Source organism: Pleurodeles waltl, chromosome 10 (genome assembly GCF_031143425.1).
Source record: "Pleurodeles waltl isolate 20211129_DDA chromosome 10, aPleWal1.hap1.20221129, whole genome shotgun sequence".
In the NCBI taxonomy this organism is placed as follows: Eukaryota; Metazoa; Chordata; class Amphibia; order Caudata; family Salamandridae; genus Pleurodeles; species Pleurodeles waltl.
In genome coordinates, this window is record NC_090449.1 from 717,063,825 (window position 1) to 718,217,257 (window position 1,153,433).

Here is a 1,153,433-nt window from a genome sequence, read left to right on the forward strand (position 1 = left end):
TCTTCTTAAGAAGCTTGAGCTGTATATTAGTAGGTGAACCTTTGCCTTCATCGGGAGCAAGTGGCACTTCCATTTCAATTGGGATTCAGGGTGGACTCCTAGGTATTTGTATGACTGCACCACCTCGATTTTTTTCCCTCCCAGGAACCAATTGAAAGAGTTATAACTTGCTCCAAGGAGGAACATCGGTTTTGTTTTGAGCAAGTTTATTTCCATGCCTTGCTGGTCCATAAAGGTTTTAAGTGCTGTGAGACTCTGTTGTAGGCCCCTTGGAGTATGACTCAATAACAGGATGTCATTGGCGTATTGGAGGCACTCAACTTTCTCTTAGGCTAAGGTTGGAGTAAGGCTGCTTGTGCTAGTGCACTGTCAAGATCTGCCAGTTATAAATTAAATAGTAATGGAGCCAAAACACAGCCTTGCTTTAGGCCGATCTCTGTAGCTATTTTCTTTGTTAGTCGAGTGCTGTCTCTGATTTTAACCTGAACCCATGTGTTGGTGTAAATATCGATAATGGTGCTTAGCGTTCATTTGGCCAGCTTGGACCAGAGCCTTCCCCTTTGGACACGATCAAAGGCTGTTTAAGATAAATGAAGCAAGCATAAAGGCTCAGCTTCCTATGTCTGGCCTTTTCCACAGTATATAATAGAGCGATTAGATTTGTTGATGTGCATATGCCCGCGCTGAAGCCGGTTTGAAATCTCTGGAGTAGCTTATTTTCATATGCCCAGATGAGACCTGAGAGAGCTCTCTTATTTCCCCAATCAGTTTCAAGATGTTTCCTCTGTTGAGAATATCAAAGCTTCCTTCTGACTTGAAATATGGACTAAAGAGTAACTTATTTGCCTCTGGGGTCATTACTGCTGGCAACACAGCTGTTTTCAGTTCCTTGTATTTGTTCAATGCTGCCCCCTTAAAACCAGGTTCTTGTCGGCATTAAGGCTAATAGCTTAACGATGGGCAGTTAGTGGATTTGCTCATCTCTTACCCTCTTTGGGCCATGTCTACCTCTCCGGGCTCCTTGCTGTTGTAGGCTGGATGTTTTAGTGGGGAGTGTGGCTCTGGTCTTTTGTAGGGACACGCCTGTGTGTTTTCAGTGTAAGCTGACTTTCTGCTGCCCAGCCTAGTGGTCTAATTTACCTCTTTACCCTTTTTATCTTTTCCCTTTATGGGTGCGCCCAAAATGTTGCTTTGTTCCTTGTTTCACTGGCTCCTATCTACAACAATGGGGATTGGTCTTTGAGAGCTTAAGCTTGTGTTGGGCCAATTCTCAGCAGTTGGAATCTGATTAAGATCTGGTGATAAAAGAAGGTCTATAACTCCTTTACTGGAGTTTGGCAAAGATGGTTGTTTCCGTTGTGCAAAGTATTGCTGTAGGTTTTTCTGCTGGGCAGTTCTTTCTTTTTTTCTTGCTTTTCTTTACTTCTTCGTTTCCCTTTTTGATGTTGGCGACATTGGGATTCCTGAGGCACTGTGGGGGGTGTACTTCTCTATGGTTGTAGTTATGCTCTTATAATTTTCCCCAGAGTTGTGGACCCCTTCGTGTGAATAGCTTAGAGACCCTCTAGGGTCTATGTGCCTTGATTGCGGTGAGGGTGTTGTCATGGATTTCTCCTTTGATGAGGTTTCCTTAATCGTAGCCTTTTCTTCCCACTATTCTAATTCTTTCCCTTGTGCTTAAGGCCTGAGCCCTAATTTCCATGAGTATTTAATTGAGAATGGAAGCAATGACCTGGAGATTGTTCCCTGAGGCAGTGCAATTACATGCAGCTTGCTGTACGTAATTATTTTTGGGGGCTCTATGAATCAGGTCATTAAGAGCTTAAAACTTTGAGTCAATTCCCACAATGTCATTGGCCATGATGTTAAGTAAATCAACTTGGATCTCTTGTTTATCAGCCTGGTGCTTTATTGCAGCTGACATGACATCAAGCGTCGATAAAGCGAGCCCCACGTGCTGGCAGGTACTTCTGATTGTAACTGAGAATTTTGCGTACATTCCTGAAAGGGGCTTAGGGTGATTGCGATGGTCGTTGGTTCTCCTTCATTCTTTTGATTAGTTGCAAGAGGGGGGAGCCGGAGCCTTCTTTTCCTATGCAGTACTTGTCTCACTCCCAAATGAGTCCATGTCAAAGAGTTCTATTAGGGGTTGGTAATGGGTGTCAGCAGGATCCAGCTGTGCTGGATCGTTCCTTATTTGTGGACTTGGAGATTGGTCTTCCCAGCTGCTGCAGTCCAAAGATAAGATGGACTCCAGGGATTCGGCTCTGATGAGTTTGGCCTTCTTGCTCCCAGATGTGGTGGAGGATTGAGTATTTTGATTGTAACACGAATCTAACCTTTTGAGATTTTGCTGTTTGGAAGTTTGAGGATTGGGAGGAGGAATCCCAAGGAGGGCTTTCTTGAGCTTCTCCTCAGTTGATGCGTCTGTTACTGCCTGTGGTCCTTGATGCCTGTTATTTTGTATCCCCCTTTTTTTTTATGGTGGCACTGATAGTCCTTCAGAAGTGACTTCCTGTGCTCTCATGAGACGTTTTTCATTAGTTGGTAAATGTTTGGAGCCTGAGGTCAATTTTGTCACCCTGCAGCTTTGCCTTGTTCTTTTTGGGAGCCTTTCCTCCCCCCATTCGGAAGCCCCAGGGATTTGCCAGATTGCATTGCACTTATCTGATTAATTTGATGTTTTAAGAGATGTTTAAGAAAATAGTAGGGAGGATGATACTCTGTTCTGCTCCAAAAATGACTGAAACTGTTACTTGTTACTACTGGACATGAAGGCTGCCTGCCCTTCGGTCTGTGCTGCCCTGGAAAGTTGTGGGTGGTGATGAAGTTGATTAATTAATAAATTGCTGAATGATGGCTAGTGGATTCTCCCCAAGGCAAGTCATGAAGACTTAGAGGAGGGAGATCTTGGACGGCCCTGAGGTGGGGTGTGAGCGGGTCTTACAGGGTGATTCACAAGCCCTACCCAGACCTAGCTGGGCCGCTTCTGGGAGCCCCTACAGTCGCTGGTGTCGCTGGTGTACCTCAGCTGATGTCAAACTGCCTCATCTGCCACTTCTGTCTCTCTTACCACTTCTGCTGGGTCTGGGTCCCGAGGCCCAGATCCTGAGTCCTGGGTCCTGGGTCCTGAGTCCTGAGTCCTGGTCCTGGTCCTAGTCCTGGTCCTTGGGCCTGCAGCATTGGGGCTGCTCCTGTGCCCCAGTACTTCTGGCAGTCTATAGTGAGTTGTCCTGATCGACTCAATCAACCGGATCAGACCGGATCGTGCTGGAGGCTGGGCTCACTGGGATCATGCCCATCTCCTGTGGTTACCTCTGGTAGGTGAGGGACCCCCTTTCTTGTTCTTTTTCGGGGTGGGCCAATGGGTGGATGGGCCCGCACGAGGCCAAATGGGACCAAACTGAGCCAAGCAAGGCCGGTCCGAGGTGCTTTTGGGCTCCCTTCAACCTTTCCTGCCCCTCCAGTCCTTCTGGCCAGGGGCCAGCAAGGGCCTTGCAAGGCTCAGCAGGGCCAAGTGAGGTGGCTGTGACAGATTGGGCCCCCTGCTGGTGCTGGTGTTGCTTCTGGGCCGCTCAGAACGTCTGCTTCTGGGCCACCTCGCCGCAGCTCAAACGAGGGTCAAACAAGACCCGGCAGGCCCGAACGAAAATTGCCCGAGGCGGATTGGGCCCCCGCTGCACTCAGCACGTCTGAGTCTGCAGCATCTGACACTCCGTGACGTGAAATCGGAGGAACAGGAAGAAGTATTGTTGCAACAAAGAGGGCTCTCTAAGACTGAGTTTGGTTTACATACTTAGATGAAAGAGTTGAAAAGGAACTCAAGGCCTGTCGCATGTGCAATGCCTGTCAAACAAAGTTACTTAACATACTCTGAACATGGCAGAACTCCCTAAACTTGCCTGGGAGAAAATAGCCATCAATTTCTTTGGTCCACTTGATATTAGACATCATTTAAGGGTTATTGTAGATGAATACTCACATTTTCCTTTAGTTGAAGATCTCTCATCCATGATTGATGAACGAGTGATTGACAAACTTGATGTCATCTTTGCGACATGGGGCATACCAGCCATTGCCAAGTCTGACAATGGTCCACCCTTCAACAGCAAAGAATTTAAAGAAATTATAGTACATCTGAACATAAAGCTTCAAACAATCACACCTTTATGGCCACAGGCCAATGGACTAATTGAGCTTTTTATGAGCACACTAAAGAAAGCAGTGCAGCATGAAACTCTTGAAAAGCTTAATTCGAAAACAGTATTGATTTCCACTCTATGAGCGTATAGTTCGACACCCCACTCAACCATACGTGAAAGTCCTGTGACTTTGATGTTCGGGAGAGCGATGACAACAAGGTTACCTCAATGGACCACACAAAGAGATAAAATTGAAAACGTGAATTGTACCAGGGACCTGGTTAACAAACTTAAAATTAAAGTCTATGCAGAGAAGTGTCAACATGCAAAAGACATCTCACTCAGAATAGACAATTTGGTGATTGCTCTACAGATGGTCAAAAGAAAATCTCATGCTCCTTATGCTGCTGTACCTCTCCAAGTCGTGTCTACCAAAGGACACAAGGTGACTGCCCATCGCCTTGGGAAGTCGATTACTGAGATTCTTCTCACTTTAGGCCTGTGTTTCAATGGTCTTCAACTAAAACTGTGAAAGAAAGACTGACTCTGAAAACTCAGTGACTGTTGCTGATTCCTTACCATCGTTAGCAATCTTTGAAATTGAAGATGAAGATGAAGATGGTTACAGCTTCCAGTAACCAGATCGGGTTCGATGTTCAAAGCACCAAGAGGATTGGGTGAAAATATATATGTGAACATGTTTTATATATATGTATGTTGAACGAATTTATAAAACAAATTGGAATTTTTCATTTAACAGAGGGGGAAATGTAATGTTTTGCATGATTAAAACAGTACTTTCTGGCTCCTAGCAGACTCCATGTCAGTGTGATGTAATCACTAGAATAAAATGTACTGAAAGCTTTGTTCAGAATGTGGATGTACACAAGTACATGCAGAGGAATGAAGACATGTGATTTACAGCTCAGTGTGGTGCATAGTCATTGGCGGGTAGTCCGGGTGGGGAGATGCTGCACACTTCACCTACAATCCCTCTTTGCTTTCTCTCCAAATGGACAGCCTTCAACCCACTCTCACAGGCCAAACTAGCCAACCTCATCAAGGTACTGAAAGCCACTTCGTGCAAAGATGACATTGTACCATCATTCATCATGACATCTCTGCACTGCACGGAAATATCCTAACACTTCGCCTCAACATTATCAGTATCTCCCTCCACAAGATGTCTTCCCAACTGACCTAAAAACAAGACGGATCCTTCCACTTCTGAAACTATTCATCTCAGGCCCAGTCGACCCCACCAATTACTGACCCATAATTTACATTCCTTTCATTAGTATTTGCAATCCAGTCCAAGATGAGATTAACAGTCTTCAAGAGGTGTAGCAATCAGGCTTTAGACCACATGTAAAACAGAGACATCTAAATGCCATATTCTCAACAGCAGTCTCCTCTGTCTGCTGGTCCTGCTTGACTTCTCAGCTGCCTTCATCACTATAGACCATCAAGCACTGATCAACACCCTGGAATCAACCTCTTAGTTCACCAACAGCCACTAGCTGATCTAAATATCCATGATCCCAAATGTTCCCTAGCCCCTGTGGAGTTCTCTATAGGTCCATCTTTTAATATCTTCAACCTTGACATGCCATCGGTAGCCAGACTACTCTCTAATGGCAACCACTTGTTTCACCAATATACCAATGACATAAAACTTTAACCGAAAAGCTCCTCTAAATGGTCTTCAGTGGCTTACAATATTTCTGAGGCTAAACATGAATTAAATGGCAAGCCCCTACGTAAAACTAAAGCCAACAAACACAGATTCCTCCTTGTCTCCAAAAGGACTTCAACCACTGATTCAAGACTAGCTATCAGGCATCAACATTTATGAATTTCCCCCTGAAGTGATAGCAAATACAAAATCACTTGGACTTACAGTTGACATTGAGCTCACTTTCATCCAGGTACATGTCATCTTCAAGGCTAGTTGTGACATATGCAATGTTGTCATAAACAAATGCCTTGTATGCATGGCCCGGTAACTAGTTATCTAATGTATATAATACCCGACTTGAGAACACAATATTGACCTCTGGATACAAGGTACTGGAGGAATAAAAGACTAGTCTATGCACCCAATATCTGGAATAATGCCCCCATTGACATCTCAACTGATCTCATCCTCCTGAAATTCAGAAAAGGAACTGAAGTCGCACCTCTCAGTACACTGTCACCTCACTAAGTTCCCACTCTTTCTCAGCATCCTGCACATTAGGCTCTCACCTCTCTATCTAATGTCTTATTGCTTCCCAGCTAGGTTTGACCAAGACCACTGTGACTATGTTTTCAAACAGAGTTCTACAAGCCACATGAGGAAAAAGTCCTGCACCACTGACCATGCGGAAGATACTAACAGCAAAGGCAAGACAGATGCTGGAGACTTTCAACTCACTAGACGAGGTTCCTCATCACCCTAAATCTAGCTATTTATAGACAGACATTTGTCTAAAATCGCCTCACATTCCATGGGCTCACCTCTTTCAGTAACATTGCCGAGCCCAAGGGGAAACACTATTAGAGCTGACAGAGAATGCAGGAATCAATCGGACAAAACAATACAGCTAAAGAGTGAAAAAGCAAAGGCCAATGTCTACAACTGAATAGAGTGAACTTTTCATAACTAAGCCATGAGCAGGTCGATGGAGAAAATAGGGAGCCGGATTAAAAATGGACTTTCCTGTATGATGCAGTTAGCTAAGGGGTGCCCTTATCATACCCATGCAAAATTAAAACTCATTTGACGAAAATAAATACACAAGAATATTTTAAGTCTCTTTCTAGATTCAGGATGTTGCACAATATATTTTGAAACATTGTCTGAATTTCCTCATTCTCAAGTAAGAGCTTGTCACAGGTAAGATATGAAGAGAGTCCAACATTGCTGGAGCTGGGTGAAGCAGTTAAAAAGTTTTTGACCCACACATAGATGTATGGCAGAGGAGCAGAGAGAGTCTGACATGCGGGCCACAGAGACAAAGATTGGAGACAGATGAAGGCACATGCAAAAATTAGATACACACGGAGAACAGAAAGAAAGATGCAGGTAACGTACTTTGACAGAAAAGATCGTTGCAAGATCATGGATGCAGCAAAGCAACACAAATGATGGGCATAGATGAGTACAGCAAGGGATCAGAGACAGTTGGAGATATGATCCCTAGACACAGATAATATCACTGGGACAGATGGAATATCTGTAGACAATACACTGCTAAAGACATAGGACATCAACTCTGCAGCATATTCTTTTTTGAAGTATGTCTGCATACAGCCTCTTTGTGTTTTTCCGTATGTGACTTCTATACTTTTAAGATTCTTCTTATTATTATTATTATTAGCATTAGCATTATTTGCATTTTGTAAAGTGTGTTATCACTCTTGCTGCAGACCCCAGGATTTACAGACCGCCCATTATTTGTTTGCAGGTAAAAAAGCATGAATACGTAATGTAGTATACAATAAGATATTCATTAGTAAAGAACATATTCACCCCTTAAAGCATTTCAGCACCGAAAAGACGTGCATAATTATACCCACTTCAATGGTACTTATTTTATTGCCCTTGGAAGGATAAAAAGTTGAATGGCTCCTCAAGGATTTAAAAATGTCATCATGTGGTCAACACAGATTGCAGGAGTGGAAGCACTACTCTAGTGAGAAGCCACCAGACCCAGATCATAAATTACATATATGTTCCTATTTTTTACTAAACCATGCTCAATAAAGTCTGAACGTCATTTATCTCATGGCCTGTTTGAGCCCACATAGGTGGTAGATCTTTAATGGAAAAAAAGTGTTGAGCCTGACTCCAATCCAGCCTAGGGCAGAGTGACAACTACACTTTATGCATCTTTTCCAGACAGTCAAAACACAGGTGGTGCTCGGTGTGACAAGAGAAGCATTTGCATCCTTCTGCATATTGATAGTCTTCCTGGGCTGGGAGAGAGGGAGACGGGCCCACTTACATTTGTATAGACTGTGTCCCTGTCTCACACAATGGTCTGATTTACCCCCTACTGAAGTCTGGAGACAGGGCTGAGTTGAAAGGAGGGGTTGTGTTACACTTGAAAGGGTTCCTTTGAAGTCACCTCTAAATAAAGACATTTTGGAGTAAAAATACAGGGGCTCTGACCCCATGATCTTAAAACACTTTTGGGAACGGGGACCAAACCTCTGTTAGAAGAACTACTGAGCTGCACAATGGACTTATCTGGACTGCTCTTCTACTGTTGCCCTGCTGCCTGCTATTTTCTTGGTGGCCTAAAGTACGCGCTGGATTGCTTTTCTGCTTATTGCTCTGCTGCCAGATGACCCCCCCCGACTCTGTTTGCACTAGGCTCTGTGGAACTGAGAGAGATCGCCTTTGTAATCATTGGTCTTATTGTGCTGGTCTTTCAGGCCACTGATGTCGGCATGTGTCCCCCCACGTTTCCTCCCAGGAGCCCAGTGTGTGGTGGGCACTGGTTGATGTTCCTGGTACTTGAATTCCTAAGCACTTGGGGAACTCTTCATTGTCCAGTGGCTGACAGCTAGTGCCTGGTGAGCACTTCATTTGGTTTTTCCTACGTCTCCCCCAAACTCTTCATCCAGTGCATGTGAAGCACTGTAAAGTCGTTTTTGAAGCGACCATGATCAGTGCATGCAGGGCCTGTACAGGTTGCACGCCACTCCCCCAGAGAGACTCCCTAGGGAAACGAGCGCGACCTCTTAGCCGGTGGACTCACTTTCACAGCACCCACTTGCCACCTGGTGAGCCCAGTGTGTGTCTACCATGCTTCAGAATCCCCCGTCCATGTGGCCATCCGACAAGGGAGAAGCGAGGGGGATGTTCCCCTCCCTCCTTACCTCAGGTAGGACCTGGGGCATTGATCACTGAGATAGGAGTCCTGTGGGGGGCACATATAGAGGTGAGGGGGTCACCCCCATCAAGCTACCATACAGAAGGTAGTAGGTGGCAGGGTTTCGTGTAGCCTACAGCCATTACCAAAATACTTCTAATAGGAGTGCATGTGTTCAGGTGCCCAGTACATGTTTGTCATGATCAGTGTGATGCTTTACGTATTCCAATGTGGTAATTGATATACCTTTTTGTTTATAAACTGATGCTGTTCTGATCAGATGATTAGCAGAGTCCAAACCCAGTATTGAGTATTAGGCGCACTACTTATGATTGGTGGTATTTATTGGACCATGTGATGATTCAGGTATTGTGCTGATGTATGCCAGGACCCCAGTAGTTCTAGGTCACAGCATACAGATTCTGTTAGTACTGGCATTGTCCTCATTCTGAGCCTCATTGTAATAAGTGGTAATTATGCACAACTCTAATGATCTAGATTACTTTATGGTGGTTTATGTACCTGATCTCTATACCCTAATGCCTTCTATGACCAAGCTACTTACTGATCACACGCTACTGTTTTGTTACACATTATGAGTATACTGAGTCTTACTACTGTGATAGTGTAATATACATAATACTTATGACCTGGGACATATTTGGTCTATATTATATACATTACACATATAATTTTATATAACGCTGTGTGAAGCCTCTTTTGTGGTGTACTTATTGTGTCACTGGTGTGAGTGGGTTGCACAGAGGCTTTACACGTTACCTCTGGGGATAAGTCTGTCTGCCCTGTGCCAAGCTGCCAGGGGTGAGCACAGGTTATCTTTGGTGTGTAACTACTTTCCCTGACTAGAACTGTCGGTTTTTCCTGGCTTAGGTGCATACCCTAACCAACCAGAAACCCAATTTCTAACATCGTCCTTGGAGATTTGCCAAAGACAACCATAATTGATGAATGAAGACACTCCGAAAAGGGAGATCATTTTTGATTTCTCTCAATTAATGCAAAAGATGGAGTACATCCCATATATTCTAAATAAATACAGTAGTCTGGGTCAGCCACGTAAATGCATGTGGTCAGCATATGGAAATATCTTCTCATCTCACATTGAGCTCTATAACTATAACCAGTGAGTTCCTCCTGATACTGGTGGCTCAATACCAGAGCAATAGAAATAAGCACAGAGCCCAATGGAAGGAATGGGGACTTTGGAAGTTGTGCCAAAAAATAGCAAAGTCTGTAACAATCAAAAAACAGAAGATTGGAGTGAACAGTTTTTAGTGACAAGGTAACCCCGTACTCTAAGAACCCCAAGAAGACATGTCAGATTACATTTAGCTTTCTGCCAGACCTGCAACGTGTGATAATTGGGAATATCCATGGGGTATCCCTGTCTTGTAGCCTTCGCCACAGCAAAGGGTAAGAACAAAGTGCAATTAGTTCCCACTCAAACCTTCAAGGAATTATAAAGACACTGATCTTATTCCAGTCAAATGTTTTTCCAGCATCTAGGAACAATTTCACTATTTGCTCCAAGTGTTTTCTAAAGAGCAATGAAGATACCTGAAATAATGACTTGCTGAACTGGCAGATATGAATTCAGAATATTCTGGAAACACAAGGGGCATATTTAAGAAAAGTGCCACTGTACACAGTGCAGAGCCACTTTTCTTGCACCCCTTTGCGACCCCCACAATGCCAACATGTGTGCACCATATTTAAAATATGGCGTTCCATGGCAGTAATTTGGGGATTAGCATCAGAATTTTTTACTCTAGTCCAGCGCTTTGCAGCCTTAGCGTCACAAATGTTGACGCTAATCCTGCAAAGCAACCAAGGACCCTTTGTAAGCAATGGAAGCCTCCTTTTAACGCCTGCTCTGAGCTCCGAGCAAGTGTTAAAAGTGTCCCCAAAAAACATGATGCAAATAAATATCTTAAATATCTTTGCGCCATTTATTTTGGGCCCCCCAATGGGGGAACACCCCCTTTGCATTCATTATGCCTGGTGCAGGCATAATGTAGCGCAAAGGGTTACAAAGTGGCACAATCCATGCATTGCACCACTTTGTAAATATGGCACAGAATTTTAGGCCTCCTAATGCCACAGTAGCATCAAAAGAATTATGTGAATGTGGCTTTAGAATGGCGCTTGGGGTTCTTAAATATGCCCCACAAGTTTCTTTACAATCGTTTGTTTGGGGTTCTTAAACATGCTCCTCAAGTTTCTTTACATTCGTTTTTTGTTCCACCTTGGCAAGTACGTTAATTTTTTAGATTCAGCATCGAGATGGTCCTATAGGAGGAACATTCCCCAAGCATCTTTTCAGTGCTGAGGATAAGGATCAGAGACGAGAGGACATGCACAAATCCGGGGGCAGGCGACTTTCTCTCAATCTAGTCATTTAAGTCAATGTTTGTGATTCCTTATAAACTCACAGCAGATTGTCTCTCTACAGATCTAATAAGTACACTATAAAAGTGTACAAACTCAGATTGTTACATGTATATGTTACCATCACCCTGACTTTCCCAGTAACTATCACCCTTTCTGCAATAAATGCACACCTGTTTATTAACTGAGCTTGTCTCCATTGAGCAAACACATCACTGGTAAGAAATAATGCTCAGAAGGACTAATTTAGTAATTGTTCTGGTGAAAACATATGAAAGGTTCATAAAATATCACAGATCACTATTGTACTGGACCTCTGCTGTATTCAACCACAAAACGCTGCATCAATTCCTTGATATCTTAGAATAACCTTGTCTCAGTGTGCACTTATCTCTGAAATTACTTGAAGGGAATCATTTTAACTCGAGTCTCCTTACCTCTAACCTCTGCACAACAACTATGGTTACTGTTCCCATCAGAATTGAGAGGAAAACTGAAATGAGGGCTAAAGTTTGTAATGCACTAACCCTGTGTAGTGATCTACATCTCTAACAGTAATCTTTTCTTTTGCAGGTGAAAATCTCAACAAGGTGAGTGGAAGATTCAGAGGAAGATGCTGTGCCAAACACAACAGTGCAGGAAAACCACGAGGCAGGAAAGACTTGGGAGCAACATACTGTTCCCAAAATTGAAGTGAAGTGCCGAAAAACTAGAGATGGGTGAAACTTGCTGAGTTTCACTGTACGGAATTCTGTGGAGTTACCTAAAATCTCCATCAGATTCTTCTGCAAGCAGCAGAATTCAGTATGTTGCATTGCTAATGCTGATTTTTAATGCTGAGTGCTTGTCCTACACTGTATAATCAGCATGAACGACACCATGTGGTGTGCAACAGGGCACTATTTCTTTCTGCCGCTCAAGTAGATTTTCTACTCGAGTGGCAGCTTTCTCAATGCTAGTGGCAGCTTTTTCAGCGTGAGTGGTAACAACCTGACACGACCACCCACATTGAGAAATCTCACCGGGAACTCGATTTTTTCACTTGTGCTCACCGATTTAAGGTTGGCAAGACGTTTGAAGAAAAAACTCCGCCAGGTGGCAGTTGGTGGGGTTTTTCCAGAACTCCACACTCTAAGCTGAGCTGTAGAGTTGGCAAAACTCGCCAAACTCTGCTGGAAGAGCAGAATTTACTGCCCACCCCTACCAAAACCCACAATGCACATAAAGTAAGAACTTTCTGAGTAAAGTGCAAGGTTTCTCCTTGGTGCAGTTTAAGTAATGAGCCTTGCTCATAATGGCTGCAAAGAGTTGGATTCTCATGAGATTTTCACTTCACAGAACCTCACAAGAACACAAGAGCCTTGCAAAGAATGATGGCTCGTTGGGGAGTTTGGGGTCTGCACTAAGTAAATATCTTTAAGACCTATAAGTTCTAGAATAGAATTTGTGGTCTGTTGACATCCTTGGTAAGAGTTAGGACCTCCTGTTTTTGTGTGTGTATCTCAGTAACTGATTTGCCTTATACTTTCGTCAATAAACGACCTATATGTTTGACCATTATTGCACTGACTGCACAATGTCTTTGGATAAGTATTATTCCTTTGTGTTTCATTTCAAGCACTCATGACTTTCTGTTTAAGCCTTCACTTCTCAACCACTCAAATAAGAATGCTTAAGATCCAGAGGACAGTATGATAGTACTTCTAAGCCCTACAACACCAACGGGTAACTCACTGTTACTCGCAGAAGCTGGCTTTTATCCAGTGATTGGTGAAAAGGCCTGAGAAATATGCATTCACCTGCATACAGACAGTGACTTGAGGAAAGAGAAAAAATAATTTAGATGAAAAAAAACATACAAGACATGATTTTTTTCTGCTAGTAAAATATTTTGTGGTGAAGAAATCCATTCCATTCAACCATATCAAATATGGGTGTGCTTGGGAAACATTTGAACACCATACACATCCTTATTCCAACCATTCTTGGGAGTAAATATTATGGGGCATATTTATAAGTGAACTGGTGTATTGGCTCTGATGCGCCAGTTCACTTGTGTCGCCGTGTGACCCCCTAACAACACCATGGTAGCGCTGTATTTACAATACAGTGCACAATGGCACATGTTAGCACAATAGCGGCAACATTTTTGATGCTATGTTGACACTAGTCCAGCAAAGGGCAGGGAGGCCTATAAGAAAAAGCCTAGCATCACTTTAATGCCTGCCTTGAGCAGCTTTGTAAATATGGGGCAGGGTGACGGCCTGTTTAGCACTGCCGTATCATAAAACAATTATGCTATGGCGGCGCTAAGGGCAGCAAGGGGCTTGTAAATATGCCCCTATATGTGAAGTTTTGTACAGCCGTGTATGTTTGAAATTCATAGCATTGTCCACTGTACCACTCATATATTGTTCTTTGCTATCTTTCCCACAGAATCGATTACTAAGATTCAGTAGCCTATATTTTTTATATGTACTAGATAGAGGCAACAAATGTGGGAGAGGCAGCTCCTTCTTAGGGATGGCTACTGTGCTCTGGAATGCCCTCCAAGCTCTTCATGCAGAAAGTCTGGAATTCAGAAAAATTCTAAAAGGTCAAAAAGTTGTAGATTAATCTGATATCATCAGCTCATTCAGGCAAGAGTGCTGAGAAATCTAAGGGTGTAAGAGGACACTATAAGAGAACCATACCATCCCATACCATACCAGACTAGACCAGACAAGACACCAGACCTAATTGGTGCATTCCCTTCCCCTTCCTTGTGAACAACCTTGTTCCTAATCTGAACTCTTGGAGTACTACTTTGGGAAGTCCAGCATACTGCCAGATTTTCTCTTTTAGGACACATTGTGAGCCTATGAATGTCACTGTTTCTTTTCCGACGACAGAGGGATGTTTGTGCCTATAAATTCAAATTAGATGAGGATAAAAAGCTTTGCTTTGATTGAATATGTTCTAATTCAATAGGAACCTGTTTTCCTATCAATCTCACACATCTCTATGTATCATATAGCATTTATAAATATGACTATAAACATGCATGCTATTTGCTTTCTTTCTAATTTCTACTTACAATTTCCAATATTCTTTTCCGCGCCTTTTCAATAAACTGTCTCAATTACTTTCTTATAGCCGAAAAACATACCATCGACTGCATCTACTGCAAATTACAACTCGTAATTGTGAATAGGTAATAATATGTCAAACAGCCTAATGCTAACCTTGGAAACTGATGACATGCAGAATAAAAGGGAAGCTTGCAGCCATAAAAATGACAACCTGACATCATAAACAATAAAACTAGACATGAAGGTGACTCTCATGCAGGAAAAATGCATTTTATTTCTTAAGCGCATAGGAAATAATTTTGGCCTAAATTAACCCTGTCTAATTGATAATTCTCTGCTTGCGGATGATACAGTGCCAAGCCAAAGTCCCCAAAATAATGCATTACAAAAGAAGGAAATTGTGCTCGTAAAACCTCATCATCTGTCAGCAGCACTTCAAAAGAAGGTGAGAAATCTTGGCAGGTATGAAGCTGCTGAGCTGAACGAAAAACCACTCTGCACTCTTTGAAACTATAAATTGTACAGAACCCTCTAGAATTGGATGGCCTTCTGTCAGATATTCACATAACAAACAACTCTTTCCTGTGGCAACTGTTGTCTTGGCAGGCAGCGGGCATTCACTGAGATACAGACGATAATAAGAGAACCCACTGTATTATTTTCAAGTTTAAAAAGTTTATTGGTATTTTTGATATTATAATTATTAACATGATACTGATGAATAATTCACATATACAAATGAACACGGTAAAAGCTTCTGAATAAATACATAATACATCACAATGAAATTATATAATAGATCGGTGTGTACCAAACTGTGGGTTGTGACCCACTAGTGGGTCGCAGGCTTATTTTTGATGGGTGTCAAATTCCAAGCATCAAATTAAGATACCTTCAAGTTCTGTATTTATCGTGTCACATTTGCTGAGCTTCAAAGACACAGGTCAAATGTCAAGCTATGTCTTCTGCTTCTTATTTTTTAACCTCTACAGTGCGGGGCATGGGCCACACTACCTCCCTGGTGCGGATCATGACCAGTGGCCGACACCAGGGAGGGGATTAAAAAATCCACTGGTGCAAAGTGATGCAAAGAGCCAGTCTCTCTTTATCTATCTATCTATCTATCTATCTATCTATCTATCTATCTATCTATCTATCTATCTATCTATCTATCTATCTATCTATCTATATATATATATATATATATATATGTATATATACATATATACATATATATATACATACATATAAATATATATATATACATATATATAAATATATATGTATATATATATATATATATATATGTTTATTTATTTATAAAATGAGAGACCAATCTCTCTCTCTCTCTCTCTCTCTCTCTCTCTCTCTATATATATATATATATATATATATAAATATGTTTATATTTTATTTTTACATGTGTTGTTTTCCGGGAGCCACAATCGCACCCCCCCAGGAAACCACACATAGATAAAGTGGCCATAAAGTAGCGCAGATGGTTATTTTCTTGCTGCAAAGGATATACATTTATTTGTATTTAGCTGAGTGGATTAGTAAAACCAAGCATCACCTGCTCTTTAAAAGAAATGACATGTATGTGCGAGGGGGGCTATGGCGATATGAGGGGCTCTTTTGCTGGGTGGTACTGCGGGAATTAGAAGAGGAGGCCATGGGAGGCAGAGCACCAAAAATGCCTGTCACACTGGGTGCCACCAGCTCTAAAGGCTGTGATGATGGGTATGTGGTAAGATGAAGTAATACTGTGTCTTTTATTGCTTTTGTCAGTGTCTTCAGAGAATCTGCCAAATCGGGTGAAGAAGTGAAGGTAGTGATGACATTTACTATTGGACACATCACACACACCAACGAGCAATTTTGTGGCTCTGTCTGCCTTCTACATAGGTTAGTACTTTAGAGGGACAGTTTAGCCAGTAGCAGAGATGGCGTCTCGTTGGATGACTGCTGCTCAAGCCCTAACTCATGTTATAGAGGACAGCTCTGATGTAGGATCAGAGACTGAGACAGCAGATACTGAGACAGCATCTAAGGGAGACTTCAATGGGTCAACATCTGGGAGTGATTTTCAGTCGGCGGAGTCCAATCCGACGACACCTCTTCCAGTGATTCTGAAGGAGACGATGATGACAGCTGTGCTGTCCCTTCCCAACCACAGTCTGTGCAGCGGGACAACATCGGGTTAGCCGAACCCAGAGAGCAGGTGCATGCGGCTACAAGCACAGAGCAAGTGCTCTCTTGGCAGCCCCCCCTGTTCAGTTCAGCCCCAAATTTCACATTTTACTGGTGACACTGGATATAAAGTCAATATGGCCAACCTTTCGCCAGCCGACTACGTCCATCTATTTTTGGATGTTGACTTCCTTCAGGAAATTGTGCAGCAAACAAATTTGCGTGCAGACCAATTTCTGAGGGAGCGTGGAGGCACTCTAGGGCTCCGTTCTAGGGTACACCAGTGGACTTCCCACTTTGCTGGTGGAGTTGAAGATATTTTTGGGCCTTACGCTCAAAATGGGGTTATTACGGAAACCCACCTTGCAGTCCTATTGGACGACTCGCACGGTTTGGGTAACCCCCATCTTCGCACCATACATGAGCAGAGATCGTTTTTTGCTACAGCAGCACATGCTGCATTTTAATGACATTTCTGCTGCATTGCCCCGGGACCATCCAGACAATGACAGGTTGTTCAAAATTCGGCCTGTCATGGAACATTTGTCTGCCAGGTTTCCAGAGATCTATACTCCTCCAAAGAATATAGCAGTTCATGAGTCCATGATCCTTTACAAGGGACGGCTGCTGTTCAGTCAGTATATTGCGAGCAAAAGAGATTGCTATGGTATAAAGCTGTACATGCTGTGTGAGAGCTCTTCTGGCTATGTGTACAGCTTGAGAGTGTATACAGGGAAGGACTCTACCCTAAACCCTGTAGGTTGCCCTCCCACGTTAGGGATCACAGGTAATATTGTATGGGAACTTGTCCAGCCACTTCTTCACAAAGGTTATATATTACCTTTATGTGGGCAATTTCTATACAGGAGTAGAGCCGTTCAGTGAGCTCTATAAAACTGGCACTGTGACATGCGGTACAATTCATTGTAACCCCAAAGGATTCCCTCAGGAGCTTGTTTGCAAGAAGCTCCAGAAAACCCAGAGTACTGCATTGCGTTCCAACGAACTGCTCGCAGTCAAGTTCTTGGATAGGTGTAATGTAGATGTGCTCACTACAATTCATGATGAGAGCACTTTCCCCATCATGGTTTGGGGTCAGATGGCCGAATTCCACTAGCCCATCTGTATTCTTGATTAAAATAAGTACATGGGCGGAGTGGGCAAGAACGACCAAGTGCTTCAACCATACAATGCGTGTCGTAAAACTCGCACTTGGTACAAGAAACTGTTTACCAACCTGATCCCGATGGCAACATACACTGCATATGTTGTTTACCGTCAGACAACCACAAGAAGAATCATGACTTTCCTTGATTTCTAGTTGTCTGTAATTGAAAGCCTCACTGCTGTTACAGAAGCAGCCTCCATCTCATATGTTCTGGAGGATGTGGCAAGGCTGCAGGAGGGACACTTTGCTGATCGCATTCCTAAACGCCCCAAAACGATCGTCCATGTCGTTGCTGTAAAGTGTGGTCGAAGCATGGAAAGCGGCAGGAGAGTCGGTATTACTGTCCCCAGTGCCCATCTCAACCAGGCCTCTGTGTCCCTATTTGCTTTACGTTGCATCATACTAAAGCAAAGTTTTGGGGAACCGACTAAGGTGGAGCTGGCGTTGAGTAATCCTTTCAGTGGCAGTGCATGGATACTGAATGTCCATGGGCCACTGTTTCCTTAGGCAAGGAGCCACAGAATTTTACTTTATCTACTTCAGGAAGTCATGGACTTCCTTATGGCCTGCTTAAGACCTACATCCACCGTCAGAACCTGGTAGGTGTACTGTTCAATTAACAAGCATTATAGTCCCCATACTGCACATACTAGTGGACAGAACATATGCCACATTGTCACGGAGTACCCTGTGTGGCAGAATGTTAAAAGCATGACTGAATTTTGAAGTGCTTGTTAGGGAACTTATGCATACTACACAAGGACCACCATGATTGCCAACGAGAACCAGAGTAAGCATAATAAGTCAAACTAATGTCCTGTAGGACATATTCACCAACATTTCTACTTGTTTGAGATTTGTGCAAACTCAATTTGTAGCTTCGCTTTCAAAGCAAAAGTAGAAGTGTTGGTGAATGAGCACCACAGAATATTTGTTTTACTTTTTACTTTAGAGACCTTAGGATTTCTTCACCAGCATGTCTGCCTTAATTTCAACAGTAGATATGCTCACTCATTTTGAGGAATAGGCCTCCCAGGGCATACTTGGACACCCCCAACTTGCATCCACAAACTAGTAGATGTTCACTTGGCAATTATACAGGATTAGCCAGGACTCTGATGAGAATAGATTCATGAATGGGTAAGGAACGCTTCTGGTAGGTGTGCCTTCACACGGATATTGCACAGGTAGAAGGCAGATAGTAAAGGTATTACAGATGCACATCATTTACACCTATGGATTCAAACCCATTGATGTCATCTCAGCACTGAAGGACAATGACATGTATGGGTCAGCGTTTGACCTGCTTTTCATGTTCATCCTCCATCAGAACTTAGTAGATGTTCAGTTTGCTGTATGATAAGTGCATTACAGTCACAGCACAGCCATAATGTTGGCTGGGATATATGCCACGTTCTCCCCTGTGTGCCAAACACTACCCTTTTTCATAGCCTAAGACCTTCTCTTTAGGAAACATCTTGAGAATTCCCCAGCATGTCTCCCTTAGTTTCAAAGGTAGATAGGCTCACTCAGTTTGAGGAATCACTTTGTACGGCATCCCCAACTTGCATCCACAAAATGGGAGGAGTTGGATTTAGCACAGAGAATGCATTAAAAGCGCATGAAAAACATGTTTTCCTGAGCCTCGGTGGCTGTCATGGGAGTCATTAGTAAAGGTTTGTTACGCATGCATTTGGTAATGTTCAGGAAGGAGGCGGTTCCTTGACAGATGGTAAAATGTAGTCAAATTTATTTCGTTCTGTGGCGCATGAATGTGATGGGCCCTTGTCTGGCAGCAGTAAGTTAATGTGAGAGCAGTGATTGGTTGGATTGGGCCCGTGGCTGGCGGTATGAAAGGGTTGTTTGTTGTGCGTGAATGCCGTGTGAATGGATCATAAAGTGGTTGGTGCCTGGACATGGCTTTATGGCCCACCTTCAGAAGGCTTGGTTTCAATATTCAGATACTTTGATAAGTATTTATGCTTTCAAGCCATAATTTCTAAAACCAACTAGTGTGAGTGGTGGGTTAACTTTAACATACTAGTACCAAGGGAGTCCAAGGGTGCAGGACTCTCACCAGTTTTCATTCACCCAGAATACCCTTGAAATCACAACATTTGCTTAAAAAACACCTTTGCCTTGCATGTCAGTGAGTGGAAGTCCTGGGATCTTTAGGCAGCCACAGATGTTCTACCATTCAGTGTTCCACTAAGTCTCCAGTGAAAAACTGCCTCACTTTAGTGAGTGGGCAAGTGACCACAACAGGGAAGTACCCAAAACGGACTGTGGAGACATCAAAATTACCTACCACAAAACAGCCTTGTTTTGTAAGTCACCTGAGTATTTAGTCATGGACTCGGTGCCCATATAGGGAAACCTACCAAACCCAAACATTTCTGAAAACTAGACACCCGAGGCAGTCCACAGAAGTGTGGCGTGTTTGGATTTCACAAAAAGGTTTCTTACCCAGATTACCCTGCAAAAGTGAAACGTTGATTAAAAACACTATGGCCCATATTTATACTTTTTTAGCCCCACATTTGCGTCATTTTTTTACGCTAAAGCAGCGCAAATGAACAAAATACAATTGTATTTTGTAAGTTTGCGCCACTTTTGCGTCAAAAAGCGGTGCAAATGTGGTGCTAAAAAAGTATAAATATGGGCCTATTTTTCCTTGCTTTTTCATCATAGAAACTACAGGAATATACAGGGATCCTGAAAATTCCTACCACCCAGTGTTTCTCCACTTGTCCTGATAAAAAAACAGCCCCACTTGTATGCCTGCGCCTAGTGCCCACGTCAGGAATGGATCACCACAGGGTTAACAGTAGCTCTCATGCAAGGACTACCATTGACCCTTGTGTGATCCATTCCTGTTGCGAGCACTAGCCTACCCACACAAGTGAGGTACCATTTTTATCTGGAGTCTTGGGGGAATGCTGGGTAGAAGGAAGTTTGTGGCTCCAGATTCCAGAACTTTCCATCACCGAAATGTGAGGAAAAAGTTTTTTGTTTTGCCAAATTGTGAGTTTTGCAAAGAATTCTGGATAACAGAACCTGGTGAGAGCTCCACAAGTCACCCCATCCTGGATTCCCCTTGTTGTCTAGTTTTAAAAAATGCACAGGTTTGGTAGGTTTCCCTAGGTGCCGGCTGAGCAAGAGGCCAAAATCCACAGCTAGGTACTTTGCAAAAAACAGGTCAGTTTTCTTTTGGAAAATGTGATGTGCCCATGTTGCGTTTTGAGGCATTTCCTGTCGCCGGCAGTAGCCCTACCAACACAACTGAGGAACCATTCTTTTCGGGAGTCTTGTGGGAATGTTGGGTGGAGGGAAATTAGTGACTCCTCTTAGATTCCAGAAATTGCAATCACCGAAATGTGAGGAAAAGGTGTTTTTTGTCAAATTTTGAGGTTTGCAAAGGATTCTGGGTAATAGATCCTAACGAGAGCCCCACAAGTCACCCCATTCTGAATTCCCCTGAGTGTCAAGTTTGTAGATTTGTCCAGGTTTGCTAGGTTTTCTTATGTGCCGGCTGAGTTGGAGATCAAAATCCACAGCTAGGCACTTTGCAAAAAACAGGTCAGTTTTCATTCGGAAAATGTGATGTGTTCATTTTATGTTTTGGGGCATTTTCTGCTGCGGGCAGTAGGCCTGCCCACACAAGTGAGGTACCAATTTTATGGGGAGGCCTGGGAGTACGCTGGGTAAAAGGAAATTTGTGGCTCCCCTCAGATTCCAGAACTTTCCATCACCGAAATGTGAGGAAAAAGTATTTTTTGGGGGCAAAATTTGAGTTTTGCAAAGGATTCTGGGTAACAGAACCTGGTGGGAGCCCAACAAGTCACCCCATTCAGAATTCCCCTAGGTGTCTAGTTTTCAAAAATGTATAGATTTGCCAGGTTTCCATAGGTGCCGGCTGAGCTAGAGGCCAAAATCCACAGCTAGGCACTTTACAAAAAACACGTCAGATTTCAATCTAAAAATGTGATTTGTCCATGTTGCTTTTTGGGGCATTTTCTGTCGCGGGCACCAGGCTTACCCACAAAAGTGAGGTCCCACTTTTATCGGGAGACTTGCGAGAGTGCTGGGTGGAAGGAAATTTGTGGCTCCTCTCAGATTCCAGAACTTTCTATCACCGAAATGTGAGGAAAAAGTGTTATTTTTTCCAAATTGTGAGGTTTGCAAAGGATTCTGGGTAACAGAACCTTTTGAGAGCCCCACAAGCCACCACATCCTGGATTCCCCTTGTTGTATAGTTTTTAAAAATGCACAGGTTTGGTAGGTTTCCCTAGGTGCTGGCCGAGCTAGAGGCCAAAACCTACAGCTAGGCACTGCAAAAAACAGGTCAGTTTTCTTTCTGAAAATGTGATGTTTCTATGTTACGTTTTGGGGCATTTCCTGTTGCGGGCACTAGGCCATCCCACACAAGTGAGGTACCATTTTCCTCAGGAGACTTGAGAGAGTGCTGGGTGGAAGGAAATTTGTGGCTCCTCTCAGATTCCAGAACTTTCTATCACCGAAATGTGAGGAAAAAGTGTTATTTTTTCCAAATTTTTAGGTTTGCAAAGGATTCTGGGTAACAGAACCTTTTGAGAGCCCCACAAGTCACCACATCCTGGATTCCCCTTGTTGTATAGTTTTAAAAAATGCACAGGTTTGGTAGGTTTTCCTAGGTGCTGGCCGAGCTAGAGGCCAAAATCTACAGCTAGGCACTGCAAAAAGCAGGTCAGTTTTCTTTGGGAAAATAGGATGTGCTCATGTTGCGTTTTGGGGCATTTCCTGTTGCGGGCACTAGGCCTACCCACACAAGTGAGGTACCATTTTTATCGGGAGACTTGGGGGAATGCTGGGTGCAAGGAAGTTTGTAGCTCCCCTCAGATTCCAGAACTTCTTATCACCGAAATGTGAGGAAAAAGTTTTTTGTTTTGCCAAATTGTGAGTTTTGCAAAGAATTCTGGATAACAGAACCTGGTGAGAGCTCCACAAGTCACCCCATCCTGGATTCCCCTTGTTGTCTAGTTTTAAAAAATGCACAGGTTTGGTAGGTTTCCCTAGGTGCCGGCTGAGCAAGAGGCCAAAATCCACAGCTAGGTACTTTGCAAAAAACAGGTCAGTTTTCTTTTGGAAAATGTGATGTGCCCATGTTGCGTTTTGAGGCATTTCCTGTCGCCGGCAGTAGCCCTACCAATACAACTGAGGAACCATTCTTTTCGGGAGTCTTGTGGGAATGTTGGGTGGAGGGAAATTTGTGACTCCTCTTAGATTCCAGAAATTGTAATCACCGAAATGTGAGGAAAAGATGTTTTTTGTCAAATTTTGAGGTTTGCAAAGGATTGTGGGTAATAGAACCTGGTGAGAGCCGCACAAGTCACACCATTCTAGATTTCCCTAGGTATCTACTTTCTTTAAATGTATAGGTTTGCCATGTTTCTCTAGGTGCTGGCTGAGCTAGAGGCCAAAATTCACGGCTAGGCACTTTGCAAAAAACACGTCAGATTTCAATGTAAAAATGTGATGTGTCCATGTTGCTTTTTGGGGCGTTTCCTGTCGCGGGCACTAAGCTTACCCACACAAGTGAGGTACCATTTGGGTTGGGAGACACGGGGGAACACAGAATAGAAGAACAAGTGTTACTGCCCATTGTCTTTCTCTACATTTTCTCCTTCCAAATGTAAGACAGTGTGTAATAAAGAAGTGTATTTGAGAAATGCCCTGTAATTTATATGCTAGTATGGGGACCCCCGAATTCAGAGATGTGCACATACCCACTGCTTTTCAACACCTTATCATGTGCCCATTTTGGAAATTCAAAAGTTTCCTTGATACCTATTTTTCACTCTTTATATTTCACCAAATGAATTGCTGTATACCTGGCAAAAAATGAAAACCCTTTGCAAGGTACAGCTCATTTATTGGCTCTGGGTACCTAGGATTCTTGATGAACCTATAAGACCTATATATCCCCACAACCAGAAGATTCCAGCAGACGTAACAGGGTATTGCTTTTGAAAATTTGACATGGCAGAAAAAAGTTACAGAGTAAAACGTGGAGATAAATGGATGTTTTTTTCTCCTCAATTTCAATTGTTTTTATTTCAGCTATTTTCTGTAGGAAAACCTTGTAGGGTCTGCACAAATGACCCCTTGCTAAATTCAGATTTTTGTTTACTTTTCAGAAATGTTTAGGTGTCCGAGATCCAGCATTGGTTTCAGCCATTTCTGTCACTAACTAGAAGGAGGCTAAAAGCACAAAAATAGTGAAAATGGGGTATGTCCCAGTACAATGCCAAAATTGTGTTGAAAAATGTGGTTTTCTCATTCAAGTCTGCTTGTTCCTGAAAGCTGGGAAGTTGGGGGTTTTAGCACTGCAAAGCCTTTGTTGATGCCATTTTCAGGGAAAACACCACATGCTTTCTGCTGCAGCTCTTTTTCCAATTTGTTTGAAAAAATGAACTTTTCGCTGAATTTTGGCTAATTTCCTGGTGTCCTCCAGGGGAACCCACAAACTGTGGGACCTTTACAATCCCTAGGTTGTTGGGAAAAAAGGACACAAATTTGGCATGCATAGCTTCTGTGGACAAAACGTTATGAAAGCCTAAGCGCAAACTACTCCAAATAGCCAAAAAAGGGCTCAGCACCTAAGGCCCAGCAGCTAAGGGGTTAACATGGGGACAGGTGTTTACAAACTCCTCTTATTTTGCAGTCAGTTAAAGAATAGTAAAGTGAATTACATGACAGTCATCTTGGGGTACATGAAGTGGAAAAGCAAAGGTGTAGTGTGCCATTTTTTTCTAATGCGCACATTCAGCAGTTAAAGCAAAAATGAAGCACTTTTTTGTAATTCTGAAATGTGATGAGTAAGATTTTAATAGGGTCATAACAAATCAAGACACTTTTTTGTGATGCACATATAATAAATATTCACCCAAACCTGTTTTCCACACATTTTCATTTGTGTGCAATCTAATTTTATCAAAATAACTGTCTGTGCACATTTATTGACCATTTCAATTGACAATGTGCTGTCTGCAAATAATGCACTGCCACGGAATTCTTTAGTTATATTGAAAATTTGCATGCTGCATGTCCATTAAATATAACAGTCACAAGAGTTTGTTGTACTAAAAAGTGAGTCGTGGTTTGGGAAGCAATGTCATAGAGGAATATGTCAATAGTAAATTGGTTCTAGTTGTTACGATTATTTTTATAAAAGGATAGAAAGGGGGAAAGAGAAGAAAACAAAGCTACTCTTGTCGAACAAAAAATAAAAAATGTATTCTGAACCCTATCCTTGACCAAAACTACAAATAGCAGAACACTGACATTTTTTAATGCTTAGAAAAGATATAATAATATGTAGGTACGATTCTAAATGCCTGTTGTATACTGCAATTCAGAAAATTACAAGGCTGTTTAAGCAGGACCTGAAAAGGAAAAAAATGCACTTATGAGACTGATCTTGCCTTATGATGATGTCTATAGACTCAGTACAGTAGACAGAGGCATCCCGCCCATGCACTGACAAAGGGGATGGTGAATTACTATGAAGCAAAAGATAATTAGATACGCCAAACTGATGTGAAACTAAGAATGTAGTTAAATGAAAGCATTACTTTTTAATGAGAGTTCATCTTCGATATGGTGATTGTTGGCAATAAAGAATGCAAGTTAACGATGGTAGCAGTTTATAGCATCAATAGTGCCTGTGGTTAAAGCTGTTAAATACAAACAAAGAACCATTAAGTCTATGTAAATGAATTTTGAATTCTGGCGATATACTTTTAAACAGACATACAGTGTTTGGCCATGTGATGGGGTGTTAGCTTTTTGTAATAGAAGTATTTCAAATGCAAAGCATGTTATGTGAAGACTATTAAAAATAAAACACATAGGGGGTCATTCCGACCCTGGCGGTCCATGGCAGCCAGGGCCGGGGACCACGGAAGCACCGCCAACAGGCTGGCGGTGCTTCCTGGGCTATTCTGACCGCGGCGGTAAAGCCGCGGTCAGAAAAGGGGAACCAGCGTTTTCCCGCCGGTTTTCCCCTGGCCCAGGGAATCCTCAAGCAGCGCCGCCATGGGGATTCCGACCCCCCTTCCCGCCAGCCTGTTTCTGGCGGTTTTCACCGCCAGAACCAGGATGGCGGGAACGGGTGTCGTGGGGCCCCCTCACAGGGCCCCATACAGATTTTCACTGTCTGCTTTGCAGACAGTGAAAATCGCGACGGGTGCCACTGCACCCTTCGCACCCCTGCAACTCCGCCGGCACCATTCGGAGCCGGCTTCCTCGTTGCAGGGGCTTTCCCGCTGGGCCGGCGGGCGGCCTTTTGGCGGTCGCCCGCCAGCCCAGTGGGAAAGTTGGAATGGCCGCCGCGGTCTTTTGACCGCGGGGCGGTCATTCGGCGGTAACCGCATGGCGGGCGGCGACCGCCGCCCGCCGCGGTCACAATGACCGCCATAATTTAGTTGGGGGCGCAGACTATACATTGTTTTCCTTTCTTTGCTTGCATTATGTTATGGACCTGATTTTGCAGTAATATGGAAAGGATGGGGTGTCTCACGAGAGGATCTCCAGTACACGAAATGTGAAGAATGAGTGAAAATCCGACCCAGTAGGGGGCACAGTCATTTTGGCTCCACTCAGAATATTTTGTTGTCTTAGTGAAACTTCCAAAGCAGGTATTTGTGTCAATAAAATAAAAATCAAAGGCCCAGAAGTGGTGCTACCTGTGTGTGCAGGTGTCAGGACCAGAGAAAGTACCATGTACTAAGAAGACTGAAGGTAATCACCGCCAGGGAACAGGGATGTCGATTGTGCAGGGAAAACACATAATTGTAGGGGGAAACACCTGTTCTGGCAGAGTCATCAAATCCACCAGAGTACTGTCCCCCAATAAAGCATACACACATGGGGTACCATGGACAGAGCATGTACCTAGTGACCTGTATCTTCTTCCTCTTAATTTCTGCACATGACTGGATTGAAGACATGTGAAAGGAAGTCAACCCATCAGTGAATGCTTCACAACTGTTTGTCGCCCGACCGCTTCAAGCTCTGTATGTCTTCTCAGTGCCTTTTTCACCTTCCAGTTTTGCCTTTTTCCTATGTTCAATTTCAACCTGTCTCCAGAATGTTGGCCATTCCTGAAAGTTCTATTCTACATGTCCATTGTGGATTCGTTAGCCTACTTATATTTGCTGAATTACACAGGTAACTTCCAGAGGCCTCTATGAAACTACCCAACTGACCAGCTCCAACTGGACCTGCCTGAGCCCTGCTGGTTTCTGCTAGAGTGAGTGCTGGTCTGTAAGAAGTGCCACCCAGGCCCTGGGCTCTTAGCTAGCTTCAAAGTGTACTCCTCTTGAACTTAAGGTGAAGATAAAGAAGTTTTGGGCTCCTCATGACCACAAAGTGACCTTTTCACGTTGAGAAAAGATTGTCCACAATGATCACCAATGGAAAGCTCAAGTGATGAGTGTCTGTTTTCGCACTACAACAGTGACTATCCATCACCCAAGCTACTCCTTGCCCTGACAATAACTTCCTTGCATCCCCAGCCAAGCTCCTCGTGCACACTCGAGAAGGTAACTCTTCAGCAAGACAGGCGTGTGAAGTGATGCCGCACTCAAGGATCAGGATGCAGGATAGGAGAAAGGCGCTTTATTGAAGTACAGGATGCTCAGGCTCAACTGACACAAGGAGACTACATGTCATGGATCGTGGAATCTCCTTAAGTCATCAGCTGAGAGCATTCTAACCAGGAATAAGAACACACTACAGCGTGGTCCCTGTTTCCGACCTGCTCATCATCATGGTAGGCCTGAACTTGTGACTTTCCCCCAGTCCAGCGCAGCCAGATAACGGCAATTGGTGCTTTGTGCTTTTTAGTGGGGTGAGATAACTGGTGTAACTCTCTCTAGCATAACTACTCATGATTACCACAAAATAACTTGTAATTGTGTGTAATGGTGTGAGGAGCGTAATCCAGCTTTGAGTGCTATTTTCTTAATGCAAATTGCTCCCTTTCATCAAAAATGGTTCAGAGAATGCATTCTGTGCTACGAAAATATCACTAATTGATACAGGACATGAACAGCCTTAGCCGGCAGCTGCTTGCTCTCTCTTAGGGGCAGATTTATGGAAAGTGGCGCTGCACCGAGTGCAGCGCCACTTTCCCTTCACCCCTTAGCGCTGCCCTACTGCCACCATGTGTGTGCCATATTTATAATACGGTGCACCATGGTGCAGGGTAGGGGGCAATAGTGTCATTTTACATGATGGTATTAATGTACTGTGCAGGAGTAGCACCAAAATATTGGCGCTACTCCAGCAGAGTACATAGGGGCCCATTCTAAACAATGGAAGCCCCCTTTTAACGCCTGCTCTTGAGCAGGCATTAAAAGTGCCATAAAAAATGGTGCAAGGAAATCTCAGAGGTTTCCTTGTGCCATTTGTTCAGCCCCTCCTAACAGGGGAACACCTCCTTTTCATGCATTATGCCCGGTGCAGGCATAATGTACTGCAAAGGGTTACAGAGTGATACAATGCATGCATTGTGCCACTCTGTAACTAAGACGCTAGGATTTTGGCCTCGTTGGGCCACATTAACGCCAAAAATGATGACGTTAATGTGGCACAAGGTGGCGCTAGGGGACTATAAATATGCCCCTTAGTTTATTGTTCCTGTGGTCCTGCAGTAGAATGTTTGCCCCAAACTACTCTTAATTACTCAAGCTGGAGTAATCCCATAGTTTCAGTAAATTTTGTCCAAGCCTACATTTGAACCTCTTTTCCCCTTAAAACTTTAAAAATTCATAAATCCGGTTTTAATGAGAGAACTTTTGTAGTCTTGAGGTCTGTTTATTATAATTTACTAAATTTTTCTGAATTGGTTTGGGATTTTCCATGTGTTGCGTTCTGACTTTATTACTGTTGTCTAGTGGTTGCCGTAAGTATTGTGTGTCTGTCTTGTGACTGTCTGTTTATCTTTCACCACTTTTTGTCTCCTTTTTCTGCCTTTCTCTCCTTTTTTCTTAAAGCCTTTTTAGCTGTTTTTCCTCTTCTTTTAGCAGTCCCCAGCCTTCGCGCTCTGTTGCCCTCTCCCCCGTCGCTAATCCCGCCGCTGTGTCCCCTGCGGCCCAGCCCCCCTCGCGCCCCCATTCGCCCACCGCTCCCGCCTCCCAGCTGCTCCTCCCTCCCACCTCCCCTTCTTAATGATGGCTGCTGTGCAGACGTGCCTCTGGTGTGCCAGAGGCAAGCCTGAGGCAATCCCGTCTGCACCTGTCTGCGCCTGGACCGTGCCTAGTGCCAGACCCCCAAGCCCTGCGATCCCCATGCCGCCCGACGCTGCTACAGAGCCAACACCCTCCACACCCTCAACACTGGCTGTTCAACCACTTGCTTCCAAGCCACCCCGAAGCTCACTCACGGACCCTTCTCCTGCCGGAACTCCAGCTTCACCACCCCCGAGCCGCCGAGCATCCCGCCAGAACTAAACACAACCACCTCAGTTTCATCCTCCTCAAAACCCGCTCCGACCACAAGCACGCCGTCAAACTTTGGGACCTACTTATGTCGTCATCCCCAGACGTTGCCTTCCTAACCGAAACCTGGATGAAACCCTCCTCGGAACCCAACATCGCCATAGCCATCCTGGATGGCTATAAGATCACCCGCAGAGACCACACCAACAGACCGGGAGGAGGGATCGCCATAGTCCACAAGAACACCATCAGAATCTCGACCAACACGAAGATGCCCTCGACGCCGCTGAACACATACATTTCCAGATTCCCATCAACCCCAACACCACCCTCAGAGGAGCTCTCATCTACAGACCCCCGGCTCCCGGCCGCAGTTCAGTGACTCCATCGCCGACGTAATCAGCGCTCACGCCCTTGCTTCTACAGACTACATCCTCCTCGGCGACCTGAACTTTCACCTCGACAACGCCAACGACAGCAACTCCACTGCCCTGCTTGACAACTTTGCCAACCTTGGTCTCAAACAACTCGTCACGACACCCACTCCGACAACCACACACTAGACCCCATCTTCACCGCCAGCAGCCACGTCACCTTCAGCCACACCACTAAACTCCAGTGGAACTACCACCATTGCGTCCACTTCACCTTCAAGAAACCCACCACGCACCACCACCCACAACAGATCCCCTGCTACAGCTGGAACAAGATCACTGAAGACCAACTGATCTCCACTCTCACCCAAGCCCCGCCACCCATCACCACCAACCCCAACACAGCCGCCCTCAACCTCAGACAATGGATAGACGACTGCGCCAACACCCTTGCCCCGATCAAGAAACCCTCCAACAACCGCACCAGCACTAAGGCTATCTGGTTCACCGCCGATCTTCAGGCCTTCAAGCGGGAGTGCTGAAAACTCAAGAAGAAGTGATGCCACGAACAAACAGAAAGCAACCACACTGCCCTCAAGAACGCCATCCGCAAGCACCACCAGCTTGTCCGGACCACCAAGAGATCCTTCTACAGGGAACGCAACAATGATCACGACAGCAAAGAGCTCTTCAACATCGTTAAGGAACTCGCCAACCCCAGGTCCTGCTCCAACGACACCCCACCTTCGCAAGACCTCTGCGACTCCCTCTCCACCTTTTTTCACTGCAAGATCATGGACATCCACAACAGCTTCAACACCTCGACCCCCATGACAGCCATTGTCACCACAAACCCCGACTCTCACGACCCCAGCCACACCAACCTCCTGCTCTCCTGGACCCACATCAACAACGAGGATACCATCAAAACCATGAGCACCATCCAGTCTGGCTCACCCTCCGACCCCTGGCCCCACCATGTCTTCAACAAAGCAAGCTCCATCATCGCCCCCCAACTCTGAATGATCGTCAACAGCTCCTAGAGACCGCCACCTTCCCGGAAAGCTGGAAGCACGCCAAAGGCAATGCCCTGCCAAAGAAACCCAAAGCCGACCCAAAAGATCTCAAGAACTGCCGGCCCATCTCCCTCCTCCCCCTCCCAGCGAAGGTCATCGAGAAGATCGTCAACGGCCAACTGACCCGCTTCCTTGAAGACAACAACACGCTGGTCACTTCTCAATCCGGTTTCCACAGCACCAAGACTGCCCTCATCGCCGCGACCACAAAATCAGGACCATGCTCGACAAAGGTGAAACTGCGGCCCTTATCCTCCTAGACCTTTCTGCTGACTTTGACACCGTCTGCCACCACACCCTTTGCACACGCCTCCATGACACAGGGATCCGCTACAAAGCCCTGGACTGGATCACATCCTTCCTCTCCGCCAGAGCCCAAAGAGTCTGCCTCCCTCCCTTGCTTTCTGGAGCCACCAAGACCATCTATGGCGTTTCCCAAGGATCCTCACTCAGCCCGACCCTTTTCAACATCTACATGGCACAGCTTGCCATCATCGCCCGATCACACAACCTCAACATCATCTCCTACAGCGATGACACCCAGCTGATCCTCTTACTCACCAAGGACCCCGCCACCGCCAAAATCAACCTCCACGACGGAATAAAGGCTATCGCCAACTGGATGGAGAGCAGCCGCCTGAAACTGAACTTAGACAAAGTGGAGATCCTCATCCTCGGCTCCAACCCCTCTGCCTGGGTCGACTCTGGTGACCAGCCACCCTAAGAACCGCACGACGTCCACCAACCACGCACGTAACCTAGGATTCAACCTGGACTCATCACTCACCATGACCCAGCAAGTCAACGCCGTTTCATCTTCCTGCTTCAACACCCTCCGCATGCTCCACAAGATCTTCAGGTGGATCCCCACCGAAACCAGAAGGACGGTCACCCAGGCCCTAGTCAGCAGCAGACTGGACTACGGCAACGCTCTCTATGCGGGAACCACGGCCAATCTCCAGAAAAGACTGCAACACATACAGAACGCCATCGCACGCCTCATCCTCGACATCCCATGCCGCAACCACATCTCAGCCCACCTGAGACATCTACACTGGCTCCCCGTTAACAAGAGGATCACCTTCAAGCTCCTCACCCACGCTCACAAAGCACTCCACAACGCCGGCCCTGCTTACCTCAACGAGCGACTCACCTTCTACACTCCCAACCATCAACTCCGCTCTGCCAACCTCGCCCTCACCACCATTCCTCACATCAACCGAACTACAGCGGGAGGCAGATCGTTCTCCCACCTCGCCGCCAAGACCTGGAACTCCCTCCCTCCCCGTCCACCTACAACAGACCCAGGACATGCTTACCTTCAGGAAACGGCTCAAGACCTGGCTGTTCAAGCAGTAGCACCTCCCCCGCCCCCCCCTCAGCGCCTCGAGACCCTAGCGGTGAGTAGTCCACTCTACAAATGACTGATTGATTGATTGATTGACTGTTTGAGTGCCGCATAAATACTTTACTCGTTGCCTCTAAGTTAAGGCTGACTGCACTTCTGCAAATCTCCAGAGGAATAAGCTCAGGTTTATTTAGTGACTTTTGTGGTTCATAATTCTACAAGGCTTACCCCTTTCAACTAATAACCCAGTTTATTACACTATTTTTGTGCATTATGGTTTTGGCACCTTCCTCCATGACACTCCTCAAATAACTCAGAAGTCATACCATAAGATTTGTCAGTTGCACCCCAACAGGCATTCAAGGAGGACCCTTGAGGCACCACAGACCTCATGGTAATCTTTAGATTGGGGGCCTGGGCCTCATGCTTCATGCACTCCTCCTAGTCTCACCAAAGCCATTGAGGAGGCTGCTCCCTAATTGCAGGTGCTTGAGGATCTCATTGGGGTTAATGCATGAATCACTCATCACCATTCACCCAAAGTGTGCTCTCATATGATTTAGGTGTGACCCACAAGATGCTCAGAAGAGTTAGAGATCTTACCTAAACTCAAAGACACCCCCGAGACTGGATCTCCAACTAATGGGCAACAATCAATTCCTTCCAGCTTCTTCTCATCCATGGCTCTCAGAGGTGACACATTCAACAGTATTTCTGCTAGAGTCTGTCCAGTAGTGAAATCTTGATAAATATCTTAGTCAGCGCATGCAGTAAGAGTAATTCCTCTGGGATATCTGACTAGGAGGTACCTTCCCTTCTGTGGATACTCCCCCTGTTTTTCAGCAATTGTATTTTGCAAGTTTGAGCCGCTTTTGCATCAAAAAGCGGTGCAAATGCGGCACTAAAAAAGTATAAATATGGGCCTTGGTTTTCACAAGAGTTTGAATGATCACTCCACAGGAACACCACTTCTGTGACACAAATTTAAAAAAATGTTCACAAAGTAGATGCATTTATCTACATGAGACGTGTCATTTAGGAATTTAATTTAGGATTCTACACTTAAGTGGGAAAAAGGTTTTGTGAATCTGTGTAAAACATCAGCATACGTTGTGCACATGGCAAAAAAGTTAGGAAAAGAACAACACAAGTATATTCATACAGCAAGCTTCTATTTTATGATTTCCTAGTAGCTAGCCCAGATTTTACTAGAAAACCCTAAATGAAGAACACCAGCCTGACTACCCCAGGATAGTAAAAACAGTAAGACATTCAATTTCAATAAAATATACTCACCAAGAAAAGGAGCAGGGGAGGAGAATGTGGTGCAGGACTAAAAAAACTGTGAATATGAATAGAATGCAATATTGGTGTATAGATAGGTGTCAAAGCACTGGTGTAAATGAAGGGGGTAGACTTCCTATGGTATAGGTAACAGTAGAGGTACTAGGGGATAGACAGAGATATGACTGCAAGGGATTTGGTGGTGAAAGAGGTATGAGTTGTAAGTAGCAATAGGGACAGCCATGCAAGAATATTGTAAAAGGTAACAGGGTATTGGTAGGGATAGAAATATTGAGGGTTAGATGTACTATAGTAGAGGCTGGGGATCGAGGTGTTAAGGTATAGGAAGGTGTAAAGGCACAGGTATGGGTAGAGATACCAGGATGTAGACAGATGTAGAATACAGTATTGATAGGCGTAGAGATAGCATTGTACAGGCATTGGCAGAGGTTTTGAGTATATATGTGGGTGGAGGCAAAAGAGTGTAGGTATGGGCACATGTAAAAGTTGTAGGTGTTGTAGAGGTATGATGGTAGAGGCAGAGCTAGAGAAACTAGGGTAGAGGTTGGGGTGCCCCTACTAGGGTATAGACAGATGTAGGTGTTTAAGTGTATAATAGAAGGCTAACTAGGTTACCAACAGGATTAAAAGTCCTATGATACTGGTCCGGGCAGTGGTACTACAGAAGAGATAAAGTTATAATTACAAAAAATGAAGGCAGGGTTGGAAGTGCTAGGTAGGAGTAAAAGTGTATGGGCGGTGATTGAGAAACTAGGATATAGAGATGCTTACAGGTTCTAAAGAACAGGCAGAGGTAAACAGTGAACGGTATGGGTTGAGACACTATGGAAAAGCCCATTGTAGAAAAACATAGGTATATAGAGTTGTGGAGGCACATGTATATCGGTTGTAGTAAAGGCAGTAGAGTATAGGTAGTGGTACGGTCACTAGGGTATTCATAGGCAAGCAAGCTAGGGTATGGGTAGAGGTAGAATACTAGGGGATTGATGGAGATAGATGTATAAGTAAACTCAGGTGTAAAGATACAAGATTGGAGGAAGGGTTAGAGGACAGGAGTAAAGAAAAAAAGTAACAGTGATAAAACAATGAAAATTAGTAGACCATCAGGAGTGGGAGTGTGACGCTACGAGAAAAGGAGAAATATGTAACTTGAATAATCCAGGAAACATTTAGACAGCATGACATTTTTAAACAGGAAGGCCATTTGTCAAAATGGATTCAACACCCTGGGAATGCCAATCATTAAAAAAAATCAAGGAAACAGGTTTGTGGAGGAATGTTTCAGGAACAGGCTTCCTTTAGGCTTTCTTCAGTCTCATATACAAACTCTCTAGCAATGATGAAGAGGGCTTAAATTTCCCTAAGTAAATGTGACAAAAAGAGACTGAGGAAGGGCAGACATCCATGAAGGAACAATGAGTTATGAGTCACATTCTTCAAATTTTCTTACGAGCTTTACTACTAAAAGGGTAAAAATAGACTTCTGCAGACCCTGCAGGACACAAGGGCTGCCTTGTTAACAGGACACCCCATCAAACCCAAGATTTTTGCATATCTGTTAGGCAGCCCGTCTATTTGAACATTAGGAGGCCTCTCACTATATCTAGCTTTAAGGCCCCATAATTTCGCACTATTCTGTTGGTTCAAACTGTTGGTTAATCAATTCAAGCCATGTTTTCCATGCAATCATTAAATGAATGGATAACTCCTTTGCTGCTGAGAATGTCCTCCAGTTTTGCAATTATTAATGAAAATGATTGGCAAAGCTAGAATGGATGCAGTGATACGTATCATTTTTAATTTTTACTTTTTGATTTTCTACTTCTAAAGTCCTTTCAATATGATTTAATTTGCAATTAAACTAAATAGTTTCGTCTGGACAACAATCTTCATGTGTTCTATTATGTAAATTTATAAATTATAAAGAAACTACTTTATTTACAAGAATGTCTTACAATGTAAACTAAACTATTACAGCGAAAACTATGGAAAACAGAATCCTACAATAAACAATTCGTTAGTAACAAAAAGAAAACAGATTTTCCATCGTTGCCAAGTGCATGCAGTAAGAATGACACAAGGAGTCTTTTTTCTGGTAGTTATATTGAGTTTTTTTATTTTTAAATAAATACCATTTGAAGTGGTATCTAAGTAACAGGAGTAATAATAATTTCAACAAACCATCTTTAAAGTAATACTACTCATATTAGTTTATTACTGTTGTATCACGTTGAAAATGTGAAAGTAATAGTTCCTCTGAGGCTCTAAAGCAGAGTCTTTGTGGAAAAAAAGAAATGCAGTCAGCTAAAATATGATCCTCACTAGTTCCACTATATAAAAAAATACAAATAGCTTTGAGTGATTCTCCCATCTGAGGAAATCATACAAAAAGGTCCTATGCAAATAATGACACTAACATTAAGTTTCATAACAAAAACAGTAGCACATTGAGAACGATAGACCTTATTTCATCCTGAACAGAAAATTAATGAATCAAAATGGCACGTGGTTGCATAGCTTCCACCATTTTAGAATGATGGCATGTTGTTGACAATCTACCCTAAAATACAACACTACTGTTATTCACCATCCAGTAGTGGGAAGGACTTCATTTCTTTGGGTTATAACTGCACCCACTAGAAAAGCACCCTCCATGTTAAAAAGACAACCTATATGTAACAAAGATTTATTGTGAAGCCTAATTTAAACTCACTGTGTTTTAAAGGAGAGAACTGATTTTCATTTCCTAATGTTGAATAATAGGGGGCTGGGGAATAAACAACCAACATTAGGTACAAATATCATTACGAAAAGAAGTCAATAAATTACATTTTGCTATTCCTACTTTAAAGTTTTAAACGTTTATGAAACATAGGAAGGAATAAAGATAAAGGTAAAAGATTAATATTGTTTACTGAAACTGGTAATGTAAAATTAGCTGGAACTGAAACTTTTAGTTTCTAAAGCTCCTATCAACAGTGATGATGAGCCATCTACGAAGCCTTAAACTAAAAGCGGTTTATGGAATATATCAGAACACATAACGAAGTCTAGGTTAGAAAAAAGTTTCTAAAAATACATTTACGATCCTTATTTACATTAACAAATGTGACTCAGGAATAAACCGTTTGAATGATGGTTTGAGATATTCAACGTTATGTTTAAGAGGGCACTTTAAGTGCATGGCATAGCTTCTTTCAAGCTTTGTAAAATTAAAACATTTCCAACTAAATTGTCTGATTTTCATAATGAAGTTGTGAAATTAGTTAACTTATAGACTTAAGTAGAATTGTCAGTGTTGCAGATAAAACAGCAGATACTTAAAGAGAAGAAGCTGTATTATTTGGTGCTTTACTTAATGGCTGCAAGAATACAATCTCTTGGTCGAAGTCACGTACGAAAAAGGGAAAAAACACAGGAAGTCGTGATGGAATTGCAATATGGCAATGGACCCTACTGCATGCAAAGAAATGGTTTCCCAGGCTCTAGTTTAGTAATAAAAACAGTTATAATTGGCGTGCCTTGGGCCCATCAGACCAGTGGTCCCAGTGCTAATGAACCTACTACACTATTAATAGCTACTCCCTTGGAAATTTACCAACAAGTAGGGTGCGTGGATGTTTACAAATTAGTCAAACATATGCTGTGAATGGGGCTACCGAAATAATGGGCATGAGCAGACTTCTTCAGTACACAGTAATATAGTGTGTGGGATATACGTAATACAATGCTCTGCTTAGCAGCTTGCCTGTGATTCTGGTTTTGAAGAATGAATGGAAAATCATAAATTGAAGACAAACCTGGAAAGATGTTGTCTGGAGTCCTAAAGAAGGATAAAGACTGGCAGGAAAGTAGGCAGGAGTGAACATAGGAATTAACAATCCGAAAGAGAATCAGAGTGGGTTGAGCAATAGAAGCGTATTTGTGGAGGCCAGGTGTATAATGTGACAACATTGAACACACTGAAAGAACATGATGATGATGTAAACTGATGCAAACTGTAAACTGAATGGCAAATCAGGCAATCAAAAAAAGTCAAATCAGGCCTTGTCAGTGCCCACACTCTGGCTTTCCTCTTTATGTGTTAAAGACCTGTCCACCAATAATACCTGTCAATAGAATTGGCTGATGTTGTGTGTTACGGTTGGTCTGTAAGTTGTATTTTCTGTTCATTAAAATGTTCACAGAGACCTTACTCCCATATAATTTAACTTTCCTGCAAAAAGGTTCTACAGAACATTTTCCCTACAACTAAATATTCTGCACATAGTAGCTTTCCAATTTATTTTTAAGAAAACCTACTTTTTGTCAACATTTTTAAAATTATTTTTTCTAAACTTTACTACCTTCATCACCTTCGTGAAGTCTAGAAAATTAGCAATTAAAAAAAATAAAAAATTGGTGGAAAGAATTTTTGCCAGCTTTGCATGCACATGGTTGCAAATGTCTGATCTCAGAAAAATAAGACGTTTACCCTATTTATTTGTCACTGTTGCACCTCCAACCTGTTAAATTGAAAGAGGTCTGGAAGAAGACAAATTCCTCTTCACATCTTGTGATTTCAAACTCTATTCACTAATCCAATTCCTATGTTGAGATCATTATGTGAAGGTTCATAAAGAGCCTTTAGTCCTGTTGAACCAGATATCATCCAGATATTGTTTTCCTGCTAACCCATAATGTCTTAGTCATCTTTTAATTGCTAGCAACGTATGTTTGCATTGGTTCTTCTGTAGAGCAAGAGTGAGAAGCTTGTGATTGCAATAAGGTGACATAAGAAGAATGTTGAGAGAGAAAAAAATTATTGGATATTGCAAAAAAGTAGCGGAGGAGAAATAGGGAGCAGAGTACTGAATAAACATTGTTCACCAACCACCAAGACCAGTGAAAGTACCATCACACACTCTCTGATCCAATATGATATCATAGTGTTGAACCCTAACCCCACTCGTCCCTTAACACTCTCTTACTTGCTGCTCAGAAGCTTGTTATATGGCAAGGAGGAGAACTTGCATAAAGTAAACCAGGCTCAGGAGCTATTTTTCCTTTCCTTTCCTGATACTGCCCTTACGAATTCTGGTACCAGGGTTTGCAAGAGCAGTGCCAGGGTTAACAAAGGGCAAGCTTGGGATAACGGCTGCTACCCTGGTCTAGCCCTAATTGATGTTCATGAAGATACTTATCTCTGAATACAAGCATGTTAAAGCCAATGGCTTTTGCCTATGCAAAGTATTGGCTTTGTCAATGTTTTTGTAGCCATGTTGTACAGCTGCATGGCTGCTAAACAGGAAGTCTCAAAGTTAAAAACAAAAGTGCTATGACGCTGCCAACACAGAGAATGCTTGGAAGGTTGGCTGCAAACCAACACAGGCAATGAGAGTGAGGGTAGGGGCAAGCCAATATGGACATCGGAAGGAGAGAGAATGGGTGGGAGCACGTCAACCTGCACAGGGAGGATTATGGAGGGGGTAGAAATTTCCTGATTGAGACTACTGAAAAAGACACTACAAGAGTGCTTAAAAAAAAAGAAAATGTAGCACCTAAAAAATAAGTAATGACTTTGTGCTTCAGAGGAGGGCAAACACATGAGGAGGAATGAAACCTACAGCAGCTGACCAACAAGAAACAAGCAAATGAGTGTGACAATGAAGCCAACCAATGGTAAGCAATGGGTGGTCTCTGATTCCACTGTTAGAAAACAAAAGGTCTTGAAGAGACAGTTCATGCACTGTTAAGGCGAGGCCTAGAAATTTAACAATATAACTCCATAGCCTAGAGTCCTTCATTGAAGGTCACCACTTTGGGTCAAGATTGGATAATCTGAGGGTGTACATGATTGCTTTGGACCCCTTAGTTTTCCAAACACCTATTGTTGTTAAAGAGGCAAATCCCCCATGTACACACAGATCCACCTTTTTAGGGTCCAAGCGCGGAAGCGCTCTGGCCTGTTGTAACCTCTCTGTGAGCATTTAACCACACCCACTCTTGATATTCATTCTTTGGTGTGCTTGTTTTAAATGCTTCATATTGTTTGGTGCATTTTGTGAAATGTCCCTCCTTTGTGTGCTGAGTTCCCTCCCAGGCAATTTCACTAAGTGTTGGCCATCACACTACATAACACTTACTCCTGCTACATTGTGTGATGGTCCCTCCTCCGGTTTCGGTTTGCCTTTCACCCTAGCCTGATCCTTTCCAGACTTTCGGTCAGGGAGCCAATAACTTGCGCTCACGGCGGCCGTAGTGCTTTGATTTGACTTGCTTATGTCAACTGTTTTACTGACCATTTTCAATTTCAGTGGCAAGAAAAGTCCAGTTAGGAATTTACAAAGCAAATAGTCGAGCAAACGCGAGACCCATTGCATTGCAAATGCTTATTTGTGTATGTAATTCTGGTGAAATTCTTGTTTCCCTTCTGGCACAGCATTCATTCTTCATTTCCCCTTCAACCCATGTAGATTGCAAATCCAAATTACTGTATTGCGTTGGAAACAAGCAAGTATTTGTATTTTCAGATTGACACCCTGCTTCCCAGGGAAAAAAACATGGATTTGGATTTGTGATTACAAAATGCACGTGCTACGTGTTTTAGAATGACACTGAGGGTGAAATTTGGTTGAGAGCAAGCCCATGATGCTAATTTCTCCTACATGTTATGAAAGTCTGCGTGTCTGGCAAGAAAACACTCCTGGAAGAAGTTAACCCGACCTGAATTTATTTTCATGGAAAGGATCAATATAACAAGAAGGAAAATTGTGTTCAAGGCATGAAACGAGAGAAATAAAGTTCGAAGTGCATTCAGCTAAAAAATATGCCGTGCTCATATTACTCAGCGGACAGGCTTAAAGGATGGAAGATTCAGCGCCTTTGTTCATTTAAAGATAAGGCGCATGAACCCACCGGCAGAATTCAATAGGGATTTCTCTATGCTCTGCTCACATCTGCAAACAGAGCTCGGTAGCATAAGAGTATTATTCTAAGCCACCCTTCACGCACCACCAGTCTTGCGCACACACCATCAATGATGCACTAGAGCTCCTGCTTCTTCCTTTTAAACATGGCACCTTATTCCACCTTGTGAAGTATAAACAACCCCTAAATATCTCCTCTAGGGGTGGAAATTCCCATTGCCCAGTTACAAGTGGTTCCTACTGAATCCACTTGCTATTATGTGGGTACTTCGGGTGGGACGGCAAAACGCCCTATGGATTCCAGTTGTATCTTGAACTAGCTATTGGTGTTTGTTGGTGTCAATGGGTATTTTTATTTAAACCAGTCGGCATTCCCTGACTTTTTTCTAATGGGTATGTAAAGTTGATTATTCAAAAGCCCATACACCGCAAATGGTTCCAGTTGGGCCCATGTGTAACTGAGCTAATGGTATTTGCACTAAAGGTACATCCGCCCAATGTACTACATTGGCAGTCCCTGTCAAGATCTTTTCTTTTTCGCTTTCACTGATTTCACCAACACCTCCTTGAACAGGGTTACAATGGAGATTAAATAACACAAAGCACATTATGATTTTTCTGCACCCCAATGTCTTTTTATTAAGGAATAGTTTCTGGTCTTTACAGTCCACCACACACATTTTATAACAGATTGACTGAGAGCTATGCAATTTCCTAGAGTTGAGTGACAGATGACCTTATCTGCCTGTGTGCATTCTCCCTTCGAAGGATTTGCATTCAAATACATTTTCTGACTAGACTTGCCGAAAATAAACATCCCAATATTGATACTTCTTCCTATTGTAATGATATTGGTTGTGGGGAGGGTACGGGATCAGTGCCTGGAATATGGGCAGGCACAACAAAGTACATTTCCATCTCTTGTCTTTAGCTTTGAAGGCTTGGAAACTCCTATTATCCCATGAATTAAATTGGCTTAGTCTAATGCATACAGATGGCAGTGCCTTGTGTTAGGTGCAGCTGTCACTTTTATTCTCTGAGGAAATGAAAGAGAAAATGTTATCTTTCCACCTGTAAGCATGGCAAGTTTTCACAATAAAAAGGTGAATTTAAGGGCCTATTTTACATAATCCGATTTGCATGAAATTAGAGTTCTCTTTCAAAAGAAAACCTCAAATGTTATGCATTCTCATGTAAATGAACATTTTCAGTGGTATTATCAGCGCACAGTATGCAGTAACATGCTGAACAGTATGATCTGACTGCTTTTGTCTTTGTTCCAAGCCAGAGGTCAGTACACAGTAATGCATTTTTCTTTTATTTTATTTTTAGGAAGCTATTTTTTTGACAAATGAAATAATTGTATACATGATCCTCATTTTTAATCCATGTGAACATGATGGGCATTATATTGCTAGTTGTCAGACAGATATCTTTGTGAGGCAGGCCGCCATTCATTTTTTCTCTAAGTTTCTCATGACAGAAAATAATGTGCAGAAAAATTAAGTGTTTGTAAACAAAGAAAGGAAGATTTTGTACCATGAATGTCTAAGCAAAGAAAGGGAAGGATAATGTGTAGTGGTTGCAGATTAGAAAGTTTCTTGGGCAAATATGCATCTTGGCTTCTTTTCCATTTGTCTTGCATTCCAAAATGTCACTGGTCTGCAGAAGGCACAGTGGCACAAGGGGCCCCTTGTGCCACAGTGGCATCACTTTTTTTGATGCAACAGTGGCGCATTCCCTGCAACTATATCTGTGATGCCACGCAAAGCCACTTTGAGTGGGTTTGAATGGCCTCATAGATATGGAGTATGGTAAGACTGTGCAAATTGCTGCGTTGCCTTACTATGCACAAGGGAGGCGCAGACCTGGGTGTTCCCTGTGTCTCCACACACCACCCATGGATTTTGCATCCCCAGATTTACCAACCCTAGTAGACCTGAGGATGTACCAAAACCTTACGCCTTCCCAGGTAAGGTGCAACGTGGAGAAATATCTCTAATTCTCCTTGTTTCTTTCCTCTTTCTATGTGTGCTGCATTCTGCAGAATACATAGAAAGTGGATAAAGCCTCACCTCTCTTTCAGACACCTCCTTATGGGGACAGGCATGTGCAGTAAAATGCCATATACACCAGCTAACAGCTGTGCTAAGTATGTGAGGATGCATTTGCATCTGTGCCAGAACTTCTCTCTTGTATAAAAATATTTCTACTATGGTGGGAAGAAGCACTAATCTTCCTGTAGTACCTTATACATACATATGCATCAAGCAGCACTGTTACAGTTCTTGAAGATGGAACTGCCACTTTAAGTCAACATTGTTAGACTATAATAATATTACAATCTTTAAAGTCTATTAAGGAAGGAAATCAGTAGTAACTTTAAACATTTTATTTAAAAACAATTTAACACCATTGCAAACTACAACTACATTAACCAACTACAAAACACCTGTAAAAACAAACAAAACAACAAACTTTATCAATTCTTAAAATATTTTGTTCCATTTGTTCACCAGTCACCAACACCTCCTCCCCTTTTTCTTCATATGTTTGCATATTGGTGTTGGATGTACATAGATTTTGTTTCCTTAGTTTCAGCCACCTTAGCCTGCCAAACAATATCTGCTTTATTAGTCATTTTCTGGAATGCTAGCTGGCAAGAGGGTCACTACAAGTAAAATAAAATTTGCAAAAAGGTGTTCAGCCAGGAAGTTAGAAACAACCAGCGGTTTATACCATTACAGGACCCAGGGCTCAAGCAGTTAACAACCCTCCTTTTCTAAGCAAAGCACTTTTTTTCTGTTTAAGTAAGAATATAATTTTGTCTTAAAAAAAAAGCTTAGCTATACAGAACAAGCTTCTCCGAGGGTACACATGTAGCCATAGACAGTAACAACAACATAAGTTGTGTAATTCATTGCTTTCCTGATTTTCCGCACAGTTACTGTTCCCTTTTTCTTCCAAAGTGATACATTTTTGTTTTCCTCCTCCATGTTTTGACATGATATTTCTGTTTTTCAAAACTTCTGTTTTCCATTTTTCACTTAAAAAAAGACAAGAAACCAAAAAAATTTAATGTTACATACTGATCAATAATTCATAACAGTGACACATCTATATATACTTTGAAGTTGTTTTTACATTTTTCACCCATAATTATATAGTTATATGTAGTGTACCACTAATTTCATATTCCGTTCTCTTGAAGAATTCAACACCCTCAACCAATACATTTTGTTCACATTTAAATTATAACATGCCATTAAACTTGGTTTGTAAAAAAATAACATATCCTTTATACACACCTTTTCTAACAGTGAACACAGTGCTTTACTCTAGAAATATCAATATCTACATTGAAACATCTCATTGGATTGAAATATGTTTGTTGTAAGTTTTATAATTTCAGAAACGTTGCCTCTTTCACTGACAACTACATATAAATTGAACATTTCATTTTTTTTATTTTGTGTAATACAATGTCCATTACTTGGTGCTATTGCTCTACATTCTAAACTCTACCTCTCAAAACCTATATTAAAAAACATGCACCTCTACAAACAGCTTTTGACTCAATAAACCTTCTATAGAATAAATTTACCAACAGTAGTGCACTTAACGAGACTTCTCAACAAAGTTCATAAAGTATATCTTTAATTATCTAAACTTAGAGCAGTTTCTTATATGCAGCTGAATACCCTAGTCTGCCTCAGTTCCAAACTCAGTCACTTCTCCTGAGTACAACTCCAACAGGCCTCCCTCTCCTCCAAATCATCAAGAACTATGTGAACCATATCTGGGTCTGCACTCAAACACATCACAGCATTTCTTCAACCATATCATAAAAATGGTAACTATTGATTGAGCCTTTGCCCTATTTTTATTTCTTTCCATGCAATCTCGTGAGACTCTTGCAGGATCGTAAAATACCTCATGGCAGGCCCAGTATTTTTCCATGGAAGTCTCACAAGAGGCTCGGGGATCATGAACTACTTCATGGCAGGCTCAGTAATTTGCTCTCAGCTATTGCTAGTCTCTTGTGAGATCACACATGTCCATAAAGCAAGCTTTACTCTCTGAAGTATGTGAGTGACTCTCGTGAGAGTATTGCGGAATCACAGCTAAATTGTAGAGAAATAGTAGTATGTGGGATGGAGTTTCTGCTCCACTGAGACCTATCTCTTACGTGACAGGTGTGTGTATTAGAGTGTGGGGGAGAGACTGGCCTCAGATGACAGGTGTACGTTGTAGTTTTTGTGGAGGGGCTGGCTTCTCCACTGGGACCCCTCTCTTGGATGATGGGTGTGCATAGCAGGATGTGAGGAGAGACTAGTCTCTTCCCTCAGACCTCTCTCTCACATGAACGGTGTGCATAGTAGGGTGTCTGCATAGATTGCCCTCTCTTTCCACAGCATTTTCTCAGGTAACAGGAGTATATAGTAAGGTATGTACATGGACTGTCCTATCCTTTCAGACTTCCTCTCCCTCAAATGATGGGTTTGCGTAGTAGGGTGTATGAAGAGAGACTGCCCATCCACTAAGTCCTGTCTATCTCTCAGATAATGGGTGTACATATTAGGGTGTGTACATGGACTGGCATCTTCTGTCAGACCTCTGTCTCATGTGATGGCTGTGTGCAGTAGGGTGTACATGGACTACCTTCTCAGATGATGGATGTGTGTAGTAGGCTGTTTGAAGAAAGACTGCCCTCTCCAATGAGATTTCTGTGAGCATGATAGGGTACATACATGGACTAGCTTCTCCTGTCAGACCTCTTGCTCAGATAACAGGTGTGCTTATTGGGTTGTGTACATGGACATTCCTTTTCTGTCACAACTCTGTCTCAGAAGATGGGTGTGCATAGTAGGGTGAGTGGAGAGAGACTGACCTCTCCACTGAGACCTCTCTCTTGGATGACGGGTTTGCATAGTATGCTCTGTCCAAGGACTGTCTTCCCTGCTAACACCCCTCTCTCTGATAATGGATGTGCATAGTAGGGTATGGGAAGAGACTATACCCTTCTCACAACTCTTAGAAAACAGATGGGCGTAAAAAGTACACACTGACAAACACCATTTCCAGTAATAGTCCTTCATACAGTAGCAAGTGTGCATGCTACTGTCTATTCAAGGATCACCTACTCCTTTCTACTGTTCACAATCCTGAAAGAGTCTTGCAAGATCATAATTTATTTGGAAAGTAGAAATTAACCATCTACTCATCGCAGTCCTTATCTCTTACACACTCTGAAAAACAAGGACTACAGTATGTATTCCTACTAATGGAGTAAATTCAGAACTCATCTACTCCTTTTTACTATTCACGATCCCGCAAGAGTTTCTCAAGACCGTAAAAATTAGTTGAAAACAATTTACATTTATTTTTATCATAGTAGGTATCCCTTAGACTCCTCCTCTCTAAATCTAGAGGGACAGCATGCCTTTCTGCTGCCCCCTTATATAGCTTTTTCACTTCATTCCCACAGCACTTCGAATTATTTACAGTAAACAGTAATAGCCGCCATTTCATTTCTAACATTCCAACAGTCATCCAATCAGAGCACATAGATTGGAGTATTGTAGATGGGAATAGAGTGGAGTAGAGTTAGAGTGTAGTAGCATATGGTACAGTGTAGTTAAGTGTTCCATAGTGCAGTGGCAGGGTGTCTCACGTAGCAGAGTTAAGTATCATAGACTGGAGCTGCATATTGTACAGTGGACTGGCATGTCAAACAGTGAGTAGGGTGCTGTAGATTGTCATAGAGTGGAGTAGAGTGTTTTAGAGTGGAGTAGGGTGAGGTAAAGTGTCATAAAAAGGATTATTATCAAGTGGAGTGTCATAGAGTACAGTGGACAGGAGTGTTGTAGAGTGGAGTTCCATGTCATATAGTGGAGTAGCATATTGTAGTAAGAAATTAGGTGGTGTGTTATTGAGTGTCATACAGTATGGTACAGTGGTGTAGAGTGGATGGGCATAGAGGGGAGTGCAGTTGCATAGAGTGTAGTACAGTGTTGTAGAGTGGAGTTGCATACAGTGAAGTAGGGTGTTGGACAGTGAAGAGGTGTAGAGGTGAGTATAGTACAGTGGCATAGAGTAGGATAAACTGTAGCTCAGTGGAGTATAGTGGTGTGGAGTACACTGGAATGAGGTAGTGGAGATTGGAGTAATGTGTCATAGAGTGGAGTGGCGTGTTGAGACTTTAGTGGCGTGGAGTGCAATAGAGTGGAGTGGCATAGCATACAATCAAGTAAGGTATCATGCATTGGAGTACCTTGTTGTACAGTAGAGTGTAGTAGGGTGTCATACAATATTGGAAAATGGTGTAGACAACAGTAAAGTAGAATGTGGCATAAGGTATAGTTGAGTTTTGTGGAGTGCAGTACAGTATAGTGTGGTAGAAAGTGGATTGGCATACAGTGTAATAGAGTACCATGCCACTGAGTGACATAGAGTGGATTGGTGCACAGTGGAATAGTGGAGTAGAGTAGAGTACTGTGTCAGAGTAGAGTGGAGTAAAGTGGGGTGCAGTGGCATACAAATAGTTGCACACGTTGCTGTATAGTGGACTATAGTAATATAGAGTAAATTGGGGTGGGGCTGTACGATGGCATATAGCATAGTATAGGGTTGTACAGTGGACTGAAGCGATATAGACAGCATGAAAGTGTTAGAGAGTGGCATACAGTGTAGTAGAGTATTGTAGTGTAGAGTTTCATAGAGTACAGTAGTGTGTGAAACAGTGGAGCTGTGTAAAGTGGATTGTTGCATAGTAGCGTAGAGTGAGGTAAAGTCTCGTACAGTGGAGTACAGATGAGTGGAATGGTGTAATGTGGTGTGGAGTAAAGTACAATAGAGTGTATTAGTGTGTCGTAGAGTGACATGGAGTGGAGTGTATTCATGTAGCCTAGGTTGTAAACTGTTATGAATTTGAGTGAGGTCTCGTACAGTAGAGTGGAGTACTGTTGTCATATAGAAAAGTGTTGTATAGAGTATACGGGCATAGAGTGGAGTATACAGTTAGACAGTGGAGTGTATGGGGACACAGTGGAGTAGAATGTTGAGAGTGTAATGACTTGTGCTGGACTTTTACAGAGTGGAGTTATACAGAGCGGAGGAGAGAATCATACAATGAAGCGGCGTAGAGTGGAGTGGAATACACTGTAGTGATGTTGAGTGGATTACCATTAAGTGGAGCAGCATACAGTGGAATAGCATACAGTAGCATACAGTAGAATACTGTACAGTTGAGTGTAGACGCATAAAGTGGCTTAGAGTGGAATAGCATAGTGTGGAGTGGTGTACAGTGGAATGACGTACAATGCAGTGGGGCACAATGGATGACATAGAGTGGGGTGGCATACATTGAAGTGAAATAGCATAGAGTTGAGGAAACTGTTATAAATTGTAGTGGCATTTCATACAGTAGAGTGGAGTGCTGTGTCGTACATGTTGGAAACTGTTGTAGAGTGGAGTAGAGCATTTTATAATAGGTGTACAGGCATGGAGTCAAGTGCAAAATTGGACAGCAAAGTGTACAGAACTAGAGTTTTTAGTATAGTGGCACAGATTGTAGTAGAGTTTTGTAGAGTGGAGTTATATATGATGGAGGAGAGTATACTTGAGTGGCATAGAGTGCAGTAGCGTACAGTGGAGTGGCATAAAGTGGACTAGTGTACATTAGAGTAGCACAGACTGAAGTTGCATACAGTGGAGTGGTATAGAGTGTAACACCATTTAGTGTAGTAGCATACATTGGAGTGGTATAAAGTATAATAGGATGTAGTGCAGTAGTGTACAGTGGAGTGGCGTATAGTGACGTGTTACAGACTTGAGTGGTGTATTGTGTGTGGGGTAGAGCAGAATAGAATACAGTGGAGGGGGTATAGTGGAGTGTGGTAGAGTGGAATACCATACAGTAGAGGGGCAAAGATTGAAATTGGGTACAGTGTAATAATGTAGAATGAAGTCACGTAGAGTGGAATAGCCTAGAGTGGAATACAGAGGAGTGGCGTAGAGTGAAATATCATAAAGTGGAATAGATTAGAGTTGAATTGTGTAGAGTGGAGTGGTGTACAGTGAGGTGGTGTGGACTGGAGTAGTGTAATGTGGAGTAGGGTAGAGTGAAGTACCATATAGTGGAGTGGCATAGAGTGGAGTGATGTAGAGTGGAGTAGTGTCCGATGAATTAGCATTGAATGGAGTGGCATAGAGTGGAGTTGTGGACACTGAAGTGATGTAAAGTGGAGTAGCGTATTGTGGGGTGGCATACAGTGGAGTAGTGTAGAGTTATATAGAGTGGGGTTGTGTACACTGGAGTGATATAGAGTGGAGTAGCATACAGTGGAGTGGCATAAAGTGGACTAGCGTAGGGTAGAGTAATAAAGCCTGGAGTGGCATACAGGGGAGTAGGGTAGAGTGTAATACTGTATAGTGTAATAACGTACAGTAGAGTGGTGTAAAGTATAATAGCATATAGTGTAGTAGCTCACAGTGGAGTGGCATACAGTGAAGTGGTTTGAACTGGAGTAGTGTTTTGTGAGTGGTGTACAGTGGAGTGGGATAAAGTGGAATACCATACAGTAGAGGGGCAAAGATTTAAGTTGCATATAGTGTAATAGTGTAGAATGGAGTGGGGTAGAGTGGAATTATGTAGAGTGGAGTACAGAGGAGTGGTATAGAGTAGAATAGCATAGAGTGGATTGGCGTACAGCGGGTGGTGTAGACTGGTGCTGAGTACTGTGGCGTGGGGTAGAGGGAAGGACCATATAGTGGAGTGGCGTAAAGTGGAGTAATGTAGAGTGGGGTTGCCGCCAACAGACTTGCATGGAATGCAGTGGGGTAGAGTGGAGTCCTGTACACTGGAGTGGCATAGAGTGGAGTAGCATAGAGTGGAGTGGTGTACAGTTGAGCAGTGTAGACTGGAATAGGATATAGTGGTGCAGCATGCAGTCCAGTCGTGTACAGTGAAGACATGTAGAGTGCAGTGGTGTACAGTAGTGTAGGGAGAGTGTATTAGCATGTAGGGGAGTGGCATACATTGGAGTGGGGTTCAATCGAATAGCACCAAATGTAGTGGTGTAGTGTAATACCATACACTGGAGTGGAGTAGCATGCAATGGAATAGCGTAGAGTTGAGTGGCATACAGTGGAATTGTGTAGAGTGGAATGGCATATATTGGAGTAGTGTATAGCAGAGTGGCATATAGTGCAGTGATGTACTCTGAAAAGGTGTAGAGTGGAGTTGCATTTAGTGTAATCATAGAGTAGAGTTACATACAGGGGGTGATTCTAACCTTGGCGGGCGGCTACCGCCGCCCGCCAGGCGGGAACAATAACGCGGCCCCCATTCCAACATTCCTGCTGGGCCGGCGGGCGCTAACCATGTTAGCGGCCGCTGGCCCAGCGGGAATGAGGCCGCAACACAGGAGCCGGCTCCTAATGGAGCCGGCGGTGTTGCGGCCGTGCGACGGGTGCAGTTGCACCCGTCGTGCTTTTCACTGTCTGCCATGCAGACAGTCAAAAGCAGGCCGGGGCCCTGTTAGGGGCCCCTGCACTGCCCATGCCAGTGGCATGGGCAGTGCAGGGGCCCCCAGGGGCCCCAGGACACCCCTTACCGCCAGCCTCTTCCTGGCGGTGTAAACCACCAGAAACAGGCTGGCGGTAAGGGGGTCATAATCCCCAGGGCAGCGCTGCCCTGGCGGATTATCACCGCCGGGGGAAAATCGGCGGGACACCGCCGGCCCCGGCAGTGCGACCGCGGCTTTACCGCCGCGGTCAGAATGGGAAATGAAGCACCGCCAGCCTGTTGGCGGTGCTTCCGTCATTCTTGCCCTGGCGGTCCAAGACCGCCAGGGTCAGAATTACCCCCACAGTGTAATAGGGTAGAGTTGAGTGGTATAGAGTGGAGGGTTGTACAGTAGAGTGGTGTAGACTATAATGGTGTATAGTGGATTAGAGTACAGTGGAGTGGCGTATTATGGAGTGGTGTAAACTGGAGTAGTGTAGAGTGGTGTGGAGTATTATAGCATACAATGTAATAGTGCACATTGGAGTGGGGTACGATCACAAAGCATAGAATGAAGTGGTGTAGATTGGAGTGCCATACATTGGAGTGGTGTAGAGTGGAGTGGCGTACAATGGGGTGGATTCTGTGGAATAGCATACAGTGGAGGGACATGCAGTGGAATACAGTAGAGGGAGTGACAAATAGTAGAATGGTGTAGAGTGGAATAGCGTATAGTGGAATAGCATCTAATGGAGTGTCGTACATTTCAGTGACGTAGACTGGAGTGGCATACAGTGGCATTAAGTACAGTGTAATAGCATAGAGTAGAGTGGTGTAGAGTGGTGTCTTATAGACTGGAGAGACAAAGAGTGGTGTAGAGTGGACTAGGTATAATGGAGTGTCTACAGTGGCATGGCATACAGATGAATGTGAAATTTAGCAGCAATGTAGATTATGCGTGCAGAGTAAAGCAAAACAGTAAATTGCACTGCCTTGCATCTCTCCAAATTTAATTCAATGCAGGGCCATGCATGGTGGCCTTGCTTTCCTTTGTATATCTGACACAAGTATTGCATTGCCGACACAAGACCATGAGGGCCACAAGGGTATCACAATCCAGTAATACAGCTAGGCCTTAGTTATATTTTTGCCCATTGTACCCCATGAAAACCTTGCAGTATTTCATGGTACATGGCAATGAAAAGCCAGTATATAATTGGGCAATGGCTGCTTTCAGAGAATGAAAAGGCAGCCATATTGTTTTTCCTACACTTTTGTTGTGTTCCTTGTTAGGGCCTTAGATATAAGTAAGTAGCAGGTCCCTACCTATTACCCCTTTACTTAGATGGTGATAGGTAGGAAAATGTATTTATATTTTGTCATATATTTTTGAAAAGTTTAAAGCCATGTACAATGGTAGTTTTTGTGAAATTCTGCAAAAGTACCTTGGCGACTGATATCACTAAGGCCCATATTTATACTTTTTTAGCGCTGCATTTGTGTCATTTTTTGATGCAAAATGTAATTGTATTTTGTAAGTTTGCGTCACTTTTGCGTAAAAAAAATGATGCAAATTAGAGGCTAAAAAAGTATAAATATGGGCCTAAGTTTAAAACTGCAGTACACAAAAATGAATGTTTTTGCACTACATGAAAAACAGCAATCCATAGAAAATGCATTGGTGGAAAAACATATTTTGAGACCCCCTTTTATCTTTGCACTCACTTAAATAATCACCACTAAAGTTTACATCATCTCAAAATGTATAAAATGCTGTAGGTAATATTTTGTGGACCTTCATCAAATGGGAAGAAAGGTAATAGTGAGTATATATGTGAGGAATGCCTATCTTTAAAGAATAGTGACTATAACTTCAGAGTGGCAATCGGATTTAATGTGATTTCTTTATTTTTATATTTTGTATTTGTTATGTGTTTGCTTACTGGTTTACATAATCATGTGGCCATAAATGTGTATTTTAGTTGTCCATGTGGCAATTCTGAAACTTTCCATATGCAGTCTAATTTATTTTTTGGGCTTCCTTGATAGTTTTATTAGGATTGTGCTTCGTATAAATCACAAAGTGATTGAAAGCCAATCATTGTTATAAAAGTTAAGATTATTTTTTTTTTCCTAGTGGATAATTGTCATGTCCTCCATATAGTAGCTTGTGTGGCTCACTGCGAAGTAAATTTTTTATTTTGTTAAACAGTGATGCACAAGAAAGATGGCTTTTGGTTGGCATTGTGGGACAGTTGTATTTTGTGCGCCAGACAGCATGCAAAGAAAACCTAGGAAAAATGAGGTATTCTCTTTATCATATAGTTGTTTTTAGGTTTTCACCAGCATGCAGCTATAAATGGGTGTTTAAGTTTGTTCATGTAGCAAATCTGAAACTATAGATATGCAGTCTTGTTTATTTTTTGTGTTTCCTTGCTACTTTAATAGTATTTTGCAACAAGATATCACTAAGTTGAAAAGCTCTAAAACTTAAGAAGTACTTACTTACCTGTAGAGCCCAAAAGGATCATCTGCGCACAATGATATCTAATGCTGCCAAATTTCAGCAAAATCTGAATGGGTTTTTCTTTCTACACGAAATACAATGTTTGTATAAAATACATTGGATTCATAGCCCGTTCTGGGGACCCCCTTTTTTCTTTGCACCTTACAGAACAAAGGCTGCAAAACTTTCAGTACTGTCACAATGAAATCATGGCACCAGGTCGGTAAATAAGCAGAGCTGTAAAGTTTTTCGAAACATTCGTCAAACGGGTGCAAAGTTATTGGGGGACGTCTACATAGTGGAGATATATATATATATATATATTTATCTTCACTATGAAGTTATATATGTGCATATATATATATATCCAAAACAAACAATTGCCAAGCAATTGACTCGTTGCACTCCAGGAGAGTTTATTGCTTTATCCAAAAGTGTACTACAAACAACACCACCAACACGTTACAACCTCTCGGTCTTGTTCACAGTTTAAACTGTGAACAAGACCGAGAGGTCGAAACCCATTGGTGGACAGGAGGACACCATTACACATACAATGCAGACTGTCACACATATGGCCTACAAATACCATTTCCAGCTCCAATGGCACACACATCACCCAGCGTCCACCATATACACTACCACCAGACATATCACTTCACCAAATGACACGATGCTTGCACACACATCTCCATGAAACCTTGTCACATGTATCATGCCCAAGATGTACTCACCTGTTGGTCTGGAGGCCCATACAGCTGTCCATACTGGGGTAGGACCCCATCCACCAAGTGCTCCAACTCCTTCGAAGTGAAGGCAGGGGCCACAGCAGGATCCAGACACAGGTCACAGCAGCACACGCAGGTGTTGTCCTGTGTAAAGTCAGGAATCAAGTGAGGATTTAGATAGAAAATGGCGGTCATGTCTGTGGCGGTGTACACAGTCACCACCGCTGCTGATCTCCATTGGCCACTCTACTCCATAGAGCCCTTATTAGCCAATAAGGATTTGCACGGCGGTGCAAGACCGCCTTCCGCCATGACGCCCAACGTATCGGGGTTACCTCACTTCCACCTGTCCCTAGATATAGGACAGGCGGTCGCCATTTCATGATAGTGGATTACATTCAGATATTCCATAATTGCGTCATTGCTACAATTTGCACATACATTGCAATTCCCATTGTTTCATTACATCAATGCTCAATGTGCACTGAAGAGGTGGTTCCATTGTTCAAATTGTGACAGCCTACTCACTCTTGTGTCCCTACCACTGCAGATGAATAGGAGGAGGAGACAAGACCCAGTGTACAGACCCCTTGTGGACTTGGATACAGTGGAGGACAGGCACATAATCTGATCTACAGATTGGACAGGGCCATAATCACAAAGCTGTGTACTCAATTGGAGCCTGATCTGATATCAGCTATTCGTCATCCCACTGGGATCCCCCCTCTTGTGCAGGTTCTATCAGTGCTCCATTTCCTGGCAACTGGTTCTTTTCAAGTGACAGTGGGCTTGGCAGCAGGAATGTCACAGCCAATGTTCTCAATCATGCTGGCAAGGGTTTTGTCTGCCCTGGTGAAACACGTGTGCAGCTACATTGCTTTCCCACAGGTGGAAGATTTGGCCACTGTATAGGCAGGATTCTATGCAATGGGACATATACCCAATATTATTGGGCCAATTGACGGTCTACATATTGTGTTTGTCCCCCCACCAGAATGAACAGGTGTTCAGGAATTGGAAGAGTTTTCACTCACCCAGTGTGCAAATGGTGTGCCTGGCTGACCAGTACATCTCCCACGTCACTGCCAAGTATCCTGGGTCGGTGCATGGCACCTTCATCCTGAGGAATAGCAGCATCCCAAATGTGATGGCACAACTACAGAGGCACAGGGTGTGGCTAATGGTGAGCCTGACTCACCACCAATGTATGTCAGTGTATGCCTTCTGGTGTAAACCCCATACCATTGTGTAAGGCTAATGTTTGTCCCTCAATACTTGCAGGTGACTCTGGCTACCCAAAGCAATCATGGTTCCTGACCCCTGTGAGGAATGCCAGGACAGGGGCTGAGAATCATTATAATGATGCACATGGGCGAACCAGGAGAATTATTGAAAGGACCTTCGGCCTCCTGAAGGCCAGGTTCAGATGCCTCCAGCTAACAGGTAGATCCCTGTGCTACTCACCCGAGAAGGTCTGCCAGATAGTAGTGACATGCTAAATGTTGCACAACCTGGTCCTCAGATGAGATGTGCCTTATCTGCAGGAGGAGGAGGAGACTGGAAATGCCCCTGTGGCAGCAGTGGACCCTGAGGACAGTGAGGATGAGGAGGCAGAGGATGAGGATGTGGACAACAGAACAACAGTTATACGTCAATACTTCCAATGACACACAGGTGGGACAGTGAAACTAACCATTCCTCTTATTATTGATGTTTTCTGTGTGGCTGTAGCAGGATGGCATTCACTTCCTTTGCATCTCTACTTACTGTCACATATGGCTTCTCATTTTGCAGATGTTGTTGATATAACAACTGTGTACTAATGTTATGACTACAGACAGCTACAGGTCATTAAATGTATGCTATCACAGTGTTCAGATCATTTGCACATTTTGTGACTGTTTCCATACATGCACATTTTCATCACATAAAACACTTTCACTCAAACTGTGTTCAAGGGTGTTTATTGTAGTGCAAATAATTGACGAAAAAGTACAATGGGATGGCGTGATGATTGAGGAAAGCCCAGGGTATTATTCCAGTCTGTTTGTAGCACAGGTCCAGTGTCTAAGGGGCCATAGGAAGGGGAGCAAAGGCAGTTCAAAGTGCACAAGGTGACAGGGTGGGACACAAGGGGGACATTCAGTAGGGTCTCTTTTCCTGGTGGTGGTCTTGGTCTTGGCAAGTGTCTCTGGTCTCTGTCTGGTTCGCAGGGAACAGTTGCGGGTGGTTCACCTTCTGCAGGGGGAGGGGTGCTGGTAGCCTGTGGGTCCTGTGCCAGGGACTCCTGCCCACTAGCTGCAGCAGAAGTGGTGGGCTGTTCAGTAGACTGGCTAGTGGTAGGGGCCCACTGGTGTGCTGTCTATTCCCTCATGATGTTGGCCATATCTGCCAGCACCCCTGCTATGGAGACCATGGTGGTGTTGAGGGCCTGCAAATCCTCCCTGATCTCCTGATGGTGAACCTCCTGCAGCCACTTGTTCTCCTGCATGTTGGTAAGGATCTGGCTCATCTTGTCCTAGGATTGTTGGTAAGCACCCTGGACATTAGTGAGTGCCTCCTGGAGAGTTGGTTCCCTGGGACTGTCCTCCCCCTGGCACACAGCGGTCCTCCCAGTGTCCCTGTTCCCCTGTGCCTCTGTCCCCTGAACGGTGTGCCCACTGCCACTGACCCCAGGTCCCTGATTGTCATAGGGGTGAGGTGTGTACTGGAGACACCTGTACAGGTGGGCACACTGCTGATTTACGTGTCCTGGGGACAGAGGTGTAGGGACGTTAGGTGGGTGCTGTTGTGTTGGATACTGATGGGGGAGGCTCTGTGGTCGACTGTGAGTGGGCTGGGGTGGACGACTGACCAGTGGTCCCTGATGGGCCAGGTAGTTCATCCAGATCCTGAAGTCCAGAGTTACTGTCATTACTGGGGGAATCTTCTGTTGGGGGACTGGATAGTCGTGGCACCTCCTTGCTGCGACTCCCAGCCAATCCTTGAGATTGGCTGGGGCACCTGTGGGGATGTAAGTGATGTATTATACTTTATGTCTGTGACATATTGTACATCCCTAGCTTCCCCTTGAGACCCTACCGGGTGAGTATTGCGCTCTATAAATCCCTGATTGATTGATTGATCCCTTGTTCTTGGATGCTGTCCCACGGCGTTCACTCTGTCCATGATTCTCCGCCATAGCTCCATCTTCCTGGCAATGGATATTTGCTGTACCTGTGCTCCAAACAGCTGTGGCTCTGCCCTGACTATTTCCTCCACCATGACCTGCAACTCCTCATCAGTGAAACTGGGGTGCCTTAGTGGGGACATGGGTGTTGTGAGGTGTGTGTTGTGAAGAGGGTGTTAAGTGATGTGGTGGGGTGTGGGATGTGGGGTGCGTGATGGATGAGTGTTTGTGGTGTGTGTAGTTGTCTCAGTGGTTTTCGTGTTAGTCTTGTGGCGATTATTGGTATTCGTAAAGGGTTATGTGTAATGTGGGTGTGTGTTTTATAGTGCTGTGGATGGGTGTGTTGTGTGTATCAGCCTCAGGAGGGTGATTTTCATTTAGGCCAATGTTATGTTGTATTTGGGTGGCCATTCTGAACACACCGGTGTATACCGCCAATGGTTTACTGTCACTGAATGTCTGCCATGGTGATTTGTGGGTCATAATGCGGTGGTCGTTGTTCTGTTGGCGTAACGGTATGGGTGTTCGTACTGACACTTTACCACTGACCTTTGGGCTGGCAGATTTGTGCATGTAGCAGTATTCTGTCAGTTTTGTGTATGTGTGTCATAGTATGGCGAATGGATATTCGCCACTGCAGCGGTATATTGGCGGCCGTCACCGCGGCGCTAAGTGGCTTTTACTGCCAATGTCATAATGAGGGACTAAGTGATTTGCCCAGAATCACAGGCTATCGAACTGAAGCTGAAATCTAACCTGGTTCCCAAGTTGCAAAGTCTGCAGCTCTGTCTGCAATGGCACATCCTCTCCCCGAAGTGTAACAAATAATTAAGTAATCAACTGGATGAAAAAACATAAAGATAGCAAATAGTTTAAAAGTACTTTGCCGCTATTTGAGAACTCAGAAAATATGTCCTCATTTTAGCTTTTTAGAGCACTAATCATAACTTCTATGGGACTAATGCCCTCTAATATTTATAATTTCTAAAGGAAATGCTTTGATTACATCAAGATGACATTAGGCATGCTACACTCTTGTAATAAATATAACATTTTATCAATCTAGTTGTTCATTAGAATAATGTGGGGAGGCAGATGTTGGAGGTACAGACTCACATAATTGCGGGCAGGGAGGAGGGTGCAGAGGCCACAAGTTGACCACGCTGACCAGGCGAGGGGGGGTATGCCAGTACAATAGACCTTCGAAGGCAGGGGCAACTATTCAACCATGCAGGATAAGCAAGAGAGGCTATGGCAATATAACAGATCATTGAGGGCAGAAGGATGAGGGGAAAGAGGCAAGGTCAGTAAGCTAGTCATATGGGACAGACAGAATTGACAGTTGTAGTATAATAGACCATGAAGGGCAGGAAGGAGGGGGCAGTGGCAGCACATCGGACCATGCAGGAGGTAGGGGACTGGTGAATAGATGCAGACAATAGAGGGTAGGGAGGAGGTGAACTGTTCAGGGCAGGCGGGAAGGACAGTGGCAGAACAACGGCCACACAGGACTGTAACAAGGGAGTAGCGGCATGGACTTGGTGGACAATTGATGGCAAGGAGGAGGGGGCAATATCAGCAAGCTTGGGTCAGGAAGCACAATGCCAGACCAGGACCTGGGTCCAACTCCCCCGACAGTGCATTGTGATAGGCATCTTACTTAACATTAAAAAAAGAACTAGAAATGCACTGAAAAAAAAACAAGGTTACAGGGACGTTATAGTTAGGAAATGGAATAATAAAATCCTTAGAAATTCACTAAAATAAAAACAATTTTTATTCAATTTTGAGGAGATTCGTCAAACTACGCCAAAGTTATTAACAACACATAGATATTGGAATCTAGTCAGGAAAGATCTAGACATCGGTCATCGATTGGGATCAAGACTTGATGTCACATATAGGAAAGCACCCTCATTAAAAGATTATCTGGTGTACAGCCGTTTTGAGTTAATTAAGAAATCTAATTTGCTCCAAGAACTGTCTAGAGGATTTCTTTGCTTTGATAAATGCAAGGCATGTTGGATAGGGTCTAACACAATGGAATTTAAGGACTTCAATGGCAATATGATTCCCCATCAAGGAAAGAATAACATGTGAGACTCCCTATGTGCTATACACCATTGAATGTCTCTACCTGATGAGATACGTAGTGAGCACAATTTGCCCACTGAAAAACCAAATATTGGAACATATTATGGTAATGGAAAATAGAGATATGAACTACGCTATGACTAAACATTTTCAGACCCATTCTGGGCCTGATTGGCAACATATGAGATACAATGAAATAGACACTTTAAGGAAAATCAAGACAGGTGGTGATACACTGTTGAAATTTAGATGTTTAGAGACAAGATGTATAATACAGCTCCAAACTAAAATACCTCATGGGCTTAATGGGGATGAAGAATTGTATAGTAATCTGCAGAATATGTTTTGGATTTAATAGATTGAGTTGACAATGTTGTGATACATGCATCTAGTTTTAAGAGGCTTTCTATAGCTGGCCTTTAATGGTGATAACATGAAGAGTGATATATAACTTTGGAATCATGTTTAGGTGCTAGTGAGACGACGGAGTAGGTACAGTGAATCAGACAGTGGGCAAAGACAAGCAATTACCTTATAGCACTACCCCCTCTGCCACACGGAATATAGAAATATAAATCTATGTGATACAGGGAGCGTATATCCTTGTGCTTTACAACTATGGTATAAATGTAACAATTGGAGGGACATTTAACAAGAAAGGACATGGGTACTTTACCCTCCATTGTTTACATAGATCTTAAGGTCCCAGGAATATCATACTTCGACAAGGAAATAGAAGGAGGATAGGTTTTTACAACCTGCCAGGATAAACCTAAATAAAAAGTTGTATAGGTACGGCATTGTGGAGGTAAGAGATACAGGGGGTCATTCTGACCCCCGCCGGCGGCGGAAGCCGCCGGCCTGGCGGGAACCGCCAGAATACAGTACCGCGTTCAAAAGACCGCGGCGGTCATTCTGACTTTCTCGCTGGGCGGGCGGGCGACAGCCAAAAGGCCGCCCGCCCGCCCAGCGGGAAAGCACCAGCAACGAGGAAGCCGGCTCCGAATGGAGCCGGCGGAGTTGCTGGTGTGCGACGGGTCCAGTTGCACCCGTCGCGATTTTCAGTGTCTGCCAAGCAGACACTGAAAATCAATGTGGGGCCCTGTTAGGGGGCTCCTGCAGTGCCCATGCCAGTGGCATGGGCACTGCAGGGGCCCCCAGGGGCCCCACGACACCCGTTCCCGCCAGCCTGGTTCTGGCGGTGAAAACCGCCAGAACCAGGCTGGCGTGAAGGGGTTCGGAATCCCCATGGCGGCGCTGCTTGCAGCGCCGCCGTGGAGGATTCACAGGGGCAGCGGGAAGCCGGCGGGGAACCTGCCGGCTTCCCTTTTCTGACCGCGGCTTTACCGCCGCGGTCAGAATAGCCCCAGAAGCACCGCCAGCCTGTTGGCGGTGCTTCCTCCGTCCCCTACCCTGGCGGTCTCGGACCGCCAGGGTAGGAATGACCCCCACAGTCTAGGTATGAATGAGCAGCTAGACCAATAAGTATTCATTTACCAGTGAAAACCACAAAACAATATGCAAATATGGCTTGCAGTCTGCATGAGGCCTCTAATAAGTGCATTGCATTTGCCCACTTACCAATGTTATATAAGAAAATGATAAGCTCATCACTTATAGCCACACCAACAGAAAATATCAGATGAACTATGTTAGACTTTTCATCCTTGGCGTGGTCTCCCTTAACTTTTTGCCTCTGTTCCCCAGGTTGTTGATGTGTGCTGGACTCTGATTTTACTGTTTTTGTTACTCTGGGTACTTTACCACTGCTAACCAGTGCTAAAGTGCAAGTGCTCCTTTACAAAATGTGTATGTAATTGGTTTATCCATGATTGGCATATTTGGTTTACTAGTAAGTCCCTAGTAAAGTGCACTAGAGGTGCCAGGGCCTGTAAATCAAATGCAATGAGTGGGCCTGCAGCACTTGTTGTGCCACTCACATAAGTAGCTCTGTAATCGTATCTCAGACCTGCCATTGCAGTGTCTGTGTGTGCAGTTTTAACTGTAAATTCGATTTGGCAAGTGTACCCACTTGCCGAGCCTAAACCTTCCCTTTTCTTACATGTCAGACACCCCTAAGGTAGGCCCTAGGTAGCAGGGTGCAGTTTATGGTTAAGGTAGGACATATAGGTGGTCATTACAACCCTGGCGGTTGGTGTTAAAGCGGCGGTAAAACTGCCAACAAGCCGGCGGAAACAAAAATGGAATCACGACCATGGTGGAAACTGCCAACAAAGACAGCCACTTTAACACTCCGACCGCCATGGCGGTACAAACAAACACCGTGGCGGTAACAGCCAACAGACAGGCGGAAGACAATGTACCGCCCACAGTATTACAACAGGCCAATCCGCCACCTTTTCCGGGGCAGTTTCACCGCGAACAAAAACACGGCAGAAACAGGACTTGGAAGGGAAAACGCTCACCTCTACACACCCCACGAGGAATCAGGACGCCATGGAACTGGAACTCCATATTCTCCCTGCCTTTGTCTTCCTGCTCCTCTACCAGGAGCACGAACGCCGGCAGCGAAGACCACGGTGGGTACTGCACCTACGACACAGGGGAGGGGGAAGTGAAAAGAGAGTGACACACACACACACGCAACACCCCCACCCCAACCCCCACCCTCACCCACTACAACACACACACTAATAAATGTTGATACAATATAGTTACACCCTCCAACCCCCCCAGAAGAATGCAAAGACAAAAGGAAATGATTTGAACGATTATAATCTATTAAAATCCAGTACTCAAAAATATATATAAACTATAAACATATATATACACCAATAATACAAGTCCAGGTATTGCACCATTAAAGTCCGTGGACCACTGGGCCCAAAATGCATGGGTGAGGCCCACACAAGATACCCGATCAAAACGGAGAGAACACTGCAGGGGCATCAGATCGAAATCCAACAGGCACCTCAGGGGGAAGGGAAGGAGGGGCACCTCAGCCAGATGAGTGCACGACGCCAGATCCACGAGCGGGCTCCATGCCCACTGCAGTATCCTGGGGAGTGCAAAGCCACAGTCTCTCAAATCTCTCCAGTGGGTGGGTTGCCCACTGCTGTATCCTGGGGAGTGCAAAGCCACAGTCTCTCTAGTCTCTCCAGTGGGTGGTTTGCCCACTGCTTTATCCTGGGGAGTGCAAAGCCACTGTCTCTCAAGTCTCTCCAGTGGGTGGGTTGCCCACTGCTTTATCCTGGGGAGTGCAAAGCCACAGTCTTTCAAGTCTCTCCAGTGGGTGGGTTGCCCACTGCTTTATCCTGGGGAGTGCAAAGTCACAGTCTCTCAAGTGGATAACAATCTCCACTGGTTCTGGAGGGGGCTTTGTGCCCAGAGTGCTTCATCCTGCCAAGGACTGAGGTAGTGGATGCGACACTCCACTGGTTCTGGAGGGGGCTTTGTGCCCAGAGTGCTTCATCCTGCTCGTGGCGGCCTCAGTAGCGGCAGTGCTTGCGGTGCTCATTGGCCTGCGGTGCTAGTGGGTGGCTCAGTGAGCGTGCTGCTGGTGGCGGTGTCCTGGGCAGCGGTGCTGCTGGCGGTGGTGTCCTGGGCAGCGGTGCTGCTGGCGTCTGTGTCCTTGGCAGCGGTGCTGGTGGCGGCGGTGTCCTGGGCAGCGGTGCTGGTGGCGGCGGTGTCCTGGGCAGCGGTGCTGGTGTTGGCTGTGTCCTTGGCAGCGGTGCTGCTGGCGGCGGTGTCCTGGGCAGCGGTGCTGGTGGCGGCGGTGTCCTGGGCAGCGGTGCTGGTGTTGGCTGTGTCCTTGGCAGTGGTGCTGCTGGTGGCGGTGTCCTGGGCAACGGTGCTGCTGGTGGTGTTGTCCTGGGCAGCGGTGCTGCTGGCGGCTGCGGTGCTGGTGGCAGCAGTGTCCTTGGCAGCGGTGCTGCTGGCGGCGGAGTCCTTGGCAGCGGTGCTGGTGGCGGCAGTGTCATTGGCAGCGGTGCTGGTGGCGGCGGTGTCATGGGCAGCGGTGCTGCTGGCGGCGGTGTCCTGGGCAGCGGTGCTGGTGGTGGCTGTGTCCTTGGCAGCGGTGCTGGTGGCGGCCGTGTCCTGGGCAGCGGTGCCAGTAGCGGTCTTGTCCACCGTGCAGGTTGGTGGCGACTTCCCTTTCTTTCTGTGCCCCTTCCCCACCTTGGTTGGTGGCGCAGCTTTCTTCCCACTCCCAACTGTATTTCTAGGAGGGCCCTTGGTGACAGGTGTTTTACCCTTCTCCCTCTGGGCAGTGGCCAATTTCTTATGCTTTTGAGGTGGGGGACTGTCCGTGGTCTGGCTCCTTGGTAACTGGCTGCTCTGCTGCTTGGCGCACTCCAGAAGCCAGTTACTGCTGGCACCACTATTCCCGCTGGGTTGGGACCTGGAAAGGCGTGCCCGAGGGGACTGAAAGGGTAGGAGAGGTGAGGGGAAGAGGTCAAGGTTGGACAGGAAAAGTTTTTTAGACACACTGGGATGGGTAGATGGAGGGGGTTTGGGAGTGGAGGAAGAGGTAGTGGTTGTAGGAGGTGTACGTTTGCTGACTTGGGTGAAGGTGCATGGGCTGGAGGCTGTCGTGAGATGGATGGCTGTTGGGTGGGTGTGTGACTGCGTTTGTGTAGTTTGGGAGGTGGGCTCACAGACACACTGGGAGAGGACACAGGGGATGTGTGAATGGTAGTGGGGGTGGTGAGTGCATGTGAGCGGTGTGTGGTGATGGGTGTGCTGGTGATGGACGTAGTGGATGAAGATGTAGTGCATGCAGGTGTGAGTGGAGACGTGACAGGGAGGGAGGAGGGAGACGAGGAGGAGGGGGACACAGTGGAGGCAGTGGATGTTGGTATGTCTGCATGGGTATGATGCTTGTGTGAGTGCCAGTGGGATGTGCTGTGCTTATGTCTGCCAGAGCTTCCCTTGTGTGTTGAGGTGTGTGCATGCTGGTCTGATGGTGTGCTTGGGATAGGCTGAGGTACAGGGGTTTGGTTCTGGGTAGAGGAAGTTGGAGGGGGGATGCTGGACACAGGGACAATGGCTGCTATCAGTGCTGAAGCCAGAGTCTGAAAAGCTCACTGTTGGGCTGCCTGACCAGAATGAATGCCCTCCAGGTATGCATTTGTCTGTTGCAACTGCCTCTCTACACCCTGGATGGCATTCAGAATGGTAGAATGCCCAACAGTGAGGGATTTGAGGAGGTCAATGGCCTCCTCACTGAGGGCAGCAGGGCTGGCAGGGGCTGAGGTGCCTGGGGCAAAGGAGATGCCCACCCTCCTGGGTGAGCGGGCACAGGGCACACGCTGAGGGGCTGCTGGGAGGGCGGTGCTGGTAGGGGGGGTGGCCTGCTGTACCTGTAGATGCGGCAGCACAGAGGGGCCCACCACGAGAAGGGAGCTCCCATCAGAGGAGGAATCCGTGTCGCTGGTCTCAGCTCCTGTCCCCACCGTGGAGCTTCCCTCACTCTCCGCCCCACTGGTGGCTTCAGACTCCATTGTGTCGCCCTCCAGAGCCATGTGGGATGCAGCTCCCTCCTGCTCCAGTGCCACTGCTCCTCCGCCTGCTGATGCTATTGCACACAAGAACAGGGAGACCAAAAAAAGAGGGGGGGGAGACAGAAAAAAGACATGTTGAGTGCATGCAATACCGCTACTGTTGGTGTACACTACAGACACAGAAGACCTCTGCACTACGCCGTGCACTTAGAATTCCCTAATTCATCACAGGGACATGGGGTACAAGGCCTATGCCCGATTGATGCACACATGGAAGTCACACGAGCCTGACTAGGTGTAGTTGCCTCTGAACACTGGTGGGGTGGGGTGCCACATGGCCTGCCTTACGAAGGGACCTTGCCAACTAAACTCGCCCTGGCCTAGGGGAACCCACAACCCACCCCCTCCACCCAGACACCTCGTAATGCGTGCTGAATCAGCAGAATGAGAGTGTACTCACCCCCTTGTGGCTGCTGTGATGCTCTCAAGTGCCAATCCTACTCCGGATACGCCACTGCCAGGATCCGGAACATCAGGGGGGTCATGGGGCGACGGGCACCCCCTCCCACGTTGGGAGGCCATCCCCAGCTGGGCCTCCGCCGTCTTCTTGCTCCAGCGGCGAATGTCCTCCCATCTTTTCCGGCAGTGGGTGCTCCGTCTGTGGTGGACCCCCAGGGTCCGGACTTCCTTGGCGATGGCACCCCAAATATCCTTCTTCTGGTGGGTGCTGACCTACAGGCATAGTACAGGGGAAAAGGAGAAGATAGAACATGTCGGACAGTCACAGTCATTGGCCCACGTACCTACCCTTGCCATGACGCACTCACTGTCGTTTCATGCACGCCTCATTCTCCCCCCTATCTTCCATCCACACCACTCCACACACGCATTGCCCATACAGCATGCTTACAGTGTACTTACCTGTTTGTCTGGAGGACCGTAGAGTAGCGTGTACTGGGGAGGACCCCATCCACTAGTTCCTCCAACTCCTCAGTGGTGAAGGCAGGGGCCCTTTCCCCAGACACATGTGCCATTGTCTCTTCCAGACTGAGGTCACAGCAGCACTTGCAGTGTAGGTCCTCTCCTGTCGAAGATCAGGTATCAAGTGAGTGAACAAATAGAAAATGGCGGTCATGTCCGCGGCGGTGCGTACCGTCACCGCCGGTGTACATCGTCATTGGCTCCTGGGACCCATAGGGTCCAATATTAACTAATGCAGGATTGCGCCGCGGTCTTCGACCGCCTACCGCAATGGTGTACAACGCCAGTGAAGTTTACCTCATATCCCCTTGTCCCACATTACAGGTCAGGCAGCCACCATTTCAGGGGGCAACATGGCATTAATTTTAAATGCATCACACATATCTAGGCCTTGCATACATATTATGACAAGGACATAGTGGATTGAAAATGTGTGCAATAAAGTAGTGTTTTCGTACCTCAGTGTTGGTTGACCCTCTGCTCGCTGTTCTCCTCCATAGAGGACGGACGCTGGGTCAGGTGAGGAGATGGCGGCATCCTCTGGTGTAGAGACCGCTGGTGGACCTGTCGACAATGGAAGAGCGACATGTAATTGTCACCTACAGACTGGACCGTGCCACAATCCTGGAACTGTGTGCCCAGTTGGAGCAGGAACTGATGTCAGCTATCCGCCAACCCACAGGGATACCCCCTCTAGTGCAGGTGCTGTCAGTACTCCATTTCCTGGCAAGTGGGTCTTTTCACACGACAGTGGCCATAGCATCAGGGATGTCCCGGCCTATGTTTTCCAACGTGTTGTCCAGAGTGTTGTCTGCCCTGCTGAAACACATGCGCAGCTACATCGTTTTCCCTCAGGTGGAGGATTTGCCAACAGTGAAAGGTGACTTCTATGCCCTGGGACATATCCCCAACATAATAGGTGCCATTGATAGGACACATGTGGCCTTGGTCCCCCCGCAGGAGTGAACAGGTGTACAGAAACTGGAAGAGTTACCATTCTATGAATGTGCAGATGGTGTGTTTGTCTGACCAGTACATCTCTCATGTGAACGCAAGTTTCCTGGCTCAGTGCATGACGCTTACATTCTGAGGAATAGCAGCATCCCTTATGTGATGGGGCAAATCCAGAGGCACCGTGTGTGGCTATTAGGTGAGGACATGGACCCTATACAGTGTGAATAGTTGTCTGGGTCTGGGGTTGTCCCTAAGGGTTAGTGTGTGTCTAACAGTTGTCCCTCGACATTTGCAGGTGACTCTGGCTACCCCAACCTGTCATGGCTACTGACCCCATTGAGAAATCCCAGGACAAGGGCAGAGGAATGCTACAATGAGGCACATGGGCGAACTAGGATGGTTATAGAGAGGACCTTCGGCCTCCTGAAGGCCAGGTTCAGGTGCCTCCATATGACAGGTGGTTCCCTATTCTAGTCACCAAAGAAGGTGTGCCAGATCATCGTGGTCTGCTGTATGCTTCACAACTTGGCTTTGTGACGATAGGTGCCTTTTCTGCAGGAGGATGGTCCAGATGGAGGTCTTGTGGCAGCTGTGGAGCCTGTGGACAGTGAAGACGAGGAAACAGAAGAAGAGGATATCGACAACAGAAACACAGTGATTCATCAATACTTCCAGTGAGACAAAGTAAGAAGACATCACTGCCTGCTACATCTTATGCACTTGTTCTACCTCTCATCTGTCTGTCACTTTCACCCAGTGTATGGAGTCTGAGTTGTCACTTTCCCTTTTGATTTCACAGATGTGGGTCCCACTGTGTGACATCTGCTTTGTTTCCTCATGGACTAGAGCTGTGTGACATAGGTATGTTGACTATACAATGGATTATCATGTTTTCTCAATTATTGCTAATACACATTTTCGAAAGCACAGACTGACTCCAGATAGTTTTGTGATTTAAGGGGGTTTATTTAAGTGCCATATAGTGGAGGGAGTTGTAAAATGGTCAGGGGTGATGTTGGAGGGATGTCTATGGCAGAGTCCAGTCTATTAGTCTAACAGGTGCATTGTCCAAAGGGGCATAGGAAGTGGAGCTGGCACAGTTGATGGATGGTCAGGGGGACGAAGTGGGACAGATGGATGACAATCAGGGTGGTCTCATTTCTTGGCGGGGTTCTTGGCATTGTTCTCTGTCTTTGTCCTGGATCTCAGGGACCCCTTGCAGGGTGGTACTCCATCTGCAGGGGGTGGGGTGCTGGTGTCTTGGTCCTGTGGCGGTGCCTCCTATCCACTAGCGCTGGCAGAGGTGGTGGGCAATTCATCGTCCAGGCTAGTGTCAGGGGCCCCTTCTTGTGCCACATTGTCCCTCCTGGTGTTCACTGGTTCCTTCAGCACCCCTACAATGGTGCCCAGGGTGGAATTGATGGCTTTGAGTTCCTCCCTGAACCCCAAATACTGTTCCTCCTGCAGCCACTGGGTCTCCTGAAACTTGGCCAGTACTGTTGCCATTGTCTCCTGGGAATGGTGGTAGGCTCCCATGATGTTGGAGAGGGCCTCGTGGAGAGTGGGTTCCCTGGGCCTGTCCTCCCCCTGTCGCACAGTAGTCCTCCACCTTCCCCTGTGTTCCTGGGGCTCTGTTCCCTGAACCGTGTGCCCACTGCCCCCAGGTCCCTGCTGTTGTTGGGGTGGTGGGTTAGCCTGGGTTCCCTGTAGTGGTGGCCACACTGCTGCTTGACGTGTCCTGGGGACAGAGGTATGGGCCTGCTGGGTGGGTGCTGTGCTGGTGTTTCCTGAGAGTGGAGGCTCTGTGTTGGCCTGTGACTGTGTGAGGGGAACTGACTGTCCCGAGGTCCCAGATGGGCCGGGCTGGTCATCTAGATCCAGTTGGACAGAGCTGCTGTCGTCACCGTGGGCCTCTTCTGTGGGTGGAGTGGACATGTCTGGAACCTCCTGTCCGGTGACGTTGGGTACAGGTCCTCCAGGGGTGTAAAGGCATGATTATTGCATCTGTGTGTGCCATGGTGTGCAATGGGTGGGTGACCCTGTACCCCAGTTGTTGCATTCTTGTGTAGGACCTTGTGTCATAATTGTTTAGGGGTGTGTGTGGGTATGTGAGGTGGCCATGCATTGGTGATGGGTGTCCATGCTTTGTTGTTGTATGCAGTGCTTGGTGTTGGGATGGGTGGGTTGTAATAGAGGGACATATGTGAGGAGTTGGAGTGATGGAGTGACGGTGAGGGTTGGGGTATGTGATAGCATGCAGGTAGGGTGGGGGATGAAGTAGTGAAGATTTGACTTACCAGAGTCCATTCCTCCAGCTACTCCTGCGAGGCCCTGAGGATGCAGTATAGCCAAGACCTGCTCCTCCCATGTTGTTAGTTGTGGGGGAGGAGGTGGGGGTCCGCCACCAGTCCTCTGAACCACGATGTGGTGTCTTGAGACCACGCAATGTACCTTCCCCCGTAGGTTGTTCCACCACTTCCTTATGTCATCCCGTGTTCTTGGGTGCTGTCCCACTGCATTGACCCTGTCCACGATCTTCCTAGCTATGGTGGTGTGCTGCAGCTGTGATCCGAACAGCTGTGGCTCTACCCGGATGATTTCTTCCACCATGACCCTGAGCTCCTCCTCAGAAAACCTGGAGTGTCTTTGCGGTGCCATGGGGTGGTGTGGGTGATGTGTGAGGTGGTGTGTGTTGTGATGTGTGGGGTGATGTTTAGGGGTGTGTGGTGTTTTGAGCGTGGATGTGTATGTGTGATGGTGTTGTGTGTTTCTGTATGGTGGGGTTGTATTTGCTGTACTGTCTCTCTGGCCTTCGTCTAAATTTCTGGTCATAAGGGTTTGTGGGTGATGTGGGTGTGTGTTTTATATTGTATTGAGTGTGTGGGAGTGGTGTGTGTATGTGTATCAGGTGTGTGTATTTAGAATTGTCCAATGTGGTAGTGTTTTGTAAATGTGTGTGTATTTTGAGCTCGGCGGTGTGTAACCGCCAATGGAATACCGTGGATTCATGGGTCGTGATAGTGTGGGCGTATTCCTGTTGGGGTGACGGTGTCGGTTTTGTTATCGCCAGTTTATCACTGACCTTTGGTGTGACAGACTTGTGTGGGTGTCTGGATTTTGGCAGATTCCGAGCTGTGGGTCGTAATAGCTGTGGTGGAATTCTGCTGCCGCGGCGGTGTGTTGGCGGTCTTCTGCACGGCGGTAAGTAGCATTTATCGCCAATGTTGTAATGACCCCCATAGTAATGTGTTTTATATGTCCTGACAGTGAAGTATTGCTAAATTCGTTTTTCACTGTTGCAATGCCTGTCCCTCTCATAGGTTAACATGGGGGCTACCTTTAAATCTGATTAAAGTGTAGATTCCCTTTGGGAGCAGATGGGCATGTGGAGTTTGGGGTCTCTGAGCTCACAATTTAAAAATATATATTTTAGTAAAGTAGATTTTTAGATTGTGTGTTTGAAAATGCCATTTTTAGAAAGTGAGCATTTTCTTGCTTATACCATTTATGTGACTCTGCCTGTTTTTGGATTCCCTGTCTGGGTCAGTTTGACAGTTGGGCTGGTTGCACCTCACACTAGAAAGTGGCACAAAGGGAGCTGGGGTGTAGCCTGCATATCCTGATGAGCCATCTGTGCTAGGAGGGAGGGGAGGAGTGGTCACTTACACCTGAAAGGGCTGTGCCTGTCCTCACACAATGCAGTCTCTGATCCCCTTGTGAGTGTCTGGGGCCTGGCCTGGGCAAGGCAGGATTTCACATTCAAAAGAGACTTTACTTTGAAGTAGGCCTACTTCAAAGGAGAAATTGGGTATAAGAAGGGCGCCCAAAACCACAGGCTTTAGAACACTTCTGGAAACAAGAGTAACCTCTGCCTGGAGAAGAGCTGAAGAACTGAGGAAGAAGAGCTGCCCTGCCTGTGACTGCTTTGTGGAGCTATCCTGCAGTTGCTGCTTCTGCCAGAGTAAGAGGGCAAAGAGTGGACTTTGTGTGCCTTCCATCTTGAGAAGAAATCTCCAAGGGCTTGCCTCCTGTTGTTTAAAGTCTCAGGGACAGCAAAGGCTTCTCTCTGCCAGCACCAGGAGTCTCTGGAGAGACTCCTGCTCTGACAAGTGGTGCCCTATCCAGTCCCTGGGCCCTTGGAAGGAAAGCTGGTGGAAATTCAAGGAAAACGACTTCGGACCGATGCCGCTGTTGAATACGGTGACGCCGTCTGCACCCAACTCCGTGATCTTCGCTGGAACGCAATGACCTTCACAGGCCCGACATCGCTGCAGCCCCGCTGAAGTCCGCGACTCAATGGAAGTCGCCGCACCACGTCGTGGCCGACGCCGCTCGAAGTGCGTGGATTCAACATTTCGCACAGACACCGCGATCTCCGACTTCGTACATCGGCTTGTTTTCATTTCTTCACCAAGGTACTGTACCTGGGGGTCTACGCAACTCCGTGTCCGGCGTCGCTGGTGTCGGATAGTTGGGATCGACTCCGTAACAACGCTGTGTTAACACCTCATTGAAGCATTTTGTGTTTCTAAGCGCTATTTTTGAGTTTGATTTTTAAAAATTCATAACTCGACTTGTGTATGTTGGATTTTAGTTGTTGTGGTCTTGTTTTGTTTAGATAAATATGTCCTATTGTTCTAAACCTGTGTTGTGTCATTTGTAGTGCTTTCATTGAGTTACTGTGTGTGTTGGTACAAATACTTTACACCTAGCACTCTGAAGTTAAGCCTACTGCTCTGCCAAGCTACCAAGGCGGTAAGCAGGGGTTAGCTGAGGGTGATTCTCTTTTACCCTGACTAAAGTGAGGGTCCTTGCTTGAACAGGGGGGAACCTGACTGTCAACCAAAGACCTAATTTCTAACAAATTACAATTCCCATTTCTCCACAGTTCACAAATAATTGGGTGGGAATGTTTGGATATGTTTAAGGTGATACATATGACAGCATTCGTGATTGCACGATATGTTTAGAATTCCCGAAGTTATGTGGGCGAGTGTGAAACAATGTATAGTATTGAATGCAGGACATCTTGGTCTCATAAATATCCATTGAGTCGACAAACATCAGAATAATTACTGAAATAATGGTTGCATACACAAGCAGCTTGAAACTCCTTCCGATGTAAGAAATGTTGCATTATAGTTCAGTAATTATGTTTTGTTTTTAATAGATAAGGTTTGGTGAGTACGGATCCCAGAATGCTCCTTACAAGCTCTCTACAAGACAGTTTAAAGTAACAACACAGAAGATGCACTCACTTACCGTGATCAGGAGTTTGGGGGTCATTATGAACACAGTGGTGTTTACCGCCGTGTTCATACTGGCGGTCATTTCACTGACCGCCAGCCCCCTCGAGACCCTGACGGCTTCATAAAGAACATTCTGCTGGGCCGGCGGGTGGAAACATTGTTTCTGCCCGCTGGCCAAGCAGAATGCAGGGCCGGGACATTGACGGCGGCTCCACATGGAGCAGCACCCGTCACGCAGATCACTGCCCGATTTCGGGCAGTGACCTGCGCAACGGGGCACTGCACGGGGCCCCTGCATTGCCCATGCCAAGTGCATGGGCAGTGCAGGGGCCCCCAGGGGGGGCCCCGGAGCACCCCTTCTGCCAGCCTTTTATCTGGCAGGGGAACCCGCCAGGGAAAAACTGGAGGAAAAGGGATCATTATCTGGAGGGCAGCGATGTCGGATAATGATTTCCGCCATCATCAGGCTGCCTGTCAGCGGTAGCCTGGCAGTGGTGGAAGGCCGCCTGTGGTGGTCCCCACAGCCTTCATTATTTGTGGGCTGAGACTGTCATGCCGGTGGTGGTACTGCCACCACCGGCATGACGGTGTCAGCCGCCAATGTTCATAATGAGGTCCTTTGTGTTTGAAGCACGCTGTCGGTGGTCTGTGATGTTTGTTTGACCATAAATCGATATTGTGACATACACATATATTTATGTATAGTTATAGATAGGACCTAGTTTCTATATACAAATATTTTTTTTTACTTGCTTATATATTTGGCGCCGCTTCATGAATATTCATAAAACTTTCCAAAAAAATGTGCCACATCAGCTGCTCTCTGGAAGGTTTCGGGGTGATCCGTCTAGGCTGGGCTGTGAAAATGGGGAAGTCTCAAAACACGTTTTCCCCATTCCTTTTTCCATGGGGATTTTTAACAGCAATAGCACAGAAACTACTGAGCGGAATTACACAAAATTTGGCTGAAAGGTAGGTCCTAGTTGAGAAGAAAATCTTTTTTTGCTTTGGTGTAAATCCGTTCAGTAGTTTTTGAGAAATTAAGGAGAAAACAAATTTGTATATATAGGGATGCAAACGATTCATAACCCCTGCCGATCTCGTGCGGGTATCTGATTGGCTGTCAGCACTTCAAACAGGAAGTGTTGACAGCTATCTTGGGACTCGTTAGCTGAGTACCAGAAAAATATTTTTTTTAAAGAAAAGGGGCCAGGGTATAGACACCCTGACCCCTTATCTCTGGTGGTTGGGTCCCAGAAGGACCACCCCAGGGCTAAATGCATCATTTTTTAATTTTTGTCCAGATTCATGTCGGATCCGCTGATCGAATGAAAATGTTTTTCAAAACCGAAGCACGGGCTGCTGTGCTTTGTGTTTATTAAGCCCCCCGGTTGGCCAAGTCCCAGGGGCATCCTGCTCCCCCTGCAGCCCAAGGGATCACCACCTCCCTGAGGCTTCAATTACTTAGGAAGCGTGGAGCCATCTGGCACCCCCAGCTGTCCCAGGGATCGCTACCTCAGGGTTATATAAAATAAATAGGGGGTGCCCAGCCCCTCCCCTGGGGCTGAATCAGTATTTTGTGCAGGGGGCTGCATGGCCACCCACTGGCCCGGGGATCACCACCTCCCAGGGACATAGATACAAATAATGAAGGGGATCTGTTTCGGACTCCCTTTAACCCAGGGGATCACCTCCTCCCTGAGGCTATATCTTGTTGGAGGGGGCTGCACGCCCCCCCTCATGGAGCCACTGATGGCCCTGGGGACCGCCACCCCCCAGGGATGGCTCCTGCTATGTCCCAGGATGCTCACCCCCTGGACATAGCTGTTTGCTGTGGCAGCAAACAGTTCATTTTTTGACGGCAGGACCTGCCAAACATGTCCCGTTGTCACAAATCAAAACTTTCATTTCTGTCCCCTGCACACATGCAGGGAACAGAGATGAAAAGCTTCAGTGAGTGGGGAACTTCTGATAAAGCAGCTTCATGCTTGCTGAAGCAATGGCACAGTGGAGGAGGCCTTGAGTCTTTCCCTGCAATAACAGATAGCCCTTATAGGGCATTTTGCAAAAATAAAAAAAATTAATAAAATAAATAAAAAAGTAGGGACCGCGTGGGAGCCCTTGAGGCACAGCTTCACTCGCTTCCCTGTTTTTTGTTTTTTTAAAGTACAAATTGTTTTAAAATATAAACAAGGCAGATATTTTTTTTATTTTAAATTGTACAGAAATATTTCATTCTAAGTATATCATACATCAAAGCCTAAAAACTCTCTCTCTCCCTCTCACTTCCTTTCTCTCTCTCTCTCTCTCTGTCTCTCTTTCAATCTATTTCTCCCACTCACCCACCCACTCAGACACTTAGGCACCAACTCACAGACCCACTCAGACACTTGCGCACCCACTCACAGATCCACTCACAGCCTCGGGCACCCACTCACAGCCCCACTCAGACCCTTAAGCATCCACTCAGAGACCGACTCAGACAGTTAGGCACCCACTCACAGACCTACTCAGAGTCTCACTCACCCACTCACAGACCCACTGACACCCTCACGCACCCACTCACAGGCCTGCACACAGACTGAGGCCCTCACTAAAACACTGATGTACGCACTCTCACACCCAGACACACACTATCAATCACACGAACTGTGAACAAGACCGAGAGGTTGAAATGCATTGGTGGTGTCGTTTCATATTCCTTGGATAAAGTAATAAACTCTCCTGGAGTGCAACAAATCAATTGTTTGACAATTGCTTGGGTAGGAATGGTCCTTTCCTCACGTATGCACCCGTAAATTTGCACGCCACAAGGTGGACCGGTTGATGGAGGATATATACCTATATATCTACATATATATATATATATATATATATATATATATATATATATATATATATATATATATATATATATATATATATACACACATATATATATATATATGTATATATATATATATATATATATATATATTGATATATATATTGATATATATATATATGTGTATATATAGTTACAAGGACAATATAGTAAGGCTCACATTTCATACATACAAATCCATGGAATTATATATATATATATATATATATATATATATATATATATATATATATATATATATATTATATATATAGTTACAAGGACATTATAGTTAGCCTCACATTTCATGCATACAAAACCATGGAAGTTCAGCAGTTTGAGTTATTTCAAGTAACTATAACTTGTGCTCTAAGGTAACTATAACTCGTGTCCCTGCCATGATGCACATAATAATTTCACTGCAAATCTTGCAATGATATTATCAATTATGCCATAGATGATGTTATGAGTGATGCAATATATGGGGTAGATAGCAGTGCATGTATATTTATATATATCCTAGTGGTAGTTGTCTCTAGGTAGGTATAGTGAGGTCTGCTTCTCCATAGAAAGTGTTTTTTGGTTTGCTAATGACTTTGCCCCCATTTGACGACTCTTCACAGAACTTTCCAAAAAAACGTTCATCCACTTCAACTCCTTCCTGGAATTTCAGGGGGTAATCCTTCTAGTGAAGGCTAAGACAAACAGAGTGTCTCTAACCCCAAAATCCCCATGCATTTTCATAGACTCCTTTAAGACAGGCTGCAGCCAAAACTGGTGAACAGAATTATACTAAATTACACTAAATATGGAAGGAAGCTATTTCTTGGTCTGCAGATTGTGCTTTTGGTGTATCTCTGTTCAGTAGTTTTTGAGAAAGTAAGGGTCAACAATAATTGAATATTTTGGCAGTTGGGCTCGTGAGAATCTTGTGGGTACCCCACAAGAGCATGAATTAAAAATTGAAGCCCTGCTATTGGTCAAGAAGCCTGTGTTTCTTGGTGAACATTCATGCTCTTGTGGGACTGAGAGGCTCCCATGAGTCCCGCAAGTGCTGTAATTGGCTGACTGTTGGAATTTTAGAAATTAAATGGCCACCATGACTGTTTATTGTGATGAATAGGACGTGTTATGGAAATGAAGTAAAAATGATATAAAAGAGAGAAGCAGAAAGGCATCTGGGGTAATTAGTAGTACATGGCAAGGGCGTGAGTTTTAGTTACCTCATGGCGTGAGTTATAGTTACATGAAATAACTTTATATGGACCAGGAGCTACCTTCCTGCCAAATTTGGTGTCATTCTGTACAGAAGTTCGGGCTGTAGTCGTGGGCTGTACAGCAGTTTGGGATGTAGTCGTGTCTAAAATCCCCATGGAAACTAAAATGGGAAACACACTTTTCTACTCTCCCTTTTCTTAGCTCCTGCTTAACTGATCACCCCAAAACTTTCCATGCACAACAAGATTCTAGCGAACACTTTTTTGGAAACTTTCATGAAGATTTGTCAAATGGTAGCAAAGGTTTAGGGAAGTAAAAAAAACAATTTCAGAGGAAACTAGGGACCTGAATATGAGTTTGATGGATTTGGTGCCACCATGGCGGCGTTGTCAGAATCACACATGTGGTTACATAGATGAAAGATTGCTGCGATCCTGCCACCACCACCAGCCTCTCGCTACTGCCATCAACTGTGGTCTCAGAGTACAGCAGCTGACAGCTGGAATCCAGACCCTGTTCCCTCTGGCGGTAATACGATGTGGCTCACCGCCAAGCCAACTGTGGAGAGAAGACCTCCATCCTCAACCTTGTGGAAACAAGAGAAATAAGGTAAGTATTCACCTCATGTCCAGTTTCTACTCCTCCTCCCGTTAAGTAACCTCTCGTCAAGGTACTTTCTTTGCTGCAGACGCTTGTCCATGAAGGAAATCCACACCATCAGGGTCAACTCTTAAGGTAAGCCAATCGTACATTTCATCATTGTTAAAATGGCTATGGACCCGCTCTCTTGGACTAGGTATGTTTTCCATAGGTGAGATACATATGTGTGTATTTTTAGACTGGCTTTGTGTACATACACACAAATGTATTTGCACTGTGGAACAATACCTACAAAAAGTGAGGTTCTAGCACAACGGTCGTCCTCCATGGGAAGACTCCTGCTGGAAGACTGCAGGCACTACAGAAGCATCATAATATGGCAGTTGGAAGACCACTGGCTCTGTGGTCTTCTTGGGACCACCGCTGCAGTGGTACAGCGGTACGAACACCAAACTCATAATCAGACCCTAGGTCCTAACTATAACTAGCTACTGCCTACATTTATAGAGTCACTGAAATAATTTGCTCCCTCAGCATAAACAGCCTTTACCTTCATATATTACATCACTCGTGACATGTTCAATGACAGCATTGATTACATCACTGATATCTGTAGTTACATAATTGATGACAACATTGTGTGCATCGTAATTGCTTCATTCAATAAATATCTTCTGTATGAATAATCTAACGTAATATGCCACAACACAGAGTGTAGAAACCAAACATACATTTTTATCTCAAATTTTTATACCTACATAAATATAGTATTCTGCCAGAGAAGCATTTTCAGATGCAGAAAATCAAATAACATAAACAAAAAGTGCAAAAGATGCAGCTATCCTGTTTTCCGTATTCCGATCTCATTATAGCCTATGACCATTGTAATGCACCAGACCTGATATCCATCACGTTTGTGATGGAGTACCCCCTCTGCCAAACTCTAAATCAGGCCCTTAGTGTTTTCGTATTCCTTTCCTGGTCTTAATGTCAGCTCCCAGCAGCAGTACCTTACTATTAAAGCGAATGTGACCTCTTTCCCCAAATGTCATCTTTAATTCCACACCACTGACCAAAATCTTGCCAGATTGAGACATTAAAAGCATATATACCTTACTTTTTACCAGAGACATTTGGCATCTGAAGCATCTATCAGTAGGCTGCGGGGTAGGCCATGGATCCAGTTTAGCTGGTATTTTAAAAGAAAATACTGGCGTTGTTCCAAGTTGGACATGATTACTGCCTTGTGTATTAATTGTTAAAGGTTTTTATTCTTCTAACCCTGTCTCTATGCCTTCTCTCTCCTCCAATTTTCAACTGTACCTATCATAACATTACTGGGGCATGTGAAGGCCAATAAACAAGATATACATACTTGAAATGCATTCACTAGATCCTCTCTCACGGCATAGCTCTGTAAGTATCATCATTTCAGTCCACTCCTTTGCATTTTTCACCCAACACCATTGCAACTGTAATAGAAAAAAAGTCACTCTTACAAGAGTCCAAATTCAATTAACAGATTAAGAAATTATTTATACTCTATTCCCTATGTAATTTGTCCCACGTTTACTATGCTATTCTCGATCAACTGCTGAAATGCCTCATTTATGATTTTCTCTAAAGTTCAGGCTTGCACTATTATGGTGTATGCCTATGTCACATAGGTATTTTGCATATTTCCTAAATGCCTGCCATATTTGTATTAATAACTATTTTCTTAAATCAGATTTTTTTAAAGAATATCCAGACTCCTAAATTTGAATAAGAATCTTTGCAATTCATACTATCCTGTCACTCACTTGTGCCAGCTTTAATCAGACGCTCTAGCCATGCTGGGGTCTAACAGTCACTGTATATGTAGTGCTGCATCACGTTTGGTGCACGTAGCTAGAATGAGAACATCCTTAGCAATGAGGAGAATGCATACTGTTGTGTACAATTTATCTGTAATTCCTGCCCCAGTGTGGGATGGTGAAACTCTGCGTAGCTCTGTACTTTTGTTCCTGCCTCCAAGAATGTCTGTTGATTAAATGAAAATCTAATAAAAACATCTTCAAAAATAGATTTAGTGCTGCAGCGTCATAATAATATTTTTCAAAGTCAAACAGAGCCACTTTCCTTTTCCAATGGGCCTGACATCTTTAATCTATTTATTTTGGGGTCTTCCCACCCAAAATAAAATTTACAATCAATATGTTTATTATAGGAAAAATCTTTTTATCAAGTATACAAGTGTAGCATGAAAAAGGAAGCACTGTAGGAGTGACATTGTAAGAAGGTTTGTGCGTCCCAAAATTGATAGGGTTAGCCCATGCAAGACTTTAGCAGTTTTGTAAGTAAGGGGTTTGTAATTTAAGTTATAAAACTCCACTTGGTCCTCTTGAATAGGTGTGACCTATTGCCTTTGCCAATGCTTGTTTTATTTCCTCATGTTAGTTAAGCTGTTTATCTGTCACTGTTCTTTCTTACCCCCCTCCCCCACTTTAGCAGTATGAATGCCTGTGTGGATCACACATGCAGTATTTGATGACAAAACAAGTGCTTGATGTATTTCTAGGTAAGTACTAGAAAAAAATATATTGCAAAGGTGAGTAAATAGTAAATATAAAACAGTTCCAGACCTCCCTATGAAAAACAAAAAATATACATGTTTAATCCAGAACTAGTTACCTTTTAAAAGTTTACTACAGACACATGGTCAGACCACCATTTGGTAGCTTTCCAACATAAAACACCACAAATCAACACTCCCAAGACTACCTTACATGCAACCACCTATCGACCTTAGAACAAAACTCAATTTTTAATACCTAGAAACACAACTAACGGCCAGAAACAGATCAAGATACAATAAAGTCTGTTAAAAAACTTCATGAGTGGCTACAGGAATCTTCCGATATCCTAATTCCACTAAGCACAACAAAACAAGACAAAAGAAAACATGCACATTGCAGTTATACATCTCAAAAAGATCAAAGAACAACTCGGAAAGCTGCAATGACCTGCCCCAAAACAAACAGCAATCAAGACAAAATTAACTTCCTCATACTTAACAGAATATACAAATCAACAATCAGAAAAGATCAAAAGGTACTATTCAGATAGAATTCAAAATGCTAAATGTTCAAATAAAGAATTTTATAAAATTCTCACAGAATTTCATAAACCAAAATGCATGGAAGGAACTCATCCCATTACTCAAGAATTCACAGACAGGCTGGCAGATCATTACACAACTAAAGCAGACACATTGGACACCTGTTTAAAACAAAAGAAAATCACAAGCACAAACCCATTTCCAAATAACCTGTCCCACAGTAGACCAACTCAGCCTCTGCATTCCTTCGTCAAATATCACAAAGTGAATGTATGTATCTGTTTAAAGCAAGCAGGCCTCTGGCTGCCCTTCTGACCTTTGTCCACCACACATTTTCAAGAACAATCTTTTATCTACCTTTGCTGCCACATCAGTCAGAAGAATTGTCAATAATTCTTTAACCACAGGAATCCTTCCAGAAAACCTACAAAAATCATACATACACCCATTATTAAAAAATCCAAACCCAGGCCCTCATGACCCCAACAACTACAGACCAATTGCAAATGGACCTTTCCTGTGCAAACTGATAGAAAGAGCAGAATTCGCCCAGATGTCACAGCTCATTGAAGATAACTCCATACTTTCTGACTAGCAGACTGGATTCTACCCAAGAAGAGGCACAGAGGGGGTCATTACGACCCTGGCGGTCAGAGACCGCCAGGGGTAATGTGGCGTCCGTACCGCCAACAGGCTGGCGGTACGGGGACCCGTATTACGACCGCGGCGGGTAGCGCCGCGGTCGCACCGCCGGGGCCAGCGGTTTCCCGCCGTTTTAGCCCCGGCGGTGATAATCCGCCAGGGCAGCGCTGCAAGCAGCGCTGCCCTGGGGATTATGACCCCCCTACCGCCAGCCTGTTTTTGGCAGTTTGCACCGCCAGGAAGAGGCTGGCGGTAAGGGGTGTCCTGGGGCCCCTGGGGGCCCCTGCACTGCCCATGCCGCTGGCATGGGCAGTGCAGGGGCTCCCTAACAGGGCCGCGGCCAGCTTTTCACTGTCTGCATAGCAGACAGTGAAAAGCGCGACGGGTGCTACTGCACCCGTCGCACGGCCGCAACACCGCCGGCTCCATTAGGAGCCGGCACCTATGTTGCGGCCTCATCCCCGCTGGGCCGGCGGGCGTAAACTTGGTTTGCGCCCGCCGGCCCAGCGGGGATGTCGTAATGGGGTCCGCGGGAGTGCGGCCGCATTGGCGGCCGCACAAGCTTGTAATGACCCACAGAATCTGTTCCCATTCCCATTGAGGGTGACCTTAAAAACAAAGTAGAATGCAATGGAGTTGCTGCACTACTTCTCTTGGACCTCTCAACTGCCTTTGGCACAGTTGACCATGACACCCTTGATAAGGCCCCATAGAAAATTAGAAAATTAACAATCATAATCACTAGCATGAGAAAGTATCACTATGCCTAAAATTTGTTGTTATCTATACATTTAAAAGCATGCTCTGAACTCTGTCTGACCCATGCGGCAAGACTTGTGAAACTTGCTAGGCTTAATGTTTATTCTATAACTTCTTTCTGACTTGTGAAATGACAACTTTCTTTAAAACAATAGAACCAGTATTACTTACACTCTTACCCACTGACTAGACTGAGTTGGAATGCTCTGACACATATTTAGAAATAACATTGTGCTAAGAGTGGAAACATTAACATGATATGAATGATGTGAGTTATGTAGGCATTATACTTAGGTATGCAAAATTGTTCTTATGGAACTTGAAGCATTTGTGAAAGGAACTGAATCTATCCGATCCTCACCATCTATCAAAACAAAGCATTGTTCACTGTTAACGACATCTCAAGAAATTAGACCAATTGTAACAATCAATTAAGTATAGAATGTGTCTGAGGGAAAGGTGGGGGAGATCGTAGACAGTAGAACACATGCCAGCATAGCAGACCAGATGAGAGAGCTGAGAGATGAGACAACCACTGTGGCTGACCACTAATTCTTGACAATGCTGATGTTGGAACTGAGATTAAAGGTAACTGGAGAGCATTATCTGAATGATATAGAGGGTGTGAAGTGATGTTTTGGAGAAACTCTATTGGGCCTATTACTTAAGGGAGTTGGATTGAGCTTAGAAAAGTTCATGAGAATTGTCTAGTTGCCGAGCAGTTAGATTAAACAGAGTATTCATTCCTCTGTAGAGATTTATTGAGTCATAGAGAGAGATGATAGATTGTTTGAGAATAGTATCATAGCTGTAAACACACAAGACGGATAACTGTGAGGATCTTCGTTAATGTAACAGCCTGAACGTTCCTTCCAAGCCTTTCCAGACTGGGAAGACAGAATTATTCAGATGTATTGCTGTTGTGGGATGAAGACGAATAGAGTATGGACAGATTCAGGACACTTTTCATGTGTGATTCTGTTAGTTGAGAATTTTTGATCAATAAAAACTGTATTATTTCTACAATAAATGATTTGAAACTATTAAGTACTCTCTTTGTTGACTCAAGAAAAACTCAACTGTAAATTAAGTAATTATCATTCCATCTTAAGGATTCTCCAGCCACTCTTAGATAAACATCCGTCAGTTATAGTAAGTAATGGGTTTGTGCACCCAGCAGTCATTTCTGGCAGAGGGAAGGTTGAGTGCTAGGGAGAAAAATTAAGCTGCACAAGATTAAAAAGGTGTTAAGGGGTAGATGAAAGATAGAATAGAAGAATTCTTGAAGCCTGATTTCGGTGAGCAGATGGAGAAGTGGTCAATGATGCTCACAAGTGGCAGTTGCTGAATCTGAGAAGACTTTCAACGGATGTAAGTATCAATTGTAGTGCTGCGTCATTGAGTATAGAAATCTTTGAGTGATTGTTTAAATAAGAAAAGAGGTTATCTGACTAAGAAGTAGTCTAGGATCCCTGGATACATAATATAGAAAATAGAGGTATTTCTCTGTAAAGGTAAAGTGTAGATCATGAGATGTTGTTGATTACACACAAATAGGAAATGAATGTATTTTGTGTTGAAATACTAACAGGAATTTGCGATTGGGGAACCTGATGCGCAAAGGTAACTCGTCACTAATTGGGCGATTTCTCACTGATCGAGAACTCATTTGAATGAATTATAGATTAACTTGAAGAAGAGTCTTGCTCAGGTAGATTGAGAGACTATCCCCTAATTTCTTTAGAAGAAGCAGACAAAGATTTGGTGAACTTCACATATTTAGTGTTTTGTTTCTGTTAAGAATGAAGAGAAATTGTAAAGGAGGGGTAGGTGCTGCAGAGAGTAAGTTGTGACATAGTAGGGTGCCGTGCTGTTATTGGTTGGTTGGTGAAGGTTAGCACTGGGATTGGTAGAAGTTCCACTGAGACATATTACATTTGTGGGATGAAGACGAATAGAGGAGGGAAAGATTAAGGACACTCTTCATGTGTGATTCTGTGAGTTGAGAATTTTTGATCAATAAAAACTATATTAATTCTACAATAAATGATTTGAAACTATAAAGAACTCTCCTTATTGACTATAAAGAACTCAGTTATAAATTAAGTAATTATTATTCCAGCTAAAGGATTCTTCAGCCACTCTTAGAAACAGATCCATGTTGGGGGCTCAGTTAAGGTAAGTAATGGGTACGTGCAACCAGCACTCTAATAGAAAGACTCTACGAAGACAGCATAGAGACTGCTCTCGACTGGATCACATCCCACCTTCAAAACAGAACAAATGTCATCCATCCTCCCACTTTCTCATGCAAACCATACTTCACAAAAACAGGGGTCCCTCAAGGCTCAATCATCTCACCCATATGTTTCAACATATACATGAAGTAATTACTGGAAACGATTAATGAATTTCAGCTCACATGCTACAACTATGTAGATGACACACAAATACTCCTTAAACTGGAATGCCCCAAAGACATTGGAAACTCACAAATCTTCAGTTGCCTCAGAGCCATTGATTAGTGTATGACATGGAGCCATCTCAAACTGAATGCTTCCAAAACGGAAATATTCACATGTGGAGATTGGAAAAATTATGATCCACTCTGTTCCGGGCCTGATGATCTGGGACCACCTAATAAAGTATCAAAGGAAGTAAGAAACCTTTGAAGTACCATGCATTCCAAGTAAACAATGAATGCCCAGGTGGACAAATTAACAAGATCAAGCTTCATCACCATGAAAACCCTGTGACGTATCTTCCCCCACCTGGGATTTACACACAAGGTTCAGGCTACTATCTCTCTTGTACTGTCTAAACTGGATTACACCAATGGCCTCTACCATGGATCATCGCTATCTACAAAAAAGACTACAACGGATTCAGAACTCTGCTGCCAGACCACTCCTCTATGTAAAGCCACAAGCCCACGTCTCCCCTATCTTGAGGGCCCTACATTGGTTACCAGTCGCCAGAAAATCCACCTTCGAGCTGCTTTGTATCATCCACAAAGCAATACGTGGAACAAAACCACTTTTTATTAGCAATAAAATCAACAAATACATTCAGCAAAGGAAACTCCGCTCAAGATTGGCACCTGACCTCAAAATCCCACCATACAAGAAAAAGACAATAAGTGGTACATCTTTCTCTGTACAAGCAGCCAAACTATGGAATTCTTTACCCCAAAATATTAGGTCCATGGATAACTATACTATCCTCAGAAGACTACTCAAGAGTTGGCTCTTTCCAACATAGCCACCATACCCAAAAAGCAATGTACTTCATATCTCTGTGTACGTAAACATTAGAATTTGATTATATGTATATATTTAGACATGCATTTCTTTGAATGAATATGTATAATAGCTATGTTTTTTTCTCTTAAAATATATACATAGGGGGCATGGCCAAGATGGCGGCGTGCTAGGACGCGTTGGTCCGAGCTCCGCCACCCTGGCCCTTTGAAATGCTGCATGGTCTGCCATGGTCTGCCAGGGGGGTCATTTTGAGGCCCCCCCAGGGTCTCCGAGTGCCGCCGTGGACCGTGCGCTGCCACCTGAGCGTCGGGTGGCCGCTGTCCGGAGGGTGCTGGCGGTGAGCCGAGGTGCGGCCTTGAACGCGGTGCGGCCGCAGCGGCCGCCTTTGCCAGGGGCGGATTCTTTCTCCCCGGCGCTCGTCTGCCCTCGCGCTTGAGGGTGAATGACTGAGGAGGCCCGGCTCCCCTTCTACTTTTGCCTTTTTGGGCATTCTGGCGCCCTCGACTTGCCGGGGGGCGCGGAGGACCCGGGCCCAAGGCGTTATTGGGCTGGGAGTGCGGAGGGCTTCTCCTCTGTGTCGGAGCTGCATGGGGCTGGAGGCTGACTCCTCCATGTAGAAGAGCCTTGTGGTGGGAAGTGGAGAGGCCTGAGATTCTGAAGGAGGACGGGGGAGGCCATTGCACTGCCGCAGAGGCACCCTGCACCCCCCTATAACAGCAAGTAAGTGTCAGCCTGGGGGGGCACCGTGGCCTGGAAGATAAAGGGCGGCTGCACACGAATAGAGGCCCCGATCAAGGTGACGTCCCTGAGTTCTCCAGGGAGAGCGGGCTTGGCGTACGAGGGCAGAGGATTTGAGAGACACGTGTGGTAGGAAGCGCTTTCTGGGCGCGAGCCCCAAACATAGGGGTTACTGTGCATCCCTGAGCCCGTTAATACCGGTGGAGGTGGTGTGGTCACGTGGAAGGCTGATCCGGCAAGCTGCCTGGGCATGCGAAACATGGCGGCGGCTAAGACAAAGCGAGAGCGGTCAGTGAAAGACATGCTGGCAGGTGCTCGTTTGCCTACGAGTGGCATGGCTGAAGACCCACCGGCGACAAGACCTCCTGAGGGTCACCTGGAAGTGGACTCTGATGGTAGCTCGCCGGTCACGAAGGGTTTCTTGACATCCCTTTTTGATTCACTTCGTAGCGACATACAGGATTTGCGACGGGACATATCCCAGGAGGTGAAGGAGTTGAGGGGAGAGGTGACCTCCTTGGGAGAGCGTGTCTCACAGTTGGAGGAAGGAGAGATTCCTCGTGGTGAAGAACTAGCGGGCCTACAGCAGGAGGTTGTCCGCCTTCGGGAGCAGCAAGACCATCTCCAGCTAACAGTCGAGGACCTGGAAAATCGCTCGAGGAGACAAAACATCCGCATCAGGGGGGTTCTGGTGGGGGCGGAGAAGGAGGACATCGGGGACTATGTGAAGGGCCTATTTCGTTCTCTGCTGGGCTCGGATGAGACGCAGGAGATAGCCCTGGATAGGGTGCATCGAGTCAGCTGTGCTGGTGGCACCGGGGACCGCCCCCCAGACATTCTGGCCTGCCTACATGACTTTGTCCTCAAGGAACGGATTTTGCAGCGAGCCCGCACTCTTCAGAAGGTCCTCTTTAGAGGACATGAACTTCAACTATTCCATGACCTCTCTGTGCGCACGTTGCAGAGGAGAAGAGAATTCAGACCGATCACAGAACACCTGCGGGCGCACAACGTTTCTTATTTTTGGGGTCACCCATTCCGTCTGGTCTTTCGCTGGGAGGAGCAGCTCCGGCAGGTGACGTCCATTGTGGAGGCGGCCCGGATCCTGGGCTTGGAGGATGAATCCCAGGGGTCGAGTGAGAGGTCGGCCTTGTCGGGAGGTGGCCAGTCTCGGTGGCGACGAAAGGAGAAGAGGCGGAGGCCGCGGCGCCCGTCTCCCTCGGAGCTGAGATCGGAGAGGGAATCGGCTCTGAGTAGTGTGGCAGCTGGAACTTCGGCGTAGAGAAGAGTTCCCGGAGGTGTCCTGATTGGTGGCTGGCCTTGATGCGAACGGCATGTCGGCCGTTGGAGGGGTCGGGGCGGCGGGGGTGATGGACGTGGATTATCATATATGACTGGTTCTACTGCCCTTTGGAGACCTTTCCTCGTGAGGAAGGAAGTGCGAGGACTTATATATTTTGTGCACCTGTTGTGCGTGATGGTTAATTTTTGTTCGGTTTCCCGGTGGGTTTGGATGTATAAGGAGTTTCTCCCAGGGCTTGTAGATACAGCTGGGGTAGATCTGGTACCGGGGCTTTCTTCTTGCACTTTATCCTCCTCGTTGCTTGTAATTTTCAATTTAGCCCATGCTTCTTAAATGTATGAGCTTGAATGTCCGTGGGCTTAAAAATCCTACCAAGAGGTTGGGCGTTCTGTCCACCCTAGAGAGGTCAGGCTGTCACACATGCTTGCTTCAGGAGACACATCTTGTCCCGAAAGATGTCTATCGCATGCGCTCCAGGTGGTTCCCTAGGCAGTTCTGGTCCTCGGTAACAACAAAGCATGCGGGGGTGGCCATCCTTCTAGCACGCTCATTCCCGGGCGAAGTGGTGTCCAAGATTCACGAGATAGCAGGGAGGCTTCTGGCCATACGACTGAGATTGGGGGGCTTTTCCTTCACCATTGCCTCTTTGTATGCGCCTAACTCCCAGCAGGAACCTTTCCTAAAACGAGCCTTGACCCCCATGTTGCAGTCCCCAGATGACGCTGTTCTGGTTGGGGGCGATTTCAACCTGGTGATGGATGGGGGCTGGATCGTTCAGGCCACAGGTGGGGGCAGACAGGGTCTATAACTGAGGCTGACAGTCATTGGCTGAATGAATGTGGCTTGGTGGATGTGTGGCGGAGGGCTCATCCCACATTGAGAGACTCTTCTTTTTACTCGGCGGCGACTAAGACGTACGCTCGCCTACACCTCTTCTTGGCATCACAGGAATTTCTGCCCCGGATTGGGGACTCCTCAATCGAGCCTCGGTCTCTTTCAGATCACGCCCCGGTCACCGTGGTTGTTCATACGAGCACGCAGCGAGTGAGCGCGGCGGGCTGGCGATTTAGGGACTCAATGCTCCAGAATGATGCAACAGTGCAAGAGATCCGCAAGGTTATAATAGACTACCTCGACCGGAATGACGATGGGTCTACAGGGGAGACGACGCTGTGGGAAGCACTGAAGGCTGTTGTTAGGGGGGAGGTGATGTCGCTCTCGGCTAGAGATAATAGGACAAGGAGAATCCTTAGAGCGGACCTGGAGCGGCGGGTGGGCGAGCTGGAGCGCTCACATAAACGCACTGGGGCCCCGAGGGTTAGGCGTGAACTGGAGAAAGAAAGGAAACAGCTGAGAGCGCTGGACTGGGACAGGGCAGAATATGCAGTGGCGCGCCTCAAACATAAGTACTATGTGGGTAGTAATAAATGTGGGAAGTTGCTGGCGCATAGGCTGAGAGCACAGCGAACGGCGTCAATGATACAAATGGTTTGCTCCTCCTCGGGGGCTAAGGCACAAACCAGTGACCAAATAGCAGACGCTTTCGCAGAGTTCTATGAGGCTTTATACCAGGCGGAGGAGTCCGACTCCTCATCTCCAGAGAGTTTTCTGGAGGGTGTAGCAATTACCCCTATGCCGGAGGGGGATTCGGCCTCTCTGGAGCAACCTATAAGGGCGGAAGAGGTTATATCAGCAATCTCGCGCTTGCAGTCCGGGAAGTCGCCTGGGCCGGACGGCTTCTCCGCACTCTTCTATAAGACCTTTGGCGTGGAACTCGTTCCAGTCTTGGTGCGACTTTTTAATTCCTTCCGACGCACGGGGTACCTCACGCCTAGCATGCTTGATGCCACCATTGTAGTAATTCCGAAGCCGGGAAAGGACCCCGGGGACTGTGCTTCGTACAGGCTGATCTCGCTCCTAAACATTGACGCTAAGCTGTTTACAGGGGTGTTGGCGCACCGTCTAAACTACTATATGCCTGGCTTGGTGGATCCTGATCAGGCGGGATTCATACCGCGTAGACAGTGTGGCGATAATACTAAATTACTGCTCCATCTATTGGACAAAACGGAACGATCTAGAAGGGAGGCACTCTTCCTCTCTGTTGACGCTGAAAAGGTGTTTGACAGGGTCCATTGGCCATATTTGTTTAAGACACTAGAGCGTTTTGGGTTGGGCCCTGGGTTCATGGCTTGGATCCAATGCATTTATCAAGCGCCTCGTGCGGCGGTACGGGCTAACGGGATGCTTTCTTTGCCTTTTCCGGTTCAAAGAGGAACACAGCAGGGGTGCCCCCTCTCGCCCCTCTTGTTTGCTTTATATATGGAACCTTTGGCTCAGCGACTCCGTGATGACCCTCGGATTGTGGGCCTTAAATTCGGGGGAGATAGGCATCTTATCTCATTGTACGCGGATGATGTGATCCTTACCATGGCCGACCCTATGACCTTGCTGCCTGCGCTAATGCAGGTACTTGAGGATTTTGGACAGGTCTCAGGTTTCCGAATCAATATGCTAAAGTCGCAGGCTATGAGTAGGTTTATTAGCGCTGAACACGAAAAAGATCTGAGGGACCGTTTCCCCTTTATTTGGTCTTCCTCAAAGCTTCCATATCTGGGAGTGGAGCTGGGCCCAACAGTTGCCCGTATGGCATTGTTGAACTATGAGAAGCTGACGCAGGAGGTACAGCGTGACTTGGAGAGCTGGGGGAGGCTTAAATTGTCCTGGTTGGGCCGGGTAGCGGCCGTCAAGATGACCATCTTGCCGAGAGTGTTGTATGTATTTCAGGCACTCCCAGTGGAACCCCCGCCGCGAACAATCGCCGTCCTTCAGACGGCGGTTTTAAGATTCCTATGGGAGCGGAGGGCAGCGAGGTTACCGCAAAGACTGATTTACCGCCCTAAGCGGGAGGGGGGACTGGCTGTTCCTTGTCTCCTTTGATACTTTCAGGCCGCACAACTGCGTTTCCTACTAGAGTGGAGCCGCCCGTCCTCCGAGAAGCTCTGGTGCTTCATGGACCAGGCGGTGGTGGGCTCACATATTTGGAAAGAGCCCTGGTTAAGGCGCCGTCATAGAGCTTGTGGGTTGTATGCGTCCCCGGTCACGGAAGTTTCGATGCGAGTATGGGACCATTTGGCCAGTCGCGTGGGCCTGACGACCTTCCCGTCCCCAATGACCCCTTTGGGGGCGAATCCTGATTTCGGTCTGGGTCTCCAGGTTGAGGCACTTCGTCGTTGGTACGCGGGGGCTGTAAAAGGGCTGGCTGCTTCTTTGATGAACAGGGTGTGATCCCCTTTGACCAGATGAGGGAGACATATGGCCTGTCGGAGGCAGACAGGATGATGTATTATCAGATACGACACTGGGTCCTGTCGCCTGCCAATAGACCGCCTATAGATAGGCCCTTAACACCATTCAAAAAATGGATTATGACAAAAAAGGATGACAAGCGATTGATCTCTGAGCTTTATGCTCTCCTGCGAGGAGGGGCTCGACCACCCAAAACTAAGGGTCAGCTGAGATGGGAGAGGGAGCTGGAAAGAGAACTCTCAGAGAAGGAGTGGGAGAGCATCTTTTACAGAATACATCACACTGCTTATAATGCGGCAGGAACAGAGTCAGCTTATAAGGTTGCGTCCTACTGGTACTATACCCCGGCAAGGATACATGTCAGGGATCCGGTTAAGTCAGACTTGTTTTGGAGAGGGTGTGGATTGTCCGGTTCGCTTGCCCATCTTCTGTGGCATTGCCCTAAGCTCCATCGGTATTGGGAAAGTATTTTAGACACTCTTGACTCAGCCTTCGACACTCATATACCTAGATTTCCTGCGTACATCTTACTGGGTCTTCCCAATGAACTTACCTTCCCTTTGAGGTCAATGAAAGGTAGACAGATGGCCTTAGCGTTAAATGCAGCCACACAGTTGTTGTTGAGTATGTGGGGGTCTGACCAGATTCTGTCGCTAACACTATGGCTCCATAAGCTATGGTTTATTCTCGCCATGGAAAAGCTTACTCTGTCCTCTTTGCAGAATGGTGAAGATCTTAAGGAATTGTGGCAACCATTCTTGCGAATACTGTCAACGGAGTTTACGGCATTGACATGTCCAACCTATTTGAGGGTTCTGAAGCTGATCTAGGGTGGGGAAGGGGTGGGCTGGGCTTGCTCGTGCCCGGGTCCGTGAATATGCAGATACAAGTCCTGGGGATGTAAGATATCGATGCGCTCTTGTAAGCCAAAGGAAGGGAAACTATGTTTGAGGTTTTTCTTTTTTACTTATGGTATTATTGAGTTTTTCCTTGCCTTACCGATTTCCACAGAACACATTGTATGTTATGGCATCGGTTTCATCATGTAATGTTACACATGCATTGTTTACATTGAAAATATTAATAAACAGATTTGATCCATAAAATATATACATACTCTTTAGGCCTGCTTAACAAATGTATATATTACTTACGGTTAAATATATACATACATATGTGTATATTATCCGATGCTTAACATGTTCACAGGTCATTGCATAGTTTCTATATAAGTTGCTTTTTCATTAGATTCTTATAAGTCTCTGTTTTATTTATCTATCACAATAAAAATATTGAAATATTGAGGAGAAGATGAAAATAATATTATGAAAAGTACACAAATAAATTACCTCAGATCATTACAACTTTAAATCTCAATATATTATCTTCCTTACACAAATATTTTCTTTCTATGTAATCATGTATCTATATATGTATTACTTTAGCTCTACTGTCCAAGAAAAAAATGCACTACTCTGTCTCACCCTAAACCTTTCTCAATGTATCCTCTATCTCCACTCTCTGACTCATCCCAAACCTTATTCTACTACTATGATCTTCAAAATAACCCTTCCAAGACTCTTCCCTCCTCTATTCCTCTTTCCTCACCCCAAACCTGTTTACTACTATGATCTCCCAAACAACTCTACCAAATGTTCCCTCATGTTTATCTCCTTTGACTCATCATAAACCTAATTACTTACTAACTTACTAAACTACTACTATAATTATATTTCCCTAAGCTAATCAACCACTAATTCTTTTGGGTTCCGGAGTAGCGTGCTACTCGCTAAAAAGCACTTCAAAGCCTCATCAGAGGTAGTAAACTCTATGTAATTGCAATTAAAGTTGAGATGGTCCCGCCAAGATATTTGACTCCTCTTGATAGATTCCCTCTCTGGAGCATCTTTGGAAGTGCATTACCTGTATTATCAACACTTCCATTTTAGAAATATTAACTTTGAGGCCAGAGAGAGCACTAAAATTGGTTATATTATTCTCAAGGTTGGTCTGTGTTGGGTTCAAGTTCAACACAACATCTTCTGTATAAAGATAAATCTTGGCTACACCTGGGCTCTGTATCAGAATTAGAATGTCTGTTTTCCCCTACATTAAAAGTGACAAGAGTTCTTTAACAATGGCAAGTAAAAGAGGCGAGAGAGGACAGACCTGTTGAGTGCCTTACTTGAAATCAATCTCCAAAGAGATTTTCAAATTCATTTAGAGAGCAGCAGATGACTCTTCACTGAGCTATTGATTCAGTGAAGTGAGCGGTATACCAACAAATCCCAGTTGCTTCTCAGCACCCAAACAAAGTGAAGCTTTAGGCCTGTTTTTAGTTGTTGTCACCTCTAATGCTTCTACCAAATAGTGAGTATTAGCCAATGATTTACATCCTGGGATGAAACACTCATGATATTCCCGAATCATATCTCCTATCAGCCTTCACAAATGACCAGCATATGCATTTGTAAATCATTTGCAATCTCTTTTGCAAAATTCCCCTCCTAACTGAGGAAAGTATTGGTCGTCCCCTCAAAAAAAAGAATTAACTAACATAGCAAGAACTGGGTTCATTTCTGTTGTGATTATCTAATACCATTCCACCCATGTCCATCGTCTCCTGGCATTTTACCAGAAGGTGTTTTATGTATTGCTGTAACAATCTGTTGCAGGATACCTTTTGCAATAAGGCCTCTCCAGCTGTGGTGAATACTTTAGCGTGATTCAGCCACTTTAAAAACACTATTTTTCTATCTGACCCAGTCTTCAAAAGATGTTAAAGAGGATGTAATAAAAAATCCTAAGAACCCAACCAGTCGTCTTATTATTCTCTCATATAACCTGGTTTGTTGGATCTCAAATCCCACCAATCTTTCTAGGTCTCTTCCCGGCTGTGCCAGACATGGAGCTTATTAGTGTTCTCAGAGGTTCTCTGCTTGAGTGATCTATAATTAACAATTTGTTGTTTGTCAAGGACACTTCAACCTGCTGTCTCACAGTAACACATCATAATTTACCACAAATTGTGTAATCTCTTTGGAGTTCATCATTGGTCCAATTTAGTTTAGATTATAATGCCCCCATTTTTACCCTCACCGCTCACTTACATCTGACTTGTTCCAAACCTATAAGCTGTGTAGGGACAGCTTTAAATGCCTCCCAAATCAACAAAATCTCTGCAGTTTTGAAATTCACTCAAAATACTCTCTAGCTTCGATGACTAATTGGTTTTTAAACTGAGAAGATGGTGACCTATTTCTTCAGTTGACATAGATCTCTGCTGCAGATGTTTCAGAGATGTCTAATGAGACGATACTGAGATCAGAGAGTACTATCAGCTTAATGTAAGCATGAGCCTTTTGCAAATCTTTAGAAATTAGAGTGTGGGGTCTACTGTCTTAGCAAGCACTGTAATATGTGTATCCTAGTTTCTGAGGATTTCTCCATATGTTGATTGAAGTCTATTGTTTCATAAACTTCACAAAGCGTTAAAAAAACAGGTTTACATTTTTTACTTTTTTTGCAGGGAATTCATGAAGGATCCATAAATCCACAGAAAAATTAAAAGAAATACAAGTGCAGTCTCCTGTGCTTGTTAATACTGCAGTCCCCTGGAGGGCCAGGTCCCAGGGCAGATATTAATATATATATTGGAGAGAGTGGTGCAAATGGCCCCCTCCCCAGGCCAATTTCAGCCCCCTGGGACTGCCACCTCCCTTGTGTTAGGCCAACGTCAATCAAGGGGGATGGTGGGAGCGCGGCCCCACCCCTGGGTGGTCTTCGGCCGCTGGGACAGTGACCTCCTGGGGGCAAAGCTGATTTTAACAACAGGGAGGGGGGCCACACTGCCCCCCTCCCGGGCCATGTTCAGCCCCAGTAACCACCACCTCCCTGGAGCAGGCCAATTTTAACAACAGGGAGAAAGCCCACATGTCTGGGTCAATTTTGGCCCCAGACCTTCCTGGCGCTAGCCTAAAAGGAGTGTGGACACCCCCCTACCTGGAGCCATTAATGGCCCTGGGGACCACCAGCCATTAGGGCTGGCTCCCTATGTCCCGGGGTACCCACCTTTGGGACATAGCTGTTTGCTCTCACTTGGCAAGAGCCATTTGACAGCTCCCGCCAAGTGAGCGCAAACAGTAAGTCCACTTCCAGTGTGCAGAAGAATGTACAATGCTCCCACCAGCTGGGAGCAGACAGTTCATCTGCTTCCCTGGCCCCAGGAGGTGGGGAGCCGTCTGGGACCGTGAGGCCATCAGCCTCCCCTCACATTCCTCAAAATTGCACCAGGGCACCCAAGTCACATGGTCGGGCCTCGGGGGCTGGGGTCCCCAGGGCCGGAATTGGCCCTTGGGATTGGACCACATGGCCGCCTCCCCATAAAAAAATAATTAGGCAGACCTCAGGGGAGGCAGTCCCTGGGGCCAAGATCAGCCTAGGGAGGTGGCCTCCTCCCCCCAAAAATAATTTTTAGGCCAGGCCTCAGAGGATTGACTTCCTGGGGCCCAGATCGGCCTGTGGAGGGGGTCACGCGGCCCTCTTCCCCCCAAGAAAAAATAAATAATTAGGCTGCTCCCCAGGGGTTGTGGTCCCAGGGGCTAAGATCAGCCTGGGGAGGGGGACTTCACAGCCCCCCTCCCCTAAAAAAAACAATTTAGCTCAAGCCTCGGGGGATGGGGTCACCAGGTCTGAGGTCAGCCTGGCGAGGTGGGACCACACTCTCCCCTCCCCCCAAAAAAAAAAAAATTTAGACTGGGCTCTGGGAGAATGGGTCCCTGGGGCTGAGATCAGCCTGTGGAGAGGGGGACATGCTGGGTTGGGTTGGTATAGGTGTTGGCCGCAGGAATTGACCACAGGCCAGGCTCTGTGGCTAACCGTTGTGGCGCAGGCATCGGTGGTTATAGGCTTTGGCCGCAGACCAGGCCCTGCGGCCAACCTCTACTGACAGTGGCTGAAGGCCGTTCGTAACATGGGGTTGGGTTGTTACAGCCGGTGGTGGTTGGATTAATGTAAAGTAATGACATTTTTTTATGTTTAAAAAAACCCATAGAATTTCACTGAAAAAACAAAGGTTACAGGGATGTTACAGTTAGGCAACAGAATTTAAAAAAAAAAGGTTACTGGGCCGTTATAGTAAGGTTCTGAATTTACTTGTACAGAACATAGAAATTCAGCAGTTATAGTTAGAGTTCTTTTAAGTAACTATAGTTTATGACCTAAGGTAACGTTGACTTGCACCCTTGCCATGCACTGCTAATTACCCCAGATATTACAGCAGTGATGAGATCTTCTATAACATCCTTAAAAGTATAAATGAAACATTAGCAGTCAAATTTTTTAACAAAAAGCTGTACATGGCTGGGGGTGCAATGCAAGTTATAGTTACCCTAGGGCATGAGCTAGAAGATGAGAGATATCATGAGATGCTGTTTGAATGGAAAGACAGAGACCTAATTGAGTGGGAAGAGTATCTGTTCTTGAAGTATGATCATCCAAAAAGTCCTGTGTAATGCCTTTTGCTGAACTGCACAAGGATAAAACCAATCCACCTGGCAGACCGATTGAGTCTGATATAGGCTCATTGTTTGAAAACACATTCAAATACATTGATCACTTCCTCCTGTCTATTGTAGTCACATTACCATTGTACACTAAAGAGACCACTCATTTCCTGAAGATTATTTAGGGTATAAAGTGGGAGCAGGAATATCTGTTGCTGACACTTGATGTTATAAATCTGAGGGGGTCATTCTGACCCTGGCGGTCTTTGACCGCCAGGGCGGAGGACCGCGGGAGCACCGCCGACAGGCCGGCGGTGCTCCAATGGGGATTCCGACCGCGGCGGTAAAGCCGCGGTCGGACCGGCACCACTGGCGGGGTCCCGCCAGTGTACCGCGGCCCCATTGAATCCTCCGCGGCGGCGCAGCTTGCTGCACCGCCGCGGGGATTCCGACCCCCCCTACCGCCATCCAGATCCCGGCGGTCGGACCGCCGAGATCCGGATGGCGGTAGGGGGGGTCGCGGGGCCCCTGGGGGCCCCTGCAGTGCCCATGCCACTGGCATGGGCATTGCAGGGGCCCCCGTAAGAGGGCCCCTACATGTATTTCACTGTCTGCTGCGCAGACAGTGAAATACGCGACGGGTGCAACTGCACCCGTCGCACAGCTTCCACTCCGCCGGCTCGATTCCGAGCCGGCTTCATCGTGGAAGCCTCTTTCCCGCCTGGCTGGCGGGCGGTCTGAAGGCGACCGCCCGCCAGCCCAGCGGGAAAGTCAGAATTACCGCCGCGGTCTTTCGACCGCGGAACGGTAATCTGACGGCGGGACTTTGGCGGGCGGCCTCCGCCGCCCGCCAAGGTCAGAATGAGGGCCTATATGCCTGTATCTAACATGAATTAGGCCTAAAATCAGTTAGGCATTACATGTGAGCAAGATCTATCTCACTATTTTTTCCTACTGAGATGTTGAATGACATGATTGGGTACTGTCTCAGGAATAATTTATTTTTCTTTGATAATCAAATCTGTAGGCAGCTTCAGGGGACAGTGATGGGCACCTGTTTTGCCCTCAGTTATGCAAATGTATTCATGGGCTTGTGGGAGGAGCAGGATCCCTTGAGGTCACTAACTTTGAGGAGAGAGTTATTGTTTGTGGTGTCACTACATTGACAACATCTTGTGTTCTGGAGGGTGATGAGATATCAGCAAAGAAGTTTGTGTCCACTTTGAATCAGCACAACTTTAATTTGCAATTTATTTAACATTACAGTAGGACATGCATTGAATCCATTGATGTAGAGGTTGTGGTAAAAAATTATTCCCTTATCACTAGATTGTATAGGAAACAGACGGCTTAAAACAGTCTACTTAATGCTCGAGTGCACACCCTTCCAGCCTAATCAGAAGCATCCCTTATGGGGACCTGTTACGTGCTACAATAATCTGTCGCACTATGCAGGAATACCAACATAAGAGAGTGATTATGTGTGAGATATTCAAGTGGAGGGGTTATAGTAATAATGTCATAATTAAGTAGAGCAGAAGGTTGACAGAATTCCTAGAGACAGTCTGCTTCATCAGGGCCACATGAGCAAGGAGGAACCTGAGACAGTAAGATTTATTACAACTTACTCTAATCAATCCTACAATGTAAGGAAAATTCTTAATGAGAGTTGGCAACTTTTGCAGACTAACCTGGTGTTAATGAGGTATGTTCATGACACACCACAGATCACATTCAGGAAAGGAAAATCCCTACAGGATGATCTCAGTTACAACATGGTAACAAACACTGATGACTTTGCTAGAACCAACACTGGACCTCTGGGTTTGTATCGTTGTATGCAATGTAGAGCTCCTATTAATAGCAGAAACTGCAATAAATTGAAAATGAGCAATGGGAGATGTGAATATCCTATCAGAAGCCATTTTAATTCTAATGCGGAATTCTGCGTGTACTGTCTGATATGCTCATGTGAAAACATCTATGTGGGCAGTACGGTTCATTGTGCCAAAAAGAGGGTGTTGAAGTGTAAAAGGGCTATTCGACACCATTGCCATGATTATCCTGTCGTCAGACATTGTCATGAGTTTCATTTTGAAAATGAGAATCCATTATGGTTTGTGATGGTTGATCACGTTAAACCTAACATACAAGGGGGTGACAAAGAACACATTTTGAGAACATTAGAGTCCAAATATTTAATGGACTTTCAGACACTTGCCCCCTTTGGTTTAAATTCAAGTGAAGAAATGAGTGTTTATCTGGGGTAGCTTTGCCGCAGAGGTTTAATGAGAAGCCTTTGTGTATAATTCTTTTTAATGTATTTCTGTATTGATTTTATTGACACATTTGAAGGTTGAGTTTTTTTTATTTTTGTTTTTGTTTTGTAATTTGTACACAGGTGATGACACTATGTGAACCAGGGTCAGAGTGCCGAGTTGAACTAACCTGCTAACAATAAATTTGCAGATTAGCATTAATGTGAGGTGTTAGTTTTCCAAGCCCTCTGGGGCTTGTTCCTGGAACAGTTGATTTACATTTTCAAAAAGTCATGCCCACTTGGGCTGGATTGTGTAGTCCTTAATATTAATGAGCCCACTGGTGCAGGACATGGCAACTCATGTTATTTTTTATTTGGACTGTACACATTTATAGGTGCACCTAGCATGTTTTATGTTGTGTTCAGTTATTTATCCATGTGCCATATATTTTAATCTGATCATAGACAGTTATTTCAGGTACCTGCTGTGAAGTGTATTATTGAGGTGCGATTCACATGAATTTAAAAATAGTGTGTTTTTTCACAGGGGCGGTGGTACAATCACATGCTACTATATTAAGTCTCATTTTAAATATATGTACTATCAAATGTTTACTCAGAATTATTTTCCTGAGCATGTATCAGTTCACTGTAAATCGAAACATTACATTGCAATATTGCATCCAGATTAGGGCTCTTTTGATTCACTTTTTGTTTCACTTGACCTTTTTTATATTTGCCAGTATATGAGAAGGTGTTTGTTGTGCCCACTTCATCCGTGAACAAGGCTACGGCCAAAACGCGATGGAGCAGAAACCTTTTTTCCATTAATAAACTATAATTTCCAGCAACTAAATGGAGTCTGGGTCTTCCCTTGCACACAGGATTATTGGCTTATATTTAGGCTACAGGGTCCCTACCTCAACTGCCACGTTACAGCCTCTGCACTCTGGGTTGTTTTATTCTACATATATAAACACATATATACATAGATATTTATCTAGAGAAAAGGTTGCTTTTTGAGGTGGGTAGTGGTATAGAGTGGTAGGGTTAGAGTTTATAGTCTAGGGTTGTAAAGGTAATTTTAGGGTTTAAGGGTTGGTAACGGTATAGAGTGGTGGGTATTTTTAGGGTTCAGGGGTGGATGGGGGTATAGGGTAGTAAGGGTAATTTTGGAGTTTAGAAATGGTAAGAATAAAGGTTGGTAAGGGTATTTTAATAGTTTTGGGGTGTGGGTGTGTAGGTGGTAAAGGGTGTGCAGTGGATCCCACCAGTAAGATTTAAGAGCTGAGAATGGTGAGAGCTTAGCTGGTGTCAACATACTCCTTACATCCTTAAATTTAACTTACTTCAACAAATGTATTTAAACCTTGTCAGACCTGACAGCCTTAGGGTGGTCATCCCTAACTTTTTGCCTGCCTCCCTCCACTTTTTGGACACTGTTTTTGCTGGCTTTTAGACTCTGCACACTTTATCACTGCTAACCAGTGCTAAAGTGCATATGCTCTCTCCCTTTAAACATGGTAACCTTGGATCATACCTGATGGGACTATTTAATTTACTTATAAGTCCCTAGTAATGTGCACTATATGTGCCTAGGGCCTGTAGATTAAATGCTACTAGTGGGCCTGTAGCACTGGTTGTGCCACCCACTTAAGTAGCCCCTTTACCTTGTCTCAGGCCTGCCATTGCAAGGCCTGTGGGTGCAGTTTCACTGTCACCTCGACTTGGCATTTAAAAGTACTTGCCAAGCCTAAACCTCCCCTTTCTCCACATATAAGTCACCTCTAATGTGTGCCCTAGGTAACCCATAGAGCAGGGTGCTGTGTGGGTGAAAGGCAGGACATGTACCTGTGTAGTTTACATGTCCTGGTAGTGTAAAACTCCTACATTCGTTTTTGCACTACTGTGAGGCCTGCTCCCTTCATAGGCTAACATTGGGGCTGCCCTCATACAGTATTGGAGTGGTAGCTGCTGATCTGAAAGGAGTAGGAGGGTCATATTTAGTATGGCCAGAATGGTAATACCAAATCCTGCTGACTGGTGAAGTTGGATTTAATATTACTATTCTAGAAATGCCACTTTTAGAAAGTGAGCATTTCTTTGCCCTTAAATCTTTCTGTGCCATGCAATCCACGTCTGGCTGGGCTTAGTTGACAGCTCCTTGTGCATTCACTCAGACACACCCCAAACACAGGGCACTCAGCCTCACTTGCATACATCTGCATTTTGAATGGGTCTTCCTGGGCTTGGAGGGCCTGCTCTCACACAAAGGACTGCCACACCCCCCACCTGGGACCCTGGCAGACAGGATTGAACTGAAAGGGGACCTGGTGCACTTCTTAGCCACTCTTTGAAGTCTCCTCCACTTCAAAGGCACATTTGGGTATGTAACAGGGCCTCTGCCCTACCTCATCAGACACTTGCTGGAGAAGAAACCTGAACCAGAACCTGCATCCTGCCAAGAAGAACTGCCTGGCTGCCTAAAGGACTCACCTGACTGGTTTCTACAAAGGACTGCTGCCTTGCTGTTGCCCTGCTGCCTTGCTGAACTCTTGTCTGGCTGTAAAAGTGCTCTCCAAGGGCTTGGATAGAGCTTGCCTCCTGTTCCCTGAAGTCTCAGGACCAAAAAGACTTCTCTTTTTCATTTGGACTCTTTGTGCGCCTAAAATTTCGACGCACAGCTTGTTCCGCGGCGAGAAAAACGCCGCACACCGACGCTGATCGACGCAACGCCTTTGGGGCGACCGGAACTTCGACGCACGGCCTCGCAAGGACAAAGCCGCCCGACTTCCAGAGGAGAAATCGACGCAACACCTGCCGTGAGAGCAAAACTTCGACGCACAGCCCCGCCACGCAGCCGGAAAACCAGCAGGAGAATCCACGCACAGACCCGGGACATCTGGTAATCCCTGCGATCCACAGAAAGAGAGAGACTGCGCGCCGGAAAACAACGCACGACTTCCCCGCATGAAAAATAACGACGCAAGTCTGGGTGTGCTGGGGAGAAATCGACGCACACACCATTTTTCCACGTATCTCTTCTTCTGCGGCCCTTTGCGGAGATTTTCCACTCCAAACCTGGTACTTTGTGCTTGAAAGAGACTTTGTTTGCTTTTTAAAGACTTAAGACACTTTGGGCCTGATTCTGACCCCGGCGGTTCCTTACCGCCGGGGCCAGGGTCGGCGGGAGCACCGCCAACAGGCTGGCGGTGCCCCGCAGGGCATTCTGACCACGGCGGTTTTGCCGCGGTCAGAAGTGGAAAACCGGCGGTCTCCCGCCGGTTTTCCGCTGCCCTGGGAATCCCCCATGGCGGCGCAGCTTGCTGCGCCGCCATGGGGGATTCTGACAGCCCATACAGCCATCCTGTTCCTGGCGGTTCTCCCGCCAGGAACAGGATGGCGGTATGGGTTGTCGTGGGGCCCCTGGGTGCCAATGGCATGGGCACTGCAGGGGCCCCCGTAAGAGGGCCCCACATTGTATTTCAGTGTCTGCAGTGCAGACACTGAAATACGCGACGGGTGCCACTGCACCCGTCGCACCTTCCCACTCCGCCGGCTCAATTCTGAGCCGGCGTCCTCGTGGGAAGGCTCTTTTGCACTGGGCTGGCGGGCGGCCTTTTGGCGGTCGCCCGCCAGCCCAGTGCAAAAGCCAAAATGCCCTCAGCGGTCTTTCGACCGCGGAGCGGTATTTTGGAGGGGGGAAGCCAGACTCAGAATGACCCCCTTTATATCACTTTTCAGTGATATCTCTACAATTTCACATTGCATCTTTATTCGTTTTGACCTACAATTATCCTGATAAATATTATATATTTTTCCAAACACTGTGTGGTGTATTTTTTTGGTGCTATATGGTGTTATTGTATGATTTATTGCACAAATACTTTACACATTGCCTTCTAAGTAAAGCCTGACTGCTCGTGCCAAGCTACCAGAGGGTGAGCACAGGATAATCTTGGATTGTGTGTGACTTACCCTGACTAAAGTGAGGGTTCTTGCTTGGACAGAGGGTAACCTGACTGCCAAACAAAAACCCCATTTCTAACATTGGTGATCAGCGGTGAGGATAGGACTTGTATTTGTGCAGTGACATACAGTAGCTAAGTATTTGACTACCTACCCACAGTTGAAGGTCAACTTGATTTTTATCTCTTTTGGCAAATTCGTTTTTCCTGACAATTTTCAAAAACTAAATCCTCACTCAACATGTCTCTGACGGTGTCTCAAATAGGAGATTTTGACCTAGTCCTGTTGGATACATATACGGTCAAACAGCTAAGAGGGTTCTGCAGGGCAATGAGGGTACCCACTCAAGGGGCCTCCAAAAAGGAGGACTTTCAAGTGCCGCTGAGGGCCTGGGCAGAAGCCCATTTAGAGGAGGATGATGAGGAAGAGGAGCCAGAAAATGGCCCCTCAGAGGATTTGTTGCTATCAGTGGATGATGTTACCACTGCAATTGTGTCCCCTTCCAGACCAGGGAGCAGTGTCTCCATGCAAAGCCTGACCGCAGAGGAAAGGAGAGAAGAAAGTGAGTTCCAATTGCAAATGGCAAAACTGAAAATTGAAGCCAAAAAAGCTGAGGCTGAAAGAGAAGCAAAACAAGCTGAAGCTGAAAGAGCAGCCAAACAAGCTGAAGCTGAAAGAGCAGCCAAACAAGTGGAAGCTGAAAGAGCTTTGGCTGAAAATAAACTATTGTTGGCTCATGAACTGAGTCTCAAGGAGCTGGAGATCAAGGCGAGACAGTCTGAATCCAGCAATAATGGTGGCAGCATACTGACAGGACCTGCTGGAGAAAAGAAGGTTTGCATACCCAAAAATGTGGTGCCCAGTTTTGTGGTGGGAGATGACATAGATAAATGATTAGCTGCTTATGAAGTTGCACTAAGGGCTCATGAGGTTCCTGAAGGGCAATGGGGGGTAGCTATGTGGGGTTATGTGCCGCCATTGGGGAGGGACACACTTCTCACATTGGATCAACCTGATCAAAACACATACTCACTTCAGAAAGCCACTTTACTTGCCAAATTTGGGCTGACCCTTGAGGGATACCGTCAGAGGTTCAGGGACAGCACCAAACTAACCACACAAACATGGGTAGATTTCTTTGACTTTTCCAGTAAGGCACTGAATGGATGGGTGCGGGGCAACAAAGTGGATAATTATAAAGGGCTATATGACTTGATTCTGAGAGAGCATATACTCAATGTTACCTATACAGAGTTGCGCCAGCACTTGGTAGATAGTAAGCTGACTGATCCCAAGAAACTTGCTGAGGAGGCGGACCTCTGGGTTAGCACCAGAGTGTCCAAAAAGGTACCTGGGGAGACACCCACAAAGGTGGTCAGGGTTCCCAACAGAAGAAAGAGGGGGGAGATAAACTTACAGATAAGGAACTCTCAAAAGGCCCCCAAAAGAATTCCCAGGGAGGGGGTGGCAACCATTCCTTTTCCAGATTTGGGAAAAAGCCAGGGACATATGATAGGTCAGGGAAATCCAACCCCAAATGCATGGAGTGTTACCAGTATGGTCACTATAAAGGCGACCCCCAGTGCTCCAAGAAGGCACCGTCCACTACCGGAAAGACACCTGGGTTGACTAGTGTAGCGCTTGGAGGGGAGATGGACCCAGATAGCTTTGGGGAGCAGGTAGAGATTTCCCTAGTGTCCCTGGGAGAAGGAGAAATGGTGCCCAAAGCCCACATGCCCCAAAATACTTCCAAGTACAGGCAGTGGGTCACCATTGATGGGCAGAAGGTGGAGGCTCTGCGTGACACAGGAGCCAGTATGACTACTATCAAGAGTCAGCGGGTGTCAACAGAGCAGATAGTCCCTAATACATTCCACCAGGTCATAGTCGCTGACAATCGTGAGAGTCACCTACCGGTGTCTCTGATTCCCTTTGAGTGGGGGGGGGTCTCTGGTACTCTGAAAGTAGCTGTGAGTCCTGCCATGTCTGTAGATTGTCTGTTGGGCAATGATCTTGAGCATACTGCTTGGAAAGAAGTAGAGCTCAGATCTCACCTGGAGATGTTAGGGTTACCTGAGTGGGTCTGCATGACCACACGGTCCATGGCTGACCGAGAGGGAAGTCAAGTGCGTCTGGAACAATGGCCCAGAGAACTGCCAAGAGGAGGGGCACGGGGCGCGGGAAACCGGTCCCAGAAGTTCGCGCAGTGGTTGACAGGGCTCCTGAGGAGGAGGCTCCCGAGCCAACCGGGGAAGACATTGCCACCCTAGGTGACCTACCTGAGCTTGCTGGCTGGCAAGTTGAGGGTGGACCCACCAGGGAGGAATTCTGCAAGGCGCAGAAAGAATGTCCCACTCTAGAGGGTCCGAGGAAGCAAGCCTCAGACCAGGCAGCAGGTGAAGCCTCTGGCGATCACCACCTATATTGGGAGAATGATCTCTACAGTGAGCCTAAGCTTCCGGCCATTGGGTCAGCGCGTCCGCTGGTGGTCCCCCAGTGTTACCGAACCTTCCTACTGGGTCTGGCTCACGACATTCCCCTGGCAGGACATTTGGGGCAAGGCAAGACCTTTGACAGGCTTGTCACCCATTTTTATTGGCCCAGAATGAGGACAAACTCAGATAAGTTCTGTAGATCTTGTCCTACCTGCCAGGTCAGTGGTAAAGCAGGGAAAAGGGTTAAAACCCCCCTGATTCCACTTCCTGTCGTTGGCACCCCCTTTGAAAGGGTGGGCATCGACATTGTTGGTCCATTGGACCCCAAAACTGCCCTAGGCAACAGGTTCATCCTGGTTTTGGTGGACCATGCCACCCGTTACCCAGAGACAATCCCTCTGAGGACCGTAACTGCACAGGTGGTGGCCAGAACTCTGATGGGAATATTTACCCGTGTGGGATTCCCAAAGGAGATAGTGTCTGACAGAGGCACTAACTTCATGTCTGCATACATGAAGTCTCGGTGGGATGCGTGTGGTGTAACCTACAAGTTCACCACACCCTATCACCCCCAATCTAATGGTCTTGTGGAGAGATTCAACAAGACCTTGAAAGGCATGATTGGTGGCCTCCCTGAGGCCATGAGGTGTAAGTGGGACGTCCTCTTACCATGCCTTCTCTTTGCTTACAGAGAGGTCCCCCAGAGGGGAGTGGGGTTCGGTCCCTTTGAGCTTCTCTATGGGTACCCTGTTAGGGGACCCTTAAGCATTGTCAAGGAGGGGTTGGAGAGAGCTCCAAAGGCACCCCCTCAGGATGTGGTCAGCTACATGTTGACCGTCCGCAACCAGATGACCCGCTTCTGGAAAGAGGGCCAAAGTAACCTGGAGGCCAGTCAAGAGGTAATGAAACGCTGGTATGACCAGAAGGCCACCCTGGTAGAGTTTCAACCTGGAGACAAAGTGTGGGTAATGGAGCCAGTAGAGCCTAGAGCTCTCCAGGACCGCTGGACTGGCCCATTTGAAGTAAAGGAGCGGAAAGGGGAGGCCACTTACCTGGTGAACCTCCAAACCCCTAGGAACCCCTAAGGGTGCTCCATGTCAACCGACTAAAGGCTCATTTTGAGAGGTCTGAGGTCAACATGCTTCTGGTCACAGATGAAGGAACGGAAGAGGAGAGTGCACCTCTCCCCGACCTCCTCTCTGCCCAAGAAGGTGATGGGTCAGTGAAAGGGGTCATTCTCTCTGGCTCCCTGACTCTAAACCAGAAAGGGGACTGCTGTGAGCTGTTGGAGCAGTTCTCCCCCCTGTTCTCCCTTACTCCTGGACTGACCCACCTCTGTGTTCATGACATTGACACAGGTGACAGTCTCCCTGTGAAGAACAAAATTTACAGGTTATCGGATAAGGTGAAGGCCAGCATCAAGGAGGAGGTCTCCAAGATGTTAGCTTTAAGGGTTATTGAGAAATCCAATAGTCCCTGGGCCAGCCCGGTGGTGTTGGTCCCTAAGGCTACTGCCCCAGGTGCGAAGCCAGAACTCCGGTTCTGTGTGGACTACCGGGGTCTCAACTCAGTCACACGGACTGATGGTCACCCCATCCCCCGAGCTGATGAGCTCGTTGACAGACTGGGCGCTGCCAAGTTCCTGAGTTTGTTTGATCTTACTTCAGGGTACTGGTAGATCGCCCTGACTGAGGGGGCTAAAGAGAGATCTGCATTTTCAACCCCTGATGTCCATTACCAGTTCCGGGTGATGCCATTTGGATTGAAAAATGCCCCCGCTACCTTCCTACGGTTGGTTAACGGGGTCCTAGCTGGCAAGGATGTCTTCTGTGCAGCCTACCTGGATGACATAGCTGTCTACAGTTCCAGCTGGGAGGAACACCTGCTCCACCTCAAGGAGGTGCTTCAGGCCCTGCAACAGGCAGGCCTGACCATCAAGGCTAGTAAGTGCCAGATTGGGCAGGGTTCCGTGGTGTACTTGGGACACCTAGTGGGTACTGGCAAGGTGCAGCCATTCCAGGCCAAGATTGAAACTATCAAGGCCTGGCAACCACCTAGAACACAGACTGAGGTGAGAGCCTTTCTAGGCTTCACAGGATACTACCGCAGATTTGTCAAGGGCTATGGTACCATTGTGTCACCCTTGACAGAACTCACTTCCAAGAAACAACCTAGGTTGGTGAATTAGACAGAGGCTTGTCAGAAAGCCTTTGACTCTCTGAAGGAAGCCATGTGCACGGCCCCCGTGCTCAAGGCCCCTGACTACTCCCAGGAATTTATCGTGCAGACAGACGCTTCAGAGCATGGCATATGGGCAGTCCTAGCACAGCTAAATGAGGATGGCCTAGACCAACCAGTAGTCTTTATTAGCAGAAGGCTATTACCACGGGAACAGAGGTGGAGTGCTATTGAGAGAGAAGCTTTTGCTGTGGTCTGGGCACTGAAGAAGCTAAGACCCTACCTGTTTGGGACTCACTTCCGGGTTCAGACAGACCACAGGCCCCTCAGATGGCTCATGCAGATGAGGGGTGAGAATCCAAAACTCTTGAGGTGGTCCATTTCCCTACAGGGGATGGACTTTACGGTGGAGCATCGCCCAGGGGTTGACCACGCCAATGCTGATGGTCTCTCCAGATACTTCCGCCTTAGCGATGAGAGCTCCCAGGAGGTTGGGTAGCTCTCCCCACTTTCAGCTGGGGGGGACACATGTTAGACCTGACAGCCTTAGGGTGGTCACCCCTAACTTTTTGCCTGCCTCCCTCCACTTTTTGGACACTGTTCTTGCCGGCTTTTAGACTCTGCGCCCTTTATCACTGCTAACCAGTGCTAAAGTGCATATGCTCTCTCCCTTTAAACATGGTAACCTTGGATCATACCTGATTGGACTATTTAATTTACTTATAAGTCCCTAGAAATGTGCACTATATGTGCCTAGGGCCTGTAGATTAAATGCTACTAGTGGGCCTGCAGCACTGGATGTGCCACCCACTTAAGTAGCCCCTTTACCTTGTCTCAGGTATGCCATTGCAAGGCCTGTGGGTGCAGTTTCACTGTCACCTCGACTTGGCATTTAAAAGTACTTGCCAAGCCTACACCTCCCCTTTCTCCACATATAAGTCACCTCTAATGTGTGCCCTGAGTAACCCATAGAGCAGGGTGCTGTGTGGGTGAAAGGCAGGACATGTACCTGTGTAGTTTACATGTCCTGGTAGTGTAAAACTCCTACATTCGTTTTTGCACTACTGTGAGGCCTGCTCCCTTCATAGGCTAACATTGGGGCTGCCCTCATACAGTATTGGAGTGGTAGCTGCTGATCTGAAAGGAGTAGGAGGGTCATATTTAGTATGGCCAGAATGGTAATACCAAATCCTGCTGACTGGTGAAGTTGGATTTAATATTACTATTCTAGAAATGCCACTTTTAGAAAGTGAGCATTTCTTTGCACTTAAATCTTTCTGTGCCTTACAATCCACGTCTGGCTGGGCTTATTTGACAGCTCCTTGTGCATTCACTCAGACACACCCCAAACACAGGTTACTCAGCCTCACTTGCATACATCTGCATTTTAAATGGGTCTTCCTGAGCTGGGAGGGTGGAGGGCCTTCTCTCACACAAAGGACTGCCACACCCCCTACTGGGACCCTGGAAGACAGGATTGAACTGAAAGGGGGCCTGGTGCACTTCTTAGCCACTCTTTGAAGTCTCCCCCACTTCAAAGGCACATTTGGGTATAAAACAGGGCCTCTGCCCTACCTCATCAGACACTTGCTGGAGAAGAAACCTGAACCAGAACCTGCATCCTGCCAAGAAGAACTGCCTTGCTGCCTAAAGGACTCACCTGACTGCTTTCTACAAAGGACTGTTGCCTTGCTGTTGCCTTTCTGAACTCTTGTCTGGCTGTAAAAGTGCTCTCCAAGGGCTTGGATAGAGCTTGCCTCCTGTTCCCTGAAGTCTCAGGACCAAAAAGACTTCTCTTTTTCATTTGGACTCTTCGTGCGCCGAAAATTTTGACGCACAGCTTGTTCCGCGGTGAGAAAAATGCCGCACACCGACACTGATCGACGCGACGCCTTCGGGGCGACCGGAACTTCGACGCACGGCCTCGCAAGGACAACGCCGCCCGACTTCCAGAGGAGAAATCGACGCGACGCCTGCCGTGAGAGCGAAACTTCAACGCACAGCCCCGCGGAACGACGCGCAACTGGAAAACCAGCAGGAGAATCCACGCACAGACCCGGGACATCTGGTAATCCCCGCGATCCACAGAAAGAGACTGTCTGCGTGCCGGAAAACGACGCACGACTTCCCCGTAACGACGCAAGTCTGTGTGTGCTGGGGAGAAATCGACGCACACACCATTTTTCCACGTATCTCTTCTTTTGCGGCCCTTTGTGGAGATTTTCCACTCCAATCCAGGTACTTTGTGCTTGAAAGAGACTTTGTTTGCTTTTTAAAGACTTAAGACACTTTGGGGGTGATTCTAACCCTGGCGGTCGGTGATAAAGCGGTGGCCAACCCGCCAACAGGCCGGCGGTCCAAAAAATGGAATTCTGACCCTGGCGGGAACCGCCAACAGAGCCCGCCACATTAACACTCCGACCGCCACGGCGGTACAAACAAACAGCGCGGCGGTCACCGCCAATAGACAGGCGGCAGACAATGTACCGCCCACACTATCACAACTCACCAATCCGCCACCTTTTCCGGGGCGGGATCACCGCCGATAAAAACACGGCGGAAACAGACTACGAACGGGAAAACGCTCACCTCTACGCACTCCACGAGGAAGGAGGACAGCATGGAACCCGAATTAAACATACTACCTGCTCCCGTCTACCTGCTCATCTACCACGAGTACGAACGGCGGCGCAGACGACAACGGTGAGTACTCCACCTACGACACAGGGGAGGGGGGAGGAGGAAAGGTTACGGCACACACATATGCGACCCCCACCCCCGCCAAACTATGTACACACCAATGCAGAGCAACAAGTCACAGTGACACCACCCAAACCCCCGTGAAAAATGCAAAGACATAATTAAATTGTGAATCAAAATTTATGTAAAAAATAGCCTCTGATAACTCATGGTCAAATAGCAATAAAAAATTTAAAAAATCAAGTCAATATTTAGTGCAATCGATAAACCGAGGCAATTAGTCCTGCACATTTAACGAAATTCCAAGTGTCCGTGGGCCAAAGTGTATCAACACAAGGGCAAAGCCCACACAGGAGACCTGAGTCCTTTGGAGAGAACACTGCAGGGGCATCTGATGACAAAACTACAGGCACCTCAGGGGGAAGGGAAGGGGGGGCACCACAGCCACATGAGTCCACGACGCCAGATCCACGAAGGGGCCACCATGCCCACTGTGCCATCCTGGGGAGTGCAAAGCCACAGTCTCTCAAGTCTCTACAGTGGGTGGCTTGCCCACTGGACCATCCTGGGGAGTGCAAAGCCACAGTCCATCAGGTGGATAACAGTCTCCACTGGTCAAGGAGGAGGCATGGTGGGCACAGTGAACCGTGAACAGTAGCTCGACACAGATCCGGCACTGTCATTGTGCCAGTGGTGCTTGAGACGGGGGGCCCAGCGGAGCGGTGCTTGAGACGGCGGGGCCCAGCGGAGCGGTGCTTGACAGGAAGGGCCCAGCGGAGCGGTGCTTGAGACGGCGGGGCCCAGCGGAGCGGTGCTTGACAGGAAGGGCCCAGCGGAGCGGTGCTTGAGACGGCGGGGCCCAGCGGAGCGGTGCTTGAGACGGCGGGGCCCAGCGGAGCGGTGCTTGACAGGAAGGGCCCAGCGGAGCGGTGCTTGAGACGGCGGGGCCCAGCTGAGCGGTGCTTGAGACGGCGGGGCCCAGCGGAGCGGTGCTTGAGACGGCGGGGCCCAGCGGAGCGGTGCTTGACAGGAAGGGCCCAGCGGAGCGGTGCTTGAGACGGCGGGGCCCAGCGGAGCGGTGCTTGAGACGGCGGGGCCCAGCGGAGCGGTGCTTGACAGGAAGGGCCTAGCGGAGCGGTGCTTGAGACGGCGGGGCCCAGCGGAGCGGTGCTTGAGTCGGCGGGGCCCAGCGGAGCGGTGCTTGACAGAAAGGGCCCAGCGGAGCGGTGCTTGAGACGGCGGGGCCCAGCGGAGCGGTGCTTGAGACGGCGGGGCCCAGCGGAGCGGTGCTTGAGACGGCAGGGCCCAGCGGAGCGGTGCTTGAGACGGTGGGGCCCAGCGGAGCGGTGCTTGAGACGGCGGGCCCAGCGGAGCGGTGCTTGACAGGAAGGGCCCAGCGGAGCGGTGCTTGACAGGAAGGGCCCAGCGGAGCGGTGCTTGAGACGGGGGGCCCAGCAGAGCGGTGCTTGAGACGGCGGGGCACAGCGGAGCGGTGCTTGACAGGAAGGGCCCAGTGGAGCGGTGCTTGAGACGGCGGGGCCCAGCGGAGCGGTGCTTGAGACGGCGGGGCCCAGCGGAGCGGTGCTTGACAGGAAGGGCCCAGCGAAGCGGTGCTTGACAGGAAGGGCCCAGCGGAGCGGTGCTCTTCTGCACGGCGGGCCCTGTTCAGCGGTGCTCTTCTGCACGGCGGGACCCTGTTTAGCGGTGCTCTTCTGCACGGCGGGGCCCTGTTCAGCGGTGCTCTTCTGCACGGCGGGGCCCTGTTCAGCGGTGCTCTTCTGCACGGCGGGGCCCTGTTCAGCGGTGCTTGTCCAGTAATTCACGGGAACCAGACCTGGCCTGGACTCCCTGGTCAGTCGCCCTCCGACTGTGCAGTTGCAGGACCCTTCGGTGACGGAGTCCTGGGCCCTTTGGTGTCCTCCCTTACAGCCGGGATGGGGCTTGTGGGTCCCTCCTGCTCCGCGCTCCTGCTGGCTGACTTCTCCGCCCTGCTGCCCTTTCGCTCCTTAGAAGAGGCTCTCTGGCCCTTGCCTCCCCTGGATGTTGTGGCAGGTGAAGTGGCCGAACTTTGGTCCTTGGGGGCAGCCGTGTCAGTCCTCGCACGGCGGCCCTTGAGTTTCCGGGTCCTCTTGCCTGGGGGGGGGGGGCTGGCTGTCCCCTTGCTGCTGATAGAAGTGTCACTGCTGCCAAAGGGTGGACTCCAGAACCCATGCACCACAGTGACACTCGAAGCTGGGCTGGTGGTGGCTGAGGTGCTCTTGGGACTCTTAGCAGATGGAGGGGGTGGGTCAGGGGAGGGAAAGAGGTCAAGATTGGAGAGGTAAACTTTTTTAGGACCAAGGTAAAGGGTGAGAGTAGTGGTGATGGGAGTGGAGGAAGAGGATGTGGTTGTAGGAGAGTCAGGTGTGCTGTCTTTGGGTGCAGGTGATTGTGACGTAGGCTGTCGTGAGGTGGATGGCTGTTGGGTGGGTGGCTGCCTGCGTTTGTGTGTCTTGGAAGAGGGGGTGACAGACACAGTGGGAGAGGACACAGGGGACGTGTAAATGGCAGTGGGGGTGGTGACTGCACGTGTGCGGACTGTACTGGAGGGTGTGCTGGTGATGGAAGCACTGGCTGATGGTGGTGTGCATGCAGGTGTGAGTGTAGACGTCACAGGGAGGGAGAAGGGAGACGAGGAGGAGGGGGACACAGAGGTGGTAGTGACTGTTGGCATGTCTGCATCTGGGTGTTGCTTGGGTGAGTGTTTGTGGGATCTGTGGTGCTTGTGTCTGGATGAGCTGACCTTGGGTGTTGAGGTGTGTGCAGGCTGGTCTGATGGTGTGGATGGGATAGGCAGAGGAACAGGAGACAGAGACAGGGTGGAGGCAGTTAGAAGAGGTAGGCTGGAAACAGGGACAATGGCTGCCGTCATTGCTGAGGCCAGAGCATTGAACGATCGTTGATGGGCAGCCTGACCCGAATGAATGACCTCCAGGTAGGCATTGCTACGATGCACCTCCCTTTCTACCCCCTGGATGGCATTCAAAAGGGTAGTCTGCCCAACAATGATGGTCTGAAGGAGGTCAATGACCTCCTCACTGAGGGCAGCAGGGGTGACAGGGGCAGGGGCTGAGGTGCCTGGGGCGAAGGAGATGCCCGCCTTCTTGGGCGAGCGGGCACGGAGCGTAGGCTGAGGGGCTGCTGGGAGGGCGGGGCTGGTGCGCTGGGTGGCGGCTGTACCTGTAGAGGTGGGGGGCCCGGATGTTGCCGCCACCGCTAGGGAGCTCCCATCCGAGGATGTGTCGGTGTCGCTGGTGTCACCACCGGTCCCCGTTGTGGTGCTCCCCTCGCCCTCTGGATCACTGGTGCCCTCGGTGTCTGTACCACGGCCCACCGGGGCCTTGTGACTTGCAGCTCCCTCGTGCTCTGATGCCAAATCTCCTCCGCCTGATGATGCTAATGCACACATGCACAAGAAGATTAAGAAAAAGGGTGGGGGGAGAAATAATAAAACAGGTTGAGTGCATGCAATGTCAACACCGTTGGCGGAGAGGACAGACACAGGAGCCTCATGCACTATGCTGCGCAATCGGGGTATACTACTCAGTACTTGTGACCAGGCCTACAGGTCTATGCACAACAAATACACACCTGGATGATGCAGGACCATGGATAGCTGTACTTGGCACCCTACAGAGGTGGGGGGCAGGGGCACAGGGCCATGCCTAAAGGAGAGGACTACACTACAGAAAACGCCCTGGCCTACTGTCACCCACAACCCTCCTCCCCCACCCAGACGCCTCCACTGCGCATAAAGATAGCAGAATGTGCTGATACCCACCCCCTTGTGTCTGCTGTGATGTCCTCAAGCGCCCATCCAAATCAGGGTAGGCCACCGCCAGGATCCAGGACATCAGGGGGGTCAGGGTATGACTGGCACCCCTCCTAGGTTGGGAGGCCATCCCCAGCAGTGACTCAGCGGTCTTCCTGGTCCCGCGGCGGATGTCCTCCCACCTCTTGCGGCAGTGGGTGCCCCGTCTGATGTGGACCCCCAGGGCCCGGACTTCCTTGGCGATGGCACGCCAAATGTCGACTTTCTGATGGGCGCTGACCTATTTGACATGTACAGGGTGGGAAAGGAAAATTCATAATTTATCTGCATGTTAGATGTGATTGCCCCCCCCTCCCCAACTTTGCCATGTGGCACATGCTCTCATCTGTCGTGCGTTGCACTCCTCATTCGCTCCCCACCCCACCATCTTACATTCACCCCACTCAACACAGGCATAGCCCATTCAATGTGCACCCAGTGTACTTACCTGTTGGTCTGGAGGACCGTAGAGTAACGCATACTGGGGGACGACCCCATCCACAAGTTTCTCCAACTCTTCAGACGTGAAGGCAGGGGCCCTTTCCCCAGTCGCAGCAGCCATTGTCTCTTCCAGACCGAGGTCACAGCAGCACTTGCAGTATAGGTCCTCTCCTGTGGAAGATCAGATCTCGAGTGATTAAGCAGATAGAAAATGGCGGTCACGCCCGCGGCGGTGCGTACCGTGGCGGTGCGTACCGCGACCGCCGGCGCACCTCGTCATTGGCTCCTGAAACCCATAGGCTTCAATGTTAACCAATGCGGCTTCGTATAGCGGTCTTCGACCGCCTACCGCCACGGTGTGCCACGCCAGCGCATTGACTTCACATCCCATTGTCCCACTTCACAGGTCAGGCATCCGCCATTTCAAGGGCCCACATGGCATAATTTGTACTGCGTCACACAGGCCTAGGCCTTGCATTGACACACATACACGCCTTTCAAAACATAGATAATCGTGTGCTAGGCAAGCTGTGGTGAACGTACCTGTGATTTGCTTGACTCTGTGCTCCATGTTGTCCTTCCTAGGCACCGTCCGCTGGGACTTGCGAGGAGAAGGATGAATCCTCGCGTGTATAGACCGCTGGTGGACCTGTCGACAATGGAAGAACGCCATATCATACTACGATACCGACTTGACCGAGCCACTATACATGAACTGTGTGCCCAGCTGGAGCCAGCCCTGATGTCCCCCATCCGCCAACCCACAGGAATTCCCCCTCTTGTGCAGGTTCTGTCAGTCCTCCATTTTTTGGCAAGTGGCTCATTCCAGACAACAGTGGCCATGTCATCTGGAATGTCTCAGCCTATGTTTTCAAAGATTTTGTCCAGAGTGTTGTCTGCCCTGATGAAACACATGCAGAGCTACATTGTTTTCCCTGAGGAGGTTGATTTGGCCACTGTGAAGGGTGATTTCTATGCCCTTGGACAAATCCCCAACATCATTGGTGCCATTGATGGGACCCATGTGGCTTTAGTACCCCCAAAAGACGATGAGCAGGTGTACAGAAACAGGATAAGTTACCATTCTATGAATATCCAGGTGGTCTGTTTGGCTGACCAGTACATCTCCCATGTAAATGCCAAGTTCCCTGGGTCAGTGCATGACGCGTATGTTATGCGTAATAGCAGCATCCCTTATGTGATGGAACAGCTACAGAGACAACGTGTGTGGCTAATAGGTGACTCTGGTTACCCCAACCTGCCTTTGCTATTGACCCCAGTGAGGAATCCCCGGACCAGGGCAGAGGAACGGTACAATGAGGCCCATGGGCGAACTAGGAGGATCATAGAAAGAACCTTTGGCCTCCTGAAGGCCAGGTTTAGGTGCCTGCATATGACAGGTGGATCCCTGATGTACTCACCAAAGAAGGTGTGCCAGATCATCGTGGCCTGCTGTATGCTTTACAATCTGGCATTGCGACGTCAGGTGCCTTTCCTGCAGGAGGATGGTCCAGATGGTGGTGTTGTAGCAGCTGTGGAGCCTGTGGAGAGTGAAGAGGAGGAAGATGACGGGGACGACACAGACAACAGGGACACAGTTATCCAACAGTATTTTCAGTAGCACACAGGTAAGAATCACCCACGCCATTTAACATTTGCTGAAAGCCTCCTGCATCTTTACTTTGTGTATTTCCCCCCAGTTCTTTTAAACTGATGTTTGATTTTCCCTTCCCTTTTCAGTGCTGTATGACCCACTGCGTGACTTCAGCTTGGTTAGCCCATGGACTAATGCTTATTGACATCGGTATGTTGTCATCACAAAATTAACTGAACATTATTGATCAGTAATGTGTTATACATTTGTAAATAATACAGGCTGACTCCTGAATGATTTCAGTGCAACGAGTGATTTATTTTAGTGCTAGATATTGGTACATGATATTAAAACGGTGATGGGTGAGGGTGGAGTTATGTCCATGGCAGAGTCCAGTTCTCAGTTTCACAGGTGCATTGTCCATATGCCTGTGGAAGGATGGAGCAGGGGCAGTTCAAGGTTGGACAGGGTGACAATGTGGGACAGTGGGATGACATCAGGGGGTATCTTATGCTGGCGGGGTCTTGGCATCCTACTCTGTCTTCCTGTGAGATCTCAGGTTCCTCTTGCGGGGTGGTTGTTCTTCAGCAGGAGGTGGGGTTCTGGTGGCCTGTCGTTGTGTTGGGGCCTCCTGTCCACTAGCGCCGGCGGAGGTGGTAGGCTGTTCCTGGTCCTGGCTAGTGACAGGGGCCCTTTGTGGTGCCACATGGTCCCGCAATGTGGTTTCTATCCGGTTGAGGGCCTGGACTATGGTCCCCATAGCGGTACCGATGTTCCTGAGTTCATTGCTGAACCCCATGTACCGTTCCTCCTGCTGTGCCAGGATCTCGGTGAACCTGGCCAGTACCGTCGCCATCGTCTCCTGGGAGTGATGGTATGCTCCCATGATGGTGGTGAGGGCCTCTTGGAGAGTCGGTTCCCTGGGCCTGTCCTCCCCCCCCTGTCGCACAGCAGCCCTCCCAGTTGCCCTGTTTCCCCGGGCCTCTGTCCCCTGGACGGTGTGCCCACTACCACTGCCCCCAGGTCCCTGTTGTTGTTGGGGTGTTGGGTCAGCCTGGGTGCCCTGTAGTGGCGGACACACCGCTGATTGACGCGTCCTGGAGACAGAGGCATGGGCCCGCTGGGTGGGAGCTGTGCTGGTGTTCCCAGAGGGGGTTGGGTCTGCTGTGGCCTGTCTGTGTGTGGGGAACCGACTGTCCAGAGGTCCCCGATGGTCCGGGCTGGTCATCAGGTTCTAGGTCGACAGAGCTGCTGTCCTCACTGGGGGCCTGTTCTGGGGGTGGGATGGACAAATCTGGACCCTCCGTGGCGGTGTGTTGGCGTTCGGGCCCTGCAGGGGTAAAAGAGTATGGTTATTGTTTTTGTGTGTGCCATGGCGTGCATTTTGAGTGCCCTTGTCCCCAAGTGCTGGCATTCCCTTGTGGGAGGTGTTGTGAGGGTGGTGGGGGGGGGGTGTATGGGTATGTGCAATGGTCATGCTTTGGTGATGGCTGTCTATGGTTTGTGTTGGCATTCAGGGGTTGGTGTTGTTTAGGGTGGGTTGTGCTGGTGAGACATTGGCAGGGAGGATGTGTGCTGGGGGGTTGAGATTTGGGGTGAGGGTGGGGGTGGGGGTTGGCATGCTGGTGGTTGGGGGGGGTGAAGTAGTTGAGATTCAACTTACCAGAGTCCATTCCTCCGTGTACTCCAGCGAGGCCATCAGGATGCAGGATGTTTACTACCTCTTGCTCCCATGCTGTGAATTGGGGTGGAGTGGGTGCGGGTCTGCCGCCAGTCTTCTGCACAGCGATGTTGTGTCACGACACCATCGAGCGCACCTTACCCCGTAGGTCGTTCCATCGCTTTCGGATATCTTCCCGATTTCTGGGATGCTGTCCCACAGCGTTGACCCTGTCTACGATCCTTTGCCATAGCTCAGCCTTCCTTGCTATAGTGGTGTGCTGCACCTGTGTGCCGAAGAGCTGGGGCTCTACCCTTATAATTTCCTCCACCATGACCCTAAGTTCTTGGTCCGAGAACCTGGGGTGTCTTTGGGGTGCCATGGGGTGGTGTGGATGAGGTGTGGGGTGGTGTTTGTGGTGATGTGCGTGGTGATGTGTGGTGATGTGTGCGTAGATGTGGTGTGGGTGATGATGTTGTGTTCCTGTGTGTGTTGTGCTTTGCATTTCCTGTGCTCTCTCTCAGTGTATTGCGCCTTCTCTCAGATATTTGTGGTTGTAGGGGTTTGTGGGTGAAGTGGGTGTGTGTTTTATAGTTAATTGGGTGTGTGGGAGTGGTGTGTGTATGTGTATCAGGTGTGTGTATTTCAAATTGTCCAATGTGGCTGTGTTTTGGAGCTGTGTGTGTATTTTGAGCGCGGCGGTGTGTACCGCCAATGGAATACCGCGGTTGAAAGACCGCCGCGTGGATTCGTGGGTCAGAATGGCATGGGCGTGTTTGTGTTGGCGTGGCGGTGGAGGTTTGGTCATCTCCAGTTTATCGCTGCCCGCTGATGAGGCGGCCTTCCATGGATGTCGGGTTTTTGGCGGTTTCACAGTTGGTGGTCAGAATGACCTTGGCGGTTTACCGCGGCCGCGGCGGTAGAATGGCGGACTTCTGACCGGCGGTAAGGGCCTTTTACCGCCGAGGTCAGAATGACCCCCTTTATATCACTTTTCAGTGATATCTCTACAATTTCACAATGCATCTTTATTCGTTTTGACCTACAATTATCCTGATAAATATTATATATTTTTCTAAACACTGTGAGGTGTATTTATTTGGTGCTATATGGTGTTATTGTATGATTTATTGCACAAATACTTTACACATTGCCTTCTAAGTTAAGCCTGACTGCTGGTGCCAAGCTACCAGAGGGTGGGCACAGGATAATCTTGGATTGTGTGTGACTTACCCTGACTGGAGTGAGGGTTCTTGCTTGGACAGAGGGTAACCTGACTGCCAACCAAAAACCCCATTTCTAACAAACCTACAGCAATGTGTGACTGCTCTTACATCTTTAAAGGTCATCTGGCATTAAATTCTGTAATCACATCCTCCAAGTAGCAGCAGTTACTAAGTGTGTCTCAATATTTTACATGCTAGAGGTGCTGAGTGACTTAGTATCTTCATTGTAAAGTGACATATTAGAAACTAAGCAATCCACATCACTGCTACCATGTAACGTGAACTAGTGCCACACACAGTTTGCATGCAGGTCCTATATTTGATCTAACTGCAATTTGAAATATGGGAAATGGGAAAAAGAGAACCATATTTATGGGAAAGTGGAGCAGCACAGCAAGTCACCTTGCTGAGTGTAGTACTGTGATGATGTAATACATTCTGATGTTGGGTTGTGAGTAGGAACATTCTTACAATATTGATATTGGAAGTGTTGGACAGTTATTGTAAGAACTGAAGGTGCTCTGGATGTTCGCTGGCTGTGCTGCTCCACAACTGTGTAGCCTCTACTAATAAACCAGTACTAATCTTCATCCCGTGGTCAGAGTACTTATTACAGGATTTTTGGTGATGAGTTGGCTACATGCATGGACATATGCATGGTTTGTTTGTGGAATTATTTCTTATTTTGTACAGGAAGATTTATGTGGTACATACGGGGAGTTAAGCACAGAACAGTACCGTCCTGGATTTACTTACTTTTCTGATTTGTCCGCTTGTGGAGACTACTGTAATCGGATTACTCTGCAGCGTATGCAATAGTAATAATTGAGCCTGCAGTGGATGCAGAGTAGTGAAGGAGGAACGTGAAGCGGGGAAGGAGCTCATATCTTACCATAATTTGCTTATTTTTGGCAATATTACATTTTGTGAAAAAACGGTGAGGATTTGCGGTGAGGAAGTCCCCCACGTCACATCATCACGTTCGACGTCAGACATATAGACATTTTACTGTTCTGCCTGATCCTGCCTGTTTGTGACCTTATCTTCATCCGTCATCTGAGGAGTGAGGCGTTCCTGGTTCGTAGCGCCACGTCATTGCGTTTTTATGTGCAAACATTTTTCTATTCTGTCTGACTCTGCCTCTTTGTGACGCCTTTCTGTACACAGTCCTAAGAGTGAGTCATTCCTGTTTGACGCTGCTTGACTTGTTTGCATCACAGTGCGTCAGTCTCCATGCTTAGCTCTGTCAGTCACAGTGCGGATCGTGGAGATTTGCACACCTGATCAAGAATACCCAGTTTTTTTTTATAACAATGTGTTCTGTTTCTATATGGCTGACTGCGCTTAAGTTTGCTTTGACAGAGCGGATCGCGATGATTCACACACCATACTATTTTTACTTAAATAGTGTGTTTTTGTTGCGGATTGTGGTGATTCACACATCATACTATTTTTACTTAAATACTGTGTTTCTGTTGTTTCACATCGCAGATCACCTTGATTCACACACCGTACCATATTATCTAATAGAAAAAGAACTAAAACAGTACTTGTATATTATTAATAGTTGTTTTGACATTATGCATATCTAATATTCCAGGGGTTTCACCACCACCAGCATTTTTAGATACACTAGGTGAATCTCCTGTTAAGTGGGATGTATGGCTTGATGCATTTGAAATGTATGTAGGCACTATAGGAGCCTTAAGATTTAGGCCCTCAATATGACTTTGGCGGTCTTTTAAAAAGACTGCTGAAGCCGCTGCAGCCAGCATACTGCCAGTGCTGGCAGTATGCTGCCCTTCCAGTGGGTGAAAACAGCATTTCCATTCACTGGCCCAGTCGAAAAGTCACTACAACATTGATGCCGGCTTGTAATCGAGCTAATGACAAAGTTGTGGTGTGTCGCGTGCGACAGCACCCGTCGCGCATTTCACTGCCTGTAATTTGGGCAGTGAAATGCATGACGGGCTGTACATGGGGGCTCCTGCACTGCCCATGCCAGGTGCATGGGCAGTGCAGGGTCCCTGTTTCCCCAGCCTTTGCATGGCAGTAAAACAGCCATGCAAAGGCTGGCGGATTGCGACCACCAAGACCGCCAGGCTGTCGGCAGGTGACAACCTGGCAGCGTCAACAGTCGAACGTGGCCCATCTGCCACAGTCATAATAGGGCGGTCAGACCACCCTGTCTGTGGCGGTATGACCACCATCACGAGTGTGATAGTCTTGAGCCGGCCACTCTCATAATAAGGGCCTTAGAGCAGAAAGGAAAAAATGCATTATTTTTCATTCTTTAGGTTTTGAAGGTAGAACTGTCTACAAACACCTACCAGATGTGCCTCCACAAGAGATTGATAATGCTTTAGATGAATATGAAACACCTGTTTTGAAATTGAAACAGGTTTGATAAGAAACCCAGTCTTATAGTTTTGGGACATACAGTTTTTCAAAAGAAAACAAAATGGAGGAGAGGATGTGGAGTCATACATTTCAATACTAAGTACACTTGCTTCTGTTTGTATATTTGAAAATTTCACAGACCAACTTATTAGAGATCAGTTTGTGTGTCAATGTAAAGACAAACAAATTAGGCGAAAATTAGACTATCAAGGTAGCAAAAAGCATTGAGATTTCATAAGTTGCCTTAAAGGAGCTTGATGATAACCCAATCGAAATGCTGAAGTACCTGCAATCACCAAACCTGTGCAAGACCAAACAAGAGGTTTAACTTGGGGTTCAACAATACAAATTTGTGCTTTCTGTGTGGTAACACTCCACATGCAAAAGGGGGGAAGTGTCCAGCAATTACTGTTTCTTGTAACTATTGTAAAAAAATTGGGCATTTTGCTAAAGTGTGTTTAAAAAAAAGGTTACAAAAGAAACCAACATTTTGTGTTGTGGAATCCGAGCACAAATCAGAGCCTGAAATTGTTTCTGTGGTTGATGATGCTAAACAAGACAATTCTTGTAAGGATTGTGTTTACCCTATCGTAGAAATAAAAGTAGGGGGACAATGGGTCAGATGTATGAAACATCTGGCATCCATTTTGGTATTTAACAAGTCCAATTTGCGATTCAGTAACTTGTTACCGAATCGCAAATTGGATTTGCAACTACATACCGATTCGGTAATAGGAAGTGGAGTGTCAATGGCGTCCCTTCCTAATACCGGATTGCAGAGGGATGTGTGACTGTTTTATGACCATGAAAGCAGTCGCAAAACAATCACAGTTACCACCAATTTCAAATTGGTGGTTACCCTTTCGCAAAGAGGAAGGGGTCCACAAGGGACCCCCTCCCCTATGTGAATGCATACATTAATGTTTTTTAAGAGCAGGCAGTGGTCCCACGGACCACTGCCTACTCTTAACAAATGTAAAAAAAACTTTTAATTTTTCATTTTTAAACGCATCCCGTTTTCCTTTAAGGAAAGCAGGCTGCATTTAAAACAAAACAAAAAGATTGCTTTATTGAAAAGCAATCACAGACATGGTGGTCTGGTGGGCCTAGCAGGCCACCATCCCTGCGATTATAGCCATTCGCAATGGCTCGCAAATTGCGACCTACCTCATGAATATTAATGAGGTAGGTCCATTTGCGAGCCCTTGAGAATCGCAGTATAAAACTCCTGGAGGTTCATACATTCCAATAGTGATTACTTAATTGCAATTCACTAAAAATCACAATTAGCTAATCGCTATTGTGAAGAATGATGCATCTGGACCAATGTTCTTAAATTACTAGTTGATTCTGGTTTTAGAATTACCATGATCACACAATCTTTATTCAATGAAACATGGGGTTTTAGACATTTGATGTCACCTGATCCTTCTCCTGTTTCATATAAAGTCTGTAGAATTGAACTTTTGGGTTACATTGAGGATGGTCTAAAATTTAAAGGTAGAAGGATCAGAGGTAAAATATGTTGCAGTCAAAGGACTTGAAAACCTGGGGTGGTTTCACCAGGGTTTATTTGGCATGGTATTAAAACCTAGAGCAAAGGAACAGGTTATAGTAGTGGATCGTGAGGGGGAAAGTAGAAAATGGAGGGACAGGTTTCCTTCTGTGTTCATGAACCATTTAAGTAAAATTTGTGGGTTCAAACATAGCATTAAAATTAAAGAAGGTGCTGTTCCCACCAAGCTTAAACTCAGAACTAAGAAGACTTAGAAAAGGAACTTATTAGGTTGTGCAATAATGACATCATTGACCCCATTGAGTCCTTGTTATGGCTGTCACCTTTGGTTGTAGCTTGCAAGAGGGATGGACAATTAACGGTGTGTGTTGATCTTAGGTCCTTGAACAAGGAAATTTGGGTAGACTCACACCCACTACCAAAGGTCAGTGATCTTTTTGCATGTCTAGGGGGTGACAAAATATTTTCTAAACACAATCTGGCCAGTGCTTATCATCAGGTCAAACTTCATCCTGATTCACGTCATTTCACTAAATTCATTTCTCATATCGGAACTTTTCAAAATCAACGCATGCCTTTTGGATTAGCCTCCGTGGCTTCAGTCTTTAAAAGAGTCATGTATAATTTGCTGAAGAGATTGAGGGTGCACTTGTGTTTCAGAATGATGCTCTGGTCTTTGCTGACAATGAAAAAGCTCATGAAGTAATTCTCAAAAAAGCATTAAGCTTTTTAAAAAAAACAAGAAGTGGGACTGGAGACACAAAAGTGTAAGTCTGGGTGCACAGAAGTTGAGTACCTAGGACACGTGATTTCAGCGGAAGGAATCAAACCAAGACCAGGTTTAGTTGATGCAGTCACCATGGCTCCTCTTCCTACAGAAAAGACAGGTGTTAAATCTTTACTTGGTTAATGTTGGTTTTACTCCAGATATATTCCAGACTTTGTTACCAATGTGCATCCTATTAGCAATTTGTTATAGAAAGGAGTAAAGTTTGTGTAGGGGAACGAGTGTATGAAAGCATTTTAAGAAATTAAAGTGATGCTAGGTCTGAGAGGAGCTGTCAAACCTTTTGACCCCAAACAGTCATGCTGTATTACTGTTGATAGGTATAGGAGATATATTAACACAAGAAACTGATGGCTTTGCAAATACAGTGGCTTTTGCATCCAGGGTGCTCAGAGAAGCGGATCTTCAATATTCTGTTATTGAGAAGGAACTATTAGCGTGTGTAAGGGCCATTGAAAAGTTTAGATCATATATTTGGGAAAGGCGTTTCACGTTGTTAACTGATCATAAACCTTTAGTCAGTGTATTGGGCAGTGGAGTGAATAAGTTCTATACCCCCCGAATTCTAAGATTAATCTCAAAACCTTTACAGTATCAGTTTGATATTGACTATATTACAGGAGGAAAGAATGGAAGAGCTGACTATTTGTCACATTTTCTGTAAAAGAAAGAAGATGAAGAAGTAGAATTTTCTGATCTGGTGGAGGAAGATTGTGAAGATTGCTTGGTAGCAGCTTTGGATGTAAGTGATATGAGGACAGAGAATGAATGGATGCTTTCTATGATAATGATGATATTGCAGTTAGAAATGGGTGGCCCCCTGAGAAAATGTTCTCTCCTTTGTTGCAACCTTACTGTACAGTACGTAGTGAGATTTCTATTGAAGATGGAATTTTTTTACATACGGATAAGATTATTCTACCACATTCAGTGGATGTTATCAAGAAGGCACATGAGGGCCATTGGGTATGTTGTACTCGTGAACCATTTTGGTGGCCAAGAATGGATGTGGAGGTGGAGGAGGTTATTGGCAATTGTTGTGTTTGTGGATCGGCTGATAAAAGTTTGAAAGTGGTCACACCTTCTCTTATGCCCATCGAATGTCCAGACAGGCCATGGGAAAAGTTAGGCATTGACGTTATGGGACCTTATGATGCATTATCTTGTGGTAATAAGTACAATATTGTGTTGATGGCTTATGCGTCCAAATGGTCTGAGATTAAAATGGTTAAGAATCCTACCACTAGAGTAGTATTTGATTTCCTTATGGAAACATTTGTGAGAGGTTTCCCAGAGACTCTCATTTCAGATAATGGTACGCAATTTGTTAGCCATTGTAAAGAAATGGCTCCCTGTTGCAGTTACCCCCCACTTTTTGCCTGATACTGATGCTGACTTGACTGAGAAGAGTGCTGGGACCCTGCTAACCAGGCCCCAGCACCAGTGTTCCTTCACCTAAAATGTACCATTGTATCCACAATTGGCACACCCTGGCATTCAGATAAGTCCCTTGTAACTGGTACTTCTAGTACCAAGGGCCCTGATGCCAAGGAAGGTCTCTAAGGGCTGCAGCATGTCTTATGCCACCCTAGAGACCCCTCACTCAGCACAGACACACTGCTTACAAGCCTGTGTGTGCTAGTGAGAACAAAATGAGTAAGTCGACATGGCACTCCCCTCAGGGTGCCATGCCAGCCTCTCACTGCCTATGCAGTATAGGTAAGACACCCCTCTAGCAGGCCTTACAGCCCTAAGGCAGGGTGCACTATACCATAGGTGAGGGTACCAGTGCATGAGCACTGTGCCCCTACAGTGTCTAAACAAAACCTTAGACATTGTAAGTGCAGGGTAGCCATAAGAGTATATGGTCTGGGAGTCTGTTTTACACGAACTCCACAGCACCATAATGGCTACACTGAAAACTGGGAAGTTTGGTATCAAACTTCTCAGCACAATAAATGCACACTGATGCCAGTGTACATTTTATTGCAAAACACACCCCAGAGGGCACCTTAGAGGTGCCCCCTGAAACTTAACCGACTGTCTGTGTAGGCTGACTAGTTCCAGCAGCCTGCCACACCAGAGACATGTTGCTGGCCCCATGGGGAGAGTGCCTTTGTCACTCTGAGGCCAGTAACAAAGCCTGCACTGGGTGGAGATGCTAACACCTCCCCCAGGCAGGAGCTGTGACACCTGGCGGTGAGCCTCAAAGGCTCACCCCTTTGTCACAGCCCAGCAGGGCACTCCAGCTTAGTGGAGTTGCCCGCCCCCTCCGGCCACGGCCCCCACTTTTGGCGGCAAGGCTGGAGGGAACAAAGAAAGCAACAAGGAAGAGTCACTGGCCAGTCAGGACACCCCTAAGGTGTCCTGAGCTGAGGTGACTCTAACTTTTAGAAATCCTCCATCTTGCAGATGGAGGATTCCCCCAATAGGGTTAGGATTGTGACCCCCTCCCCTTGGGAGGAGGCACAAAGAGGGTGTACCCACCCTCAGGGCTAGTAGCCATTGGCTACTAACCCCCCAGACCTAAACACGCCCTTAAATTTAGTATTTAAGGGCTACCCTGAACCCTAGAAAATTAGATTCCTGCAACTACAAGAAGACGGACTGCCTAGCTGAAAACCCCTGCAGAGGAAGACCAGAAGACGACAACTGCCTTGGCTCCAGAAACTCACCGGCCTGTCTCCTGCCTTCCAAAGATCCTGCTCCAGCGACGCCTTCCAAAGGGACCAGTGACCTCGACATCCTCTGAGGACTGCCCCTGCTTCGAAAAGACAAGAAACTCCCGAGGACAGCGGACCTGCTCCAAGAAAGGCTGCAACTTTGTTTCCAGCAGCCTTGAAAGAACCCTGCAAGCTCCCCGCAAGAAGCGTGAGACTTGCAACACTGCACCCGGCGACCCCGACTCGGCTGGTGGAGATCCAACACCTCAGGAGGGACCCCAGGACTACTCTGATACTGTGAGTACCAAAACCTGTCCCCCCTGAGCCCCCACAGCGCCGCCTGCAGAGGGAATCCCGAGGCTTCCCCTGACCGCGACTCTTTGAATCCAAAGTCCCGACGCCTGGGAGAGACCCTGCACCCGCAGCCCCCAGGACCTGAAGGACCGGACTTTCACTGGAGAAGTGACCCCCAGGAGTCCCTCTCCCTTGCCCAAGTGGAGGTTTCCCCGAGGAACCCCCCCCTTGCCTGCCTGCAGCGCTGAAGAGATCCCGAGATCTCTCATAGACTAACATTGCGAACCCGACGCCTGTTTCTACACTGCACCCGGCCGCCCCCGCGCTGCTGAGGGTGAAATTTCTGTGTGGGCTTGTGTCCCCCCCGGTGCCCTACAAAACCCCCCTGGTCTGCCCTCCGAAGACGCGGGTACTTACCTGCAAGCAGACCGGAACCGGGGCACCCCCTTCTCTCCATTCTAGCCTATGTGTTTTGGGCACCACTTTGAACTCTGCACCTGACCGGCCCTGAGCTGCTGGTGTGGTGACTTTGGGGTTGCTCTGAACCCCCAACGGTGGGCTACCTTGGACCAAGAACTGAACCCTGTAAGTGTCTTACTTACCTGGTAAAACTAACAAATACTTACCTCCCCTAGGAACTGTGAAAATTGCAGTGTCCACTTTTAAAACAGCTATTTGTCAATAACTTGAAAAGTATACATGCAATTTTTATGATTTAAAGTTCCTAATGTACTTACCTGCAATACCTTTCAAACAAGTTATTACATGTTAAATTTGAACCTGTGGTTCTTAAAATAAACTAAGAAAATATATTTTTCTATACAAAAACCTATTGGCTGGATTTGTCTCTGAGTGTGTGTACCTCATTTATTGTCTATGTGTATGTACAACAAATGCTTAACACTACTCCTTGGATAAGCCTACTGCTCGACCACACTACCACAAAATAGAGCATTAGTATTATCTATTTTTACCACTATTTTACCTCTAAGGGGAACCCTTGGACTCTGTGCATGCTATTCCTTACTTTGAAATAGCACATACAGAGCCAACTTCCTACATTGGTGGATCAGCGGTGGGGTACAAGACTTTGCATTTGCTGGACTACTCAGCCAATACCTGATCACACGACAAATTCCAAAATTGTCATTAGAAATTGATTTTTGCAATTTGAAAAGTTTTCTAAATTCTTAAAAGACCTGCTAGGGCCTTGTGTTAGATCCTGTTTAGCATTTCTTTTAGAGTTTAAAAGTTTGTAAAAGTTTGAATTAGAACCTAGAACTAGTTGTAGATTCTTAAAAAGTATTCCAACTTTTAGAAGCAAAATGTCTAGCACAGATGTGACTGTGGTGGAACTCGACACCACACCTTACCTCCATCTTAAGATGAGGGAGCTAAGGTCACTCTGTAAAATAAAGAAAATAACAATGGGCCCCAAACCTACCAAAATACAGCTCCAGGAGCTTTTGGCAGAGTTTGAAAAGGCCAACCCCTCTGAGGGTGGCAACTCAGAGGAAGAGGATAGTGACTTGGAGGAAAATTCCCCCCTACCAGTCCTATCTAGGGAGAACAGGGTCCCTCAAACCCTGACTCCAAAAATAATAGTCAGAGATGCTGGTTCCCTCACAGGAGAGACCAACACCTCTGAAATCACTGAGGATAACTCCAGTGAAGATGACCCCCTGTTAGCCAGGATGGTCAAAAGATTGGCTTTGGAAAAGCAGCTCCTAGCCATAGAAAGGGAAAGAAAAGAGATGGGCCTAGGTCCCATCGATGGTGGCAGCAACTTAAATAGGGTCAGAGATTCTCCTGACATCCTAAAAATCCCCAAAGGGATTGTAACAAAATATGAAGATGGTGATGACATCACCAAATGGTTCACAGCTTTTGAGAGGGCTTGTGTAACCAGAAAAGTAAACAGATCTCACTGGGGTGCTCTCCTTTGGGAAATGCTCACTGGAAAGTGTAGGGATAGACTCCTCACACTCTCTGGAAAAGATGCAGAATCTTATGACCTCATGAAGGGTACCCTGATTGAGGGCTTTGGATTCTCCACTGAGGAGTATAGAATTAGATTCAGGGGGGCTCAAAAATCCTCGAGCCAGACCTGGGTTGATTTTGTAGACTACTCAGTAAAAACACTAGATGGTTGGTTAACTGGAAATGAAGTGTGTGACTATGTTGGGCTTTATAATTTGTTTATGAAAGAACACATTTTAAGTAACTGCTTCAATGAAAAGTTGCATCAGTATCTGGTAGACCTAGGTCCAATTTCTCCCCAAGAATTGGGAAAGAAGGCAGACCACTGGGTCAAGACTAGGGTAACCAAAACTTCCACTGGGGGTGACCAAAAGAAAGGGGTTACAAAAACTCCCCAGGAGAAAGTGGGTGACACTAGAAACAAAGAAAAAGAGTCCTCTGTAGGCCCCCAAAAACCAGAACAGGTGGGTGGGCCCCAAGACACAACCCAAAACAAAGGTGGGTACCAGGGTAAGAACTGGGATGCCACTAAGGCATGGTGCCACAACTGTAAACAGTCTGGGCACCACACCAAGGACACTTCTTGTCCCAAAAACAAACCCCAGAACAAAATTCCAGGGGTAACCAGTGTAGCCATGGGAACTGACTCCTCAGATGAGGAGGTCTTCATAGCCTTCAACTGGAAACAGGGCCCAACAGGTGAGTTGGAGATTCCAGAGGGAAGTAGACACTTCCACCACCTACTGGTGAATGGAATCCCAACCACTGCCCTGAGAGACACTTGTGCCAGTCACACTATTGTGCATGACAGGCTGGTGCTCTCAAACCAGTACATCCCAGGTGAGACTGCCAGGGTAAGAGTTAGCCTAGACAGGGTCACTAAGAGGCCTGTGGCTTTAGTGCCCATAGAAGTGGGTGGCACTCTTAGCTGGAGAAGGGTAGTAGTCAGTACAGACCTCCCCCTTGATTGTCTCCTTGGAAATGACTACCCAGAGGTTAGTCAGAGCCCAAGAGAGGAACTGGTCCAGTGCCAGTCCTCTCCCAAGGATTCTGGAAGTCCTGCCTCTGCAGTAAATGCAAGCAGGCCCCAGAAGAAGAAGAAAAGAAAACAGAGTAGGAAGGGTGGACAACCTTTAGCCAAGGTTACAGCAAGCCAAGGAGATTCTGCTCCAGTAGGGGAGAACTCCAAAAATGGCCCTGATAAAGTCCAACCTGACCCACAAGAAGTCCTGGCTAGTCAGGCAACTGTTAAACCTGAGTGGGTGGCTCCTCAGCTAACAGAAGAAAGAGTGGAAGAAGGGTGTTTACTACAAGATGTGGTAACCCCCCACTCTAATACAGCAGACAGGCAACCTGAACCCAAAGAGGCCTATAACTTAGCCCCTTCCCTTTTAGGTGAAGAGCTAAAGGTGTGGTTCTGGGCACTGACAGCTGTCAGTGGCCTCTGCTGGGTGTTAGCCTTTATGGCTGCGCTATCCTTAGCATGGTGGTCTGACCCCATGCCCAATAGCAAGTTAGGCCCCCTGACCCTATTAGTCATGGTGGGGTTACTCCAGCTCTGGGTAACCTCTCTGGGTAAGCTAGGGGTAACCCTGGCCAAGATAAGGTTAGCAGAGGTGGATACCTCTAAGACCAAAATAGAAAGAATGGGTGGAGACATTGAAGAGGCAGACAAGAGGCAATTCAGACTAGGTCCTATCACTGTGGAAGTAGGTCAGTTCCCCAAAGGGAATGACCTGAACAGAAGGATGTAAGGCAGAGTAGGCCCTGCAACTAACCAGCCTATTTCTCCTACTCTTCCTCGCCTGACAGACTAGGAAGACTCTCCCAGCTTGGGCTGAGTCTCCTGGCCTGTGGGCTGGGGGGGGCTTGTGTAAAGAAATGGCTCCCTGTTGCAGTTACCCCCCACTTTTTGCCTGATACTGATGCTGACTTGACTGAGAAGTGTGCTGGGACCCTGCTAACCAGGCCCCAGCACCAGTGTTCCTTCACCTAAAATGTACCATTGTATCCACAATTGGCACACCCTGGCATTCAGATAAGTCCCTTGTAACTGGTACTTCTAGTACCAAGGGCCCTGATGCCAAGGAAGGTCTCTAAGGGCTGCAGCATGTCTTATGCCACCCTAGAGACCCCTCACTCAGCACAGACACACTGCTTACAAGCCTGTGTGTGCTAGTGAGAACAAAATGAGTAAGTCGACATGGCACTCCCCTCAGGGTGCCATGCCAGCCTCTCACTGCCTATGCAGTATAGGTAAGACACCCCTCTAGCAGGCCTTACAGCCCTAAGGCAGGGTGCACTATACCATAGGTGAGGGTACCAGTGCATGAGCACTGTGCCCCTACAGTGTCTAAACAAAACCTTAGACATTGTAAGTGCAGGGTAGCCATAAGAGTATATGGTCTGGGAGTCTGTTTTACACGAACTCCACAGCACCATAATGGCTACACTGAAAACTGGGAAGTTTGGTATCAAACTTCTCAGCACAATAAATGCACACTGATGCCAGTGTACATTTTATTGCAAAACACACCCCAGAGGGCACCTTAGAGGTGCCCCCTGAAACTTAACCGACTGTCTGTGTAGGCTGACTAGTTCCAGCAGCCTGCCACACCAGAGACATGTTGCTGGCCCCATGGGGAGAGTGCCTTTGTCACTCTGAGGCCAGTAACAAAGCCTGCACTGGGTGGAGATGCTAACACCTCCCCCAGGCAGGAGCTGTGACACCTGGCGGTGAGCCTCAAAGGCTCACCCCTTTGTCACAGCCCAGCAGGGCACTCCAGCTTAGTGGAGTTGCCCGCCCCCTCCGGCCACGGCCCCCACTTTTGGCGGCAAGGCTGGAGGGAACAAAGAAAGCAACAAGGAAGAGTCACTGGCCAGTCAGGACAGCCCCTAAGGTGTCCTGAGCTGAGGTGACTCTAACTTTTAGAAATCCTCCATCTTGCAGATGGAGGATTCCCCCAATAGGGTTAGGATTGTGACCCCCTCCCCTTGGGAGGAGGCACAAAGAGGGTGTACCCTCCCTCAGGGCTAGTAGCCATTGGCTACTAACCCCCCAGACCTAAACACGCCCTTAAATTTAGTATTTAAGGGCTACCCTGAACCCTAGAAAATTAGATTCCTGCAACTACAAGAAGACGGACTGCCTAGCTGAAAACCCCTGCAGAGGAAGACCAGAAGACGACAACTGCCTTGGCTCCAGAAACTCACCGGCCTGTCTCCTGCCTTCCAAAGATCCTGCTCCAGCGACGCCTTCCAAAGGGACCAGCGACCTCGACATCCTCTGAGGACTGCCCCTGCTTCGAAAAGACAAGAAACTCCCGAGGACAGCGGACCTGCTCCAAGAAAGGCTGCAACTTTGTTTCCAGCAGCCTTGAAAGAACCCTGCAAGCTCCCCGCAAGAAGCGTGAGACTTGCAACACTGCACCCGGCGACCCCGACTCGGCTGGTGGAGATCCAACACCTCAGGAGGGACCCCAGGACTACTCTGATACTGTGAGTACCAAAACCTGTCCCCCCTGAGCCCCCACAGCGCCGCCTGCAGAGGGAATCCCGAGGCTTCCCCTGACCGCGACTCTTTGAATCCAAAGTCCCGACGCCTGGGAGAGACCCTGCACCCGCAGCCCCCAGGACCTGAAGGACCGGACTTTCACTGGAGAAGTGACCCCCAGGAGTCCCTCTCCCTTGCCCAAGTGGAGGTTTCCCCGAGGAACCCCCCCCTTGCCTGCCTGCAGCGCTGAAGAGATCCCGAGATCTCTCATAGACTAACATTGCGAACCCGACGCCTGTTTCTACACTGCACCCGGCCGCCCCCGCGCTGCTGAGGGTGAAATTTCTGTGTGGGCTTGTGTCCCCCCCGGTGCCCTACAAAACCCCCCTGGTCTGCCCTCCGAAGACGCGGGTACTTACCTGCAAGCAGACCGGAACCGGGGCACCCCCTTCTCTCCATTCTAGCCTATGTGTTTTGGGCACCACTTTGAACTCTGCACCTGACCGGCCCTGAGCTGCTGGTGTGGTGACTTTGGGGTTGCTCTGAACCCCCAACGGTGGGCTACCTTGGACCAAGAACTGAACCCTGTAAGTGTCTTACTTACCTGGTAAAACTAACAAATACTTACCTCCCCTAGGAACTGTGAAAATTGCACTGTGTCCACTTTTAAAACAGCTATTTGTCAATAACTTGAAAAGTATACATGCAATTTTTATGATTTAAAGTTCCTAATGTACTTACCTGCAATACCTTTCAAACAAGATATTACATGTTAAATTTGAACCTGTGGTTCTTAAAATAAACTAAGAAAATATATTTTTCTATACAAAAACCTATTGGCTGGATTTGTCTCTGAGTGTGTGTACCTCATTTATTGTCTATGTGTATGTACAACAAATGCTTAACACTACTCCTTGGATAAGCCTACTGCTCGACCACACTACCACAAAATAGAGCATTAGTATTATCTATTTTTACCACTATTTTACCTCTAAGGGGAACCCTTGGACTCTGTGCATGCTATTCCTTACTTTGAAATAGCACATACAGAGCCAACTTCCTACAGCCATGATTTTGAAAAGTTTGTGCAATCTGGTTGCAGTAAACATGTGAAGAGTTCTCTTTATCATCCACAAACCAATGGTTTGGTGGAGAGGATGAATCAGGTTGTGGGTGAGTGTATTAAGTGGGCCAGAAATGGACACCATGATAGAGAGAAGTCAGAAACCCCATAGACCCCAGGGATAATTTGTTTTTTGCTTATGTTTATTTTTTATATGTGGGGAGCGACCCCTTAGGCAAGGGTCACTCCCCGGGGGGCAAAATAAATTTTAGACCATTTCTTTCCCACTTGGGGGCAGATCGGCCTAATATAGTTAGGTCTAGACACCAGGGATTTTTTGTTGTTGTTATTGACATGACGGGAGCGGTCCCTCGGGCACGTGCCGCTCCCCTTGAGCAAGGGCCTCTCCACAAGGGGCCAAATTATTAAACCCCCTAGACACCAAGGATAAAAAAAAATGATGTTTATTTTTTATATGTGGGGAGTGACTCCTTAGGCAAGGGTCGCTCCCTGGGGGTTCAAATTAATTTTTAGGCCACTTAACCCCCTTGACACCAGGGATAATTTTTTTATGTTTATGTTTATTTTTCATATGTAGGGAGTGACCCCTTAGGCAAGGGTCGCTCCCCGGGGGTCAAAATAAATTTTAGGCCATTTCTGCCCCCCTTGGGGGCAGAAACCACTAGACACTAGGGATTTTTTTTCTTTTTTTATTGACATGAGGGGAGTGGCCCCTCCCTTCGGCAAGGGCCGCTCCCCAGGGGACCAAATTATTTTAAGCCCATTTCTGCCCCCCCCCCGGGGAAGATCGGCCTAATATAATTAGGCCGATCTGCCCCAGGTGAGGGGCAGAAACCCCGTAGACACCAGGGATATTTTTTTTTTGTTAATTTATTTTTTTTATATGTGGGGAGCGATCCCTTAGGCAAGGGTCGCTTCCCTCGGGGGCAAATTGTATTTAGGTCTATTTTTGTTAGGCCCAACTGCCCCCAAGGGGGGCAGAAACCACGAGACACCAGGGATTTTTATTTTTTTGCGTCAATTTCATGCAAGGGGAGCGACCCCTTAGGCAAAGGTCGTTCCCTTGGGGGGCAAATTTATTTAAGACCAGATCAGCCTATTTTTATTAGGCAGATCTGCCCCCAAGGGGGGCAGAAACCACTAGGCACCAGGGATTTTTTTTTTTGCGCTAATTTCACGCAAGGGGAGTGACCCCTTAGGCAAGAGTCGCTCCCCTAACGGGGCAAATTTATTTTAGGCCATTTCTGCTCCCCTTGGGGGCAGATCGGCCTATTACTATTAGGCCGATCTGTCCCCAGGGGGCAGAAAACACTTAGGCACCAGGGATTGGTGTGTGTGTATGTGTGTGTTTTGTTTGGAGGGGCAGCTCCTTGGACAAGGGTCGCTCCCCATGGGGACACATTACTGTTGGCGATATATGCCCCCTTAGGGGGCAGATCTGCCTATTTTTTGAAGGCCCATATGCCCCCAAGCGGGGCAGAAAGACCACCAGAGACTAGGGAAGATTTTATTTTCAAAATAAGAGGGAGGGGGTATGGCCATTCCCCCACCCCAAAGAAATGGGGCAAAGTTGTTCTGCCCACCAGTGGGCAGATGGGGCAATTACCCCTGATCCACACCCCAGGTGGGACAGAAAGTCTACTAGATGCCAGGGAATTAAAAAAGAAAATAATAATAGTGGGGTGGTGGACACCAACCAGTATGGGCCTGGTTAAGCCCCCACCCCAACTGAAGAGGGTAACAGTCTTTCAGCTCTCCCCCGCACACTAAAACATCCTATCCCATGGCAAGCAAGAGGACATTTGATTATTTTGGGTTTCGGTTTTACATTTGGGCCATGAGAGCTTGGCTAACTCTCAAAATCATCCCACTTGGAATGGTGAGGGTTGCACTTTTTGGACTTTGGGACGCTACCATGTGGAAAAATCCACAAGACCTAGACACATCTGAAAACTAAACAACTGGGTGATTCCAGGGTGATGTGCTTCAAATGCATCCCGTAGCATTTTCTGACCCACAACCCTCTGCAAACCTCCAACTATGCTGGAAATCACACATTTTTCCCAGATTTTTGTGATGGAACCTTCTGGAATCTGCAGGAATCCACAAAATTCCTACCACCCAGTATTGTCTCATCTATACCGATACAAATTCTGCAGTGCTTGTCAGCCTAAAAATGTTTTTTTTAAACTGCCCTTTTGGACCTGCTTTGGTTCCCCGCTCAATTTCGACATGTTTTTGGCTCTTCCCTGTCACAGGCAGTTGGCCCACCCACACAAGTGAGGTATCATTTTTACCGGGAGACTGAGGGAACGTTGGGTGGTAGGGAATTTGTCCCGGTGCAGTGATCCCACACAGAAATGTGGGCAACATTTTTTTTTTAGCTAAATTTGAGGTCTGCTGAGTATTCTGGGTAAGAAAACCATGCAAGTCACACCTCCCTGGACTCCCTCGGGTGTCTAGTTTTCAGAAATGTCTGGGTCCGGTAGGTTTCCCAAGATATCTGCTGATCCCAGGACCAAAGACACAGGTGCCCCCCCAGCAAAAAACAAGTAGGTTTGTATTTGATCATTTGTATGTGTCCAGATAGTGTTTTGGGGCATTTCCTTTCATGGGCACTAGGCCTACCCACACAAGTGAGGTACCATTTTTATCGAGAGACTTGGGGGAACGCTGGGTTGAAGGTAATTTGTGGCTCCTCTCAGATTCTGGAACTTTCTGTCACTGAAATGTGAGGAAAAGGTGTTTTTTTGACCAAATTTTGAGGTTTGCAAAGGATTCTGGGTAACAGAACCTGGTGAGAGCCCCACAAGTCACCCCATCTTAGATTCCCCTATGTGTTTAGTTTTCACAAATGTGCAGCTTAGGTAGGTTTCCCTAGGTGCCGGCTGAGCTAGAGGCCAAAATCCACAGCTAGGAACTTTGCAAAAAACAGCTCTGTTTTCTTTGGGAAAGTGTGATATGTCCACGTTGTGTTTTGGGCCTTTCCTGTTGCGGGCGCTAGGCCTACCCACACAAGTGAGGTACCATTTTTATCAGGAGACCTGGGGGAATGCTGGGTGAAAAGAAATTTGTGGCTCCTCTCAGATTATAGAATTTCTGTCACCGAAATGTGAGAAAAAAGTGTTTTTGGGACAAATTTTGAGGTTTGCAAATGATTCTGGGTAACAGAACCCGGTGAAAGCCCCACAAGTCACCACATCCTGGATTCCCCTAGGTGTCTAGTTTTTAAAAATGCGCCGGTTTGGTAGGTTTCCCTAGGTGCCGGCTGAGCTAGAGGCCAAAATCCACAGCTAGGGACTTTGCAAAAAACACATCAGATTTCAATGTAAAAATGTGATGTGTCCATGTTGCGTTTCCTGACGCGAGCATTAGGTCTACCCATGCAAGTGATGAACCATTTTTATCGGAAGACTTGGGGGAACACAGAATGGCAAAACAAGTGTTATTGCCCCTTGTCTTTCTCTACATTTTTTCCTTCCAAATGTAAGACAGTGTGTAAAAAAGACGTCTATTTGAGAAATGCCCAGTAATTCACATGCTAGTATGGGCACCCCGGATTTCAGAGATGTGCAAATAACCACTGCTTCTCAACACTTTCTCTTGTGCCCACATTGGAAATATAAAAGTTTTCTTGATACCTATTTTTCACTCTTTATATTTAGCAAATGAATTGCTGTATACCCGGTATAGAATGAAAACCCATTGCAAGGTGCAGCTCATTTATTGGTTCTTGATGAACCTACAAGCTCTATATATCCCCGCAATCAGAAGAGTCCAGCAGACGTAACGGTATATTGCTTTCAAAAATCTGAGAATGCAGGAAAATGTTACAGAGTGAGTGGAGAAAAATGGCTGTTTTGTTTACGTCAATTTCAATATTTTTTTATTGTATGATCTACACAAATCACCCCTTGCTAAATTCAGAACTGTGTCTACTTTTCAGAAAAGTGGGATCCAGCATTGTTTTCACACCCATTTCTGTCACTAACTGGAAGGAGGCTGAAAGCACAAAAAATAGTGACAATGGGGTAGATCCCAGTAAAATGCCAATATTGTGTTGAGAAATGTGGTTTTTTGATTCAATTCTGCCTGTTCCTGAAAGCTGGGAAGATGGTGATTTTAGCACCATTTCAGGGGGAAAAACACAAGCCTTCTTCTGCAGCCCTTTTTTCCCATCTTTTTTTAAAAAAAACGAAATTTTCATTGTATTTTGGCTAATTTCTTGGTCTACTTCAGGGGAACCCCCAAAGTCTGGGTACCTTTAGAATCCCTAGGATTTTGGAAAAAAAGGACGCAAATTTGGCATGGGTAGCTTATGTGGACAAATGTTATGAGGGCCCAAGCGCAAACTGCCCCAAACAGCCAAAAAAAGGCTTGGTACCTGAGGGGGAAAAGACCTGGCAGCGATGGGGTTAAGAAAATTCCACATCCCTACCGGGTCTACAAAGCAGAGAATACAGCTGGAGCGTTCTACTGTGCAAGTCAAAAGCACGTCCCTGTGAAAAGACTTTCTGAAACAGATTTATTCTCTCAGCAGCCACCAGCTCTCATTATTCACCATCTTTCTAAACTCCCACCTCGTCTTCCACTAAGCCGATGCCTGATTAGAGAGGTTTGGCAAGGTGAAGCGACACCTGCGTGTGAAGAGCGCGAGCCCTTTGGCTTGCTTGCACCGCACTCCCACACGCAGTTACTGAACGCTTTACACCACATTCCAGTTGGCTGATTGTATCGATGGCATGCCTCTTCTTCCCTCCCTTTCACATCTGTACCGCATCCCGCCAGCGTGATAACCCTCATTTGTTCTCTGCTACTGTACCATGCAAACCTGAAAGCCCTGTTTTCGAGCCAATTTCTTCTTCCCTGTAGTGAAGGAACCTTTTAAAAAGAAGTCATACCAACAATATTTTAATTATTAACTGAAATCGTTAACAGTTGTGCTCCGCGGTCACTCGAAACTTATTACAGATTCAGGAGTGAAAGCTTACAGCACACTGACATTAAAAACTTTCTTATGTGTGAGCTGGTTGGGAACCTGGAATCAGGATGAGATATTGGCAAGTCGCAACTCGGAAACAGTGAGCCTTGTTCACCAAAACAGTAGTGAACCTGTACCCATAGACTTCCTTTTGTATGTGTTTTTTTTAAGTCACCAATTCCTAAAGGACTCAACAAGGAAAGTTGTGACTGGCAGGTTTCCATGTGGATTCTACTACCCGGGTAGACATTCCCTATCACCAATTATCTGTTTAAGTGAACTGATAGTTGCATGGCCTCTCAGACTTGAGTATGGTTAATTAGGACAAACGTCTACTTGCTTTGTCATAACAGTCATGCAAACTATTGAACGCGAGTCATGCCCAATCACCTTTGTCTAGGAAGGATTTAAATGACACGTGAACTGTCATGCTACCTTTGCAGAAATAGGAAAAGGCCTCGTGGTTCAAGACTAACGAGAACATTTGAGCTGGAGTGTTACGCTTTACAAAGACAGTTGACAAGGCTTTATGTGTAACTTTGTGTCAGATGGAGCTCATCGCTGACAGGCACCATCTCTTGGAGCCATAAGTGAGTTAGCTTTAGGTATGTGAATTGTGTATAACTTCATGCTCAATTAAAACTAAGGCTGTGCTTCCTTGTTTGGGAAATGTGCTGTCTGTGGAAGTGAGTTACTCAGAAAGTGTTTCATTGATTTACGCAATCACTCATTACAAGAACTAGATCGAGTAATCAGTTTTGTGTCTGTCTCATTTTTCATTGGTACTGATCGGGTCACATAGACAGATTTGCGTAGCAGTATCAGATTTATTGGAGGTGTTTTATATATTGGTGGTTACCTTATGGTGTTATAGAAGTGAGTATCCTGCTGGGTTATAATTATATCGGAAGTCAGAATTACTGAAAGAAAAAAGTTATGCCCCACTAATCCAAAGACCAACAACAGCTTTTGCCACTGACAATTTTGAATACTGCTGGCACTAAACTGTGTACATTATCCAGCCGATTCCATGAAATTTACCTAAATTTGTGGTCCAGATCCATAGCTTCATAGTTCACACTGAAACTCTGTCACCAGAAGCATATACCCTATCAGCAATTCTGAGAGGGATATTTCATACCCCCACTTTGCCCAAGGTGGGGACACATGTAGCAGATCTTCCTTCACTGGAAAAGAGTAATTGTCTTTGGTAGCTCCAGGCCTGCCAAGTCACATGGTGCCACCGTGTGTCACACAAAATCAGCTCCATTCACACGGTCACCCAGTAAGGAGCTGATAACACACAGTGACAGGAAAAACGAGCTGGAAACCACTGCAAAGAGTAGGTTTCCAGCTAGTTTTTTAAAGTCAAGCCTAGGTAGCGTGCAGTGCTGTCTGCAAGACATGTTTTATTTAATCTCTGGGCTTTAACAACGCACACTCTTGCCATTCGTTCTTTGTTGTACTGGTCTTAAATGGTCCATTTCTATTGGTGCATTTTGTCTTACTGTCCCTCCTTTGTGTGCGTAGTTCCCTCCCATGGGATTTTACTAAGAATATTTTTGTTGCCCATCACATTTTATTCACGCTTCCTCCCATTACAGTGCTAACGCGTCTCTTTATGATAATTTATTACACATCAGGACTCGTTTTAGGCCAATGAATCTTTTGACCCAGTTGAGAGACTCCTTAGGACGAGATAGCTAATCAATATGTTAATCAATACATCAATAATGTCATTAATATTTACCACAACAATACATTTCAAAGTCATTAATCAATTCAAGATTCTACCATGACCTTGCAGCCATGAATAACCACTCCAGTTTAGTAGAATTTTATGAGTTTTATTCCCTATTAATTACAAACTAAGAGCAGATGCGGTAATCTCAAAACCAAGAAACATAATAGCATAGTCACGATATGCCAACTTTGATAAGATTTCGTTAAAGCGAGAATCACAAACATCAGAACATAACACGGCGTGAACATAGATCAATTTAGCAGTGTCAATAATGCGTCAGTTCAACAAAGCATAATTCGGTCATTTGTCTATTTGCGTCAATTTAGTGAACGCCTGTCCTAACCACTGATTAGCATTAGCATGTTGGGCTTCATGCAAAACAATTTAGAAAACATCTAACTAAGGTCTCTGTCAAAAGTAAGCAGTTGGTACCTAGAAAGGAAAAGCAAACAGACAAATTACAATTGCAGTGTCATAATTACCCTCCAAAGTTTAGATCAGCACACAGGTTCAGTCTTCGTCTTCAGGACATCAGTCAAATCGCCATCAGTCAGAACTCAGCTCCGGGGCAAAAAGGGCACTTCCCTCATAGGGAGGTAAAGAGTAACATGGAAAATTCTAAGGGCGAGGATGGTTTTAAGTAAACCAACAAGTCACCAAACAGAGTGACAGAGTTTCTGGATAAAATTAATAGCATTCCCTAACCCACCTAAATGACTCCCCATGACATGGGTTTTTATCCCTTATTCGTTGTACATTCCCCCAAAATTCTATTGGACATTTGTTATACCCCACTATCTTTAACCTATCAGAAAACACATTATGGGCCTGATTCCAACCCTGGCGGGCGGCGGTAGCCGTCCGCCAGGCGGGAACTGGCATTTGGCCGCCATGCGGCCAAAATACCGCTTCCCCCATTCTCACATTCCCGCTGGGCCGGCGGGCGCTAACCAAGTTAGCGCCGGCCGGCCCAGCGGGAATGGGGGCCGCAACACAGGAGCCGGCTCCGAATGGCAGCCGGCAGTAGGCAGACAGTGAAAAGCTTCATGGGGCCCTGTTAGGGGGCCCCTGCACTGCCCATGCCAGTGGCATGGGCAGTGCAGGGGCCCCCAGGGGCCCCAGGACACCCCTTACTGCCAGCCTCTTCCTGGCGGTGAAAACCGTCAGAAACAGGCTGGCGGTACGGGGGTCAGAATCCCCAGGGCAGCGCTGCCTTGGCGGATTCTCCCAGCCGGGGCAAAAACGGAGGATGACCGCCGGCCCCGGCAATCCGACCACGGCTTTACCGCCGCGGTCGGAATGGGGATTGAAGCACCGCCAGCCTGTTGGCGGTGCTTCCGTCATTCGTGGCCCTGGCGGTCTTGGACCGCCAGGGTCAGAATGACCCCCTATGTCACCTAACTCTTCACCCCATATTATTTTACAAGTCTTTGATTGGTCTCCATAATTGATGTCTTCAGAGGTGGCACGTCCGGTATGATTTCATCTTTCTGTAATTCTTTGCACATCTTTTGGTCAGTAACTTCATTGTCTTCACCGGTTTGAATGACCTTGTACATTACATTAATCTACACTGTTTCATTTTGTTTTAACATTCATTCTGCAAGCAAGGAAAAGTTATGGGAACGGATCTAGCATGGTTACATTTGTCTTCTAATTTGAAGAAAGAAACATATGGGGTCATGTCCTTCCGTGAGTCAGCACACTGCAAGATAGAAAAATACATTTAATATGAGAGCCAAGCAGCTAAGCTCCGGCTCATGCTAACTTAAGGCCTATGAGGATTTCAGCACAGATTCAATAACGCAATCATTAGTATAAACTTATTTAAACATAATATAAACTTTTAGTCATCATTATTAGTCTACGTATGCATTGGCGACCACTCCCCGTGGTCACATTTTGGATCCACGTTTAAGCAAAATTACTATTACAGTTTCTATGCGGCATTATCACACATTAATTCATAAACATTTCATGTTAATATAGATTATATGAGCTACGCTCTCTCAGTCCCTCCCCTGATGACGTTCGTCATCACACAAACCTTTCCCTTTCGACCTTTCACTTAATTTTTCACTTTACGCATAATGCGCATTTCAACATCTTGTCCTTTATGTGAGCTTTCCCAAATTTCATTAAACATTTTCTCCCTTTCACTTTCCTCATTCCTTTTATTTCTCTTTGTCCAATTTCTTTTTATTTTATCATTAATTTTGCATGCTCCCCATAAACCTAATAATCAGGCCAGAACAATTAATAGACCCCCTAATATTTTTGCAAGGACCCCATTCCAAATATTGCTAAACCAGCTCCCTACTCTGGCAATTCCTTTTCCCACTTTCTCCCACACTCCAGGTTCCTTCAAATCTTTCAAATCTGCACTATCTTTAGTTAGGTTAGTAAGCATACCTGTAACCTTTTTACTATTGTCAGGTATATATGAGCAACAATGATGCTCATTGAGCATCCTGTAGACTCCGCCGCTCTTTGCTAAAAGAAAGTCTAGAGCAAGCCGATTTTGAAGAGTCATAGCTCTTTCAGCAGCAAGTTCAGTATCCATCAGGAGTATAGCCCCTGTAAAATTTGTCAGCATGTTATCCACAAAAGTAGAAAACTTTCGAATCTTTATGGAGTTTAAGATAACCCCTACAGAAGGAATTATGGCTCCAAATATGTCACCAACGACAGCAGCCGCTGTCTCTCGTTTTTGTCTAGCATGTTGTAATTCAGACGTTTTAGGTATTTGCTTTAAGTCATCAACCTGGTAAATCTTTGGGAAAACTATTCCCAAATAACATGTTCCATCCCATCCCTTAGGGAGACGGTAATAAGCATTAAGTCCACAAATATAATAGATCCCGGGGATCGCTGGATCCTGTCCATTTAACATGATTGTCCACTTACTCTGAAACAAAAACACATGCCTGCATTCACTCGTTCCCATTAATAAAGTTTCATGTTCAGATTTCGGCCTATATATACAAAGCCTTCCTACACGTAATGCATCTGTAGCTAGTTTGCCTTGCGTCTTTATTGCAGTGTAAGCATAATCATTTGCATATGTGCGTTTCTCTAGCCCTTTTTCTAATATCTCTTTCAATGCTTTGCGTCTATCATCAGTGTGATTTAAAAGCTTTTCTTTACAGATGTCAATAAGCAAGTCAGATTATTGCGGTGTGCATAAGCTGTCCCAAATGTAAGCGTTGGTTCAAAGAAACCTCTAACTAATTTTATACTATGTTCCTTAGCTAATGTTCAGGAACTCATTCACTGGCACAAAAGAAAACACTACATCCAAATTTGAATAAAAGTATTGCACATGCTCTTGATTATAGAATCTTGTTAGTAGCAAACTACAACTTATCCTGTAGGTTAGAGGAAGACTACGATAGGTGACTCCTGCTTGTACTGATGAAGGAATCTTTGTGCACACATAACAGTTTTTCGCATCCATGGTCTCAACATACTCATTCAACAAGCAATAGAAGACATTACTGGAAAGATCCCCCTTTGAGTTAGTTCCCTCATGCAAGTGTTTTGTATCCTGCTCAAACTTTCCCACGGTGTTAGTTTTGTAGTCTCAGGTGATGAAGCATTGTTAGTTGCTTTCTTATCCAACCACGGCATTCCCACAATCACTCCCACAACTATTATCGCACACACAATACCTAATATAAGACTTAACCAACCACACACTTTACTCTTTTTGTTACTACCTCTATTATAAGCCATGTCTGTAAAGAATCAGACAGCAGAACAACAATCAACCTGAGGACGATATAAAAACTCTTTTTTTTTCTTTTTTTTCTTGATGCAAAGGTCTCTTTCTCTCTGCGCGTATTTACAGCGTTTCACTCACTCCAGGACCCTTTTGTCAAATCAGGTTAGCAGCTTGTCATAATCGGGTTTTCAAAGTCAAATTAGGTTATCAGTGTTGCATACGGTAGTTTATAAGTCTCTTTCTCAGCTTCTCAGTTTTCAATTTCAAATTTTCTTCAATTGATTTCAGGTACCGTAATATTGGTCTGGTACTTCTCAATCAAAACAGAACGCTGAGAATTCTTGTTGCCATTCAGATGTTGTTGCATATGCCCATTCAGGACCTGCGTACCTTCTATTTGCGGTTCTCTTTCTTTTCAATCTGCGTTCGCCTTGCAGTTCTCCTTCACTTAGATCCTCTATTCGGGATGTATCAGTTTCTTCTGTTATTGTTTCACCTGGTACGATCCTTTCTTTTGCAGCCTGTTTCTCTGGCCAGCATCTCCCTTATGCGTCTTTTTCCTGCTTGTCCTTTCAGGACGCTGAACAGCACCCTCCTCCTGTGCTATGGTGTTTTCTCTTGATGGACCTGCAACTGGCTCGGGGGATGCTGGTGTGCTTTGATCTCTCTCTACTATTTCCCCTTCTTCTTCTTCTTCTGGGTCTGTGACAGGTTCAAGCCCTAGCCCGTATCGGTCTACTTCTGGGAGAACCTCTCCGTGATTTAGTTCTCCTGCTGCCTCTACTGAGATAGGCACACTGTCACCTCTCTCGAACTCGGTTACTGTTTGAGGGACTAGGCTGTTCTCAGTGGGCTCTCCTGCAGTCTCAGTTCCCTCTTGGCTTTTTCCAGGCCCTGATACTTCCCTCTCTGGAACTGTTGAGTCAGAAACTTCAAGTTCCTCATCAGTTGGACACGTTACCTTCTTTGTGTGACTGGCATGTATCCAATTTGGAATGCCTGCACATTTCACAGCAGTGGTTGTTGTCAGTATTACTTGATATGGCCCCTTCCAGCGCGGCTCCAAACACAACTTTCTCATGTGCTTCTTGACAACCACCCAGTCACCGGCTTGCAGGGTGTGACCTGGATCACTGATCGGTGGCAATGTGTTGGCTTCCACCTGGTGAGAAAAAGAGCGAACCACATCAGCCAAACATTTGCAGTAGTCCAACACCATGTCATCCGTGATATTCACAAGAGCATTTGTAGGCACTGCGGGTAGCCTCATAGCTCTACCTATAAGGATCTTGTGGGGTGATAGTCCTGTCTTCTTATCAGGGGTGTTCCTCATCGACATCAGCACTAAGGGTAATGCATCTGGCCATTTCATATTGGTAGCTGCGCACATCTTCGCCATGCTCGACTTCAAGGTACCATTCATTTGTTCTACTAGTCCTGATGCTTCAGGGCAGTAGCTACAATGCAGTTTCTGTTCAATATCTAATGCAGCACACAAGAGCTTAATCACCTCATTGTCGAAGTGTCTGCCCCTATCTGATTCTATAGAGACCGGAAATCTGAACCTGGGTATTAGTTCCCTAAGCAGCAGCTTTGCAACTGTGAGACTGTCGTTTCTACATGTGGGGTAAGCTTCAATCCAGTGGCTGAAAACACACACAATGACCAACACGTATTTCAATCCTCCACAAACAGGCATTTCAATGAAATCCATTTGCATCTTGCTAAATGGAACGCCAGCTCTCCCTATGTGGCTCAGAGTTACCACAGTCCCTTTTCCGGCATTCATCTGTTGACAGATGATGCACCTGTGACAAGTAACCTCTGCGGCATGTCTGAATTTTGGGTTAAACCAGTCAATCTTCAATGACCTGATCATTGCGTCTCTCCCAAGATGTGCCTGCCCATGATAAAGCCTCGCAAATTGTGACAGAAGACTGTTAGGCAAAACCAGTTTCTCTTCCTCTGAGACCCACAAGTCATCAGCTCTTTGTACGCATTGCATTCTCTGCCAGGAGCATTTTTCCTCTTTGCTAGCACGACCCTGTAGTGTTTTTAGCTCATCTAGTGTATCAACCACCCTTAATGCAAAATTCAAGCATGTGTCATTTTCAGTTTGCGGTAACAATTCCCACTGATCCTTGAACGATATACAGTTCAATGCGCAAAACCTTGCGACTTGATCTGCATAACCGTTTCCCATGGATACAAAGTCTTGTGACCTAACATGAGCATTGCATTTCACCACGGCAATTTCAAGAGGTAACTGAATAGCATGTAGCAAATCCTTAATTTGTTCACCATTTTTCACTGGATAACCAGAAGAGGTCATGAAACCTCTCTGTGACCACAATTGACCAAAATCATGTACAATTCCAAATCCGTATCTGCTGTCAGTATAGATAGTGACTTTCAGATTTTCAGCTGCGTGGCATGCCTTAGTAAGGGCAATTAGCTCTGCCACTTGTGCGGAGTACACTCTCTCGAGCCAGAAAGCTTCAATGATACCAGCTATGGTACATACAGCGTAACCGACTCTCAGCATTCCGACTGAGTCTCTCAAACAGGATCCATCAACAAACATAATGCAGTCATTCTCCTTTAACTGCGTATCTTGAATATCAGGTCGGGCCATGGTACATAGTCTGTTACCTCAAGACAATCATGCTCCACTTCCTCTTCATTCTTAATCTCGGTACTTTCAACAGGAAGTAGAGTTGCCGGGTTTAATACAGTACATCGCTTCAGTGAGACATTAGGCGACCCCAAAATGATTGTCTCATATTGGGTAAGTCGGGCATTTGTCATGTGCTGAGTTTTAGTTCGAGTTAACAGAATTTCAACTGAATGTGGAACCATTACTGTCAAGGGATGTCCCATCACTATGCCTTCACACTGCGTGAGGCTTTGACCAACTGCTGCAAATGCGCTCAAACAACCCGGTAAGGCTGCTGCGACGGGGTCCAAGGTAGCTGAAAAATATGCTACAGGGCGGTTTGCACCTCCATGGACCTGTGTCAAGACAGACAAAGAACAAGCATCACGTTCATGACAAAACAGTAGAAAAGGTTTCGTGTAATCAGGCATACCCAAAGCTGGTGCCCTGCACATGCACTCTCTCAATTCCAGGAATGACTCAAGCTCTTCTTTGGATAAGGCTATGGTATACAGCTCATCCTTAATCTCTTTACCTGTTAGCTTTATCAATGGTTTTGAGATAATTGAGAAGTTGGGTATCCATTGGCGACAGTAGCCCACCATTCCCAAAAAACATCCTGACATCTCTCTTTGTTGTCGGGGGTTCATTTGCAGAATAGCTGTTACCCTTTCCTTTGATATTCTCCTGGACCCTCTCTCAATCAAGTGTCCTAAGTACTTCACCTCTTTCTGACAGCACTGCAGCTTCTTTGGCGACACTTTATGTCCATTCTTTCCCAAATGATTCAGTAAGGCAATTGTGTCATACTTACAGTCATCTTTTGTCCTGGACGCTATCAGTAAGTCGTCAATGTACTGTACTAGAGTCGAATTGAAAGGCAGTACTAGGGATTCTAAGTCCTTTTTCAATATCTGATTGAAGACGGACGGTGACTCAGAAAACCCTTGAGGAATTCTGCACCAACTGTACACCTTGTCCAAGAATTTGAAACTGAATAAAAACTGGCTGTCCTCATGAGGAGGCACCGAAAAGAAAGCTTGTGACAAGTCTACAACAGTGAACCATTCAGCATCACACGGAACCTGAAACATGATCACTGATGGATTTGGCACTATGGGGCAGCACTTCACCACAATCTCATTTATTTTTCTCAAGTTCTGCACAATTCGAACCTTCCCACAAGGCTTTTTCAGACCCATTGTCTGTGAATTACATGGGCTGCTCAATAATTCTTTCAGGACTCCTTGTTTTACAAAGTCTGCGATTATTTGCGACACCTGGATAAGAACATCTTGTGCCATATGGTACTGTGGCACCTGGGGAAACACTGCATTTGGTTTTACTTGTACTTTAACTGGTTCCACTCCTTTTATCAGTCCTACTTCCTTTCCTGTCAAGTCCCACACTTTCTCGGTCACTGTCCCCTGTAATTCAGCTAGTAAGTCAGTTACTGTAAGCATCGGGAAAAAGGTTATCAAAGGGTAATCTTCATTTGCGGTTTCTGTCTCTGACTCTAAGAACTGTCTATCATTCCCTTCATCATCACTGTTTGTCTGCACCTCAATTCCATCATTGGAACAGGTAATCGAACATTTTGTCTTGCACAGTAAGTCTCTTCCCAGTAGGGATACCGGACTTGAATCGCAGACTACAAACTTATGCAGTCCCTGGAAGTTACCGATCTCAACCTGCACTGGATCTGTAATAGGATTTGTTAAGTACTGGTTCGCTACTCCGACCACTCTTATGGTACGCCCTGAAAGTGGTAATTTTGGAACTTCTGCACTTCTGACTGTAAAGCGTGTAGCTCCGGTATCAACCAAGAATGAAACCTTGTGACCCATCACCTTTCCCTCTCCATAGGGTCCCCTTTGATCTACTTCTAGGGACGCTGCAAGCCTGCACTCTTCACTGTCTGAACTGTCATCCGACCATTCCTCATTCATTCCATCTTCCCCACGCAATGGGAATTGCTGTACTGTATTATTTTGGCTCATCACTTGACCTGTGACCTGCTGAGGAAGCATCACCTGCTGCTGTCCCATTGGAGCTAATGGTAATTGCAATTGCTGTCTAGGTACCATGGGAACCTGCTGTTGTACTTGCTGCATTTGTGCTGGCTGAACATGCGGCATTTGCATTTGCTGCATAGGCTGGAGCCCTTGCATCTGAACCGTGTTATTTTGGAAGTTCGGGTTTTGATTTCTCAATTTTGGACCTCTCATATTTTGCAATGTACCGACATTAGTGCTTTGTTGAATGACACCATCCTGCACCACATTTGGGCATTCCCGCTTCCAATGCCCCACCCCCCGCATGCGTGACATGGTGACATCCTTTTCATCCCTTGTGCGTCATTTTGAACCACAACAGTATTCAAGTCTGGACCGCGATTCACAAAACCTCGACCTCGACCTCTCGGTTGTGCCTGAAACGCACCATTCCCTTGCGGTTGCTGTTGTATCAGCTGCTGAATTCCATTTCCCTGCATTACTGCCTGCGCAGCCCTTATCTGCATCACCATCACCTTTTCTTTCAGTTTTCTCTGCTTTAACTCAATCTCGTCACTACAGTACTTTGCGTACTGCAACACTTCATCAATCGGCTTCGCTTGCCAACAGATCAAATGATTTTTAATCATCTGGCTAACCTCTGGCCTCAGCCCTTCAACAAATCTGAACACAAGATGGTTCATGTCTTTCGGCTCAATAGTTTCAGTACTACTGTAATGTTTGAATGCCTTCAACAATTTCTCATAGTAAGTATGGATCGATTCTTTAACCTCCTGTGAGGTCCGGTCGATTTTCTGCCAATCAGTCACTTTCGGCGACACTTTCTGCTTCAAAAACTCAATCACTTTATGATAGTACTTAATCACCTCCTCAGATGGTGCTCCAGTCACCTTATCCCATGCCGGCTCCTGTGTCGGCCAGTCTACACCTCTCTTTCACTCAAGCCATAAATCGGGCGGAACAATGATCTCAAACAAGGTATTCAAGTCTTCCCAGAGACACTTCGCAAGCTTCACAAACCTATCTGTTTGCTGAGACCACTCTATCGGCTTCTCCCTCAACCTGGGATAATCATTCGTAAAAGATAGGATGTCTCCCCTGTACCACCGTACATGAATTAGAACCCCACCAGCTGTTTCTCTCATTGGTAGCATCTTTACTGATTCCGTATCCGGTGAAGTTTTTGCTTTACTCAATCCCGGACTGTCACCTTTCTCCTTGTCTCTTTTCTTTGCCCATCTGTCTTCCCACTTTCCTAAAGCTCCCCAGATTTGCGCACTTTGCAATATTTCTTTTAGATGCGCTTTCATTCCAGCAGACCTCATATGCTCGAAGTCGTTTGAATCAAAGTCTAACCTGTAGCTTCTTTTTAAATGTTTAGTATTCTCAATATCAATATTGTATTTGTCTGCCAGGTTCGCTAATTTCTGATGTACCTTACCTACTTCTTTAGTGATTTTAGGGCACAGATATCTCAATTCTGCTTCTGTTTGTGACTCTAATCTGTTCACTCCCATTGTTCCGTCCTCTAATTCAGCAGCTTCCACACCCAGTCTCACAAAGTTCAGGTACTCATCTCTTTGCAACCTTTCCGGTTCCACTGCAGTTAATGTAGTCTTCTGTGAAGCATAGGTCTTCTCTAGCCAGTCATTTAACTGTTGTACCGAAAAACCTTGCAGTGAAATATTCCCTGCATGCATCATTGGCGACTGTGAAGATTCGTACTTATTGGATGTGGGGTTAGCTCTCCTAGCCCTGCCTGTCTCATTGCCTCCAACGGTGCTTCAGCTGGGTTAAGGTCTAGCAAAGACCTCGGTCTCTCGACCTCTTGCTCTCCTGGGGCCATTAACTGGGGAGTTCCTATGGACCCTCCTCTTATTGCATCTCGGGTCACTATTCCCTGATCACATACATCAGGCTTACCTTGTGCATACAATGGCACCGGTGGACCAACAGTAATTGGCAATGATATGGCAGCTGGTGTCTGACCTGGTCCCAAACCTCGTGGAGCAGCGACTCCAAAGGTCTGATCCAGTGAAGCTGGGGCAGGTATTAATGGAGGTCCCACTGCTGGGTTATATCCCGGTATCAGTTGTGGCTGCGGCTGGGGCAGCAATTGTGGAGTTGCCTCAATCTGTACTAACCTCGATTTTGTATATATCGGGTCTGGCGGCACTATCAGATTTGTAGTAGTCTCTAGTACTGGGACGTCTGGATAGATTCTCTGTATCTGCGGTGGAGGTTGCAACTGTATCTGCATGTCTGGTGCAGTGGGTACACTGACACCATTTTGTGTCAAAAAAGTATCACTAGTCTGCACTGTATCAGTAACTCCTTTCTCATGCGTCTGGTTCCCAGGACCCGCACTAGTGCTCGGGACATTGTTGCTTACCGCATAAGGTGGCGGGCGATCATGTAATAACTGATTTAAAAATTCTTTGTTGTCTGAATCATCTTCTTCTTCCCAAGATCTCTTAGTTTCTTTAGGTTTACTAGAGTCCTTGTCTGTTTTACATGTGGCTTTCTTCCCCTGCGTCTCATCTCCCTGTGTAATTGCTGGGAACAATTCTAATCCATCAACTATTCCCCGTCTCCACATTTTGCTCTCATTATCCCACCTAGCTTCCGCTAGAGTCTTTTCCGCCCTTTTCAGTCTTCTTTGGAACTTCTCTTGTCTCTGTTTAAGAGCCATTAAATCCCAAATTGCTAGAGCCTCATACTGAGCTGGCCTCAGAGGTGGTTTCTGTACACTTAACATCCACCTTAAATTCTCTAGAACTCTCGTATTGAACATCCCATGCTCCGGGAACGCCAAACATCCCTCTTTTTCTGTCAATTTGCGCCACTGTTTCATCCATAAACAAGGCGCGACACCTTTTTCCTCCATAACTACATAAGCTGGAGTACCCTCAGACGGTGTAGGCTCCCCTTCACTCGCCATAATGTATACGTCTCCTTTCAGAGCACTCTTAAAAGCTTTGACAAAGTTCATTTTTACGTCTTTTCTTTTATTTGTATATAAACAAGAAGTAACTTTAATTCCCAGGACACTCTTCGCCCACCTTTCTCAATCTATTGTCTCTCACGGACGGCAGCCAATCCGTGTGCGACCCCTCTCGACAACTGACCTATCTCAGCACGGCACCACTGACGTCACACTCACACACTGCAGCTGACAAAGTCCTGCGGCTCGTCCGCCCCTCACTGGATTCACACCAAACTAATGCAAAAATTACTGCGAGCACTATAACATCAACAACACAAATTTGCCGGTTTACTACAGGAAGGGTAACACATTCGCTGCAGAACTTTACAGAGATTTCACTTGAAGCCTTGGCCGCTACTCTTTCCTTCTCAGTTCCCGCACCCGCAAGCAGAATTCGACCCGCAAATCCTACTCTCGACTTGTCAATGGTTTGCTCTAGTGCACTTTAGAACTTGCCAAATCTCCATTGAAGGTTTCACTCATACAATTCGACTCAAACTTGACTTGTCAACCATGCCCGATTGACCTAATTAAACCACACAAATTACAACATAAACCCAAGTGTCTCCTACACTTGTCAATATACTCTGGAGTCTTAGACCACGACGGGTCCATACATGAACAACCAACCACGTGGATAATTTTGAGCATGAAGTGGCACACTCATGTGAAGTACGCCGACTTCCCTACTCTCATACTGCGGAGTACGCCCACTCCTACCAAAACATCATTACCTGGCCTAAATACACACTATCTTCACAGATCACCTGCAAACTGCATAAGCTGAGCAAGCGCAAATCCTACACCACACATGCTATGATGCCGAGAACATCCCCAACTCACTTAGGCAGGCTCCGAGATCCCGGGAAAGTCATGGTGAATTTAGAAACACATCATACCTCCAGTTTGCATTATCTCAGAAAAACAATTTAAACAATAATTCTCCGTCCTAGGGCCCCAAAGGGCCAAACCGTCACTCTGCTGCCAGAACTGCTAATGCGTCCCTTTATGATAATTCATTACACATCAGGACTCGTTTTAGGCCAATGAATCTTTTGACCCAGTTGAGAGACACCTTAGGACGATATAGCTAATCAATATGTTAATTAATACATCAATAATGTCATTAATATTTACAACAACGAAGCATGTCAAAGTCATTAATCAATTCAAGATTCCACCATGACCTTGCAGCCATGAATAACCACACCAGTTTAGTAGAATTTTATGAGTTTTATTCCCTATTAATTACAATCTAAGAGCAGATGCGTTAATCTCAAAACCAAGAAACATAATAGCATAGTCACGATATGGCAACTTTGTTAGGATTTCATTAAAGCGAGAATCACAAACATCAGAACATAACACAGCGTGAACATAGATCAATTTAGCAGAGTGTCAATAACGCTTCAGTTCAACAAAGCATAATTCGGTCGTTTGTCTATTTGCGTCAGTTTAGTGAACGCCTGTCCTAACCACTGATTAGCATTAGCATGTTGGGCTTCGTGCAAAACAATTTAGAACACCAATTTGGAAAACATCTAACTAAGGTCTCTGTCAAAAGTAAGCAGTTGGTACCTAGAAAGGAAAAGCAAACAGACAAATTACAATTGCATTGTCATAATTACCCTCCAAAGTTTAGATCAGCACACAGGTTCAGTCTTCGTCTTCAGGACATCAGTCAAATCGCCATCAGTCAGAACTCAGCTCCGGGGCAAAAAGGGCACGTCCCTCATAGGGAGGTAAAGTGTAAAATGGATAATTCTAAGGGCGAGGATGGTTTTAAGTAAACGAACAAGTCACCAAACAGAGTGACAGAGTTTCTGGATAAAATCAATAGCATTCCCTAACCCACCTAAATGACTCCCCGTGACATGGGTTTTCATCCCTTATTTGTTGTACATTCCCCCAAAATTCTATTGGACATTTGTTATACCCCACTATCTTTAACCTATCAGAAAACACATTATGTCACCTAACTCTTCACCCAATATTATTTTACAAGTCTTTGATTGGTCTCCATAATTGACGTCTTCAGAGGTGGCACGTCCGGTATGATTTCATCTTTCTGTAATTCTTTGCACATCTTTTGGTCAGTAACTTCATTGTCTTCACCGGTTTGAACGACCTTGTACATTACATTAATCTACACTGTTTCATTTTGTTTTAACATTTATTCTGCAAGCAAGGAAACGTTATGGAACGGATCTAGCATGGTTACATTCGTCTTCTAATTTGAAGAAAAAAAACATATGGGGTCATGTCCTTCTGTGAGTCAGCACACTGCAAGATAGAAAAATACATTTAATATGAGAGCCAAGCAGCTAAGCTCCGGCTCATGCTAACTTAAGGCCTATGAGGATTTCAGCACAGATTCAATAACGCAATCATTAGTATAGACTTATTTAAACATAATATAAACTTTTAGTCATCATTATTATTCTACGTATACATTGGCGGCCACTCCCCGTGGTCACATTTTGGATGCACGTTTAAGCAAAATTACTATTACAGTTTCTATGCGGCATTATCACACATTAATTCATAAACATTTCATGTTAATATAGATTATATAAGCTACGCTCTCTCAACAGCATGTGATGGCCCCTCCTATGTCCCCTCAGCGGACTTCACTGATTGATCTTTTTTTGGCCATCTCTGGCCATCTGTTGCCTCCTCGCTCGCACCCCCTCCTTCCCATCATTGCTGCCGTCCTTCCTGCTCTGCTGCTTGTTTTTTTTTTTTTTACAGTGACTCAGACCTCACCCAGTGCTGCTCTTTAAATATATGCTGTTATTTGAAATGGTTGTCTGGTGTGGTTTCTATCCTCCGTGGGAGTCTGTGCGCCAGCCCGCTGGTGTTAAACCTGCCTCACTGCATTTTAAGTCCAGTTATGAATTTATAGTCCAGTTAGCAAAATCAAGCGATTGTACTCAAACTTTAAAATATGTTCCTGGCACTGTGTGATCTCAGCAAAATTGTCTGTATTTGGTCCAATACTTCTGTGGGATGGTGCACAGCGATTCTATTTAAGTCACAAGTGAGCATGAAAGCTTGGCTCACATGACTAGATTATACTCAGAAAGTATGGCAGTTGGAGTTTGCCAAAAGTGCCCCTTGTAACTGGTTCAACACGTGAAAGTTTGGAGGGAATTAATCAGGTCTATGGGAGTACTGTACCTCTAACATTTTAAAGCTCAATAGCATGGTCAGGAGTGGGGTGGACTGGAGCCAATGTTAAACTCAATTTCATGAGACAATGTGTCCCAGAGACAAGGTACAAAAAGGCATTTGAAAACACAGTCAAATAAGAAACAACTGACTCAAAAATGAATTCTAGACTGCAATTTTGCAAAAACAACTAAGGTTTATTATAAAATTCAGCATGATAAAATTCAGAAATAGTAAAGTACAGATGCAGCAAAATTCATTTAATTGCATAAAATAATCTCCATGTAGGCTCTCAGTAATAGGAACAATGAAGAACAATAGGAAAATCAATGTTAGATCAAGTCACAAATGTGCAGCAAATCAGTAAGAAATTGTGCAGCATCCATAGTATCATAGGAAAGGTCTTTAAAGAGTTCTGGCTCACCCCCAAATGCCAGGGCCTAAATAGCTATTTCCTCTACAGAGGAACATTAGAACTACAAAGTCACAGTGAAGTAACCAAAGAATTACATTTTCAACAAATCAGGTCACAGAAATATAAAACACCACACGTACCTACAACCTTAGCACCTACCCACTACATGAATATTGATTTAGCTGTGTGACCTAATGACACTTATAAGTGTCAGAACTAACTACATAAACAACATTGAACCTTTGAGAACGAATGAAATACTGCTTGCAAATGGAAGGTACTTGGAAACGTAACAAAGCTAGAGGTCCGTCTTTAAGAATAGCGTCATTCAGAAAAAAACAAATCCACATTTTACTTAACCCCTTCGCTGCCAGGCCTTTTCCCCCTCCTGTGCCGAGCCTTTTTTTGGCTATTTGGGGCAGTTCGCACTTAGGCCCTCATAACATTTTGTTCACATAAGCTTCCCACGCCAAATTTGCGTCCTTTTTTTCCACCATCCTATGGATTCTGGAGGTACCCAGACTTTGTGGGGTCCCCTGAAGGAGACCAAGAAATTAGCCAAAATACAGGGAATATTTTGTTTTTTTCAAAAAAATGGGAAAAAGGGCTGCAGAAGGCAGCTCGTGTTTTTTTCCCTGAAAATGGCATCAACAAAGGGTTTTTGGTGGCAAGATCACCATCTTCCCAGCTTTCAGGAACAGGCAGACTTGAATTGGAAAACCCAATTTTTCAATACAATTTTGACATTTTACTGGGACATACCCCATTTTTACTATTTTTTGTGCTTTCAACCTCCTTCCAGTTAGTGACCAAAATAGGTGAGAAACCAATGCTGGATCCCAGAAAGCTAAACATTTCTGAAAAGTAGGCACAATTCTGAATTTATCAAGGGGTCATTTGTGGACATCCACCAAGTGTTTCCTACAGAAAATAACAGCTGAAATAAAAAAATATTGAAATTGAGGTGAAAAAAACAGCCATTTTTCTCCACGTTTTACTCTGTAACTTTTTCCTGCGATGTCAGATTTATGAAAGCGATATACCGTTACGTCAGCTGGACTCTTCTGGTTGCGGGGATCTATAGGGCTTGTAGGTTCATCAAGATCTCTAGGTACCCAGAGCCAATAAATGAGCTGCACCTTGCAATGGGTTTTTATTCTATACCGGGTATACAGCAATTCATTTGCTGAAATATAAAAAGTAAAAAATAGGTATCAAGAAAACCTTTGTATTTCCAAAATGGCCACAAGATAAGGTGTTGAGAAGCAGTGGTTATTTGCACATCTCTGAATTCCAGGGTGCCCATACTAGCATGTGAATTACAGGGCATTTCTCAAATAGACGTCTTTTTTACACACTGCCTTACATTTGGAAGGAAAAAATGTAGAGAAAGACAAGGGGCAATAACAGTTGTTTTGCTATTCTGTGTTCCCCCTAGTCTCCCGATAAAAATGGTACCTCACTTGTGTGGGTAGGCCTAGCGCCAACAAAAGGAAATGGCTCAAAACACAACTTGGACACATCAAATTTTTTGACAGAAAAAAAAGGTGTTTTTTCCAAAGTGCCTACCTGTAGATTTTGGCATCTAGCTCAGCCGGCACCTAGGGAAACCTACCAAACCAGTGCATTTTTAAAAACTAGACACCTAGGGGAATCCAATTTGGGTTGACTTGTGGGGCTCTGACCAGGTTCTGTTAACCAGAATCCTTTGCAAACCTCAAAATTTGGCTAAAAAACACATTTTCCTCACATTTCGGTGACAGGAAGTTCTGGAATCTGAGAGGAGCCACAAATTTCCTTCCACCCAGCGTTCCCTCAAGTCTCCCGATAAAAATGATACCTCCCTTGTGTGGGTAGGCCTAGTGCCCGCGACAGCAAATGCCCCAAAACACAACGTGGACACATCCCATTTTTTGACAGAAAACAGAGGTGTTTATTGCAAAGTGCCTACCTGTGGATTTTGGCCTCTAGCTCAGCCGGCACCTAGGGAAACGTAGCAAACCAGTGCATGTTTGAAAACTAGACACCTAGGGGAATCCAAGATGGGGTGACTTGTGGGGCTCTGACCAGGTTCTGTTACCCAGAATCCTTTGCAAACCTCAAAATGTGACCAAAACAACAAGTTTTCCTCACATTTTGGTGACAGAAAGTTCTGGAATCTGAGGGGAGCCACAAATTTCCTTACACCCAGCATTACCCCAAGTCTCCTGATAAAAATGATACCTCACTTGTGTGGGTAGGCCTAGCGCCCGCAACAGGAAATGCCCCAAAACACAACGTGGACACATCCCATTTTTTGACAGAAAACAGAGGTGTTTTTTGCAAAGTGCCTACCTGTAGATTTTGGCATCTAGCTCAGCCGGCACCTAGGGAAACCTACCAAACCAGTGCATTTTTTCAAACTAAACACCTAGGGGAATCCAATTTGGGGTGACTTGTGGGGCTCTGACCACGTTCTGTTACCCAGAATCCTTTGCAAACCTCAAAATTTGGCTAAAAAAACACATTTTCCTCACATTTCAGTGACAGAAAGTTCTGGAATCTGAGAGGAGCCACAAATGTCCTTCCACCCAGCATTCCCCCAAGTCTCCCGATAAAAATGATACCTCATTTGTGTGGGTAGGCCTAGTGCCCGCGACAGGAAATACCCCAAAACACAACGTGGACACATCCCATTTTTTGACAGAAAACAGAGGTGTTTTTTGCAAAGTGCCTACCTGTAGATTTTGGCCTCTAGCTCAGCCGGCACCTAGGGAAACCTACCAAACCTGTGCATTTTTTAAAGCTAAAGACCTAGCGGAATCCAAGATGGGGTGACTTCTGGGGCTCTGATCAGGTTCTGTTACCCAGAATCCTTTGCAAACCTCAACATTTGGCTAAAAAAACACATTTTCCTCACATTTCAGTGACAGAAAGCTCTGGAATCTGAGAGGAGCCACAAATTTCCTTCCACCCAGCATTCCCCCAAGTCTCCCGATAAAAATGATAGCTCATTTGTGTGGGTAGGCCTAGTGCCCGCGACAGGAAATGCCCCAAAACACAACGTGGACACATCCCATTTTTTGACAGAAAACAAAGGTGTTTTTTCCAAAGTGCCTCCCTGTAGATTTTGGCATCTAGCTCAGCCGGCACCTAGGGAAACCTACCAAACCAGTGCATTTTTTAAAACTAGACACCTAGGGGAATCCAATTTGGGTTGACTTGTGGGGCTCTGACCAGGTTCTGTTAACCAGAATCCTTTGCAAACCTCAAAATTTGGCTAAAAAAACACATTTTCCTCACATTTCGGTGACAGAAAGTTCTGGAATCTGAGAGGAGCCACAAATTTCCTTCCACCCAGCGTTCCCCCAAGTCTTCCGATAAAAATTATACCTCCCTTGTGTGGGTAGGCCTAGTGCCCACGACAGCAAATGCCCCAAAACACAACGTGGACACATCCCATTTTTTGACAGAAAACAGAGGTGTTTATTGCAAAGTGCCTACCTCTGGATTTTGGCCTCTAGCTCAGCCGGCACCTAGGGAAACCTAGCAAACCAGTGCATGTTTGAAAACTAGACACCTAGGGGAATCCAAGATGGGGTGACTTGTGGGACTCTGACCAGGTTCTGTTACCCAGAATCCTTTGCAAACCTCAAAATGTGACCAAAAAAACAAGTTTTCCTCACATTTTGGTGACAGAAAGTTCTGGAATCTGAGAGGAGCCACAAATTTCCTTCCACCCAGCATTCCCCCAAGTCTCCTGATAAAAATGATACCTCACTTGTGTGGGTAGGCCTAGCGCCCGCAACAGGAAATGCCCCAAAACACAACGTGGACACATCCCATTTTTTGACAGAAAACAGAGGTGTTTTTTGCAAAGTGCCTACCTGTAGATTTTGGCATCTAGCTCAGCCGGCACCTAGGGAAACCTACCAAACCAGTGCATTTTTTCAAACTAAACACCTAGGGGAATCCAATTTGGGGTGACTTGTGGGGCTCTGACCACGTTCTGTTACCCAGAATCCTTTGCAAACCTCAAAATTTGGCTAAAAAAACACATTTTCCTCACATTTCAGTGACAGAAAGTTCTGGAATCTGAGAGGAGCCACAAATTTCCTTCCACCCAGCATTCCCCCAAGTCTCCCGATAAAAATGATACCTCATTTGTGTGGGTAGGCCTAGTGCCCGCGACAGGAAATGCCCCAAAACACAACGTGGACACATCCCATTTTTTGACAGAAAACAGAGGTGTTTTTTCCAAAGTGCCTACCTGTACATTTTGGCATCTAGCTCAGCCGGCACCTAGGGAAACCTACCAAACCTGTGAATTTTTTAAAACTAGAGAACAAGGGGAATACAATATGGGGTGACTTGTGGTGCTCTGACCAGGTTCTGTTACCCAGAATCCTTTGCAAACCTCAAAATTTGGCTAAAAAAACTCATTTTCCTCACATTTCGGTGACAGAAAGTTCTGGAATCTGAGAGGAGCCACAAATTTCCTTCCACCCAGCGTTCCCCCGAGTCTCCTGATAAAAATTGTACCTCACTTGTGTGGGTAGGCCTAGCGCCCATGAAAGGAAATGGCCCAAAACGCAACGTGGACACATCACATCTTTTCACAGAAAACAGAGGTGTTTTTTGCAAAGTGCCTACCTGTGGATTTTGGCCTCTAGCTCAGCCGGCCCCAGGGGGGGCAGAAGAGGCCTAAAATAAATTTGCCCCCCCATCCCCCCCCGGGGAGCGACCCTTGACTAAGGGGTCGCTCCCTCTGCGTGACATTGGCGCAAAAAATAAAGATCCCTGGTGCCTACTTGTTTCTGCCCCCCTTGGGGGCAGGTTGACCTGAAATCGGCTGATTTGCCCCCAAGGGGGGCAGAAATGGTCTAAATAAAATTTGCCCCCTGGGGGAGCGACCCTTGCCTAATGGGTCGCTCCCCATCTCTAAAAAACAAAAAAAAAAAAAAAACATTTGCCCTGGCGCCTAGAGGTTTCTGCCCCCCCGGGGGCAGATCGACCTAATAACAATAGGGGGGGCAGAAATGGCCTAAAATATATTTGCCCCCCCCAATCCCCCCTGGGGAGCGACCCTTGCCTACGGGGTCGCTCCCCTTGCGTGACATTGGCGCAAAAAATAAATCCCAGGTGCCTAGTGGTTTCTGCCCCCTTGGGGACAGATTGACCTAAAATCAGCCAATCTCAATACAATTTACCCCTCCAGGGGAGCGACCCTTGCCTAAGGGGTCGCTCCCCATCTGTAAAACGACGAGAAAAAAAAAATCCCCAGTGCCTTGCGGTTTCTACCCCCCTTGGGGCAGATCAGCCTGATTAAAATAGGCTGATCTGCCCCCCAGGGGGGCAGAAATGGCCTAAAATAAATTCCCCCCCCCGGGGAACGACCCTTGCCTAAGGGGTCGCTCCCCTTGCATGACATTCGCGGAAAAAAACAAAAAACTCCCAGGTGTCTAGTGGTTTCTGTCCCCCTTGGGGGCAGATTGGCCTCATAAAAATAGGCCAATCTGCCCCTAAGGGGGGCAGAAATGGCCTAAATATAATTTGACCCCTAGGGGAGCGACCCTTGCCTAAGGGGTCGCTCCCCACCTCAAAAATACAAAAGAAAACAATAAAAAAAAAAAACAACAAAAATGCTCCCTGGTGCCTAGAGGTTTCTGTCCCCCCTGGGGGCAGATCGGCCTCATTATAGGCTGATCTGTCCCCGGGGGGGACAGAGAAGGCCTTTAAAAAAAATGCCCCCACTGGGAGCGACCCTTGCCCAAGGGGTCGCTCCCCTTGCATGAAAATCGCGGGAAAAAAAAACTCCCTGGTGTCTAGTGGTTTCTGTCCCCCTTGGGGGCAGATTGGCCTCATAAAAATAGGCCAATCTGCCCCCAAGGGGGGCAGAAATGGCCTAAATATAATTTGCCCCCTAGGGGAGCGACCCTTGCCTAAGGGGTCGCTCCCCACCTCAAAAATACAAAAGAAAACAAAAACAAAAAATCCTCCTGGTCCCTAGAGGTTTCTGCCCCACATGGGGGCAGAAAAGGCCTTTACAAAAAAATGCCCCCTCTGGGAGCGACCCTTGCCCAAGGGGTTGCTCCCTTATGCCAATTTCAACAACAACAAAAAAATCCCTGGTGTCTAGTGAGCGTTTTAACAGCCGGATTGCTTTCAATCCGGCTGCTAAAACGCTGAGAGAGACTTCAAAGGGAAGGAAATACATTTCCTTCCCTTTGAAGCCTCTCCGGGCCTCCTCCACGTGATCGGAAGAGAAATGCAATGCATTTCTCTTCTGATCGCGCTGGAAGCTGAGCTTCCAGCGCAATGGGAGGAGGCCTTGTGACAATCAGCGCGTGATCGCGCGCTGATGTCACGGGTGTTGGGGGGGGGGTCGGGGTGGAAGGGGAAGGGCTTCCACTTCCCTCCCTGCCTTGGAGGGGTGCCCCACAGAGGGATCGCTAGCGCTCCCTCTGGGCTCTGTGCCGAGGACGTAATGGTTATGTCCTGGGCACACGAGCACTGTGCCTCAGGACGTAACCATTACGTCCTGGGCACAGAAAGGGTTAACTATGTACAGCATGAAGTAAGCACAGAATAAATATGATGCAATGACATCCATTTTACACAAGATGGTACAGAGGCCTAATTGAGGACTAGTTAGCATAAACATTTAAAAACACCATTTAAGAGGTCACAGCAAAATTGTTTCAACTGCATCGGCTCTATGTCAGTATAACCATTTGAATTCAGGTGGAGATAAATTGGTCTGCATTTTTAATCATTCACATTTTGAATAAAATGCATAAACATGTCACGAACTTCAAGGACATTTTTCTAAAAGGACAATGCAGTATCTGGGTAACTAATATCCCAAAATGTTTTCAGTGTCTTTGATTTACTGGTGATAGCTGACGATCCAATACATCACAAGACACTATGGAGATTATTATGAATGATGATGGAAAAGCTCACCCTTCGAAGTCCGACGGGTAGGTTACTGCCAGTGTGGTGGCCTTCCCATCAGGCCCATTACGAGTTTCCTGTCTCGACTAGCCTTTTCATGGTGGAGTTACTGCCATGAATCCGCTGGTGGAGAAGTGGGTCGTAATCCCTAGGGCGGCACTGCTTGCAGCGCTCCCCTGGCGGATTAGCACTGCCAGCACCGCCAGACTGTCATTTCGATGAAAAAGTGGTGGTGCTGATGGTCCGACCACAGAATTTCCACTGCGGTTGTAATGTGGTGGTCAGTGGACTGCCAGGGTCGTAACGAGGCCCTATATATTTCTCTCACCTTCAGCCAATCTGGGTCATTCGCTAGCCTTCAGTTCTCTTCTGCCGGGGGGGGGACGGCACATGGGCTAAAGATTAGTAGTCCACAAATGTATTTTATAAAACGGTGGAGCAGTAGCCATGTTATTGGGAACAATCTTTGTGAATATATTGGCTCTGTTTGTCAACCACCAAACTGTTCATATCCATTGAGCTGAGCAAGGAGTGCTTTCCTGTTCTGTTGAAAACCTAGTTGATCAAAAGCAGGCACACTTTTACAAGTGTTCAGTGACCAATGCATGGACTAAAGAGAGGCATGAGCAGTACAGAAACGTGCAAGGGACAACAACTACTTCAGTGACTATATTATCTAACATGGTAACTCCATCTGGACCATCCTCCTGCAGAAAAGGCACCTGTCGTCGCAAAGCCAAGTTGTGAAGCATACAGCAGGCCACGATGATCTGGCACACCTTCTTTGGTGAGTAGAATAGGGAACCACCTGTCATATGGAGGCACCGGAACATGACCTTCAGGAGGCCGAAGGTCCTCTCTATAATCCTCCTTATCCGGCCATGGGCCTCATTGAAGCGTTCCTCTTCTCTTGTCCTGGGATTCCTCACTGGCGTCAGTAGCCATGACAGGTTGGGGTAACCAGAGTCACCTGCAAATGTCGAGGCACAACTGTTAGACACACACTAACTCATAGGGACATCCCCAGACCCCGAAACCTAGTCACACTGTATTGGGTCCATGTCCTCACCTAATGGCCACACACGGTGCCTCTGGAGTTGCCCCATCACATAAGGGATGCTGCTATTCCGCAGAATGTAAGCGTCATGCACTGAGCCAGGAAATTTGGCATTCACATGGGAGATGTCCTGGTTTGCCAAACACACCATCTGCACATTCATAAAATGGTAACTCTTCTGGTTTCGGTACACCTGTTCACTCCTGTGGGGGGGGTACTAAGGCCACATGTGTCCCATCAAAGGCACCTATGATGTTGGGGATATGTCCCAGGGTATAGAAGTCACCTTTCACTGTAGGCAGATCCTCCACCTGAGGGAAAACGATGTAGCTGCGCATGTGTTTCAGCAGGGCAGACAACACTCTGGACAACACGTTGGATAACATAGGCTGGGACATCCCTGATGCTATGGCCACTGTTGTCTGAAAAGACCCACTTGCCAGGAAATGGAGTACTGACAGCACCTGCACTAGAGGGGGGATTCCTGTGGGATGGCGGATAGCTGACATCAGGTCTGACTCCAACTGGGCTCTCAGTTCCAGGATTGTGGTACGATCAAGTCTGTAGGTGATAATTACATGTCGCTCCTCCATTGTCGACAGGCCCACCAGCGGTCTATACACCGGAGAATGCCGTCATCTCCTCACCTGCCCCAGCGGACGTGCTCTATGGAGGAGAACAGCGAGCAGAGAGTCAACCAACACTGAGGTACGTAAACACAACTTAATCGGAAAATGTTTTAAACACGACATATGGCTGTATTAGTGTTTAAGCCAGGCCTAGATATGTGTGACACAGTCATAAATAATGCCATGTGGCCCCCTGAAATGGCGGCTGCCTGACCTGTAATGTGTGACAAGGGGATATGAGGTAACTGCGCTGGCGTTGAACACCGTGACGGTAGGCGGTCGAAGACTGCGGCACAATCCTGCATTGGTTAACATTGGACCCTATTGGTCCCAGGAGCCAATGACGATGTACGCCGGCGGTGATGGTATGCACTACCGTGGACGTCGCCGCCATTTTCTGTCTGTTCAATCACTTCATACCTGATCTTTGACAGGAGAGGACCTACGCTATAAGTGCTGTTGTGACCTCAGTCTGGAAGAGACCATGGCTCGTGTGTCTGGGGAAAGGGTCCCTGCCTTCAGCACGGAGGAGTTGGAGAAACTAGTGGATAGGGTCCTCCCCCAGTACACGCTACTCCACGGTCCTCCAGACAAACAGGTGAGTACACTGTGAGCATGCTGTATGGGCAATGCCTGTTTGGAGTGGTGTGGATGAAAGATGGGGGGGAGAATGAGGCGTGCATGAAACGACGGTGAGTTCATGTGCGTCATGGCAAGGGTAGGGATGCGGGACAATGACTGTGACGGTGCGGACCATTATATCTTCTCCTTTTCCCCGTACTATTCCTGTAGGTCAGCGCCCACCAGAAGAAGGATATTTGGCGTGCCATCGCCAAGGAAGTCTGGACCCTGGGGGTCTACCACAGACAGAGCACTCACTGCTGGAAAATACCTGAGGACATTCTCCGCTGGAGCAAGAAGACAGCGGAGGCCAAGCTGGGGATGGCCTCCCAACGTGGGAGGGGTGTCCGTCGCACCATGACCCCCCTGATGTTCCGGATCCTGGCGGTGGCATACCCGGAGTTGGATGGGCGCTTGAGGGCATCACAGCAGCCACAAGGGGGTGAGTACACTCTCACTCAGCTGATTCAGCGCCCATTTTAGGTGTCTGGGTGGGGGAGGTGGGCTGTGGGTTCCCCTAGGCCAGGGCGAGTTTATTAGGCAAGGTCCCTTCTTAAGGCAGGCCCTGTGGCACCCTACCCCACCTGTGTACAGAGCCAACTACACCTAGTCAGGCTCCTGTGACTTCCATGTGTGCAGCAATCGGGCATAACCTTGTAACCCATGTCCCTGTGATTGATTAGGGAACTCCAAGTGCACAGCGTAGTGCAGGGGGCTTCTGTGTCTGTAGTGTCTGCCAACGGTAGCGGTATTGGATGCACTCAACATGTCTTCTTTCTGTCTTCCCCCCCCTTTTTGTGGTCTCCCTGTGCTTGTGTGCATTAGCATCATCAGGCGGAGGAGCAGTGGCACCGGAGCAGGAGAGAGCTGCATCCCACATGGCCCTGGAGGGCGACACAACGGAGTCAGAAAGCACCCGTGGGACGGAGGGCAAGAGGAGCTCCATGGCGGGGGCAGGAGCTGAGACCAGCGACACAGACTCCTCCTCTGATGGGAGCTCCCTTGCGGTGGCGGGCCCCTCTGTGCCCCCTGCATCTACAGGTACAGCCGCCACCCCCCCTACCAGCACCACCCTCCCAGAGCCCCGCAGCGTTTGCCCCGTGTCTGCTCACCCAGGAGGGTGGGCATCTCCTTCGCCCCAGGTACCTCAGGCCCTGCCCCAGTCAGCCCTGCTGCCCTCAGTGAGGAGGCCATTGAACTCCTCAGGTCCCTCACTGTTGGGCAGTCTACCATTTTGAATGCCATCCAGGGTGTAGAGAGGCAGTTGCAACAGACCAATGCATACCTGGAGGGCATTCATTCTGGTCAGGCAGCCCAACAGTGAGCTTTTCAGACTCTGGCTTCAGCACTGATAGCAGCAATTGTCCCTGTCTCTAGCCTCCCCCCTCCAACTTCCTCCACCCAGACCCAAACCCCTGTACCTCAGCCTATCCCAAGCACACCATCAGACCAGCATGCACACACGTCAACACACAAGGGAAGCTCAGGCAAACATAAGCACCACACATCCCACAGGCACTCACGCAAGCATCATACACATGCAGACATACCAACAGCCACTACCTCCACTGTGTACCCCTCCTCCTCGTCTCCCTCCTCCCTCCCAGTCTCATCTCCACTCACACCTGCATGCACTACATCGTCAGCCACTACCTCCATCACCAGCACACCCACCACCACACCCCGCTCACGTGCAGTCACCACCCCACTACCATTCACACATCCCATGTGTCCTCTCCCAGTGTGTCTGTGAGCCTCTCAAGGTACACAAACGCAGCCACACACCCACCCAACAGCCATCCACCTCACGACAGTCTCCAGCCCATGCACCTTCACCCAAAGTCACCAAACGTACACCTCCTTCAACCACTACCTCTTCCTCCACTCCCAAACCCCCTCCATCTACCCATCCCAGTGTGTCCCAAAAACTTTTCCTGTCCAACCTTGGCCTCTTCCCCTCACCTCCCCCACCCCTTCAGTCTCCTAGGGTCCACCTCTCCAGGTCCCAACCCAGCGCCTCAGCCACAACATCTGCGGGAACAGTGGTGCCAGTAGTAACTGGCTTCTGGAGTGCACCAGGCAGCAGGGCAGCCAGTGTGCCAAGGAGCCAGAGCACGGACAGTCCCCCACCTCAATTGCACAAAAAGTTGCCCAGTGCCCGGAGGAAGAGAGGAAACAAATCTTCCACCAAAGCCTCTCTCAGGGGTACAGTTGGGAGTGGAGTGGAGACAGCTGCGCCACCATCCAAGGTGGGGAAGGGGCACAGTAATACAGGCAAGTCTGGGAAAACCTGCACGGCGGACAAGACCGCCACAAGCACCGCTGCCAAGGACACCGCCGCCACAAGCACCGCTGCCAAGGACACCACCGCCACAAGCACTGCTGCCAAGGACACCGCCGCCACCAGCACCGCTGAAAAGGACACCGCCGCCATCAGCACCGCTGAACAGTACACCGCCGCAACAAGCACTGCAGGCCAGAGAGTGCCAAAGATTCTGACGCTACTGAGGCTGCCACGAGCAGGATGAAGCACTCTGGGCACAAAGCCCCTCCAGAACCAGTCGAGATTGGCATTCACTACCTCAGTCCTTGGCAGGATGAAGCACTATGGGCACAAAGCCCCCTCCAGAACCAGTGGAGAAAGGCATCCACTACCTCAGTCATTGGCAGGATGAAGCACTCTGGGCACAAAGCCCCCTCCAGAACCAGTGGAGATTCATGTCCACTACCTCAGTCCTTGGCAGGATGAAGCACTCTGGGCACAAAGCCCCCTCCAGAACCAGTGGAGATTCACATCCACTACCTCAGTCCTTGGCAGGATGAAGCACTTTGGGCACAAAGCCCCCTCCAGAACCAGTGGAGAAAGACATCCACTTGAGAGACTGTGGCATTGCACTCCCCAGGATGCAGCAGTGGGCAAACTACCCACTGGAGAGACTTGAGAGACTGTGGCTTTGCACTCCCCAGGATAAAGCAGTGGGCAACCCACCCACTGGAGAGACTTGAGAGACTGTGGCTTTGCACTCCCCAGGATAAAGCAGTGGGCAACAAACCCACTGGAGAGACTTGAGAGACTGTGGCTTTGCACTCCCCAGGATAAAGCAGTGGGCAAACCACTCACTGAAAAGACTTGAGAGACTGTGGCTTTGCACTCCCCAGGATGCAGCAGTGGGCAAACCATCCACTTGACAGACTTGAGAGACTGTGGCTTTGCACTCCCCAGGATGCAGCAGTGGGCAAACCACCCACTGTAGAGACTTGAGAGACTGTGGCTTTGCACTCCCCAGGATACATCAATGGGCATGGAGCTCCCTCGTGGATCTGGCGTCGTGCACTCATCCAGCTGAGGTGCCCGCCCTTCCCTTCCCCCTGAGGTGCCTGTTGTATTTCTATCTGATGCCCCAGCAGTGTTCGCTCCATTTTGATCGGGTATTGAGTGTGGGCCTCGCCCATGCATTTTGGGTCCAGTGGTCGATGGACTATGATGGTGGAATACCTTGGACTTGTATTCTTGGTGTATATATTTGTTTCTAGTGTAAATATATGTATATGAATGTATTTATTTTTGATTACTGTTTTTGAATACATTACAAATGTTCGACTCATTTCCTTTTGTCCTTGCATTCTTCCAGGGGGAGATGGGGGTTGTTAATGTAATGTATCAACATGTACTTGTGTGTGTGTTGTAGTGAGTGAGGGTGAGAGTGTTCCGTGTTGCGTGTGTGTGTCACTCTTTTTTACCTCCCCCCTTCCCTGTGTCGTAGGTGCTGTACTCACTGTGTTCTTCGCCACCGTATTTGTTGTTTCTGGTAGAGAAGCAGGAAGATAAAGGCTGGCAGTATCTGGAGCTCGGGTTCCATGGCGGCCTGATTCCTAGTGGGGTGTGTAGAGGTGAGCGTTTTCCCTTCCAAGTCCTGCTTCCGCCGTGTTTTTGTTCACGGTGAATCCGCCACCGGAAAAGGTGGCGAATTGGACTGTTGTAATACAGTGGGCGGAACCTTGTCTTCCGCCTATATGTTGGCGGTGACCGCTGCAGTGTTTGTTTGCACCACCGTGGCGGTCGGAGTGTTAAAGTGGCTATCTATGTTGGCGGCTTCCGCCACGGTCGTGATTGCATTTTTTTTACCGCCGGCCTGTTGGCGGTTTTACCGCCGCATTAACACCGACTGCCAGGGTTGTAATGACCCCCTTTGTCTCCTTTACTGAGAAGAGAAGTCAGTTTAAAATCAGTGACTACTTTCCTCTTCAAATATTCAGAACTGTTCTTCATTTCAGTCCTCCTTTTTCTTCACTGATCAAAGACCACTTCTTTCTTCCCTCTTCTCTTTATCCTACCCTTTATCTTCTTATTTATCTCTGTCGTAGTGAATCAAGACAGTTACGTAGCCCCATCACTAGCTAGTAGACCTCTAACAGTGTCTCAAAAAATTTACAAAGAAAGGATTGGTTGAGACATAGGGGGTCATTTTGACCCTGGCGGTACGGGACCGCCAGGGCTAAAACGACAGAAGCACCGCCAACAGGCTGGCGGTGCTTCCAGGAGTATTACGACCGCCGCGGAAGCACCGCAGTCGCACCGCCGGGGCCGGCGGTATTCCGCCACTTTTGCCCCGGCAGTGATAATCCGCCTGGGCAGCGCTGCTTGCAGCGCTGCCCAGGGGATTACGAGTCCCCGACCGCCAGCCTTTTTCTGGCGGTTTGCACCGCCAGGAAAAGGCTGGCGGAATGGGGAGTCGTAATCACTGGCATGGGCAGTGCAGGGGCCCCCTGACAGGGCCCTATGCAGCTTTTCACTGTCTGCCGTGCAGACAGTGAAAAGCGCGACGGGTGCAACTGCACCCGTCGCACATCCGCAACAATGCCGGCTCCATTTGGAGCCGGCTCCTATGTTGCGGCCCTGATCCCCGCTGGGCCGGCGGGCGGAAACCAGGTTTCCGCCCGCCGGCCTAGCGGGGATCTCCAAATGGCCGTGGCGGGGGTGCGGCCGCATTGGCGGCCGCATGGCGGTCAGATCTTGGCGGGCGGCTGATGCCATCCGCCAAGGTCGTAATGACCCCCTTAGTGCTTTAAGTTAAAGAGGCATAACTGGATAGATGGACTGTGCTGAGTAAGCCCAGTTGTGCATAAAGGGGCAGACTGTGGGTTGAATGTGGTAGGGCAAGTAAAATAAAGGAAAATATTCTCTAATGAGGTCAGGCTGCTTGGATTACCCAAAACTCAGAGTCTGGTCTGGTAAAGAACACCGGCTAGTCATGTACAACAGGGATGACGATTGAGTGCAATCACCGAAATTCTAATTACAATATTTCATCCATGTATTAGAATGTTCCAAAGCGTTCCTAAACTTCTCAGATACAGCAAAACGTATGCAGAATATGTCAAATCCATGGGGGCTAGTAAAAAAAAATAGGTTTACTTTTGAAATGGAAATATAATAAATTGACTAATAGAAACAATATACTGCTATTCCAAATATATGCTACAGTAGACATGCACACTTTAGTCCAAGGGACTTCCAGTACACTTCACACACTTTAGTTAGTTGTTTACGTTTGTCTTTTTATTGTTCTTTCTCATTTGTGTAAACACCTGTGTGTGCTCCAGGTCTGTTTTTCTGTCCTCCGTCCTCGCTCTCTTAATTTTTTGATATTTTTTTTTTTCTACTTCTGTCTTGCGTCTCCTATCACATTTTTAAGGAAGGAATGCTGTTGGCAAAATCCCAGCCCAGGATCCAGCTGCGTGCACATCTGCACTATGCAGAGTGCTTTCCAAATCAGTAGCTAGAAAGGCGTGTGACTGGTGAGACCACGAAGACCGGTGTGTCAGTCCCCAGGGCTATTATCATTCTCATCACACATTCTTAGCATTTAGAACTTCCTGCACCAAGCGAGCGGGACGTCAATCACACCACAGAAATACAGCGAACCTGAACCACAGAGACAATGCCAGACTGTCTGATAATAGCATTCTCCTGTATGGCCTGGTTATTCTACTATATCCTGAAAGCGATTGTAAACTTCTTCCGGGTCACATTACCAACATCTGCATCATGGGTTAATCTAACACTAAATGCTACCCAGTAAAAGAAATGTTCATTACAATGTTCAAATAAATATCTAACGTGTTTTTTTAAATTAAAATCACCACAGGACATATAACATAGAGTGGATAATTGTTTATTTCGTAAGGTTGTATTATTGAACAATTGTAGAGGAGGTGAACGAATCATTCTGCTTATACTATACAGACATATTTCATAATTGGGTTGAACTGGGCATATGGAAGTGCAGGTACTCTTTCTCTCAGAGTACCTGTTTGCTGCTAAAAACGTAATGGTAGTCACCTATTAAAAGCTTTCAAGCGATGCTGAGAAGTGCAGGGGCTAGTACCCCTGCTAAATTAAAAATTAGCTGGTACTGAGTGCCTGATAGCACCTGCCCATTTAAAGCACTGACTTAAACGGGCCATGCCAGCCACAGGAAAGCTTTCTAGGTGACTGGAAAACATTAAGAGGTGCGAGGGGGCCTCACTGGTACAGACTTACACATACCAAGATTCCTGCACTGAGAAAGATGCGTGGCCCTGGCAGAGCGTTTCAATCGGTCGTCTCCCGGGCCCTACTTTTGGTTCTAGCACACACTACGGCAACACGTTTGGATTTAAAGTGACAAAGAGAACACAAGTTACTAATCCCAAAATCAAAGTATACTTTATAGATAACACACAGCTGCCTCTGAGGTAGAACCTATGAACACAGATCATAACATACGAGCATATAACGGTCCAGTTGAAAGCATATGAAAGAGCCCTTACAATACTTGAGCACTGGATCAGTTAGTGCATTAAAACAGTGTAATCAGAGCCTTATCGTTCTGCTTTGGACTAAAAGTTGATTAACTGCAGCAGTCTGGAGAGCATAGATTAGCCCAAAACACATATGAATGAAAGTCCCTCTTGCGATTTTCTGGATCCTCCCCCGACCATAAATTTCAAACCTGTACAGATCACTTAATGCCACTGAGAATATCCCCTACTTTGGATCTGATTTCAGTACTCTAGGCTACATGAGCAATTACAACATCAAGCTACAAAATCACATCATATGCATTGCTTAAACAACTTCCCTGTGACGCAGCAAGGGTACCATGTGACCTAATGTTGACAAGATAAATACCCTTTCACCCTTAACCCTGGTTAGGTATTAAAATACTGTCATAATTGGGGTATAATGGGCCCCTCAAACCCCTGCATCCCACCACCACTGCACCTGCTACACCTTTGATACCTATGTCAGTACAACCTCCTACCAGCTACATCTCCTAAGAAAAATCAACCTAAAGAACGACCAGGAAACTGCTAACAGCTGTGCAGGAATTGGTGATGTCTGTCTAGGACTAGGGAAAGCAAACCCGAATGGACTCCAAAATCACCTTTAGTTCTGCTTCAGTCCACAGTACAGACAGCATCTCGAATTTTTACAGGCACTAAGTAGAATGACCGTATCTCCTCTTCTAATCAACCTAAATTGGTTCCCCATTAGCAGAGAAATTACTTTCAAACCGTGCTACATCACAACTAAAAATATCGTTCTCGATCTACCTTTCTACCTCCATTTTAAGTAGATGATTAAATGTAGCTCACTTAACAGAAAATGCCAATTGAGATTCATGATTCAAATTTCAAAAGCAATGAAAAACAAGAAACCAGGCTTTCATACCTCTGCCCCAAAACATTGGAACCAATTGTGTCAATGAATCTGAGTCTTCTGCCCATCATTCTTTTAAATGTTCAACTCAGATTTCTTTAAGTCTTTACTCATACATGAATATCTGTCATCCTTCCTTCACCTCATTTACCACTTGTTGTTGGTAATAGCGGTATTTAGATCATCCTTTAACTTGGCCTGTTATTATTTGAAAGAAAAATAAGAGTCACCCTTTATAGCTGCCATGGTAATAATAACTTGGTTGTTATATAAGATGACTCCTCGTCTCAGCTAATTTGAATATGCTAGCTTACAGCAAACTCATTCATTTGAATCTGTTACAATGTAGTGAGTTACCAACTCCTATGTCTCGGTTTGTTGTGAACTTCTTACATTCTAAAAAAGGTCTTGGAACATCTCACATACTGTGGTTTACAGTGAAGGTTCAGGTATGACTCTGTGGGAAGCCAAAACATCACTTAGCATGGAAAAATGAGTTTATGTGGAAAACACTATCAAAGGTCAATTCGATGTGTTACAAGTCTACACCTCCCTCCACCAACATCTCTAACATATCAAATTGTGTAGTTTGTTCACTCAGGAGTTGAATTTTAAATAAATAATCACATATACAAATCTAACACAAGCCTCCGTAGGGGGCTTTTTTTGATTGTCACTTTGGGAATATTTTTTTGATGTTGTGACAATCCAAATAATTATTAAAATGTGTCCTTTCTGGTGGGCTGAAAGTTAGGACAAAACACGTTTTTGATTACCAAGTTGAATTTCTCTGTTCTCTCTTTACATTGTTTTCATAAGTCAGATGCTTCATAGGGTACCTTGACAGATGTGTTTTGATCCTCATGTAGGACAACCTTTTTGGGAAAGTCTCTTTAACGCCTTATTGCGTTCCCCTAAAAACACAATATTAACTAACAGGTAATGGGTAGTTGTTATGGGTGACAAATCCCTTACCTCTTTGGGCTCCTACCTTTAAGTCTGTTAAGTTAAATGTATCTATAATAATACATGAGTCCAAGAAAGTGATGAATGATTAATATTACAATGAGTCAAAATCACCATCTTTCACGGTTGGATGGTTTATATTCTTCAGACGTTCACTATCCAATTGCTAGCAAAACATCACATAAAAATAATGACTCATTTTATTATAATACCTAATATCAATGATATGACATTTCACAGTGTAATAAAGGCAATATGGCAAATTATATTGGGGATTTATTGTGAAAATGTATGCTGTGTGCAAGGAATGGTTGTCTGTACACAGTGACCGCTGCTTCTAATCGCCCATTATCCGTCTCTTTTATGCCTACCTGGTAATCCTGATGATAATACACATTGGCAGAAGATTCTGTGTCAGCTTTCAATCTGTCTTTATGCACTACAGTTCCCTGGCATCTTGGAGGAGGACAAAAGGTCACTCATTGGTGGTGAAGACCCTCTCTTAGTACTTGAAGGAGGAAAGTTTGTCCTCACACTTTAAGAGGTCATAAAGTATTGAAATTCCATGGGAGATAGCTCTGAGAAAGGTTCAAAGAGCATACTTCCTGCCATACTATCTTTCTCGTGACTAGTTCCCTGTAGCCTGTCTTTGAGAAAAATCCAGTCCTAAAGGAGCCCTATATATACACACACATAGGTTGGCCTCCTGCCAAGGATGCAAAGGTAATAATTCAATTTGCACATGCCAGTGGATTCTTTTGGAAAACATTTGACCACATAGCACATTTCTTTGAAATCTCGGGACTACAAGAAGAAATGTATCTGTATATCTGAGTAAACGAATTAGATTATGCCAAGTACAATGGCAGTGAAGAAGAAAAGAGATGAGAGAGAAAATCATCTATGCACCAATCAAGGAGACTTGAACATGATTAGTTCAGGTATCATTAGTCAATGTAGCGAGGCTCTGGAGATATCACCCCTTCAATTTAGACACAATGCCAGCCTGGCAGCATAATTCTGGGTAACTTCTAAATTAAATACCTCGGAATATCAAGATAGAGTTGCAGTAATCCAAGTGAGAATAATATAAATACATTCAGAATTAACACCTTAAGTGAAAAGTAAAACAAATGCAAAATATGTTTCAACTTATGCTGGTAAAAGCAAGCAATTGCCACAGCTGAAAACTAACTTGCCATAGTCAGCATTGAACCAAATGTAAAGCCTGAATTCCTAACACTAGTCAGTGGGACAGACTTGTGAAAAAGTGATGGAAACCAAAACGAAAGATTCCAAAACGGTAAAGGTTAAATCAGGCTTAGCGTACAAAGGCCTGACTTAAAGTTGGGTGGACAGAGTATTCCATAGACTTTGAGAGAGAGTACCCTGTTTGTCAAACCCTGGTTACTTATTAGTAGACAGGTGTCCCTTACGGTTTCCGTCAACTTCCTCCTATGACCTGATGGAATAGGGCCTATCAGAGGAAGGATATTACACTGCCCATACCGTTTAGTGTGAATGGTATTGTTTTTTTTTTTCTTTTGATCACCTCCAGGAAAAATCTGGCAGTGAGGTAAAAAATAATGATCTCCACAGCCTGGGAGAAAACCCACATGGTTATGGGGTCATTAGTGGTTTGTTATTCAGAAACAAACTCCCCCTTTGAGAGTTTGTTTCTGAAAAACAAAAGCTTTAAAAACATGGCCATCAAAATTGATGATGGTGATCTACCAAACTTTTTGTACAATAAAGGAATCGCCGATATGGTGGTTCTTTTCAATGCACAGAGAAGACTGCTGAGGCAGAAGTCATCTCTAAATATGATTGGTGATAGACCATCAGGAGGGTGGAGTTAAAGTCTTCCCCCACCCTGACAGATGGAGAATCACCCATCAAGCTCACAACTAGACCTTAAATCTAATCCCCATTGAGATTAAGATGGTTACAATTCATTGAACCTTAAACCTGGGAGAGACACTCAAACAACCAAGAGGCTACTCTGCAGGAGCCCCTGAGATTGTTGAGTGTCACCTACATAGAAGAAGAGGCTAAAATCGAGGACCGGATCAAATGCGCCGAAGAGATGATATAATGATTAAACAATAGAGGGGAACGATAAATATCTGAGAAGTGCCTTATCATGATATTCTGACTGACAAGTAAAAGGTCGCAGCCGTACCTGACAGGTTCTGCGTGGCAAAAAATCTGAGAACCAAGGTCTAAACTAACCAGCAGAATTTGGTCATTCATTGTATCAATTCAATTTATAAAGCTTTATTCGATTTCATATAGTAAAATCATAACAGCCATTCATCACAAAGTCATATATACAAATATACATTAATCGAATACTAAAACATATACAGCAGTATAAAGAAAATAAAAAATATATTACAGGTTAAGAAATCATCAATAAGTTCCTACATTTAAGCACTTCCCATAAAGCCTTTGCCATACAATGACAAATATGTATGTCCAATAGAAAACGTAGGAATAAATAGGTGGGCGACCTTGTTTAAAACCAAAGGACTTTAAAATTGGTAAAATCCAGAACTTCCTCAAGTCCTTATAAAATTTACAAAATGAAACACAGTGCATCATATTCTGTTCAGAGATGTGGTCACAGGGGCATTTACTTAAATAAATTCCTAGACCAGTCATTGGTTAATGGGAAACTGATTAAACAATGAAATATATCTAGCCTGAAAAGTGCCTAAATAAATTTATGCTGATTGTTGAATACAGATGATAAGTATGGTTGCAAATCAGATGTAATCAAGGTAGTTACATGATTACGAACAGTGGGCTTCATCAGTTCATAAGTTAAACTTTGATCATCACACAAAACCAGGCAGTCTGCTCTAAGTTGCTTTCTATTTATGGACGTTAAATGTTCCAGCCGGTCAAAATATTCCACGTGTTTCAAGTCTATCATAACATTTTTGACATATCTTAGCCAGGTAAACTGAGAGGCAGCTTCTAGCTTTAGGCAATCCTTGACGATATCCCTATTTAAAACAGCTTGCTCAATAGTCCAAATATTATGTCATAGTACAATAGGTTGGATTTTCACCATATCCCTAAGGAATGGGAGCCCCAATTCAGCATGACACACATAGGTCGAGCAACTGTCAGGAACTGCGAGAACGAGCCGTAGAAACAAATTTTCTTCCACTTACAGCTGTTGACAATCTGAATAACCCCATACACCAGCACCGTACGTAGCTGTGGACATATATTTTGAGTTATAAATGGCTAAAAGCTCCTTCATATGTTTCCTCCCGAGCTTTCTAGAAAAATCACAAAGTGCCGTGGTAGATTTACTGTAATGGACATCCTTGGTACGTACAGGCATCTTCCAGCCACCCCTCTGATCAATCATTATGCCTAAGTAGGCAAAGGTTTTGGTAAACTCAATATGGGTGCCTTCAATAGATGGATTACTACATTTTTACAGGTCTTTTGCCACACTTCATGACAAATGTTTTCCCAGTGTTAATAGAAAGGCCCATGTTACGCATGTACTTTGCAAATGCATTCAGCAAGCGCTGTGGACCAATGGGGGTGTGGGCCATTAGTACAGCTTTGTCCGCGTAGAGAAGGGCCAGAATAGGGCGACGCCCGACAAAAGGGATATCAATACACTGCTTGGTCAGAGCCTGCCTAAGTTATTCATACATAGGGTAAATCAAAAGGGTGCTAAGACACAACCTTGCCTGACACCTTCTCTATGTGAGAGCACAAGCACTCTCCCTTAATCCCATATTTTACCATGGCTGTGTTGTCCACATACAAATACCTCAGGAAATCAACCAAAGGGGTGTCCACTCCAATTTCTGTCAATATACGCCATAATTCACTGTGAACCACACAGTCAAAAGCAGATGATAAGTCTACAAAGGCGAAAGAAAGATTGCTGTTTTCAATCTGCATATATTTCCCTACGATAAGGGCCAGATGCAAACCCTGTTCAACCATACCATAACTGTGTCGGAACCCATACTGGAGCTCAGATAAAATCCCCTGTGACTCAGCCCAGTCCTCCAGTTTGTTGAATAACACACGCCCCACAACTTTCACTGGAGAATTCAATAGGGATATTGGGCGATAACAGGTGGGATTAAGACTGTCTCCCTTCTTATAAACTGGGACTATGAGGGATTCAGACCAGGTAGTTAATAACCCAGAGTTGGGCATGCTAGCAGCACTAAGGTAACAATGAAGCCTATAACGGGATAGTGGCCCTGTAAATATTTACTTGGATAGAATCAGGACCGGGGGCCTTTGTGCTTTTACTAGATTCTAGAGCAATGTGATCTCCTCCACTGTGAATAGAATTTCACTTAAACTTGAGGGTGGTTTACGAAGGAAAGACTTGTCAATAGCCAAATGGGGTGATGTCCCCCCAGGGTACTTATAAATACCTGAAAAGTAGTCAACCCATTTGGATTTCTTAATGGCAATCTCCAACCAAGAGGAATCATCAGCTTTCCAAAAAGGATATTTACCGCTCACTAGAATGCCCTAGTGTCTCCTGTCAGGCTAGCTTCAAAGAGTGACTCCCAGGCCTCATCCTGCAAGTTTTTCTTTCTCCAAACCAAAGCTTTCTTACGGTCTCTTCTGAGGATCTGCGCCTCGGCTCTGCACCTGGGCACCTTTTGACAGGCTAATTTTAATCTCTTGTGAGCACAACAAGTCAAACCAGATTCTTCTTTTTACAGAATATGTTTTAGTATGCCCAGATAAGTCACTTTTAATGTGTCTCTGTGGGAAGCCACCAGGTGTTTTAAGAATTTATCTGAGTCAATCTGGGTCCACTGAAGGTTACAGCTCCTAGTACAGGTGGTTTCAATATTATCCACGATGTGCAGTTTACAACTATGTGGCAAAATTTAATCATCACCCCACACTACAAGGAAACTCTGGGGATAATGGTCACTCATGGCAATCCCATGATTGACAAACTCCTGTATCATCCTGGAATAGCGCAACAGAAATAGTGTGTAGTATATAACTGTGTTGGCCCCCCTACCATTAAGGGTGCTAGTAAAAGTAACGAGTGGACAACAAAGTTCATTACAGAAACCCAGATTGTACTGAGTTAAAAAATCATTAAGGAGGTCACCGTATCCAGAGTGAATAAAATGTGATAACGCCCCATCATTATAATTAGGAAACCCACATATTTTAGCCGATTAAGATTGACACAAATTAATGTTGAAATCACCACTCCACAGAATTATCAGGTCCACATTAGGGCCCTCATTCCAACCCTGGCGGTCTCTGACCGCCAGGGCGGAGGGCAGCGGAAGCACCGCCAACAGGCTGGCGGTGCTTCCAGGGCTATTCTGACCGCGGCGGTAAAGCCGCGGTCAGAAAAGGGGAACCGGCCCAGGGAATCCAGCGCCGCCATGGGGATTCCGACCCCCTTCCCGCCAGCCTGTTTCTGGCGGTTTTCACCGCCAGAACCAGGATGGCGGGAACGAGTGTCATGGGGCCCCTGGGGGCCCCTGCACTGCCCATGCCACTGGCATGGGCAGTGCAGGGGCCCCCTAACAGGGCCCCATACAGATTTTCACTGTCTGCTTTACAGACAGTGAAAATCGCGACGGGTGCCACTGCACCCGTTGCACCCCTGCAACTCCGCTGGCTCCATTCGGAGCTGGCTTCCTCGTTGCAGGGGCTTTCCCGCTGGGCCGGCGGGCGATCTTCTGGCGATCGCCCGCCGGCCCAGCGGGAAAGTCAAAATGACCCCCGCGGTCTTATGACCGCGATGCGGTCTTTCGGCGGTTTCCGACCGGCGGGCGGCGGAAGTCGGAATGAGGGCCTAGGTCTCTTGAGCAATGTCATAGGTTCACAATCTAATTGCTTAATGTGCTGCATACTTCCATCATACCTAACTTCTTATAAAACTTTACCACGGCCAGAAGAAGCGCGGCCACGTAGGTACAATGGTCCCCTTTTGCTCTTCCAAAAGTGGATGGGGTGGCCAGGGTATAAAATGTTTTACAACCATTTAAATGTATATGGTACACTTGCCAGGTCTCTTGGAAGCACAATAGTTTAAATCATATGATAAACTCAAGACATTCAGTAATCTTTAGTTTGCTTTTTAAGCCAGCTATGTTTCAAAAAGAGATCTTGAACCTCCCGGAACTTTTACGAATATTGAGGGCATTCCAGATTACTGAAAGATTAGATGTTCCATTGTTGAAAAATGGGATCGATTCTGGACTACATAATTGACAATTTGTGTGCAAATTGCAGACAGCCTCCGTAATAGGATTCAAGACAGTTCTGTCAGACTCATCGGAGCCCGAGACCAAGTTAAAATACAATCAGTCAACTCCGTCAGTGGGAGCCAAACAGCTGAATCGATTCATTTTGGGGACTGTAAACATAGGACCCTGTGTAAAACTAGAATTTGAAATATTATTTACCCCTGTGAATTTCTGCGGCAAAAAGGGTTGGTAAACGAAAGCTGGGAGAAGTGCCATAGTGTGGTTATCCAATACCCTAGAGACATTTAAACAAGATAAATCCGTCTAAACCAAATGTGGGGATTAAAAAAAGAAAACAGCACTGTCCCCATGCTTTTCCTCCCGTGTCCCACCCATTATATAACTCTTCTGACCATCTTAAAATCTGAAGACAACACTTCAGTTAAACACGTATGTTTCCCTACTCAATGCAGAGACTTATTTCTAAGTGTGTCCCAGGATTCTTGACCACTTGATTGCAGGGTGGGGACGTTAGCTAAAACTACTACGTAGTGGGTTGCATCTGGAGGAAACTCAAGATAGTCCATAGAAGACAATGCAATTTTACTTGTAGGGTGACCATTTACTGAAGCAGGAGGAGCTGTGGGGCAAGAAATCCTATTGCCTGTATACTTGTTTTCCCAATGGAGAATCATATCACTCTCTAGAGTTCTAATATCACTTTGTGTTGCACTGATGGCAGATATTGGAATGGATCCAGAATTATTGACCTCCCTGGGGCGTATGTTGTCTCTTGAATGGGGTAAAGCAGATCCTCCTGCTGTAATATCTACATTACGAGCTACAGAGGGCTGGGTTATGTCAGGCCTCCCCCCTAATATATTCCAGACACCCAGAAACTGATCTTTCGACCTGATCCATTTTCCTAAGTAGGGCTCTCATTTGAAGTCTTACAGCAGAGTCCAAAAATTGTATCGCCAAAATCACAGAGTTAATATTGTCAGGAGAAACGCTGCTAAGGGATTTTGTAGGTGCCTTCTTACGTCTTGGATTTACTGTAGCTGGGCTCAAAACAGCCTGTGACCATGTGGCTAACTCAGACTCATGGTTAATTTAAGGGAGACAAGCCACAGGATTCTTTGGATGCTTAGGGGGAGGTTGCGTATCAGAATCATATGTAGTTATATAGGGGGTTATTCTAACTTTGGAGGAGGTGTTAATCCGTCCCAAAAGTGACGGAAAAGTGACGGATTTACCACCAGCCGTATTACGAGTCCATTATATCCTATGGAACTCGTAATACGGCTGGTGGTATATCCGTCACTTTACCGTCACTTTTGGGACGGATTAACACTCCTCCAAAGTTAGAATAACCCCCATAGTCTGATAGATCTTGTACACAGCTGTTCAAAGACATGTGAGAAGTGTTTGTTAAACAACCAGGCGAATTAGGGTACTGGGAGTCACCTGGGCCTGGGGGGTTGTCCGTCACCCTTCCCTGACACCCGAAAGAGATTCGTCTATATTAGAAATGAGCTTTTCCAGTGCTCCCATTGCACCAGGGTTATAATTAAGAGGCTTGAGCAAGATTTAACAGGTGACTTTCTTTTATTCCCCCAATTTAATGGTGCCTTTCTCTTAACCATGGCCAAACTTCAACAGAAAAGTATCTAAATGGCCACGGCCAGATCAGAACAATAACAGATAGAAAAAGATGAAGGTAAACAGCAAAACATACCACAAGGGAAGCTACAGTTAAGATCAAGGTAAACCAGTAGACTCACTGCTTCCGGGACCATAAAACCAGCCGAGAGGTTTCGAGTCTCTACTGCAAGGCAAAACCAAAAGGGAGGGCCCAGCCTTGTCTGCCGCGGACGGACAGAGACGGGCTCGCTCTTGGCGCAGTCTTGGCCCGGTCACGCGCCTGGGCACGTACCGCAACGCGGGGAAAGAGCATCTCAAATATAGTGCCTCCGGGTGTTCAGCCGGTTCGAGTGGCCTCCTCTGCCACATGGAACGGTGGGGGTTGGAGTTCCACTCCACCCTAAGTACAATGCAGCGGGTCCCGCACCGTGGGGCAAAAGCTTCCCAAATATAGCACCTCGGGTGCTCAGCTGGTTCGAGCACCCTCCCCCGCCGCTAGGAATGATGGGGGTTGGAGTCCCACTCCACCCCACCCCAGGTACAAGGCAGCGCATCCCATGCCGCAGGGCAAGAGCATCCCAAATATAGCGCCTCTGGGTACTCATCTGGTTCAAGCGCCCTATTCTGCCACTAGTAGTAATGGGAGTTGGAGTCCCACTCCATTGTATCAAATGTCATAGAAAGATCTATGAAAGTGAAATATCAATGGGACGTGTATGTAGGACGTATAAGGCTGTTTGTGGCAAATAATGCACAGTTCAACATTTTCTTGACATTTTTCCTACCTCAATTTCATTTTCTAAGCAAATACATGCATTCCTATCCCTTGTGTGTGCTCATATACTGAGGTGCAGTGACTCAGTAAAAGGATGCATGGTGGAAGTAGTGTACAGATAATTATGGTACGTGTTGATTTTATACTGCAACTTAAATTCCTGAAGACCTGTTATTTCCAACATAATAAAAATCATAGGCCTCTCATTATATTTTACATTGGCACCATTGTGCTTTACAAGTAAAGAAATATAGCATGCAGTTATATGTCTTAGTGTAAACATTTTTAGACTAGAAGCAAATGTTGAGAGGTAGGTGGAATAACAAATTAAGAAATGAATTACACCATACCTGAGTGGGTGAGGAAAGGAGAAGTTTGGGAGAGAAGAAAAGGAGGGTAAGTAGACAAGCAGAGAAGGGATAGAAGAGTAATAGAAAATAAGTATTTGAATTTAGAAGGTAGGTGATTTATCAGGCAGGTTGGAAAATAATAATGAAAAGATGTATAGTAGAATGAAAAGGAGGGTGAAGAAGCGAGGGAGGTGGACAGAAGAAAATGAGTAAAGTGTTAAATATAGGAGGAGCAGTGATAAAGTAGGAGACGCTGGAAGTGCAAGCAGCAACTGATAATGAAAAAAAGTATTTTCAATATCTTAAGGGAGAAAGTTCCAGAGTATTGGGTCTGTGCCAGAGAAAGAGCATGAGAGTTTTTAGGTCTCAGCTAGACAGCGCATGTGCTGGCTTTTCGAGGATACTGTAATCTTTCAGTGGGCTTAGAGCACGGCTGTTGCTTACCATTTGTTGGCTTGCGCGGTCCTCGTCTTTACAGCCTCGCAATTGGTCACTGCAGGCCAAGCATCATTTCTGATCCTATCTGTTAAGAAGAGACCAAGCACTGATTGATTCAACTTAATCAGTGACCTTCTGCTGCTCCTGACATGATTGACGATCTTCTTTTTAAATTCTAGGGCCCTGCAAATAGAAGGTGTGTTACTGGCAAAAATGTGCCAAGCAGGAAAAACAGAGCTGCAAAGTTTTATTTTCTATAGTTAACTTGTTTCTTTTATTTTGCTGATGATGCTGACGATGACGATTATCTTGTTCTAAATATTGTTTCCTTCTTATGTGCATTTTCTGAAATTATGTTTTAACGCGTAATCATGCAGCACACCCCAATCTGCCTCAGTCAAGTCCAATCTGCCCCACTCCAATCCATGTCAAAGCACACTACATTGTCCAGACCAATCCACCCCACCCATTCTAATCCAACCCACTCAATCCAATCCAACCCAGACCAATCCAACTCACTCCTGGCCAATCCATTCACCCCACCCCACACCACTCCAGTCCAAACCACTCACTTCAATCCACTCCAAACCACACTTCAATCCTCCCAACCCACCCCACTCAAATCTGCCTCACTCCAATCCAAATCCAAAACAATCTGTCCACTCCAATCTGCCCCAAACCAATCCAAAACAATGTGCCTCACTCCAATCCAAAACAAAATGCCTCACTCCAATATGCCCCACTCCAATCTGCCCCACTTCAACCTTCCCCACTCTAATCTGCCCACTCCAGTTTGCCCCACTCTAGTACAAAGCCAATCTGCCCCAATCCAATCTAAACCAATCTGCCCCACTCCAATCTGCCCAATTCCAATCCAAAACGACTGCCCCACTCCAATCAAAAACAATCTGTCCCACTGCAATAAAAACAATCTGCACCATTCCATTCTAACTCAATCTTCCCCACACCTATCCATAATAATTTAACCCACTCTAATCTAAAACAATCTACCCCACTCCAATCTGCCCCACCTCTATCTGCCCAACTCCAATCCAAAACAATCTGCCCCACTCCAATCCAAGACAACCAACCCCACTCTAATCTAAAACATCCTTTCCCTATCCCATCCAAAACAATCTGCCCCACTCTAATAAAAACAATCTAAATAAATTTTTCCCATGCCAATTGAAAACAATGTGCCCCACTCTAATCTAAAACTATCTACCCGAATCCAATTAAAAACAATCTGCCCACTCCAACCCAAAAAAATCTGCCCCAGCCCACTCCAGTCTGTCCCACTCCAATCCAAAACAATCTTCCTCACTCTGATCTAAAACAACCTGATCCACTCCAACCTAGAACAGTCTACCCCAATCCAATCTGCCATACTCCAATCTTCCACGCCAATCTGCCTCACTCCAATCTGCCCTACTCCAATCTGCCCCACTCCAATCCCAAACAATCTGCCCCACTCCAATCCAAAACAATCTGCTTCACTCCAATAAAAATAATCCAGTCCACTCCAATCCAATCAAATTAACCCCACTTGAATACACCCCACTCCGATCCAATCCACACAATCCACCCCCTCAACTAAGCCCTCTCAAATCCAGTCCACCCCATCCCACTCTAATTCAATCCACAGACTCCATTCCACCCCACTCCAGTCTGATCCACCCCACACAATCCAATCCACCCCACTCAATCCAATCTACCTGCACCAAGCCTCCCCACTCTAACCCAATCTACCCCAAACCAATCTAACCCAATCCACTCCACCCCAATCCAACCCACACCAACTGAAGCCAATCTACCTCCCCTACCCCACTCCAATTCAATCCACCCAACCCCACTCCAATCCACCCCAACCCATTTCACTCCACCCCACTCCAATCCAATTCAGCCCATCCAATCCAGCCCACTCCAATCCACTCCACTCCAATCCACCCCACTCCACTCCACCCCATTCCACACCACTCCAATCCACCCACCCCTCCAGTCCAACTCACCCCACTCCAATCCAATAAATCCATTCCACCCAATCCAGTTCAGTCTAATCCACCCCACTCCAAACCACCCCACCCCACCCACCCCAATCTAATTTAGCTCACCCCAGGCCCATCACTCCAGTTCAATCCACCCACCCCAAACTATTCTAATCCACCCCAATCCAATCCACCCCAATCCAATCCATCTAATCCTATTTCGATCCACCCCACTCCATTCCAGCCCAGTCCCCTCACTCTAGTCCACTCTAACCCAATCCAATCCATGCCACTCCACTCCAATCCAATCTAGCCCACTACCTTAGTCCACTCCAACCCACTCCACCCTATTCCACCCCACTCCACTTCACTCTAAGCCACTTGACTCAACGACACTGCACTCTATGACATTCTGCCACTGAACCACTGAACCCTACTCCCCTCTAACCAGTCTATGACACTCTACTCCCCCTCATCCCATCCTACGACCCTGTACTCCTACAAATCCACTCTACAACACTACTGCACTCCACACAACTAACTTTTAGCCATGCTGAACAGCAGCCACACTGGTGTACAGCATGGCAAAAACGTATTGCCAAGCCAATATCTCTTGTATAGATGAGACCTATTGGCTTTGTCAATGCTTGTTTTCGTTTTTTAACTCAAAAAGTGATATATTTCTACTCCTTAACTACTTCGAAGGTTTTCAAGACTGATCATATACTGTTTTTCGAAGTTAATGGTTTAGATTATTATGCATAGCAGTTAAATGGGATTCTTATTTCTAGTGGGGAGCCAGTTTACTTCACAAAAAACTGCTGTGATGTGCAGGGGCTGCTCCTCCGCTATGGCGGAGGAGCGTCTCCTTCCTCTCCCTGCACCAGCAGCAGCAGCCTCAAAACTTGCACTATAAAACAATAATAAACTACGTTTCTTATCGTTTACAGTAAAAGGGGCGGGCCATAGGGCTGTGACGCTCGCGAGTGGAGTGCACAGCACTCCCCCTCAGTTCCATTGTATGTTTGGCCAGCGATCTTGGGCCGGCCAAACACCCATGCACACTGGGCTCTCTCCAACCCAGCAACGCAGGCATTGCATTGCCAGGTTGCTGCCAGCAGCATGAAAGCAGCTTTAGGATTGCCTGCAGGGCAGGCTGGGAGCCTGCACCTGCCAAAGAAGAGAGGCGCGGAGCGGAGAAGACCACCGGCTCGGTGGATAAGTAAGTTATTTCATTATTATTGTTGTTTTCTTTTGTTGTTCCCAACCCCACCACCACCACTCACCCTGCCACCATGCCCGTTTTCGCTCCCATGAGCCGCCACTGGTGATGTGTTGAAATCTCCTGGTTCGTGATACTAATCTTGCTGCTGTATGTAGACCCGCAGTAAGAGGGTACAAAGTGGACTTTGGGAACGTCATTTCTGTAAACAATATGGGTGATTACAAGAGATTGGACCACTTAGAGAAAGGAGTTCGACAAACAAAATATATTTTTTTTTCAATAGAGTTGTTCTTTCAGACTCTTTTTACTTTGCTGTCGGTCTACAGTGACATTGATATCGTTAGGTCAATCCAGAAACTTGGGGTCTTTATTTCATTAGAATTAGAGGGATTGAAAACTTCTGGTTGCAATTCCGATAATCATTTCTTGTTTAATTTGTATTCGTAGTGTCTGGCATTATTTGAAAGCAGCCTGTGGCAATTTTGCTATATCCCCAGACTTCTAGACTTTTCACTTTTTTGTGATCCTAAAGTAGGAGCTTAATAAGTAACACTTGCCACTGATAGAAAATTACAATACTCTTAAGGTTAATACTCTGCCAGGATTACCAACCCTGTGGTATTTAATTTTTGTACTACCATCAGTGGCACGTGTTATTGCCTGGTGTAAACAACTACTGACTGTTTGGTGCCTGTTGTCATAGAATACAGTTGACAAGATAAGTATGCCTGTGCTTTTAGCAGCTAAACTAGTATTGAAGGAAAGGGAAACTAAACTACCAGGAAGTAAAAAATACAAACAGGTGATTACACAGTTGGACCAGAATATATTTTAACTACAGGGGCTGAGATCAGCCCCCTACAGGGCAAAACACTAGTGCATCATTATCCACTATGCAGTCACCACACTTAATTACCCTTTCATTATGTGAATACTGTTAATGAGTTTTGTCCATTCTTAGACCATCTCAGTACTTCAGCCTGAAGTGTGGGGGTCATGGTGGTGATTCAATTATTGTTACTGGTTATTGTATTACTACTGGTAACCAGATGATCGAGGAAATCCTATTATGAGGAAATTGATTCGCCAATGGTTGTTAGTATCCATTGATCAGCAACATTCCTATCTTCTATTCCATAAAGCTTTGGCATATGTTACCATTTGGAATGACCAGTGTCACATGCCACCTTAGCTGGATTGAAAAACATCTGCCAGAAGCGCATAAAAAACTATGGGCCTAATTACAACTTTGGCAGACAGAAAAGGCCATCCGCCAAAGTCTCGCGTTCATGTTACCCCCAGTGTGGTCCCCTTCCCATGGGACCTATTACAAGTGTCCTGCTGGGTCAGCGGGAATCAGTCCACAACATTGCCGCCGGCTCATCATAAAGCCAGCGGCAATGCTGCGGTGCGTAGAGTGCACCAGCACCTGTCGCACTTTTCACTGTCTGCAGAGCAGACAGTGAAAAGCATGATGGGCTGGCCATGGGGCCCCCTGCATCCATCTCCGCCAGCCTTTACCTGGCGGTGTTACCGCCATGTAACCTCTGGCAGAGAAGAGACTCGTAATCCCCAGGGCAGCGCTGCTTACAGCGCCACCTTGGTGGATTAGGACCACCAGCACCGCCAGCACCACCAGCACCACCAGTGGAGGACCACCACCATCTTAAGACCTCCAGGGTCGTACTGAGGCCCTATATGTTGGCATACGTTTTTGAATCAAAAATTTTTTTTTCTATCTAAACTAAACAAAAAACTTGATGACAGTGAAACTGTTTGCCTGGAGCTCTAAAATGATCAAGCAGAATAAGGAAGAAATGTCTTGAGGGGGGGGACATTTAGAATGAATTCTTTCAATACGTTCTGACTCCCGCCTATTTTTGCTAATGCATTTCTTGGACATTTCTTAGCAGTTACTTTATTAATCTTTCAGAAATTTGGATTGCATAAAAATTTCCAACTGTAGATCGTGAACTTTAAATCCTCCTGAAGTTTGTGGATCCTTTTTCCAACAAGAGCAGAAAAGATATTCCTGTCTTGTACGAGCGAACCTGCACCTTGTGAAAGTTATCGTAAGGGCCAGTAGCACTGGGACCAGATAACCATGTTTCCAGAATTGAGAGTACACATATATTGTCTTGCCAGGGTGTGACACACATTTCATCACTGGCACCAGTATCATTCCCATTAGGCTCATAGAGCAGGAAGAAGGGCAACAAAATACATTGGAAAGTAATATACAAAAATAAAGAGAAAAAACTGCCAAAGATAAAAGTCAGGGCTGCTCCCTTGCTGTACTGCAGTTTCTGGTTAGGGAAATCCACAGCCCTTAAAGGCTCTAGTAGCCTCCCCCACTCAGTTAAGGGTTTCCTTATCCTACCCCACTGACATCAACATTTTGTATGACAAAGAGTATGGCTATATGAACAGATATCTCAACCTCTTTAAATAATTCCAATGTCCTCCTCATCGACTTGTTTCGCAATGTATGTCATACAGCCATACAAAATGTTAAAAGAACATTAAAAAACACACAAGGGCATCACAATCTTTGTGCTCAGTGATGCAAGTATACCTAATATCACCTCTTAACCTAACAACTGGCATTGTATCATTTCAAAAGGAAAACATGCCATTTCCAATAGATTATGAGTTGACCATTACAAAGATACTTGTTTGTAGGTCCTATGGCATGCAGTGCAATAAGCTTGGTCACGTTCAAGAGAGTAATCAGAGAGAGTAATCAGGTGATTGTAAGAAGAGTTATGCTTTGGAGTCATGGGAGTGGCCACACCGATCATAACTGAGCACTCTAGTATTTAGGGCTGGACGAGACTGTTACATTTTTTTAAATATGTGTATGATTTTGGGAGGTGTACAAAGGGACTAATCTTCAGTGTTATGGGCTCCTTGTAAAGTGACAGTTTCTGTTTCCGAGCTTGTTACCACTGGGTCAATGAGACTGCTTCCTTCTAAATCATTGCAGGAATTTTTAAATGCCCATTGCATCCTCTTTAATAACAAACATTTCCTCCACCACTTTAAGAGTCAGTGGCAGCTTGAATGTCAATCTCAGTACTCTCTTTGGGCCAGTAGCTGGCAACCAGCACAATGGAGCCACAGATGAAGGAATAGAATAAAACAGAAAATAACCAGATGTGGGGCCAGATGATGTGTAGTCTTGAATGCTGGCATGCATCACCTCCCCATCCTCTTTTACATGATCAACAAATCTGCAATATGCTTGTAGTGTGTTGGACTTAGATGTACAATCTCTTGAGATAACAAGTTTAGATGGCTGGTTAGACAGGGGCCTTGCTGTAGACTGTGCTGGGCTCCATGCTGGAATGGTGGTAAGAGTTTAAAGATGATACCACCACTGGCTTTAACTATCTCTGATAAATGTATCAGTAACAGAGCTTAAACAATTTGTGTAATCGGAGAAGGAATAACTCCATTGCCAAACTGGTGACCCTGAAAAAGAAAAGAAGTGAAACGCTATTCTTGTGGTGCTGAAATGGGTTTAGGCCACAGTGTCCTCACAAGAATCAAACTAGCCATTCTCCCCTAGTGTAACATTAGCACACTTAAATCACTCAAATCAGCCTTACTACTCCTTATAAGCTTTGAAAGTCTAGAGATGTGGGAAGGTTTTTCTGGAGTTGCCATTGCATGGGTCTAATCATGTATGTCCAACTTTCCTGTTCTTTGATGTTGATGTTTATGCTTTGGTGCAGCTCCTTGATCAAAACCAGGTCAATTTCTAAATGTATACTTATGACGCACAACTCCACTTCTAACCGGAAAATAGACAAGACAATTGTTTCACTTGATGCAGGATAGCAGTTTTTGCATTCATGGAACTAGAATTTAAATCATAGAGTTGAGAGGGACTGAAACAAACAGATTAACTTTCCCTTGGACCTTATATCTTGGAACATCACATCATCCTCATCAATAGTAAGATACTAATCGATCATTCTCAGTACCATACGCTTGCTTGCTCCCAAAGGAAAGGTAGTCCAGAGGTCAAAATGAAGCTCTCTACCCTCTCAAAAACTCTGCCTCTTCTTCAGACTGATCACTATATACAGAGTTCATGACCCTTGATTATGACATGTCAAAACTACTTACCCTCATCTAAACATGTTGATAGATTCCAAAGCCAGCAAAACCAGACAGAAGAAATGTACTTGAACTTTTGCAGAGATGGCCACATCAAACCAGCACTAATATACTTTACTCGCTGTCTGTGGATGTTAGGATCAATGTCATGGTCCTCTACTGTGGCAAGAAGAGGAACTAAAGGAAACACTCAAAATAATTACATTTTTGGGCACCCACTATTCCCCTATCAGGAATTTTTGCTCCCTCTGTGCATACCTCATCACCCAATGAACTTTTAAACGACTGACACAGGACAGTTGTTTGCGAGTCACTGGCTTTAGGTCATGAATGCCCTGCACCTAAACATGAGAACAAAAATAATTACATATGGTTAAGAAATTAATTGCAACTGAACTTTTCAACCTGCCTTTAATAGATTTTTGTGGCATTCTGAGGCAATGTACTGCTCTACAAAAGTCCCTAATAATAATAATAATACAAATAATAATGCAAATAATAATAAGTTTCATAGAACGCATAGCTACTTCTTGTGAAGTGTCCCAGCACTAGGATCCTGGCTGCTGAAAAGAGATTGCCCATCCTACTGAACCAGTTCTTAACCAGACATAAAAAGCCATGTTTTCAATTTTTTCCTGAAGAGAGTTTCAGATAGAGCCCGCTGGATAGTGAGGAGGAGAGAATTCCAGACTTGAGGTGCAAGGTAACCAAAGTAGCTGCCTCAGTTCTGATTTTTTTTTAATTTTGAAATGACGGCCAGTTTCACTTCAACAGATATCAAGCTTCTGGATGGCACATATGGTTTGACCATTGTCCGGAGATAGACTTGCCCCTGGGAGGATAGAGCCTTAAAGCAATAGCAGAGAGCTTTAAAGGTGGTTCTCTGCCTCACTGGAAGCCAGTGGGATTTCCTTAGTGCCGTTCCAATAGAGGCATGCTTGAGCAGGTTGAGCAGTACCTGTGCATCAGCACTCTGAACCGGTTGGAGCCTGCTCAGACGAGAATGAGACACTCCTAAACACAGAACATTGCAGTAGTCCAGCCTGGATATAACCAGGGTTGAATTACAGTGTTTTGAGCAGACTCTGGCGGCAGAAGATGGTGAATTTTCTTCAGATATCTCAGCTTCTCTAAGCATTTCCCTGCTAATGCAGTGATCTGGTTATCGAAAGAGAGTTTATCATCAAACCAGATGCCCAGATTTCTGACCTTGGTCTTAGGGAGGGTAGAGGACCAGATGTTGCGTGCTTACCCAGAACCAGCACTTCAGTCTTCCCTGCATTCAGCTTTAGGCAGTTTTAGTTCATCCAGGCAGCAACCTCTGCCAAACATAAAAGAGGGAAGAAGCCATGTGTTTACTGTTCTGAGACAGAGTGATGACAAGTTGTGTGTCATGCGCATATGAGATGATAGTAAACACATAGGTGGTCATTACAACCCTGGCGGTCGGTGTTAAAGCGGCAGTAAGACCACCAACAGGCCGGCGGTAAAAAACAAATTAATTACGACCGTGGCAGAAACTGCCAACATAGACAGCCACTTTAACACTCCGACCGCCACGGCGGTACAAACAAACAGCTTGGCGGAGGACAATGTACCGCCCACAGAATTACAACCCACCAATCCACCACCTTTTCCTGGGCGGATTCACAGCGAACAAAAACACGGCGGAAACAGGACTTCGAAGGGAAAATGCTCACCTCTACACACCCCACGAGGAACCAGGACGTCATGGAACCAGAGCTCCAGATTTTTTCAGCCTTTATCTTCCTGCTCCTCTACCAGGAGCATGAACGCTGGCGGCGAAGACCACGGTGAGTACTGCACCTACGACACAGGGGAGGGGGAGGAAAAAAACAGTGACACACACACGCAACACGCAACACCCCCACCCTCACCCACTACAACACACACGCTAATACATCATGACACATCACAGCTACACCCCCAAACCCCCCTGGAAGAATGCAAGGACAAAAGGAAATGAGTCGAATTATTGTGATATATTCAAAAACATGATTCAAAAATATTTACAAATATATACATTTATGCTATATACAATTAAATACACCAAGAACACAAGTCCAAGGTATTCCACCATCATAGTCCGTGGATCACTGGACCCAAAAGGCATGGGCGAGGCCCACACAAGATACCCGAACAAGACGGAGAGAACACTGCAGGGGCATCAGATAGAAACAAAACAGGCACCTCAGGGGGAAGGGAAGGGGGGGCACCTCAGCCGGTTGAGTGCACGATGCCAAATCCACGACGGGGCCCCATGCCCACTGTTCAATCCTGGGGAATGCAAAGCCACAGTCTCTTAAGTCTCTACAGTGGGTGGTTTGCCCACTGCTATATCCTGGAGAGTGCAAAGCCACAGTCTCTTAAGTCTCTACAGTGGGTGGTTTGCCCACGTGTTCAATCCTGGAGAGTGCAAAGCCACAGTCTCTCAAGTGGATAACAGTCTCCACTGGTTCTGGAGGGGGCTTTGTGCCCAGAGTGCTTCATACTGCCAAGCACTGAGGTAGTGGATGTGATACTCCACTGGTTCTGGAGGGGGCTTTGTGCCCAGACTGCATCATCCTGCCAAGGACTGAGGTAGAGGATGTGATACTCCACTGGTTCTGGAGGGTGCTTGTGCCCAAAGTGCTTCATCCTGCTCGTGCCGGCCTCAGTAGCGTCAGAGCTTTTGGCGCTCATGGGCCTGCGGGGCTTGTGGCGGCGGTGTCCTTGGCAGCAGTGCTTGTGGCGGCGGTGTCCTTGGCAGCAGTGCTTGTGGCGGCGGTGTCCTTGGCAGCGATGCTTGTGGCGGTGGTGTCCTCAGCAGCGGTGCTTTTGGCGGCGGAGTCTTTGGCAGCGGTGCTTGTGGCGGCGGTGTCTTTGGCAGCGGTTCAGCTGCTGGCGGTCCTGTCTGGGGCAGTTGGGCTGCTGCTGGCAGTCCTGTCTGGGGCAGTGGGGCTGCTGGCGGTCGCCTCCTGAGCAGCGGGGCTGCTGCTGGCGATCCTGTCTGGGGCAATGTGGCTGCTGGCGGTCGCCTCCTGGGCAGCGGGGCTGCTGCTGGCGGTCCTGTCTGTGGCAGTGGGGCTGCTGGCGGTCACCTCCTCGGCAGCGGGGCTGCTACTGGTGGTCCTGTCTGTGGCAGTGGGGCTGCTAGCGGTCGCCTCCTGGGCAGCAGGCTGCTGCTGGCGGTCCTGTCTGTGTCAGTGGGGCTGCTGGCGGGCGCCTCCTGGGCAGCGGGGATGCTGCTGGCGGGCCTGACCAGAATGAATGCCCTCCAGGAATGCATTGGTTTGTTGCAACTGCCTCTCTACACCCTGGATGGCATTCAAAATGGTAGACTGCCCAACAGTGAGGGACCTGAGGAGGTCAATGGCCTCCTCACTGAGGGCAGAAGGGGTGACAGGGGCAGGGCCTGAGGTGCCTGGGGCGAAGGTGATGCCCACCCTCCTGGGTGAGCGGGCACGGGACAAAGGCTGAGGGGAGGCTGGGGGGCGTTGCTGGAGGGGGGGTGGCAGCTGTACCTGTAGATGCGGGGGGCACAGATGGGCCCGCCACCGCAAGGGAGCTCCCATCAGAGGAGGAGTCCGTATCGCTGGTATCTGCTCCTGTCCCCGCCGTGGAGCTCCCCTCGCCCTCTATCCCACTGGTGAATTCGGAGTCCGTAGTCTGGCCCTCCAGGGCCATGTGGGATGCAGCTCCCTCCTGCTCCGGTGCCACTGCTCCTCCGCCTGATGATGCTAATGCACACAAGTACAGGGAGACCACAAAAAGGGGGTGGGGAAGACAGAAGAAAGATATGTTGACTGCATGCAATACCACTACCGTTGGCGGACACAACAGACACAGAAGCCCCCTGCACTACGCCGCGCACTTGGGGTCCACTATTTAATCCCTGGGACATGGCTTACAAGGCTATGGCCGATTTCTGCACACATGATGTCACAGGAGCCTGACTAGGTGTAGTTGCCACTGTACCCAGGTGGGGTGGGGTGACACAGGGTCTGCCTGAAAAAGGGGACTTCACTAGCAAACTCGCCCTGGCCTAGGGGAATCCACAGCCCACCTACCCCACCCAGACACCTACAATGCGCGCTGAATCAGCTGAAGGAGAGTGTACTCACCCCCTTGTTGCTGCTGTGCTGCCCTCAAGCGCCCATCCAACTCCGGGTACACCACCGCCAGGATCCTGAACATCAGGGGGGTCATGGTGCGACAGGCACCCCTCCCACGTTGGGATGCCATCCCCAGCTGGGCCTCCGCCGTCTTCTTGCTCCAGCGGCGAATGTCCTCCCATCTTTTCCGGCAGTGGGTGCTCTGTCTGTGGTAGACCCCCAGGGTCCGGATGTCCTTGGCGATGGCATGCCAAATATCCTTCTTCTGGTGGGCGCTGACCTACAGGAATTGTACAGGGGAAAAAGAGAAGTAATTACCAAATGCACCGTCACAGTCATTGGCCCGTATCCCTACCCTTGCCATGTGGCACATGCACTAACCGTCGTTTCATGCACGCCTCATTCTCCCCCCACCTATCTTTCATCCACCCCACTCCACACTGGCATTGCCCATACAGCATGCTCCCAGTGTACTTACCTGCTTGTCTGGAGGACCGTAGAATAGCGTGTACTGGGGGAGGACCCCATCCACGAGTTTCTCCAACTCCTCTGTGCTGAAGGCAGGGGTCCTTTCTCCAGACGCACGATCCATTGTCTCTTCCAGACTGAGGTCACAGCAGCACTTGCAGTGTAGGTCCTCTCCTGTCGAAGATCAGGTATCGAGTGATTGAGCAGATTGAAAATGGCGGTCACGTTCGCGGTGGTGCGTACCGTCACCGCCGATGCACATCGTCATTGGCTCCTGGGACCCATAGGGTCCAATGTTAACCAATGCAGAATTGCGCAGCGGTCTTCGACCGCCTACCGCGACGGTGTACAACGCCAGCACAGTTACCTCATATCCCATTGTCCCACTTTACAGGTCAGGCAGCCGCAATTTCAGGGGCCCACATGGCTTTATTTTTTACTGCGTCACACATACCTAGGCCTCGGCTCAACACTCTTACAGGCACATTTCGGTTTATGAATAGTTTTCTGAGTAAGCTGTGTGTACGTACCTCAGAGTTGGTTGACTCTCTGCTCGCTGTTCTCCTCCATAGGCACCGTCTTCTGGGGCATGTGAGGAGATGGCGGCATCCTCCTGTGTACAGACCTCTGGTGGACCTGTCGACAATGGAGGAAAGACATGTGATCATGACCTACAGGCTTGATCGTGCCACAATCCTGCAACTGTGTGCCCAGTTGGAGCCAGACCCGATGTCAGCCATCCGCCATCCCACAGGAATCCCCCCTCAAGTGCAGGTGCTGTCAGTACTCCATTTCCTTGCAAGTGGGTCATTTCAAACAACAGTGGCCATAGCATCAGGGATGTCCCAGCCTATGTTTTCCAACGTGTTGTCCAGAGTGTTGTCTGCCCTGCTGAAACACATGTGGAGCTACATCGTTTTCCCTCATGGAGGATTTGCGTAGTGTGAAAGGTGACTTCTATGCCCTGGGACATATCCCCAACATCATAGGTGCCATTCATGGGACCCATGTGGCCTTGGTCCCCTCCCGCAGGAGAGAACAGGTGTACAGAAACCGGAAGAGTTATCATTCGATGAATGTGCAGATGGTGTGTTTGGCAGACCAGTACATCTCCCATGTTAATGCCAAATTCCCTGGCTCAGTGCATGACGCTTACATCCTGCGGAATAGCAGCATCCCTTATGTGGTGGGGCAACTCCAGAGGCACCGTGTGTGGCTATTAGGTGAGCACCTGGAACCAAATCAGTGGGAATAGTTGTCTGGATCTGGGGATATCCCTAAGAGTTAGTGTGTGTCCAACAGTTGTCCCTCGCCATTTGCATTCCTGTGTGGAACCTTGTGTGATGATGGTTTAGGGGAGTGTATGGGTATGTACAGTGGCCATGCTTTGGTGATGGGTGTCCATGCTTTGTTGTTGCATGCAGGGCTTGGTGTTGGGATGGGTGGTTTGTGATATTGGGACATTTGTGAGGAGTTGGAGTGATGGGGTGAGGGTAAGGGTGGGGGTATGTGATGGGATGCAGGTAGGGTGGGGGATATAGTAGTAAAGATTTGACTTACCAGAGTCCATTCCTCCAGCTACTCCTGCGAGGCCCTCAGGGTGCAGAATAGCCAAGACTTGCTCCTCCCATGTTGTTAGTTGTGGGGGAGGAGGTGGGGGTCCGCCGCCAGTCCTCTGAACCGCAAGGTGGTGTCTTGAGACCACGGAACGCACCTTCCCCCGTAGGTCGTTCCACCTCTTCCTGATGTCATCCCTATTTCTTGGGTGTTGTCCCACTGCGTTGACCCTGTCCACTATTCTTCGCCATAGCTCCATCTTCCTAACTATGGAGGTGTGCTGCACCTGTGATCCGAATAGCTGTGGCTCTACCCGGATGATTTCCTCCACCATGACCCTGAGCTCCTCCTCAGAGATCCCGGGGTGTCTTTGCCGTGCCATGGGGTGGTGTGGGTGAGGTGTGGGTTGGTGTGTGTTGTGATGTGTGGGGTGATATTTAGTAGTGTGTTGTGTGAGGTGCGTGGATGTTGTGTTAGTGATGGCGTTGAGTGCCTGTGGATGCTCGTTTGTAGATGGTGGTGTCTCTCTGTGGCCTTCAGTCGCAGTTGTTGTCATAGGGGTTTGTGGGTGATGTGGGTGTGTGTTTTATATTGTATTGGGTGTGTGGGAGTGGTGTGTGTATGTGAATCAGGTGTGTGTATTTCGATTTGTCCAATGTGGATGTGTTTTGTAAATGTGTGTGTATTTTGAGCGCAGCGGTGTGTACCGCCAATGGAATACCGCGGTTGAAAGACCGCCGCGTGGATTCGTGGGTTGTGATAGTGTGGGCGTATTCCTGTTGGCGTGACGGTGGAGGTTTTGTTTTCACCAGTTTATCACTGACCTTTGGTGTGGCGGACTTGTGTGGGTCTCTAAATTTTGGCGGATTCCGAGCTGTGGGTCAATATGACCGTGGCAGAATTCCGCAGCCGCGGCGGTGTGTTGGCGGTCTTCTGCACGGCGGTAAGCGGCTTTACCGCCAATGTTGTAATGACCCCCATAGTGCTCAATGTCCTCAGCCAGAGGGAGAACGTAGATATTAAATAAATAGGGTTGGACTAAGTGACGAAACCTGAGACACTCCTTTCTGCAAGGGGCGCACCTTTGAGTGGAAAGGATTTTGGGAGACCTCAAATGACTAACCCTGCAGAAATGAGGCAAGCCAAAGCAGTGCTTCACTGTCCACACCACAGTTCCAGACTCTCTTTAACAAGATGTTATGTGAAACCATGTCAAAAGCGGCACTGAGGTCTAATATTAAAATTGCTGGGGTATCGCCATCGTCCAGAATCTGTTGAATTGACTCAGAGGCCAGTAGCAGGGCAGACTAAGTGCTGTATGAAGGGCGAAAGCCTGATTACATCCTATGGAGAAGATCATTGTCCTCCAAGAAATTAGAGAGCTGCCCATTCGCATGCTTCTCTATCATCTTAGAGAAGAGCAGTAGCAGCAAGATGGCTCAATAGTTTTCAGGCATAGAGGGCTTCAGTAAAGTTTTTTTTTTTTAAAGTGGAACTGCCATAGCGTGTTTCCAATGCTGGGGAACACAACCGGAGGACAGAGAGCATTCCAGTTGTTCACAAAGGACCGGTTGGATTGTCTCACATCTCAGCTCTAAGGTGTTAGGAGATACTCGATTCAAGTGAAGAGCCAGATTTGATGACCTGGCGTAGGGACGTCAGCTCCTCAGATTGAATGGGATTAAAGTATGATAACTTGGACCTGTCAGCTGAAGAGTCAAAACAGATATTTAGGCATGGATAGCTTCCAGCTTCAGCAAGAAAGGAGGCATAGATGTTCTCAAGGTTTTCAAAGAAAAAGGAAACCAGAGTGTTACACCTCTTTTCTGATGGAAGAGATAAAGGTGAGACTGAGGACTACGAAATAAGTGATTTAACAATCCAAAATATTTCACGTGAGGTGTTATTGGTGGATTTAATTTTCTTGGCATAATAATTACGGCAAGCATAAATAGTAAGCCAATGTTTCTAATGCTGCCATATAGAACACTTCACAAAACTGATCATAGTCTCTACACCAAAGAGGCTCAAGGCGCTTACACTTCTTGTTATGATTAAGCACTTGTTTATTGAACCAGCCTGCTGAAGGCTTTTGTCTGAGTAGAACTTGCTTTACAATGGGTGCAATTTGGTCAAGTTCTTCTCTAATCCAGTCATCCGGTTGTACAATGGCCTTATCTACACAGTTATTCAAAGTGGTACAGCAGTTCTCGAGGGCTTGCATACCTCTCCGGAGTCACTTTAGCCCACTGCCGCACCCATGTTGAGGCAAGAACATGACTCACTGGTGCCTTATTATAAAATATATGGATAACAATCGCAAAATGATCTGACTAGGCCATTGGGAAAAGGTGGCCTGGTTTCAAGAAAGGTAAGATTGGAGAAAATGGGGTCAAGGATATGCCCTAGTTGGTGGGTAGGTGCAATAACTAATTGCGTGAGTTGCAGACTCTCCATATCTCCTACTAGTGCTTTAACAGTTAGACAAGTAGTATTTTTTGTTGTTGTCATTCACTTAACTCCAAAGTCTGAAGCATCTGTTGGGTACACCTCTGAAAAGTGGATTCCCTCCAATTCAGTACCCGTGTGAGGCTATCAGACCAGGGAGCGATCTATGTCTCTGGGCTAAGTTAGCCCTCTGGAACGCTACTACATCGCGTTCCTTTGAACTCGCAGTTGTGTAAACATAGGACAGACACTATTTTGTTGCAAGCCAGTTTATTAGTGGCCCCCAGAACTCACATCTCTTCTCAGTTATTTCCTTTCCCCTTGTATTGCATGCTAAATTATACATTAACAAGTCTTTCCATTCCACACGAGTTGGGGGGGTCGGACTAGTCCATCTTCTACGTGTCTCTCTCCTGGCCAACAATGTCATATAAAACAGCAACTTGGCGCTATCCTTTTTTTATCCCACTATCTCCCTGTGTACAACCAAAAATAATCAGAGAAAGGCTTACCTTACACTTCATAGGTAAAACTTTTTAATACAGCCACCAACCTTGCTCCAAAATCGGCTGAGTCAAGGACACTCCCAGAACATATGCATATCACCTGCAGATTCCGAACGACATTTCCCGCACCTAACCTTATTACTGAGCTTCAATCTTGTTTACTTCTTGGGGGTCGAGCAGGCCCTGTAGATTGAAAACAACGGAATCCTTCTTAAACAGGCCGGTTTAACTGTAGAATACAGCAAAGCTATAGATACTTGCCATAGCTCTCTTATCTCTGCTCCTGGGAAATGTTCTTTCCAAATTTCTTCTGGCACAAGGAATTCGCCATCTATCGTGTCCAGGAGTGTCCAGTACCATCTCGATGGTTCTTTTTTTATCCATATCAACCTTCTGAAGCAGCCTTTCCAATTTGTTCCAGCCACCCACTCCCCCTTTGATCTGACCCAACTCCTTATTTGCAAGTATTTAAATTTAGAGAAATTTCCTGCTGATTCCCTGAGAAGATCTTCATAGGAAATCAAGCCCTCTGCTGTACACAATGGTCCCCATTGCCAAAAACCGGCCTCCTTCAAAGGTACAGCTAGAACATCTTTAGTACATTCTGGCGAACCCAGTGAGTTTCATATGGGGGCATATTTACTATAATAAGGAAAGTTAGTGGCCCTTCTCACCTCATACCAAGGGCCATATTTATACTTTTTGACGCAAAACTGCGCTAACGCAGTATTGCGTCAAAAAAATTAGCGCCGGCTAACGCCATTCTGAAGCACCATGTGGGCGCCGTATTTATTCAATGACGTTAGCCAGCGTTAGCCGGCAGCGCTGTCTGGTGTGCGTTAAAAAAAATGACGTACACCAGGCAGCGCCGGCGTAGGGGAAAATGGAGCTTGGGCGCCAAAAAATGGGGCAAATCAGGCTGAGGAAAAATTTGCGCCGCAACCCGATTTGCGCCATTTTTTTTGACTCCCAACCCCCTTTGACATGACTCCTGTCTTAGCAAAGACAGGAGTCATGCCCCCTTGCCCAATGGCCATGCCCAGGGGACTTCTGTCCCCTGGGCATGGTCATTGGGCATAGTGGCATGTAGGGGGGCACTAATCAGGCCCCCTATGCCACAAAAACAAACAAAAAAAATACTTACTGGAACTTACCTTAATGTCACTGGAATGTGTCCCTCCAGCCTTGGGTGTTCTCCTGGGGTGGGCAAGGGTGACAGGGGGTGTCCCTGGGGGCATGGGAGGGCACCTCTGGGCTCCTTCCGAGCCCACAGGTCCCTTAACGCCTGCCTTTTCCAGGCACTAAAAAACGGCGCAAAAGCGGCCGTACGTAATTTTTTTTGACCCGCCCACTCCCGGGTGTGAATTTTGCCTGGGAGTGTAAATACGGCGCACATGCCTCGGAGTCACTTTTTTAGACGGGAACGCCTACCTTGCATCTCATTAACGCAAAGTAGGTGTCCACGCTAAAAAATGACGCAAACTCCATGGACTTTGGCGCTAGACGCGTCTAACGCCAAAGTATAAATATGGAGTTCGTTTTGCGTCGGAATTGCGTAAAAAAAAGACGCAATTCCGGCGCAAACAGAGTATAAATATGCCCCCAAATGTTTGCCAAATCATACAATAATCTTAATCTCACCTTCTTAAAAAAATTGGGATCTCCAAATGTATTCAAGAAAACCACCTCTGCAACCTTCTCAAATATCATCATTACTTTTAAAATCTGCCCCAATTCAGAGATAGTAGACCCACCCAGAGCCCCTCTCATATTTTCTATAAAGGATGCCCATGCATAAAGTTGTAGATCTGATAGCGCTAACCTACCCTTCTCTTTCCTCCGCCTCAACTTCTTCCATGCTATACTTTCTCCTTTTTTGCCCAATATAAAACTACTAATCTTGCCTTGAAATCTACTCATTCTTCCCTTATCAAACCTCAAAGGTAGTGCATTAAAAATGAATAACATTTTGGGTAGAATCATCATTTTAAACAAATTAACCCTTCCTAACATCGTAAGGGATCGATCAGCCCAGCTCTTCATCCGCTTACAAGCCTCAATCATAACTCTGTCTAAATTTCTTTCTGCAATTTCCCCCATATCATGTGTTATTGTGATGCCCAAATATTTCAACTCTCTGTTGTTCGTAACACTACCCTCTGGCATATTCCAAGTCATGGCTTCCGTTTTACCTTTATTAACCACATACCCTGCAATCTCCCAGAATTCCAGCATCAAATCTTCCAAAACAGGCAAAGATTGTTTCAAATTGCTTGTAGAAACCATCAGATCATCTGCGTATAGGGCTACTTTCCTATACCAATTCCCACACTGGAAAGGGAATATCGTTGACTCACTTTTAATTTTACAGGCCAGGGGTTCCATGTATAAGTTAAATAACAGAGGGGATAGTGGACATCCCTGCCTGATCCTCCTCCCAATTTTAAAGGGGCGAGTTAAAGAGCCATTAACTAAAGTTCTTGCCACTGGGCTGTGATATATTGACCGTAATACCCTTATAAACCTCCTTCGTAAGTTAAGTGACTCACAGAGAGTGGTCAGATATGACCAATTAACCATATCGAAAGCCTTGGCGTCGTCAATCATCACCACTGCTAAAGGTGCCTTACACATGCTTGCCAAATCTATTTCACCTATCAAGCCTTCAGTTAACTCATGCAGGTATCTATCCTTTATAAACCCCTTATGATCTACATGGGTCAGTTTACCCTGCACCTTACCCAACCTTCTCGCCAGAATTTTTACAAACATTTTATAGTCGCTATTCAATAGAGAAATTGGCCTATATGAGTTGCAACATGTGGGTTATTTTCCTGGCTTTAATATTAGAGTAATTGTTGCCTCCTTCCAAAAGGGGGTAAGCATAGCCCCTGTAATAAAGATGAATCTTGATGGTACAAAATGTAGGTTCTTTAATAGGAGTATCTTAGCCACATACAGATCTGGTCAAGCCAACAGTCAGCTCCAAAAGCTTCCTCTGAATCCTTTCTCTCTTACACTCTACTCTGATGTCAGATATGACATCAGTGCCACATCAGTGCCAGAGAGAGATGAGATCCCTCTCATTCTAATGCTGCATTCTATCATTACACTCTACCACACACCTTACCATTTTTTTAGAACAATTACAAAACCCATGAGAACAAAAGAAACTATATACAGGAAGAAAATATAATACCAAAACAACAAACTGTAAACTGGAAGAAAATTGGGTTACATTTTCTTTGAAACAACCACACGGTTGAGATTCCAGACTCTACCATCTTTAATTCTCACCGCATTCCTGAAGAGTTTGACCACTTCAAAAGGACCCATAAACTTACTTCCAGACTTGCTAAATCTAGGGTTTCTAATCAAAATCTTATCACCCACTTTCACCTCAACATTGCATGTGCTTTTCCTCCTATCATAGTTTTCCTTTCTTTTCACTAAGCACTTTTCCTCTTCCGCCCTTTCCTCTCTATTTCCGTCACACCATGTAACACACTCATTCTTACCCCAACGCACCCAACCTGGTGCCAAACGTGTGTTAGCTTTCCGTCCCCTGAAAAGTTCAAACGGTACCTTCCCTGCAGTGACGTGAGGAGAAAATCTATATGCATGGAGAAAATTCTTAAGACCATCTTTCCAATTCCTGCCAGCTGCAACTTCCAACTGTATGTCACCACCAGAACAGTACGCGCTCTATTGGCGTCAAAAAATGCAAAAAAACATCACTTTAAAAATAACATGATTCATGCATTGTGCTGATATGTTGTATTTTACCCTTTTGCATTGCAGAGTTCAATCCTAAACACTTATTCTTAATATGTTTACAAATACTGTTTCTTTGCAAGGTATTGCTACAGGTTTTCAGAGTGGGTTAGGGTGTGGCCTCTTTCCAGGGCCTTCCAGAGACTTTCCCTGCAACATACCTGGGCGTGGTTCTGGGCTGGGCCAAAACTCTATATAAGGAGAGTCAGCCCAACTCCCAGTGCTCACTATTCAGAGGTTCCAGTGCAGAAGAGCAGCTATGTCCAGACCTTCAATTCCAGTGGCCTTTTTGATCTCCCAGTTCTGCTTTGAAATCTTCATTGGTGCATCTTGTTCCTGGGTGGTAAGACGGTAGTTGGGTTTATTCCCAATACCGTTTATTTTATCTAGAATGATCTCATTCTAAGATCTGATCGTTTATTTATGTTAACAATTTGTTTTAAGGTCATAGTCATAAAAAGTGCACTCAAGTATTTTTGTTAAAGTGTGTACATGGATGTTTATGAATCGGCAAGAAGCACGATTCGTTTATAGTTTTGAAACTCATGTTACATTGCGCGCCAGTGTTTATTGACATACACGTGGATATTTATGAATCAGCAGGAGGCGCGATTCGTTTGAAAAGCTTTGAAATCTTGAGTTGCATTGCGCGCTGGCATTTATTGACACATACATGATTGATCACGAATCGGCAAGAGGCGCGGTTCGTTTATGAAGCTTTAAAAGCTTGTGGAACATTGTGTGTTACTATTTATTGACATTTAAAAGAAGGTTTTGAAGTGGCACGATGTATAATTCAATTTAAGATAATTTCAAAACCTGTCTCTATTTATTGTGCAACCATTTCTTGACTTTGCATGGTGGCATTCGAGTCAGCAGGACATGCAATTTTTTACTAGAGTTTATTTATGTTGTGAACTGCATATTACCATTCCAGGATAATTGCTTGGTACAATTTGAGTTGACAAGTATGGGAAATATTTCTTGAACTATTGAACCCATTGAAAAATATTTCTTCTCTAGTGTTTTAAGAGTGTAATCTGTGTTGAAAACATTTCAAGGAAAATATATATAGGATCAGAAGTTCTAGATGCAACATTATATGCTCCTATTATGCATATTCTTGTTATTCTAATTCATGCTTGAATAAGAAAAGTTTTATTTCAATTAATCTTGATTCCATTACAGGTATCTGATCATCACAAAATCTGTTCATTTTTAAAACTGCAATTCAAGATTGCTCATATTTTCAGAAAGACTATGTTTATTAATATTTACTTCAGGTTATATTGTGTGTTCTAACCTTTTTTCCCATTAAAGGTCTCCTTCCCAGCAGTACCCTTCCTAATCCCCTCTTCCCCTCTTGAACTCTCACAGTCTCTGTGAATTGTCTATCAGAGTCTTGGAGTTGTTCATTAGAGGACGTGTTGGGAACGTGCGCAAACCCCGAGGATCTGGTGACTCTGACAGAATAGTGAGCCCACAAATTATTATCCTCCTGGTTTGTGTATGTTCTCAGCATGGCCACGCTAGACGAGTTAGTTAAGGCTATCACCCAGCTCCAAGCAGAGGTGGTATCATCCAAAGAATTGACAACCAGCTTAGCAGAGAGAGTGAGTCAGTTGCAAGATAAAGTAGAGAAGAAGGAGCAAAGTCCCACAGAGGTGTTTTGGCCAGGTACTTCTTCTCAGGCTTCTGGAAGTAGTCCAATTTCCCTAAATGTTCCTGCTGCTATTCCTTTAGCTCCCCCAGAACGTTTATCAGGTGACCCATTGCAAGCGCAATCTTTCCTGGTTCAAGTGGAACTACATTTCACCTGCAGACCAAATACCTTTCCCGATGCCCAGTCCAAAGTAGCTTTCTTGTTATCATATCTGACTGGAGATGCAGCTACTTGGTCAATTCCTCTTGTGCGTAAAAATAATCCCTTGTTGTATAATTGGAGAAATTATGTTCGTGAATTTGAGAGAGTTTTTGATCGTAGAGCTGTAACACAGTCAGCAGATCATGAATTATTAAACTTACGCCAAGGAAATCAAGACCTAGTGTCGTATTTAGCCAACTTTAACCGGCTGGTTGCCGAGACTTCCTGGCCTGAAGAAAAACAAGCGGTCTTGTTTTACAAGGGACTCAAAGAGGAATTAAAAGATATCTTAGCGCAAATCGATCCACAACCTACAGACTGTCAAGAGTTAATAAATCTTGCCTTGAGACTTGACCATCATTTAGCAGAATGTAAAGGAACGCACAAAAAGATTGAAAAATATTCATGGCGCGTTCATGATAACAGAGATTCAAGAACTCCGAAAGAAAGAACGTCGGAACCGATGGAAATTGGAACCATCAGAAGACCTTTGACTAAAGATGAAAAGGACTTACGCAGAAAAAATGGGCAATGTCTTTATTGTGGGTGAAAAGGTCATTTTGCCAAACATTGTCCCATCAAACCAAAGAACAAGCAAGGTCCAGTTCAGAAGGTCGCAGCCAATGCACCAGTCGAGTTGGAAAACTAAAACTCCCGAGATGCAGAGAAGGGTTGCTCTTGGGTGTCACCGTGGACCCTTCACAATCTAGACATCTTAAACTGGAAATAAGAGTTCAGGTCAAGAAAGAGATCTATTTCAAAAAAGCTCTAGTCGATTCTGGAGCTACTGGGAATTTTGTTGATGTCCAATTGGTTCGTGCATGGGGGATCCCATGTATTGAAAAGAAAAACCCAGAAATCATCCAGGCAGTCGATGGAAAACTCTTGACTGGTGGTCCGGTAACTCTTCAGACTATCCCCTTGTCAATGATTTGTGAAGGTAAGATTCTAAGAAAGAAACATGAAGAGAAAATCATTCTAGATGTGATCCATGCTCCCCAATATGGGATTATCCTCGGCTTGCCATGGTTAACTCATCACAATCCAGAAATCAATTGGGCAGAACGACAAATCGTGTTCTCATCTGCGCTATGTAATGAACAATGTCTCCAAAAAAATCAAGTACCAACAGTTTGTAACTCTAACATAGCTACTGCTGCGGAGAAAGAAACTCAGTTGCCCAAACAGTATTCATCGTACAAAGATGTATTTGATGAGAAAGGAGCAGAGACTCTACCTCCTCATAGATCTTATGACTGTCAAATTGACCTAACCCCAGGTGCGACACTTCCCAACTGTCGTGTATATGCTCTGTCAGAACATGAAAACCAACATTTACGAAAATACCTAGATCAATTTTTGGAGAATGGCTTCATTCGCCCCTCTAAGTCTCCTGCAGCTTCGCCTTTATTTTTTGTTCCAAAAGCTAATGGAGAACTTCGAACTTGCATTGATTATAGAGGTTTAAACAAAGTCACCATCAAGAATAAATATCCTTTACCCCTAATTCCGGTTTTATTGGAACAAGTAAAGAGAGCAAAGATCTACACGAAGCTTGATCTTCAAGGTGCTTATCATTTGGTCAGAATGAGAGAGGGTGACGAATGGAAAACAGCGTTCAAGACAAGATATGGCCTTTTTGAATATACCGTCATGCCTTTTGGTCTGTGTAACGCTCCAGCAGCTTTTCAATTTTTCTTGAATGACGTTCTTAGAGAGTACCTCAACATATTTGCCATAGTCTACATCGATGACATTTTGATCTACTCAGACAATGAAAACAAACATGTACAACATGTCAAGAAAATTCTTGCAGCCCTTCGAAAACACCATTTATATTGTAAACTAACCAAGTGTGAGTTTCATGTTACCACGGTGGAGTTTTTGGGGGTTATTCTTACCCCTCAGGGTATGGTGGTGGCAGAAAAGAAAGTTAAAGCTGTATCTGAGTGGCCCATTCCAAAAACTGTTCGTGATGTACAGTGCTTCCTGGGGTTTGCAAATTTTTACCGGAGGTTCATAAGTCATTTCTCCCAGACAGTGGCTCCAATCACTAAGCTACTAAGAAAGAAAGAAAAGTTTGTATGGTCCCCAGAAGCTGATCAAGCCTTCTCGACTTTAAAGAAATCTTTCTCCACTGCCCCAGTTTTAACTCATCCTGATGCAAATCAACCTTTTATAGTGGAAGCTGATGCTTCAGATGTAGCAATAGGAGCCGTCTTATCACAACGAAATAAAGACACTGGTCAACTTCATCCTGTAGCTTATATGTCTCGGAAGTTGAACGAAGCCGAACAAAACTATGTCATTGCTGAAAAAGAACTTCTGGCAATTCGGGACGCCTTTAAAGAATGGAGACATCATTAATTGGGTGCCAAATACACTGTTACAGTATATACTGATCATCGTAATCTTCAATTCATGAGTTCCGCCAGACTTTTGACCCCTAGGCAATTACGCTGGATGCTTTTTTTTGCCAAATTAGATTTTGTAGTAACCTTCCGGCCTGGTAAAGATAATCGCAAGGCTGACGCCTAGTCCCGTCAAGAGTCTACCACGTTGCCTGCATTTCAAGCCTCCAGAGCTATCATTGCTCCAGACAAGGTTCTAAGTATCATAAAAACTGAAGATTTCTTTGAAGAAATTCGCAATTCCTTCACTGTTGAAAAATGGCAAACATGGGCCCAAGCTGATCCCAAAAGATCAATCAAACAAGGTTTACCCTTTAATGACGCTCGTTTATTCACACCCACTATCAAACTTCGCAAGATAGTGTTCCATTGGTTACATGTTATACCTACGTGCCTACGCTGAAAAGGCGCTTCATTCTTGGACATCTATGCTCTGGTTAGCTGAGTTAGCTTACAATAACTCATTCCACACTTCCATTGGCGTTACACCCTTTTTTGGTTTATTTGGTTATCATCCTGACACCTTGCCCATCACAATTCCTCAAGAAAGTTCTCTTACTCCAGCTGTGTCAGAAACCATTCAGCATTTACATCAAACCCAGAAGCTGATTCAACAGTATCTAGAAAAAGCCAAACAAAAATATAAAAGACATTATGATAAGAAACATTGTGAGGGACCACAATATCAACCAGGTGACAAAGTGTGGCTTTCCACAAAACATATAGACTTTAAGAAGAAGCACATGTTTAACCCCAAATTCATAGGTCCTTACACTGTCCTTCAGCAAATCAATCCAGTGACTTATAAACTACAATTGCTCGGATCCTTACGGATTCATGCAGTGTTCCACACTTCCCTCTTGAAAAAGGCATTCCAAAAGGCCCATCCTCATCCAGCTCCTGTTTTAGTACAAGGGGAAGAAGAATATGAAGTCAAGAAAGTGTTGGATTCTAAACTGAGAGGACGTAATCTTTGGTATTTAATCTCATGGAAAGGTTATGGTCCTGAAAGTAACTCATGGGTTTCCGCATCTGATGTTCATGCTCCAGTACTTGTGAGACACTTCCATCGTCTTAATCCAAGCAAACCAGGCCCTAGAGCGCGTCTGGGAGAGGGGAGTACTGTCAACACCAGAACAGTACGCGCTCTATTGGCGTCAAAAAATGCAAAAAAACATCACTTTAAAAATAACATGATTCATGCATTGTGCTGATATGTTGTATTTTACCCTTTTGCATTGCAGAGTTCAATCCTAAACACTTATTCTTAATATGTTTACAAATACTGTTTCTTTGCAAGGTATTGCTACAGGTTTTCAGAGTGGGTTAGGGTGTGGCCTCTTTCCAGGGCCTTCCAGAGACTTTCCCTGCAACATGCCTGGGCGTGGTTCTGGGCTGGGCCAAGACTCTATATAAGGAGAGTCAGCCCAACTCCCAGTGCTCACTATTCAGAGGTTCCAGTGCAGAAGAGCAGCTATTTCCAGAACTTCAATTCCAGTGGCCTTTTTGATCTCCCAGTTCTGCTTTGAAATCTTCATTGGTGCATCTTGTTCCTGGGTGGTAAGAAGGTAGTTGGGTTTATTCCCAATACCGTTTATTTTATCTAGAATGATCTCATTCTAAGATCTGATCGTTTATTTATGTTAACAATTTGTTTTAAGGTCATAGTAAAAAAAAGTGCACTCGAGTATTTTTGTTAAAGTGTGTACATGGATGTTTATGAATCGGCAAGAAGCACGATTCGTTTATAGTTTTGAAACTCATGTTACATTGCGCGCCAGTGTTTATTGACATACACGTGGATATTTATGAATCAGCAGGAGGCGCGATTCGTTTGAAAAGCTTTGAAATCTTGAATTGCATTGCGCGCTGGCATTTATTGACACATACATGATTGATCACGAATCGGCAAGAGGCACGGTTCGTTTATGAAGCTTTAAAAGCTTGTGGAACATTGTGTGTTACTATTTATTGACATTTAAAAGAAGGTTTTGAAGTGGCACGATGTATAATTCAATTTAAGATAATTTCAAAACCTGTCGCTATTTATTGTGCAACCATTTCTTGACTTTGCATGGTGGCATTCGAGTCAGCAGGACATGCAATTTTATTTATGTTGTGAACTACATATTACCATTCCAGGATAATTGCTTGGTACAATTTGAGTTGACAAGTATGGGAAATATTTCTTGAACTATTGAACCCATTGAAAAATATTTCTTCTCTAGTGTTTTAAGAGTGTAATCTGTGTTGAAAACATTTCAAGGAAAATATATATAGGATCAGAAGTTCTAGATGCAACATTATATGCTCCTATTATGCATATTCTTGTTATTCTAATTCATGCTTGAATAAGAAAAGTTTTATTTCAATTAATCTTGATTCCATTACAGGTATCTGATCATCACAAAATCTGTTCATTTTTAAAACTGCAATTCAAGATTGCTCATATTTTCAGAAAGACTATGTTTATTAATATTTACTTCAGGTTATATTGTGTGTTCTAACCTTTTTTCCCATTAAAGGTCTCCTTCCCAGCAGTACCCTTCGTATTCCCCTCTTCCCCTCTTGAACTCTCACAGTCTCTGTGAATTGTCTATCAGAGTCTTGGAGTTGTTCATTAGAGGACGTGTTGGGAACGTGCGGAAACCCAGAGGATCTGGTGACTCTGACACTGTATACATTCCTTTATGCACTTATTGAATCTTTCTACTGTCCCATTACCCTCAGGATGATACAAGGAACATCTTTTATGCACAATACCCCTGGATTTACAGTACTCTTCCACCTCATTTGAAACAAATTGGGGCCCATTGTCCGTGAGAATGGTGTTCGGCAAACCTTCACGGCAGAAAATTTCATTAAAGAAATGAATCACTTTAGTAGTCTCCATGCTACTACCAATCGCTATTTCTGCCCACCTTGAAAATTGGTCCACTAAGACTAGAATATAGTTGCAACCACCTTTACCAAATATAGGTCCTACTACATCCACTGCCACAACATCCCACGGCTTAGAGGAACATTCACGAGTACACATCGGCGGAACTCTGGTTTTATAAACCTTATCACTGTTACAGCAATCATAACATTCCCTTACTCTCCTTTTGATCATAAGATCCATTCCTGGCCACCAATAATTAAGGCAAATTCTTGCTTTAGTTTTACTCATCCCTTGATGACCCTCATGTGCTAGTTCGATAATTTTTTCTCTCAACAATACCGGGACAACCAATTTTGTTCCCCGCAGCAAAATTCCATTCTCCATAGATAAATTCCTCTCTCACCTTCCAAAATCCGCCTAACTCTTTATCCCCCTTGACAGATGAACTCCATCCCTCAATATGTTCCTTACACATGCGTTGTAGCACAGCATCTTCCATAACCGCTCTCAACCACTCATTTTGTTCAACAATACCTCTTGTCACATTACACACACTAATGATATCATCTTGACTTTCTTCTGAACTGCTCTCAACTTCAGTAATCAATCTTGATAGGCAATCAGCAATCCTATTGCTTGGACCTGGTACATAAAACACCTTAAAAGCAAAGTCTTGTAGGCCAACAATCCACTTACTGATTCTTCCAGAGATCATATCCAGACCTCTCTTCATGAACACTTCTACCAGGGGTTTGTGATCAGTAAAAATCTGAAACTCTTTTCCCCACAGGAAATTTTTAAATTGATTAATTGCCCAGAACACTCTCAAAGTTTCCTTCTCTATTGTCGAATAATTCACTTCTGCTCCTCGCAGAGTTCTAGAGCAGTACACCACAGGTCTTAAATCTTGCTCCCCCAGGTCTTGTAAAAGTACCGCTCCTAACCCTTTCATACTCGCATCGGTCATGATCACACACATTTTCTTAGGATCAAATGAGCTTCAACTTCCAACTAATGTCAATTCTTTCTTTATACTCTCAAACTCCACTCTGCACTCATCATCCCACACAAACTCCTTCCCTTTTTTCAACAATTTCCTCATGTTTGTGGTTTTGGATGCTAGATTTGGCAAGAACTTTGCCTGAAATTCAACCATTCCCAAAAATGTTAACAGTTCCTCCTTTTTCTATGACCTAAATATTCTACCTCCGGTCTAACAAATGAACGCTTCTTAATTTTAAGAGTCAAACCATGTTCTCTTAAAATTCCCAAAACTTTCCTGATTATTCTTTCATGTTCCTCTTCAGTCTGAGCATGTATCAAGATATCATCCTGAAAACATTTAACGCCTGGTTCTGAGCCAAACATATTATACATCAAACGCTGGAAAACAGCAGCAGCTGAAACCAGACCAAAAGGCATCCTTTTGCACCTAAAGGTCCCAAAAGGTGTGACAAAAGTGGTATAGTCCCTTGAGTCTTCATGTAACATGACCTGATGGTAGGCCGACCTGAGATCCAGCTTACTGAAATACTTGGACCCATGTAGCAAAGTCACCATTTCTGTTATATTAGGCAAAAGAAATTGGTCACTCACTACACATTTATTAAGATTCCTCAAATCGACACACAGTCTAATATCACCTGATTGTTTCCGTGTGACTACAATTGGTGATACCCATTCTGATGACTCCACAGGCTCAATGATTCCATCTTTGCACAATCTTTGTATTTCTCTTTCGACATCATCTTTCATGGCAATTGGTACAGGACGCACTTTGGAAACTACAGGAACTGATCCTTCCTTTATTCTAATGCGGTGGACATATTTCTTAAGACATCCCAATTTGTCACTGAATAAATCCTCATAGTCCTTAACAAACTTTGGCCAGACATTTCCTTTGATTTCCTGCACAGGAAATTCACCACCATCCTGCAGTTTTTTGATGAATTCATCCCTCAACATTATCGGAGAAGTTGAGTTAGGATCTAAAATGACATTCAAGTCTCGTTGGTGCGGCCAACTTAACACACTGTCCCCTTTAACTGGAACATAAATCTTCCCAAAAATAGTATTTCCTCTGAATGAAATTTCTGATTCAAATTAGCCCCTCAGTTGAATGGTTTGGCCACCATATCCTCCTGGGATAACATCCGGATCTTTTAAATGGATCTTGTGAGTCAAATTTTCTTCAAAAAACTTATTTGAAATTAGAGTCAACCACGCTCCAGAATCAAACAATATTTCCACATCTTCATTTATGATCGAAATTGTGTCCCTCGGATGATTTTTCCTTTGAGCATTTGCTGAAATCGACAAAATGCAATCTTCCACCACTTTCACCGATGTTGCACTTTTGCTTGACTTACAGCATTTAGCAAAATGTCCCTTTTTATAACACAACTTACATATGCTGTTGATCGCTGGACATTTCTTATATGAAGCAAAGTCTAATTCTTCTACACATGCCAAAGTGTGCTCGACACCCTTTGCTAATACAATGACCTCTTGCAAAGAAGGATCGTCCTTGCTCCACAATTCCTGATGAACTTTATCACTCGAGCATCTCAGCATAAATTGATCCCTTATACGTTCCTCTATGGTTACTCCAAACTTACAAGTAGATGCAAGTTTCCGCAAAACTGTAATATAATCCTAAACACTTTCTCCTGGTTGTTGCTCTCTCATGCCAAAGTGATATCTTTCCAAAATGGTACTGACTTTTGGTAAATAGTGCAAATCTAATTTTTTTAAACAAATTTCAAATTCGTTCAGATCTGTTCCCTCATCACCAGTGTCAGGTAAGTTCTCAAACATTTCTTGTCCTTCGCATCCTAGACAATGCATCAGGAGAGCTGTTTTTCTTTCATTAGAAAGATTAGTTCCACACACCCTGGAATAGTGTAGGAAAGTTTTTTTTCCATTTAGACCATTTTATAGGAGGTTCCCCTGGTGTAGTGAGGAAAAATGGTGGGGGCGAGATGTTTTGCATACTTCCTTGTGATTTATTTCCAAAACGATTTTAAAGTTGAAAAATATGTGTTAAATATGCTTTTACTATAAAGCTTGAAAACGACCAAAAATGGGATTATATTCCTATTCACTTCGTTGTATGAATTTATAATACAACAGATTGTTTTCTAGAGGAGGTTGGAGTTAAGCACCTTCCTATTCACTTCATTGTATGAATTTATAAACCAACAGATTGTTTTCTAGAGGAGGTTGGAATTAAGCACCTTCCACAACAAAACAAGTTAGAGACGAAGAAGATTTGGCTGAAAATCAGATTCTGCACGCTTCACTGTAAGGTAGGAAATCTTGTGTCTCACCGTCTTGAATTAAATATCCAGCTCCCTCGATGTAGAAATCCTAACGGTCTAATTGTCTGGAAATGAAGGCTGGATTAGAAGTGCTGGATAAAGTAAAGTCCCAAAAATATAGTGTTAAGATACTCCTGCACCTCCTCGTCGCCAAGTGTAATAAAGATGAATCTTGATGGTACAAAATGTAGGTTCTTTAATAGGAGTATCTTAGCCACATACAGATCTGGTCAAGCCAACAGTCAGCTTCAACAGCTTCCTCGGAATCCTTTCTCTCTCACACTCTACTCTGATGTCAGATATGACATCAGTGCCACATCAGTGCCAGAGAGAGATGAGATCCCTCTCATTCTAATGCTGCATTCTATCATTACACTCTACCACAGCCCCCTCCATCAAAATATTGTCACATAACCCTGCAAAGACATTTGTTATACTGCACCTTATATTTTATGGACTTCAAGGGGTTGCCCATCAGGACCTGGCGCCTTCCCTGGTTTCCCCGAACGAATCACATCCACCACCTCACCCGCTAAATTACTTCATTAAAAAAAAAATTATCTTCGTCCTCCAGGCTGATAAGATCTACATCTTCCAGCCATTTCTGGACCGTCACTGGAGACACCTCTACCCTCTCTGTATAGAGATCCCGAAAAAAATCTCAAAACAACTCTCCTATCTCCTCATTCCCGCTCAGGTAGCCCCTGGATTTTTGCTCTGAATCTCCACCACCTTATTTCTCCCCATGTTTTGACTGTATTTGCCAAGCTAATAGTTGCCCACAGTTTTCCACATATAAAAAAAAAATCATCTGATTTGGCTTCACATCTTTCCTTAACTCTTTTATCTAATTCAGCTGCAAACTCATTTTGTAATTCTTGCAGGACCCTGGCAAATCTTTCAGTTTCTTCTTCCTCGCCACTTTTGTCTATCAGCTCCTTTTCCACTGAGTGTATGCGCTCTTCCAAGGCGCTAATCTTGTTTTTGCATATTTTCCTCTTAAAGGAGGCCACTCTAATCAATCCACCTCTCATAAAAGCTTTAAAGGCATCCCACACCATCTCTGGTGGCGATGAACTGGTGTTCAGCTTGAAGAATTCTTCCGTATCTAGTTTTCAAACCTGCCACAATGGCTTCATCTAGAAGGAGGGTTATGTGTAGCATCTCCCCTACTCTGTGCAATGTTCCCCCTAACCCTAAAACTCACACTCACTGCTGAATGATCTGTTAAGTGCACTTCAACATGAGAAATTTCTTCAACACTCTCTTTAAGCCTCCCATCTACTAACACATAATCAATCCTAGATTGATGTCTATACTTTTTATTATTATACGTATACCCCCTCCTTATTCCCATCATCTCCCTCCAGATATCATGGAACCCAAAATGAGACATCATATTAATTACTTGAGATCACATCTTCTCATTCGGTTTTGATCTACTTCCTGCCGACCTATCTAGGTCATAGTTTAATACTATATTAAAATCTCCTGCCCATATTATGGGATCCAGAAATTGTAACAAGTGCTGGTACAATTCTCGCAGGAGTTGAACATCATCCCTGTTCGGGCCATAATAACCCACTAAAGTTAACGCCTGATTGAAAGCCACCAAATTCCCTATTACCCACCTGCCTGCTTTAGCCACTGGTCCTCCCTGAAAATAAATTTCAGGGTGATTTTTAACCAATATAGCCACCCCCTTTCTACCCCCTGCCTGTATGGAACTTAAAGTATGCTGAATCCATTGATGTGACTTGAACAACTTAATACACTCCTCATTAGATAGATGCGTTTCTTGCAAGATTATCACCATAGCTTGGGCATCCCTACAATACTGCAATAACCTATTTTGCCTGCTCTTAACCCTTAAACCATTAACATTCCATGATTGTAGCCTCAGCTCATTATCCTTTATCTTTTGCCCTTTGCACACAATGTGCCCGCAATGACCCTAGAGATTGGCAAAAAACAATTTGTATGAAGAACATGTGAATAAGGACATGTTTTTTGGGGGTTTTCCCCCTGCTCCCTACCCTGTGCACCCCTCAACCTCCCAACCCCCCAACCCCCCCCATACACTCCTGTGACCCAACCTCCATATCCCTGAGAGAACCCACCCTATATTCCTCACTAGGTGAGATCGCCTTGGGAAGTCTCCTCCAGATCCTTGAATATTAACGGTAATGAGTCAGCGCTCCTTAACCAAACGGCTGATTGCCCTTGTCTAACAGCTTAATCAAACCATCTACATCTCTACTATCGCTAAAGGTATACATTTTATTGTTAGCCATAACTCTCAAGGAAGCCGGGAATTTCAATTGGGGGCTTAGCCCCTAACCGCTTCAAAACTTCGATTCTTTTTCCAAGTTCCCATTGTTTATTTAATGTCATACTAGATAGTTCAGATCTAATCTAAAAATTGATACCCTCAGCCATTAAAGTATTTTTTTCAATGCAGCAGCTAAGATACACTCTTTAATGGCATAAGTGTGAAAGCAGACCAGAACCTTTCTAGGTTTGTCTCCATTTGGGGGGGTGGGGTTCCAAATGAACCCTATGTACCCTGTGGATATCTTTTACTTCTTCTTCTTCTTCATCGTTGACCTGGACCCCTTGTTTAATCAGATGGACCACCAAACGCTTCAGATCCTTACCTTCCAGTCCTTTGGGGACTTTTAAAAACCTCAAGTTATTTCTCCTCAGTTTATTCTCCATTAACTCGAGCTTTAGTTAAATCTTTTCCTACCCTAATTTCAGATGTTGGATTGCCTCCCTGTTATCTTCTGTGACTCTCCTCAAATCACTGACTTCTACTTCTACTTCCAGGGCAGCGTCCTTTCTGCAATATCATCAAATTTTTGCCCAAGGGCTTCACATAAACCTCTTATCGCTTTCTGGTTACTGCTTGAAATCTCAAACTGCCTCTAACCTCCACCGCCAGGTCTCGTATCATTCCAGCAATGGACTGACTAAGAGGTTCCTCCATCATCCCTTATGCGTCTTTTTCCTGCTTGTTCTTTCAGGACGCTGAACAGCACCCTCCTCTTGTGCTATGGTGTTTTCTCTTGATGGGCCTGCAACTGGCTCGGGGGATGCCGGGGTGCTTTGGTCTCTCTCTACTATTTCCCCTTCTTCTTCTTCTTCTGGGTCTGTAACAGGTTCAAGCTCTAACCCGTATCAAGTTCCTCATCAGTTGGACACGTTACCTTCTTTGTGTGACTGGCGTGTATCCAGTTTGGAACACCTGCACATTCCAGCGTGGCTCCAAACACGACTTTCTCACGTGCTTCTTGACAACCACCCAGTCACCGGCTTGCAGAGTGTGACCTGATCACTGATCGGTGGCAATGTGTTAGCTTCCACCTGGTGAGAAAAAGAGCGAACCACATCAGCCAAGCCTTTGCAGTAGTCCAAAACCATATCATCCGTGATATTCACAAGAGCATTTGCAGGGACTGCGGGCAGCCTAATAGCTCTACCCATAAGGATCTCGTGGGGTGATAGTCCTGTCTTCTTATCAGGGGTGTTCCTCATCGACATCAGCACTAAGAGCAATGCATCTGGCCATTTCATATTGGTAGCTGCGCACATCTTCGCCATTCTCGATTTCAAGGTACCATTCATTTGTTCTACTAGTCCTGTTGCTTCAGGGCGGTAGCTACAATGCAGCTTCTGTTCAATGTCTAATACGGCACACAAGAGCTTAATCACCTCATTATCAAAGTGTCTGCCCCTATCTGATTCTATAGAGACCGGAAACCCGAACCTGGGTATTAGTTCCCTAAGCAGCAGTTTTGCAACTGTGAGACTGTCGTTTCTACGTGTGGGGTAAGCTTCAATCCAGTGGCTGAAAACACACACAACCACCAACACATACTTCAATCCGCCACAAACAGGCATCTCAATGAAATCCATTTGCATCTTGCTAAATGGACCACCAGCTCTCCCTATGTGGCTCAAAGTTACCACAGTCCCTTTTCCGGCATTCATCTGTTGACAGATGATGTACCTGTGACAAGTAACCTCTGCGGCATGTCTGAATTTTGGGTTAAACCAGTCAATCTTGAATGACCTGATCATTGCATCTCTCCCAAGATGTGCCTGTCCATGGTAAAGCCTTGCAAATTGTGACAGAAGACTGTTTGGCAAAATCAGTTTCCCCTCCTCTGAGACCCACAAGTCATCAGCTCTTTGTACGCATTGCATTCTCTGCCAGGAGCGTTTTTCCTCCTTGCTAGCACGACTCTGTAGTGTTTTTAGCTCATCTAGTGTATCAACCACCCTTATTGCAAGGTTCAAACATGTGTCATTTTCGGTTTGCGGTAACAATTCCCACTGATCCTTGAACGATATACAGTTCAATGCGCAAAATCTTGCGACTTGATCTGCATAGCCGTTTCCCATGGACACAAAGGGGGTGATTCTCACCCTGGCGGGCGGCGGAGGCCGCCCGCCAGAGTTCCCCCCTCCAAAATACCGCTCCGCAGTCGAAAGACCGCTGAGGGTATTTTGGGATTTGCACTGGGCTGGCGGGCGACCGCCAAAAGGCCGCCCGCCAGCCCAGTGCAAATCATCCTTCCCACGTGGACGCCGGCTCAGAATTGAGCCGGCGGAGTGGGAAGGTGCGACGGGTGCAGTGGCACCTGTCGCGTATTTCAGTGTCTGCAAGGCAGACACTGAAATACAAAGTGGGGCCCTCTTACGGGGGCCCCTGCAGTGCCCATGCCATTGCCATGGGCACTGCAGGGGCCCCCAGGGGCCCCACGACACCCCATACCGCCATCCTGTTCCTGGCGGGCGAACCGCCAGGATCAGGATGGCGGTATGGGGTGTCAGCAGCGGAAAACCGGCAGGAGACCGCCGGTTTTCCCTTTCTGGCCGCGGCTGAACCGCCGCGGTCAGAATACCCTGTGGAGCACCGCCAGCCTGTTGGCGGTGCTCCCTCCAACCCTGGCCCCGGCGGTCCATGACCGCCGGGGTCAGAATGACCCCCAAAGTCTTGTGACTTAACATGAGCATTGCATTTCACCACAGCAATTTCAAGAGGTAACTGAATCGCATGTAACAAATCCTTAATTTGTTCACCATTTTTCACAGGAGAACCAGAAGAGGTCATAAAACCTCTCTGTGACCACAGTTGGCCAAAGTCATGTACAATTCCAAATCCGTATCTGCTGTTGGTATAGATAGTGACTCTCAGATTCTCAGCTGCGTGGCATGCCTTAGAAAGGGCAATTAGCTCTGCCACTTGTGCGGAATACACTCTTTCGAGCCAGGAAGCTTCGATGATACCAGCTATAGTACACACAGCGTAACCAGCTCTCAGCATTCCGAGTGAATCTCTCAAACAGGATCCATCAACAAACATAATGCAGTCATTTTCTTTTAACTGCGTATCTTGAATATCAGGTCGGGGCTTGATACATAGTTCTGTTACCTCAAGACAGTCATGCTCCACTTCCTCTTCATTATTAATGTCGGTACTTTCAACAGGAAGTAGAGTTGCAGGGTTTAATACAGTACATCGCTTCAGTGAGACATTAGGCGACCCCAAAATGATTGTCTCATATCTGGTAAGTCGGGCATTTGTCATGTGCTGGGTTTTGGTTCGAGTTAACAGAATTTCAACTGAATGTGGAACCATTACTGTCAAGGGATGTCCCATCACTATGCCTTCACACTGCGTGAGGCTTTGACCAACTGCTGCAACTGCGCGCAAAAAACCCGGTAAGGCTGCTGCGATAGGGTCCAAGGTAGCTAAAAAATATGCTTCAGGGCGATTTGCACGTCCATGGACCTGTGTTAAGACAGATAAAGAACAAGCATCACGTTCATGACAAAACAGTGGAAAAGGTTTTGTGTAATCAGGCATATCCAAAGCTGGTGCCTTGCACATGCACTCTCTCAATTCCATGAATGACTCAAGCTCTTCTTTGGATAGGGTTATGATGTACGGTTCATCCTTAATCTCTTTGCCTGTTAGCTTTATCAATGGTTTTGAGATAATTGAGAAGTTGGGTATCCACTGGCGACAGTAGCCCACCATTCCCAAAAAAATCCTGACATCTCTCTTTGTTGTCGGGGGGGTTCATTTGCAAAATGGCTGTCACCCTTTCCTTCGATATTCTCCTGGACCCTCTCTCAATCAAGTGTCCTAAGTATTTCACCTCTTTCAGACAGTATTGCAGCTTCTTTGGCGACACTGTATGTCCATTCTTTCCTAAATGATTCAGTAAGGCAATTGTGTCATACCTACAGTCATCTTTTGTCCTGGACGCAATCAGCAAGTCATCAATGTACTGCACTAGATTCGAATTGAAAGGCAGTACTAAGGATTCTATGTCCTTCTTCAATATCTGATTAAAGATGGACGGTGACTCAGAGAACCCTTGAGGAATTCTGCACCAACTGTACACCTTGTCCAGGAATTTGAAACTGAATAAAAACTGTCTGTCCTCATGAACAGGCACTGAAAAGAAAGCTTGTGACAAATCTACAACGGTGAACCATTCAGCATCGCACAGAACCTGAAACATGATTACTGCCGGGTTTGGCACTATGGGGCAACACTTCACCACAATCTCATTTATTTTTCTCAAATCCTGCACAATTCGAACCTTCCCACAAGGCTTTTTCAGACCCATTATTGGTGAATTACATGGACTGCTCAATACCTCCTTCAGGACTCCCTGTTTCACAAAGTCCGCAATTATTTGCGACACCTGAATAAGGACATCTTGTGCCATATGGTGCTGCGGCACCTGGGGGAATACTGCATTTGGTTTCACTTGAACTTTAACTGGTTCTACACCTTTTATCAGTCCCACTTCCTTTCCTGTCAAGTCCCACACTTTCTCTGTCACCATTCCCTGTAACTCGGCTGGTAAGTCAGTCACTGTGAGCATTGGGAATAATGTTATCAAAGGGTAATCTTCATTCGCAGTTTCTGTCTCTAACTCTGAGATCTGACCATCATCCCCTTCATCATCACTGTTTGTCTGCACCTCAATTCCATCATTGGAACAGGTAATCGAGCATTTTGTTTTGCACAGTAAGTCTCTTCCCAATAGGGATACCGGACTTGAATCACAGACTACAAACTTATGCAGTCCCTGGAAGTTGCCAATCTCAACTTGCACTGGATCTGTAATTGGATTTGTCAAGTACTGGTTTGCTACTCCGACCACTCTTATGGTATGCCCCAAAGTGGCAATTTCGGAACCCCTGCACTTCTGACCGTGGAGCGTGTAGCTCCAGTATCAACCAAGAATGAAACCTTGTGACCCATTACCTTTCCTCTACATAGGGTCCCCTCTGATCTACTTCTAGGGATGCTGCAAGCCTGCACTCTTCACTGTCTGAACTGTCATCCGACCATTCCTCATTCATTCCATCTTCACCACGCAATGGGAATTGCTGTACTGTATTATTATGGCTCATCACTTGACCTGTGACCTGCGGAGGAAGCATCACCTGTTGCTGTCCCATTGGAGCCATTGGTAGTTGCATTTACTGTCCAGGTACCATGGGAACCTGCTGTTGTACTTGCTGCATTTGCGCTGGTTGAACACGCGGCATTTGAATTTGCTGCATGGGTTGTAACCCTTGCATCTGGACCATGTTATTTTGAAAGTTCGGGTTTTGATTTCTCAATTTTGGACCTCTCATATTTTGCAATGTACTGACATTAGTGCTTTGTTGAACGACACCATCCTGCACCACATTTGGGCATTCCCACTTTCAATGCCCCACGCCCCGCACGCGTGGCATGGTGACATCTTTTTAATCTTTTGTACATCATTTTGAACTACAACAGTATTCAAGTATGGACCGCGATTCACAAAACCTCGACCTCGACCTCTTGGTTGTGTCTGAAACACACCATTCCCTTACGGTTGCTGCTGTATTATCTGCTGAATCTCAATTCCCTGCATTCCTGCCTGTGCAGCCCTTATCTGCATCACCATCACTTTCTCCTTCAACTTTTTCTGCTTCAGCTCAATCACATCACTACAGTATTTCACATACTGCAACACCTCATCAATCGGCTTCGCTTGCCAACAGATCAAATGATTCTTAATCATCTGGCTAACCTCTGGTCTCAGCCCTTCAACAAATCTGAACACAAGATGGTTCATGTCTTTCGGCTCAATGGTCTCAGTACCACTATAATGTTTGAATGACTTCAACAACCTCTCATAGTAAGCATGTATTGATTCCTTAACCTCCTGTGAGGTCCGGTCGATTTTCTGCCAATCAGTCACTTTCGGCGACACCTTCTGCTTCAAAAACTCAATCACTTTATGATAGTACTTCATCACCTCCTCAGAGGGTGCTCCGGTCACCTTATCCCTTGCCGGCTCCTGCGTCGGCCAGTCTACCCCTCGCTTACACTCAAGCCATAAGTCAGGAGGGACAATGATCTCAAACAAGGTATTCAGGTCTTCCCAGAGACACTTCGCAAGCTTCACAAACCTATCTGTTTGTTGGTACCACTCGATCGGTTTCTCCCTCAATCTGGGATCATCATTAGTGAAGGATAAGATATCTCCCCTGGACCCCGGTACATGAATTAGAACCCCACCAGCTATTTCCCTCATTGGTAGCATCTTTACTGATTCCATATCTGGTGTAGTTTTAGCTTTACTCGATCCTGGGCTGTCACCTTTCTCCTTGTCTCTTTTCTTAGCCCATCTGCCTTCCCACTTTTCTAACGCTCCCCAGATTTGCGCACATTGCAATATTTCCTTTAAATGCGCTTTCATTCCGGCAGACCTCATATGCTCGAAGTCTTTTGAATCAAAGTCTAACCTGTAACTTCTTTTCAAATGTTTAGTATTCTCAATATCAGTATTGTATTTGTCTGCCAGGTTTGCTAATTTCTGATGTATCTTGTCTATTTCTTTAGTAATCTTAGGGCACAGATATCTCAATTCTGCTTCTGTGTATGACTCTAATCTGTTTACCCCCATTGTTCCATCCACTAGTTCAGCCGCTTCCACGCCCAGTCTCACAAAGTTCAGGTAATCATCTTTCTCCGACCTTTCCGGTTCCACTGCAGTTACTGTAGTCTTTTGCGTAGTATAGGTCTTTTCTAACCACTCATTTAACTGTTGTACCGTAAAACTTTGCAATGAAATCTTCCCTGCATGCATCATTGGCGACTGTGAAGCATTCGTACTTATTGTCTGTGGGGTTAGCTCTCCTAGCTCTGCCTGTCTCATTGCCTCCAATGGTGTTTCAACTGGGCTAAGGTCTAACAAAGACCACGGTTTTTCAACCGCTTGCTCTCCCGGGGCCATTAGCTGGGGAGTTCCTATTGACCCTCCTCTTATTACATCCTGGGTCATTACTCCCTGATCACACATACCAGGCTTACCTTGCGCATACAATGGCACCGGTGGACCAACAGTAATCATCAATGATATGGCAGCTGGTGTCTGACCTGGTCCCAAACCTCGTGGAGTAGCAACTCCAAAGGTCTGATTTTCTGAAGCCGGTGTAGGTATTCATAGAGGACCTGCGGCTTGATTATACCTTTGTATCAGTTGTGGCTGCGGCTGGTGCAGCAATTGCAGAGTTGGCTCGATCTGCACTAACCTCAATTTTGTATATATCGGGTCTGGCGGCACTATCAGATTTGTGGTAGTCTCTAGTACTGGGACGTCTGGATAGATTCTCTGTATCTGCGGTGGAGGTGCAACTGTATCTGCATGTCTGGCGCAGTGGGTACACTGACACCATTCTGTATCAAACCCGTATTATTAGTCTGTACTGTATCAGTAATTCCCTTCTCCTGCGTCTGGTTCCCAGGACCCGCGCTAGTACTCGGGACATTGTCGTTTACTGCATAAGGTGGTGGGCGATCATGTAATATCTGATTTAAAAATTCTTCGTTATCTGAATCATCTTCTTCTTCCCAATATCTTTTAGTTTCTTTAGGCTTACTAGAGTCTTTGTCTGTTTTGCATGTGGCTTTCTTCCCCTGTGCCTCATCTCCCTGTGTTATTGCTGGGAACAATTTTAATCCATCAACTATTCCCCGTCTCCACATTTTGCTCTCATTATCCCACCTAGCTTCTGCTAAAGTCTTTTCTGCCCTTTTTATTCTTCTTAGGAATTTTTCTTGTCTCTGTTTAATAGCCATTAGATCCCAAATTGCTAAAGCCTCATATTGAGCTGGCCTCTGTACACTTAACATCCACCTTAAATTCTCTAGAACTCTCGTATTGAACGTCCCGTGTTCTGGGAACGCCAAACATCCCTCTTTTTCTGTCAATTTGCACCACTGTTTCATCCATAAACAAGGCGCAACACCTTTTTCCTCCATGACTATGTAAGCTGGAGTTCCCTCAGGCGGTGTAGGCTCCCCTTCACTCGCCATAATGTATGTGTCTCCTTTCAGAGCACTCTTAAAAGCTTTGACAAAGTTCATTTTTACGACTTTTCTTTTTGTTTGTATATAATCAAGAAGTGACTTTTAATTCCCAGGACACTCTTCACCCACCTTTCTCAACCTATTGCCTCTCACGGACGGCAGCCAATCCGTGCGCGACCCCTCTCGACAACCAACCTATCTCAGCACGGCACCACTGACGTCACACTTACACACTGCAGCTGACAAAGTCTTGCGGCTCGTGCCCCTCACTGGATTCACACCAAACGAATGCAAAAATTACTGCGAGCACCTTAACAACAACAACAACACAAATTTGCCGGTTTACTACAGGAAGGGTAACACATTCGCTTCAGAACTTTACAGAGATTTCACTTGAAGCCTCAGCCGCTACTCTCTCCTTCTCAGTTCCCACACCCGCAAGCAGAATTCGACCCGCAAATCCTACTCTCGACTTGTCAATGGTTTGTCCTAGTGCACTTTAGAATTTGTCAAATCTCCATCGAAGGTTTCACACATACATTTTGACTCAATCTCGATTTGTCAACCACGCCCGATTGACCTAATTAAACTGCACAAATTACAACATAAACCCAAGTGTCTTCCTCACTTATCAATATACTCCGGAGTCTTAGACCACGACGGGTCCGTACATGAACAACCAACCACGTGGATAATTTTGAGCACAAAGCGCCATACTCATATGAAGTACGCCGACTTCCCTACTCTCATTCTGTGGAGTATGCCCACTCCTACTAAGACAACATTTACCTGGCCTAGATACACACAAACTTCATAATTCACCTGCAAAATGCATAAGCTGAGCAAACCCTACACCATACATGCTATGACGTCGAGAACATTCCCAACTCACTTAGGCAGGCTCCGAGATCCCAGGAAAGTCATGGTGAATTTAGAAACACATCATACCTCCAAACAATAATTCTCCGTCCTAGGGCCCCAAAGGGCCTAACCGTAGCTCTGCTACCAGAACTGATAACGCTTCCCTTTATGATAATTTATTACACATCAGGACTCGTTTTAGGCCAATGAATCTTTTGACCCAGTTGAGAGACACCTTAGGACGAGATAGCTATATCAATCAATACGTCAATAATGTCATCAATATTTATCACATCAATACATTTCACCTTAGTCAAAGTCATTAATTAATTCAAGACACTGCCATGACCTTTCAGCCATGAATAACCACATCGGTTTAGTAGAATTTTATGAGTTTTATTCCCTATTGGTTACAATTCTAATAGCAGGTACGTCAATCTCAAAACCAAGAAACATAATAGCATGGTCACAATATGGCAACTTTGGTAAGATTTCATTAAAGTGAGAATCACAAACATCAGAACATAACACGGCGTGAACATAGATCAATTTAGCAGGGTGTCAATAATGCGTCAATTCAACAAAGCATAGATTCGGTCATTTGTCTATTTGCGTCAGTTTTGGTGAACACCTGTCCTAACCACTGATTAGCATGTTGGGCTTCATGCAAAACAATTTAGAACACTAATTTGGAAAACATCTATCTAAGGTCTCTGTCAAAAGTAAGCAGTTGGTACCTAGAAAGGAAAGCAAACAGACAAATCACAAATGCATTGTCATAATTACCCTCCAAGGTTTAGGTCAGCGCACAGGTTCAGTCTTCGTCTTCAGGACATCAGTCAATTCGCTATCAGTCAAAACTCAGCTCCGGGGCAAAAGGGCACTTCCCTCATAAGGAGGTAAAGTGTAACATGAACAAATCTAAGGGCGAGGATGGTTTTAAGTAAAGCAACAAGTCACCAACAGAGTGACAGAGTTTCTGGATAAAATCAATAGCATTCCCTAACCCACCTAAATGACTCCCCGTGACATGGGTTTTTATCCCTTTTCCATTGTACATTCCCCCAAAACTCTATTGGACATTTGTTATACCCCACTATCTTTAACCTATCAGAAAATACATTAGGTAACCTAACTCTTCACCCCATATTTTTACAAGTCTTTGATTGGTCTCCATAATTGACGTCTTCAGAGGTATGATTTCACCTTTCTGTAATTCTTTGCACATGTTTTGGTCAGCAGCTCCATTGTCTTCACCGGTTTGAATGACCTTGTACATTACATTAATCTACACTGTTTCAGTTTGTTTTTAACATTTATTCTGCAAACAAGAAAAAGGCTATGAGAATGGATCTAACATGGTTACATTCGTCTTCTAGTTTGAAGGAAAAAGAACATGCAGGGTCGTGTCCTTTTATGAGTCAGCACACTGCAAAATAGAACAATACATTTAATATGAGAGCCAAGCAACTAAGCTTCGGCTCATGCTAACTTAAGGCCTATGAGGATTTCAGCACAGATTCAATAACGCAATCATTAGTATAAACTTATTTTAACACAATATAAACATTTCAGTCATCATTATTAGTCTACGTATACATTGGCGGCCACTCCCCGTGGTCACATTTCAAGTGCACGTTTTAAGAAAAATTATTATTATTATAGTTTCTATGCAGCATTATCACACATTAATTCATAAACATTTCATGTTAATATAGATTATATGAGCTACGCTCGGTCAATATAATAACTTGGACCTGCCAACTGAAGAGTCAAAACAAGTATTCACGCATGGATATCTTCCAGCTTCAGCAAGAAAGGAGGCATAGATGTTCTCTAGTTTTTCAAAGAAAAAGGAAACCAGAGAGTTACACCTCTCTTCTGAAGGAAGAGATAAAGGTGAGACTGAGGACAACAAAATAAGCAATTTTGCGATCCAAAAAATTTCACGTGAGGTGTTATTGGTGGATTTAATTTTCTTGGCATAATAATCACAGCAAGCATAAATAGTAAGCTGATGTTTTCAATGCTGCCATATAGAACACTTTACAACATGGATCATAGTCTCTGCACCAAAGGGGCTCAAGGCGCTTACACTTCTTGTTCTGATTAGCACTTGATTATTGAACCAGTCTGCTGAAGGCTTTTGTCCGAGTGGAACTTGCTTTACAAGGGGGGCAATTTGGTCGAGTGCTTCTCTAATCCAGTCGCCAGTTGTACGCTGGCCTTATCTACACAGTTTTCCAATGTGGTACAGCAGTTCTCAAGGGCTTGCATATCTCTCCTGAGTCACTTTAGCCCACTGCCTCACCTATGATGAGGCAAGAACATGACTCACTGGTGCCTTATTATAAAACATATGGATAACAATCGCAAAATGATCTGACCAGGCCATTCGGAAAAGGTGGCCTGGTTTCAAGAAAGGTAAGATTGGAGAACATGGGGTCAAGGATATGCCCCAGTTGGTGGGTAGGTGCAAGAACTAATTGAGTGAGTTGCAGACTCTCCAAATCTCCTACTAGTGCTTTAACAGTTAGACAACTAGTATTGTCAAAATGGATGTTGAAATCACCTACCAACAGCAGATTGGAATAGCGTAAGGCTAAGGGGGACAGAGTGTCTGCCACTGAGGTGGAAAAATTGGACAGTGGACCTCGGGCAGTAGATCAAGGCTCTTGACACAATAAAGTTATGTGTGATGGACAGAGAAAAGAAGGATGCTTCGCATCCTTTGAAAGAGAGTTTGGAGAGGGTGCCTTGAAAGTCTTGTTTGAAAATTATGGCAATTTCACCCCCTCTCTGAGACTGCCTGTTCTGCCTAACAGTAGCAAAGCCTTGCGGAATGGCTTGCAATATATCTGGAGAAGAGTCCTCAATATGCCATGACTTAGTCAAAAAAGCTGTTTCCAGCAAGTGTTTCTCAAGCAAGTCATACATCTCCTGTTTGTGCTTGACCAGCAAACTACAAATCAGAGAGAAAAGTTTGGAAAGGCATTGAGGTCATAACATCATACTTGCTTCACCTAGCAGAAGCATGGGGACTGCACCAGAAACCACATTGTTTGCAACTTGAATTCACATATCCAGGGTTCAAGAAGTGGTGGCAGGCATCAGGCAAGGCTGGAGAGAGATGTAAGAACTCCTGCCTGGTATAGGAGTTAGGGGCTAGCCCCTGGCCCCATCCAGGCATGGACAGGTGCAGACGGGATTGCCCCTGGTGTTCCAGTGGCATGTCCACTGTGCGGACAGGCACCCTTCCTCTAAAAATAGGCCACATCCAAAAAGGGGTTGTGGCTATGGCATGACAACACACAGAAAGCTGGGGAGGGCAAATAAATCCAACTGGAGCCGAGCACCTCCCCGCCTTCCTTGAAGGCTTCCCCTCCAGACGGGAGTACTGGAAAATACACAACAATAAACAAATGATAGGATAAAGGTAAGGAAGCATCAAACTATTAAAACACTTTGGGCAGTCTCTTCCAAGATGGCTCCCAAGATGTTGGAGTCAGGCACCTCCAGCGCAGTCTTGCCATGTACAAAGAAATCAAAGGAACGATGTAGCTCCTTCTTGTTACAGAGTAGCTACATGGAAGCACTCCTTAAGGGAGCCGAGTCCAGTGCGGATGCGCACCCTTTACCTAAAAATAGCCCGCCTCCTAATAAGTAAATAAACAAATAAATATTCCCCACTGTAGATACGGGCTAGATGTTTATGTCCCCATCGAAGTACAATTAAAAGTTTAAAATTATTTTAATATTGGAAGGAGGCCACCCTACCTGGAGGAGAACAACACTCTTGACATGTTTTTTCAAGTACCCTCTCATATCACATTATTTTCAATAAATTGAGCACGCAAAGAGATTAATTCTAAGGATACTGGATGACTCCATGATGCGCCATTCCTGGATTGCTATTTTTTTTACAAATTAATGCATTCTGAGTGTTATAACCTTGGTTCATCCCAGTTGATCCAAAAGAAAACCAAAAAACTCAGGACTGGACCACAACATTCTTAGATACTGGGACTCATATGATAAACTCACTAAATATATTCAGTAAGAAGTCAACATTGTCAAAAGTGCTGTAAGAAATGTGTAGATGCAGTCAGAAAATAGAAACAGCATACACTCAGGGCACTAAGGAAAGCAGTAAAATGCAGGACAGTGGCTATCAACACTACTATGGTGAAACTGTTAAAGAAATAGAGACTAGCACTGAATGAATTGTGAAGAAAGTAATATCAATCAAACACAAGAAATATGAAAGTGTTGCAGACAGTGAATGATGGCAGTGTCAAATATCAGCAGGAGTAACCACAGAACCATAAAATATCAAAAAAAGCAATTATCAACAAATTACCAGGATAAGGCTCAATAACTTGAACAGGGAATGAGTGCTATCAATCAGTAATGGAGTATGGTAGTGAATGTATTGACTCCTTTCAGAAGGGACTGTCAAGAAATATAGGGGCTGTTCACTCAGTGACAGCATTTCTTATATTGATCCCAACAACTAGAATGATCTCAAATGACACTATAATTTCTTCAATAAAATGTAATAATTTAAATTTCACTTTGGATACCAGAGTATCCAAGAAAAACCTCCAGAGCTATGCATACGATTTGTAAGTTCATGTGAAGGAATCCAGATAAATAAAAATTTCATGACTAGAATGCAGGAGCTGACAGAGACTATCAACATCCTCCAGTAAGCCCATATGTGCTGGCAACATAAAGTATTTCAGACTACGACCCTGGAATTGGAGTTCACACAACATGATACAATTGTTGTCTGCTCTGTTTCTTCACATGATGTACAAATTAAAATGTGAGAGGTTTTAGCACAGTTCTTTCCAAAATAGATTCATGAAATCCCCTCTTCTCATTGATCCATCTGTGTTCGGCATGAAGCTCCATCACTTCCTGGGTCAGGGTTTGCTGCGCACACACTTACATTATTAACTTAATTATTGTACATGTTTACTGTTGTTCCTCCAGTTTGTGTTTTGTGGTCCATTATGAAGGCCAACTGTTGATAATGTGGAGTCGTAAGGTGATCTACCTAGATGGCACCATTCCCAACCTGCTAAAACCTCTACTCTTTCTCATCAAGTTGAGCATTCACGTTGAAAAACGTGTCCAGAAATGTCTCTTTTTACACAGGTTCCACGTAGGTACTGATGAAAGTGGTAAAAACATAGCTGAATAAACTCACATTGCATAATATGTAATTTATTTCCCAACTGTTTAATAACCGGGTAAATCACAACAGTTTTAACCTCACTTTATTATGGCTGATTGGGCGTACTATAGATTTTAGTTGTCTTTAGGAATTTTAGTTGCACAACATAAACGGTTTGATTGTAGGACAATGGATTTGAACCTATTATCTGAATTCCTTCAGTGCTGAAAGACATATGTCTGTTTCTTTCTTTTTTTATTTAACTGGGTGTGTTTTAAAGTGTTGATTGTCATGTCACAATAGCTTCAACAGTCTTATAAAATTCATATCAATCTTCCAAGGGTGAAAGGCCACTGTTTATGTTGTAACTAGAGACCACAACATAATGAACATGTCCTTAATTCCGTGATTGTAAAGGATCTACAAGTTGTGTGTCAATCACAGTTATAGAGTTGTGTGTAGCAAGGATAGGTTTTCCTACGATGTGTATGCAATGGGGAAGAGGATATGTAAAGCTTACAATTTCACTAATAGGTTTTCTTAACCAAGCTTTTCTTTAAAGACAGGGACGTAGTCATGGTACAGGTTCATCATACTCACTGAGATCTCTTTTAAATATGAAAGTGTTAAGATGTTTCTTGAGAGAGCCGAGAGATCATGCTAGGCACAGCAGAGGAATTAGAGCATTCCAAAGTCTTGGCAAACACTCTGAAATTGATTGTTGTCAACAATATATATTCCTGGAGCATAAAATTCCTGAGCAGAGATCATCTTTATATCATAGCACATGCAGGTCCCCAGAATTGCTGAGTTTTCCATCATGTAACTCACATCGGTAGATCGGTTGTTTTGGTCATGAGTCAGACTACCTTAAGGAGAACTCTGGCCCAGATTTACAAGAATCACGCACCAATCCCCCACCGCCACCTACCAACACTATGGGTTCACCGTAGTTGCAATATGGTATACCACGGCGCACGTTAGGCCAATAGAGTCAAAATCTTTCAACGATTCTGGTGTTTTGCTCCACTAACTTCAAAAATGTTAGTGGACCAAAGTGGAAAGAGTGCAAAGAGGCCCATTGATTTCAATGGGTGCATCCTTTAAATGCCTGCTTTGATAAGGAGTTAAAAATGATGCCAAAAATGGTGCAATGAAATCTTGTAAATTAACTGCGCCATTGTTGCAGGCCTCCTAGCACCGAAATCCCCCCTTTTTTTATACATTATGCCTGGTGCGGGCATAATATGGGGCAAGGGGGCACAAAGTGGGGCAATGCATGCATTGCCCCACTTTGTAAAGATGGTGGGTGATTTTTGCCACGTTGAGCCACGTTAGCGTAAATCAAAATGACGCTAGTGTGGCACAAGGAGACGGGCTTTGTAAATCTGGCCCTTAGTTTTCTCTGTGTTTTGTAGTTTTATGTGGAGGGTCCTGAGCTCAGCTCTGTATCTGCAAGCTGTATTGCTTCCAATTGGGCAAACTGGAATTTGTGGAGTATTATCTGAAGGGCATTGCAATAGCATAATCTGGCGCTGTCAAAAAACTTACACCACTACCAATAGGTTGTTGTAACATTTAGATTTACATACTGCTAAAGAAATATAGCTGGACTTGTGCTTGTGTTACTACGTTTTGTACTTGTTGTCGAGTTCTAGGTTGATATCCTGAAGGTCACAGAGGAATTTTTCACTTCTTTCTGCAGGTGTGGAAGAGATATCATTGGCAGTCATGACCGACATCCAATTGTGTATAAGAAGTTTTGAAGGGGATAACTAAATCAACAGAAACTGTGTTTTCGGGGGGGGGGGGGTTGATTTTATATGGTTGTGTGATTCAAATAGCATCAACACACTTGGAGGGCTGGGAGATGTATCACTTTGGGTGTTCTTTTGAGGTAGTACTGACAAACGGGTACATTGTGATGTTCAGCTTTTTTTAATATGAGCTCTAAGAAATTTGATTATTTCCTGATTTGACATGATGCCAATGTAATAAAAAAAAGCTTCCCTCTGAATACAAAGAGAGAGGATTCTACTGTGGCGAAAGCCGATATGAATCAAAAAATAAAGCTATTGAAGAAAAGGCCAGGTTTAGCTTCTGGGTAACAAGCCCAGCTCGAGGCACACAAACATGAATGAATCAGAGAAAAAACATAGTGATGAGATGTGGAGTGCAAGCAAAATGAATGCGTGCAGCCCACATATGCAACAGAGATAAAATACAGCAAAGGTATTGAGTTTATGGAAGGGCTGTCACCGGGCTGAAAGAACGTTTACATATAACCAGCCCCATGCCAGTATGCGGCCTGTAATTCTGCTTCAGAAAGCTATTTCCATGAATATGTGTGCCTTATTCAGGTGTATTCAGGAGTAAGCCATACATTTGTCTATTGAGGTACACACAAATGTTGAAAATACGTTGCACTGACTCGATTTCTAGTTGACTGGGTGAAGGGCAGCGATTCGTAGTGTGTAGGTCGACCTGCCCTGAATTCAGTATTAGGGATCTCTGAAGTTGATCTGGGCCTGCAAAAGGGTCAGACAGTAGGAAGCACCTGGCAGAGGGCTACAGAAGACACCTTGAGATGTCTTCAGTGCAGAGCAAGGCAGGGAACCAAATACAGCCTCGGCAAAAATGTTTAAACAGGCCCCACCACCCCAAATCCTTCCTCATTCTCTCTCTTTCCATTAATCCATTTTGTAGCTCACTTTCTCTTCGCCCTCCCGCTCTGGCCTCTCCCCGTCCTCGCCCTTTCCCTCCTCTCTCTCTTTCCATATGCGTCTCACTCTGCCTGTTGCAGTAAAGTGACAGAAAACCAGCAGCTGCGCTGGGACTTTAAAAACCTGCTTCCAAAGGCCATGGCCCACCGAGGGAAGGCCTGATGAGGTAACAGGTCAGTCGGGCCTGCCTCTCAGACCTTGGTGGTTGGTACTGGGCTACCCGCAAAGGCTTGTCTACTCAAGCTATGACAGACAAATCTCGGGAGCTGCCTCATTTAATTGTAATAGCTGCACTCTGAGAAACTGTGGAGATTACAGTAGACAACATACAAACTCCAAGATGGGTCCAGAGGGATATGATACGGTGCACAACACCAAGGAATCATAGTACTATTTTAAGAAAATGCAGCAAATATGCCATACATGCTGCAGCAAGTAGGGTGACAGAGACCCCCTAGCTGATGTCAGAATTCATCCTAACCAGCGTGTAAAAGGCACCAGTGGGACACAAATAACATGGAAAATAAACTTATGAGTTAAGAAGGGAGAACATGGAAAAAAACAGGGAACAGTTTGGCAGCTAGCTGCCTGGTGCCCTCATAAAATCATGGGATTTTAAATTAAGCCGAATCAGAGTATCACGTTTTCTGCCAATCTGCTCAGCTTTATCATGCACTTCAAGTTCTTTTCCCGCCTGTGCCAGCCAGTATATATGCCACATAGATAAGGCAACAATATCTGCTGTAGTTGAATAATATTTATTTGTGAATTTGAAACTAGATGGAAGCATAACTGCGGTTCTCATATGGCTGCCAGTCTATGATGTGTGATACAATATTTATAATTTAATGCTTGGAATATGATCATAACTTTCAGGAGATGTGTGAACCACAGAACCAGTCGGGAATTTTAGAAAGTGAAAAGTGCAACGCATTTCTTTCATTAGAGGGAACAGAGATAGGAAAAAAGGTCCCTTGAGAGTGGCATTATGCCTGAAAAGTAGATTTCAGTCAAAACAGGGAACAGTCAAAGCTTAATAAATAAAGTGAATGCTCGCATGTTAATCGTGTCGTCCTTGTTTCTGCAGTCTTTGCTTTACATGCTTCTGGAATGCAAATTTGAATTTTCAATGCCAACTTTATTCGCCAGCTTCCTTTATGGACTATGGTACCAGACTATTCTAACCAAGATACATTCGAAATATTGTTTACAAAAGTGTCACCCTAGTGAAGTTAATAATACAAATTCTGCTGTCAATGAGATGCTATTTTTGTAATAACTCCAGACGAATGATACTTTAGAAAGCAACATTTAAAACATGATACTTCTATCTGACAGGGTTTTTGCAAACAATATTCTGACATACATGGCATGCAGATTCTATTTTTGGAGCCTGGCTACAAGTGACATACTGTCTAATTTCTAAATTGGTACATTTGCTGCCCTACAATTATTCTATTCTAGGTATATCAATTTAACTCCTTGCACCGAAAATGTAAATGCATCTAGAGCTGGCATAGTAACGGCACATTGCGCCATCATTGAAGTGCACTGGGCCCCTCACATTGCTGGGGCCTAGTGGCAATACTACTGCCAGGCTCGTCCTTTAGCGTGGGTGAGCTGGACCCAAACCCAGGATGCCGACCTTCAGTGGGGCACAGGAGCTTCCTGCACCAGTCTCCCTCTGACCTGGCTGCAAAGAAAAGTGTCCACATTTTGTCTGTTTTTCTTCTCATAGCCCTCCTTTCAGTCATACTTATCACCTACCCTCACTCTTCCCATTTTGTCAACACACCAACGACGGGTGTAGGAATGGACTCAAAATGTGGTTTCGCCCAGTTTGCTGTCTGTCCAAAGGCCACCTCTGCCTTCTGCCCTGATAGCTACGCCCTCAGTATTTATGGATAAAACAAGGTACAGTCTGCTGTCCCAGTCACACATTAACAGCCAGTACCCCACCCCACTCCATAACATTCTGGTTTCTGTAATGAAGCCTTTAGCAAATCACAAACATCATATACTGTCCTATGTACAGCATTTCGTCGTCAATGCGATCTTCCTGCAATACAAATGGTCTACCTATATCAATAGACTGCTCCATCATGCTTGAATTCCGCTGTTTCTGAAAGTAAATTATGTATGTATTAATTGGACGTTATCAGACTTTTAATATTGCACTTACATGTTGCCTTCTAGCCACTATAAAGCTCAAGGTTTGGGAAGGCACCTCCCCATCTTTCATAAATAAGTAGGTTCGTACAAGTCGTAAATAGTATGTTAAAATTTTAAAGTTGCTCTTGTCCTTCAGGCCCTGGTGTCAATACCCAAGCGTTGGTCAAAGAAGTGGTACAGAAATTGATAAAAAGTGTATCTTCCTTTTAATGTAGATATTGGATATGCATGTTAACATTCGTGATTTCCCTTACTTGCAAATAATTTGGAAAAGTCACTGTTTGATAGATATTAAGGATAGGTGTAACTTACGCAATTTTCTGTAGTGTAATTATGCGGAATCACCCCAAAATGACATAAGAATCTGCATAATTATGTAAGAAGAGTATTCAGCACTATTGTGTTACTAAAAGATGCCCCCTTGCATTCAAAATGGACTTGCAGTATGCATTTTACACTAAGAAATATTGCTAAAAGCAACAGAATATGAATAGCAGCATGATTTTCCCCCCAATTCACTTCTGGCATTTAGCGCTATTTGCACTTCCAATATGGAAACGAGGATGCATTTTGTGCTAAGGAAATAGCACTAAATGCAAAACAACATGAACAGCAGCATTAGCAGCAGCTCACACTCACTAAATTAGTTGTTTCTGTGCTGATCTTCTCCCAAAATTACTTTTAATTACACAAGCAGGTGTAATTGCATAATTATTGTAAATTACCAAACTACTCAAATGGTAATGGGGAATTACCAAAACTACTGAAATGACTCCAGCGTAATATATATATATATATATATATATATATATTATTATATATAAATATATATTCACCGAAAAAAAACATAGTTTATAGAGACATTATAGTTAGGCTCACATTTCACTTGTACAAAATCAGTGAAATTCAGCAGTTATAGTTAGTGTCTGTGTAAAAGGATGTATGGGTGTGTGAGTGGATGTCTGAGTACTTGTGTGGATGTGTGAATGGGTATGTAAGTTGTTGTGTGGGTGTGTGAGTGAGTGTGTGAGTGAGTGTGTGAGTGCTTGTATGGGTGGGTGAGTGGCTGTGTTGAGAGGCTGTTTGGGTGATTGAGTTGGTGGGTGAGTGGTTGTATATGTGAATAAGTGGGTGTGTAAGTAGCTGTACTGTTCAGTGTGTGGCTCTGTGAGTGGCTGTATGGGTAAGTGACTGGTTGTCTGAGTAGTTGTATGGGTGAGTGAGTGGTGTGTGAGTGCCCGTATGAGTGAGTTATTGGGTGTGTGAGTGGCTCTTTGGATAAGTGAGTGGTTGTGTGAGTACTTGCATGGGTCTGTCAATGGGTTTGTGTGTGGTTTTGTGGGTGTGTGAGTGTGTGAGTACTTGCATGGGTCTGTCGATGGGTTTGTGTGTGGTTGTATAGGCGTGTGAGTGCTCCTGTGGATGATGTCAACAATGAGGTCATCAGTGATGTCATTTGAGATGTCATCAGTGATGTCACTGACCATATCATGAGTGATGTAATATGTGAGGTCATAAGCACTGCATTGTGGGGGCGTATGTTATAATTAGCTCAGGTATCTATGACTGCTGAATTTTACTGTTTTTTGCAAAAGTGAAACGTGAGCCTAACTATAACATCCCTGCAACCTTTGTTTATTTCAGTGACTTTGCCTACCCACCCGGGGGCAAAAAAAGAAAAAATGCTCAGGAGACCGCCCTATTTACAAACAAAATGGCTGGAAAATCTGCAGATCCAGATCTGCTGATTTTTCTGAGATTTCTAAAAAAATAAAATGCTTTTTAGTCCTGGAGGAGTCTGTAAGAGGGCCCCTAAACCAAGGCTAGAAGCTCAGGGTGATCCTACCCAGGACCCTTTTCTTTTTTCACTTTTTTTCTGGGACTTGGCTAAAGCCGAGTCCCAAGATGTCTGCTAAAACTTCCTTGATGAAGTGTTGGCAGCAAATCAGATATCAGCACGGGACAATTGGATTGGCTTTCCTAGGTATCGATATTTTTGATCTTTCATATCTCCAAAACTACTTAACAGATTTACACCAAATAATAAAAAAAAATATTTCCTGACCAAGAGCTAGCTGTCTGCCACATTTGGTGTAATTCCATCCAGCGGTTCGGGCTGTATCCATGGTCAAAATCCCTAGTGGCAAATGCATGGGTAAAACACATTTTGAGACCACCATTTTTCTCAGCTCCTACTTGATGCATCACTCCAAAACTTTTAAGACAGCAGCTGAACTGACCAAAGTGCAAAGCCCTCATTAAGAGTTTGGCGTGCGGCGGAGGTCACCGGCAAAACTTGTACAGCCACCTGACTGCCAGTGTGGCCAGAACACAGCCGGCCCTATTACAAGTTCACCGCAGGTTTCCGCCCACTGGCCCTGTGGTGAACAGGGCCTTAATATTGATGCAGGCTCGTAATCGAGCTGGCAGCAATGTGGCGGTGCAGCGGGTGCAGCAGCACCCATCGTGCTTTCCAATGCCTGTAATTCGGGCAGTGGAAAGAGCAATGGGTCTGTCCATTGGGGCCCCTGCACTGTCCATTCCAAATGCATGGGCAGTGCAGGGGCCCCAATGGGACCCAAGGTACCCCATTCCGCTAGCCTTTCCATAGTGGTCCAACCGCCATGAAAAGGCTGGCGGACTGGGGAGTTGTAATTCCCCAGGGTGGTGTTGCATGCAGCGCCACCCAGGCGGATTACAACTGCCAAGACGGCCAGGCTGTCCACTGACGGCAACCTGGCGGTGTCGGCAGTCAGACCGCGGTGGCTCTGTCACGGTCATAATGTGGCAGTCTTAAGACCTCCAGACTCATAATGAGGGCTTAAGTTTTGAAATATCATGAAGATTCATCAAGTGGTGCCAAAGTTATCGGCAAAACAAAAAATGCTCTTCCTATGGAAACTAGGTCCTAACTGTAACCACCTACAATTTCATAATGTGGGAGGGGGTGGGGTTTCAGGAGTTAAAAAATAAGCACCATAAGTCTCTGATTAGTGAAACCTCTGCATCTAAAAACACCTTTGGTGAAGGAGTGGGAGATTGAAGGAGGAATATCCAATCCAGTACACCCGTAGATATCTTCAAGCACAATAGTAATGTACTAAACTACACATTTGCAAATTGTTTCCTTCTTAATGTACCAAACTTTAGGAATCACCTTAGGAGGGAGCTGAACAACACCTGCAAGCTGTTTATCTGTCTTTGCTGAAAGGACTAGTTGATAACTATAGAGAAATGGGCAATTTGGGTCAGATTCGTGGTTAATAGAGTCATATGTTGCCTAGGGTTAAATACTAAAACATTTTAATGGACGTTGAAACCCTGTAGAGATGTTGATGTAAAAGCCACCTGCAATTAAACCCAGCTGAAACTCTTGCAAATTTCTTTCGAAAATTATGTGAAATATCTGGAAGATGACAAAACAGTGCACCCTATTATGTGAAAGGCTGTTTCTGGCACCTGGCATCCAAAATATATGAGAGAATTCATTTTGTGCTAACAAAATACAGTGAAATCACATGAGATATGATACCATTGGTGAAGCAGGATCTTAAAATAAATATTTGGTTTACAGTGTAAGTCTTACCAACTCATCAAATCACTAGTCCTCACCTTCCCATCTGGGCCCGGGCAACAGACCTTGGTTGTAGATAAGAGCCACCAAAAGCTATAACTAGTCACCACAGTTTAAACTTCAGTCTTTGGGAATAAATGATGAGAGTTGGTGTGAGTTTCAAAGCTTTGTTAAAGTCTCAAAATCTTTAAATCTTTATTAGCAGAATCAATGTTAAATCTCATCAGTTCAATTAGGCCAATTAAAGTAATCATAAATGATCCATAAAAAATCAATAGCAGTTAAGTGCAATCCATAAAGGAAAAATACCTATTCTAGCTGTGGAGAATGAGAGAAAAGTATCAGTTAAAACTCAGAAAGAGCTCTAAATTTGAGAGGCGAAAGCACGAAGCTTTTAGCATATAAACTCAAATTATAAAGCAGAACTTCCCATAAAGAGAGGTTCAAGCAGTGCTTAAGTTGTGCTTGTTGCTTCCGGTGCGGTGCACCGTCACTTATTTTTTAGGGCCGGCGCTTATTTTTCTGCCTCAAGCATTTACTGTGAGCAAAAGACACTAATGGGAAAGACGGAGGAAGAGAAAAATGAAAAAGCGTCACAAAGGGAGAAAGTAGAAAGCTGCCAGAGTAAGCTGAAGGGGCAGGGAGTGGCTTTATATGGATTGAAGAGGCCTGAGATGGCTTCAGGATTATCCTGCCTCTGTATTCCGTGTTTGCACATTTAATTGCAGCAGCCGCGTGTTTAATAGGAGGGCTTTGGGCACCAGCACCTTTTTATTTACAAATTAAACGCTGCTCCTAGCACCATCAAGGCTTTTCTACCTGAGCTGCAGTGCAGTTAAGTATTGTTTTTTATTGACTGTTTGGTGTGTGTGTCTATATGAATGTATGTGTATTTGTGAGTGCTGCGAATGAGTGTGTGTGTGCTTCTTCGCAAGTGAATGCATGGGTGTATGTCAGTGTGCATGTATATGTGTACCTCCCCACTCCCTTCTCATTTAGACATACTGGCTGCCACTGTCAGTAGAGTCTCAAAGCAGCATAGATTCAGGCTAGAGAAATTAAGGGTTTCTCAGAATGAATCTGAAAAGCGTTAGCAAACAGTTTGGGTCAGGACCGATCTGAAGTTTACTACCATTAGTTGTAATACTCAGTAGCTCCTCCAAACAGGCAATGGTGTCATCATGGGAACAGGAAAACTCCCATCCTCTAAGGAGTCTGAAACAATGACAAAATTTAGTTTTTAGAAAGAACGATTTTATGTACAATTTGCAAGTTGAAGTAAGATTCCCAGCGTTCACTTAATGAGAGAAAAACAGTTTATAGTTAGGCCTCTACATTACAATATGATATCATATGTTTCCTATCCATTCTAAACTAAATACTTTTTTGAACATATGAAACATTCTATGGAAATTAAACTAAACATTTTAATACATTGTTATATTTTAGGAAATCTATGCATATGGGAAAGGTTTCATTATTGTAAACGCTCCTGCACATGTGAGTAGCCATTTGAATAGAGTGCAGCACTCCTGCTCAGCCTACTTCAGCCTTCCGAACTTGTTTATGTTTACTTTACATATACTGTAGTTGTTTGTGATCTAGCTAAATAAGTGCCTTTTGTTTGTTTCTAGAATCTGCCCAGGCTGAATCAGAGGAGGAGGATCCGAAGGTACAGAGTTAGGAGGGACAGTAGAAGCATTAAGCTGCTGGGCAAGAGATAAGCGCAGTTCCATTCTCAATAACAACTCCTGCATTTGCTAAAGTATCCCTTCTTTACCCATGGAAGTAATGTAGGGAAAGAGCAGGGCTACTGAAATTATTGTTGTTGGTGCAATTTGTTGTCCAAATCTCATGTGGCCACATTATGTCAATTAACCATCTTTCATGAAAACAAATCTAATTGTGCTACATACATTTAATGCACCACACATTTCTGTGGAAATACAGTTTTTATTATTTTCTTGACATGTCTTGTGTCTGCAGAAAATGTCACATAAGGAATAAATTTTTTTAAATGTTTCATTCATTTGTGCAAAAATCATTTTAAAACTATTTACGTGGTCATGGATTATTCTAGTGCAAATAGTGTGAATACTAAATTATAGTCAATTGTGACAGTCTTAGATCAGCTGTAGGGTTAGGAGCAGCAAGTGTAGTGGTAATGACAGCTTCCTCAGTAATTCATCGGTGGGAGTCAAGGCAGGCGGAGGAGCTCCCCACACTTCGGCCGTCAGCTCCCCTTCTCTCACAACCACAGATGTTCTACTCCAGTTAGTCTTAGATGACACTGCATCAAAACACTGTCCCTTCTCAGACCTTCCCTGGTTAGGGAGCATCTTGGAGAATTGTTTTTTATTACAACTTATTTGTAAGATATCCATTTAATCCTCAACTATGCGGTCTCCTGGCTTTTCACTGTGCTTAACCTCACAACAGCCTTTGACCCGATTGATCACAAGTAAGTTCTAAAGTAGTCTGGCATCCTGAAATTGTAAAAGATTAACTGCAACATCTACAAGCAAGCTCCTGTTTTTGTGTGGTCCATTCAGGCTCAATGTTGCCTCCCCCCATTCTTTAACTCTCATATAGAAACCTTATTTGAAAGCTGTGTGGGAACACAGACAACACCCTCATCTAATTTAAAGCCCCAAAACATCATCATGCTCTGCAATATTATTATAAAAAATCATACTTGGATGTCTAACAACTTCCTCACTCTTACCGCCCCCCAAAAATGAGTTCCTTCAGCTCTTTCCCAAACACAAAAATATTTTTAAACCTGAGCTCCTGAATTAGTTGAATATTCCTGAAGTCTACTTGTCAGTCTCACCTACTGTTTCACACTGGATATCTACTCATCAATGATGCTCTGAATAAACAGAATTTATCTCAAAAGCAAAAAATGTATACCTCCATGCCTTAAAGAAAATTAAGGCCCTCATTACAACCCTGGCTGTCAGTGTTAAAGCGGCGGTAAAACTGCCAACAGGCCGGCGGTAAAAAATCACGACCATGGCGGAAACTGCCAACATAGACAGCCACTTTAACACTCCGACCGCCACGGCGGTACAAACAAACAGCATGGCGGTCACTGCCAACAGACAGGCGGAAGACAATGTACCACCCACACTATTATGAGAGGCCAATCCGCCACCTTTTCCAGGACGCATTCAACGCGAACAAAAACACAGCGGAAACAGGACTTGGAAGGGGAAACACTCACCTCTACACAACCCACGAGGAACCAGGCCGCCATGGAGCCAGAACTCCAAATCCTCCCTGCAATAGTTTTCCTGCTCCTCTACCAGGAGCATGAATGACGGCGGCGCCGACCACGGTGAGTACTGCACCTACAACACAGGGGAGGGGGGAGTGAAAAGAGAGTGACACACACACGCAACACGCAATACCCCCACCTCCACCCTCACCCACAACAACACACACACCAATACATGCTGCAACAATAGATTTACACCCCCAACCCCCCCGGAAGAAAGCAATGACAAAAGGAAATGAGTTGAACAATTGTAATCAATAAAAATCCATTAGTCAAAACTTTAAATACGGTATAAACAATTATGTACACCAACTAGACAAGTCCGGATAGTGCACCATTCAAAGTCCGTAGACCACTGGGCCCAAAATGCATGGGCGAGGCCCACACTCGATACCAGACTGCAAACGGAGAGAACACTGCTGGGGCAACAGATCGAAATGAAACAGGCACCTCAGGGGGAAAGGAAGGGGGGGCGCCTCAGCCGGATGAGTGCACAACACCAGCTCCACGTGGGGGCTCCATGCCCATTGATTTATCCTGGGGAGTGCAAAGCCACAGTCTCTCAAGTCTATTCAGTGGGTGGGTTGCCCACTGCTTTATCCTGGGGAGTGCAAAGCCACAGTCTCTCAATTTTATTCAGTGGGTGGTTTGCCCACTGCTTTATCCTGGGGAGTGCAAAGCCACAGTCTCTCAAGTCTATTCAGTGGGTTGTTTGCCCACTGCTTTATCCTGGGGAGTGCAAAGCCACAGTCTCTCAAGTCTATTCAGTGGGTGGTTTGCCCACGACTTTATCCTGTGGAGTGCAAAGCCACAGTCTCTCAAGTATTTTCACTGGCTGGGTTGCCCACTGCTTTATCCTGGGGAGTGCAAAGCCACAGTCTCTCAAGTCATTTCAGTCAGTGGGTTGCCCACTGCATGATCCTGGGGAGTGCAAAGCCACAGTCTCTCAAGTGGATGCCTTTCTCCACTGGTTCTGGAGGGGGCTTTGTGCCCAGAGTGCTTCATCCTGCCAAGGACTGAGGTAGTGGATGTGATACTCCACTGGTTCTGGAGGGGGCTTTGTGCCCAGAGTGCTTCATCCTGCCAAGGACTGAGGTAGTGGATGCCTTTCTCCACTGGTTCTGGAGGGGGCTTGGTGCCCAGAGTGCTTCATCCTGCCAAGGACCGAGGTAGTGGATGTGATACTCCACTGGTTCTGGAGGGGGCTTTGTGCCCAGAGTGCTTCATCCTGCCAAGGACTGAGGTAGTGGATGTGATACTCCACTGGTTCTGGAAGGGGCTTTGTGCCCAGAGTGCTTCATCCTGCCAAGGACTGAGGTAGTGGATGCCTTTCTCCACTGGTTCTGGAGGGGGCTTGGTGCCCAGAGTGCTTCATCCTGCCAAGGACCGAGGTAGTGGATGTGATACTCCACTGGTTCTGGAGGGGGCTTTGTGCCCAGAGTGCTTCATCCTGCCAAGGACTGAGGTAGTGGATGTGATACTCCACGGTTGTGGAGGGGACTTTGTGCCCAGAGTGCTTCATCCTGCCAGGGACTGAGGTAGTGGATGCCTTTCTCCACTGGTTCTGGAGGGGGCTTTGTGCCCAGAGTGCTTCATCCTGCCAAGGACTGAGGTAGTGGATGTTATACTCCACTGGTTCTGGAGGGGGCTTTGTGCCCAGAGTGCTTCATCCTGCCAAGGACTGAGGTAGTGGATGTGATATTCCACTGGTTCTGGAGGGGGCTTTGTGCCCAGAGTGCTTCATCCTGCCAAGGACTGAGGTAGTGGATGCCTTTCTCCACTGGTTCTGGAGGGGGCTTTGTGCCCAGAGTGCTTCCTCCTGCCAAGGACTGAGGTAGTGGATGCGACACTCCACTGACGGTGGTGCAAAATGCAAGCCGGCCAGGCTCCTGGAACTGACCACCAGCCCCGTACGACTGACCACGGGGGATGGCAGCCATGTTTGTGGTGGTGCCACTGGCTCAGGATGTGGCGGGCCGCTGGCGGTGCTTGCGGCGGACTCTGGGGCATTGGTGCTGGTGGCGGTCGTTGTTGCGGCGGTGCTGGTGGCGGGCTCACTGACGGGGGTGCTGGTGGAGGGCTCACTGACAGCGGTGCTGGTGGTGGGCTCAGTGTCTGCGGTGCTAGCGGTGGTGCTGGTGGCGGTGCTGGTGGCGGGCTCAGTGTCTGTGGTGCTGGCGGCGGTGCTGGTGGCGTGCTCACTGACTGCGGTGCTGGTGGTGGACTCACTGACTGCAGTGCTGGAGGCGGCGCTGGTGGCAGTGGTGCAGGTGGCGGTGCTGATGGCGGTCTTGTCCGCCGTGCAGGTTGGTGTCGACGTGGACCTGCCATTGATTTTTTGGCCCTTCCCCACTTTGGATGGTGGCGCAGCTGTCTCCCACTTTCCACTTTTGTTTTGCCTGAGCCCTTGGTGGCAGGTGTTTTCGCCTTCTCCCTCCGGGATGTGGGCAACTTTTTCTGTTTTGGAGGTGAGGGAATGTCCTTGCCCTCACTCCTTGGGACACTGGCAGCCCTGTTGCTTGGCGCACTCAAGAATACCACTATTGCTGGCACCACTGTGCCCGGTGATGTGGTGGCTGAGGTGCTGGGTTGGGACCTGGAAAGGCGGGCCCTAGGGGACAGACGGGGGGGAGGTGTAGGGAAGAGGTCAACCTTTGATAGGAAAAGCTTTTTAGACACACTGGGATGGGTAGATGGAGGGGGTTTGGGAGTGGAGGAAGAGGTAGTGGATGTAGGAGGTGTACGTTTGCTGACTTTGGGTGAAGGTGCATGGGCTGGAGGCTGTTGTGAGGTGGACGGCTGTTGGGTGGGTGTGTGAAGGCGTTTGTGTAGTTTGGGAGGAGGGTTCACAGACACACTGGGAGAGGACACAGGGGATGTGTGAATGGTGGTGGGGGTGGTGAGTGGACATGAGCAGTGTGTGGTGATGGGCGTGCTGGTGATGGAGGTAGTGGCTGAAGATGTAGTGCATGAAGGTGTGAGTGGAGACGAGACAGGGAGGGAGGAGGGAGACGTGGAGGAGGTGGACACAGTGGAGGTAGTGGATCTTGGTATGTCTGCATGGGTATGGTGCTTGTGTGAGTGCCTGTGGGATGTGTGGTGCTTATGTTTGCCTGAGCCACCCTTGTGTGTTGAGGTGTGTGCATGCTGGTCTGATGGTGTGCTTGGGATAGGCTGAGGTACAGGGGATTGGGTCTGGGTGGCGGAGGTTGGAGGGGGGAGGCTGGACACAGGGACAATGGCTGCCATCAGTGCTGAGGCCAGAGCCTGAAATGCTCGCTGTTGGGCTGCCTGGCCATAATGAATGCCCTCCAGGTATGCATTTGTTTCTTGCAAATGCCTCTCTACACCCTGGATGGCATTCAGAATAGTAGACTGCCCAACAGTGAGGGATCTCATGAGGTCAATAGCCTCCTCACTGAGGGCAGCAGGGCTGACTGGGGAAGGGGCTGAGGTGCCTGGGGCTAAGGAGATGCCCACCCTCCTGTGTGAGCGGCCACGGGACACACGCTGAGGGGGTGCTGGGAGGGCGGTGCTGGGAGGGGGGGTGGCGGCTATACCTGTAGATGCGGTGGGCCAGAGGGGCCCGCCACCGCTAGGGAGCTCCCATCAGAGGAGGAGTCGGTGTCACTGGTCTCTGCTCCTGTCCCCGCCGTGGAGCTCCCCTCGCTCTCCGCCCCACTGGTGACTTGAGTCTCTGTTGTCTCGCCTTCCAGGGCCATGTGGGATACAGCTCCCTCCTGCTCCGGTGGCACTGCTCCTCCGCCTGATGATGCTAATGCACACAAGAACAGGGAGACCACAAAAGGGGGGGGGAGAAAGAAGAAAGACATGTTCAGTGCATGCAATACCTCTACCGTTGGCAGACACTACAGACACAGCAGCCCTATGCACTACGCCATGCACTTAGAGTTCCCCAATTAATCACAGGGACATGGGGTACAAGGCCTATGCCCGATTGCTGCACACATGGAAGTCACAGCAGCCTGACTAGGTGTAGATGGCTCTTCCACTGGTAGGGTTGGAGTGCTACATAGCCTGCCTCACAAAGGGTCCTTGCCTACAAAGCTCGCCCTGGCCTAGGGTAACCCACTGCCCACCTCCCCCACCCAGACACCTCCTAATGCGTACAGAGTCAGATGGATGTGACAGTACTCATCCCCTTGTGGCTGCTGTGATGCCCTCAAGCGCCCTTCCAACTCTGGATATGCCACCACTATGATCCAGAACATTAGGGGGGTCATGTTGAGACGGGCACCCCTCCCACATTGGAAGGCCATCGCCAGCTGGGCTTCCGCCGTCTTCTTGCTCCAGCATGAATGCCCTCCCATCTTTTCCGGCAGTGGGTGCTCCGTCTGTGTTGGCCCCCCAGAGTCCGGATGTCCTTGGCGATGGAACGCCAAATATCCTTCTTCTGGTGGGTGCTGACCTAGAGGAATAGTACAGGGGAAAAGGAAAAACTTTAACCGTCCGGACCACCACAGTCATTGGCCCACGTTCCCACCCTTGCCCTGACACACATACACTCACCGTCCGCTCATGCAGGCCTCACCTCCCCCCCTGTATCTTCCATCCACACCACTCCAAACAGGCATTGCCCATACAGCATGCTCACAGTGTACTCACCTGTTTGTCTGGAGGACCGTAGAGTAGCGTGTACTGGGGAGGACCCCATCCACTAACTTCTCCAACTCCTCCGAAGTGAAGGCAGGGGCCCTTTCCCAAGATACCTGAGCCATCGTCGCTTCCAGACACAGGTCACAGCAGCACTTGCCGTGTAGGTCCTCTCCTGTTGAAGGTCAGATATCAACCTCACCCTAAATAAATGGGGACTAAAGTCTTTCTGTCTCCCCTGGGGGCAGATGGGGGCAAGACTAGGCACCATGGACTGCTTATTTTTAATGCGTAGGGGCTGCCCAAAATGGGCATGCCAAAGACCCCACCCTCACAAATTCAAATGAGCACATTCTTTCTGCCCCCCATGGTGGGGCAGATGTCGGTGATGGGCAGAAAGCCCACTAGACATGAGGTTTTTGTCTATATAAAAGAGGGTGGGACCTGCCCACAATGGGCATGGCCATGCCCCCACACCACACAAATAGAGACCAAAGACCCCCCCTCCCCCTAGGGAGCAGGTGAGGTAATAGCCCCTGATCTGCCCCCCAAAAATGGGCACCTTCTCCCCCCCTGCGTGGAAGATGGGATAATTAATTCTGATCTGCCCCCGGGGGTGGGGGGGACAGAAAGCCCACTAGACATCAAGGAATATTTACAACAAAAGAGGGGTGGGGGCTGCCCACCATGAGCTATGCCCTCACCCAATATAAATGGGGATAAAGCTTTTCTGCCCCCTGGTGGCTTATGAGAGTTGTTACCCCCTTCTGCCCCCTGAGGGGAAGAAAGCCCACGTGATGCCATTTAATAATATGTAAAAAGAAAAAGAGGGATGGGGGCTACCCAACAGAGGCATGGCTATGCCCCATCCCCAGGGAAGCACATGGAGGTAATTACCACTGATTAACTCCCTGGGGGCAGACAGCCCATTAGACACCAGGGACTTAAAAAAAAACTGAGGGGTTGGGCTGCTCAGCACCCTAGGCATTGTCATGCCCCCACCCCAGATGAAGGGGGCAAAAGTCCTTCTGCTCCCCCTGCAGACTAAAGCATCTCATCCCAATGCCAAGCAAGAGGACATTTGACTCTTTTGGGTGTTCATTTTTCATGTGGGCCAGGAAAGGTGGCTAACTGCTAATATCGGTGCACTTGCAATGGTGAATGGCTGTATTTTGGATCTTGGGTAGGCTGTAGCCTGGAAAAACCTAGCAGACCCAGACATTACTTAATAATATACATCAGGGTGGTGTGCTTCACATGCACCACACTTGCAATTTTCTTACCTACTTTGCCTTGCAAACCTCCAACTGTGCCTGTGATTCTGAGTAAAAAACATGGCGAGAGTCATGTTAGTCAGTCCACTCTGGATACTCCTAAGTGTCTAGTTTAAAAAAATGTACAGGTTGGCTAGGTGTCCCTAGGTGCGAGCTGAGCTAGGGTCCAAAATCTAGAGGTACCCATATTGCAAAAAGAGGGTCAGTTTTCGGTGGAAACATGCGCTGCATCCATGATGCGTTTTGGGTTGTTTCCTGTTGCGGGCACTGGGCCTACCCTCATAAGTGAGGTACCATTTTTATCGGGAGACTTGTAGGAGCATAGAGTAATGGAACATTTGTTATTACCCATTGGATTTCACTGCACTTGTGCAGGGACGGCTCCTCCGTAATAGCTGAGGAGCGTTGCCACCTATTCAGAATCAGGCTGTGACAAATAAAATGATAATAAAACAATTTTATTATCATTTTATTTGTCACTGTCTCGCTGATCGCCATGGAATTAAGGGCAGGCCCATAGGGAGGAGGAGTTGGGGCTACTGCAAAGTGTGCATGTTGGTTTGGCTGGCCGTCTTAGGACAGCCAAACCTACATGCACACATACATTTCTCCAACCCAGCTATGTTGCACAGTGGGGTGGAGAATTGTCACACGCTCCCTCTGCCTGAGCGAGCATCAGACCAGTCCACTCAGGCCAATCCCAACGCTGTTCTCATGCTTGCTATAGCATGGGAGCAGAGCCTGAATTGGGAGCCTGTGCTTTGTGCCCCAGTGCCTGCCGGAAGTACGAGGAGCACCATGGTGGCCGGTGCTGGGCCTGGAGCAGCAGGTACTTTAAAAAATTTTTTACCGCCCCACAACCTCCTACCCCACCACGTTTGATTGGTGGCACCCACTGCATTTGTGCCTTTCTAATTTAAGCCAGTGTATAAGAAAAATGATCTTGTATGGTACGTACAAATTCAGAGATGGAGCAATAACCACTGCTCCTACACTCTATGGGGGATATTATGAACCTGGCGGTCTCCTGACCACCAGGGCAAAGGCGGCGGTTTCACCGCCAACAGGCTTGCGGTGAAGACCGCCACATTATGAATGTTCAGGGTTGGCCTCTGCAAACACGCCACATCTCCACTCATACCACCATGGCGGTCAGAGCCACTGGGCCGGAGATCTCCGACCCGGCGGTTCACCGAAGACTGCCAGCAGTATTAGGAGCCACCTTTTCCACCAGGGTTTCTGCGGCAGTCACCGGTGACAGGGAATTTCTTCCCTGTCACCGGTAGACGACTCCCTGACCCCCTCAGCAAGCACTACACCCACTCACCCCCATCCAGACACGGCCCCCCCCTCCCTGAATACATGCACAGGCACACAGACACCCACGTGCACCATGCATACACTCATTCACCTACACTTACATACACGCATTCACTCACCCACATCCATTTCTCGCAATCACCTCAGCACTCATACACACATTCAACCATGCATACTCACACCCATCCAAACACGCATACTCACACCCATCCAAACATGCAGACTCACACCCCTCCAGACATGCATACTCACATGCAGACAAACATGCATACTCATACGCATACAAATCCAGCAGTACCCGTAGTATGGTGGGTGGAAGATGGCGGTCTTCTGGCGCCTGTGGCTTTGGTGGTCTTCAAGGAAGACCACCAAAGTCATAATGACCACCTATATCTTGTGCCCATTTAAAAAAAATACATAAGTTTCCTTGATACCCATTTTCACTCGCCCATTTTGCTGTAAGAATTAGTCTACACTCGGTACTCAATAAAAAACATTTGTTTGGTGCAGCTCAGTTGTTTGCTCTGGATACCTTTGGTTCTGGCAAAATCTGCAAACCCTATATATCCCTAAAAGTAATTTGAGGTTTTTGCCCAATAACATCCACCAAATGCTCCTCCTTTCTTAATATGCCCAACATACCACAAACAAACTGTCAACAAATCCAGTTATCACAACAAACATAGCCTTTTATAATCAAAAAACATTTGAATTGTAATACGGAATTTTGCATTTATGCTTTGAGTTGTCTATGTGACAAATGTTATATCGGCAGCACAATCCATAAAGCAAAAAAACGCGTGCTTGAACATATGAGAGTTATTGTTAAGGAGGATAAAGCATACCCTATTGCAAGGCATTTCGCCTTATATCATCAAAAGAATACATCCCTATCTGTGTGAGAGGAGGGAACAGAGAACAGGAATTTAGGAGATTGGAGTCAAAGGCCCATATTTATACTTTTTGACGCAAAACTGCGCTAACGCAGTTTTGCGCCCAAAAAATTAGCGCCGGCTAATGCCATTCTGAAGCGCCATGCGGGCGCCGTATTTATTGAATGGCGTTAGCCGGCGTTAGCCGACCGGCGCTGCCAGGTGTGCGTGAAAAAAAACGACGTACACCAGGCAGCGCCGGCGTAGGGAAAAATGGCGTTTGGGCGTCCCAAAATGGGGCAAGTCAGGCTGAGGCAAAAAATCGTCTTAACCCGATTTGCGCCATTTTTTTGGGGCGCCCAGACGCCATTAACATGACTCCTGTCTTAGCAATGACAGGAGTCATGCCCCCTTGCCCAATGGCCATGCCCAGGTGACTTCTGTCCCCTGGGCATGGTCATTGGGCATAGTGGCATGTAGGGGGGCACAAATCAGGCCCCCCTATGCCACAAAAAAAAAACAAAAAAAATACTTACCACAACTTACCTTTTCTTCCCTGGGATGGGTCACTCCATCCTTGGGTGTCCTCCTGGGGTGGGCAAGGGTGGCAGGGGGTGTCCCTGGGGGCAGGGGAGGGCACCTCTGGGCTCATTCTGAGCCCACAGGTCCCTTAACGCCTGCCCTGACCCAGGCGTTAAAAAGAGGCGCAAATGCGGGGTTTTTTGCCCCGCCCACTCCCAGGCGTGATTTTTGCCCGGGAGTATAAATACCACGCACATGCCTGGGAGTAATTTTTTAAGACGGGAACGCCTACCTTGCATCTCATTAACGCAAGGAAGGTGTTCACGCAAAAAAATGACGCTAACTCCATGAACTTTGGCGCTAGACGCGTCTAACGGCAAAGTATAAATATGGAGTTAGTTTTGCGTCGAATTTGCGTCGAAAAAAACGACGCAAATTCGGTGCAAACAGAGTATAAATATGCCCCAAAATGTATTATTAAGTATAGAACAACTTATCCGGGAGGATTAAATCTGGATGAAGAGTTATCAGTACATTTGGGATAAAATACGAATGTACCTTGAATAATTTAAATATTTTTATCAGCTAAGCTTTCTTACAGACTTTTTGAATTTTGAAAAAAAACTTTTAGAAAAAAACTTTTTTAGATTTTATAAGTGATGGTAGTCATGGTAGATAGTTGATTGGGATAATTGTGCACATTAGCTCATAGGTGTAAGTTCAAAATTTTATTATTTTTGTTCTTTTTATTTATCAGGATGACATCGTGACAATGGAGCCATTTTGATAGAGGCAAAAGAGTTATTAGATCGAAGAACTGGTCAAGTGCTGCACGAGATCGATTTTGAAATAGAATGATTAAGGTAAAAAAAATCTATATTTTGTATCTACTTATTTATAGTCGGTATATTTAGAAGCTTTTACTTCACTTAGGTTATATTGTATAAAGGGGAACCCATGCTAGCTGTGTGATCCTTAGCATTTTGATAAAGAATGATATGATTTATGAGGACATTATTATACTAATTTTGGTTCAAATTTGTGTAGTTTTACGAAAAGTAATTAATTAGTAGATTTTCTGAATTAATAATGATAAAGAAGCGCAAAGAAGATGTTTATGCCGCTTCTGTATATAATGCTGAGGTAGAAATAATGGGATCTTAGTACTTTCAAAGGTGGCCGAAATGTTTACATGCAATAGAAGAAAAGTTTGTTAGTCCGTTGTTGATGTCTCTATTGAAAATGCAATAGTTTGTTTTATATAGTCACTGAATCATAATGGCACATTTGTAACCTGTGAGCAAGGAGCGGAGGCTCCGAAACGCATAAGGATTTTTCTTTGCTGCATGTAGAATAAACACGCTGGTGAGAAAAGAGTCGCAGTACGTTGCTTTGTTAATGTCAAGGTGGTTTGTGTGTTTTTGGCAACGCGTTGTTTGTATATATACATATATATATATGTACATATATATTCTTCCAAATGTTTTAATTTGTGGTACTGGATAAAATTATGTTGAATATACGAGGAGGAAATAGAACATTAGAGTTAAGGAAGTTAGAATCACGGTTAATTATTCACTGTAACACTATGGAACCGGAAAGATTAAATAAGGATGAGAAATTAGCCGTACATTTGATGTATTGAAAATTAAATGAATTAATATTGTCAGGAGATTATGCACAATGTAGTATAACATTGGATATGTAGATGAATTTTAAAGGAGAGCTTTTTTTCATAATCTGATTTTAAAAAGAGATGTTTATCTTGTTTTTTTAGAAAAAAGAAGAAAAATGTGAACGGTCATTGGAAATGCAGAGGAGATACTATATTGCATAAATAACATCTGGTGATATTGTATTCTCATGATTTTCTGCAGGATCTGAGTTGGATTATTCTGGAATATGTAATTAATTAGGAGAAAAAGTAATTTTAGGATTTCCTGTTGGAATGGAGAAATAATGTTTTTCATGGTTTTGCTTGAACTGCAATTGCCCACTGGGACTAGTTTACCAGTATTTATTAGGTGGTAAGGAATAGATGGTAATGCTAAAATGATCAGAGTTGAATTAAGAGTTTGAAACTGATAGTAAGTGGGAGGTGAATAAATTCCACAAAAATAGTAATGTTTATAGCATACCATTGTGACAATAGGTAGCATTTGAGAATATGTAGACAGGATGTATAGAAGTGGAAATCAAATGGGGACATAAAGATTATAATGACTGACAATATATATATTATATGTATTATAAAATATAGGATAGCAGATTACATGAGATAATTGCGGTTCTGTAAAAGTAATAGTAAGGGAAAAGATAAGGGAAGTATAAATATGTATGCTCAACTGCATGAAAAACACGTTTAAAGATGGCAGCCATATTTTGAATACGAACTGTGAACCGTTTTTTATGTTTATTTAGTTGGTGGAGGGTATTTAGAGAAAGTATGGACTAAATTGCTCGTGATCAAGGGAGCTTTGACTCCCGAAACGCGTTGGTTGTTTGTTTTTTCCAAAATAAACTGGATTTGTTAGAGGACATCGAGTGACAGCGGCATTTTTTCTGAGAGGAGGAAACATTTGGAAGAATATTTATGGGGTTCGCAACCCTGTCTCTGTCTGCCGTGAGGGCGCTGATCTATGCGACCGAGTGAGGAATATATATATATATATATATATATATATATATATATATATACACATATATATACACACACATATATATATATATTTCTTCCAAAAACTTACTGTGATCAAGACTGCGACAGTTGAAACGCGTTGTTGGTGATGCTGGGCTGTTTTGGAATACATTAAAGAATTAAACAAAGTCTTTTGGAGTGCTGTGCTTTGTTTTGGAAGAAAATTAAATGCAGGGAAATTGTCCATCCCTGACGAAAGCACCAGCTGTGGAACGCGCCGTGAGAGGACTTTTTTGTTTGAATATATATATATATATATATATATATATATATATATATATATATATATATATATATATATATATATATATATATATATATACATATATATAACAAACTGCAAATGCTCCAAATGAACTCATGTGGCCAGAGAGGGGTGGTGCTGAGACCGGCACGAGCAAGCCGGTAAATATATATCCAATGAAAACGAAAAATAGAAATAGCACGCTCAGGATTCAGGAAAAGTGAAAAACATGTTTAATCAAAGCACAACGCGTTTCGGCTGACACTGCAGCCTTGGTCACGTGATATTCACCACCAATCCACCATCATTAAATACTATTTGTTCATAGACATAGAAGTAAGACAAACAGCAGATACCAGATACAAGAAAGAAAACCTAAAATTACATCCACATAAATATTATTATGTCTGGGTTATAACAGTTGATAAGATCTGAACCAGCTCACACAATTGTCAAATATATCAATAAATAAATAAATGAATATATATAAATATATAAATATATAAATATATAAATATATAAATATACATGTACATAACTATACAGTTTTATATTTATACAATCATGTGACCATATATATAGGGACATGTAGTGGGGGGAGCCAACAGGCAGAGGCGGAAGGAAAAATTATACCATATAATGGCAGTCCACCAGACTAAATTATCATAATAAAATATTGTTACTTATAAGCCAAACGGTGAACAAAATCACATGATGTAAAGAATAATTCAAATAATTAAACCTTAGCCACACTGACTGCGATAGTAACACCCCTATTTCGCCTCTTGCACAATTAATATTAATGGGACAAACCAACATATAAAAGGAATTCTATTAAACATTTTCTTATCTCATAATCTGCACTGACAACACCCAATGATGTGCAATGTGAAAGAGAGCGGTGGCAAGTGGAAATCAGTATTAAATCCATCCGACCCATTAAATCTGAAAGATATATAAATAAATAAATACATTTAATAAATGACCATATCTCCCCAATCTAATCAACTACTAAAAAACGTTATAATAAAAATCATACTAATTACAAAATTGAAAGGACTGAGAAAAACAACTCCTATGTACACAGTCTATTGGCATTCAAAGAAAGGGTTTACATTATTTAGAATACTTTTATTTTCTTATGAATTCATTGATGGTAATCACTACAACCAACTGTACCCTGTTGTGATTGTTTTTCAATTATCATATAAATGGGTATTCAATTCTTCCCCAATATTCAATCCTTTGGGTATCTTAGTCTCCAAGTCTAAAATGTATTTAGACTCTTTTTTCCTTAATGTAAGTTCCCTATTGCCCCCTCTATGGAATGGAGGGACATGTTCAATGCCAAAGTAAGACAACTGGGTCCAATCAGAGTTATGTTTTTCTTTAAAGTGCCTAGCTACTGGATAATGATCATCGACTGAAGTTATTGCCCGCATGTGTTCCAAAATCCGTTTTTTAACACTATGTTTAGTACTCCCAACATACCATCTTTGGCAAGGGCACTCCAATATGTAGATCACAAATGGGGTACTGCATGTTATAAACTGATTAATTAACCTGTTTTTACCGGGTTTGCATAGTGCATATTGTTTACACATAACACTGTTACGACATGCTTTACAGTGCCCACAGGGAAAGAAACCCTGTAAGCCATGTTGTCTGAGTTGTAACCTAGTGGTAATATCATTAGATCTTAACATATCCCGAAAGCTACGACCTCTTCTGTACGTAATCTGAGGTCTATTTAGTATTGAATCCCCAATAACGGGGTCACTTTTCAGTATCTTCCAATTTTTTGTAATGATATTCTTAATTTGTTTTGTATCATCACTGAAAGTCATAATAAGTCTAGTGTCATCATTGTCATCCATTTTTTGTTTGGGAGTATTATCAAATAAAATATCAGTTCTTTTTGTTCCCTTGATTTTATCCATTGCTTTTTTGATAACCCAATCAGGGTATCCCCGCTATTTAAATCTCGTGATCATCTCTGTCTGCTCAATTTCAAAAGGCTTCATTGGTGCTGCTAACTCTTTTAGCCCTTAGCAGCTCTCCATAGGGGATACTCCACTTTAAATTTTCTGGGTGTCCACTTGAAGCATGTAATAAACTGTTGCCTGCTGTACACTTGCGGAAGAGTTCGGTATTAACCTTGTGTTCATCAATCTTTATGAGAGTATCCAAAAACTCAATTGAAGACCTACTCATTTTATACATCAAACCTATATTCAAATCATTATTGTTTAATTTATAAACAAAATGAGAAGCTTCTTCCCTAGAGCCTTTCCAAATAAGGAAAAGATCGTCAATATATCTTAACCATAAGATTGCCTGACTGGTTTCTGGATATTTTTCTTCATCTTTAAAGATATTCTCTTCCCACCAGCCTAAAAAGAGGCAGGCGAAACTCGGAGCAAAGCACGTGCCCATCACAGTCCCAGGAATCTGCTGGTAAAGGACCCCATTGAACAAAAAGAAATTATTCATCAAGCAATATCTTATCATATCTATTATCATTCCAGTATGTGCCAGATATTTAAGTGATCTAGCATCTAAAAAGTGTCTGCAAGCTGCAATACCTTTTTCATGGTCGATAATAGTATACAGGGAATTGACATCCAAAGTTAATAATAGGAAATCATCTTCCCATACAATTCCTTCAAGCTTACCAAGAAAATCCTTAGTGTCACGAACATACGATGGGAGATTGACAACAAATTCCCTCAAAAAGTAATCCACATATTTGGAGACATTTTCCAATACACTACCAAATGAGGATACTATAGGTCTTCCTGGTGGATTGGTCCTATTTTTGTGAATTTTAGGAAGAATATACAATACCGGTAGTTTGGGAAAGTCTCTTTTTAAAAAACAATACTCTTCCCAAAATAATAAGCCCTTGTCTTTCCATTCCATGAGTAGCTGCCAAATCCCCACAATGCTATTGGTGTAAGTTTCTTTGGTGGTAACCTTATAAAAATGTGTGTTATTAAGTTGACACATAACTTACTTAATGTACTTTTGTTTCTCCATAAGTACTATATTGCCGCCCTTATCCGCAGGGCAGACAATTGTGTCTGTATCACTTGCCAAAGTTGTAATGAATTTTTTTTGTGATTGTGTTAAATTATAGTTACATTGGGATTTAAACCATGTTTTATGGTGAAATTGAGTCAAATCTTTTACCACCAAATCATAGAATGTATCAATATTATCGTGGTTCACGATAGGAAAGAATGTAGATCTCGGTTTAAAACCAGTGGGAACAGATAAATCATACGTAATATTTAAATCATCAAGGGTTTGATAGACATTCCTAGTTATGGTAGAATCTACAACATTGTTCTCCAATTCATACAATGCAATCAAAGAGTCCACATCACTAATATTAAGCACATCATGGGAAACATCCCTATGGGAACCTCCAACCCCCACATCAGGGGAATTCTTTTGTTTAAACCACTTTCTCAACTTCAGTTTTCTAATAAATTTGAAAAAGTCAATCCTAGTCTCAGCATAGTTAAAACGTTCTGTAGGGCAGAAAGAGAGGCCTAAGCATAATGTGGATTTATCACTATCAGATAACACAAAGTTGGATCAATTCACAATAGTTTTATTCACCATATTTTCATCCATTATGTTTGTTGGTTGGAGCTTCTTGTTGTTTTTCCCACTTGCCCCATATCGAAATTTGTTCTTGTTACGATTTCTGATTCTCTCTCGCCTCTTCTGATTCCGCCCCGTCTTCCTCTTCGGCCTGCTGCCCTGCCTTTGTAATTGGAACTCTGTCCTTGTTGGTTCTTGGATACCTGCCTGCCGCGTCGCAGCAGGCGATATTCGTCTAAAAAAGTTGCTGTTTTTTTGGTGACTTCTTCAATAGATTTCTCACTCTCAGTGGAACTGGGGGTATCGGATTGCTTTGTACTTTCCACATCGGTTTCCAAGGAAGATTGTCTCTCCTCCATGGGAAGACAAACAAGGGATGATTTGTATAAGTGATCATATTTCCTGTTGAAAGTCAAAATTCTTCCGCTTTCATAGTCCCCTATGTCTCTATGAAGTTTTTGTTGTTTTTTAATTTTGATTTCCTCCTCATATTTTTTCAATCTAGTATTCATTGTCTCCATAAATTTTAATATTACTTCCTTTTCAAGTCGTGAATCCAAATCATCTTTTGTTCTCTTGATATCCCCTAATAAGATTTTATAAGTATCTGAAGCATATGTCTGGAGCTCAAAGCTGAATTTTCTGCCCATTCCTTTAACATCTCAGGATTGGGTGTCTCATATGATGGTGTAATAAAAATACGTAGGCCCCTTGGAACCATCTGTTGATCAACATAATTTTGCAAAGATGTAGCATCCCACCATTTAGATATTTCAGCTTTGCTCAATTTCTCCAATTTCTGTAGCGTAGCATTTAAATCATTGTTACTTTCCTGACAATATAAGTAAGGACTCTTCCTAATTATATCCTTGGAAAATAATGTTTGTGCTGCCAACCGCCTCTCATTCTCTATGTCATCATCCATGATACAGAATTACTGCAATGAATAAGATCAAAAATGAAAAACACAAATACTGTGAATCCCCTAGGAAAGTTCCTAGTTCCCCTTGCCAAAGTGAGCCAAAAAAATACTAATATAGCTGTATTGAAAGTCCACATTGAGCAATGCTGAAATATCTAAATGGTGGGATGCTACATCTTTGCAAAATTATGTTGATCAAAGATGGTTCCAAGGGGCCTACGTATTTTTATTACACCATCATATGAGACACCCAATTCTGAGATGTTAAAGGAATGGGCAGAAAATTCAGCTTTGAGCTCCAGACATATGCTTCAGATACTTATAAAATATGCGTCCTGAAAAGGAAGTAATATTAAAATTTGTGGAGACAATGAATACTAGATTGAAAAAATATGAGGAGGAAATCAAAATTAAAAAACAACAAAAACTTCATAGAGACATAGGAGACTATGAAAGCGGAAGAATTTTGACTTTCAACAGGAAATATGATCACTTATACAAATCATCCCTTGTTTGTCTTCCCATGGAGGAGAGACAATCTTCCTTGGAAACCGATGTGGAAAGTGCAAAGGAATCCAATACCCCCAGTTCCACAGAGAGTGAGAAATCTATTGAAGAAGTCACCAACAAACCAGCAACTTTTTTAGATGAATATCGCCTGCTGCGACGCAGCAGGCAGGCATCCAAGAACCAACAAGGACAGAGTTCCAATTACAAAGGCATGGCAGCAGGCCGAAGAGGAAGACGGGCGGAATCAGAAGAGGCGAGAGAGAATCAGAAATCGTAACAAGAACAAATTTCGATATGGGGCAAGTGGGAAAAACAACAAGAAGCTCCAACCAACAAACATAATGGATGAAAATATGGTGAATAAAACTATTGTGAATTTATCCAACTTTGTGTTATCTGATAGTGATAAATCCACATTATGCTTAGGCCTCTCTTCCTGCCCTACAGAACGTTTTAACTATGCTGAGACTAGGATTAACTTTTTCAAATTTATTAGAAAACTGAAGTTGAGAAAGTGGTTTAAACAAAAGAATTCCCCTGATGTGGGGGTTGGAGGTTCCCATAGGGATGTTTCCCATGATGTGCTTAATATTAGTGATGTGGACTCTTTGATTGCATTGCATGAATTGGAGAACAATGTTGTAGATTCTACCACAACTAGGAATGTCTATCAAATTCTTGATGATTTAAATATTACTTATGATTTATCTGTTCCCACTGGTTTTAAACCGAGATCTACATTCTTTCCTATCATGAACCACAATAATATCGATACATTCTATGATTTGGTGGTAAAAGATTTGACTCAATTTCGCCATAAAACATGGTTTAAATCCCAATGTAACTATAATTTAACACAATCGCAAAAAAAATTAATTACAACTTTGGCAAGTGATACAGACACAATTGTCTGCCCTGCGGATAAGGGCGGCAATATAGTACTTATGGAGAAACTAAAGTACATTAAGGAAGTTATGTGTCAACTTAATAACACACATTTGTATAAGGTTACCTCCAAAGAAACTTACACCAATAGCATTGTGGGGATTTGGCAGCTACTCATGGAATGGAAAGACAAGGGCTTATTATTATGGGAAGAGTATTGTTTTTTAAATAGAGACTTTCCCAAACTACCGGTATTGTATATTCTTCCTAAAATTCACAAAAATAGGACCAATCCACCAGGAAGACCTATAGTATCCTCATGTGGTAGTGTATTGGAAAATGTCTCCAAATATGTGGATTACTTTTTGAGGGAATTTGTTGTCAATCTCCCATCGTATGTTCGTGACACTAAGGATTTTCTTGGTAAGCTTGAAGGAATTGTATGGGAAGATGATTTCCTATTATTAACTTTGGATGTCAATTCCCTGTATACTATTATCGACCATAAAAAAGGTATTGCAGCTTGCAGACACTTTTTAGATGCTAGATCACTTAAATATCTGGCACATACTGGAATGATAATAGATATGATAAGATATTGCTTGATGAATAATTTCCTTTTGTTCAATGAGGTCCTTTACCAGCAGATTCTTGGGACTGCGATGTGCACGTGCTTTGCTCCAAGTTTCGCCTGCCTCTTTTTAGGCTGGTGGGAAGAGAATATCTTTAAAGATGAAGAAAAATATCCAGAAACCAGTCAGGCAATCTTATGGTTAAGATATATTGACAATCTTTTCATTATTTGGAAAGGCTCTAGGGAAGAAGCTTCTCATTTTGTTTATAAATTAAACAATAATGATTTGAATATAGGTTTGATGTATAAAATGAGTAGGTCTTCAATTGAGTTTTTGGATACTCTCATAAAGATTGATGAACACAAGGTTAATACCGAACTCTTCTGCAAGTGTACAGCAGGCAACAGTTTATTACGTGCTTCAAGTGGACACCCAGAAAATTTAAAGTGGAGTATCCCCTATGGAGAGCTGCTAAGGGCTAAAAGAGTTCGCAGCACCAACGAAGCCTTTGAAATTGAGCAGAAAGAGATGATCACGAGATTTAAATAGCGGGGATACCCTGATTGGGTTATCAAAAAAGCAATGGATAAAATCAAGGGAACAAAAAGAACTGATATTTTATTTGATAATACTCCCAAACAAAAAATGGATGACAATGATGACACTAGACTTATTATGACTTTCAGTGATGATACAAAACAAATTAAGAATATCATTACAAAAAATTGGAAGATACTGAAAAGTGACCCCGTTATTGGGGATTCAATACTAAATAGACCTCAGATTACGTACAGAAGAGGTCGTAGCTTACGGGATATGTTAAGATCTAATGATATTACCACTAGGTTACAACTCAGACAACATGGCTTACAGGGTTTCTTTCCCTATGGGCACTGTAAAGCATGTTGTAACATTGTTATGCGTAAACAATATGCACTATGCAAACCCGGTAAAAACAGGTTAATTAATTAGTTTATAACATGCAGTACCCCATTTGTGATCTACATATTGGAGTGCCCTTGCCAAAGATGATATGTTGGGAGTACTAAACATAGTGTTAAAAAACGGATTTTGGAACACATGCGGGCAATAACTTCAGTCAATGATCATTATCCAGTAGCTAGGCACTTTAAAGAAAAACATAACTCTGATTGGACCCAGTTGTCTTACTTTGGCATTGAACATGTCCCTCCATTCCATAGAGGGGGCAATAGGGAACTTACATTAAGGAAAAAAGAGTCTAAATACATTTTAGACTTGGAGACTAAGATACCCAAAGGGTTGAATATTGGGGAAGAATTGAATACCCATTTATATGATAATTGAAAAACAATCACAACAGGGTACAGTTGGTTGTAGTGATTACCATCAATGAATTCATAAGAAAATAAAAGTATTCTAAAGAACGTAAACCCTTTCTTTGAATGCCAATAGACTGTGTACATAGGAGTTGTTTTTCTCAGTCCTTTCAATTTTGTAATTAGTATGATTTTTATTATAACGTTTTTTAGTAGTTGATTAGATTGGGGAGATATGGTCATTTATTAAATGTATTTATTTATTTATATGTCTTTCAGATTTAATGGGTCGGATGGAATTAATACTGATTTCCACTTGCCACCGCTCTCTTTCGCATTGCACGTCATTGGGTGTTGTCAGTGCAGATTATGAGATAAGAAAATGTTTAATAGAATTCCTTTTATATGTTGGTTTGTCCCATTAATATTAATTGTGCAAGAGGTGAAATAGGGGTGTTACTATCGCAGTCAGTGTGGCTAAGGTTTAATTATTTGAATTATTCTTTACATCATGTGATTTTGTTCACCCTTTGGCTTATAAGTAACAATATTTTATTATGATAATTTAGTCTGGTGGACTGCCATTATATGGTATAATTTTTCCTTCCCCCTCTGCCTGTTGGCTCACCCCATTACATGTCCCTATATATATGGTCACATGATTGTATAAATATAAAACTGTATAGTTATGTATATGTATATTTATATATTTATATATATTCATTTATTTATTTATTGATATATTTGACAATTGTGTGAGCTGGTTCAGATCTTATCAACTGTTATAACCCAGACGTAATAATATTTATGTGGATGTAATTTTAGGTTTTCTTTCTTGTATCTGGTATCTGCTGTTTGTCTTAATTCTATGTCTATGAACAAATAGTATTTAATGATGGTGGATTGGTGGTGAATGTCACGTGACCAAGGCTGCAGTGTCAGCCGAAACGCGTTGTGCTTTGATTAAACATGTTTTTCACTTTTCCTGAATCCTGAGCGTGCTATTTCTATTTTTCGTTTTCATTGGATATATATATATATACATATATATATATATATATATATATATATATATATATATCTCTTAGAGGAAAAAGCTCTTCTCCTGTAACTTACACACCTGTATTGTCATGAATGATGTAATATGTGAGAGTTTAAGCATTGAATGGTTGTACATTTTAGTTCCTTTAGTTAACTATAACTGATGAATTCCAGTGGATCACAGCACCAACATTTGAAAGCCAAGCCTATTTATCAGTAGGTTACCATATCAATGTATGTAAAACAGACCAAATGGGATTGTTTTCTTCCTTTTTAACACTCTTCAGGCAACAAAATACAACTGTAGAACCATACTACATGGAGTCTCTGCACTTCTGAGCTGTAAAGCAAAAGCTTCAGCTCTGGAATGCTTTGAGGATATTGAAAAACTCCCCTGAGATCATAAATTCAATGGACCAGGAGACTTATGGATAGTTCTTTTTTCCTATGAAGCTGTTGTGCCTTCTGCTGCCCTCCACAACAGTAACTTTGTGGTGCTCCTCCCATTACTAAGGGGATCACAAGGAGTGAGAAATGGCTCAGGAAGCCCTTCCAGTTAATTATTATCGGAAGCTCTCTCACTGGAGCAGTGAATGTTGTAGGAGCAGGTTTCTTCTGCTGCTCTGTGTTAATGTGGCTTTCTGCTGCACGTTTTGTTTTTGCCTGACACATCTAATGTGGGGGTGTGCAGCAGTACCTCCCCACATATGAGTGCCTTGGGATTCCAGGAGATGTGGCCCCCCGGTGGCAGGATAAAGTTCAGGATAGCCCCACACATGCACCTGCATCTATGGCTCGCATGAGGGGATTATATTTAAAATAGTCTCGGGCCCACTTTTTTTTTAACCGCAGTACTGCACACCAAAAAAAAACAAATTATTTTGACCCCAGTGAAAATCACTCTAGGATCCTTCCCAAGGTCTAGGGGGTCACGTTATCCCCACCTTGCCAACCTATATCTCTATTTCTGCTTAAAGATATGGACATTCAGTCTTGGAACTTAAAATGGCTGCCAAACATTTTTGTTAATTTGAGGCAATCAATCAGATCTTATCTTTGATCAGCCTCTCCTGCAGTACTACCATGTCTCTATAGTTACATAAATTATGCACCTTAGTTTCCCCCCAAAAAGTGAACAGATCTACATCAAATCACAAAAAAGAACACTCTCTGGTTTAACATCTATTTTTTTGCCAAATTTGGTGTAATTCCATTTAGTAATTGTTGCTTTTTTGCTGTTAAATTTTCTTAGAAACAATTGCATAGTGAAAATGTGTTTTGAACCCCCCCCCTCAATTATGCCCCTGCTTGATAGATCACCCAGAAAGTTTTGAAGAAGAAGCTGAGTTGGCTGAACTTTTGTTGTGAAAAGTTTCATCAAGATTCATCAAACAGTGTCAAAGTTATTAGCAAACCTAAAAATAAATATTTTTTTATTCAGTTGGCTTTCTTTTTCTTCACAAGCCTCGTGCTGGTGCATGCCAAAAAGGGAGTTTCCAAATGAACGTCATAGAATATTTCCACATAAAAAATAACTGAACAAAATGACACCAAACTTGGCATGAAAGTAGACGTTTACTCAAGGAAGTGCCTTAGCTTAGTTTATTTTAACCCCATTCAGTATTTGTGGAGACATCAGTGCTTAAATAGTGTTCTGATTTGGACATGGAAAGGTTACATTTTAGAAATATCTTGAGTATTAATTTTCTAGTTTACTGGACCTCTGCAGACACAAAAATAAAAAATATACAAATCTGATTGGAAGAGGGATCTTTTTCTGGTCGTCTATTTGAGGTCCACAAATTCATACCCAGGCCCTCAACCATTGAATGATCTGATTGGCTGGCTGCAACATGGAAATTATGTTGGAGCCAGGACATGGGGTCTTGATCTGCACATTCCGAAAAACAAAATGAAAGGACTCATAAGGGGCATGGTGAATACACACTAATCCTATGCCCCAAGTGGGAGAACTCGAAAGGGTTCCACAAGAATAAAAAAATAAAAAAATTTATTTTGACATAAAATTCATAGGCCCTCAGGCAGGTGTGCAACCAAAAGAGTGGCCCCCTGACGGCCATGAATCTGGGCTGCATGCCATGAACCTGGTGGTAGCCTAATGGGTAATGAACGACAAACCCACAGCAACCTTTATAGTTCGCTGTTGACCCATTTGCAGGCACTGCAAACAGGAAATCAGGTTAGCAGACTCCATAAAAGGTCCAACATATGTTCAAATCCAGTGACGGTTTGCAAATCCAATAAAAGGATCCACAAAAGCCCCCCCCAAAAAAAAAATATTGAAGCCCGAGGGGTTGGTCACTGTGAAAGCTCAGAGTCAATTGAGTGCTGATGACAGTGCCTATCATCCTCCACTCTGAACAGCCAAAGGCAGTGACTAGTGGGATCTGGTCCTTCATGGTGGGTTAAGAGCAGGCTTGGACATAGCGCCCATCGCAAGATAAGCCCAGCAGTCCACCTCTGCTATGTGCAGATGAACATAGTCATATGCAATGGGTATTATGCACTCAAGATGAGTTGGGTGCAGAGATTGGCAGAATGCTAGGAACTGCAGCCAAATCCCACTACACAAACCTTCAGTCCAAGTGCAGCAGAGGAAGGCTGCCTGCAACAGGTTGGGTGCAAGAGGTGTGGAAAACCTGCGCTGCTGATAAAGTTCATAGTTTGCATGGGCTAGGAGTGCCACAATGGTTTGGGAGCAGGGCCTTACTGTAGGCCAGGGCTGAATGTCCTCAGCAGGTTGAGTTCAGGTCTTAGACAAAGGTCAGGCCCTGTAGCCAGCCCCTGCTCTGCACAGCCGAAGGTCATCCACAGTGGGCGTTGTCTGTAAAAAGAAAGTCAGACACAAAGAACAGTTGGAAGTGGTGAATTGTAAGAAAGTAGGTTAATAGTTGTGAAGAACATCAGTCCTTCACAAATAATAGGTCTACAACATTCCATCTACTGAGAACCAAGTTCCCAATTGTAGAACTTGGCTCTCTTAGGGTTGTGAAAGAGAGCAGCAAAAGGCCTACTCAGGGGAGGAGGTGAGTACTAGTACCCCAGTCTACAGGCGAGCAACAAATAATACCCAATGACTAATCATTGTGCATCCAGAGCTTTTAGTTTAACATCCATTGTGACATTTAGTGGCTCACTATTAACTTTGTGTTGTCCAGAAAGCATTTCAATGACCTGTATTAAAACATGAACTAATTCACTGATAACCTTTAAAGCCTTTTCATGGCCTTCATTAATATCTTTAATGATTGACTGCACATGGAACTTTTTGTTCCTAATGGAGCACTTGTGCCACCAGGAGTTGATTCTTCAGGCCTCCTGACTCTAAATTTTGCAATTCTTTGCAGCCTGATACTTATTGCTGTCCTTCCTCACAAATGACCTATCCCTTGTCTGGCACCTGCAACTTCTCCATTTTTCCTAGGCCCAGAGCCTTCATCAGTAGAGCCACTGGACTCTGAGACAGAACTGAGATCACAGAAATTAGAGACCCTTGTTTTAGTTTAAGCAATACAACACGCAGGAGCAGAGATATTTACCCTCCAATACAGATTTTGATTAACTGCTTTACACCTACTCAGTGGTCCTAAATGGATTCACCAGGGTTCAATGAGGTACTCCAAAAAAGCAGACACCTTTTTCTGGACAAGTTCAACCTGTTAATACCTAAGAACTCTTGAAAAAGCCTCAGACCTACACGCAGCAGAGATGAAACACGTCGGCTGTCTGTAATTGTTTTCTTTGCTGTGCATTCAATAAACTGGAATATTCTTGATTATCCACACCATTTTTTCAAGTTTTTTTGTTGACTTGCTCAAACCCAAAAAATGTAACTCTAGAGTGGCTAAGATTTATGATCTAAATGCAGAGGAGTAGTAGGCCTGTACTCTTTTTGAACGTGTCCTTTCCACCACTACAACATATAGTAAATAATTGACTTGAGGCAGAATGCAGACTGTGGAGATTCCTTTATTAAATACTCCAAGACAGAATGCCCTCCTTGCCTGCACACCCTTCAAGTCCTCTGGCTTTGTTTGGCATGTGCAGAGCACTTGGGTCAGATGAAGTCGGGCCCTTCCTTTTGTAGGTCGCACACGTGTAGGACCAGTACACAGAAGATCCAGGGGAACATTCCAAAGTGTCCCCAAGGTCTATCCCTCTACTGTGTCCTGGAGGATCAAGTCCTTGTCCCTTGATGTAAATGAAAATCAGAAGTCTGAGAGAACATCTTTGCAGTTAGGTCAAGTGTCTTCCCTTATCCAGCTCTGCACTCCTCTGGCGTCGCTTTCCCCAGCTCCCAACTGTTCTTGAAAATCTCTTCCTGGAGCAGGGTTTTTTAAGTAGGGTGGAAAGTTGTAAAAGGTAGGCAGTTTGCCCAGCTCTGTGGTGACACATTATCTCTCCACCCAACATGGCAAGTTGAAGTGGTCTGCTGTAGTCTTTCCTAGGAGCCTGGGACCATGCCTAACTGGCACATCTGCTTGGTCCCTTCACTTCAAAACAACATTTCAATGGGGTGCCCCCCACATGTTTGGTTTTCTGAGATTTAGCTCTGTTTCAATGGAAGTGAGGCTACCTAGGTCAAGTGCAGCACAAGCAGATTCCGTCCCCACCTAACCTCCCCTACGATCAGGTCTAACTACTGGCTAGAGTTCCTATTGTGTGGGGAGACCTTTGATCCTTCAGCTGTCCCGCAGAGTAATAAACTTAGCCTAGCATAAGAAAAATGGCCTGGAAAGTCATTAGAAGCTGAGCCCAAGAAATATGACAAAACCTCAAACACTAGAATAAGTTTGGATATGACAAAAGTGACATTGGCTCTACACTTGGAGTTCTTTTTGCCATATGATCAATGTGTCACGCTAGACTCTAGAGCTCACAATGGTAAAACTGTAGTTTGGTGCAGATTTGAGCCTTAGTGTATACTATAGTGAAGTATGCATGTTTTTGAGTAATCACTACAGATGTACCTTGTTGCTCTAGTGAGGATTTACCTTTAAAAACAAGAAACAACAGGCTAAATGGTTTGTTTAATTAAACATTGCGGCCGGGTGAGCAATTATAGCACAGGGTTCTGAGGACAGTCTCGCACAGTACATTGAAATGAAGCATGTTTTAATTAATTTTCTCGGAGCAGTACCTGCATAATGCATTATTTTCCTGGTGAAATATGCAAATAGTTGACAAGGAGTTGTGGATGCAATTTCCAGATAAGGAATGCAGGTTGGTCTCGACCTGACATGGACACTATGGCCCTCATTATGACCCTGACGGACGGCGGTATTTTGGAGAAGAGTACTGCCAAAAGGCTGGCAGTACTCTTCCCCAAAATATGACATTGGCAGTTTGGCTCAAGCCAAACCGCCAATGTACCAGTCCGTCCGCCAGGGTGGTAACAGCCGCCGGGCTGGAGACTTCAGCCGTCACTGTCCCACCTGCAGGATTATGACCCTGTCTACCACCATTGTTTTCATGGCTGTCACTGATAGGGGTCTCCCCGCTCCCCTCCCCTTCCTCAGAGCTCTCCACGAGCCCTCCCCCACCATCCCCCTCCCATTTCAGACCCCCCACGACATACACGCACATTCACGCACCATCATACACATGCATACACACACATACAACATTCACCCACCCATGCATACATCCATACATCCATTCACACACACATCCACACACACTTACATACATACACGCACCCACGCATTCACACAACACAACATACACACACACTCACAACCATGCATGCACACACACATTCCACACGCCACACACCAGCATGCATGCACACACACACATACACCACACCCCCCACACACACACAACACCCCCCACCCCCTCCCCTGTCGGAGCACCCGACTTCTCTTTTGTGAGGAGAAGGGACGGGGCACTGCTGCCAGCAGCAGCGTCCGCCAGCAGAACACCACCAGGCAGTATTATGGGTCATGATACGGTCTGCAGCGGTCTACTGGCATGGCGCTGCTGCTAGCAGCAGAGCCACCTTACCGCCGTCCGCCTCCGTCTACCGCCATGACCGCAGCCGGAATTCCACCATCCTTCTGGCGGGATTCCAGCTACGGTCATAATATGGCAGACGCTAGGTAGCCAAGGCGACAGTGTTTTGGCTGCCGTCGCCACGGTGGTAGGCGGTCAATACCGCCAAGGTTATAATTAGGGCCTATGTATGCCAGTGAGTCCATGTCTAGATGTTAGGCCTGAGGGGCGATTGGTCACTGCGTGTGCTGTGTGTGTTGTGTCCTGATTGCCTAAGTGTACCTAACTACATGTGGCATCTTACTTTATGGTGTTTTGGGATTGCATGCATCCCTTTGGCCATTTGTACTTTATTGGGGTCAATCTCCGGGGACCGTCGTAGTGTTAATGCCTATCTGTGGGATTTGATCTAAGCTTGTGTGTTTGGCTGTTGCTTAAGTGTTACCCCACCTGTGACCTGTCAGTTATTAACCTTCAGGCCTGGGTTGCAGATCCTGTCTGACCACGTACCTACGTGCTGAGGTTGACGGAGAGTTCTTGCAGGGGAAATCCAACAGGGCTGACGCGACTTCGTTTGTGTATGAAAATGTATTGTTTGTGTAAATAGATATCTTGTTGTTGTACACATTGATTAATCCGATGTCAACACTCCCCCTGTAGTTGAACTACACTATTAAACCCATAAGTCATGACAGTCACATTGTTGGCACTTTGTTGTTCCACCTCCCTCACTACTTGTACCCTACACAATTTGGGGACTGTATTTTTGCAGCAGGAAAGCCCCAATTGCAGGAGAGAACACAAAAACAGTAACACAATGAAAACAGGTAATAATGACATGCACAAACTATTCAGCTACCGTGGAAGCCAAGAGAACCAGTTTGTGTACCACTCATGCTTAGGGGCACCTTCATCTTCACACATGCCCTTCTGTAGTTGGTACAGCTCTTGAACGGCAAGTGTCAAAGTTCCATTGTCCATGTAATTGCCAGGTATGAACATGCAGCAGGATGCACCTATTTGGGTACACACTCAACCCTTCATTGCAATAATCAAGTCCAAGACATACAGATGTTGCATCACCATGAGGCGGATGGCACTCAGTTCTTCCCTGATTGCACTAAGGCCGAGCTCTGTACTGTTCATCATTTTTAGCATTTCCCACTGTGTTATTTGCAACGAGTGGGCATTTGCTTTTGTCTACAGGGTGAAGAAAGGTATGTGAGTTTCCGTACAATTAGGGGTTGTCCCATACCTTCTATCCATGTGTATCTTCCTATCTCAGTGTCCCAGATCTCCTGACTCGGAGTATATATGCTGTTATTTAACCCTCCCCTACAAAACCCATTTCCCCTCATGTCATCGAGGTGGATGGCCCTGCATTGAAACTCCCTGACTGGGGTCTATTTGTTGTTAACAAAGACAGCCCCAGACACACTAAGGGCCACCCTGGGAGCGCAGATGGGAGTGGGAGCAGAAGTGTTTGTGTACTTGTTAGGTGGTTTAGCTGCCTCCAAGAATCTCTTCTAATGAAAATCTCAGGGCCAAACAGTGTCTTCACCCATGACTCCCTTACTGCGCATCCTGTCCAGCTCAATTTTGATGTCGCTAGGGTCAGTCAGAAGGTACAGTGGTGTAGGATTGGTCTCATAGCAGGTCAGATTTACTACTACCTATGGGGCTCCACTTTGCTAGGTTGTAACTTGGCCCATTTCTTCACAGGTACAGATGGAGGAGGCATTTTGCTTTCTAAGGGGCTACCTCTTGGGATAAGTACAATCTGACTGTGCCTACTGCATGTGATATCAGTGAACAGACATAACATGACCCGATTGATGTCTTAGAGCTCACAGTGTTCATGTGCTGATACCACGTGTTGTGTAAAAGAAAACTGTGTAGTGCTTGTGGGATGCTGGTGTTGTGGGTTCCCTTTGTAATTTTGGTGACATTTTTCGGATAGACTCTATTAGATCAGACTGTTTTTTGGAAAAACATGGATGGTGTAGCATCCTTAGCAGCCACAGAATGCATAAAGTTATGAAAACTCATAACTTAGGGATCATTGTAGATCTTGAGGTGATTCCGGCTGAGGTGTAAACCATTTTCTCAGTGATGGGAGTTTCTGGGTCAAGAAAAACAGGTTGGATAGTCTTTGGGGCAAGAAGTGGTATGGGATCCCGTTGAGGGTATGGATGTTAAAAAGTCCTTGGAGTGTTTTGTGGCTCTTGATCCTGTTGGGTGCAAGAGCTCCTAGGGCTATTGTGTGGCTCTAGATCCTGCTGGGGATTCTGGTGCAGCCACAGAGAAGGTGGTGGTTCACTGTAGAGGTGGTGCACTTAGGAGCTCGAGTAGAGACCTGTTGGACAGGAGCTAGGTTTGGTTGTTGGAAAGAAAAACATTGCATATATGTATATAGCCAATTAATCCTTAAGGATTTCTGTGTTCTGTATGTATTTTGATGTGGCACCAGAGGGTGGCCCCCAATCGCGATCCTGGTTCTGGATGAAATAGGTCATTTTTATCAATATTTTATACCTACACATCATTGGGTCTCCCCCTTCTCCATGCTTAATCAAATATTTGTGTGAGTGGTTTGCTATATAGGGTGATTCTTGTGCATACAGGTAGTTTCTAACTTTTTAATTGGTACTATGTTGCCAGTCCTTTGGTGCCCTTGTGTGTGCACGGGGCAGTGCCATCGGCATAGGTCAGTTTTTCTAGCCTACATGTGTGGGGGATGCAGAAGAGGAGGCATCTCACACTGAAAATTGGTTTGTAAACATGACGTGCCCTGAGGTCACATGTGCACCCATCTGGTCTTAGAACGAGGTGTGCCCCATAACCCTCTCAAATGGCACCAGGTGTTCTAACTATGCACTTTTTCTTGGGGTTTCCCTTGGGCTAGCTTCGGACTTTGTTGTTTGGCTCTTGGGCATTTCCCCAGCCCTCTGACTTTTCTGGAGCTCGATATGGGAATTGATGCCAGATTGTGGGGGTGAGCTACTCAGTGTTTCAGGATCACTTCCCTGCCCCCCAGACCATATCTTCTTGGGCCTACTGTTCCTGGATACAGTTGGGAAACCTTGAGGGTAAGAGTTTCACCTGCATTATGGTAAAGGACTGGGATAATTTGAAGTCCAAGTGAATCCCCTTTCTAATGACTCAATGCCGTGTGGTGCCTCGTTGGACCTCATGTGTGCACTGTGAGTGTTATGGTCTCCATTTCCCTGAGCCCAGAGAGAAGCCTGACTCTTGACACTGGAGGATTGCTCTGTTTTGGAAGAGAAACTGGGGGCCCCCATTTGCCTAGGGGGCTGCTGGGGGCACTTATTGCTGCTGGGGCTATGTGACAAAGACATTTGGACCCCAGCTAGGGCCTGAGAATGGGGACCTTTTAATTTGGTAACTGGAACCCATCTCATTTGGTCACGGGTTCTGGGACCTGGAGTGCCTGCCTCTTAAGCGGTGGTTGGAGAGCCACCCTGTCCCGCTCAGTGTGACTGTCCCCCCCCTGCAGTGTGGCTAGCTAGCCCCACTCTTGGGGACCAATAGCAGAGTGGGGCTCTGACTCTGGCAGGCACCTTAAATGACTAACTCAGGTGAAGAATCCCAAACACCAGCCACACAGCAGCCCAGGATGGCAAACTCTAGCGAGGACACCCGATTGGCAACAACCCTGAATGTCCTCAAATATAAGTAAATGTTGAAATCCCTAATATTATTCTCATTTGTCTTTATTGAGAATTCCACTGCAGTGTATTTTAAGATGTGCTCAAAATTTATACTTTTTAATCAGCGGTTCTAATCTCTTTCTGTCCATTTGGGTTCTGGGTCTGTGTGAAAGTATTGCTTCCCCAAATAGCTACCCCTCCTTGCTGCAGCTGTGACCTCGTCCAAGCTGGGACTTGTTCTCTGGCTGCAGCTGCTGATGCTATTCGCTTGTCCAATCACCTGACCTTGCTGCGATGGTGTAGCAGTGGACTCACTTCTATGCGGATGTGTATAAGGTGCAACTAGGTTTTCTTGGGCCTGATTATGTATATGGGAGTTCTATGGGGCCTGTCTTTGGATTACGGACTTATGTACATGGTGTGCCTTTAGTCGGCACTTGTGAGTCATATGGCCTATTTTATGGCAAAAGTAGCATTGTATGGGGTTTGGCTGCTGCTATCCTTCCTGGTTTACATCACTGAAGCCATTTTTGAGGTCCTGTGGTGGTGTTCCCTTCATAACTGATGCCATTTGCACACTTTCAGCCAATGTGGCCCCCTTGAGTGGGGTCTTCCTTAGCTTCTGTTGGATCAACTTAGCGCTGTCCCTCCGGGCCTGTCCTTATCCTTTTCTTGTTTCCTCTTATGGAAATGCAATATATGTGCTTGTATTTCTCGCCAGAGTTTGGTGTCCAGTCTTACCACACTGTCCAGACCGTTTTGTATTTTAGTGGGCAGACCGTTATTGAGGATGTTTGGGACATATTTAGCGATTTTCCTTCTACATAGCGTTCCCCCCTCCTTGCCGGATGCAGTCTTCGGAACTCGCTATGTCCTCTGGTTTAAAGGATCCCTCCTCTGGCCAAAACCTATCGCACAGATCACTTCTCTTGGTTCAGCAGGCTAGCAGGTGGTAAAAGGTTCAGGAGAAGATTTTACCTCCCTCCTGAGCTACTATGGCCCTCATTACGAGCCTGGCGGTCTGTGACCGCCAGGCTCGCGGTTGGCGGGAGCACCGCCGACAGCCCGGCGGTGCCCCGCAGGGCATTCTGACCGCGGCGCTTTGGCCGCGGTCAGTGCAGGAAAACCGGCGGTCTCCCGGCGGTTTTCTGCTGCCCGTTGGAATCCTCCAACGCGGCGCAGCTTGCTGCGCCGCCTTGGGGATTCTGACACCCCCTACCGCCATCCTGTTCCTGGCGGTTCGCCCGCCAGGAACAGGATGGCGGTAGGGGGTGTCGCGTGGCCCCTGGGGGCCCCTGCAGTGCCCATGCCAATGGCATGGGCACTGCAGGGGCCCCCGTAAGAGGGCCCCGCTTGTATTTCACTGTCTGCATAGCAGACAGTGAAATACGCGACGGGTGCAGTAGCACCCGTCGCACCTTCCCACTCCGCCGGCTCGATTCCGAGCCGGCGTCCTCGTGGGAAGGTTGTTTCCCGCTGGGCTGGCGGGCGGCCTTAAGGCGGCCGCCCGCCCTCCCAGCGGGAAACTCAGAATGCCGGCCGCGGTCTTCAGACCGCGGTGCGGTATTCCTGCGGCGCAACTTTGGCGGGCGGCCTCCGCCGCCCGTCAAAGTTGTAATGAGGGCCTATGTCTCTTGGGGTCAGTTTACTGCCCTGTGAGTTCAGGGGGAGTAGCGGACATCCTCGTTAATGCTCTCCTTGTGTGCACGCAGTGGTGTCATTTTGGTCCTCCTATGACTAAGCTGGGTCCGCACCAGGCTGCCTTGGTTCCTAATTTCCTGGTCTGCTCCTCTTCTTAGCTGGTGCTTGGGCGAGGCACGGACCCCAGTCAAAAGCTTCCCTTCTGATTCTATCTTGGATTCTGCAGTGACAGTGGCTCTCTACCGACTCCCGCTTTCCTCAAGTGGAGGGCGCGCTACACTGGTCTCTTGTTGGGCTTCCAGGGTGCAAGCTCTCTCTCGCTTTCTTCTCAGTTTGTGCCTTTCCTCTGACTCCCATCTAATTGTCTTCTTTGCTTGGAATTATGCACTGTCCTAGGTTGGAAACTGCTCTCATGCTCGTTCTCTGTGATTTCCTCTGCTACCGGAGCATACCCTGTGGCTCCTCACTGCCAGATCTCAGAGGACTGGGACCTCTTCCCTCACTCTTGCTAGATGTCTCGCTGTCAAGGACCACTAGAAATCTCCCTTTAACTCACATTTGCTCCCTGCAACCAGCAAAGGTGCGAATTTGCTGTGCTGCGGAGGCTTGGTCCATCGGCTGTGACAGATGGAAGGTTGAACATCAGGGTGATCTAGTGCTGGACTGGAGTGGTGCAGCTGTTGTCGGGCTTGTTGGCCTGTCAGTCCTCCATGCCTGGACCTAAAGGCCTGCTGTTCTGTAGGTGGGTTAGTGTACCCTAACAGAGGTATAGCAGGCATTAGGAGAATATCTCAATACTTACATATGGCAGGCGCAGTGCGGGCGTCTTGCTTGCTGGTGATGGGTCAAGGTTACCAGTCTGGGCTTCCTCAAAAATGGTCCAGAACTCTAGCAATGCTTCCTTTTTGTCCTTCTTTTGACCTGTTTATTTTGTTTGTATATATGTCCTTGTGTGTGCAACTATATTAGTGTTGAAGTTTCCCTCTTTCGGTCAGGGGAACGTCTGAGTCTTGGTACGTGCATGTAACTTGTGGAAGAGCTTGCTAAGCTTTTTAGCCTGAATAGGGACCCACTCTGCATGTCCTCTAAAGGTGATCCCATGGTGGTGTTTGGGTATCCTTTTCAGGGCATAGTTACTCTACTAGGTTTGTTCTTTAGGGGATTTTTATGTTGCATGTGTACCAACTTTCTATTTTCATAGGGTTTTCTTTTTCTAGTTGCTACGATTCCATTTTTATAGATTTCTAAATTTTTATCCTGGTAACAAGAAGTATGAACAAGGGAGCTACTTGATCAATCCAGTAGTGTGAAATATGTAAACATACAGGGGGTTTGCCGAATCTAATCTGGTGGGAAAGGATATACACGGGGAAATGAGCTCAATGTTATTCACAGATGCATCAAAATAGACATTCAACAAACAAATGCAGGAAGATTCCCGATCCTAGGAAAACTGCAATTGTTAGTTCACAGCTGCCTGCAATCTGGCAATAAAATATCAAGCCATACTTTGGCTTCAGACAACAATTTGTGCAAATCAACAATATCTTTATTTATACGTTAAACATTGACAATGAACACAAAAATAAACATTTAAGACAGACACATTCACATTGGTCTACCAGCATCATAATATCAAAATGACACAATTTCAACTGGCAGGGAGGATGCTGACTAGGCCCCAAAGAAACAGGGAAATGGCTCACCAGCAATATCTTAGCCCTGCCCACTTCTAGTTCACGTTATCCTATGACCAAGGGAAGCTTTGCGCTGTGTGAAACTAGGGGACCCTGATAATCCTGTTGATCCAACTGAGGAAAAAGATTTCAACAATTTATGTGGAGAAAGAAAGACTTACATCAATCATCATAGGCCCTTATTGGCAAAACAGCTATGCCTAATCTCTGGGATCCCAATCCTTGTAGTACCCTAGCGTCTGAATTCCCCCTATGTCATACCTGGGGGTCCTGCGTACCATCTGTCATGCTCAGAGGTCCAAGCAAAGCACACCTCTCACTTATTTCAAATGCCACCAATGTTAAGAGAACGGTGGCACTGAGAAAACTAGGATAGCCTAATAAGATTGAGATGTGGGCCCTTTATAACACCTAGGGCCTATGCTTACCGAGTGCATCACGCCCAGCGGTCCAAGCGAAAGCACCTCTTAAAACAGAGAGTTGGCCCTATGTCACACTCAGAGCCTTATGGGGACCATCTGTGTATCACCAGCAGTCCAAGAGGCCAGCAACCCAAACAACCCTGTATTAAACCCAGGGGTCAAGCGTACTGTCTGTGTTATGCCCAGAGGTCAAAGTGATCACCCTTCCCGATGCTGACAATCAAGAAAGTGACTTCAGTGGATTATGATTTTTTCTAGTTTACCACATGCCAAATACTAGGGTTCTGCTGTAGTCTTTTACCCTTGTAAAGGTGCTTCAGGGCGGACATCCGCCCTGAGGATTCTGCAAAACTTTCAGTCAATTGTGCCATCTGCTCACCTTCCTTGTTTGCGCAAATGTGAATCAGTCTGGACGGGGTCCTCTTCCTTTGGTTACAGTGGAGTTTGAAGAACCAATCAGCTCCTGGCTGACTCACCAAAATGTTGCTCAAATAAGAATTTACCTTAAAAGACAAGAGGCATCTGGCAAAATAGGAAACGGTTAAACTAAACATTACAGCTGGGAGAACAGTTACAGCACCAGGGTCTGAGGACTGTCTCTTGTAGTACATTGAAATTAAGCATGTTTTATACATTTCTCTAGGAGCAATAAACCCATAAAGCATTCTTTCACTGGTGAAATATGCAAACACTTGGCAAGGAGTCATAGATGCCATTTTCAGATAGGGAATACAGGTGGGCCTGGATCTGGCTTGGACACTATGTGGGCCAGTGGATCCGTGTCCAGATGTCTGGCCTGAGTGGCGTGTGGTCACTGCATGTACTCTGCATGCTGTGTCCTGATTACCAAAGTGTACCTAATTACATGTGGAATCTAACTCTATGGTGTTTTGGGAATGCGTCTGTCTGGCCATTTGTGCTTTATTGGGGCAATCTCCAGGGACCATTGTAGTGTTGCTGCTAATCTGTGGGATCTGATCTAAGTTTGTGTGTTTGGCTGTCAGCTAATTGTTACCCAACCTGTGACTTGTCAGTCATTAGCCTTCAGGCCTGGGTCGCAGAGCCTGCTTGACCACATACCTACTGGTTGACGGAGAGTTCATGACGGGGGGAATCCAACAGGGGTGATTCAAATTTATCTGTGTATGAAAATGTACTGGTCGTGTAAAAAGGTGTCAATTTGTCATGTGCATTGATTAATACATGTCAACAACATTCTCACACTATTAATGCAGCTCACATTCTAAGGCCTTCACCCTGTCAGCAGCCATCCCTGAAGTGTTCCTTCTGCAATAGGCTACCTGTGCGCATGTTCTGGGCTGAGCTAGATATTTCTCTCTCACACACTCAGCCCACACATTTATGCACACATGTGCATTTGTGTTCACTTGCAACCAACCCAGACCTGCGTACCCTTGATTCGCAACGTCAGGGCTTATCTTAGAAGGTGGTTAGTACTCCCAATCCATTATAACAGAGCTTACAGTGAGTGAGATTTGGGTAGTGAGACTCAGTCACAGCAGAGGTCCATAAACCAGGAGGTTTGAAAAGCAAAAAATCCAGGAGAATTTAATCGGGGACCCATTTCTCAGGCATATGATTAATAAAAAGGAAATTCACTGAAATAAGCAATGGTTGCAGTTTAGTAATGTTTAGCTCTGTTTATAAGATCTTAACGTTCTTAAAGAAATTTTACTGGTAGCATTTTAGAAGATGGATTGAATGCACTGAATAATATAAAGACATTAGCTGTTTTCAAAGCGTGGTATTTTTGTTTGTAAAAGCATAACACTCAACACTCAAATCTAGAATTCATCAGACATTAGTAAGAAGTCTCAATGCGCCTTGTGTACATATAAAGTTGAATCAACATATTTTGTTTAATAGGTTGTTCCAATATTTTTTGTAAGTTTAGAATTTCCATCAAGACTGAGCAGGTTGTTATCATTTCCTCAAAGGATAATACTTCCCTAATACCTGTGCACATTCATTTAGGCAAGCCCGAACTGCATTCTAATGACTTCATGAGATCCTGCTCTGGGGAATTTCCGAGTGTCTCACCTTCTTGACCCCAATATCCTGGTTTACCTTTGTGCCTCATGCTTTTTATTAAACTTCTCAAGTTCATCAATTCTGTTCCCTCTTCAATCTACTTTGCTAAGGCAATTGAATGAAAAGGTGTTTCTGCGCTTCTCTCCAGCAAAGAATCTGCTGGTTGTTAGGTTTGTGGAATTACGTTCCAATAGCCTTACAGCAAGTGTCAGCAGAATCGCAGGCGTGACTTCACCCATTGCTGCATAGCTGTAAGGTTTCATTTGTGCTCAATGTTGATTACTTTATTACGTTAAGTATGCTATAAAAGGACCATATGTAACACAGGGAAATCCACGAGTGTGCTGCGTGGTAGATGCTCTGCTTTTAGCGCTGAAGGAAGCAGCAGATAATGTTCATGCTAGTATAGACTGGATCTGTCGGGAGAGTTAATGCTCCTGGCTACTGTACCTGACCCTACAGTATTGGCCTGTGTTGTAAGTCTGATAACTTCAGCTAAAAATATTTGGAAAATTGCACTATCAAATACACCATTTAGCTGAATTTGCACCAAGAATTTTAGGGAGAAAACCTTCCAAACCCGCCGAGAAAGCTAGAGCTCGCTGACCACTCTCATGGTGAAAACTGATTTAAATGCATTTTAATTTTTAGTCCAGTTTGAGCCTTAATGATTATCTGCCTTTCTTGAGGCGAAGAGTCACATCCGAGGAAATTAGTGAACGAAGACAGTTCCTGATAGAATCTTCTGAATGTGAGGGTACTGCTAATTGACATCTTTTCCTCTTAACCTTCGCCTTCTCACAGACCTTTCATTCTTTTTTGTGACATGTTTGAGTTGCCAGGGTAATGCAAACAAGGCCAAAAAATAAATTTCAGGCTCATGAATATCAAAAGCAAGTAGCTATAAATGTTTTTAGAGCGACAACCAATACTGGCTAGGAAGATTAGGTGTGTCCCAGACGCTACTCAGTTCCCGCAAACTGTCACTGTATCTCGAGTTGGGACCTATATAGCAGGTACGGGAGTCAATTGGGCCCAATTCACAAAACAATTAATAAATCTGCACGTGTCAGTTTACTGATCAATTTGGCTGTCACTCTACAGTTTTCCGTACTTCTCAAAGCATTTTAGTAATGCATCTGGTAGGCCACATCAGAAACAACTTTCCAGCAGTATTCACAAACACAAACAATTACACATGACTTCTTGTATTGGTGTACAAATACACGTGCACATTTCTACCAATAGTACATGTGCATGTGCCAACATATTTTTTCACAGAAAAATGTTTTCTGCTTGGAGAAACCCCTTCAATCAAAACTCCTTCAATATTGTACTGTTTGCTCCTTATTTCCTCCCTGGACAGGGATTTTCTCCCAACCTTTACAGGTGCTAATCTTTGACAGTATGTGCCTTGTGAAATTCTGTGATCACTTAGTAATCCATAGGTTTGTGATTTTTCCATGTAATATTACCAGGGCCAGACTGGAAACCCAAAGCAACCCTGGAAAAATCTGTCAGACCAGCCACCATAGGGTGCATAGAGAGCAAGACTGCCCACTACAATGTGGGTTGGGGGGTCCTCCACCCAAGATAATTTGGGGAAAAATGGCAATAACGATGCACTCTACAACACATTTTTCATTTTATATCCAATTGTACTCGTTTTTAAAGCATAGTAAATGATGACCTGACAGTGCACCAGGGTACAGCAATCTTTATTAGGGCTCTTTAATGATTCCCTCGCCATCACCCTCTAACACTGCGTCTCATCTTTCCATAGCCCCTCTCTCACATGTATTTAATTTGTTTTAGAGCATTTTCTTTTCGAGCGTAGGGTTTTGGAGCACTTTACATCACGCACACGCAGAGACAATGAATGTGTAAATCAGTGTATAGAAAATGTTACAGAAGTCAAAGGGGAGTACAAGGTGTAATTTCACATGTGCTCTGTACTTGCAGGCATTTTTTTAAGAGTGTTTGGTCTGGGGAAACATAAACTGAGGATTCAGAATGTAACACAATGGTTAGGGTTGACTTTACTAATGATAATTTATTTCTACCCAAACACACCTTTTTTAGCAAAATCAGGATACTCAAAGAGTGGGAAAAACATAACTTTCTAATCTGCACAATTCAGTTTGCATGCAGCTCTTTAATGGCAGTTCATAGCTCTAAGTGATAGATTAAGACTGTAACTCATGAACTGCACCGTAACAAGAGGATATCTGTGACAAAAGCAGCATCCCATTGAGCACTGCACATAAAATACTGTTCTGTGATCTGAATAGTACACATGCTTTGCAGCAGGCACATTAACTGTCTGTGCTCTTTTGGATGAGTCAAAACTGCCACAAGACAAAACTCCATCTCTCTCCAGTAGATACATAAATCACCAGACTTATCTTTATTTTTATTTTTGCTTGAAAACTGTTGGATATACAAGGAAATCAGCAGTGCTTTTAAAACTGTTGCACTACTTCAAACCAACTCCCCGGTAACAAAAGCAGTCCCCTATCCTTCCAACCTCCCAGGGAAATGCCTGATGCCCGCTACAACCCATCCTGCCTTGAATATTACGTTACTAGAGTAATAGCAAGTAGCTGTAAATTTATCTACAGGTGTAAACTAGAGTGTTGTGAATCACAAAAGTGAATTTGCACTTCAGTTCATTTGTAGATCTAAGTGAAGATTAGACATTGCAAACCTGGCCTAATCTTCAGCTGACAGTGTTGCGTTATTTTGTTTGAATTCACAGCCACCAAAGCATCTGTTATTGACTCAATTTTATTTGGCAACATTTCTCACATTTGCATATTTGGGTTACTCATTCTTTGCCACTCTTTATACCCCATTATTTGTCACCATCTTCTGTGGTTCCTGTACCTCCCTGCAATTACCTTTCATCTTCCACCTAACTAAAAGCATCCATTATTCCTTTCTAGTCTAAAACAATTATAGGTGTTGTGAGTGCAATTGCTTTCTTCTAGTATAACATGTTGATGCAGCACACTTGTTAGGAAGGTCTCCATGCTGTACAATCATGCTCTTCTACCCTGATTGGTCAACTACGAGTACCTGGTATCCTGGTTTTTCATTTTGGCTGTAGCCTCACATTGATCAAATTAGTACACAGAGGCCTGGGTCTGTCCCATGAATAAGATCCTGTACCTAACTGTGACCTGGGAGGGTGTAAAAGTGTGCCCTCATTTGTCTGACAGTGGACTACTAGCATGTGGAGCAGTGGTGACAGCATCCTGTGTTTGTGAATCTACAGCTGTGACCAGATTTCTTTATCTGTGTGACTGATTTGGATGTCTACTGGCCGACTCCTGTGCGGTTCCACTTTTCTGTGCGAACCCAGATCCGTAGAGCGACCATTCTGAATGTATTTTAGCATGTGTATGTATGTGGCCTGTGTTATAAATGTATTGTGTGTGAGCCAATGTAACAGAGGACTACAGATTCCATTTTGGAAGCCTCCGGCCTGTTCCTGTGCATGACATGAGGTTATTTTCCCAGACAGTGGAAGTAGATTGCTGACATTCTTAAGCTTGAGGGAGGAGATCTAGAAACTAAAGTGAGGAGAGAGGAGACAGGGCTCCTTTAGAAGTCTGATTAGTTTTTTTGTTGAAAGAGACTGCTGATTAGTCTTCCTGAGCATTACCATACAGTAGATGGTGGATCTAAAGAGTGGATCTCCAGCCTCAGTTGTTCAGAGTGAGAAGGGTCAGCATGGTTGTTGCGAATGAGGTGCAAAAAGCTCACATCTCTTTGTGCCTCTGATGTAGGTAGTCCATGCTGTAGACTACTATGTTGTGACAAGTATCTCTCTATAAAAAAGGCTGTGTGTGGAGAACAGCCTAGAGGGGACAAATGAAAAGAGAACAAGTCCAACCCAGTTCATAAACTGCACATCCTCTGTTTGCTTTGAATGGATAAATGTGGGAGCCAATAATCCACGTATAGGGCCAGATGTAGGTAGGTTTCCTTTGGCGAGTTGCAAATTGCGAGTCCCAGCGACACGCAATTTGCAACTCGCAAAAGGAAATGCAGAAAGGTGTCTCAGACACCATCTGAGACTCGCTATGGGGTCGCAAAGTCCCACCTCATGAATATTTATGAGGTGGGTCGCATAGCGAGTCTAGGCACTCACGGGGATGGTGGCCTGCTGGGGACAGCAGACCACCATGTCCGTGACTGCTTTCTTAATAAAGCAGTTTTTTTTTCTTTTTGCAGCCCGTTTTCCTTAAAGGAAAACAAGCTGCAAACAGAAAAAAAAACGAAACTATTTGTTTCGGTTTTTTCAGAGTAGGCAGTGGTCCATAGGACCACTGCCTGCTCTGAAAAAATATTTTTGTTTACATTCACAAACCGTTTGCGAATGAGTTACCATCCACTTCAAGTGGATGGTAATTGCGAGTTGATTTGCGACGCTTTCGCGGTCACAAATCAACTCTACATCGCGATGCGGTCGCAAATAGGAAGGGAACACCCCTTCCTATTTGTGAGTCGGAATCACATTTTGCGAGTCGGTACCGACTCGCAAAATGTGATTCTGGATCGCGTAAGGGCTTTTGCACCTCACAAACGGCGTTTTTCGCCGTTTTCGAGGCGCAAAAGCGTTCCTACATCTGGCCCATAGTTCCTATACCAAATTCCAAAGAATGGAGTCCTTCACAGAGTACTCAGAGAACTGATGTACAACCAGAGCATGTGTCTGCATGACATCTAGCTACCAAGAGATGCAGTGACATCACCTGGAACCTTGCCATACCTTACTAGAAGGAGCTGATTCTCTGACCTCAGTTATTTTATTCTAACCTGCTACTGAGAGAAGGAAAGAGGCTGCCAACCCTGTACAGGTAAAACTGATCTGAAGTACCAAAGCAGCCTAACCCACGGTTGTGTGCTTTCAGTTCAAGGAGAATGATCTTCAGCTCCATAGAAGACTAGAGGGCAGTCTCCCCACCCGCACATCTGAGTGGGCTGTGCCACCATTCCAAAGAATTCTGCCTAAGAAGACTGAGCTGATAAACCAGAGAAGTGTGCCAGAGCGGACCCAACTACTGCACCAGAGAACTGTGCCAGAGCGTTCTTAACTGCTACAGCAGAGAAGTGAGCCCAAATGGATTGTACCAATACATTCTGAAGACTGTCTCAAAGGCAGGGGTATGGCACTGCAAGGGCTGTGCAGAGGTTGAACATGACCTTTGAACTCTGCAGCCCATCCCGTTTCAATGAAGCCCTGGAGTGGGGTTTTGTTTCGCATAGAAGAACTACATCATTGCTGGAGCCCTGAATGCCCTGAATGCCTATCAGACTCTAAATGGTGACCTCCACTGTGCCTGCCATGGCAATATCATTTTCTGGAGAAACCTCAAGCTGGTGTGCCTTCTCCCACAAGAAGGAGTGAGATGGATGCTATTAGACCTGACAGCCTTAGGGAGGTCATCCCCCAACTTTTTGCCTGCCTCCCGCAATTTCTCTGACTGTTTTTGCTGGGTTTATGACTTTGCACACTTTACCACTGCTGACCAGTGCTAAAGTGCATGTGCTCTCTCCCCTAAACATGGTAACATTGGTACCTAACCAATTGGCATATTTAATTTACCTGTACATCCCTAGTAAAGTGCACTACGTGTGCCAAGGGCCTGTGAATTAAATGCTACTAGTGGGCCTGCAGCACTGATTGTGCCACCCACATAAGTAGCCCCTTAACCATGTCTCAGGCCTGCCATTGCAAGGCCTGTGTATGCAGTTTCACTGCCAATTCGACTTGGTATTTAAAACTACTTACCAAGCCTTAAACTCCCCTTTTTCTACATGTAAGTCACCCCTAAGGTAGGCCCTAGGTAACCCTTAGATCAGGGTGCTATGTATGTATATGGAAGGACATGTACGCATGCGTTTTACATGTCCTGGTAGTGAAAAACTCACAAATTTGTTTTCCACGCCTGCAAGGCCTGCTCCTCACACAGACTAGCATTAGAACTGCCCTCATATACTTTTAAGTGGTAGATTCTGATCTGGAAGGAGTAGCCCTCTCATGTTTAGTATGGCCAGAATGGTAACAGAAAATCCTGTTTCTGGTGAAGTTGGATTTAATATTACTATTTTAGAAATGCCACTTTTTGAAAGTGGGCATTTCTCTGCACTTACTGCCATCTGTGCCTTACAGCCTGTCTCCAATCCATGTCTGGTTTGTGCAGGTTTGCAGCTCCCCTTGTACATTCCACTGAGACAGCCATAAACACAGGACACTCAGTCACATTGGCATTCACCTGCACACTGAATTGGCCTCTCTGGTCAGCGAAGGGTGGAGGGGCTCTCTCTTACACTTCAAAGGACAGTGGCCTACTCTCACACAAAGGACTGATAACCCCCGCACAGGCATCCTGGCAGACAGGACTGCGCTGAAAGGGGAACTTCTGCACTTCAAAACCACTCTTCAAAGTTTCCCCCACTTCAAAGGCATTTTGAGGTATATATACTGGGCCTCTGACCCCACCAAATCAGTCACTTCTGGATCTACACCTGGACTCTGTCAGAGGGACTTCCTGGCTGCCCAAATGACTCATCTGGACTGCTTGCTTTGCTGAGAAGGATTGCTTCCCTGTTTGTTTCCCTACTGCCTGCTAGCCTCTGCTGGAAGGACTCTGCCTTCCCCACAAGTGTTCTCCATGGGCTTGGATTGAGCTTGTCTCCTTTTCTGAAGTCCTAGGGCCACAAAGACTTCACCCCAGAGTAGAAAATCCCTGTGTGTTGGAAAATCAATGCAATGCCTGCAGAAATCAACGCAGCACCTGGCTCACAGATGAAAATTGCCTGCATCGCCTACCAGATCAAAGCAGGGCCTGCTCCTTCTTACCAGCACGTCAAGGATTTTCAACGCATCATCCCTGGACGTCAAAATATCCCTGCTTCGCAGTGAGAAATCAAGGCTGCACACCTTGAAATAGACGCATCACCTTGCAGCTGGGAAAGAAACTACGCATTGTCTGTATCATGCAGGAAAATCCAACACAGCGCCTTATTTTTCAGTATCTCCTCCCCTGCGCCTCCCATGTGTTGCAATTTTTATATATCCCAGGTACTGTGTGTTACAAGGATAAAACCACTGATCCTTAAGGATTGAGACTCTTTTAAACTTTTAAAAAGTGATATTGCGACTTGTACAAATTGGATCTTTGTCATTTTGATCTTGTGGTGTTTTCACTGTGTTATTGCACAAATACTTTACACATTGCCTTCTATGTTAAGCCTGCCTGCCTGCTCTGTGTCAAGTTACCAGAGAGTGAGCACAGGAAAATTTGGATTGTGTTGTGACTTATCTTGATTAGTTCTACCTAGATGCTCAAAAAAGACTGACGTATCACTGCTATGATGAGAGCTAAGAAACTGGGACTGATTTGAAAGAAATGAGCACACAAACTATAGCAAGGATAATCTGCACCTGAACCTAGCCCTACAAATCAAACCCAAAGAGAGGGACTCCTTAGTACCAAGAAGGATGGACACCCTGGAGAAGGGGGAGTAGGGATCCAGGATGTGGCTCAGTAGCCCAAGCACTAGTAAACTGATTGTTGGCATACTATTGTTTGTAGTATTGTTTTATTGTGTACTTAGGTACTGTTACTTACCAAAGTAAAGCAGTGGGTGGGACAATCATTCCACTGCTGGGTGATTGTTGAGTTCTGAGTTTGCGCACTTCCTTTTTGAGAAGCCTGTGACTGATGAACATTGCTACCACTGACAGTCTAGTGCTGAAAACGTTGTCTACAGTTTTGCAGAGATGTAGTAGGACGGACTCTGGGACACTGGAATTAAATTACCCCAGTCCCAGGGCTAAGACCCAGTCAGCCCTGCTTGCCCCATGGCCCCAGAATGAGCTGACAGTGTCTAATAGTTGTTGTCAGGGAGACCAGATCCTCGGGGTCTGCGCACGTTCCCAACATGTCCACCACTAGACAGCTCCAAAGCTCCGTTAGAAATACCACAGAGCCTGAGAGAGTCCAAGTGGGGGAAAAGGGGATTAGGTAGGGAACAACTGGGAAGAAGACCTGTAGAAAGCAAGAGGTTAAACAACACAATATCAAGATATAATCACATTGACTTTCAATAGACTATGGTTCTAAGAGTTCTTATACTGTAATCATGGATAACCTAAGAAATGACTATAACTAGACCTCAAGAAATCTAGGTATCTGGAAAAATCAAGAATGGGTTAATACAATGTTTCTTATGAGCTTTTCATGAAATACCACATAATGTCTAGAATACAAGAACCTCCTTGAATAATGTTTCAGAATAAACATTGCATTTTTACATGAGGACAAAGGCCATCTGAACATTCCCTGGAAACAACAGGAACTGTACTAGGAACTTAATATGCACGAAGAATGTCACACTTTGAATTAAGCATTTTCAAAGAAATCCAAAAGCTCAGGATAAATGTGTGCGCCTCAACAAACACGGCACACCAAAGTTTTCAATGTCATGAAATGATCGCGCACACTGCAGATCTGAAAGCTAAGAATTTTATGCCAGGGTTGAATCACGCACACTGTTGCCGATTCGAACAAGAATATGTAAATGCCATGAAATGATCGCGCACACTGTTACCGATCTGAATGCCAAGGGTTACATGTTAGAAATGAATCATGCACTCTGCCGATTCCAACAAGAATATGCAAATGCCATGAAGTGATCGCGCACACTTTTGCTGATCTGAATGCCAAGGTTTACATTAGACAAATGAATTGCGCACTCTGCCGATTCCAACAAGAATATTCAAATGCCATGAAGTGATCACGCACACTGTTGCCGATCTGAATGCCAAGGTTTACATGAGAGAAATGAATCGCGCACTCTGCTGATTCGAACAAGAATATGCAAATGCCATGAAATGATCGCGCACACTGTTGCCGATCGGAATGTCAAGGTTTACATGCTAGGAATGAATCGTTCACACTGCCGATTCGAACAAGAATATGCAAATGCCATGAAATGATCGCGCACACTGTTGCCGATCTGAATGTCACGGTTTACATGCCAGGAATGAATCCCACACACTGCTGATTCGAACAAGAATGTGTAAATGTCATGAAACGATCGCACACACTGAAAGTTTCACAACTAGGCCCAAAACTCGAAAGTCTTTGAGAACGGGGTCGGGGGCCCAGCCCGACATCTACCTTACCGCCCTGCTCAAGGATCACCAATATAATGAGGGCAGGCCTGGAACATCAAGGTAGACCTCCGGAACAGGAGCTCAGGAAGTTGCTGCTGCTCTGCACCGGGACCTCTGAATAGTGAGCACGTGGAGCTGGGATGGCTCCCTTATATAGAGTCTGGCCCAGCCCACAAACCACACCCAGTGATGCGCAGGGAAAGCTTCTAGAAGGTCCTAGAAAGGGACCACACCCAACACACTCAGTAAGCCTGCAGCAATACCTTGCAAATGAACAGTTATTGCAAATATCATTAATAGTGTTTTTCAAGGTTAAACTCTGCAATGCAAAAGGTTAACATACTGCATATAAACACAATGCATGAATTATGCTCTTGCATAAAGACTGGGTTTTTGCATTTTTGTCGCCCGTAGAGGGCACACTGTCCTTATGTTGACAGTTGTGCCTGTAATAATCACCACTATGTTTACTATGCTTACTATGCTTAAGAATGGTCCATTTTACTCCTTGCATGATATTGGTCTTTTACATAAAACCATTCTTCAGTAAAACATTAAATCAGTGTCCACCCTCAATTGGCACTATCTAGACAATTGTCAGCCAACTTTATGTTAATCTAATTTAACAGAATCAGATCTCTACAGTACTCTCTAATTTTGTGGGGATTTTCATCCAAGCCTTGTTGCCTCACCTTCTTTCCAGGCATCACGTTCCTCAGGAGGAGAAATAATAATATGCTTGCTCCATTTACCATTCCAGTACAAACGAGGAGATTCAAAGGATAGCTTGAAAGTGTAACCACGCACTGAATTCCTGTGGGAATATTCTTGAAAGTGAATCCAAGCACTGAATTCTTGTGGAAATATTCTTTACAGTCTTTTGTTTAAAGTCAGGCTACTATTGGGAAGTATGCAGATTACATGTATTACTTCAAAGTAAGATTAAAAACACACACTAAGATTGAAGAAAGAAAATAACTAATAGGCAAATGTTTGAGTGGTGAAGTTTGTATTGCGTTCAACATAACAGAAAAATATCATTTTTTTTGCATGTTGGAGTAGCAGAATGTTACCACCACACAAACCAAAATCGCTTTGTGTTTCAGGATGACTAGGGGGATAATTTAGGTATTGGTGGTAACAGCTGCACCATCGACTTTTCGACTGAAGACCCATCCGCTTCCCTGATGGTCCCCCCGCCAAATTTAGATGTTGGCAGTCCCACAGCCAAAAGCCTGCATTTGAGGCATCGTCGCCACCAAGAAACACCACCCTCGTCAACAGCGAGAAAGGGAAAAGTTGATACTGGCAAAAGCCCACTAACCCTTCCCACCGTGCAGATTTGGATATACCTTACTGCCAAGAAAAAAGTGGCAGTCCGACCTTTACTTCTGAGTTGGTGGATTGGGGGAGGAGTGCAAACTCACCTTTTTTCCCATTCCACCTCTTTCTTCAACTGGACAACACCTGCCTTCACTGCAGCCACTGACCCACAGAGAAAACACAATCCCCCCATCGCTAGACTCGAATGTAGGGATGCCACATTGCCAGGTTACGTTGGGTAGGCACTGCATGGATGATCGGGATCACTGCAGGCATACATGTCACCGTATTTTTTATAAATCACTGTGACATGCTTCTTCTATTGTGACACACATGGCTGGAGAGACACTGGCACAGCACTCGTATCACAGGCATACACAACTGTCATTGTGGTGTTATCATTCTTTGAAAAATGAATGCTGGCACCACAATAACGGTACACTCTCAATGCACAATGGTGTCCATGTTTGCGCATTGCAAGGGGCCCTGTGCAGGTAGGTTTCTGCTATCTGTTCTGTATGTGAGTGAGTATATGTTTGTGTGTGTGGATTGGCTGTTTGAGATGCAGGGAGCTGGAGTGGGCCCATGACAAAGATAAGTTCTACTTATTGTATTAATGTTGAAACCGGAAGATTACTCACAAATGTTGTTTTCTTGCAGGTGTTTCACCTGCTGAGTTAAATTTAGAGTGGGATATGAATATCTGAACTTGAAAGTTCCAGCCATGCAGGTTATCTCATCGAGAATCCCTTTTCAATTATTTCTATCTCATAGGCTGAACTTTCTTGACACCTAGTACAGAGTTTTGGGACTTCCTATATAATGGGAGCACTGAAATGTGGTCATTGAAAGTGATTATTTAAGGCAGGTCTTGCAACAATTTTGGGATAAGTGGAAAATCATTTTACCACCTTGGACAATTGTAAATAGTGGCTTGAAAAAGAAAATTTCAAGGCATGTGTTGCTTTTGGCCAAAAATGTAGCCTAAATGACATATCTAAACAGAACAACATAATCTAACACAATATCACGCATGCAGGGTAAAACTACAAAACATGCCAGGAATATCACGTCAAAACAGAATGCAACACAAGATCTTCAGTACAACACAACAAAATCACATTCCTATAGTGCACCACAAAACACAGTAGCACAAGAAACAACAGAAGACGTCACCACCACAACAAAATGCCACAGAACAAACATGCACAAACATTCTTGCCAAAGATTACCAACACCAGAATACTGTGCTCTTAGTACATTGATGAACAAGTGTTGGGGTAAAGCATCGCCTTAACTTACCACCAACTACATGAAATATTGCCAGTCAATTATTTTTGTTATCCTGCCTCTGGTGTCTTAAATAGCTGAATATTTGTAACAGTGTTATTTACCAACGTATACAGGGGTTAATCGAACTCTGAAGGAATTTGCTGCTTTTGGCTGTTTGTGGTGTAAAGCCAGCAGCATATCTTGACATACGTGACGTTTCTACAGAGCACAACAAAACAACATATCACAAACAAAAATAACAGCACAACAAAACGTAACAGGACACAATACAACAAAACAGTCCAAAAAATAATTGCAAAAATACTTACCTTATTTTACTCATGACATGAACTAGCTCTAGTAAAAAATGTTTGTGATCCTGCCCTTGGCTTCTACCACATTTTCGTCTGACTGGTGTCTTAAATAGAGGAAGCGCTGGAGCAGTGGTATTTTACCACGTTAAACAATTATAAGTGGGTGCTTATCAACTGAAGCTGAAAAGAGTATTGTGTTTTGGCTGCAAGTATAACAGCATTTTTGACATAATTAAAGTAATAGGAACATAACACAAGACAATAACATAACACAAGGCAAAATGACAACCAAACAAATAACAGCGCACAAAACAACAAATCAGTCAAAACAAAACTCGTCCTAGCAACAACAGTACAATAATATCAGAAAGCAATAACGCCCCACAAAAATAACATGACAAAACAACAGAATACACCACCAAAGCAAAATCTAACGCTACAAATATAAGCACGTATTCTTACCCCAAGTAACTATCTCCACATATTTATTTTCATAATACGGTTTTGCAGTAAGCACTACTTTCCTCACCACCAAGGTCATGTAATTAAGTCAGGAGAAATGTTTTGTTATCCCCGAAATATGCCTTAAAATGGCGCTGCCAGCATAAGTAGGGCACATATTCGGATTGAGCAAAAAGACACATTAACAAAGAAAGATGTACAGAAAACGTCCTTGCAAAGGAAAACTGTTATTCACGTCACACTATGTTCGCGAATATGAAAGTCATATTGCGATATAAATCACTGGTTCGCGGTAGGAAGTCGAGCTCCTAATATGATTCTGCCACATAATGTCACGGAAAGAGTGGAAAGGAAAAACTGCAGAGGTTAAAAACACCCGAAGGTTTTTTGCATCTGTTGGAGATGAGAAGGTTACACACGCATCTGATCATCCACATTGTAGTATTCAGTGATGGGAAGCACATGGGCAGCCCTCAGCTGTCAATCTACATTTGGACATGTCACTGGTAATTTGTACTGTGGAAGTCTTCAGCAGTCGTCCCCCCTGGCACTAATTGGATCTACTGGTCTCAGTTGAGTCTTAGTTTGTCATCAGCTCTGCAGTAGGTAGCGTACCGAAGCTCCAGTGAACTCGAGTCATAGCTCTGAATTTCAACACACAAGTGCTGCTATTCCTGCTAAAAATTGCGTTGCAAAATTATTGGAAATTCAGATTTTTTTCTTCCGGAGCTCAAGTGTTAAAGAGCCACATCCTGAAAGCAATGTAGGTTTTTAAAACGGTAAATAATTTTAGGTTGCACTTCAGCCATTCCAAAATAGGAAAAAAGATGCATGGGTGAAAAACACCGCGGGTTATGGCCAGATTACTTTAGGAATCCCACTTGTTGTAAATGCCTTCCTGGGGGGCAGTATCGCACGTACGGAACATTTTCCTTGTTTGCACCGGGTGCACCTTTTAAAAGGTGAGCCTGTGACAAACAAGGTAAGTTTGCAGTATTAGCATGAATGCTCTGGCAGGGCAGCAGTGAACTCGTGCTGCCCTGGGGGCAGTGTATTCATATGAAAAACGAGCGCCTGGTTTAAAGCTGCTCCTTGTTTCACAGCGCCAGCGGCAACCCGCCTGCACTTTGAAGGGTGATTAGAGGTCCCCTAGCAGGCGGGTGCTGTGAGTGACTATCCGCCTGCAAGGGAATGTCTGGCAGGGTCTATGGGACCCCTTTAGCCCCCATCAGAGGGCTGCCTTCAATGGGCGCTCTGACACTACAGCACCTTTTAGTAGGCGCCTCCTGACGTCTTCTTTGCCTCTGGGCCAATGTCTGTAATAAGGCATGGGTGCAGACGCAAAGGGATTCCCTCATTTGCATAGGGCCACACCCCCATGAGAATGAGGGAATACCCTCTAGTGATAGCACTGGTGCTATATGTGCACCAGCAGAGAGCCCCGGGGGCACTTCCATATAACAGCCCAAGGTGGCGGTCCCTTTAGAAGAGACATAAGTGTCTAAAAATAACAATATTTATCACCAAAAATTAACTCAGAGTTGATTTTGTCAATGACTTTCTTCGAAGTCTGCTCTAAACTTTGTACTGTTGAACCTTTATACAAATTTTCTCTTTCGTTATGCTATACTTGTGGCTGGATCGTCAAGGAGTAACAGCTTCAGCTCCATCAATCCAATCTGCAAATTTCAGATTTTCTTCTTTCAAAAAATTATCTGTACTCTTAGGTCCAAATTTACTAAGCCCTTGGTTGCCATTGCATTACACAAGGTGACACAAGGCCACACAAGTGCTTAAGGGATGTTACTCCATATGAAGAAGACATAGAAATAGAAAAATGCCTCTTAGGATTGTTTTTGTGAAGGAAGGTGTCCCTTACTGTACAAAAACAATGCTGTCCATAATTCAGGAACCTTTGCACTTTGGCCCAAGGGTACCTGTGTTGGTGCCAGGCAACATACTGTGCACTAGCACAGGGAGAGAGCAAAAATGCATTATTTCTTAGTACATATGGTGCATTTCTGCTCCCTCTTTGTCACACAATGTAGCAGAGCAAGTTGTCTTGCTGTGTTATGTATCTTCTTTGTTAATCTGCAGTGGTGATTATCACTGGCAATACTTACCACTGGTGGTAATGCCATACTTCCATCAGTAATATAGAGTATCACTGTCAGTGACATATCCATGTAGCAGAGTGCTAATCCTGGGGCATGCCCCCTGGAGTCAGGTCAAATATATTATGTGGATTGGTTCTACAATTTAATTTCAGATGAGTTTTCTGCAGTAAAAATGTTTCTACTTATGTGACACTGATTCCACTAGTGATTTCAACCAGGGACCATCACTAATCTTCTTCTGTTTAAGGCCAGCTTACAACCAACAAAAAGGTACTGCCAAGAGGCGGTGGTTGAGGTGAGCACTTCGTTGCTCATCTTGACGCCCAGGAGTCTTGGGACTGTTGTTATAGGCACCCTTGAAACTACTGTCCTAAATACTTACCCACGGAGCACATTTCAGCTGAATTTCCATGGTACTCCCAATAATTTACATATCAAGTGAATTATGGCACTTTTCAAAAGATATTGACTTCGTTGATGGGGAGTAGTGATGGCCAAATTGACTTATCTTTTTCCATGTGTGAAACATTAAATTAAAGGTATGCCTACTATGAAAATTATGCTCAGGCAGTGGGCTGCCTGAAAATACTATGCAAAAGCTGCCCTTTTGGACAAATGAAATATATATTTTTTATGTACTGGATGGTCATCTGTGTATTACATTTTCTACTAGCATCTGCCCCTGTGAGAGCTGAGATTTTCTTGATTAACTGTTGAGTCCTTACATAATTATACTTCCAGATTAATGTGTGAATTGAATTAATGCTAATATTGTGTTTACGAAAATTGTGGCTAACTGAATGGCTATCATATTATGCAAGGCCTATATTTTGTCCATGCTAACTTAAGCTGATGAAATTATTTTGTCTTTACAAGAGAGAGAGTTTCTTAACTAAAATAAATGGTAGAATTAAATGTGTATTTAGTGGCCCCTGCTTTACTAAGGTAGAAGAAGTGTGCAAGGTCACTGTGCAATGCAAGCTGTATAAAATGTTTCTAGTGTGTTCCGTAGTTTGACTGACTTCATTGTTTGTAGATATGTTTTTAACTTGTATGTCTTTCCTTGAGGGAAAATACATGGTGTGGTAACATATTTTGTAATTGTTTTTCCCGTATTCCAGTGGAGTGGAAACAATGGATCCACAGATGAAGCTGAAGAAGAGGAAGTATAGGATACAAAAGTATTAGTTTAGATTTTGTCAATGGAATAACAGCAAATAGAAGAGCTTGGAATAAACTAATTGTATAATTTTGATATCTGTTAAAGGTCATAACTTTCTCACCTCACACTTTATCTAATCATTTTCATTTAGCAAGTTTAATTTAATGTTCAGTCGCCAATGTTGGTGGGTCATTCTTTTTTGGGATTTTCATGTATCCTGAGTCCTGGAGATTCTATAACCTTATGATCTGTCACTTTGACATTTCATGTTTTCCAGATAATCTATTGACATTTCTGGTATTTTTTTTTAATGTCTGTTCAATACTGAATATATGCTTGGATGGTTTAGTATATCTAAGAGTCCAAATTCTAAACCATTACCCCTACCCTTATTTCTGTTCCTGTCCTGATGTTGGTGCCTGATGTTGCTGTCCCACTGACAAAGTAGACGTTGGTGCTGATTTTCGTAGTGATTTGGTAAAGGTATAGATGTGAATTATTATTTGTCTTTTGTTTTCCAGGTACCAGCTGCAAAAGTTTATTTACTCCTGTTTATTTTTGTGGCGCCATAGCTAGATGTTTTCTAAATTTGTGTTACTAAAACGTTTACATGAAGCTCAACATGTTGATGGTTAGTGAGGTGTGACTCATATGCTCATGAATTGTTGTTGATAGTTTTGTCTTATCGCTATCAGATGTATCCAATTTATCTTGCTCAGTTTCTTTTGCTTTGGTTCTGTGTAATAACCATTGAGATAATTTCTCTGTTTGCATTGATTAAACTTAGATATATTCCGTTTTTCGAATCAGCCTTTGTTGTTTCTCTATATGTATCATTTGTGTTTGAGAATTATTTTTGTGACCTTAGTGTTGTTAATATAGGGAAAATAAATTATTAACTTCTTAATAAACTGGTGTGGTTTTTGAGGATGAATTGATTATCATATGTTATATGTGGTGTTTATGACATATTTTGAATGACATTTTTCCAAACAGATTTGGTTTAATTCATCGCCCTAGCGTGTGAAATCCACTATCCAGTCCTTGGTGACCAATAATACAGCTAAGGTTTCTCTGCATTAACACCCACCATGTGCAGAAATTACATGTAAAGCAAAAGTAGAAGAAAAAAATAAAAATGATGTGACATATGAAAAAACAATAGTTGGAGTTTATGTAAGCTTACTCTCTTTAAAAAACACTGTCTGAGTTTCATGAGTCATAACGTTGTGCAAATGTATTTCCTTGGCATAGGTATGCTATTTGAACATCCAATTCAAGGAGGGAGTGGTATTTGCATAGGGTAGGCTTTCTTACAACGTTGTTGGTTACAATAATGTGGAAAATGGCAAACTAGTGGTTGCTCTGCATTGATATGGTTTAAGACATAGGTCTATTTCACTACACATGGACTGTACAGATTTTTAATGTTTCACATACTTTCCATTCACAAGTTATATATCTATATACACATCAAGTTACAGGTATGCCTCAGTGGAATTTTACACCATCTTTTTAAAGCCTTCTGATGGTACATTTTTCATAATCTTAAGATTAATAAAATGTATCTCCTTAATAATAGCACAATCGTTTAACATATGCATATTACTTATTCTACTGACAAAATTAGCTAGTGAGATTTCAATGTGAATAAGAATCCCGTAATATCCAACTCACTGCAATGCTATATTAATGGCTGATTGTGCGCGATGTAAGGGCCAAATAACAGAAAATGTTAGCAAAAATTATCCAGGCAACAGCAAGAACGATCAGCACAGTTCAAAACATTTAGGTCATTATAGCTCACCCATGAAAATCCTAGTGAAAAAGGCTCTATGACTAAATTACTAGTCAACCAGAATAGTCCCATGGGCAGGGGCTTAGCTTCATGGTTTGTTAGACGTCCACCTCCAAAATAAATGTATTTTCTGCTAGAAAGTTGGGTACAGGTACTTTCAGTGGGGTATGGTCAATTGTCTGTCGGTTTTCAACAGTAATGTTTACATACATACAGACAAGAATGCACATACATTTGCTTTCCCTCTCTGATTTGAAAGCCTTCCACAAGGTTGGTTATTTTACAAAATAATGTGTTTTCTCTTTCTGACCCATACCAATCTTCATTTTTCTGCCCCTTAAGCCCCTCTTGCGCCCTGCTTGTTATATAATGTATTCTAACATTCTATGCCAGCTCCATTGTTGGGAAATTTCAAGCTCACACCGCCCCACCCCCCACAATCTTACTGAACAAGCCACGCCCCTGGCCATATGGATGGATACCTCTATGCCCAATCAAAAGTGGCCCATCATGTCCATTTTCACCCGCCAGAAACTCCAGCCAGTGGAACTGCAGGAGGACAGAGCCAGGCCCGTGGACACAAATACAGCCTAACCCACACCAGACCCTCAGCATGGGGTAGCACATATGGCTCCCTCCTGCCTGGCTCCTACTTTTGCTGCTCACTAACCCCCTCGTCACCTCACACTCTCCTTAACTATCTGCTCCGAGTAGGTACTAAATCGGAGCGTGGCTGGCCATTGAAGTAGGAAATCCATGCATAATTTTAACTGGAGAAACGTGACTCCGTGGTTATTCCTCTTTGGGTGGTGAGTAACTCCTAATTTCATTGTATTTCTGGGGTATTTCCATGATGTACAGGTATTTGCACCCCACCAGTCCTATGCAAACAATAATGACTGCCTCCCTTGGTTAATTTTATTCGTGCCATTCGTAACACACTGACAGATCTTGTTTAATATTTAATGGCATCTGTTTCATTTATAATTGCAAGTTTATATTTATATCAAAGGCTGCATATGCTGGTCAAACACAGCTGGTGCTAAAGTTATGCGTACACTGGCTCGTTACCATGTAATGTGATTATACATCACCATTGAGACAGGCTGTCCCACCCCAGCAGGGTTAATTCAAAAGACACAGACCTCAAGGCGACATGAAGTCCTTGTGCCAGAGAGCATGCAAGGGAAATAAGCCATGTTCAGACTCACTGTCTCCTCTGAAGGCTGCAGACAAGAAAATGACATTTTTTAACTCCATACTCGAGAATGTCGCCAGTGTGACTCTCATTTCCCTGATAATTCCTAAAACCCAACAAAGTGCATCTGTTTGTCTTCGTGCTGATTAGACACAGGTTTTTCTAAGTGGCGAGCTGTGAATAGATTGCAATGGTTTGCATTGACACAATTTTTTTTCTTATTATTTTCAACCGGATGATATGCCCAGTTTGTAGACAATTACTCATGTTTTTGCAAAAGATCACACTGTGATTTGAGGACAAACATCAGTCAGCAACTTTCTGAAGAAAATCTAACTCCACTAGTGTCCCGGGATACTCAAACAAAATTTTTAATTTCCTCGCCTAGTTACCATTTGAAACTGACAGAACTCATTAAATCACTTCTGGATAAAAAAAGCACAGGGGCCATCACTGCCAGAGCTATAGTTGGTACTAAAGTAGAATATTCAACGCTTTAAATGTGCGACGTTCAATTCAAATACTACAAAAAAGAATATTCCAATTTTCACCCAGGGCCATTTATTTATTAAGAAATTGTGCGTGCGCTCACGTGATGCTAAGCAGCACTTTACGCTGCAATGCTTCCCAAACAGCAGTGTCATTCGACATGCGCACTGAAAAGGCATTTTGTGCAGAAATAAATCGTTTCAAAATCGCTTTGTGTTGCAGGTGCCATCTTCAATAAACTGGCGTAAACTTGAGGACCCCACCCCCTGCAAAGTACAAGGAGCTCCCTTCCCCTCCTGTGCATAGTGCCGCCCAGTGCGCGATGTATGACTGCTGTGAGGGGGGTGCTGTAACTCAGGGCCCCAACACCACAGGGGCTGCGGAGGGGGGTGGGGGGAGGTAATGTTACGCCACTGTATCGGAGCAAAGCATGCATAAGGTGGTCGAAATAGTGCAAACACCCGTGGACTTCCTTATCAAGCCATAACTGTTGAGGTAGTGTAATTTAGGGCCATATTTACAAGAAAGTGGTGCATCACTAGTGATGCACCACTTTCCTTGTGGCCCCCTGCGGCTCCTAACGCCACCATGGTAGCGCCGTATTTAGAATACAGCACACCATGGCGCATGTTAGGGACAATTGCGTATTTTTTTATGCTATTGCAACGCTATACTGGATTAGCATTAAAGAAATGACGCTAATCCAGTATAGTGTTAAGAGGCCCATTGAAATCAATGAGAGCCTCATTTTAATGCCTGCTTTGAGCAGGTGTTACAAATGATGCTAGAAATGGCGCAATGGAATCTTGTAGGTTCCATTGTACGATTTTTAGTGACCCTCTAACAAGGCAACACCCCCTTTGAATACATCATGCATATATTATGCATTATGTGGCAGAAAGGGTTTACAAGGTGGCGCAAGCCTAGTTTGCGGCACCTTGTTAATATGACGCTATGGTAGTGGCCCATTAGAGTCACATTTGCGGCAAAAAGTTTGCTGCAGATGTGATGCTAAAGGGCACAAGGGCCTTGTAAATCTGGCTCTTCATTTTACATGATGTCCTAGTCAAATTCAATAATGCGCAAACACTAGGGAACCAGGACATCCCATGATTTCCACAGAAGTGCACAAAGAAGTTAAAGACTCAGCTCCTGAATACTTGAAATCAGCTGCTGATATACCATTTTGAAATAGCCTCAAGATCTAAAGGGATTTATTTTCCTCAAACATACCAGAACAGATTTAACCAGGGCTATGGCAAGAGCATCCCTTGTCTAGTTACATCAGTGTGGTACAACGTCCTAATTTCTGCCCAATTCTCTCTGCCAGGATAATGCTAAAACATCAGTTGTATCCTCATAGCTCCTTATACCTTTGTGTAGTAAGTTATCTGATAAATATAATGATGATGATTAAGGCCTTGCACATTTGCTAAAATGGCATTTCAACTGCTTTTATTATGAAATATCAGGCATGAAAAATGATGGTTGTATTATAGAATAAACAATTCAGACGACAGTTTTCTGAGCAGTATTTATCTTTTTCAGTTTCAGTAAATATGGATTTATGTAGTTTTAATGATTACTTGGTTCCAACATGTATACAAGTGAAATGGGAAGGGCACCTATCTAGTGCCCAAGGCTTATGGTGGCTTTATTTCGGCAAAACACCACCACAAATAAAGAAAAAAACACAATAAGTTCAGATGTGTAACACCTGCCCCCACACACACGTCTCTAAAAATTAAGCAAGATTGGGAGATGCCTTAAAACAATTTAGTGCCTCAGATTTGTAAATTAAAATATTCAGATTTTAGATGAAAGAGTAAAGATTCACTCTTCTCCCTAGTTAATTCACATTAATTGACTATTTCACAGTAGTAGCCCAGTTTAATTCCGAGCCATGTATGTTATAATGTCTGAACTCAGCATAGAGCCATCTGTCATAGAGTGGCAGTTGACCTGGTTGGAGAAAGAGGGTAATAAGAGTCTACAGTATTCTCTTAGGCAGTAGAGGTTGGTCGTTTATCTGCAGCTGAAACCTTGCTCTTAATAGACAGCATTGAGGATTAAATCTGGGCCATGAATTATATAAAAAAACAAAGGTCTTTTAAAAAAGAGTCCTGTAATATAACTTGTTTCTTATCTCACTTCCACTATTAGACAAACAGGATATGTAAACAAGGATCATTTTAAGTGAGAGGGCACACAAGTTCCTTGAGGAAAGCAGCAGTGATCTATGTTGGCCTGTTAAGCCCTCCTAAACTCTACACAATCACAGTTGATGTTATGTATGGGGCTGAGATGCGTATAGAGAGGGAAGTCAGTGCAGCAAAGTCATTATCTCATGTGCTATGACACAACATGGCCATAAAGGAGAGTATCCATGTTCAGTTTTAAGAAGAAGACCATCATGATTAGGCTATCTCGTCCAATGGACATTGACAAGGTAATTGTTAAGCAAATGGTGGGAGAGCAAGAGGAACACTAGTGTCACCAACTACTTTTCAGGTGGGAAGCATATGCAGTCCATAAGAAGCATGTTGTGTTGATTTGATGAAAACAAAAGCCCGTTAAATCACAGGTAGAAGGGCTCACAATTGAAAATGAGCCATATGTTGCAAACTATAATGAATGTACTCACAGTCTATGTCTTTGTCCATGTACAATGGCGATATCAGTTTTATCATGCAATGGTTGCTGATCTTTGATAACAATCTCCTTGTAAAAGGGGTAGGTGTTTGTTGACAACCAGTGAGAAATCATCACAGATCTGCCAAGGCACCATTATCTTTGAGATTATTCAAAGCTAATGGTGGTGGTACTCATTGATGATTTGAAAGAGTTGTCTTTGGACAGATGGATCTTTCAGAATTTTCATATAATAATGTTCCTTTTTTATTTTCTTTACCAACATGTTGAAGTGATGCAAGCATTGAGTGTAACAAGGCTGTGCTTTCTCTGATTAGCGCTTATGCTAACTTTGTTCTAAATCCTGTTTCATAGATTTGTCTTCTTTGAAATTGTGCAAAAATCAAAGAGAGGTTTTAGAGTATAGTCTCTTTGCCATGGATTTTCAAGTTATAAACATGTTGAAAGAAAGTTAGATCACATTGATTAGTTCCGGAGGCTGTCTTAGCACTCAAAAAACTACCAGAGGTGACCAAAAATATTTTGCAAACCCACCAATAGAATATCAAACTACACATTTGTCAGCAAATATATACTTGTTTATGTATATACGTTTCAAGGGCTTTCACAAAGAGCATAACATGGATTAAGCTATGGTGGAATGCCTCTGTCTTTTAAGAAGGGTGTCTTCGTAGCTAAACAACATGCTTATGAAAGCGGATAATGAATAGAATTGTACCATGAGTGACAACTATGTGGGTTTTTCTAGGAGGTCAAAGAGTAGCCCACATACGGTACTGCACATGTGCACCTCTGGTCACTTCCCATTGAATGCACCCCAACATTCTGTCTCACCGTTATGTTTTGGGTGTACTCTGATCATTAGTGTATGCCTAAAGCTAATAATTACTGACGGTGTGTGTTTGCTTCCATACCTCATCAATGTGTCTCCAAGAGTCAAGCTGAAATCACTCATTGACATTAAGGCCCTCATCACTACTTTGGAGATATCTCCCAAATTCCACCGTGCCGGTGGACGGCACTATACGGCAGGGACGACGGTAATCCGCCCTCCCTAATACGGCTCACAAAAACAAAACACCAGAGTACAGCCACAAATCCCACACCGCCAGGCTTCACGATGGCTGGAGAGAAGCTGTAACACCAGTCACATGGCCACGCCAAAAACAGCTGCCCACCATTAACGACCCACAAATCAGCACAGCGGTAGAATCACGGCGGTAAGTCAATGGCGGTGCGGACTGCAGAGGTAGAAAAGGAACTTCCACAACAACACTATACCACATTGGCCAATTCAAATACCCCACACCTGAGACACATACAAACATCACCCCCCCAGACACCACCAAAAAACACACACCCACACAACCCACAACCCTTTGCTACAACGCAAACGTGGACACAGACCCAGACATCCTGCAGGGATTGGAGCCAAGACCAACCCCACTGCCAGAAAATGAGCCTCACCGAACCGTCTCCCTTGTGTGACACAGAGATACCTTGGATTCTGACTACTGCCATATCCCTATTGCCTATCACTCCTGGAAACTAGACCTGTGCTACCAAATGCTTGGACTCACAACCTGATGAGTACGAACAACATTGCCCGACTCATTAGCACCAACCCATCCTGTTCTAATCACATTATACATACATTAACACAATTGTTTTTGTGTGTTCAGTAAGTGACAATGAACAAACAATGATGTTGTGTTGTGTTCAAGTGTTGTTTGAAAACCATATAGCTCTTTGTCAGATGCAGAGTGTGAATGTCAACACATCACTTGGTCAAAAGGTAGCAGAGAGGGAAGGGAACTCAGCATCCAACGAGAGTACACCTGTGTAAAGGTGCCAACAAACTAATTATTATGATAGATCAGAAGATCAAAGCAATACCACATGTACCTGCTGTAGGAAGCTGGCTCTGTATATACTATATCAATATGAGATATAGGTGGTCATTACAACCCTGGCGGTCGGTGTTAAAGCAGCGGTAAGACCGCCAACAGGCCGGCGGTAAAAAATGTGGAATTACGACCGTGGCGGAAACGGCCAACAAAGACAGCCACTTTAACACTCCGACCGCCACGGCGGTACAGACAAACAGCTTGGCGGTCACCGCCAACAGACAGGCGGAAGACAAAGTACCGCCCACAGTAGCACAACAGGCCAATCCACCACCTTTTCCGGGGCGGATTCACCGCGGATAAAAACACGGCAGTAACAGGAATTTCAAAGGGAAAACACTCACTTCTACACACCCCACGAGGAACGACGACACCATGGACCCGGAACTGCAAATCCTACCCGCAATACTCTTCCTGCTCCTGTATCAGGAGCACCAACGCCGGCGGTGAAGACCACGGTGAGTACTGCACCTACGACACAGGGGAGGGGGGAGGCAAAAAACAGGGACAAACACACGCAACACCCCCACCCTCACCCACTACAACACACACACTAATACATATCTATACATTATAGTAACATCCCAAAACCCCCCCGGAAGAATGCAAAGACAAAAGGAAATGAGTGTAACCATTGGAATATATTAAAATGCAGTAGGCAAAAATATACATATAAACACTCTTTACAAAATATACACCAAGAATAGTAGTCCAGGTATTGCACCATTTACAGTCCGTGGACCACTGGGCCCAAAATGCATGGGCGAGGCCCACACACGATACCAGATCAAAACAGAGAGAACACTGCAGGGGCATCATATAGAAATACAACAGGCACCTCAGGGGGAAGAGAAAGGGGGGCACCTCAGCCGGATGAGTGCACGACGCCAGATCCACGAGGGGGCTCCATGCCCAATGATGTATCCTGGGGAGTGCAAAGCCACAGTCTCTCAAGTCCATACAGTGGGTGGTTTGCCCACTGTTCAATCCTGGTGAGTGCAAAGCCACAGTCTCTCAAGTCTCTACAGTGGGTGGTTTGCCCACTGCTCAATCCTGGGGAGTGCAAAGCCACAGTCTCTCAAGTGTCTCCAGTGGGTGGTTTGCCCACTGTTCAATCCTGGGGAGTGCAAAGCCACAGTCTCTCAAGTCCATACAGTGGGTGGTTTGCCCACTGTTCTATCCTGGGGAGTGCAAAGCCACAGTCTCTCAAGTCCATACAGTGGGTGGTTTGCCCACTGCTCAATCCTGGGGAGTGCAAAGCCACAGTCTCTCAAGTGTCTCCAGTGGGTGGTTTGCCCACTGTTCAATCCTGGGGAGTGCAAAGCCACAGTCTCTCAAGTCCATACAGTGGGTGGTTTGCAACTGTTCTATCCTGGGGAGTGCAAAGCCACAGTCTCTCAAGTCTCTACAGTGGGTGGTTTGCCCACTGTTCAATCCTGGGGAGTGCAAAGCCACAGTCTCTCAAGTCTCTACAGTGGGTGGTTTGCCCACTGTTCAATCCTGGGGAGTGCAAAGCCACAGTCTCTCAAGTGTCTCCAGTGGGTGGTTTGCCCACTGTTCAATCCTGGGGAGTGCAAAGCCACAGTCTCTCAAGTCTCTACAGTGGGTGGTTTGCCCACTGCTTCATCCTGGGGAGTGCAAAGCCACAGTCTCTCAAGTGGATAACATTCTCCACTGGTTCAGGAGGGGGACTGGTGACCGGAGTGCTTCATCCTGTGAAGGACCGAGATAGTGGATGCAAGTCTCCACTGGTTCTGGAGGGGGACTGGTGCCCAGAGTGCTTCATCCTGTGAAGGGCAGACAGAGTGGATGCAAGTCTCCAGTGGTTCTGGAGGGGGACTGGTGCCCAGAGTGCTTCATCCCGTGAAGGACAGAGGTAGTGGATGCATGTCTCCACTGGTTCTGGAGGGGGACTGGTGCCCAGAGTGCATCACGCACCCCGTGACGGTCCCAGTTGCGTTGGTGCCCCTGCCGCTCATGGGCTAGCGGTGCTTGTGTTGGCGATGCCCTGTTCAGCGGTGCTTGAGTTGGCGGTGCCCTGTTCAGCGGTGCTTGAGTTGGCGGTGCCCTGTTCAGCGGTGCTTGAGTTGGCGGTGCCCTGTTCAGCGGTGCTTGAGTTGGCAGTGCCCTGTTCAGCGGTGCCTGAGTTGGCGGTCCTTCATTGCCCAGCTGGGCTGGGGCTGGCGGTCCTTCTTTGGGCAGCTGGGCTGTGGCTGGCGGGGCCCTCCTGGGCAGCTGGGCAGCTGGGCAGCTGGGCTGTGGCTGACGTGGCCCTCCTGGGCAGCTGGACTGTGGCTGGTGGGGCCCTCCTGGGCAGCTGGGCTGTGGCTGGAGGGGCCCTCCTGGGGAGCGAGGATGGGGCTGGCGGTGGCCTCCTGTGCAGCGAGGATGGGGCTGGCGGTGGCCTCCTGGGCAGCTGGGCTGTGGCTGGCGGGCCCCCCTGGGCAGTGAGGATTGGGCTGGCGGTGGCCTCCTGGGCAGTGAGGATGGGGCTGGCGGGGCCCCCCTGGGCAGCGGGGATGATGGCGGTCTCCTCCGCCGTGCTGCTACTCCCAGGCTTGCCGGGTTTCTTGTGGTCCTTCCCCACCTTGGGAGGAGTCACAGCTGAGTCCACACTCCCACCGGGACCCCTGGGAACGGCTTGGGTGGCTGGAGTCTCCCCCTCTCCCACCGGGCACTGGCCAACTTCTGGTGCTTCACAGGGGGGGGACTGGCTGTGGCTCCGTGATACACTGGCTGTCCTGGTGGCCGGTGCACTCCACATACCTGTGACCATAGGCACCACTGGTCCCGGAGATGTTGTGGCTGAGGTGCAAGTTCGGAACCTATGAGTTGGACGGGGGTGGGAAATAGGTTAAGGCTGGACAGGAAAAGTTGTTTGGACACACTGGGATGGGTAGCTGGAGGGGGTTTGGGAGTGGAGGAAGAGGTGGTGGTTGTCGGAGGTGTACGTTTTGTGGCTTTGGGTGCAGGTGCATGCGCTGGAGGCTGTCGTGAGGTGGATATCTGTTGGGTGGGTGTGTGCCTGTGTTTGTGTATCTTCGGAGGGGGCGTCACAGATACACTGGGAGAGGACACAGGGGACGTGTGTATGGTAGTGGGGTAGGTGACTGCACGTGAGCGGGGTGTGGTGGTGGGTGTGCGGGACGTAGTGTCTGTAGAGGTAGTGCATGCAGGTGTGAGTGTAGACGAGACTGGGAGGGAGGAGGGAGACGACGAGGAGGAGGACACAGTGGAGGCAGTGGATGTTGGTGTGTCTGTATGTGTGTGATGCTTGCGTGAGTGCCTGTGGGATGTGTGGTGCTCATGTTTGCCTGAGCTTCCCTTGTGTGTTGAGGTGTGTGCAGGCTGGTCTGATGGTGTGCTTGGGATAGGCAGAGGTACAGGGGATTGGGTCTGGGTGGAGGAAGTTGGAGGGGGGAGGCTAGACACAGGGATAATGGCTGCCATCAGTGCTGAGGCCAGAGTTTGAAGGGCTCGGTGAAGGGCCGCCTGACCAGATTGAATGCCCTCCAGGAATGCATTGATTTGTTGCAACTGCTTTTCTACACCCTGGATGGCATTCAAAATGGTAGACTGCCCAACAGTGAGGGACCTGAGGAGGTCAATGGCCTCCTCACTGAGGGCAGCAGGGGTGACAGGGGCTGAGGTGCCTGGAGCGAAGGTGATGCCCACCCTCCTGGGTGAGCGGGCACGGGGCGAAGGCTGAGGGGCTGCTGGGAGGGCGGTGCTGGTTGGGGGGGTGGCGGCTGTACCTGTAGATGCGGGGGGCACAGATGTTGCCGCCACCACAAGGGAGCTCCCATCGGAGGATGAGTCCGTGTCGCTGGTTTCAGCTCCTGTCCCCGCCGTGGTGCTCCCCTCGCCCTCCATCCCACTGGTGTATTCTGAGTCCGTAGTGTGGCCCTCCATGGCCATGTGGGATGCAGCTCCCTCGTGCTCCGGTGCCACTGCTCCTCCGACTGATGATGCTAATGCACACAAGAACAGGGAGACCACAAAAAAGGGGGGGGGGGACAGAAGAAAGACATGTTGAGTGCATGGATTACCGCTACCGTTGGCGGACAAGACAGACACAGAAGCCCCCTGCACTACGTCGCGCTATTGGGCTCTACAGTGCAATTTATGGGAAATGGCCTACAAGGCTATGGATGACATCTGCACACATAGATGATACAGGTGCATGAATAGCTGTACTTGCCACTCTACAGAGCTGGGATGGAGGGCCACAGGGCCATGACTTACGGAGGGGCCTAGCCTACGGAACTCGCCCTGGCCTAGGGAAACCCACAGCCCTCCTCCCCCACCCAGACACCTCCACTGCGCGCAAAGTTAGCTGAATGAGAGTGTACTCACCCCTTTGTGTCTGCTGTGATGCCCTCAAGCGCCCATCCAACTCCGGGTAGGCCACTGCCAGGATCCGGAACATCAAGGGGGTCATGGTTCGACGGGCACCCCTCCCACGTTGGGAGGCCATCCCCAGCTGAGCCTCTGCCGTCTTCTTGCTCCAGCGGCGAATGTCCTCCCATCTTTTCCGGCAGTGGGTGCTCCGTCTGTGGTGGACCCCCAGGGTCCGGACATCCTTGGCAATGGCACGCCAAATATCCTTCTTCTGGTGGGCGCTGACCTACATGAAATGTACAGGGGAAGAAGAGAAGTCATTACCAACTGCGCCGTCAAAGTAAGTGGCCCCCATCCCTACCCTTGCCATGTGGCACATGCACCCACCGTCTTTCATGCACGCAGAACTCTGCCCCCTTCCTTCTTACAACCAGCCCTCTCCACACAGGCATAGCCCACACAACATGTTCCCTGAATCCTTACCTGTTGGTCTGGAGGACCGTCGAGTAGCGTGTACTGGGGGAGGACACCATCAACGAGATTCTCCAACTCCTCCGATGTGAAGGCAGGGGCCCTTTCCCCAGACGCACGAGCCATTGTCTCTTCCAGACTGAGGTCACAACAGCACTTGCAGTGTAGGTCCTCTCCTGTCGAAGATCAGGTATCGAGTGATTCAACAGATAGAAAATGGCGGTCATGTCCGCGGCGGTGCGTACCATCACCGCCGGCGTACATTGTCATTGGCTCCTGGGACCCATAGGGTCCAATGTTAACCAATGCAGCATTGCGCCGCGGTCTTCGACCTCCTACCGCGACGGTGTACAACGCCAGCGCAGTGACCTTACATCCCATTGTCCCACTTTACAGGTCAGGCAGCCGCCATTTCAGGGGCCCACATGGCCTAATAACAAACTGCGTCACACATACCTAGGCCTAGTCTCAACACACATACAGGACACATTTTGTGTATGAATGGTGTTCTGTGTAGACTGTGGGTACATACCTCTGAGTTGTTTGTGTCACGGTTTCGGGCGGGTCTGATCAGGACTTTGGTTGGGACACCCCTTGAGGTCACCGAATATCCTAAAGAGGTAGTACACTGGGGCAGAGGAGCAGCTAAAGGCATACACGGAAAGGACAGCTATGGATAGGCACAGGAAACAGGAAAGTAAAAGCAGAGCAACCCTTGTGTGAACAAACAGGAAACGGATTACCAGTGGACAAACACGCTGGGGTTGTACACAGAGTAAGGCGCAGAACCTCCCACAGTGACAGGGAATCTCAATGCCTCTGTGCAGTTTGCTCTTACAGATAGTCACCCTGCCAGCCCCATAGAAAGGAGGCAGCAGAAGTGATTCTGTCTCTGGACCCTAGAGCACAAACAAGGATAGTACTTACATACACAGGACACGCTCTTGTGGGTCCAGCAGGAAACACAGTGGCGATTCCTGAGAAAACAGCAATAGCACACTGTCACTGTTAGGCACGAAATACAATGTATAACACTGGACAAGGATGGGGGCTGGAATTGCCTCCTGGAAACCAGGAGCCAACCCCAGTACACAGGAGGACACGCATACACTGGTGAAGACTGATAGAACACTTACCAGACACAAAGAACCAAGAAGAAACAGAAACAGAAGGGAACAAACAAAGAGGCAGAGGCAAGAACTAGGAACAGGCTCAGGCTGAAGCAAAGGCGGGTCTAGGACTTGAAAACAGGGCGCAAACTTCTGGCTGGGACAGACAGACAGGACTGAGAAACTGAGAACGGGCTCTGGCTGGAACAGGCAAGGACAGGACTGGAATACAGGGAGTAGGAAATGAGCAGCAAACAGGACTGGGAAACAGAGAGAAGGTTCAGGCTGAAACAAGGCAGGAGCAGGGCAGAGAAACAGGGAGCAGGCTTTGGAAGAAACAAACAGGTACAAGGCTAAGAAGTAGGGAGCAGACTCTGGCTGGAACAACCAGGAACAGGGCAGAGAAACAGGAAACAGGATCAAGCTGGAACAGAACAGGAACAGGAACAGGAACAAAAACTGGAACACCATCCGACAAAGGGTCTGTAACACAAAGGAATCGAAGTCCGATGCACGACGGGGAGCTTGAGGAAATGGCTGCTTATAAGCAGTTCCAAGCTGGGCTGCACAGGAGAGGTTTCAGGTGTGTGTGGTTTCGGACACTTGCAAGTCCTGGAGGAGAGGATCCAGTGAAAAGGAGCAACTGGACTTCTCCCATTGAAAACAATGGGAAACAGAATCCGGGTTTTCCTGACTACCAAGCTGTGCATTATGGGATTTGCAGTCCCAAGAAGCAAATGTAGTCCTACACAAGTGTACCATGGAGAAAAGAGAAACAAACAGGAGTCAGCAAGGGACTCTAGATAGGTGTTCAAGGTGATTCCCAGTCTTCTGACAGCCCCCTTACAGCGCCCCCAGGAAATGGGACGACCGAGTCGTAACAGTTTGACTCTGTGCTCGCTGTTGTCCTTCAAAGGCACCGTCCGCTGGGACATGTGAGGAGATGGCGGAATCCTCCGGTGTACCAACCGCTGGTGGACCTGTCGGCAATGGAGGAAAGAAATTTGATCATCACCTACAGGTTTGACCGTGCCACAATCCAGGAACTGTGTCCACAGTTGGAGCCTGACCTGATGTCAGCAATCCGCCATCCCACAGGAATCCCCCCTCAGGTGCAGGGGCTATCAATGCTCCATTTCCTTGCAAGTGGGTCTTTTCAAACAACTGTGGCCATGGCATCAGGGATGTCCCAGCCTATGTTTTCCAACGTATTGTCTAGAGTGTTATCTGCCCTGCTGAAAAACATGTGGAGCTACATCGTTTTCCCTCAGGTGGAGGATTTGCCTACAGTGAAAGGTGACTTCTATGCCCTTGGACATATCCCCAACATCATAGGTGCCATTGATGGGACCCATGTGGCTTTGGTCCCCCCCCCCCACAGGAGTGAACAGGTGTACAGGACCTGGAAGAGTTATCATTCCATATATGTACAGATGGTGTGTTTGGCAGACAAGTACATCTCCCATGTGAATGCCATGTTCCCTGGCTCAGTGCATCCTACATCCTGCGGAATAGCAGCATCCCTTATGTGATGGGTCAACTCCAGAGGCACCGTGTGTGGCTATTAGGTGACTCTGGTTACCCCAACCTGTCATGGCTACTGACACCAGTGAGGAATCCCAGGAGAAGGGCAGAGAAACGCTACAATGAGGCCCATTGGCGAACTAGGAGGGTGATCGAGCGGACCTTCGGCCTCCTGAAGGCCAGGTTCAGGTGTCTGCATATGACAGGTGGATTCCTATTCTACTCACCAAAGAAGGTGGGCCAGATCATCGTGGCCTGCTGTATGCTTCACAACTTGGCTTTGCGACGACAGGTGCCTTTTCTGCAGGAGGATGGTCCAGATGTCGGCGTTGTGGCAGCTGTGGAGCCTGTGGACAGTGATGAGGAGGAAGAAGAGGAGAGGACATGCAGAACAGGAACTCAGTGATCTAGTAATATTTCCAGTGAAACACAGGTGAGAATACATTCCTGCCTACTACATGTACTTTTACACTTCTACCTCTATCCTGTCTGTCGTTTTCACCCAGTGTATGGTCACTGAGTTGTCACTTTCCCTTACGGTTTCACAGGTGTGGGTCCCAACGTGTCTCATCTGCTTAGATTCCTTATGGACTAGAGCTGTGTCACATAGGTATGTTGACATTACCATTTAAAGAACATTTTGTCACTGTAATTGCAAATACACAATTTCGAAATCACAGACAGACTCCAGATCTTTTGGTGCTTTAGGTGTGTTTATTTAAATATAAAAATATTGGAGGGGGAAGTTAAATGGTGAGGGGTGATGGCGGAGGAGTGTCCATGGCAGAGTCCAGTCTATTAGTATCACAGGTGCATTGCCCTTATGGGCATAGGAAGTGGAGCTGGGGCAGTTTTAATATGGTCAGGGTGACAAAGTGGGACAGTGGGATGACAATCAGGGTGGTCTCATTTCTTGGCGGGGGTCTTGGCATCGTGCTCTGTCTTGTTCCTGGATCTCAGGGACCGTTTGCGGGGTGGTTCTCCCTCTGCAGGGGGTGGGGTGCTGGTGTGGTGGTCCTGTGGTGGTGCCTCCTGTCCACTAGCGCCGGCGGAGGGTGTGGGCAGTTCATCGTCCATGCTAGTGTCAGGGACCCCTTGTAGTGCCACAGTGTCCCTCCTGGTTTTGAGTACTTCCTTCAGCACCCCTACGATGGTGCCCAGGGCGGAGCTGATGGTTCTGAGTTCCTCCCTGAACCCCAAATACTGTTCCTCCTGCATCCGCTGGGTCTCCTGAAACTTGGCCAGTACCGTTGCCATCGTCTCCTGGGCGTGGTGGTAGGCTCCCATGATGGAGGAGAGGGCCTCGTGTAGAGTGGGTTCCCTTGGCCTGTCCGCCCCCTGTCGCACAACAGCCCTCCCAGTTCCCCTGTGTTCCTGGGCCTCCGTCCCCTGGACCGTGTGCCCACTGCCACTTCCCCCAGGTCCCTGTTGTTGTTAGGGTGGTGGGTTATCCTGGGTTCCCTGTAGTGGTGGACACACAGCTGATTGACGTGTCCTGGGGACGGAGGTATGGGCCTGCTGGGTGGGTGCTGTGCTGGTGTTTCCTGAGGGGGGAAGGTCTGTGGTGGCCTGTGCCTGTGGGAGGGGAACCGACTGTCCCGAGGCCCCCGATGGTCCAGGCTGGTCATCTAGATCCAGGTGGACAGAGGTGCTGTCATCACTGTGGGCCTCTTGTGTGGGTGGAGTGGACATGTCTGGACCCTCCTGTCTGGTGACGTTGGGTAGTGGTCCTGCAGGGGTGGAAAGGCATGATTATTGCATCTGTGTGTGTCATGGTGTGCAATGGGTGGGTGACCGTGTACCCCAGTGCTGGCATTCCTATGTGTGAGCTTGTGTGATGATGGTTTAGGTGGGTGTATGGGTATGTGCAGTGGGCATGTTTTAGTGATGGGTGTCCATGCGTTGTTGTTGCATGCAGGGCTTGGTGTTGGGATGTGTGGTTTGTGATATTGGTACATTTGTGAGGAGTTGGAGTGACAGCGGTGGGGGCGAGGGTGGGGGTATGTGATAGCATGCAGGTAGTGTGGGGGATGTAATAGTTAAGATTTGACTTACCAGAGTCCATTCCTCCACCGATTCCTGCGAGGCCCTCAGGATGCAGAATCGCCAAGACCTGCTCCTCCCATGTTGTTAGTTGTGGGTGGGGAGGTGGGGGTCCGCCGCCAGTCTGCTGAAGCGCCTGGTGGTGTCTTGAGACCACGGAACGCACCTTCCCAGTAGTTCGTTCCACCTCTTCCTGATGTCCTCCCGATTTCTTGGGTGTTGTCCCACTGCGTTGACCCTGTTGACTATTCTTCGCCATAGCTCCATCTTCCTTGCAATTGAGGTGTGCTGCACCTGGGATCCAAATAGCTGTGGCTCTACCCGGACGATTTCCTCCACCATGACCCTGAGCTCCTCCTATGAGAACCTGGGCTGTCTTTGCCGTGCCATGGGGTGGTGTAGGTGATGTGTGGGGTGGTGTGTGTGGTGATAAGTGTGGTGATGTGTAGTGGTGTGTGGTGTTTTGTGTGTGGATGTTGTGTGGGTGATGGTGTTGTGTGCCTGTGGATGCTAGTTTGTTGATGGTGGTGTCTCTCTCTGGCCTTCTCTCTGTAATTGTGGTCGTTTGGGTTTGTGGGTGATGTGGGTGTGTGTTTTATATTGTATTGGGTGTGTGGGAGTGGTGTGTGTATGTGTATCAGGTGTGTGTATTTCGAATTGTCCAATGTGGTGGTGTTTTGTAGATGTGTGTGTATTTTGAGCGCGGCGATGTGTACCGCCAATGGAATACCGCGGTTGAAAGACCGCCACGTGGATTCGTGTGTCGTGATAGTGTTGGCATTTTTCTGTTGGCATGACAGTGGAGGTTTTGTTTTCGCCAGTTTATCACTGACCTTTGGTGTGGGTCATAATAGCTGTGGCGGAATTCCATGGCTGCGGCGGTGTGTTGGCGGTCTTCTGCACGGCGGTAAGCGGCTTTTACCGCCAATGTTGTAATGACCCCCATAGTGTGTACAGAGTCCAGGGGCTCCCCAAGAGGCTTGATAGGGGCAATAATAGATAATAGTAATGCTCTATTTGTGGTAATGTGGTTGAACAGTTAGTTTTATCAGAGGGTAGTGTTAAGCATTTGTTGTACACACACAAGCAATAAGTCAAAACACACACTCAATGACAACTCCAGGCCAATAGGTTTCCCATAGAAAAATATTATTTTGTTAATTTATTTTTAGAACCACAAGATTAATTTAACAGGTAAGCACATTAAATGAAAGGTAATGTGCAGAGTTATAGTTGAGACTTTGAATAGATTCAATATTGTACACAGTTTTCATTAAAATGGCTAAAAGCTCTTTTAAAAGTGGACACTGCAATTTTCAACAGTTCCTGGGGGAGGTAAGTACAGTACAGTTTCAGAGGTAAGTACCACACTTATGGGTTCAATCTCCTGGGTATAGGTAGTCCACTGTTGGGGGTTCAAGGAAACCCCACACACCCAGCACCAGCAACACAGGGCGGTCAGTACAGAGGCCAAACAGGAGCCAAAATAATGTGGGCACCTATGGAGATAGGGGGTACTCTGATTCCAGTCTGCTGGCAGGTAAGTACCTGCATTCTCAGAGGGCAGACCAGGGCTTTTTGGAGGAGTACTGGAAGGGCCCCAAGTAGGCACAAAGACCACACCCTCAGCGGCACGGGGCAGATGGGTGCAGTGTGCAAACAGGGCGCCGGATTCTCAATTGGAATAAGCACGTATATTCTTGTCTTTAGTCTGAGTACTCTGCATGATTTTTTACCAATGTACACGTTGGAGGGACCCAGGGGTCACTTAGGTGCTGCACACAGGGTACAGGGGGGCCTCTCGGGCAAGCTACAGAGTGGGCAAGGGGGTGAAGGCCACCTGCTGGTCGTTACTGCACCGGTGGTCGGTTTCTCACGGGCCTGGGGCCTGCGGGTGCAGTGCTTCTCCAGGCATCGGATATCTTCATCCCAGGCAGTCGTGGTCAGGGGGATCCTCCAGATTCCCTCTGCAGGCATCATCGTGGGGGTGCAGAGAGGTCAGCCCAGGGTGGACATGTCGTCTGAGTTGCCTGGGGGTCCTCTCTGGGTAGTTGGTTTCTCTGGACAGAGGCTGGGGGCGTCAGTGTAGAGTGGTGGGACTCACTCTTCTGGAGTGAGGTGAGAGTCCCTTTAAAGTTGGTTTCTTGATCTTCTTTTCAGACAGGTCCTCTGTCCACAGGAGTTTCTGGGTCTTCAGTGAGGCAGCAGTCCCCTGGAGGCTTTTCAGGGGTCGCTGGTCCTGCAGAACACGTTGCTTCTTTTCTTGCAGCTTTTTGAAGTAGGAGACAGGCCGGTAGGGCTGGGGGCGAGTCAGTTGGTGTCTCCTCTTCTCTGTGGGGTTTTTCAGCTCAGCAGTGTGTCTTCTTTCTTGAGGTCATCAGGAATCTGATGATCTGGGTTCAGGGTTACCCCTAAATAATAAATTTACAGGTTTGTTAGAGTCAGGGGGTAGTAGCCAATGGCTACTGTCCCTGAGGGTGGCTACACCCTCCTTGTGCCCACTCCCTGTGGGGAGGGGGGCACATCCCTATCCCTATTGGGCCTAATCCTCCACAGCAAGATGGAGGATTTCTCAAGGAGGAGGTCACTTCAGCTCTGGACACCTTAGGGGTGGTCCTGGCTGAGGGGATGACTCTTCCTTGTTTTTCTCATTATCCCTCTGGACTTGCTGCCAAAAGTGGGACTTTGTCCGGGGGCTGGGCATCTCCACTAGTTGGAGTGCCCTGGGGCATTGCAACACGAAGCTTGATCTTTTGAGGCGCCTGCAGGGGGGAGGTGTGAAGCACCTCTACCCAGTGCAGGCTTTGTTTCTGGTCCCAGAAAGCACAAAGGCTCTCACCCCAGAGGGTCAGAAACTCATCTCTCAGTGATGGGTTGGCACAGACCAGTCAGCCCTGCACTGAACAATTGGGTAAAATACAGGGTGCATCTCTAAGGTGCCTTCTGTATCCATTTTTTTATAAATCCAGCACTGACATCAATGTGGGTTTGTTATTCTGTTCAGTTTAGCCATTATAGAACTGTGGAGTTTGTATTGACAAACTCCCGGATCAAATACCTAATATGGCCACACTGTACTTACAATGTCTAAGAATGGACTTAGACACTGTAGGGGCATATTGCTCATGCAGCTATGCCCTCACCTGTGGTATAGTGCACCCTGCCTTAGGGCTTCAAGGCCGGCTAGAGGGGTGACTTACCTATGCCACAAGCAGTATTTTGTGTGCATGGCATCCTGAGGGGGAACCTATGTCGACTTTTCCTTTTTCTCCCCACCAACACACACAATCTGCAATGGCAGTGTGCATGTGTTAGGTGAAGGGTCCCTTAGGGTGGCACAACACATGCTGCAGCCCTTAGGGACCTTCCCTGGTCACAGGGCCCTCAATACCACTGGTACCTTTTACAAGGGACTCATCTGTGTGCCAGGGGTGTGCCAATCGTGAAAATAATGGTACATTTTTAGTCAAAGAACACTTGTGCTGGGTCCTGGTTAGCTGGATACCGGCACACTCTCAGTCAAGTCAGCATCAATATCAGGCAAAAAGTGGGGTGGGGGGTGACTGCAACAAGGAGCCATTATCCTACACCTGCAATAGTACTTATCAACTAACATACCTATGAACAACTACACAAAGAGGATTTTTTGGGAACAATTTAAACACATCACATGATTTATGTCTTGGAGACATGATACATTAGTGAAAAGCTGTCTATCACAATTATCATTGTGCTAATCTCCACTGATAGTATGACAAAACAGTGAATAAATATTTGGGTAAACTGTACCATTAGGTGATATATGATGACATATGTGAAGAAGGTACATTCCATTGTCACTGCCAACTTACTCATATAACATATAGCACTTAATGGATTAGGATAGTCAGTGACTTCAATTCACACAGAATGACAATAGCAATGGCAGTAGTACTTCAGCCCATTAATATCTACCTACCAGGTACAGTGTACTGCTGTACCTAACTCATACATAACACTGTTCTAATCACAGATAGCTGACAATTAACACTCATTCTGTAGTTCAGCTTGATAAGTGGTAAAGCGAGACACAGACCTACCAGAAGGTCACTGGAAGTATTGCTAGATGAGCAGATTTCTCCTTACAACATCCTCCTCGTCCCCATCTTTGTCACTGTCCATCGTTCCCTCTACTGCTACCGGTATGTCCCCTACACCATCCACCTCCAGCAATGGCACACGCCTCCTTAGTGACAAATTGTACAGCATGCAGCAGGCTTTGACAATCTGGGACACCTTCTGTGGTGAGTAGAGCAGAGAACCTCCAGACACGTGCAAACACCAGAACCTCACCTTCAGAAGACAGAAGGTCCGCTCAATGACCCTTCTCGTCCTTCCATGAGCCTCATTGAATTGATTCTCCACCCGAGTCTTTGGATTCATCGCCGGTGTCAGTAGCCAGGACAGATTAGGATGCCCTGAATCACCTGTGGAGGGTGGGAACATCTATTACAGTCCTGCTATGTTCATAGTGGTAAGTGTAAGGTGGGTGTGGTCACAGTGATGATACACACACTCGTGATACTCACCAAGGAGGTAGCCTCTCTCCCTCTGTATGTGCGTCATCATAGGTGGGACACTGCTGTTGCTAAGGATGTGGGAATCATGAACAGAGCCAGGAAACGTGGTACGAATGCAATGTGGGTACCGTCTATGGCCCCTATCACATGAGGGATATGCATCATTGCGTAGACGGCAGCCTTCACATGGGGGAAATCATCAAGATGGGGAAATTTTATTTAGCTGTCAACATTTTTCAGCATGGCAGACAGGACCTTCCACAACACATAACTGACCATAGGTTGAGACATACCTGCTGCCAATTCCACAGACCCTTGGGAAGAGCCTGTGGAGGATGGATAACACCTGTATAGTGTGAGGAATGGCTGTAGGTTGTTGTATGGCTGGCAGCAGATCTGACTCCAACTGGCAACATAGTTCCATGATAGTTGCACGGTTGAGACGATAGGTGAGTATGATATGTCTTTCTTCCATGGTGGCAAGGTCAACCAGGGACCGGTACACAGATGCATGTCTCAGCCTCCGTAGTGGTCAGTATCTAGATTTAGGAAGCAACATATGAGTGAGCATGTTTACACTTCACATGTCCCATATTGTGACAAGATATCGCCAATATACATCATACATGTAAACAGGTTCCTGACTCAGACCTGGACATTTGATGAGTGGCTGTTCCAACTATGTGACAGCCCACTGTTGTCATCTTGAGAGCATACACCATACATTAGTGGCGTCTGATGTCAGGCAATGATAATGTACAGTTACCCTATCACCTACTACACTATCATAGGCTGTTCATGGGTCAGCAACATATTCCTTATTACTCTGAAGGTACAACTGACTAGATATGACTGACATTGTTCTCCCCCATTTCTGCTTGGCATGTACATTGCCTGTACGAGACGTGACAGACACGTGTGACTGTAAAATGGACAATAGATGAGTAAAATGGCTGCTGCCTGTCCTGTATGCAGAGGAATATTACAGTGAGCTCATTCAGCCGACGTATGTCGCCATGGCTATAGGCGGACAAAACCCCAGTGAAACTCCTCATTGGTTAACCTTGTTGTATATGGCAAACGGGGGCCAATGATGATGACCGACAGCGGTGACGGTGCAGACCACCGCAGCCGGGACTGCCATTTTCTGTAGCCTCTCTCACTTGACTCCGGACTATCTAGCCAACCAGACCTCCACTGCGTGTGCTCCTGTGTCCTGCTACTGGAAGCCAAGATGGCACGTGTAACAGGGGCGAGGGCCCCCACCTTCACACAGGAACAACTGCAGAAACTTGTAGATGGAGCCCTACTCCTGTACACAAAGCTTTACGGGGCTCCAGAACAGCAGGTGGGTTGCATGTTGGTGTATTTGAAGGGTCATGGTTGTGTGTGGCTGATAGTATGTGTATGCTGTATACCCTATGGAGGGTGATGCATCGGACATGCATGCTGGAATGGGAAGTGTACATGTCCTGTCATGGATGGAAGTGTGTGTATACTGTTTGTGGTCCTATCATATTTCTGTATGATGTGTCTACATGACTGTGCCCTTCTTACTACGTCTCGCATCCTGGTCAGCGTCCATCAGAAGATAGCCATGTGGAAAGCCATCATCAAGGAAGTGTGGACCCTGGTGGTCCATAACCCGCAGAGCACCTACTGCAGGAAGCGGTGGGAGGACCTGAGACGCTGGGCCCAGATGACCGCAAAGGCCTCCCAATGAGGAACGTGTGCCCATTGGACCCTGACCCCCCTAATGGGCCGCATACTGGCGGTGACGTACCTGGAGCTAGATGGGCACTTGGGGCAACACAGCAGCCACAAAGGGTTGAGTAACTTAGTGCAGTTCTTGTGTAATTACACTCTGTATGGAAAGGATGAGTGTGATGGACAAAGGTTGATGTCTAGTGTACATTAGATAGGGAATGTAGCTAGGACATTTGTGTACAAGATGTGTAGGTATGTAAGAAAGGTAGTGTATGTACCTAAGGATGGCAGGCAAGTAAAAAGTTGTACTATCTGGGATTGGACGGGGGAAAGTGACTGTCATGTACAGTTATGATCATGATAAGTTGATTCTGTGAGGGCATCCACAGTTTGGCAACATATTGCAAGGATGTTATTCAGGAATTCCCTCAGCATAGCTCTAAGCTGGAGTCATAGAGGCATGCCAGCATGCAGCAGATCCTGAGGTGTGCTGTCGAACTGTGATTGTTGTGCTCACTTACTTCTGGGCAGCTATTTCGGAGTGTTGAAAATGTGATGGTTGTGCTCACTTACTTCTGGGTAGCTATTTGGGAGTGTTGAAAATGTGGTTATGTAGTAGATGTTGCATACCTGTAATTGCAATGCTCATGGCTTAAACTGTGTTAATATGTGCTTGATGTGTAGATATTGACCACATGCTCTCTTCCATGTTCTCCCAACCCCCTTCCTTGTCCTCTTCTTCCCATGTGTGTATTAGCATCCGCAGCCAAAGGCGTAGGGACACTGGCAATTGGAGAGGCTGCAGCCCACGGGACCCAGGAGGCTGAGAGCACAGACGCCAGGGGACCAGTGGGTTGGAGGGCGAGGGGAGCACCACTGGGGAGAGGTACTGCAACATCTGACTCTGATTCCTCCTCTGATGGAAGCTCCCTGGTGGTGGCGGGCCCTTCTGCACCCACCCAGCAACATCCTTGTCCACCACCCCCCTTTACAGCACCGCCCTCCCAGTAGCTCCCTGCCCTGGTGCCAGCTCACCCAGGAGGATGGACATCTCTTTTGCCGCAGGCACCTCAGTCCGTGCCCCAGTCAGCCCTGCTGCCCTCAATGCAGAGGCTATTGACCTCCTGAGATCCATCTCTGTTGGGCAGTCAACCATTGTGAATGCCGTTGAGGGCCTGGCATCCCAGATGCAACAGACCAATGCATAGCTGGAAGGCATTCAAGGTGCTTTGGCTGGCCTACAGAGATCATTCCGGGCCTCGTCGTCCTGGTTGATTGCAGCCAGTGTCCCTTCTTTGTCTGTCTCCCTCAACTACCTGTTCCCAAACCCTGATCCCTCTCCTCTCACCCATACAACCCACGCATTCAGACATTCATTCACCCAAAGCAACAGACAAGGAACACAAACACACACACAGGCACCACAAGACACACCACAAGCATTCACACACTCAACAATCAGAATCAGATACAACAACAGCCAATGCCTCCCCAGTCTCGCCACCACCTCCTGCCTTACAGTTACATCACCACTCACACCTGCCATCACTGCATCCACACTCCCAGATCCTGCCACCACTTCTGTTAAGCCTACGTTCACCACAACAGCAGACACTCAGACATGCAACCTATACACCACATCCACACTCACCACAACCACCATCACAATCACATGCAGCACACCCACCTGCCTTGCAGACACCACCCCAAGATACATTCTCATGACCTGTTTGTCCTCTCTCACCCTCTCTTCCCCCGTCCTCCCAAAACACATAAACGTTCTTATTTAGACACTCAACATTCCTCCACCTCACACATGCACACTATGCATACACCTGCATCCATATCCAGCACACCTACACGTCCTATGAGCACTCCGTCTACCTCCACTCCCAGACCTGTATCCCAGCCCATCCCCCATTGTCTGAAAAAGCTTTTCTGTGCCCGCCTTGACCTGTTACCTGATCCTGTCCCACCCCGTGTTGCCCCTTGCCATCACGGTTCCCTCCCCACAACGAGTCCCTCCATCTCCAAGTCCTCCCATGACCCCCCTTCTGTTTCCAATACCCCTCCCTGCACCAAAAAGCCTTTCCTTGGACCTGTGGCTGAGTCCAAACAGCCTCCTTGTCAGTCTAAAAAGAAATGTGTCCGCTCACCCCCACCCAAAACCAAGGACAAAGACCCCCCAACCAGAAAAAAGGCCAAGGAACCCCCTCGCAATAAGCATCCAAGGAACCCCCTTCCAAACCAAAGCCAAGGGACACACCTCCCAAACCTAAACCTCCACCACCACCCCCACACACTGACCCCCGAGGTGCATGCCTGCCCCATTGATGTCCCTAGCCTGTGGAGGCCATGAGGCTGTCAGGAGTCAAGTTGGGGCAATTGCCTGTCACTGTGTAACTGTGGACAAGTTGGACTGGCCTATTGCCCCCTTCTGTAAATAGTTCGGGCAGTGTCCTTTTGAATTATAGCTGCCCAACTGACCATGTTGGTGTCAATTTAAAACATTTGCCATGCCTTTCTCAGTACATAGTTGATGTACTAATGTATTGGGATACTGTTTACTTAGCATATCTGTGCATTGTGTCTGCATGACTGCATTGGCTGGATACATGACTTGGTATTGTTATGGATATGGATTGGTATTTTTGTGTGTGCTAGGTTGTGGTATTTGAATGGTTGAGTCTTTCTGATGTGTGTGGAAGTATGAGTGTGTGTGTCCATGATGTGCGTATGTTCCCTTTGCATGGATGTCTGTACGTCAATAATTGGTTGTGTTGTATGTTTTCTATTCCATGCAGGTTGCATTGACATTTTGTTTTGCCTGCTGGCTCTGTCTGCTACAAGATTAGGGTGCCTGTGTTATGTTTTGTGGCCTGTTGAGTGGGATTGCTGTGGGTGGGTGTATCTGTGGTCCCGTTGGGATGTTTTTCGCCTGTGTGTGTGTGTGTGTGAGACGTGTGTGTTGTGCTTGGTGTATGTTGGTTGTGCGTGTGTGTGATGTGTGTCTCTGTTAATGTGTGTGTGTGTGTGTATTGGTACCGGTGTTGTATCACGTGTGAGTGTTGCAGTCCATGCCGGGTGTGTGTGTGGCATGTGTGTGTGTGACTTCCCGCTTTCCTCCATTGTGTGCTAGGCGGGTATACTTACCCATTGTGCCTTCATTGGTGTTGCTGGTCCTGTATGAGGATGGCACAGAATAGCGCTGGGAAGACTTGTAGTGCATGTTCCATGCAGTCCGCTGACTTGTCTGTATGCCTGGAGGTGAGTGTTTCCTTCTTTCAGTTCATTTCCGCCAGCTTTTTGTGGCGTTCGTACCGCCCCGGAAATCGTGGCAGTCGGCTGACTCGTTATAGGGTGGGCGCTACTGTGCTTTCCTGTCGGCCTGGTGATGGCTACCACCATCGTCCATGGTCATACCGCACTGGCAGTACTGATCGATACTTGGTGTGTTGCGATGGTATCACCAGCGTGGCCGTACCATGTCTGCCATGATGTGATGTACTTGGCATGGCAGTACCGTGTAAGCCAATGTTGTATGTCCTTAATGGTTTTCCACTTCTCTCTGAAAAACACTCGGCAGTGACATTTTATGGAAGGTATGACTATAGTGTGTATGCGTGTGTGTGTGCATGTGTGTGTGTGCATATGTGTGTGTGTGCATTTATGTGCACGTGTGGGGTGTTTTGTGTAACCATGCAGATAAGTGGTCAGTGTATGTGTGTGTACCTTTGTCTGTGAATTTGGCTCCCTCTTCTTCAATCCCGTTCTTTGGCTATCATTGTGGACAGGACCCAACAGCAGGATTTTCTTAACAGCAACATCATCTTCATGCTATATGAGTCATCTACGACGGTGCAGTAGGGCCAGTGTCCTGTGAATCTATCAGTGATATAGTGCCTGTGATTGTTATCTACAGAATTAACAGCACAGTAGGGACATTTTAATTTGGGCAGAGAAATGACAAATTACAGACATGCCTCTCTCTCTCCCTCTCTTTCTCTACCTCTTTCCCTATCTCTTCTCATTTTTTCTCTCACCCTCTCTTTCATTCACACTCACACATTTTTCCCGTGTCTTAGCTAAGCCAGCTATGCAGGTTCCCAAAATTGATAGAAGTGGTGAGGAATTGGTAAATTAGGGCATGCCAGGCTTAAAGTTCTATAACATGTTCTGTGATTACTGTCCTGACGTGTCTACCACCTACTTCTGGCATGAAATTCTGCCTTACTTATGGTTCAGTTGCTGTCAAAGAGAAACTACTATCTTGGGCCTTGTCCAAAGCCTCTCACTTCAAATAACTTTGAAACCAGTTTCCCCTTTGTTGGTCAGACTATTTCATGCTACTTCTTTTGCTCATCATAGCTAGTCTGCCCCTCCTAGCCCGACTCACTAATGCTAGTGTTCCTCTTTGTATTCATCAGCGGATGCGGGTTCTTAAATCTGAATAATTGCACAAATTGAAAAATGTACATATAAAAGGTGGCAATGCTTTCATTAAGAATCCAATTCTCTTTTTAAACTGTCTTCAGCTGTCTTCTTGTGTACAGGTATATATTATTCCCTGTTTGCTCAAATGTGCAGACTTTGGGCAACGCTTCATCTGGTAAGTAGCTCGGGATCATATATTTACTTGCTCCTTCATTGAATTGTCTTTGCACAGATCCCCAGATATATCACATATCCTTCGATGAAGGCAATCAAACACAAGTTACCATGCCATGCTAATGATGGCAAAGGAGGAAAGGGTAATCATGAAACAGAGACATCTAATCACAATAAATAAAGCAGAACAATTAACCCGTTTATATTTTGCATAACTATGTGGAATTACCCTTAAAACTTTGATGTCTAACTTCATGGCCAAACTTTTCATATCCCTGCTGGGGTATGTGCCGGCTAGTTAGTGAATACTAAACACTAAAAATCAGTAACAGAAAAGACAAAACGTCTAAAATAACAAGGAGCTTATATAGAATATAATGGTAATTGATGTCAGATTCTCTCAGAGAAAATTGTCTTTAAACAAGCCAACAGAACTGCTATGCACAGAATTCGCGTCATGATTTAATTTGAAAACATAACTTTGAAGAAGAAACCATGCTGTGTGTATTACCAAAACAAATCAAAAGATGTTCGCCTCTTTCCATACTACCTTTCTTTCAATTAGTTTAGACTTTGATGTGCTTACTGCATTACAATGTGCTTACTTGGTACTGTAAAATGGCACGCAGACCGACGTGGCTGGTTTTACTTTACAAGCAGTTTTTGCCATATGTGGTCTGTGTCTCTCGGCAAGGAAACTTTGATGGCATAATGAAAGATCAAGAACAGAAACGCCAGTATAAAGCTGTGAGACATTCATTTTCCGAGATTTAGTCAAAGATAAAAGTTGGTTTTTCATTGGTGAACAAGTCTATTTCATTATTTCATACTTACATTTGGCGTACATAAGGGCTACCAAAAGGGTAATTTATTACATTCCTAGGAGGTCGTTTAGTTCTTGGTGCTAATCCAGGTTGTGGTTAAGGAAATGACTTATAATACTACTCTTTTCTCTCAACCACTTGTTGCACACATCTTGGTGCTCTGAACCCAGCTTGTTGCACATTCCTAATGCAAAGCAGCAGTGTGTGGTCAGATCTCTTCAAGTTTGCTTGCTGGGGCTGGGGGGAGGGAGGGGTGGATTCCACTAACCTGAGGGTCCTGAGAAAGCAGTCGACTCAAGCACACTTCTGAAATGTTAGGTGTCTCTAGTTGTACAGCTTGTGTGCAGTCGGAGGTGTTCAGTTCTTCAAACCAGTTTTCACACCACTTCTCCCAAAAACGTGGTCCTGAAGAAATACGTTTATAATCCAAACATTTATTAATTAATCAGATTATCATATTACTGGTGACATTGTTTTTTCGTGTAGCTGCCATGCATTTTGATGTGATGGCCTGGACTCATTTCTCTTGGTTCACGATGGGCCCCTTAAAAATACTAACACACAGACAAAAACACACACTTGTAGGCAAACACACATTGAGTTTGCATGTTTAGAACCTCCATTTCATTACTTAAAATAACTGATACTAAAGGTTTGCACCACAAGTGTAAATATATGTTGAGTTGTCAGGGAAGAACTACTAAACAGGTCTGATAACATGCACATGGAAAATTACCTAAGGTTCATTCTCTGTCACCTCAGCTACAAAGCTTCACCCCCAAGTAAAAGCCCAAGGTCTCTACAGAAAACTGAGTTTGCTGTATCAGATAAACGTATTGAAAGCCTGGTCTCATGACTACTTGAAGGATACCAGTCACACCAAACATCACTGAAACACAGATTAAATTCTTGTGAACCAAGTTTTCAGGTTGAGTACAGAGGTCATGGACATGGAATTAGATTGTCGATATTGTATGAGAAATGTTGCACTATACTCTGACCGTTAGATAAAATTGAAGGAGTGAACCTATTCTAATGGTAGAAGACATATCCATACTCCTACTTTCACAGGCTGGAGTAACAATGCCTTGCTGCATTTCTGGGCAGTTGTTGACCCACATACACTAACTGTGGAATTGAAAAGCTCTAGTTACTCATCCTTTGGAGGGTCATGATTATAACTCTCTCTCTGGGCTCTGAGGCGGCCATTTGGAGTAGTATGAGTCACAGAATGAGCTGGGAACCTCAACATGATTGCGTGTCTATGTGAGCTAAAACTGCATTTTTCCAAATGTGTTCCAAATTAAAGAAATTGTATGCCTTCCAGGGGTCCAGTCTGCATAAAACGATCCATCACAATAACCTAGTTTTGGAGGATATAAAATAATACTTCATAAACATAACAGGAGACTAAATACAGCAAGAGCTTGATTAAACACTGATTTAGAGTCCAGGAAATTGATGGCAAATCCACCATGCAGGCTCCAATAAGAGTATACTCTTTTGGCTATTAATTTCGGAGTAAAGTTAGACTTTTGGTCTAACTTTGGACATTTCGTCTAACACAAGGAAGACAGTGAAGGAATCACTGTTGTGGTAGTTTTACAAACTTCCTGCAGGGGAAAAAAGTGCACAGAAGGTTTTCTTCACTTTGTGCCAGAAGGTGCTGCATACAGGGAAGAGTATACAGTATTCCTTGGAAATCATTGGAATGTGGAAGCACCTGAGGGCTGTGCATCCAAAGAGCATAGCACTTGCAGCATTCAGAAGAAGCATCAAATGGTAGCAAAAGATCCCACTGCCCCAAAGTGCTGCAGTAAGAAGATCAAGAAAATTATGACAACATGCAACTTTTCAGCATATACTGCAGACAATGTCAAAAAGGTATGGCTTGTGATGAAGTTAATAAAAGTATGTATACAAGGACCACGGAACAGCATCTCCAGACAGAGCACAAAGACTTTTGTAAAAGAATAACTTAGTCATAAAATACATTTAAAAAGTTTTAAATTATATCACTGAATGGCAAAAACATTAGATAACGTTAAAAAATTACATAAGCATTATTTTAAGACTGTAAAAAAATGTGAAAGCCAAAACACCAGAAAAACAACAAAAAACACAAGCAAAAATATAATATCCACTGTTTTCTATATATCAGGTTGGGCACATGCCTGAAAGCACTGTGTTGTAGTGGGTTGGCTGCCTGCAGGGCTTTGGGTGCCCTGAATGCCCTAAGGAAGTGCACAGTGGAGAACTAGGAACCCATGAGTGTCTAGGCACCGGACCTACAACCAAACCCATGCAACACAGAACCAAATGGGGGTTAGATGAATATGATTAAACACATTCACTGAAAAATAAAGGTTAAAATGTTGTTACATTTAGGTTTGGTAACAAGCTGTTACCTAATGTTAAATAAATCCCCGAAATTCACAGAAAAAAAACACAATGGGTTTTATGATGTTATACTCAGGAATTGTGATAAGATCTTCTGTTCTTCTAAGGAACCTCAGAAATTCAGTGGTAAAGGGTCAATGTGATGTTATAGATAGTTACGGTAATAATATGTTATATTATGTTAACAAAACCCTTGAACTTCACTAAAAACAAAGGTTAAGGTGATGGTATGGTGAGAACTTTAAATAATACAAAAAGCGAATGTTTAAAAAAGAAACAAATTCACAAAAATTGACGAAATATTTTACTGAGCTAACTATAACTTGTTTCTTCGTCATGCCCTGCTTATGACTTCACATATTAAATCACAGATGACATAGTTGATGACACCAATGATCGCATCAACGATGGCATCATCCTCCATATTACTGTTCAATTTACCTTACAAATCAGTACAGCCTTTGAAAGAGGTGAAATGACTTCTATGCCAGTATTAACCTGTATAATTGGCAATCCTAAACTGATGCACTTTATGCATATTCATGAAATGTACAAAGTTCAATTGTAGGTGTATTTGTAGTGAATCCAGTACACCAAAAACTGTTTCATACCAGTTGTAAATTATGGCTTTTTGAGAAGAAGCAATTATTGAATGCATCAACAAGCATAATTTAACAACAAATGCAGGCATATTTTAAGAGTAACATGCTACATATTTATTAATCAGTTCCATAATCTGTAAACATGTTACACTTATATTGTAGTCAGTGTCCTGGTGTTATACTCTTGATAAATTCTCATTGAAACAAATTGAAACTACTTTTTCGGCTTAAAAACAGTACACATGCGTGTGCCTGTAGAGGCTACAGACACAGCAGTTATATTGCCTCATTAACTCAATGAGAAAGTAACTGTACATTCGCCATGTGCCATTTGTGACGACCTATAACCTGGGGCAGAATGGCATGAATGACCAATTATTGAAGCACATGAAAAAATAAAACACGGCTGGCTGAAGTAATTTTGTAGGCTGTCAATAACCACGCAAGGAGCTGGGAAGGCCATCTACCAGGAAACAAGACTTTCTAGAAAACACTAAGCAAACATATAATACATCATGTATTTCAAGCATGGTTTATTTAAAAAAAAAAAAAACATGAAGGGAGACCAGAGAGAAAGTTAAAAATGACACAATAAATTAAAACATATTCACAACAGGCAACTGAGAGTAAGACCTGGCAAACATAGCCCCAGCGAGGAAGAGAGGCATGAACCATGGAGGTTATGGATTACAGTGTAACAGAATAGTCACATAACTTATCCTTCAAACCATATATCAGATATTACTAAAGACAAATACGCTGAACACTGAATAACTCGAGAAAGTGAATAAAAAGAAAGGATTACTATAGCTAGGCAGCCAAAAGATGGGCCCAAGGGTGAATGTATGAAAGCAGCGATGGGATGGCAAGCCAAATGTTCAACAGCTAAAAGGATAAATTAGGTTAACTATACCTAGAGGGATAATGTGAAACAAGAAAAGCGTGTAAAAGTCAGATATGGAAAAAAAAGAAACAATTACATACGGAATTAGATCAAAAGTGCTAGGGTTTAGAATTTACTGGAAGACTTTTAATATACCCATCTTGGCACCATCGAGATTATGAAATAAAAAAAGAAACTGTAAAGAAACACAAAAGCATACATGCCAAACTTTCTTTCAGTGCATAGCCTGCCATAGAGAATTAAAACCCACAACTGTGCATGTTTATTTCCGCAACCTAAATTTGAGATAATAAAAGCCTGAGATTTTCTCATTAGAATGGATGATTCATTTATATTTGCTGCAACATGGTGAATTTCTCAGTCCTGCAGTTTGTGTTTCAAGTTGTGACATTCAGGGGAAAGGATTGAACTACAGAATATTGGCCTCTTCCTATAAAAGTGAGATTCTACAGCAGATGTTTTTCAGATAATTGTTGAGTGCCTTCATTAGTTGCTTAAATCATCTGCTGCAATTCTAAAAATGTAACTTTCCAGCTAGCTCAAATAGGTAGATGACTAAAAATACTTTTCTTAGAAACAAAATCACCTCCTGATATGTCAAAAGTCTACTGATCATCTTTCATCAGCATTCATGCATTAAGGTGGTGAGAAATTAGCCTACATGCTGTAAGCATCTCTTGGTAAACTCACTGTGAAATGCTTTATGATCCAGATGGAAGTTAAAACCTTGCATATGGAAGAGCGGCAAATCCTAAAATTATAAAATACTCCACACCTCTTAGGACCCCAGGGGAGGATCTTGGGAATGGATAACAGGTACAAACTTCAATTCTCATGAACCAACTTTGAATTTGATTTCAGGAGCCAACAATGAGAATTTTAGTTACAGTTTTAAAGTTTTATTTTATTATGCATTCTGAGTTTCTGTTTATTAGTCAATTAGAAAGTAGAGAACATTGTATAAAGCGTGTCCTGCAATTTGTTCCTATTTTAGTATTCTAAAATCAGTTAAGGTAAAACATTTTATTCAATGAATAACAGAAAGCAGATTTAAAAACGTAGTTTAGTAATCGAAGATATCAATACTCATAAAGAACACTGTAACAAACTTCTGATAGAGAATAGTCTAGGCAGAAATCAAATCTTTCTGTGTCAAGACCTTGATAGTCCAGTTTAGAAAGTGAGTCTCAAGGTCCTAGCAAAAAGCTGTTGCTGAGCTAATCTCAGCTAAACGTAGCTGAACTGATAACTGTTCTTTCCCGGGAACACCTTTAATACATGAAATATGAATAATACATTTTAGCAAATCTGTTTCACCCAAGATATTAGACAGCCAGTCCGGAGCAGTGGTTTCATGAGGATGGAACAACTTCTGTTGAGATAGTAGATTTTAACAAAGAGAGAGCTAAACATGCAACACATTTTATTTTCATTCAACATTAATCCGGAAAACATTGGGATATTTTACCATGTGCTTCACTCTCTGAAAAACAAGACACTTGTATAGGTTTTATGCTTATCCTCATTCTGTCATTTCCACTCTCACACAACTTAACACCATAGGCCTATTCATAAGAAGTAAGTTTTAGATTAGTTTAGCAAGTTTTGGAATTCAAATGCAGGTCAGTCGGACAGAAAGAATAAAAAAATATCACTTTCTTTGTTATAAGGGGACATTTGTGTTACAATAGCAAAGATTACAATGGAAACATTTCTGTCAAATTAAAATATGCTGGAATTTGTTAACTTTAGCAAGTCTAGCGAAATGTGGGCCATGCAAAGTTTAGAAAAGAAGGTGCACATTTAAATTAGGCTTTTGGCTAGACCTCTTCTGTGTTAACACTCTTACGTGTTATTTAAATAGTAGTTTTTGTTTTCTACTAAAATCTTTAACACATATGTGAATAGGTTTCAGAAATGTTAGAACAAATGAGTTGTTCTTGACCTGAGCAACTTTGTTTCAAATACTCATGGCAAATTATTCTATATCACAGTATTCTGAAATCAACAATTCATTCAAAAGGGCACATAGAATTTAGAATAGTCCTAATCATTTTTCATCTCTAATTTTAACTCTACAACCTTGACTCTTAAAGAACTGTTTAACAGGGCCGTTTCATTTTGGAAGGATGTACATTCTTAAGCCAAACATTGTGAACAAAAACTCTGATATGGACCTCCAGGATTCATGTTTGATTTGTGGAGAGTAAAATATGCAAGCCTTTCATTACAAGAACTGTGTCCTGTGTCCAGTCAGTTATACTTCCAGAGTTAGAAGGACATTATTAATAACATGGTCATCCTGTATTGCAATGATTAACTGTTGTGTAAAAATCTTCAATAAAATTTGTGGGATAGGTATAGTTTAAAATTTTAAGAAACCTTTGTATTTTTAGGTCAACACTTTTTATTTAGTATTGTTAACTTTGCGCCAGATAATCTATTTTGCGGGTGCAAATGCTCTGATCACTATGCTCCAAGACCATAGCAAATATTGCACTGCTTTCATAACCATTCACTGAATGTTGAATGATTCTCTTCGTCCCTCACAGCAAAGCCCTTGAAGAATAGAATTCATTTGGTTATTTCGCTAAACCATTCAATCCTCCCACCCACTCTTTACGCCTTCATTAGGAGTACCCTGTAAAAGCCAAAGGGCCTTGTATCAGGGATTTATGGCCCACTGAAATTTCAAGTTTATGTTTTTCACAAAGAGATTCCAGCTGTAGAAAGCAGCCAGAATTTACATGTGACGTTCCGTGGGATGGCATGCAATAATTGATATGTAAACATCAATTGCTGCATGTTGTTCCCTCTAAACATGTAACTTCCTTTATTTCCCATTTCAGTAAGTACTAGGATCCTAGCATGAGGAAATAACAAGTACTTTGACATGCCAGTCATAATGATGAATTAGTGAACTGTTACTGATGCTCATACACAGCAATATGAAATGGATTTTTATTTGTGTAATTTCAGTGAGAACCTAGTCCTTTTAATATATATACCCAGATCCAATATGAAATATTGGGTCACCTTGATGTATTATAAGCTGTTAAAGCTGCCATGACAGGTATTATATTTTTGCCAAAAGTGTTACTACTGTGCTTTTGTGGGTCTTACGGTGAAATATCCACTCAAATATGGAGAAGAAAATGTAAGCATGATAGGTAAGTGAAGGTGAGCATCTCCTCTGCCTGAGCAGATTGCAACTTGTTCTCTCTTTGTTTTAAAGGAACTCCTAATTAAGAAGATAAGACTCTTGATCTTGGCAAACTGCCATCCAATACCTCACCTAACCCTGTTGCTGTGTCCTTCCTCCCAGCAAAGCCCCAGAAAAACTGTTCCAAGTCATGGCCAAAGGGCTTGAACAACTTTAACACCAAATAGGGTGGGAATGATTGTGCAGAGAAGAGGGTTGCAGGGAGAGGTGAGTATCCTGCAAAAATGCCAACTGAGGTTAACATTTTCATTGATGTAAGTGAGGAAGCATTTGCTGATGAAACCACTAATGTCTGAAGTGTTTATTGCACAGAAACAGAAGGCCTCAGAGGGCCAAGGATAATGATTGTCAGGTGCTCTATCTTGAGGGAAAGAGCATGGTATTTAAGATCCTGGAGTTAGCAATATTGGGGACCTCATCAGAGAAGAGAATCTAGATTGAATTGGAGTGATTACTCAAGGTCAATTAGGAATTGATTCATTCTGACCTCTTCCTAATACAGGGTTTTGGGCATGTTGGCAATAGAATGCCTGTAAGTTTCCACTCACCAGTTAAGGAGGCAGTATGTTGCCTGATTGTTCTGGTGAATCTGGGTTTATTACCAGGATGACCATTGTGCACTCTTAACCACTGTAGCAGTAATAATTCACAGTGTAGAGGATGGTGATCACAACATCATATCTGGAGAAGCAACCCTCATTCAAGCCCTCATACCACATATCCATTTGTGGTATGCCCCAAAATAGCTCCTTAGCCCGAGAGGGTGGTGGGAGGGTTAGTATAAGTGTGCTTAATAGATAGACTCTCCAGGTGCAAAATATATATGTGTTACTTACAGTGGAATCACTGTCACTGGCAGACTCCATAACTCCACCTGTCATCTGTGGACCCTGAGGTTTCATGGAAACGTTTGGGCCTTGCTGAAATGCAACCTCCCATGGTTTGGTGAATGTTCAGCAAGAAGGACTCCTCTTTTAATCTGATCAGTAGTGGAGTATCTCTTATAAAAACATCAAGAATAAAAAATTATTTATTTTGGCACCTATAGCCATAAAAGCACAAAAACATTTTAACAGTGTTACAACTTCCATTACATCAAGATTCAATAAAAACATGCACATTAATAAATAGTCACTGGGCAAAAATACAAAAGTTAAAAAAGAAAAACATCCATCCATGATTCCAGAAAAAAACAGTAGAATCCACCATGGTTGCCCCTCTAACTAGTGTGCAATTAAAATATTCACTTGGTAAAAAACATTATAATAAAAAGATTAACTACCATTCATTTGGGCTCTCATCAGGGAATACTTGTTACCACCACATTTATATTTAGTACCATAATTGATTGTACAAACAGATAGTGCTACCCTTACAATCTCATTAGAACACCACCTTGCCTTCATCTCTAGCCTGCCCTACTCTTCAATTAGAATATTCACTAGGGTGCATTCTAAACGAGTAGATAGGAATCCAAATTACTTCACCATGGATAAGGCTAGTGGCGCTACCTTGCCCAACCCTTGATTGGGCAATGGTTAACTACACTGTCTGGGTAGATATCTAGCTCGCTTATGGCAGACACTGAGTAAAAAGTGGCTTACTGAGTAGACTATGGGCTCTTCAGTGCTTGTTGCAAATATGCGTACTGCCACCTGATAATCTCTAATTCTCAGAGCTAGACAGATGGGCCTAAGGCAGCGCCGTCTTGTGGCTTGATACCCTGGGCATACAACAACAAGATGGTTCACTGTCTCAGGCACTTAGGGGAGTATTTATAGGCCTCTATTGCCACAGGAGGGTCACTTTACGTGAAGCTCCTGTGGCACGAAGCACTGCGCCGTATTTACAAGGTGGTGTCACCTTGTAAAATACGTATCCTTCCCACGCAGCAATGTGCGTAGAAAAGGCGTGCAATGGGCGTTACTGTGGGCGTGCCACAGCAACACCTATTGCATTTTGACGCTGCCTCAGATTTATGAAATGTTGTAAACCTGAGGCAGCGCCAAAATCTAACCTGTCTAATCAGGGCACAACAAGGAGGAATACTTTTATTCCTCCTCGTTTTTTTGCTTTTTCTATGCATGCTGCATTCTGCAGCATGCATAGAAAGAGCGAAATGCCAGAAATGATTGTTTATGTGCGGGAAGGTGTCCCTTCCTGCACATAAACAATCATTTGGAAATTACGCTTTGGCACTTCTGTGAGTGTGTAGCAAGCCAAAGCGCCATTAGTGATTGTTTATGTGCAGGAAGGGACACCTTCCCGCACATAAACAATCACGCCCCTCAACGAAGACATCCTTGCACGATCCTGCAAGGATGCCAGCATTGGCAGCTAAGTTAAGCGCCAGTGCAGGGGACAACACAGGGGGTCGCCGTATTCACCTACATATGGTGCATCCCTGTGTTTCTAAAGTGATGCAGTGCGGCACTGCCAATTTTGGCGCAGCACAACACTGTGCCACTTTTCCATAAATCTGTCCCTAAGTTACAAACAGGACCGAAAACATGTGTGCCGTCTTTCTGCCAAGAACTACAAAAAGCGTTCAGTGGTAGGCAACTGTATCTAAAGCGCAGGTAAACGCTTTTCGTCCTGGGAGAGTTGTAGTATCTAGGAAGTCTTCAAACCTCAGCACTTGTTTGTTCCTCAACAACTTTTCAGTTAAATGGCCCTGCTTGGCCCTTGTGTGTTTCTGCTCCATAATGTGGTGCCAAAATGCCTTCTTTACAGACAGTTTATCTGAATTACGGATTTTGCCAGGATCCTACCAAAGTGCTTTGAGCTTCAGCTTCATACACCAGGAGTGAATAAAACTCAGCCAGGGAACTTTCATGGCTGCATCTGATCTTAATAAATGGCCAAACAGGTTCTATGCGGGCCTTTTCGTGGGTAGACCAAATACGAACCCAGTAAAGTGGAGGTTTTAACTGGACAAGGTCTGTAAACTCAATGCAGCCAAGTCATAGGGCAAGGGGGTAAGTGGTGTACTTACTGGAACAGCTAATAGCACCCTAAAGAAGTTATTTTCGGCAACCGCTAATTTGTGAGATTTAGTGTACCCCCAAATTTCAGCTCCATAGATGGAGGTAAACAGGGTCTGAGCGCGATAGACCTCAAGAGCGGGCAAAATCGAACGGGTTATAGTCATTCTGAAAAAGTGCAAAATAGCGTTTGACTTATGCAACAGTGGCAGAGAGCTCTTTAAGATTTGGGGGTTTCATTTAAAATTGTCATAAATCCTACTACTAAGAGTAAACACTAACTTACAGGTGCTTCGAGGAGCTGTCAGAAGTTAGCACATAGAAATTCCAAAACAAAACAGAGCCAACCTGGTAGTGTTGATGTAAAGCTAAGCTACATTTATTATTTGATTTGTAATAAGAAAGCTGGATGTATAGGAAAGTGGTGCTAACATTTTCTTTTCTTTTAGGGTTTTGGCAGCTAGCACACCAACCTCTCCACCACAGAACTAGCAATTACACACCAAATTAGCTAGGGTAAGTGATGCTTCCAAGGGTGTATTTATGGATCATTCATGTTGGTTTTCTAGATGAGATATACAGGCCTACTTTCCCACTGTTCGAGCAGACACAATTAGTATTTTGAACTGTACTTTTGTCTGACCATATTTAGGAACCAGCAATTTTCTCATTCAGTGTACTTAGCTGGGATTTTTCATGAACTTTTTTTGTTTGTTCGTAAAATCCCATAATTGGATAATCGTTTATGCTCTAATAGCATCAGGAGGTGTGATTGTTTTAGTACAATTTCTGCAATCCGGTTGGCTGTGATGCACTTAAGGAAAATATGTTGTTATGGCTTGTCATTGTTTTAAGCTACAAAGGAGAAGGCGTGGTAATAACGTGGATTATGCTTGGCAAGCAGATGTTAGTTAATGCTGCACTCAGGAGACTGCATTTCCCAGCATAAGCTTATGGTCCAAGTAAAGCAACACTATGATTAACAGTAGGCACTGATGTGGCATGCTTAACGTGCTGTCAAGCAGAGCCCTGAACGCTGTTACATACTTTCGTCAAGGGGTCTAAGAAAGACAAACGGAGAAAGGTAATCTGAAGATCATTCCATTAAGTGATTGTGCTCCACACAGTAAAAACGCCACCCTCGTGACCTCATGAACAGTGCTCTTGTGTAATTTTACAAGTGATGCTCTGACAGGGTGACCTTTGAACTCTTTCTCAGCTACGCAGCTGGGGCTAAAACATTACTGAAATGACACAGCCCGCCTCTGGGGAAGTGTGATTTTGAACTGTTCAAAGCCTTCTTTTGGAGAAGGGAATGAGTCGACCATAAATGCTGTTATGAGAAAAGAGAAGTAGGAGGATGCATTGAGCAAGTATGTGATGTTCACAACACAAAAATAAACGTAAAAAGCTTGTTTGTGTATGTATCTTTACACACCCATTTTGACTTATAATAAATAGGGTGGGGTAAGTGTATTCTGGCCCTCGCTGCTTTAAAGCTCTGGACTTAATATTAACAGCCATTGTTGCAAATGATATGGGGTGGTACGTCTGTGAGCCTGCATTAAACCTCGGTAGCACTTCCATCAGGAAGAGTTGCTATGGAAACCATGTGAAAATTTAGGGATGTCAAGGAGAACCGATTGTGAGAAACGTGTGGGAAACAGGAATTAAATCCCTGCTGTAATAATGCTTAAACCTTTTCAAGCTAAAAAGAGAGAAGCAAAGGCCTCCTAATTGTTCTATGGTGTTGAAGGCTTGAAACGTGTTTACCCTGAGACTCATCAGTACAACGTTTTCAGTTTGTTATAGCGGGAAAGTGGGCAAAGGGAATTGGAGTGCTTCATAACAACATGTGGCTATATTAAATATATATTTTTAGACACATGGAGATTAAGGGCCGTATTTATACTTTTTGGCGCACAACTGCGCCAACGCAGTTGTGCGTCAAAAAATTTAACGCCGGCTAACGCCATTCCAAAGCGCCATGCGGGTGCCTTATTTATGGAATTACGTTAGCCGGCGGAGCTGCCTGGTGTGCGTAAAAAAAAATGACTTACACCAGGCAGCGCCGGCGTAGGGGAAAATGGAGCTTGGGCGTCAAAAAATGGGGCAAGTCAGGCTGAGGCAAAATTTTCGCCTCAACCCGATTTGTGCCATTTATTTTGACTCCCAACCCCCATTTAAATGACTCCTGTCTTAGCAAAGACAGGAGTCATGCCCCCTTGCCCAATGGCCATGCCCAGGGGACATATGTCCCCTGGGCATGGTCATTGGGCATAGTGGCATGTAGGGGGGCACAAATCAGGCCCCCCTATGCCACAAAAAAAAAAAAAATACTTACCTGAACTTACCTTTAGTTCCCTGGGATGGGTCCCTCCATCCTTGGGCGTCCTCCTGGGGTGGGCAAGGGTGGCAGGGGGTGTCCCTGTGGGCATGGGAGGGCACCTCTGGGCTCCTTCCGAGCCCACAGGTCCCTTTACGCCTGCCCTGACAGGCGTTAAAAAATTACGCTAAAGCGGCTGGACGTCATTTTTTTTGACCCGCACACTCCCGGGCGTCATTTTTGCCCGGGAGTGTAAATACGGCGCACATGCCTCGGAGTCATTTTTTAGACGGGAACGCCTTCCTTGCATATCATTAACGCAAGGAAGGTGTCCACGCTAAAAAATGACGCAAACTCCAAGATCTTTGGCGCTAGACAGGTCTAACGCCAAAGTATAAATATGGAGTTAGTTTTGCGTCAGATTTGCGTTAAAAAAACCGACGCAAATCCGGCGCAAACAGAGTATAAATATGCCCCTCAGTGAGTCTAGAATCAGAGGATGCAGAGTCGAGGCCAGAATTCGAACGTGGTCCCCCACATTCCAAGATTGTCAGCACTAGCCAGTAAGTCTCATCTCCTCCTTATATGGGTTGTTATGTGCTATGAACAGTCTCACCGTTTGCACAGCGCACTGTGCTCTATTTCTTCAATTCGGTTAGGGCTATGCACAAACAATTAATCAGGCAGCGCCTACTTGAAAAATATTAATGGGTTGTGAATCTGCTGTGGTTTTCCCTGCCGCAGACATACGTCTCTGAATGCTGTGGCTTTGCATTCATTTTTCTTTAAAGGGTCAAGGGTTTAAAATACTATACAAAATGGCACATTTTAGAAGGGGCATCTGATCACAACATTGGACCTCTATCTGTGTGTGTGTGGGTGTCCGTGTGTTACTATATTTGCTGAAGAAAAACAAAGTTAAAGGTGACATTACAATTAGGAATGTAATGTCTTACTTGACATTAAAAAAACTTAGAAATTCGCTGAATGAAAAACACAAAGGTTAGAGGGATGTTATGGTTAAAATATACCTCTTTATACTAACAAACCACAGAATTTAACCAGTTATAGTTATCTAAATTATATATAACTTGTACCCTAAAGTAATCATAACTCACAACGATGCACAGTGTTGTCATCAATGATGTCATTTCTGATGTTGCAGTGATGTTATCAATGATGTTATAGAACATGTCATGAGTGAGGTAATATGTGAGGCCGTTTGCTTGAAAACAATGTTTTTTTCCAAACATGGAAATGTGTTTGGACAACTGTAAGTGAAATATTGGAGTACACTGTCTTCTAGTATGTAGAAAAAAACACAAACATAATTATATTGCTCAAAAGGTAACATTTCAGAGAAAGTAATTTGTGTTTGCATAATTTGCATGGTGGAAATTATATAACTGTCCTCTGCATTGACAAGCCAGCAATGAGCACAAACTGGAATTAGAACATTCAGGCCTTGCTTACATTACACAAACAGTATGTTGATTACACAAAGGATATTCATAAACTGTGCTGAAAGGTTTGGCGCTGTCATTGTGAAGAACAAACAAATATTATGCCATACATCACCAGTTATAGTTTAGAAAACTGACTATAACATGTCCCACCCCGTCATGCATTGTTTATGACCTCACATATTACATCACTCATGAAATGTTAAATGACATCATTGATGACACCCCTGGTGACATATCAAATGACATCTTTGATGACATCAATGATGATCTCTCATATGACCTCATCATTAATACTGTATTCACATTACTCCATAAAACCTTACTTCACTTAAAAAATAAACTTTTTTAGTAAACAGTCTATAATCATACACAGCATAGAGTTCCTGTGTGTACATGTGTGATTGCATAGAATCGAAAAAGTGTAAGCCCAGGAGTCAAGTGTAGTTGTGTGGGTTGAAAGTTATGAAGTACACCATTTACCAACCTTGGGGTTAGTAGTACTCAGTGTTATAAAAGGTAAAGGCTGCAAGCACACCATGGTGTGTAGTCCTTTTAGGAATCCCACTTGGCCCAGTGTTCAGGGCATGCACACCCTGCACCCCTATGTGGCCTTTGGTTTATTTCCGAAACTCAATGACAGCACCTCTGAGTTTGGTAATGGCTGATATAACATATTCCCTATGTTGTGGCCGGCCAATCCGTATCCACCCATCCACCTTGAAGTGGGCAGTCATATCTTATTTGCACACCAATGATCAAAATATCTTTTAACCAGAATTAACCCCTTCCACCCTGAGCACCTTTATAGCTGCTGATTAGTCAAAAATGGACAAATGGGAAAATGGATTTTAACCAACAAACAAGTTCATCCACCTAAAATGTTTAAGGGTGAACCATCAAAAGGGGGCCTATAATAAAGGGAGTCACAAAACACACTTCCTCCTGCAATCCCTTTAGGGATTTTACAGACCAAACCAGCTGAACAGAATTACACCAAACTTAACAGAACGCTAGATCTGTACCCAGAAAGAGAAATGCCATTTTGCCATCAGTGATTTAATTCTAGATGTCATAAGTGATGTTATCCAAATATTCAAAATAATCTTTAATCGATCTCGTAAAAACAGATCATAAAATATACATTATTATACAACACAATACATTAAGCATAAAAACATATAACATTTCTACAGAGAGATTACTCATAATAAGACATGATAAAAACATTAAGGGGGTCATTACAACCCTAGCGGATGGTGTTAAAGCTGCGGTAATACCGCAAACAGGCCGGCAGACGAAAAAAGGGAATTATGACCGTGGCGGAAACCGCCAACATAGACATCCACTTTAACACTCCGACCGCCACAGCGGTACGGACAAGCAGCGCGGCGGTCACCGCCAACAGACAGGCGGAAGACAATGTACCGCCCACAGTATCACAACCCGCCAATCCGCCACCTTTTCCGGGGCGGATTCACCGTGGATAAAAACACAGCGGAAACAGGTTTTGCAATGGGAAAACGCTCACCTTAACACACTCCACGAGGAAAGAGGCCACCATGGAGCCCGAAGTACAAATACTCCCTGCGCTTGACTTCCTGCTCCTCTACGATCACCAGCAACGTAGGCGCCGAAGACAACGGTGAGTACTGCACCTACGACATAGGGAAGGGGGGAGGCAAAAGTCAGGGGGACATACACGCAACACCCCCACCCCCAACCCGACCCTCACCTACTACAACACACACACCAATGCATTTCCAAACAGCACAGTAACAACCCACAACCCCCCCGGAAGAATGCAAAGACAAAAGGAATTCAGTTCAAACATTGTAATGTATCAAAATACAGTAACCAAATATATACAGATATTTATAAACATTTGAAAATCATACATCACGAGTAGTACTGCAGGTATGCACATATCAATGTCCGTGGACCAAAGGGCCCAAAATGCATGGGCGAGGCCCACACTAGATACCTGCCCACAAACGGAGAGAACACTGCAGGGGCATCAGATAGAAATACAACAGGCACCTCAGGGGGAATGGAAGAGGGGGCACCTCAGGCGGATTACAGCACCACGCCAGATCCACGACGGGGCTCCATGCCCATTGATGTATCCTGGGGAGTGCAAAGCCACAGTCTCTCAAGTCTCTCCAGTGGGTGGTTTGCCCACTGTTCAATCCTGGGGAGTGCAAAGCCACAGTCTCTCAAGTCTCTCCAGTGGGTGGTTTGCCCACTGCTGCATCCTGGGGAGTGCAAAGCCACAGTCTCTCAGGTCTCTACAGTGTGTGGGTTGCCCACTGCTGCATCCTGGGGAGTGCAAAGCCACAGTCTCTCAAGTCTCTACAGTGGATGTGTTGCCCACTGCTGCATCCTGGGGAGTGCAAAGCCACAGTCTCTCAAGTGGATGCAGGTCTCCACTGGTTCTGGAGGGGGACTGGTGCCCAGAGTGCATCACGCTCCCCGTGACGGTCCCAGTTCCGTCACTGTCCCAGCTGCACATGGGCTAACGATGCTTGATTTGGCGGTCTTTGCCCTGTTCAGCGGTCTTCACCATGGCGGTCTTTGCCCTGTTCAGCGGTGCTTTGTCCTGTTCAGCGGTCTTCACCATGGCGGTCTTTGCCCTGTTCAGCGGTGCTTGCCTTTGCTGTCTCTGACCTGTTCAGCGGTGCTTTGCCATGGCGGTCTTTGTCCTGTTCAGCGGTGCTTTGCCCTGTTCAGCGGTCTTCACCATGGCGGTCTTTGCCCTGTTCAGCGGTGCTTGCCTTTGCTGTCTCTGACCTGTGCAGCGGTGCTTTGCCATGGCGGTCTTTGTCCTGTTCAGCAGTGCTTTGCCCTGTTCAGCGTTCTTCACAATGGCGGTCTTTGCCCTGTTCAGCGGTGCTTGCCTTTGCTGTCTCTGACCTGTGCAGCGGTGCTTTGCCATGGCGGTCTTTGTCCTGTTCAGCGGTGCTTTGCCCTGTTCAGCGGTCTTCACCATGGCGGTCTTTGCCCTGTTCAGCGGTGCTTTGCCCTGTTCAGCGGTTTTCACCATGGCGGTCTTTGCCCTGTTCAGCGGTGCTTGCCTTGGCTGTCTCTGACCTGTGCAGCGGTGCTTTGCCATGGCGGTCTTTATCCTGTTCAGTGGTGCTTTGCCGTGTTCAGCGGTCTTCACCATGGCGGTCTTTGCCTTGTTCAGCGGTACTTGCCTTTGCTGTCTCTGACCTGTGCATCGGTGTGTGGCATTACGGTCCCTCAGTGCCCAGCGGGGCTGTGGCTGCCGGGGCCCTCCAGGTCACTGACGCTGGCGGTGGTCTCCTGACCAGTGACGATACTGCTGCCCTCCAGGGCACTGACTCTGGCGGTGGTCTCCGGAACAGTGACGATACTGCTGCCCTCCAGGGCACTGACTCTGGCGGTGGTCTCCTGACCAGTAACGATACTGGTGCCCTCCAGGGCACTGACTCTGGCGGTGGTCTCCTGACCAGTGACGACAGTGCTGGCAGTGGCCTCCCGGCCGGCGGGGAGGATGGCGCCCTTCTCCGCCGTGCTGCTCCTACCAGACTTTGGAGACTTCTTCTGCCCCTTCACCACCTTGGGAGGAGTCACAGCTGACTCGGCACTCCCCCTGGGACCATTGTGAGCTGTTTTGCCAGCAGGAGCTTCACCCTCTCCCGTCGGCCACTTTCCAACTTAAGGTGCTTTACAGGGGGTGGACTGGCAGTGCTTTGGCTCCGTGTCACACTGGCTGCCCTGGTGGCCGGTGCACTCCACACACCTTTAACACGCACCACTGGTACCAGACTTTGTTTGGCTGAGGTGCTACTACTGGACCTATGAATTGGAGAGGTGGGGGTGGTGGGAAAGATGTCAACGTTGCTGAGGAAGAGTTTCTGACGAACACTGGGATGGGTAGCTGGAGGGGGTCTGGGAGTGGAGGAAGAGGAGGTGGTTGTAGGAGGTGTAACTTTAGGTGATTTGGGTGCAGGTACTGGAGCCTGTCGTGAGGTGGATGGATGTTGGGTGTGTGGGTGCCCGCGTTTGTGTACTTTGGGAGGGGGTGTCACAGACACACTGGGAGTGAACACAGGGGACGTGTAAATGGTAGTGGGGGTGGTGAGTGCAGGTGAGCGGGGTGTGGTGCTGGGTGTTCTGGTGCGAGTCCTAGTGCCTGTAGATGTAGTGCATGCAGGTGAGAGTGTAGACGACACTGGGAGGGAGGAGGGAGACGACGAGGAGGGGGACACAGTGGAGGCAGTGGATGTTGCTGTGTCTGTATGTGGGTGATGCTTGAGTGAGTGACTGTGGGTTGTGTAGTGCTTATGTTTGCCTGAGCTACTTTTGTGTGTTGAGGTGTGTGCATGCTTGTCTGATGGTGTGCTTGGGATAGGCTGGGGTACAGGGGACTGGGTCTGGGTGGAGGAAGTTGGAGGGGGGGAGGCTAGACACAGGGACAATGGATGCCATCAGTGCTGAGGCCAGAGATTGCAGGGTTCGATGAAGGGCAGCCTGACCAGAATGAATGCCCTCCAGGAATGCATTTGTGTGTTGCAACTCCCTTTCTACACCCTGGATGGCATTCACAATGGTAGACTGCCCAACAGTGAGTGACCTGAGGAGGTCAATGGCCTCCTCACTGAGGGCAGCAGGGGTGACAGGGGCAGGGGCTGAGGTGCCTGGGGCCAAGGTGATGCCCACCCTCCTGGGTGAGCGGTCAGGGAGCGAAGGCTGAGGGGCTGCTGGGAGGGCGGTGCTGGTAGGGTGGGTGGCGGCGGTACCTGTAGAAGTGGGGGGCACAGATGGTGCCGCCACCACAAGGGAGCTCCCATCGGCGGACAAGTCCGTGTCGCTGTTTGATGATCCGGTGACCAACGTGAAGCTCCCCTCGCCCTCCGTCCCATTGGTGTATTCAGAGTCTGTGGTGTGGCCCTCCATGGCCATGTGGGATGCATCTCCCTCGTGCTCCGGTGCCACTGTACCTCCGCCTGATGATGCTGATGCACCGAAGAACAGGGAGAGCACAAAAAGGGGGGGACGACAGATGAAAGACAGGTTGAGTTCATGGCTTACCGCTACCGTTGGCGGACAATACAGACACCGCAGCCCCCTGCACTACGCCGTGCTCTTGGCCTCTACAGATGCAATTCCTGGGATCTGGCCTACATGGCTATGGTGGACATCTGCACACATAGGTGACACAGGGGCATGTCTACCTGTACTTGGCACTCTACAGAGGTGGGGTGGAGTGCCACATGGCCTACATTCCGGAGGGGCCTAGCCTACGTAACTCGCCCTGGCCTAGGGAAACCCACAGCTCTCCTCCCCCACCCAGACCCCTCCACTGCGTGCAAAGTCCACAGAATGAGAGTGTACTCACTCCCTTGTGTCTGCTGTGATGCCCTCAAGTGCCCATCCAACTCCTGGTAGGCCACCGCCAGGATCTGGAACATCAGGGGGGTCATGGTGCGACGGGCACCCCTCCCACGTTGGGAGGCCATCCCCAGCTGAGCCTCTGCCGTCTTCTTGCTCCAGCGGCGAATGTCCTCCCATCTTTTACAGCAGTGTGTGCCCCGTCTGTGGTGGACCCCCAGGGTCCGGACGTCCTTGGCGATGGCACGCCAAATGTCCTTCTTCTGGTGGGCGCTGACCTACATGACATGTACAGGGGAAGAAGAGAAGTCATTACCAACTGCACCGTCGAAGTGAGTGGCCCCCATCCCAACCTCTGCCATGTGGCACATGCATTCACAGTCCTTCATGGTCGCTGAACTCTGCCCCCTTCCTACTGACATCCAGCCCTCTCCACCCAGTATAGCCCATACAATGTGCTCCCTGTGTACTTACCTGTTGGTCTGGAGGACCGCAGAGTAGCGTGTACTGGGGGAGGACCCATCGACTAGCTGAGCAGTGAAGGCAGGGGCCCTTTCCCCAGACGCAGCAGCCATTGTCTCTTCCAGACCGAGGTTACAGCAGCACTTGCAGTGTAGGTCCTCTTCTGGCAAAGATCAGGTATCAAGTGATTGAACAGATAGAAAATGGCGGTCACGTCCGCGTCAGTGACGTCCGCGGCGGTGCGTATCATCACCGCCGGCACACTTCATCATTGGCTCCTGGGACCCATAGGGTCCAATGTTAACCAATGCAGCATTGCGCTGCGGTCTACGACCGCCTACCGCAACGGTGTACAACGCCAGCGCAGATACCTCACATCCCATTGTCCCACTTTAGAGGTCAGGCAGCCGCCATTTCAGGGGCCCACATGGCTTCATTTACTACTCATCACACATACCTAGGCCTACACTCAACACAAATACAGGAAGAGTTTTGTATTTGGTGTCGTGTTCTTTGTAGCTGTGGGTACATACCTGGGAATTTGTTGACTCTGTGGTCGCTGTTGTCCTTCTTAGGCACCGTCAGCTGGGACATTTGAGGAGATGGTGGAATCCTCCGGTGTACCGACCGCTGGTGGACCTGTTAACAATGGAGGAGCGACATTTGATCATCACCTACAGGTTTGACCGTGCCACAATCCAGGAACTGTGTACCCAGTTGGAGCCAGACCTGTTCTCACCAATCCACCATCCCAAAGGAATACCCCCTGAAGTGCAGGTGCTATCAGTGCTCCATTTCCTTGCAAGTGGCTCATTTCAAACAACTGTGGCCATGGCATCAAGGATGTCCCAGCCTATGTTTTCCAACGTGTTGTCCAGAGTGTTGTCTGCCCTGCTGAAACACGTAAGGAGCTACATCGCTTTCCCTCAGGTGGAGGATTTGGCTACAGTGAAAGGTGACTTCTATGCCCTGGGACATATCCCCAACATCATAGGTGCTATTGATGGCACCCATGTAGCTCTGGTCCCCCCACGCAGGAGTGAACAGGTGTACAGGAACCGGAAGAGTTATCATTCCATGAATGTACACATGGTATGTTTTGCAGACCAGTACATATCCCAGGTAAATGCTATGTTCCCTGGCTCAGTGCATGACGCCTACATCCTGCCGAATAGCAGCATCCCGTATGTGATGGGTCAACTCCAGAGGCACCGTGTGTGGCTATTAGGGGACTCTGGTTACCCCAACCTGTCATGGCTATTGACCACAGTGAGGAATCCCAGGACCAGGGCAGAGGAACGCTACAATGAGGCCCATGGGCAGACTAGGAGCGTGATCGAACGCACCTTCGGCCTCCTGAAGGCCAGGTTCAAGTTCCTCCATATGACAGGTGGTTCCCTATTCTACTCACCAAGGAAGGTGTGCCAGATCATCATCGCCTGCTCGATGCTTCACAATCTTGCTTTGAGACGCCAGGTGCCTTTTCTGCAGGAGGATGGTCCAGATGACGGTGTTGTGGCAGCTGTGGAGCCTGTGGACAGTGATGAGGAGGAAGCTGAGGCAGAAGACATAGACAACAGGGAGTCAGTCATACAGCAATATTTCCAGTGACACACAGGTGAGAATAATTTTTTTACTGTTACATTCACTTTCACACTTCTACCTCTATCCTGTCTGTTGATTTCAACCAGTATATGGTAACTGAGCTCTACATTTCCATTACGGTTTCACAGGTGTGGTTACCAACGTGTGTCATCTGCTTGCATCCTTCATGGACTTGTGATGTGTGACATAGGTATGTTGGCATTACATTTGAAAACGCATTTTGTCACTGTCATTGCTAATACACATTTTCAAAATCACAGACTGACTCCAGATTGTTTTGTGGTTCAAGGGTGTTTATTGAAGTGCTAATTATTGGAGGGGGTGGCAAAATGGTGATGGGTGATGGTGGAGGGATGTCCATGGCAGAGTCCAGTCTATTAGTCACACAGGTGCACTGCCCATATGGGCATAGGAATTGGAGCTGGGGCAGTTCCAATCTGGACAGGGTAACAAAGTGAGACAGTGGGAGCACAATCAGGGTGGTCTCATTTCCTGGCGGGGGTCTTGCCATCTTGCTCTGTCCTGTTCCTGGATCTCAAGGACAGCTTGCGGGGTGGTTGTCCGTCTGCGGGGGGTTCTGGTGTGGTGGTCCTGTGGCGGCGCGTCCTGTCCACTAGCGCCGGCGGAGGTGGTGGGCAGTTCATAGATCCATGCTAGTGTCAGGGGCCCCTTAGAGTGCCACTGTGTCCCTCATGCTCTTTTGTATGTCCTTCAGCACCCCTACGATGGTGCCCAGGGCTGAGCTGATGGTTCTGAGCTCCTCCCTGAACCACAAATACTGTTCGTCCTGCAGGCGCTGGGTCTCCTGAAACTTGGCCAGGACCGTAGCCATCGTCTCCTGGGAGTGGTGGTATGCTCCCATGATGGAGGAGAGGGCCTCTTGGAGATTGGGTTCCCTTGGCCTGTCCGCCCCCTGTCGCACAGCAGCCCTCCCAGTTCCCCTGTGTTCCTGTGCCTCTGTCCCCTGGACTGTGTGCCCACTACCCCTGCCCCCAGGTCCCTATTGTTGTTGGGGTGGTGGGTTACCCTGGGTTCCCTGTAGTGGTGGACACACTGCTGATTGACGTGTCCTGGGTACGGAGGTATGGGCCCGCTGGGTGGGTGCTGTGCTGGTGTTACCAGAGGGTGGAAGGTCAGAGTTGAGCTGTGCCTGTGCAAGGGAACCGACTGTCCCAAGGCCCACAATGGTCCGGGCTGGTCATCTGGATCCAGTTGGCCAGAGCTGCTGTCTTCACTGTGGGCCTCTTCTGTGGGTGGAGTGGAAATGTATGGACCCTCCTGTGTGGTGACGTTACGTAGTGGTCCTGCAGGGGTATAAGAGCATGATTATTGCATGTGTGTGTGTCATGGTGTGTAATGGGTGGGTGTGCGTGTACCCCAGTGCAAGCATTCCTGTGTGGGGGCTTGTATGATGATGGTTGGGGGGTTGTTATGGGTATGTGCAGTGAGCATGCTTTAGTGCTGGGTGTCCATGCTTAGTTGTGTCATGCAGGGCTTGGTGTTGGGATGTGTGGTTTGTGTTATCAGTACATTAGTGAGGAGTTGGAGTGATAGGGGAGGGGGAGGGTGGGGGTGTGTGATAGCATGCAGGTAGGGCGGGGGATCTGATAGTTAAGATTTGACTTACCAGTGTCCATTCCTCCACCGACTGCTCCGAGGCCCTCTAGATGCATGATGGTCAAGACCTGCTCCTCCCATGTTGTTAGTTGTGGGGGAGAAGGTGGGGGTCCGCCGCCAGTCCGCTGAATCGCGATGTTGTGCCTGGAGACCACTGAACGCACCTTCCCCCGTAGGTCGTTCCACCTCTTCCTGATGTCCTCCCGATTTCGTGGGTGCTGTCCCACAGCGTTGACCCTGTCGATGATTCTTCGCCATAGCTCCATCTTCCTGGCTATGGAGGTGTGCTGCACCTGTGCTCCAAATAGCTGTGGCTCTACCCGTAGGATTTACTCCACCATGACCCTGAGCTCCTCCTCGGAAAACCTGGGGTATCTTTGGCGTGACATGGGGCGGTGTAGGTGATGTGTGGGGTGGTGTATGTGTTGATGAGTGTGGTGATGTGTGGTGGTGTGGGGTGTTTTGTGCGTGGATGTTGTATGGGTGATGGTGTTGTGTGCCTCTGTGTGGTGGGGTTGTCTATTGCTGTGCTATCTCTCTGTCGCCTTCGTCTCTAATTTTTGGTCGTAGGGGTTTGTGGGTGATGTAGGTGTGTGTTTTATATTGTATTGAGTGTGTGGGAGTGGTGTTTGTATGTGTCTCAGGTGTGTGTATTTGGAATTGTCCAATGTGGTGGTGTTTTGGAGATGTGTGTGTATTTTGAGCGCGGCGGTGTGTACCACCAATGGAATACTGCGGTTGAAAGACCGCCGCGTGGATTCGTGGGTCGTGATAGCATGGGCGTGTTCCTGTTGGCGTGACGGTGGAGGTTTTGTTTTCGCCAGTTTATCAGTGACCTTTGGTGTGGCGGACTTGTGTGGGTGTCTGAATTTCGGCGGATTCCGAAATGTGGGTCATAATAGCTGTGGCGGAATTCCGCGGCCGCGGCGGTGTATTGGCGGTCTTCTGCACAGCGGTAAGCGGCTTTTACCGCCAATGTTGTAATGACCCCCTAAATGTTTGTCACGTCACATATTAAATGTGAATAAAGAGAATGCCGTTACCCGCATTTTTGAAATTAAAATGATAATACTTTTTACCAAATAAAATGCACAATGGGGCAACCAGCAAGCACCACAAAAAAGATTACAAATTCAAAGTTAAAAGTGAGCTGTGAGCATAAATATTAAAACACAATAGATTTGCGCAGGTAAAGTGATTTTTTTAGAAAGGAACCAACTGCATAACACATATGATTACCTTTTAGCTGTTGTAAAAAACAAATCAATGCAACTCTGCACTTGCATGACTTGTGTTTACATAGAAAAGGGAGTAAAAACTGGTCCGAAGAAAAAGTTAATACTTGCAGAAAAAGACAAAGTACTAGAAGGTCTACAGGGACGACTTATCACATGGGCAAATAAGTATATATGAAGGAAAACTGTCCTTGTGAGAAGCACAGAAGCCATTTAATAGAGTCAATGGCATCCGTTCCCACGTGATGTTGTCAATGATGTCACAGAAAATGTTGAGTGATGTAATATGTAAAGTCAAAAGTAGTGCATTGTGAGAGAGTGATTCATATTTACATTAATATAATTATGCTCACAATATTCTGGCTTGGATATTTAGTACCACTGATATTCTGACATTTAGAGTGGGCACCATCCAATGATACATCAGCCTCTATATTTCTATGGAGCAGTTGACAAAATTGCTGTTTAATCTGAAAAAAATATCATAACATTTACAAAATTGACATTGAGTCATAAGAGTTTTTTTATTGGTTTATTTTGGATAAATCAATCCATAAAGCACAGTATATGCACAGATGTGCAGAATAAAAAAAATACAGTGCTATGGAATGATACATATAATGCAAAATACCAACAGTCACATGCAAATTGACAGCACTTTTGGGAAAAAGGACCGTTGTTATAACAGAAGACAAACTAGGCATTAAAACCATCTTTAAATTCATTAAACACACTGATTATGAGAAGTTCCACAAAATACCTGAAAGTCATAAGATAATTGTAAATTCAATGAAGTAGTGACAATGATCAGGTAGAAGAAAAAACAAAGTGCAAGTACAATAAAACTGGTACTAAAAGATCGTGCTGATTAACCAATACTGTGAACCACATATCACATATTCAGCTGGAGGCGATCTGGTTTTGGATGAGGCAAGCAGCATATTTCGACGCCTCGTCAGGGGTAGTAAGCGCTATATAAATACTATTACAATGAAAATGTACCCACTGAAATAGCAATCAATTCTCTTGTATCAGTGTGTAAAATAGATAATACAGGCATAAATTGAGTAATCCCAAGAGCTTGGATACAGGTATGAGACATTGTTTACGAAGTTGAGCATAAGGGGCAGAAAAAGGGAAAGAGATGTAAGATTTCCTCAACTAAAGGGTAGAAAGGGCACTTGATTGTACTGTAATATCTCTCACCCCATTTGGCACAAAAACTGTTCACAGGCAGGACCCCATACCTCCATTTTAAATAATGTTGCAGCAAGATGCAGCCCAGAACAATATCAAGCAACAGTTCAAATGTGGGGATAATCTTAATGTCTAAAAACAGATCAGTCAAGCTTCCTGCCTTCATACCCTTCTGTTCTTGCAACTAAAAGTACTTCTTTAAGCAAAGAGCGTGATCTCTAGATCTGGGATGTCCCAAAGAAATGACAAACCAATTTCATAAAGAATTGATTTGATGTATGCAAACCAAGGGATCCTCTATCAACCCAGGGTCCTTAAGACCACCTTTGTTGTGACTCTAAATGAGTCTAGCCCATCTGTGGACCAGAATCTATGACAATACATATTGGGTCAGAGCATCAGGATGTATACCAATATCCATAAGTTGGGGAAGGTGAGGCACACTCTGCAGGAGATTAAAAAGACTCCCAACAAATCTGTTTTCTACCTAGAGGTGGTCATCGATCCTCACAAGACTGCAGACCTTCCCACCATACATAGCTGAGTTTTTCACATTTAAATGATAGATTTCCACTGTTTGGGCAAATGAGAGAACCCAGGGAATTTTGGGCATTTTAATCACTGCACCCGATTCTTGCAAAAGTTTCAGTGAGCTCTTGCCAATGTTCATAGTCTAACTCATCTTGACCCCAAGATACACAAACCTCTGGACTTGCTTTAAGAGCACTGAGACAACATATTCACCCTCAGTGTTTTATAAGGATTGAACACAATGAATTATGTTTTTTTAAAATGTTATGTTTAAGGCCCCAGGCACTGCAGAAACTTAAAAGCAATTAATTATTGCCTGCAGGCCACACGGGTTTTAGAAATTAAAAGTGTGTCATCTGCAAAAACCAGTATAGAAATGTGATAAGGGCCCCGTTTAGGTGCATCATTGCCAGGGAAGTCAACCTCCTTTAATAGATCGTTAATGTAAAGTTTGAACAGTGTCATTGCCAGTACACACCCCTGGTTGACACCATTTATAATCTTAAAGGGGTCTATGAGCGCTCCACTACTCCCATATCTAACACGGGCACAATTGGAAGCATGCAACCTAACTAAAACAGACATGAAGTTAGCAGGGACACCCATTTTCTTTGAAACTTCCCAAAGCTTAGCTCTCAGAACTGAATCAAAAACTGATCTTAAATCATCAAAGACCACATATTAGTTGTCTTTGCCTAGGGTTACAGCTTTCCAGTATATTCTAAAGAACCATATAATTTTTTCAAGACTACTAACCCTGCTCCTAAATCCCACCTGCATATCTGAGTGGGTAGTATTCCCCTGAATCCACTCTGTCAGTTTCGCTAAAATAAGACAGGATAATATTTTCTGGGATTCATCAGTCAGGCTAATGGGCCTGAAGTTCCCAGGATCATCTTTGCACCTCTTTTTAAATATTGGAACAATCTCGGGAGACTGCCAAGAACAAGGGATTGGGCTGCCATCCAAGTTGGAATGAAAGAGCAGGAAGAAGTAGGCAGCACAAATATGAGGTTCTGCTTGAAACAGGTCCCCAGGGATGGAATTGGGGCCAGGAGCTTTACGGAGGGGAGTCAGCTTTATGATATCCGCAATATCTTTGAATTGGATAATGAACGGAGTGATTACTCTCCCTAAAGGAGTAAGGGGTACTACTGTATCACTGCAAGCAGCATTTGGTTTAGCTGCATAGGCCTTCCGGAAATGGATTACCCAGGTCTCAGGTTGTAAGTTATAATCCACCCAAGCAGTAGCATAACGACTGCCAAGAATTCTATACCTTAGAATGATTTATCATCCCCTGCTCTAGGAGCTTCTACCAGGTCTTCCCAGACCTTGCATTGCCCTGTGGATTTAGCCAGCAACAGAGAGTTTTGATAGGTTTTCCTCGCCCTAAGGATGTCAATTCTATTCCCTACTTTTAGTATCTGTATAACAATGGTCCTTGACTTCCCATAGTGGCTATCAAACCATGGACAGCAAAAATTAGGTTTGGTACCCTTGCTACCCTTCTTGGTAAGAAGACTTTGGAGATGAATGAACAATTTATTTATGGGAGCTAGATACAAGAGCAAAGTCAGGGGCACACAAACCACTGGAAATCAGTAATTCCATGGTGTCAGCAACCTGTCCATAGATCACAGATAGCACCTTTGGGTCACTGCAAACAGACTCCCATTTTAAGGCTTGCTTGTTATTCTAGAGGGCCAATTCACCCTCTAGCTTGGAACTACCACCCGATGGGCTCGAGGCCCAAACCTCCTGAAAGTCAAATTGAGGGTGTTATGGTCGCTGTCATGGTGCTTGATCACCACTATGTCTATAAGTGAAGTTCATATCTGTATGGATACGCATATACCATCAATATGGGTCTTTTGCTGTAGATACTTAAAAGTGTAGGCACCATCATGATCAGAGATGGACCGGCCATTACATGCTGTAAGGCCAAGTTGAAAAGATAGGCCAATCAGCTGGTTACCGGCCACCATCCACCTTTTAACAGGACCCAGGGCTAAGTGTGGAACATCTTCTTCCTCTGCTATATTGAGAGAACTAGAGCCCCAGGGTTCAAATGTTACATTAAAATCGCCAGCAACAATTACCTGGTCATTATGAGGGAGTCAACGGTGTCTCTGGAGCTTGAAGAGTGCAAGATGGCCTATTTGTCAAGTTCAGCCTATTATAGACATTGAAAAGGTAATAGGAAAAAACACCCCTGGCAAGAGACAACCCAAAAACATCAGAAGAATTTAGTTCAAGACCAGTGATTGAACAAGCAAGGAAATTCCTGATTCATGTAATTAAACCACCTGAAGGCCACCCCCTACCCCGTGTGATGGCTGGGCAAAAAATGGTTGTATACTCAGATCTGTGCGCTGGCTCAAATTAATCAATAAAAAAAAACATTCCGGATCATCCACTTTAGAATTAAGGCCAACAATGTTCTATGGCAATATGTTCCAGTTTGCAGGTTGAGGGCTTGGAACAGGGAACAATGAAGATGGCTCCACTGAAGGAATTCACTCTCATACCTCAAGTAAGTCAGTGCTCCTGAGCTGCGATGGAATCAGATTGTACACAACTGTGGCACTGGGTGCATTGAGTTTCAGGCAGATCTTAGACAATACTGGAGTTTGAGTTCACAGCTCTAGGCCAAGGATGTTTTCTACTATGCTACGAGGAACCAGGGTGTCTAATCCACTCAATGAAGATGGTATGCATTTCATTCTAACAATGTCCTGATGAACAACAGACAGGCATTTTCTCACCTTATGAAGCCAGTGAATGGCTTTATTGATTGGTGAGTCTTGATCTTCTCTAGCCCCTTCTGGTAACCTTGGGAATTTGTGCATAAAGATGATATTTAGATTCTCCAAGTTTCACATACCCAGAGGGAGCAGAGGTCTGGCAGCTAAAGGGACAGGGAGTCGAGCTGAAAACTGTTTCATTAACCCTGGTCCATTACTCGGTGTGGAATGGGGAGGGCCAAGCCTTATGCGATCTGGAGCAAATCTCCTGTGATGTTGAAAAGCTGGAGGAAAATAATTATTACAAGGGCTTTCTAACATAGCTGGGCCTTCAGTCCTCTGCTCTGGCCTCTTGGAGGTACTAAGGGAGATAGGAGCCCGGGGTATACAGTGGGTCTGCCCAAAGTGTGGCTGAAATGAGATTTTCATAAGGTTAGTAGTCCACTACAGGCTTAACCAAAGTTTGGAACAGCCTTATCAGGGAGCCAGCTTGGTTTTCCTTGGATCTTGTGTCAGTCACGACAGCCAACTCAGCAGTGTTGGCATTCCCCAGGCTTGCCAGGGGGGGCGTAACAATTTCTGCAAGAAAAGTTGGGAACATCGGGGGGGGCAGAGAAAACTCAGGGGCAGAGACACTGGCTAAAGAATTTGTCGAATGCGGCCATTCCTATTGCTGAAGAGGTCACAAGGCTGCAGCCAGAAAACCTATGCCCTGTTTAAAAAAAAAGATCCCAGCTATGGGTTTCTCGGGCCCTTATTGCCGTGGAATGGAGTCACGCTTGTGGCGTAATTTTATGGAGGTACTCAATTTAAAACATGAGAATATGACAATGCCAAAGCATTTTTCATATTGAGGGAAAACACAGAATAACGTGCAGAATTAACACATAGGCCCTCATTAAGACATTGACGGTAACTGCCGCCTACCGTCACAGTGACAGCATCCAACATACCGTTGCCATGGCTAACAGCTGCCCACCCGCATTCTGACCCTCGACGGAATTCTGCCAGAAGGCTGGCGGAATACCGCTGACAGTCATGGCGGCGGACGGCAGTAAGGTGCCCTTGCTGTTGGCACCAGCGCCACACCAGAAAAACGCTGCCTACCGTATCATGAGCAATGATACAGCCTGGCAGTGTTTAGCTGGCGGATGCTGCTGCTGACAGCAGCACCGCGTCTCTTCCTCAGCCGGAGGACCCCATGTATGCAGGTAAGTTGGGTGCTCTGACAGGAGAGGGGGTGGGGGGGTGTTGTGTGTGTGGGGAGATGTCTGTTCAGGACTCCGTGCATGCGGGTGTGAGTCGCATTGAATGAGTGCGTGAATGTCTTAATGTGACTGTGAGTGTACATATATGTTGGGTGTTGTAAATTCATGTGTGCGGCTGAGTATGTTGGTGTGTGTTGCGGTGTGTGAGTATGCATGTGTGCATGCGTGTGTGTATGTGTGTGCGCGTGTGGGTGTGAAAATGTGCGGGGGCAGGAGAAGGAGGGGGCCTGGGGAGGACTCTGGGAAGGGACAGGGGGCGAGAGAGACCCCTATCAGTGCCAGGGAAGGAATTCCCTGGCACTGATAGTGCCTACCGCCATGGTTTTTGTGGCAGTACGCTTGCCAAAAAAACAATGGCGGTAGGCAGGGTCATAATCCCGAGGGTGGGATTGTGATGGCTGCCTGGCTGGAGACCAAAGTCTCCAGCCCAGCAGCCGTTACCAACCTGGCAGATGGTGTGGTACATTGGCGGTTTGGCTTAAGCCAAACCGCCAATGTCATAATTTGGGAAAGGGTACCTCTAGCCTTTTGGCAGTACCTTACTCCAAATTACCACCGACCGCCAGGGTTGTAACGAGCGCCATAAACTTTAGGGAAAATAAATCCATTTAAATGCAAAAATTGTAGTATGCAGCCATATTTACTCGTATTAGGACTCAACACAAAAGTTTATTTCCTGATCTTCCAGAGGACATGTTTTTCATAATTAATAATAGTTGAGTAAATCTTTTCATTTAACTCTGCAAATGTTTCTACTTGCACAAAAATCACTGTTAACTAAGGAATAGCGATCTGTCATTTACTGAGGTAGTGTAGAAGTTCACATATGAAGATGCAGCATTTCTAAAGGGAATGAAATATTGGACCATGTAAGAGCAATAACATTGTATTTGATAATAAATGTTTCATTAGACACTGCTAAATAAGTTCATTGTGTACCTGGTGAGAAGATGAAGAGCGGGCCTGTACCCAGGAGAGCATCAAAAGATGATTGGCTGGCTAAAGAAAGAAGAAACAGTGAACTGCAACATTGAACATATGTGTTGTTTATAACAGTGCATGTTCCAAGACTAAGTTGCTACACATTTTCTTCATAGCCACTTTCCCCAATCCATGCTGCTTATGCTGAAATTCTACTGAGTGTCTTGAACCTCTCTTTATGGAAAGTTCTGCTTTGACTGATTATTGAATAACTAATATGATTTTTGATACTGAAGCTTTATGCTTATGATATCTCTCTCTAATTTGAACTCTTTACGGGTTCTAAGTGCCACCTTTTCTATTCCATTCGAAGAGTAAGGATTATTTCCTTTATGGAACATGCTTAATGCATTTATTTTGATTTATTGATCACTTATTTTTGATCATTGACAGATCTGATTGATATTGATGATTGTGTATGATGATTTTAATAAAGAAGAATTATTAAAAAGATTTGATTAATAAAACCTTCAAAACACATATTAAATCCTCGTTATTGACTGAAAATAGAATTGAGATCGTAAAGTCAATTTAATTTGAAGTACAATTCCTGGTTAATCTCAGCCAATGTCTGAGATCCATTGGCCATGAGTAACGACTGAGATTTCCCTCTGATGAATGATACATTCTCCCAATAAACCTATAACTGAATTGAGATCCCCACTTAAGCAAAGTTGATAGCAAGAGGATGGTTTACACTATGAGAAAGAGAAGCTGAGTTACAGCGATGCCCATTTCCTGTAGCCCAAAGCCATAACTTTGAAGATTGATGGAGGGAGGTTTCAAAGGCAGTTGCAGAATTGGAGGTGTGAGTATAACTAGGGTTATGCATCGCAATTGTCTTGGTTAGTGAGGTTTTTGTTTGAGTTTTTGTTATTGTGTGTGAGAAAATTCAGAGGGTGTAAAAACCTAAACATTGATTGGTAGAATTTCCTTTGTTTTTCTTTAGTGGAGCAGACAAGGATTGTTTATGGTGTGTTCGCTTACAGTTGCGTAAAAAATTGTGAAGGAGGGTGAACTGCTGCAAGAAGTATAGAGGTGCACCGTTTGTGCTGAATTGGGATTGGTCAGTTAGTGTGAAATGCTGTGCAGTGGTTGGATGGTCTGTGTGCAGAACAATGCTGATTGGAAGATGGGCATACTAAGAAGTAGATATATATGGAATAAAAGGAAAACATTGAAGCTTGGAACTACACTGTTTACCATTTGTTGAATTGTCAGAAAACATTAAGGCGGTCAGAAACGGAATACCGGCGGTGTACCGCCGGTTTTCCGCTGCCATGGGGATTCCGACCCCCATACCGCCATTCTGTTCCTGGCGGTTTTGGCCGCCAGGAACAGGATGGTGGTATGGGGTGTCGTGGGGCCCCTGGGGGCCCCTGCAGTGCCCATGCCAATGGCATGGGCACTGCAGGGGCCCCCGTAACAGGGCCCCACCATGATTTTCAGTGTCTGCCATGCAGACACTGAAAATCGCGATGGGTGCAACTGCACCCGTCGCACCCCTTCCACTCCGCCGGCTCCATTCGGAGCCGGCATCCTTGTGGAAGGGTGTTTCCCGCTGGGCTGGCGGGCGGCCTTCTGGCGGTCGCCCGCCAGCCCAGCGGGAAACACAGAATACCCGCGGCGGTCTTGTGACCACGCAGCGGTATTCTGGCAGCTCCCGCCGGCCCTGCGGATACCGCGGCCGACGGGAGTCAGAATGACCCCCTAAATGTGTTAAAGCTCTTTAAGGTTTTGTGAGAGGTGATGTGACAATTCCAGTCCAGGAAGGTAAAGATGCACCTCCCAAGAGTACACCAGCACACCATATGGCAACGAGTATAGGATTGTATACATGTGTGTTGCTTCATCAATGGTGCAAAAGGACTGAAAATGAGGGTTCTTTGAATTTTCCGAGATATGGTACATTTGAAATTAGGAATTATCAAAAGTCTGAGAGAAAAACTATATGAAATGAAGCCACCACCTAGACCTACACAGTACGAAGCATTAAATGCTTGGGAGAAAACAGCATAACATGAAGAAAAAGAAAAATATCAGCACAAGGCTAAGAGACCAATGCGTAATTATGCGGATTATGCAGATGCTACATGGGATGAGATACAGCAGAGGAGCAGGAGAGGGATAGTCGAAGGAGCTAGAACATACACAGCAATTACCACTAAAAAACTTGAGAAACTGTTACAGATGACACAGTCTGTTGTGACACATCCTGTTGTACAATCTGTTATATCTAATGTTGTGTCTGCTTTAGTTGATAATGCTCCTACTTTGATGCCTCCAGGTGTTACTGCTTCTAGTGTGAATGTGCCAGCACCTGTTGCCAGATTTATGACAGCACACCCATCAGAGGTTTGCACAGTAACTGCTCTGTTAATATTGTCCCAATTGCTATAGTTCAAGGAGCTGTTGGAGGAACACCTGCAGCAGGGTTCATCCCGACATTGCTGAATTCACAAATTGTTGCTTGGACACCATCACAAACTGTTCAGTCATTGAGAAAAGGGAGAATGATTGTCCTTATGACATCAATAGCACAAGGCAAGACCAATTTATTTGAAGATGGGATTTTTCCTCCGTGATTTCCAGAAACTGTAGAAAACAAAAAGACAGGAAAGGCTGAAAATCAGGTGGTCATTACACAGGAGACAGAGAAGAAAAGACCTTTAAATGTAAATGTCATGAGATTAAAATTAGAGCTAAAAGAAAACATTAGAAGATGTTTCAATCTTGAACATGTGAATCAATACCAAGAAAAAGAGCTGATTTACTTGAGCAAAGAGATTACTAGGCCTGCAGTACCTACACATAATACACTAACTGAAGTGGGCAGAAAACATGAAGTCGAGCTTTCAAAAAGTGTCCCATTGGAGAAAAGTTTCAGGGCACGATTAGACGATGAAGCTATTGAGACAACACATTTGTCAGGAATGTGATTACATACTAATGAATTAGTAAAATGCATTCATAAGTGGAGCAAATTTGAGAACTTAGTGGGCAATTGGGCAAAGAACCATGAGACAAAAAGAAACAATTAGAAGTCCTGAAGTAAATCATCAGCAACCACCAGGCCCCGATGAAGGAAAAGCTTCAGATTTTCCGATAAGAGAAATACCAGGTGGAGGGTATGTTCATGTATCTTGGAGTAGAGGTGATCTTGCAGCATTTAGGAATAATTTTTGAAAACTGACATAATCATGTACAATGGTACACACAAGTTGACAGATTTCAAAGGTGCTGTGGACTGATTTGAAACAGTTCTTTCATATTGTACTGCCAAGTGATTTGGGCAATCCAAGTCCCCCCTTGAGCAAGGGTCACTGAAGAGTGGCAAGCTCTATTCATCTACTGCCTGAGCCCCATATTAGTTCCAGCAGGAGGCTGTGTAGTGTAGTTCTTGAAAAAAACACTGGGGTACGTGATTGGAAATGCAGTGAAGAAATATGATAAGAAGGGCAGTATGCGCATCTTGGAGATTGCCACTTGACTCAGTGGGGAAAGAGGAAGCAATAGCCAGAAAGGGAGAAATGTATGGATTGACCCCCATTTCTTTATACATATTGCCCTCGTTTACGTCCCTGTCAGTGTGGTATATCTAGACTCTTAGGTATTGAAACAAATCATAGCGTCTTGGCGTCCTTAGCCAGCTCCATGTTGGGGCTAGAGGGAACAGGCACGGTTTGGGCCAGTTGACTCTGAGTCCTGCTACATCCCCAAATTCCTCCAATAAGAGCATCAAGCCTGGGGGGAGGCACAGAGGTTCCACAGGAAAATGAGGGCATCATCCGCATAAAGCAAGATGATATGGCTTGTTTCCAGCTCCTAAATTCCCATATTGTCATGCACAGGTGGCACACCAGCAGCTCCATCCAGGGTGAAGTCAATAGGGAAGGAGGACAACCTTGCCTGGTTCCTCTCTGTATTGGGAAGCTGTCTGAGATCAACTGGTCAATCTGGACTCATGCTGCTGGGCTTTTGTACAATATGCAGCTCCAACTGATGAATCCCAGACCAAAGCCCATTCTCTCAAGGGTCAACAGTGAGAAGTCCCTCCCAAGGGTGTAGAATGCTTTTTCAATGTCTAGGAAAACTGCTACCCATCTGTGAGCCTCTGCAGGGGTGGCCCGAATAAGATGCAACAGCTGGGGGACATTGAGGAAGGTGCTGCATCCAGGTATAAACCCCTATTGGTTATCATGTACCAAAGTGCTGATGACAAGGAGCAGACAGTTCTCTATCACCCTCCCCAATATTTTATAATCTAAGTTTAGAAGGGATAGCAGGTGATAGAATGGACATCTAAAGTGTCTTGGCCAGTTTGGGAAGGACCATGATCAGTGTCTCGCTGAGTAAGTCCGGGAGCTGGCCCATCTCACTGGCCTCCTTGAACACTTTCAGTAGGTGCTGAGTAACCTGTACAGTGAACGTGGCATAATATTCATTCAGGGGCCTGTCTGTTCCTGGTGTTTTGTTCCAGGTAATTTGGGCAATTGCTGTCTGTATTTCCTGAAGTTGGAGGGGTTTGTCTAATTCAGTCTGTTCGAGCAGGGAAAATTTGGTCAGTGGGATTCCTCTCAAGAAACTGCATAACTGATCTGTCGGCGGTGCAGCTTCAGCCCTGTATAAGTTCCTATAGTAAACTCTGCGTAGTCGCCAATGTGTGGTTATCCAGTCTAACTGCCCATATAGGTGCACACCACTGATTGCTTTTCACCATGCCAGTGATGTATCCGAGCAGTCCCCCTTGGTGGGAAGCAGCACCATACATCGCTTATAGTCATGTCTCCATAAATGCGTTTCTGACTCTATGTTGCTTATACAACAATCAGAGTCACCCAACCAAAGTGGTTTGGTCAGCCACTTCTGTCCTGAGGAGGTACATTTCCCACTTGAGGTCCAATAGCTCCTCTTGCAGGGCACAGCGAACCCCTCAGGTAGAGGTCATGCAATGCCCTTGCATCACTACCCTGTGTGGCTCCCATTCCAGTGCCCTGGTCCAGGTGGTGCCCTTGTTTATGTCAAAGTATTGAGAGATGCAGGTCGACAGATCATGCCTAAATGGGGGATCTAAGAGAGCCTCTGGTCTCCAGTTTGCATAACTGGGATGTGATCTGCCACACTGCATAGTTAATTATAGGGGGCATTCGCTGAGACGGAGTGTGACAGGTGCTCTGACCAGACAATCTGTATGATCAATTGTTTTGTACACAGGAAGAGGTCCAGTCTGATGTGTATGTTGTGAACATGGGAGTACAATGAGAATTCCCGGTTGTGCGGCCATCATGATGAGCAGTATTGCAAAACATGCCCCCTACTGGTGTACCACAGCAACATGAACCTGTTCATAGGCACTGGAAAGTGATCAGATTAAGTCATCCAATGCCCATGGCATGAGCATTGGTCCACAGTTCATGCTTGCCATGGAGGCCCCAAAGCTGCCCGTGTTGGAGCCGGATTCTGAGGTGCTACCAGGCTTTGGAAGCGCAAAGGGGTTCATGCAGTGCTGCAAGGCCTCCACCACAGCCCTTCAGCCGTTTGGTCTGGAGTCCGGTGGTGTTAGGAGTTCCTCCATTTCTTAAGCCTAGATCAGGGGCATCAGCTAGTCACCAGCCCGTTGGATCTAGGTCCATGCATCCTCAGGAGATTATAAAATGTACAGAAGGGCATATTTACAGAGACTCTGTATCTCCACTGTGAAATCAGGGTATGCTGTGATCACAATGTTTTCATAGCACCCGTGGCACTTGGTTTGGAAGAGTTGAAGTATCAGGTCTTGATCACAGTAGCTGAGGAGATGGGCAATGGCTAGGTGTGGCGGTGCTGCTGGGGGTTGTGGTCTGCCAGGTATACGGTGTGCATATTTCACAGAAAATAATTTGAGGACTCTGTTCTCCAACACCATGCTCATCAGTCAGTCTTCAAGGAAGAGCTCCATGCTGGGGCCCTCTGGCTGATCAGGAAATCCCAGAAGATGGATGTTGTTGTGCCTAATATGCCCTTCGGCATCTTTCGCACTGCAGTGGAGCAAAAATACCTCCTCTCTCATGACCCTCTGCTGCTCTTGAAGGTCGTGCATCATGGGTGTCACAGAGACCAAGGCGGACTCGACATCATTCTCGTCCACGCAGTCAGCTAGTTTTACATGATCTTCCCTCAGTAAGTTCACATACAGAGAGACAGTGTCAATTTTGGCTTCCGATGTGTTTTTAATGTCCAGGATTGCCTGTAGCATTTTCTCAGACTGGGCCAAGTGTGTGTTGAGAAGTGCTTTAGGGTGCCAAGGTTGCAGAGGTGGAGTGTGTCATGACTTTAGTGAGGCCCAGGGCTGGGTTCTTGATAGCTCTGGGTTTCACTATCATGGTGCATTCATATGTGCCAGTGTGAACTACCCCATAGCGTTTGCACACATACTCTGTTCTCTCAGCCTCACCTGCACCCAGCAGGTGCTGGGGTGGGGATGTTGTGGTTCCTGATCCCAACCACAGAGCCTCAGGGCAGTGCTTGAAGCCCCCTGCAGTGAGCAACGCTCAACAGGGCATGTTGCAAAGCATGCTGAACAGCTTCTTGTAGATTGAAGTGGGTGCCCGACTCACCTCGGACCTTAAGTGTGCAGTTCTGGGTACCCCTTTAGCTTGGGAGTCCCCCACTTAGTGTGATGTGTTGTAGTGCAGTCAGGGGGAGGCAGTGGTGGCCTACCAGCTAGGAGCCCCATGTGGGTAAACCGCCGGAATGCCCCATGTAGGGGTCAGAGTTGCAGAGACCCCCAGCCAGTCTTGTTCATCTAAGTTGTAGTCAGGTTACCCCTCTTTCAGTATGATATGTGCTGCCAGGTGGACCTCCTCAGGTGGGGACAGGAACAGGCTGAGGACTAGCACGGGTAAGGGGCCTCATGTGGGTCAGTCCCAGTAGACTCCCAACATGCAGACGCAGGGTGTTGGGACTTCTGCCCCATTCTCTGCTCCAGCAAGGATCCTCGTGAGCGAGGTTGACTATGGCAGGCTCCCGCATTCACCAAGCCTGCCGCCAGTGGTCCCACCTCGAGAGAGAGGAAGCGGATGTTGCTCTAAAGTCCCACTTGATGCGCAGATCTGACGTCCGATCCTGCACGCCTTTGAAGAGGCCAAAGGAGGTGTGGCGTCTGCCTGCTATGTGGACTTCAGGTCTGGGCTCCCAGTTGAGCAAGGCCCCCTTTAGGAAGCAGGTAGTTACTGACAGTGAGCCAGGACACATCGAGCAGCTGTCCACCCTGCAGCCTGTTGCTCCATGCTCCGCATGTGCATGCCCTTCAAGCCTGGTGCACCAATCGCTCCCCGGTACCTCTGAGGACAGGGAATCCATGCTAATGCACCACTGCTGGTCCACGCACCCTCTGTGAAATGGGGTTTCAGGTTTTTGCTGGTGTCCCCAAGCCGCTGGACCTAGGAAAATGCAGGATATTGTGCAGGCCCAGGATGGAGGTTGCAACATCGTGTCCGATGTGGACCCCATCTTGGCCACACCCCCACCAAACTCATGATGATTTTGAATTTGAAATGGCTGGACAAGAAGCAGCTGTAGGAAGAATTACCAATTATTTGAGAGAAACCGTGAACCCAGAAGTGTGGGATTTTGCAGAGAAAGACATCAGCGTAATAAAAGGTGTAGAACCAGCCAGAGGTACAGTGAAGTCCAATGCAATCATTCCTAGAACACCGCCATACAATTTGAGCCCAGAGACAGTGGCAGGAATAACACCAATAATCAAAGACATGTTGAGGAAAGGAATTCTAAGAGAAATTCTCGGGAGTCTGTCAGACCTGGCAATCTTAACTTGGTCTCCCCTGTCTTTTTTGCATCTGCTTTCCATGTTTTGACTGTGTGCTGGCCTCTGTTTTTGCTGTTTTTGGTACTCTGGGCACTTTACCACTGCTGACCAATGCTAAAGTGCAGATGCTCCTGTGTAAAATGTATATGTACTTGGCTTTCCATGATTGGCATATTTGATTTAGTATTAAGTCCCTTGTAAAGTGCACTATTGATGTCCAGGGCCTATAAATCAAATACTACTAGTGGGCCTGCAGCACTGGTTGTGCCACCCTCATGAGTAGCCCTGTAAACATGTCTCAGACCTGCCACTGCAGTGTCTGTGTGTGAAGTCTTGCACTGCCAATTTGACCTGGCAAGTGTACTCACTTGCCAGGCCCAAGCCATCCCTTTTCATACATGTAAGGCACCTCTAAGGTAGGCCCTAGGTAGCCCCATGGGCAGGGTGCAGTGAATGTCAAAGGTGGTCATAGGTTAACATGGGGGCTGCCTTCAAATAACTTTAAAGTGTAGATTCCCTTTAGGAGCAGATAGAAAAATGGAGTTTGGTGTCTCTGAACTCACAATTTTAAAATACATCTTTAGTGAAGTTGGTTTTTAGATTGTTAGTTTGAAAATTACACTTTTAGAAAGTGGACATTTCCTTGCTTAAACTATTCTGTGACTCTGCCTGTTTGTGGATTCCCTGTCTGGGTCAGTTTGACAGTTGGGATGTTTGTGAATCCCTTCTAGACAGTGAGACAAAGGGTGCTGAGGTGTAGCCTGCATATCTTGGTGAGCCATCTGTACTAGACTGGAGGGAGGAGTGCTCACTTACACCTGAATGGGCTGTGCTTGCCCTCTCACAATGCAGCCTCTAACTCCCTGGTGTGTGCCTGGGGCCTGGCCTGGGCAAGGCAGGATCTTGTGAACAACAGAGACTTTTCTTTGAAGTTTGCCTACTTCAAAGGCAGAAAGGGGTATAAGTAGTGGACCCAAAACCCCATACTTTAGATTTCTTCAAGATCACTTCTGGAACAAGAGGAACCTCTGCCAAGGAGAAGAGATGAGGAGAAGTTCTACCCCTGCCTGTGACTGTGCTTTTTGGGCTATCCTGAAGTTGCTGCTTCTGCCTGTGAAAGTGGACAAAGACTGGGCTTTGTTGTGCATTCCTGCTTGAGAAGAATCTCCAAGGGCCTGAACTGAGCTTGCCTCTTGTTTTGAAGTCTCAGGGCCATCAAAGACTTCCTCTGATGGCAGCTGGACTCTCTTCTGAGACTCCTGCCCAGCTAAGTGGTGTCTTATCCAGCCCCTGGGCCCTTGAAAGGTGAAGATGGCAAAACAATATCACTCTCTTGCGATGGAGAAAAACAACACTTTGCCAACCCGACCATAGTAGAAAACAATGCACAGCCTCACTGTGAGTGAGGAGTCAACGCATCGCTGACTTTTCCAACACACACCACTCATGTGGCTTTATTTTTTATACAAACAAGGCACTTTGTGTAAAATCAACAGTTCTATTGTTTTCTATAGAGTAAGACTCTTATTTTTTGGAAAATTCATATCTTGACTTGTGTATGTTGGATTTTTGTCATTTTGGTCTTATTTGATTTAGATACAAATTGTCTATTTTTCTAAACTGGTGTGGTGTCCTTTTGTAGTGTTTTCACTGTATTACTGTGTGTGTTGGTACAAATACTTTACACAATGCTTCTGGGTTAAGCCTTCCTGCACGTGCAAAGCTACCAAGGGGGTGAGTGGGGGTTAACCAGGTGTGTTTCTCCTTTGCCCTGATAAGAGTGAGAGTCCTTGCCTGGATAGGGGTTAACCTGACTGCCAACCAAAGACCCAATTTATTACAGAGTCCCTGCAACTCTATGATCATGGGCTTGCAGTAGCCCAAAGGTAAATACTAGATTGTTCAAGACCTCCGAAAGATTAACAATACTGCTGTTCCATCTTGTCTCGTGGTACCGAATCCAGCCACCATCCTTTTCCATATTCTGTCACTGCAAAATGATGTATCATTGAGGGCGTGTGCCAGGCCTTCTTCTCTATCCCATTGCATGAGGAGGGTCAATTTATGTTTTCTTTTGCATTCAAGGAGGGAGTTATGGCATGGTGTAAGGGTATTCTTGAGAGTCCATCCATATTTAATCAGATCATGAAGAAAAATCTTGAGTCTCTGCAGATGCCTTGTGATTCAGTTCTTATGCAATACATGAATGACCTACTTGTGGCATTGAGCACAGAAGAATCCTGCAGAATAAATATTGCTTTGTCAAATCATTTAACTGAGAATGGGTATAAAGTGTCCCAGTGTAAATTAAAATACTATCAAAAAGAAATCCAATACTTGGGACATATCATTGAAAAAGGGATGCGATAGGTAACACAAGAGAATAGAGACCATTCTAAAAGTTAATCCACCCAGAACACAGAGAGAAAACAGAATGTTCCAGGTAATGGTTTGGTACAGTAGACAGTGAATACTAAGCTTTTCCCTAGTGGCTAAGCCTTTACTGAGGCTGACACACAAAGATGTGTCTCTACTTCCAGGGCATAACGAGTCCTTGAATGCTTTCCTAGGGCTGAGGGAAAGTCTCTGTCATGCCCTAGCCCTGGGAAGGCAGTGAAAGGGAGGGCAGTGCTCTCTCAGTGCATGGAGTTTCTCGAAGACCTGTGGCATTATTATTGATTACCCTTGACCCTCTAGCCACAATCCTGCCTGGCTACCTTAAAGAGGTCACTGCAGTGGGTATCAATGTTGAGAGTGTTGAAAACATAGTGATGGGACATCCTTTAACTGTTATGGTCCCTCACTCTGTAGAGATCCTGCTTCCTTGAATGAAAACACAGTATATGATAAACAGTAGACTTACAAAGTATGGATAGTAGATCCTTGCCACTGTAAATATTATCCTAAAAAGATGTCAGACATTGAATCCATCAACTTTGATGCCCATTCCTGAAAATGAAACTAAGGATGGGGAGGTTGAACATGATTGTCTAGATGTCACAACATTATGCATAAGGCAAGGCCAGATATAAAAGATGGACATTTGTTTGAGCCTGATTATATAATGTTTGTGGAAGGCTCATATTTGAGAACCAATGAAGGTCCTTTGAGAGCTGCTCATGTTGTCTATACAGTTCAAGAGGTTGTGTAATCATCATGGCTTCAAGGTGTTACTTCATCACAAGTTGTAGAACTGATTGCTCTTATGAGAGCTAGCGTCTATCAGCCTAGTTGAAAGTGACCATATTTACAGTGCATTAGTATGGCGTTGGTGTAGTCTATGATACTGGATACTTATCGTCACAGTGGGGTTTCATTACCTCATCTGGTATACAAATTCAAAATGGGAACATGTAGGAAAATTGCTTGACCCATTGCAAATGCCTACCAAAGTTGCAGTGGTTAAATTTGCAGCTCACTGGAGTGGCAATGGATATTTGACAGTTGGAAACAGATTTGCTGATGAAGATGTACAGGATGGTGCATGTGTGGCTTGCACAGCTAAAGGGGATTACACAAATGAATCTGGATAAGACACTGTTTTTTCAATGTTATAGTCAATAGTTGACACATGGGAAAAGCTCATGGAATTGCAGGAAGATGCTTCAGAGGCAAAACAACAGGGTTGGATCAGAGCAGGATGTGGAACATTCAAATGACATTTGGATTTCAACAGATGGAAGACCAATGATGCCAGACAGTCCATTGTTTTGTATGCCATGTCATTTCCATGTCCAACACATTTAGGGAGAGATTCAATGGTAAAATCATTCTGGCAGAATTGGTTCAATCCTCAGAATTATGATGCTTGCAGAAGAATTGTACCACTGATGTGTGGCATGTCAGTAGATGAATGTAGGGAAAAAACACCAGTTAGATTGAGACACATAGGAACATTAGGTGGTCCCTTCAACAGGCTACAAATGGACTTCATCAAGATGCTTCCTTGTAATGGGCTGAGATATGCTTTAATTATAGTGTGCATTTTTCCTCGATGGGTGGAATCCTACCCACAAAGGAGAAACAACAGTTTCACTATAGCTAATCTACTGATTGAGAGTTAATACCAAGGTTAGGTTTACCGGTTTCTCTGGAGTCAAACCATTGGACTCATCTTAACAATAAAGTCCTGACAATGCTGTGTGCAGCTGTACAAGAGTAGCAGAGATTCCATTGTAGTTATTGTCTAGAGGCATCTGGGATAGTTGAACAGCTGAATGGAACCATAAAATCCAGATTGGTGAAAGTCTGTGCATCCAGTTCACTGAAATGGCCTGATGATTTGCTTTTGTTATTGATGAGCCATCGAAGTACACCTGACAGTAAGACAGGATTATTGCTGCATGAGATCCTGATGGGGCAAACATGAGATTGCCTGCTGTACCTGCAAAAGTGAACATTACAGATGACATGATACTTAATTACTGCGGAGGATTGGCTGATGTGGTGCATTGTGTTTCTCAACAGATTGAAGCAGTCACTGCAAATCTGCATCTAGAGCAGTGCCACAACCTTAGTCCTGGTGATTGGGCCCTGATAAAGAAGCACATGTGAAAGTTGTGTTTGAAACCAAGATGGAAAGGTAATTCTCGTCACAAATACTGCTGTTAAGAGTGCTGGGATACCAAACTGGGTGCATGCATCGCACACTAAGAAAGGAATAAGTACATTTGAAGAAATAGTGCTCTTTGAGCCAGAACTAAGAGCTCTGGTGACAGTACCACCACAAGCTGTGCAGCCGCAAGGAGCAATATTGAAAGATGCACAATAGCGTGAAAGAGAAAGGGGTGAAGAATCACAGACAGTCGCACCAATCCAAATTCTTGTGATTTCACAAAGTGGCATTGAAGTTCCTGGTGAAGAAGAAGAAGAAACAAGAGCTCAAACTGAGGCAACAGTTGAGGCATTACCATACAAACTATGGCTAAGGGAAATTGATATCAAATGTGTCAGTTGAAGGCATACAGCCAACAATTGCTGAGAAGACAGAATCAAATGGTATAAGTGAAACAGAAGGAGAGTATCAAGAGGCACCAAGGAGGTCAAAAAGAGCTAGGGTACCTTGTCAGACGTATTCTGCACCTGAATGGACTTACAACGTGAATCAAGTGTTAAACTTACCAATATCGTGAGTGATTTGAGTTCAGGAGTGTTCGAACCTCCATGATATCACACTGAACACAGTGTTGGGAAAAAGCTGCTGAAAAAGATAAAAAGATTTCTAAAAGAACTAACAAATTTGAAAAAATTTATTGAATGAAAATATGCAAAAGACTAAAATGAAGGCTAATACTTTGTTAAATAAAAAGAATTAAGAAGATTTCCCTAAGTAGAAGGCTGCAGTAGAAGAGTAGGGATAACATTTTAGAAGACTACAGAGTAGGGTTAGAGATGACTATATGATGTTTACTGTAAAAAAAGCCAAAATAACTAACTGTAAAAGAAAAGAAGAACAATTGAAAAGCTTGTTAGTGCAAAAGTCTGAGAGTGAGGGTTATTGACTTTACTTGCTGCAAACTTTTACATAACGGTTTGACTTTAGACAAGCATGTGTTTCCTAATGAAGGCTAGATGCAAAATATTATGGGTGTCAAATTTAGTGGTAGTATTAGTAGTCAGAGCAATATTAATAAAAAAATCACTTCACACCAGAAATAGAGAGAACTAACATTTACACCGATGACAACTACACACATAATAGATGAGGAAAGACTGAAGACATCTTTTGTGGATTACATGAACGAAGACTCCACAACAAACATTTATTCTAGGTTAGTTCAAGAATGCACACAGGCTTTACATGAAAAGGATTGTTATGTGTGTGCACACTTACCTTTGTCAGCTGCAGAGGAGGTGACATATCATTACATACCTTTTACTTTGTTTAGTGTATAGGCAGGACTTTGAATGTTATTATTTTAATTTTGTCATGATTCTTTCAAACGTTCTTTTACAGAGAAGCATCAATCTACATCCACAAGCAAAAGAAATGGATGCAGCTTGGTATTATTTTATGCCATTCTTATCTATAGATACTGATAAGGCATATGAAAGTAATTTGACCTGTCTAATGAGACCATTAGAGAAGACATTCATCATGATTTTAGAAGAGATGACTGAACACATTTCAAATAGCAAAAACAGAGAGGAAGAAATTTTGATTTTTTTTTAGAAGAAGTAGGAAGACGAATATAGAAAGAAAATAATGCATCCTAAACTAAAATTAGACAGAAGTTAAAATGGAAAAATATGTTTCTACAGGAGGAGAAAACAACTTAGAAAGAGTCCTGTAGGAGTAAGCAGTTGTGAACACATGGATGAGCTATTGGGAGGTTCCTGGCAAATTTTACAAGGAAAAGAGTGACAGTCATACCAGCAGTTTATGTTATTTGTGGACAGGATGCTTATTTCCAGTCACCAGCTGATCGGGAGGGTATTTGCTATTTAGCTTCACTGTTTCCCAAGATATACCATGCAAATATTATGGATGCTTTGACAATGACACTATAACATAGACACAAACGTAGCATAAGTGATGGAACACAATTACTTTGAGACATTTTTTGCAGCAGTCATCCCACCTGTGGGAATTGTTTAAATGACAATAAGATTAGAAAAATTTCAACCACAGTAGGAAAATTGGCAACCAGTACTTCTGGAGCTTTATCAGTTGTTAACACTGAATTAGTGAATGTTAGATTAATGGTTTAACACTATTGCTTAGCCCTAGTAATTGTGCTTACAGAAAAAGGTGGAGTCTAAAAGATGCTGAAAGTTCATTATCGCTGCACCTATATTCCTGGCAAGAGTAACGAATTTTGGAAATCACAAAGAATATTTCTGCACTGAAACCTGAATTACAATAATTTGAAACTACTAGTGTTTTAGAAAATTTGGATACAGGAGTCTCTGATATACCCAATTGGTTCACAACAGCTTGAGGAGGGATTTTAAAGCAGTACTAGTACCTATACTAATTTTGATGTGTGTTTCTTACCCTTGTGAGACTTTTACAAAGGTATCCAATGTTACCTTGAAAAAAGGACTAGCAGAGAGAAAAACAGACAACAAGGGAATTAGAATTAAATGATCACATCAATCGAGAGTATAAGAGTTTAAACGAATTTGAGAGTTTGAAAAGAAAGAGAAAGACTCAACTGAGGAAGACAGTGTACTTTAAAGATTCATTTTTGAAGAAATTATAAGAGTTGATAATCATCAGAGGGGGAGGTTGCCAAAGTGTTTTACTTATTGAGGAAAATAATGCATTAATGTGCACAATGAATGCGTAGGCTTTAATTGAAATCAATGTGCTTAAATGCAAAAACTATAGTAGGCAATCATGCTTACTCATATGAGGCCTGGATAGTTGAAGTTACATTCCTTGACAAGCTGACAGGACTAAAGAAAACTGACTTATTACAAATGTTTATTTCCCGACCTCCCTATGGACGTTTTTCCTGATGAATAATACTTGCATAAATGTTTACATTTAACTCTGCAAATGTTTCTACCTACACAAAGATCACTGTCAACTAATGTATAAATATCTGTAATTTAGTGAGTTGTTGAAGAAATTCACATATGACGATGCAGCATTTCTAAAGGGAATGAATTATGTGAACATGCAAGAGAAATAACATTGTAGTTGATAAAAAATGTTTCATTCAACACTGCTACTTCAGTTCATTGTGTTCCAGGTGAGAAGACGAAAAGCAATCCTGTTCCCATGAGAGCATCGGAAGATGATTGGCTGGTTAAAGAAAGAAGAAACAGTGAACTTCAGGATTGAAAATATGTGTTGTCTATAATAGTGTGTGTTCCTAGAGGAGGTTACCGCACATTTTCCCCATAGCCACTTTACCCACAGCCATGCTGCTTACGCAGAGGCTCTACTGAATGTCTTCAACCTCTCTTTCTTCTTTGATTGATTATTGAATTACTGATCTGATTTTAGAAGCTGAAGCTTTATGCTTATGATCTCTCTTTTTAATTGGAACTCTTTAATGGGTTCTATCTGACACCTTTTCTATTCCATTCCTTGAGTAAGGATTCTTTCCCTGATGGAACATGCTCAATGCATTTATGATGATTTATTGAATACTTATTTTTGATCATTGACAAAGCTAATGATTGATAAAGATGGAATTATATGATGATTTTAATAAAGAAGAATTACTAAAAGATTTGATTAATAAAACCTTTAAACCTCATATTAAAATCACATTGTTGACTGAAAATAGAATTGAGATTATGATGGCAACTTAATTTAATGCCTAGCTCTGGGGAATCTCAGCCAACTTCAAAGATCCATTGGCACTGTGTAACAGCGGCGATTTCCCTCCGATGAATGATAAATTCTTCCTGTAAACCTATAACTTAACTGAGATCCCCGCTCCAGCAAGAATTGAAATCACAATAACTTAAAATTGTGATCAAATGAAATTGTGAAATCATGAATTTGGAGCAAAATCGATTTTACATTAAGGAAATTCACAGGTGGCCAGGACTTGATGCAAGGGTGTCACATTTTCAGTATAACTATGTGACCTTTTTTTAGATGCATAATCTGTAAACAGTTACTGAATGAACACTTGTGTTGCAACGTTCTAACTCAACACCCCTCTCCCTAATGACCTATTAGTCAAAGGTGTAACTGTTGTTTGTGTCACCCTACACAAGTGCTCTCTATTAAACCACGTCATTTGTACCTTTCATTGAAGAATGATCTGCCAAAAATGAAAATTAGTGTTTGGAATGCAGAGCTACTGGAACTTTGGGACACATTCCAGTTCATGCTTTTTTGTCCATTCTGCCTGCCAGTACAGAGAGAAACCATCCTGCACTCTGCTCCAATAGAAACCCTCAAGACCAACTTGCCAGGCCATATACTATCTGTCTTAAGCATGGAAAGGGCCCACATCTGATCTGAGAGGTGCTACAGTTGCCTGTACTTAATGCATGGCCTTTGTAAGTAGTCATCTAAAGTAGTGTTTGCTTTGCTTTTCACCTTCAGCTTAACATTGCTCTGATAGGTGCCAAAGCAGTATATACTTGGAATGTGGACAAACATGTTGTTGTCCAATAGACAATCACCCAATTAGCCCCATAAATCCTTATACCACAGTTGTTAGGACCTGTCATTTCAGTAATCACTCATCTGTTTGATTTCAAGACCCGACTTTAAACTAAACCCACCAAAGAACGAAACCTCCTGAGTGCAAACAGCACCAAGCTATCACAGGTTAAAGTCTGTCATTTCTGGCAACTCAGAAAATTACTGGAGGCACTCTACCCTAGACAGCAATTCCACCGCCATCATTAGCAACCTATCCCTCTTAATATTCTCCCTTACTATAACTGATAAGCACTGCATTGCTCTTTAGTTAGGCTTGTACTCTATAAATCACTGTACGTACATACATATGATAACATCACTCCAGATTATAGGGTTGCCCAAAGCATCTTGTCGCCTTTTGCTTCTAGAATTGTAAAATTGTCTAGACTTGCTGTTCGAGCATTTGTCACCAAACAAAGACAGTCGCTTGAAATAACTCTTAATTGTTCAAAGTGATGATGGTGAAATGAAAGAAATTCCAGAGAAATTCACGAAGCCCATTTCCTAGCCCTATGTTTCTTAAGTAGCCTCTGCTCATTGTTCTGGGCCCTCTGTAGTTTCCTGATCACATGCCTGGTACCTTCAGGTAATATACCACTAATGAAGTATAGTCAGAAGCTGGTCAAGCTATTCTATCCAGATGGTGAAGGGTGCTATGTAATTAATTTTCTCAGTTTTTGATATGTCGAGCTGTAGGTATATTGCTCACATTCAACGGTATACAACTTAGAGGCATGAGTGAGTGGCAAATGACTCTAACTTAGAAGACCTTTTAAGCTTTAATATTTTAAGCAGCTGTGTTTAAAGTGCTCATCTGCTCTGGTAGAAGTTTGATTTATAAATTAAAGAGGAGGTGGACCACTGTAGATCCTTAAATGACTTATGCATCAAAAGGATAAGAATCAGCAGATTGGGAGGAATAGAGCAAGAGTGCTGATTCAATGCTCACAGAATGGTTTTTGAAAGCCAGAGAGATCATTCTCTTCAACGTATGATGATGGCTGTATATTGGTAACTATTTCAATCAACGTGCACAGTAAAGGACCATGCCAGATTGGACAATACATGATATAGTTGGATTGGAGCCTATTTTTGATTGAGGTGATTTTGCATTTTTTTCCTTGAAAATGCCAGTCTACAGTCATTGATTGACATTAACTCTGGCCTGGGTGGCTACTAAGCTGTTGATGAGTATATCCTTGAACACATGTTCTGGGTATGAGGTCACAGGTAACCCCAGTGTGCCACAGTCTTTTGTGAGGTTAGCAAGTGGATAGAGATTCATGAAATATGTTGAACTGCATTTTGTATGCCGTTCAAGGTACTATGGAGGTCCTTGAAGGTGAGCTAGAGCCATTACTGGACTGAGACATGTTGCCATTTGGCAGAAATCATGGTTGCTCAGAACATTCCCCCCAAAAAAGTATGTTAATTCAGTAACAGTTCACAAATATAAGAACCTTTTTTTTAGCAGCTGGTGATATCTTTTTAAACAACACCTACTAACACTCTCTCTGCCTATAGATACAATATGGGTAAATTAACTATGGTACATGTCACAATAAAATGAGCAAGTGACTCCAAAACAAATAAGTATTACTGGACAACGACGGGAATGATATGGTGTGAATTTGTTGTTGGTAGATGCATAAATATAGCCACGTAATTGGAGATTTATGGAAATATAGCTAGTGTCATCTCTAGTTCCATTCTTTCTGCTTTGTTATGGTGCTTACTGCTTCTTAGTAATTAAGAAGATCATTGTACGTATTGTCATTGGAGTAATTTGTGCCATGGCATTCTATGCCGTGTTTCTAATGAACGAGACCATATCTTGAAATTATACTCTATGGCATTATTTATTTGAATTTCTGCCAATGTTAATTTTTATCACTTCGGACTAAGAGGAGCTCTTTAGCCTCTAATCTATTTGCACCTAAGGCCCTCATTAGGAATGGCCCAGATGAGATTGAAGTAATTATGACATCAGGTGGAATGAAATAACTCAGAATTAAGAATTTGTCATGTGCAATAAATACCTCTTATTTCGATTTCCACAGAAAATGGGGAAGGACATAAGGAATACAAACTTTTCTTACCAACTTCTGGATTTCCAGAGATTTAAAAAGCATTTTTCCTCATGTACATTTCCTCTGGTATGACTTGCTGAAATTTACCCAGAGAAGCATTTGTGGGATGTAGTAAATGTGGCAAAACGTATAATTCTGATCCCTGCCCAAACGTGTTTACACAGTGACCATATTTAACTAGACTCTCGTAACGAGGGCCCAAAGGCCACAGAGATAGTCGCACCAGATGTATTCCGACACATTAAGATTTCAATGTATTGGCTGTTATGAACAGCACCTATTGCAAGCATATTTTCTGTATTGAGGAATAACATGCGGATTTTGGTGCTTATAACATCAAAACCTCAGGGTCTGCTAAAGTCCAGGCCTTTTCACCCGTTAACATCCGGCATGATTGGCCCGTCAAAACCTAACATGAAGTGTGAACTTTATCACACAGATAATCACCCAGTGTGATGAGCATCGCACCGGTTATAGTTGCGACTGCTTCAAAAGGATGTGTTTGCGCAGGGATCGCAAATAAATGAGGCACTTGTAATTAGGCCCTTAATGTTTCATATTTACAAAATGAAAGCAAACTAACTAGTTTGCTACTATTTTGTAATTACAGCTCCAGTGTCTGTTTACACCAGTATCTTTTCAGTGTTTAATTGAATAGAATGACAAAAAGGCACTTTTTCATTTACTCCGATATTTTCCTTTCGAATAGGAACGTTTACTGTTAAACACAAATATGCCATGAATCGCATTATAAAGCATTGGTTTACTAAAAACCTTTTTAAGGCCCAAAAATGAACAAATAACGGTATGCAGGCCCTGTACAGTACCATAAACACGTTTTGATTATTAATAAATTACTTCTTTCATTGTAGTGAACACAATAGTAATGTTTTTTACTGCAAATATCTTGATATGTCACCTTCAATAATACTGTCTCGGTCTGTTGAACATATTTGTTTGCCCAATACCACATGTCCCCAAAGATCTGTGCATGAAACAAGCATCCACTCAAAGGCACTTTCTTTCAAAACAGGAAATATATTTTTAAAGTCTATTCAACGATCTTTTTCGTTGGTCTTCCTTGTCAGTCGATTGTTAAACTGTTTTGTTCTGATGATGGTTGCCCCTCTGGATGTTGCTCGGTTTCCAAGGAGGTTTCAAATAACAGTGATGTCAGTTGTGATTGTTTTTTATATTTTTACCATCTTTGCTTCTAAACTGAACCAACTACAAGTCCCAGGAGGTTATCTCACTGTTATTCTTGTCTGCTCTGAGCAATATTTTCAGAAATGTGTATTTAATGATATCCCTGCTCCTCGCTGTTTTAAAAAAAAATTCTCTTTAGGGGCTGACATTTCTGAGGTACTGTGGCTGAAAACATTAAAGGTCGTACCACAGAAATTAAACACTGGTACAAAAGGAAGTGGTTAATCCATTTTAGTGCTTGTTTGATACAGAGTGTGGAAAACAGATTTAGCTGCAGTCTCTATCAGAGGAAGATTTTTTCAACAGGACAAATATTGTTCAACACATTGGGCCAAACTAGTGGAAAGTTTTAGTAAACCCGGGCCCAGGTATTACAGAGCCTTGCAGTCTGTCCACCAACTGAGCAGCCTCGAATTCAATACTGTGCAGCATCTGCAGGACTAAGGCTCCCTGTGGTGTTAGCAGCCTTACTTCCATATCCTCCAATACCACCACCCGACCCTCGATGAACCCTTAGAGCTCATGTGCATTTTGTTATTCCCTGCAGGCCTAAATAGACCTTTGCCTTCCTCACAGGAGCCCCAGATGTTAGAGCCAGCCACCTTTTTAAGGGTGGTTCTCGGGAGAGCTGGCTGGCCTGGGTTGAGCCCCGGCCACTGGTTGAGCCCAGGCCACCGACAGAGCCACAATCCGGTAACACCACTCAATCACAAGAACTCCGGGGAGCCAGTTTGAGAGTCCCCGACATCTGGCTATGAAGAAGGGGTGAGGACAGCTTCACAGCCTTCAGTTTGACTTCGGTCCCCAGACTCATAAAATGAACATCATCATCCATCTCGTCTCCCGTTCTTTCTTTCATTTTGAGCCACTTAGAGAGTGAACAGCTTCATTTCATAGAAGTATGAATGAGATATTCGTTACGTGGCCTCACTCCGTCTATTCTTAATATGTTCTAAAGAGTTTAACAACAAACTTCCATTCCACGACTAAAACGTATAGGAAATGGAAAAAAAAAACTGTTTTGGGACTAAAGCAGAATATTTCACGTTTGAAAAGTACAGAAAATCTGCTACATCTGAAACAGAAATTTGCTCCATATTTTACCTAGGTGCAAAAGCCACTTGTCCCCTTCATGTTGCAAATGGTTGTCTAGTGTATTGTGCTACACCAGTGCAAATCTTCTGTAATATGGCCCTGAAACATTTTACACCTTAGTGCAATAAGCAAACATTTCCTTACAACGGTGTACATTTTACACCACATTTACTATTACGACCCAAGGGCAAGCCGTATAAGATTTGTAATTTTGCGACAATTACAAATTACATGTGAATATCTTTCGATAGTCTGCTTGCCTTAGGTTTGCTTCTCATTTCCCTTGGCATTAGAGTTTTATATAAAGCAAAGCCATGCCGATACTGGTTGATCTGGCTTTCCTTGAAAACCTACAACTGATTGTGTAGTTTCTGCGCCATTTTTCCTTCTTTTCATAAACTACAGTGCCCTTTTATCTACCATTCTCTCATCTAATTCCTGAATTTCTGCCTCACTCTTTCACATTCAAGATGCCTTGTTTTTATAGAGGAAGGGCCTTATTTAGGATTTGGTGCACAGTGAACCTACCAATCTGCTTTGTCAAATCAGCAGTTCCCCTTTCCAATTTAGAAGTGACGTTCTTGCCAGCGAACAGTTGTTGGTGGTTACCCATCAGCCACAGGCCACCAGCTTTGGTGTATTGTATATCCAGATCAGCTAATACAGATTTTCCACACCTGGGTCAGTCATGCATATTTGTTTTTCAGAAATAAACTCCCACTTTGGGGGTATTTTAGCAGGTCATTATAATAAGTCACTCTATCTGAGATGCATTTCTGATCATTGTGTTACTGCCCTGTTGACAGGAGCACTTCATCAACAATTAATTACCAGAATGGATGGTGGTATAAAACAAGTGTTGGTGGCCTGCTGCAGGGCAGTGGTCAGATAAATGTCCTCCCTTACCATGGAGACCTTGGAGGACCATCACAAGGAATTTACATGACCACCATGGTATAAATGTGGAATTCAGTGAGACTTCAAAATGGTCGAATCATGCTTGCAACTGTTAGAAGCTGATATACTTATCAGGCCTCCCATTTGAGGATGGAGCTGTGGAATGGCAAGAGCTAAAGTCCACTTCTAGAGGTGTAGTTTGCCAGAGTGGACTGAAGATGTGCATTCAGCTCTTATCCCAAACAGTCCTATTCCTGTAGATATATTATGCAATTCATGAATGCAAATCTATGGCCAGAGGTAGGGTGCATGCTCCTGAAACCATGAGGTGAGGAGCAGATGAGGCGCTCTGTCTGGCTTAAAGTGAGAAGCCCCTAGGAGTCCTGGCCCTGGATACATTTAAGGCCTGACAAGGCCAGTGGCCATCTGGAAAGGGAAGGGCTAGGTCGGCAGAGACAGCTGGAAGAGATGAGCTACTGCCTCCACAATATTGTCAATGATGACTGTACCTGTGCATGCTGAAAACCCCTTTGGACTCTACCCCTACTGCTCAAAGCTCCCCTCCTTCTTATGACATTGGTTTTAGGTTCAACAACAAAGTGTGACTGAAAGATGCAGGCAAATTTATAGTGCTTACTCAACATCATGATCTGTACTTGGGCTTTCGTCTGTGCAACTGCGGCATCATGAGGTGGAGGCAAGACGCAAAGGTGTGTGTGCAGGGGAGGTGTGGGAGTGAATTAAGTTGAGAACTGGCAGTGTAATCTCCTTGGCCTTCTGAGGCTTAATTGGGATATGAAATGAACTTAGCACTCATTTGGACACCGTATCAGGACTGGACGGGTTTAGTTAGACCTGGCCCGGAACGTTATAAATGAGGACACACTGTCAGTGTTATATGATGGAACCACGCATGCCTTTACAATACTGTCATTACAACGCATGCATCATTACCATGTAGCATTAACAGCAAACATTTTTACCACGCATATGCCTTTACCTCACATTCCTTTACAATGGAAATTTCGTCATAAAGACATGGTTGGTAAAAGCATATGTGTGGTAACAATTTAATTGGTGAGAATATATATATATATATATATATATATATATATATATATATGTATTTATTTTCATACATATGAAGATATATATACACACAGATGCATATATCTATCTATGCATATATGTATGTAAATGTTTGTATTTAAATTAAGCACGGTCTCTCCTCCTGAGCAGCAGCATGGCGGCACAGGCACAAACGGCGACTCAATTTAATTTAATGTTGTGTCACTTTATTTCATTCTAGATGCACCAGAGTCCATTTGTAAAAAGTGCAAAATATATTATAAAACATGAAATACATGAAATATATATATATATATATATATATATATATATATATATATATATATATATATATTGTACTTAATGGCGGTCGCCAGTACGGAATTATAGTTAGGACCATGTTTCTATAGAAAAAGCATCTTTTGACTTGCCTATATCTCTGATCTCGGTTTGGCGAATCGTCACGAAATCTTTCCCAAAACAAAATATGCTGGCGGTTCTTGTTGCACATGGGAAGTTTCTTGGAGATTAGTCAAGCGGGCCCCGAGAAAAGGGGGGGCAAAAAACGTGCATTTCCCATGTTAATTCCAGTAGGGGTTTTGAACACAACTACAGGCCGAACTGTTGAACAGATTTTCACCAAATTTTGCAGAAAGGTAGCTTTTAGAAATCTAGCTGTCATAGTTGTACATAAACTTATCTGAAGAAACTAGAACCCGTGCTGCAAAGTAACTTTGGGCAATGGGTTATAGTTTTGTATCGGTAAAACATCAACCTAACATCAACCCAACTATAACATAGTTTCTTAAAGTGACATATATATATATATATATATTTATATATATATATATATATATATATATATATATATATATATATATATATTTATTTATATATATATATATATATATATATATATATATATATATATATATATATATATATATTTTTTTTTTTTCACTAAAAAGTTACAGGGATGTTATATTTAGGTTCAGATTTTTACACACACAAAACCATAGAAATTCAGCTGTTATAGTTAGAGCTATTTCAAGTCATTATAACTCAAGCCCTAACTGTCATTCACAGTTTTCTCATCAATAATTTTACTGCAAATGTTACAGCAAAATCAGATGATGTCATGAGTGATGTGATATCTCAGGAAATTAGCAGTGCATCTCGAGGGCGCAAGTTATAGTTACCTTAAAGCATGAGTTATAGTTACTTGAAATAACTTTAACTATAACAACTGAAATTCTATAGTTTTGTGTGTGTGAAATCTGAACTTAACTATAACGTCCCTGTAACCTTTGTTTTTTTAGTGAATATCGAAGTTTTTTTTAAGTTCTATTTCCTAGCTATAACATCCCTGTCACCTTTTGTTTTTTCAATGAATTTACACATTTTTTAACATTAACTAAGATGCCCATTGCAGTTTGCATGTCAGAGAGTTTTAATTGAATAGAAGAGAAAGATGTTTGAGAACTTACTTAAAATGTGCTAATTTTTCTTTCTACAGCACTAATCATAATTTCTTTGACAAAATAAACTCCCCCTCATTTTGTTCCTTTCTAAATTAAATGTTTTACATTTTAACAGTCTCGCCAGGTGATTCAATCAAGATAGCTTCAGCCTTGCCACACTTTTTTAATGAGTAAGACTTTTAGTGCTCTAGATGTTCTTTCGAACATTCTATGAGGCTGAGGTAGAACTCAAGGGAATTATCTGATAGATTGCTCCTGTCCAATGTAGAAGAGGAAGATATTTTAGAACTCTTAAAACGTGACCTAATTTTTCGTTCTACAGCACTAACCATAATTTCTATGACAAAATGAACCCCAAATTTTGTCCCTTTCCAAATTAAGGCCCTCATTACAACATTGGTGGTAAATGCCGCCAACCGCCGTGTTGACGGGCGCCAACAAACCATGACCGCAGTGGTATACCACTATGGGTATTATGACCCACACAGAGAAATCCGCCACCATACAGACGCCCACACAAGTCTGCCAGCCCAAAGGTCAGTGATAAACTGGCGGTACCAAAACACATACCGTTACGTCATCAGAAATACGCCCACGGCATCATGACCCACAAATCACTGTGGCGGTCTTTCAACCGTGGTAAACCATTGGCGGTACACACCGCTGCGCTCAAAATACACACACACTAACAAAACTACACCACATTGGACAATTCAAAATACACACACCTCACACACATACACACACCACACCCACACACCCAATCCAATATAAATCACACACCCACATTACCCACAACCCTTTCAATGAAAAAAATGATTTCTAACTGAGAGAGAGACAAGCCAGGAATGCCCACTCAATCTGAGCCACAGAATACCATCACCCATACACCATCCACGCACCTCACAGCACACACCCCAACACATCACCCCACACACCCTCACACATACCACTCACCCCACATCCATGGCACCCCAAAGACACCCCAGGTTTTCAGAGGAGGAGCTAAGGGTCATGGTGGAGGAAATCATCCAGGTAGAGCCACAGCTATTCAGATCACAGGTGCAGCAGATGGCGGAGAGTCGTGGACAGGGTCAACGCCGTGGGACAGCACCTCAGAACAAGGGATGACATCAGAAAGAGGTGGAATGACCTACGGGGCAAGGTGCTTTCCGTGGTTGCAAGACACCAGGTAGCCATAGAGAGGACTGGCAGTGGACCCCCACCTCCTCCCCCACAACTAACAACATGGGAGGAGCAAGTCTTGGCAATAATGCATCCTGAGGGCCTCGAGGAGTAGCAGGAGGACTGGACTCTCGTAAGTCAAATCTTTACTATTATATCCCCCACCCTACCTGTATGCCATCACAAACTCCTACCCCTACCCTCACCCCCATCACTCCACCACCTCACATATACCCCACTATCACAACCCACCCATCCCAAAACCAAGCCCTGAATGCCACACCAATGCATGGACACCCATCACAGACCTGCATGGACACCCATCACTAAAGCATGCACATTAGAGAGAATCACCTAGGCCACAAAATCATCACTCACACAAGGCAAAGCTTACAGGGCAATCACAACCTTACAGGGAAACACACCCATGCACAAGATGGCACATGCAGATACAATAACACTGCATTTACATCCCCACAGGACCCCTAGTCAACGTCACTGGAGAGCCAGCCACATCCAGTCCCCTCACAGAAGAGGCCCACGGTGATGACAGCAGCTCTGCACGCCTGGATCACGATGACCAACCTGGCCCATCAGGGACCCTGGTGAGTTGGTTACCCTGCCACAGACCCAACCCAGCACTGAGCCTCCCCCTCAGGAAACACCAGCGTAGCACCCACCCAGCGCCCCCCATACCACTGTCCCCAGAAGACATCAATCAGCAGTGTATCCACCACTACAGGGACCCCAGGCAACCCCACAAACACAGGATGATCGGGGACCTGACCTGGGGTCAGTGGCAGTGGGCACACGGTTCAGGGCACAGAGGCACAGGACAACAGGGACACTGGGAGGACTGCTGTGCGACAGGGGGAGGACAGGCCCAGGGAACCCACTCTCCACGAGGCACTTGCAGGGATCCTGGGAGCATACCAACATTCCCAGGAGACCTTGTGCCAGAAACTGTACAAGTTACAGGAAACCCAGCGGATGCAGGAGGGACAATACCTGGGGATCAGGGAGGACCTCAAACACATCTACACCATCCTGGTCACCACTGCAGGGGTGCTGGCTGACATGGCCAGCACCATGAGGGATGCAGTGGCACACCAACGGGCCCCTGACACTAGCCACACCGATGAACAGCCCTCCACCTCTGCCGGCGCTAGTGGACAGGAGGCCCCGCCACTGGACCAACAGGCCACCAGCACCCCACCCCCTACAGAAGGAGAATCACTCCGCAAATGGTCCCTGCGATCCAGGCAGAAGCCGGAGAACATTGTCAAGACCCCACCAGGAAATAAGACTCTCCTGATTGTCACCCTTCTGTCCCACTCTGTCACCCTGTCCCCCTTGAACTGCTATTGCTCCCCTTCCTATGCCCCATTGGACAATGCACCTGTAATACCAATAGACTGGACTCTACCCTGGACGTTCCTCCATCATCAACCCAGCCCATTGCAATACCCCCTCCACTTATTAGCACTTTAATAAACACCCTTGGAACACAATCAAATATGGAGTCTGTGGACTATATGACAAATGTATTAGTTTCACAAACTGTAAACATAGCACTTCTAATCAATTGTAATATTAACATAGGTATAACCTGTAGTGGGCAGCAGTAAACACACCAGGAGTCAGAGTGGGGCACAGAGATCTGAAAATAGAAATGCCAAAGGATACAGTAAGGGCCCATAGAAATAGGTAAATCAGGCTGCCATGTTCAATGTCAAACACAAAACTGCAATGGAAAGTGAAGTTACAGTATCTTACCTGTGTATCACTGGAAATACTGGTGTATGAGTGATCTTCTGTTGTCTACATCTTCTTCCTCTGCCCCCTCTTCCTCACTGTCCACAGGCCCTACCGCTGCCACAAGACCATCTCCAGGCTCATCTTCCTGCAGGAAAGGCACATGGCTTCTCAAAGCCAGGTTGCGCAAAATGCAACATGCAACAATGATCTGGTACACCTTCTTGGGTGAGTAGTACAGGGATCTACCTGTCAGATGGAGGCACCGGAACCTGGCCTTCAGGAGGCCAAAGGTTCTTTCAATGATCATCCTTGTTCGCCCATGTGCCTCATTGTAACGTTCCTCTGCCCTTGTCCTGGGATTCCTCACTGGGATCAATAGCCATGAGAGGTTGTGGTAACCAGAGTCACCTGCAAATATTCGAGGGAGACCTGTTAGACATACACTCACCCTTAGGGACAACCCCACACCCATATACCTACATCAACTGGGTGGGGATCATGGGCTCACCTATTAGCCACACCCTAGACCTCAAAGTTGAGACATCACATATGGAATGCTGCTATTCCTCAAGATGAAGGCATCATGCACAGAGCCAGGATACTTGGCATTCACATGGGATATGTTCTCGTCCGCCAAACACACCATCTGCACATTCAGAGAGTGATAGCTTTTCCTATTCCTGAACACTTGTTCATTCCTCCGGGGGGGGGGGAACAAATGCTACATGTGTACCATCAATGGCACCAATGATGTTGGGGATATGTCTCAGGGCATAGAAGTCAGCTTTCACTGTTGTCAAATCCTCCACCTGTGGGAATTCGATGTAGCTGTGCATGAGCTTCAGCAGGGCAGACAACACTCTGGTCAACACGTTGGAGAACATAGGCTGTGACATCCTTGATGCCATGGCCACTGTCGCTTGGAAGGACCCACTTGCCAGGGAATGGAGCACAGACAGGACCTGCACTAGAGGGGGGTACCTGTGGGGTGGCGGATAGCTGAAATTAGGTCTGGCTCCAATTGGGCACACAGTTCTTGGATTGTGGCCCTATCAAGTCTGTAGGTGAGGATATTGTGTCTGTCCTCCATTGTCGCCAGGTCCACCAGGGGTCTGTATACTGGAGGATGTCTCCATCTCATATTCATCCTCAGTGGTTGAAGTCTAGGGAGAATAACGGTGAGCATAGGGTCATATTAACACATCTATTGAACTAATGATGCATCTTTTCCTTAACAGAACCAGTATGTGAATCCGAGAGTCAGTTGTTGAGCCAATGTCTGCTGTGATGCAGTTAGGTGCCATGGCCTGTGCCCCCCTGAAATGGCGGCTGCCTGACCTGTGAGGAGGGACAAGTGGAAATGAGGTAATTCCGCTGGAGTTGTGCGCCATAGCAGTCGGTGGTCGATGACTGCCACGCAACTTCGCATTGGTTAACATTAGGCCCTATGGGTTCCAGGAGCCAATGGCGATGTACGCCGGCGGTGACGGTACGCACCGCTGTGGACGTGACCTCCATTTTCTATCTATTCACTCACTTGCTACCTGACCCTGGTCAGGAGAGGATTTACACTGCAAGTGCTGCTGTGACCTGTGTCTGGAAGTGACAATGGCTCATGTGTCTGGGGAAAGGGCCCCTGCCTTCACTTCGGAGGAGTTGGAGAGACTGGTGGATGGGGTCCTACCCCAGTACACTTTACTCTATGGTCCTCCAGACAAACAGGTAAGTACACTGTGAGCATGACGCATGGGCCATGAATGTATGGAGTGCTGTGTGTGTAAGCCAGATGTAGGGGGGGGCTGAGGTGTCCTGGGAAGAGTGCTGCATTATGGTGGTCAATGTATGCGTAAGGGGATGGGAGGGATATGGTGGGCAGTCCGGACGGTATGACTAATCCTTTTTCTGCTGTATTGTTCCTGCAGGTGAGCACCCATCAGAAAAAGGGTATTTGGCGTGCCATCGCCAAGGAGGTGCGGACCCTGGGGTCTTTGACAGGCGGAGCACCCACTGCCGCAAACGCTGGGAGGACCTGTGCCGCTGGGCAAGGAAGATGGCGGAGGCCCAGCTGGGGCTAACCTCCCAATGAGGAAGGGGTGCCCATCATACGCTTTCCCCCCTGATGTTCTGCATCCTGGCGGTAGCCTATCCGGAGTTGGATGGGCGCTTGAGGGCATCACAGCAGCCACAAGGGGGTGAGTACAGATTCAGAATCATGACTTTGCGCGTGTTAAGGTTTGAAGGCTTAACGCAGGCATTAAAAGGACACACCCATTGAAGTTAATGGGCCTCCGTGCACTTTGCTGCACTAACGTAATGAAATTTGATGCTAGTGCAGCAAAGCACCACAATAGCGTAAACATTTTTTACTGTATTGGCCTAACATGCACCATTTACAATATGGCACACCCATGTTGTCGTTAGGTGGTGATGGGGGGGTGCAAGAAATCTGGCGTATCAGTACTGGCGCTAGAGTCTTGTAAATGTGGGCCCTAGTAGGTACCTATACTTACCTGTAAAACCTTTAGAACCTTTAGCACACAAATGCCTTTACCATTCATCTCTTTCCAGAAATTAAAAGATTAACACTTACCTTTAAAACATTTATCACACATATGCCTTTACCATTTTTCCCTTTAGAAAGAAATTTGTTGCAAAGGCATGTGTGGCAAATGCATGAGTGGTAAAGGCATATGCCTGGTAATGGTGTTGTGGTAATGATCATGGTTGTGACCACATTGTAGTGGCTGTTTCCTACTGTCAGACAATTCAGAATTAAGGGAAAGAGTATTATGCAGCGTCCTCCATCAAACTGTGAGTTGGGTCTACTGAACATTGTGAACTGTAGAGAGCCACTGTATCTACTTCTCACCTCCTCCCTACACGTAGAGGCTGTGAGTTTCCTGATGTAGGAAAAGGGATAATAAAGAAGAATCAAGTAATTGAAAGGTGTTTTGCACTAGTCTCCTACAAATTGTGAACGTGTGTACAAGCATCTGGCCCAACAATGACTTACTTTACAGAAAATACAGATGAGACTGGAGATATTCTTGCAGAGAAAACACCCTGCTTCTCCCTCTTCTATATTCCTTTGCTGATTAGTAATCCATATTGAAGCCTGCAGTGCACCTCAAAATTGTTCAGACCAAGGACACTGGCAATAATGCCAACACCTTCTTGCTTAGCAGTGGGTAAGCCAAGCACAGCCAAGACCTACACTACCAAACGAATAGTGATGTTGACTTGTTCTCAGACATTGTGTTCCAGAGCAAAACCTAATAATATATTGCCTTTCAACAGGGCCAGCTGAGCAGCATATATACAAGGTCCACCAACTTCGGCAGGCCACTAAAGACTCTAGAGTAAATGGAATGGCGTAAATGAAAGGACATTTTTAGTGAAATGCACCTGAAGTAACAATGATGTGCAAATAGGTTGAGGACATGATTGAGCATTTTAGATATCTTGATTATTGGACTGAAAATATTGAAAAATGAGCCAGGCTGTTCCACATTATTGCCAGCCTAATACATACAAATATAACTACTTTACACTGTGAAAGCTGAACGTTTTACTAACGAATTTTATGAGTTATGAATTTGAGTAGAATTTAGTTAATATAAAAAATTATGTGCGACTTGGGAGACAGGCCCACTTGAGTGGCCATCATAAAATACGTAGTGCTTTTTAATTAATACATATTAATGTTTTTTCAAAGAATATGGGTAGAGAATTTTATAGTAGTGTGTTTGAATTGATGTTGTGTTTTTGCTCATTAATTGTAGGCCTTCAGTTAGTGAGGTGTGAGCCTAGTTTTGCACAGACTCATATTAAACTGAAATGTCTGAATAAATAATCGTGAGAATGCATGTTCAGAAAATAGAGATGTATTGTTCACACTGCGTTGACCAAACGTTAACAGAATTCTCTAATTTTCTCATGAGCATTGATTGTTAGAATGTTCTGTATTATTTATTACTTTGTATAGTTTGATAAGTGAGACACCGATGTTCCCAGGAACCAACAATGGACGCACTGACTAGAGTATGGATGGATTCTAGAAAGTTACCTGACGAGCTGAATTATGGGAACAGGAGAAGAGGAGCCAATCATCAACGTTTGAAACACAGTTCAGTTATATCATAGATTTGGGGTTTAATTCTTATTGGATTGATTGTAAAGGTAAGAATTTCTGACTAATGATAATGTGGGAAGTTCTTTAAGTGAATTTGACCTAGCCTGACTGCACAGAGAAGAAGTGAGCCTTTCCTACTTTGCTGTCCTCCGTAGAGATTCTGATTGAGGAACTGAGCAGTTCCTGATGACTTTATTCTCAACTTTAACTTGAAGCTTGTTGGCTAAATAATTTGATGTTGCCCTTTAGAGTTTGCTTCTTAAATGGTTCAGATTGCTTAGAGACCCCTGTGTCTGAGCCATTCCCTTTCATTGCCCTTTTGCTGGAGAAGACCAAACGGATGTCCTACTGATGAAGAGAATCGCAGCTTGCCGATCAATGTTGAGGAGAGGTATAACAAAAACGCTATTGTTGCATTTGTAGATTTTATTAGTTGTTTTATGTACCATCTGCTATTTTGTTACAGCCATAGTTAGATGCTTTCCAGATCAACTTTTTGACTAAAAAAAACTTTTTGCATGAAGCCCAAACATGCTATTCGAATCTGAAGGATAGATAGGGAAACACTGGAGATGCTAGAATTAATAATAAAATAATTTGTATTATTCATTTGCTGAATCTAAATGTATGCTATTTCTAATGCACAGTTGTTCTTGTTGTAGATTTGTCCCATGGTTCTGGAATGTTTAGCAGTCAATGCCTTAGTTAAATTGAGATTTCTTAGAAGATTTGGTCAACCATTGTTGTTTGTCTCTGTTTATCAGTTGATTTTGAGATTTACTTACGTGATATTAGCATTCTTAATCTAGGGAAATAAATCTTCTAACTTTTACTAAATGGTGTGGTCATTCATGACCAAATGGGTCATGGTGCATGACAATTAATGAGTCTAAAGAGATTTGTCAATGTTTATTGATTGTGTAGTTACATTGGCATGGATTAGTGACTTATGGTGGAATCATTCTAAGCGTAGTCAAAAGGTCCATCATCCCAATAACATGTCCCCTTTTAAATTAACATTAAAAGACCAAATAAGGACTAACGAGCTAACAGAAATGGTAGCAGAGGATGGTTTGTCTTCTTAGGAGGCCATCATTAAGTCCTTCACATGGTTAGTCTCCTTGGGAGGCCATCATAAGGACCTTTTCTTTCTTAGAAATAGATAAAAAAGTTGATGTGGATGGGTAGTCTCCTTAAGAGATCTATATAATTAGCAAATTTGGTAAAGAAGTTGGTACAGGTTACATTTTTCAGATTTGATGATACAAAGAGAAAAGAAGATGACTCTCTTAGAACCTACCATGACTTTCCCAAAACCTTGGAGTCTGCCAATGCTTGTTTAAAGATGTTCTCGGCGTTCTACTGACAGAGTGAATGTAATAGTTTTTTGTGCTTACACAGCTTAAACAAATCGCAGATGAATTGTGATGTTTGTGAGGGTCTAGGGAGTCTGCGTACTCCCAATGAAGTTGTTGTAGGAGTTGGTGTACTCTGAAGTGTGAGAGTAGGGAAGTCATCAAACTTCACATGTGTGTGGCGCTTTGTGCTTAAAAAATGTTCACGTAGTTGCTGGTATCTGGACCCTGCGTGTTCTAAGTCTCTTGAGTGTTGAAAAGTATATGAGACACTTGGTTTATGTTGTCATTTGTCTGTTTCACAGGTCAATCGGGCGTGGTTGACAAATTCAAGAGTGAGTATTAAGGTGAGTTATAGGTTTTCAACTGAGATTTGGTGAGTCCTATGTGCACCAGGAGGATCCAATGATCAGTAAAGAGTACAATTTGCTGGCTGAATTTTGCTTGCGAGTCAGGAAAACTGAGATAGAAGCAGTATCTGTCAGAGCGAAATGCCACAGTGAAAAATCAGTAAGGTTTCTGAAGCGAATGTGTTATCTATCTGTAGTAAACAGATAAATGTGTGTATTAGTTTTATTTAGTGCTGGCAATATTTTACATTAGTTTTGTACGGATCTGAGTTTGGGAGGGAAAACCAAAGGGTTTGGCTGTCGCTGTACGTGTAATAAAATAAAAAAAGGGAGCACACTGCCTCACACTCCAGCAAAAAGTTGGCCCCAATGCATCCTGGTAAATGCAGTCAGATTCATTTCACATTATCAAAAGTAATCAAAGTCTTTCACCTTAGTAGGTGCAGCAAGTGCTGTGTATCTCTGGACACGTGTTTCTGGGTTTCGCCCGTCATCAGCAGAGAGCAGCATATTTTGTGGGGTTGCTTGAAATGCCACCAAACGTCTTCTCAGGTTTATGTACCACTCTGGTGCGCAGGTGCCTCACCAAGGCTCGTCAGCCCGTTAGCTCAAGGGAGCCGTCATTCGACACAGTGCAAAAAAAAAAAAGGGAGCACACTGCCTCACACTCCAGCAAAAAATTGGCCCCAATGCATCTTGGTAAATGCAGTCAGATTCATTTCACATTATCAAAAGTAATCAAAGTCTTTCACCTTAGTAGGTGCAGCAAGTGCTGTGTGTCTCTGGACACGTGTTTCTGGGTTTCGCCCGTCATCAGCAGAGAGCAGCATATTTTGTGGGGTTGCTTGAAATGCCACCAAACGTCTTCTCAGGTTTATGTACCACTCTGGTGCGCAGGTGCCTCACCAAGGCTCGTCAGCCCGTTAGCTCAAGGGAGCCGTCATTCGACACAGTGCAAAAAAAAAAAAGGGAGCACACTGCCTCACACTCCAGCAAAAAGTTGGCCCCAATGCATCTTGGTAAATGCAGTCAGATTAATTTCAAATTATCAAAAGTAATCAAAGTCTTTCACCTTAGTAGGTGCAGCAAGTGCTGTGTATCTCTGGACACGTGTTTCTGGGTATCGCCCGTCATCAGCAGAGAGCAGCATATTTTGTGGGGTTGCTTAAAATGCCACCAAACGTCTTCTCAGGTTTATGTACCACTCTGGTGCGCAGGTGCCTCACCAAGGCTCGTCAGCCCGTTAGCTCAAGGGAGCCGTCATTCGACACAGTGCAAAAAAAAAAAAGGGAGCACACTGCCTCACACTCCAGCAAAAAGTTGGCCCCAATGCATCTTGGTAAATGCAGTCAGATTCATTTCACATTATCAAAAGTAATCAAAGTCTTTCACCTTAGTAGGTGCAGCAAGTGCTGTGTATCTCTGGACACGTGTTTCTGGGTTTCGCCCGTCATCAGCAGAGAGCAGCATATTTTGTGGGGTTGCTTGAAATGCCACCAAACGTCTTCTCACGTTTATGTACCACTCTGGTGCGCAGGTGCCTCACCAAGGCTCGTCAGCCTGTTAGCTCAAGGGAGCCGTCATTCGACACAGTGCAAAAAAAAAAAAGGGAGCACACTGCCTCACACTCCAGCAAAAAGTTGGCCCCAATGCATCTTGGTAAATGCAGTCAGATTCATTTCACATTATCAAAAGTAATCAAAGTCTTTCATCTTAGTAGGTGCAGCAAGTGCTGTGTATCTCTGAACACGTGTTTCTGGGTTTCGCCCGTCATCAGCAGAGAGCAGCATATTTTGTGGGGTTGCTTGAAATGCCACCAAACGTCTTCTCAGGTTTATGTACCACTCTGGTGCGCAGGTGCCTCACCAAGGCTCGTCAGCCCGTTAGCTCAAGGGAGCCGTCATTCGACACAGTGCAAACAGTTGCGCTGTATGTGTAATAGTGACGTCATTGGAGCCGTGCTGGGATAGGGTGGTTAGTGAGAAGGATTGCAAACAGATTGGTGGACAACCGTGAAGCATGATTGGTTGAAAAGGTAGGCGAAAAGTATTTTGGGATTGAAAGTCACTTCCTGATTTGATTGAAAGTAGCATAAATTACTGAAAATGAAATTTTTCAATGTGTTAACAAAGTGCCCTAAGTGGTGATATGTTTATACCACCTAGAATGGGAGAAGTTACACCACCAGAAGGTACACCCGCCTATATCACATTTGAAGAACAGGGTGTTGCCACATGTCTTTGGTTAAAACTGTGGTGCAAAGAGACAGAAAGAGACGGGAGCTTAGCATTCCCTTCCCATGGAACATTTAATTTGAGGATTTTAGAGAATTTGAGGCGGGTACTGTACGATTTGAAACCTCCTCCGAGAACAGCACAGTTTGAAACATTAGCTATTTGGGAAATGGTAGCCAGACAGCAACAGCAATTAAAGTTTGAAAGGAGAATGAATAAAGCTGAGAAGACTTTAGCTGAAGCAAGATGGGATAGTTATCAGAAATATTTGAGAACTGGGAGTTTACAGGGAATCAAGTTGTTTCCTGCAATTACCCAAGAGCATGGGAACAAGACTTGAAAAAGTACAAATAAGGGGGATGCACATCTTTCTCATAACAAAGAGTAGAGATCGACAGAATCTAGAAAGTCTTTGACTCTCAATGAAGACTTAGATGATGATGAATTAATTTAGCAGTTACTGAAAAATTGTCCCCCACCATATACAGCACATGAGAAAGGTCTGAGTACCAGTGTAGACCCTATAGCTCTGACACCAGTTGAATCCACCCAGAGCCAGATACAGGTTAACTATAGTGTGCCGAATACTTATGCGATTCATGTGTCTATGCTGCAGATTGACATGCCGAGAATTTATCCAGATGTGCCAATTGTGGATACTAAAACAAACATAGCAGTACTGGCAGGGCAAGTTTACCAGAAGCCGACTTTGATCGAGAGAGAGTCCACACAGAATTTGATGTCCCCAATGCAAGCCCAGACAATTCCAAGATACACCCCTATAACAGGATCACAGACAGAAATGTCTGTGTGTATGAGCCAAAATACAGGAGAAATGTGCCAGAGAGAGTCAAATGCCAGACCCAGTCCAGATGAAGTGTCAGTACGGTCACCATAGGTCCAGTCATACCGTTGTTTGTCCAGGGTAATAACAGAAGCAGTGAGCAGAGAACCCCGAATCCAAGTGTAGAAGGGGAGAAAATCAATGAGAATGCTAAAATGATGACCCCTATGAGACCAACATTTGATGGATCAGTTCCATTAATTGATTTAGATTCTTTTAGAACTCCTCCAAATGGTCAGGGAAGACTCGAGACGTCCTAATCCAAGCATGGTGATACCAGAAACCCCAAGCAAGTACCCAGTGTCAGCAATAATATTTCCTTACAAGGCTTGACAGCTCAGCAGTTAACTGAATGGTTAGAGAAGCTGAGTAGCACACAGGTGATGCCAGCAGAGGAAGTGCCCTGAATTTGACCAGACCTAGACTAGAAGCAGAAGAACTGAGAGAAGGAACGATGGGATTAAACAGAATTGACTAATACAGAGAAGATGAGTTATGTTAATTGTGACAACTGATTGCCAACAAAGCAGGAATAGTACATCAGAGATTAGCAGACTTAGCGGGAAAATATGACATTGAAATTGAGAAAGTTTCAAGTTAGAATTTGGCTCAAAAGACAGCAAGAACATGAGAGTACTGGGAATGAAAATTCACATTAGGGAATTAGTTCAGAGCATTCAAACATGGGGAGCCTTAGACAAGTGATAAGGCAGATGGGTAAAGAAATGAGACAAAAGGAAAAGAGATTCTGAGATCCTTACTATAAATGTGCAGCAGACTGAGGACCCAGTGAAAATATTACCAATGAAGGAAATTACAGGAGGAAATTTTGGCCAAGTCCCTTGGAGCAGAAGTGACAGTTTGTCTTTTACAAATGACTATCCCAGGTTGAGGGAGAAGCCAGTGGAGTGGTACCAACAAACAGATAGGTTTGTGAAACTCGCAAAGTGCCTGTGGGCAGATTTGAATACACTGCTAGAATTAGTGGTTCCAGAAGCCTTATGGGTCGAGTGTAAGAGGAGTGTAGATTGGCCAACAAAAGAACTTCAGAGAGATCCAGCTACATGTGCACCATCTCCTGATGTAATGAAATAATACTATAAGGTGATTGAATTTTTGAAAACGAGAATTTCATCCAAGAATATCGACTGGCAGAGAATAGACAGGACAGCTCAGAAAGGAGAGGAGTCAACACATGCGTACTATGAGAGACTGTTGCAGGCGTTCAAACATTACAGTGGAACAGAGACAATTAAGCCAAAAGACATGATCCATTTCATGTTCAGATTTGTTGAAGATTAAGAACTGAAATCAGCCAGATAATTAAAACCCATTTGATTTGTTTGCAAGCAAAGCCGATTGATGAAGTATTGCAATACACAAAGTACTGTAGTGACGCGATTGAGTTGAAGCAGAGAAAATTGAAAGAGAAGACAATGGTAATGAGGATTAAAGAGGCACAAACAGGGATGCAGGAAAGTTTTCCACAGCAGCAACAGCAGCAATGGAATATGTGGTCTCAGAACCAGGCGAAAGATAGAGGTAGAGGTGGAAGTTAAAAATGTGAATCCTGGTCCTGATTTGAGTTCTGTGTTTGCTCAAAGTAATGTCTAAGGAATGAATAGATTGTTACAGTGTCACATTCGTGGAGGCCTCGGACATTGGAAACAGGAGTGTCCGATGTTGGGTCAAGAAGGTGTTGTTCAGCAAACAATGAAATAAATTATTTCTCAAATATGAGAGGACAAAGGATGAGAGGTCAAAATCATAATTTCAAAATAATGTGAACCCAATGCAAAATTTCCAGCCCCCCAACAAGTGCAAATGCCACGTTTGCAGATGCCCCAGTTGCAGCAAATGCACCCTCAAGTGCAAATGGTACCTAGACAAGAAATCCAAATATCTCACGCCCAGTGGAGCAGCAGCAGGAGATGCTTCTTCAGCTGGTCACGTGTCAAAGGTGTACCCAGAGTAATAACACAGTACAACCATTCCCACTACCCAGTGAGGATGAAGCGAATGATGATTGGGTGAGTGAGAGTTCAGATGAGGAAGAATGCGTGTTAGTAGCTTCATTAGAAGTAGATCAGAAAGGTCCATATGTAAAAGGAAATTGATGGGTCACAAAGTCTCATTTTTGGTTGACACAGGAGCTACACACTCTACAGTGAGATCTGCAGAAGTTCTAAATGTACCACTTTCAGGGAAAACAGTGCAGATTATAGGAGTTGCCAGTCAGTATGTGTCAAATCCAATTACAAAACCAGTTCAGGTTAAAAATTGCAATTTCGAGGGATTGCACAAATTCGTAGTTTGTGATTCAAGTCCAGTATCCTTACTAGTGAGAGACTTGCTTTGCAAAACTAGATGTTTGATTACTTGTTCAAGCAATAGAATGGCCATCCAGACAAATAGCGATGATGAAGAAGACTTGCCTGCAGAAAAATAGTGTGATACAGTGAATAAAAAGTACACTCTGATCATTTTCTTTCCAGTTTTTACAGTAAGAGACCTTTCTTCTGACTTGCAGGGAACAGTTAAAATGAAAGTGTGGGATTTGACAGGAAAAGACATTGGTCTAATTAAAGGAGTTGAGCCATTTAAGTTCCCAGTAGGTCCAAACGTGATTTTTCCTTTAAATACCCCAATACCGCATGACTCAGGACCCCTGATTGCTCCCATAATTGCAGAATTTGTAAACCAAGGCATTTTAAAAGAAGTGATGAGCAGTCCACGTAATTCACCGATAATGGGTTTGTGAAAGCCATGTGGTAAATTTTGGATTGTTCAGGATTTGAGGAAAATGAATGATACTGTCTTTAAATGTTGTCCCAAAGTGCCAAATCCAGCAGTGATTTTGTTTCAGATCCCGTGCAATGCGGAATGGCTCACCGTAGTGGAGCTGTCACAAGCATTTTTTCTGTACCTCTTTATGGGGATAGCCAATTTCTCTTCTTTTTCAAAGTTTTGGATTGAGTGTACTGTTGGTGCAGAATTCAATTTTCTACCAGATCCTAAAAAAGAACCTGTAGTCATTGGAATTGTCTTTCCAATTGACGTTAGTCCAACACATTGACGACCTATTTGTTCTGTCCAAAAACAAAAGAGACATGCAAGTATGAGACTATTGCTTTATTGAACCACTTAGGGAAGAATGGACACAAAGTATCCCCAGTGAAATTACAGTACTGTCAGAAAGAAGTGAAATACTTGTGACACCAAATTGAAAAGGGAGCTAGAAGGATTTCAAGAGAGAGGGTTACAGTCATACTGCAGATGAATCCCCCAACTACTCAGAGAGATGTGAATGTTTTTAGGAATGGTGAACTATTGTGGCCAGTGGATTCCCAACTTTGCAATCATTTCAAAACCATTCCAGAAGTTAACTCACAAAGAAGTTTTTGATCCCTTTGTGTTAGATCAAGTATGCATGAAAGCCTTTACTGAATTGAGCGAGAGTTTGTGCCAAGCCCCAGCCTTGGGAATGCCGGATTACACAAAACCCTTCATGTTGTTTTGTCATGTGTGTGATGCATGTTCTTTGTCTGTTCTGACTCAGGTCCATGGTGGTGTAAACCACCCAGTAGCGTATTTTTCAGCTACTTTGGACCCAGTTGCAGCAGCCTTATCAGGTTGTCTGCGTACAGTCCCTGCGGTTGGACAGAGCCTCGCTCAGAGTGAGAGCATTGTGATGGGACATCCGTTAACTGTAATGGCCCCTCATTCACAGAAGTTTTGCTTACCCAATCTAAGACACAGTACCTGATGAATACCAGGTTGACGAGGTATGAAACTGTCATCCTGGGTTCCCCCAAATGTGGCATTAAAAAGGTGCACAGTGCTATGCTTCCAAAAGAGAATATTGAAGCTGACAAATTGAAAGAGGTTGACCATGACTGTCTGGGGGTAACCAATTTGTGCACCAAACCAGGGCCTGATATTAAAGATACCTGATTGGAAGAAAATGACCAAATTGTTTTTGTTGATGGTTCCTGTTTAAGAGATAGCGTGGGAACATTGAGAGCAGGAGATGCTGTGTGCACGATTTCTGGTATACTTGAAGCATCCTGGCTTCAAGGAAGGTATTCTGCACAAGTGGCTGAATTAGTGACTCTTGCTAGATCATGCCAGGCTTCTGCACAGCTCAAACTTACCATATACACGGATAGTCAGTATGGATTTGAAATAGTCCATGACATTGGCCAGCTGTGGTCACAGAGAGGTTTCCTGACCTCTTCTGGTTCTCAGGTTAGAAATGGAGAGAGAATCCATGACTTGTTGCGAGCCATACAACTGCCTGAAATGATTACTGTGGTGAAAAGCAGTGTATACCTGAAGTCACAAGATTTCGTGCCATGGGAAATGGACACGCAGATCAAGGTGCAGCGTTTTGTGCATTGAACTGTATATCGTTCAAAGACAAATGGGAATTGTTACTTGAGGCTGAAAATTGTACTAGTTATGCTTTGCATGTAATTGACACATTGGATTAATTAAAAGTGCTTCAAGAAAATGTTGATAGGGAGGAAAAAAAAACTGGGTAAAGTTGTATTCAACGTGAGGATGACATATGGGTATCAGGAGTGGGACAAGTGGTTCTGCCTAGCAGTTTGTTGACTCAAATGGCGAGATATTATCATGGTCAAGCACATGTTGGAACGGATGCCATGATTCGCACCTTCAAGCCGTACTGGTTTAATCCAAAATTTAGACAGGTTGCCGAAGCAGTTTGCCATTGCTGCAACATCTGTCAGCAGATGAACGTGGCTAAAGGGTCTGTGGACAACATGAGCCACACTGGAAGAGTGGGAGGTCCATTTAGCAGAATGCAGATAGACTTCATTGCGATTCCTGTGTTTGGAGGATTGAGATACGTGCTGGTGATTGTTTGCATCATTAGTCACTGGATTGAAGCTTACCCTACACGAAGAAATGACAGCCTCACAGTAGCGAAGTTACTGCTTAGAGAACTGTTACCTTGTTTTGGTTTTCCAGTCTCTTTAGAATCGAATAGGGGAAGTCACTTTAGTCATGAAGTAATCAAATTGCTATGTTCAGCATTAAACATTGAGCAGATATTGAATAGTAGCTGCCACCCTGAAGCCTCAGGACTTGTTGAGCAGATGAATGGTACCTTGAAGTCAAGAATGGCGAAAATGTGTGCGTCCATGAATCTGAAATGGCCAGACGCACTGCTGTTAGTTCTGATGTGTATAAGAAACACACCCTACAGGAAAACTGGACTATCCTCATGGGTAGAGCAATGAAATTGCCAGAGGTTCCTGCAACTACTCTTGTGAACATAACAGATGATACTGCAAAGGCCTGGCTGACGTAGTTCGCTCTTTCTCTCATCAGGTGGAAGCCACCACACTGCAACCATTGCAAGATCAAAGCCACAACCTGAGAGTGAGAGACTGGGTTGTGATAAGGAAACATTTGAAGAAGTCGTGCTTGGAGCCTCGGTGGAAAGGCCCCTACCAAGTAGTACTGGTTAGTACTACAGCTGTGAAGTGACCTGGAGTTCTGATCTCAATCCACGCAAGTCATACTCAGAAAGTGCCATGTCCTTTGGACGATGAAGAAGGGTTGTTGAGAGTACCAACAACTTCCAGACCAGCTCCAGATTTGGAGACAGTAGCAGGAGAATCAGAGGCTGACTCTCAGCAAACTGAAAGCAATGCAAATACTCCTGTGAGAGACGAAGTGGATGAAGTACAGGAGAGTGACAGTGGACCAGCCTCAACCGAGGTGACAGGAGAGTCTAGTTGGAAGTGGACTCTCCCAGAAGCAGATGGTCTTGAGAGACAAATGCAAAAACAACAAGTGATGGACGGAATGCTGAACATTGTCAAACATTCACCCCCAGTACAGTGATCTGGGCCTAAATCCATCGTTTTTTTGCTGCCCATGCCATTCCAGTTTGGACCCAGCCATATGCAAATCAGTCTTGACCCTGTTCCCCATGGGAACAGTCCAGCCCGAACTGCTAGGCCAGGTCTTCCCTGGACTGGAAACAAGCATCCTGGGACCGGTTTCGGGGTTTCACCCCTCATCAGCCAGGCTAGTTTGAATCCAGTGGCATGGGAAGCAGGGGACCCACGTCTGGGCATACCCTTCCCACTAGGGCGACAAATGCAAAAACAAGTGATGGACGGAATGCTGAACATTGTCAAATATTCACCCCCAGTACAGTGATCTGGGCCTAAATCCATCGTTTTTTTGCTGCCCATGCCATTCCAGTTTGGACCCAGCCATATGCAAATCAGTCTTGACCCTGTTCCCCATGGGAACAGTCCAGCCCGAACTGCTAGGCCAGGTCTTCCCTGGACTGGAAACAAGCATCCTGGGACCGGTTTCGGGGTTTCACCCCTCATCAGCCAGGCTAGTTTGAATCCAGTGGCATGGGAAGCACGGGACCCACGTCTGGGCATACCCTTCACACTAGGGCGACAAATGCAAAAACAACAAGTGATGGACGGAATGCTGAACATTGTCAAACATTCACCCCCAGTACAGTGATCTGGGCCTAAATCCATTGTTTTTTTGCTGCCCATGCCATTCCAGTTTGGACCCAGCCATGTGCAAATCAGTCTTGACCTTGTTCCCCATGGGAACAGTCCAGCCCGAACTGCTAGGCCAGGTCTTCCCTGGACTGGAAACAAGCATCCTGGGACCGGTTTCGGGGATTCACCCCTCATCAGCCAGGCTAGTTTGAATCCAGTGGCATGGGAAGCACGGGACCCACGTCTGGGCATACCCTTCCCACTAGGGCGACAAATGCAAAAACAACAAGTGATGGACGGAATGCTGAACATTGTCAAACATTCACCCCCAGTACAGTGATCTGGGCCTAAATCCATCGTTTTTTGCTGCCCATGCCATTCCAGTTTGGACACAGCCATATGCAAATCAGTCTTGACCCTGTTCCCCATGGGAACAGTCCAGCCCGAACTGCTAGGCCAGGTCTTCCCTGGACTGGAAACAAGCATCCTGGGGCCGGTTTCGGGGTTTCACCCCTCATCAGCCAGGCTAGTTTGAATCCAGTGGCATGGGAAGCACGGGACCCACGTCTGGGCATACCCTTCCCACTAGGGCGACAAATGCAATAACAACAAGTGATGGACGGAATGCTGAACATTGTCAAACATTCACCCCCAGTACAGTGATCTGGGCCTAAATCCATCGTTTTTTTGCTGCCCATGCCATTCCAGTTTGGACCCAGCCATATGCAAATCAGTCTTGACCCTGTTCCCCATGGGAACAGTCCAGCCTGAACTGCTAGGCCAGGTCTTCCCTGGACTGGAAACAAGCATCCTGGGACCGGTTTTGGGGTTTCACCCCTCATCAGCCAGGCTAGTTTGAATCCAGTGGATTGGGAAGCACGGGACCCACGTCTGGGCATACCCTTCCCACTAGGGCGACAAATGCAAAAACAACAAGTGATAGACGGAATGCTGAACATTGTCAAACATTCACCCCCAGTACAGTGATCTGGGCCTAAATCCATCGTTTTTTTGCTGCCCATGCCATTCCAGTTTGGACCCAGCCATATGCAAATCAGTCTTGACCCCGTTCCCCATGGGAACAGTCCAGCCCGAACTGCTAGGCCAGGTCTTCCCTGGACTGGAAACAAGCATCCTGGGACCGGTTTTGGGGTTTCACCCCTCATCAGCCAGGCTAGTTTGAATCCAGTGGATTGGGAAGCACGGGACCCACGTCTGGGCATACCCTTCCCACTAGGGCGACAAATGCAAAAACAACAAGTGATAGACGGAATGCTGAACATTGTCAAACATTCACCCCCAGTACAGTGATCTGGGCCTAAATCCATCGTTTTTTTGCTGCCCATGCCATTCCAGTTTGGACCCAGCCATATGCAAATCAGTCTTGACCCCGTTCCCCATGGGAACAGTCCAGCCCGAACTGCTAGGCCAGGTCTTCCCTGGACTGGAAACAAGCATCCTGGGACCGGTTTCGGGGTTTCACCCCTCATCAGCCAGGCTAGTTTGAATCCAGTGGCATGGGAAGCACGGGACCCACGTCTGGGCATACCCTTCCCACTGGGGCGACAAATGCAAAAACAACAAGTGATGGATGGAATGCTGAACATTGTCAAACATTCACCCCCAGTACAATGATCTGGGCCTAAATCCATTGTTGTTTTGCTGCCCATGCCATTCCAGTTTGGACCCAGCCATATGCAAATCAGTCTTGACCCTGTTCCACATGGGAACAGTCCAGCCCGAACTGCTAGGCCAGGTCTTCCCTGGACTGGAAACAAGCATCCTGGGACCGGTTTCGGGGTTTCACCCCTCATCAGCCAGGCTAGTTTGAATCCAGTGGCATGGGAAGCACGGGACCCACGCCTGGGCATACCCTTCCCACTAGGGCGACAAATGCAAAAACAACAAGTGATGGACGGAATGCTGAACATTGTCAAACATTCACCCCAGTACAGTGATCTGGGCCTAAATCCATCGTTTTTTTGCTGCCCATGCCATTCCAGTTTGGACCCAGCCATATGCAAATCAGTTTTGACCCTGTTCCCCATGGGAACAGTCCAGCCCGAACTGCTAGGCCAGGTCTTCCCTGGACTAGAAACAAGCATCCTGGGACCAGTTTCGGGGTTTCACCCCTCATCAGCCAGGCTAGTTTGAATCCAGTGGCATGGGAAGCACGGGACCCACGTCTGGGCATACCCTTCCCACTAGGGCGACAAATGCAAAAACAACAAGTGATGGACGGAATGCTGAACATTGTCAAACATTCACCCCCAGTACAGTGATCTGGGCCTAAATCCATCGTTTTTTTGCTGCCCATGCCATTCCAGTTTGGACCCAGCCATATGCAAATCAGTCTTGACCCTGTTCCCCATGGGAACAGTCCAGCCCGAACTGCTAGGCCAGGTCTTCCCTGGACTGGAAACAAGCATCCTGGGACCGGTTTCGGGGTTTCACCCCTCATCAGCCAGGCTAGTTTGAATCCAGTGGCATGGGAAGCACGGGACCCACGTCTGGGCATACCCTTCCCACTAGGGCGACAAATGCAAAAACAACAAGTGATGGACGGAATGCTGAACATTGTCAAACATTCACCCCCAGTACAGTGATCTGTACTGAGAGACAAACAGAGTAAATGACAGACCCCGAGGGGGAAGGAGTTGAACCAGATCAAAGCCAAGACAATCTGACTCCTCCGGAACCAGTAGAAGGTAAATCAAGAGAAAATCCTGCAGCACAGAAAGAAATCACAAGACCAACCCTGAAAAGAGCATTGGCAAGAGGTCCACTGAAAGGTGATAAGTAGCTGAAATCACAACCAAAGAGGAAAGAAGCAATTCCAGTGACAACAATTGAGAAAGAAGTGGACACAACAAGAAAAGAAGATTTGAGTGATGGAGAATTATGTTTAGAATGAAGATTGAAAAGAAAGAGAATTGCAAATCAAAGGTACGCATGTCCTGAATGGGCATATGTAACAACAAGTGAATGGCAGAATTAGTTTTTATCTTTTTGTTTTGTCAAGAAATCCCAGGTCAATATTTTGGCATGTGAAGAAGATCAATGACCTGAACTGTGTAAGGTTGTATACTGAGAAAGAAAAAGACAATTGAAAGTATCTGGAACTTGTTTATGAAATAACCTGATTTGACAAGCTGCTAAACTGATTTTGACAAACTACCTGTTTTTGACAAAGTGTCCTGGAAGATAGACTGAAAGCTGTAAATAACCGCTAAAGAAGATTGAATTTTTTTTGTTTTTGTTTTGTTTTGCTCCAGAACTATACATTTTTCCCTTCTACTTTCTGATTCTTTACAGATCATGAGTAACCAAAGCCAGCAGGTTAGGAACAAAAGGTGCTGTAAATACATAGGTATTGGTTTGGCAATTGCGTGCATGATACGGTGTTTGGTATTGATTGTGAGTGTGGCATTACTTGACAAGATTGTGGGCCAATGTACCACTCCTTTAGGGACAACTACTACACTTACAGCAGTAGAGAAGTTTAGGGTACATGAGAAATATCTGCACGTAGGCAATAATCAAGGAGATCTTTATTCTAATGTTTTCTATCGCCTATTGCGTGAGTATGTGGAGACTAATGTGAGAGAATGTTGTGTGTGTACACAGATTCCTACACCAGATTGGAAGGAATTGCTTATCATAGTTTGCCTCTTACTTATGGGATAAGTTGTAGTCTTTTAGTAACCAGATTCTAAAACCAAGAGTATATTCAATACTTTTATTCAAACCACAACGTTGTGTTTTCATTTGTTCCGATAATTAAATACCGGAGTAGAGTAGCTAAGTAAAATAATATAGAGTTAGTGAGAGGATTTTTTGAACCTACATTGACATGTGCCACAGCTTATGTACACAGGAATAATCTCACATGGTTCCTGGCACCTTTAGAAAAGAGTTTCTTAGATCAGACAGATGACTTGAGAAAGGAACTGCGGTAAGCCGCTAACTGCCCCTCTATGCATTGTATTTTTGTGTCTGAATGGATACACAGATACTTTACACTGAAATGATGTCCACCCGATGCATTTTATTATTGGTATCCAGACATGGCATGAGCGTGGCACAACAAGTATATGGGTTTTCCAATCTATACTGGTTTCATACAGTTCTTGGCTTCTTTTGATGCAGCTTAATCTCTTTTCCTTTAATGTCTTTTACAGGTATCCGGTTGGTCACTTCCCAGCTCCAGTGTTGCCAGAGAGAGAAAGAAACAAGGGAAACAAAAGCAGGTACTCTCCGTCAGGTATGTGTTTTCCTATTTTTGTTTTTCGTTTTGTTTGTATTTTTTTTGTTAGTTCTTTTATCTTATTGTTTTCTCTTTCTTTTCTGTATTGTGCAAATTTGAAAGTGGGAGCGACATTGTTTTAGGAGGGGGTAAGAAAGAAAACCAAATAACACCTAATCACCACATGCCATGCTGTAGTCTTCCTTTTATGGTGTACTTATCCTTGTCATGTGCTATAGTTTGGGTGAACGAGCAAATGGTTAGATCTGTGGTCTAAACGACGCATTTGTGGACCAATAAACCTTATCTCTTCCACCCGCAATCCCGAACCTGTCAACCCATGAACCATATACGCGGTCCCGCACCTGGAAACGCCATGCCCTTCCTGAGATGTGGCGAGGTCTTCTCGTGTCTCCCTCTCTAGTGGTAGACCGAGGTTCATCCCTCTCCATCTGCGGAACCCATTGGTCATCCTCCGAAACTCCTCCTGCTCCTCACTTGCTCCACGTGGCGTCTTCTCTGTGTGGCGTGCTCTCTATCTCCCTTCATTCATGGTCTCCTCCAAACTCCTGACGACCCTCTCCCTGTGTCCTCCTGCTTCTCGTACTTCCGGGTTTCCACCGTCTGTCCCCTCCTCATACGTACACTCCGTCGTACTTGCGTTCATTTCCCTTTCTGGAGTGCCCCGGGGACTCCTCACTCAGCTCATGAGAGCCCATCTTCTGTGCCCTGTCAAACTCGCTCACCCCAGAAAGCGGCTTTTGGAGCCATGAATCAGTAAGATACCGGGATAAATTATCAGCAAAAAACCTGGAGAGTGTTGGACCCGAAATATAATGGCATGGAGGCATAAAAAACATCGAAGAACCCTAGCATTTGTATCTTTATGTCTAGCCAACCAGGTCAAAGGAGCGTGGTCGGTAAGAAGGATAAATGGTGTCCCTAACAAGTAGTGCTGGAGAGCCTCAAAAGCCTATTTGATGGCCAGACATTCTTTCTCCAATGTTGGATAAGTCCTTTCTCTAGGAAGCAATTTCCTGCTAATGTATACAACAGGATGTTGCTGACCTGTAGCATCATTTTGTGAAAGCACTGCCCCTAGACCTTGGTCAGATGAATCTGTTTGAAGACAACACGGTTTCTGGAAGTTGGGACATTGTAAAACTGGTTCAGTAGTGAGGAGGGGTTTAAGGGTCATATACTTGTGAAATTGGTCATCAGATAGTATATTTATTCTGTTCAGATGGACTTTTTCGAACAAAGAAGTTAATGGGGCAGCGATGGAGGAAAAATGAGGAATGAATCGTCTATAATACCCAATCATCCCTAGGAAGGCTCTTACGTCTTTCTTGCATTTCGGTACTGGTAACTGACATATAGCCTCTACCTTATTGATTTGGGGTTTAATACATCCGTTCCCTATGATGTATCTCAGATATTTAAGAGTAGTCTGCCCCAGGTTACACTTTTCTGCATTAGCAGTTAGCCCGGCTTCCTTTAGGGCTTGGAGTACCTTCGATACTTGTTCTTTGTGATGTTCCCATGTGGGACTATAGATAACAATGTCGTCTAACTAGGCTTCTGCATAGTCTTGGTGGGGCCAAAGTACAATGTCCATCACCCTTGGAAAAGTAGCGGGAGACCCTTATAGTCCAAATGGTAACACCGTAAAGAGATATAACCCGGTAGAGGCAGCAAAGGCTGTTTTCTCTTTGTCGGTTGGATTTAGATGGATTTGCCAATACCCTTTAGTCAGATCCAGAGTGGTCAGATTCTTGGCCTGTCCTAGGCGTTCGAGTAATTCATCAACTCGAGGCATGGGATGCGTGTCAAATTGAGACAGGGAATTAAGTTGATGGAAATCAATACAAAATCTAACCGTGTCATTGTGTTTGGGAACTTAAACCACTGGGGAACACCAAGGACTAGAAGATGGTTCTATGATACCAGCCTCTAGCGTTTCCTTTACTTCTTTTTCGACTAGCAATTGTCTAGCTTCGGGGATTTGATAGGGTATTTGTCTAGAAACCCTTCCTTCAGATGGTGTTGAACAAAGGTAGTTTTACCAGGACTTTTGGAAAACACCTCTCTATTGCCATCCAGTACTAACTTTAGCTGAGTTTTCTGTACGTCAGACAACTGTGTCCCGTATGTAGGTTCTGTCACTTGGTCTCCTTTGTTGGGGGGGGGGGTAGTACCCGGATGTCTAAGGGCTGGGTGGTTGAAATGAATAATGTGTTATTATTCACAGACATTATTGGTTTTGCTCTCTTTCCATTCTTTAAGTAAATTTATATGGTAGATCTGGCCTGACTTAGAACCTTCTGGTATCTCCACCCTGTGTGTAAGGGGTGTTACCTTGTCCAGAATTCAGTAGGGACCATGCCATTTGGCTAGAAGTTTGTTTGCGGACGTGGGTAACAGGATTAATACTTTGGGGGTCATTACAACCTTGGTGTTAAATGCTGCTTACCGCCGTGCAGAAGACCGCCAACACACCTCCGTGGCCGCGGAATTCCGCCACAGCTATTACGACCCAAAGCTCGGAATCCGCCAAAATCCAGACACCCACACAAGTCCCCCACATCAAAGGTCAGTGATAAACTGGCGATAACAAAACCTCCACCGTCACGCCAACAGGAATACCCCCACACTATCACGAAACCACGAATCCACGCGGCGGTCTTTCAACCATGTTATTCTATTGGCGGTACACACCGCCGCGCTCAAAATACACACACATTTACAAAACACTAACACATTGGACAATTCAAAATATACACCTGGTACACATACACACCACTCCCACACACTCAATACAATATAAAACACACACCCACATCACCCACAAACCCTTACGACTAGAAATGTAGACGAAGGCCAGAGAGACAGCACAGCAATGACAACCCCACCATACAGAGGCACACAACACCATCACACATACACATTCACGCACAAAACACCACACACCCCTAAACATCACCCCACACATCACAGCACACACCACCTCACACATCACCCACACTACCCCATGGCACCGCAAAGACACCCCAGGTTTTCTGAGGAGGAGCTCAGGGTCATGTGGAGGAAATGATCCGGGTAGAGCCACAGCTATTTGGATCACAGGTGCAGCACAAGACCATAGCTAGGAAGATGGAGCTATGGCGCAGAATCGTGGACAGGGTCAACGCAGAGGGACAGCACCCAAGAACATGGGATGACATCAGGAAGAGGTGGAACGACCTACGGGGGAAGATACATTCCGTGGTCTCAAGACACCACATCGCGGTTCAGAGGACAGGCGGCGGACCCCCACCTCCTCCCCCACAACTAACAACATGGGAGGAGCAGGTCTTGGCTATACTGCATCCTGAGGGCCTCGCAGGAGTAGCTGGAGGAATGGACTCTGGTAAGTCAAATCTTTAACTACTTCATCCCCCACCCTACCTGCATGCTATCACATACCCCCACCCTCGCCCTCACCCCCATCACTCCAACTCCTCACATATGTCCCACTATCATAACCCACCCAGTCCAACACCAAGCCCTGCATGCAATACCAAAGCATGGACACCCATCACCAATGGATGGCCACTGCACATACCCACACACACCCCTAAACAATGATCACACAAGGTCCTACACAAGAATGCAACAACTGGGGTACAGGGTCACCCACCCATTGCACACCATGGCACACACAGCTGCAATAATTATGCCTTTACACCCCTGCAGGACCCCTACCCAATGTCACCGGACAGGAGTTTCCAGACATGTTCACTCCCCCCACCGAAGAGGCCCACAGTGATGACAGCAGCTTTGTCCAACTGGATCTAGATGACCAGCCCGGCCCATCTGGGACCTCGGGACAGTTGGTTACCCTCACACTGGCACAAGCCACAACAGAGCCTCCCCCCTCTGGAAACACCAGCACAGCACCCACCCAGTGGGCCTAGACCTCTGTCCCCAAGACACGTCAAGCAGCCGTGTGTCCACCACTACAGGGAACCCAGGCTAACCCACCACCCCAACAACAGCAGGGACCTGGGGGCAGTGGCAGTGGGCACACGGTTCAGGGGACAGAGGCCCAGGAGCACAGGGGAACTGGGAGGGCTGCTGTGCGACAGGGGGAGGACAGGCCCAGGGAACCTACTCTTGACGAGGCCCTCTCCAACATCATGGGAGCCTGCCACCATTCCCAGGAGACCCTGGCAACGGTACTGGTCAAGTTTCAGGAGACCCAGCAGCTGCAGGAGGAACAGTATTTGGGGTTCAGGGAGGAACTCAAAACCATCAATACCACCCTGGGCACCACTGTAGCGGTGCTGAAGGACCTTGTGAACACCAGGAGGGACACTATGGCACAACAAGGGGCCCCTGATTCTAGCCTGGACGATGAACTGCCCACCACCTCCGCCGGCGCTAGTGGACAGGAGGCAACGCCACAGGACCACGACACCAACACCCCACCCCCTGCAGATGGAGAACCACCCCGCAAGCGGTCCCTGAGATCCAGGACAAAGACAGAGAACAATGCCAAGACCCCCGCCAAGAAATTAGACCACCCTGATTGTCATCCTTCTGTCCCACTTTGTCACCCTGTCCATCCATCAACTGCCCCAGCTCCACTTCCTATGCCCCTTTGGACAATGCACCTGTGAGACTAATAGACTGGACTCTGCCATGGACATTACTCCACCATCACCCCTGACCATTTTACAAACCCCTCCACTATTTAGCGCTTAAATAAATACCCTTAAATCACAAAACTATCTGGAGTCAGTCTGTGCTTTCGAAAATGTGTATTTGCAATAACTGAGGAAAAATGCAATATCCATTGTATTGTCAACATACCTATGTCACACAGCTCTAGTCCATGAGGAAACAAAGCAGATGTCACAAAGTGGGACCCACATCTGTGAAATCGAAAGGGAAAGTGACAACTCAGGGTCCATACACTGGGTGAAAGTGACAGACATATGAGAGGTAGAACAAGTGTATCAGATGTAGCAGGCAGTGATGTCTTCTTACCTGTGTCTCACTGGAAGTATTGATGAATCACCGTGTTTCTGTTGTCGATATCCTCTTCTTCTGCTTCCTCGTCTTCACTGTCCACAGGCCCCACAGCTGCCACAGAAAGGCACCTGTCGTCTCAAAGCCAAGTTGTGAAGCATACAGCAGGCCACGATGATCTGGCACACCTTCTTTGGTGAGTAGAATAGGGAACCACCTGTCATATGGAGGCACCTGAACCTGGCCTTCAGGAGGCCGAAGGTCCTCTCTATAACCCTCCTAGTTCGCCCATGGGCCTCATTGTAGCGTTCCTCTGCCCTTGTCCTTGGATTTCTCACTGGGGTCAGTAGCCATGACAGGTTGGGGTAGCCAGAGTCACCTGCAAATGTCGAGGGACAACGGTTAGACACACACTAACCCTTAGGGACAACCCCAGACACCTAGTCACACTGTACAGGGTCCATGTCCTCACCTAATAGCCACACACCGTGCCTCTAGAGTTGCCCCATCACATAAGGGATGCTGCTATTCCTCAGAATGTAAGCATCATGCACTGAGCCAGGAAACTTGGTAATCACATGGGAGATGTACTGGTCGGCCAAACACACCATCTGCACATTCATAGAATGGTAACTCTTCCGGTTTCTGTACACCTGTTCACTCCTGCGGTGGGGACCAAGGCCACATGTGTCCCATCAATGGCACCAATGATGTTGGGGGTATGTCCCAGGGCATAGAAGTCACCTTTCACTGTAGGCAAATCCTCCACCTGAGGGAAAACGATGTAGCTGCGCATGTGTTTTAGACAGCACTCTGGACAACACGTTGGAGAACATAGGCTGGGACATCCCTGGTGCTATGGCCACTGTCGTCTGAAAAGATCCACTTGCCAGGAAATGGTGTACTGACAGCACCTGCACTAGAGGAGGGATACGTGTGTGATGGCGGATAGCTGACATCAGGTCCGGCTCTAACTGGACACACAGTTCCTGGATTGTGGCACGGTCCAGTCTGTAGGTGACAATTACATGTCACTCTTCCATTGGCGACAGGTCCACCAGCGGTCTGTACACCGGAGGATGCCGCCATCTCCTCACCTGCCCCAGCGGACGTGCTCTATGGAGGAGAACAGCGAGCAGATGGTCAGCTAACACTGAGGTACAAAAACACAACTTTATTGCACACATTTTTCAATCTGCTATGTCCCTGTCTTAATGTGTATGCAAGGCCTAGATATGTGTGACGCATTTAAAAATAATGCTGTGTGGCCCCCTGAAATGGCAGCTGCCTGACCTGTAATGTGGGACAAGGGGATATGAGGTTACTGCGCTGGCGTTGTACACCGTCTCGGTAGGCGGTCGAAGACCGTGGCGCAATCCTGCATTGGTTAACATTGGACCCTATTTTCTATCTGTTCACTCACTTGATACCTGATCTTCGACAGGAGAGGACCTACACTGCAAGAGCTGCTGTGACCTCAGTTTGGATGAGACAATGACTCATGTGTCTGGGGAAAGGGCTCCTGCCTTCACCACGGAGGAGTTGGAGAAACTAGTGGATGGGGTCCTCCCCCAGTACACGCTACTTTACAGTCCTCTGGACAAACAGTTAAGTACACTGTGAGCATGCAGTATGGGCAATACCTGTGTGGAGTGGTGTGGATGGAAGATAGGGGGGGAAAATGAGGCGTGCATGAAAAGACGGTGAGTGCATGTGCATCATGGCAAGGGTAGGAACGCGGGCCAATGACTGTGACGGTCCGGACGGTTATATCTTCTCCTTTTCTCCTGTACTATTCCTGTAGGTCAGTGCCCACTAGAAGAAGGATATTTGGCGTGCCATCGCCAAGGAAGTCCAGACCCTGGGGGTCCACCACAGACGGAGCACCCACTGCCGGAAAAGATGGGAGGACATTCGCCGCTGGAGCAAGAAGACAGCGGAGGCCCAGCTGGGGATGGCCTCTCAACGTCGGACGGGTGCCTGTCGCACCGTGACCCCCCATGATGTTCCAGATCCTGGCGGTGGCGTATCCGGAGTTGGATGGTCGCTTGAGAGCATCACACACAGCAGCCACAAGGGGGTGAGTACACTCTCATTCAGCTGAATCAGCGCGCATTACAAGGTGTGTGGGTGGGGGAGGTGGGTTGTGGGTTCCCCTAGGCCAGGGCGAGTTTAGGAGGCAAGGTCCCTTCGTAAGGCAGGACATGTGGCACCCCACCCCACCAGTGTTCAGAGCCAACTACACCTAGTCAGGCTCTTGTGACTTCCATGTGTACAGCAATCGGGCATAGGCCTTGTACCCCATGTCCCTGTGATTAATTAGGGAACTCTAAGTGCACGGCGTAGTGCAGAGGTCTTCTGTGTCTGTAGTGTCCGCCAACGGTAGCGGTATTGCATGCACTTAACATGTCTTTCTTCTGTCTTTTCCCCTCCTTTTTTTGGTCTCCCTGTTCTTGTGTGCAATAGCGTCATCAGGCGGAGGAGCAGTGGCACCGGAGCAGGAGGGAGCTGCATCCCACATGGCCCTGGAGGGCGAGACAACAAAGTCTGAAGCCACCAGTGGGACGGAGGGCGAGGGGAGCTCCACGGTGGGGATAGGAGCTGAGACCAGCAACACGGACTCCTCCTCTGATGGGAGCTCCCTTGCGGTGGTTGGCCCCTCTGTGCCCCCCGCATCTACAGGTACAGCCGCCACCCCCCCTACCAGCACTGCCCTCCCAGCAGCCCCTCAGCATGTGCCCCGTGGACGCTCACCTAGGAGGGGGGGCATCTCCTTCACCCCAGGCACCTCAGCCCCTGCCCCTGTCAGCCCTGCTGCCCTCAGTGAGGAGGCCATTGACCTCCTCAGATCCCTCACTGTTGGACAGTCTACCATTCTGAATGCCATCCAGGGTGTACAGAGGCAGTTGCAACAGCCAAATGCATTCCTGGAGGGCATTCATTCTGGTCAGGCAGCCCAACAGCAAGCTTTTCAGACTCTGGCCTCAGCACTGATTGCAGCCATTGTCCCTGTGCCCAGCCTCCCCCCTCCAGCTTCCTCCACCCAGACCCAAACACATGTACCTTCGCCTATCCCAAGTACACCATCAGACCAGCATGCACACACCTCAACACACAAGGGAAGCTCTGGCAAACATAAGCACCACACATCCCACAGGCACTCACGCAAGCATCACACACATGCAGACACACCAACATCCACTGTCTCCACTGTGTCACCCTCCTCCTCATCTCCCTCCTCCTTCCCTGTCACGTCTCCACTCACACCTGCATGCACTACATCTTCATCCACTACGTCCATCACCAGCACACCCATCACCACACACCGCTCACGTCCACTCACCACCCCCACTACCCTTCACACATCCCCTGTGTCCTCTCCCAGTTTGTCTGTGAGCCCACCTCCCAAGGTACACAAACGCAGTCACACACCCACCCAACAGCCATCCACCTCACGACAGCCTCCAGCCCATGCACCTTCACCCAAAGTCAGCAAACGTACACCTCCTACAACCACTACCTCTTCCTCCACTCCCAAACCCCCTCCATCTACCCGTCCCATTGTGTCTAAAAAAACTTTCCTGTCCAACCTTGACCTCTTCCCCTCACATCCCTCACCCCTTCAGTCCCCTAGGGCACGCCTTTCCAGGTCCCAACCCAGCACGTCAGCCACAACATCAGCGGTAGCAGTGGTGCCAGCAGTAACCGGCTTCTGGAGTGCGCCAAGCAGCAGGGCAGCCAGTGTGCCAAGGAGCCAGACCACGGACAGTCCCCCACCTCAGAAGCATAAGAAGTTGGCCACTGCCCGGAGGGAGAAGGGCAAAACACCTGCCACCAAGGGCTCTCCCAGGACTACAGATGGGAGTGGGAAGACAGCTGCGCCACCATCCAAGGTGGGGAAGGGGCACAGAAAGAAAGGGAAGTGGCCGCCAACCTGCATGGTGGACAAGACCGCCACCAGCACCGCTGCCAAGGACACCGCTGCCCAGGACACCGCCACCACCAGCACCGCTGCCAAGGACACAGCCGCCAGCAGCACCGCTGCCCAGGACACCGCCACCAGCAGCACCGCTGCCCAGGACACCACCACCACCAGCACCGCTGCCAAGGACACCGACGCCACCAGCACCTGCACTACTGAGGCCGCCACGAGCAGGATGAAGTACTCTGGGCACAAAGCCCCCTCCAGAACCAGTGAAGAATCACATCCACTACCTCTGTCCTTGGCAGGATGAAGCACTCTGGGCACAAAGCCCCCTCCAGAACCAGTGGAGCAAGGCATCCCCTCCCTCTGTCCTTGGCAGGATGAAGCATTCTGTGCACAAAGTCCCCTCCAGGACCAGTGGAGAAAGGCATCCACTACCTCGGTCCTTGGCAGGATGAAGTACTCTGGGCACAAAGCCCCCTCCAGAACCAGTGGAGAAAGGCATCCACTAACTCTGTCCTTGGCAGGATGAAGCACTCTGGGCACAAAGCCCCCTCCAGAACCAGTGGAGGAAGACATCCACTACATCTGTCCTTGGCAGGATGAAGCACTCTGGGCACAAAGCCCCCTCCAGAACCAGTGGAGCAAGGCATCCCCTCCCTCTGCCCTTGGCAGGATGAAGTACTCTGGGCACAAAGTCCCCTCCAGGACCAGTGGAGAAAGGCATCCACTACCTCGGTCCTTGGCAGGATGAAGTACTCTGGGCACAAAGCCCCCTCCAGAACCAGTGGAGAAAGGCATCCACTAACTCTGTCCTTGGCAGGATGAAGCACTCTGGGCACAACGCCCCCTCCAGAACCATTGGAGAAAGACATCCACTACCTCAGTCCTTGGCAGGATGAAGCACTCTGGGCACAAAGCCCCCTCCAGAACCAGTGGAGAAAGGCATCCACTACCTCTGTCCTTGGCAGGATGAAGCACTCTGGGCACAAAGCCCCCTCCAGAACCAGTGGAGAATGTTATCCACTTGTGAGACTGTGGCTTTGCACTCCCCAGGATAAAGCAGTGGGCAAACCACCCACTGGAGAGACTTGAGAGACTGTGGCTTTGCACTCCCCAGGATAAAGCAGTGGGTAAACCACCCACTGGAGAGACTTTAAAGACTGTGGCTTTGCACTCCCCAGGATAAAGCATTGGGCAAACCACCCACTGGAGAGACTTGAGAGACTGTGGCTTTGCACTCCCCAGGATAAAGCAGTGGGCAAACCACCCACTGGAGAGACTTGAGAGACTGTGGCTTTGCACTCCCCAGGATAAAGCAGTGGGCAAACCACCCACTGGAGAGACTTGAGAGGCTGTGGCTTTGCACTCCCCAGGATGAAGCAGTGGGCAAACCACCCACTGGAGAGATTTGTGAGACTGTGACTTTGGACTCCCCAGGATACAGCAGTGGGCATGGAGCCCCCTTGTGGATCTGGTGTTGTGCACTCATCCAGCTGAGGTGCCCCCCGTCCCTTCCCCCTGAGGTGCCTGTTATCTTTCTATCTGATGCCCCTGCAGTGTTCTCTCCGTTTTGATAAGTTTCTTGTGTGGGCTTTGCCCATGCATTTTGAGCCCAGTGGTCGACGGACTATAAATGGTGCAGTACCTGGACTTGTATTCTTGGTGTATATATTTGTTAATAGTGTATATATATTTTTGAGTACTGGATTTTAATTGATTACAATCGATACAATAATTTCCTCTTGTCTTTGCATTCTTCCAGGGGGGTTGGGAGGTGTAACTGTAATGTGTCAACATGTATTAGTGTGTGTGTTGTAGTGGGTGAGGGTGGGGGTGTTGCGTGTGTGTGAGTCACTCTCTTTTCCCTCCCCCCTCCCCTGTGTCGTAGGTGCAGTACTCACCGTGGTCTTCGCCGCCGGCGTTCGTGCTCCTGGTAGAGGAGCAGGAAGACAAAGGCAGGTAGAATATGGAGTTCTGGCTCCATGGCGTCCTGGTTCCTCGTGGAGTGTGTAGAGGTGAGCGTTTTCCCTTCCAAGCCCTATTTCCGCCGTGTTTTTGTTCATGGTGAATCCGCCCCGGAAAAGGTGCCGGATTGGCCTGTTGTAATACTGTGAGCAGTACATTGTCTTCCGCCTGTCTGTTGGCGGTTACCACTGTGGTGTTTGTTTGTACCGCCGTGGCGTTCGGAGTGTTAAAGTGGCTGTCTAAATTGGCGGTTTCCGCCATGGTTGTGATTCCATTTTTTTTCCCGCCGGCCTGTTGGCGGTTTTACCGCCGCTTTAACACCGACCGCCAGGGTTGTAATGAGGGCCTTTGTCACCAATATTTAATTCACAAAGTTTTTTCCCTACATCGTAGTGTTTTTTTTGTCTTCCCCGACTCTCGTCCATATTGTAATGTACCTCATCCCACACGGTGTTTAATTTTTCTTTCAACTCCTGGGTAAAAATGAGAATATCTTTTTAGCTTCTTCATTAGTTTCCTCCCAATGTTCAGCTGTCGTATCTAAGAGGGTTCCGGGTTGTCTTCCAAACAACGGTTCAAAAAGGCTATGTCCTGTAGATGATTGAACATGTGTTCGAATTGCATATAGGACTAGAAGGAGTTTTCTGTCCTGGTCTTTTTCCATTTCATTTATGATTTTTCTTAAACATGTTTGATAGTTTTATTATATCTTTCTATCAGTTTGGGGATGATATACAGATGTTCTAATTTGTCTGACTCCTAGTAATTGGCATACTTCTCGTGTCTCCCTCTTTGCTGGTAGACCAAGGTTCGGCCCTCTCCATCTGCCGAACCCGTTGTTTGTCCTCTGAAACTCCTCTGGTTCCTCGCGGCATCTTCTCTGTGTGGCGTGCTCTCGATCTCCCTTCATTCGTGGTCTCCTACAAACTTCCAAAGACCCTCTGCCTGTGTCCTCCTGCTTCTTGTACTTTCGGGTTTCCGCCGTCCGTCCCCTCCTCATTCACACGCTCCGTCGTACTCGCAGTCGGTTCCCTTTCTGGAGTGCCCCGGGGGACTCCTGGCTCAGCTCGGAAAAAGCCCGTCTTCTGTGCCCTGTCATAGGCACTAAAGGAGAAATTAGAAAAGGGCTTAGAGAAACCAACATTCAGAAATGATAATGCATTTAGCAACATAAAGACACAAGGGAAATTAGCTTTAGATGCACAACACATAGGGATGCTTTGTATATATAGGCCTAAATCTAGAACTAACATGTTTGTGGGAACGAGTGAATGTATACATGCGTTTTTGTTTCAGAGTAAGTGGATGTTTATGTTAAATGGACAAGACCCAGCAATTCTTGGAGTTTATTACATCTGTGGACAATATGCGTATTACTGTCTCCTGAGAAGATGGGATGGCACATGTTATTTGGGGATAGTATTCCCAAAGATTTTTCAACTTGAGAATCTGAACAAATTACCTAAACTGACTGAGTTACATAATGTTAGACAAAAGCGAGAATCTTCCTCAGGCATTGTGGGAGATATTTTTGGAGTGATAATTCCTTCAGTGGGAGTTATTCTAAATTCACTGAGAATTTGAAAAAGTTGTCTACTATTATGGATAACATGCTGACAAGATTTTCAGGAGCCATGATCCTAATGGATAGAGAAATGGCTGCAGTAAGATCCAATACTCTTCAGAACCACCTTGCGTTAGACATAATTTTAGCAAAGGAGGGCCGAGTTTGTAAAATGCTGAACTCACAACATTTTTGCAGTTTATACCTAACAATAGAAGATAAATTAAAAGCTTAATTAACAATCTAACTAATGAGAGCACTGATTTAACTGAGCTGTAAGAACCTGGAGTTTTGGAAAAAGTTGGTAAAGATTTTGCTTCTGGTGGAAATTGGCTTGGGAACTTAGGGAAAGGGATGATTTTGAAAATTATACAAGTAATATTGATTATTATAATTTGTCTATATGGAACATAGGGAATTTGTAAATAATATCATGTGATTAAAACAAGAAAACTGAGGAACGATCAGAGGAGGGAAGATGTTAATATGGAAACATAATTTAGGGAAAATTCGAAAAGGGATAAAAGAAATACAATTTATAAGGAGGGCAAATTTTAGGTGAACAAAAATACGGGTAATGCAAGGTGTGATGACATATTTATTCATCAGAGGAGAGATTGTGAAGGCTGAACTTATTACTAACGAATTTTATATGTTATGAGTTAGGAATTTGCATAGAATTTTGTTATTATAGAAAATAATATGCTACGTGGAAAATGTACCCACTTGAGTGGCTGTCATCCAATATGTAATGCTTTTTAATGAATGCATATTAATGTTTATTCAACGTATATGGGTAGAGAACTTTGTAGTAGCGTGTTACATTAATGATTTGATGTTATGTATTTGCTTATTAATTGTAGGCCTTAAGTTAGTGAGGTTTAGGCCTAGTTTTGCACAGCCTTATATTAAACTGCAATGTCTGAATAAAAATCGTGAGAATGCATGTTCAGAAAATAGAGGTGTATTGTTCACACTGGGTTGACTAAACGTTAGCAGAATTCTTTAACTTTCGCATGAGAATTACTTACTAGAATGTTCTGTATTAGTATTTCTTACTTTGTATAGTTTGATGCGCGAGACAGCTATGTTCCAAGGAACCAACATTGGACGCACTGACTAGAGTATGGATGAATACAAGAAAGTTACCTGACGAGCCGAATGATGGGAACAGGAGAAGAGGAGCCAATCATCGACATGTGAAAGACATTTCAGTTATATCCTAGATTTGGGGTATGATTCTTATGGTATTGATTGGAAATGTATGATTTTCTGACCAATGTTAGCATCAGAAGTTCTTTAGGTGATCCTAACTTAGCCCGACTGCACATAGAAGTGCGCCTTTCCTACTTTGATGTCCTCTGTAGAGGTTCTGATTGAGGACCTGAGCAGTTCCTGATGACTTTATTCTTAACTTTAACCTGAAGCTTGATGGCTAAATAATTTGATGTTGCCCCTTAGAGATTGTTTCTTAAATGGTTCAGATTGCTTAGAGACCCTTGTGTCGGAGCCATTCCCTTTCATTGCCCTTCTGCTGGAGAAGACCAAACGGAAGTCCTCCTGACGAAGAAAATCACAGCTTGCCGATCCATATTGAGGAGAGGTATAACAAAAATGCTATTGTCACGATCATAGATTTTATTAGTTGTTTTATGTACCAACCGCTACTTTGTTAGAGTCATAGATAGATGCTTTCCAAATCAACTTTTTGACTAAAACAGTTTTTGCATGAAACCCAAATATGCTATCCTAATCTGAAGGCTAGATAGGAAAACACTGGAGATGCTAAAATTATTACTTAACCCCTTCACTGCCAGGCCTTTTCCCCCTCAGGTGGCAGGCCATTTTTTGGCTATTTGGGGCTGTTCGACCTTTGGCATCCTTTTTTCCTAGGAATTCTAGAGGTACCTAGAGTTTGTGGGTTCCCCTGAAGGAGACCAAGAAATTAGCCAAAATACAGCACCATTTCTTTTTTTTTTTTAAATGGGAGAAAAGGGCTACAGAAGAAGGCTTGTGTTTTTTCCCCTGAGAATGACATCGACAAAGGGTTTGTGGTGCTAAAATCACCATCTCCCCAGCTTTCAGGGACAGGCAGATGTGAATCAGAAAACCACATTTTTCAATACAATATTGGCATTTTACTGGGACATACCCCATTTTTACAATTTTTTGTGTGCTTCCAGTAGACACAAAGTAGACAAAATATTAAAATTGAGCTGAAAAAACAGCCATTTTTCTCCACGTTTTACTCTGTAACTTTTTCCTGCAATGTCAGATTTTTGAAAGCAATATACCCTTACATCTGCTAGACGTTTGTGGTTGCGGGGATATATGGGGCTTGTAGGTTCATCAAGAACCTAGGTACCCAGAGACAGTAAATGAGCTACACCTTGCAATGGGTTTTCATTGTCGACCGGATATAGAGCAATTCATTTGGTGAAATATAAAGAGTGAAAGATAGGTATCAAGTAAACCTTTGTATTCCATAATGGACACAAGAAAAGGTGTTGAGAAGCAGTGGTTATTTTCCCATCTCTGAATTCCGGGGTCCACATAATAGCATGTGAATTACAGAGCATTTCTCAAATAGACGTCTTTTTTTACACACTGCCTTATATTTAGAAGAAAAAAATGTAGAGAAAGACAAGGGGCAATAACAAATTTTTACATTAAAATCTAACCTGTTTTGTGCAAAGTGCTGTGGATTTTGGCCTCTAGCTCAGCCGGCACCCACAGAGACCTACCAAACCTTTCAATTTTTTTAAATTAGACACCTATGGGAATATAAGATGGGGTGACTTGGAGGGCTCTCACCAGGTTCTGTTACCCAGAATCCTTTGCAAACCTCAAAATGTGGCCCAAAAAATACTTTTTACTCACATTTGGGTGACAGAAAGTTCTGGAATCTGAGAGGATCCACACATTTCCTTCCACCCAGCATTCCCCCAGGTCTCCCGATAAAAATGGTACCTCCCTTGTGTGGATAGGCCTAGTGCCTATGACAGGAAATGCCCCAAAACACAACATGGGCACATCGCATTTTCCCAAAGAAAACAAAGCTGTTTTTTGCAAAGTGCCTAGCTATGGATTTTGGCCTCTAGCTCAGAAGGCACCTAGGGAAACCTACCAAACCTGTGCATTATGAAAACTAGACACCTAGGGAAATCCAAGATGGGGTGACTTGTGGGCCTCTCATCAGGTTCTATTACCCAGAATCCTTTGCAAACCTCAACATTTGGCAAAAAAGCACTTTTTTCTCACATTTCGGTGACAGAAAGTTTTGGAATCTAAGAGGAGCCACAAATTTCCTTCCACCCAGCGTTTCCCCAAGTCTCCCGATAAAAATGGTACCTCACTTGTGTGGGTATGCCTAGTGCCCGTGAAAGGAAATGCCCCAAAACACAACGTGGACACATCACATTTTCCCAAAGAAAACAGAGCTGTTGTTTGCAAAGTGCCTGGCTGTGGATTTTGACCTCTAGCTCAGCTGGCACCTAGGGAAATCTAACAAACCTGTGCATTTTTTAAAACTAGACACATAGGGGAATCCACGATGGGGTGACTTTTAGGGCTCTCACTAGGTTCTGTTACTCAGAATCCTTTGCAAACCTAAAAGTTTGGCAAAAAAAACACTTTTTCCTCACATTTCGGTGATAGAAAATTCTAGAATCTGAGAGGAGCCACAAATTTTCTTTTCACACAGTGTTCCCTTAAGTCTCCCAATAAAAATGGCACCTCACTTGTATAGGTAGGCCTAGTGCCCGCAAAAGGAAATGCCCCAAAACACTATATGGACACATCAAAATTATCAAATACAAAACTACCTGTTTTTGCGGTGAAGGGTTACCTGCGTTTTTGGTCCTGGGCACAGTAGCCATATAGGGAAACCTACCAAACCCAAACATTTCTGAAAACTAGACACCTGAGGGAGTCCAGGGAGGTGAGACTTGCATGGCTCCCCGAGTGTTTTCTTACCCAGAATCCTCAGCAAACCTCAAATTTAGCTAAAAAAATCACATTTTTCCCACATTTCCGTGTGGGATCACCGCACCGGGACATATCTCCTACTACCCACCATTCCCCTTCTTCTCTCGATAAAAATGATCCCTCACTTGTGTAGGTGGGTCAAGTGCCTGTGACAGGTAAGAGTCAAAAATATGTTGAAATTGAGGGGGAACCAAAGTGGGTCCAAAAGGGCAGTTTGAAAAAATATTTTTAGGCTGACAAGTGGGGCAGAATTTTTATCTGTATAGATGCAACATTGCTAAGTGGTGCAAATTTTGTGGATTCCTGCAGATTACTGAAGGTTCCATCACAAAAATGTGGGAAAAATTTGTGATTTCCAGCAAAGTTGGAGGTTTGCAGGGCATAGTGGGTAAGAAATTGGTGTGGGGTGCATGTGAAGCACACCACCCTGGACTCACCCAGATGTTTAGTTTACAGATGTGTCTAGGTCTTGTGGATTTTTCCACATGGCAGTGTCCCAAAGTCCAAAAAGTGGAGCCCTCACCATCACAAGTGGGATGATTTTGAGAGTTAGACAAGCTCTCATGGCCCAAATGTGAAACCAAAACCCCAAATAATCAAATGTCCTCCTGCTTGCCGTGGGATAAGATGTTTTAGTGTGCAGGGGAGAGCTGAAAGGCTGTTACCCCCTGCAGTTGGGGTGGGGCATAACCATGCCCATACAGGTTGGTAGCTACCAGCCCACTATTTTTCTTTTAAAATTCCCTGGCATCTAGTAGGCTTTCTGCCCACCCGGGAAGTGGATCAGGGGTGTGGCCCCATTTATTTGAAGTGGGGGTAGGACCATACTTCCACCCTTTTTGTTTGGAAAAAAAAATCTTCCTTGGTCTTTGGTGGGGTTTCTGCCCCCCTTTGGGGCAGATTGGCCTTCCACAAATAGGCTGATCTGTCCCCCTTTGGGGCAGATATGGCCAACAGTAATGTGTCCCCATGGGGAGCGACCCTTGCCCAAAGGGCTGACCTCCCAAACAAACACACACATACACATACACCAATCCCTGGTACCTAAGTGGTTTCTGTCCCCCCCCCCCCCCAGGGGCAGATCAACCTAAAAGAATTAGGCTGATTTGCCCCCAAGGGGGGCAGAAATGGCCTAAAATAAATTTGCCCTCTAGGGGAGCGACTCCTGCCTAAGGGGTCGCTCCCCTTGCGTGAAATTGACACAAAAATAATCCCTGGTGCCTAGTGGTTTCTGCCCCCCTTGAGGGCAGATAGGCATGATAAAAATAGTTTGTTCTGCCCCAAGGGGGGCAGAAATGGCCTAAAAGGATTTTTCTCCCCAAGGGAACGACTCTTGCATAAGAGGCCACTCGCCTTGCGTGATATTGACGAGTTAAAATAAAAATCCCCGGTGTCTAGTGGTTTCTGCCCCCCTTGGGGGGAGATTGGCCTAATAAAAATAGGCTGATCTGCCTCTCAGGGGGGCAGAAATGGCTTAAAAATAATTTTCACCTCAGTGGAGCGACCCTTTGCTAAGGGGTCGCTCCCTAAGGCTAAAAAAATAAAACAAAAAAATAAATAAAATGAATCTTGGTGCCTAGAGGTTTGGGGGCAGATCGGCCTAATTACAATAGGCTGATGTGCCCCCAAGGGGGGCAGAAATGGCCTAAAACACATTTTCCCTCTCAGGGGAGAGACCCTTGCCTAAGGGGTCGATCCCTTCTGTGAAATTGCCCCCCCCACAAAAATCCCTAATGGCTAGTGGTTTCTGTACCCCTTGGGGGCAGATTGGCCTAATAAAAATAGACCGATCTGCCTGTCAGGGGGGCAGAAATGGCCTAAAAATAACTTGCCCCCCAAGGGACCGACCCTTGCCTAAGGGGTCGCTCCCCTTACAAAGATAACCCCCCAAAAATCCCTGGTATCTAATGGTTTCTGCCCCCCTGGGGGCAGATCGGCCTAATTATAATAGGCCAATCTGCCCCCAGGGGGGCAGAAATGGCCTTAAATTAATTTGCCCCCCTGGGGAACGATACTTGCCCAAGGGGCCGCTACCCTTATTCAATTACCTAAAAAAAGAAAAATTCCCTGGTGTCTAGTGGGCATTTCTGCTGCCCGATCATTCCTCTCCTTTCATGCCTCTCTCGCACCGTCCACGTGATCGGGGGAGAATAGCTTTTGCATTTCTCCTCCGATCCGCGCTGGAAGCTGAGTATCCAATGCGGAGGGGTAGGCCTCTAATGACGTCAGTGCGCGATCGTGTGCTGACATCGTCAGACACCACAAGGGGGAACCGGGGGGTGGAAGGGGAAGCGATACCCCTGCCCTCCCACCCCGAGGGAAGGGGGGTGCTTGGCCTTGGCCATCGGGGGGAGTGCTAGCGCTCGCCCTCGGAGGTCCCTTAGCAGGACGAGCTCGTCTCGTGCTTGGCACTGGGCAACCATGTCCGAGGGCGAGACCAGCTCGTCCTGGGCACCCAGGGGGTTAAAAAATGTCTATAGTTCATTTGCTGACTATAAATGTATGCTATTTCTAATGCACAGTTGTTCTTTTGTTGATTTGTACCGTGATTCTGGAGTGCTTACAGTCAATGCCTTAGTTAAATTGAGATTCTTTAGAAGATTTGGTCGACCAGTGTTGTTTGCCTATGTTAATCAGTTGATTTCAAGATTGATTTACATGATATTGGCATTGTTAATCTAGGGAAATTAACATTCTAACTTTTACTAAATGGTGTGGTTATTCATGACCAAATGGGCCATGGTGCATGACAATTAATGAGTCTGAAGAGATTTGTTAATGTTTATTGATTGTATAGTTACATTGGCATTGAATGTGACTTATGGTGCAATGACTCTAATCAACCCAATAACGTGTCCTCTCATGAATGAACATCAAAAGACCAAATAAGAACTGACGTGCTAACAACATTGAACCAAAAGCCAGAGTCAGGAAAGGGAGGATAGTAACTGAATAATCTCAAGGGCATGAGGTCACCAAACAATGGTGCCTGCTGGCCCCTTCTGTTTATGGGTGTCATGGAACTATTAGCTTGACAAATAGGCTTGGAAGGTAATATGAGGCATGAGGCAGTGTTTGGAACATCACACATTATTTCTCTCCATGAAGGAGATGTCCTATTTTATCTAATTGAACTACTACTTTACCTATTATTGATGACTGATATACTTGAAAATTGTGCTCAGTTGTGGGGCCTAACTGTTAACTGAAGTAAGCCTTGCTTATTCTCCTTGAAACAAAGTGGTCACCTTTACTTACCCACGAATACACAACTGACGGTGACACAGGACACGTTTAAATACCTGGGTATCAATGTATGTCATACAGATGTATGTGACATCAAGGATAACCTTCTGAAATTTACATCATCTCTCTGATGTTAGATTATTTTCAGAATCTGACAATGATTTTCCTGGTGATACTGTTCCAAATTTATATCGAACACTGGTAGGAGGAGAGCAGCATTGCAAAGCCTCATACTGACAGTAGCAGAGAGAATACTTTTTTTTTGGCATTACAACTGCAATGGATGGCATGATGGCTGCACTGAGAAAGATGGAAGAGATAATGTATATAGACAAGGCATGTGTGCCACACATAATTTCAGCCCCTGTGTGGTACAACAACTCTGGCAAACAGATCCTACTTAAGTCAGTGCAGACAGAACTTGCCTCTTGGTGGTGGAGTGACTTGCATTCAGGTGGGGACATTCCATATACCTTAAGGCTACTCTATGATAGCTAACTGGATTTAGATTAGCAGGCCACAACTCAGCAAGGTACTGTGGAGAGTCATAGATGGTTGTGACAATTTTTGATGCTGGCTCCTTACTGTCGTTTTAAGAGGTTAGACAAAATCGTGGTCTTCCCATGGGACAATTCTCAGTGCGTGCCCACCTCACCAACATGATACCTGGAGATGCAAAAATTAAAACCTACCCATAATTGGGATTCTATAATTGATCCTTTCATTGGCTACAAGGGGTAAAGCTGTAATTCAGTTATGCAGAGTTGTCTCAAGTATAGTTTGTTCAGGATTAGTTGTCTTTAAAATTATGGGGGGAAACAAACTTAGGTCAAAACTTTATGGAGCGAGAATCCGGCGGAGGAAGAAACATGTAGCTTGCATGTCTCAAAATGTATGTTTTAAACTCTTACAATGCAACTTTTTCCATCAAGAATACCTGAGTGGATAAACAGTATGTATGAAACTACTACTCTCGATTTCCCAGGTATAGCTGTGATAATGCAAATTTTTACCAATGACAGAAATGGGGTTCCTGGTTGGCTAGGGTATGCACCTCGGCCAGGTTGAACCCACCACTTTTGCCAGGGCAAGTAAGTAAAACACCAACAATAACATGTGCTCAACCCCTGTTAGCTTGGCACAGAGGAGTCAGGCTCATCCCCAACAGCAATGTATAAGGCATCTGTGCAACACACTCACACTAGTAACACAATGAATACACCACAAAAGAGACTCCACACAGTGTACATAAAAGAATCTTAGTATATTATCACCACACTGAGACCAAAACGGCAAACATACACTATAGGGTTCCCAATTTTGTATCTGCAAAGGTGGTGCTCAGTATCCTGATCAAAATAAGACCAAAACAACATAAACTAGCTAGTAACAGGGCAACAGCAGAAGAGCAGTCCAGGTGACTCCTTTCTGCAGTGCAGCAGTCCTTCTGACAGAGGTGCAGTCCCAGTTCAAAAGTGCTCTAAAAGCATGGGGTCAGAGCCCTTGTACTTATACTCAAAAATGCCCCCACCCCCACTCTCAACCCAGCCTTGGCTACAGACATCATTAGTGGGTAAATCAATCCTTTTTGTGAGGGCAGGGCACAGCCTATTGACATATAAGGTGTGAACGCCATCTCACTCTCCCAGCCCCGGAAGACTCTTAGGGCCTGATTTAATGAAAGTGGCACTGCACGCAGTGCAGTGCCACTTTCTTTGCACCCTTTAACACCCCCTATCACTTCCATGTGTGTGCTGTATTTAAAATGCGGTGCACAAGGGCGCAGGTTGGAGGGAAATAGTGTCAGAATTCCTAACTCAACTGATGTACTCTACAGGAGTAGCGCCAACATTTTGGCGCTACCCCTGCAGAGTACATAGGGGCCCACTGTATTCAATGACATGCACCTTTCAATGCCTGCTCAGGTGTTAAAAGTGCCAAAAAAAATGGCACAAGGAAATCTCTCAGATTTCCTTTTGCCATTTTTTCAGCCCCCCCTACTGGTGGAATGCCACCTTTGCATACATTATGCCTGGTGCAGGCATGATGTAGCATAAAGGGTTAGAACGTGGTGCATGCATTGCGCCACTTTGTAAATATGGTGGAGCATTTTTGGCCATCTAATGCCACATTAGCAGAAAAAAATGCCGCTAATGTGTCATTAAGATGGTGCTAGGGGCTCTTACATCAGTCTTACTATGCAGATGGATGAAGATGCCTCCCCTGTCACACCCAGCCCTACTGTGTTGTGGCCTGCCTGGAAAGTATGCACAAAGTGTAGCTAACACCCTGCCCTGGATGTGAATTGTAACCAGGCTGCAAAGCACATAGAGTTACAAGCACAGAGAAATGCCCACTTTCTAAAAGTTTTAATTTCTAACATAGTAATGTAAAATTCACCTACACCGGAAAAAAGGATTACTCACTAGCATTCAAAACATACAAAACATGCCCACACTACTCCTTACAGGTCAGAAATTACTACTTAGACATGTATATGGGAATTCCCAGTACAAACCTATGAGACCAGGGGCACTGACATCAGTGAAAAATGAAACAGGCTGTTTGTCACTATTAGGACCTGTAGCATATAAAAATATATGACCTACCTTTTACATACACAACACCTTGCCCATAGGGCTATCTAGGGTTTACTTTAAGGGTGACTTAGGTGTAGTAAAAAGGTAATTCAGCCCTTTGCAAGTAGTTTGACTTGCCAAGTCAGTGTGCAGTAAACTGCTCGTTCAGTGGCAGGCTTCCAACAGGCTTGAAATGCTACTTCTGTGGGTGGCACAATCAGCTCTGCAGGCCCATTAATAGCATTTAATTTACAGGCCGTGGATATATGGTATACCTATTTTCAAGGCACTTACAGGCATATTAAATATATCTGATAGGTGTAAGCCAATAGTATATTTTTTTATGGGAGAGAGCACATTCATTTTAGCGCTGGTTAGCAGTGGTAAAGTGCCCAGAATCATAAATCCCAAACAAAGTAGGTAAGAAAAATAAAATAGGGGGAGGAAGGCAAAAAGTATGGGGATAACCCTTCAGAAAGGGCCGTTTCTAACAACCATGTAGTGGATATGCCTTGAAATAGCCCATTTCTGGAACAGGATACTATTTATAAAGCATGGGCCAAGTAGCTGCATGTAGAACAGGTTGTAGGGGCACCTGAGGAGATTCAATGTGGAATCAGGAAGGCCTGTCAAGACTGCATTTCCTCTAACCAAATGACTCAGGACTTGACCTCGTACTGTTGATCTTTAGTGTGAGTGAACAATGTATGGTTTTTGTTTCATGAACAGCTGAAGATGAAAAGAAGAGGATATTATGGGTTTAGCAATGTGGTCTGTTAGGTTGAGATGTTGGGCTATGAAACAGGTCAGCGATGTGGTATGAGGGACTAGATTGGGGGATATAGAAGATAAAAAAGATTCTGATGACTGATGTATTTAGGAAGGAGAGTCATCAAAGCAAAGAAGCACAAATTCAGTTTTAGCTGAATTCAGTTTCAGAGAAAGACAGAGTGTGTACACTTGATTAGCTTTTCGAGGAAGATCGTCAGATAGGCTATGATGGATTAAAGACCCTAACGTAAAGTTGTGTGTCATCATCATAATGACGCACGTGGATGTTGCTGCCTTGAGATATTCTGGCAAGAGTATCTACATAAATGTTAAAGAAGTATGGTGATTTCAGAGGTGAGAGGAAAACCATATTTATTTAGGATGATGGATGATCTGAATAAGTTTAATTTTAAAAACTGCGATATAGACCTGGCCATGGTATTAGCCAAGTGATTTAGAAAATTAATTGAAAATCCAGTAAGACACTGGGTTGTGGTGAGCTGGATAGCTAGATATCCTTATGTTATGTTATGTCATGTGGATTTGTAAAGCATGGCTTATTTCCTGGTAGAGTATCCAGGCACTGGAGCAGCTGTGTATGGGTCAGTCTGGGGGTAAGATTAGTTGAAAAGCCAGGTCTTTAGTTTAATGCAGAATTCAAGGAGCAAGGTGGAGGCCTTGATGAGAAGGGAGAGGCTATTCTAAGTTTTTTTGTGTAATGCAGGAAAATGCTAAGCCACTTGTTCTGCATTTGTGAATACGGGGGGGCTAAGTGTGAGTGAGAGTAGGGCTGGATGCAGATGTCTAGTGGGTTGGTGGAAATGGAGTTGTTAAGGTAAGTTGGACCTGTGTTGTGCAGTGCCTTGTATGCTTGCGTGAGGAAGTCGAATTTGCTACATTTGTATATAGGAAGCCAGTGGAGTTCTTTTAGGTGTGGTGTGAAGTGGGAACATCTTGGGAGGTCAAGGAGGAGTCTTGCTGCAGTGTTCTGGTTCATTTGGAGATGGTGGAGGAGGTGGTTAGAGATTTATGCGTAGTCACATTGCTGTCAGCTGCAGCTCCTCTGCTAAGGCAAAGGAGCATTGCCCAAATGCTCTGAGCAATGCAAAAAAATAAAAATAAAATGATAATAACACAATGGTATTATAATTTTATTTTTCAGTACGGAGCCAGGTTAGTGTGGGGTGGGCTGGGCTGTGACACAGGGAGGAGGTGTATGTGCACCATAAGTGTACATGATGGTTTGCTCGGCCGTGTTGGGCTGGCCAAACAGACATATGCACTTAGCATTTCTCCACCCTTCTGTATTGCTCAGTTGGGTGGAGAACATGCGCAGGCTCCCACTTCTTGTCTGACCATCTAACCAGGAAACTCAGACTAATCAACAAGCTGCTGTCATGCTGGTGACAAATGCTTCATGAATGGCTTAGGGGAGCCAGGAAGCCTATGTGCTGCTGGGAGTCAGGAAGAGGACGGAGGAGAGACGGAACCCAACTTAACAGGTATGTGTTTTTTTTTGTTTCATCGCCCGCTCCGCCACCCCCATTCCGTGGCAACCACCACTGATTGCTGTAGACTATTCTGCTTGTGGTGAAGGCTTGTGTGATGGTGTGTCTGGTTTTCTGGGGTATCCATTCAAAGATCTTGCAGAGCATGGAGAGAACGTGGAAGGAGGAGGAACCAACTGCGTTGACCTTTGTCTTTGAGGATAAGGATGATTCCCAGGTTTTTTGTGTGGTTAGTAGGTGTGGGTATGGATCTGAGTTCTAATGGCCACCATGTGGAGTCCCAGAGTGAGTGCTTGTTCCTAAAGACCATAACTTCAATGTTGTTGGATTTTAATTCAGGCTTTTAACCATTCTGTTACATTGATCATACAATGGGAGAAGTTGGTTCTGGTGGTGGTAGATTTGGCAGATAGTGATAAGATGAGTTGGGTGTCATCGGTGTAGGAAATGATTGAAATGCCATGTGTTCTGATGATGTTGGTGAATTCCCAAGAGGGGTTCTCACACCACGTAGGTGAAGTCCTGAAATGCTTTGAGGACTTCTTGGAAAATATCTATCTTCTTGTGATGTTATAGAAGATGATTAAAGGAAAGTAATAGTGTTTTTTACTTTATTTTTTCTATCTTCTATACGAAAGTGGGGATGTCTACCAAGATATAAATTGGTGGTTGTGGGGCTCAGACCATAGCGACAACAATGCCTTGATGACTTAAAAAATAACATATTATAGTTTCTGTTATGTCCGAGCTCTGTCTTGCTTTCACTTGTTGTATTTTTCCCTGCTAGTTTTAAGGAGTTGTCATTTTAGAAAATATCCTACAGCCACATAAAGGGCTTATTTTTTTATTGTGTTTTGCATTTTTATATTCCGTAAACTTTCCCAAAAGGTATTAGAGTGCTTTGTCTAAGTACCCCATTATTTAAGGTCAGACTTTTTTTTAATTTTAGGCACATGGAGTTTAAATGATTTTCCCAAAACCTCAGGTTGCTGGGATTTGCATCTAGTTTCCAGTTTCAAAGTTGGCATTTCTGGACATTAGGCCACATTTCTTCCCTGGCTGCTTGCCGGACCACAGATAAATATGTTTTTAGTTGTTGGAGAAGGCTGTGAAGGTTATCTGATAGGCCTGGGTGAAATGTAAATGACACTGGAGTAATATCTGTAATGTGGGGAATTTTGCACTGCAATTGTAACTGAAATTTCATAACTATATCACTATACCACATTGTCTAATTACACCCCTTAAAAGAAAACACCCATCAGAAAACCAAGAATCTTGGAAGGGCATAAGACTCAGCTCTAAAGGCCCCTAGCTAAATACAGCTTTAGCAATGCTGAACATATGCCATGTGAGTATTTCACCACAATGATTCCTGAACACAAAAGGCGACTTCTCTGGTGCAAGAGTGGGCTTCAAGATTTAGGCCCACATTACAACCTTGGCGGGCGGTGGAGGCTGCCCACCAAGGTTGAACCGCCAAACGGCCGCCTATGCGCCAGCAAACCCGCCGGACGCATTTCAACATCCCGCTGGGCTGGCGGGGATGTCGGCCGTAACATTGCAGCTGGCTCCTAATGGAGCCGGCGGTGTTGCGGCCATGCAACAGGTGCAGCTGCACCTGTTGCGCTTTTACTGTCTGCTGTGCAGACAGTGAAAAGCAAGGTGGGGCTGTGCCTGGGGGCCCCTGCACTGCCCATGCCAAGTGCAGGGGCCCCCAGGGGCCCCGCGACTCCCCTTTCCGCCAGCCTTTCGCCATGGACAGGCTGGCGGGAAGGGGAGTCATAATCCCCAGGGCAGCACTGCAAGCAGTGCTCCCCTGGAGGATTATAACCGCTGGGACAACAATGGCGGAAAACCACCGGTCCCGGCGGTGTAGCGCTGTGGTCAAAATATGGTGAATTGTACCGCCAGCCTGTTGGCATTAGGATCGCCATTACAACCCTGGCGGTCTTTGACCGCCAGGGTTGTAATGAGTGCCTTAGTCTTGCAAGCTCCAGATCCTCAATCATAGTGGCAGAAGAGAAGATTCTGGACAGATAGAGCATCTCTTGGCAGAATGGTGGATAGCAAACCTCGATAGAGAAAGGATTAACAGCTGCCGGAATTTAGGGGACCAACGTCTCCTTAGCCACCAGGGAGGTACTATGAGAACCTCCAGAGTATCCTTCTGACTCCTTGGAAGGACTTGGATCAAAAGGGGGTAGGGTGGAAAAGTGTACAGAAGACCCTTTCAGTCAGGTCAGAGATGGTGCATCAGACTCTCCAAGCTCTGGGAAAGTATTAAAGATCAAAATTGAGGAAGGAAAACATCCTGCTTGGATGCCTATATGACCAGTTAAGGGAAACAGATTCCCTTAATGGGCGAAAGGAATATTTGAGTCTGCTGGATTGCTGATAGCAACCTCCAATTGGAAAATTGGTTGGATTCCATCATAAATCTTAATCACAAGCAGTTGGTTCCACTAAAGTTGACCACACTGTTTGCTGCTAGCATGCTTGGTCAAGACTAGCTGAGTTGGAGGAGACAAAGAGACTCCAGGGTGTTCAGGGAACAACCACAAGAGATGCCACCTATCTCCCTGGACAATCTCTTGCCGAGGTTCCCATCACACTTAGCAATATTGACATACAAAACCAGCTTCAACTTTCTTGACTGTGGAACAAATACCTCGTCCAAGTTTGTCCAGAAAACCCCCTTGATAAACTGGAGGGACTAAGATGGTTTTAAATGAGTCTTGTTGGTTTAGTAGAAAGCCATGAGAAAGCAGGAAAAGTTGAACCTCTTTGCTTCTCTTTTAAACAGAATAAGAAAAGGTGAACCAGCAGATAAGAAAAAACTTGGACCCCATTGAAATGCAGCATAGCCACCTATGGCAGAAGTATCTTCACGAAGACTCTGATGCTGAGGCCAATCCAAGCACAAGGGCCTGGAACTAGTAATGAAACCACAGAAAGAAAATCTTGCGAAGCTCTGGGAGCTTCGATCAACTGGGATGTGGAGGTGTGATTCCAAAAGGACCAGGGAAGCTGAGTAATCCCCAGGATTCACCAAAGCTAAGATAGTCTGCAATGTTAATATTTTGAATGTTTTACATGTAGACAGAACTGATTCACTACTTTAAAATATAAGATGTGTCTGAATCTTCCACAGTGTTTTCTGAAGACAAACAAGGTGTAATAATATCCATGCCCCTGCTACTTGCTGAGAACTGGGACTGTTGCTGTCTTCTCCAATAACACCTTTATACCCTGCAAGAGGACTTAAACAATGAGGAGCAGAGGTTGGCTGAAAGAAAATCCAAGGGTCTCCCCAATACTGTATCCAGTACCTCAGTTACATGACATCCAACACCCATGGTACGGAAGCTTCAAAAACATCTAGGAAGTGCTGCAGTTGTGCTCCCACTGGCAGAGAGTGGCGCTGCAAGTATTTATGCTGAGCTGTCAATAGTTAGGAAAAGACCTCACCTCCGACACCCAATCTGGCATGGATCACATTCAAAGGTACATACTAGTTTGGATAAGGGACTGGTAAATACTGATACTATTGTTACATTATGAAAGAGATTACACCAAGCACAACTGCAGAAGTCTATCTTTATTAATAAATGTTGCCCTTACTCTCACAATTGTTCTTTTATGACTGGTAGACCCAACCTCACCAAGGTTCATCTCTCCTCTCTGTAGCCACCATTGTTCTTTCTCCTCAATACTCCCAGTCTTTCCTCTACTGCCCTCACCACTTTCAGTCCTTTGTTAACTCCTCACAGAAGTGGTGTTCAGTGTCCTGCTGGTCAGTGTTTCTCCCCTGGTTCTAATGTTTGTGATTCTTCTCAACACTGTGGATCATTTACATGATGCAATTACTTCCTAATCTGAACTTTCCTGCAGGAAAAAGAGGGGAATTAAATGCCCATTTGGTCTGTATTCAGTCGCCGCTCCTGGGGGCTAAAAGGGGCAGAGTGGCGTGTGGCGGTTGGAGGGGAGAGGATAATTATAATAAAATTTTAAAAAATAGTAAAAACAATAACTCACCTGCCTTGCTGCTGCCGTGCCGCCACTCCATCTTCCTGGTCATAGGAGGCACAGGCTCCCAGCCTGCCCTGCGACCAATCCTAATGCTGCATGAAAGCAGCATTATGATTGGCCAGAGCCCCCAGCTAGGGACTGGGAGCCTGTGCATGATCTCTCCAGCCCGGAAACACAGTGCCAGGCTCGAGAGAGTACAGTTCCCATGTGTGCTTGGCCGGCACGAGACAGCGGACCAAACACACAAGCACACTGAGGGAGTACACAGTGCACTCGCATAGTCCCCTTTATCCCCCATATCCCCCCTTTTAACAACAAAACGATAATAAGCTTATTTTATCACTGTTTCATTGTTAAAGGTTTGCAGCTGCTGCTGCTGGTGGGGGTGGGGGGAATGCTTCTTCTTCATAGCAAAGGAGCTACCGATGTCTGTATTGTATTGGTTATTACATACATTAGATTATTCCCTGCATATTTTCCCTTGATAAAATGGAATCTGTAAGCAGAAAACAGAAGTGGGGGTAATTAACATATGTAAACGTCCCAGTCCAGGGTAAAATCCCCACGTTTCAATAATCAGTGACCTACATGGATTATAATTTCCATTTATAAAAACTTAGACTTCAAAATCCTTCCTCCTTTCATCATCTTCTAAAACTTCTAATGCACATTTGTCAGATTAAAAACAACTTTTGTTTTCAGTAACAATATACTGGACAAAGGCTAATCCAACCTTAGTGAATAACACTTAATCACTGACAGTCAATATGCCAGAAATGTCATTAAAGATGTTTGCAGCCCCCCCTTGTCCTAGTTTTATCTAAAGAGTTTTTTCCTCCCTCTTTCAAGGTTATCCAGTCATTGATTTCTGCTTTAGTGATATTATTGCTTATTGAACTCTATAATTGCAACCCCAACGATTGACATTATAACTCCTCAATTTGACTTATTGTTGTCCAACTTGTGGATCGTCAGTAAAGGTAGGAGGAGAAAAACGACCTTTGCTTCAGTAGCAAATAACTGCTAGATTTCAACATTTCTTTGCAACGATGCAGCGATAACCACTAATAATTTATCAACATTCAAAGAGAATCTAGTAATTAGTACCTATCGGTGGTCAGATATTTCACCAGCTTCAGAATTATTTACTTTAATGTCCACTGGCAAAACTACTGAATTGTGTTCCGCTTCAATATGGATATTTATATCTACCCTTAGACCCCACGTCCCATCCACTGTTGTCAGCACACACAACTCATTGTGATTGCCTTTCATTTTGGATGTACATTTAGCAAAGGTATTACCATTTTTGTTGCATCTCTCCTGTTGTAAAATGACAGCATGGGAGTGTTCATTAGCAGAATGCACAGGTAAATCACTGTTGTAATGCATTTTATCAACCTTACCAGAGAATCAGTCACAATCAGATGACATATACTCCAGGACAAAGCCGTGATGGAGCTTTTATTCACATCGAAATCCAAGTAAGTTTCTTAATAACAAAATGCATTGCTTACAAAGTGGCTGGAATAAATAATAAGTTCATCAGCTCTTGATTGTTTTGCTTCTCACTGATATTTGCTGCTACCAGGAAATCAGTGGAATAATTGATGTGAATGCCCATTCTCCCTATTGCTCTCTCTCTCTCTCTATATATACATATATATATATATATAGATATATATATATATATATACACATATTTATGTATACATAGATAGATATTTTTTTTCACTGAAAAAAACAAAGGTTACAGGGACATTATAGTTATGTTCTAAATTTACTCAAACAAAAGAATACAAATTCAGCATAACATAACACAATTCATCATTATAGCACTATGAAAAAAACCCACACATAAACGTCTTTCACAGTTACAAACATAAATAATTTAAACCACCTAGACAGTCAAACATTTGATTCTAAAAGCATCTTCAAGCTTCAAAGAATCCCTCAATAGGTTAATGTTTAACACAAGATCAACCTTAGACTAGATCGAAAGTCATCTATGTAAGGGACGAAGTGCGAAAAAATCTGAAAGGTAACCAATTCCTCAAGGGCCATGATAAAGCGTAATTTGTAGTGCTGTCCCTCGTGTCAAAAAAGTCGTCACAATATGGCAAGTTTCAGCGCCTCAATGCTTCCATGTGTGCGCTGTATTTAAGACATGGCACACAATGGTGGTAGGTAGGGAACTAGCATCACAAATTTTGACGCTTATTTGTCACTTTGTAGGATTAGAGTAAAAAATGCTGACGCTAATCCTGCAAATCACATTGAGGGTCATTATAAATAACGGTGTGCCTCCTTTTAATGCCTGGTCTGTGCAGACATTAAAATGCTGCAAAAAATGGCCCAAAGAAATCTTTTAGATTTCTTTGCAACATTTTTTTGTCCCACCTAACACGGGAACGCCCCCCTTGCACACATTATGCCTGGTTATTTTGGCCTTGTGGGGCTACATTAGCGTTAAAAAAAAAATGACGCTAATGTGGCGCAAGAAGCCACTCTTAAATCTGTGCCTTAGTTTCTGAAAGTAAAGAGTGAAAAAACTAACATAGAAAGTTGCACTGACATGCATTTTAAATGTGTAATTGCTTGTATTTCAAATTTCGGCTTAGGTGCCTTTTGAATTAAATCATATGTTAGAAGGTTAAAGTTGATGGTGAAATGACTCTAAGCTAACAGTGCATATAGAAATGATATTGAATTCCTTGTGATTAATGAAAGATTAATGACTTTAAAAATATGTGGAAGTGAGAGAAATGCAGTTCTGTGTTATACTTAATGAAATGAAAGAATAAAGCTTTTCCGTTTAAAATGAAATGTATTAATCATTTAAATGAATTATTATTATTAATAATGAATGTATACGTTTGCATATTAAAGGTGTTTTATTAAAATGTATTAACCAAATGTAATGGTATCATTTGTATGTTAGCATAAGTGTGGCCTACAAAGATTGCATTTTGCATGTTTGTAAAAGTGTTAAATTGTTTAAGGTGGAGAGATGTACCCATTTGTGTTTGGAAACATCATAATGCAGGAATTTGAAATGAGATTGTATACTTTTGTTTCAAACCTGCATGGAGTCACACAGAAAGGAGATGTCCCCATGACGGACGTGGGAAATTGTCGAACTGTTGCAATCTGGTGTCTGGTGAAGACTTATAAATGGATGATGCCCATTCAATGTAACATGAACTGACGCCTTTGACAAATCAGAACATTTCTTGTAAATTGATATATCAATGGACATTTGAACTTTAGTCAGTCTGAGGCATTTCCCTGAGCAGGCGTGAGCTGACCTTTCCTGCTTGCAGAGGTTGTCCTATGCTTGCTGATCCTTATATTTTGCTGATGGAGATTCCCTGAATGTAGTCTTCCTTGGAGAGATATCTTCCTCTCTGCTACTTGTCCTTAGCCTTGAAATGTCCTTTTTAGATTTTGTGACCCTGTATTTTGCCCTTTCAAAAGACTTGTGTCTGAGCTTCTCATATGCTATCTTTTGACAAACTTAGGCCCTCATTATGACATTGGCGGTAAGTACCGCTTACCGCCATGCTAACTGCCGCCAACATACCGCCACCGCAGCGGATTACCGCTACCCATAATATGATACACACAGAGCAATCCGTCACTTATCAGCCACACACACAAGTCCGCCAGCCCAAAGGTCAGTGATAAACTGGCGGTAGCAAAACCCACACCATTACGCCAACAGAACTATGCCCAAGGCATTATGACCCATGAATCTCCGCAGTGGACATTGAATGGCGGTAAACCATTGGCGCTACATACCGCCACGCTCAAAATGCACACACACTAACAAAACAACACTACATTGGACAATTCAAACTACACAAAACTGACACCCATACACACACCACACCACTATAAAACACACACCCATATTACCCACAACCCTTTACGACTAAAAACAATTGCCACAAGGGAGATTGCAAGACCACAGACAAGACCACAGCCACACACCACCATCACCTATACACCATGCACGCACCTTACATCACACACCCCAACACATCACCCCACTTACCCACACCACTCACACTACACCCATGGCACCACACCCCAGGTTCTCAGAGGAGGAGCTAAGGGTCACGGTGGAGGAAATCATCCAGGTAGAGCCACAGCTATTCGGATCACAGGTGCAGCAGACATTCATTGCTAGGAAGATGGCGCTATGACGGAGAATCGTGGACAGGGTCAACGCCGTCGGACAGCACCCCAGAACAAGGGTTGACATCAGGAAGAGGTGGAACGACCTACGGGCAAGGTGTGTTCCATGGCAGCAAGACACCAAATAGCTGTACAGAGGACTGGCAGTGGACCCCCACCTCCTCCCCCACAACTAACAACATGGGAGGAGCAAGTCTTGGCAATCATGCATCCTAGGGGCCTGGCAGGAGTAGGAGGAGGACTGGACTCTGGTAAGTCAATTCTCTATTACTATCACCCCCCCACCTGCATGCCATCACCAACCCTCACCCTCACTCCCATCACTCCACCACCTCACACACACCCCAACATCACAACCCACCCCTCCCAATACCAAGCCCTGCATGTAACACCAATGCACGGACCCCCATCACAGACCTGCATGAACAGCCATCACTAAAGCATGCACACTAGAGAGAATCACCTATCCCACCAAATGACTACTCACACAAGGCAAACCTGCCAGGGCAATAACAACCATAGAGGGCAACACACCCATGCCCAAGATGTCACACGCAGAAACAATAACACTGCATTTACATCCCCACAGGTCCCCCACCCAACGTCACCAGAGAGGAGGTGCCAGCAACATCCAGTCCCCCCACAGAACAGGCCCACAGTGATGACAGCAGCTCTGGACACCTGGATCTGGATGACTAAAGTGGCCCATCAGGAATCTCTGGACAGTCGGTTACACTGGCAAAGTCCCATACCACCTCAGAGCCTCCCCCCTCAGGAAGCACCAGCACAGCACCCAACCAGCGGGCCCATACCTCTGTCCCCAGGACACCACATCAATGAGCAGTGTGTCCACCACTACAGGGACCCCAGGCCACCCCACAAACACAGGACGATCAGGGACCTGGGGTCAGTGGCAGTGGGCACATGGTTCAGGGGACAGAGGCATAGGACAACAGGGACACTGGGAGGACTGCTGTGTGATAGAGGGAGGACAGGCCCAGGGAACCGACTCTCCAGGAGGCACTAACCAAGATCCTGGTAGCATACCACCATTCCCAGGAGACAATGGGCCAGATACTGGACAAGTTGCAGGAGACCCAGTGGCTACAGGAGGGATAGTACCTGGGGATCAGGGAGGACTTGAAGGACATGAACACCACCCTGGTCACCATTGCAGTGGTGCTGGCAGACATGGCCAAGACCATGAGGGACGCAGTGGCACACCAGCAGGCCCCTGACACTAGCCAAACCACTGAACAGCCATCCACCTCTGCTGCCACTAGTGGACAGGAGGCCCTGCCACAGGACAAACAGGCCACCAGCACCCCTCCCCTGCAGAAGGAGAACTACCTCGCAAGTGGTCCCTGCGATCCAGGCAGAAGCCAGAGACTATTGTCAAGACTCCCGCCAGGAAATAAGACTCTCCTGATTGTCACCCTTGTGTCCCACTCTGTCTCCCTGTCCACCTTGAACTGCTATTGCTCCACTTCCAATGCCCCCTTGGACAAGGCACCTGTGATCCACATAGGCTGGACTCTATCCTGGGCATTCCTCCACCATCAGCCCAGCCCATTGCACATCCCCCTCTACTTATTGCACTTAAATAAACACCATTTGAATAAATAGAAGTATGGAGTCTGTCAAATTATTGAACTATGCATTTGTTTAACAAGCATTAAACACTGCAATACAACTGTACAGTAATGTATACATAGGAATGACCTGTAGTTGGCTGCAGTCAACACACCAGGAGAGATAGTGGGGCACAAATATCTGCAAATAGAGATGCCAAAGGGTACAGTAAGTGGCCATGGAAGTGGGAAAATCAGCCTGCCAGTGACACTGTCAAACACAAAACTGTCAATGAAAAGTGAAGTTACAGTGTCTTACCTATGTGTCATTGGAAGTAGTGTTGTATTATTGCACTTATGGTGTCCTCATCCTCATCCTCTGCCTCCTCATCTTCACTGTCCACAGGGTCCAGTGCTGCACACGGCCATCTCCAGCCTCATCCTCCTGCAGAAAAGGCACCTGACAACGTAAGGCAAGGTTGTGCAACATACAACATGCCACGATGATCTGGCAGACTTTCTTGGGTGAGTAGTACAGGGATCCACCTGTTAGATGGAGGCAATGAAACCTGGCCTTCAGGAGGCCGAACGTCCTCTCTATAATTCTTGTTGTTCGCCCATGTGCCTCATTGTAACGTTCCTCTGCCCTTGTCCTGGGATTCCTCACAGGGGATGGGATAACCAGAGTCACCTGTAAATATCAAGGGCAACTGTTAGCTGCACACTAACCTTTAGGGCTCACACCATACCCACACACCAACACCAACTGGGTGGGAACCAGGGCTCACCTATTAGCCACACCCTGTGCCTTTGGAGTTGAGCCATCACATATGGGATGTTGCTATTCCTCAGAATAAAGGATTCATGCACAGACCCAGGATATTTCTGCATTGACATGGGAGATGTACTGGTCCGCCAGGCACACTATCTGCACATTCATGGAGTGAAAGGTCTTTCGATTTCTGAACACCTGTTCATTTCTCAGGGGGGGGAACAAATGCAATATGTGTACCATCAATAGCCCCAATAATGTTGGGGATATGTCCCATTGCATAGAAATCGGCTTTCAATGCGGCCAAATCCTCCACCTGGGGGAAAATGATGTAGCTGCGCATGTGTTTAATCAGGGCAGACAACACTCTGGTCAGCACTATTGAGAACATTGGCTGAGACATTCCTGCTGCCAAGCCCACTGTCACTTGGAAGGAGCTAGTTGCCAGGAAATGGAGCACAGATAGGACTTACACAAGAGGGGGGATCCCAGTGGGCTGAGGGATAGCAGAGATTAGGTCAGGCTCCAATTGGGCACAGAGCTCTGTGATTGTGACCCTGTCCAGTCTATAGGTGAGGATAATGTGCCTGTCCTCCATTGGGCCTGTACACAGGGGATGTCTCCATCTCCTATTCATCCACAGTGGTCGCAATCTAGGGGCAAAACGGTGAGCAGCTGGTCAGTATTCCATATTTACAAACACTACACTGCATTGCATGTTGTGACTGTAACAGTACATTGTTGGATAGGCCCAAATGGTGCCTATGTGTACTGGCACGCAGTTAGGTGCCATGGCCTGCTCCCCCCTGAAACAGCGTCTGCCTGCCCTGTATGGAGGGACATGGGGAAATGAGTTAATTCCGCTGCAGAGAACCGCCGTGCAACTCCTCATTGGATACCATTGGGCCCCATGGGTTACAATGGCCAATAGTGATCTACGACGGTGGTGACGGTACGCACCGCCGCGGACGTGACTGCCATTTTCTATCTGTTCTCTCACTTGCTACCTGACCTTCAACAGGAGAGGACCTACACTGCAAGTGCTGCTGTGACCTGTGTCCCGAACTGACCATGGCTCATGTCACTGGGGAAAGGGCCCCTGCCTTGGCTGCTGCAGAGTTGGAGAGACTGGTGGATGGGTCCCACCCCAGTACCGAATGCTGTATGGGCCTCCAGACCAACAGGTGAGTACACTGTGAGCACGATGCATGGAGCATGAATGCATGGAGTGCTGTGTATGAGGGCCTCATGTGGGGGGGTTGGTGGAAGGGCCCTGGGCAGCGTGCTGCATGTATGTTGGGCAATGTCTGTGCATAAGGGGATGTGAGGGCTATGAGTGTAACAGGCAGGATGGTCTGACTGACACCTTTTCCTGTGTGTATTTCTCTGCAGGTCAGTGCCCATCAAAAAAAGGGTATATGGCATGCCATCACCAAGGATGTGCAGACCCTGGGGGTCTACGGCAGGCGGGGCACCCACTGCCTGAAATGGTGGGAGGACCTGAGACGCTGGGCATGGAAGACGGCGGCGGCCCAGCTGGTGATGGCCTCCCAATGAGGAAGGGGTGCCCGTCGAACACTGACCCCCACTGATTGCCCGCATACTGGCGGTGTCCTATCTCGAGCTGGATGGGCACTTGAGGCATCACAACAGCCACCAGGGGGTGAGTACAACACCCCAATATACTACTTGCGCGTGGTGGGGTGGCATCTGGGTGGGAGATGTGGACCTGTGGGTGCCCCTAGGCCAGGCCGGACATTGCAGGGTAGGTCCAACTTTGGGCAGGGTCTGATGTAAACCAAGGTAGTAGGCATCCACTACTGGGGAGGAACCTGTGGGTCTCAGGTATGCAGCAATTTGTGTTAGGTATCCCTGTCCATGGGCTGGTGACTAGCATTGTGATTGATAGTGCATTGCCTAGTGCGTAGGGCTGTTCCCTGTGTGTGTGTCGTGTACACCAACGGTGATGTTGTTGTTGCTATTGACCAAAGTATCCTTTGTCTCTCCCCCACTTTTTGTTTTGTCACCCTGTCCTTATGTGCATTAGCATCATCTGGCGGAGGAGCAGAGGCACCGGCGACGGAGGGAGCTGCATCCCACTGGGCCCAGGAGGCCGAATCTACCGACGGTGAGGGCACCAGTGGGACGGAGGGCAAGGGGAGCACCACAGCAGAGACTGGAGGGGACAGTTCTGAAAGTGATACCTCCTCCGATGGAAGCTCCCTGGTGGTGGCGGACACCTCTGTGCCCACCCCAACTACAAGAACAGCCGCCACCCCTGTACCAGCACCGCCCTACCAGTAGCCCCTCAGCGAGTTTCCCGTGCCCGCTCACCCAGGAGGGTGAGCATCTACTTCGCCCCAGGCACCCCAGGCCCTGCCCCAGTCAGCCCTGCTGCCCTGTGTGAGTAGGCTATTGACCTCCTGCGATTCATCTCTGTTGGGCAGTCAGCCATTGTGAATGTCATCCAGGGGCTGGCAGCCCATTTGCAAAAATCAAATGCATTCCTGGAGGTCATTCACTCTGGCATGGTGGCCCAACAGAGATCAATCCAGGCTCTGGCCTCCTCCCTGATGGCAGCCATTGTCCCTGTTTCTAGCCTCCCCCTCCAACTTCCTCTACCCAATCCCATTCCCTTCAACCCCAACCTATCCCAAGCACACAGGCAGACCACCATGCACACAAAACAACACACAGGAGCGGTTCAGGCAAACACAAGCACCACACATCATCCCACAGGCACTCACACAAACACCATCCAGATGCAGACATACCAACATCCACTGCCTCCACTGTGTCCCCCTCCTCCTTATCATCCACTCCCTTCCCAGTTGCGTCTACATTCACACCTGCATGCACTACATCCTCATCCACTCCCGCCATCACCATCACACCTATCACTACACGCCCCTCACTGGCAGTCACCACCCCCACATCCATGCACACGTCCCCTGTGTCCTCTCCCACTGTGTCTGTGTCCCCTCCTCCCAAAGTACAGAAATGCAAACACTCAGACACCCAACAGCCATCCACCTACCAACAGCATCCAGCCCATGCACCTGCACCCAAAATCAGCAGACACCTCCTACAAACACTTCCTCTTCCTCCACTCCCAAACCTTCACACTCTTTCCACCCCAATGTCCCTAAGAAGCTTTTCGTCTCCACCGTTGACCTCTTCCCTACCACTCCCCCACCCATCCTTCACGTCGGGCCAGGGTGGTCAGAACCCAGGCAAGCACCTCAGCCACCCAATACACAGCCACAGTAGTGTCGACAGCTACTGAAGGTGGGAGAGGATCCCGGGCACCAGTCAGCAAAACTGAAAGGGTGTCAGCACCAGCAGCATCTAGGAAGAGCATTGAGGCACCACCAGCTGTGACAGGGAAGGGGAAGGAGGCACCACCAGCTGCGACAGGGAAGGGCAAGGAGGCACCACCAGCAGCGTCTAGGAAGTGGAAGGAGGCACTACCAGCTGCGACAGGGAAGGGCAAGGAGGCACCACCAGCAGCGTCTAGGAAGTGCAAGGAGGCACCACTAGCTGTGACAGGGAAGGGCAAGGAGAAATCCCCAGCTGCTGACTGGAATGGCAAGGGGCCTGCACCAGCAGGCAGGAAGGACAGGAGGGCTGCTGCTGTGACTCATTCGGAGACCCCCCCACCAACCATGGTGGTTCAGCCGTCCGAGGCTGCAAGGGAAGGCTGGAGCCTCCCCCACTACTGCTAGCACCACTGCCAGCAGCAGCCCCAAAGGGCAGCCGTCCGAGGTGGCAGAGGAAGGGCTGGAGCCTCCCCCACCACTGCTAGCAACGCCACCAGCACCACTTCCAGCAACAGCAGCCCCAGTGGGCAGCCATCTGAGGCTGCAGGGAATGGGCTGGATCCTCCCCCCACCACTGCCAGCACTGCCACCAGCACCACCGCCAGCACTGCCACCAGCACCACTGCCAGGAGCAGCAGCCCCCGTGGGCAGCCATCCGAGGCTGCAGGGGATGGGCTAGAGCCTCCCCCACCACTGCTAGCATCGCCGCCAGCACCACTGCCAGCAGCAGGAGCCCCAGTGGGCAGCCATCCGAGGCTGCAGGGGATTGGCTGGAGCCTCCCCCCACCACTGCCAGCACCGCCACCAGTACCGCCACTGCCACCACTGAGCAGGTCACAATGCCCCCTCCAGAACCAGTGGAAGAAGCCATGCACTCACCCCATCCTTCTCAGGATGAAGCACACTGGGCACAATGCCCCCTCCAGAACCAGTGGAAGAAGCTATCTACAAGAGAGACTGTGGCCCTGCACTCCCCAGGACCAAGCAGTGGGCAAACCACCCAGTTGAGAGACTGTGGCCTGGCACTCCCCAGGACCAAGCAGTGGGCAAACCACCCACTTGAGAGACTGTGGCCTTGCACTCCCCAGGACCAAGCAGTGGGCAAACCACCCACTTGAGAGACTGTGGCCTTGCACTCCCCAGGACCAAGCAGTGGAGAAACCTCCGACTAGAGAGACTGTGGCCTTGCACTCCCCAGGACATCGCACAGGGCATGTAGCTCCCTCCAGGACCAGTGGTGTTGTACCATCTTCCGGCTGAAGTGGCCCCTCATTCCCCATCCCCCTGAGGTGCCTGTGTATTTTTGACCTGATGCCCCTGCAGTGTTCTCTCCGTGTTGTTGCAGGAGTGAGGTGGGGCCTTGGCCCATGTGTTGTGGCCCTGTGGCCCGCAAACATGAGGACTTGGCAGTGTCCCTCCATTTGTAAATATGTTTATACGTTTGTATTTTGATGCACTTATTCCTAGTATTTTATCGTATTACACTCACTTTCTTCAAATCATTTTGTCCTTGCATTATTCCTGAGGTGTATGGGGTAGGTATGTTATGTTGCTGCTTCTGGTTGTTTGTATGGTGTTGGGGGTGTTGCGTGTGTGTGTCACTCTCTTTTTTCTCCCCCCCTCCCTTGTGTGCTAGGTGGCAGTACTCACTGTGGTCGTCTTCGCTGACGTTGCTGCTCATAATGCAGCAGAAGGTAGACAAGCTACAGAAACATGTGCAGCTCGGGCTCCATGGCGTCGTGGATGTTCCCCGAGTCTCCACAGGTGAGTCCTTTGACTTCTGAGCTCTGTCTCTGCCATGCTTTTGATGTCATTGGTACCCGCCCTGGGAAAGGTGGCAGATTGGAATGTCTTAATACAGTGGGCGGTACGTTATCTTCTGCCTGGCTGTTGGCGGTTACCGCCGTGGTGCTTGTTGATTCCGCCGTGGCGGTCGGTGTGTTAAAGTGTCTGTCTGTCTGAGCGGTTTCCGCCGTGGTCATAATTCCATTTTGGATACCACCGGCCTGTTGGCGGTATTACCCCAGCTTGATCACTGACCGCCTGGGTTGTAATAAGGCCTTTAGTATCCAGCAGTCGTCCAAAATTATTTATTTCTGAATTATTTTTGTCTTTATGCACTTTTTGTATTTAGCCTATAGGTGTTCCTCCCCACACATGTATTTCCCTGATTTGGTTAGCTGTAGAGTAGACCTGTGCCCAGCCAAATATTATAGACTCTGCTAAATTTGAATTGACTAATGATTGTAAATTCTGAGCATCATGTAATATGTGTGTCTCAGATATCCGTATTGACTTTATGTAATATTCTACATGAATACCTAGTTTTATTAATGCTAGTTTGTCATAATTTATTTTGTCGCCTTGGGAAACCCTTGGTGATTATGTATCTTTATAATCTGTTTTTTCTCATTGTCTATATGACTTTGAGTTTGTGTTTGTAATAAATCTTTTAACTTTACTCCTGATTGGAGTTCTCCTTCCGTGGTCATATTGGTCATGGTGTCTAAATTGCTTAGACATTGTTGAATACGGTTAATGGATCATCATACTTCTTTCTGGGTCCAAAGGTCTGTCGACCTCATTGTGCATTTGATTCTTGTGAAGGATGAAAAATGCATCCACAGCCACAACGGTTGGGGTAGTCCAGGGCAAGGACAACAAGTGTGTAGCAAAATTATCTTTAACAGTTTGTAAGGTCGCAGTGTCCATTATCCTCCAGATGTCACTACCATAGGACATTGTTGAGATGCTTTTGGCGTGATATTTCATCAACATATCTTTCATGGCCTACTGGCCATTCTTGAAGCAAAAAAGAAGAGATGACTGAAATGGACCTTAAAATTGTTTTTAAATTCCAAAAGTTGTACCAAGGTCCCACTTTCATCAAAACGCACTATGAATACATCCTTACCTTAGACAATTCCATAACTTGAAAATACATGCCTTGTCTTGGTTGATTTCAGGCTAGTGAGAAATGGGGTTAAAGGTTGAGGGGGTGAAACCCTTCTCAAGCAGCAACCACAGTTCCCTGTTAGAGTGAAGACACAAGCAACCCCAAATTAACCTGTGCTTAACTCTCTTTTAGCTTGGCACAAAATCAGTCAGGGTTAACTTAGAGCCAATGTGTAAAGTATTTATGCAGCACTTCAAACACTAATGAACTGAAAACATTACAGAAGACAATCTCACACCAATTTAGAAAAACAGAGCACACTTTAAAACATAATTTGACACCTAAATGTCAAAAATGCAATCAGTAGGACTAGAGAGATGACATTTTAAAGATTTAAGTGAGAGGCAGAAAGTATAAAGAGCCGTTCAGTGAGACTGGGTTAAAGTCATAAACTCAGGCCAACCGAAATGGGACGTGGGCGGACACAGGGACCAGGTTAGTCCTGTGGAAAGAGTTTCCTTCACAGTCAAGCTCAAAGAGTTCCTTTCACAGAGGAAGGGGCTGCGAGAAGCAGTGAGAGCATTGTGGATGGCTGTCAAAGTAGAGTTAAAAGCTGACCGGGCATCATGGATGGTCATTGATGTAGTGCAAACCTCCTGTTTGTTTTTGCAGATGGTTGCAGCTGGAGCTTTGCATTGGAGGTCCCCATGAGATGTCAATGCTGTAGCGTGACATGGCACTCTTGTGCTGCTGGGTGTTGTTGGTTGTCACTGTGGCATTAAAAGTCTTGTTCAACGGAACTTTGCGTTGGTGGGCAGGGTGTGTGGAAAGATTTTGGTGCAAACTGGACCGTTCATGTTCACTAGGAGCCCATAAAATTCTGGGGAGCTCAACTGAGGCCACATCAAGGATCCAGGACTTGAGGGACATCACTTGGGAGTCAGGAACTCTCTTCAGCAGAGGCCAGCAGGGCTCAGGTAAGTCTAATTTCAGGTCCAGTTGCAAGTCCAGACAGAAGGTCAGTTGGGCAGTTGCAGGGAGCCTCTGCAGCGTGTTATGTCCCTGTAGCTCAGAACAGGACATCAGATGACTGTCCCTTGGAGTCACTTCAACCTAAATATAACATTAGTCAAAAGTAAATAAAAACCATTGTACAACAGTTCATGATGTCTAGAGATGGTCATAGGGAGGTTGAAATACAGTTCAACCCTAGCATAGGAGCACTGAACATTCAGTGCAAGGTTATAGAGACACACAGGAGGGAGATTTCAATTGGATTTTTGCAATTCGCTCTACTGAAGAACACAGAATCATCCTCGTTTTCATTCAAACAAATGTGGAAAAAGGGAAACTTCTCTGAATGGAACAATTGTGTACTATGCATTGTTATATATAAGCCTATGGTTTATACTTCTGACCATTGTGAAAATGAAATGTAGTAATATGTATGGAAACTATACCATGTATTAACAAGGTGATATGGGGAATTTCACTAACAGTGAAAGGGGCCTCATTCATTTGTTCTATTTTTAATAGTTTGTATGAAGACTCATTTTTTGCCATTGTTCTCTGAGCTGATGTCAAATTATAATGTTCAAAGATGGCTGTTTCGTTTAGAAGTTGCCAAGGTAGAAATCCTGATCGGAGTATTTATAATGCCAAGTTAAAATGTATGGCTCTCAATTGAGTTTGCCCATGTTGTAACAAATCTATGTCTCCTCTCATAAGGTCTATGGTTGAGGGCAATATATGTCTCAACAAGTATACTCTTTTGATAAGTGTATGCATCCCATTATTAATAACTTTAAAAACAGCTTGTAAATGTTCTCTGTCTATCTGCCTGCTATATTCTACAGCTCCTTTTCTGAGTATTTGTTTAATTCATTATAGATTGCATTTATTCTTGTTCCCATGAACAGTTTAGTTCTGCTGGGACATGGCCCCAGGAGAAAAACAGAAAGATCCATATTTTCTTTAATTAGAGAAACATGGTCTTTCACCACCAACAGACTGGAAGGTTTCAGCCATCTCTGGCATAATCTGCCTACACGATATGTTATAACATGGCTCAGGATTATTAACTGTGGGTTCAGGAGTATTGCAAAGAAACCAAATTGTGAAAACCATAGGGTCATAGGGCTAACTCTTCATTAGAAAACTGATTCAATTATAGATTCCATTTTGTATCATGCTGTGTATGTCTGATTCAGACATAGTAATTTGAAATTGACAATTACTGACCCTAATCAAAGTGACTTTTGGTATAGAGCATTTCTTCAAAGCCTTTCATTGTTCCAAATCCCAGACCAGAAAGTAGTCTGTTGAATGGTTTTGTTCAAGAAAATAATGTCTGAATTATGCATGAATAAAACAAGTCCTCCTTGCCTTGTATCTGCCAAAATTTGGTGCCCCAAATAGTCTTCTCGTCAATATGGATTTTCCACTACTCATATAACTGGATTGCCAGATTCTGACTGAATTCAGTGGAGTAATTATAAGCCTCCTTAGGATAACTAGTCCTATGTATTTGATAATATGCATAAAAATTATAACAATACATTTCTGGGTAATTAGCTAAATTTAAATAAGGATCATTGTAGGAAGTTGGCTCTGTATGTGCTATTTCAAAGTAAGGAATAGCATGCACAGAGTCCAAGGGTTCCCCTTAGAGGTAAAATAGTGGTAAAAATAGATAATACTAATGCTCTATTTTGTGGTAGTGTGGTCGAGCAGTAGGCTTATCCAAGGAGTAGTGTTAAGCATTTGTTGTACATACACATAGACAATAAATGAGGTACACACACTCAGAGACAAATCCAGCCAATAGGTTTTGTTATAGAAAAATATATTTTCTTAGTTTATTTTAAGAACCACAGGTTCAAATTTAACATGTAGTATCTTGTTTGAAAGGTATTGCAGGTAAGTACATTAGGAACTTTGAATCATTTCAATTGCATGTATACTTTTCAAGTTATTCACAAATAGCTATTTCAAAAGTGGACACAGTGCAATTTTCACAGTTCCTGGGGGAGGTAAGTTTTTGTTAGTTTTACCAGGTAAGTAAGACACTTACAGGGTTCAGTTCTTGGTCCAAGGTAGCCCACCGTTGGGGGTTCAGAGCAACCCCAAAGTTACCACACCAGCAGCTCAGGGCCGGTCAGGTGCAGAGTTCAAAGCGGTGCCCAAAACGCATCGGCTTCAATGGAGAGAAGGGGGTGCCCCGGTTCCAGTCTGCCAGCAGGTAAGTACCCGCGTCTTCGGAGGGCAGACCAGGGGGGTTTTGTAGGGCACCGGGGGGGACACAAGCCCACACAGAAATTTCACCCTCAGCAGCGCGGGGGCGGCCGGGTGCAGTGTAGAAACAAGCGTCGGGTTTGCAATGTTAGTCTATGAGAGATCAATGGATCTCTTCAGCGCTGCAGGCAGGCAAGGGGGGGCTTCCTCGGGGAAACCTCCACTTGGGCAAGGGAGAGGGACTCCTGGGGGTCACTTCTCCAGTGAAAGTCCGGTCCTTCAGGTCCTGGGGGCTGCGGGTGCAGGGTCTTTTCCAGGCGTCGGGACTTAGGTTTCAGAGAGTCGCGGTCAGGGGAAGCCTCGGGATTCCCTCTGCAGGCGGCGCTGTGGGGGCTCAGGGGGGACAGGTTTTGGTACTCACAGTCGTAGAGTAGTCCGGGGGTCCTCCCTGAGGTGTTGGTTCTCCACCAGCCGAGTCGGGGTCGCCGGGTGCAGTGTTGCAAGTCTCACGCTTCTTGCGGGGAGTTGCAGGGTTCTTTAAAGCTGCTTCTGGAAACAAAGTTGCAGTCTTTTTGGAGCAGGTCCGCTGTCCTCGGGAGTTTCTTGTCGTCGTCGAAGCAGGGCAGTCCTCAGAGGATTCAGAGATCGCTGGTCCCTTTGGAAGGCGTCGCTGGAGCAGAGTTCTTTGGAAGGCAGGAGACAGGCCGGTGAGTTTCTGGAGCCAAGGCAGTTGTTGTCTTCTGGTCTTCCTCTGCAGGGGTTTTCAGCTGGGCAGTCCTTCTTCTTGTTGTTGCAGGAATCTAATTTTCTAGGGTTCAGGGTAGCCCTTAAATACTAAATTTAAGGGCGTGTTTAGGTCTGGGGGGTTAGTAGCCAATGGCTACTAGCCCTGAGGGTGGGTACACCCTCTTTGTGCCTCCTCCCAAGGGGAGGGGGTCACAATCCTAACCCTATTGGGGGAATCCTCCATCTGCAAGATGGAGGATTTCTAAAAGTTAGAGTCACCTCAGCTCAGGACACCTTAGGGGCTGTCCTGACTGGCCAGTGACTCCTCCTTGTTATTCTCATTATTTTCTCCGGCCTTGCCGCCAAAAGTGGGGGCCGGGGCCGGAGGGGGCGGGCAACTCCACTAGCTGGAGTGTCCTGCGGTGCTGTGACAAAGGGGCGAGCCTTTGAGGCTCACCGCCAGGTGTTACAGCTCCTGCCTGGGGGGGGTGTTAGCATCTCCACCCAGTGCAGGCTTTGTTACTGGCCTCAGAGTGACAAAGGCACTCTCCCCATGGGGCCAGCAACATGTCTCTAGTGTGGCAGGCTGCTGGAACTAGTCAGCCTACACAGACAGTCGGTTAAGTTTCAGGGGGCACCTCTAAGGTGCCCTCTGGGGTGTATTTTGCAATAAAATGTACACTGGCATCAGTGTGCATTTATTGTGCTGAGAAGTTTGATACCAAACTTCCCAGTTTTCAGTGTAGCCATTATGGTGCTGTGGAGTTCGTGTTTGACAAACTCCCAGACCATATACTCTTATGGCTACCCTGCACTTACAATGTCTAAGGTTTTGTTTAGACACTGTAGGGGTACCATGCTCATGCACTGGTACCCTCACCTATGGTATAGTGCACCCTGCCTTAGGGCTGTAAGGCCTGCTAGAGGGGTGACTGACCTATACTTGCATAGGCAGTGAGAGGCTGGCATGGCACCCTGAGGGGAGTGCCATGTCGACTTACTCGTTTTGTTCTCACTAGCACATACAAGCTGGTAAGCAGTGTGTCTGTGCTGAGTGAGAGGTCTCCAGGGTGGCATAAGACATGCTGCAGCCCTTAGAGACCTTCCTTGGCATCAGGGCCCTTGGTACTAGAAGTACCAGTTACAAGGGACTTATCTGGATGCCAGGGTCTGCCAATTGTGGATACAAAAGTACAGGTTAGGGAAAGAACACTGGTGCTGGGGCCTGGTTAGCAGGCCTCAGCACACTTTCAATTGTAAACATAGCATCAGCAAAGGCAAAAAGTCAGGGGGCAACCATGCCAAGGAGGCATTTCCTTACACAACCCCCCCCCAAACGAAAGAGGATGAGACTAACCTTTCCCAAGAGAGTCTTCATTTTCTAAGTGGAAGAACCTGGAAAGGCCATCTGCATTGGCATGGGCAGTCCCAGGTCTGTGTTCCACTATAAAGTCCATTCCCTGTAGGGAGATGGACCACCTCAACAGTTTAGGATTTTCACCTTTCATTTGCATCAGCCATTTGAGAGGTCTGTGGTCAGTTTGAACTAGGAAGTGAGTCCCAAAGAGGTATGGTCTCAGCTTCTTCAGGGACCAAACCACAGCAAAGGCCTCCCTCTCAATGGCACTCCAACGCTGCTCCCTGGGGAGTAACCTCCTGCTAATGAAAGCAACAGGCTGGTCAAGGCCATCATCATTTGTTTGGGACAAAACTGCCCCTATCCCATGTTCAGAGGCATCTGTCTGCACAATGAACTGCTTAGAATAATCTGGAGCTTTTAGAACTGGTGCTGAGCACATTGCTTGTTTCAGGGTGTCAAAGGCCTGTTGGCATTCCACAGTCCAGTTCACTTTCTTGGGCATTTTCTTGGAGGTGAGTTCAGTGAGGGCTGTCACAATGGATCCATATCCCTTCACAAACCTCCTGTAATACCCAGTCAAGCCAAGGAATGCCCTGACTTGAGTCTGGGTTTTTGGAGCTACCCAGTCCAGAATCGTCTGGATCTTGGGTTGGAGTGGCTGAACTTGGCCTCCACCTACAAGGTGGCACAAGTAAACCACAGTTCCCTGCCCTATCTGGCATTTGGATGCCTTGATAGAGAGGCCTGCAGATTGCAGGGCCTTCAAAACCTTCTTCAGGTGGACCAGGTGATCCTGCCAGGTGGAGCTAAAGACAGCAATATCATCAAGATAAGCTGTGCTAAAGGACTCCAAGCCAGCAAGGACTTGATTCACCAACCTTTGGAAGGTGGCAGGGGCATTCTTTAAACCAAAGGGCATAACAGTAAACTGATAATGCCCATCAGGTGTGGAGAATGCTGTTTTCTCTTTTGCTCCAGGTGCCATTTTTATTTGCCAGTACCCTGCTGTCAAGTCAAAGGTACTTAAGAATTTGGCAGCACCTAATTTATCTATGAGCTCATCAGCTCTCGGAATTGGATGAGCATCTGTCTTGGTGACAGAATTGAGCCCTCTGTAATCCACACAAAACCTCATCTCTTTCTTTCCATCTTTGGTGTGAGGTTTGGGGACTAAGACCACTGGGCTAGCCCAGGGGCTGTCAGAGCGCTCAATTACTCCCAATTCTAGCATCTTGTGGACTTCCACCTTGATGCTTTCCTTAACATGGTCAGACTGTCTAAAGATTTTGTTTTTGACAGGCATGCTGTCTCCTGTGTCCACATCATGGGTACACAGGTGTGTCTGACCAGGGGTTAGGGAGAAGAGTTCAGGAAACTGTTGTAGGACTCTCCTACAATCAGCTTGCTGTTGGCCAGAGAGGGTGTCTGAGTAGATCACTCCATCTACTGAGCCATCTTTTGGGTCTGATGACAGAAGATCAGGGAGAGGTTCACTCTCTGCCTCCTGATCCTCATCTGTTACCATCAACAGATTTACATCAGCCCTGTCATGGAAGAGTTTAATGCGGTTCACATGGATCACCCTCTTGGGGCTCCTGCTTGTGCCCAGGTCCACCAGGTAGGTGACCTGACTCTTCCTTTCTAGCACTGGGTAAGGGCCACTCCATTTGTCCTGGAGTGCCCTGGGAGCCACAGGCTCCAGAACCCAGACTTTCTGCCCTGGTTGGAACTCAACCAGTGCAGCCTTTTGGTCATACCAAAACTTCTGGAGCTGTTGGCTGGCCTCAAGGTTTTTGGTTGCCTTTTCCATGTACTCTGCCATTCTAGAGCGAAGGCCAAGTACATAGTCCACTATGTCTTGTTTAGGCTCATGAAGAGGTCTCTCCCAGCCTTCTTTAACAAGAGCAAGTGGTCCCCTTACAGGGTGGCCAAACAGAAGTTCAAAGGGTGAGAATCCTACTCCCTTCTGTGGCACCTCTCTGTAAGCAAAAAGCAGACATGGCAAGAGGACATCCCATCTCCTTTTGAGTTTTTCTGGGAGCCCCATGATCATGCCTTTTAATGTCTTGTTGAATCTCTCAACTAAGCCATTAGTTTGTGGATGGGATGGTGTAGTGAATTTGTAAGTCACTCCACACTCATTCCACATGTGTTTTAGGTATGCTGACATGAAGTTGGTACCTCTGTCAGACACCACCTCCTTAGGGAAACCCACTCTGGTAAAGATACCAATGAGGGCCTTGGCTACTGCAGGGGCAGTAGTCGACCTAAGGGGAATAGCTTCAGGATACCTAGTAGCATGATCCACTACTACTAGGATGTACATATTTCCTGAGGCTGTGGGAGGTTCCAGTGGACCAACTATGTCCACACCCACTCTTTCAAAGGGGACCCCCACCACTGGAAGTGGAATGAGGGGGGCCTTTGGGTGCCCACCTGTCTTACCACTGGATTGACAGGTGGGGCAGGAGAGGCAAAACTCCTTAACCTTCTGGGACATATTGGGCCAGTAGAAGTGGTTGACTAACCTCTCCCACGTCTTGGTTTGTCCCAAATGCCCAGCAAGGGGAATATCATGGGCTAAGGTCAGAATAAACTCTCTGAACGACTGAGGCACTACCACTCTCCTAGTGGCACCAGGTTTGGGGTCTCTGGCCTCAGTGTACAGGAGTCCATCTTCCCAATAGACCCTTTGTGTTCCATTTTTCTTGCCCTTGGACTCTTCAGCAGCTTGCTGCCTAAGGCCTTCAAGAGAGGGACATGTGTCTTGTCCCTTACACAGCTCCTCCCTTGAGGGTCCCCCTGGGCCTAAGAGCTCAACCTGATAAGGTTCAAGCTCCAAAGGCTCAGTTCCCTCAGAGGGCAGAAATTCTTCCTGAGAAGAGAGGTTCTCTTTTTCTGACTGTGTTGCAGTTGGTTTCCCAACTGACTTTCCTTTTCTCTTGGTAGGCTGGGCCATTTTTCCAGACTCCAGCTCTACTTTTTCACCCTGTGCCTTGCATTGTGCTGTTGTTTTTACACACACCAGTTCAGGGATACCCAGCATGGCTGCATGGGTTTTTAGTTCTACCTCAGCCCATGCTGAGGACTCCAGGTCATTTCCAAGCAGACAGTCTACTGGGATGTTTGAGGAGACCACCACCTGTTTCAGGCCATTGACCCCTCCCCATTCTAAAGTTACCATTGCCATGGGATTTGCTTTAGTTTGATTGTCAGCATTGGTGACTGTATAAGTTTTTCCAGTCAGGTATTGGCCAGGGGAAACCAGTTTCTCTGTCACCATGGTGACACTGGCACCTGTATCCCTCAGGCCCTCTACACTTGTCCCATTAATAAAGAGCTGCTGCCTGTATTTTTGCATGTTAGGAGGCCAGGCAGCTAGTGTGGCTAAATCCACCCCACCCTCAGAGACTAGAGTAGCTTCAGTGTGGACCCTGATTTGCTCTGGGCACACTGTTGATCCCACTTGGAGACTAGCCATTCCAGTGTTACCTGGATTGGAGTTTGGAGTGGAACTTTTCTTGGAACAGGCCTTGTCTCCAGTTTGGTGTCCAGACTGACTACAGTTTCGACACCAGGCCTTTTTGGGATCAAAGTTTTTACCCTTGTACCCAGGATTGTTTTGTGAAGAGGCTCTGGGCCCACCCTCCTGTGCAGGTTTTTGGGGGCCTTAAGAAGACTCTTGACTATTTTTATTTTTGGCTGTCTCACCACCTTTCCCCTGGGGAGGTTTTGTGACCCCTTTCTTTTGGTCACCCCCTGTGGAAGTTTTGGACACCCTAGTCTTGACCCAATGGTCCGCCTTCTTTCCCAATTCTTGGGGAGAAAGTGGTCCTAGGTCTACCAGATGCTGATGCAGTTTATCATTGAAACAATTACTTAACAGGTGTTCTTTCACAAATAAATTGTACAGCCCATCATAATTACTTACACCACTGCCTTGAATCCAACCATCTAGTGTTTTTACTGAGTAGTCTACAAAGTCAACCCAGGTCTGGCTCGAGGATTTTTGAGCCCCCCTGAATCTAATCCTATACTCCTCAGTGGAGAATCCAAAGCCCTCAATCAGGGTACCCTTCATGAGGTCATAAGATTCTGCATCTTTTCCAGAGAGTGTGAGGAGTCTATCCCTACACTTTCCTGTGAACATTTCCCAAAGGAGAGCACCCCAGTGAGATCTGTTCACTTTTCTGGTTACACAAGCCCTCTCAAAAGCTGTGAACCATTTGGTGATGTCATCACCATCTTCATATTTAGTTACAATCCCTTTAGGGATTTTCAACATGTCAGGAGAATCTCTGACCCTATTTATGTTGCTGCCACCATTGATGGGTCCTAGGCCCATCTCTTGTCTTTCCCTCTCTATGGCTAGGATCTGTCTTTCCAAAGCCAATCTTTTGGCCATCCTGGCTAACTGGATGTCCTCTTCACTGGAGTTATCCTCAGTGATTTCAGAGGTGTTGGTCCCTCCTGTGAGGGAGCCAGCATCTCTGACTAGTGTTTTTGGAGTCAGGGCTTGAGAGGCCCTGTCCTCCCTAGATAGGACTGGTAGGGGGGAATCTTCCTCCAATTCACTATCCTCTTCCTCTGAGTTGCCACCCTCAGAGGGGTTGGCCTTTTCAAACTCTGCCAAAAGCTCCTGGAGCTGTATTTTGGTAGGTTTGGGGCCCATTGTTATTTTCTTTAGTTTACAGAGTGACCTTAGCTCTCTCATCTGTAGATGGAGGTAAGGTGTGGTGTCGAGTTCCACCACAGTCACATCTGTGCTAGACATTTTGCTTCTAAAAGTTGGAATACTTTTTAAGAATCTACAACTAGTTCTATGTTCTAATTCAAACTTTTACAAACTTTTAAACTCTAAAAGAAATGCTAAACAGGATCTAACACAAGGCCCTAGCAGGTCTTTTAAGAATTTAGAAAACTTTTCAAATTGCAAAAATCAATTTCTAATGACAATTTTGGAATTTGTCGTGTGATCAGGTATTGGCTGAGTAGTCCAGCAAATGCAAAGTCTTGTACCCCACCGCTGATCCACCAATGTAGGAAGTTGGCTCTGTATGTGCTATTTCAAAGTAAGGAATAGCATGCACAGAGTCCAAGGGTTCCCCTTAGAGGTAAAATAGTGGTAAAAATAGATAATACTAATGCTCTATTTTGTGGTAGTGTGGTCGAGCAGTAGGCTTATCCAAGGAGTAGTGTTAAGCATTTGTTGTACATACACATAGACAATAAATGAGGTACACACACTCAGAGACAAATCCAGCCAATAGGTTTTGTTATAGAAAAATATATTTTCTTAGTTTATTTTAAGAACCACAGGTTCAAATTTAACATGTAGTATCTTGTTTGAAAGGTATTGCAGGTAAGTACATTAGGAACTTTGAATCATTTCAATTGCATGTATACTTTTCAAGTTATTCACAAATAGCTATTTCAAAAGTGGACACAGTGCAATTTTCACAGTTCCTGGGGGAGGTAAGTTTTTGTTAGTTTTACCAGGTAAGTAAGACACTTACAGGGTTCAGTTCTTGGTCCAAGGTAGCCCACCGTTGGGGGTTCAGAGCAACCCCAAAGTTACCACACCAGCAGCTCAGGGCCGGTCAGGTGCAGAGTTCAAAGCGGTGCCCAAAACGCATAGGCTTCAATGGAGAGAAGGGGGTGCCCCGGTTCCAGTCTGCCAGCAGGTAAGTACCCGCGTCTTCGGAGGGCAGACCAGGGGGTTTTGTAGGGCACCGGGGGGGACACAAGCCCACACAGAAATTTCACCCTCAGCAGCGCGGGGGCGGCCGGGTGCAGTGTAGAAACAAGCGTCGGGTTTGCAATGTTAGTCTATGAGAGATCAACGGATCTCTTCAGCGCTGCAGGCAGGCAAGGGGGGGCTTCCTCGGGGAAACCTCCACTTGGGCAAGGGAGAGGGACTCCTGGGGGTCACTTCTCCAGTGAAAGTCCGGTCCTTCAGGTCCTGGGGGCTGCGGGTGCAGGGTCTTTTCCAGGCGTCGGGACTTAGGTTTCAGAGAGTCGCGGTCAGGGGAAGCCTCGGGATTCCCTCTGCAGGCGGCGCTGTGGGGGCTCAGGGGGGACAGGTTTTGGTACTCACAGTCGTAGAGTAGTCCGGGGGTCCTCCCTGAGGTGTTGGTTCTCCACCAGCCGAGTCGGGGTCGCCGGGTGCAGTGTTGCAAGTCTCACGCTTCTTGCGGGGAGTTGCAGGGTTCTTTAAAGCTGCTTCTGGAAACAAAGTTGCAGTCTTTTTGGAGCAGGTCCGCTGTCCTCGGGAGTTTCTTGTCGTCGTCGAAGCAGGGCAGTCCTCAGAGGATTCAGAGATCGCTGGTCCCTTTGGAAGGCGTCGCTGGAGCAGAGTTCTTTGGAAGGCAGGAGACAGGCCGGTGAGTTTCTGGAGCCAAGGCAGTTGTTGTCTTCTGGTCTTCCTCTGCAGGGGTTTTCAGCTGGGCAGTCCTTCTTGTTGTTGTTGCAGGAATCTAATTTTCTAGGGTTCAGGGTAGCCCTTAAATACTAAATTTAAGGGCGTGTTTAGGTCTGGGGGGTTAGTAGCCAATGGCTACTAGCCCTGAGGGTGGGTACACCCTCTTTGTGCCTCCTCCCAAGGGGAGGGGGTCACAATCCTAACCCTATTGGGGGAATCCTCCATCTGCAAGATGGAGGATTTCTAAAAGTTAGAGTCACCTCAGCTCAGGACACCTTAGGGGCTGTCCTGACTGGCCAGTGACTCCTCCTTGTTATTCTCATTATTTTCTCCGGCCTTGCCGCCAAAAGTGGGGGCCGGGGCCGGAGGGGGCGGGCAACTCCACTAGCTGGAGTGTCCTGCGGTGCTGTGACAAAGGGGCGAGCCTTTGAGGCTCACCGCTACGTGTTACAGCTCCTGCCTGGGGGAGGTGTTAGCATCTCCACCCAGTGCAGGCTTTGTTACTGGCCTCAGAGTGACAAAGGCACTCTCCCCATGGGGCCAGCAACATGTCTCTAGTGTGGCAGGCTGCTGGAACTAGTCAGCCTACACAGACAGTCGGTTAAGTTTCAGGGGGCACCTCTAAGGTGCCCTCTGGGGTGTATTTTGCAATAAAATGTACACTGGCATCAGTGTGCATTTATTGTGCTGAGAAGTTTGATACCAAACTTCCCAGTTTTCAGTGTAGCCATTATGGTGCTGTGGAGTTCGTGTTTGACAAACTCCCAGACCATATCCTCTTATGGCTACCCTGCACTTACAATGTCTAAGGTTTTGTTTAGACACTGTAGGGGTACCATGCTCATGCACTGGTACCCTCACCTATGGTATAGTGCACCCTGCCTTAGGGCTGTAAGGCCTGCTAGAGGGGTGACTGACCTATACTTGCATAGGCAGTGAGAGGCTGGCATGGCACCCTGAGGGGAGTGCCATGTCGACTTACTCGTTTTGTTCTCACTAGCACATACAAGCTGATAAGCAGTGTGTCTGTGCTGAGTGAGAGGTCTCCAGGGTGGCATAAGACATGCTGCAGCCCTTAGAGACCTTCCTTGGCATCAGGGCCCTTGGTACTAGAAGTACCAGTTACAAGGGACTTATCTGGATGCCAGGGTCTGCCAATTGTGGATACAAAAGTACAGGTTAGGGAAAGAACACTGGTGCTGGGGCCTGGTTAGCAGGCCTCAGCACACTTTCAATTGTAAACATAGCATCAGCAAAGGCAAAAAGTCAGGGGGCAACCATGCCAAGGAGGCATTTCCTTACAATCATTCTCATTCAAAGTAGAATAAGCCTGCAAAATCAGACATCATTTTTTTAACAATCTCTGTGACTCAGTCATTTGAGACAGAACCAATAACATTCATTGAACCGTAATTAAATAAAGTAACTGCAATGTTTCAGTTGTCCCCATATTGAAATATGGGATCTCTTCCCAAGCTATGCCTTCAGGCACAGGATAAGCTGGATGTTGACAGCACAGAGATCTCTGCATGCTCTGTGGGATAAAGAATGTGGCTGTAGCTCATGAACCACAGGGGATGCAGTTGTTCTTCCAGAGACAAAAGTGCCATTTGGTAGTAGTGGTAGTAGGGTGATGATCATCATTATTAGCCATAGAATAAAAAGAAAAGTTCCTGGGTGATCCAAACATAGGACCATGGTAGAATCAGGTACCTGTAATGGATTCACTGGTAAGCACAAACAAAGCTATAGCGGTGATTGACTGTAGACTGAGTTGTGAAATCATTTAAAGCATATTCAGAATCATCCTTAAAATTAATGGGCTCTTGAATTAGTTGAAAGAGCATTGTCTCAAATGATGTTGCTACAGGTGGAATTTTATAATAGACCATGGAGTCACACTGAATATTAGTAGCAGTGGTGATGGCAGTATCAGGTTCAGTTGAGGGATAATGGTCTGCAATATCAGGTTAGTTTGAGGAACCTAATGTTCTCTGTGTATTGTTGTGCTCAGTAATTCCCCGCTGGGAACTCAAGCTAGAGATGCTGTGTTGTTTGAGTGGTGTTCTATTCAGAGTAGAGAGCAGCTGAGAGTTGTTACTCTGAATCATTTTTGGTGTCTGGGCTAGTTCGCTATAGAGGTTTGGCCACACAGGGGGTGATTTCAACTCTGGCGGAAACCGCCATTTGGCCGCCACACGGGCAAAATTCCGCGGCTCCCATTCTGACATTCCCGCTGGGCCGGTGGGAATGAGGCCGCAACACAGGAGCCGGCTCCGAATGGAGCCGGCGGTGTTGCGGCGGTGCGACGGGTGCAGTTGCACCCGTCGTGCTTTTTACTGTCTGCCATGCAGACAGTGAAAAGCAGGCCGGGGCCCTGTTAGGGGGCCCCAGGACACCCGTTACCGCCAGCCTCTTCCTGGCGGTGAAAACCGCCAGAAACAGGCTGGCGGTACGGGGGTCAGAATCCCCAGGGCAGCGCTGCTTGCAGCGCTGCCCTGGCGGATTCTCCCAGCCGGGGCAAAAACGGCGGATGACCGCCGGCCCCGGCAATCCGACCGCGGCTTTACCGCCTCGGTCGGAATGGGGATTGAAGCACCGCCAGCCCTTTGGCGGTGCTTCCGTCATTTGTGGCCCTGGCGGTCCAAGACCGCCAGGGTCAGAATGCCCCCCACAGTGTTTTTTCATGAAATTAGTGGAACTGCCTGTTTCTCCTTGAGCTAGGCAAAGGAAGCTGAATGACAATTCTATTGCCTTTTACCCCCAGAACGGTCAAGAGTGGTTCTTAGGATGGCTCAAGACTTGTTTGCTGGGGATTTTCTCCCAGACTAGGTCTCCAGCTTTAGGAACCCATCAGTCAGCGGTAGTTATAACCTTCTCTTTACAAGTGGTGGCATCAGAGAGTTTCACGTCGAACAGCTTGTCTCTGACCTCTTGGATATTTTTTAAAACATTCAAACATTTCTCCAAGTCAAATTTTAATTTATCCACCACCTTCCCAGGATTATCTAAGCTGGACACATACATAGGAACTCCAAAGGGAACCTCACGGAGCGCCCTCGCAATACTCAGCTAGGCCATGTAATTCAATGCCTTCTGGACTCCATATAGGTTATGATACCAAGTAAGACCTGAACTTAGCACCCTAGCAGCCAAAGCTTGATCAGTCATATGATTGGCACTTTCAACAACGCTGTTTGATTCAGCTTTGAACTGGTTGCTGAACTGCAGATGCGCTCCCAGACCAGACATGGAATTCCTGTAAGCATTAGAGGCAAATGTAAAATGAATATCTGAAATAAATGAATGGACTTCACCAATCACCACCAGACACTGCAAACCTTTATAATTACTGAAGTGCATGCGTCCCTCTGTGACACACCCATAGGAATCAGGAACATGAATCAATTCCAACTAATATGATATCAGTTGATGAAATAGATAATGTAGGTCAAATAAAACACCCAGAAGGAAATGTTAGAGAATAGGAGAGGGCTGGCAAGGGGCGTTTGACTGGGAAAGGCTTAATTTGTTGACAAATGTCATGCTGCTTAACATAAACCCTCGTCTGTTGGTATAAACTAGGACACTCGTAGTGTTGCATTAGCATTGCCATGGTTGGGTTGACCCGTGCATGAACAGATTCTGGGCCCTTTTGAGCTTGTGCTTAGTTTTATGAGACACTGAATAATAGGAATTATCCTGCCTCTAGGGAAAAACCTGCAGGAGGCTTCCCACCTTGCTTGGCTACGCTTACGGCTGTTATGGTATCTGGGTCGGTCTTCATCTGAGATCTAGTTAAAACTGCTACTCAAACAGTCTGAATTGCAACATTCACAGCTAAGTCTGCTGCACAGTTCCCTTTAGCCTAAATGCCATCATGCTGATGGCCCAAAGTGTGCCTCACATGGACCAATGGCAGCTTATCTTGTAAGACCACTACCATTCCCCGGAGCTGTGTATTCTCATTAGGCTTTCCCTTTGAATTCCTAAAACCATTTAAGCACCAGTGTTTTAGATCCACATTGTACCTTGCACACAGAAGGATGAATCGGACACTATTAGTGTCAGCATTCTGTGATGCCAGTAACGTGGCATGAAGTGCTACATGTTGTGTAGTGCTATTCCCTAATATCTTGGTGTGGTTGTGCTGGGGCTCAAACTCACCATCTTTCACGATACCCGCACTGCCATGCAGGCTGCTAAGTACTTGCATTTCATTTCGACCACATGCTGAGCAGAGCCATATGTGTAACTGCTCTGGAAAGACTCAATGGATAAAATAGCCACAGTAGGAGTGGCATGTTGTTCGTACTGGAGAAACGCTGGCATGCAAAGAGTAGGATCATACTCGAGCTTTACATCCACAGCACTTAAGAATGATGAGCAGAGCACCCACAAAGGTTTAAGTCACAAGCATTCAAAATGCTGGCTTTGGTGGCAGCATTTAGCGCAGGTAGGGGAGAAACAACAATCATGGGTTTTCCCTGCACCAAAGGATGCTCCTTTTAAGATAGGTGTCTGAACAGCCACAAGGATTCTTACAATAGAAGTCCTACAAAGGCTTTATCCGCTCAGCATATGGAGATAAGTAACTACACCCAAATTTAAGATTTCCCAGCAGGGTTACACTTTCTTCATTGTATTGGGAGGCTGCAAGGTAGCAAACTTCTAAAAGAAATCAGGAACTAGACTTTTGCTCTCATTTGATAACTCATATCCTAAGAAGTTCACCATCAGGCAGCAATCTTCGATTTCTTAAAATTAATTTTATAACCCTGTCTACTCGGGTCAGGTGTAAATCTAAATCATCATCTGTGAGATAGGTATCATCAATATATGATGATACCTCAGGATCTGGTTGTGAAATATCCGTAATGTGCGCTGAAAACAAGCTAGGTCTGTTCTTATAGCCCATGGGTAAATGTCAAAATGAAAATGTACGCAGTTGAAACTCAAGGTAGTTAGATGTTCACTTTCAAGCACTATCTTTTGACCAAAAACAATTTGAAATATCCAAGGTCATTTTGTATTTTTGTCACAAGTAATTAAACCCATACTCTGAGCATTCTGTACTGCATTTTTTCGCAAATGCAAATTTAATTTCCCATAGTCTAAGACAATCATAAAAGAGCCGTCAGGTTTAGAGACGGGAAAAAAGGCCGGGTGTTGTTATACCTTGATAATGTAGTTGATCTAATTAATTTAATACCACACTTGTTTTTGGCTTCAAAGAATGTTGAGACTGTGCTTGCGGTTCACTATGTAAGGGAATAATGTGTGGAACTGATTCTTTATCCCAGCGTGCTTGGTTTCTATATAAGGCTGGGGCCTATTTTACACTGGTGTGCATTTCACTGATATCTTCAGCTACTATTGTGTACAAGGCTACCCTGATGAGTTCATTCCCCCAGCGTGTTTCCTTAACAAAGACCGGAGGACAGTTTTCTTTGGCTAGGATAATATCATAATCCTCTGATAGATATGACCAGAAAATTACTTTAATGGTGTGCATGGTATGTCTAAGTCATAAACACTATTAGGAATATTTACATGTTTATCTGAAGTATCAACTCATAGATATTCATCAGTTGGGTTTGCATCTAGACATTTCTGAAACGTCTGATGCACTATTGTGATTTCCGCTGCCTAGATGTGCTGGTGCCCAAGTCCTGGTTTTAGGAGCACTTGTACCTGTATTGGTGTGTTTTCTAGAATGTCCTGCTGCTTTCTTCTTCTTAATTGGAGTTTTGCAGTTTGATTCTTTTTCCTCCCTTTTTCCTCTCACGTCAGTCTTACATCCGGCTTCACCTTTCCTGCTGTAGTCCTCCTTTCTTCAGTAATCAGATCGGCTCCCTCTCTTGGTTCATTTACTGTCAGTGTCCTGAAAAGAAGGTAAAGAGCAGCTATCAGAATATTGATACCGTTTAGGCCTTTCAATCTTTTCTTTGTCATTCCAATTGTAACCACCCATACCAGATTCCTGAGATACAGGTGATCCAGTCCTCCTTTTTATTTTCTCCCTCTGCTTCTTCATCCTTCCAGTGTAGATTTCTCTCTTACAGAACCTTTGGGGTCACTTTTAGGGTGTGGGGAGGGAACCATGATGGCGAGGGGCAACACGGGGCAGGACAGGATCAGGGAACAGACAAAAGCTTCTTAGGAACAGGGGTTATGGGCTTGGATGCAGGTCTGGGAATGGAGGTAGAGGGAATGTTCGTAGGATGTGTAGGTGTGCTGAACACGGATGCAGGTGATACGCATAGTGTACATGTGTGAGGTGTAGGGATGTTGATAGTCTGGGTGGGAGCTTTTATGTGTCTTGGGAGGAGGGGGGAAGGACAAACAGGCCATGTGAATGTATTTTGGGGTGGTGTCTGAAAGGAATGTTGGTGTGCTGCATGTGGTCGTGATGGCGGTTGTGGTGAGTGCAGATGTGGTGTATGGGGTGCATGACTGTGTGTCTGATGTTGTGGTGACTGTGGGCAAAACAAGTGGTGGCATGATATGGGAGTGAGGATGCAGTGCTGGCAGTTGTGAGTGGTGAATTGACTGTAAGGCAGGAGGTGGTGAGGAAGACAGGGCAGGCAGTGGCTGTTGTTGTGTCTGCTTCTGAGTATTGAGTGTGCGAATGCCTGTGGTGTGTCTTGAGGTGCCTGTGTGTGTTTGCATTCCTTGTCTGTTGCTTTGAGTGAATGACTGTTTGAATCTGTGGATTTGATGGGTGAGGGGAGAGGGGTCTGGGATTGGGCACAGGTAGCTGGAGGGAGGACAGAATTAGTAGGGAAACTAGCTGCTGTCAATGAGGAAACCAGAGCCTGAAATGATCTCTGTAGGCTAGCCAAGGCACCATGAATACCTTCCAGGTAGGCACTGGTCTATTGCATCTGGAATGCCAGGCCCTTGATGGCATTCACGATGGTTGACTACCCCACAGAGATGGATCTCAGGAGGTCAATAGCCTCTGCATTAAGGGCAGTAGGGTTGATTGGGGCAGGGGGTGAGGTGCCTGCGGCAAAGGAGACACCCACCCTCTTTGGTGAGCAGGAACGGGCACCTGGGCGAGGAGCTAATGGGAGGGCAGTGCTGGTAAGATTGGTGGCAGATAAGGATGGTGCTGGGATGGTCCCAGAAGGGTCTGACACCACCAGAAAGCTTCCATTGGAGAAGTAATCAGAGTCAGATGTTGCAGTTCCTGTTTCCCCCGTGGTGCTCACCTCACCCTCCAACCTACTGGTCCCCATGGCGTCTGTGCTCTCTACCTCCTGGGTCCCGTGGGATGCAGCCTCCCCCCTTGCTGGTGTCTCCACTCCTTCACCTGCTGATGATAATGCACATGTGGGAAGAAGAGGACAAGGAGGGAGGGTGGGAGAGCATGAAAGGGAACACAGGGTCAATATCTACACATCAAGCATATATAAACACATCATTAGACATAAGCATAGCAATTATAGGTATGCAAAAGCTACTGCACAACTCTGGATCTGCTGCATACTGGCATGCCTCCATGAAACCACATCAGAGCAATGTTAAGGGAATCCCAGAGTAACAACCTTGCAATGTGATGCCAACCTGTGTATGCCCTCACAGAACCAAGTTTCCAGGATCAGAACTGTACCTGACAGTCACTTTCCCCAGTCCAATCCCAGATAGCACAACTTTACACATGCCTGGCAGCCTTAGGTACATACACTACCATTCTAACATACCTACACACCTTTTACACCAATGTCCTAGCTACATTCCATATCACATATACACTGGACATCTACCTTTGACCATCACACTCATCCTTTCCATTCCAAGTGAAATAATACAAGAACTACACTCTGTTACTCATGCCCATGTGGCTGCTGGGTTGCGCCCAAGTGTCCATCCAACTCCGGGTATGCCACCGCCAGAATGCGGGCCATTAGGGGGGTCAGGGTCCGATGGGCACCCCTTCCACTTTGGGAGGCCGTCCCCAAATGGGCCTCTGTGATCTTCTGGGCCCAGCATCTCAGGTCCTCCCACTTCTTCCTGCAGTGGGTGCTCTGCCGGCTATGGACACCCAGGGTCCACACTTCCTTGACAATGGCTTTACACATGGATTTTTTCTGATGGACGCTGACCTGGATGGGAAACACAGGAAGAAGTGCAGTCATGTGGAGACATCAGGCAGACATATGAAAGAACCACAAACAGTATTCGCCCATTTCCATCCGCTAAAAGACACGTACACTTCCTATTCCAACATGGGTGTCTGATGCATCACCCTCCACAGGGTATGCAGCATACACTTACTACCATCCACACACAACCATGTTGCTACTGTTACACCAATAAGTAACCTACCTGCTGTCCTGGAGCCCCATACAGCTTTGTGTACAGGTGTTCCACCCCATCCACAAGTTTCTGGAGTTCCTCCTGTGTGAAGGCAGGGGCCCTCTCCCCTGTACCAAGTTCCATTGTGGCTTCCAGGTGCAGGACACAGAAGCACATGCAGTGTAGGTTTGGTTGGCTGGAGAGTCAGGAGTCAAGTGAGAGATGCTGTAGAAAATAGCGGTCACTGCAGTCTGCACCGTCACAGCCAGCGGTCATCATCATTGACCACCGTTTCCCATAGACAATAATGTTAACCAATGAGGAGTTGCACTGAGGTTTCAACTGTGTACCGCCATGATGGCATACGCCGGTGGAATAAGCTCACTGCCATAATCCTCTGCATACAGGACAGGCAGCAGCCATTTTACACATCTATTGCCCAGTTTACAGTCACACATGTCCGTCACAGCTCGTACAGGCAATGTACATGCCAAGCAGAAATGGTGGTGTACCATGTTAGTCATATCTAGTCAGTTGTACCTTCAGAGTAATGAGGAATATGTTGCAGTCTCATGAACAGCCAATGATTGTGTAGTAGGTGTACTGGTGACTGTACATTAATAATGCCAGGACACCAGATACAACTAATATTTGGTGTATGCACTCCAGATGACATCAGTGGGTTGCCATTTTGTTTGAAAAGTCTCTCATCAGATAGCCAGGTCTGAGTCAGGAACCTATTCTCAGGTGTGATACACATTGGCGTTGTCTTGTCACAATATAGGACAAGTGAAGTGTAATTGTGCTCACACATGTTTTGTTTGCTAAACCTAGATAGTGACTGTAGGAAAGTACCATCTTGCCTGGCATGTTATCCCCATTTTTCACTGTATATATGTTGTTTTAGTTGTATGTGTCACTGGGACCCTGCCAGCCAGGGCCCCAGTGCTCATAAGTGTGCCTGAATGTGTTACCTGTGTTATGACTAACTGTCTCACTGAGGCTCTGCTAATCAGAACCTCAGTGGTTATGCTCTCTCATTTCTTTCAAATTGTCACTAACAGGCTAGTGACCAATTTTACCAATTTACATTGGCTTACTGGAACACCCTTATAATTCCCTAGTATATGGTACTGAGGTACCCAGGGTATTGGGGTTCCAGGAGATCCCTATGGGCTGCAGCATTTCTTTTGCCACCCATAGGGAGCTCTGACAATTCGTACACAGGCCTGCCACTGCAGCCTGAGTGAAATAACGTCCACGTTATTTCACAGCCATTTTACACTGCACTTAAGTAATTTATAAGTCACCTATATGTCTAACCTTTACCTAGTAAAGGTTAGGTGCAAAGTTACTTAGTGTGAGGGCACCCTGGCACTAGCCAAGGTGCCCCCACATTGTTCAGGGCCAATTCCCCGGACTTTGTGAGTGCGGGGACACCATTACACGCGTGCACTACATATAGGTCACTACCTATATGTAGCTTCACAATGGTAACTCCGAATATGGCCATGTAACATGTCTATGATCATGGAATTGCCCCCTCTATACCATCCTGGCATGGTTGGCACAATCCCATGATCCCAGTGGTCTGTAGCACAGACCCTGGTACTGCAAACTGCCTTTCCCGGGGTTTCACTGCAGCTGCTGCCAACCCCTCAGACAGGCTTCTGCCCTCCTGGGGTCCAGCCAGGCCTGGCCCAGGATGGCAGAACAAAGGACTTCCTCTGAGAGAGGGTGTTACACCCTCTCCCTTTGGAAAATGGTGTGAAGGCAGGGGAGGAGTAGCCTCCCCCAATCAATCAATCAATCAATAATTTATAAAGCGCGCTATGTACCCGTTAGGGTTTCGAGGCGCTGGGGGGGGGTGCTGCTATCGTTCGAAGAGCCATGTCTTGAGGAGTCTCCTGAAGGTGAGGAGGTCCTGGGTCTGGCGCAGTGAGTTCCAGGTTTTGGCGGCGAGGTAGAAGAAGGATCTGCCGCCAGAGGTCTTGCGCTGGATTCGGGGGACGATGGCGAAGGCAAGGTTGGCAGAGCGTAGTTGTCGTGAGGGAACGTAGAAGTTGAGTTTGGTGTTCAGGTAGGCGGGTCCGGTGTTGTGTAGAGCCTTGTGTGCGTGGGTGAGGAGTTTAAAGGTGATCCTCTTGTCCACGGGGAGCCGGTTGAGGTCCTTCAGGTGAGGGGAGATGTGACATCGGCGGGGTATGTCGAGGATCAGGCGGGCGGATGCGTTCTGGATGCGTTGGAGTCGTTTGATGTCTTTTGTTGGGATGCCTGTGTAGAGTGCGTTTCCGTAGTCGAGTCTGCTACTGACGAGGGCTTGGGTCACTGTCTTTCTGGTTCCTGTTGGAATCCACTTGAAGATCCTGCGGAGCATTCGGAGGGTGTTAAAACAGGAGGATGAGACTGCGTTGACCTGTTTGGACATGGTGAGGGTGGAATCGAGGATGAAGCCGAGATTTCGTGCGTGGCTGGCTCGGGTGGGTGGGTGGGGGGCCCAGGGCGGTGGGCCACCACGAGTCGTTCCAGGCCGAGGGGGTGCGCCCGAGGATGAGGACTTCCGTCTTGTCGGCGATGGATTTCAGTCCCTCGTGGAGGTTGGCTTTGGCGGTGAGAGGATCTTTGGTCAGGGAGAGGACGAGTTGGGTGTCGTTGGCGTAGGTGAGGATGCTGAGGTTGTGCTGGCGGGCCAGTTGTGCGAGGGGGGCCATGTAGACGTTGAACAGCGTTGGGCTTAGTGAGGAGCCTTGGGGTACGCCGCAGATGAGGTTGGTGGCATTGGAGCGGAAAGGTGAGAGTCGGACCCTCTGGGTTCTGCCGGAGAGAAAGGAGGAGATCCATTTGAGGGCCTTTTCTTGGATTCCGGCTTCGTGTAAGCGGGTTAGTAGGGTGCGGTGGCAGACTGTATCGAAGGCGGCTGATAGGTCTAGGAGGATCAGGGCTGAGGTTTCGCCGTTGTCCATTTGTAGTCTGATGTCATCTGTGGCAGCGAGGAGTGCAGTATCTGTGCTGTGGTTTCGCCTGAAGCCAGATTGGGAGGGGTCAAGGATGGAGTTGTCTTCTAGGTAGTGGGCGAGCTGTGCGTTGACGATCTTCTCGATGACTTTCGCTGGGAAAGGGAGGAGGGAGATCGGTCGGAAGTTTTTGAGATCGTTGAGGTCAGCCTTAGGTTTCTTGAGGAGGGGTTGGATTTCTGTGTGCCTCCAGCTGTCCGGGAAGGTAGCGGTGTTGAAGGAAAGGTTGATGATCTTTCGGAGTGCGGGGGCGATGGTGGCTTCGGCTTTGTTGAACACGTGATGTGGGCAGGGGTCAGAGGGAGATCCTGAGTGGATGGAGTTCATGGTCTTTAGGGTTTCGGCGTCATCTACTTCGGTCCAGGTGGTGATGTGGTCGGCGTGGGAGGAGTTGTTGGGGGTGGGGTCTGGCGGAGGTGAGGTGTTGAAGCTGTCGTGGATGGCTGCAATTTTCTGGTAGAAGAAGTTGGAGAGATCGTTGCAGAGTTTCTGGGATGGAGGGATGTCGTTGACAATGGCGTTGGGGTTGGCGAGTTCTTTCACGATGCCGAAGAGTTCCTTGCAGTCGTGAGCGTTGTTGTTGAGGCGTTCTGTGAAGTGGGAGCGCTTCGCGAGTCGGATCCGTTGGTGGTGTTCACGGTTGGCTTCCTTGAGGGTAGCAAGGTTCTCGGTGTGCGCTCGAGGATCCATTTTTTCTTGAGTTTCTGGCAGGTGCGTTTGGAGGTGGTCAGTTCGTCTGTGAACCAGGCTGGTTTTTTCTTTTCTTGGTTGGCGGTGGGTCTCTTAAGTGGGGCTAGGATGTTGGCACAGTCGAGGATCCATTGTTGGAGGTTGGTGGTGGCGGAGTCCGGGTCGGTGGGGTTGGGTGGTGGGTTTTTGGCGAGGGTGTTGGTAAGTTGATCTTCGGTGACTTTTCCCCAGCGGCGGTGCGGCGGTAGAGGAGTGTGGTGGTGTTCGGTGTTTTTCTGGAAGGAGAAATGGACGCAGTGATGGTCGGTCCAGTGGAGTTCGGAGGTGTGACTGAAAGAGATGTGATTGCTTGAAGTGAAGAGTGGATCAAGGGTGTGGCCGGCGATGTGGGTGGGAGTTTTGACCAGCTGACGGAGTCCGAGGTTGAAGGGTTGGTGGTCAGTGATGCAGTATTGACGTCATTCTTGTTTTCCAGGTGGAAGTTCAGATCTCCCAGGAGGATGTAGTCTGAAGAGGCGAGGGCGTGGGTGCTTGCGAGGTCGGAGACGGCGTCGCTGAAGAGGGCTCTAGGTCCTGGAGGGCGGTAAATGAGGGTTCCTCTGAGGGTAGTGTTTGGGTCTGTGTGAATCTGGAAGTGGAGGTGTTCGGCTGTCTTGAGGGTGTCGTCCGTGTGGGTGTGGATCTTAAGGGTAGATTTGTGGGCGATGGCTATTCCTCCGCCGATTCCGTTGGTGCGATCTCTTCTGGTGATCTTGTAGCCGTCAGGGATGGCGATGGCGATGTCAGGGGCCGAGGAGTCGTTCCACCAGGTTTCGGTCAGGAAGGCTACGTTTGGGGCGGTGGTATCGAGCAGGTCCTAGAGTTCGATGGCGTGCTTTCGTGCGGAGCGTGTGTTGAGGAGGATGCAGTGCAGGTGGTTGGTGTTGGTTGTTGCTGGTTTTGTTGTTTTGTTGCAGGTGAAGTTGCAGGTGCGGCAGGAAAAAGGTCCTTTGGTGTGCTTCAGGGTGGCCAGGAAGCACTCTGAGGAGGGGCCAGGGTTGAGGGCGAGGAGTTCGCTGGCCGAGTAGCAAAGGCATGGGGCGCGGGGGCGTGAGGACCAGGGGGGGTGGTGGTGGGCGCGGTCCAGGCGCGGATGGGCGCAAACGGGCTTGCCTCTGGCGCGCCAGCGGCGCGGACGCGCAGCGCCAGCCATTAAGAAGGGAGGGGGGAGGAGCAGCTGGGAGGCGTGAGGCGGGAGGGAGCGGCGAATGGGGGCGTGAGGGGGGCGGGGCCGCAAGGAGGCAGCGGCAGGGAGAGAACTGCAAGGGGGAGCGCCCAAGGGGCGAAAATACGAAAAACAAGGCACAAAAAAATCGGGCACAATTAGAAAAACAGTCACAAAATACACTAATGGCACAAAATACAATTGGGGTACAGCAATCAGAGGGGCACAACGGGGGCAGAACCGCAAGGAGGCAAGGTGCTGAAAAATCGGAAAAACACTTACAAGACGGCGGAAAGCGGCACACGGGTCAAGTGAGGCTTACCAGGGCCTCGAACACGCTAGCAGCAGCGTGGGAGGGGGTCAGAGGCAGGAGACAGCAGGTTGGTGCTGCGAACGTGGGGGGCGAGCTCTGGACCAAAACAGGTCAGAGGTCGCTCACTCGCGACGCGCAGCGCCAGCCATTAACAAGGGTGGGGGAGGGAGGAGCAGCTGGGAGGCGGGAGGCGGGAGGGAGCGGCGAATGGGGGCACGAGGGGGGCGGGCCGCAGGGAGGCAGCGGCAGGGAGAGAACTGCAAGGGGGAGCGCCCAAGGGGCGAAAACACGAAAAACAAGGCACAAAAAAGTCGGGCACAATTAGAAAAACAGTCACAAAATACACTAATGGCACAAAATACAATCGGGGTACAGCAATCAGAGGGGCACAACGGGGGCAGAAGCGCAAGGAGGCAAGGCGCTGAAAAATCGGAAAAACACTTACAAGACGGCGGAAGCGGCACACGGGTGAAGTGAGGCTTACCAGGGCCTCAATCACGCTAGCAGCAGCGTGGGAGGGGGTCAGAGGCAGGAGACAGCAGGTTGGTGCTGCGGACGTGGGGGGCGAGCTCTGGACCAAAACAGGTCAGAGGTCGCTCACTCGCGACGCGCAGCGCCAGCCATTAAGAAGGGAGGGGGGAGGGAGGAGCAGCTGGGAGGCGGGAGGTGGGAGGGAGTGGCGAATGGGGGCGCGAGGGGGGCGGGGCCGCAGGGAGGCAGCGGCAGGGAGAGAACTGCAAGGGGGAGTGCCCAAGGGGCGAAAACACGAAAAACAAGGCACAAAAAAGTTGGGCACAATTAGAAAAACAGTCACAAAATACACTAATGGCACAAAATACAATCGGGGTACAGCAATCAGAGGGGCACAACGGGGGCAGAAGCGAAAGGAGGCAAGGCGCTGAAAAATCGGAAAAACACTTACAAGACGGCGGAAAGCGGCACACGGGTCAAGTGAGGCTTACCAGGGCCTCGAAAACGCTAGCAGCAGCGTGGGAGGGGGTCAGAGGCAGGAGACAGCAGGTTGGTGCTGCGGACGTGGGGGGCGAGCTCTGGACCAAAACAGGTCAGAGGTCGCTCCAGCCTCTGGAAATGCTTTCATGGGCACACATGGTGCCCATTTCTGCATAAGCCAGTCTACACCGGTTCAGGGAGCCTTAGCCCTGCTCTGGCGCGAAACTGGACAAAGGAAAGGGGAGTGACCACTCCCCTGACCTGTACCTCCCCTGGGAGGTGCCCAGAGCTCCTTCAGTGTGCTCCAGACCTCTGCCATCTTGGAAACAGAGGTGCTGCTGGCACACTGGACTGCTCTGAGTGGCCAGTGCCATCAGGTGACGTCAGAGACTCCTTCTGATAGGCTCCTTCAGGTGTTGCTAGCCTATCCTCTCTCCTAGGTAGCCAAACCCTCTTTTCTGGCTATTTAGGGTCTCTGTCTCTTGGGATTCCTTAGATAACGAATGCAAGAGCTCATCCGAGTTCCTCTGCATCTCTCTCTTCACCTTCTGCCAAGGAATCGACAGCTGACCGCGCTGGAAGCCTGCAAAACTGCAACAAAGTAGCGAAGACGACTACTGCAACTCTGTAACGCTGATCCTGCCGCCTTCTCGACTGTTTTCCTGGTGGTGCATGCTGTGGGGGTAGTCTGCCTCCTCTCTGCACTAGAAGCTCCGAAGAAATCTCCCGTGGCTCGACGGAATCGTCCCCCTGCAACCGCAGGCACCAAAGAACTGCATCACCGGTACCCTGGGTCTCCTCTCAGCACGACGAGCGAGGTCCCTTGAATCCAGCAACTCTGTCCAAGTGACTCCCACAGTCCAGTGACTCTTCAGTCCAAGTTTGGTGGAGGTAAGTCCTTGCCTCCCCACGCCAGACTGCATTGCTGGGAATCGCGACTTTTGCAGCAACTCTGGCCTCCGTGCACTTCCGGCGGAAATCCTTTGTGCACAGCCCAGCCTGGGTCCACGGCACTATGACCTGCATTGCACAACCTCCTAAGTTGTTCTCCGGCGACGTGGGACTCCTTTGTGCGACTTCGGGTGAGCACCATTTCACGCATCCTTGTAGTGCCTGTTTCTGGCACTTCTGCGGGTGCTGCCTGCTGCTGAGAGGGCTTCTTGTCTTGCTCGACGCCCCCTCTGTCCCCAGACACAATTGGCGACATCCTGGTCCCCCCTGGGCCACAGCAGCACCAAAAAACCCTAATCGCACGATTTGCAGCTAGCAAGGCTTGTTGGTGGTCTTTCTTCAGGAAAACACTTCTGCACGACTCTCCATGGCGTGAGGGATTCGTCCTCCAAAGAGAAAGTTCTTAGCCCTTGACGTTCCTACAGAATCTCCAGCTTCTACTGTCCAGTAGCAGCTTCTTTGCACCCACAGCTGGCATTTCCTGGGCATCTGCCCATCTCCGACTTGCTTGTGACTTTTGGACTTGGTCCCCTTGTTCCACAGGTACCCTCGACTGGAAATCCATCGTTGTTGCATTGCTGATTTGTGTCTTTCCTGCAGAATTCCCCTATCACGACTTCTATGTCCTTTGGGGAACTTTAGTGCACTTTGCACTCACTTTTCAGGGTCTTGGGGTGGGCTATTTTTCTAACCCTAACTGTTTTCTTACAGTCCCAGCAACCCTCTACAAGGTCACATAGGTTTGGGGTCCATTCGTGGTTCGCATTCCACTTTTGGAGTATATGGTTTGTGTTGCCTCTATCCCTATGTGTCTCCATTGCATCCTATTGTAACTATACATTGTTTGCACTGTTTTCTAATACTATTACTGCATATTTTGGTATTGTGTACATATATCTTGTGTATATTTGCTATCCTCATACTGAGGGTACACTCTGAGATACTTTGGCATACTGTCATAAAAATAAAGTACCTTTATTTTTAGTATATCTGTGTATTGTGTTTTCTTATGATATTGTGCATATGACACTAGTGGTACTGTAGGAGCTTCACTCGTCTCCTAGTTCAGCCTAAGCTGCTCTGCTAAGCTACCATTATCTATCAGCCTATGCTGCTAGACACCCTATACACTAATAACGGATAACTGGGCCTGGTGCAAGGTGTAAGTACCCCTTGGTACTCACTACAAGCCAGTCCAGCCTCCTACATTGGTGGCAGCGGTGGGATAAGTGCTTTGAGACTACTTACCACTTTTGTCATTGTACTTTTCATAAGCGAAAAATATACAAAACCAGTTCAGTGTATGTACACCTAACCAAAAAGTTTTGCATTTCTTTTCTCACCTCTTTTCTAAAGTGCTGAAAAGTACCTCTAAACTTTCTAAAAAGTTCTTAAAAGTTTTAAAAGTTTTTTTTCTGTCTTTCTAAAAGTTCTGAAAACTTTTTTCTCTTTTTCTATCACTTTAACTCTCTCTAAAAATGTCTGGCACAGGCCAAAATGTTGATCTGTCCAAACTTGCATATGATCACCTTAGCTGGAAAGGAACAAGGAGTCTCTGCATAGAGAGGTTTGAGTGTAGGGAAGAATCCTTCCTTGGAATTATTGCTTAACATGCTTAGAGAACAAGATAAGGCCAAAAGGGCCCCATCTGTTGAAAAAGTAGCTAATGGTTCCCAATCTGATCCAGGGACACCCCTAGGAAAAGATTCAGGAAAGAAACTTCATAGCCTGCCCATTACTAGACAGTCTAGCATAGTTGGTACTGAGGTTGAGTCACACCATACAGATAGTGTTGTCTCACATCATAGCAAGAGCATTCATTCTCACTACAGTAGAAGTGATGTTTCTGTTAACCAAGCTGTTAGGGTGCCTTCTGTAAGGGACAGGACTCCTTCTGTCCATTCTCATCATACTTCTGTTTCAAGGCATGTCCCTCCCACCCACCCTGATGACAGATTGTTAGAAAGGGAGCTCAATAGATTGAGAGTGGAACAAACCAGACTGAAGCTCAAGAAGCAACAGCTGGATTTGGATAGACAGACCTTAGAAGTAGAGAAGGAGAGACAGAAACTGGGTTTAGAAACCCATGGTGGCGGCAGAAGTATTCCCCATAGTCATCCTGCAAAAGAGCATGATTCCAGGAATCTGCATAAGATAGTTCCCCCTTATAAGGAGGGGGATGACATTAACAAGTGGTTTGCTGCACTTGAGAGGGCCTGTGCTGTACAGGATGTCCCTCAAAGGCAGTGGGCTGCTATCCTATGGCTATCATTTAGTGGAAAAGGTAGGGATAGGCTCCTTACTGTGAAAGAAAGTGAAGCCAATGATTACAAAGTTCTTAAGAATGCACTCCTGGATGGTTATGGCTTAACCACTGAACAATACAGGATAAAGTTCAGAGAGACCAAAAAGGAGTCTTCACAAGACTGGGTTGATTTCATTGACCATTCAGTGAAGGCCTTGGAGGGGTGGTTACATGGCAGTAAAGTTACTGATTATGACAGCCTGTATAACTTGATCCTGAGAGAGCATATTCTTAATAATTGTGTGTCTGATTTGTTGCACCAGTACCTGGTGGACTCTGATCTGACCTCTCCCCAAGAATTGGGAAAGAAGGCAGACAAATGGGTCAGAACAAGGGTGAACAGGAAAGTTCATACAGGGGGTGACAAAGATGGCAACAAGAAGAAGGATGGTAAGTCTTCTGACAAGGGTGGGGACAAATCTAAAAATGAGTCTTCATCAGGCCCACAAAAACACTCTGGTGGGGGTGGTGGGCCCAAATCCTCTTCTAATCAAAACAAAGAAAAGAAACCATGGTGCTATTTATGTAAAATAAAAGGCCATTGGACAACAGATCCCAGTTGTCCAAAGAAAAGCACCAAGCCTCCTACCACTACAACCCCTACTGCTACACCTAGTGTCCCTACTAATAGCAGTGGTGGTGGGAGCAAACCTACTAATAGCCAATCCAAGGGAGTAGCTGGGCTCACTTTTGGTAACTTAGTTGGGGTTGGTCTTGTTAGGGAGACCACAGAGGCTGTGTTAGTCTCTGAGGGGGCTATTGATTTAGCCACCTTAGTTGCTTGTCCCCTTAATATGGATAAGTACAAGCAGCTACCCCTAGTAAATGGTGTTGAGGTTCAGGCCTACAGGGACACAGATGCCAGTGTCACAATGGTCATAGAGAAACTGGTCCACCCTGAACAACACCTACTTGGTCACCAGTACCAAGTAACCGATGCTCACAACAACACACTTAGCCACCCCATGGCTGTTGTAAATTTCAACTGGGGGGGGTACTGGTCCAAAGAAAGTTGTGGTAGCCTCAGATTTACCTGTAGACTGTCTACTAGGAAATGATTTGGAGACATCAGCTTGGTCAGATGTGGAGTTGGAGGCCCATGCAGCAATGCTGGGCATCCCAGGGCATATTTTTGCTTTAACCAGGGCTCAGGCCAAAAAGCAAAAAGGACAGGAAAACTTGGATCCTGGAACAATGGACCAAGTGCTCCCTAAAGTTAGGGCTAGTAGAGGTAAAGCACTTCCTACTATTCCTCCCTCTACAGTGGATTCTAATTCTGAGGAAGAAGAATTTCCACCCTGTGCAGAACCTACACCAGAGGAGCTGGAAGCAGACACTGCTGAGCTTTTGGGTGAAGGGGGCCTGCCAGGGAGGAGCTGAGTGTGGCACAGCAAACCTGTCCCACACTAGAGGGTCTAAGACAGCAAGTTGTCAAACAAGCTAATGGGGATGTCAGTGACTCTCACAGAGTTTACTGGGAGGACAACCTCTTGTACACTGAAGCAAGGGATCCTAAACCTGGAACTGCCAGGAGGTTAGTGATTCCTCAGGAGTACAGAAAGTTCCTCCTAACTCTAGCCCACGACATTCCCCTAGCTGGACATCTGGGACAAATGAAAACTTGGGACAGGCTTGTTCCCTTGTTTCATTTGCCTAGAATGTCAGAGGACACAAAGGAATTTTGTAAGTCCTGTGAAACCTGTCAAGCCAGTGGCAAGACAGGTGGCACTCCAAAGGCACCCCTTATCCCACTGCCTGTGGTTGGAGTTCCCTTTGAAAGGGTAGGGGTTGACATAGCTGGCCCCCTTGACCCTCCTACTGCTTCAGGCAATAGGTTTATCTTAGTGGTAGTGGACCATGTCACAAGATATCCTGAAGCAATTCCTTTAAAGACCACTACAGCACCTGCAGTGGCAAAGGCCCTCCTGGGAATATTTTCTAGGGTGGGCTTCCCAAAGGAAGTAGTATCAGACAGAGGAAGCAGTTTCATGTCTGCTTACTTAAAGGCCATGTGGAAGGAGTGTGGTGTGACTTACAAGTTCACTACACCCTATCATCCACAAACAAATGGACTGGTGGAGAGATTTAACAAAACTCTCAAAGGCATGATTATGGGTCTCCCTGAAAAACTCCGCAGGAGATGGGATATCCTGTTACCATGCCTCCTTTTTGCCTACAGGGAGGTACCCCAGAAAGGAGTGGGCTTCAGCCCCTTTGAACTCCTCTTTGGACACCCTATTAGGGGTCCACTAACACTTGTCAAGGAGGGTTGGGAACAACCTTTAAAAGCTCCAAAGCAAGATATTGTGGATTATGTACTTGGCCTCAGATCAAGGATGGCTGAGTACATGAAAAAGGCCAGTAAAAACCTTCAGGCCAGCCAAGAGCTCCAAAAGCAATGGCATGACCAGAAGGCTGTTTTGGTTCAGTACAAACCAGGGCAGAAAGTGTGGGTCTTGGAGCCTGTGGCCCCAAGAGCTCTCCAAGATAAATGGAGTGGACCCCACACAATTGTTGAGAAAAAGGGTGAAGTCACCTACTTAGTTGACTTAGGCACTGCCAGGAGTCCCCTTAGGGTGCTCCAGGTCAATCGCCTTAAACCCTACTATGACAGGGCTGATCTCACCCTGCTCATGGCAACTGATGAGGGACAGGAAGAAGACAGTGATCCTCTACCTGATCTCTTCTTTTCCACAGAACAAGATGCTCTTGTGGAAGGTGTAGTTTTGGCTGATTGTCTTACTGCTGAGCAGAAAGACCATTGCATAAATCTCCTGGGTCAGTTTTCTGAACTCTTCTCTACTGTGCCAGGTACCACTTCTTGGTGTGAGCACACTATAGATACTGGAGACAGCTTGCCTGTCAAAAGTAAAATCTATAGGCAGCCTGACCATGTCAGGGACTGCATAAAGCAAGAGGTGCAGAAAATGTTAGAACTGGGAGTGGTTGAGCACTCTGAAAGTCCATGGGCTTCTCCTGTGGTACTTGTACCAAAACCTCATTCCAAGGATGGAAAGAAGGAAATGCGGTTTTGTGTAGACTACAGAGGTCTCAACCAGGTAACCAAAACTGATGCTCACCCTATACCCAGGGCAGATGAGCTCATAGATACACTGGCATCTGCCAAGTATCTAAGCACTTTTGATTTGACTGCAGGGTATTGGCAGATCAAATTATCAGAAGATGCTAAACCTAAAACTGCATTTTCAACCATTGGAGGTCATTACCAATTCACAGTAATGCCTTTTGGATTAAAAAATGCACCTGCCACTTTTCAGAGGTTGGTGAACACAGTCCTGCAAGGGCTGGAAGCTTTTAGTGCAGCATATCTGGACGATATAGCTGTCTTTAGCTCCAGCTGGGATGATCACCTGGTCCACCTATGGAAAGTTTTGGAGGCCCTGCAAAACGCAGGCCTCACTATCAAGGCTTCAAAGTGCCAGATAGGGCAGGGGAAGGTGGTTTATCTGGGACACCTTGTTGGTGGGGAACAGATTGCACCACTTCAGGGGAAAATCCAAACTATTATAGATTGGGTTCCCCCTACTACTCAGACTCAGGTGAGAGCCTTCCTAGGCCTCACTGGGTATTACAGGAGGTTCATTAAGAACTATGGCTCCATGGCAGCCCCTCTTAATGATCTCACATCCAAGAAAATGCCTAAAAAGGTATTATGGACAGCAAACTGTCTAAAGCTTTTGAGGAGCTGAAGCAGGCCATGTGCTCTGCACCTGTCCTGAAAAGCCCTTGTTACTCTAAAAAATTCTATGTCCAGACTGATGCATCTGAATTAGGAGTAGGGGCAGTCCTATCACAACTTAATTCTGAGGGCCAGGATCAACCTGTTGCTTTTATTAGTAGGAGGTTGACCCCTAGAGAAAAGCGTTGGTCTGCCATAGAGAGGGAGGCCTTTGCTGTGGTCTGGGCACTGAAGAAGTTGAGGCCATACCTGTTTGGCACTCACTTCATTGTTCAGACAAACCACAAACCTCTACTTTGGCTAAAACAAATGAAAGGTGAAAATCCTAAATTGTTGAGGTGGTCCATATCCCTACAGGGATTGGACTATACAGTGGAACATAGACCTGGGAGTAGCCACTCCAATGCAGATGGACTCTCCAGATATTTCCACTTAGACAATGAAGACTCATCAGGTCATGGCTAGTCTTATTGTCCTTCGTTTTGGGGGGGTTGTGTAGGAAAGTACCATCTTGCCTGGCATGTTACCCCCATTTTTCACTGTATATATGTTGTTTTAGTTGTATGTGTCACTGGGACCCTGCCAGCCAGGGCCCCAGTGCTCATAAGTGTGCCTGAATGTGTTACCTGTGTTATGACTAACTGTCTCACTGAGGCTCTGCTAATCAGAAACTCAGTGGTTATGCTCTCTCATTTCTTTCAAATTGTCACTAACAGGCTAGTGACCAATTTTACCAATTTACATTGGCTTACTGGAACACCCTTATAATTCCCTAGTATATGGTACTGAGGTACCCAGGGTATTGGGGTTCCAGGAGATCCCTATGGGCTGCAGCATTTCTTTTGCCACCCATAGGGAGCTCTGACAATTCTTACACAGGCCTGCCACTGCAGCCTGAGTGAAATAACGCCCACGTTATTTCACAGCCATTTTACACTGCACTTAAGTAACTTATAAGTCACCTATATGTCTAACCTTTACCTAGTAAAGGTTAGGTGCAAAGTTACTTAGTGTGAGGGCACCCTGGCACTAGCCAAGGTGCCCCCACATTGTTCAGGGCCAATTCCCCGGACTTTGTGAGTGCGGGGACACCATTACACGCTTGCACTACATATAGGTCACTACCTATATGTAGCTTCACAATGGTAACTCCGAATATGGCCATGTAACATGTCTATGATCATGGAATTACCCCCTCTATACCATCCTGGCATGGGTGGCAAAATCCCATGATCCCAGTGGTCTGTAGCACAGACCCTGGTACTGCCAAACTGCCTTTCCCGGGGTTTCACTGCAGCTGCTGCTGCTGCCAACCCCTCAGACAGGCTTCTGCCCTCCTGGGGTCCAGCCAGGCCTGGTCCAGGATGGCAGAACAAAGGACTTCCTCTGAGAGAGGGTGTTACACCCTCTCCCTTTGGAAAATGGTGTGAAGGGAGGGGATGACTAGCCTCCTCCAGCCTCTGGAAATGCTTTCATGGGCACACATGGTGCCCATTTCTGCATAAGCCAGTCTACACCGGTTCAGGGACCCCTTAGCCCTGCTCTGGCGCGAAACTGGACAAAGGAAAGGGGAGTGACCACTCCCCTGACCTGTACCTCCCCTGGGAGGTGCCCAGAGCTCCTCCAGTGTGCTCCAGACCTCTGCCATCTTGGAAACAGAGGTGCTTCTGGCACACTGGACTGCTCTGAGTGGCCAGTGCCATCAGGTGATGTCAGAGACTCCTTCTGATAGGCTCCTTCAGGTGTTGCTAGCCTATCCTCTCTCCTAGGTAGACAAACCCTCTTTTCTGGCTATTTAGGGTCTCTGTCTCTTGGGATTCCTTAGATAACGAATGCAAGAGCTCATCTGAGTTCCTCTGCATCTCTCTCTTCACCTTCTGCCAAGGAATTGACTGCTGACCGCGCTGGAAGCCTGCAAAACTGCAACAAAGTAGCGAAGACGACTACTGCAACTCTGTAACGCTGATCCTGCCGCCTTCTCGACTGTTTTCCTGGTGGTGCATGCTGTGGGGGTAGTCTGCCTCCTCTCTGCACTAGAAGCTCCGAAGAAATCTCCTGTGGGTCGACAGAATCGTCCCCCTGCAACCGCAGGCACCAAAGAACTGCATCACTGGTACCCTGGGTCTCCTCTCAGCACGACGAGCGAGGTCCCTTGAATCCAGCAACTCTGTCCAAGTGACTCCCACAGTCCAGTGACTCTTCAGTCCAAGTTTGGTGGAGGTAAGTCCTTGCCTCCCCACGCCAGACTGCATTGCTGGGAACCGCGACTTTTGCAGCTACTCCGGCCTCCGTGCACTTCCGGCGGAAATCCTTTGTGCACAGTCCAGCCTGGGTCCACGGCACTGTAAGCTGCATTTCACTACCTCCTAAGTTGTTCTCCGGCGACGTGGGACTCCTTTGTGCAACTTTGGGTGAGCACCGTTTCACGCATCCTCGTAGTGCCTGTTTCTGGCACTTCTGTGGGTGCTGCCTGCTGCTGAGAGAGCTTCTGGTCTTGCTCGATGCCCCCTCTGTCCCCAGACGCAATTGGCGACATCCTGGTCCCCCCTGGGCCACAGCAACACCAAAAAACCCTAAAGGCACGATTTGCAGCTAGCAAGGCTTGTTGGCGGTCTTTCTTCAGGAAAACACTTCTGCACAACTCTCCATGGCGTGTGGGATACTTCCTCCAAAGGGGAAGTTCCTAGCCCTTGTCATTCCTGCAGAATCTCCAGCTTCTACTGTCCAGTAGCAGCTTCTTTGCACCCACAGCTGGCATTTCCTGGGCATCTGCCTATCTCCGACTTGCTTGTGACTTTTGGACTTGGTCCCCTTGTTCCACAGGTACCCTCGACTGGAAATCCATCGTTGTTGCATTGCTGATTTGTGTCTTTCCCCTATCACGACTTCTATGTCCTTTGGGGAACTTTAGTGCACTTTGCACTCACTTTTCAGGGTCTTGGGGTGGGCTATTTTTCTAACCCTAACTGTTTTCTTACAGTCCCAGCTACTCTCTACAAGGTCACATAGGTTTGGGGTCCATTCGTGGTTCGCATTCCACTTTTGGAGTATATGGTTTGTGTTGCCCCTATCCCTATGTGTCTCCATTGCATCCTATTGTAACTATACATTGTTTGCACTGTTTTCTAATACTATTACTGCATATTTTGGTATTGTGTACATATATCTTGTGTATATTTGCTATCCTCATACTGAGGGTACAGTCTGAGATACTTTGGCATATTGTCATAAAAATAAAGTACCTTTATTTTTAGTATATCTGTGTATTGTGTTTTCTTATGATATTGTGCATATGACACTAGTGGTACTGTAGGAGCTTCACTCGTCTCCTAGTTCAGCCTAAGCTGCTCTGCTAAGCTACCATTATCTATCAGCCTATGCTGCTAGACACCCTATACACTAATAAGGGATAACTGGGCCTGGTGCAAGGTGTAAGTACCCCTTGGTACTCACTACAAGCCAGTCCAGCCTCCTACAGTGACCACTGTGGAGGCAGAGACATGCATCTGTGTACCGGCCCCTGGTTGAACTTGCCACCATGGAAGACAGCACATCATACTCACCTATCATCTCAACCATGGAACTATCATGGACTGGTAGCCTGCTGGAGTCAGATCTGCTGCCAGCCTTCCCACAACCTACAGCCATTCCTCACACTGTGCAGGTGCTATCCGTCCTCCACTTTTTGGCCACTGGCTCTTTCCAAGGGACTGTGGGATTGTCAGCAGGTATGTCTCAAGCTATGTTCAATCATGTGTTGTGTAAAGCCTTGCCTGCCCTGCTAAAACATGCTGACATCTACATAAAATCCCCATCCTGAAGATTTCCCCCGTGTGAAGGCTGACTTCTATGCAATAGGGCATTTCCCTCATGTAATAGGGGCCATAGATGGTACACATATTGCATTGGAACCACCCAGGACAACGAGCAAGTGTATAGAAACAGGAAGAGCTATCATTCTATTAATGTGCAAATGGTCTGTTTAGCAGACTAATATATCTCACAGGTGACAGCTCGGTTTCCTGGCTCTGTATGTGATTCCCACATCCTCAGGAACAGTAGTGTCCCACATATGCTGATGCACCTACAGCAACCTTACACCTATGACCACAGCAACCATACACCTTCCACTCTGAACATAGCATGACTGTGATAGATGTTTCCACTATCCACAGGTGATTCAGGGTATCCTAATCTGTCCTGGCTACTAACACCAGTGGGGAATCCAAGGACTGGGGCAGAGAATCGGTACAATGATGCTCATGGGAGGACGAGAAGGGTCATTGAAGGGACATTTGGTCTTCTGAAGGTGAGGTTCCGGTGTTTGCACATGTCTGGAGGTTCCCTGCTCTACTCACCTCAGAAGATGTGTGAGATTATTGTGGCCTGCTGCATGCTGCACAATTTGGTACTAAGGAGGCATGAGCCATTGCTGGAAGTGGAGGGTGTGGAGGATGTACCGGTAACAGTGGAGGGGATAATGGACAGTGACGAGGAAGGGGACGAGGATGATGTTGTCTCAAGGACTCAAATCTTCCAGCAATACTTACAGTAACATTCTGGTAGGTTTCCATCTCACAATACAACTTACCATGTTGAACTATAGTATGGGTATTATTTGTAATCCATCTGTGATGTGAGCAGTGTCATGTCTGAGTTAGGTACAGCAGTACTGTGTACCTGATAGGTAGGTATTTATGAGCTGAAGTACTTCTGCCATTGCTATTATAAGTCTATATGAATTGATATCACTGACTACTCAAATCCCTTATGTGCTACACATCATATGTATAAGTTTGAAGTGACAATGGAATGTACCTTCTTCACAGCTGTCCTCATACATCACCTTATGGTACAGTCTACCAGATTTATATTCCCAGTTTTGTCATACTATCAGTGGAGGATAGCACACAGATAATTGTGATAGACAGCATTTCACTTATGTGTCATGTCTCCAAGACAGGAAAAGTGTGATGTGTTCAGTTTTGATCAAAAATAAATCCTCTGTGTGTTGTTGTTGATAGGTATGTTAGTTGACACTTACTATTACAGGTGCATGTGGTATTGCTTTACTATGGTGACCTATCATAATAGATTGTTTGTTGACACCTTTACACAGGGGTACTGTCTCTGGATGCTAAGTTCCCTTTCCTCTCTGCTACCTGTGGACCCAGGGATATGTTGACATTGACCCTGTGCATCTGACAACATGCTATATGGACAAAGGCTTCACAGTTCTTACTTTTCGCACAAAACTTGAATACTACATGACATAATTGTTTGTTCATTGTCACTTATGGCACACACAAAACCAATTGTTGTGTTGATGTATATTTATTGTGATAACAATCGGATGGATTGGTGCTAAGGTGTGTGGCAGTGTTGTTCGAAATCATCAGGTTGTTAGTCCAAGCATTCGGTACCGCAGCTCCAGTGTCCAGGAGTGACAGGTAATGGGGATGTGGCAGTAGTCAGTCTCCAAGGTGTCTCTGTGTCACACAAGGGGGACTGTTCTGGAGAGCTCATTTTCTGTCAGTGGGGTTGGTCTTGGCTCCTGTCCCTGCAGGATGTCTGGGTCTGGGTCTGTGTCCACATTTGTGTGGAGGTTCCTCATCTACCAGGGGAGGTCTCCTGTGGCTTGTGAGTCCTTAGGCAGGGCCACCATACTAGTAGCTGCAGCAGATGTAGAGGGGTGCTCATCTCTGTGGCTACTGTTAGGGGCCTGTTGGTAGGTGGAAGACTCATGCAGGACGGATATCAACTCTGGCATGAAGCCTTTGATGGAGGCCATGGAGGCATTGTGCTCCTGCCACTGCTGCATGGCCTCCTGGTGGTAATGGGTTTGCAGCCTTTGGTGTTCCCCAACAAGGTGACTATCTGACCCATCTTGTCCTGGGATTGGTAGAATACAGCCAGAATTTAGGCAATGGGTTCCTTGGCAAGTGGCTTCTTGGGTTGACCCTCCCTTTGTCCCACAGATGCCCTCCCACTGGCCCTAGCCCCCTGTGCCTGTGTCCCCTGCACAGTGTGCCTACTTCCACTCACAACAGGACCTTCATCATCTTTAATGGTGGATTATGACTCAGGCCCCTGTACAGGTGGGCACACCATTGATTGGCATGGCCTGTGGACACTGGTTTGGGGGCATTGGGCAACTGCTTTTGTGGCTGCTATGGTAGTGGGGGGCTCTATCGTGGCCCATGTGAGGTTAGTGGAGGGAGACTGCCCAGAGGTGCCAGATGGGTCAGGGAGGTCATCCAGTCATCCAGTCTCAGACATCCTGTGTCGCTGTCATCACTGGGGTCTTCCTCTGGTGGAAGACTGGGTGTTTGTGGCACCTGCTGACGGGTGATATTATCAGTGTAACTGTGGATGGCAGGGATTGTCAGAGACATCTACCTCATCTGTATCACATAGGCTGCTAAGTGAGTGCTATTTGGCATGCTGCAGTCTGCAGGGCTAACTAGGTGGGTGTGTGTGCATTGTTAGGTTGATTAAGTGTGAGGCATTGCGGGATTGGTAATGCTTCATGCTGAACATGCATTAGGTACATTTGTCGGTGCAGACATTAGGACTGGGTTGGTAGGGTTGAGTAGGCACGCAGGGGACTCATGCGATACAGGTATACTAACTACAAGATGACTGTAAGTGACTTACTAGTCTCCAGTCCTCTGGGGATTCTGCTGAGACCCTCAGGATGCAGGTTGCCAAGACCTTCTCCTCCCATGATGTCAGATGGAGGGGAGGAGGTGGAGGCCCACCGCCAGTATTCATGATCGCGAGATATAGCCTGGATGCCATGGATGCCATGGATCTGACCTCCACCCTCAGGTCGTTCCACCTCTTCTGCATCTTGTCCCTTGTGCGCAGATGCCTTCCCACTGAGTTCACCTTGTTGATGATCCGCGGCCACATCTCCATCTTCCTGGCTACGGATGTCTGCTGGCTCTGTGCACCGAATAGCTGTGGCTCTACTCTGATGATTTCGTCCACCATTGTCCTCAACTTGTCTTCTGTGAAACGGGGTGCCTTTGTGGGGACATGGTGATGGTGAGGTGTGTGTTTGTGTGTAACTGTGTAATGTGAAGTGTGATACATGAGGGGTGTGCAGGTGGCTGTGTTGTGTGTATGGGGTACGTACATCTGAGTGGTCATCAAATGTCTCCTAATAGTTGAAGCAGAGGGTTGTGTGGGTGTGTGTTTTATGGTGGTGTTGGGGGGATGATGTTGTGTTTGTATGTGTATCAGGTGTGGAGTATTCGAATTGGCCAATGTGGTGTGGGGTTGTTGTGGAGGTTCCTTTTCGATCACGGCAGTCTGCACCACCATTGGCTTACAGCAGCTCCTGAACCGCTGTGTGATTTGTGGTTTGTAATATGGTGGGTGGTCTGTTTTTGGCATGGCAGTGTGGCGGGTGCTACCGCCTCTCTCCCGCCATCATTTACCCTAGTGGTGTGGGATTTGTGGCTGTACTCTGGCATCCCAGGCAGACATTTCTGTGTGTGTGGTAACTGACTGGAAGAACAGTTCTGGTGTTCCTCGCAAGTCAAAGGGATTTCCCAGTCTTGGTGAGCCCTATAATGTATTGGCAGCTCTACCTCTATATATTCTCAAAACTGCCCTGAAGCAGCATTGATAGGTCCAAACTCTACCTATGAGTAAAATGTCTCAAAGGCATATTCCATATGTGAAACAGCTACAAAAGGAATTGTCCCTCCCACTTTGGGGACACTAGGAGATTTAAGTGATTGCTTCCCTGTAATTGGCTCCTATTACTATAGGTGACACAATTATGAATGAGTTCTATTTAAAAAAGGGAATCAAAGAACTAGAAAACTCACAGAATGGGGAATAACACATTTAAAATTCAAGCTTGACTACCCTATGGAAAGTTGTGGTTCCTTATTACCAGTAGGAAGTAACCATGAGTACTAAGGATGTCTCCGTATAAACGTAATAATGGTTTAAGTGTGTGTGGATTGTGAGAGAATGACTTAAGGCATAACCATAAGATATGAACCCCATGTTCGTGCCAACTGACGTGTAAGCTTTGACTTGGTATAGTTCTACTAGGGTTGCATTCCCTTATGTGGGTTACATAAGTGAATTTAGTTCAACACACCAGTGCTGAATATGAAAGCCAGGTTATTGCAGTCTCACAAAACTCCTCTCAAAATATGGTCAAAGTGAAATGATTGCTTTTGGGTTACTAGCAATCCCCAGAAAGGGGCATTGGGGTAATAGAAAACCTATTTAGCTTTTCACAGTATCACACACACGCAGCACAATGAAGAAGAGACACTTTTAACTAAAAGTATTTATCACAACAGGGTTAACCTATTTCTTAGGACACCTAAAATATTCACGCAAGATATCATAAAAACAGCAGGATGGCATGTTGCTAAAAATAAAGAAATAACATGAACAATTCTAAGATGGTTAAAATGTACTCTAAAGACTAACACCCTACACCTATTTCTATGCTCTACCCTAGAAGAGCATGTGTTAGAGCAACGTGTAGACTAGAGTTTCTTGGGAAGAAACAGTGCGCTGCGTGCCTAGTTGACTGCTCAGGTTATTGTTAACAGACGATCAACGGAGGAAATGTTTCCAGCACAAGGCAAACATGCGCTGTGGCAGCAGCTCTCCCTGGGTACTCAACTATTATCAGCTTCAAGGAGGATGCATCAATTTCTCTAAATCCTGGAAATAACCACACCTGTATTTGGAAGGTATCTTGCAGGATCACCTAGAATTAAGGACCGATCTATGAAAGTGGTCGAGTGGTGGTCCTTAAATACCAAAAATTAACAGGAGGAAGACCTCTGGCATAGTTTTAGGAATGCAGTGTATAGATTACAGGTACCAGAGAAAGGGGCTGAGACATATCTTGAAAATGGGGATGCCATTGAACTACAGCTCATTGATGAATTACCTAGGAATATTTCTTGATGCCCTTGGCTTATTGATAAGAGAATACTTGTTCAGGACTGAGTGGCTCATCAAGTGTTATATCTGGATCATTATTGGAATGCCTTGACACTTTCTGTCCCTTTCCCTTTCTGAGTTCAACAAATGATAAGGGCGAATGACATTCACTGTATTTTTGTTTATGACAGGTATGACTGGATGGAGTGTTATTTCAGATGGATTTGAGGGTCCTGAATGGAATGGAGTCAGACCTTATGAATTTTACATCAAGGCCACACCAACGGTCCAGTAACTGAGGGGCACCACCTGGAGGTCAGGAACTCACTCCAGCACAGGTAAGTAGGGTTCAGGCAGCTCCAATTTCAGGTCCAGTTGCAGGTCCAGTGTGCAAGTCAGCTGGACAGGCACAGGGAACATCTGGAGTTGTTTTGTTTCTGTAGCTCAGAACAGGAGGTCAGCTGAATGGCTCTTGGAGTCACTGCAGCCTGGGATGAAGGGTACAGGCCTCCTTCTCAGTAAGCAGGGCAGCAGGAGGTGAGTAGACGTGCAGCAGGTAGCAGGGTAGAAGGGTAGTAGAGTAGCAGTAGTAGTGGCTCCCATCATGCTCTGTGACTAGTCACTGATGGTGTCCCAGGGGAGTGTTGATGGTGCGCTGCTGCAAGGATGCAGCTCCACCGGCCTCTCGGAGCTTGTGAGCTTGTGCGCACATTAGATGAGCCGTGCTGAAACCACCCAAACCATCTAGCACGCTGCAAGTGGATCGCAGTTTGTAAACTGCCTGCAGGTTTCCAGGTTGTTTTTGCTTACCACTCGCAGTGCGACGGTGACTTACGATTCCCCTTCCTCCTTCCTTTCACTGATTTGGCCTTCCCTGCTTTCTGGCCTAGAGTCATCATGGTGCCTTGGCCCTGGTGAGCCTGTGGAGACGGACTACAAAAACGAACGGCAGACCATGGGGGAGTGGAAATTTTGGAATTAATGAGTAATCACCCGAGGCACAGAAATTCCACTCATCTGGGAAGAGCCTAGGTCACTTGGGGGTGTGAGGGAGGGGAGTGCTCCTAGAATACCCTGGTGAGGGGTCCTTAGTTATAGGATGTCCGGGGGGAGCAAGGAGGGTAGTGAAATGAATTGTTGGAATATACACCTGTATGGAAGGCTGGGAAGAAAGAATATTTTTGTTGGCTGGACTCCAATGATGTGCGATTTCAGGTTGACTGTGTGGGATGCGTGGGATGAGTCGTCAGCAGGGAAGGTACTGGCTACAGGCTGGGGCTGCATTTTAGGAACTATATGCACTTTAACATTTGCTTAGCCATGGGTCGGATTCAGCACCTATGCACTTTATGCACTATGGGGAGATGTGGTCCAAGGTAATGGACAGCTTAGGCGGCACTTTACTTCTGGTTACACTTTAAATATTGGTCAAGTAAGCGCACTTTTTTGCTGTGGTCACTTTATGCACATTAGGCACTTTTAAGCATGTTTTCACTCTCTTTGGAATGTTCTCTGTTGATCCTTTGAGAAAGGAAAGTAGGGGCAATGTCTAATTGCATACTGAAGGTGGTCTACTTGAATGCCAAAAGCCTCAATAATGAGAAGAAGAGGTGTGCAATAGAAGCATGGGTTAGAGCTGAGAATCCTTTAGTAGTTTTATTGCAAGAGACTCATTCCGGCCAAGAAGCTTCTGGAATTTTCCATTTTTAAAAATTGGGCTGACTGTAGTGGGTTTTTGTCAGCCCAAGCAGTGCATCGCAGTACTGCAATTTTTCTGTCCAAAAGGCTAGGAGCTGATGTCTTGGACTTCTCAAGTGATAAAAATGGATGTTGGTTCTCAGTGAACTTCTCAGTGCTTTCGAGAACTTTCATTCCTAAGCTTCTACGCTCCCATATACGATAATTCTGAGACTTTTGAGGAGCTTTTCCAGTCTTTATTACAAGTTCCAGGAAAAATTGTTATGGAAGGGGATTTTAACTTCCTCCAGAACCCAGAATAAACTCCTCAGTAAAGATGAAAAAACAGTTAAGCCTAGACCTGCAAAAGTTTTGCAAAATTACCAATGAACCTTGGCACTTAATGATCCTTGGAGAGCGGCTTTTCTGACCAAAACAGAATATACATGTTTCTCCAGTCGATTCCATAGCTCGTCTTGGATTGAATTTATTTTTTACTCTTAGACCATACAATTCTTGCCCCGGAGGTCTTGGTGGAGAGAGGTGCACCCGAGCTTGGAGATGGATTTTTAACATGCTCTACCTACATGAAGAGGGATGGGTTTGGATATGTGAAGAGGAGATTAGGGAGTTTTTAATTAGGAACCATGGGTTGGCTCCTCCTAGTGTAGTGTAGGATGCCCTGATAGTGTATATAAGGGGGAATACAGTAGCAAAAGATGCTGCTAATATTAGGAGCAAAAAACAACAAAAGCGGACCTTGGAAGAGAATGTTCATGATAGTCTTGATACATCTTTAAGGCATTCTTCAAGAGTGAAAAGGAAAGTGCAAGACCAAGCCAATCAAACATTAAGTGATCTTAATTATACTAGGTGTGATGTGGTGAATCGCACCTATATGCAGAAGGTGTAAGTGGAGAGTAATTTGACAGGGAGATTCCTAGCATGGCAAGCACATGAGCAGGCTGCTAGCAATATGATACATGCTCTGAAATGCCCAGTCTCCGGGGTTAGGTATACAGAACAAAGGAAAGTCGGTGAAATCATGTTAGAGCATTATAGACAGATATATAGTCGGAGTCAAGTGGTAGACACAGATGCATTGGAGAAATTTCTAGCAGAGCTCACTATTCCTACTTTACCCAAGGAGGACATGGAAAGTATTACTTGTCCTTTTACCAAGGAAGAACTGGTAGAGGTGGTTGAAAGCTTCCCAAATGGTAAGTTCTGTGGCATTGACGGCTTCTCTGGGGAATTTTTAAAATCTTTCCTCAATGTTTTGGCAGACTATTTTTTATTGGTAGCCAATACAATGCTGAAGGGTAGCACTATTCTGACGTCTTTTAGTGCGGGGAATATAAGTTTGCTGCTTAAAAAAAGAAAAAGATGGGGAAGATCCTAACTCGTACCACCCAATTATTTTATTGAACTCTGATTATAAAATGATTATGAAGCTTCTGACCAATTGACTTACTCTATTAGCAGCCACATGAATCTTGTGCCAACAATATTCCTGCCATAGTTCTTTAATTGGATGTAGAAAAGACCTTCGATCTCATGGTTTGAGAAACACTATTTGGCATCTTAGCCCAATTTGGGGTGCCTTCCCAGATCACAGGGTTGCTACATAGGGTGTGTCTGAATGCTAAAGCCAATATTATAATAAACACAGCAGAGGTGGGTAAATCACGAGTTTGTCGAGGGACCCAGCAGGGGTGTCCTCTGTTATAGATTTTGTTTGCTTTCTTTATTGAGCCATTGGCGATAGCAATTAGGCAGAATACTGATATTCAGCCTACCATTGCCAGATGACATATAGTGTTAATTTCAGAATGATTTTTTGGGAGTTGATTCTTAAGGAGCATGGTATACGTGACGTGTTAAAATTAACGACAATCACTAAAATAGTTCACTACAAGAGCCTAAGGTGTTTTTTAGGAAGCGGGCAGATCTCTATAGGAGATGCACGATTCCCTATATCAATGTTCCTTCTCCGTTGTCAGAATTGGCGAGGGATTCTAACACCAGGCTGGATCCTGATGGAGTGAGAAAATGGGAGAGAGCTGAATATAGAAAGGTAGCAGTCTTTTTGTCCGGCGATAGGTGGAAGAATTGGTGAAGTGATGCAAGGTGTTTTCCTGCTCCTTGGCTCCTTTAGAGCAGTACTCAATATATTATATAGTAACCTAGATTATGCACAGATTTGGGATAGTCAAGAAGTGACAATAGGTCTGGTGGAAACCCCAGACTATAAGAGAGAAGGAGAATGGAAAAGACTGCTTGCATCTCTATATCTCTAAAGAGCTCGGACCTTTATTTGAAAGCTATTAAAACATGGGGAAAGTATGAAGTGTTCAAATTAACAAAAATATATGGGATGAAATCAATATGCTGAATTTCAATGTTCTGGGAGGAGCCAATTGGAATAGAATGTTATTTTTCAGTAAATGGCTTCTTTATAGAACCCCACGATTCTTAGCCTAGGTCAAATCTAATTGTTCTGGGCACTGCTTTCGATGTAATGTGGGGGTCGTCGCATATTGGACACAGGTCATAGATCTTTTGGGAAGAAATACTCAAGTACTTAGAGAGGGCCTGGCAGATAAAATTAGCTCCTAGTACTTGGTGGATAGTATTGGGATATGATCCTTCTAGTCGATTAGCTCCTAGATTCATAAAACGATTTTATGTTGCAATGGCGGTGACCAGGTTTTTATTACTTCAAAGGTGACAAGCTCAGACAATCCCCACCTTAGGGGAATGGGTGACAAAAATGAAGTATGTAGGAAACAAGCAGTGGCTGCATGCACTACAATGTTGGGGGACTAGGAGATTTGATAAAATCTTGGGGACGTTTATAAAAGACGCCTTGGAGTATTAAAGAGGTTATTGGTGCTGCGGGATTAGGCTCTATTGATGCTTCCTGCTGATATTATGAAGTCTGATATTTTATTGCTTCTTTGTTGAAGTATTTTGAAACATGATCTATTACTGTACTTATATATTATTGTAGGAGTGTGAATGCCATGCTGCAATGTTTTTATTGCACTTTTGGATCCCAATAAAAAAATTAAAAAAATAAATTACACCTACTAAGGGTAATTCGGATTGCACACAAGTACATGCTGTGAAAGGAAATGACAGAGGAAAATAGATTGGCATAGTAATATGTATCACAGCAGTTACAGTTGCGAGAAATTGTTAAATAGACTTTATTTAACCGAGATAATGATGAAAAAACTGTCTTGCTCAAGATTGACAATCCATACAGAGAAATAGGATCGAATCTATTATATTTCTATGCTGAAATCATATGGCTAACCAATGCAGTCATAGAAATAAATGGGAGACCTCTTAAGGTGGTGAAATTACTCAGCAAGAAGGCTTCGGACATCTGTAGTGACTTGCAGGTCATAGGTACACAGCATGGAAGGACCAATTGATCGTTTCATCCTTTGAAAATGAAGCATTATGAAGCAGATAAGAATGAAACCTATTTTTCAAATACAATGACGGGCCAGAACTAGCAGTAAGCACTTCATAAAAAACATAAGGATCACATTTTGTCATCCGAATTTGAAATTGTTGCCAACAAATTGCATACTGCTTGATGTTTTCACTAAATGTCATTCTATTAAGTATTATTTGTTGTTGCTACAGTTATTTATTTATTTCATTTCATACAGCAAGCTCATAAAATACAATCATCACAAGACCTATTTAAAATGCTTTTTTACTGTACAAATAGAATTACCTATAGCATAAAAAAAGGATGTCAGGTCCAATAAGGCCAATTACCACCATGTTTGACTTTTAAAATTAGGAGAGAGGTCCAAGAATTCATTAAAAAAACAAATGAATCAATGAGGTTCCTGTGTTCAAGTACAGTACGAGTAATCAAAATGGCATCATCTGCTTAAAGAAGTGTTGGAATTGCTCTTTGGCCTACTAGTGGGAGATCCATAGCCCCTTGCAGAGTACCTCTTTCAACGTATCAATATATTATATAAATAAAAAAGTGGCTAAGATACCACCGTGTCTTACTCCCCTTCTGTTGCTAAAACTCACTGTGCATTGACCCACATGACCATATCTTTCTGCACAGATTGTATCCTTATGAATATCCCTTAAAAACTTACCTCTATTAACCTTGTCAAATGCAGATGTAATATTCATAAAAGCTAGGTATAGACATCCCTTCGTGACAGCAATGTATTTACTTATAAGAAGATAGAGAGACAAACACTGGCCAAGTGCCTCTCGGCCTGACTGAAACCCATACTGTGAATCAAAGATAACATGGTTGTCCCCTCCCCTCTCTAAAAGCATTGATAAAACCATCCATCCAACTGCTTTAACAATGAAATCTAATAATAAAATTGGTCTTTAGCAGCAAAGGTCACTCTTGTCTCCTTTTATTTAAAAACAGAGATAAAGGTCGACTGGGATCAAATATGAGGAATATCTGTTCTTGCCACTGTGTTAATAACTTGAGTTAAAATAGGGGCCCATAACTGAACAACTGTTTTAAATAAATCTGTAGGGACCCCAATAGATCCAGAGCTTTGTAGACAACCAAGTTAGATCATCTTCTTCTTACTTGAAGATGATAACCAAGTGGTCCTCCGGCTCTCAGTCAATACATAGGGGCCAGTAACTGCATTGACCTATCTGCCAGGTGAAATATGCAAACAAGTCGTACTCACATCAAATTGTATGAAGATAGGGTGATTTACGATGTCTCAAACACTCTGCCATTGGAAAGCATACTAGCTTTAGCTAGCTGATCCCAGGCTTCATCTCTTCTGTGTTTTTTCCTCTTTGATGTGGCATGCCCTAACAGCATCTGTGTCCCATGGAACCTTTGTCAATTCTCTACATAGTGCTTTGTTTGCCCTAGAGCATTCATTATCAAACCAACTGCACTGGGGGGCAAAACTATGGGGTCTTCGGGTAGTAAGAATATCACATATTGAATCACACTAGATGAGAACACGTTAACCTCCTATTTTTTACAAGAAATTAAATGACCTAAAATGCTTGAAAGTAACTTTAGCCCACCTAATCCTCTGCCCTTTATCAACAGGAGTTAATAGCTTCCTTGCAAGATGGTCATGAAGTACAGGCTTAGCAGGCCTTAAACATTCTACTGACCACTCCTCACTATGGCAAGTCATATTTTATCAGGTTGAACTATTTTTAGGACCTAATCTCCCCTTCTTGCTAGTAGACAAAGAACAGATGTTGTGTTCAGTAAGAAAAGTGCAGGAGTAATAAAGATGCCTTTACATCTTGTGATCTTGCTATATTAGCTCTGTGTTCAGAGACAGAGGTCAAAAGTCAGTTTATCTCACAATTAATTTTCCTTCTGACTGCAGAGTTCCAGGATTTTATAAGGTGAGCTCTCTGACCTGCCCTACAAATAGTTATTTAAATTTTGTGTGTGCAAACGTTAAAAAATATATTTCTGCAGTTGTGAAAACCCATTTTTTGTACCCTGTGTGATGAAAACAATATTTTAAAAGGATGAAAACAAATCACAACACTTACCTTGATGATTTGCAAATGATAAATATGTTTTCCAAAACCCAATTTTCACTGTTTATTGTTAATACACTATATAGTTCTATAGGTAAAGCTGCAAGTTAGTGGAATGGTTTTAGGACATCTTTTGGAAATTTACTGTCTGTAAATGACAGTGTGCTGCCACTTCATGTTTTAGTAATATATTTATTAAAAGTGAGTGTTTAAACATAAACTGAGGAACACTTCTTCCCTGATGGCAATGTTATTAGTGAACTAAGAGGCAAGTCATGGATCATATGTCCCCTATATGTGGGCTAGAATCTTATAATACATGGAACAAACATTTAGTCTACTTAATCAAACAAAATAGGTTTTTACAACAGGATTGCTAAACTCACATATTTGAAGGTGCACTTGTATGAAAATTAAGAAAAATCTGACTCCGTAAACTGAAATATTTGCTTAGGATCACACAATTTGAGACCTATTTATGGGTTAACTACATTACAGTTAGGTTGAGTAGATTATTCAAGTTATTCAACCTGCAGGTCTAGTAACATTCTTATAATTTTTCGAGGCCTGCTTAGGTGTAGCCACCTCTGACGTACAACCAACTGTATGGGATAATGGTCACTAAACTCACTCCACATGATTTTAAACTCATGCTGAATTGGAACACGAGGAACTGAAATAAATACATAGCCAATAACTGCAGATGCCACCTTGCAGGTACATTTAGGGCACATTTGGGGTAAGTGAATAGATTTTCAACAGACAATGTGAAAACTAGATTGAACTAGTTAAAAATGCTGATGAGGAATTTCCCCTGAAATAAATGGACGAAATGAGGGGTACAATCATCTAATACGTCCCACCATAGCTCCAAAGGACAATCAATAGATTCACACAAGTGTAAATTACAGTCACCCATAAGGACAAAGGGGAAAAATAGACTATTTGCCGCTCTAAAATCCTCCAAGAAAACCTTTATAGACTGCAGGCAAACACTTGTTGCGTGCCCAGGGGGCGATTCCAAAAGTTTAACACAAGAAGTTTTTTATTTCCACCAGAAGCTCAAAAGAACCACTAATATAGTGTGAGAACCCTATTCTAAAGAAGGCACCAAGCAGTCAGGTTTCAAGGAGACAAACATAATTAAGCCACCTATATAGCTACCAGAAACAGGATGGGTGGCTGGGAAAAAATAAGGTTTAAAACCCTTTATAAAGAAGGTATTGCTCACAACCCAAGGTTCCTGAAAACAGATAAAACTATATCTACCAATGAACTGCAGCCACTCAATAGTTTGCTTAGAACCAAGGCCTGCTATATTCCAGCTTATAAATCCTATGTTAATAGAGTCTTTAGCCAAATTGTTTAGAGTGTTATCTGGACAGCTTCCTCGGGGTCATTTCAGTATTAAAGACAAGAAAAGTATTTTCCAGTCAATCATAACCAGCCAAAGAGTGAAGGGGCCCAAAAAATATTGAAATCAGTAGATTGAAGTTGAAGAGGAAAAAGGCGAAGCCCCACAATGCACCAATTTTCCTGATCAGAGAGATCCTGATGCACTTTGGGGATGGGAGAGGGATAAGATCCCAGATAGCCTTAATGTAGTGACAAATTGGGGATATGGGCAGATGAAGACCACATAAGCAAACTCCTTGCAACCTCTGGTTTATCAAAACCGATCACCACATTATATACTTTGGGACCCTCCCCAGATCTTTAGCTAGCTTTCTAATACACCAATTAAGCACTTTATTCAACAATTGCTGAGTGCTTTCCATCACACCTTTCTGCAATAGTGGCACATTGGTCAAAATGATTGAATAAGGAGTGTCTCCTGGGAACAAATTCAACCTACATGAAAACCTATTGGAATCAATGGGCCTAGAGTTCTTAGAGACCTTTAGAGGAGCTGAGATACCATGCTTAGAAGAGGTATTAACCTTCAACAAATTGTTAGAAAATTAGGGAGCTGCATGATCAACAGAGCCCATAGGCTCAGAGGATCCAGACAGACAATTGGTTTGAGCACAAGGCAAACAATGATTCCTTACCCTCCTTCCTTCTTGGCCCACCTTCACTTTAAAAGTTAACTGTGGGTCAGAATCAAGAGCCAGGGGCTTTGACTGCCTACCAGGCTTCCCAACTATGGGAACCAAATTACCTTTCAATCCTGCAAGAGATTTTTCAATAGTCAATAATCTTTTGTAAATAGGGTCCAGAGAGCTCTTCAGTAATAGCACTACCTTTGCAAACAAACCAGCTAATATCAACACTAAAGACTCAGAAATATAAGGGTGTCTCTGCAGAGCATCATCAGCCCCTTTATCACCATATGTATAATTTTATGTTGCCTCTGTGATCCTCACCATCAACCTAGCTCCTGTAATGATTACTCAGAGTTTTTCCATGCATCTTTTTCCTTTTGCATGCTGGAGCAGGGACTATAGGTTCAGGAAATATAGAAACATTGGAATTATGGACATCTGCCATCATCATAAGACTAACTGGGCCTTCTCCTACAGTGTGGAGTTCATCTCCTAGTGATGGCAGCAGTGCAAAGGGGCATCTCCTAGTGATGGCAGCAATGCAAAGGGTTGTCAAAGCAGCAGCAACAGGAGCTCCATTACCTGCCCAATGCCAAGCTCCTCCTCTACCATGGTGATCTCCCTTGACAGAGCTTCCACAGCAAAGGTCAAGAATGATATGATCAAGAAGGAACTATTCAGTTTAGTCCTCTGGGTCACCTCAGGAGCAGAGTTTGTTGTAATTTTGTCCTTACCCATACTGATCAGCCAACAAGATCACAACAACATGGAATAGTGGAGATCCTCAGGCCAAAGAGATGGGGCACAGCCCAGGCTCGATGAGCTGTGGACAGTTGATGGAAATAGCAAAGCCTTTTGTGTGCTGGTATGTCCCCACCTCCACCTCCTGGCAAGGAATCCTGAGGCCTGTAGTCTTTCCCCCACTGGCTCCCATTGAGCCCCCAGTAACAGTTTTCCCATGCCTTATGAAACAGCAGCCCCTTTTGTGTGCTTGTAAGTCTCTGCTTCCTCCTCATGGCAGGGAATCCTGGGAATGTTACCTTGCCCCACAGGCCTCAGTTGAGGACCACATAACAGTCATCCCATGCCCCGGTAAGAGCGGCACCTTTGTGCGTTGGTAATTCTTCGTTGTCTCCTCCCGGCAAAGAATCCTGGATCATGTAGCCTTTCCCCAGCTGGCCCCCATTGAGGCCTCAGTAACTCCTAGTCAATAGGCAAGGGTTGGACACAGTAAATGTATACATGCAGGCTCAAGGGCCAGTAGACAGGCAGTCACCTACATACTCAGCTGCACACCATCCCTTGCACACAAGATGGGGCATTACTGCAGCTCATTAGAAATATAGTAGAAAAGCACAGCTACCAACTGGTTACTGGACATGCTCATTTGCTGGGGTTGGGGCCTTCAGACCTGGGTTTTCAATGCAGCATTATACCTGTGCAAAATTCATGTTAGTTTGTGTAAATAACATTTCCCCTAGGGCCTTCAGTTGCACATTTGCGTAATTTAAAATAGAAATATATATTGCACTGCCAAATTACACATTAGCAGCAACCCAATGACATCCTTATTTTTTGTATTATGAGCCCAACATTCTCTACTGGCCTATCTAACTTCATATTGGAGGTGCACTTTCTACAATAAAACTGTTTACATAAAGTGCTCTTTTGCTCCTACCAATGAAAAATATTAAAACATTCGTGGGCACAATGAGGTGTCACTTTACTGGAAACAATGCTCAAATAAAATATATGCGGACAGCAAAACAACTGATGTGAAAACATTGCAAAGTATAACTGGATGCAGAAATATTTAGGTATCAATAATTCAATAACGGTGCCCATTCTCTACTTTCTCATTGACTGCTTCTTCTTCCATCTGTACAGAAAGGCCACTACTACAACATTTATACTGTTATCTATATTACCTTTTTGACACCTCAACCTCTCACCATCATACAGACTGCTCTCTTTCCTCCCTAGTCACCTCTTCCTTACATTAAGTTCCCAAAAACACAATGGTGCAAATGAAGCTGTGTGTTTACAACCGAGATTGTCCACAGAAGAGCCACATGCAAAGCTTGATCATTGTGGTCATGTCAGTAGTGTGCCAGGTGTGGAGCCAAACAGATCCCTCATACTCAAAGAAAAGTACCACGTTCTGCACTCAAAGCTACCTTACATTTCCTTACATGGTATAGGAGACATAAATGCAGACCAGAGAAAAATATGATCTAGGTGTCCATCGTGGGCCAGTATACACTAATGTCCAGGTTGTGCAAGGACATTGTGTATGGAATTTATCTTCCATTCCTAACTTGGAGGTAGAATTGAAATCACAAACATTTCGCTGGACTTCCTTTTAGTGGTCATCCAAGGAATGGTGTCCCCTTCATTTAAGTGAACAAATAGCGGGATGCCTGTTGACATGAGCAACACCTGTCCACCGTTCTTCCTTTGCATAGGTACCCCTTAAAAGCATGATACATATGAAAGAGAATTCTATGTGGGAACTTGTGGAAAGCTTACTATAATATGGCGTGGTTGCTCAGTGAGAAAATGTGTATTCACTGCAAAGGCCTGTTTACCACTCATGCAATAAGCCTTCAACACTTCATTGTATGACCATCATTAGTTTAAGTAATTCTAGACATCCATTATTGGTATGCCTGATTCATTAGCAAGTCTGTTTTTTTCCATTAAACAAATTGACCAATTCGTAGAAATGGGTATTTCAGATTTGGTAATTCACCAAGATGGATATTCACTATCCTTGGGTGAGCAAGCTGGTGTTTTTATTTAGTGTTCTTTTTTTTTTTTTTTTTTTTTTTACAAAAGATGTATTAGTTATTAAAAGAAAATACCATGGTTAAGTCAAAATACCCATCATTGGTAGCAGGATTGAAACACATTCCAGGCGTATTGTGTTATATCCAGCTCTTTTCATGTAGACCTCGACTGCAGGTTGCATGGTGCAGGGGTGCTGAAATTACTGAATCCAGATGGCAATTGCACCCCTACAAAGATCAACTACAAGTTACCTTAATGTCCACAGAAAGTTGCATATATATGTGGACCTGGAATTACCAGGTCCAAATTCGCATTGGTATCCCTAATTTTTGGGGAACGTTTTACTTTCTTTTGCTACCAGCTTTCACCAGGTTGTAAATAAAAATGGGGGAATAGCTGGTGCAGGGGAAAGGGAATGCTTGGGCTAGTTGGTGGAAAGTTGCACGCTCCTACCATCCTAGAGCAGGGTGTCAGGCAGAGGCTAGACAGCACTTGTGCCTGCAGCCCTTGTCCAGACTCAAATATTATTTCACTAGCCAGCTTTTTAAGTCTGTCAGGTCTGGAGTTCCTGCACGTTGTAATGTCACTATGGAAGTAAGACTGGGCGATTGGGGATCAGCCAGAGTGGCAGCTCACCTAGGAATACCACTACATCTTATTATTTTATCAATAGCATAGCCTCATGAGTGTTCGGTCCAACCAAATATGTAAATTCTGACTTGCAGTCCCTGCCACGCTAGGAAACAGCACTGTGATGCTACACCAGTTCCACCTTATATCAAAAAGACATGCTTTAACCTGTATATGCCAACAATGGTGGGACAACATGGGGTGAAGTGAAAAGATTGATCAAAGCCAGACTTGTTGCTGCTTACCTCAAGAAACTTTAGCATATCCAGGAATCAAAGACTACATAGCATGACTCAAAGTTATTTATAGTTGCATCCAATCCTCACAACCTTGAGGAGGATCACAGTATCACCTGAATACATGGAAAAGGAGTGCTCAAGGGGTTCCACCAGACATGCAAAAGGGATGAGATAAAGAGCAGTGACACTATGGGATTGTACTTTTTTTTTAGAAATTCATGTGTAAATGCCCACTGTCACTATGTCTATTGATATAGACTTTCCTTCTCAAGAGCACTTTGCTTAAGGGTAATGCTGTATCTCTACTCAAGGGAATCTACTCAAAATGTAGAAGAAAGCATGTAAAGAATATATGTTTGATCTTCAAAATTTGCATGTGGATAATGGCCATTGGAGATCAGCTTACTCATCTTTTCCTAGAAAAAACTAACCTAAGACATAGAAAACAATAGTCTTATCTTACAGACCCTACCATAACTAAAATAAATAATCCTTTTCAATGCCATAGGTAATGCGTAAAGTTCTTTCAAATCATCATAAGGTTTACAGATGTCATTTTTCTGAACTTGAATTCTTGGAGCTGTGAGGAGACAGCACATAGATTACCTGCAACAATTAACAGGGGTGGTGGTAGCTGCAAACAAAAATAAAACCTTCTCATTTGGCTTCAGTAGCCTCAGACTGTCAGGGTGATAATTGTTGCCTCACTGCACGTCTCACAGCACTCAATAAAAATGGAGAAAGTCCATAATATCTGTGAAGAAAAGTCCTCAAGCAATTCATATTTTAGCACCAGTCCACCACAGAAATTGAATTGATCACTTGTTCTCACCTGGTGGCTGCTGCTACAATGGTTTCAGTGCTCATTCATGGAAATGGGTGGCAATAATGAGAGCTCCACACTAGATGATAATGCTATTAGTTCAGGATAAACAGCAACAAAAAGCCCCTGATATCAGAAACTCTTTTCAGGCAGAGGTCATCACATGGGCCACCTTGAGCTACATTCTGAGGATAAGTAAGGCATGATCACAGCACACCAGTCAACTGCCTTCTCTTTCAGGAGGTCTGAACAGAAGTTGGCCATTTCTTTTCCTGGATCTGGGTATATTTTGTTACTAGGCAGGTGGAACAGCCAAAGCGTCTGCCATAGGTTCAGTTTTCTTTATGCTGGTGCTCAGAGCTTTCTAAATTCAAAGGGCAAAACAGTTCCAGCAGTGATCCCATTCTTAGCTGCAGGCCTTTCTTTATGTATTCCTTCAAAAAGGTGGATGTAAATTGAGAACAAGGTACAAACAGGGATTACAATGACCAAGATCACAGAATGAGGAGAAAGCAGCACAGAGGGGCATGGACAATAGAAGAAATAACTTACTTTTTGGCTATTTTTATCAGTATGGTGCACCCTACAAACTTTGGGTCACTCATATACTCAAGGCATGTTGTACTCCATAGTGGAGTACTACTTCCCTCATGTTTCCATGAACTCCTCATACACATATCATTCACCTGGGTGAATTATAGGTCCTAGCCATGACACATTATACACTTTGTCCTGGAAGGGCCAGTAGGCATTTTCCCTAATTTAGGGAGAAGTTAAAAGGCAGGTACCCCATGGCTATCAATAACCTGCTACCAACATTAGCCATGCCATGGCCAGGCTATGGAGATGTTCCTCATTAATATTCAAAAGAGTTCCACTTTGGTTAAGTGCCTACAATCCAGCAGAGCCTAAACCTCTATGTGTGAGTAATACAAAAATCAAATAAAGCCTTTGTGCTTGGTAGCATTTAACACCTGTGACATGGGTTATATGTGCTTCCTCCTTCTCTCTTCCTCCTTCTGGTCTGAATATGGTAGACCATGCTACAGCAAAGTGCCAAACCCCCTTCAATAGTATTTTATTTTTGAAGAAAGTAGCTTTATTATTCCTCTAGTTTTAAGAGTTAGAAGATATTTTTACATATGTTTTCCTGTGGATAAGATATTTAATTTAAGGTCTGCGGGGCACAAGGTGAAGGTGCCACCCTAACTTAGGAATTTCATAACTTTTATCATGGCAAACAAATGAATTAACCTTAACTCCCTCTCAACTTAAGATTTTTACGGAATTTACTTGATGTTTTAATTTTTTATTTTTTATTTAAATAGGTTATTTAAATAGTGTAAAAGTTGATATGTTTTATTATATTTTAAGTGTTTAGAAGTGTTACAGTTTACATAATTTGTGTGTTCTCTCCTTCTGTACAGACAATCTAGTAAGAATCAATCAAGTATTTTATAATTAATCACACAGTCTGCAAAGTAGCACATTGCAATGCAGTCAGTTAGACTGGCTGTAATAAGAGAGGAAGACACAGTACTTTGTTTTAGTTTTTTTTAAATGATATACATAATTTCGCAGTTTGAAAAGAAACATAGACAAATATATTTCTCCATTGTTTCTTAAAGCTTTGTTTTATAAAGAATGAAATATATATATATATATATATATATATATATATATATATATATATATATATTTTTTTTTTTTTTAATTGTGAGCTTTTGATGTTGAAAAGCACATGTATCATGTAAATTAGTTGCAAGGTTTGTCTTTGACTATTTAGATGGAAATATGTTTAAAACAGTTCTTTGTAGCATTTTCTAAAATTATGATAATATTTGTCAATAGTATTCAATCTGAGTCAAAGCATGTTTCAAATATTTTACAAGGTGTTATATAAGGAGTGCCTGTTTTTAAAGCACGCCACACAACACAGACCATTAAAACTAACCAATAAGTATAGGAATCTATCCCTCCACAAAGTTCTTCAGTTGGTTAAAGAGAAACATTTTCATTTTTACTTTTTAAAGTTTTGAAAGTTTATTTGTTTGTTAAAGCATTTTCAATGTGTGTGATCCTTTATTTCTGTTTTGTAAACCCAGTTTAAATAAAACTTTAGTGGTGTAAATTGTTCTCAGCTACTTTTAAACCATTGTCTTGACCACCAGAGAGTACCTTAGATAAGGATGTGGCAAAGAAATGCTCACATTATACAACAGTGCAGAAAAGGGTTAAACGTTAGAGAAAATACAGAAAATGCAAATTTACACCTGTTTATGGATATTCACGTAGATGTTCACCCATAAAGAAACCCTATTCTTCACTACTTTATCCACCACAGTTTGTGTATTTGCCACAATGATCACAATGAAGAGTGTCAGTAAATCTATCTTCAACTCGCACTATGGGTGAAATATCTGTGTTAAAGGATTGCTATAGTAATGGTGCTTTTCATACTGACATCTAGACAATGAAGCTTACTGTTTTCAAAGACATCATCACATTGTCGACAGATTAGCCCTTAAGGATGATTATTGCATCATCCAAAGGTTCAAAAATTGCCACTACAAGACTGTGGTTGATTAGAGTGTCCAACTACTTACAGAGAAAAATGCATCCTTGTTCAAAAATTGAGGGAAGTGTGCAATCCAAGACAATAGTGCTAAATGATGATAATTTGCATTTCACAGTGTTACACATAATTATGATTCCTTTTCCTGAAATGTTGCGTAGTTATGTCAAAGCAAATTGGGTGTTTTTCTAACACTCCCAAAAAAAAGCCTAAATTCAATGCTTAGCTCCGTATTATTTTTTTTGTTGTTGCAATTTTTTATTAGAGAATTGCAATAGTACAAAAATAGTTTAAATTAGAACATATTACAATGCACCGTCATACTTTTTGTAATTGACAAAGGTGGTCAACGGCTGTAATACCTAAGGAGAGAGGAGGGAGATAGGAAAGGAGGAAGAGAGAGGGGGGACCTTCAAAGGGCGTGTTAGAGGCATAGTAACATAGGATTCAGGGAGTTGTGCGTCTCGACTGATGAGTAACAGTCTAGATTCCATAATACCGCAGAGTTCCGGAGAGTCCTGGAGATTTCTCTCCCTCTATTACAACCGTGCAGTACGTCTGTCGGATGATGGTCAGTGTGTGGGCTGAGCTGTCCGTCTGTCAGGCCAAATGCTGTGGGCCGTGGGGGAGAGGACTGTAGGTCGGCATGTTATGGCACACTTGAGGCAGAAAGGAATGTGGGGGAGTAATGACAGTCGTCGGAATGTGCCATCGGGTTGTTGCTTCTGGTATGTAGGGCGGGTGGCCCACATCTGAGTTGGCGGGGGCACAGGGGATGAGGGAAGGAGAAGAAAGAAAGGGGGGGCAATGGGGTTAAAAGAGGTACTGATGATAAATAAGATTACTCATTTGAGGCAGTTGGACTGAAGAAGAATAGTATGCTGTGAGTCCAGATGATGTCAGGTGAGGTGAAGCAGTGACGAACAGTGGGGAAGGCAGGTAGTAAGCGGTCTATGATTCTCCTTTAAGGAAGGGTGTCCATGTCTGATTAAATAGAGCTGCTTGATCCTGCATATTATAGATTACATGTTCATATGTGGCTATCCGGACCATTGCCATTATACACTCTTCCGGGCGGGGGGGGCGGTCGACCTCCAGTGGCAGAGGATGCAAATCTTTACTGTCACCAGCGCCGCATTGAGCATTCTCCGTTGCGGCCGTGACAAATCAGGGAGATGTCCTGTGTCATGCAGGAGTATGAGAGAGGGGGGAAAGCCATGGCTGAAGCGGCAAGGAGGTGCCCATGGTGGAGCCCATCGCTTTCCACAAGGGCTGGACCGATGGGCAATCACAGAGGATTTAAGTCAAATCACACTGGGTCTCCGAGCATCGCCAGCAGTCCGCTTGTGGCAGGAGTCCTGATCTGTGTAATTTCACAGTTGTCCAATACCAGTCATGGATTATTTTAAAGAGACAGAACTGCAGGCGGGCTTCTTCGGTACCCCTATCTAGAACATCTATTACTTCTGACCAGTCTTCCGTGTCGTAGGCATTCTGAAGGCGGTCTGCAATTAAGAGCATAATGTTTCAAGGAGGGGCTGCGAGTATAGGTGCTGTGTAATTACCTCATATAGACCAGCCAGTACACCCTTGTGACAGCCCCATGTCTTAAGATAGGCAACTATGGGTTAGGTCTGGACAACCCAAGGGGTGCTCCTATACTTTGTTGAAGGCAGTGTTTAAGTTGTAGGCAACCCCACTCCTGTCAAGGGTGGAGATCGCATTCCTCACTTAGGTTCTCAAATTGTTTAAGTACTCCTTCTTCAATGATCTGGTTCAGACTGTCAGTGCCAGCTGCACTCCATTGTGGCCAGCTGAGGGTGTCTCCCCCAGCACGTGGACTGTCATTTCCACAAAGAGGGGCCAGAGAGTGTAAAAAGGGATGTATTCCAAAGAGGTGGTGCACCCTACACAAGGCTGCTCGCATCACCTTTAGTATCAGGTTGGCTGGGCAGATTAGATGGGGGCCGGTGCAGTACAGGCCACTTAGTCCGCCTCAATGGGAGAGTAGCAGCCTTTCCGTTACCACCCTTTGTGGTGGATCTGGCAATCCGGGGAGCATGTATGCCAACTGGGACAGATGGAGAGCAAGGGCGTAATGTTACACCGAAGGGAGCCACATGCCGCCACATGAGCGGCGTGCTATAAGTTTTGCTGACGTTAAGCAGGGGCGAGTGGATCCCCCCACGAAGGCTCATATCGCTGCATCTATCAGTCTGAGGATCGAGAGGGGGACCTGGAGGGGTATCATGCACAGCTGACCTCAGTTTCTTGGCCAGTTTCTCCTTGGTCCTTCGCTTAAAATCATACAACCTTTTTTCAGCTCAGACACAGTACATTTTTGTTTGGCCAACACTGTAAATCTTATCCACTATGGACTGCCAAATGGCTTTGTTCTTCCCTAATGGCAATTTTGAGGTGACAAAGAGAGGGTGTTCATTTTTTGTAAGTGCAGTTACTAATATTTGGTTCTCCTCCTCACTGAAATTACTCTTCCCTTGGACTTCTGTCTAGACATCTTGACTGGTGTTGGGATTCTTGACCTTACTGCTTGTGCTTGTAGTTCCTTCTAGGTCTTGCATTTGTTGTTTGCAGATTTTTTTTTAGGCTTTTCTGATGCACAAAGCAGTAAAATGTGACACAAATCTGATTTGCAGCACGTAAACACTGCTTTCTGTGCAGCAAATGAGCTTTGCGTCACTTTTGGAGCGGATGCACTACAACACTGTGCGCCATCGTTTCCAGTGATGCGTCAACATTTTTTACGTACCCCAGGACCTTACGTCATGGTGCGCTGTACACTAAATAAGGAGCATCTAAGTTTTTTTGACCCATTGCTGCAAAGCAGAATTCATATAGATAGATATATATATAGATATATATACCGCAACAAAACCTAAAATAATTATAAAACCTTTCAGGTTCAAATTCAAGAAATGGTTAATAACAAAGGTTAACAAGCAAAACTAAATTAATTAACAATTAAGTGGTATGAAGGCTTCCATACCCATCCCACTGCTACAATTCCCATTAAGTCTTCATCATATACAATAATAATAATAATAATGACAAAAGAATCATAATTTTCAGTACTGTGAATAACATACAAATACTAACGGAGAAACCAATTTGGCTAATGGATGGTTTTTTCAAATTATGCCCCTCCCCTTTTTATTGAAATCTACACAATACATGGACAGTATTACAAACACTTTATTTAAATAGTCTTCCATTTTCCATCGACAAACATGTATTAAAGCATGATAAACAAATAAACCAAAACAAATAAGACAACAGAAGGTGGGCACAACCATTTCCAGGGAACCCTAAAGATACACCACCCAACACTTAAAAATGCATTGACATTCTGAAGGAAGAGCATTGCTATCAAGAGCTAAAGCAAAATAACGACCCCTAGCTGAAAATATCTTACCTCACAAGCAGACTTAATGCAAACACAACAAACTAGGTGACACATTTCTGCCATTCAAAACGATACACGGTCTAGATTAGCTGGAATCAATAACACACACCATAATATAACCAAACCATCTAAAACAATTTAACACCAACTAATGATAAACGAGCCTGACATACCAAAGGAAAACCAAAATTCTTATCCTATGACCAGATCTGTGATTTTGTTAAAACCTTTGATTAACTTAAATCATCAAGTTTTATTTTGTATTTCCATTTAGGGTACTTACACTCTTGTTATTTGTAGCAGAAGTCATAAAAATATTTCCCAGCTTGATCATGAACAACTAAATACCAGATAACCCAGTCACAAATCCACAAATTCATACCTCTACAGCACATGTTCAAAACATTAAAAAAACATATGTTAAAGGGGAGTGAAATTTATCATTTGTACTCCAAAATCAAAAACATAGGAGAAACATTTGTCTATACAAATCGAAAACACCAAAGTATATGATAAAATAATTATGAACCCCAAAACCTGGCACCCACAATATTTACAAGCAATATGAACCCTAAAATATGAAAATGAAATATAATATTAGATAGTCAAAGGAATAAAAATATGTGACCACAAAATATAATGTACCCCAAAATTTACAATTCTCCCACTCCATTAAAATATAAAAATGTCAAATACAATGCAAAACCAATATTTTACACTTGAAAGCTAAAAATAATACCCGAAAATATCCTAACATTAAGACAGTACCCACCCAATCTTGTAATAAACCCTAAAATCTTTAGAAAAAATATGTAAAAAGCTGCCTTAAAATATATGAAAACCCCACGAGCAAAGAACTTGTGCCTTTTAGAATTGGTTTACTGTTAGTAGCTCACTGTACTCTACTTACTTGTTCTCTCAATTTTTTAGCTCTCTCCCCGGAAAACAAGAATTCCCTCTTCTAAGGAAGTCCACTCCTGTTGATTAACAGCAGTGAAGAACAAGCTGAAGAGATGGAGTGAGCCTTGAGAAAACTTCTTCTACAAGGCAAATACATTAGTGGCAGTAATAATCTTTATTCGGCTACAAAAATCCATGAAAGTAATAACAATAAAATACATAAATTTCTCATAAGGAATAATAAAATACAAATTAGTAAAATCATACTCTATTTACATTAAAGGTTCTAATAAATAGAAAAATAAATAATATCCATTAAAACCCCGTAGCTCAAAATTCACATTTCATCATGACCACTTGAAGCAATCTCTATCAATTATTAGTAGAGCTTACAACATCGACCAATCAATTCAGTGCCAGCCTATCACTTTGTGACAACCACTTCAATATACAAATTTAAGTTGTATGGATCATGAGATATTTCCGTCTAAATTCCCAAGCCTTCAGGAGATATCTGGATAGAGCAAACACCAGCCAGTTTGTAGTGTCACTTCTTAAAATCCATATGGTCTGGCCACGGATGAAGATAGCCACCTGATCTTGAGGCTCCACAAGGCAGCAGGTTCTGAACGAGCACAGAGGCGCTCGGAGAGCAGTGCGGACTGACAGCTGAGTCCTGACTCGTTGTTTGAAGCCCCACTGGGGTACTAGAGAGAACGGAAAAGGGAGCGAGGGAGACACCACGGGGCTGGAGCCCCCTCCACTGTCACTCCTGTAGATGCTCCCTGCTCCCCCTACTCAGAATCTCAGTATTGCAGACTGTAACTTGCCTTATTATGTCCTGCCTTGTCCCACCTTTTTGCCTCCAGCACTCACTGTCCTCCCCCTCTTTGCCCCCACCAGGGACATTCGATATCTGCACCTAGCGGGTGGCCACAACAAGGGCCCAGCACGCGGATACCTGGAGGAACCGCCACCAACAGAGTCACTGACCATATTGGTGAGGTCCGGGCATAAACTACCGAAGGTGGCATGGACCCTCGAGTGGGGGCACCCTCAACTGTGAGAGCTCTACGATAATTGTGCCTGCCGGCCCCACCTTCCCCCCTCCCATGCAACGCCATCAGTGGGACGCAGAGAAAAGGTGAGGGCTCTTCGGCGGTTTAGACTGGGCGGAGGTGGAACCCATGAAAGGGGACCCTTCAGGAACTGGAGACTTTGGTCTGCCAACGACCTCTTCCCACCCCTCTCCCCACCCTACTTTTTCAAGGGGATACTGAACGTGTGATGGACAAGGTGGCCCGGTGGACCCTGCAGTGATATATCAATAGTGCAGCCACTCCCAATTGTAGCAGAAGATACTGACCACCTCCCCTGCCCGGGGCGATAACACATCCTCAGACAGGCTCGGACCACCGACCGCGCCCGTATCGCTACTGAGGGAGAATATATAGCTGGACATGAGAGTCAGATCCCAACCCCCTCCCCCTACATCACCCCTTCTTTGATACTGAATCACGAGAACTTGACAGAAGAGTGGATTCTAGGATTCAAGCCTGCGGTCTAAACCCAAGTAACCGGTCCTAGAGATGCCCAACGGCAAAACGGCAGGCAGATCCTCTAGCCAGCAAGACAACTTCTCTTCTCCAAAGCCCTCCAACACTCACAACCCATGACCTCTGCCAAAGGATCGCAATTGGTGTCCCTGTCCCATACCACCACACGCGCAGGACAGGAAACAACTATGGAATTGAGTTGACAACATGTGAGGTAGAGTACAGGTGGTGAGAATGGTCATGTTACCGCACTTTACATATGTGTTAGGAATGATACCCCATGGTAGACAACAACCAACCAGTGCCAGGACATGGGAAGGCCAAGGACTCAGACCCAACACCACTCAAGTTTCACCAGACACAGACCTTGGTTGTGGATGCCTAATACACAAACGTAACTGCACAGCCCCCAATCTAATAACCTTCCCAGCTACTGTGACCCTAAGTGACAACTACAAAGCTATCCCAAGCTACCTCTCAGTACAGCAATGGGGTGGCATAAGATAGCAAAAAAAACCTCATGTCCAACCTCACAAGTGGAACACTTCCAATGTTGCTTAGATAATTGGTTCTGATCTCCCTCCTCAAGCCAGACCGCAAACCCCACCCTACTGTCATCATACTGACCACTAGTGATCTTGGTAACGGACTATAAAATTCTAGATAAAATCCTGGTTTCACTGCTACGTGTGAGTCCTCTCTGGTCTGGTTCATCCTGACCAGAAAGGGTTCATCCCTGGACGAAGCACATCCAATAACTTCAGATACCTTTTGTACATGATGGACCAGGCCCGATGCAATCCCCCTGGGCACTATCCCAAGTATTAGACTTTATCCTGGGATTACCTCTTTGAAGTCCTCAAGGCAATCAGCATAGGCCCCAGACTTATTGCGTACACCAAGCTACTTTACACCAATCCCACCTCCAGAATCCAAATAGGATAATTAGTCTCCCCTGCATTCCCCGTTGAGTGGGAATCCTACAGGGTTGCCTGCTCTCACCCATATTGTTCACCATATCCATGGAGCCCCCAGCCCTTCGACTCCGCTGGAAAGGCCAATCCTGGGGCATTCTCCTGAATGACACCACCCATGCAGTATCATTATACGCAGATGATCGCCTCCTGTACGTCCGAGATACACTGATCAACCTCTCCTCCATTATATTGACTTTCCAAGAATTCGCATCTGCATCTGGGCGACACGTCAATTGGCAAAAATCATACGCTTTCCCACTCCGTAGTGATGTGACCACCCACATCACACATATTGATGGGACCTCTTTGGCCTTGACTGCAACAGCCATTCGGTATCTGGGAATAGGCATCTACCATAGTCAAGAAGACCTATTTGAGGGAAACTTAAGACGTCCCCTAACCAGGGTCAGAGCGTAGATGGGCTTTTGGCAAAAACTGCAGCTGGCCCTTACAGGTAAAATCACACTGCCCAAAATGATGGCCCACCCCTGCCTGCTCTACCATTTCACCAATATACCATTGATCCCAAACCAGAACTTCTTTTGGTACCTAGATCAATTGCTTGGTGATCTTTTTTGAGATGGGAGGTGACGATTATGTAAATTGCAGCTACTAGTGGATTGTGTTGGACTGGGCTCCCCATCCTTCGAATACAACTACCTGGCTGCCCAACTTCAATGGTTTTCTCACTGGCTTGCAGGTAGGAACACATATGAGACCAGTATGGGTGATAAGACACCCCCCTTCCATATCCTATGCCAACTCCTCCACCCTAATACCCATCACTCACTGTCACGGTCACTCTACATGTGGGTGGCACATAAATGCATTGCAAGAGCACCACAATTAACAAGACAGGTCACCCTATACTCCCCCAAAGCCCCCCTCTAGGAACCTACCAGGGCCCCTAGAACCCTCCACTGACCCCAGCTTGTGGAATGGCACACAAAATCCCTATTCACAGTGGGGGATCTCTTCCACAATTCAGAGCCCCTTTCCTTTGACAGACCCCAGCAAGATTATGTCATGTCACTGGGCCAATTTGTAACAAACAGGCACCTATTAACGGCCCTCGATTCTGTCTGGAACATAACTAATAGTGAACCTTCAGCCCACCAAGTGGTACACACTCTATAGAATATGGGGGAAGGATGCCATGTTATTACATTGCTACACGCAGCACTCAGGGACCACACAGGATATTCCTTATCATCCCTTCACCAGCTATGAGAAGAAGACCTTGGTAGGCCCCTTCATGATTCAGAATGGTCGGGAGCAACAGAGTGAACACACAAGGTCTCCATGATTGCCCAATTCAAAAATATACAGTAGACCTTCCTACACAGAGCATACCTAACCTCAGCATGCCTAACTTGCATGTCCCCCACGACCTTATCGACATGCCCCCTTGTGCCAGTCTCCCACAGGAGTCCTTAAACACATGCTATGAACATGTCCAGTCATAACCGCCGTGTAGTGCATCATGCACTCCACCCTAGCAACCGCAACCAACTTCCCAAATCTCAACAGATGGGGATCTACTGCCCTTCATATATACCCACGATAGACATCCCAAAAGGTTAGAGCCCGGTTTGCTGACATTGCACTACTTCTAGCTAAATGTCTCCTCACCATACACTGGTGCTCTCCTCAACCTCCCACCCACTCCCAATGGCAGTCCATGCCTATAAGTTGGGGGCAGGGTGAAAGCTCAGCCCTCCACTGGTAGGAAGCATGTTGAATCCACAAATGCCCAATTGCTCCGGCCTGGGACAACATGTTGTTCTCAATCCAGACAATAGCTCCGGAGATGTCCCCTCCCCACCTCCCACCTGCCCTGCTTTCCAACCCTAATACCATAAAGCACTCCCCGCTCACTAGTCCTCAGGCTCACAACACACTATTACAATCAATAAATGCACATTATTTTTCTTGCTTGCACCTTGCCCTCTGTTCTACTCCTCTTTCCCAGTTTTGTGCTCTCAATCCATCATGGGTCCCCCCTTTTTCCCTTCCCCCTCCGAGACACATCCATACCAAAAGGGAGGGTTACCGACAATGTCACTGCTTGAACCCACCTTGTAACTGGTCATCCTACCATCATAACCTCATCAGACCAACCCACTAATATCCCACCCGGAACCTCAATACTGACAAACTGTGCCCTAACAAGTAGACTGACCTACCATCATTAGAATCCCGGCATGGTACCCCCAAAGCCAAAGACCCAGCACTTCAATGTAAGATGCAATTCTCCCTTCCTTTCATCTGTTCCTCAGCACCCCACTTACACATGCCATATCTTAACACCACACTTGCAATAAGACAGTGATTGTGGACCGCGGTTTGTAGTAATTTATTTTAATAAAAGTACTAATGATGATTTAATTGTATTTATTTGTAAATACCCCAAAAAAGGATTTAAGAAAAAAAAAGGTTCTCCAGGCAGGTGGGGGTCACATTCATGATTTGTAACCAGTTAACAAAAGGTGCTTACGTGCAGAATGCTGCAAGGGTGTGTGTGCCAGTGGAAGGCACCAGTGTGTGTCTTAGCACAGCCCAGATTCTATAATATGTTGCCTCAAAACCTTCCAAATTATACATGGTGCATCTTTTTTCACCCAGTGGTACAGGGGGTGGGTATATGTCTTGGCCTGTCTGTAAAATCACACTAAGACAACCATTTAGAATGAATTAAGATTGTCTAATATAGGGGCTGGTTTAGAGTTTGGCGGAGGGAAAACTCCATCACATATGTGAATTATGTCCCATTCACTGTATTATGATCCTATAATAGCCTATTGAGATTGTAATAGGGCAGACAGGATACCTGTCACATTTGTGATGGAGTAACCTGTCTGCCAAACTCTAAATCAGACCCATAGTCCTTAAGCGACTAATATGTGATGTACTCTACCAATTAACCATAATCCTCTTACAAAATCACATATACATTTAAAGACAAAAGGGCAATAACAGCATCATGTACTAAACCCAACGTAGTCTATGTTAGAAAGTGCAATAATTATGAGGTTGTGAAAGTAAAAAGTTTTACAAAATATATATCAATGTAAAAAAAAAAAAACTACCTAAACTACACTGCCTAACCTAAGCCCTACCTAAGCACTCCCTAAAAAATATCTACGCTTATCCTTATCTAACTACATCTAGGTATCCCAAACTAACTATCTTTAACCCTGCCTAACACTAACTTATCTTATCATACATTTAGGTAACTACTTAGCACAAATAACATGTTAAACTTTAACCCCACTTAACATACATAGAGTGACACAATACAAACATAAGCTTTACCTATACATAAACTAACTACATATTAAAATCTAAACAAATATATATTATTTGGTATTTTTTGTAGTTTTTTTTTTTTTAACACAGCCTAAACTTTATTCCCCCACCCCCTAAAATCTTATAAATACAGAAATAGTTATAAAAACAAGAACACATAAAATATCCTGAAAATATAAACCCTACCTTATCTAAACCTATCCTATCAACTTACTATCATCTTAACTATTAAAATACTACAATATAAAAACAGAATAAAACATGCTAATTAAAAATGTTCAGACAAGTTGGGCGAGCTGCTTCATTGATTCCTCAAGGTTCGTCATTCCCACATGCAAGCAGGTCTGCCCTGCCAAATATCAACCAGTTCCTTAATGATGATGTAGTGGAACACCGATTAACGTCTTCCAGGCCTCGTGGCCTGTGTAAGTCTCTGCAGTGTGGCTGCATGGATAGCCAGTGGTACTGGTGGCTGGGTGTCTGTTGGTGGCTTGGGCCTGATCTGTCCTGGATACTAGCAGATGTAGGCATTGCAGGTGTTGTTGGTTGAGAGATGTCCCGAGACCCCACTGCCTTCGCACATTCATAAAGTTTGTGCATCGGTCTGTGTGCCTTAAAAACATTCATGACATGGTGGAAACAATCACTTTGCATCTCGTAAGTATGTGTTTCCTCAGCTGCAATGTTGTCTAGGGTGAAAATGTAAGAAAAAATAGTTAGCACATGCAGTACATGTACATGACGTGTGTGAGAAATAGTCTGACATTGTAACACAATCATATGTCCCTGACTAGACCCTTTACCAGCAATAGATATGGGTAAATTGACAATATATTATCACTACATCGGGATTCACTACTTGAGCCCGGAACACTGAGTAAGGTGACATAAATACCATATCATACAGGACTAAAAATCACACTCATGTGCATGTCCATATTTAAAAATGGACACATGGGCCTGTTTGACCAAATTACGGATTTAGAGTTGCATGATGCACATGTTCTAATCATTGATCATCAACATAACTGTAAGTGAATAAGGAGATACAGTCCAGGCAGTGTGGCTTGGCTTTGCATACCCCATCTGGATTGTCAAAAGCCTGCACACATTGCTGGCTTCACACACTCTCTGTGAATAAATTGATAGAGGGTTGTCATGCACCTCCTGTAGACCATGATTGGGGAACATTACTAACATTTAGCCTCAGGTATTTGTACAGAAATGTAACAAGTATCTCTGGCTTCAGACTTGTAGGGACAATCATGAGGAGTTATACTTAAACATGCTTATGTACACACATCCTCCCAAGGCTGCATTTGGATGCATACATCATTAAGTCTACATAGCATCTCAGTAAAGAGGGTGGATGCTTATCGGACTACTCATCTGGCCTAAAAGGTTTGCTATGATGCTTGGACCCTTGCACCATAACTCTGAGGGAGGCTCAAGTACCACTGAGGCTGGAGTACAACAGTCAGACCTTGGGGATAGGCTAACAGATTGAAGATCTATATGTCCATACAGTAATGAAGAAGCACATTAACAGACACACATGTAGGTATGTTATTTATTGTCTGTCATAGGCCAAAGACATCTTATGGTCAGTAAAACTGCAACGTCTTATCTGGAGAGCACAAAAGAACGCAGCATATCTGAAGCTATTATGCTGCATGTTTATGGTACATATGTTGTATAATCACACAGCGTGTAAATCTGATTCCATGATACCGATGCTGTCCATATTTGGTATCAGTGCCTCTGTAGAAATATTGCACATCATCTGCCCCGTGGCAGGCACAATTTTAGACATATACAACTGATCCCTGCAAACTTGCCTAGCAAAACAGAAATCACTGTGCTACAACCTACATTGACCCCAGACTATCTGGATTTCTGCCATTTGTTGTACAATATCATGTGTTCACGTGGAACACATGCAGAGTATGTGCCATATGATGATCACTGTCCCCAAAGCAACATAACTATCCAAAAATGTCACTATCCAAAAATGTATAGGTGTTTAGTTCATGTGGGCCTGCTTACATATACCTTACAGTCTCAAAGATTTTAGTCAGTGATCTGTTGCCAGGTTGTGTCCTGATTCAAAGACTGACATCACACATCACAATGTAACATTTCACAAAGATCACACACAGACATCAAAATGGTACATACATATACTGATAACACTTACTGGTGGCACTGGGGTCCTGAAGGTGTCCACCTCTCCCCTGGTGAATGGAAGATACCCACCTAGGAGACATGAATGAGGACATAGCATTATAAATATTGCTTTCCCAAATGTTTACATTTTCAAAAAACAAATTATGTTATTCCAGTATTTCAGAAGTACACAATATGCCCAGATTATGAAACGCATCTAGTCTGCTTCCAGGCCTGACCTGGCTGGATGCAGAAATTTAGATGTATAGTTCATGACATGCCTGAAGCATGACTCAAGGATATGATCTTTTTAGTAAGGCTAGCCAGCATAATGTCAAACTCCAGTATACCATGAAATATGGGTGACATGTTTGACCCTAGGAGTACTAGTCAGGGCTACCTATCATGTAGTTATGATGGAAAAGGACAGGCATACATCATATATAACAACATAGAAAATATATAAGTGTGTACTTGCACTGATGCATAGAGTGCTGAGTAGTAGTAAGCGTTTGTATGTTCAAACTTTGTGTACGGCTGCATGGCTTCTCAGTTTGTATAATGTTGTTTCTTTGGATTGAAAAACACACAGTTCTGAACATGTAGATGTTGAAGAGGTATAGCAATCTGTCTACATGTGCAGCACAAAGCAAAACTGTTAGAAATGGTAGTAGTGTACACCAATCACTGTAGGTCAAGTGCCAATGTGAGTCCTATCCCACTGCTCCCACCAATGTTAGAAATGGGGTCTCTAGTTGGCAGTCGGTTTGTACCCTGTCCAAGTAGGGACCCTCACTCTAGTCAGGATAAGGGAGATACCCACTCAGATAACCCCTGTTCACCCCCTTGGTAGCTTGACACGAGCAGTCAGGCTTATCGCAGAAGCATTGTTTAAAGCATTTGCACATAACACATAGTGACACAGTCAAAACTCTACAAAAGGACACCACACCAGTTTTAGAAAAATAGCCAATATTTATATATGTAAAACAAGACCAGAACCAGAACAATCCAGCATACAGTGCCAAAGATATGACTTTTCTAAGATTTAACTTAAAATTACAGTTCCTTTAAGTCGATAGCTCCACCTGGGGCTATCACGGCATCCTGATCAACAAAACCAACAGTTCATGTCGGCCGCTGTGTAGTGGGCCAGCTACGGTGACAGCAAGACAAGGAAACAGTATCTTTGAATTTGCAGGGCATTATGATCCTCACGGAGAGCTCCAGAGAGTGGCGTCACTGGCATTGTGTTGTTGGTTCCGGAGTAAGTGCAGGGGTCATCAGACCCTTGAAGTCACATGCATTATGGATCGAACTCCTAGCTGATGAAGTCAGGAGCGCTGGCGTGGATGGCGTCAGGGCTTCGGTGTAAAGCAGGATGATGCGCCGTGTGGTGCCCACAGGTCACAGTGCAGGCAGCAGCTTGGTGATGGTGTCCAGTGGCATCGGTGGGACCAGGACTGCGGTGTGAAGCGGGGCGGTGAGACGTGCAGTGTCACCAGGTCATGGTGCAGGCAGCATTGTCGTCATTGCTGAAGTGCTGTCGTCGGTAGGCCCATGTTGGCGGTGCGGCGTGGGACAGCTCTGGGCGGCGTCTATGGGCCGTGGTGCCAACAGGGACATCTGTTGACAACACTGGAGTCGATGGTGCTGGCATCAGTGGACTGGGGTTGCGGTGCGCGATGGGATGGTGCTTCATGTTCCTCACAAGCAGTGTCCACAGGCCACGGTGCAGGCAGCAGTACTGGTGTCAGTAGGAACAGTGTTGTTGGGGATGCCCAGGCTGCGGTGTGAGCAGGTCATGCCGGAGTGCAGGGCCCACAAGTCGTGATGCGAACAGCGGCTCGGTGAAGTCATCCGATGACAGCGTAGGTGAGACTAGGGTCACAGTGCAAAGCAGGGCAGTGCGGCTATGTGCAGCGTCAGCAGGTCACAGTGCAGGCCAGCCGTGTTATTGACAGGGTTGCACTGATTTTTCTCCTTGAACAGCACAAAACACACAGTTCCCAGGGCTGTAGGAAGATTAAACTGAAGTCTTTGAGATCCCTGAGACTTCTAACTCCAAACTGTTAGGGAACTTTCTCAAGCAGGATACTAAGATAGTTCACCCTTTGCTCTCTTTTAAAGCAGAAGCATCAACTGCAGGCTAATCCAGAAAAGCAACATAGCAAAGGGACAGTACTCCTCCTCCAGCTCTTCTCCTTGGCAGAGGTTCCTCTTGATTCAAGAAAGATTCTAAAAGTCTGGGCTTTGGGGTCTTTCTGCCTTTGAAGTTGGCAAACTTCAAAGCAAAGTCTCAAGTGTTTGTAAGATCCTTCTTGTCCAGGGCAGGCCCCACACACACCAGGGGGTTGGAGACTGCATTGTGTGAGGGCAGGCACAGTCCTTTCAGGTGTGAGTGACCACTCCTCCCTCCACTCTAGCTCAGATGGCTCATCAGGATATGCAGGCTACACCCCAGCTCCCTTTGTGTCACTGTCTAGAGGGGAGGTGTAAACACCCCAACTGTCAAACTGACCCAGACAGGGAATTCACAAACAGGCAGAGTTACAGAATGGTCTAAGCAAGAGAAGGCCTACTTTCTAGAAGTAGCATTTTAAAACGAATGATCTAAAAACCGACTTCATTAAAACATGCATTTTTATATCTGTCACCGCCCATCAAATTCAAACTCCTCATACCAAAAAGGCGAAGTGGGGCGACAGAGCGTTTACTATTGCAGCTGCCAAAATCTGGAACTCACTTCCACTGGAACCAGGGCAGGAACATAACTATCTGACATTTAGGAGACTGGTTAAGACCTGGCTCTTCCCGCGATAAGATTTGGAATCTTCCCTCTTGCGGACATAGCCTCATCCAGTTAGTGCTTCGATGCCCTCGGGCCGGAACGCGCTTTATAAATACTTAATACATACATACATTGTGAGCTCAGAGACCCCAAACTCCATATTTCTATCTGCCCTCAAAGGGAATCTGCGCTTTAAAGTTATTTAAAGGCAGACCCCATGTTAACCTATGAGAAATAGACCTTGCAACAGTGAAATACAAATTTGGCAGTACTTCACTGTTAGGACATCTAAAAGACACTAGTACATATCCTACCTTTTAATTACACTGCACCCTGCCCAGGGGGCTACCTAGGGCCTACCTTAGGGGTGCCTTACAGGTATAAAAAGGGAAGGTTTGGGCCTGGCAAGTGGGTACACTGGCCAGGTTGAACTGGTAATTGAAAACTGCATACACAGACACTGCAGTGGCAGGTCTGAGCCATGTTTACAAGGCTACTAATGTGGGTGGCATAACCAGTGCTGCAGGCCCACTATTAGCATTTGATTTACAAGCCCTGGCACCTCCAGTGCACTGTCCTAGGGACTTACTAGTAAATCAAATATGCCAATCATGGATGAACCAATCACAAATAAAATTTACATAGGGAGCACTTGCACTTGCACCTTAGCACTGATCAGCAGTGGTAAAGTGCGCAGAGACAATAAACCAGCAAAAACAGAGTCCAGAATACCACAAAAATAGTAGGTCAGAAGGCAAAAAGACAGGGAAGACATGCCAAAAAGCTGACAGGTCTAACAAGCACACATTGAGGAGCACCCATACAAGCCTTACCAAAACAGATTTGCAGCTTAGCCTTCAGCACTGTGTGTTTTGGGAATTTGTTAGCATTCCCTGGTCAATTCTGCATTTAAACTAAGGAAATGCCCCTAAATCTTGGTATTTCAGTTATACATAGAGCCCACTAAACACTGCATTAGCCCTTGTGGCAGGGTATAAGAACTGTGCAATTTAACCAGTGCTTCTTTAAAGTTTGATTGATGTAGGCACTCCGAGGCCCACTAAGTTCCCTTACTTTACATCATCATAAATTTATCCTAATATAATTCTTGCACGTTGCAATGTGGAAAAAAACACAAATTAGGTACTTTCCATGTTTATGTTTGACATTACTGATAAAGGTACATTACAAAAAGCAGACAGAACATGCATACAGACCTACGGATCCACAGGTTTCTAGTCCAAGGTAGTCAATTTCATCGGCCTCCTGGGCTATTATACCTGCCCATCGGTGCTTCATCTGGATGGTAGTTAATTTGATTTTAAAGATTTTCTGATGGTGCCAACACACATGCTCCCATCTGTCTTTCTTCTCCTTGGCAGGGCAGCCCTGTTCACCCCGAAACCAGCTGCAAGCATCCTTGGCAGATAATGCACAACTAGCCAAATAAGCCCTCCCAACTCGGCCTCACTGAAATTCCTACCCTCCAAGACATTTTCTACACCTTCCCAAATACACTACACCCAGAAACAAAAACCCCAACAAACCCTAACTACCCCAACAAGAAAACCCCAAAAAGACCAACTCCTGACAATACAAAGTCAAATATTACTACAACACACTGACACTGAACAAATATGTAAGACACAGAGACAAAATATGGACAGACACACACTGACAAGACCAAATCACTGGAGACCATCACACAGACTCTCAAAACACCTCCAGCACCAAGCACAGACTAAAAGAGATTAAGTGAAAGTAACTTCACACTTCCTAGTTTGCAGCCGCACACATTGCATCACTTCCTGGAAGGATCCCGTCTATTTTTAACAAATGCTTCATTTTTTATGATGTGTCGATACAGAAATTGCCACTGTGTGATTAACACACAACGCATTATCCTCGATGCAATGTTTCCAAAGCATTGGCATGGATGCAGAGCTTATGAACCGTGCAACAAGGGTAATGCGACGTGCAAATGGATAAGTGAGTGGATTCTGACCCGTGCAACTGGCCTATTTTCTGGGATAAAATGTAGGGAATTGTGCAATGCAGGAAAAACATCCTGGGCTCACTTTACTTCCTTCTCTTTGTCTACCTGACAGGTTTTTTTTCTAATGCGTGCTTTATCAGTGGTTATAGTATGCCTATGTGTGATTTTGTACCTACTTAGTGTTAACATATTGATTGACAAAATATTTATTTGGATAACACATAAATATTTAAATCTGTAGATATAGTTCAAAGTTTTTGTTTATTTGGCGGTTTGTAGTATGTTTGTATGAATATAGGTAGCTGCCGAAGAGGCAGATTTTTTTTCTAATACATAGGCCCTCATTACAACCCTGGTGGTCGGTGTTAAAGCGGCGGATATACTGCCAACAGGCCGGCGGTTAAAAAAATTGGATTTTGACCATGGCGGTTACCGCCATCCAAAACCGCCACTTTAACACACCGACCGCCTGGATGGTAACGACCGCTGGGCTGGAGACTTCGGTCTACAGCCCAGCGGCCGTCACTAGACCGCCGGCAGTATCAGGACCCCGGATACCACCATGGATTTCGTGGGGTTTTGTACCACCACGAAATCCATGGTGGTAGGCAATATCAGTGCCAGGGAATTCGTTCCCCCTACACGCATGCTCACACCACTCATACACATACACGCACACATACATGCACACATACATACATGTCACATTTCCCATACACACATTATATCCCCTACATGCATACACGCACTCACACAACCCCTCTACACACTCACACGCACGCCCCCATGCACGCACACAGCACACAACACCCCCTCACCCCCCCTCCCCTAACGGACGATCACCTTACCTGTTCCGGTGATCCTCCGGGAGGGAATGGGGTCCATGGGGGCTGCTCTGCCACCAGCACCCCGTCACCAGAATACCGCCACGCCGAATACTGGGTCGTATTACGGTGGAAGGTGTTCTGATGACGTGGCGGTGACGGTGGAGCAGCCTCCACTTTACCGCTGACCGCCAGTATGGCTGCTGGTGGCTTTCCGTCTGAAAAAGGGCAGAGGGCTGCCAGCAGTCATGATACGGTTGGCGGAAGACCGCCACCACTGGCGGTCTTCGGCTTGGCAGAACCTCAGAGGTCTTGGAAAAAGACCGTTGAGGGTGAAATGAGGGCCATGCCTATGATCAACACTATCGTATTCCCTATTATGTACAATATCTACATACAGACCATCTGTCTGGCTTCCTGCAATAAGATGTGTTACAGTTTCTATACATACTGAGGGGGCACAGAGACTGCCTGGTTAAGTCAGTCTACAGTGTATGTGGCATTCAGCTTACTGATTAACTGGATGATTACAATAGAAATTGGATAAGACCGTTAAGACACCTCTGACTGTTCGGCAGACATTACTATGCACATTAAACTAGGCAACACCCACCCTGTTGTGGGACAGACCTATCTGCAGTCTGGCCTATAAGTCTGAAACAATACACAATGCTCTTTGCTAAATGTGTTTTGGAAATCTGTTTGCCTATAGTTTGAGCTTAAAAAGTCCTGCTTAAGTAGCCCTGACTAGTATGATTAACCAAGAGTGCCACAATATATAGAAAATCACTGAATTGCCTTAATTGGCACCAGAGAGAGGTTCATTGACCTTTGCATGTGGGTAGCCATTCACATCAGTTGATGATCAATGCATTTGCAAAGAGACAACACTACGCAAATCCACAAATGCTTCAGTAAGTAGTACCTTCCCAGAAGTGGCATTACATGGAGTTAGATCTTGACATTTTCTCCTTACTTTAATTTTTGTAGTGTCTGGTGTACAGCAGCCCACATAGACGAAGCATCATGGCTCACAACATATAGTGGTTAGCAGAAATACACACCATTGTGGTCACATGCATTTCTGCATGTAACATTTGCATCCTTGCCTCATGGTGCAGATGTACCTGCATTTGTCCTAGGCAGCCAATGCATCACCGGCGCACAGCAAAAAGCAAGATTTGAAAGTGTTTTCTACGATACAGGACATTTTGTGCAATTTGCCTGCAGACATAGTGATAGCCATGCTGCACTGTGTGGCCATGTCCATTATATGGGCATCTGTTTACACTTACGGGAGGGAATGTAGACTATACTGTGATCCATATATGTGTGAGAGAAACATCATTTTTTAATATAAATCTTGGCACTTTCAAGATACAATGATTTAAGCTATATTGGTCAATGAAACGTACATCCCTGAGGGAAACAAACATTATAAGGTACAGCACACATACTGTTTGGAACTACACTCCCTTTTGACTGTGGTAGAGGGTCTGAAGCTGAACACACTGTAGCAGCACACAGAATCTCAGCATGATCACACAGTTACACATTGCACACTTTATGTTGTGTATGTCTTGCATAGGCACACGTGTTCTGCACATGGTGTTATCAAGCACACATATTTCAGAAAACATGATGTTGGTCAAGGGTGAGTGTGTCACACAGCATCAGACCTTTGGAATAGGTGATTGACCTCTTATGCATCACTGCAGTGTAACATGGTCAAATAGTCAATTTAACTGGTGATGTTCAAATAACATCATGCCGTCATACACACAAGCTCTGTCTTACTCCTGTCAATGTTGGTAGCAGTACATCTACTCTTAGGCTGAGCCTTTTTGTGTACCTTCTGGTACAAGAATACTGCTTTCCCTGACACCGATGTATGTAATGGCACACATTCTACTTGCATTTCCCCTTTGTTATGATACCTGTGATCTGTGTTATGAGATTTGTGAGCCCCTCAACTATGCACTTGTACACTCAGGTCAAAGGTAAACAACTCTTTTCCGTGCAAAGGTAAATTCATAACTAAATCAGTCACTCTGAGCATGTGCAATCTGTCAGTGTGTATGCACATTCAGTTTTGTCTAACTTTTGAGCCAGGTGAAATCAAACTCAGCATTCTTCAGATGGTCAAATGTTAACAAAAAACATCTCCAATTTCATATAGTTCTGGCTATTTTTTCAATGTACAATGTAATAATCTCATATTGTTTTTAAACGCCTTTGTTCCTAATTGACTATTATGACAATTATCTACTGTAGCATGATGTGGTATATGTGACAATGTAGCCAAGAACTAGTTCCCATATGCTGTTTCTGAGGAAATCCCCACATGCATGGATGTTTTCTTTACAAGTGAAAGTTTTGACATGTTCAGATGACACTAGGCATTTGTCCACATGGCCGTCCTTGGGCATCGACGAGCTGAGCCTGGGGCACAAATATTCCTAGGGCGCAGCAGGGAGTCACCTGACAATGTAATGCTAACAGCAGCTCATCCATCCCACTTGGTCTGAATCCCATTCAAGACTCTGTAATCATCCCTTTATGTACCACAGCCTAATTGTTAGCATACCATTAAACCCCTGCTCTCCTCCCATCTTCCTCTCACCTCCTACCACCACACAGCAAAGGCCCCCACTACCACAACAAACACCACATTTTCCTTCTGCCCAGGATGCTGTCCCAGTCAATATGATTTAGGGTTGGCCCTGTTTGTACAAGACAACTGTCACTCATTATATCTGATAGTGTCTGCAATAATATCAGTTCAGGCAAAATGCAGCCATTCTGCATGTTACCATACTGATGAAATACACTACAATGTGAGGTTTGTCAAAGGTATAGAACTTGTTGGTTTGTGTTCCAAACATCATGAAGTGCCATCTGTAAGACACTTTGTTGATGCAGAACACAGCAAGACTGCTAGCGGAGAATCTTGGCACTGCGTAAGTGCATGTTGAAACTTATGTTAAATTTATGTTTGTTAATGTGGCATGCCTGCCCTGTTGCTTTAATGCACCACACTATATCACATTGTATTTCTGTTCAGGTGGAACTGATTGATGAGAGAAATGGCCCCATGTTACTCCATAGGTCTGATGACAAGATTGTAACCTATTCAGCCCTAGTTGTAGTTGTTCAGATGTCGGTGCCTTGATGTTTACTGTCACTGTGACATAAAAGCATACACAAATATTGGATAACAACCTTTATTTTCATGTTGAACGTTTAACAGTTTAACATTTCTTTGTCCATCAAAGTTCAACTTTGTTAAGCAAAAAATGTTGCACTATGTGGCTGTGTCGCCGACTGCCGGCCACTGTGTGCTTTATCTTGCCTCCATCATCCTCATCCATTGGCTCCTGCTCATCTGGGTAGATGTCCGACATGACATTTGTCCTTACGCAGATGTTGTGGAGGATGCCACAAACTAGTATAGCAATCTGTCTCCTCAAATGTCTAGACATTAAAACCTAGACTTGAGTACACTAAAAGTGCACTCCCCAAAATTGCGTGTCTTTACCAGTCCCTGATTGTAGTGTCTTTCAGGGTCAGTCTGAAGATGTGCTATTGGAGTCATGTACCAAGGCTAAAGGCCAGATCCTTGGTCAGCTGAAAGTGAAAAAGACTTGACCTATTTGCATGATTTTGCCATTTGTTTCAACAACATTCTGCTCCTGTGTGTTATGTGTACTGATGAACATATACATGTTTCTTACAGTATTTGACATCATGTATTACATTTACAGTTTGACATAGTTAACACATGTCTCTTCCAGTTCTCTGTATAATAGTAAATGATGAGCATGACCTGATACTTTGAACACTTCCACATCCAGACATTCATGTTTTCTCCAGTAGCTTACTGTGATGGGTAGTTAGAGAAGTTCTTGCTCAACCCATTTTATGTGTACTCACTACGTGTTAAGTGACAAATTATTGTTCAGATTTTTTAGACATTTGTCCCACCCATACATATGTCCATGTAAAACCACTGAGGTTGTGGCCTACATGACACTGACAAAGCCGTTTAATAGCTCACCTTCTTTCTCATGTGATTTTGGTGGATACACGTGGTGCAGTCTAGACATGTAACATGTATTGTTGTCCAGTTTATTGTCAGGCTTCAACTATTGTTTTTGACTGGGAGTTGTCATGGTACACTTTGATTGACACTTTTGTCTTGCAATGTGGGCCATTTTTGTCTGGGACCCACTGGTGTAGTGACAAGTGCCAGTCTACTAAAAACCCAGAAACAATACTTTAGTTTTTAACATGTGTGTAAATGATTCAAATTTGTAGGGCAATCTTCCCTTCTATGCCTTAACTCTGTCATCATTGCTGTGACCACTGAATGTTGACATTGGCATCCTGAGTACACTGTAATGCCTTTAACAGGTTGCAGCTTAACATATATTAACGACTGATACCTGGCATTTTTCACAGCATTGTGTTGGGCTCTGTGAGTTTCACATTGCGGTACTGATATGTACTTCATTTGGGTGAATCACACCACAAAACTGGTGAATTATAACGTTGCTTACATAGGTCAATGTGGCTTAATCACTGTGTACATGTGTGTATCTACACTGTCAGTATGGGTGAGACATGCATCTGCTTTGTGCTGTTGGTATCATAAAGTTACGCAATATAGAACTTTGAGCCTTTCTGGTGCTTACACTTACACTGCATACCCCACATGATCTTTGCATAGTTGTCTTCCAGTGTTGGTCCTGTAACTTCGGACTACATACATGCATATTCTGATCTGTGACACATTTATTCATTACGACAATATTTGTTATCACACCATTCAAACTGTGGACATTTGACTGATCCCAAGAGTAGGTACACCATTGAGGAGACACTCTTCTTACAATTATCTGTTGTATAGTCTTTGTACTCATGTGGACATTTCTGCCACACACATGGGTTTTGATGTGATTCGTTAACCAGTATAGATGATGTGGTTCCATTCATTCACAAAGAGTAAAGTGACACATTACTGCTCACAGATTTTCTGTAACTACTGACATAGACAGATTAGTGTAGGGACGTCAGTATGTGAATAGCTACATGTTGCTGTATGTTGTTCTCACTATGTGCACATGACACTAGTGGCTAGAAATGTTGGAAGGTGACACAGTGGAGTGCATAAAGTCACCTATCTACACTGCACTGCATCACTGGGAAAAGGCAATGTTGAACGATATTTTGGACACATAGCACTTTCCTGCCCTTTCACCCTGCACTGGCACATAATCAACCGCACAATGGTGCAAGGGTGCAAGTGTTGTATGCAGATTACTCTTTGTGCAGGAAGGAAAATAAACATTTCTGCAATATATAACCCTTAGAATCATAGTCAACTATGTATGTGTGCCATGCAATGAAGCACACATACTAAGCAGTAAGTGACTTTAGAGACGACAGTTATTTATCCTTCTTATACATCAGCAGGGGAGCACTATTTTGAACACACTCCCAGGTTTCCTTTGTTTGGTATAGATGAGATATGTCAACAACCATGACATTTTGATGGAAACACTAACATAACACACTTGGGACATCTCTGTTGCACACAGTGAGGAACACAGCATTTTGCACAGGGTTGCATTTTTCCTACATGCTTTGACATAGAAACCACCTAAAGGTGCTTTGTCTGCCTTGACATATCAGAGGTATGGAATTGCATTACACATGTATCATGATGCATGGTGACATTTGAGGTACACCCCTCATACAGATGACCTTAGCTTCATCAACAGACACAGATATGGCTATTCTGGCAAACATTTTTACATTTTAGTTGGTGTATTGCATTGTTTAGATTAACTTACTAACAAGTAGGCCATTCCTATATCGCCAATTCTGGAAGCTCTCATGCTGTGCCTGAAGATGTATGCATCGCATGAGCTTCCTGGGAATTTTGCTAGCCCATTCAGCTGATGCAAAATGGCCTGGACATTGATGGGGGAAACATCCTGAACAACTAGGTCTAAACCACTACTTGCCTGAACCACTACTGCCAAACAACTAAAAAGTCTCTACAACTAAGTACTGAACAACTACTGTCTAAACAACAATTGTGCCTGAATAACAAGTGCCTGAACAACTAATTTTAAGGTAAGGTTTCCTTTTTGTTTTTTTATGGTTTATTAGTTGTTTAGAATATATATATATATTGTAAGTTGTTCAGGCAATTGTTATTGAGGCACAATTGTTGTTTAGACAGTAGTTGTTCAGTACTTAGTTGTAGAGACTTTTTAGTTGTTAAGCAGTAGTGGTTTAGGCTATAGTTGTTTAGGACATAGTTGTTCTGTCACATATTCCCGCCATGGAACCCGAACTGCAAGGTTTTCCAATGATCTTCTACGTTATGCTCCACCTGGAACACCAACGCTGATGAAGACGACAACGGCTAGTACAGCTGCCTAGCACATAAGGGAGGAAGGAAAATGAGAGTGACACACACACACAACACACACCTGACACACACACCACACACACGTCCAGCTGCACGCAAGAAACAATTTCCACCCGATACAAAGCAGAATAATGCAAGGACAACAGGAATGCACCAAGGTGAATGTATTAATATCAACAGCTAACAAATAATCAAATTGTCATTGAAACAGATATGTACACATGTACACACAGGGACACTGCCCAGTCCAATGTTCAAAGGGCCCACATGGCCACAGGGCACATTCCAAGGCTCAACTCGAATCCTAACTTCATCCAGTTAGAACTCTGTAGGGGCATCAGTTTGCAAGTGGGCAGGCACCTCAGCTGAAGTCAGGAACAAGCTCACTGGTTCTGGATGGGGCTCCATGGCAATTTCTCTGTCCTGGGTAGTGAAAGGCCAGAGTCTCTCAGGTAGGTGACTTTCCCACTGGTTCAGGAGGGGGCCCCTTGTACAGCAGCCCCTGGTGGGTGACCTATATGGCTTCCACTAGTGGTGATGGCTTCAGTGTGGTAGCAGATGGAGGTGCCACCTGAGCAGCCTCTGCAGGTGGTGATGGCTGCAATGTGGTGGCAGATGGAGGTGCCTCCTGGGCAGCCTCTGCAGGTGGTGATGGCTGCACTTCCTCAGCTGGCGTTGGGGGCCCGTGACCCCTGGTAGTAGTGGAGGTGTCACCCTGACAGCCTCCGCTGGAGTAGAGGGCTTCGTCCTCTCCATGACATGGGGTGTGGATTCCTTACCCTTCCTGGCAGGGGTTGATGGCTTCTTCCCCTTTATGGCAGGTTGTACGTGGTCCTTAGCCTTCTGGGCAGGAGTCGAGGGCTTCTTCTCCTTCAAAGCAGGAGGTGCAGGCTCCTTCTCTTTCAAAGCAGAAGGTGCAGGCTCCTTCCCCTTCTTGGCTGGAGGTGCAGGCTCCTTCCCCTTCTTGGCAGGGGGGTGTGGTATCCTTCGCACCACGACTAGGTGGTGCCACCACATCCCCGTGGACAGTTTGGCTGAGGTGGTAGGCTGGGTCGTTGGGACCCTGCTCTTTATGGCAGGACGGGGTGGGAAGAGGTCAAGTTGGGCAAGTAAAAGCTTCTTGGGGATGGTGGGGCAGGAGGAGGGAGGAGTGAATGGAGTGGAGGTTGAGGGAGTGGTTGTAAGAGGTGTATGTCTGCTGGATTAGGGTGCAGGTGCATGAGCAGTATGCTGATGTGAGGTGGATGACTGTTGAGTTTCTGAGTGCTTGCGTTTGTGTCCTTTAGGGGGGGACAGACAGGGTGAGAGAGGACACAGGGGACGCGTACATGGATGTTGTGGAGGTGTCTGCTGTGAGGTGTGTGTGCTGCTTGGTGTGGTGATGCTGTTGGTGGATGTTGATGTAGTGCCTGCAGGTGTGAGTGTGGACATCACTGGGAGGGTGGTGGAGGAAGAGGAGGCGGGGGAGACAGTGGAGGCAGAGGATGTTGTCATGTCTGCAACTGTCTGGTGTTTGTGTGAGTGCTTGTGGGATGAAGTGTAGTGCTTGTGTTTGTTTGTTCCACTCTTGGGTGTTGTCTTGTGTACATGCTCATCAGTATGTGTGCCTTGGATGGGTTGGGGTTTTGGAGAATGGGACTGGGAAGGGGTAGTAGGAGGGGGGATGGTAGAAACAAGGAGAAGGACTGCCATCAAAGAGGAGGCCAGAGCCTGAATCAATCTCTGTTGGGCCGCCAATCCACCAGGAATGCATTGCATTGCTGCTTCTGGGATGCCAACCCTTGGATGGCATTCACAATAGTTGATTGCCCTACAGAGATGGATCTCAGGAGTTCAATAGCCTCCTCACTCAGGGCAGCAGGGTTCACTGCGGTAGGGACTGAAGTGCCTGGGGCGAAGGAGATGCCCACCCTCTTGCACGGGCAACTTGCTGAGGGGCTACTGGGAGGGCAGTGCTGATACAGGGGTGGTGGCTGTACCTGCAGTTGGGGTGGTCACAGAGGTGTCCGCCACGACCCGGGAGCTTCCATTGGAGGAGGTATCTGAGTCTGTGTTGTCACCTCCTGTCTCTACCGTGGTGCTCCCCTCCCCCTCCGTCCCACTGGTTCCCTCGGCATCAGTAGACTCTGCCTCCTGGATCTTGTTGGATGCAGCTTCCTCTGTCACCGGTGCCCCTGCTCCTCTGCCATATGATGCTAATGCACACAAAGACAGGATGACAGAACAAAAAAGGGGGGGAGAGAGACAAAGGAAACACTGGGTCAGTGACTGCACCAACACCACAGTTGGCATACACAGTATCGTCACACAAAGGGAACAGGCTTAAGCACTATGCATTGCACTGCCAGTGATATGGCTGGATGGTAAGGCAAGATGAGGGCCACATACAGCCAAATGCACCCCTCCTGGGACCCACGAAGCCCTGCCTGAAATGGAATGCTAACAAGCTAGGTTACCTGTATTTGATATACAGCAATTAACCTAAAGTTGACACACGCTGTAATGTCTGGCCTGGCCGTAGGGGCACTCACCAACTCACATCCACCACCCGGATCCCACCCAACCTGCCAAATTATGTAATGATACCCACTGTACTTACTGCCTTGTGGCTGCTTTGATTCCCTCAAGCGCCCATCCAGCTCAGGGTAGGCCACCGCCAGTATGAGGGCCATTGGGGGGTCAGGTTCCGATAGGCACCCCTTCCTTGTTGGGAGGCTATCTTCAGCTGGGTCTCCACGGTCTTCCGTGCCCAGTGCCTCTGGTCCTCCCACGGTTTCCGACAGTTGGTGCTTCACGTGCCATAGACCCCCAGGGTCCGCATGTCCTTGGCGGTGGCACTAAATAATCCTTTCTTTTGATGGGCGCTGACCCGCAGAGGCAATACAGACAGAAGAACACCATTAAACAAACAGTCCAGCCTGTCACACAAATGGCCCACCATACCCGTTTCCATCACCATCAGCATACACATCGCCCAGCGCACACCATGTACACCACCACAGGACATTCCCCCTGCCCCCTGATGACACGATGCTTGCACACACGTCCCCATGCGTCCTTCCCACATGCATTGTTCCCAATTTGTATTCACCTGTTGCTCTGGAGGCCCATACAGCAGTCCGTACTGGGGTAAGTCCCCATCCACCAGTCACTCCAACTCCTCTGAAGTGAAGGCAGGGGCCCTTTCCCCAGTCACAGGGGCCATGGTGGGTTCCAGACACAGGTCACAGCAGCACACACAGTGTAGGTGTTCTCCTGTTGAAGGTCAGAAAACAAGTGAGGAATCAGATAGAAAATGGTGGTCACGTCAGCGGTGGTGTACACCATCACCGCCGGCGCAGATCCTCATTGGCCACTGTAATCCATAGAGCCCCATATTATCCAATGAGTGGATGCCCGCCTTCAGCCACGACGCCCAACGTCGGTGGAAACACCTCACTTCCACCTGTACCTACATAAAGGACAGGCGGTCACCATTTCAGGGGGGGGAACAGTCATATCAACATTAACTACGTCACAGATGAGATTGGCACATGCCTTGTCATTAACACTGTCCCATCATATAAGTGCACCAATTATACTGAAGTTGTGGTTCCATTGTTCCAATTGTGACAGCCTACTCACTCTTGGGTTCCTTAGATATCTACTGCTGTGGATGAATAGGAGGTGGAGACATACCCCCGTGTACAGCCCTCTTATGAACTTAGCTACACTGGAGGATAGGCGCATTATCCTCACCTATAGACTGAACTGGGCCACAATCACAGAGCTGTGTGCCCAATTGAAGCCAGACCTGATCTCATCTGTCCGTCATCTGACTGGGATGCCCCCTCTTGAGCAAATGCTATCAGTGCTCCATTTCTTGCCAACTGTGTGCTTGCAAGAGTCTTGTCTGCCCTGGTGAGACACATGTGCAGCTATATTTCATTCCCTCAGGTGGAAGATTTGGCCACTGTGAAGGCTGGATTCTATGCAATGGGACATATCCCCAATAATATTGGGCGATTGATGGTACACATATTGTGTTTGTCCCACCCCCGACAGAATGAACAGGTAAGAGTTTCCACTCACTGAATGTGCAGATGGTGTGCCTGGCGAACCAGTACATCTCCCACGTCAATGCTAAGTATCCTGGGTCGGTGTCTTTGTTCTGAGGAATAGATAGCAGCATCCCAAATGTGATGGCCCAGCTACAGAGGCACAGGATGTGGCTAATCGGTAAGCCTTAGTCCCCACCCACTACATGTTAGTGTATGCCTTCTGGTGTTAACCCAATAGGATTGTGTGAGGCTAAATGTGCTCCCTCAATACTTGCAAGTGACTCTGGCTACCCAAACCTTTCGTGGCTGCTGACCCCTGTAAGGAATGCCAATACAGAGGCTGAGGAACTTTATAATGAGGCACATGGGTGAACCAGACGTATCATCGAGAGGACCTTCGGCCTCCTGAAGGCCAGGTTCAGGTGCCTCCATCTGATAGGTGGATCCCTGTGTTACTCACCCGAGAAGGTCTGTCAGATAGTAGTAGCACGCTGCATGTTGCACAACCTGGCCCTCAGACGCCATGTACCTTTTCTGCAGGAGACTGGAGATGCCCCTGTGGCAGCAGCAGACCCTGAGGATAGTGAGGATGAAGAGGCTGACGATGAAGACAACAGAACATCAGTTATCCGTCAGTACGTCCAATGACACAAAGGTGAGACAGTGCAACTGCACATTCCTATGACTATTGGTGTTTTCTGTGTGGCTGTAGCATGATGGCATTAACTTCCTTTGCATCTCAACTTACTGTCACCTATGGTTTGTCATTTTACAGATGTTGGTGATATAACAACTGTGTACTGATGTGCTGACTACAGACAGCTACAGGTCATTAGGTTTATGCTCTCACAGTGTACAGTTCATTTTCACTAGTTGTGACTGTTTCCATGAATACACATTTTCAATTCATAAAATACTAGTAGTCAAGTTGTGTTCAAGGGTGTTTACTGTAGTGCTAAGAAATTGAGGGGAAGTGCAATGGAATGGGGTGATGATGGAGGATAGTCCAGTGTATTGTTCCAGTCTGTTTGTAGCACCAGTGCAGTGTCCAAGGAGCCATAGGAGGGGGAGCAAAGGCAGTTTAGAGTGGACAAGGTGACGAGTGGGACACAAGGGGGACAATCAGGAGAGTCTCATTTCCTGGTGGTGGTCTTGGCAAGTGTTGCTGGCTTCGGCCGGGTTCACAGGGAATGGTTGAGGGGTGGTTCACCTCCTGCAGAGGGAGGGGTGCTGGTGGCCTGTGGGTCCTGTGGCTGGGCCTCCTGCCCACTAGCTGCAGCAGAAGTGGAGGGCTTGTCAATTGACTGACTAGTGGTAGGGGCCCGCTGGTGTGCTGTTGCCTCCCTCATGATGTTGGCCATGTCTGCCAGCGCCCCTGCTATGGAGATCAGGGTGGTTTTAATGGCCTGCAAGTCCTCCCTGATCCCCTGATACTGTCTCTCCTGCAGCAACCTGTTCTCCTGCACTTTGTCAAGGATCTGGCCCATCGCGTCCAGGAATGTTGGTAGGCTCCCAGGATCTCGGAGAGTGCCTCCTGGAGAGTAAGTTCCCTGGTCCTGTCCTCCCCTGGTGCACAGCAGGCCTCCCAGTGTCCCTGTTGGCCTGTGCCTCTGTCCCCTGAACAATGCGCCCACTGCCACTGACCCCAGGTCCATGACTGTCTTGGGTATGAAGTGTAGCCTGGGGTCCCTGTACAGGTGGGCACACTGCTGATTGACATGTCCGGGGGACAGAGGTGTGGGTATGCTGGGTGGGTGCTGTGGTGTTGGATCCTGATGGGGGAGGCTCTGTGGTAGACTTTGAGTGGGCATGGGTGACCGGCTGTCCAGTGGTCCCTGATGGGCCAGGTAGGTCATCCAGACCCTGAAGTCCAGAGTTACTGTCATCAGAGGGGGCATCTTCTGTTGAGGGGCTGGATAGTCGTGGCACCGCCTCTCCGCTGACCTTGGCTGGGGTATCTGTGAGGATGTAAGTGATGTATTATGCTTTATTTGTGTGACATATTGTACATCCCTGGCTTCTCCTCTATCGTTGGTGTTGTCCTGCCACCTTTTGTTTGTGTATGGTCATGTATTGTGGGATTGTTAGTTTCCCTATGCTGTGCATTCTTTGGTGATGGGTGTCCATGCAGGGCTGGGAGGGCTGCCCATGCATTGGTATAGCATGCAGGGCTTGGCATTGTGGTTAGTCATATGTGTAGGTGCAGTATGTGGGATGGAGTGATGGAAGTGAGGGTGAGGGTGAGGGTGTGAGATGGCATGCAGGTATGGAAGGTGATAAGTGGTAACTGTTGACTCACCTGTGTCCAGTCCTCTGGCTACTCCAGTGGGTCCCTCAGGATGCAGTATTGCCAAGATTTGCTCCTACCATGTTGTGATCTGTGGGGGAGGAGATGGAGGTCCACCGCCAGTCCTCTGTATGGCGAGCTGGTGCCTTGCTGCTATGGAAAGTACCTTCCCCGTAGGTCATTCCATCTCTTCCTGATGTCATCCCTTGTTCTTGGATGCTGTCCCATAGCATTCACCCTGTCCACGATTCTCCGCCATAGCTCCATCTTCCTTGCAATGGACATCTACTGTATCTGTGCTCCAAACAGCTCTGGCTCTACCCTGACAATTTCCTCCTCCATGACCCTTAATTCCTCACCAGTGAAACAGGGGTTCCCATGTGGGGACATGGGTGCTGTGTGGTGTGTCTTGGTGAGCGTGTGTTCAGTAATGTGGTGGGGTGTGTGATGTGGGGTGCATGAGGGATGTATGGGTGTAAGTGGTGTGTGTGTCTAGTTGTTGCAGTGGTCTTGGTATCAGTCTTGTGGCAATGATTTGTATTTGTAAAGGGTTGTGGGTAATGTGGGTGTGTGTTTTATTGTGCTGTGAGTGTGTGGGTGTGGTGTATGTATGACTGTCAGATGTGTGTCTTTAGTATTGGCCAATGTGGTTTTGTTTTGTATGTGGGTATCCATTCTGAGTGCGGCGGTATGTACTGCCAATGGTTTACTGCCGCTGAATGTCCACTGTGGTGATTTGTGGGTTATAACGTGATGGGCGTTGTTCTTTTGGCATAACGGTATTGGTGTTGGTACCGCCACTTTGTCACTGACCTTTGGGCTGGCGGATTTGTGTATGTGGCTGTATTCTTTCGGATTGGTGTGTGTTTGTCATAATATGGCGAATGGATATTCGCCACCCTGGCGGTATGTTGGCGTCCTTCACCACAGCAGTAAGTGGGATTTACCGCCAATGTCATAATGAGGGCCTAAGTTGACACTGGAGGAACCTTAATATGGTTGTCAAAACAGCCTTCCCAATTGTGCTCTAGTTGTTCACCCGCACAGCGCTGAATAGAATGTGAAGCGCGCACTCATTCAAGAAAGAGCACTTTACTGTGGCAGCCCGATGACGCTCAACACTTTAATTATGCTCTGTCCTGGAAGTTTAGTTAGGGTAGTGGCATTGAGTTACTTCATTGTTTTAGTCCTCCTTTTGGGTCCTGAGCTCAATGGAAGAAGTTACTCTGAGACAGCACAGAGAAGGTAGTGTCTCAACTCAGAGTCATCATGTGAGAGAACAGTGAGTAGTGTCTCATAACAGAGCATTCCTGTTTATTCATAGAGTTGGAGTTTTTGGAGCCACTATTAGAGTAACTAGTGTCTCTGTATCTGAGTCTAAATGAGAGGTGAAAAAGTGTTTATTTACAAGACGATTTTGATAAGCAAAAGCAGGTTTTTCAGTAAGAAAATAAATAAAAAATAACAGCTAAGGAAGTACATAAAATTGTATTTAAGAACTGACAAACAACACCTCGCATGAAACAAAATTACAAGTGCATTTTTAAAAAAGAGTTTCTACAAGAAACATTATATTTACATGACAGGAGCAAAGATCGTGGGTCTCTTTATATTCCTCTTCTCTGGAGGGGTTGATATTCCTTTAGACATGCAACCACTGGTTACCTTAAAAGAAACCATAAGAAAATACATGAATCATCTGAGTACTAATGTTCAAAGGATAAAGAGAAAACAATAAAAACTGTGAATGAAATAAAAATATATTTAACTTGAGAGAGTACATTGAATACAAGAGTAAACATATAATAGAAGATGATGGGGCGAAGCTATCCGTCGAAGATGGTGGAGGTGTGATTCTGAAGCTCTGGAGGACCCACACTTATCCTGGATAAAATGAGTAAAAAAGAGCCCAGGCGACACAATCAGGCACGGGGAACTCACAATGAAGAGGATGTGGTTCTGCCCTGAGAGCTGCGGGGAGAAATCCCACTGACACACACACAGGCAGGAGCAGCAGTGACCTGGCAGAGCCTGGGCCTGAGAGAGTGGTGACCCTGCAAAAGGACTGGGTGGCCCAGTGGCCTGACAAGATATGCTGCAGAGTGGGGGCCGGGCACTCAGAGCGATGAGTTGACTGCAGCCAGAGAGGCCAGAAGAGCGGTGCAAGCTCTTGCGGGCTGCTTGGCGGCAGCGCAAGCAAACAATCGATCCCAAATGAGGGACTGCGCTACAATGTGAGGAGGGACTGCGGCGGTGATGAGACTGGGCAGGCCTGGAGGCCCTTGCGATTGCCCCATATACTGCACTACTGTCACTGACTTCTTGGCCCTGCCTTATTTGGTGCTGTCCCTGCTGGCTGTGGGGGCTCCCTCTACCACATTAAAAAGAGTGGACAGTAAATAGTTGAGGGGACTTTAAAATTCCTGGGTGGTGGTGCCCCCACCCTCTGGAGCCTGAGAGTGCACCAAGTGTCACCTGCAGAGAGAGACTGCAGCTCTGCAGTGAGTGAAGAGAGAGGGAGGGGAGAGGTGGTCTAGTGCGGGGAGGCCCCTGGGGTCAACATTGCGAGTGCAGCGACTTGGGGGTGTCATGGCTTGGCCATCCCTACCCCCTTCATACATCCTGTTGAAGCCTCTGCATATGCACCAGGGTGCGCCATAGGAGACACCAGGGACCTCCATGATCAGCTGGCGCTCAGCAAGGCTGGACCCTTTTACCACTACTTACTTGACAGTTGCCAGTGTTGGGGCAAGAGGCCACTGCGGACACCACGCTGACCTAGGACTGAGGTGCCTGGCCCATGCTACCACCTACTGTATCCATGGGGAAACAGCACACCAGGCTTCTGAGGTCCTGGACAACCAAACCTGAAGCCAGACATCAGTCTACTAGAAGGATGATGCAGCCAGACTCTTCCCCAGTTCAAATGCTTAAAATACTTGAGGCCATCAAGGACCCAAATAACACATTACAACAGGAAATAGGGAAGGTATCAATAGAAACTACGGCCCTCATTATGGCTTCGGCGATCTATTAAGTAGACCGCCGAAGTCACCGCTACCATATGACCGCCATATTATGGCTGCTGGCTCCTCTCTGCCACTTGTTGGGGGTGAAGCCGCCAGCAGCCAGACTGACGGTCGGCGGTCTAGTGGAGCTTACTCCGATGCCACCGCAACGCCACCACAACACCCCTCATCGTATTACTACATTGTAAATGGTGTTGATGGTGCGCTGGCCGCAGAGCTAGCGCCATGGAACCCGTTCCCTCCCGGGCGACCACTGTGACCACCAGGTAAGGTGATTGTCGGACAGGGGAGGGGGTGTTGAGTGTTGTGTGTGTGAATGGGGGGGTGTGTGCGTGTGAATGAAGGGGAGTGGGGGTGTTGTGTGTATTAGTGTGTGTGTTTGTGCAAGTGTGAATGCGTGTCTGCAGGGTGGGGGAGTATATGTGTTTGTCGTGGCCGTGTGTGCATGTGTGAGTGAATGAGTGATTGTGGATGTGTGCGTGTATGTATGTAAGTGTGGTGTGTGCATGCGTGAATCGGGGAGGCGGGGGGTCAGTACGGGGATGGGGAGTGAGGGGTCAGTACGGGGACTAGGGGAAGTTGCTGCTTGGGGGAGTTGGGGCCTCTGATGGTGTTGGGGGTGGGGGGGCTCCTATAAGGAGGGGGGTTGGGGAGTCCCGGGGAGTCCTGGGGAGTCCTGTTATGGACCTGCACTGTCACGCTGTCAGCGGTCTAAACGCAACCGCAAGTTTGGCGGTGCATGACCGCCAAGGTCATATTGACCACCTACGTCTCCTAAGAAGGGATCACCAAAAACTTTCAGACAAAGTGAAAAATAATGAGAATACCTTGGTGGATTTGGAACCCTCACAACAGGCTCCACAGACCCAAATGACCCACCCTACAGACTGTGTACTGCACTTGGAACAACATAGTGAAGACACGGAAGGCTGCAGTTGATGCAACAACACACAACTTATTGGACTCCCTGAGGGAGTAGAAGGTATGGACCTGGAGGCTTTTCTTGAGCCCTGGCTGCGGTCTCTTATAGGCCCTCAACAACTCTCGCAATTCTTTGCTCTGGAAAGGACGCACAGGGTCCCAGCCCAACCCCCAGCTCCAGGGAGACTGCCTAGGCCAGGCTCCTGCTCTACCGGGACATGTTATTGCAATGCACGTGAGAGGCAGATCCTTTCACGGTGGGTAATGGGAAGGTTAACATGATCCCTGATTTTACAGCGGAAGTGCAGGCTAAGAGGGCATCTTACTTGGAGGTGAAGAAGGTCCTGCATGCAGAGGGGATTCGGTATTCCCTATTGTTTCCTTCAAAACTTAAAATCATGCTTGATGGTCATTCACATTTATGCCAGGCCCCTGATAAAGCTTTGGCCTGGCTGGAATCACACACATCAGGACTGATAGACCATGACTTGAGCGGGCCACTTGTGCCCCAACGTCGCAGGAAGAGAAGAAGCTTGAGGGACCGGGTCCAGGAAGAAGGAATGACAAAACCCACACTTCAGCAAGTGATTCAGGAGAAAAGGGCGGCTCTCCAGGCTGCAGCTTCCTTGACGGAATCTGGCCATTCTGGCAGGGAGAAAAGTGACAACCCAGATGTCCCTGAATCTGAAGACGCGTCTGACCTAGATTCCATGGTTAGCACCCTGGAAGGTGCACCACACATGATGCTCCAAACCACAAGTGACCGTATATAAATCGACAAAAAACCTGTGTCTTCCCGATGGTGGAGGGCATTTCCCACCCGCTTTACTGTCCTGACGACCTGTGTTGTGCTCTGCACACCTTTCATTATCTAGGAATCCAAATATACCACAGGCTGCAACATCTCATGGAGAGACACTTGGGGGATGCATGCTGTCCCCTGAAGACAGCAGTGGCTTTCTGGCGCTCCATAAAGCTCCCCATTATGACTAGAATATCCCATTCCAGGATGGTGATGCTCCCTAGACCTCTGGCGGCATCATGGTTCAGGGCGTTAGATGTGCTCCTGTGGAAGCTAATGGGGGATGGGAAACAACACAGTGTGGCACTGTCAACCCTCCGCCTCCCCCCTGAGGATGGGGGACTGGAGGTTCCCGATTTCGAACTTTACTACATAGCGACTCAATTGCAATGGTCAGCGTGGTGGTTTCATGGATGAGGCTTGATAGAAATGGGCCCAGACAGTGGGACACGACATGGCTATAGCCTTATGACACAGTTACTTAGACTGAGATGTGGAGACCCCAAACCGAATGTACTGATGAAGATTGCCCTGGCCGTCTGGCACAAAGCGCTTAAGAAAACACACATAACCACACCGGCAATACCGTTAATTGGCCTACGACACAGGGATTCTTATTCCTGCTTTTCAGCTGGGAAGATGGAACCCTGGACAGACATGGGCTTACTGACCTTCGGTGACTGTTACTGGGAGGTCATATTGCCATCTATTGATGACCTGATGGATCAGATGGTCCTGCCTCAAGGGCAATTTTTGAGGTACGAGGCTATGGTGTGGGCCGTACAAGAACTCTGGGAGAGCAGTGTGGAGGAATCCCCCAGGACTGCTGTCCTCCAGACCATGCTGTGAGTTGGTGGGGGGATCACGTTTGGTCACTTCGATATACCGGGCGCTGAATGAGATGACAGAAAGGTCACTAGGCAACCTATGCCATAAGTGGGAAATGGATCTAGAGAGGGAGCTGTTGGCCCCAGAGTGGACCAAACTCCTTGCCTACACACATAAGATGTTGCGCAACACCCGCCTGAAATATACTATACAATTATACCCACAGGACCTATCTCATTCCACATAGAATTAACCTCATATGTGGGGGGACATCAGGGGCTTGCCCCAGCTGCCAGTTGCTAGATGCAGACTTCTGCCACATGACATGGAGGTGCCCCAACCTGTGCCACTACTCGGACGAGATCATTTCCAGAATAAATCATACCCTGAACAGACAACTAGAGAATACACCAGCTCTGTGTCTGCTGGGCATCTTTAATAGAAAGACTCCTAAGAAAATGGGCAACAAATTCATAGATTTAGGTCTGGTTCTGGCACGGAGAAGGGTAGCAATGGCTTGGAAAAACAAACTCGGACCAAAGCTGGAAACATGGGTAGCAGATGTCACATTGAGCATGGGCCTAGGAGAGGGCACTGCGGAGAGAAGAACTGAGAGTAATCAGACGTAGACCCATAGCACCCCTATGGACAAACGTGACTGAGACATGAGAGGCAGTAGATGTGGTTGCTGCTAACTGTGACCCAGTCAGAACGCCCACTGGGGATCCACAGAGAGAGCCACAGAGTGATCTCACATCCCAATAATTTGCTTCTAGTCGAGCATACATAAATCAAAGTGTGGCACACACATAAGCGGTGTTATGAAGCTCCATTCCTCCCTGGTTTCCTCCCCCCACCCCAACTGCACCTCCAGGAAAGGGATCACCGCAGTCGGGGACTCATGGCCCAATCAGTGGGTGTAACTTTGCTCTACCTGCACAAGAAGCAGGACCATATGTTTGGGCAAGGCTTTCCGTTGGTTTGCAGTTAATGTAAAGAAACTTTAGCACACTTGTTTATTACTGCTTTTGGCATACAATATTGAATGGCGATGGATCCCCGACTATTCAACCTTGGTGTCGGGTCTAAAATGCCTGATCTTCAGCTAACGGGACTACTACATGATGCTAACCAAACAGTACGCTGTGTTTGTTAAATGGGCCATGCCAACAAAATGCATGTATTATGAAACCAGATCTCAGATATGACTGCTTATTCCTGTCTGATGCTCCTCCATTGGTTTCAATATATTTTATGTCACAACTTTTGAAATACCAGTAAAATAAAAGTGTTAAAAAATCCACACATATTAGAAGAGGAGCTAAAGTCATAGCAGTAAAGAATAGGTAAAGATTTTAGGGGCTAATTAATTGTTATAAGAGAATGTAGATAGTATAATGGTACTTAGAAGAGTAATTTTTATATGTGTTTTATCGCAGTAGAGTGAGTCTTCGCAATAGAGAAATCTCAACATCTGCAGATAGAACAGAAGCACAGATTCAAACCAGATTGGCAACTGAATATCGAAGGCAGCAAAACAGTCTCTTCTCTCACCATCCACTTTCCCCCCTTGGAGCTTCCCTGTCTCCCAGTCATATTGGTGAACGGGCGGGGTTCTGATGGCGGCATTGGGATCTAGCATCTTTCTGCTCCTGCGCAAGTACTCAGTAAGAACTAAGGGGTGATTTTATAGGCCCCTAGCACTAAGCACTGCGCTTTATTTACAAGTTGGCCGTGAGCCACTTTTTGTGTAAATACAGCCCCTTCCCACGCAGCACTGTGCGTGGAAGGAGCGTGCAATGAATGTTGTTGTTGGTGTGCTGCCTATTGCATTTTGATGCTGCCTCAGACTTCTGAAATTTCGTAAACCTGAGGCAGTGCCAAAATCTAACACCACCCCCAGGAGGAATACTTTTATTCTTCCTTGTTTTTTACTTTTTCTGTGCATGCTGCATTCTCCAGCACGCATAGAAAGAGCAAAATGACAGAAATGATTGATTATGTGCAAGGAGTCCAAATGTACCAACAAGCCCTCCCCTTTCCTGAGCACCCACTCTCCTTTTGCTTCCTGAAGGGCATGTTTGTATGCTCTCCGTGCTACTTTTATCAGTGGCCTCTCCTGCTGTATGATGGCTTCAGTAAGGGTCACTCTAGCTCCGCTGCACTGACTATTGTACCAGGTGGGCACAGTACGTTTCCTATCTGATGTCTAATTTCCACATAAAAATAACAATTAAGTCTAACAAACAACTGATTGTGTGGGGTACTAATGTCAGTCAGGACCTTCCCCAGCTCTAATGACAGTTCTAGTACTGACATCAACCCAGCTTCCCAGGAATATGCATGGTATCCTACATGGTACAAAGCTGTAAGCAACCACAGGGGCCAGATGTAGGTAAATTCCAAATTGCGACTTGCAAATTGCGAGTCAGAGCGACTCGCAATTTGCGAGTCACAAATTGGAATGTAGGATGGTGTCCCTGACACCATCTGCGACTCGCAAGGGGGTCGCAAAGGCCCACCTCATTAATATTTATGAGGTGGGTCGCAATTAGCGACCCCCTTGTGAGTAGCGGCATTCACAGGGATGGTGGCCTGCTGCGGACAGCAGACCACCATGTCTGTGACTGCTTTTTAATAAAACAATTTTTTTTTTTTTTTGTAATGCAGCCCGTTTTCCTTAAAGGAAAATGAGATGCATTACAAAAACGTTTAAGTTTCATTTTTTCAGAGCAGGCAGTGGTCCATAGGGCCACTGCCTGCTCTGAAAACATTTTTGCAGTTCCCTTCACAAAGGCGAAGGGGTCCCATGGGGACCCCTTCCCTTTTGCGAATGGGTTACCACCTATTTCAAATGGGTGCAAACTGCGATTGGTTTGCGACCACGTTCGCGGTCACAAAGCAATCCTGCATTGCACTGCGACTCGCAATTAGGAAGGGGACTCCCCTTCCTAATTGCGACTCGCAAACCCATTTTGTGATTCGGTAACCAGGTTACCGAATCGCAAAACAAGTTTTGTGCATTGCAAAGTGCATTTTGCATGTCGCAAACAGTGAAAATCGCTGTTTGCGAGGTGCAAAATGCTTCCTACATCTGGCCCCAGGTTTCGTGGATTCAACACACATCATAGGTGTCAATAAATGTGCACCACTCTTGGCAGGTTAACTTTGACTGTAACCCTTCAACATTCCCAGAAATCAGCTTGTAAGATGTGGCAGAACTTTCACTGGCTAGGCATCCACCCTTCCGAGCAGAGTCATGGTAAGAATCACTACAACAGGCCTGAAAAAGTCAATCTATATCTGTCAGGGCTGCAAAACAGCTTGAGATCCCTGGTAGACCAATAATGCTTGTGTTGGTGGCACTAGGAGGGTTATGTGCTGGTATCATAAGAATCCTTCATAACAAGGCAAAGAGAAATCTTCCATTTTGCTGTCTGAAGAATTATGTGTTGTGATTAACACTGAAAGGGATCACGCCAAGAACGGATCAAGTTTGGAACAAAGGATAAATCAGAATTGGTTTCAAATGCTTGCCTTTTGAGAGTGTCTCTGACAGAGACATTTCGATTCTTTACAGCACATGTATGAAAGACTGCACAACAGCTTTACCTCCCCTCTTCATGGAGAATCATCACAGAGAATTGTATAAAGAGACCTGGAAAGTTGTGAGGACAAGGCACAAAGACAGATGCAGCAAAGATTTACCCATCCATAATAAGGTGGAGGATAGCTTGGTGGTAGAGATTGGAGGAAGGAGCTGAACAAGGAGTGTACAAGGAAAGAACTTGAACATTAGTGCTACAATTTTTTTATCCTTTCTGATAAAAACACATTTATATTAATGATGCTTCGACAGTTATAATAAGTATGTCTGAGGAATACATGTCTGGGTCAGGATAACAATTGTGCTGTTTGTGTATTCACTGTAGACAGTCACACAAAGGGAGATTAGGTGTTCCCTGTATATCATGATGGCCCACCACCAGGCTGATGGGTCTTTCTGAGCTAGAGCGGTGGGAGCAGCTGATACTTGCAACTAAATAGGGCTCACACAAAGCAGTCTCCCACCCCATGGAGTGTGTCTGGGCCAGGACAGGGAAAGAAAGGGTCTTGTGTACTACAAAGACTTCACTTTGAAGTTTGCCTACTTCAAAGACAGAAATGGGTATAAGTACTGGACCTCAGACACCACGTAGACACTTCAGGTCTGAGGACATTCTGCCAGGAAGAAGAGCTGGCTGCTGTAGGAGCAATTCTGCCTGTTGCTTTGTTGTGCTGGCCTACTACTTGCTGCTTCTGTCCTGAGAGTGAAAGGACTGGACTTGGCTTTCTACATCCTGTTTTCCAAGGTTCTCCAAGGGCTTGAACGGAGCTTACCTTTGTCGTGTAGGCTCTCATTATTCTGATGAGACTACTGGATTTCGAGTGGCAGAATCGCCTGTGGTGTGGGAGACTGAGTCTGATCCACTACAGGTGACACCTGATGCTCCAATCCGAATTCTGCTCCAGCTAACTATTGGGCAGCCGAGCGCATGACATTACTGGTTTCTCAGGGAAGCCGTGCTAACTCAGGTCTCATCTGTTTCTCCCAGTTATATTAGTCTCACACACACAATGACAAACAGAGGCAGTATGTATTTCAATAATGCTTTAATAAAGTGACTGCACCTTAAATAGCAAAGCGTGGACTGAAATAACCGGGACGATACAGCATGACAAGATTAAGATTGTGACAAGGAGAGCAAAACATAAAAGTAAAGCTACCATATTGTCACTAGAGTCAACAGACTAATTTCTACCTAAGCTATGGTAGAGCACAGCATGTTAAGCTCTAATTCTGTCATTCAGGTTCCCCTAGGAAGACATCATCCCCCATACCCGAGCAAAGGCCTGAAGTCTGTAAAGACAGCTGTAGCAAAGCATTCGGCAATCAGCATACAGTCATGGTTCTCTGGCTACAATCTCCCTCTAACGTCTAAGGGACAGGGAAGTGGTTTTATAATAAAACAGCTGATGTTCTGAGAAAATGTCCCTACGTAAGGATGTGTATTTTCTATGAATGTCAGAGGCTAAACTTATACCACGTTCACCGGCAACCTATCTTACTGCAGCCTTGGAAGAAGCACAGAGTGAGCAAGAATGTCTTGTTTGAGAACAGAGTGCTGGCCTAGGCAAAAACAGTCAGATAGAGAATAAATAAAACAAGACCGTAAAAGTGGCTACTATAACAATAATAAAGCAAGGCCGAATAAATATATCTAGGTTAAAGTGCACAGCCCCAGGCCTAGTATTTGCATGAAGCTATAACTAAAATGTCTACACAACACCTTCTATTAAGATGTCTCAGGGACATTACAAATCTCACCTGCCAGTGCTTTGGCTCTCTTGCTGAGAGTCCTGACTTTCCAAGTGGTGCCAAATCCAATTCCTGGGTCATTGAAAGTGAGCTCAGTTGCAACTAAGATGAAACTAAGTACATTAACTCCAGATAGATTTTGGAACTGGCACCGTTCTCTGACTCCGCACTGCTGCCTGCAATGGTGCCATGGTCCCCGCTGAGAACCTCTGAAGTCCTGCCACAGCGTGAGTCCTGAGTGCGTGTCATTGACGTCCATGACACCTGACCACAGCAGCACCTTTGGCCCTGTGGTGTGATCGGAACACCGCCAAGTTGATGCTTCATATCTTGTCCTGCTGGATTCATCGACCCCGCCTTCACATAAGGAACTGATGCCTTGCCACCGATACTGCATCCGCTCCCCTGCAACCATAAGGAACTAACTCCTCACCGCCCCTGCCTAGCAGTAAGGAACAAACACCTCACCTCTCCGTTAGCAGTAAGGTACCAAAGCCACACTAGCTCCTGTGATGCCTAACCTCCTTGACGCTGTGCAACATCTTTGTTTCCTCATCGTTTTCCAAGGTAATGTACCGGGGGTCCATGCAACTTTGTGACAGGCCTGCATTCCTTCATGATGGGCGTCGGACTGTTGGAAGCAACTCCGTCAAGACACAGTGAAATAAGTGCTATACTAAAGTTAATCTTTGAAAATATGTATCTTTACTTGTGTATGTTGGATTTTTGTTGTTTTGGTCTTGTTTTACTCAGATAAATATTGGCTGTTATTCTAAACTGGGATAGAGTAGTTTTGTGGTGTTTTCACTATATTATTGTGCATGTGCAAATACTTTACACATTGGCCCTCATTTCAACCCTGGTGGTCGGTGATAAAGCTGCAGTAATAACGCCAACAGACCTGCCATAAGAAATATGAAATTATGACCTCGGCGGAAACCACTCAGACAGACAGCCACTTTAACACACCGACCACCAGGGCGAAATCAACAGGCACCACAGCAGTAGCCGCCAACAGCCAGGCGGAAGACAATGTACCACCCACTCTATTATGACCGGCCTCTCCACCATCTTTCTGGGGCGGTACCATCAACATCAAAAGCCTGCGGAAACATAACTCAGAAGTCAAAGGACTCACCTGTGGAGAATCAGGGAACGACCACTATGCCATGGAGCCCGAGCTGCAAGTCTTCCCCATGCTCGTCTACCTTCTGCTTCATTATGAACACCAACGCCGGTGAAGATGACCACGGTGAGTACTTCCACCTAGCACACAAGGGAGGGGGGAGGAAAAAGAGAGTGACACACACACGCAACACACACTCCCCTACCCCAACACCATACACACAACCAAAAGCAGCAACATAAATATCTACCCCGTGCCCCTCAGGAATAATGCAAGGACCAAATGATTTGAAGAAAGTGAGTGTAATACGATAAAATACTATGAATAAGTGCATCAAAATCCAAACGTATATACCTATTTACAAATGTAAGGACACTGTCCAGTCCTCAATGTCCGTGGGCTACAGTGCCACAGCACATAGGCCAAGGCCTCACCTCACTCCTGCAACAACACGGAGAGAACACTGAAGGGGCATCAGGTCGAAAATAGACAGGCACCTCAGTGGGACGGGGAATGGGGGGGCACCTCAGCCGGAAGATGGAACAACACCACTGGTCCTGGAGAGGGCTACATGCCCTGTGCACTGTCCCACAGTCTCTCAAGTGGATGGTTTGCCCACTGCTTGGTCCGGGGGAGTGCAAGGCCACAATCTCTCAAGTTGGTGATTTGCCAACTGCTTGGTCCTGGGGAGTGCAAGGCCACAGTCTCTCAAGTGGGTGATTTGCTCTCTGCTTGGTCCTGGGGAGTGCAAGGCCTCAGTTTCTCAAGTGGGTGATTTGCCTACTGTTTGGTCCTGGGAAGAGCAAGGCCACAGTCTCTCAAGTGGGTGGGTTGCCCACTGCTTGGTCTTGAGTATTGCAAGGCCACAGTCTCTCAGGTGGGTGGTTTGCCCACTGCTTGGTCCTTAGAAGTGCAATGCCACAGTCTCTCAAGTGGGTGATTTGCCCACTGCTTGGTCCTGTGGAGTGCAAGGCCACAGTCTCTCTAGTGGATAGCTTCTTCCACTGGTTCTGGAGGGGGCATTGTGCCCAGTGAGCTTCGTCCTGGGGAGGATGGGGTGAGTGGATGGCTTCTTCCACTGTTTCTTGGTGGGCATTGTTCCCAGTGAGCTTCATCCTGTGGAGGATGGGGTGAGTGGATGGCTTCTTCCACTGGTTCTAGATGGGGCATTGTGCCCAGTGAGCTTCATCCTGTGGAGAATGGGATGAGTGGATTTCTTCTTCCACTGGTCCTGGAGGGGGCATTGTGCCCAGTGAGCTTCATCCTGTGGAAGATGGGGTGAGTGGATGGCTTCTTCCACTGGTTCTGGAGGGGGGAATTTGGCCAGTGAGCTTCATCCTGTGGAGGATGGGGTGAGTGGAGGGCTTCTTCCACTGGTTCTGGAGGGGGCATTGTGCCCTGTGGTGCAGATCTTGGGGAGTGCAAGGTCACAGTCTCTCACGCCAGGCCGCACAACAGCCCATGGATGCAGGACTACACGCTGTCCGCCGGCGGTGACGGCTGCTCAGTGGTGGCAGTGGTGCTGGTGGTGGTGCTGGCAGTGGTGGGGTGAGGCTCCAGCCCTTCCCCTGCAGCCTTGGACGGTTGCCCACTGGGGCTGCTGCTGGCAGTGGTGCTGGGGCGGTGGGGGAGGGCTCCAGCCCATCCCCTGCAGCCTCGGATGGCTGCCCACAGGGGCTGCTACTGCTGGCAGTGGTGCTGGTGGCAGTGCTAGCAGTGGTGGGGGGAGGCTCCAGCACTTCCCCTGCATCCTCAGATGGCTGAACCACCATGGTTGGTGGTGGGGGCTCCGAATGAGTCCCATCACCAGGCCTCCTGTCCTTCCTGTCTGCAGGTGTATGCCCCCTGCCCTTCCTGTTAGCAGCCGGGGATTGCTCTTTGCACCTCCCTGTAGCAGCTGGGGGTGTCTCCTTGCCCTTCCCTTTAGCTGCTGGGGGTGCCTCCGTGCCCTTCATTGACACAGCTGGGGGTGCCTCCTTGCCCTTCCTTGACACAGCTGGTGGTGCCTCCTTAGCATTCCTTGCAGCACCAGGTGCAGGCACCGTTTCAATGTGGCTGCCTGGTACCCAGTATCCTCTCCCACCTGGAGTAGCTGTCGACACTACTGTGGCTGTGGACTGGGTGGATGAGGTGCTCGCCTCAATGCTGACCACCCTGGGCAGACGTGAAGGATGGGGGGAGTGGTAGGGAAGAGGTCAACAGTGGAGAGGAAAAGCTTATTATGGACATTGGGGCGGGAAGAGGATGAAGGTTGGTGAGGAAGAGGAAGTGGTTGTAGGAGGTGTCTATCTGCTGATTTTGGGTGCAGGTGAATGGTCTGGAAGCTGTTGTGAGGTGGAAGACTGTTGGGTGTCTGAGTGCTTGTGTTTGTTTACTTTGGGAGGAGGAGGCACAGATACAGTGGGAGAGGACACAGGGGATGTGTGCATGGATGTGGGGGTGGTGAATGCCAGTGAGGGGCCTATAGTGATAGGCGTGATGATGATGGTGGGAGTGGATGAGGATGTAGTGCATGCAGGTGTGAGTGTAGACGCCACTGGGAAGGAAGTGGAAGGAATTTGATGACGAGGAGGAGGGGGACACAGTGGAGGCAGTGGATGTTCGTATGTCTGCATCTGGATGGTGTTTGTGTGAGTGCGTGTGGGATGATGTGTAGTGCTTGTGTTTGCCTGAACCACTCCTGTGTGTTGTCTTGTGTGCATGCTGGTCTGCCTGTGTGCTTGAGATAGGTTGGGGTTGAGGGGAATGGGATTGGGTAGAGGAAGTTGGAGGTGGGAGGCTAGAAACAGGAACAATGGCTGCCATCAGGGAGGAGGCCAGAGCCTGGAACAATCTCTGTTGGGCCGCCATGCCAGTGTGAATGCCCTCCAGGCATGCATTGGTCCGTTGCATTTGGGCTGCCAGCCCCTAGATGGCATTCACAATGGTTGATTGCCCAACAGAGATGGATCGCAGGAGGTCAATAGCCTCCTCACTCAGGGCAGAAGGGCTAACTGGGGCAGGGCCTGAGGTGCCTGGGGCGAAGGAGATGCCCACCCTCCTGGGTGAGCGGGCATGGGAAACACGCTGCTGGGCTACTGGGAGGGCAGTGCTGTTACGGGGGTGGGGGCTGTACCTGTAGTTGGGGTGGGCACAGAAGTGTCCGCCACCACCAGGGAGCTTCAATCGGAGGAGGTATTGCTGTCCGAACTGTCCCCTCCAGTCTCCGCCGTAGTGCTCCCCTCGCCCTCCGTCCCACTGGTGCCCTCACCATCGGTGGATTGGGCCTCCTGGGCCCTGTGGGATTCAGCTCCCTTCGTCGCCGGTGCCTCTGCTCCTCTGCCAGATGATGCTAATACAGATAAGGATAGGGTGACAAAACAAAAAGGGGGGGAGACAAAGGATACACTTGGTCAATGGCTGCAACAACACCACGTTGGAGTACACGACACCCACACACACACAGGAAACCGTCCTTAGCACTAAGCAATGTACCACCAGTCACAATGCTAGTCACCAGCCCATGGACATGGACACCTAATGCCAATTGCAACATACCTGACACCCACAGACCCCTGCCCAGTAATGGATGCCTACTAGCTTGGTTGGAGGAAGTTTACATCAGACCATGCCCAACATGGGACCTACCCTGCAATGTCCAGCCTGGCCTAGGGGCACCCACAGGCCCACATCCCCCACCCAGATACCACACTGCCACGTGCAAGTGGTATATTGGGGCACTGTACTCACCTCCTTGTGGCTGCTGTGATGACCCCAAGCGCCCATCCAGCTCTGGATAGGCCACCGCCAGAATACGGGCCATCAGGGGGGGGTCAGGGTTCGAGGGGCACCCCTTCATCGTTGGGAGGCCATCCCCAGCTGGGTCTCCACCGTCTTCTGTGCCCAGCATCTCAGGTCCTCCCACTGTTTCTGACAGTGGGTGCTCTCCCTGCCGTAGACCCCCAGGGTCCGCACATCCTTGGCGATGGCACGCCATATGCCCTTTTTCTGATGGGCTCTGACCTGCAGAGAAATACACATAGGTAAAGGTATCAGACAGACCGTCCTGCATGTTACACTCATTGGCCCACCATAGCCCTCACATCCCCTTGCGCACAGACATGGCCAAACGCACATGCAGCACGCTGCCCAGGGCCCTTCCACCAACCCCCCCTACATGAGGCCTTCACCCACACAGCACTCCATGCATTCATGCCCCATACATCGTGCTCATAGGGTACTCACCTGTTGGTCTGGGGGCCCATACAGCATTCAGTACTGGGGTAGGACCCCATCTAACAGTCTCTCCAACTCCACCGCAGTGAAGGCAGGGCCCCTTTACCCAGTGACACGAGCCATGGTTGAATCCAGACACAGGTCACAGCAGAACATGCAGTGTAGGTCCTCTCCTGTTGAAGGTCAGGTAGCAAGTGAGTGAACAGATAGAAAATGGCAGTCACGTCTGCGGCGGTGCGTACCGTCACTGCCGGCCCACATCACCATTGGCCACTGTAACCCATAGGGCCCAATGATAACCAATAAGGAGTTGCACAGCGGTTCTCGACCACCTCCTGCAACGGCACACAACGTCAGCAGAATGACCTCATTTCCACATGTCCCTTCATACAGGACAGGCAGATGACATGTCGGGGGGGCAGGCCATGGCACCTAACTGCTTCACAGTACACATAAGCACCTTTTGGACCTATCCAACAATATACTGTTACAATCACAACATGCAATGAAGTGTAGTGTTTGTAAATATGAGATACTGACCAGCTGCTCACAGTGTTGCCCCATAGATTGCAACAGCTGCGGATGAATAGGAGATGGAGACCTCCACCTGTGTACAGACCCCTGGTAGACTTGGCAACAATGGAGGACAGGCACATTATCCTCACCTATATACTGGACAGGGCCACAAACGCAGAGCTGTGTGCTCAATTGGAGCCTGACCTGATATCTGCTATCTGTCACCCCACCGGGATCCCCCCTCTTGTGCAAGTCCTATCTGTGCTCCATTTCCTGGCAACTGGCTCCTTCCAAGTGACAGTGGGCTTGGCAGCAGGAGTGTCACATCCAATGTTCTCAAACATGCTGACCAGAGTGTTGTCTGCCCTGATTAAACACATGCACAGCTATATTGTTTTCCCCCAGGTGGAGGATTTGGCCACAGTGAAAGTTGATTTCTATGCAATGGGACATATCCCCAACATTATTAGGGCAATTGATGGTACAGATATTGCATTTGTCCCCACCCCCAGGAGAAATGAACAGGTGTTCAGAAATCAAAAGAGCTTTCACTCAAAGAATGTGCAGATAGTGTGCCTGGCGGACCAGTACATCTCCCATGTCAATGCAAAGTATCCTGAGTCTATGCATGGTGCCTTTATCCTGAGGAATAGCACCATCCAGTGGATGTTGGTGTGTGGGTATGGTATGGGCCCTAAGGGTTAGTGTGGGTCTAACAGGTGTCCCTCGATATTTACAGGTGACTCTGGTTACCCCAACCTCTCTTGGCTACAGACCCCTGTGAGGAATTCCAGGACAAGGGCAGAGGAACGTTACAATGAAGCACATGCGCGAACAAGAAGAATTATAGAGAGGACATTCGGCCTCCTGAAGGCTAGGTTTCATTGCCTCCATCCAGGTGGTTCCCGGTGCCACTCACCCAAGAAGGTCTGCCAGATCATTGTGACATGCTGTATGTTGCACAACCTTGCCTTACATCGCCAGGTGCCTTTTCTGCAGGAGGATGAGGCTGGAGATGGGCGTGTGGCAGCAGTGGACCCTGTTGATAGTGAAGATGGGGAGGCAGAGGATGAGGATAGAAGAAGTGCAATAATTAATCAATACTTCCAATGACACACAGGTAAGACAGTGTAACTTCACTTTTAATTGACAGTTTTGTGTTTGACATTGTCACTGGCAGGCTGATTTACCCAGTTCTATGGCCATTCACTGTACCCTTTGGCATCTCTATTTGCAGATATTTGTGCCCCACTATCGTTCCTGGTGTGTTGACTGCAGCCAACTACAGGTCATTCCTATGTATACATTACTGTACAGTTGTATTGCAGTGTTTATACCTTGTTAAACAAATACATAGTTAAATCATTTGACAGGCTCCATACTTGTATTACTTTTCAAATGGTATTTATTTAAGTGCTAATAAGTAGAAGGGGATGTGCAATGGGCGGGGGTGATGGTGGATAGAGTCCAGTCTATGTGGATCACAGGTGCATTGTCCAAGGGGGCATAGGAAGGGGAGCAATGGCAGTTCAAAGTGGATAGGGTGACAGGGTGGGACACAAGGTGACATTCAGGAGAGTCTTATTTCCTGGCGGGATCTTGGCAATAGTTTTTGGCTTCTGCCTGGATCACAGGGACCATTTGTGGGGTGGTTCTACTTCTGCAGGGGTAGGGGTGCTGGCGTCCTGTTGGTCCTGTGGTGGGGCCTCCTGTCCAATAGTGGCAGCAGAGGTGGAGGGCTGTTCATCGGCTTGGCTAGTGTCAGGGGCCTGGTGGTGTGCCTCTGCGCCCCTCATTGTGTTGGCCATGTCTGCCAGCACCCCTGCAATGGTGACCAGGGTGGTGTTGATGTCCTTCAAGTCCTCCCTGATGCCCAGGTACTGTTCCTCCTGCAGCCGCTGGTTCTCCTGCATTTTGTCCAGTATCTGGCCCATCATCTCCTGGGAAAAGTGGTATGCTCCCAGGAACTTGGTGAGTGCCTCCTGGAGAGTCGGTTCCCTGGGCCTGTCCTCCCCCAATCGCACAGCAGTCCTCCCAGCTTCCCTGTTGTCCTGTGCCTCTGTTCCCTGAACCGTGTCCCCACTGCCACTGACCCCAGGTCTCTGATCGTCCTGTGTTTGTGGGGTGGTCTGGGGTCCCTGTAGTGGTGGACACACTGCTGATTGACGTGTCCTGGAGACAGAGGTATGGGCCTGCTGGGTGCATGCTGTGCTGGTGTTCCCTGAGGGGGAGGCTCTGTTGTGGTATGGGACTGTGCCTGGGTAACCCACTGTCCGGAGAACCCTGATGGGCCAGGTTGGTCATCCAGATCCAGGCATCCAGAGCTGCTGTCATCACTGTGGGCCTCTTCTGGGGGGGACTGAATGTTGCTGGCACCTCCTCTCTGGTGACGTTGGCTGGGGGACCTGTGGGGATGTAATGGGGGTTCTGCATGTGACATCTTGTGCATGGGTGTGTTGCCCCCAAAGGTTGTTTTTGCCCTGGCAGCTTTTCCTTGTGTGTATTGTTATTTGGTGGGCTAGCTGTTTCCTTCTAGTTTGCATGCTTTAGTGATAGGTGTCCATGCAGGTCTGTGATGGGTGTCCATGCATTGGCGTTGCATGTAGGGCTTGGTATTTTGGATGGGTGGGTTGTGATGGTGGGGTGTGTGGGAGGTGGTGGAGTGATGGTAAGGGTAGGGGTATGTGAGGCATGCAGATAGGGGCGTGATAGTAATAGAGATTAGACTTACCAGAGTCCAGTCCTCCTTCTACTCCTGCCAGGCCCTCAGGATGCATGATTGCCAAGACTTGCTCCTCCAATGTTGTTAGTTGTGGGGGAGGAGGTGGGGGTCCCCCGCAGTCCTCTGTACAGCTAGTTGGTGTCTTGCTGCCACGGAACGCACCTTCCCCTGTCGGTCGTTCCACCTCTTCCTGATGTCATCTCTTGTTCTGGGGTGCTGTCCCATGGCGTCTACCCTCTCCACAAATCTCCACCATAGCTCCATCTTCCTTGCAATGGATGTCTGCTGCACCTGTGATCCAGATAGCTGTGGCTCTACCCGGATGATTTCCTCCACCATGACCCTTAGGTCCTCCTCTGAGAACCTGGGGTATCGTTGTGGTGCCACGGGTGTAGTGTGAGTGGTGTGGGTGAGAGTGTGTAGGGTGATGTGTTGGGGTGTGTGATGTAAGGTGCGTGGATGGTGTATTGGTGATGATGGTTTGTGGCTGTGGTCTTGTCTGTGGTCTTGCTATGTCTCTTGTGGCACTTATTTGTAGTCGTAAAGGGTTGTGCGTACTGTGGGTGTGAGTTTTACAGTGGTGTGGGTGTGTGTATGGGTGTCAGGTGTGTGTACTTTGAATTGTCCAATGTGGTGTTGTTTTGTATGTCTGTGTGTATTTTGAGTGCAGCGGTATGTACCGCAATGGTTTACTGCCATTGAATGTCCGCCGTGGTGATTCGTGGGTCATAATGTTGTGGGCGTAGTTCTGTTGGCATAACGCTGTGGGTTTTGCTACCGCCAGTTTAACACCGCCCTTTGGGCTGGCGAACTTGTGTGTGTGGCTGTATAGTGACGGATTGCTATGTGTGTGTCATTATATGGGTAGCGGAGATCCGTGGCGGTATGTTGGCGGCAGTCAGCATGGAGGTATGTGGTACTTACCGCCATTGCCATGAGGGCCATAGTCTCTGAGATAAGCCGAAGTGCTTGAGGCAAGCTACCAAGGGGGTGAGCTGGGGTTAACTTAGCTGTGTGACTTCCGTACCATGACTATAGTGAGGGTCCCTACTTGGACCAGATGCAAACCACTGCCAACTAGAGACTAGGTCTGGGCATCGAAATTCCCCCACCTGCAGAGTTTGTAGAATTCAGGCACTTCGTGGTACCCGGTGTAGCGCAGAGTTCCTGAATTTTGCAATTTGACACGGAGCGGAGTTCATTTGAATGCATGAGGTTGAGTTTTGGTGCTCTCTTGCAAGCTACACTCCCGGGTCGCTAGTGAGCGCATCCGGGACTTTGCTTTCAATTGCACTGTTTCCAGTCACGTGCGCAAGGGTTAGCATTTACTCATTCTGCTTCCAGCCATGATGGCTGCCAGAACAGTCCCGCTTGCGAGCGCAAATGCACCTGAAAAAGATTTACTGCTCCAGATACATCTAAACTTATTCAAAAGGTGGTTTCTGAGTGAATTTACATCTCCAATGGACCCTTTATTATTTATTTTTTAGATTGATTAGCCTTTTCTTTAAACAGTAAGGAAGTGCCCCAGATATTCCAACTTCCTGTTCCTGCCCAGCAGGCTCCTCCCAGTGCTTTGCCCATCTCCTGGTCAGTTTTCACTTGGATTTTGAGGTGTCTCTCTTTGTCTCCTGGATATACTTTTGGATTTAAGGACTTTGTTTTGTGAAATCACACAAATAAGTTCCAAGACTATGAATAAAGGTATTGTTTGTTTGCTTGGGCATGCACCAATATTTCTTTGTACTTTAATTTGATTTAAAAAATCATAGTGGTGGTGGCCTGGAGTATAAGTATGGGCCTAGTTATTTATTTTGCATTCCACTAATTTTTCATCTTTTATAAAGGAAAATTGTTGCATAGCTCAGTACCTGTCCCTTTCTACATGTTTGTAACATTTGCAATATTGTTTTATTATGTGGCCTAGATTTGCAAAGGACAGGTAGTCATCAGTGAATGAAACAAATATTTCTGTGATACATGTTTTGAAAACTTCATTTAGGGCAGGGATGGCAATGGATTAAATTAAAACTGTTGGGGATTTTTTTGCATTTCATTTTTTGCAAAAAGTGTATATGTTGTGTGGAAATATTTGATGCTATATGAGGATGTGTGTACTGTTGTTGTGAAATTTTTAGAGCTTAGTTAATTTTTGTGTTTTGGATTGCTAAATTAATGTTAATGGTTTCTTCAGTGTTACCACCATGCCTCCGTAAGGCCAGTGTGTTTGTGTGTGTGTGTATGTGTGTTTTTTGTCATCATCCACCATTTGTCTCTGTTCTCCATGCCGTGTGGCCAGGGGCCATTTTGTGTAGTGTGTGTCAATAGGCTTGCATGTGTTCTTTGTTCTCCATGCCTCTTTGTTCAAAGTTGTGTTTGAACATGTGACTGGTGGCCATTTTCTGCATCCAGCCAGTGTGCCTTTGTCTTAGGATTGCATGTGTTCTTCTTTTCTTTCTTCTCCCTTCTCCCTTCTCCTTGTTGTTGTTGGTTGACCATGTGGCTGGCAGCTATTTTGCGCATGCAGCCAGTGTTCCTTTGCCATAGTCTTGCATGTGTTCTTTTTTTATTCCCTATGCCTCCCTATTCCTTGTTATTGTTATTTGACCATGTGGCTGGCAGGCATTTTGTGCATGCTGCCAGTGTTCCTTTGCCATAGGCTTGCATGTGTTCTTTCTTTGTTCCCAGTGCCTCCTTGCTCCTTGTTGTTTGACAATGTGGCTGGCAGCCATTTTGTGCATGTAGCCAGTTTTCCTTTGAGATAGGCTTGCATATGTTCTTTCTTTGTTCCTCATGCCGCCTTACTCCTTGTTGCTGTTTGACCATGTGGCTGGTGGCCATTGTGTCCTTCCAGCCAGTGTCCCTTTGCCATAGGTCTGCATGTGTTCTTTGTTTGCCATGCCTCCTTGCACATTGTTGCTGTTTTACCATGTGGCTGGCAGCCATTTTGTGCATGCAGCCTGTGTGGTGTGCCATAAGCTTACATACAAAAAACTATATTTATTGATCATTTGTTTAGTTTAAGTTTATATTTTAAGGTTTTATTTTTATTTTCTATTTTAATTATAATGTTTTATACTATTGATTTTAATTCAATTTTTATTTAATTTTGTATTATTTTTTATTTAATTTTTATTTAATTTGTTTTTTTATTTCTCGTTTTTATTCTAATTCTTTTTACATTTTTGTTAGTTTGCTTAAAATTTGCATTTAATTGTATTTAATTCTGCAGTATGTGTTGATGTATCCATCCATCCACATCCATGCCTCCATCCATCCATCCACCAATGGTGCACATTCGCACTACAGCATTAGATTTCTTTAGGTGTATAATAATTCCATTTCCTCCCGGAGACCCCTACTGCAGAGCACTGCGGACAAATCAGTAGCATAATATATATTTTTAATGATTATTCCATTTCCTTTGGACCACCTTGCCACCATAGGTTTTTAAAGGATTATTCCATTTACCCATGCACCTTTCTCTGACTATCCCAGGTGTCTCCTTTAAAGCAGATGGAGATAAATTAAAGAGATATATCTTCATGTTTTGCTGCCTGATTTGAAATGAAATTTTATGGTGTGGAGGTGTGTTTTGACTTTACAATGTCTGATTAAATTGGTCTTTGTTACATAAGTAACCAACCACACTAAGATTTCATTTGTCTGTTCTATTTCAACCTTCAACAATGCCATGTTTCACTAACTATATATTTTTCTTGCTTGGTTGCTTTTAGGTGCACAAGAAAAAAGACCTCACATCACCCACAGTACTGCCAAAGAGAAGGCCTTACAGTTATTTTGGTCCTCCAAACTATTCTGCTTGTGCATTTCAGTGCCACTTCCAACTTACAGCTTAAGATGGCCCCAAAGAAAGTTGCTCCCAAGAAAGTGGTCAGTGAGAAGAAGCAGCTTTCCAACAGTGGCATGCCAACTGCAACCTTTTTTGAGAGATGTGTGCCTGCTACATCGGCCTCCAGATAGGAACCTGAGAGCAGTGCTCCCGCATCAACATCACCACCCCAACCTAAGCCTAGGACCTTGTCTGTTAGTGAGGCAGCCACAAGTCATGGCAACACCGATGAGCATTGATGTTGAATTGGATTTGTCCCTTTTGCAAAGAAGCCCCTAATCATTTCAGGAAACAGAGCAAAGTGGACAGCTGCCACAGCCAGCAATAGTAGATCTGCACAAGGTTGGAGCAGAACAGGAGGTAGAGCTTCCTGCAAGCAAGAACCTCCTTTTTTAGAATCAATGGCTCCCAGATCTCCAGCATGACAAAGGAAGGGTACCTCTCCACCATCTTCTCCAAGCACCACTTCTGATGACGATGATAGGGACATAGAATAGACCACACCAGAGTCGGGGAGATGCCAGGAGTGGCAAAGGAAAAGAAAAGTTAAAGAAAGCCCTAGAATCATGGAAAGGGGTGATGATGAGGAGAATGATGACGATGAGCTAGTCATTGTGGAAGCTGGCACAGAGGAGTCCAACATTACTATCCAACCTGCTCCGAGGGGTGCGGCACAGGCAGCACCACCAACTCCCATATTTGCAACGCCCCAGCAGAGACCTGCACCAACCTGTACTTCAGTAGAAGTATGCACTACAAAGAGGCAAGTGACACACCCACTTACCTCCAGTTCTTTTACAGGCATTTGCCCAATAAGAAAGTATTCCTCCACGGTTTGGGACCTTTTGCGATTAGCAAACAGGAGGAGAACATTGATATGCTCCATTGCCCACGCAAGTGTTCATTGAGGTAACCCTGGGTCACATTAAGGTACTGGAGGCCAGACAACTCATATGAAAAAACATCACGCAATCCAGTGGGAGGAGCACCTTAAAAAAAAGGCTGAACGTGGTCGCAGTGGTGAAGGTGAAGAGAGACGGGAAACATCAGCTTCAACTGGTCAAATTACAGTGGAATGTGAGGAAGAAGCGGGTGACATCCTCATGCAAGGCAGCCCTGTCCCCAGCAGTGCACCAGAATCGCCAACTTCCATGACCTCACAATGGCACTGGACAACTCAGAGTCAGATGGAGACATCATGGCATTCGGTGACTGCATGACAATGCACATTGTCTACTACTACCTACATCTCAAAAGTCTCTTGCGTCAGTGGCCCCAGAAAAGAAGAAAATCTAGGCTATAATTATGGGAACGTTTAGGCAGGAGGGGCCCTATGACAGCAACCACCAATTGCACGTTTGTACAATGGGAAGCCGGCAATAATGTTAGCACTGCACCTTCTCCCTTTTTCTTTTGTGGAAGGAGTGGGATTCTTAGAGCTCATGGCAGCCATCTGCCTGCATTTGAATGTTCCAAGTCAGACCCTTTTTGCCAGAGTTGCTGTTTCAGCGCTGCATCACGATGTGCTGCAATTGATTGGACAAGTTCTGCAGCAAAGTGTAGTCCACACTATCTACTTAATGACAGACATGTGGACCAGTTGTCATGCTGCTGATTGCACGTGCATCACTGCACACTGGATCACTTTTGTGGCAGTAAAGCAAAGGCTATCAATCAATCAATCAATCAAACAAATTTCTTAAGTGCACTACTCACACAGTAGGGTCTGAAGGCACTGGGGGGGGTTACCGCTCAAAAAGCCATGTTTTGAGGTGCTTTCTGAAGGTTAGGAGGTCCTGGGTCTTGCGTAGGTTGGTGGGGAGGGAGTTCTAGGTTTTGGCGGTGAGGTGGGAGAAGGATCTGCTGCTGGAGGTGGCGCGTTGGATGCGTGGGACTGTAGCGAGGGTGAGGTCGGCGGAGCAGAGCTGTCGAGTTGGTTTGTGGAAGTTGATTCATTCATTGAGGTAGGCCGGTCCGGTGTCGTGGAGGGCTTTGTGAGCGTGTACAAGGATTTTGAAAATTATCCTTTTGTTGATGGGCAACCAGTGTAGGGATCTGAGGTGGGTGGAGATGTGTTCGTGACAGGGGAGGTTGAGGATGAGACTTGCGGCTGGGTTCTGGATTCGCTGGAGTTTTCTCTGAAGCTTGGCTGTGGTCCCTGCATAGAGGGTGTTGCCGTAGTCCAGTCTGCTGCTTATGAGGGTGTTGGTGACCGTTCTTCTTGTTTCTATAGGAATCAATTTGAAAGTCTTTTGTAGCATGAGAAGGGTGTTGAAGCAGGAGGGTGAAATGGCGTTGATTTGCTGAGTCATGGAGAGAGATGAGTCCAGTATGATGCCAAGATTGCATGTGTGGGTGGTGGGTGTTGGGGGTGGTCCAAAGGTGATGGGCCACCAAGAGTCGTTCCATGCTGTCTTGTTGGGACTGAAGATGATGATCTCGGTTTTTTATGAGTTTAATTTGAGGTGGCTTGCTGTCATCCAGTTAGCGATGGCGAGGAGTCCGACGTGTAGGTTTTTCTTGGCGGTAGATGGGTTCCTCGTGAGGGAGATGATGAGCTGGGTGTCGTCAGCATATGAAATGATGGTGAGCCCGTGCGGGCGGATGATGTTGGTGAGAGGAGCCATGTAGATATTGAAAAGGATGGGGATGAGGGAGGATCCTTGAGGGACCCCACAGATGGTCTTTGTGGCTGTAGACCAGAAAGGAGGGAGGCAAACTTTAGGGTTCTTTCGGAGAGGAAGGAGGTGAGCCAGTCTAGGGCTTTGTGGCGAATTCCGGCAAAGAAGAGGCGTGTGCCGAGGGTTTGGTGGCATACGGTGTCAAAAGCTGCAGAGAGGTCTAGGAGGATGAGGGCTACGGTTTCGCCTTTGTCCAATCTGGTCCTGGAGTCAACTGTACAGGCGATGAGGGCGATCTCGGTGCTATGGTTTTTGCGGAATCCAGACTGGGAGACATCGAGTAAGTTGTTGTCTTCTAGGAAGCGAGACAGTTGTATGTTTACTATCTTCTCTATGACCTTTGCGAGGAAGGGGAGTTGAGAGATGGGTCAATAGTTTGTGAGGTCTTCAGGGTCTGCTTTGGGTTTTTTGAGAACAGCGTTGACTTCAGCTTGTTTCCAGATATCTGGGAAGGTTGCGGTCTCGAAGGAACTGTTGATGACGGCCCGGAGCTGGGGAGCGAAGATTTGGCTGGCTTTGTTGAAGATGTGGTGGGGGCAACGGTCTGTTGGGGAGCCTGAGTGGATGGAGCTCATGGTTTTGCCGATTTCTTTGTCGTTGGTGGGAGTCCAGGTGTTCAGTTGGTGTGGCAGGGTGTTGTGGTGTTGGTTGTGTCAGTGGTGGTGATGGTGAGTGATGACGATGTGAAGCTGTCGTGTATGTCTGCGATCTTGCGGTGGAAGTAGTTGGAGAGGGAGTTGCAGAGGTCTTGGGAGTGTGGAGGGTCGATGGTGCAGGATTTGGGTTTGGTGAGTTCTTTGATGATGGCAAAAAGTGCCTTACTGTTGTGTGTGTTGTTGTCTATGCGTTCTTTGTAGGAGGATCGTTTGGTGGTCCGGATGAGTTGGTGATGTTTGCGCATGGCTGATTTGAGGGCGGAGAAGTTGCTCATTAAGGTTTCTTGGCACCAGGCTTTCTCAATGTTTCGGCATTCTCGTTTGGAAGACTGAAGTTCTGTGGTGAACCAGTGGGGGGTGTTCATGATACGGGTGTTGTTTATTTTGAATGGGGTGAGGAAGTCTGCGCATGTTTCTAGCCATCGTGTGAGGTTGAGGGCGTCAGCGTTGGGGTCGTTGGTACTGGGAGGTGGAGCTTGTGCGAGGTTGGAGATCAGTTGTTCTTTGGAGATCTTGTTCCACTTGCGGTAGGGGGTAGGATGTTGTTGGTGGTGGGTGGGGGGTTTCAGGAAGGAGAAATGGACGCAGTTGTGGTCAGTCCAGTGGAGTTCAGTGGTGTGAGTGAAGGCGATGTGGCTGCTGGAGGTGAAGATGGAGTCTAGCGTGTGTCCGGCTGAGTGGGTGGGTGAGGTGACCAGTTGCTTGAGGCCGAGGTTTGTGAGGTTGTCCAGCAGGGCCGTGGAGTTGCAGTTGTGGGTGCTTTCCAGGTGAAAGTTAAGATTACCAGGGAGTAGCTAGTCTGTGGAGGTGAGGACGTGGGAGCTGATAGTGTCGGCGATGGAGTCACAGAATGGGGGCCGGGGTCCTGGTGGTCTGTAGATGAGGGTTCCTCTTAGGGTGGTGTTGGCATTGATGTGTACCTGAAAGTGTAGGTGCTCTACGTTGTCTAGGGTGTCGTTAGTGTTTGTGGAAATCTTGATGGAGTTTCTGTGTATTATGGCGATTCCTCCTCCTGGTTTGTTGGTGCGGTCTCTACGGGTGCTTTTGTATCCTTCAGGGATGGCTATGGAGATGTTGGGTTCTGATGAGGAGTTCATCCATGTTTCAGTGAGGAAGGCGATGTCGGGAGAGTTTGTGGTGAGTAGGTCCCAAAGCTTGATGACGTGCTTGTGGACGGAGCGGGTGTTAAGAAGGATGCAGTTGAGGTGATTGGGGGGTTTGGTTTTGTTGTGGTGCTTGTTGGTGTTGTTGGTGTGAGTGCAAGAGAAGTGGAATGAGTGGCATGTGAAAGGTCCGTGTGTGTGTCTGGGGTTGGCCTGGGCGCAGGCAGTGTGCCGGCCGGGGTTGAGAGCAAGGAGCTCTGTGGAGGAGTAGTGGCGTTTGGATGGCTATCTACAAGTCTTGTACCTGAACACATTTTCAAGAGTGTTAGGCAGCATGCAGAAGTAGCCATGTTTGCCATGGAGAAATCACACACAGCTGCAAACATCTTGGGTGGATTTCATATGAAGGTGTCTGAATGGTTGCAAGCCAGAGGTCTCCAAACTGGATTTGCTGCCACGATCAATGGCATTAACATAGTCAAAGCCATGGGAGACTGTGGCATTTCAGAGTTCTGTGTCTGGTGCACTGCATCAATCTGGTTGCACAAGACTTTCCCAAAAAACAGATACCCTCATTATAACATTGGCGGTAAAAAACGCCTACCGCCGAGGCGACGGTTGCCAAAAGACCGTCTCCGCGTCTACCAGCTGTCTGCCATAATAGACCACAGCCCTATTTCCGCCAGAAGAATGGCGGAAATCCAGTTGTGGCCATGCCGACGGATGACAGTAAGACCTCCGCAGGCCATATTGTGAGAATTAATACGGCATGGCAGTGTTCTGCTGGCAGCAGCGCCCCGTCCGATCTCCTGCTGGAGGACCCCCTGGACACAGGTAAGTGGGTGCTCCAACAGGGAAGGGGGGTGTTTTGTGTGTGTGGGTGTGTGTATGTATGTCTGTGCGTGCATGTATGTGGGTGTGTGTTGCGTTCTGTATATATGTGCATGTTTGGGGGTGTGAGTGCGTGTATGTTAAGTTGTGTGACTGTGTGTGTGTGTGTATGTATGAAGGTGTGTGCCGATGTGTGTGAATGGATGTAAGCATGTGTGGATAAATGTGCGAATGGGTGTGTGTATTCATGTGTGCGTGTGTGAAGGGAGGGCCGTGTATGAAGGGTGGGTCTGGAGAGGAAGGGGGGGAGAGGGGGAACCTGTGGAGAAGGAGTGGGGTGTGGAAGACCCCTAACAGTGTCAGGGAAGGAATTCCCTGTCACTGATAGTGCCTACAACCATGGTTTTTGTGGTTTCACGAAAACAATGGCGGTAGGCGGGGTCATAATCCCACAGGCGGTAAAGTGACAGATGACGGGCTGGAGATTGATATCTCCAGCCCGCGGCCGTTACCGCCATGGAAGTCGGTGTGGTACATTGGTGGTTTGGCTTCAGCCAAATTGCCAATGTCATAATATGGAGGAAAGTACCACCAGCCTGTTGGCAGTACTTTCCTCCATATTACCGCAGACCGCCGGAGTCATAATGACCCCCATAGTCAGTAACATAATGACCACTTGCAGCTGAATCTGCACTCATTTCGTCCATTCTTTTAAAGCCCAGAAACAGTTGTGGATTATTCAGTGTGGTAACAGAGTACCAGTTAAAGCCCTGATACAGGAGGTGGCAACACGTTGGAGCTCAACCTATTATATGTTGCAACATCTGTTTGAGCAGTATAGACAGATCAATGACTATGTCATAGTAAGAGGAGGGGATGCATTTGGGAAAGCTGTGACTATGGATGCAGACAAATGGGGCCTAGTCAAATGCTTGACACAGTTGTAGCTCCATTTTGAGGTATTCTCACACAAAGTTAGTAAGGAGGACAGTACGATGGGCCAAGCTATCCCGTTCTTGCATCTTCTACAGGACCAGTTAAGAAGGTATCTGAAAGGTTTATACTCGGAGGAGTGAACAAAAATCCAGAAGCGCATGCCTTGGTTGAGAGCCTAATCTATCCCTTGACTTGTAGTGCAAGGCTACAAAATGATATTATCTTGTCAAAAAAGTACATCTATCCCAACCTACTTGATCCAAGCTACAAACAAATTCTTTCCTCTTTCATTCTTTTTTCTGTAAGAGATGTTTCAATATACAAAAGGTTGATTGTTGAGCAAGCTGGTGTACTGGAAGAAGAATGGGCGGAACTTAGAGTCCCACTCATCAGTTCTAAGGAGCCACCTTAAACTTCCAGAGAGGGAAGTCTTGTCTCACAGCAGCCTACATTAGCAACAAGAACACCAGAAACGGTAGCATCAGAAGAATCAGACCCAACCACCGCTTTAGCTTGGTTTCAAGTGGCAGGTCTTAAGTCCAGTACAGAGGTGAAAACAAAAGAGGTTGAGCAAGTGGCAGCACCAATGACACTTCACAGGATGGTTCAGGAGTATCTGGATGACCCAAAAGAGGTGTATGTGGATCAAAACCCATTAGTGTATTTGTATGGGAAGATGCACCAATGGCCAAAACTCAGCAGGCTGGCAATAAAGAATCTGGCTTGTCCTGTCTTATAGCCAGTGTCTCTGCCGAACCTGTGTTCAGTGCAGCTGGTGCAGTTTTTACAGTGAGAAGGACCAGTCTCTCGCCTCAAAACATAGAGGGATTAACCATGATAAAAATTAACCAGCATTTTACACCATCTGATTACACTGTTTCTGAAACACCACAGGAGGAGAAAGAGGATGATTGGTAAGAATCAAGTGTTTTTGCTGACCAACTTTGTGGAATATCACCTGAGTTTGATTTCTACTTCTCGGACTGAGTATGTCAGTGCTGCCACGTAATGTTTTAATTGTTTCTCATTGAACTTCTTTCTTTCTTTCTTTGTAAAAAAAAGTGCTAGAGAAACATTATATTTGTGTCAGATTTATGTTTTCCCACCATTTCTTAGTCACATATTATATGGCCGTATTGGAGTTGGACCTGTGTACAGTGAAGAACACATTCCCTGCAGGACATTGGAGACAATGCCTGCCTCAAACACATGCCATTGCCTATCTTTTTTTTTCATCGCCAAGCAGGGCTGCCCCAGAAAATCATTGATTAAAGGGCTGTCAGTGACAATTCCAAATTTCAATGTGTTGCTACTTGCTACCAAAGGAGGAGATAACATTTTGTTTAACCACCATGCTTGGATTGGAAGAGTTCACTACTAACTATTGCACCAATAAGTGGTGACATTTTGAGTGATTGTGAGTGATGATTGATGATGTACGTGGTTGGCTGGCAGTGATGGAAGGAGTTTAGAAAGTTTGCAAACTTGATTCTGATGATTTGCAATGTTTGGGGACTGATGGGTGAGCATTTGATTGGTCTTTCAAAATTAGTGAAATGTACCTGCAGGATCCATTCCCTTTTTCTGGTTCCTCAGACCAGACCAGTCACTTTAGTTATTAAACAGAAATCTACACAAAATACTACAGTTTGGTTTCTCTATTAGTTCTATTTGTTCTTCAAAAGCAATGCACTTGATTACACTGGTCTACTTCGCTCGGCTTGGGACTGAGACAGAGTTCTTCAGAATCAGGAGGAGGAGGATGCAAAGACTCAGGGCAGGTCTACCTCAACAGCTAGAAGGAGAAAGTGGACTGGAGAGAGGTGTGTTGTTGGGAAATGCTGCTGAATATGTGTTTGCTGCATTGCTGGCTCAAACCCCTATTATGTTCTTGCTCTGCATCTGAGCCTTCTTGGTGTACCTTTGACTCTTCATGTAGCTTAAATTGCTTCCTTTTGTCCTTCTCTTTACTCTATAATACAGTTACTGTTTTTTTCAATATGCAGGCCTTCTCCTGGCCCTCTCCTGCATTAACAAAACTTGGTGAAGACTACAGCTTACCTACCAGACAGGTTCATCCAGGCACACAAGAGTGATGACATTCCAAGAAGAATGGAGATACACCGGCTAATTTTGGCAATATAGTATCATTTTCTGTTTCACAATCCAAATGTTTAGAACTGGGAGGGTTTATTTCAGTCCTCCATAATTTGTATGAACATCAACATAGAAATGGTAGTAATAGTAAAGTGGAAGAACTTCCCACAAGTGTCTAAATGTCTCCTTGTGTGAAAGATTGTAGTGTGCTGCTAACAGATAGTTAGGATTGTTATTCCTGATAGGTCTTCTGTGTTCCTGGATCCGTTCCTTAAGTGGATGGATGGTGCTGCCCCATAAATTATTCCACAGATGCACACAATACAGTATACTGTCTACTCAGTGTTACAATTAATAAGTTATTTTCTCTGGTAAATCTCACGTGTATTGTATGAAAAAGTCACTGTCTTTTTCAGAACAAACTGACAGGTGATGCAGCCACCATATTTAAAGAAACTTGTAGGTTTGCTGGGCAACCATGTCTTAAGTTTGTCCTGTGTTAATGGGGCGACATAACTGGGACAAAGTATATTTCTCAGAGTGAATCCCCTACTATGTACTATAGACAGGTTCTTACCTAGCATCCTGCCTAGACAGGTGTTCAATAGTAACAAATGCCAGTGATGTTTCAGTATGCGATACACTGACGAGCTTACAGGACTACATTTGGTAATCAAAGAGAATTTCTACTCTTTGCTCTTAGTGTTAACTTTACGAATTAGCAGAGTTCTGCCTTCTTTTGATGTTATACATTTTTTGGCTTGGGAGATTACTTGGCCCGAATACCCTATATTTCGGAAACTTGTTCCAACAAATTTAGTTCTTATAGGAGTATTGCATCATCACTACAATTACGTCTGGTTCTGGTCATTTTCCCATAGGGGACTGCATTGATTTGAGCACTTGGATGTGCACTGTGTGCATGCAAGATAGAGTTACATGCCAATGGTTTTCTGTATATCCTAGACAATACCTTATTATTTACTGTGTATAGGATGACATCCAAGAACTCAATGTGATCTGATCCCGCTTGATGTGTGGAAACCAGATTGTAGTCATTGTTATTCAGTTGACATATAAGGATGTTCAGATCAGAGATGGTACCTGTCCAGATGAAAAGTATATCATCTATGTATCTTCCCCAATATAGAATGTGTTGTGAGATATTTGGTTGGCAGTCTACCCAGAGATGATGTTTCTCAAAATGTCCCAAATACAGGTTTGCATAGGATGGTGAGAATTTGGCCCCCATGGCCACTCTTTGGTCTTGTCTATACCAGTTACCATCATGTAAGAAAACATTGTGCTCCAAAACCAATCTTCTGAGATCTATAAGTATATTAGTATGTTCAAAATAAGTTGCATCTCTATAGGACAGTGTGGAAGTCAGTGTTTAGAGACCTTTTCAAGAGGAATGGACGTATCTAGGCCCATATTTATACTTTTTTGCCACACATTTGCATCACTTTTTCACACAAAAGGAGCACAAACTTTAAAAATACAATTATTTTTTGTAAGTTTGCGCCACTTTTGCAACAAACAATGACACAAATGCAGCGCAAAAAAAGTATAAATATGGGCCATAGTGAGTTAACATCAAGACTTACAAATTTACAATCATGGTCTAATTGACATCTTCCAATTGACATAATAGATCCCTGGTGTCCTGGATGTTGGATGCTAAGTTACGTACTAAAGGTTGTAAAAAAGAGTTAATGTATTCTGAAATGTGTTCTGTCAGTGACCCAACTCCAGATATGATGGGTCTACTTGGAGGGAAGGTACCTGGCTTTTGAACTTTGGGGAGTATATAGATGCAAAGGGGTCATGGTGCTGGGATATACATGTATTTGTATTTGTAGTCCGAGATGAGACAAAGTTCTTTCCAATAGGAGAGTTTGCGCTCTGTCAAGCATGTGACCTCCAATAATGGGATACCAGTCAAACGTACGTACGCTTTTATGTCCCCTAGTTGTCTGTTGATTTCTGTCATGTTATCAAATCTATTCATCACCACCACATTGCCTCCTTTGTCCGCTTCCCTGATCACAATGTCACTGTGTAAGGCTAGTCTCTTTAAAGCTTGTTGTTGAGTGGGTCTAAGATTGTTTTTGTAAATACTCCTACATGACCTCTGTTTGTCCTCCAAGTGGTGTAGGTCATTACTCACTGTTTTGTAGAATACTTCAATGTGATTGTCCAGAGATAGAGTTGGCATAAAGGCAGATTTGGGTCTAAGTCCACTGTCCACCTCTAGATTAGGCTGGATGTCAAGGTGCTCTAGAATAGCCTGTATTTTGTGTACCGATGAACTAATGCTGTCAAGAGATAACATTTGTATGTCTTATATGTCCCCAACGGTTCTGCTACAGTTTTGGAGTCACTGTATTCATCCTATTATTATTGCTAGGTTTGTCTATGAAATATTTTTTTATTTTGAGATTACGTATACATTTGAACAAATCGACCTGTATGTCTGTAAAGTTAGGCCTAGAAAAAGGACAAAAACCTAAGCCTTTGCTAAGTACATTTATTTCATCACAGAATAAAGCAGTGGTAGAGAGATTCATAACTTGTACAACATCAGTATTATTACTGAAAGATGAAATGGAACTTGGTCTCATGTACTCAGGTAGCGTGAGACCGATCTCACGGTCATGCCTTCTCTTTTGTCCATGTCTGTTGTACCTCCCCTCCTCCTTTTTTGTGTGTTTATTGTAATTTAGTTGTGTTCCTTTTTGTATCTTGCTAGTTCTTCAATAAAATGTACCTCCCAAAGTTGAACTCATTTGTGAAGTATCTTCCACAGGTGGATCAGTTTCCACTCTTGAGATATTGGAGACACCAGTTGTACTGGTGGAAGCAGACAAATTCACATTGTTACTTTTATGAGGTCTGGTCTGAGCATAATTTTTGACATCATCAATTTGGTGAGAGAAACTATAAACACGACCATTACAATAGTCGTTTTCATCTCTCCCAAGTTTTGTAAGTTTCTTATCCATGATGGAAATTTGATGTGCATTTAATACATCGTTTAGAATATTATAGTTTCTGTCTGTAGCAACTGGCAAGTTTATATTTTTGATTTCTTGTTCTAGGACAGCAATTTCTGTCAGTAGGTTGTCCCTCTTCCTGTCTGCATGTCTTATAAGAATATTGATCATACCAACCAAGGATGATGCAATTAAGTGTTCCCATTCACCCAAAAGGTCTGTATCTAGGTCGTCAAATAAAGGAAAGATAATTACTCGAAGCCCACGAGAGACTTGTTTCAATTCTAGGTATCTTTTTAGTGTTGTAGCGTCCCAGTGTCTTAGACCCTCTTGCGTGTGTGTGGTATTGTTTTCTTTATTTGGCAAAGGTTTGGAAGAAAAAAAGATCTGCAGCTACTGCATCCCTATTGTCATCAAAAGATATCATGTCCGCAATGTATTAGTGGCGCCTGATATAAGGTACAGTAATTTAATCTAGAGTAATAGACCAGAAGTGCAAGTTACCTTGTCATATTACATATATACAACCTCCCTTTATTTATTTATTTTTGGCAATTATGCTTTGTATGGAGTATGTCATGTCCCTACACTTTAACTCCGCTATCCAGTAAGGATATGTATTCATCTTTTTGCAGCCTTGAAAAAGTCACTTCGTGACAAAACACGTATTGGCTGTTGTTGTATAGATTGACTATGGGCTGTTACTGCATGGATTGACTATGAAAATGTATTTCCAATGGCCGTACATGAATGAACCCAGTGCAAGTTGCTGTGTTGTGCTACTCTGCCCTGGGTAGGTGTTCCATGAGCACTATGCTGGGTGTCCCCACGCAAATCCCATGGATTTTGATGCATTCCCAGATTTACAAGACCTTGTAATCCTGGGGATGTGGCAAAAATGTATGGCTCCCTAGGGGAGGTGCTAAAGAGGAAAAATATCAATATTTCACCTAGTTTTTTTCTCTATCTGTGCTGCATTCTGCTACTGTATTGGATGGACCCTTCACAAGCCATTACAGGCCCCTGGGAGCCCACCCCTGGGCTCCATTTTATAAGGGAAGAGGGGGGTGCGTGTTCCCCCTCTCAGAGGCATTATACACCCCAGAAAGCTCATCTTTGGGGCTCAAATGTATACAAAATGGGAGGTAGGCTGCAGGACCCCACCTCCCGTAGCCTTAAAGGGCCTTGGGACCCCAACCCTGGGGCCACTTTATTTGAGTAAATGGAAAAGGGTCTGTGGGCCCCCCTCCTGAGCTATTGTAGGTCTCAAGAAGCCCACCTCAAGGTCCGAAGCTTCCAATAAAAAGGAGGGGGCACATGCCCCCCTCCCAGAGTCTTTAAAAGTCCCTTTGGACCCAATCCCTCAGATCCTCTATTTACATTAAAAGGGAGAGGGGCACATGGCCCCTCTCCCTGAGACTTTAATGGCCCCAGGGACCCATTCCCCTTGGGCTGGCTCTCATGCTGTGTCCCGGGGAGCTCACCCTCAGGACACAGTAGTTTCCCTGCCTGCACCGGCGTAGGCAGGGAAACTTGTGTTGCCTAGCGGAAGCATTTTTAAAACTCCTGCCAAATGGGAGCAAACACAAAGGCCCTCATTATGAAATTGGTGGCAAATGCCGCCTACCGTCATGACTACGGCCACCAACATACCGTCGCTGTGGCTACCTACCGTCTATGGAATTATGACCGTAGCCGGAATTCCGCCCCAAGGCTGGTGGAATTCCGGCGACGGTCATGGCTGCAGACGACGGTAAGGTGTCGCTGCTGCCAGCAGCAGCGCCACACCTGCAAAACACCGCCTATCGTATCATGTTCCATGATACGGCCTGGTGGTGTTTTGCTGGCTGACACTGCTGCTGGCATCAGCGCCGCATCCCATCTCCTGCCGGAGGACCCCCTGCAAGCAGGTAAGTCAGGTTCTCCGACAGGAGAGGGGGGTGGGAGGTGTTGTGTGCATGTGTGTGTGACTGTGTGTGAATGCGTGCATGCGTGTGTAATGCATGTGTGCATGAGTGGGTGTGTGTACGATCCTGTTGTGTCGTGTGATTGTGTGGGTGCCTGGATGTATGTTCGTGAGTGTTGCTGTGAGTGTGTATGAATGTATGCATGCGTGGGTGAATGTGTGTATGCATGTGTGTATGTATGTGCGTGTATGTGTGTATATGTGGGGGGAGTGTGAGAGTGGGGGAGGACTCTGGGGAGGGGGAGACCACTATCAGTGCCAGGGAAGGAATTCCCTGGCACTGATAGTGCCTACCACCATGGTTTTTGTAGCGGTACAGAAACCACAGATACCATGGCGGTGAGCGGGGTCAAAATGCCATGGGCGGCCTAGTGACGGCCACCGGGCTGGAGACTGTAGTCTTCAGCCCGGTGATCGTTACTGCTGTGGCGGTCGGTATGTTAACTTGCCAATGTCATAATAGTAGAGGTATGTACCGCCAGCCTGTTGGCGGTAATACCTCCACTATTGCACTGACCTCCGTGGTCGTAATGACTCCCAAAGTCTGCTCTCAAATGGTAGAAGCTATAAAATAGCAAAACAGATTAAGATATTGTTCCCTCCCAGAAGACCAGCATGAATAGCTGCTCCCTGTGGGCAGGAGCAATACCGACTCCTGCAACATGCAGAGCTGAGTTTGGCCGCACTGGCCATGGGACATCCCCGTGGCTCTAAATGTATGTGTGGTGGGTGTCTTGGGTGGGCACTGGGGTACCTACCAATTTACAATAGAGACCCGGGGATGGGGTCCCTGCTGCCAAAGTAGACTTGGGGAGGGGACCTTATGACCTCAAGAAGACCACGCCCAAGACTGAAATGTCCAAAAACTGGGGTGAGATGTATAAAGTTTTCATGCCTGTTACATTCCTGATTTTGCGGTGCTTGAGATGTGCTATTGATAACGCTCAAGAATCAATAGTGTTGTGAATGCATACGCTGGGACCCTTCTCACAAAGGCCTTTAGAGTACATATAGTAGTACTTCAGAAACACTCCTTTATATACTATTACATGCCTTTGAGAATTAGCGGCCAAGTACTTACAATAGCAATAAAATTAGACATTTTAGATAAACTCTGTGCTCCCTGTACACTTTTACTATTAGGAAGTTAACAATTTCAGAGCTGATGAATGGCTTGTCAGAGTACTTAAAAGGGTGATACTTTAATACTACTTGCCGTGCTCATCATTGCTTTTGTGAATCGACATGGGCGAGAGTACTCCTGTAATACTACTTTCCATACTCATAAATGCTTTTTTTTAATCAGTCACGGTTTTTGCCTTATGTTTCATGATGACTAGGCACTGACATCTACATCTACTCAGTTGCTCAGTTAACACCTTTGCACTGTATTGAAAAAAGATTATATTTTGATTTGAAGTTCAGCAAGAACCCTTCAACCTGATAGGTCAATGCAAGCGAAAAATATACAGTGAGCTTCATAGTTTTCATCTTCAAATGTATATATAACTAAAGGAGTCCTTCAAGGTTTGTATTCATCGTTATTACATTTTTCGATAATGTCTTTTCTGTAATGGAAAAATCTAATGTCTGCCACCTGAGAGGCAAATCCCTGACTCCTTTCAGGCAGAGGTGAGATCTGAATGAGTCAATTTTTAGGCGAATCTCCGTAAAATATATTTATGCCCCACTGCCAATGGAGGTTGAATTTTTGCAGTGCTCTATTTAGGTCTTCCAAAAATACACAGTATGGCAGGGGCCATTTGCTTTAATTTCGTGGGTACCACAGTGTGACTAACAGTGGGATTTTTTTCTCGAACGCACTGACGGCGCAACATTAAAGTTACCGGGACGAAATCATACGGAGTAACTAATTCATATTGTTCAGCATTAGAGTACTTATTTTAAGTCTGGAAATAAAAGAATTTCCGATCATCTCGCAAGATTTATCAATAGTGATAAAAAGCCTAGCTCACAATACTCCCTTACAAAAGAAATAATTATTTTTCCAACTTTCGCCTTTTTGCAAGATGTTTTATGTTCTCAATTCATACACAAGGAAGCCTATAAAATACTATAAACTCAGAGACAATGACGGTGTTGTTGTAGGTGGGTTGGATCGTTTGTAGCTTTTGTGTTGATTTGGTCACTAACAACTCCAGGTCCTTTGTCCAACTGGCATGAAGTAAAAATAGAATTGGCAAAGCCAATGCGTCTCACCTATGCAATTGTGTTTTACCCATGTTGTACACCAGTGTGGCTGGTGCTCATCATGGCTAGAAGTTAGGGGTGTGGAGTGGGGTGGGCTACAGTAGATTGGAGTGGGATAGACTGTGGTAGAGGGGAATAGAGTAGATTGGGGTAGAATGGAATGGGGTGGATAAGGGTAGATTGGAGTTGGGGAGTTGGGTAGATTAGCATGGTAGATTGGAGTGGGGCAGATTGAACTGGTGTAGATTGGGGTGGAGTGGGGTAGATTGGAGTCAAGTAGATTGAGGTAGATTAGAGAGGAGTAGGCTGGAGTGGGGTAGATTGGAGTGGAGTGGGGTTGATTGGGAAACAGTGGAGCACAGTGGATTGTGTAGATTGGAGTAGGGTGGAGTGGAGTGGGATAGATTGGAGTGTGGTGGGATAGGAGTGAGGTAGATTGGAGTGGAGTGAGGTAGATTAGCATGGAGTGAGGTAGAATGGAGTGGGATAGACAGGAGTGTGGTAGATTGCAGTAGAATGGAGTTGAGTGGGTAGGCTGGAGTGGAGTTGATTAGAGTGGTTTGTGGAAGATTGGGATGAAGTGGGTTCGATTGGAGTGGGGTAGATTGAGATAGAGTGGGGTAGATTGGAGTGGAGTGGAGTAGATTGGGGTAGATTGGAATGGGCAGATTGGATGTGGTAGATGGGAGTAGGTTAATTTGTGGTGGAGTGGGGTACAGTAGATTGGAGTGGGTGGATTTGGGTGAAGTGGGTTAGATGGGGTGGGGCAGTGTACATTTGAGAGGCATGTGGTAGTATGGAGTGCAGTGAAATGGGGTAGATTTGGTAGAGTACAATGGAGTGTGGTATGTTGTGTAGAGTACAATAGAGTGTGGTAGATTGGGGTATAATGGAGTGAGGTTGATTGGTTTGATTGAATTTGGTACACTGGGGTGGGATAGATTGGGGAGACTGTGTAGCAGACTGGAGTGGAGTTGAGTTGGATAGATTGGAGTGAAGTCGAGATAGGAGTGGGATGAGGTGGATTGGGGAAGAGTGGAGTGTAGTGAGGTAGATTAGGATGGAACAGGATAGATTGGAAGTATTAGAGTAAGGCAGATTGCATTGGAGATGGGTTGATTAGATTAGGGTAGATTGAAGTGGGGTAGCGTAGAGTAGGGTAGATTTCAGTGGATGAGGCAGAGTGTTCTGAAATAGGGTAGATTAGAGTGGAGTTGATTGGAGTGGAATAGATTTGGGTGGGGTAGATAGGGTGGGTGATTGGGGTGATAGGGTGGGGTGGCTTAGATTTGAGTGGAGTGGGATAGATTTGACCGAAGTTAAGTGTTATAGAATGGAGTGGGTTAGATTAGGGGAATGAGTAGATTGGAGTGGTGTTGGGTAGATTGGGATAGGGTAGTGTACATTGGAATGGTGTGGGGAGGAATGGGGTAGATGAGGTACAGTGGGGTAGATGGGGTAGATTGGGGTAGAGTGGAGTGGGATAGATTGAATTGGGGTAGATTTGGATGGAGTGAAGTGGAGTAGATCAGAGTGAAGTGGGGTAGATTGGTATGGAGTGGGGTAGATTGGAGTGTGGTAGAATGAAGTAGGGTGGAGTGAGATATATTGGGGTTGATTGGAACAGAGTGGCTTGACTGGGGAAGAGTGGAGTGGATTGTGGTGGATTAGAGTGGAGTGAGGTAGATTGGAGTGAAGTGGCGTTTGTTAAGGTGGAGTGGTGTACCGTGTAGTGGGGCAGATTGGAGTGGGATAGATTGGTTGGGTTATGGCGGGGTACACTGGAATGAAGTGGTGGCAATTAGAATGCAAAGGGGTATTTTAGAGTGAGATAGATAGGAGTGGAGTAGTTTGGAGTGGGAAAGATTGCTGTAGACTGGGGTAGAGTTATTTGGGCAGATTGGAGTGAGGTAGGTAGGAGTGGGACAGATTGGATGGGATAGATTTGAAATTGTTAGTTTGGCGGTGGAGTGGGGTAGGGTAGATTGGAGTGGCATGTGGTAGATTGGTTAGAGTGGAATGGAGTGTGGCAGATAAGGGTAAAGTGGAGTGGGTGGATTAGGTGGGTTAGAGTGGGTATATTGGAGTAGGGGAGATTAGATAGAGTGGAATGAAGTGTGGTAGATTGGGGTTGAGTGGTGTGGGGTTGATTGGGTGGATTGTAGTGGGTAGATTAGAGTGGAGTTGGGCCAGGCGGAGTTGGGTAGATTAGGGAGGTGTGGACAGAGATAGATTGGGGAAGAGTGGAGTGGGTAGACTGGAGTGGAGTGGAGTGGGGTAGATTAGGGTGGGGTTGAGTGAGGTAGTTTCAGTGGATTAGAGTATGGTATATTGGAATGGAGTGGGGTAGATAGGAGAGGAATGGGGTAGACTGGAGTGGAATGGGGTGGATTGGGGTGGGGTGGAGTGGAGTGGGGTGGGGTAGATTGAAGTGGGGTGGGGTAGAGTAAAGTGAAGTGGTTTAAATTGGAGCAAGGTAGATTGGAGTGGAGTATATGGATAGATTGGGGAGGGGTAGATTGGAGTTGGATTGATTGGGGTGGAGCGGGTTAGATTGGAGTGGGGTAGATTTGAGTGGAGGGTGGTAGATTGAGGTAGAGTAGATTAGAGTGAAGTAGAATGGGGTGGATTTGGATAGAGTTGAGTGGAGTGTGGTACAGTGGAGTGTGGTAGATTGTAGTGGCATGAAGTGTGGTAGATTGTAGTGGTGTGGGCTAGATTGTGGCAGATTAGAAAGGGGCAGATGGTAGTAGAATGGTGTACATTTGAGTGGAGTGGGGGTAGAATAGAGTGTATAGAAGCTGGATAGATTGCAGTGGAGTGGGATAAATTGGAATGGAGTGGGGTAGATTGGACTGGGGTAGATAGGAGTGGAGAGGAGTAGATTGGAGTGGGTTAGATCAGAGTGGATTTGGGTAGGTCGGAGTGAGGTGGATTGGGGCAGGTTGTAGAGGGGTAAACTAGAGTGGTTTGAAGTGGAGAGGGTTAGACTAGAATAGATAGGAGCAGAGTGGGGTAGATTTAAGTGGAGTGCAGTGGATTGGGCTGGAGTGGGATGGGGTTGATTGGGTTAAACTGAGTGAAGTGGTGCAGAGTAGTTTGGCGTGTAGTGGGGAAAATTGGAGGTGAGTGAGGTAAATTGGGTAGAGTGGAGTGGGGTAATTGGGTAATGGTGGAGTGGATTGGGGTTTAGTGGGGTAGATTGGGTTAGAGTGGGGTAGACTGAAGTGAGGTAGATTGGAGTGGTGTGGGGTAGATTGGGATGAGGTGGATTGGGATGAGTAGATTAGGGTGGGGTTGGTAAATTTGGGTGGGGTAGGAGCAGAGTGGAGTAGGTTAGAGTGGAGTAGATTGGGGAAGATTGTAGTGAAGCGGAGTGGGGTTGGATAGACAGGAGTGCACTGGAGATGGAGTGGGGTAGATTGGAGTGGGCTAAAATGGAGTGGAATAAGTAATGTGGACAGGAGGACGTAGAATGGAGTACAGTGTTGTGTCGTGGAGTGAGTGGTGTAGATTGTAGTGGCTTGAAGTTGAGTGGTATGACATGTCACACAGTGTCTTAGAGTGAGGGGGCGTGGAGTGACATGTCATAAAGTGGAGTGTTGTAGAATGGAGTGGCATGACATAGAGTGGAAGAGCATATAGTGGAGCGGAGTGGAGTGGCATAGTGTGGAGTGTGCATAGTGTGGTAGTGCAATGCCATTACAGAAACAAATTTCAATTGAAATGATCATTACATTTGCACCAAAATATGGTTTTACTGCACACAAACGATAATGTGTGCAAATGTCATCACCTACTGTACTGATGTGTTTTGATCATATTCAAATATTTATTCCCACCATTTATTACAAAAAAGTGCTTAATTTGTACTAATTCCTACATATTCTGAAACATCAGCACAGTTCAATTTTTGTTGTTGTTTGCTATTAGAAAAAAGAACATCCCTTCTCGTCTTACATGGGTACTCAGCAGGATTGTCACATAAGTCCTCTCACTTTAGTGTCAGAGAAAGAAATACAAAAACCAAGCTCCCTGGAAGACGTTTGACCCCTGTCTTTGAATTCACAGCATATATGACAAGATAAGAATAAGATTTAAAGCCTGTTTACAGAAAGTCAGTTTGTGGAAGAATACAGTAAACATGGTTCAGGCAGCAGGAGGGACAAACTGAAGCTGGATAGCATAAAGCAAATAAAGCCAGAAAATGTGAACTACAGACTACAAAGCCAATAGTAAGCAATGGGCAGAACGCATACCTAGGTCAGTTTTCGGAATGTCCCTAAGATGCCATTAGCAAACTGTCTGGTAATTTACGATCTAAAAATGACTTGAATGCAAGTTTGATCCTAGAACGTTTCCTGCAGATTAGTCCAGATTGGGGAATATTAAAAGAGGGGTGCTCAAAACATGGTTTCAGCTCTCAATTGCCAAAGGACTTTTTGCTCATCTCTACAGCAAAGAATGTAGAGCGAACTATGAACAGAAGGTAGTGCTTGTTCCAAAATATGTTTTTATGATTAGGTATCAACCAATCCAATCAGCCACTTTTGCCGTAAAGAACTCAACAGGCATTGAAACAATACGCAATGAAAATGCCAGTAGGGATGTGCTGCACCCAGCACTCTCACAGGGACGCAACTCAACCTGAACACACATGAGCAGTGTCTTTAACCATTAATGTTCTGGGAATATGAGAGAAAACCAAGAAAGAACATCTACCTGCTGTAGTGGGATCAAACATAAGATCAAACAAGAGTGGTTAAGAAGAGGAATGATGAAGGTGAAAGGGCATGTAGGGCTGACGCTAAGACTGAAGTACTCAGGACAAGGGCCAGCAAGTGCCTTGCAAAGTATATTAAACAAGTTCTATATATTCACTGGTAACCTATTTGTAGTCTGACTGCTGAACCTTTTAAACTATCAGGCAGACGTGTCAAAATAACCCATTTTGACAGTAAGGATCCCTACCATTGAATATTAATCATGTCAAAGAGAAGTAGGCTCTCTAGGCCACAAGGTAGAGTGTAAGGCATTTCAAAGTTAAGGTTTACATTTGTCTACAGTGACTAGCAACTAAAAACTATTTTATTGTATAGGGCTGCAGCTGCTTCTATGAAAAAGCTGAAGTACATTTAAAAATGTGATTTTTGTAATTTTAGTTTAAAATAAGTGACAGATTTGTTAAGCCACTGTTTTTAATACTTATTACAAGTGCCATTGAATGGTGGCGTTGGATGTTTGGTAAATCTAAAAGAAAGTTAACTTTGATAAATTTACACTTTTCTTGCCTGAAGCTCCTGCACCCTAATTAACATTAGCCGCCCTGCACCTGCCTTCACTGGGGGTGCTTTTCCCTTAATTAAGTGTGAAATCTATTCCTAGATCAAAGACAATGGCTTGCAACGTTTGGCAGAAAGACCTGGACAAGTTTTTCATGAAAGGCAGTTAGGGAGGGTTCAGAAACATCATTCACTTGAAACAGACCATGGCGAAGCCTGCCCTTCCATAGTTAAAGGTAAAATAGGACATATAAAGGAGGGGTGTTTTGATCCCAGAGCACATTGTCGCCAGTCTTCATCCCAGTGAGAGGAGGGGTGATCAATAAACCAATTTAGTGTGGTATAGGAGGAGTTGACTGCTCATTTCCCTAGACAAACCCCTGGGTGAGCTACTTGCCTCTTCAGCTACAGAAAGATTCTGTCAAGTTGGATTTCACCAAGAATTGTTACTGTGGGAACATTTCAGTAAGCCAAACAGGATGTGCTGTAAATGAGGGAGTACCTATGGGAACTTTGTGACCATTGGTTAAGAAATGTCTAAGAGTCACCCACAACTACTCGCTAGTGATCTGTATAAAAGTGGCACTTCACCCCCAGCTCCTAAGAATACATCAGGACCTGTGAATGAACAGACGGGCATTGTAACTGCTGTTTGTGACCTGTGTGGAGACGTTAAGGTCGTTACTAGGCCTGGGCAGAATTTCTATTATGCCGGAATAATCAGAGTAATATTGGTAATTGCACAATATTCTTTTACCCTGAACTTCCAATACTTACATGATTACTCCTGCTCGTATATTTAAGATTAATTTGGAGGAAAACATTGGAAATTTCATGCTCAGAGTATTAGTTGCCAAAAACAAGGGCATCTGCGGATTGTCAATAATCAGGTATTCAACTTTGAGAGGACTTCAACTTTTCTCCAGTGGAAGAGTTTAACTTCTGGAAATAAATGCTAAAGCAGAAGAAAACGTCTTTGGCCAGGTCCTTGAACTAGGCTTAGCATCCTTGAGCGTATCACAATTGGCCTCAATGTGTGCTTAAGTTCCCAGTCTACTTCACCTATAGATGCAATATTGTTTATTGGTAACTTTTAGCTTACTAACTTTCAAAATTCATATCTCCAATACCTCTAATTTGACTTTATTAATTTTGGATCATTTCCTTGTTAACAAAATTCTTGATTTTTATGTTTGTGGTATTTTTATTTTGTGGCATTTTGGCTTTTTACATGTTTTGGTATTCCTAAATGTTTTGCTCACTTTTCCTAAGTTTAGCCTGTCAGTGCTGTGCAATTAATACCATTGGTTAAGCCATATTTTTAGTTACTGCATTGGGTAGGTCGTGTGTAATTTTAATAAAAAATTATGTTATTTCTGAGAAATCATTTCACCTAAATAGTTTAATGGAAATCTAAAGGTTGAATGACATTTAATACTACATAGAAACTAATTCAAGAATGTACTTTTTTTCAGAGTTGGTTGTTGCATGCCTAGGTGCATATTTACAAGCCCCTTGCACCCCTTAGCTCTGCCATAGCATCATATTTTTTACATTATAGCAGCGTTAAACAGGCCCTCACCCTGCGCCTCATTTACAAAGTGGTGCAATGGTACCATTGTGCCACTTTCCCTTGTGCCAAATTATACCTGCGCCCGTTGTAATGTATGCACGGGAGGCCTTCCACCGCAGGGAGGCTAAAAACAATGGTGCAGTGAAATGTGCAAGATTTCACTGAGCCACTCTAGTGTCATTTTTTAACGCCTGCCCAGGGCAGGAGTTATAGTGACGCTAATGCTATATCCTCTGGGCCTCTATAAGCTTTGCTGGACTAGCACCAAGATTTTTAGCTCTAGTCCAACAAAGATCCACAGCTGCGCTGAAAAAAGTGCTGTTGTGCTAACGAGCCACATGGTGTGCTGTATTGTAAATGCAGCACTACCATGGTGTCGTTAGGAAGGAGCAATGCAGTACAAGGTAACTGGCTCAATAGAGTCAATATTCCAGTTCCTTATATTTAGGCCCCTTAGTTTTTAAGTTGGAAAAAAATGGTTGCTGGTCTCAATTTCAGAAACATATTCACAGAGGCATTTGTTTCAGTCCTTTACTTCAGGGGACATTATTTCACATTTGTATTACAATTAAACAATTACTTTAGATGATTTTAATTGCCTGACTCCTCACCATCCCTAAGCAGCATCTGTCCCTCCCCCTAAAAGCACCTCTTTATGCCTAAAGTACACTCATCACTGAGCCCTCAACTCCACTAATTACTGAACCATAAAATAACTTTCTGTCCCTAAACTCCATCCATTTCTCAACCCTGAAAAAACCCACCACACCTAAACTACACCGATTCCTCTCCCTTAAAGCCACCCATCCCTGAACCATAAAAGCCCTCCCTCTCCCTATTCTCCACCGAGCCCAGAACCCTAAAACACCATACTAAACCTAAACCCTGCCCATTACAGAAGGCTAATACCAATTTTTGTTCCTAAACTCCACCGATCAATGAACCCTAAAAAAACTCACCACCATTAAAAGCCACCTTTCACTGACTCCTAAAGCCTTTCACCACCCTGCGTTCCACACATACCTGAACCCTAAAAACCCTTCATAATCCCTAAACTCCACTCATCACAGAATCTTAAAAGCTTTTATAATCTCACATAGCTGGTAAATTCCTCAAAACCACTGCAACGTGCTCTACAGTTTCTCCTGGTAGTTGTTCTCGCCTCATGAATTTGAATCTTTTTCTAAGCTTTTGGCCAAGTTTCACAATTGCCATCTTGCAATCATCTAGTTCTTCTTTGATGATTTCTTCTAAAGGTGTCAGGATCAGAGGCAATGGCAAACAGAAGAACAACACAGTCAGTCGACATATATGGCAGAATAAATGGGAAAAAGCAGGATTAAAAAGTGTGTGGAGGTTTGCAGATGGGGCAGAATGGCAGCACCCAAGCCTTTCAGGTTAGATTTGGTAAAGGACAAATCAGAAACAATCCCTTAGAGAATGTGGGAACATCCACCTTCCTTCCCTTGTTTCCTTCCCCTCACAGATTTGTCTAACTTGTTTGTCTCTGCCGGCTTTAATTTCTGTTCACTCGCAGCTATGTCACTCTCCAATGGCGAAGACTTGGTGAATAGCATAATTCCAGAACATCTTAAATCTGGTAACAGTTTATTTATTCTGAGATGATATGTACATCCTCCAGCTGTCCTGTACCATCCTTTCACATTCCATGAAATAAGATTTGAAATGTAACATATCCATGTCCCTTATAAAACAGTGAGAACAGTATTATAGTAGTAAAACAAAGGTAACGACACAACAATATAAATACTGATACATTTGCAGAAATATGAAATGTAACATTGTAGTATCTGAGGGCCTGATTATGACCCTGGCGGACGGCGGAGGCCGTCCGCCAAGGTACCGCCGTTGAATGACCGCACCGCGGTCAAAAGACCGCGGCGGCCATTTAAACATTTCCTCTGGGCCGGCGGGCGCTCTCCAAAAGAGCGCCCGCCGGCCCAGAGGAAATGCCCCTGCAACGAGGACGCCGGCTCAGAATTGAGCCGGCGGAGTTGCAGGGGTGCGACGGGTGCAGTTGCACCCGTCGCGTATTTCAGTGTCTGCTTAGCAGACACTGAAATACTTTGCGGGGCCCTCTTACGGGGGCCCCTGCCGTGCCCATGCCATTGGCATGGGCACGACAGGGGCTCCCAGGGGCCCCGCGGCACCCCCTACCGCCATCCTGTTCCTGGCGGGCGAACCGCCAGGAACAGGATGGCGGTAGGGGGTGTCAGAAACCCCCATGGCGGCGCAGCAAGCTGCGCCGCCATGGGGGATTCTAAGGGCAGCGGTAAACCGGCGGGAGACCGCCGGTTTGCCTCTTCTGACCGCGGCCGAACCGCCGCGGTCAGAATGCCCTGCGGGGCACCGCCGGCCTGTCGGCGGTGCTCCCGCCGACCCTGGCCCCGGCGGTCTTAGACCGCCGGGGTCAGAATGACCCCCTGAATCTAATAAAGTACCCTTTATCATTTGAACTTCACAAAAGGTAGTGGAAGGTACTTTAACACTCTGCAATCCTCTGACCTTAAACAATACCTGATCATTACTAATTTCCTGGGTGTTGTAAATGTATTCCCCGCAAATGACTCCACGTAGGTCTCAATACTATCTTTCCTTTCTTCCCTGATACTACAGTTCTCTAGGGCTCTTCAAAAACATGGGAGGTGTCCCATTCCCTCCTCTTGATATTATTATACGTAAAGTAGAAGGAGAAAGAAATATTTAGTGTTATGATGAAGTGGACAGATTGGTTATATTTAATGGCAATTTTCAGATACATTAATGAGATATGGGTTTGAATAAAAAGTAAACATTGTATAACACTGTATAGTCATGAAAAACTTTTTTTGCTGGAATATATATCTAACTGGTGGTGGAACTCGGGCTAGTGTTCAAGTGCTCTAAGCAGGCTTGTATAATGGAATATTGAAATACCAAACTAAGGGCCTCATTATGAATTTGGTGGTATAACCGCCAGATCGCCATGTTGGCAGTCCTTAAAATACCACCATGTTGGTGGTCTTTAGACAGGCGTATTATGAGCTGTACAGGCAGAACTGCCAACCGACAAGCAAAAACAGCAGACCACCACTGGTGTGGTGGGCTGGATATATGCAGTCCGACCTCTAGCGCTGTCAGCACCGCAACCAACCACTGAGCTTATACAAGCACACAGTTGTTGTGGAGGTCCCCCATGGAGATCAGCCAATGGCAGTCTGAACCACAGCTGTTTGCGGCCAGCAGAGTAACAAACAACTGCACAATGTATGAACTTAAAAGCAACACAGCTGACACACATTGCCACAGTAGACGCACCTGCAAAGTACACTATAAAACACATTGCTTCATAGACCAAAATACTCTGCACTTACACAGCATGACAAAGAAGCCAGAACAACTTTTTTTCTCAAACACACCACAGATTAGGCACATCTTTTTTTTACCACCCCATTGAACATCCTGCACAAATGTTTGTCCATTCACACCCTTTTACACTTCCTCTGTTTAGTGAGTCACTGTCACACGTGTTTTTTTTTTCACCATGTCACGCTTACAAAAAAGATGAGTTAAGAGTCATGGTCGATGACATCATAAGAGTAGAGCCACAATTGTTTGCAGCACAAATCCAGCACACTTCTCTCAGTAGAAAACTTGAAATGTGGGACCAGATAGTCAACAGAGCAAATGCTGTAGGCACCACCCTGCTCACAAAGAAGGACACCAGGGAGAGATGGAGCGACCTCAGGTACAAGGTCCGTTCCCTGGTCTCCAGGCACCAGCTGCAGGCCAAAAAGACTGGTGGTGGCCCTCCCAGGGTCCAATTACATCTCTTTCCCTGGGAGAATAAGGTCTTAGCCATCCTGCATCTTGAGGGCTTGACAGGAATACCTAGGGGAGTGGTGTCTGGTCAGTCACAACAGAAAACAATTTCACCAAAATGGAATGTCATGCATACTTACAGCTCACCTTTACCCACTATCTTCTTCATGTACCTCACCAGCATTCAAAATACAGAATATCTGAGTATAAACACTATCAGTCTGTATTGTTAGACCCAACACCACAGTTACCAAGGCCCATCACAGGCCATATGTCCAAATGGGGCCTGGAAATCTCAAAATAACAAAAGCACATTTCGGGATCCATGGAATGTCCCACAATGTAAATGTATGCTCAAACTTAAATTCAGTCTGCATACAGAGCTGTCATATAATTTTTTATAGTATGTGTAGTACAGAGCGTTACCTGACTGCAACTCCAGGAGGCACTGTTTCTCTAACTCCAAACACCAGAACAGTGTTCACTTGTCCAAAGACCCCTGATCCTAAATTCTCAATTAAATTTTACTCACTCAGGGGATACCATTGGTCAAGTGTGGGAACTCCCAGGAGGCACTGTTTCTCTAACTTCAAACATCAGACCAGTGTTCCCGTGTCCCAAGACCCCTGTTTGGTAACTGTCAATTTAAGTGTACCCACTTGTGAGGATAACATTTGTCCAGTGTGTGCAATGGAGAGACTTACCTGACTGCAACTCCCAGGAGGCACTGTTTCTCTAACTCCAAACATAAGCACAGTGTTCACTTGTCCAAATACATCTGTTTGTTAACTCACAAATGAAGTGTACTCACCTGGGGGGATGGGATACCATTTGTCAAGTGTGGGAAGTAGAGGGAGTGACCTGACTGCAACTCCCAAGAGGCTCTGTTTCTCTAACTGCAAACATCAGCCCAGTGTTCACTTGTCCAAATACCTCTGTTTGGTAATTTACAAATTAATTGTACTCAGCAGGGGAGATAACATTTGTATAGTGCAGGGACTGACATGACTGCAACTCCCAGCAGGCCCTGTTTACTATGCCTCCAACCACCAGCACAGTGTTGCATGCCCAAGTACATCTGTTTGGTAACTCTCAATTGAAGTGGTCTCACATCTGTATAGTGTGGGTAGTAAAGGGACTGACATGACTGCTAAGGCCAGGATGCTCTGTTACTGTTACTCTACGCATCAGACCAGTGTTCTCTTGCCCAAATACCCCTGTTCCTCAACTCTCATTTAAAGTGTACTCAACCAGGAGGATATCATGTGTGTAGTGTGTGTAGTACAGAGACTGACCTGACTACAACTCACAGGAGGCACTGTTCCTGTGATTCCAAATGCCAGCACAGTGGTCACTTGCCCAAATACACCTGGTTGGTACCTCTCAAATGAAGTGGACTCACCTAAAGAGATAACATTTGTATAGTGTGTGTAGTACAGGGAGTGACACGACTGCTAAGGCCATGAGACTTTGTTACAGTTACTTTCATCGCCAGACCTGTGTTCTCTTCTCTAAATTCCATTGTTTGGTAACCCACAAATGAAGTGTATTCATCTGGGCGGGATAACATTTGTATAGTGTGTAGTACAGGGGCTGAATGATTGCTAAGGCCAGGAGGCCTTGTGTCTGTAACTCTAAACACCAGACTAGGGTTCACTAGTCCAAATCTATCTGTTAGTGAACTCTCAAATTATATTTACTTTCCTGGGAGGACTCCATTTGTATAGTGGTGGGAAGTAGAGGGAGTGAACTGAATGCAAAGCCCAATAGACCTTGTTTCTCTTCCTCCAACTGCCAGCCCAGTGTCCCCTTGCCTAAATACATCTATATGTAAACTCTCAAATGAGGTTTATTCAGCTGGGAGTATACCATCTGACACTGACAAGTGGTGGGAAGTAGAGGGAGTGACTTGACTGCAATTCCTAGGGCATATATTTGTCTGTGGTCATGTCCCTATGCTTATTTGCTTATGTGTTTTACACTTGAGGAGTGTTAACAAATTGAAAAGTTCAAGCCTGCTGTTTCTGATATGTATGTGACTAAACCGTTTGGGTAAAAACATGTGACTGTAAACTCTTGATTTGTCTTTTGCATCCATGCAGGTTAACGCCCATCAGAAGATGGAGATATGGAGAGCCATCGCACAGAACGAGCGGACCCTGTGGGTTCACAGCCTGTGGAGCATCCACTGTCGGAAGAGGTAGGAGGGTCTGAGATGTTGGGCCTGGAAAATCGCTGGGGTTGAGCTGGGCATATTCTCTCAACACATCGAATCATGGCCCCCTAATGGCCCACATTCTGTTGGTGGTCTACTCAGACCTTGATGGGCATTCGAGGACAGCATAGCAGCCACAAGGGGGTAGGTATATGGGATATTCCTGCCTGTCACATTGCCAAGTGAACGTGCTACGTTCAGAGAGCTCCCTCTGATGATTATGAATGAGTCACGTGTAACACATTAGATGAGTGATTGTGTAGACATGTCATGTGGTGCATACTGGTGTGCCTTGTTTATTGCCCCAGGAACCTAGGACAAGACTGTGTACAATCCATAAATATTTTGCTGTCCATGGACAAAATATGGCTGTGTACATTCATCAAACAAGTACTGTTTGTTGTTGCAGTAGGTGTAAATTTTATGCAATGGACCACTACTCTGCAGTGTTACAGGCCAAAAAAAAGGTAGTGATGGATCACTCTCCTCAGCCATGTTGTTGTGTAGCCATTTTAGCTAGAGCTCCATGAATGTTATTTTAACACACTAGGCCAAGAGCTGTGCACTTTAACCTAAATATATTTTATTCAGCTTTATTTTATTGTTACAATAGCCACTTTTACGGTCTTCTTTTATTTTCTGTTTATCTAATTGTTTTTTCCTAGGCCAGCACTTTGTTCTCAAACAAGACATTCTTGCTCACTCTGTGTTTCTTCCAAGGCTACAGCACGGTACATTGCCGGTGAACGTGGTATAAGTTTAGTCTCCGACATTCGTAGAAAACACACATCCTTACGTAGGGACATTTTCTCAGAACATCAGCTGTTTTATTATAAACACTTCCCTGTCCCTTACACGTTAGAGGGAGATTCCAGCCAGAGAACCACGACTGTATGCTGATTGCTGAATGCTTCGCTACAAATGCTAACGAAGACTGCAAGCCTTTGCTCAGGTATGGCGGATGATGTCTTTCCAGGGGAACCTGAAGAGCAGAATTGGGGCTTAACATGCTGTGCTCTATTATAGCCTAGGAAGGAGTTAGTCTATCCACTGTAGTGACAATATGATAGCCTTACTTTTATGCTTCACTCTTCTCATCACAGTTTTCATACTGTCATGCTGTGTCGTCTTGGTTATTGTAGTTCATGCTTTCCTATCTAAGATGCAGTTGTTTTATTAAATCATTATTGAAACATATACTGCTTCTGTTTGTCATTTCATAGATGAGACTAAGGTAACTGAGAGAAACAGATGAGACCTGAGTGACCACGGCTTCCCTGAGAAACCAATTATGTCATGCGCTCGGCTGCCCAGTCATCCCTGCCCTTGGGTGGAGATGAGGCACTGCTAGTTGGCCTTAGCAAAACCCAGATTGGAGCGACAGGTGTCACCTGCAGTGAGTCTGACTTAATCACCACAGCGGGCGATTCTGCTGCTCAAAATCCAGTAGTCTCATTAGAATAACGAGAGCCTATGCGACATGGCGCCCAACGTTTGGTCAGGCTCTAATTTTCGGGTCATCCAGAGTATCTCTGTCTCATTATATATAATGTCACCGCAGTACCATATACGGAGACGTCCGTGGTACTGAGGATTTCCACCCCAGCTATGCAGATTATCTTATCTGAGGCTGGAGGTTGTTCAAGCTTGAACTTTAAAAGGAAAAACCCTATTTGGTGTGCCTTCTCTGAACATATTTTCTATCTATTCTAGATTTATTAGCAAATGTGAATGGCCCATGGGGGTCCAGTCACGTTTGTGGTAGACGCCCATCTGGCTTATAGAACAGAACTTTTCTATTCTTGGGTCATATATCCAAGAGTTGATGGGAACACAAACACATTTCATCATTATACACTTGCAAACGTACCTGGACAATTCAGGGCATATGCATATTTTGAAATACCCTTATCATATCAAGAGCATAATAATTGGCTTGATGGCGCCCTACCCCACACAATTTTACCAGTTAGGTTAGGTCCTCTAAGTAATGATGGTCCTACCTGGCCTTTATTGGCCACCTATACACCACACCCTGCAGTAGAGACTTTAGCAGTAGCTAAGGTTTGTCGCTTATATACTGAATTAACAGCGACATATAGGCGATTAGTACAGTTTGTGATGCAAACATTAAATACAAACCCAGTATGTGCTGTGCCAGCACAACCACATGCAGTGACGCCAGGTATGAACCCTGCAACTGTACATTCTATCATGGGTAAAGTACCTACCAAATGAGAGGAAACTCCATTTTGGTTAGCACAAAAAATAAATGCGCTGGAAGCAGTATTTCCCCCATACGGGATCTCAGGATAAACATAGAATTCTAAAGATGTGCTTGCCATTTGGGATGGTCCCTACAGTGGATAACTGTAATACCTGTGGCACCGTATTTGCCGCCCTATATACAACCACACACGGTACACCAACACTTGACAATTTGCCGGAAGTGTTGAAGCAAATACAAGATGAATACGGGGCTGCCTGGACTTGGGGATGCAACTAATGGGCAATTTTGCCACAGTATCCTCAATTATTTTAAGTAATCTTAAAGGGGAAGCGGTTGCACTAGCAGTACGCATGCAGCTCCTTGACGTTCCTCAATAGGATCAGGAACGCGAGCTGCCTAAGATTATCGCAGAGACCTATTCTAGCATTGGTCAAGATAGCTTAGGGGCCAGACCAACTAAAACACAATTTCAGGGCAAATCTAATAAGGATTTTTCTAAGCAAGCTCCTGAGGGTAATAAGAAAGGCTGGGATAAAAAACAACAAACTCCTAAAAAAGAGAGGGGAGAATCTCCGCATATGGAGACCCCACAGAATAGATATAATCTCAGAAATAGATATAATATAAAAACGCCTGATAGATATCAATATGTTGGTAGACGCCAATCTTGTTCCTTTCAGAACTCATTGGAAAAGCGAAATGAGAGAGGTGGGTGATCAGAGCGAAGAACAGAGTACGTGAAACCGAGACAGGAATCACAACGCTCATCGGAGGTTTCTGTTAAAAAGGAAGAGAAACCTGCCCAACAAAAACCCCAATTCAAAAAGAAAAAAGTGGCAGCAGTCGCAGTTCGACATGCCACTCAGGAATAGGGCCCTCTTGAAGAACAGGAAGTAGGCACTAACACTGCTAGACAGCGCGGCAGAGGTCACAATAGTTCGCAGGAGTCTTGGAGAGCATCTAGAGGTAAAAGCAACTGATGACTTTCTACAAGTAAAAACTGTGGACATGCTTGTCTCCACACCTGATAGGGTGTGTAAAGTAATGCTACAGTTAGAAGGAGACATTGAGCACAAAATAGACACAATCTTTTGAGATCGTGTAGAAAACATATATGATGTTTTGTTGGCCGAACAGGATTGGCCACCTGAATTTGTCCGTACCTGCCTATCTGGAGAAGATGTTATTAAACCTTCTTTCTTGCCCCTTGTTCCAGAGGAACTCGCTGAATCCTATGCCATTGATTAGGCTTTGGCACAGGCACCTGCGTTATATCGAAATTATGTAGGATGGGATAAAGAATCCCCCTACCATGTAATTCCTATTAAAAATCAACCCCAACCACAACCTCAGTATCCAATAAAACATGATGCTAAAGCACCTGTGAGGGAAATGCTCACACAACTAGAGTACCAGGGCGTAATTGAACCCTGTGTCTCCCCAATGAATAATCCCTTATTCCCAGTAGCCTAACTGGACCATTCATACAGGATAGTCTTAGAGTACAGACACTTAAACAGTCATACACGCACATATGCTATACATAATTCACATAGCACAGCACTAATGAACAACATGGTGCGTAGAAAATACAAAACAACACTGGACATTTCCAATGTTTTTTTTATGCCAGAATGTAGCGCATGAGAGTAGAGAATTAACAAGTTTCAGTGCACTAGGCTCCCAGAAAACATTTTGTTGTTTACCCGGGGGTATAATAATAGCCCAGGACTGTTCGCAGCTCATGTCACTGCAATTTTGCATGAGATTGACCCTGAAGCATTGTCCTATGTAGAGGATATTTATCTTACAGATTTGCTGAATTTGGCTACAAATTCAGCTTTAAAAAAACAAAAATTGCCTTCCTCAGCGTCCGGTTCCTGGTATATGAGCTATCAAGTGATGGAAAGAGCCTAGCCCCACAATTTTTGGAAAAATGCGCACAACTACAACCTCCAAATACGATAAAAAAAACTCCAATCTCTATTGAGTTTTCTACCTTTTGGCAGATCTTACATCCCAGATTATGCCTCACGCATAAAGCATTTATATGACTTGATACATCCTGATTTTTCAAGTAAATTTTGGACAATAGAACATATACACATTCTCAGAGATCTGCAGACAGATATGCTTGCAGCACAACATCTACACACAAGGGACAACAAAACACATTTGGTCATCAGAGTAATTGCTGGTGCCATCGGTTTCACATATGTGACATTTAATGAAGGTCAAACAGTCCCGATTGCATACAAATCACACTTATACTCAGCAGCAGAACAATGTTTCGCTCCCACAGAGACAATTTTCACTGCTGTACAGATGGCTGTCATTTATGAAAGACATCTAGCCCAGGGCAAACGCATAATCGTTGTTTCCCCAATCCCAGCCCAAAGGCTGTCACAAAAGCCAACATTCCAAATGCAAAAGCCTTACATCCACGTTGGATACAATGGGCCACGTCTTTGACAGCCACTGATGTAGACTACATTTTTGACCCAAAATTACAAACTCAAGATTTTTTGCAGTACGAACTAGAATACCCAGATCCAGCACATTCACTGCCTATTGAACAGTATCATAGAGTCATGTACAATGATGGCTCTGCACAACCTGCAATTGGCACGAAACACCAATATTCCGCTGCTTGCGCAGTCGTAAGCGGCTATAGGGAGGACAATACATTTTGTCCCCTACACACATTCACACAAACCCTAGGGGATTGTACAGCACAATTGGCAGAGCTAAAGGCTCTGTTGATGGCACTGGAACATACGGATCCTGCACAGCCAACGCTGATTGTTGGTGAGTCGTACTATTGTGTCCAGTCCTTCAGTGAATACCTGCATTACTGGTGCCTGAATGGGTTCAGAGATTCTAAAGGCGATACCATTAAACACAGATTACTGTGGGGAAAAGTAGCGGATCTAAAAGAAACGCTACCAAATGTCCATGTTGTACACACACTTGGACACCAGCGCATTGGAATACATGTGGCTGGAAATACACTGGCTGATGAAGCCACAAAGTCAGCAGTAGCCACGGCTGCTGTAGCTGCAGTACCACGTTTAAGTACGAAACCAGATGCAGACATATGGGCTGCTGTGAAAGCTACAGCTGATGGTACACCCTATCCTAAAACATTTCCGGCTAAATATTCCTACCGAATAGGAGACTGCCTGAACGCTGAGATTAGGATACCAGGTGTAGGCGTGGGAGATATTCCCAACAAAGACATAAGACCAGAGTTGATTAAAGCAGCGCAGCAAGGGGTGGCATCTGTCCATGCTGGTGTGGCGGCTACAATATCAATCTTACAAGCCCACTATTGGTGGCCAGGCCTCTTCAAGGAGGCCAAACAGTATGTCCTTTGTTGTGATAACTGCCAACAAATTAAAGTTTCTACTGCTAAGCGCCTGCCGCAGACACCCCTCCTAATTTCAAACAAACCTTTACAATGTGTGTACTTGGACCATTGCGGTCCCCTAACACCGGATAGTGCATACAAGTATATTTTGATCGCTTTTGACTCTTGCTCTAGATTTCTGTGGGTGTGGCCACAACGTTTGGCTGACGCTCGGACTGTTATTTAAGATTTGCAAGTCTTTTTCAGTACATATGCAGTTGCGGATTTCCATACGGCCCAGGGCCCTGCTTTTGCCTCAAGGGCATTCAGGGACGCCATGGCTTCGTTGGGGGTCCTTCTCCAGTACTCGTCTTCATTTCGTCCCGAGAGAGGTAGTGTCATGGAGCGATTAAACCGTGATTTCAAGTAATCCTTAACATCCAGAGTCTTAGGTACGGGTCGCAGTTGGCTTAATCACCTATATGGAGTTCAGAGAGCACTTAACAATCTGCCTAGAAGGTCCCAGGGGGTTCGTACTTCATATGAGTGCCTGTTCGGAACTCGAATGATGGTCCTGGCGTGGAGGCGGCAATCAATCAATCAATCAATCAAATAATTTCTTAAGTGCACTAATCACCCGGTAGGGTCTCAAGGCGCTTGGGGGGGAGGTTACTGCTCGAAAGGCTTTGTTTTTAGGTGCTTTCTGAAGGTTAGGAGGTCCTGGGTCTTGCGTAGGTTGGTGGGGAGGGAGTTCCAGGTCTGTGAGGTAGGAGAAGGATCTGCCGCCGGAGGTGGTGCGTTCGATGTAGCGAAGGTGAGGTCGGTGGAGCGGATCTGTCGAGTTGGTATGTGGAAGTTTACTCGTTCGTTGAGGTAGGCCAGTCCAGTGTCATGGAGGGCTTTGTGAGCGTGGACCAGGACTTTGAAAATGATCCTTTTGTTGATGGGCAACCAGTGTAGGGATCTGAGGTGGGTTTGTGGTGAAGGAGGTTGAGGATGAGATGTGCAGCTGCGTTCTGGATTCGCTGGAGTTTTCTTTGAAGCTTGGCTGTGGTCCCTGCATAGAAGGCGTTGCCGTATTCCAGTCTGCTGCTAATGAGGGCGTGGGTGACTGTTCTTCCTGTTTCTAAAGGAATCCATTTGAAAGTCTTGTGTAGCATGCAAAGGGTGTTGAAGCAGGAGGATGATATGGCGTTGTTTTGCTGGGTCATGGAGAGAGACGAGTCCAGTATGATGCCAAGGTTGCTTGCGTGGGTGGTGGGTGTTGGGGGTGGTCCGAGGGTGGTGGGCCACCAGGAGTCATTCCATGCTGTCTTGTTGGGGCCGAAGATGATGATTTCTGTTTTGTTTGAGTTCAATTTGAGGTGGCTTGTTGTCATCCATTTGGCGATGTCGAGGAGTCCGGCGTGCAGGTTAATCTTGGCGGTGGCTGGGGTCCTGGTGAGGGTGATGATGAGCTGGGTGTCGTCAGCGTATGAGATGATGGTGATGCTGTGGGGGCGGAGGATGTTGGCGAGAGGAGCCATGTAGATGTTGAAGAGGGTGGGGCTGAGGGATGATCCTTGGGGGACCCCCCAGATAATCTTGGTGGCTGTAGACCGGAAAGGAGGGAGGCAAACTCTTTTGGTTCTTTCGGAGAGGAAGGAGGCGAGTCAGTTCAGGGCCTTGTGGCAAATTCCGGCATCGAAAAGGCGTGCGCGGAAGGTTTGGTGGCATACAGTGTCAAAAGCTGCAGAGAGGTCGAGTAGGATGAGGGCAATGGTCTCGCCCTTGTCCACTCCGGTTCTGATGTCGTCTGTGCAGGTGAGGAGGGCGGTCTCAGTGCTGTGGTTCTTGCGGAATCCAGCCTGGGAGACAATGAGTATGTTGTTCTCTTCTAGGAAGCAAGACAGTCGTGCGTTTACTATCTTCTCAGCAACCTTTGCGGGGGAAGGGAGAAGAGAAATGGGTCAGCAGTTTGTGAGGTCTTCAGGGTCTGCTTTGGGTTTTTTGAGAAGAGCGTTGACTTCGGCGTGCTTCCAAATATCTGGGAAGGTTGCTTTCTCGAAGGAACTGTTGATGATGGCACGGAGCTGGGGAGTGATGATTTGGCTGGCCTTGTTGAAAATGTGGTGGGGGCAAGTGTCTGTTGGGGAGCCTGAGTGGATGGTTTTGCCAATTTCTTCATCGTTGGTAGGGCTCCAGTTGTTCAGTTGGTTGGTGCGGCAGGGTGTTGTGGTGTAAGTTGTGTGAGTGGTGGTGATGGTTGGTGCTGATGATGTGAAGCTGTTGTGTACGTCTGCAATTTTGCAGTGGAAGTAGTTGGAGAGGGAGTTGCAGAGGTCTTGGGAGTGTGGAGGGTTGATGGTGCAGGATTTGGGCTTGGTGAGTTCTTTGATGATGGCAAAGAGTTCCTTGCTGGTGTGTGTGTTGTTGTCTATGTGTTCTTTGTAGAAGGACTGTTTGGTGGTCCGGATGACTTGGTGGTGTTTGCGCATGGCTGTTTTGAGGGCGGAGAAGTTGCTCATTGAGGGTTCTTGGCGCCAGGCTTTCTCAATTTTTCGGCATTCTCGTTTGGAAGACTGGAGTTCTGTGGTGAACCAGGGGGCAGTATTGATGGTGCGGGTGTTGTTGTTTGTTTTCAAAGGGGCGAGGGAGTCTGCGCAGGTATCTAGCCATCGTGTGAGGTTGTGGGCGGCAGTGTTTCGGTTGTTAATGATGGGAGGTGGAGCTTGTGTGAAGTTGGAGATCAGGTGTTCTTTGCAGATCTTGTTCCACTTGCAGTAGGGTGTAGTGTGTTGTTGATGGTAAGTGGTGGGTTTCCTGAAGGAGAAGTGGACGCAGTGGTGGTCAGTCCAGTGGAGTTCGGTGGTGTGAGTGAAGGTGATGTGACTGCTGGAGGTGAAGATGGCGTCTAGCGTGTGTCCCGCTGAGTGGGTGGGTGAGGTGACCAGTTGCTTGAGGCCGAGGTTCGTGAGGTTGTCCAGCAGGGCTGTGGAGTTTCAGTCGTGGGTGCTTTCTAGGTGAAAGTTGAGGTCACCAAGGAGTATGCAGTCTGTGGAGGTGAGGGCGTGGGAGCTGATGGTATCTGCGATGGTGTCACAGAATGGGGGCGGGGTCCTGGTGGTCTGTAGATGAGGGTTCCTCTAAGGGTGGAGTTGGCGTTGATGTGTATTTGAAAGTGTAGGTGTTCTACGTCGTCTAGGTTGTTGTTGGTGTTGGTGAAAATTTTGATGGTGTTTTTGGGTATTATGGCGATACCTCCTCCTGGTTTGTTGATGCGGTCTCTACGGGTGATTTTGTAACCTTCTGGGGTGGCTATGGCAATGTCAGGTTCTGATGAGGGGTTCATTCATGTTTCAGTGAGGAAGGCGATGTCAGGAGAGTTTGTGGTGAGCAGGTCCCAAAGCTCGATGGCGTGCTTGAGGATGGAGCGGGTGTTAAGAAGGATGCAGTTAAGGTGATTGCGGGGTTTGGTGTTGTTGTGGTGCTTGTTGGTATTGCTGGTGTTGGTGTGAGTGCAGGAGAAATGGCATGAGTGGCGCAGGTGGGCTGCTGGCCTGGGTTGAGAGCAAGGAGTTCTGTGGAGGAGTAGTGGTGTTTCGGTGGGTCGGAGAAGCGTGGACCAGGGGGACGGGCGCGGTCCAGGCGTAGACACGTGCTGACGGGCTGGCCTCCACACAGCGACCGCCATTAAGAAGGGGAGGAGGGGAGGTGGGAGGGAGGAGCAGCTGGGGGGTGGGAGGCAGGAGGGAGTGTCCAACAGGGGTGCGAGGGGGGACGGGGCCGCAGGGGACACAGCAGCTGGGTTTAAGGAACCGGCATGAGCCGGGAAAGAAAGACGGGCAGAATTGAGGTGCAAATACGAAGCGGAGCACAAAATGGGCACAGTTTAGGTGAAAACAGTTCTAAAAACGAAAAACTAAATACAGAAAATGAAATACAAGCTATGGAACAATATACAAGACACGCCTACCACTAGGCACCAGGGATGAGGCGCAGGCGGGTGGTGGAGTGCCTCAAACTTCTCTTGCAGCAAACGGCGGGGTCAGGGGCACGGAGGCACGCTGGTGGAGCCGAAGTGTACTCCTGGCCCAAAGCAGGTCAAGGGGTCACACTAGGCTCCGTGCAGCGGCTGCCATTAAGAAGGGGAGGTGGGAGGGAGGAGCAGCTGGGAGGCAGGAGGCGGGAGGGAGTGTTTAATGGGGCCACGAGGGGGGTGGGGCCGCAGGGGATGCAACAGCTGGGTTTAAGGAACCAGCAAGAGCTCGGAAAGAAAAACGGGCACAATTGAAGCACAAATACGAAGCGGAGCACAAAATGGGCACAGTTTAAGTAAAAAACAGTTCTAAAAACGAAAAACTAAATACAGAAAATGAAATACAAGCTATGGAACGAAATACTAGACACGCCTACCACTAGGCACCAGGGATGTGGCGCAGGCGGGTGCCTGCGGGTGGTGGAGGGCCTCGAACTTCTCTTGCAGAAAACAGTGGAAAGACCTTTTGACATAAATGACCATGCCACTGTCTTACAGGAATTACAACAGTTCTGTGATGACAATTCTTCTGCCAGTACTCCCTCCGTAGGAATTAAGGAAGTACCTGTAACATCTACCGGCTGGATTCCTAGAGTCGGGGATCTAGTACGTGAAATGGTCGCTGTGAAAAAGGAATTTGGTCCTTCTTATCATGCACCAGTCCCAGTCTTGGGGATACACGGTACCAGAACTGTAATTCTACTGCCTTTAACAGGTGCCAAAGAAAATAGTTTTGTCTCCATCGACAATGTCAAACTACACCATGTGGCGGATCCTGCACAGCAGACCAAGAGGAACAGCCAGAAGTTCCCGAATCACTCTCACTACTGGTCAAGAAGTTCCTCTATAAGTTGTAAGCAGCAACACTGACACCTCTCCGAGCCGAGCCTTGAGAGGGTGGAAAATGATCTTGCATTGGTTCCACTAACATCAAATAATACAGAGATGGTTGATCGATTTGATACAGCTTCAACACAAACAGATGGTGCTATTTATTCGGTGCCACCGCGAAAAACACCAACTTCACCAACTAACACAGCTTCAGTTTTTGCATGAACTACTTCTGGATATTTTGCTGACATCAATGATGACGTCTCAGACTCATTTGCCTCTTCAACACCTGAACTGTCAAAAACATGTAAGCTAATGAAGTAGCTTAAAATAACATACTTTATTTTTCCATGATACTATCTGTGGCTTTCTTTGACTGTACTAGCTTTCCTACTCTGGATTGGTTTTGTCATCACTTTCTTTTTGTTAATACATGGTCATTTTCTTCCTGTAAAGTCGACACTTGAATTGGTGGATGAGGTCATAAAACCAAATTTTTCATCACACAAGGTCTGAAGAGACTTGTACTTTGGGAACATTTCCGCAATACTAATTCCTGATGGGATTGTTTGGGACAGAGTAACATTTGATATATACGGTCCCACGGAGGTTATTCAAATACCATGTGTTCAAACTTTCCATGAATGATATAATAATTCCAGGCATTGTTTCTGATGTTTGGGATGTGAAAACAGTGATTCTATTATGACTGAATTGCAGTATTATACTGTACTTGAAAACGAAGATGTTTATCAATCTAAAGAAAATTATGGTAACATGTTTTGCCATAATTATTATGGGCACCATTTCATACATAGAGCGAGCAGTCCCAAAACTGTTTTTAATTATACACAATGGGAACATTGTCTGACTCCACCACAAGGGAGTTCCAAAACTTATTCTGAAAAGTTTACATATTTTTCTGGGCATTATGTTAGAAATGCTGAGTCGTATTGTTTTGAATTGCCACCTACTAAAAACATACACATATTATTGACGAATACGAAATTAATATATTCGGAATCCTTTGTTTCCCAGTTGACTATAGAACGCTATGAATATTGGCTGAAGTCGATTGACTTGCAAAGTGTGTGGGGAACTAGACATTAGCAAATAAGGGGGAAGGAAGCTTTATTCAGAGCATGCCTGATACATGTACAAATGGTATTCTTAAATGAAACAGTATAATAAACAAGTTGTCTAGGCTTAGCAAAAATCAAAGAATTAAACACGCCCAGTATACCTGCCCCTGAACATTTATACAAATGGCAAAAATATACCAATGCAATGGAAGATCAGCTCCATGAATGGGTCCAGAATGGTACATTTAATGTTTCACTGCCCCGTCCTGGAGGGTGGTTATTGTGGCCAGTAGATACAAATGGGTGTCACCAACTTTTTATTAAGTACTCTGGGGGTTTTAGAACTAATAGGACGGACACTCACTATATATCATCTGAACATGTGGGTATAGTTACAACATGTAGTGTAGGGAATCTATGCCAGCAATGGTTAAGAACTTCCTCATTAGATGCTGTTAGAGAACACCTCTGTCTCCTGTCTAATAATACTGACTTACAGGATTTCCTGTTAGGCCCCAGAAAACACTGCAGAAAGCGTTTCTTATATGAAGTATATAATGAAATTTGGAAGCTTTCCCAACAAGAAGCAGCTGCCTGGTTAAGGCAAATAGACCAGGAAAATCTAAAAAAGGCATTAGCTGTTGTGGATAATGGGATTAATACACTGTCCGACCGGATATACACCTTAAATAACATTGTCGCTTCTGCTATAGACATTATACAAACAGATATGTCTTCTTTACACCGTGGACAGAGTCAGCTAAGGTCCATTATGCAGTTGGGTTGGACACTTCAAACACTGAAGGCGGGTCACGTTCCCTGGCAGCATGTCAGCTGGAGGGAAATAGTTTCTTCCTTTAATTTAACGCGACAACAACAACTAATGGATAAGAAAGAAGCAACATGTCATGCTAAACATCAAGAAATTCGAAAAGATGCCTTTTTATGTGGCTGAAATACTATCTGCTGAGTGGCTAATACACGGGGTCATTAATCTGCCTTTTTCTACACTTCAATTCACCTCCTGTTTTAAACACATTGCAGAGGGTAGATATGACAGGCTGGGTGATAGTTACATCCATGAGGTGTGGGAGCTTCCCTTCTCATACAGATGTCTCATTGGCATGAAAGAAGTCTTTCTTAGCTGTAGTGAATGTGAGAATTTAGTCAGCCATTCGATGACTTGTAAACAGCTGTCCTTGCGTGGAGTGTGTAACGTGTCTGCAGCGAACTTGGCTTGTTATCTGAAGGGAGTTCCAGTCCCCTTGATTAGACCTACGTTCCAGGTGCTTTCAAATGGCAGCTATGTCCTCCTCAACTATGAAGACTATTGTGGGATGTGAGCCGGAATAGTTTATGTTGTTTCGGTCTCTAAGATCGTTAAATGCTACGGGAACGTACTTTTTCCCCCGACTAAGATAAAAGAGGTAGCTGACATTTGGCCTCACATTGCTACTTCGAATGTGAATTTTGACAGGTTGAGCAGACTCAAGGCTTTATTGTTTAAAAAACACGTGGCTCTTACATCTGCATGTGAGACCTACGCACTTCAAGTGGCAAGGTCGTCAGCAGCCCTTTTAAGGACAAACTTTCCGAGACACTTTGGTGAACTCATGGGACGGATATTTAATGCGTCCAGCACTACTGGAATCGCAAACTTTTTTAAGGCGGTTGGTTCTGGTTTCATTCTCACCTTCTCCTCTATATTCGGTCTAATGCCATCAGCCATCCTCTCAATTTTCTCTAGTATTTTCGGGGGATTTCCAATAACTTTGGTTTTATTAGCTGGCATTTTGCTGTTGCTCTTTTTCATGTGGAATGGCTGTCCCGTCGCAACAAGAAGGAATGAAAGCACTCCCATCAGCGCAGCTGTGTCGTGAACGCATGATGCAGTATTTTGGAGCAACACTCCTGGAGCAATTGGAGTGTGACTGGTCTCTGTCATTCAGACCGGTTCTACATTGTGTGCAGCCCGTGTTTCGGTGCCTCTGGTGCTCTGTAGAATACGCACTGCAAGTTTGTCTTTCTACGCAGCGCTTGCTTTCATTGGACGCTGATCTGTTGATGTTCTCACTGAGGGCTCATCAACAGACATGCGTGTTGAGGTCACGTTTGCTACGGGAAGCTACTTATGAGTTGCCCTTCCTGGAGGATGTGGCTCTTAACTCATCTTTGGTACACCACGGAATGCAGCCTTGGCTGAGGCTGAGGCTGAGGATGAGGTATGGAACACAACTGCTCCTTGGCCCTTCTTGGCGATGCCTTTCCAACTTTAACATCTGCCGAAGTGGATGATTTCCTGTCATCTATGGTCCCAGAATCGATTGGAACTTTAAAAAAAAAACTTTGACTCTTGAAAATTCGGTCTTTAATGCCACATGTTTATGTTTTAAATTGTCCTTTTTATATGCCAATGTGTCCCTTCGACTTGTCATAATTGATGTTAATTTTTACATGTATATCTTAGGTTGAGCTTTTAGTAGCCAGCTTATATGTCATTAGGCTTTGAAATTCCTTCAACCGACAAGGGGAGGGTGTTGTGTAGGCATTTTAGCTATAGCTCCATGCACGCTATTTTAACACACTAGGCCAAGCCGCTGTGCACTTTATCCTAGATATATTTTATTTGGCTTTATTTTATTGTTACAGTAGCCACTTTTACGGTCTTGTTTTATTTTCTGTTTATCTAATAGTTTTTGCCTAGGCCAGCACTCTGTTTTCAAACAAGCCATTCATGCTCACTCTGTGCTTCTTTCAAGGCTACAGCACGGTACACTGCCGGTGAATATGGTATAAGTTTAGTCAACGACATTCGTAGAAAACACACATCCTTACGTAGGGACATTTTCTCAGAACATCAGCTGTTTTATTATAAAAACACTTCCCTATCCCTTACAAGTTAGAGGGAGATTCCAGCCAAAGAACCACGACTGTATGCTGATTGCCGAATGCTTCGCTACAGATGTTAACGCAGACTGCAGGTCCTTGCTCAGGTATGGGGGATGATGTCTTCCCAGGGGAACCTGAAGGGCAGAATTGGAGCTTAACGTGCTGTGCTCTATCATAGCTTAGGTAGGAGTTAGTCTATCAACTGTAGTGACAATATGATAGCGTTATTTGTATGCTTCACTCTTCTCGTCACAGTTTTAATACTGTCATGCTGTGTCGTCTTGGTTATTGTAGCTCATGCTTTGCTATCTAAGATGCAGTTGTTTTTGCCTCTGTTTGTCATTTCATATATGAGTCTAAGGTAACTGAGAGAAACAGATGAGACCTGAGTGACCACGCTTCCCTGAGTAACCAATTACGTCATGCGCTCGGCTGCACAGTCATCCCTGCCCTTGGGCGGGGATGAGCCACTGCTAGCTGGCCGGAGCAAAACCCAGATTGGAGCGACAGGTGTCACCTGCAGTGGGTCTGACTTAGTCACCCACACAGCGGACGATTCTCCCACTCAAAGTCCAGTAGTTTTATTAGAATAATGAGAGCCTACACAACAATGTGTCTGGTGAAATGAGTAAATTGACATCTGCCACCCAGAGGCTACTTGTTTTCAGATTGTGACCGTGCTGGTGAATCACTACTCTCTGAAATGTGAAGATGGCCATCATACATGTGACAAAGCAGACATTGTTCTTTGAGTCAGCTACAGATCAAGCCTTCTCTTGGTAAGTGGGGAATATCCATTGACATGATTTATGTGCCATCCCTGTTGCCAACATTCTTTGTACCTACATGCCAGCATGAGTCCCATTTGTAAGCTTCTGTTTCATGCAATGTCTACCTGGGATAATTTCCATATACCCTCACATACATGTGCCTGCCAACCTGTGTGTGGAATTGGGCATTTAAAATGGGGCTACATTTCATGTGGTGCCACATACAGGAGTGTGTCATCTTTGATTATTGGTTGACACTTATCCTCACCTGTCATAGCATGTCATTTGGCATGTAGAACTGTAGTGCAATGAGGGACAAGACATGTATGACTAGATATAGTAGCAACAATGTGCATTTCCATGGCATTGATGTGATATCATGTAGTATAGAGCACTGCACATGTGAAATGGGTAAGGTTTGTAACCTGACTGTTGGCATGCATCATGGAGTGACTTGCAGTTATGTTGAAAGAACGTGCTTGGGTACAGCCATTCATCAACAGACATCTGGGTTTGCATGACCAAAATGAAGACAGTGATGTGATCAGCCATGCAATTGTAGTTGTCTGAGATCCTGATTTTCCAGCGTGATATTGTTGAAACTTCAAATGGCATGCATGCATATGGCATGAAGTGTGCAGGGGTCATTTAGGTGGAGTTTGTTGCTGGGGCCTACTTGACATCATGGTAGTGTTTGGTAATCACAGCTGTTGTTCAAGTGTGATCATGGACATGTGATTACCCTATTTCACTTTGTTTTTGCAGCAGCCCAGGGAAGCAAAGAAAACAGGGCACAGCTGAGTTGGAAAGCACCTGGCCACAGGACACCACTGACACAGAGGGGCCCAGTGTCCCGGCGGGTGAGGGGAGTGCCACGGAGGAGATAGGATCTACATACTCATCATCGGATTCTACCTCCAGTGGCCAATCCTAGTGGTGGCTGACCTATCGGGCATGCTCCTGTACCATCTTTGCCACCACTCCCAGTTCTAACGGCACCCTCCCTGTTGCTCCCCACTCAGTTGGCCGTGCCTTCTGACCTTAAGAGGGTGGGCATTTCCTTTGCTGCAGGCACCTCCACTCCAGCCCCTGTGACCCCTGCTGCCCCGAGTGAGGAGGCTATTGACCTGCTGAGGATCATCATTGTGAATGCCATCCAGGGATTGGCCTGCCAACTTCAGCAGACCAATGCTTTCCTGGAAGGCATTCATAGTGTCATGTCTAGCCTACAGAGATTTTTTCAGGCTCTGACCCCCTCACTGATGGTAGGCAGTCACCCCCAGCCTTCCGTCCCCCTCCACCTCCATCTTCATAATCCGAATCCCCAATTCCCCTACCTATCCCAAGAACACAGAAACACCTGCACGCACCCACCTCAACACACAAAAGCAGCACACATAAACACAAAAACCACAAAAACCACAAAAGACACCGGCACATAAGCACTCAACAGGCACCACACATACATCAGCCACCACGTCCCCAGACACCCCCACTGGCCACAATACCACATTATGCGTACCCACAGGCACTACCACAACAGGCAGTGACACACCCACCATACCCACAGACACCACCCCAACAGACACACAGATATCCACCACATCCACATACCTGCAGACATCACCTCAACAGACCCACACACAACCACCACTACAAGCATACCCACAGACACCACCCCAATAGACACACACATCCACCACTCCAACATCACCCAGCACCTCCACCTCCCAGCCCCCAAGACATGCAAACTTCCACACTCACACACAAAACAGACACCACCCAAACACAAGCATACCTCACACACGCACACACCTAAGACATCTACTCCAACACACTAGACAACCACTCCCTCTAGCTCCAAATCCCCAGACCCTTCTGATGACTGACCCGTGTTGCTAAGGAAAGTTATATGTTTGACCTTGCCCTTTCCCCTGTTCCCTCCACTCCATCCCAAACCCAAAAGGCCTGACCCACATGTCAACCCATCCCTTCTACCTCCAAGTTCTCCCCAGTCACACCTTCCCCCCACAAGCACCCATACCCTTCCCCCCGGAAGACATCCACCCCTCCTAAGAACAACACTCCATCGCGGCACAGGGCATGTAATGTTGCCTGCAGGCGAGTTGCTTCCTTTATACTGTCTGTTTCCACCTGCTGAGACATGGTGGTTGGACTGCCACTGTCACATTGGCGGTGTGCAACTTCATAATGTGTCCAGCAGAAACACAGGCTCCGCCGTCCTGTTTGTGCTGCCTAATGACTGCAGCATTCTGTGCTGCCTGGCGGTGCCAGCGGAACCGCGACGGTCTTTGCCCCAGAGGCCTGCATGACTTGTATTTCAATGGTCCAACCGCCAAGCTGATGGCAATTGGACTGCCACTGTCATCATGATGGTGCATGGACCACGGAACACATAATGAGGCCTACGTTTTTTTAAATATTGTAAACCTAAATATTGTCCTCCTGTACTTATGATAGAAATGATAGAAATATTGTGTGAGAATATCATGAAGAACAATATAATCAAAAACAAAGTAAGAATATTGTTAGTTTGATAAATATAAACTTTAAAATAATATTTTGGAAACAATATTATGGTTAAGCTTATTGTAATATTTAGAGGGTTTAGAATTGTTATTGCATGATTAATAAATGCATGATTAATCAAAACCTTTGCAATCCAACATATGTGTATTACAACAGAATACGTTCAATGCCATCAAACTGGTGGCAACATTTTTTTAAAAGTACATAAAATATTTTAGAAGATTTTTTGATGTAAACTGAAGGTTATACAAAGTATGCAGGTATCATAAACTGATTGTGCTATTGGACTGAATTTGCAGTAACAGGAGTTGTTAAGCCATGAAGTAAATGCTGAGAGACTCACACAGTATGAGCAGTAAAGTGTTTCTAAAAAAAACTTGAACTTGCATTTTACAATCATTGCCCACTTGACAGCAGGTGCACTTTATCTTTACTCTTATGTGGCATTTACCTAACAAGAGAATATTGGCAGAAACTCGACAGGCCTAATAGTCAAGATTGTACTTTTTTGGGTTCATGGCTGCTATACCAGTTTGTCCACATGTTTGAACACTCATGAGATTAAACTGTTAGTGTAGTAACCACCTTCAGTGCTCAAGTAGTACAAGTCATAAACATATAATATGGAGCAGGGTTTTTTGCCTTTTATCACATACTGCAAAACCTATTGTAATGTAAACTATATAGTTTTAATTTATTTAATTTATTTAAGTAATTGCCTCACTGAAATAAATATATGTATATATATATATATATATATATATATATATATATATATATAATATATTGGAATATATATATAATATATATATATAGTGTATATATGCATGTACATATATATATATATATATATATATATATATATATATATATATATATATATATATATATATGTATTATCAAAAATGGACAATTTATGATATATACTTAGAAACATTATCAACCACAAATTAAATGTAAAAAATATATATGCAAATAATAAATACTTGAACAAACAGAATAATTTTAAATAACTTAAATTTAAAAGAAAAACTCTCACCTATAAAATACACAATAGAAAGAAATAATAGGTAATGGAGAGTGACATAGCTGCGAGTGAATAGAAATTAGAACATAGAATATGAAATAACAACAGTAAAATCAATGTGCACAATTAATAATTTACAAACATTATACAAGTATGTACCTGGAAATATCTGAATTTACTGTTCCCACTCCATCCCTTAAAACAGTGGGGAAAGTGTTGGGCTCCAAAAGTGCCGGATTTATTATTCCCAATCCAGTCTATGCAACAGTAGGGAGCATGCTGACTCCACAGCATTTAGATTTACCTTTCCACTGCAGTCTAAGCAACAATAGGGAATATTGGATTCTGGAAGGTTTAGATGTACTACTCCCATCCCAGTCCAAGCAACAGCAGGGAAAGTGTTGGTGTGGGTGGGGTTAAATTTACTTTTCCCACTCCAGTCTGTGCAACAGCAGTGAAAGTGTTGGAGTCGGGAGGGATTCCGTTTACTATTCTCATTCCTCTCAAGGCAATGCTAGTGAAAGTGTTGGACTCCAGAGGGGCTAGATTTACTCTGCCTTCTCCAATCGACACAAAAGTAGTAATAATGTTGGGCTTTGAAGGAACTACAATATAATTTTACCTTCTCAGTTTTCTAAAATGCAGAAAATCAGCAATTGTACAAAAAAATGAAATCATATTTGAATTATAATCAAGGCAAATAATAAAGGTAAACTTGTAAAAAATTAAAACTGAAATAAAATGTACTTCCTTACCTAAACAAAAACAGTAAATATCTGAAAATGTTAACTTCCATAAGAAATAAACACAAATTTTTGTTTTGAAAATACATATAAAAAATATCAACTTTTGAATATAGTATATTATTGATACATTTCAATTACATTAATATTAAAAACACATCAAAGTAAATTTAAAAAATGAAAACATTAAAAATTAGTAACTTCGTATCTCCTACATTACAGAATAATTAACAATAATCAATTAAATGTCATTAACAAATAACAACACAAATTAGAAAAAATATACCTTCCCATCTTATACCACTAAAAACAAACAAGTCACTACTGAAAATATCAATTACTTAAAGATTGTCAAGATACAAATAAACCATAAAAAGTAAAGCAACAAATATAAAAATAAAAGCATGCATAATTAATTACATCAAAGATGATGAAAAAATAATAAATATTAATATAAAAATAGTTAATTTAAATAGCCTTGCCCCACACAACTAAAGAAACCCAGAAATGTTAAAAATGTAATATACATTAAAAATAAAAAAACATAATATATAACATAACTATTAAACAATAAAATGATTTACATGATTAAGAAATAAAACAAATACATTGTAAAATGTATTTAAAAAGTTAATTATTTATAATTTATTTCATTTCCCACTCTATTCCCCTACAAAACCAACAACTTGCTACAACATTATAAATTACTAATTTAACTAAAAAAGTAATCACTTTTAAATGTGAAACTTTAATGTTAAAAAAAAATAATTATTGTAAACATTTTAACAATGTATATTAATATTGGAACCATCATATAATAAAATGATGTGAAAGTGATGCTATTAACAACTATGTTTGCATAAACTACATTAAAGAAACCTGAAGTACTTTAAATGGTATTAAATACCTAAAAAACAACAATGTTCTGTTTCACAATCTTTTCGTTTTCAAATATATTGTTGACACAATATTAAGGTATTCCCAAATTTGTGATTCAATCTTTTGTCCAATCATCCTCAAAGGTATTCCTGTAAGGTCAATAGGCGAATTTGCAGGAAATGACATAGCTGTGCCTGCATGTGTGCACCACACTTTGTTGTGCACTTGGACGCTGATGTTCAGATTGGCATGCTTCGGAGTTAAATGAGCCTGTCATGAACTTTTCAAAAGGTGCAGCTGCTACTTGTGGACACTTTATGCTGGATAAATCAACAGGGTGATGCCACCAGACAACAGTGTTTCACATTGGCTGCAGACAGCTTGTGTGTCCTACAATGCCAAACCATGTGTGAATAAGTCAATTAACCAAAGTCTATACTTGCCAGCCAGCAAAAGAGCTTTGTTCTGTACAATAGTAATGCAAATGACCATCTATCTCCAAGGTAGCCCATGGCACCCCCAATAAATATATATTTTTTGGCCTCTCTCAGGACCTGTTTATGTTCTCCTAGAGGTGTTCCCCTACCTGGTGGTCATGCTTTTTCTCCAGTTAAACAAATTTAAGAAGCTCGGGAGGGTTTTAATGATTGATCTTTCCAAGGAGGGAACCACTAGTGAACTGCATCAGAAAAGTCCCTCAGCAAATCAGGCTTCCACATGAATTTTCACATCACAGGGTTCCACCAAAGAATAACTGGTTGCATCAAAGCAAGATGATACAGTACCAAGTGGCAATTTGTGCACCTGAAAGTTATCAAGCAATGCTCCTGTACTAGCCTGCAGGTAAACATGAGGTTTATGATAATCAAAAAAGGTATGCCTGCAGCCTTTTTCAAGTCATTTGCAATGTAAAATGAGGCAGCTACTGTCTTTTCCATCATATATGATAATCAATAAAGAAATCCAGTTGTTAAAAAATACATAAATAGGCATGACCATGAGATCTGTGCTTAGAGAGATCTCGCAAACATAGTAATAAGATTCAAAGTATACCCCATTTTTATCCTTAGATCTCCCTTTGGAATTATTAAACACTTTCTTGCGCCAGACCAAATATTTTACTTACATTAAATCCCTTTTTATTACATTTGTTAGAGAGTTTACAATACACTTCCCCTTCATATTATATTTATCAGATAATTCTAAATGGAAAATCCCTTCCTATGTTAATTGTCCTGGAGTTCACAATATAAATCCTCTTCTTGTTATATTAGCTAGAGAATTTGCCATGTAAACCCACTTTTTGTTATGTTTGTCAGAGTTCACAATGTTGCAGTCGACTTTATTGTGTTTGAGTTTTTGCCATCCAAACCCTGCTATTGTGGTATTTGTCAGTGTTCACAATGTAATATCCCTTACTATTGTATGTAAAACCAGAGTTGACCTGGAAACACCAAGTACCAAGTACCTCTGTTAGTTCTTGAATAGCATAGATAATAAGGCAAGCAAGTTGAGGCTGATTAGGAGGTTGCATTGGTTAGAAAATCAACACACACAAATAATAAATAAATGGCCAATCCTTGGCTTCTTAAACAAGCAAAAATAGCTGTAATGAATGCACAATTAATTAACAATCACAATTGCACAGTACTAAGTCCAAACACCTTTTAAGGCCATATCATGAAAGTATGTTTGTGGAAGTTGCAATGTATGACAAGAATGTTTTTACATATTTCTTGTCTAGCATTTTGTTGAGAGGGTGGCTTATTCTGTAGTTTTTCGTGCTGCTGTGTTTTTGTGTTACAATATTACATTCTGGTGTTATTATGTTGTACTGTGGCTGTTGTATTTTGTTCTGTGAACTTTTTCTGTTGTGCCCTTTCATATTTTATGTTATTATGTTGCTCTGTGCTAATGTGTTATATTCTGTAGTTTATCTTCAATGTGACATTGAAGGCCTAATTTAGAGTTTGGTGGACGGGAAACCATGTCCGCTAAACTCCCAACAGGGTGGCCGCTGCCTTTGTGGTGACCATCCTGCCGGACCTATTAGGAGTTTCCCACTAGGCCAGTGGGCAGAAACCTTGGTTTCCACCTGCCAGCTTAGCGGGGAACAGGCTACAACATTGTCTCTGGCTCTTAATCGAGCCAGCGGCAATGCTGTAGCGCGCAATCAATCAATCAATCAATCAATCATAGTATTTATAAAGCGCGCTATGTACCCGTCAGGGTTTCGAGGCGCTGAGGGGGGGGGGGGGGAGCGCTGCTGGTTTAGCGGTCGAAGAGCCAGGTCTTGAGGAGCCTTCTGAATGCAAGGAGGTCCTGGGTCTGGCGAAGAGATGTGGGGAGAGAGTTCCAGGTCTTGGCGGCGAGGAAGGAGAAGGATCTGCCGCCGGATGTCTTGCGCTGGATTCGGGGTACGATGGCGAGAGCGAGGTTGGCGGATCGGAGTTGACGTGTTGGAGTATAGAAGTTGAGTCTGGTGTTGAGGTAGGAGGGTCCGGTGTTGTGAAGTGCCTTGTGAGCGTGGGTCAGGAGTTTGAAGGTGATCCTCTTGTCTACCGGGAGCCAGTGGAGTTCCTTTAGGTGAGGGGAGATGTGACTTCGGCGGGGTATGTTGAGGATCAGTCGGGCGGAGGCATTTTGGATACGTTGGAGGCGTTTGATGTCTTTGGTTGGGATGCCTGTGTAGAGTGCGTTGCCGTAGTCAAGTCTGCTGCTGACGAGGGCCTGGGTCACCGTCTTTCTGGTTTCTGTTGGAATCCACTTGAAGATTCTGCGGAGCATTCGAAGGGTGTTGAAACAGGAGGAGGAGACGGCGCTGACCTGTTTGGACATGGTGAGGGCGGAGTCCAGGATGAAGCCGAGGTTTCTTGCGTGGCTGGCAGGGGTGGGTGGGGGTCCGAGGATGGAGGGCCACCATGAGTCGTTCCAGGCCGAGGGAGTGCGTCCGAGAATGAGGACTTCCGTCTTGTCGGAGTTGAGTTTCAGGCGACTGTTGTTCATCCAATCGGCGATGGATTTTAGTCCCTCGTGGAGGTTTTTTTTGGCGGTGAGCGGGTCTTTGGTCAGGGAGAGGACGAGCTGGGTATCGTCGGCGTAGGAGATGATGCTGAGATGATGTTGGCGGGCCAGTTGAGCGAGGGGGGCCATGTAGACGTTGAACAACGTGGGGCTGAGGGAGGATCCTTGGGGGACGCCGCAGATGAGGTTGATGGCTTTGGAGCGGAAAGGGGAGAGACGGACTCTCTGCATTCTGTTGGAGAGGAAGGATGAGATCCAGTAAAGGGCTTTATCTTGGATGCCGGCTTCCTGGAGGCGGGTCAGTAGGGTGCGGTGGCAGACGGTGTCAAAAGCGGCTGATAGGTCGAGGAGGATGAGGGCTGAGGTTTCGCCGTTGTCCATTTGATGTCTGATGTCATCTGTGGCGGCGAGGAGGGCGGTCTCAGTGCTGTGGTTTCGTCTGAATCCGGATTGTGAGGGGTCCAGGATGGAATTGTCTTCGAGGAAGTGGGTGAGCTGAGTGTTGACGATCTTCTCGATGACTTTCGCTGGAAAAGGGAGGAGAGAGATCGGACGGAAGTTTTTGAGGTCGTTGGGGTCAGCCTTGGGTTTTTTGAGGAGGGGTTGGATTTCTGCGTGTTTCCAGCTGTCCGGGAAGGTGGCAGAAGTGAAGGAGAGGTTGATGATCTTGCGGAGTTCGGGGGCGATGGTGGCGTTGGCTGAGTTGAAAACATGATGGGGGCAGGGTTCCGTGGGGGAGCCTGAGTGGATGGTGTTCATGGTTACTATGGTTTCTGCCTCGTCCACGTGGGTCCAGGCGGTGAGGCGGCAGTCGCGGGAGGAGACGTCGGGGGTGGGGTCTGGCGGTGGACCGGTGATGAAGCTGTCGTGGATGGTGGTGATTTTCTGGTGGAAGAAGGTGGAGAGGTCGTCGCAGAGTTTCTGGGAGGGCGGGATGTCGTTGGAGTTGGCTTTCGGATTGGAGAGTTGCACCAGCACCAGCACCCTTGCAATGTTCACTGTCTGCAAGGCAGATAGTGAACATTGAGACAGTGCTAGGCAGAAGGCCCTGCACCTGTTCTCTATCCAGCCTTTTTATAGAGGTGAAACTGTCATGAAAAGGCTGGCGGAGAACAAGGTCCTAAACTGCTGGTCAGCGCTGCATGCAATGCTGCCCTGGCAGATTATGATCTCTGCCACTGCCGGGCCATCGGGATCATGGATCCTGGTGGTGGTGGTGGAACAATGGCGGTCTGACCGCCAGGGCCTTTATGCTGTGGTCGGTCCACCGCAGCAGCAGTGGTCCTGAACGCCACTGCAAGGCTGGTGGTCTCAAGACTGCCACCTTCATAATGAGGCCCTCAATGCTGCTATGTTTCCAGTCAAAAATAACCTTTAATGTTACTCTTCATCAAGTGTGTTGCAGTTGTTTAGACAGCTGCTGACCTCAAATCCAAATACTGAGGGGCATATTTAAGAAAAGTGGTGCTGCATACAGTGCAGCACCACTTTTCTTGCGCCCCTCAGCTCTGAGCAGTGCGGAAAAAATATTTGCCATTTTTTTGGCTCCTCTAATGTGGGAATGCCCCCTTTACATACCCTGGCACAGGCATAATGTAGCACAAAGGGTTACAAAGTGGCGCAATGCATGCATTGAACCACTGTGTTAATATGGCTTGGCATTTTTGGCCTTCTAACGCCACATTAGCGTAAAAAATGACATTATTATGGCAGTGAAATAGTGCCAAGGGCTCTTAAATATGCCCCTAAAGTGTTCTTCCGATACTAATGGAAGGGTACGCTTCAGGTTCCTGAGTTAAAAGTAACAGTCGCTTACAACTGCAATGACCTGCTGCGCAAGAGTTGTACCTTTATTACAAATAAAACATAGATATTTTTATTTTGTCAAATAGAAGAAGCATTATAATGTTAATAGTGAAATCTTGCCTGAGTGCAACCTTCTCACTGACAATATGTACATTTATGACTTCTCATCTGTATTATGGCCAAGCATTGAGGGCAGTTGATCTTTGTGCACAGGCATTTATGTGTGCAGAGAACACATGATTGTGGGTCTTATTCACAAAGGTAAACTTACACTTTTTGTATAAGTTTACTATTTTTTTTGCAATTCACAAACCATGAGTTAATAATGGAACTCCCATGTAAGAAGCTAGGACAGGCTGACTTTGTTTTCATAAAATACAAACCCCTCTGGTGAAGTGGGACAGCAGTATTTACCTGAAGGTTTTCAGTGTTACATATAAGAAAATACAGTTACATAATGAAGAACTAATGCCTAATAAACATAGACAATGTATTTATCGTTATGATGTGGTCAAATGTTTTGAAACCTGTACTGGCACTGAATGTTTAATTTGTGGGGAAAAAAGTGATGCACCTATAGCTTTTCCTAGGAGCCCTGAGACAGCAATACATTGAGCTTTTTGCAGAATTTTATACCCACACTTGAGGAGGGAGAGGTATCTAACAGAGGCACTTCCAGTTCCACCTCTCAATACTGTTACAAATGTATACCACAAGATGATGTGCTCAGTGTGTCAAGAGACTAGAGAGGTCTCAACAATTCCCTGTGGTCCTGTGTCTTCAAGAAGTAGATGCTTTAAAACTCATTGGATTTCATATTTCAAAATGTATTTTAATTACCCAATGCTTCCCTGATAAAAAAAAATAATAAACATAGCCCTGGAGTGATGAAGGACAGGCTCATCTTGAACTGTCTTATTTTATTGTTTTAAAGGAGTGTTTTAGTGGAGTGTAATATCAAATTTGTGTTGAGGCAGAATGGTTTGAACTGCTTTATTTTATGATACACCTGTCTCCTACAAGGGTAAAATTTAAATGAAGTATGGTGTGTAGAACTACTATGGGTCCACTTGTTTCAAACTCCAAAGGTCTACTATTTTATCTGTGGGCTTTAACCAGAATTAAACACTCCTAATAGATATATTTCCATAGAGATTCCTGCTTCAGATGATATAATGGGTGTCATCTATCTATAACCTTTGAAATCCTAATATTGACCCTCATTACAACCCTGGCGGTCAAAGACCGCCAAGGCTGTTTCGACGATTGCACCGTCAACAGGCTGGTGGTGCAATCCTTGGTATTACGACGACGCTGTCACACCGCCGGGACCGGCAATTTACAGCCACGTTGGTCCCGGCGGTTTACCGCCACGTTGGTCCCGGCGGTTGTAATCCCCCAGGGCAGCGCTGCTTGCAGCGCTGCCTAAGGGATTACGAGTCCCCCTCCTGCCAGCCTTTTCATGGCGGTAGGAACTGCCATGAAAAGGCTGGCGGAAAGGTGACATCTGGAGGGTTACTGACATTTCCTGCAGCAACAAAGAGCAGAACAGCACCATATCTACAAAGGTATGGTGCTGTTTCTCTTTCTCACTGAGCCAGTGCTCTTTCAGATTGCTGTGCACCATACACATGCCCTTTCAATTTGCATCATGCACACCTCTTAGTGCAAGGTGGTGATGTCTTGCATAGGTGTTATACTGATAGGTACACTTGCAATACAAACTGCTATGCTTTGACATGGTCTAACATTTTTCCCACATTAAATGTGTGCTTTTCAGTGCTGCACACATGCAATGTTGAAAACGTTTGGAGAAATGAAAACAATTCTCTGTTTTAAAGCCTATCTCAAAGAGGCATTCTTTTTTATACGGCCCGAATCGCAATTTGCGACCTCGCAAAATCGGAAATGGGATGCAAAAACCCCATTTCCGAATCGCAAATTGCGCCGCAAGCCATGACCGACTCGCAAAAATTGTGACCCCATTGTGCGACCCGCAAATAGGAAGTCACAATTTGCGAGTCGCAAACCATATGAAAAAGCCACTCGCAAATTACGACTAGTCGCAAAAAGCCCATTTTGCACTTCCAACTTACCACTAACTCAGAGCAGGTGGTAACCATAACCAAAGTATAAAAGGAGACCCAGAAGGCACCTGGGTTACTCAAGATGGCGGAGATATATGTGATAGCAAGGAGGAGGAGAGCCCACGCCGCACAGCAGATGAGGAGGAGGAGCCAGAGACAGGAGAAGATATACAGAACCAGACAGACACTATTCCAAAAAACTGAGGAGGAGATCTATGATAAATACAGACTCAGCAGTGCAGCAATATTAGAATTAATTGATCTACTCAATCCGCAGCTTCAACGCCAGACTGTGCACGGCAGTGCCATCCCCACACATGTGCAAGTGCTATGCTCACTGCACCTCTTGGCCTCGGGTAGTTGTCAGGGGGTCATTGCTGTGGCAGGTGGGGTATCCCAAAGTGCACTCTTACGGTTCTTCAGATCATTCCTAGATGCCATACTCACACACATGTCCAGATACTTATACCTACCCAGGAATGAGGCAGAAATCAACAGCACCAAGTTGGAATTCTACAGGATTGCCAACTTCCCTCATGTAATAGGGTGTGTAGACGGGACACATATACAAATATGCCCTCCTGCAAATCTTGAATATCTGTTCCGCAACCGGAAGTGTACCCACTCACTGAACATCCAGGCGGTATGTGACGCCCATTATGTTTTAACTGACATGGTAGCCAAATTTCCAGGGAGTACACATGACTCTTACATTTTCAGGCACAGTGGGATACACCAACGCCTAGAACATGGGGAGTTTGGAGACGGATATCTCCTAGGTATAGCTGAATACACCTTGCAGACATACACACAGGTCAATGTGGAACCCATCCATGCCCAGCTAACATTGTTCATTTTTGCCAAACAGGTGACAGTGCATATGCACTACGACCATGGATACTTACCCCGTACTTAACACCCAGCAATGAGACAGAGAGGCGATACAACAGTGCACATAGGAGGACCCGAAATGTTATAGAGAGGACCTTTGGACTGTTGAAGGCAAGATTCAGATGCCTCCACAGAAGTGGAGGTGCCCTCCAGTATGCCCCAATAACAGCATTCAAGATCGTTGGTGCATGCGCTATACTGCACAACATTGCCACCAGACGTGGGCTACATCTCACCCCTGAAGACCCAGATTCGGAGGATGACGAGCAAGAGCTACCACATCGCCATCATAGGGATAGAAGCATTGCAAATCAAGGCAGACAGAGACGGGACCACATTGCAAACCTATACTTTGGAAGGTACGTGCTAACTGTCACCACACACACTATTGTCACACACAAAGAGCCCAGGTGTGAAGTGGAACAAACAAGAACTTTAATGAAGTGAACCAAAAAACTATAGAAATGAACTATTGATCAGGGGCTGTAAAAGTCCAACTGCTATGAGGACACATTAACCTCATGTGCCTCCATTGTTTGTAAGAGCGTAGTTCACATCCTACGCCTGGGACGCCCAGCATGGCTGGTGCCTGGAGCGTCTGCAGATCCCTGCCGTGCACTTCCACTACGCAAGACCCTGGTGTCTGTGGCAGAAGCACTACTTTAGTAGAGCCCTCCTCACTGTCTTGCGACGTGTCTGCCGCGCCCCTAGCCACCTGTCGTGCCTCCATCATGTCCACATCGTGGCTTATCCATCCCAGGCCGCGAGCCACATCGCTGGCAAAGTGGCCCATGTCGACCTGTAGACTGACTGTGCGGCGGGCTATCCCTGTGGTATTCACAGCCAGGCGGACGATGGAGGCAGCCAAGTGGTCTAGTCGGTGGATTAGTTGGCGGTCACGGCGCCTTGCACTCTCTCTCTCCGTAACTAGTTCAGTCACTAGTTGTCTGATGGAGAGCGCAAGGTCACCTACATTACTGTTAAGGTTTTGTAGCTCTGTGTGGACCTGTGCCAGCCCTGTTGTCTGATTCCTCTCCATTCGCCGCTTGGCCCCTGATATCAGTCTCATTTGCCTTGTCTGCAGGCGCTGAACTTGGATGAGTGCTGCCTCGGCGGCGGACATGGAGGAGTCCCCTACATCTCCCTGGGACACTGCAGGGACATGGACACGTCGCCTGCGACGCGGTGGAGCATCTGTGTCATGTTGGCTGGCACTGTGGCTGGGACTAGGTGCTGGGTCTATCTCCACCATTGCCACTGGTGCATCTGGAGGGGACTGTGGTCTGGTGGTGCAGGTCCCTGTGGTGGCTGCTCCTGGGTCCTGTGCTGCCTGGTGGCTGACCTCTGCACCCTGGACGGTGTGGCTGGTGGTGGTGTCTTGTGGGAGACCTGTGGGGCATAGGGAACACACTGTCAGTATCTACCATCTGTTGTATGCTTCCTAATAAATTGTTGCCTATCAGCTGCCTACTGGACTACATTGCCCATAATGCACCATTCTGGTGGTTGCTACTCTGAAATGGAGCTATTTTGGTTGTGCATGCTGCTGTGTACTAGGTGGGTGGGGGTATGGCAGATATGGGTGTACATGCATGTATCATGGTACTCACTGGTTTACGTGTCCAGCTCTCCTATTCCAGACACTGCCTCTGGCTCCAGGGTCTCTTGCACTCTTTCCTTCATGGGTGTGGGTGGTGGGACGGTAGATGGGCCTCCTCCAGTGCCCCACATCTCCCGGAGGCGCTCTGCCACCCTCTCCTTGGTCCTGGAGTGCAGGTCATACCATCTTTTTTTAAGTTCATCTATGCTCCTGTGGCTCACCCCCATTGAATTCACCTTCTCCTGGATTTCTGTCCAAATCCTCCTTTTCTCCAACTCAGGCACACTGAGGGATGCTCTTCCAAAAAGTTGATCATGGTGCTGGCAGCATTCATCTGTCAGCACCTCCAGTTCCTTTTCAGAAAATGTGATTTTCCTCTTTCTGGCTGATTCCTCCATTGTTGCTGCTGTTCCTCCTGTTGGCTGTTCAGCAGTTGGAAATGGGTGTGGTCCTCCCTCCTCCCAGGTGTATTTGTAAACTTCCTGGCTGTGATGTCATCATCAAGAGCCAGGAAGTGTTTTCCAGAGTGTTCTGCTGCACCTGCATGCAATTTGCAGCACAGTCTCAATTTGCGACACCCACTCGCAATCTGCGTGTTCGTTTTTAGCGAGGTCGCGAAAAGCGACCTCGCAAACAGCGGACTCGCAATCTGCGGTGCGACTTCATTTGCGAGTCGCAAAAGGGAGTCGCTTCTTCTTGCTGGATACATGTTTGCGAGTCGGAAATTGCGAGTCGCAAAGTTCTCGCAATTTCCGACTCGCAATTTTTTTCCTACCTACATCTGGCCCCTAGTATCAAAGCCAAGGAGTGGTTGCATGGGAATATCCATATATCACTCATGGCACATCCCCTTGATGCAAGGTGACACATAGCAGCGTGAGCACTACTTTGTGTCACTTTAATACTACTTTCCAGTGCAAATAAAAGTTTGCACTAGAAAGCAAATCCCAAATCTGCAATTTTCTCCAGGTTGCTGCACTTTTGTGAGACACAACGTTTAGTAAATCTGCCAATTGGGGCAGTATGCATCAACATATTTCCCCAAAGACACAGTTTGAGAAAACTCCTTTGCAATATTATACACTTTGGGTCTGATTTAGAACTTGGTGGATGGAATGCTCCATCACAAACATGACGGATATCCTGTCCACCGTATTACGATCTCCATAGAATATAATGGGATTGTAATATGGCGGAGGGGATATCTGTCATGTTTGTGATGGAGTATTTCACTCCACCAAGTTCTAAATCAGTAATTACTTAGGGCCTGATTAGGAGTTTGCGGAAAGACACTGCTGTCAAGTTTTGGGGGGTCTACCCGACCTCTACCTTGGCAGTCCCCTGTCCTGTCTGAAACATGCCTACAAGACTGCCGCTGGACCGCTGCTGCCGCCAAGACTCCTCCTAAAGAATGGATGGCGCTAAAGACAGAGCCGGCTGCGGGAGGAAGTCCTGACATGGTCACCACTGTTTGGATTATTATCTGCCCTTCTGCAGAAGATCTTTTCCTGGCGGGGACACCGCCATGCAAAAGTCAGCGGAAAGGCAGAAAAAGAGATGAGAAGTTACCTTTTTCGGAGGTTCCACTTCAGAGTCTGTTTGTCCAGGTCCCACTTGTGCTGCTGCCAGCTGACCATGAAGCTCTGTAACCCGATTGTCACTGCAATCCGTGGTAGGATACACCATCACTTCTCTAATGTAATGCATGCTAACACCTCATAATAAACATACAACAGCACATACAGAGCACATGACTACATACACAGTAGTACACATACACAAAATACACATGAGTTTTCTGATGTACACAAGTTGCACTTACCTGTCTTTCCTGAAGTGAAACATCACTCTGCCGGCACTCCACTGAGGCATGGACCGCCTGCCCATCGGGAACATCATAATACGGTGAGCGAGAGACCATTGACTCAGTGGTCTTCTTGGGACCACTGCCTCGGCAGTATGGAGGTCCGATCACCAAACTCATAATCGGGCCATTAGACTGAAAGTTAAAGAGCAATGCTTGAGACATGTAGCAGAGTATGTGCACAGTACAGTCCATTGTGTGGAAGCAGTTAAGGTAGCATACTGACAAATGTAATATTTCGGAGGAAATTAAAAAGGGTTAGGAGAATGCACGCTTTGTAATTGTATGACAGGTCTAGCTTGAGTTTGTTGATGGTTGTGGTAGACTACCTACTAAGAAGGATGTCAAGAAGCACAGATAAGAAAGGAACATGAAGCAAAAGCCAAGGAAAAATAAATGGTAAAACAGGGAAGGCTCAAAATATGAAAATTCACACATTGTCAAAAGAACAACATATTTTATTGTCTTCAACCTCTTAAAGTGTACATGCTGCATCCTTTGTACATGGGGGAAAAATAATACCAAAAGTTTAAAATGCAAACAGCAAAAACATTATTGCTGCGAGAGTTGCGCAGCTGTCATATCAGAAAACACACACCTGGACAATAACTGCGAGCTTCTGCACTGACTTGAAAAAACAGAAAGCACTGGAAAGGATAAATATAGATAGTTTTGTCTATGACTGTGGACAGAGATGACGTGCTGAGAGCAAATTGAATGGTACGGGAAAGATGTACGGTGTATTTATTTTGAGCTGTCTTTGTAGGAGTACTTAATAGGTGGGGAAAAGGTGATTTGCTGGTGACACTATATTGTTTGTACATGCTGCTGAATTATATTTAGCATTGAAAGAAATAGTATCCAGTAGAGAAACAGCGTGGAAATGTTCTTCATATTAATAGAACTGCCCCTGAATTGGGATTGACCCAACTTTGTTTTAAAGAAATTACATGACTGTAAGGTGTCCTGCTCTAGAATTCCATGTAGAGGAGCTGATTCAGACAATAATCTTTGCAATCTAAATCTGTAGAAAATTATATTTCTCCTTATAATCAGCACTCCCACCTGACCCCTCTCTTCCGGTTACTTTGTTACTATCAGCCATCTATGCCTGAAAAGTACATGGGCGCATAGTGGGTGTGCTGAAAACGGTTCAAAGGTAAGAAAGTGCTGTCTGTCTGCTTTAAGACCAGGCATATAGAAAAGACTGCTGATTTTTTTTGGCCTCATCCAGACCTGTCTGGAGGTAGGAAACCCCTTTTATTAACATTCTAGTATCAAATGTTATGTTATCTTATGTTATATTATGCAATTTGTAAAGCGCATGGCTGCCCTGAGGTTTCCCAGCACTAGCGGACCAGATCAGAGATAAAGGTTAACATAGAAGACAGTCAATTCTAAAACAGCCAAATTTAAGTTCCTTACGGAAGCTAAATTCCTGGCTCAAAAGCCGGAGTCTAAGAGGAAGAGAATTCCACAGCTTGGCCCCCAAATAGGACATTGTGGCCCCACCCCATCTAACTTTTAAAAATCTTGGGATGGAGGCCAAAGCTAAGGAGGTTGATCTGAGAGTCCTGTTCAACCTGTAGAAAGATGCGAGGGCTCTTAGGATCGATGGCCCACAATTGTGGAGTGACCTATGAATACAGCATAAAGCTTTGAATTTGATCCGCTGTTCAACTGGCAGCCAATGCAGGGAAACTAATGCTGGTTTTGCTGAGACATGTCTAGGGATATCTAACAGAAGGCGTGCTGCTGCATTTTGTACCCGCTGCAGCTTCTTTATCACATAGAGTGGTGAACCAAGAAATATGCCATTACCATAATCAAGTCTTGAAAGGATGGTGGCTTGAATGATGAGTCGTTTTGCCAAAAAGGGAAAGATTGTGAACACCTTCCTCAGAAGTCTCAGCATGCCAAAACAAGAGGCCGACATATTCTTGGCATGCTGATCCAACGTTAGCCCGGGATCCAGCCATATCCTTAAGCTCTTAATGCATTTCTTCGGGGATGGAAATTCAGCTAGAACACTAGGAATCGTGAGTGACTTACTCGGGCCTGGGTCAAATCCCAGGATCATAAGTTCTGTCTTGTCACTGTTAAGTTGTAGTCTGCTATCCCTCATCCATCCTGTGACTGCCTGTATACAAGAAGTCAGTGAGGAGCTATCCGTATTGGTGTTGTCTGAGAAGGATACCACCAGATGGGTGTCATCCACATAAGATACCATAGATAGGCCAAAAGATTCAACTATGTCCGCCAGACGAGCCATATATATATTAAAAAGCGCGGGGCTAAGCGACGAGCCCTTGGGTACACCACAGCTGGAAAAGAACTTATCTGAATAGTAAGATCGATCAAGGACCTGAAAAGTTCTGCCTCCAAAAAGGAGGTCAGCCATGCATGAGCGTGTCCCTCTATTCCCGTGTTCCTCATCCTTATACTCAACACTTAATGATCAACGGTATCAAAGGCTGCACTCAAATCCAAAAGTATGACTGCAGTTGTCTGACCAAGATCCATGGCTTTCCTTGCCTCTTCCATAACTGCAATCAATGCAGTTTCTGTACTGTGCCGGGGTCTAAAACCCGTTTGTGTGGGATGGAAACAGTTATATGTTTCCAGAAAGGCAGAAAGTTGAGTGTTAATATGTTTATCTAGAATTTTGGCCGGTGTGGGTAGCAGAGATATTGGTCTGTAGTTCTTGAGATCTGCCATATCCAGGGAAGCCTTCTTTAATAGTGGTTTAACCACAGCTTGCTTCCACTGATCTGGAACCAAACCTCTGGATATTGAGGCGTTCAACATGCCCGTCAGGGTTGGACCAATCACTGTCCAACCCTGCGCAGTTATCTGTGGGGGAGCTGGGTCCAAGGGGGATCCCGACTTAAGTGACTTGAGCAACATGTCCGCTTGCTCCTGAAGAAGGGGAGTAAACTGAGTAATCGTAGCTATACCCTTCCTTGTGCTTGTGGTCCGCTCTGGTGTATTCTTAGGAAAGTTGGAGTAGATATCCAAAATTGTATGTGGAAGAAACTAGCTAACTGATTGCTATATGCTGCAGAAGCTTTAATAGGATTCTCTTCAACCGGTACTCGAAGAATTTCTTTTAGCACCTGAAACACCTGTTTGGGGAAGTTGGCAGCTTCTCCAATTCTGTCAGCATAGTAGGAGCTCTGAGCTATTTTTATCTCCTTCTGATACACTCTGATAGCTTTCCTATAACCATCCCTGTCCTCTAAGGCATATGATTTTCTCCACCTTCTTTCCAACCTTTTACAATTTTTCTTGAGAAGGTGCAAATTGGAGGTATACCACTGAGTACTGTCTTTCCTACGCGTGCCATTTTTAGCCCTTAAAGGTAAAGACTGTGTCCAAGCTCTCGATGATCCAATCATTAAAAGTCTTTACATCGAAGCTCCTTTTATCAAGGGCCAAAGGTTTATTGTTTTCCAATTCCCTAGTCCAATCCATGATGCTGATCTTATGCCAACATCTACCCAAGCAGGAGGCTTAGGGCTATTCCAATTGGTACTGGTGGCAAGTTCGATTGTGACTAGGAAATGGTCTGACCAAGCCAGAGGTATGGGGGGTTTAGTGGTGCGGGAGGTCAAGTTACTAAACACTAGGTCGATAATATGGCCATGTTCATGTGTAGGGCCTTTCACCAATTGCTTTAGACCCAGCGCCTCCATATCTCCCAAAAGAAGTCTTGCTGCTAACTGCGCAGGGTTTTCGGCATGGATGATAAAATCACCTAGGACAGTAAAATTAGGTCTCCTACATACCAGATCCAGAATGCAGCTGTTCTTCTAGCATGGATCAGTGATGAATCACATCCTTTCTCAGCTGGGTCCAATAATATTCAGTCTATGATAATGCTCCATTAGATTTGGTCTCACTGGGCCCCTGTGTCTTTTTTCTTGTATTAGAACATCTTTGCCAACATTTATAATAAACTATCAGTCACTTTGCTTCCACTGTGATCAGTGGGTGCCAGTGGTAGAAGTTAAAAAAATCCAAGATTCCTTTTGCTGACTTTGATTCTGTGCCTATTGTCTGTTTCAGAGACTGATCCTAATGACTACAACAACACTTTTATATGCTAGATCACTACAGCCTTAGATTCTATTTTGTGCTTTAAACCGAGCACTTTCAGGGTTTTCTCTTACTGTGTGCTCGGGCACAATCTTCAGACCCTTTGGTCTCCAAATGTTCACTCCACCACAGCACTAAAGCCACTCAGTGGAAATTCCCTCTGCGGAACAATAATCAGAGATATATTTACTGTTTTGCTCCAAGTAGTCCCCTCTTGCAGTAGCAGAAGCATGGTCTTTGCAGATATAAACTAAATAAATATTTTTTGTGGTCCTTAATTCAACTCCACCTCCTCTAAATTCAGCCCTCAAACTTCAAAGAAAATCTCTCTACCAGCCGCTCTATGGCCTAAGACTTCCATACGGTAAAGGCATCAGAAAGAATAGTTAGCCTGCATTCGGAAAAGAGGAGTGTGTCTCTAGTTCTATTTGACCACAAGAGGGTTCAAGGCAGGCCCAGCGTTGTTCTTTCATGTCTCCCATGCTTTGTGTGAGATCCATTTGAAGTGGCTTCTATACCAGTTATGGTGTGTAAAGTGCTGGAAACTGTAGACACAATTGTGTTCATCTGCTTAACATTTTAGATGAGTTCAGGAAGATATTTTTCTACATGCCACAACTGCTGATAACATACATGGTAACTGGAACCTAAATTCACCATTATACCTTTATCCTGAAAAATTGATTCACATCTATTGTTGAAAGGTTGCAAATTGATGGCAATATTTCATTTCACTAAAAAAGGGAGTGTTCCACAGCACAACTTAGCATAGTTAAAAGTAGTTTAAGACAGTGTTTTAATGTTAGAAGTATCTTGTCTGAAGTTATCACTTAGTACCATTTCCTATATAAACATTCATGGCAGATGTGAAGTGGAACTGCACACAGCAATCTTTCTTACTACAATTACAGGTACAGAATATTGAACAAAAAAGCACATATATTTTAAACACAGCACAAGTGGCTGGGACTTCAAGCATAGCAATAGTTAGGAACCCGATGTGTAGAGCCAAAGAACATTTAGAACACAATAAAACAATGGAAAATCTTGCAGTCTGGTGATGTGAGACAAACCTGCCATGAAGGCAGATAACATACTTGCCAAATGAACATTATCAGCATTCCAAAAATTGATCCTCAATTTTGTACGCAGTCAGATCCAACATCTCAATCTGTATATAAAACCTCTGATCACAATCGAAAAACAGTCCAACATCCCCATCTGTCTCTACATGGATGATATTCAGTTACATCTAAATGTATTGTCTCAAAAAGATATCCTATTGTTAAATCAATTTGTAGAGAAGATGCAGACTTGGCCATCTCTCAACCTCCCAAACTCTACACGTTGAAGATGGAATTCCACATTATCTCTCCTAAACTACAAACCAAAAATCATTTAATGCTCTAAACCTCTTAGGCTCACCCTTAAGAAGAACCTGCATCTTTCAGCCCACATAAAATCCAAAACTAAGAGTGCTCAAAGCCATCTCAGACTTCTCAGGAATATCAAACCCTTTACCATAGAATCAGATATTGAAAATGCAGTAAAATCTCTAGTCATCTCTAGGTTTGACTATTGAAATGTACCACTTACTGGATACACTCTGCATCAAAAAAGGCAATCCTCAGGTTTGCTGCACGATATATCTCTGGAGTGAGACAGCACAATCATATATTATTCCATAATATACTATTTCAGTGCTCTTTACTCTCACCTATACTGACTCAAAGTGAGGATGATCTTCAATGAAGCCTGCCATAGTCACAATAACTTGCATCATGGCATCCCTAATTCCCTGGCTCAAAAACTAATTTTATCTTTTGGGTAGCCAGTCTCTTTGCACTGCTAACTCATTACTTCTAAAACCAGCCAGGTTTAGGAAACACAAAAAAATCTCACAAATCTTCTTGGGAACTGCATCCAGAATTTGGAACTCGGTCCCCTCAGACATATGCACTAATCCTCATTCAAGACTTCCAAAAAAGACCTAGAAATTCTACTGATATACCAATACCTAACTATGTTCTTGTCTCAATATGATTTTGTCCATAGTCTCGAGTGTGTGTCTTTCTAATGGTTGGTGACTGTGTGCATTCCGTCTACTAACAGTTTCTTTTGTGCCAGACAATAATGTGGTATGTCACTACCAACTATTCTAAAGTACTCCGATACCCTTAGATCTAGTATGTGTTTAAAAGCAACTGAAACATAAAGTAAAACAATAAGCAGGAAGAATTTCATTTTGAAGGAGGAGCGGGAGACGCGGACCCGGGTAGGTGACCTGCCGGCAGGCTGTGCTAATATCAAGGAGATATACAGACCTGACCATTAGTCCGCTCTGTCCCAGGTAGCCCGCTCCACAATGGGGACGAGGGCGACAGACAGAAAGAGCAATTTCATATTAGTGTGAGTGACTGGATACAGTTTGTCCTGACAATTTCAGGTATAAGTTTACTAGTACTTTACGTAAATAGGAGACACATATAGCTCATATATTTTTTTTGGTCCTGAAGAAGCGTCACTGGACCCTTTTGGGCCTCTTTTAGACGCGAAACATGTTGACCTTAATAGGGGATGACGTGGAAATTCTCCACCCCTCTCTAGAGTGATTGACCATGAACTCTGTTTCACTCTTATGTTTAGTTTTAACCTTGGCCTCTGACCTATATATTCTGATTAAATAGATTTGTCTTTATAGTACAGTGAGCCAATTTTAGATTCCTATTTTTTGATCTCCTTTCTTCATGCACACAGTAAGGGTCTGGGCATCATCTCAGATAAGAACTCCGGCAAAGAGCCCCCCCATCTGGGGTGGAGCCTGTCAGACATTGCAGCGCCAGTCTGACGAGGAGCAACTCCGATGATGAAGCATGACACCTATTTGGGTGTGTGAGGTTTTTGCTCCTAAATAGGACCCTCCCATTGTTACTGACTTTCTCCCTCACAGGAACAGTGTACTTTTCTTGACTTGCGTATGTCACTATCAACTATTCTAAAGTACTCCGATACCCTTAGATCTAGTATGTGTTTAAAAGCAACTGAAACATAAAGTAAAACAATAAGCAGGAAGAATTTCATTTTGAAGGAGGAGCAACAAAAATCGAAATGATACAGTAGACACACATAGAAATCAAGCAAACCAATAAAACATGTGTAATGCCATGAGACTGACACACAACAGTGCTAACTCAGTAAACAAGAAAGCATAAACGAACAATGATCTATCTGGACAGGCCATATTTCACATCGTGATTTTAGGGCCTTTTGTATAAACCTTTTTTACGTTTGCAAACACTCAGTGTTTGTGACAGTGGTAAAGGGTTTTCTAATGCATTATTCCTATTTTAGGAGTCATAGCATAGTCATATACAACTTTATTCGGATTTAAAATAAATCCATAAAAGAGCATTACAAACACAATAGTACAAACACTTTGCTACTATTAGCATATTGCTAGGGCAAAAATTTTCTTATAGGATAAAAAAATACAAGGAAAGTGTTATAATGCAACCTGAATATGTGCAAATATACAAAAAATAAAACCAAAAAGTTCAGGTGGTAAAACACTCAACAAGGCTGACCCAACTCCAAAGATAGATTACATAAGGTTTCTAGTAAAAGGAGATCAGTTTAAAATGTACTACTTCAAACATCTAGTTAAGCATATACCTCTTTAATTTAGGACCTGGACTGTGAACGTTTATCACAGAAGGACCAATTTGTTTCTCTTTCTTATTGCCATTGATGTCATTATAAAGTTTACAACAGCCTAGCAACTGTCTTAAACTGACACCTGGAAACATCACAAAGAGGACAAAACAAGGTAAAGTGGCATGTGCTTTGTGGGTTTGTGTGGTTGCAATGGCATGGGGGCAACTAGAGAGACCATGAACATGGAATAGGAAAATGACCTTGAACTGTATAATGCTAAATCTAAAAAGTGTTAAAAATGACAATAAGTTGGGTTAGATATGGCTCTACCTTAGTGGTTGTTGATAGTGGGACATAACTAAATATGGCGGTCTTGGTAAGAACCTTCTACTACCTTTCTTTAGATCTATGGCTTAACAAGCTACATTTTATTTATTTTGTCTTAGAAGTGATTAAGGCTGAATTATCATACAGCTCTTTCAAACCTATCAAGTCAAAGGATTTCTTCAGATAGGACAATCAAGCAATCTAAGCCACCCCTGACAGAGCTAAGCACTCAGAAATGCAAGTGCCTCAGGGTTTTGCCATGTTTTAACCCATAGCAATAAAGGGGCTAAACTAAGAGAGTCAGTTATATGAGGGAGACCCAGTTCTTCATGACAAATCATAGTTGCTGTGCCCTGGGAACCCTCTGAAGTCTCTGCAAAAATTTGTAGGGAATCCCCTTGTACATATCCCCATATGCCTGCTCAGTGTGTGACTGCTACAATGAATTTAGTTTTATAAAGGTAGATCTTTTCTTTCACTGGAATCTGGCCCAATTTTTAAGGAAATCTATAAATCAACCCGGAGTTACTTTTTTAAATATTGTGCTCTAACAGTAAAAAGGGACTTCCAAGTCAGGGATGAGCTAAACAACAATTCTAAATAATTAAAATCAGTTACTTTCCCCGGAACCGAGGTCCCCATCGTAAAATTTTTAGATTTGGTACTACGTGGCCCACAGGTCATTATCAATGACTTAGCATGATTTATTTTGAGACCTAAGTCAGTTATAGAGTTGGATAATGCATCTAATAAATTTGGAGACCAGTTGCCATGCTGTCCATAAGCACTGCATCATCTGCATAAAGTAAAATAGGAACATGTTGCCCCCCATGCACGGGATGTCCTTTCCTGACTCAACGAGGTATTAAGACGTACCATTTATTTAAAGCAGGAATAGAAAGGGAGCAAGAATGCACTCCTGTCCTACTTCCCTGATGGATTTTATTGGGAGGGTTAATTTGTCCTGCAAGCCAAATCTTACCTTCATAGTTAGATACTGGTGTAAGCGTTTGAGTAGTAAAATTAGGTCAGCCTTCACCCCCATCTCTTCCATCACAGACCAAAGTTTTGCACAGTTTACCAGATAAAAAGTGGTGGCTAGGTCCATAAGGGCTAAATAGAGAGACCCTTTTTTATGAGTCAGTCAGACTCTAAAACTGGGATTGCGACTGTATAGAGATTTGGTATAGGGAAGGGACTTGCATTGAGCATCCTTTCCAAATACTGAATCCATCCCAATGTCTCAATGGTTTGTAACCAGAATTACTGTCATAAATCATCAATTAGTTACCAACACACAAGTTGAGGAGGTAAGTCATTTGTAAAAGAGAGGGGGTCTCTTTTGGACCTCTTCCCATTTGTGAATTGTGAACAAAGTTTCTGGAGGAGTAGCCATGGTTCGGGGAGCTACTGCCAACTCTTAGAGCACCTTTGAAAAAACCTTTTTTTAAAAGCAGCTCTGTTTCCTTTAAGAAAATCAGGTTGCATAAAAAAGTTTCTTTATTTAGGTTCAAATACAGACATAGGGCCTCATTATGAGTCTGGCGGTCTACTGACGGCCAGACTTGCGGTGGCGGTCATACTGCCGCCAATGCGGCTGCCCGAGTGACACATTATGACAATGGTGATTGTGCTGCGGTCAGACCACCAGCACCATCAGGATTAGTCATCCCGGTGGTCTGGTGATCGTGGTGGTTCTAATCCTCCAGGGCAGCACTGCAAGCAGCGCTACGCTGGGAAATACGACCCCCTTTTTCCACCAGCGATTTCATGGCAGTAACACCGCCATGAAAAGGCTGGTGGAGAAGAGGTGCAGGGGGCCGCCCTGGCCAGCACCGTTGCAATGTTCACTGTCTACTTTGCAGATAGGGGACATTGCAACGGGTGCTGGTGCACCCTACGCACTACAGCATTGCTTTTGGCTCTATTATGAGCTGCAAACAATGCTACAGGCTGTTTCCTGCTGGCCCAGCAGGCGGAAACTGAGGTTCCGCCCGCTGCCCCAGCAGGAAACTCGTAATGGGCCTGGCAGGGAGGTGGCCACAATGCCCATCGGAATTTCGACAGATGGGCTTTTCTGTCCGCCAAAATCATAATGAGGCCCACAGTGGTCTGTTAACTCTTGCAGGCTCCCATCCCTGCGATTGTATTCACTCAAAGTGAGTCACAACTTGTGACTTATCTAATGAATGTTATTTAGTTGAGCTTGATTGCAAAGCCTGATTGTGACTCGGTCTGATTTGGAATTTAACGAACTGACCTATTAGTACATAAGTCGGATCACAAAATTCAAAACTGGTTATGAAAACACTGGCCACAAATTGTGACCCACATTTTCAGCTGCAATTGTGATGAAGTTCTTTCTATTCTCTTACCGAAGAAAACACTCTTTGAAATTCTGAATCAAACCGTAGTTCCACACAGGATACACACAACAGCTAATCCTTCCTCGATCAGAAAGACTAGATAGAGGGTGACCTTCCACTTCCATGAGCTATGCATTTACAGTTTTTCAGTGTAATTGATCTCTCCCAGATCTGGAGAAGTGCATGGTCTGACCCAATAGGCATATCTATAAGGTCTGCCTTTGCAAATAATAGAATTATCTGGTGTCACATGGCAAGCTCTATGAACATAGGAGATTTTGACATATTCATTCACAGTCATACTTCCCTAAATAAGACGAAGTTGCTTTTTATACTGTTTATACTGTTGAGCTGCACTGTTACAATCATTAGAACATAACACATAACTGTAAGTAAATTCTAGTTAAACATAAACCCATACCTGGGTGTCTACAGTGAAAACAGAAACTACAGTTGCACTTGCCGAGAAACCAAACAACCTGCCCTTTTATTTATTTATTAAGTTATTGATTTATTTATTTGCAATATACACCACAAATTATCTTTGCACATGGAGGCCCTACCATCAGCAGAGAAAAATAGTAATAGATGAGTCAAACCTAGGAAAACAAATATGTTTTCAGGGATCTACGAAAGTGGGTGAGATCATGGATAATGCGAAGGGCCAATAAGAGAGTTTTCAATAATTGGAACCAAAGTTCCGAAAAACTCTGTTGCCATAGCTGTTGTGCTTGTATCAAGGACTAAATCAGCATTCGTCCTGATCTCAAAGTCAATGAAGGAACTTAAAGAACATCCTGATGGAGAGAAACACGATCAGTTTAGTCAAATGTTCTATGCAACACATAGGGCCTTAAAATGGATTTACTTTTTTATAGGAATACAGTGAAGCGACTGTAAGGTAAATCAGTGGAGTAACCATAAGGTAAATAAGACATGCTTACACCTGCAACACCCTCCAACCTGTTTTATAACCTTAATCTATAATCTCCAGAATTTGTTCATCATGGAAGCTATTAGTCTAAGATAGAACACATTTTTATAGTCAAGGAGGCCTAGATCACAAGCCACTACCACCATGACATGCTTAGAGGCTGGCAGAAATGAATGAACTTTCTGTAGCAGGCAAAAAAATTACAAATGGGCTGACCAGGCCTTTTGAATATGTTCTTTGCAAGATGATCTGTTGTAAAACACAGCACCCAGATTCTTGGTCATGCTTCCAATTATCGAAGGTACTCCTGATTTCTCAGGTCACCCTATTTTAGACTATTAATATGATTTTCTTTTGATCAACATGATTCCCATCTTCCCAACATTCATCTTAAGGAAATTGGTTGCCATCCAGTCCTGAATCAAAAGCAAACCATTTCTCAGATGGCTTAGAAAGTCTATTGATTGGTAGACACACTGCAAGAGTAGATAAACATTGTCAGCATATGACAACATGTGGAATGCAAATGACCTGATCAGTTCCTTCAAAGGTTGAACATATATATGGTAATGTGGTATAGAGCTGATTCCGTTGGAATCCACTGGTCACAGGAAATTCTGTCATGAACTTAACTGGTTCTTGTCTCTGAGAAAGGTAAAATACAGCCCAAAATGAAGCCATCTAACCACACTAATGCCAAGCAGATGATCAAGATATTATGATCGATCATACCAAAGGCCAAAGACAAATCCAAAAGTAGCAGCTATGCTGGTAGTCCCTCATACTTGATGGCCTGAAGATCTACCTCAGTACTTTGTCTATGTCCATAGCAAGGTTTACCCCAATCAAGTTATTCAGAGGAGTCATGGGTGACGTATAATGCTAAAGTTGAATCATAGCACCAGAAAAACAACCCAGCTATTGACTTAATCAGATGGCAGAGAAGAAAGATGTCCTTGTCAGAGTTACTCATTGCTTAACTATCAATATGCAGGGTTTAGAAATCAATACATATATGATAATAAATTGGTCCTCACAGAGAATTTAATCTTTCTTGTTTCAAAGTTCTGGAAACAACAGATGACATCACCTCTATTCTATCCCAAAAATCATTCTTTCTTTCAATCTCAGAAGCATGAAAGGCTGAACTACAGGACAAGAATTTGAAGTACCAACATACTCATGGGACAAAATGTAATCAGTGAGAGTTTCACTGAGTAAGCTATTGTTCCAGTATTCGAATAACAAATTTGTGACCCAATTGTGCCACTCATGAGTGGAAATGGAGTAAATAGGGATGCAAGTCATGCCACAGACAAGTTACTATAAAATAGCTGTCACACAAGTTAACATGCCAACTCTGAAAAGGTAAAGTGCAAGTAAGTATACAGAAGAGGTAATACAACAGTAGATACCCACCATGTAATAAGGGATCACAAGAGATGCATCCACTGCCAGTCTGTGACAGATGGGAGGACAGCTGCACAGCAACAAATATAAAGTGACATACTGCCTGATGTATACGTTGATGGAGTGGGAACTCCATTTCAATGATCAAAGAGTTTCCTCCTTGGCCACATTATAGTCCATTGACTCACCAGATTTAAAAGTGCGCCTAATAATGGTGGAGACCACCCTATCTTCCCTGTGGTCCTACTCTTTTTATGACCTAACAGAGTAAGGGCTATTGGAGATATAGCTGTATGCCTGCCCATCTAATTTAGATGGGCTGATGTACAGCCTTTTTTCAATCACCCTCACCACAAGGGAAAACATGGTGTTAAGGAGCATTGAAAAGCACTCAATGCCCACCTTGCCATGGGAGGATTTTATTTTTGAAAAATAAAAAAATGTTTGTAAGTTTTCTATATGACTCTGTCATCCTGATGGAGCCATAAAGCAAACTTACAATACATTGACAGGAACGTTAGTAATGGCAGCTCCTGCCAATGATAGAAATGTCCGGTGGGCCAGCAGACATTTCTTAATGTGCCTGGCAACACCTCTGTCAGGGCTGTGGAGTATTTACTCCAGCATCACAGCAGAGAGCGGGCCACCCACCAAATTATAAATCAGGCCAATAGTCAGAATAGCAAATAGACCAATAAAGAAAGACAAGTAGTATAAAGGACTATTGACCACCTGAAAACAGCCCCAACAGTCATTTGGCAATTTACATAGATTGGCATTCACCATCTAAAATCCAATTAGTGAAGAAGGGAGGTACAAGGTCAAAAAAAAGAACTCTCTCTTCCCACTAAGAGGTTGCTTGTAACTAGTTCTCTCTTTCTACCCTTTTGATTAAATGCCAAAACAATAGCTACCGTCACCTTTATAATGCTTTGCAGAGTGCCTTGCAGCAACCTAATGGTGGCACGTCTAAAAGACACACATACAAGTTATTTTAGAAACTTATCTGAGTGATATGTCATTAGTTTGATCTAATACTAGTGGTCACCTTCCCATTATTTATAGAACGTGATTGTGTCAATTTAGAGGTACCAGCTGTGCTTGTGTCAAAATGTCAGTTTCAACTCACTTGAGAAAAACAAATACAATTGAAAATTACTGACACACTGTCACACAAGAATCCATTATTTTAATTTTTTTGTCCACAATGTGAAGATTATTATATTTTTAATTTGTGACAGAAGTCGCAGATGCAGCAGTTACTCTATAAGTAAGTAGTGGACTATGAGTTATTAGATTCCGAATTGCATCACATAATCACATTTGCAACCTCTTTTGTAAACTGCATGTAAGAATTCTGCATCCTCTGAAATCTCATGCAGCCCGTAGTTCTTTCACCAGGCCTTTTTCTAGAGCCTACTGAGTTATTTATAGATCTGAAGCTGCTCAGCCATACTATTTTATAGTTCTGATATATTTTACTGCCTATGTTTTTACCAGTCCCGAGTGATGAGGGGGGTTACTGTGTAATTGTAGTGTTTAAGGCCTCTCTAAGCGTCGTAGATGTTATAATACCGTAACTTGTCATACTTTTCTGTTGTAATGGCTGCATTAGTGACAAGCGAGTACATTAGCCGATGTTCCTTTATTACTAGCTAGTGTATGAGCTGCAGAGTTCAAATGATGGCTCGTTTAGACAATGTGAATTTAGTACAAGCTCAGACTGGTCCTAAATGTGTGTTCTTTGCTACTGACAGCCAAGAGAGAGATCATTATTATAAGCGGCAGCAGGCAGCCATGTTCAGTTTCTTACTTGCTGGTTTTCATGGAGGCATTTGTTCGTTAGACAGGAGGCGTCTTCTCTGCATATCATCTGAAGCTATTATTTTGTTACTCAATTATGAAAGCTAGCTGAAAAAAGGAAGACTGATGGACTGGCTTAACCCCTTGGAGCCGTCCTCAGACATGGTGGTCATGTGCTGAGGATGGCTCCAAGCCATCCGGAACCCACGCTTGTTGGGAGTGCTGGTGCTTCCCCCCATGGCTCCACTGGGGGTGGCAGCGGAAGCACTTCTGCTACTCTCACTCCCTCAACCGCAATCTGATAATGTCATCAAATGGTGTTGGCGACACACTGGAAGCCATTTGCTTCCAGTGAGTCAGCAAGGAGGACTTCCCATCGGTAAGTGCTTACCTGGGGGTTTGGTTTTTGTAGAAACACATTGTTAAAACAGGCACAAGGTGAAAGGAAAGAGTTTTTCCTTTCCCCCTGTTCCTGTTTGTAATGGATTCCTGCTCCAGGAATGCAGTGGGGGCCATGATTATGGAGCAGGAAACTGACCACTGGAACACCAAGGATTTGTTTTGTGATAGGGGATGCAACCCCTTGAGCAAGGGTCACTCACAATGGGGAATAATTAGATATCCATGTTCCGTCCATCTCTGGGGGTAGTTCAATCATTTTATTTGGCTGATCTTCCCACAGGGGGGAGAGGGGGGTCAAAATCCAATAGATGCAGGTATGATGAATATTACCTCTTGGGTAAGTGTCACTCCCCTTGGGGGATAATTTGTTTTCAGAATTCTGGCCCACCCCAGGGGGTAGATTGGCTGTTTTTAGGCTGGTCTACCTTGTGGGGGGGGGCATAAGCTCAATAGGCACCAAGGAAATGAGTGTAGAAAGGAAGCAAGCCTTTCAACCAGGGTAACGCACCTTAGGGGCAATGCTTTTTGTGTTCTGCCCTCCCATTGGAGGTCAGACTAACCGTTTATAGGCCAATCTGCCCTCGGGGAAGCCCACTAGACACCAGATAATTATGTTTTGAAAGGGAGCAACAACTTGGGCAAATGCCGCACTCCTTGGGGGGGCTGTATTTATTTTCATTCCACCCTCTCTGCTCCCCAAGGTCAGGTGGGGTGTTTGTAGGCCGATCTGCCCTCTTGGTGTGAGGGAAGCTCTCCTATATACTAGGGATATTGCATGAGAGCATCCCCTTGGGAAAGAGTCAATCTCCTTTGGGCCATATTATGTTTGCATTCTGACCTCCCCCATGAGCCCAAATTATTGTTATTTCTTTGAGTGGATTTGGACTCAGGGTGATTGGTAGCACTTGGGTCACCTGGGAATAAGGTTATACATGTGGAGGAGGATCTAATTCTGGGTTAGGATTTGCTTCTACTAGGTGGTGTCTTTTTTGCCTTTGTCACTCCTCCTTTCTGGGGAATATAAGTGTCTTGGTCTGATATTTGTATTTGTGTTTTAATTGTCTTTTCAAATGAACATATTGACGTGTGCATGTTCTGTACTGCCTTGTGGAATGTGTCATTTTTTTTCCAGTGTTCAGTGACATAATATCAACACAGCAAATGTCTAAGTACAAAATTATTCACACATTAATATCATTAACAAAAATACTGAAACACTACACTTAATTTAAAAAAGCACAAATATCATACACACATATATCAAAAACAAAAATATCAGAAACAAAATATTGTGACATATACCTAACCATAGACTATATTAAAAATATCATAACCAACAATATCAACAACAAAAATATTGTTTAAACAGATAATCAATAGTATTTTAAAACACGAAAGTATAATATATAAACTGATTAACAACAAAAAAATCTCACATTAATAAAATTAATTTATACAAAAAAATATAATATTTTATTGACATAAACATTTTAGATTTCAAATAAATTAACATAAAACACCTATAAATACACATATTTACATCCCACTTAAATACAAATAAAATATTTATTTACTTAGAATAAATACATATAACCTTAAAATAAATGTTACATCGAATACAAACATAACAAAAACCTTAATTAGCTTTTTCCAAATAAGGACATCATTAAAAGAATAAAGGAAACTAAAGCAACCAACCATATAAAAGTATATTTAAAAAAAACAATCAAATAGCCTCACCAGTTAAACAAACAATATAAAAGCCAAAGTAATTTAACCAGAAAAATAGACCCAAAAATGCCAAACTTTTCAAGAGGAAGAAACTCTGCCAGATTTTCCCTACAAAAGAGAAGCCTACAACATATCCAACTGTTGATCCACTTATCCAAGTAAGTATCAATTATATAATAAATGTCAACTCAATTAAATTCATCTTTAAGAATTAAGGGCCTGTTTACAAGTTTGGCATTCTTGGGACCGCCATGGCGGCATCGACGCAATCTCTGCCGCAGTGTTGGTGGTCCGACCGCCGTATTATGATTAATGCTGTCACATAGACGAAAGACCGCAACAGTGCTACCTCCACCGCCAGCCTCTCCCCATCTGCATAGTCAGTGGTCTACTTGCTGCTGTGTACGGCGATGCAACCACCAAATTAACCTAAACAACCTTAAACAGCAAAAATGTAATATACGCAAAAAATAAAACTACCTTTCATCATCCAACAGAAATAAACACGTGTTTCAAAAAGAACCTTCCAGAAAAAAAGTTGCCGAGAAGACAATACTTCTATTTAAATGTATTTGAACTGTAAACAATTGTTCATACTTATTTTTATATAATGACTTTATAATAGTAAAAAAAGACAAAATGACAAAAGTTGCAAAAGTTGCAACATCACTGAAGGGAAAACTTTTACTGTGTTACATGGGATACACATACAGCCAAGAAAATACTTCTTCTCAACATATTAATTGGAAGTGTACAAAATATTATCCAAACACATTCTATCGGAGGGTAACTACCAAAGACTATGTACTATTAAATGTTAAAGAGCATAATCACCCGCCCAACCTAACTCAAATACAAGTAAGAGAAGTATTAGAAAATATAATGGAAACAAGCACTAGTTCCCAAGAATCAACATCACAAATGCTTAAAGACATACTACCACACATATCAGAACACATAACAGGCCAATTACCATCAATACCCATCTGAAAACACCTTATAACACCCACTAAAAGAGCTACCAGGGAAACACCACCTACTTCAAAAACATTCACGGAAATAATCATCCCTCCAGGACTTACAATAACCCACAAAGAAGAAGAATTCCTGTTCTGTGATAATAAAGCTATGACAAACATACACTTATGTTTGCTACCCCTAGATACTTACTAAAACTAGCCCAATGTCAAGCATGGATGATAGATGGCACATTTAAAACATGTGCCCAAAAATTCTACCGACTATACACCATACATGGTGAATTTCAAAACACAAATATACCTTTATTGTATGCATTACTCCCAAACAAACAAGGTATTACCTACATAGAAGTGCTAACTCATATAAAGCAAAAACAAACACTCATATCTCCCAAAAATCATTATTGACTTTGAACAAGCCATAATACAATCTATACTCAAAATATACCCCACACAGCCATGCAGGGAAGTTACTATCATTTTAACCAAAGTATATGGTTACACCTAAAATAATCTGCTCTAAGGGCCTGATTATGAGTTTGGCAGTCGGATCGCCAAACTGCCATGTTGGGGGTCCTAAAAATACCACCACGTCAGCGGTCCCAAGACCTCCGTATTACGAGTTTTATAGGCAGGACCTCCATCCGCCAAGCAAAAAAGTTTACCATCAGCGGCGACTTGTTACTAGGCGGTCCGACCTGCAGTGGCATCAGCGCTGCATCCATCCACCGAGCCTATTACAAACACATAGTCATTGTGGCGGTCTCCTTGAGACAATCAGCCAATGGCGGTCGAACGCAGTGGTCCCCTTCCACCAAAGTACCACACAGGGGCACATTGGCTGAAATAAAAAATGACACAGCTGACACACGTTTGCCAAGTGGACACACCAGCAAATCACACTATAAAGCACACCCCTTCAGAGATAACAATCCTTTGCATTTCCACTGCAAGACAGACCACACATCTTGTCATCCATTTTTCTTTATAAGGTAGTCCTTTTTTCCACCATCACATTTTCTACCATTCACACACATCGTCTATTTTTTGTCCATATTCACTTGCCTAGTCACTATCACCCCCTTTATTTTTCAGTCATGTCACGGTCCAAACATCCACGCTTTTTAAGAGGATGAGTTGAGAGTGATGGTGAATGGAATCTTTAGAGTAGAGCCACAATTATTTAGAGCCCAAGTCCAGCACAGTTCTCTCAGTAGGAAAACAAAAATGTAGGATAGGATAGTTGAGAGAGTAAATACTGTAGGCACCACCCTGCGCACAAAGGAGGACATCAGGAAGAGGTGCAACTACCCCAGGGGCAAGGTGCATTCCCTCATTTCCAGGCACCAGCTACAAGCGAAGAAGACTGGTGGTGGCTCTCTCATTGCCCCATTAAGCCTGGGAGGAGAAGGTCTTTGCCATTCTGCATTCTTAGGGCTTGATAGGAATACTTGGGGGAGTGCAGTATGGTAAGTCACAACACAAAAACTGTCACAAAACTGCAATGTCATGCATTCTCACAACTCAGCTTTTACCCCTGGCTTCTTAATGTACTTAATCAACATTCAATGCCCAGAGTATCTGAATGTTAACACTGTTAATGTGTACTGTTGGACCCAACAACCCAGCTACCAAGGCTCATCACATACCATATGTCCAAATGGTGTCTGTAAGTCTTATAGTATGAACAAATCATCCCAGGACTCATGGCATGTCTCAACATGTAAATGTATGACCAAATGTAAATGCAGCCTGATTACAGATATGTAATGTGTCTAGTGTATGTATATTAGAGACAGTTACCTGACTGCAGTTGCCAGGAGGCACTGTTTCAGTAACTCCAAACACAGCCCAGTGTTCACTTGTCCAAATGCCCCTGTTTGCTAACTCTCAACTGAAGTGTACTTACCTGGGAAGATACCATGTGTTTAGTGTGTATAGTAGAGAGAGTGACCTGACCGCAACTCACAGGAGGCCTTCTGTCTGTAACTCCAAAAAAAGACCAATGTTCACTTGACCAAATACTCCTGTTTGTAATCTGTCAGTTGGAGTGTACTCACCTGGGTGGATATCATTTGTATAGTGTGTGTAGTAGAGAGAGTGACCTGACTGCAACTCACAGAAGGCATTGTGTCTGTAACGCCAAACAACAGCCTAGTGTTCACTTGTGCAAATACCCCTGTTCCTCCACTCTCAATTAAAGTGTACTCACCTGAGAGGATACCATGTGTATAGTGTGTGTAGTACAGAGAGAGACCTGACTGCAACTCCCAGGAGGCCTTGTGTCTTCAACACCAAACACCAGCCCAGTGTTCACTTATCCAAATAACCCTGTGTCTTTACTCTCAATTGAAGTGTACTCAACAAGGGGGATGGCATTTTACAGGTATGTGAAGTATAGGGAGTGACCAGAATACAACTCCCAGCATCCATTGTGTCTGTCACTACAAACACCAGCACAGTGTACACTTGTCCAAATACCTATGTGTCTTCACTATCATTTGATGTTTACACAAATGGGAGGATACCATATGTATAGTGTGTGTAATGAAGAGAGTGACCTGACTACAACTACCAGCAGGCAGTTTCTCTCACTCTCACCACCAACCTACTGCTCTGTCCAAACACCCCTGTGTCTTAAATCTCAATTGAAGTTTATTCAACTGGGAGGATGCCATGTGTATAATGTGTGTAGTAGAGAGAGTGGCCTGTCTGTAGGTCCCAGTAGGCATTATCACTCACTCCAACCACCAGCCCGGTGTTCACTTGTCCAAATATCCCTGTTTCTTAACTCTCAATTGATGTGTATTCACCTGGGAGGATACCATATGTATAGTGTGTGTAGTTCAGGGACTGACCTTACTGCAACTCCCAGGAGGCACTGTTTCTGTTACTCCAAACCCCAGCACAGTGTTCTCTGGTCCAAATGTTTGACAACTCACAAATGCAGTGTACTCACCCAGGAGTGAGCAAGCACAGTTCATGCTCAAATAAGAGACGTGTCTGTCTACCTAGCTTCATCTTGACTTACTATCCCAATATGAAACTAAGAGGACAGGATGGACAGCTTACCCAGTGTGTGCAAGAAGTATTCCTAAGGTCTCAGGATGCATCGCCAGATTGGCAGCTGCAGCAGACACAGTGACATAGCTCTGTGCACATGATAACTCCAGTCACAAATGCAACCAAGTCCTGTGTCTGTCTGGATCACACTCAACAAGGCCTCCAAATGGACAAAGCCATTTCTTGCCTCTCCACTGTGTTGGCTTCACTGGTGGCAATATGTCATTTCCAGGCCATCCTCCCAAGTACAACTGATCTGCACATCTCAGCAGCCACTTGAGTCTAAATGAGTTGTCATGCTTCACACATGGCATGTCAATGCATCAGTACCTTGGCTACTTCCAACAATTGGTTTAATTTCGACTTCACTTTGTACAAGCTCTTTGCTTACTGTAACTCTAAACCTTTGGATGTAGATGTCACTATACAACCAGCAACAATGTACGTTTTACATCAACAATTGGATGACCCGCTGGGCACACAGAGTCCACAGAACTGACTTTCACTACCACCCCGGATGAAGCCCTCAGTGAAGACAACACTCCTTGACATCTGGATGTGGAGAACTGTTCTGGTCGATCTGGGCAACCTGGTCAGATGGCAACAGTGAGTCTCACTGTACCCACCACATCACCTCCCACTCCTGTTGCTTCAACATCACAGGCAACCATTTGCCCCCCAACCTGTGTCCATAGCACAGTGTCTACTATCTCGTTCCCCCCTGTCCTGGATCCTGAGTGCAGTGCAACACTTTGGACAATAAGTGTCCAGGAACAAGTTGGAGGGCTACCCTGTGGCAATGGTGCAGCCCTGCGTGGGAGGGATGCTGTGGGCCATCAGGGTGAGGCCACTGGGGCTGCTCTTGGCCAGGACACCATCAATCATGTGTGGGGTCTATCACGAGTCCCAAGGAATAATGGGCCAGGTGATGATCGAACTCCGGGAAATCAAGCAGCTACAGAGGGACATGCATCCGGACGTGCGGGAACAGATGGAGGCCCACAATAACAACATGTCCTCCCTGATAGGGCTGTTGTGAGCCATTCATACCACCCTGAGCAGGGATTTTCAACACCAGTCTACCCCGTCTTTTGGCCAATCAACAGCAGGCCCAGCAACATTAGTGCCAGCCACTCAACGGGAGGCCCAACCAGGCGAACACCAAGACCCGGACACCCGTGTCTCTGTAGCAGCAGATCCCCCCTCCACAAATAGGGATATCCAGCAAAGAATCCAGGAGATGCAGATGGCAAGACACCCACCATTGCCAGTAATAACCTTCTTCCTTAAGGACCTCCTTTGTGTGTTACACAATCACTCTGGACTGATTCTGAACCACCTACCATTTACAACAGGAGGAGTACTCTGGATATTGGACTCCAAATGGTGTGGCATCTTCTCCAATGATTTCATTCACCATGACTGACCCCTTCACATTTGATTTTTTGTTAAGTCATTTCACATAGTGTTTCTAATAGTCATAGCTGCGCAATGAAATCGCCCTTCAATGACTCTTTGTCTGCTGATTTTGATCTCATATTTAGCCATGTAGATATGTCAGACCATGTGAACCACACAATGATGATCCAATGTACTTGTCCAAGATGGGATATGTTGCATGTACACAATATCCAGCTCAGGATTAAAACCCTCCCACACAAACACATACATACAAGTGACTGCTCAAACAAAATATTTTATTACAGTACGCAGCACATAGGCTGTCAATCTGTCATAACTATTGGAAAGAAAAAATTATTGACTTCATACTGAGTAAATGAACATGTTGACAGGTACAGACCTCCAAACCACAGTAGGAAGGGATTTTTCAGACATTGTCCTGTAGAATAGGCAAACATTGATGTGGTTGATGCCAGCATCCTGACCCTTATCACATACCGCAGCAAAGTAATCCAACATCACATAATCAAAGATAAAGACAGATGGCCAAACAACAGTCCCTGATCCCAGGGCAATCAAAATCTAATGCCCATGCATCTGGTGGTATGACAAAAACACATGTCAGTGTTGTGGCACGGGCACTGTGAAAAAACATCTATAGCTAGATACAGGTCAAAAAGTGTGTTTAGCAAATGTGATGGGAAAATGACTTGGTTGTAAGCTTGGACTACAAATTTCATGCCCACATAGTGACACACATGATGTAATCGGCCCACCACAGCACACAACACAAGTCCAATGGGCACTTCTGACCTTCCACCCAAACACTGTACAAGCTGTCTTGGCACAGGTCTCATACACCCAAACACTGTGAGCTACATTACCCGGACCAGTCTATGTCCACGTTGTATGTCAGAACATCATCACATACCTGCCACAGTCACAACTCTGAAATGCCCACATGAAGATGTCATGGTGAAGGTATCTGTAAAATGTGCAAAACAAGGGGTATAGGCTTCAAACCAAACATATGACATAACTCACATAGCAAGCATCTGGAAAACAAAGTACATTTCAAGGAAACTGATACAAACAAAGCAACATTATCTAGGTGGGGATGTGTCAAAAGCTATCTCATAAAGCAGCTTTCGGCTGATTACTGAAGAGTATTAGCTCCCTATCTGTATGCAAAACACTCAACTCAAAATATTCTCACAACTACAGTTCATCGCATAGTCACAGTCATGACATCACAAGACATGCTTACACTCATGAGAAGTATATGTGGTTAAGATCGTCTCGCAAGTCAGCTCCTTCCTCTTCACCACTGTCATCCTCACATGGCATTTCAGGATTATCATCTGTGGCACTGCAGGCTCCCCCTCCTCTGGGTTGCACAGGATATTCCTCCCCAGGGTGATGTTGTGGAGCATGACGCAAGCAGCATGCCACAGTGATCTGACACACTTTCCTGGGTGAGTAGAGGTTAGAGGAGGGCTTCAACAGTTCTGTACAGACACCAAAATCTGGCCATCAGGAGCCCAAAGCCAGCTCCACTACCTGCTGTGTTCTTCCATGGACCTCAATGAAGCAGACTTCCCCTGGCATACCCCTGGCGTAGTTGGTTTTCTCAGTGCCGTCAACAACGAAGGACGGTTTGGATATGCTGAGTCTCCTTTTAAGGAATGAGACATAAGTGAACCAATGAGTCCCTCACTTCATGATTGTAGCACCTGACATTGCTCACACACAATCAGGACAGATGTGACTTACCAACTAGCTAGGCCTTCTCTGGGTGCAGTTGTGCCATCAGCTGGGTTATGGTGCTGTTCCGCATTATGAGGGAATCATGGGCTGAACCCTGATAACGGGCACTCACATGTGAGATGTAGAGATCCTCCAAACAGACAACTTGCACGTTGAAGGAATGGAAGTTCTTTCTGTTGTGATAGACTTGTTCAGTGGCTAGTGTGGCACCAAGCCAACTTGTGTGCAATTAACGGTCCCCACAACATGTGGGAGGTGGGCAAAACCATAAAAGGCAGCCTTAACACTGACTAAATCCTCACATCGGGGAAACCTGATATAGCTGTTAATGTGTTTCACCATTGCTGAGAGGAAATCCTTCAACACGAGACTGATCATAGATTGGGACATATCAGCAGATTGGGCCACTATATGTTGGAAGGTCCCTGTGGCCAGGAAGTGCAATACTGACATGACTTGTACAATGGGTGGTATGCAGGTTAGATAACTATTAGCTGGCATCAGATCTGGCTCCAACTGACGGCCTAAATCCACTACTGTTTGCCTATCCAGTTAGTATAACATAATTATATGCTGTTGCTCTTTCATCTGAAGGTCTGTCACTGGATGGTAGACAGGGGATTGTTGCATCCTCCTTCTCCCAGGGTACCTTTATATGACAAGACATGGGCCCTCATTCTAAATCTGGCGGTCATCGACCGCCAGGGTGGAGGGACACGGAAGCACCGCCAACAGGCTGGCGGTGCTTCCAGGGCCATTCTGACCGCGGCGGTAAAGCCGCGGTCAGAAAAGGGGATCCGGCGGTTTCCCGGCGGTTTCCCGGCGGTTTTCCCCTGGCCTGGAGAATCAACCGTGGGGATTCCGACCCCCTTCCCGCCAGCCTGTTTCTGGCGGTTTACACCGCCAGAAACAGGATGGCGGGAACGGGTGTCGTGGGGCCCCCTAACAGGGCCCCATAAAGATTTTCACTGTCTGCTTTGCAGACAGTGAAAATCGCGACGGGTGCAACTGCACCCGTCGCACCCCTGCAACTCCGCCGGCTCCATTCGGAGCCGGCTTCATTGTTCCAGGGTCTTTCCCACTGGGCCGGCGGGCGCCCTTTTGGCGGTCGCCCGCCAGCCCAGCGGGAAAGTCGAAATGACCCCTGCGGTCTTTTGACCGCAGAGCGGTGTTTCGACGGGGTTACTTTGGCGGGCGGCGTCCACCGCCCGCCAAAGTCAGAATGACCCCCATGGTCTGTAACATTAGTCAGTATGTTCACAGCAACATACATGATGCATGCAAATAGTATCATGTGACAAAGCATTACATACAATGGGTAGTACGCAGAATGGGTTACTTTTAGCTGGCATCAGATCTGGCTCCAACTGATGGCATAAATCCACAATTGTTTGCCTATTCAGATGATGCAGCTGGATGACTTGGCATTCCCCCATGGTCTGAGTGGTAGACAGGAGATTCTCGCATATTCCCTCTGTCAGGGTACCTATGTGAGAAAAGACATGGGCCCTCATTACAACATTGGCGGTAAAAGCTGCTTACTGCCGTGCAGAAGACCGCCAACACACCGCCGCGGCCGCGGAATTCCACCTCAGCTATTATGACCCACATTTCTGAATCCGCCAAAATTCAGACACCCACACAAGTCCGCCACACCAAAGGTCAGTGATAAACTGGAGAAAACAAAACCTCCACCGTCACGCCAACAGCAATACGCCAACACTATCACGACACACGAATCCACACGGCGGTCTTTCAACCGCGGTATTCCATTGGTGGTACACGCCGCTGCGCTCAAAATACACACACACATACAAAACACAGCCACATTGGAAAATTCGAAATACACACACCTGATACACATACACACACCACTCCCACACACCCAATACAATATAAAACACACACCCACATCACCCACAAACCCCTACTACCAAAAATTCCGAAAGAAGGCCAGAGAGAGACAGCACCAGCAAGAACAACAGCATCCACAGGCACACAACACCCTTAACCACAGAACTTCCACGCACCTCACACAACACACCACTACATATCAGCACACTTATCACCACACACTCCACCCCACACATCACCTACACCACCCCATGGCACGGCAAAGACACCCCAGGTTCTCGGAGGAGGAGCTCAGGGACATGGTGGAGGAAATCGTCCAGGTAGAGCTACAGCTATTCAGATCACAGGTGCAGCACACCTCAATTGCAAGGAAGATGGAGCTATGGCGAAGAATAGTGGGCAGGTTGAACGCAGTGGGACAGCACCCAAGAAATCGGGAGGACATCAGGAAGAGGTGGAATGACCTACGGGGGAAGGTGCGTTCTGTGGTCTCAAGACACCACCTGGCGGTTCAGCGGACTGGCGGCAGACCCCCACCTCCTCCCCCATAACTAACAACTTGGGAGGAGCAGGTCTTGGCGATTCTGCATCCTGAGGGCCTCGCAGGAGTAGGTGGAGGAATGGACTCTGGTAAGACAAATCTTAACTATTACATCCCCCACCCTACCTGCATGCCATCACATACCCCCACCCTCACCCCCAGCACTCCAACTCCTCACATATGTCCCAACATCACAAACCACCCATCCCAACACTAAGCCCTGCATGCAAAAACAAAGCATGGACACCCATCACTAAAGCATGCCCACTGCACATACCCATACAACCCCCTAAACCATCATCACACAAGGTCCCACACAGGAATGCAAGCACTGGGGTACATGGTCAACCACCCATTGCACACCATGACACACACAGATGTAATAACCATCCTTTTTATATCCCTGCAGGACCCCTACCCAACGTCACCGGACAGGAGTGTCCACACATGTCCACACCACCAACAGAAGAGGACCACAGTGATGACAGCAGCTCAGTCCAACTGGATCTAGATGAATAGTCCGGCCCATCGGGGTCCTCTGGACAGTCGGTTCCCCTCATCCAGTCACAGGCCACCACATACCTTCCCCCCTCTGGAAACACCAGCACAGCACCCACCCAGCGGGCCCATACCTCCGTCCCCAGGACACGTCAATCAGCTGTGTGTCCACCACTACAGGGAACCCAGGCTAGCCCACCACCCCAACAACAACAGGGAACTGGGGGCAGTGGTAGTGGGCACACAGTCCAGGGGACGGAGGCCCAGGAACACAGGGGAACTGGGAGGTCTGCTGTGCGACAGGGGGCGGACAGGCCAAGCGAACCCACTCTCCACGAGGCCTTCACCTCCATCATGGAAGCCTACCACCACTCCCTGGAGACGATGGCAACGGTACTGGCCAAGTTTCAGGAGACCCAGCGCCTGCAGGAGGAACAGTATATGGGCTTCAGGGAGGAACTCAGAACCCTCAGCTCCACCCTGGGCACCATCGTAGGGGTGCTGAAGGAACTCGTCAACACCAGGAGGGACACTGTGGCCCTACAAGGGACGCCAGACACTAGCATGGACGATGAACTGCCCACCACCTCTGCCGGCGCTAGTGGACAGGACTCCCCGCCACAGGACCACCACACCAGCACCCCACCCCCTGCAGAGGGAGAACCACCTCGCAAACGGTGCCTGAGATCCTGCCAAGAAATGAGACCACCCTGATTGTCATCCTACTGTCCCACTTTGTCACCCTGTCCATACTTAAATTGCCCCAGCTCCACTTCCTATGCCCATATGGGCAATGCACCTGTACTGGACTCTGCCATGGACATTCCTCCGCTATCACCCTTCATCATTTTACTACCCCCTCCAATATTGAGCACTTAAATAAACACACTTAAAGCACAAAACAATCTGGAATCTGTCTGTGATTTCGAAATAGTGTATTAGCAATTACAGTGACAAAATGCTCTTTCAATTGTAATGTCAACATACCTATGTCACACAGCTCTAGTCCAGGAGGAATCTAAGCTGATGTCACACAGTGGGGCCCACATCTGTGAAACCGTAAGGAAAAGTGACAACTCAGTGACCATACACTGGGTGAAAACGACAGACAGGAGAGAGGTAGTAGTGTAAAAGTACATGTAGTAGGCAGGATTGTATTCTTACCTGTGTTTCACTGGAAGTATTGCTGGATCACTGAGTCCCTGTTGTGCATGTCTTCTTCCTCTGCTTCCTCCTCATCATTGTCCACAGGCTCCACAGCTGCCACAACACCGCCATCTGGACCATCCTCCTGTAGAAAAGGCACCTGTCGTCGCAAAGCCAAGTTGTGAAGCATACAGCGGGCCACGATGATCTGGCACACCTTCTTTGGTGAGTAGAAAAGGGATCCACCTGTCATATGGAGGCACCTGAACCTGGCCTTCAGGAGGCCGAAGGTCCGCTCGACACCCTCCTAGTTCGCCCATGGGCCTCATTGTAGCGTTCCTCTGCCCTGGTCCAGGGATTCCTCACTGGGGTCAGTAGCCATGACAGGTTGGGGTAACCAGAGTCACCTGCAAATGGTGAGGGACAACTGTTAGACACGCACTAACCTGGAGGGATATCCCCAGACCCAGACAGCCATTCCCACTGTCTAATAGCCACACACGGTGCCTCTGGAGTTGACCTATCACATAATGGATGCTGCTATTCCGCAGGATGTAGGCATCATGCACTGAGCCAGGGAACATGGCATTCACATGGGAGATGTACTGGTCTGCCAAACATACCATCTGTACATTCATTGAATGATAACTCTTCCAGTTTCTGTACATCTGTTCACTCCTGTGGGGGGGGGGGGACCAAAGCCACATGGGTCCCATCAATGGCTCCTATGATGTTGGGGATGTGTCCCAGGGCATAGAAATCACCTTTCTCTGTAGGCAAATCCTCCACCTGAGGAAAAACTATGTAGCTCCGCATGTGTTTCAGAAGGGCAGACAACACTCTGGACAATACGTTGGAAAACATAGGCTGGGACATCCCTGATGCTATGGCCACTGTTGTTTGAAAAGACACACTTGCAAGGAAATGGAGCACTGACAGCACCTGCACTTGAGGGGGGATTCCTGTGGGATGGCGGATTGCTGACATCAGGTCTGGCTCCAACTGGGTACACAGTTCCTGGATTGTGGCACGGTCAAGCCTGTATGTGATAATCACATGTCGCTCCTCCATTGTCGACAGGTCCACCAACGGTTGGTACACTGGAGGATGCCGCCATCTCCTCACATGTCCCAGCGGACGGTGCCTATGAAGGACAACAGCGAGCACAGAGTCAAAAAAGTCAGAGGTACGTACCCACAGTTTACACAGAACACCATTCATACACAAAAGGTGGCCTGTATGTTTGTTGAGTCTAGGCCTAGGTATGTGTGACGCAGTGGAAAATGAAGCCATGTGGGCCCCTGAAATGCCGGCTGCCTGACCTGTAAAGTGGGACAATGGGATGTGAGGTAACTGCGCTGGCGTTGTACACCGTTGCGGTAGGCGGTCGAAGACCGCGGCGCAATGCTGCATTGGTTAACATTGGACCCTATTGGTCCCAGGAGCCAATGACGATGTACGCCGGCGGTGACGGTACGCACCGCCACGGACATGACCGCCATTTTCTATCTGTTCAATCACTCGATACCTGATCTTTGACAGGAGAGGATCTACACTGCAAGTGCTGCTGTGACCTCGGTCTGGAAGAGACAATGGCTCGAGTGTCTGGGGAAAGGGTCCCTGCCTTCACATCGGAGGAGTTGGATAAACTCATGGATGGGGTCCTCCCCCAGTACACGCTACTCTACGGTCCTCCAGCCAAACAGGTAAGTACACAGGGAGCATGTTGTATGAGCTGTGCCTGTGTGGAGAGGGCTGGATGTAAGAAGGAATGGGGGAGATTGCTGCGTGCATGAAAGACGGTGAATGCATGTGTCACATGGCAAGGGTAGGGATGGGGGCCAATCAGTTTGACCGTGCAGTTGGTAATAACTTCTCTTTTTCCCCTGTACATTTCATGTAGGTCAGCGCCAACCAGAAGAAAGATATTTGGTGTGCCATCGCCAAGGACGTCCGGACCCTGGGTGTCTACCACAGACGGAGCACCCACTGCCGGAAAAGATGGGAGGACACTCGCCGCTGGAGCAAGAAGACAGCGGAGGCTCAGCTGGGGATGGCCTCCCAACGTGGGAGGGGTGCCCGTTGCACACTGACCACCCTGATGTTCAGGATCCTGGTGGTGGCCTACCCGGAGTTGGATGGGCGCTTGAGGGCATCACAGCAGCCACAAGGGGGTGAGTACAGTCTCATTCTGCTGACTTTGCGCGCAGTGGAGATGTCTGAGTGGGGGAGGTGGGCTGTGGGTTTCCCTAGGCCAGGGCGAGTTCCGTAGGCAAGGCCCCTCCATAAGGCAGGCCATGTGGCACCCCACCCCAACTCTGAAGAGTGACAACTACACCTACTCATGCCCCTGTGTCATCTATATGTGCAGATGTCGTCCACAGCCTTGTAGGCCATTTCCCAGGAATTGAACAGTGGAGGCCAAGAGCGCGCCGTAGTGCAGGGGGCTTCTGTGTCTGTCGTGTCCGCCAACGGTAGCGGTGATGCATGCACTCAACATCGCCCCCCCCCCCTTTTTGTGGTCTCCCTGTTCTTGTGTGCATTAGCATCATCAGGCGGAGGAGCAGTGGCACCGGAGCACCAGGGGGCTGCATCCCACATGGCCATGGAGGGCCACACTATGGAATCGGACTTCACCAGTGGGACGGAGGGCGAGGGGAGCTCCACGCGGGGACAGGAGCTGAGACCACTGACACAGACTCGTCCTCTGTGGTGGCGGCAACATCTGTGCCACCCCCATCTACAGGTACAGCCACAACCCTCCCTTCCAGCACTGCCCTCCCAGCAGCCCCTCAGCCTTCACCCCGTGCCCGCTCACCCGGGAGGGTGGGCATCACCTTCGCCCCAGGCACCTCAGGCCCTGCCCCAGTTGACCTCCTCAGGTCCCTCACTGTTGGGCAGTCTACCATTTTGAATGCCATCCAGGGTGTAGAAAGGCAGTTGCAACAAACACATGCATTCCTGTAGGGCATTCATTCTAGTCAGGCGGCCCTTCAGCGAGCTTTTCAGACTCTGGCCTCAGCACTGATGGCAGCCATTGTCCCTGTGTCTAGCCTCCCCCATCCAACCTCCTCCACCCCGACCCAATCCCCTGTACCTCAGCCTATCCCAAGCACACCTACAGACCAGCATGCACACACCTCAACACACAAGGGAAGCTCTGGCACACATAAGCACCACACATCCCACAGGCACTCACGCAAGCATCACACACATGCAGACACACCAACATCCACTGCCTCCACTGTGTCCCCCTCCCAGTCTCGTCTACACTCACACCTGCATGCACTACCTCTACAGCCACTACGTCCCTCTCCAGCACACCCACCACCACACCCCGCTCACGTGCAGTCACCACCCCCACTACCATTCACACGTTCCCTGTGTCCTCTCCCAGTGTGTCTGTGATGCCCCCTCGCAAGATACACAAATGCAGGCACACACCCACCCAACAGCCATCCACCTCACGACAGCCTCCAGCGCATGCACTTTCACCCAAAGGCACCAAACGTACACCTCCTACAACCACCACCTCTTCCTCCACTCCCAAACCCCCTCCAGCTACCCGTCCCAGTGTGTCCCAAAAGCTTTTCCTGTCCAACCTTGACCTCTTTCCCACACCTCCCCCACCCCGTCCGTCTCCTAGGTCCCGAACTAGCACCTCAGCCACAACATCTCCGGGACCAGTGGTGCCTGTAGTCACCGGAATCTGGAGTGCACCGGCCACCAGGGCAGCCAGTGTGGCACGGAGCCATAGCACAGACTGTCCCCCACCTGTGAAGCATCAGAAGTTGGCCAGTGACCGACGGGAGAGGGGGAGAACTCCAGCCACCAAAGCCGCTCCCAGGGGTCCCGGTGGGAGTGTGGAGTCAGGTGTGACACCTTCCAATGTGGGGAAGGGCCACAAGAAACAAGGCAAGTCTGGGAAGAGCAGCACGGCGGAGAAGACCAACATCATCCCGCTGCCCAGGAGGCCACCTCCAGCACAAGCCCAGCTGCCCAGGGTTGTAATGACCACCATGATTTGGAACATTAGTCATTCGGTCCACAGCAAAATACATGATGCATGCCAACAATATCATGTGACAAAGCATTTCTGACTGGATAGACATAACACCCAGTACACATCACAGCTAGCATCTACACAAGAGTAAAATGTGACCCCAATGGTTGTGAACACGTGTCCACAACATAGATTCAGGTGCCACCCAACTATCTTCTACACAATCGCCCCTCAAAATGTAACTGTGTTTTCCGATGGCCAAAATTACAGTTGGCGGTGGTGGACCATGCAACGCCATCAAATGCCCTCTATGCCCTGTAGCACACTACACTTGCGGTTGTGTAGAAGGACCTACATAACAAGACAAAATAGCAATGTTTCTGAGGCTACAACACATATATTGTAGGTGTAATGCAGTTTACAAAGTCAAATACAGTATTTCCGGCCACCAAAATGGCTGATGTCTGACCTACTGCACTGGACATTAGTAACCACCCGCGACCTCCGGCAGAAGTTGTCTAAGCAGAAGGCACTTCCAACCGTGGCGAACACAGCCATAGGCTAAGGTTGTTGCCTGTGGTGGTTGCAGCCCAATGGCTGTGTCAGTCGGCGGTGATGATCGCGTATATGTTGGATGTGACCGCCATGTTGTGCACATTCACTCACTTGACTCCTGACACTGCTGCCCGCAATACCTCCACTACCTGAGCTGCTGTGTGTCACGTCTGGGAGCAGTCATGCCATGTCCAGCAGGTGATAGGTCCCCTGCCTTCTCTCCAGGGGAGCTGGTGAGGTTTGTTAATGAGGTGCTTACCCTGCATGGACAGCTCGTTGGCTCACCAGAGGAGGAGGTTAGTACCTCATTAGCACAATCTGTTCGCCACCATCCTTTTCTTCCTTACAGGCTATAATGTGTCCCTGTGTGCCGGTTAGACTTCTTGTGTGCCTGTAGTTGCAGTCTGTGTGGCATCAATGGGATGTACCTTGTGCAGGTATTGGCGGCCAGTACTATGTGTTAAGTTCATTCACACTGTGCTGTGTGAGGTTTTTTGTGGTCCTTGATCTTCTTTGTGTTGGATGCACATAACTAGGCAAGGATACTTTACTGTCATCCATTGACATCTCTTCCCTCATGATTGCTGTAAATGTTGGACAACGTGTGTGGGCCACATTCCAAATTGCTGATGGCCACATGATTTACTGTCATGCATGGAAATGATGGACATGTGAGTGACATGTAGTTTGGAGACCAGGGCCTGTCAAATGAATCTTGCAGTATGGGACCTAGTCCAGGCCCGGGGAGAGTGACTGTGGCTATGCAACTGTGGCACTGTTCCCACTCCCTGTACACCAGCACATCCTGGGATGTGGACAATATGATGCTCTACTGGCAAAACTTGACCCTGAATGCCTCAGTTTATTGACTAGATTAGGAATAGGTACCGAAGTACATCCCAGAAGTAGTCTATATGTGCATTTTGCTTCATTGCCAATTTGTGTCTTTGACTCATGACAGGTCCCTTACCCACACAGCTCTGTTGTCACCTTCACATGCCATATTTGCCCTTTACAGGCTTACTTCATGAATGACAGTCACACAGTGCAGAGAGCGTGTTGATTCCTGGGGGGGCCATGATATGTGAACCAGTAGCTGGGTCACATAGTAGAAATTGTATTTTGCATACCTTTGTATGTTGGATGCCATATCTGTAGGATAGACACATATGTCCAAATGAGTGTTCTGTGGCACAGGACATACCACAGAACCCACCCTCTGAAGTGGCATGAGTCTGCATGTGTTAGGCCATATGCCCACACATGCACAGGGAGCACACTTTCTGTATCCGTCAAGCCAGCCCCTTTATTGTCGCTAAAGTGTAATGGTGAAGTCTGGTCTATAGACGTCGCCTGTAGGGACTGTAGGCAGTGACTCAATCCTGCAGAGTGTGAATGAGTTAGTCCATTCAGTCCTAAAGTGTTTACATTTTAGAAGCCTCATATGTGTGTAGTGTTTCATTGTGGTCACATCACAGTACATGTTGCCGGAGTATGAGCTACCTAATGTGAGTAGGCTTGCTTAGGCATTGTAGTGCCTAAGCATGGTAGTTGGTTAGTCCGCGGATGGCTACAAACATCTATAATCATGCCTCTTTACTTATTGGGTTGTGTGTTTTACACTTGTGGCGTGTTGACATATTGAAAATTTCTAACTTGGTGTTTCTTACATGTGTGTGACAAACATTTGTGGCAAAACTTGTGATTGTGATCTCTTGATTTGTCTCTTGCATCCATTCAGGTAAACGCCCATCAGAAGAAGGAGATCTGTAGAGTCATCTCCCGGAAGGTGAGAATCTAGGGGGTCCACAGCCGGCAGAGCGCCCACTGTTGCATGAGGTGGGAGGACCTGAGATGCCGGGCCTGGAAGATCACAGAGGTTCAGCTGGGGCTGTCCTCCCAATAGAGGAGGGGTGCACATTGGACCATGACCTCCCTAATGTCCTGCATCCTGGCGTGGGCATACCCAGACCTTGATTGGCATTTGAGGGGAGCACAGCATACACAAGGGGATGAGTACTGGGCATATTCCTGCCTGTCACATTTCCAAGTTGATGGGTTAGGTTCTGATATCTCCCCCTGGCGATTGGGGATGAGCCATGAGTGAGTGTTTGTGTAGCTATGTCATGTGGTGCATACTGATGTGCCTTGTCTATTGGCCCAGGGACCTAGGACACAACTGCGTACACTCCACAAACAATTTTCTCTCCACATGGCTGTGTACATTGGTCAATCAAGTGATGTTTGTTGCTGTTGTGGGTGTACATTCTATGCAACACACCACTTCTCCTTAGTGTAACAGGCCAAAGAAAAGGAAGTAATGGATCACTGCCTCAGACATGTGTCTAGTCAAATTAGTATATTGGCATCTGCCACCCAGAAGCTACTTGTGTTCAGCGTGTGATGGGTGCTGTTGCCTCACTACTCTCTGTAATGTGAAGATGGTCATCATACATGTGACAGAGCATACATTGTTCTTTGGGTCAGCTACAGATCAATACTATCCCTAGGTAAGTTAGGAATGTCAATTGACATTATTTGTGTATCATCACTGTTGTCTACATTCTTTGTGTCTACATGATAGCATGTGCCCCTTTCTCTTTTGACAAAATGTTCACACTGCTGTTTCATGCATGGTCTACCTCTGTTAATGGGATGATTTCTGTATTCCCTCATATATGTGCATGTCAACCTGTGTTTGGAATAGACATTTGCAATTGGGATACATTGTATATGGTGCCTCAGACAGGAGTGTATCGCCATTGATTGTTGCCTCCCACATACCCTCATCTGTCATTGCATGTACAACTGCAGTAGCAATGAGGGGCATGGCATGTAAGACTAGATTATTTAGCCAAAATGTGCATTTCCATTATATTGATGTGGCATCATGCAGCAAAGTGAACTTGACATGTACACTGCGTAAGGTTTGTAACCTGACTTGGCATGCATCATGGAGTGACTTGCAGGTATGCTGGAATCATATGTGTTTGTAGAACCAAAATGGAGACAGTGATTTAGCTTCCCATTGGGCAACACGTTGAGGGCCTTTTACACATACTTGCAAATCTCTGTGCTTCTTCAACATACAAAGGGCTATTGGTGTTTACTGATGCAATCAGAGCATGTCATTGTAAGGGGTGCCAAACCGTAGTGGTGATTTCCCTGGGGCTTGCTGATTCATTGTGTTGTTTTTTTTAATAACATATTTCCCTGTTAATTTGCACATTATGGGCCAGATGTAGGAAAATCCAATTTTGTGACTTGCAAATTGCGAGACTGACCGACTCGCAATTTGCAAGTCGCAAAATCGGATGCAGAATGGTGTCTCAGACACCTTCTGCGACTCGCTATGGGGTTGCAAAGACCCACCTCATCAATATTCATGAGGTGGGTCGCATTTTGCAACCCCATAGCGAGTCCCTGCACTCACAGGGATGGTAGCCTGCTGTAGTCAGCAGACCTCCATGTCTGTAACTGCTTTATAAATAAAGAATTTTTTTTTTTCATTTTGCAGCCCGTTTTCCTTAAAGGAAAACGAGTTGCAAAATGAAAAATAAACCAAAACCATTTGGACCACTGCCTGCTCTGAAAAAATATTTTTGCCGACATTCACAAAGGGGAAGGGGTCCCATGGGGACCCCTTCCATTTTGCGAATGAGTTACCACGAGTGTGACACTGGTGGTAACTGCAAGTTGGTTTGCGACTCTGAATTGTGATGCGAGTCGCAAATAGGAAGGGAACACCCCTTCCTATTTGCGAGTCGCATTCCCAAATTGCGAGTTGGTACCGACTCGCAATTTGGGAATGAGCATTCGGTTCGGCCATTTGCATGCCGCAAACTGCGATTTTTGCAGTTTGCGACATGCGAACGGCTTGCTACATCTGGCCCTATGTCCCTACATTTCCATGCCAAATGTGTGGGATATCTGAGCAACAATTGTACTACCTCCATAACAAATTTCGGTGAAGTGTGCATTGTTGATAAGTTTCCAGTGTGACATGAGTTTTTCCATGTTACCTGCTCCAGGCTACTGTACTGTTGTCAGCAACATGGCGTGTTTGGGGAGCATCATTTCACATTGTTGTGTTATTGTGTTTGTGACAAATAGATGTCTGCATGACCTTGTGTGGGATCTGTCGGAATAAAGTTAGCATTGGGCTACTATTGTATGACAGCAGGTATCCAAGGTATGCTCCACGATACAAAGCATTGAAGGTGGTGTGGTCTCCTACTTGTTCAATGATTACTCTGATTGCTGTAAATCAGCCATGCAATTGTAGTTGTCTGAGATCCTGATTTTCCTGAGGGCAACTGTTGACATTTCAGACGGCATGCATGCATATGGCATGGTACATGTAGGGGCCACTTTGGTGGAGTTTGTTGTGGGGGCCTACTTGACATCATGGTTATGTTTGCTAATCATAACTGTTGTTCAAGTGTGATCAGGAACACATGGTGACCCTTTTCCTCTTTGTATTTGCAGCATCAGCCCAGGCAAGTGAAGGAGACAGGGCACAACCAAGTGGGGAAGCTTCTGGCCACAGTACCTCTGGTCAAGACACCACTGACACTGAGGGCTCCCAGTGGCCCGAAGGGTGAGGGGAGTGCCTCAGAGGACACCAGATCTGCATTCTCATCATCAGGTTCAACATCGATTGGCCACTCCCTAGTGGTGACAGACCCATTGGGACATATTCCTATATCATCTTTGTCCATCACCCCCAGTTCTATCGTCACCCTCCCTGTTGCTTCCCACCCAGTTGATCGTGCCCACTCACCCAAGTGAGTTTGTTCCAGGCACCTTCGCCCCAGCCACTGTTACCCCTGCTGCCCATAGGAGGCTATTGACCTCCAGTGGAGCATCTCCGTGGGTCAGGCTGCTATTGTGAATGCCATCCAGGGGTTGGCCAGCCAACTTCAGCAGACCAATGCTTTCCTGGAAGGCATTCATAGTGCCATGTCTGGCCTACAGAGATCTTTTCAGGCTCTGGCCTTCTCAATGACTGCAGCCAGTCACCCCCCACATTCTTCCCCCTCCTCCTCTCTCTTCCCAATCTAAATCCCCTATTCCCATACCAATCCCAAGCACACAGGCACATCTGCAAGCACCCAGATATACACACAGAAGCAGCACACATAAAGACAAACACCACAAGACACACTTGCACGCAGGCATTCAACATACACCCACATACATGACATCAGCCACCACTTCTCAAGACACCCCCACTGGCCACACACTACATCCAGCATACCCACACACCACCACCACAGCCAATGAAACATCCACAACACCCACCATACACGCAGACATCACCCAAACTGACACACAAAAATCTATCACATCCGCCAAACCTGCAGACACCACCCTAACAGACACACAGACATCCACAACATCTAGCATACCCATAGACACTATCCCAACAGACACATACACACATCCACCACTCCCACATCACCCAGTACCTCCACCTCCCAGCCCCCCAAGACATGAAACACCCACACTCACACATGCAACCGGCACCTCCCAAAAAGAAGCATACCTCACACATGCACATACCCAAGGCTTACATCCATACACCAGATGACTACTCCCTCAACCTCCACATCCCCAACCCTTTCTGATGGTCATCCCTGTATTCCGATGGAGAGTTTCCTTTTCAACCTAGCCCTTTCCCATGTTACCTCCAATCCCCCTCCCCAACCCCAAAACCCAAGAGCCCCCCACCCACATCCCAAACCATCCCTTCCACATCCAGGTTCCCCCGTCACACCTGACCCCACTTCAAGCTCCCATGCCCCTTTCCTCAAGAAGAAGCCCACCCCTCCTAACAAAAAATCCAACCCTCTCAAACTTAAATCACCCATCCCAGAAGTGACCCCCTTTGTTCTTATGCATTTTCAATTAACCCCTTCGCTATCAGGCCTTATCCCCCTCAGGTGCCAGGCCTTTTTTGGCTATTTGGGGCAGTTCACGCAAACGCCCTCATAAATTTGTGTCCAAATAAGCTACCCAGGCGAACTTTGCATCTTTTTTTCCAGCATACTAGGGATTCTAGAGGTACCCAGAGTTTGTGGGTTCCCCTGGAGGACACCCCGAAATTAGCCAAAATACAGCAAAAAATGTGTTTGTTTTTTTTTAAAAGGGAAAAGGGGCTGCAGAAGAAGGCTTGTGTTTTTTTCCCTGAAAATGGCATTAACAAAGGGTTTGTGGTGCTACAATCTCCTTCTTCCCAGCTTTCAAGAACAGGGAGACTTGATTCAGGAAACCACATTGTTCAACACAATGTGGGCGTTTTACTGGGACATACCCCATTTTTACTATTTTTTGTGCTTTTAGCCTCTGTCTAGTTAGTGACAGAAATGGGTGTGAAACCAATGCTGGATCCCGGACAGCTAAACATTGCTATAAAAAAAAGACAAAATTCTGAATTCAGCAAGGGGTCATTTGAGTAGATCCCACAAGGTCTTCCTACAGAAAGTAACAGCTGAAATAAAACCAATTTTGAAATTGAGGTAAAAAAACAGCCATTTTTCTCCACGTTCTACTATGTAACTTTTTCCTGGGATGTCAGAGTTTCAAAGTCAATATACCGTTATGTCTTCTGGACTCTTCTGGTTGCGGAGATATATAGGGCTTGTAGGTTCATCTAGGTACCCAGAGACAATAAAGGAGCTGTACCTTTTATGGGTTTTCATTGTATACTGGGTATACCGCAATTCATTCGGTGAAATATAAAGAGTGAAAAATAGGTATCAAGGAAACCTTTGTATTTCCAAAATGGGCAAAAGATTAGGCCCCTCATTACAACTTTAGCGGTAAATGCCGCCTACCGCCATGCTGACGGCCGCCAACATACCATGACCGCAGCAGTATTCCGCTACGGGTATTATAACCCACTCTGAGAAATCCACCACTATACAGACACCCAAACAAGTCTGCCACACCAAAGGTCAGTGATAGACTGGCGAAAGCAAAACCCACACCGTTACGCCAACAGGAATACACCCACAGTATCACGGCCCACAAATCACTACAGCGGTCTTTCAACCGCGGTAACCCATTGGCGGTACACACCACCGCGCTCAAAATACACACACATTTACAAAACACCACCACATTGGACAATTCAAACTACACACACCTGACACATATACACACACACACCCACACACTCACACCACTATAAAACACAAAATGATAGCACACAGAGAGAGACAAGGCAGCAGCACCCACTCAATCAGAGGCACACAACACCATCACCCATACACCATCCATGCACATCACAACATACACCACAACACATCACCCCACACATCCTCACACATATCACTCACACCACATCCATGGCACCCCAAAGACACCCCATGTTTTCTGAGGAGTTAAGGTTATTGGTGGAGGAAATCATCTGGGTAGAGCCACAGTTTTTCGGATCACAGGTGCAGCGGACGTCCATAGCTAGGAAGATGGAGCTTCCGCCCCATCTCTCTTCTGCCTTTCCCAGCCAAAGTAATAGAGAAGACCGTCAACAAACAGCTGACCACCTTCCTGGAAGACAACAACCTGCTCGACCCCTCACAAACCGGATTCCGAACCAACCACAGCACTGAAACCGCCCTCATCTCAGTCACAGACGACATCAGAACCCTGATGGACAACGGTGAAACAGTCGCCCTCATTCTTCTCGACCTCTCGGCTGCCTTTGACACCGTCTGTCACCGCACCCTAATCACCCGCCTCCGCTCCACCGGGATCCAAGGCCAGGCCCTGGACTGGATCGCATCCTTCCTCGCAAACCGTTCCCAAAGAGTTTACCTCCCTCCGTTTCGCTCAGAACCCACCGAGATCATCTGCGGCGTACCTCAAGGCTCATCGTTCAGCCCGACACTCTTCAATGTCTACATGAGCCCCCTCGCCAACATCGTACGCAAGCACGACATCATCATCACCTCCTACGCCAACGACACCCAACTTATACTCTCCCTCACCAAGGACCCCGCCAGCGCCAAGACCAACCTACAAGAGGGTATGAAGGACGTCGCAGATTGGATGAGGCTCAGCCGCCTAAAGCTGAACTCTGAAAAAACGGAAGTCCTCATCCTCGGCAACACCCCGTCCGCCTGGGACGACTCCTGGTGGCCCACGGCCCTCAGCACCGCACCGACCCCCACAGACCACGCCCGCAACCTTGGCTTCACCTTGGACCTTCTTCTCACCATGACCAAGCAAGTCAACGCCGTGTCCTCTGCCTGCTTCCTCACCCTCCGCATGCTCCGCAAGATCTTCCGCTGGATCCCCGCCGATACCAGAAAAACCGTGACCCACGCCCTCGTCACGAGCCGCCTGGACTACGGCAACACCCTCTACGCCGGGACCACAGCCAAACTCGCCTGCAACGCATTCAAAACGCCTCGGCCCGCCTCATCCTCGACGTACCCCGCAGCAGCCACATCTCCGCACACCTGAGACACCTGCATTGGCTCCCAGTCAGCAAAAGGATCACCTTCCGACTTCTCACCCACGCACACAAAGCCCTCCACGACAAGGGACCGGAATACCTCAACAGACGCCTCAGCTTCTATGTCCCCACCCGCCTCCTCCGCTCCTCTGGCCTCGCACTCGCTGCTGTCCCTCGCATCCGCCGCTCCACGGCAGGTGGGAGATCTTTCTCCTTCCTGGCGGCCAAGACCTGGAACTCCCTCCCCACCAGCCTCAGGACCACCCAGGACCACTCCGCTTTCCGGAGACTCCTAAAGACCTGGCTGTTCGAGCAGCGATAACCCCCCCTTTTCCCCTAGCGCCTTGAGACCCGCACGGGTGAGTAGCGCGCTTTATAAATGTTAATGATTTGATTTGATTTGATGGATTAGAATAGTGGACAGGTTCAATGCCGTGGGACCCCAGAACAAGGGATGACATCAGGAAGAGGTGGAACGACCTACGGGGGAAGGTGTGTTCCATGGTAGCAAGACACAAGGAAGGCGTACAGAGGACTGGCGATGGAGCCCCACCTCCTCCCCCACAACTAACAACATGGGTGCAACAAGTCTTGGCAATAATGCATCCTGAGGGCCTTGCAGGAGTACCAGGAGGCCTGGACTCTGGTAAGTCATATCTTTACTATTATATCCCCCACCCTACCTGCATGCCATCACATACCCCCATCCATACCCTCACTCCCATCACTCCATCACCTCACATATACCCCACCATCACAACCCACCCATCCCAATACCAAGCCCTGCATGCAACACCAATGCATGGACCCCCAATACAGACCTACATGGACACCCATCACCGCAGCATGCCCTTTAAATCACCACTCACACAAGACCAAGCTGGCAGGGAAATCACAATCATAGAGGAAAACACACCCATGCACAATATGGCTCACGCAGATAAAATAACACTGCATTTGTATCCCCACAGGACCCATACTCAACGCCACCACAGAGGAGGTGCCAGCTACATCCAGCCCCGACCAAAGAGGCCCACAGTGACGACAGCAGCTCTGCACGCCTGGATCTCGATGACCAACCTGGCCCATCTGGGACTTCTGGACAGTCGGTTCCCCTGCCACAGTCCCAACCCACCACAGAGCCTCCCCCTCGGGAAACACCACCACAGCACCTACCCAGTGGGCCCATGCCACTGTCCCTAGAACACGTCAATCAGCAATATGTGTCCACCACTACAGGGACCCCAGGCAACCCCACAAACCCAAAAACATCAGGGAACTGGGGTCAGTGGCAGTGGGCACATGATTCAGAGGACAGAGACACAGGACAACAGGGAAGCTGGGAGGACTGCTGTGTGACAGGGGGAGGACAGGCCCAGGGAACCCACTCTCCACAAGGCACTCTCCAACATCCTGGGAGCATACCAACATTCCCAGGAGATGATGGGCCCGATAATGGCCTCTGCCGGCTCTAGTGGGGCGGAGGCCTCGCCACAGGACCAAAAGGCCACCAGCCCCACACTCCCTGCAGAAGGAGAACCACCCCACAAACGGTCCCTGCGATCCAGGCAGAAGACAGAGAACATTGCTAAGACCCCCGCCAGGAAATAAGACTCTCCTGATTGTCACCCTTGTGTCCCACTCTGCCACTCTGTCCACCTTGAATTGCCATTAATCCCCTACCTATGCCCCATTGGACAATGCACCTGTGATACCAAGAGACTGGACTCTACCCTGAACTTCCTTTCACCATCAGCCCAACCCATTGCACCCCCCCTCTACTTATGAGCACCTAAATAAACACTCTTGGAACAAACACCAATCTGGAGTCTGTCAAATGATTCAAATATGTATTAGTACAACATTATCAAAGCATTGCAAATCAAATGTACAGTGAAATATACTTTAGGATAACCTCTGGTGGGCAGCAGTACACATAGCAGGAGGCAGAGTGGGGCACAGAGATCTGAAAGTGGAGATGGCAAAGGGTACAGTAGGTGGCCATAAACATAGGGAAACAGGCTGCCTTGTACAATGTCCAACAGATAACTGAAATGTTAAGTGAAGTTACAGTGTCTTACCTGTGTGACACTGGAAGTACTGCCAAATAATATTGGTTCTGTAGTCAACATATTCTTCATCTGCCTCTTCTTCCTCACTGTCCACAGGCTTCGCCGCTGCCACAAGACCATCTCCTGGCACAGCCTCCTGCAGAAAAGGCATCTGGCATCTCAAGGCCAGGTTGTGCAACATGCAACGATGATCTGGCACACCTTCTTGGGTGAGTAGTACAGGGATCCACCTGTCAAATGGAGGCACCAGAACCTGGCCTTCAGGAGGCTGAAGGTTCTTTCTATAATCCTCCTTGTACGCCCATGTGCCTCATTGTAATGTTCCTTTGCCCTCGTCCTGGTATTCCTCCCTGGGGTCAGTTGCCATGAGAGGTTGGGGTAACCAGAGTCACCTGCAAATATCGAGGGACAACTGTTAGACACACACTAACCCTTAGGGACAACCCCATACCCAGACACCTACTCATACTGTGTGGGGACCTTGGGCTCACCTATTAGCCACACCCAGTGCCTCTGGAGTTGACCCATCACATATGGGATGCTGCTATTCCTCACGATATAGGTGTCATGCACAGAGCCAGGAAATTTGGCATTCACACGGGAGATGTACTGGTCCGCCATACACACCATCTGGACATTCATTGAGTGATAGCTTTTTCTATTCCTGTAAACTTGTTCATTTCTTCAGGGGAGGGGACAAATGCCACATGTGTACCATAAATGGCACCAATGATGTTGGCGATATGTCCCAGGACATAAAAGTCAGCTTTCACTGTGGCCAAATCCTCCACATGGGGGAACACGAGGTATCTGCGTATATGTTTAAGCAGGGCAGACAACACTCTGGTCAACACGTTGGAGAACATTGGCTGAGACATCCCTGATGCCATGGCCACTGTTGTTTGAAAGGAACCACTTGCCAGGAAATGGAGCACTGACAGGACCTGCACTAGAGGGGGGATACCTGTGGGTTGGCGGATAGCAGACATCAGGTCTGGCTCCAATTGTGCACACAGTTCTTGGATTGTGGCACGATCAAGTCTGTAGGTAATGATAATGTGTCTGTCCTCCATTGTCGCTAGGTCCACCAGGGGTCTATACACAGGAGGATGCCGCCATATCATATTCTACATCAACGATTAAAGCCTTTGGAAGAGAATGGTGAGCAGAGGGTCATATTCACACTTATATTGCACTAATGATGAATTGTTGACTTTACAGAAACAGTATGTGAAGTCGAGAGTCTTTTGATGTGCCAATGTCTGCTGTGACGCAGTTAGGTGCCATGCCCTGTGCCCTCCTGAAATGGCGGCTGTCTGACCTGTGAGGAGGGACAAGTTGAAATTAGGTAATTGCTCTGGCGTTGTGTGCCGTCGCGGTAGGCGGGAAATGACCGCCGCGCAAATTCGCATTGGTTATCATAGGACCCTATGGGTTCCAGGAGCCAATATCGATGTACGCCAGCAGTGACGGTACGCACAACCGCGGACGTCACTGCCGTTTTTTATCTCTTCACTCACTTGCTACCTGACCTTCAACAGGAGAAGTGCTGCTGTGACCTGTGTCTGGAAGCGAAAATGGGTCATGTGTCAGGGGAAAGGGCCACTGCCTTCACTGCGGGGGAGTTGGAGAAACTGGTGGATGGGGTCCTACCCCAGTACACGTTACTGTACGGTCCTCCAGACAAACAGGTGAGTACACTGTGAGCATGATGCGTGGGCCATGAATGTACGGACTGCTGTGTGTGTGAGCCACATGTGGGGGGGCAAGAGGGGTCCTAGCCAGAGTGCAGCATGTAAGGTGATCAATGTACGTGCGTCAGGGGATGTGTGGGATCTGGTAGATAATCAGTATGACGGTCCGGATAGGTAAATAATTCCCTTTTCTGCTGTCTTTTCCCTGCAGGCCAGCGCCCACCAGAGTATTTGGCGTGCCATCGCCAAGGAGGTGCGGACGCTGGGGGTCTTTCGCAGGTGGAGCATCCACTGCCGCAAGAGGTGGGGGGACCTATGCCGCTGTGCAAAGAAGACAGCGGAGGCCCAGCTGGGGCTGAACTTCCAACGAGGAAGGGTTGCCCATCGCACCACGACCCCCTGATGTTCCGCGTCCTGGCTGTGGCCTATCCGGAGTTGGATGGGTGCTTGAAGGCATCACAGCAGCCACGAGGGGGTGAGTACAGAATCTGAAACCTGACTTCGCGCATGTTAGGAGGTACCTGGGTGGGGTATATGGGTGCCCCTAGGCCAGGGCGAACATGACAGGGTAGGTCTCTTGTTGGGCAGGCTCAGAATCACTCCTACCCCAATAGTATTGGCAGCCATCTACTCCTGGGCAGGGTCCTGTGGGTTTCAGGTGTGCAGCTAATGGCGTTAGGCATTGAACCCCATGGGCTGGTGGCTGTCTTAGTAAATGGTTGGGCATGGCCTAGTGCATAGGGCTGCTCCCTGTGTGTTGTGTACGCCAACGGTAGTGGTGTTGCTGGCATTGACCAAGTGTATCCTCTGTCTCTCCCCCCACTTTTTGTTTTCTCACCCTGTCCTTGTGTACATTAGCATCATCTGGTGGAGGAACAGAGGCACCAGTGACGGAGGGAGCTGTATCCCACATGGCCCATGAGGCGGAATCGACCGAGTGTGAGAGCACCAGTGGGACGGAGGGCGAGGGGAGCACCACGATGGGGACACGAGGGGAGACCAGAGACAGCAACTCCTCCTCTGATGAAAGCTCCCTGGTGGTGACGGACAACTCTGTGCCCACCCCAACAATAGGTACAGCTGCCACCTCCCCTACCAGCACTGCCCTCCCAGCAGCCCCTCAGCGTGTTTCCCATGCCCGCTCACCCAGGAAGGTGGGCATCTCCTTTGCCCCAGCCACCTCAGGCCCTGCCCCAGTCAGCCCTGCTGCCCTCAGTGAAGAGGCTATTGACCTCCTGAGATCCCTCACTGTTGGGCAGTCAACCATTCTGAATGCCATCCAGGGTGTCAAGAGGCATTTGCAATGAACAAATGCTTATCTGGAGGCATTCACTCTGGCGTGGCAGCCCAAGAGAGAGCATTTCAGGCTCTGGCCTCAGCACTGATGGCAGCCCTTGTCCCTGTGTCTAGCCTCCCCCTTCCAACTTCCTCTACCCAGACCCAATCCCCTCAAACCCAGCCTATCCCAAGCACACCTTCAGACCAGCATTCACCCAAATCAACACACAAAGGTGGCTCAGGCAAACATAAGCACCACACTTCATCTCACAGGCAATCACACAAGCACCATACCCATGCAGACACACCAACATCCACTGCCTCCACTGTGTCCCCCTCCTCCTCTTCATCCACCTCCATCCCAGTATCGTCTCCACTCACACCTGTGTGCACTACATCCTCATCCATTACCTCCATCACCAGCACGCCCATCACAACACACCCCTCACTGGCAGTCACCACCCCCACAACCATGCACACATTCCCTGTGTCCTCTCCCAGTGTGTCTGTGACCCCTCCTCCCAAAGTACAGAAACACAAGCACCCCCACACCCAACAGCCATCCACTCCACAACAGCATCCAGCCCATGCACCTTCACCCAAACTCAGCAGAAAGACACCTCCTACAACCACTCCTTCTTCCTCCACTCCCAAACCCTCTCCATCTTCCCGCCCCAGTGTGTTTAAAAAACTTTTCCTGGCAAACTTTGACCTGTTCCCTACCCCTCCCCCCCATCCTTCCCCTTGGGCCAGGGTGTCCAGAACCCAGCCCAGCACCTCAGCCACCAAGTCGCCGTCCAATGTGGAACCTGCAACTCCCAGAGGCTCAAAGGGGGCACCCGTCAGGGAAGCCAGTGTACCACCAACCCCTGCAAAGGATCACACCATTCCGCCACCTGCCAAGGTGAAGAAGGGGCCAGCATGCAGAAAGGGCAAGGAGCACGACCCACCCAGCATAGCCTCCTCCAAACCTCCAGCTGACAGAGCCAAGGGCACAACAGCATCTGCCAAGGTGAGGAAGGGGAAGAAAATCGAAGACAAGGCACTGCAGCCGACTGAGGATGCAGGTGAAGGCCTGGTGCCCACCAGCAGAACCACCAGCCCCCCCACCTGCACCGCGTGCAGCAATGCCAGCAGCCCCGCCGCAAGCACCGCCATCTGCACCACCACCTGCACCGCCGCTGCCACCAGTACTGTCAGCAACAGTGTCCCCAGTGGGCAGCCTTCCAAGGCTGTAGGAGAAGGGCTGGAGCCTCCCTCTACGACTGGCAGCACCGGCACCTGCACCACGGGCAACACCGCCAGCATCCCCGCCACTAGCACTACCACCTGCACCGCTGACAGTAGGATCACTAACAGCACCAGCAGCCCCAGTGGGCGGCCGCCCGAGGCTGCAGGAGACGAGCTGGAGCCTACCACCACCAGTGGCAGCACCCCTACCAGCACCAGCACTACCACCACTTAGCAGCCTTAGCCACCGCAGGATGGAGTCTAGCCCTGCCTCCATGAACTATCATGCTACCTGTTCCCTGCAAATCTCATGCCTCAGACACCCACGTGAGAGAATGTGTACTGGCACACCTTAAGTACTGCATCACTGAGCACCAAGCCCCCTCCAGAACTAGTGGAGATATGCATCCACTCACCCCCTCCTTGGCAGGATGAAACACACTGGGCACAAAGCCCCCTCCAGAACCAATGGAGATATGCATCCACTCATCCTCTCCTTGGCAGGATGAAGCACACTGGGCACAAAGCCCCCTCCAGAACCAGTGGAGCTATGCATCGAACTCGCCCTATCCTTGGCAGGATGAAGCACACTGGGCACAAAGCCCCCTCCAGAACCAATGGAGATATGCATCCACTCACCCTATCCTTGGCAGGATGAAGCACAGTGGGCACAAAACCCCCTCCAGAACCAGTGGAGAAGCCATCCAGTTGAGAGACTGTAACCTTACACTCCCCAGGACCAAGCAGTGGGCAAACCACCCACTAGAGAGACTGTGGCTTTGCACGCCCCAAGACAAAGCAGTGGGCAAACCACCCACTAGAGAGACTGTGGCTTTGCACTCCCCAGGACATTGCTGTGGGCAAACCACCCGCTTGGGAGACTTTGACCTTGCACTCCCCAGGACATCGCTGTGGGCATGCAGCCCCCTCCAGGAGTAGTGATGTTATTCTATCTTCCGGCTGAGGTGCCCCCCCTTCCCTATCCCCCTGAGGTACCTGTGTGTTTTCGACCTGATGCCCCTGCAGTGTTCTCTCCGCATTGAGACAAGAATCAAGTGTTGGCTTGGCCCATGATTTTGGGCCCAGTAGGCCACGAACATTTGTGAAGGACAATGTACGGACTTCTGTACATGTGGTATATTTGTGTAAATACTGTTTTTCAAATTCTATAGTATATCTGCCTATTTCTAAAATATCACTGGTTTGACTCAATTACTTTTGTCCTTGCGTTCTTCCAGGGGGTTACGGGGTGTATCTGTAATGTTGTTGAATCTGTTTGTGTGTATGGTGTTGTGGGTGAGAGTGTGGGTATTGCGTGTTGTGTGTGTGTGTCACTCTATGTTTCCTCCTCCCCTCCCCTGTGTTTTAGGTGCAGTACTCACCTTCGTCGTCGCCGCCGTCTTTGGTGTTCCTGGTAGATGAGGAGGTAGACCAGCATCGGCAGGACCTGCAGCTCGGGCTCCATGGCATCCTGGTTCTTCGTTGAGTGTCGAGCGGTGAGTGGTTCCCTTCCAAACACTGTTTCCGCTGTGCTTTTGATGGCGTTGGTACCGTCCCGGGAAAGCTGGCAGATAGGCGGGTTGTAATGTGGTGGGCGGTAAAATGTCTTCCGTCTGGCTGTTGACGGTGACCGCCGCAGTGTTGGTTGCTACCGCTGTGGCGGTCGGAGTGTTAAAGTGGCTGTCTTCTAGACACCAAGGGGAATTCTAAATAGGGTGACTTGTGGGGTTCTCACCAAGTTCTGTTACCCAGAATCCTTTCCAAACCTCAAAATGTGCCCAAAAAACACTTTTTCCTCAAATTTCGGTGACAGAAAGTTCTGTAATTTGAGAGGAGCCACAAATTTAATTCCACCCAGCATTTCCCCAAGTCTCCCAATAAAAATGGTACCTCACTTGTGTTGGTAGGACTAGTGTCTGTGACAGGAAATGCCACAAAACACAAGTGGACACATCACATTCTCCCAAAGAAAACAGACCTGTTTTTTGCAAAGTGACTAGCTGTGGATTTTGGCCTCTACCTCAGCCGGCACCTAGGGGAACCTACCAAACCTGTGCATTTTTTAAAACTAGACACCTAGGGAAATCCAAGATGGGGTGACTTGTGGGGCTCTCAGCAGGTTCTGTAACCCAGAATCTTGTGCAAACCTCAAAATTTGGCAAAAAAACACTTTTTCCTCAAATTTCGGTGACAGAAGGTTCTGGAATCTGAAAGGAGCCACAAATTTCCTTCATCCCAGCATTCCCCCTAGTCTCCCGATAAAAATGGTACCTCATTTGTGAGGGTAGGCCTAGTGCCCGAGACAGGAAATGCCCCAAAACACAACATGGACACCTCATATTTCCTCAACGAAAACAGACCTGTTTTTTGCAAAATGCCTAGCTGTGGATTTTGGCCTGTCGCTCAGCCAGCACCTAAGACAACCTACCAAAATTGTGCATTTTTTAAAACTAGACACCTAGGGGAACTCAGGATGGGGGACCTTGTGGCGCTCTCACCAGGTTCTGTTACCCAGAATCCTTAGCAAACCCCAAAATATGGCAAAAAAATACTTTTACCTCACATTTCGGTAATAGAAAGTTATGGAATCTGAGGGGAGCCACAAATTCCTTTTACCCAGCATTCCTCCACATCTCCTGATACAAATGGTACCTCACTTGCATGGGTAGGTCTAGTGCCCACAACAGGAAATGTCCCAAAACACTACGAAGACACATCAAAATTATCTAATACAAATCTACCTGTTTTGCAGGTGGGGGCACCTGCGTTTTTGGTCCTGGGCTTAGAACCCATCTAGGGACACCTACCAAACCCAGACATTTCTGAAAACTAAACACCCAAGGGAGTCCAGGGTGGTGTGACTTGCATAGATCCCTCAGTGTTTTCTTACCCAGAATCCTCAGCAAGCCTCAAATTTAGCTAAACAAATCCCATTTTTCCTACATTTCTGTGTGGGATCACCGCACCAGCACAAATTTCCTACCACCCAATGGTCCCCTCAGCCTCCCGATAAAAATGATACCTCACTTGTGTAGGTGACAGGGAAGATCCAAAATCATGTCGAAATGGAGGGGAAACGAAAGAGGGTCCAAAAGGGCAGTTTGAAAAAATTGTTTTTAGACTGACAAGTGGGACAGAATTTTTATCTGTATAGATGCGACAATGCAAGGTGATAGGAATTATGTAGATTCCTGCAGATTCTGGAAGGTTTCATCACAAAAATGTGGGAAAAATGTGTGATTGCCAGCAAAGTTGAAGGTTTGCAGAGCATTGTGGGTAAGAAAATGGTGCTGAGTGCATGTAAAGCACACCACCCTGGACTCACCCAGATGTTTAGTTTTCAGATGTGTCTGTATCTTGTAGATTTTTCTACATGGCAGCGTCTCAAAGTCCAAAAAGAAAAGCCCTCACCATTCCAAATACGATGATTTTGAGAGTTAGACAAGCTCTCATGGCCCAAATATAAAACCAAAACCCCAAATAATCAAATGTCCTCTTGCTTGCCATTGGGATAAGATCTTTTAGTGTGCGGGGGGAGAGCGGAAAGACTGTTACCCCCTTTAATTGGGGTGGGGCATAGCTATGCCTATATTAGTTGGTAGCCACCACCCCACTATTTTATTTCTAATTCCCTGGCATCTAGTAGGCTTTCTGCCCCACTGGGGATTGTATGTGGGGTAATTGCCCCATCCGCCCACCAGTGGGCAGAACAACTTTGTCCCGATTTATTTAGGGTGGGGTATGGCTATACCCCCACCTTCTTTAAAAAAAAAAAAAAATCTTCACTGGCCTCTGGTGGGCTTTCTGCCCCCTCCCCCCTTGGGAGCAGATGGACCTTCCAAAACTAGGTTGATCTGCCCCCAAGGGGGGCAGAAATGGCCAACAGTAATGTGCCCCCGGGGAGCGACCCTTGCCCAAGGGGCTGCCCCCCCAAACAAAACACACACACAAATTCCTGGTGCCTAAGTGGTTTCTGCCCCCCAGGGGCAGATCAGCCTTATCGAAATAGGCTGATCTGCCCCCAAGGGGGGCATAAATGGCATAAAATAAATTTACCCCCAATGGGTGGGACCCTTGCCTAAGGGATTCCTCCCCATATGTAAAAATAAAAAAATAAAAAAATCCCTGGTACCTAGTGGTTTCTGCCCCCATTGGGTCAGATCGGCCTAATTAAAATGGGGGCAGAAGTGGCCTAAAATGAATGTGTCCCCCGGGGAGCGACCCTTGCCTACAGGGTAGCTCTTCTTGTATGAAACTGATGTAAAAAGCAATCCCTGGTGTCTAGTGGTTTCAGACCCCCGGGGGGGGCAGAAATGTCCTAATTATTAATGCCCCTCAATGCCCCCTCTTGGCAGCGAACCATGCCGAAGGGGTCGCTCTCCTCATGTCAATTACAACATCAAAACAAACAAACACATAATCTAGTGGGCCTTTCCTTTCCTTTCATGTCTCTGTGTCACCCCCAGCCCAGGATCGGAAGAGAAATGCTTTGCATTTCTCTTCCGGTCCTGCTGGAAACTGAGCTTCCAGTGCGATTGGGCAGCCTCTAATGAGGTCATTAGACGTCACTGGGGTGTGGGGTGGGGTGGAAGGGGAAGTGATTCCCCTTCCATCTCTGCCCATGGGAGGGGGTGAGAGGCTCTAGCGCTCCCCCAATGTGCCTGTCCCAGGACGTTATGTCCTTGGCACCTCAGGGCCGCAGCCAAGGACATAACCATTGCGTCCTTGGCCGGAAAAGGGTTAATAAACCCACATTGTTGTTTTGTTGGGTACACATTTGTCCTGCAATTTCTTTTCTACCTTTTTGTTGTTCCTTAGTGATTTGTGTTGTATGCCTACAGTTGTCTGTGTTTTATCCTGATTGCTGATCCATTTGCTGTTGTTTGAAAAATCTTACTTTGTGGGCAGTGCTGGTGTCACCCAGGGTAGATGCTGATTGTATGGGTATGTGTTTGTAATGCAATTGTAGTGTCATTGCATTGTGTCATGTTTGGTATGGTAAGTATTTCATCCTGTAGTGTCTAATGTGAGCATGTATGATGTTGGACTTGTCCCCCTAATATGGATTATAGATTTGTCTCATTTGTGGCAGCTTGAGTGTTCTTTGTGCAGACATGGAGGCCTTCCATTGCACTGCCTTTCTTTGCATTTGACTGTGCATGTTTCCATTTTGCTGTGTGCACCTTGCAGCTACTTCAACTAGATGTATGACTCATGATGTTGCTATTGTATTTGCTTACTTGACTTGTACTTCCACATTCTGCAGATAGGCATGTCACTTGACACTAGTATTGTTTCTCCCTGAGATACCTGAAGGGCCAGTTCCTGTGCACATGTTGCTTTAGGGCCGTGTGCAAAGTGATATGTCCCAGGGCAGCTTCCTTCCCTGAGTGCTCCTGATACCACTATCCCTATTGTGCAGGTATTGTTTGCATAGTGAGTTTTGGATATTTGTCTCTCTGACTATTGTTCATCCCCTTGTCCTTCCATTGAGTTGTAATGTGGGTGATGTGTGGGTCCATTACAGGGCTGTTCAATTGGAGGGTGTTTGTGTTCTATGACACATCCATACATATGTGTTTTCAATCTGACAACAGTTCATGGCATGTGAGCAATATGAGGGTGTCAGTTGAATTGGTAGATGTAATGTTGCTGTGGTGTTGCTGTTGTGTGACACAATGTTCTGTACCCTTCACTGTCCCTGAGCCTAAGATGAGCCGACATGTGTTATTGTGAAGTGTGGGAGTGCAGTGTCAATGACCTGCCCAAAGGGGCATTTAATAACTGTGCATGTGTAATTGTTAGACATGGCATCCTTGGCGTGGTCTCCCCTAACTTTTTGCCTCTGTTTCCCAGGTTGTTGATGTGTGCTGGACTCTGTTGCTGCTTTTGTTACTCTGGGACTTTACCACTGCTATCCAGTGCTAAAGTGCAAGTGCTCCTGTATAAAATATGTATGTAATTGGCTTTCCATGAATGGTGTATTCGATTTACTGGTAAGGCCCTAGTACAGTGCACTCGAAGTGCCCAGGGCCTGTAAATCAAATGCTACTAGTGGGCCTGCCGCACTGGTTGTGCCACCCACTTTAGTAGCCCTGTAAAATTGTCTCAGACCTGCCACTGTAGTGTTTGTGTGTGCAGCTTTTAACTGCCACTTCGACTTGGCAAGTGTACACACTTACCAGGCCTAAACCTTCCCTTTTCTTACATGTAGGACACCCCTAAGGTAGGCCCTAGGTAGGCCCATGGGCGGGGTGCAGTGTATGTTTAAGGTAGGACACATACTAATGTGTTTTAAATGTCCTTACAGTGAAATACTGCCAAATTTGGTTTTCACAGTTGCAAGGCCTATCTCTCTTATAAGTTGACATGGGGGCTACCTTTAAATTTGATTAAAGTGAAGACTCCCTTTGGAAGCAGATAGACATGTGGAGTTTGGGGTTCTCTGAGCCCCCAAATTTAAAAATACATCTTTTAGTAAAGTTGGTTTTGAGATTGTTTGTTTGAAAATGCCACCTTTAGAAAGTGGGCATTTTCTTGCTTAAACCATTCTATGACTCTGCCTGTTTGTGGATTCCCTGTCTGGGTCAGTTTGAGAGTTGGGCTGTTTGCACCTCTCTCTAGACAGCGACACAAAGGGAGCTGGGGTGTAGCCTGCATATCCTGATGATCCATCTGTGCTAGGAGGGAGGGGAGGAGTGGTCACTTAAAACTGAAAGGGCTTTGCCTGCCCTCACACAATGCAGTCTCAGCCCCCTGGTGTGTGTCTGGGGCCTGGCCTGGGCACGGCAGGATTTTACAAACAAGAGAGACTTTCCTTTGAAGTAGGCCTACTTCAAAGGCAGAACTGATTTTTGTCGAAAACACTGCTGGGCATGGTAAAAACAATGCAACGCCTTCCTGGACCCGAGTGCTTGCCCGGATGAACGCATCGGTCTCCTGCAGAAAGGAAAAACAACACATGCCGACCCAACTGGAGAAGGAGAAGGGACGTACAGTATCGCTTGTGGGTGACAAATTGACGCATCGCTAACCTTTTTTTTGCCCGTGCATGTTATTTTGACGCTACCCAGGTACTTTCAATGCTAGCAGTGTTTTAATGTTTACTAAAGGATTTAGGACTCATTTGCTTGTTAAATGAATAACTTGACAATACTGATGGTGAGGAGGGTGGGTTGGGTGGGCCCACTCAAAAACCCTGGTACAGGGGATTGTATCGTTATTAATTTTGATACGCCTTCCCTTGTCCAACAGCTTTCTCTAAATGTGTGTCATTCTAACCCCCTAGGGGGGGTAATCTCACTCTGTAGGCTCCAGGCTTTCTACCCTCATATAGCTGTACCAAGCACTAAGGGGGTGACAATCTCACCCAGAGGTCCTTCTAGGGCACAGACGTCACCTGATTTTCGGCCAAGTTGCAATGCTTCTTCGCCCACACTTTCTGAAAACGACTGACTAAAAGTAAGCACTATGTACAGTTTACCCTACTCCCAAGGCCCAAACAACCGGGATAAAAAGTCTCCTATAGCTGGGAAAATTGAAACTTATGAAGTTGGGCAAAACAATCATGCGGCTGAACATACTTTTACCATCGACACTAGTGACCCTATCCCAATTCCCGCACTTGCTCAGTTAGATCCATCCAAGAGTTCTGAAATCCTTATCGGGGGTGCAGACAAGGAGCGTATGGTGACTGAGATTAACTTAGTCACAGACTTACCAGATTGTAGCAAACACAGAGACCCGCCCCCACTCCAGGCATCCGAACAGCTCAGGTTACTCTCCGATTCAGATGGGGCAAGAAACACCCCGGGCATTAACGTAGTAGGAATTCCAAATTCGATTGAAAAGGGTATAAAATTTCCCCACGGTACCCGATCTCCAAGAGAGAACTCTGTGGCTGGATCTCCCCATGACAAAATAGACGGCCTAGTTACCATCCTTAGTTGGAATATTGCAGGCTTGGAGAACAAAATGAATAACCCTGAATGGGGCAAATTTATAGACGAACACAATCTATGTCTTTTCCAAGAAACATGGGCACTGGAACCCAAATATAGAATTGGCTATAAAAGCTACTGGGTCCCAGCAATTAAGACGAATTCAGGGAGGCCCTCAGGCGGCCTGCTAATATGGCTCAGTTGCTCTTTTAAATGTCGGATTGAAATAATTGACTTGGGCTGCCCTGATTTAATGGGTTTATTAATACCATCCCTTAGAGAGAAACCATTTTTAATAATTAATATTTACAATAGGAGTCTGGGCAGCAAGTATGAGTCCGACGCACTGACTATTTTGGATAGTTTTCTTACTTATAAATCACCTTCTCATTTTATTCTCATTGCTGGAGATTTTAATGCCACTTTTGAACCCTACTCACTGGCCCAGGAATTATATAAAGATGAAGACGCTTATTGGGGTATTCCCCAGCTGGTGTCAAGAAAAAGACCATAAATTAATACATTATCTCACCAGGTCATGGACATTACACTGGCACATGGCTTGCGGGCCTGTAATGGTCGCTCCCGTTCGGACCCTAATCTCCACCCTACATTTAGGCGCGGGTCACAGAAGAGCCAAATAGATTATATCTTGCTCGATATCCGCTTGTGGGGCCATATGGTCGACATGAACATTGTAGAACATGAGGAAAGTGACCACGAACCACTGATTTTATCTCTTAGGAATTTATTACCCCTTCCTGAAGTCTCTTGTCCCAAGACCTACGGACAACAGCTCGCACTGTCCAACAATAGACGTAATGTCAGATGGGAATCCCTGAACACTGACACAACCATTTTGACAACGGCGTATAGGCAGCTGGCAGATCATATGGACCATATATCTCAATTTCCAGAAGATAGTGGTGGGCTTATAGCAGCCCACACACAATTTTCTAACTCCTTAAAAAATCTATTTACCAAAGAGTCGGTGAGAGAACCTAAAAAGAAATGTAATACAAGATGGTTCAACGCCGCATGTAGAGAAGCACAGCACAAATTGCTGAGAGCTCTAAGAGGAGGTCAGATAGACTTTATAAGGGAAACTAGGAAAGCCTATAAACAGGAACAAGCTAGAGCCCGTAGGAAATGGGACGAATCAAGATGGGTCTCCCTTCTGGAATCTGCTAAAATAAACGACACCTCTAAATTTTGGAAATTGGTGGCTGATGCCAGCGATGAACCTAACTGTTTGCCTGGCGCCTCAATACTCCCTGTAGAGTGGACCGATCATTTTTCCCGATTATATCTTGGGACCATTGGTGCCACCGCCAGGGAACTGACCCACATCATGACCACTGAGACCCCCAAAATTGAATTTTCCCTGGCAGAAACCAAGGCTGCGATTGTCTCACTTAAATGGGGAAAGGCCCCCGGCCTTGACAAAATACCAGGTGATCTCTACAAGACTGACCCAGATGTTTGGGCTCCATATTTAAACCTCATCTCTAATGTGATAGCTGCAGGAGCACCTGTTCCGAGCTCCTGGTTAGGAGCAGAGATAGTTCCCATTTTTAAGAAAGGCAACCCCTCTAACCCTGCTAACTACCGCCCAATCTCCTTACTCGACAACTTCCAAAAAGTTTTTGCAAAGCAAACTTTGTCTTGTCTAGAGGAATGGATTTTGGAAAACAATGCCATTTCTGATTTACAAGCAGGGTTTAGACCAGCAATCAGTACCATAGATCAAGTACTAAGATTTCTAACAATAAAATGGAATACTGTAGAAGTAGGAGGGGGTAACCTTTATGTAGTTTTTATCGATCTTAGAGCCGCGTTTGATCTGGTCCCTAGAAATCAGTTATGGCTGACACTAGCCAACATGGGTGTCCCGCATGGCCTTTTGAAACTTATCGCCCGACTACATGAGAATACCTATGCCCAAATTAGGAATGGCAAGAATGGTGATCTTACTGAACCAGTGGCTATCGAGAGAGGAGTCAGACAGGGGTGTGTGTTGGCCCCAACTCTTTTTCTTTTATATATCAATAACTGTATCAAGTACTTAGTAAATTGCACAAATGACTCCCCCATGCAGGCTGGAACCAAAGTCCCTTGCTTACTCTATGCAGACGACACTATTCTTCTGTCTAAATCATCTATGGGAATACAAAATCTGGTCAACCAGTTCGGTGCATACTGCAGAGACTTTGGGTTAGACATTAATCTTAAGAAAACCAAACTCATGATATACAGCGCCAGGAAAAAGAAGCTCAGTGCAAACACAAAGATGGATTCAATCCTTGTGGAGAGAGTAACGGAATATGATTATCTGGGCATCAGACTATCTGACAAGGGCGGTTGGGATCCAGCTATAAGGAAAGGGGCATTAACAATCAGCCAAAGATGTGGAGTAATAGGACGTAAAGCTAGCACCGCAACAAGCCCCCCTCTGATCCTCATCTCTGAAATATACAAAGTACAAATCCGTGCTGCGGCCCTGTATGGAGCAGAACTTTGGGGATCCCACAGACAAATGGATACTCTTCAAACCAAAGAAAATAACTTCTTCAGACACATAGCCAGACTGGGGAGGGGCACACCAATGCTCCCCCTCAGACTGGACCTGGGTCTACACAGTATCAAAGACATAGCATATCTAAGACCACTCCTGTACTGGGTCAGACTATGGAAAACGGATGAACTCGAACCCTACAGGGCAGCAGTTAAAGAACTACTGCCACCTCGTCATGGATGGGAAAAAGTACGGTGGCTTAGGGAGATGAAAGCAGCATGGACCAAACTGAGTCTATCCCATTATTGGGAGAATCCCGAGATGATTCCTGGCAATGCTAAACGCCTGATCAAAGACCACTATTGGGAAAAGATCTATGAGGAATCCCTCGGCTCAAATAGTTCAGGTCGGCTGACAGCAGAGTTCCTGCTGGTAAAGCATGTTCCTCTGTCTGAAAGCTTCCTGGACCTCCCTATACCAGCCCACGCTCGCTCCTTATTACTCCAACTTAGGTACGGAACATTGGCAGTCAACAGTTTCACGGCCGGCTGGTCGACTAACAGTTCTCCATCGGACAAATGTATAAACTGTCACCTATGTAAGGAAACTTATGAACACGTTCTATTTTTTTGCCCTCTGTATAAATGTCCTCGAGGGAAGTGGATTACCCCTCTGTGCAGAACACTGCCCTCGCCATCTCGCAATAGTGTACTCAGAATATGTAAATATGATACTTCCATACTGACAGTGTGCTCTGTTTCCAAATATTTGGCAGCAGCATGGAAAATTTGCAGCAGGATTATTTCAGATCCCAATCCATCAGTTGAAGAGCGGTCTAGCAGCCAGTAAACCAGCATTCGATCATATTAGTCTGGGACTCTAACGAAAACCGAGACCTATCGTGGATATTAGATTGTATCCCCGAGTATGCTGTTTAGTGGGTTACCACAACTATATAATTTTATAAATGCTAAGTTATATCCTATTCTGACCAATCTATTTAATAGAACTGACCAATCATGGGTACCATTCCTTATGGCCCGACCTCTTAACTTTCTTTTTTTTTAATCTGTGCTATTTTCTGGAGTTTTAATGTCTGATTTTATATAGTGATTGGTCTTAGAACAGTTTTTATCTTTTTAATAATCGATTAGATTGGTTCTAGAACAGTTTTTATCTTTTTAATAATTGATTAGTATTATTTTAGTGTCCAGCATTATGTACAGGGCAAGATCCGGAGACCACCCTGAGTATTCTTCTTTTTACAACTATTTATGGAAATATTTTAGCTATACGACCCCTTCTTATCCTTTCTTTTACTATACATTGGTTTATGGTTTTTATTTCTATGTATGTATGTTTACTTTTAAAAATGGCCTAAATTTGGACCGAATAAACTATTGATTGATTGATTGAATAACTTGACATGTGTATGTTGGATGTTTGTCATTTTGGTCTTGTTTTGTTTAGATAAATATTTTCTATTTTTCTAAACCTGTGTTGTGTCATTTTGTAATGTTTTCACTGAGTTACTGTGTGGTTTGGTACAAATACTTTACACCTAGACTCTGAAGTTAAGCCTGCCTGCTTGTGCCAAGCTACCAAAGGGGTGAGCGGAGGTAACTGAGGGTGATTCTCCTTTACCCTAACTAGAGTGAGGGTCCTTGCTTGGACAGGGGGTAACCTGACTGACCTGACTGACCTGACTCATTCGTTGTGAATGACTTTACGCGGGACACAATGCCAGTGTACTTGGTGCCCGTTGCGTAAGCCCTATACCATGTGGATGACAGAGCGACAATCTGTTGTTGAGCTTAGTGACACGTCCGTTGCGTCCACTTTGGCATGGATTTTGGGCTCAATCGATGAGCAGCAGCAGCAGGAAATGTGTGATGGGCTGCATGGTAGCACAGGACATGTAATGCTGCCTGAAGGTGAGTTGCTTTGTTTATGCTCTCCATTTCTGCCTGCTGGAATGTGGTGGTTGGACCACCACTGTCACGTTGGCGGTAGGCAACATCATATGTGTCTGGTGGAAACACTGGCTCTGTCAGCCTGTTTGGCCTGCCTCATCACCGCGGCGGTGTGTGCTGCCTGGTGGTGCTGGCAGGATCACAGCGATCTTTCCTCTATGGGACCACATGCATCATAATACGGTGGTCCAACTGCCAAGTTGATGGTGGTCAGACCACCGCCACCATGGCAGTCCTCGCACCACCAAATTCGTAATCAGGTCCTAAATAAATTATAAACTTTTACTATAAATTAACATAAATGAAAAAAAATACAATATATTTATCAGTATTTATCACTAAAGAAACTGATACTCTAAACAAATATATCAATAAAATAGATATTTAAAACATTGATAATAAATACAGCACCTAAAATGGATATTTTGACGATATTCACTACAGAGATATTTATGTGTCACAATATTCTTGACATGATATATATGTTGCACAATATTTTTTATTCAATTTCTTATCCGAATACCCTTTCCAGTGAGATATCATTGGTGCTTGCTGTGTCTGTGCAGAGTAGATGCAGTTGATCCTCAGCCTTGCTGTTTCTGGCAAGTGAGCGGTATTGTATTCGGGTATAGAGGTCTTTGTGTGCTTTGTCTTGATTGACTTTTTCTTCCATGTTATTATATGCCAGTAGATTTACATTCTGCATCATAAAGCTGTAGTTTATGTATGTTTTATTTGCAACAGTGTTGCTTAATGTTGACTTATTTGTTGTGTTACTTTTATTGGTAAGGATTTTGGCTAACCGCAGGATTACCGCTCAGCAGGTTGTTGGTTTGCTTTTTGAATTTTCCTCTGACCATGGTTCTGAGACTGACTTTGCATCTGAGGCAGAGGAGGAAGTTCAATATTCTGGCAGTGAATTCCCTGTCTGAGAGGAATCATTTGATGATGAAGCCACTATCAGCGTGAGGAAGGGCCTCTTTTAGAGGAGGGCACTTACATGTCAATAGTGCAGCAGAAAAAATCTGGATTACAGCCTGGGGCTGAAAGGCTTCTGGCTGGAAGTGCTGAACTCTCGGTAGCCCCAAAGATGGTACAGCCTGTGTTGAGCCTGTGCTGCCTGACTTCAGTGGTCTCACAGGGCGTAAAGTCAATACTGAACATGTTTGGTCTATACATTTTTTCAGTTCTTTTATTGACGATGTATTTTTTGATGAGATTGTTGACCAGACTAAGTTGCTGAACAGTGTTTGAGAAACAACAGTGCCAGACCTAAGCCCCACTCTAGAGCTAGCTGGTAGACTTCACAAATCAGGGTGCATTGAAGAAGTTCTTGGGTTTAACTTTGTTTTTGTTGATGGAAATGATAAGGAAGCTGCTGCCATCTTCATATTAGTCTAGTAGTCTCTTGATGGCAACTGATATATGTCCTGCAACCATGAGTTGCGATCAATGTTTGCTTTTGCTTCGTACGCTGCATTTTGTTGATGATGCTTCAGCAATGCTACTGATCATCCTGATTGTGAACACCTCTTCAAGATTAGCCCTGTTCTTGATTTATTTTTTAGATCACTCTTCAGAGATCTATTTCCACGGAAAGAAATAGCTGTGGATGAGTCTTTGGTCCTGTTTAATGTCCTTTTGGTTTTTAGGCAGTACATTCTTAGCAAGAGGGCACCTTGTGGATTAAGGCTGTATATGCTGTGTGAGAGTACTACTGAATAGGTCTATAAGTATGGGGTGTACACTGGTAAGGATTCTTTTATTTACCCCCAGTTGTCTGTCCACTTTTGGAGTCAGTGAGAAAATTGTGTGGAAACTTGGCAGAACACTTTTTTAACAGTGGTCACCACTGATATGTAGATAACTTCTACACTGGGGTGCAGTTGTTCAAGGAATTATTTAAACTAGACACTGTTGTACATGGCACAATCCAGTCTAACCATAACGGTTGCCCTAAGGAGCTTGTATATAACAAAACTTCAGGGGGGACAGAGCAGTGCCTTGCGTAGCGATGAACTCCTAGCTGTGACATAGGTAGGAGAGATGCTTATGACCATTCACGATTAAAGTACTTCACCTGTGACTTTTTGCGGTCAGGCTCCTAAAGTGCGCGAACCTGTGTGTAGATCAAAGGTTGGAGACTTACAGTGCTGTTCGTAAGTCATACATTTGTTATGAGATGTTGGCTGTACATTTGTTTAACTTGGCAACCTTCAATGCTTTTGTTGTATTCAAGGATAGTTCTCCAGAGACAAAGATGACTTTTGTTCCGTACGGTGTAATAGGCAGTCTTGTTGTGGTTGAGCAGACAAGTGTTCCTAGAGTTTGAGTAGTGGAGAATGTGGCTAGTTTGAAAGATTGCCATTTTCTGATTATATTCCTCCAACACCCAAAAAAGATTTTCCCTGCTGCAGGTGTAGAGACAGTTTCTAAAGAGGCTTGTGAAAAGACAGTTGTATGTACTGCCCAAGTGTCCTTGTAATCCAGGGCTATTTGTGTCTGCATTTTTTAAATTGTACCACATGAAACTCAACTATTGGGAGCAGCAGTGAGAGTAAAACTGAACTGATTGGTCTGTATTGTTTTACATTTTTTATTTAGGCTCACGATTGGTGGTAGTTTGATCTATTTAGTGAGACCTGTTGTGTTTGTAGTTATAGTTGTTTTTTCATCTCCTTCAAATTGGTTTGTGTTTCCTGGTTTGCTAAAAAAATATGTGGTGCTTGGCTGGCGGTGTGTGTGGACTGGCATTTGGCTGGCAGTATGTGTGGTTTGGCATTTGGCTGGCAGTGTGTGCAGCTTCGTGCTTGGCTAGTGGTGTGTGCAAACTTTTTTGGCTGGATGTGTATGTGGACTGGCACTTGGTTCTTGGTGTGTGCAGACTGGCACTTGGCTGGCAGTGTGTGTGAACTGGCACTTGGCTGGTGGTATGTGCAGACTGGTGCTTGGCTGGCGGTGTTTGTGGACTTTTTTGGCTGGATGTGTGAGTGGACTGGCACTTGGCCATTGGTGTGTGTAGTGACTTGCTGGTGGTCACTACACACATATTGCCAGCCAAACGCCAGTCAACACACACCATCAGCTGCCAGGCTGTATGATCACGGGGCCACTTCTGTGGGTGTATGAAAGTGACGGGCCCTTTAATGGCACTGTTTTTTTTATGTGAATGTTGTAATATGCCTGGCATGGGGCTGGCAGTGTGAATGTTTTTTTTGTGTGTCACACATGGAAGGTGTGTGACTGGCCTATGATGCAGTTGGTGCCTTGTCATGGCTTTACAGCTCATGAACTGTGAGTCATTAGTTCACTATTTTGAACTTTCAATTATTAAAAGTATATTTCTGTTTTGTAAAATGTATTGTTAACAACATTTATATTTTGAACCTTTCACTCACCCTTGTGCAAAATCCAACCAGTAAGTGTATGTACCTGAGGAGCACATGATTGCCCAGTAATACTTGTCTTTTCTGTGTTCCTGTGTCAGTTTGTACACTGTCTCTAAGGACATTTCTACCAACTTCAGATATTTTTGTAAACTATACACCTGGAGGACTCCAGAGTGGCTTGCATGGACCCCTCAAAGGACTGGAATATGCTGGAAGCCTCAAACTTCCTGCCACCCAGAGTTCCCACATATTGTACCTTACCTGTGTGGGTGGGCCTAGTGCCTGCAAAATTACAGACTCCTATACACAATGTGGCAACAGCAACAAAAGAGGTAGCTGCAGTTGTTGGGCCTGAGATTGGCAACCACTTTGGAAAAACCCCCAAACCCTGGAATTTCTGAAAACTAGACACCTAGACAAGGTGGTGTGTCTCTCTAATGATCCCCTAAAATGTTCTTACACAGAATGCTCTGCAAACTCAAAATTTGACTAATATCAGACAATGTACTGCATTTCTGTAACATATTCTTTAGAACTGGGTGGAATTCGCAGTTTTGATCTGTAAAATTCTGCTGAGTTACAAAACATTCCACGAGATTCCTCAGAACTCCATAAATGGGAGGATGAATGCTTGTCCGCCTGTTTGCGCTGCTTTTTCATGCCAGTAGCATGTTCCGAGCTGAAAATCAGCATGACCAGCACCGGACAATGTGCATGGGTGCAGCCAATTTGCTTTACTTGCTTTCAGTGTTCTGTGCATGGTGCTGGGCCTTTCTCTCAATCTGTTCCAATCCTCCTCCACCTCATTTATCCACCCTTATCTACTTTTTTTATCAGTGTTTGTTCTTTGTGTGTATTTTACGTTTTTGTCTTTTTAAAAACTTTTTCATGACGTTTTGTGCGTTTTTTGTCTAACTTTTCTTCCTTTTGTTTGTTCCTTTAGTTCTTCATTTTTGCTTTGCTTTTGTTCTACTTTTCTTTTAACTCAGCGCCATGGCAGAACAGGGAGTAAGTGGCTGTGGCACTGCAGCAGGAGCTGCGGGTGCAAATTGCACAGTTTAAGGCTCCCAACACTGTTCTGACGTCCCAACCCATTTTTACAAAGGCTGAGGTGAACGCTCTAGCCTTTTTTGTGCAATTCCGCCACCCCTCCATGCTGGCAGCAGGCTTAGTACAGGGGTCTCCTTGAGGGAGCTTTGGCTTCTGTGGGGGAGAATGTGCCAGTGCGTGTGCCATAGCACAGAGGTGCAGCACACAGCAGCTCATGCAACGCTCGGAGGACCTAATAGATGGAGCACAGGACCTGCTTAACCTGCTGGGTGTCGAGGTTGTAGAGCTCAAGTGAGTAATTTTTATTTTTTGTTTTCTAAGAATGCTAATTTGTTTTTCCAAATAGCATGCTGCTCACATTCAGAGGTAAGTTTAGTTTATGTTCTGAATAATATCTGATCCAGCTTGAGCTAGTCCGGTGCTTGGTGCTACTTACTTGTACTCATCAGCACTTGCTTGGGCTGATTATTTAAGAAGTGATACAGACTCCTCTGTCCTTTCACTAAGATAATGATAGTTGTACATCAGGGAGTTAGCTTTTTATGTGCCTTTCTTTCTGTAGCTCATACAGTCCCAATCTCCCAGTGATGCGTAGTATGAATTGAAAAAGGTGACTGAGTTTACCCATCAAAGTAGGTGGAGAAGCAAAGATCATTTGTTGCAGGTTAGGTTTAGGAAATTAAAATAAGGCTTAGGTTTGGGAAAGAAGGAATAAGGTAATAGGCTTTCTGATTCAGAAAAGTACAATGTTACTTTGCCTGTAAAAATATTTTTCAGAGATTAACTGTATGACCAATCTACTTTTTATCTTCTTTATTTCTTACGTCAGCAACCAAGGGCAATAGGGCATCACAGCAGGGTGAAGGGGCTTCCACCACCAGTATGCAGTGGGTTGAACCAACAGCACCACGGCCAATGGTTCTGCTTCCTCAGTAAGTCCTATTATTATTATTTCCCTAAGTTTAACCTCACCCCCACTATTAGAATAATTCCAGCTTGTTTTTTTTTGTTATACTATCTCCTTTTTTCAACGTCTCTATCTAATGTTTGTTAAAATCTTGTTATCCCTGCATTTCTTTTCTATATTTCATGTTTCTGTAGCTGATTTTATCCTGTCTGTAGTTTTTCTCTTCTTTTTTAGTAACATTTCCCTCTCCCCTTTTATGTCTTGTGGTACTGTAAAACTAAGAGAACAGATGTTTGGTACTGTGAAGATTGCAGGTCCAAGTAAGCTATTATTCCCCACACATTTATTGAGAAGGCTTTCCTACTCATCCTCAAACAATCAAAACGAGGGAGTGGCCATGGTCATGGACCCTTCCACAATGGTGTCTTATTACTCAATTATACAGTATACCAATAGTTTCCATGACAGTGCAGCATGGCAAGAAAATACATTGTGCAATACCATTGCACTTGCCTACCAAGACCACACATCGTTTCTTGACCATTCCACCCCTTCATTGTGCTTCAATGACTCAGAGTCATAATAGCTCTGTCATTCGATTACGAAATGTTTAGGGTTGGCTTTACTACATGGCTTTTCTAACATGTCAAGTTTGTCATCCAACAAACCTCCCACAATGATAGTTTCAATAGAATACTAACCGAACTGTAGTGAGGTAATGCAGTCGTACTTTAAAAAAACAAATAATAATAATTACTTAGGAGACAAATCTGGTATCTAAAATATGTAACAAAATGTCTAGGCCAGTAACACTAGTGAGATGGAGGTGGCCCTGGAACTTGGTGGGGAGGCGTCCCAGCAGTGACAGGGACAAGTGCTAGTTGTAAGTTACATTGCTTGTTTGTTGACAAATTAAGTATACTGTGGTCCAGATTTACAAGGCTTAGGAGCAACCAAAGCATCACTTTTTATGCAAGCACCATATTTACACTTTTTGTGGCTTAACACCACCTTGTAAATGGGGCCCCCTTCGAAGCAGTTTTCTGCATCAGAGGGGTGTGCATTGGGTGTTGCTGTGGGTGTTCCACCATAACACCATTGCTTTTGACGCTGCAACAGATTTACAAGAAGGCGTAAATCGGTGGCAACACCGAAAACTAACGCCACCCCAGGGGTGGCAATATCATGACACAACGAGGAGGAATACTTTTATTCCTCCTCGTTTTTGCTTTTTCTATGTGTGCTTCATTCTGCAACACACATAGAAAGAACAAAAGGGCATGAATAATTGTTTATGTGTAGAAAGGTGTACTTTCCTGCACATAAACAATCACTCAAAAATGACGATTTGGTTCTTCTATGTGTTCTGCATTCTGCCAAATTGCCATTGTAGATTGCTTATGTGCAAGAAGGGACACCTACCTGCACATAAACAATCAATCCCCTCAATGCAAACACCCTTGCACTATGGCACATTGGTCCCTGCATTGTCACTGGCAGCTAGATTTAGCGCTCACACCGGGAGAAACACAGGGGAGCACCATATTTCAGTACATATGGTGCATCCCTGCATTTCTAAAGTGGCGCAGCGCAGAACTGCAAATTTTGGTACAGCACCACTCTGCACCACTGTTTAGCAAATCTGGCTTGGTATTCGTTAAGCGAGGTAGCTATCCCACCCATCATCATCCACTCCCTGCCCATGGCATTTTGCCACCCATGGCCTAACTGCAGCATGGTTCAGTTTTACACTGCAGTGCTGGTTGTGCAATGTGCATCTGTTTCAGCTAATGCAGCATTACAAAGTTTTCAATGCATTTACAAACCAAAAACAAGGTGTGTTTCCCTGTGCTCACTCAGTCACCTCCTACCAGTACTTCACTCCATTATTCATTTCTTTCCTAAGCTCTGTACCTGAATACCAAACAAGTAAAAATCAATTTGTGGCACATTTTTCTGGCCAAGTGATTTATGTATATATATTTCATGGCTTCCATGATCGATTTACACCTATTCAAACGTTACCCTTTTATCATTCATCAACTATAGTGACTGACTAAGCAAAAGCTTAGTACATGATGATCAGTGATACCCCACTATTCTATAGCAAAACCTCTACCTAGCTTACCCTCTCTAACTTCCCATTCAGTCGAGTAACTGTTTCCTTAATGCCAACTGAAGATATTAGTTGAAAATAATTTGTGGTGGAGGCTGAGGCCAGGGATAAAAGTAGGACTAAGCGATGTATTTAGAATTTGGTGGATGGGATACGCTATGATGAACATGCCAAATAAAATATATATCCCATTCCTTTCCCTGTACTCATTTTTCCCACTGTCTACTTAAGGCCACCAGGATATCTGCATTTATATGGGAAACATCTTGGACAACTAGGTCCTAAACAACTGAATTGTTTAGAATGTATATATATATATATATATATATATATATATATATATATATATATATGTTCCGACATATAGTTCTCTGCATGCAGCCAGAATCCAACAGGGCGGCCTCAGCGCTGCGGGGACGGAGCACCCCGCTACATATACCAAACATACTCCAATATATATATAATTCTAGAGGACTAATAACAAATACAAAAAAAAAACTTGCCTTAAAATTCGTTGTTCAGACAATTGTTATTCAGGCAAAATTGTTGTTTAGACAGTAGTTGTTCAGAACTTCGTTGTAGAGACTTTTTAGTTGTTTAGCAGTAGTGGTTTAGGCAAGTAGTTGTTTAGGACCTAGCTGTTCCATCACATATTCCATTTAAATGTGTCACATGTGTCAAAGAGTAGTATTAATATTCATGTGCCTTTTCAGAGCCAGGGTAGAATTGTGAAGCAGTTGGAGAAGAACAGGACCATTGGACGTAAAGTAAGAAAATTGTTCATTACCGCATCCCCAGCTGCACACTTCAGAGAGTACCACACCCAACACTAGCCTCCATTAATATTGCACATCAAAAATCGAATACTGCTTATTGTGCTCAATATGCCTTACTAATGAATGAGAGGTAACATTTCTTTTTACACACAAAGGCGGTCGGTGTTAAAGCGGCGGTAATACCGCCAACAGGCCGGCAACATAAAAAATGGGATCACGACCATGGCAGAAACCGCCAACATAGACAGCCACTTTAACTCTCCAACCGCCACGGCGGTAGAAAAAGTCACCGTGGCAGTAATTGCCAACAGACAGGCGGAACACAATGTGCCGGCCACTGTATTACAAGGCACCAATCCGCCACCTTTTCCGGGGCGGTACAAACGCCATCAAAAGCACGGTGGAAACAGTACACAGAAGGGAAACCACTCACCTCTCGACACCCTACGAGGAACCAGGACGCCATAGAGCCCGAACTTCAGGTGCTACCAATGTTGGTTTACCTTCTCTTCTACCAGGAGCAGCTATGACAGTGGCGACGACCACAGTGAGTACTGCACCTAGCACACAGGTGAGAGGGGGAGGAAAAAGAGAGTGACACACAAGCAACATGCAACACCCCCACCCCCACCCTCACCCACAACACCATACACACAAATACATGCCGTAAAATTACATAAACACCCCGTAACCCCCTGGAAGATCGCAAGGACAAAAGGAAATGATTGTAACAAGTGTAATCATCGAAAATTCAGATATGGAAACAGGCCTGTAACAGATCAGTATATTCAAATATGTACAGCAACTACACAAGTCCGGATAGTGTTCCAATCATTGTCCGTGGACTAGTGGCCCCAAAATGCATGATAGCTGACTGTAAACGGAGAGAACACTGCTGGGGCATCAGGTCGAAAATAAATAGGCCCCTCAGGAGGAAGTGGGGGTGGCACCTCAGCCAGATAAAGGGACGACGCCACTGCTCCACGAGGGGGCTCCATGCCCACTGCTTTATCCTGGGGAGTGCAAAGCCACAGTCTCTCAAGTCTCTCAAGTGGGTGGTTTGCCCACTGCTTTATCCTGGGGAGTGCAAAGCCACATTCTCTCAAGTCTCTCAAGTGGGTGGTTTGCCCACTGCTTTATCCTAGGGAGTGCAAAGCTATAGTCGCTAAAGTCTCTCAAGTGGGTGGTTTGCCCACTGCTTTATCCTGGGGAGTGCAAAGCCACAGTTTTTCAAGTCTCTCAAGTGGGTGGTTTGCCCACTGCTTCATCCTGGGGAGTGCAAAGCTACAGTCTCTAAAGTCTCTCAAGTGGGTGGTTTGCCCACTGATTGGTCCTGGGGAGTGCAAAGCCACAGTCTCTCAAGTGTGTGACATGTTCCACTGGTTCTGGAGGGGGCTTTGTGCCCAGAGTGCTTCATCCTGCCAAGGACTGGGGCAGTGGATGCTGTTCTCCACTGGTTCTGGAAGGGGCTTAGTGCCCAGAGTGCTTCATCCTGCTAAGGACTGGGGTAGTGGATGTATCTCTGCACTGGTTCTGGAGGGGGCTTTGTGCCCAGAGTGCTTCATCCTGCCAAGGACTGGGGTAGTGGATGCTGTTCTCCACTGGTTCTGGAGGGGGCTTAGTGCCCAGAGTGCTTCATCCTGCCAAGGACTGGGGTAGTTGATGTATCTCTCCACTGGTTCTGGAGGGGGCTTTGTGCCCAGAGTGCTTCATCCTGCCAAGGACTAGGGTAGTGGATGCTGTTTTCCACTGGTTCTGGAGGGGCTTAGTGCCCAGAGTGCTTCATCCTGCCAAGGACTGGGGTAGTGGATGTATCTCTCCACTGGTTCTGGAGGGGGCTTTGTGCCCAGAGTGCTTCATCCTTCCAAGGACTGGGGTAGTGGATGCTGTTCTCCACTGGTTCTCGAGGGGGCTTGGTGCCCAGAGTGCTTCATCTTGCCAAGGACTGGAGTAGTGGATGTATCTCTCCACTGGTTTTGGCGGGGGCTTTGTGCCCAGAGTGGTTCCTTGCAAAGGACTGGGTGAGTGGATGTATCTCTCCACTGTTCTGGAGGGGTGGCTTTGTGCCCAGAGTGCTTCATCCTGCCAAGGACTGGGGTAGTGGATGTATCTCTCCACTGGTTCTGGAGGGGGCTTTGTGCCCAGAGTGCTGCAAATGCTGTGTGGCAGGTCCCATTCCATCACCTGGGTGTGTATGCCACGAGGTTGCCTGGGAAAAGGTAGCATGATACTCCATGGAGTCATAGACACACTCCACCCTGCTGTGACTTTGCCTGCCAACTGCTGGTGCTAACAGTGCTGGTTGTGGTGCCTCACATATGCTGTGCAGGGTCCAGGACAGCTGCTGCAGCCTCGGACGGCTGTCGACTGGGAATGTTGTCCATGCCGGCTGTGGTGGTACTGTCTGTGCACATTGCGGGGCTGGTGGCGGTGGCAGCGGCGGTGATGCCACCGGTGGTGCATGTGTCAGCACCTGTGGAGGGAGACAGCAGGACGTCTCCTGCAGCCTCAGATGGCTGCCCACTGGGGATGATGCTGGGGACTGTTGCTGAGGCACCAGACGTGCAGGTGGCGGTGCAAGTGGCAGTGCAGGTGGCGGGGCAGGTAGCGGTGCAGGTGGTGGTGTCCACCGCTGTACAGGTTGCTGCTCTGTTTGCCAGAAGGGGTGACACCAGTCCCTCAGCCGGAGGCTCCATGCCCTGTGCTGACTTCCCCTTAGCCTTGTGTCCCTTACCCACCTTGGAAATGGCTGCTGGGACCTTGGCACTGTCCCCTTTTGGCTTGGAGGAGGCCTTGCTGGGTGGTTGGTGCAGCTTTTCCCTATGGTATGTGGGCATCTTCTTCACCTTGGCAGGTCACGGAATGGGCTGATCCTTGGCCTCGCTAGGTGGCACACTGGCAGCCCTGATGGGTGCAGCCTTTGATGTTCCCGCACTTGCAGGGGCCACAGTGCTGGAGGATTTGGTGTCTGAGGTGCTGGGCTGGGATCTGGACATCCTGGCCCTAGGGGAAGGATGAGGGGGGTGCGGGGAAGAGGTCAATATTAGCCAGGAAAAGTTTTTTAGACACACTGGGACGGGAAGGTGGAGGGGGTTTGGGAGTGGAGGAAGAGGTAGTGGTTGTAGGAGGTGTACGTCTGCTGAGTTTGGTTGAAGATGCATGGGCTGGAGGCTGTTGTGAGGTGGATGGCTGTTGAGTGGGTGTGTGCCTGCGTTTGTTTACTTTGGGAGGAGGGCTCACAGACACACTGGGAGAGGACACAGGGGACATGTGAATGGTAGTGGGGGTAGTGATTACCCATGAGCTGTGTGTGGTGATGGGCATGCTGGTGATGGAGGTAGTGGCTGAGGATGTAGTGCATGCAGGTGTGAGTGGAGAAGAGACTGGGAGGGAGGAGGATGACATGGAGGAGGGGGACACAGTGGAGGCAGTAGATGTTGGTGTGTCTGCATGGGTATGGTGCTTGTGTGAGTGCCTGTGAGATGTGTGGTGCTTATATTTGCCATGTCCACTCTTGTGTGTTGATGAGTGTGCATGCTGGTCTGATGGTGTGCTTGGGATAGGCTGAGGTACAGGGGATTGGGTCTGGGTAGTGGAAATTGGAGGGGGGAGGCTGGACAGAGGGACAATGGCTGCCATCAGTGCTGAGGCCAGATCCTGAAATGGTGTCTGTTGGGCTGCCCCTCCAGAATGAATGACCTCCAGGTATGCATTTATTTGGTGCAAATGCCTCTTGACACCCTGGATGGCATTCAAAATGGTTGATTGCCCAACAGTGAGGGATCTCAGGAGGTCAATAGCCTCCTCACTGAGGGCAGAAGGGCTGATTGGGGCAGGGCCTGAGGTGCCTAGGGCGAAGGAGATGCCCACCCTCCTGGGTGAGCGGGCACGGGAAACATGCTGAGGGGCTGCTGGGAGGGCAGTGCTGGTAGCGGGGGTGGTGGCTGTACCTGTTGATGCGGTGGGCACAGAGGTGCCCGCCACCACAAGGGAGCTCCCATCAGAGGAGGAGTCGCTGTTGCTGGTGTCTCCTCCTGTCCCCGTTGTGGAACTCCCCTCGCCCTCCATCCCACTGGTTCTTTCAGACTCCGTTAATTCACCCTCCAGGGCTATGTGGGTTGCAGCCCCCTCCTGCTCCGGTGCCAATGCTCCTCCACCAGATGATGCTAATGCACACAAGGACAGGGTGACAAAACAAAAAGGGGGGGAAGACAGAAGAGACACATGGTCAATGCCTGCAACACAACTACCGTTGGCAGACACAACACACAGGGAGCAGCCCTATGCACTAGCCCATGCACTAACAGTTCAGGGAAAAAGCACATGCCCATGGGGGACTCTGCCTAGACCCATTTGATGCACACCTGGAACCCACCGGAGCCAGACTAGGTGTAGAGGGCCACTACCACTTTTGGGATTGGATTGGCACTGAGCCTGCAAAACAAAGGATCTACCTTGGCTCGTCTGCCCTGGCCTAGGGGAACCACAGCCCACTTCCCCCATCCAGAAACCTCATACAGTGCGCAGAGTCAGCTGAATGAGACTGTACTCACCCCCTTGTGGCTGCTGTGATGCCCTCAAGTGCCCATCCAACTCAGGACATGCCACCGCCAGGATCCGGTACATCAGGGGGGCCATGGTGCGATGGGCACCCCTTCCATGTTGGGAGGCCATCCCCAGCTGGGCCTCCGCCGTCTTCTTGGTCCAGCAGCGCAGGTCCTCCCATCTTTTGCGGCAGTGGGTGCTCCGTCTATGGTGGACCCCCAGGGTCTGCACTTCCTTGGCGATGGCACGCCAAATACCCTTCTGCTGGTGGGCGCTGACCTAGAGGAATAGTGAAGTAAGAATGGATGTTACTCCCCGTCCGGTTCTTCTTACTCATTGGCCCCAAACCTCCCACCCTGGCCCAGAAGGACATACACTCACCATCCTCACATGCTGGCCTCTGCCCTCCCCTTCTCTTCCATCCACGACACTCCATACATTCATGTGCCATGCAACATGCTCACAGTGTACTCACCTGTTTGTCTGGAGGACCGTAGAGTAACGTGTACTGGGGGAGGACCCCATCCACCAGTTTCTCCAACTCTACCACAGTGAAGGCAGGGGCCCTTTCCCCAGACACTGTAGCCATTGTCGCTTCCAGACTCAGGTCACAGCAGCACTTGCAGTGTAGGTCCTCTCCTGTTGAAGGTCAGGTATCAAGTGAGTGAACAGATAGAAAATGGCAGTCACGTCCGCAGCGGTGCGTACCGTCACCACTGGTGTACATCGTCATTGGCTCCTGGAACCCATAGGGCCCAATGATAACCAATGCTGAATTGCGTTGCGTTCTTCGACCGCCTACCGCGACGCTGCACAACGCCAGCGCAGTTACCTCATTTCCCCTTGTCCCTCCTTACAGGTCAGGCAACTACCATTTCAGGGGGGCACATGGCAGGGCAACTAACTGCGTCACAGCACTTTTGGCCAGGAATACGGACAGACAGCACCACACACCTCTTACATCACGATTGTTCTAAACAGCCTTGTAAAACTGCTCACCCTTCTCCTCCATAGGTCACTTCTGCTGGGGCAGGTAATGAGATGGTGTCATCCTCTGGTATACAGACCCCTGGTGGACCTGTCGACAATAGAAGACAGACACATCATTATCACCTACAGTTGCTCAGTTGGAGTCAGACCTGATGTCAGCTAGCCGCCATCCCACAGAAATCTAGTGCAGGTCCTGTCAGTGCTCCATTTCCTGGCCAGTGGGTTCTTTCAAACAACAGTGGCCATGGCATCAGGTATGTCACAGCCAATGTTCTCTAACGTGCTGTCCAGAGTGTTGTCTGCCCTGCTGAAACTCATGCGCAGCTACATCGTTTTCCCTCAGGTGAAGGATTTGCCCATAGTGAAAGGTGACTTTTATGCCCTGGGACACATCCCCAACATCATTGGTGCCATTAAAGGTACACAAGTGGCATTTGTCCGCACCCGCAGGAATGAGCAGGTGTACAGAAACCGCAAAAGCTACCATTCTATGAATGTGCAGATGGTGTGTTTGGCAGACCAGTACATCTCCCATGTGAATGTCAAGTATCCTGGCTCAGTGGATGACGCTTACATTTTGAAGAATGGCATTGTCCCTTATGTGATGGGCCAACTCCAGAGGCACCGTGTGTGGCTTTTAGGTGAGCCCAAGGTCCCAACACAATTGACTTAGGAGTCTGGGTATGGGAAACCACCCAAGGGTTGGAGGATGTCTAACAGTTGTCCACTGATATTTGCAGGTGACTCTGGTTACCCCAACCTGTCATGGCTACTAACCCCGGTGAGGAATCCCAGGACAAGGGCAGAGGAATGCTACAATGAGGCACATGGGTGAACTAGGAGGAAAATAGAGCGCATCTTCGGCCTCCTGAAGGCCAGATTCCAGTGCCTCCATCTGACAGGTGGCTCCCTATACTACTCACCGAAGAAGGTGTGCCAGATCATCGTGGCATGCTGTATGTTGCACAACCTGGCTTTGCGATGCCAGGTGACATTTCTGCAGCAGGATGGGCCTGATGATGGTCTTGTGGCAGCTGTGGAGCCTGTGGACAGTGAAGAAGAGGAGGCAGAAGAAGAAGATATAGACAACCAAAATAACATCATCATGCAATACTTCCAGTGAGACACAGGTAAGAGGATGGCACTGCTTCTCTCATATCATACTATTGTAGGACATAGCATAAATCTGCCTTTTTACTTGTCTGTATAGACCCTGACATGTCACTTTGGCTTTCCATTTCACAGATCTGGGTCCCACTTTCTGCCTTCTGCTATGTTTACTGCTGCCCAACAAATGTCTAACATTGGTATGTGTACATGAACATTGACATTGCTATATTTCTGAGAGGTTGCAATTACACATTTGTGAAAGTACAGACTGACTCCAGATTCATTTGTGATTCAAGGGAGTTTATTTCTGTGCAAATAAGTGGATGGGGCTGTGAAATGGGCTGGGGTGATGGTGGAGGAATGTCCATGGTAGAGTCCAGTCTATTGGTCTCACAGGTGCATTGTCCCAGGGGGCATAGGAAGTGGAGTAATGGCAGTTCAAAGTTGTCAGGGTGACAAAGTGTGACAAAAGTGTGACAATCAGGAGAGTGTTATTTCCTGGCGGGGGTCTTGGCAATGTTCTCTGTCTTGTTCCTGGATCTCAGGGACTGTTTGCGGGATGGTTCTCCTTCTGCAGGGGGTGGGGTGCCGGTGGCCTGTTGTTCCTGTGGCGGGACCTCCTGTCCACTAGCGCCGGCGGAGGTGGAGGGCTGTTCATCATCCAGGCTAATGTCAGGGGCCCGTTTGTGTGCCATTGTGTCCCTCATGGTGTTGGCCAGGTCTGCCAGCACCCCTGCAATGGTGACCAGGGTGGTGTTGATGGACTTCAAGTCCTCCCTGATCCCCAGGTAGTGTTCCTCCTGCATCTGCTGGGTCTCCTGAAACTTGGCCAGTACCGTGCCCATGGTCTCCTGGGAATGATGGTATGTTGCCATGATGTTGGAGAGTGCCTCGTGGAGAGTGGGTTTCCTGGGCCTATCCTTCCCCTGTCACACAGCAGTCCTCCCAGATTCCCTGTTATCCTATGCCCCTGTCCCCTGAACCGTGTGCCGACTGCCACTGACCCCAGGTCCCTGATTGTCTTGGGTTGGTGGGTTTACCTGGGGTCCCTGTAGTGGTGGACACACTGCTGATTGACGTGTCCTGGGGACAGAGAGATGGGCCCGCTGGGTGGGTGCTGTGCTGGTATTTCCTGAGGTGAGAGGGTCTGTGGTGGTTTGTGACAGTGGCAGGGGAACCGACTGTCCGGAGGTCCCTGATGGGCTGGGCTGGTCATCTTGATCCAGGCGTGCAGAGCTGCTGTCATCACTGTGGGTCTCTTCTGTGGGGGGGACTGGATATGTCTGGCACCTCCTGTCCGGTGACTTTGGGTATGGGTCCTTTTGGGGTGTAAATGTATAGTTATTGTATCTGTGTGTGCCATCTTGTGCAATGGGTAAGTTACCCTCTACTCCTGTGCTTGCATTATTGTGTTGGCCCTTGTGTGATTAGTGATTTTGGGGCCTGGGTGAGTATCTGTACTGGACATGCTTTGGTGATGGGTGTCTATGCAGAGGTATTGCATGCAGGGCTTGGGATTGGGATGGATGGGTTGTGATGGTGGGGCATATGTGAGGTGTTGGAGTGATGGGGTGAGGGTGAGGGTGGGGGTATGTGATGGCATGCAGGTGGGGTGGGGGGATATAGTAGTAAAGCAATGACTTACCAGAGTCCAGTCCTCCTGCTACTCCTGAGAGGCCCTCAGGATGCAGTATTGCCAAGACTTGCTCCTCCCATGTTGATAGTTGTGGGGGAGGAGGTTGGGGTCCACTGCCAGTCCTCTGTACTGCTATCTGGTGTCTGGATACCACTGAACGCACCTTCCCCCGTAGGTCGTTCCACCTCTTCCTGATGTCATCCTGTGTTCTTGGATGCTGTCCCACTGCGTTGACCCTGTTGACAATTCTCTGCCACAGCTCCATCTTCCTTGCAATGGAGGTGTGCTGCACCTGTGATCCGAATAGCTGTGGCTCTACCCAGATGATTTCCTCCACCATGACCCTGAGCTCCTCCTCAGAAAACCTGGGGTGTCTTTGAGGTGCCATGATGTGGTGTGGGTAATGTGTGAGGTGATGTTTGTTGTGCTGTGTGATGTGTTGTGTTGGTGTGTGTTGTTTGAGGTGCGTGGATGTTGTATGAGTGATGGTGTTGTGTGCCTGTGGATGCTGGTGTTGTGTTTGCTATTCTCTCTCTCTCTGCTTCTTCCAAAAATTTCGTTGTAAGGGGCTGTGGGTAATATGGGTGTGTGTTTTATAATGCTGTGGGTGTGCGGGTCTGGTGTTTGTATGTGTATGAGGCGTGTGTATTTTGAATTGTTTAATGTGGTGTCATTTTGTAAGTGTGTGTGTATTTTGAGTGCAGTGGTGTGTACCGCCAATGGATTACCACGGTTGAAAGACCGCTGTGTTGATTTGCGGGTCGTGATAGTGTGGGCGTATTCTTGTTGGCGTGATGGTGTGGGTTTTGGTATCGCCAGTTTATCACTGACCTTTGGTGTCGCGGACTTGTGTGGGTGTCTGTATAATGGCGAATTACGAGATGTGGGTTGTAATACCTGTAGTGGATTTCCACCACGGTATGTTGGCGGTCTTCAGCACGGCGATAAGCGGGATTTACCACCAAGGTTGTAATGAGGGCCAAAGTGTCTGTTTAATTTTTATTTTGAAATCCTCTAAACAGACCAAAAAAATCACTTTTTATTCTGGTGGTACTCTGTCTTAATTCTTTGCAGTCAATGTTTTCTCTGATGCACATGTAGGGAAAGCTTGACCCTATGACTAACATATAAAAAATCCCAGTGGTCCAAGGGGACCAGCAATGTTTTTCTACTGTGCACTATATAAACTTGTGTTTGCACTGAGCATTATTTTTTTTTCTTTTTTTTTCTTTCTTGATATAGATACTCCTGCTGGTTCACCATCTTGTCAGGAGATAGCAGCCTAGCTTCAGTGCCACCGGATCGGGCCATCCAAGTTTAATATAGCTGGCTAATGGTTCTGGAGGAGGATGTGCAGGCTGAGGCATACTCCCCAGCCCACAGTATCTCCAACTAGCCACCAGTGCCTCCATTCTGGCCACACCATCAGCAGCGCTGCTGGCACTTAGGATCCACCACTGCTGCCCACCCTCATCATCATCATCATCATCATCCACAGACCGCCTCCTCCGCCATGTCTTGTGGGAGCTGGCATCCACACCCAGCTAAAGGATACCCTCTGAACCCTTTTTTAAATTATTTCCTTTGAAGGGGGGACTTTTGTTGTTGGTAGAGAGGGTGGGAATCGAGAAGGGCAGGCTGGGCAATTTTAGATTTTGTTATGGACTGTTTGGACTTTGTTGGACATTGGTCGGTGTGGTATTTATTCGTTTGGGGAGGGGTGGGCCTGTTGCGGGTGGAGAGAGTGGGTTTTATTTGTTAAAAATAAATGGCAAATGTTTATTCATGCCTTTTATCTTTGCACTGCTTTTAGTGCAGCCCTAATTGACAAAAAATGCTGCCCTCTGAACAGTAACATAACTACACATCAAATTGTCCCCTTAGACTTTCCCTAGCTGATTCTGAAGTACCTCGCCATATAATGAATTACTTATTTGCTAGGTTTCATGCTTTAGTTATGCCCAAATAATCCCCCCTAACAGAGTGGGAACAACACCGACTAGGTCTACCTTATTGCATGATTATGTTTACTTTTGCCACTTTTGCAGCATCAAGACACATTTATCAAAGTGTATATGTCAGTTAGTTATACCCTTGCCATACTACGCTCTGTAACCATATGGACCACTAGAGGGTATGCCTATGCTTATATTGTCTTGTGTCATGTTATATACATAACAACGTAATGGTCAGTAGAAGTTAATATTTACTAACAAACTAGAAAAATGTACTACATAGTTCTCTTACTTGAATAGATGAAGCAATGGTTACTAACTCTCAATCATCCAAAACCTTTACAGGGTTTCCCAAGGTGTCTTCTTAATGGCAGTGGTAATAGTAGAAGGCTAGCATGATAACGGGGAAGACAAGCTATCACAAGTGAGGTCCTACAGCCACCTTGGTCAACCCCACCTGTAGCATTAATCTGAAGGCTTATTCATTGCCGGTAACTAAATTGCAAGAAAACACAGAGTTAATGGGTCATTTATATCAGACCTTATCAAAGGCTGAGACCAGACGACTACCATGATACAAAAAAAACTGTTATAAAACTAGCAGTTGTGACTTCTGACCAACAGGGAGCTATATAATTAATTTATGAAAACAATTAAAACTAAACCTGCAACATACTTGTTTCAAGGGAAAATAAGCAACAGAAGGCCTGAATGATGATGTTGATGAATGCTGTTATATATGACTATTATGTGTGAGTGGGTAAGTGGCACTGGTGTGGGCTATTGCTCAGATAAGAGAAGGTCATGTAGTAACTTGGTGTCCCTTTCACCACATCCGCCCCACCACACGTGTGATCCATTTACGTTGTAATTTCATATGTCACACTTCAATAACATACAAAACGCACATAACAACAATATTCATCACAGCAATGAGCAGCACATCATCATTAAATCTGTTGTGGGAGAGAATGAAGTAATGACACAGGTCAGTTAAATGCATTGCAAAATGTACTTCTGCCTCGGAGAACCAATTTATATCTAAATCTTATGTCATCTAGATTTGAAAAATGCTAATTATGGAGGAGTGAGCCAATACAGTTCAAGTAATTATGATAGTTACAGAAGAAAAATGATGCAGTATATAAATGCCATAGTGGGTGGTGCATCTGCATTCTTCTCGGAATGTCTGTCTAAGGTCCCTGGCTGAATCGGTCCTGTCAGGAATGCAGGAGATTTATGGAGCTTTTGCCTTTCATGTAGGAGAAGAGAAGGCCTGCGAATTATAACACAGAAACAATATTGTAGAGTCAAGGAGCAGGACAGAAGGTAAGCTTCAGGAGGAGTGGACCAAACGGCAGAGCAAGAGCATAGACTGCTACAATCATTCAATATGGTTCATGTGCAATTAACTGAGAAGTGAATGCAAGTCTCCATCCAATCCCAGACAAGTAACTGTATATACCTGGCTGTTCAATCTCACAACTGTCATAACATGTGTCCATCATCAGATGTCTGTCTCTAGTTACAGCCACGCTGCCCACAACCACATTATAGAAGAGTTTGACATTTGAGCCAGCATACACTACTCAGCAGCATTTCCCATATCAATGCAGTTCCCTCTAGTCCACAGGACGGAGTAGGCCTCTTAGAGTCATTATCATCATTCTGATTTCACAACATCATTCTCTTGGCTGATTAGTTAGTCCTGCCCTGATTCTGAGTAGCAGATCATTCCTACTCCTGGTTCAAATGAGATTGAGGGACCTGTGGTGCACTGCAGTTGATAAACAAGAAGATAAAAATAATTTGTATAGATTTTTATTTGTTAACGAAACTGACTTGTGTGGTCTCTAAAGAACCAGAAAAAGTGCAGCATGGAGTGGACCATGCAAGTAAATCTAGCTAAGTGAGAAAGGGTCAATCACCTTCAGGCAAAATCACCCATCAGCCCCCAAAAATTACAAATAATTGAAATCAAGTTTATAAAGTAGTTGAACACACTTCCTCTTTGTCTGCCACCATATGACTCAGCAATCATAATCACTCACACTCACTGAGTAATATATTACTCATTGGTGCAATAGTTACTTGTTCCAATCCAAGCACGATGGTACACAATTGTTGTGTATCTCCCCTTTTCCCTTGGAAGCAACATATTGGCAGTCTTGTAAATTAAATGATCTTTACTGCTAGGGAATGAAAACAAGAAGGATATGCATGGGACGGTGGCAAGCATTGTCTCCAATGTACTTGAAGGGAATGGGAAGGCTTCTTCACTGCAAACTGGTCCAACTCCAGTCCATCCATACATGTAAATAAATGGTGAGGCTACATACGTCAGACACAAAATAATGTTACTCTAGCTATATCCATTTTTTTGTGACAAAACAGTTCAATGCGACAATCTGAAAGTTTCATGGTGGCCTATTTAGTTAGGGAAGTAATGTTCCTCCTCAAACCCAGGGGGTTTGCCCAGACTTTGATCAGCTAGAACACTTTAGTGTGACCAATCACTCTCATTCTCCTCCTGTAGTGTTTCACAAACAGTGTAATTGTGTGGTATGAAGTTTTGGTTCATTTTAATCATGGTCAATCTCCCCACATTTTTAGGAGAGAGACTGGCCATTCTAACTAGGACAACTGCTCCAGCTACACTGAACACATGCTCAGCAGAAACACTGGCTCGTGGACAATCCAGACACTTTATTGCCAGGCTGCTGAGCTCTGGCCATTGGCACATCTTCTCATTCCAGTAGACCAACATAATCTTGGGCTATCCTCTAAGTGGGCATTGCACTGCCACTTGCTCGACCTCTGATGCCTTCCCCTCTGTACTCTACTTAAGCTCTGCCACTTGAGACCAAACCATTGCAGAGGTTGGGTCTGATTCTTCTGTTGCTGGTGTTTCTGCTGGTTCTGTTGCTGGAGTTGGCTGCTGTGAGGTAACAACACTGCCCACGTTGAAGTCTGCACCCCAGAACCTCTGACCAGGACTGTAATGTCCAGAAGTTTTCCTTCCAGGTCTCCTGCTTGCTCAACATTCCATGTTTTGTATAGTGAAACATCCCGATCTGAAAAAATAATGAAAGTGGCCAGTAATTTTGGGTACCATGGATTAAGTACTCTGGCACAGAGTTACTCTTTTGAGGGCACAATCTCTCTTTGCAGCCTTCGATTAACAGCCAAGTAGAGGATTAAGCTCTCAACCAGCTCATAGACTTCTCTGCTGCTGTTCTCACCAGTGAACCTTTGCAACACCTTTTTTTAAATTGGTCCTGTAGCAGATGCAGCAATGGCATAGCTTGGGTCATCATAATGTCCTCTTTGCTGACTTTCCATGTGAAACCCTCAAAAGAAAGCAGCATTTGTTTCAGGTACTTGACTAGGGCCCATTTATCTACCTCCATGGTCATGCTTTTCCCAGTTGCATCCCCTCCTCTTTCAAGGACATAGTCGGTGATCAATCTGTACTGCTCAAACAGATGTTGTGACATAGAACGTTGAGTTCTAATATGTTGGCACCTCCTATACGAGGGCTTTCACCGGTGCTTTGTTAGGTCACTGAATGATCCTCAACTGATTCCGGGCTTTAAAAGAATTACCTAAATGAAGGCAGATTCTTCTGCAGGTGGTGAGTATGTTGCCGAATAAGGGCCTGATTTAGATGTTGGTGGTAACGATCCCGCCATCAACTTTTTGACTCTAGACCCACCCGCCTTCATGACAGTCCAACCACTGTATTTAGATGTTGCAGTTGCATAGATGAAAGACCGCATTTGCACTGCTGTCTCCTCGAAGAAACACTGGCCGTGTCAATGGTCAGAAAGAGAAAAGGGGGATGCCGACAGGACTGCAGCCAGCTTTCCTGTTGTGGAAATTCAGATGTGCCTTACCACCAAAGAAAAAGTGGTGGTCCAACCTCCACTCCTAAATTTTAGGATCAGGGGGAAAGGAGGAAAACTCACCTTTTTACTGTTCCCCCCATTCTACGACTGGACACTAACACCTGCCATCGCTGCTTTCACCGATCCACAGAGAAAACCTACCCCCCATCGACATACTACAAGGTTAGGTATGCCACATTTCCAGGGTACATTGGGTGGGCACTGCGCAGGAGGTGGGGACCAGTGGAGACATATCCATGTCACAGTAATTTTTTTAATCACTGAGATGTGCATATGTCGGGAACACAGGTGGGTCAGACACGGGTAGAAGGCACACTGGTACACAACACATGTCACATAAATACACAACAGTCATTATGTTGCCAGTATTCATTGGCAAGTGAATGCTGGCACTGCAATGGTGGTACATTCACACCTGTGAACTGTGGGCATGTGTGCACATTGCCAGGGGACTGTTATGTGCTGCGTGTTGTAAGTGTGAGTCAGTACGTGTCTGTGTGGATGCAATCTGATTGGCTGAGTGAGGTGAAGGTATGTGTGAGTGTGTTTGTGTAGCTGAGTGTGTAGTTGTGTTTGTTGTTGAGTGTATGGTGTGTGGATACAGTGTCAATAGTGTGTGTATGCAATGTCAGGGATGTGTGTCAATGTGTATTTTCAGCATGTACGGGTTGTTGTGTGTTGGGCTGACAACGGGTAATTTTGTGTATGTGTTGTGTTGTACAGTGTGCAGTGCAGGAGTGCACCTATGGCTAAGGGACAGTGTGCGTGTGCTTCACTTCCCTTCCTTTAATAGCCACTGCCACTGTATGAAGTCCATTGAGTCCCAACCCTGTCTCCTGCTGTAAGCAGACCGCTGCCAGAACACCATCTGCAGGACTGTTACATCCATATACGGAGGACAGAACACCACTGAGTTGACAGTGTACTTGGGCCTGCTGCAGCCTAGGCTCGGCTGTAATACCACCATGATCTAAATCAGGCTCTATGTCTTCTTCTATTGGAAAGTCCTGTACAATCAGGTTGATGCAATGTGCTAAACTCAGGACCCTGAAATATCCACCATCTGCCATGGCCTTGACTATAATGCTGCCACTGTCTGTGAAAACAAATCCAATTCTGAGACCTCTGGGTCATAGTTATTCAAACATTTTGATGTTAAAGTCTTCCAAGATGTCTTCAGCTGTTTGTGATTTCTTTCTGTTGCATGCTGGTGAACGCTCTTAAATTTTCTTCAGCGCTGAGATCTTCAGATAGCTGCTACCTAACCCTCACAAAAGAGATCCATGGGTATATTTACTAAGATTTTGTGTCATGTTTGTGTCACAAAAGTGTTGCAAATTGATGCAAATCTTTTTTTACCTATTTACTTTCCAGCATAAAACTTGTTTTGATCTGGAAAAACATTTAAAAGAAACACAAAGCAGGGCATAACGCTGCTCTGTATCACTCAGCGCCATGGGGTGTGGCATGGGTAGTGTATGGACATTCCAAAACCCTATTCACCAAAAAATGTAGGGGTTTGCCTTAAAAAGAGCACTCATTTCAACTAGATGCTATCCTGGAGAAATGGTTTCATTTCTCCTTTCTTTGCTGATTTTGCATGTCTGCTGCACCATACATCACACACAGAAAGTGGGGAAAGTTTTAAATTTAGTTGTGTAGGCTATCCTTCCAGTACAAAACCTATTCAAGACCACACATACACTTTTGCACTATAGTGCAAAGCTATATGCATGGTGCATAGCAGAAATTTTCGGCATCCGATACTAACGGGAGGGGAGGAGAGTACCATATGTCTGTAAATATGGTACTCTCCTGCTCTCACCTTCTCATGCAGCACAGCATAGCATTTGTTGCTGCTGCATTGCACTACATGAGAATTTAGTAATTCTGGGCCCGAGTGTACAGTGATACACATGTAATCAGTTGCTTGACAACTGGTCCACATGTCTGTCATCAGGTGGACAGTATGAATAGCACTCTGCTGCAAAGCTAGTCCAACCAATTGCAGCACATCACGATGGAGGGCTAGAAAAGCAAAATAGTTTTGACTGGGAACCTTTCATTTTGGGCAAGTGGCCACCACAAAGTATAAAAATCCCACTCTCTCCACAAAAGAAAAAGAGAGGAGGTCCAGCACTAATATTTTAGCCATCTTTGTGTTGTGCAAATGTGGCGTTGGACAGTTGCGCTCATAGTGCCCTTCCTGCCTGAACAAGCCTGCAATAGTAGCTTGTATTTTGTTCTTTTGTGGTGCCACTGATGCAGGTGATGTCTAGAAAGGACCAAATTTGGTAGACTAAATGTGTGTCTTGGGGTAGTTGTCATTGTATGCAGTGGCATCTCCATCTGAGTGCCATTTCGAGGTTGCTAATGAGGGTGATGCTGCTGGTGCACTGTTGGGGGCAGGGCTGCTTTGTGTAAAGCTGGCACCTTCTTCTTCCTCCTCACCTCCCACTGTGATTTCCCTCTCTCATCACCACCACCACCACAATCTGCAGCAATTTTTAAGGTGTTCCTCCGAACAAATTCTGTGATGTTTTTTCATACAGCTCACTTGGCCTCCAGTACCAAAGTGTGAACCAGGATTACCTTGATGAACACTTGCTTGTCAAATGGAGCATATTGCAATGCTATCATCCTGCTTCCTAATCATAAAGAAGTCACAAACTTGGGAAAAGAATATTTTAGTGTACCACTGGTGCCACTGCCAATACCTGAAGAACTGGAGGTAGGTGGATGGGTTGACGATTGACCCTCTGTAGGGCATACTTTGAATGAGGTAGGGGTGGATGCAGGTCTTGCTGGGGATTTTACAAATATGGAAGCTGGCAATGGTGGTGGTGGTAGAACCAGTGTCATAAACCTTTGATCAGGTTGAATAGGAGGGGTAATGTTGGTGTCATCTGAGCCAGCTTCCAAGACGATGACTGGATCATCATCCTCCTACCCTTCCATAATTCTAAAGCTTTAAGGATCTTTCCTTTTCCCTTGTCTCTCATATCAGTCTCAGACTCAGCCTGGGTCCAATCCATGTCCAGATCATCATGGGGAGGCTTTGATAAGACAATGGGGTATCCTTACTTTTTCTTGCTGGATATTGGGAAGCCAGTGGTTCAAGAAGAGGCACATCTTGCTCAGCAGAAACCTCAACTTCCTGTTCTTCTCCTATTTCAGGAAGGCTCTCGGTGCTGCTCCTTTTGTTATTTACTTTGCTCAATTTCCTTGATGATTGGGTACTAGTATATAGCTGAGACAACTCCAATTCAGACTCACTGCTTGCCACCATGATTGCATTTCCTGCCTCACAGAGGGACATGGTCTTAGGGTGTGATGATGCTGTTGTTGATGCCGGAGTGGTTCTCCCATCTTCCTGTCCAGAGGATGGTGTGGCAGGTACACAGGGTTTCCTGAAAAATGAGGAGGGCAGCAAGCCAGTGGTGGCAATCTGCTTCTTCTCCTCCTCACTGGCTACTTTCTTGGCAGCACCTTTCCTTGGGGCCATCTTCAAGCTCTGTCAGTTGCACTTATGTCCTCATTATGACTTTTGCAGTCTTTTTGCAAGACTGCCAAAACCATGGGCTCCAGGAGACCACCAGTGCTGGCAGTCTCTCGCCCGCCATATCACGGGTACTGACGGATTTCTGCCACACTTTGGACAGAAGTATGGCAGCAGTCATGCTGGGGGGTGGAGGCGCTCTGGCAGTTCCACCACCAGCCCACCGTGCCAGTAGGACACTGCTGCCATATTATTGAAAAATAATATGGCCTAATGGTGTCCTGCTGCAGGGCGCTGCCGGCAGTGGAAGCACCTCATCCCAGTCAGTGCCGGACAACATTCTCCCTGGAACAGGTAAGGTTATCATCAAACAGGGGAGGGTGGGAGAATGGGAGGTATTGTGTGTGCGTGTATGAGTCTGTGGTGTCTGTGTGTGTGTATGAATGTATGTGTGCTTGGTTGGATGCATGACTGAATGTTGAAGTAAGTACGTGTCTGCATGTCAGTGTGTATGCATGTGAGTATACATGTTTGGATGGGTATGAGTATTCGTGAATGAATGCATGCATTAAATGGAGTTGTGAGTGCGTGTATGGATATTGTTATGAATGCTTGCATGAATGCGTGTGAATGGATGCGTGTATGTACGTGTAGGTGAATGGGTTTTTGTTAAATAATTTTCATTAATTGTAGTCACTGTTCCCGATAATGTCCGGCCTGAACTTTGTTTCAGTGAGCAATATTGTGCGTTATCCAAAACTTCATGTTCATCTTTATGAGTACCTATAGCAATGAATTTCTAATAACTTTATTGGATCCTATGGATTTGGTCTCAATCCTAGTACGACCATTACAGTTTTTAACATACAGGAATTGAACTGTCCAGATCTTTCTGACCTATGTGTAAGCTAGTGAGTTCCCTGAGTAAGAAGTGTGCTCGCAAAATTAGCCTACTAACGGAAGTCAGAGAGTGGTGCTGAACATGTGGCATGCTCTAAGTATTTGACTACTGAATGAGGCTTTAAAAAATTTCAGACACCAGTAAGGTGGCGTAAGAGTCACAGTCCAAACCCAGAGAGTTGTGCAGAGTGAAAGTTGTGCTTAAATCCAAAATAGCCAGCATAAGGGTTCTTGTGACCACATCCACTCAGAAGCAAGATACAGGCCCTCATTCTGACCCTGGCGGTCGGCGGAGAGACGGCGGTCGGACCGCGAACAGACCGGCGGTATTAAAAATGGCATTCTGACCGCGGCGGTCCCCGCCGCGACCGACCGCTACTTCTCCGCTCCGACCGCCGCGGCGGTCATGACCGCGGGGCTGGAGTTTGCGCACTCCGGCCCCGCGGTCGTCCCAAGACCGCCAAGGGTATTATGACCCTGCCTACCGCCGCGGTTTCTTGCGGGCGGGAACCGCCGTGCGAACCATGGCGGTAAGCACTATCGGGGCCAGGGAATTCCTTCCCTGGCACTGATAGGGGTCTCCCCCACCCCCCACTACCCACCCGAGTCCTCCCCCCACACCCTCCACCCCCCTGCCACCCCCCAGAGTTGGTACGAACCCCCCCCCCACCCCCACCCCGACATGCACATACATGTACCCCGACATGCACACACCCCCAACATGCACATATACACACCCCCTACACACACATACACAACGGGGACACATACCCGCACACATACATGCCGACATGCGCACCTGCCGAACAGCACACATTACCCATAGACACAACAGCACCCCTCTACACACTCACACGCACACCCCCATGCACGCACACATCACACAACACCCCCCTACCCCCTCCCCTCACGGACGATCAACTTACCTTGTGCGTTGGTCCTCCGGGAGGCGACGGGAGCCATAGGGACGTGACCGCCAACAGAAGACCGCCAACAGAAGACCGCCACACAGAAATGTGGGTCGTAATTCTGGGGGCGGTGTTCTGCTGGCGTGGCGGTGGAGGTTGACCAGTCTCCACTTTTCCGCCGACCGCCAGTGTGGCTGCTGGCGGTTTTCCGGCGGAACGCTCCCAGCGGTCAGAATGCGCACAGCGGCACACCGCCGCGGTCGGCGGTCTTCACCGCGGCGGTAACTCGGCGGTCTTGCGAAAAGACCGCCAAGGTCAGAATGAGGGCCACAGTGTGCCTGACTGCGAAAAAAAAAAAAAACCTGTCCTTTTTTTTTACAAATAACTGCAATGGACATAAAGGACTAAGGGGCTGATTACTAGTTTGCCAGTCAGAGGAACACCAGTTTGGCGCTGGCGGTCAGACTGCCAATGGACTGGTGAAGCAGACTTCCGTATTATGAGTTTGGCGGTTGAGCAAATAGAAGACCGCCAGCTATCTACCACAACCAGGCAGATAAAATTTCCATGGTCCCCTGGAAGCATAAACAGGCTGGCGGAGACCATGTTTCTCCCGGACCTATTAGGAGGTTGCACACTGCCAATGTGACCGCTGCGGTCTAACCACCACGTAGCAGAAGGTGAAAACACACAGCATAAAGGGTGATGCTCACCTGCAGAGAACCATTTATGGAACAAATTGGCCACAGCACACAGAATGTATTGTCCAATAATATGACAAGGATGAATATCCCTGATGGTGTGTTGTAGGTTGGGGAAGTATGAGGTTGAAGAAGAGTCTCAAGTCTTCTTAGTAGATGATGCCTTTATTCGTGGGTATTAAAGATCAATGTGCCATCATGGATATACAGCCAACACGTGTTTCGTCACACAGGTGACTTCATCAAGGCTGCAAAATAGTAATGAAAGCAAAAATTGGCATATATATATATGTTTGGAATCGATTGTTAACTCATCGGTGACCATATAGAAAAGATTCCAAAACCAGAAACCAGTGACCGGTGATTAGTGTAAGAGCTTAAGTAAGTGAGCATTGAGTGAACATGGCAAGCAAAAATAGGTGATAGGGACCCAAACTAAAGAGCATGCAAGACAAATTGAGTCAACGACCCCATGCGAATCATGGTGAGAACAAAAATCCCGGACAGTGTATTTTTGAAATTGTAAATGGCGTGTACAGAGACTGTAGAGTGAAGTGCGACAAGTAGAAGACTATAGCGGGACTGAGAAAGACCAGGCATATGGGTGAGTAAGAACACAAAAGGGGAGATACAGAGCCATAATAATAAAAAAGTGACGAGAAGCAGTAAGGTGAGGGGGCCCTAGGGGGCCAAAGTCAGTAACTCCTACCTGGGCCGTCCGGCCAGAATGGTAGGTAATAATCAGCTAAGTGGGTTAGGTGAAAATGATCTGGGAAGAGAGAAGAAAGATTATATATGATATAGTTGGCTGTGAGTAGCCAATAGTGAAACAAGATCAGAGAATAGTCATAGGAATAATCAAAAAGAAAGTAGTCTGGAGGAGAAGTTAAAAGAATAAGTAGTGTGACTGAAGAGCAAAAGTGAGTCACTGTGTACATACCTTATTAGATTAGTAGACCTGAGAGTAGTATGGCTGCCCAAGCAGCAGCAGGTGAACAGGGTATTGAGCACGTAGGTTAAGACAGGTATAGAAAGCCCTGATAAGCTTTGAGTCAAAACCTACAGAGGTGTCAGATAAAAAATGGGAAAAGGAAAAATAGTGAATAGGTAAACCTGGATAAAGGGAACAAGGGGATGTATTAATGAATGGACAAGACCCAAGCTATGGGAAGTGTATCTGTAGTTACGTGATTAGAGACCAGTATGAGTTTAGTCCTACATGACGGCAAGGTGATCCTGACGTGGTGAGAAATGTATTATAAACTAAATGGTAAAATTTCGCCAGAAAAGTTCAGGTAAAGCGTCACTAAATAGTGTGATTGGTAACACTGGTCTAAGTAAAACAAAACGCTAGCGTGAAGGCCAATTAAAACTCAGTTGTTAACATGAATTAGTCTGCCAATTGCTATCGCGGTCGTAGTTCCAGTAAAGATAAAACCATGCGGCAAAAAGATTGTGTAGTCAGAACTAGCTGTGAGGCGAGAGGACTAAAAAGTGCTTCAGATGCAAGTCCGGAGAGACAATGTGGCCGCATGCGGCAAGTCAAAGAAGCAGCACGTAACTCTAATGGTAGTGTAAACTAAGAGTGGACGGGAGGCGAATGCGAGCGAAGGGTGCAACTGTGAGCGCGAGCGAAGATTCAGCAATAAGGATTAGTGGCACTATATATTGGCACCGACGGAATAGCCGTGAGGATTAGTGGCAACAGAAGGGCAGAGGCGTGTGTCAAGTTTAAAAAGCAGCATGTAAATCTAATGGTAGTGTTAACCAAAAGTACACACCAGGCGAACGCGAGCGTGAGCGAAGACTCGGCAGTTAGAACTAGTAATACTAAGTACTAATCATAGACGGAATACCCGTGAGGGTAAACGACAGACGTGTGGACTGGATGTAAGAAAACTAAGAAATACCTGAAAATCCGAGTAGAGGAGCGCGGCACGCAGTCTAGGAGCGTCTGATGGTCGATGAGGACCAGTGCTCATGTATTGATATAGATAGTGGGAGTGTGATGGAAATAAAAGAGGGACTAGAAAGATTAGGTATAATGGGCAATGTGGCGGCCATCTTGAGTGTATAGAGGAGAACAAGAAACTGATTAGCTCACCAAGCAGGTGAGGAGCTGGAAAGGAAGCGGCCATTTTGTATTGGAATAAGTCACAGGGTAAATGCCTAGACCATAGGCAAACAGAAAAAAGCCGTAAGTAGAGAAAAAGAGGAAAAAAAGAGAGAAAAACAAAGGAAACGCAAGGGCACCGCGGCCAGGATGGTAGACAGTTGAGGATGTAAAGTGAGATGAAGGCGCGTCCTAGTAAAAGTAGGCTAGGGATTGTAACGGTGATACGGTGACCAGTGGTGTCATATATTCTAGACAGCAGTACAGTGAATCAAAATACTGGAAGAAACGGATAGAGGTGAAGTGAGAAGAATGGTTGGTACTGTGACAGATGTGCCGAAGGAAAGTCATTGTATAGGTTGTCTAAGGAATGTGATGATACACCGTTTACCGAATACAACAGTAGAAACGTTACGTCCAGCATGTCAAAAGTAATGGTGCATAGCAAAGCCGAGACCATGGAATACAGTAGGCCGAGACCACGGAGTACAGTAACCAAATGCAACAAAAACGTCTTTACATAAATGCATAGATACATTAGATGAATACAGAAATAAACACAACATTGTAAAAACAAAATGATGATATTGTGTACACTGTTGGGCTTAAACATAAAGTTGTCCATGAGTAAATAGGATGCAATGTGAGATTAACAGAACAGGACAGAAGAACAGAGCAGTCATGTCAGAACAAAGTGTAACTCACGATCCGTGTTGAGGCCTAGCTCAACTGCGCGGAGTTTTATGATCCATTTGGCCTCGCATCTGCGCAAGTCCCTGGTTCTGTCTCCCCATCTTGGTGAGTTGGAGACTTGAGTGATGCCATGGAATCTAATGTTCAAAAGATCTTTTTCCCCGTGTACAGTATTGAAATGAACAGCAAGGGGATAGTTAATGTTGACATTTCTGATGGCTCTGACATGCTCCTGAATGCGTTCTTTCAGTGAGCGTATAGAGCTTCCAATGTAAATCAGATCACATACACAAATCAGGCAGTAAACAGTGTATTTCATGTTACAATTCATGAAAGTCCTGATGTGGTACGTATTCCCGGTGTTGTAGGAAAAGGATAAGGTTTTGTTAAGGGCTAACTGGCAGGATATACAGCAGCCACATTTATAAAAAACAATCGGTTTCTCTGGAATCCACCCCGGAGGGCGTGTCAGAGGGGAGGGGCAGAGAAAGCTAGTGAACGATGGTGGGTGACCTGCCTACTGAGTCTTTGAGACACGTGTCCAGCATTAGCAAGTGCCAGTGTTTCTTGAGAATGCGCAGTACCGCCTTGCTCGCAGGGCTGTATTGGGTAATAAAGGAGACCGGTCTCCTGATGGAGGAACTCTTGGTACCAGGCTCTTTAGGGCTTTTGATTAGTAAATCGTGTTGGTCCTTGTTAGAGATACGTTTACTTGCTCCCGAGATAAGTTTGTTGGAGTAACCCCTAGCTTGGAAGCGCTGGGTCAGGTTCTTGAGTTCCTGCTTGAAAACAAGAGTATCAGTGCAGTTGCGTCGAATCCTTATCATTTCTCCGTATGGGATGGCCCTGGTCTGTGTGAGGGGATGAGCGCTCTGCGCATGCAGAATAGAATTGCAGGCAGTGGGTTTCCTGTAAAGTCTAGACGTGATCTTATTGTTGGTGATGTACAGCAGTAAGTCCAAGAACTCAATTCGATTAGTGTCCACCTTGTGAGTGAACGCTAAGTTGAATTCATTTGTGTTGAGGTGTTCTATAAGTAAACTGAGGTCAGGGATGTTGCCAGTCCAAATAGCAAGAATATCATCAATATACCTCCCCCAGTAAAGTATGTGTTGGGTGAGATGTGTCGGACAGTATTTTCTCGAATTGGCCCATGTATAGATTGGCGTATGATGGAGAGAACTTAGCTCCCATGGCTACACCCTGACACTGCCGAAACCACCTGCCATCATGTAGAAAAACATTGTTCTCTAGCACTAGTCGTGTGAGATCAAGAAGCATGTGTGTTTGTTCATAGAGTGTGGCGTCTCGGGCACTGAGCGTGTGCTGGAGCATTTCGAGACCCCTTTCCAGGGGAATGGACGTGTAGAGGGAGCTAACGTCGAGACAGACAAACACACAATCATCCGTCCATTCGATGTCTTCAAGTTGACACAACAAATCCCTAGTATCCTGTATGTACGAGGGTAAGTTATGTACCAAGGGTTGGAGGAAAGAGTCAATGTACTCAGAAATATGTTCCGTGGGAGAACCAATCCCTGAGATAATGGGTCTGCCCGGAGGGAATCCTCCTGGTTTGTGGACTTTGGGTAGAATGTATATGCAGGGAGCCTGGGGCGCCTCAATGTACAGAAATCTGTATTCTAAATCAGCTAGGAGACAAAGATTCTTCCAAGACGTCAGTTTCTTTTGGATCAAGTTGGTGATGTCGGGAAGGGGGTTGGTTTGAACCACAGAATAGGCCTGTGTGTCATTGAGTTGTCTGTTGATTTCTGCAATGTAGTCAGTCTTGTTCATCATGACAACGTTACCCCCTTTGTCCGCCTCCCTAATAACTGTCTGTATATGTTGAGAGTTTGTGCAACGCTCGGAGTTCATTGGGGTTGAGATTTTTGTTTGGTCTGTGGGTACAGGTGTTCATCTTATCCTCTAAATTGTATAGTTCTGTGCTGACGGCTTTGTAGAAGACGTCGATGTGATTGTCCGGAGGTAAAGTGGGGACAAACATGGAGCTGGGTTTGAGCCCACTGTCAACTTCCAAGTTAGGTATAATGTTAAGTTTAGTCAATAGTTCGTCAAAGCTGAGTGGTGGCGAAGAAGTGTTATCAAGGGAGAGAACCGTTTGAATGTCCTGCAAGTCCCTAATGGATTGATTGCAAGTTGGTAATGAAGTGCGAGCAATTTTGTTAGTGTCTGGTTTGTTGTGGAAAAACTTCTTTAGTTTAAGATTGCGTATGAACTTGAAGAAATCTATGTGTATGGTGGTGTAGTCAGGTTTAGAAGTAGGACAAAAGCCCAGACCTTTTTTCAAGACATTTATTTCATGTACAGATAATTGCAAACTGGAAAGATTCATAACCTGTACTGTGTCCTCTGAAAACTGGGAGGTAAGCTGTTGAGGGGGACCACTCAGGATCTCTGGGTTTTCGCGGTCGAGCGAGTTGTCACGCCCTCCCTGGTGTTTAATGTGGTGTTTCCTGCCCCCCCTGCGGGCGGGTTTGTGTTTATGCCTGACCTGTTGTAGTTCTGTCGTAATCCCTTTCTGTATCGGCCAAGTTCCTCTAAAAAAGAACTTGTTTGTTGTGTTGTGTTCTGTTGATGTGTACTAGCAGAGGACCCCTCCATAGGCGGGTCTCCGCAGTCACTGGATAAGTTGGAGATGTCAGATAAACTGCCCGCGGTAGACCCAGCAGGCGTGTTAGAATTCATGGGTCTTTTGCTGGAGTCTTTGTTGACCTGATCAAACCTCCGTGCAAAAGTGTAAATCCTGCCATTGTTGTAATCATTGTCATCTCTGATGAGTTTACGCATTTTTTTGTCCTTTATGTATAATTGATACCCAGTGAGTATCTCCCTCATAATGGTGTAGTTTTTATCAGTAGCTTCAGGGAGGTTGAGGTTTTTAATCTCCTCCTCCAGGGATGTAATGTCCTGGAGTAGTTTGTTGCGTTTTCTATCAGCATGTTTGATCAGTATGTTAATCATGCCAAAGGAGGTGGAGGAGATGAGGTGTTCCCATTCCCCAAGTAAGTCAGGGTCAAGGTCTTCAAAGGATGGGAATATTATTACTCGCAGTCCTCTAGGGACTTGTTTAAGTTCCAAGTAACGTTTGAGAGTAGTGATGTCCCACCAGCGGGCTAGCTCTTGTTTCCTTAGTATCTCTAGTTTAATACATTTCTGTCTCAGTCCTTCCTTAGAAGGTGTAGGGTCTGTGGTGCGTAGAGCTAATGGTTTCCTGGAGAAAAGCTCTGCAGCTAAGGTGTCCCGGTTATCATCAAATGAAGCCATGTTATAAAGCCTAAGGATGGGGTATACCTTCCGATCAGAAGAAATACAATTAGTACAATCAAATAGTAGGTGTTACTAGAGTGCGGCTCACCCTATTCAGACAGAACATAACCTGGAAAAAGAAACAAAAGGGTAGTAAGGGTGAAGAGTGCCGCACTTCTAGGCAGTAAAACAATAATTTTAAACAGGTATATAAGTTAAAGCAAAGACTGGTGCAACCTGGCCCAGTGCCCTACTACCCAGTAGGCACCAAAATCGGGTATCAAAGTACCCAAGGACAAAAATGGAACAAATTGGCCACAGCACACAGAATGTATTGTCCAATAATATGACAAGGATGAATATCCCTGATGGTGTGTTGTAGGTTGGAGGAAGTATGAGGTTGAAGAAGAGTCTCAAGTCTTGTTAGTAGATGATGCCTTTATTCGTGGGTATTAAAGATCAATGTGCCATCATAGATATACAGCCAACACGTGTTTCGTCACACAGGTGACTTCATCAAGGCTGCAAAATAGTAATGAAAGCAAAAATTGGCATATATATATATGTTTGAAACCGATTGTTAACTCATCGGTGACCATATAGAAAAGATTCCATTTATGTCTGGAGCCGCCATGCATCTATTCCAAAACGTCATGCTGCTGTTCCTGCTTGCCGGTAGACAGTGGATTCATCGCCGATGTGGACGACAGCAACCGTAAATACAAACACCGACCTGTATGATTGATATTGCAAAAAACAAATTGCATCGCTAAGAAACAAATCGTAGGGGGATGGGAAGCAACGGGCAGCAGCTACACCTAGTGGTTAACACGCACACACTCACATTCTGCAACACGGACACCTACACAGTCACAACATGCACACGTCAGCCAGCATACACAGACTGCATGCTAATTCTACACATGTACGCATGGCTGCAAAGTGCAGGCTCAGGGACACAGAAGGCTGCACAACATTCACAAACACAGCAACAACAACAACACAATTAATGCACATATACAAATACATTCTGCACACTCACACCCAACACTGGCCAGGGGCTGGCCACACATGCAACACACATATACATACATGTACCATGGCACACACACACCTCCACCATCAAACAACAGTTCTATTGACCCACACATTGCACACACACATAGTACAATGGAAGCACAATGCAAGCACAGACTACACAGAGACACAAGACACAAAGTGCACCACCACAACAATACCTGCACAACTGGGATAGTAGCATCAGCACCATACATGGAAGGAGGTTGCACTGGGACACATATCATGTTGAACAAGGCTACAGACAACATGAACACAGGAATTGACAGCAGTTGGATCTCAGGGACAACCAATACCAATTGCATTCACAGACACACAATGGGGAAGGGCAGGGCAACAAAGCACACACAACTCACACTCCATGGGACATACCTCTACCCAAACTTGCTGCGAGGAACACACACCTAAATGGACACATGCAAACCAAACGCAAAGCAAACTAACATAGCTCAGCACACACCATGTCTGCACTAACAAAACTCAAAAACACACCACATGTAAAAAAAGCCATATCAGGGGGACAAGTCCTACACCATTCATGCCCACATCGCACAGCACAAAAAGAAACATATACCACAACAAACACAACACAATGCCATGATACACATAACACACACTCTTCTCTTGGGGAACAACAGCAGTGCACACAAACTCACATACTGCAGAAACACCACATGGAGCAGCAAGCAGCCCAAACGCGCACAACTACTGGCACGCTACCCATGTAACTCAGTAACAACAGAAGGCTTGGGAAGAAAATGCAGGACAAACTTGTATCCTATAAACCAACAACAGGTGGCTTTATTATAAAATAAGGTCTGCAAACCAACGGCCATAGACCAGTCCAAAAACAGTACTGGGTCAAAAGGCACATTGTTGGGCCCCTACTTAACTCCTGTATGCAATGTAACCTCCACAGGTAGTGGCAACAAGGGGGCAAGAGGGCACCTCAGGGATTATCTGGGGGAGCAGTAGGGAGGGGTTTGCATTTGGCTTGGGAGGGGGAGCCTTCTGGGGCGGGATGGGCTGCTTCTTGGTGCAGGAGAGGCATGGGTACTTGCAGGGGGGGGCAGATGCGGCCTTAGAGGTGGAAGGGATGGACTTTGGGAGGGAAACTATACTTATAGGGGTGGCATGGGGCAAACAGGGATAAGGTCAAGCTCACAACGGAAAGCTTTTTTAGACACACAGGGACAGTCATCAGAAGGGGGTTGAGGTTTGGAGGTTGAGGCATGAGGCATGAGGCATGAGGCTGAGTGGTTGTCTGACATGTAAGTGTTGATGTCTTTGGTGTCTGTTTGTGGGGGGTGTGCTTGTGTGTAGTAGGTGTCTGTTTGGTGGGTGACTGAGGGTGTTTATGTGTTTATGTGTTTTGGGCTGAGGGGAGGTAGTGATGCAGGGGGTGCTGTGGCATGTGGGTGTCTGTTGGGTGGTGACTGCAGGTATGGTGGGTGTGCTGCATGTAGGTGTGTCTGTGGTGTCTGTGGGTGTGGTGACTGGGGTGGATATCTGAGGGTCTACTGGGGTAATGTTTGCAGGTAGGATGGGTGTGGCAGCTGTATCAGTGACTGTTGAGGTGGTGTATGTAGGTGTGCCAGATGTTGTGTGTGTGATGCTGGGTGTGGGGGGTGTCAGAGCAAGTTGTGACTGTTGCTGTGTCTGTGGGTGGATATTGTCTGTGTGTGTGCCTGTGTGTCTTGTGGTGCTTTTGTTTGTCTGCACTACCCTTGTCTGTTGAGGTAGATGCATGCAAGTCTAACTGTGTGCTTTGGGGGGCCACGGAAGGGGGGATTTTGACTGGAAAGGGGAAGGTGGAGGGGGACAGAAGACAAGGGGTTACTGGCTGCCATCAGTGTGGAGGCCAGAGCCTGAAAAGATCACTCTAGGCCAGCCATTGCACTGTGAATGCCCCTACAGGAACGCATTGCTCTGTTGGATTTGGATTTGGCCAGTCCCTGGATGGCGTTCACGATGGTGGACTGACCCACAGATATCGATCTTAGGCAATCAATAGCCTTCTCTGCAGCAGGGGTAACAGGGGCTGGGGCAGAGGTGCCTGCGGAAAAAAAGATGCTCACTCTCTTGGGTGAGCAGGCACAGTCAACTGGGTGGGGAGCAACAGGGAGTACGGTGATAGAACAAGGGTGGTGGACAAAGATGGTACTACCACCAGGGATTGGCCACTGCAGGAGGAATCCGATGATGATGAAGAATGTTTGGTCTCCCTGTGGCACTCCCCTCACCCTTTGGCCCACTGGGTCCCTCTGTGTCTGTGGTGTCTTGACCCCAGGTCCCCCCGCCAGATGCTTCCCCACTCAGCTCAGCCTTGTCTCCTTCACCTGCCGGTGCTGATGATGCCAAAAGAAAGTTAAGTAGGGTCATCAAATGGACATGAAAACACTTCAATCACAACTCTGAGAAATACACTGGTACAAACATGCTATGCCTGAATTAGGAGGCATGAACACATCTTTGTCACTATGGGAAGATCACAACAATGTAGAGTCCTACAACTGACACCTGCCCAAAATGAGTCCAGGAGGTAGTAGCAAGGTCACTCACACATGCCCCACATGTCGGGTTACAATGAACAACAATGAAATCAAGTCCTTAACATCATGGTGAGATGTCTCCTGTATACACACAATAATGGTCCTGTGAGGCCCAGAACAATGTCTCTCACCCATTTCCATGAGTCTGTTTGTAGTAGACAACTGTACTGTTCAGGAAGGTGGGACGCACACCTTGCAACCACTAACTGAAGGGCTCCTAATTGTTTTACAATGAGAAGCTACATCGATACCCACATATCAGACATGGCAAGTATGCCATGTGTCTATGGGTGAATCCTTGAGCCCAAACACATGTGATGCAAACATAACTGCAAGTCAATCCATGATGCACCCCAAAAGTCAGTGCACAATTTCCAATCAACACACAGGTGCTGCGCACCTCCAACCAACATTCCACATCAAGGTTACAAATGGTTGTGAAGTGGATCCACACCCTGGCCCTACCTGTCATATCCATCATGGCTATTGTTAGACATTCTGGACATCATCCTATCTGCATAGCTAGCACATGCCTATATCTAATGCATAATCATGTATCCTAGTGGGAATGGAGCACATGCACACATGTAGGCAACTGGAATGTTGGTTACACTGATGATTCATCACCCATGACAATGCACATTCCACAGTTACCAAGGAAAAATAGTATGTTACAGCTGCCAAGATTTTGTCATGTAAGTCATGTCACATGTATGTTGGACACCCATGTGTCTCAGACTGCTGTAAGGCACCAGCACCTAACACACGATGGAGAAAACCTGCACATGGTTTTAAGATGTTAATCTGTACACATCTCCAGACACATGGCAGTAGACAGTGAGTATGTGACATTTGTGAAGAGTGATCTGTTGGTGGAAACTAACACCCACCTGAGTAGATTAAGCAAAAGATTTGTACACTAAACACAATCATATGTGCTCTCTGTTGTGCGATTGGACTGAGGGTGCCTCACAGTTTAGTCCCAGGTCCCAGCTCCAAAAAGATGAGCACACTAGTTGGAAACACATTTGGAAACACACGGCCCCTCTACACCTCTGTCACGTGACACATCCCACATTGGCAGGGGGAGCAGTCTGTCCCTCACTCAATCACCTGGCCAAGGATAAGGCATGAATTTGCATTGTACTCACCCGCTTGTGGTGGCTGTGCTGCCCACAAAAGCCCATTCAACTCAGGGTTGGCTACTGCCAAAATGCGAGCAATTAGAGGGGTGTTGGTCTGATGGGCACCCCGTCCTCATTGGGAGCACAGCCCCAGCTGGACCTCTACGGTCTTCTGGGCCCCACGTCTCAGGTCCTCCCACCTCATCTGATAGTGGGCACTCCACCGGCTGTGGACCCCCAGGGTCTACACCTTCTTGGCATAGGCTCTCTAAATCCCCTTCTTCTGATGGTTGTTGACCTACATGAGTTTGATGTGACCACACACCTGTGACATGGGGTTGTTAGTCATCCTCAGCATGACACTAGCTGAGACATCTCCCTCCATCTATTGTCTCCTAATGTCTACAGCATGTACATTACAGGTGATTAGCATTCAACAGTTCATACAGACACAAAAGAGAGGTAGGAAGCAGTTTTTTAGTAATGGGTGTGTTTATTTATATTTAAACAAAAATGAATAGTGATACTGGATAAAACACTGTACTTCAGGTGAAGGGATCAATCATGGTGGATGCAATGAATAGAGTAGAGGCCACAACATTTGGTCCAGAGTCCGGTGTTCTACTAGCATGGAATATGTAAAGTGGTTAAGGAACAGTCAACAGAGCAAGTCTGTGGCACACAAAGGAGTGACATTAGGAAGTGGTCAGTTGCTGGCAGTGGTTGGTGTTGTGCCACCTGCACATCCTTGATGCTTGGGTGGATGTCCTCGCTTGTGGGGGGTGCTCAGTAAGAACAGGCAGGAGTGTCTAAGGCGGGTGATTCCCCTGGTAGGGCCTCCCCTCCAGTGGCTGGCATCAATGAAGGACCTGGTGTGGATGTGCCAAAGGAAGGGGTGTGATGTTGTTGCCTATCCCTGCTCATGGTACTGTTCATGTCCTGTTAGGAAGGCCATGTTGGAATTGTGGTTGTCCCACTGTTCCCGCATCTTATGATGGAAATCCTTCTGTAGTTCCTTGATTTTCCTGAGTTTGTTCAGTACCGGGCACATCACGTCTTGGGAAAGTTGGCAGGCAGCCAAGACCTGGCTGATGGTATCCTGGCCAGGAGCATCACTAGCAGCCTCATGCCGCTAGGCCACACCATCTCTCCTGCACACCCTACCCCCACGTGCCTGCACCCTTGGTGCAGCCTACCCCTTATCACTGGTTCCATGTCCATCATTGTCAAAGTTGGCAGGTTGAGACTCAGGAAACGGGACTGGGGGGCTAAAGATGCAGGTGACTGTTGTAGGGACGCAGGTCTGGGGGCAACTTGCTGCCTGTGATGTTTAGCCCATGAGGCTGGGAAGAGTCGATGTGGTCAGGCTGAGGCTGACTGGTGTCATCTCCCCATGTTGCCTGGATGGGCCAGAACCGTCCTCCACTTCCAGCGGTTCAGGAGTGTTAATTTCACTGAGGGCTTCATCAATGGGGGTAGTGGCAGTCTCCTCTGTGGTGTCGGTGATGGCATTCCTAAGTCCAGTGGCAGCATAACCTGCTGATGGGGAGAAATAATGTTAGTGTTTGTACTGTGGCAGCTACCTCCAATAGTTGACAGTGACTATGAGCTAGGGCCATGTTCATGTTGTATCTGTTGATTTCCCTCATGTGACAGGTACACAGATTGTCATTAGTAGTGAGCTGACATTGTAGCCACATACAAATTTTAATTCAGTGACCAGCTTCAGACTGTCTGGAATCCTGAGCTGTTGGATGGATGGTATTAGGCTCATGTCTTGCCAGCAGTGCAGGAAGTACATTGACTGGGCAGGATGTTGTATGAGTCATCTTGAAAGCTATTGGTTTGTCATGCAGGCATTGTCACGACCTTGGATGATGTGTGATAGTTGTCATTCTGTGGTCAGTACATTTTGGAAGTGAGTACTGCCAATGCCCTACAACAGGTGCATTTTCGGGCATTTGATCTGTGTAGGAAGTTCTGACCAGACAATTTGAGCTGTCCTTCTTGTCTATAATATTGTCATGTTGGTATGTCAGCTCTCAATGGATCTGGGTGTGTTGCCACATTACAGGGTGTACCATGACCTGTATCCTTGTCTCTCCCAGGTGCGCAACATTCATTGTGGGGTCAGGGACTGTGGCACAATATCATCTGGACAGTGGTCTAGTGTTTGGGGATTGCATGTCCTGGTCCTCTTTTAATTTATTCTGATACTGTTCTTGACACAACACACAGTTCACAAAGTCCGTACTCTGAGGTGAGTGGATTTACATAACAAGTATACCAACAGGGATAATTGACCAATATGCAGAGTGGTTTGAGTAATTGGATCTGGTAAACAGAGCCTCCTGTCCTCAACAGTCATGTGACTCCCTGTACTACATGCAGTTTCTCAGTTAGACTCTCCCAGGTGCGTACTCGTCGTGAATGCGTTTTCAGGTAAAGGTACTTTTGCAGGTGTACAGTGTACTGTTGCTTGAATTTTGAGAAATTGATACTCCTATGAGTACTAACCAATTCAATCCCTCTATTACACACTCTATAGAGTTATTCTCCTCTCTTGTGATCACAGGCATATGGCTGATTAGATGGAAAATCATCACAGTAGCAGAGCACACAGTTGTGGTAGAGTGTAGTGAGAGTCCAATTACCTCCTGACCTTAGCAGTCCTGTCATTGCCTGTCTTACCCACACACTATACAGTTGTGATCCCCTTGGGTGAGTACAGTTGTATGGCTGAATAGATGGAGAAGGGCCATAGTAGCAGAGCACACAGTTGTGGCAGAGTGTAGTGAGAGTCCCAGTACCTCCTGGCCTTAGCAGTCCTGTAATTGCCTGTACTACTCACACACTATACAGTTGTGATCCCCTCGGGTGGGTACAGTGGTATGGCTAAATAGATGAAATTTGTCATAGTAGCAGAGCACACAGTTGTGGCAGAGTGTAGTGAGAGTACAGTTGCCTCCTGACCATAGCAGTCCTGTCATTGTCTGTCCTACTCATACCCGAAACAATTGGGATCCCCTCAGGTGAGTACAGTTGTATGGCTGAATAGATGGAGAATGGTCATAGTAGCAGAGCACACAGTTGTCGTATAGTGAGAGTCCCAGTGCCTCCTGGTCTTAGCAGTTCTGTCACTGCCTGTACTACACACACACTATGCAGTTGTTATCCCCTCAGGTGAGTACAGTTGTATGGCTGAATACATGGGGAATAGTCATAGTAGCAGAGTACACAGTTGTGGCAGAGTATAGTGTGAGTCCCAGGGCCTCCTGGCCTGAGCAGTCCTGGCATTGCCTGTACCACACACACACTATACTGATGTCATCCTCTCAGGTGAGAACACTCCAATGGGGATTTGACAAACAAGGTAATTTTGATTAGGCTACACTGTTCTGATTTTAGTGATGTGGAACAGTGCCTGCTAGGAATTGTAGTGCTGTCAATCCCTGTACTACACCCAATATACAAAGATGTTGTTTCCCCAGGTGTGTCTACTTGATGTGTTGGAGGCCAGACAGGGGTCTATGTACAGGTAGACACTGGACTGCTGAGTGGGGTGTCATAGTAGGTGGCAAAAGGTAATCAGGGAGCATGCATGCCAATACATATTTGTTGGTGTGAGTAACTTGACGCCACTCCCTCAAGTATTCCTGTCAAGCCCTCCGGATGCAAGATGGCCAAGACCTTCTCCTCTCATGATGCTAGTTGCAGGGGAGGAGGTGGAGCACCACCGTCACTCTTCAGGACCGCAAGCTGGTGCCTGGACTACATGGTACAAACCTTTCTCCTGTAGTTTTTCCATTTCTTCCTGATGTAATTCCTTGTACATGGGTAACTGCCTACAGGGTTCACTCTGTTGACTACCCTTTGCCACATTTCCATTTTCCCAGCAATAGTAGTTTGCTGGACTTGGGCTCCAAATAGTTGTGGCTCTACTCTGATGATTTCATCTATCATGACTCTTAACTCGTCATCTGTGAAACGGGGATGTTTCTGTGGTGACATGGTGGTGTTTACTGGTTAGGTGCTGTGTAACGAGGAGGTGACGTGGAGTAAATGGAGTGCAGAGGTGCAAATATGTATGGTGAGTGTGTGTTGAGGGTGAGGGAAAGGTGCTTAGTGCAAGTGAGAGGGCAGTGGTGTGGCTTGTGTTTGGCGTGGCGATGCAAAGGATTGTGGTGTGTGAAGGGGTGTGTTTTATAGTGTGGTTTGGAGGTGTGTCGAGTGAGGGGAGGGGTGTCAGCTATGCTGTTTTCAAATCCAGCCATTGTGGTGTTGTATAGTATTGTGGTGACCGCCGACCGCCACGGTGAGCACTGCCATTAGAAGACTGCCATGGCGGGACCACCATCACTATTTTTGACTTGTAATACGGTCGGTGGTTGGTTTACAGGCTGGCAGTGCCGGTATTTGGCCTGCCTGTTTCCCTCCATCCAGAGTCCTGGCAGGGTCTGAGTTTTGGCTGGCTTTTGGAGGCCTGCCTGTGTCACTCGTAATACAGCAGTCTGTATGACCGCCAACATGGTGGTCTTTTGGCAGCCGCCAACATGGCGGTCTGGTGGTCTGACCACCAAGCTTGTAATGAGGCCCTAAGTCAAAAATAATTGTGAAAGTGAAAGAACATAGAAGATCGACTATAGCAAATAGTCAAGAAAAATATAAGGCATGACCAATAGAGTTCTTAGCTCTCCCCGGTTTTCTATCAGGTACAGAACTGAGAATATCAAGCACAGAAGACTATTAAACAAATTGTCTAAAAAGGAGAAAACAACTAGTCAGTATGCAGAAAGTAGAAAATAATCTAAGAGCAATGCCAAAGAATGTGTTACATGACAAGATATAGACAATAGACCTCAAAAACCAAGCCCATACATGGATTACATTATAAAGTTCTGGGAGACTCGAGGGGTATAGGCTATAAGCAGGGCCACTGGAATTCTGATGCAGAAAAGGGCTAAATTATGTGGCAAGGTTGAGTAAATTCTGACGCAAGAAAAGGCATATTATGCGGCATTATACAGGACACTATGGTATAGTATTACTTCATTATTAAATCATTTAAAAACGTTGTCACACTGTCTGGGCCTTGGTTGCACATCACTAGTAACAATGTAGCGTCCACATATAACAATAAGCAACAGAAAGTTGACCAGTCCAGTTTTGCAAAGGCCCTTGCACCATGCAACAACACGTGTAACTGCATTTTAAATAACTTTTGAACCGTTTGAGCTAGAAACATTTTTTGTTGTTTAAATCTGCAGATTATGGGCCTGATTCTAACTTTGGAGGACGGTGTTAAACCGTCCCAAAAGTGGCGGATATACCACCTACCGTATTACGAGTCCATTATATCCTATGGAACTCGTAATACGGTAGGTGGTATATCCGCCACTTTTGGGACGGTTTAACACCGTCCTCCAAAGTTAGAATCAGGCCCTATGTGCCCATGATGGATTGTGTGGTAAATGTGGCAAATCTCTAATTATGAAAAAATCGCTGCGGGCGCAGAATCACATAATTCCAGTGGCCATCGCTATAAGAAGCGGGTTATGGTAGCTCTACAAAAGACAAGTAGGGAAATGATTGGCAGTGACTAGCATGAACTGTAGAACCCAACAGTTAAATCGTAAACACGCACGAAATTCACTAGACTTTCTTTGCCTAATTTAGGTTGTTGTCACTAATCGTTTTTTCCTTAGGCCTAAGTATTGTCTTGTTGACTGTCATGATAACTGCTCAACACAACATTTGTTTACCATACTGATCACTGCGTCGTGATCCCTTTCCACTTGTTTAACTTCAATAATAAGACATAGGCCCTCATTCTGACCTTGGCGGGCGGCGGAGGCCGCCCGCCAAAGTCCCGCCGTCAGGTTACCGTTCCGCGGTCGAAAGACCGCGGCGGTAATTCTGACTTTCCCGCTGGGCTGGCGGGCGGTCGCCTTCAGACCGCCCGCCAGCCCAGCGGGAAAGAGGCTTCCACGATGAAGCCGGCTCGGAATCGAGCCGGCGGAGTGGAAGCTGTGCGACGGGTGCAGTTGCACCCGTCGCGTATTTCACTGTCTGCACAGCAGACAGTGAAATACATTTAGGGGCCCTCTTACGGGGGCCCCTGCAATGCCCATGCCAGTGGCATGGGCACTGCAGGGGCCCCCAGGGGCCCCGCGACCCCCCCTACCGCCATCCGGATCCCGGCGGTCGGACCGCCGGGATCTGGATGGCGGTAGGGGGGGTCGGAATCCCCTCGGCGGCGCAGCAAGCTGCGCCGCCTTGGAGGATTCAATGGGGCGGCGGTACACTGGCGGGAGCCCGCCAGTGGTGCCGGTCCGACCGCGGCTTTACCGCCGCGGTCGGAATCCCCATTGGAGCACCGCCGGCCTGTCGGCGGTGCTCCCGCGGTCCTCCGCCCTGGCGGTCTTTGACCGCCAGGGTCAGAATGACCGCCATAATAATTAATTCGCGTTTTTTATGTGTCCTCTGTTACTTGATTAAATGAATAGTGTGTTTTTTGCTTCTGACATTTTTCTTGGAGGGATCAGGGTGATTCTGTGCAACAATGGCTGGCAAAATGTTCAATACATCCAGGTACGTGAAATCGGGATGACTTACGTGGTACAATCTTTTCGGTCACCGAAACAATTTCGACGATATATACGTTTCACTGCTGGTCACTAATGAATATATACCGATTAATTTATAAAATCAATTGGCAAATGCTTGTTTATTGCACAAGGTCAGCGACTTATTTATGTTTATTTATCTATTCATTTCTATTTCATCGTTTTATTTCAGGGAATGACCACAAAGCAGGAACACTATTAGAAATAATTAAATTTCTCACCCAATAGAAACAGCACGATTACGTTTAAAATGTATCAACACTGACTGAATACATTCCTTTGAGAAGGAGTGGATGTAACTCATTGCACTATGACAGATGGGCCTTATGTCTCGCCATGTCTTAGTGGGAGGGCCTTACATGAGCTCCAGATTCTTAAGTTACACGTCCATGTTGGTGTAGTTGTAATCAACTACTTAGTAAAGGTTTACTAAATAAGGACACATTTGCAAGTGAAGTGTCATCTTTCTACTAAAACATTAATTTCTATGGACGTTCAAACGTGTACACAGTAAGAGAGGAATATCCATTTGCAATGAACAATGGTCTTCGAAAATAGGGCCTCATTATGACCCTGGCGGGCGGCGGAGGCCGCCCGCCAGGATCCCGCCCTCCAAATTACCGCGCCGCGGTCAAAAGACCGCGGCGGGTATTACGAGTTTTCCCCTGGGCTGGCGGGCGGTTCCAGTTAAACCGCCCGCCAGCCCAGGGGAAAACGACCTTCCCACGAGGATGCCGGCTCGTAATCGAGCCGGCGGAGTGGGAAGGTGCGACGGGTGCTACTGCACCCGTCGCGTATTTCACTGTCTGCAAGGCAGACAGTGAAATACATTTTGGGGCCCTCTTACGGGGGCCCCGCGACCCCCCCTACCGCCATCCTGTTCATGGCGGCTTTCCCGCCATGAACTGGATGGCGGTAGGGGGGGTCAGAATCCTCATGGCTGCGGAGCGCGCTCCGCAGCCATGGAGGATTCCAATGAGCAGCGGAAAGTCAGCGGGAGACCGCTGACTTTCCGCTTCTGACCGCGGCTGAACCGCCGCGGTCAGAATGCTCATTGGAGCACCGCCAGCCTGTCGGCGGTGCTCCCGTGGTCGGTGGCCCTGGCGGCCACCGGCCGCCAGGGTCAGAATGACCCTCATAGTGTTTCTGCTGAGACGTATTGTCACACGAACTGCTCTATTGGCAATCCTGCTTTGGGTTTTTAGAATATAGTTTACTATGTTAGGATACATTTGCTGAGCAGTTAAATTACATCTTTCTGGGACATTCTTCTTCTAAGCAAACCTGTAAACACCTGTAGATAGTTTGCACCTAAGTGACATCTCTCCAGGGAAGAGACATTGAGACAGATGTACTAAAATGCAATTTTGCACTTCCTAAATGGCGACTTCATAAAAGTCAGTATTTATGAAATGCAAAATGCAATGTACAGAGATACCGGTTTTCTAATAGCGATTCCTACATTTTAGGACTCGTTATTAGGAAATCGCAAATAAGGAATCCCATAGCATTTGTGTCAATGGGCAGGTTTTGCATTTCCCAATTAACGATTTCCTATTTGGGAAATACAAAACCAAGGATGGTAATGGGAAAAGGCCTGCCTTGGTGCATCCCAAAAATAGTGGTGCACATATAGAGCACACATATGCCCAATGGGGCATGTGTGTGCTGTATTGCAATTTAAAAAATGCATTTTGGAGTGCTTTCTTTAAATTGCACATGGTCACCTTCAACTTCAAGTCGATGGGAAGAGCATTTCCAAAATGTCCAAATTGCATTTAGGAAATGCTTTGTTCATCAGAATAGCAGTCACAAATAGTTAATCCCTATTTGCAATTTCCTATTCTGGGGATCACAAACTGAGATTTCTACTGGGTAGAAATAGAAATTTTCGATTTCCTAAAGGCCTTTGTACATCAGAAAAGGCCATTTTGCATTTCTTAACAGCCCGAAATTCTGATTCGGAACATTAAGAAATGCAATTGTGACTTCACCTGCATACAAGCTCTAGTCTACAAGTTTTTCAATGCCCAAGTAGTTTCATATCTACTAATAGAGCACCCTAAAAGATTTTCAGGAAACAGCAATTCACTACTTCTTTGCTATATACTGTATTGTGAAATACGAATTTGTCAACTTGCAGTTCGCAGAACAAAATCAGAAGGGAAAGCTGATCCCAAACACTTCATATTTTTTAACCAACAGACCCACTTTTTGAAAGACCTCATTTTTATAGACTGTCTTGTCCCAGTAACAAACATTTTAGATTTAAGCACAATCATGTTAAGAGTCCATTATTTTAAACGTTTTCTTCTAATTAACAATAGTAAGGGAGTGATTACCATTGCTATCAAGATATTCATGTTTTGAACTAGGCAGATGAGGATTTGCTTGCTCCACACCCAGACACATTCCGAGTTGGTTTAGCCAAGAACTTTACTGTGGGATTATTACGTATTATGATATAATCAATAAGGAGGAAAAGAAGCGCATGTGCATACACCTGCATCCGCTCTCTACATATGCAAGCCTCCTTTGTAATGTGTTCTTTGCATAAATCGGTTTGCTTTCAGAGCATACATTTTTTAAAACCCTCTGCCAATCGCCTGTCAGGAATTCTTCCACCTCATTGTGTAAAGACCATCCCGCCCACAATTGGTACAACAATGACAAATGTGGTTTTGCACATGTTTCTAGTGCAAAGGTCAGGTGCTCCAAACAAAAACACCATGGCCCGTATTTATACTTTTTTAGCATACAATTGTATTATATATGGATTTGTATGAACAATTTGATAGACACATGTTGTAAACTTGGTGATATGTATGTAGGATAGTGGATGTATCAAAATCAATCAATAGGATATCTATTTTCACAAAAGGTGATGAAACTAGGATCCATACAAACACTTCTACATCAATAAAACTGGACCAGAACTCAGCCCGTGGCAATTTGGCCACAGAGAATGTTCTACACCAGGGTTATACTTATCTTATTTAATATCTTCATGAAAAAATTAGCAACATGCTTCAATTTACCAAGGATGTTTACCACTAAACTAGGGATGGGTAGAGTCCAGACTATTTATGATTGTTAATAATGGAGCCTAATCATACTAACAAATTAATAATAATAATAATAATGAAAATAATAATAATAATAATAATAATAATAATCATCATCATCATCATATCATCATTATCATCATCATCATATTCTAACCTGGATCCCTGTACTAAACCTTTTGGGTTTATTAACAACCAAATCTTAATGGCTCTGACTGTATCTCCAAACTGAAAAGGTTGGCATAAAATGGAGCAAATCTAGAACCTAGGACAGTTTCTCTGGATTGTTTATGCAGTTGTTTTTCATAATAGAAGAATACATTTTGTTGCATGAAAGAGGCTATTTCAACCAGCATTGTATTGGTCACATGAAACAATCTGATTTCATGTTTAAAAATGTGGTCATCGCTGCAAGACCATTAACATGATCATGAATGATGCAAGCACAGAGGGATTTAACATGCATCATAACAAAATGTTATTCAGATTCCCAACTGATGTCACACATAGGGTTAAAAAAATCAATAGCTTCTTTAATGTTAGAAGACAACATATATGTTAGTGGTGCTAAGTAACTGTTGATGCATTCTGACAGACAGTCTGTCCAATAACAGTCATTGTGGTCTACCTGAGCAAAGTTTCCCTTTATGCATCTTAGGTATGAAATAATGAGAAAAGTTAATATTCACCATCATTAATGAAAAAAAAATCTCTATCAGTTTTAAGAGGGAAATCTAAGATGCTGCATCAACATAAAATGGTTTGTATATGCAGAAATAATGTTTTGGGATGCCTGGTCAATTTTATTTCTCAATATGTTCTGATGTAAGGAAGATATTTGGAAGATTTAGTGAGTTTGTCATTGATTATGATGATACTGATTAACACATTTTTGCTGCCACATGCTTCTGCAACTTGAAATTAAAGTCTACATTTTTAAGTAGTGTAGTGTAATTTTGAATGAGATCTGTGAACCATGGAGTTTAAGTAGGTTTTGTGGAATAATGAGATGACATTGATATGTTTATGTTATGATTGGAATGCGGGCGATTGGAATGCGGGCCTGGAATGGGCTCGTGCGGGGGTTGTCTGGGAAACGGGAGACCGGCAGTTGGGGAAAGGCGACAGAACGTGTTCACGGTGGCTCCTGTATCTTGACACTCAATAAACGTGCACAGCCACTCCTAATGAGATGACATCTGTTTTATTGTTATGTTCAAGGATATTTTAACATTTAGAAAAATATACTGTAAGGACTCAGAAATAGGCATCCTTGTGCAATTGGCAAAAACACTGGGAAAGGGTGTCTCGGTATACAAGAGTGCTCTTCACATCCCTATTGAAATTCAGGAAAGTACTGTTCCTAAAAGTAATACTTCCCACAGCTTGCTTAGCGTCATTTTGTCAATTCTAAAACTAAATTTAAAATTATTTTCTTAAGTTGTGCTGCTTGTTTTGTTGCTACAATATTTGCAGCACAGAATGAATGAATTAGTACTTTATATTGTGCACTCTACTCTACCCTGCACTTCACTTATTAAGTTTTACCAAATCGTAACATAAACATGTGCATTTTAATGTCTATCTAACACTCAGTGTGGATAAATGTCTGATATCAATAGAAATTAATTCTACTCTGCAGTGGATTAAATGAAATAAGATCTACCTGCTCTGGAATTAAGCTTTTGCTGTGGGATGGATAACCTTGCGTGCCTCATATTCTGAGGTTACCACCTGGAATCGTAATAGAGTGATAGGTCAGCATCAGAAGAAATTAGATGGGATGCAGCATTCTGTGCTCTCTGTACAGTTTCATCGGATCATTTGTGGCCTGCATAAAGGTTGTTGCAGTAGTTGTGTTGTGAATTAATGGCTCCTTCAAACCCCAAGTTCCTATATGTATTAGAAAAAAATGGGTGGAAGCAACTGTTAACCACTCTGGCTATCTGTGAATCCCGCATAACATTACAATCTAAATAGACACCTACATTCTTGGTAGAAGCTGGAGGGTTGTGGGCATCTAGGCTTTTAAGGTTTTCAACCAGAATCCCATTAAGCAACCAGCACAGTGCGAGAAGAAAATTAAACTGACTGCAGTATTCTGGGTCAGATTTATACTTCTTCACACAAAACTGCGTTAGCGCAGTTTTGCATGAAAAAGTATAGCACCGGCTAGCTGGTGCTAATGCCCTGTGAGCGTCCTCAGAAGGGACGCTAAAAGGGTGAGGAGGCACCGGGGAAACCGTGGCATGTGCGCCAAATTATGGCGCTACACTGTTTAGAGGCAGAAAAATTACCTCTAAGCAGTGTAGTACCATTTTCTGGCGCAAACCCCCCCTGGACATAGCTCCTGTCTTATTAAAGACAGGAGCCATGCCCTCCACCCCAATTTCCCCTGGGCATGGCCACTGGGGCCAGCGCCGTGCAAGGGGACCCAAGTCAGGGCCCGAGATGGGAAATATAAAAAAATATACATACTTACCAGGACTTATCTGGGATAGGTCCCCCATCCTGTGGTGTCCCCAGGTGTGGGTGGAGGTGGGTAGAGGTTTCCTGGGGCCAGGGAAGGGCACCTGTGGGCACTTTCCATGTTCTCTGACCATGGAAATATGCCTACAGGTCCCCTAACGCCTGCCCATACGTAGGCATTAAATAATGGTGCTAAGCATGCTTAGCGCCATTATTTAAAGCCCCCATCCCTTCGTACTGGATTTTAGCAAGGGGGATAAATAGGGCGCAAAGGCCATATCGTCCTTTTCTGGACGGGAATGCCTACCTTGCCTCTCATTGACGCAAGGTAGGTTTTCACATCCAGAAAACGATGTTATCTCCATAACTTTGGCGCTAGACGTGTCTTGCACCAAAGTATAAATATGGAGTTAGGTTTGCGCTGACTTAGCGTAAAACAAAATTACGCTAATTCAGCGCAAACCAAGTATAAATATGGGCCTCTGTGTTCGCTGCAAGATTTGGATATTATTATCCGGGAAGACCGATGAAAGGCTGTTGCGATAGTCAAGTCTTGAGGAAATAGCTGCTTCCACCTACAAGGCCTATATGTGCTATAAAGAAATGATGGAAACAGTTGCTGACTGATCCTCCTATTTGTGAATCTAACGTTGTGAATACAATATAGGTAGATGCCCAAGCATTTGGAAGTTGCTGGCAGTTTGTGACCAAATGCAGCAGAAATCGAAAGAATGCAAAGCCTGTCTCGACCTCTGCTGCCACAAACATTTATCTCTTTCTTGGAACTTTTTAGCTGCAGATAATTTCTCGCATTCAGCTCTCTAACTTCCTCAAGTTTTAACGGACACATGTCACTCTTGCCCTGAGACGGTATTATACACAGTTGTGTGAAGAGTGATCATATGAGCGATTTTAGAGATCCTGTCCCGTGACCTCTGCTTATTTGCTTCTGTCATTGCATTCCCGCTTTCGCTATTATTCCTGCCTACATCACTGTCTGTTCCACCCCACTCCTCATCCTTGCTGTTTTTTCAAAGTCCAGTCCTCACTTACTGCCATAGCTTCTTTCCTTTTTACTTTCCCTCTCGTCATCGCTTCCTCTCCCCATTCACATTTTCTAATGTCATTGCTTTTCCTTTCTCCCTTTGTTCCTCAATCCCCATTTCCACTTTCTGCTTCTACATCTTCCTTCCACTCTGCTTCTATGCATTTCACACGCACTATCTACTTTATCTTCATCTCCCCTGCAAACTCAGAGACTACTCCTTTCTATCTCCAAGGTACTGCAGACTTCTTACAGCAAGCCCTTGTCTCTGACTCCAAGTATCTCTAGAAAACGACTATGGTAGTGGAGTGTGCTACAGAGAAAACATTTGTGACCTCATGTAATTGGCTACTACAACCTGCATCACGAAAGTGGTGATTGCCTACTTCCTTGTGCTCATTTTGCCCAATAAATATTTGTTGAGGTTTTTGCAAAGCGATGCTGTGCAAGGCATTACATAATAGCAGAAAAATTGTGTTTTTCTGGCAGTATCAATTTAATAAGCACATATAACTGAACATAACAAACATGCCTAAGACATAATCACATGGATCTTTATGATTGCTAGTTAATACACTAAGGACAAAATTATCTCCGAAAGGGCAGATTTGTCCAGAAACAGACACCTTTAAAGCTGAAAAATGTGGTAATGCTTACGATGGTGATATATAATACTCAGCTCCTTATAATAAGCAAGATTCACACCATCCCAGTACTAGGGGCCAGATTTTACAGAAAATGATGGTGCGCTGAGCTGCGCCAAATTTGGCAGCGCCACGCACCATCATTTTCAAAACGCAGGGATGTGCCGTATTTACTAGAATACGGTGCACCCTGGGCCGGCGCTAAATTTGCTGCCATGCGCCAACGCAGCAACCCTTGCACCATAGTGCAAGGTTGGCTGCATTGAGGGGGAGATTGTTTTTATGCAGGAAGGAACGCTTTCCTGCACAAAAAAAAATCTTAAATGGCAATTTGCTCTTTCTATGTGTGCTGCAGAATCAAGCACACATAGAAAGAGCAAAAAAGGAGAAATAAAAGCATTTCTCCTCGCTATGCCATGCTAATGCCACCACTGGGATGGGGTTAGATTTTGGCGCTGCCTCAGGTTTATGAAAACTCGTAAATCTGAGGCAGCAACAAAATGCAATGGGTGTTGCTGTGGAATGCCCAGAGTAACACCCATTGCTCGCCCCTTCCATGCAAAGTGCTGCGTGTGAAGGGGCCGTATTTACAAGGTGGCATTAAGCCACAAAAAGTGGCTCAACACCACCTTGTAAATACGGTGAAGGGCATTGAGGCACCGAAGCATCACAAAAAGTTACACTGCAGTGGAGCTAGAGGCTCTTAAATATGCCCCTATATGCCTGAAGAAATCATCAATTGATCTCTCTGTGTTCTTTTATCTTGCTGACAAACATGACCAGCATTATTAATAATGGCAGCCATCATTATTAATACTGGCAGGTCCTGTTTAATGTTCAACAACATTTTCTGAGCTTCAGCTCCTTGAGCCTTTATTTCTGTCGGTGAAATGGTTGATGATTTGAGCTATATGATATAACACTTGGCCAGATTATGTACGTAGCTACAGAAATACAAGCAAAAAATATCAGAATTTGTGTACACCTTTTCATGAACCCTATCTCCCTTTTATGAGGAACAGTAAAGGGAAAATCTGATGGCAGAGTAAACTCTAGCTCCATCGGCCCATAATAGAGCTAAGTTCAAGCTGCCAAAATTGGTCATGAGCCGATAGAGACATGCCTGCCATTATGTCCGGCCACTTTGCCACTACAAATGATTGCTCTGAAAGCCATTGAAGTCCTTCACAGTTGCCAAAAGCGGATGCCAATAACCAGATGAGAAAACTTTCTCATCACGTTCAGCCCAAAGAAACTTGGTAAATTGGAGGTCTGGCTCATCTTTGAATTGGCATATAATCAGGTCATCATCACTGATTGGTTATTCCATCCTCTCTAACGTTTTTCTTGCTTCAATTGCTTTCGTTCTTTGCAACATCACTGTGATATGGTGACAGTGAACATTAGCCATTTGTTGCACCCCCCTAAACATCATATATTTCTTACCTTTTTTTCTTTCCCCTCACTAGTGCTTTGAGGTGATCACAAAGCGACATTTAGTACTTTCTAAAACCTCTACATAAAAACATAAATTCCATGTGGCTACAAATACCGGAAGGAATTCTACTTTCTGGCATGCAGGAACTCCTTCGTCTGCCATGGTTATAGTGAAGTTTTAAGATCCACTTATCTGAGATAGGTCAGAACTCAAGATAGTGGGTTGTGACTTGCGAGGCAGCAGGTTTCTCAAAATCTCTCAGAATTTCTCATTTTCTGCAGCCTTAATTTATGGATCTTCAGGCCTGGAGGGAAAGTACTTTCAGCTCTTGGCCGATGCCATTGCTCCTTATGTCATGAAGCTCACAATTTTTACCAACATATTATCAACTGATAGATAATCTTTAATCCGGACCGTATAAAATTGTTTTAGAGTGAGCATTGATTCCAGGTGGGAGAGAAACCATTCTTTACCTCCACTAATACCACTTTGTGTGGGGATCCTTAGCGCTCCTCCCTGAGTTCCACACTGTTTAATGTGTACGTTAGATGATAAGCTGGCATTGCAGTTTCCGTTGGACTAATATTGATGTCATATTTGGATGATAAGCAGTTGGTCAGCTCGCTTTCTCTGAAGGAAGAGAAGAATGCAAATCGACTAAAGAACGGCTTAACAGCAGTAACTGACTTTATGAAAGCTAATTGTTTAAAACTAAATGTAGACAAGACACAGGTGATGATTGTGGGGAATCAGTCCAACTATTGACTCCTGAATAGTGGCCTGAGATGCCAGGTCCTCTACCAGCTCATGATCCTATTGTAAAAAGCATAGGTATTTGGTTAGGTGAAAATCTGACAATGGATTGTTTAGTGAAAAAAAGTATCTGCATGTTGGTTTGACATACTTAGGAGCCTTAATAAACGTATCAGTGATTTATTGATCCATACACAGAAAATGAAGGTTCAGGCTTTCATAAAATCTCATCTGAACTATTATGGTGTCCTCTACCTTGAAAATTTGCAAAAATTAAGAGAAGGCTACAGACCATTCAAAATGCAGCAGCATGTTTTTTGATTTTCAAAATATACATCAGTTTCCCCTTATCTCACTCAATTGCACTGGTTGATGATTGGGAAGATAATTACATTTAAAGCTTCACTAGTTGACCTTTAGATGTTTTCCGCCAAGGGCTCTGAGATCAGCAGATTTGAGGCTAGTTTGTGTATCTTGATTCATGACAGCCTGGGCTAGTGGTGATTCATTTAGTGTTTTAGCTGCTAAACTTTGGAACTCAGTTTCTACTCAAATGTTTCTGTGTCCATCTGAGACCATTTTCAAGAATAAGCTTAAGAGCTTTCTCTTCTAATTTAGTGCACTTTTGCTTTCAGATTGCTGGTTCAGGCAGAGGTGGAGAGCCATGCCCCCTAAAAATGCCTAAAAAATAAACGCGCCTCTCCCCAGGATTGGTTTCTTCCATAACAGAAAGAGTCAGTATAGGGGAACAAGCATTGCTCACATGATTGAAATTTGGTTTTGCCACAGTGGAAAAGATGGAAGAAATGAAAGCAAAAAGAATATGGCTCTGTTACTACAAAAGCAGTGGTTTGTTATTGAACGAAAATACCCTGGCAGGCTCAGAATTTTCTTCTGGTGGATGGATAGTTTTTTGGGTTTCCTGTTTGTGAAAGCCAGGCCTTTCCTGGGAGTCAGGAACAGAACTGACGTATATCAGAATGTCCATCCTAAATAAAGCAGGTGGTCTGGGGTACTTCGACTGATGTCCCACTGTCTGACATCCCTTTAAACGAAGCAGCAAGGAGAGGCTGCACTGTCGAAACAGGGTGTTTTCCTCGCCTCTGTGTGCAGCGAGGGACAGAATACCCTGTCCTCTAAACTCTAAATGAGGGCCTATAGGAGGTTTGTAGTTTAAAATCGCCATCTATTTGCACGAAACAAATAACCTGCTTCATGCAGCTTTTAGTGGAGAGGGCTGCATGAACTGACTTGGATTTGTTTCTTCCAGATTTGAAAAGAATAGGTCATTTTGAGTTTCCTCTATCACAAACAATTTGAGTTGAAACATTGAGAAAATGCTCATGGATGCCTATGGTGGGTATTTGTGTGTGACTGGACATGCCCTTACCATTATCGTCAGTCAGTAATAACTTCTTTAGCTACAAATGCATTACATGAATAACTTTGAAATACACTGCGTATGGTACAATCAGGAAAACTTGAAATATGGTCAACGTTTGATGATATTTTTTCTAATTTTGGAACTGCTATTTGGTACATAGCAACGGGGCAAATACCAGGACTACCTTTGCTTAAAAGCACACACTTACTGCTGCAGCACACTTTAAGGTAAAGGACATATGCGCAAAGCATTGCCGATGGAGCCATTACTTGTAACTAAAAAACTCTGGGAGGAAAATTAGAGCAGCAGGTTTCCAACAGCTCCATTAACAACTGCATCCATCATGCCAGCTTCCAGGTGTGAATAACAAATCCTTAATGTACGCTATGAATGGGCCTGTGGATAGGTCCTCGCTGCATCACCTGTGAACAGTAGGAGTACACATTACACCCTGTACTGATAATAGCTCAATCAAACTCTAACTGGACGTCACGGATGTCTCTCATGACCTTCCATCTATTTCTGGAAGGGGCACTGAAAATGTGGCAATGATGACTCAATGCAAGCTCAAATGTTTGTATTTTTTCTTCCATTGCTACTTAGGTTGGCTTTTCCAAACCTCCTCATCTAATCCACTCTTAATTGTTTTCCAAACTCAGCTTGAAGGAAAAAATGACATGAACTCAATAGGGTACCTTTGAATTTGTATTGCATTTGCACTCCTAGGCGGTAGATTAAACGCATTATTTTCTATTCTATAGTTTTGAAAACGAGACTGACCTTTGCAAAATAAAAACATATAAATGTTGACTTTTAAGGGCTCTTTTGGTTTGCCTTACTCATACTTTCCTGATCTCCTTAGAGAAAAAACGAATATTCGTTTGACATGACATGTCAGTAAATAATTTAAATTGTTTTTCGAATTTAAGGATTAATAACGGAAAAGGTTTGTTGAATCTCTTCAACACATATAGGAACAGGTGCACTAAGGTTCTTTGGGGACGCAAGTCCTCTGCATTTCTGAATTCAAAACCCCTTGTACATATTTACGAAATACATTTAGCCATTGGAAAAGAGGGATTGGAAAAGTTTTTCTGAATTGCGAAACGGGTGTTGAAATGTCTACTGATTCCCTATTGGGAACAGGCAGGGTTTGGACATCCCTTCCAAATTCTGAAATGGTAACCTATGTATCAGCTGTCTGTGAACCTAATTCTGGTTGCAAAACATGGAGGACATGGCCCTTTTTGCAGGCTCTCTCCCAGACTTGCGCCTTCTGTTGCTGAATCCATTTTTGTTGGCATTAGGAGTTGTGCTACCAGTGTTATAGTACTTGTGCTCTTGCCCTAAAATATGGTAAACGTGTCCTATACATAATTGCCAATTTTTATTGACCTGTAAGTCCCTAGTAAATAGTACTACATGTATCTAGGGCCGGTAAATTAGTAGGTCTCATATTTCAGCCCACCAAATACGCCTTCAAAATCATGGCTCAGGTCTGCCACTGTAGCCTGTAGTGCAGTTGAAAATTACCAATATAACAAGGAAAAATAAACCTTTTTCCAGACCTAAACCTTCCTATGTAATACATAGGTATCACCCCACAGTAGCTCTAAGCAATCCATATCGCAGGGTGCACTGTATTTAAAAAGTACACATGTGTTTTAAAATGTACATGTCCAGGTAGTGAAAAACTCCTAAATTCAATTTTCACCACCATAAGGCCTACCTCTCCCATAGGTTAACATTAGGTTACCTTCTTACATGCTAACCTTTGCTTGGAAATAGGTAGTAATGTCATGTTTAGACTGAATTGTAATTAAAATCCTCTTTTATGGTAATATCATATTTTGAGTCACAATTCTGAAAATGCTACTTTTAGAAAACTAACGTCTTTTTGTCCTAACCATTAGTGCATGTTAACAGTAACATGGGTCACATGACCCTTCAGTTAGGGTTCCTTCCAAACAGTGAAACAAAGATGTTCTAGGAGTTGGCAGGAATGGCCATCCTACCTGGATTGTTGGGGGCGGAACTGTTCCGTGGACCACTTATATTTCAAAGGACTTGCCTCCAGCACACACAAAGGAACCTGATACTAGTTATTTGTCACCCCAGATTTCCTGGATCCTTGACAGGGGAAGGGAAGAACTTTCCAGACTCAGTTGTGGGGGAAGACTCCCCTACTTCAAAAGCTGGCACCTTGTGTTAAAATCGGACCCTCCTGAACCACCTATTTAGTACACTTCTGGACCTGTGGATATAACAAGAGCAAGGACTGCCTTGTTCCCCAGAGGACTGCCCTCCTGCTGGAGGCCTGCTGTGTTCCCCAGAGGACTTGCCTGCAGGTGAGGCATGTATTGTCACCCAGAGGAATGTCCTGCTGCTTGAGGCCACCCATAAGAATGTCCTGCTGCTTTAGACCTGCCTGATCTCTGAGAAGGAAACTGGGCCTGCTCTCCTTATCCTAGGCTCCTGAGTGACTCCAAGAGTCAGTTGGCTGGCCGCCTGTTCTGAGCTGCAAGAACACAACAAGCTCTAGAGGCCTCCCAGTAACTATCCAGCTGTCTTGCTGCAACTGGACTTAACATTACAACAATGACAATCCGCAATGCCAGGCCTGGTCTTCGAGCTACAACTACAACAATCTGTGATTTTTCCCTGGTTATTATGGCCGCCTCCACTGCGGACTTGACTATTCCCACCAGAGTTTGAGAAGGTACATTTTTCAGCTGGACTAACCTAGTCTCTGCACCCAGCCTGTGCTCCTCAGCAGTTGGTCTGACCTAGTACTTTCCCTTTTGCTAGAACGCCTAGATGACTGTGAATGGTGCTTAGTGCCTGTAGGCGCTATAGCTACTTAAAAATATAAAATTGTATATCTCCAGTTCTACCAACTGAATGATTGTTGTTATGTTATCATTTTATTTATTAAAATGGATTCTATTTTAATAAATTGGTTTGGAATTTCTGTTGTGTAGTGTTTTTACTTTATTACTGTTTGTGTGGTGCATGACTATATTATGCTTTGCTTTTAAGTTAATCCTCGCTGCTTTGTGTCAAGAGGGTTAAGCACAGGTAACTTTAATGACTTTTGTGCTTCGCCCTGACAAGGATTTTGGTTGTTGCCTGAGTGGGACTTCCCTCCTCAACCAATAATCTGGTTTCGTATTTGGAACAGGCATGTTTCGTGCATCCTTTCTAAATACAAAAATGACAACCTATGTATCAATGGTTTGTGAATACAATTGCAAAACATTGATACATGTCCGACTCCCAATTTTGGATAAAAATTGTTTTACAAAGGGAAGGAGAGTATATTGATGTTCTGTGTGTGGATGATTTTGGCCAAAGGGATCATGTATGTGTTGAAGAGGGTATGGACGACTGCTAAACCTTGATGCAGTCCCCAGATGTGTTTGTGGTCTTCCAGGGAGGAAGGTGCCAGGTTGACAGCTTTTTTTTTTTACCATTAGAAGGAGCGGATCCAGTGGAAAGTGGGTACTTGGATACCAATCTCTAAAGTGTAGGCTGTCTTTGTCCATCCAAATTTGTTCAAGCAAAGGGTTGCAAATGTTTTCTTCAATTTAATATCACTGTTCTGAAGATAACATGCAGTGTGGGACCAGGGAAATTATTAGTTTGGTGGGACTTGACAGAATCCTAGCAGAACTTATAAAATGTTTTTACCATCCAATAATTTACTCTTACGGTAATTGTTTTAAAAATAATAGAGAGATCACTCATTTTGACTTCTGAATTGAAACTAAAACTTTGCACTAAACCCTGAAAGTAAAACTTGCAAAAAACTGCGGACAAGTCTTTTTTTTCTATAGACGTTTCTCACACAGGCTCAGAAAAACAACCCAACTAAATTCCAGGTGTCAGAACAGTTGAAGTACTAATGCTAAGATTACACTGTTTTACAGTAATGAAACTAATAGATAAAATCTAGTTATAACAACCCATGAGACTGAAAAGTAATTTGATAAATCTTCGGTAGGTAGTCATCACCTCTTATAGCTTGTAAGTAGCTTGCATGTGACCTATTAACAATGTACATGGAGCTCTTGGCCCAAGGGTTAGATCAGTTTAATCAGTCATCTTCTGCATGAACATCAGATCCATAAAAGAAAGTACGTTTAAAAAGGTACAAGAAATATGTATGCATTTGTTAGATGTTTGATAAAGGTATAACAGATTTTGTTATGCTCCAGCAAAGTTTGAGAACCACAACAACAGTCAAAACAAAACCTATGAGGTAGACTGTGAAGAAGACTCAATGCAGCCACAAGTACAAACATGTGCACCTGTATTAGGCAGAAAAAGTCCTAGGTACAGTGAAAGGTAGTAGTTAGTAATCAAAGTTGGAATGACCCAAAATCTCAAACTCAAATGTTTTTTCTCCATCTTTATCCAATGTGGTAAAATACATGTGTTTTGCCATAGACACATACCTTTTAGATACAAACATCAAGTAACCAATCAGGAAACTGCTATCTCCATTCTCTCACATAGACTCACAGAGATAAAAGAAACCTTCCTATCACCAAATTAATTGATAAAATATTAGTAACTTTGGAACTAACTGTTAAATTGCAGTTCTTTGCAGGCCTACCAATGTCCTACATAGCTGCTATTATGATGGTTAGGAATGCCACAGAGGCTGCCACCAAAGATTCAAGTAGATCATGCTGGGTCTACAGTAACTTTACTGGCTGCCATTAGAACTTAGGATTTTTTCAACATAGCCTGTCTGACACAAAGGCATTCACTTGGACAAACCCAGCTACCTAGTCAATTTACTTACCATATCTGGAGGTGTAAGAGCTTCAAGAATCAAAGACACACTTCCACAGGAATAACCAAAATTTAGATAAACACAAGCCATGAAGCAATATTTCATTGGAGTAATAAACATCATCTGGAACTCCCTTGTCAACGAAATGAGAATTCAAGTTAACATTTTATCCTTTAGAAGAGGTGTAAGGCCCTCCTGTTCAAAATGAAATTGAGCTAATACTTACATTCCCAGTTCACTGTCTGTATTGTGCCTGGTGTTCATAATAGCTGATATTTTACACCCTCTGACCAGTTCATGAGCACTGGGTCCTTTTCAGGACAATAAATTGTAAAAGTATGATCAGAGGTATGCATCTCTACCTGAACATATTTTCACTAGTTTTGTTTCTAGTCACAAACATTCCAAGAAGTACACCTAAAAAGCTGCTATATGCATAGGTTTCCAGAAGTATTTCTGGGAATGTTTTGTGACTATTCTTAAAGGGTATGAGGATAGTGGGAATAGGACCTCATATACAAATAACCATTTTTGCTTTGATTGGGAAAACATTTTCCCAATGTAGAAAGCCCTCCCTCTAATCCCCCAGTCTTAGGCTGAAGTAAATGTATAACCATTCTCGGGTGGAGAGGGGTGGTAGAGGAGTTTGGGAATGCCCACAAAAGTACATGATTTGTGGATGTGTACATATGTTAAAGGCAGACCATACCTTTGAACACCCACCCCCACCTCTTGATGGAATTTTCTACAGTGGATTTTCCACTCTAGTGGCATATATATCTACACTACTAAATGACTTTGCACTCAGGATTGCTCTGTAGATTCCCAACAGGCATAAAAATGTAATTTAAGCCATTAAGTTACATTTACAACTGACATTGTCTGTGTGAATATGACCCATTTCGTATTGTAATATTATTGTATTTTTTTAATGTAAAGCACACTAATACTACCTTAGTTCAGCAATTAAATAAAACAGTTGAATAACTAAATAAGTATCTTCAGCTATAATTCTACGAAGGCCAATATTGTGGTGACAATAACATTTTATATAGTGTTTCATGAAATATTCAAGCATCAGAAATAAAAGCTGTCACTATTATCCAATTTAATGGTATCAATGTATCAATCTTAGAAGCATAAATGGCTGATTTGGCTTTGACGCTTTTGGAACTCATGACATGCAAACACCAGCAGTGAACATTTACTTGCTAGGCCATCTAGAATGGGTGACAGATAAAAATACACTATGTAACATCAGTGAGAGGGAAGGAATAACTAGATCAACCTGGATATTGCCTTCTTGACATTGATATCTATATGCCTATTTATTCAAAATTATATGCATGGGAGATGTTGGGTTTTTTTGTCCTTCACTTCCACAGATTTTTATGATATAGTTTAAAGTTTAAGTGACGTTCCAATGCATGTCCTCGTTTACGAATGTGGTAGAACATTTTTATTCATCAAGCCTAGGGTCTTCTGACCCCAAGCCTGAGTATTCTGGCATAATTTTAGTATTGGTTGTATTTATTGTGATTGTCATTTCTGTGGAAAAATAGGCAGCATCAACATGCTAGTTGAAATTCCATGTGGCATCATTTCAGTGGTGCTGCCGTAGCCTAGAGGTTGAGAAACATTCTTCAGTTTTCCAGCCGCATACTATTGTGACCTCACTCACGTTCTATTGTTTTCGAAATATGGTTTCTGTTCTTGAATTTCCTAGACTATAGCAGATTGCTCCTAAATTAACCAATTTATCCACTTAAGTGTAAATGGGGTCCCAATCTGTTGGAAGCAAGTTGCTTGTCTGGGAAGCAGAGACGAGTCTGGATATGATGAAAATTAGGTTGGACATGTCTATAGAATGTCTGCAAGTACTTCCAATAAACATTTATCGACTCTGAATTTTTCCCAGCCCAACCAAACAATCCTTGATTGAGTATATAAATAAAACAACTGATGTAAATACTCGATTTAATCTCAGGGAGTTGATTCACATTTTAATCTAATAGTGGTTTAGTAACAAGCCGTTTACTCGTCCTATAAATTCAAGTACTACTATTAGATTGCGGATACAATATATTATCATATACATTTTAGAAAGTAAATGTGAGTTACTAAAATATGCAAATTTCTGTTGACCCCTTTTGCAGCCACACATTGCCATTTAAAGAGGGCTCTAACCCATTAATAATATGAGATTGGGAAGAGAGCATTTGAAATTCTCTCAGGCTATAATTACATTTCTAATAAAATATGCTAAACAGGACTAATTGAAATTGAAGGAAGAAATTGCTACCTTGCGGATTGAAAACGGAGGAATTAAATCGAAAGTCCAGATGGATTTACTGAAAATGAAAATGCCTCTGAAAAATATTAGATTGATTTCAAGTGATGGAAACAGTTAGGGGCATATTTATACTCCGTTTGCGCCGAATTAGCGTAGTTTTTTTCGACGCAAATTCGGCGCAAAACTAACGTCATATTTATACTTTGGCGCTAGACGCGTCTAGCGCCAAAGTATGAGTAAAGAGCGTCATTTTTTAGCGTGAACGCCTTCCTTGCGTTAATGAGATGCAAGGTAGGCGTTCCCGTCCAAAAAAATGACTGCGACGCAAATGCGTCGTATTTATACTCCCGGGCAAAAATCACGTCCGGGAGTTGGCGGGGCAGAAAACCCCGCATTTGCGCCACTTTTTAACGCCTGGGTCAGGGCAGGCGTTAAGGGACCTGTGGGCTCAAAATGAGCCCACAGCTGACCTATCATGCCCCCAGGGACCCCCCCGCCACCCTTGCCCACCCCAGGAGGACAACCAAGGATGGAGGGACCCATCCCAGGGACATTCAGGTAAGTTCAGGTAAGTATACATTTTTTATTTTTTTTAATTTTTTTTTGGCATAGGGGGGCCTGATTTTTGCCCCCCCACCATGCCACAATGCCCAATGACCATGCCCAGGGGACAGAAGTCCCCTGGGCATGGCCATTGGGCAAGGGGGCATGACTCCTGTCTTTACTAAGACAGGAGTCATGTAAATGGCGTCTGGGCGTCGTTTAAAATGGCGCAAATCGGGTTAAGACGTTTTTTTTTGCGTCAACCTGACTTGCGCCATTTTTAAGACGCCCTAACGCCATTTTTCCCTACGCCGGCGCTGCCTGGTGTACGTGTTTTTTTTCCACGCACACCAGGCAGCGGCGGTCTGCTTGCGCCGGCTAACGCCATTCAATAAATACGGCGCCCGCATGGTGCTTCAGAATGGCGTTAGCCGGCGCAAAATGTTTTGACGCTAAACTGCGTTAGCGCAGTTTAGCGTCAAAAAGTATAAATACGGGCCTTAATGTCAATGTAGAAAAAGACTAGCCACTCAGTGGTTTTTGGAGTGCACCTTGCGCAGACAATGGGAACATGGGCACTGTGGGTCCTTTGCTGTTTAACGTTTGCATAAATAAAATGATTACATGATTGTATAAGAGCATGCCTGATTACGTAAGGCTCTTTGGAATTAGCATAATGTTTAAAATAGCATTCGCCTAGGGCAGAGGGCCTTCCAACCGATAAGAACATTTTATGGAATGTTTTAGTCTCATACTTCCTACATTAACAAACTGATTAACTGACAGAAGTAATGTAATTATAAATTTGTGTGCGAGTGGAGCATTTGCAGAGAAATAGTGCAAATGATTCGCTCCCATAGAGAAACATTTCACATCTTTTATTTTCACCGAATGACAGTTTTTTCGTAAACCAATTCTAGGCATCTATTAAAACACTATAACAACAGCACACCGAATTGCCTCACCATTTAGAATGTGTCACCATAGTTCATTACTTTTAGTTTAACTGTCACTTTGACAGAGCTGGTAAAACCCCTTAAACCAACCCAGGAAGTACGACAAAAAAACTAAAAAACATCGAGCCTAATTTTGACGGTTGGAAACCCGACCGCCAGACCCGTGGTGAGGAGAGTGCAGTAGACCTGACGGCCTCCCGACCTGCCCTATTATGTATTTTTTCACTGGGATGACCAGTGGAAACCAAGGTTTGCACCGGTAAGACCAGTTGAAAACATGTGTTTCCATTGCCGTTGCACGAGGGGGCTGACCAGAACCCTCAGAACGCGCACGGTCTGCTGAGCAGACAGTGCATATTCCGAGGGTGCAGGGGATGGGTGTGAGCACTGAAATTAACATTAATAATTGTTTTATGTACTTCTAGAATCGATTTAACATATAAAATATATTAACGTGGAAATTAACATGTAATACGAAGTGTGCCTACTTGATTTCCCACCATCATAAACAAAGTTGTTCACTAATAATGTATTAAAATGAATTGAGAGCTTATGTATTTCTGAAAATGCACTATTCTGTCATACTTACAATCAAACGTTATGAATTTCACTTGTGCTACCTAAAAGGCCTCAAGTTTAGCAAGGCCGCAGCTAGAACTGAATGTCTGCCAAATACTGTAAAATGCAAAGTTTGTAGAAGGATCTCATGTCTGCTGTATGACTACTCCATTGTTTGGTACTTAAACTTGTCCAAACAGAATGTTACTTCTTTCAAGAAATCCTCATAACCTGAATTGTGTCTACAGTATTGTAACTGTTGACTCGAAGCGTATGGGAAAATGGTGTTCTCATGGACATGAATTGCAATCCTCTGTTATAAACGGAAGGACTCAAAAGTTGATTCTTATTGTATCGACTGAATGCACGCAGACAGAGAAGAACCAATCATTGACATGTTAACTTTATCTAATATCTCTCTGATATGTAGTAAATTTGAAATTGGACAATCTTCTTAGCAAAATGCCTCTGACCAATGACAACGTTGGACAACTTTAATTTAACTACACTGCACTTAGAGTTTCTCATCCTTTATTCCGTGATTCATCCCATCACTTTGACTCTCTGTCTCTTTAACAATTACCAGCTATCTACTGATGTCTTGGTAGTTTATTATTTTGAGTTGATTTTCTTATGCTCCATGCGATGATGCTGGTGCTTACTTTTGCGCTTGATGCTTAAAGACCAAAAATGCTTTGCTGCCTTCCTTAGATGCTAAATCTGTTGGCTCAGAGAGCTTAGAGCCCCGAATTCTGAACTGTCCCCATTTCCCGAATTCGCTTGTCCTGATGCTGATGTCCCCCTGATGAAGAAAATTCTGCTTGCTGACCCTTAAGGACAGGTATACTGAATAGATGATGTATTATTGCTTTCTCTTTTGTTTCACAGGTACCAACTGCTGCCTTTGATAGTGCCTTAGCTAGTAGGTTTCCAAATTTATGTTACTAAAACTTTTGCATTAAACCCAACATGCTAATCCGGAGTTAGTGAGGTTTTTATTCTTTTTATCTGTTTGACAAAAACGACCTTGACATCCTTCTATTGCTTATCAAATGTATGTTATTAGCATTGCTCAGTTACTTCTGCTAATAATCTGTGAGGTTGCTATTGAAACTTTAGTACAAGTTGCTTTGATTGAATTAAGATTCTGTAGACGTTTTGGCCAACCTGGGCAGTTTCTGTATCTTTTTACGTGGTTTTGGGACTAACTTATGCAACCCTCGCTTGTTTAATATAGGGAAATAAACATTGTAATTGATACTAAAGGTGTGGTTAATCGTGGCCAAATGGGTCATGGTGTGTAATGTTACTGACTCTAATAAATGGTATTGTTTATTTGATGATATTCATTTGATGTCCGGGGCTGATGGTGTGATCATCTCAAGCAAGTCAAAAGGTTAATCGGCCTAAGGGTGCATATCCCTTATTAGTTACCAATTACTAAACCGATATGGTCACACACGCTAACAAGAAATGGCAGCAGAGAATGATGTTTTGTCTCTTTAAGACCACATCATCATATACAGTATGAGGTTTGCCCCTTAGAGAAATTACCAGAGGGTCCTGTAGTTAAAATAGGGAGACATAGGATGACTTTGGTTAAGATTTTGGATACAATGATGCATAATAGAGAGAAGAGGTGCCCCTAAACGTCTTAAGTGACTTTTCCAGGTCCTTGGAGCTTGCATATGCTTGTTTGAAAATGTTCTCTGCGTTCTATTGACCGGTTGGATGGAGTAGATAAAGCACTTGCACAGCTTTTGCAAATTGCAGGTGATTGATTTGCGAGGATTTATGGAGTTTGCATACTCCAAATGATGTTGTAGAAGGAGTTTGCGTACTCCGCAGTGTCAGAGTAGGGAAGTCGGCGTACTTCACATGTGTGTGGCATTTGGTGCTCAAAAATTGTCCACTTTGTTGTTGGTATACGAGCTCTGTGAGGTCTAAGACTCCGCAGTATATTGAAAAAGTGTATTGAGACACTTGGTTTTTGTTGTAATTTGTCTGTATAATAGGCCTATCGGGTGTGGTTGGCAAGTCGAGGTTATGTGCTGAGTTGAGTGAAAGGCCTTTTTGACTGGGATTTGACAAGTCCTGTGTGCACCAGGATAGACTCATTGATCAGTTGAGAGTAAAATTTGCGGGTCGAATAGCTGCTAGAGCGAAAGCTATCAGTGAAAAATCCATAAGGTTCCTGAAGCGATTGTGTTTCCCTTTCTGTAGTAAACAGACAAATTGTATTTTTTGGTTTTGTTGAGGTGCTCTCAATAATTTTGCATTAGTTTGGCGTGTAGGGAGACAAGCTGTAAGACTTTGTCAGCTGCTGTGTGTATGAGTGTGATGTCATTGGAGCCGCGCTGGGATAGGTCGGTTAGTGAGAAGGGTTGCACACGGATTGGTGGACAACCATGAGGTGCAATTGGTTGAGAAGGTAGACGAAGAGGAATTCAGGATTAAAAGTCACTTCCTGATTATTGACTTTTAACACAGATTTTCGAAAATTACGTTTTTCAAAGCCTTAAAAAGCACACTTACGGGAGATGACTATATTCCGGCTAGTGTAGGAGAAATTTGTCTGCCAGAAGGTATTCTGGCATATGTTTGTAATTGATTAGAGAGGTACTGGAGCATGCCTTTGGTAAACATTGGTGCAAAATCACAGAGAAGGAAGGGAGATTAGCGTTTTCTGAAAATGGAACCTTTACTTTAAGAATTTTAGAGAATTTGAAACAAGTGATGTATGATTTAAAACCTCCGTCAAGACCGGCTCAGTTTGAAACATGATTGATCTGGGAGCTAGTAGCCAGACAACAACAACAGTTGAAATTCAAGAGGAAAATGAGGAGGGCTAAAAAGACACTAGTAGAAGCTAGGTGAGACAATGATCAGAAGTACTGGAGGTTAGATACCTTACAGGGATTCAGAATGTGTCCTGCCATTTTGCAGGACGATGAGAAAGAAGCAAAGAAAGCTACTAGAAAATCAAACAGGAGCCCATCTGAGGATGGAGAGCAGCAATCAAAATAGACTAAGAAGTCTTTGTTTCCTGATGAAAAGTCAGATGATGATAAATTTATTTCACAGTTGTTGAGGAATTGACCACCACCATATGTGGCACAAGAGAGCGCTCCAAGTACTAGTGTGAACCCCTCTGCACTGACATCGGTTGACATGCCACAGAGTCCAATACAGAGTAACCCTAACATAACTGAGAGTTCCGTACAGGTTAATCTTAACATGACACAGAGCTCAGTACAGACTGGTCCTCACTTCGCGCAGGTACCAAAGTAGAGCAGTTTTAACCTGCTACTGCACCTGCAGTGCAAAGTCAGAAGCCACAGCTGAGTATTCCTAGGATTTACCAAGATGTACCTATTGTAGATGCTGCAACCAATCGAATAGTGCCAATAGGACAGGTTTATCAGAAACCAATGTTGGTTCAGCCAGAGCCAACACCACTATTACTGCCTCAAATACAGGTACAAATGATTCAGAAATGCACTTCCATAACAGGGACGCAGACAAACATTTCAGTATTAATGAGCCAGAACACAGGGTTAATGCAGTCTCAGAATGTAACCGTTAGACCAATTCCAGATGCTGTGTCTGTACCTTTTACCACTGGTCCAGTCATACCATTGTTTGCCCAAGATAACAATGGCACAAATGGTCAGGGAATCCTGAATCAGAGTCTGGTGGGAGGAGGAATCAATGAAAATGCCAGGATAATCTCTCCTGTGGGACAGACTTTTGATGGAACAGAGTCACTGTTAGGCCTGAGCCCTTTCAGAGCCCCTTCAAATACTGAAACTGGGTTGCACATTGGCACCAACATGAAATTACTGACACACCAACCTCCCAGTTTAACCGTACAAGAGTTATCTAGTACTCAGACTAACAACATCTCACTACAGGGTTTGACAGGTCAACAATTAACTGAGTGGTTACAAAAACTGAATGCTCCACAAGATGCTTCTAGTGGAGGGAATTATATCAAATGTACTAGGCTTTCAATGGAAGCGGGGGAACTTGTCGAGGGAACCCTGTGTGTAAATCCACTAGAGTTTTACACTGAAGCAGAATTGCGATACATGTGTCTGAAAATGACTAAGGAAGCAGGTGAGGTACACCAAAGGTTAGCAGAATTGGCAGAGAAAGAAGACATAGATATTGAGAAAACTAAATATTTAAAGAGAAGTTATAGGTTAGAAATTGACACCAAAGATTTTGAACAAATGAGAATGGCAGGGATGAAAACACACCTTAGGGAGTTGCTTCAAAGCATTCAGACATGGAGAGCATTAGACAAATGGGAAGGTAGTTAGGTAAAGAAATTTGATGAAAAGAAAAAGGATACTGACGCTCCCTCTGCAAATATGCAGCAGGCTACGGATCCTGTAAAATTTTTACCAATGAGGGAGATTCCAGGAGGGAATTTTGTACATGTCCCCTGGAGCAGAAGTGACATTGTCATTCACAAATGATTACCCCAGGCTGAGAGAGAAACCAGTAGAATGGTATCAGCACACTGACAGATTTGTATAACTTGCAAAGTGCCTGTGGGAGGCTTTGAACACTCTTTTAGAGATAGTAGTTCCAACAGATTTATGGACTGAATGCAAAAGGAGCATAGATTGGCCAACAAAAGAGCTGCTGAGAGACCCAACAACAGGTGCACCATCTCCTGACGTACTGAAATATTACTATAGGGTGATTGAATTTTTGAAAACCAGAATTTTGCCCAATAATATTGATTGGCAGCTCATAGACAGGACTGCACAAGAAGCTAACGAGTCTATTCACACATACTACGAGAGATTGTTGCAGGCATTTAAGCATTACACTGGTACAGAGACAGTTGAGCCGAAAGACATGATTCATTTTGTGTTCATATTTGTTGAAGGATTGAGACCCCAAATTAGCCCGATGATTAAGAACATTTGATTTTCTGGCAAGGAAAGCCAATTGATGAGGTGCTGCAGTATGCAAAGTACTATTGTGATGAAATTGAGTTGAAACAGAAAAAGTTGAAAGAGAAGGCAATGGTGATGCAGATCAAGGCTGCCCAGACAAGGATCCAGGGAAGGTTTCAGCTGCAGCTGCAGCAGGGAAACATGCAATTTCAGAACGGAGGCAGAAGTAAAGGTTGTGGTGGAATGGGAAGTGTAAATCCTAGTCCTGATTTGAGTACAGTAGTGATACACGGTGAAGTGCAAGGCATGAAAAAGACATTGCCATGTCACAATTACGGGGGCCTCAGACATTGGAAATGGGAGTGCCCAATGGTAAATCAAGGAGGTGTTGTTCAGCAAATGAGTGTTGTCAATTCTTTTCAGAACATGAGAGGGTCCAAATCCAAACTTTCAGAATAATATGAACACTATGCAAGTTTTTCAAGCTATGCAGCCCATGCCACGCGTACAGCCATTGCAGGTACAAATGCCCCAGTTACAGCAGATGCAACCTCAGATTCAAATGGAGCCTGGACAGCAATCCAAATACCTCAAGCCCCTGTGGACCAGCAACAGATGATGCTTTCTTGGGTGGTCACAGGTCGAAGACTTAATCAGAGTAACAATTCCGTACACCAATTCCCCCTTCTCAGTGAGATTGGAATAAGCAATGATTGGATAAGTGATAGTTTGGATGAGGAAGACTGCATGCGGGCTGCATCACTAGAGGTAGATCAGAATGTTCCCTATGTTAAAGACAAGGTGAATGGTCACAAAGTCCTATTTTTCTTTGACACTGGAGCTACATGCTCTACAGTGAAAACTGCTGAAGTTCCAGACCTGCCACTATCTGGGAAAACAGTCCTGATTGTAGGAGTTGCAAACCAATAGTTGACTAACCCAATCACAGAACCAGTCCCAGCCAAAATTGGAAATTTTAGGGGAATGCACAAATTCGTAGTCTGTGACTCAAGTCCTGTGTAATAGTTCTTGGCAAGGATGAGGCAAACCATACAAAAGCTGTATAGAAAACTACTACTCTCTCGCAAATAGATAGGTTCGGGTTAGATGAGAAGTATTTGCATGTACATAATACTCAGGGGGAACTTTCTTCTAATGTTTTCTATTGCTTATTGCGTGAGTATGTTGACACTATAGATGCGAGAGAATGTTAGGTTTGTACACACATTCCAGCCTCTGTTGAGGAAGGAGTAACCTATCATAGTCTGCCATTAACCTACAGCATAAGTTGTAGTCTTTTACTACAACGGTTTTATAACCAGAAGTACAACCAGTATTTCTACTCCATTTTGATATAGTGTTTTTGTTTGTTCCTATAATTAGAGATCTTAATAAAATAGCTAAAGATAACATAGTAATAGTGAAGGATTTCTTTGAACCTACTTTAACCTTTGGTACCACATTTGCCCATCGGAACAATTTAACATGCTTACTCACACCTGCAGAAAAGCGCTTCTTAGATCACACAGAAAATAAGAAAAGGGCAATAAAGGCAAAAATAGACAAGGGATTAGTTCTGCGAAAACCTGGAAATGAATATGCATTTACTGACATCACAAATCAAGGGAAATTAGCTTTAGATGCACTACAAGAAGGAAAGCTTTGTATATATAGGCCACAATCTAGAGTTGATAAAATATTTGTGGGAACGAGTGAATGCAGGCATGTGTTTTTGTTTCATTATAAATGGACATTTATGTTGAATGGTAAGGGTCCAGGAGTGCCTGGAATCTATTACATTTGTGGGAAAAATGTGTATTACCATCTTCTTAAAGGATGTTATGGCACATGTTCCTTGGGACAGTTTTCCTGAAAATGTACTAACTTGATGACGTGAATAAATTACCGAAAAGATTGAAACGATAATCAGTTTCTAAAATTGTGGGCGACATAGTTGTAGCAATAATTCCTTCAGTGGGAGTTGTTCTGAAAGCCATTAAAATTCGAAAGTTGTCTACTATTGTGGATAACATTCTGACAGATTTTTCAGGAGCCATTGTCCTCATGGACACTGAATTGGCTGCGGTAAGAGTTATGTCTCTTCAGAACCGCCTGGCATTAGACATCCTTTTAGCAAAGGAGGGCGGAGTTTGTAAATTGCTTGGTCCGCAACATTTTTGTTCATATATACCGAACAATAACAAAGCAGTTAGAGGTTTTATTAACAATCTAACAAAAGATAAAATTGAATTAACAGAACTAACTGAAACAACTGTTTAGGAAAAGGCTGGCAAAGGACTTGCATCTTTGGGGAATTGGCTTGGTAACCTGGGAAAAGGAATCTTAATGAAGATATTACAGTGAATTTTTATTATTATAATTTGTTTAATTGGAGTGTGGGGAATACAAAAGTTATGTCATATGATTGAAGCAAAAAGATTGAAAAGGGATCAGAGGAGGGTAGATATAAGAATGGAGAAATTATTTAGGGAAAATTCAAATGGAGAAAGAATGAAAAAAATGTACGAGACAAAACTTTGAGACAAATTGTCAAACAGAATAAATAAATGTATTTGAGTTGAAAGTGTGATGACATATTTAGTCATCAGAGGAGGAATTGTGAGCGCTTAAATTAATATTAATAATTGTTTTATGTATTTCTAGAATCGATTTAACATATAAAATGTATTAACATGGAAATTAATGTGTAACACAAAATGTGCCTACTTGATTGGCCACCATCATATAAGATATTCACTAATAATGTATTAAAATGTATTGAGAGCTCATATATTTCTGAAACTGCACTCCTCTGTCATACTTACAGTTAAAAGTTATGAATTTCACTTGTGCTAAATAAAACCCTAGCTTTTTAAATATAGGGAAATAAACATTGTAATTGATACTAAAGGTGTGGTTATTCGTGGCCAAATGGGTCATGGTGTGTCAAGTTACTGACTCTAATAAATTGTATTGTTTATTTGATGATATTCATTTGATGTGCGGGGTTGATGGTGTGATCAGCTTAAGCAAATCAAAAGGTTCATTGGCCTAAGTGTTCATATCCCTTTTTAGTTACCAATAAATAAACAGATAAGGTCACACACGCTAACATTGTCGTGGGCAGTGAAGGGGCCCCCCTGTCGTCCCCAGCACTTGTTCTCCGCCAGCCTCTTCATGGCAGTTGAACCGCTGGCAGAGAACATTGTTTCAATCAGCAAGGCGGCACTGACTTTAGCGCCGCTCTGGTTGATCGCAACCAAGGCCATTGTCAGCCCATCGGGATCAGAGATCCTGGTGGAGACGGCGGTCCCCTAGCGATCTGACCACCAGACTCGGAATCAGGCCCATAGCCCATCTGATTATATAAATATTACAATGGACAGTCTTAAAGCATACAGCATAGCAATGAACTATAAATGCAGGTACATGCCCCTGTCCATCAAAATTACAATATCACAAACTCTGACACTCTAACTCCTCCTCTTCCTAGCATTCAGGCAGTTGGATCTGTGAAAGTTAGTGAAGGAGTCATGCCTGAAAGAAGAAAGGGCAGAGGCTTCCCCAACCCTAGTTCTATCATGCACTCAGCTTCTGTCTTGCAGTGAAAGCCAGAGTCTCATTAGAAGGGTGGAGATGCCTCATTGCCCCTCAGTTTTTATCTGCCTTGCCATAGTGCAGGAGACAAACAGTTATGCGAGCTCAGAGAGAGAAAGAGAGAGAGAGAGCGAGAGAGACAGACATAGAAAAACAGTCCGAAGGCTTGCATAAGCCTTGTCTTCTTTTCTACCGCAACCATGACTGACTGACAAGTCAGGTGCTGACAAAGACATCCATTCTGGTCTGAAAGGTCTGACAGCAACTGTCCTTTATTGAGAGCTGCAGCCATGAAAAGGGAGTGGATGCTGCAGAGTGTTGTGTGCATTTCTTTAGTCTATGGCTACTGCATCACAAATGTGATATATACCTGTATGTTTCTTACAAATGCTACACTTATAATCAGATAGACGAGATATCCCCCAAATTTGTGATTTGTGATTACATAACCCATTCCACAAAGGCCAATAATTTTACCCCACAGTATTCAATAAATTAAATGTTCTTTTGAAGAAACTCACTCAAGAACCATAACCAAGGTTGACAAAGTTGAAGCTTCGGTCTCTTACAAACTTCCTAAAATGTATTTCTTCTTTAGAGTTAATTTCCCATTGTGGTGCTAGCATATACAATTACTGAGATCCTGCTCACCAAAATGTTGATGGTAGTGACACAATGCACTCTTTGCCACAAAAGACATCAAAGTGACTGATTGCCCTCCACCTGACTGTTGATTTCGCATTTATTTAGCACAGAGTGGCCAGGGGGAGGGTAAAGAGTGAAAATACAGAAGGGAAAGAGGACTATTTCAGCCTAGATTACTTTTATTTTGAGATGTATGCATCAGTACAAAACTATTCGTCATTACAGCTATGCATTGATACTGTACAGTACAGATTCACAATAAGACATTTCTTCAAGTGAATAACACCTCCCACCCAACCCACCCTCACTTTTGGGAACCCCATATCTCAGCCCCAATGAGTCCCCTAATGATAGCAAACATTGCCATATGGATATAAGAAAAACCTGTGTGAGGATCAAGAGAACATATCTAGGGTATGTAGCCTAGGTTTTGAGTCCAAGACAGAGTAACATTTTGCCATTTATTCTAGTGATATCTTCCAGATCAAATCAAATTTGCCATGTCTCATTTCAGATTGACAATCAGCAGCTTCCTGGCCATCATCTTCCCAAAGCCTATTGTAACATGATGTTGATGAAAGCATGTCTATTTTCTTAGGTTTTTCTGTGGCTAGACACTGCCAGAAAATCATTCAATCAGAGCTTTGAACCTGAGACATCCTGGTCACATAAAGCCTAAAATTATGGTTCCTGGAACTTCTGGTAATGTGTAGTCTACAATGTCAACAAGAGCAGAGAGCACTTTCCTCAGGAAATTTGACACTGTAGGACAGGTCCACCAGAAATGGAGGATATGCCTTGTATAGCCACAGCCCCTCCAACAATTGTATTTTGTACGTTTGCACTGCTTTTGTGTCAAAACATAATGCAAATGTGGCGCAAAAAAAGTATAAATATGGGCCTTAGTGTAGTATGAATCACCATGTTGAAGTATACCTTTGGATATCTCAAGTTTCTCCTTAACTACGTCACATCCCACAAGAGTCTCCCCATCGTGCCTGTTCATATGTTGCCAGGTCTTAATGGCCCACTCTAACATCATCCTTATTTGTGCTGCCAGGTAATATGCAGTGTCAATCTCTCAAACAATTTGCTATGTTTTAAACAAGAACTGAGGACCTGGATTGCCTTAAAAAATAATGGGATATGTCTGTTCCACGGTGTCTTGAACCCTTCACTGAACACACCTAAAAAAACATATAGAACTATTGAAAGGACATTGCTACATCCATTTTAGTACACCAAGACACCCAAAGAGAAAGTCCATCTCCTCACACCGCTCCTTATGGGTAATTAGTTCAAAACAATTTGACTACATTACAATTTTTTTAATTCTCAGGTATCGAATGTGTTTAGGGGTCCATTGAAACAGAAACGTGCCCTTCAGAAGGCTTACTGCATATTCAGGCAATGTCAGATTTAGAATTTTTCATTTCAGTAATCCATGTTTATTTTATGTATTGATAGATTCTAGAATACCTAGAGTTGATGTATTAGGACTGAACTGGAATAATCTGGGTCTCCGAGGGATAGAAGAGCATCATCAGGGAACAGAAAGGTTTAGCAGCATTTGATCTAAAGTTATGCCTTGTATAGATTGTGCCTGGTGAATTTGATGAGCCAATGATTGAATGCTTGGTGCACATAGTATGGGTGACAGGGGCATCCCTGTCGTGCCCTTCTTTGTAAGTAATGCCTTTAGACGTTTGGCTACTCTATCCTAGTGGTAGGAATATACTAACTGTCTATTCCCATATCAATGAATGTTATACCCAACCAAAACTCCTTCATACCAGATGCAAAAAAGACCACTTGGCCAAAAAATGTCTGTGTGTCTAAGGATATGTGAAGGCATTTTTATATCAAGTAGATTATTCTTTAAATATTGTCATGCATCTGCCGCTTACTAACACAGGCAGATTGGTCTTGGTGATCATTATTGTTATCAACTGCTCTAATATAGAGGCCAGGGGTTCTAAGTATAATGTTGCATCTATAATACATTTGGCAAAATAATTTATACAGGGAACAGTTCACCGGCCGTTTCCCAGGTTTAAGTATGATAGTTACATTTTCTTGGCTCATTCAAGGTGACAGGCTTTGCATATGTGCTATCTGACGGTACAGGGATTAGGTTAGGTGGAACAATTTTATTGGGGTTAAGAGAGTGTATGGCATGAAGCACATTTATTATTGATAGGAGCATCAAGCAATTTAGCATGTGTTTGTGCAAAGTGCAGAAACATTTGAATTTATGTTTTGTGTTCAGGCAGAGTGTGTTTCTCCGGAAAATAATCTGCAATAGAATCTATTCTATTCTTCCACTTAGCCTAACTCATCTTTTAAATTTGGCCGATATGCTAGAGAGACAGTCTTGTGTAAATGTGTGTTCCAATTTTTCCCTATCAAGCTAATCTTGTTCCTATTTTATGCTCCTTAGGAATGAGTAGGGTCATTTTTGCTTTCTTTGAGTGACTAGTCCTCAATTGTCCCGTAAGGAGTGGCATTTGCAAAAGACGTCTGAATGAAGAGGACTTTCTGTATTCTCCTCCAGTATTTTGCAGTTCTTTGCATTTCTATTGCATGTGTTCTTCATAGGCCTGCCATAACTGCAATAATTTTCCCTCTCACTACAAATGTTAAGGCGTCCCAACAACCCTGAGGTAAGAGCTCTCACTTCTCTTTGAGCTCAAATTATCCACTAATTATCATTTCAATAATATCTATTCTAAATATTCAGTCCCCAAATAATGAGGGGTGTGGATGACAACTCATGTGAACGTTTCATTTTTTCCTCAGGTTTTGCTCCATTAGAACTGAGCATAGTTGACTATATGGATATTGACTCTATGGCCCTCGTTATGACATTGGCGGTAAGTCCCGCTTACCGCCATGCCGACTGCCGCCAACATACCGGCGCGGCAGCGGTTTACCGCTACCCATAATATGACCCACACATAGCAATCCGTCACTATACAGACACACACACAAGTCCACCAGACCAAATGTCAGTGATAAACTGCCGGTATCCAAATCCACACCATTATGCCAACAGAACTACGCCCACAGCATTATGACTCACGAATCACTGCGGTGGACATTCAATGCAGTAAACCATTGGCAGTACATACCGCCACGCTCAAAATACACACAACCTAACAAAACAACACTACATTGGACAATTCAAACTCCACACACCTGACACACATACACACACAACACCCACACACCGACACCATTATAAAACACAGTCCCACACTGCCCACAACCCCTTACTACTCAAAACTATTGCCAACTGAGAGAGACAGACCAACAGCACCCACAGAACCAGAGCCACAAAACACCATCACCCATACACCATCCTCGTACCTTACTGCACCCAACACATCGCCTAACACATCGCCCAACAAACCCTCACACATCACACACACTATACCCATGGCACCACAAAGACACCCCAGGTTCTCAGAGGAGGAGCTAAGGGTCATGGTGGAGGAAATAATCCGGGTAGCAGACATCCATTGCCAGGAAGATGGAGCTATGGCGGAGGATCGTGGACAGGGTCAACGCCATGGGATGACATCAGGAAGAGGTGGAATGACCTACGGGGGAAGGTACGTTCCGTGGTAGCAAGACACCTAATAGCTGTACAGAAGACTGGCGGTGGACCTCCACCTCCTCCCCACAACTAACAACATGGGAGGAGCAAGTCTTTGCAATACTGTATCCTGAGGGCCTGGCAGGAGTAGCAGGAGGACTGGACTCTGGTAAGTCAAATCATTACTACTTTCACCCCCCCCCCCACCTGCTTGCCATCACATACCCCCACCCTCACTCCCATCACTCCACCATCCCATGCATTTATATCCCCACAGGTCCCCCACAGAACGTCACCGGAGAGGAGGTGCCAGCAACATCCAGTCCCCCCTAGAAGAGGCTCCCAGTGATGACAGCAGCTCTATACGCCTGGGTCAGGATGACCAACCTGGCCCATCAGGGACCTCCGGACAGTTGTTTACTCAGGCACAGTCCCATACCAGCAAAGAGCCTCACCCCTCAGGAAACACCACCACAGTACCCACCCAGCGGGCCCATACCACTGTCCCCAGAACACGTCAATCAGCAGAGTGTCCACCACTACAAGGACCCCAGGCCACCCCACAAACACAGGACAATCAGGGACCTGGGGTTAGTGGCAGTGGGCACACGGTTCAGGGGACAGAGGCACAGGACACCAGGGGATCTGGGAGGACTGCTGTGTGACAGGGGGAGGACAGGCCCAGGGAACGGACTCTCCACAAGGCACTTACCAACATCTTGAGAGCATACCACCATTCCCAGGAGACGATGGGCCAGGTACTGGACAAGTTGCAGGAGGCCCAGCGGGTGCAGGAGGGACAGTACCTGGGGATCATGGAGGACCTGAGAGACATCCACACCACCCTGGTCACCATTGCAGGGGTGCTGGCAAACATGACCAACACCGTGAGGGAGGCAGTGGCACATCAACAAGCCCCTGACACTAGCCAAACCAATGAACAGCCTTCCACCTCCGCTGATGCTAGTGGGCAGGAGGCCCCCGCTACAGGAACAACAGGCCATCAGCACCCCTCCCCCTGCAGAAGGAGAACCACCCCTCAAACGGTCCCTGCGATCCAGGCAGAAGCCAGAGAATATTGCCAAGACCCCGCCAGGAAATAAGACTCTCCTGAATGTCTCCCTTGTGTCCCACTCTGTCGCCCTGTCCACCTTGAACTGCCATTGCTCCACTTCCCATTCCCCCTTGGACAGTGCACCTGTGATACAAATATACTGGAATTTTACCCTGGGCTCTCCTCCACCACCACCCAGCCCATTGCAATGCCCCCTCCACTTATTAGCACATAAATAAACACCCTTGTAAAAAATAAAAGAATGGAGTCTGTCAATTGATTGACAAATGTATTCATTGAACAAGCTGTAAACATTGAAATTCAACTGTACTGTAATGTATATATAGGTATGACCTGTCAACACCCCAGGAGCCAGAGTGGGGGACAGATATCTGAAAATAGACATGCCAAAGGGTACAGTAAGTGGCAATAGTAGTTGGAAAATCAGCCTGCCAGTGACAATATCCAACACAATACTGTCAATGGAAGGTGAAGTTAAAATGTCTTACCTGTGTGTCACTGGAAGCACTGTTGTATGATTGCTGTTCAATTGTCCTCATCCTCTGTCTCCTCTTCGTCACTGTCCACAAGGTCCACTGCTGCCGAACACCCATCTCCAGCCTCATCCTCCTCCCTATGGCAGACCTTCTTGGGTGAGTAGCACAGGGAACCACCTGTTAGATGGAGGCACCGAAACCTGGCCTTCAGGAGGCCGAATGTCCTCTCTATAATCCTTCTTGTTTGCCCATGTGCCTCATTGTAACGTTCCTCTGCCCTTGTCCTGGGATTCCTCACTGGGTCAGTAGCCATGAGAGGTTGGGGTAACCAGAGTCACATGCAAATATCGGGGATACCTGTTAGCCAAACACTAACCCTTAGGGCCAACCTTATACCTATACACCAACATATACTGGGTGGGAACCATGGGCTCACCTATTAGCCACACCCGGTGCCTCTGGAGTTGAACCATCACATATGGGATGCTGCTATTCCTCAGGATAAAGGCATCATGTACAGAGCCAGGATACTTTGCATTGACATGGGAGATGTACTGGTCCGCCTGGCACACTATCTGAACATTCATTGAGAGAAAGCTCTTTCGATTTCTGAACACCTGTTCATTTCTCCGGGGGGGGGGGACAAAGGCAATATGTGTACCATCAATTGCCCCAATAACGTTGGGAATATGTCTCCCATTGCATAGAAGTCAGCTTTTACTGTGGCCAAGTCATCCACCGAGTGGAAAACAATGTAGCTGCACATGTGTTTCATCAGGGCAGACAACACTCTTGTTAGCACTATTGAGAACATTGGCTGAGACATTCCTGCTGCCAAGCCCACTGTCATTTGGAAAGAACCAGTTGCCAAGAAATGGAGCACAGATAGCACCTGCACAAGAGGGGGTACCCCACTGGGGTGACGGATAGCAGGTATCAGGTCAGGCTCCAATTGGTCACACATCTCTTGGATTGTGGCCCTCTCAAGTCTGTAGGTGAGGATAATGTGCTGCATTGTTGCCAAGTCCACCAGGGGTCTGTACACGGGGGATGTCTCCATTTCCTATTCATTTGCAGTGGTTGCAATCTAGGGAGCAAAACAATGAGCATCTGGTCAGTATTCCACATTTCCAAACTGTACACTGCATTACATGTTGTGACTGAAACAGTATGTTGTTGGATAGGCCCAAATCGTGCCTATGTGTATTGTGATGCAGTTAGGTGCCATGGCCTGCCCCCCCCACTGAAATGGAGTCCGCCTGTCCTGTGTGGATGGACAGGTGGAAATGAGGTAATGCCACTGACGTTGTGCGCCGTTGCAGGAGGCGGTTGAGTACTGCCGTGCAACTCCTCATTGGTTGTCTATGGGCCCTATGGGTTACAGTGGCCAATGGTGATGGACGCCGGAGGTGACGGTGCACACCGCCGCAGATGTGACTGCCATTTTCTATCTGTTCTCTCACTTGCTACTTGACCTTCAACAGGAGTGGACCTGCACTGCAAATGCTGCTGTTACCTGTGTCAGGAACCACCCATGGCTCGTGTCACTGTGGAAAGGGCCCCTGCCTTCAGCGTTGCAGAGTTGGAGAGACTGGTGGATGGGGTTCTACCCCAGTACCGAATGCTGTACGGGCCTTCAGACCAACAGGTGAGTACACTGTGAGCATGATGCATGGGGCATGAATGCATGGAGTGCTGTGTGTGAGGACCTCATGTAAGGGGGGGTGGAAGGGTCCTGGGCAGCGTGCTGCATGTATGGTGGGCAATGTCTGTGCATAAGGGGATGTGAGGGATATGGTGGGCCATTAGTGTAAGAGGCCGGACAGTATGGCTGAGACCTTTTTCAATGTTGATTTGTCTGCAGGTCAGCGCCCATCAGAAAAAGGGTATATGGTGTGCCATCGCCAAGGAGGTGCGGACCCTCTGGGTCTATGGCAGGCGGAGCACCCACTGTCGCAAATGGTGGGAGGACCTGAGACGCTGGGCATGGAAGACATCGGAGGCCTAGCTGGGAATGGCCTGCCAACTAAGAAGGGGTGCTCTTCGAACCCTGACCCCTCTGATGTTCCGCATATTGGCGGTGGCCTACCCGGAGCTGGATGGGTACCTGAGGGCATCACAGCAGCCACAGGGGGGTGAGTACAGTTTCCAAATCTGCAAATTTCACATGGTAGGGTGGTCTCCGGGTGGGGGATGTGGGCCTGTGGGTACCCCTATGCCAGGCAGGAGATTGCATTGTAGGTCCCATGTTGGGCAGGGTTCTGATGTGAAAGTCCTCCAACCAAGCTAGTAGGCCTAGGCAGGTGTCTGTGCGCCTCAGGTATGCTGCTATTGGCCTTAGGTATGCCAGTCCTAGGGCTGGTGACTAGCATTATGACTTGTAATGCATTGCATAGTGTGTAGGCCTGTTCCCTGTGTGAATGTGCTGTGTACGCCAACGGCGGTGTTGGTGCAGCCATTGACCAAGTGTATCCTTTGCCTTCCCCTCTTTTTGTTTTGTCACCCTGCCCTTGTGTGCATTAGCATGATCTGGCGGAGGAGCAGAGACACCGGGAACGGAGGGATCTGCATCCCACATGGCCCAGGAAGCCAAAACCGCCTACGGTGATGGCACCAGTGGGACGGAGGGGGAGGGGGGAACCATGGTGGGGACAGGAGGGGACAGTTCTGACAGTGATACCTCCTCTGATGGAAGCTCCATGCTGGCGGCGGACACCTCTGTGCCCACCCCAATTGCAGGTACAGTCGCCATCCCCGATTCCAGCATTGCCTTCCCAGCAGCCCCTCAGCGAGTTTCCCATGCCCGCTCACCCAGGAGGGTGGGAATCTTCTACGCCCCAGGCACCTCAGGCCCTGCCCCAGATAACTCTGCTGCCCTGAGTGAGGAGGCTATTGACCTCCTGCGACCCATCTATGTTGGGCAGTCAACCATAGTGAATGCCATCCAGGGGCTGGCAGGCCACTTGCAACAAACAAATGCATTCCTGGAGGGAATTTCCTCTGGCATGGCGGCCCAACAGAGACCATTCCAGGCTCTGGCCTCCTCCCTGATGGCAGCCATTGACCCTGTCTCTAGCCTCCCCCCTCCAACTTCTTCTACCCAGTCCTATTCCCCTGACCCCAAGCTATCCCAAGCACACATTCAGACCAACATGCACCCAAGACAACACACAGGAGTGGCTCGGGCAAACACAAGCACAACACATCATCCCACAGGCACTCACACAAACACCATCCAGAATCAGACACACTAACATCTACTGCCTCCACTGTGTCCCCCTCTTCCTCCTCGTCCACCACCCTCCCAGCAGCATCTCCACTCACACCTGCATGCACTGCATCCTCATCCACTACCTCCATCACCATCACGCCTATCACTACACTCCCCTCACTGGCAATCACATCCATGCACATCCATGCACACATCCCCTGTGTCCTCTCCCACTGTGTCTGTGCCCCCTCCCCCAAAGTACACAAACGCAAGCACTTCACAATAGGCTTCCAGCCCATGCACCTGCACCCAAACATAGCAGACTGACACCCCCTACAACCACTCCCTCTTCCTCCACTCTCAGACCTTCACCCTCTTCCCAGCCCAGTGTTCCTAAAAAGCTTTTCCTCTCTGCTTTTCCTCCCTACCTCTCCCACTCCCCATCCTTCACGTCGAGCCAGGGTGGTCAGAACCCAGGCTTGCACCTCAGCTACCCAGTCCACGGCCACAGTAGTGTTGGCAGCTACTGCAGGTGGGAGAGGCTCCAGGGAACCAACCATAACCACTGACAGTGTGCCTGCACCAGATGCCAAAGGGAAGGACAAGGAGGCACAACCAGCTGTGAAGGGCAAGGAGGCACCACCAGCTGTGAAGGGCAAGGAGGCAAAACCGGCTGCCATGGTGAAGGACAAAGAGGCACCACAAGCTGGGAAGGGCATGGGGCCTGCCCCTGCTGGCAGGACGGGCAGGGACTGAATCTGTGCCCCCACCACCAACCTTGGCGGTTGAGCCGTCCAAGGCTGCAGGGGAAGGGCTGGAGCCTCCCCCCACCACGGGTATTCCCGACACCAGCACCGCCACCAGCATCACTCCCTGCATCAGTGCCAGCAGCATCAGCCCGAGTGGGCCGCCATCCGAGGCTGCAGGGGACGGGCAGGAGCTTTGCCTCACCACTGACAGCTTCGCCAGCAGCCCCAGTGAGCAGCCGTCCGAGGCTGCAGGGGACAGGCAGGAGCCTCCCCCTGCACTGCCAGACAGCAGCCCCAGTGGGCCTACCCCCACCACGGGCATTCCCGGCACCAGAACCACCAACAGCATCACTGCCTGCAGCAGTGTCAGCAGCAGCAGCCCGAATGGGCAGCTGTCCGAGCCTGCAGGGGACGGGCTGAAGCCCCCCCACCACTACTACCACCACCAGCAGCTTGAGTGGGCAGCTGTCAGAGGCTGCAGGGGATGAGCAGGAGCCTCCCCACCACTGCCAGCACTGTGGGCTGCTGTCTGAGGCTGCAGGGGACAGGCAGGAGCCTCCCCCCACCACTGCCAGCACCGCCAGAAGCCACAGTGGGCAGCCGTCCGAGGCAGTAGGGAACAGGCAGGTGCCTCCCCCACCACTAGCATCCCCGACACCAGCATCGCCACTACCACCACTGAGCAGCCGTCACTGCCGGTGAGCAGTGTGTAGTCCTGCCTCCATGAACTGTAGTGCATCCTGGCCCATGCAAATCCTGTGGGTGTGACACCAAGATGAGAGACTTGCACTCCCCATGTGCTGCATCACAGGGCACAAAGCCCCCTCCAGAACCAGTGGAAGAAGGCACCCACTCACCTCCTCCTTGCCAGGATGAAGCACTCCGGGCACAAAGCCCCCTCCAGAACCAGTGGAAGAAGGCATCCACTCACCCCCTCCTTGCCAGAATGAAGCACACTGGGCACAATGCCCCCTCCAGAACCAGTGAAGAAGCCATCCACTAGAGAGACTGTGGCCTTGCACACCACAGGACCAAGCAGTGGGCAAACCACCCACTTCAGAGACTGTGGCTTTGCACTGCACAGGACCAAGCAGTGTGCAAACCAGCCACTAGAGAGACTGTGACTTTGCACTCCCCAGGACCAAGCAGTGGGCAAACCACCCACTTGAGAGACTGTGGCTTTGCACTCCCCAGGACCAAGCAGTGAGCAAACTGCCCACTAGAGAGACTGTGGCTTTGCACTCCCCAGGACCAAGCAGTGAGCAGACCACCCACTTGAGAGACTGTGGCTTTGCACTCACCAGGTCCAAGTAGTGGGCAGACCACCCACTTGAGAGACTGTGGCTTTGCACTCCCCAGGACCAAGCAGTGGGGAGACTAACCACTTGAGAGACTGTGGCCTTGCACTCCCAGGACCAAGCAGTGGGCAGACCACCCACTTGAGAGTCTGTGGCTTTGTACTCCCTAGGACAGTGTGATCGACATGTAGCCCCCTCCAGGACCAATGGTGTTGTTCCATCTTCCGGCTGAGGTGCCTCCCCGTCCCCCTGAGGTGCTTGTGTATTTTCGACCTGATGCCCCTGCAATGTTCTCTCTGTGTTGTTGCAGGAGTCAAGTGGGTCCTTAGCCTATGTGATATGGCCCTGTGGCCCACGTACATTGTGGACTGGGCAGTGTCCCTCCCTTTGTATATATGTATATACTGTTTTGATTTTTTGAAGGACGTATTTCTAGTATTTTATCTTATTACACTTACTTTAATCAATTACTTTTGTCCTTGCATTATTCATGAGGGGTACGGGTGGAAATGTAATGTTTCTGCATCTGTTTCTGTGTATGGTGTTGGGGGTGGTGGTGTTGCATGTTGCCTGTGTGTGTCACTCTCTTTTTCCTCCCCCCTCTCATGTGTGCTAGGCGGCAGTACTCACCGTGGTCGTCTTCGCCGGCGTTGGTATTCATGGTGAAGAAGGAGATAGACGAGCATGGGGAACATCTGTAACTCGGGCTCCATGGCGGCATGGTCCTTCCTTTAGTCTCCAGGGGTGAGTCGTTTCCCTTCTGTGCACTGTGTCCGCTGTGCTTTTGATGACACTGGTACCGCCCCGGAAAAGATGGGGGATAGGCCTGTTGTAAAAGTGTGGGCGGCACATTGTCTTCCGCCTGGCTGTTAGTGGTTACCGCCGCGGTGCTTCTTGCTACCGCTGTGGCGGCCGGTGTGTTAAAGTGGCTGTCTGTGTGAGCCGTTTCCGCCGTGGTCATAATTCCATTTTTTTACCGCCGGCCTGTAGGTGGTATTACTGCCGCTTTATCAACAACCCCCAGGGTTGTAATGATGGCCATCTGTCTGCCATATGAGGGATACCAGTGAATTATAACCTATTCTGGAGAATGATCTACGTAAGCATGACAAAAGGAAGAGTCTCTATCCTGAGTTTCAAGAAGGTATTGACTGGACCCTTTCCTATTTCTGATAATTGAGTGATGTAACCCAGGCAAGATTAAAGCCTATTATAGGTCAATAAAAGTGCTCCTGCAATGAGTAGACCACTGCAAAAGTGGTCTTTCCACCCCACAGAAATCCATTTAGAATAAGATTCCTGCCCTCATTATCCCTTTTACTATCTAATACGGAAAAATATATTACTTTTTGCACAAAGGTAGCAATGCCATTGTGCTTAGTGTTTGAAGAGGAATAAACCATTTCAGGATATGTGTATCTCATCATCATCTGATCCTTCATGTGAGATATATTTCTTATAGACTAATAACATTGAGATGCTATGTTGTTAGGGATCTCCCCATAGTGGACTTTTTAGTTGGTGAATTAGGGCCTCATACAATTAAAGACAATTTGTTTACCATATCAAGTTTTTGTGTTGGGTCTATGTACACATCTTATACCTTCTGCACTGGTCTACTCTGCCACCTCCTCAAAACAACTCTCTTCCTCATGGTGTACAATAGAGGCACCAAGACACGTATTTATTTATTTATATATTTAATTTTTATTTTAAAACTTTTATATAGAGCGAACATGACCCCTGAAGATATCAGAGCGCTTTACACATGATCAAAAAAAGGGGCATACAGAACCAACAAAAACATAATTGTGATCAATATAGGATGTGCCAACTTCACACTTGAGGGAGAAATCACCTCAAAGTAAAGTCAAACAAATCAAAAAATTATCATAACAAGTGAGAGATAGACATGAGTGAAATCAGTGTGCCATGACAGGCACAGAGATAAATTCAAGGGTTCTAAGGCAGAAAGTAGTATTTTAAACTTCATCATTAAGAGTTTGTCGGTCAGAAACATCCGACCACCAATCTTCCGACAAGGAAACAACCACAGTGCTGGCGGTCTCCCCACCGGCCCCATTACAACTCTCCCACTAGGCTGACGGGTGGGAACCAAGGTTCCCGTCTGTCAGCCCAGTGGGAAAGGTGGGCAGCTTAGTTTCCGGCTCATAATTGAGCCAGCTGCAATGCTGCGCATGCAGGGTGCACCATCATCCTTGAAATACACACTGTCTGCACAGCAGACAGTGCACATTTCAAGGGTGCTGGGCAGGGGGTCCCCTGCATGGCCCATGCCACGGGCAGTGCACATGTCTCCCTGTGGTCCCCTGCACTTGTTCTCCACCAGTCTTTTCATGACGGTCAGACAGCCATGAAAAGGCTAGCAGAGAACAAAGTTGTAATGAGCATTGCGGCACTGACTTCAGCGCCGCTCTAGCTGATCACAACCAAGACTGCTGTCATCCCGTTAGGATCAAAGATCCTGGTGGAGATGGCAGTCCCCTGGTGGTTGGACCGCCAGGGCTGTAATGTGGTGGTCGGACCACCTCAGTCGTGGCAGTCCTACCTCCACTGCCAGTCTGGCGGTCTTTAGGTTCCATTGCAATCAGGCCTTCAGTCTGATTTCAGGGGGCAAGGAGTTCCACATTCTCGGGCTGATGCCAGAGAAGCCTTGGTTGTAAGTTTTCTTTTAATAGAATTTCTTTTGTTTCAGCAGAAAGCAGTTGGAACTTCTAGAGGATCTGGGTATTGAAGTGTAGGGCTTTATGAGTCATGCAGACAATTTTCAGTGGTATTCTTTATTCATACGGGAGCGAGTTTAGAGATTTCAAGTTGGCTGGACATATACACAAGAATGTTTATCAAGCATATGGGCCAATTTAAAAGATGAGTTAGGCAAAGTGAAAGAATAGAATAGATTCTATTGCAAATCAGGCCCTCAGTCTGATTTCGGGGGGCAAGGAGTTCCAAATTCTCAGGCTGATGTCAGAGAAGGCTTGGTAGTAAGTTTTCTTTTAATAGAATTTTAGTTTTTTTCAGCAGAAAGCAGCTGGAACTTCTAGAGGATCTGGTCATTGAAGTGTAGGGCTTTAAGATTCATGCAGGCAATTTTCAGTGGTATTCTTGCTTCATACGGGAGGCAGTTTAGCGATTTTAAGTTGGGTGGACATGGTTGTTTCTTTTAGATCGAGTGATAAGCCTTGCCTCTGAGTTAAGAGAGACCCTTAAAGGAGCCATCTTTGACCTGGGCAGTCCACAAAGGATTGTACGTCCATAGCCCAACTTGGGAATTACTAGGGCTTGAAGAGGAAGACTTGAAGTCATTCAGTGGGATGAAGGGTATTATTATTTTTAAGATGTTCAATTGGATGTTCACTACTTTACTGGCAGCATTGATGTGTTTTTGCATGTCCAGGTTCTTGTTTGGAGTTATTTCCGTGATTTTGCAGAATCTATAGCAAGTGGCAAGCAGTTAAGAGCTGTTAGTTGCTTGATCCATTCCTCAATAACGGGTGTCTCTTTGGGTGGGGGGATTAGTAGAAATTACGATTTGAGAGTTTTTAGTTGGAAGTGGTTGCATGTCAGCCAATTATGGATTTTTGGAAGAATTAAGTTGAGGGACCTGATGTCTACCGGGGGAGGAGACTTTCAGGTACAATTGTGTGTCACCGGCGTACAGGTAAGAGTGGATGTTGCATGATCTCAGAATTTCTGTTGAAGGCTCCATGGACAGGTTAAAGAGTGTGGGTGAAAGCAAGGATCCCTGTGGAACCCCCCTAATGTGACTGGAGTGGACCTAGACAGGGACTGATTAACCTTGAAATCTTTGAGTTCTGTTGTGGAGAAACAAGGCAGACCAGTTTAAGATGGACCCTGATAGACTCATCCTATGTTCCAATAAGTTTAGTAGATTATCATGCTTAACAGTATCGAGTGTTGATGAGAGGTCGAGCAGGATTAGTAGGTAGGATTAATTCTGATCTAACATTTTTAATGTGTCATCCTCTATGTGTGTAAGAATCAATTCGGTGCTGTGACCCGGACGGGAGCCGGATTGGAATTGGCCTAAAAGTTGGAATTGTTTGATGTGGTTACAGATTTGAACATGAACACATTTTTGGAGGAGCTTCACCAGAAACGGAATGTTAGAGATTGGTCAGAAGGTATTTAGGTTCGTGGTTTCTGTTGTCTGTATTTTCACAATGGGACTTTAGGCAGTCCAGGATAGTGCCTTGAAGTAGAGAGGCTCTTTGGTCTAAAGTGGAAGTATGGACAATTTGAGCTCACTGAAGAAGTTACAGGGTAATTGAAATGGTTCGAAGGTTTCAGTGTTGCTAGAAGTTTGAGAACATCACTCTCTTTGAAGGTTTTGAAAAAGTTCCATGACGCGTTGTTTTTAAGGGTGTGCCCAGGAGTACATGAGGGCACCGCGATCTGGGAAGAGGAGAAGCTGGAGTGACGTATGATCGGACAATGCTTCAATGCCATCTGCAAGTTATTTCCAATGTTTTCCGTCTTTCCAAGGAAGAAGGAGTCAAATTCTTCACAGTTTGGTTGTGGAGTAGTTCTAGATGAGGAAAAGTTGGGTTGACTATTTGACTGTAGTTTGATGAGATCAAAAAGTTTCGTTTTTTAGATAGTTCTAATTGAATTCTAAAGAAATTCAATTTCAAACTTCTAATGTGTTTGAATTATGTGTTCCTAAGTGCTCTCAAATGCTTGAGGTGTTGACGGATGGTGAGGATCTCCACAATCATTCAGCTAGTTTCAAATAACGTCTTTCAGCATTTAGGCTCCCATGGTACCATGGTTTGTAATTTTAGTGGAAATAAATTTTAGCTGTAGGGGAGCAATCAAGTCTAGCATATTCTTCATGGAGCTGTTGTAGCGGTCTGTATGGATATCGGACATGTTCACAGGAGGAGGCAGGATGTTGTTGCTCAGGGATGTCAGATCATGCAGGTTAATGTTTTTTATGCTTCTTTTCCAGTGTTTGGATTTATTTGGTTGACCTGTATTAGTTCTCACAGGTGATGTAGTGATGGTCTAATCAATCACAAGGGAGGATAGATTCAAGTTGAATGGAGTTGGCCTTCACAATGCTTAGATCTAAGGTTGCTCCCTTGTGCGTAGGGAAGTCATAGAATTGGGTCAGGTTGAGGGCAGCTAGGAAGGTTTTAAGGCTGTTAACTGCAGGGTCTTTCAGGCCATTCCAATGGAGGTTGAAGTCTCTGAGGAAGATCTAGGTGCAGTGTTGTCCAGTTTTAGCTGAGAGGACTTCCTTAATATTCAATCAACAAAAAGGTATCTCCTGGTGGGTGGTAGACTATGTGCAGTTTGCATAGTGGCCTGTCGTTACCTTCAAAATTGATGCAAAAGTATTTACATGAGGTTAGACAGGGGATTGTGACTGTTTCTATGAAAGGCAGTTACAGTGTGTGCAGGTGATGCCTCCACCCGGTCTATTAGATATATCTTGTCTATTGATTTTGTGGCTAGGAGGGATAGGTGCGGAGGAATCAGGAATCATTTAACCAAGTTTCAGTTAGGATTAATAGGTCAGGATCATATGTGAAGATAAGGTCGGCGATGTCTGCTGCATGTCGTGCAGCTGATCTGCAATTTAGTAGCATATATTTCAGCTTAGATTTGGAGTCAGCTGGGGTAGTCTGAGTAAGGGTAACTCGATTGAGGTTGTGCTAGTTTATCCCTCTGGGGTTGAGCCAAGGTTTTCTGTGTGGGTTTGCAACAGTAGATTGTATTTGACCCAGATTGTTTGAGTTATCAGAGTGTGTTGAGTTACATGACAGGAGGAGGGATTGGATATGCCTGTTGGATAGAGGATCTTTTAGTCTAATGGGTAGAGTGGGTGCATCAGGGTAGGGGAAACATCTTCATCTTGTTTGATGAAACATCAAAATAGGCAAGATCATGCTGATTCGGGGGGGGAGGAGGGAGCCTAGTGAGGTGGTTGGTGGATTGGTAATGGTTATGATTGTTCTTCCTTGGAGTGATGATTGACCACCGATTGTTGGTTGCCTCTTAACAGATATAAATGAGGCTTAGTAAGTCTGCTTTGAGTTGTTGTAGGTTAAGTGTGATCTCATCAAGTCTGGAATCTAGTGAGGTGTGGGAGTAAGTTGTGAAGTCTCAGAGCAAGGAGCAGGGGGTGTTCAAGGCAGTGGTGTGGGAGTGCTGCTGACCTGGGAGAAACAGCCAAGGGGGACTTGGGATGTAGATGGAGGTAGACTCAAAGAGTGAAGATAGAGAGCTTGAGACCTGGCTGAGTGGGAGGGCTAGGGTCATATGGGACATGTTGCTGGGTGGGAATGGGAGTTTGGGTTTCAGGGATGTCATATTTGAGCCATGGGGAGGGTCGGGGTGTAGGTTGGGTGAAGGTGTTACTTGTGTGGCTTCGTAACTCTGGCATATTTTCTCTGGATGTTTGCTGTGACTGTAATCTGGTTTGGCGATTGATGGACGGGGAAATCGGCCCCTCCGGGTGATGGTGAACAGTTTGAGTTGCACACTGAGTTAGGTTAACCTTGAGAGGAGACAGATTCAGTACTGATCACAACTTTTTTGATGGGTGGGAAAATGTCCTCAAATATTTCTAGGTTGCAGTCTGATGACTGGATGAGTATAATCCATTAGTTGTAAAGGGGGACGGTTGTTTCTATTCTGTAAACAGATGAGGGCGTAACCCAGAGTCTTATACCATGAGGATTTTTTTTGGATGTGGTGATTGAGAGCAACGAGTATAGAGCTTTCCTCCGTTGTGCCCGCCTTTTAGTGTAAATCATTATGGGCCAGATGTATCAAGATTCCAGTTAGCGATTCTCAAATTGTGATTTTTAAGAAATTGCAATTTAAGAAATGCAAAAAGCGATGTATCAAAATAGAAAATCGCTAATAGCGATTTCTTAAAATTCACAAACGCAATTTGCGAGATGCAAATACCGAATCGCCCAAAAATTTACGATTCGGTAATTGAAAATCGCAAATAGTGAAAACGGTAAACTGGAACAGCCTGATGACATCACAACCAGGAAGTGAGTCAGCCCATGCTGTTTCCAGGAGCCACACTCACAAGACCAGGGAGAGAGTCACAGCCCAGCACCAGGGAGTCAGCATTGTGATTAAGCCAGGACCAAACAGCAACATGGCCAATGCTGGAAATGGGAAGGAGAAGGGAGACAGGAAGAGGAAGCTCAAATTCAGTGAGGCAGAATTGGAGGTGCTCATTGAGGAGGATGTTAGGAACCATGATAGACTATTTGGCAAAAACTCACTCCAAGTACCTGAGAGCAAGAAGCGGAAACTCTGGTCTGACATCCAGACAAAAATATGCGCAATGGGTGTTGTGCAGCGCTCTGTGGAGGAGATACTCAAGAGATGGTACGACTTGCAGTCCCGTGCCAAAGAGAGGGTGGGCAGCAGGCTAAAGGAGGCAAGGAGCACCCCGAGGCGGGTCATTCACCCACACACCGTCCACCCCTATGAAAGACCTGGTGGAGTCCACATTGCTTCCAGAAGCTCTCAGTGGTGTTGCTGACATTGACACCTCAGGGACACCCAGCACCAGCCAAGGTAGGGCCAGTAATTATGTGTATCCCCATATGTGCATGTACAAATGCCCCTTAGAAAATAGATAATAGCTTGATGCACAGTGAAAAGTAGTCCATGTCACATCTTACATACAACGCAACTGTGCCTTATGGAAGTGGTATTACACAACCTTAAGGTGAAAACACAACATAAATAGCAACACAGTGGTCAGCCACATAAAGAAACACCACAAACGACTTATGGTGACACAATTTAATTGTACATTTAAAGCAACACTGCGGAAATCTGTGAAAAATGCTAGAACTGACATGCTGCACATTGTCCTTGCAGATGACCCGGTCTCTGCTGCTGCAGGATCTGAAAAAGTGGGGGACGCAGAAACACAGCCACAGTCTGACTCAAATACCAGTGAGTCCTACACTATTGGTCCGACTAGACGCAGGGCAAGGGTGTTACCACTGCCAGAGTATAACCTGGATTTAGATGAGATGCCAGAACAGGAACCCACACCACCACCAGAGGCTAGTCCCACAGGAAGACAGTAGTCCCAGAGCCAGCACCAGCGACAGTCAACTCCCCTCAGGAGGCACCACAATGTAGGTAGACAGTACACAGATGAAGGAGTGGGCCCATCAATCTTTGGTGGCCTTGAAGCTTCCATGCTAAAGGTGCAGCGCCTGCAATGCAAACAAATTAAGTCACTGCAATATGGGGTTACTACACAAGCAGTTGGAGACTCTGATTGAGGGACAGCAAACAGCAGCTGAAAACACCAAGGAGTTGACACAGGCCATTGGAGAACTCTGCACTAAGATACGGCAGGAGCGCATCAGCCAGCGCAGGCGCCATCACCGATATTTGGGAAGGTTTGATAGCTTCTGTAGATCCATCAATCAGCTCGCAAGTTCAACAGCCCTGATATCACGGCGTGCCGTTGCCAAACAGGTGGAGATGGCAGATTGCAGTCGGGACATTGCACAGGGATTGGTACAAATAACCAACGTACTGGATGCAATGCAATGCAACCTGCATGTAGTGCCACAACCAGCAAACTGGTCCTCTAGCCTTAGCAGTCTGACAGTCCCTGTGATTGATCCGAGGCGTCGCAGTGCCAGACACAGTACTGCATGTGAACCGGCTTCAAGAGGTGCCAGCGAAGGCACTGAGCACTCAAGTGGAGTGCGTGGACATAAGAAGTGATGTTGAGGGCTACAGGGACTACCTAAACATGTAGCAATACAGTTCTGCTATGATTCTAATAGTGTGACACTGTTAATTGTTCATGTCTGCCTATTGTGAATAGCTATGTTCTATTGACAGATTGGTTACCTGAAGTCAAGGTAATAAAGATGCTAACTACAGAAATACAATTCATTTAAATGGAGTAGTCACTACTTACATCAAAAATGGTTGCGGGTGATGTCAGCACGTCTTTGCCTGCCCTCTGCTGCACTGGTCCTGTTTGCTGGTTGAAGGGGTGGTAAGGGATCATCATCCTAATCTGAGTCCGGCTCCGTGAGTTCCACTGGTATACCCCTCGTGGTTGCTATGTTGTGCAAGTGTGGCCTCAATTTTGCATGTCGTCTCTTGGCTGTACTGTAGTGCACCTCCACTCTTATGGATGCACCTAAAGCGGCTCTTCAGCAGCCCAAAAGTGCGCTCCACCACATTGCGGGTTGCCCTATGTGCAGCATTGTACCTCCACTCTGCTGGAGTTGCAGGGGTCAGGTAGGGCGTAAGCATATAGGTGCGCACAACGTAGGCAATGTCTCCTGAATGCACAGAGAGTAAAATTAGTACATGTGATGTCTGACGTCATGCTTACATCAATGCATTATTCTAAACTATCAAATTACCTTGTAGATATCCTTCACCATACTCCTCAGATAGCAGTCTTGTGTGTATCCCTCTGTGGCGAAAGATGTAGGAGTCATGTGTGCTTCCTGGGTTTCTGGCCATGAGATCGGTTATGATGTAGGAGGCATTGCATATCACCTGTATGTTCATAGAATGATTGTTTTTACAGTTGTAATACACATACTCGCTGGCCGATGGTGGACAGATTGCTACATGTGTCCCATCAATGACACCTAGGACATGTGGGAACTGTACTATCTGGTAGAAATTAATTTTAGTTTGTTGTAATGCCTGTGGTGTGTTGGGGAATCTTATGTACAGTTGTATTCTGCTCAGCATGGCATTGAGAAATGCGTTGAAAAATCTAGAGAGGGCACTCTGTGATACCCTTCCAGCTGCTGATATGACTCCATGATAGCTCCCTGAGGCTAGTAGGTGCAGGGAGCATAATACCTGCACATGGGTGGGTATGCTATTGGTCCTGTGTGTTTTGCTCTGCAGCATGGGTTGTAGCTCAGCTATCAGGTCAAGTATCATGGCTGAGCTTAACCTGTACTTCTCATAAATTTCATCCTCAGTCTGGTCAAAAAGGGTAATGCGCACTCTAAATATGCACTCCTGTCTCCTCCTCCATCTCCTCAAACCTTCCAAGGTCCTCATTCTCCTCGCCATGACGTAGCGTGAAGCCATTGTGGAAGAGGAGCTGAGGCATTCTGGGCCTCTTTATATAGGTTGCACCTGGTTACCACCTGGTTTCAGTTTGTGGTAAATTGCATGTGCAAACGGCCATTCTGCGAATAATCGCAAATTGTGATTTTTTTTGATGCATCACATTGTGAATCCGTTTTTGTGTGTCGCAAACTGCGTATCGCAAATAGCGTCACAATGAAGCGGATCTCTATCTGCGATTTGCTAATCGATGTTGCAATTTGCGTTTTGCAAATAACGATTCGGTAATTCATATCGCTATTTGCGATACGCTGTTTGCGACACACTAATTCATGTCTAATTAGCAAAAAAATCACTATTTTTGTGATTTCTTATTTTCGCACTGCGAATGCCTTTCATACGTCGGAAAAGGCAGTTTTACATTCGCAAACGGCCATTCGCACCGTTTGCAAATGCAAAAACGCTTGATACGTCTGGCCCTGACGGCAGATGTGCAGTGCTTCTTCCTGGTCGCAAACAACACCAGAAAAAAAGCATTTCTGGTTGTACAGACCCCATTTTGCCATTCGGTAATCCATTACTGAATTACAAAATGTTTTTGCAAGTTGCTATTCAGAAGGGGCATGCCAAGTGCGTCCCTTTCTAATAGCGAGTCGTGTAAGATTGTTTTGCGACCATGAATGAGTCGCAAAACAATCACAAACTTGAAGTTGGTGGTAACCCATTTGCAAATGCCCCACCGGACCCCTTCTCCTTTGTGAATGGAAGCCCCCAAATGTCCCCACGGACCACTGCCTACTCTGAAAAAATGAAAATAAAACTTTTTTTTTTTTTAAATGCATTCTTGTTTCTTTAAGGAAAATGGTCTACATTTAAAAGATCTGCTTTAATTAGAAGCATTCACAGACATGGTGGTCTGCTGTCCCCAGCAGGCCACCATCCCTTTGAGTGTGACCATGTCCAATGGGGTCACAAATTGCGACCTATCTCATGAGTATTGATGAGGTAGGTCTTTGCGACCACATTGGGAATAGCTAAATATGTTTGAGACACATTTCTACATTTCGTTTTGCGAGTTTTCAATTGCGACTTGCCAAAAGTCACAATTAGAAACTCGTAAAATTAATAGGTCACTAATTATTGCTCCTTTATTTGAGCAAAAGTAGGGGTCCGAAATTGAGGTTTCTGGGTGGGATGTGAGGAGTCTATGTTTTAAGCTCTTGGCTCTTGGTTGCATTTTTTGTTAGGTTGGGAGGGTAGTTAATTTTAGAAGCATTGAAGCCTGATGGCTCCAACCTGGTGTCCATTGCACTTATTGGGATAGCCTCCATACCTGAGTGTGATGCAGGTAAACAAGAAGAAGGCAGAAGGTGTAGACTAGTGGGGATGAGGGTTCCAGACTTATTCATGTAGCTGTGATTGGGTGTCAGTTATGGATACAGAGAAGACTGACTGGAAGATGTCCCAGGTGACAGCCAGGTGCAGGAACACTAGGAGTTGAAGCCAGAGAAAAGAGCTGATGGGGAAGGTGTGGTGAGTATGAGGCAAAAGTGGTTCAGGCCCAGAGGCAACCATGCAAGATTGCCAGTTGTTAGAAGTTTTGATGAGCAGAAATTTTCATCAATTCCCTTCTATCCCTTCTATAGGTGAAATTTCAAAAAACATTTAAATAACTATCAGTGAGTCAGTGAGACTGGTAAACTCGTCTGAGAAATGCAGAATCAAGAGTGGCAAAGAGGAGAATTCAGCTTAGGACAAGCTGAAATGTAGTATCATGGGTGGTGTTAAAGAGATTTTCAGATTAGAGTGAGTGGAGGTGAATGAGAGACAACCCAGTACCAAGCCAATCAAAGATGGCTGTCCCTATATGTGTCAAGGTAAAGAGTTATTTTTTTCTGCCATTGTAGGAGGCAAGTAGCATAGAAGTCCTTTTTTACTTTCTGCCTGTTGATGTGGTAGGAGTCCTATGTCAGTTTCAGCATGCTACCGTCTTGAGATTTAGTCCTCACAAAGTTAATGGGAGAGATGCAACCCCAAAATAGAGTAAAGGCTCAAACAAGCCCCCTAGCAACCCATAGTTCACAGAGGTAGAATTCACAAGTGCAAAAGCTGTTGGGACCCCCAGTTAGTGCCCCCATGACGATGTATTTAATCACATGCTCTGGTTATGTCTAGTCACGCTTGGTTTTGTGGAATGCAGATAGCGATGTAGGGTTTTTTACATTGATTCCTTTGGGGGTGAAGGTAGGATGTGTCTGAGAGGGCAAGCAAGGGATCACTAGGGCTCAGGTGTACAGGAGGCTCACATGGGTCGCAGTGGATTCAGGAGTTTAGTGGTGGTCCTTGAATGATTGCCACGGGCATGAATCAGCCCGTCAGACCTGTCTTGACTCTGCGCCTCGTTGTAGGTCTGCCAGAGGTAGCGAGGGGAAAGGAACAGCCCCCAGAGGACATTTCAATTAGATGGCAGGCTGGTCAGACCAGCAGAGCGGAACTCACCAGATTTGGGAGGCTGAAATCAAGCTGTTGAGGCAGCCCAAACAACAGCTGGGAATAAAACATCACGGGACTGGGGTTGAAAGGGACCTCATTGGGAACACTAGGCCTCTCCCATGGGCATCAGCAGTATTACTTATCAAGGTTCAGTAACCAGGCGTGCCGGCAGGCAAAACGGCCACCGGTGTCCAACGAGGCAATGTGAGCAGGTCTCACCCGGTTACATTGCGTGGGTGTAAACATCAACCTGAATTTCCCAAGACCCCACCCAACCCCCAAAACACCACTTCATAACTATTATTAACCTCAATACTGCATAGAAATGTACATAACTGAATACTTAGCATTCTCTACAAATTTTTATTTACCTACTAAAATGGGCAAAGAACCCCACCTAAAATGGAGTCACCAAGGACTATTATCTGCTCTGCTTCTGTAGGAAATCTGCCTTAATCACTCCCTACCTTGCTGCATATCCCCCAATAATATAAGTCACTCCCTATTATAGTGTCTGTCTCTTTAGGAGAGAATCTGTTACATCAAAAGGACCTCTAATCAATGGGGTATTGATAACATCCGAACATTTTAGTAAATGCAAGAAAACGATTTAATCTTACAAAACAGAACACAGGCAATGAATGCAGTCCATTGTTGACTCTCATTGCTCTGCTGGGGTTGGATGCTACTCAGATCTTCCTCTCACTGGGCCATGGTCCATCATCCCTCTGGTTTCTTTTTGAGTCATTCAAATCACTTGTTTCGAGGAGGATTTTTCAGCAGTGTCTTTTTCAATGTTATCCAGTTTCCAGAGTTCAGTGTTCAGAAATGCATTAGTTTTTAAGAAGATTTTGAAGTGGTTGGACTTATTCCCTTATTCAAAGATCAAATCAAATGGGAAAGTCAGTCCCCCTAGAGTGAATATTCCCTCTACTAAGCTTTTCCATGCTTGGTTTTAATGTGATTTTTCTTTGAATGGTAGCTACTGAGATGTCTTGGAACAACTGACAAGGTTGGTCAAGAAATAATATTTATTATTAATGCTTCACAATTCTTAGGTCCTCATCCTTCTCAGAAAAGTGATGGAGTTAATCCAAGACGTATCTATGTCTTTGACCACAACTAGTTCGTCTTGAGCCCATTCTGTGCAACCCTCTATTCATTTTAACTTCAGTGTGATCATCCCCTACGACATAAAACAAGCCCACCGCAACAGCCTAGGTATGGATGCCCTCTTATTCATTCTTCATACTCTCAATTTAAATGTTTTCACTTGTGAACAGTTCACATGAACTCACAACTCAGGAAGGTCACTTTTGTTGAAGTTTAAAAAAAATTGACTTTCCTTCTCAATACCATTTAGGATGGTTGTGATTGTTTAAGCTTAAGCTCAAGTACACAGGTTGTGCGGTATGGGGTTCAAGTCATTGCAGAATTATCGCAAACCCTTCACCAGTTCCTCTCTTAAGCCTGCTCTGAGCACCCTCTAGAAGCTGGACATTTTCACCATGAGCTTCACTTTTGGAAGGGCCGTGACAGGCGTGGTCCTCACCTGGTGGTTTCCTTTAGAAAGCATTGATTCTGAACTTGAGACATGAACCATGTTAGAGAACCCAGATAAACCCCAAAGATCCTTTTCTGTTTGCTGTTTTGGTGCATACAGAATTAAGAGTATGCCCACTCGAGGTCATAAATGGTCACAATATTAAATTTTTCTTCACCTCCAATGAATTTGGTAAGAGAAAATGAGTCTATGTGGAATAATTCATGTCTCTGACTTCATGGAGTGCCACTGCTGACAGTAGGATCTACACATTCTCTATGTTGAGGTGTAGAGCTACACAAGTTGTGATAACATGTAGATTTTATCCAGCGCCAATAGCCAGATCCTAGTTGTGCAAACTAATCTCTCATGGGCTCATTTCATCATATGTTTTTACTTTTAAAATGGGCCAGATGAAAAAGGTCAGAGTTACATGTACTCCAAAGTGCCTCCTGCCCATAAGCTGGGGTACAAGTACTCCAGGTTGTCTCCTGTCCTAAAGCTACTGTTCTACTTCTATAGTTTCTGTTGAAGTCAGGGTTCTTTATTTGGACAGATAGCTATAACCTCACTGCCTCAGATCACAGGGCCCAACAGAGGCACATGGACCTTTTTCCTCTACTTACTGCCACCCAGTCCCAGTATGGCTGATTTGGAACATCCTGGCTGCACACCAGAGAAGGAGGCTGTCTTCAATAGCTTCACACCTGCCTCTGTCAGAATCTCTATTCTAGTTTGCAGCCCCTGTAAATAAGTCATCTGTCAATTCCACCATTTATTCTGCTTGGGTTGTAGTATTAACAGTAGAAACTGCCATCGTTCTGGGAGAGGGCAAGAAAGACGCGTTACGCACATGGAGCCACGCACCATCCCAATCACTTTTTGTTTCTGCTGCTGCCTTCATGCCCTAAACCAGGGGTAGCAAGGTCAATGCTAGGGCAAGTGTAAAGGGAAAATGGAGGTCTGCATAAATAGCAATATGGAGTTATCAAATCCCTTAGCCTATGGCTGTCTAAATATGAGTAAATACCACAGCAGATGCATAGAAAGGGCATCTTTTGTCACTGCTTCAACAAAAGGGCCACTGGGGTGTTTGGTTGATGATGCTTTGGGGTTTTCCTGAGATGCAGCATAAACCAAAGTTAGTGGTAACCAACTGGCCACCAACAAGTCCTAGAAGGAGCAAAACCGGCTTTTAGTTATTTTGACTTGAGTCTGGGAGAAACAGAAGCCACAACAAGCCCTAGCAGGAGCAAAATCAGCTTTTAGATATTTAGACTTCATTGAGTCTGGGGGAAAACAGTAGCCACCTGAAACTTGCTGGAGGTCAGGACTATGTTTCCCACAATGCACTGGACCATTTACTTTTGCGTGATCCCTCAGTAGGCCTGATGGCCAGTGATTCTTTGGTTCTGGGAGTGTGAGTTGCCTGTGGACTGCAGGGGCTTAGTACCTCTAGCCCAAGGGTGATCTAGGGTGTCCTTTGTCTTAAGGGGGACTGTTCATCTTTGGTTTGGAGCCAGTTTCTGGTCTAGGATGAGTCATAGTCATACAACTGCAGGATGGCTGCCACAGGAATTCAAATGGGCTAAAGCCAACCCCCTTCTGTGACACTTCTCTGTATGCAGACAAGAGACAAAGTAACAGGAAACCCCCATCTCCCTCTGAATTTTTCAGGAAAGCACATTATCATGTATTTTATGGTTTTGTTGAATCTCTCAACTAAACCATTTTTCTGAGGGTGGTAAGGGGTAGTGAACTTGTAGGCCACACCGTATTTATCCCACATAGCTTTTAGGTATGCAGGCATGAAGTGGGTCGATCTTCAGAAACCACTTCCTTACGAAATCCTACTCTTGTGAAGATGACAAGAAGGGTCATTGCCAGTGCAGATGAATTGGTAGTCCTAAGGAAAATGTCATTTGGGTACTGATAAGCAAGGTCCCTCACTACTAGAATAAATCTGTCCCTAGATGCAGTTTGAGGATCAAGAGGACCACAAATATCAATCCCTACCCTCTTAAGGGGAGTCTCAACAACTGGAAGTGGGATTAAGGGAGCATTTGGTTGTCCACCTGTCTTGCCACATGCCACAGGAGTGACAAAAGTTTGTGAGTTTTTTAGACATCTGTGGCCAATAAAAATGGGCTACCAATCTGTCCAGGTTTTGGTTTGTTCCATATGTCGAACTAGAGGGATGTCATGAGCTAAGGCCAGAATTAACTCTCTGTAAAAACCATTTTGGGGGGAGGCACCACTCTCCTGCCTGCCCTTAGTTTGGGGTGCCAGTCCTCAGTGTACAGAAGCCCATCTTCCCCATTGACAAAGTGGGTCCCACTAACATCTTCCTGTTCTTACAACGTGCTGCCTAATGACTTCAAGAGTAGAACAAGTCCTTTTCCCTTGGCCCAGGTTCTCTCTGGAGAGTCCCCCTGCACCTAGGTAATATGGCAGGTTAGGCCAGGCTCCCTCGGGTGCAGTTCTGCTTTAGGCATCAGGGACCTTCCTCAGGCAAACTCTCCCTCTGGTCCGGAGACCTCTTCCAAGCTGACTTGTCAGACTTCTTGCCCTTGTTTTGGGATTTTTGGGCCATCATTTTAGGCTTTAAATTCCCATGATTTCCCTATCATGCTGCTGGCTCTGGTGCCACACACATCCACTGAGGGAGACCAAGCATTTCTGCATGGTTCCTACTTTCCACTTCGGTCCTTGCAGATGTTTCCAGATCATTTCCCAGCAGATAATCCACTGGAATGGCAGGAGACACAGCCACCTTCTTTGGGTCAGTACCCACTCTCCAATCTAACCTCAGCATGACCATTGGATGTAGCTCAGTCTAATTGTCAGCACTGGTCCCCTGGTGAGTAACACCAGGTATTTTTTGGTCTGGGAAAACCAGTCTAGATGCCACTACAGTGACATTGGCATCTCTATCCCACAGAGCGTCTAGCTCAGTCCAATTGATCTTTGGCCTTTGTCCATTCTTTCCCATGCTTGGCAGTAAGACTCCCAGGGCTTAAATATCCACTCTACCCACGGTCACCAAGGTTGTCTCTGTGTAACCTCTGGTCTTTCCAGAATATATCTCCATCCTCACTCCTATGCAAGCCAATCCCTTAGATTGTCCATCATTGCAGACTTTTGGGGCATGCTCAATCCCCTTTTTTGTCCCAGACTGATTGCAGTCATGTCATATCCCAGCAGCATTTGTAATATCCCAGTTCTTACCCTGATACCCCCTACCTTTGGACTGGATGAGCCTTGAAACCCACCCTCCTGAGAAGAACTTTAGGGGCCTTTAGAGAACTCTTTATTTTCATCCTTGTTGTTGCTCGCATCTTTCCTCTGCTGCAGAATCTGAGCACCCTTTTTTTTGTCATTGCCATCATGGGTCTTTCTATGTAACCTGGTTCTGACCCATTTGTTAACTATCTTCCCCAGTTCTTTGGGCAATGTTAACTTAGAACCCACCACATGCTTTCGCAATTTCCCTGTGGTACAAGCAGTCAAAATTTGCTCTTCCATCATAAATTATATCTCCCATCACAAGGGTCCAACTCATTGCCTTTTATCCAGTCATCTAGCATTTTGACTGAGGAGTCAACAAAGTCCACCCATGCTTGGTTTTGCTCTTTATGGGTTCCCCTAAACTTCACTCTATACTCTTCTGTGGTAAGTTCAAACCTTTCTAGTAACATTTACTTTATATGTTATGTAGGACTCAGACACATTTTCACTAAGGATCAGAGGTCTATCTCTGCCTTTGACTGAGAACAACTCCCTACTGGAGAGTCCCAGTGCAGATGACCTATCTTCCTCATTTTGCAGGTCCTCTCAAAGGCTGCAAACCATTTGTTAATGCCATCAACATCATTAAACGTTGGGACAATCCCTTTTCCCTTTTTGTATTTCTGATACCATTGTCTTTGGGCTTGAAGCCCAACTTGACCCTTCTTTCTTCAAGGGCTAGTCTCCTTTCCTTAAATTCAAGCATTTTCTCTTCAACTGCGGGGAGGTCAAGCTCTTCCTCAAAGGTCACTGCCATCTTACCAACAGGGGTGGTTGCTAAAGTGACTTTTGTCACTTCCTACTGGTGAAGGGGGTATGGGAAAGGGTGGAGAGTTGTGATCTTCACCTTATTCCCCATCATGTTCCACTTGGGCCAAGACATCATCCTCTTCAGGATCTTCTTTTGAGAAATGACCTGCCGGCTTCTAGTTTATTTTTCTCATAGGAGCGCAGGGATTTCTCAAGTTTCTCCTTTTTGGTTGTCTTTGGGAAGCCAATTCCTCTAATTTTGCATAATGTTCTTAGATCACTTTCCTCAGAGCTGCGAGGATGAGCAGGTTGAGGTTCTTGTCAGCCTCTATTTGCAGCAAACTTTTTATTTGAAGATTGAGAACCTTTTAGAAACTTTAAAAAAACATTTAAAACATTTTCCTAACTTTCTAACTGTTTAGCTACTTTGGAATGGCTGTCTACACAGGGACCTAACAATTCCAATAAAAAAAACTGTTTTAGAAAAATCTAAAGAATAATTGGGGTCTAATGTCAATAGGGGATTTCTTGTGCAAAGTCACTTATGGCCAAGAGGTACTGCAAAACACAAGTTCTGAAACCCACCTTTATATCACAAATGTAGGAAAGTGGGGTATTATGCAGTGAGGCTGGTTAAACTTCACTATGTAACACTCTCATGTTACTCCCAACTTGGTGCTTTGGATTCACACTAATAATTCCCACCACTGCCACCAATGTAGAAAAGCTTGGTATTATGCAGTGAGGCTGGTTAGGCTTTACTATGTGATACTCTCCTGTCACACCCATGTGGGTCCTTTGGATACACACTCAGATTGGGATTTGTTAGTGTGAATACAAAAGACATAGTTGGGGGTAAGATGAGAGTTTGACATAGGAAAGCCTAACCAACCTCACTGCACAATACCCCACGTTCCTATAATGCCACTTTTAGAAAGTTGCATTTTCTTGTCCAAACCAATTGGTACCTGCAGCTTGTTTCCTATGTCAGATGAGTAGGAGTAGTTGGTACTTGGCCTTTGTGTATTCCTCTCAGACAGCCACATGATGTTGGCAGGATGGGCCATCCTGACTTGATGAGAGGGGTGGAGGTAGGAAATTCCAGGTGCCTCTGAAGGGGTAGATTCCAGAGGTTTCTTCCACTTTAAACTGGGCACCAGATACAAAAGGGCACCCTAAGACCCACTCTTCAGTACTCTCCTGAACCTATAGATACTACAGAAGAAGGACTGCCATGCTGCCAGAGGACTACCCTGCTGCTTGTTGCCAACCGTGCTGTCTAGGAAAAGATTGAGCTTGCACCTTTCATCCCAGGCTGTAATGAGTCCAAGGGCCAGATGACTGACCTCCTGTTCTGAGCTGCAGGGATACAACAAGTGCCAAAGGTCTCTGCACCTGCCTAGCTGATCTGGTGTACTGGACCTGTGACTCAGGACTTGGACACCTGGGGCCTCATTTACAAGGCCTTTGCACAACAATTGCAACATTTTCTTTTGAAGCAGCTGTGGTACTAGCAGTGCTTTACACTGCTCCAGATTTACAAACTGACGCATTGGGCCCAATGCGTCAGTTTGTAAACCCTTGTGTCATATTATATCTTCACCATGTATAATGTATGCAGGGTAGGTGTTCACATGGAAGAAGCCACACAGAACTGACGCAGTGAAATTTACAACATTTCACTGCATCATTCTGCAACTTCACTTTGTCCGAATTTTACTGCCTGCTCAGTGCAGGTGTAAAATTGATGCAAAGCTTTTCTCTATGTTGGTCTCCTCGCATTGCTGGAGGAGCGTCATTTTTTGAGGCTACTCCAGCAATGTGTGAGTTTAGCGACAACAGATGAGTAAAAATTTCTGACGCACTGTGAAAACAAGCGCCCTTGAGCTCTGTATTGTAAATACAGCACATCCATGTTGTCATTAGGGGATTGTGGGGCAGCAAATGAAATCTGATTCTTGTAAATGACCTCCTAGGTGTGGTATCAGTTGAGCTCTTCCTAGAAGAGAAGAACTCCTGAAGTTTTGGACTCTTCATGATGTCGAATGGGCCTGTTTACACTAATATATGTCTGTCTGCGTCAACTATAGCACAAATCTCAGGTGAACCTGACTCTTTGCACTACAGAGACTGTCAGTGATGACCAGAAATGCGAGATCTACACTTCCCCTACAGCATCAACAGACTGGGGTGATTATCAACGCAAAGCTTCAGCAGTGACCATCTGTGACAGCCAACAGGATCATTGTGCCATTGGATGACCATACATACTTTCTCACTGCTCCTTCTGCTCATCTCCACCATGGACTCTTAGCGCAGGATTTTAGCAGGTAATTTGGTCCTTGTATCTAAGCCACGGTCCATTGCAGTCAGCCTTTGCCAGTGAATTTCACCCCTTCTCACATGACCAGATAACCATGAGTGACTTTTGGACCCAATGTACAATGTCCTTTGCAGTCCCAAAAAGCACCTTCCTGGACCGCAAAATGGACAAGTGCAATTTAACATCCCTATTCTGTGAGTCCTTACACAATTACTGACTCTCAAAATAGGGATTGTGACTCGCAATTAGGAAGGGGCATCCCGAGCGTGTTTCTCCTTAATTGCGAGTCACAGTGGTATGTATGATTGTTTTGTGACGATGAATGCAGTTGCAAAACAATTCTAGTTAACACAAATTTAAAACTGGTGTTAACCCATTCGCAAATAGGAAGAGGCCCCCAGGGTACCCCTTCCCCTTTGTAAATGGTAGCAAAAATATTTGTTTCGAGTAGTCAGTAGTCCCACGGACCACTGCCTACTCTGATAAAAATGAAAAGAGATCCTTTATTTTTTCACTTGAAATGCATCCCGTTTTCAATGGATTTATTGAAAAAGCAGTCACAGACATGGTGGTCTGCTGTCACCAGTAGGTCACCATCCCTGTGAGTGCTGGCCATTCCCAATGGGTTGCAAATTGCGATCTACCTTATGAATGTTGATGAGGCAGGTCATTTGAGACCCAATTGCAATTAAAGACTCGCAAAATGAAATGGTTGTAAATCTGGCCCCTGGTGCTTTTAGGTCCTGAACTTATCTTAAATCTTTGAAATTGCAGTTCTCTAGTTCATCTGATTGGATTTTTCATGTTTTGGTGTCAAGCAATTTATTAAATTTAACTCAATTTTTCTTGTTTGGTGTTTTCACTTTACTACTATTTGTGTGCTGAGTAAATACTTTGCACATTGCCACTAGGTTAAGCCTGACTGCTTTTGTGCCATGGTGCCAGAGGTTTCAGCACATGTTAATTTAGGGACTTTTATGGTTCACCATGACGAGGATTGTGGCTGCTTGAGAACAACTCATGCTCTCTTCAGCAAGCACTCCAGTGTCTCACAATAGAGAAATGATTGTGAGAAATGTTGCTAGCAGATGAATGGTAGTATCTTTATGACATTGGTAAGATGCTAGTGGTTGAAGATCTGACCATAGTGAGCCAGCACCTCTTGGTCAGATGAGGGATGTGAAACACAAAATTTGTGGAGTCACAATTATTATAAAGCTTTCATAACATGGTAACACAATACATCACTGACATGATCACATTTTCTTTCCCTTATAAACCAATAAAACATGAAAGATCAGAAGACTTGGGGTTCCTCCATCTTATTAAACAAAGCACTTGTACAGCAAAGCTATTGTGTATTTAACTTTAAGTGGGTGAAGACTGTTGGTTTGTAGTGCTAGGCTGCTAACAATCTGGCTCTGTGAATCAAACGCTTTGCCACTGACATCAAATGCTGTTTGCAGCCCGCAGGCTATTAGCCTGAATACCAGTGAAAACTTGTGTAACAACTGTTATTCACAATGCTATCACAGTCCCAGATATTAAATAAATATTGAACAGCAATTCTCTAGTGTAACGTTACTGATCTGATTTTTGTCAGACACCACCCACTATACTAGGGGGGTGTAGATATGTAAATCTGCTCCATACAGTAACTCTAAACTTGCAAATGGTGAGCAATCAAAAGTAGTAGTAACTACAAAGTGCTACAGTTAATTTATACATTTAGATCTAATCATGTGCAAATTTACCTATGCCAATAGTACCCCTGGGGTTTAAATAAAATTGCTAAAGCTAGACAAGGAATAACAACAATCAGGCTTGTCTACCACACTCAATAATATTGCTAAAGCATTTTCAGGGAGACAACTACTATAGTACCATATTTTTACTAAGTAGCCCTCTAGAAAATTATATTTATCTATTAGGCAACAAGATACTGGTTTGTCCTTAACCTTAACATGCGGACCCAAGGGACCTTGGAAAATACCAAGTGACCAGAACATGATGAATTGCCCCTAGTAACACAGTGTATGTACATTTCATGTTAAGGAAAATATTAATGAATTGGTTGAGATAGTCCATAAATCTACCCATGATAGCTATCTCCATCAACACTATTTTAGCATATGCTGAAATGCAAGTGAAAGTTTTGAATAACTGTCAATCCCATTCAGGTTTCTAATGTAAGTTATAAAGAAAAAAATATATATTCCACAGATGCACAATTCACTTTTCCTTTTGGTATTTTACGTACATTAAAAGGTTACTCATATGCAATGTAAGTGTTAGACCTGGCACGCTTGGTGTGGCTTACCCTAACTTTTAGTCCTCTGACCTCCTGTTTTTCTAATTCATTTTTGCTGGCTTTTAGGATTACGGGCACTTTACCACTGCTGGCCAGTGCTAAAGTGCAGGTGCTCCGTACGGTAAACATGGTAATAATTGGCATATTTAATTTTCTTGTAAATCCCTAGTAAAGTGCAATAAATGTGCCCAGGCCATGTAAATGAAATGCTACTAATGGGCCTGTAGCACTGTTTGTGCCACTCACATAAGTAGCCTTTCAAGCATGACTCAGGCCTGCCACTATAGAGCATGGATGTGTTGTTTTAAACTGCCATGTTGACCTGGTAGGTCTGGTAAGTGTACCCACTTAGCAGGCCCAAACTTTCCTTTTTATTACATGCAAGTCAACCCTATAGTAGGTCCTAGTAAACCCTGAACAACAGTGTTCAGGGTATTTAAAAAGTTGGACATGTACTTTTAAGTTTAGCATGTTCAGGTAGTGAAAAACTCACAAATTCATTGTTCACTATTGCAAGGCCTATCTCTACTATATGATAACATTAGGATTACCTTTAAAAAACTTTTAAATGTAATTTCTAATTGGGAAAATATAGAAATATTGTGTTTGGTGTCTCTGGACTCACAATTTAAAATCACAAATTATTGTGAAGTTGGATTTTAAATTGTAAGTCTGAAAATGCCACTTTTAGAAAGTCGGCATTTTCTTACTTTAACCATAGTGTGCCAATGCCTACCGCTGAATACACGTCTGAGGTAGATGACAGCTGGGCTTGGTGCATTCCCTCTAGACAATCACACACAAAGGAAGATTTGGTGTGACATTTGCATCCTGATGTCCCACCACCAGGCTAAGGGGTCTTCTTGGGCTAGATGGGTGGGAGTAGCTGACACACCTCAATAGGGCTGTGCCTCTCCTCTCACAAACTCACAAAGCTGCATATCCCCTGCAGAGTGTCTGGGGCAAGGGAAGGAAGGGCAGGGACCTTGTGATCTGCAAAGGCCTCTTTTGAAGTCTTCCCAACTTTAAAGTCATATTTGGGTATAAGTACTGTCCCCCAAACCCCACCAAACTAGAACTCTACTAGAACTAAGTGCATTCTGCCAGGAAGGAAGACTACTGCTGTGCTACCAGGAGGGACTGCCACTCTGCTACTGCCTTGCTGTGCAGGCCTACTGCTTGCTATTGTACTGTGCTGTAGGAGGGACTGCCACTTTGCTACTTGCTTTGCTGTATTTGCCTGATGCTTCTTGCCTGGAATGAGAAGGACTGGACCTGTTCTTTACATCCTCAAACCCAAGATTATCTAAGGGCTTACTGGCTTCCCCTTGCTCTTCTGCATCGCCTCGAGTGTATGAGAAAAATCGGTGCAGCTTTCTTATGATGGAGAGGTTGATTCATAGCCTTTGTGGCCCAATGACTACGCTCTGCGTGCCTCAACAACAACGCATCACATTCACTTTAGAGGAGCCCGATGATGGCTCAGTGGCTCAACTGCATGGAAAATTCTGACACATTGTGCCCTTGATGTTGACACTTTGCTACATCAAAGATATTGTTTAGGCAGTCTCTGCGTGGGTTCTGTAGCAGGCCTACCCTCCATCGCTGTCGGCCTAGATTTTGGATTTGCACTGGTCCCTCGCGACCACAAGTAATCTTTTGACTGCTAGTGACTTCTAAGAACTGTTTTCACATTAAGGGCCTCATTAGGAGTGTGACGGTCCGAAGACTGCCACACTCATGGTGACAGTCAGATGCTGCACTCCAGGTGGTCCTCTGGGCTCACGGTAGTCTGAGTTGTACTCCGCCTGCTGTGCAGATTACAACCCAGCTCTCCGCCAGCCTTTCCTTGGCAGTCATCCTGTCATGGAAAGGCTGGCAGGAAACTAGTGCCGGAGCCGCAAAGGGACCCCTGCATTGCCCATGCCCCATGCACCTGGCCTTGTGGTGGCAGTCATGCCCACCGCCTGTTTGGTGTCCGACTGCCAAATTAAGAAATTAAGAGTTTGGCAGTCGGACAACCAAACAATTGCTGTCTCTGCCAGGAACAATGTTCCCGACAGGCTGATGGTGGTGCAGGCCATAATCAGACAGGGCAGCTCTACAGTCAGCACCACCCTGCTGATTACGACTTGGTTCTCTGCCAGCCTTTTCATGGCAGTGCAACTGCCACAAAAAGGCTGGCAGAGAACAGGTGCAGGGGGTCACATGGGTGTCCCTGCACTGCCTACTCTGGCACTCTGGCATGAGCAGTGCAGGGGTCCCCCTGCCCAGCACCCTCGTAATGCACATGGACTGCTGTGTCCAGAAGTCGTTCTCATCAACTAGCTAGTGCCAGGCATAAATGAGGCACTTCAAAGCATCCATTTCAGAAGACTGCTGGATCTTAGAAAGTACAGAAGTGGACTGGACCAGCTGTCAATGACCTGAGAGGAGCCCTGAAAGTGTATCTCTTGCACCCAGGACAAAGATGAGTGTATCAAGGGTCATAAGGCTGACCTCCTTTTCAAGCTACCTGGATAAATCAAGCTACAGGAGGCCTTTTTTTGCAAATCCCCAACTGACCAATGACAACTGGACCTGAGCTGAGTCCTCTTGTTTGCCTCTGACTGAGATCATATGAGTCACTAAGTGCCTCCCTAGTGGGCTTTAGAAGCATAATCACTTGGTAGTTTGGGACTTAAGAGACTGAGGGCCTGGTTAAGATATTGGCAAACAGGTTACTTCATTACAACAGTGATGGATATCCTGTCCGCCGAAATATAAATCCCATTATATACATTTGGATTTAGATTTTGAAAGACAGGATGTCTGTCACCGTTGTGAAGGAGTAACCTATCCACCAATATCTAATTCAGGCCCTAAGTCAGAAGGTAAAATCTTTGACCAGGGTACACTTCATTGGTGTATCCGACCTGCACCCAATGAGGGTTACCCACTAACTGCACATAGGTCCCGGTCTTCTGTGACCATCGGCTATAATTGGCTATCATTGGTGCTCTGTGCTTTTGAGGGTTTTTTCTTGAACATCCAAAATTCATATCTCTAGGTTCCCCTGTGGGATTTTTGTTATTTCAGTGTTTGTTTTTTAAAATGTACTCTATTTTTCTAACTTAATTTGGAATTTTGATTGTTTTGCATTTTGACATTACTACTGTTTGTGTGCTGCAGATTCCCCTAAGTTAAGGCTGTCTGCTCTGTGACAAAGCTACCAAGGGTTGAGCTCCGGTTAATTTGGAACATCTTGAGGGTTCACCCTGACAGTGGTTGTGATTATTCCTTGAGGTGGGTAGTCACCCACCCAAATAATAATCCAATTTCCTACAGTCATTTATTCAGATTGTAGAAACGTTGAATATCCCAAAAGTAAATCTGCATCCAATTATATTCAATCATTACATTTTCATTCAGTAATAAATGGGGATTCCAGTTCTTAAAGGTGGAGCAAAGGTAATGCCCATACTTCTTTCAGGGTTTCACCAGTGACTTTCCTAAAGCTATTAAAAAGCCTTATAGTTTTCTATCCATCGGCCAGTGTTCTTTTGACTACTTTATTCTGTAAACATACCAGTATAACCTTTCTCTTGTTTTTCTAAATTTAATATTTTGTATCCACACTAGAGGATGGTAAAAGTGCAACTAGACAATTATTCAATTTGTGTGTTGTTCTTGATTTCATGTCAATGTCGTTCATAATGAAAAGGGATCTCCTTGTAAGGAATAAGTTGATCTACTGACTTCATATCACAGTGTAATGTGCATGACAAAGTTGTAAAAATGTAGGTAATGATTGTATGGAGAGATACAAAAGAGTAAAAACAACCAGTGTGATGCAAAAAAACAACCATGTACTTGGTTGGCTTCAGACTGGGTCATCAAGCATTGAATGTAAGAAGGGCAACACAAATGCACCTCTAGTAATCACAGATAGATACCCAAATTGCTTTAAAGTAAACATACCACTCAATATGGAAGGAGGATTTTGAAAGAATGTTGTGCAATTTGTCAATAAAATCAAAAAGGTAAATTGTGTTTAATTCATCACGTTTTTGTTGGATTCCATACCAACACTTATACATAGGAGTTTGCTAAAAGTCTTTTTATTAGGTGAAATGGAAACTAATAATGTCAACTATATACTCTATTTTACATTTTTTGCTCTGGGTTTCAGTGGCAGTTTCAAATGATTGTCAATGTCGTTCATAATGAAAAGGGATCTCCTTGTAAGGAATAAGTTGATCTACTGACTTCATATCACAGTGTAATGTGCATGACAAAGTTGTAAAAATGTAGGTAATGATTGTATGGAGAGATACAAAAGAGTAAAAACAACCAGTGTGATGCAAAAAAACAACCATGTACTTGGTTGGCTTCAGACTGGGTCATCAAGCATTGAATGTAAGAAGGGCAACACAAATGCACCTCTAGTAATCACAGATAGATACCCAAATCGCTTTAAAGTAAACATACCACTCAATATGGAAGGAGGATTTTGAAAGAATGTTGTGCAATTTGTCAATAAAATCAAAAAGGTAAATTGTGTTTAATTCATCACGTTTTTGTTGGATTCCATACCAACACTTATACATAGGAGTTTGCTAAAAGTCTTTTTATTAGGTGAAATGGAAACTAATAATGTCAACTATATACTCTATTTTACATATTTTGCTCTGGGTTTCAGTGGCAGTTTCAAATGATTGTATGAAGTATGAATATTTGAGGGCCAGTACTGTGTCAACTTTAAGAATATGTTGATAAACTAAACTTTGGGATAAGCGTAGAGTGAGAACTTGATCACTATTTGATCCTGGATGCATCATTAGAAAAATCGAGAAGTGATTAATTGACTTTCTCTAGCTTTATTATACAACTTCCAGTTTTGAAATTACCTTTTTATATCACAATCAATCAATTTGTTTTTGTAAAGCGCGACTACTCCCCTGCGAGGGTCTGAAGGTACTGGGGGGGGCCTCATCTGGAGAGCCACGACTTGAGGTTCTTCCTGAGGATGGTGAGCTACAGGCTTTGTCTGAGGTGCAGGGGGAAGTTGTTCGAGCTCTTTGTTGCAATGTAGGTGAAGGATCAACCTCCAGTGGTGGTTTTGCGTATCCGAGGGATGGTGGCCGGGGCCATCTGGGTGGAGCAGGGGGATATGGCGGGGTGTGGAAGGAGACACAGAGGTTCAGGTAGGCAGGTCCTGCATTGTGTATGGCATTGTAGGTGTGGGTGAGTAGATTGAAAGTGATTCGCTTTTCGACAGGTAGCCAATGGAGGGTCCTCAGGTGTTGGGAGATGTGTACTCGGTGTGAGGGTCCAGAATGACTCTGGCGGCTGCGTTCTGGATGAGTTGTAGTTTTTTTATGTTTCTAGTTGAGATGCTGGTGTAGAGGGCATTGCCATAGTTGAGCTTGCTTGTCGCTAAGGGGTGGTGACTGTCCTGTGACAGTCTCCTGGGATCTATCTGAAGATCTTCTGAAGTTTGTGTAGTGTGTGAGAGCAGGAGGAGGTGATTGAGTTTACCTGGTGGGTCATGGATAGGGAGGAGTCGAGGATGATGCAAGGGTCGCTCCCAATGGGGGGCATTTTTTGGGTAGGCCTTTTCTGCCCCCCCCTGGGGGCAGATCGGCCTATTATTCGGCCGGCACCTCTAGGGCACCAGGGATCATTTTATTTTTTTAGGTGGGGAGCGACCCCTTAGGCAAGGTTCGCTCCCCTAGGGGGCAAATTATATTTAGGTCATTTCTGCCCCCTTTGGGGGCAGATTGGCCTATTTTGATGAGGCAATCTAACCCCAAGGGGGGCAGAAACCACTAGACACCAGGGAGTTTTTTTTGGTTACGTGACTTTCACGGACATGCTTAGTTGGTACATGGGGGGCGCTGAGGGATGTGGGCCAGCACAAGTCTTTCCATGCTGAGGTGGCGTGTCAAAAAATGATGAGCTCAGTCTTGTCGGAGATGAGCTTGGGGCAGCTTTCTCTCATCCAGGTGGCGATGGCTTCCATTCCTGAGTGGAAGTTCCTTTTGCCAGTGTCCGGGTCTTTGGTGAGGGAAATGATGAGTTGTGTGTCATCAACATATGACCCAAAGTTCATACCGTGGTATCTGTCAATGGCTGCGAGAGGGGCCATGTATACGTTGAACAGTGTGGGGCTGAGTGAGGATCCTTGGGGGACTTCGCATTTGACTCAAGTGGGTCTGGATGTGTAGGGTGGGAGTCTGACCCTCTGTACCCTCCTGTAGAGGAAGGAGTGGATCCATTCCAGGGTTCTTCTGCGGATTCCTATGTCGTGGAGTCTGGTGCACAGGGTGCTATGGGAGACCGTGTTGAAAGCTGCTAAGAGGTTGAGGAGTATGAGTGCTGCAGTGTGGCCGCGGTCTAGGAATAATCAGATGTCATTGGTGGCTGCCAGGAGAGCTGTCTCCATGCTGTGGTTGCTGCAGAAGCTAGACTAGGAGCTGTTCAGGAAGTTGTTGGCATCGATGAAATTCTGTAGTTGTATGTTGATTGCTTTCTCCAGTACTTTGGCAGGGTAGGATAGCTTCAAGATGGGCCAGAAATTGTTTAGTTCTGATGGGTCGGCCGAAGGTTTCTTCAGGAGAAGGCTTATTTCGGCTTGTTTCCAGTCCTCGGGAAAGGTGCCAGTGTTGATGGAACAGTTGATTATGTACTGGAGCTAAGGGCGATGGATGCGCTGGCTTTGATGCATGTGTGGTGCGGGCAGGGGTCCATAGGGGCTCCGGAGTGTGTGCTCTTCACGATGCTGTTTCCTCCGTGGAGAGCGTGGACCAACTGTGGATGGTCTGGGTGGGTTATGGGGGAGGCTTGGGCACAAGTACAGTGCAGCATTTTGTTGGAGGAAGCTGTCGTAGATGTCCTGAATCTAGCAGTGGAAAAAGGTAGCAAGTTTGTCACAGAGGTCATGTGACGGGGGGGATGCTGAAGGCTTCAGAGGGGCATCTGTGTACTTGTTAATGACTGTAGAAGAGTTCCTTAGAGTTGTGTGCACAGGAGTTAATGCGCTCCCAGAGTGCATCCTTCCTAGCATTCTTGATTTTTCAGCAGTGGGCCGCGATAGCGGTTCTGAATGAGGTGAGGTCTTCGCTGGTATGGCTGTTTCTCCATTTTTTCTCTAGATGTCTGTGGGAATGCTTTTATTCTTGCAGTTCGGTGGTGAACCAGCTGGGTTTCTTAGGTACGCATTAGGCCGATGTCAGCCGGAGGGGCACTGGAGTGTTGGCGCATTTGGTGATCCATGCCTTGAGATTGCGTGCTAATGTGTTGGTGTCATTAAAGGGAGGGAGTTGGAGAGCGATGAGGTTAGTTGCTTGTTGGCGATTTCATTCCATTTACTGTGGGGGACCCTGGAGGTGTGGGTGTGGCTTCTGGTTGCAGTGACTGTGAAGTGTATGCAGCGGTGGTCGGTCCAGTCTGGGGTGGAGATGGTCTCAATGGTGATCCGGTTGCTTCAGGTGAAGATGATATCCAGGGTATGTCCTGCGATGTGTGTGGGTGCAGACAACAGCTGTCTGAATCTGAGGGTGGCGCGGTTGTCGAGTAGAGCGGCGGTATTTGAATCAGCACGGTCCTAGAGGTGGAAATTCAGGTCGCTGAGGAGGAGGTAGTCATCTGACACCAGGGCCTGGGGGGTAGCGATGTCTACAATGTCATCTATGAAAGCTGGGTGGCCTGTACACCAGGGTGCCACAGACGAGGGAGCTGTGATTGGAGTGGACCAGGAAGTGAAGGTGTTCCATGGTGATAAATTGTTCTTCTGGGACGGTCTTGACACTTAGTGAGGACTTGTGTACGATGACCCTCAGGGGGTCGGCCCGGGTCAGGAGGGCTGAACTGCCATTTTTTAATTCCTATTTTAAAAAAGAATGATCTACCGGGAGGGTGCACTCGACCCCCAGGGGGTAACCTTTCTGTTTTGAATTTTTGAATTTTATATGACCCCATGGGGTGGGACAGCCCACCTACGTGGGTGTCGCCCTGCACCCCCCGAAGCAATCCCTAGGGGCTAGTGACATTTCCTGGCCGTGAAAACGGTGCCAGGATGGCAGTGATGGAAAAGGGAACTCTCCTTTTTCCATCAATGCCTCCCTGGCATCTGGGGAAGCCGTCTTGGCCTTTTTTCTCCAGTAGAGAGGACTCCTACCTTGCCCGCTCCGCTGCTCCGGTGGGGAATGTGTGGTGTCAGCGTGCCTCGTGGTGAGCTGACATCCCAGATGGGTGGGAGGGGGATCGGGGTGAGATGCATAAGCTCTTCTGTGTCTCCCAGGTCGAAGGCCAGTGATCGTAGCCCGCAACACATTGTAAATATTGAGAACAATATTAAAATAGTATTATTGCAGTGAACTAATTATAAAAGTGTTTTATATATCTATATATATATATATTTTTTTTTTTAAATATAACACAATAGGAAAACACTCTTAAAAATACGCTAGCAATATTAACTTAAAAATTAGAATTAACAAACATATATTAACAAAATATGTATCACACAAATAATTAAAAATGAAATTAATACACAAAATAAATCCAAAAGTTAAAAAAATACAACATTGAAAAAAACTCATGTAAAAAATCACTTAAAAAATGAACAACACTAGCAACACTAGCAAAAGTGTTGGGCCTCAAATGAGTCAGATTGACTATTCATACTCCAATTTAAGCACAAGTAGGCAAAGTGTTGGACTTTAGAGGGGTTATTTTTAGAATTTATGCTCCCACTCCAACATATGTAAAAACAAGGAATGTGTTGTTTTTCATGTGTTACATTTTACTGTTTCCACTCTAACGTAAGCAACAGTAAGAAAAGTGTTGGACTCTGGACGAGTTAGATTTACTATCCCCATTCCAATTTAAAGTCCAGTAGGGAAAATGTTAGACTTTGCAGGCATTGCATTTACTGTTCCTACTCCCATGTGAGCAAAATCAGGGAAAGTATTGGACTTTGGAGGGGTTAGATTTATAATTCCCACTCCAGTGTAAGAAAATGAAAGAAGTTGTTGGAGTTAAGAAAGTTTAGATATACCATTTCAATTACTAATGTTTTTTTAATGATTTAACCGGTTCTGTGCCTTGGACGAGGTGACCTCGTCCAAGGCTCCAGTTCCCGTGTGCCTTGGACGAGGTCACCTCGTCCAAGTCACAGGAACTGGGGGGAGCGCTAGCGCTCCCGCCCCCCTGTGCTCCCCACCCACCCCCCCAAGGCAGGGATAGAAGGGGAAGCCCTTCCCCTTCCACCCCCGAACCCCCCACCCCCCCTGTGACGTCAGCACGCGATTTGTCACAGGGCCTCCCCCATCGAAAAAGAAATGCTTTGCATTTCTCTTTCGATCACATGGGGGAGGCAAGGAGAGGCTTGAAAGGGAAGGAAATGTATTTCCTTCCCTTTGAAGTCTCTCCAAGCGTTTCCGGCTTTTGAAACGCCCACTAGACACCAGGGATGTTTTTTTTTGTTGTGAAATAGACATAAGGGAGTGACCCCTTGGGCAAGGGTCGCTCCCAATGGGGGGCATTTTTTAGGAAGGCCTTTTCTGCCCCCCCCCTGGGGGCAGTTCGGCCTATTATTCGGCCGGCACCTCTAGGGCACCAGGGATCATTTTATTTTTTTAGGTGGGGAGCGACCCCTTAGGCAAGGTTCGCTCCCCTAGGGGGCAAATTATATTTAGGTCATTTCTGCCCCCTTTGGGGGCAGATTGGCCTATTTTGATGAGGCAATCTAACCCCAAGGGGGGCAGAAACCACTAGACACCAGGGAGTTTTTTTTGGTTACGTGACTTTCACGCAAGGGGAGAGACCCCTTAGGCAAGGGTCGCTCCCCTGGGGGGGGAATTATTTTTGGCCATTTCTGCCCCCCTGGGGGGTAGATCAGCCTATTTTGATTAGGTCGATCTGCCCCCAAGGGGGGCAGAAACCACGAGGCACTGGGGATTTTTTATTTTTTTTGTTTTACAGATGGGGAGCGACCCCTTGGACAAGGGTCGCTCCCCTGGAGGCGAAAATTGTATTTAGGCAGATCGGCCGTTTTTTGCTACGTCAATCTGCCCCCAAGGCGGGCAGAAACCACTAGGCACCAGGGATTTTTTTTTGCCGCCAATGTCACGCAGGGTGAGCGACCCCATAGGCAAGGGTCGCTCCCGGGGGGGGGGGGGGAATTTATTTTAGGCCGATCTGCCCCCGGGGGGGGGGGGCAGAAACCTCTCGGCGCAAGGGCAATTTTTTGTTGTTGTTTGTTGTTTAGAGATGGGGAGCGACCCATTAGGCAAGGGTCTTTAGACCATTTCTTCCCCCCTTGGCAGATTTTAGGTCAATCTGCCCCCAAGGGGGCAGAAACCACTAGGCACCGGGGATTTTTTCTTTGGCGCCAATGTCACGGTGGGGAGCGATCCCGTAGGCAAGGGTCACTCCCGGGGGGGGTTGGGAAGGCAAATTTATTTTAGGCCATTTCTGCCCCCCCCTGGGGCCGGCTGAGCTAGAGGCCAAAATCCACAGGTAGGCACTTTGCCTTTCGTGGGCGCTAGGCCTACCCACACAAATGAGGTACCATTTTTATCGAGAGAATTAGGGGAACGCTGGGTGGAAGGAAATTTGTGGCTCCTCTCAGATTCCAGAACTTTCTGTCACCGAAATGATAGGAAAATGTGTTTTGTTTGCCAAATTTTGATGTTTGCAAAGGATTCTGGGTAACAGAACCTGGTCAGAGACCTGCAAGTCACCCCATCTTGGATTCCTTGGGTTTCTAGTTTTCAAAAATGCACTGGTTTCCTAGGTTTCCCCAGGTGCCGGCTGAGCTAGAGGCCAAAATCCACAGGTAGGCACTGTTTTCTATGAAAAAAAGTGATGTGTCCACGTTGTGTTTTGGGCCATTTCCTTTTGTGGGCGCTAGGCCTACCCACACAAGTGAGGTACCATTTTTATCGGGAGACTTGGGGGAACGCTGGATGGAAGGAAATTTGTGGCTTCTCTCAGATTCCACAACTTTCTGTCACCGAAATGAGTGGAAAACGTGTTTTTTTTGCCACATTTTGAGGTTTGCAAAGGATTCTGGGTAACAGAACCTAGTCAGAGCCCCACAAGTCACCCCATCTTGGATTCCCCTAGGTCTCTAGTTTTCAAAAATGCACAGGTTTGGTAGGTTTCCCTAGGTGCCGGATGAGCTAGAGGCCAAAATCTACAGGTAGGCACTTTGCAAAAAACACCTCTGTTTTCTTTAAAAAAAAATTGATGTGTCCACGTTGCGTTTTGGGGCGTTTCCTGTCGCGGGCGCTAGGCCTACCCACACAAGTGAGGTATCATTTTTATCGGGAGACCTAGGGGAACTCTGGGTGGAAGGAAATTTGTGGCTCCTCTTTGATTCCAGAACTTTCTGTCACCAAAATGTGAGGAAAATGTGTTTTTTTTAGCCAAATTTTGAGGTTTGCAAAGGATTCTGGGTAACACAACCTGGTCAGAGCCCCACAAGTCACCCCATCTTGCATTTCCCCTAGGTCTATAGTTTTCAGAAATGCACAGGTTTGGTAGGTTTCCCTAGGTGCCGGCTGAGCTAGAGGCCAAAATCTACAGGTAGGCACTTTGCAAAAAACACCTCTGTTTTCTTTAAAAAAATGTGATGTGTCCACGTTGCGTTTTGGGACATTTCCTGTCGCGTTCGCTAGGCCTACCCACACAAGTGAGGTATCATTTTTATCAGGAGACTTGGGGGAATGCTGGGTGGAAGGAAATTTGAGGCTCCTCTCTGATTCCAGAACTTTCAGTCACCAAAATGTGAGGAAAATGTGTTTTTTTCACCAAATTATGAGGTTTGCAAAGGATTCTGGGTAACAGAACCTGGTCAGAGCTCCACAAGTCACTGCATCTTGGATTCCCCTAGGTCTATAGTTTTCAGAAATGCACAGGTTTGGTAGGTTTCCCTAGGTGCCGGCTGAGGTAGAGGCCAAAATCTACAGGTAGGCACTTTGCAAAAAAACACCTCTGTTTTCTTTCAAAAAATGTGATGTGTCTACGTTGCGTTTTGGGGCATTTCCTGTCGCGGGCGCTAGGCCTACCCACACAAGTGAGGTATCATTTTTATGAGGAGACTTGGGGGAATGCTGGGTGGAAGGAAATTTGTGGCTCCTCTCTGATTCCAGAACTTTCTGTCACCAAAATGTGAGGAAAAGTGTTTTTTTCACCAAATTTTGAGGTTTTCAAAGGATTCTGGGTAACAGAACCTGGTCAGAGCCCCACAAGTCACCCCATCTTGGATTCCCCTAGGTCTCTAGTTTTCAAAAATGCACAGGTTTGGTAGGTTTCCCTAGGTGCCGGCTGAGCTAGAGGCCAAAATCTACAGGTAGGCACTTTGCAAAAAACACCTCTGTTTTCTTTCAAAAAATGTGATGTGTGCACGTTGCGTTTTGGGGCATTTCCTATCGCAGGCGCTAGGCCTACCCACACAAGTGAGGTATCATTTTTATCGGGAGACTTGGGGGAACGCTGGGTGGAAGGAAATTTGTGGCTCCTCTCTGATTCCAGAACTTTCTGTCACCAAAATGTGAGGAAAATGTGTTTTTTTAGCCAAAATTTGAGGTTTGCAAAGGATTCTGGGTAACAAAACCTGGTCAGAGCCCCACAAGTCACCCCATCTTGGATTCCCCTAGGTCTCTAGTTTTCAAAAGTGCTTAGGTTTGGTAGGTTTCCCTAGGTGCCGGCTGAGCTAGAAGCCAAAATCTACAGGTAGGCACGTTGCAAAAAACACCTCTGTTTTCTTTAAAAAAATTTGATGTGTCCACTTTGCGTTTTGGGGCATTTCCTGTTGCAGGCGCTAGGAATACCCACACAAGTGAGGTATCATTTTTATCGGGAGACCAAGGGGAACTCTGGGTGGAAGGAAATTTGTGGCTCCTCTTTGATTCCAGAACTTTCTGTCACTAAAATGTGAGGAAAATGTGTTTTTTTTAGCCAAATTTTGAGGTTTGCAAAGGATTCTGGGTAACACAACCTGGTCAGAGCCCCACAAGTCACCCCATCTTGCATTTCCCCTAGGTCTATAGTTTTCAGAAATGCACAGGTTTGGTAGGTTTCCCTAGGTGCCGGCTGAGCTAGAGGCCAAAATCTACAGGTAGGCACTTTGCAAAAAACACCTCTGTTTTCTTTAAAAAAATGTGATGTGTCCACGTTGCGTTTTGGGGCATTTCCTGTCGCGTTCGCTAGGCCTACCCACACAAGTGAAGTATCATTTTTATCAGGAGACTTGGGGGAATGCTGGGTGGAAGGAAATTTGTGGCTCCTCTCTGATTCCAGAACTTTCTGTCACCAAAATGTGAGGAAAATGTGTTTTTTTCACCAAATTTTGAGGTTTGCAAAGGATTCTGGGTAACAGAACCTGGTCAGAGCTCCACAAGTCACCGCATCTTGGATTCCCCTAGGTCTATAGTTTTCAGAAATGCACAGGTTTGGTAGGTTTCCCTAGGTGCCGGCTGAGGTAGAGGCCAAAATCTACAGGTAGGCAAAATGTGAGGAAAATGTGTTTTTTTAGCCAGTGAGGTATCATTTTTATCGGGAGACTTGGGGGAACATAGATTAGCAAAACAAGTGTTATTGCCTCTTGTCTTTCTCTACATTTTTTCCTTCCAAATATATAATAGTGTGTAAAAAAGACATCCATTTGAGAAATGCCCTGTAATTCACATGCTAGTACGGTCACCCCGGAATTCAGAGATGTGCAAATAACCACTGCTCCTCAACACCTTATCTTGTGCCCATTTTGGAAATACAAAGGTTTTCTTGATAGCTATTTTTCACTCTTTATATTTCAGCAAATGAATTGCTGTATACCCGGAATAGAATGAAAATGCACTGCAGGGTGCAGCTCATTTATTGTCTCTGGGTACCTAGGGTTCTTGATGAACCTACAAGCCCTATATATCCGCGAGGAGTCCAGCAGACGTAGCGGTATATTGCTTTCGAAAATCTGACATTGCAGGAAAAAGTTACAGAGTAAAACGTAGAGAAAAATTGCTGTTTTTTTTACCTCAATTTCAATATTTTTCTTTTTCAGTTGTTATTTTCTGTAGGAAACCTTTGTAGGATCTACACAAATGACCCCTTGCTGAATTTAGAATTTTGTCTACTTTTCAGAAATGTTTAGGTTTCTGGGATCCAGCATTGGTTCCACACCCATTTCTGTCACTGACTGGAAGGAGGCTGAAAGCTCAAAAAATTTTTAAAATGGGGTATGTCCTAGTAAAATGCCAAATTTGTGTTGAAAAATTGGGTTTTCTGATTCAAGTCTGCCTGTTCCTGAAAGCTGGGAAGCTGGTGATTTTAGCACCACAAACCCTTTGTTGATGCCATTTTCAGGGAAAAAAACACAAGCCTTCTTCTGCAGCCACTTTTTAATTTTTTTTTTTTTAAAACTAAATTTTCACTGTATTTTGGCTAATTTCTTGGCCTCCTTCAGGGGAACCCACAAAGTCTGGGTACCTCTAGAATCCCTAGGATGTTGGAAAAAAAGGACGCAAATTTGGCTTGGCTAGCTTATGTGGACAAAAAGTTATGAGTGCCTAAGCGCAAACTGCCCCAAATAGCCAAAAAAAGGCCTGGCACAGGAGGGGGAAAAGGCCTGGCAGCGAAGGGGTTAAATACCTAACAATATAAAATTATTAAAAATATATAAAATACACAAATAATTTCAAAAATGAAAAAAAAAAAAAAACACATTAAAAAAAATACCCTTTCCTGCATTCTATGGGTGTGCAAAAATGGTGTTATTCCCTTTTGCGTGATTATTGAAATCAAGACAAAATTACTCATTATTATTTGAAATGCAAATCTTTTGTTTCTTGCGGTAGGTTACCGTAAAAAGCATGATTGCATATATTTTTGGCACAAGGATGAATTTAAATAAGAACACTTCAAACAACAGCTGCTTGCATTCTTTTGTTTCCAAGTGTTTGCACCATTTTTGGTAATATTTTTACCACAGATAATGCAATTTGCTGTCAGTTTTTACAACTAATGCCATACAATTGTGAAAAGTGGAGTAGTGGCCTAATTTTGGAAATTACATACGAATTGTGACGTGAAATTCTAGAAATTACACAAAATACACTGGTGTATCTTTAAAAACACACAAACCCCAAAACAATAAAAATAAATTATGAATAAAACAATAATAGCATTGGAATGGTAATTAAATAAAACAAAATTAAATCCAATAATAAATAGAAATCCTTACAATATATTTTACTACTTGGGGCCTGATTAGGAGGTCGGCAGACGGTTTGAACCGTCCGCCGAACTTCCGACGGGGAGTTTGCCGCCACATTGGCTACCTCCATGCTGGACTCATTAAGAGTTTTCTGCTAGGCTAAGGGGTGGAACCTGAGGTTTCCACCCACCAGCCTAGGGGGAAACAGGTGGCAATTCGAGCTGGTGGCAATGCTGCTGCCGCAGGGTGCACAATCACCTTTGCAATGTTCATGGGCAGTGCAGGGGTCCCCCCGAGGCCTTTTACACCTGTTCTCTGCCAGTCTTTTCATAGTGGTAAACTGCCATGAAAAGGCTGGTGGAAAGAGAGGTTGTAATCGGCAGGGCGGCTCTGCATGCAGCGCCGCTGTGGTTGATTGCGATCTCCACCCGCCTTCAAACTATTAGGAGCACCGATCCCAGCAGAGACGGTGGAACTCCAGTGGTCTGACTGCCAGGTTCTTAATGTGGTGGTCGGACCACCACAGCTGTGGCGGTCCTAACCACCACCGCAAGGCTGGCGGTCCTAAGACTTAGGGGGTCATTCCGACGACCGCCAGGGCTAAAATGACGGGGGCACCGCCAACAGGCTGGCGGTGCCCCGCAGGGCATTCTGACCGCGGCGGTTCGGCCGCGGTCAGAAGTGGAAAACCGGCGGTCTCCCGCCGGTTTTCCGCTGCCCTTCTGAATCCTCAATGGCGGTGCAGCTCGCTGCGCCGCCATGGGGATTCAGACACCCCATACCGCCATCCTGTTCCTGGCGGTTCGCCCGCCAGGAACAGGATGGCGGTATGGGGTGTCGTGGGGCCCCTGGGGGCCCCTGCAGTGCCCATGCCAATGGCATGGGCACTGCAGGGGCCCCCGTAAGAGGGCCCCACAATGAATTTCACTGTCTGCATTGCAGACAGTGAAATTCGTGACGGGTGCCACTGCACCCGTCGCACCTTCCCACTCCGCCGGCTCCATTCGGAGCCTGCGTCCTCGTGGAAAGGTTGTTTTACACTGGGCTGGCGGGCGGCCTTTTGGCGGTCGCCCGCCAGCCCAGTGTAAAACCCAGAATACCCGCAGCGGTCTAATGACCGCGGTGCAGTATTCTGGAGGGGGGAACTCTGGCGGGCGGCCTCCGCCGCCCGCCAGGGTGAGAATCACCCCCTTAATGAGGTCCTTAGTGAATCCCTGCAATTGGCAGGGAAGGTGAGTTTCCATTCCCAGTTTTCACTTTGGTGTAAAAAAAAAAAGCATCCCATAGTTGGGGCTGAAAATGTTACAATCTTTAGTGAAGACAGTTTGGAAACTCTGCGGACTTACAGTGAAAATTGAAATTTGGCATCCATGATTACTATGGAGCTCGACAGAGCTGACAGTAAAAATGACAGTGTTACCAAAGCTTATTTTTTAAAAACAGATGCTTCTCCTTCAACCCCTAAGGAGACACATCTCTCCATGAATGATTGCTCAACAATTTTATACGGGCTGAAAAATAACTCAGAATAACTGTCAATAAAATGTATTGACCAGTCAAGGAGTGAGGTTTGGGAACTCCCAGTGTTATGCTATGATATTACATGTCTCATCCATGATACATATGGAATGGTACCTTGAGGAATGTAAGAAGCACTTGTGTTTCATAGATCAAACCACAGTCATACACAAATTTGAAAAGTAATTTGGCTCCCCATGAAACATATAGGCCCTCATTTTGAGACTGACAGTCTTCAGAGCGCCTGACTTGCGGTGGCGTTCCCATTACTATTACGAGTGTGGCGGTTTGGCCTGAACACCATTTTCCTGTTCCTACAACCAGGGAGATTGGACCGCTGGGCCGGAGATAAGCATCTCTGACCCGGCGGTCCACCTAAGTCCCCTTTCCGCCATGGTTTTCGTGGCCGTAACACCACAACAAAAACCCTGGCAGGAAAGGCTACTGGTAACAGGAATTTGCATTCATGTTGCTGGTATATGACTCCCCCACCTCCCTACCTCCAAGAGCCCTCCACCCCCTCCCTTACAACATTCTCACCCCTCGCTCACCGTAGTAGCCCCCCACCCCCCTGGACTTATCACCCACCCCGCATACATGCACACATCCAAACACGCACATTTCTACACACTGACAATCAGGCATCCACACACACACCCTGACACTCACAACACTCTTAAACTCATACACGCACACACACAAAACACCCGCCTCTGCCAGAATCCATACTCACACGCACACAAGTGCACACACGCACACTCACAACCCCCCCTCTCCTTTCGGATGGTCACCTTATCTGGTCATCGAGGTGGTCATCTGGGAGGTAACAGGTCGGCAGTGCACCTGCCACTAGACTGCTGAAGAAGAAATAAGGAACTAAGAGCCAGATTTATGAATCTGGCCCATTGCGATTCGGTAATTGCGATTTTTAAGAAATCGCAATTACCGACTCGCAAAGGGCCATGTATCACATTTGCGATTCGGTAATTACGATTTCTTAAAAATCGCAAATGCAATTACCGAATCGCAAATTGAGATACTGGCCCCATTCACAGCTATGGGCCTGTAGGCCCATAGCTGCAAATTTTTTGCATTTCCTAAATTGCGATTTCTGAAACAGAAATCGCTATTTGGGAAATGCAAAAGGCCAGGGTGCTGGGGGCCAAAAGGGCATGTGTGCTTTACATATTAAATTTAAAAATGCAGTTTTACTGCATTTTTTAATTTTGCACCAGGTTACCACATGGTTGCAGACAATGGTATTTTGTATGTGCAAAATACCATTCTGCGAAAAATCGCAATTTGCGATTTTTTGCAGAATTGCCTTGCGACCTGGATTTTGCGAAATCCAGGTTGCAACGCAAAAAATAGAAATTTTTGCGATTTTCATTTTGTGGTCTGCGAATGCCTTTGATGCATTGCAGCCCACGATTTTGCACTCGCAAACGGCCGATTTCGCAGTTTGCGAGTGCAAAATCATTTGATACATCTGGCCCTAAGGAAGTAAAGGAAATAAAGGAAAAAACAAAAAATAGAACAAAAAGGACACTGAAAAAGAAATAAATATATAAAGGTAAAATAAACTATCACAAAGACAAAAGCTAATAAAATAAAGGTAAATGAAAGGTACCTGATTGTTCTAACTTTTGGTTTTCCCTTTATTTCCTTTACTTCCTTAGTTCCTTATTTCTTCTTCAATTAATTATTTCCTTTCCTTTTTCATTTTTTCCCATCCAGTGCCATGACACAGCAGGGTGAGACAGGGAGTGACAGTGCCAGTGCCGCACACTTTGCAATTGTGGGTACACCCTGCAAGAGCATTAGCCTCTGTGAGGAAGGGTGCGCCACTGTGTGTGCCAGAACACTAGGGTCCCGCGCACCCAACAGCAGTTGACACACCACTGGGCTGATATCCTCAACAGGGAGCAAGACCTGCTCGACCTGCTGGGCGTCAAGGTTGCAGGGGCTCAGTGAGTAATTATTCATTTGTTTTGTTCTACAGTGCTAATATTTTTTTTAAATAGCATGCTGCTCACACTCAGACATAAGTTAAATTTACATTCCAAATATTATGTGATCCAGTTTGAGCTAGCCAGGTGGTCAGTGCTACCTAATCATACTCGTCGTCGTTCGCTTGGGCCGATTATTTAGGAAGTCATGCAGACTCCTCTGTCTTGTCACTAAGATAGTGGTAGAGTAGTAATATCAACGAGGTAGCTTTCTTGGTGTCTTTCTTTATGTAACTCATAAAGTCCCAAGCAATCTCTCAGTAATGTGTAATATGCATTTACGCATTGAAAAAAGGGAGACTGAGTTGGCCCATCATCAAAGGGGGTTGAGAATAAGATGAGTAACAAAGATCATTCATTGCAATGCATTAGTAGTTCCAAATGTAGTTTAGGAAATTTGGAATAGGGCTATAGGCGATCTGTTTTAGAAAAGTACATTGTTACTGTCTTTGGCTGTCAAAATATTTTTTCGGAGACTAACAGTACCACTAATCTATTTTTTATCTTCTTTATTTATTAAATCAGCTCCCAAGGGCAGGGAGATGACTTTGGAGGTGTGTCAGGGAGCTGGGGTGCCACTACCAGTGCCGCAGCAGGTGGAAGTACCGCAACCACCAGCAGAGCTACAGCCACCGCTGACGGATCTGCTTGCCCCAGTAAGTTCTCTTGCTAGTATTATTATTTTTTCGCTAACTTTTCATTCTCCCAATTTAGAATAATCTTTCTTTTTTTTCAAGTGCCTGTCTTCTTTTTTCTCAACTCCTGTTTGTTCTATCTAATGTTTGTTAAATTCTTGTTACCCCTGTATTATCCTAGTTTATTCTACATTTCATGTTTCTGTAGCTTACGCTCTCCAGTCTTAGCTTTCTTCTGCTTTGTTAGTAAGCTTTTCCTCTCCCGCTTCTTTTTTCTCAACTCCTGTTTGTTCTATCTAATGTTTGTTAAATTCTTGTTAACCCTGTATTATCCTAGTTTATTCTACATTTCATGTTTCTGTAGCTTACGCTCTCCAGTCTTAGCTTTCTTCTGCTTTGTTAGTAAGCTTTTCCTCTCCCCGCCTATATCTTCTGGACTGGTACTGTATGACTAGGAGAACCGATTTTAGGACAGATACTCTACTGTGATGACTGCATGCCCAAGTAGGCTATTCTATGTATGTTTGTTGAGAAGGCTTTCTTTTTCTTGCTCATGCTCAGGCAGTAAAATGAGAGAGTGGCTCTGGTCATGGTGGATCCCCCAATGTTGTATTGTATGTATTATCATGTATTCATACAATAGGATACCAGCAGTTGTGATGACAGTGCAGCATAGCTGGAATGTATATGAGGTCACCCAGTGCATTTCCCAACCTAGACCATATGTCCTTCATTGACCAATTATTTCACCCCTTCACTGTGCTTTAATGACTCAGAGTCATCATACCTCTCACCCTCCATTAAGACATGTTTTTAGTTGTCTTGACTACTTGACGTTTCTAACATTGTTAACCAACAAAATGGGCAAAGTGATATTTTTGTTAGAGGATACTTCTAATCGAGCTGCAGTGATGTGTGATGGTTGTATTTTCTTAAAGATAAAATAAGTGAGGCGTATCTGGCATCTAAAATGTGTAATGTTTTTCCTAGCCACACAGACCATCAGTGCTGGGACCAGCAGCAGCACCAGAACAGGGGCGCTGCAGTGGTTGGAGGGGGAGTCCCAGTGGCGATGGGCGGTGGTAAGTCAAATTGCTTGCTTATTGACAACTACTAGTATACTCATTGCAAATGTGTAGTGAACTCCCTGCTTTAGCAGCTACAGTACGGGTTGAGTTCTTAATGGCTTCCTCTATCTGCAAATCAGCAGACAAAAGATCATAATGAACACTAAAAATGATGGGTTGATGGAAAAGGGAAATTAGCATGGAAGGATAAAAGAAGTGATTGGTGAAATAGCATATGAATGAAAGGATGCATGGGTGAGTAAAAGGATGCGTTGGTGGGTGATAGGATGCATGCATGGGTTAAAGGATGGATGAAAGGGTATGTGGGTGACAGGATGCCTGGGTGAGTGAAAGGGTGATTGGGTGAAAAGGATGCTCTGGTGGGTGAAAGGGTAGATGAAAGTGTGGATGGATAAAAGGATGAGTATGTGGGTAAATGGATGGATGGGTGAAAGCAAAGGATGGTTGAAAGGGCAGATAGGTGAATTGATGGATGGATGGATGAATGGATGGATGGATGGGTAGACTGGAATGGGGAAAGACTGGATGAGACAATGTAAAGCTTAAATGGCGGGTATCAAAGGGTGAATAGAACAATGAAAGGATGAATGGATATTTGCTTGGATGAAGAAACAAGGGAGCTCTTCTGGATAGAGTCGTGCTCACCTACTTTGCTTGGTTGGTTTTATCAAAGCTTTTGTTCAAAGTGGAGGGTCTCTTAATTTAACGTTTACTCCCTTTACTCAATGTATTTGTTAAGTGAGGCAGATGTGTATCCCACCTATCGTCATTCATCTCCGCCCTGGCCATGCCATTTCGCCACTCATGACCTAACTGCAGCATGGTTCAATTCAGCACTGCAGTGTTTATATGTGGCATTTATGAAGTTTTCAATGAGTTGCAATTTGCAAACCTAAAACAAGGTGTGTTTCCCTTCCCTCCCAGAGTCCACTCGGTAACCTCACCTCATGTTACTTCAGGCCTTTATTCTCTCCTAATTTCTGTCCCAATCTACCAAAAAAAAAGAATTCATTTTTGGCATGAGCCACTTTTTTCTGACCAAGTCATTCATATATGTCTTGGTTTCCATAATGGATTTACACTTGTTCAATTTTTTTCCCTTTCAATATTCGTCAGCTTCATTGATTAACTGAGCCAGAGCTTAGGCACATGATGATGATCAGTGACACCTCACTATTCTATAGCTAAACCTCTTCTTACGCCTGCCTAATCCCTCTAACTTACCTTGCAGTAGAATAGGTTAAGCTTCCTTCCCTTACTGCCAAGCAAATGTATTTGTTGGAAGTAATTTGTGGTGGAGGGCGAGTCCAGGGAATAAAGTGGGACTAAGTGCCTGATTTTGAGTTTTGCAGATGGGATATTCTGTGAAGAATGTGCCAAATATAATCTATATATCATGTTCCTTTCCCTGTATTGCAGTGCATTGTACTTGCGGCAGACAGTATATCTGTATTTTATACATGACATCTGGGATGTAGTATCAGTATTATTCATCTGCCTCTTTTGAGTCAGGGTATAATTGAAAGGCAATTGGATAAGAGCAGAGCCATTAGAAATAAATTAAGATAATTGCCCATTATATCTGCCCCAACTGCAGAGAGTACCAAAGTACCAAACACACTATCTAGCATGCCTCCATTAATTTAGGACAACAAGAATACTTGAACTTCATAATGCATAATGCCTTACTCATTAATGAGAGGTATTTTTTTTTTCTTTTTCCACACAAAGTGTATGTTTAGTTTTTTACTAGAAAATCCTTTAAAAGAAGAAATAATTGTTTTTTCAAACCTGCTTTTCTGTTATTCTGCCTTATTTTCTTTTCAGCCAGGAATGTGTGGGTAAACAATTGCTCTGTGACCTGTAATCACACATTTAAAGAAGAGTTTGCACAAACAATTGTTCACAATTTGTCTTTATTTTTTTTCCTTCTTGCTACAGCTACCTGTACTGGCCCACCACCTAAATGGCAGAACACAGGAGTTTAGCTGTGGCAGCAGAGGTTGGAAGTTAGCTGAGCTGAGTACCAATGGCTGGTAGATCTGGAGGAGGAATTGGAGGCAGCTAAGGTATTTGACGTGGCTCCGAGCCTCAGTTTCTCCAGCCAGTCACCAGCACTTCCGGGCACCCGATGACAACATCACCAGCACTGCTGGCAGCTGCCTGTACATCTACCACTCCTGCTCCCTTCCTACTCAAACCACTAATTTCAATGCCATATCCTTCACTAGCTGGTGCAGGTGAGCCGTCGGGTGGCACACGTGGATGATAAGCAGGAGGAGCTCAGGACTTGCATCCCCTTCTTAGTCATTTTAAATTTTTTCTTTTGTGGGAGAGACTTTTGTTGTGGGTGGACAGGGTGGGAATTAGGAAGCGATCGGGAGTTTGGACTTTGGACTTTGTTGCACTATTGCTCCTTGGACATTTAGTTGGGACATTGGTTGGGGGTGGGATGATTTGTTTTGAGAGAGGGATGGGTTTGTTATGGGTGGAGAGGGTGGGTTTTAAAACGTTTGTGTATATTTTTTAAAGTAAAGGGACAAATTATTCTTCCAATGCCTGAAGTAGTTTTTTGTGTTTTACTTTTACTTTGCACTTCTGCCTTTCACACAATCAGTTTTTTAAAATCTACTTAGACAAAGTGTCTATATAGTTAATTGTAGTTAGTTACACCCATTTCCTACTACCCTCTGTAACTATATGAATGACCAATTTGGGAAGTAAGGTATGCTGTCATTGCCTATACTGGCCACAACAACCTAGATAAACAAGGAAAATTAAAGTACTTGACTCTGCAGTAAAAGTTACGGACTAAACTAGCTCACTTCACTCCTTAGTCCTCTTACCTGAACAGATGAAGCGATGGCTGCTACATCTCTCAATCTTCCAAAATGTCCTGCAGGGTTTCCTAAGGTGCCTTCTTAATGGTAGTCATAGTACTAGCAGGCTAGTGTGCTAACAGGTAAGGCATCACACTCACAACAAGCAAAGTCCCATTCCCACTTAAGTGGGAATGGACTCTAACTGTAGGATTAATCAAAAGGATTATCCATCACAGGCAACTGAATTGAAAGACAAACACAGAGTTAATGGGTTGTTTATTTATTCATATCATAGCTTTACAAAGACTGAGACAGATTACTACCACCATGACACAATAATCAATATCTGACATTACAACAAAAACTAGCAATATTAACTTTTTCAGAGCAACGGGGGGAGCAATGGTAAGCACAACATTTAATTAAAACTATAGTTACGAGATCCTGGAGTCAGGAAAAGTGAACTCAAAGTCTGAAGTGGGCAAGGTTAAGCATTTAATCAAGGCCTGAAAGATGTTGATTTTGTACATCTAAAATATGTATCCTTTTTATACGTAGGTGGGTAATTGGGACTGGTATGGGCTATTGATCAGGTAATAGAAGATCCCACGGTGAGTTGGTGTCGCTTTCACCACATCTGCCCCACAAAGAGTGTAATCCATTTATGGTGTAAATTACGACACACCTCAATAAATTACACACCCCTGGGGAAGAGGGTTAGGGGTTTGCTGACTGGATGGGAAAAGGGATTTTGGGGAAAGTTGGGACAAAGACAAACAATACACAACAACACAACATGTTCATCAGGATGATGAACAGTACATCATTATCAATCCATTGTAGATGGAAATGAAGGAATGAGTAAGAAACAGATAAGTTAAATGCATTGCAAATAGTCCTTCAGCCCCAGAGACCAAAGTTATTAGATATCTAAATGTTCTGGCAACTAGGTTTGAAAAATACAAATTATGGAGGAGTGAAGTGAACCCACCCAGTTCTCACATTATGATTGTTAAAAGACAAATGATACTGTATTGCCAAAATGGGCAGTGCATCTGCATTCTTCTCAGAATATCAATCATTCTTGGATGCCTGTCTAAACTAGTCCAGTAAGGTAAGCATGAGTGTTATAGAGAGTCAAGGAGAAGGACACAAGGTAAGATTCATGAGGAGTGCAACAAGAAGGGTCAGAGGTAGAGCAAGAGTATAGACTGCTGCATGTATTCATGTATTCATTTAATTATCGCTCATGGGCAATTGATTAACTGGGAAGTGAGAGCAAATTACAACCAAATCACAGACAAATAGCTGCATGTAATGGTCTGATCAATCTAACAACTGTCATCATAACATTTAGCAGAAATGCACATAATTTGATGATGTGGCATCATACGTCTGCCTCCAGTTACAAGCAACAGCCACCCCTCCTGATCACAACCAGGTAAGGAGTTTCATATTTGAGCCAGCACACAATCAGCAGCTTTTCCCAAATCAACACACCTCTCTATAGTCCACAGAGCTGAGTCCCACCCTGAGTACTTCCATCCACCTTCTGGCACTGAGTAACGATTAACAAATCAATCCAACTCTGCCCGGACCTGAGTGAGATAGACCTGTAGTGCGCTGCTGTTGAAGAATAAGAGAAAGATAATTGGAATATTCTCTGTAGATTTGTGTTTGTTCACTAAAGTGACTGGTCTAGTATATGAAGAGCCAGAAAAAGGAGTGGACCCTGCAAGCAAATTTTGCTTAGTGTGAAAGGGCCAATCACTTTGAGGAAAAATGATCACCCATGAAACCCCAAACATTGCAAATCATCAAAATCAAATTTACAAATTAGTTGAACACCCTCCCTCTCTGTCTGACACCAAATAAATTGTCAATGTTCACTCACAATCACTCAATAATATGCACTTGTTACCTGTTATAATACAAGCACAGGTAGGTACACAAATGTATTTCCTCTTTGATTTAATCAACACAATGGAATTTGCAGTTTTGTAAATCAAATGATCTTCTGGGACAACCTTGCTAGGTGTTAAAAAAAGAAGGATAAGCATGGGAGAGAGTCAGGCATTGTATCCTATGATCTGAGGGGAATGGGGAGCCTTTTTCACTGCACACTGGTCCAACTCTAATATGGCCATACATGTGCCTAAACATGGTAGGGCTGCATACGTCAGATACGATTGTAATGTTCCACTTGGGAAAAGCAGTTCAGTGATTAATAATTAAAAAGCTCTATGGTGGCCTACTCAGTCAGGAAGGAAGTGTTCGTCCTCAAACTCAGGTTGTTAGCTCAAAAGTTGGTCAGATAACACATGTGAGTCTGACCAATCCTCCTCCTCCTGTGGTATTTCAGGAACAGTGTAATTATGTGGTATGAAGTACTGGTTCATTTTGATCATGTTCAATCTCTCCACGTTTTGAGAAGAGAGACTGGTCCTTCCCACTGTGACAACTGTACCAGCTGCACTGAACAGATGCTCAGCAGAAAAACTGGCTACAGGACAAGTGAGATACTTTATTGTCAGCCTGCTGAGTTGTGGTCATTGGTGCATCCTCCCGTATGAATACACTAATGGGTTTTGATCCACATAGGCCTCCTTTGAGTCATCCAGACATTCCTGGAATAACCTCTGAATATTCATTGATGCTGTCTCTTGCTCGACCTTTTTTGTCTTCACTTCTGCACAGGACTTAATACCTGCCACTTGAAACCAAGCAAATGCTGAGTTTGTGGCTGATTATTCTGTTCCTGTTGTGGTTGTTGCTGGTGTTATTCTTGCTGGTGTTGGCTGTTGGGAGACAACAGGACTGCCCTCTCTGGAAGTTGGAGGTGGCACCCCAGAACTTCTGCCCAGGAGTGGGACTCTAATTTCCAGCCGTTCTTCTTCCAGGTCTCTGGCTTGCTCACCAATCCATGTCTTGTATTGTGAAACATCCCCTTCTAAAAAAGGAATACAAGTGACCAGTATTTTATTGTACTATGGATCAAGTATTGTGGCACAGATGTCTCTTTGTAGCCTTGTATTAACAGTTAAGCAAAGGATTAAGCTCTCAATCATGACATGCGCTTTTGGATTTTCATTCACACCTGTGGACCTTTTTTAACGTGTCCCGTTGCAGATGCAATAACGGAATGGCTTGGCCCATCATACTGTCATCCTTGCTGACTTCCCATGTAAAAACCTCAAAAAGAAGTAGCATCTGTGTCAGTCATTTGACTAGGCCCCATGTGTCTGCATCAATGGCCGTGCTTTTCCCTTTTGCATTCCCTCCTCTTTGAATGACATACTCATTGATCGATCTGTACAGCTCAAACAGATGTTGCAACATGTAATAGATCGAGTGGCACCTCCTGTACGAGTGCTTTAGCTGGTACTCTAGTAGCATGATGAATAATCCTCCACAGCTTTTGGGCTCTATAAGAATGGCTGAAACAAGTACTGATTCTTCTCCAGATGGTCAGTATGTTGCTTACTATGTCTTCTTTTTTGTGAAAGTCTTGCACGGCCAGGCTGATGCAATGCGCCAAACACAGGACCCTGAAGTAGCCACTATCTGCAATGGCCTTAACTATATTACTGATATTGTCCATGGGAACAAATCTAATTTTGAGACCTATGGGTCACAGCCATTCAAACACCTTGCTGTTAAAGTCTTCCAAGACGTTTGCAGCTGTATGGGATTTCTCAGTGGCGAATATGCCTACCATAGCATGCTGCTGAACGCCCTTAAAAGGCTTTTCAGCACTGAGACCTGCAGATAGCTGTTGCCTAACACTCACAAAAGAGATCCAGTGTGCAGTGATACATATGTAATCAGTTGCTTGACAACTGGTCCACATGTCTGTCGTCAGGTGAATAGTGTGAACAGCACTGTGCTGCAAAACTTGTCCAACCAATTGCAGCACATCATGATGGAGCACCGGAACAGCAACTCTGGCAAAATAGGTTAGGAAGGGGACCCCCCATTTTGGGCATATGACCACAACAAATTCTAAAAATCCCACTGCTCACACAAAAGAAAAAGGAAGGAGTTCAAAAGCTGACATTTTAGCCAGCTTCCCCCCATTGTACAAATGTGCCATTGGGTAGTTGTGTTCGCAGGGCCCCTCCTGTCTAAATATCCCATAATGGTAACCTTGACTTTTTTCTTCTCTGGTGCCACTGATGCAGGTGACCTTCGAGAGCTAGGAGGTGGTAGACTCAATGTGCATTTTAGGGCAGACACTGCATTCTGTTGTTTCTCCATCTGTCTCTTGTGCCATTTTATGGTTCTTGAGGCATGTGATAATGGCACACTGCTCGGGACAGGGCCGATTTGTGTAAAGGTGTCACCCTCTTCTTGAGCATCGCCTTCACCTCCCACCGTGATCAGAGCTGATTCCCCTCTGTCATCACCACTACCACTTGCAGCACATTTTTTAAGGTGCTCCTCCCTTCGGATTGTGCAATGTTTTTTATCATATGAGCAGTTTGGTCTCCAGTATCATAGTGTCAACCAGGCTTTCCTCAATGAACTCTTGGGTGGCTAATGGAGCATATTGCAATGTTATCCTCCTACCTGCTAATTCTAAAGAAGTCCCAAACTGGGGAGGACAACTGTTTAGTGGGCCAGTGGTGCCACTGCCAATGTCCAAAGAACTAGAGGCAGGTGGGTGTGTCACAAATGGCCTCTCTGCAGTTCACACTTTGACTAAGACAGTGGTGGATGCAGGTCACAGCTGGGGCCTTACAAATATAGAAGTTGGCTGTGGTGGTATGAATGTCACATCCCTCAGGGCAGGTTGAATAAGTGAGATAATCATAATGTAGGTGCCCTCTGAGACAGCTTCCATGACAATGACTGGCCAGTCCTCCACCTCCTCCTCCTTTTTATAATTCTAAGGCTTTCAGGAACTTTCCTTTTCCCATGTCTCTCGCAGCGGTCTCAGACTCAGCCCGGATCCAATCCATGTCAAGATCATCATGAGGGGCTTTGAGAAGATGATGGAGTAGCCTTTCTTTTTCTTGCTGTAGATCGTGAAGCTAGTGGTTTAAGAAGAGGTACATGATGCTCAGCAGGAAGCTCACCTCCTGTTCTGGTCCTACATTAGGAAGGACTATTGCTGGCTCCGGCTGATGCTCCTGTAATTAGTCACTTTGCTCAGTTTCCTTGTTGATTGGATACTAGTATGCAGCTGAGACAACTCCAATTCAGATTCACTGCTCGCCGCCATGATTTCAGTGGCTGCTTCGCTCAGAGACATGGCTTCGGGCTTAAGTTGTGGTGAAGCCGTTAATGTGAGATTGCTGCTAACAGCTTGCTGTAAGGCACACTTTTCCTGAAAAAGGTTTGGGGCAGCACACCAGCAGTGGAAATCTGCTTCTTCTTCTCCTCCTCACTGGCCGCATTCTTAGCAGCACCTTTCTCTGGGGCCATCTTCATGCTCTGTCAGTTGGCAGAGGCAACTTAGGGGCACAAGTGGAAGACATTGGAGGACTCACACGTTGTAATCATGTCACTTTGTGCCGGCCTTCTGTCTGGTATTACTCTGTGGGTTTTATGCACCTAAAAGCAAACAAGCATAAAAATCTTTTAGTGAAACGTGGCATTTTTTCAGTTTTCTTTTAATTATTCATAGTACAGACAATATAATTAAGTGTGGTTAGTGTATTCACTGAAGTCAAACCACACCACCATTATATAATATTTCATTTTCAAGCACGATAACAACATACAGATGTAACGTTTTTCTTCACCTGTATTTAAGGGGAGACACTGGAGGCAGACAGGTGGTCCAGGGGAAAATTAATCTTTAAAAAATGAATGCTGGTGTGCAGTGGAACTATGGTGGACAGGGGGTCCAGGGAAAAATGAAATAATCCCTAAAAAAGTAATGCTGGTGTGTGCTTAGGGCAGGCAGGGGGTCTGGAGGAAAATGGGTAATGACAACACTTAAAAAAGAACACCTGTGTGAGACAGGGGCATATGACAGGCACGGGATGGATGGAGGGATCCAACACAATTTTTTTTAAGTATTAAAAAATACTAAATTTAATAAATTTTAAAAATAAATAAGAAATACATAACTAAAAAGTATAAAAAATAAATGTATACAAACTAAATTTATTGCTGTTGTACTATGAGATGCCCGTTGGGATTTGGGAGGCAAGGAGGTGCAGGTGAAATAAAAAAAAAATACATTATTAAACATAATTCATACATATACCACAATGATCCTCAAAGATCCTAAAGCATATTAATAAAACTGACTCACTGGCTGGCTGCACAACATGGCCGCTGGCCTCATGGTCAAACAACAAGCAAGGAAGTATGGACAACAAAGAAGAACACATGCAGGCCTATAACAAAAGCAAAGCCCGCTGGTTGGATGCACAAGATAGCCACCGAAAACATAGTCAAACAATATCAACAACAGCAAGCAAGGAGGCATTGTATAAAAAAAAACATTAACAGGCCTATGGCAAAAACACACCGGCTGGCTGCACAATATGGCTACCAGCCACATAGTCAATCAACAAGCAAAGGCATGGACAACAAAGAATAACACATACAGGCCCATGACAAAAGCAAAGCCCACTGGCTGGCTGCACAAAATGGTCACTGGCCACAAAGTCAAACAATATCAACAACAGCAAGCAAGGAGGCATTGAAGAACAAAGAAAACAAACAGGCCTATGGCAAAAGCACATTGACTATCTACATAAAATGGCCGTGGACCACATGGTCAAACAACAAGCAAGGAGGCATGGACAATAGAACACATGCAGGCCTATGGAAAAAGCACAATGGCTGTCTGCACAAAATGGCTGCCGGCCCCCTGGTCAAACAACAACAAGCAAGGAAGCATGTACAACAAAGAACACATGCAGGCCTATGGAAAAAGCACACCAGTTGGCTGCACAAAATGGCCGCTGGCCACGTGGTCAAACAACAACAGCAAGCAAGGAGTTATTGGAGAACAAAGAACACATGCAGAGTTTTGGCAAAAGCACACTGACTGGCTAGACAAAATGGCCACTGGCCACATGGTCAAACAATAAGCAAGGAGGCATGGATAACAAAGAACGTATGCAGGCCTATGGACACTGACTTCATAAAATGGCACCAGGCCACATGGCATGGAGAACACACAAAGACAAATGGTGGCACATGGCAAAGATGTACACTGGCCAGACAAACAAAGCATGGTAGAAACAATAAAGAAAACACTACCATTAATTCAGCCATGGCAAAAAACGAAAATTAAGTGTGCTATACAAATTTTACAACAACACACATCCTCCCAAGGGATCAAATATTACCCTAACAATGTACACTTTTTGCAGAAAAAAAGTGAAATACAAAATAAAACCCCACATTATTAATTCAATCTAATGCCATTCATGGCCTAAATAATGTTTTAAAATATATACCTAAGGAACAGTTGTTTCATGTTTCCATGACTAGTACTGGCTGGATGACCACTAGTCCACAAAGTTAAATAAATGAATAGTGCAAATTTAACAAACTTGGAAAAAATATACTGAACTGTGCAACCTTTTTCCATTACAAAAGATAAAAAATTAAATGCAAAATAATAAATTGGCCCTACTGAAACTCCAGGCCACCCACCAAAACCACAATAAAATTATGAAATTGAATAAAAGTAGAAATAAATACTGGTGTATGCCCTCTATCAAACAAACAACACCCTTATACAAAAGTTTTTCAACTTACTTGTGATATCACAAAAACATAGGGCCGATTATGAGTTTGGTGGAGAGGAACACCATCTGCCAAACTCTCAATGGGGTGGTCGCTGCCCTGCTGCCCCATTATGATTTCCCATTGAGCTGACCGGCAGTGCAGGGGCCTCCTTGTGGCCCATGGACCTGTTCTCTACCAGCCTTTTCATGGCAGAGGTACTGTCATGAAAAGGCTGGCAGAGAACAAGGCTGCAATCAGCAGATTACAACCTACGCCCACCATCAACCCATCGGGATCAAAGATCCTGGTGGGGACAACAGTTGGTTGGTGGGTCTGACTGACAACTTTGTAATGTGGCACAACAACAGCGGTCCGACTGCCACCGCATCTTTGGCATCCATAATGCTTATAATACAAAGTTTTATATGCAGCAGGAATTGCAGACAGAGAGAGACTGATCCTTCCACCTTGAAATCTAAGTAAAAAGTGACCAGGAGATGGACAAATCACTTGAAGGATTTTCCTGGTCAGGAACAGGTAGTTGGAGTGTATGGGGCACTTCCTTCCTGTTGAGAAAAAAAGTAAAATAAAAATTGCTTCTCACACTAAAAATCCAACCCGAACTGTCTGTTGGAGTGGAATATTCACTCAAAACCACCATTTTGAGTAGATTTAGCTGCTACTCGAGTGGAAACTCTGCTGGAAAAGCAGCCGCGGCCACTCACACTGGCCTGGGTCATGTAAATGATGCCAAAAGGCTTTGTGGCAACAGGAAGTTGAGCAAGCGTCCAGCAAATCTCACGTGTGCTCTCTAATTGCCTGCAAATCTTGTTGCCCTTGTCAGTGTGCACCTAATCAACTGTTGCCAGCACAAACAGAAAAAATGCACTACGTGCCGAATGGCAGAATTTAATGGGAACTCTGCATTACATGCCTAGCACAGAGCTCCTAATTCCATAAACTCCATCGACGGAGCAGAATTTTTCACCCACACCTAGTAGAAATGCGACATATGAAGAAGTTTAGACTAGTAAAAAGAAGAAAACAAAGATGGAGGAATGGAAAAGACTGCAGTACTTTTAAGGAATTTGCTGGGAAATTTGTTAGAAGATTATATATGCAATTTTCTTAAGCAACTGTTTAAGGCAGTCTTCCAATTAATATTTCTTGACTCTTTCATGGATTTAGAGCTAACAGACAGAGGTAACAGGAAGAAGTAATCTTACATTGGTGACTTTTGGTGACATTTGTTTAATACAAACCAAAGTCTAAATGAGTAAAAAAAGCTTTGAAGGATTGGTTGTAGAACAATTTGATCAACTTACCTATTCCTTGAGGAATGGATTAGGCAGAGAAGCAGAAGAGATGGTATGAAATGGCAGGGAAATAACGTTTTTAGAAGTTTTGGGCCATATGTACAAAGCATTCTTCCGGTCCCAAATGGCCCATCAGGTCGTTTTCAACAGGTAAAATGCATTTTCCAATGTACAAAAGACAAAATGAGATTCTGTATCTTGTTACCAAATCACATTTTATTTTTGAGATTCGGTATTTGGACAGGGTGATTGGACAGGTTGAGTTTAGGGCGTCCTTTCCAAATACTGAATCAGTATGGTATGTATGACTGAATTCTCGTCACAAAACAGTAATACTTTACCACCAGTTTCAAACTGGTGGTAAAATATTCGCAAAGGGATCCCCAAGTGATGCCTTCCTCTTTGAGAATGCAAATAATACGATTTTTCAAGAGCAGGCAGTGGTCCCTGGGGCACTGCCTATTCGTAAAAAAAAGAAACTGCAAAGTTTAATTTTTTCTTTCTAAATGTATCCTATTTTACTTTAAGGAAAACAGGCTGCATTTAGAAAAAAAGATTGGTTTTTCACAGACATGGTGGCCTGCAGAGCCCAGCAAGCCACCACTACACCTGTGATGGCTGTGATGCCTAATGGGTCGCATAGTGCACCCTACATCATTAATATTCTTGAGGTAGGTTTATTTGTGACCCACTAGGAATCACTAATGAAACTCAAAGAAGTTTCATACACAAGGAATACCAATTTCCTAATTACGAGAGAATCACAATTAGGAAATCAATATTCCTAATGTTAGTACATCTAGGCCTATATGTTTTGGCCACTGCAGAGTTGAGAGTTTTATGCCACACCACATTTATCAATTGTATGGCTTCCCACAAAGGTCAGTTCTATTGACACATATCTTTTGCACAAAATAAAAGATTAAAAAAGCACAGTAAAACATTACAGAATGAAATGTTCAAATATTTTTAAATTGTGATTAATTTTAATCATGACCTATTCCTAGAGTTATTCTCATTGTGCGAGAAACCACTACCTGGTGCGCACTGATGATGACAATTCTAGTTAGTCCATTGATTTTTCCCCAACAAAGCAATCACTTTTAGATGTATGGTGGGGTTAATATCTGATGCAGTTCATCATTTTTTCATTGCACATTTTATTTACCTCAGTTGCCTCTCCATCAACCTGTGTGCAGAGGAATTCTTCCAGTGAAACAAAGATTTCTCTAATGATCTCTCTGTGTGACTATTCTTCCAACTGTGGTACTTACAACCATGTTAAAGTGTGTCACTATATTATGGCCAAGGTGATTGGAGAATCACAAGCATTCTTGTTAAGATAAAAGTTATAAGTCTGATTTAGAGCTTTTGTAGCTGTGATACTCTGTCAAAGCAGTCATTCCATTCTCTGTACTGTATGGGTCATAGACTAGAATGCACTTGAAATTCAGAAGACAGGATATCCCGCATGCCTGTAACAGAGTTTCCTGTCTACCAAATGATAATTAAGGCTCCATATTTAGCTTTGGCTCTCTTTGTGGATGTGACAGCCACATTTCTATTTTTTATTTATAATCTATGAATATTATGTGCAGTACTTTTTAGCCTTATTGTGGAGAAACCTTGGTGCTTTTTGGGTTCTATGTAGGAGCACAGAGCGAAATGCATTGAGATCAGACACTGTATTTCCTTAGACTTGGGAAAATGTGATTAAACTTGATCAAGCCCTGGAAGAGCTGTACCACAGTGCATAAGGTGTCTTTCAGGGATACAAGGATGGAGTCTGCAATAGCGTTGAGCAGAAAATTGTCTCCATTCAGGTGGGAGAGGACCAGGGATTACATTAACTATGAAATCAGCTACTTGAAGGTAGGTTCTTCTTTTTTTTCTGGGAGGAGAACTGGTACTATGAGACCTTGGATTTAATGATGATATGTTTTTTAATATGACATATATATCAGGGAAAATCTTAGTGATTTAATGATGTTATTTGTCAGCTGGAGACTGAAGCATTCTAGGTTCATATGGGAGAGACAGATTTGAATGTGTGGTCATTTGGAGCTGGTGCCAAACATGAAGACCTCATTCTTTGGCAGGTTCAGCTTTACATATGTAACTGACATCCAAGTCTAAATAAACTTAAGGCATGTTTTGAAAAGTGGGAAGTCAATAGTAGAGGAGAGTTTGAGGTATTGTTGAAAGTCAGTAGAGTATTGTAGATGTTGTTGAATTCAGCATGCATTAAGAAGTTGAAGGTGGGCCACTTAAAGGTGGAGCGACCGGAGATTGGAGGCAGTGTGAATATCTCTTTCATGATCTTATTGTAGAATCTGATTTTGATTCTCAGTGAAGCAGTGTAAGATGTAGAGGTGGAAGTACCTCATATAATTCAGTGTAGCATAATCACACAGAATTAAGAATTCCATGAGATTACGCATAATTATGCAAGAAGAGTAATTCTATGTTCAACACTATTTCTTAGCACGAAAATAGCCCCTGGCATCCAAAATTGGTGAAACCATGCTTTTTGCACCACGAAATAGTGCTAAATGCAGCAGGATGCAAATAGTGAGTGTGAGCAGCCACTTACGCTCACTAAAGTGCTCTTGTGGTAGGATTTTTCCCCCAAATGAATCTTGTGTACATGAGCTGGAGTAATCATGTTACCAGTAATTCTGTGTCCAAAAGTAACACAGAATTACCAAAATTACTCCAGTACCTTTACAGACCGTATCCTTTAGGTGACATCTTTTTAATGATAGACTTGTAGAAGGTGGATTTATTTGTGGTGCTGAATGATTTGGGTAGAGTGCTTTGATTTGAACAAGGTGATTGTGAGCTTAGTCTGTCTCTGGTTCTTTTCTTTTCTGCAAATTGTGCACTTTATTCCCAGAACGTTCCAGGGTATACTATAGTGCAAAGGGCTTAGTTTTAACAGTTGTGTTTTCAATGGAGTGAGGGGCTGTACAAGGTATTTCGGTTTTGTTTTGTAAACCTCAAGAATGTTGCTCTACTTATCATTGGGGCCCTCAGGAGGACTACAGCAGAAACGCTTTGTTCAACACTTCAATGGCCAATGTCAAGTCCTCAAAATGTCTAAATAGCTATTGGTCTCAGAAGCGTTGGATGCCTACCAAGCAAAGTTTTTTTCAAGTGCCCTAGATTGAGGTGTAGTCTGAAGGGACATGGATGCACATTGTACCTACTTGCAAGTCCTGTGGATTATGCTTCAACTGGGGAAATGTGAGTAGTTACTTTTCACACCATTATGGCCCTCATCACAACCCTGGCGGTCAGTGTTTAAGCGGTGGTAATACCTCGAACAGGCTGGCGGAAAAAAAAATGGGATCATGACCATGGCGGAAACCGCCAACATAGACAGCCACTTTAACACTCCGACCGCCACGGCGGTAGAAACAAACACTGTGGCGGTAACCGCCAACAGACAGGCGGAGGACAAAGTACCGCCCACTCTATTTCAAGATGCCTATCCACCACCTTTTCCGGGGCGGAACCAATGAGATCAAAAGCACGGCAGAAACAGTATACAGAAGGGAAAACACTCACCTCTCGACACCCAACAAGGAACCAGGACGCCATGGAGGCCGAGTTACAGGTCCTGCCCATGTTGGTGTATCTTCTCATCTACCAGGAGTACGAACAGTGGCAGTGACGACCACGGTGTACAGTACCTACAACATGGGGGGAAGAGAGTGACACACACGCAACACGCAATACCCCCACCCCCACCCTCACCCACAACAACATACACACAAATACATGCAGCAACATTACATATACATCCCCCCACCCCCTGGAAGAACGCAAGGACAAAAGTGAATGATTGTAACCCGTATAATCATGAAAAATCAGATAGTCAAAATTCAAAATTCCGTATATACAAATATGTACACCAACTACACAAGTCCGGATAGTGTACCAATCATTGTCCGTGGACCACTGGGCCCAAAGTGCATGGGCGAAGCCACACTAGATACCTGACTGGAAACGGAGAGAACACTGCAGGGGGTATCAGATTGAAAATATACAGGTACCTCGGGGGAGTGGGAGGGGGGCACCTCAGCCAGATGAACACACTAAGCCACTGCTGCACGAAGGGGCTCCATGCCCATTGCTGTATCCTAGGGACTGCAAAGCCACAGTCTCTCAAGTCTCTCCAGTGAGTGGTTTGCCTACTGCTTTATCCTGGGGAGTGCAAAGCCAGAGTCTATCAAGTCTCTCCAGTGGGTGGTTTGCCCACTGCATTATCCTGGGGAGTGCAAAGCCACAGTCTCTCAAGTCCCTCCAGTGGGTGGTTTGCCCACTGCATTATCCTGGGGAGTGCAAAGCCACAGTCTCTCAAGTCTCTCCAGTGGGTGGTTTGCCCACTGCATTATCCTGGGGAGTGCAAAGCCACAGTCTCTCAAGTCTCTCCAGTGGGTGGTTTGCCCACTGCTTTATCTTGGGGAGTGTAAAGCCACAGTCTCTCAAGTCTCTCCATTGGGTGGTTTGCCCACTGCATTATCCTGGGGAGTGCAAAGCCACAGTCTCTCAAGTCTCTCCAGTGGGTGGTTTTCCCACTGCTTCATCCTGGGGAGTGAAAAGCCACAGTCTCTCAAGTCTCTCCAGTGGGTGGTTTGCCCACTGCATTATCCTGGGGAATGCAAAGCCACAGTCTCTTAAGTGGATGTCATTCTCCACTGGTTCTGGAGGGGGTCTTGTGCCCAGAGTGCTTCATCCTGCCAAGGACTGAGGTAGTGGATATATCTCTCCACTGGTTCTGGAGGGGGCCTTGTGCCCAGAGTGCTTGATCCTGCCAAGGCCTGAGGTAGTAGATGTATCTCTCCACTGGTTCTGGAGGGGGCCTTGTGCCCAGAGTGTTTCATCCTGCCAAGGACTGAGGTAGTGGATGTCATTCTCCACTGGTTCTGGAGGGGGCCCTGTACCCAGAGTGCTTCATCCTGCCAAGAACTGAGGTAGTGGATGTATCTCTCCATGGTTCCTGGAGGGGGACTTGTGCCCAGAGTGCTTCATCCTGTCAAGGACTGAGGTAGTGGATGTATCTCTCCACTGGTTCTGGAGGGGGCCTTGTGCCCAGAGTGCTTCATCCTGCCAAGGACTGAGGTAGTGGATGTATCTCTCCACTGGTTCTGGAGGGGGCCTTGTGCCCAGAGTGCTTCATCCTGCCAAGGACTGGTGTAGTGGATGTATCTCTCCACTGGTTCTGGAGGGGGCATGGTGCCCAGAGTGTTCCACGTGCAGTGTGGCCGGTACAAGTCCCTCACCTGGGTGTGCGTGTCACGAGATTGGCGAGGTACAGGTAGCATGATACGCCATAGAGGCAGCGACATACCCCTCACTGCTGCGGCTTCGCCTTCCACTTGCAGGTGCAAACAGTGATGGAAGTCATGTCTCATGGAAGCTGCCCAGGGTCCAGGAACTCTCCTCCAGCCTCGGACGACTGACCACTGGGGATGGTAGCCATGTTAGCGGTGGTGCCAATGTTCGAGAACGTCGCAGGGCCAGTGTCGGCGCTTGCGTTGGCATCTATGGCGCCGGTGCTGGCGGCGGTGCATGGGTCAGCACCTGCTGAGGAACACTGCAGGATTGCTCCTGCAGCCTCGGACGGTTGCCCACTGGGAAAGAGGCTGGAGACTGTCGCTAAGGCTGTAGACGTGCCAGTGGTGGTACAGGTGGCGGTGCAGGTGGTGGTTGTGGTGGTGGGGCAGCTAGCGGTGTTCACCGCCGTACAGGGTGGTGTGGTCGTGGACAGAAGGTGTGACACTGGTCCCTCAGTCGGTGCCACCATGCCCTCTCCTGACCTGTTCTTCTGCTTTTGGCACTTCCCCACCTTTGATGGTTCCGCAATTGTCTTGCCACTGTCCCCTTTTGTTTTTGCTGAGCCCTTGGTGGCTGGTAGTTTCGGCTTCTCCCTCTGGGATGTGGGCAACTTTTTCACCTTGGCAGGTGGCAAAATGTCCTTGCCCTCACTACGTGGCACACTGGCAGCCCTGATGGGTGGCACACTCGATGACCCCACAGTTGCTGGCACCACTGTGCCTGGGGATTTGGTGGCTGAGGTGCTGGGCTGGGACCTGGAAAGCCTGGCCCTAGGAGAAGGACGGGGGGAGGTGTAGGGAAGAGGTCAATGTTAGCCAGGAAGAGTTTTTTAGACACACTGGGATGGGAAGATGGAGGGGGTTTGGGAGTGGAGGAAGAGGTAGTGGTTGTAGGAGGTGTACGTCTGCTGAATTTGGGTGAAGGTGCATGGGCCAGAGGCTGTTGTGAGGTGGATGGCTGTTGGGTGGATGTGTGCCTGCGTGTGTGTACTTTGGGTGGAGGGCTCACAGACACACTGGGAGAGGACACAGGGGATGTGTGAATGGTAGTGGGGGTGGTGATTGCATATGAGCGGTGTGTGGTGATGGGCGTGCTGGTGCTGGAGGTAGTGGCTGAGGATGTAGTGCATGCAGGTGTGAGTGGAGAAGAGACAGGGAGGGAGGAGGAGGACGTGGAGGCGGGGAACACAGTGGAGGCAGTGGATGTTGGTGTGTCTGCATGGGGATGGTGCTTGTGTGAGCTCCTGTGGGATGTGTGGTGCTTATGTTTGCCTGAGCCACTCTTGTGTGTTGATGTGTGTGCATGCTGTTCTGATGGTGCGCTTGGGATAGGCTGAGGTACAGGGAATTGGGTCTAGGTGGAGGAAGTTGGAGGAGGGAGGCTAGACACAGGGACAATGGCTGCCATCAGTACTGAGGCCAGAGCCTGAAATGCTCTCTGTTGGGCTGCCTGCCCAGAATGAATGCCCTCCAGGTATGCATGTGTTTGTTGCAAATGCCTCTCAACACCCTTGATGGCATTGAAAATTGTAGATTGCCCAACAGTGAGGGATCTCAGGAGGTCAATAGCCTCCTCACTGAGGGCAGTAGGGCTGACTGGGACAGGGCCTGATGTGCCTGTGCGAAGAAGATGCCCACCCTCTTGGGTGAGCGGGCATGGGACACACGCTGAGGGGCTGCAGGGAGGGCAGTGCAGGTAGAGGGGGTGGCGGCTGTACCCGTTGATGCGGTGGGCACAGAGGTGCCCGCCACTGCAAGGGAGCTCCCATCAGAGGAGGAGTCGCTGTCACTGGTGTATGCTCCAGTCCCCGCCGTGGAACTCCCCTCGCCCTCTGTCCCACTGGTGGCTACAGACTCCGTTGCTTCACCCTCCAGGGCCAAGTGGGTTGCAGCTCCCTCCTGCTCCAGTGCCAATGCTCCTCCGCCTGATGATGCTATTGCACACAAGAACAGGGAGACCACAAAAAGGGGGGGAAGACAGAAGAAAAACATTTTCAGTGCATGCAACACCACTTCTTCCATTGGCGGACACAACACACATGGAGCAGCCCTCTGCACTACGCCATGCACTAACAGTTCCTAGAAATTTCTCCTGACCATGGGGTACGAGGCCTAAGCCCAATTGCTGCACACCTGGAAGTCACAGGAGCCTGACTAGATGTAGATGGCTCTTACCACTAGTGGGGTTGGGGTGCCACATAGCCTGCCTCAATAGGGGACCTTGCCTACCAAGTTCACCCTGGCCTAGGGGAACCCACTGCCCACCTCCCCCACCCAGACACCTTGTTACGCACGCAGAGACAGCTGAATGAGAGTGTACTAACCCCCTTGTGGCTGCTGTGATGCCCTCAAGTGCCAATCCAACTCCGGATATGCCACCACCAGGATCCGGGACATCAGGGGGGTCATGGTGCCACGGGTACCCCTTCTACGTTGGGAGGCCATCCCCAGCATGGGCCTTCGCCGTCTTCTTGCTCCAGCAGCACAGGTCCTCCCATCTTTTACGGCAGTGGATGCTCAGTCTGTGGTAGACCCCCAGGGTCCGGACGTCCTTGGCGATGGCATGCAAATATCCTTCTTCTGGTGGGCGTTGACCTAGAGGAATGGTACAGGGGGAAAGGAAATTACTCACCCGTCCGGACTGTCATACTCATTGCCCACCAGTTCCCACCTATGCCCTGGTGCACATACACTCACCATCCGCACATGCAGGCCTCAGGCCCACCCCCATGTATCTTCATCCACACCACTCAAAGCAAGCATTGCCCATGCAATTATCACCTGTTTGTCTGGAGGACCGTACAGTTGCGTGTACAGGGGGAGGAACCCATCCACTAGTTTCTCCAACTCCTCCGTAGTGAAGGCAGGGGCGCTTTCCCCAGACACTGTAGCCATCGTCGCTTCCAGATACAGGTCGTAGCAGCACTTGCAGTGTAGGTCCTCTCCTGTTGAAGGTCAGGTATCAAGTGAGTGAACATACAGAAAATGGCAGTCACGTCTGCGGTGGTGCATACCGTCACTGCTGGCGTACATCGTCATTGGCTCCTGGGACCCAGAGGGCCCAATGTTAACCAATGCTGAATTGCGCCGCGGTCTTTGACCGCCCACCGCAACGGTGTACAACGCCAGCGCAGTTACATTATATCTTCTTGTCCCACCTTACAGGTCAGTCAGCCGCCATTTCCGGCGGCCACCTGGGATGGATAATAACTGCGTCACACCTATCTAGGCCGGGAACACAGACAGATACTGGCACATTGCGGATTAATAAAGTTTCTGCAAATAACACATTGTGATACCTCAGTGTTGGATGACTCTCTGCTCGCTGTTCTCCTCCATAGGGCACGTCTGCTGGGGCAGGTGATGAGATGGCGGCATCCTCCGGTGTACAGACTCCTGGTGGACCTGTCGACAATGGAAGTGAGACACATCATAATCACATACAGACTTGATCATGCAACTGTCCAGGAACGGTGTGCCCAGATGGAGCCAGACCTGATGTCAGCTATCTGCCATCCCACAGGGATACCCCCTCTAGTGCAGGTCCTGTCTGTACTCCATTTCCTGGCCAGTGGGTGTTTTCAAACAGTGGCCATGGCATCAGGGATGTCCCAGCCAATGTTCTCTAATGTGTTGTCCAGAGTGTTGTCTGCCCTGCTGAAACACATGTGCAGCTCCATCGTTTTTCCTCAGGTGGAGGATTTGCCCACAGTGAAAGGTGACTTCTATGCCCTGGGACATATCCCCAACATCATTGGTGCCATTCATGGGACACATGTGGCATTTGTCCACCCCCGCAAGAATGAACAGGTGCACAGAAACCGGAATAGTTACCATCCGATGATTGTGCAGATGGTGTGTTTGGCAGACCAGTACATCTCCCATGTCAAAGCCAAGTATCCTGGCTCTGTGCATGATGCTTACATTTTGAGAAATAGCAGCATCCCTTATGTGATGGGGCAACTCCTGAGGCACTGTGTGTGGCTAATAGGTGAGGCCAAGATCCCAATACAGTTGACATAGGTGTCTGGGTATGGGGGTTGGCCCTAAGGGTAAGTGTGTGTCTAACAGTTGTCCCTCAACATTTGCAGGTCACTCTGGTTACCCCAACCTGTCATGACTACTGACTCCAGTGAGGAATCCCAGGACAAAGGCAGAGGAACGCTACAATGAGGCACATGGGCAAACTAGGAGGATAATCAAACGCACCTTTGGCCTCCTGAAGGCCAGATTCCAGTGCCTCCATCTGACAGGTGGTTCCCTATACTACTCACCAAAGAAGGTGTGCCAGATAATCGTGGCCTGCTGTATGCTGCACAACCTGGCTTTGTGACACCAGGTGCCTTTTCTGCAGGAGGATGGGCCAGGTGGTGGTTTTGTGGCACCTGTGGAGCCTGTGGACAGTGAAGAAGAGGAGGTAGAAGAAGAGGACATCGATAACCGAAACAACATCATCATGCAGTACTTCCAGTGAGACACAGGTAAGAAGATGTCACTGCTTCCCACATCTCATACTATTGTTGGAGCTAGCATAAGTTTGTCATTTTCACTCAGTGTATGGACACTGACTTGTCACTTTGACTTTCCATTTCACAGATCTGGGCCCCACTTTGTGCCCTCTGCTATGTTTACTCCTGGCCTACAGCTGTGTAACATTGGTATGTACACAAGTACATTGACATTGCTATATTTCAGAGATGTTGCAATTACACATTAGTGAAAGCACAGACCGACTCCAGATTATTTTGTGATTGAAGTGTGTTTATTCCTGTGCAAATAAGTGGTGGGGTTGTAAAATGGGCTGGGGTGATGGTGGAGGTATGTCCCTGGCAGAGTCCAGTCTATTTGTTTCACAGGTGCATTGTCCAAAGGGGCATAGGAAGTGGAGCAATGGCAGTTTAAGGATGGATAGGGTGACATAGTGGGACAGAAAGGTGACATTCAGGGGGGTCTTATTTCCTGGCGGGGGTCTTGACAATGTTCTCTGTCTTGTTCCTCGATCTCAGGGCCCGTTTGCGGTGGTTGTCCATCTGAAGGGGGTGGGGTGCTGATGTCCTGTTGTTCCTGTCCACTAGCGCCGGTGGAGGTGGAGGGCTGTCCATCGTCCAAGCTAGTGTCAGGGGGCCATTGGTGTGCCACTGTGTCCCTCCTGGTGTTGAGAAGGTCTGCCAGCACCCCTGCAATGGTGACCAGGGTGGTGTTGATGGACTTCATGTCCTCCCGGATCCCCAGGTAGTGTTCCTCCTGCAGCCACTGGGTCTCCTAAAACTTGGCCAGTAAGGTGCCCATGGTCTCCTGGGAACGGTGGTAAGCTCCCATGATGTTGGAGAGTGCCTCGTGGAGAGTGAGTTCTCTGGGCCTGTCCTCCCCTGTCACAGAGCAGTCCTCCCAGCTTCCCTGTTATCCTGTGCCTCTGGCCCCTGAACTGTGTGCCCACAACCACTGACCCCAGGTCCCTGATCGTTCTGTGTTAGTGGGGTTGCCTGGGTTCCCAGTAGTGGTAGACACACTGCTGATTAACGTGTCCTGGAGACAGAAGGATGGGCCGCTGCGTGGGTGCTGTGCTGGTGTTTCCTGAGGGGGGAGACTCTGTGGTGGTATGTGACTATGTCAGGGGAACCGACTGTTCCGAGGTCCCTGATGGGCCGGGCTGGTCATTTTGATCCAGGCGTGCAGAGCTGCTGTCATCCCTGTGGGTCTCTTCTGTGGGGGGACTGGATATGTCTGGTACCTCCTGTCCGGTGACGTTGGGTATGGGTCCTGTGGGGTGTAAATGCACAGTTATTGTATCTGTGTGTGCCATCTTGTGCAATGGGTGAGGTACCCTCTGCTCCTGCGCCTGCATTATTGGCTTGGTCCTTGTGTGATTGGTGATTTTGGGGCATGAGTGAGTCTCTGTACTGGACATGCTTTGGTGATGGGTGTCCATACATTGGTGTTACATGCAGGGCTTGGTTTTGGGATGTGTGGGTTGTGTTAGTGGGGTATCTGTGGGTTGTTGGGGTGATGGGTGTGAGGGTAAGGGTGGGGGTATGTGTTGGCATGCAGGTGGGGTGAGGGGGATAGAGTAGTAAAGATATGTCTTACCAGAGTCCAGTTCTCCTGCTACTCCTGCGAGGCCCTCAGGATGCATAATAGCCAAGACTTGCTCCTCCCATGTTGTTAGTTGTGGGGGAAGAGGTGGGGGTCCACCGCCAGTCCTCTGTACAGCAATCTGGTGTCTGGATAGCACAGAACGTACCTTCCTCCGTAGGTCATTCCACCTCTTCCTGATGTCATCTAGTGTTCTTGTATGCTGTCCCACTGCGTTAACCCTGTCGACAATTCTGCGCCATAGCTCCATCTTCCTTGCAATTGATGTCTGCTGCACCTGTGATCCGAATAGCTGTGGCTCTACCCAGACGATTTCCTCCACCATTACCCTGAGCTCCTCCTCAGAGAACTCGGGGTGTCTTTGAGGTGCCATGATGTGGTGTGGGTGATGTGTGAGGTGGTGTCTGTTGTGATGTGTGAGGGGATGTGTTGGTGTGTGTTGTTTGAGGTGCGTGGATGTTGGGTAAGTGATGGTGTTGTGTGTCTGTGGATGCTGGTGTTGTTTTAGAGAGTCTCTCTCTGTGGTCTTCTTTCTCAATTTTGGTTGTAAGGGTTTGTGGGTGATGTGGGTGTGTGCTTTATATTGGATTGGGTGTGTGGGTGTGGTGTGTGCATGTGTATCAGGCGTGTGTATTTCGAACTGTCCAATGTGATTGTGTTTTGTAAATGTGTGTGTATTTTGAGCATGGCGGTGTGTACCGCCAATGGAATACCGCAGTTGAAAGACCGCTGCGTTGATTCATGGGTCGTGATACCGTGGGTGTATTCCTGTTGGCGTGACGGTGTCAGTTTTGGTATCGCCAGTTTATCACTGACCTTTGGTGTGGCAGACTTGTGTGGGTGTCTGTATTGTGGCAGATTCCGAGCTGTGAGTCGTAATACCTGTAGTGGAATTCTTCAGCTGCAGCGGTATGTTGGCGGCCTTCTGCACAGCGGAAAGCGGGATTTACCGCCAGAGTTGTAATGAGGGCCTATATATGGAGCAATTACATTGTGGTAAAAACATTGGAGGCATTTTAAATCAGGAATGTTTTTACTTTGCAGCAGAAGTTTTTTTTGGGGATTAACATATATGTATTAATAATATGTTTGTTTTAAACATTAAATTAATTGTTATTTTATTTTTTCATTCCATTTAGTTTTAAAATTACCTATTTTTGAAATGTGACATTCATTAAGTTGTTTCATTTTTTTCATTAAAATGTATGTTTTATATTCTACACCGCCACATCATCCACACACACACACACGCAGGCACACACACACTTATGCATGTAACACATTTTTATATTGTCTTCATAATTAAAAAAAACAAAGGCCCACATTGCGACCCTGGCGGACGGGGGAGAAGTGGCGGTAATACCGCCAACAGGCCCTCAGAAAAAAAATGGAATTATGACCACTCCGACTGCTAGGGCGGTGACGACCGCTGGGCTGGAGATTTCGGTCTCCAGCCCGGCGGCCGTCACAAGACCGCCGGTGGTATCATGACCCTGCATACTGCCATGGATTTCGTGTGGTTTGGAACCGACATAAAATCCATGGTGGTAGGCACTATCAGTGCCAGGGAATTCCTTCCCTGGCACTGATAGGGGTCTTCCCCCCCTCATCCCCCACCCGAGTCCTCCCCCCACACGCCTGGCCCCCCTACCACCTCCCCAAAGGTGGTAGTACCCCACTCCCCACCCCCCCACATCGCATCGACACACACCCCCTTCACGTACACAGACACCACCACCACACATACCCGCACACATACTAACAAATATGACAGCAGACACACACATTCATACACGCACACATACATACAGACATACACACACACATACTCACAGTCAAACATACAGACAGACACGCACGCATTTCCAAACACACAACACCCCGCGCATGCATACACGCACTCACACACCCCCTCTACACACTCACACTCACACCCCCATGTACGCACAAACCACACAACATCCCCCACCCCGTCCCCTAACGGACGATCACCTTACCTGTGATCCTCCGAGAGGGGACGGGATCCATGGGGGCTGCTCCCCCCCCCAGCACCCCGTCACCAGAACACCGCCACACCGAATCATGGGATGTTATTTGGTGGACGGTGTTCTGATGACGGGTGGTGGAGCAGCCTCCACTTCCCCGCCGACCGCCAGTATGGCTGCTGACGGCTCTCCATCCGAAAAAGGACAGAGGGCCGCCAGCAGTCATAATACGCTGCGCGGAAAACCACCTGCACTGGCGGTCTTCAGCGCAGCGGTACCTCGGCGGTCTTTCCAAAAAGACCGCCAAGGTCAAAATGAGGGCCAAAATGTTTTGTTAGTTACAATTATTTCATTAATATCTTCGTTGTGTAATTATTGTTTCAAAATTTTTAAATAACTACCTTTTATTTAATACTGCTTAATGTTAAATTTCACTTTTGTATTATGTACATGTAATTGATGAATCTCTAATACAAACATATATCTAAACATAGGTATACATTTCTAAATACATAACATAGATATATATGTTTGTATACATTTAAACCTGAAAATATTGATTTATCTACAATGTAAAAGCTCCTCATGTAAAGGCAGGAACATTTAGCATGAGTTGTAATAACTGTAATGCTATGCCTCCCAAAGGAAGGCTGCTGAAGTAATGGCAGCATACCCACTGGGGTCTATAAGCTCCACTATCCCACTGAAACTCTTATAAGACTTTCTCTGTTGGGTCTACCTTTGGCTGAAAACATGTAGAAATACCTAACAGGACTAGCGCTGTGAAAAGTTAATTTTTTTTCAAAGTGTATTCTTAAATAGAATCCTATTTAATGCATTACATTTGATGTTTCTCAAGAAATAACTGTGAAGATTGCATACTGGTGAGAATCAAATGAACAGTATTGAGTTGAAACATGAACCTCCTTTCTACAAGGAACTTTTTCTAAGGATAAATTAAAGTAAACATTTGAAAACTATGAAATATTACCTCTTTGGTTGAAAGATTCGTACATTTGATAGTGGGTAGGAACCATATTATTGGCAACAAAAACAACCTGTCAGCATTGTACCTGTCATTTTCAGCTGGTTAGGAAACGAGTAGGAATGAGTAATGAAACCATTTTTCCACTTTATTCTTATTCTCTCATTCACTTTGTAGCCCTGTATAAACATTTGCTAACACTGATTTGTTATATATGTATAGCTTAACCCAAGTGTCATTACACCTGTAATTTATTTCCCAATTGGAGTCTTACAATTTGCTTTCCTAAAAAAGTATTTTCAATAGACAATACGTATATCACCAAATTATGCTTACAGTATTTTAATTAATTGTTATGATTTTCATTATGAAGTGTAATTTTGTAAATATGAAGTTGTTGAAATTCTATTTTTTTTAAATTCCACAGGTGTCCAGATTCAGCCTTAATAGAGTTATTGGCTAAATCTGGAAATATAACATTGATTGATAACGGTCCAGAAAAAGTTAACTACCTGAGGAATTAAGTGAAATAACTCCTAGTACTACAGTAATTACCCCTTTTAATGTTAGTGCAAGGGGGTAAGTCTGAACACTGAACTACTGATACCCATAGGATCAGTAATTCAGAGTGAAAGAATACTCCATAAGTGTGTGAGCTTCAACTAGAAAAAGAGTCTATGTATTCTATAGCCAATATAAATGAAGTTTCTTGATTGGTAATGGAAGAGGAAAAACATCTAAGGGACAGGGACTGACACCTACGCTAGCATGATTTTGCTTACTACCAATAATGTTGTGAAATGGAGCCAGCAATCAGGATGAATTTCACATAGCGAGGGAACAGGTGAGATCAGACATTAGATGTTTTAGCAATCCATAAGATTGTTTGTCCATGCAAACATTTTGGTGAGTAACAAGGATATACATAGGGTGAGTGGGATACACCTTCAATTTCTAGAAGATTGAAATGGCATCCAAAGTGTGTCTGATATTGAGGACAACTTCCTTAAGGGCGGAGTAGGTCTGCCATAGATTTAAGGAGGGCTCAGTTTGTAGAGCTTTTCTCTCATTGATAGGAAGAACACCACAGAAGGTGTTACTTTGTGTGGAGAATCTCTTTTTTTCAGATGAGATGTGTCCCACTCTGCTGCCTCAGCTGATACAAAGGCAAAAGTACCATTTCGATATGGCTGTGAGATTAGACTTGGAGGCAGGGTGACTCTTCAGATTTTAAAATGGTGATAATGTGGTCTAAGGGTGTAACAGGTGCATGTGGGAGAGAGTGAGACAAAAATAGCAGTGAAAGTTGTTTAAGTGTAGGACTATGTACAGGTGCCTGAAACTGAATGTATATGTATAAGTCCATGGTTTATGAATGTTCTTTGTGTTTGAACTCTAATGCAGACATGCCTCATAGGTTTTATGAGCCTGGCTTTTGCCTCCATTTAAACAACACCATTTCTGACCACTTAATTGACCTGAGAATGAAAAAGCAATCTCTTGTGTGACATTGAAAGAACCATATATTTTTCCTGATAGACACAGGATTGGAATATGTAACCACCCGGTGGAGGACAGGAGAAGTAGGCTAAAGCTGCACTTAAGGAACCATGCACTATTTCCAGGAAACATGGGACATGCAAGTTAAAATAAATTGTTGCTAATCAGAAGAAGGTTGTCATGGAGAAGTCCTATCAAGAAACAATGGGGTAAAGTATATATTACAAACTTCTGACTTTGGCTCTAGCCACATGCTGCTCAATATGATAAAATATGCAGATCATACACAACTCTACTTCAAATTCACCTCCGCTCCAGGGACCAAATGCGTACCACTACCTGCATGTTATTGAGACCTGGATGCACAGCATCTACCTGAGGTTCAACTCAACCAAGACAGATTTCCTGTTATTTGCCAAGAATGAACCTGGACTGCTTTGAACTTTCATCTAAGGGCAAGTGTAAGAAATTTGGTTATTAGTTGCAAAGGACATGAGTCCTTCACACGTAATATTTCCACATTTGTCTTTTTACTGGGAACCAAGTACCCCATTCTGGCAGTTGACTTTCTCATGGTAGCAGAGCAGTCTAAGACCTACCCAGGGACTTGGTGTGGACTAGAAATCACAAAACGATTGCATGCTACATGCAACAACAACACTCACTAAACTATTGTCCAATTTGTACTTTTTCTTTTGAAAATAAAAATACCTGTATTACAAACATAATACTAAATAGTATGCATTAAGCTACAAATACATGCATTCAGGTAGATGAAAACACCTTTGGTGATACACCATATCACATGTCACCTCTAGTGGGCCCTTAACCTCAAAATCTAAATCCTCTCCTATACCACATGAAACATCACAATATGGGGTGTCATTTTGAATAAGGCATCCTTACTAGCTTTGTCAGGGTGTTACCATATTTAACAAACTGCCACATGTCATTATTCACAAATATAACACTATTAGAATTAATGGAGACAATAAACATAGTCATTATTAACATCGTCAATAAAGTATTTAAAATAAAGCGTTACCTTCAGTTTTTTTATTTTTTTGAATGGGTGCCCCTGTTTTACCCCAGGCACCCCCAGCTTCACCTCTTGTTGGCGACTGCAGGGAAGCTCCAGGGCCCCCACACACTGGCCAGATCCCTGTGTTCAGCTCCTATGTTGCACAGATGCTGGCATAGTGATTTCTGCTCCTGTGGTGGCAGGAGCAGCAGTTAGATGCTGGTTGCACCTGTTCCCAGACATGGGAATGACTGCAGCAGAGTGCCTAGTGACTTCCCTTCGATTATGGGGTTCACGCAGCAGCCAGAGTGTTTATGTCAGCCCCCCCAAGGAGATGAGAGCCTGTTGTGGGTTCATTTTAGGGGCTTGCTTGGGCACACTTATTTTAGCTTAGGCCTGCGTTCTGTGCCCTTTTACCTAGTTACATGGTTCATTTTCATTTATTCACTTTAGTTCATTTTAGCATTGATTGCTTTTAGTGTGAATGTTTTATTTTTTTAATCAGCTGCTGTTCTGCAAAAGTGTTGTTATTACTTTTCTCGCACAACATTTCAACCATTACCTCTGCCCAAGGCTGTACATGATCATTTATCTAGTATTGCTGCCACAACAGTGCGCACACAACCTCAACACATTACCATGTGAGGCATATTTCCCAGAACACAAGGTGCTTTGTTATAAAAACATCTCGGAGGCCAAAGAAGGTTAGAAAGGTCATTCCAATCCAAAGAGCCTTCCCATGCTGTGTGCCGTTTCATTGACACATTGCTGACCTCAGCCCGGTTGCTACAACCAACCGAAGAGATGGCAGGCAGACCCCTGTTTTTCAGGTGTGGGCAGGTGTTCCTTCCATGGACTAGTACAGGCAGAGAATGGCTATGACTGGTATGCTCTAATATAGGTGCTAGAATTGTAGGTAGAGATTTGTAGGTATTTGTTTATTATAATATGCTGGGATTGTTTATTTGTCCTACACTTATGTTCACAAGTCTAACCGTGATATCTTTCATCTTCATATAATCGCAACTCATATATTTTATCATAGATTGCAGTCTGTTCAACAAATACATTGAAACCTGTCCTGCATCTTTTTGTCTGCCTGCTTGTGTGAGACTTGTGCAAATGAAAGAAAGGAGCTGGATCTCACAAGCATTTTCTTCCTGAGGAGTCAGAGTGCCATGCCTTAGGCTGACACAAATCACCTTTACGTTTTAGGTTTGGGTGAGGTGCTGCTAGCTAGCCGAAAGGGTTAGCCCCACAGCTACGACGCAGTGTGGGATCAACTCAGTCCACTACACATGGTGGCACTGCTGCCCAAAACCAAAAGTCTTGCCTCCATAGTAAGAGTCTCACGAGAAGCTGCTAAGGAAAGAAATTTGTATGGGGAAGGGGCATACCCCTCCCAAGGTGAGTAGAATGTTTAATAGTGCACCAATCCTATGAGCACTAGCCCACCCTGGGGGAGAGGGGTGGTTATGAGAATAGCAGCAGGGCACCACCCTCATGTTTTTCTTCATTCTTTTTTATTAAAATGGCAAATCTTTAAAGACACCTGTCTGGCCTCTTTGGGACAATTTCCTTTACCCTGGGCTCATGTTGCTAGTGATGAGTAGGCCTTATCACCACAAGCATCCTCACCAGCCCTCCTCTTATCTAAAGGGGCACATTTGCAGGGAACTGCATTTCCTGTCTATTTGCACCAGTTTTCTCCTCTGCATGGCTACTGGGGCTCCTCTGCAGCGGTGGGGGCATCTTGTGCAGCCCCTTTGCAAACAGCCAGCAAAGCACCATCCAGCTGGCACTCCGTAGACCCCAATGCTATTGGATGTCTTTTATAGCACCTGTGGGAGCAGTGGAGTCCAGAACTTTCTCTCAACTGGTCCTCATAATAGTGTCAGCCCCACTGGCTCTGAAGAGACTCATCTTAGTCCTGGGGATCAGCTGATAACAAAGTCCTTAGTCAAAAATGTTGATGCTATTGGCCTAATGTGTGCCATGGTGCACCGTCTTGTAAATATGGCGCACCCATGGTGTTGTTAGGGGGGGCAGGGGTGATGCAAGAAAACTGGCTCATGAACAATGATGCACCAGCTTCTTGTAAATATGCCCTAAAAAGTCTTAACATCCTATTTTGTTTGCAATGTATTTTGCTTTGTGTTGTTTAGGAATTATTTTCGAATGTCTCTTTTCTTTGACATAAATACATGTAGGAACAAAAAATGTACGCAAATCTGGTCTGAGGCTGATATTGATTGCAACACAAGTAATGGTAAGATAATAATGTTTTATATTTGGGGAAAAAATCAACTACATGGCAGAAACAGAATAAATGTGAAAAACTATCATCTGGACGATTTTTTCAGAGAACCTTTGGGTACATTCCAAGAGGGATGTTATTATGGATAGTGAATGCCTCCATGCTGATAATATCTGCAGGCCAGGAGACCCCATTTGGAAGGACCCAGCATACAGGTGGTGGAATGTCAAGAAATGTTGTCAAAATGCACGTTTCCGATGACCAAGGAAAGTAAATAAATGTAGAGATCTGTTAGTGACTACACCGAACACTGGGCTGTCGGCGCATCAGTCTGAATGAAAATCAAAGTGAAAGATGCCAGATGGCTAGACAATAGAAGCGCACATGCCTCCCCAAGCTTATTCCGCTGTACAAAATAATTTTAATTGGCCTAGTTTAATCTAGCATGTTTGGACCAGGGAGAAGATTGTTAAAAGCAGAACGAACGCAGCCCTCCTCAACACTGCCAGAAGATTGCCAATGGCTAGAGACAGATTAATCGTGAACTGGAGTGGGAAGCAGCCTACTGAGGTGATAATGGGCTGGCAGCTGAAGAGACCTTGCTTCCTTATTAAAGAAACTCCTGCAAATGGACAACTGGATTTGAAGAGACTGACTGAGTCTGGCTGTTTCGAAAACATCACTGGGAGCCGGGCAGGGCTGCAGAGGGATATATTGCATTAGACCGTTTCAGCACTTGAAAAATTCAATTAATGCTTTTAATTTATTATGAGGGATTGCCTCGAAATCCAGTAGGGCATTTTAATGCAGAACCGATCGAGGACGGTTGCAGCAATTAATGATTTCACAGGCTTAAAAATGTAATTTAATGTCGGAGACATTAACTAAAAAAATTGCATAAGTGCTTTTCAAATGTAGTCTGATGGAAATCTAGGGGTGCAAAAGAGACCAGAGTTTTGAAATAGGAAAGGGCTGATTAGGGGTAATGTTTTTGACACACCTATTCCACTTGTTTATGTCAGTTGGTGAAGTGGAATTACAGAGACTGAGAGAGAGAGCCAGAGAGAGAGAGAGAGATTGTGGTGCATATTTAAGAGCCCCTAGCGCCACTGGAGCGTCACTTTACGTGACGGTCCAGTGGCGCTAACCTATGCTTCATATTTACAAGGAGGTGTAATGCCACTTTTTGTGACATTGCGCCTCCTTGTAAATATGGGCCCCTCTGATGCAGTTTTCTGTGTCAGAGGGGCGTGCAATGGGTGTTGCTGTGGGCGTGCTACAGCAACACACATTGCATTTTGATGCTGCCTCAGATTTACGAGATTTCAAAAACCTGAGGCAGTTCCAAAATCTAACGTCACCCCAGGGGTGGCATTAGCAAAGACCAACAAGGAGGAATCATTTTATTCCTCCTCATTTTTTGCATTTTGTATGCGTGCTGCATTCTGCAGCACAAATAGTAAAAGCAAAATGCCAGAAATTATTGTTTATATGCCGAAAGGTGTCTCTTCCTGCACATGAACAATAATTTCAAAATTACGCTTTGGCACTTCTGTGTGTGCTCCATTCTGCAGCACACACAGAAGTGCCAAATCGCCATTAGTGTTTGTTTATGTGCAGAAAGGGACACCTTCCGCATATAAACAATCACATCCCTCAATGCAGACATCCTTGCACAATGGTGCAAGGATGCCTACGTTGGGGCTCGCAGCTAAATTTAGCGCCATTGCAGGGGACATCACAGGGCTGTGCTGTATTCAATTAAATACGGCACATCCCTGCGATGGGAAAATCACGGAGCGCTGCACTGCCAAATTTTGGCACAGCGTCGCACTCAGTCATTTTTCTATAAATATGGGTCTGTGTATATGTGAAAAGGCTGGCAGAGAACAAGTGCAGAGGGCCACAGGGGGACCCCTGCACTGCACATGCATACCTATGCATGGGCAGTGAAAGGGCCCCTCCTCCTCAGCACCGTCCAAATGCCCACTGTCTGCTGTGCAGAAAGTGCACATTCGAAGGGTGCTAGGCAGGCCCTTTTTGCGACAGCTCAAAGTTCTCGGCTCCATGTGGAGCTGAATCCAATGCCACCCCATGTCTTCCACTGGGCTGACCGGTTGAAACCTTGGTTTCAGCCGGTCAGCCAGTGGAAAACTGGTAATGGGGCCGGTGGGGAGACCACCAGCACCATGGTGGTCTCCTCATCATGTGTTTGGTGGTCGGGTATTTCTGACCTCCAAACTCATTGTCAGCCCCTTTGTCTGTTTTTTTGTTGGTCTTTGGTTGTGTGTGGTTAGTGCAGCATTTTCAGTGTTCACTTTTACGTTTTTTTCTGGATTGAGTGGTTGGCTGAACCTTGCTATGCTGGAATAAAGTACTAATTCTATTTATACCATACAGAAGGGGAGTAAGTATTGTGTGGTGTTCTGCACATTAAGTTTTGGTATATTTATGTTGGCTTCATTGGGGTGGGTCTGGAGGGCATATTTGTATAGGAGTACCAGTGCTCTTCGTCTGGCATTACATTGCCATATATTTGGTTATGTCGAGCACATGCTGATTGAGGATAACTGTTGATGCGTCTGGAATGATGGACACTGGTGATATTGTTGAGTGGGGAGATTTCTTAGATATTTGATGAAACACACTCTATGGGGTACCAGAAGTGTGTCATGTGTAAGTGGTAATGTACTGATTAGGAGGATGGATGGTGAAACTTTTCTTTAGTTGGGTGGTATATGATTCCTGAAACATAGCAGTTCTGTAGACCAGAGCTGCTGCATTTCAAGCTTAATAATAAGTATGACTTCTTAAATAATCTGGGACACACGTCAGGAAATTAGAATGCACCATTTCAGTTTAAGAATCATCGCACAACCTGGAAGGAAAAGCAATTAAGTCGGTAGCATAATTAACATACAAAGTTACAGTGAAGCAGATGCTGAATATGCCAAGATCCACAAAGAGCCAGTGTTGGGTGTCGGACAAATATTAAGGAGATGCTGTGCAAATCTAGTGTTAAGGCTGAGGGCAGGTCACAAAAAGCTTCTTCCAACTAATCCTACAACAGCTCTCACCACAAGTCACCCGCAATGAGAGCCATCTATGTGATCAGTGCGGAAGAGCCAGCCATTTCCTTACCCCTACCGCGTTTATGAGCCTGACCCCTTTACTCTTCACTAAATCATCTGTAGGAGGTGGTGAGGTAATGTCAGGTGGATTTATAATATTATCACACATGCATTTACAATGCTTGCCTTTACCATGCATCAATTACAAAGCAATGCCTTTACCACACATTGCCTTCACCAGGCAATTCTTTCCTGTACATATACCTTTATGACACGCAGTTTTACAACACAACAACACAAGGAAAGTATATGTATAAATATATATGTATATTTCTTTTTTTTTTAATTGGAGGAACCGAATTTCCTTTACCAACCCCTAAACACTAATACCTTTACCATCAAATTCCTTTACCCACCCTTAAATCCTGAAAACACCTTTACCATCCTATACTCTTACCCACTCCTAAACCCTAAACAGTGAAAACACACGCCTACCACCTTATACCATTACCCGCCCCTAAACCCTAAAATCACCCTTACCACCTAATTACCTTACCCAACCCAAACCTTAAATACACCCTTACCACCCGCTTCCCTTATCCCTAAATCCTAAAACAAACTTATCATTCTAGCCCCTCACCCACCCCTAAACCCTAAGAACACCCTCAATCTCCACCCACCCCAAGCTCTAAAAACACCTTTACCACCCAGTACTAACAGCCATGCCTAAACCTTAAAATCATCCTTAGAACCATATCTATCTATCTCTATATATATATATATATATATGCATATATATATATATCTATACATATATATATAGATAAATATATATATATATATATCTATATATATATATATACGCACATATAGTTAGCACCATGTTTCCATAGAAAAATTATTTTTTGACAGATTGTGCTTTCAGTTATTTGGGGTAAATCCATTCAGTAGTTTTTGAGATATTAAAGGGAAAATAAATTTGAATATCTAGGGCTGCGGATCTTCCTTGACAAATTTGTGAATAATAAGAGCTCCTGCACAGAGCTGCAGAACTCTGATTGGTTGCCAACACTTCAAAGCAGGAAGTGTTGGCAGGCATCTTGGGACTTGGCTTCAGCCGAGTCCCAGAAAAAAAAGTGTAAAAAAAAAACGGGCTGGGGTACGTACACCCTGACCCCTTTTCTCTGATGATAGGTCCCAGAAGGATCCCGCCAGAGCTAAAAATACTTTTACATTTTTCTTTGCCAAGACGTCACAAATCCACTGATTTTTTTTTTTTTTAAAGTCTGGCCTAATGGTCATTGTCTTGTGCTGTCACTCAGTAGGCTGAAGGTTCAAGTCCTAGTATCGCTTGGTAGTGTGTCTATTTTCTAATGTTTTCACTTTTAAACATTCCTAGGGATGGAACATTGAAGTCTTTTTACCCTCAAAATCTGTGGTTGAATGTCATAGCTAAATCTGAACAGTGTACAATAAGGAGCCACTTCTGGCCTAGTGGTTAAGTTCTTAGTCATCTACACTAAAGGTTAAGGGTTCAGGTTTAGGTGAATATGCAATCATTTACTGCTTTGGTTTCTTTTCAACTATAAATATTTAAGTTACATACTGAAAGGTGATATCACTCTTTTTTAATTGGCAACAGAAATTTGTCCAGAAATATCTATTTCTAAGTACAGTATATCATTAAACTAAGGCTAAATTGCTCTCTCTCTCTCTCTCTCAGTCTCTCACTTTCACTCTCTCTGTCTCAGGGTAGGGTGGCTAGGGGGGTTGATCACAGGGACTGGCCAGGCCCTGCAGCCAACCCTACCACACATTGCCGAAGACCTTGCATGGTGCAATGTTGGTGTGGTTATAGGGGGTAATCTACAGGGCTTGGCTGCAGGCTAGCCCCTGCGGCCACCTCCCGCTGCGCACTGCTTTTGGTGGTGGTTGAATTAATGTATTGTAATGAAAATTACTATACGTTAAAAAAAACATAGAAATTCACAGAAAAAAACTAAGGTTACAGGGACGATAATGTTAGGAAATAGAATTACTACAGCTCAAGCCCTAAGGGAACTATAACTTGCGCCTTCGCCATGCAGTGCTAATTATCCCTCAAATAATGCCACTCATGACATCTTTGATAACATCATTGATAATATCAATGTAATATTTGCAGTAACATTTTTAAATAAAAAACGGTGCATGTTGGAGGTGCAAGCTATTTTAATCTTAGGGCACAAGTTATAGTTACTTGAGATAACTTTAACTATAACAGGTTAGTTTCTATGGCTTTGTACATTTGAAATGTGAGCCTAATTATAACGTCGCTGTAACCTTTGTTTTTTTAAGTGAATATATATATATATATATATATATATATATATATATATATATATATATATATATATATATATATATATATATAATCACAATGTTGTTGGCCTTGTTCTGGAGGAGAAGTGTTAGTTTAAGGAGTTTGCCTATGAAGCTGGAGTTTTGGATTGTGGGGCATTATAGTACTTCAATAAAGAAAGAGCATGATTAATGGATCTGAGCACACCTGCAAATCATGAAACAATTGTTTCAGGGGTGACAGTGCAGAATAAGGCCCTCATTAAGAGCCTGGCGGTCGGTGATAAAGTGATACAGGCCAGCGGTAACTACCGCCAAATTATGACCATGGCGGAGAGATCGCCGAAAGACAGCCAATGTACCACACCGACCGCCATGGTGGAAACAACAGGCACCACAGCAGTAGCCTCCTACAACCAGGCAGAAGTCAAAGTTCCGCCCACCATATTATGACTAGACAATCTGCCACCTTTTCCGGGGCGGTACCAACAACATCAAAAGCCTGGCGGAAACACTGCACTGAAGTAAAAGGACTCACCATTGGAGACACAGGGAAGAACCATGCTGCCATGGAACTTGAACTGCAAGTATTTCTAATGATATTCTATGTTCTGCTTCTCCACGAACACCAACGCCAGCGAAGATGACAACCGTGAGTTCAGCCACCTAGCACACAAGGGAGGGGGGATTAAAATAAGAGTGACACACACACGCACCATACACACCCCCCACACACACCCCATACACACAACCAGCTGCACAAGAAAACAGGTACACCCTCCCTAAATCGGCCAAATAATGCAAGGACAACAGGAATGTACCAAAGTGATTGTAATAAGATCAACACAGTAGAAATAATAATTTAGCCAATGCTACAGATATTTACAAATGTCCCGAAAAAGGGACATTGCCCAGTCCTCAGTTCACGTGGGCCATATGGCCACTGGGCAAAGTCCAAGGCCCCACTTGTAACCTGCATGAATACGGAGAGAACACTGCAGGGGCATCAGTTGGCAAATAGGCAGGCACCTCAGGGGGAGGGGAGGGGGCACCCCAGCCGGAAGCGGAAACAACACCACTGGTTATGAAGGGGGCAACATGCCCTGTGCTTGGTCCTGGGGAGTGATAGGCCACAGCCTCTTGAGTGGGTGTCTTCCCCACTGGTTCTGGTGGGGACAGGCTGCACAGCAGCCCATGGAGACTGGATCACATTGTGTCTGCCAGCGGTAATGGCTGCACTGTGGTGGTGCTAGTGGTGGTGGTGGGAAGCTCCTGCACAGGCCCTGCACCCTCGGATGGCTGCAATGTGGTGGTGGTGGGAGGCTCCTGCACAGGCCCTGCACCCTCGTACAGCTGCACTGTGATGTTGCTGGTGGTGGAAGGCTCCTGCACAGCCCCTGCACCCTGCAATGGCTGCACAACCACGGTTGGTGGTGGGGGCTCCATGACAGCTACTGGTGCAGGCTCCTTGCCGTTCTTGCCTTCTGGTGCAGGCTCCTTGCCGTTCTTGCCTGCTGGTGCAGGCTCTTTCCCCTTCTGTATATGTGGCCTGGAATCCTTTCCACCACAAGTAGGTGCGGATGTAACTGGGCCTGTGGACTGTGTGGCTTAGGTGCTTGGCTGGGTTTGTGATACCCTGGCCATACGTGCAGGATGGGGGGAGGGGTAAGGACGAGGTCAATGGTGGAAAGGAAAAGCTTTTTAGGGACATTGGGGCAGGAAGAGGGAGAAGTAATGGGAGTGGATGATGAGGGAGTGGTTGTTGGAGGTGTCTGTCTGCTGGATTTGGGTGCAGGTGCATGGACTGTATGCTGCTGTGAGGTGGATGGCTATTGGGTGTCTGAGTGCTTGCGTTCGTGTACTTTAGGAGGGGGACAGACACAGCTGCAGAGGACACAGGGGATGTGTGCATGGCTGTTTTGGAGGTGTCTGCCATTGAGGTGTATGTTCTGCTTGGTGTTGCGATGATACATGTAGTGGATGATGATGTAGTGCATGCAGGTATGAGTTTGGATAAATGGGTGGGAGGTGGAGGAGGAGGAAGAAGGGGAGACAGTGGAAATAGTGGATGTTGTGTCTGCAACTGGATGGTGTTTGTGTGAGTGCCTGTGAGATGAAGTGTGGTGCTTTTGTTTGTCTGTGACACTCTTGGGTGTTGTCCTGTGTACATGCTCGTCTGGTTGTGTGTTTGGGATGGGTTGGGGTTGAGGGGAATAGGACTGCAAAGTGGTAGTTGGAGGGGGGGATGGTAGAAATGGGGACAATGGCTGCCATCAGAGAGGAGACGAAAGCCTGGATCGATCTCTGTTGGGCCACCAATCTAGTGTGAATTCCCTCCAGGAATGCATTAGATTGTTGCATCTGGGCTGCCAGCCCCTGGATGGCATTCACAATGGTTGACTGCCCTACAGAGATGCATCTCAGGAGGTCAATAGCCTCCTCACTTAGGGCAGCAGGGCTCACTGGGGCAGGGCCTGAGGTGCCTGGGGAGAAGGAGATGCCCACCCTCCTGGGTGAGCGGGTATGGGCAACTCGCTGATGGGCTGCTGGTAGGGCGGTGCTAGTACGGGGGTGGTGGCTGTACCTGTAGCTGGGGTGATCACAGAAGTGTCCGCCACCACCAGGGAGATTCCATCAGAGGAGGTATCTCAGTCTGAATTGTCCCCTCCAGTCTCCTCCATGGTGCTCCTGTTGCCCTCCGTCCCACTGGTGCCCTCAGCGTCGGAGGACTCTACCTCCTGGGTCCTGTGGGATGCAGCTCCCTCTGTCGCCGGTGCCTCTGATCCTCCGCCAGATGATGCTAATGCACATAAGGACAGGATGACATAACAAGAAAGGGAGGGAGAGAGATAAAGGATACACTGGGTCAATGGCTGTACCAACACCACCGCTGCGTACACAGCACCCTCACACACGGGGAACAGGCCTACACACTATGCGTTGCACCACCACTGATACTGCTAGCCACAAAGGCATGAGGAGGGGCACACACCTCCAACTGCAGCTCACGTGGGACCCACGCAGCCCTGACCAGTTTTGGATGCGTACAAGCTAATTAGGCAGGATTATCCCTTAAGAACCCTAACCACCAGAGGACCTATGCTGCTATGTCAGGCCTGGCCTAGGGCACCCACTAACACACATCCACCAACAGGATACCACCCCACCAGCCGTAAGTTGTAACAATAGCCACTGTACTCACCCCCTTGTGGCTGCTGTGATACCCTCAAGCGCCCATCCAGCTCTGGATAGGCCACTGCCAGTATGCGGGCCATCAGGGGGGTCAGGGTCCGACGGGCACCCCTTCCTCGTTGGGAGACCATCCCCAGCTGGGCCTCCACCGTCTTCCGTGCCCAGCGTCTCAGGTCCTCCCACCGTTTGCGACAGCGGGGTGCTCCGCCTGTTCTAGACCCCCAGGTCCACACGTCCTTTGTGATGGCATACCATATACTATTCTGTTGATGGGCGCTGACCTGCAGAGGCAATACACACAGGAAAACACCATTAGACAAATAGTCCAGCCAGTTACACATATGGCGCACCATACCCTTTTCCATCACCATTGGCACACACATAGCCCAGCACACAACGTGTACACCGCAAAGAGGATATTCACTCCCCCTAAATGACGCCTTCAAGCAGACAACTCCATGCATTCATGCCACATGCATCATGCCCATAGTGTACTCACCTGTTGGTCTGGATGCCCATACAGCAGTCTGTACTAGGGTAGGACCCCATCCACCAGTCTCTCCAACTCCTCTGAAGTAAAGGCTGGGGCCCTTTTACCAGTCACACAGGCCATGGTAGGTTCCAGACCCAGGTCACAGCAGCACATGCAGTGTAGGTCCTCTCCTATGGAAGGTCAGGTAGCAAGTGAGGAATCAGATAGAAAATGGTGGTCACGTCCACCTCGGTGCATATCGTCACCGCTGCCATAAATCACCAATGGCCACTGTAACCAATAGGACACAATATTAACCAATGAAGAGTTGCACAGCAGTTCCCGGCCACTCCACACAGGACAGACGGATGCCACTTCATGGGGGGGGGCAGCCCTATGGCATCATGTTGCATCATAGGAGAAATAGGCACATGCTGGGCAAATCACAATGAGCCTTTACATGTTTACAGAATGCAAACTACTGTTGTGGCTCCAATGTTCAGTTTGTGGCAGCCTCCTCACTCTTGTGTCCCTTAGATACTTATCGCTGTGGATGAATAGGAGATGGAGACAAACCCCGTGTACAGACTCCTGGTGGACTTGGCTACACTGGAGTACAGGCACATTATCCTCACCTATAGACTTGACAGAGCCACAGTCACAGAGCCGTGTGTCCAATTTGAGCCTGACCTGACATCTGCAATGCATCATCTGACTGGGATCTTGTGCAAGTGCTATCAGTTCTCCATTTCCTGGCAACTGGTTCTTTCCAAGTGACAGTGGGCTTGGCAGCAGGAATGTCACTGCCAATGTTCTCAATAGTGCTGACAAGAGTGTTGTCTGCCCTGATAAAATACATGTGCAGCTACATTGTTTTCCCCCAGTTTGAGGACTTGACCACAGAGAAGGCCGAGTTTTATGCAATGAGACAGATCCCCAACATAATTGGGGCGATTGATGGTACACATATTGCATTTGTCCCCCACCCGGCAGAATGAACAGATGTTCAGGAATAATAAGAGTTTCCACTCCATGAATGCTCAGATGGTGTGCTTGGCAGACCAGTACATCTGCCACGTCAATGCTAAGTATCCTGGGTTGGTGCATAATGCCTTTGTCCTGAGGAATAGCAGCATCCCAAATGTGATGGGCCAACTAAAGAGGCACAGAGTGTGGCTAATAGGTGAGCCCTGGTTCCCACCCAGTATATATTGGTGTATGGGTATGGTATGGGCCATATAGGATAGTGTGTGGCTAAATGTTGTCCCTCAATATTTGCAGGTGACTCTGGTTACCCAAACCTATCATGGCTGCTGACCCCTGTGAGGAATGCCAGGACCAGGGCAGAAGAACGTTATAATGAGGCACATGGGTGAACAAGAAGGATCATTGAGAGAACCTTTGGCCTCCCAAAGGCCAGGTTCCAGTGCCTCCATCTAACAGGTGAATTCCTGTGCAACTCACCCAAGAAAGTCTTCCAGATAGTAGTGGCATGCTGCATGTTGTACAACCTGGCCCTCAGGCGCCATGTCCCTTTTCTGCGGGATGAGGAGACTGGAGATGCCCCTGTGGCAGCAGTAGACCCTCTGGACAGTGAGGATGCAGAGGCAGAGGATGAGGCTGAGGACAACAGAACATCTGTGATCCATCAATACTTCCAATGACAAACAGGTAAGACAGTGTAACTTTACATTTTAATGACTTTGGTTGTAATCTGTGTGGCAATGGCATGCTGATATTTCCCACTAACATGCCCACTTAATGTTCCCTCTGGCAATTCATTTTGCAGATGTTGGTGAATTCACAAATACTCCTGGTGTGATCACTACAGCCAGCTACAGGTCATTAATCTATGCTTATTCTATGTACAGTTCATTTGCAATGTTTGTACCTGTTTTTAAAAATACATATTTGATATACATGACAATCTCCAAATGGATCTTTTTCAAAGGGTGTTCATTGAAGTGCTAACTTATAGGGGGAAAGTGCAATGGGATGGGGTTATGATGGAGGAAAGTCCAGGGTTTTGTTCCAGTCTGTTTGTAGCACAGGTGCATTGTCCAAGGGGACATTGGAAGGGGAGAAATGGCAGTTCAAGGTGGACAGGGTGACTGAGTGGGACACAAGGGTACGCTCAGGATTGTCTAATTTCCTGGAGGGGGTCTTAGCATGTGTCTCTGGCCTCTGTCTGGATAGCAGGGAACATTTGGGGGGTGGTTCACCTTCTGCAGGGGGAATGGTGCTAGTGGCCTGTGAGTCCTGTGGCGGGGCCTGCTGGCCACTAGCAGCAGCGGAAGGGGAAGGCTGTTCAGATGTGTGGCTAGTGGCAGGGGCCCGCTGGTGTGAGACTGCCTCCCTCATAATGTTGGCCATGAATGCCAGCACCCCTGCTGTGGAGATCAGAGTGTTGTTGATGGCCTGCAAGTCCTCCCTGATCCCCTGGTACTGTCCCTCCTGCAGCCGCCTGTTCTCCTGCACATTGTCCAGGATCTTGCTCATCGTGTCCTGGGAATGTTGGTAGGCTCCCAGGATCTCAGACAGTGCCTCCTGGAGAGTTTGTTCCCTGGGCCTGTCCTCCTCCTGGCGCACCGCACTCCTCTCAGATTCCCTGTTGGTCTGTGCCTCTGTCCGCTGATTGGTGTGCCCCCTACCTCTGACCCCAGGTCCCTGATTGTCTTGTGTGCGAGGTGTGGCCTGGGGTCCCTGTAGAGGTGGACACACTGCTGATTGACGTGTCCTGGGGACTTAGGTGTAAGTACACTGGGTAGGTGCTGTGGTGTTGCATCCTGATGGGGGAGGCTCTGTGGTGGTGTGTGACCGGCTGTCCAGTGGTCCCTGATGGGCCAGGTAGATCATCCAGATCCTGAATACCAGAGTTACTGTCATCACTGTGGGCCTCTTCTGTTGGGGGACTGCATTGTGCTGGCACATCCTCTCTGGTAACATTGGCTGGGGTACCTGTGGGGATGAAAATTATGTGTTATGGTTAATGTGTATGACATATTGAAAATCCCTGTCTTCCCCTCTATGGTTGGATTTGCCCTGACAGCTTTTACTTTTGATTGTTAGTGTATGGTGGGATTGTTAGTTTGCTATGCTGTGCATGCTTCAGTGATGAGTGTTCATGCAGGGCTGAGAGGGGTGTCCATGCATTGGTAAAGCATGCAGGGCTTGGCTTTGGGATTAGTGAGATGTGATGGTGGAGTGTGTGGGATGTAGTTAAGTGATGGGAGTGAGGGTGAGGGTATGTGATGGCATGCAGGTAGGGGGGTGATAATAGTAGATAGTTGACTTACCAGAGTCCAGTCCTTCTCCAACTCCGGCCAGGCCCTCAGGATGCAGTATTGCCAAGACTTGCTCCTCCCATGCTGTGATTTGTAGGGGAGAAGGTGGGGGTCCACCCCCAGTCCTCTGGATAGCGAGCTGGTGTCTTGCTGCTATGGAACATACCTTCCCCTGTAGGTCGTTCCACCTCTTCCTAATGTTGTCCCTTGTTCTGGGTTGTTGTCCCATGGCGTAGACCCTTTCCACAATTCTCCACCATAGCTCCATCTTCCTGTCTATTGATATCTGCTGTACATGTGCTCCAAATAGCTGTAGCTCTACCCTGACAATTTCCTCCACCATGACCCTTCACTCCTCCTCTGTGAAACGGGGGTGTCTTTGTGGTGCCAGGGGTGTTATGTGAGGTGTGTTGGTGAGGGTGTGTTGGGTAATGTGCTAGGGTGTGTGATGTGGAGTGCGTGAGTGGTGTATAAGTGTGAGTAGTGTGTGTATGTAGTTGTCTCAGCGGTCTTGGGGTCTCTCTGGTGGTAATGATTTATATTTGTAAAGGGTTGTGGGTAATGTGGGTGTGTGTTTTATACTGGTGTGGGTGTGGTATGTGTATGGGTGTCAGGTGTGTGTTTGAATTGTCCAATGTGGTATTGTTTTGTATGTGGGTGTCCATTGTGAGCACGGCGGTATGTACCGCCAATGATTTACCACCATTAAATGTCCACTGTGGTGATTCTTAGGTCATAATGTGATGGGTGTTGTTCTGTTGGCGTTACAGTGTGGGTTTTGATACCACCATTTTATTACTGACCTTTGGTGTGGTGGATTTGTGTCTGTGGCTGAATTCTGTTGGATTGGTATGTGTGTGTCATAATATGGTGAATGGATATGCGCCGCGGCAGCGGTAAGTTGGCGGCCATCAGTATGGCGGTAAGTGGGATTTACCTCCAATGTCATAATGAGGGCCTAAGTGGCATGGGCTCAGGCTACACCTTCCTCTCTCTTGCTCCCTCTGTTCTTTCAGATGATTCTGCAATTGGAGATAAACTCTTAGAGAAACATTGGAGAAAACACCAAATATGTCTGGGTAGTATCAAATATCCAGAAGTTGGAGTAGGATGCGAGGACACAGGTTTCTACGTCATGTTTCATGACTGAGTGGGTATTAACCCTTTTGTTGCTAAGCCTTTTCCCCCAGTGCCAAGAAGTTTTTTGGCTATTTCGGGTAGTTTGCACTTAGATGCCCATAACTTATGTCCACATAGGGTATTCATGCCAAATTTGCATCGTTTTTTTCCTAACATCCTGGGAATTTTAAAGGTACCCAGGGTTTGTGAATTCTCCTGGAGGGGACTGAGAAAATAGCCAAAATAGAGCTGCAATTTGAGTTTTTTTGGAAAAATGGGGAAAAGTGCAGCAGAAGAAAACATCTGTTTTTTTCCTGCAAATGGCAGCAACAAAGGGTTTGTGGTGCTAAAATCATGATCTTCCTGGCTTTCAGGAACTGGCAGACTTGAATCAGAAAACCACATTGTTCAACACGGTTTTGACGTTTTACTGGGACATAGTCGATTTTTCTTATTTTAGTGGTTTCAACCTCCTTCCAGTTAGTGGGAGAAATGAGTGTGAAGCCAATGGTGGATCCAAGAACGTTATACATTTTTGAAAATTAGAAACAATTCAGAATTCAGCAAGGGATCATTTGTGTAGATCCTTCTAGGTTTTCCTTTAGAAAGTAACAGTTGAAATAAAATCATATTGAAATTGTGTTGAGAAAAACAGCTGTTTGTGTCTATGTTTTAATCTGTAACTTTTTTTTAACTATGGCAGATTTTTAAAAGCAATATACTGTTATGCCCTCTCAGCCCTTCTGGTTGCAGGGATATAAAGAGCTTTTAGATTCACCAAGAACCTGAGGTACCCAGAATCAATAAATGAGCTGCACCTTGCAATGGTTTTCCATTTTGTACCAGATATACAACAATTCATTTGGTAAAACTATAGAGAGTGAAAAATAGATATGAAGGAAACCTATGTATTTACAAAATGTGCACTAAATATGGAGTTTAGAAGCAGCGGTTATTTGCACATCTCTGAGTTTGTGGGTACCCGCAGTAATGTGAATTAGATGGCATTTCTCAAAATGATTTCTTTCTTACACACTGTCTTACATTTAGAAGGTGCAAACGGAGAGAAGGACACTTGGGAATAACCGTTGTTCTACTATTCTGTGTTCCCCCAAGTCTCCTGGTAAAAATGATACCTCACTTGTGTGGGTAGGCCTAGTGCCCATGACAGGAAATGGCCCAAAACACAACATGGACACATCACATTTTTCCACTGAAAACTGGCAAGTTTTTTACAATGTACCTAGCTGTAGCTTTTGGGCCTAGCATAGCTGGCACCTAGGGAAACTTAGCAATCCTGTGCATTTTTGTAAAACTAGACACCGAGGGGAATCCAGGTTGGGGTGACGTGTTCCCCCTCCATGTTCTGTTACTGAGAATCCCGTGCAAACCTTAACTGTGTCTAAACAAACACATTTTCCCCACATTTATGTGATGAAAAGTTCTGAAACCTGAGGGGAGCCACAAACATCTTTCTACCCAGCATTCCCCTAAGTCTCCCAATAAAAATTGGTACCTAACTTGTGTGGGCCGGCCTAGTGCCTGCAACAGGAAATGGCCCAAAACGCAGCATTGATACATCACATTTTTCCACTGAAAACCGATCCATTTTTGCCTAGCTGTAGGTTTGGGGCTCTAGCTCAGCAGACACCTAGGGAAACCTAGCAAACCTGTAAATTTTGAAAACTATACACCAAGAGCGATCCAGGATGGAGTGAGTTGTGGGGCTTTCACCAGGTTCTGTAACCCAGAATCCCTTGCGCACCTCAAAAACTTTCTAAACAAACACATTTTCCTCCCATTTCGGTGATGGAAAGTTCTGGAATCTTAAGGGAGCCAAACACTTCCTCCCACCCAGCATTTCCTGAAGTCTCCTGATAAAAATGATACCTCACTTGTGTGGGTAGGTCTAGTGCCCATGACAGGAAACGGCCCAAAATGCATCATGGACACATCACATTTTTCCACTGAAAAGTGGCCCTTTTTTTGCAATGTGCCTACCTGTGGATTTTGAGCTCTAGCTCAGCCAGCACCTAGGGTACCTAGCAAACCTGTAGATTTTTTATAACTAGGCACGTAGGGGAATCCAGAACATGGTGACTTATGTGACCCTCACTATAATTTTTTACTCAGAATCCTTTGCTAACCTCAAAAGTTGTAAAAAAACCACACACACATTTTCCTCACATTTCTGTGATGGAAAGTTCTGGAATCTGAAGGCAGCCACAAACTTAATTTCTCCCAGCATTTCCCCCTGTCTCCATATAAAATTAGTACCTCACTTGAGTGGGTAGGCATATTGTCTGTGACAGGAAACGGCCCAAAACGCAACATGGGCACATCACATTTCTCCACTGAAAACTCACCGTTTTGTTGCAAAGTGGGTAGCTGTGATTTTTTGGGCCCTAGCTCATCTGGCACCTAGTGAAACCTAGCAAACCAGTAAATTTCTGAAAACTAGATACTAAGGGAAATCCAGAATGGGGTGACTTGCATTGCTCTCACCAGGTTATGTTACCCAGAATGCCTTGCAAACCTCACATTTTGACTAAAAACACATTTTCCTCATATTTCTGTGATAGAAAGTTCTGGAATCTGCACAGAGTCACAAACACCCTTCCACCCTGGGAAGCACACCACCCTGGATGCCCCCAGATGTCTAGTTTCCCAAACTGTCTTGGTCTGGTAGGTTTTTCTAGGTGGCAGCCTTCCAAAGCCCACTTGTATAAACAACAACCAAAATAATCAAATACCCTCTTGCTTCCCATTTGAATGATGTCCTTTAGTCCAGAGGGGAGCAGAAAGACTGTTTCCCCATTTTTGTGGGGGTGGGTGGCATGGCATGGCCATGCCCATGCAAGGCAGCCTACACCCTACAAAAAAAAGTAATCCCTGCTGTCTAATGAGCTATATGGGCTAATGGGTATCATTGTTTCCCTATGCCCCCTCAGGGTGGCAGAAGGATTGATTCCCCTTTTTGGGAGGGGGCATAGCCATGCTGGGCAGCCCCCACCCCTACAAATAAAAAAAAGTAATACCTAGTGCTGAGTGGATTTCTGCCCCCTGGGGGCAGATTGGCCTAAATGTAAGGCCAATGTGCCCTTAAGGGAGGCAGACAACAGACACAATAATCACCCCATAATGGGGAGCGGCCCTTGCCCAAAGGACCACTCCTAAACTTATATTTTTTTTAACTCCCTGGTGTCTAGTTGTATTCTGCAGATTGGCCTACACTTAAAGCCAGTATGCCCTTGGGGGGCAGAAAATGGCTAACATTTATTACCAAATATTGGGAGCAGCCCTTGCCTAAGGGGTTGCTCCCTGCTCCCAGAAACAATCCCTGGTGTCTAGTGGAGTGGATCTCTGCTTGGGGATCACCATCCTTGTGTGATCCCTAAGCAAGGATCCACTTGGGACAGGTACCATTGGACAGTGCAGAGTCTCCCCTTTGCAACAATACCTCTCCTGTGTGTTTTGGTCCTCAGGGGACCGAGCCCTGCAAGCACCAAAGCAGTAAAAGTGAAATGAGCCAATTAGCTCATTTCACTTCCACTTTCAGTCTACATTGAAACAAAAATAAATATGTCAGTTAGTTAGGGAAGCTCTTCCCCAGCTTCTGAGGCAAAAAAATGAAATCTCTCTGCTGTTTACTGCAGAGTGATTTGGTGGTCATTTTTTGAGGACAGAAAGGTTCCATACTCAGCACACGAGCACCGTGGCTGAGGACAGAACTGTTTTGTCCTCAGCACCAAACTGGTCAACAAGACTGATGTAATCAAATAAGATAGGAGCATCAAACCTTTCAGGTTCTGCTAGGGTGCCCCGAGACAGGAAGGTTTTCTCATTTGTTCATAGGAGAATGTGTTTGGTGACATGGTAGATTGTGATGCCACTGAATATGTGGGGGAGGCCAACCGTGAGTGAGGATGTGCTAAAGTTTTGTGGACCATAGAGATATTGAATACTGTTGATTTGAGCTTTTGAGATGCTGGAATATCTCCTTGAATGATAGAAGAAACTTCTGTTTGTCCTGAACTAGCATTGTTCTGTTGTTGTAGATGTTCAGAGTGAGTGCTCTGGGCTTACCTTTGAAGATGGGAACATCGTCTCTGGAGTCCCACTGAATGACAAATTGTTTTCTCATGCTAAGTTTCAGTTGAAACATTTAGTTTCATGCTTAAAGGTTGCATGAGAGGAAAAGGATCTTCTTTGTGATCTTCATGTGAAGGCTAGTGTAAGTATCCACAGTAAGGGTTTCTAGATGTTCTTGCATGATGGAATTTTTTTGTATTTTTGATTATTGATGTGGTTAAGTTAATGATACTGAAGCTGTCTGGGACAGAGCATGAGAGTTATGGTTTGGGGTTTCTGAAATGTATTCATGCAATCTTCATGTAGCCACAATATCAGTTTCAGAGAATGGTAATTGTATATAGTGAGCCACATACTATTTCAGAATATATGGTCTCACATTTAAATTTAATTTACACCTATTGTTTTGGTGTCGATGGGATTCAGAGTGCCTGATCACAGTCTGATTGTGAAGTCACCTTTTTTATTGTCCAGTGGCTACAGCAGCACCTTCCACTTGGTTTAGGTTAATACTAACAGACATGATTTGTATGCCCCAACTGATCTGCAAGTGAAGTTTTTCTGTATTGAGTAGGGAACTACTGGAACAGGTTTCCTGATGAGGAGAAGTATGTAGTGGGAGCTGCAGCAAAGTCAGGCCTACCAGCGATGCACCCTCAGTGCATCAGCTTAGCAGGTTGTTCTTGGTCTTCTGTCAGTCTCCAGACAACAAGCCTTGGAAAAGTCCAACAATCCTTGGAAAAGTGTCTAGGTCCCAGGTTGTAAGATTAAGCAGGATGAGTACAATCTGACACCAACTAAGAGTTCCAGGACCTTAGAAAAGGCATTTATGGTGTGGACTTACTCTAGGAAACCACCACCATGGTCCATTGCACGTCCAGTTAAAACTGGTCTGCTGGCACCTTAAAGAGAGTAGGCTTCTTGCAGCTTGTGTGTCTCTGTAGCAGCCAACTGACCTTGGAATCCACATCTTGTCCTAGGTACAAGAGAGAGCAGATGCAGCCCTTATGCATCTCATCACAGGTCACCACAAAACGTTGAGTCCTTCTGCATTCCACTGGTCCAATAGTGTTCTGAATAAGGTTCTCAGGGGTGCCACATTTATATCTGACACTAGCATGTGGGTGTGAGTGACTCCTGGCCCCTCTCTGAAAAATAGGGAAAAGGTTCCGAGGGGTATCCCCACTCACTTTTACAGCAGTTCCTGTGTGGCTTAATGAAAACAATGCCACAGAGCCCCTCTCTACCTAATCCAACATGGCAGAACCTTTCCTCCTTTACTCAGAGCACCTATGCCCAGCCCAAAGGTATGGGCAGGAAAATGAGCAAACCCTCCCCTGCGGTCACTCACAACCAGTTCCTGGGGAACCGTCTCTACTATTGGGAGTGGTGCCTGGTGGTTAGACAGACGTTTGAAGGGGCAGGCCCAGATGTGAGCTCCACCTGCCTGTGACAGGGCAGCCCTTTGAAGATCATTACGTTCCTGGAACCTGCCCAGATTCTCAATCTGCCAGAGGGCACATGAAGTATGATACCTTCCCACACCCTTGTCTCAGCTATGGAAGCCAATTCACTTCTAATTAAAAAGCTATTAAACTTCTGTATGACAGTTGGAGACTCAGGCAAATGGGATGCTACAGGCTTTAAGAAGGTTTAAGGTAACTTTTAAAAGGTGCCTTTTGGGAAATATTTGTTACAAATCTGACTTTACCACTGAGCTGGATTTTTAATAAAAAGTTTAAAAAGTCCAAGAATGAAAATGTCTCTGATTACTTGGAGGAGATAGCTTTATTAACCTCAATAAAGTATCCCAATGCTTTCCTACATAACGGCTATCTCTGCCACAGCTGGAATATAGCTTTTAGAGCATTGTTACTGTAAGGATGTATTTAACATTAAACTTTTAAATGCTGCACTTTTAAATATCAATTACAGTGGTATATGGGCATTTAAAACCTACTTAAGGATGACCAGTGATTTGTTTGGGCTAGTGGTTGCTGTAGAGGCCACCAGTACACTTATGCAAACTGGAACTTATTTAATCTTATTAGACTTTGACCTACAGTTAGTGAGGGAAAAACACACGAGGGAAGGACAGAGGAAGAGGAAAATGGGAAAATTGTCACAGAGGTAAAGAGCAGGAACCAGCAAGAGTGAGATATGGGGGAAAAACATGCCTGGTAAGGGATTAAAGAGCCATGAGCTGGGTTTAGGACTGCTCAGCCATTGTATTCAGTGTGTTGATGGTGACGTTTAATAGCACTGGCCACAGGCTGTGGAGCAGAGCTTTGGGCAACAGCACTCATTTTTTAGGAGTGACTTATTAATATTTAAAAGGAGGGCTTAGGCCTATCAAAAGGGTTTATTTTGACAGGTTGAATTTACAGTTTAAACCTGCACAGTCAAGTTAACGGCGGCATACCTGATGTCATATTTTGCATTGCCACTTCAGTGATGGCACAATATGTGCTGCACACCACTAGTGACATATAACGTACAGGCCATGGGTACTCTTTGTACCATATACTAGGCACTTAAATTTAAGTTAAACATGCAATTTGGAGAATAGACAATTTCGGCATGTTTTCGTGGCCACAGACCATCTGTCGGGGTCTGGTTAGCAGATCCCCAGAGACAGAGTCAAAAGAAACCGCAGCATCAGGCAACAAAAATGGGGTAACCATGCAAAACAGGCAGTTTCCTACATGAACTTTATGTAGTTGACTGAATAAGGGGGAAGTTATTACAAATGCCTAACTCCTATTCTGCAAGCTAATGTTGAATATTCAATATTGTGCAGACTATAACATCTTAATTAAAAAGCAGAATAGATATTTTATTATTTTGAACATTTTTGTTAAAATACTGCTAAAAAATGTAAACTCTACATTTATTAATAAAAAAATATCTAAGCATAAAAAAATATTTACATTTTTTAAAATTATTTTTCTTAACAAATGACTTTAAAGATTAGCAAAAAAACATATTAATACACTTAAACATCTGAATTTCTGGGTTTTACACTTTTACAACTCATTAACAATATATGAATCATAAAACACACCCAAACACCAAATTAAATAATAATTGTTCAAAACACTAAGGGGCATATTTATACTCTGTTTGCGTCGTGTGTACGTCAGTTTTTTACGCAAAAACGGTGCAAACTTAACTCCAGATTAATTTTTTTATGCTAGACCCGCATATCATCAACATATAGGAGTTCACATCATTTTTGAGTGTGTGAATTCATGTTGCATCAATGAGATGCGAGGTAGGTGTTGCAGTCCAAAAATTGACTCTAAGCCCGTAACATCACATTTATTCCCCCATGCAAAAATGGTGCACAGGTGGGAGCCGGGCCTAAACAGTGGCGCTAAGCTTGCAGTACCTGTGGACCCATTTCCATGGCCAAACACCATGGAATGGGCTCACAGGTGCCCACCCCAAGCACCAGGAACAGCCCCACCCACACCAGAGGGACACCAGAGGATGGGGAACCACATCCCAGGTAAGTAGGGTAAGTATAGGTAAGTATTTTTAATAAATCATCTAAGTGCCAATGGGGCCCCTGATATGGGGCCCCCTGAATGGCATTGGGTGCAGTGGCCATGCCCAGGCGACACTGGTCCCCTGTGCTGGCCATTGCGGTGGTGGGCATGACTCCTGTCTTTTATAAGTTTACTGATTTTAGGAAATCTGGGATTGCAAGAGATTGCATGGGTAGATGAACAGAAATGACAGTGCTCCACCCCTGGAATGCATACTACTACGAAATGTAATGCAGCGCAACCTGCTGTGTTGTGTTACATTACTTTACAAAGTCACACAAGGTTGCAGACATCACCCCTTGCTTGGCTTTGGACATCCCACTTAAGGACTTGCAATGCCTGGAGTCAACTTACATGAGGCAAGGATAAAGCAAGTCCTCAATAACCCTGGCTCACAGTTTAGTTGATTGCATATGAAAAGGGAAATTCACAATCTTGCTCCTTAGAAATTGGTTAACTTCTGTAAAAAGACGTTATTCAACATAGGTGAATACATGAGCTCATGATGCCTATTAGTCTCATGAAACTTTTGAACAGGTGAGTATGATAGCCGCAGGATCCTAGGTAAGATTCCTTTCAATCAACAAGCAATTGTAACCAGTGGCCAGCGGCGGCCATCATAAATCTCAAGAGGGGATGAGGGGATGACAGGGACAAGGGAAATAAATATTAATTTTAAAAACGTACTGTTCTCCTCGTCGCCGCCTCGCTGTGCTTCTCTTCTGGTGTCCCGGCATTTCAGTGACCCCAGAACAGGCTCCCCAGCAAACCTGATGATGCTCTCATGTTAAACTTAGCATGACAGCAGCGCTAGGATTGGCCTGAGTGGCTTAGTCTGCCACTCAGACAGCACATTGGATCCTGTGCAGTTTCTCCAACCCGTGTAACACAGCCAGGTTGGAGAAGCCTAAGTGTGCATGTGTGTTAGGCTGACCTGAGATTGTCCGCCACACACCAATGCAGTCTTAGGTTCATACTTACAAGAAGGGGTGCAGCACGGTTGCTACGCCAAAATTGGCAGTGCCGCCCTGCGTCACTCCTAAAACACAGGGATGTGCCGTATTTACTACAATACGAAACATTCCTGTGTTTCCCCCAGGCCGGCGCTAAATTAGCTGCTGAGTGCCAACACAGCCACCCTTGCGCCATGGTCCAAGAATGTCTGCGCTGCAGGGGAGATTGTTTTTGTGCAGAAGGGGATGCCTTCCTGCACAAAAACAATCTTCAATGCAGAATTCCTCACACATAGAGAAAGCAAACAATGAGGATAAATGAAAGTATTTCTCCTTCTTGAGCCATGTTAACACCACCCTGAAGTGGTATTAGATTTGGTGCTGCCTCAGGTTTAGGAAATCTCGTAAATCTGGGACAGCATCAAAATGCAATGGGTGTTGCTGTGAAACGCCCACATCAACACCCATTGCATGCCCCTTCCGCACCAAGTGCGTGTGTGAAGGTGCCATATTTACAAGGTGGCGTTAAGCTACAAAAAGTGGCTTAATGTCGCCTTGTAAATACGGTGCAGTTCACAGCATCACTAGAGCATCCCAAAATGCACAGACTCCACTCCCCCTCCCCTCTCCCCCCTCCAGTGGCCCAGATCCGCCCCACCTGGCATATGCTGTTAGGCTGAGCCAGCAGCAGTAAAACAAAACAATAATAAAAAATATATATATATTTCACAGCTGATGGCTTTTAGCCAAGGGGATGACGCTCCTCCACCATTGCAGAGGAGCTGCCCCTACCAGTGGCTAACACTGTTATCGTTCGGTTCAGGGTAGTTTGAACTGGCTACACAGCTATTAAAGAATATAGAAATGGTAATAGAAGCGACCCTTTCAACAGTTTTCTCCAATGTGTCCAAATATCAGAGAAGGGGGCTTACTGTGCTCCTAATAGGTTTCTTTCTCGCGAGTGCTGCCACACCTCCTTTTCATGGACATCCTGTTCAGTGGATAAGGGAGATATTGTTCTTGTCCTGTGCAAAGCCATGCTTGGTGCTGAGTTCATAGGTGTATTCACTTTTTGTGTTTATCATATACAGTGGCATAATGGGTGATTTAATTTGACAAACATATGAAGATACATTGTCCTGTCTGTATTCTGGGTGAGGGTGGTATTGCCTGCTCTGTTTTACATTTCAGCAGATATGACTCAAAGCACATGTAACATCATGTCAGTGCATGAAAAATATAACGCGTCCAACTGGCTTCAATGTTCCAACTACAATGCTGTGTGCATAGCATGATTCTGGATGTATAACCCACTAAAATGATTTACACATAGTTATTTTCTTATTATATAGTCCATGTGAACCTATAACTCATGGTATTCACAGACCTGTGAGCTAGCATAAGCCTTTTTACCGAGTAGCTATGAATAATCTGTTTACAGTGCAACAAACTTCAACAGGGTCTCAAAGCTCGCAAAGCATGAGTGGACCTAGCACATCTAAATCGCTCTAAGCAGTTCCATAGTAATCTGTCCGATTGAGTTGATGCTTCCTCTATGAGGAATGCAACTTTTCAACCTTTCTGCACAAGTCCTAGTGACCTCCTCCTCTGACATGAAAAGGAACTTGGGAGAGGATGTGGCCTAAGGGACAAAGCTGCTGACTTTGGATCTGGCAAAGCACGTTTGTGTCTTGGCGTCAGCTCAACATTCTGTGATTCTGGGCAAATCCCTTATCTCCCTGTGCCTATCAAAAAATGAATGTGTCACATAACTGGTGCTCATGTAAAGCACTCAAATGCCGTTGGGTCGAGTTTGTGCTATGTAAAAAAGCATGTTTTGTTCCCATGCCGGTGCTCGACTGTCTACCTGCAGTCTATTTCAGTTTACTCTGACACGCATCTAGATACCACCATACCACCATTTCCATGTTGTTAGAGTTCTTTTCTTTGTTGCAACCCCAGTTGATGAACTGAAATCTCTAAATTAGGTGCTGCTTGAATTTGACTATCATGTACTGATACCAGCTCTTGAGTTAAACTTCAAATGGACATGGGATTGCCTGCATACAGTCTCTAAGGTGGGCTTCTGCAGGGTTATCTAGGCTTTGCAGAATGGTACTGCATTTTCAAAAATAGTTGAAACTCATTCATAAAGATGAGAACATTGGATACCATGAACTTAGCCATATTTCCACCTCACACTGCTCTCATTATTCAACCCTTCTTGGATAGTGGTTGTGGCTCACAAGTGCAGGATTTTGTGTTACAGGTGCTGTTCCATGTGGCTTTTTCCTGTCAGTTGAAGCAACATGTGAGCTTTGAGCTACTAGTTGTATGAAGTGTACACATGATTTGTGAGCTGGATTTTTTGTTGCGTGTGCAGCAGATGTGGGCTAGGTTTTTTGGAATATGCTTTCTCACTTTTCCATAGCAGTGGTACCTTTAGATTTGGTCACACATGTGGGGGCATATTTCTGAGCCGTGCCGTGCCACACCACACCACTTTTTTATGCTCCAGAAGTGCAGACTACAAAATCATATCTATGAGGCCACACAAAGCCACTTCTCGTGGCTTTGAATGGCCTCATAGACATTGAGTAATGCAAAGCAGCGCAACCCATGGAGATTGATACATCCACAGATTTATGAGAGCCTGTACCTGGGGATGTGCCAAACCTTACATCAACCCAGGGGAGGAGCAACAAGGAGAGATATTTGTGTTTCTCCTTTTTTTTTCCTCTTTCTGCAGCAGATATAGAAAGAGGAAACGCCTCTATGAATTGTTTCTGTGCAGGAAAGTGCCTGTTCCTGCACAAGGGCATTCCTGACAGCAACACAGGGACACTTGCACCATGGTGCAAGGAGCCTGCATTGGCACTAGGCTGCTGAAATGGCATCAGCACAGGGGGAAAGGACAGGAATCCAATGTATTGTACAGGGGAGGTTTCTCTTTTAGGGGTGAGGGGATCTGCCCCTCTGAAATTCCTACACATTTATGTAAAACAAAATTAAGTAGATCATTTTGTTTAGAGATACGATTGTATATCCAAACAAACTGAAGCGTTTAAGTCTGGGCTATCTGTGCCAGGCAGCCTGCCCCACCTCGCTTTGAAGCACAAAACGGAATCCATGCAGTAAATCAACTTTCTACACTGTGACATATAATGCAGGGCTGACTGCTCTAAAGCCCTTCATTTCCATTGTGGTCAAAAGCAGTATTCACTATAGGCCAGCGACGATTTTAGCATCATGATTTTTGGTGTTGGAATCTTCATATCTGTGGTAGCGGAGCCATCTGTCATTCACAGGCATACATCCCACCCTTTCTCCATTGTCATTCAGTGACTTGGGGGGTCATTACAACCCTGGCGGACGGTGTAAAAGGTGCGGTAATACCGCAAACAGGCCGGTGGAGCAAAAAAGGGAATCATGACCCTGGCGGAAACCGCCAACAAAGACAGCAACTTTAACACACCGCCCGCCACGGCGGTACAGACAAGCAGCGCGGCGGTCACCGCCAACAGACAGGCCCATAGTATCACAACCCGCCAATCCGCCACCTTTTCCGGGGCGGATTCACCATGGATAAAAACACGGCGGAAACAGCCATTTCAATGGGAAAACGCTCACCTTAACACATCCCACGAGGAAGGAGGACTCCATGGAGCCGGAACTCCAAATACTCCCTGCGCTTGTCTTTCTGCTCCTCTACGATCACCATCTACATAGGCGCCGAAGACTATGGTGAGTACTGCACCTATGGCATAGGGGAGGGTGGAGGCAAAAGTCAGGGGGACACACACCCAACACCCCCGCCCTCACCCCCACCCTCGCATATTACAACACACACACCAATGCATTCACAAAAATCACAGTAACAACCCACAATCCCCCCGGAAGAATGCAAAGACAAAACAAAATCAGTCCAAGCATTGTAATGTATCAATATACATGTCTCAAAAATATACACATATATTAGAAATGTAAACAAAAGTATATACATTCCGAGAAGTAGTGCAGCTATGCACATATCAATGTCCGTGCACCACTAGTCCAAATATGCATGGGCGAGGCCCACAAAAGATACCTGTCCACACACGGAGAGGACACTGCCGGGGCATCAGATCGAAATACTACAGGCACCTCAGGGGGAAGGGAATGGGGGGCACCTCAGGCGGAGGAGTGCAAAGCCATATCGACGACGGGGCTCCATGCCCATTGATGTATCCTGGGGAGTGCAAAGCCACAGTCTCTCAAGTCTCTACAGTGGGTGGCTTGCCCACTGTTCAATCCTGGGGAGTGCAAAGCCACAGTCTCTCAAGTCTCTACAGTGGGTGGCTTGCCCACTGTACCATCCTGGGGAGTGCAAAGCCACAGTCTCTCAAGTCTCTACAGTGGGTGGCTTGCCCACTGTACCATCCTGGGGAGTGCAAAGCCACAGTCTCTCAAGTCTCTACAGTGGGTGGTTTGCCCACTGTACCATCCTGGGGAGTGCAAAGCCACAGTCTCTCAAGTGGATAACATTCTCCACTGGTTTCTGGAGGGGGACTGGTGCCCAGACTGGATTGGTCTCCCCGTGGAAGTTCCTGTCCCGTCACTGTCCCACCTGCACATGGGATAATGTTGCTTGAAGTAGTGGCCTTTTCATTCTTCCCCGGTGCATGCCTTGTTCAGCGGTGCTTTGCCATGGCGGTGTCTGGACTGATCAGCGGTGCTATGGCATGGCGGTGTCTGGACTGTTCAGCGGTGCTTTGTCATGGCGGTGTCTGGACTGTTCAGCGGTGCTTTGCCATGGCGGTGTCTGGACTGTTCAGCGGTGCTTTGCCATGGCGGTGTCTGGACTGTTCAGCGGTGCTTTGCCATGTTGGTTCTGGACTGTTCAGCTGTGCTTTGCCATGGCGGTTCTGGACAGTTCAGCGGTGCATTGCCCTGGCGGTATCTGGACTGGGCATTGGTGTGTGGCATGACGTTCCCTCATTGCCCAGCGGGGCTGTGGCAGCTGGAGCCCTCCTGGGCACTGACTCCGGCGGTGGTCTCCTGGTCTCCTGACCAGTGAGGATACTTGGGCCCTCCTGGGCACTGACTCTGGCGGTGGTCTCCTGACCAGTGAGGATACTTGGGCCCTCCTGGGCACTGACTCTGGCGGTGGTCTCCTGACCAGTGGCGATACTTGGGCCCTCCTGGGCACTGACTCTGGCGGTGGTCTCCTGACCAGTGACGATACTTGGGCTCTCCTGGGCAATGACTCTGGCGGTGGTCTCCTGACCAGTGACAATACTTGGGCCCTCCTGGGCACTGACTCTGGCGGTGGCGGCAGTCTCCTGACCAGTGGCGATACTTGGGCCCTCCTGAGCAATGACTCTGGCGGTGGTCTCCTGACCAGTGAGGACGGTGCTGGCGGTGGCGTCCCGACCGCCGGGAAGGATGGTGCCCTTCTCTGCCATGCTGCTCACACTAGGCTGTGCAGACTTCCTCTGGCCCTTCCCCACCTTTGGAGGAGTCACAGCTGACTCTGCAATCCCCCTGGAACCCCTGTGAGTTGTTTTGCCTCCAGGAGCCTTCACAGGGTCCCGTCACCCACTTTCCAATTTCAGAGCCTTTACAGGGGGTGGGCTGCCAGTGCCTTGGCTCCGGGTCACACTGCCTGCCCTGGTGGCCGGTGCACTCCATACACCTTGAACAGGCACCACTGGTTTTGGAGGCTTTTTGGCTGAGGCGCTACGGCGCGACTGATGGATTGGAGGGGGGGGCAAAAAGGTCAACTTTACACAGGGACAGTTTCTGACAAACACTGGGGTGGGTAGTTGGAGGGTGTCTGGGAGTGGAGGAAGAGGAGGTGTTTGTAGGAGGTGTCACTTAAGCTGTTTTGGGTGCAGGTGCAGGTACTGGAGGCTGTCGTGAGGTGGATGGATGTTGGGTGTGTGGGTGCCCGCGTTTGTGTACTTTGGGAGGGGGCGTCACAGACACACTGGGAGAGGACACAGGGGATGTGTAAATGGGAGTGGAGGCGGTGAGTGCAGGTGAGCGGGGTGTGGTGCTGGGTGTAATGCTGCGAGTCCTAGTGCCTGTAAATGTAGTGCATGCAGGTGAGAGTTAAGACGACACTGGGAGGGAGGAGGGAGACGACGAGGAGGGAGACATAGTGGAGGCAGTGGATGTTGCTGTGTCTGCACGTGGGTGATGCTTGTGTGTGTGCCTCTGGGTTGTGTGGTGCCTATGTTTGCCTGAGCCACTTTTGTGTGTTGAGGTGTGTGCATGCTGGTCTGATGGTATGCTTGGGATAGGCTGGGGTACAGTGGACTGGGTCTGGGTGGAGGAGGTTGGAGGGGGGAGGCTAGAAACAGGGACAATGGCTGCCATCAGTGCTGAGGCCAGAGATTGCAGGGTTCGCTGAAGGACAGCCTGAAGGAATGCATTACCATGTTGCAACTCCCTTTCTACACCCTGGATGGCATTCACAATGGTAGACTGCCCAACAGTGAGTGACCTGAGGAGGTCAATGGCCTCCTCATTGAGGGCAGCAGGGGTGACTGGGGCAGGGCCTGAGGTGCCTGGGGCGAAGGTGATGCCCACCCTCCTGGGTGAGCGGGCACGGGGCGAACACTGAGGGGCTGCTGGGAGGGCGGTGCTGGTAGGGGAGGGTGGCGGCTGTACCTGTAGAAGTGGGGCGCACAGATGGTGCCGCCACCACAAGGGAGCTCCCATCGGCGGACGAGTCCGTGTCACTGCTTGGTGATCCAATGGCCGATATGAAGCTCCCCTCGCCCTCCGTCCCACTGCTGCATTCAGAGTCCGTGGTGTGGCCCTCCATGCCCATGTGAGATGCAGCTCCCTCGTGCCCCGGTCCCACTGAACCTCTGCCTGATGATGTTGATGCACAAAAGAACAGGGAGAGCACAAAAAGGGGGGGGAGAATGAAGAAAGACAGGTTGAGTGCATGGCATACCGCGACCATTGGCGGACAATACAGACACAGCAGCCCCCTGCACCACGCCGTGCTCCTGGCCTCTACAGATGCAATTCCTGGGATCTGGCCTACATGGCTATGGTGGGCATCTGCACACATGGATGCCACAGGGGCATCTATACCTGTACATGGCACTCTACTGCGGTGGGGTAGGGTGCCACATGGCCTGCATTACGGAGGGGCCTAGTCTACCTATTTCTGCCTGGCATAGGTACACCCACAGGCCTCCTCCCCCACCCAGACACCTCCACTGCGCGCAAAGTCTGCAGAATTATGTTGTACTCACCCCCTTGTGTCTGCTGTGATGCCCTAAAGCGCCCATCCAACTCAGGGTAGGCCACCGTCAGGATCCTGAACATCAGGGGGGTCATGGTGCGACGGGCACCCCTCCCACGTTGGGAGGCCATCCCCAGCTGAGCCTCCGCCGTCTTCTTGCTCCAGCGGCGAATGTCCTCCCATCTTTTCCGGCAGTGGGCGCCCCGTCTCTGGTGGACCCGCAGGGTCCGGACTTCCTTGGCGATGGCATGCCAAAAGTCCTTCTTCTGGTGGGCGCTGACCTACATGACATGCACAAGGGAAGAAGAGAAGTCATTAACAACCGCACCGTCAATGTGCGTGGCCCCCCTCCCTACCCTAGCCATGTGGCACATTCATTCACATGCATTAATGTTCCCTGAACTCTGCCCCCTTCCCTCTTACAACCAGCCCTCTCCACCCAGGCCTAGCCCATACAACGTGCTACCTGTGTACTAACCTGTTGGTCTGGAGGACCGTAGAGTAGCGTGTACTGGGGGAGGACCCCGTCTACCAGTCTCTCCAACTCATGAGCAGTGAAGGCAGGGGCCCTTTCACCAGACGCAGCAGCCATTTTCTCTTCCAGACCGAGGTCACAGCAGCACTTGCAGTGGAGGTCCTCTCCTGTCGAAGAACAGGTATCTAGTGATTGAACAGATAGAAAATGGCGGTGACGTCCATGGCGGTGCGTATCATCACCGCCGGCACACTTCCTCATTGGCTCGTGGGACCCATAGGGTCCAATGTTAACCAATGCAGCATTGCGCCGCGGTCTACTACCGCCTACCGCGACGGTGTGCAACGGCAACGCAGTTACCCCACAATCCCATTGTCCTAGTTTAGAGGTCAGGCAGCCGCAATTTCAGGGGCCCACATGTCTTCATTTACTTCTGCGTCACACATAGCTAGGCCTACACTCAACACACATACAGGAAGGGTTTTGTGTTTGGTGTCGTCTTCTGTGTAACAATGGGTACATACCTGGAAAAAAGTTGACCCGATCCACGCTGTTGTCCTTCCTAGGCGCCGCCAGCTTGGACATTTGAGAAGATGGCGGAATCCTCTGGTGTACCGACCGCTGGTGGACCTGTTGACAATGGAGGAGCGACATGTAATCGTCACCTACAGGTTTGACCGTGCCACAATCCATGAACTATGTACCCAGTTGGAGCCAGACCTGATGTCACCAATCCGCCATCCCACTGAAATCCCCCCTGACGTGCAGGTGCTGTCAGTGCTCCATTTTCTTGCAAGTGGGTCTTTTCAGACAACAGTGGCCATGGCATCAGGGATGTCTCAGCCTTTGTTTTCCAACGTACTGTCCAGAGTTTTGGCTGCCCTGCTGAAACACGTAAGGAGATACATCATTTTCCCTGAGGTGGAAGATTTGGCTACAGTGAAAGGTGACTTCTATGCCCTAGGACATATCCCCAACGTCATAGGTGCTATTGATGGGACCCATGTAGCTCTGGTTCTCCCCCACAGGAGTGAACAGGTGTACAGGAACCGTAAGAGTTATCATTCGATGAATGTACAGATGGTCTGTTTGGCAGACCAGTACATCTCCCAGGTTAATGCTATGTTCCCTGGCTCAGTGCATGACGCCTACATCCTGCGGAATAGCAGCATCCCTCATATGATGGGTCAACTCCAGAGGCACCGTGTGTGGCTATTAGGGGAATCTGGTTACCCCAACCTTTCCTGGCTATTGACCCCAGTGAGGAATCCCAGGACCAGGGCAGAGGAACGCTACAATGAGGCCCATGGGCGGACTAGGAGGGTGATCGAGCGGACCTTCGGCCTCCTGAAGGCCAGGTTCAGGTGCCTCCATATGACAGGTGGTTCCCTATTCTACTCACTGAAGAAGGTGTGCCAGATCATCATCGCCTGCTCAATGCTTCACAATCTTGCTTTGCGACGCCAGGTACCTTTTCTGCAGGAGGATGATCCAGATGACGGTGTTGTGGCAGCTGTGGAGCCTGTGGAGCCTGTGGACAGTGATGAGGAGGAAGCTGAGGAAGAATACAACGACAACAGGGAGTCAGTCATACAGCAATATTTCCAGTGACACACAGGTGAGAACATTTTAATTTTTAACATTACATTCACTGTCACACATCTTACTCTATCCTGTGTGTAATTTACTGGGATTATTTGGTAACTGAGTTGTTCCTTTCCATTACGGTTTCACAGGTGTGGTTACCAACGTGGGTCATCTGCATGCATCCTTCAAGGACTTGTGATGTGTGACATTGGTATGTAGCCTTAACAACTATAAAAGGATTTTGACAATGTCATTGATAATACATTTTACAATATCATAGACTGAGTCCAGAATGTTTTGTGGTTCAAGGGTGTTTATTTAAGTGCTCAAAAATGGAGGGGGGTTGTAAAATGGTGATGGGTGATGGTGGAGGAATGTCCATGGCAGAGTCCAGTCTATTAGTCTCACAGGTGCACTGCCCATCTGGGCATCGGAAGTGGAGCTGGGGCAGTTTAAGTATGACAGGGTAACAAAGTGAGACAGTGGGGGGACAATCAGGGTGGTCTCATTTCCCGGCGGGGGTCTTGCCATCTTGCTCTGTCCTGTTCCTGGATCTCAGGGACCGGTTGCGTGGTGGTTGTCCGTCTGTAGGGGGTGGGGTGCTGGTGTGGTGGTCCTGTGGCGGGGCGTCCTGTCCACTAGCGCCGGCAGAGGTGGTGGGTAGTTCATCTCCCTGGCTAGTGTCAGGGGCCCCTTGGAGTGCCACGGTGTCCCTCAAGGTCTGCTGTATGTCCTTCAGCACCCCTACGATGGTGCCCAGGGTGGAGCTGATGGTCCTGAGCTCCTCCCTGAACCCCAAATACAGTTCGTCCTGCATGCGCTGGGTCTCCTGAAACTTTTCCAGGACCATCGCAATCGTATCCTGGGAGTGGTGGTATGCTCCCATGATGAAGGAGAGGGCCTCGTGGAGAGTGGGTTCCCTTGGCCTGTCCGTCCCCTGTTGCACAGCAGCCATCCCAGTTCCCCTGTGTTCCTGTGCCTCCGTCCCCTGGACTGTGTGCCCACTACCACTGTCCCCAGGTCCCTGTTGTTGTTGGGGTGGTGGGTTATCCTGGGTTCCCTGTAGTGGTGGACACACAGCTGATTGACGTGTCCTGGGGACGGAGGTTTGGGCCCGCTGGGTGGGTGCTGTGCTGGTGTTACCAGATGGTGGTGGGTCAGTGTTGGGCTGTGCCTCTGCGAGGAGAACCGACTGTCCTGAGGCCCACAATGGTCCGGGCTGTTCATCAGGCTCCAGTAGGGCAGAGCTGCTATCGTCACTGTGGGCATCTTCTGTGGGTGGAGTGGAGATGTCTGGACCCTCCGGTGTGGTGACGGTCCTTCGTGACCCTGCAGGGGCATAAGAGCATGATTATTGCATGTGTGTGTGTGATGGTGTGCAATAGGTGGGTGTTTGTGTACCCCAGTGCTAGCATTCCTGTGTGGGGGCTTGTGTGATGATGGTTAGGGGGTTGTTCTGGGTATGTGCAGTGAGCATGCTTTGGTGAGGGGTGACCATGCTTAGTTGTGTCATGCAGGGCTTGGTGTTGGGATGTGTGGTTTGTGTTATTAGTACATTAGTGAGGAGCTGGAGTGATAGGGGAGGGGATGAGGGTGGGGGTGTGTGATAGCATGCAGGAAGGGTGGGGGATATGATAGTTAAGATTTGACTTACCAGTGTCCATTCCTCCACCGACTCCTCCGAGGCCCTCTGGATGCATGATGGTCAAGACTTGCTCCTCCCATGTTGTTAGTTGTGGGGGAGGAGGTGGGGGTCCGCCGCCAGTCCGCTGTACCACGATGTTGTGCCTGGAGACCGCTGAACGCACTTTCCGCCGCAGGTCGTTCCACCTCTTCCTGATGTCTTCCCGATTTCTTGGGTGCTGTCCCACTGCGTTGACCCTGTCGACTATTCTGCGCCATAGCTCCATCTTCCTGGCTATGGATGTGTGCTGCACCTGTCAGCCAAATAGCTGTGGCTCTACCCGTAGGATTTCCTCCACCACGACCCTGAGCTCCTCCTCGGAAAAGCGGGGGTGTCTTTGGTGTGCCATGGGGCGGTGTGGGTGATGTGTGAGGTGGTGTATGTGGTGATGAGTGTAGTGATGTGTAGTGGTGTGTGGTGTTTTGTGTGTGGATGTTGTGTGGGTGATGGTGTTGTGTGCCTCTGTGTGGTGGGATTGTCTATTCTGTGCTGTCTCTCTGGCCTTCATAACTAATTTTTGGTCGTAGGGGTTTGTGGGTGATGTGGGTGTGTGTTTTATATTGTAATGGGTGTGTGGGGGGGGTGTGTGTATGTGTATCAGGTGTGTGTATTTGGAATTGTCCAATGTGGTGGTGTTTTGGAGATGTGTGTGTATTTTGAGCACGGCGGTGTGTACCGCCAATGGAATACTGCGGTTGAAAGACCGCTGCGTGGATTCGTGTGTCGTAATAGCATGGGCGTGTTTCTGTTGGCGGGGAGGTGGAGGCTTTGTTTTTGCCAGTTTAACACTGACCTTTGGTGTGGCGGAGTTGTGTGGGTGACTGAATTTCGGCAGATTCCGAGATGTGTGTCATAATAGCTGTGGCGGAATTCCACGGCCGCGGCGGTGTATTGGCGGTCTTCTGCATGGCGTTAAGCGCCTTTTACCGCCGATGTTGTAATGACACCCTTGGTGCCTTGTCTTCGGTAATGGTAAGTGTTATAACTCTCATCTTGGGTTATTGTTATAATATTGCTTGTTACGCTAACCTCCCCCATCTGATACCCCAGGCCCTGGCTACAGAGCACTGACTCCTCTAGTAGTGGAGCTGCTGTATTTGTTCCTTGTAAAATTGTTCCAAAAGACATACAGAGTTCTTGTTCCCTTGCAAATTGATCCAAAGATCAGCATCAAGTGCAAAGGGGGGAAATACATGCTTACTGTAAAGGCAGTTTTCTGCTTTATGGTAAACTGGCCCTCACTTCATGCCCTTAACATTAACGGCCAAAAAATGGACTGATATGCGATCAATGAATGTTAAAATGTGTGCAATGTGTGTCAGTGATTTTGTTCCTCTTATTTTACGTTTTACTTAATGTTGCATACCCCAAGAGAGTTAGCTGTTTCATCATGCTATGTTTCTAGGCATTGTATTACTCTTGCATAATGGCATTACCTTGACTCATGCCAGGTGTTTATGAGGGGCTTTGATTGAGTGCACTGGTGCTGAGGCTGAAGTCAAAGCAAAGTGCCTGTCAGTGGGTTGGTCTTTCTGCAAAGCACACAGAACAATGGTCAAGTATTCCAGTCGCAAGTGAAATTCAATGTAACTGTGTGTGGAGGGGGGCGCAGAGGTCAAAATATTTAGAAGGCAAAATCAAAATGAAACAAAGTGCTTCAATGTAAATGAATGTTGTGTATGTTTGGGGTGGTAAAATGAGAGAGATGCAAGGAAGTGTATTCTAGGGGAGAGTGAAAAGAGGGTGCTGAAGAGGAAAGAGAGGAGGTTGAAAATGTGCAGATGAATGAGATGTGAAGAGAAAAAGGACAGACATGTCTAACGTAAAGCACACATAACTGAAGACCATACTCCTTCCATAGGCCTCAATAAAATTTAATTCACAGTTTCACAATTTCAGAATTTAAACATTTCCCATGTTAACTATTTATAACTAATCATAGTTGTTACTCATTTATCTTAAACAGCTAACAACCATTGGCAAAACCCATAGAATAGACAGGTTTTAGGTGTATGCCAGTTGTTGTTATATTTCTGGATGCAGTAACATCTCAGAGAGAAACCAAAATACAGGCCTGGTGGCATACTATGGGATTCCCAGAAATGTATTTTACGTGTTCCCTTTTAGAGAGCCCACTTTTTTCATCTCACTTAAAGACGTGTCTGAACATATTTCTGTATGACTGATTGTAGCCAGCAGCTGGTGGTGCTTCCTGATGACTGGTTAGAGAATTTTCTTCAAAAACTGATGCTGCATTCAGTGCAAAGCCATGGGCAAGCAAACACTTTAAAGGGCCGGACGTTGTTGCGCTGTACAATTTGCACATTAAAGTAACTGTTGAACATATTGATGCAGTAACATATGGGGCAGTTTTTATTGTGTTTAATGTTTCAATACTATACGTTCCCACTGCTTTATAAACCTTCCTTTCTCACTAAATTTGTTTGCTTTCAAATGCAACAGCTGTAAACCTTTTTCCAATGTCTTTTTGGGCAGAGGACTCACCTTGAACCCCACTTTTGTCCATTAAGCTTGCTCGCTTAACTTGCTACATAAACATCATATCCAACATTTACACCCCACCACTTTCAAATGTCACTAGCCACCACTGGTCAATACAGTGCATTCTTTCCCTTTCACTTTGATGTAGGTCAATGCACCAAGGTGACTTGCTGTGCTGCTGCAAGACAAATTCATGTAAATGAGGGCCTTAATGTGCATTGTTCAGTCTTTTTTATGGGAGTTAAACAAGCATTTTGCATTAGATTTGTGTTCATGTTTGCAAGTGTGTGTGAGGTGCCTGAGCTGGAAATGTTCACCCTACTGTGGTCAGTTTTTTCAGGGAGAAATATGTTAGAAGTTCGAGGAGTCTCCAACTACTAAGATGAGCAAAATGGGTGCCAACATGGATGCTTCTCACTGAGCGCTAAACCACATGATTAAACCTGCTTATATTCTGATCTTACTCTAGCCATATGCCCTCTCTGCAAGCTTCCTCTTTTCATGCCATCCATCTCCATGGGTTGCGCTTTTGACCAAGTTGTGTCCCAAGATTGAAGAGGTGGTACTGGAACATGATGTGTTCAGCTCTATTTTCCCTGGAATGAGATAGTCAAACAACTCCTGATGGCAACGAGTGCCACTTCCTCCTCTAGCAGTTGATGATGTTGAGTAGCCAAATAACTCCTGGACTGCTCATCAATGACTTTGTGCCTCAGCCATCTTAAGTCCCAGCACTGGTGAGACTCAGGAGTGAGATTCTGAAGGGGACCCTTGAACTCCCTTGTTTGTTTCCCTGTTTCACAGCATTGTGCTCCCCAAAAATCTTGATGGCAGTGAGCAAAGTGCTTTAAGAAACAGATTATGATTTTGGGGGAGCTCTCTAACCCTGCACCATTTCAACGACAAGTCCCTCCAACATCCTCCTCCTCTTTTTTAAACCTTTTTGGTATCTGGGGTTGAATTGATGTGCCTGTCTCCAAGTTCTTATGGTGAATTTGAATTTCCAGAGGCGAGGAGAGTTTGCTGAACCTTTTGGGCCTTGGCTGTGTGGAGCTATCTCAATACAATGGCAGTTAATGACGACAGGCATCGGCATCACCGAGGAACACCTGTTGTGAATCTCTTCTGGTGTAAGAAACCTTATATCCGTTCTCAAGAAGGATCAGCCTCACCCTGGACCTATAAGTGTAGATCCACCTCAGAAACCTTGGACGTCTTGCGTCCTCCCAGTTGTAACCATGCGCCAGATGCCCCCGTTTCTCCCATGCAGGTGTCTGTGATCCTGTTGATTAAGGCATTTTTGTGAAGGTCTGCTCACTGATGACCCAGCTGAGTGCTGAGCCAGCCTTTTCTCTTCTCATGTTGAGGGTCTTGCTGTGAAGGAGGCCTTCTTATGATACCTTATTGACAATGAATTGACACAGCATTCCTTGAAACCTACGCACATCAAAGGGGCTTAGACGAATCCCTGTTGACTGGTCTGGCCACTATCAAATTCCTTTTTATCTGTCTCACTCTAAATCGGTAACTTGTGGTCAACCTAAAAGACCTAAATCTCTGACCAGAGACCCTAAGAGCATCAACCTTTAAATTATAGAGATTTCACCTACAGAATCCCCCAACACATTACATACTTGGAAATATATTCTGCAACCAATTGAAAATGGAGAGGTTAAGCTCTCATTTATCAAAACTCTTGCCAATGGATTGGCATAAATACTTTTAATCGCCCCCAAGAACCTTGGCCCGAAATTCAGCTGTGTTAGAATATAATTTGAATAGCCCCAGTTCACTCGGTCAAACGCCTTGGTAGCATCAAGGGTAATACCGCCAAAGGAAGGCCCGATACTGATGCCATATCAATTGCCCCAATTAATTTGCGGGATAATTGATACATATGCCTATTTTTTTAAAACCCCTTTTGATCTTCATGAATGGGGGCACGATACCCTCCCCCAATCTACTGGCAAGTATGCTTGTGAATATTTTATAATCATTATTCAATAGGGAAATTGGCCTATGTGATTCACAAAATGAAGAATCTTTCCCGGGTTTTAATATGACAGTTATTATTGCTTCATTCCAAGACCCTGGTAGTTGAGATTTCCCCCTCCAAATTGCATTAAGAAGATCTTTGAGCAGAGGGGATAAAATACTACCTAATTGTACATAAAACCCCGCAGGTAAGCCATCCGGGCCTTCTGCCTTCCCTTTTCTTGCTTTGACAATAGCCTGTACTAATTTTTCCTTCGAAAACTCCTCGTCCAAAAGAGACACCCCTTCCTCATCAAGTCTCCCTGACATTAGTTCTTCTACCTCTGGCATCTCTTCTTCCACCACTTCAGGTAAATCTTCTTTATATAAAGCTTTAAAAAAAACTGAAATGCTCTTTAACTTGCTAAGGAGTCTGTTACAACCACCACTGTACCAGGGTCCCTTATCTCTGAAATTTTATTTCTAATAAGATCAGACTTTGTTTTCCACGCCAATAATTTCCCAGTGCATTCCCCATACTCAAAATTTGTGAATTTGCTTGCGTCCCTTTTCTCTCTTACTCGCGTCTCTATTAATTCTGAAAGTGATTCTCTTTAGTCATCAATTCTAACATAATCGAATCTTCATCTCTCCCACCCAAATGAGCCTCAACCAATTTTTTTTCTAAGCCCTCTAATTCTTTCTCAATATCCTGAATGCCTGATCTGTACTCCCTGTTTCTCCGGGCAGAGATGGAAATCAGAACCCCCCCTAATAAAAGCTTTATATGCATCCCACACCACGTGAGGTGCTGCAGAGTTCCCTTTACCTTAAAAAAACCATCTAGTTTCCCTCGACAAACATTCCACCACCTCCATGTTCCTTAATAGGGAACAATCTAATGTCCACCTCTTTGCTGGCCGTGGGCCATCTTCCTTCAGAGTAACCATAACTGCGGCATGGTCAGATAAATGGGCGAGGATATGTTGTACATCCACCACACATGCCCTTAGAGTCTTATCTAGTAGAAAATAATCTATCCTAGAATGATGCCTGAATTTTTTATTATGGAAGGTAAAACTGCGTGAACGACCGTGCAATTCTCTCCAAATGTCAACCAAAGCATACTGATCCATCATCACTTTGATATACGCCAAGGATTTTCGAGACCCACAGGCCTTACTACCAGAAGACATATCTAACACATAGTTTAGGGCCACATTAGAATCGCCTGTTATTATGATTGGGTACTGGGTTTCCAAGAGTGCATTACATATTTCCTGTAGAGAGGTTGTGTCGTCCACATTGGGACCATAATAGGATACCAAAGTATACATGGCCTGGTTAATTTTAACATCCGCCATAACCCATCTACCTTTTGTGTCTGATTTAGTGCACAGGATCAGGGCATTGGCAGCTCTCTTAACCAGGATTACCACTCCCTTAGAATGCGATGTATTATTAGAAAAAGTCACTTGACTAACCCAAGCCTGAGGTTTAAATATCTCATGTACTTCCACAGATGTCAAGTGAGACTCCTGAATCATTATAATTTGTGCTGGGGAATTCTTGATTTACTGCAAGATATAACTTCTCATTGCCTTTACTCGCAATCCGTTCACATTGCATGAATGAATCTGCAAATTACCTGCAGCCATCCCTCTTATATATTTTTTCAGAGATAATGAGCATTCTGATAGACAATACTGTGGGTCGAACCATTTTATAATGAGGACATTTTTCCCAGTGCCCAATCCACCCCACCCCTGTCAAAATCCTTCTCCCACCTTCCCGACTCCCTCCCCTGTATCCTCCCTCTCACCTCCCTGGGGAACCCCCCCATTTTTGGCTATCCAGCCTTTTAGCACTGCTAGACCCCCACCATGCAAAAAAAAAGAAAAGAAGGAGGGAAAAAAGTATCTCATCGTGACTTAGTTGTTCTTAAATTTCTCAAGGAGAGAGTCTGCTTCGTGGGGATCCCGTAAGTTATACATCCGATTTTCTCTCATCACTTTCAAAGTTGCAGGGAATTTTAACTGGGCAGTGGCCCCCAGGTTCCTAAACTCCTACAACCTCTTACCAAGTTCCCATTGTTGGTTGGAGGTCATCCACGATACATCGGATCTTGCTTCAAAAGAGAAACCACTCGCATTCAAAGTTCCGGTTTTCAACGCCCTAGAGAGGATCTTCTCTTTAATAACATAGGTGAGAAAATTCACCAGTATCCTTCTTGGCTTAGCGGCATTTAATGATTTCCGAAAAGGGTCCCTATGGACCCTCTTTATATCTTGGAATAGCAAATCCTCAGGCCCTTCCCACATCCCACATTGACTCAAAAGACCTACCACAAACATTTTAATGTTGTCCCCCTCAACCCCCTCCGGGAGATTCATTATTTTAATGTTGTTCCTCCTGGCGTTGTTTTCTAACAGTTCGAGACGCTCCGTATTCTGCTTTCCTGTTATCTTTAATACTTCAATATCATTTGTATGTTTCTCCACCATTTAATTAAGTTGAGCCACTTGATTTTCCAGGTTCTGAGTTCGCTATGTTAGAATATCCATCTTCATCGCCAAAGCTTCGCAGACATCTTGAATTCCTTTCTGGTTATTCTGTGACACCACAAATCCCAGCCTAACTTCCTTAGGCAAAGAATGCAGCAGAGATTCTAACAATGGCTAGATATGTGTAGAATTCTACTCCAGTAAAGGGTCATGATGGGAACCCAAGGGGTCTGATGTCCTTCCCTCTGAGGTATCATTACTTTGTTGCGGGGGGTATCCTCTCCTATACCAGGAGTGGTCTGCTTCTGTATTAGCACATTTGTGGCTGATACCCCCCTCACTTAAAGGGGGTGCAGATGAGACAGAAGAATTGCTCCCATGCACAACAACTTGCTCACCCTCCTCACATTCAGACCATAAGGTCTTATTTGGAGTTGTACCCAGAGAGGCAGGGAGGGGGGATAAATTAGAAGTGGCCATGACGTTATCTAAGCTCTTGGCCTTGAAATGTGCCATCAGTGAGGGGGTTATTCTCTGCTGAGAGAGGGGGGAGGGCTGCTTTCTCCTCCCCTCGGGTTTCTTCCTTTGCTGTGGCAGTATTACCCCTCTTTCACCTAGTAGAGTATCCATAGAGCTTTCAGGGCCACTAACCATGTCCTTACTGACCTGACATGAAAACATATTAGAAGAACCCCCCTCCCTTAAACAATTAAAGTCCTCGGGCTCCACATGTCCTCCCCCCTCTCCCGGTACCTGGTCCACGGCGTCCTCCATGCCACATTGATGCAGATTCAGAGGCCCCAGTGTTGAAGGGGGGGAGAGGGAGTCCTTTCTTCTTGCTTGAGGCAGCAATTCACCAATCCTGCCTTCCATGCTGCCAAAACGTCTTGTGCTGCCCCTGCCTGGTCTGCCTCCAGTCGCTCCCCTCAGCGCGACCCTGAAGGGGAGAGCGCGCTCCTAGTGTCCACCACTTTCTCTTCCCGCTGCTGCAGTTTCCATTACCGGCGTCCTAACCCTCGCCGGAATGCGATCTCGTAGCTTGCGAGATGGCATGCCGCTGTCGGGTAAGTATACGGGAGGAATTCCCATCCCCAGCCCCGTGTCGTGTTTCCTCTTCTCCTTCCTACCTTCCTCCTTGCGCACTAGCTTCGCGCTGGTAGGGGTTGAGCAGCGCCGCGGCTGTTCTAGCAGCGTGAGCGCTGCCGACCTTCAGCCACCATGTTCCCCTCTCCAAAAGCACCTCTCACTTCAGAGGTCAGGAAGGATTGCAGAGACAGCCATTCTGCAAATAATTGATGACACACTCTGAATAATGGACAATGAGGACTCGTGCCTCATTAATCTCTCATTACATTTAATACCATTAGCCATCAAATCTCATATAGATCATAAATGATTGCAAGGGTTTCAGAGGAACAGAAATGAATTGGTTCACATCTTACCTAGAAAATCGCTTACATCTGGTGAAAGTGGATAATGTTCTGTTGCACCATGTGGCTGTCTCTCAAGGTGTCACTTCAAGGATCTGTGCTAGCCTCCAGTCTGCTCATCCTCTACCTTGATCCACTGAGTGTTTTCATAAAAAATCTTGGCTTACCTTGCTTCTAATAAACTAATGATACCCATCTTCACTTGTAAATGCCATCCTCTGTTGACATATCTCCATTGGCCTTATTGCCTCAGGTGAGTCAGTTCTGGATGAGCAAACACCAGTCTCAAGCTTAACTGATATAAAATGAGTTACTCATCATTTCATCACTGTGACCCTCTCCAACAATTCAAGAGTACCTGTGTTCTGTTAATATTCCTGTCTCCCTTTTCTCGTTTGCTGAGAATTCCAAATATATTGGTTTCACGCTGAAAAATAAACTGGATTCACTGGTCACTTTAATGTTGCTGCTACAAATACAAACTGTGAACTTAAACTTGTTTGGGATAACACACATCCTACATGAGTATGACATTAAATTGGTCATTCAAGCCATGGGTATTTCCAAAGTTGCCTATGAGAATGCTATTCTTCCCAGCATTCCCAAACTCATCTAGCCCCCATCAAAACCTCACTGAATATTGCAGCTTGCCTACCCAGAGGACCTGGTCGCTTCTACCACGTTTCCCCTGTCCTATTATCCGTAGGGTGGGTTCCTATTGTAGGCATATCAATGTGCAAAGTTGCATGTATTGCTTACAAGATTAGTCACACCGGCCAATCTCATTACTTGGCCAACAAGCTGAAGCTGTGTTGCAGCAATTGTCAACTTCATGGCGCTATCTTCTTCTTGAATTTCCTCCATTCAAGAAAATATACACACTGAATCAGTCCTTCTCCAGGCATATGCCTAAAATTCATTTACCCCTCACATCTGGACTATATAGTTACATTCAGGTTTTAAAAAACGGAAAGACTTTCTCCTGATTGAGTTTTTCTTGAATCTCACTCCCACCTAGTGCTAAGTGAGGTTTCAGTTGTAAAATATTACGTGACCATTGTTTGACTATGGCAATCTAATTCCTGATATCCCATCCTGGGATTTGATAGTGTGTGCATATATCAGCTCACGTTTTTACAAACACATTGGGACTAATTTAAAGTTATGCAGACCGCTAGCTGTTTGCGAGGCTGTCATAGGTCATTACCTTTGTTATCCTAGCAGGATTATCGGCCACCCTGTTAAGAGATCTCTGCCAGTCCTGAGGATCCTCTGTGCTTTTAGAGGAGCTGCTCATAAACAATATACTAACGATCCTGATACCCTGGGAGTATATTTTTGGGTGAGGAAGGTCATTTTACCTTTTTGCCTACTTGTCCCGAACAGAAAAAAAGTTCATCAGACCATCCTCTCTAAATAGGGTAAAGAGTCTGATGTACTTAAAGAGATGGACGGATGAAACATGGCCATTGGGTGGTTGGTTCCACCTGTGGAACCAGCGGGAGCACCACAATTAACATCATGACAATCCGCCCAGCTTTAAATAAAGTGGTAGGGGGGTGTTAGTTTGATGGATAGGGTACTCTACCCTGTTTGTGAAGTAGTACCATGTACATCAAACTCAAATCAGGCCAATTGTAATTTTTAACTGATGAGCCTTCCAGCTTTTCAGTGCATTTCCCCTTTCTGCTTGTTGAACTTTTTCTTGTGTTGGTTAATTTTCTGTGTATTCTTCTGCAGTTAGTTTGTAAAGTGCACTAATGCTCTAGATCCCAATACGTGCTATATAAAATAAAACAGAGTAAATACATAAAATAAATGATACTTCTTCAGCCTTCTCACAGGGGTTGGGTGTGTGCAACCACAGCCCTGCTTGATTGTGAATACTGCCTGATGTTTGGATAATAATTAGTGGAATGGCGGACAGGTATGTAACAGTTGTGTTTAGCACGATCTATGGAAATGTTTGCATGGATGAAAGTGCTTTTTCCCTGGAAATGTGATATAGAAAAAGGATCATCGTCCTTGACACTGACGTGCTCCTTCCATTTCCAACGGTGCATGCATGCTTATACTAGTGATTGATGTGTGTGTGGGTATTGTTTGTTACTAGGGATGTCATTTGAATGCAATTTGAGGTTTTAGGCATAGGCACTTTTTTCAATGCACTTTGTTGATTGTTGTAGTTCAGTTTGTACCGGGTAGCTTTATGCTGGCACACCATTCACCGAATAAGATGTTGTTTTCAGAGGTGTTCTGATCAATATGGTATTCATGGAGTGGCAAGTAATCATGGATGTATTTACCAACCTTTTGCTCAGGCTTTTTTGAATGAGTGGTTTCTTACTTGCCCTCACCATGAACTGTGTTCCCTGGATCTTTGCTCAATAGACAAAGTAAAATGGTTGCCCTGTGATTTGTAGTGGTGGAGATCACAGGGAAGTTGGGATTCCACACCTTAATTTGCCCTAATAATTGTCCTGACTAGAAATTGAGCAGCTCAATTTCGTTTTTTGACAATGCACGCTACATGAGCACGTTCTTTTGCTCACTTCAAAGCCCCTGTGAAGTCCAAGTGATACAAAGCCACGATCTTTTGCAACAAATACTTTCTGTGTTAAATGACATATTTTCATGACTTTAGGAATTACTGGTAGGTGCCAAGCAGTGATAGGGCAAATCCTTTATTTCACAGTCCAGTTGGGTACCCAAACCACAATGGAGTAGTGAGATGATTCCTTTTGCAGAGGCATCAGAGTCAATGCATAATATATGAGTGAGTCTTTTTCACAGATTCCATTACTTATATTTCACTTTGTCAGACTGCACTATAATAGAAACGGTGGCACCATTGGTCGATTTGCTACAAGTGAGTAGTAACATCACAATACTCTGTCTCTCAAATCAGCACAGGGTTGGCACCCTCAAACTGTCAGAAACTGGGGAGAAGATGGTGTGCTGATGAATAAGTCAGTCTTTCTAGGTCCTGAGCTTAAAGAAAAAACATAAATGATCAATTCCTGTCAGTTCCAGAGCACAAAGATTGTTGTTTTGTTGTCACCACAGCATCTCAGTTCAAATATCTGAGGGAAGATGGATATCCAAAAACTGCTGCAGTTCTGCGGCCCTAATTCTTTCAGCACTGACATAAAAACTCAGTGCTGGCCTGAAGAGAAATGATAGTTGCATTTGGAAATCGGAGTGTGCAAAGCACTAGAGTTAGAGTGAGAAAACGGGTTGATGTTTTTCTAAATAAAATATTTCGGAATATGCATGTTGCATTTCAAAGTAAGCCATGTTTTGAAATGATGGGCATAAAATGGCTTTAGGACGTGAGGAGGGAATGTGTGGAAGCTTTGATTTGATAAAGGCAGTTAAGAGTGAGCTGAGAATGAGGAAGCACATTATTTACCAGTAGCTATATTTGTAAAATAAAAAGTGAGGAGACTGAAAAAAAACAAAAAGCAATTTGCCTCCATCCCTTGATTAATATTGCTAATAAAAAAGATCCAAAGAGACACCACAAAAATGTTATGTAACCTTAGAATTCCGTGCCCTTCTACAGCATCTGCATGTCCCCTATTGCCTCCATATTGTCACATATTCGCTTGATGACTTGCAGCAGCTTTGCCATGAATAATTGGGAGCACTTCATCCTATATCTTTCTGGTGGTGCTTGCTCTAAGGGCTTCATTACAAGTATCCTGTGCAGTTCCAATATGGGCCTCAACGTCTGTTCCCTCACATATCTGAATTTCAGTTGTGGGGCTTTTGCCACACCTGGTAAATAAAGGGTGTGATAAGATCCGAATCCAACGGATGCATTTCGGCAGGTCGAACCTGACGAAATTCACCTTTTAGAAAGATGTCCAGGAAATACTGAAACGTTGATTTTGCTGCTATAAGCCTCACAATGTACGTTATGCCCCATTTTGCGTGCGGAACTTCAAATAGGCGATCGTTATTGCACAGGATAAAATTCAAAAGGCTCCATCTCGATTTTTTCTTGTGTGGTTCTTATTGCACAGCACACAAAGGCACCAGCAATGAGGCCCTAAGTGTTGACAAAATGTACAGGAAAACTTGAATAATAGCACAAGAAATCTCAAGGCTAACACTGTTTATATCACAAAAGAGCGGAATCAGTCATCGAACTTGGAAAAATAAGATTCGAATCGAATTAGAAAATGTAATTTTATAGTGAGCTGAAAACATCAAAATGGGAAGCGGAAGCAAATGCCTCTTACAAACAACACAGCCCACAGAAACCTTGACATGTTCGTCTTCGAACAAGTTGAGCAATGCATGCCTGTTGGTGGCCTCCAAAAGCATCCGGTTGATGAAAGAGCAGCTGCAAACATTACAAGCAAAAATCATGAAGAAGAACTAATAGCAAATGCATGGTGGAGTACAGCGCTTGATATAAAAGCCAGTGCTAAATATCATGAATTCTATATGAAAGAACAATAGGACAGGATGTGAATAATATTCTAAATGGAAGCTATATCACAAAGACAATCACTTTCAACTGGCAGGGTTTTATTCTCGCCTTTCATGTGTCACTGAATTGGCATTTGGTCAAATTGTGTTTTAGCAAATGTTGTCCTTCATTTAGGATGTAGAGAGGCCTTTACACCGACAGGGGTCTCACTGTTAATGGTTTTTAAGGTGAAAGTACAACCTAGGCGCATTCAATCGTCTCGCCGGATTAATGATATGACTAAGGCGCCACACTTTTTGGTTCCTGTAATGTCTCAGTTAACCTTTGAAGAGATGGGAAAAGCATTACACCATAAATTCTGCAATTCAGAATAGTACTGCCCCTCTTAACAGGCGCTAGAACATAAAATAGAGCTCACCCTTGAAAGAAGCAGGCATTTTTTCAAACATACTGACATTCCTCTTGGAAGCGAATGACGGCTCATTTTTCAATAATGAAAAATAAAGAAAAAGCTAATTCCAACTCATTAAGTTGAAAACCTCCCAAAGCAGGCAGACAAGAAGCCCTGGGCATACCTTCAACGTATTTACTTTAGGTTTTTGATATAGCGCAAACCTAATACCAGAGAGCATCGGGGTTCTCTAAAGAGACCGTTTTCATTGTGGCCGGATTAAACTACACTTTCAGCAGAAGGTGCTTTATTGTTTGCAATAGGATATATGCAGTTCACCTGAAACCAGAAGACAGAGCAAAGTGTGAGGGAGAATCGGCAAGGGTGAGCCTTGGAAGCACAAAAAGATAACGTAATTTACATTATGTGGTTCCTTTTGGCGGTGCTTGAAAGGCATTTTTAAAAAATGACGGTCTTTGGTTTCCAAAGTCGGCAATTTGACCACTGGACCACATCTCATGACTAGCAGACCAACTTCTTACTATAAAAGCCTGAAAGTCATTCTGTAGGACATTACCTTCCCATCCGTTTACTTGTCCCATTCCATACCCTTTACACAAAGAACTCGTGACTGCCCATAGTAATCCTCTCTGTTCAAATCCCAGCCGATCATTCTGCAGACATGAAGAGAATGCAGAGCAACCTGCTCACAGGAAAAAGGGTCATGCAGAAGAACAATTTACCTATGCTATTTGCAGGCTTTATCTGATAAAACCCCCAGAATGAGTGGTAAAACCATGCAAACCGGGATGATGTGAAAATAGAGTTGACTAATCGCCAAAGAGCCCATATCTCCTCAATATTGATTCAACATTATAGCCATCAAAAAAAAAGTTTTCCTTTTAAGGATCTGGAGAGATGCCATAGCCAAAGGTTTAAAAACATACCCCTGCATGGAAGCCAATACCGAAGTAAATTCCAGTCAGTGGTAACGAGACATATAGCCAGGTATTCCAAATAGAAACTATGAAGTAGCCTATAAGTTAAGGCCTGCTAGGAATAAAGACCACCAGATGAGGATTTAAAGGCTCTGATGCCTACTACCCATTGTACTTCATAGATGAGTTAGAAGAACCAAACTGGAACCAATCTTGGGGGAATTGTAAGATCTATGCAAATGATAATGTTCAACATCTGAGGGCATTTCAATTGGGATATTCAGGTTTTTCAGGCTTCATCTCAATATAGGCATGGAAGGGTGAAGACTACCGAGAGGTGCTAAATAAAGAAGAGAGGGAACTTAGAAGGACCCTTTGCCAAAACATACCCCAATGCTATAGAAAGGGAATCCACACCATCGAATTCCAACCATGCAGTATGGCAATCACTATTACCTTGTCTTTACTGGTACAAGTTACATGCATCAGGGTAAGTGAGAAAAGAGGAAAACAAAAGAAAGCATCCAGAGGGTAGGACAAATAAAAGTATTTACAGCACAAGCTTCTAATGGTGGATACCTTCCTCAGAAATTTGTCAGACAGGACAAGGAATCCACTAGATAGGACATTATGCCAAAAACTGGACCCTAAATCTAATGACAAGACCCTGAACATTTCACTGTAAGCCTGGAAGGACTGGGGCGATGGGATGATGTTACTCAAGCAGTCCACCACCACATTGTAGATCCATCTTAGGAGGATTCCTGACAACTAGAGGTGGTGCTTCCATGTCCAGAGACCTGTCCATAAATTGAGATCCACTAACGTCTAGGAGTAAGTGTCCCATTGATGGTTGTGGTACTCTTTTGCACTGTGCACTGATATTGTTTGTATGCACAAGTCAACATTATACCCAGATGCACTTAAAACTCATCTTCTCTAACCAAAAGCAATGTGATAAGGTACTCTTTGGTTTGAAAGCTGGTGCTCAGAACTGCAGGTCCATAGTGTCAAGGGACTCCACATGGAGTGAATACTGTGCAGTAGATAAATAATAATAATAATAATACTAATAATAATAATAATAATAATAATAATAATAATAATAAGCATTCTCCCGAGAAATGACCAGAATCAATAATCCCTCATGCACCAGGTATTTGACCTAGCCTATTCACTTGTAAAGTCATGGCAGCAGTCTGGTTTTCGACCCCCAAAATTTTAATTTTCCATAAACTTCATACCATAAAAAAGTATGATCACTGGAGCCATCACCTTCATGAGCATCACAAAAGCAGATTTAAGGCCGGCTGACAAGTCTCTAGAATCATACAGCAACCTACAGTGGTCAAAGTGGATGTAGACATCCTAATACCATGTACTGGGTAAAGCCTAACTCCCATGGACTCAGGTTTTTAGACACCTCTTCATAGCTTCAATACTATCAATCAGCTGGAAAAGTTGAATGTCTCAGGGGTCCAAAACACAAAGATAGGAAGGATTCTCCTCCACTCTCATGCCTTGAAATAGACATATTATGTAATCTGTTTCAAAGCAAATGTGGAGAAAGGAGATATTTGCGGGAGTAGTGGCTAATTATAGGAGGGAACGCAGGGCCAAGGGACTGATTTCTACGTTCTTATAAATCATGGTGTTGTCTGTTGTTAGAAATGGGGTCTTTGGCTGGCAGTCAGGTTACCACTTGTGGCATCAAGGACCCTACCTCTAGTCGAGGTAAAGGAGAATCACCCTCAGTGAACCCCTGCTCACCCCCTTGGTAACTTGGCACAAACAGGAAGGCTTAACTTCAGAAGCAAGATTAAAATATTTGTACCAACACATACAGTAACTCAGTGAAAACACTACAAAATGACACAACACAGGTTTAGGAAAATAGGTAATGTTTATCTAAACAAAACAAGATCAAAATGACAAAAATCCGACATATACAAGTTATGAATATTAAAAAGAATAAGAGTCTTAATCCTTAGAAAACAGTGAGAATGCTGTTATTTCACAAACGTACCCAGGTAGCATCAAAATAAAGGTGCACAGGCGAGTGTGCATTGAAAAAGGCCAGCGCTGCGTTGATTTCTCACCCGCAAGCGAGAACGTGCGTCGTTCCTCCTCCGGTCAGGCCAGTGTGCGTAGCTTCTTCTCTCCCACAAGAGAGCGATGCGTCGACCCAGACGGACACCTCGGGCTCGGGCAGACTTTGCGTCAGCTTTCCTCGCCCAGCGATGTTGTGTTGAAATTCGGTCGCACAGTGTCAATAAACTCCACTGCATGGGGGCTTGAGTCATTAACAGCAGCCACTGCAGGTATTGCATGTTGTTACTCCAGCCGCGTTGCGTCGATCTCCCACCTGCAAAGCAGGTGGAGCATCAATTTCTTTTGCCGCGAGGCCGGCGGTGCATCCTTTATCAGCCAAGAGGCAGGTGATGCGTCAAAAGCTTCCTCGCACAGCGGTCTTTGCGTGGATTTCTGTCCTTTTCCACCAGCTGCACCTTTATATGGCTCAGAGACAGGTTAGGGCACCACTTGACAGGCAGGACTCTCAGCGGAAAGCCCATGTGCTGGCAGAGAGAAGTCTTTGTTGTCCCTGAGACTTCAACAACAGGAGGCAAGCTCAGTCCAAGCAAGCCCTTGGAGATGCTTCACCAGTAGGAAGTCACAGAAAAGTCTGTCTTTGTCTTCTCACGGGCAGAAGCAGCTACTGCAGGCCAACCCAGCAAGGCAAAGTCACAGGCAAAGGGGCAGTACTTCTCCCCCAGCTTCTCCAGCTCTTCTCCTTGGCAGAGGTTCTTCTTGTTTCCAGAAGTAATCTGATTTTCAGGGGTCTTGGGTGCCCTTCTTATACCCCTTGCTGCCTGTGAAGTAGGCCAAAAGAGAAGTCTCTATTGTTTTTAAGATCCTGCCTTGCCCAGGCCAGGCCCCAGACACACACCGGGGGGTTGGAGACTGCATTGTGTGAGGTCAGGCGCATCTCTTTCAGGTGTAAGGGACCACTCCTCTCCTCCACTCAGCCCAGATGGCCTATTACGATATGCAGGCTACACCCAAGCTCCCTTTGTGTCACTGTCTAGAGGAGAGGTGCAAACAGCCCAACTGTCATACTGGCCCAGACAGGGAATCCACAAACAAGCAGAGTCACCGAATGGTTTAAGCAAGAAAATGCCTACTTTCTAAAAGTGACACTTTTAAACACACAATCTAAAAAACAACTTCAATTTAAAATGTATTTTTTAATTGTGAATTCAGAGACCCTAAACTTCTCATTCCTATTTCCTCCCAAAAGGAATCTGCGCTTTAATCACATTTAAAGGCAGCCCCCATGTTAACCTATGAGAGAGATAGGCCTTGCAACAGTGAAAACAGAATTTGGCAGTATTTCATTGTCAGGACATGTAAACCACTCCAGTACATGTCCCACTTTTAACATACACTGCACCCTGCCCATGTGGCTACATAGGGCCTAACTTAGGGGTGCCTTACATGTATAAAAAGGGAAGGTTTAGGCCTGGCAAGTGGGTACACTTGCCAAGTTGAATTGGCAGCTTAAAACTGCGGACACTGCAGTGGCAGGTCTGAGCCATGTTTACAGGGCTACTAATGTGGGTGGCACAACCAGTGCGGCAGGTCCACCAGTAGCATTTGATTTACAGGCCCTGGGCACCTCTAGTGCACCTTACTAAGGGCTTATTAGTAAAACAAATATGCCAATCATGGATAAGCCAATGTATACATACAGTTTATGTAGGGAACACTTCCACTTTAGCACTGGTCAGCAGTGGTAAAGTGTCGAGAGCAAACAAAAACAGCAAACACAGAGTCTAGCACACAGAAGCATCCTGGGAAGTAGAGACAAAACGTTGGGGAAGACCATGCCAATGAGGCCAAGTCTAACATCTGTCAAATATGATTTACCTCAAACCAATAAGGACTGGGTCAATTTTTATTGGGAATTGGTGCAGGGCAGCGCCACATGTCTTCTTGCTGTGCTGCCCTATGCCACTGCGAAAGAGCAGGAATGCACTGTATTTCAGAAATACGGTGCATTCCTGTCCTTTCCCCCTACGCTAGTGCACAATTAGCTGCCTGTGTTGCATGCAGAATTGTTTTTGTGCAGGAAGGGACACCTCCTTGAACAAAAACAATCCAGTGAGATGGTTTCCTCTTTCTATGTGTGCTGCAAAATGTAGAACACATGGAAAGAGGAAACAATGAGCAGAAATAAAAAATATTTCTCCTTGTTACACCTGCTCTGGGGAGGCGTAAGGTTTGCTGCTGCCCCAGATTTGCCTGATTAAGTAAATCTAGGACAGTGTCAAAATCCAGGGTGTTGCGTGGGAAAACCCACAGCAACACCCATGGAATACCTTCCTGGTGCAGAGTAAGGCAACACAGCGACTTGCGCTGCTTTGTCTTACTCCACATCTATGAGGCCATGCAACGCCACACAAAGTGGCTTTGTGTGGCCTCATAGATGGGGATGAGAAGTTTGCGCCACCGGAGTATCAAAAAAAGTGATGCTCTGGCGGCTCAAGCCTCTCAGAAATATGCCCCTGGGATCGGATGGATTGTTGGCTTAACCTTTTTGAGATAAGCAAGCAACTTCTCAAATCAATTTTTCGTTTGCTAAACTTTATTGTTGCACGTGGGCCACTAAAATATGTAAATTGACAAAGAAAGTGCATTTATTGATTTTCCTTCTCAACTAAAATCATTCACAGCATTGTTACCTATTTTAACGTTTGTAAAGTTCCTGCTGTTTTTCATGAAACACAAATATGTCTGGTCGTTATGCATTCATGGGAGGGTGATATAAATATTTGTTATGTAATGCTAAATTTTATAATCACATTTTTAGGTACATACATTTTACAGGTCGTATTGCCAAAGCAAATCAACCTGCTGCACCTCTGGGGGAATGCCTGTAGATAATTCTCCTAGAAAGTAGATAACTCATGCCTTGGTATTAAAGATGTAGTTGGGTAGATACAGCAGAACTTGTAGGCCATGTATGCATCTCTAATATGTATTCTAAGGGTTTATTGAACATATGGCATTTCTGCAATCGGCGGCTTTAGGGACCTGAAAATGTGATAGCATTGAATGAACTCCCTAGCAAGAAATGAACTTGGACGTGTCAAATTCCTTTTAAGACCCGCCTCCGTGCTACTGCTTTGAAGTTCCTTGAAATATTTGTATTTTGATTTATTGGACTAATGTTTAATTGAGTCCATCTGGAAAGGAAAAGAGACAGATGTCATACCAATAAGATTGACAACATAGCCAACTGTGTGAATACATCACTCATCAGAATGAAGACAGGACCAGCCTGTTAAAGTTTAGACAGTTAAATCAATCTGAACTAAACACTTTCTCACAAACAAATATATTAAAATTACTGTCCCAAATGTAAAAGTCAGCACACCCATGTCATTAACATCTGAACCTGATTACTGTACTTTAATTACCTAGCCGTTTTAATGACTATTACAACTCAGCACGTTTATAGTATACCACTATATTTTCATCTAGCCTAGAAAATGTTCATATTTTAAATACTGTAGTGCTACACCACTAACGGGTTGTAAATAAACAAAAAGTCACAGGCAGTGCCGGTCACAGGGAAATACTTTTACCCATACAGTAGCACTGCAGTTATTTTACAGGCAGTGCAATAACATTACCTGTTTGCTTTGTTTCATAGTGGTTGTGAAATGTGCCAAGGTCTATGTGAAAAGCAAATACATCTGGCACCGCTTCAGGGATGGATGAAAAGTCCTGTGCATGGATCATTACCTCCTTCGTGAGGCCATCCATCACCGGAGACTGAACAACCACGTGAAAAGTTAACATCTACACCCTGAAAATATTTTTGGATTGCTCTTCATGAACGCAAAGGACCTTGGGCTCAATATACAAAACTTTTTAATGGTCTCAAAACCTGTCCGATTTGCAAAATCAGAGTGTTTGCGAACACTGAGCTTTTGTATTCACTAAACACATTTACTTATATAGAAACGTATTTCAGAATCGAGAAATAAATTTAGAAAGTTATATAAATCGCTATTTGGAAGGGCCATTTTATGGGCATCCTTTACAACTTGTAATTTGCACCCGGACATAACACAAGATTGCGACTGGAAGTTCTTTCGGAAAATATTAATCAGTTACCAACTCCCAAGTTGGGGCGGTAACTGATTTGCAAAGGGTGAAAAGAGAAGGAATCTCTAGCAGTCCCCTTCCCCTTTGTGAATTTTGAAAAGGTTTCATAGACAATTGGTCGACGGGACCACTGCCAACTCTCAGTGACACGTTTTAAAAAAAAAATCATATATTTTTTTTTAATGCATTCCTGTTTTCTTTAGGGAACCTGGGCTGCATTTAAAAGTGAAAAAAGTTTGTTTATTTATACTCCATCACAGACTTTGTGGTCTGCTGACCCTCGCAGGCCACCATCCCAGTGACTCTGGCCAATTGAAGGGGCCTTCAAATTATCACCTGCCAAATGAATATTTAATAGACTGCTCATGCTGGGCGTTCTGCGATCCAGTATTTTGTGAACCACCTATTTTTACATAGGTCTGTTCACAAAATCCTATGCCATTTGTAAAAATCCAGTACACAAATCTGCAACCGCTTTTTGCAAATGAAAACATAGTACTTCGGGTCTTGTGCTTGATCAGGGCCTGGGAATGTAATGCAGTGTGTCTATTTTATCAGTGTACCAAGATGGACTATCTCAAATGTGGTACTTTGGTCTAATGAAACATTTACAATTCTCGTGTGTTTGATTTGTGAAAACATAATGGATTTTTTATACCTACATTTTTGACTCCATTTCTTTTTTTATGCCTGCAAAATGATTTTGACAGAGCAGAAGCAAAGCTGATCTGATTGAGCCCAATGGCTCAGTGAAGTTTATTTGCCACCATCAGGCTAAATAGGACAAGTCATGTTTCCTTGTGACCCGCCTTGGCTGCATTCCACAGTAGAGGACGGGTTTGGGGGTTTCATAGTGATTACTCTTTCTTTTGTGTCTCTCAGTTCACTTTACTCTCTCTCACAATTTGTTAGCACTTGGTACTGCTAATGTGCAGTCATCCTTCCTCATTAGGCTCTCCTGGTTCGACCCTCTCCTTTCATCCTAAATATTCTGAGGGCACACAGTACACCCTTCTCCTCCTTCACTAACAAAATTCATTTAAACTTTTACACCTGCTAGAGTGCATTCTTTTCACTTTTGCTTTCAGTGTAGGTCTCTTGTATCCTCTGTCTGATTGTCTAATGCTACATAACTGTGCCATCGCTGCCTGCTTTTGTTTCCCTCTAATCACCTATCCTCTATGAGATTGTCTAGTACACTTCTTTTCTTGACTATCCTTGATACACTGCTTGTTCCTAGTTGGGATGTCTGTGAGGAATGTATGTCGGAACAACGCATGCTGGAACAACGCATGCCTGAACAACGAGGTCGGAACAACGACCGCGTTGTTACCACTAATGCCTTTACCGCATTTATCGTTGTAAAGGCATTCCTGGTAAAGGCATTAGTGATAGGCATGCATGGTTCCAGCAAGCACCACCCCTGGCCCCCCATCCCCACCCCTAAAAATTACTGTGACCTCCCACCCCCTCCCCTAAAACCACAACAACCAGCCACCCTTGCCCCTAAAACTACCCCACCTCGTCCCTAAAATTACCACGACCCCCACCCTGCCCCTAAAACAACCCGAGCCCCCCAACCTGCCCCTACAACCTAACCCCCAAACCCCCCCACCCCGTCCCTAAAACTACCCAACCCACCCCTTAAACCTAAAACCACCCGCCCCTAAAATTACCCTGAGCCCCCACCCCGCCCCTAAAAACTAAACCCCCAACCCCCCAGCCTCCCGAAAACTACCTGACCCCCCAACCAACCCCTCAAACCTAAAACCACCCCAACCCCCACCCCTAAAACAACCCCACCCCATCCCTAAAACCTAAACTACCCCAACCCCCACCACTAAAACATAAAACCACTCCAACACCCCGCCCCTAAAACTACCCCGAGCCCCCCACCCTGCCTCTAAAACCTAAACCCCCCCTAAAATTACCCGACCCCCAACCCACCCCTAAAACCTAAAACCACCCCAACCCCCACCCCTAAAATTACCGCACCCCCTCACTCCACCCCTAGAAGCTAAAACCACCTCAACCCCCACCCCTAAAACCTAAACCACCCCAATCCCCCACCCCACCCCACCCCTAAAAACCTAAACCACCCTGACCCCCACCCCCAAATACTAAAAATACCCGACCCCCCAACCCGCCCCTAAAACTGAAAATACCCCTCCCCAAACCTAAACCGCCCGACCCCAACCCCTAAAACTACAAATACCCCAACCCCCCCACCCTCGCCCCTAAAACTAAAAATACCCCTCCACACCCTCCCCCGCCCCTAAACCTAAACCGCCCGACTTCCCCTCCCATAAAGCTAAAACCCAAACCCACCACCCGCCCCTAAAACTAAAACCCCAACACCCACCCCCAAAACTAAAACCCCCGACCCCCCACCCCACCCCTAAAACTAAAAATGCCCCTCCCCTCCCTCTCCCACCCTTAAACCTAAACCACACCAATGCCCCCTCCCCTAAAGCTAAAACCCCAACCCCTCACCACCGCCCCTAAAACTAAAACCCAACCCCCCACCCGCCCCTAAAACAAAAAATACCCGAGCCCACCCCTAAAACTAAAACCCCGACCCCCCACCCCTGACCCTAAAATGAAAAATACTCCAACCCCCTAAAACTACCCCGAGCCCCCCACCCTGCCTCTAAAACCTAAACCCCCCAACCCCCCCCTAAAATTACCCAACCCACCCCTAAAACCTAAAACCACCCCAACCCCCACCCCTAAAATTACCGCACCCCCTCACTCCACCCCTCCACGCATATGTGATTAAGGCACAAAATAATGAAGTCGTGGTTAACGAAAGCGTTGTTCCGCTTTCGTTGTCCACAACTTCGTTGTTACGGAGTCGGCGTTCAGGGCGTTTCCCGTCTTTGAGTGATCTACTGCCTAGTACTCCACCTTATCTATCCTTCTGTTATTGATCTTTAACATGTAACTCTGGAAAGCCATCTCCTTTGACCCACAATCTTCAGCCTCGGAGAATTGATTCATCAGAGATCCGAAGCAAACTTTTGGCAGTAATGCTCAGGAAACATTCTTAGAATGGGTCTGAGAACCCACAAACACAGAAGACCTTTGGGATCAGAAAACCCTTACATTTGCAATGAGACTAAAGTATTTCTATCAATGATCATGGAGACACACCACCTTAAATGCCAGCGTTCTCTGACTGGAACAGGTGGTATATGAATTCTCGGATACTCCCACCACAACATACATGAATATACTGAATAAAACCCACAACTTTGCAGCCTGGGACAAAGAGTCAAAGACATCAGGCACAGAAATACACAAATTATGAGAGGAGAACAAATACACTGAGGCAGAACTATAACAATAAAGGACAAAAAGACACTTACACCGTGACAGAGATTATTATGGACCTAGGCCCTCATCATCAGTGGTCATTAGTTGTTGCTGTTGTTTCCTTTCTCTGGATTTAGTGGGAGTCCTGATAATTCCTGGGTTGGGGAAATATTGTGAATTATGGGTTTTTGGGAATACCTTGAGGAAATTGGACATAAAGGGACAATTTTCAGATGTTTTCAGTGGTTTTCACTGAGAAACTTTGACTGCTTGAAGCAGGTGAAATCTCCAGGTGGTAAGCCAATTATCAGCAGAGTTTTCACTGAATTCATGTTTGTGATGGGCAAAACACAAAACCGTTTCGGCATTCAAGTGTTAATTATGGGTGGAAAAAGTGACAGCTACAAAGGTAACACATGTATCCTGTATCAAATGTTAGGGCTGGTCAGATGCTATTACGTGTGGTGGAAATGTACAGGTTTTGCAGTTATCTGCAGAGCAAGTGACACATAGGCCTCCATTAAGAGTGGCCACTCATTTCTAGTTACGGACCCCATAGCAATTACGAAATCTGCAGGAACATATCAAATGTGTGACATATCAATCAGTGTTTTCAGCAGCCGAAATCTTTGGGTGAATTCCCAGGCCAAACTCTAAATTACTTGGGAAATCAGCCCCAGGATTACTGATTCCCTAGAATTATTTTGTTTCACAGTGGACTTTGAGAATTCCTCCGGTAATGGCCAGAATTTTCTCCACTCCTGGTATCAGCAGCTCTGGGCGTATGGTAACGATAGCCTGTTTAATGATCCACTCATAATTGAGGCCCTAGCAGTAAAAGAAAAGTGGTGTTTCAAATACATGGCAGAGTAGGCAAAGCCAAATCGTATAAGCTTCCAGAGATGTATACATGTAGTGGGTAAGAATACGTATCTCTCTGTTATTTTATTTTTAAACATACCTTTCAGTAGTAAAATACTGCTTTCTCTCACTTGACCACCAAGTACCCAGCAATTTTATGTTGCTCTCTTTGCTACATTGACATATGCCAATGGGTTCCAAGCCAATTTTATTCACTTTTCTGGTTCTGAGATTGCGTATGATATAGGAACCGAATTGCAAACAAATACATGCTAAAAAAATGAATATCCAAGACACTTCACTACCCAAGACTTTATCCCCACAATTTGTTTTTCAAATATTCCAACTATATTCTCCCATGTTTCATCTACTTCTAGGTGCACTTAAGGGTGAGTCCCAAATGATCACTGGGCTCCATTCAGATAATTCAGATAATACCACTTCCTCTAATGAGGTGAGACTCATCCCTCTTCCCGCACCCCTTCCCTGCTGAAATATCTCATAGTTTAGTTTCCCAGTTCTCCGTTTTTTCATGTGGTTACTTCAGTACATTAAACCAATATTCCACAGTTCATTTCAATGTTCTTTTATTGCCCCTATAGATAATACACATTCCATGGGAGTTGATGAATTTCACAACAATGTTGTCTTTTAACTCCCCAATCCCCAATGCATTTAGGCCTTACAAGAAACTCTTGGTAAGGGCGTTATTGTCTCAACTGTAGAAACAGAGGAGGATTCCCCTCTTTCTGCAAATGCTCTTTCATTCTTCCGCACTATAAGCCCATAGCGCCACCTTTCGCCACATTAGCGTCATTTATTTTACGCTGATGTGGCTCAAAGAGGTCAAAATCCTCGTGCCAATTTACAAAGTGGCCTTTGCGGGACATTATGCCTGCGTCAGACATAATGTATGCAAATGGGGCATTCATTCATTAGGCGGGCCGAAAAAATGGCCCAAGGAAATCTAACAGATTTTCTTGCATCATTTTTTACGGCACTTTTAATGCTTCTCAGACCAGGCGTTAAAAGGGGGCTTCCATTACTTAAAATGGGGCCCTGTGTACTCTGCAGGAGTAGTGCCAATATTTTGGCGCTACTCCTGCAGAGTACATCAATAGCGTCAATAAAAATGACAATATTGCCCCCTACTCTGCACCACGGTGTGCCGTATCTTAGATACGGCGCACACATGGTGGTGGTAGGGGGGAGCTAAGGTGAGCAAAAAAAGTGGTGCTGCACTAGGGGCAGCGCCACTTTTCTTAAATATGTGCCTAACTATCTCTTGCTTATCTCCAGTTCTCGCATATGGATGTACTGCCGAAGGGGCTGTGGTTAGTCTGAAATGCACTGGAAATTTGGGAGTTAAAAAACAATATTGTGGTGGAGGTTCATCAACTCTCATGGAAACATTTTTAGGATTCTGGTTTATTTAAAGGAAGACTAAAAAATGAAATTAACTGTGGAACATGAAGAGCAACCACACTAACCCTGGAAGGGAATGTGTAATTATTTCACCACTACTGTCTGTGGTGCGAAAACGCTTTAAAAAATATTGTTGTATTATATTTTCACCTAGTCCAATAAAGACAGCACAATCTATAGTTTTTAATTTTTAAACTGCACTAATGTTTTATTTATTATACCTTCCTCAAGCATAATGTGTCATAACAATGTAACAATCTCAAAGTCCTTTAAAGTTCACAACATCGTGACTTTAGGATTTGAGAGAATGAGTCAATTAGTGTGAAAGTGTATATCACTACCTCCAGAATCCATAGGGTCACTACAAATGCATGATAGAGTCCAATTGAAAATTGAAAATTAAAATAATCTTTGAAAAAAACACCAAAGATAACTTAAGACAGGAGAATATGGTTAGTCAAAATGAAGTGACACCACGGAGAACACCCTCTCACACAAATATTGGACCTACAAAATCAGCATATATACTAAGGGGTATATTTAAGAGCCCTTAGTGCCATGGCGCATCACTTTTATGCCCTGCGCCTTATTTACAAGGTGCATTAAGCCACTTTATGTGTAAATACAGCCCCTTCACATGCAGCACTTTGCATGGAAGAGGCTTGCAATGGTTGTTGCTGTGGGCGTGCCACAGCAACAGCCATTGCATTTTAAGGCTGCCTCAGATTTATGATTTTTCGTAAACCTGAGGCAATGCCAAAATTTAACACCCAGGGGTGGTGTTAGCATGGTGCCACAAGGAGAAATGCTTTCATTTCTCCTCGATTTTTGCTCTTTCTATGTGTGCTGCATTTTGCAGCACACATAGAAAGAGGAAATCGCCATTTAAGATTGTTTTTGTGCAGGAAGGTGTTCCTTCCTGCATAAAAACAATCTCCCCCTCAACGCAGCCTTTCTTGCACTATGCTGCAAGGCTGACTGAGTTGGTGCATGGCAGAAAACTTAGCGATGGCACATGGGGAAACACAGGGGTGCGCCGTATTTGAGTAAATACGGCACATCCCTGCGTTTTGAAAATTACAGCGTGCGATGCTGCCATATTTGGCGCAGTGCCTCACACTGCAATTTTCTATTAAATCTGGCCCTAAGAGACTAAATTACAGAAGTACCCAAAATAATAAGAACATGCAAAGACTGAGTCTTGGTGAAGTCATTATTATTAGAGAAATACAAATGTGACAGCACTGGACAACACATAGTACAAACATGCCTTTATAATAATTGAAGCAGAACTTCAATTTGAGTCTAGGGGGATAGTCTAAGTTGCTCTGAATAACCTTAGTTTAGGTCAAATACTGAAGCTAGGTTATCTTTGGGTTACAATACCAAAACAATTGTTCAATAAATAGCAGGTTTGCCTATGGCGTACATGAGAGTGCTTCCCATGATGCAAGAGATCTTTACACAAACGTGAACACCGAAGGTGGCTTTGTACTCTTAAAAAGACATATGTTTCTGTTAACGCGTCCCTCTATGATACATTTCTACACATTGGGATTCGTTTTAGGCCAATGAATGATTTTGACCCTGTTGAGAGACACCTTAGGACGAGATAGCTAATTAACATGTCACTCAATACATCAATAATGTCATCAATATTTATCACAATAACGCATTTCACTTTAGTCAAAGACATTAATCAACTCAAGACACCACCATGACCTTGCAGTCATGAATAACCACACCAGTTTAGTAGAATTTTGCTCCCTATTGATTACAATTCTAAGAGCAAGTGTGTTCATTTCAGAAACAAAACACTCAATACCATTGTCATAATTTGGCAACTAGAATAAGACTTCATCAAAGCGAGGAACGCAATTATTAGAACATAACACAGTGTCAACATAAATCAACTTTAGCAGAGTGGCATTAATACGTCTGTTCAACAAAGCGTAGATTCAGTCATTTGTCTATTTGCGTCGGTATAGTGAACCCCTGTCCTAACCACTGATTAGCATTAGCATGTTGGGCTTCATGCAAAACAATTTTGAACACCAATTTGGAAAACGTCTAGCTATGGTCTCTGTCAAAAGTAAGCAGTTGGTACCTAGAAAGAAAAAGCAAACAGACAAATCACAATTTCATTGTCATAGTTACCCTCCAAGGTTTGGGTCAGCACCCAGGTTCAGTCTTCGTCTTCAGGACATCAGTTGATTCGCCATCAGTCAGAGACTCAGCTCACAGGGAAAAACGGGGCACTTTCCTCATAAGGAGATAAAGTGTAAAATAGACAATCTAATGAAGAGGATGGTTTAAGTAAAACCAATAAATCACGAAACAGAGTGACAAAGTTTCTGGATCAAATTGATAGCATTTCCCTAACCAATCTAAATGGCTCCCTGTGTCATAGGTTTTATCCCTTTTCCATTGAACATTCCCCTAACACTTGATTGGTCAAATGTTACACCCCACTATCTTTAGCCAATTAAAAACAGATGATGTCATTAAATCTTTCACCCTGCATTAGTTCTCAAGCAGTTTATTGGTCCATATAATTGACGTCTTCAGAGGTAGAACATCCGGTAATTCTTTGCACATCTTTGGTCAGAGGCTCCATTGTCTGTACCGGTTTGGTTGACCTTGTATTTAACATTAGTCTACACTGTTGCATTTTAACTTAATACATTTCTACAAGCAAAATGAATTTCATGGGAAGGGATCTACTATGGTTAATTCAGCTTCTAGTTTTTGAAAACAAGAGTTCATGTCCTTTAGCAAGTCAGCACACTGCAGGTTAGAAAAATACATTTAATATGAGATTGAGGCAGCTAGGCCTCAACTCATGCTAACTGAGGCCTATGAGATTTATTAGCAAAACCTTTAATAACATAATCATAATTAATTAGTGTAAAACTATTAAATGAAATATTTCATAAACATTAGTTATTTTCATTAGTCCCTGTATACATTGGCGGCCACTCCCCGTGGTCACATTTCAAGTGCACGTTTTTAGCAACAACATACTAATACAGTTTCTATGCGGCATTATTATACATTAGTTCATAAACATTTCATGTTAATATAGATTATATAAGCTACGCTCTCTCATTTCCTTCCTTACCCCCCTTTCTAAGGTACCTGTATACTGTCAAACCGCACAGACAATTTCAGGCCACAGAGCGACACACCGATGTAAACTGCATCAAATAAAGTTTTTATTTAAAAACTGTATTCCCCCTATACCAGGGACGTTTCCTGAATACATTAGCATCGTATCTTCTATTTTCAGAAATTCTCTGTGTTGTCGTCAAGGGTTGCCCCAGATTCCACAGAACAGGGATCGGAGACAGAATAACCTCACCCCTTCCTTTTTAAATTCAGTTATGTATTTATGGCACAATACCTGCCTGCTTTTTTCGTTTGCAGTTTTATTCTAAACCGAATTGCGGTGTTTCAAAATTGCACGCGTAGATAAACAATGTCCTCCGATCATTTTGAAATTAATTTTGTGTCATTTTTGTGATTTCATCTCTGGGGTATGTGTGTGCATGTGATGCGGAGATTTAGGCTTTCTGTTTTTAGTCCTTTGTATGTTACCTTTTCTTTTGTTAATGGACTTTATTTTTCAAACGACGGTGAATCCCTGGCAAACCACAATACTTTGGAATATTGCCCGTTGCAGCAAAGTAATGTAACTTGCTGCCATTCGCAATTTAAATTGTGATCTGCTTCTGCGCAAAAATACTGCATTTAACACTGCTAGGTCGTGTCCAAATAACAGTTTATTCAGAAGGTATAAGTTTCTTAGGCACTGCATCACATAAGCACTTTTTCAAACACAGAGTTTATCATTATAATACATGGGATGCTACAACCCCTGTATAAAAACTAGTCGCTGATTTCTTTCTACTAGACACACACTGTTGCCTATTAAAAAGAAATAACTACAGAACTCAACAGTGATAGTTTATTACAATTGGGCTCTATCATCACAATTCCTGCTACCAGAGCCAGTAGCTGAGGAGAAAGATAGATGGGTGAGCATAATTAAAGCGACTGTTTAAGGAACAAAAGGAAACATTTCTTTTTTCTAGCTGCATAGTGAGAGGTAGAAAGGAGATATTTATGGTAAACTGTATATTTTGCACGCCTTAGATAATTATACCAGAGTTAGAATCTTTCCTCTTGATTCTATAATTTTGAGCTACTGCACTTTTTTAAATAAAACTGACCTGTATTTAACTGATTCTATTTTTTGCAACAAATATCTAACTGCTTTTTGCTGTGTTTAATTTTGCACCAAGGATTCTATTTTTGTTCTTCATGTTTGCAAAAATTAATATGAAAGAGGTAAGCTCCAAGGATTTAAGTGATTTGAGGGAAAGGTGATGGTGTGACCATAAGTGGTGTAACAAAGGCCCCCGCAGTGCAAGGAGGGCCGAGCTCTAAGGAGCCCTCACAGCACAGCACCTAGCCTGAGTGAGTCGAACGGGATCACCCTCCATGTATTTTACAGGGGGCCCACTCCAGTTTCGTTACGCCACTGATGACCATGTATTACATGGAATGAAGTACCCCCTGCTGTACATTATAAAGATATTGCAAGTCACCCTGGAGGTTCAAAGCCTTAGAAAGGAACTCAGTCTTTGGCCTTATTTCGCTATATGTTCATCAAACGTCTTACCGACTTTCAATATGCTTATACTGTATGGAAGGGGATACTTGGGTACTTTATTCCATATATAAAATAAGACAGTGGTTTTTATGAAGGACAAAAATACCTACAGTTTGAAAAATGACTCTCTGAGGTACCTCTTATTGCAGACATCATCAGTGATCTCAAAGTTCGAACCTCATCACGGCAGTCTGTTTTCCAACCTTCCGCATTTAAAAGGCAACTACTTACTAGTATCGTTAGGTCACCTCAGTTCCTGGGTCCATATATTTAGATACATTTTTTATAATACTTAAACGATTATAGCTATGTCTTATATATATTAAAACAATAATACAATTTGGCAGGAACACACGTAGAACTTACTGAATGTCAACGCTTTAAATGGGGGAAAAGTGCAGATGCTCTCCAAATTAGGCTGTGAGTGAGGGAGAGGGGGAGGGGGGCATGGCTAGGCAAACATTTATGCCCATATTTATCAAAAATGATGCACAACAGCGCTAGCGCAGTTGTGCGTCAAAATGTTTAACACAAGCTACTGCCATTCCCTAGCCCGATCCATGTGCCTTATTGAAAATGACGCACAATGGTGCTAAGGAATGGTTAGCATAAAAAAACAACGGTAACCATTGCGACATGGTGTATGAAAAAATTATTTTAATGCTGCAAAATGGGCGCGATACTGTTTTGCGGCACGTATCTTTGACACAAGATGGGTTAGCACCATATTTAACCACATTAGTATTAAAAATGAAAAGCACAAGCAAGAAAAAAACTATTTGAAAGACAAGATGGGGATTGCGGGCCAGGAGAGGCCCCAGGAAGACCCCAATCACCCAAGTACCAGCAAAGTCCCAGGAGAAGGAGAAGAGGAAGCGGAAGTGTCGCTTTAGTGAGGAGGAGCATGACATGCTGGTCAGAGAGGTGATGGAGCACCAATACCAGCTCTTCGTCACCTTCAAATTGCCAGACGGTAGGAGAGATGCCATATGGCAGGCAATAGTAGACAAAGTCAGCAGCGTGGCAGAAGTGAGGAGGACTGTCACCGAGTGCAAGAAGCACTGGCATGATTGCAAGCGCAGGACTAAGGAGAAACAGGTCAGAAACTGAAAGGCAAAACTGCAGACTAAAGGTGGGAGTTCTGCACCATAGGAGGACCTGGATGAGCTGGGGGAGATGGTTGCAGCGGTCATCCCAAAGGGGCTGGTCACTGGAATCGCAGGACTGGACAGCAGAGACTACCAAGAACAACCACAAATTCAGGGTAAGTTGCAGGGGGGGAATATCTGGAATCTCACAAATGACAGAAGGCGGAGGCACATAGGACACTCTCAAATCATGCTAAAGGGTTGCATCGGACAAATATGCCCTGAATCAAAATGCCGCATCGCCACCCAAGACTCACTTGTACTGACGCTCTGGTGGCGCAATGCACTACGACATATACACAACATGGACATAAGCCACAAACTATGGATATACTCCACCATGTAAATATGCAGCACATTGCCTGGAAATAATGTGCAAGTAGTGTGGCTGTGGCTGTGACACAACAACACCCATTGTGCATTGTCATAGCCCCTGATCCAACAAAATGTGTACATCAGAGACTAAGACTGAAGTCAATACCACCCCAGGGGTGGTGTCAGAATGGCATAACAGGGCAAAATGCTTCCCTTCATCCTAGTGTCATTGCCCTTCTCATGTGTGCTGCATCTTGCAGCACACATTAAAATCCCACCTTAGCAACAATTGCATGCACATGTGCAGGAAGGGACACCTCCCAACACATAAACAATGTATCCCCTCAATGCAGGCACCCCTTCATCATGCTGCAACAATGCCTGCGTTGGTGCAGGGAGAACAAATCTGTGCAGGTGCAGGGGGAATTGCAGGGGTGTACCGTATTTCAGTAAACATGGCACATCCCTGCATTTCTAAACTGGTGCAGTGTCGTGCAACACATACTGCTGCTGCACTGAGCTGTGCCACTTCAGCAAAAATCTGGCCTAAAGTGTTCAACCTGTGGAACGCAAACCGCACACGGTGAACCCACAACCCCATGTGCCATTTGGGAATGGCCACAAAATTGAACACATACCAAACATGGGGCATGGAACATCATGTGGAGCTGTACAAGTAGCTTCAATCTCACCATCTGACAAGATAGAGTCTGTTATGTGAATGGTTGGCCTACTGCTTAATGGTACAATTAACATGGGTGAGAACTTGCACAAGTGGCATCAATGTGCACCACCGGCACAATGTCACTAGCCAGTAATGCAACTGTATCATCATTCAAATAATAGCCCATGTGGAACCGAGCTGCACATCCCCCTTGTGTCTCATCTACAAAGTCACAAAATGCATGCATGAGTCCACATTCACCATCTTTACACCAACACATCCCTGTTGCCGATATGTTGTGTGCAAGGAAATGTTCTAAATTTAGGGAGGAACAATCTAATGGGGCAGGCAATCCATAGTGGTTGCACTGTCCCTTCCAATTAGCACATGTTTGGGGCCTGCTACAGGCAGATGAGATTCTAACAAAAGCATTGTATGCAATGGACCTACCTGTGCTATGCTGCACTAGTCCCATAATTCATGGTGCCAATGCATCATAACACCAAAAGAGTGACAGCACATTACACTACTGTGGCAATGTCCACCATGGTGAATGGGAAGGGTAATTACATGCCACCATGGTGTCAGTGGCAGGGACAAGAAACCTGCAAGGAAGTAGGTGGTGTGGCATCAAAGCACAATGGCCCAGATCTCATAGGAAATGATGGTGTGCCATACTTCCCCAAATTTGGCAGCATTGCGCACCATAATTTTCAAAACTTGCAGATGGCCAGTATTTACAAAAATACAGGGCACCCCTGTGTCACTCCCTGTGCCTTGCTAAATTAGCTGACGTGGGCCAACGCAGCAACCCTTGCACCAAAGTGCAAGGATGGCTGTGTTGAGGGGGAGATTGTTTTTGTGAAAGAAGGAGCACCTTTCTGCACAAAAACATTCTTTAAGGCCATTTGCCCTGTCTATGTGTGTAGCACAATGCAGCACACATTGAACAAGTTAAAAATTAGGAGAAAAGATGGCATATAACTTCATTGTGCCATTCCAATGCCACACCTGGGGTGATGTTATATTTTGGCAATGACTCTGGTTTACGAAAACTCGTAAATCTGAGGAACTGTCAAAATGCAATGGGACTTGCTATGGCACACCCACAGCAACACCCATTGCACGCCCCTACCTCGCAAAGTGCTGTGTGTGAAGGAGCCTTTCTTACAAGATGGTGTTAGTGCCTCCTTGTTAATCCGTCACAGGGCATTGTGCCACCCGAGCGTCACGAAAACAATGGTACTGCAGTACACCATCAATGACAATTTTAGTTCCATAGTGACCTGTCCAACATAATGTATACATCCACAATGTGAATGGCTGGAGCAGTGGATGACAAACGTATGGACTAGCTGATGTTATTGAGCATCCAATCTGACATCTCCTTGGTCTTAGGGGATGCACATGGTAATCCATGGAAATGAAGACAGGAAGCATACCCTAAGCCACTCCTCCTACTAGGCCATTGCACACATGATAACACCCCGACACTCAGTCAACATGGAGGAAAAATAGTCTAATACAAACAGGATTTATTTAAAATAATTCAAAACTTCATACCTAAACCTATCCTAAAAACTACCCTACACTAAACTAACCTAAACTAATTTAACTTAACCCTACACCTATGTAACTTATTCTAAACTAATCTTACACATGTAACGCCACACTCTAAACATTGTCCCCCCCACCCCCTTAAGAGACAAGATGCAAGTAGAACAACATAAACTAAGGCTACACATGTACTTACTTAACCTATGTCCTAAACAAATATATATCTATTTTTTTTATTATATTTGTTTTATATTTTATTTTTTATACATATATATATACCCCAACATAACCCCCAACCAACTGCCAAAATGAAAAAAAGTACTAAAACCCACCCCTCAACTATACTTACTCTAAACTATGCCTACCCTACACTATTACACTAACCTAACACTACTTATCTAAAACCCAATATAAATATCAAATAACTGTAAAAGGGAGAGGGAAGGAAGTGGGAGGTTGTGCACTGCTACTTCAATTTTTTTTCAATTTCGTCTTAACGTACTTCAACAACTCATGTTTTTTTGCATTCTCCTTCGCCAATGTTCCAATCTGGCCATCATGGGGACCATGTTCCATTTCCTGTCTGTTTGATGTAATGACTGCAGCAAATGGCTGTATGGGTGCCTGGCTTGAAACAGGTGCAGCTGATATGGAGGGGATCGGACCTACAGAGGTCCCCAGGACTCCTGATCTTTTCCCCAATGTGGCCTGCTTGGTTTGTGGCTGCTGCGGAGGTCTCCCATGTGTGAAAGCACACCATGCCCCTGTGGCCTTTTCCTCCTGGAACCTCCTCTCCATCCTCTGGTACCTGGCATTCACCTCCAATATTTACCTATACCTGTCTGCCTGTTTGTGGAATGCATGTTGTTCTGCTGGTGTCATATTGGCAGCTGAAAAATGAGGAGAATAAAGCATTAAATGCAGCATTGGGTGGAGCTAGGATAGACATGCAATGTGCACAGCATCCGCAGATGACACATGCAGTCCACCACACATTCCAAATCTATGACTATTTCCTACCAGCCATTTACGGTATCATGTACATGTCACTGGGATAACGGCCATCCATTCGTTGACCATCAGGGCCCAGAGGTGAGTGGACTACTGCTTCCTTGCTCAATATTTGTGTTAACAAATTAGTGAGGATAACATGGCCCAACAATTATAGATTCCCTGTGTCATTGTCAATATGGGGCACTTTGTATGCAATACACCACTTTGACACCCCTAGTGCTACATCAAGCCTTGCCCAGGCATCATGGATGCAAGGCGGGGGTGATCTAATGGGGGGGGCTGGAAACTTCCCACCAGCTATTCCAAGGTTTAGTAAAGTTTCATTCATGTGTCCTGGTTTAATACCTGATCTGAGGAAACGTTACAAGGGGGCACACCATTGCTCATGATGCACCCACATGTACACATAATGCAAAGTCCCCATAAATTTAGGGCTAAGCCTGAACAGCACATTCAAGTTGTCTCTATTGAACAACATGTGCACATGCATGTTAGACATCCCCTAAGTATCAGATACACACTCAGCATTCACATTATATGCACAAGATCACTCACAAATATCATGATGGCTAGACCATGTTGGTAAATCTGCTGAGATCTAGCTTGTGACAATCCATAGACATTTCCCCACAACCATCTGGAGCTGAGTTGTATACTAATTGTGGACTCTACTGACTGTTGCCCAGCACAATATGGCTCCTTGCACGACTGTGGCCTCAACTTATATCTGAAGGGTACTGAGGCACCAGTGGTGCAAGTGTCTCCTACATAAGCCCCCTAGAGACCTCTATACATTTCCTTCATCTGTACTGTTTCATGAGTAGCTGTAAACTACGTGTGGCACACAGTGCTGTCAAAAGTGCTGTGACAAAGTTATTAGCAACAGGCAGGCTAATCACATAAGCAGCAGCTCTGACACCTATCATGATTGACATCAATGTATATGTGGCCATGGTTTCCATTTCCTAACACCCACAATTCCATAGCAGCACACGTTGTCACTTGTGCAACAATCAAGCCATTCTCAATGCTCAACTTTGCATCAGACATGATGTCACCATCTTAACTCTGATGATATCATGACATTGGTCACGCAAAACCTTTATTCATTGCATTGCACACATCAGACTGCCTCAAACACAATGTGACCCACTAGGTGACACTTACTTGCAGCATTGGGGTCTTCAAATAAGGACACTGCTCCACTGGTGAAGGCTATAGGCCCACCTGCAATACATGAAAGGAAAACATAGCTTTGTGATAGTTAGACATTTCTGTGCATGACAGCAGTTTTGCTGTCAACTTGTTAAGCTGAGTGGGCAATTCAACCTAGTGGTAGATCAGACCAACTGTCAAACATATATAATCTGTCAGTCAGGCAAAGATTCAGATAATGGAGACCCTGGCACCTACAAAGTATCACTTTCCCCAACACTCCTGTGATGCATTTAACTGCACCATATGTAAATGGAATTGTCCTGCAAGTGCTTTGTTGCTTTACACCTCTATGGCCATGTGGGGCTGCATGACACAGTATTCTGCATCTGAGGGACATTCAATGGTTGCTGCAGTGGCCATCCCATTGTGACACCCACAGCTTTTGACCCTGCCCTAGATGTTGAAGATATCTAACTCATTGTCAATGCAAAAAGACAGACAAATACCCAGAGGTTGTGTGAGTATTGCAAAGTGTTGAGGAATGCTTTGATACATCCTTGTTTCTTGTTTCTAATATGTGTGTGCCATTACAAGACACACACACTTGAGCTATTATGGCATGGCAGTTAAGTTATGTTTATTTAGTTGTTCCTACCTGCACATTAACTGATTGAACATATGGATGTCTTGCCAATACTGTGTGGCCAGCCATTGTTGCCATGGTATACTATTAATTTTCCAGGAAGGGATACAATGCACATAGACATTTGCCTCAACACAGACACACTTGCGCTGTGGTCCACGGATGCCTGTGTTGGTGCAGTTTCTTAAGTAATGTGCTAGTGCTGGTGCAGATGCAGGTCTGCCCCATACTGTTTGTAAGACGCGGCATCCCTGTGGAACAAATTCAGCACATATGTGTGGGGTTAATAGACACATTTTGGGGTGTATGTGATACACAATGTACAGGAAGAGGAAAGTGCAAGTAGTCTGGACCCGGTGCATAGTCAAGCTCCCTTAAATGGCATTGGCAAATTACACAAAGGGGCAGATTTAAGGAGAGGGGTGCTGCACCAAGTGCATCACCACAGTCCTTGTGACCCTTACAGCCGGTAGGGGGCAAGTGCGTCAATTTATATGGACACAAATGATGTACTCAGCAGGAGTAGCAACAAAAAGATTAGCACAACATTTGTTGAGGACATAGGGGCCCATCATATACAATGATATGCCCCCTTATAACATCCGCTCTGAGCAGACGTTCAAAGTTCAGGAAATATGGCAATAGGAAATGTATCATATTTCCCAAAGCCATGTACTTTAGCCCCCCCATACAGGTGTAGAACCCCCCCATACATGATGCCTGGCACAGCCCTCATGTTGTGCTGGTCTAAACTGAGTGGAGCTAATCATGCATTGCGCCACTTTGTTATGTTTGCGCTGGGAAGATGGCACTTCAGCCCTGGCTCTGCTTCACCAATCTGAATCCCCAGGTGATCCAGTAGGTCTTGTTCCCTTGAGATCAGGTCAGCCCAACGGTGTTTAAGCTGGTGGTCATTGTGTCCGGCTCAGAAAATTCTTGTTAGGTGGTTGAGCACCTTGCCCCTCCACAGCTTCCTGACCTCTGTGGTTAGCCCTGGATAACACGGCCACCCAAAACCAGCATCATTGGCAGGTAATGCTGCATAACCCATATAAAGCCCCCCAGTTCATCAGCCGTCATCTTCAACATCCTCCCTTTCCCAGATATCATGCAGTGTTTCTATACTACAAATGTAATTGCATCTAACAAATTAAAGATAAAACTACCCTGCCTACCCTAAATACCCAACAAACTATCCTACCCCTACACAAACACCCCACATTACAGTGGCAGATACAGTATAAATATACTACAAAGGACTGATCAAAAGACAAATATGACACAACAGCAACAGAAAACATCACAAAAACACTCCAAAAACTCCAATCCACCAACACCACCAGCTCCACACACCCTTATGCAGTCAGACAATAAGACTGTGAAGTGAAAGTGAACTCACTGTATTATGTATGCAGGCAGGATGTACTATTTCATCACTTCCTGGGCCTGTGCATCACGTTTTCATTTATGTGTCTTTTTTTTTCTCACATGACGGTCATGCATCAATTGTTTCCCATTGTGCCTGACAATGTGTTGCCGTGCACTACCGTGGCAAATCTTTCTCGAGCCGCGGTCAGGCCGGTGGTCCAAGTTTTGGGATGCCGGCACCGCCGTGGGCCATTGTTTTGCCCACCTGTTTCTGCGGTGTGACCCAGGAGGCACATTTCATGTTCTGGGTCATGCTGCAGCCCCTGCCTCCCTCCCTGAATTCACCTATACTTACCTCCTTGGGTTTTTTTCTTTTTCTTTCCTCCTTTTTCTTCTTTTTTCTTCCATCTTCGTTTCTTCTTTTTTCTTGGTGTCCATGTTGTTTTCCTCCCTGGTATTCTTCTTCCCAGCATGCCTTTTTCCTTTACCTTTTCTACTTGGTCTTTTTTCCTATTCTTTTCTCTATGGTCATTCCCAATCCAAGATGGTGTCGCACTTTCTTCCTGTTGTGTCACTTCCTGTATTCTGGTATATAAGCACTTCAGTTCTTTTCTTCCTTGAGTTGCAAACACTTCCGCTTTGGTGGTGATCCTCGCTCCTGTTTTTTTCTGTGTTTTCCGTGTTCCTATTTTTTCCTGCAAGATTTATCATTTTTTTCATTGTTTCTTTTTCCTCTTTTCCAGGAGTTTCAGGATAGAGGTTTTTTTCCCCACTTTTGGGGTTTTTCCTCTGTTACCCCTTCTGGAGGGTACGGTCTGCCTTGGCGTCTTTTCCAGTCATCAGCACCATGGCTACTAGAAAGGTTCACCCCTATCTTGGCCAGTCCAGAACCAGCAGAAGACCGGGTGATGCTTGAAGTTCTTCAGCCAACGGTGGTAAGAGACGTGCAGACCGTGACAGACAAGGCCTGTGGACTTGCGATTAACGCTCAGGGGCCAGGCGGCATTTTTCTGGCCTTGTGGATTCTGGAATTTAGCAATTTGCGTCAAAAAAATTTGATGCATGACAAGAATGCGTGGAATTTATTTAGAAAAGATTAAAGTGCACCCAGATTCACATACCATGTCACAGGGGCTATGCAATTATGTTGTCAGTATGGTATGGCTATATTTGTGTGCATGTCTGTTCAGATCTTGACGGTGACACTGGTATGTTTCACCTGTATGTTTGGTGATGTGTGTGATGCATGCAGTGACTGATACTGTGTGCATATGTGCATGTGTAGCTAGACTGTGCCCACATACATGTTAGCACATATGTACTATGAGTGTACATATGTGTTCTAACACATTTGTGGGTGTAACACATTGTTATGTCTAATATACCAATACACTCATACCAACAACACAATAGATATGATGGACTATGTCCAATACATGGTAAAGCATGTGACAGGAATGTGACAGCCATGCCAAACTGATGCAGTGGACTATGGCTGGGTTGCAATCATGTTACCCCTGGCAATGTGTGTGCATATGTGTCCACTCTGTGTTGTCTTGTTGGTTTAGCCTTCATGATGCTCTGCTACACGTGTGACATATAGTTCCCCATGCATCTTAGTTGCAGGAGATGGTGTACACAGATGTGTCAAGGAAGGTTGATAAGTGCTGTGTGTGTGCAAAGCTATGTGTACTGTCAATTCAGTAACATATGACCACAGTGATGTGTTCATGTGATATGAAACCAAACATATCTATCCTCCTGCATAGAAACATGTTGGACTTTGACAAATGCCTGTTTAATCATATCAGAGCAACCTGTGTTTCCCTATGTCGGAACACATGTGAAGGTCATTTTTTCTGTCAATAATCTTTTGATACATATGCACTTACATTTGTGGTAAGTTGCCTTTTGTTCAAACTCCAATACACATTACCTGGCCTGTGCCATTTAAGTGGTACATGTGTGCAGAGATATCTGGTATATGCGTGCGTGCCACCAACTAGGTACTCACAATCGACCATATCCGGTTTGTTATGACTGTCACATACAATGGCATACCACTGTGTAGCAGTGTTGCAGTCAGGCAAAGATGGCAGCCTACTCTTCATCACTACTATGGGAGTTTTTATGCCAACACAGACCCATGTTTGCATGTGAAGGTACAGGTTTACAGAGCCCCAGACTACTCAGTCCACTGTGCACATGCATCAAGCCCCTGACAATGTCAATAATCTATGTAGCCTGAGCATTGGGGTCAGGGTGTTTTGGGTGGGGATCTAGACTCTTCATGATTGCTGTCCAGCAGAGCAATGCACAGTCCCCTGCAGACAGACACATGCACAATTGTGATCAAACACACTGGGATATAATTATTTTCTCTGGGGTACTTGATGTCAGCCCTCCACTTTCATCTGCTGACGACTGGCTACTTGCACGTCCTATCATTTGGCCTGGTCTGACAGACATGAATTTATGTCCTTAATAACTTCCATGGGCAGCTTGTTTAGGGGTTGTGTCTCTGTTGTGACTTCTATTTTGGGAACATGCCAGGGAACAGATGGTGTTATCTGTCACTGCCTCCTGTCATGTTGGTACGTGATGCGCAACTAATGGTTAATTGTAGTGGCAAAAGTGAGCGGGTAATGTACTGACCTACCCATCCTCTCTGTACATATGTTGGCTGATCACATGTAGACATTGATGTGTTGCACAGTCAGTATTGGTCTATGTGTGTTCCCTCTCCACATTTTCCCGCATTACTTGTTAGGAATATTTTGTGTTCTACATTGCTGGAAATCTTTAGGCTTCTTACACTTTGTATACATCTTCTACAGCAACATTGTCCAGTCATACATGGACAGGATGCAACATGTGAATTGTGGAAATTGTAGATGTACACACCTTCTACTACTGGCTACATGATAGTTACCTTCCCATTGCCTGACTTTGCCAGATTTAATGAATACCTCACACACATGACATTACATCTGCCACAGCACTTGTGTCATCTCCAAGTGACCTACCATGTTGTATTTCCAAGTATTTGTGGGTATTTCTCAGTTGTCCATCCACATCTTTCATTGAACACTGGTATTCATTTATTCCTAGCATTCCTCAACCTATGTCACTCTTACTATGACTATATGATCTTAATGTGTGAAATCATCTCAGTGCTGCTTTTTTCATTAGCCACATGCAACATAACTGTCTACGTCTACCGCCATTCATTTTTAAACGGCTCTGTGACATGTTTCGACATTTCTGGACAGACTTGGACATGCCACACCTGTTTGACATGTTGGAGACCTGAAAATAAGAGGGAATTTTGTCCCTGTTGGTACCTTGCCCTTGGTCTGGCATGTGAGTGACAATGAGTGGTGTTTATTGCTATATGCTGTGTGATGGTATAATACAGAATATACTAGGTTACCTTGCTGGCACATGTCAACACATGTCAACCATTGTTGGTACTTGCAAACCCTTTGCTACCTAGGCCATACACCCATGCATCAGCCTTCACATGTATATCCGTATTTGCTGTAGACATGTGTCAAGACTGTAGATTTGTGTGACAAGTGTGTATAGAGTGTACATAGGGAGTGGAACACACTGTGCCTACAGTCCACCCAGACAATAATTTGGAGGTTTATTGTCCCATTTTATTCTTATATCCTAACAATGGACCATATGTTTGGATAGTGGTTTAGCCCCCATTGCAGCTTCATTTGTCTGACAACCCATAGCACACTTCACAGCAAACGTGAGGTACAGCGCACCATGTGTCAAGGTTGGGTCCAATGACAGTGCCAGGACATAAGCCCAGGGATATACAGGGCAGGCTATGCCTCTAACGTTGATTACAAATCCTGTACAGTAACTGAAGGTCCATAGTTACCAATGATGCCCCCCCTTGTCACACATGCACAGAACTCGCGTAGCAGCAATTTGCCTGAGGTGTGGCACTGTTCAGTTCCTATATTATTTAAACACCATTTGATAAGAGCCTCTACATTATGTATGCTCCCTTGCATACATTCTGCCAAGCGTGGTGATGATGTGGGGAAAGGGGTAGGAATTTGCACATTGCCCATTTATCTACATGTTATATTTTGTGGTGCACGGATCTAGGCCTTCATGAGCCACATGCCCATGAGTTATGTGACACTGATGTGTGACATGGCGGCACTAGACCCTCTTACATCACAAACTATGTTGCTACCATACTTGTAACTGTTGTGTTTCTTTCCTGTTCTCCGAGGTCTGAGTTACATTACAATTGTATATGTAGTGAAGGATGAGTAGACCATGGAGATTCAGGTGCCAAGTAATTTATTAGTGATATTTACAAAGTGATAATATTTGTACAGTAACTATGTGAAAAAGTTCAGTACAATTTATAGTCTCCTGTGAACTCCTGCAACAGTGTTTTGTAGTTCCCTCTCCAAATGTGCTGCAGCATTGTCATCCTCCTCCTCGTTGGGGACATCTGCTTGTTCATCCCAGGAAACATTGGTCTGTATTCATATATTATGCAAGATTGCACATACCTGTATCATCTAACATACCAGTGGTGGAGGATACAACAGGCTTCCTTCAGTTAGGGCCAGGCATCTGAACCTTGACTTCAGAAGCCCAAATGTCTTCTACACCACATTTTGTGTTCTTCTGTGCCCTTCATGATATGCACACTCTTCCACTGTTGTGGGATTGCCAAATGGAGTTATCACCCATGGCTGTATGCTGTAACCTTGGTCAGCTGCAAATGAATGAGAGAAGAAGTGTTGGTAATGCTTGATAGTGGTTTGCTATGTACTTTTGTAGTTGTTAGTTTTAGGTGGAGTGGTGACTCAGACTTGCTTCTGGTATAGTACATGTTCCTGTTTTGTGAAATGGTTTCATAGGTCTTTGTTGATGGACATGACAATCCTGGCTTGTGGCTCAGGGACCTGGGGATTGTAATATTCAATCCAAACAGATGGTTCAACCCTTGCAGATATGTGTTGTGTGGCCCAAATTTGTGCCAGTGTCCTATTATTGGTGGAACTCCCACCTCCTTGCACCACAGTGGTGTCATATGTAGAGACACCATGGTAGCCCTGCTAAGCCAAACTCTGGTCTCCATGTTACCATGAGGCACTATGTATGCACTGCAAAACATAGTGACCCTTTGTGGCAGGGGATGTCTGTGCTAGCCATCCAGTGTACTCGGGTATGAATCACACAATTGTAGGATGAGCAAAAGTTGGTACAGTGGAATCTCCAAAGTTCCTATACACGATTTATCATAGATATTTTCAACACATGCACAGTGCAGGCATTGGGAGGTGGCATACCATTCTCTTACATGGATCCCTATGTACGGTGCATGAAAGATCAGGTATGTCCTTTATACTTCTACAGAGTCCTACAATGGCATCCATGATCTTTACAGTATTGCACAAACTCACCGCCATAGTGGACTGTTTATTGCATACGGAACATACATGGTGGTGTTAAGGGTGCAAAGGGGAGCATATGAGGTGTCACTGGACTAGGTGCTGCATACCTTCTCTTCTTTCTTCCCCATTGTCTTTCATGGCAGGTAATGTTGTATTCCTATCTGTGTGACACAATGCAGCAGACAGGTGAATGTGCACACTACAGGTATGTCAGGCATGTGTAGGTAATATGTGAGTGGTCATGGCAACACTTGGGTGGCATTTGAGATTGGTACAGCCAGATGCTTGAACCCCGTGACTGATGTGGGGCTGTGCCTATGTGTGACTTTCTTTACATTGACATGGCCTATGCCATTCACATTACTGAGGAGCTATACATCATTAGGTGTAATGTGTGTGGGATCTGTATTTGGGTGTCAACCAGTGAACACTTGTAGTGGTTTATGCCCAGCTTCTGTATGCAAAGGGGACATAGCTCCACTTGTCCTCATGTGGTGTGCCAGTCAGGTTGTGGCTGTTTTATGTACATGTGGGTGTACATTTGTGTGTGATGTGCAATGGTTGCAGTGTAGTGTGGCACGTGGCATGTGGCATGTGTGTTGTTGCCTGTACATCTGTGTTCCCCTGCCTATATGTGCTTAGTGTGGTGTATGTCTTGTTTGTCCTACATGATAGGTGTGTTGTCTGTATAATGATTGGTATGTTGGCTTGCCTACAAGTATGCGATTGCCATATTGGCAATCCTGGAGCCGCTCGTTGACGATGGAATGCCGAAATATGTAGGCATCATGTATGCTGCCGGGGTATTTGACATGGATGTTTGAGAAGAGCCCATGGTGGTTCACAATGACCTGCACATTTATGGAATGGGTGTGCTTGCAGGTCCTGCAATGCTCCTTCTGTGTGTTTTCCTTAAGTGGTGGTGTGTGGGCCTCTTTTTAATGGCTGGTCTGACCAGGCATTAAAATTTTGGGTCCGCTTCCTTTGTGTGCATCGTTTTTGCAAAAGGAGGTAAATATGGCACTGGAGGTCTTAGCGTCATTTTTTGGAAGGGAAAGCCTACCTTGCATATCATTGTCGCAATTTGATGCAAGGTGGGTTGGCGCTCCCAAAAAATTACGCCAACTTGGTGATTTCGACGCTAGACAGGTCTAGCATCAAAATATAAATAACGCATTAGGTTTGCTTCGCTTTTGCATTTAAAAAAAATAATGCAAAGGCGGCGCAAACGTTTCCTAAATCTGGGCCCAAATGAGATCCAGATGATAGACATTTCTAGTAGTGTATTCTTTTTGCACTTGTGTGGATAATGATACAGCATAAGAGTTTGTTTAATTCCTTGAGGCCTCATATGTGGGATTCCTTTTTTGTCAATGTCACGGTTCATTTAAAGTACAGTTGGTAAAAAAATGTTCTAAGGGCCTCTTACCTGAGCAGCAGAATTCATCGAGGACTATTTTTTTCTTTTCACTGCACTTCCAGACTCTTTATCTCAGTCTTGCAGAATTGTTTTCAATCCTGCTCTCTCCCTTTATCAACCTTTTTGTATCTTTCTCTTTCCTCTTTCATAGTTTCTACCTTTCTTTCACTTGTTCTGTGTGTGACGATTACAAACAAGTACAGGTCCCAAAAAGTTATTTCCCATGCCCACGACTGACGAAAATCAGGACAAAATAAGCACCATGTACATGTTTGTGTGCACAACAATGAATTTGTTATGAGTAATTGAAATTGAAAATGTTTTAATTCTGAAAATATGAGATTTCGAATTTGGCATTAGTAAGGTCTTTGGTGTGTGTTGATCAATCCCATTTTCCTCTTCACACCATTTCACTGTTAGACACTTTCATCATTTTTCTCCTTTTTGACATCTCTCACATTATCTTCATCATCATGACTGTCATTCTACTCTGTCTTTACGCGTCCTTGCTTCACCTCTCTTCATCCTACTCTCTCACACTGACAAGTATGTATACATTCACGTTCTCTCACCTGTGAACACAGCATTTTCTTTTCCTGTTGTTAATATTTCATCATCTGCATACACCCTTCACACACCTACCCATAAAATCACAATTAAAACAGGTACATATGGAAATATCACTCTGTACGCTCTGCTGAGAGGCCAAACATTGGATGTGCATGTTGTCTGAACACCTTTGTGAACCCTGGCAGACACAACGAGAATCTCACACTACCTTCTTTCAAGTGCAAAGTTCTTGATCTCATCACACTGGGAGGGTGGAAGCCATTTTTACATCTCAATATGCTACCTATTATCTTCTGGCCCATCAATAAATATTTTTGCTCTCTTCCCTATGTCAGTTATTGCCCCACTTATTTTCTTTTTAGCCACACTCTTCACCTGCAATTTGGGGCACGGGCTGGTCCTCATATTAAATGGCAAACACCTCTAGGGGATATGAATACAGGAATAGAATCTGCTATTCGACCCATTTCAAAGCCTCTTAAACCCTAGCCTGACCAGATTTGGAGGAATTCTTTTGTGTGCTGGAAAGTTCAGGCCTGTATCAATTAGGGTTGTCACCTGGCCAGTTTTTACTGGCATGGCCAATCTCCCAGACAGTAGAAAATTAGGAAAGAAAACTACAGTCTGTATTTTTCCCTTACCATTATATACTTAAAACAGCAAATATAATAAGTAAGCATTTTAAAATGAATTCTCGAGCTGTATTGACTATTCCTAACAGATAAAGTACAAAAAAAAACCAGAAAAAGAATTATGTCCGAGCATTTGAAGCACCTTAAAATAGAAACAAATGTCCAGTATTTTTCTCTGCGAAAGGTTGCGATCCACTTTCAGTTGCATCAGGAATCCAAGCCTAGCTCATTGGGTCATCTCTGGCTCTCAATGGAAGGAGAGTCCTGCTGTGAATTCTCATCAGGCTGCCTGGCGATGGCCCTCCTAACCGAGTCCTCAATCTGGCTGCAGCAGGACCGCAGGGAAGGAAGACTGTCTTCTGTGCTCCTTGCTGGGCCATGCTGGAAATGTACGGTCCTCTTTGTTTGCTGGGGGTGTGGGCACTTGCAATTGCAGTGGCAAAGAAGGAAGGGAAAACCATTACAAACAATCCCTCTGAAGGGATTCCCTTTCTTCCTATTGCACTGCAACATTGAAGGTGATCACATTCTTCACTTTCAATGAAGTGACTTCTTACGGGAAAATGGTGATGAAAGCATGCACTATAGACTAGAAATGCAGTGCTTGATGACATCACCATTTCACCCAAACCTCCAACATGCTCTAGTGAGTACCAGTACTCTCCTCAGTCCACGAGAAGTTCCAGTACTCACAAGGAAAACAATGAAAAAGTGCTGGTACGCAGTACCTGTGAGTATCAGCCCATTTAAAGCACTGATTAAGGTACAAAGCTCATTCATATTCCAGCAAGTTCAGTGACATGTATAACTACTATTCAAGCTACACATGTCAAGGACAGTGACTCTAAATTAGTCTGTAGTCCCTGTATTGCAGTGGATTTTAAAATTATACAAAGGATTCTCCTTCCTTCCACTGCCTTCCCCATTTAAATGTTGGCCACTACCTTTAGTGGCACTAATGTATAGAGGGGGAGGGTTCAAGGCCAATCACAGGTTACTGGGCAATATATTGCGTTGGTGCAGTTATTTGTCACTTGTGTCCTCAGGCCACAATGCTGGTTCACCCTGAATGAGATAGTCTTTCTTTAGACATTTGACCCTTCCGGTGTAGAGTGGGTTAGAAGTTAAGTCTTTCTCCGAGGTTGAGAGACTAATATTCATATTGATAAAACCAACAATAGACAATTACTTCAATATCCTGGGAGAGCTCTACATTAATCAATCAATCAGGGAATTTGTAAAGCGGACTACTCACCCGTGAGGGTCTCAAGGTGCTGAGTGGGGGGGTGGGGCTGCTACTGCTCAAACAGCCAGGTCTTGAGATGTCTCCTGAAGGTAAGGAGGTCCTTAGTCTGACGCAGGTGGGAGGGCAGAGTGTTCCACGTCTTGGCAGCGAGGTTCGAGAACAATTTGCCACCAGTGGTTGTTCTGCAGATGTGTGGGACGGTGGTGAGGGCAAGGTCGGTGGAGCGAAGCTGTCGGGGTGTAGAAGGAGAGCCGTCTGTTGAGGTATTCTGGTCCGGTGTTGTGCAGTGCCTTGTGAGCATGGGTGAGGAGTTTGAATGTGATTCTCTTGTTGACGTGGAGCCAGTATAGGTCTCTCAGGTGGGCTGTGATGTGGCAGTGGCGGGGATGTCCAGGATGAGGCGTGTAGAAGCGTTCTGGATGTGTTGCAGTCTTTTCTGGAGTTTGGCTGTGGTTTCTGCGTAGAGACCAGTTTGCTGCTTACGAAGGCTAGGTGACTGTTCCTCTGGTTTCAGTGGGGATCCATTTGTAGATCTTCCGAAGCATGCGGAGGGTTTTGAAGCAGAAGGAGGAGATGGGGTTGACTTGCTGGGTCATAGATAGTGAAGAGTCCAGGATGAATCCCAGGTTGCGTGCGTGGTTGGTGGGTGTCAGTGCGGTTCCCATTGTGGCAGGCCACCTGGAGTCGTCCCATGCAGAGGGGGTGGAGCCGAAGATGAGGACCTCAGTCTTATCAGAATTCAGTTTCAGGCAGCTGTTCTTCATCCATTACAAACTGAAAAGAATGTTTAAATATTACACTTACATTTCAGATAGGCAATGTAAACAAAAAAGTAATGGCACCTTCTTCTCCTAAGTTACAGTCTAAAATGTTGTTAGAACGCCTTTGGGCTAGCTGTTATGTCTTCATTTAACATTGAACCCTATGGCCAATGTTATTCAGTGATGGTTTTGACTCACCTTGGTGAATTTGAGAAGTGCTCTGGGCTGTTTGGAAAAACAATGGTTCGATTGACAGAATACAGGAAGGCAGATCCTGAGCAATAATGTAGCAACTTCATAGCAATAGGGTGCTAAAAAATGGAGTAACTATCCAAGAATCAGCCTTAAAAGTAAACATCTTGGAAGTTCCAAAAAATGTCAAGGTGACTGTAGGTTGTATCAAGGTGGGATTTGCTGGTGCCAAGTGGAGTGCTTGTTTTATGCACCTGCACTGCATAAAGTGAAAATAATATTCCAATATTTCTGTGTTAGTGCTTTATTTTCAGATAATACCGCTCGTTAAAAGTGAGCAATGTTTGACTCTCTCTGCTTCTGAGCTGTGCTACCTGATAATATACCTCTAACTTGGTGCAATATTGATCTAAACTAATTCCATTTACACACTGCAGGTGCTTAAAACAGACACTTGACTTTGTGCTGCACAAGCAAAGTGCATCATGATTCAGCCCCTGTGTTAATAATTTGGGGTGTACAAATTTACTGGTTCCCCGGGGCTTACAGTTCCAAGTTGGGGACAACAGAGTATAGTACCTTGGTTCCCACTGTTTCTTCCAAAAGGGGATGCCTGAAAATTCTGGTGAGCCATCTTAATATTGTCTTATCACAGACTGAAGGTTCTGGCTGTAGGACAAAAATGTAGGCTTGAGGTCACCCGCAGATCACCCAAAGAAGTTGAACATACTCTCGGAAATATACTTCATCCTGTCAGTGACAAACCACATATATCCTGGATATGTGATACTACAAATATTGCTGATCTCAAATCTGAAACCATGAAAGATTAGCTACTGTTGAGCCACAACTTATTCTAAGGGAGGAGGGTGTGAGAAACGTGCCTTCTCAAAGCATAACAAAACGAAATGCTAAGGGAACGTAGTCCATGAGAATAGCTGCACTGCTCAGACACAGGAACACATCTCCCAGGCAGAAGGGGATGCAGCTTGGTGTTCGTCCAGCCCTCAACCACAACCAAGGTCGACGTTTGAGCACTGGGGCTTATGTTTTCGTCGGTTTGTATGCTGCCGGGGGGAGCATAGTTAAAACCACCTTCATATTGTTTTTTGCCTTTGTTTGCCTCTTTCATTGTAGAATTTTTAATGATGATCCGGGTAAGATCTTCTTATCTGAAATATCGGTTCCTTTCTACACTTGTGTCTATTATTTGATAGCCGTGTATATGTTTTAACTCTTCGTGTATTACAGTGTCCAATATTATCTGCTTCAGGGCTGCCTTCACAATAATATTAATTAAAAATTATGTGACATGTAAACTTTGTTGTTGCTTGAAGTCTTCCAAGGCTCCTCAGCACATAGTTTTTTTTGCTTTTTTTCTCTATTTGGAAAGAATGAAGAGCTTTCTCAGATCAATCCGGACAATTAACCACATTACGGAAAAAACATCCATTATGTTGCCATAAAAGGCCCCTTCTGGTGACAACAAACCCATGCTCATTAACTTTTCTTTGTATTTTAATTACTGAAATCCGATATAATTTCGGCTCCTGAAAGAGCAAGACCCCAAGGCTATTATATTCTTTGTGAAGTGTAATGACTAGCACAAACGGATGAAAGGAGTCATACCGAAGACTTCAGGCCCAGAAAGAGCTCTGCGACGATTCCTTCCTTTTCTGGTGCTGTTTTCTTGCTACTGTGTGCAACCTGCAGCTGCATCCTGTTGGCTTGTTCTAAATAGCAGTACACTGGGGTAATCTGTCAAATAACTGTAATTCTCTCCCCCTTTGTCTGCACACCTTTGTACCTTCCATTTAGATTTCGGCGTAAATGTCTAATTGCACCTGAAAGCAGCAGCAGTGCTCTCTTCAAGCCGTAATCATGTAAGTATTTCAGCATCTGATGTTTTGCTTTACCTAGTTTTTTCGTGAGAAAGGTTACATTTGCAACTTCCATATTTCTTAATACAGCAATTTGAAAGTAAAGTTTTCGACCAATAATAACAGTTTGTAACAGTTTCTCGTATGAGAGTACTTCTAAATTTAGAGCACATTTCTGATTTTTTATAGGTTTCACGGAGGACTCCAGCAGTATTCAAGGGACTTTCGAACAGTCGTAGATTCCATTGGGTACTCAAATGCGTAAAATATTGCATGCAGCTTTTCTATCTGGTGGACAAATCAGCTGACCTGAACCCTGACCCTATTTTTCTCTTCATTGTTACGCTAATTTCCTGTTTGTGGCTTCACCTCAATGCCCAAGTCTCTAGTTGCTGCTTACTCCATGCTTATGCGTGCCCTGCTCATGCAATTTCAGGCATTTCTAAGAGTAAGACAGTCATACAAAGAAAAAGATTTACGAATCTCATATTTTTTACTTAATGAGAATTATCAGTGTGTTATTTGCTCTTATATCCTGGACTCGTTGGTTAGTGTAAGTCGAGGTTGCTCCCTGCCACTTTTTTTTTTCAGAGTTTTCCCATGCATCAAGTGGCTATCTTCTTTTTTCTGTTTTCCCCTGGGAGCCTTTCACACTACCTTCAAGAAGTCAACATAATAATTATGCAGGCGCTCAAGAATCAAACTTGAACTGCTGCAGGGTGTTGTTAAGTACAATTAACACAATATTTGCCCAAAAAGCGGGGTTCTCTGGAAACTGTGGCCCATATTTATACTTTTTTAGCGTCGCATTTGTGTCGTTTTATAACGCCAAATTGGCGCAACATTACAAAATACAGGCTCATATTTATACTTTTTGACGCAAAACGGCAAAACAACAAAACGGCAAAACGGCGCTGCAGGCTGGTCAGAGTAAAAAAAAATGACTCAAACCAGGCAGCAGCGGCGTAGGGAAAAAGGGAGGTTGTGCGTCAAAAAATGGTGCAAGTCAGGTTTGAGTAAAAAATCATGGCTCAAAGCAGACTTGTGACATTTTTTGATGCACAACGCCCATTGAAATTACTCCTGTCTTAGCAAAGAAAGGAGTCATGCCCCCTTGCCCAATGGTCATGCCCAGGGGATTGGGCACAGTGGCATGTAGGGGGCCCATGTTAGGCCCCGCTATGCCACTTAAAAAAAGAATTATACTTACCCCCAACTTACCTGTACTTACCTGGGATGGGTCCCCCCATCCTTAGGTGTCCTCCAGGGGTGGCAGGGGGTGTTCCTTGGGGCAGGGAAGGGCACCTCCGGACTGCTTCCATGGTCAGAGACCATGGAAGTGGGCCCACATGTCCCTTAACGCCTGCCCTCACCCAGGCGTTAAAAAACGGCACACATCAGCCTGTGCGCCGTTTTTTAAGGCCCGTTCCCTCCTATACGTCAAAATGACGCAGGAGTATAATTAAGACACACAGGCCCTAAAGTAATTTTTGGGATGGGAACACCTACCTTGCATGTCATTAACGCACGGCAGTTTCCCGCATCCAGAAAAGGATGCACATGGCGGGATTTTTACTTTAGCAGGGTCGGGCGTCATTGTATAAATATGGGGCAAGGTTTGCGCTGAATGTGTGTCAAAATATTTGACCCATATTCGGCGCAGACAGAGTATAAATATGCCCCACAGTTGTATTTTGTAAGTTTGGGCCGATTTTGCATAAAAAAACGACGCAAATGTGGCGCTAAAAAAGTATAAATATGGGCCTGTATTTCTTACATGAAAAGAGAAGATCAATCACTGCCGATAGAAGTGGGGCATAGGCCTATTTCTTTATTACTTTGACCCAGCAAATCAGCAACACGTCTTCTGCGCATCATGTGAACTACAGTGATTGTAGTGTTGAGGACTAGTCCTATATGAAGTAGGCATTACAAATTAAGGGAAACTCTTTTGTCCTGGAGACCGGCCCAGTAATTGAAGTGTAAGGTATCACTCAAAACCTGGAAATTCTTATTAACATATCAACACCATCAAAAGTAAATTCACATATGGAGTAGGACCAGGGATTGAAAGTTTAAAAACTAAAGACCTCTCTAGGCCCAATAACAGGTAGATCATATCAGATGTAGTGTAGTTTTTCCATTCCCTGTGGGAGGCATGTGAAGTGATGACAATCCTATCAGATAAGCACTGGAGGATACGCTATAGAATGAGCATTGTGGGTAGCATAGTAGGACCATCAATTACTACTGGGTGTTCTTGGACACTGTGCTGCTAGGCACCCTAGGCAAGCAGACAGAAAATAAGAGAGTAGCAAATATGGGAACTGCACACAGTTTTCAAAACGTGTCCTGTCCTAGACTTCTGTACAACACTCTCTCTGAAAGAAAATGCTTCTTGGTAGCTCATTACCCTGGATATGGAAAACCACACAAGGTGCTCTTACTGCTCTCTCACAGAAGAGACAGTCGCAGACAAATTAAAGTCTACACATAGGACAAAACGAAGATTAAGAAGATAATTAAGTGTAGTACTTATGTGTAACATTGATGGAAGATCAAGTTAAGTCATGTGAAGAGGCTGACAAATAAATGGAGAAATATTATTTAAATATTTAGAAGATGTTCCACTTTAATAATGGCTCAAAAATATATTTTCACAATATTATAATTTCCTAAATATTATGGTTTCCTGACAATTATGGAACACAACAGCGAAGGTAAGAATATTTTTTTGTTTTGTTTTTGACCAGATCTTTTCATGTACCCTCACTATAACACAGTACACATGCTTTTTTGTAGAAGTCTATGCCAGTACAAACACAATGAAAGAAGGGTACAAGAGAGAAAAGCCCAGATCCCTCACCAGTTACCTTCCAGGGGAAGAGAGTCATAGCAGTAATTCCAAGGAGTGTCAGTCACTCGTGAGCATGCAGGAAGATACCAGGCTAAGCATGGGGGGGAGGCAGCATCAGTGAGGACAAGGGAACGAAGGAGAAGGAGATACAGGATCAACTATCAGAGTTACTGAAAAATAGTAAGGGGCTCCCTCCTTTCCCCTAGTGGTTTAATTGCTTAGGTCTGCAGTGTGTTGAAAAGATGTAGGGTTCTGAGCCTTTGTGGCATAAAACAGTGAAATTCTAGTTTGGACATATAGATAATAAGAGGTTGCCATAACCGGATGAATTTCTTGTCCGTATGAGCCAGGCTGTGAGTATTGTGTTTCATAGCATGTGTTTGCCACATTTTGTGACACCAAAGGGAAGAGAATGGTGGTTCTTTTTTTTCCAGTATAGCGCAAGGTGTTGCTAGCCTGTCCCTGTCATGTGCTGTGCTAAAGCCCTGTTCAACCCTGTAATCCCTGCCATCTTAGTTAGGCCAATTCCGAGGAGTGCAATGGCTGGGTCAGCTGGTATAGGGTCACTCAAGGTGGCATTGATGTGGCCTTGGATTTCTTTCCAGAATGTCTGGATGAATGGGCAGTCCCACCACACATGTCAGAAGGAACCAATCTCCTTTTTACATCTCCAGCAGAGGTTGCAGGATACTTGCTCTGGAGTTTAACGGGGATCTGGTACCACTGGACCATCACATGTTATGCTGATTTCCTCTCAAAGATACTTCGGAGTGGTCTTGGGATAGTCACCCAGATTCAGTCCCACTCTTTGGTAGATGTGTACCTCGCCAGGTCAACTGCCCATCTCTTCTGGTAGGTGTGTGGGGTGGGAGGTTCAGAATTCTGAAGGGAGTGATTTTGGATATGAGACCTTTAGTGACCAAGAAGGCACATATCAGTGTTTCGAAAGGGACCAGACTCCATTGGGCAGCCATCTGGTTGGATTGGTTAAGCACCCAGTGGTGAAGTTGGTAGTACTGGAGCCATTACTACTTCATGATACAGAATTCCTGCTTTCAACATTTAAATGATTTGACTGACTCACCTGTGTAGCGATCACTTATAAGTCTACAGTCTCCCCTTTCTCACTCCATGAAGGTGTTTTTTTTTATTTTCTGAACTGTAGTGTTGGTTGTCACATCACACATTTAGCAACATTGTAAGTATTTTTTTCTTTAGTTTTTTGTTATGTTTTTTCATTTTTAGTGTAAGATTTGTTTTTTACGTATTTATTAAATTATTGAGAGAAACCTACATTAATACTTTTTTTACAATTATTTGTTAGATTTTGCAACTTTTTTTCATTCAACTTGAATTACATTTTTTTTTATTTTTTTTTATTCTTTTATTTGTTTCAGGGGCTTTTTATAGAATTAAAGTGGGAAGTGTTTCAAAATAGAAATTAATTGTGTTATTTATAAATATTAATTATGGAGGTAATGTATTTTATGCTTTTTAATCTGGTTGTTGGGTTTGATGGTGGACAGGGATGGGTTTTTAGGTTAAAATCTTTTTCTTGAGTTTTATCAAGATTTGTAAAGTCATACAAAACTCTCACCTACAACCACAGGCCGGTGAGGTAACAATAGGTGAAGGTAAAAAAAGAAAAAGGCATGTCACTATTATTGAGTGGCTGGGTTCAGTGGTACAGCTATTGCGGTATTCACTGCGTAAAATCCTCCACGATCCTTCTCTATAGTATGGGGACCTAGGGTAATATCGGGTCTTTGGGAGTAAGACAGAGTAGTCGTAAGTATGTCGGCATGTACGTTCTATGAATTCATGTGAAAGGTACATCAGACAGGGTCCTCAAGTTTTGTCAAATTGGGGGAGTCTTTGTTCCACTGTAGCAGTCAATTTCTCCATGCTGAGCAGGTCTCACAGTTTATGGAGCCAGTCTAAATGATTCGGTATGGTGTCTGTGCCTCGACGTGCAAAGATTTTTTTTTTAGCTGCACAGATAGCTAACATAATAGCCCGTCCCCGTAAGGATGTCATTGGATAACGTAGAACATCTGGTAAGCCCAGGAGAACATAACTCGGGTATCTCGGCATCTGTGTATTACACATCTTATCAAGAGCATCTAGGACCTCAGACCAATACTGATGGAGTTTCGGATATTTCCAAAGAAGGTGGGTCAACGTCCCTTCCTGTGTGCCTCCCCACCAGCAATGTGCCTCCCCATCACCCCTCCACTTAGCTACTCTGTCTGATTTGCCCGCTTAAGGATATCTGATCACTCTCATGGTGTAAAGGAGCGCTCACATTCCTTTTCCCACTGACGCTGTGCCAAAGATTTACAGAGAGGCTGTATATTATTGAGAAGGGCATAGATATCAGAGAGAATGCATTTATCAGTGCCTCTAGTCAGGAGCCATTTCTCAAATCGAAGTGGAGGACGGCTTGCGTGGGGCTTATATGAAGGTTGTGTAACCCAAAGACTAATATCTTGGTACTGCCACCAGGCAGTTTTGGGTTGACAGTAGTGCTGCTGGATTTGAGGGAAGGTCAGCCAGCCTGATTCATCAAAGAGATCGCCGATCCTTTTACAATTTGCTTGCTGCCATGCTAAATAACCGGAGCCTTGGTGAGCTGGGAGGAAGTCCGGTTTAGTCATGATGGGACTGAGGGGGGAAATCTGAGTGGAGAGCTTCTTATTCGTCTGTATTTTATCCCACACTGCCATTGTGGCTCTCAGAATAGGAGAGATGTACACTCCTGGTGGTCTATATGATTTAGGAAGCCATGGGATCTTCCATATATGGATGCCTACAATGGACTGGTCTATAAAGCACATTGTTTTTCCGTATGTGACCTGCTCCACTCCACTAAATATCACAGTTGAGCTGCTTGGTCATAGTAGGTAAGGTGAGGGATGCCCAAGCCCCCCATTTCCATCGGTAATTAAGTCTGTTTCTTGGCAATACATGGTTTATTTACCTCCCAAATAAACTCCTCAATGTGTCGCTGTAACTTAACTAACCTCTGTGGAGAGGGAGTTAGAGGCAGCATCTGCATAACATATAGAATTGTGGATAGTAAAGTCATTTTTACTGCTGCAATATGGCCCAACCAGGAAAGTGTGTGGTTCTTCCATTTGTGTAAGTATGTCCGTGTATTTGCTAACAAAGCACCGTAGTTGAAAGTTACAGTTTGAACAGTAGTAGGGTGGATTTTAAGTCCCAAGTATCCCACCCCCCCTGTAGTCCAATCAAATGGAAATTGTTGTTGCAGAATAGGCTATGTTGATGTTGGGATTGTTAAATTTAAAATCTGGGATTTTTGTAAATTCACTTTAAATCTAGAAGATCTCCCAAAGAGCTCTGGCTCATTCATCAGTGGAGGCAAAGAACAGAGAAGATGCGTTAGTATCACCATAACATCATCCACATATAGGCCCTCATAGTGAACACGGCGGTCAAAACTGCCGTGTTCATGCTGGCGGTCAAAACACTGACCGCCAGTGTCCCCGTATCCCCGCTGGCCGTATTAGGAACATTCCTCTGGGCCGGCGGGCGGAAACGTTGTTTCTGCCCGCCGGCCCAGAGGAATGCCTGACCGGGACATTGACGGTGGCTCTACATGGAAAATCGGGCAGTGACCTGCGCGATGGGGCACTGCACAGGAGCCCCTGCACTGCCCATGACAAGTGCATGGGCAGTGCAGGGGCCCCCAGGTGTGCCCCTGGGCACCCTCCACACCAGCCGTTTCCTTGCCGGTTTCCCCGCCAGGGAAAGGCTGGAGGATTAGGGATCATTATCAGAGGGGCAGCACTGCTGCCCTGTCGGATATTGATTCCGACCACCCACAGGCTGCCTGACGGAGGCAGCCTGGTGGTGAGTGACGGCTGACGATGGCAGCCCTCAAGGTGTTCTCAATGTGGCGGTGTGGCCCGCCATGTTCAAAATGACCACCATAGTTCCAGTTTATGATCTTGACCCCCCCATGGTAATACCTGTAATCAAGGAGTTTCGTCTAATGTACTCTGCCATGGGTTCCATATACAGTGCAAAAAGTAATGGAAAAAACGGGCAGCTCTGTCTATTGCCTCTAGTCACCAGGAAAGGGGATGACATTAACCCATTCATCCCAACCATCGCCTGCGATCCATGGTAAACACCTTGTATCTATTTAATAAATCTCTTGCCCAGTCCCAACCTCCCAATACTGCAAAAAAGTATGGTCAATGTACTCGGTCAAATGCCTTTTCAGCATACACAGACAGCATCAATGCCGGTAGCTGAGAACGCTGGGATTTATCTAGTAGGTGGCATATGCGTGTTATCGCTACAATTGTGTTCAGGGATGAACCCGGCCTGATCCGGGTCTATGATGCCCTGCATATAAGGGGCAAGTCTATTTGCCAATATAGATGTGAAGATCTTGGCATCCAGGTTGATTATAGATATTGGTCTGTATGATGAGCAATATAATGGGTCTTTAGCCGGCTTGGGTGAACTGTAATGGAGGCGATTTTCATAGCGGATGTAAGGGAGTCTGTATCCCCAAATGAATTGTACAGGTGTGTTAGGATTGGGGCCAATTGCTTAGCGAATAATTTATGAAATTCAATGGGATAGCCATCCCTCCCTGTAACTCTTCCAGGTTGGAGCCAGGAGATCGCTGGATGTACCTCCTCCAACTGCATGTCCCATTCCAGTTGTCCAGCAGCCGCTTTAGGTAGGCTCTTTATTGGTATGCCTTCCAGGTAGGATGTATGGTCCCCCTATAGCAAGAGTTAAGCAGTGTAGAGTTGGGCATAAAATCATTTGAAAGCTTGAACTATTTGTTCATCCTGGTCAATACGTTCCTTCTGCTGGCCTATTAGTGCCTCTACCCTCTGTTAGGTTGTTTGGGCACGTAGGCGATGTGCTAATAAACAGCCCGATTTGTTGCTCCCTACATAGTCCTTTTGTTTAGTGCAAAGCAGGACATATGTTGCCCTGTCCATGTCTAGTGCACATAATTGCTTACACCCTGTGTTCAGTGTTCTGCAAGTTTTGTGGGATCTTGTACATTTGTGTTCTGCTTCTAACCCTTTCACTTGTATTTCGATGGCAGCCCTCTTATCCCTTTGATCTCTTTTGAGTTGGGTCGCCAATGCAATTAGTCGGTCTCGAAGTACTGACTTTAATGCATCCCAGAGCACTGCTACCGGTGGATCCGGTCGGTCATTGTGTTCTACATAATCTGTAATTGCACCTGTCATTTCGGAGATGTGTATTTCACTGGTAAGGAGTTGGAGGGTGAGGCGCCAGGTACGCTGCTGTGTGGCCAGGTTGGGGGAAGAGATTGCCACATGGAGTGGGGCATTATCTGAAAGTGCATCTGTGCCTATATATACCTGCATATTTTAGAAAGCGAGGTGTAGCTAGATAGAGATCAATTAATGCGTATGTTTGCCGAGCTGCTGAGTAAAAAGTATAATCTCTCTCTGTAGGGTGATGATGTCACTAAACATCTGTAAGCCCATACTCTAATTTCTCCATGCTCTGCATTGAGAATTGCCCTGTCTGTCCCACTCGCTTCACTGACAAATCAAGTCCAGTATCTGGCACCAATTTAAAGTCCCCTCCAATGAGTACAGCCCTATCTATGGTGACCACCACCTTATCTAGGGCTTCTAGTATAAAAACCTCCTGGCGTTCATTAGGTGCATATAGTGTAGCCAGGTTGAATGTATGCAAATGAAGTGTAATGCAAAGTGATAATAATCTACCAGGAATGTCAGCCTGAATCTGTGTCACCCTGCCCGGAAAATGGGTAGCCAGTAGAATGGCCACTTCTGTTTTTTTTTTCCCTTTACCCAAAGAGAAGTATAGCCTGTCAAACCACTTAGAACTTAGATGTTTCCAATCTTCTTGGACCAAGTGTGATTCTTGTACTAAACATATGTTGCACCCAAGGTCTCAGATCGAGAATACGAATGCCAACCGCTTTGCGGGTGCATTAAGCCCCCGGATGTTATAACTGATTATGTGTACCTTTGTGGGTTCGGGATGTAGTTACGTGTCTGTGAATCATGTCCCTGTCTGTTTGAGGGTAGCCACTGAATGTCCCATATGTATCTATATCATGCCACTGACTGCGTAGGTGTAGAGGGAAAGGTAGAAAGAGCTAACATGAAGAGACAAACATATAAAACAAAACAAGAACCATTGTAGTTTACCCCAGTACCACTTCAAACCAATAGAATGGGGTCCATGGCCAGGCATCCCAGTCCGTATGCGATTCCCTTCCACGAGGTCAAGACCCCACCGTCGGATCCTGTCTTCACAATGATCGGAGATGGGCCTCTCCAGCCCATCGTTGTGTAGCGCCATCAGAGAGGCGGAGTGCTCATATGTGGAGTCAGTGTAGTGCCTATTCTTATCATTTATCTATCAGTCATCGTCCATATCAGAGGTTTGCCCCTGAGGCTTTAACTGTTGGAGAAGTGTATCACTTTACTACAGCTTTCCATTGTAGTAGGCCCCACCATTTTTCCCTTCTTCCTCTTACTGAACGTTTGCGAGGTGCCAATGAGTCAGTTGAACTTAGTTGTGATGAATGTAGTTCTTATTAATTTGGGGGTTTACTTAAGGGTAATACTATTGGTGCTTTTTCCAGGGTGCGTACACTGTAGGTCTCTGCCTCCCATACAAATGTGAGTCTAAAGGGGTGACCCCAGTGATTGCGCACTCCTCTCTTTTGAAGGAATTCTGTAGCTGGTCATGGTTGGCGGTGTCTCTGTAGTGTCTCTGTAGTGATATGGGTTTATTACTTTCAAAGTAAATGTGGTGGCGATCTCGTGCTGCCGCCATGATAATTTATTTTTGTCTGTAGTAATGCATGCAAGTTAAAATGTCTTGTGGTTGCCCTGGGGATGTAGCCGGTCACCCTGCTCTGTGAACTCTCTCAATCACAATCTTGTGTGGCGCGAGATCCTGTGCAATATGGTGGAATAGTCTGCTTGTGTTTTCCTCCAGATTCCCTCCGGTTGCTTGCAACAGAACCCCTTTAATCCTTATGTCGGCTCTCCTAGACCGATTTTCCAGGTCTTCCACCTGGCTTCGGAGATCCGTATTCCTATCTTGCAGTTCCAGTATTTCCCGCTGGTGGGCGGCCAGTTCTTCTCCAGAGTGATCAAGAGTGTCTACACGATCCCCTAGTTTGTTCATGTCCTTTGCAAGGACCTGTTTAAGTGTAGCTATATCTGTGCGCAATGCTCCAAAGAGAGATTCCAGGAAGGTCCGTGTAACTGGTTCAGTGTCGTCAGTTGAGATGATAGAATCACTTATTGTGCTGGATTGCGCCGGTTGGGCATTGTCGTTGGTCTGTGCTGTACCTTTCCCTGACACCTTCATGAATAAGTCACTAATCGAGGCATCCTTCTTGTGTGATTGCGGGACCACCATGTTCTCCCCACTGCAGTCTCGCAGGACATCTTCACAGAGTTGCTGATTAATGGTTCACATCCAATAGCAAGATATTCTCTTGATACCCTCGCTATTTCAGGTGTATGGGGGTTTCCTGGGTGTGCCCCCAAGAAGGCTGATTCATTTAGAGTGCCCATACGTCGACAGTGGGTGTTGCCAGATGCACTCCCCAGTTCTATTGTTCCTCCACATATGCTCATACAGGTGTTCCGTCCCCAAGTGCTGGTGGACAGCCCCAGCAAGCAGTGAAAAGGCCTGTCCTCAATAGTTCATGGGGCTATCTAGTGGTGGTCACTTTCTTTCTGCGCTTTTGCTAGTCGTTCTGCACTCCCTCTGCTTTTTTCAACTTAGGATTCAACTCCTCCTTGAGGCTCCCACTACTGTCTGGGGCCCATGTTGTTGATATCCCAGGGCTTGTTATCAGTGAGGTCGCCATGCCCTCAGCTTGCAGACTGCTTCACTGAGGGTTAGAGCTGTGGTGAGCATGGAAAGTAGAAATAGTCCTTTTGGTAAAGTGTTGCGTTGTGGTGGAATTATCTGGCCTCCGATTGTGCTTACCACCAGATAGCTGCCATCTTGGGGTCAGGTGTGACGTGAAGCACCTCCTCAGTTATTCCACCAAACAAGCCCGGGATGCCCAATCCTCTTTTCTCCTCACTCTCCCCATGCTCAGCGAGGCATCGGGGTGCCCTTCTTGTCTATGTGGGGACCGGGGATGCTCGATCTCCGGCGTATGCTGTCGTCCGACGGCGAAGCTTGGAAAATTCAGTCCGGCTCAGATGCCATCTTGGCCACACTCCCGGGGTTGACAATATTGTATTAATTATTTAGTAACTATTATTGGGTTTATTAATTTAATATGTTAATGAAGTAAGTGGTTGCCTTTTATTATTTTTTTACAGGCTGCTGGATTTGTAGGTGAATAGGATGGGAAGTGTTTTATTTAAAATGCTTCTTAAATATGTTTGTGAGTACATTCTGTGCATTTTTTTCTTACGTATTTTCAATAATGTATTTATTTGTGAAATATTAATGGATTTTTATTTTTTATATTATTATAACGTCAGTTCTTTTATATTACTTCAAATTGTTCTTGGTTTTCTATTTCCTATTTATTAAATTATTGTGATAAATTTGAAATAGTAACTAAAATGTGAGATACTTTTTTTGGCAAAAGTGTTGATAGTTTATTATAAGTTAATCTTTTACATTTGCGTCTACTCATTTACATATTAATTTAATTAGTAGTATGATTTAACAGTTACATAGACATTATTATATATAGTTATTCATAATAATTTAATCTATTGTGTACATAAAATTAATATAATAAATAAATAATACAATTATTAGAAATAGTTAAATCTGAGCTTCCAAAGCTAAGCAATTGCCTTAAAGTTAGTTGGGATGGAGAGAATAGTAAATCTGCACTAGCCAATAATTCAACACTTTTCCCCATGGTAGTTGTGCTGAGGCTACAATGTTAAAACCAACTCCCTCCAAAACTGAACATTTTTCCTAACTCAAGCCGTTTCTCCAAGGGCAGTTGGGTTTGAAGAAAAATAGTAATTATACGCTCTCCCTAAAAGGCTTCACCAAATTGCTTGTTTGGACTTAAACTAGTTATGGTCATATATTGACTTTAAGTAGTCAGGCAATGGGGTGCATTTGGTATAAAAATGTTTAGTTAGCTTAATCTTAGATAGGCAATTTTTATTTGCATCAAATCACTGTTATAATTCGTGATGCTTTTTTAATGTGTATGTCAAATTTAGTTTTTTATGCCCTTTATTTAGTAAGTATATTAAATTGTTGTGGTTACAAAATCAAGATTTTGTGAATTTTTTAATTTAAATAAACTAATATGTTATAACAATTGAAATGCTTAATATATTTCAATAATACTTTGAAATATTATAAACATAATTTGTATTTGAAAAATAAATTTTTAAGCTAGGTATATTTCAGTGAATTACAATCTACATAACATGAATATAGCATTTCTAGAATTGTTTAATAAAATCTATTATACATTTTCATATTAGAATACCATTAAATATATTTAAATAACACATTTATCATAAATTCAAAATGTTTTTTACATAACAGTTCACATATTTGTTGTTATGGTTCTTCAAAAAATATATATATAGTTTTCCTAAGTATTACATCATACATTTTGCTAACAGTATTTAAGATAACAGTAGGTTTAATATCATAATTATAATTTGTATCAATTAATAAATATGTATTAATTAATTTTGTCAACTTGCAATGAAGTATTTATTACTATATTTGTGTATTAATGTACTATATTATTAAACATTTTTTCAAATAAATGAATTAAAAACAAGGCTTTAAATACACAATTGTTTAATTATTTCTTAAATGCAGCTCATCGTAAAGTACTTTTCGTTTTTATTTTCAATTTTGTCTCCATTTATTTTTAACTGTATTCTTTAGTTGTTTTTCATTTTCTGTATGCAGCCTCGGTTGATGTGGATGGTAGTTCCAAGGTGTTGCCAAGAAGACCCCTTAAGGAGGCTCTTTGTCAGAGGTCTTCTGATTTGCTGCAATGATAGATGTTCTTGAGAGCAAGGTGAGTGTAGGGTGGTGCAAAACCATATAAATTCACCAGTTATAGTTAGAGTTAGCTCAATTTAACTATAACTCATGCCCTAAGGTAACTGTAACTCGCACCCTCGCCATGCACAGTTTTTCTGTCAAAAATGTTACTGAAAATAGTACATTGATATTATCAGTGATGTTATCAAAGATGTCATGAGTGCCGTAATTTGTGGGGTAATTACCAGTGCATGGCGAGGGCACAAGATAATTACCTTAGGGCTCAAAGTATAGTTACTTGAGCTAATTCTAACTATAACCGGTGAATTTCTATGGTTTTGTATGTTTAAGATGTGTCTCTAACTATAAAGTCATTGTAACCTTTGTTTTTTTCAGTGAATTTCTATGGTTTTTTTAAGTTGTATTTCCTAACTATAACATACCTGTAACCTTTGCATTTTTCAGTGAATTTCTAAGATTTTTTTTAACGTATAGTAATTTTCATTAGTCCCTGAGTCCAACCCCCTATAAGCATCTGCGACCTTCGCACTGAGCTATTCTTTTTTTTGCAAACGCTTTTTTTAGCCCTTGATGGGCTAACTGCGACTGCGGAGGAGTCCTCAAGAGCTCCCCGGCGGTCCCTACGTGTTTTTTTTGAATATTTTATTATGTGCCCTTTATGGACTCTCTGGGACCACAGGGGAAGCCTCAAGGCCTCCCCCCCAGTCCCATTGCTTCAGCAAGCAATGAGCTGCTGTAAGCAGCAGATCTGTGGTTGCTGAAGCAAAGCGTTCATCTCTGTTCCCTGCACTCATACCAGAATGCAGGGAAAAGAGATGAAAACTCCACTTTTTGACAGTGGGACCTGTATGACAGGTCCCACTGCCAGAAACATAAGGGTTCGCTGTGACTTGGCTGCAACTTCAAAGCTGCAGTCAGGACATAGCAAACAGCTATGTCCTCGGCGTGAGCACCCCAGCACATAGCAGGAGCTTGCCTTGGGGGGCAACGGTAGTCCCCAGGGCATTCAGTGGCTCCTCGAGGGGTCTGTAGCACCCCCTCCAACAATTATATCCCAGGGGCCCGGGGAGGTGGTGGTTCCCAGGGGTACAGGGGGTCCAAAAACGGACCACTTTCACTTTTTTTTTTCATCTTTGCCTCAGGGTGCTGGTGGTCCCTAAGGGAATTGGGGGGTGCGTGGCACACCGCAGTCAATATTATCAAAGCCCCCGGGAGGTAGCAGCACCCGGGTCAGTGGGAGAACTGGGTGCGCCTCCTGTATGTTAATTACTTAAAGCCCTGTGGAGGTGGGAATCCCATGTACTGTGGAGGAGGCTGTCCGGCCACCCCTGCTTTAAAAAAGCATTTTGCTGTGGGGAGGTGGTGGTTTCCAGGGCTTTTCCAGGGCTTAAAACACCCCAAAGAGGGGGGGCACTGTGCACCCCTTCTCCATTAAGCCCCAAATGTCGCCAGGACCTGGCCCATATGGTGAGAAATAAAATAGAAAGCGCAGAGGACTCATTTAAAAAAAATCTAGATAAATCCACGGATCCATCCGTGGATTGTTCCAATTTCTTTTTCTTTTAAATGCTTTTTAGCCCTGGAAGGCTCGGGGACCCCAGTGATTCTACCCTGGCTCCTTTTAATTTTTTGCTTTTTCTCTTGTACTTGGCTGAAGCCGAGTCCCAAGATGGCTACCAACACTTCCTTGTTGGAGTGTTGGCAGCCAATCAGATATCAGCACAGGGACAGTTGGATCCGTGTCCCTAGATATCTATATTTTTGGCCTTAAAATACTCTAAAACTACTGAAGGGATTCACACCAAACCACAAAAAGCATAGTCTGTGAAACAGAATCTACCTTCGTGTTAAATTTGGTGTAATTCCATTCAGTGGTTCAGGCTATAGACCTGTCTAAAGGTCCTGTGGAAAAATGAAAGCCAATCTGATACCCTGGAGCCAAGATCAGAGGATAAGGGCATAGTGTAGGCTTGCCCCATGCTACAGAAAAAATGATCAGCAGAAAACTTTGCTTCTAAATTAACACTGACAGGCCTACCAACACATCAAATAAAGAAACTCGCAATCACACAACCATCACAATGTCAGAGTACATTACTGAGGCATAAACAGGTAAAGAATGCATGATCTCTTTATGCAGTTTCAAAGAACACATCAGAGGTATCCCTAAATAATCATCAGAATTATGACTATTGATGCTCCAGCAAACAAGGACCATGGAGACCACTACCACATCTTCAGTGAAAATCACACCTACTGCAAACTGCATTTTGTTGAAATGGCCAGCAAGGACTAGACTATTAAAGTAGACACAGGAATTATCAAACTACCACAAATGTCAACAGCAGGAGAGGGAATTGGGAGATTGATAGTGCTGGTATTTTGTACCTGCTTAACAGAAAATCAGGCAAGCAAGAATTAGCTTTAGGTGTTTAGTAACCATATCACAAGATGTGCTCAGACAAAAAGTAATTCCAGGATTCAGATGAAGCAGATAAGATGCTTGAGTACACCAGTATTCATTATGCTATTATCATTGTCTGGATGATGTGTATGATGCAGAAAATATGCGTCAACACTCAATGTTACTCAAAGTTACCCTTGTGTATATCCCCCACAAATATGATGTTGACATAACATATGTCATCTCTTTCAAAATTATCTTGGCACTACTAACACCATGGGCCTCATTACAACCCTGGAGGTCAAAGACCGCCAGGGCTGTTCTGGAGTTTGTACCGCCAACAGGCTGGCGGCACAAACTCAGGGATTCAGCGGTTTCCCACCACATTGGTCCCGGCGGTTGTAATCCTCCAGGGCAGTGCTGCTTGTAGTGCTGCCCAGGGGATTACGAGTCCCCCTCCCACCAGCCTTTTCATGGCAGTAGGAACCACCATGAAAAGGCTGGCGGAAAGGGGAGTCGCGGGGCCCCTGGGGGCCGCTACACTGTCCATGCCTTTGGCATGGGCAGTGCAGGGTCCCCCTGTCATGACCCCATGGAGCTTTTCACTGTCTGCACAGCAGACAGTGAAAAGTGTGACGGGTGCAACTGCACCCGCCGCACCGCCGCAGCACCGCCGGCTCCATTTGGAGCCGGCTCCCGTGTTGCAGCCGACATCCCCGCTGGAATGAGGGCCCATTTCCATTCCACATGAGATCTTCACCATTGGCTTTTGAGTTCAAATCATAACCCTGTAAGTAGCTCAGTTTTGTGAATTACTACCAACTCTTTTGTGGTCCACAGCTGCATAAACGGGTGAACATTGACTGAATCTAACTTCCCTCAGTAACTCTCTATCAGCAACATTACATTTGACATGTCTAGGCCTGTAAAACCTTTTCCTTTTCAACCTGATATGTTCTCTTCCATAGTCTCTTCTTCCTCTTCTTCCTTGATAGGCACCTTAATTCCATGTCCCATAATGGCAGCACCCCTAAATAAGGAGACAAAGATTTCTTCAGAATGAGCCCCCCACATGATGACATAATGGACCCAACAATCAGTCATACCATTAAACAACCCTCCACGATGTCAACATATGAGTGGGTAGAGCAATAAATCCCCAAGAGGCAGGTGGTTGGGAACAAACAATAAACTACAATAACAAAATAAAGTAACACAGAAAACATCGTGGACATTCATCTGCAGAGAAGCAGAAAATTGAAAGCCTTCAGTAAACTAACTTGAATTAGATACTGAAACATGCTCATCTAGGATGAATTACTGCAGGCTTCCTCTAATGAGCAACACCTAACCCATGGGTTTTGAGTTCTCCCTAAAATGGAATTATGGTAAAATATTATACTTGAAAATGTATATGCACAATCTTTTATACCTCCAAACCTGTCCTTTAGAGGGAAGGCCAAATTTTGATAACTTACCAAAATTTGAGTTGCTAACTCAAGCATCTTTTCTAAAAGAAAACATCTGTAAATTAGCTCAGTTTAGATTACCATCTAAATATTTCCTTTCACTCACATTAAATAATGGAATCCTCTGATGTCAATATTTCAGAAAGTATTTGCAATTAACTACACTGTTGTTGTTACACACAGTTGGGATGAATATTGTGAACTGGATTGCTAAATATTATTTATGCCCAGATTCCCATGATGGTCATGCTTTGTTGACAATGTCTGTTTTAAATAAAAATTTTATATACCTACATGGTGTGTGAAGTCTCATTTGTGTCGCTCAGTGTGTTTGTGGTGAGGAAGTACTGAGCCCTTGCTTTACCCATTGCCTCTGTGATAAGCCTGACTGCTCTGTGCTAAGCTACCCAAGGGTGAGTGCAGGTTATTCAGCGAGTGTAATCACCCACCCCTGATGGGAGTGGTAGGATTATGTCTGGTTTGGATATTACTGCAGCCAACCAGAAAGTGACACTTCCAACACTTGGTGGCCAATTGTTAAGATAGGACTTGCAACTGTACAGCCCCATACTATAAGCAACTAAGCGCTAGGACTTCACGTGGGCAAAGTGTTCCTTGATTCCTCAGGCATGCTTGAAGGATGTATTCACCTCAGTGTCTGGGAAGGTTGTTCCCCATAGATCTCTATGTCGGCTTCCACTAGTTTGCCAACATGACTGGACACCTACCAAGTGGGGGCTTCTTGAGTTGGCTTCTCTGTACTGGTATAAAGTGACACAGCTCAAAGAGTACTACCAGGAGAGGGGGGTACTTAAGGGGTGAGGGGCCCAAAAGTAGACCTCCAGAAGGCCCTGATAGCATGGGCAAAAGCCCACCCTGGGTGGTCAGTGAACTGGGGGAGAGATCCTGAGTGTTTGAAGGGAACGAAGCTGGTGCTGGGGTTCTCAGATGGATCAACTGTGCGCCGGGAGAGCCCTTACCCTTGGGGGGTCTCCTTAGCCACCAATGGCAGTTCAGGCATGTCTTCTGAAGAGATGGAGGACAGGAGGAAGGAGAGGACACTAAAATTAGCCATCACTAATTTAGAAAAAGAGCATGTTCTGGTCAAATTGGAAAGTGAGCAGGGCCTGGCTAAAAGGGAGACTGGCAATGGAAGAGAAAAAGATGTCTATGATCTTTGTCTCAGAGAATTTGACATAAGAGCCCTACAAATAGGGTATAATAAGAATAATGGTGGCAGTGCACCTGCTGGGTTTACCCACGGGTTGGGGTGGTCGTCCTATTCCCAAGAAATGAATAGTGAAATTCTGTTGGGGGGACATCAGGAAATGGCTGGCCAATTATGAGGCAGCCCTAACAGCACACAGGCTCCCAGGGGAAGTTTGGGGGGGTAACTTAGGTTGGTGCTTCCCCAAGGTGGGAAGGGGTGCCCTTCTAGCTCCAGCAGGAGAGGGCAAGGTAAGTTACCCAACCAGAAAAGCCATTCTGATCTGGAAGTTTGAGGGAGGATTCAGACCGTCCATCCCAAACAGGAGGGATCTTCTACTTTACACTGGGTAGACATTGCAGGTGGGTGATCTTCAGGAGGATGAGCTGGCTATCTCCCCACCACAGGTGGGGGAGACATGAATTAGCATGGGCAGATCCCTGTGGAGTTTGGTGATGAATGAGTCTCATGTTCCTTCTCACAGGGAGAGAGAAGTCTGCGACGTGCCAAAGCCTCAGAGGTCTCATGCTCCTTCTTAAATGGGGGAGGAAGTCGGGGATGGGCCAGCACTGAGGAAGTCTCATGTTCTCTCTTTAGGTGAGGGGGGGGGTCAGAGGAAGGTCAAAGCCCAGGAGGCCTCAGGTTCCTTCCCAAAGTGAGGGGGGAGTCAGGGATGGCAAAAGCTGAGAATACCAACACCCAGACCCAAGGACTCATGCATCCCCTCAGGGAGTGCCAGGGGGAAACTGGACAAAGAAAGGGGAAAATCAGATGGAGAGTGTCCCCTTTCAGCAGAAGGGCATGGGGCTCAAGCCAGGGAGTCGTTGATTCAGGTTCCGGGCAGTGCCCTGTCCAAAGTGTGGGTCAGGGGAAAAATAAATACCCCTGATCCCTGGACCAGCCCCAGGGCATAGGCTCTGAGCTGGGAGATCTGGTGCAGCAGGGCCATCCCTGGCTTGGTCAGTGTGAAGGGGGGCAGATGATCCCTCTTTTGGGGGCCACTAGGGGTTGTGGCCTTTGGGTGGCTAGGTGCTGGATTATGGACGCTAGCGACTGTCAGCGCCCTTGGTCTGGCAACACTCTAGTGAACTAAGGTTACCCAGGGGCAAGGCCTAGAAGGCCACCATCAGGGGGTGGCAAGGGCCACACCCTAGGGTGGGCCAGGAACAGCAAGAGGAGGATCCTACTAGGATCCAGGGCTTAGAGTTGGAGGGAGTATCGCCACAGTGGCGGGCCATCATTTAAGCTTTTTTGGCCTGAGCCGGGTGGGGTGTCAATGTAATGATTATGACCACCCTGGCTTTAGGCTGGCAGGGTGACATGTTGCACATGGCACTTCTTGGGGAATTTTCCTAAAACATTTTGCTTTTTTTCTCCCAGTCTTTGCTGATTCCCTGTGCATGACCTTGGGACTCTGGGCACTTCTCTGTTTTATTTCAGTTGGAAAGTGCATGTGCCCTTCCTACCTATGTTATGAAAGGTTGGGTATGGGAATGGTTGAGGTGCTGTACTCAGGAGGACCCTCAAAAAAGGTACCCCACATTCCCGGAACAGTTACGGCACTGGCTACTAGGGGGATGTTGCACTGTGCATGCCATCCCTAAAAGACCCTGTCAACCCTGTCTTAGGCCAGAATGGATGGGCCGGCAGGGATGCTAGTGTGTCTTTCCTCAGGGTGACAGCCCCTATGCAGGGGCCAAATCTGAGCCAGCCTTATGCCTCCCCTCGATGGTCCCAAAGGTGGGCCAGGTGGTAGGCATGCAGCAGGGCAGGTATATGAAGGGTATTCTGCTCTGGTAGGGAAGCCTCTACATGGGTGTACCCTATCTAGGAGGATCAGCTGCACCCATGGGATGGGCTGGTCTCATATTAGTGGCCTCTGGACCCTGGACACTGTCCCCCTGTATGTGCTGGGTGGACGTGCATGTGCATGTCCTCTACTGGGTATGAGGTGATGTTGAACAACGTGGGCGGGACCATTCATGACAGACCCTGGGGTGTGCACTTACACCAGAGGACCTTTGTAGGTACAGATCCATCCCCAATAGGCAAGGGTGTGCCCACCTATATGATGGTGGTTTTATATATATTGAGTCTGGCATAGCTGTCCTCTAGGTGCCTACCTGCACCAGGACATTGTATCTATAGCGAGTATGGCACTAGCCCGTTTGTACATACTGACACACAAGTGGTTTTCTAAATAGATATTGGTTCTGGAATCACATGCCAGGGTGTGCACACTTGCACATGGAAATTCTAAAACAGGGGCTTAGCCTGATAGCGCAGGCCAGTGCAGGTGCACTTGCCCCCTTGTAACCTACGTGTCCAGCCTGCCTCTGCAGGATTGTATGTGCACCAGAACACATGTTCCCAGGGAATGGAGAACACCCATGTGTTTTTGCACTGCCCATGAGAGCTGTTCTGCTCATCAGGTAATATGAGTGAATAGAGTCTTATTACGTCTGGCTTCAACAGTGGATTGCAGAGGAGCAGACTCATAATGTTTGGTATCATTGGATTCACAGTGACAAACCACCTCTTCAGGTAAAGATGGTTTTATCATTAATGCCCTAGAAATGCCAGTTCTAGGAAGTGAGCATTTCTAGATTCTAAAATGCTTTGTGTGTCCTTGAAATTCTGCTTCATTCCACTGTGTGTGGGGGAAGGGCACATATGTGCATTCCTAAAGTGACATCTATAAATCTTGGGCATCTAGAACGACAGACCCCTGATATTTGGAGCCTAGGATAGATTGATTGGAGGGAGAAGTTTCTGACACTTGACCTCTCAGAGCGAGAGCATGGCCCCACTCAGGATAAAGATCTACATTCCGCGTCCTTGGGCAGATGGGGAGGAAATTTAGGGGAGACGTCTGTGGTTCAAGGGAGACTCCTTTGAACCACCTAACTTCAAAGGCACACTTTAGTATAACTAAGGGTACTATCCTTCAGTAAGGCAGAGTTGCATCAACAGTAACCCGGGACCGATGTTGCTGTACTGCAAAGTGTGCCCTGCCAGTGGAATCTGGTGCGCACAGGAGGATAACTGTCTGAGCAAGGGATATCCGGACACTTCCTGTATTGTGGCTGGCTGAGCCGACTGTCTGCTGCTGTTGCGTAACCCGAGGTGTGCTCTCCAAGGGCAGTTTGACTGCCCCCTGTTCTCTGCGGAGGTATCAGGGACATCAAAGACTCCCTGCAAGGGTTTTAAATTGTGTGCCGGTACCATTGGGAGAGCAGTGCCCTCTTCACCTACTACATTGTATACTGGACTCGACCAGGCAGCATTGGCATGAGTGTGGACTAAGTATAATGTTTGGAGGCTGGAATTACCTGGTGCAGAGCCTGCAAGTACTTAAGTGAGTGGCCCTTCAAAGTGGGGACCACTGCATGCAGAGACGTCCTGTGATGTGAGCGGGTTCACCCATTACAGGACCCTGCATGGCCCACTGTTGTCAAGTGAGGCTTATTTCTGTTGTGTGACCTTTGGCTGCACATGCATTGCATGCTGTTCCCCGTTTGTAGGTTGCAACCCTTGGAGGTGGGGGTGCAGCCGGAGTTGTGCTACACACTGCCTGCATGATATGGCTGAACTTGCATCAAACTTTGTCACCAGGGAGTTTGGTGCAACTTACATCATTACACCAAACGTTCTGCCTCATTCCAGGGAGGTATGGAAACAAAGCTTCTTGTGTGACCTGATGATCAAGACTGACTCAACTCATCGAGCGCTAGTCGTTGTACCTCATTCTTGAGAGGTGCAGGATTTACATTCTTCGTGGGAGTGTCTGGTGCGGTTTAAGTCATCACACACGACTAGTGCCTCCTCCTGAGGAGGTACCACATTAGGAATTGTCTTTGGATTGATGATGTGGTACGAGATGATTTAGGTCATTGGGCCCCTGACATTGTGCCTCACTTTTGTGGAGGTACAGCACTGAGCACTTTTAACAATGTAGCATAACTCTCTGGTGCAACTCAAGTCTTCATGCACCAGACTCTGCACCTCCTTGTAAGGGGGATGCAGACCTAGCAACTCATTGTGTGCGAACGGAATTGTTGAGGACGACTCAAGTCAATACGCCCTGATAGTGCACCTCAGTTCTGAAGGTGCCAACATTGGTAACTATTTTATAATGCTGACTGTCTGGCAAGGCTGGGTACTCCAGTGGCTAATGGGCAGCCCCTCTAACTCTACCACTGTGTGTTGCAGACCTCTCAGTGAACCTCCTATTTGAACTTAACAATCGCCTTACTAATTGTTGCCTGATCAGCTGTGGTCTTTCCTTCCCCTCTCCCATTTTGTCCCTGGGATCCTGTATAGTGTCACTAGGGCAGCGAGGGGCCTAGTATCCAGGGGGAAGATTGACTCAATATATGGGTTATGGTGGGGTGGGATAGCCAACGCTGGTTGGTTGGTGGAGGGTGCCTGCAAACACAGTAGCATCCACTAGCAAGATATCAGGGCACCAAATTAGGGTGCCGGGAGTGCATGTGTATGAGTGTGTGTGGGTGTGTGTGCACGAGTCGACTGATCCTCGTGGCACCGCCAGTGGTGAACGTGTGGGATTGAGTGTGCATGAATGCGAGGGCAGCACCATGGTGTCGCTGGTCACGTTCTTCTACCAGGGAATTCCTGAGGTTGACATTACAATTTGCTATTGCTGCCTAGGTCGCTGTGCTATGTGGAAGTGCCCCTGTGTGTACTTATTGCTGCTAGCATTGAGAATTGGGGTGCACCCTGATCTTAAGTGTTACATAAAAGTTGGTAATTTCTAAGCTGGGTCTTGTGCTGACAACGTTTGACACTGCATGAGGGTGCAGGGAAACAAAGTATTGCTTGATCACTTGTACATACTGTTGTTGTTGTTACCCACAGTTGGGTCAAATATTATAAACTCTATTGCTAAACATGAGTTACGACCAGATTTCCATGACACTCATGCTGTGTCTGTAATGTGTGTGTTGAATACAATTTTTATATACCTACACAGTGTGTGAAGTCTCATCTGTACCACTCTATTATCAAGCTAGGATCTAATCAGAGCAAAATCTGATAAGAGAAGTCACGTTAACAAGAATGACTAACAATTTTCTGTACAGTCAGGAAAAAGGGCTTGCGGGCCGCACTTGGGCTAAGCAAAGTGAATTCAAATGTTACATTATTTTATGCAAACAATGCTCATATGCTACATGGTACATATAGATACTATTCGTACTTCAAATAACAAAATGGAAAGATTGTCACATATAGATGACCAATGTGACGTCAGGGGTGGCAATAACATTTTTGCTACATCAAAATCCCCTCTGATGGTGAATCAAGCCACCATATCAGATTGCAATCTCTCATTTTCAAAGAGACAGATCAAAATCTTTAAGGGCGTACCAGGAAATATCTTCTGGAATAATCTAACTGCCTAATTTCACTAAATTCTATACTCCTTCTGGTCTCCATTTTAATTTCATCCATTCTTTTTACCCTCTTTGCTCTCATTTCTTTCAGCTGCTTGAATAACTGGCAGAGACCAACTGCAACCAAGGCAGAAAAAGCTATTATCAATATAGGTCTCAGAATACTACCAACAGTTCCTCTCCCCAAACTTCCAAACTGCTTTCCAACTGCTGAAATACCACTCCCTATTGCTTCCAGGGCACCTGTTGTATCTAACTCCTTCATGTCCTTTTTCAGGCTTGTCATTTTTGCAATGTACTTTCTCAACTCCTTACTATTCTCAGGAACATACGTGCAGCACTGTGGAACCTGTAATATTTTGCAACCTCCCCCCTCTTTCACAAGAAGGATGTCTAAAGCAAGACAATTTTGTAGAGCCATTACTCTTATGGCAACTATTTCTGTGTCTACTAACAGGAAAAGCACCTGCTCTATCTGTAGAAAACCTATCCACAATTTTTTACAACTTCCTTATTTTGTGATCATTCAGGATCACTCCCACAGATGGAAATATGGCATAAAAAATATCTCCTGCAATCTCTGAAGCACTGCCACGTCTTTCAACTCTGGTGTTTGACTTCTCACCCCAACAGGATCATTGAATTGCTCCACATGATAAATCTTTGGAAAGACTACTGCTAGGCAACACGTTCCATACCATCCTTTGAGTAACCTATAATAGGCATTTTTCCCACAGACTAAATAAACACCTGGTATGATAGGGTCTTGTCCAGCTAACATAAAAGTCCAAACATTGTTAAACAAAAACACATCTATATTCACTAGTCTGTGCAAATTTCATGTCAGTTTTTGATTTAGGTCTATAAACACACAGCTTCCTTGTGTTTTGCCAATCTAAGGCAAGGGAACCTTGACTCTCTGCTAGTAAGTGGGTTCTTTCGTCTTTACCCCAGTTATGTAGCACTACTCCTTTTTACCTTAGCTTTTATTGCTCTTCTTCCTTCTTCAACTTGTCCAATAAACACCTTTCTACTGTGGTAAGAATACAGGTCAGATTGTTTCTATGGGCCTAAATTGTACTAAATGTCAATGTAGGTTTAAAGAACCCTCCAACTGTATCAATGTGTATAGCTTTGGCAATGCTGCTCAAATGTTTCATGATAAGGACAATTGAGAAAACAAGGTCATAACTTGAATAATAATACTGGAAATACCCTTGCCCGTACAAAAGAGTCAGCAGCAAGCTACAGGAAATTCCATAAGTCAAAGGGATACTATGGTAAGTGATTACCTTACTAACTGATGACTGCAATTGGGTGCAAGCATAAGAATCTTTGACCTTCATGGTATTTACATATTCATTTACCAGTTTACAACACACATTGGTAGACAAATCACCTCTTGAACCATCTGCATATAAATCTTTCTCATTAAAAATTGTATTTTTATTTGCTGGTGGGCTTGCAAAACTTGAAGCACTTGTTGATTTGACCTTCTCTGAACTAAAGGGTGTGGGAAAACTCAATCCAATAAGCAATGATATTATCATTAAGACTGTCACAACTAAGACTCCCACTCATATGTACTTACAACTACTACTTTTGATTTTTCAAAATTCAAACATTATTTGCAAAATCTTCTTGATCTTCTAGAAAGTTCACCAAGTTTTTCTACCAAATGTTAAAAAAAGCCTCTAATAAAAGTTCAAATCTCCAAATGCGTAATTCAAAAAGCACCAATAAACACAACCAGGGAGCAATGTCTCAATTCATAAAGTGGCAATGAAACTTAAAAGTTCAGTTCTGCCACAAGAATTAATTCCAGAATACTCAACTGGATGTGTATTGTTAACACAAAATGTTGCAGATTCCTTCTCCCAGTCATTTGCTGCAAAGTATGTCCATTTAGATGCTGCATACTTATGACTAGAAACTCACTTTCTCTTCGATCTCTGAGCTACTGGTCTATCAGTATCGCTGTCACTCTGACCGGATTCCTTAGTTTCTTCTGGAATCATTGGGGCAGTTGCACTACAGGCACAACTTTTTCATTCAGTTGTTTGTCTATGGTTACAACTCTTTCTGCTACTGTCACGACTTACGTGCTGCTTTAACCTGGAGTCCGCAGAACGAGTGGCGAGGATCTTGTTCCTGAATGTTCGGCCTTGGCCCAGGTAGGGGCGACTCTTTCTGGTAGCCACGGTGCTGCAGTCAATGGTACGCCAAGAGCAGGCTTTGTCCCTCAGAAGTAGTGCCAGAGGGAAAAAAACGTGAAAGGGGAAAAAAAACCTCCAAAAAGATAGGTTCCTGCAACAGGAACAAATGAATAGGTAACAACAGGAGCCAAAATCCAGGAAAAAACACTGGAACAGACGAGAACCAGCACAGAATACAAGGAAGCAGGAGCGAAGACACCATCCAAACAGAAAGTGTTGCAGCGCAAGGAGAGAAAGAATCACAGCCCTTAAATACCAACAAACAGGAAGTGACCAACAGGAAGTACAAGGACACCATCTGAGATAGGGAAAAACACATAGAACATAATGGACTAGGAGCCATAGAGAGTAGGGAACAAGGAATGCTGGGAAGAGAGGGGTAATATGGGAAAGGGAGAAAACATAAAAGAAGGCACAACAAGACAACAAGAAAAAGAAGAAGAAGAAAAGAAGAACAGGTGAGTGGGGGAGATCAGACCTGCCTGGGAGCACGGTGCACTAAAAAAAGAACGAGGCCCCATGCCCAATTTGGGTCCTCGTAAAGGGGCAGAGCAGGCTGGGGACGCTGTGCGTCTTTAGACCGCGTGCTGCAGCCCAAGCTGAATGTTCGGCTCGTGCTGCGCGCAGCGGTGCGACAGTAGGTTCCCCCCCGAAGGTCCAGGTTTGTGCGGAAACAAGTGGCGAAAATGACGAATCAGAAGAGGTGCGTGAACAAAGATGCATCTTCCCAAGAACATTCACTGAGAGGGTAACCCTTCCAATGAATCAGATACTGAAGACGTTTGTGAAAGATGCGAGAGTCACAAATCTCTTGTACCTCATATTCAGGTACATCATCCACTAACAAAGGAGGAGGACAAGGAAACTGTAGAGAGTAAGGATCAGGTACACAGGGTTTGAGTTGGGAAACATGAAAGACCGGATGAATCCTCCAGGTACAAGGCAAGTGAAGGCGGACAGTGACAGGATTAATCAGCTAAAGGATACGGAAAGGACCGTAGTAACAAGGTGTGAACTTATTCTGAGAAAGGCGTAAAGGCAAAAATGTTGACAAAAGCCAGACTTTATCCTGAAGGTGATATTCTGGAGCATCCCTACTCTTCTTGTCGGTTATTCTCTTCATGTATCTCTTGGTGTTCAACAAGTTTGATCGAATCAATCTATGGATCTGAAAAAGTCATCTGGAAAATAAAGTAATAGCAGGAAGAGAAGAGGTAGACAGAGCAGAAGTAGGAAAAGAGGTAGGATGATAGCCATAAGAACAGAAAAAAGGAGTGACCTTAGAGGCACTATGGACAGTGTTATTGTAAGAGAATTCAGCGATAGGAAGGTAAGTGTTCCAGTTGCTCTGGGTAGAATTACAAAAGCAGTAAAGGTACTGCTCCAATCCTTGGTTGAGACGCTCAGTCTGTCCATTGGTTTGAGGATGGAAACCCGAGGATAGTGCTATATTGATATTCAGTGTCCTACAGAAATGTTTCCAAAACCGGGAGATGTACTGAGGTCCCCTGTCAGATACAATGCTGTGTGGAAGTCCATGAAAACGGAAAATATGATGAATAAATATCTGACTTAGTTCTTGGGAAGTAGGTAATTTTTTCAGGGCAATGAAGTGAGCCATCTTAGGAAAGGAATCTATGGTGACCATGATAACCCGGTTTCCTGCTGATGGAGGTAGTGATCACATGAAATCAGTAGAAATGGTGTGCCAGGGAGCCGGTGGAACAGGTAATGGTTGTAGTAATCCTGCAGGTCTGGTACGGAGTATCTTTACTTGAACACGTATGGGACAAGCCTGTACATATCTTTCGACATCCAATTTCCAGGTAGGCCACCAGAAAGACCGCAAGAATAATTCTTGTGTGGCCTTGATGCCTCCATGACCAGTAACCGAAGAATCATGGCACATTTGTAGTGCCTTTTCTCTTACTCCATTAGTAGGGAGGAACAACAGGTTCTTATAATAATAATAATACCCCTGCAGTTTACATATTAGGGAGTTTAGTTTCTTTAATTCTTGATCAGACAGGTTGGAATATTCCAGTTGTACCTCATCCAGGAAAGATTGAGCTACTCCGATGATTTTACTGAGCTCAAGTAGATATTGTGATGGGGTAGGAGTACAATCTGGATATCGGTGAGACAGAGCATCAACCAGAATGTTTTGCGATCCAGGAATATAGGTGACATAAAAGTCATACTGACCGAAGAAAATGGCCCAACGAGCCTGACGACTGTTCTGGCATAACAAATTACTTAAACATTGTAGATTACGATGGTCTGTTCTCACCTCGAAAGGCTCTTTGGAACCTATAAGAAACTGTCTCCACTCTAGGCAGGCTGTTTTCAGAGCTAATAACTCCCTTTCTAGTACTGAGTAATGTTGTTCCGACGCAGAGAGTACATGGGACAAATAGAAAACAGGATGTTCAAGACCGTAATCTTCTTGTTGTTGGAGTAAGGCAGCTCCGATGCCTCTTTCGGAAGCATCCGTAACAACAATAAATTGTTTGTTGGTATCTGGGTGTCTCAATATCGGTGCTTGAGTGAAGGCCTTTTTTAGACTCTGAAAAGCTATTTCAGCCGCCCTTGTCCAGACAAAGCCTTTCTTTAAATTCTCCTTTTTTAATGTTTGAGTTATGTGGCTGGTTTGTTCTGCAAAGTCTAAGATAAACTGCCGATAAAAATTAGCCAACCCTAGAAAACATTGTGTTTCCTTAATAGAGGAAGGAGAAGGCCAGTCTAGGATGGCTTGTACCTTTTCCTGGTCCATTGCTATTCCACTGGGACTAAGGTGATATCCCAAATATTTGACTTCGGTCTTGTCAAACTCACACTTTTCTGGTTTACAGGACAGGTGATGTTCCCCGGAGTCTTTGGAGGACTTGTTTCACGTGAGAGGAATGAAGTTCAGGATGTCTAGAATAAATAAGGATATCGTCTAAGTAGACGACGACCGTATGGTTCAAGAGATCAGAGAACACAGAGTCCATAAATCTTTGGAAAATTGAGGGGGCATTAGTGAGACCAAAAGGCATAACTCTGTACTCATAATGACCAAATGGGGTCCAGAAAGCAGTCTTCCACTCGTCTCCTTCTTTAATACGCAAAAGGTGTAAGGCTCCACGAAGATCTAGTTTGGTAAATCGTTGAGCCCCTCTGACTGCCTCTAGTATATCCTTGATGAGGGGCAAAGGATAACGGTCTTTTATAGTTATCTTATTTAGACCTCGAAAATCCAGACAGGGACGAAGATCCTTCGTCTTCTTGGGTACAAAAAAGAGGGGACCCCAGCCGGAGAGGATGATGGTACAATAAGACCCCTATGTAAGTTTTCTTGCAGATACTCCTTGAGAACTTCCCTTTCGGGTTCCGTGAGTGAATACATCCTCCCAAAGGGAACGATCGCTCCAGGTCCCAAGGGAATAGCACAATCGTAATCTCGATGTGGGGGTAACACAGGTCTGGATGGTTTTTGGAACACATCTTGAAATTCTAGATAGTAATCGGGTACTCCTTGGACTGTATTGATGGAATATCCGGTAGTAATTTCAGTAGGCATCAACCTCTGGGGTGACCAATATGTATCTGAAGCAAAGCAGTTCTCATGACAAAACTGTGAGGACAAGGAAATAGTCAGAGTTTCCCAATTTGCATAAGGGTTATGTCTTATGAACCACGGAATTCCTAAAATGATAGTATGATTGGGGGAAGATATTAGATCAAATGAGATGTGTTCTTGGTGGTTCCCAAATTGTAAACTTAGTGTCAGGGTGGTAGTATCAACTGGACCACAGGATATTAAGGATCCATCCACTGTGTGAACTTGTTCCGGGACTTCTTTGGCTCATGTTGGTATTTGTTGAGTTGTGGCCCAAGTCTTATCCATATATATGCCACTAGCACCACAATCAAGTAAAGCCATTGTTCTTTCTTGACTTCCGTCCGGTAACTGTAACATCACAGGTAACATAAACAAAGTTGGGGCATTGTCTTTGAATGAACTGATGGAAGGTATAGCAGATGATCCCGTCCCCTTCCTTCTTACAGAGGACGGGAAGTGGCATTTCCCGATGGCCTTTGAGAACGAACGGGGCAGGTACGAAGCATGTGGCCTGCAGCACCACAATACAGGCACAATCCTTTCTTACGTCTATCTTCCGACTCGCTAACGGAAAGTGGGCCTCGAGTGGTATCCACCTGCATAGGTTCACCTTCTGTGTCTCTGGCGGGAGGACGAGGTTCCTCGGGATAATGCAAAAAGACACGAGAAGTGCTTGGCTGGGAAGATCCTCTACTCTTTCTCTTCTCCATACGTCGTTCTTGGAGACGGTATTCGATGGAAAGAGCTTGATTCATCAGACCACGAAGATCTTCAACTCGGGTGGAGTGTACTAACTCATAATATCCTCTTTAAGTCCTCTATGGAATAAAGTCACCAGAGTTCGTTCCACCCAGGTGGTCTCAGCTGCTAGCTGTCAAAAGTGGGTAATATATTGGAAGACATCTTCTGAGCCTTGTTGGATGTCACATAAGGCTTCTTCCGCAGAGGCCTCCAATCCTGGATGACTAAACATCTGTTTAAACCAATTCACGAAGCCGGGATAGTCCGACAATACTGGGTCATTGGATGATACCATCGGGGTTGCCCAGGCCAAGGCAGGACCAGATAGTGCAGTGATAAGATATCCCACCTTTGTCTTGTCGTGGGAGAATTGGGTAGGTCGGAAGGCAAAATACACAGTTAATGCATCGAGGAACTCTCGCAGTTTAGTTGGTTCACTGGAGAAACGAGGAGTAGAGGTGGAGACGGCCGGAACATCTGCACTGCGGAAAGCCAAAGCCTGTCGTAAAGCAGCATTCTCATTGCGTAATTGTTGCAGTTCTTGAGCCTGTTGCTGAATGGTTGCCAGAAGAGATTGATCAGGATCTGCAGCAGCCGCCACTGTATCATCCATGGTGTTAGACAACGTCAGGAGTATTGGGCGCTGCAATCTGTCACGACTTACGTGCTGCTTTAACCTGGAGTCCGCAGAACGAGTGGCGAGGATCTTGTTCCTGAATGTTCGGCCTTGGCCTAGGTAGGGGCGACTCTTTCTGGTAGCCACGGTGCTGCAGTCAATGGTACGCCAAGAGCAGGCTGTGTCCCTCACAAGTAGTGCCAGAGGGAAAAACCCCTGAAAGGGGAAAAAAAACCTCCAAAAAGATAGGTTCCTGCAACAGGAACAAATGAATAGGTAACAACAGGAGCCAAAATCCAGGAAAAAACATTGGAACAGACGAGAACCAGCACAGGATACAAGGAAGCAGGAGCAAAGACACCATCTAAACAGAAAGTGTTGCAGTGCAAGGAGAGAAAGAATCACAGCCCTTAAATACCAACAAACAGGAAGCGACCAACAGGAAGTACAAGGACACTATCTGAGATAGGGAAAAACACATAGAACATAATGGACTAGGAGCCATAGAGAGTAGGGAACAAGGAATGCTGGGAAGAGAGGGGTAATATGGGAAAGGGAGAAAACATAAAGGAAGGCACAACAAGACAAGAAAAAGAAGAAGAAAAGAAGAACAGGTGAGTGGGGGAGATCAGACCTGCCTGGGAGCACGGTTCGCTAAAAAAGAACGAGGCCCCATGCCCAATTTGGGTCCTCGTAAGGTGCAGAGCAGGCTGGGGACGCAGAGCGTCTTTAGACCGCGTGCCGTGCCCCAAGCCGAATGTTCGGCTCGTGCCGCGCGCAGCGGCGCGACAGCTACAGCGCTAGGTCTATCGTTAGCATCTGAGCTTTGTGAAGCCAACTATTTCTCTCTCAACCCTTCTGTACCAACCACTGCTGTTGACTCACTTAGATCCCCCTCAGACAGCAACTGTGCTGTATCAGCCACTTGCACATCCCCAACAGTTTGACTAACCAGATCTCTCTGACTCACTGTAACTGACCATTCAGGGGCAAGTGCTGTGTCATCAAGGGGACCTGGAAATTTGTGAGTGTGGCTCACATGTACCCAACTGGGAAGACCAGTGTACTTCATAGCTATTGTGGCCACCAAGACAACGTGGTGTGACCCCTTCCAATGAGGTTCTAAGCAGGACTTCCTCACATGCTTTTGGATCATTATCCCTTCACCTCAGCACATGTCACAGAAGAGCTCCTGCTGCTGCTGGACTATAGCTTCTCCAACCTGAGTCACAGAAAGAACCACATCAGCTAGTCCTTTGCAGTAATCCAGTACCATGACATGTGCAATGTTCACAAGTGCATTTGCAGGTACATCAGGCAATCTCATGGTACACCCTATGATACGCTCATGCAGTGTCAAACCAGTCTTTCTGTCTGGAGTACTGCACAAACTTTTCAAAAATAGGAAATGCATCAGGCCATTTAAATGAGGTGGAAGCACATACTTTTGCCAATCTGAACTTCAATGTTCTGTTACCTTGTTCAATCAATCCAGTAGCCCCAGGCCTGTAACATCAATGTAGTCTTTGCTCAACTTGTAATGCAGCACATAATAATTTCAGGACTTTACTGTTGAAGTGTGTCCCTCAGTCTGACTCCAGAGAAGATGGAAATCCAAACCTTGCCACTGCAAGACTGTCATTTCCTCTGGTCAGGTAAGCCTCAACCCAACGAGAGATAACGCAAACAATAACCAAGATTATCTCAGTCCATTGCGGGAAGCTCATTATAATCCAGCTGCATTCCCTTGAAAGGTCTTCCTGATTTGCCTATGTGACTCAGTGTTATTGCTCTACGTTTACCTATATTCATCTGTTGACATGTGACACATCTGCAACATAGGGCCTCAGCGATCTATCAGAATCTGGGGTTGAATCAAGTTTGCCTGAATGTCCTAACCAAAGCATCACAGCCCATATGAGACTGTCCATGGTAACGTCTAGCCATGGGTAGTAACAAACTATTAGGCATCACAACCCTTTCATCACTTGAAACCCAAACAACATCCTCATCTCGCTTACACAACCAACTGTAACCCAACTTTGCTGTTCTTCCTCTGACACTTCTTCCTACAATCTCTTGGCCTTTGAGGTATCTGTAACAGTTAACAGAAGATTGTAACATGTTTCTTCATTTGACTCACTGGAGTACTCTCCATTAAAGGCAGTACAATTCAAAGCACAATATCTAGCCACCTCATCTGCGTAGTAGTTGCTGAGAGTTACATAATCAGTGGCTTTGCAGTGTGCAGAGCATTTTACAACTCCAACTTGGGCAGGAAGCTGTGATGCATTCAACAAGTTGTACACTTTATCTCCATTGCAAACTGGTGAACCACATGGGATCATAAAACCTCACTGTAACCATAACTGTCTATAGTCATGAACAACACCAAAGCCATACTGACTATCGGAGAAAATTATTACCTTCAGCAGTGTAGAAACACAGCACTCTCTTGTAAGAGCAACTAATTCAGCTACTTTGGCAAAAAAGACTCCTTGAAGCCAGGATGCTTTGACTACACATGATACAGTACAAACTGCATAACCAGCTCTCATGGTACCATCACTGTCTCTTAAACAGGAGCGATCAACAAACATTACATAATTATTTTCAGGCAGGGTTACGTCTTGAATATCTGGTCTTGAATAGGTGCATACTTCAGTGACGTCTAGACAGACATGCTAAATTTAATTATTATAATCATCAGTTACATCTTTATTATTAACAGGATTTGGCAAAAGAGTAGCAGGATTCTAGGCATTACAATGTTTAGGGTTTACATTCTGAGAGACAAGGTTTATTTGTTCATAGCGGGTCAGACGCACAGTTGTAAGATGCTGAGTTTTGATGCAGGCTAACACAATTTCCACATTCAAAGGGTGACCCATAACAATGCTTTTGTACTGTTCTGTGCTATTGCTCACAACAGAAACTGCCTTAAGAGAACCAGGCAATGCCGAAGCCACAGAGTAAAAAGTGGCAGAAAAATATGCCACAGGTCTGTTGGTATTTCCATGCATTTGAGTCAAAACTGAGAGAGCGAAACCCTCCCTCTCACAGCACTTCAAAGTAAAACATTTATTGTAACCAGGCATTTCCAGAGCAGAGGCATGACAGAGACTTTCTCTCAGCTCTGTGAAATCACGATTGCGGTTGTCATTCAATGGTACTGGATCAGAAGCATCCTTGTGTGTCAGCCTCTGTAAAGTCTTGGATAAAAAGGGAAAAGTTTGGAATCCACTGGCGACAGTAGCCAACCATTTCTAGAAACCTCCTGACTTCTTTCTGCTTTGGGGGATTCATTTTCAGAATTGTTGAGATTCTTTTTTGCAACACCTTCATTGCACCTTTCTCAATGTGGCGACCTAAGTACAAGAGTTTTTTTTCACAGTACTGAAATTTAGTCAGGGAAACTTTGTCCATCTTCACCTAAGTGATTCAACAGGGCAATTGTGTCTCTCCTGCATGCTTCTTAAGTATTTGATGCCACTAACGGTCATTAATGTACTGGACCAATGACAGGGCATTTTAATTGACTTCAGATTCTTCTTTTAGATCTAGTTAAAAATTGATGGACTCTTGGTATACCATGGCACCATGCCAAAACACAACTGCCAAACCGAAACACGAAGAGAAACTGTCTCTCCTCATGCAATGTATGGGAAGGAATGCTTGGCACACATCAATCACAGTAAACTCCTCGACTTCATATGGAATTCAGAATAAAATCACCTCTGGATTTGGTACCATGGGACAGCATGGGACAATTATCTCATTCACTTTTCTAAGGTCCTGGACTACGTGAATTTTCCATTGGGCTTCCGCAGTCCCATAATGGGAGAGTTACATAAACTTCCCATTATCTGTCTTAGGATTCCCTGTTCTATCAATGAATCAATCATCGGAATGAATCCTGCAATTGATTCAGGGGTCATATTATAAGAGGACATTCTTGGATACACAGCATTTGGTTTCACATTTATTTTAATAGGCTCAAATCCTTTAATGAGTCCAATCTGCTTTCTTGAAAAGTCCCAAACTTCAGGGAACACAGTGTCTCTTAAATCTTTGGGTAAATCACTACATGTCCGCATTGGGTACAATGTAAAACTCTGGGTTTGGTTCACAGTTTAAAATGCTGCATCTTCATCATTTGTGTGGACTTCTATACCACGTGGTATACAGCTGTTGAGCAATTCAACTTGCATAGCAAGTAGCGTCTAAACAGACTTACAGGACTTGAATCACACAAATCAAATTGATGCTGATCCTCAAATGAACCAATTTTTTACTGGGACAGATTCTCTTACTTGTTTTGACAACTGTTTATTGGCAACTCCTACAACCTGAATTTTCTTTTCTGAAAGTGACAATTTAGGTACTACTTTCTGTTCTGACAGTAAAATGTGTGGCACCTGTGTCAACTAGAAATGACAAATGGTAACCATTTACCACACCATTGCCATATGGACCACAATGATCAACTTCTAAGGACGCACCTAGCATGCATTCCTCTTCTTTTCTGGTTCATCTTAACTGAAAAGTGTCTGAAAAATCATCATCACTCAGATCAGTTAATTGAAACTCTGATGCCAAATGATTTGCATCTAATTTTTTCACCTGATTTAAATTTTGTCTGGAAACGTTTGTTGCATCTGTTGTCTCTGGAACACATTTGCTTTTGAACCTGATTATTGCCTTGAGCTTCTACAACTCCTTTAATCTATACATGATTATTTGCATCATGAAGGGGACACTACATCCTCCATTGGCCTAACTGGCCACAACCTGGAAACGGAATGGTTCTCTTCAAGGCCTAGACATCAACAACTCCATTCTGATCTGTGGGAGCATCACGTCCTCTACTTTGCTGCTGTTAATTATCCCCTTGCATCAATTGTGAGTATGCCAATGATATTCCCAAAAATTGTTTATTCTGACTAGCTTTCTGTGCAGCCTTTAATTGCATCAACATTACTTTCTCATTCAATATTTTCTGCTTTAACTCCCATTCATCACTGCAGTGTTTTGCATACCACAGGATCTCATCAATCGGTTTGTTGTGCCAACAAATTAAATGCTGCTGAATCATGTTTCTTATGTCTGGCTTTAATCCTTGCACAAATCTACCCACAAAATGACCCATATCTTTAGCTTCTATGGCTTTAGTACCACTGAAATGCTTAAAAGCCTCTCATAATAGGTGTCATAACCTATCACATTGGTCAAGCCATCCTCCTGAATTGAGACTTTAACGTGGTCTATCCGGAGTGGGATGGGTGCTTGAGGGCATCAGAGCAGCAACAAGGGGGTGAGTACACTCTCATTCTGCTGATTCAGCGCGCATTGGAGGTGTCTGGGTGGGGGAGGTGGGCTGTGGGTTCCCCTAGGCCAGGGCGAGTTTAGTAGTTAAGGTCCCTTCTTCAAGCAGGCCCTGTGGCACCCCACCCCACCTGTGTACAGTGCCAACTACACCTAGTCAGGCTCCTGTGACATCCATGTGTGCAGAAATTGGCCATAGCCTTGTAAGCCATGTCCCAGGGATTGAATAGTGGACTTCAAGTGCGCGGCGTAGTGCAGGGGGCTTCTATGTCTGTCGTATCCGCCAACGGTAGCGGTATTGCATGCACTGAACATGTCTTTCTTCTGTCTTCCCCCCCTTTTTGTGGTCTCCCTGTTCTTGTGTGCATTAGCATCATCAGGCGGAGGAGCAGTGGCACTGGAGCAGGAGGGAGCTGCATCAACACATGGTCCTGGAGGGCGACACTACGGAGTCTGAAGTCACCAGTGGGACGGAGGGCGAGGGGAGCTCCACGGCGGGGACAGGAGCTGACACCAGCGATACGGACTCCTCCTCTGATGGGAGCTCCCTTGCGGTGGTGGACCCATCTGTGCCCTCGCATCTACAGGTACAGCCGCCACCCCCCTTTCCAGCACCGCCCTCCCAGCAGCCCCTCAGCATTTGCCCCTTGCCCGCTCACCCAGGAGGGTGGGCATCACCTTCGCCCCAGGCACCTCAGGCCCTGCCCCAGTCACCCCTGCTGCTCTCAGTGAGGAGGCCATTGACCTCCTCAGGTCCCTCACTGTTGGGCAGTCTACCATTTTGAATGTCATCCAGGGTGTAGAGAGGCAGTTGCAACAAACCAATGCATACCTGAAGAGCATTCACTCTGGTCAGGCAGCCCTTCAGTGAGCTTTTCAGACTCTGGCCTCAGCACTGATGGCAGCCATTGTCCCTGTCTCTAGCCTCCCCCCTCCAACTTCCTCCACCCAGACCCAATGTACCTCAGCCTATCCCAAGAACACCATCAGACCAGCATGCACACTCATCAACACACAAGAGTGGACATGGCAAACATAAGCACCACACATCACACAAGCACTCACACAATCACCAACCCCATGCAGACACAGCAACATCCACTGCCTCCACTGTGTCCCCCTCCTCCTCATCTCCCTCCTCCCTCCCTGTCTCGTCTCCACTCACACCTGCATGCACTACATCCTCAGCCACTACGTCCATCACCAGCACACCCACCACCACACACCGCTCACGTGCAGTCACCACCCCCATTACCATGCACACATCCCCAGTGTCCTCTCCTAGTGTGTCTGTGAGCCCTCCTTCCAAAGTACACAAATGCAGGCACACACCTACCCAACAGCCATCCACCTCACAACAGCCTCCAGCCCATGCAACTTCACCCAAAATCAGCAAACGTACACCTCCTACAACCACAACCTCTTCCTCCACTCCGAAACCCCCTCCAGCTACCCGTACCAGTGTTCCTAAGAAACTTTTCCTGGCCAGCCTTGACCTCTTTCCCTCGCCTCCCCCACCCCTTCAGTCTCCTGGGGCCCGACTTTCCAGGTCCCAACCTAGCCTCTCAGCCACAACATCGGTGAGACCAGTGGTGCCAGTAGTCACCGGATTATGGAGTGCACCAGGCAGTAGGGCAGCCAGTGTGGCAAGGAGCCAGAGCACGGACAGTCCCCCACCTGTCAAGCATAAAAAGTTGGCCAGTGCCTGGCGGGAGAGGGGAAAGAAATCAGCCACCATAGCTGCTCCCAGGGGTACAGTTGGGAGTGTGGAGACAGCTGCGATACCATCCAAGGTGGGGAAGGGGCAAATTAAATCTGGCAAGTGTGGGAAGATCAGCACGGCGGACAAGAACGCCAGCAGCAGCCCCGCTGCCCAGGAGAAGACCGCCAGCAGCAGCCCCGCTGCCCAGGACAGGACCGCCAGCAGCAGCCCCGCTGCCCAAGACAGGACTGCCAGCAGCAGCCCCGCTGCTGAAGACAGGACCGCCAGCAGCACCACTGCCCAGGAGAAGATCGCCAGCAGTAGCCCCGCTGCCCAAGACAGGAGCGCCTGCAGCACCGCTGCCCAGGAGAAGACCGCCAGCAGCAGCCCTGCTGCCCAAGACAGGGCCACCAGCAGCAGCCCCGCAGCCCAAGACAGGACCGCCAGCTGCACCGCTGCCCAGGAGAAGACCGCCAGCAGTAGCCCCGCTGCCCAGGAGAAGACCTCCAGCAGCAGCCCCGCTGCCCAAGACAGGGCCGCCAGCAGCAGCCCCGCTGCCCAAGACAGGATCTCCAGCAGCACCGCTGCCCAGGAGAAGACCGCCAGCAGTAGCCCCGCTGCCCAAGACAGGAACGCCAGCTGCACCTCTGCCCAGGAGAAGACCGCCAGCAGCAGCCCCGCTGCCCAGGAGAAGACCGCCAGCAGCAGCCCCGCTGCCCAAGACAGGATCTCCAGCAGCACCGCTGCCCAGGACAAGACCGCCAGCAGCAGCCCCGCTGCACAAGACAGGACCGCCAGCAGCAGCCCCGCTGCCCAAGACAGGACCGCCAGCAGCACCGTTGCCCAGGAGAAGACCGCCAGCAGCAGCCCCACTGCCCAAGACAGGACCTCCAGCAGCACCGCTGCCCAGAAGAAGACCTCCAGCAGCATCTCCGCTGACCAAGACAGGACCGCCAGCAGCTGAACCGCTGCCCAGGACACCGCCGCCAGCAGCACCGCAGGCCAGGAAAAGACCGCCACCAGCAGAACCGCTGCCAAGGACACCGCCGCCAGCAGCACCGCAGGCCAGTGAGCGCCAATGATTCTGACGCTACTGTGGCCGCCACGGGCAGGATGATGCACTCTGGGCACCAAACCCCCTCCAGAACCAGTGGAGAGTTACATCCAATACCTCAGTCCTTGGCAGGATGAAGCACTCTGGGCACAAAGCCCCCTCCAGAACCTGTGGAGAAAGGCATCCACTACCTCAGTCCTTGGCAGGATGAAATACTCTGGGTACAAAGCCCCCTCCAGAACCAGTTGAGTATCCCATCCACTACCTCAGTCCTTGGCAGGATGAAGCACTCTGGGCACAAAGCCCCTTCCAGAACCTGTGGGGAATGGCATCCACTACCTCAGTTCTTGGCAGGAGGAAGCACTCTGGGCACAATGCCCCCTCCAGAACCAGTGGAGACTGTTATCCACTTGAGAGACTGTATCTTTGCACTCCCCAGGATTGAACAGTGGGCAAACCACCCACTGTAGAGACTTGAGAGACTGTGGCTTTGCACTCCCCAGGATTGAACAGTGGGCAAACCACCCCGCATGGAGCCCCCTTGTGGATCTGGTGTTTTGCACTCAACCGGCTGAGGTGCCCCCGTTCCCTTCCCCCTGAGGTGCCTGTTTTATTTCTATCTGATGCCCCTGCAGTGTTCTCTCCGTCTTGTTCGTGTAATGAGTGTGGGCCTCGCACATTCCCTTTGGGCCCAGTGATCCACAGACTATGATGATGGAATCCCTTGGACTTGTGTTCTTGGTGTATATAATTGTATATAGTATAAATGTATATATTTGTAAATATTTTTGATTTATGTAATTGAATATAACACAATTATTCGAGTCATTTCCTTTTGTCCTTGCATTCTTCCGGGGGGATTGGGGGGTGTAACTGTAATGTAACAAGATGTATTAGTGTGTGTGTTGTAGTGGGTGAGGGTGGGGGTGGGGGTGTTGCGTGCTGCGTGTGTGTGTCACTGTTTTTTCCCTCCCCTGTGTCGTAGGTGCAGTACTCACGTTGGTCTTCGCCGCCGGCATTCGTGCTCCTGGTAGAGGAGCAGAAAGATAAAGGCTGGGAATATCTGAAGTTCCGGTTCCATGGCGTCCTGGTTCCTCGTGGGGTGTGTAGAGGTGAGCGTTTTCCCTTCGAAGTCCTGTTTCCGCCGTGTTTTTGTTTGCGGTGAATCCGCCCCGGAAAAGGTGGCGGATTGGTGGGTTGTAATAGTGTGAATGGTACATTGTCCTCCGCCTGTCTGTTGGCGGTTACCGCCGCGGTGTTTGTTTGTACTGCCGTGGCAGTCGGAGTGTTAAAGTGGCTGTCTATGTTGGCGGTTTCCACCACGGTCGTGATTCCATTTTTTTTACCGCCGGCCTGTTGGCGGTTTTACCGCTGTTTTAACACGGACCGCCAGGGTTGTAATGACCACCTTTATATGGTGCTAACATGTCACTAACTGGCCACATTGAAGCACTGTGTGAAAGGGAAACTAAGGTAGCAGATTAGGTGATCAGCAATGGGGATGAAATGAAGTATTAGATGGAAGGAATAATTACTCATGGCATACAAAGGAATGGGGCAACACACATGAGTTAGGGCCAGTCCCCCTGACAGGGGTAGACCTTAAAATGTTAATCTGTAGTATTTTTGTAAGGGAATGTTTTAATGTCCTTCTTGAATTGGAGATAGTTATCTAGGCTTCTTAAGGCAGGATGAATGTCTCCACGTTTTTGAATTAATAGAGGTTCTTTCATGTGACGTTCCTTGTGCATGGTACATATAAACTTGAATTTGATCCTTTGTTGTGCAGGAAGCCAATGAAGACATGATATGTGTGTGTGTGTGAGTTTGTGTGTATGTATGTGTGTGTATGTTTACCTGCACTATGAGGACTGAACCGGTCCACACAGCGTGGGCTATACATGCCCATACACCCACACACACACACACACACACACACACACACGCACACACACATACACACATGTGATGACGATCAACTTTGTTTTTTATCTATTTGCCTCAACTGATCTTGCAACTTAGACTTGTGGGCGTGCATCGAGTGATGCTTCTGGAAAGTTCTGGTGGCTATTTTGTCTTTGCGCTGTGACACATTTACTTTTTCCTTCACTCTGCACATCATCATAAAATGGTTCTCTTTACCACAGACTTTGCATGTCTGACCAATGGCAGGACACTTTCCTTTGTGTGGAAGTGCAAATTCACACCTGAAACACAATTTCATTTTGGGTGTAGACATTACTTTGTGTCCTTCAGTCTTTTGTGTCAAATTCCTTTTCACACTCATGACTGACTGCCTCTGGACACCTCTGGCCTCCATGTCAGCAGCTTGTCTCTCAGCACGTTCCTCAGCTCTTGTAGCCATCAACACTCGCTCCAGACTAAGAGTTTCTCAGAACATTCATCGTCTGAATGAATTGGACAAGCATCCATCGATCAGCCTAAGCCACATGGCTTTTTCATCTTTAAATTAATTGAACTTACAGTGTCTGATGAGGGTGTCAAGTCTTTCCCTGAGTTCATTGATTCTTTCACCAACTCTTTGACATTCTTGACTGAAAATGTATTGTTCTTAGTCAACATCCGGTGCAGGATTACATTTGAGATTCAAAGCAATCTTAATCCAATGGTATGTGACTTCTTCAGCAGTTCTTGCCACTTTCTTTATCACTTCTTTCACACCATCACCAGCAAGAATTTTGAGATATTTGATAATCTTCCTGTTATCAGTCTCTTTAACTGCATCTATGAACTCTTCAAAGGTCTCTATCGCTACAGTCCATCTATCGCCAATATTTTGGTTTTTGGCAAAATGTCAAATGGTGGTTGTGGATTGAGGAAGGCTGCAGCATTGTAACTGATCATGGGAGTGGCTGATGTCGAGTGTGGAGCTCTGTCAAATGCTGCTGACTGCTCCTGGAAATCTGCATCATAACTGAGTCCTGACGATGGTTCAGCCTGTGGGTCATCCAGGACAGTCTTTAGAATTTTGACCTTCTTCTAGGTCTTCTTCACTCGTAGAGACCTCTGGAGTTGTTCTGAGCCACCACTCAGTAGCATTGATGGTATCCTACTTAGGGTATTGGACAACTCAGTGAACACAACCCCAGTGCTGCATTTTGGGTCTCCCCTCGGTCCTGAGGTCATAATACTCCACTTCTCAAGACTCCGGTAAGAGTAAGAATGGTGTGTTTCTTTTTTTAGTTGTTCTGTCAGCCAGCAATATTATTTGTAGTAATATATGGCAACTTATGATCGTCTTTATCCGTACTGTAAAAGCCTGTTTGTATCTGACTTCAGCACTAACACTCTGTATACTATGTAACTTGATTTTGTATGGCAGCATGGTACCTTTTTGTAGGATCTTGGTTGTAGTTTCTTGACCAGCGATGCGTAGACTTTTCCATGAAGCTATCTTTCCATTCACACGCTTCACACTGGATGGAACTGCACTTTTACTCTACATAGGCCAACCGTGGACTCAACGCTTCAATGGAGGCACAGGTGGCATGCATGAGCAGTTTGCCTGGACCAAGGAAAACTCTGCAGGAGAGCATTTTATTCTTTGGGTTACTTAGCCTATCCTCCTTTGCTAATTGAAGCATCTTCCCTAGCCTGGTACCCACAGAATAACTAGGTCACACATGGAGTTGTAGGTCACAGGTCTTTATTCCTCTGTGTGTACCTGTGAACTCCAACATTCTAAACCAAGATTTCATTACATTTAGTTAGAGTAATTACATCACATTGATACAGAGTCCATGGGAGCCAGAAAGATTCAGTTGTAAATCATTACACCCATTGCACTTTCCTTCACTTAACACTTCACAAAAAGCATCTCACTAGCATTTATAAATATTTAGTTCTCTTTCCCAATATATCAATAAATATGTCTTTATATATGGCTCTTGCTAAGGGGCAGTGGCTTGAATCACAGATTCAAAATTTGGACACAAAAGTTGCTTCTCATTGTTGCTGAGTCAAAGGAATTCTTTGACACTCTGAAAGGACTTTCAAGGAGCCTGTCAGTGCAGTGTAGACTTTTTCAGTGTTGGAGAGCAGAGCTTAAGGTAGGGTGGGGGGTGAACAAAGTGGTTGGGGCTAGTGTTGGTGACTGGCAGGAGTTTAGGTATTATTTGTATTTTGACTTGGATGGGTGGATTAATGAGAGCGTGATATTGGTTTTTATCAGGCACTAGTTGTTTTCACCTTTGCTGGGAAGTGGAATGTAAATACAGTGGTTGGTGGGGATGAGTGGCAGGGAATTAGATATTTTCTTAATATTTGGCCTGTAATGTAATGGAAGGGTGGTATGGAAAGGTGGCAGGATGCCAGACGCTGTTTTTGGAGAAAAAAAATTGTGGCAGGAGGGTGGATTTGTTGGGTGGCAGGATACCAGATGTAATGTGGTGCAGGGAGCTGAAGAAGTTGAGGATGAGCTGCAGATGGCTCTCTCAAGTCTCCACTACCCCTGCTAAGTAGTTGAGAGCAATAGCAGATAATTTGTGAAAAACATCTTCATTATTCAGTTACCCATCTGTAATTCGCTTGTTATTACCTCGTTTGTTAATTATCACTGAAAAGCACAAAGACAATGAGGAATTCCTTGGAAAAAGTGGAATTCACTCTGCATGGGAAAGACACTGTATAGGTAAGATGAAATGAGTGTGAGCAAAATTTGGCACTCAATAATTTCATCATCTTTATTTAGTTGGTGACAGATGTTCCATGTTGAGGGCTTCTGGCAAGATGTAGCCTACTCGGTTTCCCAGATGCAAATTTCCTGTGTGATATTGAAAATGGCTGTTAGAAATGGAGAATCTAGCTGATAGTGGATTGCACCCTGTCTAAGTAGGGACCCTCAATCTAGTCCGGGTAATGGAGTCAAATACCTAAAATAACCCCTGATTACCCCCTCTGTAGCTTGGCTTAAGCAGCCAGGATTATCTCAGAGGCATTATGTAAAGTATTTGTACACGCACACACATACACATACACACACGCACACAGTAACGTAGTGAAAATTCCACAAAAGTACTCCACATGGAGCTTAGAAACATAGCCAATATTATCTAAGAAAAACAAGACCAAAGTGACAAAATTCCAACATACACAAGCAAAGATATGAATTTTTAAACATTAAATCCCAATAACGCGCTTAGAAACACAAGAGCTCCAACTGGGGCTACCACAACATAGTTGAGGGAGTTGCTCCCAACAGTCTATCCCCACTTGAAAGGGAGTTTGGCGCCGGTCACAGAGTTGCACGAACCCCTAGGTACAGTGTCTTTGAAAATAATGAAACAAAGACATTGCACAGAGGCGGGGAAGAGGTGTTGCTGGAGCGGCGTTGGTTCCTTACTGTTACCATCAAGGTGAGAAGGGGTTATCTTAGGTGTGTGATTCCCTTACCCTGACTAGAGTAAGGGTCCCTACTTGGACATGGTGCAAACCACTGGCAAATAGAGACCCAAATTCTAACACTGGTGATCCGCGGTGAGGTTAGTACTTGTATTTGTACTTAACATACAGTGATTGGTGTATACTACTATCTTAGGGCAGACCATTCCGTGACCACATACTGCTTTTTCCTTTTGGCTTGTTTTTTTTTGCTTTCCTGAAATATAGCAACTTTTTAAATCTTATCCACAATTATGTCTCAGTCTGGTGAACCATCAGTTGGACCTGCAGAAATAGTGTTTGAGTAAGAGAGGTTGGAAACCTACACGGTACCTCAGCTCTAAAAGTTCTATAAGGAGTTCAATTGTCTTGTGAAAGGCCTCAATAGGAAGGAAGAGCTGCAAAAGGTGCTGAGGGCCTGGTTGGCAGCAAAGGAGGATGATGGGCCCACAGAGGAGGAGAATGTTGTTGTGAATGATAACATGGTGGATAACCAGGACTTGCCTTTAGGGAGGGCATCCTTCAGGGCAGCAGTATCTGTGTCAAGGGGATGGCCCCAGAGGAATTGAGGGATAGACAAGCAGAGAGGAAACATTATTTGGAGCGTGAAAAGCTCAGGTTGGAAGCAGAGAGCAAACGTTTGAAATGGAGCAACAAGAGATGGCAAGGGCTCTTGCTCTGGAGGAAAAGAAATTGCTTTTGAAACATGATTTGAGTATGAGGGAGCTAGACCTCAAGGCCAAGCAATCGGAACCCAGCATGGATGTGGCAGCGTAGTCCCAGTGCTGTCTGAGAGGAGGGTGCACATTCCTAAAGATCTAGTGAAGGATTATCAGAGGGAGGATGACAAAAACTTGTGGTTTAAGTGGTATGAGTCAGCTCTCCACATGTACGGGGTGCCTAAGGTACACTGGGGTGGGCAGGTCTGTTGAAGCACTTTGAGGAAAAGGGTAGGGATACCTTGACAGCCGTAGGGGATCCCCTGATGCTCAACTACTCTACCATGAAAGATGCCCTACTCGTCAGTTATGGTCTCACCCCTGAGCAGTACAAGGAAATGTTTAGCTCCTACAAAAAGGTAGATTCCCAAACTTGGCTAGAATGTGTTGATTCTTTTTGCAGAAAACTGGATGGTTGGGTGAAGGGCAATAAGGTAACAGATAATGTGGGACTGGACAATTTTATTGGATCGGAGAACCTTTGTTTTCCAGAACTGGGCCAGCACCTGATTGATAGCAAGCTCACTGACCCCAGGAACCTTGCCCAGGAGGCAGGCTGCTGAGAGAGTACCAGGGTCCACAAAAGGTATGGGGGAAACTTTGCCAAAGGTGGGCAGGGTCCCATCAGAAGAACTGGGGGCAAGGGTAAACACAGGAAGTTCTCTAAAGAGCCCCAACCTAGTTTCCAGGGTAAGGATTCCTGTCCCCCTTGAGAGAAGAAGCCTACTAGGAAGCCTGCAGAAAAGGGCCTTTCAAGTGTTATGCATGTGATCAGGAGGGTAATATGAGGGGGGGCACAAGTGTCCTGAGAGGACAACGGCACCCATTTATGCACAGTCCCGGGGTTGGCCAGAATAGCACTGGGGGGGAGTTTAGTCCAGGAGAAGGGTGGGAACCAGCTGAAATGACCCTTGTCTCACTAGGGGACAGACAGATGGTCCAGAGGACCCTCTCGCCTGAGAACTCTAAGAAGTACAAGCAGTGGGTGACCATTAATGGACAGAGCGTGGAGGCTCTGAGAGACATAGAAGCCAGTGTGACTACTGTCAGGTATCACCTGGTTTCTGAAGAGCAGATGGTCCCCAATGTGTTTCACCAAGTAGTTGCTGTAGACAACCCTGAGCACCAGTACAAGGTGGCGAAGGTTCCCTTTGAATGTGGGGGTCTCAGGTTCCTTGAGAATAGCTATGGGTCCAACCATACCTGTTGATTGTCTTCTAGGTAATGACCTGGGGGATACCCCTTGGTGTGAGGTCACACTTGGAGATGGTAGATCTGCCGGAGTGGACATGCATAATCACTCAGTCTATGGAAGCCAGTGAGGTGATCAGGAGGACCTGGAGCCTGAAAGACTGACACAGGTGCCTGCCAGCAAGAGGAGGGGCAAGGGGTGCAGGAATCCCACCCCAGAAGTTCCCACAATCAGGGAGGAGGATGACTGTGAGGGGAACATCCCGGAACCTACGGAGGAGCAAGTAGCTAAACTGGGAGATGTGACTGAGCTTAACCATTGGCAGCAAGAAGGGGGACTCACCAGGAATGAGTTCTCCGAAGTACAGAAAACATGCCCTTCTCTTGAAGGTCTGCAGTGGCAGGCTACGTACCAGATGATTGGCAAGGAGTCTGGATCACACTGGATCTACTTGGAGAATGTCTACTGTATAGTGAGCCTAAGGTTGCTTAGCCTGGGGAGATCCTTGTGCTGGCGATACCCTAGCGCTTCAGAACCTTCCTACTGGGGCTTACTCATGATGTGCCTTTTTTCAGGACATTTGGGGCAGGACAAAACATTTGATGGGATTGTCACCCACATTTACTGGCCCCAAATATACAGGCACTCTGATGCACATTGTAGGTCCTGCCAGATCTGCCAGGGAAGTGACAATAGTGAGGAGAGATGCAAGGCTCCTCTCCAACCATTACCAGTCATGAGCCATGGGCAACAGGTACATCCTGGTCTTGGTGGACCATGCCACCTGGTACCCATATGCTATCCCTCTGAGGTCAGTGGCAGCACCTGTGATGAGCTGGGCATCAATGGGGATCTTTTCCCACATGGGGTTCCCCAATGAGGTGGTATCTGCCCATGGTACAAACTTCATATGCACATATATGAAGCCACTGGAGGAGGGTGGGGTGAACTACAAGTTTCCCACTCCTTACCACCCCCAAGGAAACTGTTTGGTTAAAGTGTTTAACCTCACCCTAAAAGGCATGATTAAAGGTCTGTCAGACTCCAGCAGGAGTAAGTGGCACGCCCTCTTGCAATGCCTTATCTTTGCATACAGGAAGGTACTGCACAAGGGATTTGGTTTTAGCCCCTTTGAACTGCGTTATGGGCACCCTGTGATAGGACCTCTGTGCCTGGTGGAAGAAGGCTGGAAGAAAGCTCCCAGTAAGCCCCACCAGGACATATCTTGGCTAGGAGCTGGCCAGTTTCTCAGTATGTTTGACAACTTCTGGGTACTGGGAGATTGCCTTGACTGATTGGGCCAAAGAGAGGTCAGCATTTTCAATGCCATAGGGGCACTGTCAGTTCTGAGTTGTGCCCTTTTGGTTGAAGAATGCCCCTGTGACCTTTCAGAGGTTAGTCGACCAGGTCTTGGCTAGGCTGGAAGATTTCAGCGCTATCTACCTGGATGACATTGCAGTATTCAGCTCGAGGTGGGAGGATCACTCGCATCATCTCTGGGAAGTGTTGAAAGCCCTGAAGAAGGTAGTCCTCACTATTAAGGCCAGTAAGGGCCAAATATGGCAGGGATCTGTGGTGTACCTGGGACACCAGGTGGGCTGCAGCCAGGTGGCACCCCTACAGCCCAAAATTGATACCATTCTGGTTTGGGATCCCCCAAGACCCAGACAGAGGTGAGAGCCTTTTAAGGTCTCACCGGTTATTACAGGAGATTTGTCGAGGGCTGTGGCATCATTTTTGCCCCCTTGACAGAGCTGACTTCCAAGAAGCAGCCCAAAAAAGTGATCTGGACTGAGGCCTATCAGACCACTTTTGATGCCCTGAAGGCAGCCATGTGCACAGCACCCGTTCTGCAGGCACCCTACTTCTCCAAGAAATTTGTTGTCCAGACTGACATTTCAGAACAAGGTGTGGGGGCAGTTCCAGCACAGGTAAATGAAGAGAGCCTAGACCAACCTGTAGCCTTCATTAGTAGGAGGTTAGTCCCCAGGGAACAGATTTGGAGCGCAATTGAGAGAGAAGGTTTTGCTGTGGTCTGGGTGCTGAAGAAGCTAAGACCCTACTTGTTTGGGACTCACTTCCGGGATCAGATGCAGATAAGGGGTGAGAACCCAAAACTGTTGAGATGGTCCATCTACCTACAGGGAATGGACTCTACAGTGGAACACCACCCAGGTACAGAACACATCTATGCTGATGGTCTGTCCAAGTTCTTTCACCTTAGTGAGGAGAACTCCAAGGAGGTGGGTGGGCCCCCCACTTTTAGTGGGGTGGGGACATGTGTTAGACCTGGCATCCTTGGTGTGGTTTCCCCTGCCCTTTCGATTCTGCCTCCTGTATTTTTGACTGTGTGCTAGGTTTCATTTTTACTGGTTTCGGTACTATGGGCACTTTACCACTGCTGACCGGTGCTAAAGTTCAAGTCCTCCCTCTATGAATTGTGTTTATGATTGGTTATCCATGCATATTCGATTTACTAGTGAGTCACTAATATAGCACACCATGTGTGCCCAGGGCCTGTAAATCAAATGTATCTATTGGGCCTGCAGCACTGATTGTGCCACTCACATGAGTAGCCGTGTAACCATGTCTCAGGTCTGCCACTACAGCGTCTGTGTGTGCAGTCTTACCCTGCCAATTCGACCCAGCAAGTGTACCCCTTGCTAGGCCCAAACCTTCCCTTTTACTACATGTAAGTCACTCTCTACCGTAGGCCCTAGGTAGCGTCATCGGAAGTGTGCAGTGTATTTAAAAGGTAGGACATGTACTGGTGTGTTTCACATGTCCTAATAGTGAAATAGTGCCAAATCTGTTTTTCACTATTGCAAGGCCTATCTCTCCCATAGGTTAACATGGGGACTGCCTTTAAATATCTTTTAAGTGCAAGTTTCCCATTAGGGGCAGATAGAAATATGGGGATTGGGGTCTCTGAACTCACAATTTCAAAATACATCTTTGGGTAGAGTTGGTTTTTATATTGTCTGTTTGAAAATGACACTTTTAGAAAGTGAACATTTTCTTGCTTAACCATTCTGTGCCTCTGGTTGCATGTGAAATCCATGTCTGAGTCAGACTTACAGTTGGGCTGCTGGTGAATTCCCCCTAGCCAGTGACACAAAGGGAGCTGAGGTGTAGCCTGCACATTCTGATTAGTCTCCTGAGCTAGAGTGGGGAGGGAGGAGCTGACACTCAAACCTGAAAGGGCTGTGCCTGTCCTCACACAATGCAGTCTCCAACCCTCTTGTGTGTGTCTGGGACCAGGCCTGGGCAAAACAGGGTCTTGTCAACAACAGAGACTTTCCTTTGAAATTTGCCTACTTCAAAGGCAAAACTGGGTATAAGTAGTGGACCCAAAACCCCAGACTTTTTAGAACATTTCTGGATTAAGAGGAACCTCTGCCAGGGAGAAGAGCTGAAGAGCTGGAGGAGGAGTACTGCCCCTTTGCTGTGTGTGCTTTGCTGGGCTGGCCTGCAGTTGCTGCTTCTGCCTTAAAGAGGACAAAGACTGGACTTTGCTGTGTGCCATGCTTGTGAAGTTTCTCCAAGGGCTTGAAGTAGAGCTTGCCTCTAGTTGCAAGTCTCAGGGATATCAAAGACTTCAGGTTCGCCTGCCTTCAACAATGGGAACTGTGTATTTTGTGCTGCAACAGAAGAAAAACTAGTGCAATGCCATCAACAACACCGCTGACTGACCGTGACCTGATGATGCCACACGAAGCCATGCCCCACGACCCTGATCTCACCAACGCCCCCACCTGACGCTCTCACCGAGCCGCTGCTTGCATGGTGACCTGTGCGTCCCGCACTCCACATTACCCTGCTCACACCGCAGCCTCGGTATCACCCACGACAATGCTCTACCCTGGCACCGATGTCACTGCTTGCACCGTGGCCTGAGGATACCACATGTGAGGTACACAAAGCATAGCTTCGTCCTGTACTGAAGCACCAGTCCACCGACGCCAACGCCATCAACTCCAGCATCATCAACTGATGCCCCTCTCTGCACTGCAACCCATGGGTGCCACACGGAGCCCGCCCCATGTCATACCACCACCTTGGACCTACTGACAACAGCGCTTCAGCAATGATGACTACGCTGCCTCCACCATGACCACGAGACTCCGCACGCCGCACTGCCCTGCTTCACACCGCAGCCCTGGTTTAACTGATGTCACAGGATGACCGTCACCAAGCCTTTGCCTGCACTGTTACCTGTCGACCCCACACGTTGCAATGGCCCGCTTCGCATCACAGCCCTACGCCATCAACACCAGCACTCCTGACCTCATCATCAGCCCAGAGTTCGATCTGCAATGCGTGTGACTTCGAGAGCCTGATGACCACTGCACTGACCTCTTGAACTGACGCCCACCGACACCTGCTGATGACAGCGATGCTGCACTCCGAATCTCATCGCACGGATGACAACGCTCTACGTTTCCAAGGTACTGTTTGTGGGTCTTCCTGACACAGTAGCAGGCCTGCAACGCCGCAGCCGGCCTGAACTGTTGAATTTGTTGCAGTGATAGCCCCAGATGGACCTACCAACTTCAAGGAACTGAATGTTTAAGTAATTCTTGCAAATTCATATTTTTTTTTACTCTGTGTCGGATTTTTCTCAATTTGGCCTTGTTTTATATCGATAAATATTGGCTATATTTCCAAAACTGGTGTGGTGTCCTTTTGCAGTGTTTTCACTGTATTACTGTGTATTATGTGCAAATGCTTTACCCATTGCTTCTGAGATAAGCCTGACTGCTCCCCCAAGCTACAAAGGGGGTGAGCACGGGTTATCTGAGCTGGGTATCTCCCTTATCCTGACTAGAGGGTCCCTACTTGGACAGGGTGCAAACCGATTGCCAACTAGAGACCACATTTATAACAAAGTTATTGCAAAGATCCCAGAAAAATGGAAAATGCATTCTCTTGTCATTCGTTTTGTATAAAGCTTTTTTCATACTGTCGTGCATATAACGCAATTTATAACGTGATTTCAGGTACCCAAAAAAGGCATGAAATTACTGGGGCATATGGCCCTCATTTCATCTAAGAAATTAGCAAGTCTATACACTATCTGCACTATTAGGCCTCACACAACTTCTATTAGTTCTGTCCCGGTACATTACAGTTTTCCAATCTGTACTTTTAAAATAAAACATTTTAAAGATAGATCCATCAAGCCAAGTAATTCAACGGTTTCTTTCTTCTTTAATCTAATTCGGTTCCACTTAAATGCATATTTCGCTCGTGTTTTAATTTGAAAACGTTAGATCCAATGTAGCCTGACCACAAACCTCGTCGCCATTAGCAAGCATTAGGTTGTTTCAGGTAATGTAGTGCTTAATTTAGCTATTGTTCTTTGTCGAGCGTGCAAATGCCTTTCCTACCCATACAAAACTTTAAAGTAGCGGTTAGGATACATCTTTTGTATTCACAGAGTTTAAGGGAACTAAGTCCCATGGTGTCTCATTAGAAAGAAATTGAAGGATTTTTAAATTAGTGATTCATCATTCAAAATGGCAGCATCACCTGTTTCATTACTGACATGCCCTCTGGGGTCCCAGTGCTTTCTTATTCTTACTGTATGCTTTCATCACCTCAGGAAAAAAACAGTACAGCAAGTTCCTGCAAGAGCAGTACGATGTCACTGATTATTTTTCCATGAGCACAGATAGATGCCTAGTGACAACCTTAGCCTTATAAATAGTGCTTAATTATGCTGCAAGGAATGGGCTCAGTGCCTGCGGCTTGTTTAGGTTGACTCTAAATGGAAATTTGTTCAAGATCATAAATAGTTTTGTTAATTGTTTGGAAATTGAATGAGCCATAGAGAATCTCCGTAATAGCAGTTGCAGTATTAAACAATAACTCATGGGTGCTATATATAACTTTCATTATTCCCATACCTCTTCCCCTAGCACCAGCACAGCATGATCCTATTACAAAAATATGTGTTTTATTTTTCACTAAAGGGTATGACAGATAGGAATTTCCATCTGAACTTTTGAGGGGTGAATTAAGTAGCTTGTATACTCTGCAGAGCTGTCACCTGCCACTGGTTGGGTTATGTCAGGTAAATGTAATTCATGAATTTAAGTGAACAATGGATATGATCATCCCTTTGGTGCCCCCGCCACAGACAGAACCTACTAGAATGATAATCATTAAAACTGAAACATTTCGGTTTAAATTTTCTTGCATTTCTGACATAGTGACAAAAAGCCACTGGTAAAGGTAAAAATGGCATGAACCCTGGTGCACACCTGCCAGCTTACACGGTGCTACGGTGTGACACACAATATCTGCTCCCTTTCATGGTCACCTGGTGAGGAGCTGATGTCACACAGTGACAGGGAATACGAGCTGAAACTCACTTTAAACGGTGCATTTCCAGCTCGTTTTAGGAGGCTTTGAACTACAGATGTCCATTACGGGGTGTGAGAATTTTCCAGGACATCGGCACCAGCCTCAGGAAGCCTTTTGTTTTTTTTAGAAGGAGGTGGTTTAAGGATGAGGAATGGACAAAAGTGCCTCTTAGGTACTTCTTGGCACAAGGCTCCACCACCTCCAAGGTCCTCTCCCCTCCTCACATGGTGAGATTTTTGTTTTAGTTGGCATATTTGCTGTTTGTAGGATAGAAGAAATACAGCCAGAGGTATCACTTACCTCATTAGAGAATGGTGCAAAAACTGCTCACAATAGCAAAAAAACATAACCTAAAAATAGGTAATGTGGTTGCTACTTTGGTGATAGGACTTCATACTTAGGATGGCAAAGCATGGGAGACTAAGTCCATCCACACTATTATTCGATCAATGACCATAAAAGCACATAAAAACAAGATAATAAATAATTCTTAAGTAAATAAATAAATACACATCTATAAATTGGTGTAAAAACATTAAAACAATAACTTGAATTACACATATGACTCTAAAACTTATCTATAAAAGAAATGAGACCTTAAATTACTTTTTGAAGATGGCATCGTATGCGCCAAGCTGTTGCTAAATACTTGCTTGCTGAAAGAATTACGTCGGCTGAATTATGGCTTTTTAGAACCCGTAGAGCCAAAGAGCAGTTCTTGAATCCCATGTCCCTGCAAATATTGCGAATCCATTTTAATCGCGGAATCGCATAGGCTGGGCAGAAGAACATGAAATGCTCAATAGTTTCGAAAGTACTGCCACAGGCAGGGCATATATCGGGAAGATTAATCGACCCCCACCTATGGATCAATGACATCAAGGGCAAAGAGCCAAAACAAAACGTTGCATATAAGCTCTTGCCCTGCAAATCCGGTATAACATCCAGATAGGATTCAAACTTTGGGGACCATTTAATATCAATGAAGGGATTAGTTAAGCGACCATGGGATTTGTGGGTTATGTAGTTATCCTTAACATAAGACCAATAGGTTAACTTTAAAACGTTTTTATGCCGTCTCTCTAATTTATGGGGATTTTCCCAATAATCACCCAGACCCAATAGCCGAAGCCAATGGGCCACATGGCGAATCCAGGGAAGAGTAATAGCATTTTGGCATTTCAATAGATCGAGTAATGAGGTCTTATATATATCTAGTTCGGGGGTTATCCATAACCTGATCCAATAAAGGAGAGGTCCTAGAGTAGCTAGATCTGCTACTCGGCTTAACCCCAGATCTAGAAATAATGGAAGCAGGGGTGTGGTGCGTGGACATGCAGTTAAAGCCTTTGCAAAATTGTTTTCCCCCACACTGATCTTGTTACAGTTAGCGTAACCCCATACCTCCGCTCCGTACAGGGCTGCACTTTGAGCCTTAGATCTATAATTTTTTATTGCTGGGGAAACAACTTTTGTAGAGGTGCTTTGATAGAAACGCAATATAGATGAGGCTCTGTGTTGTAGGAGCCCTGCACTTTTTGTAATCTGCTCTTCCCATAATAGTTTACTAGTTAGCCTAACTCCCAGATAATCTATAGAGCTTACTTCCTTCAACAGTACTCCGTCAATATGAATGGAAAATTTTTTCCTAGGTCCCTTGGATAACACCATCAGTTTTGTTTTGTTAATATTAACCTCCAACCCATGATCGCTACAAAATTGGTTAAACCGGTCAACAAGGGTTTGCAACCCCATTGGTGTCTTAGAAATGAGAAGTGAATCATCGGCAAAGAGCAGGATGGGGATTTTTTGTGTATTCAGGGAAGGGGCATCATTCTGGCCTATGGTCACAGCCTTTACTACTTCGTTGATAAATATGGTAAACAGTAGGGGGGCTAGCACACAACCTTGGCGAACTCCCCTTCTAATTGGGATCTGTTCTGTCAGTTCGCCTTGTTCACCCCACCTCACTTGGGCATAAATGTTCTCATGTAGTCGTTTTAACAGGAGTAATAGATCCTCTGGGACTCCCAATCTACCCAGCACTTCCCACAGTTTGGCTCTTGGGACCAGATCAAAAGTCGATCGCAGGTCTATAAATACCACATACAAGCACTGCTTGGCAACAAGAACATATTTCCAATGCAATATGGCCAATCGAAAGACCTGGTCTATCGTGCTAGTTTTTGCACGAAACCCTGCCTGTAAATGGGAAAGAATTTGGTACTCCTCAACCCAATTGATTAGTCTCTGCAAAATTTGTTTAGCAAAGATCTTTTGTAGGTTGTCTATAACGCTAATTGGCCTATAGTTAGCTGGAAGATTAGCATTTCCTTTTTTATAAATGGGTATGATCTCTGCCCCCTTCCATGTACCTGGAATTTGCCCCCCTGCAGCTATGCTATTTGAGATGGCATTAATATACCAGGACCAGATATATGGTTCCGATCTGTAAAGATCTCCAGGAAGCTTGTCTGGTCCAGGTGCTTTGCCAGGTTTTAGGCTATTTATAGGGTCTCTTCTACTTTAAAGATGAGGCAACCCTCAGGGACACACTGGGCCTCCACTTGGAGGGCCATGCTGGAATTTGATTCCAACAGTTTTGTTGGAGAGTGGACCACATTGGTGTCCATTGGGCCCTCTGGTAGGGCATAAAGAGTAGTAAAATGCTCTACCCAGCTTTCTGGTTGAATATGGTTGCTGGGACAACTCCTACCTCCATTTTCTCTTTTAGACAGAAGTTCCCAAAAATGCTTGTTATTCTTCTCTCTGGAAGCATCTAATAATTCCTGCCACAGGGAATCCTCCCACCGCTTTTTTGCATTAGACAAAGTTACTTTGTATAAGGACCTAGCTTGTTTAATTTCCCCCTGGGAACCAGACATTACTGCTACTCTTAACCCAGACTTAGCCTTTGAGCACCTCTCATCAAACCATCCCTTGCGTGCCCCTTTCCCTTCATGTGGCTTTGACCGCCTTGTTTTATAAAAGAACCCCCGTAGCTGAGTAGTCATGCTGTCATGTATTTTGAGAATCAGAATATTCCCCACAGCCTGATCTTCGTACTCAGCCAAACTATTTAAGAAAATTTGATATATTGCTCTAATATGGTGAGGGTTGGACATCACTTTTGGCCAAGTAATCTTAGTGAATTTGTTGTTCCAGCAAGGTGGCAGAATTATTGTAGCATAGTTGTTAAGTGTTCTCCTGAACATTTCTCCAGAAAGGGTAAGGAGCTATTAGTAACTATCAGCCTGATTCCTGGCTAGCCCACAATGCCTCATCTGACCCCCAAACCTACCGGGCGAAGGGTGATTATGGCAACCTGAATATGACACTCTAACTCCCCAGTGAAGTCCTGGAAACAGATTTCACCCCTTTTGTACTGTTACTTATGCATGCCAAGGTGAAACACAAAATATGTAAGATAACTTTCTGATTCATTTATTGAAATAATTGCAGTCTGGCATATAGAGAGTTATCTGCAATAATTAGACAGATGAAACAAAGCAAGATAATCAGCATTATGAGCATGGTAAAAAGATAAACAATCCAACCATGATGTATGTAGTTCTTGGTGCTCTAGAGATTCCTACCTAACCCTATGTCTTGCTGAGACCATAGTGGGTGTACCCTCTGCCTGGCCCGATGTAAGGGATTAGCCCCAAACCCATAACTGGAAGAGTGTCAGTAGTTATAACGTAGATGTTTGTGATGGGGATGGCAGTCCCCTCAGGAGGCTGATAGATCAGTGCCAGCCAATCTACATGTCAGATTGCATGTGTCACAGGATAGTTGTGGCCAGAATACCCTCTACTTCTGGGTCAGCGCATGATTTATATAATAAACCATACTGTGCTAGAAATACAGTTCTCATGCAATGCTATGTCTGAATGAGTAATACAAACCTATAGCAACACAAAAGGATAATTGACAGAGTGCTAAAACCTTTCAAACACTCGCCCCCAGTCACAGGTCTGGGTTTAATTCATAGTTCTTTTTCTCACTGTGCCACCCCAGATTGGACCCAGCCATATGCAAATCAGTCTTGATCCTGTTCCCCATGGAAACATTCCAGCCCAAACTGCCAGGCCAGGTCCTCCTTGGACTGGTAACAAGCATCCTGGGACAAGTTTCAGGGTATCACCCTTAATAGGCCAGGCTAGCTTGAGTCCAGTAGCACAGTGAGCACAGGACCTACGTCTGGGCATACCCTTCCCATTTAGCACAACTATAGCAACACAAAAGGATGATGGACGGAGTGCTGAAACTTTTCACTCACCCCCAGTAACAGATCTGGGTTTAATCTGTTGTTCTTTTGCCCACCATGGCATCCCAGTTTGGACCCAGCCATATGCAAATCAGTCTTAACCCTGTTCCCCATGGGAACAATCCAGCCCAAACTGCCAGGCCTGGTCTTCCCTGGACCAGAAACAAGCATCCTCAGACCAGTTTCATGGTATCACCCTTCATCAGCCAGGCTAGCTTGAATCCAGTGGCACAGTGAGCACGGGCCCCACGTCTGGGCATCCCCTTTCCACGTAGGGTGACTAACTATAGCAACACAAAAGGATGGTGGGTGGAGTGCTAAAACCTTTCAAACACTCACCCTCACTAACAGATGTGCTGTAATCCATCATTCGGTGCTCACCATGCCATCCGAGTTGAGACCCAGCCATATCCAAATAAGTCTTGACCCTTTTCCCCATGAGAACAGTCCAACCCGAACTGCCGGACCAGGTCCTCCCTGGATTGGAAACAAGCCTCCTGGGACTGGTGTTAGGGTATTACCCTTCATCAGCCATGCTAGCTTTAATCCAGTGGCACAATGAGCATGGGACCCACGTCTGGGCATCCCCTGTCCACTTAGGTCGACTACAGCAACACAAAAGGATGATTGACAAAGTGCTAAAACTTTTCAAACACTCTCCCCCAGTCACAGATCTGGCTAGCAAAAAACTGATGGAATAAATCCAGACCTGTCACTGGGAGTTAATGTTTGATTTGTTCCACATTCTGTCAATTATCTATTGTTTTTGTATTGGACAACACAAACCAACACATCATGTACAGAGTTCTCTTAGCGTTGGATAGAAAGTACTGATTGTATGTAGTACAAAGGCTAACTAAACTAACAGCTTGTTCCTCACTTTCCTAAAATAAAGCCAGAAAATATGCAAAAAACATTGTTAAAAGCAGTCTTACTGAAATTAATAAAATATGAACATTAAAATGAACTAAAACAGGAGTAGCGAACCCAGGTTCTAGATACCTTCACAACACTCTCTCCTTGCCAGTTATAGTAGGCAGATTCTAAGAACCCATTTAAAATGCTAAAAAACAATAAATTGTCTAAAATCCTAAAAGCAATACAATGTTTACCTCAACACACAGAGCAAACAATTAAAAGAGGCAATTAAAAATAGACAGTTTGTGTAAAAACAAAGACCAAATCTTTAAAGTCATCGGAGGCAACCATGATGCCACGTCCAGGGAGGGTCCTACATCCACAGATGAAAAAACCATCAAAGCCTCAGTCGGCAAATCCATGGAACAGATATGATCCAGAGTCTCAACTTCCAACGAGGAAGACACATCCTCTACAATGCCTGCATTTCTTGAGCCAGATGAAAGCACCCTTGGAGCTATATATAACAAATCCACTCTGTCTCTAGAATGTCACATACCACTATGTGTTCAGCCAATACCACCAGAAAATGCTGGCATGCTGGTAACAGCCATGTGCACATTGGCATCTGTCAGATTTCAGACCATTGTGATTTCACCCCATGTATGTATTACGTGGTGGAGGCCATCACCCACCTACTCAAGGCCTACACCCCCATCCTTGCATATCTGATGAGTAGAGACGGTCTCCATGTCATCTAAGGTATGATCAAGACCATAGGAGTAATAATATCTCAACAGGACACTTACAAGGTATGTGACCATCAGTGCAGCATACACAGAATCCTAAAAACGTTTCAACAATGTCTGCATATAACTGATACAATCCACTCACTAATCCTATATATTTAAATTTGCTGGGTTCTTGAGCAATGAAAAGATTTTAGGTACAATCCTGGTTGCAACACAAGTACGAAGAGATGTTCAAATGTTATGTAGATAATCTTAACACCACAAATAACACTGATGAACTGGAAATCTCCATTGCTTAGGATCTACTACACTGATGTATCGCTACATGGATGCCCTTACATAGACTGAAAATGCCATGGGTGATAATATCGCTAATGAGAATACTAATACATCAAATCAGGTAAGGAATAGGTCTGTACAAAACTGTATAATTTTCTTTTGAAAAATGTCATAAATATTATTCTCAATTACACTAAATTACCTTTATTTTATGTTATCTTACATGAAAAGTGAATGCAAGACCGCACTCTGTGTTCAAAGTCATGAGATACTAGCAAGAGGAATGATTCAAGGCACTTTTTAATAAACTTAAACCAGTCTCCAATTGACCAAATTGTTGGAAATTGTGTATAATGTAAATGTATGAATACTGCAAATTTGATGAAAATATGTCATGACTATAAAAAGTACAAGGTAAGTGTAACAGTCAAGTTAGAGTAAGAGGCATTATTAGGTGTAGGAGAAGGGCAAAGGAGATCAGTGTAAGATGTTGGGAGTATGTTTGGGTTTAAAACAGTAGATTTCCTTAGCCTTAAATTTAGGGTTAGACTAAGGGATTGTGATAGGTTGAAATTAGAAGTATTAGGGTTTGGATTAGGTTTAGTGTATGGGGGGTCTAGCCTTTGGTATAAGGCTGCTTAGTGTTACAGTTAGGATAATGTTTTGAATTACGTTTACTCTTAGGGCTTGGTTTAGGTTTTAGGGTCGCATATATTAAAGTCTTAGGGTATAGAGACTAGGATTAAAGTTAGTGCATATATGCTTAAACCTAACATACAAAATCTATATAAATGGCACACAAACAAATATCCATTAACAGCAAATATAAAAGTAATTTTGGTTGATTCCTCAGTGCTATGTGAACAGAATAACATGATGCTCAAAATAATAATATAATAAAATGACTGTTCACCACCAGCAGACTTTAGCAAGGTGTGCCACTTTATTGTACTGATAAAATATTTGGTGCCATCTTTTATTTTAAATGAATTTAGAACAACGCTGATGACTTGATAAAAACTACATTTTGCGGACCTCTGCAATCTCGCAGTAGTTCAGCCTGGGTGGTACCTTGCATTTTCAGATTCATGCAATCCTTTGCATGAAAAACAGCCTCTGCTTTCCAGGAATGCTCCCAAAGATAAAATATATTGCATTAGAAAATTACTTATTTATAGTAGCTGAAAATCCTGTTATTTGGATTGATGATGGTAATGACTTCTTTGAAGTCACGAGAAAGGTGAAGCTCGTCAAAACTAGGATAAGTAAAATAGTTCAACTATATATTGTAGAATATATATGCCTTCTATTCCTTATAAATTACTTTTGATGTAAGTTATTTATTCCAGCACCACATCAAAGCCTCACACTCAAATGTGTTGTACCTGGAACTGATCACAGGTTTAGAGTGACAGATTAGATTTATGTCAATGTTGGAACACTTGGGCAACTCTTCTGGAACACACACACACTCTCACACACACACACACACACACACACACACACAAACACACACAAACACATCCTGCTGGTGGTTGATAGTTATAGTTAGGACCTAGTTTCCATAGGAAGAGCATTTTTGTTTTGCCAATAACTTTGACTCCGCTTGACAAATCTTCATGACATTTTCAAAACAAACGAAACAGTTGGTTCAGCTGCTGTCCTGAAAGTTTCAGGGTGATCCATCAAGTGGGGGCTCAGACAAAGGGGTGCCCCAAAACGCATTTTCCCAATGCAATTTTCCATAGCTATTTTGAACATTAATACAGCCCGAACCACTGGACGGAATTGCACCAAATTTGGCAGAAAGCTGGCTGTTGGTCCAGAAAGTGAGCTTTTTGTTATTTGGTGTAAATCCACTCAGTAGTTTTGCATATATTAGAGGTTAAAGAATATAGGGCCAGATGTACGAAAAAACCAAATTGCGATTTGCAATTTGCGAGTCTCTGCGACTCGCAAATTGCAAGTCGCAATTTGGGATGCAGAAAGGTGTCTCAGACACCTTCTGCAAGTCGCTATGGGGTCGCAAAGACCCACCTCATTAATATTAATGAGGTGGGTCGCAAATTGCGGCCCCATAGCGACTATGGGCACTCGCTAACATTGAGGCCTGCTGACGTCAGCAGGCCTCCATGTTAGCGACCTGCTGCTCAATAAAGCAGGTTTTTTTTTTTTAAATGTAGCCCGTTTTCCCTAAGGGAAAACGAGCTGCATTTAAAAAAAATCCGAAACCTTTTGTTTCGGTTTTTTCAGGGCAGGGAGTGGTCCCTTGGACCACTCCCTGCCCTGAAAAACTATTTTTGGGTGCAATCACAAACTGGAAGGGGTCCCATGGGGACCCCTTCCAATTTGCGATTGTGTTACCATCCACTTGAAGTGGATGGTAACTGCGATGCCATTTGCGACCGCATATGCGGTCGCAAATGGTATTGCATACCATTGCGAGTCGCAAATAGGAAGGGAACACCCCTTCCTATTTGCGAGTCGCACATGCATATTGCGAGTCGGTAACGACTCGCAATATGCATTTGTGCATTGCAAACCCACGTTTGCGAGTCGCAAACGGCGATTTTCGCCGTTTGCGACTCGCAAAAGGGTTGCTACATCTGGCCCATAGTTATCTAGGGACACAGAGGATCCACAGATATTCAACCAGGAAGTGTTGGCAGCCATTTTGGGACTCAGCTTCAGCTCAGTCCCAAAAAATAAAGGCCATGAAAAAGCAAAGGGACCAGGGTAGGAATACCCTAATCCTACAGTCTTGGCCCAGGGGTCCCCCTGGGACCCCACCAGGTCTGAAAAGTATACATTTTTTTAATTCTCTGAAAAATGTATGGATGGATCACCACCTCCCAAGGGCTATGTGTAAAGAGTTTGCGGGGGCCATGTGGCCCTCCACTCCCTCAGAGACCACCACTTCCCCAGGGCAACAGCTTAAAAAATTAACAGGGGGGTCGTGCGGACCCCTTTCCCGGTGACAACCACCTCCCTGGTGCCAAATAGAAAAGAAGGAGAGGGGCTGGGTGGCTCCCCTTCTGGAGCCATACATGGACCTGGGGACCACCACCCGCAGGGCTAGCTCCTGCTATCTCTTGTGCTGTCCACCCTTGGAAGTAGCTGTTTGCTGGTGTATGCAAACACTCCGCTTTCAGCAAACAGGAGCTTTAAAAATGTTACCGCTAGTTAATGTTGTCTCAAAGAGGTGGTGGTCACCGGGACCAGAGGTGGATCTTCGAAATCCCCCCTAAGTTTTTTATTATGTAGCCCGAGGGAGGTAGTGGTCCCTGGAAACTGGCAGGCACATGCGGCTCCCCATATGTTTATTTAATGTTGCCCTGGGGAGGTGGTGGTTCCTAGATCTCAATGGGGGTTGACGTGGCCCCCTAAAAGTTTTTATTAGGTAGTCCCAGGGAAGTGGTGGTCCCTGGGGCCCATGCAGTCCTCCTAAATATATATATTTACTGTTGCCCCCTTTGAGCTCCAAACCCCTCGGCTGTATGTGGCATGGGGTTTGGAGCTTAAAGAAGGTAAATGTGGGGCCTGGCCACAGGCCAGGCCCTGCAGCCAGTCCCTGCCGTGCATGGTGTGGTGTTGGTTTGTTTATGGGGGGTGGGTAGTTACAGGGGTTCTTCACAGGCCAGGTGCTGCTGCCAACCCCCAGCAGACATGGCAGAAGGCCGTGTGTGGCAAGGGGTTGGGTAGTTGTAGGCGGTTGGAAGCAAGGCCTGGCCACAGGCCAGGCCCTGAGGTCAACCTCCACTGCGCATGGTGGAAGGCCATGCACAGTGGTGGTTGTGTTAAGGTAAAGTAATAAAAAAATCACTTTACGTTAAAGAATCATAGAAATTCACTTTAAATAAAAGGTTACAGGAACGTTATAGTTAGGCTCACATTTTAAACGTACAAAACCATAGAAAGTCAGCTGTTATAGTTAAAGTTATTTCAAGTAACTATAACTGGTGCCCTAAGGTTTCAGTAACTCATGCCCTCACCGTACACTGTTTAAGTGGATATGGGCTTTTTGGTGGCAATTTATTTTTCAGGGTTCAGGGTGGGTATGGATTTTTGGGAAGCAAAGGTAATTTTAGGGCTTTGTATTGGTATGTGTTTTGTGTGGCAATTCAATTTTTAGGGTTTAGGGTGGGTATGGGTTTTTCGGTGGCTAGGGAATTTTTAGGTTTTAGGTTGGGTATGGGTTTTTGGGTGGCAAGGGGTTTTTTAGGGTTTAGGGTGGATATGGGTTTTTTAAGTTTTATGGTGTTTTTAGGGTTTAAAGTGGGCAGGGTTTTTGGGTGGTAAGGTATTTTACGGTTTGGGGTCGGTATGGGAGGTGGTTGGATTAACATATAAGGCCTCATTACAACCTCTGCGGTATTTCCTAAATACCGCTGAGGCTGCAGGCGCCAGTATACCGCCAGTGCTGGCGGTATCACTGGCTCCCTATTTCGACTTTTCCCCTGGGACAGTGTTACCGTCTGCTGGCCCAGCGGAAAAGTCACATCAACATTGAAGCTGGCTCGTAATAGAGCCGGTGGCAATGTTGATGTGCAGTGGGTGCAGTGCCACCCGTTGCGCATTTCGGGCTGTGAAATGCGCGATGGGGCTGTGCCTCGGGGCCCCTGCACTGCCCAAGCCAAGTGCATGGGCAGTGCAGGGGCCCCCAGGGACACCCGGAATCCTCTTACCGCCTGCCTTTCCATGGCGGACAAGCTGGCGGTAAGGAGAGTCAAGATCCCCAGGGCAGCTCTGCGCCGGCGCCAGTGGTGTTACTGAGGCGGAACTGCCACAGTCAAAATAAGGTGATGAGTACAATCAGCCTGTTGGCGGTACTACCGCTGTGACCGCCAGGGTTGAAATGAGGGCCATAGTAATTAAAATTACTTTAAGCTAAAAAAAATTGAAAGTCACTGAAAAAAAAAAAAACAAGGGTTCCAGGGACGTTATAGTTAGAAAATAGAATAAAAAAACCATAGAAATATACTTAAAAAAACAAAGGTTACTGGGACGTTATAGTTAGGTTCACATTTGAAACTTACAAAACCATAGAAATTCAGCTATTAGTCAGAGTTATTTCAAGTAACTATAGCTCGCGCCCTCGCCATGCACTGCTAATTACCCCAGATATTACTCATGACATCTTTTATAACATCATTGATAATGTCACTGTAACATCTGTCGTAAAATTATTGATGAGATAATTACCTTAGGGCACGAGTCATAATTACTAACAATAACAGATGAATTTCTATGGTTTATACATTTATAATGTGAGCCTAACTCTATTGCCCCTGTAAGTTTTGGTTGTTTAAGTGAAATTCAATGTTTTTTTTAAATTTGATTTCCTAACTATAACGTCCCTGTAATCTTTGTTTTCTTCAGTGAAAAAAAATAAAATTAAAAATAAATAAATAAAATATATGTATATATATATATATTTTTTTTTTCACTAAAAAAACAGCAGGTATAGGGACGATATAGTCAGGCTCACATTTTAACTTACAAAACCATAGAAATTCGGCTATTATAGTTAGAGTTATTACAAGTAACTATAGCTAGCTCCTTCACCAAACACTGCTTCTTACCCCACTTGTTGCATCAATAATGATGTCTTCTGTGACATCATTCATAATATAACTGCAACATTTGCAATAAAATTGGTGATAAGAAAGCTGTGCATGGCGAGGGTGAAAGTTATATTCACATTAGGTCACAAGTTATAGTTTCTTGAGATGAGTATAACAATAACTCTTAAATTTCTACATTTTTGTGCTTGTAAAATCTGAACCGAACTATCACATACCTGTGCCTTTGGTTTTTAGTGAATTTTTAAGGTGCTTTAATTCTATTTCCTAACTATAACGTCCCTATAAACCTTTGTTATTCTTTGAATTTCTAGGATTTGTTTAATGTTAAACATTATTTTTACTTATGCCATGTGGAAAGGGGAGTCAACTGCAGGAAATTGCCTGCAGCCTAGCCCTGCACCCAACCCTCCACAGGCACCCACCCCCTGTGACCAACCCCTCATATGCAGTGAACCCAGGTCCCCCCCAGGGACAAGCCAATGATAGCGCCGGGGACCCCATTTCCAAGGGCCTGCCACTTCATGGTCATTGCCTTGGCTGCACCAAGGGCACACAGTATGTTCTTTTGGTGGCTGTGGGGGGAGCCTGAGTGCCCCTGCCGTCCCTGATGGCTTGTTGCCTCCAGCTGGAGCTGGTATTTATCCTGCACACAGGAGGAGCAAAAAATGGTGCTTTCTGCTTCTGGGAGCAATTTTTTCATCTGTTTTCCTGCCCGATTGATAGTGGGTAGCTAAGCACATAAAAAGTTTGTTTCCAGCAGGCAACAGCAGTTTTCCTGCTCTAGCTCACTGGGAGTGGACTTACTTGCTTGGTGGTAGCTGTCAAAGCTCCTGCCAAGCAACAGCAAACAACTATGTCCCGAGGGTGGACACCTCAGGACATAGGGAACTGTCCCTGGGGGGTGGTGGTCCCCAGGGACATTAATGGCTCCAGGAGTGGAGCTATGTGGCCCCCCCTCCATTCAAATTGCCTAGACTGCCCCGTGGAGGTGGTTGTCCCTGGAGTTGAAAAGGGCCAGGTAGGGTTATCCGCACAGCCCCTCTCCCCCTGTAATCATGGGTGGCAGCCCCTTCCCCCGTAATTTACATTGGCTTGACCCCGTGGAGGTGGTGTCCCCAGGACTGAAATCGCCCATGGGGAGGGGGCTGCCGGCGTCCTTCCCCAATATACTTATTTTCATTTGCCCCTGGGACCAGGCCCACCCATTGCTGAAGTTTAAACAAGAACGGGAGACCGATCTGTTTAAAAAAAAAAAGATTTGCTGAGATTCAAGGCTCTTCTGTGATTTTCATGGCAAAAACAACAAAAAAATGTGTTTTTGGCCCCAGCGGGGTTCCTGTAGGAACCCACCACCAGGCTCAGGGAGTCAGGGTATTCCTACCGTAATGGAGTAGAAATTGTCATTAACCAGAGATTCAGTTGTGAAACAGTGTATGTGATTTACATCCTGGAATGTAGAAGTGGCCTTAAATACACTGGAAGCACCATCTGTCCCTCACAGAAAATAATTTTAGAACACATCGAGCAGTGGAAATGAATGATATCACCTATGCAGTGGCAAAACAGATAGGCCCTCATTTCAACCCTAGCAGTCAGTGATAAAGTGGCGGTACTACCGCCAACAGGCTGGCGGCAACTACTGCCAAATTATGACCATGGCGGTGAGAACTCAGATAGACAGCCACTTTACCACACCGACTGCCAGGGTGGAATCAACAGCCACCATGGAGGTAGCCGCCATCAGCCAGGTGGAAGTCAATGTTCCGCCCACCGTATTATGAGACAGGAAACCACCACCTTTTCCCCGGTGGTACCAATGACATCAAAAGCTTGGCAGAAACACTGCACAGAAGTGAAAGGACTCACCATTGGTGACACAGGGAACAACCACGCCGCCCTGGATTCCGAGCTGCAAATATTTCCAATTATTTTCTACGTCCTGCTCCACAACGAACACCAAAGACGGCGAAGACGAGCATAGTGAGTACAGCCGCCTAGCACACATTGGAGGGGGGGAGGAAAAAGAGAGTGACACACACACATGCAACACACACCCCCCCATCCCCAACACCATACACACAATCAGCTGGAGTAATAAAACATATTTACCCCATACCCCTGAGGAATAATGCAAGTACAACAGGAATGTGCTAAAGTTAGTGTAATAATAACAACACATTAGAAATACGAAAATGCTATTTAATGGTATATACATATGTACAGTTCAAGGGACACAACCCAGTCCTCATTGTGCGTGGGCCACAAGGCCAGAGGTCAAAGTCCAAGGCCCCACTTGTCACCTGCACCAACACGGCAAGAACACTGCAGGAGCATCGGTTGGAAGGGGGCAACATGCCCTGTGCTCTGTCCTGGGGAGTGCAAGACCACAGTCTCTCAGGTCGGTAACTTGCCCACTAGTTCTGGAGGGGGCATCGTGCCCTGTGCTCTTGATCTTGGGGAGGCTGGGGTTGGTGGGTGGCTTATCCGCTGGTTCTGGAGGGGGCATCATGCCCTGTGATCTTGATCCTGGGGAGACTGGGGTTGGTGGGTGGCTTACCTGCTGGTTCTGGAGGGGGCATCGTGCCCTGTGCTCTTGTTCCTGGAGAGGCTGGGATTGGTGGATGGCTTACCCACTGGATTTGCAGGGGACAGGCCACACAGCAGCCCATGGAGGCAGGACTACATACTGTCCGCTGGCGGGGACGGCTGCTCAGTGGTGGTAGTGGTGCTGCTGCAACCACAGGTGAAGAAAGCTCCAGCCCATCCCCTTCAGCCTCGGATGGCTGCCCACTGGTGGTGGTGGTGATGCTGCTGTTGCTGGTGGTGGTGGGAGGAAGCCCATCCCCTGCAGCCTCAGGTGGCTGCACAACCATGGTTGGTGGTGGGGGCTCCGTTTGAGTCTGCGCTTCAGGCCCTTTGTCCTTCCTGCCTGCTGGTGCTGGCTCCTTGCCCTTCCTGGCAGCAGCTGGGGCTTGCTCCTTGTCCTTCCTGGGAGCAGTTGGGACTGGCTCCTTGCCCTTCCTGGCAGCAGCTGGTGCAGGCTCCTTGGACTTCCTGGCAGCAGCTGGGGCAGGCTCCTGTGTCTTCCGGCCAGCAGCTGGGGAAGGCACCCTTTCCTTTAGGCTGCCTGGTGCCCGGGATCCTTTCCCACCACAAGTAGGTGTGGAGACTACTGGGCTTGTGGACTGGGTGGCTGAGGTGCTTGCCTGGGTTTTTGCCACCCTGGCCAGACGTGAAGGACGGAGGTTAGGGGAAGGGAAGAGGTCAATGGTGGTGAAGATAAACTTCTTAGGGACACTGGGGCAGGGAGAGGGGGAGGTTTGGGAGTGGAGGAAGAGGGAATGGTTGTAGGAAGTGTCTGCTGTATTTGGATGCAGGTGCATTGGCTGGATGCTGTTGTGAGGTGGATGACTGTTGGGTGTCTGGGTGCTTGTGCACCTTGTTAGGGGGGTGACAGACACAGGGGGAGAAGACACAGGGGACATGTGCATGGCTGTTGTGGAGATGTCTGCCAGTGAGGTGTGTGTTCTGCTAGGGGTGGTGATGCTGGTAGTGGATGAGGATGTAGTGCATGCAAGTGTGAGTGGAAATTGTGGATGTTGGTATGTCTGCATCTAGATGGTGTTTGTGTGAGTGCCTGTGGGATGATGTGTAGTGCTTGTGTTTGCCTGTGTTACTCTTGTGTGTTGTCTTGTGTGCATGCTCATCTGCCTGTGTGCTTGGGATAGGTTGGGGTTGAGGGGAATGGGATTGGGAAGAGGAAGTTGGAGGGCGGAGCGTGAAAACAGGGACAATGGCTGCCATCAGAGAGGAGGCCAGAGCCTGGATCGATCTCTGTTGGGCTGCCAAGCCAGTGTGAATGCCCTCCAGAAATGCATTAGTTTGTTGCATCTGTGCTGCCAGCCCCTGAATGGCATTCACAATGGTTGACTGCCCTAAGGGGATGGATCTCAGGAGGTCAATAGCCTCCTCACTCAGGGCAGTAGGGCTAACTGGGGCAGGGCCTAACATGCCTGGGGCGAAGGAGATGGCCACCCTCCAGGGTGAGTGGGCATGGGCAACTCGATGAGGGGCTGCTGGGAGGGCGGTGCTAGTACGGGGGTGGCAGCAATACCTGTAGCGGTAGTGGTCACAGAAGTGCTCGCCACCACCAGAGAGCTTCCATCGGAGGAGGTATCAGAGTCTGAACTGTCCCCTCCAGTCTCCTCCATGGTGCTCCCCACGCCCTCCAGCCCACTGGTGCTCTCACGGTCGGTGGACTGCGCCTCTTGGGTCCTGTGGGATGCAACTCCCTCTGTTGCCAGTGCCTCTGCTCCGCCACCATATGATGCTAATGCACATAAGGACAGTGTGACAAAACTAAAAGGGGGGAAGAGACAAAGGATACACCTGGTCAATGGCTGCACCAACACCACTGTTGGCGTACACACCACTCCCACACACAGGGAACAGCTCTATGCACTATGTATTGCACTACTAGTTATAATGCTAGCCACCAAGGCATGGTGAGGGGCACACCCCCCCAAATGCACACCTGGGACCCACTCAGCCCTGACCAGTAGAGGATGCCTATGAGCTAGGTAGCACGTTGATCACTTCAGAACCCTGGCCACTATGGGACCTACTCTGCAATGTCAGGCCTGGACTAGGGACACCCACTGACACACATCCCCCACCCGGATACACCCCCTCCCATGCGTAAGTTGTAATGATGGGCACTGTACTCACCCCCTTGTGGCTGCTGTGATGCCCACAAGTGCCATCCAACTCCGGCTAGGCCATTGTGTATGCGGGCTATCAGGGGGGTAGGGTTTGAAGGGCATCCCTTTCTCATTGGGAGGACATCCCCAGCTGGGCCACCACCATCTTCCGTGACCAGCGTCCCAGGTCCTCCCATTGTTTCCCACAGTGTGTGCTCCTCCTGCCGTAGAGCTCCAGGGTCCACACGTCCTCGGCGATGGCACACCATATACCCTTCTTTTGATGGGTGCTGACCTGCAGAAAAATACACACAGGAAATGGTATCAGTCAGACCGTCCTGCCTGTTACACTTATGCCCACCATACCCTTTTACATCACCATTTACACACACATGGCCCAGAACACAAGATGTACGCCGCCCAGGGGACATCCACCCACCCCCCCTACACGAGGCCTTCACACACACATGCATTGTGCCTAAAGTGTACTCACATGTTGGTCTGGAGGCCCATACAGCAGTCTGTACTGGGGTAGGACCCCATCCACCAGTCTCTCCAAATCTGCTGAGGTGAAGGCAAGGGCCCTTTCCCTAGTCACACGGGCCATGATAGGTTCCAGACACAGGTCACAGCAGCACATGCAGTGTAGTTCGTCTCCTGCTCAAGGTAAGGTAGCAAGTGAGTGATCTGATAGAAAATGGTGGTCATGTCTGCGGTGTCACTACCGGCGTACATCACCATTGGCCACTGAACCCCATAGGGCCCAATGTTAACCAATGAGGAGTTGCAAGGCGGTTCCCGACTGCCTACCGTAACAGCGCAGAACGTCAGCGGAATTACCTCAATTCCAACTGTCCCTCCACACAGGACAGATGGACGCCATTTCAGTGGGGCGGCAGGCCCTGGATAATAACTATGTCACAGTTAAAAATAGGACATACAGGACAAATCCCACTTAAGCATTATAATTTAACATCATGCATTGTACTGTTGTGGCTCCAAGGTTCAGTTTGTGACCGGCTCCTCACTCTTTTGTCCCTTAGACTGCAACCACTGTGGATGAATAGGAGATGGAGACATACTCCCTTGTACAGACCCCTGGTGGACTTGGCAACAATGGAGGACAGGCAAATTATCCTCACCTACAGGCTTGACAGGGCCACCATCACAGAGCTGTGTGCCCAACTGGATCCTGAACTGATATCTGCTATCTGTCACCCCACTGAGATCCCCTCTCTTGTTCAAGTCCTATCTGTGTTCCATTTCTTGGCAACTGGTTCTTTCCAAGTGACAGTTGACGTGGCAGCAGGAATGTCACAGCCAATGTTCTCAAACCTGCTGATATGAGTGTTGTCTGCCTTGATTAAACACATGTGAAGCTACATTGTTTTTAACCAGGTGGAGGATTTGGCCACAGTGAAGGCTGACTTCTATGCAATGGGACTTATCCCCAACATAATTGGAGCGATTGATGGAACTCATATTGCGTTTGTCCCCCCGTCAAAATGAACAGGTGTACAGAAATTGTAAGAGTTTCCACTCCATGAATGTTCAGATGGTGTACTTGGTTGACCAGTACATCTCCCATGTCAATGCTAAGTATCCAGGGTCAGTGCATGATGCCTTTGTCCTGAAGAATAGCAGCATCCCAAATGTGATGGCCCAACTACAGAGGCACTGGGTGTGGCTAATAGGTGAGCCGTGGTCCCCACCCAGAATATGTTGGTGTATGGGTATGGTGTAGGCCATATAGGATAGTGTGTGCCTAAATGTTGTCCCTCGATATTTGCAGGTGACTCTGGCTACCCCAACCTATCATGGCTACTGACTCATATGAGGAATGCCAGGACAAGGGCAGAAGAACGTTACAATGAGGCACATGGGCGAACAAGAAGGATAATCGAACAGACCTTTGGGCTCCTGAAGGCCAGGTTCAGGTGCCGCCATCTAACTGGGGGATCCCTGTGCTACTCACCCAAGAAGGTCAGCCAGATAATTGTTGTATTCTGCATGTTTCACAACCTTGCCTTGAGATGCCATGTGCCTTTTCTGCAGGACGAGAAGGCTGGAGATGGCCGTGTGGCAGCAGTGGACCCTGTGGACAGTGAGGATGAGGAGGCAGAGGATGAGGACAACATAAAACCTGTGATACAATAATACTGCGAGTGACACACAGGTAAGACAGTGTTAGTTTAGATTTCATTGTCATTATTTTGATTATCTTTGACACTGGCATGCTGTTATTTCCCACATCTATGCCCACTCACTGTACCCTTTGGCAATTCATTTTGCAGATGTTGGTGCCCCACTATCACTTCTAGTGTGATCCCTGCAGCCAACTACAGGTCATTCCTATGTGAAAATTACTGTACAGTTGAATTGCAGTGTTTGAACCTGGTTAAACAAATTCATACTTAAAAAATGTGACATACTCCATACTTGTATTTTTTAAAGGGGGTTTATTGAAGTGCTAAGAAGAAGAGGGGCATTGGGATGGGGAGATGATGGAGGGAAGTCCAGGGTATTGTTCCAGTCTATTTGGTGCACAGGTACATAGTCCAAAGGGACATAGGAAGGAGAGAAATGGCAGTTCAAGGTGGATAGGGTGACCGAGTGGGACACAAGGTGGCCAGGAGTTTCACTTGGCTCCACCAGCCTGCCCCGTGCCCCTGACACTGTTGACTGCCGCCCGGACAGCAGTTCGAGGCCCTCCTCCACCCGCAGGCACCCACCTGCGCCTCATCCCTGGTGCCTAGTGGTAGGCTTTCCTGCTGCCCTCGCGTAAGTAATTTCCTTTTGTGTTTTGCCTTAATCTGCTTCTGTGTTTTTCATATTGCTGCTAGTTTGTTTTTTGCTGTGTTCAGTGTTTCACATTGTCCTTCTGTGTATTATACTGCTGTTCGTTTTTTTGCCTTAGTTTCTTGCCGTTAGTTGTTTTGCCGTGTTGCTCAGCGCATCTCTGCCCCCCTGCCCCCCTATTTTAGCTCTCGTTTTGCTCTCCTGGTCTCCCACCGCCCATTTCCTCAGCACCGGCTCCGGCCGGTCTCTGTTTCCCCTGCCGCTGCCTCCCCTGCAGCCCCACCCCCCACGGACACCCATTGGCCCTCCCTCCCTCCTCCCAGCTGCTCCACCCTCCCACCCTACCCTCTTAAAGGCGCCCGCTGTTCAGAGCCCCATGTAAACACCCTGTCAGTCTTTGGCCAGGAGTTTCACTTGGCTCCACCAGCCTACCCCCGTGCCCCTGACACTGTCGACTGCTACCCGGACAGCAGTTCAAGGCCCTCCTCCACCCACAGGGACCTGCCTGCGCCTCATCCCTGGTGCCTAGTGGTAGGCTTTCCTGCTGCCCTCGCATAAGTAATTTCCTTTTGTGTTTTGCCTTGATCTGCTTCTGTGTTTTTCATATTGCTGCTAGTTTGTTTTTTGCTGTGTTCAGTGTTTCACATTGTGCTTCTGTGTATTTATATTGCTGTTCGTTTTTTTGCCTTAGTTTCTTGCCATTAGTTGTTTTGCTGTGTTGCTCAGTGCGTCTCTGCCCCTCTGCCCCTCTGCCCCCCCTGTTTTAGCTCTCGTTTCGCTCTCCTGATCTCCCACTGCCGGTTTCCTCAGCACCGGCTCCAGCTGGTCTCTGTTTCCCCTGCCACTGCCTCCCCTGTGGCCCCATCCCCGCACACACCCATTGGCCCTCCCTCCCTTCTCCCAGCTGCTCCACTCTCCCACCCCACCCTCTTAATGGCGGCCGCTGCACGGAGCCCGTGTAAACACCCTGACTGTCTTTTGCCAGGAGTTTCACTTGGCTCCACCAACCTACCCCGTGCCCCTGACACTGTCAGCTGCCGCCCGGACAGCAGTTCGAGGCCCTCCTCCACCCACAGGCACCTGCCTGCGCATCATCCCTGGTGCCTATTGGTAGGCTTTCCTGCTGCCCTCACGTAAGTAATTTCCTTTTGTGTTTTGCCTTAATCTGCTTCTGTGTTTTTCATATTGCTGCTAGTTTGTTTTTTGCTGTGTTCAGTGTTTCACATTGTGCTTCTGTGTATTTATACTGCTCTTCGTTTTTTTGCCTTAGTTTCTTGACGTTAGTTGTTTTGCTGTGTTTCTCAGCGCGTCTCTGCCCCTCTGCCCCACCGTTTTAGCTCTTGTTTCGCTCTCCTGGTCTCCCACTGCCCATTTCCTCAGCACCGGCTCCGGCTGGTCTCTGTTTCCCCTGCTGCTGCCTACCCTGTGGCCCCACCCCGTGCACACCCATTGGCCCTCCCTCCCTCCTCCCAGCTGCTCCACTCTCCCACCCCACCCTCTTAATGGCGGCCGCTCGCGGAGCCCCGTGTAAACACCCTGACCATCTTTTGCCAGGAGTTTCACTTGGCTCCACCAACCTACCCCGTGCCCCTGACACTGTTGGCTGCCGGCCGAACAGCAGTTCGAGGCCCTCCTCCACCTACAGGCACCTGCCTGCGCCTCATCCCTGGTGCCTAGTGGTAGGCTTTCCTGCTGCCCTCGCTTAAGTAATTTCCTTTTGTGTTTTGCCTTAATCTGCTTCTGTGTTTTTCATATTGCCGCTAGTTTTTTTTTTGCTGTGTTCAGTGTTTCATATTGTGCTTCTGTGTATTTATACTGAAGTTCATTTTTTTGCCTTAGTTTCTTGCTGTTAGTTGTTTTGCTGTGTTGCACAGCTTGTCTCTGCCCCCCTACCCCCTGTATTAGCTCTCGTTTCGCTCTCCTGGTCTCCCACCACCCGGCTCCTCACCACCGGCTCCGGACGGTCTCTGTTTCCCCTGCCGCTGCCTCCTCTGCGGCCCTGCCCCCCTCACACACCCATTGGCCCTCCCTCCCTCCTCCCAGCTGCTCCACCCTACCACCCCACCCTTTTAATGGCAGCCGCTGCGCGGAGCCCCGTGTAAAATCCCTGACCGTCTTTGGCCAGGAGTTTCACTTGGCTCCACCAGCCTACCCCGTGCCCCTGACACTGTCGACTGCCGCCCGGACAGCAGTTTGAGGTCCTCCTTCACCCGCAGGCACCCGCCTGCGCCTCATCCCTTGTGCCTAGTGGTAGGCTTTCCTGCTGCCCTCTCTTAAGTAATTTCCTTTTGTGTTTTGCCTTAATCTGCTTCTGTGTTTTTCATATTGCTGCTAGTTTGTTTTTTGCTGTGTTCAGTGTTTCACATTGTCCTTCTGTGTATTTATACTGCTGCTTGTTTTTTTGCCTTAGTTTCTTGCCGTTAGTTGTTTTGCTGTGTTGCTCAGCACGTCTCTGCCCCCCTGCCTCCCGTTTTAGCTCTTGTTTTGCTCTCCTGGTCTCCCACCGCCTGTTTCCTCAGCACCGGCTCCAGCCGGTCTCCGTTTCCCCTGCCGCTGCCTCCACTGCGGCCCCGCCCCGTGCACACCCTTTGGCCCTTCCTCCCTCCTCCCAGCTACTACACCCTCCCACCCCACCCTCTCAATGGCGGCCGCTGTGCGAGCCCGTCTTCGCCTGCCCATGTCTGTCCGTGCCTAGACCACGCCCAGCGCCAGTGCCCCTGGTCCCCCTAGCCCAGACCCCCAGACACCACTACTCAACACACTCCACTCCCTCAACCCAGGACCACGCCCCGCCTGCACCCAAACCAACCCCACACACACACAGGTACCTTTCACCTGCTACACCTGCCGATTCTCCTGCTCCACCTTTTACACCAGTAACACCCACACGCCCTACACCAACCCCAGCGCTCCCCACATCAAACACCACAATCTCAATGCAGCAGACCCCCACACAGCCCCCGTCCACCCCAGCAGACCCCACCCAAAAAAAAACACAACCTGAACACACTCCACGACAACACCACCACAACCCACAGCAACACCATAACCCCCCACACCAACACCATCGCGCACCACAACAACAACAACCCCCACAACCACCTCAACTGCTTACTCCTAAACACCCGCTCCTTACACAAGCATGCCATAGAACTCTGGGACCTCATCACATCACACTCACCTGACATCGTCTTCCTCACAGAAACCTGGACGAACCACTCATCTGAGCCTGACATAGCCACAGCCACCCCTGACGGGTACAAACTCCATCACAAAGACCGCCTAAACAAACCAGGAGGTGGCATCGCCATTTTGCACAAAGACACCATTAAGGTCACCACCAACACACACGACAGCCTAGACAGTGCAGAACACATGCACTTCCTAATCTACATAAACAACAACACCACCCTCAGAGGAACACTCATATATAGACGTCCAGGGCCTCGCACCCACTTCTGTGAAACCATTGCTGACACCATCAGCCCTCACGCCCTCACCTCCACAGACTTCATCCTCCTCGGTGATTTCAACTTTCACCTGGAGAACCCGCACGTCCACAACTCCTCATCCCTCCTAGATAACGTCACCAACCTAGGACTCAAACAACTGGTCACAGCACCCACCCACTCAGCAGGACACACACTAGACGCAATCTTCACCTCGATTCAACACATAACCTACACTCACACCACCAAACTCCACTGGACTGACCACCACTGCATCCACTTCTCCTTCTCCAAAACCCCCACACACCACCACAAACACACCACACCCTACCACATTTGGGACAAGATCCCCACAGAACACCTGAACTCCCAACTTGCGCAGAACCCCCCCCACACCGACGACCCTAACATTGCTGCTCTCAACCTCGCAAAATGGATCGCTACCTGCGCAGACTCACTCGCCCCACTCAGAAAAAACATCACCACTGCAACATCAAGAACGCCCCCTGGTACACCACTGAACTCCAAGACTCCAAGCGTAAATGCCACAAAACAGAGAAAGCTTGGCGACAGGAACCCTCAACCACAAAATTCTCCACCCTCAAAACCTCCATTCACAATCACCACCAACACATTCGCACCACCAAAAGAGCATACTACATGGAACTCATAGACAGTAACTCTCACAACAGCAAAGAACTCTTTACCATTGTCAAAGAGCTCTTTAAACCCGAAGCCAGCAACATAGACTCTACACACACACAACTCCTCTACGACTCCCTCTCAAACCATTTCCACCACAAAATCTTAGACATACACAACAGTTTCAAGCCACACACACCTACCACACACCCCCCGACTCGTCCAACACAGACACAGACCCCCCACCCCCCCCCACACACCCCAACCTACTAATCACCTGGGCCCCAACCACTGACGAAGAAACTGAATAAATGATGAATTCCATCCACACTGGCTCCCCCTCTGACCCCTGCCCCCATCGCATTTACAACAAAGCCAGCCCAACCATTGCCCCCAAGCTTCGCGACATAATCAACAGCTAATTCGACACTGCCACCTTCCCAGACCCCTGGAAGCACGCAGAAGTCACTGCACTCCTAAAAAAGCCCAAAGCTGACCCTGACGACCTCTCCAACTACCGCCCCATCTCTCTCCTCCCTTTCCCCGCCAAGGTCGCTGAGAAACTAGTGAACACCCGCCTGTCCCACTTCCTTGAGGAAAACAACACACTCAACCCCTCCCAGTCTGGGTTCCGCAAGAACCACAGCACGGAGACCGCCCTCATCGCATGTACTGATGACATCAGAACCAGAGTCGACAAGGGCGAGACTGTCGCACTCATCCTCCTGGACCTCTCTGCTGCCTTTGACACTGTCTGCCACCATACACTCCACATACGCCTCCACAACACAGGGAATCGACACAAAGCCCTAGACTGGTTCACCTCCTTCCTCACCGAAAGAACCCAAAATGTCCGCCTCCCTCCCTTCCACTCCACAGCCACCAAAATCATCTGCGGAGTCCCCCAAGGGTCCTCCCTCAGCCCTACCTTTTTCAACATTTACATGACCCCACTCGCCAACATCCTCCGACCACATGGAATCACCATCATATCCTACGCAGACAACACCCAACTCATCATCTCCCTCACCCATAACCCTACTACCGCCAAAACCAACCTCCACTCTTTGACACCGCCACATGGATGACAGCAAACCACCTCAAGCTCAACTCCAACAAAACCGAAATAGTCATTTTCGGCCCCAACAAAACCATATGGGATGACTCCTGGTGGCCCACCGCCCTAGGCCCGCACCTACCCCCGCAAACCACGCACGCAACCTTGGCATCATCCTGGACCCCTCCCTCTCCATAACCCAGCAAATCAATGCCGTCACCTCCTCCTGTTTCAACACACTCCGCATGCTACAAAAAACCTTCAAATGGAATCCCATAGAGACCAGAAAGACCGTCACCCACGCACTCATCAGCAGCAGGCTAGACTACGGAAACACCCTCTATGACGGCACCACACTCAATCTCAAACACAAACTCCAGAGAATCCAGAACACAGCCGCACGCCTCATCCTGGACCTCCCTCGCCATGAACACATCTCGTCACACCTCAAATCACTTCACTGGCTCCCCATCGACAAGAGGATCACCTTCAAAATCCTCATCCATGCACACAAATCCCTCCTCAACACTGGCCCAACCTACCTCAACGAAAGAGTGAACTTCCACACTCCCAATCGCCACCTCCGAACCACCGACCTTGCACTCCCCACAGTCCCCCGCATCCAATGCGCCACCTCAGGAGGCAGATCCTTCTCATACCTTGCCCCCAAGGCTTGGAACTCCCTCCCCACCAACCTCCGCAAGACCCAGGACCTCCTGCTCTTCAGAAAGAACCCCAAGACGTGGCTGTTCGAACAGTGACCCTCTTTCCCCCACCCCCCCCAGCGCCTTGAGACCCTCACGGGTGAGTAGCGCGCTCTATAAATCTTTTTTGATTGAGTGATTGAAGGGTGACAATCAGGAGAGTCTCATTTCCTGGTGGGGGTCTTGGCAATAGTCTCTGGCTTCTGCCTGGATCGCAGGGAACGTTTGTGAGGTGGTTCACCTTCTGCAGGGGGAGGGGTGCTGGTGGCCTATTGGTCCTGTGGTGGGGCCTCCTGTCCACTAGTGGCAGCTGAGGTGGAAGGCAGTTCAGATGTCTGGCTAGTGGCAGGGGCCCGCTGTTGTGAGACTGCCTTCCTCATAATGTTGGCCATGTCTGCCAGCATCCCTGCTATGGAGAGCAGGGTGGTGTTGATGGCCTGCAAGCCCTCCCTGGTAACCTGATACTATCCCTCCTGCAGCCGCCTGTTCTCCTGCACGTTGTCCAGGATCTGGCCCAGCATATCCTGGGAATGTTGGTAGGCTCCCAGGATCTCTGCAAGTGCCTCCTGGAGAGTTGGTTCCCTGGGCCTGTCCTCCCCCTGGCACACAGCAGTCCTCCCACTTTCCCTGTTGTCCTGTGCCTCTGTCCCCTGAATTGTGTGCTCACTGCCACTGACCCCAGGTCCCTGATTGTCTTGGGGGTGAGGTGTGCCCTGGGGTCCCTGTAGTGGTGGACACACTGCTGATCGACGTGTCTTGGTGACAGAGGTTTGGGTATGCTGGGTGGGTGCTGTGGTGGTGTTGCCAGGTAGGTGAGGTTCTGTGGTGGTGTGTGACTGTGCCTGGGTAACCGACTATCCCTGATGGGCCAGGTTAGTCATCCAGATCCAGGTGATCAGAGTTGCTGTCATCACTGTGGCCTCTTCAGTTGGGGACTAGATAGTGCTGGCACCTCTTCCACGCTGACATTCGCAGGGATACCTGTGGGGATGTAAATGCTGTGTTATTGTTTCTGTGTGTGACATATTGTGCACCGGTGGGTTGCCCTCTTTGTTTGTATTTTACTTGGTACGTTGGTGTATGGTGGGGTGATTAGTTCTCTATAGTGTGCATGCTTTAGTGATAGGTGTCAATGCAGGTCTGTGAGTGGTGTCCATGCATTAGTATGGCATGTAGGGCTTGGCATTGGGATGAGTGAAATGTGATGGTGGGGGGCGAGGGAGGTGGTGGAGTGATGGGAGTGAGGGTAAGGGTGGGGGTATGTGATGACATGAAGGCAGGGTGGTAGTAGTAGTAGAGAGTTGACTTACCAGAGTCCAGTCATCCTGCTACTCTGGCCAGGCCCTCAGGATGCATGATTGCCAAGACTTGCTCCTCCCATGTTGTTAGTTGTGGGGGAGGAGGTGGGGGTTTACCGCCAGACCTCTGTACAGCGAGTTGGTGTCTTGGTGCAATGGAATGCACCATCCCCGTAGGTCGTTCCACCTCTTCCTGATGTTGTCCCTTGTTCTTGGGTGCTGTCCCATGGCGTTGAGCCTGTCCACGATCCTCCGCCATAGCTCCATCTCCCTAGCAATGGATATCTGCTGCACCTGTGCTCCAAATAGCTGTGGCTCTACCCTGATGATTTCCTTCACCATGACCCTTCGCTCCCCCATGAGAATCTGGGGTGTCTTTGTGGTGCCATGGGTGTTGTGTGAGTGGTGTGGGTGAGGGTGTGTAGGGTGATGTGTTGGTGTGTGTGATGTGGGGTGCGTGGGTGGTGTACAGGTATAGGTGGTGTGTGGCTCTGGTTTTGTCTGTAATCATTGTGTCTGTCTCGTGCCAATTGTTTGTATTTGTAAGGGGTTGTGGTTAATGTGTGTGTGTGTTTTATAGTGGTGTGGGTGTGTGGGTGTGGTGTGTGTATATGTGTGAGGTGTGTGTTGTTTGAATTGACCAATGTAATGTTGTTTTGTATGTGTGTGTGTGTATTTTGAGCGCAGCAGTATGTACCACCAATGGTTAACCACCATTGAATGCCCGCCATGGCGATTCGTGGGTCATAATGAGATGGGTATAGTTCTGTTGGCGTAACGGTGTGGGTTTTGATACCGCCAGTTTATCACTGACCTTTGGTGTGGTGGACTTGTGTGTGTGGCTGAATAGTGACGGATAGGTGTGTGTGTGTCATAATATGGTTAACGGATATCCGCCGCCGCGGCGGTATGTTGGAGGCAGTCAGCATGGCAGTAAGTGGGATTTACCGCCAACGTTATAATGAGGGCCATAATGATGGAACATACAGGAGTGACCTGGAAAATCTTATGATAGTACGATATTGACATTGTGCCTAAATCTCCAAGATGGGGAGAACCAACACGCATATTGAGACAGAAGGAATCAAAGTGTATTATCAGACTCAGAACCAAAAACCCGAATGGCCTCAACAACGATGAGGAACTCTACATTCATCTCTGAGAAATTGAGAGGCATGTATTTGCTCTGTCCTTCTTGAAAATATACTAAGAGTTATCAGAATGAACTAGAGTTTTCGGAGTACCACCACAAGGACAATCCCTCACTGGGAATCTCTACATATACTTTGGAAAAATTGCGAGACGTGTTTGCTCTCTCTTTAAGATATACTAAGAGTAATCAAAACGAGCCATAACGGCGGAGAACTACCACAAGGACAATCCCTCACTGAGAAGGTTATAAAAGTGATAAGTTATTAGGAGACATGCTCACTCAGAGGTTCAAAGACAAGAACAATTAGGTTTGGTCATATAAGGCTCAGAGACCTATTAGAACAGGCTTGCTTTGCAACTGAAATGTAAATTCATTGATATTCTAAGCACTGGTGCCAATAAGTTTGTATAGTTTCAAGTTAATGTTTATAATAAGCATGGTTAGTAACATGTGTGGTTAACCATGGATGTAAACTACAGTTACCAGAATGCATTGTGACTGTAGACAATATAAAAGTGAAAATTAAAGAGGGACTGACAGCCCCTCTCAAGACAGTTATGCAAATTGCGTTGGCTGGATTGTGAAGTAAGAATAAACAGCTTTTAATCTGCTTTAGAGTGCTACACTACTTTTGCTGCCAAAATTGGGGAAGAGGTCTGACCTCTAGAGAGCACTGGCGCGCTGTCGCACAGACCAAATTGTATACATATATATACCAATATCCTCCTCGGGTCGTTATTGCCTGGCCTAACTATACCTCCATGATCCAAGAGCGACTGCCAGAGAGAAAAGCGGCACAGACAGATCCAGTTTAACCTCTGTATTTTGTCAAAGACGTGCTAGTGATGCCATCCAAAAACCATGGCTACATGTTTCAGCCATAGCCTTCAACTGCCCATGAAACCAATTAAGTGCAAGGGTACTTAAAGAGAGGCTAGCCGCCCCTCCCATTATTAGAAACAGAAGACACATCAGAGCGATTGAAGGTGCATATCACTTTCTTCCCTTAAAGTAACTGTGTCCACCATGTAAAAGTAACAGTATTATTTGTTCAAATTATTGTTAATTCCAGAGTAACCATTACTTACTATTTCTACATCTCAGTCTGATAAAGTGACTAATGCAAATGTAGGATGCATCACAGTAACAGTACTCTTCATTCTTAGGGCAGAACTATTCACAAGATAATCATAGCTGCCAGTAATATTTACACTACATTTCAGTATCATAAAGTGACTAGTGAAAGAAACATTTCTGTTGATTCTTAGTGCAACACATTGTTATTAAAAATAATCATAGCTACCAATGGTATTTGTACTTGATTCATTCATAATAAAGTGACTAGTGCTGGTGTACGTTCCATCGAAGTAGCAGTCCTCTTAATTCAAGATCATTTCCAACACATATGAATCATAAGCAAGCCTGCGTCAATGCTATATTTCATGATTCAAGTTATGCTCATAAAGGTTACTCCTGCAATAGTTGAGGGTTGACATGTTATTCATTAAAAACGTAATCCGATTTCAATGACTTTCACATAATATGAGGGATTTAGCATAATTGCATAAATTATTGAAAGTGACAGTTCATCGAAAACTGTTGATGATTTTTCGTAATCAAAATATTTTCAATGTGCAGTACAAATTTTCCTCAGTGTTAGTCTTCACAAGTATCCAATCTCAAGGTAAATGATCTCTCCTAGCATGTCAGCATTACATCTATTTTCTAATAGATTTAACACTGTCATATATAACTCTTCACTATTATCTAAGGAGATTGTTGCTTCTCTAAAAGGGGATAGGAATCCTATGTATTTGTAACCTCTCCTATATTTTGTAACATTCATTAAGGGCCTGATTACAAGTCTGGTGGTCCGAGGACTGCCAGACTTGCAGTGACAGGCAGACTGCCGCAACTGTGGTGGTCCGACCACCACATTACAACCGTGGCAGGCGGACCCACCAGGGCATCACTGTCCCCACTTGGAACATGGTTCCTGATGTGGTGATAGCAGCCTGAGTTGTACTTAGCCAGGGCTGTGCTGTACTCACCGCCGCCTAACTGATTACAATCCCACTTTTCACCACCCTTTTCATGGTGGGGACCTTGCCATGAAAAAGCTGTCGGAAAGTCAGTGACCGGGGCCACAAGGGGGCTCCTGCAGTGCCCATACCCATGAGAAAGTCAGTGCAGGGGCCCCCCTGCTCAGCACTGTCGGAATTTGCACTGTCTGTTTTGCAGACAGTGTGAATTCCGAGGGTGCTAGAGTGTTATCATAATGGCCTCGGCTCCCTTAAGACCAATATTGTAGCACTGTTCCTGCTGATCAGCCAGGTGGGAACGTGTAATACAATACTCCAGCCGGTCAGCCGAGTGAGAACATTGTAATACTCTGGGGTGGACCTCACCACCATGGCGGTGGCGTCCTCCCCACTTCTTTGGTGGTCCCATGGTGGGACTGCCAAAGTTGTAACCAGGCCCTTAGTTATAATTTAAAGTGACCCGTGCTGAACTTAAAACCTATATTTTATAATGTGACAAATGTCAAACGAAATAGGAGGTGGGCGTACGTACTCTGTTTATATACCATATCCTACATCACAATCTACATAGGAGCCCCTGTTCCCCTTCTCCCTCCCTGACGCCTTGGGTACAAACCCCAATATTATTCTTATGATTCTGAAAATGTAATTGAACCTTCACCCAATCCATCACTTTCATTACTTTCAGTGAAGGTAAAAGTGGAGCAAATGCAACTAGTCTGTCACAAATAATAAAAACTGTTTATTTTGGTATAAAACCAACACTTCAATGCTGTTCACCTGATTACTTATTCAATCCAATACTAAATTTAATCATCTCAATATGCACACTATACTATAGACATTTGCATGTTAAGCAGTCATGCAAATCTTAAGGTGAGAATCTATGTAGATCTGCTTCAGAGTTCAAACCCCATGTCTACTCTGTATTCATCAATATAATGCATCTTGATTCCGACTACCTCAATGCACACTCTCGATCTCCCCCCCTTGGAGCTTGGTTTAGATGGTGTATCACATCTTAGCAAAGGCCCATACCGTTCCCTCCATGACTGTCCCTCATGTGCTTAGCCATTGCGTAGGTCATATCCCTATTTTGGATGGCACAGAGATGTTGCAAAATTTGTTGTTTTAACTTATTGATGGTACTTCTAAAATAATGGTTTCCACATCCACATTCCAAAATGTAAACTACAAATGGAGTTTCACATTAATCCAGAATGTCCTCCCTCTCTGTGACTTAAATATATTCACACTGCCAATCTGACAGGCCTTGCACTTCTGACAGCACCAAAGTCCTTTTTGGCACTCACTGAGCCTTTTGATTTTCTCTTTGGGGATGACTATCATGAAGCTGTTTGTTAAGTATTGTCCCAGAGAACTCGTTTTACTATAAGTGACCAATAAATTATCTGGTAACACTTGTTTCATTGTCTCATCCATTTTAAATAATAACCACTGTTGCTGTAGTGATTGTTTCACAAGACTACTTGATTCATCATATTCCATGATATATCGAATTGTAGGCGCTACTTCTGTGTTGGTTACATTGGAACGTTTCGAAATCAAGAGTCTATCCCTCTTATATTTCTGGGCTCTATTCAGGGAATCCTCCAACACTCTTTTAGGGTAACCCATCGCTGAGAATCTCTGGGACTTTTATGTAGCTTCCCGGGCAAATTCACCATCTTCTGAGCAATTCCTTTGTGCTCTCACAAATTCCCCATATGGGACGCTCCACTTTAAGGCTTGTGGGCGCCCAGGGTAGATTGTTACAGCTCGTTGGTTTCCTGTGAATACAAGTGCACACCTTCTCATTCTCAATATAAACTGTTATATCTAGGTATTTGATTCTGATGACATTGATCTCGTAGGTGAATCTCAATTTCTGAGGATGTTATCCCATGATTTTAATAAATCTGTTAGATCTTGCTCACTTCCATGCCATATGAGAAATAACTAATCTATAACGTGTACCCATAGTACTATGTGTTCCAAGAAATCTTTGTGTACATCAGCCCAGATGGTTTCAGCCTCCCAATGGCCCATTGTCAAGTTTGTGCATATGGGTGCAAAAGATTTACCATTGCTGTCCCGTGGGTCTATAAATAATATTTGTTGTTAAATAGAAATATGTTATAGGTTAAATAAAATTCCAACATCTCTAATAACATCACTGTATGTTAAAGAAAGCTGACCGTGATCTTAGGTAATACTCCCTACTGTCACTATCAGGTAATCTTGCTTCCAAGGGATACCATTTATACGATTAAGAAAATCCATTGAGTCTCTGATGTATGAGGGCAGAGTGGTACAAATGGATATAAGAAATTTTCTATAAATATGGAGGTGTTTTCTAACAGTGATCCTATTGCGCTCACTATGGGTCTGCCGGGGGATTGACAACGTGTTTATGTACTTTGGGCAAAAAGTATATGGTAGGTCTCACTTGGTGGTCATTTCTGAGATATGCAAAATCTTGATCATCAAGGAGGCATCTATGATTCGATTCTCTCAGTTTTTGGTGATATATCCTAGCATGCTCATATGTAGGTTCGATGTCCAATCGTTCGTAGTTCTCTTGATCCCCAATCTGTCTCATTGCTTCCTTGATGTATTTCTCACAGTCCATGACCACAATGTTACCCCTTCGTCTGAGGGCTTGATTATTATCTGGTCTTCCTGCAATTCTTTTAAGACTTTCCTGGCCTCCTTTGTCATATTCCCTCTGTGCAGATATCTTTGACCCCCGGTCTCTCTTCATGCCAATCTTGTTCAATTCTTTCATCATTATTTCTTGAAAAATATCAATTTGACCAAGCTTTCATCCAACATCATTATTCATGTTTGTTTAACCATTTCCTTCCTCCTTCCTTTGAACCTTCTGTTACGTTTGTGTGTGTGGCAGCTTTGTAAGTTTCCCCTCCACCACCGCTCCTTGTTTGTATCTGAATCAGGTATATCTCCCTGAAAAAATCTAGTTTTGATGCTCCCACCATAGGGGTCATGTTTTCCAAACTTACTCTGTAACTCTCCACACTGGATAGGTTAGCTTCTTTCTCTAGGACTTCGTCCATCATGTGGTTTTTATGAAGGGCATCAAACCTTTTAGAAAACGTGTAGACTCTTCCAGTTTCATAATATATTTTGTCTCGCGTGATCTTCTTTGATGTTTTGGCATGTACTTCAGTTTCATGTTTTTCAACCTTAGATTCTGGTTCATTCAGGGACTTCATAATCCCTTCTTGGGTCTTAACAGGTTTCAATTTCTTTCATTTGTTTTGCCATTTGTTCCAATTGAAGCTCCACCAGGGTAATTAATGTTTTCAAGAGTTTCATGAAACATTCCACAGTGTCATGTTGCCATTGTTGCAATAAATCAGTGTCCATGTTAATTAAAGTGGCCAATACAAATATTCTTAAACATCGAGGAATGTGTTCCACCCCTAGGTATTTCCTCAGGGTGGCCAATTCCCAACATTTGTTAACTTCCTTGATCTGGACTTATTCTAATTCCTTCAGTAAATTACTGTGTGAGAATATATATATATATATATATATATATATATATATATATATATATATATATATATATATTCATCATCATCAAATTATGCAAATCAGAAGAGGGAACTCTGGGTAGTTCACTAGTGGAGAGCCTGGAGTGGTGAAAGGCTTTTGTTGTTTTACAGCTCAGCAAGGATGGCACTGGGCCAATCCTGTGCTTAACGACTTTGTCGCTTTCTAGCTTGACATGGATCACACTGTGCCAATCCTATGCTTAAAAACATTTCTAGAAAAACAGACATTTAAGGTTTCTAGAGTGTCATTGGTGTTGCAGGGTGCTTCTTACTGGAGTTGCTCTCCACCTAAACTTGGGAACTACCCAGAGTTTTCTCTTCTGTTTTGCATATTTTATGTGTCACTCTAACCCTGAAAGAGTTTCTTTTTTTACTTATATTGGGTACTCCCTTGTGTCTGGACAAAGCTAAACCTCTCTGAAGAGATGTAATTACATCATAACATGTGCCAGTGGTTGTTTTAACTCATTTTCAGTATGGCTTGGATGGTATTTTACCAAAGCTGTAATACTGTTCCTGGAGTGGTGAAAGGCTTTGCCATTTTACAGCTCTGCAAGGATGGCACTGGGCCAATCCTATGCTTGCAGATTTTGCTGTACAAATGGCTAAATACTTTGTCTTAGCTTGGCATGGATGGTACTGTGCCAATCTGCTCAAAAGCTTTGCTAGAAAAACAAACATATGAGGTAAGCAAACCTAGAGTGTCCATGGTGTTGCAGTGTCCTCCTTACTGGAGCAGCTCTACACCTACACTTAGGAACTACCCAGAGTTTTCTCTTCTGTTTTTGAAAGGGTTTTGTTTTGATATATTCTCTCTCTCTCCCTACTGTCCATTAGGTAGTTATAGTTAGAACCTAATATCCATAGGAAAAGCTTTTTTTGACTTGGCTATATGTTTGGCACCGTTTGATGACCCCTAATGACATTTTCTTTAAAGAGTGTCCTTTAGGGTATGGTTGTGCATGGAAAGTTTTGGGGTGATCTGTCAAGCAGGGGCCAAGAAAAAGGGTGGGGGTAAAAAAAAGTGCATTTCCTAGATTTATTTCCATAGAGAATTTAGACACAACTGCAGTCCGAACCGCTCAGTGGAACAACATCAAATTTGGCAGGAAGGTAGCTCCTGGTCCAAAACACATGCTATTTATTTAGTATAAATCAATTCAGTAGTTTTTGAGATTTTAAATGAAAAATACATTTGTGTGTCTGGGTGGAGCCTACTTAAAGATCTCATGGTGAGATCTGATTGGTGGGCAGCACTTACCAGAAAGTGATGGCAGCCATCTTGGAACCAATATACATGATTGTTACACTGCAGAGACCGGCGGCGCCCCACTTGCGGGCCGCGTTCAGATCGGCGGGCCGCGTCTTGGACGGCCATTTCTTCCGTGCCCGCTTTTGGCCCACAACATGTTTTGTGGGCCATGCTGTGATCTGCAACCTTCCCTATGGGCTCTGTTTCGCGCTGCGCCCACTTTTTGCCCTCATAGTTTTGCTGACATTTCTTTTGATGTTTTTCTTCTTTTCTTCTTTTTCTTCCTGTTCTTTTTTTCTTCTTTGGCCATATCTTCTCCTTCCCAGGAGTCTGCCCTGCATGCTTTGCTCACTACTTTCTATACTATGGCTATTTTCCCATTCACATTAATGTGGCTTTTCCCAATCCAAGATGGTGTCTTCAATACTTCCTGCATGTCACTTCCTATTTGTCAATATATAAGCACAGTTGGTCTTCTGTTCCTTGCGTTGCAAACACTTTCGTCCTGGTTGTGCTCCTCGCTCCCGTATCTTGTGATTTTGGACTTCTCCTGTTTTTCTCTGCCTGCAGTTTTTATTCCAGACTTTTTGTGCTTCTCTTTTTTCTTTAACATCTTTTTCAGGAGTTTCTTGATCTTGAGGTTTTTCCCAAGTTTGTTTTTTTTCCTCTGGGACTCATTCTGGAAGTTACGGCCTGCTTAGTATTATATTATCAGCAGCACCGTGGTTACTGGAAAGGGTCGCCCCTACCTTAGTCCAGAACAAGCAAAAAAACAGGTGGTGCCCAAAGACTCGTAGATTACAGCGGTAAGAAGCGTTCAGGTCGTGACAATGATAGCACCCCATTTAAATGCATTGTACTGAATGGCACATTTTGAGAGTCACCAAAAGGGGAATGTATGAAGGGTGATAACATATTTGAGTTACAATATAAATCATTTGTTGCTAAGGTGATTTTACCCTGTCAAAAATACTTTTTGGTGGGATTTCATGAATCATCTTTGAGAGAAAAGTTTTATCATGATTTTCTCATAGAGGTTATGAATGGTGCTCCAGAAGCTAAAATGATAGCATATCTTCTGTGATTTCACATTATCTTTCTCAGTCATATGAGCATGAAGTCTGACATTCTCAGTAGAACATGTACTTCCAACAGTAGTATATTGTTGTTGATTCCCTTGTGTTCTACTGCAGCCTCTCAGACTGTCCTAAAGAACAACTAATGTGCTGACAGTCTTACTCTTGACAAAAGTGTGAGAAGCATCTTGACTGAATACAAATGGTAATTTTTAAAACATTAAATTTAGAAAGGAACAAAATGAGGGGGTTCATTTTGTCATAGAAATTATGTTTAGTGCTGTAGAAAGAAAAAATAGGACATGTTTTAAGTTAGTTCTCAAATATCTTCCACTTCTTTTTCATTAAAACATTCTGACATGTAGTCTAAAACATTCACGTTCAACACAAACAGCAGACTGCCAGGTAACTCTCTGGTGATGAGCAGTTTATTACACTGTTCTAATAAACAACTGGAGTGCTAACATTCTGAATTTATGCCACAAATGTGGCACATTTGACTGCCATCTTGATGGAATCAAAGTGGAAAACTGAGGGTACTGCAGTAAATAAGAGATTAGGGAGCTTCATAATAAATAAGTCTCCGACAAGAGCCACCAGGGAAAAAGACCCCACATTTAGCACAAATATCACCCAAATGTAGCCCAAGTATAGCCCAATGAGAGAAGTCTGCAAAACACTTAGGGGCAAATTTGAGAGAAGTGGCACTGCATCCAATGCATCACCGCTTTTCTTGCGCCCCCTCAATACCACCATGTGTGCTGTATTTGAGATACGGTGCACCATGGTAGTTACGGTAGTTAGGGAACTAGCATCAACATTTTTGGTGCTATTTTGGCGCTTTGCAGGATTGGCATTAAAAATGTTGACGCTAATCCTGCAAAGCACACTTATGCCCAATGTAAATAATTGTGTACCTCCTTTTAACACCTGCTCTGTGCAGGCATTAAAAATGCCGCAAAAAATGGCACAAATAATTATTTTAGATTTCTTTGCACCATTTTTTCAGCCCCCCTGTTAGACCTGACAGCCTTAGGGTGGTGACCCCTAACTTTTTGCCTGCCTCCCTCCACTTTTTAGATACTGTGTTTGCTGGTTTTCAGACTCTGCACACTTTACCACTGCTAACCAGTGCTAAAGTGCATATGCTCTCTCCCTGTAAACATGGTAACATTGGATCATACCCAATTGGACTATTTAATTTACTTATAAGTCCCTAGTAGAATGCACTATATGTGCCCAGGGCCTGTAGATTAAATGCTACTAGTGGGCCTGCAGCACCTATTGTGCCACCCACTTCAGTAGCCCCTTAACCTTGTCTCGGGCCTGACATTGCAAGGCCTGTGTCTGCAGTTTCACTGCAAATTCGACTTGGCCTTTAAAAGTACTTGCAAAGCCTAAAACTCCCCTTTTTCTACAAATAAGACACCCCTAAGGTATGCCCTAGGTAACCCACAGGGCAGGGTGCTGTGTAGGCAAAAGGCAGGACATGTACCTATGTAGTTTACATGCCCTGGTAGTGTAAAAGTCCTACATTTGTTTTTACACTGCTGTGAGGACTGATCCCTTCTTTGGCTAACATTGGGGCTGCCCTCATACATTGTTTGAGTGGTAGCTGCTGATCTGAAAGGGGTAGGAAGGTCATATTTAGTATGGTCAGAATGGTGATATAAAAGCCTGCTGACTGTGAAGTTGGATTTAATATTACTAATTTAGAAATGCCACTTTTAGGAAGTGACCATTTCTCTGCACTTAAATCTTTTGGTGCCTTACAATCCAAGTCTGGCTGGGTTTAGTTGACAGCTCCTGGTGCATTCACTCAGACACACCCCAAGCACAGGATACACAGCCTCACTTGCATACATCTGCATTTTGAATGGGTCTTCCAGGGCTGGGAGTGTGGAGGGCCTGCCTTCACAAAAAGGACTGCCACACCTCCAACTGGGACCCTGGCAGACAGGATTAAACTGAAAGGGGACCTGGTGCACTTCTACGCCACTCTTTGAAGTCTCCCCCACTTCAAAGGCACATTTGTGTATATAAACAGGGCTTCTGCCCCTACCAAGTCAGGCACTTCCTGGAGAAGAAACTTGAACCAGAACCTGCATCATGCCAAGAAGAACTGCCTGGCTGTCCAAATGACTGACCTGTCTGTTTTCTGTGAAGGACTGCTGCCTTGCTGTTGCCCTGCAGCCTTGCTGCTCTCTGGCTGTGGTGAAGAAGTGCTCTCCAAGGGCTTGGATAGAGTTTGCCTCCTGTTCCCTGAAGCCTCAGGACCAAAAAGACTTCAACTCTACAAAAAGGTCTCCTTGTGAAGTAAAATTCGACACACAGCCTGCCAGAAACGACGCACAGCCTGCACCACGGTGAAAATTTCACTGCATGCCTAACACGAACGATGCAGCCCGACGTCGCAAGGGGAAGATCGATGCAGCACCAGCAAAGTGACCAGAAATTGGACGCACAGCCCACTGGATCAACGCACAGCCAAGCCGGAATGACGCAGCAGGACTTCCAGGGTGGAATCGACACAGCGCCGGCTGTGCAGTAGAAAATTAGACGCAATGTCCACCGGATTGACGCAGCTCCTGTGACTTCGTCCTGTCAGCGCAGGAAATTCACGCATTGTCTCCAGGGCGTCTGAAAACCCGGCAACCTGAAGAGGATCCATGACCGAGTGCCGGAAATTGACGCCCAGCCATCCCTGCGTGAAAACTAAATGACGCATCGCCGTGAGAGGCCAGAGAAATCGACTCACACCTCTTTGTTTCCACACATCTCCTCTTCTGCGGGTCTTTGTGGAGATTTTTCACGCATCGCCTCCTCTGTGGTTCTTTGTGGAGATTTTTCACGCGTAACAGGTACTTTGTGCTTGAAAGAGGCTTTGTTTGCTTTTAAAAGAGTTAAGACACTTTGGCCCATATTTATACTTTTTTAGCACCACATTTGTGTCATTTTTTGACGCAAAAGTGGCACAACTTACAAAATACAATTGAATTCTGTAAGTTTGCGCTGCTTTTGTGCCAAAAACTACGCAATTGAGGCACAAAAAAAGTATTAATATGGGCCTTTATATCACTTTTCAGTGATATCTCAACATTTACTTATTGCATTTTAATCGGTTTGACCTGCATCTTATCAGATAAATATTATATATTTTTCTAAACACTGTGTTATGTATTTTTGTGGTGCTATATTGTGTTATTGTATGATTTATTGCACAAATACTTTACACGTTGCCTTCTAAGTTAAGCCTGTCTGCTCAGTGCAAAGCTACCAGAGAGTGGGCACGGGATCATTTGGATTGTGTGTAACTCACCAGGTCTAGAGTGAGGGTCCTTGCTTGGACAGGGGGTAACCTGCGTGCCAACCAAAGACCCCATTTATAACACCCCTTAATAGGGCAAAGCCCCCCTTGCATGCATTATGAGTGAAGCAGGCATTATGTGGCACATGTGATTAAAAAGTGACACAATGCATACATTGCGCCACTTTGTAAATATGGCGTACCGATTTTTGCAGCCTAACGCCATATTAATGTGAAAAAATGACAGTAATATGGTGCTAGTGCTTCTTAAATCTGGGCCTTAGGCCATGATTTAGGTCTAGGCAGAGGGAATACTCTGTCACAAACGTGACAGATATCCCGTATGCAGTATTACGATCTCCATAGGATATAGTGGAATCATAATATGGCGGATTGGATATCCGTCATGTTTGTGATGCAGTATTTCCCTCCGCCTAGATCTAAATCAGACCCTTAATAATTTTCATTTTGCAGTTTTTTATAGCACAAACTTGACCTGGAGGTATTGGAGTGCTTTACATGCACATCAGTTACATTACACAAAGACCCATTCCTTTTGGACTTTAGGTATGGGGAGATTAAGTGATCTGCCCAGAATCTCAGGATGTCAATCTGACGTAGAAACTCGAACCTGGCTCCCAGTTGCAAACTCTGCCGCTCTCTCCCCTAGTGTAACAAATAATCAAATAATCAGCAGGAAAAAAAATCAAGATATGAAATAATTTAAAAGTGCTTTGTCGCTATTTGATAACTCAGAAAATACGTCCTCATTTGAATTTTTAGAGCACTTACCATAATTTCTATGAAAATAAGACCCTCTTATTTTTTCCATTTCTAAAGGAAATGCTTTAACTATTACAGGGCCATGCATATGGACAACAGAGAGCAGAATGGGAAGAGGCAGGGGTAGCAAGCTTATCATACCAGAAAGACAGGCAGGACAGTTGCAACATAATTGACCATGAAGGACAGGGGGGCGCTGGGGCACAACAATGGACCAGACAAGGCAGGGGGAAGTGGATGGGGTCTGCTCATAGAAAACGGAAGGCAGGGGGCAAGGGTGCATGGCTGGAGCATCAAGCTGACCATGAAGGGCAAGAATGAGACTGTAATGGCATATACATAGACAACAGAGGGAAGGTGGGGGGGCAAGGGCAACAAGCTAACCCCTCAGGGTGGGTGGAAGTGGCTGTGGCAGCACAGAAGGCCATGCATGGCAAATGGGAGGGTTAGTGGCAGCAGAACAGGCATGGTGGGCAAGAGGGAGGGGGCAGAGACATGCACAATGGACCATGAAGTTTGGAAGGCAAAGGTAGGGGCTGGACATAGACAAGAAAGGCCAGGGGAAGGGCCCCCACAATAGACAACATGGGGTAGGCAGGAGGAGAAGTTGCAGCACAACAGAGCATGGACGGCAGAAGGGATAGGCAGCAAAATGGACCATGGAGGACAGGAGGGAGAGAATAGGGGCATGGAACTCAGACAGGCACGGTGGACGTGGCATGGACAGGTGGCAGTCATCTGACCATGCTAGGCAGATGGCAGTGGCAGTTCAACAGAGCACTCCGAGTAGATAGGAGGGGCAGTGGCAGGTCCATGGAACATGGTGGGCATAAAAAAGGGAGCAGGGGCAAGCACACAGACATCAGAGGGTAGGAGAAAGGAGGGTAGGGGTAGCAAACTAAGCACAGAGGCTAACCAGGAGGGCTATGATGTGCATAGAATTGGGCAATGGAGGGCAGGATCAGTGTGCAGCGACATTGAGCTAAATGAAGGGCAGTAGCAGGACATCAGACCATGCAGGGCAGGAGGGAGGGGGCTGGTGCATAGTCTCAGACAACAGAGTGTAGGGAGGAGGTGGAAAGGCCAGCAAGCTAACTGTTCAGGGCAGGGGGAAGGGCAGTGGCAGACCAAAGGCCACACAGGGCTGTAATGAGGGAGTATGGACTTGGACAATTGATGGCAAGGAGGAAAGGGTCAGGAGCAGCATGCTTGGGAGGGGACAACACAATGCCAGAGCATGCCCTGCATCCATTTCCACCCCCACCCCCATTGTGCATTTCAATGAGAGTTTTACTATATGTTAAAAAACACTAAAAATTCACTGAAAAAAACAAAGGTTACAGTGCCATTATAGTTAGGGCACAGGTTATAGTTACTTGAAATAACTCTGACTATAATAGCTGAATCTATATAGTTTTTGTGTGTATAAAATCTGAACATCACTAGAACAACCCTCTAATCTTTTCAAGAACTTCTCCTAAAATTTCAAACCTAGATTCCTCAGAGAACACCCAGCTATTTTTATTATGGACCCATTTTTATAATGCTAGGGATGGCAGTTTGACAGCTGACTTCGTGTTATTCTCCCATAACACACCTAACTCTTTGGAACTATTCTGAAATCAAGTGAAGGTGTTCCACAATGCATAAATATTGGATGCCCACTGTTAGAAATGGGGTCACTAGCTGGCAGTGGTTTGCACCCTGTTCAAGTACAGACCCCTTACTCTAGTCAGGGTAAGGGAGCTACACACTAAGATGACCCCTGCTCACCCCTTTGGTAGCTTGGCACGAGCAGTCAGGCTTATCTCAAAGGTAATGTGTAAAGTATTTGCACACACACATATAGTAACAAAGTGAAAAAACCACAAGAGTACTCCTGTCATGACCACACAAACTTGCCAAGTCAAATCAAAGAAGTGCATGAGAAAAGCAAAGAGATATCCTCAGTGGAGACAGCAAAGCCCAAACTGGAAGAAGGTTTGCAGAGTAATCTTGTGCTTATTTCAAAGGAAGAATCAAGAAGAGAAGATCCAAGATGGCCGCTGTGAGTCCTGAAGGTTAGTTACAGTTCTAGTCTTGCAATCGGTTGGTTGCTAGGTTACGAGCTCTCCAGCTGGAAGCCTTGCACTTCAACTGAGGTCTGACAGGAATCAGCTGTGTGGAGAGAGAGCGCGCTTCAGAACAGAAACTCCTGTGAGGTAAAATTACATTTGAAGATTATATTACAGAAAACTGATAAATATTGTCAAGGTTTATTCGAAGAGTTTGATAGTAGACCATTCCTGTGGAAGTCGGCAAGGCTACACAGTTAATGTATGAATTAACCTTATGTTTACAAGGTTCTTGTTTAAGATATTAAAGTCAAAGAAAAAACGAACTTTAAAAGAGCAAGTATCTAAAAATGTCAAGGTTATAAACAAAGGCCAAGTTTAAAGGAGAAACGAACTGTTAACAAATAAGCATTTACAAATTCAATGGTAATAAACCAAAATAGAGTTTAAAAGAGAAACGAACTTAAATAAACAAGCATTTACAACTACAAGTTATCGACAGATGTCGAAGTAAGGAAGGAGAAACTAACTGTAATAAACAAGCATTTACAAATACAAGTTATCAACAAATGTCGAAGTAAGAAAGGAGAAACGAACTTTAATAAACAAGCATTTACAAATACAAGTATTGACAGAAGTCACAATAAGACAGGAGAAATTAAATAACATCAGCTGATTTGAAGAACGCATTATCACCAACTATATATATATATATATATAGCAACATAAAACCAATCTCTAACAAAGGTTGAGAAGTTCTTCCAGAATCAGTAATAAGCATTTTTTTTTTAAGAAGAGCTATCATTTATAGAGAGAAGCAAGGCTACAGAGAACTCAGGGTGAGTGAAGAAATAATAGAATTAAAGAGAATTAAGTGTTGAGAGTAGAAAGTGAAAAACTGATGTTGTATGTCCCTAGTAATTGCAACTGTGACTCTTGCAGGTGCTGTATCCAATCTTAGATGTGAAGAGGCAGACTGAGTACTGGCGTTCATCATCTCTGTGGCAGTCTCTCTACCATCCCATTCCCCTTTCCCCCTCCGGAGTACTCAGCACGAAGGATTAATATTCGTTGTGAGTAGCTCGGGTCGGGACTGAGGAGTTATCTTCTGCTTCTGAGGAAATCGAATTGAAGTATCCTGACAGATTGAAGTGCCTTCACCCTAATTTTAGGGAAAAAGAACAGATTTCCTCCTGAGCAGAATGGCAGAAGGAATTGATATAAAAACATTAGCCACCGTTTTGGAAGGGTTACAGAAACAATTAAATAACACCATAGAAGAAATAGTCCAAATAAAACAGCGAATAAATGAGTTAGGGAACACCGCTAAATCAAATGAATCTGTGTTTTCACAAATCCCTAGCCCTTCACAGTCTGCAGGTATATCCACTCAAGTAATTAATGCGGTTTCCCCTATTACTCCTTTGGCTCAACCCGAGCGCTTCGGTGGGGATCCAAATAAGGCGCAGATTTTTCTGACCCAATGCTCATTGCAGTTTTTATGTAGACCAGTCATTTTTTCCGAAGACCAGTCCAAAGTGGCATTTATATTGTCTTATCTGACAGGAGATGCGGCCGCATGGTCCATGCCAATAATTTCCAGAAATTATTCTGTTTTATATAATTTCCAAAATTTCAAGGAAGAGTTCTTAAGAATATTTGATCGGCGAACTGCAGCTCAAGCCACTGACAATGAACTACTGGAAATCAGGCAAGGTAATAAAGACCTAGTAGCCTATCTGGCTCATTTCAATAAACTCATTGTAGAGACTGCCTGGCCGGAGCCAAAAAGAGCCGCCATATTTTATCGTGGACTGAGAGATGAATTGAAAGATGCCTTAGCACAAGTTCCAAATAGACCCACCGAAATTTCGGAGTTAATTGATCTTGTGTTACAGATTGACCACTGGTTAACTGAACGAAGAGCAGAAAAGAGAAGAGAGTATCGACCATTTCCCCTGAGAATTGATTGTGTAAGAAATGATCATATGAGAGCTGGAGAAGGGATAACGATAGAAGAACCAATGCAAATTGGTTCCATCCGAGGTCCTTTATCTAAGGAAGAAAAAGAGAAAAGAAGAGTGAATCAACTATGTTTATATTGCGGTGCATCTGGGCATTTTGTTAAAAACTGTCCCAAGAAACCCAAAGCTCTTCAGTCGGGAAAAGGCCAGCTTTATCAGTAGAGGGAGTTGCCCTGATGAAAGCAGAACCCAAGACAACTCCTTTAGATCAACGACTGGCGAATACCTTACAAACCGCAGCGCCACATTTGGTACAAACAGTATCAGTTAAGACCCTTGAGAAGGAAATTCAAGGGATCTCAGTTATGATAGACTCTGGAGCTACGGGCAACTTCTGTGATATCAAATACGCTCGTAAAATGGGTATTCGATTTATCAAGAAATCTACTTTGGAAGTAGTAAGAGCTGTGGATGGAACCAATCTTTCTTCAGGACCCATTTCCCATGAGACCGAACCAATTCAGATGCAAGGTTTTGGTGGACATCAGGAGCAGATAATCTTTAATTTGATAGATGTTCCACAATTTCAACTCATTTTGGGTCTTCCCCTGGCTTACAGAACATAATCCACAAATTGATTGGAGCAAAAGAACGATCAAGATGAATTCCTCTTACTGCAAAGAGAATTGCTTTCATGATGGAGTGGAAGTGTCCACCAAGTCCCAAGCGGCCTGTTTATCATCACACTCTTCAATGATCTGTGCACTAAAGACAGCAGAAATCCCAAAAGAATAAGAGGATTTAGTCGCCGTTTTTGATGAAAAGGAGGCTGAGAAATTGCCACCACATCGACCCTACGACTGCAAAATTGAACTGGAGCCAGGTGCGATATTGCCATGTAGCAGAATATACGCATTGACTGAAGCAGAGAATCAACATTTAAAGGAGTATTTGGATCAATATCTTGCTAATGGTTTTATTCGTCCTTCTGAATCTCCAGTGTCATACCCACTATTTTTCATACCAAAGAAGGATGGGAGTCTTCAAACTTGCATTGATTATCGAGCCCTCAATCAGGTTACCATCAAGAATCGATACCCACTGCCTTTAGTGTCAGTTTTATTAGATCAAGTAAAGAATGCTAGAATCTACACCAAATTGGACCTGCGAGGAGCATATCATTTGATTCGAGTGGCTTCAGGGGATGAATGGAAAACCGCTTTTCGGACTTGATACAGATTATTTGAATATCAAGTGATGCCTTATGGGTTATGCAATGCTCCCGCTGCCTTCCAGCATTTCGTGAATGATATATTACGAGAATTCCTCGACCGGATTGCCGTGGTTTATATAGATGACATTTTAATCTTTTCCGACAATCTACAGGAGCACATTTCCCATGTTCGATCCATCCTCACAAGGTTGCAAGAAAACCATCTCTATGTAAAATTGGAGAAGTGTGCATTTCATGTGGAACGAATTGAGTTCTTAGGATTCATTTTGTCACCAGAAGGAGTTAGTATGGATCCTGCCAAGATAAAGACAGTGTAACATTGGCCTTCTCCTTGCAATCTCAAAGAGATCCAGAGTTTCTTGGGGTTCGCTAATTTTTATCGAAGATTCATATCCAATTTTTCTCAAACAGTTACACCCATTACTCGATTGTTGAAGAAAGGAGTGAAGTTTGAGTGGACAAAAGAAGCTGAAAATGCTTTTAATTTTTTGAAGAATTACTTCGTCTCAGCTCCAATCTTGCTCCACCCCAATCCAGATGAGCCATATTATGTGGAGGCAGATGCTTCAGATGTTGCCATAGGAGGTATCCTTTCCCAGCGTCATAAAGATACATGTCAATTACATCCAGTGGCCTATTTCTCTCGAAAATTAACACCACCAGAGATAAATTATTCAATTGCGGATAAGGAGCTATTGGCAGTCAAAGAAACTTTTCGTGAGTGGAGGCATTACATTTTGGGAGCTAAGCATAAAGTGACCGTTTACACGGACCACCGAAATTTACAGTTTTTAAAATCAGCTCGAACTCTAACAGCTAGACAACTGTGTTGGTCCCTATATTTTGCAGACTTTGATTTTGTTATCACTTTCAGACCAGGAAAAGTAAATGGGAAGGCAGATGCTTTATCTCGAATTGATACCAGTGCAGTTAAAGAGCCTCCAGAAAAAGAATTGATTATTCCACAAGAGAAGTTCATATCTGCCCTATTGTATGAAAATTTAACCAAAGAAATTCAAGAAAACTTAACATTCGAAGGAATGCTGAAGTGGTCCAAAGAAGGCCAAGGAAGAGAAATCAAAAAAGGTTTGCCATACTTTAAAGGTGCACTGTATGTTCCGACTGTGGAGCTGCAAGAAAAAATTCTTCAGGCTTATCATGACGATCAATTGGCTGGACACAAAGGAATTCAAAAGACTCAAAATCTAATACAACGAGAATTTTGGTGGCCAAAAATGAAAACTCAGATAAGACAATATGGCCCTCATTCTGAGTCTGACGGGCGGCGGAGGCCGCCCGCCAGACTTCCCCCCTCCGAAATACCGCTCCGCGGTCGAAAGACCGCGGAGGGTATTCCGAGTTTTCCCCTGGGCTGGCGGGCGGTCTTCGCAAGACCGCCCGCCAGCCCAGGGGAAAACTCCCTTCCCACGATGACGCCGGCTCGTAATAGAGCCGGCGGAGTGGGAAGGTGCGACGGGTGCAGTTGCACCCGTCGCGTATTTCAGTGTCTGCTTTGCAGACACTGAAATACTTTTAGGGGCCCTCTTACGGGGGCCCCTGCCGTGCCCATGCCATAGGCATGGGCACGGCAGGGGCCCCCAGGGGCCCCGCGACTCCCCCTCCTGCCATCCGGTTCCCGGCGGGAGAACCGCCAGGAACTGGATGGCGGGAGGGGGAGTCGGAATCCTCCATGGCTGCGGAGCGCGCTCCGCAGCCATGGAGGATTCCTACGAGCGGCGGAAAGTCAGCGGGAGACCGCTGGCTTTCCGCGTCTGACCGCGGCTAAACCGCCGCGGTCAGAATGCTCGTAGGAGCACCGCCAGCCTGTTGGCGGTGCTCCCGTGGTCAGTGGCCCTGGCGGCCACCGACCGCCAGGGTCGGAATGACCCGCTATGTGTCAACTTGTGACAAATGTCAAAGAGGGAAATCAAATAGAACAGCTTCACAAGGTCTGTTAAGACCTTTGCCCACTGCACCCCATGCCTGGCATACTGTTACTATGGATCTTATAGTGGACCTCCCTAGTAGCCAAGGTTTTAACACTATCCTAGTTTTTATAGACACTTTCACTAAAATGGCGCATTTCATTCCTTTGAAAGAAATCCCTCGAGCCCCAAAGCTTGCACAGTTGTTTACACAACACATAGTACGCGCCCATGGTATCCCAAAAATTCTAGTTTCAGACAGGGGGTCCCAATTTGTTTCTCGCTTTTGGAAGGCCTTTAGTAAAAGATTAGGAATTGATTCTAGTTACTCTACCAGTTACCATCCTGAAACCGATGGGCAAACAGAGAGAGTGAATCAAGAGTTAGAACAGTATTTAAGTCTCAATTTATTCGATAAAGAGAAGGAATGGCCCGAGTTGATGTGGGCAGCTGAATTTGCTTACAATAATGCTGTTCATTCCACCACTGGGTTCACCCCCTTTTATCTGAACCATGGTAGACATCCTAATGTAATGTTGGGTAAAGAAGATGATTCAGTGCCTGCAGTAGAAGAGATGGTGAGGGATTTGCAGACCACATTAGTTAGGGCTAGAAAAAACATCATTCAAGCAAAAGACTCATATAAGACTCAGGCTGATAGAAAAAGAAGAGAGAGCCCCATTTATTCGAAAGGAGACAAAGTTTGGTTATCCACTCGTCATTTACGTCTCAAAGGAAATCGCAAATTTCAGCCACGATTTATAGGCCCATTCAAAGTTGACAAGATGATCAATCCAGTGGCAGTTAAATTGCAGTTGCCAGCTTATCTAAAGATACATCCTGTTTTCCATGTCTCCTTGTTAAAGAACAGTCCTCCAAATTTACGTCAAAACTCCCCTCCAATTCCTATCCAGATTAGCTCTGCAGAAGAGTATGAGGTCAATCAAATCTTAGATTCCAAAATCCATAATGGCCAGCTATATTATCTAATTGATTGGAAAGGTTATGGTCCAGAGGAACGATCCTGGGAGCCGCACGAGTATGTACATGCTTCAGGATTAGTGAGAAACGTTCATAGAACCTACCCAAGCAAACCTAAATTGGAGAACTGTTCCTTGAGGGGGAGTACTGTCATGACCACACAAACTTGCCAAGTCAAATCAAAGAAGTGCATGAGAAAAGCAAAGAGATATCCTCAGTGGAGACAGCAAAGCCCAAACTGGAAGAAGGTTTGCAGAGTAATCTTGCGCTTATTTCAAAGGAAGAATCAAGAAGAGAAGATCCAAGATGGCCGCTGTGAGTCCTGAAGGTTAGTTACAGTTCTAGTCTTGCAATCGGTTGGTTGCTAGGTTACGAGCTCTCCAGCTGGAAGCCGTGCACTTCAACTGAGGTCTGACAGGAATCAGCTGTGTGGAGAGAGAGCGCGCTTCAGAACAGAAACTCCTGTGAGGTAAAATTACATTTGACGATTATATTACAGAAAACTGACAAATATTGTCAAGGTTTATTCGAAGAGTTTGATAGTAGACCGTTCCCGTGGAAGTCGGCAAGGCTACAGAGTTAATATATGAATTAACCTTATGTTTACAAGGTTCTTGTTTAAGATATTAAAGTCAAAGAAAAAACGAACTTTAAAAGAGCAAGTATCTACAAATGTCAAGGTTATAAACAAAGGCCAAGTTTAAAGGAGAAACGAACTGTTAACAAATAAGCATTTACAAATTCAATGGTAATAAACCAAAATAGATTTTAAAAGAGAAACGAACTTAAATAAACAAGCATTTACAACTACAAGTTAGTGACAGATGTCGAAGTAAGGAAGGAGAAACTAACTGTAATAAACAAGCATTTACAAATACAAGTTATCAACAAATGTCGAAGTAAGAAAGGAGAAACGAACTTTAATAAACAAGCATTTACAAATACAAGTATTGACAGAAGTCACAATAAGACAGGAGAAATTAAATAACATCAGCTGATTTGAAGAACGCATTATCACCAACTATATATATATATATATATATATAGCAACATAAAACCAATCTCTAACAAAGGTGGAGAAGTTCTTCCAGAATCAGTAATAAGCATTTTTTTTTTAAGAAGAGCTATCATTTATAGAGAGAAGCAAGGCTACAGAGAACTCAGGGTGAGTGAAGAAATAATAGAATTAAAGAGAATTAAGTGTTGAGAGTAGAAAGTGAAAAACTGATGTTGTATGTCCCTAGTAATTGCGACTGTGACTCTTGCAGGTGCTGTATCCAATCTTAGATGTGAAGAGGCAGACTGAGTACTGGCGTTCATAATCTCTGTGGCAGTCTCTCTACCATCCCATTCTCCTTTCCCCCTCCGGGGTACTCAGCACACAGGATTAATATTCGTTGTGAGTAGCTCGGGTCGGTACTGAGGAGTTATCTTCTGCTTCTGAGGAAATCGAATTGAAGTATCCTGACAACTCCACACCAGTTTAGAAAAATAGCCAATATTTATCTGAGTAAAACAAGACCAAAAGGACTAAAAGCCAATTTACACAAGTAAAGGTATAACTTTTAAAAGATTAAAGACAATGGTTGTCCCTTGAAATCAATGAAGTGCTTCACTGAGGCAAAGTACCTGAGATGCATCAAAAACAAAGACAATGCGGGTCCCAGTGGAGGCGATGCTTCAAAAGAGCCAGAGATGGTTCCTTACTAACGCTGGGGAGGTGATGCATTGGTTCCTTTGGGAAACATCACTTACAATGCGGTAAATGGACCGACATTCATTTACCACGATGCCTTTACAATGCATAAGCGTTTAACATGCATGGCTTTACCATGCATGCCTTTACCACGATTATCACGATTATGCCTTTACCACTCATGCCCTTATGGATGAATTTTGAATTTATGAATGAATTTTGCTGTAAAGGCATGAATGGTAAAGGAGTATGCGTGGTAAAGGTTTTTAAGGTAAGTGCTGATAAGTATTAAGTGGATTGAGTGACATATATATATATGTATGTGTATATATATATATATATATATATATATTTTAGGGTGGATAACGGTTATTGGTGGTAAATACATTTTTAAGTTTTAGGGTGAGTATAGGACTTGGGGTGGTGGGGCATTTTTAGGTTTGAGGGTGGGTATGGCTTTTTGGGAGGTAAGGGCATTTTTAGGTTTTAGTATGAGTATGTGTTTTGGGGTGCTAAGGACATTTTTAGGTTTTAGGGTGAGTATGGTTTTTTGGGTGCTAAGGGCTTTTTTCGGATTTAGGGTGGGTATGGGTTTTGGGGTGGGAAGGGCATTGTTAGGTTTTAGGGTCGGCATGGGTTTTGGGGTGGTAAGGACATTTTTAGGTTTTATGGTGGTTATGGGTTTTGGGGTGGTAAGGGCATTTTTAGGTTTTAGGGTAGGTATGGGTTTTGGGGTGGTAAGGGCATTTTTAGGTTTTAGGTTGGGCAGCGGTTTTGGGGTGGTAAGGGTAATTTTAGGTTTTAGGGTGGGTATGGATTTTGGGGTGGTAAGGGCATTTTTAGGTTTTAGGGTGGTTATGGGTTTTGGGGTGGTAAGGACATTTTTAGGTTTTAGGGTGGTGATGGGTTTTGGGGTGGTAAGGGCATTTTTAGGTTTTAGGTTGGGCAGCGGTTTTGGGGTGGTACGGGTAATTTTAGGTTTTAGGGTGGGTATGGGTTTTGGGGTAGTAAGGGCATTTTTAGGTTTTAGGATGGGTATGAGTTTTGGGGTGGTAAGGACATTTTTAGTTTTTAGGGTAGGTATGGGTTTTGGGTTGGTAAGGGAATTTGTGGGTTTTAGGGTGGTTATGGGTCTTGGGGTGATAAGGGCATTTTTGGGTTTTAGGGAGGGTATGGGTTTTGGGGTGCTAAGGACATTTTTTTTTATTTTAGGGTGGGTATGGGTTTTTAGGTGGTAAGGACATTTTTAGGTTTTGGTGTGGGTATGGGTTTTGGGGTGGTAAGGTAATTTTTAGGGTGAAGGTTAGGTAGAGTTTTTGGGGGAAAGGTGTGTTCCGGCATCTCTGCTTTCATCAACCTGTTAAGCACCATGTTTGTTTACAATTTATAGCATCACGTGATCACATCGACGAAATGTTCACACTCGAGCAACATTTCTATTTTAATTAAAATTGGCACATATGATTATATATCTAGTTTTAAATATATGCTGTATATTAGTTACAATTTTATCATCATTGCAAAATCCTCACTCGTGAAAGCGTTGTGAAAGCGCCCAAAAAGAACATAATAACGAGGATAACTGCACGATTTAACCATCGACTAATCTGTGCAAGTCAGTTTCTTTAATATTGCTCCATTGAGCTTTGTCTCTAAATAATTGCAATCAACAAATTAGCTAAATGCTATAGAATATAACCGTTATTCTTTCACAAAACATCCAAACACATGATTTACAAAACAGATATAAAATCTAGCCTATTGTGAATTTCTATTATTCAACTAATTTATGCAAGTCAGTTCTTCAGCTAGTTGCTCACTACTAATTCAGCCCCAATGGGCTCACTTGATTACATTGAATAATTACACCCAACAGACTATCAAAAATATAATTATTCTTAGGTGTAATACTAAACATGTTGTTATGAATCAATTTTTAACTTTTTAGGTGTATGTATAATTCTTCACTCCTATTCAGTCCATTCAGATCCTTAGCGTCAGAGCTATTATATATCTCGATTCCAAAATTCTCTCTATCGCCTCCTCTTACATCCTTTGGTATTCCACCAAGTACACTATATTTGAGATCCTTTGCATCCCCACCATGTATCTCATGAATATGTCTTGCAACTGGGTAAGTGTCATCTCTATTTTGGACAGCTCGTAAATGTTTTTAAATACATTTATGAACTTGTAGCTTAGTACTTCCTATTTATATTTTAGGGCAGCTACATTTCAAGGTATATAATACATCATCACTTTTACAGGTATATTATTCCCTGATCTTATGCACTGTTCTACCTCTTATCTCAACTGTTCTGACATTTTCACCGTTTTTGCATGCTTTATATTTCAAACATTTAAAGAAGCCATCTTTTTGATTCAACCAAGTCTTACTTTTTTCACTCTGTCTGATGTCACTTCTCACCATTACATCTCTCATGAATTTCCCTCTACGATAAGTGAGTTGTGGATTTTTCTTAAAATCTCCTCCTATGATAGGATCACTCTTCAACATGTGCCAATGTTTCTTCAATATCATTCTCACCTGTGTATGTGCAGTGTTGTAAGTAGTTATAAAACAATGATTTTGCTGTTTATTTAATTCTTTTCTTATTTTCTTGTGTGTTAAACAGTTTATTATCTCTCGAACGGTGACCTACTTTCCTACTAGCTTCTGCTAATATCGTATTAGAGTATCCTCACTCTTTTAATCTTATCATCATTTTATTTTGAACCTCTTAGAAATTAATCTCAGTGCCACAGATTATTTTAGCTCCTAATAACTCCCCATATGGAATATTCTCTTACAATAGTTTGGGGGGAAAGCTACTGCATGCAATAGGCTATTCCCTGCTGTGGGTTTCCTATATAACATGGCCTGTAGTCTATCATTTTCTATTCTAATCGGGAGATCCAAGAACTCAATTTCTTGTTTACAAATGTAGCCCATAAATTTCAGATTCAGATCATTGTTGTTGAAATCATTTATGAACTTTTCAGCACTCTCCACATTTCCTCTCCAAATTGCAAAGATGCTGTCTATATGTCGCAACCACATTTCAGTGTGATCATTGAAAACATCTAATGGTGGGCTATTGAGAACCTGCTCCTCCCATCAGCCCATAAATACATTTGCATAACTGGGAGCAAAGCAGGTACCCATAGCAGTCCCACACTGCTGTTCAAAAATGTCATTATTGAAAAAAAAGATGTTATGTTTAAGATACCAGTTAATCATACTGATCAACATGATACTGTTTTTGTAAAATCTTAGAGTCTAGCTCTCAAAAAATATTCTACCGATCTGGCTCCATCTTTGTGGGGGGTGCTTGTATATAATGCTGTGACATCCAATGTCATGAGTAACATGTCTATCTCCCAACTCACATCAAGAACATGTTGTAAATATTCTGTAGTGTCTTTCAGATATGAGGGAAAATTCCACACCAAAGGATTAAAAAATGCATCTATATATTGTGACACGAAATCAAAAAGGCTTCCTTGGGCTGCAATTATGGGCCTTCCTGGTGGTTTTTCTGCATTTTTGTGTATCTTAGGAATCAAGTAGAACACTGGAAGTTTTGGATAATCTACCTTTAAATACCTACATTCCTCATCACTTATTAAACCTTGATCCTACTATGCCAATAATGCTTTAACAAATGTTGTTCTTACATTCTCCACATATGCCATATTGGCCTTTTTGTAACAGGTTTCATGATTTAATTGCTTCTATGCCTCCTCCATATAATCACATAGAGGCCAAATCACAATATTCCCTCAGAGCTTCTAATTACCAATTCTGAATTGTTAGGCAATTTATCTAATGTTTTTCTATAACTCTTATTTAGCTCTGTCACTTTCCTCATTTTTTTTTCCATCTTAATTTTTTTAAATCTTTTGTTACTGCTTCTGCGAATTGATCTATCAAATCTCCACAGTGGTATGCAGATATAGTTGCAGATCTGTTTTTTAAATGTGAACCTCCTTCCTCATCCACTTTGATTCCTTCTGCTTCTAATGTTTCAACTACTCTCACCTCATCTATGGTTACTACAGCATTCCCTTCTAACTATATGTATATATATACTCACACATTTATACTTATATATGTATATATATATATATATATATATATATATATATATATATATATATATATATATATATATATATATATATATATATATATATATATATATATATATATATATATATATATATGTTATACTTATCTCTACTTTTTACCATGCAAATGCCTTTACCAAGTATGCCTTTACTACAATTCTTTTGTGGTAAAGACCCGCATGGTAAAAGCACATGTGTGGCAAAAACATTTTGTGGTAAGTGCATGTGTGGTAATGATCATGCATTGTACTTACTGCATTGTAAAGAGTGCATGCTCATGTATTGTTCCATCATACATCCGTTCCTTACTGCTAGGCAGGGAAAGTAGTGTGCTGATTCCTTACTGCCACAGGGGAGGTGATGCATAGTTTGTAGCATGAAGCATTGGTTCCTCACTGCGGTGTCAATAAAGAAAATGGTACCCTGGGACTATGTGTTGAAAGTCAAGCTGCAGTGTGTCAATTTCACAGCAATGAAGTAGGTGCTGTGTCAGAGTCGGGTGGTGCGTCACAGACTTCAGTGATGCCGTGCTCAAAACTCACGCACCGGTAGTTCTACTGATGTGCAGCAATGAAAAGCTGGGGCCTGCATTAAAAAACATGGCCCTTGCATCAAGTGGAAACCACACTCCAGTGCAGGCAGCGGGGAAGTGTCAAATCCTTCCAGCGATGCGTTGTTTCGAAATGACGCAGTGAGTCAATGCTTGGATTATCTTCTTGTAGCGCTAAAAACCTCCTTCAAGGTCCCAGACTGGATTTGGCACCACTTGGCAGGACAAGGCTCTCACCAGAGGAGCCCAGGTGCTGGCAGATGAAGTCTTTGATGTCCCTGAGACTTTTTAACAGAAGGCAAGCTCAACTCAAGCCCTTGGAGAACCTTGGAACGCAGGATGTAGAAAGCAAAGTCCAGTCCTTTTACACCCAGGACAGAAGCAGCAAGCAGCAGGTCAGCACAACAAAGCAACAGGAAGAATGGCAGTCCCTTATAGAGCATCCAGCTCTTCTTCTGGCAGAATGTCCCCATTCCAGAAGTGTTTCAGCTTTGTGAGGTCAGAGGTCCAGTACTTACACCCATTTCTGTCTTTGAAGTAGGCAAACATCAAAGAAAAGTCTTTGGAGCGCACAAGACCCTGACTTTCCTGCCCAGGCCCCAGACACATACCTGGGTATTGGAGACTGCTTTGTGTAAGGACAGGTACAGCCCTATTCAGGTGCAACTGTCATCTCCTCCCACCACTTTAGCTCAGGAAGACCCTTCAGGATATTCAAGGCACACCTCAGCTCTCTTTGTGCGACTATCTAGAGTGAATTCACAAACACCCAACTGTCATCCTGACCCATATATGAGTACCACAGACAGGCAGAGGCACAGAATGGTTAAGCAAGAAAACGCTAATTCTAAAAGTGGCATTTTCAAACGTACAATTTAAAAATCTAATTTACCGAAGGAAGCATTTTTAAATTGTGAGTTCAGAGACTCCAAATTCAATGTCTCTATCTGCTCCTAATGGGAAATTACACTAAGATATATCAAGCCAATCCCGTTGTTACTCTATGGGAGAGATAGTCCTTGCAATAGTGAAAATGGAATTTAGCAGTATTTCACTATCAGGCCATGTAAAACTCACCAAAACATGTCCTACCTTTTAACTACACTGCACCCTGCCCATGGTGCTGTCTTAGGGGTGACTTACATCAAGTAAAAGGGACGTTTTGGGCCTGGTAGGTGGGTGCACTTGCCAGGCCGAAATGACAGTTAAAACTGCACAGATCAACAAATGAAGGGATGGGGAGGAATAATGGTCCAGTGTATACCTCCCTTATTCAATACACTTAACAAAATACACTGTTCTAAAAAAGGAAGAAGGAGGGAGAAGTCCTAATTCTAGGAGCAACAATGCTCACACACCCAAATGGGTGTCATGCTTCATCATTGGACTTGCTCCTCGTCAGACTGGCGCTGCAATGTCTGACGGGCACCCCCCGCAGGGAGCTCTTTGCCGGAGATCTTTACTCGATGATGCCAAGACTCCAAAAGTGAGCTTGGAAAGAGGAGAAAGCGAACAAGAGTTGCAGTAAGGATTAAAATTGGCTGAGGACCCAAAGACTAGGGATAACAATTTTATTCAACCATGGAGGGAAAAGGCCAAGGTTAAAAATAATTTGGAGAGTAAAATGAGTATAATGGTCAAAACACTCTCAACCACATATAATGGAGAAAGGAAAGTGTGGAATTACCAGACCGTCCCTGAAACAAGGGTCAACATGTTTTGCGTCTTTCATGGTCCAAATGGATCCAGAGACGCTTCTTCAGGACCAGGTGGAAATATACTTCTCCTTCTATACAACTGAAAAAAAAACTGAAAAAAACTCCTATCAACTAAGACTGTCAGTTATCAATACTCCAGTCACTAACACTACTTGTGTGTAGCTTGAACGTCCTATTCCTAACTGTCGCCCTGCAATCAAACAGAACACAGGTAACAAACAAAAACATGTAGTTGCAAACTACAGGTTTTAAACTACAAAAGTAAGTGTCGTTTTTAGGTGAAAAACACGCTGTGATGGTGCAGGTAGTGGCACACTAGTGCATACAAATCTGTTAATTAGCTAACTCTCCCAGGTAGAGGAACGAGTTTCATGGGACAGCGGGGGCCCAATGGCCGGGCGTAAACTTTCTAGTCAAAAGATGAACAACAAAAATGGCTGTTATTAAAGGCAAACATTGTATAATACCCAGAGATTGCAGTAGAGTGAAAAAGTCAATTTGTTAGAGAAGTCTATTTGTTAAAAAAATATATATATCAGTACCAGGACACACTTATCTCTTACAACAAAGCTATGCAGGAATCCAAAAACCACGCACCACTTAATCAGTAGATGCAAGGTCAAAAGGGTAATCAAACTAGGCAGATGGAGTCATGCAAAGTAAGCCCTCTCTGGTTTAAAAGATCGTCAGAATATAAATCACATTCTCACATACTTAAAAATAAATACTGAATACGAGTCCAAAAACGCGACATCATAATTACAGAACGTCAGTAGCACCGGCTGAAGTGCTTAGATCGTTAGGGTCAGCACGATATATGGAGCCACCTGTAGGTAAATAGAACTCGACACACCAAATTGCCAAAACAATACGGGCAGCTACAGTCCAGCGCCCGTCTATGACAATGAAGGAGCAACATTGCAGTGAAGATAAGCATTGCGTTGCAAGACTTACTTGAGATGCTCTGTAGCCAAAATGGGGAACCTTGCCGGAAGCGGGTGAATCGGAATGATGCGCGTGTAGCTGAGTAACACACGGAAAGCGGTGCGTCGTAATGACGCGCGTGTTACTAGGTTACTAGGCATATACGCTTCGGTTGTGTTGAAAGTAGCAGCAACAGAAAGAGGACTATGCCACATAACCCCTTGTAATCGTTAAAGAACGATCAAAGTCTGAAAAGGAGCTGCATCTGTCAGGGTGTGAAAAAGAATCGTCTAGCAAAAGAAACAATTGTGTCAGAGAAGCTACTCACGGATGTAATATGCCCATATAGATATAGAGGAAAGAGCGGAGGGCTCGAAGTAAGCGCTCAAAGATGTTTAGTTGAGTGAAACTGAGTGCATCGGTCGTCTGTATATTAAAAAATCATTTAATGGAAAAACACCACAATAATCTTGAAAGCACTAATCCTCAAAGGGAAAACAGCATACAGCAACAAGAAAGCAGCGGGCACACACAAGGGACACATCCAGATGATTAGGCAGGCTTGGTAGAGAAACAAAATCTTGATTAGACCCCCACAATAGATCTGATTATCTTTGTGACAAGCTAATCCAGGGGATATCGTCATTAAGTCCCCTGATATGGGTGTTTAGTTTATACACCCAACGTTGTTCAAGTTCAAAAAGGGATCTCGTATCCCTTGGTGGGCTGGTCTGCAAACTTACCCACCACATGTCATCTGGACTATAGTTCACCCCAATGTAATGTATACTGAGTTTGGTTGTGGTGCGGCCACATCTGATGTTACTCCGATGCTCGTTAATTCTCAGTTTGACTGCTCTCGTGGTCATGACTACAGAACGCAAGTTACACGGGCACGTAATCAAGTAGACGCAATTACGAGTGTTTCAATTGGTGTGCTTTAGTAGCCGCCATGTACCTATTGGGTCCAGTTCAAGGGTATCAATGTGTTTCGTGAGTGTACACACATTACAATTGCCACAGGGAAAATGGCCTGCAACCGTTAGAATATCCCACAATGCCCTTTTATTACAGGGGGTAACGTCAGGACGTGGTCGAGTATGGACCAACATATCCCTAATGTTGGTCGTTCTTTTGAAAGCAAAAAGAGGTTTAGGAATGTCTAACCTCCACTACACAAAATGTCCCATCTTTTGTTAACCACCTTCTTTATGGTGTTGGACAAGGGGATGAATGTAGACACGCAGGTCAGTTTATTATCTGTAGGTCGAGGAGACATTAGCATTAATGCGTCCCAGTTACAATGTTTGGCTCGTTTGTAAGCTGTTTTCTCCTCATTTCACTCTCCTCATTATTTTTAAACTTGGCCTTTTCCCTCCATGGTTGAATACAATTGTTATCCCTAGGGTTTGGGTCCTGAGCCAATTTTAATCCTTACTGCTACTCTCTTTCTCTTTTTCCTCTTTCCAAGCTCACTTTTGGGGTCTTGGCATCATTGAGTAAAGATCTCTGGCAAAGAGCCCCCCTGCGGGGGGTTCCCATCAGACATTGCAGCGCCAGTCTGATGAGGAGCAATTCCGATGATGAAGCATGACACCCATTTGGGTGTACATTGTTGGCGCTAGTTCTATTGTAGATGCAAACTCCAACATTGGATGGTACTTTCATACTTACAGATTGTCTTCTCCATGATATTTGCCTTCAGGTTTCTGGCAGGTAAAACATGTCTAGAATTTAGTCGACATATTGTACAAAATTGTAATTGACGTGCATTGGAATATTCATGGGTTTTCCCTTCATGCACGTGCTGGAATACCCTCGCACTTTCTAGTGTGCGCTCATCAGAGTTGCGTGCTATCAGCCAACACGATTCCTGCCATATTTTACCTGCCGATATCCTGCAAGCAAATAGTGGGGCGTAAGCAATTTGCATATGAGGAAATAGTACATGTGCAAATAGCACATGAATACATCCCACCCATTCTTTTTTCACCTGAAAAGGAATCCAGCTTAAGTTTGTAACCAAGTCCAGAAAGTTACATTGCCACTGTAGGACTACACACTCTTTTCAGTAAAAGTTTCTGGTAACATGATAGATAGATTCAACAAATCATATAAAATGAAACACGTTAAGTAACTCCACCCTGGTGTTGCAGTTTGTCAGTTCATACAGAAAAAATACATGTTGACAGATGTATGTTGTGCCTTTCATTTTTTTTTCTTTTTGGCACTGGCATGTGAAATTAGTCCCTAAATCCTCAGATTTCTTTCTTTCATCATTTTCCTTAAACCCTCATAATTGTGCAAGGAGATTTGCAAAGCCTTCTTTGCAGCCCTTCTTGCTGGCTCTTGTTCGTGCTTTAATCAAATGCTTCCAGGCAACGGTTTAATTCTTCCGGATAAGCAGTTTAAAAAAAAAAGAATGTTTGGCAGACACTAGTTCGAACTTGCCCCTCAGCTTTGCCAGAAAAGCTGTGGGCCCAGGATTATTTCTCTGAGTTGACAATTTAAAGGTGTTCCAATCTAGGCTTGAACACATCTTTAGAAGGAATTTCCAACTATTCACTACGGTGTGGTGCGCTGTTTCGATCGTTTCTATAATCATAGTTTGGGGTTACAATAAAAGAAAAAGATAATGACAAAATGTTATTCGCAGAACAACAACAAGGTATTAACCTAAACACATCTGTGCTCATCACAACTCGTTTTGATTCTGTGTAAAGTCGGAAAAAGATCTAAATCGTTTCGTGAAAAAATGCACACGAAACAGTGCTAAAAAGTAGCTGCTAGCTCAGTTGTTTTGCATCAATGTAAAACTTCATCTATATTTTTACAACGAATTTTCACCACGTACCATCTCTATACATAAGAAATGATTTTGCAAAATGGTTGATGGAAAATACAATATAATGTTTCAAGCCAGCCCTATTCCAGGATAAAGCAGACAAGAGCTAGCACAGGTTGGACGTGACATGTTTATTCCGAGGTGTAATGCTTATTACTATCCACTCCTTTGTTGCTTTTACTGTATTTTTTCCAGTTTTACATAGCGGGAACATGGACGTTAATTCACCAAAATGCCAGGGGTACCGGAAGTGACATCGCACACCCTTTGACCTCTACTTTCACTCACATACACATACTTACACATACACACAAATTTACACTTACATAGACTCTCTCACATAAACATACTCTCACCCACAAGCACACACACAATATACATTCAAAAGCATTTTACTTTCTTTAGCTGCCAAGGAAGGTCACATTCCAGCTAACTGTACTCCATTTTTATTATTCTAATAGTGGAGAATATACTATAATCACTATTAGTTGAATACAACATTGACAGAAAACATAGAGTGGAGCCGAGCTGACTTCCATAAGAATGAGCTGTCACTGTTTACCTTGCACTGAATATGCCACCTCTGAGACCATGGGTAACAAAGGCAGTGCCAGGGGTCGCGAAGAGCAAGCCAGGGGTCGCAGAGGCAACCCCTGGCGACCCCTAAATGACATCCATGAGGCAAACTAGACCCGAAGGGATTGGAACTCTTAGCACCAATTACATTACACAATATCACATTCATTCCCTTTCAGTACTTCACTTTTTGGAAATTTACTTTAGGGAGAATTAGCCAAAATAAAAGGTGTTTTTCTTTTGTTTTAGTTTCTTTCTGTATTAAAAAGATGCATAACATATTTTACTATTGCACCAAAAATAAATTTTCTACCTATTAATGACAAACAAAAATTACTAAAAAAAAGTAATATCTATTTTTCCTGTTAATTGAATGAGTGCATAATGTTAGCTGTGCTGGGAGGGCCGCATTGTACTGTGTGAGCCAGATTGTAAATCTCTCCCCTAATCTAGAGTTAGAATGTCAATTTCTCCACCATCTTTCTGCATTTTTATGGTCTGGCTTGACAATGAAGCTGCTAGCATACAATAATGCAAGGTGTTCAAGGAGAGGGGATTTGGCTCTGTCCATATGTTGGAAGTCAAGTGTACATGTTTTCATTGGACAGAAGTTGTGTGCTTCCACAAAAAAGTGCTTGCCCTAGACATAGATGAGATCATTTTGTTTATTTGTCTAGATGCTTGAGGTTGAACTTTCAGGGGTATACACACATGCCATTGCAATGCTATTAAAGTGTCAAAGTACTAGCTACTCTATGGTCTTTTTTCCTCTGGCAGCAGGACATATGGGAGGAAAGCAAGCTTCAACATATAATTTGATCATATGTATAGATTTATATAAGTGCATTTCTTTCTACCAATATATATACTACCTATGGTTTAAAAATATATAGATAGTCTTTAGATTAGCTTACAACAAATGTGAATATTACTTATGGTTTATATATATGTATATATATATATATATATATATATATATATATATATATATATATATATGTGTGTGTGTGTGTGTATGTGTGTGGATACATACATGTGTGTATATTACCTAGTGGCGGTTGCCACTAGGTAGTTTTAGTTCGGAGCATGATTCATTAAAAAAGCGTTTTTTGACTTGCCTATATCTTTGGCTTTGTTTGATGAAACCTAACAAAATTCACCTCCCCCCCCAAAAAAAGTGCCCCGGTGATTTTTGTTGCGCATGGAAGATTCATGGTCTACTGTCAAGCGGGAGATGAGAAAATGGGGGGGGGTCAAGAAAGTTGCATTTTCCATGTGAATTTCCTTACGACCTTTAAACACGACTACAAACAGTGGACGGAATTACACCAAATTTGGCAGAAAGTTAGCTGTTGGTACACAGATTACGCTTTCGCTTATTTGGTGTAAATCTGTTCAGTAGTTTTTGAGACATTTAAGGAAATCCAAATTTGTAAATCTCTGCCAGCAATGACTTTGCAAATAATGATGAGCTCGTGCAGGGAAATGCACAGCTCTAATTCAACCAGGAAGTGTTGGCAGCCATCTTGGGACTCAGCTTCAGCCGAGTCTCTAAAAAAAAAAACTCTGGTGCTGGGGTCTCAGAGGGACCCCACTGGAGCAAGTAAAGCACTTTAAAAAAAATTGCCACAAATTTGCAGCCAAAAAAAAAAAAAAACAAGCATGGGTCCCATACTGGACTGGAAGAGAGAGCCAGAGATATATTGTCATTGCAATGATCTCTCCATGCAGTGACTTTAAAGCATCAAACTAGCTAGATGTTTGAGACAAATGTTAAAGTTATGTTTGGAAAGCAGAGCAGAACAGAGTCACTTCTGGCCTAATGGCCAAGATATTTCTCTGTCACTAAGTAGACTTAAGGTTCAAATCCTAGTATCGCTTGGCAGTGTGTTTATGAAATTAGCAGTGTTTTGACTGTTAAAGATTCCAGGTGATGGAACATTCACTTTTCTTTCCAATCACATGCGTGCGTTGACTGTCAAAGTTATGTCTAGAAGTATCACAGTAAGGAGTCACCTATTGCCTTAGGGTTAAGGCCACAAACTGTCACACTGAAAGTTAAGGGTTCTACTCCAGGTTTTCACCTGGTCATTTTCCTTCTTTAATTTATTTTAAACTTCAAAAGTTTAAAAGGTTCATACTGAAAGGTGGGTGACAAAGGAAATAATTGTTCTCACAGAGAAGGAGTTGCTTTAGCAGCTCCCGCTCTGTGACAGCAATGCTGGCTCCCACAGGAGGTGGTGAGCCCCCTGGGACTGTGGGGGCCTTCAGTCTCACCCCCCACGGTCCCTAAGATTGTGACTGGGTGACCTGGGGGCACCTAGGTCACATGGCTGCCCCCTCCCAAAAAAAGTTAGGCAATGCCCCAGGACCAAGATCAGCAACTATAACTTGTGCCCTAAGGTAACTATAACTCGCACTCTCACCATGCACTGTTAATTACTCCATATATTACAGCACTCATTACACTGCTATAACATAATTAAAAATCTAAATAAAACGTTATCACTCAAATTATTAGAAAAACAAACTGTGCATGGCAGGGACCCAAATTATATTTATCTTAGGGCACAAGTTATAGTTGCTTGAAACTTATAACTGCTGAATGTCTATGGTTTTGTATGAGTCGGCCGTAGGTAGTTATAGTTAGGACCATGTTTCCATTGAAAAAGCATTTTTTTGACTTGCCTATACTTTGGCATTATTTGATGGATCTTCTCTAAATGTTCCAAACAAAGTGTGCTGGTAATTCTTGGTGTACATGGGAAGTTTCAGGGTGATCTGTCAAGTGGGGGGCTGAGAAAAAGGGGAGGTCACAAAAAGTGAATTTCCTATATTAATTCCCATAGGGATTTCAGACATTAGTATAGCCCGAACCGCTGGATGGAATTAAACCAAATTTGTCAGGTAGGTAGGTCTAGGCCTAGAAAGATTGCTTTATGTTACTTGATGAAAATCCGTTCAGTCATTTTTGAGATAATAAAAGAAAAGAAATATAGATATCTAGAGGAGCAAAGGCTTCGTGAATAGTCCAAATCTCGTGCATTGGTCTGATTGGTTGCCAGTACTTCAACCAAAAAGTGTTGACAGACATCTTGGGACTCGGCTTCAGCAAACTTCCAGAAACAAATATACAAAAAAGAAAAGGGGCCAGGGTAGGGACACCCTGACCCCTTAGCTCTGGTGCTGGGGTCCCAGAGGGACCACATTAGGGCAAAAAAGCACTTTAGAAAAAAATTAAAAAAGTAAAAAAAAAAAGAAAACAAGCATGGTCTTCTGCACTTGTTTTACTCAAGTCAGTGGGAGGGCCAAGTCCCAGCGGCATACCAAAAGTAAAGGAGAGGAGGACAAGGACCCCCTTCTGGGTTTACTTATGTCCCAGGGATCACCTCCTCCCCAGGGCTTAAATCAAATAGTATGTGGGGGGCTTCACAGCCCCCATGCCCGGGGGACAACCTTCTCCCTGGGGCAAAATATTTTAATTATAGTAGGGGGGTAATGTACCCCCACCTGCAGCTCAGGGACTGTTTCGCCCCAGGGGCTGAAATGAAGTTATAAAGGGAGTCCGTTGTGGATCCTCCGAACCATCACCTTCCCGGGGCTAACCTAAATGTGGAGCCAATAATGGCCATTGGGACCCCCACCCTCCAGGGCGTGCTCCTGCTGTGTCCTGGAGTGCCCATCCCTAGGACATAGATGTTTTCTCTGACTTGGCAGGAGCTTTGATAGCTCCCACCAAGTCAGAGCAAACACCCTGGTTGCAGCGGGTGGGAGCTGTCAAAGAGCTTTTGACCACTGGAAGCGGAGGTTTCCTCTGTTTTCCTCCCCACAGAGATGCAGGAAGGGTAACAGAGGAACCAATTGCTTGTGCAGACAGCGACCTGCATGTTTAGCAGCTCCCCGTATGTAAAAGCAATGACAGCTCCTGCACAAGGTGATAAGCTGGCTGGGACTGCGGAGGCCTAGAGGCTATGCCCGGTCTTATTGCACACTGGGTTCCCTAGGGGCACCAAAGACAGGTAGCGAGACCCTGGCTTGTGGGGTTCCCTGGGACGAGATCAGCTGAAGGAGGGGGGCTGTGTGGTCCCCCTGCTCCATTTAATGAAGGGTTGGCCCCTGGGGAGGTTAAACAGATGTTATAGTTAGATTCAGATTTCACTCATACAAAACCATTAAAATTCAGCAGTTATAGTTACCAGCTATAGTTATTGTGGTACTGTATTCACTGTAACTTATGCCCCGCGATTTACTGTCTATGACCTCACATATTACATCGATGATGACATGGTCATGGTTTTTAACGTTAGGTAATTTAAACTAATGAATTAATCCAATCACCGCTGCATAAGGCCTTCAGCCATGCGCCGTATAGTCGGCTGCAGAGCCCCTATAGGGCCCTACCCCACTCCATGCATCAGCTTCAGCTATGCACAGCAAGAGTTGGCCACAACCAACCCCATATAACCACCAACTCCAGAGGCCAACCCCCTCCAAGCACCCAACCCTACGCCTCCTTGTTTAAAAAAAAAAAAAAAATACTCATTACAGATCTGCTGTGATTTCGGGCAAACATTTTAAAAACAAATGTTTTTTGTGCTGCTTTCTCCTTGCTTTTCCCTCATTCTCACTACTTACTCCTTGCTTTTGTCCCCCTTTTTCTAGTGCCTTCTCCTTGCTTTTCCCTCATTCTCACTGATTTCACCTTGCTTTATTTGCCATTTTGTTGTGTGCCCTCTCCTTTCTATTGATTCATTTTTACTGCTTTCACCTTTGTGACCTGTTTTTTTGTGTGCTCCTTTCTTCTGCACGGACCGGTCCTGGGGAGGTGGTGATCCCCAGGGCCGATATGTGGCCCACCCACTTTAAATACCACTTACTGCCCAAGGGAGATGGTGGCCCCAGTGCTCATAAGAGCCCAAAGGAGTGGGGTCCAGGCGGTGTTCCCCAGGGCTCATAAAAGCCTTAGGACGGGGACCCCATGAACCCTATTCTTTATTTTTTTGAAAAAATGGCATGCCTCTGGGACCTTAACCACCATGGGGCTAATATGAAAACAAGCACGGCAGATGGGTGTAGTTTTTATTACACTTTTTCCATAAATTTATGAATTTGCCCAGATTTCTCAGCAAAAAATGTTTAAAAATGCTTCTATGCACTTTCTACTGCTGTCTTGTTGTATGCTCTCTCCTTTCTTTTCACTCATTTGCACTGCTTTCACCTTGCTTTTTCTGAATTTTTTTTGTTTGCCCTTTACTTGCTTTTACCATGTTTCACTTTTTTCCTTGCTTTTCACCTGTATTTTGTGTACCCTCTTTGCTTTCCCCTCCTTTTCACTGCTTTCTCCTCACTTTCCCCCCCTGTATTTTGGGTTCCCCCTCCTAGTTTTTCCTTCTTTACCTCTGCTTTTTTCCTTGTCTTTTCACCTGTTTTTAAAGTGCTCTCTCTTTGCTTTCCATAATTGTCACTGCTTTTTCCTTGCTTTTTCCCCTGTATATTGTGGGCCCTCTCCTTGCTTTTCCCTCATTCTCACTGTTTTCTCCTTGTTTTTTCCACCTTGAGTGTCTTTTCTTTGCTTTCCCTCATTCTCACTGTTTTGTCCTTGCTTTTTGGCCATTTTTATTGTGTGCCCTCTCCTTCTTGTTCATTCATTTTTGCTGCTTTCAACTTGATTTTTCACCCATTGTTTACGTGCCCTCTCCTTGATTTTCACTCATTTTCACTGCTTTCACCAAGCTTTTTGACCTATATGTTGTGTGTCCGCTACTTGTTTTCCCTTTTTTCAAACCTTTTTCCTTGTTGTTTGACCTGTTTTTTGAGTGATCGCTCCTTGCTTTCCCTCATTGTCACTGCTTTTTTCCTTCTTTTTGCCCCATATTTTGTGTGCTCTCTCCTTGCTTTCCCCCGTTCTCACTGCCTTCACCTTGCTTTTGCATCAATTTTTTGTGTGCCCTTTCCTCACTTTTTCTGCATTTTACTGCTTTCTCCTTGCTTTTTACCAGTACTTTGTGTGCCCTCTCCTTGTTTTTCACTTGTTTTCACTGCCCTCACCTTGCATTTTCTCCTCATATTGTGTATGCCCTTTCTTTGATTGTACCTCATTCTCACTGCTTTCACCTTGCTTTTTCCCCCATTTTGTGTGTCCTTCCCTTGCTTTTCCCATGTTTAACTGCTTCTTCCTTGCTTTATCACCTGTATTTTGTGTGCTCTTTCCTTGCTTTCCCTCTTTTTCACTGCTTTCTTCTTGCTTTTTTCCTCCCATATTTTGTGTGCTCACTGCATTTCCTTGTCTTTTCACCTGTTATTTAAGTACCCTTTCTTTGCTTTCCATCGTTGTCGCTGCTTTTTCCTTTCTTTTTCTCCCATATTTTGTGTGCCTTCTCCTTGCTTTTCCCTCATTTCCACAGCTTTTTTCTTGCTTTTTCCACCTTTTTGAGTGTCTTCTCCATGCTTTTCCCTTGTTCTCACTACTTTCGCCTTGCTTTTTTGTTGGTTTGTTATGTGCCCTCTCCTTTCATTTTACTTGTTTTTTACTGCTTTCACCTGCCTTTCTCACATGTTGTTTGTGTGCCCTCTCCTTCTTTTTCACCTGTTTTCACTGCTTTCACCTTGCTTTTTCGCCCATATTTTCTCTGCCCACTACTTCCTTTCACCTCATTTTCAATGCTTTTTCCTGGTTTAATCACCTGTTTTTGAGTGCTCTCTCTCTGATTTTCCTCATTGTCACTGTTTTTCCTTGAGTTTGCCACGTATTTTGTGTGCCCTCTCTGTTTGTTTCCCCTGTTCTCACTGCTTTCGCTTTGCTTTTCACCATTTTTTTGTGCTCTTTCCTTGCTTTTCCCTCGTTTAATTGCTTCTTCCTTGCTTTTTCCCCTGTATTTTGTGTGCCCTCTCCCTGCTTTCCCCCTTGCTTTTCCCACGCTTCACTGCTTTCTCCTTGCATTTCCCCCTGTATTTTGTATGCCCTCTCCTTCATTTCGCCTTGTTTTCTCTGCTTTCTCCTCACTTTTTTCCTGCATATTTTGTATGTCCCCTCTTCGGTTTTCCCTTCTTCTCACTGCTTTCTTTTCACTTTTTCCCTCTGTATTATGTGTGCCGCTACTTGTTTTTCCTTTAATCTCGCTGCTTTTTCCTTGTCTTCTCATTTGCTTTTTGTGTGACCTCTTCTTGCTTTGCTCTCATTTTCATTGCTTTCCCGTTGCTTTTCCCCTCTTTATTGAGGGTCTTCTCCTTCCTTTTCCCTTGTTCTCACAACTATCACCTTGCTTTTTTTGCCATTTTGTTGTGTGTGCCGGCTCCCTTTTTTTTAAATCACTTTTTACTGCTTTCACCTTGCTTTCTCACCCTTTTTGTGTGTCCTCTCCTTGCTTACACCTTGCTTTTCTGGCCATTTTTTCTGTGTCCCCTACTTGTTTTTTCCTCACTGTCACTGCTTTTTCCATGCTTTTCCCCATATTTTGTGTGCCCTCCCCTAACTTTTCCCTCGTTCTCACTACTTTCTCCTTACTTTTATCCCCTTTTTTGTGTGTCCTTTCCTTGTTTTTTTTCCCTCTTCTGGGACCATGGGGGAAGTCTTTATGCCCTCATGGACCTATCCGGCTCCCTGCCCCCTGCGGAGCTGGCATTGCTCCCACACATAGGGAGCTGCTGGAAATGCAGCTCTATGCATGTGGAAACAATTCTTTCATTGGTTTCCTTGCCAGCATTTTTGCAGATGGGGAAAGAGAGGAAAACTCCACTTCCAGCAAAAGGGAGCATTTTGCCAGCTCCCGCTTGCGGGAAGTGGAGTGTTCACCTTTACTTGGCAGGAGCTGTTGTCTCACACACACACACACACACACATATATATATTTATATATATATCTATATATACTATATATGAGATATCCTGCAACAGGGCTCACATAGTTATCATATAAGAAAGAATACTGGGAATCAATTGGAGTAGAAAATCTCAAAATATTTACAACACCTACCAGAACCAACTGGTCCTGACACATGAATGAAACAAAAACACAGAAAACACCATTTATATGAGATAGAATTTGTTTTATTTATAATAGCGCCAACACATAAATCCTGTCCCGAAACAAGACCACAATCACAATAATTTATAAAAAATTAATTTAATTAAAAAAGAGAACGTGCAATATGCCCCCTTTTTCATAACTTCAACATTAAAGCTATACTTGATATGGGAGGCTTTTGTGTAGTAACAGACAACTCTAAGAATTTTTAGATAAGTCTCATGGAGAGGTAAAAACAAACAACTATCGGTTTGGCTATACCAATAATCAGTCAATTATATTTTGACCACTGAAAGGGTAGTGGGATTTCATCAGGACTTTAAAAATGCAGGAACATAATAAATGAAAAGGGAGAAAAAGAAAAATTGCACAGTGGTGTAATGCTGTATTGAACTGATGTGATAATTGGGGACGTAATAATAGAATATTGTATAATTTACCTACTACGAAACACAGCAAAAGAATAAGGGACATGATTACAAGACTACAGGAGGCCTCGGCAGGCAACATATTAAAGTGCTAAAAATGGTTGCGTGGCCTTGCAACTTACAGAGAGTAAAGTATGTAATAGCACCCATAGTAGTTGGAATCAGATGCTATTGCAATCTCCTGTTACCTGGATGGAAGGCAGAAACAAGGAGCACCCCACGGTCTAGTGGTAATAAAGAGTACCCGCTGGGATGGCACGGCTAAGTGGCATTGTTAATGCTGCAGAAAAAAGAAGAATAAGGGAGAGAATCCTCCTTTCAATCATATATGCGAAGTCACAGCCCAATGTTCTGAAGTTGCCTTCAATGTGCTTCAGAGTGAGGAAACAGGGCGGGGGAGAGAATCCTCCATGTGTACGTGCAGAATAACAAGTGCACACTAATAAACCTGGACGCAGGTCTCAGGACTGAAAGCGAGGCTTACTACCTATGGTTTAAAAATATAAAGCTATCCTTTAGATATGCTTATAACAAATGTAACTGATACATATATATATATTAATTATGGTTTATATACACACACACAGACAGACCAGTAGGTAGTTTAGTTACGATCATGTTTCCATAGGAAAACATTTTTTTTTACTTGCCTATATATTTAGGGTCATATTTATACTCTGCGCTGAATTTGCGTCATTTCTTTTCATGCAAATTCAAGGCATATATAACTTCATATTTATATTTTGATGCTAGACCCGTCCAGCGTCAAAATATAGGAGTTAACATAATGTTTTGGATGTGTGCTCCCACCTTGCATCAATGAGATGCAAGGTAGGTGTTCTAAGCCTGTAGCACTTTATGTATCCTCCTGTGCAAAAATGGTGCATGGGTGGGCCTAAGTAATGGTGCTAAGCCTGATTAGCACCATTATTTAACGCCTGGGACAGACCAAGCGTTAGGGGACCTGTGGACCTGTTTTCATGGTCAAATACCATGGAATGGGCCCACCCCAAGCCCCAGGAACACCGCCACCCACACCAGAGGGACACCTGATGATGGAGGACCCCATCCCAGGTAGGTAAGTTTTTTTTTTTTTATTAAGTGTCAATGGGGACCCTGATATGGGTCCCCCTGCATGGCACTGGGTCCAATGGCTATGCCCAGGGGACACTGGTCCCCTGTGCTGGCCATTGGGGTGGTGGGCATGGCTCCTGTCTTTTATAAGACAGGAGTCATGTGTTATGGATGGTTGTGTGTCAGGAAAAGACCCTCAGCTGGTTAACGGCATTTTTGATATTTTTTTAAAATTGAAGTGCCATTGGGGGCCCTGATATGGGCCCACCCACATGGCACTGGGTGCAATGCACATGCCCAGGGGACACTGGTTCCCTGTGCTGGCCATTGGGGTGGTGGGCATGACTCCTGTCTTTTATAAGACAGGAGTCATGTGTGATGGATGGTTGTGCATCAGGAAATGACGCTCGGCTGGTTAAGAGCATTTTTTTGCCTCTGACCAGCCTAGTGTCATTTTTTAAGGCACCTCCACTCGGCTAACGTCATTTTTTCTGACGCTAGTCCAAGCTTAGCGCTGGCTTGCGGCATTCGATAAATTTGTCACCCGACTGGCGCTTTGGAATGACACAAGCCGGCACTATACTTTTTGCCACAAAACTGCATTCGTGCAGTTTTGCGGCAAAAAGAATAAATCTGGGCCTTAGAGTCGTTAGTGGAATCTTCAAAAGTTTTTCCCAAAAAATTGTGCCCGTGATTCTTGTTGTGAATCGAAAGTTTTGGGGTGATCTATCAAGAAAAGGCTGAGAAAAAGGGAGATAAAAAAGTGTATTTCTCACACAACTACAGCCTAAACTTCTGGACGGAATTACTCCAAATTTGGCAGAAAGTTAGATGTTGTTCTGCAGATTGTGCTTTTTTTATTTGGTGTTAATCCGTTCAGTAGTTTAGGAGAAATTAAAGTAAATCCAAATTTGTATATCTGGGGGGAGCCTAAGCACAGATCTCATGGTGAGCTCTGTTTGGTTGTCAGCACTTTAACCAGGAAGGGCTGGCAGCCATTTTGAGACCAATATACATGATAGCACCCCACTGAAATGCATTGTAGTGAATGACAGGTTTTGAGGGTCTCAAAAAGGAAAATGTGTGAAGAGTGATACATTTTAGCTACAATATAAATCATTTGTTGATGGTACCTTAATAATTTGAGGAATTGTGGTGTGTTCTAAGATGATTGTACCCTGCAGGAATTTCAAGAATCATGTTTGAGAAAACTGTTTTCTCATGATTTTGTCAGAGTTGATTGAAGGTACTCCAGAAGCTAAAATGAGAGCATATTTTTAGTAAATTCACACTATGAGAATGAAGTCTGGCATTCTCAGTAAAACATGCACTTCCAAAATAACAGGCTGTCAGTGGATTCCCTTGTCTTCTACTGCAGGCTCCCAAAGTGTTGTAAAGAATAACTATAATGCTAATAGTCTTACTTTAGATTTAGAAAGGAACAAAATGAGGAGGTTCATTTTGTCATAGAAATAATGGTTAGTGCTGTAGGAGAAACACCATTTTAAACAAAGCCTGAAACCCCATGCCATTATCACGCAGGTTTAACCATGCATACAGCATTACCACGAATATGCCTTTACCACACATGCCATTACAATGAACTTCGTTGTAAAGGAATAACAGTTAAAGGTATATTAGCTGTAAAGGTTTTACAGGTAAATAAATATATAATTACTTAAAAAAACAAAGGTTACAGGGATGTTATAGTTAGGTTCACATTTCAAATGTACGAAACCATAGAAATTCACCTGTTATAGTTATAGTTATCTCAAGTAACTATAACTCGTGCCCTAAGGTGACTATAACTCGCCAGAACATGGGCCAACCCCTCTACACAACCAATCCCATACTGTGCATGGCCCTTTGGTCGTGAGCAGTGGGAGTTGCCTGCAGCTTGCCTCTCTGGGTGTGAGAATAGGTGTGAGATGGTATTTCTGGGGTGAGAGTGGCTGTGTGAGTGTCTGTCTGGGTGGGAGAGTGGGCGCATCAGTGTCTTAGCGGGTGAATCAGTGTGTGTGTAGGTCTGTGAGTGGGTGCAGAGGGTTTCATTGGTTCTGTGAGTAGGTGTGTGAGTGTGAGTGGGTCTGTGAGCAGGTGCAGGAGTGTCTGGGTGTGAAAGTGAGTGCATGAGTGTCTTAGTCGGTGCTTCAGTGTCTTTGTGGGTGTGTGAGTGGGTGTGTGAGGGTTTCAGTGGGTCTGACTGGATGTGTAAGAGTCTGAATTGGTCTGTGAGTTGGTGCATGAGTGTCAGAGTCAGTCTGTGAGTGGGTGTGTGAGAGTGTGAGTGGGGCTGTGATTGGGTGCATTAGGGTCTGATTGGGTCTATGAGTGGGTGCATAAGGGTCTCAATGGGTGTGTGAGTGGGAGAAAGAGATTGAAAAAGAGAAATTGGGAGAGAGAAAGAAATATAGTGAGGGGGAGAGATAGAGAGTTTATTTTAGGCTTTGGTGAATTATATACTTAGAATGAGATATTTCTGGACAAATTGAAAAGAAAAATGTATTTGTTAATCAAAAAGAGTGACATCACATTTTAGTATGAAACTTAAACATTTAAAGTAATCACAGGTGGGAAATTACTACAGACACACCTGGACCCAAACCTGCATCTTTTAGTGCGCGTCTGCGACCTCAACCATTATGCCACAGATAACTTCCTTCTGAGGCATGTTTATTTTTTAGAAGTCATTGCATGGAGAGACTATTGCAATGATTCTCTCTCTCTCTTCCATCCCATTTTGGGATGAAAGAGAGAGAGAGTTACAGGATCACCGGGGGACCCTCAAGGCCCCCACGGTCCAAACCGGGTGCCTACACCATGTGGGAACCGGCATTGCTACCACATGCAGGAATCTGCTTTAAGTAGCATCTCCCTCCAAATGGAAGCAGTGATTTCATCTGTCTTCCCTGCATGCATATTTGCATGCAGGAAAGGGAGATGAAAACTCAAATTTTGTGCTAGAGAGAGCTGTTTGACAGCTCTCTCTTGCAGAAACCAAACAGCAGTATCCCAGGGGCAGGCACCCTTGAACATAGCCGGAGCCAGTCCTGGGGGTGGCAGTCCCCAGGGATATCATTGTCTCCTCAATGGGGGGGCATGTGGCCTCCATTCAACTTTAATAGCCCAGGGCAGGTGGTGGTCCAGGGAGCTGCAGGAGTGCCAGCAACCCCCCACACATTAAATATGTTTAAGGCCCAGGGGAAGTATTGTCCCCTAGTGCTGCAGAGGGCCACACAGCCCCCCACACATTTTGTGTTTAGTGCTCTGATGAAGTGGTGGTCCCCAGGGCAGCAAGGGAGGCTGGCATTAAATTTGATTTAAGTCCCTGAGAGGTGGAGGTCCATGGGGCAGAGTGGGGGCCTGCACGGCCCCCTGCATTAAATTTGATTAAAGCCCTAGGGAGGTGTTGGTCCCCGGAGGTCCAAGGGAGGAATGCACCCCTCCCCCACCACATAGTTTGTGTTTAATGCCCCAGGGAGGTGGTGGTCACCGGGGCTGCAGGGAGGCCCCAGGCACACAAAAAAACAATTTTGCCCAGGGGAGGCGTTGGCTCCCGGAGCAGTGGAGGCAGCAGGCCACCCTCATTAAAATGGGAAGGCCCACCTGGGGGATTATTTAAAAAACAACTGTGGGAGCCAGCACTTGTTTTTGAAATTTCTGCCAGATCTGCTGTGAGTCATGGTGAAAATGTTTAAAATAATGCTTTTTAGCTCTGAAAGGGGTCCTTCTGAGACCCTAGTCCAGAGATAAGTGGGCAGGGTATCCCTACCCCAGCCCCTTTTTTTAACATCTTTTTTTCTGGGACTTGACTGAATGACTTCACTTCCTTGGTGAAGTTTTGCCAGCCAAACAGATCCAAGCACAAGATTGGGAGGGTTTGCAGAGTCTTTGATTCACTAAATATACAAATTAGGATTTTCTTTAATTTCTCTAAAACTACTGAACAGATTTACACCAGACCACAAAAAGGTTGCGTTCTGGACCAGGCCCTAGGTTTCTGCCACATTTGGTGTAATTCCATCCAGTGGTTTCTGCGCAATCACTGTTAAAAATCACTATGGAAAAAAGAATAGGGAAAAAGCATTTTGGTACCCTCTCTTTTTCGTGGCCCCTGCTTAACAGACCACCCCAAAAACTTTCAAAACAGCAGCTCATGTCAGCATCAAATTTATTTGTCATCCGCGCCAAAAATATAGGCAAATAAAAAAACACTTTTTCTGCAGAAACTAGCTTCTAACTATGACTACCTAGTGGGGACTACAAACATGGGAAAAGTCATTTTTAAGTTTTAGGGTGGGTATGGGTTTTTGCGTTATAAGTGGGTTTTTTTTGTAGGTTTTGGGTGGGTATGGGTTCTTGGGTGACAAGTGTAATATAAGGGTTTAGATCGGGTATGGGTCTTTGGGTGGCAAGGGGTATTTTAGGGTTTAGGGTGGTGTGGGCTTTTGGGTGACAAGGGAATTTTAGGGTTTACGGTGGGTGTGGGTTTCTAGATGGCAAGAGTAATTTGGATTAGGGTGGGTATGGTTTTTGAGTGGCAAGTGTAATCTGAGGGTTTTTTTAGGGTTTAGGGTGGGTATGATTTTTTGGGTGGCATGAACATTTTTAGGGTTTATGGTGTGTATGGGTTTTTGGGTGGCAAGGAATCTTTTAGGGTTGGTATCGTTTTTGGGGTTTTAAGGTGTTTTTAGGGTTAACGCCAGGCATGGGTTTTTAGGGTTTAGGGTGGGTTTGGGAGATGGTTAAATTAACATATAGAAATTGCAATTACATTTAAAAAACACCATAGAAAGTCACTGGAAAAAAACAAGGGCCACAGGGACATTATAGTTAGGAAATAGAATTTAAAAAAAAAATAGAAATGTGCTTACAAAAATGAAAGGTAGCAGGGTTATTGTAGTTAGACTCACATTTTAAACGTACAAAACCATAGAAATTTAGCAATTATAGTTAGAGGCATTTCAGGTATCTATAATTCACGCCCTCACCATGCTCTGCTAATTACCCCAGGTATTACTGTACTTATGCCATCTTTTAGGACACCATTGATAATGTAACTGTAATATTTGCAGTACAATTATTGATGAAATAACTGTATACATTGCATATTTTACAGACGTAAAGACTTAGAATTTGCTAACGCTTGAAAACTCTTTTTTGCGTTACGGCAGCTTTGAATTCTAACTGCAATGTATTTTAGTAAGTAATGGCAAAGTTGAAAGGTCTCAGCTCTAAAAGGTTGCACTAATTAGTTTTTTAATGCTTGTATGGTACATGTGAACTGAGTCACATTTAGGTAGGTGCGTGAGTTCTGATTGTTGTGGGACAGTGCTCACGATGGATACAACAGAGCTTTGGGGCTGAGGCTGCTGAGGCTGAAGGCCATGTGAGTCATTGGTCCATAACAGTGTTCAGATTACATGCTCATCAAATTCTTGGATTTTGTACTTAGCAATGTTAATCATTTGGTTTAAAGCCAATACATGAGGCTTCTTTTAGGCATATGTTTGTCATTGTGTGATGTCTGGATGCAACAGCACAAAAAGCATGGCAATGTTATCTACTGCTGGTCAAGCAGCATGGTCTCAAAAAGCACATGATTTTAGTTCACATGTTTTTAGCCACATCCATAATTATTTAGGTCATGTCCTCTTTAGAGATTGCCCCACCTTTTTCATCTCACTTATGGCTCACAATAGACTTTTACCTACAAAGAGAAGACCAAATAATTGTGATGTTATAATAAAATCTAAAACTTGTGGCGTAGAAAGGAGTGACTGCTTTTCTCCCCAGTAGCACTTCTTTCTAGCATCTGAGAGGACAGGAGCAGAGCTGGTGTTACACATCAGAGGGATGAGTTGGGCACTTAAGTTAAAAAAAGCTAAGGGCCTGACCTCCACTGTGACACTCCAGACCATAATTTTTGTTTGTGGGGCTCTTAGTGCCACCATACCTCTTTAGAAGTCTAGCTGCAATATCTTACCTCCTTAAAAACTAATCAAAAAGTTGTGCAGGTTTTTTCTTCCTAGTGAAGCAGATCCAAATACTCACAGATTCACTGAGAGTCAAGCACAAATGGAAAACAGGGGTGAGAGAACAGCAGCATGGAATTGGGGTATTGGAAGCAACACAGACAGTCGGGGTGGAATCATGGACGGCAGAGTGTGGGGCAGCAACAGGAGGGCGGGAAGGAGCAGCACTAAAGATGTAGTGAGACAAGCAAACTAAATCGGAGAGGGAGCAACATGGAACATATGAGGGAGAAAAAGTAAATGAGTGAGAGAACAACAGGATCAGGCAGGGGAATAGCAAACAGGTAAGGGAGGGAGCAAAGCACAAGCACACCCGGAGCGAAGAGCAGCAATCTAGGGAAATGACTAGAAAACAGATGCACTCTCATGGAGTACTTACACAAAAAGAAAAAAGTAGCACCTGAAGAGTGAGCCATGAAAGGATAAAAGTAATGCATCCATCCTACGGGAGGGAAAAAACACAAGATGATAAAGGAAAGCTCCCATAAGTTAATAAATAGAAATCAGTCAAATGAGAGTGACAATGAAGCCAACAAATGATAAGCAAAGGCGGTCTGTAGCCCACTACAAGCTAATTATATTTCTCATAACAGACAGCGAATGTTCTGTTTAGTATGCAATACCTAAAAAGGTGGTATGGCATAAAGGAGCTGCCAAGAAGAAGGCCTGAAGCAGACAGGGAGCTGTAGACATTAAGGTACCTCGGGCATATTTAAGAAAAGTGGCGCTTCACACAGTGTAGTGCCACTTTTCGTGTGTCCCTTAGTGCCCCCCTAACGCCACCATGTGTACGCCGTTTTTAAAATATGGTGCATCATGGCTGTAGGTAGGGGGCTAGTTTCAGAATTTTTTATGCTAGTCTGGTGCTTTGCAGGATTAGTGTCAAAAATTCTGACGCTAATTCTTCAAAGCATCCAGAGGCCCATTGAAATCAATGGAAGCCTCTTTTAAATGCCTGCTCTAAGCAGGCATTAAAAGTGCCAGTAAAATGGCACAAGGAGATCTCTTAGATTTCCTTGAGCCATTTTTTGCCCCCCCCCAAAGGGGGATCACTCCCTTTGCATACATTATGCCTGGTGGAGGCATAATGTAGTGCAAAGGGTTACAAAGTAGCGCAATGTATGCATTGCGCCACTTTGTAAATATGTTGCAGCGTTTTTGGCCTTCTAACGCCACATTAGTGTAAAAAAATGATGCTAATGTGTTGTTTGAATGGCTCTAGGGGCTCTTAAATATGCCCCCTCAATTCAACAAACAGAAGATGTTTTTTTCCAGTACAATCTTGCGGTGAAGGGAGGCTGAATCACTAATAGATCGAAGGGTGGTGAAGCAATCCATATATTGTCTCACTGCTGAAGTGATAGCTATCAGCAGTTCAGGGAACGATTTTGATGTTGAGGTTGCGTTGCTGAAGAGCTCCTTTTTATAGTGATATAAAGCCTTGGATTTGATTTGCAGCTGGACAGTCTCTTTAACTAGTGCATTTAAAGCTGTCAACTTTGCAGAAGAGTGGTGGTAGTGACCTTGCAGTGTTAACGACGGTAGTACAATAAACCACCAACTGCATGTGCTTGAAATTTACAAACATATACTGTGGCAACATTCACTTTATGTCTGAGAAGGCAACACCTCTGGAGTTCGTAATTATTTAAAAAGAAAACCGCCCACCATCTGACCTTTAATAATAGCATTCAGGACTCAAAGCCATATGCTGCTTTAGTGCTATAAAAAATATACCTACAGGAGCAAAGACATCATTGTTTCTAGGAAAGAGAAACATTTTAGCATGAAGGTTTTTTTCCAAAATAATTATTAAACAATCTAAACTAACTATGTAAAGTTGAAGAACTGAGTTGCGAATGCTGTATCTGTGGCCCTCAACATTTGCAGCCTGCTCCTGTGGCACCACAGTGGGTGCAAGCGGGGAGCCGGCAGGGACGGCTGGGGCGCCTCCCTCCACCCCTATTGCTGTGGGTATCCCATATGGGCACCAGGGAACCTACTCAAATTTTAAAAGTGCTGCAGCCACGGTGATGGGTTCCCCAGAGCTTTCTAATGACCTGGTGAACGGGGACACACACTAGTTCAATATTTAAGGGCCGATTGCGCTGCCCTTCAATTACTGTTCTATGAGGGAAACTGGCATTGATCCCGATTGCGCCGTTATGCATCTGTACAGGTGAGGAAATCTAGAACTGCTTCTGGGAATGTTGTATCTCTTTGGCTTGTGTGAGAATGCATGAACGTAGTGTTACAGAAGCTTGGCAAATGCAGCTCATTTTATTCCCATATGATGTGAATGAGTGAAGCTTGGGAATCACATGTTCACTGTGAAAAAGAGAAAATAATTGCCTATAACATTTCTTGATGATCTTGTGGCTGGAAGTGCAATTAGCAAAGGAAATTCTATACCTGGGGGCTTATATATATATTTATATATGTATATATAGGGTGCTCTTTACCTTTTTGTGCCCCAGCACACCTTCAAATGGGTGCACCATGTGCAAAGAGGGAATATGCCCCCTTTTATGTTGAATGTGCTCCCCTCAAGACAGCTGAAAACTTGTGTTGGCCTAGAAGCAATGTTTGACTGCAGGCAGAGATGAGTGACTGCACCAACCTGCAAAGAGCTATCTGGGGGATCCATAGAACCCCGATAACCTCCTTCTAGAGGGCTGCCATCAGGGGGAGCACTCACAGTGCACTACCTTTTTCGTGGCACACTGTCAGTGCGCATCCTAAGAGGTTCTTTGCTCCAGCATCTAGAATACAGTGTGGTTAAAAAGACAAAGAGATTCCCTCACTTGCATAAGACCACACCCCCATGCAAATGATGGAACGCCCTCTGCTAGCTCTGGCTCTACATTTGTGCCGGCACTATCTGCATTACAGGAGAGGCTGCACAAGTGTCTGTGGCCCCTTCTGTAATATTAAGGTGCCGCAGGAGCGCGCAAGGCGAGTGCGAACACTTTTGCCGCCCCTGGAGCACTTTAGAAAATACGGTCCCTAGTGTAGTAAGCAAGAACTCTGGTAATTATTGCTTCAGGTGCCACAAAACACCTGCCATTCTTTTACCATGTTTAGCAGGAATCCATGAAGGTCTATGAATGACTGGGTGAGTGAGTAAGTGACTGAATGACGGACTGATACAATGAAGTGTTTGAATTGATTTCATTAGAGCAGCACAGTGTACAGGATAATCTTTAGGTGCTTCCTTGCCAAAAAAGTGGTATTCAAAGTGTTAAAAGTGATGATTTATCACAGTCTTTTTGGGAGCATGATAGCCTGCTTCTTTGTAGATGTTGGAAGGGTTTGTGTTGACACAAACGTATCATGGTCACATAGCTTTTTCACTGATGAATCAAGGTGTGGTCTGTGTGTAAGCATAACAGAAAAACATCAGCTCATGTGCTATTAGCATTTTTTCAAGCATATATCTTCATTTTCTGATTCCTTTATCAAATTTAATTGACTTTGTTTTACCTCTCCATAGAGAGGCCTTGAACAGAATATAATATTATTCCCTCCTTGAATGAATATAGCATTTTGATTTATCGTCCCATACAGAAACCATTAGCCGTACATATTAGTATGAATGACTGTATGTAACTACCGTTTCTTGAAACTAGTCCCTTGCGCTTTGCACTCCAGTTTAGTCAAAGTAGCTGTCTGAATTACAGTGCAAATGTCATCAAAAAGGACGCTTCCACTTGGACTGCTAATATTTCTGTAACATGAGCAACCCATCTGAAATCAGATGCTTTTCTAACAGGTTAACATGAAGTGTTGGTAGTATGACAGTGTATCAACACTGTTGAAATAGCAAGGGGCCCTCTGACCTAGCCGTCTGCTCCCAATTGCATCTGAATAATGACTTTTTCAGGAAAATCGCTTGCTTTTGGTCTCTTTGGATGGAGATCATGAGGTCTCAGATGGTGTGCTTTAGCGAAGCAAGTGTTTACAATAGCCTCAGTCTTCTAGTGTTCTTGCGACCAAAATGTAGTTGTAAACATATTATAAATGAACGTGTCAAATAGGTTGTCTAAAATCTGAAAAGTTTTAGATTACCTCAGTAGTATTCAGATGAGCCCCTGATCATATTATTTCGGAAATGCATCACATTGTGAACCGGAAATGGAACACATTGTAATTTGATAGTAATACCAGATACCATTGAGGCGCCATATTATATAAATGGAATTCTCCTTTTAATAGTAAATATTGTTATTACTCAACTCAGAGGGGTTGTATGCCACTTTATCGTGGTCGAAATACCGACCTACAAAAATCATGTATCCACTAAATTGACTATGACAAACGTGGCACAATAGTTGCTCTCTGCTCTTATGATCTCAAAAAATTGGCTGAAACATGTAAAGTTACCTTTATTGATCATGTTATAATTCAGGACAAACCCAATGTCTCTTCTTTTCCTACGAGATTTCCCACCTTGAACACGACATCGACCGTTGAAGCATGGAAAAATAGCCGTCCGATTCTTACAGGCTGAACTAATCTCTTCTTTACTTAATATCCCAGTGACTACAACTCCTCAATTTCACTATTGGCTCACATCTTCCAATAACAACAGAGTTCTACACATGACCTCCACAAACTGCAGTCAGTGTTGGAAAGCTAGTAAGAAGCCACCAAACTTGCCATGTTTACATTATGCTAGATATGTACAAGTGAAACGTGAGGGCCTATATTTCGAATGAGGAGTAACTCAGAATCCTCATTCAATTTAGGGTGTATAAGGAGCTTGGAATATGGCTCTCAGTCCTATATAATAATAAGAAGTATTACTAATTATATCAGTAAGCAGCAGGAGAAGCATTACTCGTTATAGCTGAAAACACATTTAAAGGTTGAATGTGAGGATGCTATTACGTTTCAAAAACTGAGGCAATATTAAATAAGCGTGATGGGGCATAACCAACATTTGACCCCACTGACACTTCTGACCCTAAAGATGCAGGTGTATACCGTATTATATCAATCACACAGGTGCACATTTGACACCTGACTGATTAAAAGAGTATTAGGGATGCGCCCATGCAAACGAAGGAATGCCTTTTAGCTTATTTGTGTGCATTAATAGTGATGTAGGTGCGGATTGCATAGAGTGTTGCAAGTGCACGAAACACGGACTGGGACTGTGCAGGAATTTTCATGATAGCCTTAAAATTATTAAGGAAAGCTGGTATTAGTGTAAGATGTTCCAGGAAACACACATTCGAAGAGAAATAAAGCTATTATTATAAATTAATTACAGAAATAAATGCCTGTATTTTTGAAGAATACTTTCAGAATTTAAGATTTTACATCTAATGTTTCAGGCATTGGGCACCCAATGACCTTACATTTTCTTGGTGATGTAAATATAAGAATGTTCCATAATTTCCTTGGGTCTTCTGATTCAATTCAACCACAAAATGTTTGAGATATGGGCCACAGTGATTTTTGGATCAAAACATGAGTAAAGTATTGATTACCTATATTGGATTCGGTAGTGGTTAGATTTGTATTCAGGTCCAATAAACTTTTGGAATCGTTTTTCCCAGTTATGATCAAGCATACTCTGAAACACCACTCGTTTGGAGGAATCTAGAGCTGTGTTAAACCTGTGACAACCATCTATTGGTTGAAGTTCAATTAGGCAGCTGAAATTGACCATTATGATGGCTTCTTTGGATGACTGTAGGAAAACAGCAGTTTAATTCAGCTGAATGCACACTAGATAACAAATGCAGCTCTTCAAGTGTGGTACACAGGCATTACCATGACCTTTGAACTGTTTACAAGTGAGAAGATGTATTCATTGCATTACCATTTTCAACTTGCTGATCTTTACAACTTCCGGTCTGTGCCAATGTTGCACCCTACTTACGTCCGTGCTATTCAAATATGCACACATGCATAAAAAAAAAATCACGTGTACATACAATACAAAATATTCTATCCTTCAAATTGAAACCTAAGGCTCCCAACCAGAGGGATAATAAAAGCAATATTGAGAATCTCCGCCTGCATCATGTCAAACTTTCAGGATGAAATAGTACAGCAACCTGTTTACTGTTCTCTAGAACTTCATGAAAATTGTACGAGCCTATTTGTTCTGATACATTTAGGTAAAGGGCACTTTATTTGTGGAGAATGAACGAGGCCGGAACAAAGCACAAGAGGAATAATTCTGAAAAATGAGAACACTTCTGTGATCCTACTTCCACTCTATCCTATAACCCACGCAATCACTCTATATCTTATTTTCACTCTATAGTACCTTTACCTAATATCTCCTATTACACTGCATTCCATTTGAAAGTGATGTGGACTTTTGTGCATAGTATGTGGTTTAGTTCTAAATCCATAGAAGTAAACGTGTGTACAGTGCTTCAAAACACAGAGGAGTTCCAGACCCAGGGACAAATGGTCGAAACTTAGGTGCTATGACAGTGGCCTGGCTGAGGAGGGGTGAAACCCCGAAACCGGTCCCAGGATGCTTGTTTCCGGTCCAGGGAGAACCTGGCCTGGCAGTTCGGGCTGGACTGTTCCCATGTGGAACAGGGTCAAGACTGATTTGCATATGGCTGGGTTCAAACTGGGGTGGCATGGTGAGCAAAATAATGGATGGATTAAACCCAGATCTGTGACTGGGGGTGAATGTTTGGTTCCACATTCCGTCCATCCAGTTACGCTATCCCACAGCGTTTGTATTTTGCTTTGCTTTTGCCGCCCTAAGTGCGCGGGGTATGCCCAGACGTGGGTCCCGGGCTCACTGTGCCACTGGATTCAAGCTAGCCTGGCTGAGGAGGGGTGAAACCCTGAAACCGGTCCCAGGATGCTTGTTTCCGGTCCAGGGAGAACCTGGCCTGGCAGTTCGGGCTGGACTGTTCCCATGTGGAACAGGGTCAAGACTGATTTGCATATGGCTGGGTTCAAACTGGGGTGGCATGGTGAGCAAAATAATGGATGGATTAAACCCAGATCTGTGACTGGGGGTGAATGTTTGATTGGTTCCGCATTCCGTCCATCCAGTTACGCTATCCCACAGCGTTTGTATTTTGCTTTGCTTTTGCCGCCCTAAGTGCGCTGGGTATGCCCAGACGTGGGTCCCGGGCTCACTGTGCCACTGGATTCAAGCTAGCCTGGCTGAGGAGGGGTGAAACCCCGTAACCGGTCCCAGGATGCTTGTTTCCGGTCCAGGGAGAACCTGGCCTGGCAGTTCGGGCTGGATTGTTCCCATGTGGAACAGGGTCAAGACTGATTTGCATATGGCTGGGTTCAAACTGGGGTGGCATGGTGAGCAAAATAATGGATGGATTAAACCCAGATCTGTGACTGGGGGTGAATGTTTGATTGGTTCCGCATTCCGTCCATCCAGTTACGCTATCCCACAGCGTTTGTATTTTGCTTTGCTTTTGCCGCCCTAAGTGCGCCGGGTATGCCCAGACGTGGGTCCCGGGCTCACTGTGCCACTGGATTCAAGCTAGCCTGGCTGAGGAGGGGTGAAACCCCGAAACCGGTCCCAGGATGCTTGTTTCCGGTCCAGGGAGAACCTGGCCTGGCAGTTCGGGCTGGACTGTTCCCATGTGCAACAGGGTCAAGACTGATTTGCATATGGCTGGGTTCAAACTGGGGTGGCATGGTGAGCAAAATAATGGATGGATTAAACCCAGATCTGTGACTGGGGGTGAATGTTTGATTGGTTCCGCATTCCGTCCATCCAGTTACGCTATCCCACAGCGTTTGTATTTTGCTTTGCTATGACAGTGGATACCTGGGACCTCAAGTCTCACTCATCACGAGTCATAGCTACACGTTTCATGGTTGTGGCCAGGTTGAGTACTCATTTACCAAAGCTGAATTTCACATCCATGAGTAGGGCTGGAACCTAAGCTCACATGTGACCTTACTTAAATCTCTACTATGTTCAGTGCAGCTTCTGTAACCTGACGAGGCGGTAGGAAAACTTCCCACAGAGGTGGGAGCGATTCTACCACAGATGCTCTTTATCCAGCAGACTTGTCTCACATTATTAATTTTCAATAGATCACCTGGACAGCTGTGCTTATTATTCATTCAATGTACCTCCTTGTGCTTTCCTGTGTTAGGGAGTTGTATTAATTTTAACATTTATTTTCAGGAATTTTAATATTTCACTGACATTACTTTTGGGGATGTCATCAGAGTTAAAGGTCATATGACATCACTTCCTTTGCTATCACCAATATGAAAACGAGTTCTTACTCGTAAACATTTTGCAAGCTTGAAGACTCTGGTGGCAGAGTAGTCAGAAATAGATAATCAGCTGGTAACGTCTTATGTGATGCTGCATCTTGTGGCCTTTATTTCTTTCAACACAATACTAACAAAAGTTCTGCCTCTGAGGATGGAGATAGCTTTCATCTTCTCGGGTCACCAACAAACCTATAGGTCCCATTTTGGGAATTCTAACATCCAAGGTTGTATAATTATATTCCTGGAGTCAGAGAACAATTAGAACCCGTGGGTTTAATTAATAACTTTAGCTGAATCGTTGGCCCAAAAGCAGGAAACAGCTGCTTGATGATCCCAACATATGGATTTGGAAGAAAATATCTGACACTGATGAGGTAGTGAACAGGGATTCAAAGCTATGATGTTTCTTCCTTTTGTCCTATTTAATTACTGCCTATCTTCCAAAGGAGAACAGATATTGGATTGATTCCTAGCAAATGATCGGTTCTTCAATTTTACGATACATTTTTTCCAAAAAATCATGCTGCAGTTTATTATTATTTCACATTGTTGAATACCAGGTGTTTTACCTGTCTCGCCAGCCTCATGGAATTAGGAAAAAAATCATAAATAAAAGTGTTTTTTTGTATACTTACAACAGCGGACTTTGAGTGAGCCCTCTTCATCCATTGACCCATCTAATTAACATTCACACTTCGATTCTGGCCACCACAACATACAGAACCAGAAATGGGTAAGCTCAACCACCGAACTGTCTTGCATTGTGAGCGACTAGATTTCATCTGATCAGGTACACATCCTCTTGAAAGAAGTGCACTTGAAAACCACCAGTATCACGTACTATGCCTGGATATAGTTTTATCACTTTTCCCACTTTATCTGTGCACTGTCAGTGCAGTACCTTTGTAACGTGTGAAAAGTTTGAAGAATGAACACTTGTGTCAAGTTAACACCAGCCTCAGAGAGGTGCTATTATGTGGCCCAAAGCCCTGTCTACAATTATTAGTACATAGGACTTCACATCAAGTACATGGGTGGTTCCAATATAACACACATGTATAACCCATGGTACGCCTCCTTGATGCAAAGTATTATAAAGCAATGCACAGCACCACGTTGTGTTATATTGGGGCTACTTTCCAGTGCAAAACATGTTTTGTACTGGAAAGCAACTCCCATTTCTACACTCTGCATCGGTTTGCCCATAGCCACCTGCAGCACAAATACAAAGCTGAAATGAAGCCATCACATCCACTTCTTCAGGACTTTTTGCAGAGAACCTGGAGATAGATATTATCCCCATTCATTTAATCTATTTGGCAATAAGGTTCATAGACTTTCCTAGGGAGTGAACTGAGCACTAAAGCCTTGAAGAAGTCAGCTACTACCAAGACTTTGATTGTTGTCAAAACATGCCACAAAACACTCCAGCTGTTTCAGCACTCATAACATATGCTCATGCAAGACCTGGGCAGTTTGGCATACTCTTATAGCCACATTTCTCAAAAGATCCATTTCAAGTGTTCCTGTATAACACACAGCAACCTGTATATAAAGTTCTAACGTGCATTTGCGACTGAAAGCCTTACCAACAAGCAACACTAACATATTTTTCTGAAGCTAGCAGTCTGGTAGACCTTTCATGCATGAATAACTATTTGGAGGTCGACTTAGTCTTGCCTACAGGGCAAATCTATCTAAAAGCTTACCTGATGATTTGAGATTAACTATCACTCCTCCATTTCCTCTGAATTAACACACTGCTAAATTCTCACAAATATTCCCTACTTCCTGGCAGCTTCTCTAAAGCAAATGATTGTTGTCCCATACATCGTGCCCCTCCTTGCTTTCCCGTTTTAACCTTCATTTACCTTAATGACTATAAAAAACAGCAATAAATTAACTTTTCTACAATTTTTCGATGGACTGCACGCAAAGGAACAGTTTTACACTTTATGGAGCAGTTATTTTCTTTCTTCTATGTTTGTTTTTTACTTTTTACGCATTTTTTTAATCAAGGATTGCTGTTTCGCAACCAAGGTTTTTTTTCCGTTGGCCCATTGCATTTAGCCAGTTACATTTTGTCTTATAGATTCACACAAAGTTTATCATTCTATTGTAGTTGACTGGCTTTGTGTTAACGGTAGGAACATTTGTATTGGTTTTTTTCTTATGCTTCCGTGGCCGCAGCAACTTTAAGGGTAGAGTAGCCTTTGCTCGTCAAAGTTGATTGTGTTTACATCTCTTTATGTAGTGCAAAAAAAGCCTTGTACTTCACGAGCATCATCGCTAAGCTATAGTAAATTTTGGCCCATCTGTTTCTCTTCCTTGTGTATATATGTTAATTAGCACATGCTGTATGCAAATGGAAGACATGCATAATTGGGCAATCTAGCTTGTTTTCTTATGGAGAACAAAGGCTAAAAGATGATAAATCTACCTTATACACTTTGTGATTCACCAGGGCAAGATAGCACTTTGCTTGAGAATTAGATACCGTTTCTTTATTTGTAACAAACTGTCAAAATAAAAGGTTAGATAACTACGTTACTTCACTATTCTGCACATACTCCTGCCTACATTGTATTTTTTTTTATCGGGAATCTAGGAACTTAACAAGATGAATTGTTATGTTAATGTTCGCTGAGCAACGCCCACCTATTTTACATCAGCATCATAGTCTAAGATAATGATACCATGAACATCAATTGTTCAACAATAGAAAGACACATTATTCTTCTAGGTAGAAAAGTCACACGTTTAGCTCATCCTGATTGATATTCAATCGTGGGTTGCACTTCACTGGGATGTTTGCAGCAAGGACTTTATATCAGCCAACCCTGGAAAATTTATGGTGAAATTTTGCAGTATCTGGTGCAAAACCACAGAAGCAGTCAGAGCGGGAGATCTCGCACACACGAGGGAGTCCCTGCTTCCCCCTGCATATATCCATTACAGATCACGCAACTGGAGCAAGCTCTTCTCCCAAAGGGAGCGGAAATTATAGATTACTTAGGGGAGGGCCGAGCTACATTTTGTGCCCTCCGCAGCGGAATGTAGGACAGAAGGGCAAAAGGGTCCAATGGATTACTTCCCATACAAGATGGGGTGGGGGTTCAAGTGCCATGCCAGGCCCACCTGAGGCTGCCATCAAGCAGATCCACATGGTGTAGCCATGCCCACACTCCTTTCATTTCTTTATAAGATCAATTAACATAACACTAACATAACACCTTCACCAATGCACCAGTATACAACATGTGGATGGGTGCAGTAAGGATCTCAGCACCCTCTTCCCTCAAAGAGCCATTGTCTTCAGATAATTTCACATAATCAGGTACCTCATGGCACAGTGAGCCAAGTGCACATTTTGGCCAGATTTAAGAAAAGTGGTGCTACAATGCATGTAGCGCCACTTTTCTTGTAGCCCTCTGTGCCCTCCCTACCACCATCATGTGTGCACCATATTTAAAATACTGTGCACCACGCGCAGGGTAGGGGCAATAGGGTCAGCATTTCTGACGTTATTGGTGTACTGTTCAGGGTTAGTGCTAACATTTTGGAGCTAACCCTGAACACTACATAGAGGTCCATTGAAAACAATGGTATGCCCCCTTTTAACGCCTGCTCTGAGCAGGAGTAAAAAGTGCTGAAAAAAAATAACACAAAGAAATCTATTAGTTTCAGTTGCCCCCCTAACAGAATAATAACCCCTTTGCATACATTATACATGGCGCATGGGTAATGTCACACAATGGGTTACAAAGTGGTGCAATGCATGCATTGCACCACTTTGTAAATTTGGCACGGGGAAAAGGTCACCTTAGCGTCAAAAAATGATGTTAAAGGCGCTAAAATGGCAGTAGGCCCTCTCAAATCTGGGCCTTTTCTTTATTATGTGATCCATGCCAGGATCACTAAAACAGTGTGGAATGAAATTCGTTCAATATATGGAACCCTGCCAACCCATTTCTTCCAGTCTCTATCCATGTGCCACTTATCATTTTTGCTTTTTCCATGGAGGATGTGTAAACCAAACATAAAGAGATTAGGTAAAGTTAAGCAAGGATTCAAATTCAAGGCAGCATTGCTTTAAATAAAAATTATATAAAATCCCCAAGTCCAATTACAGCTAATTATTAGATTTAAAGATACTGTTTTGTCTCTGCACTTGAAATTATAATTACTGTGCAATGCAATTAGGTAAACTCCTTCTTTCTGGAAAACATATTGTTGATTTAAATCTTGCATTTACAAACGTTACTAAAGATTCAAATGTGGATGTCAAATGTAGTTTTATACTTTAAATTTGCTATGTCACTTGGGTAGCATTTATGGAAAGTTTGTTTACTAATCAGCCACAAAATTCCCGCTGGCACAAAACTGCAAAATAAAATCGTTGAGGTTTGTGTGTTTTTAGCTGGATCAAGCTTTAGGGTGTAGTTCTCGTCCAAATGTAATTCAGATTCCAATGAATCCTCACAGCAGTAACACTGATGCCTGATGCACCATTCTAGCGGCATAGTGAAAGAACACAAATTAACAAATGAGATTTCAATCAGTCCTCAGTGCAAACTTGTAATCACACACCAAGTGGCACCATCAACTAGACCAGGCTAAATATTGGGCTCTCTAATTGACAGAGATTCTCAGAACGGTAGATGGAGTTTTTGTGAGAGAAGCAGCTTTTCGTGTACCAATCGGAATGTTGAAATCTACTCAGAACATTAAAAAATATCAGAAGGAAAATTCACAACTAATCAGTGTCCCAGTACTGCTAGTAAACGGACAAGGGTCAAGACAGAGATCTTTAAAGAAAGATGCCTCACACGATTTCGAAGGTAGTGGAAGGAAGTTGAGGTAGGGGAATTAACTTTTCTTCAGTGGAGAGGGATTCACATGTGATTTTATAAACCAGACTCCTACCAGCCTTTCTGAGGCACGATAGCTCTGCTGTTTTTGCAACGTAAGATAGCTGAGCAGGACAATACTCCAACTACAGAGATATGAGAATAGTTTATATAGGTGACTGGTTCAACTCTCAATAACAAAGTCAAGGAAAATAATATTAGCAAGAAAACATAAAATTATCAGATTCGCCAAATTGCCATTTGCTTTAGAGGCAGTTTTGGATGGGATTTCATGAAAAAAATTGTATTAAAAGGTCTGTCAAATTCCTCAATTACAATATTCTGCTACATCAGTAAATATGCAGAATTGTCCCTCAGAAAAATATGTTTGTTGTTGAAATATCAAACTGCTTTTGCAAGGGGGAACTACGGCCTACAATATAGAGCACCCCATGCTGGACAAAGGTACTATGGCTCAGATTTATGGAGTGTTTGCACCAACGCCACATTAGCATCATTTTTTTACGCTATTGTGGCCTAGGAATGGCAAAATCGTCAAACCATATTTACAAAGTGGCACAGTGCTTGAATTGCACTATTTTTTAACCCCTTGCGCCACAATATGCCTGTGCCAGGCATAATGTATGCAAGGGGGCTGTTCCGGCTCTAGGGTGGAGGGGGGAAAACTGGCGCAAAGGAATCTATGAGATTCCTTTGTGCCATTTTTATCTGCATTTTTAATGCCTGCTATGGGTACTTTGCAGAGTTAGCGTCATAAATTGTGACATTAATCCTGCAAAGCCCTGGACTAGCGTAAAAGATTATGACGCAAGTCACCCTAATTACCTCCATGGTGCACCGTATATTAAATATAGCGCACACATGGTGGCGTTAGGGGGCCTAAGGGGTGCAAGAAAAGTGGTGCTGCACTAGGCGCAGGCCACTTTTCAGAAATCTGCCCCTATATGTCCGGTACCCGGATAAAAAGTACTGGTTCAAACGATTATCAGGAGATAAAATGTTTCCTTGTCACTGTCCTCTGCCAGCTGATAGTGCTCATCAATTACGAGAGTGGTTTGCTATGTGCCTAGGTGTCACTTTTTATGATTAGGGAGTGCCAATGCATTCGATACATTGTGCAATGGATCGCTCATTAGTAGAATGATATTAAATAGTTAAGTATTGTTTCATTTGGAGGCATCCAGCATTAATAACAAGATTGGATTCTGGTTATTCACGGCTGTGATGTTACGATAGTGATCACCCAAAGTGGCTCATAACTGTTTTGAACTCACAGAAGGGAAGTATTCACTTTCTCTTTGTTCTGCCTCCACAATGGAGGAATGACAGAAGCCTCGCTCACCAACTCCCACCTTGTGGGTGTCCATAGACTGAGGGATCCGGGCCAACACGTGCGGCACTGTTCCTTCACTAACCAACGTTTTCTCTGTCAGCATGGGTCTCCAATGAGAAAAATTGAAATGGTAATGCAAGAGGCTCTCACAGAGCCGCTGCCAGCATGGTGTGGTTTTCCACTCTCAATGTGAGGGTAGAGAGTGTTTCTTTGGGAAAGGACAGGGTAGGACTGGCAGAGGGTGGGGAGAGTTGATGACTATTGACCACATGTGTTTTTTGTCAATTTTCTTGTGTTTGCATGAGTTGTTACATGAAGGGTCTGGTATTTGCTTCGGTTTATGCAGCATGGATTGCATGGGTTATGCAGAGGGTGGTGGGCTTGAGTGGCCACTTTTTTTTTAACCATTTTTGAAACCTTGATGTTTATGGCTCTCCCAGTGCTCCTCTACTCCTGCAAAAACACCACTTGGGTAACTGAATAACAGGGATTTTATTCACATCAAGGGTGTCAGTGACATAACAGACAACTCCAGTTTCGTTCTTGTTATCTATTTGATGCCAGCCAGAACTCTTTTGTTGAACACAATCCTGTTATTTACGGTTATACTACCTATAATTACATGTAGTCCACATGTCGGAATTGTTCAGTGCCACTAGAGCTGTGCAATTATGCCATAGTTTATTTACATTGCCAGTGGTACTGCTCTTTCTATTTATATCAATGTGCTACTCACTTGAGCTTGAGGTATACAGAGGGCTAGAGTGTAGCTCAACCATGTCAGAGGTTGTTCAGTGCCAATGCGATTCAAAGTTATAGATCTCCCTAAAGCCATCAGAGCTGCACAGTATGGAAGGGGACTGCTTAATACCAGTGGTACTACACACTTATGTCAAGGTGCTGCTTCGTGCCTGAGTGGTGTTCATTGATACCTTTCAGAAGGGAGACAGATGTAGGCCAGAGTGCTGCTGAGTTATGAAAGGTGACTGTCCAGTACCACCACATTTCTTAAGCGTATTGAGGGCTGCACATCATCAGTCTGTTGTTTTATGTGGGATGACTGCTCATTCATAGTAGATCTCCCCATTTGACTCTAAAGTGCTACGCAGTGTCATTGGTTCTGCTCGTAACCATTCTTTTAGTTTTGGTTCAATAAAAAAGAACAGAATATCTGTACAAAATGTATCAATGAATAATTTGAAGAATATGTTTTATGTAAGTGGCTCCTTGATAATTGGAGTAAAAGGTTATCACAAAGATACATAATTAAAATGATTAAAAGAGAAAATGATGATGATGTAAAAAGCGTATATTCCATTTTAATAGACCTTCTTTAGAATTACCATGTCATATCCATTGTGTGGATATCCAAAAATATCATACAAATATTTGTTTTTATTGTTGAGCAGGATCAAAACATCTGTACCTAGCCACCTATGCTATCATTTATGACGAAAGGGGGAATACCTTAGTAGTTTACATTGATACTGCGGAACAGAACTCAAGACACTCTCCATTGTCTATATGACCTGCGTGGGGAAATGTCTAGTATATTTGCAAAAAGTACTCCAAATTACAACCGCATCCCCTTTTCTAGCGATCCCACAATGCCCCTTCGACCATCAGAGACTTATTGGCCATTTTCCCGGAAACGATCGCTCTTAAATTGTCATACATACTGGACGCTCGTTTAAAAGCTGAGCCAAACTACTGCTTTTCCAGAAAATTACCCCAAATTAACCTTTTTTTTTTACATTAGTATGTGCTTGACATGTCCAGGGACCATGACCAAAGAATGTGAAAAAATATTGATCACACCTTCTGGCTGGAGTGATGCTTATCCTCTTGTTGGTTTTCTCTCATTGCTATTTTCATTTCTGTATACACCTGTTTGTAAGGTGAACATTGGAACTTTGCAAACAAAAATGTAATGCAAATTTAAAAGTAGAACATTTCTATTCATTTCTTGTGAATGCAGTGGGTGAGAGGAGAATATCAGCAGCATCGATAAACGATGCCCCCGATGTCTATGTGTAAAGCAGACAGGGTTATGGGCAGAAACTTGCTAGGCAGGGTACAAGAGAAGTGTTGGAGGTATTACAGAGAAGGCTTATAATTTTGTAAAGAGTTTGTGAAAATGGAAGCAGCACGAATTAACTAAATATGAATTGTATAGCTAGTTTCTCTGGACTTGATGAGGTGGCTATGACTGTGGGAAGGAATATGTTAATTTGCAGAGGGCAAGCATGGGATAATGCAAGAATATGGCGATTGTAGGAATAGGAATAGGGAAGAAGTGCAGGATGCTGGGAGGGGCTCTGATCGGTTGGTGACTTAACTGAGTACAATGAGAGGCAGTGTGCAGGTTTGTAATGTGGACAGAAAATCTCCTGTGAACAATGACGCAATTGTGGCGCTTTGCTGGACTAGCGTCAAAAATTTGGAGGCTAGTCCAACGAAGCTCGGGGGGCCAATTGAAAAGAGCCTAGCATCAGCTTAATGCATTCCCAGGGCAGGCGTTAAAAAATTATACTACAATGGCGCAGTGAAATCTTGTAGATTTCACAGCGCAATTATTTTGGGCCTCCCTGCAGGGGAACACCTCCCTTGCATACATTTTACCTGCCGCAGGTATAATGTGGGGCAAGAGTTTACAGACTGGTGCAATGATGACATTGTGCCAGTTTGTAAATATGGTGTGGGGTAGGGGACTGTTTCGCACTGCCAAAAAAAAGGACACTACGGTGGCACAAGGGGCTTGTAAATGAGCCCATTTGTCTCTTCTGCTCTCTTCTTATCTACTACCAACACTTACTCAGGCAAGAGGAGACCAAAGGCATGTCATTTTAAGTTGGGCTACTGGTTACTAGTGCCTTATCTGATGCACCAACATCTTCAGCGGATAGAGTATCACAGACAAATTAGTTGTTTCAGCGTACTTCACTTCAGCAGTGAGAAAATCTATGGATGGAATTGTTGTAGTCAGTCCTAAATAATGCTTTCTGTGGATAATGTGAATCCATCATTTTTTTCTTTGTGTGATTACAGAAAGGGCAATCCATATGCAAATCAGTAATAGTCCTACCGCAACAGGAAAAGTACAGCCAGCAACTGCTAGGGCAGTCCACCCTGAACATGTATGCAAGAAACACCAAGCACTTTTCTGATTTACTCATCATCTGTGAGTTGCATTTTCCTCACGTTTCCATTGTGTAAGTGGGTTTCTTTAAGTGCATCAGTATATGCAGCTGTTGACTTGGGCTTCATGTTTTCTTGGTGCTCAAAGTGCACCTAAATGATTAGCATTTGGGATTAGAGCAGATGTGACCTAACCATTCACGGCCAGTTATGATTTGGGGCCCAGACAGCAGTGTTTAATGTATTGCTGGTACTTATCTATAGCACTATTCACATTGAAAAACAATGAAATGGAATGCTATCCAGAGGAATTTTCAGTCATTAGGATTGATTGAAGCTTTACATTATCCACTTTTTTTGCTGTCTATTGTAGTTGCCATAGGTAACATAGCGATGCCCTGGTTTTGTGCCAAGGCAGGCTGTGCTCTTGGTGCTCAAGTGTCTTGAACGAGCCAATTAGACTGAAAAGAATCCTGGTTTACACTTTGGTAATGTTCCCATTGAGACTAATTGTTGCTTGCCAGTTCCCATTTGGCTGCTTTCTTTGGAGGCAATGTCCATGCTTAGTTGGATATGGTTTGCCCACCCCACCCCCCTACTTCAGTTACAGCACAACCAAGCCTAAAAATGATGGAAGGTAAAGCTTCTCAGAGGAACTCCAACATACCAAGGCTAAATCAACAATGCAATGTCATCACCCTTTTATTGCTAAGTAAGTCACATTAAGTAACACTTGTTTTCCCGGATGCAGGATTCTTGTGTCTAAAGTTAATTGTGCTTTAGAACTGAAAGGCTATATTAGAACATTGGAATGTTGGGAGCAACACTGAAGGCTATGGGCTGACTGAGAGTCAATCATTCAATCAGTCAATCATTGCTCATATAAACCTTCAGCTCCTACATTTTAAAAGTTTGTCTTCCTGTTGCTCCTTTTTTATTTTAGAACACTTTACCTTTAGTAGGTGGAATGCTCTAATAGCATTATAGCCCTTCTTACTCAGGCTATACCTGCTGCTAAACACTCTCTTCCTTATTAAAGGTCGATATAGTCCTCGCAGCAGGAAATCATGCTGTATTCAGTGTCATCATTACAAAAACAAGCCTTCCTAAATAGCACTAGAGAGGTTCAACCTCCATACAGCTTACAGGATTCAACATCTTTACATACATTTACGCTATTAGAAGCTGTTATTTTAGTTGCTGATGTCCTGGAGTTTTTTAAATTATTTAATCAATTCCTGTGACAAAACTTGGAAAAGATGGCATACTTTTATTTTGCTAGGAGCACGGTTAACTTTTTCCAATGATATTTAGGTCACTTTAGAACTTCTTATGATAGAGACCTATGTGCCTACAATTCACCTACAAGGAAAATATGAGGATGAGGGCTCCATTGAAGTTATAAAATGAGTTTGTGAGAAAGTATGAGAAAAGCATTTTTGGTGAAAGAAATAAAACATAAAAGCCACACTGTTTAGTACTTTCTACTCTGCATGTTATCACGATGCACATATTCCCATTTACTCAAGTGTTTGGTTTCAGAGTGAATGCCACACAAGCAGTTTCTGGTTAGTTTCAATGTCACATTTGTGTGGCTCAAGTAGGGGTTCACAAGAAATGTATACAAACTGAAAGAGTTTACTCTATGAAAACATATTTCAACGTTGCAATATGTGAGTTAATACTAAAATATATCTTCAATTAGTTATTGATGTGCTAATGGAAAGGAATTAAAATGTGCATCTTGATGTCTTGAAGCGCTCTTTTGAGAGTTTTGGTTGCCATAATCATACTTTTTTTTAGGTAAAGAGGTGATGGCACTTGGAATGAGAAGGAAATTGGCATCCCCGAAGAATAAATGCTAAGATTCTGTAATAATGTAAGAAAAATAGAGTACAGCGTGTATTAAGCATTTTACAAATTTCTGATTACATTACGTTTACATTAACAAGGTAGAGAAATGATGGGCACCAAGCCTCTACCAGTTGACAGCTTCCGATGCCCCAGTTGCTCTACAGAGAGACAGTGCTTTAAGTCAAAGAGCCACATTCTCAAATATATATTTTTTTACACGTGCCAATGGCAATGTCTGAATTACACTCAGACACCAAGGTAATTTATAACTGTTTGGTATTTGCGCACTATTATTTGCTAATCATTAAAAAAGTACTCCTACTGTAATGGACACATGTGCATTTATGTATTTCATTTGCAATGGTATATACCCAATTTCCTAGTTAAATGTGTGCGATGTATGTGATGCATGCACTAAGGTTTAAAAAATTGTGATGTTCTTTTTGAATGTCTGTATTGTTTTCTGTAACAGACGATCTTTACAAAAAACTCACGATACCAGACGCAATTCATGCTCTCCCTTACACTGCTTTATTTATGACAAACCTATTTGAGAATAAAATGGGTGCAAAGTGCATGCCAAGATGTTTGTGAACGCCCCAAAATTACTCATTTCTGTGTTGTAACGCTAATTACATATACGAAACGATATAAAATATTTTAAAGAAATTAACATATTTTTGTAAATGTCAATGCTAAATGTATTGCTGGATTTCTTTAAAAAAAATGTTTTTCAATTTGTAATGTATTTATAATATTGTAAGACTAAAAATATTGCTTTAGCACGTTATGAATTGAGAGTTTAATTGGTTACGGTGTTTTATTAACTAAAAATGCAATTATAATGTAGTTGTGAGATACTTCAGTTCCTATATTTGTTAGCACATCTGACCTTAATAAGTAAACTGACAAGGAGACACAAATAGGTTGATGAACCTTTTGACTCGCAATTAATATGTTCTTACCCCAGCTCCAGTACATAATCAATAATCACTACACTATAATCAATAATCATTAACAATCAATAGACTCAATAATAAATGGAGACAGTAATTGTCAGGTGTAATAAAGATGAATCTTGATGGTACAAAATGTAGGTTCTTTAATAGGAGTATCTTAGCCACATACAGATCTGGTCCAGCCAACAGTCAGCTCCAACAGCGTCCTCAGAATCCCTTCTCTCTCACACTCTACTCTGATGTCAGATATGACATCAGTGCCACATCAGTGCCAGAGAGAGATGAGATCCCTCACATTCTAATGCTGCATTCTATCATTACACTCTACCACATCAGGAACCATGACCTTTGAGTCATGAATACCCACACCTTTAGTATAAATCTGAATATTTATTTAAGCATTAGTCCCTGTTATCATAATTCAACTGGTGAGAATCCTTAACTAACATCAGATTAGCATGAGCATGTTGGGCTTCATGCAAAACAATTTAGTTTCATGAATTTGGAAAAACATCTAACAATGGCTCTATCAAAACAGTGCAGTTGGTACCTAGAAAGAAAAAGCAAATATGCATAGTAATCACAGTTAGATTATACCTCGCCTCAGGGTGGATCAGCAAAGCAGAATGTGTCTTCGTCCTCAGGACATCAGTTGATCAGCAAGGCATCAGGGTTCAGCATCTGAATTCAGGAAAGGCAAAGTCATTAAGCACTCAAAAGATTAGAGGTAAAGCCTCTTGAAGAATAGAAGAAAATGATGTGTCTTCCCCCTGTGCAGCATCATTAGGTCAAAGTTACTTAAACTACCTCCCAAATCCCCATTGGTCAGTTAATCGTATGTTCACACTTCGTCCAATAAAACTAAAATCCCAAATCTATGAATTCTAATATTACTCTGTTCACATGTCGTTGATTGGTTTGTCTTGCAATGTCCTCATCATCCGGCTTGTCGGGTAACAATATTGTTGCAGCTTCTACTTTAGTCAGTAACTTCATTGTTCTTGTCCTAGGAAAGTTAGGCTCACGCACATTACACATAAAATGTTGCATTAGCAAGAACATCATCTCCTAGCGGTCGGTTCACACGAGAAGCTTCCGTTATGAGCACATTTAAACAATACAATAGAAATTAACAGTTTAACTCACTTGGACAGCCATTTTATTAAACGCTAAGAAATACAGCTTTCACATGAGGCCTGGCAAGTAGGCCAAGACACTCGCTAAGTTAAGGCCTACAATTAATAAAGCTAAAGCTTAATTCATAACCCTTACTACATTACTCTAACATATATTCGACATTTCATAATATTTAATCATTGATTAGTACGTTTCGTTAAGATTGGTGGCCATTCTTCGTAATCACATTTTCAAATGCGTGCATTATCTTTCTACATTATTTTATTTCCTACATAAACTTATTATTCAAGATACATAAACACTCATTAATAATTTTAATTAAAATGCCTGTGCTAGCATATTCGAGGTATAGACACATTCAACACAACTAATACTGCAAGGGAGCAGGGTTTAACATACAATACTTTCTCAGACCAATCAACACCTAAATATCATTGCAACTAATGTAAACTCTTGTATTGCACCAGTGCTTAATTTGTAAATAAAAAGGTGCCGGTGCGCAAAGCCCTCCTCTTAAACACGCGGCTGCTGCAATTAAATGTGCAAACACAGAACACTGAGGCAGAGTAATCCTGAAGCCATCTCAGGCCTCTTCAATCCATAAAAAGCCAATTTCTGCCCCTTCAGCTCACTCTAGAGCTTTCTACTTTCTCTCTTTGTGACGCTTTTTCATTTTTCCCTTCCTCCGTCCTTTCCATATGTGTCTTTTGGTCGCAGAAAATGCTTGAGGCAGAAGAATAAGCCCCGGCCCTCAAAAAGAAGTGCCGGTGCGCAGCACTGAAAACAACAAGCACAAATTAAGCACTGTATTGCACTGAGTTGTATGGTGACGTACAGTGTGGTTTCCACTACTAATCAGAAATAAAGGCAACAACTAGGGCTGTCTCCTCCACATTGACGTTTTTCATCCTCTTAAGTGGATCAGGATACATGTAAGATTGAAGAGCTGGTATGGTCCATGAGTGAGGTAGTATTTGAGAAAGCAAGGATACAAAAGGGTTTTATCTTTATTTTTTTGTTATTAATGTATGTGAATTGTGTGAGTTTCGGGGTGTTGTAGTCTTGGTTCACTTCTATTGATTTGAATGTGAAATGTTCAGGACTGAAGACTGTGTGTGGTCATCCTAATTCCTCGCATGATGGCAGTGAACTCCCAAAACAGCTTTAAAGCAATGCATAGTAACTTTATGGTCATAAATTTGGTCTTAGAATTCTCCAACATCTCAGTTGAGAAGGTGGAGTCTCTTAACTCTAAACCTAGGTGGATAACTTCTCTCAGAATTAGTAAATAGATCTCTATCTGAAAGCAGGCAGAAATGTCCAGCTGAGGAGATCTCTTTATGAAAATTTCCCTTTGTGGCTAGACCCCTGTGAATTTATATGCGATTGCTATTCATATAACTTATTTGCATTATGTACATGCATGTGAAACGTAAAAAGATAGGGCCTCATTCACAAGTATTTTGTAACACACTGCTGACTTTTAGGGGGTCATCCTGACCCTGGCGGTAGACTACCGCCAGGCCAACGACCGCGGATGCACGCCAACAGGCTGGTGGTGTATCCATGGGCATTCTGACCGCGGCGGTACCGCCGCGGTCAGAAACGGAAAACCGGCGGTGTCCCGCCGGTTTCCCGCTGCCCTGGGGAATCCTCCATGGCGGCGCTGCAGGCAGCGCCGCCATGGGGATTCCGACTCCCTTACCGCCAGCCTGGCTCTGGCGGCTTTGACCGCCAGAACCTGGCTGGCGGTAACGGGTGTCGCGGGGCCCCCTAACAGGGCCCCACCAAGATTTTCTGTGTCTGCCAAGCAGACACTGAAAATCGCGACGGGTGCAACTGCACCCGTCACACCCCTTCCACTCCGCCGGCTCCATTCGGAGCCGGCATCCTCAAGGAAGGGGGTTTCCCTCTGGGCTGGCGGGCGGCCTTCTGGCGGTCGCCCGCCAGCCCAGCGGGAAACTCAGAATTACCGCGGCGGTCTTCTGACCGCGCAGCGGTATTCTGACGGCGGGACTTTGGCGGGCGGCCTCCGCCGCCCGCCAAGGTCAGAATGACCCCCTTAGTGTCATCTTTTTTTGTGCTAAGGTGGTGCAAAACAGTCCCACACCCCACGTCATATTTACAATCTGGCGCAATGCCACCATTGCGCCAGTTTATAAAGCCTTGCACGACATTATACCTGCTCCAGGTATAATGTATGCAAGGTAGGCATTACCCCCTTAAAAGTCGCACAGAAATAGCGCAGTGAAATCTACAAGATTTCGTTGTGTCATTCTGCACCAGCATAGCATCATTTTTTTAGCACCTGCTTAGGGCAGTTGTTAAAGGTGATTCTGAGCTGTTGTCTATGACCCTAGTCCAGCAATATTAAGGTTTAGCCCCACAACAGTGTAGAAATTCCTGACGCTGTTGTGAACACTCTGCTGCATGGTGCACTGTATTACAAATATCAACATAAAAAATGGAAGGGACAGGGAGATTAATGGTCCAGTGTACAGTCTCCTTAATCTATCAATCACAAAACCAAGAGTACACTGTTCCAAAAGAGCATAAAGAACCTGCATGTTTAGGAGCAAGAGCCCTCACACATCCTATTGGATGTCTTGCTTCATCATCGGGGATGCTCCTCATCAGACTGGCGCTGCAATGTCTGACGGGCTCCCCATGAGGGGGCTCTTTGCTGGAGATCTTTTATAGTGACTACCGTGGAAGAGTGTGCTAGTGGATGATACCTACAAGGAGACACTAATTGAGCAGGAGAGGAAAAACTAAAATTGATTCTAAACCTCGACAAGCATCACCATTTATTTAATCAGCAAACAAAAGGATTAGACCAAGGTTAAAAACAATATGAAAATAATGATTGAGAGATCATGCTCCATCACTTTCCTAATAGTTAAGAAGATGGAAATTATCACATGTCCTCTAAACAACGGTCAACATGTTTTGCATCCAGCGATCCAACCGGATCCAATGACGCTTCATCAGGACCAAGAAAAAAAGAGAAAAGGGTAACTTCTCCTGAAGCACAATAATTGAAAAAAAGACACTGATAGGTCTCCCTAGAAAATCTGTTAGAGAACAGTCACTTACATTCAAGCATACTGTCCGTCTGGTCAAACTAAACAATCAGGTCGCCCTGCAAAGATAAGGATTAATTAAGAAACAATCCAAAAGTGCATGACGTGCAATCAAACTCAACCCGTGGCAAACGGTGCAAATAAGGGTGAAGATCGTGATAAATAGTATTATAAACTGCTAATAGGCTTACCATCCCCAATTCTGGAATATGGCTCCTTGGGAAGGCACATGCCTAAGACTGTTGCTGCTATTGTCAGGAAAAGGGACAATATACTAAAATTGTAAAAGGCTTAGGTAAAACTGCATCAGTCAGGTTTATGCAATTCATATTGTACATATGAACTGAAGTGTCAAAATAAATCAGAGAGACAAGGCAAAAATAAACTCAGCCATAAAACAAAAACATGATGCTATCATTATAAGCTTGTTGCTGTAAACTTAAAGGCTATAGGAGATAGTATAGAAAACATGATATTCTTTGAACCTCGACAGAGAGAAGGCACAGCCTAATACAGAACTAAGCAAGTAAACAAGTCTTTTTAAAAAATGTGCAAAAATGAAGAAGTCGCTTCGTGATGGGCCTCGACATTAACCACATGTACAGTGAAATCGGAGTTAACTATTAGGTGCTGTTCAATACTCACAGAGAAAGCAATAGGTCCGCACTTCTTGAACCTACCCCGGCTGTCCTCCCGAATGATGGACGCGGGGCGCTAACAATGGAGCTTTAACATGGCAGACGCGGAAGTAAGCTGACTTCCGGATAGCGTGTTTGCAAAAAACTATAAACTGAAGACAGCAAGGGGGGAGAGAGAGGAACCTCTCTCCGAATAGCGTCATAAACATTAAAGAAGGACTACGCAATGCGCTAAATAAATCGCTATGACTCAGAGTATCGTCGCGGAGGTAAAAAACAGAAAGAATATAACAAGACAATGCTCATTAAATTGCTATGAAATTGACATGGGCATAATTTTGCCAATTCAAAGGAATCATGCCAAGAAGCATGCCGCTCTCAATTAAGGGACACGCAATATGATAGTCATTTAAAAAAAGCTGTATTGAAAAAGTGTAAATATCATATAGCCAAAGAAGTGCAAACACGTCAGCTGGGTACCATCTTAATGTAAACATCGTGAAAAAATCAAAGGGAAACTAAATTAATATGTAAAAAAACAATGAAACGCCCCTTGAACTTATTACTCATGGATGGCCATGGGGATGGTGTGGGAATTAAATCGTCATTATGCATAGTTCGTGAAACAAGCATAAATGATGCTCAGAAACAAAAATAAGGCTATCATGATGAAAATAAAGACACAATGTGCCATGAAAACCAAACCTTGATGTCTCACTTAATGGAAATAACCATGTAGAGAAAAAGAGGATAAAGAAGAGACTCTATTTGATTATTGGGACAGATTGACTCAAGGTTTCTCATAGTTCAGTCCATATGTACTGGTCTCTAGTCTGAAGACCCAACGTTGTTCCAACCTAAATAAGGAAAGTGTGTTGTCTGATCTGAATTTAGGAGCATCCAAAACTACCAACCATAAATCGTCAGGGTTATGGGGTGCTTCTAAAAAATGGGCACAAAGTTTTGTTATAACACGTCCACACCTGATGTTGCCCCGGTGTTTGTTAATTCTTGTCTTCACTGGTCTGGTGGTCATACCAATATACCATAAGTCACATGGGCAGGTGATCATATAAACACAATTTCGGGTATTGCAATTGGTATGTTTGGTCAGGCGCCATTGTCCAATGGGCCCCAGGTCAAGGTTCTTCATATGTCTGGTCAAGGGACATACGTTACATTGACCACAAGGAAAGTGACCCACCACTGGAGGAAGATTCCAAAGGGTCATTTGTGTAGCAATTATACGGTCAATTACTGGGCGAGTGTGTACCACCATGTCCTTGATATTCTGAGTCCTCTTAAATGCAAATAGAGGTTTAGGAATCGTGACGCCACCGCTGACTAAAATCAACCATCTTTTATTGATCAGTTTCTTAATGTCATTTGATAAGGGAGTAAAAGTAGAGACACAGGTCAAACGGGTATCATGTTCCCTATTATTAGTCATCAAAAGGGCATCGCGATTATTGCTTCTGGCTCTCTTACGGGCTTGACTAACTATTTTAGGTGGATAATGACGTTCATGGAGTCTAATTTGGAGATCACCAGCTTGAGCCTCATACACCTTTGGGGAACTACAGTTGCGTTATAACCGTAAAAATTGACCAAAGGGTATATTGTCACGCAGGGATTTGGGGTGGTGACTGTCATAAGAAAGTAAGCTGTTACGATCTGTAGGTCTGTGATATGTACATGTAGACCGTTTGCCATTGTCAATACTGATCATAAGATTTAGGAAGGACACCTGTGTCGATGAGATGGTGGAAGTACATTTTAAATAGGGATCAAGAGAGTTGATCCATTCAGTAAATGGATTAATTTCAGTGAGGGGTCCCTGCCACACACTGCAAATACAGTGCTCCCAAGGCATTGTTAGGGGGTGCAGGGTGGAGCTAGAAAAGTGGTGCATCGATCATAATGCATCAGTTTCTTGTAAATGAGGACCATAGTCTGACAGCTGTTCCACAACGCAACCTGACTGGGACAGTTTTTCAAAAAAATTAAAAATTGGTGTGTTACTGATCCTGCACCACGGTTGAGGGGTGACCATGCAATAGAGCCTTGGAGATAAGATCATGTTCTCATGCTTATGGGAGTTGCATGAGAATAAAATTATAGTTACTTGACATTGATCACTACCAACTAAGTTAAGTTTCTCCTCCCTCGTATCAAACTCTCATAAAGGAAAAATTAGGCATCTCAAAATTCTAAGAAAAATGTGAAAACCTTAACTCTTTGTTATGTTTCTATCTCTCATTACCCTCACCCAGGTCGTGGTTACAATAATGGCATTTTTGGGAATTTACGTTGCCGGACTTCAGGCTCTTAAACTATACACCTTACCCTGCATAAAACAATGGTTGTGCATTGGTAGAGAGTCTGCTTCTGCACATCGTGATTCTTGGGGTGGATGCTCTCCGACCGACTGTTGTGTGAAATGTTTTCCACTTGGGTATAGTTCTGTAGGTGCAGAAGTTTCCACATTGGCTTTCTTGGATCTCATTCTCTACTTACGAAGTGCATTCTATCCGTAACTGATTCTCTTCACAGTAAGGGTGGCTGCAGCAAACTAAGTCCAATCCTGCAGACCCCTTTGCCAAGGACCATGGCATTCACACAACATTTAAGAGCACACATTTTTTATGCAGCACAGCATCCAAATTTGCCTGGGGAAAAACTCAGCACAAAGCCAGATCATCTATGACTGGCCTGTTGCTCGTGTCATTCCCTAAACTCAAGCATAAAATGTGTACTGGAAATGTATCATTTTAATACAAATTCCTATGCACAGACAAACCCAGATTTTCCCCCATATTGGATATGTACTGTGCACTGCAGCACACATGCATTGCATTGTTGTTTTGAAAAATATACATTTTGCCTTGTTTAGAACTGCTCCAAGTAGGTGGTAGTGTCTGATGGGCTTTTGATCAAGACCTATGAGTGTTTGCACTAATTTGTCACAGTAACTATTCCTTGAGGCTAAGTGACGCAAAGCAGTTCAAATCTGTATTTGCGCAGGGGAAAGGGCTCATGCCCAGTGCAAAACACCTTTTGCTCTGGATAATAAGTAGCATGCCCTTCTTAGCAACTGTTTGGCTGACACAAATTCTCTAATAAATATGGGTCATGGTCTTAAAATGTATGCAACTTCCAGTGTCCTGAATTTATGGAAGACAGTAATGTGCAGTACGATAGCGAGTAACATTTTATGTTGAAGTAGTAATAAGCTCATCATCATTTGTTCCAGCAAACGTAAACGTACTCAGTAGGGGGACAAAAATGCACAATGTCTGACCATGCAGCTTATATTATATTCTGCAAAATGGTGACAAACGTCAATATGCATATTAATGAAGTGATGCAGTGCATAGTTTGGCGCAGAAGAAGATTAATTATTTGTTACTGTCAAAACACTCTGGCACAAAGAACATTTATGGTGGGTACACTGTGTGCTTTTGCACCAAAATGACAGATCAAGGCAAAAAATGGGGAGTGACACATGAAAATGGTATATGTACAGTTTTTGCATGCTGTATTGTCCGAAGCATGCTGGCTAGCATAATTATTTACTTTTGGGAAGAATTATAGATCTGGAACATGCTTCTCACTGACCTTATCCCTCCTCTTTTTCTGAAAATAATTCAGAGCATTTATCTCTGCAATATATACTTCACCTATCAGGTCTACCTCCCAACCAAATCACTGACTCACCCACACTGAAGATTGTGGTGAAGATGCCCTAAACTCTTTAGCTAATAGAGAGTCCTAGCTTCACAGCCTCCTTGCCTTCTTGGCTGACTTCAATCCTATCCACTTCATGGTCCTTCTAAATAATATGACAGCATTGGCAGCATGGTCTTCAAATGGTTCACCTAATTCCTCCTAAACAGAAAATAACCAATGAAAACCAGAGAATATATGTTCATCACTATAGCCCTCTAGATGGGGCGCCTCTGTTTTTTAAGCTGTGTTCTTTATTCTCCAATCACTGCCTTCAGTTAATGGGAACTTTTATTAAGTACTTTGGCCCGTATTTATACTTTTTTTGCGCCGCATTTGCGTCGTTTTTTGACGCAAAAACGGCGCAAACTTGCAAAATACCATTGTATTTTGTAGGTTTGCGCCGTTTTGCGCCAAAAAGCGGCGCAAATGCGGAGCTAAAAAAAGTATAAATACGGCCCTTTATAACTACTAACCTTGTCTTCTGGGAAGCATAAAAATGCCTTCCTCGTTATTCCAGAGCTAATCTTCCCGTACTAGCTATAAAGTATAGCATCATGCATCAACAAAATAATTTACGGACCATACATTTCTTTTCACCTCAGTAGCTCCAGTCCATGGCAGACAAACTCACCCTGTTGGAAGGGTTAACCACATTATGCAACAAAGAAAACTTCTGCCTAAAAATCTCAGAAAGTGGCAAATCCTTACTGAATCGATGGAAAAAGTCCAGCATAAGTCTGTAACATGCTTCAACTGAGCTTAGGGGGTGTCATCACACCTCATCTTCAGAAAATAATTTAAAAAAATACTCTTTCAAGTGTTTATAATCATCACCATCATGAAAATCTTTCTTTGATTTTGAATATAATCGAAAAAGAGCATAAAAACATACAATCATATATCAACTTAAAAAAAATTAAAAGGATAAAAGCAACAGCATTAAAACAGCAAATAAAGCTTTGGAGCCACAACAAAATGAGTCCGGTCTATAGTGGCCTAGATCACCTAGATCTTACAGCTGCACATGAGAAACTTAAGACAGCAGAAAAAATGTGCACATTAGGCAGTAGCGGTAGATACATAAGTGCCGGAGGAGCTTGGACAAAGTTCATTGGAAGAAGGAATCACTTCCTGGGGCTGCTAAAATATTTACACTCCAATATAAAATGTAGGGTATCCTGTGGAGACACATTGTCACAGCCACAGGGCCCTAAGTTGCCTGGACAGGACCAGCCGCTCGGGAAGGCTAAGAAGTGGTGTAATACATTGAACCTAAATTGACCCATGTAAGGAAATGCCTCCTTGGCATGGTTGCCCCCTGACTTTTTGCCTTTGCTGATGCTATGTTTACAATTGAAAGTGTGCTGAGGCCTGCTAACCAGGCCCCAGCACCAGTGTTCTTTCCCTAAACCTGTACTTTTGTATCCACAATTGGCAGACCCTGGCATCCAGATAAGTCCCTTGTAACTGGTACTTCTAGTACCAAGGGCCCTGATGCCAAGGAAGGTCTCTAAGGGCTGCAGCATGTCTTATGCCACCCTGGAGACCCCTCACTCAGCACAGACACACTGCTTGCCAGCTTGTGTGTGCTAGTGAGGACAAAACGAGTAAGTCGACATGGCACTCCCCTCAGGGTGCCATGCCAGCCTCTCACTGCCTATGCAGTATAGGTAAGACACCCCTCTAGCAGGCCTTACAGCCCTAAGGCAGGGTGCACTATACCATAGGTGAGGGTACCAGTGCATGAGCATGGTACCCCTACAGTGTCTAAACAAAACCTTAGACATTGTAAGTGCAGGGTAGCCATAAGAGTATATGGTCTGGGAGTTTGTCAAACACGAACTCCACAGCACCATAATGGCTACACTGAAAACTGGGAAGTTTGGTATCAAACTTCTCAGCACAATAAATGCACACTGATGCCAGTATACATTTTATTGAGAAATACACCACAGAGGGCACCTTAGAGGTGCCCCCTGAAACTTAACCGACTATCTGTGTAGGCTGACTAGTTTTAGCAGCCTGCCACAAACCGAGACATGTTGCTGGCCCCATGGGGAGAGTGCCTTTGTCACTCTGAGGCCAGTAACAAAGCCTGCACTGGGTGGAGATGCTAACACCTCTCCCAGGCAGGAATTGTCACACCTGGCGGTGAGCCTCAAAGGCTCACCTCCTTTGTGCCAACCCAGCAGGACACTCCAGCTAGTGGAGTTGCCCGCCCCCTCCGGCCAGGCCCCACTTTTGGCGGCAAGGCCGGAGAAAATAATGAGAAAAACAAGGAGGAGTCACTGGCCAGTCAGGACAGCCCCTAAGGTGTCCTGAGCTGAAGTGACTCTAACTTTTAGAAATCCTCCATCTTGCAGATGGAGGATTCCCCCAATAGGGTTAGGATTGTGACCCCCTCCCCTTGGGAGGAGGCACAAAGAGGGTGTACCCACCCTCAGGGCTAGTAGCCATTGGCTACTAACCCCCCAGACCTAAACACGCCCTTAAATTTAGTATTTAAGGGCTACCCTGAACCCTAGAAAATTAGATTCCTGCAACTACAAGAAGAAGGACCGCCTAGCTGAGAACCCCTGCAGAGGAAGACCAGAAGACGACAACTGCCTTGGCTCCAGAAACTCACCGGCCTGTCTCCTGCCTTCCAAAGATCCTGCTCCAGCGACGCCTTCCAAAGGGACCAGCGACCTCGACATCCTCTGAGGACTGCCCCTGCTTCGAAAAGACAAGAAACTCCCGAGGACAGCGGACCTGCTCCAAAAAAAGCTGCAACTTTGTTTCCAGCAGCTTTAAAGAACCCTGCAAGCTCCCCGCAAGAAGCGTGAGACTTGCAACACTGCACCCGGCGACCCCGACTCGGCTGGTGGCGATCCAACACCTCAGGAGGGACCCCAGGACTACTCTGATACTGTGAGTACCAAAACCTGTCCCCCCTGAGCCCCCACAGCGCCGCCTGCAGAGGGAATCCCGAGGCTCCCCTGACCGCGACTCTTTGAATCCTAAAGTCCCGACGCCTGGGAGAGACCCTGCACCCGCAGCCCCCAGGACCTGAAGGACCGGACTTTCACTGGAGAAGTGACCCCCAGGAGTCCCCCTCCCTTGCCCAAGTGGAGGTTTCCCCGAGGAATCCCCCCCTTGCCTGCCTGCAGCGCTGAAGAGATCCCGAGATCTCTCATAGACTAACATTGAAAACCCGACGCTTGTTTCTACACTGCACCCGGCTGCCCCCGCGCTGCTGAGGGTGAAATTTCTGTGTGGACTTGTGTCCCCCCCGGTGCCCTACAAAACCCCCCTGGTCTGCCCTCCGAAGACGCGGGTACTTACCTGCAAGCAGACCGGAACCGGGGCACCCCCTTCTCTCCATTCTAGCCTATGTGTTTTGGGCACCACTTTGAACTCTGCACCTGACCGGCCCTGAGCTGCTGGTGCGGTGACTTTGGGGTTGCTCTGAACCCCCAACGGTGGGCTACCTTGGACCAAGAACTAAGCCCTGTAAGTGTCTTACTTACCTGGTTAACCTAACAAATACTTACCTCCCCTAGGAACTGTGAAAATTGCACTGTGTCCACTTTTAAAACAGCTATTTGTGAATAACTTGAAAAGTATACATGCAATTTTGATGATTTGAAGTTCCTAAAGTACTTACCTGCAATACCTTTCGAATGAGATATTACATGTAGAATTTGAACCTGTGGTTCTTAAAATAAACTAAGAAAAGATATTTTTCTACATAAAAACCTATTGGCTGGATTTGTCTCTGAGTGTGTGTACCTCATTTATTGTCTATGAGTATGTACAACAAATGCTTAACACTACTCCTTGGATAAGCCTACTGCTCGACCACACTACCACAAAATAGAGCATTAGTATTATCTATTTTTACCACTATTTTACCTCTAAGGGGAACCCTTGGACTCTGTGCATGCTATTCCTTACTTTGAAATAGCACATACAGAGCCAACTTCCTACATTGGTGGATCAGCGGTGGGGTACAAGACTTTGCATTTGCTGGACTACTCAGCCAATACCTGATCACACGACAAATTCCAAAATTGTCATTAGAAATTGATTTTTGCAATTTGAAAAGTTTTCTAAATTCTTAAAAGACCTGCTAGGGCCTTGTGTTAGATCCTGTTTAGCATTTCTTTTAGAGTTTAAAAGTTTGTAAAAGTTTGAATTAGATTCTAGAACCAGTTGTAGATTCTTAAAAAGTATTCCAACTTTTAGAAGCAAAATGTCTAGCACAGATGTGACTGTGGTGGAACTCGACACCACACCTTACCTCCATCTTAAGATGAGGGAGCTAAGGTCACTCTGTAAAATAAAGAAAATAACAATGGGCCCCAAACCTACCAAAATACAGCTCCAGGAGCTTTTGGCAGAGTTTGAAAAGGCCAACCCCTCTGAGGGTGGCAACTCAGAGGAAGAGGATAGTGACTTGGAGGAAAATTCCCCCCTACCAGTCCTATCTAGGGAGAACAGGGTCCCTCAAACCCTGACTCCAAAAATAATAGTCAGAGATGCTGGTTCCCTCACAGGAGAGACCAACACCTCTGAAATCACTGAGGATAGCCCCAGCGAAGAGGACATCCAGTTAGCCAGGATGGCCAAAAGATTGGCTTTGGAAAGACAGATCCTAGCCATAGAGAGGGAAAGACAAGAGATGGGCCTAGGACCCATCAATGGTGGCAGCAACATAAATAGGGTCAGAGATTCTCCTGACATGTTGAAAATCCCTAAAGGGATTGTAACTAAATATGAAGATGGTGATGACATCACCAAATGGTTCACAGCTTTTGAGAGGGCTTGTGTAACCAGAAAAGTGAACAGATCTCACTGGGGTGCTCTCCTTTGGGAAATGTTCACAGGAAAGTGTAGGGATAGACTCCTCACACTCTCTGGACAAGATGCAGAATCTTATGACCTCATGAAGGGTACCCTGATTGAGGGCTTTGGATTCTCCACCGAGGAGTATAGGATTAGATTCAGGGGGGCTCAAAAATCCTCGAGCCAGACCTGGGTTGACTTTGTAGACTACTCAGTGAAAACACTAGATGGTTGGATTCAAGGCAGTGGTGTAAATAATTATGATGGGCTATACAATTTATTTGTGAAAGAACACCTGTTAAGTAATTGTTTCAATGATAAACTGCATCAGCATCTGGTAGACCTAGGACCAATTTCTCCCCAAGAATTGGGAAAGAAGGCGGACCATTGGGTCAAGACAAGGGTGTCCAAGACTTCAACAGGGGGTGACCAAAAGAAAGGGGTCACAAAGACTCCCCAGGGGAAGGGTGATGAGACAACCAAAACTAAAAATAGTAAAGAGTCTTCTACAGGCCCCCAAAAACCTGCACAGGAGGGTGGGCCCAGAGCCTCTTCACAAAACAATGGGTACAAGGGTAAAAACTTTGATCCCAAAAAGGCCTGGTGTCATAGCTGTAAACAGCATGGACACCAAACTGGAGACAAGGCCTGTCCCAAGAAAGGTTCCACTCCAAACTCCCATCCAGGTAACACTGGTATGGCTAGTCTCCAAGTGGGATCAACAGTGTGCCCAGAGCAAATCAGGGTCCACACTGAAGCTATTCTAGTTTCTGAGGGTGGGGTGGATTTAGCCACACTAGCTGTCTGGCCGCCTAACATGCAAAAATACAGACAGCAACTCTTAATTAATGGGACTAGAATAGAGGGCCTGAGGGATACAGGTGCCAGTGTCACCATGGTGACAGAGAAACTGGTTTCCCCTGGCCAATACCTGACTGGAAAAACTTACACAGTCACCAACGCTGACAATCAGAGAAAAGTACATCCCATGGCAATGGTTACTTTAGAATGGGGAGGGGTCAATGGCCTGAAACAGGTGGTGGTCTCCTCAAATATCCCAGTGGACTGTCTGCTTGGAAATGACCTGGAGTCCTCAGCATGGGCTGAGGTAGAACTAAAAACCCATGCAGCAATGCTGGGTATCCCTGAACTGGTGTGTGTGAAAACAAGAGCACAGTGCAAGGCACAGGGTGAACAAGTAGAGCTGGAGTCTGGAAGAATGGCCCAGCCTACCAAGAGGAAAGGAAAGTCAGTTGGGAAACCAACTGCAACACAGCAAAAGAAAGGGAACCTCTCTTCTCAGGAAGAAGTTCTGCCCTCTGAGGGAACTGAGCCTTTGGAGCTTGAACCTTATCAGGTTGAGCTCTTAGGCCCAGGGGGACCCTCAAGGGAGGAGCTGTGTAAGGGACAAGAAACCTGTCCCTCTCTTGAAGGCCTTAGGCAGCAAGCTGCTGAAGAGTCCAAAGGCAAGAAAAATGGAACGCATAGGGTCTATTGGGAAGATGGACTCCTGTACACTGAGGCCAGAGACCCCAAACCTGGTGCCACTAGGAGAGTGGTAGTGCCTCAGCTGTTCAGGAAGTTCATCCTAACATTGGCCCATGACATTCCCCTTGCTGGACATTTGGGACAAACCAAGACGTGGGAGAGGTTAGTCAACCACTTCTACTGGCCCAATATGTCCAACATGGTTAAGGAGTTTTGCCTCTCCTGCCCCACCTGTCAAGCCAGTGGTAAGACAGGTGGGCATCCAAAGGCCCCCCTCATTCCACTTCCAGTGGTGGGGGTGCCCTTTGAAAGAGTGGGTGTGGACATAGTTGGTCCACTAGAACCTCCCACAGCCTCAGGAAATATGTATATCCTGGTAGTAGTGGATCATGCTACCAGGTATCCTGAAGCTATTCCCCTTAGGTCGACTACTGCCCCTGCAGTAGCCAAGGCCCTCATTGGTATCTTTACCAGAGTGGGTTTCCCTAAGGAGGTGGTGTCTGACAGAGGTACCAACTTCATGTCAGCATACCTAAAGCACATGTGGAATGAGTGTGGAGTGACTTATAAATTCACTACACCATACCATCCACAAACTAATGGCTTGGTGGAGAGATTCAACAAGACATTAAAAGGCATGATCATGGGGCTCCCAGAAAAGCTCAAAAGGAGATGGGATGTCCTCTTGCCATGTCTGCTTTTCGCTTACAGAGAGGTGCCACAGAAGGGAGTAGGATTCTCACCCTTTGAACTTCTGTTTGGTCATCCTGTAAGGGGACCACTGGCCCTGGTTAAAGAAGGCTGGGAGAGACCTCTCCATGAGCCTAAACAGGACATAGTGGACTATGTACTTGGCCTTCGCTCTAGAATGGCAGAGTACATGGAAAAGGCAACCAAAAACCTTGAGGCCAGCCAACAGCTCCAGAAGTTTTGGTATGACCAAAAGGCTGCACTGGTTGAGTTCCAACCAGGGCAGAAAGTCTGGGTTCTGGAGCCTGTGGCTCCCAGGGCACTCCAGGACAAATGGAGTGGCCCTTACCCAGTGCTAGAAAGGAAGAGTCAGGTCACCTACCTGGTGGACCTGGGCACAAGCAGGAGCCCCAAGAGGGTGATCCATGTGAACCGCCTTAAGCTCTTCCATGACCGGGCTGATGTCAATCTGTTGATGGTAACAGATGAGGATCAGGAGGCAGAGAGTGAACCTCTCCCTGATCTTCTGTCATCAGACCCAAAAGATGGCACAGTAGATGGAGTGATCTACTCAGACACCCTCTCTGGCCAACAGCAAGCTGATTGTAGGAGAGTCCTACAACAGTTTCCTGAACTCTTCTCCTTAACCCCTGGTCAGACACACCTGTGTACCCATGATGTGGACACAGGAGACAGCATGCCTGTCAAAAACAAAATCTTTAGACAGTCTGACCATGTTAAGGAAAGCATCAAGGTGGAAGTCCACAAGATGCTGGAATTGGGAGTAATTGAGCGCTCTGACAGCCCCTGGGCTAGCCCAGTGGTCTTAGTCCCCAAACCTCACACCCAAGATGGAAAGAAAGAGATGAGGTTTTGTGTGGACTACAGAGGACTCAATTCTGTCACCAAGACAGATGCTCATCCAATTCCAAGAGCTGATGAGCTCATAGACAAATTAGGTGCTGCCAAATTCTTAAGTACCTTTGACTTGACAGCAGGGTACTGGCAAATAAAAATGGCACCTGGAGCAAAAGAAAAGACAGCATTCTCCACACCTGATGGGCATTATCAGTTTACTGTTATGCCCTTTGGTTTAAAGAATGCCCCTGCCACCTTCCAAAGGTTGGTGAATCAAGTCCTTGCTGGCTTGGAGTCCTTTAGCACAGCTTATCTTGATGATATTGCTGTCTTTAGCTCCACCTGGCAGGATCACCTGGTCCACCTGAGGAAGGTTTTGAAGGCTCTGCAATCTGCAGGCCTCTCTATCAAGGCATCCAAATGCCAGATAGGGCAGGGAACTGTGGTTTACTTGGGACACCTTGTAGGTGGAGGCCAAGTTCAGCCACTCCAACCCAAGATCCAGACTATTCTGGACTGGGTAGCTCCAAAAACCCAGACTCAAGTCAGGGCATTCCTTGGCTTGACTGGGTATTACAGGAGGTTTGTGAAGGGATATGGATCCATTGTGACAGCCCTCACTGAACTCACCTCCAAGAAAATGCCCAAGGAAGTAAACTGGACTGTGGAATGCCAACAGGCCTTTGACACCCTGAAACAGGCAATGTGCTCAGCACCAGTTCTCAAAGCTCCAGATTATTCTAAGCAGTTCATTGTGCAGACTGATGCCTCTGAACATGGGATAGGGGCAGTTTTGTCCCAAACAAATGATGATGGCCTTGACCAGCCTGTTGCTTTCATTAGCAGGAGGTTACTCCCCAGGGAGCAGCGTTGGAGTGCCATTGAGAGGGAGGCCTTTGCTGTGGTTTGGTCCCTGAAGAAGCTGAGACCATACCTCTTTGGGACTCACTTCCTAGTTCAAACTGACCACAGACCTCTCAAATGGCTGATGCAAATGAAAGGTGAAAATCCTAAACTGTTGAGGTGGTCCATCTCCCTACAGGGAATGGACTTTATAGTGGAACACAGACCTGGGACTGCCCATGCCAATGCAGATGGCCTTTCCAGGTTCTTCCACTTAGAAAATGAAGACTCTCTTGGGAAAGGTTAGTCTCATCCTCTTTCGTTTGGGGGGGGGTTGTGTAAGGAAATGCCTCCTTGGCATGGTTGCCCCCTGACTTTTTGCCTTTGCTGATGCTATGTTTACAATTGAAAGTGTGCTGAGGCCTGCTAACCAGGCCCCAGCACCAGTGTTCTTTCCCTAAACCTGTACTTTTGTATCCACAATTGGCAGACCCTGGCATCCAGATAAGTCCCTTGTAACTGGTACTTCTAGTACCAAGGGCCCTGATGCCAAGGAAGGTCTCTAAGGGCTGCAGCATGTCTTATGCCACCCTGGAGACCCCTCACTCAGCACAGACACACTGCTTGCCAGCTTGTGTGTGCTAGTGAGGACAAAACGAGTAAGTCGACATGGCACTCCCCTCAGGGTGCCATGCCAGCCTCTCACTGCCTATGCAGTATAGGTAAGACACCCCTCTAGCAGGCCTTACAGCCCTAAGGCAGGGTGCACTATACCATAGGTGAGGGTACCAGTGCATGAGCATGGTACCCCTACAGTGTCTAAACAAAACCTTAGACATTGTAAGTGCAGGGTAGCCATAAGAGTATATGGTCTGGGAGTTTGTCAAACACGAACTCCACAGCACCATAATGGCTACACTGAAAACTGGGAAGTTTGGTATCAAACTTCTCAGCACAATAAATGCACACTGATGCCAGTGTACATTTTATTGAGAAATACACCACAGAGGGCACCTTAGAGGTGCCCCCTGAAACTTAACCGACTATCTGTGTAGGCTGACTAGTTTTAGCAGCCTGCCACAAACCGAGACATGTTGCTGGCCCCATGGGGAGAGTGCCTTTGTCACTCTGAGGCCAGTAACAAAGCCTGCACTGGGTGGAGATGCTAACACCTCTCCCAGGCAGGAATTGTCACACCTGGCGGTGAGCCTCAAAGGCTCACCTCCTTTGTGCCAACCCAGCAGGACACTCCAGCTAGTGGAGTTGCCCGCCCCCTCCGGCCAGGCCCCACTTTTGGCGGCAAGGCCGGAGAAAATAATGAGAAAAACAAGGAGGAGTCACTGGCCAGTCAGGACAGCCACTAAGGTGTCCTGAGCTGAAGTGACTCTAACTTTTAGAAATCCTCCATCTTGCCGATGGAGGATTCCCCCAATAGGGTTAGGATTGTGACCCCCTCCCCTTGGGAGGAGGCACAAAGAGGGTGTACCCACCCTCAGGGCTAGTAGCCATTGGCTACTAACCCCCCAGACCTAAACACGCCCTTAAATTTAGTATTTAAGGGCTACCCTGAACCCTAGAAAATTAGATTCCTGCAACTACAAGAAGAAGGACCGCCTAGCTGAGAACCCCTGCAGAGGAAGACCAGAAGACGACAACTGCCTTGGCTCCAGAAACTCACCGGCCTGTCTCCTGCCTTCCAAAGATCCTGCTCCAGCGACGCCTTCCAAAGGGACCAGCGACCTCGACATCCTCTGAGGACTGCCCCTGCTTCGAAAAGACAAGAAACTCCCGAGGACAGCGGACCTGCTCCAAGAAAAGCTGCAACTTTGTTTCCAGCAGCTTTAAAGAACCCTGCAAGCTCCCCGCAAGAAGCGTGAGACTTGCAACACTGCACCCGGCGACCCCGACTCGGCTGGTGGCGATCCAACACCTCAGGAGGGACCCCAGGACTACTCTGATACTGTGAGTACCAAAACCTGTCCCCCCTGAGCCCCCACAGCGCCGCCTGCAGAGGGAATCCCGAGGCTCCCCTGACCGCGACTCTTTGAATCCTAAAGTCCCGACGCCTGGGAGAGACCCTGCACCCGCAGCCCCCAGGACCTGAAGGACCGGACTTTCACTGGAGAAGTGACCCCCAGGAGTCCCCCTCCCTTGCCCAAGTGGAGGTTTCCCCGAGGAATCCCCCCCTTGCCTGCCTGCAGCGCTGAAGAGATCCCGAGATCTCTCATAGACTAACATTGAAAACCCGACGCTTGTTTCTACACTGCACCCGGCCGCCCCCGCGCTGCTGAGGGTGAAATTTCTGTGTGGACTTGTGTCCCCCCCGGTGCCCTACAAAACCCCCCTGGTCTGCCCTCCGAAGACGCGGGTACTTACCTGCAAGCAGACCGGAACCGGGGCACCCCCTTCTCTCCATTCTAGCCTATGTGTTTTGGGCACCACTTTGAACTCTGCACCTGACCGGCCCTGAGCTGCTGGTGCGGTGACTTTGGGGTTGCTCTGAACCCCCAACGGTGGGCTACCTTGGACCAAGAACTAAGCCCTGTAAGTGTCTTACTTACCTGGTTAACCTAACAAATACTTACCTCCCCTAGGAACTGTGAAAATTGCACTGTGTCCACTTTTAAAACAGCTATTTGTGAATAACTTGAAAAGTATACATGCAATTTTGATGATTTGAAGTTCCTAAAGTACTTACCTGCAATACCTTTCGAATGAGATATTACATGTAGAATTTGAACCTGTGGTTCTTAAAATAAACTAAGAAAAGATATTTTTCTACATAAAAACCTATTGGCTGGATTTGTCTCTGAGTGTGTGTACCTCATTTATTGTCTATGAGTATGTACAACAAATGCTTAACACTACTCCTTGGATAAGCCTACTGCTCGACCACACTACCACAAAATAGAGCATTAGTATTATCTATTTTTACCACTATTTTACCTCTAAGGGGAACCCTTGGACTCTGTGCATGCTATTCCTTACTTTGAAATAGCACATACAGAGCCAACTTCCTACAACCCACCACAACCTTTTCCTTTCGTTGGATTACAGGGAAAGGTATTGCTCTATAACCTGGGCAGATTTTAATGATAGATGACCCCAAACCATAGGTTTCCCAAACTCTAACTGATCACATTGCAGTGAGACAAGTTCAAGAAACAAGTCTGTTAACCTTTTGTTCTCCGACAGACACAGAGAGTGATGGATTTAGAACACGTCCACCCTCCCTAGGCTAGTCAGCGCTGCCTTCACATACCCTATCCAGGGAATTTTATACATGTGATCTAGAGATAAACAATACAACAAGATCAGCCTGTTTATCTGGAGGTCTTCCCCAGTCCATATCTTAACGCAGCAGAGTAGGGGCCTGAGAGTTATTAGATCACTGATGTATTGAAGACCCAACTCCTCGTGAACTGAGCACACCAGGGTACTTTGTGGAACCAGCAGGACACGCCTCAGTAAACATATTTTATGTGGTTTGAATCCTGTCCACCGAGCTGTAGCCCAAATCTTTGCTGCCATATAGCACCTTAGAAGTGCACTTAGACTGAAAGAGCCCCACCCTGACAAATCTGGAGCATGTGGATCGAGGGACAGCTACCAAAACATATGACTTGAAAAAGTTGCCTGCCAGGTCCAAACTGCCCACGTAGGTAGTGAATCTATCCAGCAAAGACCGCAATCCCACCGTTGTGTGTACCATGAGCACTGCATCATTGGTGCACAACAAGACCAGCAACAATCTTGTTCCTACCGTGGGGCAGTCAGCCTGCACCAACACAACATGAGAGCTTGTTCCACACAAGCATTCAACCCAGACAAACTCCACTGCTAGTGCCAAAAAGCTCCAAGAACTCCACCCCCTGAGAATACCTCACTGCAGCAGAAGTGCTAGCATGGAGATTTGAGCGAAGAGATACACATTTTTGGCCCACCCCATCTGAAGGAGCAAATCCCAGAGCTTTCTATGGATTACCCTGTCGAGTGCAGAGGTGAGGTCCATAAACACCAAATGAAGTGAGCTAGGCTGGGCAGCGGTATACTTATTTATAAATAAATACAATTTAAGACACTGGTTGATAGTGGATCTGCCTGGCCGGAAACCATATTGGGACTCAGAAAATATATTGTTTTCCTCTACCCACAACAAAAGCCGATTTAGCAGAATTTACAAACAGCATCTATAAGCGATATTGGGCAATAGCACTCTGGGTTGTCCTTATACGCCTTCTTGAAAATCGGGACAGTGAGAGCCGAAGACCAAGAAAGTGGGACTCCCTCCCTTACTGCAGCATTTCAAACCAAGGTCTTTTTGAAGCGGTTATAATCAACAAGCCTTGAAAGCTCTCCTTCGCACATCGGCCTACCTGGCCTACTTTTCTCACCAGTTCTCTTGACCTCCCTAGGTCAACTCGGGTCTTGATTGCTGAAATAGTCATTGCTTGAGGGCTTTTTTAATGGGAATTTCCTCACTACGGGCCACAGGTTTCCCCACCCACATATTTTATCTCTTCTCCTCATCCCTCTTGTAATCCCTCATGCCTCCCCTGGACCTCATCCAAAGGAGTCAACCCACCCATTCATTACAATATGAATCTCTTTATGTTTGCTCGCCTTTCTAGCACAAGAGTAAGCTGTTGAAAAATAGCAGTGTACATATTCATCTAGAGGAGCAACCTCTATGCCCAATATCATATATTGTACTATAACTGCGACCATCTAAGGCTTGCACTAGATTCAGGGCCTGATTTAGCTGCTGTGTTGTGATCCACATAAGATAAAATAGGATCGTATTAGGCGGACGGGATATCCCATATTCCATCCGCTGAGATCTACATCAGGCCCTCAGTGTTACACCTCTATTTAACTAGATAGGACCCCTTTCTGCAGTGATCAGTGACGGACACATGTATACATAGTCAGAATTCCCTACCTTTCTCATATAGTATCTGTTAGGTTGATGCCAATAACTGCTGGATTTGACAGTACACAACATCAGTATCTTGTGCCATTTGTTCTGATTGGTTGAATTACGTCTAGAAATAACCTGAAGGGCAGAAGATACTGGCAAAGAATTATTTAAATGTTCATCCTCTAAAAATTGTAAATTCAGAAGTCAAGGTAGGTGCGAGTCCAGTGCTGTAGCAAAGTGTCAGGGGCCCTAGCGCAAGGAATAAAACATGCATCCTAAAAGCTGATTGGGTAGCAAAATACAGTAATAGAATAGGGTACAGTGGGCTGCTGATAACTCTGGGCCCCGCTTCCACTTGTACCTGCTGACCCGTGTGAATCCTACTCAAGTTTCAATCCATGCATGGTATATCTAGGGATCACTGCAAAAATAAATGTATAAGAATTTCTACGAGGTTGCCAAGGGTCTTCCATAGGAAAAACAGTTAGCATAAATAAACATATTAAACTAAAGCATTTCCTGTTTGCGTCCCATTAAATTAATTATTGTCACTACTGTGGGAATATATTGTGGGAACCATTAGGTCTGCACTTTCCCTTCGTTTGACAACTGCTAAAGAGAATTAATTATTTGTGGTTTCAGCACTCGTTCACAAAGCACAAAGGGTCTCCAGGTGGGCGTGGAGGAAAATGCCAGCGTGACTCAGTTTTTGTAGTGTATTTTTTCACAGGCACACTATACATACATATTTTTTGTGCCTGTGTTTTCTGATTCTAGATGCCTATTAATGATTGCTTAACCATTTTCTGTAACTGTATTTGTTTTAAAGGAAAGCTGTGCCTTTCTAATAACATTAAAGCTTCATACACTGAGATTAAAATAGAGTGAGAAAGAGAGAGAGAGAAATAAATATTTACAAGTTATTGCTTCTGAAATATCTGTCACAGATATAGCTTGATTTTATGACATCCCATATCCTGAAGAAAAAAACAGATTCACAGATGGGACCCAGTTACACTGATAAATGGCATACAATCAGTCAGATGAACACTGCATGGAATGGAAAAGAGCATTCAACAAAACCAATAAAGTAATGTTTTCTATTAGTTGCAGGAATCCTAGCACTAAACATACAGCGAATTCGGTGGCTACTAGACTTTTGGGGCCAGATGTATCATGCATTTTTGTGGTTGGCATGTATGAATTCCAATTTGTGATTAGGTAACTGGTTACCGAATCACGAATTGGAATTGTGACTACATAGCTAGTCTGTATTTAGGAAGGGGCATGCCAAGGGTGTCTCATCCTAATACCGAATTGCAGCGGTATGCAGGAATGTTTTGTGACCGAAATGCTGTCTCAAAACTTTTGCATTTTACCACCTACTTCAAGTAGGTGGTAACCCATTTGCAAATAGGAAGGGGTCCACATGGGACCCCTTCTCCTTTGTGAATGGATGCAAAAACATTTTTTAAGAGTAGGCAGTGGTCCGGCGGACCGCTGCCTACTCTTCAAAAATGAAAAAAAAACTTTTCATTTTTCTTTTTTAAACACATCCTGTGTTCCTTTAACAAAAACGGGCTGCATTTCAAAATAAAGATTGATTTATTTAAAAGCTATCACAGACATGGAGGTCTGCTGTGCCCAGTAGGCCACCATCAATGTGACTTTAGCATTTCCTAATGGTTCGCAAATTGCGATCAACCTAATGAATATTAATGAGGTAGGTTGCTTTGCGACCTATTACAAAACACAAAATGAAACTCCATGAGTTTCATACATTTGAAGAGCAATTCCCTAATTACGATTAGCAGAGAATCGCATTTAGGGAATCACAATTCCATAATATGATACATCTGGCCCTTGGCCTCTTCCAAATTCAACCCCCTAAACATGTTTTGAGTCGTTTAGACTCAGGCTTCAAAGTAATAAGCACTGGCAAAGCCAGTAGGTTTAACTTGCATTTTAGTTTTGACTATTTTTTTAAAGAAAAAAAATCCTTTTGTAGTGAACAAATGCATCAATATGCTTAACAATTTGATGTGTTATCTTGTTTAGATATGTATAATGCACTTATCACCCAAGACGGTCTCCAGGAGTTTGTGTAGGTGTGTGGTCCACAAGGTGCTAATACGAAGAGCCAGGTCTTTAGCTTTTTGAAAAACTCAGAAAGTGAGGAGGAGCCCCTGATCTGTTAAAGGAGGTCCTTCCATGTATTAGGTGTGATGTAGGTGTATGAGCAACCTGCAGTTTTGCTTTTGTGTATGCGGGGAATGTGTGCGAGAGAGAGTGAGGCAGAGTGTAGGGGGCTGGTGGTTAGATGAAAGTGAATGAGACTGTTCAGGTACTCTGGTCCTGTTTTGTGTAGGGCTTTGCATGTGTGCATGACAACTTTGAATTGACTGTGCTTGTGAATGGGTAGCCAGTGAAGCGTCTTGAGGTGTGGTGTAATGTGGGTGTGGTATGGGAGGTTGAGTATGAATCTTTCAATGGTGTTCTTGATTGTCTGGAGTCTATGTCGGAGGTGTTTGGAGACCATCATGTTCAACTTGTTGTCTCAGATGATTCCTAGAATTCTTGCAAGGTCCGTGGATGTGGGTGTTCGTCCTATCTCCAACAGCCACCAGGCGGAGTAAAATGGGGAGGTATTGTTGCCGAAGACCAATGCTTCTTGGCTGAGGGAGATCCCAGTGGGACTCCACATAGCAATTTATTTGGTCTCAGATGTGAAGGATAGAGGTTTTCCCATGATGAAGCAACAGATCTATTTGAGAGCAGATCCTGGTATGCCTATCTCCTGGAGTCTTCTCTTGAGGGTGTTATGGAAGAGTGTCAAAGGACAAGGAGCGGTTGAGCAGGATGAAGACCAGGATAGTGTGACTGTTGAAGGTGGCCACAATGAGTGCTGCTTAGGTGCTGTGGTTTTTTCAAATCCTGATTGAGTGTTGTCTAGGAGATGGTGAAGTTCAACATGAATTGTCAGTTGCTTGTTGATGACCTTCCCAGTCACTTTGGCTGGATAAGGAAGCAGGGGGATGGGTCAGACGTTGCTAATTTGACTTAAGCTTGCTGTGGGCTTCTTATTGTGCTTTTAGTGTAATTGCATTTATATAGGCCCTAATACCCATTATGAGGTACTGTAGCACTTATTGCTGAGTAGTACACTTCTCTGGAACCCAAAGTAGATTAGTGGTGGAGTAGTAAAGGAAAATATAAGTTGTTAATTTGAGCGGTGGTCATGTTAGTCTATTAGTTGGACTGAATAAGATAAAGGGGGGTGTTATTTGGGAGATCATAGTAGTAAAATGTGGTTTGGGATGAGTCAATGGAGGGATAGATGAGGGAAGAGTGTGAAAAGGGTTATTAGGGTGATCATAGTAGTAAAATAAAGTTTGAGATGAGTCAAAGGAGGGATTCCAGAGGGAACAGTGTAGGAAGTGTTATTTAGGAGCTCATAATAACAAAATGAGGTTTGAGATAGGTCACAGGAGGGATGTGGGAGGGAAGAGTTTAAAAGGTGTTATTTGGGAGTTCATAGTAGTAAGAGAAGGTTTGTGATGAGTTAAAGGAGGGAGGAGTCTACAAAAGGCTTTTAGGGAGATCAACGTACTACAGTGAGGTTTGGAATAAGTCAGAGAGTAGAGGTAGAGGATATATTGAAAGACTTGTAGGATGAGACATAAACTAGCGAATTGGAGAGAGTTGAACGTTTTTTTTCCTGCAGTTAGAGTAAGGCAATAAATATATAGCTACATAACTACATAGAAAGGTACACATGTCTAGGGAAAATAATACAGAGATATAAAGCTCTATTATATAAAGTCTCACATGTACATGTATATAAATAGTTAGAAACTCAAACTTTCAGGTAATGCTGTACTAAAGCTAATTTGTTAATGTATTTTCTACATTTTGTTTTGAAAATGTATGTTTTTTGTTTATTTCTTTATATTTACCATTTTTTATTTTATTTTATGTTTTTCATCAGTATTTCAGCAGTGAAGTACTATCACATACAAGTGTAATGATCATATGTACACACTGTGATAGATGCAGCAAAATAAAACAAACCAGAGACCCATAAGCATTCAACAAATAACTTACATAATTTATCACACATTGCAATAGATAAGGACGTTGATGTCTGCAAGTTTCCATTCATCCAGGAAAGTGGTGGAAGGGATGGAGGTGGTGATGATGTGGGTCAGGGTGGTGTTGATTGGTGAAGTTTGTAAGTGGTAGATGTTATGGGGGCATGGGTCCATTGGGTCCTAGGCGTGGATGATCCACATGATGCCATTGAGAAGAATGAAAGCTCTGGAGTCCTTGGTGAGCGGAGTGACAAAGTTGCTGATGAGGTTGGCAAAGGTGGCTCTTGGTTCGGGTGGTTGGTAGGTGAGGATTCCATTCTGGGTGAAGTTTTTGGAGGTTTGCTGCTTGAACTGCAGGTGTTCCATGAACAGGGAGGCATTCTCTGTAGATGTTGCCCATTTGATGGATTCCTTCTAGATGATAGCAAGTGCTCCCTTGGCTTGTGACGGCTGTCCTGCCAATTGGTTTTGTAGCCTGCTGGGATTGCTATGGCGATTTTGGGAGCTGATGAGGGGTTGAGCCAGGCTCTGTGATGAAGAGGATGTCAGGTGCGTCGCTACTCAGTAAGTCCCATATTTCAGTTGTGTGTTTGATGTGTGATTGTGTGTTGACAAGCAAGCATGTGAGTGGGTGTTGATGTGTGGGTTTGTTGTGGCATGTGTTGTAGGTTGGAGGTGTAAGCATTGTTGATGCTTGTGTTTCATGTGTGATAGGAGTGGGTGTTGATGGCGTTGTTAGTATTTGCATGCAGTTTGTGGGTGCATGGCTGCTGGAGAACTGGCCGTGCGAGGAGGTGAAATCTTCTACTGTGGTAGCAGTTGGGGGAACGATGTCCGGAGTCTAGTGACCTACGGACTGCTGCGGGGTATCGCAGGATTGTGATCAGACCAGGGTTCCTGGTGCTGGGTGGGGTCCAGACACAGACAGGTGCAGATCAGTACGCCATTTGATGAGCAAGCAGTGCGCCTGCTGTGTGCGTCTGCTGTGTACACAGCTGCCATTAAGTAGGTCCAGGGAGGGAGAGGAAAGCAGGGTGCTGTGAGGTCATTTCCTGTGCTGATGGGTGATGGGAAATGAAGTCTCTTGCTTGGCTTCTTCTTTTAAAAGCAGTTTTGGTGGGAAAACCAGTAATGTCACTTCCTGTCCAGATGGATGATGGGAAATTCAATGATGTCACTTCCTGTGTAGGTGGATGATGGGAGATCCAGTGATGTCACATCCTGTGCTGATGAGTAATAAGAAAGGCGGTCCTCTTGCTTTGCTTCTTCTTTTAAATACAGTTATAGGGGGCAAATGTAATGTAGTAATGTAATGTAGCCCCTCATGAATTACAAAACAAGCCTTCAGTAGGTGATGGAAGGATACATCAAGCACCCAATAGCATTAGGTGAGAGAGAATTACTACCTTGGATGGAGCCGACTGACACTCTATGTGTAGTTTAAATTATTAGTTAGAATAGTACCCAGACAGCCTAACAGACAAGCCAGACTTGAAAATGCATTTAAATGTTATTTTAACCCTTTTACCTATCAGTAAAAATTGAGCTCAGTCTTGTGGATGTGTGAGCAACTACCACCCGGCTCTCCCCCATGTATAGTACAAATATACAGTATCATCTTGGAAATGAAGAATGCATTACTTGTGGGTTTGAACATTTGCATAGGCATCAAGCACAGGGAAAGTACTGATGGATAATGAGAATAGAGGAGTTACATGGGTGGGAGCAAATGTGATCTTCACCTATAAGCCGATTTCAAATGTTTAGGTCCTGATGAAAATCCTGTCTCAAATATTAGGGCATGGTTTGGCTGTTAAATGTCAGAATATCAAACACAAAGATATTGAGTGACCAAAATATCGAGAAGGTATGTATATATCTTTCTATATAGTAAGTATAAATGTATCACTGTTAACTCTACATCTACATAATTTGAAGATATTTATATCATCAATATCCATCTATGAGAAGTGAAGTATTGTAAATCTATACTTACCTACATATTTTTAAATGAACAATATTTTTATAGCTGATATTCTTGCTATGATAATTTTGTAGGACACTAATTAAAACTTGGCAATCTGGTGATATACTGGGTTAGACTTGGAATGTCTAGAGATTTGGTTGAAAATACCGTTTTGGAAGGCTTCTAACTAGACCTATGGCTTGGGCAGTGCAGGGGTCCCCTAACAGGGCCCCGGCCAGCTTTTCACTGTCTGCCTAGCCTAGAACTAGAACAGTATGGGCTGATGCCTCTAAACAAATTATTATTATTATTATTATTATTATTATTATTATTATTATTATTATTAAATCTTGTAAGTCAAGTTGTCATAAAGTTAGAACATTGATCGACAAACAGTGATTACGAATCTTGAAGGTATACGTTTCCTCTCATTAAATTCTATGTACTTCTAGTTGGACTTCACATTATGGGTTCAGTTTTCACAGCCTTCTAGAGAGAGTACTGGTTTCTTTATGGGTGAAGCACTACAGTTCCCTGGCACATAGCATCTCAATATATTACTACCAACAATTATAGTGTAGTGTGCTCAGAACCTCCTGCTCACTCCCAACTGAAAGTGACACAAAATAGCTTTTTAGTTATGTTCATTATTTTCACAAGCATGTTCAACATAGATTGGTCTTGCAATAGCTTAATGTTGAGTTGTTAGGCAATGTCCAGGGATGTGACAACAACAAGGTAGCTCTATCCTCACCAAGCTCCCATTTCAAGGTATTTTCCTCTGGGTGAATGAGTACAAAGTGAGTCAAGCAAGATGGGATCCCCAAGTAAGATGAAGCAGCAGTGCATTTATGAACACAAGTTCTGGTGGATTGCAGATCTGGTTTTAATTTAAAACACATCAATCATCTGAGGCCTTCCATCCCTTCTGTATGAAACCCAAATGACACCTAACATACTAAAGTGGATTCAGGCTGAAGTGACTGAGTCGAATGAGTGCTAGCCCAGGCTCCCTCAACTTGAGCGGTGCTTGTCTCTGGGTCCCTCACCCTGCCCCCCTGGGGAAGGGGAGCTCATTAAGCAAAATCAACACACTACGGGGAAGACCCTAGTATGGGAGAGGTTTGAGGGATTTGCCTGACCTCTGGCATGTAGGTTGCTCAGACTTGCTGGGAGATAGGACTCTAGAGGGAGGATCAGGGGCTTGGGGTGAAGTGGTCTAGCTGGATATGTCCTGGCACTAAGAAAGCAAGAACATCTGCCAAAATGTGATTTGGTGGGAGCCCTGGAGCAAATTCTTCTTCTACCCGATGGCTGAATGGACCCAGTGGGAGATTCCTGAACATGTGATTGGAATCTAACAAACTCCCGAAGGACCCATGCTGAACCTGGAAGCAGAAGCAGAAGCATTGAGCAATCTACTTCTGAGATGAGAACTGCTTGAGAAAGAAAAATGTCCACAAGGCCAATAGAAAGGAAAATAATAAGAACTGACAAGTCAATCCCCCGGAGAGTGATGCTTGATTTGGACTCCCAATGAGAGATTCATATTTGAAAGTGACCTCCTTAGAAGCCATCCCAGAAGAAATGAGAGAACTTCAACAGAAACTGATAAGTCTTTCACATATTCTAGACATTGGATATCGAACATAGGGGGTTATTACAACTTTGGAGGAGGTGTTAATCTGTCCCAAAAGTGACAGTAAAGTGACGGATATACCACCAGCTGTATTACGAGTTCCATAGGATATAATGGACTCATAATACGGCTGGTGGTATATCCGTCACTTTACCATCACTTTTGGGACGGATTAACACCTCCTCCAAAGTTGTAATAACCCCCATAATGTGTTCAAGGGGGACTTTGAAAAATGATTGAATTGGGTATACAAATATTGGATCATCTCTTTAGACCTGCTGCATTTGTCTTATCAAGTTACTAATGACACCCAGGCCAGGGGTCTACCATTTTAGGCCCACATAAACTGGGAGATGGTCCCACATTTTCAGGCGAGATCAACCATATTTGGGCCCAGTTTTTTATTGTTAAATTGTTATTGTTTTTTATATTTTGAGAGCAAAGTGATTGAGCATGTCTATGCAAGACTGTTGCTGGCTGCAATGGTAACTGTTGTTTGTTGTGTGTATTAGATGAAAGGTGAGGGAAAAAAGGAGAGGAGCAGAGTTATGGTACAATATCATTTCTGAAATCACTCTTTGGAAAAAAACATTTATGGAAGAGAAGCATGAGGACCTTGTTTTTTTAGAAGGTGTTAAGATATTGAAGACTAGGGTTATTCCTATCATTAGAAAATGAATATAGGCTTGAACTAAACTCTACCATTTGTAACACGTAGGTGTTGAACCCCCCTGTGAAGCTTAAGGTCTTACTAAAGTGGATTCATATGAAAGGGACGGATGCTGTCCTATCCCAAGAAACCCACAATCATTTGAGTTCCACATACTACTCCACAGCCGAACCCAGATTTAGAGGTGTCTCTGTCCTGATCTGAACTGGCATTCCATGTCGCCTTGATTCCACATACACAGATGGAGTGGTCATGGTGATGCGGTGATAGGGCACACTTTAAGGAGATCCATATTTGATAGTCTCAGTCTATGGCACTAATGAGGATAAAGAAGGCTTCTTATGACAACTAATCCCGAAGATATCTACCTTCGCTGATACCAGTTTGGCAATGGGTGAGGATTATAATGTGGTGCTCCACCCTGATATTGATAAGTCTGCCTGCCAATGGTGAACACGTCCGTTCCTCCCGCCTTAATAGCAGGATTAGAAATGAATTTGTGTATGGTGATCTAACCACCAAGGGGAGGGAGATTACTCTTATTCAAGTGTTCAAGTCTCAACAATTATTTGTGTACTCATATCAGTTACACTACTGAAACTTGTTGTGACCTCAGACATGAGCATAAAGGTTCTCTCTGACCATGACCCAGTAGTTTTGACCTTGAGATCTCCTCTTAGAAGAGTTGTTCCCAAATGTATGTAGAGAATGAACGGAAGAGTACTCAGAGATCCAGTACTAAGATCAAATATTTGTGAAGCATTGGAGAAATATTTAAAAGAGAATGAGACAGAGGGCATATCATGATCAACTATATAGGAAGAAGCTAAAGCTGTGATGAGAGGAGAGCTAAATAAATACACACCTACATTTCTAAGACTAGCTTAAGCAAGACAGCTGTATCTGGAGACACAGATGGCTCAAATAGAACACTAACAGAAGAAAATGGGTTCGAGATTTAATAACAGAAACCTTGGGCATGCAAGGGATGAATCGGAAACATTGCTGGCAAAGGAAGCATCTCATAAATTAATAAATGCCTAATTTATATGTAGGCGGGGAAGGAATTCCACTGCTACCGAGGTCCTTCCCCACCAACGTAGTGGTTTGCCCCATTTAATTTCGGGAGAGTATCAGTTTTGCCACAACAGAAACTACTTTGACTCCATCTTGGCTAAAGTTCTCTGACTGCCCTACTCTCAATAGCTACATGCCCACCCACCTGCCCAATTTAGATGTAGCCACATTTTATTGTTTCTTACTGCCAGCCAAAACCTGGTAGTGAGAAACAGTAAAATCATAATAATGCTCCCCTCACCACAGGAGATAACTCAAAAGAAAATCCTGTTTTGGGATTTTCTTTTTGCAAAGTAAAAAATTAATACTCTGTGCTAAAGGACTGTGTCCTGCTGACACAGCCCCCTAGCACTGAGTAAAATGCATTGGCAGGAAGCACTTGACAGCAGTTCCTTGCATTTCTTTTATAAATGACCTCCTCCTTGGCGGTCATTTATAAATTGGGCTAGCAGACCCTCTGTCATGGGGATGAAGTAATTTACTCCATCCCCATGTTGGAAAGGTGGGTTATCTGCCCAGACATTAATTTGGGCCTAAGTCTCCAAAATCTATGTCTGAGAGGAAGGACAACACAGATAAGCTTATACCATATGAATTAAGATGCATTCTAATAGGAGTTATGTTTAAGCTATAAAAAGAGTTGAAAGGAACATTAGATAGGGACATACTAGACACCTTAACATGGAGTGTTACAGAGTCATAACAGGTTGAAACCTGTGGTCCCTTCTTTCAGGACCAGTATCTCAAGAGAGCTTGTTTTCCTTTTTTTTTTTTATTGGATACCTGAGAAACAAATTCTTTAAAGTAATTATATCAATTACATCTCCCCCCCCAAAAAAAACTTTCTTACAATGGTGTAACACCACACCATAAGTGAAGGATATACGACGCGCTTACCAAATTGTAACCCAAGAAAATAAATACATGAAATGAATTGCAATATACAAATTTCTCCAAAATCATACACTTTTAGTCCCTGTCACCGTTTTATTCCATACTGCCAGCTGTTTAGATCTAATCCATTCAACCAGACTCCCCAGATAATTTGCCCCTTTCGTCTTGCTTCCCTCCCCTTCCGTTGGTACAATGAGTGCTCGAGCTGATATACAGTGAGGAGCCGTTCTAGCCAATATTGGAAAACTGGAGGTTGCTGATCCAACCACGCAGAGGCGATACAAAGCCAATAGACAACCATTGAGACAAAAACAAACTTAGAGATCTGAGGTCCAACTAACTCAGATAAACCTAATATTACAATCTCAGGAGTTAATTCCACATCTTGTTTAACTACTTCTTTTAGAAATTGCCTAATATCCCTTCTCAAAGTTTCTAATTTTATACATGTAGCAAACATATGGTTTAGATCAGCACCAAGTAGCTGACATCTCAAACAATGTGTCCCCCTCTGTCCTTCCCCACTTAGCTATTTTCTCTGGGGTAAAATATAAGTAAATTGTTTTATAATGTTGTGCCTGGAGTGCTGCAGAGATCAAAATGCTGCACCCGAGTTCGATAGATTCATAAAATTCTGCATCTCTGATATTTAATCGGGCTTCGCACTTCTTACAGTGCTTCTCCAGATCCTCTGGCTGTTCTTCATTCAATCTAGCATATGCTAAACTTATAGATATCCTTGCACCAGTTGCCATAATCTCCATCAAAGGGCATTTTGTAAACCTTGCTGTCCCCCGGTTTTCCTATGCATAAAATCCCTCACTTGTAGGTATTTAAAGAAATCCCTTTGCTCCAGACCAAATTTCTCCCTCAAGTTCTCAAATGTGCCTATCATAGATCCTACAAAAAAAACTCCTAACTTTTGAACAACCTGCCGGTTCCATTTTGCCATATAGCTATCCCTAAGTATCTCGGGAAGGGAAGGGTTATTTGCAATCAAAGTGTAGCGATTAAATCTACCTAATCCCATTTTCTTCTGCCAAGGATCCCAGCATTTGAAAGCAGCATTTACTATCTTAAAAAATGGCACTTTCTTATCATAGCTGGGTTCTGTTAGTGTCAGCAGCGTGCCACTAGCCAAGTGTCCAATTAGCAGTTCATAGATATCCGGGACATAGCATTCCCCTCTCGAGGTTCCTCTGCTATTAAACAGATGGCGCATAAATTGTAGTGCTGCTGCCAGCTGATATAATTTAAAATCTGGCAGAGACCATCTCCCCATTCTCCCTTGGTAAAGTTATGTATCTACCAGCTCTCCTAATCTTGCCATACGACCAAATAAACCTCATCACAAGTTGATCCATCATATTAAACCAGGATTTCCCAAACACCAACGAGACTGACCAGAATAAATAAAGAACCTTGGGGAGAAACATCAATTTAGCCATATTACATCGCCCCATAATTGATTTATGTAGATTATTCCATCTACTAAAATTATATTTTGCTTTTTTTTAAATCGGCATTAAATTGATCTGTACCATCTGCTCCACATTAGATCTAATGTCAATCACTAAATAGACTGCATGGTCTACCCTTCGGATATCGGTTGTCTTACCATACTCATTCACCACTATCTGAGTTTTATCTTTGTATAGAAAGTAACCAGATACCTTCCTGAAACTATATGCAGCTTTTTCAATTTCTTTGAGAGACAAATCTGGATTAGCTGTAAAAACAGCAACGTCATCAGCATACGCTAAAATGTTGGTACCCCAGCCACTCCGGGTAACTGGCAGGATTGCTGCATTCTTTTCTAATTGTCGTAAGAATGGATCAACATACAGTGCAAATAACAAAGGTGAGCAAGGGCATCCTTGTCTTGTACTGCATTCAATATGTATATCTTTTGACTGGCCGCCCAGCATTTGAATTCGAGCGCTTGGGTGCTTGTATAAAGCTTTAATTGCAGTAATAAAACTGCTTCCCAATCCATATGCCCCTAATGTGTCCCACATATATTTGCAATTAACCCTTGTGAATGCTTTTTCAGCATCAAGCAGAACCATTGCCATGGGTTCTTCCGCAACATGGGTCACGTTGAACAAAGTGATGAGTCTTCTGGTATGGTCAGTTTTATCCCTCCCTGGAACAATCCCATGTTGGTTTTGCGTAACTGATTTACAGATACAAGCAGACAAACGTGTCACAAACATTTTGGAATAGATCTTCGCATCACTATTAATAAGTGTAATAGGTCTATAAGCACTCAAGCTAAGCGGATCTTTGCCCTTCTTCAAGAACACTATTATATTGGCGGTACTACCTTGCTGCACTTGAATGAACAGTTCTAACATCATCGGCATCAGCAGTGCCTTAAGATGCTTATACAATTCTAGCATTATTCCATCCATCCCTACAGCTTTCCCACTAGGTAGCCCTCGCACCACCTCTTCTGATTCCTCCTTTGTAACCTCCTTTCCTAATTCCTTCTGTTCTTCGGGGGTAATCCTGCCATACTCTACATAATATAACAAACTGCATCCAGTCTGTTCCTCACCTACAGGGGCAGCTTTATATAATTCCGCATAATACTCCCGAAATACTTCCCTGATTTGATCACGGTCTGTAGCTAGCTTTCCCTGCCTGTCTTTAATCTCCGAGATTAAACCAGAGGCAGCCTTCTGGTGAACGCGTACCGCCAAACACCGACACACTTTCTCACTATATTCATAACACTCCTTACGTCTTGCCAAATATTTTTCTGACACGCTTTCCGACGACCTTTTATCAATTAATGTTTTGGCTATTGCTATCTTCTGTAGAGCCTATTAAACATCTATGCCACCTTCAACTGCCGTAATAAGTTGCTTTCTGCCTCCCAAAGCCTTGTATATAATTCTGGTATCTGATCTGCTGTGTGTTTCTGTCATCTTATACTAAAACTAAGCATTTCCTCCCTTATCCCCGCTTTCATTGTGTCCCACACAATTTCAGCTAGGGCAGATCCTCTGTTGATTTCTAGGAACTGCCTCAGCCATATTTTCATATGCTGCAGACATGCCAGGTCATTCAGCAAACCTCTCTCGAATGTCCAGAACTTCCCGTAACTCTTAATAACAACTCTCTTCTCTTAATCTCCAACAGTAGAGGAGTATGATCTGATATAAACTGTGGGTATAGTTTCATTTCTGCTCCTTCTAATAATTCAGATAAGATAACAAATAGTCTAACCGGGTCAATTTCCTGTGTGGAGCTGAAAAAACATATACCCCGGATCCGGCCCCTTCAATATTGGCCAAGCATCTACCACTCCTACTTCCTTTTGAAAATGACAAATGGCCTGAAATACTCTGGGTTTAAGCCCGAAGTAGCTTTTATTATTAACATCAATTACATTTTGTAATCCAACCCATGAGCCATTGAAATTCAGATCACTGCATATAATATAAGGAGCTACCCACTCAGCTAATTCAACTGAAAGAAAATCTAGTAAAGTCGGATCATCAAGCACAGGATCATACATTGAGCATAACGTAAAACTCCCTTTACTCAGCTGGCTCTCTATTACAACCCATCTCCCTAGATGATCCGCCCTACACCGAGTAGCCTTGCATCTTGTATTACTTGTTAAAGTGGCTACCCATTTTGCTTTAACATTTTGCTCAGTACACACCAACAGCTGCAGCCCAAGAGTATCCAACACAGCTTTGTCAGAATACTCTATGTGGGTTTCTTGTAGACAATATATATCTGCTTTTAGTGTTTTCAAATCTTCTGCTATTTTCCTTCTCTTGCAAGGGTTATTCAAACCACATATATTTACAGATGCTGTCCGAAGTATCGCCGTTTAAGTACCCTCAAAAAAATTCCTGGGATTGCTATATTCACATAAAATCTCTCTGTTCCCTTGACTGTATTTAAGATCCATTACAGCAGCCTTCTCGCCTGGCACCTCACACTTTAAACCGTCCCTCATCCTGTTGCTCCTAATCCCTTGCCTTCTCTCGGGTATCTGATTTTTCTTTTTTAACCCACCTAAAAACCCCTCCACCTAAACCCCTCCCAAACCACCCTTCCCTCACCCTGATTGCTCCCTACCCCCACCTCCCCCTTTCCCCCTTCCATACCCCCGATCCCACTCCCCCCTTCTACCCCCTTCACCAGCCCGCACCCATCCTCCCCTCCCCAGCCCCCCAAACCAAATGAGCAATCAGACCACCGCTGGTCTGAATGATGGTATCCCCTAGTGTCGGCTGAAGACCCTCCCCGGACTGCCAAGCTTCCTACACAAGTGATTACCCCTGCCATTGTTACAGATTAGAGCTCTTATAGTCCCTACTCAGTTTTCTGCGAGTTCAGTACTTTCAGTTCCATCAAGTATTCCTTTGCTTGAATCTCAGACGTCAATATTTTAATTTTCCCATTAATCACTGTCTTCAACCGTGCGGGAGCCAGCGAAAAATTCTCCCCTACTGAAAGGGCTTAATCAGCTGCCACAGCCTGCATCTTCCCTCCACAGTAACATGGCAGTAATCCGGTCGGGTGAAAAAGGTGACATTGTCAACACACCATGGGGCATCCTGGCGGGCTTTTTCAAAGATAGCTTGCCTGAACAAATAAATACCAAAAAAGGTCAATATAGCTCTTGGATGTTTAAATTCAGCATTACGCTCTCCCCCTCATCTAGCCAGTGGAAATCTGTAGACTCTTTGAATTTCCGCCTCCCAATCCCATTTTTTGAGCTCTGGAAAAGCATTCCGCAGGAGCTTAATCAAATATGTTCTGATATCATTACTGCCCACCCCTTCTTCCATACCCAGAAATCGCAAATTATTTCTCCTCTGCTGATTTTCATAATCTTCCAGTTTCCACATGATATCAGTTAGTTGTCCTCCGTGTGTTTCCGCCTGTTCTTTCAAAACCTCAACCTCTGCCTCCACTATAGAGGTTCTATTCTCCATTGTGTTTATCATTTCTTCAATTTCCATGCAAGATTTAGCGACTTTTCACACCGTAACCTGCAATTGGCAAGTGGCCATCCGGGCTCTCCGACTCTCTGCCTGTGTCTCAGTTTGCAGTTTGCTTATTGTGCCATATGTCAACTGCAGCATTTTTGCATCTGTGCTAGCAGTGTTATTAAATGGTTCACTCTGGCAGTTCTCGCCTGCATCAGTGTCAGGGGGCGTGTCATCCTTAGAATCTTTCTCCAGACTTCTGAGTAGTCCCATTTAGCGCCACAGCGCTCCATCCTGAGAGATTTGTTCCACCGGTTGAGCCCGACCTTGATTTTATGCACCTGCGGTGCCGTTGCTGCCATTTCACTGTGGGTTCTACCGCCGATGTTACACTCTCTGACCCTGATGATATACTCCCCTAGGCTTCACTCTGATTACAGCCTCTACTAATGACTTCTGAATCCTCGGTTAGTGCATAGAATGATCTCCTCCATCCCTAGACCAGACTATGGGGGTCATTACAACATTGGCGGTAAAAGGCGCTTACCGCCGTGCAGAAGACCGCCAGTACACTGCCGCCGCCGCGGCACTCCGCCACAGCTATTATGACCCACATCTTGGAATCCGCCGAAATTCAGACACCCACACAACACCGCCACACCAAAGGTCAGTGATAAACTGGCGGAAACAAAACCTCAACCTCCACGCCAACAGAAACACGCCCATGCTATTACGACCCACGAATCCATGCAGCGGTCTTTCAACCGCGGTATTCCATTGGCGGTATACACCGCCGCGCTCAAAATACACACACATCTACAAAACACCGCCACATTGGACAATTACAAATACACACACCTGATACACATACAAACAACACTCCCACACACCCAATACAATATAAAACACACACACACATCACCCACAAACCCCTACGACAAAAAATTAGACACAAAGGCGACAGAGAGAGAGCACAGAATAGACAACCCCACTACACGGAGGCACACAACACCATCACCCACACAACATCCACGCACAAAACACCACACACCACTACACTCACCACAACCATCACCACATACACCATCCCACACATTACACACACCACCCCATGTCACGCCAAAGAGACCCCCGCTTCTCCGAGGAGGAGCTCAGGGTCATGGTGGAGGAAATCGTCCGGGTAGAGCCACAGCTATTTGGCTCACAGGTACAGCACACATCAATAGCCAGGAAGATGGAGTTATGGCGCAGAATAGTGGACAGGGTCAACGCCGTGGGACAGCACCCAAGAAATAGGGAGGACATCAGGAAGAGGTGGAACGACCTACGGGGGAAGGTGCGTTCAACGGTCTCCAGGCACAACATCGCAGTACAGCCGACTGGCGGCGGACCCCCACCTCCTCCCCCGCAACTAACAACATGGGAGGAGAAAGTCTTGACCATCTTGCATCCTGAGGGCCTCGCAGGAGTCGGTGGAGGATGGGACACTGGTAAGTCAATTCGTAACTATCATATCCCCCACCCTACCTGCATGCTATCACACACCCCCTCCCCCATCCCCTCCCCTATCACTACAACTCCTCACTAATGTACCCATGACAACAACCACCCATCCCAACACCAAGCCCTGCATGACACAACTAAGCATGGACACCCCTCACTAAAGCATGCCCACTGCACATACCCAGTACACCCCCCCAACCATCATCACAAAAACCCACACACCGGAATGCTTGCACTGGGGTACACAAACACCCACCCATTGCACACCATTACACACACAAATGCAATAATCATGCTCTTATGCCCCTGCAGGAACCCGAAGGACCGTCACCATACCAGAGGGTCCAGACAACACCACTCCACCCCCAGAAGAGGCCCACAGTGACGAGAGCAGCTCTGCCCTACTGGATCCTGATGACCAGCCCGGACCATCGTGGGCCTCGGGACAGTCGGTTCCCCTTGCACAGGCACAGCACAACACCGATCTTCCACCCTCTGGTAACACCAGGACAGCACCCACCCAGCGGGCCGAAACCTCCCTACCCAGGACAGGTGAATCAGCAGTGTGTCCACCACTACAGGGCACCCAGGGTAACCCACCACCCCAACAACAGGGACCTGGGGACAGTGGTAGTGGGCACACGGTCCAGGAGACGGAGGCACAGGAACACAGGGGAACTGGGAGGGCTGCTGTGCGACAGGGGGCGGACAGGCCAAGGGAACCCACTCTCCACGAGGCCCTATCCTCCATCATGGGAGCATACCACCACTCCCAGGAGACGATGGCGACGGTTCTGGACAAGTTGCAGGAGACCCTGCGCCTGCAGGACGAACTGTATTTGGGGTTCAGGGAGGAGCTCAGGACCATCAGCTCCGCCCTGGGCACCATCGTAGGGGTGCTGAAGGACATACAGACGACCTTGAGGAACACCGTGGCACTCCAAGGGGCCCCAAACACTAGCCAGGACGATGAAATGCCCACCACCTCTGCCGGCGCTAGTGGACAGGACGCCCCGCCACAGGACCACCACACCAGCACTTCACCCCCTGCAGACGGACAACCACCACGCAAGCGGTCCCTGAGATCCAGGAACAGGACAGAGCAAGATGGCAAGACCCCCGCCAGGAATTAAGACCACCCTGATTGTCCCCCCACTGTCCCACTTTGTCACCCTGTCCATATTTTAACTGCCCCAGCTCCACTTCCTATACCCAGATGGGCATTGCACCTGTGAGACTAATAGACTGGACTCTGCCATGGACATTCCTCCACCATCACCCATCACCATTTTCCAACCCCTCCCCATTTCTGAGCACTTTAATGAACACCCTTGAAACACAAAACAATCTGGAGTCAGTCTGTGATTCAGTAAAAATGTATTATCAATGACAGTGTCATAATGGGTGTACCATTCTAAAGCTAACATACCTATGTCACACATCACAAGCCCTTGAAGGATGCAAGCAGTTGACACGTAGGTAACCACACCTGTGAAACCGTAATGGAAAGGTACAACTCAGTTACCAAATGTTGACTCAAATCAAAAAACAGGATAGAGGTAGACGTGTTTAAGTTAATGTAATGCTAAAAATGAAAATGTTCTCACCTGTGTCTCATTGGAAATATTGCTGTATGACTGACTCCCTGTTGTCGTTGCCTTCTTCATCAGCTGCATCCTCATCACTGTCCACAGGCTCCACAGCTTCTACAACACCGTCATCTGGATCATCCTCCTGCAGAAAAGGCACCTGGCGTTGCAAAGCCAAATTATGGAGCATGGAGCAGGCGATGATGATGTCGCACACCTTCTTCGGTGAGTAGAATAGGGATCCACCTGTCATATGGAGGCACCTGAACCTGGCCTTCAGGAGGCCGAAGGTGCGTTCGATCACCCTCCTAGTCCGCCCATGGGGCTCATTGTACCGTTCCTCTGCCCTGGTCCTGGGATTCCTCACTGGGGTCAATAGCCAGGACAGGTTGGGGTAACCAGAGTCCCCCCAATAGCCATACACAGTGCCTCTGGAGTTGACCCATCATATCAGGGATGCTGCTATTCTGCAGGATGTAGGCGTCATGCACTGAGCAAGGGAACATAGCATTTACCTGGGAGATGTACTGGTCTGCCAAACAGACCATCTGTACATTCATGGAATGAGAACTCTTCCGGTTCCTGTACACCTGTTCACTCCTGTGGGGGGGGACCAGAGCTACATGGGTACCATCAATAGCACCTATGATGTTGGGGATATGTCCAAGGGCATAGAAGTCACCTTTCACTGTAGGCAAATCCTCCACCTCAGGGAAAATGATTTATCTCCTTACGTGTTTCAGCAGGGCAGACAACACTCTGGACAACACGTTGGAAAACATAGGTTGGGACATCCCTGATGCCATGGCCACAGCTGTCTGAAAAGACCCACTTGCAAGGAAATGGAGCACTGACAGCACCTGCACATCAGGGGGGATTCCAGTCGAATGGCGGATTGGTGACATCAGGTCTGGCTCCAACTGGGTACATAGTTCCTGGATTGTGGCACGGTCAAACCGGTAGGTTACGATGACATGTCTCTCTTCCATTGTCAACAGGTCCACCAGCGGTCGGTACACCGGAGGATTCCGCCATCTTCTCATATGTCCCAGCAGACGGTGCCTACGAAGGACAACAGCGGAGAACCAGTCATAATTCATCCAGGTATGTACCCACAGTCACACACAAGACTACACCACTCACAAAACCCTTCCTGTATGTGTGTTGAGTGTAGGCCTAGCTATGTGTGATGCAGAAGTAAATGGAGCCATGAGGGCACCTGAAATGGCGGCTGCCTGACCTCTAAAGTGGGACAATGGGATTGTGGGGTAACAGCGCTGGCGTCACACACCGTTGCGGTAGGCGGTCGTAGACCGCGGCGCAATGCTGTATTGGTTAACATTGGACCCTATGGGTCCCAGGAGCCAATGAACAGGTGCGCTGGCGGTGATGATGCGCACCACCGCGGACGTCACCGCCATTTTCTATCTGTTCAATCACTAGATACCTGACCTTCGACAGGAGAGGACCTACACTGCAAGTGCTGCTGTGACCTCGGTCTGGAAGCGACGATGGCTGCTGCGTCTGGGGAAAGGGCCCCTGCCTTCACTGCACAGGAGTTGGAGAAACTGGTAGATGGGGTCCTCCCCCACTACACAATACTCTATGTCCTCCAGACCAACAGGTTAGTACACAGGGAGCACGTTGTATGGGTAAGGCCTGGGTGGAGAGGGCTGGTTGGAAGAGGGAAGGGGGCAGAGTCCATAGAACATTAATTCATGGGAATGTATGGGCCACATGGCCAGAGTAGGGAGGGGCCACTCACAACGACGGTGCAGTTGGTAATGACTGTTCCTCTTTCCTTGTGCATGTCATGTAGGTCAGCGCCCACCAGAAAAGGGACATTTGGCGTGCCATCGCCAAGGAGGTCCGGACCCTGGGGGCCCACCAGAGACGGGGCACCCACTGCCGTAAGAGATGGGAGGACATTCGCCGCTGCAGCAAGAAGACAGCGGAGGCTCAGCTGGGGATGGCCTCCCAACGTGGGAGGGGTGCCCGTCGCACCATGACCCCCCTGATGTTCTGGATCCTGGTGGTGGCCTACCCGGAGTTGGATGGGCGCTTGAGGGCATCTCAGCAGACACAAGGGGGTGAGTACAACCTCATTCTGCGGACTTTGCGTGCAGTTGAGGTGTCTGGGTGGGGGAGGTGGGCTGTGGGTGTCCCTATGCCAGGGCGAGTTCGGTAGGCAAGGCCCCTCCGTAATGTAGGCCATGTGGCACTCTACCCCACCTCAGCAGAGTGCCAAGTCGAGGTATTGTTGCCCCTGTGGCATCCATGTGCGCCGAAGTCCACCATTGCCATATAGGCCGTATCCCAGAAATTGCATGTGCAGAGGACAGGAGCACGGCGTAATGCAGGGGGCATCTGCGTTTGTCTTGTCCGTCAACGGTAGCGGTATGCCATGCACTAAAACCCTCTTTCTTCTGTCTCCCCCCCTTTGTCTGCTCTCCCTGTCCTTTTGTACATCAGAATCAACTGGCGGAGGTAGAGTGGCACCGGAGCACGAGGGAGCTCCATCCCACATGGCCATGGAGGGCCACACCACGGACTCTGAATGCACCAGTGGGACGGAGGGCGAGGGAAGCTTCACGTCAGCCACCGGATCACCAAGCAGCGACACGGACTCGTTTGACGATGTGGGCTCCCTTGTGGTGGCGGCACCATCTGTGCCCCCCACCTCTACAGGTAAAGCCGCCACCTCCCCTACCAGCACCGCCCTCCCAGCAGCCCCTCAGCATTTGCCCCGTGCCCGCTCACCCAGGAGGGTGGGCATCACCTTCGCCCCAGGCACCTCAGGCCCTGCCCCAGTCACCCCTGCTGCCCTCAGTGAGGAGGCCATTGACCTCCTCAGGTCACTCACTGTTGGGCAGTCTACCATTGTGAATGCCATCCAGGGTGTAGAACGAGAGTTGCAACACGGTAATGCATTCCTGGAGGGCATTAATTCTGGTCAGGCTGTCCTTGAGCGAACCCTGCAATCTTTGGCCTCAGCACTGATTGCAGAAATTGTCCCTGTGTCTAGCCTCCCCCCTCCAACTTCCTCCATCCTGACCCAATCTCCTGTACCCCAGCCCATCCCAAGCACACCTACAGACCAGCATGCACACAAGTCAACACACACAAGTAGCTCAAGCAAACATAGGCACCACACACACCACAAGCACTCATGCAAGACTCAGCCACATACAGACACAACAACATCCACTGCTTCCACTGTGTCCCCCTCCTCCTCTTCTCCCTCCACCCTCCCAGTGTCGTCTACACACACACCTGCATGCACCACATCTACAGGCACCATGAATCGCACCAGGACACCCAGCACCACAAGCCTCTCACCTGTACTCACCACCTCCACTGCCATTTACACGTCCCCTGTGTCCTCTCCCAGTGTGTCAGTGACGCCCCCTCCCAAAGTACACAAACGCCGGCAATCACTCACCCAACATCCATCCACCTCACGATATCCTCCAGTACCTGCACCTGCACCCAAAACACCTAAAGTGACACCTCCAACAACCACCTCCTCTTCCTCCACTCCGAGACCCCCTCCAGCTACCCATCCCAGTGTTCGTCAGAAACTGTCCCTCTGTAAAGTTGACCTTTTTGCCCCCACCCCCCCCAATTCATCAGTCCCGTCGTAGCGCCTCAGCCAAAAAGCCTCCAATGCCAGTGGTGCCTGTTTAAGGTTTTTGGAGTGCACCGGACACCAGGGCAGGCAGTAGGACCCGGAGCCAAGGCACTGGTAGCCCACCCCCTGTAAAGGCTCTAAAATTGGAGAGTGGACGACGGGACCGTGTTAAGACTCCTGGTGGGAAAACAACTGACATGGGTTCCAAGGGGATTGGAGAGTCAGCTGTGACTACACCAAAGGTGGGGAAGGGCCAGAGGAAGTCTGCCCAGCCTGTTGTGAGTGTCACGGCAGAGAAGTGCGCCATCATTTCCGGCGGTCGAGACACAACCGCCAGCACCGTCGTTACTGGTCCACAGACCACCGCCAGAGTCACGGCCCAGGAGGGCCCCACTATCGTCACTGGTCAGGAGACCACCGCCAGAGTCACAGCCCAGGAGGGCCCCACTATCGTCACTGGTCAGGATACCACCGCCAGAGTCACAGCCCAGGAGGGCCCCACTATCGTCACTGGTCAGGAGACCACCGCCAGAGTCACAGCCCAGGAGGGCCCGAGTATCGTCACTGGTCAGGAGACCACCGCCATCGCCGGAGTCAGTGCCCAGGAGGGCCCCACTATCGTCACTGGTCAGGAGACCACCGCCGGAGTCACAGCCCAGGAGGGTCCGAGTATCGTCACTGGTCAGGAGACCACCGCCACCGCCGGAGTCAGTGCCCAGGAGGGCCCCACTATCGTCACTGGTCAGGAGACCACCGCCGGAGTCCCAGCCCAGGAGGGCCCGAGTATCGTCACTAGTCAGGAGACCACCGCCACCACCAGAGTCAGTGCCCAGGAGGGCCACACTATCATCACTGGTCAGGAGACCACCGCCGGAGTCACAGCCCAGGAGGGCCCGAGTATCGTCACTGGTCAGGAGACCACCGCCCCCGCCGGAGTCAGTGTCCTGGAGGGCCCCGGCTGCCACAGCCCCGCTGGGCAATGATGAAACGTCATGCCACACACCAATGTCCAGTGTAGAAGACGTCATGTCACACATCAATGTCCAGTGTATAGAACGTCATGCCACACACCAATGTCCTTATCAGAACCGCCATGGGAAAGCACCGCTGAACAGTCCAAAGACCGCCATGGCAAAGCACCGCTGAACAGTCCTGAACCGCCATGGCAAAGCACCGCTGAACAGGGCAAAGACCGCCATGGCAAAGCACCGCTGAACAGGGCAAAGACTGCCATGGCAAAGCACCGCTGAACAGGGCAAAGACCGCCATGGCAAAGCACCGCTAAACAGTCCTGAACCGCCATGGCAAAGCACTGCTGAACAGGGCAAAGACCGCTATGGCAAAGCACCGCTGAACAGTCCTGAACTGCCATGGCAAAGGACCGCTGAACAGGGCAAAGACCGCCATGGCAAAGCACCGCTGAACAGTCCTGAACCGCCATGGCAATGCACCGCTGAACCGGGCAAAGACCGCCATTGCAAAGCACCGCTGAACAGTCAAGAGACCGTCATGGCAAAGCACCGCTAAACAGGGCAAAGACCTCCACGGCAAAGCACCGCTGAACAGTCCTGAACCGCCATGGCAAAGCACCGCTGAACAGGGCAAAGACCGCCATGGCAAAGCACCGCTGAACAGTCCAGAGACCGCCATGGCAAAGGACCGCTGTACAGTCCAGAGACCGCCATTTCAAAGCACCGCTGAACAGTCCAGAGACCGCCATGGCAAAGCACCGCTGAACAGGGCAAAGACCGCCATGGCAAAGCACCGCTGAACAGGGCAATGCACCGGGTAGGAATGAATGGCCCGCCACATCAGGCATCCTTATCCCATGTGCAGCTGGGACAGTGACAGGACACTACCTTTCACGGGGAGACTCATCCAGTCTGGGCACCAGTCCCCCCCCAGTACCAGTAGGGAACTGCATCAACTTGAGAGTCTGTGGCTTTGCACTCCCCAGGATGGCACAGTGGGCAACCCACCCACTGTAGAGACTTGAGAGACTGTGGCTTTGCACTCCCCAGGATGGCACAGTGGGCAACCCACCCACTGGAGAGACTTGAGAGACTGTGGCTTTGCACTCCCCAGGATGGCACAGTAGGCAACCCACCCACTGTAGAGACTGGAGAGACTGTGGCTTTGCACTCCCCAGGATGGCACAGTGGGCAACCCACCCACTGGAGAGACTTGAGAGACTGTGGCTTTGCACTTCCCAGGATACATCATTGGGCATGGAGCCCCATCGTGGATCTGGCTTTGCAGTCATCCGGCTGAGGTGCCCCCCCTTCCCTTCCCCCTGAGGTGCCTGTAGTATTTCTATCAGATGCCCCGGCAGTGTTCTCTCCGATTGTGGTCAGGTATCGTTTGCGGGCCTCGCCCATGTATTTTTGGACTGATGGTGTACGGACATTGTTATGTACCTATCTGCACTACTTCTCGTATTGTATATAATTATGACTGATTTTCAAATAGATATCTGTATATTTTTGGATGACATGTGTATTGGCACATTACATTCTTTTACCGATTTTTGCTTTGTGTATTCATTCTTCCGGGGGGATTGTGGGTTGTTACTGTGATTTTTGTGAATGCATTGGAGTGTATGTTGTAATATGCGAGGGTGGGGGTCTTTGGTGGGTGTCCCCCTATCTTTTGGCTCACCCCTCCCCATGTCGTAGGTGCAGTACTGACCGTTGTCTGCGGCGCCTATGTAGCTGTTGGTCGTAGAAGAGCAAAAACACAAGGGCAGGGAGTATTTGTAGTTCGGCTCCATGGATTCCTCGTTCCTCGTGGGATATGTTCAGGTGAGTGTTTTCCCATAGCAAAAGCTGTTTCCGCCGTGGTTTTATCCACGGTGAATCCGCCCCGGAAAAGGTGGCGGATTGGCGGGTTGTAATAGTGTGGGCGGTACATTATCTTCCGCCTGTCTGTTGGCGGTTACCGCCGCGCTGCTTGTCTGTACCGCCGTGGCGGGCGAAGTGTTAAAGTGGCTGTCTTTGTTGGCGGTTTCCGCCAGGGTCATAATTCCCTTTTTTTGTCCGCCGGCCTGTTTACGGTATTTCCGCTGCTTTAACACCGTCCGCCAAGGTTGTAATGACCACCTATATTCTTTCCGCCCCTTCCAGATTTACTAATTTCCAGTTCTGAATCTTTGACAGCATCATCACCTACTAGACTTAATCCTTCCCCATTCCTGATAAGGGCTTCTAAGGGCTTATCAACAGTGTCATGAATGTCTTGAATGACTAGTTCATACTCTTCCGTTTGCATTTGCGTACTGTCATTAGCAGGTACCCTGGTATAAACTTCAGTCAGCGCCATTTGCCCCTTTAGGCTCCTAGATTAATCTAATTGCCACCCCCCACTGTCTTGTGGAGTGTCAGGGGGCAAATTGCTCCAGAAGGGCCCACTTTTAGTTTGTAGGGGCTCCTCCCTATGAGTTATTGCCTCTAGATCCTCCCTTATACAAGTTGGCATGTCCTTAGAGGGAGGTGTAGGGTTCACAATGTCATTCTCTTGCCCATCGCTGGTCAAAAAGTTTGTGATAATAGGCTGTGATTTGCCCTTTACCTGGTGATCATGCTGAGCCCCTAGGCATGACCCTGACATCTTTAACAGTCCCACCTCCGGCTTTCCTACTTAATTTAGTCAGTCCCAAAGCAGACCGCCTTCCAGCCAAGCCTCCATCACTGCCATCTTTCACTACATGTGTCTGATGGTCACCCTCCCCTTTGTCTCTGATATTCCGTATATTTTTGGGCACCATTTCCACTTTTGAAAACCAGGGCCAGGCTCCAAATAGCTCCCCAATCCTTCTTATTATCCAATGCCAGACCTCTGTTTCCTTTACCACAAAGTTAATGATGTTTCTCAGTGACCCAGTCAGTGTCCATACAGTACCATCAAAAGGCCCGAACTACGCCCTCTCAGGCGCCCCCTCCTTATGACAAAGCCCGGTCAGCATTAATATCACACCATCCAGTTGCCTTAATACAACATCCGTAGAGCCAAAATCCCTTTTGCACCCTACATTAGTTTAGTGGAGCGCTGAGAGGCTTCAATGTTGCCCCTGCACATGACCTACTCACTGATATTAGGCCATACCAAACTTGGTGAAAACACGGCAAAACAACTCTGCATCTCTGGGCACCTGAAGCCCCCAAAGCCTGCCCTAGAATCCAACAGCCTCAGCAAGCAGGGGGGGCAAAGTGAAGGCAGCATCCAGCGCGCATCCCTACAGCTGTCTTTGTGTTCTCGCATCCGCTGTAACACTGAACTCGTCCGACCGGCGTCCAGGGGCCAACAGCCAGCAACTACGCGGACACCATCTTGCTCCTTGCCATCCCAAGAGGGCTTGTTTTCCTGATGTTTCCCAAGAACTAATACAGGAGCTGAAGGAAGCAATTTTTAGAAGAGGAAATAAGATATGCTGCTAAATCACTTCCAAACAATAAGGCCCAAGGTCGGATGATTCCTCAACTCTTTTTACAAGACTTTGTAAAGCTCCTGGTTTCCCTTCTTGCTGAACAGTTTATAACCTTCTCAGATACAGATATGGTCACCCCTCTGAAGATGGAACCAGTTCGTCTGCATCTTCCAAAACCTAGGATAGACCCCACTTATTGTGGATCTTATAGGCCTATTGTCTTACAGATAACAATGTTCGGATTCATACTAGGATCTTCACCACTAAAATAGGAATTTTTTAGTCGCAAATAATCTTTCCCTACCAAACAAGGTTTATAAAACGAAGCCAAACAAGAGATACATTATGACTTGCCCTGAATTTGGTTGACAAAGCCTCTAAGGATAACCACACTTTATTCTTCATTTGCTTGTCATAGAGAGGCCATTTGACAGGGTTATTTGGGTGTTCATTGATAGGATCCTGTGTAATAACTAACCTGGGTCCTACATTTCAAACATTTATACTATCAAATATTCAAACACCTTCATCAAAGTGTCAGACCACAAATATCGGAGGCGATAACCTGAACCAAAGGCAAGTAACAGAGGTGCCAATCATCGCAATCTATTTTTTGTGCTATTAATGAAACCTCTGTAGCAGGGAAACAGATTAGGGTTGCCTTTATGCTGATGGCATTTAGTGCTTCATGACAGAACCCTCAGACTCAATTCTCAAACTGCTGAAGCAGTTGGAAAAATTCCAAAAAGTGTTGGAATTTAATATTAATTATAGTAAGTTAATGTATTGGAATGGAAGGGTCTATTGAGGAGAGTGAGCGTATAACCAGAGGACATGGATTTGAATAGACATCTCCTAATGTAAAATACCTGGGAATAGTGTTTCCCTTGACCAAGTAACAAGCATGCCCCATCAACATCCTACCACTCCTAGGCATGCTCTTCAAAGGCTGGTGAGAGAAGCACAAAATGTAATGGATAGGATGCATATATAGTAGTATAATTAATTTCCTGCCTAGGCTATTATATAGGGTGAGATTGCTGTCCCTAATCTTCCAACTGTGAGTGTTTACATTCTTCCAGAGAGATGTATGACTTTTTTTGGAACATCAAAACTCCTTGATTGACAAAAGACAAAGGCCCTCATTCTGAATCTGTTGGTCTGAAGACCCCCAGACTTGCTGTGGCAGTCGGACCACCACGATAGTGACAGTCTGACAACCACATTACAACTGTGGCGGAGCTGCCACGGTTGGGCCACTGACAGCACCAGGTTGCCACCAGCGGACAGCCTGGCGGGCTCAGCGGTCTCAATCCAGCAGGGCAGCGCAGATTGCAAAGTTGCCCTTGGGATTACGAGTCCCCTTTCTGCCAGCCTTTTCACAGCAGAAAAGTGTTACCGGGGGCCCCCTGGGGGCCTCTGCACTACCCATGCACTTGGCCTCTGTCGCCCGCCAAATTCAGAATGAGGGCCATATTGTAGAAATCTCTATACGATGGTGGTGGGGGCTCCTGACATTCATAGATACATATTGGAGACACAACAAATCCAGCCTTCACTTGTTTCGCACAACACTAAACTAAACCCTGATGTCAAGTCGAACAGAAACAATGCAGGACATCTCTGTGACACTTATTGTGGCTGCCACCATGAGAATATAAATCTCAGGAGCAACTGCTGGCTTCCATTAAGATATTCTTAATAGCATATACTGGTACTTTTGCACCAAGTTACAATCTATCCCACGCCTTGTCCCTCATAGTTGGCAATCCTGATTTCTTACTAGGAAAGACTGACAATACGTACCCGACTTGGGTGGCAGGACAAGACATTTGGTTAGGAATGTGGCAAGAGTCGAGGACACATAAGAGCAAAGATCAATGTTAAATTATTTCCTGCTGCTTAAACATGACATCTACAGGCTCACACAACTGTTATCTTAGGCTTGCACACCTGCAGTGAGGATAGGAGGATGCACGGACATTACCAAAATAGAAAGCTTGTTACAGGAAGGGGAGATGCTGAGAGCCTTAACAAGATTACACAGGACATTAGCACATAGTCAACCTCTGGACAAGCTTACATATTTGATTAATTGGATAGAGGATATAGATCCGGACATCCAAGAGAGCTCCTGGGTACTGATCTGGAGGCAGGCTGCACAGTCTTGTATGTGTCTCAAATATATTGAAACTGCAGACAAATCTATGCTCTGGTGATGCTTCACATCAATTTGCTTGAGGTGAAGATGGTTCGTACGTTCATATATGGCGAACATGCAGTTGTGTCCAAGGCTTCTGGATGCAAGTAGTGCAGGCAATCACCAATCTACACTTACCGATCCCTTTTGGTTCTGTTAGGGGAAGTGAATGATGTAGGGTTATACCAGATCTCGACCCCAACCGTCAAATTTAGATTCATTCTTCTATGGGCTGTATATTGAAGGTAGCTCTTTAGGGATAGAGGGCTCCAGATCTCCTGTCTATTGGTGTGATGGTCTAAGACTTAGAACCTTTTTAACCATGGTAAAATTGACAGACAAACTCAAAGAAAAAGTTGTTTGAACAAACCTGGCCTCCTTTTCCCATGTACCATAAGAGGTCAGACCTTAGGGCGTGAACGCATGCAAAATAGATGCCAGCCCTGCTGAATTGTCAGACTAAACAGGAAAGGTGAACAAGAAAGATGAATGCATTAACATTGTCAATATGAAAGACATTGTGAATGAACTCCCTTTTGCTATACACTCAGTGTTGTATTCTGATGACCAGAACTGCTGTTTGCCCAGGTTGCTTTGTCATTATTATAAAATGGATGTATATCTGAAACTCGCCTGGTGTCATCAAAACTTAAGATAAAGTATTCAAAAAGCAAGTAAGTTTCAAGAAATCAGGTCTCATTTTATTTCTTTGTTTACAGCGTGAATCTTAGGTTAATACAGCTACCCACATGTACACATTCTTACTTAATGCTCATTCAGAAGAAGTGCTCATTGACTCAGGCTAGTGTGCTAGTGTAGACACTTCAATTATTGATCTGATTTTGGGTCAGTAACATTTTCAATTTGGGTGAATTTAACTTTAAATAGTTCTGCTAAATCCTCAGGCATGTAACCTCAACTCACAGCTTAAGATCTGCGGAAGATTCACCGGGACATTCTTCAAAAGCATCTGTATTTTTTCAACGCACATGCATCCCATAATAATGTGTGAATGTAGCAGACTCACATGAGTTTTGGGGAGAGGGAGAAATCATGGACTTTTTCAACTGAAATTATCAATTTCTCTAACTGCATAGTCTGCAACCTATTGATCAAAAATTAATTGATCTATAGGAGAGCCATAACTCCAACTGTATAGCCGGTCAAATGAAGGATGAGAATTCAGTGATAGACCGTGTCTAAAGTGGACTACATCATTACCATCTATATGCATGCATATTCCCAATCTGAATCCAGTTTGTGGCACATCAAGCAGTCCTGATGTGTTTGAAGTTAATAAGATCATCTCCACTAAGTGATGGCTTTTTCAGCAATGGATGAATTAAATGATTCTTAATTTAAAATCAGTCAGTAGAGGCACAGAGGAACAGAGTCTGTTGCACATTGATTGTCAGTTTATAGTGTAAGGAGTTCAGAATTTTGTCTGAATATATGTATCAGGCTTTAATGGAGTAAACCACACTGTAGCCTTTGTCAAGTTGATGCTGGACAGTGATCCGTCAAGTGGGGGCCAAGAATAATGGGGGGTGCCAAAATACATTTTCCCCATGCATCTTCCCATTGGGTCTTTACACCTGCTTACATCCTGAACCTCTGGATGGAATTACACCAAATTCGGCAGGAAGCTAGTTCTTGGTACACAGATTGTGCTTTTTGTGATTTGGTGTAAATCCATTCTGTAGATTCAGAGTTATTTAAGGTTTAAAAATATAGATATATAGGAATGTGGATCTTCCGGTGGATCCATGGATCCAGACAAGGTCCTGATTGGCTGGTCGCAACTTGACAGAAAAGTTGCTGCCATCATTTTGTTTGCCGCATCAGCTAGGAGGTGGGAAAAGAAGAATGCAAACACATATAACGGGTCAGGATACAGGTATTCTGACCCCATAGGACACATAGAGGGGTCCATTAGGGACCACTCATAGGAAAAATATTGCCCTTTTTTTGTGCAATCCTCAGATCTGCCCGAGGATCTGCAGATCTGCCACAGGTCTCAGCACAGCTCCCTGTATAAATTTGCAGAGGATCTGCAGATACAGACAAAAAAAACAAAAAAACATTCACTGCATCTAACTCCATGCCGAAGGCCAAGCTCAGCTTGGGTTTGGGTGCATACGGCCCTGCTGCTAAACCCTCACAGCGCTGGTTATACTAGCATGCTGGCTAAAAAAAACCATAAAAATGTACTGAAAAAAACTAAAGTTACAGGGACTTTATAGTTAGGTATTGAATTTACTCGCACAAAACCATAGAAATTTAGCAGTTATAATTAAGGTTAACTCAAGTAACTATAACTTGCTCCCTAAGGTAACAATAACTTGCGCCACTTTGTAACCTCATGCGCCTGCAGCAGGCATAATGTATGCAGAGGGGGCATTCCCCTATTCGGGGGACCACAAAAATGGCACAGTGGAATCCCTGAGATTCGACTGTGTTATTTTTAGTGGCTATTTTTAACGCCTGCAGACAGCAGGCGATAATAGGACCCAAACCATTATTTATAATGGGCATCTATGTGCTTTGTAGGATTAGCGGCACCATTTTTGGTGTACAACAATAGCAGCAAAAATTATGACGTTATTGTCCCTAACCTGCCCCATGGTGCGCCATATGTTAAATACGGTTGACACATTGTGGTGCTAGGAGGCCAAAAATGGGCACACGAAAAGTGCAGCTGCATATAATGCAGGGCCACTTTTCTTAAATTTGAGCCTAAGAGTTAACCTCTGCTCACTCCCTGGTAGCTTGGCACAGTGCAGCCAGGCTTAATTTAATGTGTCAAGTATTTATACAACACTTCTAATAGTAAAACAATGAAAACACCACTCAAAAAGATACAACACCTAGTTAGAAGAATAGATCTTAATTCAATGAACGAAACAAGACCAAAATTACAAATAAGTCGAAGTCAAAGTATTAATTTTTTAAGATTAAACTTAGTTATAGTGCCTAAAAGCAAAAAACACCAACCGGGCTATCTGATCACACCAGACTCAGTAAAATCGAAAAGGTCAGGCCGACTGGGATGGAGCACTTGTTGGATACAGTCCCAATTGGATATCAAAATCTTCAAAAACTTTGTTGCATAAACTGCAGATTCTCCAAAATTCAGCTGCAGGGATGCTGATAAAGGTTCCCAGATTCCAATCAGCCTCTCAAGCAATTAGGAGCCTCCTAAATATGGGTCCAGGGGCTCTGGGGAGCTTTTTATGTCCCTGAGAATCAGATCAGGAGGACAACAGATGAACCCTTTGAGTCACTCTGCGATCCTGGGCACAAAATGTAAATGCAGGTCCAGTTCTTCTTCCCCAGGCAGGAGGAAAGCAGGCAGAAGGTCAACACAGCATGGCAGCAGTTTTTCATAGTATCAGTCCAGCAGAGTAGCAGCTCAGCAGAGTGGCAGTCCTTGCAGCAGCACAGCAGTTTTTCTTCCTGTATCCACAGGTCCTGAAGTACACTGAGTTGGTGATGTTTTAGGTTCAGTATTTATACTTTGGTGCCCTGGTTCTGAAAGGTGGAAGAAGCTTCTAAACAGTGGCTTTGTAGTGAAAGGACTTCCCTTTCTCTCCTGCCCTGGCTTGAGTGAAAATACAGGGTTGTTAGGCCTATTATGAGTGTACAGGGCACAGTTCATTAATGTGTAAGTGTGAGACTGTGACCAACTCCTCCCACCCACTCTGCCCAGGATGGCCCATCAGTCATACCTGAGCTTTCTTTGTGTGTGTCTATCTAGAGGGAATGCACAATCCAAGCTGTCATCCCCACCCCAGACTTGTATTGGAGATGCAGGCATGCAGGGTAAGAGCAGAAAAATGCCAACTTTGTAAAAGTGGCATTTTCGAAATTGTAGCAATAATTCTGACTTTGCCATTAAAGAGGATTTATCATTACAATTACAATAGTACCAAACACGACAGGTCTCCCCTTCCCAATCAGGAAATACAGCTTGTTAAATGTAATACGGAATCCCCAATGTTATCCTATGAGAGGGGTAGGCCGCACAGTAGTGAAAAATTAATTTGAGGGTGTTTCACTACTATGACACTTAAAACTTAAAAGTACATGTCCTACCTTTTAAATGTGTAGCACTCTGCTGAATGAGCTACCTAGGGCCTCCCTTGCAGGTGAGTTACATGTAATAAAAGGAGTGTTTGAGGCATGGCAAGTGGTTTTCAATGCCAAGTCGATGTGACAGTTCAAACTGCACACACAAGCTGTACAATGACAGGTCTGAGATGTTTAAAGGGCTACTTTGGGTGCCACAATCAGTGATGCAGGCCCACTAGTACTATTTACATTACAGATCCCGAACACAGGTAATACACTTTACTAGACATGTATAAGTAAATTAAATATGTCAATTGTGGATAGGTCAATGTTATCATGTTCTAAGCAGATAGCACATACACTTTAGCACACGTTAGAAGTGGTAAAGTACCCAGAGTCCTAAAACCAACAAAAATGGGTCAAGCAATAAGGAAAGGAGGAAGGCAAAAGGTCTGGGGATAACCCTGCAGAAAGGGTGAGGTCTAACATCTGCTTTTGGCCCCATGGAACCCATCCCCTGTGGCCTGGCACTTTTGTTTATGGGGTGGAGGCACATGGACCCCTCCCCAGGCTGAGTTTGGCCCTGGGGACCCATCCTCCAGGGCCTGCCAATATATTTAAGGAGGCAGAAGGCCATTTTCAGCCTCAGGGACCCAATCCCCTGGGCTGCAGCCATACTGGGAAAAAGGGGCAAGAAGGCCTTCTCCCTGGGTCAATTTTGACCCTGGGGACCCATCCCCTAGAGACAGTCATATTTCTATAGAGGAAGGGGACACACAGCCTCTATCCCCTGCCAATTTTTGCCACTCTATGGTTGGTTGCCGTTGGGGCCTTAGTGCTCCCCTGGGGCTCCGAGGCCCCTGCGGCACCAGCCACATCTCCACCTCTAGTGGGAGCTGGCATTTCTTCCCCAACAGGGAGCAGCTAAACATGCTGCTCCCTGCGGGTGGGAGCAATCTGTTCATCTGCTTCCCTGCCCTAGTGTGGGCCTAATATAATTAAATAGGCATTTCTTAAAATATCTGCACCTTAGATAAAAGCAGGTGCATAGCAATAACAAGAATAATAAAAAACAATAGGAGCAGGCATGTGACTAAAATGTATAACACAAGAACAGTCCTGCCATGATGTTGAAACAGGGAAGTGGATCTATAGCCCCTCACCTACGTTAAGTATGAGCACAGCATACTAGGCCCAATCTGCCCTTCGAGTTTCTCCCTGGGAGAACGTTATCCTTCATACTTGAAGAAAGGGCCTGAAGTCTAAAAAGACACCGTCCCCATCTGGATCAGGGCTCGGTCGTCTAAGCAGGTAGCTGTAGTGAAGCTTGCAGCAATCAGCATACAATTGTGGTCATCTGGCTGGAATGTCCCTCTAACTTGTTTGGTACTAAGGGTTGTTTTCTAATAAAACAGCTGACATTCAAAGAAATGGTCCCCACGTATGAGTGTGTGTGTTTCTGTGAAGGCTAGAGACACAGCATAGCACGTTTGTCGGCAACACTATCTGACTGTAGCCTTGACGAAAGCTCAAAGTGGAATAAATGTTCTACTAAGAATGTCATGCTTTCCTAGGCGAAAGAACAAAGAGATAGAGAAAAGAAAAACACTGTTGCAAATGTAACTATTGCTAGAAAAATAAACCAATGCTGAATAAATTGTAAACGGGTTAAACTGCACAGCTGCAGGCCTAGTTAGCTAAAACAACGTGCTGTCTAAAATAGCTACGCAACATAGGTAGCTTCTTATTTTTCCATTGGGCTTTGGATCTGCAGATCCATTGCGTATTTAGACCAGGAGGATCACACTGTGCACTGCAGTGGATCTGCAGATTTGCGGATTGGCACAAAAAAAAGCTTTGGACAATTTTTTGCCCATGACGGGCCCCTCAAAAACCCCTTCATGTGTCATATGGGGTCTGGATACCTATTTTCTGATCACTTATGTGTGTTTTATTCATGTTTTTTCCTCAGGGCTCAGTCAAAAAACAAAATGGGGGCCGCAACTTTCCTTCCAGTTTGTGGCCAGACAATCAGTGCTTTGCTTTTCAACCCGATCCGGGGGTATGTACGCTTCCCTCACGGGTATATCTGCAAATGACGGGAATCCTTAGATATCTATATTTTTTGCTCTTTATTAACTCCCAAACTAATCAACAGATTTACACATAATTACAACTTTTCTAGAACAAGATCTACCTTTCTGAAAAATTAGCTTTCATTCTGTTCTGAGGTTTGGGCTGTAATTGTGTCTAAAAACTGCAAAATCCCCATAGACATTGCATGGGGAAAAGGTTTTTGGGAACCTCCTTTCTCTCAGCCGCTGCTAGATGAATCACCTCAAAACTTTCCAGACAGTAGCTGAAGCTTTGTCTATGGGAAAAGTTAACCCTAATTTTAATTTTTGGCTAGATTTACACTATGTGTGTGTATGTGCCTGTGTATGTATATATTCACTAAAAAACAAATGTTACAGGGAAGCTATAGTTAGGAAAATGAATTAAAATAACCTTAGTAATTTCCTTAAAAAAACTAAGTTTACAGGGATGTTATAGTTAGGTTCTGAATTTACTGACACAATACCAGAGAAATTCAGCAGTTATAGCTAGAGTTATTTCAAGTAACTATAACTTGTGCCCTGAAATAACTATAAGTCATGCACACTTATCTGATCGAAAATGTCACTGCAGGTGTTGCAGTTACATTCTCAATGATGTTGTCAAAGATGTCATTAGTGATGTAATTTGTGGGGTAAATATCAGTGCATGGTGAGGGTGCAAGTTATAGTTATCTTAGGGTGAGAGTATAAGTTACTTCAAATGACTGTTTTTGTCAGTGATTCTCTATGTTTTTTTAATGTAAAGTAATTTTAATTACCATGAATTAATTAATCCAACCACAACTGCGCACAGCCTTTGGCCAGGCCCCTAAAAAACACCCGACCCCGCAGCCATGCCCTGGGACAACCGCTATGACCAGCAAACCTCATGCAGCACACGGTCTTCAGCCGCTCGCAGCAGGGGTTGGCCGCATTGCCCTGGCCTGTGACCAGGTCATGTGGCCAACCCCTATAGACGGTGTGTCGGAAACCAGAGATGGTGAAGGTTGTCTGCAATATGAAACATGCAGCAGCATGTAGGATGTTCTTACGAGGTGCGAGTGTGGAGACTGGTAGGCCATGGTGTAGGAAATCACCACCATCCCATTGTGAGAGTATGAGGGCTTGTAAAGCAGGTTCTAAAGTCACTTTTTGGAAGAAAAGTTTTCATTTTATTTAGAAGAGAGAACTGTTACATTGTTGTTTTGGAAATGTGTTAGTTGAGGGTGGGGATGGTGTAAAGGATGAATCTAATTGACTTCTCATCCTTACTTCGGAAGGGGAGGCATCTACCTTATTCACAGAAGGAAAATTCTACAAGAACTAGACGTAAGCCTGCATTATGATTGATCCCAAGTTAGGATAAAAGTGGGTCTTAAAATAACATGAGTGCTCCAAACTGTCTTCCGCTGAGTGGGGTTAAGGAGTCTCAAAGTTCATCACCCTTGGCTCACAGATCCATGGCAATAGCCTTTAAACCTGGGGAGTGGAGAGAACAGAAAATAATCTCATTGGCCTACTTCTCAGATAATGCACCAGATAGATCAGTCCAGAGGCTACACAGACTTTCAAAAGATCATAACGTGGCTATTTCAAGAGGGGTCCACCATTTTGATTTGATGAGACATCAAGGAACATGGCAATATGTTATCAACAAACCGTTATTCCATGCTAGCTATTGTAGTGCATAAAAATGGCAAGCTATTGTCACATTGATAATTAGGGAAATAACATAGAAAATAGAGAAAAGAGAATGCAAAGACAATAACTAATGTCTTACAAAAACAGTCTGACAAAATCCTGTCTTCATATTTCTGCTGTTGTTTTGGAATATATCCAGCCTCATATTTCAAGAGGGGTCCACCATTTTGATTTGATGAGACATCAAGGAACATGGCAATATGTTATCAACAAACCGTTATTCCATGCTAGCTATTGTAGTATATAAAAATAGCAAGCTATTGTCACATTGATAATTAGGGAAATAACATAGAAAATAGAGAAAAGAGAATGCAAAGACAATAACTAATGTCTTACAAAAACAGTCTGACAAAATCCTGTCTTCATATTTCTGCTGTTGTTTTGGAATATATCCAGCCTCATATTTCTTTTTCAATGCTCACTCCACAGATCAACAATTGTTGGCAAAAAGAAATCATTTAATATGTCCCAAATTATGTTACCCTACTATAGGTAGAGGCAAAAGATCATAATTAAGAAACTCTGGGTTCAAAGTGAAAACCTGTACCAAAAGCATAGCAAGTATTTTGGTGGAAAGAGTACTGCTTTCTGGGGGTGCTGAGAGGGGTATTCTTCAGAGGTGTGTTTATAATTGCCATCTCTATCATGGCTACTGTTGCATGGCAAATTACTTTCAACATTTCAGAAGATACATGAACTGTTGGACCTAGACCTTTTTGCAGGGTTATCCCTAAACTTTTTGCCTTCTTCCTCCTATTTGTTCTGACCTGTTTATGTTGGCTTTAGGGCTGCTAACTAATGGTAAAGTACATATGATCTCTGTCTAAAATATATTGGTGATTGGTTTCTCCACGATTGGCATATATGTTTTACTAAATCCCTAATACAATGCTTGGTGTGTACCCAGGGCCTGTAAATCAAATATTGCTAGTGGGCCTGCAGCATTAATCGTGCCACCCACATGAGTATCCCTGTAGATATGGCTCAGGCTGCATTGTGAATACAGTTTTAAACTGCCATTTTGACATGACAAGTGCACCCACTTGCCATGCCTGCACATTCTCTTTTATTACATGTAAGTCACCCCTAAGTTAGGCCCAAGGCACAGTGTATTTAAAAGGTAGAACATGTGATAATATGTTTTACATGTCCTGATTGCAAGGCCTATCTCTCCCATGTGATTGCATGAGGATTGCCTGGAAAAATCTTTTAAGTGTAATTTCCCTTTGGGAAGCAGCTAGAGATCTGGAGTCTGGGGTCTCTGAACTCACAATTTAAAAATATTTATTTTGGTAAAGTTGTTTTTTGAATTTTAAGTTTGAAAATGCCACTTTTAGAAAGTGGGCATTTACTTGCTTAACCACTGCATGCTCTGCCTGTCTGCTGAACACACATCTGGGGCAGGATGACAGTTGGGTTGTTTGTGTATTCACTCTAGACACTCACCCAAAGAGAGCTGAGGTGTGCCCTGCATATCCTGATGGCCCATCACCAGGCTGATGGGTCTTCCTGAGCTAGAGTGGTGAGAGGAACTGACACTTGCACCTGAATAAGGCTGTGCCTGTTCTCACACAAACCTGTCTCCAACCCACTGGAGTGTGTTGGGCCAGGCCAGGGAAAGGCAGGGTATTGTGCACTATAAAGACTTTCCATGAAGTTTGCCTACTTCACAGATAGAAATTGGCATACGTATTGGACTTCTGACCCCACAAAATTAGAATCCCTCTGGACTGAGGACATTATGCCAGGAAGAAGAACTGGATGCTCTAGGAGGGACTGCCACTCTACCTATGGCTTTGTTTTTCTGGCATCCTGCATGCTGCTTCTATCCTGGGAGTGAAAGGACTGGAATTGGTTTTCAACATCCAGCTTCCAAAGGTTCCCCAAGGGCTTGGATTGAGCTTGCCTCCTGTTAAGAAGTCTCAGGGACTTTAAAGTGTTCACCTGCCAGTGTCTGGGCTCTCTTACTAGGAGTCCAGAATTGCCAAGTGGTGCCAAATCCAGTTCCTGGGCCCTTGAGAGTAAGTTCTGATGCACCAAGGAAGAAACTAGTACATTGACTTCCAGAATGACTTTGGGAATGGTGCCGCTCTCTGACCATCCAGAGCCCCTGTATCTATAAAGGGAGCAATCACCAGGGCAATGAAAACAACACACACAAAAATTACTGCATCCCCTCCAAAAAAACTTTCTTTTGGATATAACCGTAACTCTTAACTGATACAACTTTATATAGAAAATGGAGCCAAAAAATAACACAGAAATATATCAAAACAACATTTTTATTCCATCATATATACTTTGTTATAAGTCTCATGCCTTTATATATACGAACAAAATGCAAAGCACCAAGAACAATATAAATGATAAATAAAATAAGATTCTTTGTTCACCATTCATCTAACCCGGGGATCTCACACAGCCTAACTCAAACATACAATCAACATTCATACCATCGTATGCAATCAAAAGCATTCAACCAAAATAAATAATGTTTTGATACATTTAACAGAGGACTGTCTGTACAATTACTTAAACACATAGACATTGATTAGATTTCAATAACTTGATATGAGATAGAAATCCCAATCAATAAGTCATACATTTACCAAACAAATATGGCTGCCATCCAGGCCAAAATCTATTTACATAAATTGTTATGTGGTGAAGTCAATAACCTCTGTACAGCATCCTAATTGATGATCAAAATTGGGACTTGCAGTCCAATGTTTGACATCAACACACGTTTCAATGGGCTACCGCACTAAGCGGGAACCACCATGTTCAGGAGTAACCGTTCAAACAACAATTGCAAGACCCAAGAGCTGTTTCTAAACAGATACAAAAAGATAAACAGAAAAGGCTCCAGGTTCTGATAGCTAATAATTACAGAAACATAAATAGAACAATGAAACCGCTATTGACAGGATAAAATAAGCTGGAAAAGAAAGTATGCAGGTGCCAACACCAATAGCATGTGTGATAGTCAGACCCTATGCAGGCTACCTCCACCAGTGTCTGTTAATATACCTAGCTCATCATTTATCCAGCATGCTACAAGTTATTATGTAAATAGGACTAAAAAGATTTGTTTTTTTTCTTCCACCTAGCACGCAGCACGCAGCACGCAGCACGCAGCGCGGACGCAGTGCGGATGCCGGGAGACTCAGGAGAGTCAGGGAGACACCTCCCCACTGGAGCCCTAGAGCTTTCCACCGTGGACCCGGAGGACTACGTGGACTACGTGGACCCTGTAGGAAAGCGGCCCACCGGGCGGTTCAACCGGCGCACCGCTCCCACCAGAGCTTTGCAGCTCGTCTGCACGTCACAGCTGCAGTAGCAAGCGGCGCACTACACCTGCCGGGGCTCCTAGGTGAGCGGCTCCTCCTGCGGGGTCTCTCACGGACCCCTGCTGAAGTGGCCTGTTTGGGTGTGGCTTACGGGGGTGAGGGGGAGTCCAGCCCCTCTGATTGCCAAGTGAGAAGGCCATTGCCTTCAAGACCCAACCTCCCCTCATGGCGCTCCTGCCCACGGCAACGACACGGCGAGGAGGGTCGGATCGGAGTTCAGATGGCCCAGTACACGGGAGCTCGTCTGCATGTTTGGGGCCTGTGGTCTGCACGTCTTCGGAACCTCACGGTAGCAGCAGCATGCGGCGTACTTCACCCACTGGGGCCCCCAGGCGGGCGGCTCGTCCCGCGGCTTTCAAGACCCAACCTCCCCTCACAGAGCTCCTGCCCACGCCCACGACACAGCAAAGAGGGTCGGATCGGAGCTCATCCGGCACAGTACTCCGGTGGATGCAGCCGACGCAGCGGAGAGCCGAACGCACAGAGCTCAGAGCGCGGAGGAGCAGCGGGAGGCTGGAGACTGTTGCTGGTCATTGCTGGATGCCCATTACATTGGCCTAGGCTGGGTCAGCTGGTGAAGAAGCTGTTGAAACTGGCGAAGAGGGTGACGGCTGTGTGAGATTGCCTTGTTTGCTTTGTCCAAGCCGCAAATCATTTGTATTAGCCTTTTAATGCCCCTTGTGGAGGTAGTCTCTACAATGACCATGAAGAAGCTCCACTCAGGTCATCTCCTACTAGGAAGATCTTGCTTAAAAACTAAATCCAACCGCATACGGAACAAGGCTAATCCCACACTCTTGTTGAAGGGTCAGTCTCAGAAGCAACTATTTACCTTTTGGGGAAAAGAGAACACCTCAATACAGGAAACAAACAGTGAAGCCCTCTCCATCACAACCCCGGACACAGAGCCCTCTCTAGGGCCTCCAAGGGAGCCCTCAGGTGAGTTATCAAGGGAGTCATATCAGGCGGAAGTAAGCCAGAAAAGAGGAGTTAAGGTCTTGGAACAGTGCATTTTAACATCTTTCGTGGAGACTGCAGAGACCGTCCAGCCTGCTTGGAGTTTTCCGGGGTCACAGCATCATCCCTCCCCCTCTCCTACACCTGCCTGGCCAGTTAGTTCCTTTTCTCAAGCCGCCCTGGCTCCGAAAAGTTCTCAGGAAAGTGGTGCTATTTCATCAACAGTGTCTGTCGCTATCAGGCCCTGTGACTTCACGCTGCCGGACCTGGATCCTGATTTATTCCAGAGATATGGCCCGCAGGGTAATGATCTCTCACCTCTGTCTGTGGATTCCAGGTCCAAGTGCTTACCGACTTCAACCAGTCTGGAGCTGTTTAATAGTACACCCTTGTTACAAGACTCGCTATACATCCATTCTCGCTTGTCTGCGACTCCGGCCTTAGAAGTAAATGGAATCCAGCCTATTTAACCTCTGGAATCTGAGGCTAGGCTTTCAGCCTTCCTGTTTAATTTGGAAAACCTTCTTGCCTCAATCTTAAAGCTCCTGGAGAAATTTGTAGGGGGTTCAGATTGCATTCTTGACTCTGTAACAGCAATCTTAGCAGAGATGACTAAAGATAAAAAGGTTGCCGAACTTTTAGATCCTATTCAGCCCAATGCTGCTTCTTTGCAATCTCTTAAAGATCAGAGGCCTCCCTGTGTGTCCCCCAAGGCACCCCTAAGGGAGGGCAGGTGTAAGGACGTATGTACTCAAGCTGGAAGCGCCCAATGCAACGGTCCTAGTGAGGCAAAGCCACTGCCGGTTAGTTCCGTGGACCTCATTTGATTTATCTTTGATCCTCCTACGCTGAAGGGCAGTTATTCTGCACAGTTCAACCAGCCACCTTTGAATGTATTCCCCATCTTTGAAAGAACTGTCAACCAAAAGAGTGGGCCCTTAATTTGTCCCTTGACACTATCCTTGGGAGATGAACCTAGGATTGGAAATATCGCTAAAGGTGGAAAAAAATCTAAGAGATTGAAGAAATTAAATCAACGGATTAGTAGGAAAAAAAGAAGGAAAGTATTCCTCCCCAAAGTGATAACTCATGGGTCAATTTCACCTTGAGCTCACACAGAGCCACAAACAAAGCAGTCCTGTCTGCTCTCTCTGCGAAGGCCCAATATTTCTAAAAGGAGGAGTGAAAGTGAGCATAAAACTGACCTCTCTACCACTCCAGCCTTGAATCCAACCGCCTATCCAATTTTGCCTTCCAGACGGGAGGCCGTTCTTAATGACTCCCCCATCTTTTTGCCTAGGGAAGGAGCACCTTTAACAGGTTACAATATGGACTCTCAGATAGTAGACTTTTTTCCTATCTTTGATGCAGATTTATCTTAAATAGGTCCACTTTGTTAAGATGCTTCTCGGAATCCAGTTCCTTGAAACACATCACTAGCTATGACATTGATCATGTTTCCCTACTGTCGATTAATGGTGGCTTTAGGGCTAGGATCGCCTTCCGCTCCTTGCGCCTGGTGAACCTGGTCCTCTCCCACGCAGATTCCCTGCAGTGTCGGGGGATCGATGTGGTCCCATTCTTGTCTTATACTGCTCCTTGCGGGGAAAAGGCTGTGACTAAGGTCCTTAAGAGGGCCGAATCCCCTGACCATTTTAAAGGTACTGATTTTACTGTGTACAGATCTAGATTAGATCTACGGGCTCTTAAAGTCTCCCTAATAGGGAAGAATAGACAGGTGTTAGTGCAGGAGATACGACCCGCACCCAATCAGCTAGCCACTCATATCCAGGAGTATTGGGGTTGGCTTCCGGGTGCTCTTTCTCAAGAGCAGGGGCCCAGGGACCTTCTCCTTCCCTCTTCTTATAGAGGATTAAAAATCATTTCCTGGAACGCAGCCGAGGTAAAATTTACTAGGTAAAAATTATCTTATCTTGACACACTTAAACCGGATCTAATTTGCTTACAGGAGACTTGGTCAGACACAGACTTATTGTAGGATAACTATTTTGTCATTGATTGTAAGGCCTCTTCACCACAAAGGGGACATGCTAAAGGGGGGGGGGGGGTAGCTTGTCTACTTTCTAATACACTTAAATGGGATTATTCATGTTATAAAGACCCTAGTCACCTCTTTATGGCCCTAACCATCCAATTGCATAATACCACGCGAGGCCCCTACATCATTGTTATTAATTAATGTTTATGTGCCTCCTAAGGCAGTTTATGATTCTTTGTTACAAAGGGTTTTTTCCTTTCTTGAGGACACCCTAGACACTGAGTTCCCTCCATTGATAGCACTAATGAGAGATCTAAATTAAAAAATGTATAACTTTGCCTCATGTCAAACGCGTGAAGCAGAGAAAGAAATAGCGCTTCATATTCCAGCCTGTGTTTTCCCCCTTTAATTAAAACCAACAAAAGAGGAAAACTTCTCCTCAGCCTTTTAAAAGAAAATTACTGCATTATTGCCAATGGCAGGTGCATCTCGGATTCTCCCGCCTCCTTTGCACATATATCTCCGGGGGAATGACCATTTTAGATTACTTAGTACTTGGATATTCTTCCTATTGTTTATTGGAAGATCGTAAGATTATAAGTACCCCTATAGTGACCACAACTTGCTCCTTATCACTCTAGAAACGTCCTTATTGTCACTAGATTCTTGGAAGTCTGGTGTGTTCACCCAGAGTTTTGTTATTAAGTCAGGGAGGACCCAGTGGCACTTTACGAGGGTTGCAGGTGTTTCGGCGATACTATCACCTGTGGCTGCTGACTTGATTAGTTGGTAGGGGATGGAACTGCAATATTTCTCTAATCTCACGAAGCAGTTGGTGGTTAACACCTCGTCCGGAGAGCAAAACGTAGCCCGGAAAATTATACCCCGTACACTGCTTGATTTAAATAGAGAAATAAATAAATTGGTTAGGGCCCAGTACTTAATTTTTTCATAGGAAAGGAAAGTCAGGGTCGTCCTATTAAAAAGGAGAAAGAAGCAGTTGAAGGCCCGCTTTGCAAAAGAATCTGGGGATAGGCTTTGGATTCAGCTCTGGGAAGCCGCTACAAAGGGCCAGGCAAGTCGCTTTCGGGCATCAGTGGGTGATGGCTGTGGGTTGAGAATTCGCCCCCCCTGTCGCGATCACTGAAGGCCGCTGGTCTGAATTTATTGCCTCCCTGTATGCCTCAAATGAGGTCGTACCATTTCGGACCCTGAAAATTCAGGAATATACACTCTTCTTCCCCCGTCAATAAAAGAGATTGACTGCTATTCGCATTATGCGCTCTTCTGCTGCAATGGGCCCTGATGAACTTCCCATATCAGTTATAAAACAGGACAGGAGTTCTTGGTGTAAGATCTTATATGTGGTCTTTAGTAGGTGCTACCTTTCTAGATGTATACCTCCCTCATAGGTTGGTGGTATCATTATACCCTTATTTAAAAAGGGCGACCATTCCTGTCCTGGTAATTATCGCCAGATTGCCCTTCTTGATGCTGTGGGCAAAATGTTTACCAAATGTCTACTTTCTAGACTAACATCTTGGGCAGAGGAGAATAACATCATCCTCTTCCAACAATCTGGATTTAGGCACAAACATAGTACCCTGGATAATATCGCTGTGCTACAAATTATCTTGGAAAAATATGTAAAACTGAGAGGCGGAGTGGTATATACCGCCTTCATTGACTTTTCCACTGCTTTTGATAAAGTAGATAGAGATCTATTATGGGATAAGCTATTCAGCCTGGGGATACCTATATCCCTCCTCGAGTTAGTAATAGCTCTCCACTCCAATCCCTGGTGTAAAATCCTGTTGGGGGGGTGATAGAGGTCTATCCCATGAGATATCTATGTCTAATGGGTTAAAACAGGGCTGCCTATTGGCTCCCTTGCTTTTTTCCCTCTACATTTCAGATCTCCCCTCCTTCTTGTCCGAGGGCAAGGGTTTTCCCCCACTATTGGATGGGCTCCCAATTTTCTGTCTGCTATATGCTGACAACATTATAATTTTCGATTTAACCCCTAAAGGTCTACAGAATCGTTTGCAGCATTTATATAAATATTCAGACTCATACTATTTGAAGATCAATGTTTCAAAAAGTAAGGTTCTCTGTTTTCTGGTGAAAAACATGACTTTTCCTGATTACCATTGGACATTGGGTAAGCAAAACCTAGAAATTGTGAAATCCCCTTTTTAGGGAAAATAGTTAGTGGGAACCTTAGTGATGTTGCCCATATCGCCTCAAATAAATCAAAGGCCGAATGTCAGGCAAGAGGTTTGGGGGCTCTATACACAGCCACAGGGAGAAGGCACTTCTCATATCTTTTATCTGCATATTGAGTCAAAATTCCACCATCCCTGCTATATGGAGTGGAACTCATAGATATTTCCAAATAGGGGTTCCTGAATCAGTCAGAAGGAACAATTCTGAGAAAACTAATGTCTGCTAATACGGCAACCTCATTGATGTCTTTAAGGTTGGAAATGGGGCTTAGAAGTGTGTATGTTCAAGGATTAGCAGGGGTTATTCGGGTGGCAGCTTCAATTCTAAAGAGCGAGGAAAATACCATAAGATCAATATTCAAGAAAGAACTCTTCCCAAACAATTGTAAGGTCAAATATGTTTTTTGTGGGAACTTCTCCAATGCCCTTGAAAGGTTCGAGCTGGATCGTAGCCAGGACCTGGAACGGTCTCCATTGCAAATGAAAGTTATTTTGAAGAAAGCAACATGGGCATTGAGCTTCCGCTTAGATCTTGAGAGCTATTCTTTTGTGAATCTAGTAAATACCCTAGTAATAACAAAACCACAACTTTACCTCACATGGAACATCCCTCATAGTGTTAGGCGCTTTTGGATACTGCTTCGCCAGGGATTGCTCCCTTTGAACATACTACTGGCGAAATGGCATGGAACAGCAAATGAGTGTAACTTCTGTCTGATGGATTATCAAGACCTAATCCACGTATTATGTGTTTGTCCATCTCTCGCTTCATTTCAGCGTAAATGGCTAAAACCAATCTGTCTTCAGCTTTCTTTGTTGTTGGTGCCTGAGTACTCCGAGCTCTGTATGATCCCCCTAACGAAAGATTTTGTTTTAAAATATTACATTTTTTTAAACATTTTTTAAACTTATTTTAAGAGCACTTGCCAAAAAGGTCCAAAAAGGTCCAATAAAATGACTATTGCTTCAACTCGTCTGTAACAATATAACTATCGTGGGGGGGAGAAAGCAAGGCTCCTTAGGATAAAACTTGAAAAGAAGACTTGAGTTTGGCCCATGAAAATTTTGTTTCTTGCACATATACGTTTCTGCAATATCATGGTTAAGAGAGGTCCTGATTTAAGACAGTTGGTGTTGGTGTTTTTGGTATTCCTCCCTTCCACATACTGTGTTCTACTCATACTTTGGCACTCTACGCTTTGCACCTATATATAGCGGGTATTGTTGTGAGCATTTTCATTTCTGTCACCTTTTGTACTTTTACATGAGTAATGTAGCATGTAATTACAAGGTTGGAAAGCATTTGTGGAGCATTTTGATACAACCTTTTATGGTATAAATTTATTTTTTGTTCCTAACTTGATTTTAGGTGTAGGTAGTGATAGAGACTAAAGTATTGTTGTATTGTGCATTCTTATGTGGACCTCTGTTGAGTTCCAAATCATAAATAAAATAAAATTGAAAATTGACTAAAAAGAGTTCATATTACTTACCTCAACATTAATCCATAACCTGTGTCCTTCCACCACTAATGCATGGTATGTAAAGTAATGTTCACAAGATACTTCACTCCAAGACAAAAAATTGTATTCCCATAAAATATGCATTTATACCAACAAAAGTCAAGTGCGCAAATGAAGAAATAGAGACCACCCACCTTGCTTCTAAAGCTTATGATCACATTTTCAAAAAAAGCTTTTCTTGGATAACATAAGCCTAGGCATGTAAGATAAGTGTGGTGGCGATGGACAACATCACAGAGAGTGGAAATAAGCATGAGGACACAAGCCAAGATTTCTGTAACAAACAATAAAAACTCTTAAAAAATACAAAAAATAGTTATGTCCCAGTAGATGTCAAGGAAAACAAACTATTAATATTTATATTTTATTATAAAAACAAAAATATTGCAACCCTAAAAAGGTTGATCCATTATTTAAAAAACAAACAAAAAAAAAAAAACAATGCTCAAATCCTATATGAGGAAAGCCATGGTACACTTGTGAGCTATCCATGTAAAAAATATGTTAAAGGATACAATGTATCCAAACTAAGGGCTTACCATGGTAGCCTTACATTTCAGTGGTGCATGCATATCACCAGAGCCCATTCTAAAGAAATAATTTAACCACAGTGTCCCACTCTCATTTGAAGAACAGAGTCTACACATAGCGCTTCCGCCCCAAACAAACTGTGCTCAGAGCTGGAGTCAGCTGGTGTAGAGTGAACTGCACCTTCACCTAAAAATACCAGCACACTCTAAAAATCAGCACAGACTAGCCCTCAGACCCGGACAGCCCAAAAAATATGCTGCAAGCTCTTACCTAAGAATCAGGAATCACATTGTAAAGAGACCATAACCAAACTGGTCAATGTCAGTTCCGATAGACAGGCATGAGCGAACTGGCAGGAACACGCTCAAAATATAGCCATGCCTGGGTCACATGTTTTAGTTAATCCACCTGACCAGAAAAGCAAGGGGTCAAAACCGACAGCGGACTGACCTGTGTAGATATTGGCCACATATTGGAGAGGATAGTAACTTCACAGACAAAAAAACACCAAAAATCACTAGTGGGGTTTGCTCTCAATGTCCATAGACAACAACACTCAGAGGCACACAAAAAATTGGCTATTCCGCTGCATACAAGCATCAGAACAAGTAGACATTAAAAAATGACCCTGCACCACTGCCTGCACCGGAGCTGTGGTCCCTGCTGAGTTCAATGACCGTGACCTACAACACTCTGGCCCGATGCCTCTGCAGTGCCTTGGAAGTCCCCCCAAAATGTGAGTCCAGAGTGCTGTGTCACTGACATCCATAGCACCCTACTCTGCTGCAGTACTTGTTGCCCTGTGGTGTGATCGCTACACCGCAAAGTAGGAGCCTCGCATCTGGACTTGCTGGATTCATCGACTTCACCTTGTCGTAAGGAACTGACGCCTTGCCGCAAATGTCGCATTACCTGCTTTGAAACTGTAAGGAATCAATGCCACACCTCTCCTGTCTATCAGTAAGGAACCAATGCCTCACCTTCTCAGTGGCAGTAAGAAACCAATGCCACACCGGCTCTACAGCGACACCTCACCTCCCCAACTCCGTGTAACATCTTTGTTCCCTCATGGTTTTCCAAGGTACTGTAACCGGGGTCTATACAACTCCATGGCTAACCAAGATCACTCGGGGTTGGCACAAGACTGTTTGAAGCGACTCAGTCAAGTCGTTGGGCTAGCCACAGTTGGATCTATTGTGTTTCTAAGTGCTACACTAAATTTAATCTTTCAAAATGCGTATCTTTACTTTTGTATGTTGGATTCTTTTTGTTTTGGTCTTGTTTCACCCAGATAAATATTGGCTATTTTTCTGGACTGAAAAAACAGAAAGGGAGCACCCTGCCTCACACTCCAGCAAGCAGTCAGCCCCAGTGCATCATGGTAAATGTAGTACAAGTTTGTTTTTTATCCATAAAGTAAACTAAAGTTTTTCACCTTAGTAGGTGCAGCAAGTGCTGTAAATCTCTGGACACGTGTTTCTGGGTAAGTCCTTCATCAGGAGAGAGCAGCTTTGTCTGTGGGGTTGCTGGAAATGCTGCCAAAAGTCCTCTCAGGTTTGTGTACCACTCACTGGCATGCAGGTGCTTCAACCAGAGCTCATCAGCTCATTGGCTCAAGGGAGCCTTCTTAAACAGAAAAAACAGAAAGGGAGCACCCTACCTCAAACTCTAGCATGCAGTCAGCCCCAGTGCATCATGGTAAATGCAGTATGGGCTGCCACGTTGTATCAAGTGAATAGGTGGTTGAAATTATCCTTGTTTAGCCGCACACAAATAGTTAAACTTGGTCATTTTCAGTCATCTGAGGTAACATTTGAGTAACATTTGAGTGTGAGGGGAGTCAGGGTCCCAGTTGTCCCCACTGATTTTCAATATATTTGTCAGGCTTCTGTTCTCAATCATTAGGGTTAAAGGACTGCATTGCCATTCTAATGCAGATCACATACAGAGGCATCTGTGAGTTAATAGCCCAAATTATGACTTTGTTACATTAAGAAGAGGATAGTAGGATGTAACCTTCTGGAGGACATACAGTGGTTTGAAAATTAATGAGGTTAAAAAACTGAGGTTCTTCCTCTGAACCTAAATCACAGGATGCAGATTATAAGCAACCCTCCCCAAACTCCTGAAATACGTGATCTCTCTGCCACCTTTTTAAAATCAGCAAAGAATCTAGGGTGATGTGGATTACCTTCTCACTTCTTTATGGATGTTTTTCCTTCAACAGTCTCCATTTCACCCCTTCTTCTATTGCCCCTCCTTATGTCACTTGTTCTCCCTTTTCCTTCCCCCTTCCTTCCTTTCAATGTAGTGTATTCATATGTTCCCTATCTCTTTTACTGCAACAGCCTTGTTGATGTCTCCTCTTGTTCATTTTTGCATGCTTTCCAATTATTACAGCATTCCCCCACTGTGGAATGGCAGTTTAAAATGTTAAGTACACATAGGGGCAGTGGTCTGCCCAGCCTTATGTTGCTTGTGACAACTAAAACGAGCATTATCCTTTTTGGATGCTAAAACACCAAAGAACAATTATATGATTGCTTATTTACTCAGAATTGGAAAATTATAATGTCACACCGGGAAGACTACAGAGAAAAATGTATCAATTACAATTAATTCAAAATATGACAACTAGGCTAGTCCTAACATTGTACAAGTTTGATATTATTAGGTGTAGTCTCTGTTCCCTTCATTGAGTACCATTTGCCAAGCTTGTCACGTTCAAATTGGCAAGTTTGGTGTTTAAAACCCTAAAGGGAAATGCAGCACTCTAAGTGCTGGAGATATTGTTGTGGCATCTGCCTGCACAATTGCTGAGACTAGGCAGCCACATGCTTCTGAGCACCCAAACAACAAGCTCCATTCCTAGGTGGGCTGAAAGTTTGTTTTCCCTGGTCCACAGATATGAAATTGCCTTCCAGAGATTAAACATAAACACACTCTGTTGCTCTACAAAAAATTGAGAAAACAATTTTCTCAGCTTGTAATCCTCTGTCTCATATGGGTACATCTGTGAAAATGCACTGCAATGTGTTAGTGTGATTGATTAAAACTCCTCTAGGTACCATACACAGGTTATTTTGTGGTGTGCACCACATGTATAAATAAAATAAACAGCAAATGGCGCTACTTCCCAACTACATGGCCCCTAACAATAATGTCCCTGCATTATATTTTGTAGACGTACAATTTTTAAAAGCTTATTTTGGATATTTCTTGTAGTATTAGTCCTTGAGGCCCCCTCAATGAGAAGGATCAAAATGCCTTTAGCAATAACTTTTCCCACTTCCAATGAAAGGTTCTCAATGTGTTGAGGAAATGCTGTAGAATGGGAAACAATGTTAAACAAAGTTAAGTGAACAACTTTCACAATCTTTGGTAGGGTTTCTCAGCTTAGTTGGACAATTAGCTTGAATTTAATGATAACTTCTATAATTCTTTGGTAGTAATTAGTAATTCATATTTGAAAATCTTGACATGCTTGGAAAAGCAAATATCCCATTTCCAATCCTGCCTAAAGAACATCACCATTCTGCACCTCAACTGTGCAAGATTGGTCATAATAAGGCTACAATTTTACACCAGTTTCTTATTAATTTTTATTTTATTTTTGTTTAATGTTTGCATTGTTCCTGAGAACTCTTCTAGTGTGCTTTGCAACAGCTCGGATAATATTTGGTGCAGTAAACTGTAGATCTGACCATTTACTATCATGGGAGAAACAAAGGAAAGACAGATGGATAGTTAGTTGGTAAGGTAGAGTTTCTGAAGTTGTTTAAGGCCCTTTCTGAATTGCAGCTCATTATGACATGATCTCTTAACATGTTGCATCATCTCGATAACATCTTTGGAATGCTTGATTTATAGTTTTGATTTTCTTACCAGAAGATATCTTCAGTATGAGTCAGGTCTTGTTCCTTACTGAACGTATCTTTCTTGTGGTATGTATTTTTTTCTTTTAGATAAAAAGGGAGGCAACTATAGAAGTTGGATGTTGCAAATTATTTTAAATTTAATCCTGACTTTCAGGGAGAGCTAGCATTAATCTCTTAACATTTGGGTGATATGGTCTGATTTGTTTGGCTTCAGTGGCTAAATGAGCCACTGGGAGGAGGATTGAACTGCGTGGTGCAACATAGAATTTGGGAAGACCAACAATAACTATACTTCCTTAATACAAATGAGAGAGTGTGAGATCTTGAACTGCAACCCTGAAGTCTGTCTGGTGGAAGAGTCAAGGATTTCAGCTTTCTCAGTAGTTGAGTTATGCAGTGTTTGTCAGTTTAGAGATGTGTTCAGACATATTAAGGTTTTGATCAATAGTAAAGCCAGAAATTTGGCATTGGGAATTAGAGTTGGAGATACTCCCCCAATGTAGATAGTCTCATACTTTTTTGGGACTGGGGGATGGGAGTACCTAGAGCAGAAGACTAGAAATTCAGTGTTAGCTATAATAAATCTCTGGAAAAAAAATCATTTAATTAATTTGTTTGTTGAGATATTCTTTTAGATTGGGTAGGCTGGTTGGATTGGAAAGTTTCAAGTACAGTTGTGTATCATCAATGTACTGATGAAGAATGTTGTTTTTGTAAATTGGAACAATTCTGAAAGGCTCCGTATATATGTTCAACAGAAGGTGAAAGGATTGAGCCTTGTGGAACTCTACATTAGAGTTGATGAATATGAGTCTATCGTAACATACTAAACAACAGATTTAGATACAGGGCTTCTCTTACAAGTATCAAATGTACCATCAAGACATTCATTTGCTTCATTGAAAACTGGGATTATGGTCATCATCCCATTAGGGAAAAAGTAATAGACAAGGGGGAAAGATGCAGGGATGAGGGTAACAAAACGTAATGTTGAAAGATGCAGAAGTGGGGGTTAGCTTGATTAAAGTGGGTCAACAAAGAGAGCAGTGGAGCAAGTGAGAAGTAAGAAAGGGAGGAGAGAAGACTGTATTGAATGAAGCATGATGCAAGAGGGTTAAGTAGGAGTAGAAGGTGGAGAAGAAGAATAAAAGTGGAAGAGAGATTGTCTGAAGAAGAGGGAAGTACAGAAGGGGCAATAGGGGATGTGGGGCAAGTGAGGGATGCATGGGCCTATTCAGATAGGCAAATCGATTTTCAGCTTTTTACAAAATTACTTTAGGGTCTCTGAGTATTTCAAGTCAATTGGAAGGGCTTTCTAGAGGGAGAGGGCAGCTCTGGAAAATAATTGTTGCTGTTTTCTGAGTTCTGGAATTTTTTGTTTCCAATTTTTTGGGTATTTACACATCACAGATGTTTTGCTACCAGAGATATTGGGGCTTCTACATGTGTAGTGCTTTAACACTAATGAAAGCCAATTTGAACGTTATTCTGAAAGGAGACAATTGCAATCTCTTGGAAGTGGAGAAATGTGGTCAAACTTTCGTGTTCCTAAAATAAACCAGTCCACTGAGTGAAATATTTTGCTGATTGAGCTTAAAGAGGATGTTGGAATTCTGACCAAGGTGGCATTCTCATAACTGATTATCTCTAACACCAACTTATGTAGTGTATGTTGGAAGTCTCTAGGTGGCAGAAAATGTTTTAGTCTGTTTACAAGGTGAGGTTTTTTCAGCTGTATGTTTAGTTTGGTTAGAAGTAAATAGATAGGGCCAATCTATAGTCCTAGTGCAGATTCTTCTTTGTTAACGAGGGGATGAAGCCAAAACTGTAAAGATATGGTTATTATTTTAAATTTGTTTCTGTTGCTGTACATAAAAAACACTATTCTCACCAGATTGATATTGAGAGGTTTTAAGACAATCCAGTTAGGCATGTTTGAGGGCATTTTTTAGGGCATAGATGACCTGAATAAAGGAAACCTTGTCCGCTGGTCATGCAGCTTTTCTTAAATGTGCTACAAAAGACTTCTGGTAATGGCATTATTGACTACATGTTTTATGCAATCTAGTGAGGTAAGGTTTAGCATGCAATCATTCTGAATATGAGTTGTCACCTGCATTGATAAATTTGACAATCGTAACAAAACTCAAACAATATACATGCAGTGTTACTTTATAAATGTATGTAGTTGGGAGAATATTTGTGTGGTCCAAACCTAGCTGGAAAGCAACAGGGTGCTTGCTGAACCTGGGGATACAGTTAATGAACAATGATAACTCACAGGTTATACATTGATTCCTAATGTGTGAAAAGACATTTCTCTTCAAAGTGATCAATCTTCACATTTTTTTCTGAATTGTGGGTGGGTCGGGCTATTCTGGTATTATTAATCAAAATCAGAGATTTGTAGAGCATGGCTAATAACCCATAGGCTCTCAAGGTGCTCTTTGTGGGTGTGCTGCATGGTCAAAGAGCCCGGTCTTGAGGTCCTTCCTGAACTGCTTCAGTGATGCGGTCTGCCTGCGCTTGAGGCGTAGCGAGTTCCATGTTCAGGCTGCTAGGTGGGAGAAGTATCTTCCTCCAGATGTGCTTTTCTGGATCTCTGGGGATGGCTGCAAGGGTGAGCTTGGAAGAATGGTGATGTCTGTTGGGTACGTAGAAGGCGGGGCGGTGGTTGAGGTATGCCAGTCCTATGTTGTGTGGTGCCTTGTAGGTGTGAATCAGGAGTTTGTATGTGATGGATTTATTTACTTGGAGCCCCTGTGTCAGTGGATGTCCAGGTTGAGTCTGGCTGCTGCATTCTGAATTCTTTCTACTCTTGATTGAAGTTTCTTGGTGATGCCGGCATAGAGTGTGTTGTTGTAGTCCAGTTTGCTAGTGGTAAGTGCGTGGGTGACTGTCTTCCTAGTGTCAGAGGGAATCCACTTGAAAATATTTCACAGGAGTCAGAGGGTGTGGAAGCATGACGAAGAGGCAGCGTTGACTTGGTGGGTCATGGATAGATAGGAGTCCAGTATGATGATGCATAGATAGAAAATACATGCCTTCTTGTCTTTTCGTGATTGCAACTGCATTCAGGCAAAATACTGGCTAATGGTTAGTTCTGTCTACCTTCAGTCAGGATAATCATTATTATGTGTGATGGCCTTGTAAGTGATTCAGGTGGTCTTGATGACGATGCAGGCTGGGAGGAGAGCCTATATGAATCCTCCAAAGTTGATTTGGTGTGGTCAAATGTCTTACCCCTTAAAAGATGAGGCATACAGCAGTGTATAGCATGCATTTCAGGGGTGCTGTGAAGTGTTGTGGAAACTGCTGAAAAACCACAGTGTGGTACTGCACCAGGGCACAAGCAGTGTTTGTAGCAGCAGACTGATCTAGCACCAGGAAATGGACCCAGCACCACAGCAGTACAATCACCAAGATATGAGGCGGAATAACAGCCAGAGAAATCTGGCCTCACTGAAATAATTGTGGTTCCATCCAAGGTCTTCAAAATCCAATGCATAGGTGACATGTTATGGGGTGGGTAGTATTAAGGAAAAATCTGAGAAAGTAGAAGGGCCACCTCTGAAAGAGTAAGATGTCCATGGCTTTTGGTAACCTCAAAATGTGACTGATATTGCAAATTAGCACATGATTACCTCTGCCCCTTCTGACTACGCATCATCCAGCTACGCATATGTTCTCATTAATATTTGCCTCTTCAAAGTTGAACCAAATCAGCAGACAATACTTCATACTGGGATAGCACAGGTGGAGAATTTGCAATCTGTGCCATAGACCAATTGAGAGGTCATTACCACCTAAGTACACCATGCCTGGACTGCAGTGCAATGTGAGGTGGAGTACAGATAAGAGAGTCAGTATTTTGCAAAGAGACATGACCTAAATGGCATGCTGTAGATCAACTTGCACAAATAAATTTTGTCATAAACAGACATGCAACAAAAATGTTTGATAAGATTGTGGCAACATTCAAAATAATCCTGATTGATATGGCCCGGTGCATACACTAATCAGGAAGTACAATGCACTTCTAATGTAACCACAACACGAAGAAGTTAAATTTGCTCCAACAACACACTTTTAATACACCTCATCACATCAGAGTTACATTTACCCCACTCACACCACGTTTTTGCAACTTTTTTCTTTACAAGGATTATGTAACTGGTTATCTAAGTTAATGTTAAGTGTATTTTTTTAAATACAAGAAAATAAATTTTAGGTTCGCAATTGGTGATAAAATCATTACAGCCACAAGGGGTGATAGTAGAGTTGATATCAGAAATCACTTGAGGGAGAGAAAAATAGTCCAAGTAATAAAACGAAACTGTTGTACAGCTCTTGTTTCATCTACCTTTGTCTATCTCCTCACTCCTCCTCCCCGGCCCTCAAGCTTTCTGTACTTGCTCCTTTCCACTGCTCTTCATCCTCTCTGCTTTTTTCCTTTCTCCCGCCTTCCTTTCCATCCCTATTCATCAGTAAGTACGGATATTCATAGATTACACCCTTCAAAATGAAACTATAACTTGCCATGCTCATTTCTTACAACATAGTTTATCCAATCATGTCCCATAGTTCGTTCTTCCTATCTTTCTTCTTCTCCCTTGTCTCTTCACACTTCTTCCCTAGGTGTTTTCCCTTCAATAGTCTCCATTTTATACAGTTTCCTCTTCCCTCTTCTTACGTCAATCATTTTCCTCCCTCCAAACTTTCCTGTCATATATTTCCCTGGCTCCCATCTCCCATATGTCCTTGTATTATTCTGTCCCCTATTTCCTTTTCTGCATCACTTATTTACATGTTACCCATCTCTTGAAAAAAATGTTATCCTTCTTCCACGTTTTCGCCATGTGGGTTTCCTGATGCCCTAGCCCACTCAACAATGACATCCAGTACGAAAGATGCACAGAATAAAAAATAACAACATTAATGTTTATTGCTTAGCCATTCAAAAGGTATGTTTTATTGACGTAACAATATTGCAAAATGTACAGCACATACATCACCCACAGCCCTGACTTGGAATCGTGACCCCTATCATCAAAAACAGAATAAAAATGCCACTGGGAACCAATTTGGGTTAAGCAGGTCTGGCCACATAACAGCAAATCATTCACCGCGTGAGGAAAACAGCAACACAAAGCCAGACAGTTTTCCTACTGTAAAAAAGGAACATCGGATTTTGCTTTTCTGACATCAATCATGCTATAATTAAGTGTAAGAAGATGCCCCTTTTACACCGCATTAACACTGCTTGAATGCAATGCCGTGATTAAATCTACTTAGAATAAAAAAATAAGAAAGATAAGCTAATTTATATTAATCAATGTGTAGCAGTCCACAGTAGGCATCAGTGGGGTGGAAGGATTGGAAGACGAATGGCTTTAGTGCTGATAAGCAGCTTGGCTGCGCTGTAACTATGCATACAGCTCTCAGAAATCCATCGATCAAACCTGCTGTTAAAACAAACAAATGGACTCCCAACCTCGGTTAAAATCAGATAAACAACCAGTCTCCGAGGAAGTGACAGATATTTATTGACTGGGAGTAGCCCATAACAGATTGCAAGGACAGGGTTTTCCGTGGATTACTAAATTGCAGATCGCACGGACATGCATTTGCAGTCTTTTGTCTGAACACATTTAAGCGCCTGGCGGGAGATTTATCTCATTTCTACATCAGGAAAGTTACTGCTTTAATGAGATCGTATCTCTCAAGCACAAATGTGTCGACGGCATTTTTCATGTGTTCTTTTAAGTCTCTTCTGGTACATGACTGCTAAGTGCACGGCACTGCATCCTTGGAACTCCCGCCACTGACGGATGGCACTTTTCGAAATGAGCATTCACCTTTAATGAAGATCACCTGCTTTCCTGTCTTCACGCAGTGAATGAAAAGAAAGGGGATCACATTGATGAAAGAGAGGCTAAAGCGTAACCAATGAGGTGGAATATTATTTTTTTAAAGGGAAAAAAAATGACATGTCATAACTGCTGCTGATGCTCGGTGTGTACCTTGGTGACATCTGCTGGGATTTGCAGATCACACTTTCCAGTTATTTAAAACAACCTGATATTTTTTTGCTTTCATAAGAAAGACAGACTTCCCTTGAGCTCTAGGATAAGAAATGGAAATGTTGCATTTGTACATTATTTTTGTATTGTTGTGGCAGGGCCGGCTTTAGCGTTGGTGGCTCCTTGTGCGACAGTCTTTTTTGGCGCCACCACCCAACATTTATTTGTTTTTAAGAGCTTGTAAAGGCTGGCTTTACTAATCCACTCAGCTAGCCACATAAAATGTAGTTCTGTTCTTTGCAGTAGGTGCATTAACACCAATGTTACTTTATGGCGAGTCAAAGCTGCGCTGGACAAAACTCCTACCTAGCAGGAACATTACTCACAAGAGGTATCTTGATATTTTAATTGTTTCCTGAAGGCTGGACGCACAAGGAACTTTTCAGCAGGTGCATTTAAATCGCAAGTTTAGTAAGTTATTGCTAATCACAGCACCCTCCTGAGGCCAGTGCCCCCAAACCAGATCAGCACCGGTGCGGCCGCAACACTTGCACCCCCCGAAAGCCGGCCCTGTGTTGGAGCATCTTGGGTGTGATCTAAATGAAGTCAGCGGATCTGTTCACCCTAGCATAAGGGTTGGAGAGAAAGGTCAACATGCACAATCAAATAAAGCATTTAAGGTTACAGTACACCAATGTGGCCACACAAGGAAAACCCAAGTCAAAATAAAAAAAGCAGTATGACCACGGCAGACAGAAATGTACAATCCAAATTCATATCCCTGGTAGTAAGATTCAGGATGTGGAGAACAAAATATGAAGGTCCCAAGTTGGTGTTGCACAGTGTCTTTAATCGTAGGCACAGTTTGCTACTTTACCTACTGTTCCCCGCCTATACGCGCACTACTTCTAACTCAACAGGTTGCCCTCTTAATTGTTGGGGTTTCCCTGTACGCCTTCTTTACAGTTAATTTCCGTCTGATTACTTCAAAACTTTATCCTAATTCTATGTTTTTTACTCACGCAGGGTCTCGACCCAAGGCTTATCAGGGCATCGCTAATTTACCCTGCTACTACTGGATCACTACATACCGACGGTTGTGAGTTATTTCCTCCTTCACACAATCCATACCACAAGGTAATATCAAACTGTGACTCTCATAGATCTAGCCTGCAATCCAACGCAACAATTTTTTCTAATTACTCTGACTTGTTATAGTTGAGTTACTATCCCTCATTGGTTCAACACCATTTTTTTCAGATTTGTTTCTACTACATAAGACCCACTTACCTTATCATTATTTTTCTCCAATACTCATTCCCTTGGCTGGACGGCCCAGGTATGATTCCACTTTCAACCCTCTCCTCCTTTACGCTCCCTTTTTCTGCCCTCTTTACATGTTCTACTCTGTCCTTACCAGGAGTCCTTCTATGAGCACTCCTTTAATATACTATCTTTAGTTTTCCATACTTATTCTCTAACACGCTGTGCCTCACCTTTCAGGTAGGCCCAACTTGTACTCCATGGAGCACAGTACACCATATACTTTACTTCACACGTGTAACACGTCAATTATGGATTTTTATATTAAATAAAAAATTTACACCCCATCACGCGCTCACAGAAAGGTGTCCTCTCTCCTTTCTTTACTTCTCTCTCCTCCTCATTTTTCTCCCTTCTCTACACAACCAACTAGGGTTCCCACCTACCATTTCTGGTTACCATGCCTGCCTTTTCTCTACTCACATGGATGTGCATGTTCAATCACTTGTCTGTAGCAAAACACAGGCACTAATCTTTTGTAGACACAGATTAGGCCCACTCACCTATGGGTACCTTTACATACTAGTTTGCATTGATTACTGTTTTGCAGCCTTGATGAAGTCACCTGAGTGACGAAACACGTGTTGGCTGTATCTCGAAGACGACATAATCCTGTGTCAAAGTGTGCCTACGATTAAAGACACTGTGCAACACCAACTTGGGACCTTCATATTTTGTTATCCACATCCTGAATCTTACTACCAGGGACACTTTTCCTCAATACGAATTTGGATTGCACATTTCTGTGTGCCATGGTCATATTGTTTTTGATGTTATTGTGTACCTTGGTACACATATTTGCGCCTACTAGGGTAGTAAGGCACCCGACCACCTGGCACCGGCTTCTCACTTCATTGACATTTTTCCATTATACTGGTTGTTAGTCTACGGAGGTGCGGCATCTTTCACCCTTACTACCCTTCTGTTTTTTTGCTTCTGGCCAAGTCAAAATAAAGTTAAAGGGTTTATTATAAGCTCAGACTCATATAAATATAACCAATTCCCAAGACACATACATAAAGGTACAGGATTACCATTGGATTTTCAAGACTTGGGAACAACCAAAAATTAACTAACATCCAACAGACTAAGGTTTGATTTAGATCTTGGCAGAGGGAAATACTGCATCACAAACATGACAGATGTCCTTTCCACTGTATTACAATCCCATTATATCCTATGGAGATCATAATACGGGCTCTCTCCTCATGTTTGTGACTGAGTATTCCATCTGTCGAGATCTACATCAGGCTTTAAGAGTTCTATCAAGGCAATGCAAAACATAAGTGCCAGAACCTTGTGTTCTGAGAAATAATCATTGAACAGTTCGTCTTAGCATCTGCAATAAATTTAAATCATCTAATTAATTCTCTAAATCAGGTGGGGAGCCCTTAAATTCACAAAGTCCAGTTTCTCCTCATGCTGGGCTACAAGGAATAGGAACAAAAAGTAACAAGTATTTGCAATGCAATAGGTCTCGCATATTTCAAACAAGTTAATTGTCGTCTTTTGACAACAGCACCCACGGGCAAAATAGAAAAAAAAACATGAGTGGAAGCTGGGAAAAGACGACAACAAAATAAAATAAAGTTAGCTTTAAAAAAAATCAAACTTCTGCTTTTGGCAGTCACAAGCCTTTTGTTTGCCGGGCACTGGAAGTTAGAACTAATTAGTACCTCAATCACGTTGGGAGCAGCGGATGGGCACTAATTAATTTGAAATCAGTTTGTGCTTGGTCCCTGCTCCACACAGAGGAACGGAAATGATTCCAGACATGCCTTGACGAATTACAAGGCTTGAAAGAAGAGTGTCACGTAAACGAACAAATGATGAGCGACAGGTGGGCTCCAAGCCCTTTACTGAACACAAGAATGCCTCGCATGTGAGACACACGTGCCAGCACGTGCACTTACAGGCTCGACCCTAAAAAGGAAATAAAGGAGAAAAGGAATTTGGAAAAAAAACAAATGGGGAAGGATAAAGCTAACTAAAGTTGGCAAAAAGTAAGCAAAAAAGGAAGGTGTCACCTTTCAGAAGCAAAGGAAAAATTGAAATCTTCACATCTGAGCATTAGGGAAGGTGTGGGGCAAGGGTAAAGAGGTCTGTATCTCTCAAAATCTAACTGAAAAGTACTCTACATCCAACTGGGGATCAGTAAATTAAAGTCCAAAGTGCACGATGATTTGTCCATCCCTTACACCACACAAATCTGAAGGTTGAACTGTCAAATCATAGACCATCATATGATAGTAATTTGAAACATCAGTAAAGATTACCATTACCAACATGGGAAAGGCACCCATTTTCCGCTCGTGTACGATTTGAAACCATTGTATATCGTCCATTACCACAGTTCCTCTATATACCAATTTCAAGGTTACTTTCTCAAGCTCTTTATGTGTAAAACAATAGGGCATCTATTTCCAAGCTAACATTCTATGGGAATGAATTCTCAAAGGAATGACAAGTTAGCATAAATGATTAAATAGTTTTCACCCATTTTAAAACAGGGCCTTGCAGGCCTCACATAGGCTAGCTAAAGCGAATTAAAATGGCCCATTCATTTATATCAAGCAAGGCACATATAACATTCAAACGTATAAATTCATCATTAATAAACTTATTAATTTTTAACGTTACACTGATTTTAAAACAAAATAACTAATAAATTTCAGTAACTGTAACAGAGAACTACATTTTCAACATTAACATGTAACATTTAAAACATTTCCTTTTAGAAATTCAATATCGTTTTAGTGAAAACTATTAACAAAAATCGTTAAGAAACACATGGAATCAAATTAATTGGTTATACCTGAAGTTGTAGGGCTATTTCAAATCACTGTAGATCACTATTCTACAATGAATGCACTGTAATATAAGTTTCCAGTGAACCATTTTACAGTTAAATTGTTAGAACTTTAAACAATAAAAATGCAAAACTTGTTACATATAGATGATTACTGTGACGTGGAAGTAGCAATAATACTTCAGCTACATCTGTATTAAAGATAGAACAACCAGCTGTACAACCAGCCTCATTCAAAAAACCATAAATAAAAAAATACATACTTTGGCTTTGGTTTAGCCCTCTTCATCCATTGGTATGTGCAACTGACTTTAATATTTCTTCCATTTAGTACGGTCTACAGAATGAGCATCACGCTTTAGCCATTGGTTCTCTTGGACTATAAGTGAGAGGATTTTCAAAATGATTACATGTGCACATTTGCCTAAAAATAGTGCAATTTAGGACCAGGACTTCTAGAGCGATACTTCACTTTGCCAATTCCTATTTGTTTGTTTTTTAATTGTTTTCCTTTTTAATTTCTTTAGGCATCCTTGGTGGCTTGATCTGTGCCTTACATTTTCAGCATCTCAAACCCATTAATGCCTTTTTCAAATAATAATCATAGTTTTCTATTATGTGCATGAAAGGTAAAAAGGGTTTCTATAATTGTTTTAGGTATACCAGCATGCTAGGATATGCTCTTCTCTTTTATTTAAAATATATCCAATGATCGTTTTTTCATTAATATTTTTCACAATTAAATGGCAGTCACATTTAAATAGAGGCAAGTATCTTTTTAATGTTTCCTTCTTTTTATTTTCTGTGACATATGTTTGCAATAAAAATTATATTCATAGCAACAGCTTTCTAAGGTGAGACATATTGACGTTGCTAATGATTGATTAGTACTGTTTTTCCTCTATGCTACTCTGCACAATTAAGATTCTGCATAAAACTCATGTTTCCTAACCATGCGTGGACCCCTCTTGCAGGTACAGGACTCCTGCTGAGGGAATCATGGACATTTTTACAACATTCAACAATGTGGATTCTGTTTAAATCACAGGTACCATAATTGCATCCTCCTTGCATGTACATGTGTCATACTAAGATAGCAACACAATACCCCGAAACTGGTCCCAGGGGGCTTGTTTTTTTTGTCCAAGGACAACCTGGTCTGGCTGTTCGGGTGGACTGTTCCCATGGGGAGCAGGGCCAACGCTGATTTCCATATGGCTAGGTCCAAACTGGAATGACATGGTAAGCCAAAAAACTGATGGATTGAACTCAGATCTGTTACTGGGGGTGTATGTTTGATTTGTTCCACATTCCATCCATCATCTATTCTTTTTGCATTTGTCATGCCAAGATAAACAGGTGAGAAAAATGTCTTTGCCTTTAAACACAAAATAGGGTCACCCTCTTTGCCAGTGCAGCATAAAGGCAGTACTGGTTGCGATCCTGGGAGGCATAAACAACCCTAGATGCAACATATCTACAAATATTAGGTTTTAGTCAGAGTTTTTGTTGTCTTCCACTAGAAGAAAGGGTGCCAAAGGCTACCAATGATAGGAAATGAAAGGTACCTTTAAGAAGAAAATGTCCAGCTTCTTTTTTGCCTGGGTCTTCATTAAAGTGTCCAGCGTATCTTCTAGAGAGATAGATTCAGGCCATCCTTCCCAACCAATTTATTTTCAGTCCCTGCTTCACAGCAACAGATATCCTTACTAATCTTGGGTTGTATTCGTTCTCAAACTATGATCTTGTTGTCAGATTGGATGCTGAGCCCAAATGATTTTTTGTGCATTGACAGGGTCTGTTTTTGAACATTGGGATCTGAAAGGAGTGAGAAAGTGTTTGTGAGAAAAGGCCTCTTTTGTCATGGCTAGCCCCCACATTTTGCCTGGTATTTGATGTGGTCTCAAAGTTGTTAGTGCCCAGGGCTCCTGCTAACCAGGTTCCCTGGGCCAGATCTATATCTCAAAACTGTTGTGATACATTGGCACAATTGGCAACACCTTTACCTGCCACTATAAGTCCCTAGTAAATGGTACTTGGGTGCCCAGGGCATGGGCTACTAAGGGTAGGCCCCCAAGGGCAGCAGCACCAATTTTGCCACCCTCATGGGTCATGCATCCAGATGCACCCAGCACTGCCATTGTAGGCTGAGTGTCCTGGTGAGATCCTAAAACACAAACATGACATGGCACACAGCCTGTGTGCCCTGTCCACTAAACACTGCATGCAATATAAGTAAGTCACACCTCTGGCAGGTCTTCCAGCCCTAAGTCATGGTACACTGTAATGTATGTGGGGGCATAGGTGCTTGAACAATATGCCCTTACTGTGTCCTTGCCAAACCTCGGGCATAGTAAGTGAACAGAGCAGCCATTTTAAATGCATGTGCTGGACACGGGTTAGTACAAGTTTCATAGCTGCATGATGGCTACCCTGAACCCTGGAGTGTTTGGTATCATCTGGTACCAGTCTTGGATTTATTGCAAAATGTACCCAGGGGCCACCTTAGGGGTAACCCCTGCAAAGCTAACTAACACTGGCATGGTTGTTGGCCGATCACATCCAGCCTGCCACCACCAGACAAGATTCTAGAACCCTGGGGTGAGTGCTCCTGCTCTCTGTGTTCTAGAACAAAGCACCTCCTGGGTGGAGGTGTTACACCTCCTCCCCTAGGAACGTGCACTGCCCTCCTAGTGAGCATCATAGGGCTTATTGCCTTTGAAACTCAAACCCCAGGTCCGCTGCTAGCAGCAGATGGCTGCGCCCATGACAATCCCCCCTCTTTTGGCGGGAGCAACGGTGGGAAAACACACAAAGGACAGGAGAAGTGGTCAGCCCCATTTTGCACCACCCCAAAGGTGTTGCATGTGAGGTGACCCCTCCATTTAATTTTCCTCCATTTGCATGGCAGGAAAAATGTCAATCAGTGATACAAAAGTGAACTCTGCCCACAGGAAGTGGTCACTTAGTGGGTATAGCTACCCTAAGGTAGATGACCCAGTGGTCACTACTAGGTACTCCTCTAAATTCCCACTAAATGCAGTATTTAGTGGGCACCCCTAGACCAGAGATTCAGATTCGAAGGACAAAAGAATACCAGTGACAAAGAAGACCCAAGGCTCGAGAACTGAAGTCCTGCTGCATCAAGAAGAAGGCGCCAATCCCTACCAACTGCACCCAGGGCTTGACAATTGCTGCTGAGGGGTTGCTCAGATATCGGACAGACTATAAAAACCCCTAGAGGACCTCCACTCTTCTAAAAATCACTGAAGATCTACCTTCAGAGTGAAGGCATCACTTTCCTGCAACAAAGACCAAAAGACCAGTGAAGTCCAGTTCACTGACCAGCTACTGACCAAGCAACTGGATGCTGCAGCCAGGCCAAATTTCACACGATGGACTTTGAGGTCAAAACCTTCCAGTATGCATAGTTTGTTGGCCCTACAATTGCCAGTGGCTGAACCGTGCAATAGCCCTAAGTACTGGTCACTCAGGGGCATATTTATACTCTGTTTGTGCCGAATGTGCGTCAAACATTTTGATGCACATTCAGCACAAACCGTGTCCATATTTATACTTTGACGACCGAACCCACGAATGCCAAAATTCCGCCGTGTGTGTCATTTTCTGGATGCGGGAAACTGCCTTGCATTTATGACGTCCAAAAAATGACTTAAACACCCATGCACCATATTTATGCTACGGCGCAAAAATCCCGCACAGGCGGGAGGTGGTGGCGGAAAATGATGCACCGCCCGATTTGAGTAAAAAAATAACACCTGGGTCAAGGCAGGCATTAAAATGGGGCAAACACACCAGTACTTAAGGAAAACACACATAAGCAACAGCAGAGCTCCAAAAGGAAGACATGGAGGTGCTATTCATCCAGCATGCACTCCGACGCAGAGCACAGGACCAACAACAGCAGCTTCTACAACACCAGCAGGGACCCCAAATGCAATGCAGAAGGCAGGAGAGGATATTCTGCACCAGGACAACCTTTCTGGGACTCTGGCAACAAGACATCATCTAGAGGTACAGGCTCAACTGGCAAGCCATTCAGCAGCTGCTGTGCAACATTGAGCCACAGTTGGCACCCAGCTTGCAGATACCCCACACCATTCCACCAGAAACCAAGCCGCTAGCTGTACTCCACATGTTGGCAATTGGCTCCTTTCAAACCACTGGTGCCCTGGTTGCCAGGATCTCACAGCCCTCATTTTCTGCCTTCCTACCTAAGGTACTGGATGCCTACATATCCCTCACACCCCGCCACATCAGCTTCCCCAACACAGCAGAAGCAGTAGGAGACCAGCAAGGCTTCTACCAAATCAACGGCTTCCCACACGTGCTTGGTGCCATTGACTGCACACATGTATGTCTTGTGCCACCTGCTGCAACTGAACATCTATACCGCAACAGGAAGCACACACAGACTCCATCAATGTGCAGGCCATTGTCGATCACCGTGGATTGATCACTAACATTGTGGAAAAGTATCCTGGGAGTGTACATGATTCATTCATATTCCGCCACTGCACCATCAATCAACACATCCAGGATGGATGACATGGAAATGGCCTACTTGTTGGTAAGTACAGAAACCTACTTATATATACACTGCACAACAACCCTCTAGGACAAACAACACATACACCACTACATTGACACGTGGCCAGAAACACACTGAGGTTGTGACACCGCTAGGCATGTTTGATATCCTCACCCATTTGGATACACACCTATGGACAAATGACAGAGCCAAATAACAACAAATGCCATTCCACAGACACAAGGGAACAATTTAAAACAACACAATGACAATGACATGGCCTTAACTGGCAGTACAACTTGGAAGATTAATCTTTCAATATCACATCAAGAACACTTATTCAAACACCCTTTTAAGCAATAAGTACCGTGTAAGGGGTGTGTAATGCGTTTGCTGCAGGTCAAACACCATGACAGACTTAGCATGATGATGACTACAATGAAGGTGACATGGAATCATTGAGGCTGTACCAATATCCCACATCACTCCTGCTCTGACATTGCCCACTACCAATAAGCAAGTGGACTCTGCTAAGAACACATATTGATGTGACAATATTGAAAGTGCACATTCCTACACATACAGATTGAGACAATTTCACACAAACACAACAGATGTACAGGCATATGGACCTTCTACACGCAAAATGACAACCTCACAACCAAGTTAGCCAACTGAACTAGAACACGTTCAGTAGTCTAGGTACACGTTTGAACCTAAGTCGACTTTGCAAGGGCACAGAAATAGGTCTGCAGAAAGTTTGTCACACATGGGATATTTGTGCATAGTCAATTGTCAACACGTAAGTGCTGACAACGTATGGAGATGTGTTGCACATTGTCACCTTGCCAAATCTAAGGGCCTCACTGATGTTTAACTAATTCTATTGCATATGTTAAATTGGATGGGATATCCAGGCCATATAGATGCAACCGTGTTACCACCACTGTGGAATTTAATCAGTGTATGGAAGTATCATGTCACCTCCAGTTAAAACACATGGACACCTCTTTCACATGGCATAATGCAAGGGAGTACACAATGTACTGCAACTCAACAAAAATACCACTGACATCTGGTCAGTCAGCCAAACACCAGTTCAGATAAGGAAACAACCCAATGCTGATGGTACATCCTAGAAGCCTAGGATTCCACACAATAACACAAACACTGATGAGTCACAGACAACACAAGAGAACAACTGCCATGCAGAGTGAGAATCATGGTGCAAGCAACATCAACATTTTCTCACTCATTTTCTCTTTCAGCTGATCAGGGGTATGGGATACAGCCATGGATCATGACCCCATTTACAAACCCAAGCACAGCATCAAAGCGTGCCTATAATGAGGCACATCTGAGGACACGCACCACAGTTGAGAGGACCTTTGGCATCCTGAAGTCAAGATTCAGGTGCCTCGACATCACCGGAGGCAGCCTCCTATACTCACCTGAAATGGTGTGCAAAATCATTTTGACCTGTGCCATCCTGCACAACATATGTGTAAGGAGGAACATTCCACTATATGAACCTGACCCACAAATGCCTGAAGAGGAGGAAGAGGAGGATGCTGCCCATCAACATGAGGGTGACCTTCCAAACACAGCTGCAGGATTGCGTGGGGGACAACATATTGTCCAAAAGTTCCTTTAACTCTACTCATCCATCACCAATGTCTTACCATAGGTCAATAAACACCTATTGTATTCACTATATCATGGTCTGGTTAATCATTTTTGCATAACATTATCCATAAGAATCATAATCAGAGTGCAGCCTCACGGAACATTGCAGAAATACAGATTAGGATACAGATAAATCCACATCATATTTGATGGGTATGAATGTACACCCAACTTCACACACACTGTAAGTGACATATATCCTGTCCATTTCACATTTGAAGGGCAATATCAGAGGAGCACAGCTATTTCACACATACATGTTGGCAACATGGTTCATTGCAGCATATGGCATACAACTAAGACACCATCATTCAATATGGACAAAAATACCTCATACATGAGGCAGTGGATGTGCCATTGCATTGGTAACAAGAAGGTATGACCAGACCCTTGACATCAGTAATTGTTACATCAGCTATCTTTGCAAGGAGTATGTGTGACAAGAATTACATATAAGCAGCAAATGGATAACACGAGTGCCCCAGGTATGACTAGCATTGCTTACAAGACATCCCCTGCACATGCCAGCCCAGGTCATA